The sequence below is a fragment of the Bubalus bubalis genome, chromosome 20, assembly GCF_019923935.1.
Source record: "Bubalus bubalis isolate 160015118507 breed Murrah chromosome 20, NDDB_SH_1, whole genome shotgun sequence".
Classification (NCBI taxonomy): domain Eukaryota; kingdom Metazoa; phylum Chordata; class Mammalia; order Artiodactyla; family Bovidae; genus Bubalus; species Bubalus bubalis.
Window position 1 is genome coordinate 61,645,767 of NC_059176.1, and position 1,125,462 is coordinate 62,771,228.

The following is a 1,125,462-nucleotide window of genomic DNA, read 5'->3' on the forward strand; positions in this document are numbered from 1 at the left end:
CTACTGTTCTATGTGTTCTGCACATACTAAATTGTTTAACCCCTTCAACAACACTTTGGTATAGCCACAGCATATTGCTCTACAGTGTTCCCGCTCTACAGACAGGGATACTAGAAGCTAGCTTATAAAGCTTTATTAGTGGGGAGGCTGAACCTTGCACCCACACGGTCTGGCTCCAGGGCCTAAGCTCTTGGTCACTGCACACTTCTGCCTCCCGTTTCATACTGAGCTAGTTGAAGAGCTCATATACTACTTTGTAAAGAGTCAGCCCTCCTTAACCAAGGACCCCACTCTGAGGATTCGACCAATCACAGATGGAAAATATTCCATAAAAACAAGTCCAGAAACTTCCACAAAGCACAACTTAAAATTCACCACACCCAGAAACTACTTACATTGCATTTATTAAGTTGTAATAAGAGTAATAGTAATCTAGAAATGATTCAAAGTACATGAAATGGTGTGTATAGGTTATGTGAAAATACTGTCCATTTACATAAGCAATTTCATGGGCTTCCCCGGTAGCTCGGCTGGTAAAGAATCCGCCTGCAGTGCAGGAGACCCCAGTTCGATCCCTGGGTTGGGAAGATCCCCTGGAGAAGGGATAGGCTGTCCAATCCAGTATTCTGAGGCTTCCCTGGCAGCTCAGATGGTAAAGAATCTGCCTGCAAAGCAGGAGTCCTGGGTTCAATCCTGAGTTGGGAAGATCCCCTGGAGAAGGGAATGGCTACCCACTCTTCTTGCCTGGAGAACTCCATGGACAGAGAAGCCTGACAGGCTGCAATCCATGGGGTCACAAAGAGTCAGACACGACTGAGTGACTTTCATTTTAACATAAGGGACTTGAGAACCTCAAAGTTTGGTATCTGTGCAGGGTCTTGGAACTAGTACCCTGTGGGATATCAAGGGACCCTGTAAACCCAAAATATAACATATTTGAAAGTAATATATTGCATTCACAGTCTGAGACATGAAATCATGCTAATTAAGGGCTCCCAAGCCTAAAAAATCATAGAATATTACTTTAAACAATCAAAGAATTTGTGTTTGGGACCATTATCTCTAGTCTGAATATCTTGTAAATTTTCTTGGCAGGATTAGTTGAGAGGAACAGAGAGCTTGGTGACAAGCATTGTATAAACATCCCATAATGAAGTTTATAAAGACCCTACATTAGTTCTTAAAAATACAGTTATTTAAAAATAACATCTTTTCCCCCATAGGTACATTTTCCTTCCAATTTTATTTCACTGTAATGATCTGTATTCATTCTTTAAATGTAGCACTCCCTTTGTTGCCCAATCCCAAAGCACTTTAAGAAAAATCAGGAGTGAGTGTATTTCCAAGCAATGACTTTGGGAGAAATTAATAGGCAAGAGATCAAGTGCCATAAATATAAAAATTAAAAGATACATTGAACTCACAGAAACATAGATGTTTGGCTTGTCTGCCTAAAAGAGAGTCAATCTATCTTTGATTCAAACACTGATTTTTTTTCAATATTAAAAAAAAAATAAAAAGTTACAACACAGATAATTCAAAGAAGCAAAACATTTCTACCTCCTAGTTTACCTCTTTTCCTTTATGAAACTTTCTATGAAAGTTTTAAAGAAAAGTTATTTGTTTTGTTTAAACTAATACACTGCATTGAAAGAATTCAACTAATATTTGAAAAAGTATGTTCAAAGATATAACTAGGAAAAATCATCCTTCTAGAATTGGCCACCACTAATCACAGGGATGGAGAAGGCAATGGCACCCCACTCCAGTACTCTTGCCTGGAAAATCCCATGGACGGAGGAGCCTGGTAGGCTGCAGTCCATGGGGTCGCTAGGAGTCGGACGTGACTGAGCGATCTCAGTTTCACTTTTCACCTTCATGCATTGGGGAAGGAAATGGCAACCCACTCCAGTGTTCTTGCCTGGAGAATCCCAGGGACGGGGGAGTCTGGTGGGCTGCCGTATATGGGGTCGCACAGAGTTGGACACAACTGAAGCAACTTAGCAGCAGCAGAAGCAGCAAGCATAGATGTTCGTTATATTCAGTGTTTTGATGATGGTGTAAGTTCAACTCTGTTCTTACTGATTTTCTGCCTGTCGGATCTGCTGATTTCTGACGGAGATATGTTGAAGTCTCCAGCTGTAAGATTGGATTCTTCTACTTCTCCTGGCATTTCCATTAGTTTTTCTCTCACATATTTTGATGCTGTGTTGTTAAGCACATACATGTTAATATTGTTACATCTTCTTGGAGAATTGACCCCTTTATCAGTATGTAATGTCCCTTTTTATCATAAATAGTGACAATTTTCCTTGCTCTGAAATCTGTTTTGTCTGAAATTGAGATTGCCACCCTTGCTTTCTTTTAATTCGTGTAAGCATGGCATGTCTTTCCCCATCCATTTACTTTAACCCATTTGTGCCTTCATATTGAAAGGGAATTTCTTATAGACAACATAATGTTGGTTCTTGTTTTTTTTGATTCACTCTTAAAAATCTCTATTCTTTAATTGACATATTTAGGCCATTATGGTTTAGAGTAATTATCGACATAGTTGGATTAATACCTACCATATTTGTTACTGTTTTCTGCTTGCTGTTCTGTCCTTTGTTCCTATTGTCTTCTTTTCCTTCTCTAGTGTTCATGGTTTTAACCGATCATTTTATATGATTCTATTTTCTCTCCTTTCTTAGAATAACAGTTACGCTCAAAAAAAACAGTAGTTGCTCTAGAGTTTGCAATATACATTTACAATATAGGTAATCCAAGTTCACTTTCAAATAACACTATACTATTTCATGGGTAGTGTAAGTGACTTATAATAAAGCTAACTCCTTCCTTATATATGCATACATAAGCATATTTTTTCATTTTATTTTCACTTGTTTCATCTTCAGTTTTTTTTCTTACTTTATATAGATCTGAAACTCTGGCCAAGATATTTCCCTTTCCTCAAAAGAATTTCTTTTAACATTTCTTGCAAGGCATGTCTACTGGCAACAAATTCCCTCTGTTTCTGTCTGACAAAGTTTTTTATACCTCTTTCACTTTTGAAGAATAATTTAGCAGGGCACAGAACTGTGTGTTTGTTGGTTTTTTTCTTTCAATACATTACATATGGCAAGTCATACTCCTGTTGCTTGCATGGTTTCTGAGAAGTCAGATATAATTCTTGTCTTTAGTCTTTTAGAGGTAAGATATGTTTTGTCTCTGGATTTTTCTGGATGTTTCCTTTATCTTTGATTTTTCTGTAGTTTGAATGTGACATGCCTAGATGTAGTGGGATGGTTTTATTTTTATCATTTATCTTCTTGGAGTTCTCTGAGCTTTCTGCATCTGTACTTTGAGGTTTCATATTAATTTGGGAAAATTTTCAGTATTGATTGTTTGAAATATTTCCACTGGTCCTTGCTTTGTTTCATCTCCTTTTGGTATTCTCATTACCCAGTACTATACCTTTTCCAATTGTCCTACATTTCTTGAATCAGATCAGATCAGATCAGATCAGTCGCTCAGTCGAGTCTGACTCTTTGCGACCCCATGAATCGCTGCACGCCAGGCCTCCCTGTCCATCACCAATTCCCAGAGTTCACTCAGACTCACATCCATCGAGTCAGTGATGCCATCCAGCCATCTCATCCTCTGTCATCCCCTTCTCCTCCTGCCCCCAATCCCTCCCAGCATCAGAGTCTTTTCCAATGAGTCAACTCTTCGCATGAGGTGGCCAAAGTACTGGAGTTTCAGCTTCAGCATCATTCCTTCCAAAGAAATCCCAGGGCTGATCTCCTTCAGAATGGACTGGTTGGATCTCCTTGCAGTCCAAGGGACTCTCAAGAGTCTTCTCCAACACCACAGTTCAAAAGCATCAATTCTTCGGTGCTCAGCCTTCTTCAGAGTCCAACTCTCACAACCATACATGACCACAGGAAAAACCATAACCTTGACTAGATGAAACTTTGTTGGCAAAGTAATGTCTCTGCTTTTGAATATGCTATCTAGGTTGGTCATAACTTTTCTTCCAAAGAGTGAGCATCTTTTAATTTTATGGCTGCAATCACCATCTGCAGTGATTTTGGTGCCCACAAAAATAAAGTCTGACACTGTTTCCACTGTTTCCCCATCTATTTCCCAAGAAGTCATGGAACCGGATGCCATGATCTTCGTTTTCTGAATGTTGAGCTTTAAGCCAACTTTTTCACTCTCCTCTTTCACCTTCATCAAGAGGCTTTTTAGTTCCTCTTCAATTTCTGCCATAAGAGTGGTGTCATCTGCATATCTGAGGTTATTGATATTTCTCCCAGCAATCTTAATTCCAGCTTGTGTTTCTTCCAGTCTAGCATTTCTCATGATGTACTCTGCATATAAGTTAAATAAACAGGGTGACAATATACAGCCTTGATGTACTCCTTTTCCTATTTGGAACCAGTCTGTTGTTCCATGTCCAGTTCTAACTGTTGCTTCCTGACCTGCATACAAATTTCTCAAGAGGCAGATCAGGTGGTCTGGTACTCCCATCTCTTTCAGAATTTTCCAGTTTATTGTGATCCACACAGTCAAAGGCTTTGGCATAGTCAAGAAGACAGAAATAGATGTTTTTCTGGAACTCTCTTACTTTTTCCATGATCCAGCGGATGTTGGCAATTTGATCTCTGGTTCCTCTGCCTTTTCTAAAACCAGCTTGAACATCAGGAAGTTCATGGTTTACATATTGCTGAAGCCTGGCTTGGAGAATTTTGAGCATTAGTTTACTAGCGTGTGAGATGAGTGCGATTGTGCGGTAGTTTGAGCATTCTTTGGCATTGCCTTTCTTTGGGATTGGAATGAAAACTGACCTTTTCCAGTCCTGTGGCCACTGCTGAGTTTTCCAAATTTGCTGGCATATTGAGTGCAGCACTTTCACAGCATCATCTTTCAGGATTTGGAATAGCTCAACTGGAATTCCATCACCTCCACTAGCTTTGTTCGTAGTGATGTTTTCTAAGGCCCACTTGACTTCACATTCCAGGATGTCTGGCTCTAGGTCAGTGATCACACCACTGTGATTATCTGGGTCGTGAAGATCTTTTTTGTACAGTTCTTCTGTGTATTCTTGCCATCTCTTCTTAAAATCTTCTGCTTCTGTTAGGTCCATACCATTTCTGTCCTTTATCGAGCCCATCTTTGCATGAAATGTTCCTTTGGTATCTCTGATTTTCTTGAAGAGATCTCTAGTCTTTCCCATTCTGTTGTTTTCCATAGTCTGTTCTTTTTTCTCCATCTTTGTCCTCTTTGCTTTTCAGCTTTGGAGGTTTCTATTGATATATCCTCAAATTCACTGATTCTTTCTTCAACCAATCTATTAATAAGCCTATCAAAGGCATTCTGTTACAGTGTGCTTTTTTTTGTTTGTTTTTAAATCTCTAGGATATCGCTAGCTTTTTGTAAGAATTTTTATCTTTCTGCTTACATTGCCCATCTGTTCTTGCATGCAGTCCCGTTTATCTATTTAAGCTCTTCACATACTGATCACAGCTGTTTTAACTTCTCAGTCTGATAATTCCAGTAACCCTGGTTATTGGATTCTGTGTGATTGTGATGTTTTCTGTATTTCCTCAAACTGTGTTTGCTTGTTTGCCTATTAGTATGCCTTGTAATTTTTCCTGATAGACGACATGGCAAAAGAAACTGGGTAAAAGAAACTGCTATAATGAGGCCTTTACTAATGTTGCAGTGTGGTGTGGTTTGAGGGAGAAGCTCTATAACCCTAGGTTGAGGTCTCAGGCCCTCAGTAAGCATATGCCTCTGCAGAGTGAACCTCCTCTCCCTTAAGAGGGACAGGATGACTAAGGTAGGCTGGAGTTGGGCATTTCCTTTCCCTCACCTCAGTTAGGCTCTGGAGAAACCCCAGAATATAAGGATCTGGTTATATAGTTTCTTTCAAGGGCTGGCCTTGTTAGAACAGAGCTGTCTGACAGACTTCAAATGGCTGCCATGCCCTCCCTCTGCCAGAAACAGGAGGGGATTTTTCTTTGATATTCATCATGAAAACATTGTCAAGTTCCCAGAGGTAAAACTTAGAGAAATGTAGGGAGTGCCCTGTAACTGGGATCCCCCCTGGAGTTTTTAACTCTCCGAATTGTCCACACTGAGCCTCCACCAATTCATCAACCCTAGTTCAGGATTTTCTGCTTCACCTTTGATTCCCCAGAAGCTTCAGCTGAAGATTTTTTTGCTCTGATAAATTGTGACTCTCACCTGTTGGTCTCCCCAGTTTCGCGGGCAGTGACCTCACTTCTCACACAAAGTTTAGAAGAGTTATTGACTTTTCAGTTTGTTTAGCTTTTTGCTTGTTGTTGGGACTGAGAGGAGACTTCCAAGCTCCTTGCATGTGGAACTGGAGATTGGAAGTCTCCTAAATTTAAGTCTTTTTGCCTTTATGACCTACATTCTCTGAGATTGCTAAGTGTTTTCTTTGGATCACTAATTTCATTTACAGGCTGTTTTTTTGTTTCTCTCCTTTTTTTTTTTTTACTTTTAAAAATTCTTTCCATTTTCTAATTAAAGTACAATTTATATAACATAAATTCACTCTTTTTTAGTGTAGAGTTCTGCAAGTTTATAAATAGTAATAAACCACCACCACAAGCAAGAAGAACATCCCATCATCTCTGAAGTGTGTCCATGTCTCTTGGTAGTTAGCTTACCCCTCACCCACAAGCTCTGGCAACTACTCATCCACTTTTCATCTCTGTTGTTTTGCCTTTTCCAGAATGTTATATAAATAGAATTAAACAGTGAGTGGACTTTGGTTTCTTTCATATAGCATAATACATATGAGGTTCACCCCCATTTGGCTTGTTCATTTTTATTACTGAGACGATTGCATTTTATGGACGTGCCATAGTTTATCTGTTCTTCAGGCAAGGGACGTCTGTTGCTTTCCAGTTTCTGGCCATTTACAAATAAAGCTGCTATCAATGTTCACATGTATATTTTTATGTGAGCATAGGCTTTCATTTTACTTGGGTAAATCTCTAGCTCATTTTAAACTTGAATTGTTTGTTTTCTTACTGTTGAGTTTTGAGTATTCTTCACATAGTCTGTGTACAAGTCCTTTACTAGATAAGTGACTTGCAAATGTTTTCCCCAGTCTGTAGCGTATCTTCTTACATTTGAAATCTAGTTTATATTTGAGTTCAGCATTGATTTTGTGGGCTTATGTCCTTAGGTCTGTCAGTTGCACTTTTTTTTTTTTTTTAATTTAGCTGTTTTATCAATTCCTCTTGAACTAACCCAAATTTTTACTTTACCTCAGTTGTTCTGTAGCATAAAGCAATTGCTAAGAATTGCCATCCATGTTTTCCTCTATTTGGCATCTTCTTATTTTCCATGTCATGTTCCTCTTGCCTACCTCCACCCTACCCCTACACAAAGTACATTTTCACCTGAATAACCTGAAGTAGCTTGACTAGATTGCCATAATGTCTTTTCCAAATGACTCTGATTTGTCCAGTTCAGATCAGGCTTTTGTTTACTCTGATAACAATGAGTGGGTTGCTGATTTCCCACTGAGCTGTAATTTACAGATGAATGGGTGTCTCCTGTTCCACTCCACCTGCTTTTCTGGGCCCTGAAAACTCCTTAAGGAGAGGTGCAGGCCATGCTCACTCGATGCTGCTTTTCCTTTTCCTGTCTTCTCTTCTAAAGAGTACCTGTGCTTTGCTCTCCCTCCAATATTTGTGGAATATTCTTTAGCAGAGCTCATGTCATCTCCGTGGGGTGAATGGGGGAAGTGATGGTCCCGCTCCCATTGAGATTAGCCTCAATTTCTTGTGTAGCTCTCATGTCCTACTTTTCCTGTTTCACCTCTTCCCGCTCCCCAACCTCCCCCCACCAGCAGCTGTTTCTATGTCTCTCTCAGATAAAGAAATTTTAAAGAGAACCTCTTCTTTGAAGTTCTGGGCACACAGTGGGGATTTTCAAGGCTCTGGCAGCTCAAGGGCTGGGCAGTATCCTCTCTCTGGGTCTTCCATTTCTTTCCTTGGCTCCAGGCTTTGGATGTTGAGATTTTTAGCTCAAGTCCTTTATTTGTTTACTGTTGGTAAAATTTTTGTGATTTTGTTTTTACTTTTTGTTGTTGTTCCTTTTATTAGACTTGGAGGAGGAAGATTTGGGCATACAGTTTCAATTCATTTACTACTTCCACATATTTTCTTTTCTGGTAAATTTCCTCCTCCAGGAAATGTTCTCTGACTGTACTTAGTATAAACGTCTCTCCTCTGCGTTCCCACAAAGCCAGCATTAACTAGTAATATTTTAATCTAATGGCCAAAATATTAAAATGCTCTGTTCCTGCAGAAAATAGCCACTGTACTAGCCTCACTTAAGCAATCCTCCGAATCCTTCACCTCTGGCTGCCCTGGCCTCTCTGCCTGGTTGTCCCCACCGCTGACCCAAGCCCTCACCAGCTCCCCTGGATCCAACCATGAAAGGAGTGATGTCTGGACAGCACTGGGCATCCAGGGCCCCGTATCAGCATTGCTGGTCATGATGGATGTGCACCATTGGTTGGTACCCAAGCCAAACCAAAAGCTAAACATGTTCAGTGTCACGCCTGCCTGTGCTTATCTCTCATGACTTTTTACAGAGTCCTGCAGTCACGTGTCTTCTCACTATCTAGCGTGCAAGTTCCTTGGTGATAGCCCTTCAAACAAACACTTTTTCTTTTTGGCTGCCCATTCAGTTTTGTGGGATCTTAGTTCCCCAACCAGTGACTGAATCCAGGCCCTCTGCAGTGAAAGCATGGAGTTCCAACCAGTGGACCACCAGGGAATTCCCTCAACCAAACATGTGTTTAGCCTCTTTTCTGTGCCATGTTCATCTCTTGCTTAATTGCCCCCTAAATATTGCAAAGTTGGTATCATCACTCCATTACACAGCAAAGAACCCAAGGTTCAGTGAGTTTTAGCAACTGGTGCAAGGTCACACTGATAATTTGGGTCAAAAATAGTATTTAGATTCAACTACTTTACACCAGTTGTCTAGGAAAGATATTTCCAGCAGAAACTTGTTTACAGCTAGCATTGCAACACTGGAGCATCCATTGTATGATAAATGATGTGACATTAAGCTCATAAAACATGCATCTGAAGCTATTTTGAGAGCAAGGACCACATCCTTTAAAAATCCAAATATCTACTGCACGCATGCTCAGTTGCTTCAGTCATGTCTGACTCTTCATTACCCCATGGACTGTAGCCCGCAGGGAACCTCTGTCCATGAGATTCTCCAGGCAAGAATACTGGAGTGGGTTGCCATGCCCTCCTCCAGGAGATCTTTCTGAACCAGCAACTGAACCCATGTCTCCTGCATTGCAGGTGGATTCTTTACTGCTGAGCCACCAAGGAAGTCCAAAACATTTAATCTTAGTAAGAAGGATGGAGATATTTCTTCGAAGGTTGTGCATGCATGCTGAGTTATGTCCGACTCTTTGCAAGTCTATGGACTGTAGGCAAGAATACTAGAGTAGATTTTATTTCCTTCTCCAGGGGACCTTCCCCACCCAGAGATCAAACCCACATTTCCTGCATTGCAGGCAGATTCTTTACCACTTGAGCATTAGGGAACGTAGCAGAAGGCATGGTTCCTAATTAGTTTAATTGAGTGATTGTGAAATAAAGCAAGAAAGGATAATTGGATGGAAGAGCAAATTGATTAACTACTAGATTGAGTGCTGTTTCAGAAAATGTTATTAGGAATATGTGAAGATAGTGTAGAATGAGAGACAGTATATGTTAAGAGCATGCACTTTGGACTTGCCCATGGTATACATAAAATATAATTTATTTAATCATTCTTTATTGATGGACATTTAATTTGTTTCTATTCTATTCTAATAATGAGTACTATTACTCAAGTAATAAAGCAATTAATATCTTCTACACACTTTGCAGAACATATATGAATACTCATATAATTTAAATTTCTAGAAACAGAATTGCTTGGTCAACCAGCAAATGCATTTTGAATACACTTGGATACTTCAAATTACCAGTTTATACTGCTACTAATAATCTACAAAAGAGCCATTTACCCACACCTTTACCAATATTGGATATATTTAATTTGTAATTTTTTAAAAATGCTACTGTCTTAATGTTTTAATTTACATTTTGTGGGTTACCAATGAGGTTTAACAAAATTACCACTTTTTAGTATTTGTCCTTTTTCTATGGCACAAGCTATGGCTGTTCTAGATGTCATTTTTTTTTTTTAATTTGACAATGAATCTTAGAGATATAAGGGTATAAGAGCTGCTCTCTTCTTTACAATGGCTACATAGTAGTCCTGTGTATAACTGTTTCATAATTTATAACACTACTCCATCAGTCATAAACCTTCTCTAGGTTTCCTCCAATATTTTGCTGTTAAAAACAATCCCTTTGTAAATATCCATGGTCAATATTCCTTATATGTAAAATTTGATTTGTAGGAAAAACTATCTATAATGGAATTTCCAGGACAGAATGTCTAGGTTGTTTTTTTTTTTTTTTTTGAAAGCTGTTGCCAGGCCACCTTTTATGCAAGTTATATCAATATGTAATGTCTGTCAATGACCTTTCCTAATTTTCCCATTTGGGTCATTTGTCTTTATTTCACTGATTTCATATGCTTTGGAAATTAGCTGTTTATTGGTCCTATGAATTACAAATATTTTCTCCTGTATTTTTAAAATTTTGACTATTTTTTAGCTATATGGAATATTTATATTTGTATAAGATTAAATTTTGTTTTTGTTGTTGTTCAGCCCCTAAGTCATGTCCAAATTTTTGTGACCACATGGACTGTAACATGCCAGGCTTCCCTGTCCTTCACTGTCTCCCAGAGTCTGCTCAGATTCATGTCCATTGAGTCAGTGATTCAATCCAACCACCTCATCCTCTGCCACTCTCTTCTCCTTTTGCCTTCAATCTTTCCCAGTATCAGGATCTTTTCCAATGAGTTGGCTCTTCACATCAAGTGGCCAAATTATTGGCGCTTCAGCTTCAGTCTTTCCAATGAATATTCAGAGTTTATTTCCTTTGGGACTGACTGGTTGGATCTCTTTGGAGTCCAAGGGACTCTCAAGAGTCATCTCCAGCACCACAGTTTAAAAGCATCAGTTCTTTGGGGCTCAGCTTTCTTTATGGTCCAACTCTTACATCTGTACATGACTACTGGAATAACCATATATTTGACTATGTAGACCTTTGTCAGCAAAGTGATATCTCTGCTTTTTAATATGCTGTCTAGATTTGTCATAGCTTTTCTTCCAAGGAGCAAGCATCTTTTAATTTCATGGCTGCAATCACCATCCACAGTGACTTTGGAGCCCAAGAAAAGAAAATTTGTCACTGCTTCCACTTGTTCCCCTTCTATTTGCTATTAAGCGATAGGACCAGAGGCAATGTTGAGTTTCAAGCCAGCTTTTTCACTCTCCACTTTCACCTTCATCAAGAGGCTCTTTCATTCTCCTTCACTCTCTGCCATTACAGTGGTATCATCTGCATATCTGAGGTTGTTGATATTCCTCCCAGAAAACTTGATTCCCGCTGGTGTTTCATTCAGCCTGGCATTTTGTGTGATGTACTCTTCATAAAAGCTAAATAAGCAAAGTGACCAATAAGCTTTGACATAACTCCTATTCCGCTTTTGAACCAGTCCATTGTTCCATGTCCAGTTCTAACTGTTGCTTCTTGACCCACATACATGTTTCTCAGGAAATACGTAAGGTGTTCTGGTATTTCCATCTCTTTAAGATTTTCCACGGTTTGTCATGATCCACATAGTCAAAGGTTTTACTGTAGTCAACAAAGTGGAAGTAGATGGTTTTCTGGAATTCCCTTGTTTTCCTTATGATCAATGAACATTGGCAATTTTATCTCTGGTTCTTCTGCCTTTTCTAAACCCAACTTGTACATATAGGCGTTCTTGGTTCACGTGCTATTGAAGCCTAGCTTGAGAATTTTGAGTATTACCTTGCTAACATGTGAAATGACTGCAATTATACTGAAGTTTGAATATTCTTTGGCATTACCCTTCTTTAGGATTGGAATAAAAAGTGACCTTTTCCAGTCCTGTGGCCACAACTGAGTTTTCCAAATTTGCTGGCATATTGAGTACAATACTTTAACAGGATTATCTTTTAGGATTTGAAATAGCTCAGCTGGAATTCTGTTACCTCCAGTCTCTTTGTTCGTAGTGATGCTTCCTAAGGCCCACTTGACCTCACACTCCAGAATGCCCGGCTGTAATGAGTTACCACACCATCATGGTTATCTGGATCATTAAGACCTTTTTTGTACAGTTCTTCTGTGTATTCTTGTGACCTCTACTTAATATCTTCTGCTTTTGTTAGATCCTTACCATTGCTGTCCTTTATCATTCCCATCCTTGTGTGAAATGTTCCCTTGATATTTCCATTTTTCCTGAAGAGATCTCTAGTCTTTTCCATTCTGTTGTTTTCCTGTATTTCTTTGCATTATTCACTTAAGAAGATATTCTTATTAACTTTATCACCATTTTAATTTGGGAATTCATATTTTTGAGGCATACTCAAAAAGGTCTTCCATACCCCAAGGTTACATTTAAAATTCCTTCTGCAGTTTCTTACAATGCTTTTATAATTTCACTCTTTGGCTTTTAACATTTTAATATATCTGGGATTTGCTTTAAGGTAAAGTACAAAGTGTGAATCCAATGTTTTGTTCATCTTCAGGGGAACACCTAGTCATCCCAATACATTTATTTTATAGTGTAAGACATTCTCTAGCCAGCTCCTTCCTCATTCTGTCCATTTGATGGTTCTTAGGCAACCTCATCTCCTCTTTTCAATAAATGTAGTGCTTGCTAGGTGGCTTTATGTATGCAGGATTCAGGGTATCACTCCTCCAGTATGAATTTGTCTTTTGCTCCAGTCTGTGCTGGGGCTTCCCTGGTGGCTCAGTGGTAAAGAACCCACCTGCCAATGCAGGAGATGTGGGTTGGATCCCTGGGTTGGGAAGATCCCCTGGAAGAGGAAATGGCAACCCCACTTCAGTATTCTTCCTGAGAAATCACATGGACAGAGAAGCCTGGTAGGCCACAGTCCATAGTGTCACAAAGAGTCAGACATGACTGAAACGACTTAGCACACATCAGCATCTCTGTAATGAGAGCAAGAAAAGGACACTTCAGACACATCTTCCTTTTTTTCTAGGACCTTTGTCTTAGAGCTGCCTCACTCCTGCAGATTGCTCAGATAGCTTCTTACGTATTCTCCCAGTCTCCACTCTTGCTTCTTTCCAATTGTTTCTTTATCCTGCAGGGCAGGTATGTTCAAGTCCCCTCCTTGATTAGAATCCACTGAATCATCTCCTTGTCTCCAGGTCAAGACCACCCCACTCCCTGATTTGCCCATAGCTTCCACTCTGCTCATGTCCTGTCCCAGTAACTTATGTTCCTCAAAACCCAAGATGTGATTCCATGCCTTGGTGCCTTTGCACGCGCCATTTCCTCTTCCTAAAGCAGCCCTGCTCTCTTACCCCTCTCCCCAGTGCTCTGCTCTGCTCTCCCACAGCTCCTGTATTTCTTTCTCCCAGGGCATTTTCTCTGCTGTAACGTTGGCTTAGGCGTCTGCCTCCCTGAACTGTACTCTGAGCTTTCTGTGGGAGAAAAAAAAAGGCTCTTTCTGCTCCAAAGCCCATAACCAACCATCGTGGACATGTGACAGACAGAAAATGGGCCAAGGACAGTATAGAAGCACCTTGAAATGTTTATAGAACACCAAGCGGGTATCATTAAGGGGTTATTAATGCAGTGTGGGAAACTGCCCGGAGGAAACACCTGCAGAAGCTTGGGGCCTGTGACTTTACTGCCAGGCCTTGCCTTGTGTGCTTCCAGCCGGTGTTACATTACACGTGAAGACTAATCTCCTTGTTCATTTTATGACTGCCGCTTTACCAAAATATCCCCAGGATGCTGTCTGAACACCAGAAAAGTGGTTTTTCAGCTTATTTGGGGAAGCCAAACAGAGACCCAGTTTCATTTCGCAGTAGGAATAAATACCCTACCTACTGCGCTTTGCTTCCAGCTGGAAATGGACCAGGTGGCTGTGTATTCTCTCATGTTTGAAAAAGAGGAAGTTGCTGGCTTTGTTGCTTATGCCTTTAGGTCAGCCGGGCCAGGAAGTCAAAGTTCCAGGGCAAATATATATTACACGCTGAGCCCATATCTAGAAAGAGGGAGCAGCAAGAGACAGATGCTGCCACCATATGAGCAATCCACAGCACAGAGCTCTGAATAGTACCTCACAATTTGGTTTTCTTCCAACAGAGCAGCACATTAAGTTAGGCTATTAACCCAGACGAAAGGTTTCAGATTTATTTCATTGGCAGATGGAAATTAAGTTGTAGAAACTCAATCAGCACAGACTAGAGAATAGTTAATTTCATTTATTTTTAATTACCTGAGTAATCCATGAATATATTGTCACTATAAAAATGGAAACAATACAGATAAAGTTGAAGTCCCTCTTGACCACTCACCACTCTCCTCAATTGCCCTCTCTGGGATTACTACTGATATCAATTTGAAGTGTCATCAGACATATGCCTGTGTGTACACACGAGCTCACACACACATACACACACATGAGCACACTCATGCACACACAGAAATGTTTTTAAAAAGTTATTTAATCTTAGCTTTTCCATGGCCCCAAGATCAGATCAGTCGCTCAGTCTGAGATATAAGATCAATGTGGAGGACATCAGTGGTTATCATCCATGGACCATGTCTAGGACGTAGAAGAATTTTGAAAAGAATATTAGGTGGTGAGTGATGGTTTTCAGCGAAAGTTGTTGGACCTCATATCTGTGGAGAGAGAGAGAATTGACATGTCTTTGTTCACTCAAACCAAGGAAAGGGTTTCAATGGGGCCACTGAGAGTTTTATATGTGTCCCTGATATGATTGTAACATGGAGTCATTTGCTTTTGCAGTTACTTTCTTATAAAATCCTTTTCCCACTCTCAAGGTTAGAAATATATTCTACTGTTTTTCTAAAGCTTTTGTGAAGTTTTAGTTGTTTAGGAGTTTGATTTGTCTAGAATTTTGGTTTCAGGGTATGAGAGAGTGGACTAACTTTACTTTTCCTCTATTTTGATTAATCTGATTTGGATGCCAAATTATTTCAACACCATTCATTACATGCTGGCTTGGAAGTCCACTTTCAGTATACATTAAAGTTGCAATCATTCACCAATTGCTTTCTGAACTGTATTCTGTAGCATTGGTCTACTTGTCTACTCTTTCTGAGCATATTTCTTAGAATCCAATAGTGCTTCCCTTTCAAGCTGAGAGCCTGACCCCAAGAATGGTACCTACAGGTCACTGTAGTGAGGCCCTATAGTGAGGCAGGACGGGGTGCAGCAGGTATCTGACTCAGCCTCCATCGCTAGGGCAGGCCCTTTTGAGTGCCCTTTTCCGGACCCCTCTGCTCAGAATTCTCAGCATCTCTGGAAAACATTTTGCCTCTGGTCCAGAGACACTTTGCCTAACAATCGACACTTCCTACTTCTGCTTCAACATCCCAAGGGAATGCCTGATGGAGCTTCTGTGAAGTGACATGCTGCACGCACTCCTCAATCCCCTGCCTTCAACCCTGGGTGCCACATGGCTGCCCCTTCCGAGAATGCTTCCTTACTCACTGAATATCTTCTGGAGGGCTCAGTGACTCTGTGTTTTCTCACTTCTTTTTCCACCACTGTCTTCCTTGAATCAGGCATGAGGTGATGAGATGCCAGTGCAAGACTCTTGGAGGAATGGACACAGACACACTCTTCTGTGATTCTTGCTCACTGTCTGGCAGACAGCAGCTGGTGGTGCTAAACCCTTCACCACCCGGACATGCCTAGAGCTCTCATATATCCACAGCTTCAGCTCTCACAGCTGAGACATCTGCTTTCTGCCCCCAGAGTTTATGGGATGAAACCATGGCTTACTCATCTCTACAGTGGGGTGATGTTGTGTTCTTTACAAGGCTTTCATGAGAATTACTGAGAGCTTATTGTAAGGAGTCAATAGATGCCTCTTATCTTTCCTTCCCCTCTTCCCCACCCAGATGAAGCACCACCTCTTCTCTGAAACTTTATCCACTATGTCACCATGCTAATCCACAATGATCTCTCCATATGGACTTCTGTCCGTGTCTGACCTTTTATTATTTTCTTTAGGGAAAGACTTCTTTTTTCAGACAATAATTTAAGTCACAGTATCATGGACTCTGACTTAGCTATACTGATCATCTCAGAAATGTCTATGGAAACTGAATTAGGAACACTCCAGAGGGCTGGCCCTACATGTATTTCACAGCTTCAATTAATTATAACCATCAAAGAAAATGGGATTTATAAACCGTTTCATAACATACCTATGGCAATGTGATCGGAGGGGAACCTGGACATGCCATTATAAAACTAACATGTCAGAAAATGCACAATTAAACAATGCCTTTGCTCTTATAAAGAAAGACACAGAAACATGATTTGGTGACATTTTCACACTTGGTAAAATTAACTTTCAGTCAAAAGAGCGGTAGAGTTGTTAGCTTTATTTTCTGAAAAAATTGTTATTTCAAGTTGGACATGCAATTTTGTTGACCTTAAGTGTGAGGTACTTGAAGTAAAGTCAAGCATACAATAGGACATTGTATAGGAAAGGAAGTGAAAAGAGGAATAATTGTGTCAGAAACCAGGTAAATTGGGGTGTTAGAGTTCTCTGCACTGATTCTAGAGAACTCATAGGAGAGAGAGAGAGGAAAGCAGGTGATAGACGGATAGAGATACAAATGTAAGGAGAGTTAGTACATAGAATCAGCTCATGCACTCATGGAGAATGACAAGTCCCAAGACCTACGGAATGATTCGGCAGGAAGGAGACTCACGAGAGTGGATGGAACATTTCTGATGGCAAGCAAAGATCAAGCTCCCAGCTTGAGAGCAGTCAGGCAGAAGAAATGATCTCTTACTCAGGACAGTCAGCCCTTCCTTTTGTTCTATTCAGACCTTCAGCTGATTGATCAAGGCCCACCCCCATCGGGGAGGAAATCTGCTTTACACAATCTACTGATTTTAAATATTAATTTCATGAAAAACACTCTCACAGAAGTACCCATATTAATGTTTAACCAAATACCTGAGCACCTCTGGCTCAGTCAAGTTAACACAAAATTAACCATCATACCTGGCCAGTATATGTTAACAGTTCCTGCACTGGGACTTCTGTATCCACACCTGTGTGTGTGTCTATATGTGTATGTATAGTGTTTAAGAAATGTGTTCTTCTGACTTGTTTTTAAAGCTCCCCTCTTGGATTCTTGAAATTCCACCATAGATTATTTTTTTAGTTGAGGTCAAATTCAGATAACATAAAATTAACTATTTTAAAGAATACAATTCAGTGGTATTTAGGACACTCCCAATATCCTACAACAATGACCTCTATCTGGTTTCAAAACATATTTGTCTCCCCAAAGGAAAACTGTATGCCCATTAAGTAGTCATAACCATGTTCACTTTGCCAGCACATATACTAAAATTGGAACAATACAGAGAAGATTAGCATGGCCCCTGCACAAAGATGATTTTCCTGAAACATTCCATATTTTTATTGTCATACTAAGTGAAGTAAGTCAGAAAGACAAATACCATATGATATCACTTATATGTGGAATCTATTAGTAAAATATGACACAAATGAGCCTATCTATGAGATAGATACAGACTCACAGACATAGAGAACAGATTTGTAGCTGCCAAGGGGGTGGGGGATGGCGGAGGTATAAAGTGAGAGGTTGGGGTTAGCAGATGTAAACTATTACATACAGACTGGATAAGCAACAAGATCCTACTGTATAACACAGGGAACTCTGTTCAATATCCTGAGATAAACCATAATGGAAAAGTATATAAAGAATATAAAAATTTATGTATGTGTAAAAATAGTAAATCTCTGATATTCATAGACTTAAAAAAAAGTAGGCATTCCCCATCCTCCCTTTACCTAGCTCCTGGTAGTCATTAATACAGTTTCTGTGGCTGTAGATTTGTCTGTTCTGGATACTTCATATAAATTGAATCATATAATATATTGCCCTTTATGTCTAACATCTTTCTCTTATCATAATGTTTTCAGGCTCATTCTTTGTAGCAGACATGTATCAGTACATCATTCCATTTTATGACTCAATATCCCATTCTGTATACACTACATTTTGTTTATCTGTTCATCCACTGATGGGCACTTGGCTGATGGGCCTTTTGACTGTTGTGAATAATGCTTCTATAAATAAGAGTAACGTTACTGTACACAGTACCTTTTCAAGGGTGTACAAATATCAGTTTAAAATCCTACTTTCAATTCTTCTTTGGAATTTCCAAAGACTGAATTGCTGGGTTATACGGTAATTCTATGTTTAACTTTGAAAAATTGTTTTCCCCATCATAAGAAATCAGGATGACATTTAACACACACACACACACACACACACACACACACACACACTGAGAGGTTGCAATCTGCCATTCTAAATGCTTGTGATGGCAAGTCCATCTGATATTATAAGTACGGCAGAGGCCTCATTTAAAGGTAAAAGGATAAAGCTACTCTATAACACTGATCCTTTTCTTTCTCTCCCCATCATGTGATACCAAACTCAAACTTTCATTGGTAGAGGCCGTGTACTGACTTTTCCTGTTGCCTCAAGTTCAGCCAACGATGGACTCTAATGCCCTTCGTCACTTTATAACATTCTGGGATAGGAGACTTACATAGCCCTCAGGGTCTTTATGAATGGTCTCCTTCCACTTCTGCAAAAACTCAGCAACTCACCTGGAGAAAGAAATAACTGAGGTTTCTGGGGTCAATCTTGTATAGGAGACTTACATAGCCCTCAGGGCCATTATGAATGGTCGCCTTCTAGCTCTGCAGAATCTCAGCAACTCACCCAGAGAAAGAAATGACAGAGGCTTCTGGGGTCAAGCATTCTAGCTTGACATGTGTTCTCAGCTGCAGAGCTGAGTTCCTGTCCTGGGTACCCTCCAGGGCTGGGGTCAGGCAGAGGTAGCCATGAAGGAAGCAGAGAGGAATGGACTGGGGAGTCCCTGAGAACTCATAAAGCCTTCACAATCAGCACTCTAACTTTGCTAAACCAGAAAAGATTTCCCTTCCAATAAACATGGTTTCAGTTAAGCTATTTAAGGGATGTTCTTTCAGCAAAATTATTAGAGATGAAATAAAAATCACTCAGTCTTGAGAGAAGAGAATTGGTCACTTATAAAATTTTGGTCTTCATTCTTAAGAAGCTAGACCACAGATGAAGGCTTAAAGTTTTGGCTTCAGACTCATTCATAAGCCAGCATAGTAGAGCAACTGGATCTGTCCAGTAGCCAGACAACACTAATACGTACCTATTCTCCTGATTTTCTCCAATATGGCTATCTCTCTCTGGTCAATAGACATCTTAAAAAAAATAGACCCTTCCTTGAAAAAGATTGATGAGCCCTCATTGTGCTGTGCTGTGCTTAGTCACTCAGTCATGTCTGACTGTGACCCCATGGACTCCATTGAGCCCTCCAAGCTCCTCTGTCCATGGGATTCTCTGGGTTGCCATGCCCCCCTCTAGGGGATCTTTCCAACCCAGGGATCAAACCCAGGTCTCCCACATTGCAGGTAGATTCTTTATTGCAGGTGGATTCTTTACCATCTTAGCCACCAGGGGAACCCAAGAATACTGGAGTGTGTATCCTATTCCTTCTCCAGGGGATCTTCCCAACCCAAGAATCAAACCAGGGTCTCCTGCATTGCAGGCAGATTCTTTATCAGCTGAGCTACTAGGGAATACACCTTTTTAAGAAGGACTGAAGAAAGTTCAGTCATCTTAGAAGTCTCCTACAATATAATAAAGAATCTTGACCTCATTACCCAAAGATATTGTTGTATGTGTGTGCTCAGTCACTTCGCTCTCGTCCGACTCTTTGCAACACCAGGCTCCTCTGTCCATAGTATTCTCCAGGCAAGAATACTGAAGGGGGTTGCCATGCCTTCCTTCAAGGGATCTTCCCAACCCAGGGGTCAAACCTGCGTCTCCTGCATTGCAGGCAGATTCTTTACCAACTGAGCCACCAAGGTAGCTCATATTCTCAAATATCAGAATATAAATTTTGAAATATAAATATAAAAAAGGGGAGATACCACCCACTGTTTTTTACATAAATACATGCTCTTACTTTTGTCAGAAAAGATAGTACACACACACTGGGATTCTGGATTTCAAGATTTGCCTCCAGGGAAAAAGAATTAAAGTTCATTGGACGAGTTATTTTAATCAAGTTCCCTTTCTCTGACCAGCAGGCACTATGCAGACTCCTAGCCGAGAAGCTGGTCTTACAGCTGTTAAAACACCCGCCCATCCATTTCACAGGACCCAGCCTTGTATTACAGGAAACGATGCAGGTGAATGGCAGAACTTAGGAGCCAAGACTGCATTGTTCTCTTCTGTGGGGGAAAGCCTGTAGCAAAACCTAACGACGTGTTCAAAGTGAAGTTTCCTTCTGAGTCATCCTTTGCTGGATACAGGGTATAGTGACTACATGCTGATTACATCATTCATCAGGAGGCTGTGAACCTTTTGACAATGTGAAAGCAACTGACAGCGATACTAACATGACACAGTACAAGAAAGGGTGATGCACGGGGTGAGGTTGCTTGGGACATACAGGTGAGCTCTGAGGACACAGCAATGGACCTTAGAGACCTCACGGATCCCTCTAGGAGATCCAAGGATAGGAATCCCACCAGCTTGCCTGAGCCACTGAGCAGAAAGTCCGTCTCCATCATGGGTCTCCCTTTGCACAATCCAGACTTCATTACTTTACCACATACAGTATTTCATGAGAAGGTGATTGATCTTATTTTTCTCAACTCTTGGAAAATTGGTGGGGAGAAGTGATGGACTGAGTGCCTCGTTGCCTGCAGTCTGCACCACCCACACACAGCCAATAGCACGACGCACAGTCACCAGCGCTGAACGCCAGCGTTTCTTTTGTCACTGTTCCCACAAGGAGCAATGTTGATTAGAGAAAACAGCATTAATAACAGTACCCCCACCCACTGAGGACCTACTGTGTGCCAGGCTGAACGCTTCACATCCATTCTCCACCAGGAGGCAACTATAAAGATGAATCCAAGGAAAACCAAACAATGTCATTAATTTCAGCATATAAAACCACACCATTGAAAGCCCTCTCATGAACCATGAGCGCACCACACTTACAGACTGCTGTAATTTGAAGTCTCCCATTCATAGACTGTTTTTGTTGTTGTTCCAGAGATGTTTAAGCAAACCTACAAGTTCATTTATACTAATGCCTTAAGGACTGAATTTAAAAGGATCATTTTCGCATAGTCAGAGGAGAGTCAGAAAGTGTTTCAGGAGGACTGGAAGAGTCTTCACTGGGCTAGTGATCTCAGTGAACATCTTTCATGTGGGCTAGATTTATCAGATAGTACTACTACTACTAATTCGCTTCAATCATGTCCGACTCTGCGCGACCCCATAGACAGCAGCCCACCAGGCTCCACTGTCCCTGGGATTCTCCAGGCAAGAACACTGGAGTGGGTTGCCATTTCCTTCTCCAATGCATGAAAGTGAAAAGTGAAAGTGAAGTCACTCAGTCGTATCTGACTCTTAGTGACCCCATGACTGTAGCCCACCAGGCTACTCCATCCAAATACTGTTTAGTTTAATGTTAAAAACATACTATTTTTCAGATGAAGAATCAGAGGCTCAAGGAAGTTAATTGATTCAGCCCAGGTCTCAAAATTGGCACAGGGCAGAGCTGGACTGTTAAGCCCATGGTCTGGGGGCTATCTTCCCTGATTCTGGCTGAGCAGCCTTTCTCAGGAAGAAAGAACTGGTCTAGCTCTTACTGACCACAACCTGACCCAAAGCCATCCCTTCACAGCCAGTTACAAACAGCATCAAGTGGTTGAGAAAATTGCATTGGGGCATCTGACTTCTCAAAGGCAGTACTTGGTTCTCCCTCATAAAAAGTTTTTCATTTCCCGAGTCCACTAATGTGAGTTGGATTGCAGAACCAGGTGAGGTTGAAACAAGAAACTCACGCTCCACCATCAACTGTGATCAGATGATCCGGAAGACTTGAGAAATCAAGGGAGGAACCACACGTACTGGGTAACAATTGACAAAAGCATTTGAGTCGGCCTTTGGCCTGCATTCCCTAATATTTCCAGGCAGAACTGAGTGACTCACAATATAGGGAGAGAATCATATTCCTTGGAAAGCATTTCAGATTTTTTATACAAGCATTTAACTAACTTGCAATTTTTTAAATGTGCTCCAAAGCACATTGTTCACATTAATATCTCTTCTGGGACAGATGCCCCATATCAGTCAGTTCAGTTCAGCTCAGTTCAGTTCAATCACTCAGTCGTGTCTGACTCTTTGCGACCCCATGAATCACAGCACACCAGGCCTCCCTGTCCATCACCAACTCCCGGAGTTCACTCAGACTCACCTCCATCGAGTCACTGATGCCATCCACCCATCTCATCCTCTGTCGTCCCCTTCTCCTCCTGCCCCCAATCCCTCCCAGCATCAGAGTCTTTTCCAATGAGTCAACTCTTTGCATGAGGTGGCCAAAGTACTGGAGTTTCAGCTTTAGCATCATTCCTTCCAAAGAAATCCCAGGGCTGATCTCCTTCAGAATGGACTGGTTGGATCGCCTTACAGTCCTAGGGACTCTCAACAGTCTTCTCCAACACCACAGTCAAAAACATCAATTCTTCGGTGCTCAGCTTTCTTCACAGTCCAAATCTCACATCCATACATGACCACTGGAAAAACCATAGCCTTGACTAGATGGACCTTTGTTGGAAAAATAAAGTCTCTGCTTTTCAATATACTATCTAAGTTGGTCATAACTTTCCTTCCAAGGAGTAAGTGTCTTTTAATTTCATGGCTGCAATCACCATCTGCAGTGATTTTGGAACCCAAAAAGATAAAGTCTGACACTGTTTCCACTGTTTCCCCACCTATTTCCCATGAAGTGATGGGACCAGATGCCATAATCTTCATTTTCTGAATGTTGAGTTTTAAGCCAACTTTTTCACTCTCCTCTTTCACTTTCATCAAGAGGCTCTTTAGTTCCTCTTCACTTTCTGCCATAAGGGTGGCGTCCTCTGCATATCTGAAGTTATTGATATTTCTCCCGGCAATCTTGATTCCAGCTTGTGCTTCTTCCAGCCCAATGTTTCTCATGATGTACTCTTCGTATAAGTTAAATAAGCAGGGTGACAATATACAGCCTTGATGTACACCTTTTCCTATTTGGAACCAGTCTATTGTTCCGTGTCCAGTTCTAACTGTTGCTTCCTGACTTGCATAAAAATTTCTCAAGAGGCAGGTCAGGTGGTCTGGTATTCCCCTCTCTTGAAGAATTTTCCACAGTTTATTGTGATCCACACAGTCAAAGGCGTTGGCATAGTCAAGAAAGCAGAAATAGATGTTTTTCTGGAACTCTCTTGCTTTTTCCATTATCCAGCGGATGTTGGCAATTTGATCTCTGGTTCCTCTGCCTTTTCTAAAACCAGCTTGAACATCAGGAAGTTCACGGTTCACATATTGCTGAAGCCTGGCTTGGAGAATTTTGAGCATTACTTTACTAGTGTGTGAGATGAGTGCAATTGTGCGGTAGTTTGAGCATTCTTTGGCATTGCCTTTCTTTGGGATTGGAATGAAAACTGACCTTTTCCAGTCCTGTGGCCACTGCTGAGTTTTCCAAATTTGCTGGCATATTGAATGCAGCACTTTCACAGCATCATCTTTCAGGATTTGAAATAGCTCAACTGGAATTCCATCACCTCCACTAGCTTATTCATAGTGATGCTTTCTAAGGCCCACTTGACTTCACATTCCAGGATGTTTGGCTCTAGGTGAGTGATCACACCATCATGATTATCTGGGTCATGAAAATCTTTTTTGTACAGTTCTTCTGTGTATTCCTCCCACCTCTTCTTAATATCTTCTGCTTCTGTTAGGTCCATACCATTTCTGTCCTTTATCGAGCCCATCTTTGCATGAAATGTTCCCTTGGTATCTCTAGTTTTCTTGAAGAGATTTCTAGTCTTTGCCATCCTGCCCCATATAGCGTAGGATGTTAGAGTGGCACCTTCTTCTCAGGTTATGGGAAGACATTTCCTGTGAGCTTCAGTGATAGACATGAAAGAAAGGGTGTTCATCAACTCGTCACTGTTTCTTTATGGTTACTAGAGATCTGCATCTTTCTTTCAATCCCCCAGAGAAGGAAATAGCAGCCCACTCCAGTATTCTTGCCTGGAAAATTTCATGGATGGAGGAGCCTGGTAGACGACAGTCCATAGAGTCGCAAAGAGTCGGACACGACTGAGTGACTTCACTTTCACTTTTTGATCTTCGAGAAAAATATTGTGAAATATTTCTGACATATAAAACTATGGAGAAAATAATATAATAAATGCAAGGGTATCTGTCTTTCAGCTTAAGAAATAGAACTGCACTAACACACCTTGAGTCAGTCTATGTTCCCCATCTGATTCTTCCTGGGGATGCCCATCATACCTGGGCATCCACAATCTGGCACAGCTAAGCAATACTGAGTATCATTTTGCACAACTGCACGCTATGTAAATAGTATATTGGTGACATTGTTCACAAGTTTCATTTTAATTTAATTCAACTTTATAACCTCAGATATGCAGATGACAGCACACTAATGGCAGAAAGTGAAGAAAAACTAAAGAGCCTCTTGATGAAAGTGAAAGAGGAGAGGTAAAAAGTTGGCTTAAAGCTGAATATTCAGAAAACTAAGATCATGGCATCTGGTCCCATCACTTCATGGCAAATAGATGGGGACACAATGGAAACAGTGACAGACTTTATCTTTTTGGGCTCCAAAATCACTACAGATGGTGACTGCACCCATGAAATTAAAAAATGCTTGCTCATTGGAAAAAAAGTTATGACCAAGCTAGACAGCATATTAAAAAGCAGGGACATTACTTTGCCATCAAAGGTCCCGTCTAGTCAAGGCTATGGTTTTTCCAGTAGTCATGTATGGATGTGAGATTTGGACTATAAAGAAAGCTGGGCCAAAGAATTGATGGTTTTGAACTGTGGTGTTGGAGAAGACTCTTGAGAGCCCCTTGGACTGTGAGGAGATCCAACCAGTTCATCCTAAAGGAAATCAGTCCTGAATATTCATTGGAATGACTGATGCTGAAGCTGAAACTCCAGTTCTTTGGCCACCTGATGCGAAGAGCTGACTCATTGGAAAAGACCCTGATGTTGGGAAAGACTAAAGGTGGAAGCAGAAGGGGACAACAGAGGATGAGATGGTTGGATGGCATCAGCGATTCAGTGGACATGAGTTTGAGTAAACTCCAGGAGTTGGTGATGGACAGGGAGGCCTGGTGTGCTGCAGTCCACAGGATCACAGAGTCAGACACAACTGAGCAACTGAACTGAACTGAACTGAATTTAAAATTTTTTAAATGAATTCAGCCTCAAAGGAAAAATAAAAAGAATAATCCAGGTTGATGCATATAGTTTCAGGTCATTTATCATCACTGTTGGATAGTACTTCACTACACAAACATACTTTAGGTAATACACCATCCTCTTGTTAATACTTGAAGAAGTTTCTTTAGGTAATACACCATCCTCTTGTTAAAACTTGAAGAAGTTTCTAATTTTTTGTTCTCATATATGAAGCTGATATGCATGTTCTTACATCCTGTTCTGTCATTCTATCACTGAATGCATTCATATATTTTCTATTTTCATACACTTTCTATTTTCCATGTGTTTCCTCAGGCACATATGTGAAATTTTCTTTTGGAGGTTTCCTAGAAATAGGATTGCTGGATCACAGGGTATGTTCATTTTCATCTTTATTTCATGTGGCTAAACTACTCTAAAAACTGGTTGTATACAACTTCTGTTTGTGCAAAGTATGACTTCCTCTTTCTCCACATTCTCATCAACACTTAGTATTTTCAGTTTTCAGTCTTTGTCAATCTGTTGCCAATCTGACTGTCTTTTAACTTTGTGAAAGTTGCTCAGTCATGTCCGACTTTGCAACCCCATGGACTAAACAGTCCATGGAATTCTTCAGACCAGAATAGTGGAGTGGGCAGCCATTCCTTTCTCCAGGGGATCTTTCCAATCTGGGGATTGAACCCAGGTCTCCCACATTGCAGGCAGATTCTTTACCAGCTGAGCTACAAGGGAAGCCCAACTTTGTATTTCTTTAACTTTGCATTTCCTGGTTATGATGAGGTTAAGTATTTTTTCTTTATGGCTCATTTGGGTATCAGAGAAGGCAATGGCACCCCACTCCAGTACTCTTGCCTGGAAAATCCCATGGACAGAGGAACCTGGTAGGCTGCAGTCCATGGGGTCGCTAGAGTCGGACATGACTGAGTGACTTCACTTTCACTTTTTACTTTCATGCATTGGACAAGGAAATGACAACCCACTCCAGTATTTTTGCCTGGAGAATACCAGGGATGGGGGAGCCTGGTGGGCTGCCGTCTAGGGGTCGCACAGAATCGGACACGACTGATGTGACTTAGCAGCAGCATTTGGGTATTTTCTTTTACAAATTATGTTTATATCATTTGCTCATTTCCCTAATAGGATTATTTGTTTTCTTATCATCCAATTTTAAATGTTCTTTATATGCTCTATGTATACATTGCAAACATCTTTACACCTTATCCTTGCCTATGGTTTTCTCCCCTCACCCTTTGTTCCCTTCTGCCTTGAAACACAGACTTTCCATAATTTTAATCAAGTTGAATTTATCAGTCATCTTTATGTTTATCCTTTTTGTATCTTTAAAAAAAATTCCTTCCCTACCACAAGATCACAAAGATTTTTTATTAAATGTTTTCATAAAAAATCAATATTCTCATATTTTATGTCTTTATTGTTCTTAGGTTGATTTTTACATATGGTGAGGTAAGGATAAATTTCATTTCTTTCCTTAATAGATAACCAATTGCTCCAAAAGATTTGTTAAATGGACTGTTCTTTTGACACTGATTTACAATACAACCCTCTCATATATCAAGTTTTTGTTTAAGCACCAGATAGTTACTGGGGTCATTTATTTCTTCCACTGGTCTGTATATCTGGCCTTTTGCCAATTGCACACTGGTCAAATTACCATAGTTTCAGAATAAGTCTCGATTTTTGGTCAAATATCACCTCTCTGCCCTAATTTGTTCTCTTCAAAATTGTCTTGAAAAAGAGCAATTATTTGTTGGCCTTGTCAATTTTCATAAAATTTTCTGATATGTTGCTTGGAGTTATATTGGATTTTTAGATTATTTGGGGGAGTGTAAAACTTTTTGTGACTTTTTGGTTCCTCTATGCACAAATATAATCTATCTCCCTCATTGATTTGACTCCATTAAAATATATTTTAATAATAATTTTTATTTTCTCCATAAATATCATTCTTGCTGATGTTGCTGCTGCTAAGTCGCTTCAGTAGTGTCCGACTCTGTGTGACCCCATGGACAGCAGCCCACCAGGCTCCTCTGTCCATGGAATTCTCTAGGCAAGAGTACTGGAGTAAGTTGCCATTTCCTTCTCCAAAATATCATTCTTAGCTCTTATTAAATTTATTCCTAAGAAACTTATATATTTTGTTACTGTAAATACTTCTTTTTGGAGAGTGTTTTTTTTCACTGTTGCTGATCTGTACCTTTGTGACTGATTTTATAGAAATTTATCTCTTTTCCAGTGATATTTCAAACTTTCATTAATACTAATAATTTGTCTGAAGAGTCTAAGTTTTTATGAAGTTAATCATGTCCTCTGTAAATAATAATAGCCTTTTTCTTCTTTCACACTCATGCAGTTTATTTCTTTTTCTTGTACTCGGTTGTGCTCTATAGAAAAGTCTTTCATAAAACAGTAGTTCTGAGCATATTTTTCTGATATCTGTAAGTTTAATCATTAAACATATTTGCTCTGTTTTATGTGTTTCTTTCAATAAATTTACTAAATCTTATTAAAAATCATGAATAGGTATTGAATTTTATCCCAAGCTTCTTCTGAATCTATTAAGAATGAACATTTTTCTCTCTTACAATTGGTGTCATAAATTACATCAGATTTTCTAATGTTCAGCCATCATTGTACATGTGGAATGCATGCAGTTTGTTCATATGAATCACAATTCAGTACTTTACTTCAGTTGACTGTATGTGTGGCAACTGGTGGTGTCTACAGATAATCATCCACATCCCACCTCCAGAACCCTGGCTGGCCATGAACTTTAAGAGAACTTTTTCCTTGGTTCAAATCAATCATTGCAGTTCCCTTACCACAAAGAGGAAATCTGCTTATGGGAAAAAGAGAAAAAGAATTTCTGGGAAATTTCCTTTGAAACACAAGAAAGAGAGTCTTTCTTTGTTTTATGTATGGATGTGATGCCTGGAGCCTCTGCAACCTTCTTGCTGCCATATACAGCTCTCCTGCTATCTTTTCCCAAAATCAATATGCCAAGAAAGGCAGAGGAGAACAGTGGACTCCTTGAGGACATTCCTGAGACCCTGACTCCTCCCACCTCTGGAACTGCTCCACTTCTGAACTTTCTGTCAATAATTGTTACCCCTAATTATTTAAACCATTTTGAAATATATATTCAGGAAACTATGACCAAAAGTGTTTTTACAAGCATCCTGTTTTCTGATGACTCTAGACTTCGGTTCACTTATTGATTCATGTATGACTTTGACAAATATGTTTGGAGGGCTGATCACATGCCAGACACTGCGCTGAAGGCTGAAGACAGAGAAGATTGGGCTCTGTCTTCTAGAAGCGCATGGCCTGAGACTGGAAACAAGTAATAAGCAAATAATTGAAATCCCATTCTACACATTCAAAAGATGAGGTAGCTCCGCAATTATATAGGAGTATGGGAGATGGGGGAGGCTTTAATTCTATTCTGGGACAGACAGAGGAGATATCCAAGACAGCTGGCTCTTGGAGAATAATCAGTTTTATAATTAATCATGGAGATAGAATAAAGGAATTTAAAGGGAAGGGGCTATAAGTGCATGATCTTGAAATAAGTTGGGAAGCAGCTGGGCTCAGTTGGCCTTGCAGAAATGAGATGCAAGGGTTCTTTTTTCCTATTTTTAAAATTTTTATTTATTTATCTTTTTATTGGAACATAATTGCTTTCTTATGTTGTGGTGGTCTCTGCCATACATCAGCGTAATCATTCATAATTATATGTATGTCCCCTTGGTCTTGAGCCTCCCCCACACTATCACACCCTTCTAGGTCATCACAGAGAACCAGGCGGGGCTCCCTTTGTTACGCAACAGCTTGCCACTAGTTATCTGTTATACACACGATAGTGTATATATGTCATTGCTGCTTTCTCAATTTGTCCTCTCCTTCCTCTGAGAGAGAAGAAGTTTCAGTTTCCCTTTAAGCAGTGGGGATAGAACGAGGAGCAACGAGAGCCTGTTACAACACCCTCCTCTGTTCTGGCCAGGTTCCCAGAGAATACGAAGCTGTGAGTGGTGCAGGCCAAGGGATGGTGGGGAACTGAAGGCAGGGCTCCCTGAGAAATGAGACTTCAATAGCGGACATCCCTGACAAAGGATCTTCACCAAGAACGGTCAGGTGTGGCTGGTAGGGTGGTGAAGTTGAGACAGGGAGATTTCCTCAGGTACATATGGCCAAAGGAGGGAATTTCTCCAGTACATTGCTCCCCACACACCCCATATCCGGTTGCACAAGAGAAAACTCCAGGCCAGCTATGAACATCCACCTGTATGCAGCTCTTCTCAAGTCCATATCCATGACATCACAAATGATTGCTTGAAAATTAGCCACGGTGAGAGCACTGACACCATGGAAATGGGCAAATGCTTCCTATAGTATTTTTGTTTTGGAGCTTATTGTTAAACATTTACCAGCGTGCTACTGCTTGGAATTATGTGGGGCACAAATTTTCCTCAAAAGTCTGATTCCTCACTCAGGGGATCTACTACAGTTCTCCCTTCAGAGAGCTGGACGTATTCTTGCAGGATGCAAGTAACTGGGGTTAGAAACGAACAATCTCTTCCCAGGCATAGCAGCATACTATGAGCATCAGCGGCGAAGAGTTGATGAAAGCGCTGAAAATTCAGGGGGAGCCGATTACAGAGCTCCCTCTGCCCTGCTTCTGAGACTGGTTAACACAACGCCTGGAGGAGTATCTATGGTGATGGGAAATCAAGGCAGCCCTCCTGTGACCAATGTCATGACCATAGTAACCGCCCCCCTCCCTTCCTACCTTAGCCTCCTCTCCCAACACTTGCCAACAGTCCCGGGCTGTCGCAGCTCAAGGACATGACATCGTCCTTTGGCATCGATATGGGAAACCTCTTGGGCATTTTTTTGTGGCATAGAGTGAGGGGTCAATAGACCCGCTCAGAACATAGCCCCTGGTTTGTCCAGTTGCTTAATTTCTTTACTTTAGTGTTTATCTTTGAGATTGTCAAGCCACTCTGTTAAAAGTCATGGCCTCTGACATGACATGACTTTTGAACCTGCAGAGACCTGCTGTTGGTTCAGATTCTTAGAGGGAACTGCGGCTTTTTCTAATCTCTGTTCCTAAATCTCAAGTTCTCTTTAATCTCAATAGAACAGAAGGGACAGAATTGGCCATCCTTCAGGGATCACCAGAATAGGAAACTCCAACCCACAAATGACTGAAGACATTTCACCCATTGCAAAGGTCTAGACAGACAGGAACAGGAACAAGAATAAAACCCCCTCTTACTCATTAGCACAAGCCCTTTACCACTGAGTTGTTTGCAACAGCAATAAAACTAAAACCCTTAAAAAGACAGTAACCAAGTGTTCAAAAGAGGAACTTGGTTAAATAAGCCCTGATACATGATTACATTGGCATGCTACATAACCATTCAAGACCATGATCTAGAAGAATATCTAATAACATGGAAGAATGTCCAAAATGTGTTGTTAAAAAGATAGAATTGTAATATGCATCACTCACACGTGCATACACAAATAATTATGTAGATACTGTATAAAGAAAAACAGATTAGTAGAGGCCACACATCAAAACATTGAGAATTCTGTAATATGTTTTTTACTAATATTATTTGTATTTTCATATGATACAGCACTTTCTTTTTAGTTTAGTTTCAGAGATGCTGTCTCCCTACTTCCTTGTCTCTTTGGAAAATCCCTTCTGCTAATGACTTGTCTCCCTCAGGTGATTGCTAAAGGCCAGTGACTTCATTGACATTCACAGAAATCAAGCTACAATCTCCTAGCAGGCTCAGCTCTGAGTTCAGAACTTGCCAAAGAGCCTCCTGATGTAGACACAGGCTCTGGAGCCTATGTCCTGCCAAGAACAGTCCAGTTTATTTATTCAGCTACTGCAGCTGGTAGCAAGATGCTTTCAAAACATGCCTCCAGTCACCTTGCAAGATATGGGGGTAGCAGTTCAGGCCAGGCCAGGGTAGGGGAGAACGGGGAGAAACTTTAGGCTAAGCTATCTTGTTTACCTGGAAATTATAGGGGAAATGAGCCTTGTAATCCTGTGGGAATGAGGACTTCCTTTACTAGAAATTTCCAGTTAGAAATTTAGAAATTACCTTCTGTTGTTCATTCCAATTTTACTTTCAAATTATAAAAAGATTTGAGGGAAATCTTTCCAAAATCATTTCATACTTTTCTGCCTTGGTAAAGAAAGCAAACAAAATCTTGTGAATTTACTTTAACGGATGCTAATTCTAATTATTTTGTTCTTCCCCAGGTGATATTCACGTGGCATGTAGCTATGTCTCTTAGTCCCATAAGCTTTGCTTTTCACGCTCTCCCTAAGTGTATCTCCTCTCCCACTGGTAGGAAGACACTTCACACTCCCTCCAAAAGAGAAAACACGAATTTCTTATCTCCTGTACAATCCTCCACAATTTTATTGTGGTTGTGACAACAGAAGCACAGCTCATTCTTGTTATTTTAAATATATGAGTAAACAAGCTCTGAGTAAAGCCTTCAGTTTTTGTTTTTTGGTTTTTTCTTTACCCCTTTAGGTTTTTGTCTATATTTCCAAGCTGATCGGGTCAGAAATTTATTTATTTACTGTTTGTCAGAATTTTTAAGGTTATGCTCTGACTACTTTACATATTAGAGAAACAACCTCCCAATATGAGCTGATTGCTTGTCTTTTAATAATAGTTTGCTGTTGTTCATTCAGTCATGTCTCTTTCTAACCCCATGGACTGCAGCCAGGCTTCCCTGTCCTTTACCATCTCCTGGAGTTTGCTCAACTCATGTCCATTGAGTCGGTGATGCCATCCAGCCATCTCATCCTCTGTCGTCCCCTTCTCCTCCTGCCCCCAATCCCTCCCAGCATCAGAGTCTTTTCCAATGAGTCAACTCTTCGCATGAGGTGGCCAAAGTACTGAAGTTTCAGCTTTAGCATCATTCCTTCCAAAGAAATCCCAGGGCTGATCTCCTTCAGAATGGACTGGTTGGATCTCCTTGCAGTCCAAGGGACCCTCAAGAGTCTTCTCCAATACCGCAGTTCAAAAGCATCAATTCTTCGGCACTCAGCCTTCTTCACAGTCCAACTCTCACATCCATACATGACCACAGGAAAAACCATAGCCTTGACTAGCCAGAACTTTGTTGGCAAAGTAATGTCCCTGCTTTTGAATATGCTATCTAGGTTGGACATAACTTTCCTTGCAAGGAGTAAGCGTCTTTTAATTTCATGGCTGCAGTCACCATCTGCAGTGATCTTGGAGCCCCCAAAAATAAAGTCTGACACTGTTTCCATTGTTTCCCCATCTATTTCCCATGAAATGATGGGACCGGATGCCATGATCTTCATTTTCTCTATGTTAAGCTTTAAGCCAACTTTTTCACTCTCCTCTTTCACTTTCATCAAGAGGCTTTTTAGTTCCATTTCACTTTCTGCCATAACGGTGGTCTCATCTGCATATCTGAGCTTATTGATATTTCTCCCGGCAATCTTGATTCCAGCTTGTGCTTCTTCCAGTCCAGTGTTTCTCATGATGTACTCTGCATATAAGTTAAATAAACAGGTGACAATATACAGCCTTGATGAACTCCTTTTCCTAATTTGGAACCAGTCTGCTGTTCCATGTCCAGTTCTAACTGTTGCTTCCTGACCTGCATACAGATTTCTCAAGAGGCAGATCAGGTGGTCTGATATTCCCATCTCTTTCAGAATTTCCCACAGTTTATTGTGATCCACACAGTCAAAGGCTTTGGCATAGTCAATAAAGCAGAAATTGATGTTTTTCTGGAACTCTCTTGCCTTTTCCATGATCCAGAAGATGCTGGCAATTTGATCTCTGGTTCCTCTGCCTTTTCTAAAACCAGCTTGAACATCTGGAAGTTCACGGTTCACATATTGATGAAGCCTGGCTTGGAGAATTTTGAGCATTACTTTACTAGCGTGTGAGATGAGTGCTATTGTTCTGTAGTTTGAGCATTCTTTGGGATTGGAATGAAAACTGACCTTTTCCAGTCCTGTGGACACTGCTGAGTTTTCCAAATCTGCTGGCATATTGAGTGCAGCACTTTCACAGCATCATCTTTCAGGATTTGAAATAGCTCAACTGGAATTCCATTACCTCCCCTAGCTTTGTTCGTAGTGATGCTTTCTAAGGCCCACTTGACTTCACATTCCAGGATGTCTGGCTCTAGGTCGGTGATCACACCATCGTGATTATCTGTGCTGTGAAGATCTTTTTTGTACAGTTCTTCTGTGTATTCTTGCCACCTCTTCTTAATATCTTCTGCTTCTGTTAGGTCCATACCACTTCTGTCCTTTATTGAGCCCATCTTTGCATGAAATGTTCCCTTGGTATCTTTAATTTTCTTGAAGAGATCTCTAGGCTTTCCCATTCTGTTGTTTTCCTCTATTTCTTTGCATTGTTTGCTAAGGAAGGCTTTCTTATCTCTTCTTGCTATTCTTTGGAACTCTGCATTCAGATGCTTATATCTTTCCTTTTCTCCTTTGCTTTTCGCTTCTCTTCTTTTCACAGCTATTTGTAAGGCCTCCCCAGACAGCCATTTTGCTTTTTTTCATTTCTTTTCCATGGGGATGGTCTTGATCCCTGTCTCCTGTACAATGTCACGAACCTCCGTCCATAGTTCATCAAGCACTCTATCTATCAGATCTAGGCCCTTAAATCTATTTCTCACTTCCACTGTATAATCATAAGGGATTTGATTTAGATCATACCTGAATGGTCCAGTAGTTTTCCCTACTTTCTTCAATTTAAGCCTGAATTTGGCAATAAGGAGCTCATGATCTGAGCCAGAGCTTATATATATTATATAATATTAAATAATAATATATAATGTATAATATATACATATTATATGTTATTTTATGTATTATCATATATAATAAATATAATAATAACATATAATAATAAGTTTATAATATATATTATATTATTTAACATTTTATAATATATAAGATAACATAATATTTATTATATTATATAATAATATATGTTTATATATTATAATTATAATATATCATATGTACTGTAATTATAATATATATAATATAATGTAATATACTTATATAATTGTATAAATATATATATATATATATATATATATATAGAAGGAAATGGCAACCCACTCCAGTGTTCTTGCCTGGAGAATCCCAGGGATGGGGGAGCCTGGTAGGTTACCATCTATGGGGTCACACAGAGTTGGACACAACTGAAGTGACTTAGCATAGCATAGCATATAGTTTATAATAATATTTATATAATTATATATCATCTCTTATAATTATATATATTATATATAATATTTTAATAATAAAACAATTTGTTATTATATACTATATTATTATATAACATTTTGTGTATTATTTAATTATTAGAAATATTAATTATTAATATTTTCAGTGATTAATATAGTAAATATATTAATATATAGCATATATTATGTTATATTATATATTATAGTATTAAAATAATATAATAGTGATATATTATATTAAATATATTATATATTATATTATATATAGATATATGATATAACATAAATATAATATTATATATAGATACATATTATAATATATTTAATTATATAATATACACAATAATATATTACATATAATATCATATATAAAACATATAATATAATATACTATAAAATATTAGTTATTAATTAATATTTATATAATATATTGTTATATATTATTAAAGGAGATCAGCCCTGGGATTTCTTTGGAAGGAATGATGCTAAAGCTGAAACTCCAGTATTTTGGCCACCTCATGTGAAGAGTTGACTCATTGGAAAAGACTCTGATGCTGGGAGGGATTGGGGGCAGGAGGAGAAGGGGACGACAGGATGAGACGGCTGGATGGCATCACTGACTCGATGGATGTGAGTCTGAGTGAACTCCAGGAGTTGGTGATGGACAGGGAGGCCTGGCGTGGTGCGATTCACAGGGTCACAAAGAGTCAGACACAACTGAGCAACTGAACTGAACTGATGATATATATTATATATGATATTATAGATATTACTATATATATTTTATTATCATATAATATATACTCATTATTAATATTAGTATATATTAATATCGTATTATATTATATCATATAACAAATAATAATATAATCATTTATATGTTAATATATAAAAATATAATTACATATGGATATATATGTTACATATAATATATTATATAATGTTAATGTTATTATATAATATTAATATATAGTATACATATTAAATATAATATTAATGTGTAATATAAAGACATGTATGACAACTGAATATATAGTATATATTAATAATATATAATATTAATAAATACATAGTATATATTAAATATAATACATCATATAATATAATATAATGTATTATATTATATATTATATTTATTTATATAAATTGTGTGCCACATTTGCATATGAACTGCTGTTTTCAATGCAGAGCAGCTGCTTGATAAATCCTTGTTAAGTGGCAATTCATGAAACTCATAGGCTATGAGTCCAGCGATTAAGTCACATAATAGTAAGTTAAAAACAGAGTGTGTAACAGTGTCATGAAATATCAAGTTACGAGGTGATAAAAATACTAAGACAGTGGTCTCTAAATCTTTCTGTTTGGCAACTCTCTGCAAAACACTGGAAAACATATTCAGTGGCACATTTAAAATTTGATTTCCAAAATGCATCATTATAAATCTAGTTACAAAGAACATATTTTTCTGTATACTGTAAATAGTGACTTTCAAAAATAGTGCTCTCCATTTTGAATGTATCCAATGGTATCTAGATACTACGGTATTTGGATACCTCTCAATGAACATGAACTTGAACAAATTCTGAGAGATAATGAAGGACAGGGAAACCTGGCATGATGCAATCCATAGGGTTGCAAAGAGTTGGGCATGACTTAGTAACTCAACAACAGCATCCATTATAAAAATATAGACAAGTTCCTCTTTACCAGAAATTTCATATCCTTCCTTTTTCTCCTTTAACTAGTATTTTTAGTCAATGAAACTGACAAGATTTTATTTTTTCTCAGTGGGTTTAACATTACAGTTATTAATACTGCATAATTGATAGTAAGTACTTCTCATTACTTTGCCTAAATTCCTTTACTAAATTCAATTTACTAAAGGAAATCAACCCTAAATATTCATTGGAAGGACTGATGCTGAAGCTGAAGCTCCAGTACTTTGGCCACCTGACTTGTAGAGCTGATTCATTAGAAAAGACATATGCTGGGAAAGATTGAAGGCAGGAGGAGAAGGGGGTGACAGAGGACGAGATGGCTGGGTGGCACCACCACTCAGTGGACATGAGTTTGAACAAGCTCTGGGAGCTGCAGTCCATGGGGTTGCTGAGTCAGACACGACTGAGCAACTGAACAAAATCTCATATGATTGTGCTGGAGATGTACATTTAATGAGATGCATGAGGTCTTTTTCAACTTGATCATTTGTGCATGGGTAGTTATTGCATATTGCTAGATTGAGATACCATATGACATCATTTATACTCCTATTTTTATTTGATAAATATACATACTGAATAAATATTTTTACACAAGCAAGTAGATAAGAATGAAAGGAATACTGTTAATGTTGCTTTTTTTAAAGAATGCCATCTGAGATATATGCCAAAAATCACATAGTAATCAATCTTCGGAAATTATTTTACTAATCTACCATCTCTCCACTCCAGGAGATCCTTCTACAATATTGCTGAAAGTAAGAAACTAGAATCCACCTGCTTGCAAAAAGATGTATTTCCTGGACATTTGCTTTCTTAACACTGAAGTTCAAAGTTTCCCTTGGTTGGTATCCAGAGCACCTTTTCTGGATCCTGAGTCTCTGCAGGATTTCAGGATTCCAGGTGGGTGAGGAGTGGGAGAAGGTGCTTGTGAAGGCAAAATAGAGGAGGCGGCGTGACAGACACTTTCACAGGAAGATCTCCTTGAAGGAAGCCCAAGTATGAAGGCCAATGGCTTTAGAAAACTATTTCCACTCCGTTGAAAAGTCAAGGAGCCATCCTTGTGGGAGGACCAATGAACTAGAAGACTTGGGAAAAGCTTCAGGGAGTTCCCTTGAGCTGATCCTGGAGGGTGGGTGTGATTTAGATAAGTCGTGTCCTGGAACCTTGACTGCTGTGGGGGTAGAAAGTATTACAGGGTAGGGGCCTTTCCATGTGGCCTGGAGTTGAGCCTTTGGGGACCCATCTTTCCAGACTTTAATTAGGACTTGAGTCCCTGGAGCATATAGTAGTAGCTCTTTAGAATCTTTTGGTTCCTGGTTGACACCCCACAAGCATATATCCTGTTGGAATTGCCCAACGGCCGTGGTATAAGACCAGAGGATCTGAGCCTCTGGATCTAGGAAAAGGTCATTGACATAAACAAAAGGTCTCCCATATAGCATCTCATAAGGACTAAGACCAATCTGTTCCTTAGGGGCAATATGGGTGTGGAGGAGAGCTATTTATTGGTAAAGCCTTCTTTCATCCCAGGGAGGTCTCCTGGGTTATCTTTATTATTGGTGATTTTAAGAATTGATTGGCTCTTTCTACTTTTCCTGAAGACTGAGGCCTCCAGGCACAATGGAGATAAGTAATGCCCAAAGCTTTAGAGACCCCTTGGGTGGCCTTAGAAGTAAATGATGCCCACTGTCACTTTGTAATGACCTGGTCAGACTAAATCTCAGAATGATTTCATGGAGCAGTTTGTTTGTTTTGTTTTGTTTTTACCACCTCCTCAGCCTTCTCAGTCTGGGTGGGAAAGCCTTCAATCCATCCTGTGAATGTATCTATCATGACTAATAGGTATTTATACCCTTGAGAAACTGGCATCTGGGTGAAGTCCATCTGCCTGGGTAGGTCCCATGCTGTTGGACAGGCTGGGCCAGCTGGGGTCTTCAAGCTCCTTGGGGGTTGCTTAATTGTCATGTGGGACAAGAGGAGACCACTTGCCTTATAGTCATTTGGAGGCCTTTTCCTCTGAAGAACCTTTCTAGTAATCTTTGGAAGGCCTTCACCCCTAAATGAGTGGTGGCATGTAAGGAGTTAACCGACCTCCATTGAAGGTTCCCAGGCAGAAAAAGGAGTCCCTCCTTTTGGAACCACCCTATATGATCTTCTTGAAAGCCTTCAGTCTTAGCTTTAAGAGGCTCACCTTCAGTATGAAGCAGTTTCTGGCAAATTAGTCTGTGGGACTAAGGTGGCAACCCCTATTAGGTCATTGTTCTGTAATGCTGCTCTCTTAGCTGCCTGATCAGCTGCTTGATTCCCTTGTGCCACTTCCGTGCTCCCTTTTTGGTGTCCTTTACAATGGGAGACTGAAACCTCAGTGGGCAAGTGGACTGCCTCCAAGACCCTAAGGATTTGATCACCATATTTGATAGGGGACCTACGGGTGATCAAGTGGCCTCTTTCTTTCCAAACAGCAGCATGTGCATGCAGCACCAGAAAGGCATATTTGGAATCAGTGTAAATGGCTACTCTTTTTCCTTTTCCCAGCTCTAAAACTCGAGTCAGGGCTCTGAGCTCAGCTAATTGAGCTGAAGTACCTGTATGACCTAAATCAAATCCCTTATGATTATACAGTGGAAGTGAGAAATAGATTTAAGGGCCTAGATCTGATAGATAGAGTGCCTGATGAGCTATGGAATGAGGTTCATGACATTATACAGGAGACAGGGATCAAGACCATCCCCATAGAAAAGAAATGCAAAAAAGCAAAATGGCTGTCTGGGGAGGCCTTACAAATAGCTGTGAAAAGAAGAGAAGCGAAAAGCAGAGGAGAAAAGGAAAGATATAAGCATCTGAATGCAGAGTTCCAAAGAATAGCAAGAAGAGATAAGAAAGCCTTCCTCAGCAATCAGTGCAAAGAAATAGAGGAAAACAACAGAATGGGAAAGACTAGAGATCTCTTCAAGAAAATTAGAGATACCAAAGGAATATTTCATGCAAAGATGGGCTCAATAAAGGACAGAAATGGTATGGACCTAACAGAAGCAGAAGATATTAAGAACAGATGGCAAGAATACAGAGAAGAACTGTACAAAAAAGATCTTCACGACCCAGATAATCACGATGGTGTGATCACTGACCTAGAGCCAGACATCCTGGAATGTGAAGTCAAGTGGGCCTTAGAAAGCATCACCATGAACAAAGCTAGTGGAGGTGATGGAATTCCAGTTGAGCTATTTCAAATCCTGAAAGATGATGCTGTGAAAATGCTGCACTCATTATGCCAGCAAATTTGGAAAACTCAGCAGTGGCCACAGGACTGGAAAAGGTCAGTTTTCATTCGGATCCCAAAGAAAGGCAATGCCAAAAATGCTCAAACTACCGCACAATTGCACTCATCTCACACACTAGTAAAGTAATGCTCAAACTTCTCCAAGCCAGGCTTCAGCAATATGTGAACCGTGAACTTCCTGATATTCAAGCTGGTTTTAGAAAGGCAGAGGAACCAGAGATCAAATTGCCAACATCCGCTGGATAATGGAAAAAGCAAGAGAGTTCCAGAAAAACATCAATTTCTGCTTTATTGACTATGCCAAAGCCTTTGACTGTGTGGATCACAATAAACTGTGGAAAATTCTGAAAGAGATGGGAATACCAGACCACCTGATCTGCCTCTTGAGACATTTGTATGCAGGTCAGGAAGCAACAGTTAGAACTGGACATGGAACAACAGACTGGTTCCAAATAGGAAAAGGAGTTCATCAAGGCTGTATATTGTCACCTGTTTATTTAACTTTTACGCAGAGTACATCATGAGAAATGCTGGGCTGGAAGAAACACAAGCTGGAATCAAGATTGCTGGGAGAAATATCAATAACCTAAAATATGCAGATGAGACCACCCTTATGGCAGAAAGTGAAGAGGAACTAAAAAGCCTCTTGATAAAAGTGAAAGAGGAGAGTGAAAAAGTTGGCTTAAAGCTCAACATTCAGAAAACGAAGATCATGGCATCCGGTCCCATCACTTCATGGGAAATAGATGGGGAAACAGTGGAAACAGTGTCAGACTTTATTTTGGGGGGCTCCAAAATCACTGCAGATTGTGACTACAGCCATGAAATTAAAAGACGCTTACTCCTTGGAAGGAAAGTTATAACCAACCTAGATAGCATATTGAAAAGCAGAGATATTACTTTGCCAACAAAGGTCCTTCTAGTCAAGGCTATGGTTTTTCCAGTGGTCATGTATGGATGTGAGAGTTGGATTCTGAAGAAGGCTGAGCGCCGAAGAATTGATGCTTTTGAACTGTGGTGTTGGAGAAGACTCTTGAGAGTCCCTTGGACTGCAAAGAGATCCAACCAGTCCATTCTGAAGGAGATCAGCCCTAGGATTTCTTTGGAAGGAATGATGCTAAAGCTGAAACTCCAGTACTTTGGCCACCTCATGCGAAGTGTTGACTCATTGGAAAAGACTCTGATGCTGGGAGGGATTGGGGGCAGGAGGAGAAGGGGACGACAGAGGATGAGATGGCTGGATGGCATCAGTGACTCGATGGATGTGAGTCTGAGTGAACTCCGGGAATTGGTGATGGACAGGGAGGCCTGGCGTGCTGGGATTCATGGGTTCGCAAAGAGTTGGACACGACTGAGCAATTGAACTGAACTGAACCTGTTGACAAAGATTTAGCCTCTATGGTCTCAAAATTGAAGACTACTGCATATCTAGCTCTTCTTCTTCCATCCAAGACAAAGCTGCTTCCATCAGCGTATCAGATTTCCTCAGGATTGGCCAGAGGATCTTCCTTCAATCCGTCTTGGGGGTTTGTCCAGTGGTCCAAGGTTACTAGGCAAGAATGAAAGGGGAGAGAGCCCTCAGGTGTAGGCAGGAGGGTAGCTGGGTTAAGAACCTCACAAGGGGATATAGTCAGACCTGGATTTTCCATCAGCATCACTTGATATCTGAGGATCCTTTGATCAGACATCCATAAATGGCCTCTCCTAGTCAGGAGTTGTTTCACTTGGTGGCTCATAAGAATAGTTAGTTTGCTGCGCGCCACCCCCCCCCCCCCCCCAAGAGAGAGTTTTAAAGAATCTTCTCTTAGGACTGCAACAGCTGCAAGATTTCAAAATCAGGGAAAGATCTCTTCCCAATAAGGGAGTTGGACACTCAGGGAACACCAGAAACTGGTGGGAAAATATTTGTCCATCCCAGCAACAAAGAAGTGCTTGGATGAATCTTTTTATAATTGTTTTTCCTGTAGCACCCAAAATGATATAGGTTTGGAAGGAGAATGCTCTTGAGTAGGAGGTCAGGACCCAGTGGTAGTCCCTATGTCAACTAAGAAATTCTTGGACTTACCTGCAGCATCCAGCTGTACCCTTGGCTCCAGCCCTGTGATGGTTATCTGTGCCAGCAGGCTGGCTGGAGCGGGCCACTTCAGTCCTGTTGAACCATCGTGAGGGAAGGCTTGGCACTTGATCTTGAGACTCTTGGGTCCCGAGGGCAGAGTGCCGCCCAGTGTCCCAATTGATGGCATTTGTAGCAAGCCATTTTAGGAGACTTGTCAAGATTTGGACACTCTTTGGCCCAATGTCCCACCTGTCTACAGATTAGGCATTTGCTTCATGCCTTGTTCTTTAAGGACTCGGGATTTGCCTTAGGGCTTCCCTGGAGGGAAGCCAGCATCTGGGCATGCCTTATCTCTTTCCTTTCTCCCTTTCCTGGGCCTTGGCCTCCTTCTCCTGTTCTCTGTTATAAAATGTATTGGTGGCTGTCCAGACCATCTCATTTAAAGAGGCAGCAGGGTCCTGCTGCTGTAGCTGCTGTAACTTTATCCTGATGTCTGATGCACATTAGGACAGGAATTTGTCCTTTAAAATCACTTGTCCCTCATAAGAGTCTAAGTCCAGGTTGGTAAACTTTTGGAGGGTCTCTTTCAGCCTTTCCAGAAAGGCAATGGGGTTCTCATTGGGCTGCTGGGTTATTGCTGAGACCCGGGAATAGCTGATTACTTTTTGCTGGGCTGCTTTTAGTCCTGCTTTTACACAGATCAGAAAATGATGCCTTTCCCAGATGTGCTCATGGTTATTATAAGTCCAATTAGGATCTGAGGAGGGGACCGCAGTTTCCCCCACTGGGTATTTATCAGTTGACATGTGAAGCCCCATAGCATACCTTCGGGCTTCTTTTAAGTCCCTAGCATCTTCAGGGTCAGATAAAGTTTGACTAAATATGATCATTATGTCCTTCTGTGTCAAGTCAAAGGCCAAGGTAATGTGTTGGAATGTATCTAACTATATATTTGCCTGGGTCATCTGTATAGCTTTCCAGGTCTTGTTTGATCTGTCTTAGTTCTAAGAGGGAAAAGGGCTTACAGAACCCAGGTTGGTCCAAATTCTCCTCCAGTTTCAACTAAGGGACATACTTGAGTTGGCTTTTGTAGAGGGGGTGCTCCTGGAAATGGGGGCACATTTGGCCCATGAGGAAGGAGCACCAGGCAACTTGGAAGCCATGGGAGTGAGCCTTCATGGGGGGCTTCTTTTTCTTGGTTGTCTATACCTAACACCAATTGCCAAGTAGGCTCATGTTTAGGGCATACAATAAACCCATACTTAAGACAGAGTTTCTTCACATCTCTTAGTCGGAAGACAATTTGGACGTAGGGGATCTCTGTCCATTTCCCTTGTCTTTTGAAGAATAAGTCTAGCTCCAGGATGGTACTTTAATTTAGACTCCCATCCTCAGGCCAGTGTTTCTTATCATCCAAAAGATACCGTGGCCACACAGTGGCACAAAAGAATTGTAAGCGACTTCTCCTTAGAGTTAAGAGAATCAAACAGCTTCCAGTTGTCAAGGATGCATCTCAGGGGCATCTGTTGGGAAGTGCATTGGTTATTTCCCATCTGAAAGACAGTGATGACAGGGAGGAAAAGAAAAAACTAAGGGGCCTCCTTCCATTTTTATAGACTTCCTTAAGGGGTGGACTTCCTAAGGGTGGACTTCCTTAGGGGTGAATCTTCCTGAAGCTTATCCTACCCAGTACTGTTGCAGCCTGAGAGCCGGGCATCCCCGGGTCAGGGTGCAGATCCCCAGGCAGGCAGAGGCATGACAGCCTCCTGAAGATCAAATCTCCAGGTAGCTCGAGGCAGGTTGGCCTCCTGAGAATTGGGTCCCTGGGCAGATCAAGGCATGTCGACCTCCTGGGACTCCTGAACTGGTGGATCCCCAAGTAGGTTGAGGTGTGACAACCTCCCGAGAACCATATCCCTAGGCAGGTCAAGGCAGGTCGACCCCTGGAACACCCGGCGGGAGTTGGGCATCCCCAGGGTCTCCGGTGTGACAAGTACTGGGAAGGATTAAGGGATTATAATCTTAACTCATTGCTGGTTTGTCCACCACAATGGTGGGAATAGATACCATGATGTAGAGCAATCCAAGCCTGGGCTCTGAGACCAGGAACCTGGTGAAACAGCCTTAAGCCTTATCCTCTTATTGCTCTGAGGTAATGTAAGTCATTGATTTCCTCCTCTAGTCCTCCATAAGTACAGCTTGGAGTGTCTCTAACAGTAGACATTTCACTGTCATAGACCCACTCCAGGTAATAATAGAAGTAATGACAAAGGAGTGGGTTATCTGGTCCTGTTAGGGGCATTAAGAGTATTTTAATAATAAGCGGGGTGGAGAGATATTGCCTACAAGGGGGCAGTGTCCTGGTTGTAGGAGTTAGTAAGTGGCTTAAGGACAAATTGATAAGAGAAAACAGACCAGATGTTCCATAAAAGTTGAGTGGAGATTTGATCTGGGGTTATGTTTGTAACTTTAGGAGAAGGGTAGTAAGGGTTTGGGCCCAAAAGGCCTGTAAGGCTAACTCCCAAAGTGGCAAACATTATCCCTGGAAGCCCAATTGCCCTTGAAGAGATGCCATCAACAGATGGACTTCTAGCAGGCATTGTGTGCTTCTCACTCACCCTAGTGGGTTCACTGAGAGATGCTATTGTTGCACATGTTGTAGGAAACATGGAAGATGGCCTGAATATCTAGAGGGATTGGATATTATACAGAATTTCCCTCCCAAGGGCCATCTATTTTCTGGTTTCCCCCCAGAATATTGTAGAGGCAACATTGTAGGCCCAGATGGGGCTCAGGAAAAGAGCATGAATCAGGAGTGAAGGGGGCAGAATGACATAGCCCAAGGGCATAACATAAACCAGTTAAAATCAAATGGGTCCAAGATAAGGCAGACAAGTCAAACTCAACTAAATCTTGATCCTCAGTCTGCAAACCTATGGCGGATTCATTTTGATATTTGGCAAAACTAATACAATTATGTAAAGTTTAAAAATAAAATAAAATTTAAAAAAAAATAAAAATAAATGCACACCCAGAGGCTTCCATGTTTCCTACTGAAAGACCAAGGAATGGGTGGTTCCCCAACTGTTGGAATGATCCTCCCACTCATTAGCATATGAAATCACCCAGCTCACAAAAACTAACCACACCACATTTCATGGCCACTGCATACACCCTCTGAGATGGCATACACTCTGTGGACTGTGCTTCTCTCTGAATCTGAACAAATCTACCTCTTACCTATTTCTGTGTCTCTCACTGAATTTTTTGCAATGAGACATCAAGAACCTGAGCTTCATTAGGTCCTGAAACCGGGTGCCATGGGTTTTGGCTGCGCTCAAGTCCCAGTCAGATATAACTGAGTGACTTAGCATAGCAGAGTCCCTTCCCCGTGGGTTTGAGTCCCAATCTTAGGTAAACAGTTTCAAATACAACCTTCAGAAATGGAAACGTGATGACCTGAAAAATACTTTGTTAGCAGTGGCATATATGGAGAGAGGAGCTGAAGGATGGGAGGAAAGAGCAGTGGGAAAAAATATGCCAAAGAATCCCTTTCATAATCTGCCAGAAAATCTGCTAAATACCTGACCTGTGCTCACAGTTTTCATTGGCCTGATCCTTTGCACAAAGAAGATTAAGGACAGAAGAATCCTCACTTGCTTGGGTGACAGCTACCAAGGCGCAGCAGACAGTAGAGCCTTCAGGATACAGTGAGGAGTAGCCCCTGCCAGAGTCCCTCAATCGCACCCACTGCTGCTCACCTATTCCCAGGGGGTTCAAGGAAACAGAAAGTGAGAGATTGTAAAGGAATTAAGATTTTTTTAGCCATATGTCCTTCCAGCCATAGGGGTGAGGCCCTCCTACCTTAACTGGAGGCCTTCTGGAATCTGAGACTGAGTTGCATGAGCTTTCTGCCGAGTTTGTTTTTGCTGTCCCGGTTTCCAGCACGCTGGGCTTCTTGTCATTTCCACTGCACTGGGTTTTCTTCGTGTTCAGCTTCCACTATATGAGCTTTTGCCAAGTTGAGCTTCTGCTGTGCTTGGCCTCCGCCTTGCAGGGGGCCAAGCTGAGTTTTTTTCAGCCAGGTTAAATCAGAGACACGGTGCCAGATATGTTGGGGGAGTGTGTCATTTCCTCAGTTCTGTCTTGCCACAGCAAAAATTTGAAAAGGCAGACCAGCATTACAGTTCAGTTACAGCTCAATTTAAATGGCAGACCAGTGTTACAGCTCAGTTATAGCTCAGTTTTATTTGGCAAGAAGGGAAAATACATTCTTGAGACATGAGGGCAGGCCAACTCAAAAGCTCAATTTTGGCTCCTCTTTTTATATGCTTTTTTTCTCCTCCCCCTGAGCCTGTCCTGTGTAAATTGGGCTAGCCAGGAGGGCTGTTTGTTTCACCTGAGGTTCTCACTTCAATCCTCTGGTTTTCTTTTGTTCCATTTTCGCAGGTTTTTCCTTTCTTTGTCTTTTAGCCTCTGCCATTTTGGACTCTTTTTTCCTATTCTAACTTCCTAACACTTTGCTTCCCCATCAATTTGTCATGAAGTTATGGGACCGGATGCCTTTATCTTAGTTTTTTGAATGTTGAGTTTTAAGCCAGCTTTTTCACTCTCCTCTTTTATCTTCATCAAGAGAACCTAGGCAGGTAATATAAGAGGTAGAGGCCATTATAACAGCTCATGCCACGAGTTGTATGACATTGCACATGGTTGGGCGCTGGGAAATGTCATCCTGTCCAAGGAGGTCAGTCTCTGCTCTGCTCAGCAGCAGTCGGATGGTGGACCAGTATCACAGGTCTTCCAGCTTTTTAGGAGAAACTAGAAATCTGGGCTTGAAAGCCAATCTCCCCACTGAGCAGGATGAAACGTGTTTGTGGGCTACACCTGCCTTGTGGGCCACCACTTGCTACTTCTGCTCTAGAGGCTAAATTTTAACTGTAGATCAAGTCGGAGTACCACAAAACATTTGAAGTTGGAGTATTTTTCCCTACAAGGGTAGATGCCTGAAATGAGGTTAGGTGAACAATCCATAGTTATCTACCCAAATATAGCCCAAAGTGTTTCCTTTGAGGAAGTGCACCTTTACAGGGGCCCCCTTTTACCTCCTTCCAGCAGAGGGGCTGGAGAGGATTTACACCAAAGAGTAGATTCTTAAAGGCAAACAGAAGATTTCTGTGAGGTCTTGCATGTATGCATGCTCAATCACTTCAGTCATGTCCGACTCTTTGTGATCCCATGGACTGTAGTCCACAAGATTCCTCTGTCCATGGGATTCTCGAGGCTAGAATACTGGAGAGGGTTGTCATGCCCTTCTCCAGGGGATCTTCCCGACCCAGGGTTCAAACCCACATCCCCAGCGTCTCCTGCATTGCAGGCTGATTCTTTACTTGCTGAGCCACCGGGGAAGCAACCTGTGAGGTCTTAGCACCCAGCATCTATTTCCAGAAGTGGATTCTGTTTTCCTCTGTTTTAGTCAGTAGGAGGAACAATGGAAATTTTTCCTGCTTCTGCAGGAGTTTGTGCTTCCCAGGTGGCACTAATGGTAAAGAACCTGCCTGCCAATGCCGGAAACGTAAAAGATGTGGGTTCAATTCCCGGGTCAAAAGATTCCCTGGAGGAGGGCATGGCAACCCACTCCAGTATTCTTGCCTGGAGAATCTCATGGACAGAGCATACTGCAGGGCCAGAGTCCACAGGGTCTCTAAGAGTCAGACATGATTGAAGTGACTTAGCACACACAGACCAGGAGATTGGAGATTGCTGTGTGCACTTCTTGTGCTAACATTTCCAAACATCTTATTTTTCCTTTCCTACTATTTTCTGCCCCTGCTTTGGGTTTCCTCCTGTGTTTATTTTATCCTGGTATAGCCTGTGTAATTTGCAAGCCTTCTCGAGGCGTTTTTGGAATGAGGTAGGGTATAAATAAATAAAACTACTATCTCTGGAGCCTTTTCTGCCCCCGGCTGAGTTTACACTCTGTTGGTGCTTCAGGCCCCAGTCCTGTGGGGATGCCACTTAGCAAATTACTGCTTCTGTATATCCTCAAGGTAATGGGGCTTCCAGAGGTGCAGAACAAACCACCAGGGAGTTGTTTAAGCACTGGGAAAATCTGGCCCGATACATTATTCCAAATCTATATTTGCTTTCATGGCTTAAGAAGAATCTTGGGGCCCTTTGGGATATGAAAAGCTGCATGAATCTAACGAAATATTATTAAATAGATTTATTTGGGGTTTGCTAAATAGTGTGAGGCCCTCTTGAGAGCTACTGGAGGAGAATGAATTATTTTCTGCAATCTCCACCACTTGTCTTTTTAAGAGTCTCTCATGAACCCCTGGTGCCACTCTAATAGTTCCAGCTAATCCTGTTGCTATAGTTACAACAATTAATTATATGCTTAACTAGCCTTACTAGTACATTGCAGCAATTCAATTAAAATCTGATTTTATTCTTCCTATACTTTCAGTTTTTTCCCCCCAGTCTCCAGCTCTAAAAACTGTCCATAATGTGGATTGAAAGGGTCCCAGAAGTTGTTCAGCTCATTTCCCATTGGCTCCTTTGGCTAGAACTTGGTGGAACAAGACACAATTGCCCTGAAATAGACCTCAGTACCAGAGCCAAAACATTTGGGAGATTTTAACCTAACAGCTGAGCAGATTGTAGAACTGATACCCCATGGGTATAAGGCTGCTCTGAAGAATTTTTTTTGCCCTTCCTAATTTTGATAATGTATTAAATGATAATGAGGATACATAGGATACCTAAATTAGTAGCTGTGCCCAGGCACTGGTCTGAAGTCACTCCATGTGGACCCAGCAACTGAGCAGTAGACAGAAAGGGCATCTCCTGAGCTGCCGTGGAGTCCTGTGGGCACCAAGAGGCTGTGGGATCAATCAAAGTTCCAACGTGCACTGGGATGCTTGGTCTCCAGGTCCCTGAAGGGAACATGTTGCTTGAAAATACTGGACTGTCCTCTCTTCTGCTAACTACTAGTGAAGAGTAAGGGCCCAACACCTTCATTTTTTTAGGAGGGAAACTTTTCATTTTTTTTAATATTTAAATTTTATTTATTTATTAGGTGGTGTCAGGTCTTAGTTATGGCATGAAGGGTCTTTGTCTTGTCCACGTTTGCCCAGCTTTGGATCTGGCCCCTTAATAATTACATCTAACATGGATGTGTTCTGTGTGCCAGGCACTGTGCTAAGCGATTTTACTGCATTCTTTGATTTTGCAGGTGTGGAAATTGAGAAGCCCCAGGCTAAAGAACATAGAGCTCCAGGGAAGTTCCCAGTCATCCTCCGGCCTGCCTGGCTCCCAAGTGTGTTCTTAGCCTTTATACACTCAGCTCCTCCAAATGCCATTTCTGCTCTGACCCTCCTTCTTCAGGGACCTCAGGACTCCTCTGCTTCAGCTTTCACCTCTCTGAGAAGATCCCCAGTCCAAACTCAGTGATGACCCTCCTTCCACACCCTCCACACCATCACAAACTTGGTGTTCCCATCACAGCAGCTGCCCCTCCACTCTAACTCACCTCCCTCCATCTTCCCGGCCTCTCTGTGAAGGGGCCATTGACTTTCTGGGCACACAGCTCCGAAAGCCCAGAGTTATCTTCGATTTTGGACTCCCCGTCTCCTTCAACCTTAAAAATAACCAGTCCCTGGCGTCTTAGCACCCCCTCTGCCAGCTTGCTCACCTCCTCCCCCGCCCCTCCAGACCACTCCTGGGAGGTGGTCCCTTGCTATGAGCCAGAGCATGGGTTTAACAAGAAATTACAACACATACAAAGGTTCTCTCCAGCTTTCCACTCTCTGTGGTTTTGCAGCATCAGGTCTTCCCCACCATCTCTCCTGGGTTTTCAGAATTCTGTCCCATCCTTAGCAGGGCAGGGGTCTGAATGTGCCCCTCTTCCTGTCCTTATTGGGTGCTGAACTCCTTCTCTGGACCATACCCTCCCCCCACCCCGCCTCGCACCCTTGCTAGGATCAAATGCAGTCTTTGCAGAGCGTGCACTTGGAGAAGATGTCCACCAATTCCCTTTTTAGCTACACCCCATTCTCAGAACAAATCAGCACATGGTAGGCCTTTAATCAAGCTGAATTTCTAAATTTAAATTTGCTTTTTTCTGAATAAGATTTTTCAGGAGATATTACCCTATTTCAAAATAATGATTCAAAAAGGAGTGTGTGTGTGTGTGTGAGTGTGTGTGTATAGATGGGAAATGGGAAGAATATTTATATATAAATGTAGAAAGGAGACTATCTTTCAGGCTGTATTTTGATTTTTCAATCAAAATAAATTTATAATAATGAGAAAATAGCACTGAACCTATATTATCATACGTGAAATAGATCACCAGTCCAGGTTTGATGCATGAGACAGGGTGCTCAGGGCTGGTGCACTGGGATGACCCTGAGGGATGGGATGGGGAGGGAGGTGGGAGGCGGGTTCATGATGGGGAACACATGTAAACCCATGCCTGATTCATGTGAATGTGTGGCAAAAACCACTACAATGCTGTAAAGTAATTAGCCTCCAATTAAAATAAATAAATAAGAAAAATATTACAATATAATTTAAAAGGTTTTATCAAATGTGTTACATCTGCAAGGTGCAGTGTTACATGCAAATATTATCTATCCCCTAAATATTTTTTTAAATGATTAAAAGAACAAGTGAAGGGAAGAATGAATGTATTTATTTAGTTATTCATGTATTTATCCATCTTGGGGACCATAGTGAGCTCTAAGAACAAGGTTATATTTTTGTTATTCACTTATTCCACAAATATTTGATAAATGTCTCCCATGTGCCAGGCACCTCCCTGGGCTCTAAGGAAACAAAGGTGAGCAATAGAGCTCAATGCCCAAAGGTGGGGGCAGACAGGTGCTGCAGGGATGGGTCATGAGTCTGTAGCATCACTGGGCCATGACCTCCCAGACCTGTGCCTGCTTCAGAAACCCTCCCAGGTCCTCCTTGAGCCAATCAACTCTCACCGCAGCCCTCCACCTGATTCATCTTTAACACTATGATTTTCTGATTTTATCTTTAAACCACAGCCCCCTCCCCTTCAGTTCAGTAACAAAGAGACACCTCTGGGAACCATTGCCATTGTTGAGACTCCCCATAATCCCTGGACGGGGGAGGATCAGTCCTTTACCATCCAGGCTTCCCTGAGTGCCTGGCTAGCAGCCCTGGGAAAGCAGGAGAAAGTATTTGCTTAGGCAAAATCTATGATGCTCATATGATGCTAATTACATCAAAGGTGTGTCCTCTACCACTGCAGATGTTCCAGAGGAGCTCCCAAATCCCACACTGACTTTTTACTCATTGACGCTCATATGTGAGCAGGCTTCATCTCACCAACTCCACTAAAGGGAAAGTGTTCCAGGGACAGCCGCTCCTTACACAATCACCATGGCAATGCTGCCGTCGCAGGGCTCTCTCTTTAGGCCAAAGTAGCGCAGAAAAGAGAACGACTATGGTGTGTTTGTGCCTGCAGTCCCCACCCACAAGTGACCACAGCAACATAGGGCATGAATGGGATCACCGAGCCTGGAGTGCTTTCCTGCCTCTGGCCCAGCTGCTATTGCAGGACTTAGAGAACCAACGTCCTGATCCCGCCTCAGAGGATCCCCAGAAGGAGTCTCTGCAGAGGTGAGCCAGGCTCCCAGGCTTCCTCGGGCTCTTTGCTGGGACGGCTCCTGCACTCCTGAGGGCATCAGGACAGACAAGGGAGGCCCCCAAGCAGCCAGTCTCAGGTTAACGCTGAGTCCAGGTGAGGAACTGGCCATGCTCTCTCTGGGGGACACATGCCACCAGGTGCACTCGCCTCTGCTCCTAGGGTTCTAGAAACTGGGTGAACTTCCCCTCCTTCAGCCTCCTCTCTCTCTTCACAGTCTCCACTCCCCACATGCTGAGGGAATCTCCCCAGCTCAAACCACCTTCTTCCTGTCCATCTGCCCTAAACTGTGTCCCGAGAGTCCGTCAGCCTTATGCATCTCCACTCTTGCTTTCCATGTGATGGGCTCTTTCTCCAGAAGCCCTTGCCCTCTAGTTCCTCACATACTTAATCCCCGAGGGGCTAGCTTTTCATCCCCAGACCTGTTCAATCCCTACAGAATCATATTCATATTAGTTTTGACTTACAGACAACTAACTGAAGCAAAGCCATGAGGTTGAATGATTCGAGGGAACTTAACATTGCTTCCTCAACTACCTACATGGACTTTCTGGAAAGCTGGACCCCGTTACAAAGCTATAGGTCAGAGGCCCCTGCTGAACTGGAGAAAAGGTAGTGCTCTGGGCTGAGTTGTGTCCCTCCATAAGTCTTATGTTGAAGCTTACCCTCCAGTGTGCTTGTGTTTGGAGTATGGAAGTAATCAAGGTTAAAAGGGGCCAAAAGGTTGGAGGCAGATTCTTTACCACTGCACCACCTGGGAAGCAAGATTGTAACTGACCCCCTTGCAACCAGGTCAGGACTCAAACCTGCAACCTTTGGATCCAAAGTCAGACACCTTATCCATTAGGCCACACAACCACCCGTAAGGGTAGAGCCCTACTCTAATAAGATTAGTGTTTAGCAGAGTTCTTTCTCTGACAATTGCAGGAACAGTGAGGAGGCAGCTATCTGCAAACCAGGAAGAGAGCTCTCATTAGGAACTCAGTGGGCCAGTGATTTGATCTTGGAATTCTCAGCCGCCAGGACTGAAAAATAAATGTCTGTTGTTTATACCCCCCATTGTGTGGTATCCTCTACTACATCAAATACAGAGATATTTGGCAGAATACCAGGATAGGAAAGAGTAGGAGAGCTTGGAGAGAACAGCAGAGATGTATATTTAGGGCTTCCCAGCTGGTGCTAGTGGTAAAGAATCTGCCTGCCAATTCAAGAGACATAAGAGACTTGGGTTCGATGCCTGGGTTGGGATGATCCCCTGGATTAGGAAATGGTACCCTACTTCAGTATTCTTGCCAGGAGAATCCCATGGATAGAGGAGCCTGGTAGGCTACACTCTATGGGGTTGCAAAGAGTCAGACATGACTGAGCATCTGAGCACAGCACATATTTAGATTGAAACAATATCAGATTAATTGAATCTATAGATTAAATTGGAGACAATTGACATCTTTACAATATTGAGTTTTCTATTCTACAAATATGGATGTGTTGGTTTGCTAAGGCTGCCATAAGAAAATACCACAAACGAGGCAATTTAAACAGCATAAATTTATTTTCTTATTAGTCTGGAATCTAGAAGTCCGGGATCAGGGTGTTGGCAGGGCTGATGTAGGTCTGTGTCCTTGGCTTATAAATGGCAATATTTTCCCTCTGTCTCCACATGGTCTTTCTTCTATACAGATTTGTTTCCAGACTTACTCATTTTATAGGGACACTAGTCATATTGGATTGGGGCCAACCCTAAGGAGATCATTTTAACTTTGCCATTGTTGAGTCACTCAGTCATGTTTGACTCTTTGCAACCCCATAGACTGTAGCATGCCAGGCTTCCCAGACCTATCTCCCAGAGTTTGCTCAAACTCATGTCCATTGAGTTGGTGATGCCATCCAACCATCTCATCCTCTGTTGCCCCCTTCTCCTCCTGCCCTCAATCATTCCCAGCATCAGAGTCTCTTCCAGTGAGCCAACTTACTCAATGCTTTAAAGGTCCTATCTCCAAATAAGGGCATATTCCAAGTTACTAGGGATTAGGACTTCAACATATGAGTCAGAGAGGGGATATGGTTCAGCCCATAGCAATGGAATATCCCTCTTTACTCACATTTTCTTGCTTACAGTAACGTTTTATGGTGAAGTCATGGACATCTTTTGCTAGATTTATTCCCACATATTTGATGTTTGGGGATATTCTCATAATCAAGTATCATTTTATATGCTATTTTTCTATGTATTTGTCATTGATATATTGAAATATTATTGAGTTTTTGTACATTGATCTTTTTTCCAGTGATCTTGTTAAGTTCATTTCTTAATCGCAACAGCTTACGTGTAAATTTCTCTGTATTTTCTACTTCAAAATCAATGTGGTCTGGAAATAATGTTAGTTCATTTTTTCCATTTTTGTCTTTGTCCTTTTTATTTTTCTTGCCTTGCTGCACTGGTTAGGACAACTACTACAGCAATGAATGGAAATTATTATAATTAGAAATAATTCTTTCTAAGCTTTGGGGAATTGCCATCTGGATTGCATTATAAAGTATAATATTTGCTGTGGATTTTTTAATTCAAAAAAATAATTTTCAATTAATTGTCAGTTTAAGAAGGTCATTTGCTATTTCTTATTTGCTGAGCCTTATCAGAAACAGATCATAGATTTTGAATGTTGATTCTATACCTATTGAGACCATCATTTTGTTCCTTCAATCTGTCAGTGTGATAAAATACATTGATTGATTTTCCAAAGTGAAATGAATCTTACATTCCTTAATGGACCCAAATTAAAAGGGACGAATTAAAAGGGTTGTTTTAAGATATCGTCAGATTCATTTTACTAAGATTTTATTTAAATTTTTTGTATATATGTCCTTGAGATTGGTTCTTAACTCTTCTTTCGTGTAAATGTTTATGTTTTGGTCTCAAGGAAATACTTGCCTCATAAAACAAGACACACATGTTCTCCATTTTTGTTTTTTAATTTTCTGAAGATGTTTGTTTGAAATTGGTGTTGAAAGAATGAATGAATGAAAGTTGCTCAGTTGTGTCCAACTCTGTGCGACCTCACGGACTGTAGCCCACCAGGCTCCTCTGTCCATGGATTTCTCAGGCAAGAATACTGGAGTGGGTAGCCGTTACTTTTCCAGGGGATCTTCCCAACTCAGGGATCGAATCCAGGTCTCCTGCATTGCAGATGCATTCTTTACCATCTGAGCCACCAGGGAAGCCCCCAAATTGGTGTTGTTTCCTCTTTAAATATCTGGAAGAAAATACCAGTGAGGTCAATTGTGCCTAGAAACTTCCTCGTGTGAATGTTGGTAATTATGGTTTAAATTTACTTAATATAGAACTGGTTAGATTTTAGAAGTTTTCTTCTTGTTTCCATTTGTGTAAGTCATGGTTTCCAAGGAAGATTCTCATTTCACCTACATATGAAAATTTACTGAAATAAAGTTTTTCACCACATCCTCTCATTATTTCATTTAAATGTCTGTTGGATTTGTGGCAATTTCTTTTGCATTCCTGATTTGATATTATGTGTCTTAGCTCTCTTAATCATTCTTGCTTAGGGTTTAGTTTCTCAAAGAACTTATTTTGAGTTTTGCAATTTCTTTCTATTTTACATTTGTTCTATATTTGACAAATGTCTGCTGTCATGATTATTATCTCCTGTCTTCATTCTTTGTGATTAATTTTATACTCTTTTTAACTTCCTGGAATGGGTACAATCCAACCAGTCCATTCTAAAGGAAATCAGTCCTGAATATCCATTGGAAGGACTGATGCTGAAACTGAAACTCCAATACTTTGGCCACCTGATGCGAAGAACTGACTCATTGGAAAAGACCCTGATGCTGGGAAAGATTGAGGGCGGGAGGAGAAGGGGATGACAGAGGATGAGATGGTTGGATGGCATCACCGACTCAATGGACCTGAATTTGAGTAAACTTCAGGAGTTGGTGATGGACAGGGAGGCCTGGCATGGTGCAGTCCATGGGGACTGCAAAGAGTCAGACACAACTAAGCAACTGAACTGAAATGAACTGATGGGTACAATTAAGAAAATAAATATATGACTAATTCTCAGCATATCTTCTTTTCTGATATATGGATTTTCCTTTCAACCATACTTTTAATTGACTCATTTTAGTATGTCATATTTGTATGTCCATTTTAGTTAAAACTATTTTAAATTTTCATTATGATTTAATCTTTGTTCATAGATTATTTAGACCTATACTGTTTAATTTCCAACCATTTGGTGACTTTCCAGTACCATTATTATTGATTACTAGCCTTATTTCACTGTATAATTTGAATACCTGGAATTTTTTAAGATTTGACATATAGCCCGACATATGGCCTAGCATCAGTTTTGCTATGTACCTTTAAAATTAATGTGATTCAGAAGTTGCTTGTACAGTTGGTAAATATTTCTCAGATTTTATATATACTAATAATTTGATTTTATTTGCTTAACCTATCAGCTATAGAAAACATGTTAAAATTGGCCAATATGGTTGTTAGTCTGTCCATTTTTTTAATTTGCATTTTTGTTTTATATATTTTGATGCTACATTATTGGCTGCATACAGTTTAAGAAGTATTGAATCTTTCTGGCTGATTGATATTTTTATTAATATGAAATGTCCCTCATTATCTTCAGGAATGCCTTTTGCCTCAAAGTCTATTTCGTCTTATAAAATTAGGCCATGTTCCTTTTTATTAGTTTCTGTACTTTTAGTTCTTTTGTGTCCTTCTACACAAGGTACATCTTTGTTTTATTTGTTCATTTTGAGATGTTTTGTTTTTTAATTGATTTAGTTAATTTACATTTAGTATAGTGAAACTGAAAGTCGCTCAGTCATATCCGACTCTTTGCAACCCCCGGGACCCCAGGCCAGAATACTGGAGTGGGTAGCCTTTTCCTTCTCCAGGGGATCTTCCCAACCCAGGGATTGAACCCAGGTCTCCCACACTGCAGGCAGTTTCTTTACCAGCTGAGCCACAAGGGAAGCCCAGGAATACTGGAGTGGGTAGCCTATCCCTTCCGCAGCAGATCTTCCTGACATAGGAATTGAACTGGGGTCTCCTGTTTTGCAAGTGGATTCTTTACCAACTGAGCTATCAGGGACATTTAGTGGTAAAATATTTAGGGTTTCAGCTATTATTTCTTGTCGTACCTGTTCTAAATTCTTTTATATGCCTTTCTTGCAACATTTTGAGCTAATAAAAACATTTAAAAATTATTTTCCAGTTCCTTCTCCCTTATCTTGGTAGTTATATGGTTTGTTTTCCTTTAATGGTTACACAGTGGTTACAAGAAACATCCTTGACTTGTTGGAGTCTAAAACAAATCAGTACTTGGATCACTTCCCAGGTAATTCTAGAACTTTGCCAATTTCAATTCTATTACTTCACTTTTTTCAATGTATTTGTTCTTCAGATGTTTTAAATCATTATTATTCTGTATAGTCAATATTCATTTAGATTTATCTACATATTTACATTTTCCATTTATCTTTAATTCTTCTTATATGTCTGTATTTCCTTCTCTTCAGGAAATCCTTTAGCACTTCTTTTAGTGTGAGCCTAAAGGCAACAAATTGTTTTGATTTTCCTAAAAATGTCTTAGTGTTTTCTTCATTTTTAAAGAATGTTTTCCTTGGGTAGAATGCTAGGCTGCAGTTATATTCAGAAAGTCTATTTATCTAGAGCCTAAAATTTATCAAATGCTTGATTTGATCAAGTAATTCTGCTTTTAGGAAATCAATGGGAACAAGTCAAAGTGGAAATAAAGCAAGAGGTACAAAGAAATAAGCCTCATCATCATTCACAAAAGTGAAAAAACTATAAATTACATAAAATCCAATACTAAAAAACTATGGTTAAGTAAATTATGGCAAATTCATAAAGTGTAATACTGTGAAAACCTTAAAATGATGCATATCAAGAATTTTTAGTAAGGAAAAACATGTATATTATTATTGTAAATGGAGAAAACGAGATGCAAATTTTGATATATTGTGTGATTTTAGCTAAATAACAAAGTTATATGCATAGAAAAAGCCTAGGAGGAAATACATAATTCAGTTAACTCTCTTTATCTACAACTGTAAGGGTTATGGGTGGCTAGTTTTCTGTGACTAAAACAAATGTTTTCCTGTGTAATTTACTTGTCTTTTTCCATTTCGAATTATAATTAGAACAAATGATAAAATTTATAGTTCAGTTAAAGGACATTTAATGCAAGGGCTTTAGGCTGTCACACTTGTCTTCCACACACAGAAATTTCCTGTGAAAGGAAAACATAAAAATATACCAAAGAGACCCATGTGCATTGTCAGAAAGTGTTCCAAGTCTCAAATCACTGAGAAATACCTACCTCACACAAGTTGCCATAAACACCTGATTCCTAAGCATAAATCTTGGTGTTGAAAATTGCATCCCACACACATTTCATATGGAGTTGAAAGAACAGTATGCAGTATCCACCTTCCGTCATATACACTAGTAGTCACTTCCTAAACCTCATTAGGGGTGGTAATAATGCTTCCCCCACAGGAATTAATTTTATGCTAATCAGTGACTCCTGTATGTCAGTGACTCTCACAGCTGCTTCACCTAAGCAAGGGTTTTGCAAATTAGCTGCTTTCTTATTTGGGGAAGGTGTAGGATGGACCAGAAGCAAAGGCATCATTGGAACTCGTATAATGTTTTTACACTTGTTAATGAGCCTAGCAGTCTAATTTTATCATTTCATCAGAAGATGGTTTGGGGCAGAAGCAGTTCTGAGTTTATCAGTTCTGACTCAGCTGATTAACACTGGGCTTGTAAGATAATTGGAAAGGTCAAAAAACAGTGTCTAGTCTTTCTCCTAAAGCTAAAATTATTGGAAGGAAAATGTCCAAGAGACACTCCCACCTTTGTGGAAAGGGGTTTTGGAATCAGACAGACATGAATTTGAATCCTGGGTGCTTGCTCGCTCTCTGCCTGGCCTGGGGGAAAAGGCATATCTTTGTAAATCTAAGTTCCCTTCTCTGTTTAGCTCAGTTCAGTCTCTCAGTCATGTCTGACTCTTTGCAACCCCATGGACTGCAGCACACCAGGCTTTCCTGTCCATCACTAACTCCCAGAGCTTGCTCAAACTCATGTCCATTGAGTCAGTGATGCCATCCAACCATCTCATCCTCGGTCATCCCCTTCTCCCGCCTTCAGTCTTGCCCAGCATCAGGGTCTTTTCCAATCAGTCAGTTCCTCACATCAGGTGGCCAAAGTATTGGAGCCTCAGCTTCAGCATCAGTCCTTCCAAAGAATATTCAGGACTGATTTCCTTTAGGATGGACTGGTTGGATCTCCTTGCAGTCCAAGGGACTTTCAAGAGTCTTCTCCAACACCACAGTTCAAAAGCATCAATTCTTTGGCGCTCAGCTTTCTTTATGGTCCAACTATAATGGAAATAAAAACGCCTCTCTCATAGGGAGGGACAAGACAAGATACATGAAATGTAACTTTCACCACACTGTTGGGTACAGTAAACCTTCTTTCAACTCTAACTGGAAAACCTTGCCTATTTGGGAGGACTAAGCTTCAAAGGTCTAAACTGATGGGATAATTTCCACCCCCTGGATTGGGCTGGTTAGATTTCTTTTAGCTTGAAAATGGAATATGATATAGTCACAGGGGTTAAATGTAGGCAGGAATGGTGACAAAAATGAGGGCGAATCAATGAATATTTAGGATTCAGGGTAAAGGAGAAAAAAATCTGAAAAAGAGTCCAATGAAGAAATGGTAAAAATTTGATTCATTTAAATAACCAACGTTTATGGAACTCTTACTATGAGGTGGGCATAATTTGATGCAGAGGATACAGTAGGGAACAGGATAGATAAGCCCCTTCCTTTCCTTCAGAGGGCTGATCTCGCTTACGGAACTCTTACGGAACGCTTCTGGGCAGAATTTGATGCAGAGGATACAGTGGGGAACAGGATAGATAGGCCTCTTCCTTTCCTTCCGAGAGCTGATCTCGACTGGGGACAGCAGGCGTGGGGACAGCACGGTGAGGGCTGAGGTGCAGGACGGCCTCGTGGCCGTGGTGACAAGGTGTGGCCCCCCACGCTCCCCACGCTGGGGCTGCCCTGGTCAGCCTGCCGTCTTTCCACCAGCAGCGATTCTGCCCACAGGGGACACAGCCACCTGGGAACAGAGGAGTGGTTGGCTAAGCTGGAAGATGGAAGAATGGCATTGAATAAGCAAATGCAGTACATGTTTTATTCTCTCTTGAGCCCAGTCTTTCAGGAAGGTTGGTGCCTTCTCCCAAGACCCAGAATCATCACAGACACACACAGCTGTAGTGAATCATTCCACACTTACTAGCTACTGGAGAGCCACTGAGATAAGCGGCCTCTTGAGGGGAAGACCCCTTTCCCCAGAGAAGGCTGCCTTGTTGACACATCACACAGCCTTTCTCTGAGCTTACCTTCTCTTGCCTCTCCCATCCTCCTTCTGGAATTATAATATGACCATGCTTCAATGATTCACATTACCCGAGTGCTCCCACCAGCTGGTCTGGGTCAGCAAAGCTTGTGGGATTCTCAAAGGATACAACAGTGACTTCTTTCTAGGATGGTAGGTCGCTGGGAGCAGGCAGGAATAATTTAGCCTGGGTTTTGAAGACCTTGATAGTTTGAGAGCGCAAAGGAGGCTAATCCTCCTGAGTTTTCCCTCCACAAACACTCAGTGAGCGCCTGCTACTCACCAGGCACCACTCTGGATGCTGGAGATACTCGGGTGAGTCAAAGCCGACCCAGTCCTCACAGGTTGTGAGTTAACAGACCAGTGAGCAAAGAAGATCTTAAGTAAATCAAATTCAAAATTCAACATGACGAGTATTGACATGCTCGAAGGTAGCATGACATGGTCATGACACGCATGACATAGCATGACCATGACATGACATGGTCCTATGTAGCAAAGACCCAGGGTGCCACAGGAGGACGATGTTACCTGCTCATAGAAGCTATCTTAAGGAAGTGATCTAAAAGGATGAGTAATGAGTGAATGAGTCACTCAGTCGTTTCTGACTCTTTGTGACCCCATGGACTATATAGTCCATGGAATTCTGTAGTACAGAATACTGGAGTGAGTAGCCTTTCCCTTCTCCAGGGGATTTTCCTGACCCAGGAATCAAATTGGGGTCTCCTGCATTGCAGGCAGATTCTTTACCAGCTGAGCTATGAGGGAAGCCCAAAGGATGGGTAGGAGCCGAGCAAATGAAGAGGGAGGGAAGGCAGCAGGAAGAGTCATGCACAAAGGCCCTTAGCAGAAGAAAGCAAGGAATTACAGGGACAGAAAGAATACAGTGGAGAGACAGGTAGGAGAAAGGGAGAGAGGGGCCAGCTGAGGCTGCAGAGGTGAAGCCGTCGATGGTGCTAACTTTAGGGATTTTTATGTCAAGCTAAAATCCCACGGACAGAGGAGCCTGGTAGGCTGCAGTCCATGGGGTCACTAAGAGTCAGACATGACTGAGTGACTTCACTTTCATGCGTTGGAGAAGGAAATGGCAACCCACTCCAGTGTTCTTGCCTTGAGAATCCCAGGGCCAGGGGAGCCTGGTGGGCTGCTGTCTCTGGGGTCGCACAGAGTCGCTAAGACTGAAGCAACTTAGCAGCAGCAGCAGCAAACTCAACCTCAGAACTCACTGTTTTGTTTTGTTTTGTTTTTAATACTGATTACTGTTTCTCATATTCTTTTTCCAATTTTTAATTTCTATTGTTTTATCTTGCAGTTCACTTGTTTCTCTGTCCCTTGATTCTGCTGGGAAATCCATCCATTGAGGTTTTTGTTTTAAGTGTGGTGTTTTCAGCCTTATAATTTCCATTTGTTTCTTCTTTATGTCTTCTATTTCTCTGCTGAAATTTCTTATTTCTTTGGTAAGGCTTTCTATTTTTTTTTCAAGTATATTCATAATTGCTCTTGGAAATCATGTCCCCTTAAAAATCTTTGCAAAGAATTCTAACATGTCTGACATCCCAGTGTTGGCATCTATGGATTGCTTTTTTTGTTTGTTTGTTTTCATTCCATTTGAGATATTCCTGGTTCTTGATTTTCCACTGAAACCTGAGCATTTGGTATTATGTTCAGAGACTCAGGTTTCTCTGAAGCCGTCACCTTCACTGGCTTTCTTCCACACACTCTGGCAAGAGCAGGTTTAGTGCCACTTTGTTTATGACAGATGAGAGTACAAGTTCAGGTTCTACTCGGCCTCCATGGACACACAGGTGGGGAGGGCCCACCACTCCTGCTGAGTGAGGAGAGGGAGTTCTGGCCCCCAACATGGTCTCCACTGACCCTGTGCTGGAGAGGAGATCTCAGATGGGCCTCTGGGCTCTCAGGTTGGCCTCTTGCATCACCTGTTTGGGTGAGGACTGGAGGGACACCTCTTTAACAGCCCATGAACGTCAAAGGCTGAGCTCCCCATGTAGCCTTTGCAGGTGTCGTTAAGAGTGCTCATTTGCTTCAGCCGTGTTTGACTCTTTGTGACCCTATGGACTGTAGCCTGCCAGGCTCCTCTGTCCATGGGAATCTTCAGGCAAGAATACTGGAGTGAGCTGCCATGCCCTCCTCCAGGGGATCTTCCTAACTCAGAGATCGAACCCATATCTCCTGCATCTAATGCACTGCAGGTGGATTCTTTACCCACCGAGCCACAGGGGAGGCCGTGGTTAAGAGTGGAGCTGTCAGATTCCTGTGGGGTCTGGGTAGACCGGAGTGTTCTTGTCTGGAAGTTTTCTGTCTTGCTAGGCTGCCTATTTCCTGGTACTCCCACTAGACAGAGCAGGCTTTTCTAGAAGCTGTTTTTTGTCCCGTTCATTGGCATTTCCAAGGTACTGGCTTCTTTATCTCCAAGGGCAGGATGTATGAAGCAGAGAAAACCCAGGGAGCTCACCACCATGTCATCCATTGGGTCTCAAATCCTTCAGTTCAGTTCAGTTCAGTCTCTCAGTCGTGTCCGACTCTGCGACCCCATGAATCGCAGCATGCCAGGCCTCCCTGTCCATCACAAACTCCCGGAGTTCACCCAGACTCAAGTCCATCTAGTCAGTGATGCCATCCAGCCATCTCATCCTCTGTTGTCCCCTTCTCCTCTTGCCCCCAACTCCTTCCAGCATCAGAGTCTTTTCCAATGAGTCAATTCTTCACATAAGGTGGCCAGAGTACTGGAGTTCCAGCTTTAGCATCATTCCTTCCAAAGAAATCCCAGGGCTGATCTCCTTCAGAATGGACTGGTTGGATCTCCTTGCAGTCCAAGGGACTCTCAAGAGTCTTCTCCAACACCACAGTTCAAAAGCATCAATTTTTCGGTGCTCTTCTTCACAGTCCAACTCTCACATCCATACATGACCACTGGAAAAACCATAGCCTTGACTAGACGGACCTTTGTTGGCAAAGTAATGTCTCTGGTTTTGAATATGCTATCTAGGTTGGTCATAACTTTCCTTCCAAGGAGTAAGTGTCTTTTAATTTCATGGCTGCAGTCACCATCTGCAGTGATTTTGGAGCCCCCAAAAATAAAGTCTGACACTGTTTCCACTACAACTGTGTTTTCTCCACCTTTCAAGGTTATCATGTGTTTCTTTTGTATGTAAGATCCAAAGTACTTAGTCTACTTCATGAGCCTTGGGTATCACTGGAAGGGCCTTGAGTCAGAAAAATATGGAGAAAAATCATATAATCATGAATCAGCTGTTAATCTCTCTCTGGAACAAGAGAAAATGAGCTTCAACTTGCCCTGTGTCACCTTACCCATCAGGATCTGGAAACTGGCAATCACTCAGAGGTCATGGGGGCAAAAGTAGAAAACCAGAGAGGCTTTCCTGGCTATGCCCAGATATTAGACATGTTCTTATTCAATTCCTGTTTCCTTCTGTTGTGGTCAGAGCTTTCAACCATCTAGTGAAACCCTCTTGGCTAATATTTGGGCTAACCACAAGCAGAAGACGTGAGAAACTTTGCAGGGTGCATTTCTCAATGTGAAGTGAAGTGAAAGTCCCTCAGGCTTGTCCAACTCTTTGTGACCCCATGGACTGTAACCCACCAGGCTCCTCTGTCCATGGAATTCTCCACGCAAGAATACTGGAGTGGGTTGCCATTCCCTTCTCCAGGGGATCTTCCCAACCCAGTCCTTGCTAAAATTACTGGGACATTCACTTGGAAGGTGCACTTGAAGCCCTTTAGTCCTTTCTGCACTGACAGTACCAAACCTTTTGATAATGAAAAGCAGCCAGCACCCAAGTAGAGGCTTCACCCAAAGTCAGGATGTAATGACCAGTCAGTTGTTCCTCTTTCACAGACTCAGAGAATCATGGAGCTGAGAGGGTCAGGGAGGATTCTCTTAACTTCTAGTCCAGGGTTGCAAGAGAGGCAATGCACTTACCTTTATTCTGTGAGCCATGACTTCCACACATACGTGAAGGTGAGTGAGGTTATGGAGACACCATCATGAGGAGGCATTCCATTCCTCTTGATTTTCCCACCCCTCCCCTGGTCCTGCAGAAAACAGCCTGTGCTCACAGGTCCAAGGGAGGAGGTGGGCAGGGTGTAAAGGCAGAGCCTTCCTACATGGCCTATTGGTATTTGTTTTTCAAGGGAACCTAGAGATATTCAGAAACAGCAGCAACACTGACTCGATGGGAATGAGTTTGAGCAAGCTCCGGGAGTGAGTGATGGACAAGGAAGCCTGGCATGCTGCAGTTCATGGGGTCACAAAGAGTCGGACACGACTGGGCCACTGAACTGAACTGACCAGAAACAAAAACATTAAAGAATCTCCTCAAAGTGGGTGTGGGGCATTGCGGGAATAGCTGGGGGTTGGAAGAGCAGAGCTCCTTCTGTTCTCTAAACAGCATGGGCAAGAGAAAGAGTGACTGAGGGTTCATCTGGACACCCGGGGCCCAGGCAACTAGGAAAAGCTCAACTGCTCCATCCACTGCATGCAATGGCAGAGGTTCTGAGTCATAGACCCGGAAAGTGGAAAGTGCTGAGATTTCCTGGGTGTCAAGGTCTTGGTGTGACTTGGGAAGGGAGACCACTGAAAGGGATGCTTGCATGAGGGATTCACCTAGAAATGGCTATTGTAGAAAATGCAGTGGCTGTTGCTCCTTCCCTGGGTTTGTGAGCTGTGATTCAGTGGGGACCTCGGTGACTCCCACTGATCCTGATCGCATCCCATGATGAGGTCACACAGCCAGGAGGCAGAAGAGTGGGGTTCACGTGGTTCTCCAAACCCACACCTCTCACTTCACCACAGTAGATAGCCCTTTTTTTCTGCCAGGTGACTTTTTTTTTTTTTTAATTTATTTATTTTTGGCTGTACTAGGTCTTCACTGCTGTGCATGGGCTTTCTCTAGTTGCGACCAGCAGGGGCTCCTCTCTGGTTGTGGTGTGTGGGTCTCTCTTTGCCATGGCTTCTCTTGTCGCAAAGCACAGCGTCTAGAGCATGCAGGCTTCAGCAGTTGTGGTGTGTGAGCTCAGTAGTTGTGGCCAAGGAGCTTAGTTGCTCCATGGTGTGTGGCATCTTCTCGGACCAGGGATAGAACCCATGTCCCCTGCCCTGGCAGGTGAATTCTTAACCACTGGACCACCAGGGAATAAAACCCCTCTTGGAGAGCTCCACGGAAGCACAGATACATTCAGGGGATGCGAGCAAAGAAACATCTTAGGTTTCTACATTTCCTCCTTCAAGAAACTGCTGCTTCTCTCAAGCTCTTGTCTCGCTGGTCTGGGAAGAGAAGGCAGCTGGTGTCTCTTTAACAGCTGGCTCATTGCCTCTGCTCATTTCAACTCAGATGCATTTGCATGTGAAAATTACCTTTCCTCAGCTCCCAAATCAAAGCTTACAAGAAGAGAGGCCCCTCTCTTTGAAGCTGCAGAAGACATTGCTATAAAAAATAATCATTACTTGTATTCTGATGCTCACCCCGTGGCCTGCTGCACCTCACACATCAGAGTGTGCCAACAAGAAGCCACACACGCGTCTTATTTTGAGCCCAGGCCTGAAGTGAGAGGCAGATATTGCTCATCTCTGATTTAGTCCAACAAAATCTATTCCCTGCAACTTAATTTCTCATGTTTTCTTCTTTCATGTCACTTTCTGATATCAGCAGTAATGTGATTTCCTAGTTTACAAAACCAGTTTTCAGGTCCTGGGATTCCTCCCTTTCTTTGTAGATTAAAATAGGAAGACAGGGAGAGAGGAGGCAGGAATAATAACTTTGCCAAAACTAATGACAACAGTGGTCTGTTGATTTATGTAGGGGCAGAAGGCTCCTCCTTCAGGATGCAGGACATTCTTTCAAGCCCTTGGAACCCTAAGGTTCCTCAGAGGTCTCTCCCCTCTGGTTCCCCTACGGCAGGACCCTGGGACCCATCCTTTGCCTGAAACCTAGATGATCAGAAAACTACCAGCAACTTCCTTCCCAAGGTCTGCTTCTCAGACCCTAGCTCTCCTGACCCATGAATCACGCAGAAAGGTGGGGCTCATCCCTTTGTACTACCTCTGGCTATGATGGCGATGATGAACTGTGTCAACCAGGCCTTAACTTCAGAGGTTATAAAATTGGCTTTCAACTAGATCCACACACGTTCTCAGACTTAATTCTAATAAATAAACACACCACACTGGGTAGATACAGCTGTCCAAATTTTAAAGGATCAAAAGGATCTCTTTTGACACCAAGGATCAAAGAGCAATTTTCTCAAGTTTCATAGCCAATAAGGTGTGAAGACTGACTTGGCAAACTCTTCCAGGTAGATGTGACCTGGGGAGCAAGGCGTGTCCATACACTCATACCACTCACCGCTGCTTCCAAGCAAGCCCAGTGGGCACCAGAGAATCCATCCCGTCTTCCTTTCTGGCCAAGTCTCTGAAAATTATGCCACCAAAAAAAAGGGAGAGAGAGAGAGAATGAGCATCTCTTAAACATGAAGGTAAAAGCTAAACAAAGGGTAGTCTATTTATCACATCACTTGTGGAGTCATTGTGTATTTTTTTTTAATCTTTTAGAGCACTTCTTAGTTCCCTCAATACAATAAACATTTATTTCTTGTCTACAATGTGTTACATACTCTTTTAGTCTCATTTGTTCTTGTCTTTAAGAAACTCTGATTTCTTTTTAATTAAATAGTTGATTTACAATATTATGTCAATTTCTGCGGTACAGCAAAGTGATTCAAATAGAAAGATAGCCATGCACACACGCAATACCCATTCTTTTAATAATATTTTCCATTATAGCTTATCTTGAACTCCTTCTCTGACTCACAAAGGGAAGGCTGGCAGCCATGGCCCAGACTGTCTTAGTCCCAAGCCAGGCTTTCGGCATCCCTCAGCCACCAAGAGGACTTCAGAAAGGATCAGGTTCTGCAAGGGAGTTGACTCTCTTTGAGGCAAAACAGCAGAAACTGCACACCTGTCAGACCAAAGCCCTGTGAGCTGCAAGAGATTCAGAAAATTTGGAACCATGCAGAATGTGAGTGATGATATAGGTTCCCCTAAGAGTGCTTTCACAGCTGGGTGGACCTGGGATAAATGATTTCATTGTCTGCTGGGGAAATACACTCAAGAGGAGAAAATCCATTATCAGCCAGCTTCAGGGCCTTCAGAACCCTTCCATCACCAAGCACCAACCACAAGAGATGTTCCATATCCAAGGGATGCAGAGTTCAGTACATTTGAGATGCACTCCCAGCTCCAACCCCCTCCTGGAGATTCACAGTGCACAATAACCACTCTGAGAAGTTACAAAACAAGTAAGTCCACTGTTATGGCAAATTTCTTTTGAGGGTCTCCTCACCTGTTTTGCAGAGGAATGAGAGAAAATTTATTCAGATACATTTTCATGACCATGAAAGGGACAAATAAAAGAGGGTTGTACCCGCCCCCCTCCCCCATCCTAGACCTTTATGTTGGAGATTTGGGACTTTCCTTTGACCTAAGGTCAAGTTCAAATATATTTGCATTACAAAAAATTAGTTGATCCAAGAAATGGGAAGGTCTCTGGGGTTAGGAGGAGTTAACCTTAGGGAAAAGAGATTTTCCAAAGACAAACAGGCAGTGGCTTGGAGTTTGTGTCCTGTGGAGGGCACAGTGGATGTTCAGGGATGCGCTCTATGCCTCTGCAGCCAAACCTCAGGCAAGAATCAAACAACAGCAACAGGAAGCTGCCCTTGCCCCCCCCCCCCCCCCCCCCACTGCCTCCAGCGCAGGGGCCACGCTGGCTGGAAGCAGAGGAGGACCGCAGCAGGGTTTAGTGCGCACCAACCTTTGAGAGCCTTCGCCAAGTGTTCATGCATGTGTGAGTCCCCTGAAAACTTCTGCAGTCTGGCGAGGATACCCCTAATATAAATGTGCTTAAATGCCTTCGCTCACAGGTACATCACATTTGATTCAATTTGGGGAATGAGAGTAAGAAGATTTTCTTACACTTTGAGTCTCACGGTGATGGCAAATTTGAACTGCACTCCACAGGTAACATCTACCAACACTTTCTGGAACTTGTCTCAGGCAGAATACTCATTCGGAAATGCCCATGTGGGTAGATTTTGTACTCTGCCTAAGTTCTTCGCCCCTTTTCCTTCCCATCATAAATAGGTGGATGACAGGTGTTGTTTTAGTGACCAGATGAATATGACCTCAACTAGAGCTGGCTGTCGGCATTCCAGCAAATGTCTGGAGGAAATGTAAAAACCTCACTTGTCTTCCTTCCTTTCCCCTCACGCAGATGGAATTTTCTCTCATTAATTTCCTCACCTGTTGGACCTGAAGTAAAAAATTAAAATCTACTCATCCCAGTTTTATGATGGTAAATTACCCCCAGAATTGTGTTTTAGAATAATCTTGATTGTTAAATGTGGATGGATATATCAATAAAGGGCTTCCCTAGTGATTCAGTTGGTAAAGAATCTGCCTGCAATGCAGGAGACCTGAGTTCGATCCCTGGGTCGGGAAGATCCCCTGGATAAGGAAATAGTAACCCACTCCAGTATTCTTGCCTGGGAAGTCCCATGGACAGAAGAGCCTGGTGGTTACAGTCCTTGGGGTCACAAAGGGTAGGACACGACTCTGTGACTTTCACTTTCTTTCATGGCACCAAACTGAATGTGCCACAGACCCATCACATCTCATGATCTGTGGTATCCACATTCTCCGAACAGGCCATGGACACTGAATTCGCACATCTGGAACCATTGCCTAAGGGAAAATGAAAAGATTAGTTTCCTGTGAACCTTTAGTCACAGCATTTCCATCAACCAATCGATATACCACCTTGTTTTACTTGTGTTTCTGTTGAAAGACACTGTATGTAATATATGTATTTGACTTATTAGCATTGAATTCATGACCAGTGGCTCCATAGCTGCCTGATCGAAGCTCATCCAACACATATTTTCTCCAAAAGGCGCATCATAGCCTTTTTGTGCTTAGGAACACCAGTGAGCACTTCAGCACTATCCTTGAGTGCTGAGTCAAAAGCACAAAAATGAGACGAAAGGATCTCAAAAGGAGCTTATTTACAGTGTGAGAACCGAAACAGGAAGACAGAGCCTTGCTTGACCTTGGCTGGGAATGTGTACATCCCATATTTCATGTCCATGAGTGACCTCGACAATGTGGCAAGTACTGATTTGGGTTAGAACTAAATTTTAGCAAGTAGGTGAATTCACAAATATGGAATTCACAAATAGTGAGAATGAATAGTATTACTTTTATAATCATTAAAAATTTTATCAAACTTAAAATCTCCCAACATAAAACAACAAAGATAACAGCTGTAAGTATCTAGCATGTGCTGAACAACCAATGTGCTCTGGGAACATCACCAAAGCTTCTCTCTCTGAATGAGGCACTTTTCCTCCATTTCCCTGACCGCAGATATAGAGCATAATTGGGCTTTCCCTTCTGATTCTACTCCTCTCTATTGAACCTGTAAATGTTACTGAGAAAAAAAAAAAGTGTTCCATCTCCTTTCACTGTAAATTTCTGAATATAAGGGGACCCTCATATTCCCAATGTGATTTTAATTTAGCATTCTTAACTGATGTAAATAAACTTGCAATATATAGTTCAGATTACATAGTCAAATAACTTAGCTGTACATAGATAACTTAAATCTCACGTGCCACAGAATAAGGTATTATTTTTCAATTGATAGCTTTTTTTGCTAACTGTCACATAACTTTATTCAAACTGGCCACATGCTTTAAAATCCATTTCTTCAACATCCCTAGAAACTGCTTGTGAGTCATCACACATCATTTTCCAGAAATATCAACTTCCCTCCTGAGTTAAGATAATGAAATTTTCTAAGTCTGTAAATGATATGATTACTCCAATCTTTACCCCAAGCTTTAAGCATCCAGTGGCACAACATCAGGAACTGTTTTCCCTCAGTTCTTCTGCAGTGATCTGACAAAATATTTCTTTTTAAAGAATCTTTCAAAAGCGAATTTATAATTAACAAAACTTGGAAGAGTGACGCTTTTCCCCTAAGGATAACTACTACTCCTGCACTAATAGTCTTTCCCTCTCCCTCTCTTTCTTTCATGAATTCTTTCTGGTGACTTCTACAGGCACCCCAAACTACAATTGATTGAGCTCAGTTAAAGCTACTGTGTCTTTCTTACATCATACTTACTGCTCAGAACACAACAATCAAGAGGCTGCCCTGTAACAGAAGAGAACTGGTAAGGATTTAAGTAGAGGGCAATTCCTTCCTTTCAAAAAGATGATCTGGGGAAGAGGGAAGGAACTTCTCCTTACATGTGGGTATATATTGTAATTTAATTAAATAAAAAATAAAAAGTTTGGCAAAGCCTCTTTATGGACCATAGTCCCATTCTAGAAAAATCCGACCTTTTATTTCCTAAAGCATGATGAGCCATGACTTTGCCTGTATTTGGTGCTGAGGAAAAGTGAGCAGGGAATGTGTCTCTGGCCTTTCAGCATAAGTGAGGGGCTTGTGGCCCATCCTGCCGCCAGGTGAGACACGTGCTGATTTATGAGCCAGGCTAAACATGCTCAAAGCATTTGGAAACCTTTGGGGTCTAAGACCCATTTAGAACAAAGTCTGGTGCACCCAGGGGAGGTAAATAATTTGCATGACAGAATCTGAGGAAAAACTACTTAAGGAAGAAAGGTTGATTTTTCAATCAACTGCCTTCTGAAGGCAGTTCCTAAAAGTGATGGGCTTGTCTATACACGGAAGTTCTTTCTCTGGCTTTCCACTCTCGAGAAGAGGCCCAGCTCACTCCCCATCCTGACCCCATCCTGCTCCCAACACAAGGCCTCTCCTCATACACACTGGTCAAGGAAATCTTTCTCCACCGACAACCGCCCCGAGGGTCTGCCCTGGGCTGCAGTCCACACTCATTACCTCCAGCTGCTCATGGAAGCAGGCCTCATTTGCTTCTGCCTCTTTCCAGTGACCTGCTCAGTGCCTGTGGCACCCCTGAGGCCAAGCCAAGAGTTCTCAAACTTTCGCAGTAGAAGACCACACAATGGGTGATTTCCCTGCACCAAACACTCCGAAGTGAGGAAGCACAAGGCTCGTGGACTGGCCGGATGCCACTCTGCCCTCAATCCAGTCGTCCCAGGTTCAGGGGAAGCACAACCCTGAGAATCAGTCACTGCATGTGTTGCTAAGTCGCTTCAGTTGTGCACGACACTTTGCGACACTATGGACCATAGCCCACCAGGCTCCTCCGTCCATGGGATTCTCCAGGCAAGAATACTGGGGTGGGTTGCCATGCCCTCCTCCAGGGGATCTTCCCGATCCAAGGGTCAAACCCACCTCTCTTATGTCTCCTACATTGGTAGGTGAGTTCTTTACCACTAGCGCCACCTAGGAAGCCCAATCACTGCATTTATGAAGCTTAACCTTGAATGTTCAAAGAATGGCATTCACATTTACCATGGGTTTGCCCACTCTGCTGTTGGTAACGCATTACTTGTGACACATGCTCAGTAAATGGAGACAGACCAGTGTGCCAAGATGACTCTACTTCTCTTTAGAAGCTTTTCTGATCACTCTATCACTTCACACAACTTTAACTGAGATTTTTTTTTTTTAATGAACCTTTTCTTCAAGGGAAAAAAAACTGTTGCAAATGGAGTCACCAGAAAAAGCAACTAGGAATACATTTTTTTCAATTCATAATGCAAGGCATTAATTTCCTTAATCTGCAAAGAACTCTAAATCAATTAGGGAAAGGGTAAAAACTCAGTATAAATTGGGCAAAATATATAAATAAAGAGCTCACAAGCAAGGAACTACAATGGATATTGATAGCTCATTAATAATAAAAGGAATGTATTAAAACTAAAACCACATCTGCTTTCATTATAAGTTTGGCAAAAATAAAAATATTTAAGACATACATTGGAAAGGATGTTGAGAAACAAGTGTTCTCATGTACTGCTACTGGGGATTTACACTGGCTCAACCCCTGTGCTGGAAATGAAACAACTTGTAGCATTAAAAATGCATATGCCCTGTAATTCAGTCATTCCAGTGACTGTTCTTACTGTACAAAGATATCCACTGCTGCATTTTTGCAATTACAAAAGATTCGAAACCAACAGGGGACAAATTAAACAAGTCACGGCATAAACACACAATGGAAAACTGACCAGCCATGAAAAAGAATGAGATGCCTTCTGTACACGAGGATAGGGCAAGGCTGATAAGATGAACTGATAAATGAGAAGAACAAGAGAAAACAGGGTGGATCACACACCATCATGTGCCAATGCAAAAAAAAAAAGGTACATTTTTGTAATTGTGTAATTCCCTCTCCCAAAACAACAGAAAGAAAGAAAGGAAAGGAAGAGTGATTGCTTCTGGGAAGAAGAATTGGATTGCTAGGATTTATGGGAAGGCGACTTCTTTTTCACTGTGTATTTTCTCAAACCTTTTGAACTGTGGACATAAAGTACTGATTATAAATAATGAAATTAAAATAATCTAAAAATATATCCAAAAAGGCAGAGACTAGGAGAAAATATTTATAAAACACATATTTGGATTCACATCCAAAATATGCCAAGACTTCTCAAAGCTCAACAATAGAAAAACAAAACAAAAATGATTTTTAAATTACCAAAAAAATACTTTATGTAAACCAACACTCCAAAGAAGAGATATGACCAAAAGCATAAAAAAAGATCCACAGCATCATCAGAGAAATGCAAATTAAACCCACACTAAGATATCTTTACACATTTATTAGAATGATTTTTTTAACATGACAATAACTAGAGCTGGTGAGTATATGGAATAGCTGAAACTCTTCTCCACAATATTGAGTGCTGACAGGGATGCAAAATGATATACCTATTTTTGGACAGCACATTTTCCTTTAAAAGTAAACTGATGCCTACCATATGACCTAGCAATCTCACTTTCAGGTATTTATTCAGAGAAATGAAAACACATTCATACAAAAACCTGTATGCTCATGTTCATAGAGGCTTAGTTGGAAATTGCCCAAAATCAAAAATGACCCAAATGTTCCTCAGCTGGTGAATGGATAAACTGTGGTATATTCAGACAATAAAATACTACTCAGAAACAAACAAAAAATACCAAAACAAAACAAACAAACAAGCAAAACATAAAGAAAAAAACTAAGGTACTGAAAGAACATGGATAAATTTCAGGAGCATTATACTAAAACTGCATTATATTTAAAGCAGTAAAGAACCTACCTGCCAATGCAGGAGATGGGGGAGACCTGGGTTCGATCCCTGAGTCAGGAAGATCCCCTGAAGGAGGGCATGGAAACCCACCCCAGTATTCTTGACTGGAGAATCCCATGGACAAAGGAGCTTCGCAGGCTATAGTTCATGGGGTTGCAAAGAGTCATACAAGACTGAAGCAACTTAGTACACTACATGCATACTAAGTAAGAGCAGCCAGTTACAAAAGACTATATACATGATGCCAATTATACAACATTCTGGAAAAGGCAAAACAGGTCAGTGGTTATCAGGAAAGGAAAAAAGGGATTTGGCTACAAAGGGGTCCTTTGGTGGATAATGTGATTATTACACACAACTGTGTACATTTGTCAGAGTGCATAGAACTGTGGTTGGCTATCTAAACTCTGTTTCCTGAAGAGAGTGAAAAGGGTCATGAAAAATTCAGGTAGTTCTGCCTGACTCCCTGGGAACATGCCTAACCATCTCTCTTCAAAGATGCTAGAGTCTCTACGAAGGCAGACAGAGCCCTGTTTCAATCATGTTGCCCACAGGGAAAAGCATTTACTGGCTTTATCTACCCCAAGCGCGGAGTGACAATATTATCTTTCCCCACTGGACAGGGAGATTTCAAGTTTGAATGTAATCTTAATTAGATGCTCCTCTTTGCAACTTGATTATGCAGACAGTTGCACTGAGGTTAGAAGGACATGGGAGAATTTGATCAAAGCCAGTCACTGGGAAAGTAACATGAGCCTAGAATCCAGAGAGGATATGACAGGTACACCTCTTTATAACCTTGTCCATTGCATTGACAATTATCCTTTTAGTGGGCATTTCTATTTTGACCGTCCAGTATATTTATAATATATTACAAAAACAATCATTTAAAACAATTTATTGGAATAATGTTCACTTTTAAAATATGAGCTTGAATACACACACACACCTATTCAAAGGCCTTGCTAAAGTGCTTTGTCTTCAATAATCTAGAATTACCCGCACCTCCTGGTTATTGGTTTCATTACTCTGACAGCTGAAATAACATGCTCATGGCTTGTATGAGTCTTGAATGTTTGGGGTTAGGAAAAGAATGGACAGGTTATGCATGATATTTTCTAAATTAACTTAAGCTCTGCGTTTGTCGATAGTGCTACAAAGTTTAATCACACAGATGGTACTCGAGGGGAGCGCAGGGCAGGGGCAGGAAGCAGGCACACACGGAAGGTTCCACTTGACTGGACGCCATTGTCATGAGAAGCCAGGTGTCACCCCTTGCAGTGTAAAGGAATCAAATAATTTAATCTTTCAAGACAGAGTCAACAAATCCATTCTACCTTGAAAGAGATAAATTGGTACATAAAGTACAAAAAGTAATCCCTTTGATAGGCATGTTTTTATATCTGCCTCATGACTGTGAAACTAGAGAGCAAATTTAACACTGATTATTAATATGTTAAAGTTTAAAGCTGAAAAAAAGAAAAAGAAAGAAAGGGGGGAAGAAAAGGAAAGAGAAGCAGCAGTAGTGGTGTTGGTGATGGTAAAAACCATGATGCTGTGACTATTTCACAACTGCTTCCTCAGAACCCAGCCATCTTCCTGGGAACCGCATGGGGAGGGGCTGCAGCTGCATGACTAGAAACAGCAGCATGTCAAGGGGCCTTACCATTCCTTCCCTCCTAAACCTGGACCAGCAGAACTCAACCACCCAGAAGATCCAGTGACAGGAACTTCCTTATTCCACTTAGAAAAGACAAATTCCAATGAAACGAGTTACTCTGAGCTACTGGGACTGGTGGGTTGAACCTAGTGTGACTTCCCCAAATGCCACTAACATGAGCAGAAAGGGAATTTTTAAGGAGATCAAGTGACAGGGACACAGAGAAGAGGAAGCAACAGTGGAGAGGAGAGAGGGATGATAGCCCTCTTGGAAGCTGGGTGTTGAGTAGAGCTGGGCAAGCCAGCCCAGCAGAGCCTTGAGCCCTTCGAGAGAAGTTCAGACACCCAAGTTGGGAAGTGGGGAATCAGGAGCACTGTGGCTCTCCTCTCTGACCCTGAAATCAAGGGCCTGTGGACCCCAGGACCCCAATCCAACCCCATCCAGCAACTGCTGCCCTCCAACTCTTGCAAGGCCTGAGAAGTCACTCCAGAAAAACAGAAACAAAGAAACCCAGGCTCAGGGAAATGGTCATAGCAGCGTAAGACAGAGCACTGGAAATAGGATCAAGGGAAGGTGTGTGCCTGAAGGGTGGGGAGACCTCCTTCTCGGGGCCCCACCTACTCCAACCATCGCACATGGGCAGATACAGAATTCCCACCTCTGGAAACTTTTCTCAGTATCTAGCACTTGTCTTTTTCTGATATGGTTGATATTTATGGCAAGTGCATTATGTGTCAGGAGCAGGGGGCATTGAGGATGCACCTGTTCAGAGTTCACAAAACAGATAGGATTGTGTTAAAGTTATGAAGTATAATTGTGAAGTGGGTACCTCTGATTCCACCACCCAACATCAGAAGGTCCCGTGGCCAATCTACATGGATCCCACCTGTATCCTCCCACCCCATGACTCTACCTCTGCTCAAAAGGAGCCACCACCCTTAAGTCTCTGCTTCTCCTTCTCTTACTTTTTTAAAAAATAATGTTGCTAATTGCCGGGGTCCAGCCCCAGCTGATCCAGGGAGTTCGAAGCGGGGACGGCATCGGCGAGGATCAGGATACAATAGCTTCAATTAGATATTAATTAGAGATGTAAAGAGTAATAGAATGAGGATAGCTCAGTAGGAAAATTCAGTGGAGAAAAGAGGCCGAGTAGCTTGGTTTATGCGGGAAACCAATAAAACTTCAAGACAAGAAGCTTGCACCACTTATGTAGGCCGCAGGCGTCCTTCCGTTCTCCCGAAGGAGAGGAGACACTGAGGCCTCCCTGGTCGGATCTCAGGAGCCCAGGCATAATTAGTAAGCATGGCGGGTTCCTCGCTCCAGATGGAGACTCATCCAGAATTTGAGAGAGAAAGAGACATGGGGAGACCAGTCTTTCGAGGAACTGATCCCAATTCTTTATTTTCCGTGGTCTACTTTTATACACTGAGATGTTATGCAAAAGTCACACGGGGTCAGCAGTCCTGACTTTTATCAAAGTCAGGTGCTTCATACAAATGTATACAGAGGTCTTAGGGGTGTTACATCATCTTCTGGCCAGGGGGCCTGCTGACAATTTATGACCCTTTCCTTGTGACAGCGGTCAGTCAACCAGGACACTTATTTCTCCAGGGGTGATTATTCTTAAAACAGACGCCACCCAAATAAAGTTACATTCCTATAGGGTGAGGGTGTAGTGGGTTTTAGTTAAGGAAAGAATTTACTTAGCCTAAGGTCTAACATGATTAATATCAAAGGTTAATACTTATTTCTTCTATATATTCATTAATGTGTGTAAGGGCAGGGGATGTGGAGACTTAGCAACAAACATTGGCTCAACAAATGAAAAACCCTTCACCAATACAATTTCTAATCAGCCCACTATACTTATACTAATGGTTTTCTAACTTTTCTAAGGAACCTGTTTTTAGAAGGTTTAAAGCATCTCGTGCCTCTCACGGTTGGGAGGCTGTGAGCAATCACATGTGGCCGGACAAGCCTGTCAGGCAGGCTAGAGAACCTTCAGAGGAGTTTGTAGGTTAAAACACTCTTGTCACGCCCGGGAGTTTTTATTAACTGGAGCTCTAAGTTAACTCCTTCTCTGAAAGAGGTGGTGGAGGACAGCCTCCTGTAAAGTCAGAGGTGTAGGTGAGAGCACAAAGTAGTAAAGTAGGCAGACTCTGGTTATGGGGGTAGATGCTCGAGGATTTCCAGGGGGACTCCTGAGGCTCGATCCCGCCTTTGAGTATGTCGAGCCTCCTTCCTCATGACTTTTGCCACAGGCGGAATGCCTCACGCCGGCCCCCAACAGCTAATTGTGCATGTATTCCTAAATGACATACTGTTTTTTGCCTTTTTTGGTAGTTAGCTTGATATAAGTGATATCATCTTATCTGACTCGGAAAATCTGAGAAAGTAATTTTCACTTGTCATTACATTTGTTTGCCTGTTGGCTATGCCACTCGGCATGCAGGACCTTAAGTCTTGTCACCAGGAATTGAACCTGAGCGCCCTGCAGTGGAAGCAGAGTCTTAAACACTGGGCTGCCAGGGAAGTTCTTCATCATTACCTGTTGGTGGGCAGCATTAGCTAGTTCGTTTTCTTATCTATGAAATATTCCTCTGAGTGAATATACTCTCCCTTTACTTATACACTTTCTTGTGGATGGAGATTTAATTTGTTCTCATTTTGGCTACTACCTACTATGATAACTGCTGAAAGTGTTCTGATACATGCCTTTTGAGTGCCCATGGAAAGGAGCATCTCCAAAGTATACAGACAATTGTTGGGTCATAGTATTAACTTACAGGCAAGTTTATAAGATATTGTTTTTCAAAGTATTTATGTCAGTTTACTCTTATATCAACTGAGTGTGTGTTCCTGTTCTTTATATTTCGAACATTTGATCTTAACAGATTTATTTTTTTTAATTTTCAGAAGTCATTGGCAAAAAAGTATTCCATGGTGGCCTTTTTATTTTCTCAACTACCCACAAGATTGAACTTATCCTCATAGGTTTATTGACTTTTTATTTCCATCTCTGTGAAATGTCTATTCATATGCTTTGTTATTTTTTTATTGGATTGATTGGTTTTGGGGTTTATAGTAGTCCTTTATATATGCTGAATACTAATCCTTTATTAAGAATGTGTGTTACTATGAGCTTCTATGAGTTTTACAGTCATCTATTGTTTTTTTAACAATGATTTCTAGAGAATACCTAAATTACCAAAGAAATTATTCATATTCAAAGTTAAGAAGTATCAATATAATTTAAAAAAAAAAAAAAAAAAGGCCAATTCTCCCCAAAGCAGTCCATAGATTCAGTTCACTTCCAGTCCAAATCCAGTTTTTTTTTTTTTTTTGAGGCAATGGTTATTTTGTGCAAAATGGAACATGTGTTGGAATTGGCAGCCTTTTTCATGCTGGTAATAGTCCAGAGGGCATGGGCTAGGAAGTCACAGAGACACAGGTTTAAGTCCTGGTTGTGTGCTCACCAGCTCAGCACTTGAGTAAATGACTTCTCTGAGCGTCAACAGGTCTAACACCTAATTGGTATTCGGGTGGGATTAAGAATATCTAATGTAGCTTTGTTAAACCAGATAAACACAAGTCAATATCTAGCACACAGCGAGCACTCAGTAAATGCAGGCTGCCTTCCTCTCCTTTGCTTCACTGTCATCCCCAGATGCACAGAGCGCTAAGGACTTCCTGAGCTGGAGGGCCCAGCCCCTGTTAGAAAAGAGAGGCTCTCCCCACCTAGGACTGGATGATGAAGTGATGTTGTGGGGCCTGCCCAAACTGCAAATGCCTTTCATCTTTGTCCTAGAACATAATTCTAATCTATTTTTTATCACAAGAACTGGAAAATGCAAGCTACAGAGACAGAGAGCAGCCCAAGGCCTTGACTGTCTCTTTATTCCCTTTGAACTTGATAAAAGCAATACCTGCCCTTCCTTGAGCCCAGAGGTGCAGCTAACAAGAGGCTGATGACATTGAAGCTTCAGGGTGTCTCATTTGCACAGGTCCCTCTGAGGCCCTGGAAGCGGTTCTGATAGGGGTGTGTAACCATATGTTTTTGTGAAATTTTCAAAAGTGAGGTATTTTCACTGCCAATTGGTTAAGGCTGGGTCTTTCTATTGACATTCCATTTGCATGCTTCCCATCACATCCAGTGGTGGAGGAGTGGCCATGAGTACTTTTGGGGCCAGGCTAAGGGGGTGTTAAGTTGGTGATACATTTAGTTTGGTTTTCGTGGAATATGTGCATGTGATCTGCAGTCACTTCCTTGTAGAGGTGAGTTAGTAAGGACTGTCCTGATGGTGTCCTGGCTCCCGGGGTTACTCTTCCATCCACCCTGTGGATTCATCCATTGTCACAACATCCCGATGCAAGGCCAGAGGTCCGGATGCAGCCCTGTGCTACACAGCGTGTCCAACACCAAAACCACAGGATGGGAGGAGGAAAAGCACAGAGCCAGAAGAAGCTAGTCTGTGAAATATCCTTCCAAATCTCATAGCTCATATATTCATATGAAAGCAACTTGAGCTATTTTAAAATTTGACAACCATCTTAAACATTTCCACAACATCATCAGTGATTTTTATCTGTGTTTCTAAGAGTAGTTGTTTGGGAAGCTAAAAGAAGCTTTCCAAACTATCAATAATAACCGCCTCCCCCCCTCGAATTTTTTTTAATTAACCATGCCACAGGAAGGACTAAATTATCTTGCCTTGTTATCTGTAAAAAATATCACAAAATTGTCATTAAAGAAGATACAGCCAGAAGATCTAGGGAAAAAAATTATTGAGTATGTCAGATAATTATAAATTATGAGTTTTTTGTGACATTTGCAATATTTGCCAGCTTTAAAAGTTTGTAGCTTATAATTTATTTTCTATTCTACACATTCTCTTTCATACCCAATTTGATTAATCTGTAACTATGCATTCTTATTCTCAGAGATGATCCCACAATTGCGTAAGATTCAGACCCACAAAACTGAGATCCATCCTTTGTCTTATCTAAAGGTGAGACTCTTCTGTTTTAATGAGTGGCCTTGGGCCCCAGCATGGATGTTACTCACAGGACTGTGGAGGAGAACTCAGAGGGGCAGCCACCATGCAGGCAGTGCTAGGATCCAACATCGGATGGGGTGGCCCAGGGGACAAGTGCTCACAACTCTCTTGCCTCATCTGGGGCAGGTAATGGACACTCCACACACCCTCCCACCCCCCCACCCCCCCACCCACCTCCCCCCGCCAAGCCAGCAGTGTTTACTAACATGGCCTTGGGCAGGATATCTTCCGTGGTCTCCTCCTCCACAGCTTTGTGGCCCACCGGGATCCAGAGACTTTTGGTTACAGTCCTTAAGGACAGTCAAGGAGAGTCTGAGAACCCCACCTGCTTCCAGCCTGAAAGGAGTCAAACTAAACAGGTAGAGTATCTCCCTTCTGCCCCCGACTCCCACCCTGGGAATTCGGAAGAGGAAATGAGATAATAAGCATGAAACCTGTCAGGCAGTCAGGAAGCATTTGTGGAATCCAAACAAAAGATGTAATCAAAGTTTAGGCCCCACAGCAGCCGAGGTTTGTTTGAAGAGTGGAGTTGTTATCTTTCAGTCTGAACAAGACCCGGTTCTGCCCCCTGACCCTGGGCCACTGCAGGGATGTTTGTGACCAACCAGGCTCTGCAAGTATTTGAAACTGCAACGGGGCCTCTGGAGCTGCCAAGGCTGGGGTGTAACATCGTCCTTACAGGTGAGCCTTCCCTGCCCTGCCCCCAGGCTCTCAGACCATTGCTTTGGTTTTCTGAGCCCTCTAGAAGTCCTAAGGTCCCCTGGAATTTGAACTTGAGGTTCCAGGGACAGACCAGGCCAAGTGCTCCTGTCTGGAATGCCTCCAAACAGTATCCATCAGTCCTGCTCCAATTCATGCCTCGGCGAAAGCACATGAGATTTGGGAGGTGATTTACAGGAAGAGGCGGGGGGAGGGGAGCCGGCAGGGGGAGACGGCCAGACTCGATGGGAGGAATAAACAACTTGGCTAGAAGAGCCTGTCCATTCACTCCAGCTTTCCAGAAAAACAACTATCAAAGGCTCACTGAGATAAAACATCCATTTCTGTGTATTCAATGGTACCTCATCTCCCTGCTCCCCACCTCCATCTACCAATCATCCTTACAGAAGTGATTTCAGTGACATGGACAGTGAAAATTAAAACTGCCCAGGGCATCTCTAATTCACCAGGGCTCTTTTCACCTGAACTTTGCAGGTCCTGTGTCTGCAAGCTGCTCTGGTCCTGCCCAGACAGTGACAGGAACTGGTCCCATCTTCATTTTCCCCTAAACCTGTCTACAGTGCAGGCATTTAGTCTCATCACAAAGAATGCTGAATATCATACCGAAAAATTCAGTGTCTAAAACAGCAGTCTGTCTCGTAGCTGATAGGCAAGGTCCTTCTCTGGCACAGTAAGGAAGTAAGTAAGTGTTAGTTGCTCCCTTGTGTCCGACTGTTTGCAACCCCATGAACTGCAGCCCGCCAGGCTCCTCTGTCCATGGGACTCTCCAGGCAAGAATACTGGAGTGGGTTGCCATTTCCTTCTCCAGGGGATCTTCCCGACCCAGGGATCAAGCCCAGGTCTCCCACATTGCAGGCAGATTCTTCACTGTCTGAGCCACCAGGGAAGCCCCTCGGGTACCATCAACAGAAATTAATACCAAATTTCAGTTTCTGTTTTCTCTCATCTTCCCTGATTTCCTGGAAAAGCTAGTGAGGAAAACAGAAACAAAGAATAACAAGAAGTTTGGAGGCTTCTGCTGAAGACATTAATGCTGCTGCTAAGTTACTTCAGTCGTGTCCGACTCTATGCGAGCCCATAGCCAGTAGCCCACCAGGCTCCTCTGTCCCTGGGATTCTCCAGGCACGAACACTGGAGTGGGTTGTCATTTCCTTCTTCAATGCATGAAAGTGAAGAGTGAAAGTGAAGTCGCTCAACCGTGTCCGACTCTGCGACCCCATGGACTGCAGCCCACCAGGTTCCTCCGTCCAGGGGATTTTCCAGGCAAGAGTACTAGAGTGGGTCGACATACGTAAAAAAAAACATTTCTGTGTCCACTGAATACCAAGGCTGCGCCAGGTTTTATGCTAAGGACCTTGTAGACAGTATCCCCTCCCAGCTTCGCAATAACCCTTGAAATAACAAGTGAGCAAGTAAGAGGCAGGATGGACCCGGTTTTCTCAGATTCCAATTTGTGCTATGTTTGGTGTATAAATTCAAGAACCATAGGAACCTCTCCTATGAGAGTTTCCCAGGAGTTCCAGGCTTGGGAAACAGGTCTTGGAAAGGCAAGATGCGGGCAGAGTCAGAGGTGAGGGATGAGGAGGAGAGGATGTGGGGATGTTTAGTGGTGTCCCTTAGCTCTTGGCAGGGATGACAAAAAAGAAAATTAGAGTTATAGGTTTTTATAGTCCTAGCCTAAGAAACGAGAAGAAAGCACAAAGTATACTGTTATTAATCAGAAGATATATAAAACTGTATACCTGAAGCTGAGATGTTTAGCTCAGACTTTCCCAGAATCTAACCAAGCTGAAGTTGTCTCTTGAGAAAAGGTTTTTTCATTGTTTAAAACTATCACACACACACACACACACACACACACACACACACACATACACACACAATGTAGAATAAGATAATAGGCGAACAATTATTTTCCATCCAAAACCAAACAAATATTGTTTCCTCCTCTTAAAACAGCTGTGCTCTGTGCTGTGCCTAGTCACTCAATCACGTCCGACTCTCTATGGGGTGTAGCCCATCAGGCTCCTCTGTCCATGGGGATTCTCCAGGCAAGAATACTGGAGTGGGTTGCCATTCCCTCCTCCCGGGGATCTTCCCAACCCAGGGATTGAACGCAGGTCTCCCACACTGCAGGTGGATTCTTTTCCATCTGAGCCACCAGGGGAGTTTATTGTTTCTTCCTCTGAAAACAGCAGGTTTGCTGAATTGTCCCAAGTAATTGGAAAAAGGGTCCTTTTAAGAAATGTTTTCAATGGTGCCATCTGGTGGACTCATCCTAAAAGTGCTATCTGTTCTTGCAATTAAATAGACTTGGGAGGACAGATTCTAGTACATAATGAGACATTTGGTCCCTCAATTTTTCCCTGTGGCTTTCCATTATTTTCCCTCTGGGCATTCTTAGCCTCCTTTCCATTCCACTACAATCAACTGATCCTTGAAGTTCCCCCTTTCATTTCATAGCTTTTCTGCTGCATTAAAGCCATTTTACGGCAAGATTTATAGCAATGTCAAGAATAAAGAAAACTGTTGTAAAATTACCATGGACAACATTATAAACTGGCAATAAAATTGGCCATAATGCACAGCTGGTATTTATGTGGGCCACCTGTTCCATTTTAGCCACTCTTGATCAACTGCTTTCACCCCATTCACTGTATTCTGAAAGCCCTTTCACTTGCCTCCTTCTCCTCCAAAGGACTTCAGAACTGATGATAATTTCTAGAATGTGCTGAGGCTTCACATCAAGCCAACTTTGCTTGTCCATGTGGCCATTAGTATGCCTAGAAGCCCATCATGGTTGATTCTTCCTTCTGAGTCTTTGAGCTCTGCCAAAACCCAGATAACAGACAGAACAGTTTCATCAAAACTCACAGCAGCTACAAGATACACTTAATCCCAACACACATATTCATATCAGAAAATCAAATGAAATGTTCGAGAAGTTATGTACTTCATGACTATGGGAAGGTACTAAGAGACATAATTTGTAGGAGCAGCTCCGATTTAATGAGCACCTACTCAGTACAATTTGAAATTTTTACATACTGTTAATCCTTGAAGGAAATGGCAACCCACTCCAGTATTCTTGCCTGGAGAATCCAATGGAAAGAGGAGCCCGGCAGGCTACAGTCCATGGGGTCGCAAAAGTCGGATATGACTTAGCGACTAGATCATCATCAATCCTTGCAACAATTCTGCAAGATGGGTTGAATCAGTTATTCATTGCCTCTATGGCTTCAGTAAATAATTTTACCGACTTCAGTTTAAAAATTGTCAGTATATCAACAGTTCACTCATGTAGTGAGATTCCAGGAGCAACAGCTAAGAGCCACCATATCCCTATTCTATGCTAAGGATCCTTATGCTGCTGCTAAGTCACTTCAGTCGTGTCCGACTCTGTGCGACCCCAGAGACGGCAGCCCACCAGGCTCCCCCGTCCCTGGAATTCTCCACGCAAGAACACTGGAGTGTGTTGCCATTTCCTTCTCCAATGCATGAAAGTGAAAGTGAAGTCGCTCAGTCGTGTCCGACTCCTGGCGACCCCATGGACTGCAGCCTAACAGGCTTCTCTGTCTATGGGATTTTCCAGGCAAGAGTACTGGAGAGGGGTGCCATTGCCTTCTCTGAAGGATCCTTATGAGAACTCTCCATATCGCTTCATTTTATTTAGTCACAATGCACTTATAAGGGCTTCCCAGGTAGGACTAGTTATAAAGAATCTACCTGCCAATCCAGGAGACGCAAGAGATATGGGTTTAATCTGTGGGTCAGGAAGATTCCCTCAAATAGGAAATGGCAACCAACTCCAGTGTTGTTGCCTGGAAAAATTCCATGAACAGAGGAGCTGGAGGGTTACAGTCCATGGGGCCACAGAGAGTCAGACACGACTGAGCAACTAGGCACAAGCATACACTTATGATGTACTATGAATATGCTCACTTCATAAAAGAATGCTGATACCCAAAGGAGTTAAGTTACTTGCCAAAGCCAAGCGCTAATAAGTGACAAAGCCAGGATATGAACCCAAGAAGTCATATTCCAGTGCTCTTCTGAAAACTGTGACTACAACTTAATAATTAACTTAAAAAAAAAAATCAATGAGTCAAGTCAGCATGAATGTTGGAGTAAAGACCCAGAAGTTCTCTTCTCCCTAGAAGCAATGAAAAAATTGGCAAAAATTACCACTATCAACTTTTTTGACTGAAGCGACTTAGCAGCGGCAGCAGCAGAAATGAATCAAAAGCTTGCAGCAGCTGGGAAAGCATATAATTAAAAACCAGCTGAATCTTGCTGAGAACAATGAGCTTTGTGGGTTTGCTTAACTGAGTCCCATCTCAAACTCTCTAGCTCAGGAGGAAACTTGAAAGTTATTCCCAGTGAAGGATCAGAGCCACCAGAGGGAGCAAAGTGGAACTGGAGCTCTTTCAAGGCCTCATTCGCAAAGAATTATCATTATCTGACCTCTCTGGTCAGACTGCCCAGGGGTTCTCTGAAAGACTCCACTTGCAAAGCTGTGTGTGTGTGTGTGTATTAGTCGCTCAATCATGTCTGACTTGACTGTAGCCTGCCAGACTTCTCTGTCCATGGAATTCTCCAGCCTACCCCACTCCCTTCTCCAGGGAATGTTTCCAATCCAGGGATTGAACCCAGGTCTCCCACTTTGCAGACAGATTATTTTACCATCTGAGCCACTGTATTTGACCTGACCTGGAGACTTACTGGTTCAATCCCTATCCAATCATTAGCTGACCATTAAGCAAACCAGAGAAGGAAATGGCAATCCACTCCAGTACTATTGCCTGGAAAATCCCACAGACAGAGGAGCTTGGTAGGCTACAGTCCATGGGGTCACAAAGAGTCGGACACGACTGAGCAACTTCACTTCATTTCATTTAAACAAACCAGATAGAGATTTCAATGGCCACAAATGATAAAGAATACAGACTTTATAGAACAAGTTCAGAAAAGTCACCAAATAAACAAAAACAACTAACAGTACTCCCTGGGGAAGGGAGAAAACCTGATTTCCAGCAGTGCCACATTATATATTGTTTTAAATGGCTAGTTTTCAACAGAATGTTCAGTGTATGTAAAGAAACAAGTATGGCTCTTTAAAAGGACAAAATGATCAATAGAAATTGTCCCTGAGGAAGTAGAGACATGGACTGTGCTGTAAAAGACTTTAAATCAGGCATTTTAAATATACTCCAAAAGCTAAAGGAAATCATGTCTAAAGAATTAAATGAAAACAATGTCTCACCAAATATAGAATATTCATAAAAGGATAGAAATTGTATACTAAAAATATGGAAATTCTGGAGTTGAAAAGTACAATAACTGAAATGAAAAATTCACTCTAGGGAATACTATCAAATTAGAACAAGCAGAAGAAAGTGTTGCATATTTGAAGATGGGTCAACTAATGTTATCTAGTCTGAAGAACAGAAAGCAAGTAGAATTTAAAAATTAGCACAGCCTTAGAGGCTCATGAAGAAACCAACTTACGCAACAATCCCAGAAGGAGAGGAGAGACAAAGGAACAGAAAGACCACTGGAAGAAATATGACTTACAACTTCCAAATTTGATGAAAAACACTAATATGCACACCTGCTAAGTCACTTCAGTCATGTCCAACTCTGTGGGACCCCATAGACAGCAGCCCACCAGGCTCCCCCGTCCCTGAGATTCTCCAGGCAAGAACACTGGAGTGGGTTGCCATTTCCTTCTCCAATGCATGAAAGTGAAAAGTGAAAATGAAGTTGCTCAGTCGTGTCCAACCCTCAGCGACCCCATGGACTGCAGCCTTCCAGGCTCCTCCGTCCATGGGATTTTATACACATTTAAGAAACTCAATAAAATTCAAATGAGAAACATAAAGAGATACACAGCCAGACACTTCCTAATCAAACTACTAAAAGATACAGGTAAAGAAATAATACTGAAAGCACAGCAGAGAAGAGAATTATCATGTGCAAAGATCCCTCATCAGCTGATTTCTCATCATAAAGCATGAACTCCAGAAGATGTTGGATGACACATTCAAAATGCTGACCTAAAAAGAAAAACCTGTTAACAAATAATTCTATATCCAGCAAAACTATCCTTCACACATGAAAAATTAGGATATCCTCAGATAGACAAGAACTGAAAGAGTTTATCACTTGACCTGCTCTGCAAGGAGTCATTTAGACTGAAATGAAATGCCATTAGAAAATAAGTCAAATCCATATAAGAAAATAAAGAGCACCAGGAACAGTAACTGCATAAGTAAATATAGAATACTATATAAAGGATTTTTAACATTTTTATTGAAGTATAGTTGATTTACAATGTTGTATTAATTTCTTCCGCACAGCAAAGTGATTTAGTTATATATATTTAATTACCTATATATATTATTTTTCATATTCTTTTCCATGATGGTTTATCACAGGATACTGAATCTGGTTCCCTGTGCTATACAGAATGTCTATACACTCTATATATAGTACTTTGCATCTACTAATCCCAAACTCCCAAAAGCATGTATTTTTTTATTATAATTCTTTGTTTCTCTTCTCTGACTTGAAAGCTAAATTGTCATAAATATAAATCTATGTTAATGGGCATACTATGTATAAAATGTAATTTCTATGGTAATAAAAGCACAAAGGAGAAGGGAGGAGCATAGCTATATAGGAGCAACATTTATGTATACTATTGTAATTAAGTTGTATTATATAAAATAAATTCTAATAAGTTATGATAATTATAATCCTCAAAGTAATCACAAAGAAATCAATTAAAATATATAGTAAAAGAATCATCAAGGAAATTAAAATAAAATATCAGAAAATATATATGTATATAACAAAAAGGAAGTCAGTAATGGGAACAACAACAAAAATGGCCTAAGATAAATAAAATACAAACAGCCAAATGGCAGGTATAAGTCTATATAACAGACATAGATATAAAATAATTAAACTTTCCAATTAAAAGGCAGAGCTTGGCAGGATGGACTTTTTTTTAAATTACATGATCTAATTCAATAACCTAAACTTCTACTTTGAGAAACAAGAAACAAAGAGAAACTAAACCCAAGGGAAGTGGAGAAAAGAAATAATAAATGTCAAGGTAGAAAAAAAAGAGAGAGAATGGATAAATAAATTTTTTAAATACAAAACCAAAACTTAATTCTTTGAAAAGATCCACAAAATTGACAAAAAAATCTTTATACTGGTTAGTGGAGGGAGAGAAGTTTTACATTACTGAAATCCATAGAGAAAGGATGTTTCTAATAACCTTTTAGAAATAAAAAGAATTACAAGGAATACTAAGAAATTTTATACCAAAAACTTAGACAACCTAGATAAAATGGACAAGTTCTAGAAAGACAAAAACAAGCTAAACTTGCTCAAGAAGAAACAGAAAATCTGAATAGACTTAAAACAAGTAAAGAAATTGAATTATTAATCAAAAAGCTCCTACAAAGAAAAGCACATGATCAGATGACTTCACTGGTGAATTCTACCAAATACTTAAAGAAGAATTAATACCAACCCTTCACAAACTCTTCTAAAAAAGAAAACAGAAGGGAAATTCTCTCAACTTATTCTATGAAGCCAGTATTACCCTGATACCAAAGCCAAATGAAGACATCACAAGAAAAGAAAATTACAGACCAATATATCTTATGAACATGGATGCAAAAATCCTCAACAAAATACTAGAAAACCAAATCCAGCAACATATATAAAGGGTTATATTGTATGAGGCTTCCCCAATGACTCAGTGTGTAAAGAATCTGCCTGTAATGCAGAAAACACAGGAGATGTGGGTTAGATCCCTGGTTCTGGAAGATTCCATGAAGGAGAAAAATGGCAACCCATTCTAGCATTCTTGCCTGAAAAATCCCATGGACAGAGGAGCCTGGCAGGGTACAGTCCAAAGAAAGAAAGAAATAAAGTGAAGTCACTCAGTCATGTCTGACTCTGCGACCCCATGGACTGTAGCCCACCAGGTTCCTCCATCCATGGAATTTTCCAGGCAAGAGTACTGGAGTGGGTTGCCATTTCCTTCTCTAGGGGATCTTTCTGACCTAGGGATCGAATGCAGGTCTCCCACATTGCACATAGAGGCTTTTATCATCTGAGCCAAAGGGTCACAAAAAACTGGACATGACTGAATGACTAAGCACCAGCACCAGCACATACTCTATGAACAAGTAGAATGTAGCCAATGAATGCAAGAGTGGTTCAATATGTAAGAATCAATGTAATACACTGCATTAATAGAACAAAGATCAAATACCCATGATAATCTCAATAGAAAAAAAAAATAGACAAAATACAAGACCACTGCATAGCAATAATACTCAATAAACTAGGAATAAGAGAATTTTCTCAACCTGATAAAGCAGATATATGAAAACCCCATACTAATATATCTTACTTAATGGTAAAAAGCTGAAAACTTCAGCAACAAGACAAGGATATCTGCTCTAACAACTTCCATTTAATGTTGTACTGGAGATTCTAGCTAAAGGAACTTAGGAAAACAGAAGAAATAAAATGAATTCAGATTAAAATGGAAGATGTGAAACTAACTCAATTAACAGATGACATGATCTTGAATATAGAAAAATCCTTTAAAAATCCGTTGAAAAACACACTAGAGTTAATAAATAGGTTAATCAAAGTTCCAGGGTATAAGATCAAATACAAAAGTCAATCGTACTACACTAGAAATGAACAAACCAAAGTGAAATTAAGAAAACGGTTCTAAAATAGCACCAAAAAGAACAAAATTTAACAATAAGTAACAAATATAATAGGGGCTTCCATCTTGGCCCAGACAGTAAAGAATCTGCCTGCAATGCAGGAGACACAGGTTCAATCCCTGGATCAGGAAGATCCCCGGGGAAGGGAATGGCAACTCACTCCAGTATTCTTGCCTGGAGAATCTCATGGACAGAGGAGCCTGGGAGGCTATAGTCCATGGGATCACAAATAAATTTGAATGAAATACAAGACTTGTACAATAAAAACTACAAAACATTCTCAAAAATAATTAAAGAGAACATCTAAAAATGGAAATACATCTAATATTTATTGATTAGAAGACTAAATATTGTTATGATGGCAATATTCTCCATTTTATCTACATATTAAATGCAATCCCTTTCAAAATTCTAGCTTTCTTTTTTGCATCAATTGACAAAATCATACAATTCCTATCAAAATGAAAGGGAGCCAGAAGAGTAAAACAATTTTGAAAAGAAAGTAATGTTGGCAGACTCTCCAATTTCAAAACCTATTGAAAAACAACAGTAATCAAGATAGTGAGAAACTAGAATAAGAGAAGATATATAGGTCAATGGAACAGAACTGAGAATCCTGAAATAACCCATACACCTATGGTCAATTGATTTTTGACAAGGTGTCAAGATCATTCAGTGTAGAAAAAACGGTCTTTTTAACAGAAGGTGGGGGGGCAGCGGTGGTGAATTGGAAGATTGGGATTGACAATATATACAGTGTTAATACTATGCATTAAATAGATAAATAATGAGAACCTACTGTGCAGCACAGGGAACTCTGCTCAGTGCTCTGTGGTGACCTAAATGGGAAGGAAATCCAAAAAAGAAGGGTTATATGTGTATGTATAGCTGATTCACTTTGCTGTACAGCAGAAACTAATACAACATTGTAAAGCAAGTATACTCCAATTAAAATTAAAACAACAAAAAAAAGAGATAGTGCTTGGATAACTGGATATTCCCATACAAAAGAATAGACTTGGACCCCTACTTTGCAGCACATACAAAAAATACCTCAAAACTGAGGATCAAAGACCCAAATACAATAAAATCCATAAAAATCTTATATTTTAAAAACTCATAATTTATCAATAACAAAATAGACTAGCTAATTTAATAATGGGCAAAGGATTGGAATGGACATTTGTCCAAAGAAGATATGCCAACGATTAGTAAGCACATGAAGCAATGCTCGGTATCACTGATAATTAAGACATTAATACAAATCAAAACCACAAGCAGATACCACTTCACATCTACTAGGGTATCTAATTTTTATTTTTTAATATAAATTTATTTATTTTAATTGGAGGCTAAGGCCTGGCGTGCTGCGATTCATGGGGTCGCAAAGAGTCAGACACGACTGAGAGACTGAACTGAACTGAACTGATTGTATTGGTTTTGCCATACATCAACATGAATCCACCATGGGTGTACATGTGGTCCCCATCCTGAACCCCCCTCCCAACTCCCTCCCCATATCATCCCTCTGGGTCATCCCAGTGCATCAGCCCTGAACATCCTGTATCATACATCGAACCTGGACTGGCAATTTGTTTCATATATGACAGTATACATGTTTCAATGCCATTCTCCCAAATCATCCCAGCCTTGCCTTCTCCCACAGAGTCCAAAAGACTGTTCTATACATCTGTGTCTCTTTTGCTGTCTCACTTACAGAGTTATTGTTACCATCTTTCTAAATTCCATATATATGTGTTACTATACTGTATTGGCAATGGCAACCCACTCCAGTACTCTTGCCTGGAAAATCCCATGGATGGAGGGGCCTGGTAGGCTGCAGTCCATGGGGTCGCTAGGAGTCAGACACGACTGAGCGACTTCACTTTCACTTTTTACTTTCATGCATTGGAGAAGGAAATGGCAACCCACTCCAGTGTTCTTGCCTGGAGAATCCCAGGGATGGGGGAGCCTGGTGGGCTGCCATCTATGGGGTCGCACAGAGTCAGATACGACTGAAGCAACTTAGCAGCAGCAGCATACTGTATTGGTGTTTTTCTTTCTGGCTTACTTCACTCTGTATAATAGGCTCCAGTTTCATCCACCTCATTAGAACTGATTCAAATGTATTCTTTTTAATGGCTAAGTAATACTCCATTGTGTATATGTACCACAGCTTTCTTATCCATTCATCTGCTGATAGACATCTAGGTTGCTTCCATGTCCTGGCTATTATAAACAGTGCTGTGATGAACATTGGGGTACACGTGTCTCTTTCAATTCTGGTTTCCTGGGTGTGTATGCTCAGCGTGGGATTGCTGGGTCATAAGGCAGTTCTATTTCCAGTTTTTTAAGGAATCTCCATACTGTTCTCCATAGTGGCTGTACTAGTTTGCATTCCCTCCCTTTTGTCCACACCCTCTCCAGCATCTATTGCTTATAGACTTTTGGATCGCAGCCATTCTGACTGACATGAAATGGTACCTCATTGTAGTTTTGATTTGCATTTCTCTGATAATGAGTGATGTTGAGCATCTTTTCATGTGTTTGTTAGCCATCTGTATGTCTTCTTTGGAGAAATGTCTGTTTAGTTCTTTGGCCCATGTTTTGATTGGGTCATTTATTTTTCTGGAGTTGAGCTGCAGGAGTTGCTTGTGTATTTTTGAGATTAAGTCTTTAATTTTTAAACATTGTAATTTTTAAATAAAAAAAGACAATAGCTAGTGTTGGTGAGATTATAGAGAAATTTGAACCCTCACATATTTCTTGAGTATATAAAGTGAGGAAGCCACTTTGGAAAACACTCTGCATTCCTCAAAATGTGACCCAGCAATTCTACTCCAGGTATATTATAAAGAGAATGAAAACATGACCTGCATCATGAAACATAACACACACACACAAACTTGTTATAAAAACACAACACAAATTATTGTACATGAATATCCACAACAGTGTTATTCATAACACCCAAGAGGTGGAAGTAACCATGGATGTCATAAGGCCCAATTCCATCAACTGATAAACGATAAACAAAAGTTGGTCTATCCATATAATGGACTAGTATACAACCATAAACAGGAGTGAAGTACTACTGATGCTTCAGCATGGCTAACCTTTAAAACATTATGCTAAGTAGAAGAAGTCAGACACTAAAGATCACATAAGTCTGATTCCATTTATACACCATGTCCAGAATAGGAAAGTACATAGATACAGAAAGCAGATTAGTGGCTGTCAGGGACTGGAGGGAGGAGAAAATGGGGAGTGTCTGCTAAGGTACCAGTTTTCTCTTTGGGATAATGAAATGTTCTGAAACTAGATAGTAGTGATATTTGCATAATCTAGTGAATATATGGAAGAACACTGAATTGTATACTTTAAAATGATGAATTTTATGTTATGTGAATTATATCTCAGTTTTTAAATACATTCTTAAAGTCAAACAAATCTTTTACATTTATGTAGTGATGTGTAGTTTCCAAACTTCTGTTCTTTACAGCTTCTGGTTTGACTTTCACATTCTTGTCCCATGTGAAAGTCAAATGAGCCTTATGACTCCCCTGGTCATTTAGGGGTTCAGAGTCTTTCCTTTTTTTCTTTGTCAAACCCTAGGGCATTGTTTTGAAGTGAAGTGAAGTGAAGTCGCTCAGTCGTGTCCAACTCTTTGCGACCCGATGGACTGTAGCCCACCAGGCTCCTTGGTCCATGGGATTTTCCAGGCATGAATACTGGAGTGGGGTGCCATTTCTTTCTCCAGGGGATCTTCCCCACCCAGGGATCGAACCCAGGTCTCCCGCATTGTAGGCAGACACTTTACCGTCTGAGCTACCAGGGCATTGTTTTAGTCAGGACCAAAGCCTGGAGCAGCGTAGAACTCTTGTTCAAATTCCACTAGAGAGAACTTGGTCATATGGCTGATATCTACTTTGGATGGAGGCTCAGAAATGTAATCTAGCCATGTACCTAGTATCAGATTCTGATGGACAGGCCTCTCTCTTTGCCACAGACATCAAATTCTTTAGGCAAAACACATTAGAGGGCCAGCCTGTGAGTTACTAGCCATTCTTCAAAAGCACCTCTGGAGATGACCACAACCACCTGTCATAAGAAATCAGCTTCTCTGTCTCACCTACAAGGACCTCCATCATCTAGCCCCAGCTCACTCAGGCTGCTCTGTGATCCCTAATCCTTACCTATTACATGCTCCAGTTCACCTGGTTTCAGGAGCAGGTACTGATCATTCCAGGCCTCCCACCTGGCTCACATGCTTGCCTCTCTGCCTTTGCTCCATCTAGAATTTACCCTTCCTCCAATTCCAGTGTGACCTCTCCTGAAATACCATCCTCGACAAGCAGCCTGTGCATGGTTGCGTCTCCCTGAGCTCTCAGCAGACATGCAGCTCTACCTTGCAGTGTGTTGACCACTCTTTAGCCAAAATGAAGAAGCACCTTATGGGAAGGTTACCCTGATAGACCGAACTTAGAGTGTATCTACTGGGGCACAGTAAGACAAAAGATCTTCCCTCAATTATTTCATTCTCTGATAGGGAAGAGAACATAATTATCCATAGAAGACATTCAGTTAAATTGCCCCAGGAGTCCACATGTTGGAAGAAGGCTTCTCCTGAATGGAGAGATGGGAACGTTGACTAGAGAAGGAAATGTTGGGTCAGACCATGAAAGTATGTGACAGGCAAGAGACGGTGTCCTTTCCACCTGAGTCCCCCACCCCAACCCCAGTGCATCCTTCACACCAGCTACCAAAATGATCTTTCTAATACCTGGCCAGGCCAATCTGCTGCTGAAAACCCTTCCTAATTCTCCGTAGCTCATAGCAACATTTTTCCATCACGTCACAACATCAAGTGTTCCACAGACAGTGAGCTCTCAGCCAGCACTACAATAAACAACCCTTGAAAACTCAAAATGCATATCAACTCAGTTAATGGTCTGAGTGTTCTCTGGTCAAAAAGGCAATTTTTTTTATTATTTTTTATTGAAGATTTGTTGGTATATGATATATAACTGACAGATCATAACGATATAGTGATTCATAATTTTTAAAGATTATACTCCACTTATGTGAAAGTGTTAGTTGCTCAGTCGTGTCCAACTCTTTGCAATCCCATGGATTGTAGCCTACCAGGCTCCTCTGTCCATGGAATTCTCCAGGAAAGAATAGTGGAATGGGTTGCCATGCCCTTCTCCAGGAGATCTTCCCAACTTAGGGATCGAACCTGGGTCTCCTACATTACAAACATATTCTTTGCTGTCTGAGCCACCAGGACTCAATATATCCTTGTAGCTTATTTTATACACAATAGTTTTTACCTTTTAATTCCCTACCCTCTCCCCACCGGTAACCACTAGGTTGTTCTCTATACATATGAGTCTGCTTCTTTTTGTTATAGTCACTAGTTTGTTGTATTTTTTGGATTCCACAAATAAGTTAGATCATAGAGTATTTTTATTTCTCTGTCTCACATTTCACTTAGCATAATACCCTCTGAACTCCATCCATGTTGCTGCAAATGCAAAATCTCATTTTTTATGGCTGAGTAGCTGCAGTCCATGGGGTCACTAAGAGTCGGATACAACTGAGCGACTTCACTTTCACTTTCATGCATTGGAGAAGGAAATGGCAAGCCACTCCAGTGTTCTTGCCTGGAGAATCCCAGGGACGGGGGAGCCTGGTGGGCTGCCGTCTATGGGGTCGCACAGAGTCGGACACAACTGAAGTGACTTAGCAGCAACAGTATTTCACTGTCTATATAAACCATGTCTTCTTTATCCATTCATCTGTTGATGGGCACTTAGTTCCTGTTTTCCTCAAGTGCATTTGACCCAAGGGTGTTTTGTTTTTTTTTTTTTTCCTTGAATATCTTTTGTTCATCTCAAGGTGCTGGTATGGTCCATTTGGGAAACAGCTGACCTGCCAGATGGCACTCAGCCCTCCTGGAAGCAGATTCTGTGTAGCTGCACAGCATGTTCTCCCACCCCACCCCCATATTGCTGTGAGCTTTAGCTACACTGAAATTCTCACACAGCCTCCAGGGTGTTGGCTGTTCACTTGTCTTTCTTTCGCCAAGGCCCTCTTTCTTCTTGGGCTTCCCTGATAGCTCAGTTGGTAAAGAATCCACCTGCAATGCAGGAGACCCAGGTTCGATTCCTGGATCAGGAAGAGAGAAGGGATAGGCTACCCGCTCCAGTATTCTTGGGCTCCCCTGAGGCTCAGCTGGTAAAGAATCCGCCTGTAATGTGGGAGACCTGGGTTCAATCTCTGGGTGGGAAGATGCCCTGGAGAAGGGAAAAGCTACCCACTCCAGTATTCTGGCCTGGAGAAGTCCATGAGTCCACGAGGTGGCAAAGAGTCGGACATAACTTTCACTTTCTTTCCTCTTGGGTAAACCCCATGCCCACTCCTGGTAGGTCCTCTGCTGAATCTCAGGCCGGTCCCTGCAGGCAGAGCTGACCTGCTTCCTCGGAACTGCCCTTGAATGTCCTTGGAACTTTACATGGTTCTGCAGTTACATGTATTCACTTGGTTTTAGATGTTTAAAGTCAGTTTCTCCCAGTCTAATGGGAATTTCTGAGCATAAAGATTATAACTATTTTGTAACATCCCTGGTCTTGACCCTGAGCTGTGTTCAACAGATGCTTCTATGAGTGAGTGGTAAAATGGGGTCTTTGCAGATGTGACCTAATGCTTTATCCCAGTTGCCTCTGGTTATTAGCTGTCCCAGGGGAGAAAAAAATATCAGATTTTGTGGTTGAAGTTGTGTACTCTATTCCTTAGAGATCCAGAGAGCTCATGAGCAAATTAAGGCTGAAGAGGACTATATAAGGGACCTTGTCTAACCCAGCCTTTCCCAAACACATGGGCCCTAACTCTGGGGGCTGTGAGCGACACAGAGCCCATGCCGTGCTGGCCCAGCCTCTGTGTTCTGCACGGAAAGTGTGCAGATTTCTCTTCTGATGAGATAGGCTCCTGGCCTCTGCCCCATTCCCCCCACCATCATCCCCTCCTCTAGTTTCTCTGCCTTTCCCTCTGCAGGACAGTGCAGTGTTTTTATCTTACTTGTTTTTTTAAATACTTACTTTCTCTTCATGGCAAATAACAATAGTTTTCCAGTTGTGGGAATGATACAAAGTCTTCTTTCCAAAATTAACAGAAATTCAAAACAAGTCCACTGGATCCACATGGATCCTCCCAAATCCGATCCTGTCCACTCACAGTGATCCGCCTCACCTTCACTCAGATGTCATGTCTCACGTGCCATAAGGCAGTGTCCTCAGCTGCACCTCAATGCCTGTCGCCCCAACCTTCCCACTGTCACCCCATCATCACTCTCCCCCTCAGGAACACAGTGTTCCAAAGCCCCACATACACAAAGGAGGAATCCCAGTGAGATTTCCCCTAGACCCTGACAGCTAAGCCGTCACACTAGGCCCCAAGTTCAAAGGACTCCTGGATCTGCATCTGGGTTTGTTGGTAGCTCAAGTTTTAACCAGTGGTAGACAGCCTTGCCCAAGGCCTTTGGGACCCTCCCATTCTACTGAAGTTGACAGGGACCACCAGCTACCTTTACTATAAAAGATCAAGCCATTTCCCCAACACAAGTTAAAAGAAGCCTCAGAAGATAAAATTTAAGAAAACTGTCCAAATAGACTCTCCATTAAGATATTCCCTGGCTCCCAGGGCTCTTTGAAATGTGCTGTGAGAAAAACAGAGCCAGCTTCCTTTACACGTTTCTCATCTTTACTCCAGTTTTTTCAAGGTTTGGAGACTTCTGTCAGGGGCCACACAGGGAAAGTCACTGGGATGGGGCAGCAGTCCAGGGTCTGCATGGTTTTTTCCTGCAGCAGTAGCAGCCACTGGGGTCTTCCACCTTCAGAGGAAGCCCCTATCCTTCAAACTGAGCCCTCTTCCTGCCCTTTAGGCTACAAGTCCGATGCAAACAGGTCATGCAGTTAGCAGAACCCCTCCACACCTGGCCTCCTGGCTGCCCTGGGCTGAGCCCAGGCCCCACCTGGCCTCTGATGGCATCGAATGTCACGTTAGGATAACTTCAAGGCATCACCTAGGTCTCTGAACCTTAGGTCAACCCCAGAGACCTGAGTTCCCTTGGAAAATCCCCGAGGCTGCACAGCAGTACTTGGACCCATTGGCTTGAGGGTACATGTCTTTTAAAAACTCTCAGTGCAAGAGAAAGAAACTTAGGAATCGTAGAATAGAATGTCTCCTAAAGGATGGAGCCCATATCACTAGGGAAAGTGAGATGATCTCAGGTGACACCAAGAGAAATTAAATCACACAGAGAAGAAGTTTTCAATCCTTCTCATTAGGGCAAGAAGAAAGTTCCAGCTTGGAGGTACAGTTTCTCTAACACTCCCCACCACATACTGATGGTTCTCTTCAACCAGCAGGGACAGGGCCTCAGGTCTGAGCCCTAGAAGCTGTCATACTTCCTTGTTTTTATCTTACTTGTTTTTTAAAATACTATTTTCTCTTCATGGCAAATAACAATAGTTTTCCAGTTGTGGGAATGATACAAAGTTTTCTTTCCAAAATAAACAGAAATTCAAAACAAGTCCACTGGAAGAGAACAAATCAGGGGGTGGTCTGTAGACACCAGCCCTGGCAAGGGATATGTGTCCAAACAGGAGCACAGCCACACCATGCAAGTGTTCTATGAATGGTTGAAGTGTGGGAATTCCCTTGTTTCAGAGATGAGAAAACCTAGTCAGAGGGGGTCATGTGCTCTACCCATGGAGGTGAAATGGGCCTGAAAGGCCCAGATGAAGGGTATTAATTAGGCTTTAACTTTTATTAAGAAGATATAATCTGTGGTAGATCCTACTAGCTTCTCCATCCTCCTCTTCTCCCTGGACTGCAATGTCTAGTTGGACAGAATGCTGTCCAGACAAAATGCCCCTCTCTTGTCATTCTCACTATGAGGTGTGACAGATGACCAAGTCCTAATCAACAAGATGAAAACAGGTTTTCTGTGAAACTCCCAAGAAGTCTTTTCATGAGAAAGACCCACTCTCTCCTTTCTCTCCTCCCATCATCTTACCATCTGGAATCATGATGTGATGGCTGGAGCCCCAGGAGCCACCTTGGACAATGAGGATGAAGCCACATGTAGCCAAACTGGAAGTAGTCTGGGAAGCTTAACCTGTCCAGGAACACATACCTATGCACTTTTACATTAGAAGGAGACATTTGCATTATATTTAAGCCCTTTTTATTTAGAGGTTTTGTGCCACCAAACTTAATGTGAATGGGTATATAAGCTTTGCTCCCTAGTGTAGAATTCTTTGACATGGACACAGCCCTATAAGATCCCTGTCTTGCCTTATCCTCATAACAACCTTGAGAGATATGCAGGTAAAGCATATCCTATCCTTACAAAAAAAAAAAAAAATAGATGAAAAGACTGTAAGGCCCATAGGTGGCAGGAGGCCAGAGGTGTTGTTCAGGACTGAGTTGTCATGCCCTGAGCCTAAGCTCAGTCTCTGCCTCCAATCAGCTTGACTTGGTAAGACTCATCCTTGACCTGACCATTCCCCAGCCCCTGAGAGAACCGTTCAGGAGGGCTCCCTCTTCAGTCAGTGTCTGCTTTCCCTAAGCAGCATCTTTGGCTTACATGCCAAAGAACTCTGTATATTAGATGAAGTAGAATCCCCACCTCACCCATATACACAGGCCTTCCCTTATTTACAACTTAAAACCATGTTTTCAGCTTTCATCCAAGGCTAGAATAAGAAAATACCAAGGGCAGACTTTTACCACTTATTTTTCACAAATCACAGCATCCAGTTTCAGACCAGCCATGTGGTCACAGAAACGGCTGGGTTTTGCTGCCTGAACTGATGAAACACCATTCCTGCAACAGCAACTCAGAGTATGTGTGGGGTGAGGCACCTCACCCAGCACAGGTCCAGGTCAGCCCAGTAGCCGCACAGCCTGTTCAGAGCCAGGAGCTCCCAGCAGCATGTGCTGCGTCTTCAGGCCACCACATGAGGCACAGGGCTTCTGTGAGTACCTTTCCTGCTGGGTCTGATGAAGCAATGGGAAGTTTGCAGATTAAGTGAGATTAAATTCCAGGCAAATCTTTTAAAAAGAGTCTTTACCCAAAGCAGATGTACACAATACAAGGCAGACTGATTGGGAGCAAGAGCCTTAAACCCAGGAGGGTTGAGCTTCAGAAGACACAGGAGCAGAGCAGCGGTGAAAGCTCTGGGTCATTGAGGACCACAGGTCTGGAGGCGAGTGAGCCTCCTGGACACGACTTTTAAAGCTGAGATGAATGAGCAGCACGTGGAAGCCCAGGAACTAATCCTCCTAATGGATTCCACATTGCTCGCTTCCTCATTAGCATTCTTTACCCAGTTCGAGGCCTCTGCATCTTAAGAGAGATGTCAAGAACTAGAGATGATCCAGGGAAAAGCAATAAAAATGATTAAAGGGCAGGGAAGTAGGTCTTAGAAAAGGTGAGTGGAGAATTTGAGGTTGGAGGAAACAAGACCACGAGTGACTCTAACCATGGTCTTTGAGCTAAGGGTCGAAAGCATCTGAGCCCTGGAAAACTCACTCACACTCTGGCTGCCTCCAGCGGAAGTAATGTCTTGGTATGTTGAAATAACTTCTTTTAAACCTCAAGTTTTTTAAAAAAATTTTCATCCAGGTGATGCTGTGTTAACCCAGCTGAGTCTAAATCAAGCACAGACATTTGCCTCATGAAAGTTCTCTCTCCCATGTGTTGGTCCCTGTTTTGGACTTTCATCAAGTGAAATGAACACAGGGACTTGCTGAGTCTACAATTTTAGATAAAGAGGGTGAAGGAGACGTGGGAATTCTCAACCTGGTTAGAGAATGGGCTTTGGAGGGAGCACTAGAGTACTATGGGGAAGAAGAAAGGCAAAGAGGCCAAACGCTCTGTGGGACAACTAAGGTCGACCAGCTGTCCCAGGTGGATACAGCCACCAGAGACAAGTAAGCCCTGGTGCCTGCCCTCAAGGGCTCTGGGTGAGTTCAACTTTGTCGTGTGAGAAGTGTCCAGACGGGGTCAGAGGCAGGAGCTGTGGACTCAAAGATGATGAGCGCCCACCTGCCTCTGAGCAAGGATATTCCCATCCAATCTGGGAGGTATTTGTCATCTGATGTGGAGTTCTCTGAAGTGAAGTTTCCTGCCCAAGGTTGCAAAATCAGTGAGCAACACAGCCAGGATGAATTTGAGAAAGCAGCTCTAAAATCATCCCATTTTATCCATTTAAAGGATCATCTCTTCTTATCTGGGGCTTCCCAAATGGGTAAGGAATCTGCCTGCAATGCAGGAAACACAAGAGACTCAAGTTTGATCCCTGGGTGGGGAAGATTCCCTGGAGGAGGGCCTGTAGAATCCCATGTACAGAGGAGCCTGGTGGCTACAGTCCATGGGGTCGCAAAGAGTCAGGCATGACTGAGTGACTAAGCATTACACAGCACTCCTCTTAGCTACCTGAAGAGAAACTAACAGTAATCAGCCAATCAGCGTTTACTGAGGACCTACTGCATGTGAGATGCTACAGAGGTTTATGGTCAAGACGTCTGACCAAAGTGACTAGGATCCTAAGGAGAATCAGACAGGGTAGTTATGGATACTAGGTAGTTATGAGACATCACAGCATCTACAACTGGTCCACCTACTCACCTCCAACCTGTTTTTCAGGGTGTGAGGATGCAACTGTAGCCCAGAAAGGTGAAATGACTTTGGTTGTGGGGTCTTTTGACTCCCAGTCCAGGGGTGTCTGCAGCAGCCAGTGCATCAGGCTGCAAATGGTAAGAACGCAGTATGGATGCCAGTCCTGAGGGTGTGTGACCTCAGACAGAGCAGAACAGATTCTATGCAGTGGAGCAGGATGGCTCTGGGGAGGATTACAACTAGAAGAAAAATGATTGCATTGATCTGGGGCAAAGAGGTAGGACAGTCTCATCCATGAAATTATTATTTTCCTGCCCCACACATATTAGAGTATATCAGTATCAATATGCCTTTCAAGTAATCAGTCACAATGCAGCCCAATAGTTCAGTTCAGTTCAGTTCAGTTCAGTCACTCACTCATGTCTGACTCTTTGCAACCCCATGAACAGCAGCACGCCAGGCTTCTCTGTCCATCACCAACTCTCAGAGTATACTCAAATTCATGTCCATTGAGTTGGTGATGCCATCCAGCCATCTCATCCTCTGTTGTCCCCTTTTCTTCCTGCCTTCAATCTTTCCCAGCATCAGCGTCTTTTCAAATGAGTCAGCTCTTGGCATCAGGTGGCCAAAGTATTGGAGTTTCAGCCTCAGTATCAGTCCTTCCAATGAATGTTCAGGACTGATTTCCTTTAGGGTGGACTGGTTGGATCTCCTTGCAGTCCAAGGGACTCTCAAGAGTCTTCTCCAACACCACAGATCAAAAGCATCAATTCTTCGGTGCTCAGCTTTCTTCACAGTCCAACTCTCGCATCTGTACATGACCACTGGAAAAACCATAGCCTTGACTAGATGGACCTTTGTCAGCAAAGTAATGTCTCTGCTTTTCAATGTAATGTTTTGCTTTTCCTTCCAAGGAATAAGCATCTTTTAATTTCATGGCTGCAATCACCATCTGCAGTGATTTTGGAGCCCCCAAAATTAAAGTCTGACACTATTTCCATTGTTTCCCCATCCATTTCCCATGAAGTGATGGGACCAGATGCCATGATCTTAGTTTTCTGAATGTTGAGCTTTACGCCAACTTTTTCACTCTCCTCTTTCACCTTCATCAAGAGGCTTTTTAGTTCCTCTTCACTTTCTGCCATAAGGGTGGTGTCATCTGCATATCTGAGGTTATTGATATTTCTCCTGACAATCTTGATTCCAGCTTGTGTTTCTTCCAGCCCAGCATTTCTTATGATGTACTCTGCATAGAAGTTAAATAAGCAGGGTGACAATATGCAGCCTTGACGGACTCCTTTTTGTATTTGGAACCAGTCTGTTGTCCCATGTCCAGTTCTAACTGTTGCTTCCTGACCTGCAAACAGATTTCTCAAGAGGCAGGTCAGGTGGTCTGGGATTCCCATCTCTTTCGGAATTTTCCACAGTTTATTGTGATCCACACAGTCAAAGGCTTTGGCATAGTCAATAAACCAGAAATAGATGTTTTTTTCTGGAACTCTCCTGCTTTTTTGATGATCCAGCGGATGTTGGCAATTTGATCTCTGGTTCCTCTGCCTTTTCTAAAACCAGCTTGAATATCTGGAAGTTCACGGTTCATGAACTGCTGAAGCCTGGCTTGGAGAATTTTTAGCATTACTTTACTAGTGTGTGAGATGAGTGCAATTATGCTGTAGCTTAAACATTCTTTTGCATCGCCTTTCTTTAGGATTGGAATGAAAACTGACCTTTTCCAGTCCTGTGGCCACTGCTGAGTTTTCCAAATTTGCTGACGTATTGAGTGCAGCACCTTCACAGCATCATCTTTTAGGATTTGAAATAGCTCAACTGGAATTCCATTACCTCTAGCTTTGTTTGAAATGATGTTTCCTAATGCCCACTTGACTTCACATTCCAGGATGTCTGGTTCTAGGTGAGTGTGAGTGATCACATCATCATGATTATCTGAGTTGTGAAGATCTTTTTTGTACAGTTCTTCTGTGTATTCTTGCCACCTCTTCTTAATATCTTCTGCTTTTGTCATGTCCATACCATTTCTGTCCTTTATTGAGCCCATCTTTAAATGAAATGTTCCCTTGGTATCTCTAATTTTCTTGAAGAGATCTCTAGTCTTTCCCATTCTATTGTTTTTCTCTATTTCTTTGCATTGATTACTGAGGAGGACTTTCTTATCTCTCCGTGTTATTCTTTGGAACTCTGCATTCAAATGGGTATGTCTTTCCTTTTCTCCTTTGCCTTTCACTTCTCTTCTTTTCACAGCTATTTGTAAGGCCTCTTCACACAACCATTTTGCCTTCTTGCATTTCTTTTTCTTGGGGATGGTCTTGATCACTGCCTCCTGTACAATGTCATGAACCTCCATCTATAGTTCTTCAGGCACTCCATCTATCAGATCCAATCCCTTGAAGCTACTTGTCACTTGCACTGTATAATCATAAGGGATTTGATTTAGGTCAAACCTGAATGGTCTAGTAGTTTTCCCTACTTTCTTCAATTTAAGTCTGAATTTGGCAATAAGGAGTTCATGACCTGAGCCACAGTCAGCTCCCAGTCTTGTTTTTGCTGACTGTATAGAGCTTCTCCATCTTTGCCTGCAAAGAATGTAATCAATCTGATTTCAGTATTGACCATCTGATGATGTCCATGTGTAGAGTCTTCTATTGTGTTGTTGGAAGAGGGTGTTTGCTATGACCAATATGTTGTTTTGGCAAAAGTCTATTAGCCTTTGCCTTGCTTCATTCTGTACTCAAAGGCTAAATGTGTCTGTTACTCCAGGTGTTTCTTCACTTCCTACTTTTGCATTCCAGTCCCCTATAATGTAAAGGATATCTTTTTGGGGTGTTAGTCCTAGAAGGTCTTGTAGGTCTTCATAGAGCTGTTCAACTTCAGCTTCTTCAGCATTACTGGTCAGGGCATAGATTTGGATTACTGTGATTTTGAATGGTTTGCCTTGGAAACAAACAGAGATCATTCTGTTGTTTTTGAGATGGCATCCAAGTACTGCATTTTGGACTGTTTTGTTGACTATAATGGCTACTCCATTTTCTAAGGGATTCTTGCCTACAGTAGTAGATACAATGGTCATCTGAGTTAAATTCACCCATTCCAGTCCATTTTAGTTCACTGATTCCTAAAATGTTGATGTTCACTTTGATAAAACACCTACCTACACATGCATACACAGCCACAGTCTCTCAGGATTCCTGCTTCTGCAAGAGATGATATGTGTGTGTGTTAACTGCTTAGTTGTGTTTGACTGTTTGCAACCCCATGGATTATAGCCTACCAGGCTCCTCTGCTCATGGGTCTTCCCTGGAAAGAATACTGGAGTGGGTTGCCATTCCCTTCTCCAGGGAATTTTCCCAACCCAGGGACTGAACCCAGCTCTCCTGCATTGTAGGTGCTCGCTTTACCATCTGAGTCACATGTTTTCAAGAGATAATAGGGACTCAGTAGTGCACTGTCCACTATTTAAGGATGTAATTAACACAATACAACATTATGAACGACACACTATTTTGGAAGTGGAATCAGGAAGCTTGGAAGCGGGAGAAAAGAAGAGGAAACTCATAAAATAATTATCATCCATTCTTTGAGTATCCCATGGGTGCCTCTGCAGCAGACCCTGGTGCTCGCCTGCCTAACAGCTGTTCCCCCTTCACCTCACTCTGTGCCGTCTGAATTCTGGCTTTGTATCGGGACTGTGTGCTCTACCAATGTCATGAGTCACGTAGATTCTGCTTAGGATGGCAACACCATTCTCCTTTGTCAGACAACCAGATTCTCAACCTCCACTGTAGTTAGAGTGGAGGGCCCATATGATTCAGTTCTTACCTATAAGGTTTTATGGGGAAATCCTCTAGTTAGGAAGCTTCAGGGGCAGCAGACAAGACTTGCCCACTGGATGGACCTCCCTCACTGCTGTCTTGCAGGCTCATCCCAAAGTGGGATGCCTCATATTGCACGCTCATAGCAAGCCCAGCTATTGGAGAACTGAGCTCAACATCTACTTCTTCCATTAGCTGGTCCTGAGGAGCCCCCCTTGCAGCCATGAGTCTGAGCTGATGGAGATGCAGAGGACTGGTGGTGCCGGTTGGTCTGAGAACCTGGGCCACCTGCTCGTGAAGCTTTCTTGGTCCCACTCCCACACACACCACTGTCACCTTATGCCTTGGTGAGCCAGATGGAACCAAACTCACTCTGGGAAGATGTGGTCACCTGGTGATATCCAGTGTCAGCTGCTCTGCCTCTGCTGGGTTTTCTGGTGGCTCAAACAGTAAAGAATCTGCCTGCAATGTGGGAGATCTGGTTTTGATTCCTGTTTGGCAAAGATCACACAGAAGAACCGTACAAAAAAGATCTTCATGACCCAGATAATCATGATGGTGTGATCACTCACACTCACCTAGAGTCAGACATCCTGGAATGTGAAGTCAAGTGGGCCTTAGGAAGCATCACTACAAACAAAGCTAGTGAAGGTGATGGAATTCCAGTTGAGCTATTTCAAATCCTAAAAGGTGATGCTGTGAAAGTGCTGCACTCAATACGTCAGCAAATTTGGAAAACTCAGCAGTGGCCAAATGACTGGAAAAGGTCAGTTTTCATTCGGATCCCAAAGAAAGGCAATGCCAAAGAATGCTCAAACTACCGCACAATTGCACTCATCTCACACGCTAGGACAGTAATGCTCAAAATTCTCCAAGCCACGCTTCAGCAATACATGAACCATGAACTTCCAGATGTTCAAGCTGGTTTTAGAAAAGGCAGAGGAACCAGAGATCAAATTGCCAACATCCCCTGGATCATTGAAAAAGCAGGAGAGTTCCAGAAAAAAAAACATCTATTTCTGGTTTATTGACTATGCCAAAGCCTTTGACTGTGTGGATCACAACAAACTGTGGAAAATTCCGAAAGAGATGGGAATCCCAGACCATCTGACCTGCCTCTTGAGAAACCTGTATGCATGCCAGGAAGCAACAGTTAGAACTGGACATGGGACAACAGACTGGTTCCAAATAGGAAAAGGAGTACGTCAAGGCTGTATATTGTCACCCTGCTTATTTAACTTATATGCAGAGTACAACCTGAAAAATGTTGGATTGGATGAAGCACAAGCTGGAATCAAGATTGCCAGGAGAAATACCAATAACCTCAGATATGCAGATGACACCACCCTTATGGCAGAAAGTGAAGAAGAACTAAAGAGCCTCTTGATGAAAGTGAAAGCAGAGAGTGAAAAAGTTGGCTTAAAGCTCAACATTCAGAAAACAATCATGGCATCCAGTCCCATCACTTCATGGCAAATAGATGGGGAAACAGTGGCTGACTTTATTTTTTGGGCTCCAAAATCACTGGAGATGGTGATTGCAGCCTTGAAATTAAAAGACGCTTACTCCTTGGAAGAAAAGTTATGACCAACCTAGATAGCATATTAAAAAGCAGAGACATTACTTCGCCAACAAAGGTCTGTCTAGTCAAGGCTATGGTTTTTCCAGTTGCCATGTATGGATGTGAGAGTTGGATTATAAAGAAAGCTGAGTGCCAAAGAATTGATGCTTTTGAACTGTGGTGTTGGAGAAGACTCTTGAGAGTCCGTTGGACTGCAAGGAGATCCAACCAGTCATTCTGAAGGAGATCAGCCCTGAGATTTCTTTGGAAGGAATGATGCTAAAGCTGAAACTCCAGTACTTTGGCCACCTTATGCGAAGAGCTGACTCATTTGAAAAGACCCTGATGTTGGGAAAGATTGTGGGCAGGAGGAGAAGGGGACAACAGAGGACAAGATGGTTGGATGGCATCACTGACTCAATGGACATGGGTTTGGGTAGACTCTGGCAGTTGGTGATGGACAGGGAGGTCTGGCGTGCTGAGATTCATGGGGTCGCAAAGAGTCAGACACGACTGAGCAACTGAACTGAACTGAAGCCTCTCCAGTATTCTTGCCTGAAGAATTCCACGGACAGAGGAGTCTGGTGGGCTACAGTCCATGGGGTCACAGAGTCGGGCATGACTGAGCAACTAACACACTGCCTCTGCTAGGGCCAGTTGCATGTCAGGATCTTTGTCTCAAGTGGTTGATAATTCCTGATGCAGATGCCCTAGAACCCTAGGTATGCACATGGGTAGATACCCGTGGCCTTGCCCTAGAACCCTGGGTATCTATCTACATGATAGATAGATATCTATCTAGTTCTCACACTGCCTGGGAGCTCTTCCATCACAATTACCATAGGGGCTGCTCAGTAGCTTGAACCACAGCCTGAAACCGCTACAGCCCTTTCTGCAAGAAGCAATCATTTGTTCTGTTCTTTGAAAGAGCTGTCACAGTATGCAAAAGACCGCTGCTGCTGCTAAGTCACTTCAGTCGTGTCCGATTCTGTGCAACCCCATAGACGGCAGCCCACCAGGCTCCCCCGTCCCCAGGATTCTCCAGGCAAGAACACTGGAGTGGGATGCCATTTCCTTCTCCAATATAAGAACACTAGACCCCTGCAAACTTTACTGGTGTGGCAGCCTCCTGAATTTCTATAGGGTCTATCTTACTCTCTGGAGTTCATGTGTCTTACCAAGGACTTCCACGCACCTTCTTACTCATCAGTTGCCAAGAAGGCCCTCGTGTTTTCACACTTTGCTTTACATTGTTGATTAATCACCCTCCGCCTCTCATTGTCATTCTCTGATGCCTTGGTAGCCCCATTAATAGCCTTATAATTTCTAACTTTTCAAGCTTTACCAGACCTCTTAGATGTTGTGTCCACCTTCATCTGGCCATCCCAGCCCAGCCTGTGCAGTACAGCAGTGCCCAGGCCAGGACCGTCAGACTCCGCCTATCACAGGGGAGGGTGCTTTCACCGTTCCTTGGCCAGTAGTGACCCAGCCCCCAAATCCTATTTTTGAATCTGCTTCCTCAGATCACTGTTGGCACCAACAGCTGTTGGTCAAGCTCCCCAGAAAACAGGCTGTGATGGCCCTGAAACTGAGGTGTCTCTAACTGAGGCAAGTTTGCCTGGCCTTCAGTCCCCATCAACCTGTCCTTGGATGCAGACTGCCTCCAGGGAAGGGATGCAGCCACAGGTGAGACACATCCCATAAGACCCAGAGAGGACAATGCCTGGAGAGGGACATGATTCCAGTGGTCAGCAGGCAGCACCCCCGGAAATAAAGGGAACAAGGGCCTTGGTCTTAAAGGGAGACTCAGGCACCATTGCCAGCACCCGCTAGAGCACCTTAGTCTAAATAAATCAAAGAAACTTGTAGAAACCATAACACAGAGGTGAGGAAAGAAGAATAAAATAGAAAAGCACACAAAAAGGAACCAAGCAGGATCTGAAGGAGCCTCCTCAAGACAGACCCCACCCCATATCCTCTGCCATCACCCCTCTCTGAAAATGCCTAGATAACAGTATCTGATACACATTTCCTGAGTTGCTTTACAGATGCTCAAGGCACCAAGCAGAAGAAATTTTCTTGATGACCATGAGTGGTAGCCCCCAGACCTTCCCCTGCCTAAGAGTTGATCATGTTAACCCCTGAGACACCACCTTGTTATCTCACTATCAACCAATCAGAGAACTGTGCACAAGCTGATCACAATCCTTGTGACCCCCTTCCCTGGTGCGTGAGTGCTAAGTCGCTTCAATTGTGTCCAACTCCTTGCAACCCTATGGACTTTAACCCACCAGGATCCTCCATCAGTGAGATTCTCCAAGCAAGAATACTGGAGTGGGTTGCCATGCCCTCCTCCAGGGGATCTTCCCAACCCAGGGATTGAATCCTCACTTCCTAAGTCTCCTGCATTGGCAGGCAGGTTCTTTACCACTAGCGCCACTTGGGAAACCCCACCTTGTCTTTAAAAAGGCTTTTCTCAAATCCATCTAGTAGTAAAGGCTTTCTGAGCACTGGCCTTCTCAGACTCCTTACACAGAGCACTGTGATAAACGCCAAATTTTCCTTCACCACAACCCAGTGTCAGTAAATTGACTTTATTGCTTATGGGCAAGTGGACCCATTTGGATCAGCAACAAAAATTTGCCCCAAAGATGGTACACATCTATTAAACAGGAGCCACAAACTTGGTTGCAAGCTTCTCAGAGATGGTAACAAGAGGAAAGGTGATTGTCTTCAAGATTCACAGAATCTATAAGACAAATGTGTCCTACACCCTGTAGAATGTGAAAGTCGCTCAGTCATGTCAGACTTTTTGTGACCTCATGGACTATCCAGTCCATGGAATTCTCCAGGCCAGAATAGTGGAGTGGGTAGCCTTTCCTTTCTCCAGGGGATCTTCCCAACCCAGGAATCAAATCAGGGTCTCCTGCATTGCAGGCAGATTCTTTAGCAACTGAGCTATCAGGGAAGCCCACACGCTCAAGAGCATTACTGCTTTTCTTGTGGGTGAGGTCTAAAACTTCTCCTTTGGATCCTGATAGATCATGGACTCCATAAACTGGATGAGAAGGCCAACAGCACCCCTATGGGCAGAGTAACAGTGAGTGTTTCACGGCAACTGCTCACTGCCCACCTCGAGGCTTATCTCAGGCACAGCACCGAAGAACAGCAGGACCAGAAAATTAAAAGTCTGCACACGAAACTCTTCCCAGGCAATTTCATCTCAAGTTCCACCTTCTCAGAGAGAAATGTATGAAAACAGTCTCAGAGCACCTGTCTATCCGTTGGTAAATTTTTTAAAAAAGTAGGTACAATAATTGCAATAATCTGTTGCATTTTTAAAACATTTGTTCAGCAAACAGTCTCTAAAAAAGAGCAAATCATTTTCATCTGGTTGAAAGGTTGGTAATAAATTAAGGCTTTCATGCTCATAGAAAACGATTTTGTGTTTTATTTCCAAATCTTCCCCTGTCAGCATTGAGAGAAACATATTTATGGAAAAAAAAAAAAAGCAAAACAGATGATCTGGCTGCGGTGTTGAACGAGGGCCACATCTGTCTCCAAGAACCATGAGCCATTTACTGGGATAAATCTCCGTGTCCCAGAAATGACAAGGCACTGGGCTCCTGGGCCACCTCCTCATAATGGCCCGTGTTTCCAGCTTCCTTTCCCACACAGGGACACTCGCGGCAGCTCCAGCCACCCCACTGGCCCCCACCATCTTGGGACCCCTGCCCCCCTCTTCCCTTGGGGACTCAGTCCTGCTTCCTTTCCCCACAGGTCATCGACATACTCACAATCTTTTCCAGTTTGGGGAGGTCAGGCATTAATCTCCCCATATTTTACTGCATTCCAAGTTTATTTTTTTCCCCTTTTGAAGGTCTCTGACCATTTCCAAGAGTCAAAGCATCAGTGGTGAAACTGGGAACATTTTCCTCTCATCCGTCTTTCAGCCTTAAATTGGAGCCACATAACCAGCACTGGAGAGGGAAGTGGAGCCTCAGCAGTTCTACCATGCTCTCCCTGGGAGACAAGCCCAAGCCTTTCTTGATCCATGGAGGTGACAGAAAAGCAATCCCCAGGCTAAAGTCTCACTGAGACCAGTCACAAGTTCCAAGTGCAAAGGGAACAGAAAGTGTCCCTGAATGAGATCAGCCACAGATTTTGGGCAGGGGCAGCCTGGGAAAGAGCATGGGGTAGGATTTATACAAAACTGAATGCCATGTGCCCCTCCCCTTATCTTTGTGGGCTTCACTTCGCTGACCTGTTAACAAAGATGATAACTACAAAGCCCGCCTCCACATTTGTTGTGGGGATGAAAGGACAGCTGGTCTTCATGGTTTGGGTTCTTATCTTAGCAGACCATGAGACCAAGTCTCAAGGAATGAAGCATTTCCTGCCGTATCTGTAAAGAAGGATGGCACAGCTATCAGTGATTCCGGCCTTCTAAATGTGGATTTCTGAGCCCTGAGGGTACCCAGGAAGAACAAGGCCTGCTCCCTGGCAGCCATGGGGCTGCCACCACTCCCTGTGCTGGCACTGAGGATCTGGGGGTGAGGGGGGGGTATCTGAAAAGATGCAGGATACTGGCCCCAGACAGCTGAGATGCATATGAAAGGAATGGTTTCAGTAAGCCCAGACTCTTACATCTTCCCATACATCGAAGAGTGCTAAATTCCTTCATTTGAGATATCTGATTTTCCTTAATTAACAATAATCATTTGATATTCAGACTACCCACCCCTTGTTGCAAGCTTCCATACAGCCTGGCTCCTCCCCTCACCTCCTTGGAGTTCTCTCAGGGTCATTTGCGATGCTGTTTCCAGGGCTTGAAGTCCTAAAAGAGTGAGAAAGAGAGAGTCAAGTCTCTCAGTTGTGTCCGACTCTTTGCAACCCTGTGGACTGTAGCCTACCAGGCTCCTCCATCCATGGGATTGTCCAGGCAAGAATACTGGAGTGGGTTGCCATTTCCTTCTCCAGGGGATCTTCCTGACCCAGCGATCGAACCGGAGTCTCCCGCATTGCAGCTGGACACTTTACCATCTGAGTCACCAGGGAAGTTACTAAAGTCCTAAAAATTCCCGCTAAATAAAACACAGCTCTCAACTTTTAGGTTGTGCCTATTTTCTTTATTCAACAAGGGCGAGATAGATTTGGAGATAAACCTGTGTCAGTCTTCCAGCCTGACCCTATTCCCACAGACCAGGGAGTTTAGACATAGGAAGGCACTGTCTCACAGTCTGTAGTCCCGAAGCTCAGGATCAAGCTGTCTGCAGGCTTGGTTCCCCTTGAGGACCGTGAGGGAAGCCTCTCTCCTTGGCTTGTACGTGGCCATCTTCACACTTATTGTCTCTCCCTCTCTTCACATTTACTCTATTTCTGTCCCTGTCCTAAGTCTCCTCTTCTTAAGGACACTGTCACACAGGATTAGGGTCTGCACTCATGGCCTCATTTTAACTTACAAAAATGTGGACAAAGAATGCCACCTGCCATATCAGTAAACAGCCAAAAAACCTTGAGCCACTGCCGCCCGACTGTGCACCCTGAAGGGATTCAGGATGGAGAAACAGGATGCTAGACCTAGACAGCTAAGAGCCACATGGAAGGAAGGATTTCAGCGAGCCTAGAGTTTGTTCTTTCCCAACCTGAATCCCCATAGTTGGGGGGAGGGAGTGCGGCTGTGGCTGAGGGCTAATGGTCACAGCATCCTTCATTTACTGAAGGACCAGAGGATGTTCCATGTCCACGGTCTCTAAGTGATGTTCACAGCTGGATCTTTAATCCCTGACATAGGATGCCCACCTTTGTGAAAGCACATCCCCAGAGCCCAGGGCCGCACAGGGCCTAGCTGACATCTCAGCACCTTCTCCAGGTGCTTCCTCCTCTCTTGAAAGGGCCTTTGGTAGAGGCGCTTCCCCTGGCAGGGGAACATGTGCTTTTCCTGTGCCCAAAGATCCCCTTGTGTGTTAGTTGCTCAGTCGTGCCCAGTTCTTCATGACCCCATGGACTCTAGCCCGCCAGGCTTCTCTGTCCACGTGCTTTCCCAGGCAAGAATGCTGGAATAGGTTGCCATCCCTTCTCCAGAAGATATTCCTAACCTAGGGATCGAACTGGGGTCTCCTGCATTGCTGGCAGATTCTTTGCCATCTGAGCCACCAGGAAAGCCCAAAGATCCCCTTAAGAGGGCTTTTAATTTCAGATTCCTAGGGCACACTCTATGTGGATATTAAATTTATTGTGGGCACACTCTATTGTGCATGTAAGTGCAGATTCCTAGGCACACTCCTGAGGAATGCTGATAGAGAAGGTTTGGACTCTTTCCTAGCATTTTTATCCAACTGAACTGGCAGTTCCCAGGCTCTTGGCCAGGAAGCCACATGAGAGGAGGATCCTCTGTAGCACCCACTCTTGGCAGTGCCTGTTTGTTTCTGAAGAAATCAGTAACCACCTGCCTACAGTGCCCCTCAGGCCTCGACACACACAGTCGCACCCCGGCATTGCCAACTCAGTCCCCAAGGGACTTCCGCTTACAGGCAATAGGCCTAACCCCCTCAGGCAGATAACGTACTCCAACTTGCATCATAAAGTCTTATCCCAAGTACCTTTTAACTCTGAAACTCAAGACACCAATCTGGGTGCAATCAGGAGACAGAAATCTGATGAGGGATGGCAAGTTGGGGAAAGAATTGCCTTCCCCAGAGCAGGATGAGAGGGTTAATATAAAGAATGGTTATGCCATTGTATATAGGTAACAAGGACTCGAAGGGCGCCCAAAGGGAGCTCAAGGAAGAACACATCTCCCCAAGACTGGGATTCAGACCTCATTGGAGAAGGTGTGGTGTCGGACGACTGGATGATGGAGAGGTTCACCTGGATGCCCAGGCATAGCTGGTACACCAGCGAAAGGCAAGCGGGAAGCCGCCTTCAGGGTGCAAGCTGACAGCGGGCACAGAGGGGTCACAGTGCCCAGACTCCACTCACAGGTGAGCTAATGCCAGGCCTGGGTGTGTGTCTGCACTGGGACGGCTCCAGAAAGGTGGCCAACAGGCAGTCTAGGCGCAGGGCTGGTACAGAGACCCACAGACGTCCCCCACAGCCACATGTGGGACTAAGGCAACTGGAGACGCCAAGCGGAGCTGCTTCCTCCTGCGATGGCCCACCGGCGCCCTCTACTGGCAAAGCCTAACACTGCGGTCAGCGTGAAGGAGAAAAGCCCTCGGAAAGGTATTTTTCTAACACTGCTGTCAGAGTAAAGGAGAAAATGGGGCCTCAAAGGTCAATTTTGAGTTGAGAAGAAAAAAGTTGCTAATCGGTAGTGTCAAAAAAACAACGGGGGGATGAATTCATGCCAGGGCACGGTGAAAGCTAACAACCCTAAAATGTTGACTTTTCCATCATAAGAACCACACAGCACAGATGTGCTCTGCCAGGAAAATAGGGGATAGAAGTGGATTCCTCTTCAAGGCAGGCACTGGTTTACGATGGGTTCTTCAGCAGCTATCTCAAGTTTAGGAGATTATGTCCTGTGCTTAAAATTGTAAACAAAAGAGTAGGAAAATATAATTGTTCTATCTTAGGTGGAAAATATCATTTCTATCCACTACTTTTCTTTCTTTCTGTGTATGTGTGTGTTATGCACACACACTCCTATACACATGTATCAAAGGCAGGCCAGGAAAATAAACCTTGGCTTAGAATTAGGAAATACACTACCTTCTCAGGGGAAATTGTGGCTCAGCTGGTTAAGAATCTGCCTGCAATACTGGAGACCTGGATTCAATTCCTGGGTTGGGAAGATCCCCTGGAGAAGGGAAAGGCTACCCACTCCAATATTTGGGCCTGGAGAATTCCATAGACTGTATAGCCCATGGAGTTGCAAAGAGTCAGACACGACTGAGCGACTTTCACTGTACTTCACTTCACTTCACTTCGCTCAGGGGAACCAGCAGCAAATCCAAGAGACTCTGGGACACATTGCTCTTTCATTTGAGATGCAAGTTCAGTTCAGTTCAGTTCAGTTGCTCGGTTGTGTCTGACTCTTTGCGACCCCATGAATCGCAGCACGTCAGGCCTCCCTGTCCATCACCAACTCCCGGAGTTCACTCAGACTCACGTCCACAGAGTCAGTGATGCCATCCACCCATCTTGTCCTCTGTCGTCCCCTTCTCCTCCTGCCCCCAATCCCTCCCAGCATCAGAGTCTTTTCCAATGAGTCAACTCTTCGCATGAGGTGGCCAAAGTACTGGAGTTTCAGCTTTAGCATCATTCCTTCCAAAGAAATCTCAGGGCTGATCTCCTTCAGAATGGACTGATTGGATCTCCTTGCAGTCCAAGGGACTCTCAAGAGTCTTCTCCAACACCACAGTTCAAAAGCATCAATTCTTTGGCGCTCAGCCTTCTTCACAGTCCAACTCTCACATCCATACATGACCACAGGAAAAACCATAGCCTTGACTAGACGGACCTTTGTCGGCAAAGTAATGTCTGGTTTTGAATATGCTATCTAGGTTGGTCATAACTTTCCTTCCAAGGAGTAAGTGTCTTTTAATTTCATGGCTGAAATCACCATCTCCAGTGATTTTGGAGCCCAAAAAAATAAAGCCTGACACTGTTTCCACAGTTTCCCCATCTATTTCCCATGAAGTGATGGGACCATTCAGTTTTCTGAATGTTGAGCTTTAAGCCAACTTTTTCACTCTCCTCTTTCACTTTCATCAAGGGGCTTTTTCATTCCTCTTCACTTTCTGCCATAAGAGTGGTGTCATCTGCATATCTGAGGTTATTGATATTTCTCCCAGCAATCTTGATTCCAGCTTGTGTTTCTTCCAGCCCAGCGTTTCTCATGATGTACTCTGCATATAAGTTAAATAAACAGGGTGACAATATACAGCCTTGATGAACTCCTTTTCCTATTTGGAACCAGTCTGTTGTTCCATGTCCAGTTCTAACTTTTGCTTCCTGACCTGCATACAGATTTCTCAAGAGGCAGGTCAGGTGGTCTGGTATTCCCATCTTTTTCAGAATTTTTCACAGTTTATTGTGATCCACACAGTCAAAGGCTTTGGCATAGTCAATAAAGAAGAAATAGATGTTTTTCTGGAACTCTCTTGCTTTTTCCATGATCAAGCAGATGTTGGCAATTTTACCTCTGGTTCCTCTGCCTTTTCTAAAACCAGCTTGAACATCTGGAAGTTCACGGTTCACATATTGCTGAAGCCTGGCTTGGAGAATTTTGAACATTACTGTCCTAGCGTGTGAGATGAGTGCAATTGTGCAGTAGTTTGAGCATTCTCTGGCATTGCCTTTCTTTGGGATCGGAATGAAAACTGACCTTTTCCAGTCCTGTGGCCACTGCTGAGTTTTCCAAATTTGCTGGCATATTGAGTGCGGCACTTTCACAGCATCATCTTTTAGGATTTGAAATAGCTCGACTGGAATTCCATCACCTCCACTAGCTTTGTTCAAAGTGATGCTTTCTAAGGCCCACTTGACTTCACATTCCAGGATGTGTGGCTCTAGGTCAGTGATCACACCATCATGATTATCTGGGTCGTGAAGATCTTTTTTGTACAGTTCTTCTCTGTATTCTTGCCATCTCTTCTTAATATCTTCTGCTTCTGTTAGGTCCATACCATTTCTATCCTTTATTGAGCCCATCTTTGCATGAAATGTTCCCTTGGTATCTCTAATTTTCTTGAAGAAATCTCTAGTCTTCCCATTCTGTTGTTTTCCTCTATTTCTTTGCATTGATTGCTAAGGAAGGCTTTCTTATCTCTTCTTGCTATTCTTTGGAACTCTGCATTCAGATGCTTATAGATTTCCTTTTCTCCTTTGCTTTTCACTTCTCTTCTTTTCACAGCTATTTGTAAGGCCTCCCCAGACAGCCATTTTGCTTTTTTGCATTTCTTTTCCATGTGGATGGTCTTGATCCCTGTCTCCTGTACAATATCACGAACCTCATTCCATAGTTCATCAGGCACTCTGTCTATCAGATCTAGTCCCTTAAATCTATTTCTCACTTTTGGTGTATAATCATAAGGGATTTGATTTAGGTCATACCTGAATGGTCTAGTGGTTTTCCCTACTTTCTTCAATTTAAGTCTGAATTTGGCAATAAGGAGTTCATGATCTGAGCCACAGTCAGCTCCCAGTCTTGTTTTTGCTGACTGTATAGAGCTTCTCCATCTTTGCCTGCAAAGAACGTAATCAATCTGATTTTGGTGTTGACCATCTGGTGATGTCCATGTGTAGAGTCTTCTCTTGTGTTGTTGGAAGAGGGTGTTTGCTATGACCAGTGCATCTTCTTGGCAAAACTCTATTAGTCTTTGCCCTGTTTCATTCCGTATTCCAAGGCCAAATTTGCCTGTTACTCCAAGTGTTTCTTCCTACTTTTGCATTCCAGTCCCCTATAACGAAAAGGACATCTTTTTTGAGTGTTAGTTCTAAAAGGTCTTGTAGGTCTTCATAGAACCGTTCAACTTCAGCTTCTTCAGTGTTACTGGTTGGGGCATAGACTTGGATTACTGTGATATTGAATGGTTTGCCTTGGAAACGAACAGAGATCATTCTGTCGTTTTTGAGATTGCATCCAAGTACTGCATTACAGACTCTTTTGTTGACCATGATGGCTACTCCATTTCTTCTGAGGGATTCCTGTCCACAGTAGTAGATATAATGGTCATCTGAGATAAATTCACCCATTCCAGTCCATTTTAGTTCACTGATTCCTAGAATGTTGACATTCACTTTTGCCATCTCTTGTTTGACCACTTCCAATTTGCCTTGATTCATGGACCTAACATTCCAGGTTCCTATGCAATATTGCTCTTTACAGCATTGGACCTTGCTTCTATCACCAGTCACATCCACAGCTGGGTATTCTTTTTTCTTTGGCTCCATCCCTTCATTCTTTCTGGAGTTATTTCTCTACTTATCTCCAGTAGCATATTGGGCACTTACTGGCCTGGAGAGTTCCTCTTTCAGTATCCTATCATTTTGCCTTTTCATACTGTTCATGGGGTTCTCAAGGCAAGAATACTGAAGTGGTTTGCCATTCCCTTCTCCAGTGGACCACATTCTGTCAGACCTCTCCACCATGACCCATCTGTCTTGGGTTGCCCCACAGGCATGGTTTAGTTTCATTGAGTTAGACAAGGCTGTGGTCCTAGTGTGATTAGATTGACTAGTTTTCTGTGAGTATGGTTTCAGTGTGTCTGCCCTCTGATGCCCTCTTGCAACACCTATCGTCTTACTTGGGTTTCTCTTACCTTGGGCATGGCGTATATTGTCACCCTGCTTATTTAACTTATATGCAGAGTACATCATGAGAAATGCTGGACTGGAAGAAACACAAGCTGGAATAAAGATTGCTGGGAGAAATATCAATAACCTCAGATATGCAGATGACACCACCCTTATGGCAGAAAGTGAAGAGGAACTAAAAAGCCTCTTGATAAAAGTGAAAGTGGAGAGTGAAAAAGTTGGCTTAAAGCTCAACATTCAGAAAACTAAGATCATGGCATCCGGTCCCATCACTTCATGGGAAATAGATGGGGAAACAGTGGAAACAGTGTCAGACTTTATCTTTTTGGGCCCAAAATCACTGCAGATGGCGACTGCAGCTATGAAATTAAAAGACACTTACTCCTTGGAAGTAAAGTTATGACCAACCTAGATAACATATTCAAAACCAGAGACATTACTTTGCCAACAAAGGTTCGTCTAGTCAAGGCTATGGTTTTTCCTGTGGTCATGTATGGATGTGAGAGTTGGACTGTGAAGAGGGCTGAGTGCCGAAGAATTGATGCTTTTCAACTGTGGTGTTGGAGAAGACTCTTGAGAGTCCCTTGGACTGCAAGGAGATCCAATCAGTCCATTCTGAAGGAGATCAGCCCTGAGATTTCTTTGGAAGGAATGATGCTAAAGCTGAAACTCCAGTACTTTGGCCACCTCATGCAAAGAGTTGACTCATTGGATGCTGGGAGGGGTTGGGGGCATGAGGAGAAGGGGACGACAGAGGATGAGATGGGTGGATGGCATCACTGACTCTATGGACGTGAGTCTGGGTGAACTCCAGGAGTTGGTGATGGACAGGGAGGCCTGGCGTGTTGCGATTCATGGGATCGTAAAGAGTCGGACATGACTGAGCGACTGAACTGAACTGACCTGAACTGATAGTTAATATATAATATTATATAAATTATAAGTGTACAATATAGTGATTCAGAACTTTTAAATGTTATACCGCATTTGTAGTTATTTAAAATATTGGCTATGTTCCCTGGAGTTTGTGCCTTTTGGTCTCCTACCCCCTATCCCTTTCCCACCTTCCCTCTTCCCTCTGGTAATCATTAGCTTGTTCTCTGTATCTGTGAATCTCTCTCTCTCTTTTTTTTTTTTTTTTTTGGTTATATTCACTAGCTCATTGTACTTTTTAGATTCTCTATATAAGTGATATCATACAGTATTTTTCTCTATCTTTCTCACTTATTTCACTTAGCATAATAACCTCCAAGTCCATCCATGCTGCTGCGAATGGCAAATTTTCATTCTTTTTCATGGCTGAGTGATATTCCATTGTGTCTGTGTCTACTTATCTACCAATATCTCTCTATATACATATACATATTTGTATGAAAAAAAGTGAAATTGTTAGTCACTCGGTGGTGTCCAACTCTTTCTGACCTTATGGGCTATTATAGCTCATCAGGCTCCTCTGTCCATGGGATTTTCCAGGCATGAATACTGGAGTGGGTTGCCATTTCCTTCTCTAGAAGCTCTTCTCAGCTCAGGGATCAAACTGGCACCCCCAAGACTCCTGCCTTGGCAGGTGGATTATTTTAACACTGAGTCACCTGAGAGGTCCATATATATTCACACTACACCTTCTTTATTAATTCATCTGTTGATAGACACTTAGGCATCATTTCATTTCGACAGGATTATAAGCTTGTTGCATCATAGATTGAGCAACATTTATTTTGACGGGGAGGAATGATCTTTAAATAACTCACTCATTCTACAAAGATTGAAAGTACCTACAGTGTGCCATGCAGTGTGCCAGACAGTGGAACTAGGGAAGTATACCCACTCTTTCGGAACATACATAGGAGAAAACAAGGGCTGGATTCAAGGACAAATAGGTGGCTCAGTAGCCAGATGAACAGCTCTACCCAGCCGGGGGTGATGGTGCGCAGGCCATATCAAGGGGACTTTCTATCAGGCCACTGCGGGGTTTCCAGGATAGTCTTAGTTTACTCTTATTTACATCACTTCACTTATTTTATTTTTTGCTTGTGACATATGCTCTCCATATGTGCAGATGACTAAAGCTGGAAGGAATTTGGAGGGTGGGCTGTGGAGAACTGCTGACAGATCCCCCACAGGCACTGACAGACTAAAACGATGGGGCAATGGGGCGAGCCCCTTTAGATGAAGTTTAGCAAAGATATACCCACCCCGAGAAATAATCAAAGAAATGCTGAAAGGGAGACAGGTGGCCTGGGCACAGCAGCTTATAGGAGAGTCAAAAATAAGTTTGTTAGTGGAATTTGGGCTCCCTAAATGACCATCGTGATTCTCACCAGGGAGCTGGGTTCTATAGCACTGTGTCATCCTGGTTTCTTTTTACCTCTCTGATGGTGAGGGGAGGGATCTCTTTTTTTTTGCCTTTGTTGCTGTTCTCCAAAGCTTTGTCCCCACCTCATTTCTCCTTACTCTCTCCCATGCTTACCCAACATTGTTTCAGGTTACAGTCCCAGGTGGCCATGGTCCCCACACCCCAGGGCACACCCACCCTGAGCTCTCTCCAGTACTTTGCTGTTCCATGGGGAGACCAAAGTCAGCAACTCAACACATCGACAGGTATTAAATACTGGAAACTTGCTAGGATAGCAAATTTCAGGTACTTTTACACACTCACACACACACACACACAGCAACTATGTGAGGAGATGTATAGGTGAATAATTTTGACTGTAATCACCATGTCACTCTGTACATGTATATCACATCATCTTGTACATCTTAAATATACACAACTTTTATTTAAATTTTTTTTAAACCAAGTTGATAAGTTCAAAACCCGACTTCTGGTCTTTGCCTGAAATCTGTTCCACCCTCTCTCATATTTTTCATTTCTGTGGTTGTACCATCACCAGTCATCAACAGACAAACTGGTATTTGTCCTTTTTGCCACATTTACCCTCACCTTACACACCCAATCAGCTATTCACTGAGTGAAAATTCCTCCTGCAGCAATATCCTCCCTCCTGTCCTTCCCACTGTGTGGGTGTTGGTTCAGCCCCTCAGCATCTGACACCAGATTCATGGTTACAGAATCCTAACTTTGTCTATTTGACTCTAGGCTAACTTAGCTCTAATTCAGCCTCCCCTTTTCCAGAAGAGAAGTGTCTGAACATAAGTCTGACCATTTCACTCTCTTGTGAAAATCCTTCATGGAAAGTTCATAATGCTATACTTGGCACAGATGACAAGGTGCTCTGTGGTTTGGTCCCTGCTCTATTTTCCAGTTTTATCTCCTCCCCACTACATTCACACCCTTCATTTTAGTCAAGCCAACCTTCTGCAGTTTTCCTATGATGGTCTTTTGGGCAAAGCCCATGCCTTGAATATCTTTATGTTCACAATACCTCTCTCAGCACTGGATACGTTCTATAAATGCAATACACTGTGGAATAGATGGGTGAATAAGTGAATTAATGAATAATATACTGAGGACTCAAAGACAAGAGTAGCCAATGCAGTTTGGAGAGTTCAGAGAAACCCTTGCCAAGTAAGTGACATTTGAATGAGTCTGAAAGCATTGGTGAAAAAAACACGCAGGCATCAAGAATAGCATATTGGAAAGGTTTGGAGGTATGAGAAAGAATTCCAGGATTTTCTGTGGTTTGTTAGGTGGAAGTGATAAAGATGATGCAGAAAAATAAGGAGAAAGCAGATAATATGAACCTTTTTATCATCACAGATAGGCATTGCAATCTCACATGCTAAAAGGGGTCAGACAAGCAACCAAAATGTATGCAGAATATAGAAAAGAGAGGCGAGGGCTGGTCCTCCTTAGAGTTCCTGTCCCAGTGAAAAAACTTCCAAAGTTAGTATTACAAATGAGTATTGATCTGGTGAAATAAAAGATGTCTTCAGGTCAGATTCTATCTGCAGGACACCAGTTTAGATGATGGGGAGTGTTGAAAGAATCATGTGATCAGTTGGGATATGGATAAGACTGCCCTGGCAGGAGTTTCTAGGAGGAAGGCAGAATTAGGGTGGGATAATGGCAGAAAGTGAAGAACTAAAGAGCCTCTTGATGAAGGTGAAAGAGGAGAGTGAAAAAGCTGGCTTAAAACTCAACTTTCAAAAAACTAAAGTCATGGCATCTGGTCCCAAAACTATGTGGCAAATAGATGGGGTGAAAATGGAAACAGTGACAGACTTTATTTTCCCAAACCCCAAAATCACAGCAGACAGTGATTGCAGGCATGAAATTAAAAGAGGCATGCTCCTTGGAAGAAAAGCTATGACAAACCAAGGCAGTATATTAGAAAGCAGAGACATCACTTTTCCAAAAAGGTCTGTCAAAGCTATAGGCTTCCCTGGTGGCTCAGACAGTAAAGCGTCTGCCTGCAGTGCAGGAGACCCGGGTTCGATCCCTGGGTTGGGAAGATCCTCTGGAGAAGGAAATGGCAACCCACTCCAGTACTCTTGCCTGGAAAATTCCATGGACTGAGAGGCTCCTCAGAGTCTGGTAGGCTACAGTCCATGGGGTCGCAAAGAGTCGGACACGGCTGAGCGACTTTACTTAGTCAAAGCTATAGTTTTTCCAGTAGCATGTGCAAATATGACAATTGGACCATAAAGAAGGCTGAGTGCCGAAAAATTGATGTTTGTGAACTATGGAGTTGGAGAAGACTCTCGAGAGTCCCTTGGACAGCAAGGAGATCAAACCAGTCAATTGTAAAGGAAATCAACCCTGAATATTCATTAGAAGGACTGATGTGTGAAGCTGAAGCGCCAATACTTTGGCAACCTGATGCGAAGAGCTGATCATTGAATAAGACCTTGAAGCTGGGAAAGATTGAAAGCAAGAGAAGAAGGGGGTGACAGAGGATAAGATGGCTGGATGGCATCATTGACTCAATGGACATGAGTTTGAGCAAACTCAAGGAGATAGTGAAGGACATGGAAGCCTGGTGTGCTGTAGTTCATGTGGTTGCAAAGACAGTGCTCATCCATGACTGAGCACTGAGCGACTGAACAGCAGCAACAACAACAAAGGTAGAAAGAGGTGGATGAAGAGGGTGCTATGGAATCACTGGGATAAGAGATGACAGAGAATGAACTGGGGCAGTGGTGGTGGTCATGGAGAAAAAAAGAGACAGGTTCCACAGGTACCTAGAACTTAGAATCAATGACAATGGAAGATGAAATGTGGCAATCCTCTCAACAGAGGCACTTATCATGACGTATTAATTCATGGTGCCCTCTTTCCTGGAGCCATGGTCTGTGTATGTGCCCAAAGCATGAAGACAATTAACAATTTCTGCAGTTCAGTCTGAATAAATCATGTTGACTTTTAAAAGCTCAATCTAAAAGGAAAAAAAAAAAATTTTTTTTTTAACTTTTGGAGAATTAAATCCGATTATCATGCAATCAACTCTCTTCTCCATTTTCCAGCTTTTCTAAACTAATCAGCACTTTGCCAGCTTACACATCTCTATTACATCCCCAATGGGTGGCTGGGAATGCGAGAGGCAGAGGGTCATCAGGGCTGCATTGCTGGTGAGTGCTGCCAGAAGGGGGAAGGGGTTCCCTCAGCTGGGTCACCATGTTAGCATTTATCCCATCCAAGACTGTGTTCCTCATCTACTGTTTACTAATGGATTACTCTAAGCCCATCAGCCTGTATTTATCACTGTTTGGTAGCTTTCTGTGAGACATGGTTTCCTCACTTTTATTGTTTCTACCAGGAATAATAAACCCTTTTCTGACATCACCTTTGTATTTCTTTAAGTCAGTAAGCATTGGCAGACCCATGAGGCGGGGGTCTCTAGACCCAGAGCAGACCTGGGCAGGACAGGCTCTCAGCTGGACAGTATGCCCCAGACTCATCTCCAAGCTAGCAGGACCCAACCTGTCACAGATGAACCCCAAGTAGAGGCTATACTCAACTGCCATCCTTGGTGACCTTATCATTCTGAGATGCAGGCTTGTGGCCAAACTTTGCCCATTATCTCATCTTAAAAGAAAAATTTGAGGGAGCTGTAGTAGATGCCATTAGTACCCGTTCCTATCCCCTTAGCACTCACCCTCTAATATATGCCCAGGGATTCTTTCTATGAGCACCTTCTATCCCCTGCTTAGGGCTTTCTCTGGCCAAAGGAGCTTGCCACCTGATTGCTTTCAATCTTCTGCTTATTAGTAGAGCCTATTTTGGGGAGCGGGGAATGATTCCAGCTCTAGGAAAGGATGGAAAAGTCAGAGAGTTAATGCCTATCCCTGTGAGCAGCTCTCAACAGTGATGGATGGGAGTTGGAGGAAAAATAACCCAGCCCACTGAGGCATGTTCTACACAGACTCCCCGAGGGCCATAATAGGAGGAATCCCAGTTGCCCACAGTGGTCATTTACTTATTAAGGCATCCTATATCAACTTACCGCCCTTCCCTGCCTTTCATTAGGATCTATGTTTCTGTCTAAGGAAATATCTTTGCTTCCTGAGATGTCTTCCTTAAATAAACAACTTAATATCCAAATCCTTGTCTCAGGGTCTTCAAGAGAATCTGAATCAGAGACTAGAGCTATAAATAACTTCTCATTAACGTTAATTTTTAATTTAAGTATAGTTTATTTACAGTGTTGTGTTAGTTTTAGGTACACAGCAAACTGCTTCAGTTATACACACGCATGCACACACACACAGATATATATATATATATATATATATACACACATATATATGTATATATATGTATATATGTATATGTATATATATATATTCTTTTTCAGATTCAATTCCTTTATAGGTTATCATTAAATATTGAGTATAGTTTCCTGTGCTATGCAGTAGGTCCTTGTTGGTTATCTATTTTGTATATAATAGTGTATATATGTTAATCCCAACCTCCTAATTTATCCCTCACCCACTTTTCCTTTTGGTAACCATAAGTTTGTCTTTTTGTCTGCAGATCTATTTCTGTTTTGTATATAAGTTTATTTGCATCTTTTTTTAGATTCCGAATATGAGCAATATCATATGGTATTTGTCTTTCTCTTTCTGGCTTACTTCATTTAGTTTGATAATCTCTAAGTCCATCCAGTTTGTTGCAAGTGGCATTATTTCATTGTTGTTTATGGTTGAGGAATATTCTATTGTATGCTGCTGCTAAGTTGCTTCAGTCGTGTCCGACTCTGTGCAACCCCATAGACGGCAGTCCATCAGGCTCCCCCGTCCCTGGGATTCTCAAGGCAAGAACACTAGAGTGGGTTGCCATTTCTTTCTCCAATGCATGAAAGTGAAGACTGAAAGTGAAGTCACTCAGTCGTGTCTGACTCTTAGCGACCCCATGGACTGCAGCCTACCAGGCTCCTCCGTCCATGGGATTTTCCAGGCAAGAGTACTGGAGTGGGGTGCCATTGCCTTCTCCGATTCTATTGTATATAATCTCATTAATTTTAGATCATTCCCAGCCCTACAATTTTGGCTTCCAAATTATCGCACAACTACATCCACTTCTCTACACATTGTTCAAAGCCTCATCCTTTCCCAATGTGACATAGAAATAGCTCTTTAACTCATTTTCCTCTCTTTCTCTATGGCCCCTTTCCATTTCTTTCCTCCACTGCTGCAGTCATCTCTGTAAACTTCGAATCTCATCATGTCATTGATTTAATCCTTCAAAAATTTCCTATTGACTAGAGAAATACTTTCAGACTACATAGTCTAACCTATAAGACCTCTCCCCTTTGATTTGGCCATATCCTCCATATCCAGTCCATCACATGCTCATACACAGAGTTCTGGAGTCAGAGTTCCTCTGCCAAAAACTTCATTTTCCTCCTATTGATACTTCTTCATGACCCCATTGGTCTTTATCCATTAGAAGCTTTATCCATTAGGAGCATGCTGTCCTCTTGAATTTGTTTTCGAAAGCTTCATCTTGTTGTCATGAAGGTTTTATGGAATGTAGAGCATTTGTTTGATCTTTTCGTGCTAAACCTAGGGGAGGATTCAGCTCCAGAATGCAAGATGCTGAGTGTTCCCATGAAGAAAATCAGAAAGAATGTCACAAGATAAGCCTTTCTCAATGAGGGTCAAAGTTCACAGAAGCAGGCTGTCAAAACTTACCCCTGATAATGTCAAAAGAGGTCATGGTAGGAGGAGAAATCTGACCTTCAGAGAGAATTGTAAGCTTCAATGAGTGAAGGTTGTTTCTCCTATGATTTCTTGAAAATTCTGGCAGGAAGGATCTATCCCTTGCTCCCAGAATGTGGCAGACTTCATAATATCAACAAAAATACTCTAAGACCTTGTAATCAGTCAAGTTTTCTTTCTCTCTGTTCCCTCAGAAGGCATAGAATCGTGGTTCTGACGTAAGGATCCTGCTAGTAGATTCTACATGTGGATGTATGGATGCACATACATACATGCACATTGCTTTTCATGGAATCATCTCAGTAACTCATTGAGGTACTTGCCTCGGTTTTGTTGTTTCTAAAATGGGGGAAATAATAGTATCCATCTCATTAGGGTATTTTAATGAAAAAATGATTTAATATATGTCAAACAGAACAACACCAGGCACATAAGGGCTGAAGCTTATCTTTGCTTCATCATTATATTTGCCATCATCATCAATATTTTACACTTAAAAGAAGGGAAATGACACAGAGCTGTGTGCTTAGTCACTCAGTCATGTCTGACTCTTGGTGACCCCATGGACTGTAGCCCACCAGGCTCCTCTGTCCCTGGGAATCTCCAGGCAAGAATACTGGAGTGCGTTGCCATGCCCTCCTCCAAGGGATCTTCCCAACCCAGGGATTGAACCTGGGTCTCCTGCATTGCAGGCAGATTCTTTACCATCTGAGCCACGAGAGAAGCCCTGGACACATAGAGAACTGAATAATTTGTCCAAGATCCAATAGCTGTATCAGAACAGGAGTCAATACTCATGCTTGCACCTGTCTGTTGCATTGCCCCTCCAACTGTAACTGAACTCAGAGCTCCCACAAATGCAATAGTTTTCCAGGTGCAATACTCTGCACCTTTGCATATGCTATTCCCTCTGTCTGCAAACACCTATTGATCCTTTTAAACTCAACTTTTCTGTGTCCCCACAGAACTATGGTATCTTATGGGTTACAAGATTATGATCTCTTTTATTTATATTTATTTTTATTGGAGGCTAATTACTTTACAATATTGTAGTGGTTTTTGCCATACATTGACATAAATCAGCCATGGGTGTACATGTGTTCCCCATCCTTAACCCCCCTCCCACCTCCCTCTGAGTCATCCCAGTGCACCAGCCCTGAGCACCCTGTCTCATGCATCGAACCTGGACTGGTCATCTGTTTCACATATGATAATATACATGTTTTAATGCTATTCTCTCAAATCATCCCACCCTCGCCTTCTCCCACAGAGTCCAAAAGACTGTTCTATATATCTGTGTCTCCTTTGCTGTCTCGCATATAGGGTCATCGTTACCATCTTTCTAAATTTCATACATATGTGTTAGTATACTGTATTGGTGTTTTTCTTTCTGACTTACTTCACTCTGTATAATAGGCTCCAGTTTCATCCACCTCATTAGAACTGATTCAAATGTATTCTTTTTAATGACTGAGTAACATTCCATTGTGTATATGTACCACAGCTTTCTTATCCATTCGTCTGCCAATGGACATCTAGGTTGCTTCCATATCCTGGCTATTATAAACAGTGCTGTGATGAACATTGGGGTACACGTGTCTCTTTCAATTCTGGTTTCCTTGGTGTGTATGCCCAGCAGTGGGATTGCTGTGTCATATGGCAGTTCTATTTCCAGTTTTTTTAAGGAATCTCCACACTGTTCTCCATCATGGCTGTACTAGTTTGCATTCCCACCAACAGTGTAAGAGGGTTCCCTTTTCTGCACACCCTCTCCAGCACTTATAGTTTGTAGACATTTGGATAACATCCATTCTGACCAGTGTGAGATGGTACCTCATTGTGGTTTTGATTTGCATTTCTCTGATAATGAGTGATGTTGAGCATCTTTTCATGTGTTTGTTAGCCATCTGTATGTCTTCTTTGGAGAAATGTCTGTTTAGCTCTTTGGCCCATTTTTTGATTGGGTCATTTATTTTTCTGGAATTGAGCTGCAGGAGTTGCTTGTATATTTTTGAGATTAATTATTTGTCAGTTGCTTCATTTGCTATTATTTTCTCCCATTCTGAAGCCTGTCTTTTCACCTTGCTTATAGTTTCCTTCATTGTGCAAAAGCTTTTAAGTTTAATTAGGTCCTATTTGTTTATTTTTGCTTTTATTTCCATTACTCTGGGAGGTGGGTCATAGAGGATCCTACTGTGATTTATGTCAGAGTGTTTTGCCTATGTTTTCCTATAGGAGTTTTATCATTTCTGGTCTTACATGTAGATCTTTAATCCATTTTGAGTTTATTTTTTGTGTATGGTGTTAGAAAGTGTTCTAGTTTCATTCTTTTACAAGTGGTTGACCAGTTCTCCCAGCACCACTTGTTAATGAGATTGTCTTTTCTCTATTGTATATTCTTGCCTCCTTCGCCAAAGATAAGGTGTCCATAGGTGTGTGGATTTATTTCTGGGCTTTCTATCTTGTTCCATTGATCTATATTTCTGTCTTTGTGCCAGTACCATACTGTCTTGATGACTGTAGCTTTGTAGTATTGCCTGGAGTCAAGCAGATTGATTCCTCCAGTTCCATTCTTCTTTCTCAAGATTGCTTTGGCTATTCGAGGTTTTTTGTATTTCCATACAAATTGTGAAATTATTTGTTCTAGTTCTGTGAAAAATACCATTGGTAGCTTGATAGGGATTGCATTGAATCTATAGATTGCTTTGGGAAGTATACTCATTTTCACTATATTGATTCTTCCACTCCATGAGCATGGTATATTTCTCCATCTATTTGTGTCATCTTTGATTTCTTTCATCAGTGTTTTATAGTTTTATATTTATAGGTCTTTTGTTTCTTTAGGTAGATTTATTCCTAAGCATTTTATTCTTTTCATTGCAATGATGAATGGAATTGTTTCCTTAATTTTTCTGTTTTCTCATTGTCGGTGTATAGGAATGCAAGGGATTTCTGTATGTTAATTTTATATCCTGAAACTTTACTATACTCATTCAATAGCTCTAGTAATTTTCCGGTGGAGTCTTTAGGGTTTTCTTTGTAGAGGATCATGTCATCTGCAAACAGTGAGAGTTTTACTTCTTCTTTTCCAATCTAGATTCATTTTACTTCTTTTTCTTCTCTGATTACTGTGGCTAAAACTTCCAAAACTATGTTGAATAGTAGTGGTGAGAGTGGGCACCCTTGTCTTGTTCCTGACTTTAGGGGAAGTGCTTTCAATTTTTCACCATTGAGGATAATGTTTGCTATAGATTTGTCATATATAGCTATTATTATGTTGAGGTATGTTCCTTCTATTCCTGCTTTCTGGAGGGTTTTTATCATAAATGGACAAAATTAGAAATGAAAATGGAGAAATCACAACAGACAACACAGAAATACAAAGAATCATAAGAGACTACTATCAGCAACTATATGAACTCTTTTAGAGCCTTCTTTGACCTTTCTTAATCATCTTTTTATTTCCAGCATATAGAAGACTATCTAGCATATGGTTAATCTCTAAATACATATTGAATAAAATGTATGTATGAATATATAAATGAATGAAGATATTGGCTTTATCCAAGAAAATGAGACAAAATATGTTTCATTTAGGAACCTTGGTTGATACTTCCAAGAGCCTCCAGATTAAATTAATCTCCTTTCCATACTTTATTTCTTGACTGAGTTATAAGGTGTCCTGAGGCAGAATCTGGGTGTATTTGTGGGAATGGAGAGGAAGGGTTTATCCAGTTCTTCTGGAAGGCTCTATAGTTCATGCTTTCTATGGAAGAAAAGTCATATTTCATACATGCATCCATACATTCATTCGCTGATTCATGTGTTCATTCAGTAAATATTTATCTCCTTTATTCAATAAATATTCAATTAAATATTTTAGTGTTTAAATCCCCCTAGAATATAGCTACCCTTTCTAGTTGCGGGAAAGTCTTGGTAGAGAAATGAGAGACAGACTTTCGGGGGATCGAGTCTGGTCCCTGGGTAAGTCATTTAACATCTCTAAACCTGACCTTCTAAAATAACTTTCCCCACCTATTGGAGGCCAATGATACACCAGAAATGATGCCAGTGTATTTTCACACCAGCTTTTTAATCCTCACAAACCTTCAAGCCTACTCACCCCTCAGAAGATATCTGGGGAAGGATTAGAGATAATGAGCTGAGGGCTCTTGGAACCAAACCTGGCAGGTAATGGAAATTAGTCTACTACAACACAGAGGGGATATCATTCCGTGAACAAGCTGTGTTCCCTGTGTTCCCAGCCCATCAGCAGCTGGCCCCCAGAGCTGGTCTGAGCCACCTCCCCCTCGAGGGCTCTAAGCAGAACTGCCCTTATCCACACTGCTGCTCCACAGAGTGATCAGTGGCCCTCTTCTCACTCACTGATTGGACTTCCATGGGATGTTGGAACATTTTGTAAAACCCATGTTTCTCCTCAACTCAAGCAAAGACGAGGATCTCAACATTTAAGAGCTTAGGGTTGTTTGAGGTCAGACTCCATAATAAAAACCCAATAGAGTTATAGTAGAGTCAGCAGGCAGCAGAAACTTTCCCCAACCTGAAATGCACAGCCCTGCAGTGTTCATGGCCCTGGGAAAAGAGGAGCCCCAGATAGGGACCTCAGATATGGGGTCCAGGACCCACCCTCTTCCTTGTGTACAAGTCCAAGATAGTCAGAGAGAAGTGTCCAGTGTGCCACAGAGAAAAGCAACAAAGCTTTGAGCACCAACCATGTGCCAGGTGCTAAGCAAGGTACAATCCATACATTAGACTTCATTCTCCTCAAGAACTCTGTGAGCCTGAGCTGATCATTTTACAGGAGAGGACCTTGAAGTTCAGAAAAGTGGGACGCTTGCCTGAGTCACCCAACTCATAAGTGGCAATGCTGGAAGTCGAAACATGGTCTGTCTGACTCCATGGCACATGCTTTCTACTGAGCCATACTGTTCCCTTAACACGTTGGTTAGTGTTTAGACTCTATCCCAAATAGGGAATTTATTGACTGTTGACTAGAACATGTGGGACATTCAATCAATGGTAGCCACCATTGTTATACTACTGTTCTTTAATAGTAATAATTAGTACTATCTTACCACGCATAGTAAATAACACAAAGTACTCAAGCTTTCACTTGCACCAGAACTTAAATTCACCTATGAAGACTAAATTAAGGAGAAAGATGATCTCAGCCTGAGAAGTTGCCCAAAGCTGGGCCCTGTTGGAACATCTCCTCTCATGTGAAGAGACAGAAGATTATTTGTTTAATGAAATAGCAAGCCATTATCCTACCATGACAGGACCCTGTATGTGAGTGAACACTCTGGTAGATCTCAAATTCCATTAAGAATCTTCAGATTATACAATATTATAGGCCCCTATGGTCTCCAGTTTCCAGCTCCTCCTTGACTGCAGACAAGCTATAAGCTCCCTTGATAAAGATCTGACAGCATCTAGAGGTAGCCCCACAGTTCCTTGAGGTTGGGTCAGGGCTCACGTAAATCAAAGTTGTCTTGTCCCATATTTTCAGTGCTGACATGTCAAGAGACTACCTGCATCTATGAGAATGTGAAGTCCAAGCTGACTTTGCTTACTTCTCTGCTCTTAGCATGAAGCCTAGCCTGAGATACTCAGTGAATGTTGGTAGGATAAGTAAATGAATGATTGGGACCATTGTAATTGTCTTGATGTAAGAGTCTGCCTGCAATGTGGGAGACCTGGGTTTGATTCCTGGGTCAGGAAGATCCCCTGGAGAAGGAAATGGCTACCCACTCCAGTAATCTTGCCTGGAGAATCCCATGGACAGAGGAACCTGAAGGGCTATAGTCCATGAGGTCACACAGAGTCAGGTACAACTGAGCGACTAATGCTTCACTTTCACTGAAGCACAAAGGATCTAGAAGAAGGATGGGCTACTCCTATTCTCCTGGAAGGCCCAGAGTTGCTAAGTCATGTCCAACTGTTTTATGACCTCATGGACTATAGATCACCATGCTCCTCTCTCTGTTCATGGTATTCTCCAAGAATCCTGGAATGGGTTGCCATTTCCTTCTCCAGGGGTTCTTCTTGACCCAGGGATTGAATCCATGTCTCTTGCATCTTCTACATTCCAGATGGATTCTTTATGGCTCAGCCACAAGGGAAGCTGAAGGAAGCAGGGGAGGAGGTAGATGATTCTGTTGTTATATCAGTACCGTGAAGAGAAGGAATCATCAAGGGCTTCTCTGAAAGATCAGAGAAGGGACTTCACAGGCCCAGGAGTCAAAGAAGTTCCCTGGAGAAGAGCAGACCTTACCATGGAGGGTAAGTATGAGTTAATCAGGCCAAGAAGCAGGAGAAAACATTCCAGCCATCAGCCAAGGAACAAAACATTTCACAGAGAGTGCAGAGAAATATGAGCAGTTCCAGTAGGCTGGAGTGTGGTGTGGGGAAGGAGGAGCCCAGGAGTGAGGCTGGAAAGTAGAAGAGGACTTCCTTTTTATTAATATCTAAAGCATCACTTCCTAGACTGTTCCCTGAAAGAGTCATTTTTTTGAGATGCTTGTCAAGAAAAGAAATCTATGGTCAAACAGATTTGGGGAACACTCTTCTACCACTCTCCCCAAAATGCACATTGTACACCAGAGGTCTCTAGGAAGCTTAGGGTAAAAACCCTGAGTGAGGTTGTTTGCACTAGCATATTCCAAACTCTTAGGAAGAAGGTATCTGACCATAGAAACTTTATATTTTCTTTGCAAATCTTAAAGAGAGACCCAGAATATGTATTGGAAAATGTTCTGCAAAGGTATTCAGGAGTGATTGAAATGTTTTAATCAAAGGAGTGAGATAAGTTTTCATTATTTACATTTTAGAACTGATAATTGGCAACAATAAAGAAGACTAAATGAGCTGCTGCTGCTAAATCACTTCAGTCGTGTTCGACCCTGTGCAACCCCAAAAATGGCAGCCTACCAGGCTCCTCTGTCCCTGGGATCCTCCAGGCAAGAACACTGGAGTGGGTTGCCACGTCCTTCTCCAATGCGTCAAAGTGAAAAGTGAAAGTGAAGTCGCTCAGTCGTGTCCGACTCTTCACGACCCCATGGACTACAGCCTACCAGGCTCCTCCATCCATGGGATTTTCCAGGCAAGAGTACTGGAGTGGGGTGCCATTGCTTTCTCCAAGACTAAATGAGAGGGGAAGCTTTTTGGATAATGGCAGAGTATATCACCTGAATCAACCCTATCTCTGAGGAGAAATAGAAAAAGCTGGACAAAGTAAAATAACAATAACAACATATCTTCTTGAAGATGTCAGAGCACTAACAAGGTAGTGAAGAATTATGGGCCAAGATAAAAAACCAGAGAGGTGTGGGTCAACATTTAAAAGCCTTTTTCCTCAGGACACGGGGAAGTGGGCAAGGAGATATTAATTTCCGATGAGACTGAGTCTGAAAATTGCCTATTCATGTGGGGAAAAATGAAACTTGACCCTTACCTCACAGTGTATACAAAAATTCCCAGTGAATTATAGATCTAAGGGCTTCCCAGGTGGCACTAGCGGTAGAGAATCTGCCTGCCGATGCAGGAGATGCAAGAGATGTGATTTCGATCTCTGGGTCAGAAAGCTCCCCTGGAATAGGAAATGGCAACCTGCTACAGAACTCTTGCCTGGCAAATTCCATGGACAGGCACAGTCCATGGTGCTGAGGTCAGTTGACAAAGAGTCATTGAGCAACTGAACGTTGAGCACTGATAGATCTAAGTGTGAAAAGCAACACAATAATTAATCTTAATCACTTCAGGGAAGGGAAATGTTTCTTTATAAAGCCATTAGCCATTAAGAAGAAGTTTGGTTTGTTAATTGGATGCATTAAAATCAAGTACTTCTGTTCATCCAGAGACATCATTAAAAGAGTAAAAGGGGAAACAGTGAAAAGATACTTACAACACAGATAGCTAACAAAGGTCATATATCCAGGATATGTAAAGAACTTATGCAAATCAATCTGCCCAAAAGATAGTCAAACCAATCAAAAATAAATGTATAATAGTAACTTCAAAAGAAAGGATATCCAAGTAGACAATAAACAAATGAAAATGTGCTCAATCTCATTAGTAGTCAGAACTGCAAATTAAAACTACAATAAAATATCACTTACCTAGAATGACTAAAATTGAAAAGACTGACAATATCAAGTGTTGACAAGGACTAGGGGGTAATAGGAGGTCTCGAATGCAACTGGTGGGATTTGAAATCATGACGAGAAGTTTGGGAAACTGAAATTACCTAGGTTTAATATATGTATGTATATGTATACACATACATGCTTACACATACACACAAACACACACACACCCATATGCATGAGATACAAATCACACACATATATGCATGTCCTACAAATCATTAATTCCAATCCAAAGAAAATATGTGCACATGGACATCAAGAGACTTCTTGATCTTGATGATGTTCTTCAACATCAAAAATGTTCACACTGGTGTCATTCATGATGACCCCAAGACATAAAAATCAGAGATCAGTTGCTCAGTCATGTCCGACTCTTTGCGACCCCATGAATCGCAGCATGCCAGGCCTCCCTGTCCATCACCAACTCCCGGAGTTCACCCAGACTCATATCCATCGAGTCAGTGATGCCATCCAGCCATCTCATCCTCTGTCGTCCCCTTCTCCTCTTGCCCCCAATCCCTCCCAGCATCAGAGTCTTTTCCAATGAGTCAACTCTTCGCATGAGGTGGCCAAAGTAGTGGAGTTTCAGCTTCAGCATCATTCCTTCCAAAGAAACCTCAGGGCTGATCTCCTTCAGAATGGACTGGTTGGATCTCCTTGCAGTCCAAGGGACTCTGAAGAGTCTTTTCCAACACCACAGTTCAAAAGCATCAATTCTTTGGCACTCAGCCTTCTTCACAGTCCAACTCTCACATCCATACATGACCACAGAAAAAAACCACAGCCTTGACTAGATGAACCTTTGTTGGCAAAGTAATGTCTCTGCTTTTGAATATGGTATCTAGGTTGGTCATAACTTTCCTTCCAAGGAGTAAGTGTCTTTTAATTTCGTGGCTGCAGTCACCATCTGCAGTGATTTTGGAGCCCCAAAAAATAAAGTCTGACACTGTTTCCACTGCTTCCCCATCTATTTCCCATGAAGTGATGGGACCCGATGCCATGATCTTCGTTTTCTGAATGTTGAGCTTTAAGCCAACTTTTTCACTCTCTCAGACAGAAAAATAGACAAATAAAATTGTGGTATATTTGTTCAGTGGAATTCTGAGCCACAGGTCATACAAAACATGGATGAAGTTCAGGAACATGATCTTGAGTAAAAAGAAGTCAAACTCAATAAAATACATCCCACATAATTTCATTTGTGGGATGTTAAATAGGAAAATAAAACCCAATCACAGTGTCAGAACTCAGAATGGGGGAAGGGATGGAGGGCATAGCGGCTGGCAGGGCATGGGCAGAGGGCTTCTAGGGTGCTGGCAGGTTCTGTCTGTAGAACTGTCTTGTTTGGTGAAAACTTACGGAGCTGTATGTTATGCATTATGCTATATGTTATGCATTATGCCCTTCTATGTACAGGTTAAACATCCAAATAAAATAAAAGATTAAAAAAAAAAAAGGATTGGAGGAAATGTGAGACCATAAGCAGAAAGAAGCTGTCATTCACTATGCAAAATCTTATAACGCAGAGGCAGTGAGAAAGTGGAGGAAGGGTTTGATAACAAGAAGTTTTGACTTTGAAAGTTACCGTGTGAGAGAACTGGCACAATTTCAAAGGATTTAAGCCAATAGATATCTTTAAATCCATTAATTCACAATGACTTTAAGGGAAAAATAAATCATGTTCAGTAGCTGAAAGGAAACCAACACGTTATCCTGAAAACAGTTTAATGTAGGGAAAGAATCAAGTATTTATTCTGCTTTTTTTCATGAACTGAACAACTGAGTAACCAATAGGCAAATAACAAGAAATATCTCTTTATGAAAAAAGTTCAATGAATATATGGCAAAGAAATTACAGAATTACATTATCATTTGCAGCCCTCTGTTAAGTAATGGACCTAGGTATTGCCCATCCATGACTCCTCACACTGTAAAAAAGAGACAACCAGAAACCATAGGCCTCCTGAGAAAGGACACGGGGTCACCCATTCATCTGGCCAAGAAGGTCTAATCTGAATCTGAACAAGGTTCTGGATCCAGCTGACCATGTGCATGAAATGCAGAGGAGAGAGGAGCAAATTGAGTTGCCCCCTGTGTGTGCCGTCAGCAAAAGCCTAACTGTGGGAAACTGCAGATCTATATAAAGTGCAAGGGAGAATCAAAGTATAATAAAAGAGCTTTAAAAGATGTATCATTAACCTTTTAAAGACAAGACTATATCATAATGTTTGGGGGTGCACATCTGGGTAATGAAAGGAAATATAAGGAAGTACCTTTTATAAAAGTCAGGATAGTAGGGCCTGCAATAGAGATGGAACTTTTGGGGAGGGAGTGGGTGCTTCCTAGGTGACAAAGAGAGCCTACATGGCCAAGTCTATGTCTTATCTATGGTAGTGGTTGCAGGATGTTCACCTGATGACTTATTAAGCCATATACAGATGTCAAATGGGTTTCTTTTTCTGTGTTTTCTTTTCCTTAAAAATATATCAGTATACTAGCATTAGCTTCTCAGAATAATCTACCTAAAGAGAAACTTAAATTCTTTGGAGTTCCAAGAGGAGTATATATTCAATATACAGCATTTATACAGAACTTTGTAATATTTTTTTGGCCATCCCACATGGCTTGTGGTATGTTAGTTCCCCCACCAGGGATTGCACTTGGGCCCTCAGCAATGAGACTGCAGAGTCCTAAACAATGGACCACCGGGAATTCCTAGCACATAGTAACTCTAAAGAAATTTTCATTTACATTTCCTCATATAATAATTACTCCAGTCCTTGGTGGTTATACCTATTGATTAGATGAGGAATATGTTAGTCATGTTTTGCCCATGTTTCTTTTATCTGTATTTTTTCCAACTCCAAATTCTGTATCTCTCCTTAAAACAATATTTGAATATTTTTTAGCCATGGATTCTGGCTTATCCAGTTGCACCATTACCAATATAAATTTCAATGGAAAAAAAAAAAACTATTATAACAGAAAAATAATTTAATGAGAAAAAATACTTAGAGAAGAATATCACATTTTGAAACAATAGTCAGTTCATAGGAGTACTGCTTCATTGCCTTTACTCATATGCAAATGTTAAAATATATGGAACAGTGCATAATTGCATGGTAGAAACTCAAAAGAAAAATGCACAGTTTGGTATCTATTTCTAGCTCCTTTGCCAGGAGCATTTTTCATAACAGCAAAATAACCTAAATGTCAGCAGAATAAATGGATATACAATTTGGCATGTTCCTATAACATACTATTATTAAAAATTATAAAGTAACCTCAAAAATATATTGTGAAAGAAAAGCATTCTTTGTCCACCTTCCTGTTCTTTCCGCTTCCTGAATAGGTCTCAGTTTAGCCCTCTTCTCCAGGTCCACTCATCAGACACACCCTCTTCAGCTCCTGGCAGGGTTGCCATGTAAGCCTTCAATGCTCTCTGCTCTCAGCTTTGCCCTACTATTGCACTGAGCAGACTTCTTAAAGAAGACTAATCTAGGAGAACATACAGAGAATTAACTTCTACACACAGACCTGCAAACAAATTCTGTCTGTACCACATAATACTCATGTGAATTTAGTCAAATCACATACCTTCTTTGAAGCTTAGTTTTATTATCTGCAAAACAGGAATAATCACTGTGCTCATTTCACATGCTAGTAAGGTAATGCTCAAAATTCTTCCAGCTACACTTCAACAGTACACGAAGCAAGAACTTCCATATAGACAAGCTGGATTTAGGAAAGGCAGAAGGACCAGAGATCAAATTGCCAACTTTCATTGGATCATAGAGCAAGCAAGGGAATTCCAGAAAAATATCTACTTCTGCTTCACTGAGTATGCTAAAACCTTTGACTGTATGGATCACAACAAACTGTGGAAATATTCTTAATGAGATAGGAATACCTTACCTACCTCTTGAGAAACCTGTATGCAGGTGAAGAAATAACAGACCCAGACATGGAACAATGGACCAGTTCAAAATTGGGAAAGGAGAACATCAAGGCCATATACTGTCACCCTGTTTATTTAGCTTCTATGCAAAGTACATCATGCGAAATTCCAGGCTGGATGAAGCACAAGCTGGAAATCAAGATTGTCAGGAGAAATAACCTTAGATATGCAGATGACACCACCACCCTTTAGCAGAAAATGAAGAGGAACTAAAGAGCCTCTTGATGAAGGTGAAAGAGGGGAGTGAAAAAGCTGGCTTAAAACTCAATATTCAAAAAACTAAGATCATGGCATCCATTCCCATCATTTCATGGCAAGTAGATGGGGAAAAAATGGAAACAGTGGCAGACTTAATTTTCTTGGGCTCCAGAATCATCACTAAGGCAGTGACTGCAGCCATGAAATTAAAAGACTCTTGCTCCTTGGAAGTAAAGTTATGACAAACCTAGACGAACAGCATTAAAAAGCAGAGACATTGCTTTGCCAACAAAGGTCCATAGAGTCAAAATCCACCAGAATGGATTAGTTTTATACCTCCTTCTAAAAACATGGACTCCTTTCAGTCACATGTAACTGTACCTCCATCCAGAGCATGATGGTCACCTTTAAGATCTGACCTAATTAGGGCTTCCCTGTGGCTCAGCTGGTAAAGAATCTGCCTGCAATGTGGGAGACCTGGGTTCAATCCCTGGGTTGGGAAGAGCCCCTGGAGAAGGGAAAGGCTACCCACTCCAGTATTCTGGCCTGGAGAATTTCACGGACTCTATAGTCAATGGAGTCGCAAAGAGTTGGACATGAGTGAGCGACTTTCACTTTCACTTTTCTAGTTAGGTGTCCCTGCTAGTACAGAGAACCTGTATTAATGATTTTCTGGGTCATATAATCTCCTTTAGTCTGAGATGATTGCTGTAGATTCAAGGCCCTGACAGTTGTAAGGGAATTTTAAGTAAAGATTTAGCCACACTTCTGAAATCAGATTAGTTTCCCAATTTGATATGGCCATGGTGCCTTTAAAGGCAGCCGTAGTTTCCTAAAATAAAGGCTCCCTGCTGTAGGTGGAGTTCAGGAATGTACCCCTGGGGGACAGCAGGCAGTCTGAATTTCTTCCACCAGGTCAAGGAGCTACGTCACAGATAGAATCTGCACCTGGGGCTGGACACCTGGAATCAGCCCAAGAGACTGTCAGTGAGAGAAGGTATAGGATTTCTGCCTGGGATACTCTTCACTCAATTTTCCTGCACAAAACCTGGCCCTGCTTTAGCCCCTCTAGTTTTTTCTTCCCGGAGTGACAATGGGCCAGCCATGGATCAGACCTCCCTGCCTTCCTCACTTCCTGTTTCCAGAAGGTGAGGAATTGGACCTCCTGCCTTTATGATGCAGGCAACCAGCTCCATGTCAACCAAGAGTTCTCAGTTTTCTTAAAGTATAGCTGATTTACAATGTTATGCTAGTTTCTAATGTATAACAAAGTGATTCGTGCATATATATATATATAGACATATATATATTCTTTTTCATAGTCTTTTCCATTAAATTTGTTACAGGATATTGTATATAGCAGCTTATGCTATAGAGTAGGACCTTGCTGATTGTCTGTTTTATTTACAGTAATTTGTATCAGCTAACCCCAAACTTGTAGTTCATCCCTCCCCCAACCAGTAGCTCCAATATACAAAAAAAAATTTAATAGTAAAGGGAAAGGAAACATACTGTTTCTTTGTGAGGAAAGTTTACTAAAAGTGTAGAGGTTGAAGCTGAATTAGCTTCTGTACCTCAACACAGTTAAATCTTGGAGACAGAGTTTTGGGTGAAATAGAATATAGCTTTGTTGCTTTGCTGGGTAAAGGGGGCCACCATGGGCTAATGCCCTCAAAACTGTGTGTCCAAGCATGGCAGAGGTAGTGAGAAGCTTTATAGTAATGATCAAAGAGGGTCGTGGACATTCTTCCTATTGGTTGGTGGTGAGGTGAGAGTCAGCAATATCAGCCTCTGGTTCCAACAGGCCTAGGGCCCATGTGCTTGTGGGTAGATACCATTAACTTTTTTCAGTATCCGCAAAACAGCTCATAGATATTGTTTTGTGTATCCCTTGAGGAGGAACCAAAGGACCCTGCCCCAAGATTTTCTTTTGTTTCTTTTGACTCTTTCTCTCTTGTCTCCAACCTTTCCCTTCCCTAATTAGCATCTGCTTGAACCTGCTCACTGGAATTCAGGGAAGTTCATGGAGGTTGAATAAAGCCTATTTCCTGTAATCAAGAAATGAGGGACACAGGAAAACTTTTGTGCCCAGGAGCCCCACAGGGCCCTACTAGGTGTCAGTGTCCAAGATGGGGCACAATTTTCTGGGTCCCCAACGTGAACAGCATTCACGTTGTGCTTCATCCAGCCTGGAATTTCGAATGATGTACTTTGTGGTGTGAACAGCACCACCCTTATCTCTCCCAGCACAGGAATCAGTCTTCTGTTGGATGTGATCAGATCAGATCAGTCGCTCAGTCGTGTCCGACTCTTTGCAACCCCATGAATCGCAGCATGCCAGGCCTCCCTGTCCATCACCAACTCCCAGAGTTCACTCAGACTCACGTCCATCGAGTCGGTGATGTCATCCAGCCATCTCATCCTCTGTCATCCCCTTTTCCTCCTGCCCCCAATCCCTCCCAGCATCAGGGTCTTTTCCAATGAGTCAGCTCTTAGCATGAGGTGGCCAAAGTACTGGAGTTTCAGCTTCAGCATCATTCCTTCCAAAGAAATCCCAGGGCTGATCTCCTTCAGGATGGACTGGTTGGATCTCCTTGCAGTCCAAGGGACTCTCAAGAGTCTTCTCTAACACGACAGTTCAAAAGCATCAATTCTTCAGTGCTCAGCCTTCATCACAGTCCAACTCTCACATCCATACATGACCACAGGAAAAACCATAGCCTTGACTAGCCGGACCTTTGTTGGCAAAGTAATGTCTCTGCTTTTGAATATGCTATCTAGGTTGGTCATAACTTTCCTTCCAAGGAGTAAGTGTCTTTTAATTTCATGGCTGCAGTCACCATCTGCAGGGATTTTGGAGCCCAGAAAAATAAAGTCTGACACTGTTTCACTGTTTCCCCATCTATTTCCCATGAAGTGGTGGGACCGGATGCCATGATCTTCGTTTTCTGAATGTTGAGCTTTAAGCCAACTTTTTCACTCTCCACTTTCACTTTCATCAAGAGGCTTTTGAGTTCCTCTTCACTTTCTGCCATAAGGGTGGTGTCATCTGCATATCTGAGGTTATTGATATTTCTCCCAGCAATCTTGATTCCAGCTTGTGTTTCTTCCATTCTCATGATGTACTCTGCATATAAGTTAAATAAACAGGGTGACAATATACAGCCTTGACGAACTCCTTTTCCTATTTGGAACCAGTCTGTTGTTCCATGTCCAGTTCTAACTGTTGCTTCCTGACCTGCATACAAATTTCTCAAGAGGCAGATCAGGTGTTCTGGTATTCCCATCTCTTGAAGAATTTTCCACAGTTTATTGTGATCCACACAGTTAAAGGCTTTGGCATAGTCAATAAAGCAGAAATAGATGTTTTTCTGGAACTCTCTTGCTTTTTCGATGATCCAGCGGATGTTGGCAATTTGGTCTCTGATTCCTCTGCCTTTTCTCCCCAAAGGTTCTCCCCAAAGCAGACCCAGAAACAAGGAATGGGGTGAGTGTTTTGTGTGGAAGGTAATCCCAGGAGGATATAGGAGAGTAAGACAGGAGGGAAGAAAGTGGATTGCACTGCAGGTAATGGGACTCAACCCACTCTCACCGCTGGGAGCCAGTATAGACAGGCCCCGGTGTTGTGTCATTGAGGACAGAGGGAGCTGGAGCGTTTCTTCACTAGCCTCTATGCTGGCCAGCTGAGGGGGCCTCCTGGGTCGTCAGAGCCCAGGCACTGCCCCTCTTCTCCATCCAGGCCAGAGTAAGCTCTCTGGCTTGAAAAGAAAACCACAGTTGGGAAGTGTCTCTGTGGGGGGAAGCACACTGACTGAAACTGCCCCCCCTGGCAATACACCATAGTAACCATTTGCATGAGTTATTTTACAATAGGAGATCTTGGTAAGGAACACAGAACTAACACTTACCAACCAGAAGAGTCTGGGAAAGGTCAAAGGACACATCACGTGTCTGACCACGTCCCAGAATCCTTCTTACTGGCATCCATCTTGGCTGAGTGATGCACGCGCCTGAAAGGACCTTGAGTCAGAATGAATGGCCACAGACAACCTGGAAACTAATTCCATCTCCATAAACTTGACACCCTTTATGAAACCCCAGAAGCTTCCCGAGATACACGTCCCCACTCGAGACAGGATGACCTCCCACCGCCCTCCTACAAACCTCCCACCGCCCACCCACCACCCTCCAATCCACCCTCCCATTTATCTTCCGCACCTGTGGAGTAGGATGGAGTAGAATGAACCTGTTTTCTTATACATAAAATGGGAGGATACAGCTCGATCTGTGGTTTATAAACTTGACCTTTTGGAGCTCTAGGGTATCTAGGATTTATTGGCTTTCTGTGTTGTGATTCTGGGTGAGATTTCATCCAAAGAAAGAAAAGATCAGTCGCTCGGTCGTGTCCGATTCGTTGCGACCCCATGAATCGCAGCACGCCAGGCCTCCCTGTCCATCACCAACTCCCAGAGTTCACTCAGACGCACGTCCATCGAGTCAGTGATGCCATCCAGCCATCTCATCCTCTGTCGTCCCCTTCTCCTCCTGCCCCCAATCCCTCCCAGCATCAGAGTCTTTTCCAATGAGTCAACTCTTCACATGAGGTGGCCAAAGTACTGGAGTTTCAGCTTCAGCATCATTCCTTCCAAAGAAATCCCAGGGCTGATCTCCTTCAGAATGGACTGGTTGGATCTCCTTGCAGTCCAGGGGACTCTCAAGAGTCTTCTCCAACACCACAGTTCAAAAGCATCAATTCTTTGGCGCTCAGCCTTCTTCACAGTCCAACTCTCACATCCATACATGACCACAGGAAAAACCATAGCCTTGACTAGCCGGACCTTTGTTGGCAAAGTAATGTCTCTGCTTTTGAATATACTATCTAGGTTGGTCATAACTTTCCTTCCAAGGAGTAAGCGTCTTTTATTTCATGGCTGCAGAGGGACACTATATGGCTTCCCTATCTGCACCCCTCTGGAAAAAGGGTCACTGTGACACCAGGGTCTACTGCATCCCACAGTAGACCCTCAATAAATACTATATGGAAGGAAAGACAAGAACGGAGGGAAGCAAAGTAGATGAGAGGGATGATGAAAGTGTTGGTGGATAGGAGGAGAGATGGGAGGATGGGTGAGAGAATGGTGGGAGGGTAGTGGGAAGATGAATGGGAGTGTGGAATGGAGGGTGGTGGGAAGATGGATTGGAGGCTGGTGGGAGATTGGTGGGAGGGTGGTGGGAGTGTGGAATGGAGGATGGTGGGAGGGGAGTGAGAGGGGTGGTGGTTGTCGTGGGGCTCCTCTCGAGTTGCCACGGGGATCTCAGGGACCGGCTCGTGTTGCCTCAGAGAAGTCAGGTCCCTTTTCGAGTTGCCAGGGGCCCGTCGGGATTCCTCTCGAGTCACTGCCCGTGAATAGGGCCGTGTCTAGAGTTCAGTCGGGAAACTCAGTGTTCTTCTCTGGCGGCGACAGGGATCTCGGGCCTCCTATCAAGGTTCAACAAGGGAGTCAGGCCTCGCCTGATGTTGAGGCATGGAACTCTGCGTTCCTCTCGAGTTGTCAAAGGGCTGTCAGGCCTCCGGTCGAGTTCAGGTGGGGAAATGGGGCTTTTTCAAGAGGATAGGCAGGGCCGACAGGCCTCCCATCCTGTTGTGAGGGGATACTCGGTGTTCCATTGGAGCCAGTGCAGGGGCATCAGGACTTATCTGGAGCAGAGGGGGAACTCGGCGTCCTTTTTCCTTGCAGCAGGATCCGCGGGGTTCCACTTGAGATTCAATTGGTGACACAGGCCTCCTCTTGTGGTGCGAGGGGAAGTTGGGATTCCTCCTGAGTTGAAGCAGGGAATGGGCCCTCATCTCTGGATGAGGTGGGACACACGGGGCTCTTCTTGAGGTGTGGCGGGAAACTCGGCTTTCATCTTGAGTTGTGACGGGGATCTCTGGGCCCCCTTGAGTTGCCTAAAGGGAGTCAAGCCTCCTCTCGAGTTTTGAGCAGGAACTCGGGAATGCTCTCGAAGCGCTGCAGGAGAAAAGGGCCTCATCTTACGTTGACGGGGGAATCTCGTGGTTTGTCTCGAGTTGCGGCGGGAGGCTTGGGGTCCTCTGCAGGCACCACCGGGAGCTCAGGGAGCCTCTCTCGTTGCCTCAGGGAAGTCAAGTCTCTATTCGAGTTGCGAGGGCAGGCACGGGAGTACTCTGGAGTCACTCAAGGAGAATCAGGACTCAATTCGCATGGAAGGGGGAATCTCAAGGTGTTTCTCGAGTTGTGGCAGGAAGTGTGGGTTCCCTCAAGTTGCCACGGGGACCTGAGGGAGCCTCTCATGTTGTCTCTGGGAAGTCAGGAATCCTTTCGAGTTGTGAGGGGCCTCTCCGGATTCCTCTCGAGTTGGTGCAGGCAACTAGGGCCTCATCTCAAGTTGAGGTGGGAAACTCAGGGTTCCTCTCCAGCTCTGACAGGGATCTTGGGGTCCCTATGGAGATTCCCCTGAGAAGTCAGATGTCGTCTCGTGTTGGGCCATGGAACTGCGCTTCCCTCTCAAGGTGGAAAAGGGGTGTCAGGCCTCCTGTCAAGTTGAGGTAGGGATCAGGGGCTATTTCTAGAGGCTCCACGGGGCTCTCAGGCCTCCCTTCGTGTCGTGAGTTGATCCTCAGGGTGACATTCCAGTCGTCACAAGGGAATGAGGCCTTATCTCGAGCGGACGGGGACATCGGGGTCTTTTCAAACAGTGGCACGACACGTGGAGTTCCTCTCTCGTTTCAAGGTGAGACCAGCCTCCTCCTGAGGTGCGACAGGAACATCGGGATTCCTTTGCAGAGGAAGCAGGGGAATGGACCCTCATCTCGAGTTGAGGAGGGGAAACCGGGGCTCTTCTTGAGTTGTGGCAGGAAACTCGGGGTTCCTCTAGAGTCGAGACGGGTATGTCAGGGAACTTCTTGAGTTGCCTAATGGGTGTCAAGTACCCTTTCGAGGCTCAAGAGGGAACGTGGGGTTTCTCTCAAGACACTGGTCTGGAAAAGGTCCTCTTCTCACATTGAGGGAGAAATTCATGGTTTTTCTCGAGTTGCAGCGGGAAGCTTGGGGTTCATCTTGAGTTGCGACGGGGATCTCAGGGACTGGCTTGTGTTGCCTCAGAGAAATCAGGTCTCTTTTCAAGTTGCGATGGGCTCATCAGGATTCCTCTCGAGTCACTGCCTGCGAATAGGGCCGTGTCTAGAGTTTAGTCGTGAAACTCAATGTTCCTCTCTGGCAGCGTCAGGGATCTCAGGCTTCCTATCAAGGTTCAACAAGGGAGTCAGGCCTCGCTTGGTGTTGAGGTATGGAACTCTGCATTCCTTTCGAGTTGTCAAAGGGCTGTCAGGCCTCTGGTCGAGTTCAGGTGGGGAAATGAGGCTTTTTCAAGAGGATAGGCAGGGCCGACAGGCCTCCCATCTTGTTGTGAGGGGATACTCGGTGTTCCATTGGAGCCGGTGCAGGGGCATCAGGACTTATCTGGAGCAGAGGGGGAACTCGGCGTCCTTTTTCCTTGCAGCAGGATCCGCGGGGTTCCACTTGAGATTCAATTGGTGACACAGGCCTCCTCTTGTGGTGCGAGGGGAAGTTGGGATTCCTCTTGAGTTGAAGCAGGGACTGGGACCTCATCTCTAGGTGAGATGGGGCACACGGGGCTCTTCTCGAGGCGTGGTGGGAAACTCGGCTTTCATCTTGAGTTGTGACGGGGATCTCTGGGCCCCCTTGAGTTGCCTAAGGGAGTCAAGCCTGCTCTTGAGTTTTGAGAGGGAACTCAGCTCTCTAGGCACCGCAGGAGAAAAGGGCCTCATCTCGCGTTGATGGGGGAATCTCGTGGTTTGTCTCAAGTTGTGGCGGGAGGCTTGAGATTCCTCTCCAGGTACCATGGGGAATTCATGGATCCTCTCGTGTTGCCTCAGAGAAGTCAAGTCTCCATTCGAGTTGCGAGGGCGAGCGCAGGAGTGCTCTGGAGTCATGGCAGGGGAATCAGGCCTCAATTCTCATGGAAAGGGAAATCTCAAGGTGTTTCTCGAGTTGTGGCAGGAAGTGTCTGTTCCCTCGAGTTGCCACGGGGACCTGAGGGAGCCTCTCATGTTGTCTCTGGGAAGTCAGGAATCCTTTCGTGTTGTGAGGGGCCTCTCGTGATTCCTCTCAAGTTGGTGCAGGGGACGTGGGCCTCCTCTTGAGTTGAGGCGGGAAACTCAGGGTACCTCTCCAGCTCTGACAGGGATCTCAGGGTTCCTATGGATATTCCACTGGGGAGTCACACGTTGTCTTGTGTTGGAGCATGGAACTCTGCTTCCCTCTCGAGGTGGAAAAGGGGTGTCAGGACTCCTGTCGAGTTGAGGTAGGGATCTGGGTCTATTTCTAGAGGCACCATGGGGCTCTCAGTCCTCCTTTCATGTTGTGAGTTGATCCTCGGGGTGACATTCTAGTCGTTGCAGGGGAATGAGGCCTTATCTCCAGTGGATAGTGACATATGGGTCTTTTCTACCAGTGACCCGACTCCTGGAGTTCCTCTCAAGTTTCAAGGTGAGACCGGCCTCCTCCTGAGGTGCAACGGGAACGTGGGCATTCCTTTGCAGACGAAGCAGGGGAATGGACCATTATCTTGAGATGAGGAGGGGAAAATGGGGCTCTTCTTGAGTTGTGGCGGGAAACTCAGTGTTTTTCTCTAGTGGAGACGGGTATGTCGGGGAGATGGGTATGTCGGGGAACTTCTTGAGTTGCCTAAAGGGTGTCAAATACCCTTTTGAGGCTCAAGAGGGAATGTGGGATTTCTCTTGAGACTCTGCAGTGGAAAGCGGCCTCATCTCGCATTGAGGGGAGAATCTCCTGGGTTTTCTCGAGTTGTGGCAGGAAACTTGAGGTTCCTCTCAAGTTGCGACGCGGACCTCAGGGACCCACTCGTGTTGCCTGAGGAAAGTCAAGTCTCCATTCGAGTTGTGAGGGGCCTCTTGGGATTCCTCTCCAGGCGGTGCAAGGGCAAAGGGCCTCATCTCAAGTTGACGCTGGAACCTCAGGGTTCCTCTCCAGTTCTGACATGGATCTCTGGGGTCCTATGGAGTTTGAACAGGGGAGTCAGGCCTCGTCTCGTGTGGAGATATGGAACTCTGCTTCCCTCTCGAGGTGTAAAAGGCTTGTCAGGCTTCCTGTCGAGTTTGAGTTGGCATAGGGATCTGGGGCTTTTTCTCGAGGTGCCACGGGGCTGTCACACCTCCCTTCATGTTTTGAGTTGATACATGCGGTTCCAGTCGAGTCAGTGCAGGGGAATCAGGCTTATCTGGAATGGATGGGGAAATTGGGGTCTTTTCAAATTGAGGCACGACTCCTGGGGATGTGCTTGAGTTTCAAGGTGAGACCGGCCTCCTCTTGAGGGGCAACAGCAACATCGGGATTCCTTTACCGACGAAGCAGAGGAATCGCCAGGGAAAACAGGGCTCTTCTTGAGTTGTGGCGGGAAACTCTGCATTCCTCTCGAGTGCGGACGTGTATCTCGGGAAGCTTCTGGGGTTTCATAAAGGGTGTCAAGTTTATGGTGATGGAATTAGTTTCCAGGTTATCTGTGCCCATTCATTCTGACTCAGGGTCCTTTCAGGCGCATGCATCACTCAGCCAAGATGGATGCCAGTAAGAAGGATTCTGGGACGTGGTCAGACACGTGATGTGTCCTTTGACCTTTCCCAGACTCTTCTGGTTGGTATGTGTTAGTTCTGTGTTCCTTACCAAGATCTCCTATTGTAAAATAACTCATGCAAGTGGTTACTACGGTGTACTGCCAGGGAGGGCAGTTTCAGTCAGTGTGCTTCCCCCCACAGAGACACTTCCCTTGAGCCTGCAAACCACATGGCAGAGCAGTCCTCCTGGGTTCCCTTACCCTGGTGCTCTCCACCCAGGCGCCCCTTCCCAATAAAGTCTTGTTAGCTTGTATGTTTTCTTGGACAATTCATTTCCAAGGCTTAGACAAGACCTGACTCTTGGGCCCTGGAAGGGGTCCCCCGTCCAGCAACAGCTTCAGTGACCTGGCATATTTCCAGGGCCTGTGGGCAGGACATGGAGGTTTCTGTTCCATTCCCTGTGTCTGTAGTGTCCTTGCCTTGGAGGAAGCCTGTTATATACCAGTGGTCAATAGGTTTAGGTTGAATGGAAAGGGGGCCATGGATGTGGCCACTGAAATGTAAAAGGATAAGCATGGAAACACGGTAGATGCTCAATGAGTAGTTACTTAAAGGGGGTTTCATCAATTCTTTGAACAATCAGCCAAACTAAACAGGAGAAGAAGCTTGTGAAAGCTTCCTGATGGGAGGGACTTGCTGTGGGGAGAACTGGGTCTTGCTTTGGTGGGCAAGGACATGCTTAGTAAATCTTTAATCCAATTTGCTGCTGATAGGTGGGGCTGAGTTCCCTCCCTGTAGCTTGGCCTGAGGCCAAACTACGGTAGGGGTAATGGTGACCTACTCCAAAGGACTTATGCCAAGATGTCGTGCCTCTCAGGCAAAGCCTAAGGAGAAAAGGAAGGATATACCCATCTGAATGCAGAGTTCCAAAGAGAAGTTATGACCAACCTAGACAGCATATTAAAAAGCAGGGACATTACATTGTCAATAAAGGTCCGTCTAGTCAAAGCTGTGGTTTTTCCAGTGGTCATGTATGGATGTGAGAGTTGGACCATAAAGAAAGCTGAGCGCCAAAACATTGATGCTTTTGAACTGTGGTGTTGGAGAAGATTCTTGAGAGTCCCTTGGACTGCAAGGAGATCCAACCAGTCCATCCTAAAGGAAATCAGTCCTGTATATTCACTGGAAGGACTGATGTTTAAGCTGAAACTCCAATACTTTGGCCACCTGATGTGAAGATCTGACTCATTTGAAGACCCTGATGCTGGGGAAGATTGAAGGTGGGAGAAGGGGACGACAGGGAATGAGATGGTTGGATGGCATCACCGACTCAATGGACATGAGTTTGAGTAAACTCTGGGAGTTGGTAATGGACAGGGAGGCCTGGCATGCTACAGTCCTTGGGGTCTCAAAGAGTTGGACATGATTGAGTGACTGAAATGAGCTAAAGGATAGCAATGAGAGATAAGAAAGATCTCCTAAGTGATCAGTGCAAAGAAATAGAGGAAAACAATAGAATGGGAAAGATTAGAGATCTCTTCAAGAAAATTAGACATACCAAAGGAATATTTCATGCAAAGATAGGTGCAATAAAGGACATACACAGTATGGACATAAGAAAAGCAGGAGATATTAAGAAGAGGTGGCAAGAATACACAGAAGAACTATGCAAGAAAGATCTCAACGATCCAGATAACCATGACAATCACTCACCTAGAGCCAGACATCCTGCGGTGTAAAGTGGGACTTAGGAAGCATTACTATGTACAAAGCTGGAATTCCAGCTGAGCTATTTCAAATCCTAAAAAGATGGTGCTATTAAAATGCTGCACTCAATATGCCAGCATATTTGGAAAACTCGGAAGTGGCCACAGGACTGGGAAAGGTCAGTTTTCATTCCAATTCCAAAGAAAGGCAATGCCAAAGATTGTTCAAACTACTGCACAATTGCACTCATTTCACATGCCAGCAAGGTGATATGCAAAATCCTCCAAGCTAGGCTTCAACAGTACATGAACTGAGAACTTCCAGATGTACAAGCTTCATTTAGAAAAGGCAAAGGAACCAGAGGTCAAATTGCAAACATTTGTTGGATCATAGAAAAAGCAAGAGAATTACAGAAAATATCTATTTCTGCTTCATTGACCACGCAAAAGCCTTTGACTATGTGGATCACAGCAAACTGTGGAAAATTCCTAAAGAGATGGGAATACCAGACCACCTTATCTGCCTCCTGGGAAGCCTGTATTCAGGTCAAGAAGTAACAGTTAGAACTGGACATGGAACAATAGACTGGTTCCAGATTGGGAAAGGAATGCATGGAGGCTGTATACTGTCACCCTGCTTATTTAACGTATATGCAGAGTACATCATGCAAAATACCAGGCTGAATGAAGCACAAGCTGGAATCAAGATTGTTGGGAGAAATAACAATAACCTCAGATACACAGATGACACCACTCTTATGGCAGAAAGTGAAGAAGAACTGAAGAGCCTCTTGATGGAAGTGAAAGAGGAGAGTGAAAAAGCTGGCTTAAAACTCAACATTCAAAAAATTAAGATCATGGCATTCATTCCCATCACTTCATGGCAAATAGATGGGGAAACAATGGAAACAGTGAGAGATTTTATTTTGGGGGGACTCCCAAATCACTGCAGATGGTGACTTCAGCCATGAAATTTAAAGACACTTGCTCCTTGGAAGAAAAGCTATGACCAACTTAGCATATTAAAAAGCAGAGACATTACTTTGCCGACAAATGTCCATCTAGTCAAAGCTATGGTTTTTCCAGTAGTCATGTATGGATGTGAGAGTTGGACTGTGAAGAAAGCTGAGTGCTGAAGAATTGATGCTTTTGAACTATACTGTTGGAGAAGACTCTCGAGAATCCCTTGGACTGCAAGGAGATCCAACCAGTCCATCCTAAAGGAGATCAGTCCTGGATATTCATTGGTAGGACTGATGGTGAAGCTGAAACTCCAATACTTTGGCCACATGATGCAAAGAACTGACTTATTGGAAAAGACCCTGATGCTGGGAAAGATTGAAGGCAGGAGGAGAAGGGGACAACAGAGGATGAGATGGTTGGATGGCATCACTGACTCAATGGACATGACTTTGAACAAGCTCCTGGAGATGGTGAAGGACATGGAAGCCTCATGTGCTACAGTCCATGGGGTCACATAGAGTCAGACACGACTGAGTGACTGAACAGCAAACAGGAGAAACTGTGGCAGAAAGAGAGTGAGGAAATGGATGTGGGAGGCAAGTGGAAAATAAAAGAATGGATCTGTCAGTAAAAGAAGAAAGCAGAAGAAAGATGAATGAAGGGAAGTAGTAAATGAGAAATGAGTAATTAACCTGGGAGGAAATTTTCAATTCCACTCAAGACTTTTTTTGCATGGAGGCCTCTTCAAGAATGTGCTTGCATGCTAAGTCACTTCAGTCATGTCCAACTCTTTGCGACCCCATGGACTGTAGCCTGCCAGGTTTATCTGTCCATGGAATTCTCCAGTCAAGAATGCTGGAGTGGGTTGCCATGCCCTCCTCCATGGGGTTTTCCCAACCCAGAGATCGAACCCGTGTCTCTTAGGTCTCCAGCACTGGCAGGCAGATACTTTATCACTAGTGCCACCTGGGAAGCCAGGTGCATATAAACACAGCTGGATGTAAAAGAGGCAGAGGGTGAGAGGCAGGATGAGTGCCCCAGCCGCCAGTAAAGATGCCCACGTCGTAATCCCAGAACTTGTCCATTTGTCAGCATTTACATGGCAGAGGAGGGTTTACAGATGTGACTAAAGTTAAGGACGTTGAGACGGGGAGATGACCCAGAATTATCCAGGCAGGCCATATCTAATCACACAAGTCCTTAAAAGTAGTTTTTTCCCAAGCTGTAATCTGAGAGAGATGGCTGCAAAGGAAGAATTCAACACCACTTTCTGGCTCTGAAATGTGTGTAAATACCAGAGAGGCCTCTAGAAGCTGGAAAAGGCAAGGAAACATTTATCACTGGAACCTTCAGAAAGGAACACAGCTCTGAAGCTGTCTTAAATTTAGCAGGACTTCTGACCTTGAGTTTTGTAAAATAATATTTTTTCTGTTTTAAGCCACAAAGTTTGTGATCATTTGTTACAGCAGTAATAGAGAATGAATACACTTATGGACATCAAAAATGGAAAATTATCAAAAATCACTGACACCCTGGAATTCTGCCTGTAATCGGTTTCCCATTTAGGCTGGAATTGTTTTTCTTCTCTGCAGAACAGAGGATGGCTGCTCACAGACTTATTAATATGCATAGATGGTGGCATAATTAGTTGCCACAGGTAACCCCACTCTGGCTGCATGAACTGAGCCCATGTGCAGACGCCTGGTGCATGGCGAGCAGGGCGCTGCGCATGTGTAAGTCCTCATCTCATAAAAGGAAATGTTTGAATAATATGGAAATGTGCTGGATGTTATTAGCAGGATGTCAGGTTTGACAGTCCGTGTTATTGTGAAAATAAATGAGTTTTGACACAAATAACTTAGGTATGCATTGATTTTTTTAAAAGCAAATCTTGGAACAAGATGTTATGTATTGTGCTGTAGGTTTACAAAGATTTTGACGGCTATTAGGGGAGAATCATGGTGAAGGATTGTTTATTAATGTATTCATTAAGCTGCTCTAAGGTGTAACAATCATTACTTTCCCCAAAATGTATACTCTTCCTCTTGCATATTTAGTTGACTCTGGCAACCCATATTTAAGACAATAAGGGGAGAGCCAGCGGCAACAGGAAGACAGAAATAAAGAGAAATCAAATCTCTATCACTGACATCAAAAAAACCTCACACTGCGTCTTTTAACTGACAGGAATCTTTTCTCTGGGCTGTTTCATCTATGAGCAATCTGAGTTATGAACAAAATTTCTTTGGCCCATTTCATTTTCTTTCTTTCAGATCGTGAACCTCGATTTTTCTTTCTTCAGAGGCACTGGTTGACAGACAGGATTCAGCGCCCAGGTCAGCATTCCTGACACAGATCGGGACCTGGGAGTCTTGACCCAGATTCCCCTGGCGTTTGTTCCTGAGAAGCAGAGGAGAACCGTGTTCAGGGAGGGTCTCCACCCTAGGCCGAATATCTGCTGCAGAAGCTCCAAAGCCAAGCTTATGGGCTTGGTGGGGGCTGCCAGCTGCCCCCATTCATTGCCTTTGGGGTCCAGAGGGGAAAAGCTGACAGGCTGTCCCATTAGTGTGTGATCTCCTGGCAGAACCAATGGCTGACTTCCCAGCATTCCCTGTGTGAGATGGGCAGGGACCTTGTGAGGCCAAGCTCTGACACAGTTCTATCCACATATGGATAGAGCTTTGTTTGCCATCAGGCAGCTCTGATCTCTGGGGTGTGCGCTATAACCCTGGGAGTGGGAGGCAGACACCAGCATCCTGAGCCCAGACTGATGGGTGTGTGGATATTAGGCACCCATAGAGCCTGCACTGCTCAAGGACTGGCTCTCAGTTGCCCTCCTATCCTCTGAGGAACTTGAGAACAAGGTCCTGGGGTTCAGATGAACACACAGCTTCACTCAGAACAGAAGAGACAAGGTGCTCTTGACCTGCAGCATTCAGATCACCCAACTGCTCTCACCCAGGGCATAGGAAGAATGAGCCAGGTAACTTAGAAGCCCTTGGGAAAGTCTAGAGAGGCCACTTGGGGAAGAGGTGTTAAATATGGTGTTGAATGTGTCCAAAGGACTTGAGCAAGCTTCCCTCACCCTCTGGACTACTACTACAGATATGACAACATCACAAATCCTGCCCTAAGTAGACTTAGGGCTATGGGAGGAGATGAATGTATAGGAAGATATATATATTTAATGTGCAAGGCCTGGGGTAGTTACAGGCACAGGACATTCAAAGCACACAAAAGGGCCATTCTGGGTCATCTGACAGTACACCAGAGATTTCCAGTTGTTCCCCTTCAGGGCACATGGCAGGATTCTGCTTCCCTCTCTCCTAAGACAGTGGTGATCTTGTGACTTGCTTTGCAATGAAATGTGAGCAGAAGTGCCACGTGTCACTTGCAGCTGAAGCTGTAAAAGCAGTGCCTGCCTTGGCAATTCTTAAGGCACAGAGATAAAGCCCTGCCAGCTGGGCTGAGCCAGAAAGATTCAGAGCAGCACCTCCAGCCCATTGGCCATGGCTGTGCACCATAAGCTTGAGCAAGAAATGTCTTGTTTGAAGTCACTGAGATGCTGGCAGTGTTTGTTATTACAGCATACCTTAACCCATACTGGTTGATACTAGTGTTAAATCCAGCCAAAGAATGGTCGTGGGGCCTCAGTAAGCAAAGACTTCCTGGAGGAGGAACTTCTGAACTGAGTCTCAGGGGATGAGATAGCTCAGCGATGGCAAGTGTTCCAGTGATAACCAGAAGTCAGAGCATGGGCAGCAGTCAGCTCCAGAGAGAACAGTTTCTCCAGCACTTGTTCAGCTAAAGTTATCTCAGGATCACTTAGGAAGATGCTCCGGAATCCTTCCTGGCAATGGGCCCTAGATGGCTGGCTGGGTGAACAGAGGGTGGAAAAGAGGAGCTCAAGTGTGAGCTCCCTAATCAAGTCTTCTCTGACATTCCTCCTCTCCCTGACCCCGTCCTCCTACTCCCCACACCAAATCAGCAATTTCTTACTTAGAGTTCTTGGATCTATAACATGTATTTCATCTGTAGCAGTTAAGAAACAACTAATTTACACTAGGAGAGTTGGGAAGAATTCCCCAGAGGAGGAGACATTTGACCTTGAAAAAATGCATAGGCCACACAAGGAGTAGGGTACCTAGAAAGCCTGTAAAATTCTTTTATTTCTCTTTCCTCACTTATATTCATGCACAATTTAAGTACCCCATTTCACAAGCAAGTAAATGGTAGAAAGAAGAGGTAACTTTTCCAATATCACATCAATTGTATAAGAGAATCAATGCTCAAACCAGGACTCAATCTCATGCCTAATATTATTTATCCTATGCCATATCACTGCACATGAGGGAAGCTTATAGGAAGTTTTAATTTGTGATATACAGATTTTGCTTGACTTACATGAGGTTATGTCCCAATAAACCCACTGTAAGTTGAAATACTGTTAAGCTGAAAATGCATTGAATACACCTAACCTACTGAGCAGCATAACTTTCCCAGTCTACCTTAAACAGGCTCAGTATGCTCACACCAGCTGCAGCGCAGCAAAATCATCCAACACAAAACTTATTTCAAGAATAAAAGTGTCAGCTGTCTCCTATAATTTATTGAATACTGTACTGAAAGTGGAAAGCAGGATGGTTGTCTAGGTACAGAATGGTTTTGTGTGTATCATTTTACCCCCATGATCGCATGGCTGCCTGGGAGCTGTGGCCCAACATCATGACACATTGTATCGTGTATCCGCTAGCCAGGGATAAGATCAAAATTCAAAGCATGGTTTCTACTGAATGCACGATGCATATTTGCTTTTGCAAAATAGTATATGGAACAGTCATTAAGTCATGAACCATCTGCAGACAGAAAAAATTCGCCAAATTATGTTGGTTTCAGTTCTATATGAACATAGAAGTGTTAATCATATATGATACCCTTATTTTATAGAAATTGGAGGTTACTTAGGCTGAGCTTATAGAGTTGTGGTGAAAATCAAATAATAAAATATCTGTAATATGAGCTCAGCTCTCTGTCTCTTGCAAGTCCCTCCTGCCTAAGTGCCATTGTTTGAAGCACCCACGTCCACCTTTGCCATTCTCTTTAGCCAGCCAGATTCTGAACGCACTTCCTGTGTGTGTGACAAATCTCCTCTGGTGTCAAGAGGAGCCCACAGGCCACACTAGAAGCCAGAGTGACCGAAAATCACTTTCTCAGCCTCCCTTGCAGGAAGGTGCAGGTCAGGATCTAGGTCCTGCCCATTACATACCTCTCCCTGGACTTGCCCAGGGAGACAGAGAGCCATAAGCAGACAGCCTTGTGCCACCGATGCTGTCCAGTGGTCAAGGTGGCAGCATCTCTGTTCTGTCTCTGAAGGCAACAGCATCCATACCTCCTGCAGCATCTAAGTTGGGAGCAGGAGTGACTCTGCTGCTTTGAGACAAGGTTCCTGACTGCATGGCCTTGTGGTGGCGGAGGTGGAAACTCAAATAGACATGGAAGGAAGTGCAGGGTATGTTCAAAGCCAAAATCAGGGATAGGATTCTTTAAAAATGGCATGAGAAAGAGAGGACTTGGAAGCAGAGAGGGTGTAGGGAGTTGGCAAGTTGTGTGGCTTCTATGAGTATCATCTGTGAGTGGGACAGTTGATGGGAGATAACAACCAAAAGAGTAAGTTGGTACCAGATCTCAGGGCATCCTGTGTACCCACCTGCTGTATTAGTTGGGCATTGAAGAGTTGACTCAGCAGGGCTGGGGCAAGAGAGCCCCTTCCCAAGAAGTATAGACCAGATTTAGTGAGAACACTTGGAAGGTTATTGTGATCATCCTGCTTCAGTTTGGTTAAGCCTGTAGGAGGCAGAAACTGGTTATCTTGTCTTCCCCTCGTATAACTCGTAATACCACACACCTTTCCACAGAAGAAAAACAAAAGCAAAGCATCAGTGTAGACTGGGATTTTTCTCCTACCTAAGAGTCTGAGTAAAATGTGATGGTTGTACAAGACAGCTTTTAACTTCTCTTCCACGCAAGGAAGCTAAACACCTTGTTAATGCCTCAGTCCAGCACTTTATTAGAATGTGAGTGAGGAATCAAAGAACTTAAGGGTGAAGTTCATTCCTGTGAAGTGGGAGTATGGCAACTGTGTACAATAAAAAAATTATTATTTGGTCTTTATCCCTAGTTTCTGATACAGAGCTCCTAAAACCCTTGGAGTCTCCTGAACCATGAAAGTCTTTTGTCGGCTAAAGAGATGACCTAGGTCCAAGCTGTATCAGGTCCTGATTCTACTGTGTACAGCCTTGGAAAACTAACTGATTATGCTCTCTGTGCCTCAGTTTCCTCCACCTTAACAGAGTTATAATGCTTCACAGAGTTGTTTATAAGGAGTAGAGTTGGGACTTCCCAGATGGCTCACTAGTAAAAGAATCTGCCTACAATGCAGGAGAACCAGGTTCAATCCCTGGGTTGGGAAGATCCCCTGGAGAAGGAAATGGCAACCCACTCCAGTACTCTTGCCTGGAGAATCCCATGGACAGGAGAGCCTGGTGGGCTACAGTTCATAAGGTCACAAAAGAGTCAGACGTGACTTAGTAACTAATAGCAACAACAAGATGAGTTAGTGTAGGCAGAGCACCCAACACGCAACACATGTTGACTGCACTAATAATCATAAATATTGTTATGGACAGATTCGTCCTTAAAGGGGGGAAAGGAAGGAATGTTAATAGACCATCTATTAGCTACTCTGAATTGGGCTAGGAATGCTGTAATTAATTCATTCGAGTTTTAACTCATTCATCTAAGCATATGATGAATGTCACCCCCTCGACAAGTGCCAAGCCCTGTTCTATGTCTGGGAATAGCACAGTGACAAATAAATGAAAATCTTTGGTTTTATGGGAATGGGATTCAGAGACATTGAATAACTTTCTTTCAGTCACATGTTAGTAAGGGACATGGTGTGAATTTCAAGTCTGTATTCCTATGAAGCCTTAGGATTCTACTCACAGCCCCCCACATGAACTTAATTCAAGGTGTCTTGTTTTCAGAGAAGGAACATATCTTCAAAACGCAGATTAACAATTGTATGATTGGAATACTTTTCTTTGTAACAGCCACTCTCTGCTCGATGGTCATCCTTGACAAGCAGGGTCTTGGGACTAGCAATTTGGTCAAACAGTGGCAGGGTGGGACTGACTGAGCCCTAAGCCCTACCCTGGGATTTGTGGCCCATTCAGTGTCAGAAGCTGACACTCAGAAGATAGTGCCAGACAAAAAGTGGGGAGCTAGGGCTGGGAGACTATGACCACTTTGGGTAAAATGTATGCAAGGAAAGGAAGCTATTGTTAATATATGAAAGATCTTTCAATATATTATTATTTTTAAGATCTTTCAATATATTATTGAAATATATTCAATATTCAACTATATTCAATATTGAAATATATTCAAAATATTCAAGATATTTCATATGTTATTAATATATGAAAGGCTACATGAAAGATGATACTGACTGAAACTAGAGTAAGAGTCTACTTGAATCTTGAAGAGGTAGAGGAGAGAAAAATACAGGAGAAAGAGAAAGGTAAAGAAGATAGAATATTTTAAAGGACATTCTGGGCCCACCGCCACCACCCTCTTGAACTGAGCTGTCTGAGTTGGGTGCAGACGTTTCCCCTTGGAACCCTGGTCTGAAGTATCCAGCACAAGGCCTCCATACGAAGTTCCCTATAAGCAAGTGAAACTAGATGAAGCATGAAGGAAAAAAAGATATTCCAGAGAGGAGAACAAGATGGCAGAGGAGTAGGTGGACGTGGAGTACATCTCTCTCCACAGATACACCAGGAATACACCTTCAGACACAGAAGTGCATGCAGAACATCAGCTGAGAGCAGACAGGAGTACCTGACCAGCAGAAAATAATATATAGAGCCACACAAAACTTGGTACGATGAAGGAACTTGGGGGAAAAGCAGGCGTGTTAGTAGGCCTCAGCAGGTGGGGGAACTGAAGCAGGGGTCCGATCCCTACATCAGGGCAATTGTCTGAGTCAGAGGAGAGACATTTAAGGCTGAGAGTGAAACAGCTGTTCTGTGGCAGCCTACATGAAATGAGAGTCAGACAGTCCTTGCAGCAGCCATACATACCCTGGACAGGGACGCAGATCCCCTGGAAGGTACAGTGGCTAGAAGCTGGAGTTTAGGGATTGTGGAGCGATCCCAGGGCAAGGGCTGCTGTTGACTGTGGAGAGATGGATTAAGGGGATTGAGGGAGGAGATTGTGGTGGGAAATGCCTGTGGAGGAAAGCCAGGCAGCCATGGAAGCAAGTCGATACTGCTGAGTCATGCATAGAGGGTGGAGCCATATCCATAGCCTCTCTCCCCACACACCAGCATCGGCAGCTGAACAATAAAGAGGCTGGCCCGTCAAATGCCTGACTCACTGAGCTACAGAGTAGGACCCCACCCAGGGTGCCCCTTTAAGTGTCTGATGTGATGATCTACAGAGTAGGACCTCAGGCGGGGGGCCCCTCTATGTGCCCGATGCGCCAAACAACAGAGAAGAACCCCAGGCAAGGTAGCCCTCTAAGTGCCTGAGCAGGCAGAGCTATGGAAAAAGACTGGCCAAAGAGGCCTTCTGATAACCAGCTACAAGAGACTCGAAAAAAGACTGTGATAGGGCCATAACTCCTATGGCAGAAGCAGTCCGTGTCCCGCACACTTGGTACCGCTAGGGTCCCTGCAAGCTAAATAGCTGAGCCACCTTCACTCTCAACCCTCACTGGGGCAGAGCTACCACAGGCAAAAACACGTCTCGCGTCTATGCCTGCAGGGTTGCTTCGGTAGTGTCCAACTTTTCGCGACCCTATAGACTGTGGCCTGCCAGGCTTCTCTGTCAGGGGTGTTCTCCAGGCAAGAATACTGGAGCGTGTTGGCCAATACTGGTTGCCATACGCTTCTAGAGCGCTATATTTCCTGCTGCCCTAGCCGCCAACCCCCCTGAGTACCCGGTGCTGCCAGAACCCCTGTGACCCAAGCAGCTGCACCACCTCCACACCTGCCCTACCTCCACACCTGCCCTCACAGGGGCAAACCCAAGTCCTCCAGGGCAGCCCCGGAAGCAAACCCCAGTGGATGAGCCACATGCAGAGTGGAAATAAAACCACAATTGAAACCCAGGGGCAGTGTGGCTAAGGAAGAAGACCCAAATCCCTCCTACCAGCTGCACTAGCTGCAGATTAAATCCACACGATTAACTAGGCAGACTCTGTGTCTATGGAATATACAAAAGGACATTGAGAGCTCCCACAGAAGAAAACGCACTAGTTCTGACAGCTGTGGACATTGGAGGCAAGAACACACAGGAGTAGGACCAGATCAGAATCTGAGCTGCCTCCACAGCAGGTCCAGAGATCAGCACAGTGTTGGAGGGCATCCTAGGGAGGTAAGGTGGACTGTGACTCCCAGAGAGGGAAAGAACTCTGACAGCAGAGACTCAAGAAAAAGATTCATTATTCTTATGTTTTGACTTGTTCTGTAGATTCTTTTGGATCTTCCCCCCACCCTGCCTTCCCGTTGTAGTTTTCAGTTTCATTGGCGCTATTGCCAGGAGAAATATCAATAACCTCAGATATGCAGATGACACCACCCTTATGGCAGAAAGTGAAGAGGAACTCAAGAGCCTCTTGATGAAAGTGAAAGTGGAGAGTGAAAAAGTTGACTTAAAGCTCAACATTCAGAAAAAGAAGATCATGGCATCTGGTCCCTTCACTTCATGGGAAATAGATGGGGAAACAGTGGAAACAGTGTCAGACTTTATTTTTCTGGGCTCCAAAATCCCTGCAGATGGTGACTGCAGCCATGAAATTAAAAGACGCTTACTCCTTGGGAGGAAAGTTATGACCAACCTAGATAGCATATTCAAAAGCAGAGACATTACTTTGCCAACAAAGGTCCGTCTAGTCAAGGCTATGGTTTTTCCTGTGGTCATGTATGGATGTGAGAGATGGACTGTGACGAAGGCTGAGCACTGAAGAATTGATGCTTTTGAACTGTGGTGTTGGAGAAGACTCTTGAGAGTCCCTTGGACTCAAGGAGATCCAACCAGCCTATTCTGAAGGAGATCAGCCCTGGGATTTCTTTGGAAGGAATGATGCTAAAGCTGAAACTCCAGTACTTTGGCCACCTTATGCGAAGAGTTGACTCATTGGGAAAAACTCATGCTGGGAGGGATTGGGGGCAAGAGGAGAAGGGGACGACAGAGGATGAGATGGCTGGATGGCATCACTGACTCGATGGACATGAGTCTGAGTGAACTCCAGGAGTTGGTGATGGACAGGGAAGCCTGGCGTGCTGCAATTCATGGGGTCGCAAAGAGTCAGACACGACTAAGAGACTAATCTGATCTGATTAAATCTAATTAAGCTTTTGAGTTTGTTTTTTTTTCTCGGTCACATTTTTTTTTATTGTTGTTATAAACCTCTGCCTCTATGTTGGGCTTTTGCAGTTCTGTGGAGTTTTCCTTTTTCCTCTCTTTTTTTTAAATTTAATTTTTAATTTTTTAAACTTATTATTTTTTCTACATTTATTCCTTTGTTTGCTTTTCCTACTGTTCTTTTCCCCTTGCGGTTAACTTCAATGAATATAAATATTTATCTACCTCTATTTAACTTTGCATATCTATTCTTTCTTTCTTTTCTTTCTTTCCTTTCCTCTTAACATATTTGTTAGTTTTATTTTCATTGCTTTATTCCCCAGTCGTCACCTTCCTTTAGTTTTGTTTTCCAGTTTGTGCTTTAGTTAGTTTTGTCTTTAACTGGTAGATAGAATATTTTATTTCCTTTGTTCACCAGGTCAATCTGTAGTACGTTATTTTTCTTGGGATGTCTTGATTTTGCTTATGGGTGTATACGCATATGTGTATATTCAGTTACACTTTTTATCATTGTTATAAACCTCTGCCTCTATGTTGGGCTTTTGCAATTCTGTGGAGTTTTCCTTTTTTCTTCTTCTTCTTCCTTTTTTTCTTTTCTATTTTAAAATTTTAATTTTTAATTTCTTAAACCTATTATATTCTTCTACATTTATTCCTTTGTTTATGTTTCCTACTGTTCTTTTCTGCTTGCAGTTAAACTTTATATAAGTTTTCTTCATCTACCTCTATTTAGCATTGCATATCTATTCTTTCTTTCCTTTCCTCTCAATATATTTGTTAGTTTTGCTTTCATTGCTTTATTTCCCACTTGGCACCTTGTTTTAGTTTTGTTTTCCAGTTTGTGTTTTAGTTACTTTTGCTCTTAACTGGTAAATATAATGTTTGATTTCCTTTGTTTGCTGGGTCAATCTACTGTACTTTATTTTTGTTGGACTGTTTTGACTTTGCTTATGGGTATACATGTTTATGTGTATATTCCATTATTTTAATTATCATTTGCCTGATTTTGTAACTGCCATTTGTCTGGGGTTCATCCTTGGTTTCTCATTTTTGGGTATTTGTTTTAATCTCAGTTAATGCAATAACAAACCACTTGTGGAATCTTTGTTCCTGAGCAGAGATCAAGCCCTTAGCCTTTGAAATGGGAGCACTGACTCCTTGACCCTAGGCTACCAGAGAACTAACCCTAGGGAGTATCAAATAGTGAGAACTCACACAAAGGAAACCACTTGAATACAAGACCAGGCATCACCCAACCACCAGTAGCACCCTGTATAGGACGCCTCATCTAAACAACAAGCAAAACAAAAATACAACCCCAATCATCAGCAGACAGGATTACCACCTCACTCAGCCTTCCCATCAGAGGAAAAACAAACAAACAAACAAAATAATAATAATAAATAAATGATAAATGGTTGAAAAAAAAACTAAAACACCTTCATATTATGTACAGATGAAAAGCAAATACATTATCATGGTAAATTTGTTATTTAGACTCCTATAAAAAAAAATTCAGCACAAATCTCACCCTATTTGAAGCTTACACAAACCACTGGACCTAACTTAGGAGGGCAGAGGCCAAAAGGAAGAAAGAATTGAACGTTGAACCCTAGGAAAAGGAGACCTCAAACACAACAAATTTAAAAAAAAAAAATGAAAAGGCAGAGAAATACTACACAAATGAAGGGGGAAAACTAGAAACATAGAAGTCCAAATAAATGAGGAGGAAATAGGCAAACTACCTAAAAAAATAATTCAGAAAAATGATAGTAAAGATGATCAAAAACCTTGAAAATGAAATGGAGAGAATATAAAAATTAATTAACAAAGACCTAGAAGAATTAAAGAATAAACATACAGAGACAAACAACACAATTACTGAGATTAAAAATATTCTATAAGGAATCAATAGCAAAATATCTGAAGCAGAAGAGTAAATCAGTGAGCTAGAAGATAAAATGGTGGAAATGACTTCTGAAGAGCAGAATAAAGTAAAAAGAATGAAAAGAACTGAGGATAGTCTCAGAGACCTCTGGGAAAATATCAAACACACTAACATTGAATTACAGGGATCCCAGAAGAAGAAGAGAAAAAGAAAGGGTATGAGAAAATTTTTGAAGAGATTATAGATGAAAATTTCCCCAATATGGAAAACAAAATAGTGAATCAAGTCCAAGAGGCACAAAGAGTCCCATACAGGAGAAACCCAAGGAGAAACATGCCAAGACACGTACTAATCAAGCTAACAAAGACTAAACACAAAGAAAGAATATTAAAAGCAGCAAGGGAGAAGCAACAAGTAACATACAAGGGAAACTCCCTCCATTTTAACAGCTTATCTTTCAGCAGAAACTCTGTAGGCCAGAAGGAAATGACAGGATATATTTAAAGTACTGAAAGGGAAATAACTACAACCAAGATTACTGTATCCAGCAAGGATCTCAGTCAAAATTGATGGAGAATTAGAAAGCTTTTCAGACAAGCAAAAGTTAAAAGAATTCAGTACCACCAAACCAGCTTTATAATAAATGTTAAAGGGAATTATATAGTCAAGAAACACAAGAGAAAAAAAAAAGAACTACAAAATCAACCCCAAACAAGAAAATGGCAATAGGAACATATATCAATAATTACTTTAAATGTAAATGGATTAAATGCTGCAACCAAAAGACACAGACTGGCTGAATGAATACAAAAACAAGACCCATATATATGCTGTCCACAAGAAACCCACTTCAGACCTAAAGACACATAGAGACTGAAAGTGAGAGGATGGGAAAATATATTCCATGCAAATGGGAAGCAAAAGACAGCTGGAGTAGCAATCCTCATATCAGACAAAATATACCTTAAAATAAAAAAGATTACAAAAGATAAGGAAGGACACTACATAATAATCAAGGGATCAATCCAAGAGGAAGACATAACAATTGACAAAGACATAAAATGAGAAATTGACAGTAATGCAATAATAGTAGGAGACTTTAACACCCCACTCACACCAATAGATAGATCATCAAAACAGAAAATTAATAAGGAAACACAAGTCTTAAATGATATGTTAAATGAAATGGATCTCATTGATATCTTCAGGACATTCCATCCAAGTGCAGAAGAATACACCTTCTTCTCAAGTACACATGGAACATTCTCCAGGACACCTTGGGTCACAAATCAAACCTCAGTAAATTTATGAAAATTGAAATCATATCAAGCATCTTCTCTGACCACAATGCTATGAGACTAGATATCAATTGTAAGGAAAAATAACTGTAAGAAACACAAACACAGGGAGATTAAACAACACATTTCTAAATAACCAACAAGTTAGTGAAGAAAACAAAAGGGAAATCAAAAAATTTCTAGAAACAAATGACAATGAAAACACAGCAACTCAAAACCTATGGGATGCTGCAAAAGCTGTTCTAAGAGGGAAGTTTATATACAATCATAACTCAAGAAACAAGAAAAACATCAAATTGACGACGTAACTTTACATCTAAAACAACTAGAAAAAGAAGAACAAGAAAACTCCCAAAATTAGTAGAAGGAAAGAAATCATAAAGAACCGAGCAGAAATAAATGAAAAGGAAATGAAAGAAACAATAGTAAAGATTAGTAAAACTAAAAGCTGGTTCTTTGAAAAAATAAACAAAATTGACAAACTTTTATCCCGACTCATCAAGAAATAGAGTAGAATCAAACTGACAAAATTAGAAATGAAAAAGGAGAGGTTGCAACAATGCAGAAATACAAAGGATTATAAGAGACTATTATGAACAGAGTGAGTGAGTGAGTGAAAGTTGCTGAGTCATGTCTGACTCTTTGCAACCCCATGGACTATACAGTCCATGGAATTCTTCAGGCCAGAATACTGGAGTAGGCAGCCTTTCCCTTCTCCAGGGGACCTTCCTGACACAGGTCTCCTGCATTGCAGGCGGATTCTTTACCAACTGAGCTAACAGGGAAGCCCATTATGAACAACTATATGGTAATAAAATGGATAACCTGAAGAACTGGACAAGTTCTTAGAAAAGTTCAATCTTCCAAGACTGAACCAGGAAGAAATAGAAATTATGAACAACCCAATTACAAGCACTGAAATTGAAGCTGCAATAAAAAATCTCCCCAAAAACAAAAACCCAGAACCAGGTGATTTCATCAGAGAATTCTATCAAACATTTGCTGCTACTAAGTTGCTTCAGTCATGTCCGACTCTGTGCGACCCCAGAGATGGCAGCCCACCAGGCTCCGCCGTCCCTGGGATTCTCCAGGCAAGAACACTGGAGTAGGTTGCCATTTCCTTCTCCAATGCATGAAAGTGAAAGGTGAAAGTGAAGTCGCTCAGTCGCGTCCGACTCTTAGCGACCCCATGGACTGCAGCCTACCAGGCTTTGCCATCCATGGGATTTTCCAGGCAAGAGAACTAGAGTGGGGTGCCATTGCCTTCTCCATAAAACATTTAGAGACAACCTAATGACTATGCTTTTTAAATTCTTTTTAAAAATTGCAGAGGAAGGAACACTTCCAAACTCATTCTACGAGGCCACCATCACCCTGATACCAAAACCAAAGACAACACAAAAAAAGAGAACTACAGGCCAATATCACTGATGAATATAGATGCAAAAATCCTTAAAATTTTAGCAAACAGAATTCAGCAACACATCAAAAAACTCATACACCATGATCAAGTTGGGTTTATTCCAAGAATGCAAGGATTCTTCAATATACACAAATCAATCAATGTGATATGCCATATTAACAAATTGAAAGATAAAGACTATATGATAATCTCAACAGATGCAGAAAAAGCCTTCAAAAAAATTCAGCACCCATTTATGATTAAAATTTCTCAAAAAATGGGCATAGAAGGAACCTACCTCAACATAGTAAACACCATATATGATAAGCCTACAGAAAATGTTATTCTCAATGGTGAAAAACTGAAAGCATTCCCCCTAAGATCAGGAATAAGAAAAGGGTGTCCACTTTTGCCACTATTATTCAACATAGTTCTGGAAGTCCTAGCTATAGCAATCAGAGAAGAAGAAGAAATTAAAGGAATCCAGATCAGAAAGAAGAAGTAAAGCTCTCACTGTTTGCAGATGACATGATACTGTAAATAGGAAACCCTAAAGATAGTATCAGAAAACTACTAGCACTAATCAGTGAATTTAGAAGGTTGCAGGATACAAAACCAATACACAGAAATCACTTGCATTTTGATATACTAACAATGAAAAATCAGAAAGAAAAATTAAGGAATCAATCCCATTCACCATTGCAACAAAAAGAATTAAGTATCTAGGAATAAACTTACCTAAGGAGAGAAAAGAACTGTATGTAGGAAATTATAAGACATGAATGAAAGAAATCAAAGATGACATAAACAGATGGAGAGATATTCCATGTTCCTGGGTCAGAAGAATCAATATTATGAAAATGACTATACTACCAAATGTGATCTACAGATTTAATGTGATCCCTATCAAATTACCAATGGCATTTTTCACAAAATTAGAACAAAAGATTTCACAATTCATATGGAAACCCAAAGGACCCTGAATGGCCAAAGCAGTCTTGAGAAAGAAGAATGGAGCTGGAGGAATCAACCTTCCTGACTTCAGATTATACTACAAAGCTACAGTCATCAAGACATGTGGTACTGGCACATAAACAGAAATATAGACCAATGGAACAAGATAGAAAGTCCAGAAATAAACCCATGCACCTATGGGTACCTTATTTTTGACAAAGTAGGCAAGAATATACAATGGGGCAAAGATAACCTCTTCAATAAATAGTTCTGGGAAAATTGGACAGCTACATGCAAAATAATGAAATTAGAACACTTCCTAACACCATACACACAGATAAACTCAAAATGGATTAAAGACCTAAATCTAAGATCAGAAACTATAAAACTCTTAGAGGAAAACATAGGCAGAACATTCGATGACATAAATCAAAGCAAGATCCCTATGACCCAGCTCCTAGAGTAACAGAAATAAAAACAAATATGAACAAGTGGGACCTGATTAAACTTGAAAGCTTTTGCACAGCAAAGCAAACTATAAGCAAGGTGAAAAGACAACCCTCAGAATGGGAGAAAATAATAGAAAATTAAACAACTGACAAAGGATTAATTTCCAAAATATACAAGCAGCTCATATAACTCAGTACCAGAAAAACAAACAACCCAATCAAAAAGTGGGAAAAAGACCTAAACAGACATTTCTCCAAAGAAGACATACAGATAGCTAATAAACACATGAAAAGATGCTCAACATTGCTCATTATTAGAGAAATGCAAATCAAAACAACAATGAGATATCACCTCACACCAGTCAGAATGGCACTCATCAAAAAGTCTACAAACAATAAATGCTGGAGAGGGTGTGGAGAAAAAGGAATGCTCTTGCACTGTTGGTGGGAATGTAAATTGATACAGCCACTATGGAAGACAGTATGGAGATTCCTTAAATAACTAGGAATAAAACCACCATATGAGCCAGCAATCCCACTCCCAGGCATGTACCCTGAGAAAACCAAAAGAAAAAGACACATGTATCCCACTGTTCATTGCAGCACTATTTACAATAGCTAGAACATGGAAGCAACATAAATGTCCATCAACAGATGAATGGATAAAGAAGTCGTGGTACATACATATAATGGCATATTACTCAGCCATATAAAAGCACACATTTGAGTCAATTCTAATGAGGTGGATGAACCTAGAACATATTATACAGAGTGAAGTAAGTCAGAAAGAGAATGATAAATATCATATTCCAATGCATATATATGGAAGCTAGAAAAATGGTACTGAAGAATTTATTTACAGGGAAGCAATGGAGAAACAGACATAGAGAATAGACTTATGGACATGGGGAGAGGGGAGGAGAGGGTGAGATGTGTGGAAAGGGTAACATGGAAACTTACATTACCGTATGTAAAATAGATAGCCAATGGGAATTTGCTCTATGGCTCAGGAATCTTAAACAGGGGCTCTGTGTCAACCGAGAGGGATAGGATGGGGAGGGAGATGGGAGGGAGTTTCAAAAGGGAGGGGATATATGTATACCTTGGCTGATTCGTGTTGAGGTTTGACAGAAAACAACAAAATTCTGTAACGCAATTATCCTTCAACAAAAAATTAATTAATTTGAAAAGCCACGTTCTTGGAAAACAAAACATTATAGTAAACATGAAAAACTCAGCAAAAGAGTTGGAAGATAAAGCTCAGGAGATTTCCAAGGAAGTAGAACAGAAAGAACTAGAGGTAGAAAATAGAAGATGTTAGAAGAATGAGCCAGAAGATCCAACATCCCAATGATAGGAGTTTAAAAAAAGTAAAGAGGAAGGAAAGCATTACTAAGTCAAGAAGTTTCCTAGAATGGAAGGACATGAGTTGTTAGAATGAAGAGATCACCAAGTGAGCATAAAATAGATGAAAATTGACCCCTAGCATGTGGGCTCAGACAGAGTGCACACAAAGAGATCATATCCAGAGAGTCAGGAAGCTGAGTATCTTAAGACTTCTCAAAGGGAACTCCAGGAGAAGAAAGATAAAATTATGTGGAAAATTATTTCCAACCTAAAATCCATTCAAAGTCAAACTATCAATATGATCAGAGAATAAAGAATTTCAGGAATGCAAAGTCTCAAAAACTGTTCCCCTCAAGATGCTGATAGACAGTATGCTCCACACAGCATAAATCAAGAATGAGGAACACCCAGGATGCAAGAAGAAGAAGATTTCAGGAGAGAGGAGCTCAGGGAGCTGCAGGAGAGTGGTGAAGGGCACAGAGTCCCACTTCAGTTCAGTTCAGTCACTCAGTCGTGTCTGACTCTTTGCGACCCCATGAATCACAGCACGCCAGGCCTCCCTGTCCATCATCAACTCCCAGAGTTTACTCAAAATCATGTCCATTGAGTCGGTGATGCCAGCCAGCCATCTCATCCTCTGTCATCCCTTTCTCCTCTTGCCCCCAGTCCCTCCCAGAATCAGAGTCTTTTCCAATGAGTCAACTCTTTGCATCAGGTGGTCAAAGTACTGGAGTTTCAGCTTCAGCATCAGTCCTTCCAATGAACACCCAGGACTGATCTCCTTTAGAATGGACTGGCTGGATCTCCTTGCAGTCCAACTCCTTGGACTCCTTGAAGGCCCTCTCAAGAGTCTTCTCCAACACCACAGTTCAAAAGCATCAATTCTTCAGTGCTCAGCTTTCTTCACAGTCCAACTCTTGCATCCATACATGACTACTGGAAAAAACATAGCCTTGACTAGATGGACCTTTGCTGGCAAAGTAATGTCTCTGCTTTTCAATATGCTATCTAGGTTGGTCATAACTTTCCTTCTTTTAATTTCATGGCTGAAATCACCACCTGCAGTGATTTTGGAGCCCCCCAAAATAAAGCCAGCCACTGTTTCCACTGTTTCCCCATCCATTTCCCATGAAGTGAAGGGACCAGATGCCATGATCTTAGTTTTCTGAATGTTGAGCTTTACGCCAACTTTTTCACTCTCCTCTTTCACTTTCATCAAGAGGCTCTTTAGTTCCTCTTCACTTTCTGCCATAAGGGTGGTGTCATCTGCATATCTGAGGTTATTGATATTTCTCCTGGCAATCTTGATTCCAGCTTGTGCTTCTTCTAGCCCAGCGTTTCTCATGATGTACTCTGCATATAAGTTAAAAAAGCAGGGTGACAATATGCAGCCTTGACATACTCCTTTTCCTATTTGGAACCAGTCTGTTGTTCCATGTCCAGTTCTAAGTGGTGGGCAGCTCAAGAGTTAGGCAAGGTGAGGGCCTTCATTAGTAAGATCGCCACTGTCACAATGCTTTGCAACCCTAAGACAAAAGAACCTGGCTTAGATCCTCACCTCTCATTTACTCATCCAGAATACCTGCTCAGTGCCCCATGCCCGTGGAGTTACTGAAAACATCCTTCTTTCACCCCACTGAAGAGCCCAGAGCCACCCACTCCCCGTGGCTGTATTCCCAGCAGATGCCAGTATGAGACACACGTGCCTGCTCTTCCAGATCCCCAGACCAGTGATCTCCAATTCCCAGGGCTTTCAAGACCCTACCCACTGACTTTCCCAGGAGAGGGTCCTGCAAACCCCTCGAGTCAGTGAATCTAGACTGAAATCAGTAGCTATGTGTCTTACTATTCTGTATCTCCCATCTTCTTCTGAAACAGCAATGCTGCCTTTTCCTTGCATAACTTGTTTTGTATTGGCCACAGAGGTACTCAAAACCAAACAGTACATTGTTTCTGGATACATTATGAGGGAATTAAAATATAAAGGAATAATTGACACAAAATTGGGGATGGGTGGAGTAAAAGGAATGGGCAGGGAAAGGGTACCAGGAGTCTCCCGAGGCACTGACAAAGTTCTAGTTCTTTACCTTAATGATGGGCCTATGGGTGCTTGTGTTACTGCTTTTTTTCACACTTCCAGATACTTCTCTTTATACATTCACTTCTATTATATCTATAAAAATATGGAATAATAAAACCTCATGGCATTATTATAGAATGTGAATTAGAATAACAGGTTCATTTTTTAAAATCCTGAAAAATGGGGAAGAGTATAGGGATGCATCTTTAAAGCATGATTTTTCAGGGTAAAAAAATTGTTTAATGCCAAATTATATATTATTTGGTTTGAGAGTCAAATGAATACAAGCTTTAAATTTTATGTTGTATCATCAAAATAGACTTTAAAAAGAAATAAGCTGCTTTTATAACCTGATATATGGAATTCTTTCATTTTGCACTTTTAAAAAATCAGTGCCCCCTCCCACACACACACACTCTGTCTCCAAATTTTTATTTTAAATGATGAGATAGAAGAATTATAACTGTTACTTCAAGAAATTCTCAAAAACCACCATGTAGACATGTATAACAAATGGTATAAACAGCTGTGGTTTGTAGATTGGATGATTATCCTCAACTGTCATGCTTATGTCCAAAAAGAATAATAATTACAATGCATTCAAACCCTTCAAATATGCTTAAATTCATGAGTTCATATTGATGTCAAGTTTTAAAAAATACTTATTGACTGCCTTATGAGAATGGTAGGGAACTACCTCATTTTGGAAACAGGCAAGTAAAAAGAAAGAATCAAACACCTTTCTTGCCTTTCTTTTCTTTTTATTTTTTTTATTTTTTTATTTTTAATTTTATTTTATTTTATTTATTTATTTTTTAATTTTATTTTATTTTTAAACTTTACATAATTGTATTAGTTTTGCCAAATATCAAAATGAATCTGCCACAGGTATACATTTGTTCCCCATCCTGAACCCTCCTCCCTCCTCCCTCCCCATTCCATCCCTCTGGGTCGTCCCAGTGCACCAGCCCCAAGCATCCAGTATTGTGCGTCGAACCTGGACTGGCAACTCGTTTCATACATGATATTTTACATGTTTCAATGCCATTCTCCCAAATCTTCCCACCCTCTCCCTCTCCCACAGAGTCCATAAGACTGTTCTATACATCAGTGTCTCTTTTGCTGTCTCGTACACAGGGTTATTGTTGCCATCTTTCTAAATTCCATATATATGCGTTAGTAAGAAAGGGGCCTCATGACAGAAGCACCAACAAGACATGTGAATTAGCCTTGCAAAAACACTCAGACATAACCTGGATATCCTCAGATCATTAGATCTGACTATGAGTTTACAGGATATACATCTAGAACAATATCTGAAGAATACTTTGAGGGCACAACCACAAAAATCCAGACAATGAAAAATTCTGTAGAACAAACAACCTGGTTTCTTCATTAAATAACTGCAAAAGAGAGAAGGTCTACAGAGTAAAAGAGACTTAAAGGCATAAAATCAGTAGTAATGAGGGTATGATTCTAATCCTAATTCAAACGAAGACACTGTAAAAAATTATGAGATCATCTGGGACATCTGAACATAGATATTTCATAATATTGTTAGGTTGTAGGTGAGATAGTGATAAAGTAATTGTGTATATTTAAAAAAAAGCTTCATCTTTTAGATGTATATGTTCAAATGCCACCAATAAAATAGACTGATGTCTAGGATTTGCTTCAAAATAACTCAAGGAGCTGGAAATGGGTGGATATGGGGATAAGATTGAGCAAGACTGGTCATCTGTCAATAATTGTGGAAGCCAGTGATGGCCACATAGGATTTGCAAATTATTCTCCTTACTTTTATATTTTTTGAAATTTTCTCACAAGAGAAATTTTTAAAGTTTTTGCCCCAAATAAAATGGTAAATTACTGTGTGTATCACAACAAACTGTGGAAAATTCTCAAAGAGATGGGAATATCAGACTACCTTACCTCTCTGCTGAGAAACCTGTATGCAGGTCAAGAAGCAACAGTTAGAATTGGACTGGTTCCAAATTGGGAAAGAAGTATATTAAGGCTGTGTATTATATTGTCACCCTGTTTATTTAACTTCTATGCAGAGTACATCATGTGAAATGCCAGGCTGGATGAATGATAAGCTGGAATCAAGATTACAGGGAAAAATATCAAGAATCTCATATATGCAGATGGTACCACTCTAATGGCAGAATGTGAAGAGAAACTAAAGAGCCTCTTGCTGAAGGAGAAAGAGGAGAGTAAAAAAGCTGGCTTAAAACCCAACATTCAAAAAACTAAGATAATGGTATTCAGTTCCATCACTTCATGGCAAATAGATGGGGAAAAAGTGGAAACAGTGACAGATTTTATTTTCTTCGGCTCCAAAATCACTGCAGATGGTGTCTGCAGCCAAAAAATTAAAATACACTTGCTCCTTGGAAAAAAAGCTATGACAAACCTAGACAGTGTATTAAAAAGCAGAGACATCACTTTGCTGACAAAGGTCCACATAGTCAAAGTTATGGTTCTTCCAGTAGTCATGTACGGATATGAGAGTTGAACCACAAAGAAGACTGAGCACTGAAGAATTGATGCTTTCAAATTGTGCTGGAGAAGATTCTTAAGAGTCCCTTGGACTGCAAGGAGATCAAATCAGTCAATTCTATAGGAAATCAACTCTGAATGTTCATTGGAAGGACTTGGCTACATGATGCAAAGAACTGACTCATTGGAAGACACTGATGCTGGGGAAGATTGAGGGCAGGAAGAAAAGCGGGTGATAGAGGATGAGATGGCCAGATGGTATCACTGATTCAAAGGACATGAGTTTGAGCAAACTCAGGGATATAGTGAAGGACAGGGGTGTTTGGCATGCTAAAAGGTTCATGGGGTTGCAAAGAGTCAGACATGACTGAGCAACTGAACAACAACAGAATGTGTGGTATGTATGATTAACAAAGGGTTTCTGACATTAACACAAAAAAATTTCTTACCTATAAATGAGAAAAAGAAGTCACAAAAGCACAAAGAATATGGACATGCTTCACCAGAAAAGAGATACAAATGGCCAATGAATATATGAAAAAGAATTTAAACTCCTTAATATCAAAGAAATACAAGCAGTGAGCCTAATTCTGGAGAAGAAAGTGAAGGAGTAATTATGAGATTTCTCATAGACTGGGGAAAAAAAGAAGGGTCAGCATCCAAGCAAGTCTCTTGAGATATGTTCTATACTTTGTATGTGTATGCACACATAAATAAAATTTATGAACAAAGCCAAGGACATCTTTAAACAGTTATATACATTCTTACTTCATTAAACACATCATTGTGATAAAATTAGACCAAAATTTTTAATCTAAAAGTTAAGAAAATGCTTCAAAATTATTTTAAATGAGATGGTACCTTGTATTCTGCCTAGGACTCCAGTCCTATATCTATAGGTTAAAATATTCTCAAAGAAAACTTTAATGCCAACATAAAGGGTGTGGTCCATGCCAAAGACAATTCCCCAAGACATGGAAGATGACTGAGCAGACTCTAAGATGTTTAAACCCACCTTAAGTAAGGAAAATGCTGATAACCTCCTGACATTACCAAGCCCACTTTCCAGTGGAAAAAAAATGCTATTGTTACAAATAAACACCACCATACATCATGGAGTTAAACAAAACACACAACGAACTAAATTTAAAAAGTGAAAACAATAGCAAATTACCATTAAAAGTAAAAAGTAGCAACAACTGACAGAGAAGGCAATGGCACCCCACTCCAGTACTCTTGCCTGGAAAACCCCATGGATGGAAGAGCCTGGTGGGCTGCAGTCCATGGGGTTGCTAAAAGTCGGACACGACTGAGCGACTTCACTTTCACTTTTCACTTTTATGCATTGGAGAAGGAAATGGCAACCCACTCCAGTGTTCTTGCCTGGAGAATCCCAGGGACAGGGGAGCCTGGTGGGCTGCCGTCTCTGGGGTCGCACAGAGTCGGACACGACTGAAGTGACTGGGGCAATTTCAACTAACTGAGAATGCTCATCTAAGAGATATACAACCTGACTAGCATTGCATGTCAGAATATTTTTCCCTATACAAAAATAATTCAGGAATATTTACTCATTTAACAAAATTCAGCTCAGACATAAATGGAGAATGAAAAGTGTTTGCCTTGACCTTCTCCCACAATACAGCTATTACAAAGAAGAACAAACCTGACTCCATATTAGATCTGCTTCTTTAGCTCTACCCCTTGTGCTTGGCTGCCTGTGCTCAGTCATGCTGGCCCTGCAGCTTTGTAAAAGAAAGTTGCCATAGCCTGAAATATACATAATAGCCCATTCTCAAGGCTCTGACCTTTCAAAGCATAACACTTTTCCATTTATGTAAGATGAAAGTTTCAGAACAGAAAATAACAATTGTCTTGTTGGAGGTTTACAGGAATATTGTGACCAGACCTACAGTTGCAAAAACAAAGGATTCCTTCTCTAAGAAGTTTGCAACAACCAGCCACACCTCCTCCCCTTTTAGTATAAAAGAATCCTGAATTCTAACCTTGGAAAGATGGTTCTTTGGGACAGTAGTCCAGCATCTTCTCAGTCTGCTGGCTTTCTGAATAAAGTGGGTATTCCTTGCCTCAACAGCTCATCTCTCTCAATGTATTTGGTCTGTCATGAGGCAAGCAGTATGAGCTTGAACTCAGTAACACAACTTGCAAGAGGAGATATAGGTAATGGGGAAGAGAAAAGAGTTCTATTTGATAGCCAAGGTATGGAAACAAATAAAATGTCAGTCTACAGAAGAATGGATCAACAAAAATACGGTGTATACGTACAATGGAATATTATTCAGCCATCAATCACATCAAATATTTAACTTTTGTTTTTCATGTGAGTATTTAAATTCTACTCTCAGCATATGTCAATCATACTTGACCCCTGAACAACCCAAGTTTAAACTGCACAGGCTCACTTATACATGGAATTTTTTCAGTCCATACATACTACAGTACTACATGATTCAAGGTTGGTTGAATCTGCAGATGTGGAACCACAGATATGGAATATGGGCAGGCATTTTACTTCAAGAAGAACTGGCCTCCCTAACCTGCATGTTGTTCAAAGGTCAATATCATATAGGGTTATCAACTATAACATAATGTTATATATTAGAGTTATACATTAGATCCTTAGAGTTTATTCATTTTGTAACTGAAAGTGTGTACCTATTTACCAGTGTCTCCCTATTCCCCCCATTACTCAGTTCTTAGCAACCACCATTCTATTCTGTTTCTATGAGTTTGATGTTTTATTTCAGATTCTGCATATAAGTGACACCGTGCAGTATTCATCTTTTTTTGTCTGAACTGTTACACTTGGCATAATGCCCTCCAGATTCAACCTTGCTGTTGTATGTGACAGGATTCCCTTCTCTTAATTACCTTAATATAGCAAATCCTTTCACAATGTATATGTGTATCAAGTCATCATACTGTACATGTTAAATATCTTACAATTTTATTGGTCGCACAGTCAGACATGACTGAAGTGACTTAGCAGCAGCAGCAGCATACCTCAATAAAGCTTAAAAAAAGAGTTCTGTTTGCACTATTTTGTCTAAGATGACTATAAACATAGACCCAGTAGAAATGTCTAATAGATAGTTCAGTAAGAGTTTAGTGCTCCCAGACCTGGAGATACAAACGGCTGAGTCACCAGCACTGAGGTGACATTTAAGCAGTGGGATTGAATAAGATTCTATAAGGAGAGAATGGAGACTAAAAAGGGGCAGGATTGTGAACCAAGCAGTGAGCACCCTAGCTTTTATTGAATTAAATAAAGTCAGAAATATAAATTAAAATGATAGAAGTGAGTTTAACATTTGTTCTTTGCTCTTTGAAAATTCATTGATGCCAATTTTAAATGAAAAAAAGCTAATCTAATTTGATTAGTGTGTTTCACCAGACTGGCAGCCCTCAGTCATCTTCCTAATTCTAGAAAATGAGCTGTGCCTTTTCTTCAGGCACCTTATCACACGCCTCCGCTATCATTGATGAGGCATCAAGTCATTTTCATTGTGGAATATTTGGTGCTTCCAAACCTTTGAGCATAACTTAGCACTGAACACACAGGATATCATTGACAGAACTATGGGCCCATCGGGAATGCTGCTCATATGTGTCATCTGCTCTAGTTTAATTTCTCCAGTGGAAGCAAAGCCTTCAATTGCAATTTGGGCAGAGTATGAGTAGGCAGCTCCCAACAGTTAATGACGGATGCATTTCTCTAGTGATTGAGCTTCAAATTGAAGGGGGAGAGAAAAAGAGCTGGAGATTGTCTGTGAAAAACTCTCATCCAGCTTGGCCTCCCATTCCCCATTAGTTTGTCCTTTCTTTCTGTTTTCTTCTCTGCCAAAAGGGAGAAAAACGTGGCTGGATGAAAGAAGCACTGTTGAGGTCCTTCACTGATCACTTTGGGAATTTCCCTACCATATTTATATCATGTGACAACTAGGCTAGGCTATGGTCCAGTTGTTTGGTCAAACTCTAGTCTAGATGCTAACATTTTAATCAAATTACCCTCCATAATACAGGTAATTCAATTGGTTGAAGGCCTTAAAAACAAAGGCTCAGGATTCCAGAAGAAGCAGCAGTTCTGCTTCAAGACTGCAACATAGACACCCTGCCTGAGTGTCCTGCCTGCAGATTTCAGAGTCAAGACTGCAGTATCAACTCTTCCCTGAACTTCCAGCCTGTCCATCTGTGTCAACCAAATCCTGAAAATCAATCAGTCTCAGTAGACAGATAGGTGATAGGTAGATAGATAGTTATGATAACCATAGGTAACCATGGAAGACAGAAGATGTAGATAGATAACAGATGATAGAAGTAGACCCATCTCCTATTGCTTCTATTTCTCTGGGGAATCATGTCTAATAAACTTTCCTCCTCTCTTTCTCCAGCCTTTTCACCACATCTGCCCAGATAAATGCAAAGTGACAACCTGCAGCCCTTGTAGACGGCTTTGTGCTGGAGGCTGAGGAGTAAAGGAGATGCGCTGTGACCCCAGGCAATTTTGACTCCAGCTCTTCAGAATCATGTGGACAAGTGATACAAACTCTGAGCTTCAGTGATTGGACAAGTAAGGGCTGGACATGGACTTCACTTCTGAGCTCAATGTGGTTTTCAAAATCAGCATGTGAATGCTCTTCAAGAATCCAAGAGCTTTTTCTCCAGTGCTATCTATAATATCAAGGTAAATAGATTTAAGTAAATCATCCCAAGGAAGTGTCTAAGAGAGAAGGAGGGGGTGGCCCCTCAACTTTTGTACAATGTTTCCTTAACCAAGTTTTTCCTGTCATTCAATTTCTAATACAATCAACCAAATGGCTCGCAATACTCACCATATTCACATTTTTACATGAGATTAAAACACATCCCTTTTCTGTAGAGAATTCAAACTCTATTAGAATAAACAACATGTTATAGTCGGTTGATCTCTTTTGAGGGCTTCCCAGGTGGCACTAGGGGTAACGAACCCACCTGCCAATGCAGGAGACACAACAGATGTGGATTCGATCCCTGGGTCAGGAAGATCCTGTGGAGGAGGGCACAGCAACCCACTCCAGTCTTCTTGTCTGGAAAATCCCCAGGACAGAGGAGACTGGTGGGCTATGGTGCATAAAGTTTCAAACAGTCGGACATTACTGAAGCGCCTTAGCACACACACACTATCTCCTTCAATTTAAAAAAAAAAAAATAAGAAAGAAAAAGTAAACTCACAAAAAATTACATAATGCAGTCTTAAGCCTTTGTTCAAAGAGATTCACACCCACCCAAAACACATGTTCAGGCTTCAGGGGACTTTTTTCTTTGGGCCAAATCTGGAGCTAGATGGTCTCAGGTTTAAGGAATTCTCTGTTGCCTAGGTCAGAGTTTGGAGAAGTACAAAGAGTCTGATGACTTAGGTGGTAAGGCAGAGATTTAACATAAAGGACACTGAATTTGGAATCAGGAATCCTGGGTGGCCCCTTCCACCTTTTAGCTACATGGCTTCAAGAAAGGCAATCACCTCAACCTCAATTTTTTTATCTTTAAAATGGATTAACAGCCTCCATGTCACCATCTTCACAGTTTTTTTTTTAAGTCAAATAAGTGTAAGTGCTTTGTGCTGCATTTTACTAATATGAGCTGTATATTACATGATGACTCTGCGTATAAGGCTTAGTGGTTTCATCTTAGCAAAAGTTCCAGAAAGGGATTCCTTGCTCCTTATTCATCACACACTGCACAGAATTCCCGGAAAAAAAATTCCCTTTCTGGTCATGCCCTACCTGATGGTTAAGACTGACTGTTTCACAGCCTGGAGAAGTAGTGAGATCTGAGATCTTTTCTAGCTCAAGTATTAGACTTTTTCCCATGATGTCTAAAACAGGATAGGGAGATGGTAGGGAGCTTGGGACCAGCTCTCAGTCTAAGGGGTAGAAGGTTTGCTTTCAGGACCAAGTTTTTGAGTTGTCTCTTTCTTCACTCTAGCTGTAGGAGGTATGTGAACTCTGGAGACACTTGGGTATCTGTGCATCCCAAGAACAGCAAACCCTGCACCTCCTTAACTAGACAGAGATTTCAAAGAGTTACTCCATTTTAACTCTGGGAGATCCATGATTATACCTGTTGTGTAAAACGTAGAAACTGAGGTCAGAGGTCAGAAACTCTCCCAAGCCTGATTTAATGTAACATTGCTACAGAGTGCTGAATGGACACCATTTTCTCTGGGGATCTACTTCTATTATCACATGACATGGGTCTCCCAACAGGACCAGAAGCCATAAAATGGGGAACTTGAGCCAGAAAAGAGAAAAGTTCTCTTACAGGAACAGCAGCCATCTGTTGGAGGCTGGCCACTGGACTCAGGATGAAGCCAGGACCCAATACCAGGGCTCAGAGAGCAGAAGGACTGAGCAGGAATGGTCAGAAAATGTGACTGGAGCCAAATAACAAGTAACTGCTAACCTTCACCAGTACTTCACTATACAAGCTCCCTGATAAGCACTGACACGATCTATTTCATTTAACCCTCATTTAGACAGTGTGAGGCAGGTACTCTACAGTGTCCAATTTACAGATGGGGAAACTGAGGCTCAGGGTGGGTGTATCTAGTCCAACATGGCACCAATGGCAGCAGAGGATTTGCAGCCAGGGATCTGAACCCTTATGCACTCTGCTGCCTTCCCAGGATATCGCTTCCTTATTACAAGGCTCATTTATTCTGGTCATCTTAAGCATTTTCTCAGTGACCCAAATAAATAATGTGCAATTTAAAACTGTTGATCAAGGATCAGAAAGTATGAGTGGCAATGGGAACCAAGGGAGCAGCTGGTAGAAAAGAAACTCTTGCTTCTACCAGATGGCATTTATTTGGCCTGGCGTTTATTTTAGGCAAGTCTGTTCCTCAAAGCAGAAGCCAAACACTTGAGGAGGAGGATCAGTAGGCTATGTTCATCAGTCACCTGAGATATGTAAGGTCCTAATAGGCTACTTTTTACCATATATACTAAAACATATCTAGATATAGCAGCGTCATTGCCTCCACTGTAAAGAAAAACATCAAGATTATAAAAGCAAAGCATAGGTGCTTCCATCAAACAGATGAGAAATTAATAATAACTTCCATCTTGCACGTAATTATAATGCCTCTGGGTACCTGATGCCTTCAGTCTGGTAGATGCAGGATCTCTGAAGTGAAAGACAGTTAGCCTGAATATTTCACTGATGATTTTCAGGTGGGCTTTGTGCTGTTAGATCTCTGAGAGGAGGTGCCAGGGAATCCAAGGCAAATGAAAATCTCAGGATTTATCCCCCGCTGAATGCATGGATGTCTCCAGGTAAAACCCAGTAAGAAGGGAACAAAGGGAAAAAAAGGAGCTTGCTAGCTACCCCCTGTCCTCTGGTTTGGAGAGATTATGCTTGATGCTGTGAAAAAAAAATAATGCTAATAACATCTCCATGGCTTCTCAACATATGTCCTCGCCCTGTCCTGTTCAAAAAGGAATCCGTGGTCCTCTGCCATCCGCCCCTGCTTGGGTTTAGTCTCCCCGCACGCCTGGGGGTCAGAGCACATCAACTGATAACGGGAGTCTCCGCCAGAGCAGGGGGTGCAGCCCACGCGCAAAGCCATGTGAACCGCGGTGACAGGCTCATTTGGAAACAAATGAGAGGTTAAGTAAGAAGTGCATGACGGAGGCAAAACTGAGTTTCCCTTTCCCCCTTCCTGTCGGTTAGAATTAGAAAGTGCCTGTGAGCAGCGTGTGTCAAGAATATGAACGTGAGATGTCATTTCGGCTGGCTCTAATTGAAGCTGGGATAAATGGAGTGGAAAGGCAGCGTCTAATCCAATCAAAACATGAAAAAGGTATTTTGACATGTAAATTACAAACTTCCTGTGTATTTTGTCTCCCCAATTACACCCTCCCCTGTCATGTTTTTTTAAATTATATCTTAATCTCCCAGTCTCCTAATAATTATGTCATCATTCTTGGGCCTTGAACACTGTGTAATGGTATTTTATGGGATATGCCATTCATTATTAACTAAACTCACTTTCTGTCCCCAGTGATACCATATCTCACCGTGTTCAAATATGCCTGGTGTCAGCTTTGTAAATGCTACAGCAGCTCCATTCTCTGCTTCACGATTACGTGGAAGTGCATTGGTGAAGCACTTTTGGACAGTTAATCCGACTAATCAGTATTTTATGTGGGGATGGCCAACACCTTTTTCTTTTTAAATGGGATGAGCAATTGGTTTAAAATATAAATCTCTCATCATTGGGGCTCATTCAAATAGTGCCTTGCACAGAGATTTTACTACTGCTCTTAAAGTAATAGCTGATATTGAGATCATACAACTGAGATCACGAGAAGAAGTCAGATAATAAAGAAAAATGGTAGTTTGGTATGCAGAGAGCACTGACATGGCGTGTGGGAGGCACTGGTAAATACTATTATAAATTGTTTCCAAGCAGGAGAAAACCTTCAAAATTATGGCCCATGGTCCCTGGATTTATAGGTGAAAATAATAATGATAATAACAGCTACCAGGTAAAAGAAATTCACCAGGTCATTCTGTTCTTAGGAGGCAGAAACTAAGATTCCCCAGGGCACCAACGGGACCACATCAAGGTCCTGTCACCCATGCCCCAGAGCCCCCAGAGCCAATGCGTCACCTATGGGACCACCTATAAGCAGGAGTGAAGCATCTCTGAGAAACTCACCAAAGGCTTGCACCAGGGTAGCAGCACATCAGGGAGCAGCACGCAAAACTGAAAGTTACCACGGAACAACCCCAGCTACTAAAAAGCCACTGATCTCTTCAAACAGTTTCTCCAGAAGGCTATCTTTGATTACAGAGCTTATTCACATTTAGAGTAGCAGAGTAGAACAAAAAGAGGAATTGCATTCAGAGAGATGAAAGTTCTCATCCAGGAAACACTCCATTCTAGTTCTTGACCTTGGGAATATCAGCAGGCTTCCCTGACCCAGCCTCAGGGTGCTCACCTGTAGAACACAGGTAATAATACCATACCTGCCATGGGGACAAATGCAAGCAGACTTCATTGTCTGTACAGAGTGTACTTTAAGGACTTCTCAAGTGGCGCTAATGGTAAAGAGCCCACCTGCCAAGGTAGGCAGATGTTAAGAGACGCAGGTTTGATCCCTGGGTTGGGAAGAGTCCCTAGAGGAGGAAATGGCTTACCCACTTCAGTATTCTTACCTGGGGAATCCCATGGACAGAGGAGCCCTGGCGGGCTGTAGTCCATGGGGTCCAAAGAATTGGACATGACTGAGCGACAGAGCACCTGTACTTACAGTGTACTTTAAAAACGAAATAGCCAGAACTAGAATATTAAAGTCAAAACCCCTGGATCTGTATCCCTGTTCTACCACTCAGTAGCCCTCTGACCTCAGTTTCTACTTTTTAAAAAACAGGTATAATAATGGATCTCCCAGAGTTAAAATGGAGTAATAATGCCAAAACTTCAGCCTCTGTGCACCAGAGCTGAATCAAATCTCCAAGACAGAGTTTTGTGTGAAGTAGAAAAGGACAGATTTATTACTTTGCCAGGCAAAGGTGGACACGGTGGATGCCTGCTCTCAAAAAGCTGTGTGTCCCAACCTAGGAGAATTTGATTAGGAGTTTAATAGCAACAAGGGTACACGGGTAGAGTTGCTGGTAAGATAGGGGTGTGTGCAGGGCCTGCACTCCTCTAATCTGGTCTCAGGTAATCCTGATGAGTTTCTTTTGAATGAAGAATGCGGACATCTTCCATTTGTTGTGTTTTAAAGCTTAAATGTATCCCTTGATGTGGAACCAGGACCCTGCCCCAAGGCTGCACTGTCATTTCCTGGCTGCTCCTCCCTTGTCTTTGCAACCCCTCCCTTCCCAAATTAGCAGCTGTTTGCTTCTCTGCCCTCTGGGGCTCAGGGAAAGCCATGGAGGCTAGAGTTTGTTTCCTGCAAGAAACAGGGGATGGAAAGGCTTCCACACCCATAGGCTCTGCAGGGGTTTGGTATCAGTAATGTGTGCTTCAGGGTTTTACCGGGTACCTGGCATGTGTGAGGTGTTGAATGGCCATCAGAGCCATAAACTTTGCTATTGGAAGCATGTCTAAGTGAAAGATTGAAACGTGAGACTGGGAGGGGGCATGCCAATGATGATCCAGATGTGTGGGCCCACGGCCTGCTTGTGGGCAGGTCATTGAGATCACGTCAGCTGCCACATTGAATCCTTTGGCTGAGTCCAGTGTGACAGGCGGAAACAACATAGGTGCCTAGGAGTGTTCCACTTAGAGCATCCTCTGAAGAAGAAGGAAGTGGGTTGTTCTGTGTTTGCTGAAGTCCGTGAGTATACAAGGGCTTCACGGGCCATCTTACCCACCCACCTCCGTGGAAGGGAGGTTTTGGATACTGGCAGGCGGCCAGCAGCTTCCCTCTTTGCTATGCTATGTATGCTATGCTAAGTCACTTCAGTCGTGTCCGACTCTGTGTGACCCCATAGACGGCAGCCCACCAGACTTCCCCGTCCCTGGGATTCTCCAGGCAAGAACACTGGAGTGGGTTGCCATTTCCTTTTCCAATGCATGAAAGTGAAAAGTGAAAGTGAAGTTGCTCAGTTGTGTCCGACTCTTAGCGACCCCATGGACTGCAGCCCACCAGGCTCCTCCGTCCATGGGATTTTCCAAGCAAGAGTACTGGAGTGGGGTGCCATTGCCTTCTCCGGCTTCCCTCTTTACTTTTCTTCAAATAACACTGATGTTAGGCCCTGCAGGAAATCAGAAATACTGAAATCACAGTGTCTGGCCTTAAGTCCAGAAGCAGAAATAAGAGCTGTAGGAAAATTATCCCTAGTTTAAAATACAAAGTGAGAAACACGCGACAGGTGGTGGTGGTTTAAGTGGTTTAGTCACTAAGTCATGTCCACCTCTTGCGACCCTATGGATTGTAGCCTGCCAGGCTCTCCTGTCCGTGGGATTTTCCAGGCAAGGATACTGGAGTGGATTGCCATTTCCTTCTCCAGGGGATCTTCTGGACCTAGGAATCAAACCCAGGTCTCCTGAATTGCAGGCAGACTCCTGCATTGTAGGCAGATTCTTACCGACTGAGCTAGGAGAGAAGCCCACACGCTACAGGAGTTGCCAGCCAAGTTTCAGGAAGAGATTTTGTGCTATGCTGTGCTTATCACTCAGTCATGTCAGACTTCTTGTGACCCCATGGACTGTAGCCCGCCAGGCCCCTCTGTCCATGAGATTCTCCAAGCAAGAATACTGGAGTGGGTTGCCATGCCCTCCTCCAGGGGATCTTCCTCTTCACCACCCAGGGTTCAACCCACATCTCCTGCACTGCAGGGAGGTTCTTTACCAGTTGTGCTACCAGTGAAGAGATTTTAATATAATCCTAATCTTTATTGCATTAGAGGTCTTTTTGAAAAGGTAAATGGAAGCCCATCCTCATTAGGAAAGTTATTCTAAAAAGAAAGAATAGTAACTAAAATGAAATCTATGTTTTAAAAAATTGTAGATACAGAAATTGGACCACAAATAGTGATCTTGTTATCTAGGAGAGTAGTTTTAAATGGGCCAGTGACAGTCTCTGGGTATCATCCTAAAATTGCCCTCAGACCATTTACTTCTTCAAATCAGGTTAGTACTGGGTGAGCTTCCCAGGTGGTACTAGTGGTAAAGAACCTACCTGCCAATGCAGGAGGCTTAAAAGATGTGAGTTCAATCCCTGGGTTGGGAAGATCCTCGGGAGAAGGGCATGGCAACCCACTCCAGTATTCTTGCCTGGAGAATCGCATGGACTATATTCGAGATCATACACATTCGGTTATTTTAAACACAGTTCAAACAAACATATCTTTAGCTATTTAGAGCCCACCTACTCCACACGCCCTGTGAAACTGCACCCTATGGAACCATCTTCCAACCACAGATAAGACAGGCTCTGTAACTATACAAGACCCCAAACCACTGCTTCCTTTCAAAGTTCTCCAACTCACAGACTTCCCACCTTGCTGTTACTCAGCATCACCTGAACACGACTCTCCTATTTCCCTCTCCCCTGAGAGTTTCCTTGCCTGTTCTCCTTCAGGGTGGTGACCCCAGAACAGCCTCTGGAAGAAATCGCCTCTCTTACACAACCCTGTGCAGGCTTCACCTGCTGAAATGCATTGTGTCCTTTATCTTCCTTGGTCAACCCTGGAATCCTCAAACCTACCACAGGAGGTGTTCTGTTTGGGCTGCTCTGCTCTGACAGAGTACCGTAGACTGGCTGGCTTATGAACGACAGACGTTTATTTTTCACAGCTCTGGATGCCAGGAGCCTCGGTGTCTGGTGAGAGCTCAGTTCCTGCTTTAGTTCTCTCAGGCCCTCACACGGAGGAATGGAGGTCTCTGGGGTCTCCTTTATTAAGTCTTAATTCCCACCCAAAGGCCCCACCTCCGAATACCAACATTGGAGTTTACATTTAGCGTATGAATTTCATGGGCACGAAAACAGGGAAACCACCACAGAGTGGAGTAAACCCTGGACTTAGCATCAGCCCAGCTCCCAGCGTGTCCCTGCTCTGTGGCCTCGGGCCAGTCACTCACACCTCCGGGTGTCACATTCCCCGCCTGAGGGAGAGAAAGTGTACCTCTCCGTGTCAGTTTGACCAGGACACTGTCAGTGTGTGAGGAGGAGCCAGAAGAGGAGCTGGGCAGACCATCAGCAAACCACAAGGGACCTTTGGGTGTCCTGGTGGAACTCCCATGTTGTATCTATGGGGAAGTAACATGGGAGGTGATAGTGCATGTCTCACCCCCAAATAGTGAGAGGCTCTGCAGAGATGAGGAGGGGAGCGCCGTAACAGCTGGGGAAACTTCGTGCGGGCACCTGCCCCCTCCAGTCTCGTAAAGATGACCATTCGCCAGCGGGCCTGCCCGGTGGTGCTGTCGTCCCCATTTCCCAATGGGAGTCTCCTTCTCCTAAGGCTGGTATACGTCCACCTGCAGGCCTAAGTGAGACCGGGGCCCCTTAGGTGACCAACTAGCTCCCCTGGTTTCTGGCTCCCATTTCAAGAGCTCAGCCTGTGATCAGTGGCATCACCTGCCTTCATCAAAGGCAGACCTGAGTCAGGTATTTGGCTGCTATTCACCCTAATAATCAGCTCTTACCCAACTGTGGTAAGAGTGGTAATGGTAATCTGGATAACCACTGCGGAGACACCCCTTCCTCTAGGCATTTTCCTTACCATAGATCGAGACAGTTTTAACCTTGTCTCTTGATTCTAGGTCTGTGATGTCCAAGAAGTCTTTCTACTATGACAGAAATTGTTGATATACGTGCTATCCAACATGGTAGCCACTAGCCACGCTGAGGACTCGATATGTGACTAGCATGACCAAGGGGCTGAATTTATAATTGTATTTAATTCTATCTGATTTAAATAGTTACAAGTAGCCAGTGACTACCAAATCGGACAGCACAGTTCTGGAGTTTGTACATTTGGAGACTCCAGTGCAGTTCTCTAAACATAGTAGTTAGTTTTCCTTGCCCTCTCTCAACCCCAGCAAACTTACTCTCCAGTATCAGAGCTTTTAGACTAGCTTAATTTAGTTATCACTTTTCCTATTACACTTGCATTTCCCAAGGCCCTTGGTGCACCTATCAGATGCAAGTCTTGAGTGAGAATGTGCTATGCACCCAAGACCCCCTGTGCTCACAACCCGGGGAGTTAAAGGAACAGAGATTCAGCCCTGAGGGAACTTGCTTCGGACAATGGAGAGTAGGTCGTGATGATGGTGATCGTGGTGGACGTGGGGAAGAGAAGCCAGATTCTGGATTTATTTTGAAAGTAGAGTCAATGGCCTTGAAGGAGCTTGAATATGTGAGTATGAGGGATGATACGGAAGAGTCAAAGAGACTTTGAGCCTCCAAGAAAGAGCCAGTGTGATAAGACATTGGGCAATATGGAGAAATACTAAAAATGACTCAAACTTCTCTGTGTGGCTCCTAGGACCTTGAATCCCACTCCACAATGTCTCCCAGTTCTCCAGACATAACCATTTCACAAGCTGCTTTCCTCAGAGCCCTGAGAACTTACTGTGTTCATTACAATCTCAAGATTTTTGCTCTACACCCTATGACACCCCAGAAGGCCCCCTAACTTTTATTTTCATTCTACATTATTCAAGAATAGACTTCCTACTGGATAACTTTGCCTTTAGTCTCAGTCTCCTCTAATTCTCCCACCTATTGATATTGTTATCTTTTTTTGCCTTACTGATGTCACTTTTCTGCTTAAAATCCTATGATGAGCTGCAGATATAGCTACAGTAAGGCATATGTACAAACAAGTCCCAAACTCACTAGCATCCTCTGTGAAGCCTTCCATAATACTCACTGAAGAATTCATGGCCCCCGATGACACTTTTGTAGCTTACTTTACTTACCATACTATATTATTTTCCTCTAAATCCCTATTGTACATCAGCACAGACCCTGACACCTGATAGATACTCAATAGATATTAAATCATTAAATCATCTATTTAGAATTTTACAGCTTTTCAACAGTTTTACTTGTCTTGGTCTCATGACTTGGAAAGTGTCTTCCAGAAGCTGTAAATGCAAATATCTACAGGATGCAGTTAGGGAAGGCAAATAAATATAGTTAGGGGTAGAACAATAAGGTACAGTGGGGCTTGTGACAAAGCACAGAGTTTATGGCCTATCTAAAAGCATTCTAATGAGAAAATAATTAAATACTATGTCAGTCAAATGAAATAATCTGCAGCAAATTTGATCCATAGGCAATGTAGCCCACTAGGCTGGTAGATCATCACCTCTGAGTTAAGTTTTAATGTAAGAAAGAATTCTTTCTACCAGTATAGAATTTTTGTGTTTTGCAAAGTGATCTGTAACTTACAAGACAAATAAGTCAATGCAGATAGGTTAATAGAAAACTCCTTAGGAGGTTTCATCCAGAGGAGAAACTACCATGAGATGATTTCTACAAGAAGCAATCTAGAGCTCCTAACCACCAACTGCCTGACTAATACTTCCATTTGCCCCATTGTTGCAGGAGCGACCTTGCTGTTGAATTCATCCCTTTATCCCCAGAACAATGTCTGGAGTCAGCCAGAGGTTCAAAACACACATCAAAGTAATGAATGACTAACTTTGGTGCAATTGATTTCTTTCCCTTTCCAATTCTGACACATTCTTGAAGCTACTCTTGATACAAAAACTTCAGGGGCAAAAAAGACCTCCCACTGTCACGGTGGGCTTCACGTGAGGGCAGCTATGGAAGGGCAGGAGGCTGGGTTGAAACTCTAGCACTTTGACGGCTTGTGTTAGTCACTCCATCATGTCTGACTCTTTACAACCCCATGGACTTTAGCCCGGCAGGCTCCTCGGTCTATGGAATTCTCCAGGCAAGAATATGGGAGTGGGTTGTCATTTCCTTCTCCAGGGGATCATCCCAACCCAGGGATTGAACCCGGGTCACCCACATTGCAGGCAGATTCTTTACCGTCGGAGCACCAGCGAAGCACATAGACAGAGAAAACCCAACGCCCATCTGCAGCAATAAACAGGGATGGTCATTTGTTTTTTCAGCATGCATGGGAGGCAGCTGTGACTTCCGGGATCCTCTGCAGTGAAGAGCACAAGACGGGCAGAAGAAGCAGTCCATGAAGACGCTCAGTTAAAGCCTGAATGCTGAATACTCTCTGCCCCATAGAGAGGTTGCACAATCTGCAGAGTGATGGTTGTAGGATGCCTACAGATGAGACAAGGAAATCCAGACAGGACACAAAAGTCCTGGTTAAGCATTTCCTTAGTCCTTAGGGAAGAGGGATTGAGAGCTGAGGCTAGAACTTTATTGTGTATTGATTACTGTTCATATCGCTTAATTGGCTTATATTAACTGAAAGATAAATGCTATAGAAAGCACTCAGTACCTACGCTTTGATTGATTATCAAAACAATATCCTTAATCCTCATGCAAACAGAGTTCATCATAGTTTATCCAAAACCTACAAGTTTTCCCATAACTTTTACCTGGGCTCCTGAATGAACAGAGGGGATTCATTTCATTCTTCCACCTGCTCTGCCCTGCCGTGTCTTAGAATACTTGTCTAGAAGCATTGCTTTCAGTCTTTTTTTTTTAATAAGCCTTGGGACTTTTCACTCAGATAAAATCTTTAAATAAAACATAGCGCATAAAGCAGATGCAGGCTATAGGGCTCTGTAGGAAGAAGTACCAGGGGCTATAATCAACACAGTCCTTCCCCTCCCTCCTTCCCCACTCGCTGCCCTTCTGCCCCCAACCTAGGCAATTCCAGGACGCTCTGAGAAGCCTCACAAGACTTGCAGCTTACTGAGTAAGCCCTGGGCTATCTCATCCATTCTCAGTGGCTCTCCAGGTATCTCTACCTAAGATGTCTGATTTCAGCAAATCAGAAGTAAAGTTGTTGAAACTGACCTAATTCCTTCACCACTTGAGAGTTCCAGATCCTCCTTTCCTTTGTTCCCACTCTCAAAACAAGCTGGCTGCTAATAAAGCCTCTTCGGTATTCAGAGTATTTCAGGAGCATCCTCTCATTTGAGCATGAGTCTCTCCTCCTGGCTGTGAGAAAAAGAGACTGGTATCGCCATTTCACATCACAGGAGCAGAGACCATGTCCGGAGGCCCTGCATGGAACTGGTGCCCATTCCTCTGACTCTTTCATCTATAATTCAGGGAAGCCCGGGCCCCAGCTAACTGTGTGTCTGGGGTGCCTCACTCTATACCTCACTCTGCACTTTAAAGAAGTAAACTTTTCCATACACTATCCCCCAAATCGAACACCCCTCCCATTACTCATCTCTACCTAACACACACACACACACAAAAACCAAGCTACAGATACCTGTGTTTGGCACAGAGCCCATGTCCTAAGCCCTTTTCTTCCTTTATCCCACTTCAGGTTATTTTTCCTGACTTTTGCCTGATGTTGGCTTCCAAAGATCCCATCTTTTCCTGCATCTCAGGATTCAGATTCTTCCACTGGAATCCTGAACCCTGGATCCTCTCGCATTGATCTTGATTTATCCCAGTGGTGATGGTTTGAAGATCTGCATGCACCAACAACTTAGATTATGGATGAAGCTGTCATCCAGGCAGTCTGAGTGACCCCCAGTGAACACACCCTTCCCCTGGGCTCTGGTTGTCTGGAACTTCCATCTGATGTCAGCTACTCCCGGCAGACAAACACACCTTCCAAATACCTACTTTAGCCTATACCCTCAGCACTTATCAAAGGCACAGGAGTAGGGTCAGATATATGCCTCCCAGACTGTTGCAGCAAACACTAGTCATTAGTAAATATATAACCTTCCCATGGGAGAAAAAGTTAGTCTCTCAGTTGGTGTCTTTTTTTAATAGACTAATAAAGGTTATTAGGTCTTGACTCAAATACTGCTTCAATGCATACTATATAGCTAGATAAAAATAATTTTAAATGAATAAAAGCAATGAAGTAAAAGGAAAATGAAGTAAAGGGAAAACAGTTAGAACCGGACATAGAACAACGGACTGGCTCCAAATTGGGAAAGGAGTACGTCAAGGCTGTATATTGTCACCCAGTTTATTTAACTTATATGCAGAGTACATCATGTGAAATGCCGAGCTGGATGAAGCACACATTGGAATCAAGATTCCGGGGAGAAATATCAATAACCTCAGATAGGCAGATGACACCACCCTTATGGCAGAAAGTGAAGAGGAACTAAAAAGCCTCTTTATGAAACTAAAAGAGAAGAGTGAAAAAGTTGGCTTAAAGCTCAACATTCAAAAAACGAAGATCATGGCATCTAGTCCTATCACTTCATGACAATTAGATGGGCAAACAATGGAAACAGTGATAGACTTTATTTTCTTGGGCTCCAAAATCACTTCATATGGGGACTGTAGCCATGAAATTAAAAGACATTTATTTGCTCCTTGGAAGAACAGCTATGACCCACATAGATGGCATCTTAAAAAGCAGAGATATTACTTTGCCAACAGAGGTCCATCTATTCAAAGCTATAGTTTCTCCAGTAGTCATGTATGGATGTGAGAGTTTGACCATAAAGAAAGCTGAGCACCAAAGAATTGATGCTTTTGAACTGTGATTTTGGAGAAGACTCCTGAGAGTCCCTTGGACTGCAAGGAGATCAAACCAGTCAGTCCTAAAGGAAATCAGTCCAGATATTCATTAGAATGACTGATGCTGAAGCTGAAGCTCCAATACTTTGGCCACCTGACGTGAAGAACTGGCTCACTGGAAAAGACCCTGATGCTGGGAAAGATTAAAGGCAGGAGTAAAAGGGGATGACAGAGGATGAGATGGTTGGATGGCATCACGGACTTGAGGGACATGAGTTTGAGCAAGCTCCCGAAGTTGGTGATGGACAGGAAAGCCTGGCATGCTGCAGTCCATGGGGTTGCAAAGAGTTGGACACGACTGAGTGACTGAATTGACTGAAAGGGAAAATGAGAAAAGTTGAGGATAAACATGAGTATAGTTTGAAAAATATAAATAACAAAATTCTATGCACTTGAAATGATCGAGTCTCAAAAGTCAGAGCAATCAGTGTCAAGGAGAAGAAATACACCATCTATCAAACAGATAAAACAGTAACATCTACTTCTTAGATTTCTGAAAGAATTAAATGAAGTAATACATGTAAAGCAATAAGGCAATTCTATTAAATATGTAAATAATATGTGTTTAAGGAAGGTTGGCTACTGTTATTTTTTTTTTAATGCATGTATTTCTGATACTGAAGCTAGAGAAAATGTACTTTTCAGGTCCTTTCCAGAAGGATTAACTGTATTTTGGATGATGTACAAAGTTCTCAACATTATTACAGGAACTTGACCAGTGAATTTCAAGGCGTTGTCTGTCATGATGCCCTAAGAGAAGGCTGAGCTATGCGGTGTCAGAGAGCACAGCAGGGATGATGCTTTCCACAGCCCAAGGAAGGAGTCCTTTGATGGCTTTCTTCAAATATTTTGAAACTCTGTTATTAAGTACATATTTAGAAATGTTCTTTTGATGAATTAACTTCATCATCATTAAATGACCTTTTAAGTCTGATAATATGTGTTTGCTCTAAAAATGCTTTATATGATGTTACTGTAGCCACTCCACTGCTTTTCTTTAATCAGTGTTAGTATGATACATCTTTTTCCATCCTTAGGCGTCACTAATTAGTGTGAAAGTGTTAGCTTCTTAGTCAATCTGACTCTTTGAGACCCCATGGATCGTAGCCCACCAGGCTTCTCTGTCCACAGAATTCTCCAGGCAAGAATACTGGAGTGGGTTGCCATTCCCTTCCCCAGGAGATCTTCCTGACCTGGGTTTGAACCCAGGTCTCCTGAATTACAGGCAGCTTCTTTACTGTCTGAGTCACCAGGGAAGCCCCAAGAACTTATAACAAAGTAATTTCATTTGTATCATTTGTTGTTTTACATTATATTTTTACATTTGTTAAAACTCCAAGCCATATTTTTATTTTTCCCCTGAGCTGTTATCCTTTAAAGATATTTCTATGACAAGAAAAAGATGGCCTTTTATATTCACCCATGTAGTTAGCATTTCTGAGTGTCTTCATTCTTTTGTATAGATTGAGACTTCCATCTAGTATCACTTGCCTTCTGCCTGAGACATATTCTTTTACTTTTCTTGTAGGAAAGTATGCTAATTATGAGTTGTTTTTGTGCTTTATGTCTAAAAAAGCTTTCATCTCATCTTTGTTTTTGAAAGCCATTTTGCTGGCTTGACAGTTTTTTCTTTCAGTACCTTGAAGTATGTTGATATACCGTCTTCTGACTTGCATTGCTCCTGATGAGAAATCTGCTGTCGTTCTTATCTTTGGTTTTCCTGTATGTCGTGTGTCTTTTTTCTCTGATCATTTTTAGAATTTTCTCTTTACCACTTCTTTTGAACAATTTGATTATGATGTACTTTGGTGTAATTTTGTTCATGCTTTTTTGCTTTGGGTTTGCTAAGATTCTTGGATCTGTGAGTTTAGAATTTTCATCATATTTGGAAAATTTGGAGTCATTGTTTCTTCCTATACCTATTGTCTCACTCTCCTACAATCATTTATATTTTATATTTTCACATGTGTGTGTGTATATATATATATTTCACATTTATATTTTGTCCCAAGGCTAACGGATGTTCATTTTCTTTTAATCTTTTTTTATGTTTCATTTTGAATAGTTTACTATTGCTTTGTTCTGAAGTTCATGGATATTTCCTTTGATGCCCAATCTGTTTGTTATTTCATCCAGTGTATGTCTTCATCTCATATACTGTAGGCCTTTTCATACAGTAAGTCCTGAACTTCCTCAAGTTGTGACATTTCAAAGTTGCAACATGTGTTCACATGTCCTATTATATAAGTTAGCTCATGTGTTTGGCACACGTTGTCACATGTGTGCATCTTTTACAACTGGTTGTGCTTTTGTGTACTTTACTATACAGTACTGTATAGAATACAGTGTCTTTATTTCAAGCCCAGGATGTCCAAAAGCAGGTGTAAAAGCAGTGGTATAAAAGCAGTGTAGCTGGTACTGCTAAGAAGCACCAAGGGATAATGATGGAAACAAAAGTGAAAATCATTGAGAAAGTGGAGTGAGGCAAAAAGATGGTTGACATCACTCATCTTACGACATGAATTGTTCAACCATTGGCATGATTCTAAAGAACAAGGACAAGATCATGGAATACGTGAAGTCTGCTCTGCCAGTTATGTTGACCATAATATCAAAGTAGCCTGGAAAAGTGATGGAGGAGATGGAGAAATTCCTCAATGTGTGGATATAGGCTCAACATCAGCTTCAAGTCCCACTCAGTTTAACTCTGACTCAAAAGGAATCTAAGAGTTTCATGAAGACTTAAAGAAGAATCATGGCAACTTAGCAACCCTCAGCAAGAAGCTGGAGCTAGGTCTGCAAGAGGACATCGCCAGTGGGGACTCTCCTTGTACGATACGATGAGCTTACTAATGAAGACCTGATGGAATTGGAAGCCCAGGGAAAAGAGGAAGAGAGATAAGAATAAGAAGAGATTCATGATATGGGAAATAACATGGGGATTCTCTTTGAAGAGGCATGGTTAGTTTTTGAGGTACAAAACCTGAACAGAGAATGGTACTGCGGTAGCCATTCAGAACGCAATTCAGTGCTACCGGCCGCTGTACTAGACCACTCTACTTTCCGAGCTACTGTAAGATGAATTTTTTCACTATTTTTTGTGTTTTTTATGTATTTTTTACATGAAAAGTATTATAAATCTATTACAACACAATCCTGTATAGTCAATTGTGTTAGTTGGGTACCTAAGCAATGTTGAACTTATGAACAAACTGAACTTATGAGTGCATTCAAAGAGGAATTCATTTATATGTAGGGGACTTACTGTATATTCTGCATCTTTTCTTAATATGATCACTCTTTCTTCTAGCTTCTTGAATATGTGGAATACAATTACAACAGTTTAAATATCCTTGTCCGGTAATTCTATTGTCTATGCTATTTCTGCAACAGTTTTGATGGATTGATTTTCTTTTTCCTCATTATGTTCATATCTTCCAGATTCTTTTTATGGATGGTAATTTTTAGGTGGATTCCAGATATTATAAATTTTACTGTATTGAGCCAGCTCTGTTACTTCAAAATAAAACATTTAGTTTGGGCTAAGTTTCCCCAGTTTACAATGCACTGAATAAGACAGAATTCTTATGAATACTATATATTATGTCTAGTATACTATTGAGGTTTTCCACTCTGGCTGGTGATAAAAGGAGCTGTTCTGGGCCCTATGGGAGTCCTGGGGATTGTTCATACTAATCCCTTTTTGTTTCTGTTTCCAAAGCCTTGGGTAGCCTCCTCCCACATGTGTGCGGATCAATCACAACTGAAGACTCAGCAGGGACTCACCAGAATACTCTCCTGCCTGGTGCTCTACCCCATAAACTCTTGACCTCTGTGTCCCTTCTCTGTCTCCTCAACTCAGAAAGAACCCCGGCAATATCTGGATTTTTCCTCCCTGTGCAGTAACCCAGAAACTCTCCAGACAGTAAGCTGGGGGCAACTATAGGAGCCACTTGGTTTGTTTCCCTCTCTTGGGGATCACTGTCCTTCAGGCCTCATGTCCAATATCTTGAAAACCACTTTTTCATATATTTTGTCTGATTTTTTTTTCTGTTATTTCAAGTGAGAGGGTAAATCCAGTCCATGTTACTTCGTCTCGGACAGAAGCAGGAATCGTGATATCCTGGTCTTGACTGATGAATGAAGTCAAACATGATCTCAGTTCCACTAACCAGCAAGAAGTGCCTCGTGAAACTGTGTGCTCAATTACAGTGGTCTTCTTATGGCCTGTTTTTTGGTTAATTATACCCCCTTTCTTGCTTGGGTCTTACCCTTTTATTCTTTTTTCCTCTTTTCTCTTTTTCTCTCCAGATTCCCAGCTACTAGGTGACAGGTCCTGACATAGGCTCTAGGGAGTCAAAAATGCATGAGACAAGATCGTGGCTCTCAGTGAGCATTTAATGTTTTATTCTCTGTGTGTCTGTTTACAAACTGGCCTGAAATAAATTAGGAAAATAAAAAGCACCACCATCACTCAGCTTAGTACAACAGAAAAGTGGGCACAATGTGACCCTTTATCATTGTTTCACTTTGAACAAGTCCCTTGATTCTCAGTTTCCATGCCCAGAAACAATAACTCATTCCTCACAAGATTTTAGTAGGGAGTGAATGAGATAATACATGGGGGGTGCTCCTCACATCCCTGGCACATAAGAGGCATTCAGCAAACACTGGTTTTCCTTTCCATGCTCTGCCTTTCCCAAGAACCTAGAGGTCTTTGTAAATCAGTGCTCTTTCCATTACAGTGCATGCATGCTAGTCGCTCAGTCATGTCTGACTCATCGTGACCCCCTGGACTGTAGCCCACCAGGCTCCTCTGACCATGGGATTTTCCCAGCAAGAATACTAGAGTGGGTTGCCATTTCTTCCTCCAGGGGAATCTTCTTGACCCAGAGATAGTACCCACATCTCCTGCCTTGCAGGCAGATTCTTTACCACTGAGCCATCTGGGAAGCCCCCTTCCATTATAGTATCATGCTCGATAAGCCATAAAAAGTTATACAATCCAAAATTCATGATTGATCTTGTTACCATGAGTCTAAGTCACACATACTCTGAGTCCTTGGTGAGAATAATTGAATTACCATAGAGTTCAAAGGTAAATTCAGTAGCTTTGGGTGAGAGGGTAAATCAAGTCCATGTCATTCCATCTTGGCCAGAAGAAGCATTCTCCCCCAAAGCTAACTCTTTTCTTGACCTTCATGCGGTATGACACCATCACCATGACTCATGACTGTGGATTTCAGGAATGCAACTGAAAAACAGCAGTCCGAGGATGTTGGAGTCCTGTACTTTTAACAAATTGATAACTTGAGAATTATCAATTCAGTTCAGTTCAGTTCAGTCACTCAGTCGTGTCTGACTCTTTGTGACCCCATGGACTGCAGTATGCCAGGCTTCCTGTCCTTCACCAATTTCCGGGACTTGCTCAAACTCATGTCCATTGAGTCAGTGATGCCATCCAACCATCTCATCCTCTGTTGTCCCCTTCTCCTCCTGCCTTCAGTCTTGCCCGGCATCAGAGTCTTTCCAATGAGTTGACTCTTCACATCAGGTGGCCAAAGTATCAGAGCTTCAGCTTTAGCATCAGTCCTTCCAATGAATATTCTGGGTTGATTTCCTTTAGGATGGACTGGTTGGATTTCCTTGCAGTCCAAGGAACTCTAAAGAGTCTTCTCCAACACCACAGTTTGAAAGCATCAGTTCTTCCGTGCTCAGCCTTCTTGATGGTCCAACTCTCACACCCACACATGACTTCTGGAAAAACCATAGCTTTGACTAGATGGATCTTTGTTGGCAAAGTAATGTCTCTGTTTTTTAAGATGCTGTCTAGGTTGGCCATAGCTTTTCTTCCAAGGAGCAAATGTCTTTTAATTTCATGGCTGCAGTCACCTTCTGCAGTGATTTTGGAGCCCAAGAAAATAAAGTCTCTCACTGTTTCCATTGTTACCCCATCTATATGTCAGGAAGTGGTGGTACCAGATGCCATGATCTTAGTTTTTTTAATGTTATGAGAATCCTAGGGGCATTTATTTACTTATTAGTTTTAGGTAAAATTACTATTGCAGGGGTATGCCTAAATAAGAGGTGATAAGGGAGGAAAGATTCTAACCTAAAGAATGACAAATGCCCCAAGTTTAGATACATATTTTTACTCTGGAGAAATTGATCTTAAGCTAACCTCCTATAAAAACAGAAGCTAACCAGGCAGATTCACAGGACGAGAAAGCTACAAGAGCCAAAGTGCGTGCAAAGGTAGGGCTTAAAACACTGCTGAGGCTTTCCATGTCAGCGAGGACAACAGCTGACATTAAGTGTATGATCTGCCCGCCCCATCTTCCCCACACTCTGCTGCTTCTCATCTTTTTACCAAGCTGTTTCCCTCACCTCTGCAAATGGGCCATTGCCCTTGCATCTTTGAGTCATTGCCCTTTCTATGCCCCTGCCTGCAGCACCCTTCTCTCTCTTCACTAGTCCTCTTTAAGACTCTGATATAAAGCTGCCTTTCCAGGAAATGCATCCTGACTTCCCCCATGTTCACCCCCTAGGGTATATTAAGTCTGTTCAAAGCTGCAGACATAGTAAGGTTGACAAGTGGGAGGAAATCACAGATTATTAAGGCAAATTGATCCAGTAGTTTAGTTAAGCTCATATGGAAATATGCAATGACATTAGTTGAGATGCTAATCCTTAAAAGGATTTTGGACCACAGAGAGATTTTCCCATAGGATCAGAGTCTAGCCTATACTTAGCAGCCTCACAATAGGGGAGTGGCTGAAAGAAAATCAATGTCTCAAATGTCGGGGTAGGAGACACACAGGCAAATATTACAGTTATACATAATCAAGTGGCCCCTGCTGAGTGCAACACATATACCACACGCAGCAGATGCTCCTTAACAATCCCCTTGAATGGTCACCGCCTCATCTTCATCCCCTGCTTTTATGACAGGTCAGAGAAAACAACCAGAGACTGTATGGTAAAGTTGCAAAGATTATCACGATTAAGAAGCCATTTTTCATTTTGTTCTGGGGGTACAGAGATCTCACTGCAGGAAAATAGAGCCTGTGAGATATGGTGTGAATTCACACACACGCACATGCTCACTGCATACAAATGCCGGAGAGAAGAGCCATGGGCATGAGCTCATCGCACAGACAGATTATTCGCACATTCAATTAGGTGAGAGGAGGGAGCCAAAAATCCAATTACCTCATCTCAGGTATCCTAAGTTGTTATTTCTTCCCAAACCATTTTCAGTGACAGGAGCACCCTGACCACATGCCACCTAATACTTCCTCCGTGTGGGCCTCCGATGACCATACAGTTTGCATCTACAGTTCACAGCTCAGATTTAAAGCTGGAATCTTTTTCACAACGCATCCTTTTTCCCTTCAAGGACATAGTATGTATTAAGTTGAGATATTTTCTCAGGAAAAAAAAAAAAATACTTGGCTAAGAATCAGTTCTATTTTCATTGTTTCAATAATTTTCAGTTGGGATTTTTTTTTTAACACTTGTTTTGCAATGGGCTTGTGTATCATTCTCATTGGTTTGTAACTGTGTCAAAGTGACCAAAGCAACTGAGCAATAAACAAGGAGATCACAGTATTTTTATTTAAAGTCTTGGTGAATCCAGCAACTGGTCCATATACTATTGGCCGTGAACCTGAATGGACGCCTAGCTCATATGCAAAGTAGTTTCTTCAGCTCCTACTTCCCAAGGCTACCTGCTTTCCATCTTCACCCTCCCCCCACCCCCACCTTCTTAAATGGCACTAAGAACTGACAACCTATATTTTATGGCCAAGACAAAAGTCAACAGAGCCTTTACTGCTTCTCGTCCAATGGACTTGAGAGCCAGTGGAAACCCCAGCTACCGTAGGGCCAAGTCACTCACTTTCTAGACTCAATATTAATGAAAAGTATATCCCCAGTATCCAATCCAAGGCCTGATACAGGCAAATCACAAGCTATATTAACTGATTAAAGGCGTAAATAAATAAATGTAAATTAAAGGTGTAAATAAATAAACTTGCAAAATAAATTAGCACAGTGTATGAGAGAAATTTACTGCTGAGAATTTCTTATTAGAGTCATTCTACTTTGCTATCACCAAAACATCCCTCCCCCAAATGTAAGAATATTTCAATATTTGAGAAATCTATCAATTCAATCCATAGACCAAAAATCATATGATCATGTCAATAGATACAGAAATATATCTTATCCCACTAGAAACAGAAAGGAACTTCATTAAATTGACTACGTGTGTGTGTGTTATATGTATATATATATATATATATATATATATATATATATACATACATATATTGGAGACGGAAATGGCAACCCACTCCAGTGTTCTTGCCTGGAGAATCCTAGGGATGGGGGACCCTGGTGGGCTGCCGTCTCTGGGGTTGCATAGAGTCGGACACGACTAAAGCTACTTAGCAGCATATACATATATAAAACTAGAAACTTATAGCAAACATTAAAATTAATGGGAAAATTGCAAACATTGCCTTTAGACTAGAAACAAGACAGGAATTCCCATTATTACTGTCACTATTTAGCATAATACTTTGAGAAATGATATATAAGTAAAATGTGTAAGGATAGAGAAGCAAAGTATTGTTATTTGCAGGCAATAAAATACAAATCCTTACCAATAAAATACAATAGAATCAACACATAAGCTATCAGAATCACTAAGGTTGTTCAGAAAATTTGCTAAATGCAAAATTGTTTACAGATTAATAGAATTTGCCAACACCAGCAATAAACAACCAGAAAATATATCTTTAAGGAAAAGACACAATAACTGAAAAAATTATAAAACATCTGGAAATCTACTCAGGAATATACAAAATTTCTATGAATAATGTTTTTCAAGTCTAACAAAGAATATAAAAGAATATCTGAATAAACAGAGAGAACTTCCCTGCTCTCTAGACAACTTGTAGTCAAGGATACAGAGATGTCTGATAGGGAGTTGCTGGTAGGAACCTAAAACGGAGCCGTCAAATTAGTTATGGTATATCCACCAACACAGCAATGCTGTTTCTTGGCATATGTTCCAGAGGCACACAAGTCCACAAGAAGGCAGGAGTAAGAATGTTCATCACAGTATTGTTTGGAACATGGATAATTATCAGCAATCTAGTTGTCCCCTCGTGAGGGAATGGAAATGCATCATTTGATAGCTAGAATCCTCTGCAGCACCTAGGGGCAAGAGACTGGAGATACACGTGACAATGTGGATAGATTCTTAAATCAGAATACTGAGTGGAAAAAGAAATAGAATGAGGTCCATAGCACAATATCATGAATGTAAATTAGAAAACATGCTCGCAAGCAGCAATACATATTTTCTAAGAACACATACTCTATATACATATATATATATGTAGGTATACGCACGACATTACCATAGTTGCCTGTGAAGAAACAAAGGTGATGGTTGGCATGAAAGCAAGGAATGGGGATAAAGAAAAATAAATTAATTAATTAAAAGAAAATCTTTATACTCACTCATGTTAACAAATATGCCAAGAACAGAGGAGCATTTACAAGTTTATATCCAAATTTATTATATATTTTTATTGGTTCTATATATATATCTATGCTAGGGTATGGTATTTTAACTACACCAGGACAATACTTTAAATCCTACCTGATCTTCTTCCAAAGAAAATAGAAAAGTTTTACTAGAAATTTTATGACTTCATTTCCTTCTGTACTTTAGAGAAAAAGTTTCATAATCAGACACTTCACAAGAAACATTGATAGCCATTTAAAAATTTTTAGTTATACTTCACTCCAAAAAGGATGTTATGACTATGAAAGGAATTGTAGCTATAAAGGAAAGAGGAAAAGAATAAGACAAGAAGAGAGGGAAGAGAAAGAGAGGACACACCATAAGAATGTGAGAATTAAAGCAAAAAGCAACCATTGTATTTCCTAAGCAAATTAAAGTGCAAAATGAAATGCACAGCTTAGCAGGAAATACAGTTTCCTGAATTTGCCTACATTACTGCCTCGATCTCCTAAGTCCTTGTGTGACAAGGGTTTAAAAGTCCTCTTATCTGATTCACCGCCTCGGCTTGTCTTCATTTTGTTCCCTGCAGTATCGCCAAAAGAGCAGGAGAGGCTGAAATCCGGGCAACATTTGCAGCCTGGCTGCCTGGCGGTCCATCCGCGTTGCTCTACTCCCATCTACTGATAAGAGGCTGCTACTTCGCCAGGAGCTCCTTGCCTGCCCTCGCCACGTCTAAGCCAACCAAAGCCTGAGAACCCGCTGCTGTCGTAGGTCACTTCACCTTGGAGATTTTCAGGACACTGATGTGTGTGTGTGTGTGTGTGCGCGCGCGTGTGTGTGTGTGTGCGCGCGCGCTAGTGCATGCTAAGAATATCTAACAGTATCCTAGTTTATTGATTGGTGAGTTACTGTTTTCCTATTATTTTTATTTGACAATAAAGTCAGCACAATTATCTCTTGAAGCTCTTTCCTCTTTTTGAAAACGTCCAATTAGGGAAAAAAATCACATTTTGTGATAGTTTTTTTCAAAGCACATCATTACTCTACCTTTGCTGCTGTACACCCAGGATTTTATTTTGGTTTGATTTAGTTTTCTTTTTGTCTTTTGAATTACAAAGGATCATTTTCCCACTGACTTAAGGAGTGAGGCGGGTATGGCAGTAAATGAGATGCTCAAGAAGTGGTGCGGGTCCCTCATGGATAGGGTCCCCAGTGGAGAGCAGGGGCACGCACTTAAGTTGTTCTTGAGTGCTGCAAAGATTTGGGTGGAATTCTGCTAGGACAAAAACGTTGGGAGGAATTCTAACTCCACTAAATCACCCCATGAGCCCGTGTTCAATTAAATATCAGCGATTTAAGAAAGAAATTATAGCAATTTTTTTTCAGGGTTACCTTTTCCATCATGGGGAACTGCCCCTGCCCCATAGACCAAAAGAGAAGACAATTCACCTTTAAGTTTGGTCTACAAGATTAGTTGTCCGAAAGAAATTAAATGTCAATTTTATCTTGATTCATCACAGCTCTTTAATCAAAGTCAATGCATCACCTCCCCTGATTACCCCTCTATCAAAGGCTGACCTGGAAATCTGACACCAAGCTTCCCTGTGCAGGCTGCCTAATTAAGAACTTGGTTGTTCCACCTACAGCCTTGGAGAGAAGGGGATGGCAGAGCTGCCCCAAAGAGGTGGCCTCTTTATGGAGAAGGGTCTTGGAAAGAGGTCAGTGGTAATTACCAAGCAGCAGAACAGTCCATGTACATGTTGGACATTATTGGTCCATAAAACGTCTGGAGATTTATAGCAGAAAACAGAAGCTGTGTGTGTTGAATGTCAAACTGAACTAAATTAGCCCAGCATGGTGAACTAGAGAACAGTCCCCATTGGGACCATAGGGAGGAGCCCAGGAAAAGAGCTTGGACCTCGGAGGATGGATACAAATCCCCAAACCTCCCATCCTCCAGCTTTGTAACCTTCAAATAGCGGGGGATTTCCATCCTATAGTAGCTGAACTTCACAATTCAACTGCAGGAATCCATGAAAAAGAAAGAGAGAATTAAAAGGTAAGAACCCTTTTAATGAAAGGTTTAATGAAAAACCCACTGTTTCACTCAGTAAGTGACTGTCCCAGAGAAACAGGAACACAGACCAGAGGACTCTGCCATCCTCAGCTGAGATCTCAGGCTGCTCTTCCAACCAAGAGATTCCTGTGATAAAGTTCACTTTTTTTTTTTTTTTCCATATATCACACCTTGCTAATGCAAGTCCACTGCTTTATCTGATGTTTGGTTGAAGAAATAGTGGTTTGATTCAAGGCGGAATGGAGGACATGTGTGGGATTTGTGGGTGGTCTAATATATTGTTCTCCACTGTAGCAATTCACGGCAGGAAATTCAGGATGACTCAACGGTATGTAGTTTTCACTCTCCATGATGACTTTAAGACTCAGCCCCACATAAGCTGCTTCTCTACTACATTCAATTTTCTCTCCAAAATATAGAAATAGCAGAAGTAGCTTTTGGTTGGGAGGGTTAAAGGAGACTTGAGCAATGCCTGGCCAAAACTAGGTGCCCTTTGCCCCTTTCCATGGAGAATTGGGAGACCTGGATACAGATACAGATGAGGGCTCTGTCACAGGGTCACCAACTCCTACTTCTTGGGTCATCTTTTCTTCTTCAGAGAAATCAGCTGATTGCATATGCTAGGCTTGACAGTCCCTTCCAGGCTTGTTCATGGTTAACCTGTGGTTTGTCACTTAAGATGCCATTTTTCAGACCAGATGTGTATGATTCTTTGTGGAAGTGGAGATGTAAACAATATCTATATCAGACTTAACCTTGCACATTTTCAACAAAAATTTTGCAGACAGCCATCAGAGAAGGCGCACATTATAGAGTACACATTTGCTGACAGTGTCAGGCGTGGGGCCTTTTCTCAACCCTCATACCATCCCTTAAGTAAGATACTGGTTTTATCTCTGATTATAAGGATGAGGAAAGAGAGTCAGGGAGCCTTTAAGAAATGAGCCCATAGGCCCTCAGCTTAGGGAGTGGTGGGCCTGGAATTAAACTTCCTCTTTTAACCACTGTATAAGGATTGGGGGCTTTCCAGGTGGTGCTAATGGTAAAGAACCTACCTGCCAATGCAAGAGACAGAAGAGGTGTCGGTCCAATCCCTGGGTGGGGAAGGTCCCCTGGAGGAGGGCATGGTAACCCACTCCAGTATTCTTGCCTGGGGAATCCCATGGGCAGGGGAGCCTGGCGGGCTACAGTCCATAGGGCCGCAGAGTTGGACAGGACTGAAGTGACTTAGCACACGTGCATGATAAGAATTTTCTCTTGATTAAAGTATTCAGTGAATGCCTCTTTCCATTTTCTTATTCACAGTCCAAGGAGAGTTGGATGCTTTGGTCCCACCTGTACTATTAAAAATGAATTAAAAGGATTTCTGGTTCCATATGGTAGACAGAGCACACTCATTTACATTCATTTCCACAAAATCTCCCATTGAAAGTACGAAACCGATGTAGAAAAAAGGAAATAAATCCAGGACTGTGTTAAGATACTAAGGGTTGAATGGTAGGGCAATCAGCAAAACATAAACTTTATTCTAAGACACAGAAATTAGGCTGGTTAAAATTAGATATTGATTATATATGTGCGTGTGTGTATGTGTGTGTGTGTGTATATATGTATATACATATATATATATATATGTATATATATCTCAGAAGGTCCCGTCTGCCATAATAAGTGCAAAAGTCAACTGGGGGAGAGGTTAGAGCCAGTTTTCCTGAGAGGAAGAAGCTTAGGGAACAAGAGGAAAAGGGAGCATGGGAGAATAGGTCTAGGGGATTGGAGCCATCCCTTAAGCACTGTGAATTTCCGGGTCAATTTCTAGGCCACTGGAAGCAATGTCTGTTACCTCCAGAATGAACCTAGGGACTACTCTAAAGCAAATGAAGGCTTGGCCAGGAGAATATGAGGGCTTCTCTGGGGGGTGATGTGTCTCCACATTGAAGCCCCCCATGTTGTCGCATGGAGGAATGCATAGAGAAGGTGACATCAGCCTGTCAACCTGCCTACCCTCGGGAAGGTGGGTTGTAGTCACCCTGGCCCTTGTATAGAGACAGAAGTGATCAACAACCTAGGAAAGCCAAGCCAGCTGATACACTTACCAACATACCTTTTCATTGACAAATAAGAGCAAACAGCCAAGAGTCAGTAGATATTTGAAGGGAAAAAAAGTAGCATGAATGAGAACAGCAAACATCAGTAGATATTTGAGGGGGAAAAAAAAGTAGCATGAAGGAGAAAAACCAACATGAGGAAATATAACTTTCAACCTTAGGGGAAAGAAGTCAGGGAATAGAAGAGAGCTGTTAGCATCCCAGGGAAAAGTCCCATTATGAAATCCAAAAAACAAAATTTGGAATACTATGTGAGTTTTTGGAAATTATAAATATCATGAATTTTAAACAGGAAAAAAAGGACTGAAATATAAAGTCAAAGACATCTCTATAAAATTGTTCAAAAAGAGGAATTAAGGCAGAATAAAAAGCAACACAGGTAAATTCAGGAAGTTCAAAAGATACAACTTTTTTAAATAGGGAAGAAAAAATTAATCAAAACAATTAGAAATTACCAAAGAAATAGGATTATGACTAAAAGATCCCATTGAATGCTAAGCAGTGAATTAAAGATTGTAAACAAATCTCAGAATGCCAGGATTAAAAAAAAAAGTCTTAAAAACTATTAGAGAGATGGAAAAGTAGTTTATTTGCAAAGGAATAAGAATCAGATTGGCATCAGACTTACTATCAGAAAAATTAACTGCTAGGAGATAATGAAGAGATGTTTTAAGAGTTATAAAAAGAAGTTATTTCAAACCTTGAATTCCATATTATCCAAACTGTCAATCAGGAGTAATAAAATGAATAATTTTTAGGCACCCCCCCCAAAAAAAAAACATAAAATCTTTTAAAATTGTTTGAGATACTTCAGGAAAATGAAAACAAAGGCAGGATGAAAGAAAACTAGGATCTAAAACAACAGAGGAATTAACTTTGGATGAAACAAAATGAACCCCTGGCATCCATGCTGTGCAGCAAGCTAGAAATTGATCCAAAGACAAGGGAAGTCCTACCATGCTTGGAAAAACGTAAGAAAATTTAGGTGATTTTATTCAACAATATGATTCAGCAGCTGAAAGTCAAGAAACATGATACAAAGGGTATATGTTTGTTTTCTCATTGAGAAAAGAGAACGAGAAACTCCAGTAAACTAAAAATGATGCATGAAAGGAAGTGCTCAAATACAATTTATTTTGCAAGCACTCACAATAGATAAGCAAAAGTCACGTACAGCGACTAACACATAAAACCACGACCTAGACTGAGCGATTTCACTTTCACTTTTCGCTTTCATGCACTGGAGAAGGAAATGGCAACCCACTCCAGTGTTCTTGCCTGGAGAATCCCAGGGACAGGGGAGCCTGGTGGGCTGCCGTTTATGGGGTCGCACAAAGTTGGACACGACTGAAGCGACTTAGCAGCAGCGGCAACAGAGCCACAAATTCAAGTGTAATTCTGCTGGCGTTTTTGTCTGCTCGCCAGCTCTTGCTGTCATGCTAAAGTCCCGCCAGGCAATGACCAATATGGCATTTTGTCCCCAAATGAAAGGTGAAAGATGCTTAGAGGCTTTGCAAAACTCAGGCCCATAGATGTTCCTGGCATCATCAAGAATGTAAACTAATTATTATCTATGGCTAAGGTCTCTTCATTTACTAAGTGCATAAGCTTGGGTTTGATGTAGGCTATTTGGAAAGCACTAAAATGCTCATTTCTCACTTCCTGTAAATTTTGTTAGGCAACAGCTGAACTTCCAGTCAATTATTATTTTTGTCATAATGTTGTGGCAAGTTTTATTTACACAAAGTCATTTTTTAAATTATTATATTGATAAAGTATTATTTTGAAAGAGCCTATGGGACGCAGCAAGGTGGAACTTCCGACCCCGGGACAAACAGTCCTCAGTCCCACAGCCAATAAAGCTATAGACTATGGCTGTAAAAAGGCAATGGATGTGTCTCTACTGTAGCAGCAAGAACAGACTAGGTGCCAGATGGAAACCTTGCTGTCTCCATTATCGCAGTAGCTTTTTACGTTTCTTTTTCAAGTGGGATTTGGTACCTGAGCCTCTGCTCTGCACCAGGCTAGATTTCCAGTCTATGGCCATCTCCTGCCCCAACTCCCGCCATCTCTCCAGATATCCCTTCACTTTCACAGCATTTTCATTCTCCCTCCACATTCTCATCTCTCCCCTTGGATGGTCAAAAGTATATGATCAATAGTTATATTTTCACTTCTTTATTCTTTGAATAGTTTTTGTTTCTTTGTCTGGGGCTTGTGGGATCTTAGTTCCCTGGCCAGGGATTGAACCTGGTCCCTCAGCAGTGAAAGCAGAGAGTCTCAACCACTGGACCATCAGAGAATTCCCAATTCTTTGAATAGCTTTATAGCCACAATTATGACTTTTAATTTTATTCTCAAAAATAGATAAATGAATAAGTGAATAAGTGAAACAAGCCTCAAGGCTGAGCTGCCTACTTTCAATGGATTTTTAAAAAAAATTTAGAATAACTTCAGATTCATATAAAAATTTCAAAGTTTAGAGTCTGTATATTCCCTCAGCCAGTTTCTCCTATTCCTAGTATCTTCCATGAGTGTGGCACATTTCATCACAGTTCATGAACCAATATTGATACAGTATTAACCAAATTCCTTCCAATTGCCTTATTTTTTACCTAATGCCCATTTTCTGATCCAGGATCTTACGTTACATTTAGTCGTTATGTGTCTTTAAGCTTCTCTTACCTGGGACAGTTTTTCAGACACTCCTTGTTTTTGACGACCTTGTCAGTTTTGAGAAATACTGGCCAGGTATTTTTTTTAAATACACCCAAACTGTGATGTCTGCTGTTTTCCTCATGATTAGAGAACAGTTATGTGTTCTGGAAGGAAAATCACAGTGGAAAGTGCCATTCTCATCACATCATATCAAGGATATATACTATCAAACATGACTTATCACTGTTCATCTTGACCGTGATGTTGACCTTGAGGTCATGTTGATCAGGTTTCTACACTGTGCTCTTTGGAGAAAAGCCACTGTGCCACATGAGTTACATTTTAATTTGGCTTTTGGTTGATTTGATTTTCTTGTCGATCAGTAGATATCAGTACAGATTTCCCCTTATATGATTAAAGAATACAGTGATCAAATTAATGGAATTGTAAAGACACCCCACAACTATATGCTGTGGGCAATGATGGACAACTGGAGGAAAAAATATAACTCAAGGATAAGGTAACATTAAGTCATCCTCAGTCACCAATAACAACTATTCATTAGCCCTCTGAGTCAACTTGTAGTTTTCACCTCCCAAACATCCTCAGATGACAATCCTTCCCTGAAGAGCAGCTGCTTTGGTTGGAAGAGTTTGGGCCAAGTGGTCTCTGTTCTGTGACAGTTCCCACCTTCTGGGGCAGCAGGGGTCAGTCCTGGGCATGAAGAACACTGAGCGAACATCCTAGCTTCACACTCAAACAACCCGCGGTGAGCACATTGGTTTAGTGGACAGCAATAAATCAGGTAAGTGTCTATATCTCAGGATTTTATAAGCATCAATTCAAACAACATAATTTGCTTCACAAAGATGAACATCTGTATTAAAGAAAGCACCAAAGCAGCACTAACCAGGAAAGTATCACGAGGCTTCTGGTGTTACTGAAGCATCTCAGGGTCCTCGGTCATCACCAGTTCAGCATATAGGACGCTGTATGTGCTGAACAACGTGGACGCATTCCCTTATGTAAGCCTCATAATTGCTCTAAGAATTTATTATCATCATCATTATTGTTATCATCATCATACCCATTTTTGTAGATAAGCACAATAATGCTTACAGAGACCAAATGTCACAATGCTAGATCTTGAATCTAGGTCTGTCTGACTCCACATTTCATACTCTGAGATTAATTTCTAATTTAACAATCCCAAGCAGTTTTGCTCATCCAGATAGTGTACATGGAAGTGAATGAAGATAAGCAACCATTCTAGGTGGGGATTTCCACAGTTTTAATTATCCCCATATTATTGCCATCTCATACCCAGACCAGTTGGACTTAATTTGGCTTTTAGAAGTATTCAAATTCTATAAAGCTACATAACATCAAAACCATGATGCAACTGATTTTTTTTTCTTTGCATTGCTACCAGCTGTTTGAGCTCAGAATGCAGCCAGCTTTCAGTTCCAAGTGTTTAGGTGTTAATTCTGGCATCCAAGGCACCATATCAGTAACAAACAGAATTAATATGGTCCAAAGAAAGGCTCATGACTGGGAAAATCATAAACTTGGAAATACTAGCCCTACCTGCTAGAAGGATAGCCTGATGGAGCCACAGAAAACGAGGTCATCCGAAACCCCAGACCCCACACAGCCTTGACTTCATGGCAGCCCCACCACCCTGCTGGGTCTGTGGGCCCGAAAAGGAATAAGGTCAGTCCGGGGTGTGCTGGAGGAGACTTATATTACCTGCATCTCCTCTCAGCTCTAAAGCTGCTGAACTTGAAGCCAGCCTCGGTGAGAGCACTCACACCATGGAAATCAGCAAATGCTACAAATCAGGGCCCCCTGCCACCTCCACGCCACAGGCAGCTTACTATTAATACTTAACCATCCTGCACCCTGGCAGTCTCTAATGTGGCCTCCCAATGACCGAACTTGCCATGCCTCATCCAGGTTCACCTTGAGATACTGGTTTCCTGCACATTTTTTCCAAGTGTGCTGTGCACTTAGTGCAGGTCTTGCCGGGGGCCGGACACTGTTCTGCTGAACAGCAGCCATATTGGTCAGAACCACCGAAGAAAGATCTGTTATCTCCAAAGCACGTTACCCTCGTCTCCCTAGAGTGAAGGCCACCCGCTGAGATTTTCATGGGCTTCGGCACAGCCCACCTGTTAATCTGGGGCCACCTAACAATAGTGTCTGATGAAATGCTTCTCAACACATTTTTAAGCTACTGCTAAGAGGACACACTGCATTGTGGGGGATTCAAGGATAGATCGGTTGATGACACACCGTTGGAGGAGTTCATATTCTACAATGGGAAATGCTACCTGAATAGCCTCACCTATTACGCAGAATTAAAGGTGACAGGCTTTCACAGGGAAACACTGATACAAGGCCCTCTGAGTGCTGAGAGTGAGACATTATCCTTCCATGTGGTCGGAGAGAGAAGTCAAGGAAGGTCTGCACCTGAAGTTCAGGGCAAATTCCTACAATAAGCAGAAGGTGTCCTATCCTAGTGCCTTTTCCAAAAAGAAAAAGAAAAGATGAGGGGAGGGGGAGCAAATGGAAAACAGAGGAACAAATGAGAGACATTCGTCCTTGTCTCTGACAGTAAGAATATCAATCCAGAATGTGAGTTTCAACATCAAACATATTCAATTTTTATGGCCTCAGTTTCATACAAGAACACTCAGCATGAGTTTTTTTTCTTCCTCCTGAAACCTACCAGCCCAAGAATTAAAAACATTCAATGCTCTTTTGCCTCTTGATCAAAATCTCAGATCTAGGATGTTTATACATCTGAAGGGAACAAGGCAGCCTTGAGCTGAAGCAGATCCCAAGGGGAAAATTGGAAGGTCAGGAGGTCATCTCAAGAAGGTATCATCTCTCTGTCCCACCATCTCCCCAGGAAAGATGTTTGGAGCCTCCCATCCTGACCCAATAACCAGACGGATGGAAGTCTCACCTGCGGGATCTCTGTTCAGTATACTCCCCAGCTGGCCCCAGAGTCTACATCTGACTTCAGAGGGAAGAACAGAGAGAATCTGAGTGGATGCCTATTTCCAAATTTGAATTTCTGTGTCTTCTCTGGGGGCCCACCTTCTCAACTGGAAAATGAGAGGGTTGAACTCAGACCAAAAGGTATCACCCAGTGCAGAAGATAGAGTGTAAGGTAATTCACCAAAGTGAGTTTGTATTGTGTTTCTTTTTAAAGTGGCAATTCAGAGTAGATCTCCAGATTCACTGTCCAATTAAGTAGTGAAGTTGTAAAACACTGTATCCATTCAACAAAGCATGTCTGAAGGAAAGTACTATTTATATTAACTTATGTATTTTAAAGTCAGAGAGTTATTTGCCTCCTTCCTCCCTAGCACTCTCTTGACCCCGTTGTAGTTTCTGCTTACCCACTGTTCTTGAATGCCTTTAGCCATTCTTCAAATAGCCATTGCTTTGCTAGATCATCATAACTCACAGGGAATAGCCAGATGTCCTCTGAGACATTTGTCCGAAATGACGGTAATATTTTATGAAGGGCACTGAGAAGCAACACGTTTCTGAATTTCATTTAGCATATTGAGCTCCAGCCATGAGAACTGCCCTCCAAGGTGACCCAAGGGGAAGGGAGAAGAGTGACCATACGCTGAGGACCTACTAAGTGCTAGAGACCTTGATGGACATTTTGAAGATGCCATGCACTCATTCATCCCAAAAAGCAAGGGCGGACACAGTGGTTTTCAAACACAGTGCCCAGGCACTCATATTGTCTGCAATGTCACGGATAAATGCTACAATCTGAGAAAACGCAGGCCACTTTTGTCAGTGAACAGTGAAGAGAGATGGAGACAGGAAAAGCAATTCAGAGTAAAAGAAGGAGATGGATACACTCCAGGCAAGAAACTGGAAGCAGAGAAAAGATAAAAGTAAAAATCCATCTATTTTTAAATAAATAAATGTCTGTTGTAATTGAACAATTTATAAATATTTACGCCCTTGGACTTCAAACACTTTCCACAGCCACTTCTACTCAAATATTGGTATTTTTTTAATTGTGCTTATAGTCAAGTTAATTTTTTTTTATTTTTTTTAACTATCTACAATGAGCAGAAAAGTTTTAATATATCCAATCCCACAGCAGGAACAACAGGGAGGGAGCAAGCCTTTGTCTTTGGTTATGTGACAACCATAGAGGGGCTTCATAGAACTTATCTCATTGAATCGTCAATTCAAATTTAAATAAAATAATACTCCTATTTTACAGAAGGAGAAACAGAGACTTAGCAAGGTGAGCTGCATAGGCAGGGTGACACGGCCAGAGAACAATCCAAGCTCCAGACCCTCAGGCTCTAAGCTGCTTTCGCAGGAGAAGGGCTGCCGCAGAGCATGATGGGCTCCGTGAGCAGCTGTGAGTCCGTCTCTCCAGAGACCCTGCAGTCTCTGAGGCTGAGCACCAGGGGGCAATCCACGAACTGCAGGAAAGCTGTCTCCCTCAGGAGGAAATCTGGAGGAGACGGCCTCTCAGAGCCTTTCCGGCTTTCCAGAGTGTTGGATTGGTGACCACAGGGATCGTCAAGGCTTTGCACAGACATTCAGGTTTGTTCTGCCTTTTGGGAATCTGGACGGTAGGTGTGCCTTATGCCTTGTTTTGGCTGATGAAACATAACCAGATGTGATGCGTGTCTTTTAAGGCAAAGTGTTAGGGTTGGCGTGCCGCTCATCCTGCTCCGTCTCCACCACTTCGGTGGTCAGTGTTGGGAGAGGGTCTCCTTCCGCTTGGATCTCTGAACTGTTCCAAGGAGCAGAGGTGCTTGCTGGCCTGCAGTGGACGAGGAATATGAGCAGAAATTGAATTAAACTCAGCGGTTTTAAGTAACCAAGACTGGATTTTTTGTTACCTCCGCATAACCCAGACTATCCTTACGGATCACAACGACATTTTAGTTCTGAACTCTTCAGAGACAACTTCTAGAATTGACCTTTTACAGGATTCGGTTGAGGGGCTGGGGAAGTCCTCACAGAGAAGTTCTGCAGGGACAAGCAAGTGACCTGGGCCAAAGGGACTGCTTTCTGGGTTAAGAGCGTGAGAAGGGAGAGGGAAGATGCATAGCGGAGGAGGGGTATTTTCATTCAAGGAGTAGAATTCTCCCCAGCAATCATCTGGGCACAGAATCCAGTAATTTACCACTGCTGCATTCTCTTGTCCCCCAAGAGGAAAGCAGAGGGCTTTCTTTCTAGAAAAGAAAAATATTGACCTTTTCTCTCACACAGACTGACTAGCAGCAATTTAACAATGATTCCCGTAGTTCATCCCCCAGGACATCAGCCGTGCAAGGGAGAATATTGATTTTTGTCTTTTAAAAAAGAAGCTCACTAAAATAAGCATAGTAGTTGTGGTTTTTTTTTTTTTTAATGTAAAAGCAAGTTGAATTTTTTTTTAAAAAAATAAACAATGAATTACTGTGCCCAGATTATATGAAAGGACTGTTTGAGGTTTCAGACAGCACAGCTGCCAAGAATAACAGCCCACCACTTTACCTGTGCATCCTGGGACAACCAGTGCTTTAAATATGGATGCTCTTCAGTCTCTCTTAATGAACTTCATGTCTGCATCTCAGGACAGCTCTGGCAGAACGTAAGCTTTATTGGGAAAAGAGGTTGTCTGCAGGCTGGGATGGACCTAATTGCTCTTCCCAGGTGTCTAGCCCAACAGCCCAGCTTTCTGTGTGTGCACTCCTGCACACAGCCAGCTCAGACTCAGACTCAGAGCAGCAGACTCAGACATCCTCCTGGCTCAGAAAGAGCTCAAGCGAAAAGTTGCCTTCTGAAGACAGAGCTCACAACGCAGGTTTCTAAGAGAGACCAGCCCCCACTGCTGTAATCCATGCATACAACTTCCAGGGGGGAAAAAACAGGCTCCAAAATAGCAGAAGTTCATCTCTGACCTGACTCCTCTCTTAGACCTCACTAGATTTTATTCTGGCTCACTCCAGAAAAAAAAAACATACTGCTTGACAGGCCACAATAACATTAATTGGAATCTTTTAGACAGCTTAAGTGGTTACTCGCCTCTAATAAATCTATTCTCCAGAAAGGGCCTGCAAGTTTTGTGCAGGAGTCCCATCAGACACTTCTTATGCAATTTGCCGATTACTGACAACACACGTCAGGAGCGTCTGGCCACCCCTATTCTGAGAACCATCTTCCATCACTGGTAACTTCAACTAGAAGAACTAAATAGGATCTGCAGGGTTTATTGTTAACACATCATTCCCCTCACCAGGCTAGACATACTATCTATCATGGAGGTGAAAATGTTGCCTCACTCATCCTGATGCTGAATTCCCAAATCTATTCCCGTATGAGAACCAAAAAAAAAAAAAAAATCCACTATATAGACAAGGACAGATGGAAATGCTGGGGACAGCCACCCCAAAGCTGAACAAGTGTTCTGCTGCAGTAAAATAGGATTTTGTCATTCTCAAACTTTCCCTGTGTGAATGTGATTTTTTTCTTAAACATCTATCGTGACTTTTAAGTTTTCAGACCCTGGCTAGATAGAGTCCGGTCAGTTGGATCCCTTTTGTAAGCAGCTGAGTGCACACACCTGTCACTGCCCCACTTGGGCATTTTCGGCTGGGGAGGGCACTGTACACCTGTCCCCCTTGGGAGACCCAGGCACCAGATGACTAGCAGTAGCCCCTCTACCCCAGAGCCCACAGATTGTTCAAATTGGCTAGTCTACATGGAGCACGAGAAACCAAGCTAACTGCACCCAATTGGCCACGCCACGCCTGCCCCAACAGCCCACCTTGCTGTACCCCACCCCCAGGTCCAACTCCCTGCACGGCCTGACTAGCAGCCTTCTCTTGTCTTGAGCTAGAAATAACGAAGTGTTGTGCCCTGAATCTATGTGAGCACCCATGTGTTCTGTCATGCCATCAAAAGAACTTTTAAACCTTATAAAACAGCCTGAAGGACCAAGGAGATCCATTTTTTCATACAAGAATATTAAACACAGGTTTCTTCCAGCCCCACAGCCATCTAGACTGATCTGACCACTTAGATGCATTGAATTCGCTTTCTGGGACCAGCCAAGACCACAACGTAAACACTACCATTGCCCGCCGTTCAAACACTTCACCTTAATGGCCTCAACTCCTGGTCTCAGGAAATGAAGACTGTCTATTTCTGCTGTGCTAATTAGTTCTGTTTCCACTCCCCTCCTTAATCCAGCATAAAGCAGAGTTCCCATCATACAGCAGGTGCCCCATAAATGCATGCTGAATGAATATAACACAGGACCAAAAATGCATAGACAAATATAACTGGTTCATTCAAAAACCCAACACATATTTAATGGGTGGCTACAAGCCTGGAGTGCTGCAGTCCATGGGGTCGCAAAGAGTCGGACACGACTGAGCGACTGAACAACAACAAATGATCCAATCATCTGGGTTTAAAAAGTGATGACATTGCATTTCTATATTTAAGGGACTGCTAGCAGTGGCCACAGGACTGGAAAAGGTCAGTTTTCATCCCAATCCCAAAGAAAGGCAATGCCAAAGAATGCTCAAACTACCGCACAATTGCACTCATCTCACATGCTAGTAAAGTAATGCTCAAAATTCTCCAAGCCATGCTTCAGCAATACGTGAACCATGAACTTCCAGATGTTCCAGCTGGTTTTAGAAAAGGCAGAGGCACCAGAGATCAAATTGCCAACATCCACTGGATCATCGAAAAAGCAAGAGAGTTCCAGAAAAACATCTATTTCTGCTTTATTGACTATTCCAAAGCCTTTGACTGTGTGGATCACAATAAACTGTGGAAAATTCTGAAAGAGATGGGCATACCAGACCACCTGACCTGCCTCTTGAGAAACCTATACGCAGGTCAGGAAGCAACAGTTAGAACTGGACATGGAACAACAGACTGGTTCCAAATAGGAAAGGAGTACGTCAAGGCTGTATATTGTCACCCTGCTTATTTAACTTCTATGCAGAGTACATCATGAGAAACACTGGGCTGGAAGAAGCACAAGCTGGAATCAAGATTGCTGGGAGAAATATCAATAACCTCAGATATGCAGATGACAACACCCTTATGGCAGAAAGTGAAGAGGAACTCAAAAGCCTCTTGATGAAAGTGAAAGTGGAGAGTGAAAAAGTTGGCTTAAAGCTCAACATTCAGAAAACGAAGATCATGGGACCCGGTCCCATCACTTCATGGGAAATAGATGGGCAAACAGTGGAAACAGTGTCAGACTTTATTTTTGGGGCTCCAAAATCACTGCAGATGGTGACTGCAGCCATGAAATTAAAAGACGCTTACTCCTTGGAAGGAAAGTTATGACCAACCTAGACAGCATATTCAAAAGCAGAGACATTACTTTGCCAACAAAAGTCCATCTAATCAAGGCTATGGTTTTTCCAGTGGTCATGTATGGATGTGAGAGTTGGACTGTGAAGAAAGCTGAGCACTGAAGAATTGATGCTTTTGAACTGTGGTGTTGGAGAAGACTCTTGAGAGTCCCTTGGACTGCAAGGAGATCCAACCAGTCCATTGTAAAGGAGATCAGCCCTGGGTGTTCTTTGGAAGGACTGATGCTAAAGCTGAAACTCAAGTACTTTGGCCACCTCGTGCGAAGAGTTGACTCATTGGAAAAGACTCTGATGCTGGGAGGGATTAGGGGCAGGAGGAAAAGGGGACGACAGAGGATGAGATGGCTGGATGGCATCACCAACTCGATGGACGTGAGTTTGAGTGAACTCCGGGAGTTGGTGATGGACAGGGAGGCCTGGCGTGCTGCGATTCATGGGGTCACAAAGAGTCAGACACGACTGAGCCACTGAACTGAACTGAGCAGTGTGCCAGCATTAATTAGTTCTCACTTAGGGGCATGCCATTTAATGATTTAGTTCTACACTTATCTGAGTGTACGTCTCACCTCCTGAGTGGAACATTCCTCGACCTGCCCGGGAGAGTTGATCACTCCTTTCTCTCTTATCTCCATGCATCTATCTACAGTATCACATCCACTGGCTGATCTTGGGTTCCCTAAGAGCCAGGACCATCTAGAATGCACCTTCCCAACTCCAATGTTTAGCCCAGTGTTACCCAGGACTTAGCAGGTCCCCAGCAAGTACTGAGTGAATAAATGAATAGCAAATGAATACATTTCCTACCAAGTGCTTTGTACTATGTAAAAGCTGAAAAAAAGGTAATGGGAGAGGAGAGTTGACTAAAACAGCAGTACTCAAATGTGAGTGGACATCAGAACTCCCTGGAGGGCTTGTGAACACACAGAGCACTGGACTCCAGACCCACCCTCTGATCGTGTAGGTCCGGGGAAAGGCCTGAGCATGCGCATCTATAACAAGTTTCCTGGTGATGCTGATGCTGCAGAGGCGGGGGCCGCACCGTGAGAACTATTGGTCTGAAGAAACAAACTTGATGTGGCTCCCCTGACTCCAGGGAGCTTACTGCGCACATATGCAACACGGAGGAAACAGGAGGAAGGATGCGATTGTGGACAGTACAAGCTTCCTGTAAACATACCGCAGACAGTGGGGCAGAGAGCATCTGTCAAGGCTGACTTCACTAACGTATTTCAAAGAGAAAGATAAAGATCTTAAGAAGGTGAATGATTTGTCAGAAGTCGACTCAGGTACAAGGTACAAGAGAAATGTGTGCCTGTGAGCACCAAATGACATGTACCAAAATATCCATTTTTTGATGCTTAATGATCCCAAACTGGGCAAATGTCCATCAACAGTAAAATGAATAAGTATATTGGGGTGTATATTCATGCAAAGGAAGATTATATATTATTTTTTTTAAAGAACAACTACAGCCACAAGCTACACCATTGATGAATCTCACAAATGCTGGTGAAAGAAGTTAGACACGAAAGAGCACATTCTGTTAAAGTCCGTTTATACCAACTTCAAAGAGAGGCAGAACAAATCTCTTTTGGAGGCCAGAAGAGTTACTCTGGGGAATAAAGTAAGTGAGGGCACTTCAGGGGAGTTTCTGGAGGTGCTATTGATATTCTACTTGTTGACCCAGGTGGGAGCTGCAGAGTATGCTTACTGACGTTTTCACACTTTTCTGCATATATATTATACTTCAAAATATAGAGGGGTTGTCTTTTTTTTTTTTTTAAGTGGTTGAAAGAAAGAAAACAGACATTGAGCTGAATCTATCGCAGTCCTTGTCCTGGGAGCTGACCCAGATACCCATCAGGAAGAGACAGAAAGATGGTGGTGAGCTCTCCCAGGGGACAGAGAGGAACAGGGTCACTGCAGATGCTTATTTCAGGCCAATTTCACAGGCGCAACCCATGAAGCTGTAAGATAAGCTGAAGAGTACAAAACGTATATTAATCTTTTACATGAGAATTATAGAGTTGGAACATACCAGGGAGATCATTAAAGTTCAGAAGAAGAACTTATAACAAATTTTCTTAGAGCCTTCCCTGTAAACCATCTCAGTATTTATCTCAGCTGGGAACTTGGCAAGGTGGGCCAGGCAGCTGTCTTTTTTGGCTGAACTCCCCACCCCTATAAAAATGTTTTTCCATTGGATCCTCTAACCTTTCTCAGTCTTGAAGAAGACTTAGTTCTCAGCTCATAAGATGACAAATTCTTTTCCTAAACCCCATCATTCAGATACCTTTTCACAAACTGAGAAGGCTTCTGAGGAATCTGAAAGTATTGATATCAAATCGTTTCTTGGGAGATGACACCATGTTTGTCCAAGATGTTTCTGTAAACCAAGCAGCTGAGCAGCTCTGCAGGCATTGTAAACATCTGGCTAGTTCAGAATACAGCCTCCTAACTGATCTATTACAGTAAATGGTCTAGACAGCGTGACTGGAACTCCTCGCTTTTTTTATACTTCATAAACCTGTATCTAAGTGCAGGTGAAGTCAGTTGTAAATATAAAAACCACCAGAGCGGAATGGCCTTTGATTCTTTGTTTATCACAGGCTAATTAAAACACAAGCTGAACATAACTCAGTTCTTTAATGGAGGTTACCAGATGTGTTATTACTTGACCCTGCTCAGTATGAAGTCCTTGTATAATAACTATAATTTTTTTTATTTAGTACAGCAGCCCTGTTATAGTTAAGGGTGTGTCTTTCTTTTGATTACAAGGCCCACATCTAAAGGAGGGGGAAAGAGGATGGTTAACTACTGAGAACACGTTCTCTGGGCATTGAAACTATGATTAATATAAGCCCTGTCCAGGAGTGAATTCTTGGCTGCCCTGCATGCTATGGTTACGCACCGTGCCGAAGACACATTTTCACTGGAAGTATAATTACTGACTTTTAAAAGTCACCTTTCATCCCAACAAACCCAGCTTTCTCTAAAGCGTTAGAGAGCCATTACAAATTACAGTTAGAGTAATAGCTTCAGCCGTTCAGCCATCACTTAAGAAGCACTTCAGCTGCCTGGAGCGGGAAAGGTCAACCTAGTAGGGCCGCCCCTCCTTAGTCAGGAAGTCATGTGGAGCTCTTTCCTGCACGGTGGCCCTGCTGAATCGCCAGGAGCTCTGAGCACCTGGAATTAGCCACACACTCCTATGTACAGGGCCCAGCAAGCACCCCAAACACCCGGGCATCCAAGATGCACCATGCACGGTGTAATCAGTGGAGTCAGGAGGAGCGTAGTGATGAACTATCAGCCACCACCTATAGGACTTGCAGGTGTGCTAAGTCGCTTCAAGCATGTCCTACTCTGTGCGACCCTATGAACTGCAGCCTGTCAGGCTCCTCTGTCCATGGGAATTTCCAAGCAAGAATACTGGAGTGGGTTGCCAAGCCCTCCTCCAGGGGATCTTTCCAACCCAAGGGAGGAACCCATGTCATTTACATCTCCTGCATTGGCAGGCAGATTCTTTATCACTAGCGCCATCTGGGAAGCTCCACAGATAGGAGAGCAGCTCTCAAAAGTCTTTTCTCCAATTCAGAATCCTTGCAAGACTCTCTTGAACCCCAAATAGACTCATCCCCATCAGTTATCTACTTGGCTGTCCCCTGGGCACTTTAAATACAGTTATTTCCAAAACAGGATTCATGATGTTCTCTGGAAAACTTGTCTTGGGTCCCACAACTCAGGAACCACACCATCCATCATTTATTTGCCAAATCCCCAAACCTGGGCTTCATCTCTCAGTTCTCCCTGTTTCTCTGCGTCAACCCATTCCCAAGATCTGCAGATGCTACCTGTTCCCTTCTGATCCATACTTCTGCCATGATCTTCCTTCCAATTCAGATCATCATGGTATCTAGTCTTTACAACAAAGGTTCTCAGCCAGGAGCAATTTCATGTTTCTCCCCTCTCCCCGCAACACACATACACACCAGGGTACATTTAGCAATGTCTGGAGACATTTCTGGTTGTCACTGCTGAAGGCTGGGATGATGCTACTGACATTCAATGGTTAGAGGCCAAGGATGATGCTAAATATTATTACAATACACAGGACAGCCCACACAGCAAAGAAGGAGTCTAAAATGTCAGTAGCAGTGAGACTGAGAAACCTGCCCTAAAACATCTCCCTGCCAAGATGCCAGAGTCATAAGACATAAATCTTACCATGTAACTCTTCAAATATCATTGTTCCTAGAACAAAGTCCCCAAGGTCCTTCAGCCTTTGTCCCCAGCCTTCTCAGCCTCATCTGCAAACACTCTTCTCTACCTTCCCTGTAGCTGCCATGCTTCAAATGTCCACACCAGAGTCTTTCACTTCCCTGAACTTCTGGGTCTCTGGACAGCATTTTCTGCCCGTGCCCACCAAAAACTTCTCCTGTACTCAGCCTTCAGATTTTAATCCCACCCGCTATCCTACACAGGGTATGACCTGTGCCCTCCCAAGACACACAGATTTTTACCAGCCTTTGCCTGGACTGTGTGTTGTCATTCAGCCTTGTGCATGCTCCCCATGGGCAGGGCCCTTGTCTGCCTGTCCACTCTATCCTCTTTCTGCCTCTCAGAAAGGCACTCGATACATGCTCATGGAAATAATGAATAAATAGCATAATATTACTGTAAAACTGGTCTCTGCAGGTATTTAGACTGGAGCAACTCAGCCAAACAAAAACTTCTATCTTGCATAAATAATAACTTTCTATACTTAGACTCATTCATTAAATCAATGTCTCAGACACTTAGGATTTTAAAGTCATCCACTGCAACTTCTCATCTGATATCCATGCCCCCTCTACACAACTGCCCTGCACGCACACAAACACACATGCACACTCACATACACACACGACCAGAGGCAACCAGCCTTGACTTGGACACATAAGTAAGAGACACTTTAACATTTGAAAACACCCTTAGAAAGTATTTCTTCACAGATGCCCAATGGGCACATGGAAAGATGCTCAACATTGCTAATTATTAGAGAAATGAAATCAAAGCTACAGTGAGGTACCACTTCATGCCAGTCAGAATGGCCATCATTAAAAATTCTACAGATAAATATTGGAGAGGGTGTGGAAAAAAAGGAAGCCCATCATTGATGGAAAATCTAAGTGCAGCCACTACGGAAAACAGTACAGAGATTCCTCAGAAAACTAACAATAGAGCTGCCATATGACCTAGCATTACTACACCTGGGCACATATCCAGGCAAAACTGTAATTGAAAAAGGTGCATGCACCCCTAGGTTCATAGCAGAACTATTCACAATAGCTGAAACAGAGAAACAAGCTAAATATCCATTCATAGATGAATGGATAAAGAACATGTGGTACATACATATTAGATTGGCCAAAAAGTTCACTCGGGTTTTGGGATGTTATAGAAAAATATGAACAAATATTTTGGTCTACACAGTGCAATGGAATACTACTCAGCTATAAAAAAAAAAAGAAAGAATGCCATTTGCAGCAACATGGAAGCACCTAGAAATCATCATACTAAGTGAATTTTGTCAGAAAGAGAAAGACAAATACCATATGATACCACTTATATGTGGACTCTCAGATATGATACAAATGAACCTATCTATAAATCAGAAACTGAATCACAGACATAGAGATTAGACGTGATTGCTGGGGTGGGAGGTAGGAGGGAAATGGATTGGGGATTTGGGGTTAGCAAAGGCAAATCGGTATATATAGAATGGATAAACAACAAGATCCTACTGCAGAGCACAGGGGACTACATTCAATATCTTGTGATAAACCATAATGGAAAATAATTGGAAAAGGAATGTATGTATAAATGAGTCACTTTGCTCTACAGTGGTAATTAACATTGTAATTCAATTATAATTCATTAACAAGTTTTTAAATATTTAAAAATATTTATTTCTTCACACTAAGCCTTAGTATGTCTCATCCACTTGTGAGTTTCAGTGCCTTTGGGGCCTAGAGGACAAGGCAAACTCCTCCCCTTTATGCCTGATAGAAAGACCATCAGCCTTCCCTAGTTTTCCTGCTACCATAGCCTCTAGTTCAGTGTTTCTCTTACTGTCTGAACAAATTTCACTTGATCAAGTTCTATCTAAAAATGCCTTTGGAACAGTTGGTTAGCATCCCATAGCTCATCAGCATCCCAAATCACCATCAAATCTTTGCAAAGTAATGTCGCAACAGCCATCAAAATTTTAAACGCACATGCCCTTAGATCTATGGCATTGCCCTTCTTTGTGATTGGAATGAAAACTGACCTTTTCCAGTCCTGTGGCTGCTGCTAAGTTTTCCAAATTTGCTAACATATTGAGTGCAGCACTTTAACAGCATCATCTTTTAGGATTTGAAATCACTCAGCTGGAATTCCATCACCTCCACTAGCTTTGTTTGTAGTAATGCTTCCTAAGGCCCACTTGACTTCACACTCCAGGATGTCTGGCTCTAGGTGAATAATCACACCATCATGGTTATCTGGATCATTAAGACCTTTATTGAGCAGCTCTCCTGTGTATTCCTACCACCTCTTCTTAACATCTTCTGCCTCTGTTGGGTCCATACCATTTCTGTCCTTTATTGTGCCCATCTTTGCATAAAATGTTCCGTTGGTATCTCTAATTTTCTTGAAGACATCTCTAGTCTTTCCCATTCTATTGTTTTCCTCTAGTTCTTTCCATTGTTCACTTAAGAAGGCTTTCTTATCTCTCCTTGTAATTCTTTGGAACTCTGCATACAGATGGGTAAAACTACCACACAACTGCACTGATTTCACATGCTAGCAAGATAATGCTCAAAATCCTTCAAGCTAGGCTTCAACAGTACAGGAACCGAGAACTTCTAGATGTACAAGCTGGATTTAGAAGAGGCAGAGGAACCAAAGATCAAATTGTCAACATCTATTGGATCACAGAAAAAGCAGAAATTCCATAAAAACATCTACTTTTGAACCCTTGTGCATTGTTGATAGGAATTTAAATCAGTGAAGCCATTGTGAGAAACAGTATGGATGTTTCTCAAAACATTATTTTGATGTTTGGCAAAACTAATACAATTATGTAAAGTTTAAAAATAAAATAAAATTTAAAAAAAAAATAAAAAATAAAAATATTAAAAATAGAACAGTCATATGATCCAGCAATTCTACTTCTGAGTATATATGCAAGTGAAAGTGAAGTCGCTCAGTCATGTCCCACTCTTTGTGACCCCCATGGACTGTAGCCTCTCAGGCTCCTCCGTCCATGGGATTTTCCAGGCAAGAGTGCTGGAGTGGATTGCCATTTCCTTCTCCAGGGGATCTTCCCAACCCAAGAATCGATATATTCAAAGGAAATGCATATATACTTGCAGACATATCTGTATCCCCATACTCATTGCACCATTATTTTCATATCTGATACAAGGAAAAAGCTGTGTCCATTGACAAATGAATGGATAAAGAAAATATGATAAAGAAAATATGGTACACATATACAAAGGAATATTACTCAGCCATAAAAGGAATGAAATTGGGTCATCGGTAGACATGTGACTGGACCTAGAGGGTGTCATACAGAGTGAAATAAGTCAGAAAGAGAAAAACAAGTATCGTATATGCTAAGTCACTTCAGTCGTGTCCGACTCTGTGCGACCCCATAGACGGCAGCCCACCAGGCTCCGCCATCCCTGGGATTCTCCAAGCAAGAACACTGGAGTGGGTTGCCATTTCCTTCTCCAATGCATGAAAGTGAAAAGTGAAAGTGAAGTCGCTCAGTCGTGTTCGACTCTTAGTGATCCCATGGACTGCAGCCCACCAGGCTCCTCCATTCATGGGATTTTCCAGGCAAGAGTACTGGAGTGGGGTGCCATTGCCTTCTCCTAAGTATCGTATATTAACACGTATTTGTGAAATCCAGAAAAAAATGGTATAAATGATACTATTTGCAAAGCAGAAATAGAAACCCAGATGTAGAGAACAAATGTATAGATACCAAGGAGGAATGGGGTTCCCAGGTGGCACTAGAGGTAAAAAGAACCTGCCTGACAATGCAGGAGACATAAGAGACACAGGTTTGATCCCTGGGTTGGGAAGATCCCCTGGAGAAATGAATGGCAACCCACTCCAGTATTCTTGCCTGGAGAATCCCCATGGACAGAGGAGCCTGGAGGATTACAATCCACAGGGTCGCAAAGAGTCAAACATGACTGAAGCAACGTAGCATGCATACACTCTCACACCAAGGAGGAAGGTGGGTGGGAGGGATTATGAGGTTGGGATTGACACACATTTACCATTGATGCTATGTATAAAATAGATAACTAATGAGAACATATTATATAGCATAAGGAACTCAACCCAACGCACTATGATGACCTGAAATGGAAGGAAGTCCAAAAGGGAGGGAATGTATACACCTATGGCTGATTCGTCTTGTTATACAGCAGAAACTAACCCAATCCTGTAAAGCAACTATGCTGGATGGCATCACTGACTCGGTGGACAGGAGTTTGAGTACACTCCAGGAGCTGGCAATGGACAGGGAGGCCTGGGGTGCTGCAGTCCTTGGGGTCGCAAAGAGTTGGACACAACTGAGCAACTGAACTCATCTCATACTCCAATAAAAATTAATTTTAAAAAAGAAAATGTGAGATATTTACATAAAATGATATACAACCATAAGAAGAATGAAATGCTTCCATTTGTAAGAACATAGATTGACTTTGAAGGCATTATGCTAAATGAAATGCCATACAGAGGAAAAACAAATACTGTATAATCTCACTAATATGTGAAATCTAACAAAATCAAACTCATAGAAACAGAACAGATTGGTTGTTGCCAGAGGCAGAGGGTGGAGGTGGGGGAAATGGGTGAAGGTGGTGAAAAGGTACAAACTTCCAGAATAAAGAAAAAAGAAGAAAATGGACCATCACTTAAACTTTAAATAAGTTAATGTTCAGAGTTGGACCATCAGATGTCTTTGTGTACAAGAGAAAAAAAGGTATCAAATCCCAATCACTAGCAAAATTCCCAAGAGTTCCTTTATGGACAGATCTGTTATGAAAAACACATATCTATCAGCATTGGTGGTCACTGAAGACACTTCAGGCTTTGAGGCTGAACATAGTTCATGGCAGGAGGAGAAGAGGACGACAGAGGCTGAGATGGTTGGATGGCATCACTCAATGGACATGAGTTTGAGCAAGCTCTGGGAGTTGATGATGGACAGGGAAGCCTGGTGTGTGGCAGTCCATGGCATCGCAAAGAGTTGGACATGGCTGAATGACTGAACTAAACTGATAGTTTATGAAATGTGTCAGGCTTATTGAACTTTTATCATGACTCAGGCTTTCCCATTGCAGAATGTGGAAGGACAAAAAGGTAAGGTGGTAAAAAGACTTTGACCAAAGCAAATGCTGAGGTGGTATTCTGACCAGTGTCTTTTCTTTTTCCTGCATAAGAATTGTTTTAGTAGAGAACTGTTCTTTCTCATTTTGTGTATCACTACCACATACCAAAAAATGACCACCATTTGTTGAGGGGATGGTTCAATTGTAGTTTCTACAATCTGAAACATCTTTGTTATTTATCATCCCCAGGCCCTCAGTTTCCTTGTCTATATGGAGCTAATATTCCCACTTAAGTATCTTGGGATACGTGTACCAAGTCACTTCAGTTGTGTCCAACTCTTTGCAACCCCATGGACTGTAACCTGCCAGGCTCCCCTGTCCATGGGATTCTCCAGGTGAGTGTACTGTAGTGGGTTACCATTTCCTCCTCTGGGGGATTTTCCCAACCCAGGGATTGAACCCTCATCTCTTATGTCTCCTATATTGGCAGGTGGGTTCTTTACCAGTAGCAGCGCCTGGGAAGCAGCTTGGGGTAAGTTAAATGAAAAATGATTACATGGAGACTATACAACACATTACTAAAAAAACCAATGGGTCAACAATGAAATCAAAGAAGAAAATACCTCAGGACAAATGACAATGAAAACACAACCACATTAATCTATGCCGCTGCTGCTAAGTCGCTTCAGTCGTGTCCGACTCTGTGCAACCCCATAGAAGGCAGCACACCAGGCTCCTCTGTCCCTGGGATTCTCCAGGCAAGAACACTGGAGTGGGTTGCCATTGCCTTCTTCAATGCACGAAAGTGAAAAGTGAAAGTGAAGTCGCTCAGTCGTGTCCGATCCTTAGCGACCCCATGGACTGCAGCCTGCCAGGCTCCTCCGTCCATGGGATTTTCCAGGCAAGAGTACTGGAGTGGGGTGCCATTGCCTTCTCCATGTTAATCTATGGGATGCAGCAAAAGCAACCCCGAGAGGGAAGTTCATAGTAGCACAGGCCCTCATCAAAAAACAAGAAACATCTTAAACAACCTAACCTACCACCTAAAAGAATTAGATGGAGTACAAACAAAACCTGAAGTCAGTAGAAGAAAGGAAACAATAAAGACCCGAGAGGAAATAAAATGGAGGTCAAAAAACAAGGTGAGTGCTAGATCCTGCCTTACCTAGAACAAGAGAATATTTCTCTCTTCCTCGGTATACACGATCTTGTGATTTATCTCAGAAATCCAGGGTGTCCTTCAGGTTTGCAAGGTTAGTCCTAGCTACATTCCTGCAGAAGAGAGAGCTCTGACAATCTGAGCTCTGAGTCCCGTTGATGAGATGAGATGAGACGAGAGATGATGAGAGCTCTGAGTCATCTCTTGTTGATGAGAGAGATGAGAGCTCTGAGGCCCGTTCTCTTTGGTCGGTGCTACTCTGGTCCGCTCCGGAGGCTCGGTGACGACCTGCCGAGTGCTGCCACGGAACTCGGCGATGCACCGTATGAGCCAGGAGAGCAGGTGGAGGACAGCTCACCAAGCAACATCTCTCATCAGAAAGAGGAGAAATTGGGTAGAAAAGGACATCTCTCTTCTCCAGGCTTGGTTCTAACACACCCTACTCTTAAACTCAGTTATACTACTCTGCTGGTTGTTCACACACACACACACACACACACATATGCACATATGTGTGCATGCACATACACACACATAGCACTGTTCCCCTGGGATGTCCTCAATCCCAGGCTGGGGAGCGCAAGGGAGATTTCCAGTCTCAGATCCTTCCCATCTCCATCTTCGCATCATAGCCCTGAATCAGAGTCTAGGGCCCCCCATGCCAAGGCCTCAGAAAAACTCATTTTCTTACACATTAAAAAGACACTCAACATGCAACCCCCCATGAATCCCACAACCTTAAATTCCATGGTCCTGTTTCTATGATCTTTTGTCATCCCAACTGTATGCACTGAGGTGATCACATTGTGTCTTTTTTGGAACAAGAAACAAATATATCAGATCTGTATTTAACAAACAGTTATTTAATGATGGAATTCAATTTCAACTTCTCAGAAGTTAAAATATGATCTTAGTTGCCAAATAACCTGAGTTTCCAAAACCTAAACTTTGGTGAAACTCCATTTTTTTCCTTTTTCATTTCCAGATAAAAATTATTCATTCCTTCAGCAAAGCTCTTAAACCTGTTTCTCTGACTGTACCCGGGTCCTTGTGCTGGCGCTGTGGGAATGGAAGGAAAACAAGGTATGGCTATCGACTTTCTCAAGCTCATATTCTGACAGTAAAAATAAAACTGTCCAAGAAACACCCTTAATGCTGGCATGTGGGCCAACCCTCCACACATCTGACTCCACCAGGAAAACACACTGATGTTTAAATGCCTACTGAATGATGTCTATATCCCCCACCCCCAGCACACAGAGGTGCTCGAGATGTTAGAGAGCAGCAGATGAGTGAATGAATGATGCGCATCAAAGAAACACCACCACAGCCTTGTCAGCTCACACTGGTCATGAAAACATCTTCATCAATTGAGTCAGCCACTTGTTTGCCAGCAAGAATGCAATGAGAATAAATATGGACCCTGAATCTTCTATTTTGATTCACATGTAATGTGAAGGACCTGGAACTGAAAGATCACACATTTAATCTACAGAGAGTCTTCAAATGGTAAAAACTAGCTTTGACTTTTAAGCTTAAGCTTCAAATTCAGCTGGAACCCAACCCAACCCAGAAGCTTTAACTGGTGTGGATTTAAAGAATGAGGTTTTTCTAAGAAATATTTAACACTTCTCTAATATTTCTTCCGAGTCTGCTTCGGTCATCTGATGAATCTAGCTACTGGAAAGAAATTATTTAACCCCTAGGCTTTGAAAACCAGCCAACAACATCAACATATATATTCATGTGTCTCTTGGGGGGAAAACCTGCCAGCAGTCTGAGGGTTAAGCAGTAATCTGTCATGTTTGCCCTGAACTTGCCCAGTTAAATTGCAACAGCATGGGTCTCCATAATTATCTAATTGTTAGTGTTGTGCCTTTATGTAATTTATGATGTAGCATTAAAGTCTGACCCTGAGTTTGAAATGAACTGCAGTTTTGCTGACATCCAAGCTCAAATTAGTAGGTAAGCACCCAATTAACGATTATGCTTCTGAGCTTTCATTTCCATCTGACCACACTGCTACGCTAATCAGTTTTCTAAGCCGTTCACCTTCCCCATAACTAACAAGCATTCCTTTTGCCTTTTATGTCTTTGGATGCTCTGCATCCTCATAAAAAGCTCTCCACCACTGCTGTCTTCAAGACTGCTGCCCAAAATGACTGTCTGCGAATGAGCTGGCCAGTTCTGATGCACTTTGTTGGCAAAACCAAAGGTCAGCTTGATGGGTTCCAATTTTCCTCCTCCAAAAAGGGTCACCTCTGTAGAAGGACTGGGTTCCCTAGATGGCTGCTGTTGGCTGCTGGAATCACTCAAGTGAAGGATGGCCCCCTGTGAATGTTTAGAGCATGGAATTAGCAAATACTCTCAGGCAATGGACTTCACCAAAACCCCATCATCTGTCTGAATACCTGGGGAAGGGGTGAGGGGGGAGCGGAGAGCAATGAAAAGAGAGGAAAAATCAGGCAATGTTCCCTTTCCCAACTTCACACCTCCTTCACTCTTTTTTCCCCCACCCCCTGAACAATACTCCCCACTTCCTCTGCTCCTCTGCACACCACATAAACAGCAGCAACTGAGCATAAAATATTAGAATATTTTTAGAGACTCTCGATATCATTACTTTGACTTCAGTACCTACACACAAAAAAGACACTTGATCTATGTGAATGCTCAAATGAGCATCTGCGCAGGGAAGTGGTTTGCTAATTACCACGTATGCATGCAATTGCTGTACTAGGCCTGTGTCTCCTGTCTTCCCAACTGCTGTTTCCTCTTGGACCTATGTCACTAGGCATTTTGATTCCTAGTTAGCTGAGCTGCTAGCCTCTCCTCCTAAAGTCAGAAAAGAACTGCATACCTCCCCTGCCAAACACAAAATCAGAACTGAATCTGGACTCTCCATAATTACTTTCCCTAATGTATACCCTAATTATACACCTAGGCTTGCCTTCCACTCCAGATTTATCAACTTTTGGACACAACACAGATATTTTCCTTTCCAACTCATGTAGAAAAGACATGAAGTCATCAAGAATTTTATCCAGCACCAGTGCCTTTCAAACTTGAGTACCAAAAGCTTGTTCTTACTTTTCTACTTCTAATCAAACTTATTCATTATTCCAATATCAAATCTCATTATGAGGAGTGGGGAAAGGGATGAATAGGCGAGAACAAGATTCTTAGGGCAGTGAAAATACTTTGTACTTTGATACTGTAATGATGGATACATATCACTTTACACTCATCCAAACCCATGGAATAAACTGCACTAAGAGCCAACTCTAAAGTAAATTATGGATTTGGGTGACTGGGATGTATCAGTGTAGGTTCATCGGTTGTATCAATGTGCTACTCTGGTGAGGGATGTTGATTATGTGGGGAGCTAAGTGTTCAGGGGGACAGAGGGTGTATGGGAAATCTTTGTAACCTCCTCTCAACTTTGCTGTGAATCTTAAACTGCTCTTAAAATAATCTTAATTTTTGAAAATATCATTATTAAAAAGGGTAAAAATAGAGTTCTTCTGATGAGAATGGAACTGAACCCTTCCACCAGCACCAGGGTGCCATTACCACACACTGGCACACACAGCTCAAAAGCCGTCATCCTAAGATAAACTATGTACAGAAGCCCACACAAATAAAGAAACCCAATAAAAATTAAGCTCTGGTTTGACTAGTGCTTCCTTTCTTTCCTAGTTGTCCAAAGTGGTTTCCACGAACTACAAAATTTATTTTTATTTATCTTTTGAGATAAGAAAAGATGAAAGAAGGCATCCATGTTCTCATTTTACGAGTGCTCCAAGACTCAGAACCAGCTCAGTTGGAAAGCTGGAATAAGAACTTGATGTCCCAGCCCCTTTCCTCTTTCCTCTGCACTAGTATCTCACCTTGGAGAAGGCAACGGCACCCCACTCCAGTGCTCTTGCCTGGAAAATCCCATGGACGGAGGAGCCTGCTGGGCTGCAGTCCATGGGGTCTCGAAGAGTCGGATACGACTGAGCGACTTCACTTTCACTCTTCACTTTCATGCATTGGAGAAGGCAATGGCAACCCACTCCAGTGTTCTTGCCTGGAGAATCCCAGGGACGGGGGAGCCTGGTGGGCTGCCGTCTATGGAGTCGCACAGAGTAGGACACGACTGAAGTGACTTAGCAGCAGCAGTGTCTCACCTTAAATGCTCATATCACTTTGACAAGCATCACAACACACAGACACTCAAGAGGTAGTTTTTGTGGTGACAGTGAGGATGATAATGGTGAGAACAAGGAAAATTGAGTTGAATGTGGATTGAAAAGATACCCTAATAACATTGTATTTGAGAAGCATATTGAATAGCTGACTTACTATGGAAAAAGTCCCAAGATTCTGGATTTCTAATTCAACATAACTCTTCCTTATGCAAATTAGTAAAAAGGAGCTCTTATCAAGCCCAGTGAGACAAGAATGATGAGACAACTTTATCTTTGAACAGAATTGTTTATGGCAGGCAGATACTTAAGAGTGTGAAATAAGCAAGTCAAGTTCCTTCCAAAGTTAGTGGTAAGTGAATGTAGATAACACACAGTTCTGAAAAAATGACTGCAGAGTAGTGGCCCCTGACCCTGGACATTGCCAAAAGGGTGGTGCTTATACAAGAGAACCACAGAAAGCCTCATGAGACGATGGAGCTTGGAGAGAGCAAATAGATTGAAAGGAAGTCCCTGACAAGGGGAGGGGAGGGGTGAAGTGATATTTTCAGTGAAAGTTCCCTCCTGTCACTAGTCCTACTTGAGTTGCATACATTCACACTTCAGGGGAAAGTTTACATTATTTGCTGGACAAGGATTTGTGGACAAAATAAACAAACTGAAACTCCCAATTAGCCATCACAGGCTCCCCTGTTATTCGAAGGCAGAGTGTTCCTTGAAACCTTTCGCAAGCCTCAATGGCGTAAAGCAAAGAAGCAAGTACCTTAGATCTCATCTTGCTAAAGGATGCACAAAATGAATCGAGAGCCAGCCCAGATGGTCGGAGACACAGTTCAAAGCCTTGGGGCTTAATCCTGAGCTGCCAAGTGTGGTTCTCAGGGAAGGAGGCTGATGGGGTTGCTCTTACGCTTGCGGTATACGATGCCTCTATAATTGCTGCCGCAAAACAAGCTCTGAACCCTATTTTCACCTTCCACCTTTCTTTCTGTAAAAATGAAAATCTTCTTCAGATTCCTTTCGGTTAGCATACACAAGTATTAATGCTGACTTTCATAAAAGTGAAGTGACATAAAGTAGTTTCGAGAGCTTTTGAACTAGAAAACTCTAGATTCAAAACCAACTACCCACATACTAACAAAACCTAGCCAAGTAATTAAACCTCTCCAAGATGCCATGTTCTCACCTGTGAGGTAGGAATACTAACACCCATTTCCTTGCATAATATGAGGATTAGATGAGATAACACAGAAAATGCATGTGAAACTCAGAGGACAAAGCAAGAAGGCAGCAAAGGCTATTTCCTCTCCTTCCGCTCATAAGATCTCAGATGCAATGATCTGCGGCTCTCAGCCCCACAATTTAAAGTAGCTTATTAAAAAATCACCTCAAGCCTTGCACTCACTGAATTTCCAACCTAGGAATGATAGCTAAATCTTCATAAAACCTGGACATTGGAGTAAAAAGTGGAGACATCTCTATGTGGGCAACAAAGGTCCATCTAGTCAAAGCTATGGTTTTTCCTGTAGTCATGTATGGATGTGAGAGCTGGACCATAAAGAAGACTGAGTGCTGAAGGAACTTTCAAATTGTGGTGCTGGAGAAGACTCTTGAGAGTCCCTTGGACTGCAAGGAGATCAAACCAGTCAATCCTAAAGGAAATCAACCCTGAATATTCATTGGAAGGACTGATGCTGAAGCTCCAATACTTTGGCTGCCTGATGCAAAGAGCCAACTCACTGGAAAAGATTCTGCTGCTGGGAAAGACGGAAAGCCAAAGGAGGAGGGGGTGGCAGAGGATGAGCTGGTTAAATAGCATCACCAATTTGGTGGACACGAATTTCAGTGAACTCTAGGAGATAGTGGAGGACAGAGAAGCCTGGCACACTGTAGTCTATGGGGTCACAAAAAGTTGAACGTGACAACTCCATAAAACTAAAAATAATCCCTGTTTTTCCTGATTGGGAAGTTGACTACACTGCTAACTCTTAAAGGCAGAGGACAAAAAACATGGATCAACCGCCCAACTTTCAATTATAACGGGAGCCAAAATGAAGTGATTGCATTTACCCTGGAGGATGCATGTCAAAGGCAGTGACAGGGAGAAACGACAGACAGGCTGTATCCATCAATACAGCATGATTTTGCCAGAATTTTTCCATCTCAGCAGCCTTCATCACTGCACAGAATGTACGAAGAGCTCATCACAGTTTAACTTAGATTGCCCGAGAGCCTAAAGCTAACAAGGAGACTTGTACTTAAGAGGACAGAGACTCTCCCAACAACTTTGCAATAATCCCCCTGTCACAGAGCAGGACTCTATGCAGCCTTCTTAGGACAAACTTCCCATGTCCTCCACCTGTCTCTTGTTTGCAGAAAAACTTTAGCCTCTCTGAGTTCCAAAGAATAGATTTAATCAGAGAAGTGAAAACATGTATAATTAAAAGAAAACAGTCAAGCGAGACAAAATAATACTAGTTTAGACATTAAACAAAATCAAGGGCTTATCGTTTATCCTCAAGGGATATATAAAATATCCTGAGCCATATCCTGTGAGCTATTTTGAAGATACTAAAACTCCCCCACAAGGTGGAAGAAGTTAACTGTATGTTGACCACAAGCAGGTAGACCCCCAGACAGGTGGGAACAAGAAGGTTGATGATATTGATTCCCAGTTGCCTCACCACCAACCAATCAGAAGAAAGTCCATGAGTTGATCGTATACCCTGTAACCTTCTCCCTCATCCTGTCTTTAAAAAAACCTTTCTTTTTTGAAAGGTTTTGAGCTTGGTGCCCTCCAATGAACACCACAGTTTTCTTCACCGCAATTCAGAGTCAATAGACTGGCTTTCAGAGAAGGTGATGGCACCCCACTCCAGTACTTTTGCCTGGAAAATCCCATGGACGAAGAAGCCTGGTGGGCTGCAGTCCATGGGGTCGCGAAGAGTCGGACACGACTGAGCTACTTCACTCTCACTTTTCACTTTCATGCCTTGGAGAAGGAAATGGCAACCCACTCCAGTGTTCTTGCCTGGAGAATCCCAGGGACGGGGAGCCTGGTGGGCTGCCATCTATGGGATCGCACAGAGTCGGACACGACTGAAGTGACTTAGCAGCAGCAGCAGCAGACTGGCTTTACTGCATGTAGGCAAACAGACCCAGGTTTGCTTTGGTAACAGCCCCAGACGTTAATCTACTGCACATCATCTGGGTGTCACTGGGAATCTGACCCAAGAAGCAGGACCACTATGAGGCGTTTAGAATAGTATAAGTGTTGATAAAATTAGACCTGGAGGTTAGAGGAGAGTCTATACAGGGTGATTCGCTCTGGTGTTGTCCCTGAAGTCACCACTATTAAGTCAGCAGGCGGATGGTCTTCCAGGGAAGCTGTGTGCAATGTGGGAGAGGGCAGTGAAAGGCTGGACCCCACATGCATAAGCTGGAACCCACAGACACACCCTGGACCTCCCACATCTGTCTCTGACCACCAAAAATTCACTGCAGCACGAAGGAAGAGCTGGCATCCTCTGCCACAGAGGTGCCTGCAGGGGAGACTCGATGGGAGTCAGCGGAGCCGGCGGTCCGGGGTCTTGCTGAGCCTGGAAGGTGAGACAGCACATGAGGGGCAGTGCGTGCCGGCCGCCACTATGTTCTTTCCATCCGAGACCCTCAGAGCATCAAGTTGGCTGCTGCTTCATGTTCACCTTCCAAATCTCTCACAAACTTCTCCTGCGACCAACCCTGACAAAGAATCAGACAGAAAAGGGAACCTGGAAAGTGTAGCCCCAGCTGAGTTAAATTCACGCAGTACATAACTACCCCAGAGATTAAATAACAACGCAACGATGGAAACACACTTCACGGCTATACTGGCCGCTGGATCACGCAGCGGCCCCTTCATTCCCCGCCATCCAAGCTCCTCATGACTTCCAACCCCTGCTGATCCAAAATTCCAGCACTCTTCCTCCTGTTGGCCGGTGTTTGGTTAACCCACCAGGGCATAAAAACCTAAGTATGCCCTTTAAGTCTGTGCCTGCAAACCTCAGGTTGAAGAAATGCCTCTGGTGGCCACAGTGTCTCTTTGCCCCTCTCCTCCAGCTCAGGATTTACCAAGGAAAGGATGTCCTAATGGAGAGGGTAATTTAATCTGAATTGCTCTTTAATCCCTGGGTAGCTCTTGATTGCCTGGCTGTCAAAATAAAATGTGTTTTTTCAGCTGCATGGTCTATCAGGCTCTCATTAATCTACCATGTTTTAATATCCATTAGTGAGCATTAATCTAAAAGGATGGATTTGGGGCAGAGATTCCATTCTTCTTGTCTTTTCTAATTTTCTATCATCAGAGAAAGTTTTCTTTTTCCCCTCTATGAAACTCCAAAGAGGATAAAATGGCTGAAGAGTGCTTGTCTCTCTGTCCACACTGACAGATGGCTATTTGAAATTTCAAAACCACTCCAACTGGCTTTGAAGTTTTTTCTTGCCAAGTGCACAGCACAGACTTAACCTCATCTCATGCTGCTGCTAAGTCGCTTCAGTCATGTCCGACTCTGTGTGATCCCATAGACAGCAGCCCACCAGGCTCCCCCGTCCCTGGGATTCTCCAGGCAAGAGCACTGGAGTGGGTTGCCATTTCCTTCTCCAATGCATGAAAGTGACAAGTGAAAGTGAAGTCGCTCAGTCGTGTCTGACCCTCAGCGACCCCATGGACTGCAGCCCACCAGGCTCCTCCATCCATGGGATTCTCCAGGCAAGAGTACTGGAGTGGGGTGCCATTGCCTTCTCCGACCTCATCTCATACTAGGTCATGAATATCACTCTTCGCTGATGACCACCAACATGCTCCTTGTTTAGGATACCTTCTTCTTTGTTCTCTTTGGTTCCTACCCTTTTGCTTAGCCCCAGAGCACTGGCTCCTGGACAGGACTATGGAATGCAGCTTGCAGAAGCAAAGTGTCTAAATCTGAAGTTACTGGCAGACAAACGGATAAGAAAGCTGTGGTACATATACACAATGGAATATTACTCAGCTATTTAAAAGAATTCATTTGAATCAGTTCTAATGAGGTTGATGAAACTGGAGCCTATTACACAGAGTGAAGTCAGTGTATTAATGCATATATATTTGGAATTTAGCAAGATGGTAACAATGACCCTATATGTGAGACAGCAAAAGACACAGATATAAAGAACAGACTTTTGGACTCTGTGGGAGAAGGCGAGGGTGGGATGATTTGGGAGAATAGCATTGAAACATGTATATTACCATATGTGAAATAGATCACCAGTCCAAGTTCAATGCATGAAACAGGGCACTCAAAGCTGGTGCACGGGGACAACCCAGAGGGATGGGGTGGGGTGGGAGGTGGGAGAGATTTCAGGACGGGGGACACATGTACATCCATGGCTGATTCATGTCAATGTATGGCAAAACCCACTACAATATTGTAAAGTAATTAGCCACCAATTTAAATTAATTAATTAAAAAATATATAAATAGTATAAAAATGAAAAAAAAAGGGGGGAAAAATGATTCTAAGAGAGCAAAGAGACAAAAGTGTTTCCCAGTGCATCTAATCACTGTTGCAATGAGATTATTTTTCATGTCACCTGTATCTTTCCCAGCACAATCTGGAGCCTTGTCACCTCTGAAAAGATTGTAATCTTGAGCCAATTTTTATGATTAAGGTTTACTTTCAGAGGTGAAATGCATTTAGAAAATGTGGACTCCTTTATGATTTAGAAGTGGAAGTCCTCTATCCAGCATGTGTCAACTCACCCAGCCAGAGAAATTTAGTGATATGTATTCAGGCTTGGAGTCCTCATTGAAAAATTCGAGGGTTTTTTTTTTTTTTTCTTTTTGCCATGGTGAGTTCCCCAAAGTCACATTCCCTTTGTAGATTTCATTTGGTCTTAATGAGGCACAAGACCAAGCTTCCTACCTAATCTCTTAACTGATGTGAATCAGTGAATTATCTCAATTCACTTTCTAGATCATCCCAGGATACAGCCTGGATGGTGCATGAAGAAATTCTAATTCTTATTCTTGAACCTGAGGACCAGCAGGACAATGTTGGTGCGTGAACTGGGGTGAAAAACCAGGGCAAACTAAAAAGCACAAGTTTTGCTGGGGCAGGAATGCTATTTGCCTTGGTTGATGGGGCCAAATGGAATGACAGAATTTAGGGCTTAAACTTATGGGACTTTTTATATTCAGGAGAAGTCAGAAATCTACAAATTTTATGTAAAATCTTCCAAATCTAAAAGTAAATTTAAAATACATTAAACCCTGTGTAGGTCAGTAAAGTCCGTCTGCAGACACAGCCAGTTAGAGATGCCCAGTTTTATAATCTCGTTCCCAGTGCATTGGCAGAAAGGCCAGCCATTTAGAAATGACTTGTCACCAGAAATACAAGAAATATATATATATAGTTGTTATTTGGTTACTGAGTCATGCCTGACTCTTTTGCAACCCCATGGACTGTAGCCTGCCAGGCTCCTCTGTCCATGGGATTCTCCAGGCAAGAATACTGGAGGGGTTTACCATTTCCTTGTTCAGGGGATCTTCCCGACCCAGGGATCGAACCCCTGTCTCCTGCATTGGCAGACAGGTTCTTTACCACTGAACCATCAGGGAAGCATCCAGGCCACTGTCAGTGTTCTTATAAATTATGAATGTGTAAAAAAATATGGCAAACAGATACGGGATACTAGGCTGCAATAAAAGTAGATGGCCATATCAATTCATGGAAAAGTAGAAAAAAAAAGGAAAAATAATTCCAGAATGTAAAATCATATTATTATGCTTATTATGATTGGTCCAGTGGTCAGGACTCTATACTTTCACTCTGCATCTCATACAAAATAATTCCTAGAACAACAACTAAAAACACACTATGAGGAGTAGGTAAGGTCCCTTAGAGAAATGAAAATGAAATAATAAAGATAGATTTGATCACCTAAAGAAGTCAAGAAAGGAGGAACAAAAAAACAATATACAGGAAGAAAACAAACAACAAAATGCCAGACTAGACCCAGCCATTCCCCAAAACCCACTAAATGTAAACAGACATACAGTTCTTACTAAAAGGCAAAGATTGTCATACTGGATTAAAAAATAAACAAACAACAGCAGCAACAAAAACCCAAGACTCACCTGCATGCCATCTATAAGAGAAGAACTTTTAATATAAAGATACAGATATGGTTAAAAATAAAAGGATGGGAAAAGACTATGCAAACTCGGGATCTATGACTTAACTATACCAGGGAAAATAAACATCAAGATAAGGAGTTAAAGGGGGACGTTCCATGGTGATAAATGAGTCCACTCATGGGGAAGGTATAACAAGTCTGAATGAATATGCACCTCATAACAAAGTCTCAAAATACAGGAAGCAAAAACTGACAGATCTAAAAGGAGGCAGAGACATATCCACGATCCTTATTAGGGACTGTAACAATCAGGGTGAAGATCACATGAATGTAATTGTCAACACATCTCTTTTTTCAGGAAGGACATCACAATAATTTAACAAATGAGGCGTGGGTTCTGAGCCATCAGAACAGACACTGGCCATAGTGCTGGAGGAAAGTCTCGGAATCCCCTGCCTTCCCAAGCATTTATTGCTTCAGTCGCTGGACCAAAGGAGAGGAACCAACTATGCCAAATGTGGGAGGGGTTAGGAGAATGCACATTTAAAAACAGGCATGAAAGTATTTCAATATTTTGCCACTTAATATGACTCCACATGTATAGAAGCTATAGATCAGCTCTAACTCCTTTAATAAGAAGAATGCCACTCCCAACTTCTTCGGGATGGTATTTTATTAGACTGAGAGTTCTTTGAAAATAAGATCTGAGGTTGATTCATCCATGTAGTTCACATGGCTTGGTACCGAGCCTTCCTCATATTAGAAACATCATAAAAAATCAATTCAGTGAAACAAATAATAAATAATTCCCTTCTTTTTTTTCTGGATGCATGAGGCACTCTTTGGCAACAGTTCCATAAAGATGACTCTCCTGCACTTGAATTCTTTCATCACAATAGTTAAAGCCAAAACTAAGCAAAACATATTGGGATGCCGGCACCTTCTGTTGAACAAGTTGTATATAAAATGCTGTGGAAAAGGAGCATATGTTTTTGATAACTGTAAAACACATTATATTTAAGAACCGGGAAGGAATGTAAATGCTGAATATTAATGCACTTGAAGTCTTATTTAAATTAAAAGTTGGTTTTGGATGTGACTTGATTCTTCCCAAAACATAAGAATCCCTCTCAGGGTCTCATCTACAGAGGCTGCACAGGGAGAGTCAGATCTGCTTCTAGTGCCACTGGAACCCTGTCTTGGGTCTGGAGGTAAGGATCAAGACGCCAACACTTTGTTTTAAAATTGAGTTGGGTTAAAAGAAGAAGAAATGAGGCCAAGACACAACGCAAGCAGTGCAGTGTGTTACTGGCCAGCCGCTGACTCACTGTGAGCCTCAGAAACACAGCCCATAACTCAGCAGACATGCTCCATGGGTGGTCCAGGAAAGCACAAAGGAGAGGGTCGATATCAGCTTGGCTCCTTTCCATCTCCCCTTGCCCTGGGTCAAGGCTTGTCCCATGTGGGCTGCACCATGAGGCCCTCTAGTGGCCGCTCTGGGATCCAGCCCTCATGACTTTCAGTTGTTCAGTCACTCAAGTCATGTTCGACTCTGCAACCCCATGGACTGCAGTACTCCAGGCTTCCCTGTCCATCACCAACTCCCAGAACTTGCTCAAACTCATGTCCATTTAGTCGGTGATGCCATCCAACCATCTCATCCTCTGTCACCCACTTCTCCTGCCTTCAATCTTTCCCAGCATCAGGGTCTTTTCTAATGAGTCAGTTCTTCGCATCAGTTGGCCAAAGTATTGAAGTTTCAGCTTCAACATCAGTCCTTCCAATGACCATTCAGGACTGATCTCCTTTAGGATGGACTGGTTGGATTTCCTTGCAGTCCAAGGGACTCTCAAGAGTCTTCTCCAGCACCACAGTTCAAATGACTTTGAATTGATCATCCCGATCTGAGAACGGAGGAGCGCCTGAGATGAGGGGATGACTTGGAGAGGAAGGAAGCCATCAAGGCAATCTGGGAACACGCCCACACTCTAGCCCCATTGCACCCTGTGCCTGCTGTCTCCATGGGTCCAGTGGAGGAGATACAGCCCCAGGAGCAGTGCCATTACGCACTCCTCAAGGCACAGAGGCTGCAGCTTCCCCCTGAGCAGCACAGAGACTGCAGCTTCCTCCTGAGGTTTGCCTATGAGAAAGGCAAGGGTCAGAGGCCAAGGCAGAGCGTGAAGGGAGGAAGAGGAAGAAGCAGGTGCTTAAGAGAAATGACCTCACATCCTGGGAAGAGCTCAGATCTTATTATCAGATAAACTTTGGTTCAAATCCCAACTCCACACTTAATAGTTGTGTAACTGTGTGCAAATCACTTAGCTCTCTGAGTTAAGCTTTCCCATTCTTAAACAAGGATAGAAACATTTGGTCTAAAGAGATTTTATGCCGGTATAGATCTCGACATAGCAGATGGCTCTAGTCACCCATCAAAAGTGAGTTCCTGCACACTATGCTAGAGAATGCATATCAAAATCCTGTGGACCTCACGTTGCTTAATAAATGATAACTGTTATCAGGTCATTGCCTGATGGGCTTCCCAGGTGACTCAGTGGTAAAGAATCCCTCTGCCAATGCAGGAGACATAGGAGACATGGGTTCAGTACCTGGGTCAGGAAGATCCTCTGGAGCAGGAAATGGCAACCCAGTCCAGTATTCTTGCCTGGAGAATCCCATGGCCAGAGGAGCCTGGTGGGCTACAGTCCATGGTGTTGCACGAGAGTCTGCACGATTTAGTATCTAAACAACAACATTGTCCGATAAACTAAGAGCATGAAATAAAGTCAGCATAATCATAAGAGTCTGACGTCGCCTATACGTGGCCTAGAGACCCACGAGCACAAACAGATACCCTCCTGAGCACCTCGGTGCACCTCTCCAGTGCCTCTGTCTCCTGCAACACACACAGGCCGCTAAGTTTTAGAGCTCAAAACTCAGCTCGAGGACACGCCGCCTTCTTTTTTTTTTTTTTTTTTTTCATTTTGCAAGGACAAATCTGACAGAAATGTAGAACCTGCATAGATATTTAAACAGCCCGAGCGTCAGGGAGAGCCTTCAGCCTGGCCGTGAAGGATAGACTCTCCGACAACATCCACTATACAGATGAGCCCTCAAATTAGTGCAGGAGCTGCGAGTCCCCGGCTGGAGGAGAGAGGCGTTCGCCGCTCCGCCTCCTCCACGGGCCGTGCCGCCAGGGGCATCCATCACGGTAAGTACCAAGGAGCAACACCTCTGATGCCTCTTCATTGGGCCGCCAGCAAATGAGGCACTAGATTAGGCCTGACACCAGCAGGGCACAAGCTGAGGTTTGCCGGGTGTAATTAATTGGAACCTCGCCAGCTTGACAAATTGGGATGATGAATCTATCTTGTATGAATAAGGGAAAAAATGCATAATCAGTCAAAGATTTAGTTAAGACAGCTTTACTCTGACTCTCTGCCACAGCTAAATCCATTAAGGCAAGGAAACATCACTTAAAAAAAAAAAAAAGCAACGTCCTTCATATGTTCAATTTATAACTTTTTGTTCTTGAATTTATGAGAGAAGTCAACTCAGATTTGCTTGACTTTAAGGGGAGAAGAGGTTTCTCTTGTGAGTTTAAAAAATTTGTTTCCCATGTCTTTTCAGTTCAGTCAGAAATCTGTGTAAATAGACATTGAAGGGTATTCATCACTACTTTTTAAAGGAATTTTAATAGTAGTTGAGTCAAACAGACCACTCTGTCTCAATGGAGATGATCTTATATCCAATGTAAAGACAGTAGAACTCTCACAATGGGTTTGCTTACCCCCTACCCAAAACTGTTTTCTGCATCACTGCTTATAGACGATGATGGATCTAGCAATATATGAGTGAGAACTGTTTTTCTTTTCTAAATTGGCAGGGGAAATCATTTTTTAATTTGTTCTGCATTCAAGTTGGGTCTCATGAAGTGAAAAGTATCATTTATGTGATTATCCAGCTAATTTGACAAGCGTTTAAAAAAAAATCAAAGATAAATCAGCCCTCTCATAAAAAAAAAAAAAAAATCATTTGAATTATTGACCAGATTAACTAGATGGTTATGCCCTGAGCAAGAAGACAGTGCTCCCAAGAAGAAAGAGAACAGATTCACACGTTTTCACTGCAAGAGCTGTGGGTATAAATTAGGTCATGGTTCTTAAATCTGTGGTTCTTTAAAAATTTAATCTGTGTGTCAATACTGCATACCCATTCTACTAAATAATGAAGCAACTCTGTTTGCTTGTTTTTTCTTATCCTTTGGAAAACAGAAGCTGTTTGCAGCTTTCAAAACCCAAGTCTTGCAAGGATTAATGACAGTGGTTTATATTTCAACTTGTATGTGGTTCTTTTTTACCCAAATAAAAGAACAAAATGTGAGGACAATAGTTAGATTAAAATGGCATAAAAGCCAAGATGTCACATGTGACCCCACAGACAGTTGAACACCAACACCACATTTACCCACTGAGGCAGCCCCTTTGGGGTACCCACTGATCCCAGTCAGCTGTACATGCCCAGTGGGGGCCCAGGTAAGGGGCCATCCATGGAAGAGCATACTGAGGTTGTTTAGTAAGGGATGAAGGAAAGGGACTGAGAAAAAGAATGGACCAGGCTGCATGGTAAACAGACCGAGGGTTCAAGGTTGGTTACCCGGGAGCTTCTAGGTCTTTCCCTCATTCTGGCATTCTACTCCAGAAGAAATGTCCTGTGAAAAAGAGATATCTGTGAAACTCGCTAAACACCACTTTGGAAATAGACTCTGCTGTCCTGTAATTTGAATCACACCTTAACTTCAAGTGGCAAAATGCCTTTCCTCCCGACCCATAAAAACTTTTAATGGTCAACGAAACTTGAAAAGTAGAAAGTGGGTTAAAAGTGGAAGGGTGCTTAGTTTTTCTTTTGTGGATCTTTTTTACAATCTTTTTCAAAGGACGGAGAGATGCCACAGGCAAACATACTAGTTTACAGGGTAGGGGGCGGGGTGAAGGGGAGGAAAGGCCTCTCAGGAGACCACTCAGGTGACAATTAACAAAGGGCAGGGCGTTTTGCTAGAGGCACAGAATTTACACTTATGAAGATAATCACTAAGCGAATCAGGGTGGCTGATAGTCAAAACTTTACTTCCATTCATTTTCAAAATCTCTGTTTTTGTTTTTTTTATTTTAATGTAGTAGTGTTGCTGAAGTCTTGTAATCTTTTCGTTACTCAACAATTCCCTTCTACTTTTGCCTAAACTAGTCCAGTCTTCCCACCCACTATAGGATAGAAATGCATGTGTTGTCATGCGTTATCTCAATTAATCCTTCCCATCTCCATAGAGCAAGAACTGGCTTTTAAAATTAAAAAAAAAAAGGAGGGGGGGATTGGGGGAAGTAAAGAGACACACAAATTGTTATAGAAGTATATATGCGTGTGCTGACATGCTCAATCACATCTGATTCTTTGTGACCCCATGGACTGTAGCCACCAGGCTCCTCTGTCCAAGGAATTTTTCAGGCAAGAATACTGGAGTGGGTTGCCTTCAGTACTTCCTCCTCCAGGGGATATTCCCGACCTAGGGATTGAACCCACATCTCCTGTATCTCCTGCACTGGCAGGTGAATTCTTTACCCCTGAGCTACCTGGGAAGTCATAGAAGTATGTAGCTGGGATTTAAAACCAAGCAGCCAGTGGGACCAAGCCTGAGTGAGTCTCCCCAGGCCCACCACCTGCAGTCAGCTTCCTTGCTGCGGATACCCACAGACCACCACCTCCCCTTTACTCCTTTGCTGGAGACACGCCAGCCTGGCCAGCTGACTCTCCAAGCGCGTGGCTATGGCACGGCATCTGTCCCAGCTGAAGCTGATGAGCTGAAGTCAGAGCCTCAGCAGCCCCACTCCCCAGACAGGTCTAGGCTGGTGTCAACCTCCCATTAGAAGCCTTTCCTTCTCCTCCTGGGCCCTCCTTCTCCCTGAATCCTCCTCCTCAGAGCTCAGGGGAGGCCCACTGTTCTCCTGACAGAAGGCAGCATCACTGCCCTCAACAGATGGAACACCATCAACCTGGAGGAGATTTTGCTCATGAAAGAGCCATGAGACTCAGTGTCAAGAAGACCTCAGGACGCATCATAAATGCAGGGGACGTTGCCTTTCTCCTCCCACTCAGTTTGCCGGTTCTGTCACTAAAAAGCACATGTGACTATGGGCAAGGCTTGATGTTGCTCGGGCAGCAGGAAACTATAGGGCAGGACAAGCATCCCCATTGGCCCACCAAGCTGAAACATACACTGGAGATAAAGATGAGACTTCAGAGGGGATCCGGAAGTACCAAACATGCAGGTGAGGTCATGACCGCCAGCATACTTTGATCCGGGGATTTCTCATCCCACAGGAATGTGGTGATGGTAGACTGGACATTGGTTAACTGGCAGTGGTCTTAGGAGATTTGCCCATAACCTGCAGAAGTCCAGGCCAGGGCAGGTGCAGCACAGAGAAAACGGCAGACCCTCACGGGGAGCAGAAAAAGGGCAGGAGTGAAAAGGAGACACTCAAGGTGTGAGCTGAAAGATACCAGGAGCTGCATAACGACCGCATGGGAGCCATGCAGCTGTGGGTAGATAATCCTAGGACCTAGACTCAGAAAATGATGAACCCTAAGGTTTTGTCCACGTCAGTGTTGGCTACGTAACTGAAACCGCAGGGCAGACATTCAGAAGCTTAGCTGTGAGATGCTCTTGGAGAGGGGTGGCCACCACCTTCTGAGCTGCAATTCTCCAGAGGGGAGATGTTAAACCAAAGAAGGGAATTTCTTAGAGGTAGTGGGTGGCGAGGAGACCAGGGTCCTTCATTCATGGAGAGGTGTAATAGAATGGCAAGTTCCAGAGTGAGACATCAGAAAGACATGTGTAACAGATACACACGACTGTATATAAAGTAGATAAACAACAAGGACCTATTCTATAGCACAGGGAATGCAATGGCTTGTAATAACCTAGAATATAAAAGAATATGAATATACACACACACATATATATATATGTATATATATGCATACACACATAAATATATATATATAATGGAATCATTTCACTCTACACTGTAAATCAACTATACTTCAATTAAAAAAAACAGATGTTATATGAATCCCAGTTCAGCAACTCACAGCTATGTGAGCTAGGAAATCTCAATCTTCTATCAAGCAAGGAAAATAGTAATAAGTCCTACCTGCAGTAGGCACTCTCATCATGCCTCCCCACTAAAGGCCCTTTCTGAGCCCTCAGTCCTGGCAACCTTTGGGCCATAAGATCCTGGCTACACTCCTCTCTCACACTGGACCCAGGCTGAACCCAAGACTGAAACTAGACCAATAGGCATTTGGAATTGGTCCAGCCAGGTAGCTATGAGGAACTGAGCTTCTAGGTTATGTAGTTGGTCACTAGGCCACCACTGATGGGCGGTCTTGATGTGCACAAAGTTGAATGAGCAGATGAGCAGAGGGAAGCAAAGATAGAGAAACTGCTTTTCTAACTCATCCCCACAGAGCTGTAATTAGATTCTCAGGGATTTGTTGGTATCTTCCAATGAAGATATCTTCCTTTTTATTTGTGCCTCTTTGAGTGAATTTTTGGTGCTTGCCAGCATTTTGCCTGGTTGAGAGCCTCAACAAAGAATGGCAATAACAGTGATGACTCCAAAATGAGCACAATGACAATGACAATGACTTCTATGGCCTCACATGTTCTTGTGTAAAGATCAGCCCTGGCCTGGGCAAAGCCTCTTATAGATCACTGACCTAATCATGAGATCAAGACCACAATAAGATAAATGCATATCCCAGGACCTTGCTACTCAAAATATGGTCCCTGGACCAGCGATGACAGCATCACTTTGGAACTTATTTGAAATGGAGAAACTCAGGCCCACTCCAGACTTGGTGAGTCAAAATCTGTACTCTTACAAGACTCCCCTGTGATTTGTGTGCATATGAAGTTAAAGAAGCATGACTCTGATAATAATACCTGCCCAGTGGAGAAGGCAAGAGCAACCCACTCCAGTATTCTTGCCTGGAAAATCCATGGATGCAGCCCAGTGGACTGTAGTCCATGGGGTCGCTAAGAGTCAGACAGAACTGAGCGACTTCACTTTCACTTTTCACTTTCATGCATTGGAGAAAGAAATGGCAACCCACTCCAGTGTTCTTGCCTGGAGAATCTCAGGGATGGGGGAGCCTGGTGGGTTGCCATCTATGGGGTCGCACAGAGTTGGACACAACTGAAGCAACTTAGCAGCAGTGAAGAGAGGTACCTATCAATCACCCTTTGATCACCAGACCTTACTCAGGTGACGTGCATGGCTGAGCACATCTCCCATGCCTCCTCATGACTCCATAGAAGTCCTCCCAACTCTGAATGCCAGATTTAAATGGACAACATCCCCTTTCAAGGGGACCATTCTGTTGTCAAGAAGAAAATCTGGACCAGGCATCTCAAGGGCCATTCATTGGCCGTTTGATCCTGGCCGAGTTGCACGGCCCCATTAATTTACAGAATTTAACATCCATTTCTCAGATTATAAACTCTCAAAGGGTTCTGTCCAGTAACCAACACACCAAATAAATACAGCCATTAAATATTTGCTGCAGGCTTTTTCAGCCCCCATCATCTGAAAGGTTAGTGGAGGCAACTTGCAAAGCACAAGGAAAACTAAATCATGCAGCTTTATTCTTCCAAGACCTGATTTTCAGTAAAACAGGAATAACCACCAGGCCTAGGGTTTTAATGACACAATAAAATGTTTAAATTACAGATTTCATAGAGTCAGAAGGAGAATACCTGTGCTTATTTATTCACTCATTCATTCTTTCATTCACTTTTTCCAATTACTCTGTTCAGACAAAAAGAGACAGGAAGATTCATTCTTTCTGTTTAGATGAAGACATGGGGATTGACAGAGGGGCAATATGTTAGATCTACCAGACTCTTAGAAACAAGTTACTGGATTTCTTTTCCAGGTTTTTAATTGAGTTTAGGGTGGATGAGAAAGTGAAATGTGGGAATTAAAGCTAAGAGGGCAGATGTTACTGTCAGTCTGTCTAACACAGCTGAAATTCTGGCTGTGACTTAGGACCATCTGAGCTTGCCTGAGCCATGTGTCTCTCAGAACCTGAACTCGTCCATCTGTAAGGTGGGGACACCACCTGCCTTATGGGTTCATTCTAAGGATTGGGAAAAATGTCATTTTAAGTCATCATTATTCCATAAACGGAGACATCTTGTGACTGTTAAACTCACCAGGAGCCTCGTGACGATGAAGCACCCCAAGTTTGGCACGCTGACAGAGTGGTGGAAAGTAGGCCTCAGAGCTGCTGCAAAGATGAAATGATATAACTGCTGTGAATATCTTGGCCTTATGCCTGAATATCATCTGTATACTTGATGTCAAATGCTCTTTTTATCTTTGGGGTCAAACAGATGTGCTCACATCCCAGTAACACACTAACTCTGTGACTGTGAAAAAATTCACTGATGAATACTCTACCTTTTTTCAGAAAAGATTCAGTGTACCTTGTCAAGGTATCTCAGATTCCTCAACCACACAATGGGACTGTTTGACTATTAAAGGAGAAGACTTCTAGAGAAAGAGTTGGTCTTGCTTTTTGTTTTGTTTTTCTTTTATTCCCCAAACCCCTTCTCTGCTCTGCTCTGTGTAGAAGATCTAGATGTTGAATGGTAATGGGGGTCCCACCCTGAGAGGACAGAGGAAGAGAATTTGGGGACAGACTTTACAGTGCTGTTCATTATTAGCAACCTGTAGATTATGACGCTGCCAGGAATGGGGACTACCCCTCAGTTGATTTGCAGGGTAGAGACGCAGGTAACTCAGGAGGAAGAGAGGCAGGAATCGAGGTGTGCCACGAGGAAGAACATCACTGTCAGTGACGTGCTAGTAAAAGGGAGTGAAGGTGCCCAGAATTACAAAACACTAAAGTGTGGCCTTGATGCTGGAACCATCTAACCACTGGACTTTGGACATCTGTGGAGCTTTTGATTCTTCATAAATGAGATAAGGGGGTTATTTTACAGGCAAATCTCGAGATACTTGTTATCTCCAGTGGTCTCTTTGTCAGGAGTTGGACTTTCCCTAGTTCTCCCTACATGCTTGAAACTTGCTCTCCGAGATATGCCAAATTTCTTCCTATCCTTTGCTTTCTGTTTCCATGTCTACCCCTGAAAATCCCTCTTTTGAAAGGCAAATTGAACTCTAAAGCTGTTGACTTAATGTTGTGGCTGACAAAAGTATTTCTGTTAATGGAGGTAGCCACAACCAGATTTGCTTTTAAAAGGCTGATCTCTCAATAGTCACATTTGGCTTCCTACCTCCATTTTATTTATCTAGGTTGAAAACCAGTTTAATGTTTCAAGATGTTGGTTTGGGGGGAAATGTTTATAGAATTCTTTTATAGAGAGACAATGACCCATGTATAAGGAATATTTACTTAATCACTAATGCAATCGTTGACTCAATTTGGGAAAACGAAGCCTTTGGGGAACGTGGGTCCTTCTTTTGTCTTTGCTGTTTGTTTAAAAATGGTCTGAAATGCCTCACTGAAAATAAAGCACAAAAATGTGAAATATGGATTTTCATTTGCATATATGTGATTCCTCAGTAGTAGAGGGGATACTGTGCATTACAGCATATGCCCACAGTTGAAACAAAAGATTTTGATTCTTTCTTAGAGGCATAACATTAATATTGCTATTTTTTAAATAAATGTTTTGGCATCAGATATCTGCTGGTATTCTCCAATTTAAATTTGTAACTTCTATGACTATTTAGTTATCAGCAGAGGTGCCATATACAATTTTTTGGTAGAGAAACCAAGAAAATATGATTGCTCCTCAGGTTCACAAAATAAACTGGAGAAAGACAGAGAAGTTGTCCTAGCCATAAGGCTTTGCTGTATATATAGACACCTGAGGCTTAATTTTAAAAATAAACAATATCAGAAAATCAAATTTCAAAGATGACCACTTCCCCTAGTCCCACTTAAGTTTAAAATGAGGCAGCTTATGTGTTAAGATTTCTTTTGATTCGAATTCTATTGTCCTCACTTTCAATTCTAAGTGCTATTAAAAACTACATGGTAATACAAGTTATATATTAAGAAGTGTAACAAGGGGCTTTGGCTCAGACTTCTGTGGTGGTCATGTTAAGAAATAACTGAAGAAACAAAAGTCTTGGAAATGAACATATTCATTTCCACATTAACTATTACAGGTAAAAATTGGAGACAGTTTATAAGTCAAATAGTAAAACATTTAACAAGTAAAACAGGGAACCTAAACTCAGTAGAATGACCTAGAGCCATTGACAGAAACAGCTTTGGTAACAGCATGGAAAATCTTTGGTATACAAAGTTCACCAGAAAGAGCAGAATACAAAGTTATATGTCCAGTGTGATTGTGACTGTGTGAGACTATGGCCAGACCTTCTAAAGACAGAAAGAAAGAAAGGGAAGTTGCTCGGTCGTGTCCACCTCTTTGCGACCCCATGGACTGTAGCCCGCCAGGCTCCTCAGTCCCTGGTATTTTCCAGGCAAGAACACTGGAGTGGGTTGCCATTTCCTTCTCCGGGGGAGACCTTCTAAGGGAACATGTGAAAATGAAACCACTGTGTTCAATGTATGAGATTAGCGGTGATACATTTACAAAAGAAATCCCTTATTATTGTGATAAAAATTTCTCTTTGCAATTAAAGATTGACTCTAGAAGAAAGAATTCTCTGATAGGACTCAGTGAAGTTGGAAGGGAAAGAAATGAAGGTTTATTTCTGTCTTAGGGATTATCAGTTGCCAGAAGGAGAACCCCACTCAACCCAGCTTAAATAAAAGGGAATTTACTGCAAAGAGACAATGAGAATACAGAGTCCTAGCTGGGCTGCAGGACAGGGTGAGCCTAGAATGAGACAAGGAGCCACTGACGCATCCTGGCCTCACCAGCCACAGGAACAAAGCGTTTTAAATGAGGACCAGATCCAACCCCAGGCTTGCATGACCCCGAGAGTGTGAGTTTCCTGGCCTCACCCTCATCATGCCCATGGGTTCTGTATTTACAACTTTGACATTTGGTTCATCATGGACTTGCATTAAGTTTTATTTATTAAAATGCTGTAATAAACCATCCATTGTCTTAACTCTTGAGGTTTTTTTTTTCACTCTCCCTTCAATTTTGTGCCCACAGAGAGTGCCTCACTCACCTCCCACCGATCCCTCCCCTGACTACAACAGAATTTTAAATTCCTCCATAAAGCCTGTCCTTGGTTTATGGTATTGTTTCCCAAAAGGCTCTTTGTGATCTTAGCCCATCACCTGATAATAACAGATGAACCCATTAGTAGGTATTTTCATGCCAGACTGACTGTGTTCATCAGATGAGCTGAGAGTGAGCACAGGGCATAAAATGTTTGATTGGAGAGAGGATGAAGACAGGAGCAGCCTGTCGGGCAAAGCTCTGGCCCTGGAGGGAGAGACTGGGCCAGAGCAAATGCATACATGTTTACAGGAGACCCCCTGCCCAGCCTCTCACCAGCCCCCCATTAGGGTGGGAACTGGCCATTTGCGATGGGTCTGCCCATGGCAGAGACAGACCTCCCTCTAAAGAGCAGTCCAGTAAGGGGACTTTTGACGTTGGCTTCCCTCAACCAGCAGCCAGCGCTACACTCCTAAAGCCCAGACAAGCCTTTCCTCTTAACTAGGCTCTCACCCTCAATCCCCACATGAGTCTCACTCGGCCTTGTGTACACTGGTTCTTCAGGTGTATCCAGAGGAAAGATGATGACTGACGCTTGCTTGCTTGCATGTGTTTCCCATGGAAGAGAAACGTCACTTGTGCCCATTTGTTTTCCTGTTTGCGAAAGTACTGCATTTGCCATTCTCTCTTCTTTTCTCTCTTCCCTTTCTAATCTGCTCCTCACACGTCCTCCTGCTCTCCCTTTTGCCTCCTACTCTCCCTTTTGCCTCCTACTCCTCACCATACCCCAGTATTTCTTTCTAAAACATGGCCCAGCCGCTAAGGCATCTGTCATCTTTAGAACCTCTTGTCACGATGGATGCAGAGAAGCATCCTTCTGATGGGAGAAGCCCAGCTTTTCCCTGGAGGGTGAATCACTCGAGTCCAAGCGGAAGGAGCGGTAGTCGCCTTCTCTCTGTGCACGCTTCCGAGTCTTCCCTTTGGGTTATTGAGCTAATCATGTCTCCTTCTTCCTCTAGGAAGGACCTGAGGCTGCTTCCAAGTGACACATAGGAACAGATGAGCCTAGGGACTTACTGATAGTCAGCCTTTCCTAGGACTTTCTCCCAAAGGAGGAAGCACCTGGATTTAATTACCAAACCCATGAAGAGTTCCAGGAATGTCCAGTCTCGGTGCCATCTTCAATTGTTTCCCTTATTTGGTAATTAATTACCATATCTTCCAACTGCATTTTTTTTAAACCAGTCATCACAATCCTGGATGCTCTTGGCTGGTCTTTAAACAACTAAACTTTGCGGTCAAGACAATGGCATTCACCTTCCAATTTTCATGCTTGTCTTTCATCTGCAAATCATTTGCCTTTGAAGAAAGTAAGTGAGTAGTTCAAACGTTCTGATTCATCTGTTAGTGGCAGACCTTGTAGAGCCCCAGTAGAATGATCTTACAGATCATTCTCACCACACAGCCCATACAGCCCCGCACAGTATCTACTTTAACACCAGAACCTAAGAAATCCGAGAAACAGGAAGACTTAGACTATTAAGTTTCCAACCTTAGTTTCTTCCTTAATGAAGCAAGACCAGATACACTCGTGTCAAAGACACTAACCACTGTTTCTAGCAATTTTTCTGGGTTTAAACCCACGAATTCATACTCACATATATAACAATTATGCTCTTTAATTATATAAACACACTCTGTAAACATATTCCCGTTGAACGAACTCTGGAGATGATGGCACTTTGGCTAAGTGACCCACTGGGCTTGCTCCTACGTTATTCAAATAAAACCAAGAATTGAAACCAGGGCCCCTCCGCCACCACTTCTCCCAGTTTCATTTCTGTCCACCTTTATGGGAGCCTCCAAAATGGGAGCACAGAGGGTCTCAACATGTGCCACTGCCCTGCATTCTGCCAAGGGGCACTGTTTCCCTGGAACACAAAGTGTGCTTTCAGCAATGCAGCAACCATGCTTCCACCACCCCCTAGCAGCACAAAACCCCAGTCAAGCTGAACTGTTGCTCTTGTGCCTTCAGAGGGTCCTCCACGAAGCCAGACGCAAACAATGTATAACCCAATAGTGGAATCACTTCAGTGTGGATTCAGACAGACCCAAGCTTAAGAGCTGCTATATCACTTAAACGCCGTGACCTAGGGCAATTCATCCACATTTTCTCAGCCTCAGTTTTCACATCGCTAACCTTGGGTTAATAATGTGCACTGTAGTGGCCTCTAGCAGATATAAATCACAAAGCATCACTCCAGGAACATTTTAGGGGATCAATAAATGTGAATCTGCTCCATGTCACACATTTTTCCTTGCCTTTTTGAATCCTCCATTCTGAGCAAGGATGGCCAATTACCATCTTTTAGAAGAGAAACTGTCCAGTGTTACTAGTAGCAAGCGCATCAAACATGAATGATTACAGCTACCCTGGGATCACAGCAGCTTACCATGTCCTTTATATCTAGGGGATTGTCCAGCTTTGACTTTGGGTAAAAGAGGACCCCAAAGCATCATGTACATTTGGCACAACACTAATAACAGAGATTTTAATGACATCACCTCCCAAGGGAAAGGCCAGCCAACTTAAGGTAATCTGCTGTAGTCCTTTCTACACGATTTAACATCTGACAGTTTGCAGAGTCTAGCCAGCCATGGTGCTGTGTTTTATTACCGGCCATTGAAAATAATTAGTTGGTGACCCAGAAAACTGATATATAAAATCCTTTTAATCACCAATATGGCTTTCAATTATACAGCGTAAACTTATTAACCTTTTTACTGCGGAGACTTGATTTATGGAATTTATCTACATGACCATTATGAGCAGAGATAAAAAGTGTATTATCTGAGGTGTTGGCATTAACAATAAAGAACTGCTTTTCCCCATCGTGGAGTCTTAAGTGGCAATGGCAGCCTTCTGGGAAGTCTCTAGGGATTCATTTGTCTCCTGCAATCACTCGGCAATGGTTGACTGAGGACGTACTGTCTGTGTGTATGGCTTTGTAACTGAACAGGGTAAAGTCTCACTACCTCAGCTTGCTCCCAGCCTTAACTGGGGTTAGTTTAACCCAACCCAAACTGTTCCAGCTTCCTCTCCTAAAAATTCAGCATCCTCCAATGAGCCGGGCTTTTCTCTGTGCTCCATTTGCTGGACATGTGTGTTTTCTATCTTTAATGGATCCACCTATGCCTGCCAACAGCCAAACACACACACACACAGACACACACACACACACACCCAACTCCCATCCACACATCCTCAACCCCACACATACTCATAACCCTGCTCACACGTAAAACCCCCCAAAACATCTGCACACAATCCCATATACACATGTATACAACCCTTACACACACACAGCATTCCCACAGTGCTACACCCTCAACCCACCACACACACATAATTCTCCCACACACACCCATGATCCCTCCATACACACAACAATCCCTAGACACATACATACAACCTCATGACACACATATAACTTCCTAACAAACCCCCCAAACCCACACCCACCACTTCACACACAGTCTCCCTCACACATATAATATACATGCACAATCCTCCCATACTCACTCATACACACCTGCAACTCCCCCAAAACACACACATACAGTCCTATACCCACACACGTTACACAAAAGAAGCCTCCCTTCCACACACCCAAACACACAACTCCTCTCTCTTTTTTTTTTTGGTTTGGTATAATTTTATTTTCTTTTTTTAATCAAAGTATACTTGGTTTACAATGTTGTGCTAGCTTCAGATATATAGCAAAATGAATCAGTTATATATACAATAATTTTTCAGATTCTTTTCCCTTATAAGTTACTACAAAATGTTGAGTATAATTACCTGTGCTGTACAGTAGGATCTTAGTAAGTATTTTATATATAGGAGTGTGTATATGTTAATCCTAAACTCCTAATTTGTCCCTTCCCCTCTTCCCCCTTTGGTAAACATAAGTTTGTTTTCTGTGTCTGTGACTCTATTTCTGTTTTGCAAATAAGTTTTTTTGTATCATTTTCTTTTAGAGTCCACATATAAGTGATATCATATTTGTCTTTTTCTGTCTAGTTTACAATAGTTGACAATAGTTACATAGTTGACCATTTCTAGGCCCACCCGCATGGATGCAAATGATGTGATTTCGACACTTAGAAGACATGGGAGCAACCTAATATCCACTGAAGAAGAATGAATAAAGAAGGTCTGATAGGCACTATCCCACTGTGTGTGTCGATAGATGCTGCACACACACACACACACACACACAATGGAATACACACACACACATACACACTCAACCACGTAAAAGGGCAAGCCCTTTCTCTGACTGAAGAGCATTTTCTCATTTAGGGTCATGTGAAATTTCTCTAATCCCCAGGGCAGAGGATGCCACTGCCTCGTTCCTGCTACTTCACTTGCTGAGGGAAGTCACCAGGGACCAGAGCACGAGTCATCCCAAAGGACGACGCGCTCCCTGTGCCCGGCGTGCGCCTCCATCACTGGCCACGCCCAGCAGAGGGGACTGCCGCTCAGTGAGCTGCGGGCGCAAAGGCGGCGGGCAGCAGCGCTCTGCTCCCGAGCCCCTTTGTCTCTGTCAGTCAAAGTGTGTAAGTGCACGCACTTGAGCCAATTCAAAACAACCAGTCAGAAAACAAGTTTTAAACAACATACTGCATGGGTAGAGAGGGAGTGTTCACAAGAGCTATCAAAACACAATTTTTCTAGTTCGATAGTGTGTGTGGTGATGGCTCAGAGCAGAAAATGGCCCGAGGAGAGAAACACCAAGAGGAGCAATTGAGTGATGCTTCAGGAAATAACCAGACCTCTAGTTCACCAATCAGGTCTACCATACATAAGAGGCCAGTAGTGACAGGGTGAGCAAATGCCCAGATGAGATGCAAAGGCTTCAGCTTTTATCACCAGAGCCTCGGCAGGCTCCAAAATTCCCAAAGTGCCTTGAATGCACCCCCACCATGGCCAGTGCCAGGCGCTCAGGCCCATGCTGCGGGTTGGGGACCCAGGGGCACACCCAGGATGAGGGCAGGTCAGCAGAACAGGGGCCTCAAAGACATATTATGGAGAGCAACACTTCAGACTAGTATCACAATAGTTACCTCAGGAAAAATCAGAATTTTGTTGGCTTTCCTTACACTTATTGGTGGGGGGGGGCGGTTCTCAGGCGGCGCTAATGGTAAAGAACCCGCTTGCCGATGCTGGAGACATAAGAGACACAGGTTCGATCCCTGGGTCAGGAAGATCCTCTGGGGGAGGGTATGGCAACCCACTCCAGTATTTTTGCCTGGAGAGCCCCATGGACAGAGGATCCTGGACTACAGTCCATAGGGTCACAAAGAATCAGACTCAACTGAAGCAGCTTAGCACACACACAAACTTATTTTATGATTTCCTTCAGAATTCTTAGGGGAAGGAACAGTAAGGGTGAAATCATAATTGTTTCACAATTTAAGGACACTAAGGTCTGAATCTTGCTGGGATTAAGTCATATATTATACAACAATAATTTTATTAATATTTTTCCCAAACTAAATTTTGTAAATTCCCCAGTGGTAAGAACACTTACCATTTTGCTGTTCAGCAGTAATTAACACAACACTGTAAATCAACTGTACTTCAATTTTAAAAAAAGGGAACTAGCTTTAAAAATGCAAGTAACATGCCTTATTAATAAAATTTAAATGTCAAAAATAAATAAAATGCAATTATGGAGCTATTAAAATTAATCTGAAAAAAGAGTGGGGTAATAAAATTGGATTGAATAAGGTTTAAAAAGTAAAAACACTATCATATTTTTCTCTGTATCCCTATATCGGAGCCAGAACTAGAATAAATAAATTAGTCATTTATTAGTAATAAGGGAATTAGTCATAAAATGAATAAATAAATGAATAATTGGTGTTCTTTATTCATTTCATTCTTAATTTCCTCCAGTGGATTTCAACAGAACCCCAGTGAAACTGAGTCAAATGTTTTGACTTACCAAGTATATTGCATGGGACTATGGACATGGAACAACAGACTGGTTCCCAATAGGAAAAGGAGTACGTCAAGGCTGCATATTGTCACACTGCTTATTTAACTTATATGCAGAGTACATCATGAGAAATGCTGGGCTGGAAGAAGCAGAAGCTGGAATCAAGATTGCCGGCAGAAATACCAATAACCTCAGATATGCAGATGACACCACCCTTATGGCAGAAAGTGAAGAGGAACTAAAAAGCCTCTTGATGAATGTGAAAGAGGCGAGTGAAAAAGTTGGCTTAAAGCTCAGCATTCAGAAAATGACGATCGTGGCATCCGGTCCCATCACTTCATGGGAAAGAGATGGGGAAACAGTGGAAATGGTGTCAAACTTTATTTTTTGGGCTCCAAAATCACTGCAGATGGTGACTGCAGCCATGAAATTAAAAGACGCTTACTTCTTGGAAGGAAAGTTATGACCAACCTAGATAGCATATTCAAAAGCAGACACATTACTTTGCCAACAAAGGTCCATCTAGTTAAGGCTATGGTTTTTCCTGTGGTCATGTATGGATGTGAGAGTAGGACTGTGAAGAAAGCTGAGCACTGAAGAATTGATGCTTTTGAACTGTGGTATTGGAGAAGACTCTTGTGAGTCCCTTGGACTGCAAGGAGATCCAACCAGTCCATTCTAAAGGAGATCAGTCCTGGGTGTTCTTTGGAAGGACTGATGCTAAAGCTGAAACTCCAGTACTTTGGCCACCTCATGCAAAGAGTTGGCTCATTGGAAAAGACTCTGATGCTGGGAGGGATTGGAGGCAGGAGGAGAAGGGGCCGACAGAGGATGAGATGGCTGGATGGCATCACCAACTCGATGGACGTGAGTTTGAGTGAACTCTGGGAGATGGTGATGGACATGGAGGCCTGGCGTGCTGCAATTCATGGGGTCGCAAAGAGTTGGATGTGACTGAGCAACTGAACTGAACTGACTGATGCATTCTGTGGAGTAGTAGCTCCACGTTCAAGGTCAGGAGGGGCGGCCATGAGGAGATACCCCTCGTCCAAGGTAAGGAGCAGCAGCTGTGCTTTGCTGGAGTAGCCGTGAAGAGATACCCCACATCCAAGGTAAGAGAAACCCAAGTAAGATGGTAGGTGTTGCAAGAGGGTATCAGAGGGCAGACAGAATGAAACCATAATCACAGAAAACTAGCCAATCCGATCACATGGACCACAGCCTTGTCTAACTCAATGAAATTAAGCCATGCTGTGTGGGGCCACCCAAGATGGAACGGTCATGGTGGAGAGGTCTGACAGAATGTGGTCCACTGGAGAAGGGAATGGCAAACCACTTCAGTATTCTTGCCTTGAGAACCCCATGAACAGTATGAAAAGGCAATATGATAGGATACTGAAAGAGGAACTCCCCAGGTTGGTAGGTACCCAATATGCTACTGGAGATCAGTGGAGAAATAACTCCAGAAAGAATGAAGGGATAGAGCCAAAGCAAAAACAATACCCAGTTGTGGATGTGACTGGTGATAGAAGCAAGGTTTGATGCTGTAAAGAGCAATATTGCATAGGAACCTGGAATGTTAGGTCCATGAATCAAGGCAAATTGGAAGTGGTCAAACAGGAGAGGGCAAGAGTGAACATCAACATTCTAGGAATCAGCGAACTAAAATGGACTGGAATGGGTGAATTTAACTCAGATGACCATTATATCTACTACTGTGGGCAGGAATCCCTTAGAAGAAATAGAGTAGCCATCATGGTCAACAGAAGAGTCTGAAATGCAGTACCTGGATGCAGTCTCAAAAACAACAGAATGATCTCTGTTCATTTCCAAGGCAAACCATTCAATATCATGGTAATTCAAGCCTATGCTCCAACCAGTAATGCTGAAGAAGCTGAAGTTGAACTGTTCTATGAAGACCTACAATACCTTTTAGAACTAACACCCAAAAAGATGTTCTTTTCATTATAGGGGACTGGAATGCAAAAGTAGGAAGTCAAGAAACACCTGGACTGACAGGCAAATTTTGCCTTGGAGTACAGAATGAAGCAGGGCACAGGCTAATAGAGTTTTGCCAAGAGAATGCACTGGTCACAGCAAGCACCCTCCTCTACACAGGGACATCACCAGATGGGCAACACTGAAATCAGATTGATTATATTCTTTGCAGCCAAAGATGGAAAAGCTCTATACAGTCAAAAAAAACAAGACTGGGAGCTGACTGTGGCTCAGATCATGAACTCCTGATTACCAAAGTCAGACTTAAATTGAAGAAAGTAGGGAAAACCACTAGACCATTCAGGTATGGCCTAAATCAAATCCCTGTGATTATACACTGGAAGTGAGAAATAGATTTAAGGGACTAGATCTGATAGATAGAGTGCCTGATGAACTATGGACTGAGGTTCATGACATTGTACAGGAGACAGGGATCAAGACTATCCCCATGGAAAAGAAATGCAAAAAAGCAAAATGGCTGTCTGATGAGGCCTTATGGACTCTGTGGGAGAGACAGAGGGTGGGAAGATCAGGGAGAATGGCATTGAAACATGTAAAATATCATGATTGAAATGAGTTACCAGTCCAGGTTCGACGCACAATACTGGATGCTTGGGGCTAGTGCACTGGGACGACCCAGAGGGATGGTATGGGGAGGGAGGAGGGAGGAGGGTTCAGGATGGGGAACACATGTATACCTGTGGCAGATTCATTTTGATATTTGTCAAAACTAATACAATTTTGTAAAGTTTAAAAATAAAATTAAATTAAAAAAATAAAAAATAAATTAAAAGCAGAGACATTAAAAAAAATAAGAACAGCTGTGAAAAAAAGAGAAGCAAAAAGCAAAGGAGAGAAGGAAAGATATTCCCATTTGAATGCAGAGCTCCAAAGAATAGCAAAGAGAGATAAGAAAGCCTTCCTCAGCAATCAATGCAAAGAAATATAGGAAAACAACAGAATGGAAAGACTAGAGATATCTTCAAGAAAATTAGAGATACCAGGGTAACATTACATGCGAAGATGGGCTTGATAAAGGACAGAAATGGTATGGATCTAACAGAAGCAGAAGATATTAAGAGGAGATGACAAGAATACAAGAAGAACTGTACAAAAAAGATCTTCATGACCCAGATAATCACGATGGTGTGATCACTGATCTAGAGCCAGACATCCTGGAATGTGAAGTCAAGTGTGCCTTAGAAAGCATCACTACGAACAAAGCTAGTGGAGGTGATGGAATTCCAGTTGACCTGTTTCAAATCCTGAAAGATGATGCTGTGAAAGTGCTGCACTCAATATGCCAGCAAATTTGGAAAACTCAGCAGTGGCCACAGGACTGGAAAAGGTCAGTTTTCATTCCAATCCCAAAGAAAGGCAACGCCAAAGAATGCTCAAACTACCACACAATTGCACTCATCTCACACACTAGTAAAGTCATGCTCAAAATTCTCCAAGACAGGCTTCAGCAATACGTGAACCATGAACTTCCAGATGTTCAAGCTGGTTTTAGAAAAGGCAGAGGAACCAGAGACCAAATTGCCAACGTCCACTGGATCATGGAAAAAGGAAGAGAGTTCCAGAAAAACATCTACTTCTGCTTTATTGACTATGCCAAAGCCTTTGACTGTGTGGATCACAATAAACTGTGGAAAATTCTGAAAGAGATGGGCATACCAGACCACCTGACCTGCCTCTTGAGAAACCTATATGCAGGTCAGGAAGCAACAGTAAGAATTGGACATGGAACAACACACTGGTTCCAAATAGGAAAAGGAGTATGTCAAGGCTGTATATTGTCACCCTGCTTATTTAACTTCTATGCAGAGTACATCATGAGAAACACTGGGCTGGAAGAAGCACAAACTGGAATCAAGATTTCCAGGAGAAATATCAATAACCTCAGATATGCAGATGACACCACCCTTATGGCAGGAAGTGGAATCTAAAAGCCTCTTGATGAAAGTGAAAGTGGAGAGTGAAAAAGTTGGCTTAAAGCTCAACATTCAGAAAACTAAGATCATGGCATCTGGTCCCATCACTTCATGGGAAAGAGATGGGGAAACAGTGGAAATGGTGTCAAACTTTAGTTTTTTGGGCTCCAAAATCACTGCAGATGGTGACTGCAGCCATGAAATTAAAAGACGCTTACTCCTTGGAAGGAAAGTTATGACCAACCTAGATAGCATATTCAAAAGCAGAGACATTACTTTGCCAACAAAGATCTGTCTAGTCAAGGCTATGGTTTTTCCAGTGGTCATGTATGGATGTAAGAGTTGGACTGTGAAGAAAGCTGAGCACCGAAGAATTGATGCTTTTGAACTGTGGTGTTGGAGAAGACTCTTGAGAGTCCCCTTGGACTCCAAGGAGATCCAACCAGTCCATTCTAAAGGAGATCAGTCCTGGGTGTTCTTTGGAAGGACTGATGCTAAAGCTGAAACTCCAATACTTTGGCCACCTCATGTGAAGAGTTGACTCATTGGAAAAGACTCTGATGGTGGGAGGGATTGGTGGCAGGAGGAGAAGGGGACGACAGAGGATGAGATATTCGGGCATCACCGACTTGATGGACATAAGTTTGAGTAGAACCGGGAGTTGGTGATGGACAGGGAGGCCAGGCATGCTCGATTCATGGGGTCGCATAGAGTTGGACACGACTGAGTGACTGAACTGAACTGAACTGATGAATTCTGTTGGGGTAATAAATATAATACTAGGAAACCAAAATTTGTGGAGGCTTACTATAAACCAGAATGTGAACTAAGTGTCCTACATAAGTTTTCTCATTATTTCTTACACAAACCCTGCAGTATACTTTTATCACTTGCTTTTATCTCTTGTTTGTTTTATCTCTTGTTATCTCTTTTATCTCTTGTTTTATCACTTTTATCTCTTGTTTCACAGATAAAAGAATCAAGCCTTAAAAGATTTAAGTGACTTATCCAAGAACACACAATGAGTAATTGGTTGAGCCTGGGTTTGAACCAAGGAGCCAGGCTCCAGAGCTTCACCATGAATTAACAGCTATCTGATTAGACTGCCCCGAAACAGAAATAATTTCAACATTGATTCACTGTGCCAACACTTGGTGCACTTTTACCCCATACCAAGAATTGTGCTCATAATTAGGATAAAACAGCCAACACCATGCTGCCCTCAGAGAACCTGCAGTTCAGTGTGAGCTCAGAGCTGAATCATGTAATCACACAAGTTCAGCGTGGGCATACAAGTGAGGATGGCAGTCACCAGGGTGGCTTCCCTGAGGAAGTGCCAACTGTGCCCCAAGCTACAAAATGTGTAGGCATTCATGACACATTGTGTGCTTGGAATCTGAAAAGATTTGAGGAAGATGTTTTTTGTCAATTGGCTCATTGCTTAATCCACCTTGCTCAAAAAAAATTTCTTGAAGTGGTTTGCAGAGTTATGTAAAATACCCAGTTACTCTTTTAAAAATTGGAGGATAACTGCCTTACAATATTGTGTTGGTTTCTGCCATACATCAACATGAATCAGCCATAGATATATGCACATCAGCACCCTCTTGAACCTCCCTCCCACCTCCCACCACTCTAGGTTGTCACAGAGCACCAGATTTGAGAGCCTTACCTTATACAGCAAATTTCCACCTGCTATCTATTTTACACATTAATTTATATGTTTCCATACCACTTTTCAATTCGTTCCACCCTCCTCTTCCCACTCCGTGTCCACCAGTCCATTCGCTGCATCTGCATCTTTATTTCTGCCCCACAAATAGGTTCATCTATACCATTTTTTTTAGATTCCATATGCATGCATTAATATAGGGTATTTGTTTTTCTCTTTCTGACTTACTTTACTCTGTATTCAGACTCCAGGTCCACATCACTACAAATGACCCAGTTTCATTCCCTTCTGTGTCTGAGTAACATTCCATTGTATATGTACCACATTTTCTTTATCCATTCATCCGTTGATGGACATTTAGGCTGTTAGGTCTTGGCTATTGTGAATGGTGAAGCTAGGGGTGTGTGTATCTTTTTATCTGTGGTTTTGTCTGGATATATGCTCAGCAGTGGGATTTCTGGATCATATGGTAATTCTATCTGGTTTCGTGAGGGACCTCCATACTGTTTTCCATGGTGGCTGAACCACTTTACATTCCCACTGATAGTGTAGGAGGCTTCGCTTTGCTCCACAGCCTCTCCAGCATTTGTTATTTGTAGATTTCTTTATGATGGCCATTTTGACTGGTGTGAGGTGGCACCTCAGTACAGTTTTGATTTGCCTTTTTCTATCATTAGTGACGTTGAGCATCTTTTCATTTTCCTATTGGCCACCTGTATGTCTCTGTTGGAGAAATGCCTATTTAGGTCTTCTGCCCATTTTTCAATTGAGTTATTTGTTTGGAAGTCTTGAATTCAGCTCAGTCTTTTCATTTTGCTGATGAGAGAAGTTGGGATGCTTCAGCAAGGCTATTGGCTGGTCAGTGACAGAGCTGGGACAGTCCCTTCCCGTGGTACCTCCCACAGCACTCAGCCTGAACAATGTGAGGGTCGTGAACCACACACAGCTTTCAACTTTGACTCTAACAACCACTTGCTCTAACCCTGGGATTAACTAGCCACTGTCTCATATCTAGTAAAAAAAAAAAAAAAAAAAAAAAAAAAAAAAAACCTCCATGAAAACAAATACAGTAGTAATTGATTTGGTTTACCAGTTATTCACTTCATGGAATCATTGTGTCTACAGTTTTCAGGCAGATACTTCCCCCGAAACAACAGACTGCATCTTATCATAGAGACTTATCTTATCATAGAGACAGTTTTTTGAGTTATCTTAATAACTATCTGCTTGTGATAAAGAAACACAGGAATTTCTCACAATCCACGGCTTCCAACGTCTACTCAGAGAGATTCCATTCCATAAGCCATCTGGTCTGGTGGCTGAAAGCACTGACTTTGAAGTCTAAAGCCAGTTGGATATGAATTCCATTCCAACTCTGCCTCTTTCTAGCTTATGACTTCCTACAGAGTCTTTAACCTCTGATGTCCAGCTTACATGATTAAAATACAAATGGTAACCAGACCGATCGAATGGTTATAAGGTTCCAATGGGATGATTAATGTAAAGCACTTACCTTTACAGGGTGTTTAGAACATAGTAAGCACTCAATAAATGCTAGCTATTGTTGCTCTACAAGTCGCTCCCCTTATAAATCTGCAGCCATTAGTAATGACACCAACAGAGATGATTCAAATGGCTTTAAAAGAGATTTTGTGAACCAAGAGCAATAAAAAAATCAACGGCACCTCATTATCTAGTCAGTGTCTTACTTCACTCACAAATCATCATCTGTTCTATGGGGGAAATTATGAACTGTCTGGAAATAATACAGTAAAGACAGTCAATGACAATTAGAGCATAAAGACTCTAATATAGACTCAGAGATGAATCTGGAATCTTCTGTTCTACAAAAATCCATTTATTACAAAAAAATTCTGGAATCACTTTATACCATAAGTGGGTATCATTTGGTGCTCAATTATAATGAAATTCCACTGGAAATATATATTAAATGCAGAACATCTACATTAATACCAGGAGAATTTGGTAAGATTGATGTTAGTGCAATGACTACCAGATGAATACTAAGCACCCCACTTCAACCTTCCGGGTTCTTGAGCTCAGATCCTGCCATCCCCTTACTCCCATCATCTCCATTTTTGAGGGCTTTTTTTCTGGAGGCAGAGGGCAGGTTCAAAATCTGTTTTATTTTCTTGTAATTTTGCTTAGAACTAGATGACTCTCAAACACTGATTAATCAAGATACATTATATAATAAAATTAAAATTACAAGCATTCCACCCTCATCATGAAAAACAACTCATTTTTGAAAAGGCTGCAGATCTATGTACTGGGAATTTTCATAAAAGGTGGTAATTTCAGACTAAGCACTAAAAAGATATTTTTAATAGCCTCAACATGGATTGAACTTAGTGGAGCAAAGAACTCTCAGTTGAAGAATTAGGACCTGCCTCGTTCAAACTCAGGGTTGTTAATGACTCAGAAGTGGGCTCTGCAAAGTAAAGGAGGTTTCTGTTAACATCCTATTTCAACACAAGTTAGTTGAGCTGAGAATGAACTTCTCCCGCAGTCATTTTTTATGCTAATCAAGAAAATAAAGCTCTTCCTATGTAGGAATATATGCAAATGTGAGGGCAGATTCCCATTATAAAATCTAGGGTTATAAAAAAAATAGGTGAAAGCCTTGATGTACTTGCCATTTGTCATGCTATATTCCTGGGCAAGGAGACAGGGGCATATTACCCTGAGTTCAGTGTGATGGGTCACTTATCATCCCACCAGATGATCCAGATTCAGGTCCCAGCTCAAACATATACAGACTGCTAAAACTCTCAGACCTTTAATCTCATCTTCAGCAAAGTGGCGATAACAACCTCATCACACTGTGTGTAGGTTAAGTGAAATGCAGCATGTGAAAGCTCCAAGGACAAGTGTTCTCCATGAAGAGGATACAGCCAAGCCTTATTCTTCTTCTGTTTTGGGCAACTGTTCTGTGTGGTCACTGCTATATCAAAGTCTACTTAATAATAAACACAAAATTTACTGTTTTATAAATAATAAATACAGAAATTACTCCAGCTTCAACCACCATCTAGGGCTAGAATCCTCTTCCATAAACAGTCAGTTTCATCCCATGTCACTTGCACAGAACCCTCCCCCACCCCGCCCCACCACTTTCTAGTTGCCCACTAGGGTTTTGAGCCTGCCTGTCCCCAGCTGGCCAGTCCCGGCCTTAGGTTTTCACCACATGGACCCAGACAGGGAATGGAGACCCACGTCCTCCACTGGACTAGGATGGGCAGGTGGCAAAGCTGAAGGAAACCCTACAGAAAGTCTGTGCAGGCTGCTATGCACCTATCCTGCTGTCTTCTCTCTTAAAAAGAAAAAGTTGGCAGATTGGTTGAGGCCTGAGGTTACAACCTGGCAGCTGAGAGCCAGCCAGAGATATCACCCAAAGGGTGGCTTGTCTGTTTCATTTGTGCAGTGCCTCCATTTTGAAATAGAGAAATTTCACATTTCACAGGGCTTTCCAGGTGGTGCTAGTGGTAAAGAAGCCACTTGCCAATGCAAGAGACATAAGAGATGTGAGTTCGACCCCTGATTCAGGAAGATCCCCTGGAGGAGGGCATGGCAACCCACTCCAGTATTCTTGCCTGGAGAATCCCGTAGACAGAGGAGCCTGGTGGGCTACAGTCCACAGGGTCACAAAGAATCAAACACAACGAGGCAATTTAGCATGCACACATACATATTTTATAAAGCTAGATTCTGGGTTCATTTCATAAAATCTGAAATTCTGATTTCTATGTACCACAAACAGCCCTAAGTCAGTTGAGGCTGCCCCTTTAAATGGGTCCCAGCACCCAGACAATCTCTATCATCCCAGGACACCCCTGAGGCCTCAGAGGTTGGCCCAATAATCTCACCATGTACCCAGCCAATTCCTGCCATTATTACTATAAGCTTGGTTACTTCACAAATATTCATCTTTTCATAATCCTGCTAGCACAGTGAAGCAAAACGAAGCCACATCCACAGAAATGTGACAAGGGAAAACCAACGGTGCTAAAAAGTGAAATATGTGTTAAGTCCCCAAAGAAGTCCATTACCTGAAGGACACATTATCCCCTTCTCTTCCCATGAGTCAGTGCAGTCAGTAGTCATTCTTAATTGGTTTAAAGCTTAGTGTGAAATATTGGGATGCCACAGTACACGATGACACAGCTGTATTCCTGAGGGGCTGGCCGAGACGAATCTGTGTACGGTGGAGACAGGTGGAGACAAAGGGAGCAGGTGGAAACGGGTTGTAAATATACTATAACTTAAAAAATAATGGGGTGTTTTCTCCCTGCAGGTTTCTGGTACTTTATCACTAATTAAATATTGAAACTACAAAAGGAGAAATAAAGTTTGGTGGCTCTTTGGATTTGGGGCATAAATGTAAATATTTTGTACCATTAACTGCAATTTCATTTGAAAAACACCCGCCTCGCCTGGTAGCATTGAACTGTAGGCATGTGAGCTGAGAAGGGGTAGATTTAGGAAAATATTAACAGTTAATGCTGACATTCTTTTTTTTTTTTTCTTTTAGGTTCTAAGAGCATCTAGGGTTGTGCATTTCAGAGCAGTATTTTTCAAGTTTAGAAAACTGATGAGCTTTTTAAACAAAAGAGTAGATTCTCTGTAATATGGATTGCAGTCAAAATCATATCCCACAGAGCAGGTAGGCTGTTGCCAAATGCAGATCAATAGGCAAATCAGTCGGAATTCTTGGGAGCACTAGATGAATCATTTATGGTCTCCATCCTCCAAGTTTGCAATGGTAAGGCACTTGGAACGCTGAGACATTGGTTCTCAATCTTGGCATTAGGATAAGATGGTCTACAATTCTGTGAAAGAAGGAAGAAATTCCTGGAACCACAAGACTCATAGGTACTTAGAGTTGGTTGGCCAACTTCAATACAACTATAGCTCACCAGGCAGTGGCAGACCTTGTGGCCAATTCCCATTAGGGGTTCTTTCTTCCCATTTGTTCACCCAAAAATCTGTCTATATCCCTTCCCTCTGGGTTCCATGCTACCAACAGAATCACACAAGAATGTGTCTTCCTCCTTTTCCTCCATGCAATGACTCCATTGGTTGGACTTAAAGTCAAAAGATTCAGTTCCCTGACCCGTTCTCCCTTGCATAGCCCAGGAGCACACACTTTTTCATCTGCAGAATGTCATCCATGACTCCCTCCTGAGCTTTGGTTTGGGGGCAACATCCAAAGAGGATGAACTGTGTATTTTGTCAAAATGGGAGACGGTGCAGATTAGCAGACCAAAGCAGGCGTCTTAAAAGGCTAACACAGAGCTTTGGTGTGTGATCTGGAGGAAACCACTAGAGCATCTAAAATAATCAAACTCACAGAAACAGAGAGGAGGAGGGTGGTTACCAGCAGCTAAGAGAGCGGTGTGAGTAACAAGGTTAAAGTTTCAGTTACGGGAGATGACTGCATCCTTGAGATCTACTGCACAGACCTACAGTTAGCATGTTACATTGTGGACCAAAAAATGTGCTTGAAGGGTAGATTAAGTACTCTTAATCATAAAATAATAATAATAAGTAAAGAGGAGGAGAAGAAATTTTTGAACGTGTTGAATGTGTGTATGGCAGCGATGGTTTCAGGGATGTATTAATAATACATTTATCTCCAATATCGTCAAGTTACAGACATTAAGCCCATACACATGTGTACATATATGTGTGTGTACATATAAACATACACAGTCCTTTGTATGTCAACTGCATCTCAGTAAAATAGATTCTTTAAAGTTCAGGGTGTAATAGTTTGCATGAGGAGTTTCTGTGAGAGCTACAGGAGACACATAAAATCTCTGGTATGCGTTGGTGCTCGGCAAGTTTTTGTCTTTCCCTTCCCCAAGCGTTATTATGAGCCATATGAACTCAGCCCAGCTGAGTGAGCTGGTCTGCAAATGGGACCTTGAAAGTCACAACACCCTCCGGCACCTGTGGCTGACACCCATGCCCCTGTAATCTAAATGCCCTCCCCATCAGCTATGGCCCCTCCCTCCTCCCTCCAGAGTCGACTCACAGAAAGGAGCCAACAGCAAAAAACAGCATAGGTAGGAGGCATCCAGGGATGAACTCAACCCTACCCTCCCTCCCTTTCAGGAAGACACCGCAGAGCTGGTGGTGGGAGGTGCTTATAGGAAGAGTGAAGGGGCTGCAGAGAGAGCTGTTTTGGGGGCTCTTGGACGGAAGTAGCCTTTGGGCTGCCAAGACTCTTGGATTAGATGGTTTTCCAGGTAGGAAGGCCCTTATGCTCAGAAGAGGGCAAGAGAGACCAGGACAGAATCTTAAGAAAATGATCTTAGTGGTTAGAACTGATGTCTCTCTGATGTCTTTTAAAAGAAAAACTGAAAGAGAACCTTGGGATTTCCTTCTGCATTTTCTAGTTCAGGGATGGAGAGAAGGTAGGAATCAGGGGCAGAAGCCCCACTGAGGAAAAACGTGTACACATGGTGACCCTTCGTGGAGCAGGACAAACAGGGACCTCAGCCGGACATCCCTAGATGGGGAGGAGCAAGGACCGCAGTCATTGCACAGGATTAATTACTGAGCAATCGTGCAGATTCAGTACTGCTCAGAAGCAGCTATCATCATGATGCGCCTGGGTGACAGGAAACTTATCAACAGTGATGGCTGAATTGCTGTGAAGAAAGCTCAGGCCCTTCCACTGAGTTCCATTGGGGTGAGAGGTGATAGGGAGTGGGTGACACAGTGATTTATCATGAAGTGTTCAATATATCAGTTTTGGATCCCACATGCAATGGTCAAGTCCACAGAGAAATATCAAAAGTCATGACTGAAAAACAACAATCAAGTCAGAAGAAAGTATGGTGCTATCTCACTTTTCAGAGAGGTAAAGCGACTTCTCTAAGGTCTCACAGCTATAAAGGTCAGAACTAGGGCTTAATTCTCAGCATGCCTGGCTGCAGAGCAGATGTTTTTTCTTTCATCACCACTGCTTCCCAAAAAGAGACGGCTACCTGGGGCTGGTCCGCCCTCAGTTGGCCATTGTCTGATACAGACCCTGTGTACACCTAACCCACCCCTAATGGTGGACTCACACCATCTCACTTTCCTTTTAAGTCACCAGTCTGGCATTAATTGGAAAAGGACAACAAAACACGGTGGACTGCACAGTACGAATGTATTTATTAACATTCCATCTGCATGCCGGACACACCAGCTGCATTCAACAGAGGTAGATAGGCTATAAGCTCAACTACAGGGCTGGCACCAGGCAAAAAAAAAAAAAAGTCCCACCCTTTGAAAATATCCTCCACACTAGTCATTCACACAGAGCCACCTTCATCAGAACTCCCTTCTCTTACAGTATATGTTGCGGAACAGGGCTCATTTTCCCTACATCTTTGCATCGCTTCTTCCTGGGTCAGACTGTGTGTCCTTGCAGAGGGCGTGATCCCCACAACATGGGGAGGTGGACGCTGGTGTCCCCACTTCATAGATGTGCGCACTGGATGTCCGGGATGGTGGGGCACTGGTCCACATCTCACAGCAGAGTGTGGCAGAGACTTCAGCCTCACTGGGCGCCTCCCCCAGCCCCAGGCTCTTCACCACTCCGTTCTCCCAAGCCTGTCCTCCCCGCCCCAGCTCATTCTTTCCCCTCTTTTTTTATCCTTCTTTCTATCATTTTCTTTGTTACAGATCATTTTCCTCGCTCTCTGCCTAACTCATAATTCCTTTGAGGAAAATGCCAGGCTTCATAAAAATCCAGTTCTAAAATCCTAACAGGAATACAAATTCAAACTATTCCCATATGAGTTAAAATTTTCCACATGAGTTAAAAATCGTGCTGTCAATAGCTAATGCTGACTTGTATTCTCTAGGAACGGATGCAACGTGGTGACGTCAATAGCCATCCTGCCTGGACACATGGAGGAAACTTAAGCCCAAAGGAAACGACATTCCTACATGAGAGAGGCAGAACCAGAGACGAAGAGAGTGAGAGTCTTGATGAGATTATATGAGATCCTGGATCTCATTATGCCTGAAGAGGGCTTTGACTTCCCAGTAAGAGGAACCATGGTCTCCTTTTCCCTCAAGTTACTTTGAGTTGAATTTCTGTCAATTGCAACTAAAATAAAGCAAACCTCTTTTAGGAAGAAGCAACAAAAATTGTAAAATAATAATAATAATAAAGGTCACAATCTTTTCATCACCTTGGGCCAAGAAATATGAGGAACTCAATGGCATGAAGGTTGTAGTAACAAATGGCATTTTTACAGGGTTTTATAATCTACAAAACACTCTCACATCTCTTGTTAAAGTGGATACTCCCTGAAATTCTGGGAGATGGTCAAGGTGAATATTATTATCATCCACATTTCACAAATGAGGGATTTGAGTCTTGAACCTGGGACTTCTGTCCTAAGTCTTTTTCCAGGTATCTGGACTGCTCTTTAATCACTACCATTCCCAACACTCTCAGAGCTGTTGAGATAAAGAGTAACCAATTTACTTTACTGGTGGAGAAAGCAAAGTGTGTTTGTTGGGAGAAATGGGAGTCAGCCTGTATTGATCACGGTGTCCAATACTCAGCAAATAACTCACTTAATGGTATTCTTTGATTGAAAAGTTTCCAAGCCCGTTTATCTGAAAAGCTTTGGAAAATATGAAACAGTTGACCCTCAAACTGGAGACAGAATTCTTACAGATGTCCTTGGATCTACTTGGAAAAGCCTCCCAAGAATGTTCTAGAATCATTACTTTCAACTAAACTATAGACCATGTTTTATGGCAGAAACGCATCCTATGTACATGATGACTTCCTAATAACTGAGCCACTGGTTATCAAACAGGGGATGGGTCAGTGAGGATGGAGAGGGCGTGGAACTCACAGAAGACAGGCAACATTCCCAACAAGTTAATACAGAATTTTTAAGGAGAAGGAAACTTAATGAATTTCAGCATTGCATGGACCTATATGCCACTGGAACTAAAAAATATAACCTATAATCATTTTGGAGGAAAGGGTGAATCTGAGCCATTGTTGCTACCAATTCTGAAAAAAAAATCTCTGCAATTAATATTTTAAAATCCTTAAAGTCTTTAATTAAAGAAACAATATTGTAAAGCAAAGGCAGAAGATATGGAAAAACTAAACAGAGAGTAAAGGGATAGGTGGGTAATAAGAGACTCTAAACTGGAATGGGACTGAAGGATTTTCTTTAGCCATATACGAAAAATAACTTCAGTAATCCTTTCATGAGGTGGGAGTAGCCATCATATATGCCTGTGGGTCCCTGGAGGAGGGCGTGGCAACCCACTCCTGTACTCTTGCCTGGAGAACCCCATGGGCAGAGGAGCCTGGTGGGCAATAGTCTATGGGTCTCAAAGAGTCAGACAGAACGGAAGTGCCTCAACATGCATGCACACGTGCATGTCGGTACATATACCTTTGCTAAATTTAACTCTGTAGTAAATGTTGCATTCTTTTTCCACTTTTTAACTCCTTTGTTGAATCTTTTAGCTCCAGATTAAATGGAATATTTAATGTTTAGATAGATATCTGAGTCTGTGAACGCCAAGGAACCTCTACAGTCAGAATTCTGGTGACCGGAGGGGCGGGCCAACTAGACGGCATCAATTTTCATATGATGCTTTGCTTAAACTGGCCTTTCTTTTGGTAGGTCACATGACGTCGAGGTCACATAAAATTATCCAGCAAAGCAATAAGGCCACAAAGGCAAATAAGCATGAAGAAATAAAAATGCCAACCCACCTGCCAGTGCAAGGTTAATGATGGTACCACAAAGGGGATAGGAATACGGAAAAAATTCAGATATCACCAGGGTCGTCTGTGTTCATTCCAAGCACCAGCGTCTTATAGGCTTATATCGTGTTCTGTCACACTGATGAATATCCAACACTTGTTTATGTTGCTATATGTATATTAATACATATAATAGTATTATTATATGTGTGTAGGCATGTATTTGTCGTTTTTCAGTTGCTAAGTCATGTCTGACTCTTTGTGACCCCATGGACTATAGCACACCAGGCTCCCCTGACCTTCAGTATTTCCCAGAGTTTGCTCAAACTCATGTCCATTGAGTTAGTGATACTATCTAACCATCTCATCCTCTGACACCTGCTTCTCCCTTTGCCTTCAATCTTTCCTAGTATCAGGGTTTTTTCCAATGAGTTGGCTCTTCATACCAGGTGGCCAAAGTTTTGGAGCTTCAGCATCAGTCCTTCCAATGAATATTCAAAGTTGATTTCCTTTGGGATTGACTGTTTTGATCTCCTTGCAGCCCAAGGGACTTTCACCACCAGATACATCCACAACAGAGTGTCATTTCTGTTTTGGCCAGCTGCTACATTCTTTCTGGAGCTATTAGTAATTGCCCTCCACTCTTCCCCAGTAGCATAGTGGACGCCTTCTAACCTGGTGTGCTCATCTTCTGGTGTCATATCTTTTTATACTGTCCATGGGGTTTCTGAGGCAAGAATACTAGACTGGTTTGCCATTCCATCTTCCAATGGGCCATGTTTTGTCAGAACTCTTCTCTAGGACCCATCTGTCTTAGGAGGCCCTACATAGCATGGGTCATAGCTTCATTGAGTTATGCAAGCCCCTTCATTACGACAAGGCTGTGATCCTTGAAGCGGATATATATCAGATCAGTATAAAACATAAAATTAAGACTCTAGAGAATTTACATACACAGAATTTTATATTGATGATATTCAAAGTTGTGATAGAGATGTCAATTTTGACTCCTAACAACCACCTTCATGTATACAACTCCCCAGAGTTAATTCAGTCAAAAGACTGCAAATCCCAGACTTCTTTGCAAAGAGTTATTTCCAAAACTTCTTTGCAAAGAGCTGTGGCCATGTGACTAAGTTACAGCCAATGAGTAGTAACTAGAAATGTTGTGTAATTCTTCCAGGAAGTCTCCTTAAAAAGGATGGATTTGGGTTTTGGGTTTGTTTGTTTTTTTTCCTTCAAACTGTTGTGATGTGACATAGTATGATGTGATTAGATGATGATGTAATGTAACATATGATAACTAATAAGATTCAGTTTTCATCTTGGAATAAAAAAATAGAAGCTACAATCTTGGAAGGCACAACAGACAACTGTAAGTAAGCTGTGTCCCTGAAAAGTTTGTGTGGCTTCACATAATCCTTGGATTGCCCATCCTTGAACTTCCTTATCTGAGAGAGAAACATCTAATTTTATTCTATTTTCTATTATATGCAACCTAATCTAATCTTAATTTATATAAGGGATTAAACGCATGTGCCTGGATTAAAGGAGAGAGAAGGAATAGAATTTTAAAAAATGAGTTACAGTTGGGTGAAAATATTTTGTTCCTTCTCACTTTTTCCTGCATCTAAAGACAACCATAAATGTCAAATGAAGGCCAGAGCCTAGAAGAGATTTCCAGAGGCCTTTGTCTTCAAATATCTAGGAATTTCAATGGGAGCTGAAACATGCTTCATCTTCATAAGGTTAATAAACTTTCTTCATCTTCATGGCGTAAGCAAAAGCAAAAGACATCACAGAGACACCTCAGATTGCCAACTGGTAATCACTCTTGGTTACAGCAATGGAGATTTCACGTCTCATTTTGATATCACAATTATTGCAAAGCTACAGTAATCGAGAGTGCAGTACTGCCATAAGGACAGATACAAAGACCAGTCACTTGATTTCAGCTTGGTTTCAGTTTGCTCTCGTCAGCAGGTGCTAAACTAAAAGAGTTCTGATTTTATCAAGACTCGACCTGAACTACTGATATTTGATCTGTCACCCCTCTCATCTCCCATCACTATGTCTTTGGTCAAAGAGGTCTGGCTTTTCTCCTCTCTTAGATCCTCCCCATCCTCTCCTAACCCAGAATGAACAATTAGGAGCCCAAAGATCACTACGGCTCATGCTGAGAGGACTAGCCTGGTCCTGAGCACCTCATCCTGGCAAGTGGCTCCTGTGTCAGACCACTCTCCTCAGTCCAGGCCAGCCAGAGGAATAGAGCACAGTGTTCCTGACATCCCTCTGGCTCTGTACTTGGCAGCACCTTTGCAGATATTACAGCAATCCTATTTTCCAGATTAAAGACACTGAGACCCAAGTTTGCACAACCAGGAGCTGGCAGAAGTGGTGTTTGGACTCAGTTAAGTTAGACTTGAAGTCAGCCTCCCCAGTTCAGATTTCTCTGAACTGAGGAACTCCAAAGAAATAAAAAAATGCCACATCCACCCCACCCAGTCCTTTGCCCATTATTATGGCCACTTGTCTATAATCCCACACTCTGACCATCACATACCTTGGATAAGACCAGAGGTGAAGTCCCCTGGCCTGAGTTTCTGTTATGATGTGATGTGAGATTCTCCACAGAGACCAGAGGAATGCATAGCCACTAGGCAGCAAATGTGAAGGCAAGAGTGAAGAAGCGTAGGGCTACCACAGAGATGATCTTGTGGGGAAGATGTGTTTTCGTCTCAGTCAACCAGTTGGTCCATGAAGTGGCTCAGGCAACCTCCAAAGAAAGAAGAAAACCATCCTGGAGATGAGGCAGAGTCTTTGGGAAGCTGGGAGTATGTGGATTGGTACATTTGCCATATAGCTTTTAAGGATTTTCTCTTGGTTTTAGCTCATGTGATCCTGTATTCTGGCATGTCTAGTAACTGTTGAACTCGTGTGTATTGTTTATAAAACTTGTAGTGACTCCAGGTGATGTTATTCTGCTCCATAGACGATTTAATCCCTTCCTCATTCAGGCGTATAGTTGATCGTCTTAATCTAATCAGAAATGATGCTGTTACAAGGCTGTGTTTCCATTAGTGCAAGGCTCAATCTATTGGGTTGGCCAAAAAGTTGGTTCAGGTTTTTTCCATAGCATTTCTAGAAAAACCCAAATGAACTTTTTGGTCAACCCAATACTTCCTGTTTGCCTTTATTTAAGGTGCAGCCTTCCACAATTTTCACCTAAAAGCCTGGTACATTCATTGTATCACCTTCCCATAGTAAGTTCTGACTGTAAACTTCATCTCCTGACACGATGAAGACTCTTGAACATGAAAACTCTGCTGCTTTTTTTTTTTTCCCCAGAGGACTCTCACATAGGTTTTTTTGCCCCCTACTCCACGCAGCCTCAGAATTCAACTGAGGGCAAAGCCGGCTGCATGCATGAGGCCTCCCAAGTCTCTTCCACAAGCTCTACTGCCTTCCCTTTTGCCCAGGACAGCCTTCCACCAGCACAAATCTTGGAAATTCAACCTCTTGCCTGTACCCAAGAGTCTACAGAAGTCAGTTCACTTTTCCAGCATCTGAGTCACCCTCATCATCCTCTTTGTCTCTGCAGTTTTGTGCTGCCTTCGAAGGGATAGTTTCTGTATTTTATCCAGGCTTTTTTTTTTTTTTTTTTCAGTTGTTCTCTACAGGATCAAACTTTGCTACCAGCTACTCCTGGTAGTCCCTCAGTGTAACCTTTTTAAGCTCACAGTCCTACAAATCTAAGTTTTCTTGTACATCACATCTCTAAATGTCCCCTACTAGGCAATGGACATGAACTTGGCCAAACTTCAGGAGATAGTGAGCGACAGGGAGGCCTGGCGTGCTGCAGTCCATGGGGTCACAGAGTCAGACATGACTGGGACACTGAACGACAACAGTCATTAGAGTAAAATTCAAATTACAAGCCTGCTTTCTGCTGCCTGTCTGCCTGCTACCTCCCCAGACTACCTTGCATTCCCTGTGTGCTCCACACCCACCGCATTGCAGCCAAGATGAAGATTTTGTCCTCACTCCAGGTCTTGACATACATGCTGTTTCCTACCTCGGATGTGCGGCTTGAAAAGCCTTCCTAGAAGAAGACTCTGGCTTGATAGTAGTGATCCTCAATCTGATGTCTTGGTTTAAGGGGTACAAGGGGATGAGGAGGGATACCCCTTGACTCCCCAGTACTCCTCAGGCAATTATTAGGTGTCAGATCAGATCAGATCAGATCAGTCGCTCAGTCGTGTCCGACTCTTTGCGACCCCATGAATCGCAGCACGCCAGGACTCCCTGTCCATCACCAACTCCCAGAGTTCACCCAGACTCACGTCCATCGAGTCAGTGATGCCATCCAGCCATCTCATCCTCTGTCATCCCATTCTCCTCCTGCCCCCAATCCCTCCCAGCATCAGAGTCTTTTCCAATGAGTCAACTCTTCGCATGAGGTGGCCAAAGTACTGGAGTTTCAGCTTTAGCATCATTCCTTCCAAAGAAATCCCAGGGCTGATCTCCTTCAGAATGGACTGGTTGGATCTCCTTGCAGTCCAAGGGACTCTCAAGAGTCTTCTCCAACACCACAGTTCAAAAGCATCAATTCTTCAGCACTCAGCCTTCTTCACAGTCCAAGTCTCACATCCATACATGACCACTGGAAAAACCACAGCCTTGACTAGACGAACCTTTGTTGGCAAAGTAATGTCTCTGCTTTTGAATATGCTATCTAGGTTGGTCATAACTGTCCTTCCAAGAAGTAAGCGTCTTTTAATTTCATGGCTGAAGTCACCATCTGCAGTGATTTTGGAGCCCAGAAAAATAAAGTCTGACACTGTTTCCACTGTTTCCCCATCTATTTCCCATGAAGTGATGGGACCGGATGCCATGATCTTCGTTTTCTGAATGTTGAGCTTTAAGCCAACTTTTTCACTCTCCACTTTCACTTTCATCAAGAGGCTTTTGAGTTCCTCTTCACTTTCTGCCATAAGGGTGGTGTCATCTGCATATCTGAGGTGATTGATATTTCTCCCAGCAATCTTGATTCCAGCTTGTGTTTCTTCCAGTCTAGCATTTCTCATGATGTACTCTGCATATAAGTTGAATAAACAGGGTGACAATATACAGCCTTGATGAACTCCTTTTCCTATTTGGAACCAGTCTGTTGTTCCATGTCCAGTTCTAACTGTTGCTTCCTTACCTGCATACAAATTTCTCAAGAGGCAGATCAGGTGGTCTGGTATTCCCATCTCTTTCAGAATTTTCCACAGTTTATTGTGATCCACACAGTCAAAGGCTTTGGCATAGTCAATAAAGCAGAAATAGATGCTACAAACTCAGAAAAAGTGTTACTGTCTCTAAGCCTCAATGCCCTTGCCCATAAAATGGGAAAAACATTCAAAGCTCTTTGTGAGCACTAAATTAGGAGCTGCATTTTTATTTTTTCAGCTGGAGGATAATTGCTTTACAATATTGCATTGGTTTCTGCCATACATCAACAGGAATCAGCCTTCGGTATACATATGTCCCCTCCCTCTTGAACCTCCATCTCACCTCCCACCACATTCCATCCCTAGGTTGTCACTTAGCACCAGGTCTGAGCTCCCCGCATCATATAATAAACTCCCACTGGCGATCTATGTTATATATGGTAAGGTACATGTTTCAATGTTACTCTTTCATTGTGTCCCTCCCTCCCCTCCCCCACTGTGCCCACAAGTCTACATGTGTCCACATACAGAACATATGTCTGCGTCTCCATTGCTGTCCTGCAAATAGGTTCATCAGTATCATCTTTCTAGTTTCCATATATATGCACTAATATATGATAGTCATTTTTCTCTTGATGACTTATTTCACTCTGTATAATATGCTATAGGTTCACCCACCTCATTAGAACAAGGAGTTGCAATTTTAAATGGCTGCCTTTACATGACTATGGTCTTCCCTCTTCATTCCAAAGCACATCAACCAAGAAGGAACATTTCCATCAGTAAAACCGTCTTGAGTTTCTATGGCAATGGTCCATTTCCCTTTTCTCAGCAGTCTGGCCTCAGCCATCAGATATGTTTGGAGACATTGTAATGACATACAAACACTCCCATCTTAACAAGAACCATGCCCCCACTTAAAGCCAAGAAGATGCTCTTGTTACAAGTCATTATTTCTTGGAGAAACAAGAAAAAAACCCTTAGAAGCAAGTATGTCTCATATTTTTAAAATATCCTAATCCTTGATTAACTGCAGTATGTCTGTAATTGCTTTTTTCTCCTTGTGTTTTATGTACATTATGTGGTTCTATTGTTTGAACATCACTGCAAATGAAATTATGCCAGTAAAAAACACAGCATCTTTGGATTCCTTTAGTCCAGCTGTGAACTTTAGACTTAATCCTTTAGGGCACTCTTGTCTGGTAAGGTTTAATTTATATTAAATTTTCTAAAAGGAAAGGCAGGATAGTCAAAGCAAGATAGTGAGAAAGACAAGAGTCTGTCTCTCATAAATTAATAAGCCTCGCCGCCCGCCTTTCTTGACCCTTTAAACTCTGTGAAATTAATATAAGTAGACAACTAAGGCCCACTTGCCCCCCTCCAGAGCCTTGTAAGTTCACTTAAGCAATCCAAGTTTCCTTAAAGTTTTATAAGCCAGCTTTTAGAGCAAGTCCTTTGTACTTATTACTGGTGACAGTGAGCATTACGGCAGCCAATGAACCTTACTGACTTACGACCCCAGTATGGTCGAGCACTGTTATCAAGGGAAATATCAGAATCAATGCTTGTATATTACACTGAGGTCCTGACTTCTGAAAAAGCCCCCTATAGACCCTTCAGAATATGTCAGTGAAATAAACAGCTAATACTGCGAGACAGTCTACCAACAATGGTCAGAAAGTGCTGTTTATTTAACCACTTTTCAACCATCTTAACCCTTCTAGAAAGTGTATGTTTCCAAAAGAAAGAAGAAACAAATTTTCATGCCCCCAATTCTTTTGCCGTGGAACCACATCTATGCCCATTTTTTTCAGGTGACAACATGTGGGGTTTTGCCATCGAGAGCAAGAAATGCCATGTCATCTTCTTCCTTGATTAACGAGCTTGCTTTATTACATGGCTCTGGAGAAAGGAGTGAAGGTCCCACGCCTTTTCTCTAGCAGCACCCTGCCATGTGAGGGTAGCCAGCATTTGCAGGAGGAAAGCTAGGCTCACCACCACCTTGTACTTACTGGAATTACTCATGTCACTGCTTCAATAGTAACTTCTTCTACATGTATAGTCACTAACTCTATGCATATAATTTTTATGTAACTTAAAAAATTCCCTTTCAGTCATGCTTAGGTTTTTTTATTACTTAGATGTTCTCTCAGGCATAAGAGAGTAATCTATAATTATTGTGATTTTCAGAGCATATGTTTTTAGGGCTTTTTTTCCCATTGTAGTTGGTCAAAGGACTAAAAAATCTTACTGGAATATCAAAATTGAATACGTAAGATACTTCATATGTAAAGAATATACCCTTTCCTTTCTGGGTGATAAAAGAGTAAACCTAAAGATATCTGAAGTCCTCCTGATGCTGAGATTTGTCTCTCCTATTATTTGACCTTTTCTCTTCCCCCCAATCACAGTGCACTGAGCCATTCAAATGTCCCCATCTGTGGAGCAATGGTTCTTAAGGTTGGAAGTCTTAACAACAACACTTGTAACCTTCAAACCCTGGCACTGCCCTTGATGTGAGCTAACCTGCCCAGAATTCAGTCCAGAAGTCAGGATTGCCCAGTGGTGCTCAGCAGAAGATCAAAAGGTCTTGCCTCCCCCTCTGCAAGTCCAATCATCTTGCTTTTGGCAAAAAGTAATTCATATACATTTAACCTTTGATGGGGGAGCAGGCACTATTTCATGTTCCTCAAAGAACACATTTGAACCCATTCAACAGCTGACTTACCTCAGGCCTTTTCTAAAGAGACATTGTCAGTGATCACACCTGGGAGTGGGGTGTGGGCCAAGCTCAGGGGTAGGAGAGAGGCTGCCAACGGGGCTGAGAAAGGCAGGTGTCCTGCTCAAAGTGCCCCCAGTGTCACAGCAGAACAAGGTGATTTCTTCCAGGCAGTTCCAAGGATCAAGGCAGAGTTGCCGAGCCCCTGGGCGAGAAGTTGGGCAGAGCTAGGAGGGACAGAGAGCAATACCAAAGGCAAAATAGGTGCTACTATGCAATCACACCCAAAAGCCCAAAAACGATTCTTCTTGGCGTCCAAGCCCAAGTTCTAGGGGGTGGATTGGATGAAGGTGAACTATTAGCTCAGATGAGCCAGAAGTGCCTTCCCAATATAATGCATTTACTAAGAAGATACTTTTCCTCATGGAAGGGACTTTGCAGGAAAGGAAGCATCCTAGCACATTATCACTGAGGCAGCTGTACCTCTACAAAGAAGGCCTAATGTCAGTAGGTAGAATCAAGGTTATCAATGAGCCTTTGATATCGTCAACCAAGACATTGACGATAAATGTTGACGGTGCCTTAGGATGACTTGGCAGGGGAGGGGTACTTTTGTAAAATATTAGGGCCAGGGGCATCCCCCTAATCAGGTTAAACAGCGTCTTTAGGGGTACTTTTGTTCATCTAGCCAACTCATTGGAAAATACCCTGATGCTGGGAAAGATTGAGGGCAAAGGGAGAAGAGGGTGGCAAAGGGTGAGATGGTTAGAAAGTATCACCGACTCAATGGACATGAAATCGAGCAAGCTCCAGGAGATAGTGAAGGACAGAGGAGCCTGGCATGCTGCAGCCCATGGGGCAGCAAAGAGTCAGACATGACTTAGCGATTAAACAAGGTGATTCTAATGTACAACCGTAGGTGAGAGCCACTGGCTTAAGAAAAACCTGACTTGAAAGAAAGATAAGGAAAGGAGATTTCAGGTTAACTTCATTAGAATCCCACGAAGCCCACCAGCACCAGAGCCACCACAGTTCATGCCTAAAACCTTCTGAATCAACCAACATCTAAAAAAAAAAGATGCATCTAGCAAATCAAATCAACTCTGAACACCCGCAATTAATCCATCCTTCATCTCAGGGGCACCTCCTGAGAACGGGTCTTGAATCACATCATCTTCAAAATAATTTGAATCAAATCATCCTCTCCTTAATTTTTTAAATGCCCTTGGGGAGGCATAACCGCTCCTACTCCACCCCTAAATACAAACCAAAATCAAAGAAGATCAAGTCCCTTGTCATAGAGGGAATTTTGACCCCTTCCCCCACCCTCCGCTTTAATCTGTGGAGCCTCCATCCAGCCTGTTCAGTTCAGTTCAATTCAGTTTCTCAGTCGTGTCCGATTCTTTGCAACCCCATGAATCGCAGCATGCCAGGCCTCCCTATCCATCACCATCTCCCGGAGTTCACTCAGACTCACGTCCTGTTAACTGGATGTAAACTTTGTTTCTCTGGATGATCAGTTCATCTGCCCTTCCCCTTCTCCCTGAGTGACAGATTCCTACTTATCCTTCAACAAAAACAATAGCCAGGATCATAGCAACAGATCACATCTTTGTTGGTGATTTGCTTTGTGCACCACAGTGCATTAAGCATTCTGTTTGCAGGCACATCTCATTTAAAGCTCACAACACCACTACAATGCTATGATGCTCATTGACAAATGTGGGCACAGCCAAGGTCACAAAGCTAAGAGGTAGGGGAGCAAGCTTACAGACCCATGAAGCCCACTCCCAGCCAGTCTTCTTGCCCTGATGCTAAATGCTTCTCTGAAAATTTGGCCCAAATCTCACTGTCTTCATTTTTTTTACAGTTGTAATCATTGTTAAAGCAAGAGACTTGCTTGACCAGACACAAGAGAGTTTATCAAAATGAGTATCAAAAGCATGGTGTATTTGAAAATTTTCACAACAAAAAGCTTTTTAAAGTGTTATGTAAATAATAATATTTTCAGATATTTAAAATCCATTGCTCCTCAATAAAATATTAGCAAATTTTTAAAATGTTACTGTTTGTAAAGCCCATCCTTTTCCCTTTAAACAGCCCAGAAAGGGGCCCTTCATTCCTGCAGTATTCCCACATTCCCTACATCATATCTCAAGTGGCATTGTCATATTTTTTTGTTTAAACATATGTATTTGCCACAAGATTATGAACCGCACATGGGGGGCACTCAATTTTATTCATCTTGGTTTATTCCAAAGGCAGCACAGGGTCCAGCAGATAATAAGGTCTCAGCATCTGCTCAGTGAATGAATGAATTGCCAAACAATTCTTTCTTGAAGAAGAGTCCCTTCACTGTTAAAATCTAAGCAGTCTATTTATCACAAAAGCCCAGTATTTACTCTCACATATTTTTTCCCTTTCTCTCCTCCCCATTTGGACAAAATAAAGAAAAATGCCTTTTTCACACAATTCCCCACACACACTTGCACTTTTTTCTGCTTGGAAATGACAGCGGAAGCCTGTGGGATCTAGAAGGACATCAATCACTTTCACAACTAGAACCTAGCACTTTCCTTAGGGGAATCTCCCTGCATTGAGCGGAACTTGCTTCATCCTCCAGGACAGATCCAGGGTCAGCAGAAGGAAGAGCCAGCAACCCACCCATCAGACTTTGATGCCAATGTTGGGGCTTCCCAGGTAGCTTCCCAGTGGTGAAGAATCCTCCTTCCAATGCAGGAGATGCAGTAGACTTGGGCTTGATCCCTGGGTCGGGAAGATCCCCTGGGGAAGGGAATGGCAACCCACTGCAGTATTCTTGTCTGGACAATCCTGTGGACAGAGGAGCCCGGTGTGCTATATTCCATGGGGTTGCAAAGAGTTGGACGTGACTGATCAACTGTGCATGTGGGTTCTCTCCCCATCTGTGGAGTGTGCCTCTGGCCAACAGCCAGTGAGGGTGGTGGAGGAGCAAACTTAGTCTTCTACCCAAGAACGGTCTGTGGTCCGTCTGCCTCCATTTCCCTGCTAAATTTAAGGAGGAATGCAGAAAATGCCTTGTAGCCAGTCCAGAACAAAACATGGACTTAACTCCAGGGCTACTCAAACCTGGGTTTCCAGGGGAGAGGTTACCAGTGGGCTCTCTGCCCTTCCTTCCTACTTAGGGCCCAAAATACTTGAATTCAACTCTCAAAATGCAAAGAAAAGGAAATTGTCAGTGCAGACATCCTAAAACAAGTATACTCTTGCTTCAGATGTGCCTTCATATGGGTAATTATTCACAAATCAGGAGAGGCCATTGGGAAGAGCTTGGGTAGACCATCATTTTCAAGCATTGAAATCATCAATCCTATCTGAGAACTTTTTTATTCTTGACAAAATCCTGTCTGCTCCCAAGACTAACCTAGAAACAGAGTGGAGTCACCAGCCTCGTTTGACAGATGACAGAACCAACCTTTATGGACCAAGACCTGAGTGCTGGGCCCCGGCCCTTCCTCCACCCACCACCCTCACTGGCTGTTGGCCAGAGGCACACTCCACAGATGAGGAGAGAACCCACATGCACAGTTGATCAGTTGCGTCCAACTCTTTGCAACCCCATGGAATATAGCACACTGGGCTCCTCTGTCCACAGGATTGTCCGGGCAAGAATACTGCAGTGAGTTGCCATTCCCTTCCCCAGGGGATCTTCCCGACCCAGGGATTAATCCCAAGTCTACTGCATCTCCTGCATTGGAAGGAGGATTCTTCACCACTGTGCTACTTGGGAAGCCCCAAAGAACCCACAGACCCATCAGAAGTCACATTCATGAGGCCAAGAGCAAGGCCTTCATGCTCAAGTGGATTTTGATTTAAATCCCAGCTGCTTCTTTACAACAAAGTCTCAGTTTCTGCACATGGGTCTCTTATACATGATTTACAGGAAGAAAATCAACTGGAATTGGAATATTTATGTAATTATATGCCTAAATATAGTTTTTAGCTATCTTATTGAATAAAGGCCATTAAATCCAAAAGTAATCCTGAAAATATACATTAGTTTTCATCAATGACTCTTGAAAAAATTCTGATAGTTCACAGAACATTGTTTTTAGAAGAATACCATTGCTGTTTAATACAACTCCTGAATTAAAAGACACTTACAGTGTTAGAGAAGACTCTTGAGAGTCCCTTGGACTGCAAGGAGATCCAACCAGTCCATTCTAAAGGAGATCAGTCCTGGGTGTTCTTTGGAAGGACTGATGCTAAAGCTGAAACTCCAGTACTTTGGCCACCTCATGCGAAGAGTTGACTCATTGGAAAAGACTCTGATGCTGGGAGGGATTGGGGGCAGGAGGAAAATGGGATGACAGAGGATGAGATGGCTGGATGGCATCACCAACTTGATGGACATGAGTTTGAGTGATCTCCAGGAGTTGGTGATGGACAGGGAGGCCTGGCGTGCTGCAATTCATGGGGTCGCAAAGAATCAGACACGACTGAGCAACTGAACTGAACTACTCTTTGGAAGGAAAGTTATGACCAACCTAGATAGAATATTAAAAAGCAGAGATATTACTTTGCCAAAAAAGGTCCATCTAGTCAAGGCTGTGGTTTTTCCAGTGGTCAAGTATGGATGTGAGAGTTGGACTGTGAAGAAAACTGAGCACCGAAGAATTGATGCTTTTGAACTGTGGTGTTAGAGAAGACTCTTGAGAGTCCCTTGGACTGCAAGGAGATCCAACCAGTCCATTCTGAAGGAGATCAGTCCTGGGTGTTCATTGGAAGGACTCATGCTGAGGCTGAAACTCCAATACTTTGGCCACCTCATACAAAGAGTTGACTCATTGGAAAAGACCCTGATCCTGGGAGGGATTGGAGACAGGAGCAGAAGGGGATGACAGAAGATGAGATGGTTTAATGGCATCACCGACTCGATGCACATGAGTTTGGGTGAACTCTGGGAGTTGGTGATGGACAGGGAGGCCTGGCATGCTGCAATTCATAGGGTTCCAAAGAGTCGGACACAACTGAGCAACTGAACTGAACTGAACTGAAAATTTTCAAACCCTGTTTCTAACACCTTCAGTAGAAATGTGTATAAAACAAGGGAAACCTAGGAGCACTGTGTGTTATTATAGCCTGATCATTTCTATTTATCCCTTTATTTGACACCCTTGGGGTTTTAACATCCTAGCAGAGAGCAATTCATCAAAGTGAGATCTGGAAGGGGTGAGAGATATATCTTGCTACTAGAAAGTGGAGAAGGGTTATTGCATGTATGGACATCTTAAGCAGAATGTTTCCAGGAAAGCACATACCTGAAAGTGGAAAATCTGGGAAAGGATTCCCTTAAAACTGTCCTTTTGTGAACTTCCCAGAGAACTTTCAACTACCAGGAGTACTGCTGAAGATACCATGTGCTTCTATAAGTCTTATACTTACCATTAAATCTGTTTTGAATAAGTTTCTCCCACTCATATATTGGATTGGCAAAAAAAAAAAAAATATTTTTCTGGTCTTTCCATACGATGGTACAGAAAAACCCAAACACACTTTTTGGCCAACCTGATACTTCACAAATTCATACCCATCTTTGGGGAAAAAAGTAAAAGTGAAAGTGTTGGTCACTCAGTCGTATCCAGCTCTTTGAGAGCCCAAGGGCTGTAGCCTGCCAGGCAACTCTGTCCATGGGATTCTCCAGGCAAGAATACTGGAGTGGGTTGCCATGCCTTTCTCCGGGTTATCTTCCCAGCTCAGGGGTTGAACCCAGGTCTCCTTCATTGCTAGCGGATTCTTTACCATCTGAGCCACCAGCGAAGCCATCTTTGGGGTCACAGTTCAAATATTCCTCAGCAATGGCCACAGTTAGTTGCTTTCCTTTTACTGTACTTTCCACCCACCTCCACTTTAGTGCATGAGTCAGTTCAGTTCAGTTGCTCAGTTGTGTCCGATTCTTTGCGACCCCATGGACTTCAGCACGCCAGGCTTCCCTGTCCATTACCAACTCCCAGAGCTTGCTCAAACTCATGTCCATTGAGTCAGTGATGCCATCCAACCATCTTATTCTCTATCATCCCCTTCTCTTGCCCTCAATCTTTCCCAGCATCAGGGTCTTTTCAAATGAGTCAGTTCTTCACATCAGGTGGCCAAAGTATTGGAGTTTCAGCTTCAGCATCAGTCCTTCCAATGAATATTCAGGACTGATTTCCTTTAGGATGGACTGGTTGGATCTCCTTGCAGTCCAAGGGACTTTAGTGCATACCTCATGATAATGTAGCTGCCTGTTTCCATGTCTGTCTTCTCCATTGAAAGTGAATCCCCAAGGGTGGGGCGCCTGCCATGCACAGTGTCTGGAATACAGCAGATGATCAACCAGGTAAAAGGCTATGACATGGATTCAGACACTACTGTAGAAATCTTGGCTAAAGTAGTGGTCGTTTGGAAAACAGTGGGGGTAGAGGTGATAAGAAATAGCAGAATTTGCTCACTGGTCCTGTGTAATTTGAAGAAGAAATAAGAGTTCATGATAACTCCAAGATCTCTGGCCCAACAACTAGGTTGATGGTGCTACAATTTCATGCTGCAGAGAAGACCAGAGTGGGGAAGATTTAGCATGTTGAATAGGCCAATGGTTATACTAGTCTGGGGGGATTCCCTGGTGGCTCAGATCAAAGAATCTGCCTGCAATGCAGGAGCCCTGTATTCAATCCCTGAGTCAGGAAGATCACCTAGAGAAGGGAATGGCTACCCACTCTAGTATTCTTGCCTGGAGAATTCCCTGGACAGAGGAGCCTGGCAGGCTACAGTACATAGGGTTGCAAAGAGTCGGATACAATTGAGAGACTAACACCTTCACTTCACTTCAAGGCTATGAATATGACGTTAAGATTCAAAAGCATATAGAAGGTATTCAAAGCCAGAGAACTGGATAATATTACTGGAAAAAACAAATCTGTGCAGTGGAAAGAGATGAGAACCAGGGCTGGGAAATTCCAGTCTGTTGAAAGAGGGCGTTGCTAAGAACAACACACTCAGGTATGTAAGGCATTCACTAAATAAAAACGTATCACATTTCTCTGAGCAGGAGATATAGAATTTTTATTTTTTAATGTTTACTCCTTATTTCTTTTCATTGTTATGGTATTTATTTGTTAAATTACAATTTAAATTACAATTAACGATGGTTTTCACAAAGTTTTTTTTAGAGGAAATAATACTTTCATTCCAGTAAAGTAAATATCATTTTTCTCATTTATCGTCATGGTTTAGGCAGAGAAACATCTTTCTTCATGCAAATGTGCCAAACTCATACACAGGAATAGGCAGTCATGTGATTTTCTAACACCACCTGTGAACATTTCATTATCAAATCACTGCTCTGCCTGCAACTGCATTCACTCTCTTATTCCCAAAAAGCAACAGAAAATAGCCTTCTGTGGGATTCTACTTATACCGCCTCCTTTTTTGTTTTTATGATTTGTGTGTGTACTTCACTTAGAATACCAGAACCTTGTCAACGGACTTTTAGTTTTTTGCTTTGCCCATGGAGACGTCAAGGCTCTCTGATTAATGGATGGTAATTTACTTGACAGCAGTGTTTATTTAAGTCAGTGACAGATTCTAGTTTTGCTTCCTCAGATCAGGAAATCTTATGGAATCTGGAAAAGCCTTGGAACTTGGCTACAGAAGACTAGGTAAGAAGATAAAACTTATTTTATCAGTCTCACCAGTGGGTAATTCATATTGAAAAGAATCTATCCTTGTCCTCTTTTCTCCAGATTCAGGTTTTAGAGTCTGAATTAGGATTATTGGTTTGAGTTCCTACCACATACCTCTCCCCACCCCTTAAATGATTAGCATGATCTGGGAACTTATGAGCATTCCTACGCTGGTATGGGCCCTATGTGTTACTTTGCTGATTTCTTCTGATCTCACCAAGTCTGAAAACAGACATTCAGCAACCAAGGGGGATGTGTAAAGAATTGAAGTTAAAAATTGAGCAGTCATTGTCTGTCAGTTGGAAAGTGATTCAGATCAGATCAGTCGCTCAGTCATGTCCGACTCTTTGCGACCCCATGAATTGCAGCACGCCAGGCCACCCTGTCCATCACCAACTCCCGGAGTTCACTGAGACTCACGTCCATTGAGTCAGTGATGCCATCCAGCCATCTCATCCTCTGTCGTCCCCTTCTCCTCTTGCCCCCAATCCCTCCCAGCATCAGAGTCTTTTCCAATGAGTCAACTCTTCGCATGAGGTGGCCAAATTATTTTAGATGCCCTAATCATTATTAATGTAGGTCGCTTAGCATCCAGATTGTGGTCTCTAAATGTCATTTTCCATTAAAAAATAAACCAGGGTCCTAATGCCAAGTCTGGAGCAGGAAATGGACAAAATGAATCTAGAACTTTCTGTATCAGAAAGTTAAAAAAAACACTCAAACACCAATAGAATTCTGTCAAAGGATTCAGAAGCCAGCTTAAGGACCTTCCACTGGCCAAAGGAGGTACAATTTGAGAATAAGAATAGGTGCAATGAATTATAACCTATCAAATGCATTAATATGAGTTCATAGTAATAATTCTTTCTTTAAAACTTACTGGCCATCTTTGGAGGATTTTCTTCATTACATCATTGTTTTCAAACTTAGGAAATAAAAGGAAAGAATCAGATGTCTATCCATCTTTCCAAATGAATATATGGAAAGTTAATCTAATAATTGATAAGGGGAAATACCCTTTTACAGAGGTACTCAACCTGCTAAAAAAATTTTAAACAATAAAATTATAAGGACATAATTTTTCAACTTCTGATGAACTAATAGATCTAAATGGCCTGATAAAATCACAGAAAGAGACAACCAGTCATTCCATAAGCCCTGACAGAAATACACATCACCACTGAAAAAATACTTTTGAAGAACAAATTTGAATCAAATCAAGCTTCTAGGATTATCAGTTTGGCGGGGGTGTGGGGAGTGGCTACAGTAGAAGATGTTAAACGACACTACAAAAATGTAATCAGCAAAATACAGACATGAAATCCTATAGCAGTGCTACTCAACGTATAATCTATTGACAATGTAATCCATAAACTGTTTATTACTGACCCATGATAATTCTAGAAATTGAGAGGAAGCATTTAGAAATGTTTATAGCGATGTAACATAATCTAATATCCAAGCCCCTGGACAGAAGACTCATCTTATTGAGTACAGTAGAGCTATATTCAGGTCTCCCAAAATCATATCTAACTCATGATGAATCATATATACTGTGAACTATTTATTAGTCAAGAGCAACAGGACCATGTTATAATTTGTCTCTGTTTAGCTATAACTGGTCAACTGTGACCCTAAAATGTAAAGTCTGCAATCTTTTTTCACCAAAAAATTATTTAAGATCAGAAAATAGATCAGTTATTGCTAGGTTATGGGGTTAAGGTGAGGGTAGGGAGAGATACTTTAACAGAGGATTCAAGGAAACTTCACTAATATGGTCATTATGTTGATATGAGGATTATTTCACATATGTCAAACTTTTCCAATTATATTCTTTAAATATATGCATTTTATTGTACATAAATTATGCCTTAAAAACTGTAAATATTTTTGAAAAAAAACAAGTTTAAGGATATCTGTTAGGGTTTGGAAAACTGCAAAGAATATTACTCCCACATTAATAACAAGGGAAATTTGAATAATCTACAAAAGCATAACTTATATCTTGAACTCATCATTAAGCTGTGGTCACTAGGCAACCAAGTGATCCACTTTTCATGAGTGACTGGTCCTTCCAAGGGAATATGAGACATGTGAACTGTTCATATTTGACAGTACCTGGAAAAAAGAAGTGGGCACCACACAAGCCTGAAAGAAGGAAACTGGATAAATTTTAATGAACTCTTAAAGGCAAGTATGGACAAGCAGGTCACTGTGGAATAGCTGGGGGCTTCAGCCATAAAGGAACTTTGCAGGTGCTCACACCTCTTCTCCACTAGCTTCTGATGAGAAAGATTGGGTGTTGGACAGGAGACCTGGGGAAAAACTCCCTCAGGAGCACGCAGGGGCACAGGCATCAGGAGGTGATCGATGGAAGCAAGTAGACAGGTAGGAAGCCTCATCTTCATTCTCACACCTTCCCCTCCTGTGAATCAAAAACCTCAGCCACTGGGAAAGGGGCATAAGGCCCTTGACTCACAAGGGCACACACAAAGATCTATAGTTCTGGGAGATAAATAGAAGTAAGATTTGTCTGCTTTGGGAGAAAAGATAGAAAACTCTTTCCAAAGCAGAGGCAAAAATCCCTTGCTGCTGGAGGAATAGTAGAATCAAGCCCTCTACCCCAGGAGGGGCAAGAACTTATCACGGGTAGGACCTTACACAGTTAGAAAGGACTGCATGCTCAATCACGCCTGACTGCGACCCCATGGACTGTAGCCCACCAGGGTCTTCTGTCCATGGAATTTTCCAGGCAAGAACACTGGAATAGTGGGTTGCCATTTCCTTCTCCAGGAGATCTTCCCAACCCAGGGATCAAACCCATGTCTCTTGTGTCTCCTGCATTAGCAGGCAGATTCTTTTACCACAGTGCCACCTGGGAAGCCCTAAGTGGAAGGTTTTATTTTTTAGTCTGTTTTTTGGGGGGAAAGGGGTTGTTTGTTTGGTTTGGTTTTTACCACTGAGGAAGGATCATCATACTTGCCCACTCAAGACTAAATACAAGAGATAGTGTGTTGGTAAAAGTTTAAATACCAGTTTTCTGGGATAGAAAGTCTAGACTTGAAGTTTTACAGGAAATTTGCTTGCAGATTTGTCAAAAATTTGGCCAGTTTCCATGATGCAAGCATGAACACAATGTCTTATTTCAAACTATGACCTATAACATCACTGAACACCGAGTTGAAGAGAGAAGTGCACAGCTGGCTTTCATGAGCCTGCGTGAGATTGTTCCAGCATATTATAGAATACAAAGAAAAGTTTAGGAGACTGCCTTTTACCCTCCCACCATGCTTCAGGCAAGCAGAGATAACCTGTAGCTAATTCGGAAGCAGAAAGACTGAGAAAATATGTTCAACACTCAAACCCCAACTCTAAACACAAAGAGCAACCTACTGCTACCAAAATTTGAAGCCTTAGCTGCACTAAAGATAACAACACTGAAAAGAAAACCCACAGAATGGGATAAAATATTTGCAAATGAAGCAACCAACAAGGGATAAATCTGCAAAATGTACAAACAGTTCATGAAGCTCAATACCAAAAAAAGAAAAAGAAACAACCCAATCAAAAAGTGGGCAAAAGATCTAAATAGCCCTTTCTCCCAAGAAGACAGACTGATGGTCTAGAGGCACTTCAAAAGAGTCAGCATCACTAATTAGAAGAGAAATGTAAATCAAAACTACAATGAGGTATCACCTCACACCAGTCAGAATGGCCATCATCAAAAAATCTACAAACGATAAATGCTGGAGAGTGTGGAGAAAAGGGAAACTTCATATATGTTGGCGGGAGTGTAAAATGATACAGCCACTATGGAGAACGGTATGGAGTTTCCTTTAAAAACTAAAAATGAAGCTACCGTATGATCCAGCAATCCCACCCTTAAACATATATCTGGAGAAAACCAAAATTTAAAAGGATACATGTGCCCCAGTGTTCACTGCAGCACAATAGACAGTAGCCAGGACACGGAAGCAACCTAAAAGTCCACTGATGGAGAAATGGACCAAGAAGATGTGGTACATATATACAATACTATTTAGAAGTAAAAAAGAACAAAATAATGCCATTTGCAGAGACACAGATAGGCCTAGAGATTGCCACACAAAATGAAGTAAGTCAGATGGAGAAAGACAAATATCATAGGATATCACTCATATGTGCAATCTGAAAAATAAGGATGCAAATGAACCTATTTACAAAACAGAAATAGAGTCACAGATGCAGAAAACAAACTTACGGTTACCAAGGGTGAATGGGAAGGAGGGATAAATTGGGAGACTGGGACTGACATAAATACACTACTAAATTGAGTGTTCTTGCCTGGAGAATCCCAGGGACGGGGGAGCCCGGTGGGTTGCCATCTATGGGGTCACACAGAGTTGGACACAACTGAAGCGACGCAGCAGCAGCAGCAGCAGCAAATAGAAAATAGATAACTAATAAGAACATACTATACAGCACAGGGAACTCTATTCAATATTCTGCAATGACCTACGTGGGAATAGAATCTAAAAAAAGAGTGGATATATGTGTACATATAACTGATTCACTTTGCTGTACAGCAGAAGATAACACGTTGTATATCAACTATATTCCAATAAAAATTAATTTAAATAAAAGATAGCAACAGCAAAACTCAATCCCAGATCCAGCTCAAAATATAGAACAGGAAGGAAATTTATAACTCATCATGCTCTTTTCATATAGAAAAGAAAAATACCCTTTGCCACCAGTAGTAAAGGAAGTAATAAAGAGTACCTGTATGTGAGAGTTGGACCATAAAGAAAGCTGAACACCAAAGAATTGATGCTTTTGAACTGTGGTGCTGGAGAAGATTCTTGAGAATCCCTTGGACTGCAAGGAGAGCCAACCAGTCCATCCTAAAGGAAATCAGTCCTGAATATTCATTGGAAGGACTGATGCTGAAGCTGAAACTCCTGTACTTTGGCCACCTTATGCGAAGAACTGACCCATTGGAAAAGACCCTGATGCTGGGAAAGATTGAGGGCAGGAGGAGAAGGGGACGACAGAGGATGAGATGGTTGGATGGCATCACGAACTCAATGGACATGGGTTTGGGTGGACTCCGGGAGTTGGTGATGGACAGGGAGGCCTGGCGTGCTGCAGTCCATGGGGTCGCAAAGAGTGGGAACTAACCAAACAGATGAACTGAGCTGAACTGTACGCACTTCTGACTGACTGACTTTCTGCTAGAACAGCTGATTCTATGTGGCTGAAGCTACATACACTAAAGTTAAATGGCTTTCTTCCCCCAGGCTCGAAGCAGTTGGAAATCTGTGGCACAGACCTGGAGCTCACCTCCTCAGGGAGCATCTCTACCGGAAAACTGGGGAGGGTGGTCCTCCTCCAGCCTCACCTGCCCCCTTGTGGCCACAAGGAGGAAGCTCAAGAGAAGAGGGAGATGGAAATGGGGCTGGCGAGAAGCAGAAGCCGTATCATTCCTCCCCATCCTTCCTCCTTCCCTGCTAGTAAGGAGCAGATGGAGAAAGAGCCAAGGCAGGTGGACCCTAAAGCTAGACCGCCCCGGCTCCCCCTGTGTCCTGTCACTGATACAGTGGAGCCCGGCCCAGGGGACACGCCCGGTCCAGCCGTTCATCACCACATCTTTGTTAGCCTTCCACTTTGGTGGAGACTTCTGCCCAAAACTATGCCAGTGTCTCATAAAATTTAATTTATAACCTAAGAAAATGAAAATCAATCACTAAATGGGAAACCTTGCCTGATTAAACTATTCTAGTCTATTTAACTTAGTAAGCAACATATTCTCATGAGAAAAGCCAGACCGTATTTTTAAACAACCTCAGAAATTCAAAGACCATTAAAATGTAAGTCCTGCATGGGGTTTTTTGTTATATATATATATGATTTCTTCCCTTTCCAGTGAAAAACAAATTCCAATTCAGAAATTAAAAGGAAAAAACCCAATGCAGTATTTACATTTTAATGTTCTTTGAGATATATATATACACACACACACACACACACACAAATACATAACACACACACACACACATATATGTGCTAAGACACTTCAGTCGTGTCCGATGCTTTGTGACCCCATGGACTGTAGCCTGCCAGGCTCCCCTGTCCATGGGATTTTCCAGGCATGGATACTGGAGTGAGTTGCCATTTCCTTCTCCAGGGGATCTTCCCAACTTAGGGATCGAACCAGCATCTCTCACATCTCCTGCATTAGCAGATGGGTTCTTTACCACTAATGCCACCTGGGAAGCCCACACACAGTTGCACAGCGAGTGACTGTTGGAGGAGGTGTTTCCCAGGACAGCAGTATGTTGACTCCCAGGCAGGAGCATTCTTCTCTGTCTTGCACAGAAGCCCCTCTGTTGGTTTTAGGAGTGTGGATTCTGACAGGTGCTGTGACCAGCCTGCGTCTGGAGGTGGGAGGGCCAGGACACAACTCTAATCACTTTACAATATTGTGTTGGTTTTTGCCATATGTCAACATGAATTGGCCACGGGTACACATGTACCCCCTGACCCTGAACCCCCCTCCACCTCCCTCCGCAGGCTATCCTTCTGGGTTGTCCCAGAGCACCGGCTTTGGGTGCCTGCTTCATGCACTGAACTCCCACTGGCCATCTATTTTGCATATGGTAATGTACATGTTAAATGCTATTCTTGCCTCAGTCTCTATCTTACAGCCACATTTTATCCCATTAAAGCAACATTCAAATTTGTCTACACATAAGAATTTTGTGTTCTCCACTCTCTCATTACCTTGATGAAAATTTACTTTCAAATCTATATCTTTTCCCCCCTCTTCTTATATAGTTGGTAACAAAAAGCTCTTCTTCCCTTAGAAGAAGGAGGAAAATCTCTTTGATGTCCAAATTTTCATTTGTGATTCAGAAACCTCCCAGCCCCAAGAGTAATTTTAAATTCAAAGAGAAACTTGTTTGATAGGATTTTGTCTGCTTTTGTGTGTGTATTGGGGGGAAGGGAGAAACTTTTTTTTAATAATGATCAAACATAGATATAAAACACTATAATTAGCTAATTCAACGCCATGCCATCCAAGTGGTGCTTGCTTTGAATTTTCAACCTTCATAAAGTCATGTCTTTGTGGCTTTATAAAATTACCCATTCTCACTCAAATATGCTGCCTTGATAACTGTTTCTGCCTCATCAGTGAAATCCGTCGTGCCATTACTATGGTTATTAACAGGAAGGCATGCTAATTGGCAGTTGCAATTCAGAAAAGGGTTGTGCACTTGAAACAAGCACAAAAGGGTAAAAGAGCCATCTTCTGATGCCACCAGGACAAAGTACGAAAAGTCAGTGGAGGGAGGTGACTGGAGCCGTGACATCGCAAGCGTACAGGTGCTTTGGCCAGACTTGCCAAGGGCAGCGTGCACATCCTGGAGGGGAGCCGGGGCTCAGTCTAGGCCAAAGGCCTTCTGGTGCTCTAGCAGAGTTCCCAGAGCGAGCCCTTCAAGCTGATGGCAGGAGCCAGGACAGGTATTAGTCTTCCCTGGTGGCTCCGATGGGAAAGAATCTGCCTGCAATGCAAGACACCCAGGTTCAATCCCTGGGTCAGGAAGAGCCCCTGGAGAAGGGCATGGCAAACCACTCCAGTACTCTCGCCTGGAGAATCCCATGGACAGGGGAGCCTGGCAGGCTGCAGTGCATGGTGTCGCACAGAGTCAGACACGATGAACTACTAGCACACCCAGGACGGGCATTGGCAGGAGGTACACACTGAGCGAGCAAGACACCACGTGTTTCAGGAACATCTTTTGACACCTGAGTCTGAGGACAACTGCTGTACAACTGTGGGTGGAGAGACTAAGGATCCCCTATTCTGGGCACAGAAAACACCAAGAAAGCAGCATTCGTGGGAACTCAGAGCTGCACAGGACGGGTGGCAACACACAGGACCCAAAGCAGCCTAGCAGACATATCCACCAGGCTGACAAAAAGCCAGAGTTCTCAGTGCGACCGGGACAGTCCTAGAGGCCCAGTGAGCACAGGAACTCAACTGGGACCCAGGGTTAACAACAGAACCAGCCCACTCAGCACTCAGGGCCACAGTACTTGTGGAGTGGAATTTCGTCTCTTTTCTGGAGTAATAATTAGACAGCCCCAAATTGTTTCGCATCAAGGAAAGGTTGAAGGCAGGAGGAGGAGAGGGCAACAGAGGATGAGATGGTTGGATGGCATCACCGACTCAATAGACATGAGCTGAACAAGCTCCAAGAGATAGTGAAGGACAGAGAAGCCTGGTGTGCTGCGGTCCATGGGGTCACAAAGACATGACTTAGCAACATCAACAATAAATTGCCTCAGGCATAAACAAAAATAAACATTTGGGTCATCTGACAACTGAGTCAGTGTGTTAACAGTCTCTTCTAAAAATGTTTGGAATGGAAGTCAAACTCTCGCCTCTGGATGTTTTGTAGGTATCAGTCATTCCCAGTGGAGGGTCCCTTCACTCTCCTGATAGTGGCCACGGGGCTGTCACCTGGCCCTTGCTTTTGCTGCCAAGATTAAGACAGGATTTATGGGAATTAACCTTTCTTATAAGCCCCTCAGGAAAAGGTCTGTGAGGGGGGCTAAGTAGTTGCAGGTGAGATCCCCACACTGTCGGGGATGGCCCTGGGCGTTCTGTGCCCAATGGCCCTCGCTCCCCCTGCACCCTCACAGATGATGGAAAGCGGAAGGCGTCAGGCGAATTCAAGGGACGTTTCAATGGGGACCCAGCTTGTGCCCATGAATGAATCTACATCAGTCCGGAAGACAGTGCAGTGTCACGGGGCTCTATCTGCTTCAAAATCCTCATTGACCTGAATCAGCCAGAGGAGGAAACTTTGCTTAGCAAAATTGAACCGAACTGGGAGGGAGAGGAAATATATAAAGGGAACAGAACCAGAATCCAAAAATAAATGTCCATACAGATGGTCGTGACTGCATACAATAAAGTCTAAAATATGGATGAATATGAATTCTTCGTGGGAATGTAAAAAACCAGGACACAATCCTAAGGAGGGAAACACTTTCCCTAAGGAGGGAAATGGGGGAAGGAACGGGGTCTCCCAGGAGGACATATGAAAAAGGCCTCAAGGGTTTCTCACGTAAGCGAACTGAAAGTCTAATCATATGTCTTCCTGTTTACAAGGGCCTCCCCGGCCTTAGCAGGAGGCAGAACCCTTGTCTGAACTCCAGGCTCCTGGGGCCAGGCTGGCTCCGGTCTCTGCCTCATCCTAGCTCCCTCTCCTTTTGGTCCAGTCACTTTTGCCCAGGACGATTCATGTAGCACACCCCACCCTTCCTCACCTCTGGGCCTTTGCACAGGCTGTCCCCCTCCAGGAACACCTGCCACACCTCATTACCACCCCTCTTCACCTGAGAGGCAGGCCTGCACCGCCTCCAGGTCTCAGCTGGAACATCTGTTCCTCAGGGGGATTTCCACCTCCACTGACCCTGATCCAGGCCCATGCCCTGTAATCCCATCATTGTCCAGACCTCTCCTTCCTTAACCCACATGACCAATTCCTGCATCCACCTGGATCTTCCCCACCTCGCTGCGAACTCTGTGCAGGAGGGGGCTTGTTTGTCTTGCTCGTCCCACTATTCCCAGTTCCCAGCACGTCACAGGACTCAACTTCAAGGGAACAGACTAAAGATCCTTCATGCTGCAACAGAGATCAAAGATTGGACACGCCACAGCTAAGACTCGGCGCAGCAAAGGAAAGAAAGAAATTGATAATGATGTTTAGTGTGATATACCTGGCAAAGAAATCAAGATGCTCTTGGAACGCATTAAAAGAGGTATGTGTTCTGTGACCAAAGAGGTGATAGACCCTTTCTATGCCAGTCAGGTCACACACCAGCGTTTAGGTTGGGAGATACACCAAGATGATGGTGAAACTGGGGAGCTCAAAGCCATGTTCTCCCAAGAACATTAAAGGAGCTAAGCCCACATAGGCTGGACACAAGGCGGGAAAGTCACAGCCACTTTTCTCACATATCTGAAGCACGCATATGACAATGTAGACCATCTACCTGGTAGAGAGAAGAGCAGGTGTGCGATGACAGAGCAATGCCTCCTGAGGCTCCTGTTGCTGAAAATGTCCAACCTGAATCTTCAAGACACTGGACAAGGTTCCCAGTGTGGGCTGGGCCATGAGACAGTTTCTCTCTTTTCCAGCCTGGGGTGGGAGGTGGGGGAGGGGCAGTCCCTGCATTTCCATGGAAATCCATCCTGGGCTTCAAGGTTTTATCAGCTAGATGAGAACACGGGGCCAAATTCCCCCTGCTGTGTTCTCTGAGCTTATGCATTTGGTAGGCATTGATTGGGGATTTCTAATCTATTAAGCTAACATTGGAACCAGCCACTCAAAACTATCTTCACACCTAGAGGATCATTTCTTAAGATGGCCCATTTGCATCTGGTTTCTGGGAATTAATATTTCAGGAAGAAAATAATCAACTGGAATCCAAATCTCTGACCCAAAAAAATGTGTCCACACTCAACTTTTGCAAGACGTGACATGAAGGGAAATGTCTGTCTTTGGTACTTTTTGGCCTCGTCGTCACATCCTCCAAATCCTATGCAGACCTCCCAACTTTAAGGGCATCTAACTACAGATGCTCAAGACAGAACCCTAGGAATGCTCTCACTTCCAAATCATAGGAAATACCCCTAAAGCTGCTTTCACCACTTTTGCCCAAAAGGTTGGGAGCACTTGAAATCATATTTTAATTTCAGAGCCACGTTCCCTACCAGAGATGCAGCATTTCCCTCTGCCCAGAATGTCAGTGTCCATGTAAACCCTGGAGAGGTGCTGGTGGGTTTTCCTACCTGCTTTGTCTTCCAGCCTGCATGCCAGGCTGCCCTTCCTAAATGCCTCTGCCCCTGACCCAGGAGATTTCTTTAGTCCCCTCTCTCTCCCTGGAGTGTTAAAAGGCTACACTCTACTCTGAGATCCACCTCTCTCTTTTCCCCCCTCCAAGTACTCCCATCCCCATTCGTAACAGCCCCTGATATGCACTTCCATTTGATTTTCCTCACCCAGCTTGAAATCCTCTCATTCTAATTACCGTTTCAGTTTTCTTATATTTCTCCCTCGAGATGTCTCAATTAGTGTACTTTTTCATCCTGGCTGTCACCTCTGAGCTGCAAGGTGGGTCTAACTCCAACCGAAACCAGGCAGAAAATAAATGAGGAGCTGTTCTGGGCGGCCGGGCCGAAGGTGGGGTTACTTTACAAACTAGCGCACCTTTAATTGATGATAAATGGACAAGAAGGTAGCCTTATTAATACGGCGGCCCCGATTCGGCTGGCACGCGATGTCCTTTCATTACTCAAAGGGGCAGGAGAGGCAGGCCACACTCAGGGCTGGGCAAGAAACCTCCATTCAGAGAAAGACGGAGCATGAGGCTAATTAACATAGTTCTGGTCAAAGTCGGAAATTAACTCGCCTCTTTAAGACCGCAGCTTCAAATGCCATTTGTCTCCTCTGTGATTACATTTACAGGTAATTACAACTGATTGTAGCACACAGCAAGTTAAACGGAGGGAGGGCTGCCCCCCCACCGCCTCCATCACATAACTCTTTTCATTCCAGCCCTGTCAAAAGACTAAACAATAATAAAGGTGTCTGCCTCAGTATATTTCTTCTATTAATGAGCGCTTTGTTGTCTTAAGGCTTCTTGAGGAAGTGGCAATTGTGCGGTGCTTTTTCCTTCACTCCACTGGGAATGCAGAGGCCTTCTCTGAACCTGTGGGGATTTAAAAACACACAGAAGGCAAGTTGGACCTGAAAGGAATTCCCACCCACTAATACCTGCTTGATGGATCGGGGAAGGTGACAAGGACAAGGACCAGAAATTTACCACCCATTCTCTCCCAGGCAATGCAGAATTTAGGTCTTGCTGATACAGTATCTCTAACTGAAACCTGGGTACCACCCCTTCCCATCACTTTAACTCTCTTCTATTACTATTATCTTTCTAAGGATCTCTAAGAGGCCAAAGAAATGAGAGTATGCACACAGAAGAGTGGCATTTAGCCCCCTTCAGCTGGCCATGTGCGCACAGCCCTGATATCTAAGATGCTAGCGTGGGGCTCATTAGTTGTGGCCAGGCTCAGCCCTCCCAAGAGCCATGCACGGGGCTGGCAGGGTCCCACTCTCTACCTGCCACTGGGCAGAGTGTGAGAGGCGCCTTCGGAATTCATGGCTCCCTAGAGGATGTGGTGGGATCCTCAGCTAGTCTCATAAATGAGTCCCCCAAGAATGCAAAGTGTCCAGTTCCCAGTGGCAAATCCTCCAAGGAGTTTAAAAATGGGCAAAGGTGATTTTGAGGGGTCCCACATGTCTGCTTCCTGCCTACCTCACCCTCTCGTGCCTTCTTGTTGGTTACACACCATCAGGATTTCTTCCTCCACTTGCTTCCTCCTGCTCACCCACCCCGAATCCCACCCAGGCCCCGCTTTCAGCCTCTCCTACACCTTTGCAAATTCTGCCACGCATCAGTGAAGACTGGGCTGAAAGATCAAGTTGGGCTTGTCTCAATCCCAATTTGCTTTAAATGTTGCCCTGAAGCCACTCTGCAGCCCAGAGGTGGCATTCTTGCCTCTGACTCCCATCTCACTGAGCTGAGTGATTCCCATGAAGAAATCCAGAATTAAAAAATAAACATCTTCAGTCACACATTTGCTAGATAATTACTTGTACAGCCCTCTCATGAAGCAATTTGGCAATATGTATTAAGAACAATAAAAATAGTGACTGTGAAACTTTCATGAGGAAATAATCTTTAATTCAGAGACGTTTTCAGTACAGTGCAATAATATTACACAAAACAGCCATGACAAAAAGGAAAATAATCTAAGTGTTCAAAATTGGAATAATGTTCATTTAAGTGGCACATTCACAGGATGGATTGTTATGTGACCATTTAAAAAGGATGATTATGGAGATGGTGCAAAATCTGAACCATTGGTTACAATATTAGGTTTAGAAATTTGGACTATAAATCAGAAAAAAAGAAACACCATCATAAAAGGCATACCAAAATACGAACAGCAACTGGTTTAAAAGAAAAGGATCATGGTTGATAATTTTCCCTTTCCTTTATTGTCCAAATTTTCTGCATTGCATTTATATTCTTTCTAATGGAAAAATACATAGTAATATGGTATGAAAAAGAAGTAAATCCATCACTCTTGCAAACAGGGCTCATGCAAGCATGCCCGATGAATCTAAACTGAGGGGTTGGTTGATGGATCTGTCCCTGAGGCCTCCCTTCTCTTCCACGGAAAAGCTGGTGACTAGAGGGAATCATTTAACTCTCCAAGCTTCAATTTTGCCATGAAAAGGAACAAACTCTTCTCAAAGGTGGTTGCACCCTCTCTCCCCCTCCGCCTTGTGGGCTGCCCCTTGCCAGTCACCTCCATGGAACACCTGCCTGTCTGCTTGTTAGAAGCTGGGATCTGCCTGGATTCTGTCCTCTGCCTTCTCTCTCTTCCCATGTCTGGGGTATCATCCCCAACCCCCACCGCCACCCACAACTCACCCACTCTGTCATCTACCCTGTCACAGGCCTCCAGAGCATCAGACCTGAATTTCCAGAAGCTGACCTGGCTCTCCACACCCAACATCTTCAAAACCCAACTCCTGATCTTTCCCTAGCAAGCCTAGGGAATTTCCAAATTCTCTATCTCATGACAGAACCAACATCCACTCGTTTGTCCCACTTGGGGACACTTGGATTCTACTTGGTCCCAACCTCATCCCCTCTGAGACAGTCACATCATCTCTACCCCTCTTCTAGCCAGTCATCTCAACTGTCCCCAGAGGGAACCTTTCTAAAGTGCAAATTGGCCTTGTCACTGACCACCCAACACTCTTGGGTGTCCCCTGATCATGTGCACAGGGAAATCCAAGGTCTGGGACACGACTTAGGACAAGGCTCTTCCTGGGTTCCCAGCCCTCCCAACCCACTCACCCGGATGGTTTCCCACCTCCCTCCCTCTGCTCATTCCTCACCCAGCTGATCATCCAGTGCATCCAGCCGTGGCAAGGCAGCCTTGAATATTGAAGATGGTGCCCTAATGGCCCTGCCTCCCGACACAGCCCAGGTGGGTACCCAGCCTCCTCCCCTCCCTACCCCAGGAGTCTTCCCCATGAGAAGATACTCTGCCCAGGCTCACCCCATGGGAAATACCAGTGCCGAGTGGGTCTGCACCTTCTCAATGACTTCACATCACTGTGACCCTGGATATGCACCATACCCAGGAAGGAAGTGGAATTTTCCCAGTAGCACCTTAGTCAGAGAGACAGCCTGTGTCTGGTGGGAAGCTCAGCGTGTCCTGTCTCCAGGGTGGAGCTTCAGGGTGTCTTTGAGAGGCTGGTCGACACTAGCGTGGGCCCCTCCTCTCCAAAATGGTCAGCACAGGAAATGGAGAGGCAGGGGGACTGCCTCCTTCCCTGTGACCCTTCCTGTGCCCCAGTGACCTTTGCCCAGGAACATTAGCAACAAAGATGGGCTCTACTGCCCAAATAAAATGTGTGGGCAGTGGCTTGAGGCAGGGGAAGGGGAGAATCTAGCCCTGGAATTTGCTGGTCACATAACTTGTCACTTGGCCACATGGGTCTTGAATGCAATTCCATCCACCTTCTAATATCCATGTCTCTCTACCTTATAACTCTCCTGTTCTCTTTCCTGTAGCATTCCTGCTCTGATCAAATCTTACCTGTCTCTGACAGTCATCACTGTGCACTGCCCAGTTAAGTTCATTTCAGTCACTCAGTCATGTCTGACTCTTTGCGACCCCATGAATCGCAGCACGCCAGGCCTCCCTGTCCATCACCAACTCCCGGAGTTCACTCAAACTCACGTCCATCGAGTCGGTGATGCCATCCAGTCATCTCATCCTCTGTCGTCCCCTTCTCCTCCCGCCCCCAATCCCTCCCAGCATCAGAGTCTTTTCCAATGAGTCAACTCTTCGCATGAGGTGGCCAAAGTACTGGAGTTTCAGCTTTAGCATCAGTCCTTCCAAAGAACACCCAGGACTGATTACCTTTATTTAGTCGGTCATTGTTTCCATTATTCCTCCATCTCATTTGTTTGCCATGAACTGATGGGACGAGATGCCATGATCTTTGGAATGCTGAGTTATAAGCCAGCTTTTTCACTCTCCTCTTCCACTTTCATCAAAGGGGCTCTTTAATTCCTCTTCACTTTCTGCCATAAGGGTGGTGTCATCTGCATATCTGAGGTTATTGCTCAATATCTGTCTATGAACAAATATTCACTGTCCCCAAGAACAGCCCCGTCTCTGGTTGCAAGGCTTCACCCTCTTTGCTTCCTCTGTCAGCGGTGCCCTTATTACCCAGGCCCACACTCGATAAACTTCCACTCATCCTGGAGCAAGCCGAGATCAGCTTCAATCCCTCAGGGAGGCTTTCCTTGTGCTTATTCCCCCAAGGGACTCCTCTGTCCTCTCTGCTGTCTCCTGTCACCTACCAAGTGATACGTGCATCTCAACCCATGCTGCAGTAGCGGAACTTTACACAAGGTCTCGAAATTTTAACGTCTCACCTTAAGTAGACTCTGTATTAGGAGTATCCCCAGGCCCCAGGGCACAGCAGCCACAAAGCAGATGCTCAGTAAATGTGGGTTGAAGGCGTTAACAGCAGACTCAGGTAGGGCGGCCACCTCCCTGTGAAGGCAGGGTGCTGGGACGCTAGCACTTTCCAGGTGACACAACGGAGTAACAGGGACACGGTTGCCATCGACGTCCTGCTAAGCAACAACCACCACTTTAAAAATAGCAGTCCCCGAAAGAGTCCTCCACGGCCACCCGACGACTTATCTACGCAGGGCCAATCTTTCCTCAGTAGATGATGCGATAGGAAACATTAGCCTCAGCCTGGTCAAATTTTCAGATTCTGGATTAATGAGGTCTTCATATAACATACTTTCTCAGGAAGTGATCAAGGTCCCACCACCTGTAGGAAACATCCAGTGGAAATGGTGTGGGTTCTGAAACAAGATAGGTTTTTGTTCAGTTGTGTTACCGGTACGACTCTGGGCAAGTCGCTTAACCTCTCTAAGCCTAAGTGTGTCAGCCTAAGTGTGAATGGGGATGACACCCCCTTCAAAGATCCATCATGCTGAGTGAACATGGCTGTCATTAATCCATGAGGAATGTAACACAGAGCAAGTCCATGGTGATCAATGTGAGTTAGTTCTCGACATTTTCCTCCCTGTGCTAAATCTTTACTTTTTCCTTCCATAAAGAAAGAAGGGTTTCCTAGCTTGAGCACTCTCGGCGTCTGGGACCTGATCATCCTTTGCTCCCCCTTTGTGGGGAGGGAAAGCTGTCCTGTGCATTACACGTCACTTAGCAGATTCACCAGCCTCAGGAGAACTCTCCTCAGTCATGACAACCAAAAAAATGTCTCTTTGCCAAATACCCTTAGCGGCAAAACTTCCACCAGTTGAGAAGCACTGGGCTATGGTTCGCTAACTCAGGTCACCTAGAAAGAAAAGTGCCTTGATTTTCCTTTAGGATATGTTCTGAAAGGTGCTGAAGACTCACGTGTGGAGTCCCCTCCCGTCAACCTTCAGGACAGGAGACGATGCGTTCTGGATGCCACTGTTGCCAACAGCAACCACGTTTGCTATGAACTGAATCGTGTCCCCTCAAAATTCATATGAGCAAACTCTAAACCCCAGTGTGATTATATCCGGAGATAGAACCTTTAGGAGGTAATTAAGGTTAAATTCTTTTTTTTTTCCTTCTAGCCTTTTTTTTTTTAACTTTACAATATTCTATTGGTTTTGCCATATATCAACATGAATCCGCCACAGGTATACTGAAAGAGATGGGAATCCCAGACCACCTGGCCTGCCTCTTGAGAAACCTGTATGCAGGTCAGGAAGCAACAGTTAGAACTGGACATGGAACAATAGATTGGATCCAAATAGGAAAAGGAGTACGTCAAGGCTGTACATTGTCACCCTGCTTATTTAACTTATATGCAGAGTACATCATGAGAAACGCTGGGCTGGAAAAAGCACAAGCTGGAATCAAGATTGCCGGGAGAAATATCAATCACCTCAGATATGCAGATGACACCACCCTTATGGCAGAAAGTGAAGAGGAACTAAAAAGCCTGTTGATGAAAGGGAAAGAGGAGAGTGAAAAAGTTGGCTTAACGCTCAACATTCAGAAAACTAAGATCATAGCATCTGGTCCCATCACTTCATGGAAATTAGATGGGGAAACAGTGTCAGACGTTATTTTGGGGGGCTCCAAAATCACCGTAGATGGTGATTGCAGCCATGAAATTAAAAGATGCTTACTCCTTGGAAGGAAAGTTATGACCAATCTAGATAGCATATTCAAAAGCAGAGACATTACTTTGCCAACAAAGGTCCGTCTAGCCAAGGCTATGGTTTTCCAGTGGTCATGTATGGATGTGAGAGTTGGACTGTGAAGAAAGCTGAATGCTGAAGAATTGATGCTTTTGAACTGTGGTGTTGGAGAAGACTCTTGAGAGTCCCTTGGACTGCAAGGAGATCCAACCAGTCCATTCTAAAGGAGATCAGCCCTGGGATTTCTTTGGAAGGAATGATGCTAAAGCTGAAACTCCAGTACTTTGGCCACCTCATGTGAAGGGTTGACCCATTGGAAAAGACTCTGATGCTGAGAGGGATTGGGGGCAGGAGGAGAAGGGGACGACAGAGGATGAGATGGCTGGATGGCATCACCAACTTGATGGACATGACTTTGGGTGAACTCCAGGAGATGGTGATGGACAGGGAGGCCTGGCGTGCTGCAGTTCATGGGGTTGCAAAGAGTCGGACACGACTGAGCAAATGAACTGAACTGAATTGAACTGAAAGTTAAATGAGGTCTTAAGGGTAGGGTGCTAACCTGATAGGCTTATTGTCCTTCTGAGAAGACAGCAGAGAGCTGCATTTGAGGACAAGGTGAGAAGGTGGCAGTCTGCAAGGCAGGAAGAGAGCTCTTGCCAGAAAGTAAACTGGCCAAACCAAATTGACCTTGGACTTCTCAGTTTCCAGAGTATGAGGAGATACATATCTATTGGTTAAGCCATACCATGTATGATATTACATTAGAGCAGCCCCAGCAGACTCAGACATCATTGCTTTCAAACTGAAGACTGAGTTACTCCATCCCATGTGTGCACCCCCAGACATGGCTGCATTTTGATCTTGCCCAAAGATTACTTCTCCTCATAGCAACCATTGATGCTTTCAAACGGGGGTGCTGGAGAAGACTCTTGAGAGTCTCTTGGACTGCAAGGAGATCAAGCCAGCCAATCCTAAAGGAAATCAACTCTGACTATTCATTGGAAGGACCAATGCTGAAGCTGAAGTTCCAATCCTTTGGCCACCTGCTGTGAAGAGCCAACTCATTGGAAAAGATCCTGATGCTAGGAAAGATTGAAGGCAGGAGGAGAAGGGGGCAACAGAGGAGGAGATGGCTGGATGACATCATTGACCCCATGGACATGAGTTTGAACAAACTCTGGGAGATAGTGAAAGACAGAGAAGCCTGGTGTGCTGCAGTCTGTGGGGTTGCAAAGAGCTGAACAGGACTGAGCGACTGAGCAACAACCATAGTAACTAAGATAGTTTAAGTGAGACCATCAGAGAAAGAAAAATCTGCATTGTCTCTGCACCTACCTTGAAACATGGTGGTGGCACCAAGCTGTTAAAATTGGCTTAGGGGAAAAAAATTTAAAAGCACACCAGAGTACATGGGTGCTAGTCCATCCTTGTTTGTTCAACATAAAGAATAGCATAACAATAGCTATGCTGTTTAAAAAAAAGAGATGGAATTAACAGTTGGTCTGCTTTTGATTGGCAGGATTATAGTTGGTTTTTACAAATTCATTATATTTTTATTGTTTAACATGTCTACAAGGAGCGCTATTTCTTATAATTAAAACATCTCATAAACTTTCTTAAAAGTGAGGGGCGGGGGATGGTCCACCACGTCTGGTTTGATCCTAATTTATAACCAGAGTTTCTCATCGATGGAGGAGGTTGCCACAGGAGGGCGGTGATTTACGACAGAGCTTTGTAATGTTTAAACATACAACATAGAAATGGAATTTTTAAAGCTTGAATTATTGAGTCCAACCCAGTGGACTCAGTCAAGCCAGTAGTGTGAAAACAGCAGGCACTTTTTAAAGCCTTTTGATCTGAAAGATTCCAGCATCTCCTTTTGAAACTATCGCAAAGACAACTTAAAAATGGAAACTCTTTTTAATTTGCAAATTATTGACCCTGGAACGCCTCGGGGTTGCAGGGCAATGTCACAGACAGAGCCCTTTGCAGGATCAGGGCTGAGCCAGGATCCTCAGAGGGTCCCAAGGCCACACGTATTCTGGCTTCAATCCAGGAACAGAACAAGGGAAGGACCCCAGAAGCCATCTCCAAGCTGAGAGCCAGTATGCTTTTCTTTTTTTTTTTTCAGGAAATGGTGTCCTCACTCCATACGTGCTGTTGCCATTGGACTCAGAAAAAAAATTCATTGTCTGTACTTCTTTCAACTGTAGATAACATTCTATTTCACAGTGCAGACTAAAGAACATAAATACACTCTCTGCATAGAGAAAACAGGGGAGCACCATCTTCGACTTGTAACTTCTGCCTGTTTTCCCATGCCTGGCAAGGGCTCCTGACGTCAGAACTTTGGGGGCAGCCCCAGGGACAGGGTCCCCATGGCAGAGAGGAGCATCCGGGCTGACTGTCTGTAGGGGTTTACCCCTCTCCCTCCAGATGTAACTCTAAGAACAGCTTCTGGGCTTACTGACCACATGTGGGCAGACCCCCAATCTCTCCTCCTTTGCCTGCCAGCCTCGGGGAACCCCAGTGGAGAAGCGGCTGCTCCCCTCCCTTGGAGTGGGACCCTTGGGGACTTCAGAGCCCAGAGGCTCTGTTCTCGGATTCCTGTGCGGCATCCCATCTCCTAGTCTGCATGGGACTGTTAAGAGCATAATTATTTTAAGAAGTGTTGTCCTGATGCATTTCACAGGAAAGTATCAGTACAAATTATGTCAAGCTTTGCAAATGTTGCTGGCATGAGAGAGAGAAATCAATCTTTTTTTTTATTACTATTTCCCATTTACCTCATTTTCTTTTTCACTAATTGGCCAAAAAGGATCTAAAATGAGCCCACTTTTTACAGCTGCTCAGTTGTGATGTAAATTTCTTGCCAATCATTCCTCTTTTTCTTTTCTCCTGACCCTCAGGTGACTTAGTGGTAAAGAATCCACCTACCGATGCAGAAGCCACAGGAGATGTAGGTTCAATCCCTAGGTTGGGTATATCCATCCCCTGGAGGAGGAAACTCCAGTACTCTTGCCTGGGAAACCCCATGGACAGAAGAGTCTGGCAGGCTACAGTCCATAGGGTCACAAAGAGTTGGACACGACTGAGCACTGAGCATGCAAGTAGCCCTTCAGCTTGTTCTATATGAAAACATTCCTGCTGACAAGTTTCTAACATTTTTGGTTAAGGTTCTTTTCTCAAAAAGCATCCTCCCCAGAAGCTTTCTCTCAGTCACTCTGTCTCTGGTAGAGATAACTTCTCTTGGAATCACCGTGCCTTCCTCTCGCACCCAGAGCGTTTTTCCCCTAGAGCCATCGTCCAGGTCTGGGTGGCACACGAATTATGCCCACGTGTGTCTCCACTAAACTGGGAGCCCCTTGAGGGAGAAGCCTTCCCTCTGTCCTGTCTGGATTCTCTGTGCCAAGAACAAGTTCTGGCACGCAGAAAGGGCTCAAAAGTGGCCAAATGCTCAAACGAGAGGACTCTTGGATTTCCTTATTTGAAATTGACAGTGCAGTGGACACCATTCTACTCCAAACAACAAAGAAAACAAAAGTCCCCTTTTTAAGAAGCAAGGTGAGATTATTGCCACAGATGGAAGAGGCTAAAGTGCGACCAGAGGGAATCCATCTGAACACGCAACAACCTGAGGGCTGCTGCGGTCACTGGGCTTCCTCCCCTCCCCAAGGACGTCTGGATCCATCACTTGAAGCTGGAGGTACAGCCAGGAGATCCAGCCCCAGCTCTCTGGGTGGCTCAGGGCTGGGTCACACAAACTCTAGAGGAGTCCAGGCAAGTGCTGAACCCTAAGCTTAACTCTAACCAGAATCACTGAAGTTCATTCCTAAAAGCCACAGGCTGGAAGTGAAAAAAAGAGAGCTTTGGGAACTCAGCGCAGATGGGTTCAAACACCCAAGTCTTCTGTTGGTAGAAGTGCGGGCTCGTCTCAGTGCCCCAGCGTCCTCATCTGTAAAATGGGATTACAGAGAAGGATGCAGCTTCAAGATGTTTCCAAGGGTTGGATAGGCCATCACACTTGTCAGCCATAACTGTTTCCCATCCCATGAGAAGGCATCTAGGGTGAGTTTTGAAGGCTGAGTGTGAGGACATCAGGCAAACTAGAGGCAGGGGGTGCTCCTTGGATGGACCTTTCTGGCCCAGAGCATTCATATCTATACCAGTGCTGAGAGGAAGTGAGGACAAGGGACCTGCCTCCAAGTGACTGGTCACGAGAGGATGCTCAGCGGCCCTGAGCAACCTCCTGCTGAACTGACTCTCCTGCTGACAGCCCAGAGGGGATGGCAGCCAAGCAAGGGGGGTGCAACACAGCACCCTGCGAGGGGTCCAGAAGGACAGCCCATTACCATGGATTAGGGGGCCTTCAAGCCACAGCGTCATTTTCCAACCTGTCAAATGCATTTTGTCATTCAGCCGGGACAAGAACAAGTTGCAATCACAACAAACTAGAAACTGGCCCATTTATTTCATCCTCATGATCAAACAAATCACATCACTAAATCTACGCAAACTTTGAGATGATTAAAACTGTTCACGCTTTTTTGCCCAACAATTTTTCTTGTGGAATTCACCTAAAGGAAACAAAGGGTTTACTCAGAGATGTGTGTATAAATTTGGGTTTCATCTCAGCATGATTTATAAAATGAACCAACACTTGAAAAGAACATAAATGCCTGAACTTTAAGGAGACTCATTTTTTAAATGTTTCAGTACACCTTCATAGGGTGCTGGAGAAGACTTCTGAGAGTCCCTTGGAATGCAAGGAGATCAAACTAGTCAATCCTTAAATGAAATCCACCCTGGATATTCACTGGAAGGACTGATGCTGAAGCTGAAGCTCCAATAACCTTTGTTCACCTGATGTGAAAAGCTAACTCACTGGAAAAGACCCTGGTGCTGGGGAAGATTGAAGGCAGGAGGACAAGGGGATGACAGAGGATGAGATGGTTGGATGGCATCACCAACTCGATGGACATGAGTTTGAGCAAACTCGGGGAGATGGTGAAGAACAGCAAAGCCTGGCATGCTGCAGTGCATGGGGTGGCAAAGAGTCGGACACGACTGAGTGACTGAACAACAACAACATCAAAATTTTACTTATAATAACCATGTGTAAAGTTACATTACAAAGCACACTGCAAACCAGCATATGGGACAAGGTCCTGAATTTGTAAATATGTGGTATGTGTATATATACTTTCAGAAGAAGGAAACCATACGTTATTTGTAGTTTCCCTCAGAGACACTAGAGCTGCATGGCTTAAAATGCAGGTTCCAGAGCCAGACTGCCAGGTGTGAATCCTGACTCCATCCCTTCTGAGTGTGAGACCCTGGAGAAGTTGTTTAATCTCTTGTGTCTCAGTTTCCTCGTATTAAGAAAGTAGTTGCTAGTTGTTCCCTCCTCCACTGTTGGTGGGAATGTAATTAGTACAGCCCCTATGGAGAACAGTATGGAGGTTCCTTAACATACTAAAAATAGAGCTACCATATGACCCTGCAATCCTATTCCTGGGGATATACCCAGAGAAAAACATGATTCAAAAGTGTACATACACTCTAATGTTCATTGCAGCACTGTTTACAATACCAAACACACGGAAGCACTCTAACTGTCCACTGACCATCAACAGAGAAATGGAGAGAGATGTGGTATATATATACAATGGAACATTACTCAGCCATCAAAAAGAATGAAATAATACCATCTGCAGCAACATGGACGTTCCTAGAAATTGTCATACTGAGTGAAGTACATCAGACAGCGAAGGAGAAATAGTGTATGGCATCCCTTATATGCAGAATCTGAAAAGAAATGATACAAATGAAATTTACAAAACAGAAACAGACACAGGTGTCGAGAACAAACTTATGGGTGCAGTGGGGAGGGGATAATTAGGGAATTGGGGATGGAAATGTACAAACTGCTCTATTTAAAATAGATAATCAATAAGGACCTCCTGTATGGCACATGGAACTCTGCTCAAAGTTTGTGGCAGCCTGGATGAGAGGAGGGTTTGGGGGATACATGTATATGCATGGCTGAATCCCTTTGCTGTCCATTTGAAGCTACCAGAACATTGTTAATAGGATACGTGAAAGTCATTCAGTCATGTCCAACTCTTTGCGACCCCATGGACTATATAGTCCATGGAATTCTCTAGGCCAGAATACTAGCATGGGTAGCCTTTCCCTTCTCCAGGGGATCTTCCCAGCCCAGGGATCGCACCCAGGTCTCCCACATTGCAGGTGGATTCTTTACCAGCTGAGCCACCAGGAAAACCCAAGAAGACTGGAGTGGGTAACCTTTCCCTTCTCCAGGGTATCTTCCCAATCCAGAGATCGAACCCAGGTCTCCCTCATTGCAGGCAGATTCTTTACCAGCTGAGCCACAAGGAAAGCCCAAGAATACTGGAGTGGGTAGCCTATCCCTTCTCCAGCAGATCTTTCCAACCCAGGAATTGAACCGGAGTCTCCTGCATTGCAGACAGATACTTTACCAAGTGAGCTATCAGGGAAGCCAATAATCAGCTATACTCCAATATAAAATAAAAAGCTTTTTTAAAAAATAAAATGGCTGCTAGCTGTTCCTACTCCATAGAGGGTTAGAGTGACGTGCTAATAGAGCAATGGTTCATAGAGCATAGCACCTACCTGTTAAGTCACTTCAGGAGTGTCTGACTCTTGGCGACTCTATGGACTGTAGCCTGCCAGGCTCCTCTGTCCATGGGATTCTCCAGGCAAGAATACTGAGGTGGGTTGCCATTTCCTCCTGCAGGGGAATCTTCCCGACCTAGGGATTGAACCTACATCTCATGTCTCCTGCATTATCAGGCAGATTCTTTACCGCTAGCACCACCAGGGAAGCCGTACAGGCACTTGTCAATGTTATCTATTGTCATAAATTGTTATTCATGGTGGGATTACTGGTCATTTCAAGTCTCAACTCTTCTTTATATTTTCTGCATGAAACTGTTTGACTCTTACAAGCATGGAAACGAAGTAACTTTTTAATCCATTTCAGTCAACAAGATGAATTCAATGAAGAGATTAGTGAGAACTACTTTGCAGTAATTGAGACAACATCTGCTATTTCTAGGGCTAAATCAAATAAAATAGTCAACTCTCGATTCTACACAAGGCGCGTTCATTTATCTGCAGCTAATATTGCTTTCCTGTTCTTACTGGCCTCATTAAACACTGGATAGAACATCATATGTTACCGTTCTATCTAGCGTCTGTTTACGTTCTCCGCCACAGCCAACACTCAGCAAGAGCCTTGTAAACCAATTCTCCTAATGATCTTTCCAGTCGGGGAAGGTATGAATCAATGACACAGGGAACTCTGAGCCGAGGCTGGTGGCTGTAACTCAGAGAGGGGTCGCTGTGGTGCCAGCTCACACAGTTAGAACTGAAGACTGAGGGTGGCACTTTGTGGGCACCTCTCAGAGCCCCTCCGGTCCACGCCCACCTGGCCACGCATAGCAGCGCCTGGAGGTAAAGGGTTTTTACCTTCGTGTTGGGTGAACAGGGAATGATGGACCCCACAATCAGTGATGAGGATCCACGCTATTTATAACACGTGAATTTTTATAATGTGTCTGCTAACAGCACAATTGCCAGTGAGTTTCTGATATCAGCGCTCCAGCTCTTGCTATTAAGCACACAGATCCCGTGCTCTTGGCACAGACCTGGAGGGGGACAGTTGCTTCTCATTTCAGGGCCCACATTGGGGGATTTTCCATCTTTCTCTCATCCAAAAATCAAGGTTCCCTGCAAAAAGAGCTTGCCTGGAGCTTTACTTCCCTCCCTGCTCTCTGTCCATCTCTCTCTGATGGAAGATGCCCACCCTGCATCTTGGCCCCATCGTTGTTCCGTGTGCTCTGGAGACGAGGGTTCAAGGCTGAGTGCCGCACACAGCACACTCTCCATGAAGTCCTACACACCTACACACAATACACCTACACACGATACACCATACATGACACACCTACACGTTTTGATACACCTATATGTGATACACCTATACACCATACGCCTGTACACAATATGCCTGTACACGGCAAGCCTGTATGCAACACACCTACATGTGACATGTCTGTACACGGCACGCCTGTACACGGCACACCTACATGCAACACGCCTGTGCATGACATGCCTGTACACGATATATCTCCCTGTGGCTGCAGCAGCCTCTCTGGATTAACCAGCCTTCTCTGCAGTGATGGACTAGCATCTCCTTGGAACAAGCAACAGGGGTAAGCACTCTAAAGACAGACAAAACTCACTGGAGATTTGATTCTTATTTGGTAATTGATCCTTCACTGGTTGTTTGAACATGGGACAATTATTCAACTCCAGTTTTCTCAACTGAAATGGTAATAATGAGACCAATTCCTCTGATACTGCCTCAGATAACACCAGTGAGAGCCCACTGCCTGGCTTGTGGTAGATCCTGTAGAGAAATGTGGTTTTCTTCTCTGCTCTCTCCTAGCCAGCTTCTCACCATGATGTTCTATTTGAAAGTGCATTTGGTGAGAAATATTTGCATAAGTGACAGATAACCTACTAGTGCTTTAAACAAAGAGAGGCTTTCAGACTTCCTTGGTAGTCCAGTGGCTAAGAATCCATCTGCCAATGCAGGGGACGTGGGTTCAGCCCCTGGTCCAGGAAGATTCCACATGCCTTGGGGGAACTAAGCCCACGATCTGAGCCGCAGCTGCTGAAGCCTGCGTGCTCTAGAGCCCAGGCTCTGAAACAAGAGCAGCCTCCACACTGAGCTTGAGCACCACCCTGAAGAGGAGCCCCTGCTCACCACAACTAAAGTCCGTGCACAGCCATGGAGAGCCAGCACAGCCAAAGACATATAAATGAAATGTCTAAAAAATAGATGCTTGCTTCTCGGAGAAGGCAATGGCACCCCACTCCAGTACTCTCGCCTGGAAAATCCCATGGACGGAGGAGCCTGGTAGATTGCAGTCCATGGAGTCGCTAAGAGTCAGACACGACTGAGCGACTTCACTTTCACTTTCCCCTGTATCAAAACATTTAGAGGCAAATCACTTCTGAGGTTGACTTGCTTAATCCAGGGTCTCTCCCTTTCTCCTAGTCTTACCCTCAAGGTTGCAAGACAGCTGCATGTGTTCCAGGCACCACTTCTCCACTGAAGGCAAGAAGAAAGGGACAAGGTGGTGGTCTTCTACGTCTCTTCTAACAGGGAAAAAAAAAAGGCTTCCCAGAAACACGTGCTAGCAGACTCTGCCTTGCATTCTGTTGACCAGCTCTGCCACATGGCCACCCCCTGCAAGACGCTCTCATTCCTCACTTTCTGTTCTAGGAGGGGTCAAGGCAGGGAGTGGCTGTCAGGCTAGGCAACCTGCAGATCTTCCCAGAGGATTAGACATTGGCATGTTAGAACTACCCAGGTAAATGTTAAGTAAAATAAAAGTAAACACGCAAATAGTAAGCATTTCAGAGCCAAAAGTATATGGTTTACCACCTACCAGGTGGGATTCTGTCCTTCCTTGGTTCATATCAGTTCTCCAGCCAGGATGCGCTTTAGAGTCACCTGGGGATCTCATAAAACTCACCCATGCCTGGGTGTCCTCTTAGACCAACGAACCCTGTGGGCCAGGCAATTGGGACTCCCAGTGAAAGTTCAGCACCATAGGTTAGGAGCCCACGGAAAGAGCATGGGTGAACCACAGAGGGCATAAGAGATAGCAGCCCTGAGAAATCAGGAGCCTGCGGGAGAGTGATCTGCGTCCTTGGTGGCTTCCCATTCCCCTAGGGACAGTGCCAGAGGCACAACAGGCATTCTGACCTACACAAATGCACCCGTCTCCCAACCTCCTCACTAAGTCTTACTGAAGCCTAATCACCCAGAATACACTATGTTGCTCTCTTGTACTTTTGGTCATTTGATAAACTAAGCCCAGAAAGTCTCAGAAGCCTGCTGCACAAGGGCTTCACCTGGCAGGTGTCCTCGCCTCAGTGTCTCCCCTTCCGTTCCACAGACAGAAGCCTCTCCCCTGGGTGTACCCAGCCGTGCTTCCTGCTCCAGCCTGCGTCCATCAGCTGCAGCTCCAGGCTCCGATAGCAGCTTCAGCAGGATGGCAGGTGGCCTCCTGCACAAACCGCCTTCATCTCCATCACCTGCATCTCCCCAGAGGCAGCTAGTTTGCCAAAGCTGCCAGGAAGCTCACCTCCCAGCTTCTAGCTGTGGTTTTCTCCAACAGAGAGAATCCGGATGGTAAGAAGCCTTGCCCAGTACTAATTCTGATGCACAAGCAGCTCCCAACACTTCAGGTTTCTGTAAAGCCCCAAAGCCAGCACAAGATGATTTAATTACCACGTGAATGAGTCAAAAAACAGATGCGAGGTTTCCAGAAATGCCTGCAAGTTCTTAGTAAGTAGCCACAATTGATAAATTGCAAAGACACGCTGGAAACAAAGGCTGGCTCAAGGCACAGTCGCAGCCCGAAAAGTGCTGTTAACAGAGGGGCACTCCTACCCCCCTATCCCCCACCCCCCACCCGAGTCCTGTTAAGTGCAGAGAGCTGGGAAATCGTCTGTAAGTCTGGCCCACGTGAACCGCAATTAGCAACAACAAGCACCACCCACAGACTCCCCCGGAACGTGCTCATGGTTAATCGATTCGATTGATCACTGTTTATTAAGCAAAAACCTGCTTTCTAAACTGTTCTTCCCTAAATGGTGTTGTGGGTTTTTTGTTTTTTTTTTCAGTCTGCTAGAAAATAGGAGACTAATTAGAGCTTTTAATTTAAATCCAGCAGGGAGATGCGAGCATGTACTACGGGAAAAGCATTAGGAGGCGGGGAGGAGATGAGGAGCCCCGCCCCCAGCTCCCCAGAGCAGCAACGCTAGCGCTGACACGCTCCCATAAAGACCTCCCGAATCCGCATTTCACTCTTCAGATCAAGAAGCCACTGGGACCAGGTCAGACGAGAGCATCAGGAAGGCAGCCCACTGATAATATAGATTATGGGAATGTTTGGGTCGCACCAGCGCTGTGAAATTGATCGGCTCCATTCAGCACCTTGCGAATCAACAGAGGAAATCAATGGTTGGCAGACGGGTAGGTGCTGAGATAAGAGACCATAGAGTATTTTTGTTATCTCCTTACAGAAAATAATGATCTCAACCACCTTGAGTGCTCTAAATCTAAGCGAAATACACACACACACATGTAATCCAGGCTTGGATGCCGCACAGAGGGGTCAGGGCGATTATGTGACCGTGGTGCAATCCACAGGAGGAGGGTCTCCTTGCCCGTGGTTAAGGTCTATCTAATTTGGATGTGCATGTCCTGTGCATTACCTGCCTCTCCTGTGATGTCCTTACCTGCAATTCACGAAGCTACTGCAGAGTGACAAATGTCCACTGTCCCCATGATTTCTCGTGAAGTTTGGTATTTGATGACGTCTTTGATGCCTACCCAGTTTAGAACCCCAGCCCCCAAATGAGGATTCTGCAAAGTCCTTTATATGTCTCATCAATCACAGGTAGAACACCAATGAGGAAACGGTGTTAATAGGAAGCACAGATTTTTGCCTAAAGTGTACATATTTCTGCAAGCACAAGTATCCAAAACCTCAGGAATCCAAATCAGAAATACTGTTAGTTACTCTGAAAAGGCTCAAGCCAAAGAAAATCACAATTTTCTAGTGATTCTGACATAGGGATTTTAATTTATACAGTGGAAGTGAGAGTAGACTCAAGGGATTAGATCTGGTAGACAGAGTGCCTGAAGAACTATGGACGGAGGTTCATAACATTGTACAGGAGGTGGTGATCAAAATCATCCCCAAGGAAAAGAAATGCAAAAAGGCAAAATGGTTGTCTGAGAAGGCCTTACTAGCTGAGAAAAGAAGAGAAGCAGAAGGCAAAGAGAAAGGGAAAGATACCCAACTGAATGCAGAATTCCAGAAAATAGCAAGGAGAGATAAGAAAGCCTTCTTATGTGAACAATGCAAAGAAACAGAGGAAAACAATAGAATGTGAAAGACTAGAGATCTCTTCAAGAAAATTGGAGATACCAAGGGAATATATCATACAAAGGTGGGCACAATAAAGGACAGAAACAGCAAGGACCTAACCAAAGCAGAAAAGATTAAGAAGAAGTGGCAAGAATACACAGAACTGTACAAAAATGGTCTTAATGACCCAGACAACCATGATGATGTCATCACTCACCTATACTCAGAAATCCTGGAATGTAAAGTCAAGCGGGCCTTAGGAAGCATTACTATGAACAAAGCTAGGGGAGGTGATGGAATTCCAGCTGAGCTATTCCAAATCCTAAAAGATGATGCCATTAAAGTGCTGCACTCAATATGCCAGCAAATTTAGAAAACTCAGCAGTGGCCACAGGACTGGAAAAGGTCAGTTTTCATTCCAATCAGAAATGAAGGCAATGGCAAAAAATGTTCAAACTACAGTACAACTGCACTCATTTCACATGCTAGCAAGGTCATGATCAAAATCCTTCAAGCAAGGCTTCAACAGTGTGTGAATCAAGAACTTCCAGATGTACAAGCTGGATTTAGAAAAGGCAGAGGAACCAGAGATCAAATTGCCAATATTCATTGGATCATAGAAAAAGCAAGAGAATTCCAGAAAGACATCTACTTCTGCTTCATTCACTTATGTTAAAGCCTTTGACTGTGTGGATCACAACAAACTGTGGAAAATTCTTTAAGACATGGGAATACCAGATCACCTTACATGTCTATTGAGAAACCTGTATGTTAAGATCAGAAGCAACAGAATCGGACATGAAACTGGTTCAAAATTGGGAAAGGAGTACATCAAGGCTATGTATTATCAGCCTGCTTATTTAACTTATATGCAAAGTATGTTATGCAAAATACTGAGCTGGATGAATCACAGACTGAAATCAAGATTGCTGGGAGAGATATCAGCAACCTCAGTTATGCAGATGATATCACTCTAATGGCAGAAAGTGAAGAGGAACTAAAAACCTTCTTGATGAAAGTGAAAGAGGAAAGTAAAAAAGCTAGCTTAAAACTCAGCATTCAAAAAATGAAGATCAAGGCATCCACTCCTATCACTTCATGGGAAACAGATGGGGAAATAGATGGTGTCAGATTTCATTTTGGGGGGCTCCAAAATCACTGCGGATGGTAACTGCTGCCATCAAATTAAAATACGCTTGTTCCTTGGAAGAAAAGCTATGACAAACCTAGAGAGCATATAAAAAAGCAGAGACATCACTTTGCTGACAAAGTTCCATCTAGTCAAAGCTATGGTTTGTCCAGTAGTCAAGTACAGATGAGAGTTGGACCATAAAGAAGACTGGGTGTCAAAGAATTGATGCTTTCAAATTGTGGTGTTGGAGAAGACTTTTGAGAGTCCCTTGGACAGCAAGGAGATCAAACCAGTCAATCCTAAAGGATATCAACCCTGAATATTCATTGAAAGGACTGATGCTAAAGCTCCAATACTTTGCCACCTGATGCCAAGAGCAGACACATTGGAAAAGACCCTGATGCTGGTAAGACTGAGGTCAAAAGGAGAAGGGGACAACAGACAGATGATGAGATGGTTAGATGGCATCACCAACTCAATGGACACGAGCTTGAGCAAACTCTTGGAGATAGTGAAGGACCCGGAAGCCTGGCGTATTGCAATCCATGGGGTGGCAAAGAATCAGACAGGACTTAGCAGCTGAACAACTACAAGCCATTTTGAGTTTCAGATCCCAGCCTCAAGCACTTCAGATGCAAATAATACTGTTCTCACGAGATACCAGTTAGTAGTGGTATACTAGTAGCTACTCTTGTGTATCTCCAAAACAGGAATGAGAAATGGAAATTTCTAGATCATAGTTTCCACACAGTTTGGTCCATCTGCCAGTCCGTATCCAGAGCTGTATTAAATCCATCTCTTCCTCGATTTCATAAAGGTAATATAAACCAAGTTATCAGCATTTGAAATCAAACGGACAGGTACTCTTCTCCAACTGAAAAATGAACATCAAAAAGTTTGGAGGGTAAGGAGAGGCGCGTCCTCGATTAAACTGCCTGAAATGTGACATTTTCCCTAGGAAATTGCAGGGCTGGGGTTGAAATACACATGTCACAGCCACCCCTGTGGCTGAGCACTGAGCCACAGTGCTGTGGGAAAGAGGAAACTTTTAATAGGAGCGAGGCCGCATCAAAGCAACTCATAATTAGGTACAAATTTGGCTCACGGTTCAGCAATTTATACAGATTAGCTGTGCTGACCTTCCCTGCCCCTGGGTGCTTGCCTCACATCTGTGGTAGCACAGTGACCTCTAGTGTTAAAAGGGAAGGAATCTATTTTTAAAATCGCATCCAAAATTACTCCCTCACGCAGCCTTACTATTCCTGGGACATCTTTGTAAGGTAATAAGATAGACATGTGATCTTCTCATTCAGTATTTAAATCCCCTTTAGTTAGTGCATGCTCCAAACTTTCTGTCTTGGAAATTTTCAAAGGATTTGTAGAAGATTTATATAATTTTTTTTTCCTTTCATGATGTCTTGAAGTTGGTGAAATTTTATTTTCATAAATATGCATGCTGTGAGTACTCTATGGCTTCCAGACAATTAGATGCCTTCTTTTTCCTTCTTAAGGAGAAATGACAAGCTTTGACTCCAACCAAATATGAGGTTCAGGGAGTGTTTTGAAAATTCTTCTCCTAACTCTTCGAAAGTAAATGGGGAGTTGGGGGAACCACATGGGAAACTCTAGGACTGGGGCTGTGTGCGTGATGCTGACTCATGGTTCCCACTCAGACTCAGCTTTGCTGGGACTTGAGGAGTGAGCAGGGCCCAGGGTGGGCTACTTAATTTGCAGCATGAGGAAATGAGCTATTAAAGGTACTAAAATATAACGACTTTTCTTTCTTCTGTGTTCTCTCTCTTGACTTGGTATGGTATTTTTATTTTCCATTTAATGCCTCCTAAGGGAAGAACATTTTTAATCTTATTTTTTTACTTTTACCCTTTATCCTTACATCATACAATGCCAACTTAGTAGGCAAATAGAAGAGCATTCAGCTCAAATGTAGAATCACGGAAGTTACAGAATTTTACATCATTGCTTATACAAACATGTGCATTTTTTCCCCCTTACTAGTGTGAAGGATTGAATTCTGAGGCACGACCACTATATAGCATAATCACCCAGATCCTTCTCATTGCCCTGACCAGGACTTCACTGGAAATGCCTCACAAAACAGACTCAGCTGTTTTCATTTCACTGCCTGATACACGTCCATACCAGCCAGGCTCTCTGCCTATGATGAGCAATGCAGGACTGGAAGAAAAAGCTGGCTTCCTTCCATGTCATAACTCCCATCACAAGCCTTTGGCTAACACAGTCAGGCACAAGGCTTAGAAAGATGGGTTCCTTGGTCGCTGGTGGAGAACATGCACCTCCCTTCTGTGTTCAAAGCAAGTTCTGGTTCAAACAGAAAGCGTGGCCTCCAGGAGCTGTCAGCGACCCCACGCTCTAGGTCACACATAGCAGGTGAGGGAATCTCTTCCTTCCTTTAGAGACCTCATCTGATAGCAACCGGTGAGAGCAGCCCCAGTCCCCGCATCCCACTGCACTTGGTCCACCTGTCACCAAGCCGGACAGAGAAAGCTGGCCTTAGGGTCAGCTGATAGACTAAATGGCATTGCAAGGGATTGCAGTTGAAGGGAAGGGATTAAAAAAATGCATAAAAATGCCAGGTGCCTCTGGGAACACCTAGGAGCTCAGGAGAGAGAGTGCTGGGGCCACAGAAGCTGCCAGCTTCACTTGAGTCAGGTCCCTTTCACTTTCTGTTTCAGAATATATTGCGATTTGTTTTAATCAGGGATGGTAAGACACAGACCCAGACATGTAAGAAGCTGCTATGGGATTTGGAATGGACATGTGCTCATTACTATACTGAAAACAGATAACCGACAAGGCCCTATAGCACATGGAACTCTGCTGAATGTTATGCGGCAGGCTGGATGAGAGGGGAGCTCGGGGGAGAATGGATGCATGTATATGTATGGCCGAAACCTTTGCTGTTCACCTGAAATTATTACAAACTGGAGTTTGTTTGTTAATTGGCTATATCCCAATCCAAGTGAAAGTTGCTCAGTCATGTCCGACTCTTTGTGCCCCATGGACTATACAGTCCATGGAATTCTCCAGGCCAGAATACTGGAGTGGGTAGCCGTTCCCTTCTCCAATACAAAATAAAAAGATTTTTGCAAAGAGAAGCTGTTACTTACAATTGCCTCAAAGCACACTGGGCCACCTGGGGAGGCACCAGGGTTGGTCAGGAGGCCGAAGGAGCAGGAGGAAAACGCGGGAATGAGTCTTTACCATAGCTTCGGCAGGAAGAAACGGGCAAGGCAAGGTAAGAAGGCTTAGGACTGGCTGGGTAAAGTAATTCCGGGAGTCTGGGTGTGGGGGCTGTCCCTAGGTGCCTGGTACCTGGCCCTGGGGTGTCAGGACGGGTGGTTAATGGTCCAAAGTATGCGAGTCTAGGGCTTCCCTGCTGGTTCAGGTGATAAAGTATCCACCTGCAATGCTGGAAACCCAGGTTCGATCCCTGGGTCAGGAAGATCCCCTGGAGAAGGGAATAGCTACCCACTCCAGTACTCTTGCCTGGAGAACCCCATGGACAGAGGAGCCTGGCGGGCTACAGTCCATGGGGTCACAAAGACTCAGACACTCCTGAGGGACTGAGCATGCAGTATGCATGAGAGCCTGATCAGTTTGGGGGATGATTCTGAATCAGTTGGCTTGCATGTGAAATATGCACTTACAGGGAAGTCTTCTACTGTCTCTAGAGATCAGCTAGTCTTGGGGAAGTCAGGCTCCCCGGGGTCAAGTCAGTAAGTCCCCAGACATCAAAACATCAGAATAAAAAGATATGCTTCATATCCTTTCAGGTGCCCAGGTAAGACCCCTCACCTGGCTCCCGCTAATAGGCCATGTGCTTCTGAAGGGTGAAGAGCCTCTTAGCTCTGCCAGGGGCGGGCCCCTTCCTCAGGAAGCCCCTCCCTACTCTCTCTCCCCTTTTCTGCTTCCAAGGAGCCCAGACATGGCTTGCTCACCAGACCCTGCCCCTACCACCCTCTCTGCCTCTGGTCTCCCTTGTCTGCATGGTCCCCAGGCCCTGTGTACCCACCTCTCTGGGCCCCCCTCCCTCCAATGGACCCCACGGAGCTTATCTTCAGCTCTTCAAACCCCTGAAAAATGTCTCCAGAATAACATTTCTTCTGACTCCCAACCAGGCACCCCCTGATGCTACCAATAAAGAAGATGCTGTTTTATCTAAATGTCAATTTAGGGGAATGCCCTTCTCCTCAGGCTCCGATTATGGGTTTTACAGCTTCACGCTCTCCCCTTCTTCCTAGGGAGTGAGGTTGGGGGGATAGAGGGGTGAGCCTTCCATTCAGGCTGTCCCCCTCCCAACTGCATCCATCCAAGCTCACTCTCCATGTCCACACAGCTTGCTCTGTGTGTGTGTGTGTGTGTGTGTGTGTGTGTGCGCGCGCGCGCGTGCACGCATACATATGTACCCCCTGCACACTGCAGGGAGGATTCCGATGGAACCTCGCTTCATACAGTTTCATCCGCCTGTCTCTGCCACTGCACACAGCTTGCTGTGTGGATGTGCGTGCGTGCGTACCCCTGCACACTGCAGGGAGGATTCCAACGGAACCTCGCTTCAAACAGTTTCATCCGCCTGTCTCTGCCACTGCACTTTCTTTTACTTTAAGCAGTTCTACCATAAAGGCGAGACTTCAGCCACAACGTCCACGAAGGCAGCAGAGGGCGGTTTCTGGCATCCTCTTCCTTGGATGTCCGGAGGGAAACGCAGGCTTATAGGCGAATAGTGACTATGCTGCTTTCTCTAGACAAGTCTCAATTTCAAATACACTGTCTTATGATCCACACAAGTACTCTGAGACCGAGGAAATACCATCACTTTAGACCTGAGGGGTCATTTATCTCTGTTTCTCATTGCAAGAGTGAGGTTGCAAAGGCAAAATGAACCAACCAAGATTGTGCACTATGAAAAAGTCAAACATGCTACAAAACTATGAGACCTCAACCAATTCTCTGCTTCTAGGGAGAGGGGAGGAGAGGGTGAGATGTATGGAGAGAGTAACATGGAAACTTACATTACCATATGTAAAATAGATAGCCAACGGGAATTTGCTGTATGGCTCAGGAAACTCAAACAGGGACTCTGTATCAACCTAGAGGGGTGGGGTGGGGAGGGAGATGGGAAGGAGGTTCAAAAGGGAGGGGATATATACATACCTATGGCTGATTCATGTTGAGGTTTGACAGAAAACAACAGAATTCTGCAAAGCAATTATTAAATTATTAAATTAAAAAATAAATAATTTTTTTTTAAAGATGCTTGGGGCTGGTGCACTGGGACGACCCAGAGGGATGGTATGGGGAGGGAGGAGGGAGGAGGGTTCAGGATGGGGAACACATGTATGCCTGTGGTGGATTCATTTCGATGTATGGCAGAACCAATACAATATTGTAAAGTTTAAAAATAAAATAAAATTAAAAAAATATATATTAGGGCAAAGAAAAAAAAAAGAAGAAATAAAAAACATGGGGAGTAACCCATTTCTATCCTGGAGTTTTAAACTCTGGCTATGGCAGCACCAAGACTCTAATTATAGATTTGCAGAGACATTCTTTATGGGGTTTTACTAATCACAGTAACAAGAAACCTATCCCCAAAATAAGAATTGAATGGCACCAATAAACAAACAAAAAATGCCTCCAGCCATTTCCAACTATTTAAACATACTGGCGTGTGTCCATCGGCGGTACATATATGTATGTATATAACAGAATTGTATCAAACTATACTTGTTGACACTTTCCCAAGTGGCTCAGTGGGAAAGAATCCACTTGCCAATGCAGGACACGTCAGAGACAAGGGTTCGATCCCTGGGTCAGGAAGATCCCCTGAAGAAGCAAACGGCAGCCCACTCCAGTATTCTCGGCTAGAAAACCCCGTGGACAGAGGAGCCACAGAGTCACAGGGAGGCAGACACGGACGCGACTGGATGACTGAGCACGCGCACGCTTGCTTTTGGTCTTGTCTCCTGCATCCCCCTCGGTGTTAGACTCGGGACATTTCCCCAGGTGCCTTCATGGTTACTCAGGATTATCCTGATTTACCCCTATTTTCTTAATCCCCTTTAGTTGTACATCTGAGTTGTCTGCTTTTATTTTTCTCTTCCTCTCCATAACAGTATTACAACATACAATGAACGTCCTTAAAAATGCTTATTTGATGATTCTAATTAAATCCTTAATAATAGATTCCTGAAGTGCTGGAACAAAGGGTATCAAAAATTTTGAAATGGCTATTTTTTATTGTTGATAAGGCCATCTTGGTTAACACACCCCTGCCCTTCAAAAAAAAAGCATTCTTCTTTTAAAGCATTCTTCTTTTAAAATCTGAGACTGATAAACACAAAGCCCACCTAGACTCTGACAACTGGCCCCAACCACCCTGAGGCCCTTCCCTTCTGACCCCAGAGAGCCTGGCCAAGGCCCCCTGGAAAGTGGAGAGCTTGGGGCATAGCTACCACTGTTTCCTGCGCAGATTTGCACCACTGACTTGAAAACTCTAAAACCCAAACTGCAGGAGCAAGGGTCGCCAGTGCCATGCGAGCGGCCCGTTTTGTCCGAAGGACACAGAGATTTGTCTCCCTGTGGTGGGGTGTGAGTGGTCAGCTGGATTTGGTTTTGCCAAGGGGAGGAAGCAATTATAATTAAGCAAAGAAGAAAAAGTCAGGCCCACATGCTCAGGGAAACCTCCTTGTCTCCTGAAGCACCTACCTTTCACCCAGGAAACCCAAAAGAGAACGCCCATCACCTACAGCCCTCTACTCCAAACCCATGTGAGAAACTGGCAGTCATGCAGCTTCTGTTTGGGTTATCAGTGCCTGTGTGCTGAGGTTAAGGGGCTCACAGAGCAAAAAACAAAAGATATGAGCAAATGATTCCCTCCCTAACACTCTAAGAAAAGGAACCACAAAGAGTATGCAGAACATGCTCAGCCTTGAATGTGGACCACAGCTTAAAAGGGGGATTTTATTAGCAGATGGGGAAGACAGGTCCTAAGCCAAGTTGCAGCCATGGGTGGATGGGAAGCCTGACTGGTGTGAACCTGCTCCCTGTTCCACAAGACAAATTTGTTGCCCCTCCCTCCTCCCTTGGGCTTCTCTGGTGCCCAGCTCAGACGCTAAAGAATCTGCCCAAAATGCAAGAGACCCGGGTTCAATCCCTGGATTGGGAAGATCCCCTGAAGAAGGGAATGGCTCCCCACTCCAGTATTCTGGCCTGGGAAATCCCACGGACAGAGGAGCCTGGAGGGCTACAGTCCATGGGGTCGCCAAGAGTCAGACAGGACTAAGTGACTAACACTTTCATTTCTTCCCTCTTCCCTCCTCCCTCCTCCCAAGTGAGGAGGCATCACTGAGAAGTCAAAGTGCAGCCCTGAAGGGAGCTGGAAAAGAAGCAAGCAGGACACCTCCAGGCTTTGCTGGAAGGAAGATGCTCCCTGGTGCCAAGGAACAGCAGGACGTAGTCACTTCTGCCTTGTGGGAAGCATCTTCAGCTCGGACCTCATCCAGGCAAAAGAACTTTAAAAGCAGCCTTTCCATAATCATAATCAAGGATGGTACAAACAGGTAGCTGCAGGGCGTTTACCCCAACGTAGTTGGAAATATTGAAAATCTGGAAACAACCTATATCATCCAACAGAAGTCAGTTATACAGACCTTCCACACAATGACATACTAAATTATCATTTCTAAAACCACAAGAGAGAAAAAAAGATACTGCTACTGAAATAATAACTTGCTTAACTTTTAATAAACAAATTTTAAAAATAAGAGAATGACCTTAAAAGATGCTCAAGATGCCATGTAAGTGGAGAGCAGATTGCCAGATGGCAGAACCAGTGCCTGCTGTAGACCAACATGCTGATGTTGCTACTTCTGGGATGAGACCATGGAAGAGACCCCTCTCTTTTTAGTTCCTCTGTATTTTCTAACTTGCACAGCATCTGTATTTATTAGGTACACATTGCTGTATATTTTAAACCTATGTAATCATATTATCCTTTTAATGAGTGAAGGGAGTATGGCTGATGCTTTGCCTTCATCCTTCCTTCACCCCAACACAGCAGAGAATTTCAGGGGCTGCAACGATGACCCAGCAGACAGCCTGGGTCAGAACACAGAGCTGAAATGTCAGACAGGTTAATAATAAGTAATCAGCAGCCGGCATCTCTCAGAGCACTTTGGAAGAAAGCAGTGCCTCCTTGTAAGCCTCACAGAGAAGACTTCAGACTTGGAAATTTGAGCAAGTTTGAGCACAGACATCCACAGGGAACCATCCAGCCTGAGAGAGTTTGCTTCAATCCACAACAGCATGATATCCAGGAAAAGAACCCAGAGAACCCAGGCGAGGGCAAACACAGAGACGAGGACAAGCCCTGCCCCTTTGAAGATGTCAGCCCTGTCTTAGGCATGCTTCAATCAGAACCCAACTGCACAGTGCGTACAATCTGTGACTTGGGCACCAAACTACTGGATTGTTGCAAATGGGTCAACAGACCTGCCTGATTGGGGCAGTTACCCAGAAGAGGTAAAGCAGGCAAGAAGGACCCTGTGACATTGCAGCATCTGCTTGCTGCTTCAGAAGATAACAAAGTCTCAACTCAGATCACAGCCCACCCCAGAGAGATGACCACCCCTGCAAAGTAATTGCAATATAATAAAGTAAAATAAAAGAAATGCAAAAGGAAATTGTGGGGCAAGGAAGAGGGGATGTCAATTACAATGAAAGTAACCTTCTGGTTAGGGTATTTGAAACAAAATGGGAAAGCATTCTTCTTTTAAAATCTGTGATTAAACCTTCCCAGAATTCCCCAGATTTCAAGGGAAGATCTGGGCTTCCAGGTGGCACTAGTGATAAAGAACCCGCCTGCCACTGCAGGAGACATAAGAGATGCAGGGTCGATCCCTGGGTTGGGAACATCCCCTGGAGGAGGACATGGCAACCCACTCCAGTATTCTTGCCTGGAGAATCCTATGGACAGAGGAGCCTGGCAGGCTACAGTCCATACGGTCACACAGAGTCAGACACGACTGAAGTGACTTAGACACACTCGCAAAGGAAAATCTATGCCCTTGAATTTTCCACTCAGTGATGCTATGAGGGCCTGACTCTTCCTGGGATGGGAGAGGCATCATTATAGTGGCTCTGCACGTGGGAACTGGAGCTTCCAGCTCCTTAACTTGGGCAGTTAAGGAACCCACTCTTAGCCAAGTGCTGGGTTGGGACCCAGGTCTCCCAGACCTGAAGCCCTAGGAGCCTGGAAACTAAGGCTCTAGAAAGAGCATCAGGTTTCCAACTCCATTTCAAGAACTTTTGAGTGGGAACACTATCCCATTTTATTAAGTGATTTTTTTTATGAGTTGCAAATAGTTGGCACTTGACTTGAAGCCCCAGAGAGACTCATAGATTCACATCAATTTATTATTCAACTCCCTGGGTTTTGTATGTTACAACCACCTGTTAACTGATTCGGTGACCTTCAGCAGGCCACTTAACCTGCTTTGCAGAGTTCCTTTATACATAACAAAATCCCTCTTCATCCAACAACGCAGAAGCCTCATTACCTAGACTCTCAGTGTTTCAGGGCTCTGCTCAAAGTTCAACGTCCCCTGAGAGTCCTGCCCAAAATGCAGCACCACTTCTCAGAATTTCTGATTCTTTAGGTCTAGGCGAGGCCTGGAGAACAGCAGTTTTAGAATAAGCTTCTGAACGTGTGGATGCAGCTGATCTGAGGACTTCATATGAAAAAACAGCAGTTCATACTTTTCTCTCATCCAACATTCTGCTGATCAACAAAATTTGTAAACTGTGGGGAGGAGAAAGTAACAGGAGGGGTAAAAACAAATCAATGGTGTCGGCATAACTTGCTCTTTCATAAAAATACTGAAAATATATTTTGATAGTAAGCCATGAGCCTGGTAAACAGTAGGAGTTCAGTAACTGATGAATAGATGCATCTGTCAACCTTCTGCAAAAAAAACACGGGCTTAATTGCACATACTCCGCCTTCACCAAAATCACATATGCACTGACCTCCCACCCTACTTCTTCGGAGAAGTTTCTCGGAACTATCTGAAATGCTGTCTCCTGGCTATAGTCCTTATTTTGCCCCAAATAAAACTTAACTCACACCTCTCATGATGTGCATTCTTTTTTCAATTGATGCATCTTTTTTAATTACTTTAAAAATTTTGTTCCACATTATTTATCATCAGCAAAAGCAAGTTGAAGAAAGATTATGCAGGACCAAACAAAAGGGACTGGGTCTCATACACTATCGCTCTCAAAGGGAATTTTGACTCCATCAGTTCAGTTCAGTCGCTCAGTCGCGTCTGACTCTTCAAGACCCCATGAATCGCAGCACGCCAGGCCTCCCTGTCCATCACCAACTCCCAGAGTTCACTCAGACTCACGTCCATCGAGTCAGTGATGCCATCCAGCCATCTCATCCTCTGTCGTCCCCTTCTCATCCTGCCCCCAATCCCTCCCAGCATCAGAGTCTTTTCCAATGAGTCAACTCTTCACATGAGGTGGCCAAAGTACTCGAGTTTCAGCTTCAGCATCATTCCCTCCAAAGAAATCCCAGGGCTGATCTCCTTCAGAATGGACTGATTGGATCTCCTTGCAGTCCAAGGGACTCTCCAGAGTCTTCTCCAATACCACAGTTCAAAAGCATCAATTCTTCGGCGCTCAGCCTTCTTCACAGTCCAACTCTCACATCTGTACATGCAGGAAAAACCATAGCCTTGACTAGACGGACCTTTGTTGCCAAAGTAATGTCTCTGCTTTTGAATATGCTGTCTAGGTTGGTCATAACTTTCCTTCCAAAGAGTAAGTGTCTTTTAATTTCATGGCTTCAGTCACCATCTGCAGTGATTTTGGAGCCCAAAAAAATAAAGTCTGACACTGTTTCCACTGTTTCCCCATCTCTTTCCCATGAAGTGATGGGACCGGATGCCATGATCTTCGTTTTCTGAATGTTGAGCTTTAAGCCAACTTTTTCACTCTCCACTTTCACTTTCATCAAGAGGCTTTTGAGTTCCTCTTCACTTTCTGCCATAAGGGTGGTGTCATCTGCATATCTGAGGTTATTGGTATTTCTCCTGGCAATCTTGATTCCAGCTTGTGCTTCTTCCAGCCCAGCATTTCTCATGATGTACTCTGCATATAAGTTAAATAAGCAGGGTGATAATATATAGCCTTGATGTACTCCTTTTCCTATTTGGAACCAGTCTGTTCCATGTCCAGTTCTAACTGTTGCTTCCTGACCTGCGTACAGATTTCCCCATGGCCTAACCCCAGCAATTTTCCAGCTCACAAGTCATAAAACTTACTGGAAATGTACATCTAAACACACTGCCAGCAGAGGCGCCCAGGCTGAAGTTACACGGATTTTATGTATCATGAAAATTCTCTTTTATGTGGTCAAACCACAGGGGAAAACAAGATTTGAAAGGACAAAAAAAAAAGGAAGAGGCCGGAGGTGAAGGTCCTTTGCTCTCTCAGGCATCCCTGCCTTCTGATTTTTTTTTGCTTGAACCCTCAGTGGCCAAGAGGAAGGCAAGGGTAGATGGGACCAAAGGTTCTAGTTCTCTTCCTGGTATGACCACCGTGTGGAAATAAAGGAAGATCAAGCAAAGGGAGGAGGCAAAGCCCTTTCAGAGGCCACTGCAGCCCGTGAGTCGCCACTGCCACTTTCATCAGAGGAGTGGGGGTGTTTCGAGGATAAAAGGAAGACTTTAGGTATGACCGGATTAAAGACTGTTGATGCAGAAGCTGGAGGCAGCTAAGTAGAACAGGGACATCCTAAGTGATTGGTTGTTGCTGCTGCTGCTAAGTCACTTCAGTCGTGTCCGACTCTGTGCGACCCCATAGATGGCAGCCCACCAGGCTCCCCTGTCCCTGGCATTCTCCAGGCAAGAACACTGGAGTGGGTTGCCATTTCCTTCTCCAATGCATGAAAGTGAAAAGTGAAAGTGAAGTCGCTCAGTCGTGTCCGACCCTCAGCGACCCCATGGACTGCAGCCTACCAGGCTCCTCCGTCCATGGGATTTTCCAGTCAAGAGTACTGGAGTGGGGTGCCATTGCCTTCTCCGATGTGATTGGTTATGGGATCATATTCATTCAGCTTTGTCCACTTGGTCCTAAGTTGAAAGCAGTGAAAAAATTAAGGGAAGTAGTAAGTTATTAATCAAGTCCAGCCCATTTGGGGCCAGTTGTCCTGGATTGTCTCTAGACATCACTATATGGCTTCCTGCAAGTATGGCTTATAGCAGGCTGGCTTCTTGTGTTGGTTATTATAGATCACTTCAGTCATTCAGTCATGTCCAACTCTTTGCGACCCCATGGACTGCAGCACGCCAGGCTTCCCTGTTCATCAGCAACTCCTAGAGCTTGCTCAAACCCATGTCCATTGAGTCGGTGATGCCATCCAACCATCTCATCCTCTGTCCTCCCATTCTCCTCCTGCCTTCAATCTCTCCCAGCATCCAGGTCTTTTTCAATGAGTCAGTTCTTTGCATGAGGTGGCCAAAGTATTGGAGTTTCAGCTTCAGCATCAGTCCTTCCAATGAATATTCAGGACTGATTTCCTTTAGGATGGACTGGTTGGATCTCCTTGCTGTCCAAGGGACTCTCAAGAGTCTTCTCCAACACCACAGCTCAAAAGCATCAGTTCTTTGGCTCTCAGCTTTCTTTATAGTCCAACTCTCACATTCATACATGACTCCTGGAAAAACCATAGTTTTGACTAGAGGAACCTTTGTTAGCCAAGTAATGTCTCTGCTTTATAATACGTTGTCTAGGTTGGTCATAGCTTTTCTTCCAAGGAGCAAGCGTCTTTTAATTTCATGGCTGCAATCACCATCTTCAGTGATTTTGGAACCCAAGAAAATGAAGTCTCTCACTGTTTCCATTGTTTCCCCATCTATTTGCCATGAAGTGATGGGACCAGATGCCACAATCTTTGGTTTCTGAAATTCATTATTATAGATAATGAGGTGCTTTCCTAGGCAGTTTGCTACAGGTAGTTGGTCAGAGTTTTTGTTTTTATATATGGTCTGGTCACAGTCTTTTTGTATTTTCAGTGGCTCAGCTTTACCAAACAATCCAGTCTATAGCAAGGGCCCCTGGATAAAGCCCCAGGGGAAGGGACACCCACACCTAGAGCCTACTCTGCCAGCTACACATGTCACCCAGGCAGGGACTGAAACATGGGAGGAGGTAGGGCTAAGCTCCCCACGGCTTCATGTTACAGGAGAAGTTCCTGGTCACCAGCTGGGGATGGCCATGCAGGACTACAACCCCAGCTTCCTGACTCCCAGCTCGAGGCTCCCCTGACCACAAGGTGGATCCCAGGATTCCAACAGAGATGCTACTATTTATTCTGAGTATTTGTGGGTTATCTTGGAGTTCACAAAGATGCTTCCAGTGTTCCAGAACTCTGAATGAGCCACACGTTCTGCAGAGCAAGCTAGGGGAAAATGTGCTACAAACCACCAACGGGGCCAACCCCTCATTTCCTTCTCTGGAAGGTTATGGGGCTGAATGAATACACTTCTAAGGAGTTTTCCAGGCTAACCTACATATTCTATGATCTAAATGTGTCTACTGTGAGTGTTTCAAAGAAATTCCTTCTGTCAGGAGCAGCTAAAGAAGTTGCCAATGGAACTCAAACATTCTACTCACCTACTGCCTCAGCTCATCTGAGGAGCTGCCTGTCTCGCTGTTCGCTGAACCCAGGGTAGGCAAGGCGGGAGCTGGGAAGCAGATGGGAAGATGGAAGAAGATGCAAGGAGTCATAGGAACTACAGGTATTCTTTATTCGCAGCAGCAAGGCGGCGGCAGCAGCAGACATGCTACATTCTCTCTTGGTTGACCCAGCGGATGCAGCGGCAAGGACGTGTCAGGCGGTGCTTATATAGGTTACGCGCATGCGCAGTGCTATAAATGATCTCAGCTGTTACAAAATCATTATTCACAAAACGTAGGGCAAGAGCAAGAAGCCGTTGGGGTGAGGGAACCTGACCACCACCATCTTGGCCAATTGCTCTTTCCCTATACTGCCCATTTCAAAATGAGGCCATAAAAATACAATCCCCATTGGCCTTCCACTGTAGAAGCAACTTCCAAAAGCAGAGCAACTTAATATTTCCATCCTAACAAGCCACACCTGTGGTCATACAAAGACAAAGGCTTTCCCCAAAAGAGCAAACAACAGGCAATGCAAGAAAAAAAAAATTTTAAATAATAAAGGACATCTCTAAATGTCACATAAAACATTGATCCTGTCTCTTCATCTGCTTGCTTATCAAAGCGAGTAAATTTTACCTAGTATCCTGCTCCATCATATCAGATTGTAAGAGAAGTTATGTGTTGTTCAAGCTTAAGAGATTATTTCTATATTCTATCCAGTTGTTTTCCAACTCCAGGAGCATAGATTTTCCTAACAGATGTTCACTGTGTATGAACTGATAGCATCTCACAGTCACATGACCACACAGTCAGAGCAAGCAGTAGACTGCTCTTGTTCACATGTTTATAATTTGGAGTCCATGAATGTTGCTTTCATAGCTGAGATGGTAAGGGGGGATAACCGCACTTATTGCTTTAGGCAGATTCTCTGCTGTTCATAAATCTTTACATCTTCTTATTCTTTAGGTTCTTATTTCCTTTTCTCTTTCAGGTTTTACCACATCCTCATTTAGATCCCATTGCTACCCCATCCTTTCTTGTGTGTGTGTGTGTGACATGCAATATTGATTTTGATTTGAACAAAGCATTTCAGCTTTTCTAGACAGTGAAATAAACAAGCTGCCTTTCCCTCTGCACACAAACACTGGCCATTAACACGGCACGCTGGAACTCCTGGCCCTTCTTCCAGCCTGCATGCATGCTCAGTCGTGTCCTACTCTTTGCAGCCCTATGGACTGTGTAGCCTGCCAGGCTCCTCTGTTCATGGGATTTTTCAGGCACAAACACTGCAGTGGGTTATCATGCCCCTCTCCAGGGGATCCCAACCCAGGATCAAACCCACATCTCCTTTGTCTCCTGCACTGGCAGTGGGTTCTTTACTACTGAGCCACCCAGGAAGCTGGCCCTTCTTCATTCTCCTCCAATTTGCCAAAGTCACTCTTCAAAAGCCAGCACCAACTCAGCTTTCTTTTCATCTTCTTTGTCAAGATCTCAAGGGATCTCTCCTTTCTGACAGTTCTTCTTATAGCCTTGGCCCTGGTCTTGGGCTGTGAGCACCTGGGGCCTCTCCTCTGTGTCACTAATTGTTAGACTCTGAAACAATGAGAGGCCAATTCTAGAAAGAACCTCTTGTGGTTCCATAAAATTCTAGGAACTTACAGGGACATGCAGACCTTCAGCTCACCGAGTCTAAAAGACATATTTTTCAGACAATCAAACTGGGGCTCAAAGGCTGTAGGGATTTAACTGAGGTCTTCTAGGTAGCGATTTTTCTTTCTTTTATCAGTTCCTAAAAAGAATATTCCTCCTCCCCCCAAAATTACTAGATTACAGAATACAAACACTAAAATATAAAATAAATCTCACCAAAAAATGTTCAACAAGCTATGATGTGGATAAATCTAAACAAGCATAGACGGACTGAAAACGATAGTGGTGATGTGGAAGCTACTGTGAGATAGCTAACGGGACCTGAAATCGTCTTAGAGAGTGGAGCATAGAAAAGGAAGAGATGTAAAAGAAATTTCAAGTAGTTTAAGGTCTTTAGACTCTTTAGGAGAAGGGAAGCAATGACTATTACCTTTAGACTGGTTAAGTCAAATTCAGTTCAATTCAGTTCAGTTGCTCAGTCGTGTCCAACTCTTTGCGACTCCACGAACCTCAGCATGCCAAGCCTCCCTGTCCATCACCAACTCCTGGAGTTCACCCAAACCCATGTCCATTGAGTTGGTGATGCCATCCAACCATCTCATCCTCTGTGGTCCCCTTCTCCTCCTGCCCTCAATCTTTCCCAGCATCAGGGTCTTTTCAAATGAATCAGCTCTTTGCATCAGGTGGCCAAAGTATTGGAGTTTCAACTTTAGCATCAGTCCTTCCAATGAATATTCAGGACTGATTTCCTTTAGAATGGACTGGTTGGATATCCTTGCTGTCCAAGGGACTCTCAAGAGTCTTCTCCAACACCACAGTTCAAAAGCATCAATTCTTCAGTGCTCAGCTTTCTTTATAGTCTAACTCTCACATCCATACATGACCACTGGAAAAACCATAGCCTTTACTACACAGACCTTTGCTGACAAAGTAATGTCTCTGCTTGTCAATATGCTGTCTAGGTTGGTCATAACTTTCCTTCCAAAGAGTGTCTTTTAATTTCATGGCTTCAGTCACCATCTGCAGTGATTTTGGAGCCCAGAAAAATAAAGTCTGACACTGTTTTCACTGTTTCACAATCTATTTGCCATGAAGTGATGGGACCGGATGCCATGATCTTAGTTTTCTGAATGTTGAGCCTTAAGCCAACTTTTTCACTCTCCTCTTTCACCTTCATCAAGAGGCTCTTTAGTTCTTCTTCCCTTTGTGCCATAAGGGTGGTGTCAAATTACCATACTAAATAAGTCTTGGAGGTGTGATATACAGCATGATGACTACAACCAGTAATATTTTAGAACATATTTGAAAGTTGCCAAGAGAATAAGCTTTCCAATACTTTGGCCACCTGATGCGAAGAACTGACTCATTTGAAAAGACCCTGATACTAAAAAAGATCGAAGGCAGGAGACAAGGGGATGACAGAGGATGAGATGGTTGGATGGCATCACTGACTCAATGGACATGAATTTGAGCAAGCTCCAGAAGATAGTGAAGGACAGGGAGGCCTGGTGTGCTGCAGTCCATGGGGTCACAAAGAGTTGGACACAACTGAGCAGCTGAACTGAAGAGAATAAACCCTAAAATTTAATTTTGTATGATGATGAATAGTAACTAGACTTACTCTAGTAATTATTTCACAGCATATACAAATATCAAATCATTATGAGGTACACCTAAAATCAATATAAAATTATCTATCAATCAAATCTTATTATTTAAAAAAAAAAAATACTATATTACCATACTAATTTAAAGATAGAAAAGCATCTTTGAATATATAACTTCAAAATAAGCAAATGAGGAAAAAGAATTTTTTTTAATACTAAGCCTCTAATAGAAAACAAAAAGATATTTAATACAAATCATGATAAACAGATAATGAAAAATGTGGCAGAAATACATCTAAAGTTATTCACAATAAATATAAATGGGTTAAACTCTCCAGTTAAAAATCAACTTTTCCAGATTGAATATTTTAATTTAGTTATATGCAAAAATGAATCTACCATATTTACTTATAGAAGCATTAATAAATATCATAAATACAATATTCAATGTAAAAATCACATTGAGAAAACAATAGAGCATCACCCAACTGTTTATAATTTTAAATATATTAAATAACACTGACAAATTGTTTATAGATATATGGGGGGGAATTTGATGGTGAGGGTGGGGACAGATGTGAACTACGTCCACACCTGCAAAGTTATATTTCCTTTTTTAAAAGTTCTACAGCAAGCATATAGCAAAATGCTAAAATGAATTAAGTCTAAATAAGTGAGTTCATGGATATCTGCTATATTCTATATTGGGGTATGTTTAAAACATTTCTTGATAACAAGAAATAACTGAATAAAACAAAGTCAATTTGGGTTTTTTTCAAAGGGTATTTATGTAAAGAAAATATGAGAAGTTGAATGTTAGCCGAAACCATTGTGGTAATCATTTCACAGTATATGTAATTCAAATCTTCATGCTGTATTCCTTAAACTTATACAGTGACGTATGTCAATTATTCCTCAATAAAACTGAAAAGAAGAAAATACCCGACACAATCCTTAAGATTTTCTGTGTTTTCTCAATTTTCCAAAAGGACAATGGTCTTATTTTTAATAAATTTTTAAAATGTCAATTTTAGAATAACAAAACATTTTCTAGGCAGAAAAAATTTGAAACATATTTTTCAACTTTTTAACATTTTCACTTTTTATATATACAGATAAAAATAACCATGGGGAGCAATGCATTCACTCTACCTGAAGTCCAGACCAGACCCTTGACTGATGGTGCCTTGACCTAATACCTATATTGGCCAGCAGGTGGCGGTGGCACGATAGTAATTTTAAACCAAGAGTTTACAATCTAGCCCTCACTCTTAACGTGGGTAGTCTTTAGATCACACTTGCTTTTGGTACCAAAGTTCTACATGGCTTGTGTGTGTTCTCCCCACATACATTTTTCCCTCTGTATTCACCAAGAATTAGGTTACAAAGCTCTGACTCTTTCCATGTCATCTGCACAAACATCTCCTGGAGAAGCAATAATATTTTAAAAAGCCACAGGTAATGAATTGTGGAGTTCCGCCCACCTCGTACCTTTAGTCCCGTGAAATGTTTCATTGTTTTACCACATAAACCTGACCCAAAATAATGTTGGCATTTTCTATTCAAAATTTATCAGCTGGTTTAAAAAGAATATGAGACCAAATCCAAAAACCAGCCCTATCCTTCCAGCATTCTACAAAAACAATAGCTCTTTTCACCATCTAAACATCACCTCTCTAAGACATGAAGTGCCCAGATCAAAAGTTATATGGATGGTTGAGTTGTTAGCATGTGCTGAACGTGGAAACATCTCATCCTACACTTGTCTTATTAACATTGCTAACTCCAATCCCGCATTAGCAGAGCTGACCTTCAGAAATACCATGTTGAAGTCACCTCAGAAAGCGGCAGCAGAAGCTGATGGTTCTCTGCGCTCCTTGATGGGCATCCTGACTGTGCGAGCAAGGTGCTTCCTGGGAAATTCTCTGTCCACCCTTCTCAGGCTATCCCAGAGACCTCTCCCACCTCCTGTCGCCCAGGACGCAGAGACCTGTAGGCTCTGTCTCAACCTCTTTGCACACTAACAGATCCAGAGACCCAAGGCAGAACCCACCCAGCTTCCTCAGAAGAAGGACTTTTATTTTTATCCTTATCATTCTTTCTCTACCTCTTTTTTTTTTTTTCTTTTGTCTCCCATTAGCCACATCCAAGCCCCTTTGGATCCTCTCTTTTTAATAGCTTTCTCCGGGCTTCTTCTCATAGTAGTTTCCCAGCCATAAAACAAGGATAACAGAAGTGAACCTCATTTGCAACCATTGAATAAGCTTTGAGCACAATGTCACGTAGGAGAGGCAGGTTGTAGAAGCAGTCCACGACTGATGACCCACATGACTAGGCTCCTGGGCTCAGACCCAATACAATGTCAGTGTGTGCTCTCCATACAACCTCTTGCCCTTGGGTTCCATATTCATCCTCCTAGCTGCTGCATAAGGTGAGTGCTACAAGTATGCCTTACTTGAACTTTACTAGTAGAATATTTGTTAGAAAGCTTTGCAAAAAGAGTTTACCCAGAAGTCACTATTTGATGTTCCTGCATCTCATGAGAGGGTATATGAAGCTGCATCCTCACTCACTGATTTAATTTAAACCTTGTTTAAGTACTATTTAAATATGATGTGTCTTATTGCTTGTATCTTCCCTACATTAAGGAGCAAAAATGTCTACTAGGAAAGTGGACAATTCTGTGAGACTAAGATGCCTAGAAAAGCATACACGTTAGACAAAAATGTAGCAATGAAGGGAATGGGCACATGAAGATATAATGCTGATCACATACAAGCCCACATTTTTATGCATGGGAAAATAAAACTATAAAAGTGGCTGGTTGTGGAGAGCTTCAGTGTATTACTCGGGAAATCATCATATTTATGAGAAACTGGAAAAAAACAGGTGAGGGGCTTGCTGGCCACCATGGGATGCCAGAACCTTCTGTAGGGACAATAGATGGGATTAAGCATCCTCAAATGTCAGAAGAAGGAGAAAGAGCATGCTGTGGAGAAGCTGAGCTCCAAACCAAGAACTGGATGGTTGGACAGATTAAAGAAAGTAGGAAATGTAAAAGAAAGGTTATTTTCGAGATGGTAGGTGCAGTAGCTGCTGCTGATGGTGAGATTGCAGACACCCTCCCAGGAATGGGAGAAAACCTTGAAGAAAGGTAGCTGACTATTAAACAAAAATTTTATGTTGATGAAATGAAGCACTCTTTGTTAATTAAAAGATGCTTGCTCCCTGGAAGAAAAGCTCTGACAAACCTGCTGCTGCTAAGTCGCTTCAGTCGTGTCCGACTCTGTGCGACCCCATAGACAGCAGCCCACCAGGCTCCCCCGTCCCTGGGATTCTCCAGCAAGAATATGGGAGTGGGTTGCCATTTCCTCCTCCAATGCATGCAAGTGAAAAGTGAAAGTGAAGTCGCTCAGTCGAGTCCGACTTGTAGCGACCCCATGGACTGCAGCCCACCAGGCTCCTCCGTCCATGAGATTTTTCAGGCAAGAGTACTGGAGTGGGGTGCCATTGCCTTCTCCGCTGACAAACCTAGACAGTGTAAAAGCTTTGGCAAAATCTTTGCCAGCAAAGCTATGTCAAAGCTATGGTTTTTCTAGTAGTCATGTATGGATGTGAGAGTTGGACCATAATTGAGCAGCTGAAAAAAAATGATGTTTGAATTGTGGTGTTGGAGAAGACTCTTGAGAGTCCCTTGGACTGCCAGGAGATCAAACCAGTCACTCTTAAAGGAAATCAACCCTAAAAATTAATTAGAAGGACTGATGCTAATACTGAAGCTCCAATACTTGGGCCACCTGATGCAAAGTGCCGACTCATTGGAAAAGACCCTGATGCTGGAAAGATGGAGAGCAGGAGGAGAAGAGGGCGAGAGAGGATGAGATGGTTGGATGGCATCACCAACTCAATGGACATGAGTCTGAGCAAACTCCAGGAGATGGTGAAGGACAGGGAAGCCTGGCATGCTGCAATCACTGGGGTCACAAAGAGTCGGACACGACTGAGTGACTGAACTGAACTAAACTTTACCTTACAAATCTAAAGGAGAGAGCATTCACAGCTGAGACCAGAGTTCACTCAAGAAAATAAAACAAAACATGCTTTGTATATCGTACTTAGTATATCACTGGGGAAAGACTGTGTTATTTTACATTTTCTGCTTGACATTAAATGTCACTGACCTCTTCTCTCCAGAGCCAACAGACACAGTGCCTAGGGCCCATAAATGTTTTCCTTCCTTTTAGAACCAGAAGAAAACCAATGCAAACCTTAAGGTGGAAGAAAAAGCTTTAGTATGTAGTATTAATAATGTCATCTTTATAGCAATGGGTAGTAAAATATGGTTTTTCTTTTTTTTTTTTTTCATGGAAAAAGAGTCCCATGAAGGCAAAAGTGCTTAGAGCACACAGACGTCATGCTGGACCCCAATACTTTCCTCACATCATTTACTCAACGTTCCAAGCAATGGGGGTCAGTCTCCATCTTACTGTTCTGGGCAGGAGGAGATAAGAGACCAAGAAGGAGGGGCACCTTCTGATGGAATAATACCGCCACCCACAGGCCATGCACTGAGGCTGGTGTCTTATAGTCACATCCTCCGTGGGAGGACAGGGGATTCTCCAAGAAGACCCATCTAGTGGGCCACGCTGCAACTGGGTCATTGGCCTAGAGAAAAATTAGCCCGTTATATCTGGAAAAGACAAAAACTAATTCCAAAAGATACATGCACCCCAATATTCACTGCAGCAATATTTACAGTGGCCAAGACACGAAGTCAACTAAGTGTCCATCAACAGATGAATGGATAAAGATGTGGTACATATAAACAATGGAATATTACTCAGCCATGAAAAACAATGAAATAATGCCATTTGCAGCAACATGGAGGCAACTAGAGATTATCGTACCAAGTGAAATAAGTCAAAGACAAATATCATATGATATCACTTATATGTGGAATCTAAAAAAAAATAAAAATGAACCTCACGGACTGTAGCCCACCAGGCTTCTCTGTCCATGGGGATTCTCCAGGCAAGAATACTGGAATGGGTTGCCATGCCCTCTTCCAGGGGATTTTCCCAACCCAGAGATCAAACCCAGGTCTCCCACATTGCAGATGGATTCTTTACCAGCTAAGCAACCAGGGAAGCCCTATGATATCTATTCCACTTATATATGGAATCTAAAAAAAAATACAAATGAGTTTATTTACAAAATAGAAACAGACTCACAGACATAGAAAATAAACTCAATAGTTATCAAAGGGGAAAGGCAGGGGGAGGGATAAATTAGCAGCTTGGGATTAACAGATACATACTACTGTATATAAAATAAACAACAAGGGTTTACTGTTTGACACAAGAAACCATATTCAATATCTTGTAATAACCTATAATGGAAAAAATCTGTATATAAACATATATGTATATGTCTGAAGCATTTTTCTGTACCCCAGAAACTAACACAACATTATAAATGAACCATATTCCAAAGAAAGAGATTTAAAGTGTAAAAATTAGCCCTGAAAGCAGAATGCCTTATCAGTGGGAAATGATACAGATATTTATGGATACTTTGATGTGGGTGTAAATCGAGATGTACACCCAAAAGCCTGGTCAAAGAGTCAGCAACACCCCACCATGGCCTGCCACTGGGCAGTCAAACCCTTGGACAGGCCGTGTGGGCAAACGGGATTCCGAGTCTCATCAGAAACCCTTGAGTCCTACATGCCGCCCTCTCTCTTCACACAGTGTTTTACTATCTGCTTGAAGAGAAACGCCCCATGTGGCCCTCAATACTTTTTTCCGCCGGCTGAGACTCGCCCTGACTTGAGGCTGCATTCCGGCAATGTCACAGTCGGCCGACCGAACGTCAAACCCAGTCCCCGCGTGCGTGTCAGCTACAAGAGAAGCGGCACCCTGACACGCACCCCCACCCACCGGCGGTGCGTGTCACCAGCCAGATCAATCCCACGCTGCTCCACACGCTTAGAAACCAAGACTAATAAATCATTTGCCCGCTCTCAGCACACAGATGGTAAGTGTGGTTCAATGCAGGTAATTATAAAAAAAATGACTTTGGGAGCAAAAAATCAAAACTTGGGAGTCTGTGTCTAATAGAAAAGGCCTGCAAAGAGATTTGGGAGTTCTAACGACGCTGAGGAGCAGGTGAAAGGTCCCGGAGCCTGACAGTCGCTGGGCAGCCTGATTGACAGAATCGATCCCTCTTCTCTCCAGCCTCACCAGGCCCCGGGTCTACTCACCTCTGGGTCCCCATGCCAGGCGGCAGGAGGTGGGGCGGAAGTATTCCCTCCTGCTTTCAGAAGTCTGCAGAAAATAGCCCCCGCCAACCCATCAATTACCAAGACTGTCAGGGCGAGAAGGTGTTGGGACAGTGACAGGGTTAGGTAAAAGCCTCGGGGGCTAAGCTGAAAGGCGCCAATGAGACACATCAAACCGCTCTTTGTTTCCACGCCCAGCCTCCCTCCCTCACCTCCCTTTTCAAAATACGCCGTTTTTTTCTCCCTTTTAACTTTCACAAGGATGTTACAGTTTCTGCAAAAAAGTAGCATGGAAGGCATGTCTTTATTATTTCAGCTGTCATTCACTATTATGATCGGGCCTCCCCTAAGCGCGAAGCTCCCTCTCTGCTTCCCACCGTGCTGTTGGTTGATGTTTCAGCCCTTCCACCATTTCATAATGAGACCATCCTCTCCTAAGAGACTTCAAGGGTTTCCCTGCTCTGTAAGAGATAAAAGACCCAGCCTCCTCTCCAATCCCCTCCGAACATTTTGTTTGTTTACTACAGAAAGAGATTTTCTGGGTATCATTCAGAGCTGAAAATTTCACATCAATTATCAGAAAGCTCTAATCATTTTCTAGGAGAAAATGGCATTATACCCAAGCAGAGTTCAACCACTGTTGGGTCCCTTGCAACTGAATGCCTCCAATAAACATTATTAACCAAGGTCACTTTTTTTCCAGAAATGTATGAATATCCCTAAGTTCCAAAGCAGCCCTGCAGTAGGTTAATTCAGTCAACCAATGAATTAAGTGCATGAAATTAATTCAATCGATTGCTTTAGAGAACTGTTCCATCATTACATCATTCAATAACTGACTTTAATTTTTAAACTGTATATACTTAAGGGCCTCCCAGGTGGCGCTCGGAGAAGGCAATGGCACCCCGCTCCAGTACTCTTGCCTGGAAAATCCCATGGACGGAGGAGCCTGGTAGGCTCCAGCCCACGGGGTCACTATGAGTCGGGCACGACTCAGCGACTTCACTTTCACTTTTCACTTCTATGCATTGGAGAAGGAAATGGCAACCCACTCCAGTATTCTTGCCTGGAGAATCCCAGGGACAGAAGAGCCTAATGGGCTGCCGTCTATGGGGTCGCACAGAGTCGGACACGACTGAAGCGACTTAGCAGCAGCAGCAGCAGCAGCAGCAGGTGGCGCTAGTGGTAAAGAACTAGCCTGCCAATGCAGGAGACGTGAAAGATGAGGGTTTGATCCCTGGGTCGGGAAGATCCCTGGAGGAGGGCGTGGCAACCCACTCCAGTATTCTTGGCTGGGGAATCCCATGGACAGAGGAGCCTGGCAGGTTACAGTCCATGGGGTCACCAAGAGTTGGACACAACTGAAGCGACTTAACACACACACACACAAGGTATACAATATAGTGAAATGATTACTACCATCAGGCTAATTAACATCTTCATCTCCTCACATAGTTACCCTTGTTTCTTTTTATTTTTTTCATTTTCACCAAAAATTTTATTGAACAGAGCACTCACCATTGTGTTCCATACTTTCTGCCATTTTTCAGAAGCTGTTTACTCTCTCTGTCATGTCCAACACTTTTGTGACCCACCAGGCTCCTGTGTCCATGGGATTTTCCAGGCAAGAATAGTGGAGTGGGTTGCCATTTCCTTCTCCAGGTTTCTTTTTTTATATATTTATTCACACCAGGTCTTAGTCGAGTCATGTAGGATCTTTAGTGACAGCATCTGAACTCAGTTTCAGCATGTGGGATCTAGTTCCCTGACCAGGGATCAAACCTGGGCCCCCTGCATTGGGAGCTTGGAGTCTTAGCCACTGGACCACCAACCAGGGAAGTCCTCATTTTTTTTTTTTTTTTGGTGGGGGTGGGGAGGGTTGCAGAAGCACTTGAAATATACTCTTAGCAAATTTCCAGTATTTAAAATAACATCATTAATTATAATCTTCATGCTGTGCTTTAGATCTTAGACTTACCCAGCCTATAAATTCAGCTTTGTACCCTTTGACTAGCACCTCTACACTCCCGCCCACCTCCCTGCCCTAGTGACCACTCTTCAACTTTCTACTTCTCAATAACTGTTGAGTGTCTGCTTGTTTCTGGGCAATGAGAGAGGCATTCAGGATACAAGGATTAAAGCTTTCCAGTCCTACTGAACATCATGGAAATCACAACAAAAAGTTTCACATCTATGTAGAAAGCTTTGGTGATTTTTTTTAAAACTATAGCAAGAAAAATGGGATTCATGTAAAGAGATGAATGGGATTTCAGAAAAACAGTACTACAACAAGATAGATTCTCACCCCAGGTGAAAAAGAAATCCTATAAATTCAAGATATAATCCTGTAATTTCATGAGTTGTGAAAGATGCAGAGTGGTGTGCTTTAGAAACTTGCTGATGCTACAAGTTATACTCAAAGGTGTGGAAGCAAACCCAAGTACTTAGCTTCAGAAGAAGCACATTCAGTGCCTGGGAACCAATTCCTGGGAGAACAGAATGGTTCTCACTACCCAGGAATGAGCATGCGGGGCCAGCCAGGGGCGTGAATTTACCTCACATTTTCGATACTGATGAAGTAGCATCCTCTTCATCACATTCCCAACATGTACAAAGTGAGGAGAGGGAGGAAGATAACAACTGTTTCCAGAGTGCACATACTTCTCTGTGGATTCAGAAACTATTCAGCTTCATGGACATGGACTTATGGTTACCACACACTGCACAGCATGTAATTTAGCTGCCAAACTCCCTTTGAGTTGCTTTGGAGGAAACCCCATGGGTAGTTTGAAGAACTTGTTGTGCTGATAACCTCTAAACCAATTCTCACTGGTCTGCTGCTGCTGCTAAGTCTCTTCAGTCATGTCCGACTCTGTGCGACCCCAGAGACAGCAGCCCACCCAGCTCCGCTGTCCCTGGGATTCTCCAGGCAAGAACACTGGAGTGGGTTGCCATTTCCTTCTCCAATGCATGAAAGTGAAAAGTGAAAGTGAAGTCGCTCAGTTGTGTCCAACTCCTAGCAACCCCATGGACTGCAGCCCACCAGGCTCCTCCATCCATTGGATTTGCCAGGCAAGAATACTGGAGTGGGTTCCCATTGCCTTCTCAGTTCTCACTGGTCATGAGTCCTCAAAAAGCTGAAAACTGAACGCATACACACAAGCACATACAAGCACACTCACACACAAGCACACACACACACAAGCACACTCAGGCTAACCTGGGTCTTCTGTGTCCTTATGCAAGTGTGTGTTAGTCACTCAGTCACGCCCAACTCTGCGACCCCATCAACTGCAGCCCACCAGGCTCCTCCATCCATGGGATTTGCCAGGCAAGAGTACTGGAGTGGGGTGCCATTGCCTTCTCTGCTCTCACTGGTCACGAGTCCTCAAAAAGCTGGAAACTGAATGCACACACACAAGCACACACACACACACAAGCACACACAGGCTAACCTGGGTCTTATGTGTCCTTATGCAAGTGTGTGTCAGTCAGTCAGTCGCATCCAACTCTTTGCGACCCCATCAACTGCAGCCCACCAGGCTCCTCTACCCATGGGATTTTCCAGGCAAGGATACTGGAGTGAGTAGCCATTTCCTTCTCCAGGAGATCTTCCCAGCCCGGAGATCCAACCCAGATCTCCTGCATTGCAGGCAGATTCTTTACCATCTGAGCCACCAGGGAAGCCCCTTATGTGTCCTGGAATGACACAAAAAAACAGGGCCAATAGCTACAGCTCAACTAGCACCTTTTGATAGTGAAGTCTGTCAAGGTGAAGTGCAGAAGACACAGTAATCATGAAATCAGTCAGCAGTGCCAAGGCAACAGATGACAAGGAACAAAGGAGAGAGAGGGAGAGGTGCATCTTAGATGCACCAAGGAAGATGGCAGCAAACAACCAAACAAGCTCGGGTGGTCATCACGTGTATTATATGGATGGCATTCCAGAAAGAATAAAAAACAGTGTATCAGAAGGCAACAACAACAAAATAAGTCATATAGAGGCTAATCAAAACATTCTTAGGAAGCAGTTATCTGAAAACTTTCAAGCTTTTCGTCATCTGAACTCACGTGGGAGAGAACCAACCGTTGGAATGCAGTTGGGACTGAGCACAAATCATTAGGAGGCTTGTGTGTTATTCACCCGTATTACACATCTCACCTCCCAGGTGGGAGGTTGCCTGATCCAAGAGCCCAAATGCAACTCCAGGTCACTCCCAGTGAGGTCATTCTCTCACCTCCCTGACCAACCAGGTGGAAAGTAGAGATCCCAGGATACTTTTCAAAACAGTACCAGGGATCACCCAGCTGCCTGGCTTCAGTCTCAATAAAACCCAACTTAATGTTCCCAGCTGGGACTGAGCCCTTCTTCAATAGAGAGGAGAGTCTGTGTTCAAGTCCGCAGTTATTAAGCTGTCCTTGGAGCACTGTAATTACTTTATAACCCACAGAGGACTTTAAGATACTTGGAGAGTGACGGATGCTATGAAAAAGTCAATTCTATTGTAATTTATAATTGAATGTATCCACAGAGAAACAATTGGTCACTAAATGAAAGTGTCACCTAGGGAGCAAATTCACAGGTGTAGACTTTACAATTGTCAGAGGGCCTAGCTCCAAGAAAATTCAAATTCCAAAACAACAGCTCTCAGGAAAAGCATAGCTTTGGGGTTGAATGTTCATAGTTTTAAAAATATATTCTCCCAAAGTAATATTTTAATAGCTCAATCCCCTGTTAGTTTGATTATACTCAGTTTGGGGGAAATAGAACAGGCTTCTCTGGTGACTCAGACATTTAAGAATCTGCCTGCAATGCAGGAAACCCAGGTTCCATCCCTGGGTTGGGAAGATCCCCTGGAGGAGGGAAGGGCCACCCACTCCAGTATGCTCCCCTGGAGAATTCCATGGACAGAGAAGTCTGGTGGGCTATAGTCCATAGGGTCGCAAGGCAATGGCACCCCACTCCAGTACACTTGCCTGGAAAATCCCATGGATGGTGAAGTCTGGAGGGCTGCAGTCCATGGGGTCGCTAAGAGTCGGACATGACTGAGCAACTTCCCTTTCACTTTTCACTTTCATGCATTGGAGAAGGAAATGGCAACCCACTCCAGTGTTCTTGCCTGGAGAATCCCAGGGACGGCGGAGCCTGGTGGGCTGCCGTCTCTGGGGTCGCACAGAGTCAGACATGACTGAGTGACTTAGCAGCAGCAGCAGTAGCAGTGAAGATAAACCTTTTAAAAATCCCATTAATTTCTCCTATTGAGGAGAAGCTTATGCTTTGAATAACATTGGTTAAACGTGTGTGCTTTGTCTTAAAATAATTAAGAAAATTACAAACCTACAAACTGTAATATTAATTTTATACTGGCTTGTTGCAAGGAAGGGAAGAGGTAAGTAAGAATGTCTTAAAGTAACTTCATTCTGTGTGTCAGACCGCATTTGAACAGCCATAAAGGTCATACTTAAACTTAAATATTGCCTCTCTAATCCATCTTTCAACCTGCTGATCTGAAAGATATTTCTATAACCTATTGTCAAGCAGATATCCAAGAGAAAAGAGCACAGGATAGGCTAATGTGATATTTTTACCTGTTGGTTCATGAAAAACTATCCCAACACTTAGCAGCGTTAAACAGCAGGCATTTATGCTCTCATGGTTTCTGCGGGTCAGATGTGGTTTAGTTGGGTGTCTCAAGGAATCCAGGGTCTCTCACAGGGTTCAGTCAAGATGCCGATCAAGATGTCATACGGGTCTCCTCTCAAGGCTCAGCTGGGGAGGGGTCTACTCTCAAGCTTGCTCACATGGTTGTTGCCAAGACTCAGTTCCTCACAGGCTGTTGGGTGGATTAAAGCCTCAGTTCCCTGCTGGCTGTTGGTGAAAAGTCTTCCTCACTTCCTCCCCATGGGCCTCCCCATAGGGCAGCCCACAGCATGGCAGCTGACTTCAACTCCAGAAGATGGGCTGCAGGAGGGACGCCAGAGTCTTTCTGTAATTGATCCCAGAAGTGACATCCATCACTTTCCAGAACTCTATTTACTAGAAATGAGTCTCTGGGTCCAGCCCACTCTCAAAGGAAGGGAATTACAAAGGTGTGAACACCAGGAAGTGGGGATCACTGGGCCCCATCTTAGAGGCCGCCTGCTGCAGACACGTACCTGTGTGGTGAAGAATGAACTTTACCCAAAGAGAATTTTGGGTAAAGCCTCTGTCCCAGCTCCATCTCAGCTGAGAGGGAACCTCTAAACCTGAGAATTTTCTGAGTGACAGCCACATATTTGTTATTCACGGTAGGTCGCTGAATAGTTTGTGCTAAGAAGGTAACTCAGGATGGGGACTGGCTGTGAGAAAGACCAGGCTTGTGATTAGAGGGCTGGGGCTTTGAGCCACCCGATAGTAACAGGCCTTTCAGGGAGGGGAGGGGGCCTATAGATTGAGGCCCCCTCAATCACAAGGTCGAGGGTTCCACGAATCATGCCTGCATAATGAAGCCCCAGCAAATACTCGGGGCTCTGAAACTTGGTGAGCTTCCCGGGCTGGCCATACTCCACGCATACTGTCACACGCCTGCCGCAGGAGTAGGTCGCCCGTCGCTGAGGACACTGAAGATGTGCAAGTCAGGCGTTCCTGGTCTCAGCTTCTGCCCTGTGTGTGTCTTCCTTTGGCTGGTTCTGATTGGCGTCCTTTTGTTACAATAAAACTTTAATTGCAAGTATAGTGCTTTCCTGAGTTCTGTGAGCTGTTTTAGCAAATTACCAACCAGAGACAATCCGCAAAGACCCCCAAGCTTATAACTAAATGGTTTCATGTGAAGGTGGGCCTGCGGACACTGGCTCGCAGAGCTGGTATCAGAAGTCTTGGGCAGGCTTGGCAGTCTCAGAGGACTGAGCCCTCCACCCTGGGTTTGGCTAACTCCAGGCAGTACCTAAGAGACTTTTGCCATCTATTATTCCAAAAGGAATTGCCTGTCTATCTATTTTGCCTATTTTGTTTGTGGGCTCATTTGTTTGGGTTTTGGCTCTGTTGTTTGGAATGCCTCCCTCCAGATATGTCCTAGAGAAGAACATGGGGGAAACGACTACTATTTGTTAAGAGACCCCAGTCCCACAGAGTGAGCACTCCCAGCCTAAGGGAGGTGACGCTGGTGACCACTGGGTCAGAAAGAGAGCGCTGGAGAGTGGGCATGATAATGACATGAGTTTTCCAACTCATCAAATTATTGGATGTTTGTCAATTCAGAGTCATGGTTCTCAGTATATTTTATTGAATATGCTTTACACGACTTGAAGTTTACATTATACCTTCATCATACTCCTCCCCAAAATAAATATTTACTTAAAGTTTTCTCCATGCCAAGCACTGGCATAGTGCTTGGCAGCACGTCTCCATCTAAACCATGAAAATTATGCCAGGAGGTAGTTACTGTTATTTTATGTTGTGTTTTACGTAGGAGGAAACTGAGGAACAGAGAGATGAAGTTGGCAAGAAAAAGAACATTTGTAATTCACACTGAAAAGCAAGGTAGCAGATCTCACAACAATTCTTAAGGAGGATCAGTTTGTCCTTAGAGTGTAAATTTGACTGATAAGCATCAGACATTGTGTTTTCAATGCTGTGGATTGATCCCTGTAAACTTAACTGCTCTTTACAGGCTATTGAAATTATGTGTAATTTTTTTTTCATTTATCTTCTTATAGTAAAGATTGCAAACTCAGAAGATATAGGGGTTGGGCAGATGATGTTAACGAGTGAATGGGGGCTTGGTGAACCCAGGAAAGCCCCATCTTTAGGGAGGAAAGACCACATGCACATATTGCAGCCCGTAGGAAAGGTGTCCAGCATTACCTCCCTACAGACTTTTCAAGAAAATCCCCCGAAACATGGAGTTTTCTGTAAAAACTTCTGATTTTTAAATGGTGCCAAAAAAGTCATTTCTTTTTTGTGAACTCTGCTGGTAAAGAATCTGCCTGCAATGCAGGAGACCCAGTTTGATTCTTAGATCGGGAAGATCCCCTGGAGAAGGGATAGGCTACCCACTCCAGTATTCTTGGGCTTCCTTGATGGCTCAGATGGTAAAGAATCTGCCTGCAATGTGGGAGACCTGGGTTCAATCCCTGGGCTGAAAAGATCCCCTGGAGGAGGGCATGGCAACCCACTTTAATATTCTTGCCTGGAGAATCCCCATGGACTGCAGCCCACCAGGCTCTGTCCATGGGGTCACAAAGAGTCGGACACGACTGAGTGACTAAGTACAGCACAAGCCAAGCAAAGCACATTGGTGCTTCAGAATTTTGACCTAGAAAAATTAACAAAGAGAAAAACAGTTAATTTTTGTTCATATGACCTCTGTGAAGAATGAAACCAGATCTCCTAGTCTAGGATTGGTGCCATAATAGCTTGACTCTGTGGAGTGGAAAACTTCACAGAGTAACTCTCCACATCCCAAACATCGCAGGCGCTGCAGTGACCGGGGAAAGACAGCCAAGAAAGGTCCCATGAAGGCGTGAGCTCGTGAGGGTGAGAAAAATCTTAAAAGACAAGCTAGTCCACTCAAGGACATCACTTCTACAAGTATTTCTAACAAATAATTACCTCTGATGGAATCATATAAAACAGTTTTTCAAAGCACACCATCTTCAGTTCTAAGTTGTTCAAAATGAAGTTCTATTAAAATATTTCACTGACATACAACACGCATATAGAGAAAAAAGCACAAATTCGTGTTGGCTCATTCGTTTTGGACAAAGTGAATGAACCCTTGCATCCATCACACGGCCAGCACCCCAGGAGCGTCCCTCTTTCCCTCTTTCAGAAGATAACCACCATCCTGAATTCTAACACAGTCCATCAGAGCTACTTGTTTTAGAATTTTGCTTAAGTGCTTTTTTTACAGTTAGCTCCTTTTAGTCAGTGTTGGTCGCTGAGGGTTGGGCACGACTGAGCGACTTCACTTTCCCTCTTCACTTTCATGCATTGGAGACGGAAATGGCAACCCACTCCAGTGTTCTTGCCTGGAGAATCCCAGGACAGGGAGCCTGGTGGGTTGCCGTCTATGGGGTTGCACAGAGTCAGACACGACTAACGCGACTTAGCAGCAGCAGCAGCAGTCAGTGTTCATCCATAGTTTATTCATTTTGTAGTTGTAGTTCAAGGAATACAGCACTATTTAAATCTATGTGTAGTGCATTTACTAAAAAATTTTTCCCAAGCCACAGATATCCGTTTGCATAAAATTAAGCAACTGGGCTTTTTTAATTTATCTCATAGGTTTAGCTGTGTGATTTCTACAATATAACCCCTAATGGATTGGGCTTTGCATAATGATTGCTGAATGATCAGTGAAAGACTTGTTTAAATCCATATTCAGGTTTTTAAATTGTGAGGTCATTATCGTGCATCGAACCTGGACTAGGGCTGATGCACTGGGATGACCCAGAGGGATGGTACGGGGAGGGAGGAGGGTTCAGGATGGGGAACACGTGTATACCTGTGGCAGATTGATGTTGATATATGGCAAAACCAATACAATATTGTAAAGTTAAAAATAAAAAAAAAATTGTGAGGTCATATACTTGGGAATCGGAGAATCGGACACGACTGAGCGACTTCACTTTCACTTTTCACTTTCATGCATTGGAGAAGGAGATGGCAACCCACTCCAGTGTTCTTGCCTGGAGAATCCCAGGGACAGGGGAGCCTGATGGGCTGCCGTCTATGGGGTCGCACAGAGTCGGACATGACTGAAGCGACTTAGCAGCAGGAGCAGCAGCATACTTGGTAATAATCATTCAATTGATGTTAAACTGCTTTGCCTCCTTTTTTAACTGATTCTACTCAGGAGCTTCTGAAAGTATCAAAACTAGCATTGACTGAGGTATTTTTAAGTTTATGTATCTTTCTAATATATTTCCTTATAATATGAGAGACTTTGTTAGAACCTGAATATAAGGCTTTTTTCTAATGGATAACTTTGGTAGAAAAAAAAATGTGCATTCAGGAACAAATTGTATCTTATATTGTCCTCTGATCACTTGGATCCCACCATTGTCTCTTATTGAGTTTATAATCAGTTAAAATACCCAGATGTTTTCCATGTGAACTCCTATCAAAACTTTTATCTCCAAAGTATATCTATATATCTATCTATATACTATATAAGTGAGTATACACTTATACTCACACTTTTCTCTAAATATAAATTTTTACATTTAAATTTTATGTTAAGGTCACCTTGCATGTATATAATACTTGGGATTTTTCAAAACACTTTCAAATGCATTATCACAGCAATTTGATGCAATAGCTCAGGGAATGAATTATTATGCACATTTTATAGATATGAACATAATTATCACTGCCAGGCTTCACTTTGTTTAAAAGGATAATGCTCATGTTTTATAAAGGGCTCATTCAAATGGAAAAGAATACTATATAGCCAAATCAGCAAAAAGTCACGATATTTGAATATTCACCAAAAAAACCCACAAAGAGTAAGCAAGCACATGGGAAAATATCATTGCTATAAATAAAAGAAAAAGCAAATTGAAATAATAAGTGTCATTTCAGACCTAGTACATGAACAAAAGAATGAGGCAAAATCCAACACTGATAAAATTGTAGTGAAATTGTTAAGCTCATTACTTGCTGCAAGTTAGAATAATTCTCCTGAAAAGTAAGTTGACAATACACTTTAAATGTCAAAAAAGGCATACCCTTTATTCAATTATTCTCATGTGTAAAATATATTTTGAGGAAATAGTTTAGAAGAAGAAAAGTTTTTTGTAGGAAGATGTTCATTGAAGAATTATTTACAATAATCAGGAAAGGAAACAATACAGGTTTATTTCAAATAAATAAAACAAATAAAGCTTTGCCCAAATGACCAGGTTAACCTCTCTCTCTCTCTCTCTCTCTCTCTCTCTCTCTCTAATGTGTGTAGCTTTACACTTTGGAAATATAGGAGAAAAAATTGCTGTTTCTCCATCATATCACAATTTGTTCATTTCCAGATTTGCCAAAGAGGAATGAACTGCATTTCATATAAATACCTATTCATCAGACTTTCTCATCTAACCATAAAGTTTGCATTTGTCTCAGAACGGTCTCTGTGCAAACCCCAGCCCAAGCAGGTTAATGGGCTCCACAACCACATGAGGACCGTGCTCCTCAGAGCAGAGTGGGCAGTGATGCCTGCTCATGGACAGATGAGCTGTGTTGGAAATACGTCCAGACACCCTGAGCCATTGCTTATCTAATGACTGCACCCTCTAAACACCTAGGAGGCTCACCACATGAGTGCGCCCCAGAAGACACGTCTCTTGAGGTGTCAAATTCATGGTAGCTCCCCAGCAACCTGCTGTTGGGGGAGAGAAGGCCCAATCTATGCCATTTGGGACAAGTGCAGCCCAAAGAAACATCATGTAGACACTAACATGAAATTTGAGTTTCTCCTAAAAGGAAAAATGTTTGGTTGGTATATTAGCTTGGATGTACATGGACTACCTGGAGGAGGAAAGTGGAATATTCAAGGGAGATTTTCCCCTCAGGCAAGCTCGTGCCTTCACTTCCCCATGTGGGGCTCAGTGGAGCCTGCTTAGACTGCTGAAACACTCTGCTCAACGACCCACATCTCTGGTCACTTCGTGACATGTTGTCTGTTCTTGACGGGTAAGGAACAGAGCAGGGAACTGCAACCTTGCACCCATCTAGCGTGTCTCTGGACAGACCTGCCTTGGCTCGGACTTCGCGGGGCTCCACGTGGTGGCAGGAGCCCTTCCTGCTCTTAAGCCCCCTCACATCCAATTCACTGTAAGACTCATAACAGCAAGCCTAGGCAGTTAAATATACAGTGCGGGTAATTAAACAGGCTACAGATAAGTATTATTTGGTCTGCAAACAATCCTGTAACCGGTTCCAGAGGGTTGTGTCTTGAGGATTATAGCTCATTTGTGGGATTTTGCCAGGAAATGGCTAAATATGACACCTGCAAGCATTTCTCTGAAATTGGGCCTCAGGGACTGGCTACCTTGTGTATACAAATCAGCCTTGCCTCGAAGGCTGGGGAGCCAAGATGGTCTCAGGAGGCAGAGGACGGAGATCAAACAGGGCCTTATTAGCAGTGCCTTTGGAGGAAACGGCTCAGCTCCCTGTGTGTGAAACTAGCATTTTCCACCTACGTGTGTCTTCAGGCCACCAATCTTAGGGACATTGGCCTTACAATAAGCCCCATCCACTCCAGGCCTTCTGAAGGTGCACTGGTATTTTCATGAAAAAGTTACCTCATAGACTGAACCATTTTCAAAGGACAGTGTCTCAGTCCCTCTAGATCAGGGATTCTGCCTGGGAATGCTCTCTGAACAGGCAGGTAGAACGGGCAATTGGTATAAGGACAGGGAGATGCTCTGTGGCTTTTATTCGTTTCCCAAAGAAGACTGTGAGTTTGCTCTGCCTGGTGTAAATGCGCCGGTCTCAGAGCAGTGGGGATCTTAATAAACAGTCTGTGAGTCCTCTCCTCCTCTTCCCAGGTAGCCAGTGGACCCTTTTTCTGGGCACACCTTGCTGGCAGGTGTGGCCACATGTCTGGGTCCTGGGCAGTGTGATGGGAGAAGGAAGATGGTGTCTGATCTGGTCAAGGCTTTTTAGAAGCGGCTCATTTCTCCTATCGGTGATTGCAGAGGATGGCAAGGGTGTAGGGCATGTGGAACCAGAAGACAAAAGGAAGTGGACCTGAATCACTCTGTGGAAGAAAACTTCCTGCCAGGCCAGTACAGCTGCCTCAAACTATGGAGCAAAAAATAAAGCTCTGAGGTATTGAATTATTATACTTATTTGTACAGAGTGCAAGCTGTCTACTTTAATGCAAAAAGTGAGTAACATGGTCAGATTTGCATTTTAGAATGGGTCCCACATTTCAAATATAGCTTTTGTGATGAAGAGAAGCATCAGGCTTTCATTTTACTGCAATGCTTTTTTTATTATCACTTTTCAACGTGCTCAACACATCCCATCATTCCCAAAGCACCAAAATCTTAGACAACAACAAAAAAAGCATTTTATTTATAGATTGGCTGCTGGGTCATCTCCTTCAGACATGGAACACAAGGGCACAAAGTCTTCCCATACTATTTCCCTAAGTATTACATCCAATTTTCCCTTGAATATCTCTAGGCCTGGTATCTTGACAGCTCCCCGAGCAAAATTATTCTACTGCCTGATTGACCTTCATGCTTCAGAATGTTCTGTTTCCTCCGTGTCAGACTTTAGTTTTCCTTCTTCTGACTAAAGCACATAGCTGGCCAGACTCCAGTGAATGAATTAGCTCTATAGTAAAACCCAGAAATATGGTTTTAAATGACTTAAATTAGCCTTGATTAAGTTCTCCCGGGATGAGATCTCATTTAATCATCATAACAAGAGTATGGAACATGATCTGCATTTGACAGGCTCTGGGATTTCCAATAACTCGTCCATGGCTCAACAGAAGGAGTGGGATCATGCCTGAGACTAGGGTTGATCAGCACAAGCCCAGACCCATCCTGACCCACTTGGCTTCCTCATATCCACACAATAGAAGCACTTTGGCCACTGACTCGTGTTCAAGTTCCTCAGTAGTCTAGGGAGATAAAACTCTGAATTCACTGAGTATTTTAAGAAAGGTCCATTTCCCAGGGTTGGAATAATCTTGTTTTCGTAAGAACTGTAACTCTTTTTTTTTTTAATGTAAGCCCCAATTTTATCACGTCTAAAATTAGTTATACATACACAAGATTTAACTGACACAAACCCCCGGACTTATACACTAGGGGTCTTCCAAAGTTTACACAAGTACTCAGTTTCACAGTTTCAACACTTCAGTTACTTATCTTAGGAACATACCAGAGCCGTGGATAAATAAGCCCCATCTAGAACTCTGGGAAACGAATTCACCTACGTGTTCCCATCTCTGGGCAATCAATCTCCTTCCCAAGACAATCCTCTTTGCCAAATAAGTCTTGCTTCCAAGAACTGTGATACTTTTGAAAATGACCAGGAGAGCCTTTTACAGTCAGGAGTTATATGAGGCAGTAGGTTCAAAAACATGACTGCCTCGTGGTTCAAAATTCATTTTGATATTTGGCAAATCTAATACAGTTATGTAAAGTTTAAAAATAAAATAAAATTTATAAAAAAAAAAAAAAAATGCACTTCCAGAACTTCTCCAAAGAGGAGTTGGGAAATTGGGACATTGGGAAATTTGATGTTGGTCTTGCCTGGGTCCCTCTGTTCAGTTACGAATCTGAGACAGGGACTTGAGTATCCCTTGTCCTCCCCTCCTTCCGTCCCCGCCCGCCCCCGTTCTCCAGCACATCCCCACACTCCAGCGGTCCTTATTCAGTGAGCGCAGCTGGTCTTCGCTGGGGGCGGGCTCAACCTTCCTAAGCCGAGAGAGAGGCATCCACACCAAGCACGCTCCCCCGCAGGACAGAGGTGCTGGGACTTGGGGCCAGGCAGCCCAGGGCGGGCGGTAGCTACGGTGCGGCTCTGCCAAGCTTGGGCCAGCCTTGGGTAATGAGGTCACCATAAAAGCAACTGGGAGGCACGTTCCCCAGGAAACACAGGCAGGGTGGAAACAGGCCGCACTTACGGTGCAGCGTCCCAACCCACCGAGTCAATTGCCGGGAAACATGACGTGACCTTTCAAACGCAGGGAACATCGCTCGGAGAGCAGGCTGCCGTGACCTTTTCCATTTCACTGCTGCCCCCGAGGCTGCAAGTCACTGGAAATAATCGCCTAGGCTGCAAATCTGTGCTCCTTTGATGAAACACACACACATGCAGTGTCGCGTTTGACACTGGGGCACACACACACATGCATCTAAGGTGTATCTGTATTCAAACATACCTGTATACACATGTCCTGTGTATATACGTTTTTAAATTTATTTCAGTCCCTCCCAACCTAATATTTTACATCCTTTATTAGAAAAGCCATCCTAGCTTTTATTTTTAATATTATAGAAATCTTTGAGAGCCAGTGCATATTTGCAAACAAGAAAATGACCTTTACATCTTTGCACAGAGTAGGCTGATCTACTCCAGGGCAGGTCTTTCTCAGCAGCAGCCGGTCATCCCCGTATGGACATCAGCAGCAAAGCCATTCTCCAGCCCAACGCCGACCCAGTCCAGAAGTCTACTTAGCCCCACACTTACTTGTTCTATTATCTTCCTTCCTTCTGTCTCCTCCATACCCCGCTAGAATCCAGACCCAGAGCATTTGCCTCAGGACTACATGTTCTCTCTTCAGAAAAGCTGTTAACTCCTGTGCCTGGGGTCTAAGCTCTAGCCAGGAATGCTTGCCTTGGAAACCTGGACAGGTTCAACAAAGAAGCAGGAAAAAGAGCTAGAGCATCTCTGATTAGGACACTGCTTTTATAAATATATTGTCAGGACCCACAACACATTAGTTCAAACTCTTCCAAAGATTTGCCAAGAATCTATAGCTCTAAACTCTGTAACAGAGAAAAACTTTCTTATGAGAAAATGGGAAATGCTAGCATTTCACCCAGGCTTCCCAGGTGCCTCAGTGGTGAAGGATCTACCTGCTAATGCAGGAGAAGCAGGAGACTTGGGTTCGATCCCTGGGTGGGGAAGATCCCCTGGAGGAGGAAATGGCAACCCACTCCAGTATTCTTGCCTGGGAAATCCCATGGACAGAGGAGCCCGGTGGGCTACAGTCCATAAGGTCACAAAGAGTTGGACGTGACTGAGCAACTGAGCACACACACACACACACACAGCACTTCACTCAGAGTCTGAAATTAAAAAAAATAATAAACATGAGATGGGGGGCAGGGAGTCCAATGTGCAGTTCACACAATGTTTCACGTTTGTTGCCAGGACAAAACAGCAGCATCATGAGCATCCTGGCTAAGCACAGGTTAATTGCATGAGTGTTGCCTCCAGAGTTCCCTAGAGGATAATATATGCCAAGATTGCTCTCCTCATATTCTGTGCTCCACTTAGAGCTTAGAATGACAAATAGGGTAGCTGGGAGGGCTCCCAGGAGCTGTGAAATATATTCCCTACAGATTACAAAATACTTTGAGCAATCATTAGAAAATGTAATCACTACTTTATCACATAACACTGTTTCTCACTATTGGAAGTTGATTTTTGTAGGCTTAATGTAGCTCTAGGTCATGCTTTATGGATTGCTCTGCAGAAACACTTGGCTGAAAGTTTCTATCAAGGTCAGCTCAGCAACAAGGAGGGAAGGGGGCCTGGGCAGGGGTGTGGGCTTCCTTCCCACCAAGCTGGAAGATTATAATTCTCAGCCCCCCTTGGAAGACTTAGCTTGGGAGATATGCCTGGCAGAGGAGCCTTGCTTTCTGTAGGTTAGCCCCATGAAATTTATAAAATCAGCAAGTAATGGGAAAATCATGTAGAGTCACAGTTGCCCTTGAAAATCCCTTACATAGCTCTGAGTTGAGTAAGGATAATTGGGATAATAACTAGCACCCGGTGAGAGCCGTGTGACAGCATTATTTCATTCCGTCCATAAGAAGTAGGTATGATTATGAGTTCTATTGTAGAGCTGCGGGAAATTGAGGCCCAGAGCAATTCAGCTACACTCACCCAAGGTCACAGAGCCCCCAAGTGGTGGACCCAGGATTCTAACCCTGAAGTCTGGCTCCAGAGCCCTCGCCCAAATCCCTTGCTTTACTGCCTCTTAGTATACTAATATGGTACATACTACCCAGGGGATTATTGTCTTTGCTAAAAATCAAACACACTGATCAACTGTGAATGCAGCTGTATCCTCTGTATTCCTCCAAGGGTGAGTCTTCCTTTCCTAATAATGCCAATGAAATGATCATTTTCCACCCAGGAGTTCATAGAGTTGAATCTGAGTAAGTTAGATGTTCATTTGATGGGATTCCACTGTGCATGGTGTGATTTTAACAGTGAGGGATGAATAAAACTGGGGACTGCCAGGGTGAGAGCCACATCCTGCCCAAACTGGGGCACTGCGGCATTGCAGTCAAGGGCAAAGACGGCACACGTTGGTCCGAGAATGCATGATGGCTGCAATTGGGACTCTCACTCGTCCTCTGAAAAACATCAGCACCAAATCTGAGGCCCAAGTAGGCATCCTTCTGGCTCCAGGACTGTTCATGACACAGTTGGCAGCAGCAGCGTGCTTTATAAGCACTTCTGTTTGAAGGGACCACAGTTAACAATACTACCCTCATTTAACTGGGAAGGAGCCCAGGGTAGCCTAGGCAGTTTACAGGATATTGTGTAACTGTGTTTTTATTTATTTTTTAATTGGACTATAATTGCTTTACAGTGTTGTGTTGGTTTCTACTGTATAACAGCGTGAATCAGCTTTAAGTATGCATATATCCCCTCGCTCGTGAGCCTCCCTCCCATTCCACCCTTCTCCAGGTCATCACAGAGCACCAAGCTGAGCTTTTGTGCTATACAGCAGGCTCCCCCGGCCATCAATTTTACAGATGGTAGTGTAAACACATCAGGGCTACTCTCTCAATTCGTCCCACCCTCTCCTTCCCGCTCTGTCCACAAGTCCTTTGTCTATGTCTGCGTCTCTATTCCCACCTTGCAAATAGGTTCATCAGGACCATTGTTCTAGATTCCATGCATATGCGTTAGTATATGATATTTTTCTCTGACTTACTTCACTCTGCATAGCAGGCTCTAGGTACATCCATATTATTTCAACTGACTCAAATTCATTCCTTTATATGGCTGGGTAATATTCCATCATATATATTACCACAACTTCTTCATCCATTCATCTGTCAATGGACATCTAGGTTGCTTCTCTGTCCTGGCTATTATAAATAGTGCTGTATTTCTCTTGTCTTAAGACACCAACGAAACGTAGGATTAGAGACATTAAAAAAAAAAAAAAAACAGAAAGGAAAAAGGGAGAAATTAGACTTGCCCAGGATAACAAAAGAAATATTTAAGAACTTCCTCCTTCATAGATTTACATAATTAAATTGACAAAAGCCTTTTGCTTATAGGAAAGATACGCTGTGCATTTGGAACATTTCTGGGAGAAAATGGAAGGCATATCTCTCAAAGAAGTCACCAGAGAGCTGAGCCATATCCTTCAGTCTTAAAGGCTCAGAGTCTGGTCTTGTCAGCCCACCAATATTTGCCACCCACAGCAGACTCACCATAGTCAAACTAACGGAGACTGAGGTATAAACCCAATGTCTGTTGGTTAATGGCTGTGGCATGACTGGACTGTTTTCTTGGGTACGAACAGGAGAAAATTCAGAATAGAAAATCAAATAATAATCAGAAATAGCCTTGACATACATGAAATCAGAGCCAAGACCTGAGCCAGAATGGAGAGTGTAGGTCAGCTAAAGTGATGGGGCACTCTCCCCTATGATGAGAAGAACCCTGCTGACGCCATCACCCCAAACTCCTGTTGCCCAGTCCACAAGCTCATCACCCTGGGAACACTGCTGAAGCCATCACCCCAAACTCCTTCTGCCCAGTCCACAAGCTCATCACCCTGGGAACACTGCTGAAGCCATCACCCCAAACTCCTTCTGCCCAGTCCACAAGCTCATCACCCTGGGAACTGAGTCCCTCTCTGCTCTACACATCAGCCTTCAGGTACTGTCTTACCTTTACAGGAAACTCCTCCTTCTTGTTTGAGTAGATTTCTATCACTTGCAACCAAATAAAGTAATAATGATGTCAAATGGGACCAGCCATCAACTGCCGTCATAAGCAATGCCTTTCTCTGAACCTGTGAACAGACTGGCTCCCCTTAAGAGAAGTTGTTATTGTTCAGTTGCTAAATTGTGTCCAAGTCTTTGCAACCCCATGGACTGCAGCACACCAAGCTTCCCTGTCCTTCACTATCTTCCAGAGTTTGCTCAAATTCATATTGATTTGAGTCATCTCATCCTCTATCATCCCCTTCTCCTCCTGCATTCAATCTTTCCCAGCATCAGGGTCTTTTCCAATGTGTAAACTCTTCACATCAGATGGCCAAAGTATTGGAGCTTCAGCTTCAGCATCACTCCTTCCAATGAATATTCAGGGTTGATTTCCTTAAGGATTGACTGGTTTGATCTCCTTGCAGTCCAAGGGACTCTCAAGAGTCTTCTCCAGAAGACCACAGTTGGAAGGCATCAATTCTTCGGCACTCAGCCTTCTTTATGGTCCAACTCTCACATTCCATACATGACTACTGGAAAAACCATAGCTTTGACTAGACAGACCTTTGTCGGCAAAGTGATGTCTCTGCTTTTTAATATGCTGTCTGGGTTTTTCATAGCTTTTCTTCCAAAGAATAAGTGTCTTTTAATTTCATGACTGCAATCACCGTCCACAGTGATTTTGGAGCCCATGGTAAGTAAACACATTCAAATCAACTTCTGGTCCAGTCTGACTGCACTTAGAGATAGTTTCTTTAAGGTGACCCTGTGGCTCTCTGTCTCAGTCACTATGTGCTGGATTAATCATTTTAACTCTCTGAATGCTGGTTATTAAACTATTGCCATTCAGCTTCTCTTCTCCACCCTGGGATGCTGGGTCTAGCATTCCTCCTTTGGCTGCTGCTCCTGTTAGTCTCTGCCAATAGGAGGGTGAAGGAGGGAGACTGCAGGGTTGGAGGCAGAATAAAGGACTGGCTCCTTCACTGCTCCCATCAATCATGCCCAGGCCCTGGCACTTTGCCCTGGCACTTCACCCTGGCAGCTGCAACTGGTTCCAACCTCAAGCTTTCCTGACATTCCCAGAATCAGCAGCACACCATCCCTCTTGGAGGTCTGGGTCTCAGCAGCACAATAGCCCTTTTGCACCCTCCTGAACTTCCATCAGCAGCCAGCCGCGCTACTCCCTCAAAGATCTGCGTCCCAGCTCTACAGGGCTCCACTTCTGAGCCCCTCGTTCTGGTAACCCGAGGTTCTGCCAGCTGGTGTCTCTGTGCTACTTCAGAATTCGTGTTTTGCTCTTTCAGTCCCTTCAATCCTACGTTTTTTTAACCTCATATTAAAATATCCCTACTGAAGTATCTACTGTGATTTCTGTTTCTTTCTTTTCCTGACTGGGCCCTGACAATTACCAACTATCTTTATTTCACTTGTAAGTTCTATAATGGACCGCCTTGGTTCTCCAACATTATTCCCAGACAACGTGAGGCAATCTGCTTGAGGATGGTGGGGGATTGAACAAGGAGAAAGAGGCCAAAGTCTCTCCTATTGCTCCATGAGATGTATTGGACTTACAGCCATCATCCTGAGTCGTCTACAGTGGACCTAACAGAATCACCTGGGAGTTTATTTAAAAACACAGATGCCTCAGTCTTACATGAGATCCACTCACTGAGAATCTTCAGGAGTCAGACTGGGAAGCTATGGATTTTAAAAGCTTCGTAAGTGATTAGTTCAATCGATCAGTCATGTCGGACTCCTTGCGACCGCATGGGCTGCGGCACGCCAGTTTCTCAGTCCTTCCTTGTCCTTAGGTTTAGTAACCTAAGTCCTAGGTTTAGTAACCTAGGCTGAAAACCTAGTGGATTGAGCTGTGTACACTGATTGCAGGCTACTCTAGACAGCATGCCAGCTTGTCTCAGACCTGCCTCGGATTCCAGCAGCCCACAACTGAAGACAATTTAGGCCCAAACAGAGTTCAAGTTCCAGCCCTGACATGTAAAGAGTTTGGACGCTGTCTTTCTCTTTCTTAGAAGAAAAGCCTGAACAAACTGTAAATCAACACCTTCTCTTGGGCTCATCAGAGAACTGAGGTCTAGGAAAGTAGGCGAATCCTGAGTCACAGTCAGGATCTGCTCACCTGGAGCAAAAGCCCCTGCAGTCATAAACTGACTGCATGGCTTAAGTGGCAATTTTGAGGAACTACTGGAGGCTGGGTGGAGCAGGGTTAAGGGGGAGGAATCTCTGGAGCTACAGTGTTGGGGGCCTCCATGCTTTTGTGCACTGTGCCACCAGATTCACCATGTGGATCTAAGAAAGATCCATCCAGTAGTTTGGCAGTAAAGGGAAGTCATTATTGTAAAATACCCCTAAGGGTTCCACACGAGGAGGGCATGCAACCCACTCCAGTATTCTTGCCTGGAGAATCCCATGGACAGAGGAGCCTGGTGTTCTACAGTCCATGGGGTCACCAAGAGTCAGACACCCCTGAAGCAACTTAGCATACACAAGGGTTCACATAATGAGGGCCAACTCTCCAAGGGAAAAGAGCCTCATCCCTGTTGGGGGAAGGGTGTTCCTCCCACTCCAGCCCCTCAAAACTGGGGGTGAATAATGTGCATCACTGGAAAGACATATGTGAAGGCCCAGAGACATAGGCACACCAAAATACTGAGACTGAATCATAAGATCTGGGAATGCTCCGACTCCTAGACACATTACATCATACCAACTGGGCTCCCAGAGAACACGAGGGGATGACAGCTGAAAAAGCCACAAAGATTCAGACCAGTACATAGGGAAACCTGAAGTCAATAGGAGACACAAAAATAAGGATCAGTTCAGTTCAGTTGCTCAGTCATCTCCGACTCTTTGCCACCCCATGAATCGCAGCACGCCAGGCCTCCCTGTCCATCACCAACTCCCAGAGTTCACTCAGACTCACATCCATCGAGTCAGTGATGCCATCCAGCCATCTCATCCTCTGTCGTCCCCTTCTCCTCCTGCCCCCAATCCCTCCCAGCATCAGGGTCTTTTCCAATGAGTCAACTCTTCGCATGAGGTGGCCAAAGTACTGGAGTTTCAGCTTTAGCATCATTCCTTCCAAAGAACACCCAGGGCTGATCTCCTTCAGAATGGACTGGTTGGATCTCCTTGCAGTCCAAGGGATTCTCAAGAGTCTTCTCCAACACCACAGTTCAAAAGCATCAAGGATACTGGAGGAATTTGAGGCTGCTTATTATTTAAAATTTAAAACATTTTTTAAAAATATTATGCACCATTAAAATATAAATATAATAAAGCCTTTGGCACTTTCAGTTCAGTTCAGTCACTCAGTCATGTCTGACTCTTTGTGACCCAATGGACTGCAGCATGCCAGGCTTCCCTGTCCATCACCAACTCCTGAAGTCCAACCAGACCCATGTCCGTTGAGTCGATGATGCCATCCAACCATCTCATCCTCTGTCATCCCCTTCTCCTCCTGCCCTCAATCTTTCCCAGCATCAGAGTCTTTTCAAATGAGTCAGCTCTTCGCATCAGGTGGCCAAAGTATTGGAGCTTCAGCTTCACCATCAGTCCTTCCAATGAATACCCAGGACTGGTCTCCTTTAGGATGGACTGGTTGGATCTCCTTGCAGTCCAAGGGACTCTCAAGAGTCTTCTCAAACACCACAGTTCAAAAGCATCAATCCTTCTGTGCTCAGCTTTCTTTATAGTCCAACTTTCACATCCACATGACCACTGGAAAAACCATAGCCTTGACTAGATGGACCTTACACTACAGCAAATGTTAAACACAGCCCAACTTCTAGCTGGATCAACATAAAATCTTACACCAAAGGCCTACTATCCAATACAACATGTTCAACTTTCAATAAAGACATGCCAAAGCACAATGAAAACACATACTGAAGAAATAAAGTAAGACTCAGAGTCAGGCTCAGATATGGCAGAGATTTTTGAACTTATCACACCAAGAATTTAAAATAACTATGAATAATATGCTAAGGTCTCTAAAGGGAAAAGTACACAACATGGCAAAAAAGATGGAAACTCTAACAAAGAATTTCCATCTTTAGAAATGGAAATTTTCCAAAAATTCCATTTTGGAAATGGATTTCCAAATGGAAATCCAAAATTAAAAACAAATTAAAAATCAAGAACACCATAACAAAAATGAATTTTTTGATAAGCCCTTCAGCAGACTGAACGTGCCCAAGGAATCAGAGAGATGGAAGAAATGTCAAAAGAAATTTCTCAAACTCCAATGCAGAGAGTAAAAACCATTTAAAAAAAAAAGAAAGAACATTGAAGAACTTTGGGGCAATTTCAAAAGGTGTAACATATGAAGATTCAAAATACCAGAAGGACAAAAAAGAAAAAGAATGGAGCAGAAGTATTCAAAATAATAATAGTTGAGAACTTTGCAAAACTAATGACAGACACTAAGCCACAGATCCAGGAAGCTCAAAGAACACCAACCTGGGTAAATACCAAAAGAACTACACGTAGGCATATCATAGTCAAACTGCAGAAAACCAAAGACAATGAGGAAATCTTGAAAGATTCATAGGCAACCTGTGACACATGAACACAATTATTTCTAGAAATCACAGCAGTAGCATAAGAATCAAAGAGAAACTCAAAATTCCACTGAAGTGAAATTAAATCTAACGTTGTTGCTGTTCAGTCATCCAGTCACGTCTAACTCTTTTTGACCCCATGGACTGCAGCATGCCAGGCCTCCCTGTCCTTCACCACCTCCCGAAGTTTGCCCAAGTTCATGTCCATTGAGTAGATGGTGCTATCCAAGCATCTCATCCTCTGACACCCTCTTCTCCTTCTAACATATTAAAACTACTATAGCTCTTAATTAAAGTTAGATGGAAGTAAAGTTTTGCATGCTGCTGCTAAGTTGCTTCAGTCATGTCCGACTCGGTGCGACCCCATAGACAGCAGCCCACCAGGCTACCCCGTCCCTGGGATTCTCCAGGCAAGAATACTGGAGTGGGTTGCCATTTCCTTCTCCAATGCATGAAAGTGAAAAGTGAAAGTCAAGTCGCTCAGTCGTGTCCGACTCTTAGCGACCCCATGGACTGCAGCCTACCAGGCTTCTCCGTCCATAGTATTTTCCAGGCAAGAGTACTGGAGTGGGGTGCCATTGCCTTCTCTGAAAGTTTTGCATACCATACTTTAATAACTAGTGTGTTTGCAAATTTATTCACATTACACTCAAATGTGCTTTGAAAATGCACTTAATCTATTTTCTCCCTTGTAGCAGAAAAATTGTAAAGTGCCAATTAACCATTCTCCTGTCTCTCTGGGTTTGAATAATCCTCTCTTGGTTTAAGTAAACAGTCCGTGAAAAGTTTGACCCTCAGGACAGCAGTCATTTGGTTGACTCCTTCTCATCAAACAGAAACTTGTCCTCTTCCCTAAGGTGGGCCGGCATGTGTGAGGATGTCTTCATGGGCATTGGGTAGGGAAGAAGAAAAGGCTCTTGGATCCTCCTTGGTCCTCCTTGGTCTCTGCTTCCAAAGCAATGGTCTCATGTGACTTTTTGTCCTCAACACAATGAAGCTTCTCTCTAGAGTCATGGCTAGGACCAGTCAGTTACGACCAGTCTCCAAGGCCCAGCCCCTGGTCCCATCACACCTGCACTTCCCATCACTAGAACACAGAAACCTCTGCAGCCCAGGCTTTGTCATGGTCAGGCCAGTCTCTAGCTCACTGAGCAAGGCCCCTCCTGCCAGTGCTGCTGCACTATCAACCTGCGTCATGTTGGAAGAGGCAGAGAACAGGTTTATCCCTAGAGGATAAGCCAAACAGGTATGCCATTAGCCCCATCTCCTGTGAATGCCCCAAAACCCTATTTGGATATTTCTAAAACACACTCATGCATCTCAAGGCACAGTCCTCCACAGGGACTCTGTCCCTTCTTTATGCCACACTCTACTGCCAGAGAGGCAGGCTTAACCCTTCCACTCCTACATGATATCCTCTTTCCTACTGGGCAATGAGCCTCAAGGCCCCACCTTCATACATGGAGGAAGACCCTTTCCATAATGTAGAGAAGCTATGTGATGTGACGCCTCTAAGCTCTAAGCTAGTGCCGCTAAGGAATCTGGGAAATCCTTTTGCCCTTGATGATGCCAACATCGTGAGACCAAAATCTAATTTAAAGGGCAAAGCTGAGCAATGACTCATTCCAGTAAATACGCACACATCCCTGGAACACCTAATACCCATTCTTTTGCCAGCATGAAGCCCCAAATCACAGAATAATAAATTAAAGAATACAGAAAAAGAGAACTATTTCACATAAAACAACAGCATACTGGGTAGTGCCTGCAGTTTGGATCTTTAGAAGTCATGGTTACAGGCTATATAATAAGAAGGAAGGACATTAACATTTTATTGAGCCTTTGCCAACAGGGTGCACCAGGTACTAAACAAGGCACTTTATATCATGTTATTTAACTCATCAACAGTCCTGAAAGGTAGATGTTCTATTACTATCTTGCATTTTACAGATAAAATAACTGAGCATTCGGCCCAGATCTTATCTTTTATAAAAGGGTGCAGCTGAGTCTTGAACCCAGGTCTGCTGGCTCTGATGCACTCCATGAAGTTTCATTTTCTTTCCTGTCATCCCCTCCTCCTCTCCAGTTCATAGTAACCAAACAAGTAATAAGTGAAACAAGGCTGATGATATTTGAACATTGGACCATTTCCAACAAATCTGGTAGAGAACCAATTTCAATACAACCCTCCCTGGACAAATTTTTCAGATCAGAACAGACAGTTGGCTGATTCTGTGCCTTGCATGGCCGTCTCAGCTGCTGTGCTAAGGAGAAGGCAATGGCACCCCACTCCAGTACTCTTGCCTGGAAAATCCCATGGACAGAGGAGCCTGGTGGGCTGCAGTCCATGGGGTCACTAACAGTCGGACACGACTAAGCAACTTCACTTTCACTTTTCACTTTCCTGCACTGGAGAAGGAAATGGCAACCCTCTCCAGTGTTCTCGCCTGGAGAATCCCAGGGACGGGGAAGCCTGCTGGGCTGCCATCTATGGGGTCGCACAGAGTTGGACACGACTGAAGCGACTTAGCAGCAGCAGCAGCAGTGCCTTGCACAGCCGTCTTAGCTGCTGTGTTAATGGGCCGGGAACCCCCAGGCGGGGTGACTTGGTTGGCACCACCCAGAGCCCCCCACTTAAAGTGCCAGCAAGAGGAAAACTCATCTAGTTACTTTTCTGTCCTGCTTTCCTCATGGGGCAGTGCCCAGAGCATAATTTTCGGAAGCCCATAATTAACACCTTCATTTGAAAGAACAAATTCTATAAATGGAGAACAGGGAGCTCCCTCTACACAGATCCTCAATCCTAAAGACTCTGGTAGCCTCACTCTAAAGGAGGAAACTGAAGCAGCGTTTCCTGCAGTCTAAAATGGGAGTGCCCCCCACTTCCCACTCAAGCCCCCTCCACACACACACACAGACACACAGACACGTCAAACAGTTTCCTATTGATTATAATGAGGCATAGTCTGCTTCTTTACAGAGCGTTCGGGGTATAAGGTTTATCTTTGGAGAAAGTGGAAGGAAAACGCACCAATAAAAACCATGGAAAATGTCCACCCTCTGATTTTTCTTGTTCCAAGACTACGTTTCGATTGTCCTTTTCCCTCCTCACTCTTCCAGCATGTGAGTGTTGAAAGATGCAAAATACACAGGCTGAGGTTGAAAGTGCTCAGGCTGGAGCGTCGTGACTTGAGGCCAGAGCCACAGACATCCAGATTGCAGTCGATGGTGTCACAGAGGCAGGCAGGAGCACAGGGAACCTCAGCGGCCCCAAGAGCAGGGGGAGCAAGAAGGGCCAGATTACCAGCAGTGAGGGCCGGCCTGCAGAGTCAGGACCCTGCTGCTGCTGCTGCCGCTGCTAAGTCACGTCAGTCATGTCCGACTCTGTGCGACCCCATAGACGGCAGCCCACCAGGCTTCCCCGTCCCTGGGATTCTCCAGGCAAGAACACTGGAGTGGGTTGCCATTTCCTGCTCCAGTGCAGGAAAGTGAAAAGTGAAAGTCAAGTTGCTCAGTCGTGTCTGACTCTCAGCAACCCCATGGACTGCAGACTACTAGACTCCTCTGTCCACGGGATTTTCCAGGCAAGAATACTGAAGTGGGGTGCCATTGCCTTCTCCCAGGACCCTCCAGAGGAAACCAAAATAAAGGCAGGGATCCGAGGGGGTGGAGCCTGACCACCCCCTCATCCCCCCATCCCCCACCCCCAGGAAGGCCCACCTCCCGCAGGCACAAGTGGAAGCTTGGGTGCAGGGAAGACAGAGGCAGATGCTGGTTCTCCATGTCAGCAAGGGGGCAGAATCTGGAGAGGTCCCTGTCCCCCAACGCCAGGATCCCAGGATCCAAGGCCTGCAAAGGAAGTCCACACTGGATAGCAGGCAGGACAGAGGAGCAGAGAACTGGGCCCAGTTGTCCTCTAAGCACAGTTTTGGGTTAGCTGTCTGGGAAAACGGCTCCAGGACATCCTTTCTGGAAGCCCGTAATCAGCGCACTTGTATCAAGGAGGCAGAGAACAAGTCAAAGCCCATGAGATGAACAGCAGCTCTGCGATCACACAGAGCCCGCAGCCACCACCGCGGTCCCAAGGAACTACAGCTCTGTGGCTTAAAACAACTCACATTTATTCCCTTACAATCCTAGAAGTCAGAAGTGCAAAAGAAGCCGTCTAAGGCTGAAATCCATGAGTCAGCAGAGCAGCAATTCTTTTTGGAGGTTCTAAGGAAGAATCTGCTTTCTTGACTTTTCCAATTTAAAGGGACCTCCTACATTCCTTAGTTCAAGGTCCTTTCCTCCATCTCCAGAATCAGCTTCGTGTCTCCCTCTTATAATGATATTTTGATTACACAGGACCCACCTGACAATCCGAAATAACCTCCGCATCTCAAGGTCCTTAGCTTAATTGCAACTTCAAAGTCTCTTCTACCTTTTAAGATAATATGTTTACAGATTCCAGAAACTGGAAGTGGATGTGTTTTTGGAGTCATTATTCATCCCACCATCTGTTCTTACAGTTTTTGTCTGTATTGTTTTGCTAATTTTCTTCAGTACAGCATATACAGTCAATCACACAAGTCTTTATTCAGTAGTTCTGTCACAGATCAGGGTTTCCTGCAGGAAGCATCCTCTGAGATGGAGATTTGTGTTCTGGTAGCTTACAATATGGAGTAGGCAATGGCAACCCCACTCCAGTACTCTTGCCTGGAAAATCCCATGGACGGAGGAGCCTTGTAGTCTGCAGTCCATGGGGTCGCTAAGAGTCGGACATGACTCAGCGACTTCACTTTCACTTTTCACTTTCATGCATTGGAGAAGAAAATGGCACCCCACTCCAGTACTTTTGCCTGGAGAATCCCAGGGACAGGGGAGCCTGGTAGGAGGCCGTCTATGGGGTCATACAGAGTCGGACACAACTGAAGCAACTTAACAGCAGCAGCAACTTACAGTAGGTGGGGGGTGGGGGAGGGGTTTCCCAGGTGGCTTAGTGGGTAAAGAATCTGCCTGCCAATGCAGAGACGTAAGACTCAGGTTTTATCCCTGAGTCGGAAAGATCCCCTGGAGAAGGGAATGGCAACCCCCTCTAGTATTCTTGCCTGGAGAATCCATGGACAGAGGAGCCTGGAGGGCTATAGTCCATGGGGTCGTAAAGAGTGGGACACGACTGAGTGACTGAGCATGCACGCAGCCTGTTGTGACTGAGATTCACAGCTGAGGCAGAGGCAATGACTAGGCTAATGTCCTCTGAGGGGAAATGTCCAGACGATCACCTTGATGATAATAAGAGCACAACCCAGAGGTAAACAGAAAGAACATCCAAGGAGACAACATACCTGTCATAAAGTACAAAGAATAAAGGCTCATAAATGTTAAGACTGGAGCTCTTGTAACCTGACTCTGTCGTTTTACACAGGGGAAACTGCGGTCCTGAGAAAAACACAACACCAGCTCTCTGTGCAGAGTTTCCGTTTGTCTGTTCAGTCGCTCAGTCATGCCCAATTCTTTGCAACCCCATGGAGTGCAGCACACCAGGCTTCCCTGTCCTTCACTGTCTCCTGGAGTCTCCTCGAATTCATATCCTTTGAGTCAGTAATGCAATCTAAGTTGTCCAACCATCTCATCCTCTGCCGCCCCCTTCTCCTCCTGCCTTCAATCTTTCCCAGCACCAGGGTCTTTTCCAATGTGCTTACTCTTCACGTGGTGAAGAGTGACCAAAGTACTAGAGCTTCAGTTTCAGCATCAGTCCTTCCAGTGAATATTCAGGGTTGATTTAGGAGTTTGGGTCCACACATTTGAGATCCCACACAGAGCATAAGCCTTGTCCCTAGTGTACTGACTCTATTTAACATATAAAACCAACAGTTGGTGTTGTATTGCTCAGTCGTGTCCAGCTCTTTGCAACCTCATGGACTGTGGCCCCCCCAGGCTCTTCTGTCTATCTGATTTCCTAGGCAGGAATATCGGAGTAGGTTGCCATTTCCTTCTCCAGGGAATACCAACAGTACTGATTATCTATTTTTCCATCTCAAAGTTTACATTATGACTGTAGGGTGGGAGAGCAGGGAATATGAGAAAGAGCAGCAAAGAGTGAAAAATGAACAGCTTGGTAATGCAGAAAGAGACAGAACCAATGAATTAGAAGTTCCAGAAAGAAGCCTGAGAACATTCTGAAACTCTTGAAGACATTGCTTTGTCGTCCAGTCGCTCCGTCATGCCCCACTCTTTTCGACTTCATGGACTGCAGCATGCCAGGCTTCCCTGTCCTTCATTACCTCCTGGCACTTGCCCATTGAGTGGATGATGCCATCCAGCCATCTCGGCCTCTGTTACCCTCTTCTCTTCCTGCCCTCTATCTTTCCCAGCATCAGGGTCTTTTCCAATGAGTCAGCTCTTCACATCAGGAGAAAGTATCAGAGCTTTAGCTTCAGCATCAGTCCGATGCTCCACAGTTTAGGTTCATCACAACTTTGAGTCATGAAGAAAAGATCAAATTATATTCATTTTATGAAATTGTGAGAAATGTGTCATTAAATTATTTTTCATTCAATAGATTTCGTATAGGGGCTTCCCAGATGGTGCTAGTGGTAAAGAACCCACCTTACAATGCAGGAGACATAAAAAATGCAAGTGTGATCCCTGGGCTGGGAAGATCCCCTGCAGGAGGGCATGGCAACCCACTCCAGTATTCTTGCCTGGAGAATCCATGGACAGAGGAGCCTATGGACTACAGTCTATGGGGTCACACGGAGTCGGACACAGCTGAAGAAACTTAGCATGCATGCATACTTTGTATAATGATTGGAATTTAAAAAAAAAAATCCCTGTCCTAATCACCCCCAAAAGAACAATAAGAGGTTAAAACGCAGTATCTTTACTGAATATAGTGTAACTGAAAAAGTCTGTTGCTGTGCCATAAGCATTTCATCACCCAAATACAGCAACACTAAATAAAAACAGTTCTGGGAATGCAGCCCAGATTATGTAGGCCTCTAATCACATTTTATATTATTTCCCAGAGTGATAAAGAATAAACTGATCAAATTTTTTTCAAGTGAGAAAAATACAGACAAAATGAGTTTAATCATATGCGGAGCTTCATTTACTTCTTGTATTATTTACAGAGGCATAAATTTATTATGCATTTTATGTTGTTATCTGAACTCTTGGAATTTGCAAAGAAAAGAATTTGAAGCTGGGGAATACAGAGGAGACAGAAAAACAGACACAGTAATAACCATAAATCCTGAAGCATACGGATAAATGGAATGCTGATGCATTGAAATAAAAAACCACAATAATGTGTTGTTAAAACAAATACAGACTCCTACATAATAGGAAAGAGGTCTCAAGGTTCCACTCATGTGAAAGGATCAGCAGATTTCTTCTCCATAATAACTACTGTTATTATTATTTATTAAGCACCTATCATATAATGGATGCCTGAGGCACTATCCATAAACGAAAGAGAAAATAAATTTTTAAAAAAAAATCAGTGCTGAAGGCCTTATGAAATAAGAAGATTCTATATCCAATTTAGCAAAGATGATAATCGTTGCAATGTGCTTTTCCCTCATGCTCCATTTAATGGTTCCAATCAACACCTGAGTAAGCTTCTTGTCTTTCCTGGCCTTGGGGGAAAAAAAAAACAATCATGAGTGCCTACAGTAACAATGGGACTATGGGACAGCTACCAAGGATCCATTGGATCTTCAAACATCACAAAACTTCTACTTTTACTTATATCATGTAGCTCTTCACAATAATATATATTAAGGATGAATGGGGAATTCCCTGGCAGTCCAGTGGTTAGGACTCAGCACTTTCACAGCTGTGGGCCCAGGTTCCATCCCTGGTCAGGGGCCTAAGATCCCACAAGCCATGCAGCACAGCCAAAAAAATAAATTAAAAAAAAAAAATTTAGACTGAATAACACATCAAAAATGGAACTAAAGATAAAGACAGACCCTGTTCAATATTTTTTTAATTAGGACTACATGCTAATGTTTTCAGTTCAGTTCAGTCGCTCAGTTGTGTCTGACTCTTTGCGACCCCATGAATCGCAGCACGCCAGGCCTCCCTGTCCATCACCAACTCCCGGAGTTCACTCAAACTCATGTCCATCGAGTTGGTGATGCCATCCAGCCATCTCATCCTCTGTCGTCTCCTTTTCCTCCTGCCCCCAATTCCTCCCAGCATCAGAGTATTTTCCAATGAGTCAACTCTTCACATGAGGTGGCCAAAGTACTGGAGTTTCAGCTTTAGCATCATTCCTTCCAAAGAACACCCAGGGCTGATCTCCTTTAGAATGGACTGGTTGGATCTCCTTGCAGTCCAAGGGACTCTCAAGAGTCTACTCCAACACCACAGTTCAAAAGCATCAATTCATCGGCACTCAGCCTTCTTCACAGTCCAACTCTCACATCCATATATGACCACTGGAAAAACCACAGCCTTGACTAGATGGACCTTTGTTGGCAAAGTAATGTCTCTGCTTTTCAATATGCTATCAGGTTGGTCATAACTTTCCTTTACCTAGTTCTATATAACCAAAATAATTGATCTCATTGAGTGACCAACAAAGTTAACAAATAAGTCAACTCTAACTTGTTTTGTAGATGAGAAAGTTCTGACAGCATATAAGAAGGGTGGATAGATGGATATAAGAACAGAGAAAAGGAGAACTTCTTGTTGCTAAAGTCTCATCCAAACCTGTTCCTAATCCCAGGCTCCAGGCCTGGGGCACCTTCAGGCACCACAGGCTTCCCTCATAGCTCAGGTGGTAAAGAATCTACCTTCAATGCAGAAGACCCAGGTTTGATTCCTGGGTCAGGAAGATCCCCTGGAGAAGGAAATGGCAAGCCACTCCAGTCTTCTTGCCTGGAGAATCCCATGACAGAGGAGCTTGGGGTCTCAAGAGCTGGACACGACTTAGCGACTAAACGACTACTACTCAGGTACCAGGGGAGGTCACAGGAGTAAAACCAGACAGTTGTGGGCAGAGTCAAGTCATGGAGAACGTCACATGTCATGGATCAGGAAACATAAAACCAAAGCAGAGACTTAAGAAGGACAGCAACTTGACCTCAGAAGTCATTAGGGAGGAGGAAGTGGCTTCTCATACAGTTAAGCTGGGGTTGCTTCTTAAAACGTGAGATGGGACTCAGAAGGAGCAATTAACTGCTCAGTTTTAGAGAAAAGGAGAAAGTGTAACCAGGGATTTCTTCCCAGCAGGAATGCCACCCAAGGGACCACAAAGACTCAGGGAGGGACTCTTCATCTGAGAGTCCACCTCTGACAAACCTAGACACTGTATTAAAAAGCAGAAACATCATTTTGCAGACAAAGATCCATCTAGTCAAAGCTATGGTTTTTCTAGCAGTCATGTATGGATGTGAGAGTTGGACCATAAAGAAAGCTGAGCGCTGAAGAATTGATAATTCTGAACTGTGGTGTTGGATAAGACTCTTGAGAGTCCCTTGGACTGCAAGGAGATCCAACCAGTCCATCCTAAAATAGATCAGTCTTGAGTGTTCATTGGAAGGACTGATGTTGAAGCTGAAGCTCCAATACTTTGGCCACCTGATGTGAAGAGCTGACTCATTGGAAAAGACCCTGAGGCTGGGAAAGATTGAGGGCAGGAGGAGAAGGGGATGACAGAGGCTGAGATGGTTGGATGGCATCACTGACTTAGAAATGAGTTTGAGTAAGCTCCAGGAGTTGGTGATGGACAGTGATGCCTGGCATGCTGAAGTTCATGGGGTCGCAAAGAGGCGGACATGACTGAACAACAACATCATGTCGTTCTGGCCCTGGAACTCTTCATCCCATGACCAGATGAGATTTGTGCATCCCCGAAGGCAGGCTATAGCATGAAATAGGTCAGAGCCTCTTGTCTGAGTCTTATCTCCCACACTAAGACAGAAAAGGGACCCAGAAGAGAGAGTAATTAAAAGTCCTGGTATTTTTAGAAAACAGGAGGCAGTACTGTCCGCAGGGAGCTAATTTGCTGCCCTGAGAGTAGGAGGCAATTGTCAAGCAGATTCCCAGCACCTTCGGGCTGGCTCAGCTCAGTTCTGAACAAGAGCAGCCTTGAACCCCATGCCCCTCCTCTGCCCCTGACTGTCCCCAGAATCCTGCTCACCTCCCACCTACCCTGTGTGCATCAAACTCCATAAAAGGATATGCATATGTACAAAGGAAGATCAGTTCAGACAGTGTTTAAACCCTTCATCCCTAACAATGTGCCTCTCCAGCATTTTAAGGTTACCTGCAGAGGAAGGCCCAGAGAGAAAGTGGCCCAGCGTCCAGGAGACTTTCTTGGTAAAATAAGGCATTTAAATCTCACCTCCTCAACTCTCTATTTACATATACACAACAAAATTTTTCTTCTTTCTGTCCTCACCATTTCACAAAGCTCAGTATCAGGTCTGCTTTCCATCACACTTCGCTAAGAAATGTGACTATGGGCTTGAACCCTAGGGCTGAAGTCCAGCTCTGCTGCAAAGTAGCTCAGGGGTAGGCAAGATATTTGTCTTCTCCAAGCCCCAGGGCCTCATCTAGGAAATGGGGGCCCCAACACCTAACTTTGGTCTTAGTGGAGTGTTGAATTTGCTTGCTCTTGCTGTGTAAAAAGTCAGCACAACCCTCAAGGGTTAAAAGAGCGCACACGTATTATTTCACGGTGCTGGGTCAGGAATCCGGGCACAGGTAGCAGCTCCTGTGCTCGGGGTCTGCCTGCCACCAAGGCCGAGGCTGCGGTCCCATGTGAGGCTCAGGGTCCTCTTCCACGCTCACGCAGTGGCTGGCAGACATCTGTTCCTCGTAGATCTGAGGCCTTTGGCTCCTGGAGGCTGCCTGCAGTGCCCTGACGTGTGGCTTCTCCACTCAGATCACGTCCCAGCAAATGCCCACACAACTTCATCCAGGCCAACAGGGGCCCAGCTCCCTTCAGTCTGTTTGTATGGTTTTATATGATGTAGACAGTCACGAGTGACAGCCTATCACATCTGAAGTCTGGGGCTTAGAAGCCAGCCTCGGGTCCTGCCCACAGGCAGGGGGAGAGAATCACACAGAATCATAGACACCAATAGGCAGGAATCTTTAAGGGCCACACCAGGGTGCGTCTGCCCCAGCACCTACCACAGAACCGTGTGTGTCTAAGTAGGTTTCATTTTTGTGTGTGATGGTTCATCTTATGTGATATCTTGGCTAAGTTAGAGAGCCCAGTTGTTTGGTTAAACACCAGTCCAGTTTCTTTGAAAGTATTTTTTTCTAGGTCAAAGATAATTTCTCCAAACAGTAGACTTTGAGTAAATCTGATTATGTGCCACAGTGTGTGTGGGCCTTGTCTAATCAGTTGAAGCTTAGGCGCAAGGACTGGAGGTGTCCTGAAGGAGCAGCAATTCTGTCTCAACTATGATGTGGAAATCCTGCCTGAGTTTTCAGCCTGCTGCTCTGCAGAGTTCAGACTCAAGACTGCAACACTGATTTTCACCTAAATTCCAGCATGCTGGCCTGCCTGACAGATTTTGTACTTGCCAGACGCCAAAATCTTGCAATCCAATTCCTTAAATAAATACACATATACATACATAAAAACATGTTTCTCTAGGTGAATCCTGACTAATACAATATCATTGTTTTCTTGTTGCTACTGTTATTGTTTTATAAAAATCTAGTCAATAACGAAAGACTAAATAACATTCAATAATTTCAAAATATATGTACACATTATACACACATTTATATATATATGATATATTCACATATATATCACACATATATGCATGTAACTTTAAGCATGTACTATGTGGTAGGCATGGTACTAACTGCTAGGAACTGGAATACTTGAATGAATTAAGAGGCATACTCCATTTGTTGAAATAAGGAAGACCCAATATTAAAAAGATATTGAGAAAAAAATTTAAAATAGAGAGATAATTAATACTAAATTAATACAAAAATTTAATGCAATCTCAATATAAATACCAATCAAAAGTTATAGAACACAATCTGATTCTAAAATTCATATGGAAATACACAGAAAATCAGACAAAAATTGGAAAAAGAAGTTGAGGAAACACTTGACCTTCCTAATATTAAAATATATTAGAAAACTAGAGTTAAAACATTATGGAAATGGCATGTGAATATTTAAATCAAAGCAACCAGATATAAATTCCAAAAATAGACCAAAATATCTATTAATATCTAGTAGATTATTAGTCGGGCACGACTGAGAGACTTCACTTTCACTTTTCACTTTCATGCATTGGAGAAGGAAATGGCAGCCCACTCCAGTATTCTTGCCTGGAGAATCCCAGAAACAGAGGAGCCTGGTGGGCTGCCGTCTATGGGGTCGCACAGAGTCGGACATGACTGAAGTGACTTAGCAGCAGCAGCAGATTATTAAAGTGACACTGAATATCAGGTGAGGGTGAGGAATTCAATACATTAATGGCTTTGAGCAACTGAGTAGGTATTTGGGGAAAATTAAGTTAGATCTCTATCTCAACCCATAGATTGGGGCATCTTCAGATGAAGCTAATTCCAAATGATGGGATATTGTTAATATAAAAATGAAACTGAAATCATACTGAAAAGAACATAGAGTCTTTTTTTTTAAGTTCTTAAAGTGAGAAAGGCCAGTTAGAAAATGTATTCTAGGAATACAGACTTAATCACAAAAGAATAGACTTTTGCCGCTGGTGGTTTAGAGTATCAGGGATGCCAAGTATCAGGTCTCTGAAGTTCTTCTGTCCCTTCCTTCACAAACCAAAGAAGGGCTTCCTAGGTGGTGCAGTGGCAAAAAAAAACAAAGATCATGGCATCTGGTTCCATAACTTCACGGCAAATAGAAGGGGAAAAAGTGGGAGCAGTGACAGATTTTATTTTCTTGGGCTCTAAAATCACTGCAGACAGTGACAGTTAACTGCAAACAGTTAAAAGATGCTTGCTCCTTGGAAGGAAAGTTATGATAAACCTAGAGAGCATATTAAAAAGCAGACATCACTTTGCTGCCAAAGGTTTGTATAGTCAAAGCTATGTTTTTTCCAGTAGTCATGTATAAATGTGAGAGTTGGACTGTAAAGAAGGCTGAGAGCCAAAGAATTGATGCTTTTGCAAAAGTCTGGAGGAGACTCGTGAGAGTTCCTTGGACTGCAAGATCAAACCAGTTATCAATCCTAAAAGAAATCAACACTGAATATCCACTGAAAGGACTAATGCTGAAGCTGAAGCTCCAATACTTTGGCCACCTGATGTGAAGAGCTGACTCACCAGAAAAGACCCTGATGCTAGGGAAGATTGAAGGCAAAAGGAGAAGGGGGCAGCAGATAATAAGATGGTTAGATAGCATCGCCGACTCAATGGACATAAATTTGAGCAAACTCTGGGAGATAGTGAAGGACAGGGAAACCTGGTGTGCTACATGCAGACAATGGGTTTGCAGAGTTGGACACAACTTAGCGACTTAACACCAAAACAATCAAACCAAAGATGGCTGGTGAAGCTTCAGCCATTCTCCTGCTTCCTAGGCAGCTGGAGAGAAAATGGCAAATAGACTTTTACTGAAGCCCAACTTAACAGTCTGCTTTAACTACCCTATTCTGCAAAGAAACTGTAACATTACCCTGGGTTCTGTTAATAAGGAAGGAGGGTAAAATAAATATCAGGTTGACAGTTGGCAACCTCTGCCCAACTTACAAATTTTTAACTTTAAAACTTACAGAAAGTTATAAAAATAGTTTCTTTATACATTTCCCCACCCAGATTCCACTAATGTTAATGTCTTACATAGTATGTATGTATGTTAATGCCTTACATAGTATGTATGTATGTTAATGCCTTACATAGTATGTATGTATGTTAATGTCTTACATAGTATGTATGTATGTTAACACATAGTATGTATGTCTTACATAGTATGTAATGTCTTACATAGTATGAAGTTGCTCAGTTGTGTCCAACTCTTTGCAACCCCATGGACTGTAGCCTACCAGGCTCCTTGGTCCATGGGATTTTCCAGGCATGAATACTGGGGTGGGTTGCCATTTCCTTCTTCAGGGGATCTTCCCTACCCAGGGATCGAACCCAGGTCTCCCACATTGTAGGAATACACTTTACCATCTGAGCTATCAGGGAACTGGGGTATAATTATCAGAACCCGGAAATTCATTCTGGCACAATACAAAAGGCCTATTCCAATTTCACCAACTTTTCCATTAATTTTTTTTCAGTTCCAGGTCTTATCCAGGGTACCATGTTGTACTTAGTTGTAATTTCTCCTTAGTATAAAAAGTATTACATTATTTTGTCACATCATCCTCAATTTTGATCTGCCTGAAGTTTTCTCCTAAGTAGACTAAAGCTATATACAATTGCCAAATTTGATTAGATGAAAATTTAAATTTTCTGCATGAAAGAAACACTGTAAACAAAATCAAAAGATAAACCTCAAACAGAAGAAAATAATCTGCAAGACATAACCCAACAAAAAGCCAATTTCTTTAAAACATAAACAGTGTCAACAAATCAATAGGACACACAATCCAATAGAAAAACTGACAAAATACACTATTAGATAAGTCATATAAAAAGAATTATAAATGGCTCTTAAATGTATTAAAACAAACTCAAACTTATCCATGTAAGAGAAATGCAAAACTATAAAACTATAATCATATCTCATTGTAATTCTTTATCAATTTGCAAAGAAGAAATCATTTAGCAATATTCTGTGCCGGCAAAAGCCTGGAAAAATAGTACTGTTTCTAGAAATGTAAACTGGTATAGCCTCCTTGAAGAACAACTTCATCATTTCATCCAAATTTAAAATGCCCATGTTGTTTTACCCAGAAATGCCACGTACAGAAATTTACCTTTTAGGGAGATAATAAACACACACATGAAATGACATGTGTATACAGTATGCATTCCAGAGCTGATGATAACCCAAATTTTCATCAGTTGAACACTAGTTAAATAAATTTGGGTCTATTTATAGGATAGAATGCTCTCTGGTCATTATAAAGAGCAAGGCATGTTTGTGTAGAACAGTTCCTAAGACATATTATTTTTTTAAGTGAGGGACATTGTGTATAATATCTGCTGTGTCTGGGGGAAGGAAAATATATACATACGTGCTTGCCTGTGTATAATTTTCTCTAAAAGAATTGATGAGAAATGCCTATTGCTCTGTAGTAGGAATCAACTTGCTAGGAGATAACAGTGGTGGAAAGACATGTTTTATTGGAAACACAAAAAATAACCTATATAATCAAAGAAATGCAATCATAGTGTTATATTTGGCTCCCCAGGAAACCCTAGTCCTACAGAAGTAATGATGTGGACAGTTTTCATTGATTTAACTAATATTTGTGATACCATGAAATCATATAGGGAAGAAGAGAGGAGAGGCTGGTGGGGTGTGGAGGGGAGGTGCCAGGGAGACAAATGCTCCCCCACATCACCAGGAAGATGAGGCCTAAAGGGGGAGAAATCGAGAAGGAGGAGCGTGAGCATATTGTTCAGAAATACGGGAGTAACAATTGAAAGAGGCAGTCAAAATAATTAAAAGTGATTTCTGGTTGGAAAGAGCAAGGCAGGGCCTCTGTTCTTCATTACCAATCTGTTTGGTATTACAAGATTTTTTACAATGGGCATGTTTTACTTTGATAAAATTAAAACATTAATGCACAAATAATATGTGGTAATATGCTTACAATCCCATGTTGTAAAAAAATATTCAGGATTGATATGCAACTCTCTCTCTATTCTCACCCCCCAGATAATCACACTCTCATGAATGTACATATCTTTGCACACATTTTTCCGTGCCCATGAGAACACAAACACAGACGTGAACAGGTATCATACGTACCTATCCACCTGTTTATACCTGTTTATATACATATGATTTATATATGTGTGTTACATATATTACGTATGTTACATATATGTAACTTTGGCCACCTGATGAGAGCTGACTCATTTGAAAAGACCCTGATGCTGGGAAAGATTGAAGGCGGGAGGAGAAGGGGACGACAGAGGATGAGAGGGCTGGATGGCATCATTGACTTGATGGACATGAATTTGAGTAAACTCCAGGAGTTGGTGATGGACAGGGAGGCCTGGCGTGCTGCAGTCGCAGAGTTGGACATGACTGAGCAACTGAACTGAACTGATATACATAACATATAAGTACGTATTACACAAGGACTATAAATGTAGAATGGAGGAGGACATGGCAGCCCACTCCAGGATTCTTGCCTGGGAAATCCCATGGACGGGGAGCCTGGAGGGCTACAGTCATTGGGTTCACAAAAGATTCAGACAGGACTTAGAGACTAAACAGCAAACAATAAATGCAGAAAATCTTTGTAGTTGAATATTTTGTTTTTAAATTCTAGAAAATCTTCTTTTGCTATACTGCATGCCATTGAATTGACCTATATAGGCAGACAGACTTAAATATAGATGCAGATATCAGATCAGATCAGATCAGTCGCTCAGTCGTGTCCTACTCTTTGCGACCCCATGAATCGCAGCACGCCAGGCCTCCCTGTCCATCACCAACTCCCGGAGTTCACTCAGACTCGTGTCCATCGAGTCAGTGATGCCATCCAGCCATCTCATCCTCTGTCGTCCCCTTCTCCTCCTGCCCCCAATCCCTCCCAGCATCAGAGACTTTTCCAATGAGTCAAATCTTCGCATCAGGTGGCCAAAGTACTGGAGTTTCAGCTTTAGCATCATTCCTTCCAAAGAACACCCAGGGCTGATCTCCTTCAGAATGAACTGGTTGGATCTCCTTGCAGTCCAAGGGACTCTCAAGAGTCTACTCCAACACCACAGTTCAAAAGCATCAATTCTTCGGTGCTCAGCCTTCTTCACAGTCCAACTCTCACATCCATACATGACCACAGGAAAAACCATAGCCTTGACTAGATGGACCTTTGTTGGCAAAGTAATGTCTCTGCTTTTGAATATGCTATCTAGGTTGGTCATAACTTTCCTTCCAAGGAATAAGCGTCTTTTAATTTCATGGCTGCAGTCACCATCTGTAGTGATTTTGGAGCCTAGAAAAATAAAGTCTGACACTGTTTCCACTGTTTCCCCATCTATTACCCATGAAGTGGTGGGACCAGATGCCATGATCTTAGTTTTCTGAATGTTGAGCTTTAAGCCAACTTTTTCACTCTCCACTTTCACTTTCATCAAGAGGCTTTTGAGTTCCTCTTCACTTTCTGCCATAAGGGTGGTGTCATCTGCATATCTGAGGTTATTGGTATTTCTCCTGGCAATCTTGATTCCAGCTTGTGTTTCTTCCAGCCCAGCGTTTCTCATGATGTACTCTGCATATAAGTTAAATAAACAGGGTGACAATATACAGCCTTGACGAACTCCTTTTCCTATTTGGAACCAGTCTGTTGTTCCATGTCCAGTTCTAACTGTTGCTTCCTGACCTGCATACAGGTTTCTCAAGAGGCAGATCAGGTGGTCTGGAATTCCCATCTCTTTCAGAATTTTCCACAGTTTATTGTGATCCACACTACCAAAGGCTTTGGCATAGTCAATAAAGCAGAAATAGATGTTTTTCTGGAACTCTCTTGCTTTTTCGATGATCCAGCGGATGTTGGCAATTTGATCTCTGGTTCCTCTGCCTTTTCTAAAACCAGCTTGAACATCAGGAAGTTCACGGTTCACATATTGCTGAAGCCTGGCTTGGAGAATTTTGAGCATTACTTTACTAGCATGTGAGATGAGTGCAATTGTGTGGTAGTTTGAGCATTCTTTGGCATTGCCTTTCTTTGGGATTGGAATGAAAACTGACCTTTTCCAGTCCTGTGGCCACTGCTGAGTTTTCCAAATTTGCTGGCATATTGAGTGTAGCACTTTCACAGCATCATCTTTCAGGATTTGGAATAGCTCAACTTGAATTCCATCACGTCCACTAGCTTTGTAGTGATGCTTTCTAAGGCCCACTTGACTTCACATTCCAGGATGTCTGGCTCTAGGTCAGTGATCACACCATCGTGATTATCTGGGTTGTGAAGATCTTTTTTGTACAGTTCTTCTGTGTATTCTTGCCATCTCTTCTTAATATCTTCTGCTTCTGTTAGGTCCATACCATTTCTGTCCTTTATTGAGCTCATCTTTGCATGAAATATTCCTTTGGTATCTCTGATTTTCTTGAAGAAATCCCTAGTCTTTCCCATTCTGTTGTTTTCCTCTATTTCTTTGCTTTGATCGCTGAAGAAGGCTTTCTTATCTCTTCCTGCTATTCTTTGGAACTCTGCATTCAGATGTTTATATCTTTCCTTTTCTCCTTTGCTTTTCGCTTCTCTTCTTTTCACAGATATTTGTAAGATGCAGATATAGATGTATGAAAAAGAGGGAAAGAGAAAATATTACATATCATATATACATATACCATACATAAAATGCGGCTCCATCTTCAACTCTGTCTCTCTTTCTTGTTGTGTCCTGTCTCCCTTCATTCATTTAATTCCAATTTGCAACCTGTAATTCTCCCTCAAGTTACAGAGCCCCCTTGCACAGTTATTCTGTGCTGGTCTTCTAGTGGTTTTATGAAGAACAGGCACAGTTCAGGTCATTAGGATCTTTTCAGCAGCACAAGCCAGAAAGCAAGAAGGCAAGGCAGACCTTGCTCTTCTGTGCTGGTGGCAGATGAGGGGATCAAGCTGAACCCCTCGTAGCAGCCACAGAGATAGCTGTTCAGGTCTTCCTAGGGGAACTTCCCCCAGGAATGCAAGTAGCAGCCTTCAGCTGCAGTGCGTTTAGGATTTGCCACAGTGCTCAAGCCAAGGGCACATTCTCCTTGGGCAGCTTGCAGCCAGTGGCTGAGCCCAGCCAGGCACCAGGCCTGGTTATTTCTGCTCCAAGACCCTGGGATGCAGTCTTTGCGCTGCAGCTCCACACTGGGACCACTCATGAGCTCCGAGGTGCTTCTCCATCCTTCTTCCCTCTCCTCTTCTGAAAAGATGCCACATCACAGTCTGAAGGTTTTCCCTGCTCAATCCTGCTCCTCTCCTCCTTGATTTCTCAAGCCTTAACTCCCAGAATAGCTTGCACTTCTAGCTGTGTTTTGGCAGCTGCTTCCTGGAGAACCCCAAACCATCTCATTTCTCAGCTGAGAAACACCAAAGGAGCCTCACTACTCTTAGGTTTATTCCACCTCAGCCAACAGGTTGTCTCCCAACCAGAAGTCCACAATGGTTCTCCAGCCTCTTTGAGGGGCCTGTCCAGCTTTTTGGGGTTAGCACTATGGGCTGCCCCAGAATAGAAGGTTCAGGAAGATCCCTACAGAGGACCCAGCCTCTGCCGGCCAGGCTTTCTCAGGAAACACCATGTCTGCGGTCTTCCCTCTAGGCTACCAGAGAAGGCAGGCTTTTGTCTCTGTGCTGGTCCCTCCCAGGGCATCGTATGCCCCGTACCCTGGAGAATGCCTTGCCCATCTTACTCAGAGAGCAAGACAAACTCACAGACAGGCTTGCATCGGTCATGAGTCGTCATGTTATTCCAAACAGGAAGAGGGCTCAGGGACGGGCATGCAAGCTGCCATCTTCCCAGAGTTCCTCAGGCATGACACAGGAAGTAAACAAGGAGAGCCCCAGGCGCCTAGATGGTCAAAGACCAGGAAGGAGTATGGGGAAAGTCTCAGGGGTCCCCAGGACACGTGTGACCCACCACCCAACATGTCAAAGAACTGGACGCTTAGACAGATCTCAGGCTGCCCTTCGTGCCAAACAGTATAACACAGATTTTGGTCTAACAAGATAAATCTCACAGACTGATTTCATCCTGTGGGTCTCCACATTCCCAAGCCGTCACAAGAGAACCAAGATTACACAAGACTTCCAAACTGGCTTCCACTCCTTTAAATTAGCATCCTTTAAATCCTGAATCCTTTAAATTAGCATCAGTGAGTTTTGTCAAATAATGGGGGAAAATAGGTGAAAAGGGAATAAAGAAATAAAATAAGTCTAAACAGTATTATATTCTTTCTACAGAGTATTGATTGTACATCATTAATGGTTGGACTGTTTTCCACCTTTTCACTTCAAAATTATTCCAGGAAGAAATGAATATTTTTCAGCAGCTGATGGAGATCATCAGACTTCTGAACTCATCTAATGAAAGACAATTACTTTATGTTGCCTTAGGCTCTTTCCAACCAACAGAATGTCAATGTCAATTTCTCCAATTAAAGGGGACATTTTTGAAAAAGACTAATACAATTTTCAAAGAATAAAGTTGGAGAAGCAGCTATGCTAGCAATCTGAACTAGCCTGGCCGCCACTGTAGTGGAAAACACACTGAGATCTCCCAAGGTCCTGGGTTTGAATCCCAAAATGGCCACATTAGCTGTACAACTTGAGCAAAACATCTATCCCCATTAGGCCTTAGTTTCCTCACCTTTCAGATAACGAATTTTCAAAATATTTAGCAATGAACTTCTTTTTCCAGCACATCTATCCAAAGCTCCAATCCATTATAAGCATCTGTTATGGGTTGAATAGTGTCCCCCCCTAAAAAGATGTATTGTCGTCCTAAGGCCCAGTACCTCAGAATGTGACCCCATTTGGAGAGAGGGTCTTTACAGAGGTAATCAAATTAAGGGCTTCCCTGGTGTCACTAGTGGTAAAGAACCTTCCTGACAATGCAGGTTAGACATAAGAGACATGGGTTTGATCCCTAGGTCAAGAAGATCCCCTGGAAGCGGGCATGGCAACCCACTCCAATATTCTTGCCGGGAATATCCCATGGACAGAGGAGCCTGGTAGAGAGGAGTCCATGGGGTTGCAAAGAGTCAGACACGACTGAGCAACCTCACTTCACCCACTCACCCAACACCTTAGAGGGAATATGGCCCTACCGACACCTTGGCCATGGATTTCTGCACTCCAGAACTGTGAGACAATAAACTTCTGTTGCTCTAAGTCACCCACTGTGGTATTTTGCTGCAGCAACCCTACCCAGCAAACTAAGCAGTATATATGCCAGGTTAAATCTTCCATTGTCACAGAGCCCCACAGAGCCCAACCCCAAATCTCCTGAATGAAAGGATGGCTGAGCCTAGCCTCTCCGAGTCCATGACAGCTTGTGTTCGCACACGACCCTGAGGCCCTAAGGTCTCTGAGTTCTCATCTACAGAAGGACCTTTCCCTCTAGAACTTTCGAGTGTGAAGTGTATGCTTGGGCCATCAGTGTCCGTAAAGATGATTGAAGTACGTCTAGTTTACCTGCTATTCTTCATTGCAAAATTTAATTGGCCTCAATATGCTCTGTGCTACTCATGACAGAGAAAAGAAAAAACAACTTGAATCCATTTTTAAAATATCTGGTGACAGAAAGAGATATTTAGATTATATGTGTAAACTCAGTTGTGTGAGCAAAGTCTAAAAGTACTTGAAGGTATAATCCATTGCTGGAAAGAAATCTCACCATTGGCTGATCATGGTCACACACAACATTCAGTTCTTTACCTTCTTGTTTCCTGTTTGACAGGGCTTCCCTGGTGGTTTAGATGGTAAAGAATCTGCCTGCAGCACAGGAGACACAGTTTCCATCCCTGGGTCAGGAGGAGCCCCTGAAGAAGGAAATGGCAACCCACTCCAGTATTCTTGCCTGCAGAATCCCATGGACAGAGGAGCCTGGCGGGCTACATGCCCTGCTTGACAGACCCTCAGCTCACAATCACCAGCTCAGAGGACTCCTGAGAGGCTCTTTAGAGACATCCTCTACCTCCTTCAGGTTGAAACACTTGCACGATCATCAATCATTTGTCACCTCTTACAGCATGACTTAAACTATAGTATTAACTGACTCTAATTCTAACCACAGAATAAAATATTTCAGGAAATGATGCAAAGCAGAGAAAGGAAAGGGGCAGAAAAAACCCACCCTATCTGTTTTTCTGTGTTATATCTATATAGACATAAACTAGATAAATTTTTCCATATTTACACTCAGCACAAAGATAGGACATAAGACCCCAAGGGGCAGGGGGTGGGGGGAAGCTTCCAAATTTAAAACTTGTTGATCAACTAAAAGAGAGAGACAATTTCCAGTGAAAATACTTCCAAGCAGGATTGAAAGACGTCCATAGTGACATTAAATCTGAGTCCCTGGAGACTATCACAGAGACTGTCCTGGCTCCCAAGTGTCCTCTCTCGAAGAGGCCGGTGGGGTCTCCAGTGAAACGGAACCTTGGGTGCTGCACATCTTTGGCTCAGACAGAGAGCCACCAATCCAGGGAATATAAAGCATGACAACTGCCATGCTTTTAAGGCCTCCACTTATGGAGCTTGCTGTATTCATCATTTCATTTAATCCCACAGCACACCTAGGGCACTATTTACCCTCCTTTATGGTCAAGAAGGAAATTAAGAACCAGATGATTAAGCAAATGTCCCAGACTGCCTGAACAGAAGGACATTCTAGTATGCCAGTTTTTAAACCTAGAATATGTATGCTCTTATGCCCGACTTCTTTCACTCAACATATAATTGTGTGTAGCTTATTCATATTCATTGCTGTATAATATTTCCTTATATGAATACATCATCATTTATTATCCAGTATCCAGTTGAGGGACATTTAAGATGCTTCAAAAAATCATTAATTTTTAAGGCACAAAAATATCCATCAATACACTGGAAGCGATAACTAGGATAGTTGTTCTCAAAACTCCTTCACACATTTAAAACTTATCGAGGACATCAAAGCAATTTTGTTTACATAGGTTTTATTTATTATATTTAGGCTGCAGTCCATGGGGTCACTAGGAGTCGGACACAACTGAGCGACTTCACTTTCATTTTTCACTTTCATGCATTGGAGAAGGAAATGGCAACCCACTCCAGTATTCTTGCCTGGAGGATCCCAGGGACAGGGGAGCCTGGTGGGCTGCCGTCTATGGGGTCGCACAGAGTCAGACACGACTGAAGCGACTTAGCATAGCATAGCATAACATATTAAAAATTAAAGCTAAAAGAAATGTTTAAATATTTATTAGTTCATTTTAAATAACCATAATTAAACCCATTACATGTTAATATAAAAATGTATTGAAAGAAAAACTGTATTTCCCAAAAATAGTGAAAAGAAGGGGCATTGTTTTATTTTTGCAAATCTCTTTAAAATCTGGTTTTCCAGAAGGCAGCTGTATCACTGAACCTGCTTCTGCACTCAGTATGCTACAATATGTTGTTTGGTTGAAGCATGTGAAGAAAATTTCGCCTCACACAGATATGTAACTATGTAAAGGAGGGTCTTTCAGAATCTCTAAGAGTCTTGGGAATTTCCAGGGGTCCTTGGATCATGCTTCACAAAAGGCTGATTTAGAAGATGCTCCAGGAAGGTAAACACAATTCTTAAAGGTTGCATAGAGAAAGGCCAGGTACACTTTGGCAGTCCATATGATTCAAACGGGCTTCCCAGGTGGCGAGTGGTAAAGAATCCACCTGCCAATGCAGGAGACACAAGAGACCCCAGGTTCAATCCTTGGGTTGGGAAGATCCCCTGGGGTAGGAAATGGCACCGCACTCTACTATTCTTGCCTGAACTCCATGGACAGAGGAACCTGGCCGGCTACAGTCCATGGGGCCTCAAAGAGTCGGACATGACTGAGAATACACACACGATTCAAATGCTTGGGCTTGAGGTATCTCTTCCTTAGCCGGCCTCCTACTTTGCACCCATTTAAAAGAAAATGAACAGTAAATTCACACAAATAGCCTAGCAGAGGTAGGGGGAGGAAATGCATCACCCCACCTGTGGATCATTTCCTTCTCCGGGGGATCTTCCCAACCCAGGGATTGAACCCAGGTCTCCTGCACTACAGACAGACCCTTCACTGTCTGAGCCACCAGGGAAGCCTCCATTATTGATCAGACTCTGCCATATCTCACTCCCAGTTGAAACTCAGCTACAGCATTCTAAGGACATTTTGTAGTTTCTACAGAAAGCAGATAACACTTTTATAATAAGAAAATAACTATCGTTTTCTCAAAAGAAAATAAAAGGAGAAGGGGGAGAAACAGAATATCCAGAAACTTCCCCTACTTTTCTCCTGAACAGTGGGACCCCCAAGGCAGAGAACAAGAGGGCAACTGGGAGGAAAGAACGGATTAGAAACGAGCAACGGAGCAGCCAGGAAGCGCAAGACTCTGCTCACGGATGAGAAACACACGACACGTGTCTGAATTGACTTCTTATTCTAAAGGAAAGAAAAAGAGGTATTTTTATGACTTCACATTTCCCCTTTAACAGGATTGAAATGCAAACCTCGAGAGTCAGGGGTAGAAACAACGGGCAAGAAGCTTGCATTCAGACCCTTCCACAGAGACCCCCAGCGTGGCCTCTGTTTCACACACGACTCAGCGTCTCAGTTCCTGCTTGAGTGAGTCAAGTAATAACCCCCAAGATCCCAAAGCCGTCCAGGAGCTCAAGATACAGAAACCTGCCGCAGAGTAGAACCCCATCAGAGCGCGAAAGGGGGGTCCCCGCTGAGGAACAGCAGCTAGGTTTGACAGTCTGGGCTGCTCGCCAAGCTCATTTGTTTCCTGGTCTTCACTTGCCAACTGAAGTGGTTGAGAATTAATAGGTCCCCAAAATATTTCATTGGATACATAGCATAAGAGCTGCCAACTCGCCAATTCCACTGATGCTAGAAGCAGCAAAGTTGAAATGGCAACGAAAAGGAAGAGCTGAGGTACCAGGAAGCAGCACTGCGAGCGGAAGGCATCCCAGAAGGACAGCAAGTGGGAAGCAGCACTCCGAGCGGAAGGTCCCAGAAGGACAGCAAGTGCAGCTGCTGCATTCACCGAGATGAAGGTGCATCCTGAATGCAGCTTCTGATCCCCAGTGTCAGCAGACTGCCACTGAGAGTGTGAGAAGGGAAGCTTTCTTCTACTACCATAAATAATAAATAAGTGTGAAAATCTACGGGACTTTTCACTTAAAACAAGCCCCATGGTATATACTAACCCACCTTGAGGAGAATGATAGCAAGTCCATTTTAACTGAAACAGAGGATAAATGGTGAAACACAATGATGGGAGAAAAGTCCTGGAATCCTGAGAAAATGTAATTCTTTTCAAGGCATTAAAAACTTCTTTTTATATATACCACAGTTTTCTTATCCATTCATCTGCCGATGGACATCTAGGTTGCTTCCGTATACACAATGGAATATTACTCAGCTGTTAAAAAGAATGCATTTGAGTCAGTTCTAATGAGGTGGATGAAACTGGAGCCTATTATACAGAGTGAAGTTAAGTCAGAAAGAAAAACACCAATACATTATATTAACACATATATATGGAATTTAGAAAGATGGTAATGATGACCCTATATTCTTGACAGCAAAAGAGACACAGATATAAAGAACAGACTTTTGGATTCTGTGGGAGAAGGCGAGGGTGGGATGGTCTGAGAGAATAGCATTGAAAGATGCATATTATCATATGTGAAATAGATCACCAGTCTAGGTTCAATGCATGAAACAGGGCGCTCAAAGCCACTGCACTGGGACAACACAGAGGGAGGGAATGCGGAGGCAGGGGGGTGGCAGGGGTGGGGAGGTGGGAGGGGGATGTGGGACAGGGGGACACATGTACACCCATGGCTGACTTATGTCAATGTATGTCAAAAACCACAATATTGTAAAGTAATTGGCCTCCAACTATAATAAATAAATAAAATTTTAAAAAACCAAAAGCTTCTTTTTTAAAATCGGCTGATTGAAGCCAATCAGTAGCTGTACTTCCTCTCAGATCATATATCTTCTCATTTTACATGTTAGTCACTCAGTGGTGTCCAACCAACTCTCTGTGACCCTATGGACGGTAGCCCAGCAGGTTCCTCTGTCCCTGGAATTCTCCAGGCAAGAATACTGGAGTGGGTTGAAATTTCCTTCTCCAAGGGATCTTCCCCACCAGAGATCAAACCCTGGTCTCCTGCACTGCAGGCAGGTTCTCTGCCATCTGAGCTACCAGGGAAGCCCCTTAATTAAACCACTGTTTAACATCTTAAGAATCTCTGAATTTGCCCCACCCTGTGATTCAAACCCAGAGAAGTCTGTGCAGTTAATAGACGTCACACCCCCAGGTGGTGGAACCCAGGAAGCTCAGTGCCTGTGTTTTACCTACGTGATCATATTCTGTTCTTAAAACAGCCCACAGACATGCGTATTTTCATCTCCATGTTCCCCATGGAAAAAAACTGAACTTCAGAAGTGAAGTGACTTGCTCTCAGATATATAAAGATATATATAAGTCTCAAACATACCACTACTGGGGATCAAGACAATATGACTTTAAACTCCGTTGAGTTTAAAGTTGAGTGAGTGTGTGTGTGTGTGAGAGAGAGAGAGAGAGAGAGAGAGAGAGAGAGAGAGAGAGAGAGACAGGGAATGTGGCAGAAGGTGATGAAGGTGTCTAGAGCTACTTCTACAACTTGAGAAGCATTCTCTATAAGCTAAATCCAAGAAGTGATTGTGAAGAAAATCACTTTGATGTTTACAAGAAAAACCCGAGGAGGAATTCATTTTGGGGATTAAAGTCACCGTTAGGGGAAAACTCTAAAAAGACTGAAGACAGACAGACCTGGTGGCTGGGGGCTGAGGGCTATCTTCACACTTCAGTGGCTCTGTTCCTACAAACATTGTACGAGTCAACCATCCTCAGAGACATGTGGTCACAGGAATGTCAAATTGTGAGAGAGTAGCTGAAAGTCCAATACTTTGGCCACCTGATGCAAAGAACTGACTCATTGGAAAAGACCCTGATGTGGGGCAAGATTGAAGGCAGGAGGAGAAGGGGATGACAGAGGAGGAGGTGGTTGGATGACATTACTGATTCAATGGACGTAAGTTTGAGCAGGATCCAGGAGTTGGTGATGGACAGGGAAGCCTGGCGTGCTGCAGTCCATGGGGTCACAAAGAGTCGGACAGGACTGAGCAACTGAACTGACTGACTGGCTGATCTCCACGAAAAACTTACACTCATCTCAGAATATCTGGAACATGCTTTCTTTCCACTAACCAGTCAAGATCTACAAGATCCAACATAGACATGTGGGTCAGCAACCCAAGCAGCCTGTATTGGTGGGGGTTAGGAACACTAGCTGCTGTTACAAACAGGTCCCAAATTTCTCACTGGCATGACAGACCAGTATGTTAGGCAGCTCCGTTCGGACATATCTCAGATTCCTTTTACCTTGTGGCTCTGCCACTGATAAAGGGACTTGCTAAAGTCCCCCAGGATCCTCCACAATCAGGGACCTCATCACACAGGAATTTTTAGAGACCAGGACTGAAAATAGCAGGAATCATCTCTGCCCACATCCTTGGGTAAATTCACTGTACCATCCAATACAAGGGAGGCCGGGAAATCTCAGTTGAGGTGAGCATCGAGGAAGGAGTAGAAGACTGGACGTGGGAATGCAAGCAGCTCAGGCATCAGTCCCTGTGACTCTGGGGTTGCGACACAGGAGGGAGTGTGTGCAGAGGACAGGGAGAAGTGCGGAGGCTGAAGTGGGAGAAGGAAGCAGGCTCCGTGGCATTCAGGCCCAGCTCTGCCATGAAATAACTTTGAGACCCAGACACCAAACCTCGTACATATTCAATCTCCTCATATGTGACAAGAGGCAAAAAAATACTAGCTCAGGCTTCCCTGGTGGCTCAGTGGTAAAGAAGCCACCTGCCATTGTAGGAGACAGGGGTTTGATTCAGAAAGATCCCACAGGCCGTGGAGCAACTAAGCCCATGTGCCGTGACTATTGAGCCTGGGAGCTGCAACTACCGAGTCCACGTGCTGCAAAACTGAAGCCCGTGTGCCCTAGAGCCCTCACTCCACAAGAGAAGCCATCGCAACTGGACGTAAGCCCCCAATCACCGCAACTAGAGAAAAGCCTACGCAGCAAGAAAGACCCAGCACAGCCAAAAATAAATAAATAAGAATTTTTAAATAATAATAAAATAAAAAACTAAAAGTAACTAGCCTAAGATGTTATGAGAACTGATTAAAGTAGCACATGGAAGTATGTGGGCTTTAAATGATAAACCACCAAATACTGGACCCTTCAGACAAAGCAAGACTTGATGTCACCAGCAGCAGCAGCAGCAGCAAATGTGAGGGAGCTGAAGGAGAAGGGTTTTCAGGAAGTACCCAGCCTGAGAGTTGTTCCCTGCCCAAATCCAAGTGGGCCTGGTCAGCACACACCCCTGCACCCCAGTCCCCCAGCAGAGCCAGCCCATCACAAAGAGGCAAGGCAGAGGTATGGAGCCCTGAGAAGGAAACCCAGCCCCGGATAATAAGCAGCTATGATGGATCCTTCACAGAGATGCCTGGAAGGAGGAAAGCACCCTGTGCCTCAGCTTTGCCTGTACCAAACAGCAGCATCCTAGAAAGAAGAGAACTGGCCACGTGGAACACAGTCTAGACAGTCACCTTTGGATACTGACGGGGGAGGGGTTGAAAGGTTCTTTCCGTTAATCCTAAAGGCATAGGTACGGTATGACTTCTGTTCAACTCAGAATCCAGAGAGAAGGGAACCAATCAGGGCACTGGAGGCATATATGTGATACACCAGGACTGACTGGGGAGACCCAGAGAGGACAAGAGGAGCCACATCCCTCAGCAGCACACCAGAGGACGACATCTGTGCCTCCTCCATCCTTCCTGTGCCCAGAGAATGCGTCCCTGGGGGCCCAGCTCACCCTCTCAGGGAAAACTCCCCCTGGGTCATCCAAAATGGCACCCCCATGCTGGCCATGACTGAATTTCTTTTTTTTTTTTTTTTTTTTTTAATTTTATTTTATTTTTAAACTTTACATAACTGTATTAGTTTTGCCAAATATCAAAATGAATCCGCCACAGGTATACATGTGTTCCCCATTTCTTTTTGCCATATGCCTGAAATTAGTAACATGAAACTGTATTCTAAATCTAAAATTTATGGCTTGGGGCTTGATCAGTCAAGATGCCTGATACCACAGCTTTCTCCTTCCCATTTGCCCCAGGAAATCACAAAGGATCCAGGCTCTTTCTGGCCCCACTACCCTTAAGACAGAAACTTCATCCATATGGTGATAAAACAGCTGCTGAACCTCCAGCCCTTGTATTGCTATTCCAGACAGGGGAAAGAGGAGAAGGGAAGGCAAAGGGCACATGCCAGTCAACTAACTTTGTCCCTTTTTAAAAAATCTTTTATTGAAATATAGCTGATTTAGAGTGTTGTGTTAGTTTCAGGTATACAGCAAAGTGAATCAGCTGTACATATACATATATCCACCATTCCTTTTTTTTTTATATATTCTTTTCCCATGCAGGCCACTACAGAATGCTGAGTGGAGCTCCCCGTGCTGTACGGCAGATTCTTATTAATTACCTATTTTTTTGTATAGTAGTGTATATATATAGATCCCAGTCTCTCAATTATGTCCCTTTTTATCAAGAAAAATAACTTTCCCAGAAGCCCCATTCAGTATATTTCTACTTGAGTGTCTTTGGCCAGAACACATACCCAGACACCCGCGAACTGCCAGACTGCCTGGCAATTACCTTCTGTAGTCTGTACCCTGTCCCCCTGAAAAAAAAAATCTGCTAATAAAGAAGAGAAATGGATACTAGGTAGGAATCCAGTAGAATTGGCCACAGGATGTATCCAAAAGGCCCACAGAACTTCACTTTGGGGAAAAAAGAAAAATTAAATCTAGAGTTGGGACTAAAGTGGGCATGATGCCTTGTTCTGCGTCCTCTGAGGGTTCATCTCCACCAAGGCCCCAATGCCTGGGACAAAACTGTTACCCCATCAGCCACTTGACTCCCTCAAATAGCTCCAAATGTGTGCATTTCCACATAATTACTGATTTCCTCAACAGATTTAGTGTCTAAGTTTATCTTCACTTTAATCCAATTTCATGCTTGGAGCAGAGGGATTCCAGCAGCAGGTCTTTCTTAACCTTCTGATATCATTAATTATTGCTACGCTGGGAGTTACTGCATGGAACAAGCAGGTTTTTAAATAGAAATCATTTGTCTCTCAGCAGGGAGACTAACGGATTTATTTCCGAATCCTCAAACTGCTGCCCTTGAGTAATCGGGTTTCGTGGTGATACCCCCTCCCGCTCTGCTCTCACCTCTGTGCGGGGTAAACCCTTCCTCTGTGGCTCCCACATCAGCCCAATTTGCCACCTGTAGCGGGAGGCGTCCGTTTCCTACTTCAATTGTTGGATAGGGTTTTTGAGAAGGAAAGGCCAGCCTTTCCCTGAGCTCTGGGCATTCGGTCATGCTTCCTGGTGAGTTTCTGCTGAAGGAAATCCCCTAACTCATTAAAAAACAAAAAAAATAGATTAATTGACCAGTTCAGTAACAAGTCGCTCCAGGACCCAATAAACTTTGCAAAGAATACATTCCAATTACTACTGCGCTCAGCGGGAACCCAGTGGGTAAGCCGGCATAATCTCTCTCCAACACAGAGGAATTTTTACATTTTCTTCTCCATTCATGTCACTCTTTCACCTAGGTGTGAGCCCCAGGTCCCCCTGTATTTCTCCCACGCTGTTACTCGACCCGCTGTGAACCAGAGTGGCAGCAAACGACTCTGAAACCAACGGGAGTCTCAGAAAGGGTCACCGCAGGCCTGAGCTGGCAGGAGCCTTGCAGGGGGCATAGGGACTGAGAAGGCGCCGTCACCCCTGGAGCACCAACATCTGGGAAGCTGTCGGGGTCCTGGCTTGGGGAGCAGCTGCAGCCCACCTTCCCCAGCAGAATAAGGTCAGCAGGAAACAGACCCTGGTAGCTAGCCTGATTGCAAAAGCAGGCAGAGTGGGAGCAAGGGCCTTACTCGGAGTATAAGCAGTGGCTGCTTTTTCATGGTGTTGCTCACTTTAGGACAGGCTCACCCATCGTTTGTAAATTTTGGACACCATAAAAGGAATCTGCCTGAAAGCACACCCACAGGAGAGTGTAAGAGACTTCTCCCAAGATGAGAATCCACATCAACAAATGTTTATTAAGCATCTCCTTTGTGTCGGCTCTGAACCTAGAACTCCTGTTCTTATTTAGTCACTCAGTCGTGTCTGACTCTGTGACCCCATGGACTGTAGCCCACCAGGCTCCTCTGTCCATGGGATTCTCCAGGCAAGAACAGTGGAGTGGGTTGCCATTCCCTTCTCCAGGGGATCTTCCCAACCCTGGGATCCAACCCGCGTCTCCTGTGTTGGTAGGCAGATTCTTTACCACTGAGCCACCTGGGAAACCCAAGAACTCCTGGATTGCAAACAACTCAGTCAACGTCCTTGCCTGCCTCTACAAATAAAATATGATGTAGAAATAAAAATGTAAAGGACAGCTAGGCATTCTGAATTCCGTGTAAGTTTTCTTAGCTGTTTTCCTTCAACTTTTCTTTTCCATTCCAACTTCCCCATGCTAATGTCACTTGTGATGCAGCCGAGAGACAAGCTGGCCCAGCAGCGAAGGAAGGAAATGGCTCACTTTTTTTCACACGAGAAAGGGCAGAGCAAACACCTTGGTCTGTGCACAGACTTAGGCATAGGTGTCCCTGTTTCTGGAAACATACAGCCCACAGCACCCCCCTGACCCCGGCTATGCCTCTCTAAGTCTATCCTTGCTGTAGCTCACAGGTTTCTCAAGGCCACTGAGCAAGTCTAATTTATCTCAATATCCCAAGTGATTGGCATATAGTTCAGAGCTGTAAGTACTAAACCCAGGTGGCGCTAGTGGTGAAGAACCCACCTGCTAATGCAGGAGACGTAAGAGACATGGGTTCGATCCCTGGGTCAGGAAGATCCCCCGAAGATGGGCATGGCAATGCATTCCAGTATTCTTGCCTAGAGAATCCCATGGGAGAGGAGCCTGGCGGGCTACAGTCCATAGCATCGCAGAGTGGGACACGACTGAAGCAACTTAGCACACACAAGTACCAAACTGGGGTTTCTCAACCTCAGCAGTACTGACACTTGGGGTCAGATAATTCTTCGTTGTAGGTCTGTCCTGTGCACTGCAGGATGGGTAGCAACACCCCTGGCCTCTGCCCAGTCGATGCAATGCCAGGAGCACTCCCACAGCGGTGATGATAAGCCAAAGTGTCCGCCTCCAGACATCTTGTCTGGTTGGGAAACCACTGAATGAAATAGTGTTTGTTAAATCAATAAATGACCGCTGCAGTGTCTGAGAGTGTAGCTGCACCAATATTGCTTTTGAATTCTAATTGGCCGTGATGTTTAACCTCACAATCTTTGTATACGTAAGACCCCAGGGTTGGCGGAAGTGGGCGATTTACTCCTCATTGTCAATGGATCACAGTGTATTCAACAGAGTTAAATGAAGTTCCCCTGCCCAGAGCGCTGATGCTGCAGCCCAAGAGTTGCTTGTCTCAGAGACAGACCCATCAGGGGTCCTAGTGCACTGCCCCCAGGAAAGCTCTCGCTGAAGCTCACAGTTCTTTGTGAATTTGCACATTGGTCCGTGATCTTGAGCCCCTGTCCTCACCAGCCTTGCACCCCACCCCCTCCTGTGGGCCCCTCACCTGCCAGGCACCAAGCCCATGCAGTTGCATTTTCCGAGACTGCTCTGTCTTTCCTCCGTCTGTCTGGACCATCTTGGCTCCTCGCTGCCCTGCAGGACCCCTCCAGACAGTTCTGCAGTGGACTCTGAGCTCATCCGCACCCGCCTCTGGCAAGGGAAACCCCCACCTGCTGCTTTGCGGGAAATGCTGGTTGCATTGCTCCAGCCCAGAGCGAGCACATACATGCTCCATGAAGGACTTCATTCATGGGTTAAAGCCAGAGTCACAGCCGCCGTGCCCTCATCTATTCAGCATTGCATGGAGTGACAGACCTTGCCCACGGTCCAAGGCAGTAACGCAAAGTGAACTTGGTTTTTGGACATCATTTAGGGGATAAAAGTCGATTAACGGAATTGGGGGGCAGGGTAGTTTCTAGTGGTTATTTGGGCAGTGTGGACACACCGTCAGAATTCTCAGTTCTCAGGACCTTGCAGTAGTATTCTAAGCATGCTATAGAGATGCAAAAATTATACACTGCAGTGGGAGGTGTTTAAAAACACACACACACATTAGTAAAATTGGATCTGCAGCACCAAGTGTTAGCGCTGGTTTAAAATATTAATGCGTGTTGGATGCCAAGTTATTTTGAAGGCTCGACCAGACTTCTATTTGGCAGGAACAATTTCACAAAGGCAATTAGATACACGTGCAAATATTTAACTACAAATTGCTGCTTATACCATTGAAATATAGTGGTTCATCAGCTGGCCACCTGGTTAGCAGGGCCAATTAAGGATTTGCCCTGATGAGAGCAAAATCCTTCCTGCCTTCTAAAATCCATCTACCTTTGCAGCATGCTAGAAATACAAACAGTTGCACTCATTGTAGGGGGAAGGTGAGAAAGTTTGAAATATGGAATTCCAAATTATCAATGGAGTACAAAGGGCCAGAAATAAACCGGCTATATATGCTCATCTCTAAGTTACATGTCAGGTCTCCTAAGAGATCATGAATCACCGAGTTGGCTAAACACACTCAAACTCATTCTTCAGTTTGGGTAGATTTTAAACAATTGCACATATTCTGAAAAATAATTAGCATGTGGAAGATTGAGTTCTATCATTATATATACATTAAATAGTGTTAATGTGTGTATAAACATATGCAAATATGGAAGATATGTCTGTGGAAGATATGGAAATGTGTAAGGAAGCTGGAATTTTCTCTAACTTTACAACTTATCCTAAAGAACCTGAGAAATGGAATATTTTCAGCCATATCAGCAAACAAAATCTGTCACAATCATCAACAATTGCAGCCACCCTAGACAGTGAGCTGGTGAGCCCTAAAGAAACAGGAAGGAAAGAATACCTGCCATCTAGCAGCCATCAGACTGTAGCCACTCCCTATGGTGAGCCCTGAGGAGACTCAGATGGAAAATAAAGGATACTGGTCCTAGTTAGCTAGTTGTTGTTGTTCATTCACTAAGTCATGTCCAATTCTTTGTGACCCCATGGACTGCAGCACACCAGGCTTCCCTGTCCTTCACCATCTCCCAGAGTGTGCTCAAACTCATGTCCACTGAGCCAGTGATACCACCTAACCATCACATCCTCCGTCGTCCCCTTCTCCTGCCTTCAATCCTTCCCAGCATCAGGGTCTTTTCCAACAAGTCAGCTCTTCGCATCAGGTGGCCAAAGTATTGGAGCTTCAGCTTCAGCATCAGGTCCTTCCAATGAATATTCAGGGTTGATTTCCTTAAGGATTGATTGGTGGATCTCCTTACTGTGCAAAGGACTTTCAAGAGTCTTCTCCAACATCACAGTTCAAAAGCAGAATCAAAAGCACTACAGCATCGAAACCAGATATCTACAGTGAAGATCAAAGGAATGATTTCTGTGAATCCAGACTCCTGCATCTTCCCATACACAGAAAAGTGCTGAATTCCTTAACTTGGAATATCTGGTTTTGTTTAATTAATAGTTGTCCTTTGATGTTCTGACTACCTACTCTTTGTTGCAAAACTTCTTTATAACTTGGCTCCCACCTTGCCTCCTTAGAGCAGTTCTCTCAGGCACCAAATAAAACATAACTTGCAACTTTTAGGTTGTGAATATTTTTTAAGTTTACAAACCAAATGACAAGAAGTTTAGCACAGCTCGCAGGAACAAGAGCTGGACTGGGACTCAGGATGTAGGACCACGTCTAGCTATTTTGTTTACTGACTTATAGAGTTACTGACCCTTCTGAGCTTCTGTTTCCTCCTTGGAACTGAGTGCCAAAGAACTGATGTTTTTCAATTGTGGTGTTGGAGAAGACTCTTGAGAATCCCTTGGTCTGCAAGGAGATCCAACCAGTTCATCCTAAAGGAAATCAGTCCTGAATATTCACTGGAAGGACTGATGTTGAAGCTGAAGCTCCAATACTTTAGCCACCTGATGAGAAGGGCCAACTCATTAGAAAAGACCCTGATGCTGGGAAAGATTGAAGGCAATAGAAGTGGGCAGTAGAGGATGAGATGATTAGATAGCATCCCTGACTAAGTGGACATGGATTTTTACAAACTCCAAGAGATAGTGGAGGACAGAGGAGTCTGGCTTGCTGCAGTCAGCGGGGTTGCAAAGACTTGGATACGACTTAGCAACTGAACAACAACAAAGTGGACAAAACAATGTCTATCTTAGAAGGTAGTGGTGAGGATTGAAATGAAACCAAGCGCTCATTTCCTTCCTTTCTTCTTTTCACAAGGAAGGAAGCCATCTCTGCAGCCTGGCCTTTGTTAGGACCCCTGGTCTTTGAAGAGAACTTGATCACAGGCCAAGGCATTATCTCTACAGTCCTAGAGCACACAGTTGAGAGTGGTCCCTGGAAAGCCACTCATGTCTCCTGGGACACATTTCTAAATTAACGTGACATTTTAGTGCAAATCAGCCTGACATAGGACAAACGCTTTAACACATGTGATCTATAGGGAGACTGCACTAACTTCTACAAACTGCTCCAAAATGCAGATACAGGCATTCCAACAATTCCAAGACCAATATTTTCCAAGAAAAGGATGGCCCATTTTATTTGTGATTCCCATATTTTATGAGTATTTAAAATACACAGGCCTTTAAAATTCTCTACCCCAAGTCCATCCAAAGAATTTTCAGATACACGTATTCTTTCTCATGAAGCCCAAAGCAGCCAGCTTACACAGCATTATGCTTAAATGCTCCTGTTCCCTGCAAAGATGAATCCAAATAGCAGAATGTCTCTCATCTTTTTATTAGTTACTCGGCCATTTTGCATTCACAATTTCATAATTCACAATAGATAAAAGGTGAAAGCCATCCAAATGCCCATTGATGGATGAATGGTTAAACCAAATGTGGTCCATCCATACAACGAAATGTTATTCAGCCTTAAAAGGAAGGAAATTCTGATGCTTGTTACAACATCATGCTAAGTGAAATAAACCAGTCACAAAAGGACAGATCCTATATGATTCCTCTTGTATGAGATACCTAGTCAAATTCATAGAGACATAAAATGGCGCAGTGGTTGCCAAGGTTTTAGGATAGGTAGAGGAATGAGGAGTAATTTTTTAATGGCTTCAGATGTTCACTTTTACAACAGAAAAAATCTCTGGGGGTTGGTTTACAACAACGTGAATACACAGAGCTACTGAACTGTGTACACCTAAAAACAGTCAAGATGATAAATTTTTATGTTATGTGTATTTTTACCCTGATTCAAAATAAAAAGATGAAAATGCAAATAAAACTGATTTTGATTATGTGGGCTGCAGGCATTCTGGGTAAACATTGGCATCATCCTAAGGAGGAGAAAACGTGGAAGGGCAGTTAAACACACAACCCCTGGAATCAGGAAGACCCGGGTTCAAATCTGAGCCTGGAATATTTACTACCTATGTGGCTTCCACCAGGCCCTTAACTACCCTGTGCCTCCATTTCCCCATCTGAAAATGGCAATAATTATAAGATATATCTCATGAGGTTTTGTGAAGATTAAATAACATAATATTTTTACAAAGTATTTAGCCTGGGTTTCATGCTCAGTGAATGCAAGACCTTGGCTTGCAAGACCATTGCCCTCCTCATGGGTACTCCAAGCAAGGGGTGCAAGATGGGACCTGAGAATGATGTTGAAAAATACTGACCAAGCAGAGCAGGCCCAGGGATCAGTGTCCCCAGGTCAGTGCTTGCCCACTGCAGACCTGGGAACCCCAGCTCACCCCAGGAGCACTCTGACTACCCACTCACCCCACTGCAGTTTTATCACATTTCTACTGATTTTAAGTCAAAACAGTTTTGTGGGTTTGTCCCATTTCAGTCCTAAATCCCACTTGCCCCGCATTGGTAGCTTAAAAAATGTGAGAGGTCAAAGAAAATATAGGCCAATGAAAATAACACTGCAGCAAGAAATTAATTGCAAAGCCTGTTTAATGTGACAGGGGATTCCCTAAAATCCTATTATGTCGTTCCCTGCTTCCCTTCGCCATGTGCACTGATTCTGTGCACAAAGGCCAGGGCAGGCTCCCCAGGGCATTGCTGCATTAATTTGACATTTCTGGCTCCAATTAACCTTACATTTCAGCTATTTTCTAAAGATTGTTCTTTTAATTTGAGATAAGGTTATTTTTTTTCCTATTGGTATCACTGGCTTGTGCACAAAGGCCTGTTGTAGAAAAGTCAGCCAGTTTCCACACGTTTCAAGGTAACGTGGTGTCATCTGTACCAGACCTGTTGGTGTAAGCAGAAGAGTTGAATAAGAGTCAGCTTCCTGCCACGTATGTGAGCATGGGACAGATATTCATTCCAGGAGAGCTGGGCGGCGTGACCTTACACTACACGGTGGCATTTTGAGCTAGTTTGCCCACACTCCAAGGCAAGACCCAGGAAATCACAGGGTAAAAAGAACACTGACTCAGTACAGTCACTTCTGAGAATCACAGAACTGAGTCAGTTCTGACGCGTAGAGCTGGACTCAGCTCTCACCTGCATCTCCTACCAGCTCTGTTGCCATGGGCAACTTGGCTGATGCTATGGAGCTTTGGTATCCTCATCTACCAAATGGGGCAAAGCTGCCTCCTTCCTTGAATATTAAACAAGAGATCAGGAGGAAAGCATTCTTTTCAGGAGAGGTCTTCGAGAATCTGTTGCACATATGCCTCTTCTATCGCTACAAACAGTTTTAGAGCAGCAGTCAGCAAACCACGGCCCATGGCCCATATCCAGCCCACCACGTGTTAAAACACAGCCACGCTCATTCATTTAGTGTCCGTGGCTGCTTGCTCACTAGAATGGCAGAGTGAAATTGTTGTAACAGAGACCTTCTGGTCCTCAAAACCTAAAATATTTGTCTGGCCCTTCACAGACAAAGTTTGCCAACTGCTATTCTAAAGGAACAATGGAGAATTAAGGAAGCCACAGGGCTTGACACATGTCATCTCTCTTATTACCATATAGTGTTGGGGGATGGCTGGACCCTAGCGGTCTGAGGACTAAGTATGATGCCCATGAGTTTCCCCACCTCTGCTGTACCACAGCCTGGAAACAAGGCTTCAGCCAATACCATGGATAATATCCCCATTCAACTGGGGACGTAGGATTTAGAATTCTCAGTTGCCAACATTTATTTTCTGAGCTACCCTAACTTAAAAAAAAAATCATCTTGAGAGTTGAAGCCCACTATAGGACCAGGTTTAACTTTTGCAAACACAGAATCTACTTCCCAGGAGATCCTTTGACTGAGGCAGTCTTCCTGTAACTTCCTTCAGTAAACCTTTTAGCTGCGAGTTGACTCTGTGGGAAAGGTTCTATGCTATGAAGGACACTTGGAAGGGAACAAAGCTAAGCCAGACAAGGTTCCTTTTCTCCTTGACACCTACACTCTGGCACGGAATATACGTAAAATAAAATAAAAACTTTTGCTACAAAGCACCACCCAGGTGGTGCAGGTACCAGCAGCCACACCTGGAGCTGGTGAGAGGTTGGGAATCATGGGCAGGTGACTGATGAGCACATGTGTCAGCCGGCTCCTCCCGGAGTTAACACACACGAGATCTGTAAAGGGAGCAGGAATCATGAGCAGGACGGGGAGCCTTCAGTTGATGATGCAGGTCTGACCGCTAGAGAAGATGGGAAGGAAAGAGGGAGGGCGGGGAGGGAGGAGCCTCCAGCCCTGGGACTTTTGATAAAGTCTTGATCAGCCCCTGAGAAGGCTCAGATGAGCTGGAGGGTGCAGTAATTATTCCAGCAAAATAACGTGCCCTCTGTCGTAACAATTGTGCTGCCCTTACTTCCTTCAGCCTTGATTTCTTCACCTGATTCTTGTGGCTTCGTTTTTGTTTTACAAGCTTCAAAATCTATGTGTGTAATCACATACTTTTAAAGTCAGATAAAACTATTTTTATTTATTGAATTTAACTTTTCTCAAAAGCTACCCCTGTCACTGAAGATTTAGACCTTTTTTTAAGCAAATAATATTTATTGAAACAGTTTTGTGGCTGAAATGTCAGGGATCGTTTCTAAATACATTCTGGAACATCAAATAAGTTACCCTCACAATACCCTCATCTTCTGTCCAGGCTTTATGCTCCCTGGTAAGTTAAGAAAAACTTTCCCAGCTTTTGGTATGCACGTAGAGGATGAAAAAGACTTTTTCCACACCTCAGGCATCAGATGTTGGGTTTTAAAATATGCTGTCTGGTGTGAACTTAGCTTTCAACATCAGATGCAGCTTTTCCAAGTCTGAAACCAAGTGGCTGAGAAATAAAGATGTTGGACAGCAAAATGCACACTGCAGAGTGAGCTTCGCAGCACTGTATCGACATAAGCGTGGGTGAGTGTGGCCATTCACACTCAGACAGACATCTGGAGGTCTGTACGTGATTCTGCATCACCCCCCTCAGCGGGCATGTGCTCATGCACACACACACACCCCACACATCAGTTACCACACAAGCCAGCTGAAGTGCCATGTGTCTTTTGCATTAATGTGCAATCCTGTATGTGTATCTGACATCCGTATGGGATGGGGGGAGTTAATGCTGTGGAAATACCCAACAAAACAGTCGCTCTTCTTCCTCTTTCAAAAAGAAATCATCCCATATGCCTTGGAAATCACTATGATTGTGTTATCATCCTGATTTGTTCCATTCAAACAAACCAGAGTCCCTAAGAACAAAGTTCTTTTTGAATAAAATGCCCCAGCTGAGCCTCTGTGGGATGGGAGCCTTGTTGACGCTTGGAGGAGCCTCCGACTGTACCCTGCCGGTGACGCACGTCCCGGGATCCCTTGGTCATTCCGCATTCCCGAGCTTAGCCTCTGACACACCAGGGGTGTGCCCTTGTGGCTGCATGCTAAACCTCAAAGAAAGCCAGTGGGCAATGATGCAACAGAAAGAAATCCAACTTGGTGTCACAAGATCTGCCGCCAGTCCTAGCTCTGCCTGGGTCTTCCTCTCTTTACCAAGTGAATCTCAGTATCTTCATCTGCAAAATGTCTCCACATCACTTCCCCGCATGGCTTAAGGAAAGATTCAAGGAGTGCAGGTGAATGGGTTTCCATAAAGGGGCTTGCAAACCAAGGTCTTCTTGGTGCCTGTTACCCAGGAAAGTACAAACCCAGACCTTTCCAGATCTGAGAAAATTCAGGAAACCAAAGGCCTTTCCTAGACTTGCCTTCCAAAGTGCTTCTTCCAAGGGAAAAACCATTTTAATATTTAACAAAGTATAAGAAAACCTTTTCAACGTACTTCCTCCCAACACTATCTAGCCCTTGCAAAGCCCAGTCTTTAGGGAAGTCAGACTCCTAGTTTTTGTGGTTTTTGAAGCTGACCAAATCCATTGCTTCAATAATCATACCATAAGAGCTACAGTCATTGAGTGGACATTATATACTATGATGCAATAATAAATGTCATTTTAGGTTCTGTAGCCCTCAAAGCAATTCCTATTTTACAGATGAGGAAAATCAAGGCACATGAGGTGAAATAAGTCACTTTAGGTCATAGAGCTAATAAAGGGTAACACCAGTATGTGTCCCCTTAACTACTGAGCTCTTCTGCCTTCCAAGCAATTCTTTGGGAGAACTTAGTACAACTGCCTTGCACATTTTAGACCCATAGGAATATCTCAGTGGAGAACCTGAAGCAAATATCAGGATGGTAAATGTAGAGACAGAGAAAGAAGAGGCCGTGGTTACACTGGTCCTGAGAAGCCTCTCCCGATAGCCCCAGTTAATATCTGATTGTCTGCTTAATTACTATTAATAATAGCTTCCCCTTTCACGTTAAAAATAGCCAGGCTTGGATGATAAACTATATGTTCATTGTAAGGTTAAAACTTTTGCGAAGCTATACAGACTTCAAGAGAATAATAAAAGGAATTCCAAGAAGCAGCCGTTATGGAAACTGACTACTCTTTCTCTGCAAAAGCCCTGGGCAGACTTGACCTCAGGCCATAAGATTCTTAGATGCCAAGTCCTTAAACCTAATTGGGATTGTAAATTAGAATGTGTGCTCAGTCGCTAAGTCATGTCTGGTTCTTTGAGACCCCATGGACTATAGCTCGCCAAGCTCCTCTGTCCATGGGATTTTCCAGGCAAGAATATTAGAGTGGGTTGCCATTTCCTACTCCAGGGGATCTTCCTGACCCAGGGATTGAACCCACATCTCCTGCATTGGCAGGCAGATTTTTTACTGCCGAGCCACCAGAAAAGTCCATAGAGTATTTCTTTATAATTGAAATGTTCACTTAGTATACAATACTCACAAATAATGTAAGTCTCTGTGTTTGGTTCTGTTTTGTTTTGCATATATGTTCCAACCTCCAACATTTCTTCCAAATGTATTTCCATAAGTGCAGCTAGTAAATAAAAAAAGCTAACTACTTAAATCTTACTCTAGTTTTGTATTTTAAGACCATGTTTATACTAAAACTAGTTAACGTTTACACTTAATTTAATCAAGAGTTCCAGTTAACAGAATTCTTTCCAGTTACCTCCAAACACCATAGCTAGTCCATAAGGAAAGTTGCACACAGAAGCTTAATCCCCTGAATCTTACCTATGTAAAATGTAAATGTAGTGTTTGGGTTAGTAATTAGCCCATTGTGTGTGATGGGTGTGATGAAGATTTCTCTCTGTCAAGGGCATACTTTTGTGGGAAGAACCTGCTGCTGGCTTGGTTCCTAGAAAACCACCCCTTTGGGATCTTAACCCAAGGGATCACAAAGTCAATTCTATTGGTAAGAGGTCCCAGGGAGGAAATAAAGAACCTTCTGTGTATGAACCTCGCAAAGTGACCTGGAGCCCCCAGAGGCCAAAATTCTCTCCAGGAACCTACAGATTTGCTCCCTAAGACCTAGGAGCCGACAAACATCCACCCATTCCTGGTGGTTAGCCCTGGACACTGGGAAATACGGAAAGCCCCCAGTGGCTCAGCGTTAAAGAATCTGCCTGCAATACAGAAGACACAGGTTCAATCTCTGGGTCAGGAGGATCCCCTGGAGGAGGAAATGGCAACCCACTCTAGTATTCTTGCCAGGAAAATCCCATGGACAGAGGAGCCTGGTGGGCTACAGTCCATGTGGTCACAAAGAGTCGGACACAACTGAACAACTGAACACAAGCTGGGAAACACGGCAGGGCCCCTTCGGAAAAGTCACTCTGCACAGTTCCTTGGTGGGAATGTCCACTCATCTAGGTTGGGCAAATTGCAGACAGATAGAGTTCCAACTTCATCAACCTTAAATAAAGCATCTATTTTCCAGGAACAAAGATTTTCTTAAGCTGCATTTTACATAATGAAATTATTCACATTTCAAACTCTTTTCTCAGAGCCCCAGAGCTGGAACATTAGTTTCCTGTAAAATTGGGACCTCTGACCCTTCTACGGTGAAGTGTATCCCAGGTTGGGGCTACTGATTATCTCTGTTTTATTTGAGCTAGTTTCACTCAAAAGACAAAACATTCTGGGCCTTGAGAGCTTGACCCTCCTGAAAATATTTAACATCTGAATTAAACCGGCAGGCTTTGCCAGAAGTGCTCCTGGAATTTTACGTCTGAGGCTCTTTCCCCCAGCCCCGAATCACTAAAATGTAAGTAGATTAAGACAGTTCTGACAAATTGTGTTCCCTGAACTAAATGCCATCAAGCAAATTCTTGATTTCCCCTTTTCATAGCAAGTGTTATAAAGTGTTCTACACCCTTTGTGTCCCTGCTGAACTCAATTATTCTGGAAACAAACATTATTGTTTAAAATGAAGATCCAGGGGCTATTAGCGTGATCCAACAGCTGTGCTAGAGGTGAACCCAGACGCAATGAGGCAGAGCTGCAGATGGAGGCGAGGAAGTCGGCTCCGACGAGGATGAGAGACAATAAAATTATACAGCCATCTTTGTTTACTGCCCTTTCGGAATTAATGCCAAAAGGTCCATTTCACTGACTGCAAAAAAGAAATAATGGGGCTTATTGGACATTTCCAGAAGGCATGTCTGGACCACCTTTTCCCCAGCGCATCAGTCAAAAATATTTATTAAGCACTTCAGTCTCATAAAGCATGCTGCAAGGTGCTGTGGGGGCATTGGAAACAAGCAAGCACATCTTTTTCAACAAAGATGTACATTCTTCTCACTGGTAAACTATGTACCTATTCCAAGCAAAGTGATGGGCCGGACGCCAGGAACTGGACGTCCAGGAAAATACAATCCAGCTCCAGGCTGCAGGAAGCATGTTCCAGAGGGCCTGTCCACATCCCACCCCACCTGTGGCTCCAGTAGCCATGTTTAGGCTGGTGGTCTTGTGGCCCCAGCCACAGCGGGGCTCAACAGGGCAAAATCCAGGTGCCAGATAAGAAATTAACCCTCCTAAGGTCTGGCGGAAACCAGTGGTCATCTTTCTTAGGAAGCAGGACCACAAGACAAAGCAGGTCGATGTGGTCCACTCAGCAGCAGTAAGACCATGTGGACTCGGGCTTGCAGAGGAGGACAGGTGAACGTGGACGTGTGGAAGATCACAGGCCGGCACGGCCGGCCCAAGCTGGGGGTGGCATTGTGGCCTCCGACAAATGAAACAGGATCCCAGGCGCTGACCTCGCTGAGGCTTCAGTCTCTCTCTCAATGAGGTGCTCTGAGCAGATGCTTGGATTGCTTTGGAGTACAGGATGCATGGGGTTGAGTCTGGCTCATGCCTAAGGGATTAGGAGAGAGGCTGAAGCCAAAGCAGAGGGTCTTCCCTCCACAGGTGAGTTAAGGATCCAGACAAGAATGCACAAGTGGGAGCTTGTCCTGGTAACATTGTTCAAGGGACGATACCACACAGAGGTCTGTGCAGGGGGACAGCTAGAGAAACTGGACCTGAGGAGGGGGCAAGAGCTGGAGGGAAGTACCCCCTCTTCACAGGGGCTTTAGCCTCTGAAGACCCACACCGGCAGGATGAAGGAGAGGCAGCTCTGAAAGGAGCTACATCCAGAGAGCGGCTAACATCTCCCAGTGGCAAGGGCTATGGACTGAATCATGTCCCCGGCAAATGCACGTGTGGAAGCCCTACCCCAGTGTGATGATATTTGGAGAAGGGCCCTTTGGGAGACAGTTTTAGATGAAGCCATGAGGGTGGAGTCCCTATGATGAGATTAATGCCACTTCCCAGGTGGTGCTAGTGGTAAAGAACCTGCCTGCCTGTGCAGAAAATGTAAGAGACATGGGTTCGACCCCTACGTCAGGAAGATCCCCTAGAGGAGGGCATGGCAACCCACTCTAGTATTCTTGCCTGGAGAATCCCACGGACAAAGGAGCCTGGTGGGCTATAGTCCATGGGGTCACAAAGAGACGGACATGACTGAAGCAACTTAGTACCCAAGAAGAAACTCCAGAGGGCTAGCTTCCTCTGCCATGTGAGAAGCAGTGAGGAGGTGGCTGCCTGCAAGTCGGGAAGAGGGGTCTCAGCAGAAACAGACCCTGGTGGCACCTTGATCTTGGACTTCAGCCTCCAGAACTGTGAGGAAATAGATTTCTAATATTTAAGCCCCCTTCGCTGTGGGTTATGACGCTCACACTGACCGAAGCATCAGGCAAAGCTGTTGTTAGCTCCTTCCCACTCTCTCGCCACGCTCTAGCAGAAACAGCAAACCGGGGGCCAAGGCAACAGGGAAGGCAAGCGAGGTGCTCTTGTCCCCCACACGATGGGGCAAGCAGCCGGCCCTGGTACTTGGAGGAGACAGCTATTAACTTGACTCTGATTCACAGCATTGGATTTTGCTCAGGACTGAGCGTCTTCAGTCCTGCGTGGAAGCCCTGCTTGCTGTCAACACTGCAAGACGTTCCATTGCTTTAGAGTGGCTGGTGAGCTCACGGAGTCCAGGCGAGGCAGGAAATGGAGAGAAAACCGTGTCGTGTCTAGACCACACCCCCAAGTCTTGTGTGTTCAAAAAAAAAAAAAAAAAACACTATCAGAGACTTTGGAAAAGCCTCCCACTGGAGAGGTGGCCTTGAGTGAGGTCATGGGGCATGAACAAGGTCACCTAAGTCAGTGGTAGGGAAGTGAGAAGGTCAGGACAGGAAACTGGAAAGGTAATTGTTGCCAGAATGTGAACCAATCTAAGGAGGGAAGTGGCATGCGGTGAGCCATGTTTGGGGACAGTATCTCTGCAGAGAATGAGAGGGTTAAGTTGCAAGTAAAGACACCAGTAAAACAACTTAAAAGGTCTTTAGCCAAGAAGATATTAAGGCCCAAGGGAGAGAATTACAAACAGAGGAGAGCAGGCACAGCTGACACATTCAGAGGGGGCTCAGCCAAGACTGGGGGCTGAGCAGGGGTTGGGGAGGGCAGGTGACAGAGAAAGGCGGCCACTAGCTCCCAGGCTTGAGGACTAGAATGTGGGACACCACTGAATGGAGGGAGAAAACAGCAGATCCGATAAAAATATCTGCCCCAATCAGGGTTCTCCAGAGAAAGAGAACCAACAGGAGGTGTCTTGGGACAGACAGATTTATTACACAGAATTTGCTCAGAGTCACAGAAGCTGGGGAGTCCACTTCTGCATTGCAGACAGGCAGGCAGAGACCTGGAAATCCAATGGTGCATTTCCAGGCCAAAGACAGTCTGCTAGAGAATTTTTTTTTTTTTTTTTGGTTTGGAGATGCCAGTCTTCCTGGTCTATCTTGGCCTTCAACTGATTGGGCATGGCCCACCCACACCTTGCACGGCAACCTTCTTTACTCAGAGCCCACCAATTCAACGGAGAAGGCAACGGCAACCCACTCCAGTACTCTTGCCTGGAAAATCCCACGGACGGATGAAGACTGGTAGGCTGCAATCCATGGGGTTGCGAAGAGTCAGACACGACTGAGTAACCTCACTTTAACTTTTCACTTTCATGCATTGGAGAAGGCAATGGCACCCCACTCCAGTACTCTTGCCTAGAAAATCCCATGGATGGAGGAGCCTGGTAGGCTGCAGTCCATGAGGTCACTAAGAGTCTGACACGACTGAGCGACTTCACTTTCACTTTTCACTTTTCACTTTCATGCATTTAGAGAAGGCAATGGCAACCCACTCCAGTGTTCTTGCCTGGAGAATCCCAGGGACGGGGGAACCTGGTGGGCTGCCTATGGGGTCGCACAGAGTCGGATACGACTGAAGTGACTTAGCAGCAGCAGCAGCACCAATTTAAAAGTTGGGATTCCCAGGTGGCTCAGATGGTAAAGCATCTGCCTGCAATGTGGGAAACCCGGGTTCGATCCCTGGGTCAGGAAGAGCCCCTGGAGAAGGAAATGGCAACCCACTCCAGTACTCTTGCCTGGAAAATTCCATGGACAGAGGAGCCTAGTAGGCTAGAGTCTGTGGGGTCACAAAGAGTCAGACACTCTACTCAGAGCCCACCAATTTAAAAGTTAATCTCATCCAAAAACACCTTCCAAGCTGATACATTAAATTAACCATCGCAAAAATCATCAAAGTCCCCATCGGGCTCCACTGTCCCCAAGCATGGTAACTGCTTGCTCCCCTCGGAGCAGACATGATAACATTCTCAGCCTCCTCAGCCTCTGAGGGTTGGGGACACATTTCTTGAAGAACCAGGTGAGGGACTTCGGCAGACACCAAGAGGAGCATCACCCAACCTTGCCGAGGTCCAACCTGCTACACAGAAGCCACAGTCTTTCAGTGGAGTCTTTGGAAACTTTCCCACTGTATCCATCAGCCGACCATGACTCCACTATTAACTTGAGGGATGAGCACCCAGACTATGGGACACCAGGGTCAGTCTCAGCAAAGATCGTTGCTTATCGTGGTACAGCAACCCCTACAAGGAGGGAGAAGGGGGATGTAATCAATAAGTGGGGAAAGGAGCTGGGAGTAAAAGAGGAAAAGAGTGAGGACCCAAAAAAAAAAAAAAGAGTGAGGACCCCTTCCCAGTAGGTCAGTAGAAAGTGTATAGAAATGACTCAAGGAGATAATGCATTCTTCACGTCACTTCAACCTTATCTGCAGGAGACTTTTCTAGAGGCAAGCAAACTAGGCTGCTTTCACCCAAAGGAGCTCTCCAAATAGAGCTGGAATGATACATTTAAGATAACGAGTATTGCTGTGGCCAGCAAAATTCTGGGATGGTATATACTCATGTGCTCTCGCAGATGTTCGATCAAATACTAGTCTAGATGCCCCTGTGAGGGGGTCTCATAAATGTAAGTCGGGTTCCAAATCAGCTGATCTTAAGAAAGGGCAATCACACTGGGTAAATCATGTGGTCCCTTGGAAGGGCGGGGGTCACCCTGGCTAAAGAGATTCAAAGCCTGAAAGGGATTCAACGCAAGGACAGATCTCAGTGGATGACTTTGAAGGTGGAGGGGACCACATGGTGAGGCATGTGGGTGACCCCCACGTGCTGAGAGCAGCCCCTGGCTGACGGCTAGCCTAAAGAAACAGGGGTCTCATTCCTACAATGGTAAAGAAGTGAATTTGACACAAGCTGGATTCAGGATTGCTGGGAGAAATATCAGCAACCACAGACATGCAGATGATACCACTCTAATGGCAGAAAGTGAAGAGGAACTTAAGAGCCTCTGGATGAGGGTGAAAGAAGAGAGTGAAAATTCTAGCTTGAAACTCAACATTCAAAAACTAAGATCATGGCATCTGGTCCCATCACTTCATGGCAAATAGAAGGGGAAAAGTGGAAATAGTGATAGATTTTATTTATTTTCTTGGGCTCCAAAATCACTGTGGATGGTGACTGCAGCCATGAAATGAAAAGACACTTGCTCCTGGGAAGGAAAGCAAGGACAGACCTAAACAGGATATTAAAAAGTGGAGACATCATTTTGCCAACAAAGGTCTGTATAGTCAAAGCTATGGTTTTTTCGGTTGTCATGTATGGATGTGAGAGTTGTACCCTAAGGAAGGCTGAACACCAAAGAATTGATGCCTTCCAATTGTAGTTTTGGAGAAGATTCTTGAGAGTTCCTTGGACTGCAAGGAGATCAAATCAGTTCATCCTAAAGGAGATCAACCCTGACTATTCATTGGAAGGATTGATGTTGAAGCTCCCATACTTTGACCACCTGGTGCAAAGAGCCAACTCATTGGGAAAGACCCTGATGCCAAAAAAGATTGAAGGCAAAAGAAGGAGGCAGCAGAAGATGAGGTGGTTAGATAGCATCACCAACTCAAAGGACATGAGTTTGAGCAAACTCCAGAAGACAGTGAAGGACAGGGAAGCCTGGCACACTGTAGTCCATGGAATTGCCAAGAGTTGGACACAACTTAGTGTCTCAACAACGACAAAGTGACTGAGCTTGGAGGCTGATTCTTGCTCAGAACCTCCATAAGGGAACTCAGCCTGACCAAGACCCTGATTCCATCTGTCAGACCCTGAGCAGAGAACCCAGCCATGATGTCTCAGGTCTTCTGACCTGCAGGATTGTGAGCTAACACAAGGGCATCTTGTGAACCCACTAAGTATGTGCTCATTTATTACACAGACTTCTGTGGTGGCTCAGACGGTAAAGAATTCACCTGCAACACAGGAGACGTGGGTTTGATCCCTGGGTTGAGAAGATCGCCTGGAGGAGGGAACAGCTACCCACTCCAGTATTCTTGCCTGGAGAATACCAGAGGCAGAGGAGCCTGGCAGGCTACAGTCCACAGGGTCGCAAAGAGTCAGACACGACTGAGTGACTTTCACTTACTCATTTATTACACAGCAACAGAAAACTAATACAATTGCTAATACTTCTGGCAGCCAGTTCTATGTTGTAATTAATTCAATTAAGTCTCAGGACCCTGTGAGGTGGACACTTAACCATCCCTATTTTATAGGTGAGGAAACCAGGACACTGAGCATTTAGTCAGTTCTTATCCAAACGCCGGGAGTTGGTGATGGACAGGGAGGTCTGGCGTGCTGCAGTCCATGGGGTCGCAAAGAGTCGGACACAACTCAGCGACTGAACTGGACGATCCATTTCTTTTTCTTTTAACAAAAATTGTATACATGTGAAGTGTACAACCTGCTGTTTGGATTCACATGCTCACAGTGAGATGATAACTGCAGTCTAATCGACCTGGCCGTCTCTTCACGCAGTTCACATGTTCTTGTTCCTGCTCTCAGTCATCTGACCTACCTGAACCTTTATACCCTTGACCAGCATCTCCCTTTCTCCCCCGCTGCCCCACCCCCTGGGAATCACCATCATACTCTCTGTTTTTATGGATTCAACCTTTTTAGATTCTACATCTGTAACTGGGTTATTTCACTCAGCATAATGTCCCCCAGTTTCATCCATATTGTTGCAAATAGAAGGAACTCCTTTTCTAAGGCTGAATAATTTTGCATTGTACTCATACATTTATACATTTCTTTGTCTCTTCATCCACTGATGGACATTTATGTTGTTTCATATCTTAGCTAATGTGAATTCAGGATCCCGATTTCATTTCCTTTGGATAAATACCCAGAAGTGGAATTGCTGGATCATAGGGTAGTCCTATTTTTAATTTTTTAAGGAACGGCCATACTGTTCTACATAGTGGTTACACCAGTTTACATTCTCACCAAGAGTGCCCAAAGGTTCCCTTTTCTCTACATCCTTACCAACATTCATTATCTCCTGTCTTTTAAAAACAACAATCTTAACAGGTGTGTGGTGACATCTCATTGCAGTTTTGATTTGAATCTCTCTGCTAATTAATGATGTTGAATCCCTTTTCATGTACCTTTTGGTCATTTATGTGTCTTCCTACCCTGTTCTCCTAACATTTTTGTTGTTGTTCAGTTGCTAAGTTGTGTCTGACACTTTGCGACCCCATGGACTGCAGCACACCAGGCTTCCCTGTCCTTCACCGTCTCCCAGAATTTGCTCAAACTCGTGTCCATTGAGTCTGTGATGCCATCCAACCATCTCATCCTCTGGTGTCCCCTTCTCCTCCTGCCATCAATCTTTCCCAGCATCAGGGTCTTTTCCAATGAGTCCTCTGCTCTTTGTATCAGGTGATCAAAATATTGTAGCTTCAGCTTCAGCATCAGTCATTCCAATGAATATTCAGGACTGATTTCCTTTAGTATTGACTGGTTTGATCTCCTTGCAGTCCAGGGGAGTCTCAAGAGTCTTCTTCAACATCACAGTTCAAAGGCATCAATTCTTTGGCATTCAGCCCTCTTTAGGGTCCAACTCTCACATGCCTACATGACGACTGGCAAAACCATAGCTTTGACTATACAGACGTTTGTCAGCAAAGTGATGTCTCTGCTTTTTAATATGCTGCCTAGGTTTGTCATAGCCTTCCTTCCAAAGATCAAGTGTCTTTTCATTTCAGTCACCATCCACAGTGATTTTAGAGCCCCCCAAAATAAAATCTGTCCCTATGTCCACTTTCCCCTTCTATTTGCCGTGATGTGATGGGACCAGATGCCATGGTCTTAGTTTCTGAACGCTGAGTTTTAACCTTTAGTCAGTACTGAGATTCCAGGTGGCTGCTGGCCTCCCCGCTGAAAGGCTCCTGATCACTTTCCCAACTCTTGATCTTTCTACTCATAACTAATATGAGGGGTGCCTGTCTCCGCATCAGGGCTCCAGTTACCTCCTTAAAGACTAACAGGATGCCTCACCCAATGAGGTGACTTGCTGGCCCCCAACACAGGGCTGGTTGGAAGACAGTTGGCCCAAATCAAGCAGAGTGAAGGGTCCTTATTCATCTGCTCAAGTTGCCATAACAGAATACCACACGCTGGTTACTCACACAACAGTTTTGGAGGCTGGAAGCCCATGATCAAGGTGCAGGCAGGCCTGGTTTCTGCTGAGGCCTCTCTCCTGGGCCTGTCAATGGCCACCTTCTTCCTGTGACCTCATGGCTCTTCCTTCAGGGCATGTCTGTGTCCTAACCTCTTCTCATAAGGATAGCAGTCCAACTGGAACAGGGTCCACCCTAATGACTTCGTTTTAACTTAATTACCTATCTCCAGATACAGTCAAATATATTTTGAGATACTGAGGTCAGGCCTCCAACATATAGATTGGGGGTAAAAGGACCCAATTCAGCCTGTAAGAAGCACCAAGTCCAAAGTCAAAGGTTTGAATAAACTTGTCAGAACCCAAGGGAAAGTGTCCCTCAGGGTACGCAACCAGCAATTCGTGGTCTAACACCCAGCAGAGCTGCAGGCGCCCCAACTTCACCTCCTCTGTCCCCCAGAAGCTCCCTGCCATCTGCTCTAGGACCCTCACCACCATCACCAGCCCCTGCCCCACACACAGAGACACAGGTGGCCCACAGAGCTAAAGGTACCAGAGCGCGTCTCTGCAGGATTTCAAAGCAGAGCAATATTTAGCAGTTCAAGTGGGGCCAAGGGCTGACATTAAGCAAATTTCAAGGGTTATTTGAAGTTAATTGAGTTTAATCACATAATGATTTTATAATTAGTCATAGTGCTCTTGTTCCTACATGGGTGGACCAGGCTCTGAAGGAAACAGCAGCAGTGGGCAGGGAAGGGGCAGTAGAAGCGAGACAGGAGGGTCAGGGGTGGGAGGTGCTGGCTGAGCCCATGGAGATGCTCCGCTTCACTCGTGGGGCCCCCACCTGCACCAGATATGAGCTTGCTCCCAGCAGGGGATCCCACGCCTCCCCAGCTCTGTGAGACCACATCTGGAGACCACGTGTTTGTCCTGTCTACTTGAGGATATATTCCCTCTCTGCTGAGATAGAGCCTTGTCACCAAGAAGTCAGCAAAGGGAACTTCTAAGGTGACTGGACTCATGGCAAGCTCCACAAATGCTACTTCAGACCTAACTGGAAAGTTTGTTGGGCTTTTAGTTCAAAACCGAACTTAACCTAATCTGCCAGCAGCACTTGCCACCTGGGCAGTCATCAGGCTATCAGGATGCAGGATTAAATCTCTGCATGTCTCTAAGGAGCATGGGGTGGGTTCCCCGGTCTCTCACCCAACCAGACCCGGGTTTAAGTTCAGCTTCCGATGCCATGACATTCATCCCCTTGGGTCTTCACTGCAGAGTTGAACTAGGGTGAGCCCCGGGGTACTCCAGGAAGGCTTCCTCTCAGAGGCAGCCTGACGCTCTGGGTGGTTTGAGGGGGGCCTCAGTGACCAGTGTGACAGCAGAAATAGTCAGGTACTATTTTCTCTCTCTTTTCTGCTACCTTTATTGGAATATAGTTGCTCTACACTGCTGTGTCCATCTCTGCTGTACAGCAAAGTGAATCAGCCATATGTACACATAAATGCCCTATTTTCTGGATTTCCTTCCCATTTCGGTCACAGCAGAGCAGTGAGTAGAGTTCCCTGTGCTATACAGTAGGTTCGCATTAGTTATCTGTCCTATGCATAGTATCAATAGTGAATATATGCCAGTCCTATAGAGGTCAGGCTCACAGAGACAGAAAGTATGGTGGGTGCCAGGGGTAGGGGAGCGGGCATGAGACGGGCAGTGGGGACGGTTGTACAACAGTATGAAGGGACTTAATACCACTGAACCAGACACTTGAAAATGGTGGAGATGGTCGATTTAATGTTAGGTGTATTTTACCACAATTTTTTTAAACTGGAAGGAAAAAAATGCATCATGTAAGTTAGGGCCCATGCTGTTTCCTGGACCTGGCCAGCCCCACCGAGTCCAGGCCTCCCTAGGGGACTCACATTTCTAGAGCAAGTCAGGTGAGGCTGCAGGGCCTGAAGCCAGCCTGTTTGAGTCTCTTCCTCCCCCTACAGAAATGTGGCCCTAGCAGATGCTGAGTCCACCACTCAGGCTTCACCTGGGAGGGCTTATCCTGTATAAGCGCAGGGCCACAGGGTCAAGGGCAGATTCCCAACTGGCAGAATCACCACTACGGGGACTGTACCTCGCCATCCCGGGTCTCACCGTCCACCCTGTCACCACATTCCCCCGGCTCCTGTCACAACTAGTCTGTAACCTTTCTCATTCTCAGAGACAAATCCAAGTTAGATGCACATTGTACACGGTGCCGTGACTATACAAGTCACACGTGTACACGTTGTACACGGTGCCGTGACTACACAAGTCACACGTGTACACGTTGTACACGGTGCCGTGACTACACAAGTCACACATGTACACGTTGTACACGGTGCCGTGACTACACAAGTCACACATGTACACGTTGTACACGGTGCCGTGACTACACAAGTCACACATGTACACGTTGTACACGGTGCCGTGACAAGTCACACATGTACACGTTGTACATGGTGCCGTGACTACACAAGTCACACATGTACACGTTGTACGTGGTTCCATGATTACACAAGTCACACACATACATGTTGTACACAGTGCTGTAACCACACAAGCCACACATGCACATTGCACTCTGGAACGACATGTGCTATCTCCCTCCTCTGCCCCTCCATCTCACACACAGTTAATCCCTCAGTCAAGTTTCTTAGCCTCTTCCTTCCAGAAAAGACCCTGTCATCTTCAGCTTTCCTACTGTCGCTGTCACTGCTAACCCTCAAGGCAATTATCCAAGGCTTTATCTGCAAAATAATTAATTAATTAATTTTAAAAACTCCTGGGAACACTTGCTGAAAAGACAGACTTCTGAGCCCCATCCGGGGAGACCACACTTTTCTGTAAGCCTGGGGTTGGGAGTCTGCAGACCCCACTGATGGCTTAGGGAGGGCACGTGAGAGGCACTGGGATCACTACCTCCCTTGCCCCTCGGAGGCTTCCATTCTCTCCCTGTGCTCCCAGGGAGGAGTTGCTCTTGATACTGAAGGTGCTAGAATGCTGGTCTCTGACTACCTGAGGCTCCGCTGTTCTTTAGAGAAGAAACCACTGTAAAGCACCATTACGTGTGACTTCTATCACTCGTGGGATGACAAACCAGTGAAGAGTGGAACTCTGAACAACTCGCCCAGCCTGGTCTGTGGCATCCGACACCCACACTCGGTCCCTGCCCAGAATGTCGCCCAGGAACACCCCCCATCAAGAGGTCTGTAATTAGTCCCCCTGGCTTCCCTATGGGTAACACACACCTTTTTTTCAGACTTTCTGTAATTCAAACTCCCTTCCCACATCCAGTGGCCCAGATGGTGGGGTTTTATGTTAACCAGCATTATTCGACCACAATCCAGGATCATAGCTATACCATGATATCTGCCCAGTTTGGATGTTTTCAACTCTAAGTAGCAGACAATGCAGACTCAAACTGGTTTTAAAATATAAACATTGATAACTTTGTATAATAGGGTGCCTAGGTTGAGCACTGGTTTCTCAATTCAACGATATCTTTGAGGATTGTGCTCTGCTGTCCATAGTCAACTTCATGAAGACACTAGTCTCCAGGAAGCTGAAAGGTGGCTGCCAGCAGCAGCTATCCAACAGGTGGACTGGAAGGTAGACTCTGCATCCCACAACAGAGCCCCTCTTCCCCTTGTGGACCCTGAGACTTTCCTCCCATTGGCCAGCAGAGGTCACATGCTCCCCTCGCAACTCAGCTCAGCCACTAGGGGACGCTACGCACGGATTCTGCAGTCACACTTCCGCCGCCCACAGCTGGCCCTGGGGCGTGAGATCCCTGAAGGAGGAGGAAGAGGGACTGGGTGCTGGGTAAATGAGTCACGGCAGCTGCTGTGCCACCAGCTCTTCTCAACACAAATGCTGGACCCGACCCCCAGGCAGAAGCGTGGTAAGAAGCCAGCACCTGCTCCAGGTGACACTTCCCTCCAGAAGGAAAGGGTAGGGTGTGTCAGACGCTGACCCAGGAAAAGCCAGCCTCCTCCACCACAGAGCTCTTCCTTAGTCCTATGGGTCTGCGGGCATTTTTCAATGCTATGCTTTAAGCACCTGATTGAACATTAAAAACAGGTCAAGGTTATGGTCCTAGGGACCTCCTGACAAAATCCCTTTTCATTCTTCTTCCTGAGGAATTCTGTTGCAATGTGTCTCTTCCCTACCCCGCCCTATGCAAACCCCATGGGGTTTTGAGAGCTGAGGGACCCAGAGAACAAACTCCTTTGATTCATTCAGAGGGAGCATTTCTAAAGCCTTGACTTGAAGGAACATGGTCAGGATCAGGGAGGTTTGTGGCTCTAGTTTGGAGAGTTTTGCTTCCTTGCAAAGCACTTACAGACCAAAAGAAACAGTGGGTCAACGTGAAGGGATTTCTGCATTCAAGGCCACCTTTCCTGTAGGTTAGTGTTATTGATTACCCGCACCTCAGGCCCTGACAGGTAATCAATAGACCCTCTGACCCAGATATGTGACTTGGCCTGTGGGGGGTTTAAAAACAAGAAGTGAACATGGCAACTCTGGTTCATGCTTTTCATACACGAGAATTACATTTTCCCCCAGAGCTGCAAAACCGTTTCTGCTCAAATTGCCCCAGCTGTCTCAGGAGCCCACAATCAGAGAGGCCTGCTCATTTTTCCTGCTGGAGAAGAGTTCTGCAACCAACTCCAAGCCATTAAGAACAAGTGACAGGCCAAAGTCTGGAAAAAATCTATTTATGCCCCCAAAGTGCTAGGCTTCTTTAGGCAGGGCCACCTAACCTTCTTTGTAAGAGACATAGGGAAGCAGTAATTGATGGGGACAAGAGAACAGAAAGGGAGTCGAGCACCTGCTGAGGGAGAGGATGGACTCTAGGGGCCCAGCTGCTGCTGTGGCTGTTTGGTCACTTAGTCATGTCTGACTCTGCACCCCCATGGGCTGCAGCACACGAGGCCTCCCTGTCCTTCACCATCTCCTGGAGCTTGCTCAAACTCATGTCCATTGAGTCAGTGATGCCATCCGACCATCTCTTCCTCTGTTGTCCCCTTCTCCTCCTGCCTCCAGTTTTTCCCAGCATCAGGGTCTTTTCCAGTGAGTTGGCTCTTCGCATCAGGTGGCCAAAGTATTGGAGCCTCAGCCAGCTTCAGTCCTTCCAATGAATATTCAGAGTTGATTGAGAGTAAGAATCATAGCCTGGTCACATCTCAGTCTCAGCCCCAAATGAAATCCAGCACCTAAAAGACTCAAAAAAGCCTATTGAACAGATGAATGAATGAGTGAATGAACAAATTTATAAATGAGTGTGTGAATATGAGTGGACGAATGAAAATATAGCATCCAACTAAAGAAAGAACATCAAACTACTAAATCTTCAAGGATAATAGCCCTAAGAAAAGGGGACCTTTTACCTTTTTCCTGGAAATTTTGCAAAGAAGAGGCTAGATGAAATAAAAAGGTTGACTTTTACATCCTGAGTTGGATGCAAATCTTGGTTCCATTAGCAAAGTGAGTTCAAGCAAGGTAGCTAGCCTCTTTGTCCCTCAAAGTTATCATTGAGAATAAGGCCTATGCAGAGAATCAGAAACAAGATATGCTCATTGCCTGGTACATGGTCAGCACTCACTAAGTTGTAGTCATTATCAACATTAACCAAGCTCTGCCATGGAGTAGCTTATCCAAAGCTGGGGTATCTGTTATCAAGACAGAAAGATTAACCACACAAAGTGTGGTTATCAGACCACTGGGCTGAGTGGCCAAAAATAGAGTACAACTCTTTTCCAAATCTTGCAAAGGACAGTAAATTCTAAGCATCCAATAGATCATCAGTGAAAATTCTCTCAAGGAATGTAAACTGGTAAACCAGGAAAGGCAAACATATTGCCTCTGTGTAAGTGAAGTTACAACAAATATTAGGTTGCACAAAATGCCAACACTATGTATCAGTCAGGGAATGCTAGGTTGTGCTGCAGTAACAAACAGCTCCAAAACCTCAGTGGGTTAAAAATCATGTCACATATTCCTTGCAGGTCAGCAAGGGGACTCCTCAGAGATCAAGGCTTTCTGAACAATTGGCATCTCAAATGGTGCTGATCACCAATGCCAAGAAGAAAGCAAGCCCTGGAGGGTCTCATACTGGCAATAAAATGTCCCCTCCGTGGGTGAACCGCAACCATTAGCTTGAACTAATCACTTGGCACCACCCAACCTCCAGGGAGCCAGGAAGTGCAATCTCAGCATATGCACAGAGTAGGAGAAAAGGGAAATATTCTGTGGATCTCACTAATGAGCACCATACACTGGAATGAAGTAGACGCCTAGGAAGCTCCACTCAAACCTGACCAATGGCGACAGACACGACTGGAAGGCAAAAGCATCAGGTCCCTCCCAATACCTGCAAACTCAGAGTGGAAGGGGGTGCGTGCAGAAGGCAGCTTTGTTTTACATTTACATTGGCTATCATCCAAAATATACAAATAATAAACGCTGGAGAGGGTGTGAAGGAAGGGGAACCCTCCTACACTGTTGATGGGAATGCAAATTAGTGCAACCACCATGCAGAATAATATGGAGGTTCCTTAAAAATCTAAAAATAAGGTTACCATATGATCCAGCAATCCCACCCCTGGGTATACATCTGGGAAAAAAATGAAAATTCTAATTTGAAAAGATATATTCACCCCAATGTTTCACAGCAACATCATTTATAATAGCCAAGACATGAAAATAACCCAAGTTCAGAAAACTGGCTTAAGATGTGAGATATATATGCTTATATGCAGATTATAAATATAGGATACACAAATATATATACACATATATGATGGAATGCTTGTGTGTGTGCATGCTCAGCCACTCAGTCGTGTCCCACTCTTTGTGACCCCATGGACTGTGTAGTCTGCCAAGCTCTTCTGTCCATGGAATCCCAGCAAGAAGACTGGAGAGGGTTTCCATTTCCTCCTTCAGGAGATCTTCCCAACACAGGGACCGAACCCACATCTCCTGTGACTCCTGCATTGGGAGGTGGATTCTTTTACCTCTGAGCCACCTGGGAAGGCCAATAGAATACTACTCAGTCATAAAAAATTAATTTTTGCCATTTTCAGTAGTATGGATAGACCTAGAGATTGTCATTAAGTAAAGCAAGTCAGATACAGAAAGACAAATATTATATATCATATTACTTATATGTAGAATCTAAAAAATAATACAACTGAATCTATATACAAAACAAAACTAGACTCACAGACATAGAAAGCAAACTTATGGTTACAAAAGGGAAAAAAGATAGGGGGGCATAAATTAGGAGCATGGGATTAACGGATACAAATTACTATACATAAAATAGATAAGCAACAAGGATTTACTGTATAGCACAGTGGATTATATTCAATATCTTATAATAATCTATAATGGAAAATAATCTGAAATATATATGTTATACATGTGTGTATGTGTGTGTGTGTGTATGTGTGTGTGTGTGTGCGCACTTGTGCTCAGTAGCTTCAGTCGTGTCCAACTCTTTGCGACCCTATGGACTGTAGCCCACCAGGCTCCTCTGTCCATGGGATTCTCCGGGAAAGAATACTGGAGTGAGTTGCCATTTCCTCCTCCAGGGGACCTTCCTGACCCAGGGATTGAACCCACATCTCCTGCACTGGCAGGCAGATTCTATACCACTTAGCCCCCAGGGAAGCCCCACGTGGCTCAGTCAGTAAAGAATCCACCTGCAATGCAGGAGACATGGGTTTGATCCCTGGTTCAGGAAGGACCCCTAGAGGAGGAAATGGCAACCCACTGCAGTTTTTGCCTGGAAAACCCCTGGATAGAAAAGCCTGGTAGGTATAGTCTATGGGGTCACAAAAGAATCAGACACGAATTAGCATCTAAACAACAACAAATATATATATATAACTGTGTCATTTTGCTGTATATCTGAAACTAATGCAATATTGTAAATCCACTATATTTCGATTTGGAAGAAAAAAAAAAGGCCGCTATTTTGCATTTAGCAAAGGGTAGGGAGCTCTGAATTTGCTAACTGCTCTCTTGTTTTATCTTTGTTCTGTGCCTTTAAAATTTTTGTCAAAACATTCAACGGGTCAGAAAATCACTCTGTTGTACAGCAAAAATTAACACAACATTGTAAATCAACTGTACTTCAATTTTAAAAGTTTGAAAAAACAACCAACCGTACTCATTCTAATGAGCACGCACGCCACCCACAATACCGTCTGTGTTGAGCAGAAATAGGACGGACTGCCTCGGAGAATTTGGCTTCTTGCATAGAGGAGACAAAGCGCTTCTTTCCCTCATTTGAAAGTGCCTTTAAAATACACAGAGAAGCAGAAATTCCTCTGGGCGCCTTCCTCCGCCAAGGACGGCTGTGAGTTCTCAGGAGCAGCACGGGTCCTGGTGCTGCTGGGCTTACGGGGGACTCAGGACAAGGCCTCGCCTTCCAGGTCAAGATCAGTAGGGAGTTTAATTAGCTCCTTGGTTTCAGAATCTCTGCCTAGATTCAGAGTATATAGGTCCTCTGAGGCCCACATAAAATTGGCTGGGGACCCCATTCCTCACCAGCTGTAAAGTTCAGTGCTCCCCAAATGTCTCTGACTCTCAGGACTTACATTCACGGGGCCCCCACTGTTCTGCTTCCCCTTCCCCTGTCCTTCAACACACCTGCTAAAGGCAAACAGGAGCAGGATGCTAAGGCGGGGGAGTGCCTGGTGTGACGGTGCTGCAGAACATCACGTGACTTCAAGACTCCCAGGAGCAGATGAGGGCTGCGGCCCAGAGTCCCAGGCGCCACAGAGGAAGGCAGGGCATGACACAGCCCTTGGTGGGAGGGCAAGCAGGGATTTTAAGCAAGGAGTGAACATGATCAGATGTGCACTGTAGACATCATGCACAAAGGTGTCTCCAGAAATTGGTGAGGACGTGAACAAAAATGAAAAATGAGTCCAGAGAAGAGGCTCCTGCAGGAGTCCTGGAGAGAGTGAATGACAGAGTGAAGGAAATAAGGAGACCTGGTAGACAGCCCTTGCCAAGGTTTAGGGAAGACACGTGAGTGGCTGGATGAGGGTGGTGTAAACTGTGATGAACGATGGAATCTGGGTATGGATTCTGGGTAACTGGCTGATGACGAGAAGTTAGAAAAGAGAGATCAAAAAGTTGATTCTAAGGTTTGGAGACTGAATGACTGAGAGGGACCTGAAGGCCTTTGCAAATGGAAATTATGTGGCTCTGTCACTGGCATCGTGAACACCATCACCATTGTTTGTTTGGGTGGAGAGTACAGGTTTCCTTTTTCAAAAACATCTTCTCAAGAATGGTGTCCTGGATTTCACTTAAAGGGGTTTCCTAACATCATTTCAATGACTGAAATGGCCAAAGCGTATCTTGTTACACTAAGAAGTTTCCATTTTCACGTCTTGCTTTCGAAAAGGCTTGTAATCATCCTTGAGCACCTGAGCAACTTGAAGCAGGCACAGCCTCTTTTGACACTGAAATGAGCAAGACGAAATCCTTTCCAGCGGCATCTTGTAGCACTTTAACCGAGTATGTGTCGACCAAGGAGCGCGCTCACACGCACGTATGCACACGGGCACACAGGCGCCCATCAGAACTCCCAGCTGAGATAAAATTGCAAGCACAGCATTGATTGACCCATCAACACTTTGGAGCTGAGCAAAGAGAAAGAAACCCAGCTGGACATGGGGAGAGTCATGCAGCGGGTGTTGACAGCATCTCCTGTAAAGGATTCTTGAATCAGACGGTCCTCTTCTGTTGGACATCACAGGGAGCATATGGACATGCCTTTACCAAGCTCAAGATGCAGCCAGACACCTGGCAAAGCTGAGGCTGGCCCCCTGGATGAGGCACAAGGAAATCCATTTGCACACTCTCCTTTGCCTCCCCTTCAAGGGGCCTGGGAAACCCGGAGGGAATTCGAGGTTTATGCAAAAAGTAGACAGAATTCAGATGGTCAGTCTGCTAGCAAATGAATACTTTCTCCTACACACTGTTATTTCAAGGTGAAGGAAAGGCCAAAACAGACTCACAGGGCAGGTCCTTTTGTTCTTAATCTTATTCACGGATGCCTCCACCTACCTTCTCAGCTGATGCCAATTAACAGCTTCCATGACAATCCTGCCCGCATTATTAAGACAGGTCCTCTCCTGGACTGGCGTTTTATTTGGGGACCCGTGGTCAATCACTTTCTCGCCAGGAACAAACTCAGCACCATCTGCCAGCTCCACTGGCCTGAATGTGAACAGGAGGTGACCCTGGACAGACGCCATCGAGGCCCTTCGTGCTCCAGGAGTGGGGCTGCCAGGTCACCCAGGGACACTGGGTCTTCCAGGTAGAGCCCGGGATGCTGCTAAACACCTTCCAGGGCACAGAGGCCCCACCACAAAGATTAATCCAGCCCCACGCGTGAGACCGAAAAACCTGGTCTGGATCATCACCCCAGCCAGGAAGGCACTGGGCTTTTCCTTGTCCGCTGTTTCATGCCCAGTGCCCGTGATACGTGACTGGTTCATGGATGGTGCAGGAGGGAGGAAGGGAATCAGGGAAGGGAAGGCAAGAGGGAGGAACGGAGGGTGAGGGAAGGAGGCCTCACACAGTCTCTGGGAAACCTAAGGCTGGATGAAGGGCCATTAGTCATTCTGGCTCAACGGACAGGCTGTGGTCTCCCACCCAAGTCTCTGAACTCCTCTAAAATGTCCTCAATCCAAGACCACTGATGCTATCAAGCCAGACCCCACTCCCAGACACTGGGCCACATCACTGCTAATCAGGAACCCCTCCTTCCTGGTCAGAGAGCTGAGAAAGAGGGGTCTGTCTTTCCCATGCTGGGCATGCGTGCACTCATGGGAGCCCCGGAGTGACCTTCACCCTCATCCCGAGAACCCACAAAGGTCTGACCACCCCATGGCCTGTGCGCACACACTTACCCCTGCACACGCCTGTGCGCACACTAATGTTCGAGGTCACTCGATTCTACTGCCCTGCCCCGGAGCTGGTGACCTAGAATGGTCTCACTGCCAGCTGCAAACAAAAGCTGGTAAACTCTGACCTCTGCCATTCCAGAGTCCATACAGTTCTTGCCTCTCCTGCCGAGTTGCCAGCGGAAAGGACAGAAACTCAGGTGAGACACAAGGCAAGGCACCCTCACCATGCTGCTGCCCTCTTCCGCAGGGTCACTGTTTCCTGGGCCTCGCCAGCCCATCTGAGGCCGTCATCCCTGGCTACCGCCTGGCTGATGATTGAGCAAGAAAAGGAGGAAGGGCTCTGCCCAAGGCACCGGTGCGGCCCGCTCTGCCTGCCAGGATTGGCGCGACACCAGAAGCATCTCTGAATGAAACGCCCACAGCAAGTTTTTATCTGTGGCCAGGAAATGTGCATTCTTGAAGACCACAAACAAGCTGTGGCCTTGAGGGGCCAGAGCACAGCCTGGCTGGGTTGAGCTCCTCAAAGGCAGGTCTTCCTCCTTCCTGGGGACGGAAGGCCCCCCGACTGAGCTTGTCACTCAATTTCTGTCTCCTGAGGCCCTGACATCTCTGGCCTTGCTGACCCTGGAGGGCCTGTCCCTTCCAGGGTTCACCATTTCCTCCAGATGAACAGCAATTTCACAACACTGGAAGACCGGCCAATCCAGACGGCACGCCCTCAACCACCCTATTGGCGCTCCACTCAGACTCACTCTGCAGCCGCCCCACCTGCTGCAGGGCCAGGCCTCAGACGATCAGCCCACATGCCCGGGGCACTGAAATGACTCGAGCCAGCCCAAGGCCGCACACTCTGCCTCAAGCATTGCCTCCGTGGAAACCACAGTAAAGGCTGCTACCCACCCCGCCCCTTGCCCGCTCTCCTCCCGATCCACCCAGGGCTTCCCCTGTGGCCAAGGTGGGTCCTGTGCCTTCTATTCCTCGAAAACGGTGAGCAGGATCTCAGTCTGCTGCAGGACAGAGATCACTTCCGTTTCTGTACGTCTTCCTAGGCCAGGTCCATAGCAAGTCCTGGGTACCCTGCAAACAGTGCCAAACAGCGAAAGTCAAAGGTGGCAGGGCAGCGGGAGCCCACGGATGACCGTGCCCACGCGGGCCTGGGTCCCGGCAGCATACCCAGCACCCGGGCCTCCTGCCGGGTCTCTCCCCATCCCCCTGCAGAGGAGCGAGTAGAAAGGCGGCCAGGAGGCAGAGCAGGCAAGGACACCGCGCTTCAGAGACACCAACTGTGGGCAAACACGATGCCCGTTAGACACATTCTCTGACATTGGTGCCAACTTTGAACACGGAAGCGGCTCAGGAGTACTTCCGGCCCCATGATGTCAGAGACAGAATCAAGATCTGAACTTCAGACTCAAGCATGGCTCTCCTGCCACCTCCCCAGACATCAAACATCAGAACAGAAGTGTCTTCTTTCTTTCCTAGACCGGCAAGGACCACACAGAAGACTGCCTGCAGGGATGTCCCTGCTGCAGCCGGGAGCCCCGGAGCCCCCGCGGCCCAGCACGCCCCATCCCTCCTCCAGAGACACTGTGCTCACCCGCACCCCGCAGGATGTAACAGCTTCCAGCACCCGCTCTCCTTGGGGGGTGAGCACATCCCCTGGGCCCCAGCGTTCCCACCAACCCCCTGCCGTTTGTGACACAACACACACTGGAGTGTTTTCAACACTGTGCAGACACCACCAGGGAGGCAGAAGGTAGGCGGGTCCCAGCCCGGATCCGCTCCTCGGGGCGGCTCCACCCGAGGACCCGGCTTCACCCGAGGCCCTGGGGGTCGGCAGAGGAAGGGATGCAGAGGGAACCGCCAGCATCATTCCCGTCCGAAGCCAGGTCTTTCTGCCAGAAGCCAGGAGGCGCCTTCAGGTCTGACAAGCAGAGCTGAGAAGAAAGACGTTTTTTCCCAGAGCCCACATGGGGAAAGAGCCGCCTCCTGAAGCGAGAGCGTTTGCACAGAAACCGTGGAAGCGAGGAGGAATTGGAAGAGGGGACTGAGGGAAGGCACTCAGGAAGGCTCCGACTTTAAATTTGCCTGCGGACACGACACCTGAGAAGGAACAGCAGCCTTACTACATGCTTCAAACAGGTCAATGTCATTTAAAAAAAAAGAAAAAGAAAGAAAGAACGTGGAGACAGGGCTGAAGGGCCATGAAGGGCATAATGTTCAAGTCAGCAGAGCATCAGTCGGCACCAAAGTGTGACCTGACAGGGATGGGACCAGCGCGGGGCTCAGGAGGAGGCCAACTCCAGTTTTCTCCAGGACCCACTAGGTTCCATAATCTTCCCTAGGCCTGAGCACAGTGGAGATCAAATTCGACAGTGTGGTGGAGCTTAGATAGAAAGAGGAGGCAGATGACAAACCAGAGAACATACAAGCAGATTCATCATCACAAACCACTGGACACTCTAAAGGAGAAGTTCAGAGAAAGATACAAGAAAGTAAAGTGTGAGGAAGTAAACTCAGAATCGTAAATTAGATCACATCTCAGCCTTCCCTGGGACAAACCCACTGGCCCCTGTCCTCTGCCTGCCTCTTGTCTGTAGAAAACTTTAGCCTCCTAGGCTTCCCCAAGTTCCAAGGGGTAAGTTTAATCAGAGAAGTGAGAAAATGAAGGAAAAAAAGGAAAACAGTAAAACAAGGCAAAATAATAATGGTTTCATTATTAAATGAACGTCAAACAATTGAATTGCTCAAGGACCATAGATAATATTCTGAGCCATGTCCTTTGAGCCATTTTGCAGATATTGAAACCCTCAACAGGTGGAAGGAGTTAACTGCGTGCTGTCCACAAGCACGTACACCCCAGACCGGTCGGAACCAGAAAGTTGATGATGTTGACTCCTAATTACCTCACCACCAATCAGTCAGAAGAACGTCCACGAGATGATTACAACCCCCCTCCCTCGCCCTGTCTTTAGAAACCTTTCCCTGAGAGCCTTTGGGGAGTTCAAGCCCATGAGCGCCAGCTGCCTGGACAGCTTGCTTGGTGCCTGCAATAAACCCTGCGCTTGCCTTCAACCCAACCTTGTGTCGGTACATGCTCTTTACTGCACGCGGGTGAGCAGACCTGAGTTGGCTTCAGCAGCATCAGGAGGCATGAGGAGCTAGGTGTCTGGGGGTGATCCTGACGGTCTCAGAGTTATATCCGCACCAGGGCAGAAGCCAGGGAGGGGTGGGGGCTAGAGCAGTGAGGTGAAGGGATGCCAGCCACCAGGCTGAGACCACCGCAGACTCCGTGGATATGCCCGGCCCTGGCTGACTGCCTGTCCTGACCCGGGGCTCCCGAGCGCCCCCGCCTGGTCTCGCCCCGCCCGTGGCCCAGGTCCTCTTCCGGAGAAGACGCCCCCTCTAAAGCTGTAGCTTCAGCAGTCCTACTCAGTGCAGCCTTGAGGGGATGGACGTTGAGCCCTTCTGCAAGGTCCCCCCCGGAGGAACCGGAGCTGCGCCTCCCCCAGAGCAGTGTGACCCCAGCGTGCTGGGGCCCTCTGGCTCCTCTTTGGCCTGAAGCCAGTGAAAAGAGATGAACCCCAAGAGGCCCCAACAGAGGCAGCACCCCTCTCAGTCAGGACGCCGTTTCCAGGGACCCCTCCTGGAGCCAATGGCCGCCAGCTTTGTGTCCAGGAGGTTGTGGAGCCCAAGAGGCTGGTGGTGCGGCCTGACTCACCCCTCTGTGCCTCTATCTCCCCACCTGTCAATTGGGACGCAGGGCTTCCCCGGTGGCTCAGTGGGAAAGAATCTGCCCGCCAATGCCGTTGACGTGGGTTCGATCCCTGGGTCAGGAAGATCCCCTGGAGAAGGAAATGGCACCCCACTCTGGGATTCTTGCCTGGAGAATCCCGGACAGTAGGAGCCTGGTAGGCTATAGTCCATGGGGTCACAAAGAGTCAGGACACGACTTAGGGACTAAACAACAAGACTGGGTCACACACCTCCTCCTTCATAGGGGCAGGGGTGGGGATCACAGGTGTTGGCGCTACTGCCGCGGCTGCTGTTGTTACGGTCAGCCTCGTCCTCCACGGAGAGCGCCCTCGTGGGCGCCGCTGATGTGGCCCCTGGCCGCTCTGCAGCCGCGGGCGGTTTTCGGGCGCCCAGCGTGTCCCGGGGTCCGACCCCCGCGCCGGTCCTCAGCCCGGGCCCAGTCTGCCTGCCCCACGGCTCTGGCCCCACGCCTCACACCTCACGGGGTGTTTTCTCTGGGAGGAAGGGCCTTTGCCTTCTAGGCAGTTTCTGCTTTCTACTCCCTGTCATGGCTGAGTTGATGCTCACACAAGCACACACACGAACAAGAGGGATGCGATCAGACGAGAGGCCGCCCGGAGAAGCGGCAGCCCACCTCCGGGCGCCGGGGGCGCGCGGAGCCTGCGGGTGGGACAGTCAAGTCCCTCGGGGCTTTGCAGCTCCGACCCACGGCCAGCGCCCTCTCCGTCCAAAGCCTCCGGGCTCATGTCCCTCCCCGGACGCCCCAGTGAAAGGGCCCCCGGCTGACGCGCGCTGTCACTGCCCGGCGGGGCCGGGAGGGCACGCAGCGCGGAGCCCGCGGGGAAGTGCAACAGCGCCACCTCGCGGCCGCCGGGGGCAGGCGCCGAGCTGCGCGCGCCGGAGCCTCCCGCCCCTTCCCGGGAAGCGCGGGTCCGCGGGCCCAGGGCAGGGACCTAGGGAGCTCGTATACCACGAGTGGCTGCCGATGCCACATCGCTAAGAGAAGTAAACGCCAACGCGTACATACGGATGGACCTGTTCGGCTTTGGAGCCGATGAAGGACCCAAAAGGGTCGCTGGAGTGGGATTGCCCGGACTCCCCCCACGTGGAACCTCATGCGAGACCTCCCAGGTCTCGGGGCCTACTTGCCTAGACGAGAGCCGCCAGTCCGGGGTCTGCACTCTGGGTCTGCAGCTCTGAGTGGAGCTGCCCTGGGCATGGTGTTAGTCACTCAGTCCTGTCGGACACTGCAACCCCATGGACTGTAGCCCTCCAGGCTCCTCTGTCCATGGATTTCCCAGGAAAGAATACTGCAGTGGGTTGCCATGCCCTTCTCCAGGGATCTTCCCGACCCAGAGATCGAACCTGGGTCTTGCACATTGCAGGCAGATTCTTTACCGTCTGAGCCACCAGGAAAGCCCTCAAATAAAGGAAAAGGCTGTGTTCTTTCAAGCAAACATCATAACAAGGCACAGGTTCTCAGACCTGAGTGAGCCTCAACTTCACCTGTAGGTCTTGTCAAAACAAGGATTTCTGGACCTGACTGGAGTCTCTGAGAACTTGCATTTCCATCATGTTCTTTTGGTGACCGCTGATGTTGCTGTTCTAGTGCCCCACTCTGAGACCCGCTGTTGAAGCTTAATAGTTATTTGCCCCGAACAGCTTCCTCCTTACATTTGGCAAGCTCCCGAGGTCTACACTTATCTTGCTCCTGGCAGAGCTCCAGGGCCTCCGTGTGGGAACTCTTTTAGGAAAGGCGCGGGAGGCGCTGGGGGGACGTGGGAGAGGAGATAAGATAGAACAGAACATCAGGACTGTCTTTCCCACCCCCACCCCCGTGCGCTTGCAGGCTGGAATCCACTGGGAGACAAGGCTGGGCCCAGCCCCAGATCTTCTGACTCCGGGAAGAGCCTTGGTTCTAACTACAGTGTCCACCCAGTCAATGAAGTTAGAAGACCATCCACCAACATTCAGGGACAACTTTCGGTAAACTCTGCAAAATGTAAATTTCCCTGAGTTTTCCATAACCTTTACAGAAAGACTTGTACTGGGGGCACTTCAAGCGAGAGGCTTTTCAACACAGATGGGCAGCTGCTTCGCTGGTGCAACCGCCCCGATTTCATTACACTGTCGTTTTCTTCAGCCTGCGGGCTTGAGCACATCCGGGCATCTGCTGACACTGGAGCCAATGAGCAGGTGTTTGCATTCAGCCAATCAGAAGTGAGTACCAATGAGCCAGTGTTTGCATTCAGCCAATAAGAAGTGAGTAGTGCTCGTAGTAACAGCCTATTACATTCTGGTATCAGACCACAAATGTATTCAGCCACACAGAAGCCAGCATTCCTTGAGCCCCGCCCCATCCCATTCAAGTCAAATATACCACGAAAGCATTCAGCCAGTCGAAAGTGAGCTAGTGATCTGTATCACACAGTCTCGCGCGCGCACACACACACACACACACACACCCATCGCATTAAATCAGACCACAAATGAATCGACCCAGTCAGAAGTGGTCAGTGGTCTGAGCCCCTACCCAACACTGCTTATACCTGTAAATCAAGAACTGGATCTCAGTTGATGTGGCTCTTAGTTGCATCATACATCAACCGAAGAAGCAACTTGCTTGTAACTAGGAACTATCTGTTCACTACAAATGTATGCCCACACAAAAAAGTGTGTACAAGCAGGAGAAAAGTTAACCTCCCTAGAGTTGACTTATCCATTAGCACAATAGGCACTGTGCCAAGGGCTCAAGAAAATGTTTTAATTTATTTTTAAATAAGAAAAAAAATGAATACAGTCTGTCCTGGTTTATGATCATTATGCTAATACAGTAGCAAAATGAGTTTTGCGGTTTTGTCTTTTATGGAGGGAGAGACCCACGGAGGCAAAAATGACAGGTCCCATGAAAGTCATGTATCAAGTCCTGATCACCTTCCTTTTCCTTCCATTATCACAAAAGACAGTAAATTAACAGTGTGAACTCTTGGTTTCAAGTAACCAAAAAAGAAATAGAGAAAGGGAGGGAGGGAGGAAGAAGGAAGGGAGAGAGAGAGGAAGGGAGAAAGAAAGAAAGGGACAGTTCAGACCTCTCTAGGCGAAACAGGGAGACCTTTAACTCTCCGACTGAACCCCCTGGGGATAGCACTAGCTTCAGGCAAGGCGGGATTCAGGGACTCAGTCACGGGAATCGAGTGTCTCTCCCTCCACTCTGATTCTGTCTTCTGGCGCTCCTCTGTAGCCACAAGATGGCAGCTGCCTTCCCACAGGCTTCCCGCCAGCCTCTTTTCAGTCTACTCAGATTCATTCTGTCTCGACCAACTCCTGCTCTGACTGACTGACAGGGTCACCTGCCGCATTCAAACTGCACGGGGCGTTCTGCACTCAGAACAGCCAAGGTACCAGCCCAGCGGCACACACCTTACAGCTGAGAAGTCCTCCTGTACATCAGTTTACGGGAGCACCCAGCAAGCCCTGGGAACTAGATCTCAGTATCCCCATTTCCCAGACAAGGAGACTGAGGCCCAGAGACACTAAACTCAGCCAAGACCACCTGTGTGCAGAGTGGCACAGAACACAAAGCCAAACCTTCAGAGAGAGGCTGGGGCAGGGGAGGGGGGTGGTACAGGAATAGACTCTTAGAGCTAAAGCTTGGGCTAAGGAAACAGAATCCGAAGGAAAGTTGGTCTCACAAGGGAAGGCTCTGAGAGACATCGGAAATCCTCCCCAACCAAGAATCTGCCCCTACCTCCACACTTTGCTTTTATTTCTTTGGATAAGATCTCTGTATTTGGCAGATTGTTCTTTATAACCACTAAAAATAGGAAACAGCCTAAATATCCAAGAAGAGGAACATGGCCATGTAAATTGTGTTATACCTATTCCAGGAGATGTTAGGCAGACTAAAGTAAGATGGTTAAAACACTGGGATAAAATAACTCAGGTAATGCTCATTTAAAAAAAAAAAAAGCAGGAAGCAAATTGCATGTACAATATTAATTACAATGGCCTTACTTTTAAAGCAATGGGTCTAGAAGTATAAACACCAAAATATAGCAGTGTACCTCCATCAGGGCATCAGTGGTCAGGGCATAGACTTGGATTACTGTGATGTTGAATGGTTTGTCTTGGAAACAAACTAAGATCATTATGTCATTTTGGAGAGTGCACCGAAGTACTGCATTTCAGACTCTTGTTGACTATGAGATTTTCTTCTATGGGATTCTTGCCCACAGTAATAGATATAATGATCATCTGAGTTAAATTCACCCACTCATGTCCATTTTAGTTCACTGATTCCTAAAATGTCAATGTTCACTCTTGCCATCTCCTGTTTAACCACTTCCAGTTTACCTTGATTCATGGACCTAACATTCCAGGTTCCTATGCAATACTGTTCTCTACATCATTGGACTTGACTTTCACCCCAGTCACGTCCACAACTAGGCATCGTTTCTTCTTCAACCCAGCCACTTAATTCTTTTTGGAGGTGTTAGGCAATGCCCCAACCACTGATTCTGAAGAAGCTGAAACTGACTAGTTCTATGAAGACCTACAACACCTTCTAGAACTAACACCAAAAATGATATCCTTATCATCACAGGGGATTGGCATGCAAAAGTAGGAAGTCAAGAGACAACCAGAATCACAGGCAAGTTTGGCCTTGGAGTCCAAAATGAAGCAGGGCAAAGGCTAACAGCGTTTTGTTAAGAGAACATGCTGGTCACAGAAAACACCTTTTTCCAACAACCCAAGAGACGACTCTACCCATGGACATCACCAGATGGTTGATACAGAAATCAAACTGATTGTGTTGCTTGCAGCCAAAGATGGAGAAGCTCTACACAGTCGGCAAAAACAAGACCTGGAGCTGACCATGGCTCAGATCATGAGCTCCTTATTGCAAAATTCAGACTTAAATTGAAGAAAGTGGGGGAAACCACTAGACCATTCAGGTATGACCTAAATTAAATCCCTTATGATTATACAGTGGAGGTAACAAATAAATTCAAGGGAATATATCCATTAGACAGAGTGCCTGAAGAACTATGGATGGAGATTCAGAACACTGTACAGGAGGCAGTGACTAAAACCATCCCAAAGAGAAAGAAATGCAAGAAGGCAAAGTGGCTTTCTGAGGAGGCTTTACAAATAGTTGAGGAAAGAAGAAAAGTGAAAGGCGAGAGAGAAAGGGAGAGATATACCCAAAGGAATGCAGAGTTTCAGAAAATAGCAAGGAGAGATAAGGAAGCTTTCTTAAATGAACACAAAGAAAGGAAAACAATAGAATGGGAAAGATTAGAGATCTCTTCAAGAAAATTGAGATATCAAGGGAACATTTCATGCAAGGATGGGCACGATAAAGGACAGAAATGGTAGGGACCTAACAGAAGCAGAGGAGATTAAGAAGTGGCAAGAGTACACAGAAGAACTATACAAGAAAGGTTATAATGACCCAGACAACCACAATGGGGTGGTCACTCACCTAGAGCCGGACAGCCTGGAGTGTGAAGTCAAGTGGGCCTTAGGAAGAATTACTACGAATAAAGTTAGTGAAAGTGACAGAATTCCAGCTGAGCTATTTAAAATCCTAAAAGATGATGCTGTTAAAGTACTGTGTTCAATATGTTGGCAGATTTGGAAAACTCAGCAGTGGCGACAGGACTGGAAAAGGTCAGTTTTCATTCCAATCCCAAAGAAGAGCAATGCCAAAGAATGCTCAAAGCACCATATGATTGCGTTCATTTCACATGCTAACAAGATTATGCTCAAAACCCTTCAAGCTAGGCTTTAGCAGTACATGAACCAATATACAAGCTCGGTTTTGAAGAGGCAAGGGAACCAGAGATCAAATTGTCAACATGTTCTGGATCATGGAGAAAGCAAAGGAGTTCAGAAAAATATCTAGTTTGGCTTCACTGACTACCCTAAAGCCTTTACTTGTCTCTTGAGAAACCTGTATGCGGGTCAAGAAGCAACAGTTAGAACCAGACATGGAACAACAGACTGGTTCCCATTTAGAAAAGGAGTATGGCAAGGCTGTATACTGTCACCTTTCTTCTTTAACTTTTATACAGAGTACATCACGCAAAATGCTGGACTGGATAAATCACAAACTGGAATCAAGATTGCCGGGAGAAATATTAACAAACTCAGATATGCAGATGATACCACTCTATTGGCAGAAAGTGAAGAGGAACTTAAGAGCCTCTTTATGAGGGTAAAAGAGAGTGAAAAGGCTGGCTTGAAACTTAATATTAAAAAACTAAGATCATGACATCCAGTCCCATCACTTCATGGCAAATCGAAGGGGAAAAAGCAGAAGCAGTGACAGATTTTATTTTCTTGGGCTCCAAAATCACTGTGGACAGTAACTGCAGCCCTGAAATTAAAAGACGCTTGCTTCTTGGAAGGAAAGCTATGACCAACTTAGACAGCAGATTAAAAAGCAGAGACATCACTTTGCCTACCAAGGTCTGCCTAGTCAAAGCTATGGTTTTTCCAGTAGTCATGTATGGATGTGAGAGTTGGACCACAAAGAAGGCTGAGTGCCAAGAATTGATGCTTTTAAACTGTGGTGTTGGAGAAGACTTTTGAGAGTCCCTTTCACTGCAAGGAGATCCAACCAGTCAATCCTAAAGGAAATCAAGCCTGAATATGCATTGGAAGGACTGATTTTGCAGCAGAAGCTCCAATACTTTCACCAGATACAAAGAGCCAACTCACTGGAAAAGCCCCTGATGCTGGGAAAGACTGAAAGCAGAAGGATAAGGGGGTGTCAGAGGATGAGATGGTTAGCTAGCACCACCCACTCAGTGGTCATGAATTTTAGCAAACTCTGGGAGAGTGGAGGACAGAGGCACCTGCGGCACTGCAGTCCATGGGGTCACACGACTCAGCAACTGGAAACAGCCACCGCTTCTGGGCAGGGTAGAAACACGACAGGATTTGACTTCCTTCAAGGCAAGGGCACCTGTTCTCCTGCAGAGCCTCGGGCTCCCCGATTGCACACTCTGCCCTGCAGGCTCCACAAAGCTGTCTCCTGGAGCTCAGGTCCCTAACCTGGGTGTGGGATCACCCACCCTGCTCTGGGCTTCTCCAGGGGGTCACCGCCAGATGTGACAGCATCCAAAGTCTCTGGACATTCTTGCCATCTCTTCAGGCTTTCACGATTAGGAGGGTGTGGGGCAGGACAACTGCCTCAATGCTGCGAGGTTAGGAGCCCAGACCTTGAATTCAGGGAGCTGACAACCAGGGTGAACAGCCACAGTGGACCTTCACTTCCCGGCTGCTCCTTCAGCATGGTAACAGAAAGTCCCGGGGGCGGACGAGGCTGTCGTCAGCCACTGCCACCCACCTTATCAGCCATGCCCCAAATACTCCTCCTCCAACTCCTTCCTCCCTGCACCTCCCTTCCTTTCTCAATAAGCTGTTTTTAAAAAGAGAGCTTAATGGAATTTCTCCCTGCTTCTCCCAGTGCGGATGGAATGGTGCATGGAAAGCGAAGGGAACAATTCCCTTTGCAGGGCGCACACCATCCGATGCAGATGGTACAGTGTTCACTCAACATTTTTCATTCCCTCCCTTTCACAGCAGCATGGAAGCACTCACTCTGTGAGCAACCCAGGAAGCAGGCAGGCCTCTTTCAACCTAGAGGAGGGAGGCAGGGTGCATTTTAGTGGGTTGGTGGTTCCAAGTCTCCCCCCCACCCCACCCCCACCCACCCCCACCCCGACCTCCCGCAAGTCTACTGGGTGAGTAAAGAATTCAGGAAACTTTGGCTTCTCTCTGCACTCCTCGACTCACAAAAGCTAAACAATTTTTCCTTTAAAAAGGAAGAAAGAAGATTTGCGCTCTCTCAAGAGTAAGTCTAACCCATTGTCTGTCGTATTGCTCACTGCAATTCCAGAGCTGGGGGGCGGGGCCGTGGCAAACTAGTTTCATATCGAAAATCAACAGAGACAGGCATGAGCAGTCTGCACGGCTCTTTCTTTCCTTTGCAAAGCGCCGACTTCCCAGATGCGATTAGAGATGCCGGCTGGGGCTGGGCTTCCTCCGCGGACTCTGCAGGAGGCAGGCTGGGTACCCTGCTGGGGACATACGCTGAGAGCTGCTGGCCGCCTGGGCCAAGCGGGCTTTGGTTTGTGCAAGGCTGCCATCGTGTGGCCGCTGCGGGTATTTCCCTGGGAAAACGGCCCACGCTCCGCAAGTCTAGGAACGCTGTTCTCTGCCACCGGTCAGAAGGAGGGCTCAAGATGAATAAGAGGAAAATCAAGTTCTAAGCTTCCCGTCCAGGTCTGAATCTTCTTCAGAGCATCTCATGGGCCCTTCCACGGAACTCAACTACAGGCATGCAGTGATTTCTCTTGGAAACAAGGAAGGACTTTGTTATCAATCAGGACAGACAGAAGGTCCAAGAGATAAAGCATCCATAAGACTGGCCTGGTCTTGCCAGATCATCTTCCAAGATGCCCTCAGTCTCAAAGATGGAAACAGCCCTATGTGTTCCAGGAACCCACTTTGTGTAGGAACCGGGCCGGCACAGAACAAGTGCTCAGCTAAAAGTGGTTTAGAGTGTTTCACAGACATCTCCTCCAGGCAGAACTCTCAGCTTGCTGCCCAACTACACAACCCTGAGACTGACCACCTGCAGATACCCAGGGCTGGAGGGCTAAGGGCGCTGTTAGTCTGCACAGGGTTTCTCAACCTAGGATGATATTTCAAGCCACATAATTCCTGGGGCTCTAGGGGCTGTCCTCACGTTGCAGCATACCTGGTTTCCACCTATTAGTAGCCCTCCTCACCCAATGGTGACAACCAGAAACGCCTCCAGATGGGACCAGTTGTCCCCCGGAGTCAAGTCAGCACCAGCTGAGAACCACTGTCGAGGGTCTGCTAGGGTCTTACTGCTGCTGTTAACAATTACCACACATTTAGTGTCCCCAAACTGCACGGATTGATTATCATGCAGTCCCGGTGGTCAGAAGTCCAAATGGGTCTCTTTGGGCTAAAATCAAGGCATCAGCAGTGCTGTGTCCCTTCTCCAGGCTCTAAGGGAGAATCCATATCCTTGCTTCTCCCAGACCCTTGGAGCCGCCTGCGTTCCTTGGCTCATGGCCCCTCCCTTCAAATTAAAACCCTGCGAGGTTGGTGGAGTTTTTCTCACACTACATCCGTGTCCAGTGATGTCTTTTATAGTCAGCTCTGCCTCTGTCTCCCTCTTTAAGGACCATGCGATGACAGTGGGCCCATCTGGATAACCCACGACCATCTCCCCCTTTTGAGATCACTAACCGCATCGACAAAGCCCCTTTTACCACCTAAGGGAACATAGCTACAGGGTCTGAAGAGCCTGACATGGGCACTGGGGCGGGCTGGGGGGATGGTTACTCAACCTGCACCAGCGAATACAAATGTAATTGGCTCCAGCAGAGCTGAGAGCACAGGTCAGCAACACAGCCAGGGGGTGACGGGCCATGCCCTCGCTGAGGACAGCAGCGCCCGCGTCCCAAAGCCCTGGGTGACCCAAAAAGTCTCACCTGCAAACTGAGCTGCTAGTTTTTCACAGACCCCGACTTTCCCCGTGAGGGTCCTCTGACCCCCAGAAGGCAACCCACCGGAAGGAGGGTAAACAACGCCATGCCCTCCTGTGTCACAAATCCCGGTTACCAGCCACCCCCCAAGGGAAGTCATTTCTAATGGTGGGACTTCAAGCTGCGTGTCAGGCCTGGGAGAGAGAAATGGTCCCACGGCCCTCTGTGGCCCGTGCCCCACACGAGGCTCGGAAATGACAGCCGTCAGCCTGGAGCCTGCCCTGCCTGAGGGGCTCGATGTGGGAACGGCGTGGGGACCGTAGCTCTCACTAGGGAGACGAGACCTGAGCTCGGCTCTGTGCTAAGTACAAGGATACGAGGTCTAAGTGAAGGAAACCAAAAAGTTAATTGGCTCTGAAGGATGGTACGGGGAGGGAGGTGGGAAGGGGGTTCAGGATGGGGAACACGTGTACACCCGTGGCAGATTCATGTTGATGTATGGCAAAACCAATACAATATTGTAAGTAATTAGCCTCCAATTAAAATAAATAAATTTTAAATTAAAAAAAAAAGTTCAGTTAGGCAGGGACAGGAAGGGGCTGATAGAAACTCTCTAATAGATTAGGGGGCTCCAGAGTAGAAAGGGGGGGGCTTCCCCGATGGCTCAGCGGATAAAGAATCTGCCTGCAATGCAGGAGACAAAGGAGACCTGGGTTCGATCCCTGGGTCGGGAAGATCCCCTGGAGGAGGAAATGGCAACCCACTCCAGGATTCTTGCCTGGAGAATCCCGCAGACAGGGTCCCAAAGAGTCGGACATAACTGAGCGACTAAAGAGAAGCTGAAAGCGGGTAGAAAGGAGGTGTGCCCCACCCCAGCCGGGAGTTCCCAGAGGGCCCCCGTGAGCTCCAGACTGCAGGAAAGAACCACACGGGGTCAACAGGGCCCGCCCCTCACAAAGCCACCTTGGCATGGGTGGAAGCAAATGATTCCTCTGCAGCCAGAGCAGTGAGGATGCAGGCTGAGAGGGGCCTGCAGGCCCCGGCGTCGCCTCCTTTTGGCACCAGGGGAAGCGTCAGTGGACGGCAGCAGGACCACGCAGCAGGAGACCAGGTGGATGGGAGCTCCAGAGAGCCGTGCTGCCCCTGGGTGGCTGCCTGAGCCAGAGACCCAGAGAGGCATGCCTGTGAGCTGGCACCGTGTGGGCACAGACCCAGGCCCAGGGCCTGAGTGTCCTCCTCAATGAAGCCCCTGTCTGCTATGCACAAGATCCTGGGAGGAACGTGGCACAGCGGAACATCCTTTCAACATCTTTTAATGTAGCTTACATGGATTTCGTTATATGGGTTTTCATACTTATTTTATAAATGCAGCGTGTGTAGTTGGTTATGTGTGTGTGTGTGTGCACACTCGCGTGCAAGCTTAGTCACTCAGTCCTGTTTAAAATAAAGTTACTGTATGTACTCTATACAGTGGTTGTTAAGTCACTAAGTCATATCTGACTCTCTGTGACCCTGTGGACTGTAGACCACCAGAATCCTCTGTCCGTGGGACTTGCCAGGTAAGAACACTGGAGGGGGTTGCCATCACTTCCTCCTCCAGGGGATCTTCCTGATGCAGGGATCGAACCTGCAGCTCCTGCTTCGGCAGGTGGATTCTTTACTACTGGGCCACCTGGGAAGCCCATATATAACCCTGTAAGCCCCCTACATATGAATGGGTTCCATTTCAATAGCGTGTTCCAAAATCCAGTTTGTTCGTAAGTCCCACATGGTTAGCCTAGGTACCCAACTAACAAAATCAACTATAGAGTATGGTACTGCAATAGCTTTATAACACTTTTCACACAAATAAAACAAACAAAAAACAGAGAAAATATTTTTAAGCTTACAGTACAGGACCTATAAAACTACAGGAGTCTGTACAGCAGCTGGCACAGGGTGGCATCCAGTGAACAGGCCGGCAGAGGTACTGACGGAGCAGGCGGGGTGGCGGGAGACGGGAGAGCTGAAGGGCCGTCAGCAACAGGAGACAGAGGCCCAGCTGAGTGTCACTCCTGCCCGTGCCAATGGCACGGGTTCTGGTTCCTCGCTGGATTCGATTCCATCCACCCTCTTGAAAAACAATCCAGTGGAGTCTGGGCAGCGGCTCTTCTGTCCTCATCACAGATGACGCGGGAGCCCTGGGCTGCGTGCTGAGTGGCTGCGGCAGCTTCCACGGAGCGGCGCACATTTGGGTCCTGCGCCTCAAAGCCAACGGTGCCTCCTCCAATGAAGACAGCCCCCTGCCCTCTCCTCGTCTCTGAAGTTCTTCAGTTGCTTCTCCTTCCTCTTGTCTCTGTGCCTCCTCTGGGCCTCCAATTCCATCAGGTCTTCTTTAGCAGGCGCCTCGTGCTGCCCGGCAAGTTCCGGGGCTGTCGCGGGGCGCTCCTTAGCAGCACCGGCTACATGTCTGCTGCTCCGACGCTTGCTTCCCGACGTCCTGGGATGCTGCTGGGGTCTACACAGTGCTGTACGGGAAGGGAAACAGCACAGCCGGTGGGAGATATGCGTGTGCGTGGTGATGGACGCCAGACACATGAATTAACGAACACGATTGGCCATGCGAACACACGTTCGCTGCTTTGAAAGTTCGCAACTTGAAGGTTTGTAAGGAGGGGACTTAGTGCTTACACACACGTACATATCTGTATGTATATATTGATAGATATGTCTGTCTATATATACATATACATATATATATATGTAATCATGTTGATTTTATCTGTTTCTCTTGCTCATAAGAGAACCCAGCAAAAATTCCCCAAATCAAAGCCCCCTGATTTGCAAGTGGAGCGCAGAGAAGGAATGATGATGATCAACCGAGCCAACCCCTTCAACTCGAGCTGCACCAGGACAAATCTTCCAGAGTGCCTGGCCCCACAGGATTTGAACAGATCCCAGGCACCCAAGGACATGCAAGGACCCAATGTTCCATCTGCTCAGAGTCTGCCCTGTACAGCAACCAAGAGCTGCCTCAGGCTATGGACAACCAAGGCCAAGACAGCCCACAAGCTTTGCAGCCTGCCCACATGCTGTCAAGAGCCTGTTAGGGAAACCAGAAGGGAAGTAGTCTAATTCGGGCTTCAGAGACAAGAGAGAGAGCAGGCCTCTGACCTTGCTTTGACCTACCTGGACACTGCCCTGACTTCATGCCTGCCCACAACAAGCGCACCAGTTGATCCCAGTAAACTGAGAGGCACTATCGATAAGAGAGGGAGTGAGACGTGGAATTCTCCTGAGCCCTGAGGGTCTGGCCAATCCCCCGGGGGTCTGGAAAATCTCATCACTCACAAGCATTGTAAAAAAAAAAAAGATAAAGTGGAACAAGAGTTGCATTTTTGCTCACAAACTGAAGATGATATCAGTTTGTGGCCAGGGATTATAAGCAGGAACCCCCAAAACTGCAATGTGAAGGCTCGCCCCTAGGGTGGGCACACTGCCTAGGACCTTCCCCCAGTAGGGACTCCAGACCGCTGTCACACGAGACTTCCCAGCACTGCCGGAATCCTGATGCCAGTCAGCCCAGGTCAGCGACGTATGTGCTCTTACTCTCCTGCTCTGTTTCTACCTCTCTTTTCTTTTAATGATGGTATAGTGAAAGTAACTTAGATAATTCTCTATTAAATATTGAAATTGCTTATTTGTGCATAACGAGTGGTTTCTTTTGCTAACAACTCCTTCAAACCTGAAACAAAAGTAAAAACTCCCAGCAAGATAGGGTACCTGGTGCAGAGATTGCCTTCTAGCAAGTCTGAAGGTGGCTTTTGCTTGGTAGAAAGGAGGGCTCCCTAAGATAAGCCAGTAAGTATTAACAGAAGTTCATGGCAGCCTTTCCACTGCTGTGGCCATTTACAGGGTTTCTCTGACAGGAAAAGAAACTACTCTTTCTGATTGTCTCGCTTGATGCTGACAGTGACCCCGCTCCCCGCTGTCTGGCTGGGCGCCGGGCCTGTGGGCCTCACGTGACTGTGTCCACGTGTCCCGGCTCCCCTTCCCTAGCATGGCCATGGTGATATTCTGTGCCCTGTGAGGGGTGAGAGACACAGAGGCAGAGACAGGGAAGTGGCCGCAGGATGTCACGGCTTCTCAACGTGGAAACTCAGCCCCTCCCTCCAGAACTTCCAGCTGCTGACCATCTTCTCCTCAGAAAGAGAACTGAATCAAAATCAGAAATTTTACATTCTTTCTCAAGGAAAATAGGGATTCTAGAAACCATCTCACAATGTGTTGGCCTCCCACCAAGCCTGCTGGATTCATCCGTCCCTCATCCCAAAGGGCTTGTTCCCAAAGACCCTCTGGAACAAGATGCCCAATGCCGAGGTGGCTGAAAACGGAAAGTCCAGTGAGGTCTAGTGCAGGGTAACGGGTGTCACCACCGCCGCTGGACCCTGCACCCCCGAGGCGAGCTTCCGCAGGACCCTGGGTCCCCAGCACGCTCCGCCCACCTTGCGTCTGGTTTTCCTCGCTGAGTATGCTGCTAAGGTTCATCTGTGCTGTTGTATACATTACCACTCCATCCCTTTTTATAGCTGAAGAATATTCCACCGCATGGATATACCACATCTTATCTATCCCCCTACCAAGTGAGGGATTTTGAATTGATTTCCAATTTTTATTATTATCAGCAGTGCTGCTATGAACATGTGTGTACAAATCTTTGTGTGGACAGTTGCCTTCAGCTCCCTTGGGTATATACCAAGAGTGGGATTTCTGGATCTCACGGTGTGGGTCTGGGATCTCAGGACATCTTTCTTCCAAGTAATGGCTCCTCTGCAGATTTTTCTATATTCATTGTACAGTCAAATAACTTTCTCCCCAATAACTGCCATTAGACGGGAATAAAAGGCCACATGTTTATAAAAACAACCATTAGTACTGCAACACCAAAAGTAACCCAAGGAAAAACAGACAAACTGGACTTCATCAAAATTCAACATGCTGCGCTTCAAATGACACCACCAAGAAAGTGAAAAGACAGCCACAAAATGGGCAAAAATATTTGCAAATGATACGTGTGATAAAACAATTGTATCCAGACTTACATTCTTCAGCTATAAAAAGAAATGAAGTGATGCACGCTACAACATGAGCGAACCTTAAAAAATTATGCTTAAATAAAAGGTGCAAGTGACCACACATTGTATGAGCCCACGTGTACAGCATGTCCACATGGGCAACTCTACAGCGAGAGGGTCAGTTCATGGTTGTCTTGGGCTGGGCAGGGGTGGAAAGGGAGAGACTGCTCACAGGTACAGGGTTTCTTTTTGAGGAATTGGTTGCAGTGATGGATGCACCACTCTGTAAACATACTGAAACATGGCAGTATATGCTTTAAATGAAATAAAGTTTATGGACTGTAAATCAGATCTCAATGAGCTGTTATATAATAACATGCAAGAACATGGAGAACTTAATATTTTAAAAGGTGGTTTAATAAAACAACACCCCATGCACACCGTCTCACTGATACTCGTGCATGCCCGTCACATGGAAGGATTCCTGCACACAGCCCCTCACCAAGAGGGCCGTACACTGCCAGGGAGCGGCTGCTCTGAGCCCATCACGTGTCCCTCTCATGCAGTTCGTTTGTATGTCTTCGAATGAATTACATCAACAGATGGGTTTTCCTTCCTTGGGAGGATTCCTTTATTGAGTAGTAACTTTATCAAACCCCTGAGCCACTTTGATCAGTTAATTCCCAGGTAAACACAAAGCACGGATGATCGATCTCCAACAGTGCAATGTTCGCAGCTCACATCGACGCGTGTGGGAGGATCCATCCGCCGTCACTCACAGCAGCCCCTCGGCTGCACACCTGAGACCCCTGGATGGCTGTGCCTCCTTCCAGAGAGCCCACATGCCCTGCGGGTGGCTTCTGGCATCTCCACACAGAGCCCTAAGCTCTGCTTCTATGCAGCTGGCCTCCTATCTCTTCCCAACGGTATAAAAGAGACACGCACACTGGAGACTCTGGGAAGGACACTTTCAGAGAATGGTCTCCTGGGGTCCAGGGACCATGCCCTACTTCTCTGTAAGATGCAGGGTTGGCCCTGAGCACACACACTGAATATGGGCTGTACAACAGTGCCAGAGTCCAGCTCCAGCAGCCAGGGAATCAGCCTGAAGGGATGAGCGGTGTTGGCAGAGAATGATGTAGCCTCTGACTCAAGGTGTGGGACTACATGTTTATTTCAAGCTTCAGGTTTTCTTTTATACTTTGACGAAAGCATAGGTCAGAGGTTTGACATTTTCAGTCCCCCCCCCACCACCCAGATTTATTGTCTCCAGAAATCATTGTTGCCCTTCAAACAGAGTTCCTGCTTCAGTGATTCTCTCAGAATCTGCTTTACTATCTAGTATCTACTTCCTCTTATGTGTCCTATAGTTAACTTGTGATTACATTGTAACTCATGCCACATTCCTCAGTTTATTTCTTATAATTCTAAATCCTGTTTGCCCCTAGCATCCTAAGCTCACTATCTCCTAAAAAGGCTTCTAGCTATCCTTAATTATTCCTAAACCCTAAGCTCAGCAAACTTCCTTTGCCATAAACATTCCCCTCACAAACAGGTCTCAGATAACAATCCTTCCCATGGCCTCAAGCTGCGGCCTACATGCTCATCCCGGAACGTTCTTTGTAAAGATCCTTGAACAAATGTCAATGGTTAACTTTATGGATTATTCTCTGGGCACAACTGCAGAAGGCTTTGTGCCTTCTCATGCTTCTCTCAAGAACAACAAGCACCTTAACATTCTTTCCAGCCAACTCAACTGAAGAAAGAACGAGTCAGATTCACAAGAGCTGACTCCTTCATCCCGGGACCGTGCCTGCGGGATGAGGAAGAGGGGGTTGGGGCTTTTGTCAGTAATGCCTAACGCGGCTCCCGACACAACAGGACGGACAGACCATGGGTGGATGGATGGACAGACATGAAGAGATGGCAGGTGGACAGGCATGAAGGTGGCGGGGTCAATGGGCAGGTGAGCAGATGAGTGGAGAAATGGAGGGAGAGAGCAAGAGGGCCAGGGAGATGGATGGGAGGGTGCAGGGATGAACAGACGGACGGACAGACACATGAGTGAGTAATAAGTACCACGTCCCACCCCACACATCCTCGGATTACTCAGGAAGCAGCAGGTCAGAATCTCTCCAGCACTCAGCACCAGGGGTCTCCTTCCGAACCTCGGGCTCCAGGATGGGCTTCCCTGTGTCCCTAAAAAACCGAAACTGTCCCTCTGCCCACCTCTTGAGGGTCCAGCAACAGAGGAACAGAAGGAAAGTGTCACCCCTCCCTCCCGAGGAGACCTGTTACCATCCACTCCCCCTGTCCCAGTTACAGAGGGCCAGCTCTGCCCTGATACTGCGGACAGGAGAGACAACTCACCCCACCCTGGGCTGACCCTAGTGGAGGCTCAGGAAGACCCAGCAGAGACCAGGGCATGGAGGCCACGGTTAGGGGGATGCCTGAGCTGAGAGCAGACATGTGTGCAGGAGGGAGCCTGACTGATGTGTGTGCATGCATATGTGTGCGTGTGTGTGTGTGTGTGTATGTGTGTGTGCAGGAAGGAGCCTGGTTGATCTGCCTGACTGATGTGCGTGGGTGCCTGTGTGCAGGAAGGAGTGGTGAGAGAGGAAAGGCATAGACCCTTGGCAGACTCTAAATAAAACCCTTGTGCGTCTGAAGATGGGAGGTCCTGGAGATAGAAGGAGGGGCAGGCAAGCGCAGAGGTGACGCAGGACGGTGGGCTTCTGTGACGGCCCCAGGTGCTGCAAAGACAGTCTTAAGCCAAGGGGGTGGGGGTCACCAGTGATATGATCAGACAGACACGCCCCCAGAAGTCAGGGCAGCACTCAGCTCACCCACCCCAAGACAGCTGACTGGCCTGCCCTGGAAAGAATCCTACTGACCCTGGGTGAGGCCAGGCCAATGCGTGGAAAGTCCACCTCACGCTCAGGAGACGGGCTCTGGGGCCTCATGGGGCTGCTGGACTGCGCCACAACCTGTGAACCACCAGCAGCACGGCCAGGGCAAGCTCGCCTGTCCCCCCTGGGGTCTGGGGGCGGGATCCCCGACAGCGCCTGGGAACTGCCCCGAGCAGGGTTGGGCAGGTATGCAGAGAGGGGAGCCCGCTGTCCCAAGCGGGCCAGGCCGGCACCTCGACGGTCACCTTCCTTAGCACAAGCCTGACCACTGCAGGCACCATCACTCCAGAAGGGCCACTGGCCCAAAAATCCCCAGGAACTTCCCCTGCAAAGCAGAAGCAGGCTGCCTGGAGCCTGCCCTGAGCGCCTCCCGCACAGGCCAGACAGGGGCTGGAGGTCCAGGTGCACCAGGCGGCCTGATCTCGGAGAGCAGCCAGCGGGGCTGAATCTTCTCTGGAAAGAAAAGCGTCTCCTCGGAAAGCCCTCTGGTGTCCGGTGTCTCGCCATTACAGCAGGGCTGTGGTGGGCGAACCCCCAGGGGATTGCTGCAGTGCTTCCTGGTGCTAAGGCAAGAGGGTCCAGTCACATGGGCCTGGAGCAGTCTTCACCAACTCATCCTGAGCTAGAGAAACCCCATTAGGCTTAACGAACAGGCTTCTGAAGCTTGAGCAGGAATACAATCACTTGCCCCCAACAGGGCTTTGGGATTCACTGCAGCGCTTCTCAGACTTGGCATCACCTGAGCCCACACATCAAGCCTGCGGTAGGGGGGTCCGTGTGGTCGTTTGTCCCTCAAAGGACAGCATAGCAGGGACACAGGGCAGCGCCCCGTGACAGGAGCCTGGAGGGATGGCAGCGCTCCAACCCCAAGGGCAGGGCCGGCATCCCCGGGGTCAGCTCAACCTGCGGGGGTCAGAGGCAGGGCGTCAGAAGCAGGGTCAATCTCCCGGGGGTCAGGGGTGGGGCCAGCCTCCCTGGGGTCAGCTCGGCCTGTGGGGGTCAGGGACGGGGCCAGCCTCCCCAGGGTCAGCTCGGCCTGCGGGGGTCAGAGGCAGGGCCGATCTCCCGGGGTTCAGAGGCGGGGGCCAACCTCCTGGGGGTCAGGGACAGGGCCAGCCTCCCCAGGGTCAGCTCAGCCTGCGGGGGGTCAGGGATGGGGCTGGCCTCCCGGGGGTCAGCTCGGCCTCCCCGGGGTCAGCTCAGCCTGCGGGGGTCAGGGGCGGGGCCGCATGCCGGCCCCCCGGGCAGCCCGGCACCCGCCGGTGTCCGCCCCTCCTGCCCCGCCGGGCAGGCTCGCGCAAGCCACCCCTCTGCTGCCTTCAGGGCGTGGTCTCCACCGGTCTGCTCCCGGTCTCCGCTGATCCTCTCCTAAAACCAGAAGAGAAGCAACAGAGCGTCTCAGTTAACTCTGAAAGCCCTGTTGGGGTCCTGGCCTGGCCACGCCAAACTCAGAGCGGGCAAGCCAGGTTCAAACACCAGGCCAGCCACTGGGTGGGCTGTCTTATGTTTTGTATGTAAGATGCTCCGTGTGCAGATTTACTGATGGGAATGTATTTACTGGTGGGGTGTGAAGTCTAGGCCAGGGGAGATCAAAGAAAGAACAAGGCTAAGGAAACTCTACTTCAAAAGTTGGAAAATGCAGATGTCCCCAGATATGCACGCCCATGGGCACACCTAGGGCACCCTGAACACCTCCTGCTTCCTCTAATGGCCTTCAGGGTTGAAAAGAAGAGGCAGAGATCAGCGAAGAGGCACAGCACACACTCGGCTCGGTAGCCTGGGGGGGTCCTAAGCCAGCCCATCTTTCCACTGCAACTCAAGGAACATGAAGGCCCTTCTCTGCCAGAGGACAAGAATTGATGTCAGACACCAGGCAGCTTTCCCAAGACAATCCAGCAGTTCCTGGGATATTTTCTGCCTTTGATGTTGAGTCTTCTATCCCAGAACCACCTACTTTCCAAGATAAGCAGCGCTCCCCACAGCGTGCAATTGTCAGTTTTGGAGTTTAACATTGTTATCACTTCTCCAGGGATTCAGGAGCAGAGGCCCTTCTATGCCAGCAAATGGATGTCAGCGCAATCACCTTGTGAGGACAAGTGTCTGGCGTGGCCTCAGGAAAATGCTCATGGAATCATTTCTCTCCAAAATCTTACAAAATACTGAGTGGCAGCAGGCCACCAAGAAATATCCAGTAGCCCAACCTTGCCCACGGTTCTATCTGCCACCACTCTGGACCATCTCATAACCTCATGCCCTATTCCATTTTCTAGCATCTGGACTCAGCAGTAAAGAACCCGCCTGCAATGTAGAAGACGCAGGAGATGAGGGTTCGATCCCTGGGTTGGGAAGATCCCCTGGAGGAGGGCAGAGCAACCCATTCCAGTATTCTTGTCTGGAGAATCCCATGGACAGAGGAGCCTGGCAGGCTGCAGACCATGGGGTCACAAAGAGTCGGACACGACTGAAGTGACCAAGCAGAAGCATGTGCACTGGAGGAGCAGGGGAGGAAAGAAAAACACATTTGTTCTGCCTGAAAGACACTGGTCCGTCGCAGAATTTGAAATTCAGATTTTTCCATATTTCCTTAACAATGTAAAGTTACAGCTGATTCCCATGTGTTTTCTGTTTTGTCTTGGCTTTGTTGGAGCTTGTCAAGCTTAGAGAAGAGGGCCACGAAAACTCTGATTGCAATGGTGTTTCCATCCACCACAGCTCAGAGATTCTGAGCATAAATCAAGGGCCCACTGCTGCAGAGGAGCCCAGAGCAGAGGTGTTCAGGAGGCTGTGCGAGCACGGCCCCAGGACCAGCCCTAGAATGACACACATTTGTCACTGTACCTTGTGGTCTTCTCCGTTATGGGACAGCCTGGGTCCATCATCCTGAGAAGTCTGCCCACGAGTAGCCATGGCCTCCTTGGAATGTCCTGGGTGAGCTGCCCTCCCCAAGCAAGAGAGTGAGGTGAGCAAATGGAGTGACTCGCAAGGGAGCAGACAGACAAACGATTACTAATAGAAGGGGGACCCCCTATGATCATGTAAAGCGTGGCTCCCCACAACCCAGTTCCATCCTTTTTGATCTTCACCCTGACATTTGCTATGTGCCCTCCTAGGACAGGAAAACCTGCCAGGTTGTTGGGAGAGCACCTCTACTCAAGCATTTCTAAGCCGGAATTTAGATCTATTCTCCCAGCTGTTCAGGCATTATTTGGAGTCATATTTCCCATTCTGTTCCTCAGCCCTCCCCTTTGCACATTGGAATTCCTACTCACAAGAGACACACGCTAATTCAGCCTCCCTCTGCGTCCTACCAAACAAGCACCAACTTGGAAGGGGGTAACTTTCTTATCCTACTGTGTAACCTCCCCACACCTCAAAATCCATATGTGAAGGTGTGGTGGGGGGTTCAGATACCTTAGGCAAAGAATGGGCAGTTTTCTATTTGAGCTGAAAAGACAAATCGCATTTTTCAAATAAAGAATACATGTACTACATTTTACCTATATAAATAAATGTGTAAAGTTTCATTTCCAGACATCATAAATGACCAAAATTTGGTTTGGGAAATTTTAATTATAAGCATTTAAAAACACCAGCCCTCATTAGCTGTCTGTGATATGTAAGGATTCTATACAACACAGTACTAATTGCCCATGTACTTTCCTTCACAAAAACCAGCCTTGTTCACTACTGTATCCTGATCACCTGGACAGTGAGAAATGCTGAGAAATGCTCCGTTAACAGTGATCAACTGGATGAGGGAATGAAGTAGATCATTCATCACACATCTTCTTCCTTTCCTGGTGTGTGAACCTTTGTTTTTCACGTGTTATGGACACGTGCGTGCGTGTGCTAAGTCGCTTCAGTCGTGTCTGACTCTTTGCGACCCCATGGACTGTAGCCCTCCAGGCTCCTCTGTCCATGGATTCTCCAGGCAAGAACACTGCAGTGGGTTGCCATTTCCTTCTCCAGTGTTATGGGTGAAAGTATGCCAATAGGTATCAAACTTTCACTTGCATTTTATTCCTAGGCAATGAAAGTGCAATACTTTTTTATTCTTATTGATGAACGCACTAATTTGGACCCACGAGGATGAGAAACAGAAACAGCCACACAGGGCGAAGGCAGAAGCCTGCCCATTACCGTCTGGGGCTGCAGACGATAACAGTGGCCGCTAGAGGGAGCCACACGACCTTTCAAAGAGCAGCGATAGCCCAAAATGCCCTTCCAACGCGGCGGTTCTGCCCTTTGCTCCTCTCAGCATAGCTCTCCCCCATAAACATGCTCCATGTAATGTCGGACGCTCCGGAACAAGCTGGAACAAGTTAGAGCTGCAGTCTGCAAAGCATCAGGCTTTTAGAAAAATGCCCCCACCTCCTCAGCGCAAATATTTCACATCTCTAAATGTCCATTCCCTCCAGCTTAAAAATTACATATAAATAGAAAAAAAAAATGTTTTTCCCCTGAGGATGACAATCGAATGTACTAAAAATTCACCTGGAAAAAGAAAGCAAAAATATAACCTAAAAATGAAAAAAAAAATTAACCTGTGTGTAATTACTTCCTGCCTCCAGCAAATTTTTTCTAAAAAAAAAAAAAAACTGTTGATGTATTCAGTTTCTTCTCCTCCAGGAAAGAAACGTAGGCATGTGTAGGCTTTCAGGGAAGTCACATAAGACAGAATTCTGATCCTATTGGTCAAGTTTCAAAGGCTTCATCTGTAACAGTGTAGAAAGAAAGTTTCCCACAAACTCCTTCTCTCAAAAGGTCTGCATAACCCTGAAAATATTTTCAGGGCCTTTATAAGCCACAGATGTTATCTACAGTCAGGACCATGCGAACTCTAAAAGCCCCAACACAGCTTCAAAAATAGATTTTAAAACATCTGAAAGGAGCAGAAATTAATTTCCCACTGGGATGTTGTGGAATGTTGTAAAATGTCTGCGCCTTCCTTAGAATGTAAAAAGCCATGGCCCCACCGGGCTTCTTGCTAAAGTTCTATTCCTATGGTCCATGAAACTGTGGGAGACCTCCTAAATAATAGTCAGGCATGAAGGCACAAAAGATAGAAGTTGAAAAACAGAACAAATCAAGAAAGTGACCCTAAGAATAATTAAAAACTAAAAATAAATGGTCTCATGAGATTTCCAGGGAAGAGAAGTTTCCAGAACCTGCTCTGTTTGGTGCTGGTTGGGAAACCCCAGTGGGCTAACATGAGCTGATTTCTATGAGGAGAGAAACAGACTAAAAATTGAGAAACTCCAAGCATCTGGGCTAATCTGTGACTGCATCCGTGGCCCCCACTCTCCAACCTGGAAAAAACCTGCGTGTCAGCGCTAACTGACAAAATCGTTACAAGATGAAGCTGGTTGGCGGAAAACCTTGGCCAGCGAATTAAAATCCTGACTGCTGGCCCTGGGCGAGACAGGAGGTGTGGGTAAAACTGGGAACTAACCATGATTTACACAGGGAGTGAAAAGACCATAATTTAGAGTTTTTTTTAAAAATTACAGTTTCTGTAATCTAATTATAACCCTAATTATAAGCATGGCCCTTCTTCCTTCAAGGGACTCCAGCATGTTTCTAGAACATTCTCTGTGAAAGTTCATTTCCCGTTTTAAGGAGAGAGTTGGTGCATCTCGGAGTGAGCTACCGTGTCAGGGTTGGCACTGGAATCCTAGCTCGCTTCTCCTGACCAGACCACACCAGCTTCCTCAGCTCTTGAAATAACCCCCAGTGGAATTCCCCTCAGAGGAAACCATCTCCCCAGTTATGCGACAATGTCCTCCCCTGCCAACACCCTCCAGCCCCTGCTATTTCCGCATTCTGAAGGGCAGCCCCCCCACCTTTTTTTTTCCCCATTTCCAGCCAAGGAGCTGCAGTGTCCAAGCCGCAGGGTTGGGCCTGCGTGGAGGCTGCGGGCTCATTTGTGAAGCCCCACGGCCACCTGGCCAAGCGCTCGGGACTAGGCGGGCTTCCCTTCATCTCTGACTGAGCGCCGCAGGGCAAGTCACTTAACCGCCTCATTAGAATCGCAGTCACGGCCCTGCTGCGGCCTCCTCCCCAGGTGCCAGGCCACCCCATTAATTCCTGCAAAGACCCATTAAGCCTCCTGGCCCAAAGGCAGCCGAGGAGCAAAACCTATCGCTATCGTCATCAATGAGCTCCCCGGTGCTCTCCCTGGTCTCCACCTCAGGGGAATCCATCTCCCGGGGGAAGAGAAGGCCTGGCACCCAGCACGCCCATCCCTAACGAGCTGCCCACAGCCACGGGGCTGGCACAGACGCTGAAGGGGGCTGGGGACCAGGAGGAGAGGGCAGCCACGCCTTCACTGCGGCCGGTGAATCTGAACAGTTAGACCCCCCACACCCCACTGCAGCCCTGAACCCCAGCTGCCACTGAGACCCGGCCTGGGGGCATCAGCCTCCCCACCTGAGACCCCCCCTCCGGGCACAGACGCCATCCGCTGCCAAACCCACTGCACGCTTGTTGGAGGCAGCACGTGTGTCCCTCACAGGGCTGCCCACCACCCAGTGCGAGGCAGGCCTCACAGACACAGAATGTGGGCCACTGCCCACGTGAGCCCTCCCAGCGGAAGAGGGGCAGAGTCCGCTGCCCCGCGAACCTCTGTGTGCCTCAGAATCTTCACAGATAACGCACTCCACCTGTGGCAACCGGCGTCTCCAAGGCACCTTCCTGCAGACTTCCCTGATCCTTCCAATCGGAACAGGGGGACCCTGACTCCCAGGGAATCTCTGATCCGGCTACACTGAGGGAGAGCTAATATTTGAGCAAGAGGGTCTGGAAGGTGTGGCTCCTTCAGGAAGGGAGGTGGCAGCAGGCCAGGATGCCACCAACCGGCTCTCGCTCTCTCCTTAGTCCCTGCAACAGCGACAAAGAGAAGGTCTCCCCGGCAGACTCGATCCGAACCAACCCTAGAAGTGATCAGCCCACAGGGCACAGCTCCACCCCACTCACAATCCAGATGAAGTCTTGACTGTTGAAGCTGAACCTTCAGCCAGATGTTGTCTCGCTGGCCCCAGGCTCCGGGGGGCTCCACCTCCCACAGGCGTCCCCGCTCAGCTGGGTGGGCCGTCAGGAACTTCCTGCAGACTGGGGGGAGGTGCACAGAGCGGTCAGGGGGGCTGCTGACCGTGCCCACCCTCCCCTGTGTCCCCCGCCCGGCCCACCCCCAGCTCTCTGACCCCTCTGTGCCCCTCCCCTGCCTCCCACCTTCACCCACCCCGTCCAGCCTGCTCGGGGCCACAGTGAAACACCACTCGCGGAGGGTGGAGGGGGGGCCTTAAACCACCGACAGTTGTCTTCTCATAGCTCTGGTCTGGAAGTTCGAGATCAAGGCGTCAGCAGGCTTGCCTTCTCCTGAGACCTCCCTTCTTGGCTTGGAGATGGTTCTTCTGACTGTGTCTTCTCCCCATCTCCCTTCTGTACCCACTGGGCCCTTTCTCCTCTTCTTATGGGGGCCTCCTCTTACTTGTCCTGTTGGATAATGGCCCCCCTTAGGACCTCATCCAGCCTTAATCACCTCCTTATAGCTCCTGGCATCACTGACACAATGGACATGAGTATGAGCAAACCCCAGGAGACAGTGGAGGACGGGGGAGCCTGGCGTGCTGCAGTCCATGCGGTCACAAAGAGTCGGACACAACTGAGGGACTCCATCTCCACATACAGTCACCCTGGGGGTTAGACTTCGGGGGGCACCCTATTCAGCCCCATAACATCACCCACCCAGTCCCCTCTGCAGACACCGTCCCCGCCTCTGAGCTCCACAGCCCTCCTCTCCCAGGGACCCTTCCCGCTCATCCACAGACGTCCAGACTCCAAATCCCTCAAGGTTGTAGACGTCTATGCCACATTCACAGGGTGAGCATTTCCACATGGCAGGGCCCCAGTTCTGCCAGCACCGGGGGCTGCATCAGGCCACTGGCAAGAGCGCAGATGGAAACCCAGAGGGCATGATGCTAAGAAGGTGGAAGCCGAGCTGGTCGAGTGCTAGATAGGAAGCCCTGCTCTCCTGTCTTGCCAAATGTAACTCCTCAGTAAGAGGAAAAGCCAGTTTTAAATTTAGAATTCTTAGACTCCTGGGTGTTTTGCACTTGAAGGTGGCAATGCCAAGAGAGCCGGCCCCCAGCTGGCAGCCCACCCTCTCCTCCCCGTCCGGCTCCCCGCACACTGGACATACGAACGTGGACCCCACCAGAATAAGGACGTGCAGATGGGTGTTAGGGTCCGCCTTAGGTGCACAGGCCCAAGATGGCATCCACTCGGGCCCTCGGCAGCCCCGGGCAAGAATCCTGGGGTTGCAGTAGCCTGAGCTAGTTTAGGAGTGGCCTGGACCCGGCTGAGAACATCCCCTTGGGCCCACAGATTCCTCATTCCATGGACAGAGGTTCAGCCTCGACAAGGTGCTAAAGCATGGGGCCCTGGGCAGCGGGCCCTCTGGGCCCTTCCAAGGGCAGGACTGTACCGGATAAAAGGCGGTCAGGGAGGCGTGGAGCAGCCGGCCTGAGCCTCCAGCTGCTGCTCTGTCTACACACTGCCTGCTCACCCCCCAGCCCAGGCACAGCGAGGGCAACGCAGCAGTAGCTGAGACCCCAAGTGTGATTCGCAGTCAGCACCTTCAGAGCTTCCTTCCCTGCCAGGTGGAGATACAGGCCATGGGAGGGTCTTTGCAGTGTGGCCCCGGTCCTCTGAAGCCTGCTCCTCCCCAGGGGAACCTGGGGAGAGCTCAGAGCATGCTTCCCTCAGCTCCTGGTCCCCCTGGGGCTCCTGGCTGGAAGGGCAGAGTGATGATCACCATCTTCTCAGGAGAGAGCAAAGGCCCACTGAGGCCCGACAGCAGCTGTCAATGGAGTGCAAGTTCCCTGCATTCTGCTTCTCTCTGACGCTGGGTTGGTTTGGTTTTTATTATTTTCTAAATCCAGCTCTTTCTCAGGGGCTGGACAAGGTTTGCCCCTTGTGATCAAGCTTGCGGTCTCAGTGCTGAAACAATGGGAGATTTCTCAGAAGGAAGAGAAAACCCACAGGCCTGTCATGGTGCCAGGGCCTCCGAGGGACCTCCCGCCCCGGAATCATCTGGAACACACGGGAGTTACACATCCCACTCCCCAGACACCCCTCCCCGACGCAGCCGTCACCTTGGTACATGGCGGGCGAGATGGGCCAGCTGACACCCAGGGCCTCATCCTCTCGGAACGTCTGGCAGAAGTCCCGCAGCATGGCTAGCCCCAGGCCCCGCCGGCGGTGGCGCCTCCGGACAAACACGGTGTCGAAGACCGGCAGGAGGTAGCAGGTACCCGTGCCGTCGCCGCACAGGCTGCCTGTGGGAAGGCAAGAGACACGCGTGGTCCCCCGGCCGGACCAGCCTGCCGGGACCCAGCGGGACCCCACTTGGCCAGGTCCCTGGTACCCCTGGAAGCAGCGCCAGCCTCACAAACTAAACGCCCGAAGACGAGACAGCAGATCACTCGAAACCACCCACTCCTCAGCTGACTGGCAGCCCAGACGCTCTCAACTGCTGCGAGCAAGGCCACTCGGCTATCGCCCTGAAATCGCAATGAACTCAGGGGACTAGGCAGGGTGAGGCCACGATGCACACAGAGTCCTCACACCCCTCCCTCACTGAACACAGTTCAGAGACCCCCCAAAGCCAAGGAGGAGCATCTGGGCAACATCAGAGTTCCCCCTGAACCCAGGGAAATGGGCTAGGACTTGTTCCAGGGTACAGAGTTCACCTTGGCCAATTATGGCAAAGCACATTTACCACAAACAGACCAAGTCCTGTTTTCCATGGAGCATGACTGACACTGCTATTGCAGGGCAAGGCGGGCTTCGGCTGGCCCCTGCCCCACTTTTCCACACTGATTTAACTTCACTGCAACCAGAACTAACACCAGTACAGTTGCTGTTTCTGCAACAGGAAGATGCCCGTGCAGTCAGTCACCTCCGTTGTCACCCTAAGCTAGAAAATGCCGCGTGCACCCGACTACATCACCTTCCTCACTTCCCAACTACACGGTTGCTTGTGCTCTGAATGCCCCAGAATCTAAGAAAAGAAACATGTCACCTACTCAGCGCCTATTGGAAGAGGTGGTATTGGTGCCTGCAAAAAGTTCAAAGGTAAGTAATTTCCCAAAGAAACAAACAAACGAAGAGTCGAATTAGCCAGGCTGAATTACAGAAGTACACACTATTATAGTGAACTGTTTGCAAAAATGGCCACAGTTATCCCCCTTTTTATATCCACACACCTCTGCATGTGATTCTGAAGCTTCTCCCATCAAGAGATGGAGTTTATCTCCTCTCCCCTTCAATCTGGCTCACCGGTGACTCACTCTGAGCAACAGAAGGATGCTGGCAAGAGCACACCAGCTCCGAGCCCAGGCCTGCTGGGGCCCAGGGCCTCTCCATTCTCTCAGATCTCTACCCCTCACACGAGAACAAACCTGGGCTAGCCTGCCACCATGCAAGAAACAGGCCCGGGCACCCTCATGGTGCCAGCCAACATCTAGCTGGTCCTAAGAAACAGCTGATTAGGCGACTGCGGACACATAGGCCAACCCGGCTTAGGGCAGAAGAGCACCCAGCTCTGCCTCACCAAAATCACCAACCAAAATGCCAGCTAAATAAATAGCTGGTTTTGTGCCCAAAATGAGTGAATAATCTATGACCAACAAGCAACCCCCAAGTCACTTGAGATGGTAATTATTAAGTATTTGTGCTTAACCCTCAATGTACCTGAAATGACAGGACCAACTTGGTTGGAATTATATAACTTGCAACTTTTACAGATGATGAGAACAATATTCCCCAAATAGCAAAGTCCTCCAAAGCTAACAATGCTTAAAATTACATAAAGATACAACTCCACTCACAACAGCATTAAAAGAAAAGTAAATACTCAATGGAGAAGGAAATGGCAACCCACTCCAATATTCTTTCCTGGAGAATCCCAGGGATAGGGGAGCCTGGTGGGCTGCCATCTATGGGGTCGCACAGAGTCGGACACGACTGAAGTGACTTAACAGCAGCAAATACTCAATATATTTAACAAAGGAAGCATGAGCCTTAAATTACTGAAGACAACAAAACATTGTTGAGAGAAATTAAAGAAGATCTAAATAAATGAAGAGAAATTCCATGTTCAAGGACTGGATGACTCAATACTGTTACGTCGGCAATTCTTCCCAAGTAGATCTGTAAGTTTAGTTCTAGCGAAATCCCAGCAGGCTTTTTTTGTGGAAATTGACAAGCTGATAGTAAAATTCACATGAAATGGGTATCTAGGATAAACAAAAGAGTTTGGGGTGGAGAGGAAGGAGAAAAATGAAGTTGGAGGCTTTACACTACCCAATTTCAAAGCTTCTTATAAAATCAAGGTACTCAGACAGTGTGATAATGGGGCAAGTGTAAGCTACAGATGAGTGGAGCAGAAGGGCGGGTCCAGAAGTAAACGCTTATGCTCTGAATTTCTATAAAATACCCAGGTAACTCAATATGGGAAAAGATAGTCTTTTCAACAAATAGTGGTAGTATGACTAGACATCCATAAGCCAAATATTAATTAATTAAAAATGAATAAATAAAGCTGGAACACAACAAAGCCCAGAATTAGATCCACACAAATAGTCAACTGCTCTCAGACAAAGGAGGAAAGCAAAGTCAATAGTGGAAGAACAGTCCTTTTCAACAAACAATGCTGAAACAGGTGGACGTCCACACGCAAAACCATGACTCAACATGAAACCCTTCATAAAATGAACTGAAAATGGATCACAGACACAAATGTACAATGCAGAACTGCAGGACTCCTAGAAGATAACATATGAGAAAATCTAGATGACCTTGGGTTTGGCAATAAACTTGTGCCTACAGCATCAAAGGCATGATTCATAAAAAACAATTGATAACTCAGTTTCATTAAAATCAAATGTTTCTACTCTGAGAAGGACACTGTCAAGAGAATGAGACACCACAAACTGGGGGGGGCGGGCAGTGCAAATATCTTCAAAAGACATATCTGATAAAGAACTATTATACAAAATATACAAAGAACTCATAAGACTCAAGAATAAAAAAAACAAAGAATTGATTAAAAAGTGAGCCAAAGACCTTAATAGACATCTCACCAAAGAAGTTATGCAGATGGCAAGTAAGCATATAAGATGCTTACAAGTAAGAATATGATGCTCCACATCATATGTCATCAGGAAAATGCAAGTTTAAAACCAGTGAGATGCGACTACATACTTAGAACAGCCAAAGTCCAGAAAACTGACACCACCAAATGCTGGTGAGGATGTGGAACAAATGGAACCCTCCTTCACTGTTGGGAATGCAAATGGTACAGCCACTCTGATGACAGGTTGGTGGCTTCTTATAAAACTAAACCCACTCTTACTACAGGATCCAGCAATTGTGCTCATTTGGCACCCCACTCCAGTACTCTTGCCTGAAAATCCCATGGACGGAGGAGCCTGGTAGGCTGCGGTCCATGGGGTCGCTAAGAATCGGGCACGACTGAGCGACTTCACTTTCACTTTTCACTTTCATGCATTGGAGAAGGAAATGGCAACCCACTCCAGTGTTCTTGCCTGGAGAATCCCAGGGACAGGGGAGCCTGGTGGGCTGCCATCTATGGGGTCGCACAGAGTCGGACATGACTGAAGCGACTTAGCAGCAGCAGAAGGAGTTAAAAACTTATGTCTACACAAATATTTACAGTACCTATATTCAGAACTACCAAAATTTGGAAGTGGGACTTCCCTGGTGTCCAGTGGCTAAGACTCTGTGCTCCCAATGCAGGAGGCTTAGGTTCGATCCCTGATCAGGGAACTAGACCCCACATGCTGCAACTAAGACCCAGCACAGCCAAATAAATAAAAAAATAAACTTGGAAGCGACCGAGATATGCTTCAATGGGAGAGTGGGTAAATAAACCATGGTGCATCCAGATGATGGAACATTATTCAGTGCTGAAAAGAAATGCACTTTCATGCCCTGAAAAGAAATGGAGAATCTTACAGAGTATCACTAAGTGAAAGAGGCCAGTCTGCAAAGGATGTGCTGTGTGCTTAGTCACTCAGTCGTGTCCGACTCTCTGTGACCCCATGCACTGTAGCTGCCAGGCTCCTCTGACAATGGGGATTCTCCAGGCAAGAATACTGGAGTGGGTTGCCATGCCCTCCTCCAGGGGATCTTCCCAACTCTGGGATTGAACCCAGGTCTCCTGCATTGCAGGTGGATTCTTTACCATCTGAGCCACCAGGCAAGCCCCAGAATCCTGGAGTGGGGACCCTGTCCCTGGTCTCCAGGGGCTCTTCCTGACCCAGGCCATATAATTATTAACACAATTATATGATATTTTAGAAAAGGTGAAATTATGAAGGCAATAAAAGTATTAGTGATTGTCAAGGGGTAGGAGGAGCAAGGGATGAATAGGTGGAACATGGGATCTTTAGGGCAGTGAAGCTACTCTGTACAATGCTGCAATGATAGAACACGCCTCCCTACAGCTGTCAAAACCCACAGAATGTGTAACATGAAGAATGAACCCTAATGTAAACTATGGACTTTAGTTAATAATGATGCATCCTTTATGGGTTGACTTATGTCTCCCCAACCCCCAGTACATCAGAATACAAGTGTATTTGAAGAAAGGGCCTTTAAGAGGTGATGAACTCAAAATGAGGTCTTTAGATGGGCTCTAATCTAAGCCAGCTGGTGTCCTCATAAGAAGAGGAAATCTGGACATGAGAGGGGTTCCAAAGAATGAGCACATGCAGAGGAAAGCCAGGAGACGATATGGTGAGTAGCTGGCCATCACAAGACAAAACACAGGCCTCAGGGGAAACTAACCTGCCTACACCTTGACCTTGTACTTCCAGCTTCCAGAATCATGTGAAAATTAATTGCCTAAGCCACCCAATGTGGGTGCTTTGTTACAGCAGCCCTAGTGGACTAATATATGCATCAATATTGGCTTATGAAGTCTAACAAATGTACCACACAATGCACTATGTTAATAAGAGAGGATACTCAGTGTGTGTGGAAGGGGATGGGAGCCCTCTGTACTTTCTGCTCAATTTTTCTATAAACCTAAAAACTGTTCTAAAAATTAAAGTATGTGAATTTTTATTGTGTAAGGTATTTTTTAAATGAAACTGGATCCTTACTTCACATCATATAAAAAATTAATTCAAGATGTATCTAGACATAATGTAAGAGTTGGACCTATAAAGCTTTTAGAAGAAAATCTTCATAACCTTGGGTTAGGCAAAGAGTTCTTAGTTTTGACATTAATGAACACAACCAACTGGCAAATCTGACTTCATTAAAATTAACTTTTGTGCTTCAAAAGACACCACCAAGAAAATAAAAAGACAAGCCACCGACTGTAAGAAAATGTTTGCAAATCACATTCCTGATAAATGACATATTCAGATTATATAAAGAAATCTTATGATTCAACAAAAAGAAAATAAACAACCAATTAAAAATGGACAGATGATCTGAACAGACATTTCTTCAAAGAAGACATACAAATGATTAGTAATCAATGAATAGATATTCAATATATTAGTCATTTAAAAATGTAAATTAAAACCACAATGAAATGCCACTTTTGACCTACTAGATGGCTATAATCAATGTACTTGAGTCAGTTCTAATGAGATGGGCGAACCTAGAGCCTATTATACACAGTGAAGTCAGAGAAAGACAAATATCATTTATTAACACATATATATGGAATCCAGAAAGATGGTACCAACGATCCTACATGCAGGTCAACAAAGGAGACACAGACGTAAAGAACAGACTTTTGGACTCGATGGGAGGAGAGGATGGGATGATTTAAGAGAAAAGCATTGAAACATTACCACATATAAAGCAGATGACCAGTGCGAGTTTGATGCATGAAGCAGGACACCCAAAGCCGTGCTCTGGGACAACTTGGAAGGATGGAGTGGGGGAGAGAGGTGGGAGGGGGTTCAGGATGGGGTGGACACCTGTATACCTGTGACCGATTCATATTGATTTATGACAAAAACCATCACAAATATTGTAAATTATCCTTTAAAATTAATTTTTTTTAATAAGAACAAGCAAGTGTTGACAAGACATGGAGAAATTAGAAGCCTCATATGTTGCTGGGAGGATAAATAATGATATAGAAACTTTGTCAAATAATTTGGCAGTTTCTTAAAAAATTAAAACATATGCTAACCAAATGACCCACCGATTCTACTTCTAGAATCCCACTTAAGAGAAACAAATGCATGTCCATACAAAGATGGGTATATGAATATTTATACCAGCATTATTCGTAATACCCAAAACTGGAGACTATACTGGTAAATACATAAACAAAATGTGGTTTAGTCATACCACGAAACGTTACTTAGCAATAAAAAGGAATGAAATACTAATATTTGCTACAATTTAGATGGACCTCCAGAGAAGGCAATGGCAACCAACTCCAGTACTCTTGCCTGGAAAATCCCATGGATGGAGGAGCTTGGTAGGCTGCAGTCCATGGGGTCGCTAAGAATCGGGCACAACTGAGCGACTTCACTTTCACTTTTCACTTTCATGCATTGGAGAAGGAAATGGCAACCCACTCCAGTGTTCTTGCCTGGAGAGTCCCAGGGATGGGGGAGCCTGGTGGGCTGCCGTCTATGGGGTCGCACAGAGTCAGACATGACTGATGGGACTTAGAAGCAGCAGCAGCAGCAGATGAACCTCAAAAACACCAAGCTAAGTGAAAGAAGCCAGATGCAGAAGACCACAAACTGTATCTTTCCGTTTATATGAAACATCCAGGAAAGGCAAATTGATGGCAACAGAGAGCAGAACAGTGGCTCCCCAGAGCTGAGATGGAAAGAGACTGACGCCAACAGGCAACTTTGGGGGATGATGGAAATATCCAAAATCGGGACTGTGGTGACGGTTATGCAACTCCCTATATTTGCTTTAAAAAAACCTTTGAATGGTACACTTAACATTGGCAATTCTTATGAGATATAAAATTATACTTTAATAAAATTGACTTGAAAAGATATAATAAATTGTATTAGAAAGATACAATTAAGGAAAGGAAAAAATAATAAATTCACAGTATAGAAAAGGGACAGACACCCCCTTGAGTGATCAGGGTGAATATCATCAGTAGTAACGTTGGCATCCTGTGCCCCCACACCTGATGTGAGCACCTGAGGAAAAGGGCACTTCAATGTGCCCCAAATCCATAAACCTGGGTGAATCATAAGAAAATATCATATGAACCTACATTAATGGACATTCCATAACTCTCTTTATAGAGACCAGTACTCCTCAAAAGTGTCCAGGTCATGAAAGACAAGGAAAACCAAGAAATGGTCCGAAATGACCTGAAGATTAAAGGCAGCAAAGAATCCTAGGTCAGATCCTACAAAAGAAGAACACTGCTGGAAAAATCAGCCAATGTTCATTTCTCCGTTCTGATCATTGTGTCATGGTTATAAAAGAAGCTAACATTAGGTCAAGGTGACTGAAGGGTATAATGGTCTACCTTACCTTTGCAACTCTTTTGTAAAACTAAAACTATTTCAAAAGAAAAATCTGGGGCAGTGCATGGGAACACTCCACCAGCCCTCCAACAGGAAGGCGTGATGCAGGCTCATCACGCCTTCATGCTGGTCAAATAAAACCATCTCCATTCCCAAAGCCAACAAATTTGCCTTTAAATAAGAATATTAATTAACTCTAGTAAGAATGTTACAGCCTGACTGTGTACTGGCTGAGGCAGTAAGCTGGTTGCACACGGATGGACTCCACTCATAGTCAGAACATAAAACCCAAGGAAACCTTGCCACACAGCACAGAACAGTTGGTAGGAACCCGAGCCATGACCTCACCCACTCTACCCACTTTATAGACAAGGCAGCCGACAGGGCCAAGAAAGGTTAAAAGCATGGGACTTGGCTCCTCTTCTGTCAGTAACAACTGCCCAGCGGCCTCCTGTCAGCTCCTGGGGAGTGCTGATGCTACAGCAAAGAAATTACAGGGAAGGAGACAAAAGGATAGAAGTGAATTAAAAAGAAAACATTTTTTTAAAAATTCAAGTGTTGCTAAAGCAGGGAAGAGGACACAATTCATAAAGCACATTAGGAATTAAAATAGAGGTATCATTACAAATGTGGCAGAAATTTAAAAGGTAGAAGAATATGATAAATAACTGCCGACTGATAGATTTGAAAACAGATGAAAAGGACAAATTTCTAAGATAGTGTGTGTGTGTGTGTGTGTGTGTGTGTGTGTGCACGTATGTTAAGTCACTTCAGTCAGGTCCAACTCTGTGTGACCCTATGGACTCCTCTGTCCATGGGATTCTCCAGGCAAGAATAGTGGAGTGGGTTGCCATGCCCTCCTCCACGGATCTTCCCGACCCAGGGATCGAACCCTCGTCTCTTAGTCTCCTGCCCGGGCAAGTGGATTCTTTACCACTAGCACCACCTGGGCTGGGAAGCCACCTAAGATAATACAACCCACAAAAACTGACTCATGGAAAAACAGAAAAGCTAAACTATCCTATGACCATGGAAATCTGAACTCAGTAGCCCTCTCACACTGAACACACCAGGTCAGGTGACTTTAGAGAGAAGTTCTGCCAACTTTTCCAGGAAAGCCTTCCAGAGCACTGAAAAGGAGAGGAGAGTATTCTCCAACTCAGTCTATGAGTACAGAGTAAACTTCAAAGAGAAAAAAACAAAAAGCAGGCAGAGATGGGATAATTAAACAAATAACAGCTATACATGAACATAAGACAAAAAAGCTTAAACAAATATTAACAAACCAAACCCAAGAGGGTAAACAACATTGCTCTAGATCAGGGGTACTCAAACTCCAGGATCTAATGCCCAGTGATCTGAGGTGGAGCTGATGTAATAATAATAGAAATAGAGTACAAAATAAATATAATGTGCTTGAATCATCCCAAAACCAACCCCCCGCCCCGGTCCACGGAAAAACCATCTTCACAAAACGTAGTGCCAAAAGGTTGGGGACCGCTGCTCTAGATCCCCATGAGGAGCTGGTTTCTCTTCTCATTCCCAAGGCTGTGCTGGGGGAGATACTCATGATCGAGAAGGTATCCAGGGTGAAACTACCATCCCAGGGAGCAAACACACCACCAGAGTAAGAGGGCTTCCCCATCAACAGCTTGGGAGGACCTGAAGGAGGATCCTCTGTGAGGACAAGATGAAGCCCACCAGAGAGTAAAGGAGGGGCACCAGCGGGCTAACCCCTGAATACGAACCACAGCAGATCAAAGACAAGGAGGAAGACTGTCACTCTAGGAAGAAAGGAGTAAGTCTTGGGCTTCCCTTGTGGCTCAGCTGGTCAAGAATCCACCTGCAATGCGGGAGACCTGGGTTCGATCCCTGAGTTGGGAAGATCCCCTGGAGAAGGGAAAGGCTACCCATTCCAGTATTCTGGCCTGGAGAATTCCATGGACTATACAGTCCATGGCATCACAAAAAGTCAGACACGACTGAGTGACTTTCATTTTCACTTTGGGGCACCCAAGACAGATTTCACAGACAGTGCACTCAGGGAAGTAATAGCAGCAGACAGCCAGGAAGTAGTAGAAGAAACTGTATCTGCTTCAAAAAGAGACTGGCCAGGCAGGAAGAAGATATAAAAGACAAGTGGTAAGACAAATGCCACAGGGCATTCCCACTGCCCAGCCGTCTTGCTACTCCAGGCCTAGACATCAGGAAAGTTAAGGTGTTGCTCTAAAAAATCCAATTCAGGCCAAGTAGTCATAGCCGCTAGTCCAAGAGATCAGGTGCAAATTATAAAGATATTTGGGATACTCCTAAACCAGGGAAACAAAACAGAAGCAGCAAAAGTAGTGTTAACTTTTGCTAATCATTTACACTATCTTTTCATGACAATGTTTTGTCATGAAACTTTTTGCATGAGCCCACTTCACAAAGTTAGAGCCAGACTCCCTGGGCACTTGGAGCAGCTGATCATCTATTATAATACCAGTAAATGATCTAGATGTTCCCGAATTCTCCCCATCAAGGAGCATTACTAACATCAGTTCACTTCAGTTCAGTCACTCAGTCATGTCTGACTCTTTGCGACCCCATGAATTGCAGCACGCCAGGCCTCCCTGTCCATCACCAACTTCCGCAGTTCACTCAGACTCACGTCCATTGAGTCAGTGATGCCATCCAGCCATCTCATCCTCTGTCGTCCCCTTCTCCTCCTGCCCCCAATCCCTCCCAGCATCAGAGTCTTTTCCAATGAGTCAACTCTTCGCATGAGGTGGCCAAAGTACTGGAGTTTCAGCTTCAGCATCATTCCTTCCAAAGAAATCCCAGGGCTGATCGCCTTCAGAATGGACTGGTTGGATCTCCTTGCAGTCCAAGGGACTCTCAGGATAAAATCAGTTTCTTTAAAGTATGAAACATTTAAATTGTATTCTCTAGAACAGGCTCTGGCAAACTTTCTCTATAAGGACCAAGTAGGAAATACTTTAGGCTCTGGGGCAACCACTCATCCTTGCAGTTGCAGTGCAAAATCACCCGTGGACAATATGAACGGGCAGAGGCTCTGTTCCAATAAAGTTTTATTTACAAAAATAGGCAACAGGCAGAATTTGGTCTCTGGGCCACAGCTGCCAACACCTGCTCTAGAAAAATATCACGTTCAACAAGCAAGACTAAGTGTTTAGAATCCTATTTGTATAATAACATCTTTTCTCAAAAACAACGGAGAATAATGCATTAACATGAACCTCCCCAAAATAAGACATACTTGGAGATTCGCTCTAGTTATTATTTAGTTATTGTTTTCTCTTTTAAAAGTATCATTTACTTCTATGTATTTGACTATTATAACAGGAATTTATTTAAAAGGTATGATAAAACTATATTTTTAAATATTGAAGAAAAACTTTTTGCTTAAAGAAAATAACCTTGGCCAAGCTGGCTTTATCCTGGGTGGTGACATAAGAAAATCTGTATCAGTAATTCATCTCACTTATCAATTACAAGAGAAAGAACTGCTTCAGTTTAACGTAACGCTGGACCCTGCATGTTATCAGTTCATATAACACAAAACATAGAAAACAATTTTTAAGCAAAAGAAACCTACCACTGAAAAGTGCATGCCTTGGGTGACTGGGTCTCAAACTCTAGAAAGAAACATGAGAACCACCAGGAGGGCTTATTAAACCCTAGATGGCTGGGTCCCACTCCAGCACTGAGGGTCTGGTGCCAGAGGTCTAGGGCAGAGTCTGAGGACTCGTGTGGCCCAGGACATACCAGCAGCACAGACTATGCTGCTGGAACATTCTGTTATGAGTGATTCCCTGTGCAGCAATGAAGGGCTGCTGGGTGGTCCTGACCGGAAGCACTCCAGCCCAGGCTGAGACCTCATCTACCGGTTCCTCTCATGGATGGTTATGGGGTGTCTGCTCAGCCACAGTTCTTCTTTACCATTGCCCCAACTGCAGCCCCAGCTATAAAGCTGAGGCTTGTGGACCATATCAGAACCACGAAAGCCTGCCCACCACGGTGGACCCACGATTTACAGGCCAGCTGGAGCAACCAGATTCTTGCAGAAGGTTCTGAGTGAACTGAAACCAGGACTATAACAGGTCCCAGTCCTTTGAGGCACTACAGGTAGAGCTGGGTAGGCATCATGGCAAGGTTATGAGGAAGCAGGGAACGGCCCCTGCCCCCTTCCAATACCCCATCCTGCAAGCCCTTCTCTGTCTTACAACAGAAACCCCCTTCTTATCAGATAGCAGAGTTGGTACCTGAACCTACAGCACACTCCCACTACTCCACTTTTGCTGTGTGTGCTGTGCTAAGTTGCTTCAGTCATGTCCGGCTCTTTTCGACCCCATGGACTGTCGTCCACAAGGCTCCACTGTCCACGGGGATTCTCCAGGCAAGAATAATGGACTGGGCTGCTATTTCCTCCTCCAGGGGATCTTCCTGACCCGGGGATCGAACCGGGTCTCCTGTGGCTCCGGCATTGCCGGCAGATTCTTTACCACTGAGCCACCGGGGAAGCCGGTGTTCTGCTGTTTATGGATCTGCTAAAGTCCAGAAGTTGGCATGACGGGCCCACGCTTGAGGGTACAACAGGGTAGGAGTGGCCTGTGACATGGAGTATCAGGGGATGGGAGAGCAGAAGGGCCTGGTGACCAACACGTCAGCTGAGGCCACTTCAAGGCATCACAGGTCACACGCTTCTCTGGATGCCTAATCGCTCCATTGAACACTTTTAAGTGCCGCTCCTGTTTTTACGACTTGTATCAGCATTGGGATTTCAGGAATCTGAAATGCAAAGTGTCCTTTTTATATTTTTATACAAAAGCAAAATACTTATTAGCTCTGCCTTAAATTGGCCAACTCTCCACTTACCAATCCAGTGTTTTCTTCCCTTGAGTGCTAAGTCTTGTAGATTAATGGCTTGAAGGCCAAAGTTAAAGTAAATCCCTACTAATTTTGATTATCTAAGGAGAATTTCAGCATAAAATAATGAAATGACTAAAGTGTCAATATGTTGTAAGAAAGGCAATTACAGAACCATCAAACTAAGGGAGAAACTCAAACTGGCCCATTAACAAGTGTTCCCCCAAAGAGGTCTAGCTGAAAAGATCTTATTCATTCTACAACAAGGCACCCACTTGTTTCAAAACTGGATGCTTTCCTCACACTAAAGAGGCACAAACTACTAAGAGACACACCGATGTGGATAACTCACAAAGGCATCATGAAAAAGTGAAAACAGTCAGTCTCACAAGGTTATACATGGTAAGACCCCACTGTGCGATATTCCAGGAAAGACAAAACTACAGTGATCCAGAGCATACCAGTGGTTTCCAGAGGTTATCGGTGGGGGTGAGGGGGTAGAAAAGACTAGAATAAGAAGGAGTTTTGGAGAAGGGTGAACTATTCTGTATTTTAAGTATGCTTGTGGTTATAAAATTCACAGAACTGGAAAGCCAAAATAGACGAATCTTACTGTCCAGTCATTTCTTTAATGACACTTCAAGTCACACACATACCAAAAGGAACGTGTTTAGAAACAATGTGTACTCTTAAATAGGTGAAACGAGCCCCCTGTGATCCAATTTATGCAATAAATCTGCACATTTTCTTTTCCTCACAGAATGAAACTATAAACTGCAGCCTCGCTGAAACTAAATTAATAGATATTCTGAATCATGTGAAATTAAAAGACGTCTGCTCCGTGAAAGGAAAGTTACGACAAACCTAGACAGCGTATTAAAGAACAGAGACATCACTTTCCCAACAAAGGTCCATATACTGGAGGCTATGGTTTTTAGTCATGTATGGATGTGAGAGTTGGACCATAAAGAAGGCTGAGCACCAAAGAACTGATGCTTTCAAGTTGTGCTGGAGAAGAGTCTTGAGAGTCCCTTGCACTTCAAAGAGATCAAATCAGTCTATCCTAAAGGAAATCAACCTTGATTTCCAATATTCATTGGAAGGACTGATGATGAAGCTCCAATACTTTGGCCACATGATGCGAAGAGCTGATTACTTGGAAAAGACTGATGCTGGAAAAGATTGAAGGCAATAAGAGAAAGGGGCAGCAGAGAATGAGTTGGTTATATAACATCACCAACTCAATGGACATGAATGTGAGCAAACTCTGAGAGACAGTATTGGACAAGAGGAGTCTGGCTTGCTGTAGTCCATGGGGTCACAGAGAGTCAGATACAACTTACTGACAGAACAACAACAGCTGACTCATGTGAATACAAATTAATGAAGAGAAACTGAACCTCTGCAAAGTTGTGAAGCATACCATGTGCTACACCCATAATCTAGGTATCAATACAACATTACATGACTTTGTGGCAAGCGCTAAGGATAGGACCACGTCTGAAGACGCACATGAACTGTTCTGAACTTTTGGTCTACAAACTCTTGCTGTAGTCAATGAAACCACAGGTGTTTGCCAGTGACCTTTTTTCAGAAATCATGTGTGTAAAATAATAAAACATTGTAAATTATGTCTATTCATTATCTAAATTATTTTTTGCTTAATTTACCTGCAGGTTGCTAATATCAACCATTTTTTAGTTCATCAAAGTAAATTCCTCTCTTACCTTTTAGTAAGGGATGGGAAAGCAAGGAATAAAATTTTATGATTCTTCCCTGGATGGACAGAGTCCTCATCAGATGATGGTGGTAGAATGAAATGGTCATGCAGAGTCCCATATATAATAACCATTTGAAAAATAAATTTTAAAAAATCACTCACAGATGCCATAGGGCATTCAAAAGCACATAGAAATCCGAGGGAATTTTAATTTCAAAAAATTGCAAATAAAATAGCTAAAACCTGTGTGTTTGCAGCTTACTGGCCACAGGGCATAACTCAACCCCCAAGGCTACAGAAAATATTGGTAGGAAAAACTGCAGTCTTACCAGCTAAAGGTGTCAAAGATCAAATTTCAGAACTAGGAAATTTTCAGGCAGCTAGAAATTTAAAGGCAAAGTGTCAACATGGAACAACAGAATGAATGAAACCCTAATTCAGAGCAACTGCCAAATTCCTGGCTCATAAATAATCTACACATGAGTGAAGGAGACCCCAGGGAACCCAACCAAAAGAAGTCAGAAACCAGAGATACCCAGCCTTGAAGGATGGAACGACACAGGATCAGATCTTTATGAGTTTGATGCTTTTTTTAACCAAGGACATTCCTCAACTGGTAGAAAGCTGAAGGCAAATGGGCTTGATGGGTGAGGGTACAGACCCTAAAGCCAGCAGAAGCAAGGAAACCACAGGGGTCAATAGCACCCATGCCCGAAGCTTGTGGAACCATCGACTTTGCAGGTGCAGAGAAGAGCTCTTCAGAGCCAAGCTACAGAGGCAGCCGTGAGACCAAGTGCCAATACAGTAGCAGCTGCGTATCAAAGCAGACAGAGTGTGTGATTTGAATCCAGGCAAGCTGACTACCTCTCAGATCAAAAATCCTCAAAAACACGTACATAAAAAGTCAGAGTTGCTGCAATATGTCTGCAACATCTAGTCTCCAACCAACACATGCAAAGAAACAGGAAATTGTGACCTATGGTCAGGGAAAAAAAGAAAGGTGAAAGTGAAGTCGCTCAGTCGTGTCCAACTCTTTGCAACCCCATGGACTGTAGCCCACCAGGCTCCTCAGTCTGTGGGATTTTTCCAGGCAGGAATACTGGAATGGGTTGCCATTTCCTTCTCCAGGGGATCTTCCTGACCCAGGAATTGAACCCTGGTCTCCCGCATTGCAGGCAGACACTTTACCATCTGAGCCACCAGGGAAGCCCAAAATTGTGACCTGTGGTCAGGGAAAAAAAGAAAGGTAATAGTCAAAAGTGTCAGACTTTATTTTGGGGGGCTTCAAAATCACTGCAGATGGTGACTGCAGCCATGAAATTAAGACGCTTACTCCTTGGAAGGAAAGTTATGATGAACCTAGACAGCATATTCAAAAGCAGAGACATTACTTTGCCAACAAAGGTTCATCTAGTCAAGGCTATGGTTTTTCCTGTGGTCATGTATGGATGTGAGAGTTGGACTGTGAAGAAGGCTGAGTGCCGAAGAATTGATGCTTTTGAACTGTGGTGTTGGAGAAGACTCTTGAGAGTCCCTTGGACTGCAAGGAGATCCAACCAGTCCATTCTGAAGGAGATCAGCCCTGGGATTTCTTTGGAAGGAATGATGCTAAAGCTGAAACTCCAGTACTTGGGCCACCTCATGCGAAGTGTTGCCTCATTGGAAAAGACTCTGATGCTGGCAGGGATTGGGGGCAGGAGGAGAAGGGGACGACAGAGGATGAGATGGCTGGATGGCATCACTGACTCGATGGACGTGAGTCTGAGTGAACTCCAGGAGTTGGTGATGGACAGGGAGGCCTGGCGTGCTGCGATTCATGGGGTCGCAAAGAGTCAGACACGACTGAGCGACTGAACTGAACTGAATGGTCAAAAGAACTGATTTCATTTTTTTCACCATATGGTTCAGCCCCTTTACCCATTTCACCCTCCCCCTTCTGCCCCCCCTTCTGCCCCCTCCCCTGTGGTAGCCACTACTCTGGTCTCCATATCTAACTGTCCTTACTAGGTTTGGTTTGTTCATTTACTTTGGATTTTTGTTTTTATATCTCCCATATGAGAAATTCTGCAATATTTGTCTTTCTCCGTCTCATTTATTTCATTTAGAATAATGCCCTCAAGGTCTACTCATGTTGTCAGAAAGGGCAATGTTTCATCTTTTATGACTGTATAGTATTCCATTGTGCATATATGCCACATCTTTGTCCATTCATCTGCTGATGGGCACTTGAGTTGTTACCATATCTTGGCTATTATGAATAATGCCATGATGAAGAACATAGGGTGCATATATCTCTTTGAATTAGTGTTTTCATATTCTTTGGATACTCAGATATAGGACAGCTGGATCACAGAATAGTTCTATTCTGAATTTTTCAGTAATTTCCCAACTGTTTTCTATAGTGGCTACACCAATTTACACTCCTACCAACAGTATTTGGGAGCATACGAAGGTCTCCTTTTTTCCACATCCTTGCCAACACTTGCTATTTCTTGCCTTTTTGATAACAGCTATTCCAGCAGGCATGAACTAATATCTCACTGTGGTTCTGATGTGCATTTCCTAATAATTAGTGATGTCAAACATCTTTTCATATGCCTGTTGGCCATCTGTATGTCTTCTTTGGGAAAAAAGTCTATTTCAGATATTCTGTCCATTTTTTAAAACCAAGTTATTTTTCGGTGGTTGAATTGTATGAGTTCTTTATATATTTTGTATATTTACACCTTATAATATGTACATTTACAAGTATCTTCTCCCATTTGGTAGGTAATCTTCTCATTTTGTTGATGATCTCTTTTGTGGCTATTTCTCTTGCCTGAGGAGACATATCTAGACAGGGATTGCTAAGATCAAAGTCAAACAGTGTGCTGCCTATATTTTATTCTAGGAGTTTTATGGTTTCAGGTCTTTCATTCAAGTCTTTAATCCATTTTGAGTTGATTTTGGGGTATAGGGTGAGAGAATGTGTAATTTCACCTATTTCCATGCTAGCTGTCCCCAACACCATTTACTGAAGAAACAATCCTTTCCTCATTGTATGTTCTTTGCTCTTTTGTTATAAATTAATAGATTTTATATGTGTGAGTTTATGTCTGGGTTCTCAATTCCATTCCATTGACTTATGTATGTTTTTCTGCAAATACCGTGTTGTTTTAATTGCTATAGTTTGTAAACAGAGTGTGGAATCAGAAAGTGTGGTCTCTCCGGCTTTGTCCTTTTTCTCGGGATTGCTTTGGCTATTTCAAGTCTTTTGTGGTTCCATATAAATTCTAGATTTTTTTTTTGTTTAATTTCTGTGAAAAATATTCTTGGTATTTTGATAGAGATTGCACTAAATCTGTAGATTGCTTTAGATCATATGGACATTTTAACCATGTTAATTCTTCCAATTTATGAGCACAGAATATCTTTCCATTTATTTGTGTTTCTTCCATTTCAGGTCTTTTACTCCCAGGTCAAATTTATTCCTAGGTATTTGATCCTTTTTGTAGCAATTTTAAGTAGAATTGTTTTCTTAATTTCTCTTTCTGCTAGCTCATTGTTAGCATATAGAAACACAGCACATTTCTGTATGCTGAATGTACCTTCCAACTTCACTGTATTCGCTGATTATGGCTAATAGTTCTTTGGTAAAATCTTAAGAGTATTCTATATATTAATATAAAATCATGTCATCCACAAAGAATTTTACTTCTTTTCTAAAATGGATACCTTCTATTTCTTTTTCTTGCCTAATTGCCCTTGCTAGGACTTCCAATACTATGTTAAATAAGAGTGGCAAGAGTCTTGTTCTGGTCTTGTTCCTGATTCTCAAGAGAGAGCTTTCAGTTTTTCATGACTGAGTGTGATATTGGCTGTAAGATTACCAAATATGACCTATATTATTTTACGTATGTCCCAGCAATCAAGATTGCCAGGAGAAATATCAATAACCTCAGATATGCCAATGACACCACCCTTATGGCAGAAAGCGAAGAAGAACTAAAGAGCCTCTTGATGAAAGTGAAAGAGGAGAGGGAAAAGTTGGCTTAAAACTCAACTTTCAGAAAACTAAGATCATGGCATCTGGTCCCATCACTTCATGGCAAATAGATGGGGAAACAGTGGAAACACTGTCAGACTTTATTTTTGGGGGTTCCAAAATCACTGCAGATGGTTATTGCAGCCATGAAATTGAAAGACGCTTACTCCTTGGAAGGAAAGTTATGACCAACCTACATAGCATATTAAAAAGCAGAGATGTTACTTTGCCAATAAAGGTCCATCTAGTCAAAGCTATGGTTTTTCCAGTAGTCATGCATGGATGTGAGAGTTGGACTATAAAGAAAGCTGAGCGCCGAAGAATTGATGCTTTTGAACTGTGCTGTTGGAGAAGACTCTTTGAGAATCCCTTGGACTGCAAGGAGATCCAACCAGTTCATCCTAAAGGAAATCAGTCCTGAATATTCTTTGGAAGGACTGATGCTGAAGCTGAAACTCCAATACTTTGGCCACCTGATGTGAAGAACTGACTCACTGGAAAAGACCCTGATGCTGGGAAAGATTGAAGGTGGGAGGAGAAGGGGATGGCAGAGGATGAGATGGTTGGATGGCATCACCGACTCAATGAACATGAGTTTGGGTAAACTCCAAGAGTTAGTGATGGACAGGGAGGCCTGGCATGCTGCAGTCCATGGGGTCACAAAGAGTTGGACATGACTGAGCAACTGAACTGAACTGAACTGATGTTCTTCTACAACACTTTATTGAGAATTTTTATCATAAGAGGATGTTTAATCTTATCAACTGATTTTCTACATCTATAGAGATAATTGTATGTTTTTTATCCTTCAATTTCTTTATGTTCTGCATCATGCTGACTGATCTGCATATGTTGAACCATTTTTTAAATATTTATTTATTTATTTTTGACTGTACTGAGCCTTAGATGTGGCACACAGGCTTAGTTGCCCCATGGCATGTGGGCTCTTAGTTCCTCAACCAAGGATTGAACCTGTGTCCCTTGCATGGGAAGGTGGATTCTTAACCACTGGACTACCAGAGAAGTCCCTACATTGAACTGTTCTTGCGCCTCTGGAACAAATTCCATTTGATCATGGTACACAAACCTTTTAATGCATTATTGGATTTTCTTTGCTAATATTTTGTTGAGGATTTTTACAACTATGTTAATCAGAGATACTGAAGTATGTTCATCACTTTGTGTGTGTGTATACACGTGTGTTGTCTTTGTCTGATTTTTGCAAAATTTCATTTTGCAAAATGAGTTAGAAAGCATTCCCTTCTATTACATATTTTGGAAGAGTTTGGGAAAGACAGGCCTTAAAGCTTTGAATATTTGGTAGAATTCACCTGTGAAGCTGCCTGGTTCTGAACGTCTGTTTGCTGGGAGCTTCAGACTACTGTTTCAATCTCTGTACTACTGACCAGTCTATTCAGATTTTTAATTTACTCATGATTCAGCCTTGGACACTTGTTCAATTCTAAGAATCTGTGCATTTCTTCTAGGTTGTCTAATTTGTTGTCATACAGCTGTTTATAATATTCTCTTGTAACCCTTGGTATTTCTGTGATACAGATTGTTATTTCTCCTCTTTCATTTCTGATTTTACTATTTCTTTCCTTCTACTGACTTTGGGCTTTCTTTGTTCTTTTTCTTCTAGTTCCTTTCAGTGTAAGTTCAGATTGTTCATTAGGATTTTTCTTGTATCTTGAGGTAGGCCTGTTTTGCTATAAACTTTCCTCTGAGTATCACTTTTGCTATATCTTATAAATTTTGGTATGTTGTCTTTTCATCTTACTTTAATCTTCAGGTGATTTTTTATTTCTCCTCTGACTTCTTCATTGACTTAACAGTCACTCCATAACACTTTGCTCAGTCTCCACATATCTGTGATTTTTCCAGCTTTGTTCTTGTAGTCGACTTTTAGTTTCATCCCATACCATTGTGATCAGAAAAGATGCTTGATATGATTTCAGTCTTCTTAAATTTACTGAGATTTGTTTTGTGTCCCAACTTATGGCCTACCCTTGAGAAAGTTCCAAGTGCACTTGAGAAGAATGTGCATTCTGCTACATTTGGATGGAATGTTCTGTACAAATCTATCCAATCCATCTGGTCTAATGTTTCACTTAAGGCCCAGTTTCCTTGTTGATTTTTTTGTCTGGATGATTTAGCCATGGATGTAAAAGAGATGTTGAAGTTCCCCAATATTATTGTGTTGCTGTCAATTTCTCCTTTTAGGTCTGTTAACAATTATATATATTTTGGTGCCCTTATGTTAATGCATGTGTGTGTGTGTGTGTGTGTGTGTGTGTGTGTATCCACCACTATGACAGTATGATGTTTTCTTGATAAATTGCCACCCCCCATCCCTTTATTTTTACATACCATCCATTTCAGTCTCTTGGTAAATTTTTTGACTTTAAGTCTATTTTGTATGCTATGAGTATGGCTTCACCCACTTTCTTTTGGGGGCCATTTCCTTGGAACATCATCTTCCAACCCTTCACTCTTAGCCTATGTTTATTTTTAGGGCTGAAATGAGTCTCCTGGAATCTTCAGTAACAAATTGGTTCTTGTTTTTTAATCCACCCAGGCACTCTGTGTCTTCTGAGGGGTGAATTCACTCCATTCACATTTAGGGTAATTATTGATGAATGAGGACTTAGCACTGCCATTTCATCTTTTGTTGCTGGTTTCTCTATATCATTGCTGGTTTCTTTTTCTTTGTGTTCCAGCCTGTCATCTTGGTTTTGTGGTTTCCTATGATATTTTTTCATAGTTTCCTCCTTTTTTATGTTTCATGCCTCTGTTCTAGATTTATGTTTTGTGGTTACCATGAGGTTTGTATAAAACATCTCATAGATAAAATAATCCTTTTTCTGCAGATAGCATCTTATCTTCATTTACCTATAGGGTTCTTGTCGTTTCCCCGCTTCTCCTTTTCTATTTTTGTTTTTTTCAAATTATCCCTTTAACCTTTATGCTATAATAAATTAAAACTGATTCTGATAAACAGTTATAATTTTCTGATTCTATTCATATTTATCAACTTAGTTTTCTGTCCTTTTACCTTTTTGGTTCTGGTAGAAAAACTCCTTTCAACATTTCCTATAAGGCATGTCTAGTGTTGGTGACGGAGAAGGCAATGGTACCCCTCTCCAGCACTTTTGCCTGGAAAATCCCATGGACGGAGGAGCCTGGTGGGCTGCAGTCCATGGGGTTGCAGAGTCGGACACGACTGAGCGACTTCACTTTCCCTTTTCACTTTCATGCACTGGAGAAGGAAATGGCAACCCACTCCAGTGTTCTTGCCTGGAGAATCCCAGGGACGGGGGAGCCTGGTGGGCTGCCGTCTATGGGGTTGCACAGAGTCGGACACGACTGAGGTGACTTAGCAGTGTTGGTGAACTCACTTTTTTTATTTATCTCAGGAAGTCTTTATTTCACCTTTATATCTGAGTGATAATATTTCTGGATAAAGTATTTTCAGGTGACATTTTTTATCTTTCAAATATCATTCTCCTCCTTCCTGGCCTGTAGACTTCCTGCTGAGAAATCTGCTGATAGCCTCTGTGGGTGTTTCTGGAGCAGAGGCACTTTTTATCATCATCCCCTCACCCCTGGCCTGCCTTTAAAATTAATTCTTTGTCATTGATTTTTGATAGTTTTAAGATAGTTTGTCTTAAAGAAGCTCTTTTCACATTGAGGCAATTAGGTGTTCTCTTAGTTTCAAGGACTTGTATACCCAGTTTCTTCTGCAGGTTTGAGAACTTCTCAGCTTTGATTTTTTTAAGGAATCTCTCTGCTCCCTTATCCCTCTCCTCTCCTTTTGGGATACACATTACCCTCATGTTTACCCTTCCCATAAAGCTGGATAGCTCTCATAGAATGTCCTCATTTTTTATGTCTTATTTCTCTTTCCTCTAATACTTGCATCATTTATAGATTTCTGTCTTTGAGCTCACTACTTCTCTCTTCCATATGGTCTGAAATATTTCCAGTGCTTTCTAATGCATTCTTTATCTCATTTATTGAGTTCTTCAGCTCCAGAATTTCTGCTTGATTCTTTTTAGAGTCTTTAGTAGCGTATTACTTCTGATCACTAATTTTATTCCTGAGCTCATTGAACTGCCTTTCTGAGTTTTCTTGTTGCTCAATGAATTTCTTCATGACACCTCTTTTGAATTTTTTGTCAGTTAAATTGTGATATTCCATGACTTTAAATTTGGCTTCTGAAGAAATGTCATTTTGCTTTTGTGGTATGGTGTTGCTTTGGTTCTTCACTTGGCACTTGATGTGTTGTTCCTCTGTCATTACATCTGAAGCAGTATCTTTCTGCTTGATTCTGATTCAACAGGGCAGAAATTCGGTCTTTTGCTTTCCAGTAGGTGGCGCAATAGCACAAGTTTATGGTTTTCCTTACCTGCTCTGCCTCCAATTACACCTGCGAATTGGTCCATTCTACCCTCTCCCACTTCTGTCGGAGGAGTGGCTCTGTATCCTCCTCATTGCTTCTTGTGTCTCCAGGGGCCACTGAGGCCTTCCTGCTCCCAGTGTCACTGGCTGTGCTCTCTTCCCTGGTGCCCAGCATCCCTGAGCTGCAGACTCTGCTGCCACAGGAGAGGACACTGGCAAGAAAGAGTCAGGATTGAACCGGCACCTCAGAGGCCAGGGCTGCTTTCCCCCACCCCCTGTTGCTATCTGTTCTCTGGATGACCGGCTCAGCTCCCACAGCCAGAGAGCCAGGCTGCTGCTCCCTAGCTCTGCCTTCCCTCTGCGTTCCAGTCCACCCAGCTTTAAATGTACAGACGCAGAATTTTCCACCATACTGGTGTGTTGAGCAGAGGCACTTTTGCTGAACTGCAAATGCTTTACTGGGTGTAGACCGAAGGGGAGCTTTTTATTCCACCATGTTGCTGATGTCACTCTGATATAACTGATTTTAAATAGGTCCAGATGTTGGATTTGGCAGACAAAGAACTCAAAATGACTTTACAAATATGTTCAAAGAATTAAAGTAATTCTTTAAATTAAAGGGAAAGATATGCTCAATGAATAAATAGAGAATCTCAACAGAGAAATTGAAACTATACATAATAGAAATTATACAGGTCAAACCTATAATAACTGAAATCCTTAAACAGGCTCAACGACAGTTTGGAGATGGTAGATAAACTTGAATACAGATCAACAGAAATTATCCAACCAAAAAAGAGGGAAATGTTTGAATAAAAATGAACAAAATTTCAGAGACTACAAGACAATATGAAGCACCCCAACATACATATAACTGGGATCCCAGATAAAGAAAAGAGCATAAAAATTTGAAGAACTAATCTCCAAAATCTTCCCAAATTTGGTAGGAAACTGGATTCAAAAAGCTCAACAAAGCCCCAAAAAGATAAATGAAAAGAAAATCACTCCTAGAAGAATCACAGTTAAACTGCAAAAAAAGCTAAAGAGAAAGACTTGAAAGCATTCAGAGAAAAATGCCATTTTATGTGTGAAGAACAACAATAAATTAATTGCTGACTTCTCACCAAAGACTATGAAAGCCAGAAGATACTGGAACAATACATTCAATTTCTGAAGGAAAAAAGGTATCACTAACTATTCTATAACTGGATAAACAACACTTCAAATACATAAGTGAAATAAAGACATTTTCAATAAACAAAACTTGAGAGACTTTATTGCCATCAACTAACTCCCTACAAGAAATTTTAAAGGAAGAACTCTAGCCTGAAGGGCAACTGGAACCTATACAAAAAAATTTTAATGGTAAATATCTGGATAAACATTTCTAAATTACATATTTTTCTTTACACCTTTAAAAGATATAACTCTCTAAATTAAAATTTATAAGTCAGTAGCAACAGGTTTATAACAAACATCTAATTTATCAACACAACAATAGCACTATGAAATAATAGGTACATAAAAATATACTACTGCAAGGTTTCTATATTTTACCTGAAGTAATTCAATATTCACTCTAAGTTAATCTAAGTTTAAGATGCATATGTAATCTCTAGAGCAACAACTTTTAAAAGTACAAAAATATAAAGCTAGAATGCCAAGAAAGAAATTAAAATGAAACAGTAAAAAAATCTGATTAAAACAAAATAAGACAGGAAAAGAAGAACAGAGAAAAACAAAAAGAAACAGAAGACAGAAAACAAATTGCAACAGAGATGATCTAAGTACAACCATATCAATAATTAAATGGAAATAGACTAATATTCCAATCAAAAGACAGAGATTATTAAAACTAGATTTAAAATCTAAGACCCAATTTTATGCTGTCAACAAAACACATGCTTTAAATATAAAGACATAAATGACTAAAAGTAAAAGGCTAGGAAGAATATATCCTATGCAAACAGTAAGCAAGAAGATGAAGTGGCTGTAGTAATAGCAGAGAAAATAAATTTCATAACAAGAGATATCACGGAAGACAAGTGGAGGGCCGCTTCATAATGACAGAATGGTCAACACATCAGACAAATATAGCAGTTATACTTTAGATGTGATTAATGACAAAATTCCAAAATATATGAAGTACAAAATACACAAAATACAGACAGAACTAAAAGAAGAGGCAAATCCACAATCACAAAGACTTTAACATACTTCCCTCAGAACTTCATAATCAGGTAAAAATATTAGCAAGAATATTGAATGACAGTATCAATCACCTTAATCGAACTAACCTTTTCAAAACATGAAACCCAATACTTGCAAAATACACCCACTCTTTCAAGTCCATATGGAGTATCTACCAAGATAAACCCCATACAGGACTATAAAACAACTCTCAATAGGTTTCAAAAATATTAAAATGTTACAGACTATATTACCTTATTGCAACAGAATTAAATTAAAAATCAACAAAAAAGAAAACATCTGGAAGTGCTCACAAATATCTGGAAATTAAAAACTTACTTTTAAAGAAATCATAAAAATCATAAAGTAAATTGGAAAATATTTTGAGCTGAATTATAATGAAATTTGGTAAATGATAAATTAGGTTGCACTAAAATTTAAAACTTCTGCACTCTGAAAAAATTATTATGCCAAAATGAAAATGTTTTCAAAATATATCTGATTAAGAACAGAGAGCTATAACATATAAAGAATACTCAATGTTCAGTAATATTAATAAGAAAACAAACAACCCAATAAAAAAATAGGCAAAAATATCTGAACAGACACTTCACCAAAGAAGATATATGACCATCAGAAAAGCACATGAAAACATGATAATACCATTAGGAAAATGCAAATTAAAATCAAAATTAGATATCAGATACCAAATTGCAGAATGACTAAAATTAACAATATAACACCGAGGACAAGCAAGCATGTGAAGTGACTGGAGCTCTCAAACACTGATGATAGCAAAGTCTATGTAACTATTCCACAGAAATACTTTTATTCTGGCTCTCCAAAAAACAAGCTAATCCAGAAATAAGCAGTAAAAAAAAAAAAAATTTTTAATTGTCAGAAAAATACTTTTTATTTACTTAATTTTCTATTCATTTGATACTTTTTAAACTCAGTTTTTGGGTGGCTAACAGTCAATTGCCACTTAAAAAAATCAGTTCATGGGTCATGGGTGAAAACGAGACCTAGTAAGCAGCTTCAGAGAAAGTGAATGTGAAACTATCAGTCACTGAGTCGTGTCTGACTCTTTGCAACACCATGGACTGTAGCCCACCAGGCTCCTCTGTTCATGGAATTCTCCAGGCAAGAATACCGGAGTGGGTTGCCATTTCCCTCTCCAGGGGATCTTCCTAACTAAGGGATCGAACCCAGGTCTCCCACATTGCAGGCAGATTCTTTATCGTCTGAGCCACCAAGGAATCCCAAGCAGAGAACTTTCCATCAGATTTGTAGAATTCATGAGAAATGAAGAGGAGGCAGAAATCCAAGCACCGAGTCTGATCTGCCTCAATTCGACAGCTTAATATCCTCCTTCCATGCCATAGTTCTGGGTCTGTCTTGAGATGAATGAGACATCACACCCAACCTCTGCTTGATTCTCTTGGAACAAAGTCTGGGATTTCACGGAGACCAGCAGCAACAGCAGCACTGGACAAGACCAAGGTCAAGCTCTTTCTGCCCCTAAACCGAGGCTCACACATCAAGTCCAAATCTATTAACAGTTTTCGTTACTGTTGGTAGGACATTTATAGCACAAAGGATTTTGCCACAAACTGAAGACAAGCCATTTGGTAGAAGATGACAACAAATGAGTCGCCCGAGAAAGAGGAATTACCAAAACACTTCCTCTGAGGATTCTCCAGATCCCTTGGTCTATAAATGAATGTCTAAAGAACACGGCCACCCAAGGAGTGAAGCAGTACATCAAAATCGAAGGACAAAGGGCTCTCAATGCCCCAGGAGCTGACAGACACAGTGCCTCTGCCTCGATGACTGTCTCTGACAGATAATGACCTACACGATTGGTTTGTGTGAGACACAAGTTGTCTCACACCACACCGAGGGAAGGAAAACAGTGAGAAACGCCCATCTATTCCGTCCTGGATGCGTGGAACAGAGACACATGTGAACACAGCTCAAAACCGCAATAGTAGCTTTTGCATCCCCAGGGAAAGACACAACTAAGACAATAGCATATCTGTGGTGATGTACTGGGAAATTTTATTTTTGCTCAAATCCAGAACTTTGTAAGAATTAAACAATAGGGCTTGACCAGCTGGGTCAGAGATGTTGACAGAACTTGCAAAGAAACTATTAAAGAAAGCACTGTTAAAGAAGAGCGTGATCCCTTAGACAAAATAGCACAAGTTTCACACACCCTGCTCCTCACGTCCCCTAAAAATAAGTCCCGGGACTTTACCCTAACCTCGCTATCGTGGCCGACCTCCCTCTTTTCTGAGGTAATGTCTATAAATCTTGGCATCCAGTGTGCCTTTGCACCACATGTCAGCTATTAGCGATGGTGTTTTTCCTGACAGCAAACTGGTAACGTTAAAGAAAAGAAAGGAATAGCATTGTGCTTGCAAAGTCATTTTACAACCATTAACGGCAACAACCATCTTACAGGGGACGTGGCACTACCTGGGAACCCAAGGGCCCTAATGGATCTTCCTCCTCTTGGCCAGTAAAACGAGAAATGTGGTGGAAACGAAATCCATACCTCGGGCTTATTTACATGACAGCTGAGCTAGTGACAATTCCCGCGCCAGAAGGTTCTCTCCAAGGAACGTCTGTGCTCGCGGCGGCCTCCGGGCAGGCAGGCACCCGGAGCCTCCCCGCGAGCCTGAAGGGGTGGTGGCCCCACGTGGCCGCACGGCCCTCACCTTTGCTTTTGGTTGTGTAAAATCCAACAGCTGCTCCATCTCGCCACAGAATCTTAGCCTCCTCCTTCACAGAGTGAGGTAAAAAAAACATGTCATCATCATCCAAATTCCTCTCTAGTCTTCCAAAAATAACGACGTTCAGAATGAAAAGCACAATCCTTTCCCCAAATGACTGAACCTTTGAAGGAGAAACAAAAAGAACATCTAAGTGAGACAAGTAGGGAAAGTCAGACACAATAAATTCGATGCTTGGAATCAACCCACACGCCGGGGGCCAGGTGTGGGCTCCCCCACCATGCAGTTCTTCTCGTGCTTGAGATCAAAACTGGGGATCACAGTTTCTCACGGAGGTTTTCTCAACCCTGGCCTCTCACACCCACCCTGGCCTCCAGGAGCAGGGGGAGGGCCAGAAAGGCCCCCTTGGTCCCCAGGGCCACAGACGTGGAGTGTGAGGGGACAGAGAATAATCAGTCACATATCAGTGAAACAGGAGGGGACTTCCGGGCAAGCCATTTCAGCAGAAGCACTGGATGTGTCCAGAGAGAAACCCAATCTGCCATATCTTTAACAACAGCTCCAGAATTCTGACGCTCAGAAGGAAGGTAAATAATAGAGGGTCATTACTGGTGTGCAGTTGCTACACCAAGATCAACTGATTTTTCAATGACTTGTGACAGATTTTGAGCACATACCAGTGTCTCAACCCCACAGAGTTACTGGAACTCGAGGCCCAGCCCATCCTAAGGCTACATATGGAACCATCTCTCACCCATTGCAACGTCACGACAATTGAGGAAACTGTACTGTGGTCAAGGTCAGGCCCACAAAAGGGCTTCATCGTTAACAAGTCAAAATGACTTCCTGTTCCTGCCTTTCAGCATTCTCTGCATTCATATAGCTCACAGCTGGCACAGTTCAGTTTCTCGGTCATGTCCGACTTTTTGCACCCCTGTGGACTGCAGCATGCCAGGCTTCCTTGTCCATCACCAACTCCAAGAGGTTGCTCAAACTCATGTCTGCTGAGTCGGTGATGCCATCCAACCATCTCATCCTCTGTTGTACCCTTCTCCTCCTGCCTTCAGTCTTTCCCAGCATCAGGGTCTTTCCTAATGAGTCAGTTCTTTGTATCAGGTGGCCAAAGTATTGGAGCTTCAGCTTCAGCATCAGTCCTTCTAATGGATATTCAGGGTTGACTTCCTTTAGGATGGACTGGTTGGATCTCCTTGCAGTCCAAGGGAATCTAAAGAGTCTTCTCCAACTCCTCAGCTCAAAAGCATCAATTCTTTGGCGCTCAGCCTTCTTTATGGTCCAACTCTCACATCCATACATGACTACTGGAAAACCATAGCTTTGACTATATGGACCTTTGTTGGCAAAGTAATGTCTCTGCTTTTTAATATGCTGTCTAGGTCAGGTATAGCTTTTCTTCCAAAGAACAAGCGTCTTCATTTCACAGCTGGCACAGGTGGTACACGTGAAGGCCTCCTGCACCCACAGCAGACATAACTAATCAATCCCTCTTCTATGTGACTGAGCCCAGATACAGTCTAAATTCAGCCCTCTGGACAACTACAAGAAACCACTAAAATGTGGCACTTGAGGTAAAACCAAACAGCCAGTGACACAATGACAGTATTATTAGATTTTACTCCAACAACATGCCCAAATGACAGCCTAAGGGCCTGGGTGTTTATCACCCCTTCATATGTACCATGATGAAATCAGCAGGAGTATTATTAATGCCTGGGCTGAGACTGCCACCCACATGCTACCATTTGATTCTTACCAGTCACGAGGGAAATCCTGGTTTACAGGTGAGGAAACTGAAGCTCAAAGAGGGTAAGCAATTACATTTGTTGATTTCACTGCCTCCTTCACAAGAGGACTTAAGACAGTGGGATGAGGGCTCTGCCAAAGGCAGGCCAGGTCTGAAACCCCAGACCAGGACTTCTGAGTCCCAGGCCAGCGGGACCTGCTGCAGCCCAGAAGGCTGCTCCCTTCTGCATTTTCATCCATTAGGGCTCTGGGAGAGGGAACTGCTGCTGCATGCATGCTCAGTTGTGTCCGACTCTTTGCAGCCCCCTGGACTGTAGCCCACCAGGCTCCTCTGTCCATAGGATTTTCCAGGCAAGAATACTGGAGTGGGTTGCCATGCCCTTCTTCAGGGGATCTTCCTGACCCTGGGATTGAACTCACTTCTCCTGCATTGCAGGCATTTTCTTTACCACTGTGCCACATGGGAAGTCCATAAGTTTGACATAAATATGATGCTTGGTTTTATATTTAATGTGTGCTGTGCTCAGTCACTTCAGTTGTGTCCAACTCTTTGTGACACTATGGACTGTAGCCCACCAGGCTCTGTCCATGGGATTCTCCAGGCAAGAATACTGGAGTGGGTTTCCAATGGAGAGGATCTTCCCCACTCAGGGATCGAACCTGAGTCTCCTGGATTGCAGACAGATTCTTTTACTGCTGAGCTACCGGGAAAGCCCTTTATATTTAATACTGGACCCTTAAATATTTATCATCATCATCATCATCATTTGTGGTTGTGGCTTCTCGACTTAGATTTGCTGGGAGAGCTTCAGCAACTCACAGTTCGTTTCAGTTTGTTTCTTCCACAAGTCAAGGGAGAAGACTGCTTCAGTGGTCTCTCAAACACTTGTATGTTTTTCAGATGCTTCAGTAATAAAAATAAATCAGCTTGTGGCCCTCTAACAAATGGCATGAAGTGCTTAGTGCCAATAAACTTATTAATTGGCCCAGAACGCAAACTATTTCACCTTCATCTGGAGCCAAATCTTAGATAAGAAAAAGATTTGCAAAAGCCAAACCAGCTTAACTCTGAGAAGCCACCCCAATTTTGTATTTCAGACAGTAGCAGCCAAATCAAGTTCTGACTTTAAGAATAACTAGTTTATCACGAAACCCAACGGGTGTGATGTGGGAGGTTATATTTTTCAACTTATAAAACCAAAAAGTTCAGAGGAAAGCCAGAAGAGAAAAACAGATTGCATCTGGCAGAAGGGAAATAACCAATCAAAACCTGGCAGGAGAAAAAAGGAAAAAAAGAAAATGCACTTAATTTGTCCAATTTCATTACTGGGGTGGGAGGGGAATGTGTGACATGTGATTCTGACTTAGAGACATTTCTGAAAACAAAAAAACTAAGATCCAGTTCTAATCCCTCAATTAGGGCCACTAATGATGTTCACAGAAAGAACACTAAGGAAGCTGGGTTTCAGTTTGGTTTGGTAATTTGTGAAGAGCTGGCTAAGAAATAGAATGCAATTAAAAGGAAAGATGTCAAGACCCCACATTCTATAAATTGAGAGGAAAACTATCCCCACACACACAGCTGGGGCAGACAGATCTTTACAACCTGGTTCATTAAGTGGAATTAACACTCAGTTTCTGTTCACAGCATTAGCCACACTTTCAGAAAATGTGAGGGCTTTCCTGGTCTAAATTTAGAATTGATACACAAAGGAAGTTACCACTCTTGCTCTGGGGAAAAAAAACTATATATATATATGTATATGTGTGTATATATATATATATATATATATATATATGTATGTATATTTAAAGAGCAAACCAGACTCTTCCTGGAATTTAGAGCACCCAGTCGCTCGTGCCACCTGCTTCATCTATGGCCAGTGACACACACAGCTACGTCAGGCAGCCTCACTGAGTACATCATGCTTATTTGCTGAACCTCCAGCCACCATTAATTTACTGGAAGAAAGCCCTTTTCAAAATAATATCTATCAAATCAATTAAAACCAGACCTGAAAACGTCTGCCATTTGTGACAATATGGATGGAACTTGAGGGCATGGTGCTGAGTGAAATAAGGGGGAAAACAGTGTGTGGCCTCACTTATACGTGTAACATTAAACGGCTAAACTCACAGCAACAGAGGCCAAGTGGTGGTTGCCAGGGTCTGGGCGTGGGGAAAAGGGAAAGATGATCAGTAGGTTCAAACTTCCAATAATAAGATGGACAAGGTCTGGGGGTCTAATACACAGCATAGTGATTGTAGCTAATGATACCTGTAATTATATACTTGAAAGTTGCCAAGAGCATAGGTCACCACACAAAAAGAAATGGCAATTAGGTGATGTGATGCAGGTTTAACTAACACTGTGGTAGTAATTATTTTGCAGTGTATCAGTGTATCAAAGCAAGACTGAGCACCTTAAACTTGTTCTTTACTCGCTAAGTCGTATATGACTTTTTTGCAACTCCATAGACTGTAGCCCACCAGGCTCCTCTTTCCATGGGATTTCCCAGGCCAGAATACTGGAGTGGGTTGCCATTTCCTCCTCCAGGGGATCCTCCAGACCCAAGTACTGAACCCACGTCTTGGCAGGCAATTCTCTACCATTGAGCCCTCCTTAAACTTACACAGTGTTATATGTCAATTGCATGCACGTGTGCTAAGTCACTTCAGTCATGTCTGACTCTCCGTGACCCTGCGGACCGTAGCCCGTCAGGGTCCTCTGTCCATGGGATTCTCCAGGCAAGAATACTGGAGTGAGTTGCCATGCCCGTCTCCAGGGGATCTTCCCAGCCCAGGGATTGAACCCATGTCTCTTACGTCTCCTGTATTGGCAGGCAGTTTCTTTACCATTTGTGCCACCTTATACCTCAACAAAGCTGGTGGAAGTGTAACCTTGAAACATACTTGAAAAAGATAACCCATAGAAAGGGGAGAAATATTTGCTAACAATATATGCAATAAGAGCTTGCATCTATAATATGGAAAAACTCTTACAACTCAACAGTAAAAAGTCAATCCAATTAAAAAGTGGGCCAAGGATTTTAATAGCTACTTTCCCCAAAATGGACAAAAAGTACATGAAAAGATGCTGAACATCCTTAGCCACAGGGAAACTTTACCCTTGCCATCCTCAGTCTCTATAAAGCCACAGCACCTCAAAGCCCACCAGGCCTGCCATCAGAGAGGCTCGAGTTTGTGTCCAGTTAAATCACTTACTAGCTATGTGGCTCAGCTTCAACTTCTTTGTCTACAAAGCAAATACCTTAAAGATTTTGAAGTCAGATAATCCCTGTCAAAAGTCTAGGTAATACACAGGCTAGCATCTAGCACAGTGTCTAACTCATGCTGCTGCTAAGTCGCTTCAATCGTGTCCGACTCTGTGCAACCCCATAGACAGCAGCCTATCAGGCTTCTCCATCCCTGGGACTCTCCAGGCAATAACACTGGAGTGGGTTGCCATTTCCTTCTCCAGTGCATGAAAGTGAAAAGTGAAAGTGAAGTTGCTCAGTCATGTCTGACTCTTAGTGACCCCATGGACTGCCGCCTACCAGGCTCCTCCATCCATGGGGTTTTCCAGGCAAGAGTACTGGAATGGGGTGCCATTGCCTTCTCCGAAAAGTACCAATAAATCTACTGGAATGTAATAAAACTTCCCTACACACTAGAGAGATGATGTGGATTAATGTTTCAGAATTAAGACAGAAGAGGCCACTCAAGAAGGCAAGAGAGATTTACCAATAGACAGATACCTGTTACATATAGCCATTAACACTATTTTTCTTGAAGATGGGGTGTTATAGATGGAACAGGGCCCACCAAAAAGATATTAAAGTACTAACCCCCAGTGCTGTGAATGTGATTTATTTGGAAAAAGGGTCTTGACCACATCAAGATGAGGTCATTAGGGTGGGCCCTAATCCAACATGACAGGTGTCCATATAGAAAGGGGGAATTTGGACAGAGCCAGACAGGGACAGAGGGATGAGGGTGGGAAGATACAGGGAGAGCACTGCTGAGAAGCCAAGGAAAGCTGAAGTTAGGAGACAGGCCTGGAACAGATTCCCTCACCAGCCTTGGAAGAAACCAACCCTGCCAACACTGTGCTTTTGGACTTCCAGCCTCTGGGACTAGGAAATAACACATGTCTGTTGTTTAAACCACCCAGTCTGCTGGCACTTTGTTAGAGCAGTCCTATAAAATGAATCCACAGGAGTAGACTAACTTACTAACATGATAATAAGTATGCTGACCTTTATAAACACTTACAATCACAATATCCACTTAAATTTGCAATGCCTCACCTTCATCAGACCTTCTCTTGAAGGATCAGAGGTTCTTAGTACATCTTCAGTGGTCCACCAGGACTGCTTCACATAAACAGCAACAACTGAAAGAGAAAGCCAAGAGAAAATGATGAGGTGCACATGGCCATCAAAGGGGCAGTTTTATCAGCTTGCAGCCACTGTCAAGATGCAAAGGAAAGTTTATGTGTGAGAAAAAGAAATGATGTTTCTAGGATGAGTTGTCTGAGAGCACTCACCAGGACAGAGCGACCACTCTCACCTGAAAGGACTTCAGAGCTGTCTGCAGAGATGGCCTGTTAACAACCTCAACACAGGATGTACCTCAGTGCTTTTGGGTGCAAGAGGCTACACGGTAGGACCAACAAATTTAAGGGTGAGAATTACATTTTTTTTTTTCAAGTCCAACTATATGACCCAATTTGGAACTCTGCAAATTTAGGCAAACCCAACATTGTCTAAGGGCATGGAATGACCCCTCATTATCCTGGGTGCTGGGTTTGGCATTGGCTTCTTTTACATGCTTTTCTTTCATTCTCACAATGAAATTGACATCTGCATTCTTCTGAGGACACTGACATTCTGAGAAGGAAAGGCAACCAGCAAGGAGGGCTGAGGTCAGGTCCTGCCCTCAGACCCGGGACTCCAAGCTTAATGTTCTTTCCAAGATGGGTCAGTTGTAGATGGGGAAATTGTGCAGGGGTGGTGCGGGTCTTTGGGTAAGAGAACTCTGGGGCTAGGACCTACATGAGAGGGAGGGTAGAGACATCTCTCCCACCCTACTCCTGCCCCCACGTTCTGAGACAATCACTGAGACCTGTTGATTCCACCCACTCTGAGTTTGGACATGGGGGCTTCCCTGGTGGCTCAGACAATAAAGAATCTACCCGCAATGCAGGAGACCCGAGTTTGATCCCTGGGTCAGGAAAATCCCCCGGAGAAGGGAATGGTTACCCACTCCAGTATTCTCACCTGGAGAATACCACGGGCAGAGAAACCTGGCAGGCTACAGTCCATGGATTTGTAAAGAATCAGACATGACTGAACGACTAACACCTGCTGCTTAGTAGAGGTGATCCTGGGACACCCTCAGACTCACCAGGCCCAGCTTCTCATCAGAACTACCCAGGCTGATCAGCCAAGGTGGCTGACAAGTTCGGATGAGGATCAGATGTGAAACACGCAGCACAGGGCCAGGCAGGTAGGGGCACCCAGCATCTGCTAATTAACACTCCAGTTCCTCCTTGCTCCTGCTGCAGCCTCCAGGCCCCATCATCCCACCTGCTGCCTCCTGACAGGATCCACCCCCTAGACCCCTGGATGCCCGCTGGTCTGTCCCCACCCGTCCCCTGTCCCAGTCTCCCCTGCCAGTCTTTCCATCCTAAGGGGCTGCTCCAAAGGCAAATCCAGTCATGGCCTCCGCCTCTTATCTCCCAACAAGGCAACTCTCCTTTCGTGGCTTAAAAATCACATTTTAAAACACTAAAGTCACTTTGGCTGCTTTCTGGCAATTTTTTTTAAAAGATTGTTTTTTTTTGTTTTTTTTTTAAAGATTGTTTTTTAAGAGAAGTTTTAGGGCTCCCCTGGTGGCTCAGTGGTGAAGAGTCTGCCCGCCAATGTAGGAGACATGGGTTTGTTCCCTGATCCAGGAAGACCCCAAATGCTGCAGGGCAACTAAGCCCCTGCACCATAGCTATTGAGCCTGTGCTCTGGAGCCCAGGAGCCACAACCACGGAGCCCACGTGCTGCAGCTACTGAAGCCTGCATGCCCGGGAGCCCATGCTCTGCAACAGGAGAAGCCACCACAATGAGAAGCCTGCCCACCACAGCGAGAGAACAGCCCCCACTCTCCTCAACTAGAGAAAAACCCTTGCAGCAACAAAGACCCAGCACAGCCAGAAATAAATGAACAAAATTATTTTTAAAAGAAAGTTAAGTGCTTTTAAAAGAGAAGTTTTAGGTTTATGGCAAAATTGAGAGGAGCGAACAGAGATTTCCCATATTCCCCCTCCCCGGACACACAACCCTTGTTATCATCATCTCCCACCAGCGTGGGACACTCGTTACAACCGATGGACCTAAACCGACACTTCATGATCACCCGACGTTTCCATCAGGGTTCACTCTTGTACATTTTATGGGTTTTGACAAATGTATCATCACACGTACCTATCACTACGATATCACACAGAGTATTTTCATTGCCCTGAAAGCTGTCTGTGCTCTGCCTGCTCATCCCTTCTTACTACCTCCAACCCCTGGCAACCACTGATCTTTTTCCTGTCTCCATAGTTTTGCCTTTTCCAGAAGGTCATGTAGTTGGAGTCATACAGTATGTAGCGTTTTCAGATTAGTTTCTTCCTGATGCAAAGAACTGACTCATTGGAAAAGACCCTGATGCTGGGAAAGATTGAAGATGGGAGGAGAAGGGGACAACAGAGAATGAAATGGTTGGATGGCATCACTGACTCAATGGACATGAGTTTGAGTAAGCTCCGGGAGTTGGTGACGGACAGGGAAGCCTGGCGTGCTGCAGTCCACAGGGTCGCAAAGAGCCAGACACAACTGATCGACTGAACTCACAGTGAAATGCGTTTAAGTTTGCTCTATGTCTGTTCATGGGGCTTTCCTCATTGCTCAGTTGGTAAAGAATCCACCTACAATGCAGGAGACCCCAGTTCAATTCCTGGGTGGGGAAGATCCCCTGGAGAAGGGATAGGCTACCCACTCCAGTATTCTTGGGCTTCCCTTGTGGCTCAGCTGGTAAAAAATCTGCCTGCAATGAGGGAGACCTGGGTTCAATCCCTGGGTTGGGAAGATCCCCTGGAGAAGGGAAAAGCTACCCGCTCCAGTATTCTGGCCTGGAGAATTCCATGGACTGTATAGTCCATGGGGTCGCAAAGAGTCAGACACGACTGAGCAACTTTCACTTTCCCATGTCTGTTCATGGGGCTTCCCACCTGGTGCTAGTGGTCAAGAATCTGCCTGCCAATGCGGGAGACACAAGACACGCATGTTCCATCCCTGGGTCACGAAGATCCCCTGGAGGAGGGCACAGCAACCCACTCCAGTATCCTCGCCTGAAAAATTCCACGGACAAGAGCAGCCTGGGCGGCTACAGTCCAAGGGGTCACAAAGAGTCAGACACGACTGAGCACACATGTCTTTTCATAGATATTTCATAGCTCAAAATGATTTCCAGCACTGTATTCAGTGCTAAAATATTCCACTGTCTGAATGCACCATAGTTCAGTCCTCCTCCACTATCTTTTTATACTACTTATATTGCCATTTCTATACCTGCTTCTCAAGACAGGTATCTGAGCCTCCAGGGGTCCAGGAACCACAAGATAAAAAAAAAAAAATACATCTTCCCAGTCAAACCTTTTTAGCTGGAGAATTGAAGGAAAAAACAACCCAGAGTGGAAAACAAAAGTCCCTTGAACATTTAACGTCAGGCTCAAGACTTTAAAACAAATTTTGCGCAGCAATCGAGTTAAGCTGCCACCACCTTCCTCCCTATTCCTCTCTGCTCTTGGAGGAACTTAAGACCAAGTGATGACATTAGCTATGATTGAGCACTAACTCTGCACAACCAGTTCCTTCTTTCCAAAACCCAATAGCATCTAATTCACTGTCAGTTTCATACCAGTGGTGAATTTTGTCTTCTCCAACAATAGTTCTCAAATTGATAGAGCCGACTGAGAGAGAGAAGGGCCAATTAAATGCTTGACATCTGCCTTCATTTATTCAACTAAATTCATGCTCCAAATGGCACCTACTAGAACTTGCAGGAGGCTTATAAAACCATAAGGATTATTTTCCTGCTTAACAAGGTGAATCAATAAAAGATGTTCCATTTACTAATATGGTGTATTACTTGTAATACAGATGCTCGATTTACTGAGACAGTTTCAAACAGGAAATGTCTTACGACTTGGTGTTTGTGTGGTGCCTTGCAAAGTTTCACAGTGCACTGCAGAGCATTAATTAGCCACACAAGTTGTCACAGAATAGATTGAATTTTTTTTCAAAACTAGTCTTAAGCTGTTAAGTATACATAACAATGAAGGTGACGTCTGATCAAATTTAATAGGCTTAAAATGCATTGTCTCCAAAATGACTCTTGAAAAAGAGAATCAGCCTTCCAAAGAACAGCAGCTTTTGATCAGAAAAGCCTGCGACCTAGTCAAGAGGAGACAGGCAGGAGGAATGGGACAGAGCCCTTGGAGAGAGACTGTTCCTAGTTCAGCAAGGACAAAAGGTGGACCCTCGGGGGACAGGCAGCCACCGCAGAGCCAGCCTCGGGGCATCACGTCCGAGACACTGGGGCCAGCAGTTTCCGAGAGGCACAGTAGAAACCGCACAACTGTACTTTTAAAAGACAAATAGAATCCTGATCAGAACCCTCTGGCTCTTACCACGTAGGACCTGGGAGACTGGACCCCTGCAAAAGGCTGAGCCATGGTGTCAGCAATCAACAGGTCACTGTGGGTGACAGGCCAGCCTCACTGCTCTGATTTAGTGCCCATCTCCCCCCGAGTGACAGGTGACCACAAAGAAGATGCCAGTAATGGACTGTATTCTGTGACACCCCAAGGTTTCCCAAACAAGTTAAGACAGTGAGGCTGACTGACTCCCAGTGGCCTGGCTTCATCAAGGCTCAGCAGGATGAACTGAATTCTACCAGCTGGGGCTGAGTTCCCGGACGCACAAATGGCCCAGCTCCCCAGAGGCCGCTGAGTAAGTCTGCATCCTTGCCCCTGGGAGTCAGTAGCCTGCAAAGAAGAGAGAGTTAAACAAGCTGCTGCAATATGGAGCAGGACGTGATAGACGCTGGAATCAAGCTGGGAGCCAGAGTCCAGAGGACCCAGAAGAGGGGTCAATTCTGCTGAGGGGCTGGGAAATTAGAAGACGCTTGCTCCTTGGAAGGAAAGCTATGATCAACCTAGATAGCATATTAAAAAACAGAGACATTACTTTGCCAAAAAACGTCCATCTAGTCAAAGCTATGGTTTTTCCAGTAGGCATGTATGGGTGTGAGAGTTGGACTATAAAGAAAGCTGAGCACCGAAGAATTGATGCTTTTGAACTGCAGTGTTGGAAAAGACTCTTGAGAGTCCCTTGGACAGCAAGGAGATCCAACCAGTTCATCCTAAAGGAAATCAGTCATGGATACTCATTGGAAGGACTGATGCTGAAGCTGAAGCGCCAATACTTTGGCCACCTGATACAAAGAACTGACTCATTGGAAAAGACCCCGATGCTGGGAAAGATTGAAGGTGGGAGGAGAAAGGGATGACAGCGGATGAAATGGTTGGATGGCATCACTGACTCGATAGACATGAGTTTGAGTAAACTCTGGGAGTTGGTGATGGACAGGGAAGCCTGGCATGCTGCAGTCCATGGGGTCACAAAGAGTCGGACACAACTGAGCGGCTGAACTGAACTGAACTGGGAAAGCATCCACAGGAAGTTAGCCAGATCAGGTTCTGGATCGCCGGGTAAGGCGTCAGAACAGGCAGAGACGACAGGGGAGGGCAGGGTAACCCTCGAGAAGAGGCACAGAGCCGTGCAAATCCAAGGCCACACTCAGGACACCTCAAGCAGTGTGCTGGGCGAGGCTTAAACATGGGCGAGGCAGAGGGGCAAACATCGATTATAGCAAGGTTGCAGCAAACACGGCTAATGTGTAGAAGCCCATCACTTCCCTACATGCCAGCAACAGACAAGTGGAATTTGAAATTACAAACAATACCATTTACATTCAGTTCAGTTCAGTCGCTCAGTCGTGTCTGACTCTTTGCGACCCCATTTATCACAGCACGCCAGGCCTCCCTGTCCATCACCAATTCCCAGAGTTCACCCAAACTCATGTTCATCGAGTCAGTGATGCCATCCAGCCATCTCATCCTCTGTCGTCCCCTTCTCCTCCTGCCCCCAGTCCTTCCCAGCATCAGGGTCTTTTCCAATGAGTCAACTCTTCACATGAGGTGGCCAAAGTATTGGAATTTCAGCTTTAGCATCAGTCCTTCCAATGAACACCCAGGACCGGTCTCCTTTAGGATGGACTGGTTGGATCTCCTTGCAGTCCAAGGGACTCTCAAGAGTCTTCTCCAACACCACAGTTCAAAAGCATCAATTCTTCGGCGCTCTGCTTTCTTCACAATCCAACTCTCACATTCATACATGACCACTGGAAAAACCATAGCCTTGACTAGATGGACGTTTTTTGGCAAAGTAATGTCTCTGGTTTTGAATATGCTATCTAGGTTGGTCAAAACTTTCCTTCCAAGGAGTAAGCGTCTTTTAATTTCATGGCTGCAGTCACCATCTGCAGTGATTTCGGAGCCCAAAAAATAAAGTCTAACACTGTTTCCACTGTTTCCCCATCTATTTGCCATGAAGCAATGGGACCAGATGCCATGATCTTAGTTTTCTGAATGTTGAGCTTTAAGCCAACTTTTTCATTCCCCTCTTTCACTTTCATCATTAGCACCCCCCAAAAATGAGATACTTAGGCTTATACAAAATGAAATATTTTCATTTATATAATCTAAGAAATATGTATAAAAGCTATACAAGGAAAATTATTTACAAAACTCTGATGAACAAAATCAAAGAAAAACTAAATAAAGAGATATTCTGTGTTCTTGAATAGCAAGCTTCAATAGTATCAAAATGCCAGTTCTTCCCAACTTGACGTATAGACGCAATACAGTCCAAATGAAAATTCCAAGAAGTTATTTTGTGGATTTACCTGAAATGATTCTGAGGTTTACAAAGAGAGGCAAAAGACAATACTAGAAGAGAACAAACCTGGAGAATGGACACTACCCAACTTCCAGATTGCAGTAACCCAGACAGTACAACATCAAGGGAACAGACAGACCAATGCAACAGAATGTAGAGCCCAGAAACAGACCTACATGAATGTAGTCAACTTCTACGTAGTCAACTTTGACAGAGGCGCTGGAGAAGGAACTGGCAACCCCCTCTGGTATTCTTGCATGCAGAATCCCATGGACAGAGGAGCCTGGGGGGCTACAGTTCATGGGGTCACAAAGAGTTAGACACGACTGAGCACACACGCATGACAGAAGAGCAAATGCAACACAGGAGAACACAGATAGTCTTTCTAACAAACGATGCTGGAACAAACGGACATCCACATGCCGAGAAATAAATCTCAGCACGTAACTTTCACTCTTCACAGACGCCACCTCTACAAACATAAACCAGTGCCGACAGAGAGAGGAAACAGGAAGCATTTTGGACACGGCCCTGTGGACCTTGTATGAGAGAAGACAGGGCTCAGTGCCAGGCGGGGCTCAGCGTCCAGCTTCTTCAATTACTAGCTGCATGACCTTCACCCCCTGCCCCACCTTGGGTCCCCCGTCTGTTGTATGGAGCCCTCAACAGCCTCTTAACCTAGCCTTTACACAGTTTTGGTGAAAGAGCTCACTTCACTCAACTGCTTTACCCAAAGTGTCAGTCATTTCCAAAGACTTCCTCCACCTGCTTCAAGTGTTGCTCTGGGATTCCAAAGAAGTATGAAAAGCCCTTGTTATTTGCTGGCTTTTGTCAGGGACACAATGGAAGCTCTTGCTAACACTCTGTTTCTTCCTGGGAGCTCCCTTGCCAAACTTCCTGTTCTGGTTTGCATGGGAAATGTCTGCCTTTCTTCTCCACCTTGACCACTACCATCCTGTCCGCCACCTCCCAGTGTGAGTGTGGACACGTTCCTCCCCACCACGCTCGGTCCTTTTCCATCAGGGAGCGTTAGCTGACCATCATGTTCCTGGCTTCCTCCTCCCAGGCTTGTGAGGACAACCATACCTGATCAAGGCACACACTTTCACCTGCCCAGAAGCTCCCAAGATTTTTAAACCTTTCACCTTGCCAAAGATTTCTTAATGGAGCTAAATCCTTTTTTATTTAAATATCTTTAAATAAAACAATCACCTTTTAAAAGTTGGGTGAGGGAGAGCTGGTTGCCACCCGTCACCTTGCACGGGGCGGGGCTGTGGCAGTGGGGAGCTCTCCTGAGAAGGACTTGAAGGAGCAAGGAGCAGCACTGCAAGGATCTGTGACATTGGCGGGGGACGGTGGCCCACGTGCCCTGCTTGCTGGGCCTCCTCATGTGCCAGCACCGAGGTTAGGGGAGCAGTAGGGTGGTTCAGGGCCCTCCAGAGGCCACAATTCTGAAGCACATGGTCATCCAACCCACATGCTGAGTAGCTATTGTGAACAGAGCACATGATAAAGCCACCAGAGGAATGCAAGTTAGACTCTGGCTTAAGACATCTACAACCTGGAGGAGGAGACAGCACCTGGGACATGAAGCACCTCCAGCCATGGAGGCCTCTGGGGCCACACCCTACAGACCATCAGTGGCCACCATGCTTCAGAGGAGGAGAGGAACACGATACTGTTACTGATTTAAAGTAATAATATTTTCCAGAACCACATGTCCAAGCACCTACCAAGCACCTGGTTTGTTTTTTTTTTTTTTTCCCCTCAGGTGAGGCTCAGAGGGGTTAGGAAACTCAAAGTCAAGTGCCTGCAAACAGCAGTGTTGGGACTGGACATGAACTGGGTCTCACAGGTTTTAGAGCGCCTGCTCTAACCACTATACTCCAGGGGCAGAATGGACAGAGAGATGGATGACAGAGCCAGGAGCAGGCCCTGAGAAGGCTGGCAGAGTAGGGAAGACAGAGTTGAGAGGAGAGGTGAGGAGCTGACCAGGGAAAACACTGATGAGCACAGAGAGGCCAACAGGAAAGATCTTAACAGAGTGAGCCTCATTCAGCACTTTGAGATGGGAAGGAGGTGATTTATTCATTTATTCAGCAGACACTTGACACCAGGGACCCAGGACAGAAGACATTGCTCAGCAGGAGCAAGACAGACCACCAGGCCAGGACCAAACACACCATGAGCAGCACCCCAGATGTGAGCAGCATCAGGCAACCACTCAAGGGCCGTGTCTTCATCCATCCATGCAGCTGTGACAGAACACCATGTATGACAATACAAGTTTACTTCTCACACTTGTGGAGGCTGGAAGTCTGAGATCACGGTCAGGTTCCGATGAGAGCCTTCCGGGCCACAGACAGCCAACTTCTCACTGTGTCCTTACGTGGCAGAAGGGGAAAGGGAGGCCTCTGGGGTCTCTTTGATAAGGGCGCTAATCCCATTTGAAAGAGCCCCACCCTCAAGACGTAAGCACATTCCAAACGCCCCACATCCCAACCCTATCACCTGGTTTAGGATTTCAGCATATAAATTTGGTGGGTGACACAGACATTCGGACCATAGCAAGCTATCTGGAAGGAGTGGGGCAGAGTTCCAAGAACAGGCACGAGCCAGACTAGGGTCCGACGCTGGGGTGCCTGGGGACCAGGCTGAGGTACTGGCTTTGTAATAAGTCTCTGGAGGAGTCCAATCAATGATAGACATGATCAGAGTGGTGGTTTACGAAGAGAACATGTAGGTTGGGCCCAGGTGGGAAGAATTAGCCCTTTTGTGATTAAGAAGAACAAAAACAATGCTTGAGAAGATCACACTGGATTTGGGGGCGGGTTAAGGCCGGAGCCAGGGAAGACGATGGAGGGTATGAAGATCTAGCCAAGAAGTGAGGCAAGGCTGAGCTCAGCAGTCACGCTGCCGGGAGAGGGAAGCCGGGGGGCAGGGAAGACCACCTGTGAGCCAAACTGGCCCTAAGGCAGAAGAGACAGGGGAGGTGGGGCTTGAGCAGAAGGAAGTGGGTGCTGCACCAGGAGGCATTGAGGATGTGGGAGAGGTGTGAGACAGCGAGGTCAGCGTGGCCAGTGGGACACACAACCCGAGCTGAGCAGAGTCAGAGAAGGTCCATGCCCCAGGCCATCACAGGAGCCCAGGAGGGAGGAGTTTTCACATGTGTGCATATGCAAGCCCACAGACAAACACACACACCCCCTGCATGCATGCTATGTCGCTTCTCTGCAACCCCCTGGACTGTAGCCCACCAGGCTCCTCTGTCCAAGGGATTCTCCAGGCAAGGATACTGGAGCGAGCTGTCATGCCGTCCTCCAGGGGGTCTTCCCAACCCAGGGATCAAATCCTCACCTCTTACGTCTCCTGCATTGACAGGTGGGTTTTCTACCACTAGCGCCACCTGGGAAGCCCACACACCCCTTACCTCCCCACAGTAATTGCCAGTTGTTCACGGACTGGCCCCCGGTTCCCACTTCTTCAATCACAGCTGAAGGAGCTTCAGGCGGGTCTCCCTGCTGCCCCGCACCCTCCTCCCTCGGTTGCTCCTCCAGAATCTAAGCCACCACGGCCCTGTTACAAATCTAAGAAATATGTAGTTCCCCCAAAATAGAGCACAGTTAAACCAAAGTGACAGGCCATCTTCCCAAAAGCAAAATACACGTAGGAAAAAAAATGCTGAAAAGTCCTGGCAGAGGACAGCACATAAACACATTCCAAGGCATTGCATGACTTTTATGCAACATTGACTGGGCCGGTCAATAATCTGAGGGGAGGGGAAACATACACGAGTTGACATGGCAACGGTCACATCACATTACTCGGGCTACCATTTCCATACAGATGTCTTCCTTAAAGGAAAACACTTCCCCACATGCCCTGTGAACTTGGGTGCCTCTCTGCCAGGGAGAAGGGAACATCTGGTTTGCCTTGTATCTGCATCAGCCTCCCTGTGGGTCTTAGGCCCTTCTTGCCTTCAGCAACTTGGTTTCCATGAGTGGAGATTTTAACTCAAGGAAGATGGAGTGAGATGGGGGTGCCTGGATGCTGAGGCCCAGATGGACTGCAGGGTGTTGGAGGCAGAAAGAAACCCACTCTGGAGCTAGTCTCTCTAGGAAAGGCATCTTCAAAATCATAGGCTGCACCCAGGCCAGCACAGCACATTTCTCAGGCCTGGAAACAGAGGGAAGTGCAGACAGCCCAAGCTGTAGTGGTAAAACCCTCGGATGACTCAAAGAAACACCTCCCAGCCCAGACAATGGCTCCATCCTTGACACTCAGAATATTTTCCTTGGAGCTTCCCTGTTTTCCAAATACCATCAGTCCCTTGGTAAGAATGACATGTCTCTGTTTGTGGGATGCTGTTTTCCCCTACACTGACATCCAGCTCACAGTGAGTGCCATGAATTAACAAGGAATAAAGAAGGAAATCCCAAACAATAGCCAACATGTGTTCCCAAAACCCAGTGCTTTCACTGCAAATAGATCTTCAATCTGCACCCGTCACAGCCCAAGGAAAACAGAACTCCTGTGATTTCCAGCACGGAGCTCTCTTAGCTTCTGTGAAGTCAGGTCCTGCTCAACCTGGGGGCTACCTGACGCCCCCCACGCTTGCCCAACCACACAGGCACCTTAGCCACCAGGCAGAGCAGGTACTTAAATTGAGGCTGAATTTCTGAGGCTCTTTTCCCCCAAACTGTCAAGCCCACGTAAGTGGGATGCCCCTTTGTAGAAGGCGGGAGGATGGGACCCATTTCAAGTTGATGCCTACCTCCACATTATCCAAAACGCAAGCATAAAGGCATAAAAATTCATCATCCATGGAATCATAGGAAGCTGTACCAAGGAGGCTGGCTGCTCACCAGGTGGTCCCTGGACCCTTGAGTCTGCAGGGGTCATCACACTTCAAAGCCAGGAAAACTGCGATTACATCTCCGCATACCTCTCCTCCACTCCCACCATATTAGCCTGCTTTTTGCCAGAGAGACAAAAATCACTTCACCGACTCATGTCCGTAGGCTCACTCTGCAAACAGAGCTGGGTTTGGCCCCATCCCTCCCACCCGCCGGGAGGCCTGACGTCTCCCTCAAGGCACCCAGGGACCCAGGAGCTGCTCTGGCCGGGTCCCCTCTCCCTGAAGTTCAGAGATTCACAGTTCCTCCCTGACTCCCACTTCCCTGGTGACTCAGATAGTAAAGAATCTGCCTGCAATGCGGAAGACCTTGGGTCGATCCCTGGGTTGGGAAGATCCCCTCCAGAAGGGTATGGCAACCCACTCCAATATCCTTGCCCGGGAAATCCCATGGACAGAGGAGCCTGGTGGGCCACAGTCAATGGGGTTGCAGAGAGTCGGAGACAACCTTCCCTTTCTTATCCCCACTCCCATCTTATGGCCTTCCCCCCAACTCCTGCTCACAATCTGTGCCGCCTGCTCAGGGGTGAGGAACGTCCCAGAAAGACCCTTTCACTCCTACCGAAGTTCCCTGGGCCTCTCGGGGCACATCTCACTTCCCCACCGCCCACCCTTGGTGACCCACCACCCACCTGCCCCAAACGCAGCCCAGACAAGGCCTGGCCCTGGGCCCACCGTGTCGCAATCCCCGCCTAGCCCACGACAGCCACCAGGAAGGCGGCTCCTCAGCGGCTCTGGTTTCAACTGAATGTTTGCCTTGGCTCTTGCTGTCACTGCAGGCCTAGAATGGGCATGCTTTTCCAGGAAAAAATCATCATTTTTTGATTCCCTGCTTGTTTTTCTCAGGGTGCACATGACATGCAATCACCAAAAACCGTAAATAAATTAGCAGCAATTTGAAGGATGAGTGTTATGCTTGGTCACAAAATGTCCTGGAGGCGAACTGAGGGGGAGCGATGTTCCAATCACGGAAGCCAGCATGTGGTAACAAACACAAACATCCTTCCCCCCGCCTGCCCGCCCGCCCTGCTCCCCTGCCTGCTCCCCTTCTCCTCAAGGACCCTGCTTTCCATTTCTCAGCCGTGCCGCCTCCCCTGCAATTCACCCCCCTCCCTCCAGGAAGAAAGAGCCAAGAAAGGTTGCAGAGCGGTGTGCAGCTGGGACCTGGCCCACACCCAGACCCCGCCTCCAATTTGACAGCCCCCAGACCCTGCAGACAGCTCAGGTTGCCTCTCCCCAAGCTTTTCCTTCCAGATCACCCAGCACAGTGGGCACTATCACTGATTCAGGCCGGAGCCCAAGTGTCTCCTGGATTCCCCTCCTGCCTGCTCCAGTCCATCCCAAATCCTGTCATTTCCATCGGGTGAGCCCTCAGCCCCCTCCTCTGGGCGCCCTCAGACTCCTGGACCCCCAACACTTGTCTTCCCTTCTCTCCACCCTCTCTTTTGATCATGACTAAGACATTCCGCGAAGGACTGAGATCCAAAGGCAGGACGCTTCCTCCCACCCCAGTCCCTACCCAGCCTCCATAACATCACCAGGCATCTTGCCCACTCCCCCAGCACAGCCTCCCCACCAGTCAGGGGCCACAAGCACAGAGAAGGCTTTAAGAAAAGTGAAAAAAAGTGAAACTGTTAGTTGCACCGTTGTGTCCAACTCTTTATGACCCCATGGATTGGAGTGGGCAGCCATTCCCTTCTCCAGGGAATTTCTCCTGATCCAGGGTGCAAACCCAGGTCTCCTGCATTGCAGGCAGATTCTTTACTGTCTGAGCCACCAGGATCTCCCAGGCTTTACGAATGTAAACTTCAAAACATTCAGAGAAGGGGGTCGGCGAGACTCAGGGCCAGAGTCGCAAGGTGGGGTGCCGCCTGGGATGAGAGGGGCCTCCCTCCTGGGTCCCTAGTGCCTCCATGGGTGCTGCTTCAGGCCCAGAGTGCCCAGCCCTGCAGGGCAGAGTGGCTGTGTGCCCACTGCATGCCCACCAGCCAGCCTGAGGCTGGGAGAGAAGAGAGTCCCAGGGAGCGGGCAGTGGAGAACTTCTCAGGCCTCCTACTTTCTACGTTGGCCAGATGGGCACTTCCCTGACAAGGACTCCATGCTCCTCCTACACCTCGCAATACTCAAGAGTCCCCTTATTCTGGAAACTTCTGTAGCATTGTGGCATTGCATCTCTTACATGCGACTCAATTATAAACTCCCATTTTTAATCAGCCTCTGGGCATTCTTTGTCCTGCCTTCTAATCATCAACTACTAGGTTTTATACAGGAGGGAAAAAAGCCAACAAACAAACAGATATTGTCAGGAGAGCTGGAAAAAAAATCTGACAAGTTTCCTGACAAGGAAAACAGGAAGAGATCATCTAGGAAAAGTAACCGTGTGGCCTAGGAGCCCGCAGAGAGCTTCCATCAGAAAGAGCAAACGCTAAAAGGAAGAGCGTCAAGGGTGGAAGAGGCCCCCCACAGCCAAGGTCCCCAGGCCCAGCACAGTCCTGGAAGATCAAAGTATGAAAAGGCGGGCAGGGAGGAAGTCCAGGCAGGCCGGGAAGACTTTCAAGGAAACAGGAGAGCTGTCTGGGGTGGCTGGCCAAACAGAGGAGAGAGCCTGAGGCAGAAACACACCTTAGCCAGAGGCGCCAAGGGCCACAGGGAAGCCTCTTCACTGGAAAGGTGACAACCAAGGCGTGTCCGACTCGTGCAGCCCCACGGACTGCAGCCCGCCAGGCTCCTCTGTCCATGGGATTCTCCAGGCAAGAATACTGAAGTAGGTAGCCATTTCCTTCTCCAGGGGATCTTCCCGACCCAGCGATCAAACTCAGGTCTCGTGCATTGCAGGCAGATTCTTTACCAGCTGAGCCACAAGGGAAGCCCCAAAACGCTGGAGTGGGTAGCCTATCCCTTCTCCAGCAAATCTTCCTGACCCAGGAATTGAACCGGGGTCTCCTGCATTACAGGCGGATTCTTTACCAACTGAGCTATCAGGGAAGCCCCAAGAGCAGGGAAGGTGTCACTTATTATATCAATGAGGTGATTTTTGACCCACCCAAGGATGGCACCTGGGCTTCCCTGGTGGCTCAGATGGTAAGCAACCTGCCTGCAGTGCAGGAGACCCGGGCTCGACCCCTGGGTCGGAAAGGTCCCCTGGGGAAGAGAATGGCCACCTACTTCAGCATTCTTGCCTGGAGAATCCCATGGACAGAGGAGCCTGGCAGGCTACAGTCCATGGGGTCACAAAGAGTCTGACACAACTGAGCGACTAATACACATACAAGGATCACAAGGATGGGACCTGGTTGCCAGGAGAACCAACCATGTGATTAGAGAGCTTGAATTTTTGGTCCCATCCCCCAATGTCCAGGGGGAGAGAGCTTAGAGGTTTAATCAATTGCCAACGGTCGGTGATTTAATCAATCATGACTATGTAATGAAGCTCCTATAAAAATCCAAAAGGACTGGGTTCAGAGAGATTCTGGGCTGGTGAACACGTGGAGGCATAGAATCACACGAACCTCTGGCTTATAACCAGTCAGCCAGGAGGAACTGCATGGGCTTGAGACTGGCACCTAAAGTGGGGAGCAGGGGAGTCTGGTAGGACCGAAACCTTAACCTATAGACCTTGGTGGTCTCTCCAGGTAGTGCCCGAGTTGAGTTGAACAGAAGAACATCCAGCTGGGGTCTGGAGACCTACTTGATGCTGTGGGAAATCACCCACTTCCACACCCTGGAAACTGGATCTCAAAACACATTTCATCTGAACAGACATTTTTCAAAGACATACAGATGGCCAACAAGTACACGAAAAAGTGCTCAACATCACTAATAATCGGGGAAATACAAACCAGAACCATAATGAAATATCACCTCCCATCTGTTAGAATGGTTATTATCCAAAAGTCAAGAGATCGTGAGTGTTGGTGAGGATGTGCAGAAAAGGGAAACTTCATGCACTGTTGATGGAGATGTAAATTGGTGCAGTCATGATAAAAAACAGTATGGGGGGGGTCCCTTAAATTTTTTTTCAAACAGAACTACCCCTTGATTCAGCAATCCCAACCTGGGTATTCATCTAAAGAAAGAAAAAAACAAACTTGAAAAGATATATGCACATACATCTACACAAAAGCGTGGATAACAATTTTCACAGCAGCATTACTCACGATAGTCAAAAGGTGGAAAAACCCAAATGTCCATCAGTCAGTAAACAGGTAAACATAAGGTGGCAAATCCACACAGTGAAATAATATTCAGCCATAAAAAGTAAATGCAGTACTAAGACTTGCTAAAACATGGATGATCCCTGAAGGCATTATGAATGAAGAAAGTCAGAGGCACAAGTCCACACACTGCCTGAGTCCATTCAAGGGAAATGTCCAGACTAGGCAGATCTGCAGAAACAGAAGAGATCGCCTAAGGCTGAGGCGGGTAGGGAAGCGGGGTCGGTTTCTTTTAAGGGTAATGAAAATTAAGTGTGGTGAGAGATGCACAACTCTGTGAATACACTAAAAACCACTGAACTGTATGCTTTAAATGGGTAATTGTATGATATGTGAACTACAGCTCCATAAATCTCTGTGTGTGTATACATACATATATAAAGGAATAAAAATAGTCCTTCCTGTGGATTCAAAACAACTACACAAACACTGGAGGACAAAGCCACATCTTGACAACAAGTTTGCATTAAAATCCCAGGGGCTGGTTTACCCAGTAATGAGCTGTCAGCTGGAGGTGTCAGCTTTGGGCTGGTTCTGCTAAAATGCCGAGGTAAACAGAGGCGAATTTCGTGGAAACAGAACGTCCAAGGAAAGTGAGGCACGGTCTCACCAGCCACCCCTCTCCTCCCAGTTCTCTGGCGCCGGTTTCCCAGATGGCTCCTGGGAATCTTGCTACAGGACCGATGCTGACTCAGCAGGGCTGGGCTGGGGCATAAGCTCCTGCATTTCTAACAAGTTCCCCGCTGGACACCTGGCTGCTGGGCCACGGGCCACTCCCCTGAGCAGGAAGACAGGAAACCGAAGCCCAGAGGTGCTAAATAGCTTAACCCAGGCCACCCACTCATAAAGGGCAGAAGATCCACATCAAAGGAGAAGCAGCATGAGCGTGGCCGTCTTAAAGGGAGACGTGGGAGACACGGCAGCTGGCCGCAAGCCTGGGGAGATCTGCCATCTGGGATGGCCGTGCCACCTGCCTGGATGGCCCCTCTGGGAGCAGTAGGCCCATGAGGAGACATCAGACACATCCGTGTGGGCTCCTTAAGGAGCACATCCTAATGGAGCTGTCCCCAGAGCAAAGCAGGCTCTCCCAGGACACGGAAGCCCCAGACAAGAAGCCAGAGCCCCGGACCACACCTTCGTGATTCTGGCCTATCTCTAGTCCATCTTCTGTGTGCTCAGTCGCTCAGTTGTGTCCGACTCTTCACAACCCTATAGACTGTAGTCCGTCAGGCTCCTCTATACCATCGTCTTAGTCCTGCCACAAAAGAGGCATCGTGTGCTATGATGATAAAAATAAATCTTGCAATGACCAATCTTTAAATTCTAGCTAAGGGTACTCTGCTGGGAGACCTATTTCCCTTCTTTTTTTGAAGGAGATTAACAAGGGTTCTAAGTGTTACAGCCATGTTAATAAGAAACAGAAACTCTTTCCTTGATAAACAAGTGTTCTAAGTGTTACAGCCATGTTAATAGGAAACAGAAACTCTTTTCCTGATATGTTTAAGACGGAAATAAAATTCAAAAGATTATCCTTTTTCTTCTTCTGAAATTCAGCAGTACCACTTAAATCATCTTGGAAAGCACTGGGCCTAATGATCTACACGCCCTTTTGACTGTGAGCTTCTGGACCCCTGCCTCCCTTCTCTAAAGCTTAACAGCCCTAGTTTCCTCGAGCCTTGTTCAAATGGTTTCAAGCCCTCTCATCCCCCTGTTGCTCTCCACAGATAAGCACCAGTTTGTTTCAGCTGCGGCTTGAGCAGCACCAAAGAGAATGGGCTGTAATTGAGCAGGAACATCATCCTTCCATTAAGACAGCCCCGGTCCCGTCTGCTTCCCAGCAGCCCCCACTGCAGCGCCCGGGCCCCCTGCGCTCCCAAGGATGAGAATCGCCACCTGTTTCCTTTCCTCCACGTGGTGTAGAGGTGCAGCCTCCCTGGCCCGTCCTTTATCTCTGGCTGCTTGGGGACAGACTGCATGATATTCATCCAATGAGGCAGTTTGGGATTAGCAAAAAGAACAATGGTCTTACCATTAAGAGTGGTTCCAAAACAAATTAGATGGCCTTAGCGCGAGGTCGCCTTTCCCTCCATAAGGTTTGCAAGCACAATCTGCCAAGGAGGTAATTCAGCTGCTGAAGTCTGGCCGGCAATTGATGGGAAGGCCTCCCATTCTACAACCCTGTGCCTCTACAGCGCAATACTCAAAGACAGAGAAGAACATGCAAAGATGCTCCATGATGGAAGAATATTTCTAATCCCATGCCTGCTCTCTGCCCTGGATATTCCAAAGCGTCAGATTTTCTGCCACAGATCATTTCATCCTCACAGCTACTCTGTGAAGTAGCTAAGGTGTCCCCATTTTGCAAATGACTGAACTGAGGCTCAGAGAGGCCAAACCATTTATCTGGGTCACCCAGTTGGCAGAGCCAGGACGCCAAGTCTGTTGAGTCCGATACCAAAGTGCACATTCATCTCATTCTCTACAGGTCCCGGGAAGATATGAGAGGAGCAAAAGGCCATCAGCTGAGGGAATCTGGAATGCTAGGATGCACAATTTTGATTCAATATGAGAGGTAAGAAAAGACAACTTTTTGACTAGAGGAGTTATTTTTTTTTTAATCTTTGTAAACACTTGAGATCAGTTAATAATTTAAAAATAAGAGGAGTAGTGAAACAGGGGAAATAAATGAAAGCCAGGGTCCTGGGGGAGGTGCAGAAGCAGCTCAGGGAGGGAGGCTTCTGGCAGCCATTGGCTGTGTCCCCTGGGGGGCAGAAACTGATTAGAGAAACAGTCGAGCGTGAGCGCAGCAGGGAGCGGCCGGACAGATGGGATGAGGGCACGTGCCTCTCAGACCACCTTCAAGGAAAGCACATCCCCAGCTTCTTACAGGAGAAAGCTGGAAGGCTGCGTTACCGGCAGACCTCGTTCCACTGCACCGCACTTTACTCTGCTTCACTTTACTGCATTTTTTTAACAACAAATCAAAGGTTTGTGACAACCTTCGGCCACTGTCGTTTGCCCAATAGTAATTGCTCACTTGATGTCTTTATGTCACATTTTGGTCATTCTCATGATATTTTAAATTCTTTCATTATCATTACATTTGTTATGATGATCTGTGATCAGTGATTTTTGATATTACTTATTACAAAAAGATTACTATGATTTGCTGAAGGCTCAGATGATAGCTTTTTTTAGCAATAAAGTATTTTTAATTAAGATGTGTACATTTTTTAGACACAATGCTACTGTACACTTAATAGACAATAGTATAAACATAATTTTTCTATGCACTAGGAAACCAAAGAATCTGTGGACTCGTTTTATTGCAATATTCGTTTTACTGCAGTGGTCTGGAACCTCCACAAGGTCTCCAAGGCCTGCTTGTACTCACATCTTCACAGTATTCCGCCATGAACATTAAGTGCTTGCCACCAGGGAATTCACAACTCCGGGATGTCTTTCATTTGCTCACAGGGTTACCAGAAGTTACTGTGATAATTAACTCATACACAGTCTCATCAAACAGCTCTGATCCCTTTAGCTTCCATCTAACCACACAAACCGGAGAAGGCAATGGCACCCCACTCCAGTGCTCTTGCCTGGAAAATCCCATGGGCGGAGGAGCCTGGTGGGCTGCAGTCCATAGGGTCACTAAGAGTCGGACACGACTGAGGGACTTCACTTTCACTTTTCACTTCCATGCATTGGAGAAGGAAATGGCAACCCACTCCAGTGTTCTTGCCTGGAGAATCCCAGGGACGGAGGAGCCTGGTGGGCTGCCGTCTATGGGGTCGCACAGAGTCGGACACAACTGAAGTGACTTAGCAGCAGCAACCACACAAACAGGCTTCCCTGGTGGCCCTAGTGGTAACGAACCCACCCGCCAATGCAGAAGACTCGAGTTCCATTCCTGGGTTGGGAAGATTCCCTGGAGGAGGAAACAGCAACCCACTCCAGTATTCTTGCCTGGAGAATCCCATGGACAGAGGAGCCTGGCGGGCTATAGTCCAAAGGGTCACGAAGAGTCAGACGCGACTGAAGCAACTTAGCAGGCACACAGGCAACCACCCACACACACAAACACACAGACCTCCATGAATGTCACTGGAAAATTACAAAGGAAAAAGTGCCAGCCTTCTCGAAGGTCACAGCTAAGCACATGGCTGAAGCGGCATGTGTGGCAAGTGGCAAGAGGCTCTTTGGTACAACTGGCTGCTTGGGAGTCCACATGTCTCAAGCCACAGAGGGGCATTTACGTATGATGCCGGCTTCTAAATACCAGAGGAAAGAGCACAAGGTGTACGTAACACCTGAGCGCTCTTTGGAAACCATGCAAAACTTCAGCAACCATCACAGAGCCCAGCAGCAGGAAAACATTTGGAAACTTTATTTAAAGCTCTATGAAACATAAAGAAAGGTCCAGAGTGAGATTTCTTGGAGCTTATGAATATTTATTATAATACATTCTCGAAAACAACCGAAAAATTAAGTACAATGGAAATAGGAAACAGATTTATGAGTCAGTCATATGTTTTTACATTATGCAAATGCAGTTAAAGACCTTTAACCAGAATATTGTTAAATGCCAGAAAAAGGCAGAGGAGAGGGCTGCTGATATTTGGACATCCTCTTAAAATTGGCAAACGATATTTTCAGAGTGTTTTGACAATCTGTGGGCAACTCCTGTTACTTTCACTAACCTGGTGCATTCAAGGCAAAGTCAGAGTCCTGGGGTTATCCCAGCCCCCTTGTTCAACAAGGACTTGGCCAAACAGGAATAGGAAGTGTGCTAAACCTTGACCAGAAAGCTCTCACACTACAGTTCAGCCAACCCTAGCCCTGAAACAAGGGGGAGGCTTCACCAACATGCCCAAAACTCCAAGACAGCTAACTAAGCACATTTGTGTCCCAGGATTAGTAATGAGAGAAGCATTCACGATAGATGTGTGCTGAATAACGTTCTCGGGTCAAGGATGTGACTTTGGGCTTTATAACACCTGTGAAACAGGGCATCCTCTGACTACAGACCTCAGATGTACACACAGGGTGAAAGGCAAAAGTTCATCCCCAGGGGAGCTGGAGAGTTGAAGGAGGCCCCTTTGCAAAGTGTAGTTGAAGATCCCTAACCCCAGACTTTCAGCAGACACCACGTCCTTGAAGGAGGGGTAACTCACTAAGGGTTGGTTTGTTTTTTTTTTAATTTCTTATTAGGAAAGCAATATATGGTAACTGCTGGGAATCTGTAAAAACACTTTAAAGTATAATAAAGGAGTAAATTTCTAAATAGGATTGACCTTATATTGGGGCTCCCCTGAGGTCAGAGATGAGGAGCTTTGCTTCCAGATTGCTGGTGGCCTGGGCTCCAGACAGACTGATGGGCTGGAACCCTCTCCCACCTCACAGTGCTCACCACCAGCGGCCCCAGACCCCACCCCTTGCAGCTGCGAACAGCCATCCACGCGAGCTCAGAGCACTCACCCAAGAAGCTGAAATCGGTCACAAACAGGTGCTTCATGATGCAGAGGAAGAATAAATGTGCTACTGATTACATAAATTTCACCACCAGAAACAAAACCCCACCAGATCATCTCCTTGCAAAAATCCCCTACCCTGCACCAGCTGACCATCAGAGGCCATGTTTTCTCATCCAGTCTGGTAGGGATAAGAATGATCCCTGGGCTTCCCTGGTGGTTGAGTGATAAAGAATCCACCTGCCAATGCAGGAGATGTGGGTTCAATCCCTGGTCTAGGAAGATCCCACATGCTGTGAAGCAACTAAGCCCGTGCACCACAACTATTGAGCCTGTGAGCCTCCTCTAGAGCTGGGGAGTCACAACTGCAGAAGTCTGCACACCCCAGAGTCCGTGCTCAGCCACAAGAGAAGCCACCGAAAAAAGACAGTAGCCCCTGCTCGCTGCAACTAGAGAAAAGCCCACAAAGACCTAGCAACAAAGACCCAGCACAATCAAAAATAAGAAGAAAGAAAATTAAAAAAAAAAAAAAACCAGTCCCTGCACTTCACAGGGCTGTGGTAACACTCCAGGCTGTGCAGGCAATGCTGTTATTAATAATAAGAACGGCAAGTGTGACACTCAGAAGCAGCTCTGAATACCGTCACCCTGGGCCAGAAGGTGTCTGGTGTCTTTAATACAAAAATCAATACGTGTATCAATAAATAGAAACCCATAACACTGTCTACTGCTGCTACTGCTAAGTCGCTTCAGTCGTGTCCGACTCTGTGTGACCCCATAGACGGCAGCCCACTAGGCTTCTCTGTCCCTGGGATTTTCCAGGCAAGAGTACTGGAGTGGGTTGCCATTGCATAACACCCTCATGGATCTCTAAAAGGCGAAAATAAATCACTTCCGCCTTGACGTTCTAAGTCCAGCCAAAGAGTAGAACCATGACTTCTGAAGTATTTGATTCCATTCATTGCAAACAAATCAGAATTTTCATGTATTAAATACATTAATAACTACTAACCTGTCTTTGTGTCCTGGGGATTAACCAAGACCAAGATTTTGTGTTGAGGTTCGTCACGGTGCATGGTGCAAAAGCAAACAGATGAAGCTTCGAGTTCAACCTGAAAAAAATAACAAAATCACCACTTGGTTCTGTCATCACAGTAAGGGCACAAGAAACTGCTGAACAGTTAAGCTAGCACACCGCTCTTTCAAAGAACACTGTGGCACAGAGGGTCCCCTGCCAGGACGGAGGCAGCACAAACGTGGAACCTTAGGCACTCGGAGCTAAACGCAAGCGCAGCCTGACAAGGGCCCTTCCTCCGTCTGCCCCAGCAGCCCCACTCATCCCCTCCCTCACCTGGCTGTCTCCTCAGTCCTCACAGCCTCTCCTTCCATCCCCTTCTGGCCCCAGCAGGCTTCCCACCCAAATCCCCCCTGGGGCTCCACCTTTGAAAGCCGGGGGCCACGTGAGGCCGCACCTGCCAGGCTGACCCCAAGGATCCTCCTGTGGCCACTCTGTGCAAACAGCCTGGACAAGCCTGGGAACTGATGCAAAAGTCACTCAGTCGTGTCCGACTCTTTGCAACCCGATGGACTAGACAGTCCATTGGATTCTCCAGACCAGAATACTGGAGAGGGTAGCCTTTCCCTCAGGGGATCTTCCCAACCCAGGGATTGAACCCAGGTCTCCCACACTGCAGGCGGATTCTTTACCAGCTGAGCCACAAAGGAAGCCCAAGAATACTGGAGTGGGTTGCCATAACCTCCTCCAGGGGATCTTCCCAACCCAGGGACTGAACCCCGGTCTTCTGCATTGTGGGCGGATCCTTTACCAGCTGAGCCACCAGGGAAGACAAGCCTGTGCCCACCCGCAGTGCCGGGCTGCCTGCTGCCCTGGCTCAGGCCCCTGCAAGCAGCCTTGAGAAGCCCACACCCTCTCCGGGAACCCAGGCCCTCCTCTGGCTCTGAGGCGCCCAGGGGGTGAAGACCCTCAGCGCCCAGCACGCGTTTGCTCATGACCCTGAGGGACTCCAAGCAGGGTCTCTGACACTGGGCTGCCTTCTCTCAAGTGCCCACGTGCCAAGTCCTGTCTCGGCCATCAAACCCACAGGCCTCAGCTCCCTGAGCAAAAGGACAACGCATTCCATGGCAAAGTCTGTTTTGAAAACCGAGGAGAGTGGAAGAGGATGAGAAAAGGATGTGTGGGCTGACTGAGGCAGGCAGGCTGCCTGTAAAAGTTTACAGCAGACCTCCACGGTTTCAGAGGACTGCTTCTTAAATCCTGAGGCCCGTCATCATTTTGGCGCCTGCTCGTGCTCAAGTCACCTGAACAGAGAGTCCCTGAGTTGGCCCCTCAGACTCACCCAGCAGACAGCCGTTATAAGGCCATTAGAAACAATATGTACAAAGCATTGTGTCGACATGGAAAGATGCTTATTATAGACAATATTGTATTCCCAGTGCGATCTGCATGTTAAAAAGGCATGTCCAGAAATAAAATCCAACAGAAACACTCCAAAGTGTCCACAGCAGTTAACATGGGTGATTTTATTCTCTTTGTTCTTGGCTGTAGTTCCCAAATAGTATACACTGAGCATACACTATTCTATAACCAGGAGAAATCAATAAGTATGATTGTATTTTAAATATGATAAGACAATTTCAAGACTGAAAACAGAGCTAACTATGAAAAGAAAAGGTTCTGGGAAGGACCAGTGTGATGCAGTATGGTACATTCTTATCTTGTCTTTTCTTGTTTTGCTTGAAAAAATTTCTCTGGGATCAAAAAGTTAAATTTGCTAAAAGCAAAGAGGATATCCATAATCATCACAAATCAGACTATTTCAAAAACTGCTAAAGCAGTAGGAAATAGCTACCCTTTCTTAATTAATTCCTAAAATGGTAGGAAACCAAATGATTATTTTCAGGACTCTTCTTTTTTTTAGAAGGAGAAGAAGCAAGTTGGTGGAAAGACATTTCAGCACTTCTATCACATTAAAACAATTCTAGTAACGATCTTATTTTATTATGATTTTTGCTAATAGTAACACTAAAATGATTCACTTTGTGAGCATACTACGTATTAGAGTTTGTTTTGTTGTGTAAGTAATGTTGTAACCCATAAATAAGCAGGAAATAAACGCAGATGAGAGAAAGTACATCCTAAAGTGCTTCAGGGCTAACTCCTGCATTTCACCACACTTCTCAGATTACCCGGCATGCCATACTCTGTCCAGCAGTCCTCAGCCCACCAGCCCCCCGCTCCCCAAGAGTAAGCCCCCCAGGAGTGAGCCCCTAGCCTTGACTGAGCGCCTGCTCGCCTTCCGGCACACCTGTCGCTAGGCGGCGCTGAAAGCGTGTGCGTACAGCCACCTCCCTCTGCAGATCCAGAATAAGGAATCACCCTTGGGAGCTGGATACTTCCAGGAGTTGATTACAAACAAGTATCTCCGAAATCTCAAGAAAGCCACACTAGATAAACTGTACGAGCCATTGTTTTAATTAACTCTCGAACAACTTCAGTATAGCAAAATAAAACCCTGTCTTCCTCAACTAACTTTGCCTGCCAGACAGCAACAATTCATGGTATGAGTGAACTTTTATTTGTATAAAACAAGAAAATCTTGCCTCTTTCAACAAACCAGCCTCAAATCTGAAAAGCAGGTAACCAATTTAGGTATAGTCCAAGATTCACATATTCTTTTTACTTACTTAGGGGGGGAAAGGTCTTAAAAATAGCACAATTATTAAATTTCACCCATAATCCCACCATCCGAAGTTTTCATTTCTAATTTCTTCCAGTCCATATTCAAAGCATAATTTTATCAGTGCTAAAAATCATAATTGGTACAACTTCATTCCAAATCACAAACTTTTAGGACTTAATCAAACCTTACAGACTAGAGGTCAGTTAATCCCCTCATTTACAAATGGAAAAACTGAGGCCAGCCAGACAATACACACAGCATCTCATTTAATCCTCAGAACAATAGTATGAGGTAAGCACTGTTATTGTCCCAAATTCTGAGATAAGAACAGCAAGACCAGAGAGGTAAAGTCACTTGCTCAAGGTCATACAGCTCTTAAGTGGTAGACATGGGATTCACAGCAGATTGTCATGTTGACTGCCTTGTAGATCTGGACTTACCCTCCTGACTCTAAAATCTCAATCCAGGATTCCTTTTGCTTCTCAGAGTGGAATCATTCTAGTATTCACTCCAGGAGGATTTTTTTTTTAAATCTGCAATACTCTTTCACTAACATTCTCCTTTCTAATAAGTTAGATTATACAGAACTCTCCACCAATGAGAAGATCACACATACCTGCTCCCCAGTGGGAAGAGAGAAAACCTCTGGTGAGGGCCCCGCTCCTTCCCCAAGCATGGCATAGTAAGCCAGAGTCGCTTCCTGATGCCCAGCAGGGTCGTCTTCCAAAATATCCACAGGGTAAATGCCTGCTGGGGGATAAAGAAGGCAAAAAAAAAAAAAAAAAAATGACATGAGCTCCACTCTTTCATTGAGATAAAGGTCACTTACTTCTTGAATATGAAAAAGAAAAAAAGCAGCCAATTGAAATTTGCTCTAAAAATTACATTCATCTATTTTTTTAAGTGTAAAAGGAAAAAGCACTATAGCAGCAAGAATCAAAAGAAAATAGAAGCTAGCCCTGATGCTGGGGTTGGCACTCACCCCTAGAAGACATGAGGTTCAATGTGAACCCTCTTGGACCACTGCAGAAACTTTCTTTATATCCTCAAATTATAAAATGATTTCCCGAGGATTTCCCAGTAGGGTCAGCCTGGCCACATGTACCCTGAGAGTGGACCCCAGCGGGTGAGAACCTTGATAACTTGGACAAAATCCAGCCTGAGTAATTATTTTGCCAGCTTACATTTGCTTTGAAGTTGGTTTGCCAGTTCTCCTTAAACTAAGCTGCTCAACTGTAAGAGTTTAAATGTACTAGTTAGTATGAACTAAGAAATCACATGTGCAAACCTATATGGCCATACAAAGACTATTGCAGATTAATTTGTAAGTTATCTCCTGTCTCTACTCAGCATCTCTTTATCTCTTTTACAGGAAAACTATATCCTTGAATAATTATACACACTGAGCGCATACAGTTCAGCTCAGAACTGGCAGCTGGTTTTCCCTTGAGATGCTAGCTCATCTCTGACGGGCACACCCCTGGGGTGGGGAGGCTCCGTAGCCCTGCCCTCCTGCGGTCCCCCTCCTCTGACGCGCCTCTGGGCCTCCCGTGGTGGGAAGGGTGTCAGAGGAGCTGTCTTCTCCTCCTCTTTCTTCTCCCTCCTCCTCTGCCTCCTCAAGAGAGGTAAGCCTGCACATAAACACCCACTGAAACACCAGCTTCCCACTCTCTCTCAGAATCTCCATTCCTTCTGCCAGCCACTTTTCAGGGAACAGAGACTGCTCTCAGCAGCAAAAAGTTTCATGTCTCCAATTCACCAAGTTTGCCTCTGATGACTTATACCGCCATTGACTGGGGGGAGTGCTCGTAGAAAACAGAGGCTCTCAAGAGCAGGGCTGGACCAGGCCTCAGCTCTGTCCCTGACTCTTCTTGGTGAAAACGTCACTGGCACACACAGAGTGGTGAAAAGATAAGTAAAAACAATCTCCCACTATCAATTTTAAGTATTTGAGTGTGAAACACATACCCCAAAAATTACAACTATAAATACACTGATGCAAATGTGTCAAACAGGTGAAGAATTAACAGTCCAGTCAGTGACGATGAACAAGGCAGCGATGAAGCTGGGGGTCTCCTTCTAAACAAGGTTGTGCCTCTAGGCAGTGGAGATATCCTGCTATGGAAGGCACACACTGGGGTGTGCGTGTGCATTTGTGTGTGTGTGTGCATGGTTTCTCTCTACACACACACATTCAAGGAGGCCCAGGTTCCTTCTCACTACGGTGGGCCAGGAAGCCCCTAGCAACTGCTCAGACATGGCGGCCAGGCAGAACCAATACACACCCCCACTCCCACTCCTTGCTGGGCACTCTGGACATTGCAGCTCAAAGCTGACAGATCCAAGCCACGTTGGATGGCTCCTTACTGGGGGACCCCTTCAAATCTGCCACCAAAGCCTCAGCCTGCAGCACCTCTCTCCAATTGTCCTGATGCCATGAGTTCAAGGCGTCAGCATCTCGTAATGATAACCTCTGGCCTCACGTCTCCCCTCCGCCCATCCTTCTTCCATCTGCCCCAATAAAAACACTGCAGCCCGTCCCTGGCGCCAGGTGACAGCAGGCTGCTCAGTCCTCCCTGCCTCCGATTTCACTGAGTCCAGCCTAACTCCCATTTATGGCTGAGAAAACTGAGGCCTGCAGAGGCGACCAGCTGGCTAGTCAGCGGCAACACCAGGGCAGGAAGGCCTGTCTGATCTGAGTGTGTAAAACAATCTGATGACTTGGTGACACCATCCAGACAGCCTTCTCTGCCAGCCTCACAGGCCTTGGCAGGCCCCCTCCCCGCCTTGCCATCCTGAAGGCCCATCTCAAGCTCCAGCACTCCTGGGGCGCTCCTGGAGCCCCAGAAGCAAGGGGTCTGAGAGCCCCTGAGTCTGTGTGTGAGTCCAGCTGGGCCTAGGATGGGACCTGAGGCGCCCTGGCTGCCCCACCCCGCCCTGCAGGGCTGTGCACACCCGAAATTTCACAGCTTTTCACGGCCGTCAACAGGGGACCCGATGACCCCTGCAGACCCTCTGAGCAGTGGTTCTCTTTTCTCCCAGCCCTGCCTGACCCCCAATACAGGCCTCTCCCTACCGAAGCCTTTTTCATCCCACGCACTTCAGAAACATGGGTGGTTGTTTAGCTGAGCTCTCTGTTCAGACTGCTATTCATCCAGTTGATCCTGTGGCTTCCCACAGGTATGAAAAACGATTCCACGCACATCCCGGTAAATGAAGGAAAATGCACAGGCAAGTGGGCTGCTTCAGCCCCGGGCACCCGACTCAGGCTGCGTGATTGAAACGAATGCAGTTTCAATCCGCTGCCTTTCTCCAGACACCCCCAGGAACACCGTCTGGAGGAGCAAGTGGAAATCCCACTTGGCCTGTCCTCTCTGGGGCTGGCCCGCATCTTGGGAGAGGTGTGTGTCAGACGCAGGTCTTCGGTCCACTCCAGTGAGGTTGAGGGCTGCCAGAAGAGCCTTACAGATGCCCCCTGACCCTGCCCGTCCACACACACACACACACATGCAAGCTGAGACCCCTGGCGACAGGGGACTGGGAGCACAGTGTAATCGCCCAGCTTTTCCAGAGAGGCTCAGGAAGGGGTACCTCACCCGAGACCCTCTGCCAGGTTGCCCCGAGGCTGTCACAGCGTGCCTGGCACTGGCTCTGGCCGTGTGTGGTCAGGAGAAATGCAATGAACATCTTTTGCTCCTTGAGCAGTATGAAATCATCCCCTGGCCGGGTGTGCTGCCGGACTTGGGAGAGCCCCTCAAAGAACCCAGTGGGCACCCTGGTGCCTCAGGGTGCTACTGCTTTGCAGCCCAGGGGCAGGCCCCTGGGGGGTCTTCTTCACAGAAACCCAGCAAAGTCAATCAGCCGGATGGCGTGAGCATGGGGCTGCATGGGGCCTGCCTCTAGGAAAACACTAACCATCCAAAAAAGAAATATCCAAACATCTCAATACCCACAGCAATGTGACCTCCATGCTAGGTTCGCCTTCAGACCTCTAAGCTGGGCCAGACCCCTGCACCTCGAGAAGGAAGAAGCACCCTGAGCCAGCCAGGGACAGTGGGGAGCTGTGATCCTGCAGCCTTTGGGGCTTTAATTCTTTCTCTTCTCTCTAGGGAGAAGGCCCCATCTGAAAAGTTTGGGCAGATTTCCTCTTACATGGAAAATGCTTGGGTGAGCTTTCTGGAAAACTGGGTGGGAGCAAAAACCGGAGCTGCTTAAGGTAGGAGAGGGGAGGGGGCCTCCAATGCCAGCTGGGAAGGGAGACCCCTCCCCAACCCAGGAGCTACACACACACAAGCACACACACATAGGCCCACACACAGGAACAAACACAGGCACACACACACAGACACACATAAGCACACACACAGGCACACACACACACAGGCATACCCAATCACACATACAGGCACACACAAACACATAGGCACGCACAACCATACAGGCACACGCAAACACGGGCTAGTGAGCCCCCCTCGCACAGGGAGGAAGGAAGCCCTCCGCCCAGCCTCCCCGAGCAGGGCACTCCCAGCGGGCAGGAGGCCACAGGGAGTAAACAAGTCTGAGCGCTTTCCACACACGCTCAGGCAGCCCGTCCGGCCGCCCAGCTGCTGAGGGAAGGCAGACCCAGGCAGGGGCTTCCAGATGCAAAAGGCTAAGAGGCTTTAATGGTTTGAACCCAACAGGAAATATTTTTCCAAAGCCAAAAGAATGTAATCTTTTCAATGCAATGTAAAATGCTTTCATGAAAAAAGGCACACAGTTGAAATGATAATTCAGTGCAGACCGTAAAGAAATTGAAATCCCCAAACCAACCCCGCATGTAAGAATTCACTCTAAGCACATGTTGGCTCTGGTCACCCGAAAAACAAAAGCAAAAGTCTGTCTTAAAGCATTCTTCCAGGGAAAATGCCAAAGTCATTCAGAATCTTCATACCAAAGCTTGAGCTTCCAGGGCTGGTAAGGGGCCTGCCACACTCTTCCGAGCCACTGCCCGTCACCCACTGCTGATCAGGTCAGCCACGGCCACCAGTCCTAGCATTCAGAGCTTTTCTAGCATTTCTTGGTCCTCTCAATGTAAATACCAACACCAACTAATGAAGACTTTGAAAAGGATCAACGCTCTGCCCCTAACTACCAATTCAGTATCACTTGCAGAATATTCTCTCCAAACACCACCTCACGCCAAAGATTAGGAAAATTCTTCCATTTTAGGAAAGTGCAACTTTTCTCGTATGGGTCTACAATTAAGAGAAACATTAATGAGGAGATTCTAAATTCTGCTAACCCCACTCTTAAAGAATTCTGACTTTACTGAGAGCCCCCCGTCAGTAACCACGTGGCGTATGTCACTGGAAAAAACTGGCTGGGAGTTGTCATTCTTGAACTACAGAAAGAACAATTCTTGCTCAGGATTATACGTGAAAACAATTTTAAGGATGCAAAATTAGAGTCTGCTACTTTTGTTTTTAACAATTGGCTAAGAGCAGATATCACTTGCACAGAATTTTTCTTTCTTTCTTTCCTTTTTCACATAATCAGGCTGGTGGTTTTCTTCCAAAGTAGTTTGCTTCTAAAAGGAAATTATTAGAAGACGGAAACCTTATTACAGGAGAAATCTGCTGAGGGGTGTTAAGTGCCTTCCTCTGAGCTGGACAGAGAGCTCAGCTCCTCCATGCCAACCAGAGAGAGGGCATCTGACAAGAAGTCTCTGCACCCAGGTGTTCGGCAGGGTAGTGCCTAAAGGAGAAGCTTTCCAAATGCCACCTGCATGGCTCAGAATTCAGCAGCAGGAATTCGGCAGGGTCCCTGATTCCCAGTGAGGCATGCACCTCAAAAATGCATTTCCAAGCTGTCTGCTTTAAGAAAGTTTGGTATTCACAAATGCAAACTTCATCTTGACCCTCCACGGCACACCTCAAAACTGAGAACTACTTTTAACTTGAAGTTTGATTACATTTAATTTTTAAAGAGGGCCTTTGCGCGCAGCGAGAAATATCCACAGTTATGTGAGGGAGTGTCTGGGGTTTATTTAATATCAAAGAATCCAAGGTTCCCAACTTCCCTTGTGTCCTGCCAGCGTTTTCACACATATATTCTCTGGAACACTAGCTTCACAAGATAGGCTGTGGAAGGAGGTTTCTGAGACCAGCAAGTTGGGAAAAGGGGACCTGCTGTGATGCTCAGAGCTCACTGCTGGGGGGTTCTATGCACCTATCAGCAATCAGGACATTTAGAAACCTTGCAGCAATGGGATTTTCTTAATCCAGCATTTATCTCCCAAACTTACTTCACTAGGGACCTCCGCTCCAGAACACTAACAGATGACAAATGACACCTTAGAGAAAAGTGAGGTGACATGATGTCAGGGCCAGACAACCCATCACTCTTAGAGAGCAAACGTGCCAACGTCTGCAGCCCAAGAACCACAGGCAAGGGGAGCGTGGTGTCAGCAGAGCAATCCTCCACTTGGAGAAGGCAAGAACAGAAGGTGAAGCAAAGACACACTTGGATATTTTTGTTGGTTTTTGAAGAGCAGCTGATTGCCAGAATATTCTTAGCAAAGAATTGAAAAAAAAAAAAAAAGTTGGAAGACAGAATGTAGAATATGTTAGAATTTCTGAGCAGATGAGCAAAATTGTCAGGGAACAGAGGCAGCACTGAGAAAGGTCTGCAGGTGGTAGGTAGCAGGGTAGGTTTCATCGCCGGGAATTGACAGGGAGCCTGTTGCTCTGTTATCACAGATTCAGTATTGGCCAACTTGCAACTTGTCACTGCCTTGGCTGAGAATAAATCACTTGTCCCACCCAAATCTAAGATGGTAAAATATGCAGATGTCTTTGTGTGCCACCCACACAAAGATTTATGTAATCCTAATTGCTTTTAATATGAAGGTCTCATAATCTGAGCATTGGTGCATCTTATTCTTAGGCGAATGATACAAAGATAAAACTATTTTTCCCTCTGAATCATTCAAAAGGAGATGCGATGGGTCTGAAACAGACTGTTCCCTTTGCATTCAAAGAGGTGTCACTTTGGGGGACAAATGTGAAGCCCTACGGGGGCAGACAGGAGGAAATAGCATCTCAAATGTCTCACAAACGGTAACAGAAGAGGCGGCCTCATCTGATACAGCTGCAGGAAGCTCAGGCCTGCCTTGCCCCTGAACTTGAGCCCTTCCACCCCACGTGGTCAGCATTACGGTGCCCTATTTGTCTAACCTTTACCAGGAAGGAAGAGGGCTTTGGCACATACTCAGGAAAACATGGAAAGCCTGATTCTTTGTATTCTGAATTTAAATGACCAGGAACTTGTAAAAATACCAAACTCCAGTGTCAGTAACACCACCACAACACGTGGCAGTCCTGAGCTGGTGGGGAAATGTGGTGGGGGAGGGGATAGCTGTCCAGCATGGAAGCAGAGCCCTAAACCACACAGCACACAACGAGAGGAAAAAAATAACTCATCACCAGCATGCTTTTACCCAGTAGTCACAGAATAACATTTCTCAGAACCCACCGAAAAACTGTGACTGTTAGAGGACTTTATAAACTTTCATCCAGAAGTCACACATCCCTATATGTCCATCTATTACACTGCTAACAATAATATTTCTAAAGAAAACAAAAGCTGGGTCTCTATCTGTCATGTTCAGCCCTGTGCAAAGCAACAAGGAGAACTGAAAGTAAAATAATCCTCAGTCTCCATGACACAGTTGTAGATTAAGCTGGAGCCTCTTTTTTTAAATACTCAGCCTGATCACCCAGACTGCTACACATGGAGAATGAATGGAGAAGAGAGAGATGACCTTAAACCTAGACAGTGAGCCACTTAGCGAAGGCACAGTTACGTCCCAATATTTGCGAATCTGTTGAGAAAGCTACATTTCTTTAATTGGAGTATAATTGCTTTACAATGTTGTGTTCGTTTCTGCTGTCCAGCAAAGCTAATCAGCTATATGTGTCCCCTCTCTTTAGGATTTCCTCCCCATTTATGTCACTACAGAGTATTGAGTGGAGTTCCCTGTGCTATGCAGTCAGTTCTCATTAGTTATCTACTTCATACATAGTAGTATAGACATGTCAATCCTAACATATCCACATGTTTGTTCCCTGCATCTGTCTCTATTTCTGGAGAAAGCTACATTTTTATAAAGGCATTGGTCTTTTCTGTGCAAAACTGAAAAGTAGATGAAGAGGTACCTGCTGAACAGAAATATCTGCATCCAGGTGAGTACTAGCTCAATTTTAAACAGAAGACGTATAAAAGAAAGTTAACATTCCACCTTCTGTGGATAAACAATTTTCTCAAGTGCTGGTTGGGAAAGAAAGCATTAAAAGAAAAAAAAGTGGTGTGTTCTTGCACTAAAATGTACCCTTTTATACCTTATACTTGAATAGTTTTTTCCAGTTAATATATAAAAGGGCTAGAGCACTTCCTCATTTGTTTGAAATTTACATCAGCTCCTTGAAGTTAAGAAAGAACAAAAAATTAAACCCATTTTTCAGATATGGAAACACACTCAGCAATGGAAAGTTAGTCATGGAGCTGAGACTGAAACCCAGATCTTGAGATTTCCAGCAGGGCCTTTACCAGTTTGCATACTTCCTAATTTATATCATGTCGAGGACCACACATTGTGTACCAGCACAAATGGCAGCGAGTGCTCAGTATGGCACTGTTTAAAATATGTGCCTTTTAAAGGCTGAATAATATTCTGCTTTACACACACACACACACACACATACCCCATTTTTCTTATCCATTCATTTGTTGATGTTCACTTGGGTTGCTTCCACCTTTTGGCTATTGTGAATCAACACTGCCATGAATATGGATCTAGAAATATCTCTTCCAGTCCCTGCTTTCACGTCTTTTGGGTATATACTCAGAAGTGGAATTGTTGGATCATATGCTGGTTCTATGTTGAATTTTTTGAAGAATTGCCACACTCCACAGTGTCTGTACCATTTTACATTCCCCCTAGCAATGCACAAGGGTTCCAATTTCCCCACATTCTCACCCAACATTTGTTATTATCTGCTTTTCCTGATAACAGCCATCCAAATGGGTGTGAAGTCGTATCTCACTGTGGTTTTCATTTGTATTAGTCATGAGGAGCATCTTTTCATGTGCTAACCGGCCATTTGTTGTTGCTGTTGTTTTAAATATTTCTTTCTCTCTTTGGCTGTGTTGAGTCTTAGTTGCGGCATGCAGGATCTTTCATTGCAGTGCACAGGCTCTGTTGCCCTGTGGCATGTGGGATCTTGGTTCCCCGACCAGCGACTGAACCAATGTCCTCTGCATTGCTAGGTGGATTCTTAACCACTGAACCACCAGAGAAGTCCCTTACCGACCATTTCTGTCTTTGGAGAAATGTCTATTCTACTCTTTTGTCCATATATTAATAATTTTAACAACTATTTTTAAATCTTGTAAGAATTAGAAAGAGTGACATGAATTCACAAAGAAATAAGTGGCAAGGCTGATGTGGTCTAAACAGGCTAACCTACACAGGATTCCTCCAGCACCTGCATCACAGGGCAGTGATGCCACCTTTGCCCACTGTCCAGCCAGGCCACACCCGCAAGAAGGGTGGCAGAAGCTAGGAGCTGGCTTCAGTGAAAAGACAACAGACTGTCATTTATACTTTAAGGCTTGGAGGGAATAAAACCACTACCCGTTTTTAAAAATACAATAATACTAGTAATAACTGTAGTAGTGGTAGTAGTAGAATAGTAGTGATGCCCTGAGGCCTCTATGATATCTGCTGCCAGAGTCCCTGCCCAAGGGTGACCTCAGCTTAGACCAAGGTCTTCCTGATACCTATGGTCCTAGGAAGAGGTCTAATCAGACCCAGATCACATTCATTACCAACCCTACAGCAAAGATTTGAAAAAACTTTCTGCTATAAAGTAGCTATAAAGCTACTTTATAAATGTATAATATAAAACTGAGCCATCACTTAGGAAATTTCATATTGCCAGACACCATGCTAAGTGCTAGTCAACACAATGGTGAAAAATCAGAAGTGACCTCTGCTCTTATAGAACTTACAGCCTGGTCAGGAAACATAAAAACAGTTAAACACCCCCATGGCATGGAGGGAGGTGAGTGACAAGGGAGGTGGGAGACAGGACAGAACGACCAGGGACGGTCTCTCTAAGGAGGTAACCATTAAGCAGAAGGATGGAAGAACAAAATGCTGGCCTTGTGCTAAGCAAGACCAAGGGCCACCCAGACCAAAGGAGCAGCCCCTGAAGAAGGAAGAAAGGAGCAGAGGGCAAGTGCTCAAGGGCAGCCAGTGTGCCTGCAGCATGCCTGGTCAAGGGAAGAAGGGTAAGGTCATGGGAAGCAGGCAGGCAGAGGCCAGGGTAACAGGACTCTGGCCAAGTTCCAGACTTCAGGTTTCAAGAAAAATGCAGTAGGAGGCTGCTGAAGGGTCCCCAATGGGGCATAACTGGAGTGTGTGTTTTCCGCCTCCACCAGGTCATACTGCAGCAGGAAACCAAATCGGAGGCAGTGCAAGCTGAGACAAATGATGACAATGGCTTAGACTAATGACAACAGTGAAGATAATGAGAAGACATGAGCTAGATGTGGCAGTGGACACGGCAGAATGTGCTGCTAGATGGATGGGGGTGAGGGGCCGGACTTTCTACTTTAGCCTCACCACTTCATAAAAGTCAGTGCAATTCAACTAGTAGCTTTCATATTGTGACACATTTATAAACTAACATTGGAAACAGTCTAATTGCTGTTAATATCCTAGCTCTTTCCAAAGTGGGAAATTGATGAACCTGCCAACAGAAGAACAAGCTGTACATTATTCTAAAATACTAAATATTTTCCTTGAGATATTACAAAGTGAACTGGTATTAAAACACTGATGAACCACACACAGTGAGGTTTGGGCATGAGGGCAAGAGCTTTGGGGTCATTTAGACCTGATTGCATGGCACCCCACTCCAGTACTCTTGCCTGGAAAATCCATGGATGGAGGAGCCTGTTAGGCTGCAGCCCATGGAGTCACGAAGAGTCAGACATGACTGAGCAACTTCACTTTCACTTTTCACTTTCATGCATTGGAGAAGGAAATGGCAACCCGCTGCAGTGTTCTTGCCTGGAGAATCCCAGGGACGGGGGACCCTGGTGGGCTGCCATCTATGGGGTCGCACAGAGTCGGACATGACTGAAGCGACTTAACAGCAGCAGCAGCAGCAGCAGCAGACCTAATTTCAAAAATCTCTAATGAATGATGAAATAAACTGCCACAAAAAAGTCAGCACAAACTATAGGTTCAGACTCACAAAGGCTGCAAATATTGAAATTATCTAATATGGAAGATAGAGATGTGAAATATCTTTTTAAAAGTTTAAATATGGGATGTAAAAGGCCAAGATTTGTTAATTGCCCAATAAGATTCAAGAGGGAAAGAAAACAGAGCTTCTAGAAATTTATGTCTGAAATAGCCAATGAACTGAAAATATATATCTGAAGAAATTATGCAGAATGCAGCACAGAAAGGCAGAACAAGTGGAAAATATGAAAGGCAGGTTAAAGGAGATGGAGAATAGAATGATGAGGTCCATCCAGCAACCATGTAACTGAAGTTTCAGAAGGAGAAAAAATAATAAGGAAAAATCAAGATTTGATGAAATTTGATTGAAATTTCTCCAGAGTTAATCAGACACCAATCCTCTGACTCTGGAATCCCAACCAACCCTAAAGCAGGGAAAATAAAGAAAGCTCCCCTCCTAAACATACTGTAGTCAAGTTGCAAAACAGCAACACAAAAAGATGAAAGTAGCCAGAGGGAAAGACAGATCCTCCCAAGAAAAGGCCAACTCCATTGACAGCGGTCTTCTCGGTGGCAACTATGGAAGCCGGGAGACAATGGAAGAACATTTTTAAAGTGAGAGAGCAGATAACTTTCATCCCACATCCAGCAGAAGCAACTTTCAACAATGCGGGTGACATAAAAAACATTTAGAAAAACAAAATCTGAGTTTACTACCAGCATATCTTCCCTAAAGTTATTTCTCAAAGGCTGCTTATCAAGGGAAAGGAAATGGACCTCAAGAGGAAATTAGTCAAGAAGGAATGGGAGCAAAGAAAACGAGAAACATGTGGATAAAACCCAAGCCAATGCTGATCATACAAAACAAAAACATCTAATTTAAGGAGATTAAAAGAAAAATCATAATAGAACTAAGGTGCTACACAAAAAAAGAAAAGAAACTGGAAAGGAAGTAATTGGAGTGAAGTTATTCAAAGGCCCTTATATGATTTCAGAGAAAGTTTAAACATGATTAATTTCAGGATTAGTTAGAAATAACATGCATATTAAAATGTCTAAGTTAGCCCCTAAAAGAACAGAAATATAGATATTAAATTTCAAAATAGGAGAGAGGGAAAAAAATGGAATTAGGGCCAGGGTGGGGGAAATTTCAATTTCAAAAAAGGAAAGAAATGAAAACAAGATGATCTGTCAATATTCACATTTAACTCTTATGATTAAAAACATATTCATCAACAAGTAACCAGACTATGCTTTTGCACAAGGACAGATTTTTATTAATGCTTTTAGCAAGCATTTTTTTATATTTTTACTCAGTTATCATGTATTCTGGAAAAACACAGAACAATTATTTTCCTTCTGCGGAGCTTACAATAATGGTTTTCCAAGACATTCTAATAGCCCAAATGTGGGCTACACACATGCATTACAGAAATCATTCGCTAGAAAACATAAAGGTAAAAAAGAATGAACATGTGTAATTCCCTGTTTGGGCCTATATGCCTCTACCCACATACAACACTTGGCAAAACTGATCCCCTAAGCAGCATCTCACAGAGCATGGTGGGTGGGGACACAGCACAGTGAGCAGAAGTCACTGCAAGGCTGGCATCATCACAGCTTCGACTTCTCAAGCACTTATACTGAAATACTCAGGGACTCTCATTAGGGGTTATTTCAGCACAGTGCAATGGAGAAACGAATACAGCTTTCTCTCTCTGGGGAATTTGCGAGTAGTGGTTAGAGACTCGGTTTCCAAGAAAAACACATTTGTCTTAATTTCTGCAAGACAAGGAAACCAAGCGGTCTAGGAGGGTTTGGGCCTTGGGAGCCCCCAACACACCCATGGACAGGAGCTCCCCCTCTGCCCTCCCTGGGAGCCCCCAGCCCTCAGCCTCAAGCCATTCCCAGTGGCCCCTTTGCTGCCCAGCTTCAGAGGAGCAAAGAAACATCAAAATAAGTCTATGCCTTGACAGACAATAGGTGTTGGTTTAAGCAGAAAACAAAGCTACCATGTGGGCACAAGGAGTGCATGAGGTCTGCTGGGAGAGCAGTCCCAGTGACTCAGAGAAGCGGGGAGAAAGACAAGCCTGGATTTCCAAGGAACAGTGGCCTTTGGATACACACTCTGTGTGTGCCACCCCCACATAAGTTTGCTGATCGCTGGCCTTGAAAAGAAAGCCCACAGCAGAGGATGGGTACACCATAAGGCATGGAATTTGTCAACCACAGCTGTTAAACACAAACAAGCATTATTCAAAGGCCCTAGACCTTCAGTTGCTACTGACAGTCACTTAAACCCCCAACAATAACCCTGACTTTAAAAGTCACATGACGTCAGGAGCCTCTGACCAACAAGCGTGCTTGAATTTTGCCCTAAAATTGTGTTCTGTGCCACACAACACAGCAGAAAGCACAGCCATTTGCTATAATCCTGTTTGGAATTTCCCAGGGCTGAGCTACAAATAACAATGTCATCAGAAGAGGTAGGAGCCAGCTGCTGGCAGGGACCCGCTAAGGCTAGTCAGGCAGTCACCAGATTAGGGTTTCAAAGGTCAGAAAGACAACACCTCAGCACCTGCCCGCCCCCTTCCCACCTCCCAGCCCCAGTCCTGGGGCTGCCCGGTCATTCACTGGATTCTTCCAGGCCACGGCAGGAGCCGGAGGTTAGGACACCAGCCATCTCTGGCCTGGCCTCGTATAGCAGAGATCCCCATTTAATGCACGTAAAATACCCCTTGATGTCTAGAGCTGGAGGTGAACAAGGCCCATCTATAGGATGGACACCATTACAGGGCAAAGGAGCACAGCCAACAGACAGGGACACACAAAACGTCCAGGCATTAGGGTGACTCACTGGGAGCCAGGCCTTCCCAGGGAAAGCGAGACCCCCGGAAAGACATCCCCCAGGGCGCTCAACCCCAGGGGTGGTGGGGCAGCATGCACCATCAGACATCCTAATACACAAATCTGCAAAATCCCCCTGGCAACCCTCCCTACAGCCAGGGAACCAACAAAGGCCTTCACCAGCATCTGAAAGGAGATGATTCCTCCATCTGAGGCTTGTGGGGCTCTGATCGTGTGCCAGCAGCCAGCAGGGCAGGAGGACAGAAAGATCAGCAAGGTCCTACCCTCCACAGAATGACAGTCCGGTTACAGGGATGGGAGGTGGGCGATGCACGGCACGGCAGAGCAGACTTCTAGAGACCATCTCATCCTCTCCCTTCCCTCTCGATGAAGCAATGGAGACTTGCCCCGGGGCACAAAAGCAGTGACTGGGCCCAGGATTCCCAGGGCCCAGTCCAGCCCTCTGCCACATCCCCCAGGGAAGACTTGCCCCCTGGAACTGAGACCCCCGCCCCAATCTGCCAGATCCCTGTTCCTCTGAGAGGACACCTCTACACTTCTACATTTTGGGTCTGATGAATATTTGGCCAAAATATTCATCAAAATGGCTGATGAATATTTAAAATTATTTTGAAGTGTTTTGCTAACATGAGTTCATCTCCAAGGAACTGGTTCATGGAATATCACCTTCCTGAGCCTCCGCTTTGGTTTCAGGGTGGGGGGAGGGGGACAGACATTACCCCCATGAGAGGTCCCTTTCTCTGGGAGTCAAACCACCACCAATTTAAACCCCAACACTGCCACTTATTAGCCAGGTGACTAGGCAAACAACTTCTCTCTGTGCCTCAGCTTCCTCACCAGTCAAATGGGATAAAATTAATATCTACCTTTACTATTTACTATAAGGATCAATTGGGCTTCCCTGGTAGCTCAGTTGGTAAAAATCTGCCTGCAATGCAGCAGACCCTGGTTCGATTCCTGGTTCAGGAAGTTCCCCTGGAGAAGGGATAGGCTACCCACTCCAGTATTCTTGGGCTTCCCTGGTGACACAGACAGTAAAGAATCCGCTTGCAATGCGAGAGACCTGGTTTCAATGCCTGGGTTGGGAAGATCCCCTGGGGAAGATCCCCTGGAGAGGATCCCCTTGAAAAGATCTCTTGGAGAAGGGAATGGCAACCCACTCCAGTATTCTGGCCTGGAGAATCCCATGGACAGAGGAGCCTGACGGGCTACAGTCTACAGGGTCACAAACAGTTGGACATGACTAAGCCCAGCAGAGCACATGAGGATCAATTAAGGTAACACTTGGAAAGGGCTTACAGCAATACTTGGCAGGCAGAAAAGTGCTTCCTAAGGCTTAGTTTACCAAAAATGCCTTCAGGTCTCCTCCACCGAAAACGCTAGGGAACAGTCACCTTCCTGCACTCATAACCACCTCCTCAGCCAGCTCCCTCTTCTTTTCCTGAAAATGTTTCAAAAACAGCAGCTGTGCCTGGCAGTCCTCAGGGTCCCTGACCTTGTACCCCCTTCCCTGTGGCATCCTCCCAGCCCCTCTTCTGAGTCCTGCAGTCAGCTCCTGCCCACCTCCCTCAGCCCCAGACCCTCCCCACGGTCCCCTCTCAGGTTTCCAGAGCTTCTCCCTCCCTGAGCCTAACCCTCCCTGGGGAGACGCCCTCCCCAGACCTCCATCTGCTCTGTTCCCTCCTCTCAGCAACAGGGGTCCCCGACAGAGCACAGGGCCAGCACCGACCTTTCTAGATTCCTTGCCTGCTCCAGAGTCAGTGTCTGACTAACTCTTCCGTGTCTCCAACCGGAAAACGCTGAATCGTTCTGAAGTCGCGTGTTTGGACTGACCCTCCCAGAGTCAGTCCCTTTAGCGGCATCACCACGGTCCCTCTTCCCCCAACGCAAGCTTCTTCCTTGCTTACTGGCTTTCCTGTCTCCAAAGGTCTGCTTTTGTCATCATGGCAAACTGTCCAGCACCTAATTTTTCTAAACTGCAACTCAAAACTGACTTCCTAAATGGAGATCATACAACAGATGATTCTCACAAACACTTCAATTATTTGTGTAAACTTGGACGTGCTAAGGAGCTTCAGTCATGTCTGACTCTTCATGACCAACCCTATGGACTGTAGCCCACCAGGCTCCTCTGCCTATGGGATTCTCCAGGCAAGAATACTGGAGTGGGTTGCCATTCCCTTCTCCAAGAGATCTTCCCAACCCAGGGATCGAACCCACGTCTCCTGGGTCTCCTGCATGGGCAAGTAGGTTCTTTACCACTAGCACCACCTGGGAAGCCCCGCAAATGGGGGGGTGGGGGGCAAAAACAAAGCACTTTGTCTGAGTCTACTGAAACTTTTCCCAGAGACCCAGCAGTCCACTCTGATGAATGCAAGGTCTCATCTATCTAATCCTCATGAGGCAGTTGAAGATCTTGTTTTGCAGATGAGGGAAGTTCAAGGTAAAAGAGGAGAGGAGTAACAGGACTGGGTTGTGTCTGACTGTCTGCTTTCTTATACTCCAAGCTAAAATGACAGCAACAGATGGTCTGTTGGAACCCAAGAAGGCCTTCAGTATCAGGGAAATGAAAAACACACAAACGTTCAGAGAGAGAGAGAGACTGCATGTGTGGTCCTCAGATATGTCTTGAATTATTGAGGGTAACCCCCACCCCAGACACACCTTTACTGAGGAACCTCATCTAGATACAGAAGCAACTCTCATGGGATCGTCACATGCCCTTTCCCTAGCTTTTCATGCTAGAACTAAGTGGGGACCGGCACACAGCCTTATCTGAAAGCAACAATTCTCAGTCTCATGCCTCCTTGCTAAAAGAAAAAGGATTCAGTCCCACGTAGGCATGGTTGGCTGAAGCCCTTTTTGGAAACAGGCTATCAGAGCTTGGGCATGGATTCAGCTATGTAGAACTCCCATCCATTAGAATCTAGCACATGTGGGAATGAAAAATGTGCAACTGCTGTGTGTCATCTGGGCCATCAGCAACCATGAAAGCCACAGCAAACACTGACATAAATACAGGAAAATCCTGAAGCCGTTTAGGCCAACTGCACTTTTCCAGAAGATGAAATGACCGTTACTTTTCCCATTAAAACAGAGTAAAGCTGGGTAGAATAAGCAGGTCTAAGGCACTAGCTGGGAGGAACTCTCTGACTCACGGCACCACTCTGAGAGGGAGGGGAGGGGAGAAAGTCAAACTGAGCTTTGTGTGCAGACCTGCTAAGCGTTTAAAATACATGAGGTATTTCTGTACAGTAAGTCCCCAACTGGGCAAAGTCTCCTCCATTTTGCAGGTGAAAAAGGTGATATCAAAGGAACAAGACACGTTCTCTTCTTGCCCCAGTTCTCAAATAGACAGGCAACAGCACTCACTATCAACCAACCTTCCAGGAAGCACTACAGAAAAAAAATCACTTCTCCTCCTTCTAAACCTAGAGACAAAACCCTTCTCAATCTCTAGACCAAGACAAACTTTTCACAGGGAATGTCACTGGTTCATACAAGTGGCGGTGGCCACCGTCCGTACTTAACTCCCTCACTTGAAATCGGGAGAAAAACAACTCAGTCACAGCTTTGGAATGCAAGTTATAAAAACAAGTAATTCACCGCTGCTGGCTTCTAATAAAAGGCAAGGAGGCTCTATAAGACTGAGTTTTCTCGTACAGAGATGTGTAGTGGGAGAAAGTGACCAGTCTGCGTTCTGACTGCACGTGGGCGCAGGGCTGGTGAGAGGGCGGGACTGGACTCGAGGAGGCCTTGAGCACTGGCCACAGGGCCCTTCCTGCCGCGGGCCCCCGAGGAGACGGGGAAGCGTGCAGAAGAGCATCCACCGCCCCTGTCTATGCCTGCGGCCATCCACACTCTCCTGTCTTTGAGGGTCGCAGGAAACGCTTTGGGGTATTTGTCCTGCTGCTGCTGCTGCTGCTAAGTCGCTTCAGTCACGTCCGACTCTGTGCGACCCCATAGACGGCAGCCCGCCAGGCTCCCCCGTCCCTGGGATTCTCCAGGCAAGAACACTGGAGTGGGTTGCCATTTCCGTCTCCAATGCATGGAAGTGAAAAGTGAAAGTGAAGTCTCTCAGTCGTGTCCGACTCTTCGCGACCCCATGGACTGCAGCCTACCAGGCTCCTCTGTCCACGGGATTTTCCAGGCAAGAGTACTGGAGTGGGTTGCCATTGCCTTTTCCTGGGTATTTGTCCTAAGTGCTCTCAAATTGAGAAGTCACACGGTTTCGCCGGGTTCTCCGGAGAGAGGGCGGGCTCCCGGGCGCGCCCGCCACCCCAGGCCCCCCGGCTGGCCGGCTGGGCCGGGGCCGAAACTGACAGTCCCCGAGCAGGGGCCACAGGGGCGCCAGCCGCCACCCTAGACGCTTTATGGAGGCCCTCCCCGCCCCCGCCCCAACCGTGATCTTCTTAGGCCTCCGAGGTTAAGGGAAGGCAGAGAGCTCGTCAGACTCGCGGGTCCCCAGCAGCCGGGGATCCTAGAAACGGTTGGGAGGACGGTGACCGAGACTCCTTGGTGGGTGCGCCTCCGGTCGGTGGGCGCTAGAGCCCCGCGCGCCGAGCCCCCGACCTCCCGGACCTCCGGCTGTCTCGCTCCGCGGCGGCCACAGGTGCGCGGCTCGCGGCGCCCTGGCGCCGACTCCGGGGAGTTTCCCTGGCCGCGCGCGGCGCTCGGTGTACGGTCTCGCTCTGCAGCGCGGGGGCCCGGAGCGCTCGGACCAGCCCAGCCATTGAAACCCGATACGCGGGGTGGGGCCCACGCGGAGGCCGGCGAAGGAGGCGGGCGGGCCGGCGGCCGGGCTGCCCCGCGCCCCTTACCTGCGGCTCCGCGGGCGGCCTCCGCGTCCATGCTCCCGCGCGCGCCCTGCGCCCCGCCCCGGCCGGGTCCCCGGGGGTGCCCCGCACCGGGACCCGCGGCGGCCCCGCCCGCGCCCTGAATTGCCCGGGTCCCCATGGCCCCCGCCCCCTGCCCCGGGGCTATCGACCTACAACCTGTCTCTAGGGGCCCCGGCTCCCTACACAGTTTGCACAGCGAGTTTGCACCACTCATAAGCACCTCCGAGGAGTAGTGAATAGTTAGTATCCCTCTGGGGCTTCCCTGGTGGCTCAGATGGTGAAGAATCCTGCATTCCGGGAGACCTGGGTTCGATCCCCAGGTTACCCACTCCAGTATCCTTATCTGGAGAATTCCAAGAACAGAGGAGTCTGGCGGGCCCCAGTCCACGGGGTCGCAAAGACTGGGACAGGATTGAGCGACTTTCACCATCACACACTAACTATTCCTGTTGGAAGAGAAGCTGTTCGCAGCCTCACCTTCTCACCAGGGCCCCTGGGTCCGGCACCCCACTCTCTGGGCCCCTTCCCACTTTCTTCTACTATTTCTATTTCTGTGGGCAAGAATCCCTGGTTTTATACCTTCTTGAAAATGTATACAGTTGAAAGGACGCTCAAAGACAAAGAATGACACTCAAAGCCAGGGCATCAGGTAATTTTTTCTGCCCATTTTTCTATTTCTTTCCTAACAACTGTAAAGTACTTTTTCTGATAACGAATAATTTTATTTATTAAATATTCAAGCTTGTACTCACTTAAGAGAGCAAAATTCAATGAGAAGCAATTGCTTCTGTACTGTTTCTTTTTGGCCTGTTGCAGAGTGTTTTTTGTCAGGGTGATTTTAAAACACCAATGGCCTTGGAACCCAAAGGCCTGTGGCCAGTCAGCTGGCACCCCCTCCTCTTTGGCTGGCAGCTCTGGAGTTTGCCCTTGGCCTGGCTCCCTCCAGCTCCATCCTCAGCTTTTCTGGCCCTCTGCCCCCAGGATGGGTCTAGAGTTCATTTCCCTGCTTTCTCCCTGCACCCCAGCAAACACTGGCTCAGGGGAGCCTCTTAGCTACTCCCCACGGTATAACCCTACCTTTGTAGCAATGCACCTGAGAAGACCAAGGGATCCCCAAGCAGAAGATGAAAAATGGCCCCAGTTTCACTTCCGTTGCATATCACTGCAGTATCTGATGTGTCCAGAGCTGGAGGCTCCCCTTAGAGCCACCCTGACTCATCTCTTGCAACTGTGAGATTTCACTTTCCACAATGATGAAAACACAGAGCTTCTTGAGTGGTAGCATTTCAGACACTTATCTCCTCCTAACACTCCTTGTTTTCATTCAATGCACATTTGTTAGGTTCCTACTATGGGCCTTATGAGGCTTCCTGGTGGCACCAGTGATAAAGAACCCACTTGCCATCACGGGAGATGCAAGAGACACGGGGTTGATCCCTGGGTTGGGAAGATACCCTGGAGAAGGGATAGGCTACCCACTCCAGTATTCTTGGGCTTCCCTGGTGGCTCAGATGGTAAAGAATCTGCCTGCAATGTGGAAGACCTGGGTTTGATCTCTGGGTTGGGAAGATCGCCTGGAAGAGGGCATGGCAACCCACTCCAGTATTCTTGTCTGGAGAATCCCCATGGACAGAGAAGTCTGGCGGTTACAGTCCACAGAGTCACAAAGAGTCAGACACAACTGAAGCAACTTAGGGCCTATACTATTCTAGATTCTAGGGATTCAGCCGTGAACAAGATGGACAAAACCTTGCCCTCACGGAGGCTACTTTATGGGCAAGAGTGGGCAGGAGATAAAGAGAACAGAATAGTACATTAAATAAGAGCTAAGGGGAAAAAAATAGAGAAAGGGGATGGGAGGAGGGAAAAACCATGAGGAAAATGAGCAATGTGGGAAGGGAAAATGGCCAAGGCTACAGCAAGTACAAAGTCCCTGAGGTGGGAAGAAATCTCTTTTGCAGCCCCTGTGCCTGGAGGAGCCCCTGATAAATCAAGGATGCTACTTCAGCTGTTGGCCCATAGGGCTAAAGATTTATTAACCCCTGCTGCAAAACATACAGTGTTTGTTTGTTTGAACAAAACATGTTCAAACATGTTTTGATACCTTGATACCTTTTTTTAAGTTTTTGTGTTGTTTTTAAAATTACTTACATGGTTACTTACTGAATTCCTGTTACTTTTTTAAAAAGAAAGGGCTGTAAACTGAAAAGTTCCCTGCTTCTCAGCTGCTTATTCAACTTCTGTCCCAAAGTTAGAGCTTAGTCAAATACTTTTTCTCCTTTATAGTTTCTGAGTGTTCTGTCTTGCTTGGGTAGGCTGAGACCACCCCCAAATTAGAAATAAACCCTTCTACATTTGCTTTCAGTGTTTGTACTATTTGGGGTCTTTAGATTTGAATTTTAAATCCAACTAGAATTTATTTATGTATGTAGCATAAGGAATACATCTCACTATAGCCAGTTGTTCCAACACCATCAAATGGTCCGTTCTTTCCTCCACTAATTTTAATTACTTCCTTAACCATTTATTAAATCCCTATATACATTATGACTCTTGCTTTATTACTCTTTTTACTATTTCCACAATAGCACACTGTTTGAATTACCACAGCTTTATCATGTATTTAAATATGTGAGAGGACAAACTTTCCCTCATCAAATATTAGAACCAACTAATTAAGGATTGAGGTTTGATGGAGATTGTGCCTAGTTTTGAACACTGACTTGCAGAATATTAACAGCTTCAAATTTTTGAGTCTTTTCACCAAAGAACATAGCACACCTTGGCTTAGTCAGGACTTTTACTTAACTCTTACCTTTTTTTTTTTTTGGTACCAAATTTCTACAGTTCTTATAAATGGATCTCATATATTTCTTGATAGGTTTATTCCTATATATTTCTGATATTTGTTGGCTATTTTTAATGGCTCTTTTCTTCAATTACATTTACTAATCGGTATTGCTCGTATATAAGAAAATTGTTAGCTTGGCTAAATGCCAGTCTCATATCCAGCCAGTTTTATGAGATCCAGTAGTTTTTAAAATCAATTATCACAGAATTCCTAGGTAGACAATCAGATAGTCTGTAAATAAGTTGTTGATTTCTAAACCATCCTCAAACCTACTTAGCCACATGGCACTCACTTTTGACACCAAAATTGCCCTTGACTCTAATGAAGAAAAATGAAAAATATTGTTTATATATGTAAACTGGAAAATAGGGGCCTGCAGATGCTTTCAGTATGGTCTTCACTTCATTCCAGGAGGTTGTTAAGCACGCTGCTTCGTCCTTCAAATGGCCTCAGTCATCTACACAGGAATTTCCTCAGTGTTAAGCACACAACTGTTCTAGCCATTCCCAAAGTATTTGTGAAATTTGAAAGAAAAATCCAGTATTTAAACAATAGGGCTAGCAAGGTATTGGATTTTAAAAAGAAACCAACTCCTGTAGCCGCAGTTGTTACTTTTCAGTCAAGAGAATGTAGTCCTTAAAAATAAAAGAAAAAAAAAAAATCAAGACTTAGCGAAAATCAAAGGAAAAATACAAGACTGAGGAAAATTATCCACAGACCTTTCTCCTATAAAATGTAAAAAAACTGTTTGAGGATGGTTTAGAAATCAACAACTTATTTATAGACTATCTGATTGTCTACCTAGGAATTCTGTGATAATTGATTTTAGAAACTATTGGATCTCATAAAACTGGCTGGATTTGAGACTGGCATTTACCCAAGCTAACAATTTTCTCATATATGAGCAATAACCAATTAGTAAATGTAATTGAAGAAAAGAAAGAGATTTACAGTAAAATAGATTTACAGTCACAGCAGACTGTCAGAAATTTTAAAGCACTAGTTTTTAAGCTATTAATTCAAATTTCATAGGTGAAGTTACAAAAACTATTATCTTTCAAACCAGTTTCCCATGGAACGCTAAGATAATCCCAGCATTGTTATATGGTTTCTAACATACCAGTTTCCTAGTTGTTTCAAAACAGTTTTCAATGGTTGTTTCAGAATGTTATAAAAGTCTTAGATTTTTTATATTTAAATAAGTAAATGTCATAAGCATTTGAGAGTGAGGCTGTAGTAGGAAGGTTAAAAACATAAGTACATGGCATCTGAACTCTCCCCCAAAATGAAGCACAGCTTCAGGATTCTTTCTTATCTGGGTGGTGGAGCCTAATCTTGCCCGGCACAACCAGCAGTTACACACATGAGTGAGAAAAAATATCAGTTGATAACTGCTTCAGAGAGCTAATTCCACAGCAGTTAAAAATCATAAATGGTACCATTTTTGAAAACAAAACTGTCTACCATATTCATTCAGAATGCTCCTCTAATTTAACACCTGGTGAACCTAACAAAAAAAGAGAAAGCAATGGGTTTTTGATGAAACATTCTGAATTACTTAATCCTTGTTTTGATTTTAATTAAAACCTGCTCACTTAACTGAAAATGTGTTCATGTATACCACAAGGTCACTTTACCCCCAGCTATGTCATGTTCATGTCATGTTCTGTAGAGGAGAAAAACTATTCTAGGGCAGCGTTTGGCAAACTGCAACATCCAGCCCCTACCCAGCCCACTGCCTGTTTTTGTGCAGCTTGTGGGCTAGAATAATTTTTACACCTGTAAATCGCTGAAAAAAAGTGAAAGGAGAGTAACAGTTTGTGACACCCGGACATTAAAATTTCAGCGTCATAGATAATTATTGGCACGCTGCCACGCCCACCATTTGCATATTATCTGCGGCTGCTGCAAATGCCATGTAGTCCACAAGCTTAAAATATTTACCATCTAGCTCTACAGAAACTGTGTGTCCACCCCTGCTGGATTATTAAGATGCAAAAGCAAAGTGATAGGGAAGGTTGAGTCCCCAAAGGCTACCTTAAAAGAGTGACATTTTTCAAATTGCTTTGACAAGAGGCAGTTTGGCTATCAGTTCTATGTCTTATGGTAGAGTAAGTAGCTGATCTGGAAGCAGTGATGTTTGACAGAGGAGAGTTATTATTATTTATTATTAAATTATCATTATTATTTTTTTCTTCAAACAAAAGTTTATTTTTTAAATTTTTTATTATTATTTTTTTTACTTTACAATATTGTATTGGTTTTGCCATACATCAACATGCATCTGCCACGGGTGTACACATGTTCCCCATCCTGAACTCCCCTCCCACCTCCCTCCCCATACCATCCCTCTGGGTCATCCCAGTGCACCAGCCCCAAGCTTCCTGTATCCTGCATCAAACTTGGACTGGCGATTCGTTTCTTATATGATATTATACATGTTTTAATGCCACTCTCCCAAATCATCCCCCCCCCCCCCACAGAGTCCAAAAGACTGTTCTATACATCTGTGTCTCTTTTGCTGTCTCGCATACAGGGTTGTCATTACCATCTTTCTAAATTCCATATATATGCGTTAGTATACTGTATTGGTGTTTTTCTTTCTGGCTTACTTCACTCTGTATAATAGGCTCCAGTTTCATCCACCTCATTAGAACTGATTCAAATGTATTCTTTTTAATGGCTGAGCGAAAAATGGGTCAAAGAACTAAATAGACATTTCTCCAAAGAAGACATACAGATGGCTAACAAACACATGAAAAGATGCTCAACATCACTCATTATCTGAGAAATGCAAATCAAAACCACAATGAGGTACCATTTCACGCCAGTCAGAATGGCTGCGATCCAAAAGTCTACAAGCAATAAATGCTGGAGAGGATGTGGAGAAAAGGGAACCCTCTTACACTGTTGGTGGGAATGCAAACTAGTACAGCCACTATGGAGAACAGTGTGAAGATTCCTTAAAAAACTGGAAATAGAACTGCCTTATGACCCAGCAATACCACTTCTGGGCATACACATCGAGGAAACCAGAATTGAAAGAGACACGTGTACCCCAATGTTCATCGCAGCACTGTTTATAATAGCCAAGACATGGAAGCAACCTAGATGTCCATCAGCAGATGAATGGATAAGAAAGCTGTGGTACATATACACATTATTATTATCTTAACCACCAGTGCTTCTCGCTGATTTATTTTCTCTACCTCCTAAGAGGAATTTGACCAGTTTGATTACATCTCAACTGAAGCGACTTAGCAGCAGCAGCAGCAACATTTATGTCAAGTGTACAAAACGTGTTGCAAGAGTTGTCTGTGTCAGAGACAATAAACAAACCTTTTAAATCCTTCTTGCTTAAGCAGGAAGTCACAACTTGCCAATAAGAAAATTAAAACAAACCTCACAGCATTGTATGTTTGGTTCAAAATGAGAAATATTTCAGGTCTTGAGATAGTGTCATCTTGGCAACCCCGTGTGTCCTCCCTGGTGAGAACACCTGCAAATTGCTGCTTGCTTTCCAGTTCACTGAGAGAGGGTCACACCTCGTTCTCTTAATCCCAGAGTCAAATATGATTACAAGGATTTTCCTCTCGGGAATCTAACTTGTAAGGAAGATCACTGTGCTTTTTGTTAAACAAGACAGCTCTCTTTAGTTGCCTTGTTCATTCTCAGGCTTACTATATTTCATCGGTCTAAAGATTGTGTTTGACATTGGTGACTGTTGGGAACCATTTGTTTTACAGTTAAAAAAGTGCAGATGTCAGACCTTAAATCCATACTTCTCTGAATTGTTCTCATTTTTGAGAGTGAGAATGTGTGTGTGTTTTTCTCCCGAAGGAGGATGAATACAATCAGACATGTCACTGTGGCTAAGTAAAAATGTATGTCTCTCATTTTCTTGTTTATTGATTATAAAATTAGAGAAAATTTTAGGATATAAGAAAATAAGTGAATTATGGGAAAGTGAAAATTCCAGGACACATTTCAGTTGCAGTTAAAATAGGAATGGCTCATGTCAAATCCTGGAAAATAAAAATTGCAGCCTCATTGTCAGAAAAGTAGAGGAAAGTAGCATTGTTAAAAATGGGCAGTCTTAACAGCTGAGGAATCTATTTTGAGGCATGATGAGTTGACATTAGTAAACACAAGTTAGATACCCAGACCTCATTAGTTGTGTTGATATCAGAATTTGACCTTAGCAGTAATGAACTTTACAAATGTGGGCATTTCCAGTGATTTAATCTCTTCATTTATAAGTGATGGACAAACCCTTCTGACAGAAGGACTAGTTGAGTGACATGAACCAGGGGATCTGTTTATCAGAGCTGGGGGTGGGAGGCGGGGAGGTAGAGAAAACATCAACAATTAGAATATGAGAAATTGGTTATTACTTTAAACCTGGATTTTTGTATTGTCTGTGTTAATCTCAGAATAAGGTGACATGCAAAGCCCTCTGTATTTCCTGCAAAACAAGGTCGCCCCAGCTTCCCAGAGCAGGCAGGGAAGGGCCACTGGGGGCAAATGCCACTTCCCACCTGTTGTCTGCTGTAAACAAGCCTGCAGCCCACACCAGGGGCCAATTATAAGGAATGTCCCATCATGGGTTCAGTGACCCAGGAAGGCATCAGGTGGAGTCTAGTTTGTTGGAGTGATCCCAATTAAGTAGGGGTGGAGGTGTACTTTTTTTTTTTAATCATGGGGCCAATTAAGATGAAAACTCAAAGTCACACCCTCTATTAGGGAGTATTCTGAACTTCGGGAAGCAGTGTGATGCTGGGGGACATGGTGTTTTACTGGCTTCCCCTGGATGGAGCCTATGATGGCCTCACTCAGATGTGGAAAAAGAATTATGGTTTGTATGTTCTTTTTTTTTTTTTTTTTGGCTGTACTACAGGCATGTAAAATCTTATTCCCCAACCAGGATTGAACCTGTACCCCCTACATTGGAAGGGCAGTCTTAACCCCTGGGCCTCCAGGGAAGTCCTAGAATTATGGGTTTTGTACCTCTTGTTGGAACACTTTAGTTAAAAAAAAAATTATTTTTAATTTTTAAAAAGTTGTCTTTTTTTTTTTAAGTAGTTTATTCTGAAAGGTCAAGAAGTTTCATGTTTCATGACATGGCTTCTTCAATAGAGGTACTAGCCCCAGGTGTTAGCTCTTTTGGTTACTTGGACAATTTAGGAGGGGGGAATGTCCCTAGAGCCAGGAGGCAAGCCCATGCATTTCGCGGGGCATGTAGCTAGTCCGGCGCCCTGTTGGGCGCTGATCGAAGTTGGAATGGGGGTTGGTTGGTGAGACCCCAGCCAGGGAAGCCAGCGCAGACTTTCCGGCTATGTGAGCCTCTGCCCACAGGGCTGCGGGAGGGTTGGCGACAGTGCCCGGCGCTCTCTACCCAGGAAACAGTGCTGTGACCGTCCCCTTTTCGCAGAAAGGAGAAAAGGGTGGGGAGAGATTAACTGGCCTGAGGACCCACAGCTTATAGATGGCAGGTGCTTTCAACCATCCTTTTAACCATAAGCTTCATCTGTGGTTTTGGCTTGTTTCTTTTTCCTTTTTATTTTTTTTCCTTGCAGATTCTGCAGAATCTGTTTCAAGAGTTACCATATTTTATCAAGCCACGGTCTAAACAAACACCTTTTAAGTGTCCCCGCCATCATGACTTGCTGGGGCTAACGGGTGGCAGCAACTTTTAGCTCCCGCCCAATCCCAGTCCCAGGCAAACTGGGACAGCTGGTCACCAGAGTCGCGTCTGAACATAGCAACCAACAAAGTGACCCAGAACCAGGTGGCTGGAAAGACCGTGGTGCCGCTCTGACCCTCTGCCTTTCTGTTGCTGCAGGCCCCGTGCCCAGAGCCGGCTATGTCTGCTTTCAAGAGGCATTGTTCACACCCTCCTCCCACCCCCAGCGTCTTCAGCCTTTCAGGACCCCCCCCAAATGCGGCAGGGTGGTCGGTCCCCATCCATCCAGGCCAGAGGCCAACACCAGCGGGGGCCGGCCTCTGACCCGCGCAGGCGTACAAGCGCGCTCCTCACTCCGGTTCCATGGATTCCCGGTCCAGCTGCGTGGTGGTGACCGGTAAGGCGACTTTCCTGCTTTCCACTTGCTGCTGCCTTTAGCCTGACCGTGGAATGCGCACTTGCCTGATCCTGGTCGTAAATAGTTCCCTCGTGGGGGGCTCGGGGGAAGAGTGGCAACTGGCGGTGCCAGTAATTCCGGATGGAGCTAACTTCCTGCTATGCCCTGTTAAAAACAACAACCAGGGGACCGAGAGGCGTTTCTGCTTCTGTCGTGTCATTCACTTCAAATAACCCTTGAGTGGCATACACAGTGGTGCCCACATGTGGCTTAGACCTTTGTCCTTCAGCCCACGGGGGTGGGGAAGCGGAGGCTGGGGCCCCTGTGGCATTTCCTAGGGTGCAGCTGTTAATAGGCAAAAGGAAGGGGAGCAGGGAACCCAGAAAGAAGGGGGCAGTGACCACCCCAAGAGGGGCACATAGCTCCCCCGCAAACTGGAGACTTTCCAGCCACTCAGGGAACTCTCGGCACCTCTGAGAGCCACCAGTTAGACTTTGAACCCCAGAAGGAATGGTAGCCACCCACTCCTACCTTTTACCAGCACATTCGAAATCCACCCCAGACACCCCCAGTCATTGTCACAGCTGGTCCCTGGAGGGCTTGTTTTCTTCACACAGCTCTTTATTTTTAGTCAGTCACACTTGGCATATTTGAAGTTTTCTGAATTGTGTGGATGGAGGAAACAAGAGACAAGGGTTCCTGTGTGTGTGGGAAATTGAATGTTACCTATCTTAATATTTTCAGACTATAATCAAACCCCTGTTAACCTTCTGAGAAAAAGAAAGTTCTTTCGAAAACCTTTTATCTTCCTTGTTCTCATTTGTGTTATTTTGGGTATTCGAGATTGGTTCAAATTACCCTTGAACTCCTAAGGACATTATAACCTGATAAATGTGATACTTGTCACAAGTGAAATCTGAATGCTGAAGCACCAGGGAAGGTCTTAGACTCACATCAACGACCCCTGCCTCTGTCCTGTCAGCCTGAGATTTGCTGGCAAACTCTAGGTTGTTTGATGGTACCTGATCATCAGCGGTGATTTGGGAATGCCCACTGGCTTCCAGAGCGTGGCCTTCCTTTATTAAAAAAGCTCTGAGCTGCCAGGGGCGGTCTTTTCATTTAATTGGATTTGCTTCACATGTAAATCTCGCCAAGTCATTGGCACGTAGACAGATGGTGAGGGAACAAGAGCTCTGACAAACTGCCTCAAGACCAAGGCCTTCGGACTGGCACCCCACAGTGCCAGTGGGAGACAGAAAGCCTGCCTCCCTCCAAAGGGCCTCTCCTGATTCCAGGAGATTTCTCCAGCCACTTTTCACAAGTTCCACCCAAGGGCTGGCCAAGTGTAAAGCGTAAGGCTTGACCATGCAAAACAAAAGCTTCAGACCTTCATTTGCTGAGTTGTTTTGCCTAATTGAAAACAGATAAGAGATGATCTAAATACACTGATCTGAATGTGATTCTAAAGCAGCATGTGACTTGGCAGGGACTAAAAATGTCACTGCATTTTCAGTATTCCTACAGTCATCCCAGAAGGTACTTGGTTTCCCAGTGATTTTTCCTTAAACTCAATATTTTCCTGTTTTGTTTTTTTTTGTTTTTTTTTTTGCTTGGCCACTTCAGTCTTATTTGTTCTATAGGATTCAGTCAAAGTCAGAAAACACCACTAGATTTCCTGCAAACTTTTCTCTTCCCTGAGAAAGTTTTAGCCTTTGTGAGTGAAGTTGTGAGTGCTCTATACCCAGAGGTCCCCCAACTTCAGAGGCACAGTCTTCTCCAGAACTGGCTTCTGCAGGGGTGGGGATAGGGGCAGGGTTCCAGAGGTTGGTAGTTAATCATAGCTCCTCCCCATCTTGGAATCATGATTTGAGAAGTGCATCCCAGGAATCAGATTGCTAGAACTCAAAGAAAGCCTCACCTGGTAAAGCTGAGCTAAAGCATGTTACTTCCACTTGCAGCTCACCCACCCCCCCCCACCCCGACCCTGCAGTGAGTCCTTCCCCAGTCATAGACCCATCTGCCAGCCGCTGACCTTCCCTACAGGGCCAGGCAGGGACCACTGAGCTCTGAACACGGGCCGAGCTGCAGGAGAGATGGAGAGGCCCCAGGGGCCTGGCCCCTCCTCCTGGCACCATCCTAGGGGCCATGTGATGGTTAATTTCCTGTGTCAACCTGACTGGGCCACGGAGTGCCCAGACCCCTGGTTAAACATTCTTTCTGGATGTGTCTATGAGGGTATTTCTGGAGGAACTTAGCGTTTAAATCAGTGGGCTCAGGAAAGCAGTGCCCTCCCCAGTGTGGGTGGGCATCCTCTAATCTATTAATGGCCTGAATAGAATAAAAAGCCCAGAAAGGTTGAATTCCCTCCATCTGAAGGCATGGACTGATACATCAATCTTCTCCTGCCCTCAAACGGGTGCTCCTGATTCTCAGGCCTTCAACATTGGACTGAAATTTGCTGCACTGGCTTTCCTGGGTCTGCAGCTTGCAGATGGCAGACAGATCTGGGGAATTCTCAGTCTTCATAATCACGTGAGCCAATACTTTATAATAAATTCCCCCATATATATATATATATGTACACACACACACACACACACACACATATATATACACACACATACATACATACCTATACATGCCTCTCAATTTCTGGAGAGAGAAATAGGGCCTGAAGTACAGGTGAAATCTCAACATGGAAAAGAAAGGGCAGGACCCCTGACTGATAAGCTCAGTGCCCAAGTAGGGGATTGGGGCTGAGAAATGGTGGCATCAAATGATCAGAGAGAATAGGGCAGACCAAGGATCTAGCTGGAGCCATCCCATGCTACTGGGAGAGAGGGTGAAAAAGGATTTAGCATTTGCTGAGCGCCTACTAGATTCTGGAACTAATACACGCCATACTCAGCATTGTTTAATCGGTCCCAGGAGGTACATACCTGAACCACCACGAAGGTGAGCACTTAGCACTGCTTCCTGTACTCCAGGCAGTATTGCAGATGCTCCACTTGATTGACTTATTCAATCTGCAAACCACTCTATTAGATTAGTATGATTAGTGCCCATTTTACAGATGAGAAAGCCAAGGCACTGAAGCTGAGTAACTTGCTCAAGATCACCACACTGCTAAGTAGTGGGGCTGAGGTGAGACGCAACAGCAGAAGCCTGAACCCAAACACTGAGGTCTCCAACCACTCCTAGCTGTCGTCAAGCCATGGCCTGAGCTTTGATGGGGCCGCTGGATGGTGTGGATGCCATAAAAAGGAGCGGCAATCATAGTGAGAGGGGGAGGGAGTCTCTCTCCCCAGGCCAGCAGAAAACCTTTCCTAAGCTAGTCCCAGAGGGGGCTTGCTGTCCTCCTCAAAGCAAAATTCTACTTAGTTTCCTTCTATTAGCGATCATAATAAACTGCAGTTAAAGGACATAATCATACACAGCATAGATAAGTGTTCCCAGTTCAAGGAACAAGCCCTTCTGCCCATAAGCCTCATCCAGCTCTCGATCCTTCCCCGTGTAAAGGCCTCCCCAGCCACCTCCGTATGGCTTCCTCGCCCAGGCTCACTCCCTGCAACTCCTCTGCCTCTCCCCCAGGAAAGTCCTTGCTCACCCCCACTTCCTCCTGGAGGCTTCCCCAGTCACCTCTACTCCAGCTGCTCTCTCCCCCTTTGAAGTATTCTGATCCTAGTTGTTCAAAGCCATGCTAGTCAAGTGTGGCGAGGACCAGTAGCCTTAGTACCACTGGGGAGCTTGTTAGGAACTCAGAATCTCCAGCATCACCCGAGACCTGACCGATCAGATTCTATATTTTAATAAGATATACATGCACATTAGCATTTGAGAAACTCTGGACCAAATCATACCTCTTTTAAAATTTTGAAATAATTATAGATACACAAGAATTTGCAAAGAAATGTATAGAATGGTCCCCTAGAGCCAGACCCCCAATGTTAACATTTTCAGTATCAAAGCTAAGATACTGACCTTGGTATAGCTCTGTGTGCATGTGTGTGTGTGTGTGCACACATGTGCACAGCTCTATGCAGTTTCGCCCCATACTTAGCTTCGTGTAACCACCAGCATCAAGATAAATAACAGAACCAAAATCACAAGGTTTCCTTGAATTATGCTTTCAGAACCACACTCACCGTTTCCCCTATCTCTAACTCCTGGTAACCACTATTCTGTTCTGCATCTCTATAATTAATTTTATAGATGTAAATTATAATTTACAAATATTATATAGGTAGAATCATACAATATGTATCATTTTGAGATTGACTTTTTTTTTCATTCAGCATAATTCCCTTGAGGTTCATCCAAGTTGTGTATACCAATAATTCCTTCATTTTTAAAGCCATTGTAGCCGCTTTATTGAGATGTAATTCACATGCTATACAATTTGCTCATTTAAAGCATGCAGTTCAATGGCTTTTAGCGTAGTCACAGTTATGCACTTATCACCACAATCAATTTTAGAACGTTTTCATTACCCTGAAAACAAACTCGACCTCCTGATCCTCATCCCTACTCCCCCACTACACACACACACACACACACTCAAGCTCAGTCTTTACAGGCGGCCGATGCGGACATCTCACGTAAATGGAATGATACACTTTTGTAACTGACCTCACTCACGGAGCCTAACGTTTTCAAGGCTCATCCATGCTGTCGTGTGGCCACAGCACTTCATTTATTTTTATTGACAGATGATGTGCCATTGTATGGCTAATACCAGTTTTGTTTATTCATCATCAGCCGATGGACACCTGGGTTGCTTCCACTTTTGCATTTTCACTGCTCAGCAGTATTCTATGATCTGGATGAACCAGCTGATTTAACCATTTACTCATTGAAAGACATTGGGGTGATTTCTAGCTATGGGCTATTACAAATAAAGCTGCAGTGAACATCTGTGTACAAGTTTCTGTGTAAGAGTAAGTTTTTATTTGTCTGGGGTAAATATGGAGCAGAGAAAGTCCTTGGAAGTCTACTTTCAGTTTTAAAAGAACCTGTCAAACTGTTTCCCAGTGGCCATACCGTTTGACCTTCCCACCGACAATGTCTGTGTGACCTAGTTCCTATTCATCCTCGTCAGCTTTTGGTATTACCTGTATTTCTATCTTAGCTTCTGATAGAGATGTGACACCTCACTGTGACCTTAATTTGCATTTCTCTGATGGCTAATGACGTTGAGCAGTTTTTCATGTGCTTATTTGCCACCTGTATATCCTCTTCAGGGAAATGTTTCTTCATGTCTTTCCCCTTTTTCTAATTGGACTGTCTTTGAAAATTGAGTTCTGAGAGTTCTTCATACATTTTGCCTTTGTCAGATGCGTGATTCGCAGCTGTCTACAGCATGTCTTTTCATCCTCTCAGCAGGATCTTTTGCAGAGCAAAAGATTTTCATTTGGATGAGGTCCACTTTCTCATTTTTTACTTTTGTGGATCATGCACTTGGTATCAAGTCTAAGAACTCTTTGCCTAACACTCGGTCCCAAGATTTTCACCACTAAGCCCCCAAAAGTTTTATTATTTTACTTATTACATATGAGTCCATGATGCATGTGGAATTAATTTTTGTATACAGTGCAGGCTGAGGGATCCATTTTTTTTGATCAGTGTCCGATTTTTCCAGTCCTATCTATTGAAAGGCTATTCCATCTCCACTGAGTTGCTCTTGCACCTTTGGTCACAAACAACTGGGCGTACTCACATGGATGTGTTTCTGGGCTCTCTACACAGCATGCGTTTTAACTGGACATATGTGCACACACCTCTGGAGCCCTCCTACTTAGTGGTGGATCAGCTCCACATTCCTCTTGGGCTCCTCCACAACACCTCACATAAGAGGACTTGGGAAATGCTCCCAGATTGGTAAGGTTGCAAGCCTCCACAGGAAAGGGGTGCGTGGAGCCCCCACTGGTCCTTGATGGCCCCAGGAGCCACAAGAGGTCCCCAAGGAGGTGGGGGGAGCAATGCAGAAACAGACACCTCGGCCCAAGCCTGGCCTGAACAAACCAGCCTGTCCTTGGTTCCAGGTTTCGGGCCCTTCCGGCAGCACTTGGTGAATTCCAGCTGGGAAGCGGTGAAGGTAAACTCCCTATGAGCCCAGACCCAGGAACTCAGGGCCCAGCTGGTTCCTCCTGTGGTTCCGAGAAAACCCATCGTATAGTCCCCTTGGTGACCAGATCCACGTGGGAGGGGAGAGCACACACCCTGGGTGCCCTGGGACACCGGCTAGGCTTCCATCCTTGGCTGTGACTCACCTGCCCCCAGGGGCCCGTCCAGCTCAGCAGTAAGAAAACAGGCTAAACAGACGCCCTGGGAGGGGTGGGGAGTGGTCCAGGCAGGCTCTGCTGCCCTGAGAACTGAAGATGCCTCTGGCTGCGGGGTCTCAGGAAAGTCACAGCCCCCCGCCTCAGCGTCCTCATTCATGAAATGGGGGAATTCTAGTGCTGACCTCAGGGTGGTTCTCAGGAATGAAAGCGGGAGGTGTGCAAAGCAAAGAAGCCTCTAAGTCTATAAAGGTAACTTTATCAAGCATAGCACTTGGCGCATGGTAAGAGCTTAATACGTGGTTATTATTATAAACAACATGGCTTAATTTTTAAGAAAGTAATCAGAAGAAAGTGCATCCTCGTTCAGGGCATGAAGGGCGGTCTCATCTGTAGAGCAGACCTCTCCTCCCTCAACCATTGCTTCACTTGTAGCCGTCCCCACTCGGTGTCACTTAGAGGCTCAGAGCATAGCCGGCTATTTATTCACACCTGACCATCAATTTCATGCCTCTGTTGGATCAAGCCAAAGGTGGAGTCTTGAGTCTATTCTCAGAGTTTCCCAGTCAAGCTGAAAATGTAGCAAAACCACTTGAATCGTGCATTGTCAGCCACTGTAGCATTGATTTTCTAGCCTGTCTGCACAGATGCAGTCAAGGAAACTCTCCACTCTTGAGTTAGAACTTGGGCTTTTTTCACCCAGCAAAAAAACTCAGAGAACCCCAGGCTCACTGCCAAGCCTCACTGCTGCACATAACATGCCAGAAAGGCTAGGTCAGGGCTTTATGAGTTTCTGGGTGTTTGCAGCCAGTTCCTCGAAAAACAAGACTTTTTCTGCTAAATCCCAAATGGGTCCTGAGCCCTTCTGTTTGCAGTCATGAAAATGGAAAAGAGCCAGGCTGCCCGGGTTCACCTCCCTGTGCCAACAGTTGCAAGGCAAGTCACTCAACTTTTCAGTGCCTCAATTTTCTTATCTGTAAAATGGGCAGGTTGTAATGACTATAGGAATTAATACATGTAAAGCCCTCAGAGCATGACAGAGTAACTACTAATGCTCACAAATATCATTATTACTAAGAAGCTACTCTACAAGTCAGTTTTCTCAGTTGTGGGCTAATGGAATCTGACTTTGGAGATCCACACAGGAAATGGAATGAGGGTAGAGATTTTTCGGTACATTTAAGATTCACCGTTAAAGCTGGAGAAGCAGGGCAGAAGGGCAGAAGCAGAAGCAGGCTAGGGGTTTCCAGGAAGGGGAAGCAGAATGGTACACTAGGTGATCTGAAGGGCCCTTCACTTGCAGATGAACTGGGTAAGACGGAACTTCTGTGCTTGCAGGGCACACAGAAGTAAAGGAAAGCTCTTGTACATCATACCATCACATAGATATATCACACGTACCCAGGGCTGCAGCCTGTGGGAGTGAGTGGTCAGCACCCACAACACAAAAAAGGCAGGAAGGGCATATGCCATTATCAATATTGTCATTAGCAAGGGGGTTAGAATGAAACCAAAACTTTCTGTAAGCTGGACCCTTGAAGGGGCATCCTGTGGTCTCTAGCACCCAGAGTCCCAACAAAGTATATGTAATTTCTCTTGATTTTTTAAAACCTCATATTTTCTACAAACAAGTTAAGTTAGGGGCTTCCCTAGAGGCTCAGTCGATAAAGAATCTTCCCTCAATGAAGGAGACTCGGGTTTGATCCCTGGGTCAGGAAGATGCCCTGGAGAAGGAAATGGCAACCCACTCCAGTATTCTTACCCGGGAAATCCCATGGATAGAGGAGCCTGGCAGGCTGCAGTCCACAGTCCATGGGGTCACAAGAGTCAGATACAACTTAGCAACTAAACCACCGCCGCCGCCACCGCCTAAAATAAGCTCAGCATTTATTTCCAATCAAAGATCACCAAATATGCAAAGAAACAAACTACCCTGAGTAAGAATGAGCAAAAGCAGATTTAGAACCTGAAGAATCAGGTTCTAGATCATTCTTCTAAATATTATCAGAAAATAGCATAATTGTATATGGAATGTTTGAAACAATAATGATAGAATCGCAAAAAGCTAGCAAAAAGACTATCAGAAGATTAGGCAAATTGAAAAAGGGAGTAATAACGACTGAGCGACTTCACTTTCACTTTTCACTTTCATGCATTGGAGAAGCAAATGGCAACCCACTCCAGTGTTCTTGCCTGGAGAATCCCAGGGACGGGGAAGCCTGATGGGCTGCAGTCTCTGGGGTCGCACAGAGTCAGACACAACTGAAGTGACTTAGCAGCAGCAGCAGCAGCAGAGCTTATAAAAATTTAAAATACAACTGTTGAAGAGTTTAACAGATGACTTAAAAGACAGTTTCGAATTATGCTATGTAAAAGATGCCAGTCATAAAAAAATATAATATTTGTGAAATTATTATAATGAAAACAATAATAAATGGCTGATTGTGGACTTCCCTGGTGGCTCAGATGTTAAAGAATCTACCCGTAGTGCAGGAGACCTGGGTTCGATCCGTGGGTAGGGAAGACCCCCTGAAGAAGGTAATGGCTGCCTACTCCAGTATTCTTAACTGAAAAATCCCACGGACAGAGGAATCTGGCGGGCCATGGGGTCGCAAAGAGTTGGACACGACTAGTGGTTAACACTGTCACTTTTACTTTTTCAAGCTTAAAAATAAAGGACTGAACCAAAATATAGGACAATGAAGGCATAGAAGTCAAGAGGAGTGATTGAGTCTTCTAAGGCCCTTGCTTAGATGGGCATCCTGATGTCAAATCAAATTCAGACTTTTGTGTGTGTATATATATATATATATATATATGTACAGTTTATTTACAGTGTTGTCTTAGTTTCAGGTATACAGCAATATATTCAGTTATATATATGTGTGTGTGTGTGTGTGTATATATATATATATATACTCTTTTCAGATTCTTTTCTGTTATAATTATATTGAATATAGTTTCCTGTGCTGTATAGTAGGCTCTTGTTTATCTGTTTTATATATAGTAGTGTGTATCTGTTAATCCCAAACTCCTAATTTATCCTTCCTCCTTTCCTCTTTAGTAACTATACATTTTTTTTCTGTGTCTGTGAATTTTTTCTATTTTATAAATGAGTTCATTTGTATCATTTTTTAGATTCCACATATAAATGATAGCATATGATATTTGTCTTTCTCTGTCTGACTTCACGTAGTATGATAATCTCTAGTTCCATCCATGTTGCTGCAAATCAGTTCAGTTCAGTCGCTCAGTCATGTCCAACTCTTTGCGACCTCATGAACCGCAGCACGCCAGGCCTCCCTGTCCATCACCAACTCCTGGAGTTCACCCAAACCCATGTCCATTGAGTCAGTGATGCCATCCAACCATCTCATCCGCTGTCGTCCCCTTCTCTTCCTACCCTCAATCTCTGCCAGCATGAGGGTCTTTTCCAATGAGTCAGCTCTTCGCATCAGGTGGCCAAAATATTGGGGTTTCAGCTACAGCATCAGTCCTTCTGATGAACACCCAGGACTGATCTCCTTTAGGATGGACTGGTTGGATCTCCTTGCAGTCCAAGGGACCCTCAAGAGTCTTCTCCAACACCACAGTTCAAAAGCATCAATTCTTCAGCACTCACCTTTCTTTATGGTCTGCCTCTCACATCCATACGTGACTACTGGAAAAACCATAGCTTTGACTAGATGGACATTTGTTGGCAGAGTAATGTCTCTGCAAATGGCATTATTTGATTCTCTTTTATGGCTGAGTAATAGTCCATCGTGTATGTTTCCCACATCTTCTTACTATTCATCTGTTGATGGACACTTAGGTTGTTTCCATCTCTTGGTTATTATAAATAGTCCTGATATGAATGTTGGAGTGCATGTATCTTTTTGAATTAAAGCTTCTGTCCCTTCCAGATATAAGCCCAGTAATGGGGTTGCTGGATCATGTGTTAACTCTATTTTTAGTTTTTAAAGGAACCTCCGTATGGTTCTCCATAGTGGCTGCACCAGTTTACATTCCCACTGATACCGATACTGGAAGAGGCTTTCCATTTCTTCATACCCTCTCTAGCATTTATTATTTGTAGACTTTTTTTATGATGCGCATTCTGACTGGTGTGAGGTGGTACCTCATTGTAGTTTTGACTTGCATTTCTCTAATAATTAACAATGTGGAGCATCTGTTCATGGACCTGTTGGCCCCATCTGTATGTCTTCTTTGGAGAAATGTCTATTTAGGTCTTCTGCCCATTTCTTGATTGGGTTATTTTTTCTTTTATAATGAGCTGTTTGCATAATTTGGAAATTAATCCCTTGTTGGTTGCATCATTTACAAATATTTTCTCCCATTCTGTAGTCTGTCTTTTCATTTTGTTTATGATTTCCTTTGCTGTGCAAAAGCTTTTAAGTTTAGCTAGTCATTTATTTATTTTATTAACATTGTGAGATGAATTCAAAAAGAAAATTGGTGCAATTTATGTCAAAGTTTTCTGCTTATGTTTTCCTCTAGGAGTTTTATAGTATCTGATCTTACAATATAAAATTCATCTTTAATCAATTTTCATTTTATTTTTGTGTATGGTATTAGAGACTATTCTAATTTCCCTGTTTCATGTGTAGCTGTCAAATCTTCCCAGTATCACTTATTGAAGAGATTGTCTTTTCTCCATTGTATATTCTTGCCTCCTTTGTCATAGATTGATTGACCACAAGTGCAGACATTATTTCTGGGATTTCTATCTTGTTCCCTTGATCAATGTGTCTGTTTTTGTGCCAGGACCATATACTGTTTTGATTACTGTATTTATAGTATAGTCTGAAGTCAGAATGTGTGATGACTCCAGCTCCATTCTTCTTTCTCAAGATTGTTTTGACTATTGAGGGTCTTTTGTGTTTTCATACGAATTAAAAAAATTTTTTTGTTGTTGTTCTGGTTTGGTGAAAAATGCCCTTGGTAATTGGATAGGGATTGCATTGAATCTAGATTGCTTTGGGCAGAATGGTCATTTTAACAATATTGTTTCTTCCAACTCAAGTACATGGCATGTCTTTCCATCTGGTTGGGTCGTCTTCAGTTTCTTTAATCACCATCTTATAGTTTTCTGAGTATAGGTCTTTTGCCACCTTAGGTAGTTTTATTCTTTTTGATGCAGTGGTAGATGGAATTGTTTTTAGCTTTTCACCATTGAGTATGATGTTAGTTGTGGGTTTGTCATACATGACCTTTATTACGTTGAGGTATGCTCCCTCTCTGCCCATGCTCTAGAGAATTTTTATAAATTGATGTTGAATTTTATCAAAAGTGTATTCTGCATCTACTGAGATCATCATATGGTTTTTATTCTTCAATTTGTTAATGTGGAATATCACATTGATTGATTTGCAGACATTGAAAAATCCTACCATATTTGGAATAAATTCATATATATATTTATAATTTGATAGGGATTGCATTGAATTGCATTGTATATGTGTGTATATATATGTATATGCATTGTATATACATATATATGGCAAAATTTCAAGAATAACTATGAAGAGTAGAAAAAATTGTGACTTTCAAGAGAACACAGAAACAAAACAGAATATGGAAAATGAATAAAACTTTAATCAAAGGGGCCAAAAATCACCCATAGAAAATCTGCTGAATACTAATTGCTGCATACTCCCATGGCATTATTGTTGCCCTGGGAAGCTGGAAGTTTCTTCTATCAGAGAGATTTGCTGATTTGAAGTCAAAGATGAGTCCATCTGGCCTCAATGAGATTGATCTTTCCAGCATTTGTGAGGGGAGCTGGGCCCTGCCTTCCACGAAGACCCTAATTTTATGGGTCACCCCAATCAGAGGAAGGCCAAAGAAATAATAATGTTGCTGCTGCTGCTAAGTCGCTTCAGTCGTATCCAACTCTGTGCGACCCCATAGATGGCAGCCCACCAGGCTCCGCCATCCCTGGGATTCTCCGGGCAAGAACACTGGAGTGGGTTGCCATTTCCTTCTCCAATACATGAAAGTGAAAAGTGAAAGTGAAGTCACTCAGTCGTGTCCAACTCCTAGCGACACCATGGACTGCAGCCTACCAGGCTCCTCCGTCCATGGGATTTTCCAGGCAAGAGTACTGGAGTGGGGTGCCATTGATGTATACATAAAATATTATGTCAGCTCTTCTCAGTTCCTGATTTTGAAGACAGTTGCACTCATCTCACACGCTAGCAAAATAATGCTCAAAATTCTCCAAGCCAAGCTTCAACAGTACGTGAACCATGTACTTCCAGATGTTCCAGCTGGATTTAGAAAAGGCAGAGGAACCTTAGATCAAATTGCCAACATCCATTGGATCATATAAAAAGCAAGAGAGTTCCAGAAAAACATCTACTTCTGCTTTATTGATGCCAAAGCCTTTGACTGTGTGGATCACAAGAAACTGTGGAAAATTCTTAAAGAGATGGGAATATCAGACCACCTTACCTGCATCCTGAGAAATCTGTATGCAGGTCAAGAAGCTACAGTTAGAACCAGACATGGAACAATAAACTGGTTCCAAATTGGGAAAAGAGTATGTCAAGGCTGTATATTATCACCCTACTTATTTAACTTATATGTGGAATACATCATGAGAAATGCCAGGCTGGATGAAGCACAAACTGGAATCAAGATGATTGCCAAGAAAAATCCAATAACTTCAGATACACAGATGACACCACTCTTGTGGCAGAAAGCAAAGAAGAACTAGAGCCTTTTGATGAAAGTGAAAGAGGAGAGTGGAAAAGTTGGCTTAAAACTCAACTTTCAGAAAACTAAGATCATGGCATCTGGTCCCATCACTTCGTGGCAAATAGATGGGGAAACAATGGAAATGGTGACAGACTTAATTTTGGGGGGCTCCAGAATCACTGCAGATAGTGACTGCAGCCATGAAATTAAAAGACATTTGCTACCTGGAAGAAAAGCTATGACCAACCTAGACAGCATATTAAAAAGCAGAGACATTACTTTGCCGACAAAGGTCTGTCTAGTCAAAGCTATGGTTTTTCCAGTAGTCATGTATGGATGTGAGAGTTGGACTATAAAGAAAGCTGAGCACTGAAGAATTGACACTTCTGAACTGTGGTGTTGGAGAAGACTCTTGAGAGTCCCTTGGACTGCAAGGAGATCCAACCCGTCCATCCTAAAGGAGATCAGTCCTGAATATTCATTGGAAGGACTGATGTTGAAGCTGAAACTCCAGTACTCTGGCCACCTGATGCGAAGAACTGACTCATTGGAAAAGACCCTGATGCTGGGAAAGATTGAAGGCAGGAGGAGAAGGGGACGACAGAGGATGAGATGGTTGGATGGCATCACTGACTCAACGGACATGAGTTTGAATAAACTCTGGGATTTGGTGATGGACAGGGAAGTCCGGCGTGCTGCAGTTCATGGGGCCACAGAGTCGAATATAACTGAGCAACTGAACTGACTGACTGACTACTAATACGTGAGTCTCTTCCTGTTCTGTTCCACCCCAGATAGGTGTGTGTGCCTGCGTGCTAAGTCGTTTCAGTCATGTCCAACTCTGTGCGACATTATGGACTGTAACCCACCAGTCTCCTCTGTCCATGGGATTCTCCAGGCAAGAATACTGGAGTGGGTTGCCCTGCCCTCCTCCAGGGGATCTTCCTGACACACATGGGATCCAACCCACGTCTCTATGTCTCGCATTGACAGTTGGGTTCTTTACCACTAGCTCCACCTGGGAAGCCCCAGGCAGGTGTACTGCAATACAATTCTGACACTAACCCCCTGGAGTACACACAGACTTCCACAGATTAAGGGCAAAGTCCTCCACAAGACTACCCTCCCTTCAGATACCAGCTGCATTTCAAGGGTCCCCAAGTCATCTGTTCTTCTGACTATAAATTTGGGAATTCTCATGACCTCTACAGTTTTGATAATTTGCTAGAATAACACGCACAACTCAGGAAAGCACTAGACTTACATTTTTTTAAATAAAGGATACATATAGGGTGAGGTCTGAATGGCTCCCAAATACAGAAGTTTCTTGCTGTCTTACTATGGAGTCAGGGCGAGCCGCCTTCTGGCACATCAATACATTTATCAACCAGGAAACTCCACTGAACTTCTGTATGCAGAGTCTTTATTGGAATTTCATTGTGTAGGCAAAGTTGATTAAATCACTGGCTGTGTGATTGAACTATGTCTCCCCTCCCTGAAGGTCAAGCAACTAGAAATCCCCACCAACTAATCAAGTGGTTGGTTTTTCTGGTGACCAGATTCCATCCTGCAGCCATCAAGGGGCTACCGTGAGTCACCGTATCAGCATAACAAAGACACTCCTGATGCTCTGGAAATTATGAGAGTTTTGACGCTGTGCCTGGAACCGGGGACAAAGATCAGATATACTTTTTTTTTTATGTCACAGTTCCCTAGAGGGGTTCCTGTGTAAGGAGAGGAGGTGGCTCATGAATAAGATAATTACAACTCAAAGCAGATTCTGAGAAGGGCTCCACTATGAGACTCTGAAGAGGGAAAGATTAATTTCATTCTGGAGAACATACCAAAGAAAGGAACCTAAAGCAAAGGAAGAAAAAGCTGCACCCCTGGGGAGGGGGGGTCACTACGAAGGCCATCTGGTGGGAGCAGCAGGGAAAGACAGGGTGACTTCTGACAAAAGGGAGTAAATTTTCCAACCCTCCATGCCTGGGTGCCCAAAGACACTTCATGCAGAGTGGCTTGCTGACTTCTTCCTGCAGTCCAAAGAAGTTGATACTGTTATTCCCTTTTGCAGGTGAGGAAATGGGTGCTCAGAGAGGTTGATGATCAAACCTACATGCCATGAAGTGGCCAAGCCTAGAATCCAGTCTCGGGTGGTTCTACTAAGTAAGGTTCAGGTTCAGGCCATTTGCCTCACTCTTCACCTGGGGGAAAACAACACTCAGTTCAGAAGAAGACCTCTTCTAGCCCAAAAAAGACTTTTAGGTAATTCCCTGGCAGTTCAGCAATTAGGACTTGGCACTTTCACTGCCTGGACCCAGGTTCAATGCCTAGTCGGGGAACTAAGATCCTGCAAGCCATGGGATCTTTTTTTTGGCATGGCAAAAAAAAAAAAAAAAAAAAAAACCAAACAAACAAAAACCAGCATGGCTTTTAAACTTTTCAGAACTCAAGAAATCAAGACCCCCTAGCCAGTGAGCCAGGGGTGAGCAAAATGAGGCTCACTGCAATGCCTCAGCCCAATGTCCACATCATCATGGCTGACTCTCTGCTGTAAGTTCATCTCAACCGTCTCTGAAGCTCTCCCATCGGTGCCTGAGACACAGACAGATGATGAGCTGCTTGATCTTCTTGCTCACAATGAGACCACAGGGTTGATGACCAGAACAGAAACCTCCGTAGCGGCTGGTGAGAAAGCAAAGCCGAGCCCAGCTTTGGGGCCACCTGCCACCCATCTGCCTTCTCCACGGGTCCTTGCTAGCCACCTGTGGTCTCTGCCTTCCCTTTCTTTCTGGTGCTTTTCTCCAGGGCAGAGGAACTTGCAGTCTCTTTAAGGGCTACTTCACCCTCAGTCCTTGGACCACTGTTTCTTCCTGCACCATCTAGGGTTATTCAGTGTCCTTCTCTATTGCATGTGTGTAGACTCCACTCAGTATTAAACCCTCTGAATCTGGTTTGGGACCTCCCTGGGAGTATCCCCTGAAAGTGCCAGCATATGGCCAAGAGAGCGCCCATCGTAGGGGTGATCGTCTAAGTGGGGTGTTAAGACAAATGTCTAAGCTAGTTCAGGTATAGACGCTGGACCCATTATACAGATACGGAACGTGCTTTGATGGGCTAATGATGCGCAAGAGGACACACAGCTCCCTGAAGCAGTATAAGCAATGCACTGTCTGTGGGGACTATGCTCCCTTGTCCCCACAAAGGGCCTGGCCTGAAGCCAGTTGCTCTGAGTTGACTGGATACATGAATGGTTGTCAGTCGTTTCTGTCCTCCTGCATTCTCCCACAAAAGGTCAATCTTGTCAATACTGCGGCTCTGTCTCCTGAGTCCTTTCTCGATGCCCGGCATCATTAGTGGGGGTATATGGAATGACAGAGAGAGGAAAAGGGTGCTGTCCTACACTCATGTCATTTTCTCTCCAAGACAGATAAGCTACTAAATAATAACTTGAGTGAATTTTTGTTGTGGTTCCACTTGAATGGGAGATTGTTTCTAAAAAGAAGGAAAATACAGAAAAAAATAATATAAAATGCTGAAAGTTCCTGACGAACAAAGACATCTGTTATAAACTCCCGGAAAGGTGACTTAATGCTACTTACCAACAGCATGTACCAAAGACTTTAACATTAGACTGGCCTGTACAGGGCACCCTGCCCTTCGCAGCGGTAAATCCCATCCACTGACTTGTGTGATGGCTGCGCCTTATCTCCGGTTTTCTGGACACTCTCATTTTGGGGGCAGCACCACCTCATATGCTTTCAAAAGAAATTAGGTCCTGAACTCTTTTAGAAGTGCCTGAGCCTGGAGAGGCAGCAAATAAAACAAGGCTTTTGTAAAACACACCCTGGGTCAGTTGGGCTAGGATATTATATAACTGCACTTAAAATAAACCCAGCCTGGGGGGGCCAAGAGGTCAGAGCTCTTGCCACATTTGATCAACTTGAGAGGCAGAATAATTTCTTTACACTCCAAAGATGAGGTGGCTTTATGCCTTTATTACATGTTGCTATAAAAAGCATAATAATAAAGAACAAATGGCAATGAGTCAGAAGAGAAAAAAGAAGCACCAAGCTGAAGAACACCTTAGAATGAAGGGTGAGTTGTTCAGACCACACTCAGAGACAGGCAGGAAACTGCTTACCTTTCCAAGTAGCAATAAATTCTTTCTTTTGATTCAGCTTGATTTTCTTTCCTAAGAGTGTCTCCATTCTTCCTGCCAAATCCCATGACAAAACTTTTTCCAACCTATGGGAAACAGACCATATATATCAGAGACATTTTTCCAGTCTGGCCCACAGTGAGGTTTGTTCTGTTTTCTTGGTTAATAGGGGAAGGCCGGGGATGAAAGTCACCAGCATGAGGATTCAGGGAGATGCCAACATCCTGTCACGTGCAGGGACCTCACCTATGACAGAAACCAGCTCAGTGCCAGTCACTTCTGGAGCAACCACTTGGTTGGGTTGTATGGACTTTGACCTTGAAGGCTGGGTAGCCCCAACTCACTTGAACCCCTTTCCATGACTTCATAATCTGGTGACTCTGTACTGTGAACCCATCTTATGGGTGGGAAGAGAAGTAGCCAGGCTACAGTCCCTAGTTCATGCTGGCCCCAGGACAGCCTGAAGTAGGACTGTCCGTGCATCTTCATTTTGAAATGGCGTGAGGATATGAGGAACGTGAGAGCCCATGATGAAGAGTCTGGGCCCTGGGCGGAAGGCTTGCTCCCATGGCAGTGGCAGCCCACCTAAGCAGCCTGACTGCAGGGTCCCCCAAGGATGAAGAGAAAACATACACGTTGGTGGAGGAAGCACCTCATTCCGTGTTCAGGAGTGTCCACTGTGGCTTTAAAAAACCTTGCTTTTATTAAACATTCAGGGAAATGCATTTAGTCTACTTATCTGGGGGAAAACCTGCCATTAGAGACAAGTGAGTCAGATGTTTATTTTTTGGGTTCAGTTCAGTTCAGTCACTCAGTTGTGTCTGCCTCTCTGTGACCCCATGGACTGCAACACTCCAGGCCTCCCTGTCCATCACCAACTCCTGGAGTTTACTCAAACTCATGTCCATTGAGTTGGTGATGCCATCCAACCATCTCATCCTCGGTTGTCCCCTTCTCCTCCTGCCTTCAATCTTTCCCAGCATTAGAGTCTTTTCAAATGAGTCAGTTCTTCTCATCAGGTGGCCAAAGTATTGGAGTTTCAGCTTCAGCATCAGTCCTTCCAATGAATATTCAGGTCTGGTCTCCTTTAGGATGGACTGGTTGGGTCCCCTTGCGGTCCAAGGGACTCTCAAGAATCTTCTCCAAAACCACGGTTCAAAAGCAACAATTCTTCAGCATTCAGCTTTCTTTATAGTCCAACTCTCACATCCATACATGACCACGGGAAAAAACCATACCCTTGACTAGATGGACCTTTGTTGGCAAAGTAATATCTCTGCTTTTTAGTATGCTGTCTAGGTTGGTCATAACTTTCCTTCCCAGGAGTAAGCATCTTTTAATTTCATGGCTTCAGTCACCATCTGCAGTGATTTTGGAGCCCAAAAATATAAACTCTATCACTGTTTCCATTGTTTCCCCATCTATTTGCCATGAAGTGATGGGACCAGATGCCATGATCTTAGTTTTCTGAATGTTGAGCTTTAAGCCAACTTTTTCACTCTTCTCTTTCACTTTCATCAAGAGGCTCTTTAGTTCTTCTTCACTTTCTGCCATAAGGGTGGTGTCATCTGCATATCTGAGGTTATTGATATTTCTCCCAGCAATCTTGATTCCAGCTTGTGCTTCATCCAGTCCAGCATGTCTCATGATGTACTCTACATATAAGTTAAATAAGCGGGGTGACAATACACAGCCTTGACGAACTCCTTTCCCAATTTGGAACCAGTCTGTTGTTCCATGTCCAGTTCTCACTGTTGCTTCTTGACCTGCATACAGATTTCTCAAGAGGCAGGTCAGGTGGTATGGTATTCCCATCTCTTTAAGAATTTTCCACAGTTTGTTGTGATCCACACAGTCAAAGAATTTGGCGTAGTCAATAAAGAGAAGTAGATGTTTTTCTGGAACTCTCTTGGTTTTTCAGTGATCCATTGGATGTTGGCAATTTGATCTCTGGTTTCTCTGCCTTTTCTAAATCCATCTTGAACATCTGGAAGTTCACGGTTCACATACTGTTGGAAGTCTGGCTAGGAGAATTTTGAGCATTACTTTGCCGGTGTGTGAGATGAATGCAGTTGTGCAATAGTTTGAGCATTCTTTGGCATTGCCTTTCTTTGGGATTGGAATGAAAACTGACTTTTTTAAGTCTTGTGGCCACTGCTTAGTTTTCCAAATTTGCTGGCATATTGAATGCAGCACTTTCACAGCATCATTTTTCAGGATTTGAAATAGCTCAACTGGAATTCCATCACCTCCACTAGCTTTGTTCATAGTGATGCTTCCAAAGGCCCACTTGACTTCACATTCCAGGATGTCTGGCTCTAGGTCAGTGATCAGACCATCATGATTATCTGTATCATGAAGATCTTTTTTGTATAGTTCTTCTGTGTATTCTTGCTACCTCTTCTTAATATCTTCTGCTTCTGTAGGTCCATACCATTTCTGTCCTTTATTGTGCCCATCTTTGCATGAAATGTTCCCTTGGTATCTCTAATTTTTTTGAAGAGATCTCTAGTCATTCCCATTCTATTGTTGTCCTGTATTTCTTTGGGTTGATCTCTAAGGAAGGTTTTCTTATCTCTCCTTGCTATTCTTTGGGACTCTGCATTCAAATGGATATATCTTTCCTTTTCTCCTTTGCCTTTTGCGTCTCTTCTTTTCACAGCTATTTGTAAGGCCGCCTCAGGCAACCATTTTGCCTTTTTGCATTTCTTTTTCTTGGGGATGGTCTTGATCCCTGCCTCCTGTACAGTATCACGAACCTGTGTCCATAATTCTTCAGGTGCTCTATCTATCAGATCTAATCCCTTGAATCTATTTGTGACTTCTAGTGTATAATCATAAGGGATTTGATTTAGGTCATACCTGAATGGTCTAGTGGTTTTCTCTACTTTCTTCAATTTAATGAATTTGACAATAGGGAGTTCATGGCCTGAGCCACAGTCTGCTCCCAGTCTTGTTTTTGCTGACTGTATAGAGCTTCTCCATCTTTAGCTACAAAGAATAAAATCACTCTGATTTCAGTATTGACCATTTGCTGATATCCATGTGTAGTGTCTTCTATTGTGTTGTTGGAAGAGGGTGTTTGCTATGACCAGTGCATTCTCTTGGCAAAACTCTATTAGCCTTTGCCCTGATTCATTCTGTATTCCAAGGCCAAATTTGCCTGTTACTCCAGGTATTTCTTGAATTCCTACTTTTTCATTCCAGTCCCGTATAATGAAAAGGACATCTTTTTTGGGTGTTAGTTCTAGAAGGTCTTGTAGATCTTCATAGAACCAATCAACTTCAGCTTCTTCAGCATTGCTGGTTGGAGCATAGTCTTGGGTTACTTTAATATTGAATTGTTTGCCTTGGAAACGAACAGAGATCATTCTGTCATTTTTGAGATTGCATCAAATTACTGCAGTTTGGACTCTCTTGTTGACTATGATGGCTACTCCATTTCTTCTAAGGAATTCCTGCCCACAGTAGTAGATATACTGGTCATCTGAGTTAAATTCACCTGTTCCAGTCCAGTTTAGTTTGCTGATTCCTAAAATGTCAATGCTCACTCTTGCCATCTCCTGTTTGACCACTTCCTATTTGCCTTGATTCATGGATGTGACATTCCAGGTTCCTATGCAATATTGCTCTTTACAGCATCAGACTTTACTTCCATCACTGGTCACCTTCACAACTGGGTATTGTTTTTGCTTTGGCTCCATCCCTTCATTCTTTCTGGAGTTAATTCTCCACTGATCTCCAGTAGCATATTGGGCACCTGCTGACCCGGGCAGTTCCCCTTTCAGTATCCTATCATTTTGTCTTTTCATACTGTTCATGGGGTTCTCAAGGCAAGAATACTGAAGTGGTTTGCCATTCTCTTCTCCAGTGGACCACATTTTGTCAGAACCCTCCACCATGACCTGTTTGTCTTGGGTGGCCCTACACGGTATGGCTCATAGTTTCACTGAGTTAGACAAGGTTGTGATACATGTGATCAGATTGGGTAGTTTTCTTTGACTGTGGTTTTCCTTTTGTCTGCCCTCTAATGGAGAAGGATAAGAGGCTTATGATAGGTTCCTGATGGGAGAGACTGACTGAGGGGAAAACTGGGTCTTGTTCTTATGGATGGGGCCATGCTTTTACAGTATTACACCTTAAATCCATCCCCACATTGATAGGATGACAAATCAGAAAAAGAAGAGTAATATCATTTAAAATGACACCAGCACCTTTCTAGGGTCTTGCTGGGGGTCCCTCAACCCCCACCATTGCCCCCTAGCAAATGAAGAGTCCTCAACTCCTTCCTAGTGCCAAAGTAGAGCAGACTGACCCATTTCCCACTTGTTTGATCAGTCGTTGCTGTGGCTTCTTGTCACAAAACACAGGCTCGAGGTGCATGGGCTTCAGTAGTTGCTGCTTTGGGGCTCTAGAGTGCAGGCTCAGTGGTTGGTACAGAGGCTTAGTTGCTATGCAACATGTGGAATCTTACCAGACCTGGGATCCAGTCCCCTGCATTGGCAGGTGGATTCTTATCATTGGGCTACCAGGGAAACACTTCCTTTTTTTAAATAACATTTTGGCATTCTGAAATCAAAATCTTCCAGTCAATTCCATCTTACATTTTGTTACAGTTGAGCAGAGTGTTTGCTTTGTTGGTGGTTCATACAGTAATGCTTTGCCTTCAGTCTCTGGGCTCAGATTTGATGAACTACATCATGTCCTTTCTGGATTGCATCTTCTTATCAGTATAAGAAACACTCCAGTCTGTTTTTCTTGCTTTGTGGAATCCAAACCAGACTCTTGGGGGCATTAGGGTTGTATTTGTGTTGCCATAAATATGATGGAAATATATCCTGCAACACACACAGTCTGACACCAGAGGAAAGAACACAAACAAGTGTGACCCTGGAGTTCAGGCAGCAGAATGTCAGCTTGAACTGGGATTCAAAGGCAACCCTTAGTTCCTGTGGGGAGGAACAGAGCTTTTAGAGAAACAAACAAAAGGCTATTAGGAATGGTCTTTCTCATTTCAGTCCTCACATCCACATTGAAAACATATTTCACATTAAAAAAAAAACTTCAACATTGCATTGAGGATGCTGCACCTGGGATTCTAAAAGCTGCAGAGGCCCTTGTGGATCTGAACCAGGCTCCAAGCCAATCTGAGACACCACTGATGGGTCCCGGGCCTCTGCACTGACGTCTAGTCACAGGTAACTAAGCTGCACCCCCGACCAGCCTTGATTTGGTTACATTTCCCTGGGATGTTCCTGACTGTCCCAGCTTTGGGTCCCACCCCCCTCACATGCTACACCTTCTCTCTGGGCGGGAAAGTGTCCTGATACAGGGTTTCTTCTCTCACAGGCATTTGCAGAAATATCTAGACAGGAACTGGTGAACCCAAAGATCTGTGGAGGTGAGGTTCCAGGCCCTGGGTTCCCCAGAGATGTGGATGTGGTTGGAGAGCCCTAGGATGCATTCGGCGTAGTGGTCCTGAGGCGGCATCCTACTGGGATCCTCCTCTTTTGCCCATTGTAAGATTATTTCTGTCCTTTACCCGTCTTGGTAACTAGGTTCTAAGAGCTCACAATTTGTAGACAATTATATATTAATTGCCTGGCCTTCCAAGTGGCGCTAGTGGGAAAGAACCTTCCTGCCTCTACAGGAGACCGAAGAGATGGTGGTTGGATTCCGGTTTGGGAGATCCCCTGGAGAAAGAAATGACAACCCACTCCAGTATTCTTGCCCGGGAAATCCTCATGGACAGAGGAGCCTGGTGAGCTACAGTCCATGAGGTCACAAAGAGTCGGACATGACTGAAGCGACTAAGCACGCACAGCATGCACGTATAGTAAGAGCCAGTTAATCAAGACAACGTGGCTCTAAACATCTGTGCCACTACCACGTGCCCCCAAAATACCCAAAGCAAAAGCTAATAGAACTGTAAGTCTCATTAACAGTTACAGTTAGGGATTTTAACATTCCTCTTCCAATAATGGATAGAAATACATAGACAGAAAATAACAAAGATACAGAAAACCTGAACACACTATCCATCAGCTTGACCTAATTGACATTATAGAACTCTCCACCCCAGGCAGAATACAACTCTTTTCAGTACATGTAGAACATTTATCAAGATAGACCATATGCTGAGTCATAAGACAAGTGTGAATAAATTCAAAAGAATTCAAGTCATACAAAGTAGTTCTCTGGCCACACTGGATTTAAATTTGAAATCAGCTCTTAGAAACATATCTGGAAAATCTGCATATATTTGCACATATTTAGAAACTAAATAATACCCTTCTAAGTAAACCATGGATCAACGAAGGAATAAGAAGCGCTCTTATAGCCTTTTGAAATAAATGAAAATGAAAACACAACATTTTAAAATGTGTGGCGTGTTGCTAATGCAGAACTTGGGACATTCATAACACTGAATGATGATATTAGAAAAGAAGAAAGCTCTCAAGTCAGTGTCCTCAGCTTCTACCTTAAGAAACTAGAAAAAGAGCAAATTAAGTCCTCACTAAGGAGAAAAGAGAAAATAATAAAGATTGAAACAGAAATCAATAGATAGCATAAACATAATAATGAGAATCAAAGAAAGCAAGAGCTGGTTCTTTGAGAAAATCAATAAAATTGATAAATGTCTAACCAGAGGGATCAAGAAAAGAGAGAATAGTTCCTGTTAATTTTTAAATTCACTTACAACACTCTGGCTTCCAGCCCTGGTTCCATACTCAAGCTGCTCCCATCAGAGTCACTAAAGACCTCTTTTGTTTTGCCATTTTACTTGACCTCCATGGGGTCCTAATAGTCTTTACGGTAGATACAGTATTATTATTGTTCCCATGATAGAGGTGAAGAGACTGAGGCCCAAGTTGACCAGATCCTCCTTCCTTCTCCCTTTCTTGGCTTGAGAGGTTGCTGTTAGGATTCAATCAGATAAAATAATAAATAACTTGTAAGGTCTTAGCTCGTCTTGTATCTTCAGTAGTGCCTCAAAGAAAACACCATTTAATCACAAGCTTCCTTTTCCAAAACCATACCCACTTCCAACAAGCTCATGCCCTCAAACTCTGGCCATCAGAAAAGTCTAGACTCCCCACTGTCCCTGCCTCTTCCCTGCATCTTGGGGAAATAACCATAATTAGATTGTTCTGGGTTTGCAGTACAGAATTTTGGGGGGAATAATTGCCATCCAAAATGTCTTGGTCCGTGCACAGGGTTGGAAGAGAATTTCCAGACACAAAATATCTCAGAAGGGAGTGAGTTTATTGAGAACAAAGAGCAGAGCTAGTGCGGGGCACTGCAAACACAGGGCTCTGACCTCCTGACTGTCCAGCGACAGCCAGCCCCTTTCATGGTCTAGTGGCCAGCTTTTATAGCCTCAGGACAAAGGAAATTGCTGCTGAAAGGGTGGTGTTAGGTGATTGATCAGGAAGCAATATGGTAAATATTTTACCTAATATGCAGTTGGGCTACTGGCTGGTTTAGGTCAGGGGGGCTCATGGCAACAGTTGCTATGGGGCTTGGACATTTTTGGAGATTTGGTCCTGCAACCTCCGTATAGGACTATACCTTACCCCATCTTTTTATTCATGGGCCGAATCTTTTGCCCCTTACCCCGCTGCCTGTCTGTCCCTGTCTCAGGCCCTCAGGACCCAGGTCATTGAGAAAAAGGGTGATGATGACCGCTCTGGCTTCTTCAAGCTGAATACAGGCGCTGTAGGGCCCTGGGTCCCCTTTGCCTGCTCCATGTCAGGGTGTACTTCGGGGAGAAAGTGGGGGTCCACAGAATGATACGGTGGCTTCTTCCAGCGTTGTCTAGGAGTTGACCAGCTGATATTCTTGCCATGCTGCCATTTGTAAATCTGTTGTATTCTAGAAGAAACAAACTTAACAAGGTTAAGACGCATGGCCCGAAGATTAGTAGACAAGCTGTCAAGAGGCCCAGAAGAGGGACGAGCTAGGAGAACCAGGAGGACCAAATATTGGTCTTGGAATCCCACAGCTCAGATCCCCAGAGGCTCCCTTCTCTGCTCCAGCAGTGATGCCTCAGAGGTCAGCCTGGACCAGGCCTGACTGGTTGACCACGAAGCAGCACTCTTCCTTCAACACTGCACACATCCCACCTTGGTTAGCTGTGAGTAAGCCTAAAGCCCTTCTGTTCTGTAAGACTTCTCCTGCTAGCGAATTTATTTATTCCTGTAAAGTGTTAATTTGGGCTGTTAGGTTGACAACCTGTTGGGTAAGTTCGAGGGAAAGCTGTCAAGCAGTGAAAACTGAATTTAGAAGTCCTGCTGGAAAAAAAAAATCTACAAATAATAAACGCTGGAGAGGGTGTGTAGAAACGGGAACCCTCTTTCACTGTTGGTGGGAATGCAAATTGACACAACCACTATGGAGAACAGTGTGGAAATGTCTTTAAAGCTAGGAATAAAACTACCTTATGACCCAACAATCCCACTACTGGACATATACCCTAAGGAAACCATAATCAAAAGAGACACATGTACCCCAATGTTCATTGCAACACTATTTACAATAGCTAGGATGGGAAGCAACCTAGATGTCTATCAACAGATGAGTGGATAAAGAAAGTGTGGTACATATACAGTGTGGAATTTTACTCAGCCATAAAAAGGAGCATCTCTGAGTCAGTTCTAATGAGGAGGATGAACCAAGAGCCTATTAAACAGAGTAAAGTAAGTCAGAAAGAGAAAGACAAATATCATATATTAATGCATATGTATGGAATCTGGAAAGAGGGTACTGATGAATCTATTTGCAAGGTGGCAGTGGAGATGCAGACACAGAGAATGGACTTATGGACACAGTGGGGGAAGATGAGGGTGGGAAGAATTGAGAGAGTAGCACTGAGATGTATGCATTACCATGTGTAAAATTATTAGGTTGGTGCAAAAGTAATTTTGATTTTGCATTTTTGAACTTTGCTGTTTGATATTGGAATATATTCTTGAGTAAATGTGGTTATATTATTTTTTTAAGTACCTGCTGAGCCCATGTTACCCTAATGAGTAGCCCCAGAACTGAAATTATGGCAGGCGCTGCCCTCTTCAACCTATGTGATTGAGAGTACAGGGGATGTGGGATATTGTCATTTATAAGAGTAAGGTTAGAAATTATGATACCAGGGTGCAGGGGCCTGTCCAGTTGGCTGGGAGATACAAGTAGGCGTTGAAGCCACAGAGGAAACAGGTACAATTACTGGGGTCTAGGCTGATGTCTAAAGTGATGTTGAAATAGAACTTCCCTAAATGGGTATAGGAATGCTCCATGCCTTCATAACTGGTATCTAGAGTCATCCCAGATAGAGGGGAAGACTTGTGATCTGTGAGGAGAGGGAAGAATAGTCCTTAGCCCAATTAAATGAAGGGATAGTAGGGTCCCATCTGATGTCATAGTTCTCAGGGGTCTTGAGTTTCTTGCAGTCTTCTTGTTTAACATTGAAAGGCTGGAACTAGAAACTGTGTTTTGATATAGACAGCTGGTGGGAGGGGTAGGACAAAGGGATACCCTAAAATAGCCAACTTGTGTCCAGTTGGTGGTCACACAGGGAGTTTCGGGGAGTAAATGTTAAAAGGGGGAGTCAGAATAATAGGTATGTGGTGATGTGTTCTGTCACTGGTTATGAGGGGCCTCACATCTGGGTAGGGGAAAGGGTGAAAGTATGATTACAAGCCTGGGAAATATTAAGGAATTATGCATGGGGGAGAGGCCTTGTAGGGAGGGAAAAGATACACAGAGAAGGACTGGCTTTATATGGGGGACTGAAGAGAATATGGGCCCTGGATGGTTGTAACATGACTTCTGGTGGAGGTGGTTCAGATGTGTATGATCCACTGTCAGCCTTACTCTAGGATTATTGGCCCCTCTTGGTCTATCAAAGAAAGAGGGGACTGGAATGGATTCAAGTTGGTTCCAGTTAGCAGGTGGTATGAGAAGTGCTAAGCTTCCCTGGGGGCTCAGTGATAAAGACTACACCCGCCAATGCAGGTTCGATCCCTGGGTCAGGAAGATCCCTTTGGAGAAGGCAGTGGCAACCCGCTCCAGTGTTCTTGCCAAGAAATCCCATGGACAGAGGAGCCTAGTGGGCTACAGTCCATGGGGTCACAAAGAGTCAGACACAACTTAGTGACTAAACGATAACAACAATGGGAAGTACCACTAGGCCATGTTGAGGGCAAACAGTGGTGCATATCTAGCAGTTCTTGTAAGATCCTGGGGCATGCTGGTGGAGGAGTTCAGGGGCTTCCTGAACTATTGGTTAATACTGATGATGATTATGTGCATCTACAAGGATAGAAAAGGACAGGAAGATTATGATTACAGCTTTAGGAGACTAGATTCAGTTATCGATAGAGTTGTTGTGGGGAATAGTCTTGTAAGTTTCCTTGGAGGGTTTTGTCCCATGCTGGTACACACACACACACATATACACACACACACACACGCACAGTTGTTGTTGAGATGGGATTAGGAGAGGTAGGTAGGGGTCTGAACATTTATATTCTGTAATAAGGAGTAGTAAAAGCAGAGTGCTGAGATAGAAATCTGAGACCAGTTCGAGGGAGACGACAGAAAGGGAAAAAAAGAGGAGTTGATGAAAGGTGCAGGTTTTTAGGTTAGAAGTTGGGGTTAGGCCGCCTTTGCAATACTTGAGGAGGACAAGAATGCCACGGGGTGGTCCCAGAAGCCTAAGACAAAATAACCCATGGGAGGGAAAGAGCCCAGGGAATGAAAAGGAGGATAGCAAGATGAAAAATCAGGTTGGTGAGGCTCTATATTCACCACAGACCTGATGGTTTTTAAAGAGGAAGCGGAGGCCGTCCCAGAGCTCTGTCATAAGAGGCGTCTCATGAGTCTTGGGTTGGTTGGAGATCTTCTTCTGGAGAAAGATCTGTCTTCACTTGTGACACATGGATTCAGGAGGTGAAGCCTTGGATTTTGGCAGCTGTGAGAGTGTCAGCAAGACTTAGGTTGGTCCTGTCCACACTGCTTTGGATTTCCATCCTGTGTGAGAGTGTTAACATATACCCAGTCACTGGGGTTTAGGCAGGGAGGACTCTGAAAAATTAGGATCTGGCTTGGGGCTGTTTTGGTCCTGGTATTCTCAGATGTTTTTAAGAGTTAAATCTAAAAGTATAAGATAGCCTACACAGTAATGGGCCTCAGGATCAATGAAGAGGTCTGCGCTTAAGAGTGATCTCCCCATGAATGATTTCATAAGGCTTGGATGAGTCCTGGATTTGGGGAAAGCGATGGAAAGAAGGGTGACCCAGGTTTGCTAGTTTCTATCGCTCGGTACTTTTTGAGGGCCTGATTGGCTCTTTCTATCTTTCCAGGCCTTTGAGGGTGTCAAGCTGAATGAAGATCGTGATTCGTTTGTAGGACTTTGTTGACACCTAGGCTCAGACCAGAAATAAACACAGGGCCATTATCTGATTGTAAAGAGCCTGAAAGTCCAAACCTAGGTATAACATGTTCCAAGAGGGCAGTGGCGCCCTCAGCGCCCTCAGTCTTAGTTGGGTAGGTTTCAATTCATCTATGAAGGCATCTACCATCACTCAGAGGTACTTATAGCCTTTGCAAGGGAGCATGTAAGTCAGATCTATTCACCAATAGATTTGGCTTCCTCGCCTCTGGTTCAGATGGAGCAGTGGGATGGTGTCGGGGCAGGTTATAGCCCACTCTGGGTTGGCCTGGAGACAAGCAGAACAGGCTTGGGATATTGATTGAAGGGCTGAGAGGATTCCTTTTCTGGTGAGTATTATCCCCATTAGTTTAAAGAGCAATTCAGCCCCTAAATGGGTGGCCTGATGCAGGTGGGTTAGTATCTTCCATTGGGAAGCTGCTGGTAAGCAGAGTTTATCATCTGGGCTCAGTAGCCATCCTTCAGGGATTAAAATGAACCCGCAGTTCTGTCCTCCTTTGGGTTGAGAGGGTGAGTACTCAGGTGGTAAGAAGTCTAGACTTGGGATCCGGGGAGCCTATAAGATGCTTAGGGTGGCCTTTTTGGCTTCTTTAGCTGCTTTATCATTTCCTTTACTTACATCTGATGAATCCTTTTGGTTTGCCCTGCAGTGGATGATGTCCTGCAGTGGGGATTATACCCCTTAATTGGAGTATGACGTGTGGTTAATAGGCCCCTTTCCTTCCAAATGGCCACATGCGTGTGGACTATATGGAAGGTGTACACCAAGTCTGTAAATATTGACTCATAGTCCCTCTCCTACTTTGAGGGCTCTAGTTAGAATGATGAGTCCTGCTTTTTGGGTGGAAGTATTTGCCCTGTGGAATGCTCCTGACTCTATTACTTCTGTAAAGTCGACTATAGCATACCCCGAGACCCTTCCGCGTTCCTGAATGGAACTGCTGCCTTCTATAAACCATTCTGCGTCTGGTTGGGTAAAGGCATAGATCAGGCCTAGCGCTGTGCTCTTGTTGTTCAGTCGCTCAGTCGTGTCCGAGTCTGCAACCCCATGAACCACAGCACGCCAGGCCTCCCTGTCCATCACCAGCTCCCGGAGCTTGCTCAAACTCATGTCCATTGAGTTGGTGATGCCATCCAACCATCTCATCCTCTATCGTCCCCTTCTCCTCCTGCCCTCAGTCTTTCCCAGCATCGGGGTCTTTTCTAATGAGTCAGCTCCTCGCATCAGGTGGCCAAAGTATTGGAGTTTCAGCTTCAGCATCAGTCCTTCCAGTGAATATTCAGAATTAATTTCTTTTAGGATGGACGGGTTGGATCTCCTTGCAGTCCAAGGGACTCTCAAGAATCTTCTCCAACCCCACAGTTCAAAAGCATCAATTCTTCGGCGCTCGGCTTTCTTTATGGTCCAACCTCACATCCATACAAGACTACTGGAAAAACTGTAGCTTTGACTAGATGGACCTTTGTTGGCAAAGTAATGTCTCTGCTTCTTAATACACTGTCTAGGTTGGTCATAGCTTTTCTTTCAAGGAGCAAGAGTCTTTTAATTTTGTGGCTACAGTCACCATCTGCAGTGATTTTGGAGCCCAAGAAAATAAAGTCTGTCACTGTTTCCATTGTTTCCCCATCTATTTGGCATGAAGTGATGGGACCAAATGCCATGATCTTCATTTTTTGAATGTTGAGCTTTAAGCCAGCTTTTTCACTCTCCTCTTTCAGATTCATCAAGAGGCTCTTTAGTTCCTCTTCACCTTCTGCCATAAGGGTGATGTCATCTGCATATCTGAGGTTATTCATATTTCTCCTGGCAATCTTGATTCCAGTTTGTGCTTCATCCAGTCCAGTATTTTGCATGATGTATTCTGTATATAAGTTAAATAAGCAGGGTGACAATATACAGCCTTGATGTACTCCTTTCCCAATTTGGAATCAGTCTGTTGTTCCATGTCCAATCCTAAGTATTTCTTCTTGACCTGCATACAAATTTCTCAGGAGACAGATATGGTGGTCTGGCATTTCCATCTCTTTAAGAATTTCCCACAGTTTGTTGTGATCCACACAGTCAAAGGCTTTAGCATAATCAATGAAACAGAAGTAGATGTTTTTCTGGAATTTTCTTGCTTTCTCTGTGATTCTGTGGGTGTTGGCAATTTGATCTCTGGTTCCTCTGCCCTTTCTAAATCAAGCTTGAATATCTGGAAGTTCTTGGTTCAGAACTTCCTCACAGCAGAAAATACTAAGAATATGTGGCAAGAACATACAGAATAACTATACAAAAAAGATCTTAATGACCCAGATAACCACAATGGTATGATTACTCACCTAGAGCCAGACATGTTGGAGTGTGAAGTGGGCCTTAGGAAGCATCACTACAAACAAAGCTAGTGGAGGTGATGGAATTCCAGCTGAGCTATTTCAAATCCTAAAAGATGATGTTGTTAAAGTGCTGCACTCAGTATGCCAGCAAATATGGAAAACTCAGCAGTGGCTGCAGACCTGGAAAAGGTCAGTTTTTGTTCCAGTCCCAAAGAAGGACAATGCCAAATAATGTTCAAACTACCACACAATTGTACTCATCTAACACGCTAGCAAAGTAATGCTCAAAATTATGCAGGCCTAGCACTATGACTAGGCTGGTCAATCACTTTAAGCAGAAATGTAGAAGGAAGGGGTTAGGATTTGGGTTGGGCAGAAGAGTGGCAGGATCTAGGGTGGTACAAAGCTTGATTGACATCTCTGACCCCTCTGAGAATAAAGCTTGATACTTTTGAATTCCGCTACCTGAAATCCAATGGGATGCCTTGGAGTTGAGGACCTCTAAGACCTGGTGCAGAGTACATCATGAGAAATGCTGGGCTGGAAGAAGCACAAGCTGGAATCAAGATTGCCAGGAGAAATATCAATAACCTCAGATATGCAGATGACACCACCCTTATGGCAGAAAATGAAGAGGAACTAAAGAGCCTCTTGATGAAAGTGAAAGAGGAGAGTGAAAAAGTTGGTTTAAAGCTCAACATTCAGAAAACGAAGATCATGGCATCAGGTCCCATCACTTCATGGGAAATAGATGGGGAAACAGTGGAAACAGTGTCAGACTTCATTTTGGGGGCTCCAAAATCACTGCAGATGTTGACTGCAGCCATGAAATTAAAAGATGCTTACTCCTTGGAAGGAAAGTTATGACCAACCTAGACAGCATATTAAAAAGCAGAGATAATACTTTGCCAACAAAGATCCATCTAGTCAAGGCTATGGTTTTTCCTGTGGTCATGTATGGATGTGAGAGTTGGACTGTGAAGAAAGCTGAGCGCTGAAGAATTGATGCTTTTGAACTGTGGTGTTGAAAAAGACTCTTGAAAGTCCCTTGGACTGCAAGGAGATCCAACCAGTCCATCCTAAAGTAGATCAGTCCTGGGTGTTCTTTGGAAGGACTGATGCTGAAACTGAAACTCCAGTACTTTGGCCACCTCATGCGAAGAGTTGACTCATTGGAAAAGACCCTGATGCTGGGAGGGATTGGGGGCAGGAGGAGAAGGGGTCGACAGAGGATGAGATGGCTGGATGGCATCACCAACTCGATGCACATGAGTCTGAGTGAACTCCGGGAGTTGCTGATGGACAGGGAGTCCTGGTGTGCTGCAATTCACGGGGTCGCAAAGAGGTGGACACAACTGAGTGACTGAACTGAACTGAACTGAAGACCTGGTGAGAAGTGTAAACTATTGTGACTTTGTAAGTGGTTTCCTGTTGTGAATTTGGAAGCTTCCTCTGTGAGAACTGTAGTGACTAGGGAGGCCGTGCCTGAGATGTTATGTCCAGTGTTTTCGATAGATATGCTACTGGGCACTGAGATGGTCCCAGGGATTGGGTTAGTACCCCCAGAACCACCCCATTTCTTCATGAACAAAGGGAGAGAGGGCTTTGTTAGATCTGGTAGGCCTAAGGCTGGCCTTGTTTATTTGTGTAAAAGCTGCCTCTGTTTCAGGGCTCCATTCCAGGGGTGTTCTGGTCCTTTAAGGGCATCATAGAGAGGCTCGGCCAATAGGCCATAGGTGGAAATCCAAATTTGGCTGAACCCTGTCATTCCTAAAAAGTTCCTAAGCTGTCTTTTGGTAGCTCACATGGACATGTCTAAGATCAACTTCCTTCTGTCAGGGGCGATACTTCTTTTTCCAGGGGTTAATATTAGCCCCAGGAAAGTGACTTGTTGGGAAGTAATTTGTGCCTTGGCAGGGAATACCCGGTACCCTCATGCTGCTAAGAACTAGAATATAGAATAGCATTATTGTCTGAGGTTAGTTTGTTGTTGTGTTGTTAGTTGCTAAGTCATGTCTGATTCTGTGCAACCCCATGGACTTGCAGCCCACCAGGCTTCTCTATCCACGGGATTCTCCAGGTAAGAATACAGGAGTGGGTTGCCATTTCCTTCTCCAGCAGATCTTCCCAACCCAACCCTGCATCTGCTGCCTTGCAGGCGGATTCTTTACCACTGAGCAACCAGGGAAGTTAGTTTATCTGGACTATAAATTAAGAGCTCTCTACCATATTGGAGTAGGCAGCTTTCGCCCTCCAGCATTAACAATGAAAGGGCCTTTGCTAATGCTTGACCAAACAAATGAAGACTATCTTGAAACCCCTGAAGCAAGACTGTCCAGGTGAGTTGTTGGGTCTATTTGCTTTTGGGGCCTTCCATTTGAAGACAAATAAGAATTTGGTGGCACAATGGAGTGAGATCCAAAAGAAGGCATCCTTCAGGTCTAGGAGTACCGTTGGGTTTGTGAAGGGATTTGACCTCAAAGGTTATGTGGGTTAGGTACTGTAGGCCTCAGACTAAATGGTAGGAGCTGTGAGACTTCTTTACGCTGGGATTGGGGTATTGCAGGGAGAATTACATAGGATTAGAAGCCTAGTTTGGAGGAATTCGGAGATTAGAGGCTTCAATCCTATTAAGCCTTCCTCTCTAAGAGGATATTGTGATACTCTAGAGAAAGAGTTCGGATCCTTTAAATGGATAACTACTTGGGTAGCTGTCGCAGACCTGCTGGAAGTAGAAGTATCCCATTCTTTTGAAGGAACTTGTCTCAGGATCTGGGGCAGGATTTTAGCTAGAACCGGTTTCATAGTTGTTGTTAAAGCCATATTTACTGGCATAAATGATAAAGTGGCTTTAAATTTTATTAATAAATCTCAGCCTAACAGAGAGTGAGGCAGGTCAGGAAGACTAAGAAGGAGTGGGTGAGCAGAGTACTTTCCAGGGAACAAGGTAGGAGGGGAGTGAAATGGCCATAGGAGGATTGTCCATCCCCCCGTTAGGAGGACTTTGGGATAGTGAATGGGACCAGAGAAGGGCTGAATAAGTAGCCCCAGGGTCAATCAGAAAGGTTACAGCGGCCCCCACCACATCCAGGGTCACCCAGGCTCCTCGGTTCTATAGGGAATATGGGGACCTGCAGTTTGAGCCCTTCAGTCACGTGTGTCCAGGAGGTCAAGACCTAAAGTGCAGTCTGACTGCTGCCCTCGATCGTCACCTACCACTGACAGCGGAAGCTGACTTGGATTTCGGCTGTGCGTGCTGAGTTCAGAGGTACCTCTGGTATCGGGGGGCTATCGTGTTGGCCTACCTGCTTGAGGGAGGGAGGGACAGCTCCTCTTCCAGGGGCCCCTCTGGTGACAGTAAGTGTTGGTGGTGGAGCGGGGCAGCTCATGCCCGTGCTCCCTGGCCGACCACACTGGTAACAGGTTGTCCGAGGTTTCTGAGAAAGGGAGGTGCACCCGTAGCCCCTGCTGTGGGAGGGACTGAAATGGCAAGAGCCATGTACGGAGCATGTTATTTAAAATTTTTCTCCTCCCCTCTGTTCCCGCCTACTCCTAGAAATGTCCTCCCTGTTGTTAAAGACCTTAAAGGCCTTATCAAGCGAGACACGGGATGATGTTTGTGGGCCCTGTTCCAGTTTCTGTAGCTTTTGCCTGGTGTCTGGAGTTGACTGGCTTATAAAGGGGACTACAAGGATAGCCCTTCCTTCATTCGTATCTGGATCTAAGTGGGTATGTTTCTCATGGCGACTGCTAGCCAGGCCTGTGGAAGGACAGGGTTCTCAGAAGGATCCTGAGTAGCTTCCCTAAGTGAAAAAATGAGCAATTTAGTTGTTCAGTTGTGTCCGACTCTTTGCAACCCCAGGACTGTAGCCTGCCAGGCTCCTCTGTCCATGGAATTCTCTAGGCAAGGATACTAGAGTGGTAGCCATTCCCTTCTCCGGGGGATCTTCCTGATCAGGAATTGAACCTGGGTCTCCCACATTGCAGGCAGATGCTTTATCCTCTGAGCCACCAGGGAAGCTCCCTAAGCTTGCTGTAATGAACAGTTGTGATGATTGCCTTTGTCGTGCTCTCTGGCAGGCAGGTGATCACATGGTCTTTCCTAGTTCATCCCCCTGCTGGCCCTTTATCATTCGCCTGGCTTCTTCATCTGTGGTCTGCTCTGGGATTGCAGCTGCCCCATTCAGGTTTAGCTGGGATTCTGAGTGTGTGCCTTATCTGCCCAAGCTTAGGCCAAGGCCCATATCCTCTTCTTTTCCTCGTAAGTACAGCAAGTGGTCAACCACATGAATGTCTTCCCAAAGAGGGCCTGCAATTCCTTAATCACCGTGATGGGGTCCTGACTGAAGGAACCTGACTTGTTTTGAATCTGAAAAATGGCAGACATGGGAAAGGAAACGTGGACTCTAATGGTGCCCATGTCTGCATTTACCACTTCCTTTAAGGCAAGCATATTAGACTTTGTTTCCTGGCATTGGGTCATCCTCAGTCTTGTGTGGAAAAGGGAGATGGGGCCTTCGTCCTGATGAGGGATGGCTGTTGAGACACTGTTGGGGTGTGAGTTGAGAGTGTGAGTTGAGTCTGAAGGTAAGGGGTTGGCTGGGTTGTGGATAGAAAAGATCAAGTAGGGGGTCATCTAAAAGCTCTGACGGGGAGGGAGATGGAGGGCCTGGGGGATGAGAGGCAGCAGAAAGACCCGTGCGGCCCACGTCCCTCACATCCAGGTTCTGACTAAGGGCCGTAAAGGACTGAATGTAAGGAGCCTCTGAGTCCTTTTCCTGCTTTCAGCAAAAGAGATTGAGTTGGAGGATTGTGTTATAACTCAGTGTGCCATGAAGAGGTCATTTCTCCTGGCCCCCCAGTTTATACTGGGACCAGGCCAACTCGCAAAAGGAAATGAGCCTTTTCTTTTTGAGATTTTCAGGGTCAAATTTTTTCCAGTGCCGAAGAACCCAGCCAAGGAGTGAGTCTGAGGAAGACTTCCAAGGCATGCCAGAACCCATTCTTAGCCTAAATGCCATAGAATGGGGTACTGAGAGTCAGTGGCTGACAGAAAGATGTCCCTTCTGTCCCAGTGGTCTCTGTGTGTCTGAGGCACAAAATGGCCAAATGTCCCAAGAGTTCCCTCCAACTATGAGAGATGATCCCTGAGTCTGAGACAGAGGCACAAACTGTGTGACTGAGGGGACATGCAACTCGAGCAGAGAGAGAAAGAAACGAGAGGCTCCTGGGAGCAACTGGGTGCTGCATCGTTTGAGACCCCCTGAAACATGGGAAGGCACTTCAGAGGCAGCATTTAGGTTCCTGTCAGTCAGAAAGTGAAAGTAGCAGGGAAGGCAGGCTGAGGAACCCACCTCATAATCCTGCCGGGAGGGCAGTGGCCAAAGGAGGGGATGGGCTCTGTTTTGTTTGAAACAACATGCGCCTCATGGTTCATGGAAATTGTCTTACTGGGGACAGACACTCTGATAGCTTGGTCTGTTCCAAGACTCCCCTCTCCTTTTACAGGCGTCTTCAAGCGGCAGGCACACTAAGGCTCTGAGGTGCCTGACCCATGCCTGCATGCTGTTGGTCTGTTCTCAGCCTAAGAGAGAAAGGAGAGAGGAGAGCCTTCACCTGCCTGGTTGGCAGAGACTGGGCGCCGTGGGTTGTGTGGCCTTGGGAACATGCCCGACAGTAGCCCTGGCCAGAGTGCCTCAGTTGCTTCCACAGCCACTTGCCTGTTTGCAGAGGGTTCAAGAAAAAAGAAATGAGAGAGTTGGGGGGGACCCCCACGAGTCCCCATACTGGCCACCAAAATTTTGTGGTCCATGTGCGGGTTGAAAAAGAGTTTCCAGACACACAGTATCTCAGAAGAGAGTGAATTTATTGAGAACAAAGAGCAGAGATAGTGAAGGGTGCTGCAAACACAGTGGGCTGACTTCCTGACAGACCAGAGACAGTGGACCCCTTTTGTGGCCCAGTGGCCAGTTTTTATAGGCTCAAGACAAAGAAAATTCCTGCTGGAAGGGTGGTGTCTATTTAGAAGAAAAGAACTCCACAGATCCTGGGGCTCCTTCAGCAAACCTGACACTTGAGCTCAGACTCTCTTCAGATGCCCTTGCTGTCATCTGAGGAGACAACTTCTAGATCTTGACGCCATAGAATTCCAGAAGGCTTTCAGCCATGGAAAGTGGGAGACTTTGTTAAAATCCTCTGCTGATTATCAGCCCTGTCTGAAATATGGAGACATCAGACTTACCTAAGTGACTTACTTTGAATTTAGTCTTTCTTCAGACTGTACATTTCAGTCAGGTTAAAAAATATTGATGGAAAAGAGTGATGGGGTATCTGTAATTTTTTAACACTGTGGTAAAATACACATAACATAAACTGGCAATTTTAAGCATGCAATTCAGTGCCATTGTACATTCGCACTGCTGTGCAGCCACCGCCAGCATTCAGCTCCAGAACTTTCCACCATCCCAAACAGAAATTCTATACCCATTAAAATTTTAACTACCCTTTTCCTGCTCCCTGATAATCACCTTTATACTCTCTCTCTCTATGATTTGACTATCCTAGCAGCCTCGTGTCAGCAGAGTCATTTCACATTTGTCCTTCATGTCTGGCTTATTTCTCCATCGGTCTTTATTTCTGACCAATGTTTATCCCTGAACCTGGGCACCTTCGCTCTCCCATCACATTCTTCTCTGTGTCTGTCGCTTCTCTTCTGGCCTGGTCTCCAGTTTGTCTCTAGCATCCAGCACAAGCCCCGAAACATGGCAGAGGCAAAACTAATATTTATGAAGAAATACTGTTGTTATTAATAATGAAGCTATGTTCCCAAGGAAGCAAAAAAAAAAAAAAACCCATCTTTTAACAATGTGCTTTGTTCTGTTTTCCAATTACAAAGGAGAAATTACATAAGACCTCCAATGATCACAAAGAAACAGGAAAATAGATTGTAATTCCCCATCTAAAAGGAAGCCCAAGTGTTATGTGTGTGCTCCCGGTTTTACCCTCATGTTCTGCACTGGGATCTATTGCTGCGGCCACCCCAGGACATAATGGTGTCAAGCAACCGCCATTCTATTATCCTTCTTGGCTTTATGGGTCAGCTAGGCTGAGCTGGACGGTTCTGCTGGTCTCACTTGGACCCCTCTTGTGGTTGCAGTTGAGGGAGACGGAGGCAGGATGACAGAGTCTGGCTGGGGTGCTGAGAGCAGACCTTGCCACAGGAGGTCTCCCCAGGGGAGGGCTTAGGTTAGAAACTGCCAAGCCCTCTGATGGCCTAGGCCCTGAACTGGCTGGATTATGGTGGAAAATGAGCTCAGGCCAGCTCAGGTTCACCGTGAGAGGCGATGACACCAGGCAATGAACCAGGATATGACTCCTAGAACGCATGCTCCACTGCGGGCTTTCTTAGCTCTGGCTGCTGTAACAGAATACCATAGACTGGTGGCTTGAACAAGAAACATCTCTTTGTCATGGTTCTGGAGGCTGAGGTCTGTGATCAGGGTGCTGGCACCATTAGGCTCTTGATGAGGGCCCACTTCTTGGCTGTGACCTCAAAGTCTTTCCTTGGTGTATACATGCTTCTTGCAGACAGAATTCTGATCTCATCATGCCCTTATAAAGATGCTAAGACAGCTGTGGCAGCCCCACCTTCATGACTTCATCTAAACCTAATGGTCTGCCAAAGGCCCTGTCTCCAAATACTATCACACAAGGAATAAGGGCCTCAACCTATGAATTTGGGGGAGGACACCAACATTCTCACCAACATTCATTCCATAACTGGAGCTATTGAAGCTGAGTAGGACTCTGCTGGCCCTGCATGTCCCACGTTTCTTGTTTGTAGAAAAAAGCTTTCATCTCCTGAGCCTCCCCAGAGTTCCAAAGAATAGATTCAAGCAGTTACTAATTAGGGACCCGAGGGAATGCAGAATCAAAGGAAAAGCAGTCAAGCAAGAAAGCCAAGGATGGCTTAAACAATAGTTCAGTGACAACACAGAGTTCCAGTTCCTCCTCAAGGGGTGTACAGAACACTATGATGCAAATCTTCGCATTGTTCTGCAGAAACTAAGACACCCTACCCCAACGCAGGTGAGCGATGGTGGCTGTACGCTGACTACAAGTGTGTAGATCCCAGACTGGTTGGAACAAGAAAGTTAATCTTTGAGATCCCTGAAACGCCACCCTGTGGCCTCACCACCAATCAGTCGGAAGAAATTCATGTCCCCTGCACCCCTCACCCCCATTGTTGCCTTCCTTCCCTGAAAGCCATCAGGAAGTCTGGGTCTTTACAGCGTGAGCTGCCCATTCCTCGCCTGGCTCTGTAGTAAATGCTGTACCTTCCTTCATTACAGCCTGGTGTCAGTAGCTTGGCCAGGTTTGGTAACACCATCTTGGACATATGTTACCACACGAGCTAATGTTACCCTTCTGAAAGGTTATACCAATTCCCCTTTGCAGTAGCAGTGAATGAATGAGAGTACTTCTTGTTTCATTATACACCCCAACACTAGGGTGTTATGGTTTCTAAAACCCTTGCCAGTTTGATTAACAGCACAGTGTTAATATAAATTCTATTAAATAGTACCCTTAAATCAAGACAAAGGTCACTGAAGGGAGTGGAGAGGTATCATTAACTCAATCCCTTTGGATTTCCTGACTGGCCACTTTAGGAACTGAAAATAATTTAAAATAATATATTGTATCTGTGTGTTAGAACATTTATTTCCAAGATTTTTTACTGATGTGAATCAGGTGGTCTGGCTTGACTAGAATCATGACCAATATAACACACAGGCAAAATTATCTCCCACATTCAATTTTGAAAAATAAACTGAAATAAAACCCCAGAGACTCCTGGTTTCCTATCCAGCATGTGCCCCATGAAGCACAATTTTTTTTTTTTTTTTTTGTCAGTCAAATGTTCATATCGGTGATTGGGAAAAATTGTTTGATAAAATTGCAGAAGTCTAAGTAAGCATTTATCATTGTGTTTTGTTTGGAATCCTGCTGGAATCCCAGTGAAGAATGCAGTCATTCAGGATCAGTGGGGCAGGTTCAGAGACAGGCTGGTCAGGGCCCGACTCATCCCACAGCATCTCGAGCGCCCGCTCTGGTGCTGCTGGTCCTCTGCTGCGGCAAAAGACACAAAAAACAAAGAAGAAACAAGAAACAAAAAGCTGAGCAAGAACTGTCTGCGAGTCCTACGGGCCACGGTGACATAGTGGACAGTGACCTGGGCACTCCTCTAGCAGTAGTGGGCCAGGAAGGCCTCTCTGAGGATGTGACATCTCGATTGAGTGACCAGGGCGGCTGCCCCTTGGGAAGGGGTCCACGAGGAGGGAGTTGCTGCTATAAAGCCTTGGGCAGCATCGCAGGACCATGGGTATCAGAATTGGAAGAGGCAGAGAGGAGGTCAGAGGCAACAGGCTTGTGCCCTGACTTTCCAGACCCTCGTTCCTTTGACTGCGTGCCTCCAGGTAATGAGAAACCAGACCTGCAGCGGGAATGTTCTTCTGAGCTGAGATAATTTGGGGTTGATTGTTCCATCTGTAGTTCACTGGGAGAAAGTCAGATGTGCTGAGTGGATGAGGGGGCATTTCCACCCAGTTGCAGAGACAGGGTAAGCTGAGCAGACCTGAGGTTGAAGACCTCTGTGGTTAGAAAGTCTAGAGGGATTGATACCCAGAGAACAGTTTATTCTGTAAAATGACTCACTTGCCAGAAGGACCATGCGACTAATGACTCTACTTCCCACAGCTGCTCAGCCCCTGTCAAGAGCATGAACTGCTGCTCTTGTAGCCTAAACAGCACCTCCCCCGCTGCCAACAGCCTTGATTTTGCTTGTTATGTATCAAGTAGCTGTTCTGGTTAAGCCTCTGCTCCTGGCTGCATAGAAGACCAGGGGCCTGCATAGGTCTGGGAGCCACACGCAGAAGCCTGAGTCTCCCCAGGCTCCCAGATGGGGACTCACTGGGGCTGAGGGTACCGTTGACAGACCATGAAGGTGTAGTTTTATTCTTGGGACAAAAACGACCGGAGATGTATTCAGAGATTAATAACATCCAACCATGCCCCTCTACAAAGCAAATTCTAGCAACAGTCTCTACCAACCTTCCGTTCTAGCCAGGTCTCTGAATGTGACAGACTTCCTATTGTTATTCCATATTCCTTCCCATCCTTTCTCTTCCCCACTCAGTCCTGTCCAGTCATCATAAGCCAGATGCAGCTGATAAACTTACAAGTGGAAAGGAAATATCACTGATATACAAAGAGCTTCTGTAAATAGGGGAAAACAGCGAATGACCCTATAGAAAAGTAGGCCTAAGATATGTAGAGTCACTTTACAGAGAAAGGAATGCAAGTGTCTCTTACCCATGTGAAAATACGTTCAAACTTGCTCATAAGAGAAAAGCAAATTAAAGCCATGCTAAGATCAGATTGGCAAAAATCCAGAAGTTTGACAACTAGTGTGCAAGGCTATAAGGCTGTCAAGCACTGTGAGACTTTGCTGGAGGGAACACAAGGTGGTACAACCCCAGTGGAGAGGAGTTTGGCAGACCCAGCAAGATGATGTACGTGCTGCTTCAGCCATCTGCAAAATTTCTGGAGGCTCTCCCAAAGGTACGCTGGCAAAAATAAGAAAAGATAGCTTCAGGAAGATGGGGAAAGTGTATAAGAAGCAGGGGTATGCCTTAATATATGTCACATATTTGTTTATGAAAATTGAAAGTGAAGGATAAATCATAAAACTAAAAAAATGGTTTCTTATGGAGGGGAGGGGGAAAGCAAAGCAACTAGACTTCTTTGAGTAAAGCTGTTCTGTGGATTTAACTCTGGAGCCATGTAACTTATTTTACATACTAATTAAAACAACACTAAATATTTTAAAAAAGGAATCCATAGAAATCATGAGTAAAGTTGAGTTAATGAGCCTAATGGTATGTCCAGTTGGTGAGACAACCACACAGAGAGGAACTGTGATGAGTAGTTTTGAAACACAACAAGTTACTGTAAGGACAAAAAGCAAAAGCAAAACAAAAATTAATATCTTAAACTTTTCAGTCATCAAGTTGTTTAAGGTGGAGTTAGTATTATTCTTCTGAGACTGTTGTGTGTAGAGTGTGGGATAAAGTGAAAGGTGCATTGAAGGCTATTCGGTTCAGTTCAGTTCAGTGCAGTCGCTCAGTCGTGTCCGACTCTTTGCGACCCCATGAACCGAAGCACGCCAGGCCTCCCTGTCCATCACCAACTCCCGGAGTTCACTCAGACTCATTACAGCATCTCAACCTCGAGGCATGTTCAGACGCCTCCTCAGGGACAGTATCACATGACAGCCTCTGCAAGGGCAGCAGTAAAGGCTCAGTTTTATAGATGAGACTGTGCACGGGGCTCTCAAGGCAAGAGTCCTGGAGTGGGTTGCCGTTCCCGTCTCCAGTGGACCACATTCCGTCAGAACTCTCCACCATGACCCATCCGCCTTGGGTGGCCCTACAAGGCATGGCTCTTAGTTTCATTGAGTTAGACAAGGCTGTGGTCCATGTGATCAGACTGGTTAGTTTTTCTGTGACTGTGGTTTTCAGTCTGTCTGCCCTCTGATGGAGAAGGATAAGAGGCTTATGGAAGCTTCCTGATGGGAGAGACTGACTGAGGGGGAAACTCGGTCTTGTTCTGATGGGTGGGCCATGCTCAGTAGATCTTTAATCCAATTTTCTGTTGATGGGCTGTGTTCCCTCCCTGTTGTTTGACCTGAAACCAAACTATGGTGGAGGTGATGAAGATAATGGCGACCTCCTTCAGAAGGTCCCGTGCAGGCCCTGCGGCGGTCAGTGCCCCCAACCCTGCGGCAGGCCACCGCAGACCCACGCCTCCACCGGAGACTCCTGGACACTCACGGGCAAGTCTGGGTCAGTCTCTTGTGGGGTCACTGCTCCCTTCTCATAGGTCCCGGTGCACACAAGGTTCTGATTGTGCCCTCCAAGAGTCTGTTTCCCCAGTCCTGTGTAAGTTCTGGTCACTCTAAGGTGGGGTTAATGGCGACCTTCTCCAAGAGGGCTTATGCCACACCCAAGTCTGCTGCACCCAGAGCCCCTGCCCCTGTGGCAGGCCCCTGCTGACCTGTACCTCCCCAGAAGACACTCAAACACTCAAAGGCAGGTCTGGCTCAGTCTCTGTGGGGTCCCTGGGTCCTGTGTGCACAAGATTTTGTTTGAGCCCTCCAAGCATCTCTGTTAGGTAATGGGGTTTGATTGTAAATGCAGTTTCGCCCTTCCTACTGTCTTTCTGGGGCTTCTCCTTTGCCCTTGGACGTGGGGTCTCTTTTTTTTGGTGGGATTCAACATTCTCCTGTTGATAGTTGTTCAGCAGTGAGTTGTAATTTTGGAGTTCTCGCAGGAGAAGAAGAGTCCACATCCTTCTACTCCGCCATCTTGTAGGAGTTTCACAGGGGCTTGAGCATAAACCTGAAGCCAGTCAGGAATTTCTGCAGTATGATAAGGATTTGCAGGTACCAGAAGGTACCAAATCATGAACTCCTTATTGCAAAATTAAGATTTAAACAGAACAAAGTAGGGAAAACCACTAGAACATTCAAGTATGACCTAAATCAAATCCCTTACAATTATAGAGTGGCAGTGACAAATAGATTCAAGGGATTCGATCTGATAGACAGAGCTCCTGAAGTACTATGGGCACAGGTTCGTGACATTGTACAGGAGGCAGTGATCAAGACCATCCCCAAGAAAAAAGAAATGCAAAAAGGCAAAATGGTTGTCTGAGGAGGCCTTACAAATAGCTGTGAAAAGAAGAGAAGCTAAAGGCAAAGGAGAAAAGGCAAGATATACCCATTTGAATGCAGAGTTCTAGGAGATAAGAAAGCTTTCCTCAGTGATTAATGTAATAGAGGAATTAATGAAATAGAGGAAAACAATAGAATGGGAAAGACTAGGGATCTCTTCAAGAAAATTAGAGATACCAGGGGAACATTGCATGCTAAGATTGGCACAATAAAGGACAGAAATGGTATGGACCTAACAGAAGCAGAAGATACTAAGAAGAGATGGCAAGAATACACAGAAGAACTGTACAAAAAAACATCTTCATGGCCCAGATAACCACGATGATGTGATCACCAACCTAGAGCCAGACATCCTGGAATGCAGAGTTAAGTGGGCATTAGGAAGCATTACTATGAACAAAGCTAGTGGAAGTGATAGAAATCCAGTTGAGCTATTTCAGATCCTAGAAGATGATGTTGTGAAAGTGCTGCACTCAATATGCCAGCAAATTTGGAAAACTCAGCAGTGGCCACAGGACTAGAAAAGGCCAGTTTTCATTCCAGTCCCAAAGAAAGGCAATGCCAAAGAATGTTCAAACTTCCACACAATTGCATTCATCTCACATTCTAGCAAAGTAATGCTCAAAAATTTTCCAAGTCAGGCTTCAACAGTGTGTGAATGGTGAACTTCCAGATGTTGAAGCTGGATTTAGAAAAGGCAGAGGAACCAGAGATCAAATTGCCATCTGTTGGATCATAGAAAAAGCAAGAGAGTTCCAGAAAAACATCTACTTCTACTTTATTGACTATGCTACAGCCTTTGGCTGTGTGGATCACAAGAAACTGTGGAAAATTCTTAAAGAGATGGGAATACCAGACCACCTGACCTGTATCCTGAGATATCTGTAATAAGGTCAAGAAGCAACAGTTAGAACTGCACATGGAACAACAGGCTGGTTCCAAATCGGGAAAGAAGTACATCAAGGCTGTATGTTGTCACCCTGCTTATTTAACTTCTATGCAGAGTACATCATGCAAAATACTAGACTGGATGAAGCACAAGGTGGGACCAAGATTTCAGGGAGAAATATCAATAACCTCAGATATGCCAATGACACCACACTTATGGCAGAAAGCGAAGAACTAAAGAGCCTCTTGATGAAAGTGAAAGTGGAGAGTGAAAAAGTTGGCTTAAAACTCAACTTTCAGAAAACTAAGATCATGGCATCCGGTCCCATCACTTCATGGCAAATAGATGGGAAAACAATGGAAACAGTGACAGACATTATTTTTGAGGGGGGGCTCCAGAATCACTGCAGATGGTGACTGCAGCCATGAAATTAATAGATGCTTGCTCCTTGGAAGAAAAGCTATGACCCATCTAGACAGCATATTAAAAAGCAGAGAGATTATTCTGCCAACAAAAGTCTGTATAGTCAAAGCTATAGTTTTTCTAGTAGTCATGTATGGATGTGAGAGTTGGACTATAAAGAAAGCTGAGCACCAAAGAATTGATGCTTTTGAACTGTGGTGTTGGAGAAGACTCTTGAGAGTCCCTTGGACTACAAGGAGATGCAACCAGTCAATCCTAAAGGAAACCTGAATATTCATTGGATGGACTGATGCTGAAGCTGAAACTCCAGTACTCTGGCTACCTGATGCGAAGAACTGACCCATTGGAAAAGACTCTGGTGCTGGAAAAGATTGAAGGCAGGAGGAGAAGGGGACAACAGAGGATGAGATGGTTGGATGGCATCACCGACTCGATGGACACAGGTTTGTGCAAGTTACGGGAGTTGGTGATGGACAGGGAGGCCTGGCGTGCTGCCGTCCATGCGGTCGCAAAGAGTCGGACATGACTGAGTGACTGAACTGAACTGAACTGCACTGGTAGATGAGACATTGAGGCTCTTGGAGTCAAAGTCATTTGCCCAAAGCCAAATGCCTGAGTTGGTGCTTTAGGGGCAAATGCAGAATTGAACTGTACCCACCAGGCTCCAAGTCTGTTCTCCTGATTGACTGTACCATGTGTTGTAACCTCCAAGTTGACCCTAGCAGTACCATCTCACCTGCCCACCCTCCACCTGCCCTGAGGACAATTACTCTGCATGGGTATTTCCTATCTGTGGTAGGACCAGGGCAGCACAGTGCTTGGCCAAAGGAAGGACTTGAAAAATGTTGGGGAAAAAAAAATGAATGAAAATAGAGAAAATTGCCTTCTTTTCTCTTTGGAAAAAACAGCTAGTAAGAGAAAATGAAGAAATGATTCTAAAGGAGAGTCAGGGTCCAAGAGACATTGAGATTTCTGTGTGTCAGGGGGTCTCCAAGACCACCCTCAAGCTGTTATGCTCACAGATGCAGTTGGGAAAAGGATCCCAGTTGAAATCAGCAAAGGGAAAGGTGCTTGGAGCAAAGACCAGGAGAGACCAGGCGCAGGCTCCTAAGTGGTGTCTCCCAGTGGAGCTGCCTGGAGCCATGGAGCTGCTCCAGCAATACCATGTGGCAACGGGTATGAAGTGTTGTCAACCTGGGAAGCTCATCGGAGTTTTGGTGTCCAAGATTCTTACTGGGGTCAATCACATAGGTTTGCGGTGCCTGCATGCCTGACATAAGCTACTCAGACTCCAGAGCAAAAACAGGTGTCCACCATAAATCACAGTGTTGGCATAAACTCTCATCAAACGAGCATGATGTGACCGAAGGCCACAGGCATATACAACTGCTCTAATCAGGCAGAACACCCCGAGGGCTCAGAGCTCTTTCTCCCAGGAGCCAGCCAAGGGCCAGTCCTGAAGACAGGTGTTTGTTGGCAATGTGCAGAGTTTGAGCAGCCCCTGCCTGCTAGGTTAACCCTTTCCTGCCCAACCTCCTAAGCAGAGATGAGAGGTGTGCAGGCCCATCCAACCTTTGTCCGCCAGTACTCCCTACATCAGAACTTTCTTGAGGACCCAAAATCATTTTCAAAATGATTTTGAAAATGCAAAGTTGCAAGTTTGCAAGTTGATCCATTGGAGCATGGCATGAAAATATCAGGGTTTTCATTTCTATTTTTTTTTAATTACCATTTAAAATTTACCAAAATAAAATTTACCATTTCAATCATTTTTAAGTGTACATTTCAGTAATGTTAAGTATATTCACATTGTTGTGCAACAGATTTCCAGAACTTTTCATCTCGCAAAACTAAAACTCTGTTGAACAACTCCCCATTTTCCTTCCCCCAAATCCCTGATTACTATTATTCTACTTTCTGTCTCTATGAATTTGACCACTTTAGATCCCTCATGGGCTTCCCTGATAGCTCAGTTGGTAAAGAATCTGCCTGCAATGCAGGAGATGCCAGTTTGATTCCTGGTTTGGGAAGATCCGCTGGAGAAGAGATAGGCTACCCACTCCAGTATTCTGGCCTGGAGAATTCCATGGACTGTATAGTCCATGGGGTCGCGAAGAGTCGGACACGACTGAGCAACTTTCACTTTCACTTTAGATCCCTCAGTTACATAGAATCATACAGTATGTCTTTTTGTGACTGGCTTGTTACACTCAGCATAGATTGTCCTCTAGACTCATCTATGTTGTAGCATGTGCCAGAAATTTCTTCCTTTTTAAGGCTGATTAATATTCTTCCATTGTTAGTATAGATCACATTTTGTTTATCTGTTCCTCCATCAGCGGACATTTGGGTTACTTCCATCTCTTGACTATTGTGAATAATGTTGCATCGAATATGAATATGCAAATAGCCCTTTGAGCTCTTGCTTTTTGATTCTTTTTGATAAGACTTAGGCTTGCTGGATCATCTGGTAATTCTATTTTTAATATTTTGAGGAATGTCCATACTGTTTTCCATAGCAGCTGCACCATTTTACCTTTCCACCAACTGTGCACAAAGGTTGCAATTTCTCCATATCTTTGCCAGCAATTGTTATTTTCTTATATTGGCCACCTAATGGGTGTGAATTTCTATTAGTCTATAAAAATCAAATTATCCTTGAACAATATTTCATAGCTGTACCAAAGCTAGCTTGACTTTGTACATCTGCAGGTCCCTAAACAGGCTTGATTTCCTGAAGGAAAAGGGAATTCATCACCCTTGGAGCAAGAGACACCATGGTGCTAAGCCCTCCATTTTTGAATCATTTTTAATTTATTATAAAGTATTTCAATTTCAGTCTGAATTTGGCAATGAGGAGTTCATGATCTGAGCCACAGTCAGCTCCCGGTCTTGTTTTTGCTGACTGTATAGAGCTTCTCCATCTATGGCTTCAAAGAATATAATCAATCTGATTTCAGTGTTGACCATCTGGTGATGTCCATGTGTAGCATCTTCTCTTGTGTTGTTGGACGAGGGTGTTTGCTATGACCAGTGTGTTCTCTTGGCAAAATTCTATTAGCCTTTGCCCTGCTTCATTCTGTACTCCAGGACCAAATTTGCCTGTTACTCCAGGTGATTCTTGACTTCCTACTTTTGTATTCCAGTCCCCTATAATGAAAAGGACATCTTTTTGGGTGTTTATTCTAGAACATCTTGTAGGTCTTAATTCAGACTCAAAGTGAAGAAAGTAGGGAAAACCACTAGACCATTCAGGTATGACCTAAGTCAAATCCCTTATGATTATACAGTGGAAGTGACAAATAGTTTCAAGGGCTTAGATCTGATAGACAGAACTCCTGAAGAACCATGGACAGAGGTTTGTGGCATTGTACAGGAGGCAGTGATCAAGACCATCCCCAAGAAAAAGAAATGCAAAAAGGCAAAATGGTTGTCTGAGGACACCTTACAAATAGGTATGAAAAGAAGAAAAGGAAAGATATACCCATTTGAATGTAAAGTTCCAAAGAATAGCAAGGAGAGAGAAGAAAGCCTTCCTCAGTGATCAATGCAAAGAAATAGAGGAAAACAATAGAATGAGAGAAGACTAGTGATCTTTTCAAGAAAATTAGAGATACCAAGGGGACATTTCATGCAAAGATGAGCACAATAAAGGACAGAAATGGTATGGACCTAACAGAAGCAGAAAATATGAAGAAAAGGTGGCAAGAATACAGAGAAGAAATATACAGAAAAGATCTTCATGACCCAGATAACCACAATGGTATGATCACTCACCTACAACCAGACATCCTGGAATGTGAAGTCAAATGGGCCTTAGGAAGCATCACTATGAGCAAAGCTAATGGAGGTGATGGAATTCCAGTTGAGCTATTTCAAATCCTAAAGGATGATGCTGTGAAAGTGCTGCACTCAACCTGCCAGCAAATTTGGAAAACTCAGCAGTGGCTACAGGACTGGAAAAGGCCAGTTTTCTTTCCAATCCCAAAGAAAGGCAATGCCAAAGAATCTTCAAACTACAGCACAATTGCGCTCATCTCACACGCTAGTAAAGTAATGCTCAAATTTCTCCAAGCCAGGCTTCAACAGTACATGAACTGTGAACTTCCAGATGTTCAAGCTGGATTTAGAAAAGGCAGAGGAACCAGAGATCAAATTGCCGACATTCAGTGGATCCTTGAAAGAGCAAGAGAGTTCCAGAAAAACATCTACTTGTCTTTATTGACTATGCCAAAGCCTTTGACTGTGTGGATCACAAGAAACTGTGGAAAATTCTTAAAGAGATGGGAATACCAGACCACCTGACCTGCCTCCTGAGAAATCTGCAATAAGGTCAAGAAGCAACAGTTAGAACTGGACATTGAACAACAGACTGGTTCCAAATAGGGAAAGGAGTACGTCAAGGCTGTATATTGTCACCCTGCTTATTTAACGTCTATGCAGAGAACATCATGAGAAACGCTGGGCTGAATGAAGCACAAGCTGGAGTCAAGATTGCCAGGAGAAATATCAATAACCTCAGATATGCAGATGACACCACCCTTATGGCAGAAAGTGAAGAAGAACTAAAGAGCCTCTTGATGAAAGTGAAAGAGGAGAGTGAAAAAGTTGGCTTAAAACTCAACTTTCAGAAAACTAAGATCATGGCATCTGGTCCCATCACTTCATGGCAAATAGGTGGGGAAACAGTGGAAACAGTGTCAGACTTTATTTTGGGGGGCTCCAGAATCACCGCAGATGTTGACTGAAGCCATGAAATTAAAAGATGCTTGCTCCTTGGAAGAAAAGTTAAGACTAACCTAGACAGCATGTTAAAAAGTAGAGACATTACTTTGTTGACAAAGGTCCATCTATCTAGTCAAGACTATGGTTTTCCCAGTGGTCATGTATGAATGTGAGAGTTGGACTATAAAGAAAGCTGAGCACCGAAGAATTGATGCTTTTGAACTGTGATGTCAGAGAAGACTCTTAGAGTCCGTTGAACTGCAAGGAGATCCAACCAGTCCATCCTAAAAGAGATCAGTCCTGAATATTCATTGGAAGGACTGATGCTGAAGCTGAAACTCCAATACTTTGGCCACCTGATGCGAAGAATTGAGTCATTTGAAAAGACCCTGATGCTGGGAAAGATTGAAGGCAGTAGAAGGGGATGACAGAGGATAAGATATTTGGATGGCATCACCAACTCAATGGACATGAGTTTGAGAGAGCTCTGGGTGTTTGTGATGGACAGGGAAGCCTGGCGTGCTGCAGTCCATGGGGTTGCAGAATCGGACACGACTGAGCGACTAAACTGACTGATAAAGTGTTTTGCTTCAGTTAATGTGTTTCAAAATTAATATTATCCAGTTTTAATTAAACTAAGCCTCAAATTATGATCAAGGAATCCTTACAAAAAGGATCTTCAAGAAACCCACAGATACAGAATAATATGATGCAAACCTGAACACATATGAAAACAGCCAAGTGATCCTTTATCTAACCTCATCTGAGTTCTCTGCCAGTCACATTGTGATGTAAAAACAGTAACAGTCTCATAAGAAATTGGCCAAAAAGGGAAGAATTAAGGGAACCATTATAAATACAGATTTACATATACTTGTATGTAAAATGAACATGAACAGTGAAGCCCACATGAAAAATGTATCATGCCTTGAGACATGAAGATACCAGCTAATGATAGTGTGTGTGGGTGTGTGTGTGTGGGTGTGTGTGCATGCATGTGTGCATACTAAAATCTTTTCATCAATAGTGGCATGTGGTCAAAAATATTTTGGGACACCTGCTCTAAGCTGAGGATCAAGAATTACTGGGTTACTGTTGTTCATTACTGGACTTTTGGAGGAATAACCAAAGGATATTGGGCATAGGCTGGACATTTGTCAAACATGGAGAGCCGAACTCCATGGTTTTGTTAAGGAAAAGAGTGTGACCCGGAAACAATCCTAAGATTTTCCAAGCCCTTGGTGAGAGCTGTGGTCAGCCCTAAGCAGCTGACCCCACTGTTGTGGCCGCCTCTCCTTTGTGAGGGCCTCTGGAACGGCTCCCTTCTTTTAAACTCACCCTCAGTTTCCTTATCTGTAAAATGGTGACAAGGTTAGGGGGCTGGGGCGAGGTGTTGGGCATACTGCCTGCAGATAGCAAGGGTGCTGCTGGGGCAGCTGGTCTGATGATCAGCCAGACTATTTGTTAAGCTTTTAGAACCGGAAAAATACTACATACACCTTAAAAATGTTACGACAAATATAGACAGAAATGAGAATCTCCCCTAATTCTCCTCGTTGTCAGTACGCTCCTATTTCCATAAATGGCTGCAGGAAACAGTCTGAGATCCTTATTTTTAAACTGGTTTCTTTTCATGGGTTTTCCTGTGCCAACTCATTCTTTGTAAAATCGTTTAGAATAGCTGCATTATGCTCCACTGTTGGCTGTCCTGTACTTAATACGTCAGACCCCCGGTCACCTCCATGCTTCTTCCTGTGCCTGGTGAGCCCCTCCCAGGTCTGCCCCTCGTTTCTGTGTTCATGGGGCACCTCCAGCCTAGATGGGGTTGGAGGGAGCATGGGCCCGGATCTCCAGGACCAGCCGATGGCTCCCAGGTTCCTTCCAACCCTGCAGGTCAAGAAGAACCGGATATCGCTTCCTCTTCCATGGTCAGCCCACAGACACGCACACACAGGGACACAAGACCCTCACCCAGAGCCCAGCACAGAGGCCCCAGGAGGGTCTCTGCCATATCCACATCTGATGCCTGATGGACGAGTGAGCGAGAGAAGGAGGGAAGGAGAAGGGAAAAAAGGGGGGAGGGAGGGAGAGAGAGGGCAGAAGGAAGGAAGTAGGGAGGGAAGAAGGGAGGAGGGAAGGCTGTTTGCACACACCTCCAAGCTCCCACTCCTTAATTTCTTTCCCTTGAACACTCTTGCTAGTCCTCCAAGCTCAGATCAGAAGCCCCTCTGGGCAGTCCTCTTAGGCTGTAACTCCACGTGGATGGTCTTGCTTAACTTTCACAGCAGCCCTTGTGAGGAAGGTCCTGTTTTTACTACATTTTGCAGATCAGGAAACTGAGGCTTGGCAAGTTTCAATAATTTGCCCAAACAGTGAAAGACTTTATTTTCTTGGGCTCCCAAATCACTACAGACAGTGACTGAAGCCATGAAATTAAAAGATGCTTGCTGAGTGCCAAAGAATTGATGCTTTTGAATTGTGGTGTTAGAGGACTCTTGAGAGTCCCTTGGACTGCAAGGAGATCTAACCAGTCAATCCAAAGGAAATCAGTCCTGAATATTCATTGGAAAGACTGATGCTGAAGCTGAAACTCCAATACTTTGGCCACCTGATGCGAAGAACTGACTTATTGGAAAAGACCCTGATGCTGGGAAAGATTGAGGCGGGAGGAGAAGGGGACGACAGAGGATGAGATGGTTGGATGGCATCACCAACTCAAGGAAATGAGTTTGAGCAAGTTCCATGAGTTGGTGATGGACTGGGTAGCCTGGCATGTTGCAGTCCATGGGGTCGCAAAGAGTCAGACACAACTGAGCAACTGAACTGAACTGAACTGAGCTCCTTGGAAGAAAAGCTATGATGAACCTAGACAGCATATTAAAAAGTAGAGACATCACTTTGCCGACAAAGGTCCATATAGTCAAATCTATGGCTTTTCCAGTAGTCATGTATGGATGTGAGAGTTGGACCATAAAGAAGGCTGAGCGCCAAAGAATTGATGCTTTCAAATTGTGCTGGAGAAGAGTCTTGCGAGTCCCTTGGACTGAAAGAGATCCAACCAATCAATCCTAAAGGAAATCAACCCTGAGTATTCGTTGGAAGGACTGATGCTGAAGCTGAAGCTCAATACTTTGGCCACATGATGTGAAGAGCTGACTCAAAAGACCCTGATGCTGGGAAAGATTGAGGGCAGGAGGAGAAGGGGATGACAGAGGATGAGATGGCTGGATGGCATCACCAACTCAGTGGACATGAATTTGAGCAAACTCTGGGAGATACTAAAGGATAGGGAAGCCTGGTGTGCTGCCATGGGTTGTAAAGAGTCGGACAAGACTAAGCAGCTGAGCAACAAACACACATAGGAAGATGAAGACATGGAGTCTAAGCTCCTTCCTAACGGCCTAATAATTGAAGGTCCTCAGAATTCCACAGCCCAGTGTGGCCCAACACAGCCCTTGGAACCAGAACCAGGAGTCTTGCCATCACTTCCCATTCCTATACTCCATCTCCTCTGAGAATGTGAACCTCCCAGACAGCCCATGCTCTAGCAGAGGACCACATTGCAAGCACTCGAGAAGTTTGAATGAAGAAATCCTTTCCTGCTTCATGGTACTAGCCACAGACTCCCATTAGATGAGAGAAGACTCAGATTGTGGAAAAAGAGCAACCATTCTGCAGCACCAGCTGGTGCCACAGCCTTGGTGGATTTGAAAAAAATTCAGAGAGCAACTGAGTTCTCTTTGTTAAATCTCCATGTGTTCCTGGCAACCAGATTTTGGACAACATGGAGGCAGGAAGAAGTGGGTGGAAGAGGCAGAAGGTGGGGCTCCCTTATTCCCAAGGGCCTTTGTGACTGGTGGCGTTCAGGCTTTTTGAAGGATCGGCGGCCTGGCACAGGCTCTCAGCTCCCTGTGGAGCCTGGTGATTCCTCTGGCGAGAGCAGTACCCTGAATTCCACTTTGGTAAGAGTTATACCAGGCTTTGTCCTTGGCCCCTTGAGCACAAAACACTCTGCAATTCTAGCTGAGAAAGTGTGCCAGTCTGCAAGGTACAAACCCCTGGCTCTCTCTGCATAGAACTGACGCTCTCTTTGCTAAAACTACCAACCCTCCTTGGCAGAAAGGGTGGTAGCAACCAGTTGCCTGCCGTCTGCTTATGCAGAATATTCTACTCTCTGCTTCTGAAAGGCTAAAAGTAATCAAATTCTAATAAATATTACTTTTAAAAAATCCCTCTTGCATGACTTTCTCCAATTAATATGGACTAATTATACATATTGGGCCTTCATATAAAGCCCCAATTATGTGACAGATACTGTGCTGGGCACTTTTTGTGAATCATTTAAAATTTGTGAAAGCACCTCCAACTTTTATTTATGCCCATTTCACAGATGAGAAAACAGAGGTGCACCAAAGCTAAATAAGATGCCCACATTTGCCCAATGAAAGGTGGCAGGACTTTCCTGGTGGCACAGTGGGTAGGGATCCACCTGCCAGTGTCCCCTGACATGGGTTCAATCCCCGGTCTGGGAAAATCCCACATGCTGTGGAGCACCTCTGCCAATGCACCATGACTACGGAGCCTGAGCTCTGGAGCCCATGAGCAGCAATTACCAAGCCCGTGTGCTGCAATTACTGACGCCTCCATGCCTAGAGACTGTGTTCCACGACAAGAGAAGCCCCCAGTCTCTGCAACTAAAGCCCGAGCACAGCAACAAAGACCTATTGTAGCCAAAAAAAAAAAAAAAAAAAAAAAAAGGATGGCAGAGCCAGGTCTCAAACCTGCATCTTTGTGACTCCAAAGTCCGTGCCCTTTGGAGTCTCACTTTAGTGGGGTCTCACTTTGCATGTGCCCCCTTCTGCCCTGTAGCCTCTTCATTCCAGGCTTAGGCTGCTGATGACCACCAGCTTGGTTTAGTCTTTGTAAAATGCTATTGTCTGCCATGGGTCACAGTGTAGATGGCCCAGGACACCGTGTGTGTGTGTGTGTGTGTGTGTGTATGTGTGTGTGTGTGCAGGTGTTAGAGAGAACACATGCTTGAGGGAGCCGAGCGTCCATATGAGACAGTGCCTGGAGACTCTTTGCGTGATTGCAGGTTGGAGAGAGTTCCTCAGATTCCCAAATCAGTTTCTGACTTCAGTCCCGGGTTGTCTGTGTCACTTTCAAGAGTTATAATGAGCTGGATGCATGAACTGGCAGGTATCTGAAACTCAACCAGGACTTATCTCGTTACCAGCTGGAAGCTCCCCTGTATTAGTCAGCTTAGGCTGCTATAACAAAATTCTGCAGGCTAAGTAGTTTAAACAACATGCATGCATTTCTCACAGAGAAGTAAATGAAGTCTAAGATCAAGGTGCCAACAGATTTGGTTCCTGGTGAGAACTTTCTTTCTGACTTAAAGATGAGTATCTTCTGGCTGTGTCCTGCCTCAAATGGCAAAGAAAGAAAGGCTCTGGCCTCTCTTCTTCTTATAAGAGTGTTAGTCCCATTATGTGGGCTTCCGAGGTGGCTCAGAGGTAAAGAATCTGCCTGCCAATGCAGGAGACCCAGGAGATGCAGATTCGACCCCTAGGTCAGGAAGATCCCCTGGATGAGGCCATGGCAAACCACTCCAGTATTCTTGCCTGGAGAATCCCATGGACAGAGGAGCTGGTGAGCTAGAGGCCATTGGGTTGCAAAGAGTCGGACACACCTGACCTAGTATGTGTGCATACATGCATGAAATCCCATCATGCATGACCCTACCCTCATGACTTCATCTAAACCGTAGGGTTTCAACATATGAATTTGGGTCGGGGACATATTTTAGTCCATAGCTCCCTCTCCCAATACCAGTACAGCTGACCACAAAACCTAGTGATCTCTGGATGACTGAAGACTTCCCAGAGCCATCCAGGCAGCCTGGCCAAGGCCCCAGGAGGCCTGTAGCCCATGAGGTGTAGTTACCTTCCTGTCTAACCTCTGTCCTCAGTGGGGGGTGTCTGTTGGCTCCATCTGTTGCTCCTCTTGCTCAAAGGACTCCAGGGGAACCAGCAAGCCCCTGGACTTCCAGCCCCACAGTATGGGTGGCAGTGGTCACCTCTTTCCAGGGGACACTGGCTGCTCCTTAGCAGAGTCCCTGGAGCTGGTGACATGGCAGACCTGCCAAGGTGCCAGCTCCCCATGTTGGGACAACTGGGAGGGAAAGAGGTAGAGGGTGACACGCTAGTTAGGAAAAGAAAATGCATCAGGAGGATCCTGGAGGATAATTCCATGGTAATCCTTGAAAAAGTTCAAGTTTATACTGGTCTGCAGTTCCTTATCTGCATTTCTGATATCCAAAGATCTCTAAACATTAGATGTTTTCCTTAATCTAGTTGATGCAAAAGGTGAGCTGAGCTGGTGTGAGGCGAAGTGTGACGTCTGTATTTATTTCACCTAAATTGCCTGTTCCTATTTCCTGCCCTGAAATGTCAAGGTGGCCAGTTGTGGAGTGCAGCCCCAGACTCTGAGTCCACTGGAATCCAGCAGGGAAGGGATTCTAATGCCAGCTTGTAGTTGAGGCTGTTTGAGCACCGCATTGGAAGCTTGAAAAGAAACAGCTGATAAGGAGAAGCAGGACCTTTGGGCATTGACTTTCAGATAAGTAAAGCACATAGAAATGCCAGGTCCCCAAGAGCTCAGCTGGTAAAGAATCCGCCTGCAATGCAGGAGACTCCAGTTTGATTCCTGGGTCAGGAAGAGCCCCTGAGAAAGGATAGGCTACCCACTCCAGTATTCTTGGGCTTCCTTTGTGGCACAGCTGGTAAAGAATCCGCCTGCAATGTGGGAGACCTGGGTTTGATCCTTGGGTTGGGAAGATCCCCTGGAGAAGGGAAAGGCTGCCCTCTCCAGTATTCTGGTCTGAAGAATTTCTTGGACTGTCTAGTCCATGGGGTTGCAAACAGTCAGACACGACTGAGTGACTTTCACTTCACTTCAGTATCCAATGTACTCCATCCCACACCTATAACTATAAAGGCCATGGAGAAATACAGTTTGGCCTTCCTGAACTTTCTGGTTTGGCAGTAGTGAAGCCATCAGCCTTCTGGAAAGCATTACCTTAGAGAGTGTCATGGGTGGGGTGTTGTTATAAAGCAGAAAACCTGGACAGAAAGACAGACACGCACAAAGGGGCGATGATGTGAAGACCGCAGTTATGCTGCCACAAGCCAAGGACTACCGGGGGCTGCCAGAAGCTGAAAGAGGCAAGGTAGGCACCTTTGGCAAGGTTTAGAGGCAGGATCACCCTGCTGACACCTTGGTTTTGGACTTCCATCTGCAAGATTGAAGTGATGAATTTCTGTTCTCAGCTCCCGGTGCACCTCCCTCTATCTTATACACCCTTCAGCTTCTCCATCTGGCTCACCCTCATCTGTCCACTAGAAGTACCCTGCATCCCTTCTGTGAACTCCGTCCTGACCTGCAGACTGGGTCAGACATGCCTCTGGGGTCTGTGCACCTTGACAAGGGCAACTATATGGGGCTTTGTGCGGGCAGCAGGAGCTCTGGCCCGCTGTTGACCCATCGCCTCTGTGGGAGCTCCTTGAGGGCAGGTCCAGGCCCCCAAAGGCCCCAGCAACGAACTGGACGGCCCTGAGCTTGGCTTGTCAGGAGCTCCCTGTGGCCCTCCAGCAAGCGAGGTGACCCATCTGTTTCTTTCTGCAGGAACTCTCCAAACTGGGCCTGGGGAATGACATGGAAGTAGAGCTGCAGACTCTTCAGCTGCCGGTGGATTACAGGGAAGTGAAGCAGAGGGTCGCCAGAATCTGGGAAGATCTTCAACCCCAAGTAAATGACAGCGAGGGAGGCAGTGGGGATGGGAGCAGGGGGTGGGATGATTATGTGTGGAGACCCAGAGCCTGTGAACCCCAGGACCCTGGTTCTAGGGTTGATGGCTCAAGTGTATCCTGCCCCCTGCCCACCAGTAACAGCCCAGACAATTTCAAAAGGGTCTGGTTATAAAAGTTTAAGATGAAATACAGAGTAGAATCTCAGAATAAGACTCTGGAAAGAGAGAAGGAGGAAAAGAAAAGGAAGCTTTATTCCCAGCCTGGACTCAAAGGTAGTTCCCACCTAACAGAGAGGCCCCTGGGTTAGTCCCAGCCAGGCCCTTGCAGAGGAGGTGGGTTGTGAGATGGGGTGAGAGGCAAGGACCTCTTGGCCTAGGAGAGCATTTGGAGGGTGGCCCCCACCAGGAGGTAGGAGAGTGGCCCACCTGGAGAGGCCCATTTCATCACTCCCAGAATATTTTATCAGAACAGAGTTACTATGCAGGAAACTGGTACAAACATCCTCCAGATATGAAGACCAGATGATATTAATAGAACAAATACCACCAGACCTTTAAGATGATACCCTAATGTTTTGATAATATAATGAGCTATATTTTTCAAAGAGGAAAAATAATCAGCTCAAAAAATTCTAACAGTATTTTATTAGACTGTTATTAACTTCCTTTATTAAAATTTCATAAAAGAGATGGAAGCTTCCAGGGAAAGACTAAGCTTCTCCTGGGATAGTCTTAGATACCAGCTGGGACCCCCCAGGGAAAAAGGGAATACACTGCCCTATAAAAATGTTTTGAAATAGGAAAATATTTAAATTAGATACCCTGTAGGTGTCTATCCAGTGACTTTTTGTTCCAGCACATTCATCAAGGGGAGCGGGCAGGGGATGGGTGTGATGGTGGTACATTTGGGGGGTTGTGTCTTGCCCCCCAGAGCTCTCCCTCTTAACCGTCTGGAGAGCAGCGGGGACCTCAGTTTCCCTAATCTTCTGCCTCCACATGTGCTCACACAGTTCGTTGTGCATGTGGGCGTGGACCCCGCCGCCAAGGCCATCTTTCTGGAGCAGTGCAGCAAGAACCGAGGCTACCGGGACGCTGACATCCGGGGCTTCCGGCCCGAGTGTGGCGTGTGCCTTCCGGATGGCCCAGAAGTGATCGCGTCAGAGGTCAGCATGAAGGCGGTCAGCAGGCGGGCGGCAGTGCAGGGCGCGGAGGTGGCCTTTTCCCGCGACGCGGGTAGGTGCGTCCTGATACTGGGCTTGCAGGGGAGGAGGAAGGGCTGAAGCGGCCTCTGACCAAACTTCGTCCCAGCATGTGCCATCCTGTGCCATCCAGCTGGGTGCTTAGAGCTGCCCAGAGTCATCACCCAGACCCACACGTTGCTCACTTCTGCCTAGGACTGATTCTGAGGACCCTCCCACTCACTAGCCTTTGTTGGCTGGCAGAAGAGAAGGAGTAGGTAGGGGATGTTGAGAGGCACTAACATTTTGTGGATGACTTTTTTTTTTTTTGAAGTATTTTATTATTATTTTTAATTGGACGATAATTGCTGTTATATATATATATATATATATCACCTCCCTCTTGAGCCTCCCTGCACTGCCCCCTACCCCCCCCCCCCAACCCCCACCACCCTCACACCCCACTAGGTCTCACAGAGCACCAGGCTGGGCTCCCTGTGTTATAGAGCATCTTCCCACTGGCTCTGTTTTACACATGGTGGTGTATATATGTCAATACTATCCCAGTTCATCCCGCCCTCTCCTTACCCCACTGTGTTCACAAGTCTGTTCTCTACGTCTGTATCTCCATTCCTTCCCTGTGAACAGGTTTATCAGCATGATTTTTCTAGATTCTTACATATGCTTTAATATAGTATGTTTGTTTTTCTCTTTCCCACTTCATTCTGTGTGACAGGCTCAAGGTTCATCCACTTTAATACAACTGACTCAAGTTCATTCCTTTTTATGGCTGAGTAATAGTCCATTGTATATGTGTACCACAACTTCTTTATCTATTCACCTGTCAGTGGACATCTAGATTGCTCCCATGTCCTAGCTGTTGCGTATAGGCCGCAGTGAACATTGGGGTTCATGTGTCTTTTTGAATTGTGGTTTTCTAAGCATCTGAATGCAGAGTTCCAAAGAATAGCAAGAAGAGATAAGAAAGCCTTCCTCAGTGATCAATGCAAAGAAATAGAGGAAAACAACAGAATGGCAAAGACTAGAGATCTCTTCAAGAAAATCAGAGATACCAAGGGAACATTTCATGCAAAGATGGGCTCGATAAAGGACAGAAATGGTATGGACCTAACAGAAGCAGAAGATATTAAGAAGAGGTGGTAAGAATACACAGAAGAACTGTACAAAAAAGATCTTCATGACCCAGACAATCACGATGGTGTGATCACTCATCTAGAGCCAGACATCCTGGAATGTGAAGTCAAGTGGGCCTTAGAAAGCATCACTACAAACAAAGCTAGTGGAGGCAATGGAATTCCAGTTGAGCTCTTTCAAATCCTGAAAGATGATGCTGTGAAAGTGCTGCACTCAATATGCCAGCAGATTTGGAAAACTCAGCAGTGGCCACAGGACTGGAAAAGGTCAGTTTTCATTCCAATCCCAAAGAAAGGCAATGCCAAAGAATGCTCAAACTACTGCACAATTGCACTTATCTCACATGCTAGTAAAGTAATGCTCAAAATTCTCTAAGCCAGGCTTCAGTAATACATGAACCATGAACTTCCTGATGTTCAACCTGGTTTTTGGAAAAGGCAGAGGAACCAGAGATCAAATTGCCAACATCAGCTGGATCATGGAAAAAACAAGAGAGTTCCAGAAAAACATCTATTTCTGCTTTATTGACTATGCCAAAGCCTTTGACTCTGTGGATCACAATAAACTGTGGAAAATTCTGAAAGAGATGGGAATACCAGACCACCTGACCTGCCTCTTGAGAAATCTGTATGCAGGTCAGGAAGCAACAGTTAGAACTGGACATGGAACAACAGACTGGTTCCAAATAAGAAAAGGAGTACGTCAAGGCTGTATATTGTCACCCTGCTTATTTAACTTCTATGCAGAGTACATCATGAGAAACGCTGGGCTGGAAGAAACACAAGCTGGAATCAAGATTGTCGGGAGAAATATCAATAACCTCAGATAAGCAGATGATACCACCCTTATGGCAGAAAGTGAAGAGGAACTAAAAAGCCTCTTGATGAAAGTGAAAGAGGAAAGTGAAAAAGTTGGCTTAAAGCTCAACATTCAGAAAACTAAGATCATGGCATCTGGTCCCATTACTTCATGGGAAATAGATGGGGAAACAGTGGAAACAGTGGCAGACTTTATTTTTCTGAGTTCCAAAATCCCTGCAGATGGTGACTGCAGCCATGAAATTAAAAGACGCTTACTCCTTGGAAGGAAAGTTATGTCCAACCTAGATAGCATATTCAAAAGCAGAGACATTACTTTGCCAACAAAGGTTTGTCTAGTCAAGGCTATGGTTTTTCCTGTGGTCATGTATGGATGTGAGAGTTGGACTGTGAAGAAGGCTGAGCGCCGAAGAACTGATGCTTTGAAACGGTGGTGCTGGAGAAGACTCTTGAGAGTCCCTTGGACTGCAAGGAGATCCAACCAGTCCATTCTGAAGGAGATCAGCCCTGGGATTTCTTTGGAAGGAATGATGCTAAAGCTGAAACTCCAGTACTTTGGCCACCTCATGTGAAGAGTCAACTCATTGGAAAAGACTCTGATGCTGGGAGGGATTGGGGGCAGGAGGAGAAGGGGACGACGGAGGATGAGATGGCTGGATGGCATCACTGACTCAATGGACGTGAGTCTGAGTGGACTCCGGGAGTTGGTGATGGACAGGGAGGCCTGGCGTGCTGCGATTCTTGGGGTCACAAAGAGTCAGACATGACTGAGAGACTGAACTGAACTGAACTGAAGGGTATATACCCAGTAATGGGATTGCTGAGTTATTTATTGCCGCAAAGTTGTGAATTAACCATTCTAGTTTAGCCTCAGATGAAGATTAATTTTCCTTCGTTTCTCCAGATTCTGACCCCCTAGGAGGTAGTTAATTCTCCTTCAAAAGAATGAATGAAGAAATCGTTACTGAATTAAATCATATGAGTCTTATTCAGGCCCTAGCATAGCGTTGGAAGGTTCTTGCTTTATTCAGTGGCCAACAAATTGAGAAACAAGAGCTAAGTTCATAGACCAACTTCTTGCCCACCTGATGAAAGGGATTTAATATTAAAGATGAGACAAAGGGAGGAGGAGTGAGGCTAATGATGGAGAGGCATATGCATTAGTCTACCTAGGAAGACTTTTTCCAGGGAGTAGGATGCCACTCTGCTTTTATCCTTTTTATGGTCCTTAATGGCTGGTCCTGGCCACCAGTAGGTGTGTCATGTTAAGAATAGTAGGCTAATTTAGTAAAATTAATGTATAATGAGACTCAGGGTTTGTTGGAGGTCAGGTTCCTGGCCATCTTGGTCCCAACTGGTACCATCTTTTTTGTTTGTGGCTTTCTTTCTTATCCTTGGATCCTTTAACTTAAATATTTATGTTAACTCCTGCTAAAGGTGGGGCCTGGCAAGTTTTGAGCAAAAATCTGGAGCACGTCTGGCAATAACACCACCCCCACCTCTTCCTACTTACTGCTTCTCATTCTTGAGGGCCACTGAAGGGTGAAGGTCTGACTTCTGAAGCTGCTTCCTGCTGAACATGAGTGCCGTTTTTCCTTGGATTAGGGGAGCAGAACTGTTCCTGACTAGCCTAAATTAAGTCTAATTTTCAGCAAGCTGCAGTCAGAATTGTTTGTACGCTTGTATTAGTATCATCTGAAGCTTGATGATGTCAAAGTCATCAAAGTCACATTTACTAAGGAAGTTGACAAGACAAGGCCCAGAGATAAGCAGGAAGATAATGGCAATTAGTGGAGCCAAGAAATGGAAAAAAGGCACGTTAGCCTGGGAAGACCCTGCTTGACTATGTTCCAGATGGAGCTTGGATCTAGACCTTGTGTGTTCTATCTGTATAACCATTGAGATTACTCATATCTTTTTTAGGTTTATCTCAACCAACCGAGTTATTGACATATGTATAGCAGGTTTTATTAGTAACTGTGCAGGCTTCTCCTTGCTCAGCAAGGAGACAGTCAAGGCTAGTCTGTTGTTCAGAAAAACATTTGTTAGAGAGTCCAGAGAAGTATGGAGTTCCTGTAAGGCATACCCTGTGTTTTTAGACAAGTCCTTAAAGGCCTGGGTGAGATTTTGTAGAGAGATTTCATGCTGTGCAAACCTTCCCCAGGGGGCCACTAGTCTGAGAGAAGTCCTTACTGCTGCCAGAATGAGTCCTTTTATCTCAGGGCTGGACAATCTTATGAATGGTTATACCTAGGTTCTGAGAACTTAGCTGCCCTAGCATGCAATGTCCCCAAGATTGGGCTTATCTAAACAAGGATGGACTAGAGCCCACCCCAGAGAAGGGAAGGAGTTAGAGTTGTTCTGATGGGGCACTTGGTTTATTCTCAGGCCACAAAGGAACGGGTACCCATAGGGAGCATATGTTCTGGGGAGTTGAATCACATTCAAAAGTGGCTAGCCCCAGAGGGTGCCCTTGAAGAGTGAGGAGAGAGGTCCACCTGCCTAGTGGCGGTCACTGAGGGATTCTTGACCAGTGGCTTTTCCCCAGGCCTTAGGAGGGCCGTATACTAACTGTCAGACAACTGGCATTTTCCATCTGCAGTAAGTACATCTCCCATCTGGTCCGTGTGGGTGTTCATCAGGTCGGTGCAGGGGGCACAGTGGGTGAGATTTCCATAGGAGTCAACCCAAGGCACTTAAATTGTGGGGTAATGGAAGAAGTCGTGGCCAGAGTCCAGAGTAACCCTAGGGTGTTACTATAAGTCCCTCCTTTTTATAGGGGTGTTTAATAGGGGCGGTGGCAGCAGCCTGATCATAGTGGTGGTCCTGTGGGGTGCGTGCTTTGTGTCTGATAGAGGGAATCCAAGCAGGGAAGCTGCTTTAGGGATGGGATATAAACTTCGGGAGGAATAGGTTTTCTATGCTGTCCCTCACTGAGTTGTGTTCAGCTAATCTATAGATGTCACTTGGAGAGTGGAGGTGACAGATTCAGCACTGGGATAGCTTTTGTCAGCAGGCTGTAATTCTCAAGAAATTCACTACTGAATCCCTATTCTTCATGGATGGTTCTAAGAGATAGAGCAGAGAAGATAAGAAGGAATAGACAATAATGGCCACTCATCCTGCCTCCAATGTTAATGTTCCCTATATCCAGCATGGACAGAGGAAATGTTTACCAGTAGGAGGAGGTTTGGCAGAACAGTGGAAGCTAAGTAATACAGTAGCAATGAGAAGGCCACCTGCTAAGCCTGCCCATCACATTACTTACTTATTAGTAGGCTTAGTCCCTTTAAAAAGGAATGTAAGCTCAGTGACAGGTTCACACAGCTGCAATTGAGCAAGTGGCTCAGTAACTTCCAGAGGCATAGGTGTTGTCTTTACTCTGGTATGGTGGCCCACGGAGTTACGCTCTGCAATTGTCAGGCACTGAATTGGTCAAGATTACAAGATAAGGTCCTGCCCACTTGGGGGCTAACTGGTCTTGTGGATTTCCAGCCTTCCAGGTGTTCAAATAAACCCAGTTCCAGGGAACAAAGGATGTAAAACCATGTCAGAAGGGGAAGGCTTGTAAAGCTTTGATTTTTTTTTTTTTTTTTCCGTCTGTAAGGCATATTTCAGTCATCCATGTCCCTAAGGTTGACTTTGTAGGCAGGTCCTTCAAGAATGGGCCTCCTGTACCTGATCTCATACAGACTTATCCCGAGCTTTCCTTTAGGGGCTAATTGCATTCTGAGAAGTGCTGTGGGGAGAAGAGAGATCCAAGTTTGATAAATCTCTTGACATAGTTTGGCTTAATTTCTTTTGAGAATTTGATTTATTCTTTTTACTTTTCCTGAGGATTGTGGTCTCGTGCCTGACTCTTTGCCACCCCATGGATTGTAGCCCTTCAGGCTCCTCTGTCCATGGCATTTTCCAAGCAAGGATACTGGAGTGGGTTGCCATTTCCGTCTGCACGAGACTTCCCGACCCAGGGATCGAACCTGCGCCTCTGCTGTCTCCTATACTGGCAGATGGATTCTTCACCACTAGTACCACCTGGAAGCCCAAGACGGGTGCAGCCTCCATTTAATTCCCAGTGCTCTAGAGATCTCCTTAGTAATTTGAGAAACAAAGGTGGGACCACTGTCACATTGAATGGATTTAGGGAGCCCAAACTGAGGGATTATTTCCTTGAGCAGGGCCTTAGAAATCTCTGAAGTAGTCTTGGTTTGGGGCAGGAATCTAGCCAAAGGTGTCAGTCAAAACCAGCAAATATCTGAAAATTTCCTTGTACCCAGGGCATTACTGTGAAATCCATTTGCAAGCTTTGACCTGGATATGTGCCTCTGTACGAGGTGGGGGTCCCTCCCTTGACTTTGGAGGGGTGAGTGTTGAGGTTATTCTGGAGACAGATAGGGCTCGGTTCAACCTTATCTGTTTAAGGAGACTTCAGAAATTGGGAGTAGTGATGGATGTGATAAGCCATTGATACAGGGTCTCCTGCTTATGGCCTGAAGTGCCCGTTCAGAATGGCTTGACGTGCAGTAGCCTGAAGAGCAGCTGCCCATGATTGTTAACCATCCTTTCCAGGTATTCTGGGCTTTTAAAACAGGCCCATCACAAAGCCTTCTCTTTCTTCTGGGGGGTATAAGAGCTAGGATCTGGGGGCAGCGATAGCAGGGGCGTTTGAAGTCTGTCCCCACCCTCTACAGCTTGTTTAGCTGCCATATATGCTCTGCGGTTTCCTCTTGTTATTTCTGCGTCTCCCTTTGATGGCCTCTCCAGTGAATACAGGCTATACGCTCTTTTCAGAAGTACAGCTTCCAGCAGCCTCCTAATCCCCAGCCCACCCCCCTCTTTTAATCTGTTTATTCCCTGAGGTCAGTTTATGTTGTGTCCTCAGGCTATGCCATTCTTTTAAAGTTTGTGCCCTGCCCCCTTCCCTCCTGTTTCACTTTGGTCCAGTTGTTTAGAAAAATAGGCCTCAACTGGAGTCAGAGGTCCGGGTTTTTGTGTAGGCACCTCCAGGGAAGTGTCTCTTCCTTCAGGTACATATGGATGGAAGGAGTGGCTCAGGTTGGGTAAAGCTAACCTGGGGGCTCTCCCGAGATGTTTTTTCAGTTCCAGGAATGCTCAGTCACAGTTGAGGGTCTGCTCAAAAGAGTCAAGGTCCTTCCCTTTTAATTGTTCATATGAGGGCTTAGCAATTAAGCCAGCATTGGGGATCCACACATGGCAGAGCCAGGCACCCCCAGGAAACCCTGGAGCTGTTCTCTCGTATTAGGGGTGCCATCTGGCAAATCCATTCTTTCCTCTTCTTAGATAGTGCCTTGTGCCCCTTTTCTGTTATTAAATCCTAAGCATTCTACCCTCTGGAGGGAGATTTGGGCTTTTTTCCTTTGAAACTTTATATCCTCTCTCTGCCAGATGATTTAAGGCAGTAACTTTGTTATGGTCAGAAAGCTCTTTGATGGGGCTGGCGATTAGAATTTCATCCACATATTGAAGGATAGTCCCCTGTTCTAATTCAAAGTCACTGAGATCCTCAGCTAAAACCTTTCTTAAAAGGGTGAGGGAGTTTTAAAATCCCTGCAGCAGAACCACCCAGCACAAGAGGTGTTTTCTTCTGTAGTTTAGATCCTGCCATTCAAATGCAAAAATGTACTGAGTTTACCTGGCTAAGGGCACACAAAGGAAGGTGTCTTTTAAACCTAGCAAAGTGCATGGACTTCCCTGGTGGCTCAGACAGTAAAGCGTCTGTCTACAATGCCGGAGACCCGGGTTCGATCCCTGGGTTGGAAAGATCCCTTGGAGAAGGAAATGGCAAAATCCCATGGACAGAGGACCCTGGAAGGCTACAGTCCATGGGGGTCACAAAGAGTCGGACACAGTTGAGTGACTTCACTTTCATTCAAGTGCATGGTAAGTCGCTGTAGTTGTGCCAGACTCTTGGGGATCCTATGGACTGTAGCCCGCCAGGTTCCCCCCTTCAAGGGATTCTCCAGGCAAGAATACTGGAGTGGGTTGCCATGACCCCCTTCAGGGGATCCCCCTGAGGGGATCCTCCTGACCCAGGGATTGAACCCACTTCTCTTAACATCTCCTGCATTGGAGGCAGATTCTTTACCACTCGCACCACCTGGAATGCCAAATGCTCCTGGGGTTTAGGGTAGAGCGTATGGCCTCAACGGGTGAATTTCTTTCCTGTCTGTATTTATAGCTTGGAGGTCATGAACCAGCTGTCATCTCTTGAGTTTTTTACTGGCAGAATAGGACTGTTGCAAGGGCACTGGCAGGGTCTAAGAAGCCGTTGTTTGAAAAGACTTTCTATTATAGGCTTCAGGCATGCTAGGGCTTCTTTGCTTCATGAGTATTCTTTTTATTTGGTTTTTGTCGAAGCTTGTTGTCGTTCAGTTGCTGAGTCCTGTCTGACTCTTTGCGACCCCATGGACTGCAGCACACCAGGCTTTCCTGTCCTTCACTATCTCCCTGAGTTTGCTCAGACTCATGTCCATTGAGATGTACTAAGTCGCTTCAGTCATGTCTGATTCTTTGCAACCCCATGGACTGTAGCCCACCAGTCTCCTCTGTCCATGGAATTCTCCAGGCAGGAATACTGCAGTGGGTTGCCATTTCCTCCTTTAAAGGATCTGCCCTTGTGGCTCAGACACTAAAGAATCTGCCTGCAATGCGGGAGACCCAGATTTGATCCCTGGATCCGGCAGATGCCCTGGAGAAGGGCATGGCTACCCACTCCAGTATTCTTGCCTGGAGAATTTCATGAACAGAGGAGCTTGGCAGACTGCAGTCCATGGGATCACAAAGAGTCGGACATGACTGAGCGACTAACACTTTTCACTTTCACGTCCATTGAATCAGCGATACTGTCTAACCATTTCATCCTCTGCTGCCCTCTTCTCCTCCTGCCCTCAGTCTTTCCCAGGAAATAGAGATTTAAACTGGCCTCACATTTTTTCCACAGTCCCTTTTTTGGCTAAGAGCCATGAAAAATCCAACATAGGGGATCTCATCCCATTTTCTTTTTAAACACTAGCAATAGCGATCCAATTGAAAAATAAATTAGAGAGTCATTAGTTGGCCAGCTTTCTCCATCCACCAGTTTACATTGGAGCTATGCAGTGTTAACAAAGAAAATAAGCTGTCTCCTTATTAGTGGGTGTTCCTCAAAGAGTTTACAGTTACGGAGAATGTACCGAGCCGTGTTCACTGGGATGGAGGCTGGGTTGCCCATATCAAGGAGTCCTTACTTCTAGTCTCTCTTCAGCTTCCCAGTGGCCTCTTCCTAGGGTTGGTGACCATGCAGATCCCACAGGATTGGCCCACCCCAAGTGGTTTGGGAGCTCTAACTGCAACCTGAACCAGTCTTTGCAGGGGCTGGAAGGGGAGACACTGTCCAAGAGGGTCTTAGTTAGAAAGCCCCTCTGAAGTCAGTGACTCAGTGTTGCCAGACCCACTGTGAGCTGTAGGAAATACCTGATGTAGGTGACTGCTTTCAGCAAGCAGTTCCCAGAGACAGGGTGAAGCGGGAGTGGGAAAACAGTTCTCTAAGTCAGCAGTCCCCAACCTTTTGGGCACCAGGGACCAGTTCTGTGGAAGGCAGTTTTTTCACTGACTGGGATAGGGGGATTCATTGCAGAATGATTCAAGCACATTTATTGTGTACTTTATATTAGTACTATATCAGCTCCACCTCAGATCTTCAGGCATTAGATCCCAGACGTTGGGGCCTCTGCTCTAAATCATATAAATTGCTCAGATAAAGATCCCGTCCAGTTGGATCTTCTTGCCAGGATCTAGTCCAACCAGGTAACCAACTATCTCATCACCCTCTCTCCTTACCAGAGGATTAGCTCAATTTAGATAACCAACCGCCCAGTCCAGTCCTCTACAAAGAGGTCTGGCTTCAACCAGATGGCTCTACAACCAACCCAGCTTTATTGGCTGAAGTTGGGTCAGTCAGTCGCTCAGTGGTGTCCGAGTCTTTGCGACCCCATGGACTGCAGCACGCCAGGCTTCCCTGTCTTATCACTAACTCCCAGAGCTCACTTAAACTCATGTCCATTGAGTCGGTGATGCCATTCAACCATCTCACCCTCTGTCATCCCCTTCTCCTCCTGCCTTCAATCTTTCCCAGCATCAGGGTCTTTTCCAATGAGTCAGTTCTTTGCAGCAGGTAGCCAAAGCATTGGCGCTTCAGCTTCAGCATCAGTCCTTCCAATGAATATTCAGGATTAATTTCCTGTAGGATGGACTAGTTGGATCTCCTTGCTGTCCAAGGGACTCTCAAGAGTCTTCTCCAACACCACAGTTCAAAAGCATCAATTCTTTGGCGCTCAGCTTTCTTTATAGTCCAACTCTCACATCCATACATGACTAGTAGAAAAACCATAGCTTTGACTAGATGGACCTTTGTCGGCAAAGTAACGTCTCTGCTTTTTAATGTGCTATGTAGGTTGGTCATAGCTTTTCTTCCAAGGAGCAAGTGTCTTTTAACTTTGTAGCTGCAGTCACCAGCTGCAGTGGTTTTGGAACCCCACAAAATACAGTCTGTCACTGTTTCCATTCTTTCCCCATCTATTTGCCATGAAGTGATGGGACCGGATGCCATGATCTTCATTTTCTGAATGTTGAGTTTTAAGCCAGCTTTTTCACTCTCCTCATTTAACTTCATCAAGAGGCTGTTTAGTTCCTCTTTGCTTTCTGCCTTGAGGGTGGTGTCATCTGTATATCTGAGGTAGGCCAGGTCTTCCCCAAATTGCTGCAAGCATCATTTGCTGTAAATACGCTGGTGGTGGCGGTGGTGGGTGGTGCTCCACCTGATCTTTGGCTGCTTTTCTGTCTCCAGCTTAATTTCTATCTCCAGTATCCCTCACTGGCCCAGAGGTCAAAAATTGGGGCACATGGTTCAGTTACTTAGCTGGCTTTGTTGGCCCTGGGTCAGTGAGTAACCCTGAATTAATGGACAGAGAGTGCCCCAAGATGAACTCCAAAATTTGTTACTGAATTAAGTTGTCTGGACCTTGCTTGGACCCTCTCTGCCTGAGTTGGAGAGGTTCCTTTTTCCCACTTGGGTTCAAGCTTTGTTCAGCAGTAAAAGTATAGAGAAGTGGGAGCTAAGTTCACAGACCAACTTATCACCCACCTGGTGAGAGGGATTTAATTTTAAAAATAAAGACAAAGGCAGGAGGAGTGAGGCTGGTGATGGGGAGGCATATGCTTTAGTCTACCTGGGAAGGGTCAGGGGTTTTTTCCAGGGAGTGGAGTGCCACCCCTCTTTTAATCCTTTTTGTTCCTTAATGCCTGGTCATTTAGCTACAGGGTCATTTAATATGCTAATTTATAAAAATCAACATATAATGAGCCCCAGGGTCTGTTGGTGATCAAGTTTGTGGCCCTCTTGGTCTTAGCTGGTTCCATCCAGTTGTTTGTTGTGGTTTTTTTTTTTTTTTTTTTTGTATTTTCCTTGTTTATTTCTGGATCTTTTAACATAAGAATTTATGTTAACTCCTGCTAAAGGTGGGGGTTGGAGGGTTGTGAGCAAAGACCTGAAGCAACTCTGACAGTAAAATGAGTCAAGGCAGACGAGAATGAGGAGGATTCACAGGCTGGAGAGAGAGCCTTTTGGATTCCTTGGTTGGAAATCTGGTGCCTCCCAGGGATCAGCCACTTGCTGGACACGAGACCCGGAGCCAGCCTCTCCATGGCTTTTTCCCAGCAGCAGGTTCTTTCTGAGACAGAAGAACAAAAGCTGGGTCTCCTGGGTGGCGGGCCCCTTGTGCTTCGGAGCTGCGGCCCTGCCGCTTCTGCTTGCATTTAGTTGAGGTTCGAGGCCGGTCCAAGGAGTAACCTGGCATTTTGTGTGGTTATAGGTATGTCTGCGATTACGCCTACTACCTGTCTTTGCATCATGGAAATGGGTGCGCGGCCCTCATCCACGTCCCTCCGTTATCTCCTTGGCTGCCCGCCAGCCTGCTGGGGAAAGCCCTGCAAGTCCTCATCCAGGAAATGCTGGAGGAGATTGAGAAAGGCCGGGCTCAAAACCAGAAGCTCAGCCTTTGCAGTTCCAGCCAGGGAGAACCAACTGGGGGACCGCTCCTTTAGAGAAAATTAAATGTTTCACTCCTGTGTGTAGAGTTAAACTGTGCTTTGAGGGGCTTTTAAAAAAAATTGCTTATAAAACAGTTTACACAGAGGAAAAATGTTCTGAATTCGCTCAACGAAATCACAAAGGGTTATTTTATTGTCAGAAGAAAGAAGAACACTCTGAAAGGCAGACATTTCATAGGGGATTAACTAGCTTCAGTTATGGTTTTCCTGACAATAAAATGAAATGCTGCTGCTGCTGCTGCTAAGTCACTTCAGTCGTGTCCAACTCTGTGCGACCCCATAGACGGCAGCCCACCAGGCTCCCCCGTCCCTGGGATTCTCCAGGCAAGAACACTGGAGTGGGTTGCCATTTCCTCCAATGCATGAAAGTGAAAAGTGAAAGTGAAGTTACTCAGTCATGTCCGACTCCTAGCGACCCCATGGACTGCAGCCTACCAGGCTCCTCCGTCCATGGGATTTTTCAGGCAAGAGTACTGGATTGGGTTGCCATTGCCTTCTCCAAAATGAAATGCTAGTAATGTCTTTTTTCCCTCTTAAAGTCTATGTGTCGGGCCTCTGTGGTTCTGTCCGATCACTGGGACCTCTGCTTCAGTCCCCAGGGCCCCATGTGGTGGGATGACCTGTGACTGGCTGACCTGGGGAAACTCGGGCGTGGCCACCACTGTGGGCGCCCCCGCTGGTCCTCTGAGCCTGTGCATCCAGGCGCTGCAAGCGCCCTCTGAGCCACCGAGTCTCTAGTGTTTGGGCTTTTTCTAACTTCATTTAAAAAATTGTCATAAAATACACATAAGATGAAAGTTATCATTTTAAGCATTTTTTGTGCTCAGTGGCAATATGTACATTGACTCGGGCAACCCTTGCCACCACCATCATCCCAAACTGAAACTCCACACTCATTAACATTATCTTCTCCCTTCTCCCTCTGGCCCTTGGCATCCACTATTCTACCCTTCCTCTCTGAATCTGACTACTCTGGAGACCTCATATTAATGGAACTTTTGTCCGTTTGTGACTGGCTCATTTCACTTAGCAAAATATTTTCAAGGTTGATCCATGTGGCATGTGTCAGAATTTCCTTCCTTTAAGGCTAATACCCCCATTGTATATATAGAATACATTTTGTTTATCCATTCATTTTTTGATGGACATTGGGCTGCTTCCACCTTTTGGCTGTTGTGAAAATGCTACTGCTATGAACACTGGTGTGCAAATGTCTCTTAGAATCCTGGTTTAGGTGTGTGTGTGTGTGTGCGCGCGTGCGTGTGTGACTGTACCTAGTGGGATTGCTGGATCATATGGTGATGCTGAGTTTACTTTTTTGGAGGCGCTGCTGTACTGCTTTTCATGGTAGCCCTCCCAGGTCACATTCCCCCATAGTGTCTGGCCCCAAAGCAAAGGTTAATAGCTGGGTTTAGCTCTTCTACCATGGACAGTATTTTTCTGTCTTTTAAGCAACAGAACCTGCTCTTTACATCATTCATTTTGCCTTTATGGCGCTGTGCCAAGCTGCTCATAGCAAGGTCTCACTGTCCCAGTGTTTTCTAGGGGTACATTTCCATTGGAAACCCCTTTGGCCATATTATTTTTTGGCGGAAGAGCTAAGCTCTGGGAATTTCTTGTTATGTTGGTATGCTCACACTGTAATTTTCTACTTAATTTCATTTGAAGAAAAATCATTTACTTAATGCCCAGATTTATTCAGTGTAAGAAAAAGCAGCTGTACCTTAATAACAAAGGAACTGGGCAAAGGAACACACTTTACCATTAGCCCTCCAGCACACTCGTGTGTTTGGGATAGATTTTACAGGACCCCTTTGCGAATGGAACTGGCTCACTTGACATAGAACAGATCAAAGTCCTACTGCAGCAGACCAAAGGCAGCAAGAGGGGCGGGGTGGTCTGGACACCAAGCACAGGTCTGGTTGCACGGCTATTAATGAGGAGAGCCTTCTGCAATTGTAGACAAACACCTGCTACCCAGAGCTCTGGGCCTCTCCCCCCAACCCCACCTTATTTTAGCTCGTCTCAGGACGGTGGCAAGCAGGCCTCCTCTTGGACCCAGCTCCAGTGTTATTTCAGATTGTAAAATGTGTGTGGCTTGGTGCCAAGCAAACGTTTAGATGTCACCAGAGGCCCAGAGCTCTTGATGAACACCCATCATCTCCCACCCACTGTGGCCTCCAGGGTTCTTTCGGGAGCAGCCAGAGCCCCATTCACCTGGTCTTAAGTGGCCTGCCATCACCCCGATACACACTGGGGTCTCTTTAGTTACGGCTGAGGTGCAGGCAGTTCTGAGACGGTTTGAAAGCTGACACAGCCTCAAAACGCTCAGCCCTGGGTCGGTCATTTAACAGCTGGGGTATCTTGGACGTGTCTGCCTGTTTGCTAATCTATAAAACAAAGGAATAGAAATCCTTCCTTTGCAGAGTTGCTGTGAAGACCTGGTGAGAGAGTGGATGTGAATGTTCGTCAGCGATGACAGAGTGCTGCGTGTGGGCTCGTAGCTGGACCTGAGGGTGGATACGGAAGTAGTTCTGCTGGATTGCGGGCTTGGGCAGGGGCGTGGTGGGGAGAGGGTATTGCAGGTCTCAACCCCAGCACCTTCATCCTCAGGAGACCCTGCTGCTCCCCTGGCTGAGGACAGGTGCAGACTGAGCCTCTGCAGCCTGGAGGCACAGCGCCACCAGCCCGGGGTGGTGGGAATCTTGCCTGCTGGGCTCTTTCCAGAGGTGAGATGCCCACCCGAGCCTCACGTGAGCCTGCTGTGAGTCACAGGTCCTTAGTGAAGGTCTCCTGGGTACCAGGCTCTCCGTGACAATGGGAAGCAAAACTCCAGGGCAACACCGAGAGTTGGGAGTCCCCTGTTTTTCGTTTTTAGGTCCAAGTCCTTGACACTCACCAGGTCGTAAGCAAGCACAGCCTTTCATTTATTTCTACCTCCTACACCTGGCTAGTTAACCCCCTTTGTCCAGTAGCCTGATTTTATTACTGATGTAAAAAAATCCCATGATCAAAGTTTAATAAAGGATCAGCGTGTCTTCCTGATGTGTAAGGTTTGATTCTAGAACATGTACAGCTCGTTTCCATAGAACATGTCTTCACACTTCCTACCATGACATTTCCTCTGGCAAAGATAATGATCCTGGGATTTGTAGTCTCTGGGCCAGGGCTTCCCAGGTGGTGCTAATGGTCAAGAACCCACCTGCCAGTGCTGGAGACAGAAGAGATGTGGGCTTAATCCTTGGGTTGGGAAGATCCCCTGGAGGTGGGCAGGACAACCCACTCCAGGATTCTTGCCTAGGGAATCCCATGGACAGAGGAGCCTGGTGGCTACAGTCCCTAGGGTTGCACAGAGTCAGACAGGACTCAAGTGACTTCGCACAGCATCCTGGGGTAGGCCAAGATCGTCGGCTGAAAAGTAACTAACGTGTCTGCAATGCCAGTGAGCCTCACCCTGTGCGTGTGTCCGAGGCCTTGCCTGTGCCTTCTGAGGTGGTGTGCAGACCATGAGGGACCAACCAGGATGCGAAAGTGTGAAGAGAGTCCTTTGCCCCAGAATCGCCCAGATGAAACCTGCCCGCCTGGAAAAGCCTACACAGCAATCAAAAATCAAGTACAGATATCTATATTTTATAGAAATTCAAATTTTCTTCTGCTGATGTAATGGAGAATAGCTTTCCTGTTCACCCACAACGTGCATGCCAAGAAGGTCGAGCTGTCAGAAACAGGGTGAAGCCTTCACGCAGAACGCCTCCCAGCGACGTGTGTGAACATACACGCCACCCACAGCTCAGCTTCCTTGCTCAGAAGCGGCGGGGGGGGGCAAAATCAGAGACCAAAGTGCATACAGAATTCTTTATTTAACTTAAACCATGTAGTACTTTAACTACTAGAAAAAAGCAGAGTAAGAGAAACTAAAGTTGCCTTAGCTTCAGCCATTCAAAATAGACAAAGTTTCTTTTTTTTCGGTAATGTAAAGAATCCAGAGTATATTGCAATAACAGGAATAAATTCTTACAACAGAATATACAAAAAAACATTTTGAAATTTTTTTCATCTACTGATTTTTTCATATAAACAGAGGAATTTTTTAGGAATAATTTATACACAGAAAGTCATTTTATGTAACAAATTGGCCATGTTGTTACCTTTTTTAAATTTTTTTACTTTTTTTTTAAAAACTTTTTTTTAAACAAGAAAACTCAGAAAATGCATTATTTGTGATGCATCCATTCCATCGTGCCTTCTGGTTTGATTTTTTTTTTTTTTTGTCCCAGAGGTAGACAAACTCTGGCAAACCCCAATCTCAACCTCACTGGCTTAGAAAGCAGACAGGTGTCTTTGCCAAGCATCTATCACCTGTGGTTGTGTCTGCACAACACCAAACATCCAAAGGAAAAGTTGCAAACAAACCCCAAATTGTTTCTGGAACTTTCTCCCATGTAGCACAAAACACCCAGGTGTTTCCAGCGATGGGGATTTTGTGGAGCTGTGTTGATATGGCCAATAACCCACTGAGAGCAGGAAGCAATGGAGTCAAACTTAAAAAAGATCTTGAATGTGGGTAGTTTTTATTAAAAAGAGTTTGTTTTCTATTGAAAAACATCTATGTTCGGTGTTCTGCCTCAAATAAAAATAGGGTCTCTTCCTTGCCATAGCAAAGCATTAACCATGATATGAGGCATGGAAGCAAACGGCCTGCGGGCGCCAGAATCACCATCTTTCTGTGGCGGTCTGTGTGCTGCGCTCATCGTGAAAACCGTGAGCCGTGCGATGGAGTCCTTCCATCGTGAGGCACCGCCTAACGGTACCAACCAACCCCACCAGATGTGGATGGTGCCATGGCGCCGCTGGGCTGCAACACCTCTGCGATTTGCTTGGCCAATGAGGTTCTTTCAGTCTGTTAAAGTAGCTACACTCCAAAGGGAAATGAGCAGTAAAAGATGATCCCCTACCCAACCAGGGGGTTCTGGAAGACCAAGATACTGAAGATACAGAACTACTTCTTAAATCGTTCCTTTGTTATAAACTTGGGCACAAAGCATGGGGGGAAAGAGGGTGAGCCACGGCTTGGGTCAGGGAAAAATCCTTTTTTTGGCATCTTGTAAAGCTAGCTAGTAAACAGGTGTCCTAAAAAAAATGGATCACAAATACACATTTGCACACACAGAGAAAAAAAGTGTCTTTAAATTATTCTCAGCAATTATAAACTACAAACATTTTATAAAATTATTCTATGTTCTTACAAAAATGCAATGAAACATTTAATTAGTTCTTGTAAACCAGATCTTCGTCAACTGACTACCCGTAATCTACTGGACTTAAGAGCCCTATTGAAAACGCTAATGAGTGACTAATTACAACGATGTTTACCAGAAAGATGTGGACACACACAAACGTGGACATACAGATGAGCGATCGTTATGTTCTTGCATAAACAAAATAAAACAAAACCCTAAAGTCATGCCCCAGAACTGACAACTGACGGGTGCGATGCAGTTCGTGTTCTTGAACAATTTGACTGAACTCCGCAGTAACAGTTTCCAAAGTAGGATGTTAGGTTTATCTGTTGACACCAAATGCCCATGGATGACTGTTGAGCCTTGATGTGGTCTGATACCTTCAGAAACCATCAAGTTCCAAGCACAGCCCACACTTCTTCCAAGCCCTGTACCTTCTGCTCATGCTTTCCTCTCTCCATGTCATTCACGATCCCTCTTACAATGGTTTCCTGCCACTTCCTCATTCCACCATCAAGGAGTGTTCATCTGCTTTTTCTCTAAATGACCAACTAGTCATCTAAGCTGGAGGCCAAAAATGAAACCCTATGGCCTGTCCAAGGTCTGTATCTTCAGCATCTCTGGCAACAGAGGTTCAATATAAGCAACATCCTCTCTTGACGTTCTCATCTGTACCACCCACTATGTCAGAGTGGAGTTAACAGTTTGATTTTCATCACTGGTTCTTAAAGAGTGGATCTCTGGGCCATGTCTCCCAATGCTGCTTAGCCCAGGAAATGGAAAGACAGCCAACAAACACAAAAATATTAACAAAAGAACAAACCCCAAACCTTAAATGCATTACTGGGACTGCTGGAATGGGCCAAGGCATACCATGGAGCTTTACTGTCAACTGGAGGGTACCTGTGTTCTGGAAAGAGTTGCCTTTGACACTGTCTGGCCAGAGGACCCAACAGTGACAGCTGAGGACCTTGGACCAAGTATCCTAGCCTTCTCACTGCTCTGAGCTACGTGTGGCCTTGTCATAACAGCGGCCTGTATCCCATACAGCCACCTGCCAGCAGAGGTGGGCTGCTGAGAAAGAGGCTTCAGTGGAACAAACTGGCCTAGAATTTGGCATCATACTTGGCTCTGACATCTGTTACCCAACTGAAAACACACCACTTCATGCCAAGCATTTTTCCATTGAGTAGTTCCACAATAACTTTTTTTTTTTTTTCTCTATTATTGAAATGTTCCAAGTCATAAGAAACAGGCTGGAAGGAAAGGCCAGTGTGGGCCATGAACACGGTCTTCTCTCTTCCAAGGAGGAAGCTCATTCCAACTGTGTCAAATGTCAGGACATCCTCTAAGGGAGTCCTGGGGTGGTCTGGGTCTCACCCAGCTGCAGTTCAACAACGTCTCCAGAATACACCAGCTCCTGCTGCCTCAGGGAAGGGCTGTGTGTGATCAGGTTTTAATGCTCACATCAGTTCAATGATGTGCCTCAGTGGTTCACGTCACGTCAAGCAGTGCAAGCTGCTGTCAGAAGGAGGCTGCATGGAGAATGCCACAACTCAGCTTAAGTTATTTGGAGCATACAGAGGAGGAAACCAAGAAGAGGTGGGGAAACGAGCGTAAAATTAGGCTAGAACTGTGGACAGATGATGCCTTGGTATAGTCAAGGTGGGTGGTTTGGTCCAGTAAAATGACTGCACCATAACACAAGCAAAAAATTCTCTTTTATTTAAGTGTCTCTGAAGCATTTGTTATGATGGGCACTATACTGTTAGTGTTTTCTGTCTACTTAAAGGAAAACCACCTACATAAAACAAAAAGTGACACCAACAACTCGGACAGTTTAAACAAAACCCTTATAACCAGCTGAATGATCTGTAGAAATCCAGTTGTGGAAACCGGTAGGTATGTGCAAAACGGAGGAGAGGCCGCTATTCCACGGGGTCACCTACAGTGGGGAAGCGGGAAACCCTGATCAGACACTACTTCTCAGTGACCTTAAGATGCCAGGGGACTCGGGGAAGGAGAGGGGTGTTCCAGCAGGAGAGAGGAGCTCCTGAGCACAACTGCAGTCCTGGGAGCAGAAAGGAGCCGCCACCCTTGGGGAGATCCCCTCGTCTGCATTTCCCAGATGAAACGCCAGTGCCTCTGAGAGCAGCTGCTGGAGGGGGCGCCGTCCGCCTGTGAGCAGCGGCAGCGGGGAGGAGGCACAGCCCCTTCCAGCCCAAAGGTTTGGTACGTCTTTGTTTGCCCCTGGGAAGGAGGTGAGGGCGAGGTGGAGAGAACAGCCTGGATAGGGAGGCGGGGACTCTTCCTGCATCCTACCTGGGGCTGGCCACCACCAGGTTGAGAACCCGCAGGAGGAGGCGCTCGCCGGGCTCTCGGAGCCCACGTGGCTGCAGGGGCTGCTGAGTTGACCCCGCTGAGGGCCCAGCGGCCACCCCGCGGCCACAGGGGCGGTGGGGCCCCTGGCTCGGCCTGGTCCCCAGAATGGAAACCACCGCCCCTCCCCCTAGTCTGCACCGAGTAGCTGGTTTCCAAGACAACCTGCCAGGCCCCGCCCCGCCTCTGGGGAAACTGAGTCAGGAGGAGAACAGGAGCGACGCCAAATGAGCCATCGCAGAGAAAGGCGAGTGGGGAGGTGAGCTCGAGCTGCTGTGACCCCGGGATACAGGCTGGCCTCGCCCTGCGTCACCCGGTGTGTACGGCCTGTGGTGTGCATGAGGTTACCAGTATCAACGGCATATTGTCAGGTGCTGAGAAATGTGAGATGTACTCCTTTTATATATACACATATAAAAAATAAGAGTGAGGTAGATAAATGCTTGGGGAAAAAAAACAAAACAAAAACCCCTAAACTGTCCTGTCTTACACACACATGCGCGCACACACACACACAAAGCCTTTTCTCAGTATTTAAATTCATAAGGGGGCTTCTCTACAGTGATCGAAACTGGTATCACAAAATAAATTAAAACTCCTACGTATAATACCTTAATTTTTTTCTTTTTCTCTCTTTTTTTTTTTTTTAAGGGAAAAACTATGGGACAGAGACTAGAGGAAATAGTGGGACTGAAACTACTGATAAGCAAAAAGCAACTACCAACCTTCTTTTTTGTGTTTAATCTCGTTGCAACTAGCAATCACCGTACTGTACAGCTTTGTTCTTACTCCTAATTTAAACATTTCCATCCCAGAAGCAACTCTTATGCTGTCATCACTCTGGTGAGAAGTGCTAAAAACTAAACAAAACGAGACCCCGGGCTCCAAGCAGTCGGCTTGCTGGCCGGGGAACGACTCCCCTGGGCCAGGCCCTGGGTCCCCGGGGCAGGGGGCACGGGCCTCGCCCTGCGGCGCCTGCTGTCCCGACCTGGCGAGGGGCTGCCGGCGGCTCCGTGCGGCCCACACCGCGCCGGCGCTGGGGTTGGGGGCTGGCCTGCCCTGGGGCGTCTCCGGTTCTAAAGACAGGTAGGTCCGGTCGGGGGCCGGGGTGGCGGCGGGACGCCGTAGACGGGCCCGCTAGAGCTCGCGCCGCTGCACCCCTGGACTCAGCAGCTGTTTTCCATGGGATGGAAGGATTAAATAGCCATTAAAAAAAATAGTAATCCAAATGCCTAGTGTCTGCAGTTAAAACTGCTGTTGTACCCAAGAATTAAAAAAATAGATATATGTGTGTCACAACTGAAACAAAGGCAAGGGAAAGAGAAGCTGAGACTTGTCAACAACGGTGAGTATCAACACTGAACAAGGATGTGCGATATATTTAACCTTTTTTTTTCTGACCTGAGTTTGTATCATGTCTTGCACTGTAACAGACTCAGACGCGGTGTGAGGGCAGGCTGGGGAGAGAGGGTCGGGGCAGGCACCCGCCATCTCTCCGCGCCCCCCTCACCAGCCTCGTGCCCACAGAGCGTACGGGTAGAACATAACTAACGGGGCAGGGGGAGCAGGGAGGGCTATGTATTTATAAAAAGGCATCAAACAGTTCATGGCAAATTATGTTATATAAGTATCAATTACTGGGAAGAGAGGAAGAAAGTCACGCACTCTAGTACAAAGCATAAGAAGTTTCTTGGAGTGAGCAGAGAGGGAAGAGGGGAGACCTGAAGGTTTTCATAGATTAAATCCACAAAGATAAAGAACAAAAAAAATAGCAGCTTTTTTTTTTTTTCTGTACAGACGTATAGATGAATATCTGAACCGTAAAAAAGTTATAAAAGTGACATTAAAGACGATGTGTATGCAAATGTTTCATGGTCTAACATAGAACTGTAAGACCCACGAAGAAGTCCTAGTAACAGAGAAAATGTCAACAAAGCTTAGAATGCTTGAATCCATTTACTGCTTTTCTTCGCACTGTTGTGGTGGTGTTGGAATCGCTTTCCTTGCAAACCTGCATGAACAGTTGGGCTGAGTCCCTGGCAACCCCTTCCCGTCTGTGTCCTTGGGGGCTGGGTGGGGGCAGGAGACTGGCATGTGGACGACCTTTACTCAAAGCCTGTCTTCCAGACTCCCAACAGGGCCTGTTTCCTCCAGAATTCCTGGGGGGGCTAGAAGGTGGGGTGCAGAAAGCGGGGGTGGGGAAGCCAGGCTGGGCTTCTCCCCATCCTCACTGAAAGCCAGTCTCATTCTGTCCAGTGCCCCCAGATAACCTCGTCAGAAGCCATCGGACCTGTGTGAAGGCAAGACTCGGAACACCGGGGACAACCGGGTGCAGGGCGTCAGCAGCGCGGCCCTTAACGAGTGACTAGCTCCCGTCTCGCCCAGGCCTCCGGAAAGGAGAGAACGGTGGGGGGGGGGCGCTGAGGGGGAAAAGTGGGGGTTTTGGCAGAATTTGGCAGCGTTAACAATGGTCACGAGCTTGGGTGAACGATGGCCCTTTGTAAATTTCCTATGTCCCTAAAAATGTTAAAGACACAGTTAAAAAAATCCCATCTCAATGTGTTTGTTTTTTTTATAAAGACCTACGATGACTGGCAGGTGTGTTCAGGGCAATGTGGGGCCACAGATGGGCAGCCCTCGCTTCAATCCGATGCAGAGGGCATCCCGCCTGGGCTTGCGGCAAATGTGTTTCCATCATGAAGCAGAAAGAAAGAGAAAGGTGTGAAGAGAGTGAGAGAGAGACAGGGAGAGAGAGGAGACTTGATTCTCAAGTGTTGCTATTAAGTGTTGTCATTAAGGTTCTTAAAGGCCCGTGTCAGTTAAGGGTTTGGGTAGGGAAATAAAAAGCGGCTTGCATATTGAGAAAAGGAACATCCCAAATGTGTTTACTGCAGAGAAGCCGTCTCCTGTGGGCAGCCATGGCAGTTCTGAAGATCCACTGAGGTACAGGAAGCTGTGAATAGATTGTGAACACTCTCTCCCCACCCCCGCCGCCGCGCGCGCGCGTTACTGTGTGCACGGCCGGCTCCGGGATCAGCAGGTGGAGGACTGGGGCAGCGGCAGGGCGCGCTCGTTCTTGCGGCCCCCGTTCATGTGCGCGTAGGGCTGCCTCTCGTCGAAGCTGGCCCTCAGGACCAGCACGCCCGGGCCCGGGCCGTTCTCGGCCTTGTGTCCTGAGTGTCTGTCGGGCAGCGGCAGGGAGGCCGAGGAGGCCGAGGGGTCCAGCGGCACGCTCTCCATGTTCTCGGGCTCCAGGTCCAGCTCCTCCGGCTCCGGCGGCTTGTTCTCCTCGCTGTAGTAGAAGGAGACCTCCCGGAAGCCCGCCTCCATCTCGTCCTTGACGCTGCTGATGATCTCCAGGAACGAAGGCCGCATCTTGGGGTTGTACTGCCAGCACATGCGCATCAGCTCAAACCTGCGGGGAGACGGCAGAGGTGGGCCCCGCCGGAGGGCGCCAGGCCAGGCAGCCCCGCCACACCGAGCGCAGTGAGCACGCTGCAGGCCGTGCCAGGCCCCCAGCTCTCTCTCTCTCTGACACAGGAGAGTATCCTCTGACACAGGAGAGTATCTACTGTCTCTCTTTGACACAGGAGAGTATCTACTGTCTCTCTCTGACACAGGAGAGTGTCTACTCTGTCTCTCTGACATAGGAGAGTGTCTACTCTGTCTGACACAGGAGATTGTCTACTCTGACACAGGAGAGTGTCTACTCTGTCTCTCTCTGATGCAGGAGAGTGTCTACTCTGTCTCTCTCTGACACAGGAGTGTCTACTCTGTCTCTCTGACATAGGAGAGTGTCTACTCTGTCTGACACAGGAGATTGTCTGACACAGGAGAGTGTCTACTCTGTCTCTCTCTGACACAGGCGAGTGTCTACTCTGTCTCTCTCTGACACAGGAGAGTGTCTACTCTGTCTCTCTGACATAGAGTGTCTACTCTGTCTGACACAGGAGAGTGTCTACTCTGACACAGGAGAGTGTCTACTCTGACACAGGAGAGTGTCTACTCTGTCTCTCTCTGACACAGGAGAGTGTCTACTCTGTCTCCCTGACACAGGAGAGTGTCTACTCTGTCTGACACAGGAGAGTGTCTACTCTGACACAGGAGAGTGTCTACTCTGACACAGGAGAGTGTCTACTCTGACACAGGAGAGTGTCTATTCTGTCTCTCTCTGACACAGGAGAGTGTCTACTCTGTCTCCCTGACACAGGAGAGTGTCTACTCTGTCTGACACAGGAGAGTGTCTACTCTGACACAGGAGAGTGTCTACTCTGACACAGGAGAGTGTCTACTGTCTCTCTCTGACACAGGAGAGTGTCTACTCTGTCTCTCTGACATAGGAGCGTGTCTACTCTGTCTGACACAGGAGAGTGTCTACTCTGACACAGGAGAGTGTCTACTCTGACACAGGAGAGTGTCTACTCTGTCTCTCTGACACAGGAGAGTGTCTACTCTGTCTGACACAGGAGAGTGTCTACTCTGACACAGGAGAGTGTCTACTCTGACACAGGAGAGTGTCTACTCTGTCTCTCTCTGACACAGGAGAGTGTCTACTCTGTCTCCCTGACACAGGAGAGTGTCTACTCTGTCTCTCTGACACAGGAGAGTGTCTACTCTGTCTCTCTGACATAGGAGAGTGTCTACTCTGTCTGACACAGGAGAGTGTCTACTCTGACACAGGAGAGTGTCTACTCTGTCTCTCTGACACAGGAGAGTGTCTACTCTGTCTCTCTGACACAGGAGAGTGTCTACTCTGTCTGACACAGGAGAGTGTCTACTCTGACACAGGAGAGTGTCTACTCTGTCTCTCTCTGACACAGGAGAGTGTCTACTCTGTGTCTCTGACACAGGTACAGTACCTACTTGGCTCTGACACAGGCAGCCTTCAGCTTCTCCTGACTTATGTCCACCACTGCAGTCACTTCACCCACACGCAGGACTCAACCCTAACTCTCGCATCCTGAGAGGGACAAATACAGGTCCCACACAGAGTCTGTTATTACAAGCCAAAGTGTCAGTCGCTCAGTCGTGTCCGACTCTTTGCGACCCCATGGACTGTAGCTCGCCAGGCTCCTCCGTCCATGGGATTCTCCAGGCAAGAACACTGGAGTGGGTTTGCCATTTCCTCCTCTGGGGGATCTTCCCCAGGGATGGAACCCAGGGTCTCCCACATTGCAGGCGGATTCTCTGTAGGTGTTTGAGCCACCCACAAAAGCCTCTTATTACACGTATTTACATAAAATGCAAACCAGCCTTCTATCTGAAGCATTGCCTACAGCCACTGGATAAACATTATTTCCAGAATTAGAACGCTAAGGAGGCTGAGCAGCGATCAGTTTTCCCCACAGTGCTCTCTCCTTCAGTTCTACCCACGCTGTTTCCAAGCTTCCTCCTGGGCGCAGGGGGCCACTGGCAGAGAACCGAGGACAGGCAGTGCCAGGCAGTGTGGCTGCAAGACAAGAGGCACACGACCCCCTTCCAGTGCCGGGGCTCAGACTGCGCGCAGCATGCCCCAAGGTGGCACACCAGCCTGGGAGACGGGCTGCCCCTGAACCCAGCGAGAGCGGGGCCCGGAGCCAGATGAGAGAGCCTGGTGCCAGGGTCCCTGCTCAGGCCCAGGACTGGCAGAGAGGGCACCTGGGAAGCCTCGGCGTCACGTGGCCACAGGGACCAGCCCAACATCGAGCCCGAGCCCCCAGAACAGGCGGCTGCACAGGGAAAAAGCCAGGAACAGGCTCTGACAATAGTTGAGCACAGCTGCAGGAGGAGGGGCACCCCTCATTCACCCGGCATGCAGAGGGCTCCAGCTACGCAGACCTCCAGGGCAGACGGGAGGTGGCCGAACAAAGGTCCAGGCTGCTGGGAGCGTGGAGGAGGATCTGAGGAGACAGCGGCCAGCGGCCTTTTCTCATGGAGACCAGAAAGCCTCCCCTTCCACTTGTTTTCTCGCCAGAAAGTGTTTTATGTTTTGTTTCAAAACTTCTGGCTAATGAGATACTTTTCAATAAAAATGGCCAAATGGAACTCCCCACATCTAGGAAGCTCAACACACCCCAAACTGGCTTCCAGCCTCAGGATGACACTTGACAGACCTGAGTCTGGCCCCGGAGAACATTTCAAAGAGAGAAAGCCCAAGGGGACAGGAAGGCTCCCAGGTCTACCCGCCAGACACCTTGAAAGACCTGGGGAGAAGGAGAGGATGTGACCTTGAGTGCGGGTGGGCACGGGAGAGAGGCCGGCTGCTTCTGTAAATCAAGTTTTACTGCGACAGACACACCCGTTTGTTTGCATATGGTCTGTGGCTGCTTTCAAACCAGCAGTTGTACGGGCTGAATAGTTGAGATGGTTTGGCCTGTGAGCCCTACCGTGTGGCCCTTGGCAGAACAAGCTTGCCACCCCTGCTCTAGTGGAGAAAGACTCAGTCAAAACAGGAAGACTATTTCTTCCCCTCCCAACTAAACCACCCGCACGAGGTCAGGACGCTAACCCCACGGCAGGCGACCAGTGCTCTCGGGAGCTTTATGGGTGTATACAGCATTACTCTGCATGGGTCTGGGAAGGTGCGTATCATTAATAAAGCCCCATTTTATAGATACGCAAATGAGTGAGGGTGGAGCAGGAATGGAAGTCTCACGAATGACCTGCTTGCACTTTGAATGCTACCACCAACCTCAGAAAGAGAAACTTGCTCTCAGCCTCAATAGGAGAAACCACAGTCCTGCCCCATCTCCCTCTCTTGGCCGCCCACTGACAGTCACAGGTGTCGTGGGGGCTTTGCAGATAAACTGGCGGCTTGTTCTTGGGTCAGATGGCAAACGAGCCCCCTTCCATATCCTCACCTCCATCATTTCCTATGAAAAAGGACCAACGCCCCCCCTCCCAATAAAAAATAAAATAAAATAAAGAGCCATAAATACATGACATGCCTCTCCATGGCTCAGCTGTGATTTCCTCTCTAGCCAACTGACTTATCCCTGAAGAGAAGCGCAGCCAGGGCCAAGGACACGTGACGGGGCCTGGCTCCGCGCCCCTCGGCCTGGGGCTGAGGAGTGCCCCCCGCAGGGGAGGAGGCCTGTGAGTGATGTCAGCACCAACAAGCCACGTGACAGAGTCCAAACCTCCCCAGAGCCGCGGCCGTGTAGTGCTGCCCATGAAAGGCAGTCTTTTTTCACTTGGCGAGATTCAAGACCTTGTTTACACTATCTCCACAAGAAAACTTTCCAGTAGACTCTAGAAGGATTTATGAGCTGATAAAACTCCTCTTTAAAAAAAACAGGTTGTTTTTTTTTTAACAACTGGTCGGCTCTGGGGAGCAGGAGCCATCTTGCACTGAATGCCCGCACGGGAGGCGTGCGTGTGCGTGGCTGTCACCTGGGCAGGACCAGACAGAGCCGCCGCCTTTGTGCACCTGTGGAGGCCGTCTCCACCCCACCCTCGGCCCGGCTGTGTGTGGGCAGGCTGTGGTCACCTGCCAAGAGCGGCCTCCGTTGTTCCCGTGATGACAGAGATGGCGTTCCAGAGAGGACCTGCAGGGCTCACAGCACCCCTCCTCGCCTCCCTGAACACTCAGGCTCCTGCCCCACTCCTCGGCCGGCAGGGGCAGGGGGCCGGGGACCGGCCTGATCGCTCACCCCATGTTCCTCTGTCTCAGGGCAGAGATCAAAGGCAGGGCCCAACCCTGGGGAAGCGGCCGGAGACTCTCCGGGCATGAGTGCCATCCCAGCCTGTTTGCATCCCACTCAAGCGCTCGGTTCCCACACAACTGGCCCGGGATCTCCAACAGTCAGCAACAGGGAAAAACCGTGCTTGAAAACTGCAAAACAACCAGAGTCCACCGAGTTTGCTACAGGCTCATCCGTGAGCTAACGACTCTGGACTGAGAAGCTCAAACTCCTCTCTGAATGGTGCACCCTGAAGGCCTCCCTGGCACAGGTCCAGCTGCGCAATCTAGGGGGCCGTGGGCAGAGAGTATGCTCCTCACTCGGCGCCTGCCTCTGTCCCGCCCGTGCCCCAGCCTCTCAGTCACAGGGCCGGCTGGGAGTGGGGACTGCTCCCCGCAGCCCCTGCTCTGGGCCAGATCAGCCAGCATGTGCTCGGAGGGGCTCCAGGACACTGGCAGCTGAGTGTGGAGGCCTGAGCGCAAGACAAGGCCAAGGAGCCGCAGGCTGATCAGTCTCCAACCCTGTGCTAAGCGATCCACACTGCATCTCAGGACTGAGCCCCTCGGGCCTGGACGCACTGTGGCCTGGTCCCTGACGCCGTTCCTCTGAAGCCGGGCACCAGTTCTCTGGAGGGCATCAGGACTACTGGCTGCTCAGAACAGCCGGCAACTTCTTGGCATCGTCGAGCGAAGATGCTGAGCTGAGGTCCCCCAGCAGCCCCTGAGGTCCCCCAGCAGCCCCGTTACCCTGTGAGTGCCAGCCACACCTCCAGAACCACGAAACCAAAGCACACACGCTCTCTTCCACGTGGGGCCCAGCACGGCTTTCAGGCAGCTCCCAAGGGCTCAGTGACTTTCCTCACCCATGGGCAAAACAAGACTCATTCTTTCAATTTTGTAATAAAAGAAGCCCATCTCCCAGAACATGTCTTCCTCACCTAAGCTCATCAATAAATTCAAAAGGGACAACACAGATACTCTCTATGAAACCAACTTTTCTCCTCTCGCTCTTTCTTAGAAGGAAGAAAGTTTGCCAAGGGGGTTCTGCCTGGTAGGGCAGAAAGGCCTCCTGAATTATACATTTACTATCCCAGAGTAACCGCACCATGTACAGTTCCTTGTCACTCCAGGCTGGGAACAGGCAGTGCGCTGCCTTTCCCAGGGCAGCGGGGCTGCTTCCCAGGCATATCAAATCAGAGTAAAGCTCCCGTCACCTGGGGGAGATCAGCTTCAGGTGGCCCACAAGTTTCTCAGAGACAATGACGACTCAAGTCAAAGAAAGAGAAAGCTCAGGAACAGTGCCTGTCCTCCCACACCCCCAAACCACACGGACAAAGCCCACACCTGCTTTCCTGGACGCTTCTACGCCTGCTAACACACCACCACTTCTAGCGTTCGATTCTCTGCTGGCACCGGACACGCTCATGCAAATTCAGCGGGCATGGCTCCTCAAAGTCCACTACTTATGCTTTTGTTCTGAAGGAAGGCCATTCTCACGGGCTGCCAGCAGTGCCGTGGCGCCACTGTTCAAAGCGGAGGGCAGTCACCAGCTGGGCGTGGTGCTGGCCTCCGAGACCCTCCCGTCCTGGTGTCCATGCCTCACAGAATCTCATCACATCAGATACAGCCCACAGGAAGCACTGGACACCAAGGAGCATGACTTCCAGGCCACGAAGAACACTGTGTTTCTGCTCTGCCATGGGATGACTGCCCTCAGGCCCGGCAGGCAAGCTCCGGGCCCACAGGCCACATCTGGCCTGCTCTCTGATTCTGCAAGGCCTGGGAGCTAAAGATGGCTTTTCTATCTGTATCAATAAATGGCTGGGAAAAAAATCAAAGAAGAACAATATTTTACGACAAAACGAAAGCTATGTGAAATTCAAACAAAGGATCCAGACAACAAGTTTTCCTGGACCATACGCACACCTGTTCCTCTGTTGTCTCTGACTGCTCCTATAAACAGCCGAGGCGAGCAGCTGCAGGGGCCACAGAGCTGAAAATATTTACTATCTGCCACTTAACGATATGTCCTTCTGGATAAAAGGCTTGCCGAACCCTGCCCTAGGAGAAGCCAGCTGCATAGCATGACGACACTCAAGCAGCATCACAGAGGAACTGAGGTCTCGCGTGGCACCCAGCAGTGAGTGCTCTGCTTTGGAGGTGGATCCCAGCCCCAGTCAAGCCTTCAGATGAGTGCAACCCTGGCTGCCAGCAGGACTGTGACCTCAGGAGACCCCTGGTCAGAGCCAGCCAGCTGAGCTGCTCCTGGCTCCCTGACCTCCAGAAACGCTGAGAGATAATAAATGCTTCCTGTTGTCTTAAACTGTTAGGTTTCAGATAACGTTATGCTGCAACTAAAAAAAATAATAACAGAGAAGAAGAGGGAGAGTTTCCTTGAGGGGCAAGAAAACACACTGAGTGGCTGTCTGAATCTCTTCCAACTCTGGGTCCCAAAGTCTGAAGATGCTGTGCCAGGCAGTCTGTTGGTGAGGGATCTGGGATGCCTGGTGCCCCCCGAGGCACGGCCTCCTGGGAAGTGGAGCTTCCTGTCACGGTGTGTGCCCCACGTCCAGGACATATGTAGGTTTCTTAGGCCGGGCCCATGCTCAGATGATCAATGGGCACCCCACCTCCACACACACACACACACACACACACACACATACACACACACTTACACACACACACACTGAGGCAAAGATGTTGCCTTTCCTGTGGCATTCCCTGGCCTCTTTCCTAACTCCATGGAAGCTGTCCTAGAGATAGAACAGGCTTTGGCTGAGCAAATGCTCAGAGGCAGCAGCTAAGGAGTAGGATGCCCAGCTAATGTTCTCTCAAAGCAGCAGCACAGTCGGAGCCAGGAGAACAGGCCCACCCCCATCCCACCACCCCTCCCACACTCTACCTTGAGCTTAGGGATCCAGTCTTGGAACCTACACTAAACATGCTTTAGAGAAAAACCAAAACCTTGATTTATTGCCAGGACAACAGTTTATGTTTCCCAGGCTGCAGCTGTCAGACTCTAAGATGGTCCCCAAGATCCCTGCCCCTGCTGCAAATGCCCCACATGATCCCCTCCCCTGCGTGGGAGGGACTTTGTGAATGTGATGAAATCTCACTCCTTCATTTAGGCTTCTAATAACTGACTCTAAGTTAATCAAAAGGGAGATTACCCAGCATGGATGTGACTTAATTAGGTAAAAAAAAAAAAGTCAACAGCAGCAGCAGAACTGCTCTCGCTGGCCTTGAAGAGGAAAGCTACTTTGCTGTGAGACGCTCGTGACGGGAGTGCAGGTAGCGCTGGCAAGGACTGGGAGCTGGGAGCCAGCCAGACCCGGGGACCTCAGGCCTACAGCCATAAGGAGCCGACTCCTGGCAGCAGCCCAGAGGGGCCTGGGAGAGGGTGGCCCCTGAGTCCCAGATGGTCACAGCCAGGCTGACATCTTGATCTCTACCCTGTCACACTGAGCAGAGGACCCAGCATCCCCATTTCCCAATCCACGTAAACCTTGAGAGACCAAGTGAACCGAGCCTTCCCGGCTGTTGGGCTGATTTCCCTGGTCCCCACACAGCACGGCGCCTGACTCACGTCTGTATCATCCGACCACGATGCAGCCCTTCCCCGAGCCAGGGCTCACTCGAGGCTGGTGAGCTGGGAGGTGGCAGATCTGGGCGGGGGGGCTTCCACGTGGACAGAGAAACAGCCCAACAATTCCTCTGGGGTCCTTTCTAACGTGAGACCAAACCTGTCCTGAAAAGCACTTCTGGAAAATTCTTGGATTGGTCTTGAGGTATTAGTGGTAGGCTACATCCCACCTATCGGGATCCAGAAAATCGTGAGCCCTGTCTTAAGGTGTGTGTCGAAAGCAAGCCCAGTGCTCCTCACCTGTGCCTGTCTGCACCTGAAGACCCAACCGCAGCACACCTGCACACCCACACACCTTCAGCAGCGCTGACCGCCACAGACAGAGGGGCTTGCCCCGAGAATGCTGAGCAGGGAGGCCCACGAGGCCCCCAGAACTGCCTCCCGGTCCGCACGGCCACTGGAGGAGGTCACCAGGAGCCCACCCCTCACATATTTTACAACCTTTGTAAACACCTAACAGGAAAGAAACCCGCGGGAGACGCAGGTGGTGGCAGCGTCCTGGAGCAGCCTGCAGCAGGTCCGAGGCCACCCCCGGAAGCCTGGAGGAGCCCTGCCAATGGCTGGGGCGCAGCCCAGGACCGTGACTTCAGAGGAAGCCGTGTCAGGTTGCTGCTTTTTTTTTTTTTTTTTTTCAAACAACTCTGCCTGGAGAAGATTGGCAGGGATTGCTGTGCTCAAGTATTTCACAAAGACGTTTGGCCGGAGAGACTGCAGTGCAAACTGCACTGCAAAAATCTTCCCAGGATTAAGGAAGATAGGGTGGGGTAACGGCAGCAGCCCAAATGCCCAGGTTCTTCCCTTAAGATAAGCCCTCGTCTCAACCGCTCTGGCCAGTCCGGCAGCGCCAGGCCGCAGGGACCCGGCACATACGTACAGCATGTCAGGACAGTTGTCCGGCTTGTCCAGAAGGCCGCCCTCCATGACGAAGCGAAGGACCTGCTCGTTGGACAGGCCCTGATACGGCTGCTCAGCCAGCGTGGCGATCTCCCAGAGGACGACCCCAAAGGACCTGCCAAGTGAGAAGAAACGTGAGGTGCTCGGAAAGGGAGGATGGAGCCGGGAGCCCTCTCCCTTCTGGCAACTGAGTGCATGTCAGGCACGAGCCAGGCACGGGCTAAGTGTGGAACAGCTGCCTCATGTGCGGTAGCCCTGGGAACACAACTCTGGCAGCTGAGAGGATGGTGTGTTCAGGGCCCGCAAGCTCCTGACCTCTGATGAGAGCCCCGGGTGAACAGAGTTCAGGGCCCTGCAGGGCCACATCTCCCAAATGTGCTTTATCCCACTCATAATCAAATGCTGGTCCCCAGGCCTGGCTGGGACAGTGACTTAGTGGCCTCAAATGCCGTCTGGGATAAGCAAGCAATTCAACAAACTTCCTGTTCTGGAAACTTCTTCCTACGTGGTTCTCAATGCAGGTCAGGCTCCCCTGGTGAGTTCTTAACACATACCAGTGTTAACACATACCAGTGCCCGGGCCCCTGACTGACCTCACTGGTCTGGGCTGAGAGCCTTGGCCTTGGGGTGTTGAAAAGTTCAATGGGGATCTTACAGGTCCAGGGGGGCCTGGGGAGAGGGGGGGTTCAGCCTCACAGGTGGGGACAGCGGTGGGCAGAACTGGCTGGGGCAGGGCTCCCATCCCAGGAAGGACCCTTCAGCCCAGAGTCTAGCCAAGGTGGAAGCGGGTAGTCAAGGAACCAAGTCAGCAAGGGGAGCAGCTTCAGGTGCAATCTGCCTTGAATGTGCCTCTGCTGGTCGATTTAGAAGATCGTACTACTTGGAGAAGGAAATGGCAACCCACTCCAGTATTTTTGCCTGGGAAACCCCATGAACAGAGGAGCTTGGCGAGCTGCAGTCCATGGGGTCACAAAGAATCAGACACAACTGAGTGAGCACTACTGGAAAACAAACTAATATACATATACACATACACAGGAACTTCAGACCGAGGACGTTCAAAAGGGCAGTGCTGTAAACTGCAAAACGGAAGTGCCTTCCCAGCACATATCGCTGTCTTGCGCAAATTCTCCACGGTCTATTTGCTTCCCTTCGGGTCATTTCCACAGATTAAAGATGGCTACTTGGAAGTGAAGAGCAAGCCTGAGGGACTTCCGACTGGACCTTCACAGACCAGGGGTGTGGGCAAAGTCACACTGAAAATTCAGGGTGTCCCTTCCCGCCCAGAGCTCCGGGGACCTGGCCGAGCAGAGCCAGGAGGGCCACGGACTTTGCATCAAAATGCTTCACTGGACCCTTCAGCTACTTTCCATAAACAAAAGGGTTTTGTTCAAACTGATGCCAAGAGCAGATATCAGACATGCAGAATTTTAGTCCTCAGAGGACTGACCCACCCAAAGTCCTTCTGAACCTCAGTGACCAAGAAATAAGTCTTGACATTGAATGAGTCATCTAGCAAAGCTGAAGGCCCAAGCACGGTGTGCACAGGCCTGGCTGAGGGCAGTGGGCTTCCTGTCAGTGTGGGCTGAGGGATCTCACAGATGGAATTGGCCTGGTCATCTAGGTCACCTCCTTGGAGGCCGCGGCATGTGACTGACCTCAAGCCTGGACTGAAGAATCACCTGAAGATGCAGCTCCCCAGGCCCATGTCTCCTGCCCCACACACTCCTCAGCGGCGCCAACAGTTGCCAGCACCCGCTGGGTGGCGCCACCCTGAGCCCTCAGTGCCTGCCGCCCCCTTCCAAGCTCCAGGTCACTCCGGATTCACTACCTGGACGGGTCTCACCTCGGTCTCGTCACCCAGCTCTTCTCGCCTCACTGCTGCTGCTCCTTCCCATCTGACAGCACCCTGAGCTCTTCCTTCCTGCACCCCCTCAGAGGACCACCACGGCTTGTCCACACAGGCTCAGACTTGCCCAAAGGTCTGGTCCCCTCCTTCCACCCCCCAGCACATCCTCAGTGCAGATGGCCCCCTCGCCTGGCCTGCGGGACTCCTCCTTCTCGGCACCTACCTGTACTTGGTGGAGCTTTACACTCTAGGTATGACGAACTTCTTTAAACATGGCTCTAGGTCCCTCTCCTGCCCAGCACCCTTCAAAGTCCTTATAGCACCTGAAGAACTAGTCCTGAACCCCTCACACAGCAGCCAGGGCCTCACTCGCTCTCCTTTCAGCTGACTCCCCCAAGGAAGTCCCACTGCCCCCCACATGCACTCAGCGCCCCCCACTATGACGGCTTCCTCCAGCGTCCCCACTTCCTCACTGCTCCACAGGGGACAGTCCATACTTCAGGGTGCCCCACAACTCCAGCTCTTCTGGGAAGGGGGTCCGTGATCTCAGCCTGTCAGGGTCACTTCCTGTTCTCCACAAGACCGTTCACCAGGGACCAGGACCGCGTCTCCAGCACCCTGTTCTTGCGCGCACTGAGCGCTGTGCCTGGGCCACGTCAGCTCACCGCCATGGAGGAACACGGCAGGTGACAGTCAGCTCTCCCCACGGGCTTTCCCTGGAGCGACTCTGGTTTCATGTCAGTGTCACCTGTCAGTGAGGGCCACGTGGTGCTGGAGTCCGGGTGTCCTGCCTAGGACAGGACTAGCTGAGTTCAGTCTGTCCCAAGCTACGGAGGCTAACATCTCTCTTTCCACCACCAATGTGCCTCTCTGTCGTCACCAGCTGTCACAGAGGCCATTTAAAGGTCTATCGAGGTTCCACAGACGTCCCCAGATAGACCTTACCTCACAGACCCGCAGCCAAAGTCCACAGACGCTCCATGATTTGACCAAGGCCACACAGCCAGAGACACTAAGAAATATGCGAAGCCTGCAGGTATTTAGGAGCAGGTCACTTACAGTGTGACTTGACATCAATGCCTCCTATGAAACCAAGCCTTGAATTTTGTGCACTTAATCCTTAAACATTAGGCAAATGCACTGGTGTGAAGTCTTTCCTAAATATGAGCACTGGGGCGTCTTCCCCAAGGAAGGGACAACCCGCTGTGAGTCTCACATCAGTCCCAGTGCAGGTTAAGGTCAGCACTCCTCACACCAGGACAGGAACTGTCAGGGTCCCACCCACCAGCAGATGGAAACCTGCACACTCCCTGCTGATGTGGACTTCCCACTGAAGAACCAGTAACTCTAGGAGTGGGGCAGAACACTCTGGCTGCTTGTGGCCACTTGGAAAGCTTCTCAGTCAGTCAGGAAATGAAGACTGCCGTAGGGCCATAAAGTTGCTCAGGAAGGAAACACGCCTTCAGGCTGGGAGTTCCACCTCCCAAGTCCTGTGCCTGGTTTCCTCCATGCCTAGAAGGCACACCTGTGTCTTCTAACTCAAAGGAACCACTCCTTTGGGACACAGTGCTACAAGGGAGCTATAGGAGGAACAACACAGAGCCCAAAGGCCTGGGGATAATGTCTCTGAGGATAGCAGGGAAACACAGAGATGCTTCAAGCAGAGACAAGAGACCATTTCCTTATAACTCCAAGGCCTGTCTTACCAAAACCAGAGCAGGTTGTTTTGCAGAGAGAAGGGCCCACAGGGTAGCAACAAGCGGCCAACTTGAGCACAGCATGAGTAAGACCTGCCAACCCGAGGATGTCTTAAGGATCAGGGCAGTCTGTCTTGTGAGAGAGCAATTAGCAGTACCAGGGAAATATGCGAGCAGAAGCTCAATGGCCAGCTGTCAGTGACACTGTAGGTGGGGCTCGGGAACCAGTCCTGACCTCAGAACACCTTCTTATCCTAAAATTTTGATGTATCTCCTTCAAGGTCAAATACACTTCTTTTCATTTCTTTCTAGACTCTAACTACACAGGGGTGACTGTTCAGTGCCATTGAATACACTCAGAAATGATTTTCATTCCTTCAAGAGGGCGCACTTTAGATTCTGGGGCGCTGAGAAGCCCTCTATATTCTCCATCATCCTAGCCTACCCACCTTACCAGTGTTATCCTCAAGGACTATTAAAAAAAAAAGAAAAAAAAAAAAAGCTAAAGCACTGTCAAAGCCTGAACAGTGAATAGAATGAAGATGAAATCACTACTCTTGTTTGTATATATGTATTTTTCCTCCTGGTTCATAATGTCAATGTCATCAAATGGGAGAAAAATGGCAATGAACATGCTTTGCTGCAGCTTTTCACAATCACCTGTAACCAGAATTTGGTAAACTTAGCCTAAGGGATATCAACAACTCTAGTTTTATCTTTCTGCCTTGCCCCTGTTTTCCTTGGCTCCCGTGGTTTTCTATTTTATTGCCCTGTAAGCTGACCTCAAAGTTGTTGGAAGCAGGGATCCCAGAATAAACAGAGGCAGCGTGGACCCAGGCCTGCCCCTCCCCGTCATCTCTGTATCTAAAAATGGCATTGAGCGCTTTGATTTGACCATGAAGAGAGATGCATCTTGAACCGACTGATTGCAAAACAGATCTCATACTTGAGCTCAAGAAGCAATCATGCTTTGCTGGGTCATATTCAGATGCTATTTCCAATTTGCACCTGTCTTCAAAACAGGATCCAAGTCCCTTGAACTGTGAAGGGTCAAGAGGTTAAAAAAAAAAAAAAAATGATGTCTGTCACTGTTTAAAGAACTCCTCTATGTGGTCATCCTGATGGCTGGAGTAAACAACTACCATTTCTGTAACACATCAGCGATGGGATCTCCCCAGAGGACAGCCAATGAACTAGCTGATGTTCTTGAAGGCAGATGTGCCAGGCCCTTCGCCTGCCAAGAACCTCAGTCGTATTTCAGAACCTGACCACCTCTCCGCAAGGCTGCTGAGGAGCGGCAACAAACACTGCGAGTGGGAGGCTTCTGCAACCTCAACTGACGCTCCCTACCCTGAGAATGACCATGACTAACGGGGGCATTTTGCTTTCCACATCATCCCTGGGTCAACAACGATGACCCCTTGGAAGACCCATTGGAAGAGGACAGACAGCAGATGGGACCAGCAGGAAAACACATCAAGACTCAAGCTTTGGCTCTAAAATAAGCAATGTTTGCAATCTGAAGGTTTAATTAGGTGAAGCAACCCTTCCACCCCCACCGCCACCCCTCCCCCCCAACACACAGAATATCTATTTATTGTGAAAGAAAATGAGAGAAGGCAGGCAGGGGATGAAGCAGAAAGAGGTGATGTTTTCTGGCTTGTCCCCACATCCCAGCCTCTGGGGTTGTGTCTCTGGGTCTCCTAACGACCAAGTGAGCAGCTCAGCACTGAAACAAATATTGGTCCTACAAAGTCTTTAGGTCCTACAAGTGCCCACTGACAACAGGAACATGTCCATGACGAGGGGGTGGCCCGCATCACACTCAGCCAAAGCTGGACAAGAGCAACAGGGAACAGAAAATGGGGGACAGGACAGGACTCGTACCAGACGTCAGAGTGAGTGGTGAAGACTCCGTCCTTGAGGGACTCGGGGGACATCCAGCGGACGGGCAGCAGCCCCTTCCCCCCCTTCCGGTAATAGTCCGTCTCATAGATGTCTCTTGTCATCCCAAAATCTGTAAGGAGGAGAGAGGGCGTGAGGTTACCCTGGGTGAGCACTGCGGGGCAGAAGCGGAGAGAACGATGACGGCTCAGAGAGGGCCTGTGCCCGCGGCCGAGCCAAGGGGACGCTGGTGTAGGTGTCCGTGCGGCCGTCTGATGGGGGTCAGTGAGTCACATGACAAGCAAACGCCCAGACAGCTCTGCCTTTAAATATATTTATACCATAGTTCTGTTAACGTTAGCTCCCTCTTTGCATTTAAATGAGAGGCATCTTACAAATTATCAAGACCCATAGTTTACCAGGAAAATACATACTGTGCAGAGCAAAGGTCATTTATCTGTGGTTTAAAAACATGACCAAATAGCCAGGAGCATGTTGACTTTTATTTACTTGGTAGCACTGCCTCATTATCAGAGGAAATGAAAGTAGTTTCACCGTCTAATAAGGGGGAAAATATTGAGAGTACCAATTCACGGTGAAAAAAGTCCACAGCAAGCTGCCTAAGAGATGCTATTTACTAGGCCCCGAAGCTATTACTCAATAATGTTTTTCAACATAATACTCCCACTCATTTTTGAAAATGTCTTCCATTTTCCATGACTCTAGAAGAAGTCACATAATTATGTTTGATGGCAGGCTTGCTTTATAATCCTAAATTATTGCTTCTTTGTCAGATTTTGATTTTCCACTCAATCATGTAACCTCTCCTTACAGGGCTTCTTCTGTCTCCTTCTCAGGAGAAAGGGCCGCTCTCCTTTTTAAAATGTTCATTTATGTCTCTAACTCTGCCACAAAGAGGTAAGGCTACAAAGCAAACACAGAGAACAAAGTTCCTTGGATGCTAACCAACATAATTCCTTGTCCTACGCTAAGGGCCATTGAACTGCCTGTGGTAAAATTGCTTGCTGTATTTGTAATCCATTAGACACTGGGTATTAGAAAAACATTTTCGAACCCTTGTGAAGAATAAAAATGAAGAGCTGAAGTCTTATCTCCAAATTAATCCAGTGACATGCAAATTAGAGGATTTGCGTTTACTTGTACAAAAAGAAAAAAAAAAAATCCCAGAAAAAGAACATAGACTATTTCTTCCTTAACTGAAAAGAAAAAGTTTGAATTTTAGGAAGAGAAACACAAGTAAAAGAAAATGTCACTAGAGATATGCCACCCGGTTAAATAGTAAACTGAGACCTTGCTGATTTGGACTCTCAGCGGCAAGTGGCACAAGAACAGCTCTTGGGGGCATTCTCAGTGGCACTGCGGGGCAGGCAGGGACGTGAGGGAGCAGCAGGGAGTCAGGACGTGCCCGGGCCAGGCACTGAGGCGCCCTGGGCTGTCCTGCACCCAGTCCCTCCAGCATCTCACGGCTCTCTTACAATCATGCCCCCTTCCGAGGTCAAGACACTGAGGCTCACAGAGCTCAGGACACCTGCCTCAAGCCTTGAGGCTGCTGATGGCAGAACCAGGTTTGTTTAGTTAGTGGCTGCCCGGCTCCGCAGCTGGGGAAGGGGAGCTGGTGGGCATCCATGTGGGAATAGTCTGAGTTACCGCTGAGAAGGGAGGGGAAGGGAGCGGAAGCACAGAGGAAGCCCCGGCAGCGGCCAGAGGGTCTTCCCTGGGAGCCCCAGGGCGGGACAGCCTCTCAGACTCTCGGGAGCATCAAAGGGCCAAATCTAGGGACACAGGGAGTAATTGATGGCCAAGTATATTTGCTCTGTGATACAGCTCCATCCATCACCTCAAGCTCCTTACAAATGAAAGATAAAGACATCCTACTTGGGAAACCATTCTAGAGGGGCTACTCACTGTTTATCAAAGGGCCATAAAATTCATTCAAAATCACTGTGTGGATAAAAAAAACACAGCTCTGCTAAAGGAAGGTGAGCACTTCCAGAACATGTGCTAGGCAAAGAGGCTAATTTTGAATAGTTTTTGAATGTAGGGTCTTCCTGTGGCTTCTCAGAATAAATATTTAGCATTTTTCTGAACCATCGTCATCTCACAGTGGGAAGAGCAGGTGGTTCCTGAGCAGCCCTGACGTTACATGTGTGTTGATCAAGCAGATTCAAAGACCACAGTTAAAGCCAAGCCTAAAGGCTGAAATAAACTCCTAACCAGTGACCAAAAATATAATCCACTCACATTTTTGCTGTTATGGTGGGCAGTGACAACAGGGTTCTAGGGAGCAGCCTGGTTAGATACCAAGTCAGGGTTATGACAAAGATCCCAGGTGGGGCTGGAAGAACCCGCCTGCCAATGCAGGAGACATAAGAGATGCGGGTTTGATCCCTGGACCAGGAAGATTCCCTGGAGAAGGGCGTGGCAACCCACTCCAGTATTCTTGCCTGGAGAATCCCATGGACAGAGGAGCCTGGAGGGCTGCAGCTCACAGGGTTACAAAGACTGAAGCGACTTAGCACACACACAAGGATCAGCAGCCCAGAGGCTGACCAGCTCAAGTGCGGGCCCTGGAGAGCAGTGGCCTTCCCCCGCCGAGGGACCACCCCCCATCACCACGCCTGCTCTGCACATGGGGTCCACCCAGGGGGCCTCACCTCTTGGAAAACTCCACGGAGTCTGGAAAAGTCCTTGTAAGCTGGACAACTGGAGGACATACTGGTAGTCTGGATGGTGACTTTTAGGTTCAAGTCAAAATCGCCTGAGGACATTTTCTCAACTATTTTTGGAACTGGTGCTTACAACTGTTCTGCGGAGAAATGCCCCACATCCCAGGAGAGGCACCTGCAGGGATCATGGCCTCAGCTCGCCCTTGCCCACTGCCTGGACCGCCGCGCCCACGTGCTATCGAGATTGGAGCCAGCCTGGCTGGTTGACTACCAACTACAATCACATGCCTCCCAAAAGCAAAGCCTCTGCAGTCACAGGATGCATGGGAAGACCTCTCCCTGGGCAGGCTAATGCCCATGGGGTCCCTAAGACACGTGCGACTTTAGCTCAGATCCGAAAAGCTAAGAACACACCTCCGATTTTGACTGTGAAATCTTCGGCCACCATGCAGTTCCGGGCAGCGAGGTCTCTGTGGACAAACTTATTGGCGTTGAGGTATGCCATGCCGTCTGCAATCTCACCAGCCATCTGGATCATTTTGCTTAGGCTGGGAGGTGCTAGGACTGGATTATTCTGTTGGAGAATCAAAAAAAAAAAAAAAAAAAAAAAGATACACGTGAGAATTTAGGGATTTTTCCCACCCCACGCTCTTTCAGGGTTTGTCGATCCTCTTTTGTGCAACCTGAGCACCCCAAGTCATTCTGCGAGGAAACCAGGAGTGGCTCAGAAGGAGGCCGTGGCACTGCCCTCTGACCCAGCGCAGAGCTGCAGAGAGAAGCGCCTATTAGTACAACTCGGACCAGCACCTTTGGTGTTGCGGTGGGACTAACAGCATTTAAAGTGAAGCCAGGAATTTTTGATATTAAGAATTCTGGATACTCAAATTATAACTAGTCTAAGTCTTCCTTTTATGTCTACAATTCAAGTCCATACAGGGAAAAGGAGGGAGGGGACATTACAAAGGCCATGTGGAAATAAGCAAACAGTCCTGAATGGACACTGGATACATTATTTCCCATGAAAGCTTTGTTATAAATTACTTAATCCTTCTCTTTCCCTTCCACTTTCTTCTAAAGTACAAAGACATCAAGATTAATTTGTTCCCCTTACAGAGTGGCATTCCTTGGTTTATAATTTTCTGTGCATGCTGTGGAAAGCAAGCCTTTGACAGTTCATTTAAGTTCAACAGACGCCTACTCTGGAGGGGACCGATGTCCAACAAGTAACTTGGATAAACATTTCCTCTTTGCAGAGGAGGGCAACATACTGACTTCAGCACTGAAAAGAAATACCCCCAAATAATAAGTCCACTTAGAAAAACATCATATAAAATATGTGGCCAAGTTTCTTTATCCCAAAAGGTTTCTGTGCTGACCACCTCTTGCTTGAGTGAGTTTGACACTTTACCTCGGTTTCCCTGACTACAGAGCACCTCCTGCGACATTAAAGCCGTCCTGCTTTGACAGCCCCGTGCGTGCCCTCCCCAGCTCAAAGACCGGGCCACGAGAAGAGTGTGCGCTGGCTCCTGCCCAGGCTCTTTCACAGCCCTGCAGTCAAGGCGGGGGTCACTGCTAGGAGGGTGACTGGGGACCATGCCTAGGGGCTGCTGGCTTTACCCACTGAGGGGGCAGTTTCTGCCCCAAAGTTGGCTTCTAAAAGCAGGGTAACAACTTTCCAAGTACTTATGGGTTGGTTCCCTACACTTGAATTCTGAAGCTACTATCAGGAATGCCTGTGGTTTAAAATCCTCATCACTGAGCTGCCTGGGGAAGTGATGAGATGGCCCGAAGGGTAAGCCAGACACCCCATTCCTTCAGAAAGGGGCCTTGTGCAGATGAGCCTTTCCAGGGCTTCAGATGTGCCTGGTCTGGTGCACTGGGAAACTGAAAGTAAAATGTTAAGCTTACGCTCAAGAAGCTGTGGAGTATTAAGTTAGGTGCTTATTTGAAGGGGCCTCTCATGATTAATATGACAGAGAAGGAAATGGCACCCCACTCCAGTACTCCTGCCTGGAAAATCCCATGGACGGAGGAGCCTCACGGGCTACAGTCCATGGGGCCACGAAGAGTCGGACAGGACTGAGCGACTTCACTTTCTTTCTTTATTAGAAGTGGCCATTCAGGATTAATATAAAAACAGAAGCAAAGAAAGGAACCTGATTTTAATTATTGAAAGAGAGGACTGACTTTCTGTCAGTTCACAGCGCTAATACTGCCATGCTTTCAGATGTTTTAGAGAACAGAAATCTTTAATTTGCTTAGAACTGCTTAAGACGTGCACACAAGCGCATCCAGGTCAGCAAGGGAAACGCGTGAACCTTCGGTGCGGGGGGAGAGGATGCCGTGCAGAACACAACAGAACCACAGGACAAGCACACGCAGCTTTATGCTTGACATGGGCCAGAAAGGACAACTTTAAATCTGACAAACCTAAAAGTGAAATTTTGATATGAGAAGGACCAACCCTCTTAGGCACAGGGGAGGAAACCAAGGCTCAGAGTCCGAAGCCGCCGCCTGAGATGCAGACAGCTAGGGGCAGAGCCAGGCGAGGGTGACGAGCTTTTCACTCTGTGTCTGAGACTGGGGACGGGGGCAGCGAGTGCTTCGGGCTCCTCAGAGGCTGCATCAATGAATCTGATAGGAAACACGCTGCCACGCCCCCAGCCGCCAGCTGATGGAGCCTTGGTCCTTTGTGCTGGTCTGGGTGTTAGAGCGGGCTGGGGCAAGGCACTGAGGTCCAGGGGAGCTGGGCGCCCCGTGAGGCAGAACAAAGGGTGGGCGTGTCACAAACCTCCCTGCTTGGGGCCTCGGTCCACACAGGGCTCCGTGGGCCTCGCAGAACCACACCCATCGGCTGTGAGTAAAGGAAGCCACGTGTGAACAAGTGCTTGGAACAAAAACTAAGGAACTACTATTTGGGAGAAGATTCAGTTGCCGATTAAATGAAGAAAACAAAGGATTAAGTTCAGAGACAGGCTACAGACATTCAAAAAGAGTAAAGCAAGGGCAGGATCCAAGGCTCATACAGCAGACCCAATGCTTCCTCAATAGGCAGCAAAGTCAGGATCCCAGTGAGGACCGGAGGCCCAGCGAGGCAGTCTAGTGGAAGGCAGACGTGGCTAGTATTCCTTCTAAGTATTTATCTCCCAGTTTACTCTTAGAACTACTCTCTTAAAAGTCATGCGTCCAAATTATTAAAAGCTGGGTTCACGCTGCCGAAGGAGAGATACCGCAGTGATGAACCTGAAGCTTGTAATACAAATTGATATTTTTCCCGAGACTAGGAAGAGATCATGGGTCAGCTGAGGCGATGATCATTCTGAAGCTCAAGCAAGATGCTGACTGAGGATAAAGCCGGAAATGTGGATGCAGGAAGGGAGCCCCATTTTCAGAAATAGGGCTCCCTCGGCTCAACGGCTCAGACTGCCCACGGGAGGGGAGAAGGCGCGTGTGGCACGTGGGCTTCTGAGGGAGTGGGAGTCTGTGCACCAGCCTGAGGGAAGGCATCCCAGCAGAAGAGGCGGGTCAACCTGACACTGAGCTCCGACAAGCGCGGCCCAAGATGGGGCAGCAGAGATGGGTACCCCAGACAGAGTGCGGGCAGGAAAGGCCACAGGGAGGCAGGGTGTGGACAGGTCTGTCAGTGGGAATTGGAGAGACGGTGCTGGAGGAGCTGACGCGGTGGGTAGAAAGAATGAGGTGGCAGCAAAATCCCACAGGGGTCTGGTTAACAGGGTATCTTGCGTACTGGCAAGGGCCTCTCACTGAAGATCCAGGTCTCTCTGTAGTCAGGGAACTCCTTCGTATAAAGCAGGAGTCCCCAATCTCTGGGCCATGGACCAGTACCTCCTGGCAGATCGGCATCAGTATTAGATTAGAAATAAAGCGCACAGTAAGGGCTTCTCTTAAGGTGGCTCAGTGGGTAAAAAGTTGGCGGGCAATGCAGGACATGTGGGTTCGATCCTTAAGATCCCCTGGAGGAGGAAATGGCAGCCCACTCCCGTATTCTTTCCTGGAGAATCCCATGGACAGAGGAGCCTGGCAGGCTACAGTGCATAGGTTGCAGAGAGTTGGACACGACTGAAGCGACTTAGCGCGCATACGGAGTGCACAATGAATGTAACGCGCTCGAGTCATCCCCAAATCATCCCCCGGCTCTGGTCTGTGGAAAAACTGTCTTCCATGAAAGCGGTCCCTGGTGCCAAAATGGTTGGGGACTGCAGCTATAGAGGACCAAGAACCAAGCAGGCAGCAAGAAAAGTACACGAATTTAAAGACACGGTATCTTCTGGGGAAGGTTCTCAAGGAAAGGGAACAGATGACATGGGATGCGGATGAAAATCAAAACTTACCTCCATTTCTGGCCTCAGAGACCGGAGATAACTCTTGAGGTCCCCCCGGGTCATCAGTTCCATGATGACCAGCGTCGGCTGGCCCTGGGACACCACGCCCAGCAAGCGCACCTGTGAGGAAAGACACAGTGAGAAGGGCTGAGCAGGTGAGCCCCCCCACGACACAGCTCCCCGCTGCTGGGACCGTCGAGCTGGAGCAGAGCCTGGACGATGGCCCCGGGGCTCATGGGCTGGCCCTGCACCGCCTCTGGAACCTCGGTGTGCACGGCATCTGACGGAGCAGCGGGGTGACGGGGAGCCCCCTGGAAGCCGGGACGAGACGGCAACCCCGAGTGTGCGGCCCACACCCGGGGCCCCCTCTTACCACGTGGTGACAATTGAACTCCTTCATCACCGAGGCCTCATTGAGAAACTCGATCCGCTCGCGCATGCTGGCGGCCTCGTTCACCGTCTTAATGGCCACCCTGGTCTCGGGCTCATCCTTGACCACGCCCTTGGCCACGCCTTCGTAGACCATCCCGAAGGAGCCCTGGCCCAGCTCGCGGCTCATGGTGATCTTCTCCCGGGCCACCTCCCACTCGTCAGGCACGTACACTGAGAAGGAAGAGGCCGGAGCTGAGCCAGCGGGACCGGGCTGGGCAGGACGCGTTCCGGGCAAACTCCAGGCCAAGGAGGGCAAGGTGCCACTCCCTGGAGCCCACAGAGGAGAGCACCAGGGGACACAGGCACATGGCTGGCTCTGGAATCTCCCACAGGCTGGGGATGTCAGTAAGGCCCTTGTACAGTCAAACATTAGAATTTCAAGTCCTCATGGATTTCTAGATAATTCAAAGATACCAACGGCAAGGAAGAAAACAGAAAGTTGTCCAACTTCAGATGTTGCTATAAGTATAAAATCCACACTGGATTTCAAAAAATAATGTAATACTTCAGTAACTTTTATACTGACTGCATATTAAAACTGATAATACTTTGGCTATACTGAGTTAAAGAAAATGTTATCAATATGTATTTCACTAGTTTCTTTTTCCTATTTTATATATGGCTACTAGAAACATTTCAGGTTTCTTATGGGATTGGCAATAACACTTCCATGGGTAGCTCTGCTCTAGCCTGGACAGAGCAGAGACCCTGGGGCACTGAGTGAGCTATGGAAGCGATGAGCTCTGTCTCAGTGCTCATTCCTACCGAGGAGTAGTCAGTGGTGACCAGCATGCATGAAGGGACAGCTGATGAGCAGAAGGGTCTCCCCAGGACTTGGGCCTGGGCTCTGTGAACTCAGGGACCTCCCATCACTGGGGTGAGGGGCTGGGGAGTGAGGCTTGGCGATGACTAAGCCTGAATATGATTTCCTCTCCAGCCTATGCTTCTGGTCAGACTCAAGCTGGTTTAAGAAAATAAATAAATATTTCTAGGCAGGAGGAAGGAGAAAGAAAGAGGGAAAGGGAGAAGGGAGGAAAGAAAGAAAAGAGGAGAAAATCCATCCGACCACTCTGATGGGTAGGTGAGAACTAAAGTAAAATGTACCTGTTCCATAGATTCATAAGAAATTTCAATTATAACTGTATTCTTCTAATGCTGTGTGCTCACGTGCTTGTCTGAGAAGGGAACCCCTGGCCAGCTCCACTGATTGGAAAGAGATGGCCCTGGCTCAGAAATGCAGAAAGACTGGGAACCTGTGTTTGCCTTTACACTTTTAAATGTTAACTGTGGGCCTCCGGCTGGATGTAAGAGAAGTGGGTTGACAGCTATATTCTGACACTCTCGTAAAGTAAAGATGTCTATGAATCAGGCCCAGGAGATACCACCAATTTACACCTCTAAGGAATGTCCAATATGGACTATGTTAATCAATACAGAATTTTCTTTCACGTACATTTTTGTATTTCATAGCACGTAGGTATGTGTTCAGGAATGTCACAAATGGAATTCCACCCTCCATATGGCTTAGACAGTTTATAGCCTGGAAGAGGAGGCTGATGCTTGCTTAGGAGAGTAAATACGCAAGACACCCTAGTAGGTAAGACTCTTTCTGATACCCCTCAGAAAGCATAAAGAGACAGTCTATATCCATTTATCTCTGAAAATCCAGGCTTGCTTTTAATCAGAATTAGCTATGTAGCTCACCATGAAACATGGAGCTAAAACCAATCACATTCATCCCTTGGAGGTGGCTGAAGTCAATAATCACAATCCCTTCTCTCAATTCAACCCAACAGCTCTGACTTCAGCCAGCAGCCCTAAGCCCTGCCGGGCAGCAGAGGCTTACGCACACAATGCTATCAGCGTTTCCCTGGAGGGGATTTTCAGTGTACTTGGAGAATGGTGACATGCAGATCAGCTCTCGGAGAGAGAAGTTTTTTAAGCATTTTTGAACTGCGATGTCATTTTGTTGCCCCTTGAGGAAACTAGTTATAAGATGCTTATCCAAAGGCCAAATAAATTAAGTTCAAATAACGTGACAGTATTTCTACCTGTTGGCCTGAGTGACAGTAAGCTTTCTTTGTTTTGTTTTTAAAGAATCAAGAGATTACATTATGAAAGCACTCTGGAAAGACACAGAACTTGAATTCAAATCACCATTCGAGTCTGATTTGATTGTGTGCTCTCAAACTTCCTAGATACTTCATAGTCAAAGCTGCAAATGCCAATCTTCTATGCTTTATTCTCTACAGCAGTGTTACTCCAAACCGATAGAGCACTGCATTTTCCTATATTAATAATACATTATTAATTAATAATAATAATCTATATTAGATTAATTGATTAAAAACTACATTTACCTAAACAATGCATAAAAATCATTTTTTTTTAAAAGAAAAAGACCCCCTCCACAAGTAATTAGTCTTTTAAGTTTGGCATGTATCCTTCCAGAACATTCTCTGTGCCTTATACATACATACACACACAGATGTATAGGTATGTGTGTACCCATATATGGCTTTTAGTTTAAAAAAATTATCCGTTTTATTTTTGGCTGTGGTGGGCTTTTGTTGCAGCACGCAGGCTTTCTCTAGTTGTTGCGGGCAGGGGCTACTCTGTTGCAGTGCGCAGGCTTCTCACCGTGGTGGCTTCTCTCGTGGCAGAGCTCAGGCTCCAGGTGTGTGGGCTTCAGTACCTGCGGCTTGTGCATTTGCGAGTGTTTGCCCAGCAGCCGTGGGTCAAGGGGTTAGCTGCTCCCTGGCATGTGGGATCTTCCTCAACCAGGGATCAAATCAGTGTCCCTTGCATTGCAAGGCATATTCTTAACCACTGGACCACCAAGGAAGCACGTATATGCCCTTTAAAAATACAACTTTGCAAGACCTTTATAATGTCCTCATCTTTCTACATTTGATTCCCATTCAGAGGACTCTGCTTTTGACTGATTCTATTGTAAACACAATTTGAATTAGAAATTATTAAAGGAATCACAGTAATAAAGATAACACACTTATATATAGTGCTTTTAATCGTTTCCTCATTTGATGAGGATGAGCTGTTAGAATAATCAGGACTCTTTATTTCATGTCTCCTGCATACACACTTCTGCTTCTGAAGCATGAGCGAGTCAAACAATTTTCTGAACATATTAACCTAATTCCACTCTTCATGCATTTGACAGACTGGGTCCAGCTCCTCCCACGGGCCAGCTTGCCTGCAATACCCCCAGAACCTCACAGTCCTTCCCCACAGCAACTGCCTCACACGTTAACACAGTGCCCAGGACTGCTTTACCCTGACTTCTCAACCGCCTAGTTCTGTGACCTGGGTGTGTTTCTTCTCTGAGCCTCATCACCCAACGAAGAGACAGAGAAGTATCAGAAAATCCATTCTACAGGGTTTCTTGGCGGCTCAGACGGTAAGGAATCTGCCTGCAATCCAGGAGGCCAGGGCTTGATTCCTGGGTCAGGAAGATTCCTGGAGAAGGGAATGGCTGCCCACTCCAGTGTTCTTGCCTGGAGAATGCTTTGGACAGAGGAGCCTGGCGGGCTACAGTCCATGCATGGGTTTGCAAGGAGTCAGACATGACTAAGTGACTAACATTTTCACCTTCATAAGGATGTAGGGATCAAATAGGTTGGCATTTGTGAATGCCCCTAGCAAAGGGCCAGTTAGTGGCACCCAATGGCAAAGGGCTCACCTTGACTTACTTTGAAAAGTTTGGATTTTGGCAAACTAGGAAGACAAGAGAGCAAAAAAGGGGGAAAAAAGCACAATCCAACTTCCAAGTCAGACCTTCTCAGCCGTTTAAATTAAACAGCTTTCATGAGTAATTACCAGAGGGAATGTGAATGGGCCATGGAGACCCTAGTCAGGAGGGAATGAACAGAAAATCTCCAAGATACAAAAAGCTGAGAAGCCGTGGTGATCAAAGACAATTTTAAAGACATGGAACTCAAGGTAAAACTAGTTTAAAAGGACTGCTTTGTCAGCTCCAGCATATCTTCAACTGGATGTTGACAATTACACAGCTTTTTTCATTCTAGCATAAAATTTCAGGCAATTAAATAAATGAATTACTGTGTGGGCCACATTCATCTCTGAGGCCCGTATTCCCTTGGGGCAGCTCAGACAGTCCTAGAATTTTTGACATATGCAGTGAATTGCTCAAAACTTTGGTTTTTTTTTAAAAATGAAGTGTTAATGAAGACAGATCTGAGGTCAAAGGTACCTCAAAACAACGCAAACATCTTCCCCTGAATTACTAACGCTCAAAAGCTCCCGAGCTGGGATCTCAGGCAGGGACTTACCATCAGCTGCGCTGAAATACTCCGGGTTCACAGAGGCGTACAGCACTCCATTTCCCAGCCTGCTGCTATTTCTGCCAAAAAGATGAAGTTTAGGTTAGAAAAAAAAAAAACAAAAAAAACCCACACATTTCTGTTTGTACTTTCATCTGTTTTATTTGTTCTGATTCATTAAGGACAGAGGAGTGGGGGAGGGGAGTGCCATCGGGACAGCTCACCCTAAGGCCTCTCTTGGCTTCCTCCTTGGCCCCAAATCAGTAACATTTCTTTCTTTACTTCATCGGAAACTGAAAGCTTATTTTATGGACAGAGTTAAAATACCATGTTTGAAAAAGCTTTGCAGAAGCAGCAATATCTGTGATGGGTCAACCAGACTCCAAAAAAAAAAAAAAAAAAAATTTCTGCTGTTGAATCATTAGAAAATGTTCTCTTTTTCTGCAAAGAACATTTGACTGGAAAATCAGATTTTCTGATCCATAAGATATTTCCTTAAACTCCTCAAAAAGTTCATCTTAACTCAGGTTCAAATCATCAAACCAGTCCAAAGCAGCAAGTGTCTGAACTTCGCACCAAGGCACTCACCTTTTTCTATGGAAGACGTACAGCATCATAACCAAGCCTCCCACTATCAACAGAACCGCAATGGGCAGAGCGATGATCAGGTGGATGAAGTTCTCATATGTCGCTGCAGAAACAAGCCAGAAATGAGAGCATGTCAGGAGATGAACATATTTCATATTCAGTTAAAAGTATGAAAAAAAAAATCCCTGAGAATTCCTCTATTGCTTATCACGAACTAGGCAGTCTAGTTGGCTATAACAAAAAAAGAGAAAGAAAACCAAGTCATTTGCAAAAATATTAAAGAAGTGCAGACTGAGAAATAGAGTCATTTTTATTGTCAACCTAAGTATATTCTGAAGCAGTTCAAATGATGGATTCAAGTAAAATAATCTCTGGTGGCTCAGTGCTAAAGAATCCTCCTGCAATGCAGGAGATCTGGGAGACCTGGGTTCAATCCCTGGGGTAGGAAATGGCAACCCATGCCAGTATTATCGCCTGGAAAATCTGGTGGGCCGCAGCCCACAGGGTTGAAAAGAGTTGGACACAACTGAGTGCACACACGCAGACACACACAGTTAGATGACTATTAATGGAGTTGCATACATTTGCTAAAATAAGATGAATAGCTTTTTATGTATATAGTGCTCAAGCTCAATCTGTCTTAAGATACGTCCACAGACAACCTAAAAAAACACGAGTAATTGGATGGCGCCCTTTACCAAAGCTGCTCTGAATTCTCCCCTAAACATCAGAGGCCACAGTTACAGTCTGAGACCACAGAGCTCACACCTGCTCGTTACCACGCTCAGCTCTTAGATGACAGATGACAGGCTGGACACTGATCCACACGCTTAGAAAATTCAGCTGGATGCTGACAATCAACCTGTCCACAGGTAGCAGAACCACAAGTAGACCGCACACACTTCAAGGGGGCAGGGAGGAAACAAGAGTGTGGAGGGAGTCAGGAGAAGCTGGCCAAGCATAGCATGGCTGGAAGTGACATGCAGAGAAGTCAGGGCCGGCTCCCAGGGGCCCTGACCAGGCCGAGCAGCGTGAACTGCACTCTGCAGATGAGGAGGAATAGGGAAGAACCCTCCAGCCCTACAGTAAACTTGATAGCACTTGGGTGGGGAGAGCTGGCTGTGCCCGAGGACAGCCTGAGCGGCTGGCAGTGGGGAGGGGACTCTGCCCTCTCCAAGGGAGGGGTCCTGGGCATGTTCTGCATTGCCCAACTTGGACCTCTTGAGGGAATCACTGCTCCTTTTCTACGAATGACCGAGACTCACAGAGATGAACTGTCCCCCACAAGGTCACACAGGCAGCGGGGGTACTTAGGCTTCCTGTACCCCAGCTCGCACTCTTTCCATGAAGTAAGTGCCTTAGAGGCTCTGAGCTGAGGTGGTGGTGGTGGCTACAGAAGCTGGACTCGGAGAGAACGCAGAGGCAGAAAAGATGAGCCACGGGTTTGAATGAGAAGTGGGCGGCAGGAGAGAAGGAAAGGGGAGCAGTGGCCGTGAGGCTCCTGGCTTGGGGACTGTGCGGGTTACGGGGCCACAGACTGAGCTGAGGAACTGGGGGCAGAGCGGAGAAGGATTCTGAAGGTGCCATCTGTGATTCTGGTTTTGTGCACGAGGCATCTCAAGCGCCTGTGGGATATTTGAGAAATGTCTATGTGGAAATGAGGGTGGAACTCACTGGGGAACCAGTTACATCTATTAAGCTCCCCCATCAATAATTACTTTGCTACTAAATACTACTATTATTATTACTCTGTAAGGACTATTAAACCTATTTTTTTAATTAAAGTATTTTTATCAAAATGCTCTAGAAATGGATGCAGGCTCCTACATTTCCTAGTTCTTGAAAACAGTTGCAAGTTAACACGGCTTTTGGGAAGCTAATGGAGGGTTTTTTTTGCTCGCTCCCTGAGGACTATTTATTCTATTTGTATCACTTATACTACTGGTCAGGTTGTACCATGTTCTTTTTGAGTTTCACATTTCAACAGGGACATGGAGAAACTGGAACACATCCAGAGAAGAACAAAATGATTGAATAGCTGGAAAATTGGTTTCTGAGACTGGCTTATGAGAAAGGGCCCCAAACTTGAGATTATTTAGTCTGGAGAAGAAAAGCCTGAAGAGTAATTTAATAGTATTCAAGCACATGAAGGGCTCCTAAAAGGAGAGCAGTTGCCAGAAAGCTTCCAAAGCTTCTGTCTCCTCTGAGGACCGAACAGGAGAGGAGGTTCAATCGTAGCAGGAGGGAATCTGGTCTGACACAAGGAACAGCCTCTTGATAGTAAAGCAGGCACACAGATCCAATTTCCCGGTGGTGTTTGCCAACTCCTGCTGGAAAGGTGCCACCAGAGGGGCTCTGGGTCTCCCACGGGCTCCCAGGACCCACAGGGTTAACGGGGGGCGACAGCAGATAGGACGGCTTCTCGCCGACAAGCCAAGCTCACCACGCCTCAGAAGCCCACGCTGCTGTTTCAAAGAACACAGCGCCGCCCGAGTCCTCTAAACCTGGGCCCTGTTCCTGAGGGATGGATGTGGACAGGGGAAGGCCGCAGAGCAGGCCAAGAAGTCGCTTCTTTGGGGAGGGCTCTGGGAGTACGGAGAAAGTTCCCTCGCTGGAGGGCATGGCACCTGCCAACTGTAAAAAGCAGGTGAAGCGGGGCGCATGGAGAATTCAGACCATTTCAGATGACGGAACGATCTGTTTAAGCATCTGTTTAGCCCTCATACAGTTCCAGGCTCACAAAATGATGTCTCAAGGTTGGCAATTCTATTTCCCCCCATCCTTCTTTTGGTATCTGTCACACTGGAGATTTCTAAATATCATGCGTGTCTTGGACTTTCAGGCACTAACCAGATGGACTGCTGGATCCACTGAATCTTGAGTTTAATAACTCAGACGCCGGACCAGAGCAGCACGGGTGTGGACGCCAGAGGGGACCAGGGCAGTGGGAACTGCCCACTCGACCCAAAAGAAGCACCACTCAGCACGCGGGGGTCGCTTTTTCTCCAGCAAGCAGTTAGGAATAGTATTACAACCAGTCTGATCCCATTATCTGAACATGAAATAATCTTAAAAATCTGGTTTCTACTACAAAATAGTACAAACTCAAAATGGAAATAACAAAGAATATTTATGTCACCAACCGAAAATACCGAATTTTCTTGGCCAAGCAAGTACAGTGCCCTTGTGCTCATACATTTTACAAAACTCGGTTTTAAAATCTAAAATCCTCACATAGAATGGCCTTCTAAGAATACTGTCGTGTTGATGGTTTCAGCGTAAACTCAGCACACGGCCCAGCCTCTGTGCCAAATGGGGAGTGTGTGTGTGCATGCGTGCTAGGTTGCTTCAGCTGTGTCCAACACTTTGCAGCCCCACGGACTGTAGCCCGCCAGGCTCCTCTGTCCATGAGATTCTCCAGGCAGGAATACTGGACTGTGCTGCCATGCTTTCCTCCAGGGGACTGTCCTGACCCAGGGATCGAACCCAAGTCTCTCACATCTTCTGTTTCAGCAGGAGGTTCCTTACCACTCGCGCCACCTGGGAAGCCCATCACCACACAGGGAGTACCGTGTACTCTCAGTGTGCGTTGCTGCTTTATAAGCACATCTGTATTTTACCAACGAGCAGTGATGGGGCGCTGCCTCGGCCTGGGATTCTGTCATGGCGATGGCTCCTGCCCTGAAGCAGGCTGGACCAGAAGGCCCCTGGGTTTTGTCCCCCCTTAGGATGCTAAGCCCTGAGTCTGAGCCCTAAGCAGCATCCCTGACGAGGCAGAAGGCAGAATGGTCAATTCAGTACTTTGTAAAATGCTCTGGACATACATCAAGCTGAGAGCAAGGGCCCCCTTGCTGACTCCCTCAAAAGAGGGTCCCTGAGGCAGGGACTCCACGTGCAGCAGCTCCCTGGCCTGAGCTCCCAGACGGGATGCTGGCATTAGTGTGCCTCTTCTCGGTGGTGGGTGATGGGAATCAGAAAATCGGGCTTCCCCGGTCCCAGCCCCATCAGCGGCTCCCACCATGGCCTTACTCTTGGCCTGAACGTAGAAGAACACGGGATCCGTCCACGACCCATTCCCAGAGAGAGAGGTGGCCTGGATCCGGGCTGTGTAGTTCCCTGGGTTGAGCCGGTTTAGCTTGGCTCCTCCATACTTCCTATACTCCTGTCTGGACACACATTCCCGCTGATCCTGGAAGATATAAAACACAGGTGTCAATTCCCCACGCACGTTGGAAACGGACAGCTGTGGCCGCCTGGCCGCTCGCCTCCCGCTGATGCTGACGCCGATTCTCAGGAAAAGGGCAAACACCGGCTCTACGTGGTGGCAGTCCTCCGGTAACTGAAAGCGCACCCAAGCCCTAACCAGACCTTATTACTTTAACCAAAAAGTGTTTCAGAAAGATTAAGTTATTAAGACCAGTCTCTAGGCCGAAAGATCACTTTCTGTAAAGAAACAGTTTCTTGGGGGGTGAGGATAAGCCAACTCCTTGCACGCTGTGAAAACTCCTCAAAGAGCAGAGAGCTGCTACAAAGACCTAAATTCTCACTGACTCACCTCCTTATTCCATTGTGTAGTCTTCAGCTAACCGGGGGGTGCCCTGTGTCTCAGTGTAATGTACACATCTGTAACAGAAATGCACCCACACGTGCTCGGCGTCCAGACTCACCTCGACTTGGGATCCATATTTTATTTCATACATGAGGATCAATCCATTGGGATTCTCAGGTTCTGGCCATTTTAAAAAGATGGAGTTCTCAGGCCTTGGCTCCCAGGTCACCGGCCCAGGAATGTCGTCTGCTCCTTCTGTGCAACAATTGAAACAGGCAAGAAAGTTAGATTCGAGCCCCCAAGGAGGGACAGAAACACTGGACTAACTTAAGAACGGCCTCCCCAACCCCTCACACAGGACAGTGGACAGCAGTCGCTGTGACTCCTCTTGGCCTGGCCATGCACACACAGCAGGGGTTTTGGAATCGGAACAAGCTAATGATTGTAAGTCTCGAGATGCCACCATACCCTCCCTTCCCACTCCGGTCCCCCAACAGAAAAGCCTACTCTCAAGCACAGGAGGACAATCTTGGCAATTCAAGTCACTCAGGTCTGGTTCTCGGCTTCTATGCGATGCCATCGATACCAGCAGCATGGAAAAGGCGCAGCGTGACCCTGCAGGCTGGGTCCTGGGCCCTGCCTGTGCTCTGCATCTGCATGTGGCAGATGCAATTTCTGGGCAGGTGTGAAGGATGGTCCTCAAGCCTGCCTGGGAGAAAGCCGCCAGGAAGCTGGTGCTGAGCACAAGCTCGCTGGGGTGGAATCAGCGATTCCTCCAGCTGCTGGGGGAGGCTGGGGTGCTTGCTCTCTTGCTTGTGTTTCTTAAAGTAGTACGCCAGGTGGTGAGCAAAGTCACTGCAAGTTCCAGCTGGGAAGAGCTCTGAGAAATCAGCTGGGCTGTGTCTCTCCTGGGATGGTGAGGAGACGAAGGCTGGGTTGGCTGGCAGAGGCTGGAACCGAACCCAGGAGGCCCCATCCCCAGACGCAGACACTCTGTGTTCCCTGCCAGCTCTGCAGGGAAGCAAATGCTGCAGTTTGCCCATCCTGAAAGGTGGATGTGTGGCTGTCTGAGCCATAGGCAGCTTCTAACTTACAAGGGGAAGGTGAAGATTAAGCAAGCAGGACCAAAGACTGCATGGGAGCTGTCCCTGAAGAGTGATGCTCACTCTGAATCAGGGCTGAACACTGGGGATTTCACGGAAACTCAGGGAGGGGCCTGGCAGAAAAGGGCTGTGGGAATGCATAATGCACACCCACGAGAAGAAGGAAAAGAGTCGATCCTGAGTCGAGCTCCCTGCTCTCAAAGTACTTTGCATGGAGAAACTGGGGTGGGAGTGGGGTCGCTATGCATGGATGCCATTCCCTGTTGGGCTTCCAAGTCACATGTAAATGACCACTGTTCTTTAATCAGCAGGACTGAGACTAAGAGTGCCAGCCTCCGTCTCTTCCAATCAGTCTGCTCCACTAGGTTGGGTGTGGGTGAGCTGGATCACACTGTACCTGCAGGCATGGTTCTTGCAAAGACAAAGTTGGAAGCGCTGCAGCCAAGCTTCTCAGCCTCATGGTTACAGCTGTGGATGTCGATTCGGTACAGAGTAAAAGGCCGGAGGTTGGAGATGACAGTTCTCTCCTTGTTGTCCACTCTGCTCTCAAAGAAAGGGTACTCGGTCTCGAGCTCTTCCGGGTCTGTGATGTTGTAGGTGTCCAGCACCGTGGTGTTCCTGCCCCGGCTGGACATGGTGGTGTTGGCAATCTGCATGACCTCCCTCCGCTTCCGTTCGGGTCTGCAAGGAAGAGTGAAACGTGGCTTGTGAGTGAGGGCTTCTGCCTCTCTTGTCTTTCCTCTGACTCGAGCCAGAGTGAGAGAAAGAAAAGAAAAATCTTCACCTTGGAATAAAAGGAGCTATTCAACCCCCTTGTATAACAACCAACAAATTATATGGGGATTTCCTTCCTCATCATTTATTTTGCTTTCTCTGCACTACAAACCTCAGCCTCACCATGCAAACCACCCTCTTGCTCCCTGAGTGGTTACTCGATAGCTGCTGTTCAGTCGCTCAGTCGTGTCCAACTCTTTGCGACTCCATTGACTGCAGCATTCCAGGCTTCCTCGTCCTTCACTGTTAAGTCGGTGATGTCATCCAACCATCTTATCCTCTTTTGCCCCTTTTTCCTCCTGCCCTCCATCTTTACCAGTATCAGGACCTTTTCCAATGAGTCGGCTCTTATCATCAGGTGGCCAAACTATCAGAGCTTCAGCTTCAGTATCAGTCCTTCCAGTGAATAATTAGGGTTGATTTCCTTTAGAATTCACTGGTTGGATCTTGCAGTCCAAGGGACTCTACAGCATCACAGTTCAAAAGCATCAATTCTTCAGTGCTCAGCTTTCTTTATGGTCCAACTTTCATATTCAAACATGCTATTGGAAAAACCATAGCTTTGATTATATGGACCTCTGTTGGCAGAGTGATGTCTCTACTTTTTAATACGCTGTCTAGGTTTGTCATAGCTTTCCTTCCAAGGAACAAGCATCTTTTAATTTCATGGCTGCAGTCACACACTCCACAGTGATTTTGGAGCCCAAGAAAATAAAGTCAGTCAGCTTCCACTTCTCCCCATCTATATGCCATCAAGTGATGGGACTGGATGTTACAATCTTAGTTTTTTGAATGTTAACTTCTTTTTTAAATTATTTACTTATTTATTGGCTGTGCTGGGTCTTCGCTGCTATGTGGGCTTTTTCTCTGGCTGCGGTGCTCAGGCTTCTCTTGCTGCAGGGTATGGGCTCTAGAGCGCAGGTTCAACACCTGTGGAGCATGGACTGAGTCGCTCTGCAGCATGTGGGCTCCTCCAGGATCACAAATCGAACCCACATCTCCTACACCAGCAAGTGGATTCTTTATCACTGAGTTACCAGGGAAGTCCAAATGTTGAGTTTTAAGCCAGATTTTTCACTCTCCTCTTTCACCCTCATCAAGAGGCTCTTTAGTTCCTCTTCACCTTCTGTCATTAGGCTGGTGTTATCTGCAGAGCTGAGGTTGTTGATATTTCTCCCAGCAACCTTGATTCCAGCTTGTGGTTCATCCAGCATTCTGCATGAAGTACTCTGCATATAAGTTACATAAGCAGGTGACAATATGTGGCCTCATTGTACTCCTTTTCCAATTGTGAACCAGTCCTTTCCTGGTTTGTTGGGAGGAAGGCCCAGGCCCCAAATTCACTGTTAATGAATCCGGGTGGTGGAAAAGTCACTGAACCTGGGTTCTAGTTTGAAAACATCTTTGAGCTCTTTTCTAACCTCCCTCAAACTTCCTGATTCTTGAAAGCATGCACAATATACAGAACATCTCGTCTAACTCGTGAGCTGCAGCCCTACCATCCACTGTGAGAACATGTCACTGGTGGGGCAGGGCAGGAGGTGCTATGGTTTCAATGGCAGGAGAGGAAGGGAGGGGGAAGAAAGCTGTTAAACAACCTGGAGTTTATTCTGGAAAAAAGAAAAAGCTAGTGCCTCCACTTCTAAAAGGTCTTGATTTCCTGTTTTAAGGACTTCTAAAGTAAGATGTCTATCTTTGACTAGTATACAGATACCAGGAAGGTCACTTGACAGAAAATAGAAGTCTCTTTCAAAACCCTCTGTTACTACAACCTCAGAGAGCCTTTGAGGGCAAAGCAAATGCAGCATAAACAGAAGCTGGGGGCCGCTGGTATCCCTGCGGGTGGGGAGCTGGGAGAAGACGGATGCCCAGGAGAACACGCTGGCAACAGGGACGCCACGGGGGTGGGGAAACAGGCTTACAGGTAAAACACTGTCCTGGATCCTGCTGCTCTGCCCAGACTTTAGGCACGAGGTTGTTTCTAAACCCTGTGCTACAATTTTTCGGGAAGAAAAAGGCACTATCAGCCACCACCCCGTTTCTATCTGCTTCCCCAGACACTACAAGGCTGCCCTGTTGAATGTCCCTCATGTTTTCATTTTTTAACTATTTTTTGTTGTGGTAAAACAAACTTTTAAAATAAAAAAAAAAGCTAACAAAACTTTATAATTTTAACCACTTTTAGGGATAAAATTCAGTGTCATTGATGACATTCATAATGCTGTGAAACCATCACCAAAATCTTTCATCACCCCAAACAGAAGTTCTACACAGAGTAAGGAGTAACTCCCCATTTTCCCTCTCCCAGCACTTGGTAATCTGTAATCTACTTTCCGTTGCCATGAATTTGCCTGTTCTGGATATTTCACACACATGGAATCATGTAATATCACTGTCTGTATCTGGCTGTTTTCACTCAGCATAGTGTTTTCAAGGCTCATTCGTGTTGTTCAGAATCTCATTCCTTTACATGGTTGAATAATATTCCACTGCAGGGAAAGACCACATTGGCTCATCTCTTCATCTACTGGTGGACACACGGGTTGTTCCCAGCTTTTGGCAACTTGAATAATTCTGCTCTACACATTTATTTTCCTCCATTTTGTCCCCACTTGGCAGAAGTGGCAGCTGGAGCAACAGAGAAGATAGATGCCTTGGGGTTGAGCTGTTTGTCTTGGAAAGGCTGTCTTTGGCACGGCTTCACAAACTTTTTCAAGGGACCCTGTGGTGCTCGGTTATGCATTGAAGTGGAGCCCCTTTCAAAACTGAGTCAGTTTCTCCTTCTCACTTTGCCCCTCCTTGGCCAGGCTGGGAGTCCAGCAGGGAGGTGCAGGAAGGGCCCAAACCCCGGCCCCTTCACTTGCAGGTGTCTGCTTGTGGCCGCTGCCTGCCACTCCCTGAGCCCACAGGGGGCTGGCCGGCTGTCACCCTGAGGCCCCCACAGCGCAGGCTGCGAGCTCCTGGCCTGACAGGGCTGAGCGCCCACCTGCCCAGCCGATCGCCCACCCTGTGGTCTCTCCGTGATGGCCCCCGGGGCCTCACTTCCGGGCTGTCAACCTGCGCAAGGTGGGCTGGGGTGGGGGCGGGGACACCGCGGCGGACGTGGGGCCTGGGTGCAAAGATGGCGGTGCCCGGGCACCAAGATGGCGGTACCCGGGCACGAAAATGGTGGTACCTGGGCACGAAGATGGCGTTGTGCAGGAAGTTCTCGAAGACCTTGCGGTACTCGGCCTCCTCCTTCTCCGCCTGCTTCTCAGCTTCGGTTTTGGGGCAAGCGCAGCACGGCCCTTTCTCCCCGCCGCACACCTCGGTCTTGGGGTTCTCCGTCACCTCCTCGACGTCGATGGTGCCGTCGGCGTACTTCCTGATGGGGATTTTGTCTGCTTGGAAGAGAGTGGCCCCGTGCGAGCCAAGTTACACGGGCTGCCGGGAAGGGAGAGCCCGCGCCCCGAGCTCAGGCCCGCCGCTGCCGCCCACTCCCCACAGACGCCGCCGGCCGCCCCCTCACCTTTGGAGCAGTAGTTGTGCCGGTACAGGTAGCTGTCCTGGGGCTGGCGCTGCCAGCGCACGATGTAGTAGCTCAGGTTGCCGTTGGGCAGGGAGGGCGGGTTCCACTTCACGATCAGCTGAGAAGAGGAGTTTGAGGCCGAGAGGACATCCAGGGGGATGGAAGGAACTGGGAGGGGGCAGAGGACGCGTCAGAAAATGCAAGGAAGCCGAGAGCCAGGCTGCCAGACACTCAGCGCAAACCCACCAGAGTGTGACCGGGACAGGACACGGCGGTGAACACAGACACAAGACGCCAACCGAACCTCCTTTCCCAACTGTCTTACTTTCCCTTTATAGCATCTGTTCTCAGGGCATCTCTGCGCTGACAAACACGACTGAGCAGTCGATGGCAACGGGCGGTGGGGGCGCAGCCGTGGTTGGGAGGGACGACTTAGAATCTACAGCTAATGCAAATGCTGGACTGTCCTCATGTATCAGCGCTGCCATCCTCTAAGATGTCTAACTCGGGCAGTGTCAGCAAATGGTGAGACCGACTGCCTTGTGTGTGTGTGGGTGCGGGGGCGGGGGTGGGTTCCAGAGGAGGGGGTTTACCTATGGCAGAAACCAACACAATATTGTAAAGCAATTATCCTTCAAATAAAATAAATTTTTTAAAAATTAGAAAAAAACCTGACTTCTATTTGAGATTTTGAATCTCTGATTAAAAAAAAAGGAAAAAAAGCCAAAATGAAAGGGGGACATAAAAAGGCTGATGGAAGGTGTGGGGCGGGGCACAGGGGGCTCTGGAGAAGAAGGCAATGAAAAAGGGTCTGTAAATCTGACAACTGTATAACCACGAATCAGTGGAAGTATGGAGTTATGACTATGAGAAGTCTAAAAATACCTGGAACACACATAAAGCCCTGATTTCAAGTCATGGACTCTTGTTACCATCAAAAGAATATCGATTTACAGGCAAAGCATAAGGATCTGGTCAAACTGTACTTACTATTGCCCCTAAATCCCAAACCCAGAGCTGAATTGTGTGTAAAGGGCAAATGCATCCAGGGACCACTGAAATCTTGTTTTCATTAGGTTCACAGAAAAAGCATTGATTTTGGTAGGTTTACCAAAGTGCGAAAAACACCTTCGCTACGTGCCACTTAAGCAATGTGGTCATGTAAGCTGCTTTTTTTTTTAATAACTGGAGTATAATTGCTTTACAATGTTGTGTTAGTTTCTACTGTACAACAACATGAATTAGCTGTTTGTATACATATGTCCGCTCCTTCTTGAGGCTCCCTCACACATCCCTATCTCACCCCTAGGTCATCATAGAGCCCTGAGCTGAGCTTCCTATGCAAGCTGCTTTTCACATTTGAAAGCTTAAGGGACAACACATACATGAGGTTCTGAACACTTGTAGGGAAGGACACGTTAGGGAAAAGTTATGACTAATGCTAACTTTCTCTGGGAAAATGTTTAACTACTAAATGCTAGGCCATTTTAGTGCTTCCTAGAATAAGTATTTCAGAAACACACAGCGGACCCCGAGATGTTTCAACAACAGGTGTCTCAAAAAACTGGACCGAGAACTAAGCCGTTCTCTGACTACCACCTGCAAGGACAGGCGCCAAATGGAGCAAACTGGCTCAACTCGTGCAGTGCTCTGTTTTCCGTCTTTGGGGAAAGGAAACAAGTTTCTTAAGAATTGGTCATAGCAAAGAAAGATTTTTATTTTCCCTAAATTAGTCACAATGAATTACTTCCAAATTTTTAGGCTGAACAACTTGTTCTGTTTCCTTGAGCCTCTGCTACATCATCCCAGGCCTAGAATCAGAAGTCTGTGTCACATTTATTGATACAAATGCTGTACCATCAGTGACATGATCATAGCCACTTAGAAGAGCATTGGGATGGAACAGGGGAGGGGAGGAGGAGGCAAGAGAACATGAGCAAAAGGATTTCCTGACCAACATTTTTTCCTTTCCCTCTTTGCCATTTAAATTCACTTTGTGCTAGCTTGTATGTGTTGTAACAGCCTACGCATTGTAACAATGGCTATCATCAAAGAATGTTTAAGTGCCTTTTAAAATGATGTGCATTTCCCTACTTCTAACCTGGTATTTATACACTTGGAAAATTGACACAAATGCTTGCTCTCATTAGTTTCAGATTCTGGAGTTGAGAAATGAGGTAGTTTAGAAAATGGGGATCGGGGGAGAAGGAGGCACATTTTCATCAGCAGTCACTTGCACTGTCTACCACGTGGTTCCTCTCATGCTTTTCAACTTGTGTTTGTTTCCTTGGAACCCTAAGCACTACAGGATGAAGGTGAGAAGCCAATGAGCCCGAGATAAACTGGAACCCCAACCGGCAGGGCTTCAGTTCCCAGAGGTCCAACTATCCAAATAAACAAGAAGGGGAGCCTAGGGGACTGTATCCCGTTGGGGCCTCCCAAAGAAACCAACCCAGCACCTTGACCTGGCCTCACTGGTCCAGGACAATCAGAATGATGATGGAAGAGGGTCCTAAGTCCAAAGAAGATGTCCTGGAAGAGGCTGGGGTATTGGGGAGTAGGAGGAGAAAAAAATGATACTGCTAAGGTATTCTATTGATATACTAAGAAGGCATATAAATGAGAGACACTGGCCCAGGACGGGGGGAGACAATGGGCACAGCTCAGGGACAGCCCTCTGACTACACCTTGTCATGAGCGAGGAATGTGAGCTGATGAGGCGGGGACAGCGGGGGCCGTGTGTGGGTACCTGATGCGTTGGTGCGAATGTACAAGATCTCGCTCTTGGCCCCACGAATGTGGTCGTTCTCCACCATGGTGAGGGTCACGGCCTTCACGTAAACGGCGTACTGCGTCCAGGGCTTCAGCCCGTGCAGCAAAATGCCGGGCTCCACGTCCTTGTTGGGCGGAAGGTCCACGTCCACCATGTTCCAGCTGTTGGAGCCGCAGGCGTCCTGCCCGTCATACTCCGTGACGTTTTTAAAGGGGCTGAAACACAGTCAGCGAAGCTCAGACTGCTTTATGGTGCTAACACTGAAGCTCTAAGAGCCTCCCTGGGGTGTCCCCCCTTCCACTTTCCATAATGAGGATTCTAGGTAAAACACGTCAGCAATTAGATCTTTATAGAATCAAAGTAAGCTACCAGACTCCAGGTCTCACTTGGTTCTCTATATCCTATAGAGTCAAACCCTCTGCCTCAGGAAGAGTTAAGTTCTGTAATTACTGGGACTGGAAACACTGCTCCTGAAGAGTATATACAAATACTCTTTCCCTCTCTTCCCACTGTGGCATTTTTTTTTTTTCACCATAAAAAACAAGGGCAGTCACTTAATGCAAACATCAGTTATTGATAAGAATAACTTCTGGAGGAAAATGCCTTTGCCACAGAAAAACAGCTTCTCAAGTCAGTCTCCAAAATCTAATTTGCTCACAAACAATTCTGATTGCTTAAGTATTTTTATCACATTCAAATATTTAGTTTCCAGGTTATCTCAGACACTAACGCCAACCCCTTGGGGAAAGTGCCAGCCGACCCTGCCAGAGAACTGGTAGGACTGTCAAAGAGGACGGTGGTTCTGCACAGATGCGGAGTTGGGCAGGGATCCCACGCCCCTCAGATGGAAGGGCTGGACAGCCACTGGTTTCTGAAACCGGCCTTCACACACCCCTTCCGATCGTCATGATGGCGGATGAGTGACTCCTGTGTGCTGGGACACTGAATGCCTGAGAATCCTGCATCTGGACTTTCTCATGGGCACGGCACTCCCAGGGCCCCAGCTGGGGCAGGGGAAAGGGTACCAGATGCTGACACCATGGCTCTGATTCCAGCTCCAGGGAAGGCAGTTACCCGGGAGAGGCATCAAGGCGGGCCCCGGGCAACCATCTGGATACAGGAGGCACCGGAAGGGAGGGGTGGACCAAGAAGACATTCCTGCCATCAGGAGAGATGGCTGCCCGGGCAGGCAGGTGTCCCCTGAAGGACAAGAAATGCCCCTGGCAGATTCTGGGAGAGATCCTGAAAGGTTCGGGACATGGAGATCAGTCTCTCTCCATTTTCCATCCCTTGTTTGGAGGGCTTATGATCTACAGTCGAGGGCCACATCTGGGGGGAGAGGCCACAGAGAGTGACGGGAGTAGACTATGGACTCATCTGAGGGTCACCTCGAGGGGGGCTGAGCACCCCGATTCGGGTGTCCCTGGACTATGGGTTAGAGGGCACCAAGGCTACAATGATGCCGCAACCACACGCACCATCCCAGCTTCTGAATGTTTGGACTGACCTAAGTCACAAAGTAAGTTTTTGCTTTGGACTTTTTAAATTCAAGCACCTCTAAGCACCCCTGAAGAAGGAAAGGTGTTGAGAAAACACTTTTTCGTTTACAGCTGTCACTGGTGGTCGTGGCTGTCACGGGACAGCGGGGGTGCGGGGGGGGGGGTGAAGCCCACCCACAGAAGGACGGCCGCAGCACAGACACTCACGCTTCCTTGTAGTAGACAGTGAAGCTGATGAGGTCCCGGTAGTCGGGGGGCCGGTACCGGTGCCAGGTGATGATGATTCGGTTCTTCGACGTGGTGGTGGAGGTGAAGTGCAGGACGTCACTTTCACCTGGGGCAGAGGCACACCTGTGAGGGACAGTGATCTCCACCCTCCCCTCCCACGCGCGCGCGGGCTCATCTGCTTGGGCCACGGCCCTCTCCCCCGAAGCTGGCTGTGCGTGCAAAGCCGCTGTTGGAACGTCTCAGTGACTCTGCCGTCTCCACTAAGGACCCAAACACTGTGCTACAGGGCCTGCAAGGGGCTCGGTCCTTTGCTTTCGTTCACGCGGGGCCCTGGATGTGAACCTGTGGGCGATCCTTAATAACCTGGAAGAGGACTGCTGGCTGCACCAAGGGAGCTTGTCTCTGCTCATGCCTGAGACATGGGCCACCGAGGGGGCTGGGGACCTTGACGCTGGAAGAGCCTTCTTAGACAAGGTGACACCTGTCTCCCACTGTGGATCTGCCTGGTTGAGTCAGTAACGGGGCAGGTGTGACACAGGAGGGGAACTTCTTAGTCTGAGCTTGGTACCGACACCCTCCTGCGTGACACCTCCAGGAACTCCCTGGAGGCTCCGGCAGTGCCGATGCATAGCGGGGAATGGACTGAGCACTAACAGAGCCCACATCGCTCGGCATGGCTCCCGTCCTCTGTGGGAGGAGCCTGGGCTGGGGAGCATCACAGGGAGGCTGTCCCAAGTCCCCTCGTGCTCCCGGGCCAGATTCAAACTGCTGAGAACTCGGGGATGGCCGCTGAAGCCGCCCAGGCTGAGACCCGAGCTCTCCTAGGAACGGCCCTTTCCACCCGGGGCCCTGTGTTTGCCTGACTCCCTCCCACCACACCCTCCACCCTCAGGGAGGTGAAGCAGAGGCCAGCAACAGTTACAATCCAAGATGTCTGTGGGGCAAAACGTGATGGATTGAGATGGAAAAAATGCTGTAGTTTCCGCTAAAATGTTATTTACAGAGGAAACATTTTTTTTTCCCCCAAAGGAAAATAAATGGCTACTGTATTCATGATCCAACAGGTCAGACTGGCTGACTCTGAGCAGAAAAACACTTTGAGAGAGCTATGCGACATCCACTCTGCAATGGTCTAAACAGGAGCGTGGCGAGGGGGGCGTGTGACGCGCAGGGAGAAGGCCCTGCAGCTCTGCGTCGGGTTTCCCTCCTCTAAAACCCCTTCCTGGGCAACTCGAGAGTTTACGGGGTGAATCCCAAGCCCACAAAACAAAGTCCAATGCGGACGGTCTCTAAGATTCTCTCCCACCAGTGTGTACGTGTGCACCACCCCGGATCACAGGGGTTAGTCTGTTTTTTGCATACTGTCCCTTATCAAAACCGATGGTGGAGAGAGCATTTACCTTCATAACCTGATCCAGCCATACAGAAGCACACCGTTTTTACAAGCAGTTTTACATACAAGGTTAGGTGAGAAACTCACCGCTCAGAGGCAAAACCTTCAAGCAGAAGTCATATAACCAATATAACATTATAATTATACTGTTCTAAATTTAAAAAGCAGTTATCAGTTCAGGGAGGCAGTCTCTCTCCATTTTTCATGCTGTGCTGGGACCAGGATCCAGGTTGGGGGCCCATGGCCACAGGGGCTGCAGCTGAGCCCCGCTGCCCTCAGACCTCCCCTCCACCCCGGAGACTCAGGGCCAGGCTCACTCTCTCCCAGGGCTGGAGAGGACCAGCTCTCCCCTGGAAAATAATCCAATAGTCTGCGTGAGCATAAAAGATGCTTAACTCTATGTATTCTGTAAGCACCTCTTTAAAATCTGTGAAAAGCCATTTATAAATGTTTATACACAGATGGAACCTATAGAAAATTTACTAATATGAATCTGCCTCACTACTGCCTTTGAAGATGTCCAGGTGTTGGTTTAAGAGGCCTGCGTGAAGTGAGGAGGGGCCACGAACAGAAGCCACCGCGCAGTGTGGGAGGTCGCACTCACAGGAGGCTCTCTCCCCGTTGTTCCTGGTGTTTATGTCCCCTTTGCTCTGGCGCCCTTTAGTCCCCGTCACTTCCTCCATGCGGTAAATCTCCGAGACACACAATTTGGGATTGAATGCAAAGTACATTTTCCCAGCTTTGATGGTCAGGTTGCGGTGGTCCCAGTCCCACAGCTGCTGCAAGTTCTGGTTGTCAAGGACATAGAAGGAGTAGTTCCTGGAAGCAGAGAGATCAGCATCAGACCATTATCCTTTGCCTCCAGCCACCCTGCTCTAGGACTCTTCGCCACCTGGCTCCAGAAAACACTGCCTCTGCCGATCAGAGATGGAATTAAGAGTATCTAAGAAGGAAGAGTCCCTGTTAACAATAGCAACCATATGATTCAAGAATAATGTCAAAACAGATAAAACACTAATTTGATGACCCCAATTAGGCTTCTCACACTAGAGGCTGCTACTCAAATCATTCTCTAGAAATGCCTCTGGTTATTTCTCTCAAGCAGAGTATGTACAACGCACTTGAAATCAGTCTGTGGGAGAACAGATATGCTCTGTTACTCAACCGGAACAGCTTACATATTTGCTGTAGAAAGCCTGCCATTATCCTCGGGGTTAAATCCTATCCCATCCCCTCCGTGCAGCTCAGCGGGGAGGAGAGAGAACGGGACAGGCAGATGGCTCAGTTCCTCCTTCAGATGCAGCCCACCCTGAAAAGTCTCAGCTTTGGTCACTGGAGAAGGTGGGGGAGAAGAAATGGCCCCTGAAGGGCAACTCCCCAGGCCACCCATCCAGGCGACAGCAACTCAGTGTCCAACAAGTTCAGGGCGCACACAGCTGATTTTCAGAGGGCTGGGGGCTGGGCCACACCCTGGGGGTTTCTCCTGAGCAGGTCTAGGAGGGTTGAGGATCTGCATTTTTAACCAGCGCTCAGGGGATGCTGATGCTGTACGTGCTGGGACCACACCTGGAGAGGCACTGGTCTAACAGATGCTGAGCACCATGAGGGGCGGGGGCTCCAAAGCTGACTAAGCGAGACGTCTACCCCGGTGGGTGGACCCAGAAGCAGCAGACACGGCTGCCTCTGAAGGCGAGGCAGGGGGACAGCCAGCATCGGCAGCCGCTAGCCTGGGTCTCCCTAGAAACCACACCACCCCCACTCCTCGGGACAGCAGGCGAGCGGACAGCTCCCTCCCGGGGTCTGCACACACCTGCACACCAGGCGGGCAGGGTCACTGCGCACCCCAGTCCGGCACTGACAGGTCTTTTCCCTGCAGACCTCAGACCCCGCCCCTTCCTGCCCCCCCAACCCCCGCCCGCCCCGCCCCAGCCTGTTTCCTTCTGGGGTTCGCTCCAGTGCCCTCTACAAAACTGAGTCTAGGCACTGGTGCCACCTTGTGTGCGGTTTCCAAGATCCACTCGGGGATCCCACACACACACACAGCAGAGAAGAAAGGACCCTGGCCCCCGTTCCCAGAGCCAGGAAGGACCAGACGGAAGCCCGGAGCGCTCCTCTGCCCTGGGGCGGGGTGCGCTGGGCACCGCCTGGCGCCCGGTGAGGTTCAGGCCTCTACCCGCCAGTCAGCCCACAGGCTGAGCTAAGCGGAAGCCTGGGTCCCGTCCAAACGTATTCCCGGGAGTTCCCGGGGCATTCCGAGTCCGGGCCCGGGACAAGCGGTGCGGTCCACGAGCTGCAGGTACGCACGCACGCAGGTACTCAGCTCCTTCTGTAGTTCTGTCCGTCACTCACGGGTCAGCAGGCGGAGGAACGGCGTCACCCGAGCGCCCTGTGGGTGTGCAGGGCCCAGGAGGAGCCGCTGCGCCCAGGGGGAACCTGCCCCCGGCCTGAGGCCCAGCCCCTCACGAACGGCACCTCGCGGGGCCGGGGTGGCGGAGGGGCACAGTGAGCCCGCGGGCCCAAAGGCGGCAGCTTGGAAGCCAAGAGGGACTCCTCTCAGACCCACCTGAGCCTCAGATACATCCAGGGCCACCAAGTCAGGCGGCAGAAATGGGCAGGCCAACAAATCCTTTCCTTTCAACGAGAGCTTGCTCCCCAACATAGGAATATGCTGGAAAATGGATGTGAAATATCGTCCAAAGGAACCGAGGCTCAGGCTGGGCACCGCAAGGCCATGTGTGCGGGAGGGTGGCCGGGACCTGAAAGGCGGGGTTCACCGCGCCCGCCTCGCTGTGTCTGATCCCTCCTAGCCAGGCTGCTGGGGCCGCTGCTCGGAGGAGGGGTGTCCGCAGGTGGAGGCGGATGCCTGCCGGCAAGGGCCATCCCTGCCCTCGGGCTAGTCCCAGCTCTTAAGGACGCTCTGCGGTGTCAATACAAACCCTGTGGGTCTGGCGGCTCCCAGGTGCCCAGGTTGTAGCCGCGAGGGACAAAATCTCCTTGTTGGTGCAGAAACCTCTGAGCCGGGAGTGAAGGCCAATTACCCAGGTCAAACTTCTGACTCAACCTAAGATGAGGCTTTTATTTTAGTAAACTAATTTCACTAGCAGGGAACATAACCCTACCGAAAATACCTTCTGAACAAAACATCTTCTCCCCAGGGGAGGGAGCATGAATTATAAATCAGGAATTTGACAAATGAATGGCAGGCACACTGAAATTCTGTGTATGTGATTAATCACTTTGAAAAGCGAGATTTTCTTTTTACAGTAAACATAAACATTTTTTTAAACAACACTGAGAAGGCCTGGAGCCAGGATACCAATATCAATAAAACCCGGTCATTATGGAGCTGGAGTAAGCGACAGAAAATAAAAATAAAACCCTCCTCACAATAATAACCAAGCCATTCACGAGCTGCCCGTCAATACTGTTCTTGTTTTCCCAACCTCAGCTGACGCCCTGCTGCCCTCCCATTCCTTCCGAGATCAGGTGAGGATGAAGAGGTAGGAAAAGGCAGAAACTTGTCTGCACATCTTCAACACACTCATAAACACGCTTAGATTTTATTGTTTCCTAAAAGAATTAGCTGTTTAACTCAATTGCTCTGTAAATGTGATTTCCTAATTGTTTCTAAGATGACTGCCTTTACATTCAAAATGTGTTTTTAAAAACTGTCTGGTTATTTTTCTGTCCCTTAGGCAGACTCCGTGGTGCCAGGATTTTATCTGTGTTAGTGTCCTTTCCCCAGCTCTTAAGGTTGCAAAAAATGTTTGTTCCTACGCTTGGGGTGGGTCCCCCGTGGGAGGTTATCTCCTTGAGGACATCTATATATTTCCTGCATCAACATCCTAAATGCCCAGCATATATTGTACACCTAACTGTTTTATTTATGGCTCCAGTCTCAGGGCTGTCTTACCTCTGAGTTGTCAACACCACCACCTCCCCGCCTGCTCAGATGAAGGGCAGGAAGGACCGGGAAGCAGAGGAAGGCACAGTGCTGGGGATTCTCCTCGTACTTAGAAGACAACGCCAGGTCCAGGGCTGGAGCGTCATCTCCTATCTCGCTAGGCAGCAACTCTAGACAAAGCATTTCTTCAGCTTCTCCCCAGCTGGGACAGATGGGGCTGGGGGGAGGGCGGGGCAGGAATGAACACTCTCCCCCTTTGCAAACTGCACTGACAGACTGGAAAAAAGCAATCACCATTCCCTTTATTTCTCAGAGAAAAAACACAGCCTCTTCCCTGCGGTCCCTAGGGGGCATCAGAACCCAGCACATGAGGGCTGTCTCCAGCACTCCGCAGCGGATGGAGGGCTTGGTCTTTGCACAGAGGCTGCCTCTAATCCGTCTGCAACAGACTGCTTTCGACTACGAGCAAATCTCCTCCGAAGTTCAATATTTACACCAGCCTTGGGGGTTCAGCAAGGGTAGGAATTTATATTCACGTGTCTCTAGAACCAAACAGATCCTCTAAAAATGTTTCCTCTTTGAGTGTTTTAAAAACAGCTTTACTGAGGTATAATTTATCTACCAAAAAAATCCAGTCATTGTAAGCTTTCACAGTTCCGGAGCTCAGTAAACTCACACAGGGGTCCAGCCATCCCCGCAAGGCAGTGTTAGAGCCTCTCCACCCCTCCTCGCTCTCAGCACTCCCAAAGCTCTTCATTCCCCGTGGTGCTCAACCTCTGATTCCACCCCCAGCCCTTCACTGCTTTCTGTCTCCACAGTTTTGCCTTTTCCAGAAATCACCCATTAATGGAATCTACAACGTGGAGTCTCTCGTGTCTGGCTTTTTTTCACTTAACCTGATGTTTTTGAGGTTCACTCGTGTTGTGACATTACTGTTGGGCAGGAACCCACTGTGCCACGTTTTATTTACCCACTCATCTGCCGATGGACATTTGGATTGCTTCCAGTGGGGCTTTTATTTGCAGTGGGGTGAGGGGGGATGGTATCATGAATAATACTCCTATGAGCAATCCCATACGAGTCTTGTGGGGGCATGTTTTCGTTTCTCTTGGGTAGATACTGGGGTAGATCCTGGAACTGCTGAGTCACACGACTGAGTGTACATTTTTTGGAAGTGCCAAAGAAGTGTTAAAGTATAGCCATGTTACAACCTAATCTTAGAGTTGCAAGAAGATAGAATAAAGCACAGTGTTGCAAAGCCAAGTGGTAGAGACATGATAGAGACGCCTGACTGCATCCAAGACTCCGATCCTTATAACCCACCACCTCCGTCTAACTCTTAACTCTTTTCAGGGCGACTATCCTTGGTGGCACCAACAAATCTCAAATTTTAACTCATTTATCTGATGCTATCACAAAACAGGGTTGTTCAACATCAGGGAATTTTTTTCAGATAACAGAAATATCTTTTTCAAGGGCTTACAAATTAACCATTTCATAGAAACCTTGTACATGTGTATTCCAAAATCCACTTCCTTCCAAAACAGCACAACTTTGGTCTTAATGTCTAAGGTTATTATTCCAGAAACACACCACCTTACACACAGTGATGTCCTCAAGGAAGCGCTGGCCATCTGAATTCTGCTGGCTTAACTTCAGACTGCCTCTGTTGTCTGGCCCCTTTATCCAGAGATAAGCAGCCCTGCCACCTGTTCCCACGTGATTTTGCTCTGTGTCCATCACAGTCCTGGACGTCAGATTCTAGAATCAGCTCACTCTAAGTGAGGAATAAGAGGTCTACTCCAGGTAACGCTCTTGAATTTCACATTCTGGACTTGACTTTGTAGTCTGGGCTACTCAGGAGACATTTGGGGACAGGTCTCAGTTCCAGTTTGGAAAGCAAAGGGTGACACATCAAAAGGATGTATGTACTACCAATTTGTCTGTTCAGCATCAAAACAAAAGGGTATAAAACTTTCTTCCCACTGGACCAAGTGGAAGCACTTACTTGGTCATGAGAGGTATAAGAAAAATCATACTTTAAGACAACAGTGTGACAAGAAAATATCTAGGCAAAAAATCAAAGTTTTGGGGACATGCTTATGAGAAAAAGAAATAAAGGGGTAAAGCAGTGGTTTCCAATTTGGCACACACTGAAATTACCTGGCAATTTTTAGAAAAGCACTGATGCTTAGATCCTACCCTTAAACGTTCTGACTGAATTGGGATGGAGTACAACTTGGGCATCAGGATTCCTTAAAAGCCACTGGATGACTCTTGAGTATAGCCAAGTGTGGGAACCCCTGGGGTAAAAGTCATCTTGGCTTATAGCAAAAGCACACGGAAGTGAAAGGTTCTACTAACACTCTGGTAACTCAAACGTCCCGCGTAGGTTCCGCTGCCTATCCGAATTATAACCTCCACACCTGGGTGCATAGCAGCTTACGTAACCCTAATGCCACCTACCTCTCCAGCATTTTTTGCCAAACACGTTCCAGGACGCCCCAGCTCGTTGCCTCTGCTGCTGCCAGCCTGAAACGCCTTTCTTCACCCTCTGCTCTCTGAGCGTTTCCAGAAACCCCCCAAGGCCCGTCTCCAAAGCCACCTCTTCTCAGAAGCCTGTCTGATCTTTCTCAATCAGATATCTGACTCTTTTTCATGCCCATGGCATGTGCCTTTTCTTTCCCTGTGGCACTCTGCAAAGTTCGCTCAGCACTGCTGGCATTTATCTATTTATCATCTTCCTTTCTTTTCTGCTTCCTTTGGACTCTTCCTTTCTTTTTTAAGGTTTGAGTGGAAGATTGGCTCTTTTTAAAGTTTATTTTGCATTCTTTATAGTTTTAGGTGTACATATAGTGATTCATAGTTTTTATAGTTCACTTTTTTTTTTGGCCATACCACATGGCTTGTGGGATCTTAATTCCATGACCAGGGATCAAAACTGCATCCCCTGTATTCCTAACCACTGGACCACCATGGAAATCCCCACTATTTTTAAAGGTTATACTCCTTTGTAGTTATTATAAAATATCAGCTACATCCCCTGTGTTGCACATTTTATCCCTCCCTGTAGCTTATTTTATACGTAACAGTTTGTACCTCCTAATCTCCTATCCCTGTACTCCCCACCCCATTCCCCCTCCCCTGCTGGTAACCACGCGTTTGGTCTCTGTATCTGTGTGACTCTTCTTACAGGAGTGAGGGGAGCAGATGAAGGGGCTGGACCTAACCTCCTTCCTAAGTCTGAGGAGGAGAAATACAGAATTGAGTTGCTACTGCCAAAGCCAGCTGCAGGGGCACTCATCACAAGCAAGGTTACCCAGACCATTTTGGTCATGGGTGAGGAAGGCAGTCAAAGGAACACAGCTCTTGTGAAGAGAAGCTAGGTTCTCAAGTGCTCCAGCTAGAGAGCACTTCCTCCCACCAATGGCAGGAAGAAATCCAAGGCTGGACGCTCAGTCTCCTCAGAGCTACCAGGACTACTGACGATCAGCAGGCTCACCATTGCCATCCCCTGACAAATAAAGTACTAAGATCAGGGGAGGCCTGAAGCTTCCCTGAGCCTGGAAGTGGCCCAAACACCTAAGAGACGATATGCATCTATCTGTAAGAAGACCCCACTGGGGCTTCAGGCTTTACACAAGGTTCAGATAGTAAGAAATACGTCATAAATATTTTTGCAAATAAAAGTCACACTTTAATTTCAGCTCCACTTGAGTGCATAATACTTTTAGTTAACACACAACTGATAGGTAATCACGTCATGTAATAATTCCTAGTAAACATTAATTGAACTCTCCTGCTAGCTCTCCCCTCTATCTATATATCACTTGCTCAACCTGGGGGAAAAAAGTGTATCCTCAAGCAGAAGGAAAACTTGCAGGTACCAATATGCTAAAGAAAAGGTGCTTACCATCACCAGAGTATCAAGAAAAACCTACTTGGAGGAAAAGGAAAAATAGCTGTGCTAAAATTCATTTTAAAATTGACTACAACCAACAATAACCATCACCTCAAACTGGCAGAGCCTTGGCTTGCTATATTGGTGACCTGGGACATCGGGCTGAGCACAGCGGCAGTCTCGGTGGATTCACCAGGAGGAAGACGTTTTTCGAAAGAAACAGGGTTCCCAGCGGGGAGGACAGTATACTTTTCAGGGATGGAATGAAGTGCTGCCCCCTCTCTTTGGCTATATCAGATGATGGAATTTTAAGAATTTAAGACTGACTGAGAGTGAGTCTGAGAAAAGCAGGAAGGCTATAAGGAAACCCTTATGTGGTAACTTTATCCATCGGGGCACATAAATCAGCAAAGACAACCTTTCTCATGACCTTCCCACCTCTTGCTTTCCTAAATTATTTCCCCAAATTCTCTTTAGAAGGAGTTAACTCATTAATGGATGTCTCCTTTTATTTCGAAGCATTAAAGCAATACAAGAATTATATTTAAAGGGGAGCCTGTGAAGAGAAGCGCATGTGCACAGGAACACCCGGGGTGAATTCGGGAGGGAAACTGCCCATGTGTGCGCAGCGATCGAAGCACCTATTTTCATTCCTCAAGCGGTGGATGGCCTTGGGCGAGGCTAAAACCCTTATCACAAAGCGCATCGCTGCAGAAGGCAAACGTTCTATCAGTAGCACAAATCCTATGAGCTGATCAATAGAAACAATTCTGTGAATCAAGATTTCTTTGTAACAAAATGAACTGTTCATACGCCTCCGTATTTCTGGTGTTCCAACACATCTGAAAAGGTGGAATGGCTTTTACGAAGTGGACCACAGCATCCTGAGGGAGATAAGGGGCCTGGGACGATGGTTTCATGGAGAGGTGAGCCATTCAGCCCCCATCTCGGTGCTTTTGGTCCCCGCCACGGCCCTGTCTGCTGCTTTGCCAGCACACAGGCAGACACCCACCCCCAGATGGGTCAGGACCCAGGTTCAAGGATGGAGAATCTTGACTGCAGGAGACTCTGCGCGAGGAGGCGGCCCCACGCAGGGCGCCTCCACCACGGGCACTGCTGCTTCTTTTTAACGAGAAAACCTTAAAGGCAGCGTGTGTAAGTGGCAGTGGCGGGAGAGCATCAGCTGCTGCGACGCGAAGCTCTTACCCCTCTAGCTGCTCCTCCCCTAGGATCTGGCGCAGGTTCTTCAGGAAGGACAAGGAGACCAAGGCGTGGGAGTGGCGGATCTTCACGTAGCCCGTCACCACCTCGATGAGCCCCATGAAGTTCTCCAGTTCCGAAGCGATGTTGTCTGCGGCAGAGGGACAGGGTTACTGCGCACCTTGTCACAGGGGGACACACGTTTTCTCGCAGACCCGTGTGGGCAGCACTTCAGCACAGCTCTTGTTTCCCTGGTGCCCCAAGATGCGAGGCCTCCCAGCATCCCTGCCCGTGGTCAAAAATGCGTTTCCCTAAGTGTGGCTTTCAACTCCCAATGCCTGGGATGGGCCCCGGAGGCAGGGGGAGGGCAGTTTCTAGAAGCCTGAGGACTGCAGCTCCCAGGCTGATTAACAGAATGTAAAATCGTAAACACCAGACTGCCAATTAGCTAAGGCGGACATATCCAGGGAACATCTCTAATATGCTCTGTCAACAGCACTGCCTCCACAGTAGAAGGGCATGACTAAACAAACAATGTTTTCTCGGTCTCACTAGGAACTGCTTCTGCTGCATTCCTAGTTCCTAAGATACAGGGATCTATATTTAAAGACTCCATCTTACTAAGACTGCAAGAAAATGTACCAAAATATTAACAACGGTTATTGGCAGGTAATTTTCAATAATTCACTTCTACGCTTCTAAATTTTCTATAATGCACACACATGATTCTCACAGGTAGAAAAGAGTTGGGAACATCATTGCTTACACATGTGCAAAAATGACAAGCCGTATGAACGGTGTATTTTCTTTACTCTTACAGCCTTTTTCTCATAGTAAGTAAAAAGCATAAACTTCAGTTCAACTTATGCCAAAATTACAAGGCATACTATAATGAATTGGGTGTGGTTCAACCAATGGAATTGTACTGTGTATGACCTGTGAAGGCTTACTTAATAAAAGGTTCTGCTTTGCTTTCAACTGACAAACATCAAATAATAAGGATACTGTCCTCTAGGGCACGGAGAAGGCAATGGCACCCCACTCCAGTACTATTGCCTGGAGAATCCCATGGACGGAGGAGCCTGATGGGCTGCAGTCCATGAGGTCACTAAGAGTCGGACACGACTGAGCAACTTCCCTTTCACTTTTCGCTTTCATGCATTGGAGAAGGCAATGGCAACCCACTCCAGTATTCTTGCCTGGAGAATCCCAGGGATGGGAGAGCCCAGTGGGCTGCCGTCTATGGGGTCGCACAGAGTCGGACACGACTGAAGCAACTTAGCAGCAGCAGCAGCAGCAGCCTCTAGGGCAAGGCCCTGTGTTTCTGGACAGTGTGACGGTTTCCCAAGAGAAATGGAGAAATTCGAGTTGTAAAGACTAGCAGTTGCCTACAGTTGATGTTTCAAGGAAGAGATTCTGAATAAAACATGTGGTGGGACTCACGCCTTTCAGTCAAGGCTGAAGAGGGGCCTTTCCAATAAGATGCCCAACCAACTGCCTGCAGTGGACATGAACTGGAAGCCACGTTGCATGATCATACACAAATATGTACCAATTCCTCCTCAAACTATATAGTAAACTATATCCTGATTCACGGATTAAAGTCTTTAAAAAATATTTTGAGGATGCACGTGTGCATGCTCAGTCATTCAGTCATTTCCAACTTTGCGACCCTATGGACTGTAGCTCACTAGGCTCCTCTGCCCATGGGATTTCCCAGGCAAGAATCTTGAAGTGGGTTGTCATTTCCTCTCCTATTTTGAGGACAGAAGTATGAAAATAAAAGAAGGGCTAGGCATTTAAGGCTTTCTTGGTGGCTCAGACAGTAAAGAATCTGCCTGCAATGTAGGAAACCTGGGTTCGATCCCTGAATTGAGAAGATCCCCTGGAGAATGTCATGGCAACCCACTCCAGTATTCTTGCCTGGAGAATTCAACAGACTGAAGAGCTGGTGAGCTACAGTCCATGGCGTCACCAAGAGTTGGACACAACTGAGCGACTAACACTTTTACACACTTAAAGGGTACGTTCTAGGAAATGAAGAAATCTGTTTGAGAAATTAGGAAATCTAGTAAGAGCATAAAGAATAAAACTTCAGAATACCATGAAAGTAATAAAATTCTAGCTGTGTGGAAATAAAGTTATCTCTGTTGTGAAGCGGTGAAGGGTGTTGTGAAAATCAAGGGCTATCCAAAATTCAAAAAAACTAAGCAGAAAGCTTCATGCTGTCATCTCTAAATCCTAAGAATAACACTCACTCATTGTACAAATAGTATCAATATTAAGGGAAAGTAAATGCACAGAATGCTGTGTGCTGTGCTGAGCCGCTCAGTTGTGTCCGACTCTGAGTGACCCCATGGACTGTAACCCACCAGGCTCTTCTGTCCATGGGATTCTCCGGGCCAGAATATTGGAGTGGGTTGCCATGACCTTCTCCAGGGGATCTTCCCAATCCAGGGATGGAACCCAGGTCTCCCAAAATGCAGGCAGATTCTTTACTATCTGAGCCACCAGGGAAGCCCCTCAAACCATATAATTTTTTTTTTTTTTAAGAATTTAGGAAAAAAGTCCCTTTCAACCTCAACACCTTCTTATTATATTTCTCCCAGCTGACGAAACTATCGGTGCCTTCATCAAGTGGTTCCAGTGGTAGAGAATTTAAGGCACTATTACCAGAAGCCTTTGTCAATTACAGATTAGAACTGAAAATATCACCAAATAAGTCAACCGGAAATGCTTCGCACATGCAGTTGCCCGGAACATCATCTACTGCAAACAGTGGGGAATCCTACAGAGGGTGGTGAGACTGAAGCTTCAAATGCATGCTGACGTAATATGCCTGTATCTCTCTTGGTTGTCAGAAGTAAATTTGGAGATGGGCCAGTTTTGGACTGAATAAAACTTTAAACTGACATCATTAAACCCTTCCTTTGCTCAGTCTCTTCCACATATCCAAGGAACCAAGACTCTCTGGACTTAAAGCTCTGAGGCCTTGGCTCTGGCTGGAGACTGCTGAGTCACACCTCTGATCCATCCGTCTCTCCTGGGGTTTGCATGTGTTGAGACATGAACATCCTGCATAAGATGTGACTTAAGAGAGATGAGGGATGACCCTGTGCAGAAACAAACGCTGAGCCCGTGGCTAAAATGCCGACTGCCTTTCAATCTCCCGCTCTCTCTTTTTTTAATCTTTGAGGGACGCTCAAAGGAGGGGCCCTGAGCATGTGGCTTACACACCATGTTGTTTTTCTAGGCCCATAGTTTAGTTGTGAGTCATGGACGAGTAGGAAAAGCTCAACAAAAGAAAACCAAGAGGTCTGGCCCTCCCTTCCAGGAAAAGGGAATACTTACTGCCGCGACGGATGTTGATGAGCAGATTGCCTTTGAAGATGGTGCATCCTTGGAGCATCTGAGCAGAAGTGACAGAATCAATGGTCTTTGTCTTCTTTTCTTCCTCACACACTTTGGGACAAGGGCCTTCGCAAGGGATGCAGTACATGCTGTTGAAAATAAAACAACCCAACACACTGAGAGCTGAGTCTGTCTTCCTACATTACAAAAATTCTTAAAAGATATGCTTTTATTCCAGGTGTCTCTATAGTCCACATTACAGAAAGCAACTGGCAGAAGCATTCGAGAGGTCGTGCTGTTTCTCATTGCCAAGCCTACCCAGGGTAAGCCACTCAAACAGCAATCAAAAGGAGAAACTGCCTACAAAGGAAAAGCGTGCTGCCTGCTTCCAGACAGAACACATGATACACCCTTGAGGCGTGTGTGTGTCATAGGCTGGGGCTGGTGAGCCAGGGGGTCCCAGGTGAGACAAACAGCCTTGCAGAAGGGAGACACCGGGGGATCCCAAGAAGAACAGAGCTGCTTTCTGAGGTCGTGGGCCCTGCTGGTGCACCCCTGAGGAGCCGCTGGGAGAGTGGACGGGGACGCCGAAGGGACAGCAGTGTCCCCGCTGCCGACCGGAAGCTAACTCCTGCGGCCGGCGGCCCAGTGGGGGATTTCAGAAGGCACGTGCTGTAGCACAGATCCATTATTTTCTTGCTAAAGCAAACTGAAATAATTTCTTGACAGTATTTGGCAGAAACTTGTAAATTGATCCAAATGTTGTTTTTGCTGCATACACAATAAAAACAGGAAATTCCATTGCTTCATAATGAGCTCCTATTTCACACGCAATCTTGAACATGCCACAAGCCCACCAACAGCCAGGGACTAGCGAATGACCTTGGTACTTTTCCTTATTTAGGGAATAGCGGACAAAACACTAATCCAACTCTCTGAACCGCAGGAAGCTGGGTCAGTTTCCCAACAAAATAAATGATACAACATTATGGGATGTGTGTGTAATAGGATGGTGAACTGGAGAGCCACTATATTTACATGATTATTCTTGAATCATCTTTCAAACTTCATGAAGATAAGTGAGAAACATCCAGGAAAGCAGTGTAAGTTAAAGCTCTTAGCATTAAGTACCGCCCTCCATCACTGAACTTTATTGCATATCTAAGGCAAAGATGAAGGGCTTTGTTTAAAAGATAAATATGGTATCCCTACTGTTTTCTTATTTCACGTCGGGAAAACAGGAGGGAAAGTTTCCAGAGGAAATGGGCCGACCATAGCAATGGAGGTACCCCCTTTCTCTGACATCACAACACTTTCACTTCTAGAGTCTGCAGCAGATTTTCCTCAGCATTCCTTGTTGGTCTTTTATTGCTTCTAACTTACCTGCTACTGCTAAGTCACTTCCGTCGTGTCTGACTCTGTGCGACCCCATAGACGGCAGCCCACCAGGCTCCCCCGTCCCTGGGATTCTCCAGGCAAGAACACTGGAGTGCCTTGCCATTTCCTTCTCTAACTTACCTACATACCATATAATGCCCCACCTCCCTTTTTAAAAACTTGGTGTGAAATAATTACAGACACACAGAAAGTTACAAAAGTAGTACAGAGGGGTTCTGTGTACCCTGGACCCAGTTCCCCCCCATGTCTCCCTCCTGTACCATGACAATACGACATCAAGCCCAGGAAACACACAGGCACAATACGCTCCCACGCCACCCCATCACCGGAGTAACCACCGCCACGAGCCGGCCGTGCCCACCAACACCTCCCGCGTGCTGCCCGTTCAGTCAGCCTGCCCCCAGGCCTCCAACTCGGGGCCACCACTCACCCATTCTCCGTCTCAGTAATGATGTTATTTTCAGAATCTTACATAAATGTAATCTTCTGGTGTGTGTCCTTGTGAGACTGGCTTTTTGTTTTTCACACAGCTTAATGTCCTTGAGATCCATCCATGTTGTGTGTGTTTGAATAGTTTGTTTCTTTTTACTTCTGACTGATATTCCATGGTGTGATGGATCACAGTTTGCTTGGCCATTTACCGATTGTGGAGCGTCTGTGCTATTTCCAGGCTTTGGCTGTTAAAGCTGCTACCCACAGCTGTGTACGTGTTTTTGTGGGAACTTAAGTTTTCGTTTCTCTGGAATAAACGTTCAGGAGGGTAACTTCTGGGTTGTAGGTTAAGTGTGTGTTTTGTTCCCCTGACATTTTATTCAAATAGCAATTTCTGAACCAAACACCTTTCTTAAAATGTCTAGGAATCAGCTAGTACTTTAAAAAATGTTTGTCTAAGGAAGTGCTCTGATTACATGTTTATAGTTTAAGCTTCCTCAAGTCCATCCTGGTACAGAGAGGGTAGAAACAGTGTTAAAAAATAAATATTTTAAATAAGTGTCAAATAGGCCTTAAAGGCTGAGGGGTGGGGTGTTATTAGTTTTTGATGGTGTTTTATTTTAAAGTGAAAAAGGTAGATCTGTAACTCTGAACTGACTGCAAGCATGAGTAGGAAAAATAAGAGCTTAATTCTTCAAAAAATGAATTACAGCGGGAGAAACAGTCACAGCACACAGCACCCCCTACTTCACCCACAGCTATGGCAGCTGCAAAGGACTGAAAGCCTCCAGCATCAAAAGGCACACACCGGCAGGGCAAAGAAGTCCCGGGCCATGCACCACTGCCCCATCTCAGCCCCCAGCCCGGGGAGGAACCGCGACAGTGGCGAGTTAGTGGCTAAAGTTGCATCCGAGTCCTGTGAGTCTGGGCAGGAAGTATGGTGCAGCCTAAACTAGGTTCCAGGCACTGCCCAGGGACTGGCAAAGCCTTCTTAAGTTCTAGGGCTGCCAATAAAATGTGAGAAAAATGTGGCAGACTTATTTTGGGTTGAATACGTATACTCCACAGTTCACCAGTATCCTTGGCACATTTACCATTTTAAAGTATTTAGAGTAATTTTTACTATTATAGTCGTTACAGCAATGATGACAGGCAGAATGTTCTACATTTGATATTATGAAACAATGTGAGCGTTATCTCTGATTTGAAGTTAAGCCTATGGAAGGAGCAACATCTCCAAATATTACACCGGAAACAGATGCCCCTTTACCAAGACTTGCTTGAGGAGGTTTGCAGAAACAGAAGGCAGCAAACAGAAGGGAAATTACACATTATACTCAAAATGAAGATTTCCTTTTCCAGCGGTATTTTATATTTGTAGAATAGCTTTATTTTTTAAGAACCTGAAATGGAAGGCTCCTCTGGTGTAGTCATGAAGCAGGCATTTTTAGTCCATTCCATCAGAAGAACTCCTTGAGAGTTCTCTGCTCTGCTCCAGAGGCAGGACCAGCAACCCCAGGTCTCAAGCCTTATCTTGCTTGCAGAGTTATAGTCCTGTATTTTGTAAGAACCCTGGCATTGCTTTTTCAAAAACTTAAAACCAATAACAGCTTCACAGAAGTCCGGTTGGCATGCACGAGAGGGATGCTGTTTGCTGTCAGGAACTTCTTTGCTTCCAAAGCTTAATGTCCAGGAAGGAAAATGAGACAGAGAAAACTGAGGGAGCGTGAAGGCTGTTTGCGTAGCAATGGGATGGAGCACACTGCTTGCTCCGAGTGGAGGGCGGAAGCCAGCGCTAAGGGAGGGGGAGGGGGAGGGGGTGGGGGTGGGGGGGTGGGGGGGTGTGTGTGTGTGTGTAGCAATGTGATGGGGTGTGTGTGTGTGTGTGTGCAGCAAGTGGTGTGTGTGTGTGTAGCAATGTGATGGTGTGTGTGTGTGTGTGTGTGTGTGTGTGCAGCAAGTGATGGAGCACACTGCTTGCTCGGAGTGGTAAGAGCCTATGCCTGCTCACTGCCTCACGGATGCTGGTGGGGTTACTCCGTCTTCCCTCCTGCACTTCCAAAGCCTTCACTGGTCTAGCGCTGAGTAGCCCTGGAGGTGAGAAAACCTCAGTCTATAGTCTCCCCTACCCACGGGCTCTGGGGGAGAGCCCCGCATGCGCACAGGGAGTCAGGGACCTCCTGGGACCGGAGCCAGCAAATCAGGTACTTCATTCCAACCGTCCAGGCTGGCTGCTTCCAAACCAGAAGCCCCGCCCATCGCGCCTGGCGCCATCAGCAGCCGGAGTCACGCCGGCCCTCTGCAGTGCCCCCGACTGCCTTAGCCTCCCCGGGGGCTGTGCCCGGATGGAGCCAGGCCGCGCCTCCCCGCGCCCACACTGACCTCTGGCTCCCGTTGCGGATGAAGCCCGACGGGCACTCCTGCATGCACTCGCCGTCGTGGATGACGAAGCCCTCGGAGTCGCTGCTCTCGGCGTTGGGGATGTTGGCGCAGAAGTCGCGGTCCACGCAGCGCCAGCCCTCGAAGCGGTAGGTGTTGGGCGGGCAGCTGGGCACGCAGACGCCGGCGTAGTAGTAGTGGCGGCAGGCCACGCAGGCCGTAGCGTTGTCGGGCGCGCTGCAGCTGCCTAGGCACTCGGGGTGGCAGCACTCGTGGGTCTCCGTGCATGCCCGCTTCCCGCACGCGCTGGGGCACACTGTGGGGACAGGCAGGGCGTGAGGCCGCTGGGCGCTGGGGCCCCCACCCGGCACCCCCAAGCCACCAGCCACCCGCGGGGGCCCCAAAGCTTGAATCCCCAGTGTTACATGTTGAGAATTTCGCTGGGGCAGGGAGCAAGTACTCTGCATTTCGAGCCAGGTGAGCAGGGTTTAACATCCAGCCTCTACTAGTTTACTCTGTTTGGTCTTGGAGGAGTGCTTAACAATCTCTGACCTTGATCCTCTTTCTCATCTACAAAACGCGGTAGTAGCCCCCATCTTGGAAGGTTATGTGTGGCATGGGTGATACCCCGGAAGCACTACGTGGAGGCATGGGTGATACCCTGGAAGCACTACGTGGACCATGCAGTTGACTGTTCCTTTAGAAGCAATTATATATGCGCTACTCAATCTGCATTTTGCATGTGTTCCTTACTGAAATAGCCTTAACTATTTCTGATATCTGTAAATATCTTTAAATAGTGTGCAGAAATGCTCATTTATTTTTAAAATCATTAAAACTAGAATGTGCTAAAGATGATACTATAGGGGTTGACAAATAAGCTTTAGAAAGTTTGTATCTGCTTGTATCATACCAAAGGTCTCACCCCAGATAAACAAGGATATTAACGTATGCATGTACCACAACCTAATATATCACAGAGAAGCCCCCATGTCTGATGGTTTTCCTCACATATAAGAGTGGATGGGTGGGCAGTGTCTCCAGCCCAGAGGACCGTAAGGTATCATTACAAACCATCTCCCGTGAGCCCTTCTACGTTAAAGATAAGTGAAAGGAGTATCTAAAAAAGCCAGAGAACCACAATTCTTGTCCCAAACAGATGAGCTGGCATTTATTTCTATAACAATGCCATAAGGATCACACTCTAGGGGTGTTAGAGCAGTGTGCCTTACTAGCAAAGGTGCCTTACTAACTCTCCGTTAGCCTTACTAGCGAATAAAGTGTAAGTCAACAAAATATGAAATCTGGTTTGCATTATCTGCTTCCTACTTTTTCCATGAGTTGGAAAACACAAAATTATTTAAATATGTAGATTACTGACTCTGACATGCATTATTTAGTAAAGATTCTATTACTGTTTTTCTTTATAATAAAAAAGATGAAGAAAATCAGAAATCAGATTAAAAACTACATTGAACACCTAGTCTGCCTGTCCACAATGGCACTTTATCTGTATCTCCGTGAAGACTCCCCCACCAGATCATTTTCTATGCACATGCATGCACACACAAATGTAAACATCTATAAAAAAGGATCAAGTCATTCTAAAAGCATTTTTTGGCATAACATACTGTGAATTCGACAAAATTTAACAGCTGCATCACATCCCATGGTATAGTATATCATAAGTTGTAATCAGTTTCCTATTAGACATTTCATTTATTCCCAACATTTTATTAGGACAGTGAGCAGTCAATCTTCATGAGAATTCTTAATTATTTCAATAGAATCAATTTCCAGAGTTAGCCTTGCTGGGTTGAACTGTCCTCTGGGAAGTTGGTACCAATATACACATTTGGTAGCTACATACAGGAGTACCTATTTTATTGCCAAAAGGTGCATTTAAAAACAGCTGTCAGAACTTGGACGTTCAAATGAATACTGTCACCTCAGAAGAAACAAGTTCTTATGATACTGTCAGGCTTAAAAAAAATGTTTGCAGGTTTCTCCTCTGATCATCATCTTTTGACTGAGACAAACAGGTGACCTTCCATTTTCATTCTTATCTATTTTGGTCATAGAACCTTGATTTTTAATTGGGCGTTTTGCCACCTAGCTAGCTATAACATCTCTCGGCCGCTCCTGTAGCTAAAAGCAACCTAGGTTCTAGCTAATGAGTAAACATTTAGTTTACTCTAGCTAGTAGCAAATGTTTGGGGTGGAACTTCCCAGAAAAGTGCTTCAAACAAAGGGGGTATGCCCATCATCCTTGCTGGCTAGGATACAGGTATAATGATTGAAGTTCAGGCAGCCATACTAGACCATGAGGTGACCCATTAAGAACAGTGCAGCAAGACCAAAGGAACTTCATCCTTCACGACTGTGCAGCCAGTAGGCTGACTCTGGACTGCTTACCTCTAGACTTCTCTACATGAATAAGAAATAAACTTGTGTCGTGTTTAAGTGCCTGCTATTTGTTAGACGCAACCGAACAAATCCCAGCTGAGAAGTGCCTTCAGAGCCACATATAAGCAAAGAAGAAGACAGTGACTGTTGGTTTATGTCATTGTTGTTTACTAAAATTGCCTCTCAATGATTTCTGGCTGTTTCCAAAAGCTAATCTACCCAATCAATTACAAGGAGTAACTATCTCCAGTCACATCAAAAAAGACTGTTGTTGTAGGAGTTCCTAAAATGCTGTGTCTATGGAAGGCATCATCTTGAAGCTGACACCACCAACTTGTATCTGCAGTAAATGCACACACACAGGCCACACACTTGACTCTCAGGTATCACACTTGATCTAGTAATTACAGATTAAATGCCTAAGTTCAAAATATCCATTATAGAGGTAACTTCAAGGCCCAAGATCTAGAGAAAGAATAACTCTGCAAATCCTAAGTTCAGGTTTTTAAACTAAAAACAAGGGAGAATAAGACTACCTATCCTTCATTTAATCATCCACCTAGCAACTATTTGAGTGTGCACTGTAGCTGTGTGCCAGACCCTGTTCTTAAGGGCTGGATAATATACCAGGTAAGCACATGAGTCAAGTGGTGGTACATAGCCTGCCTTGGCATCTGGGTGCCCAGGAAGGCTTCACATAGGTGTGAAAGGCTGGAGCTGAAAGCTCAAAGCTGAGGAACAGATGAAATCATGTGTAAAAGCGATTAAGTGGCTGTGATGGGAGAAGTGGGTGCTCGTGAAGATGGCAGGGATCCAGTAACAGGTGATGCTGGGAGAGAGGAGGAGGGCAGCTCAGAGAGGCCTCGGGAGCCTGTCCAAGGCACTCTGGCTCAGTCGCGGACAGTGGGCATCACTGAAGATTATGGGCAGGAGAACACGACGGTCTGATTTTCACGGTAGAAGGAGGTCGTTTGGCAGCAGCACAGAGGGTATGATGGCCGGAGGGGGCTGTGCTAGAAGAAGCGGGATCAAGCCAGAGGAGAAATGTTCTACCGTCCCTACCGAGTTCCTGTAATACAATTGATCTGTGAGGTTCACAGGGTTAAAAATGAAACTAACTGCAGAAACCATGCTCATTTGTCGTAGCACAGACCTGCCATGTTGAGCACACACTCCCCGTTCAGAGCACTGAAGGCCCCAGGGCTGCTCACTGGCCATCAGCCACCACCAGGCTTGTGTTTGGAGGAACGAACAGTGGCTAAGAATATTATGCTCATCATCAGGAACAATATCTACTTGTCAAACCCTTTTTTCCTTGCTTACAATTTAAATAAAATGTTACATATCAATAAAATGATGAGTAGCAGACATCAATATCAAATAGGTATTAATGTAGTGCTAAAGACTAAAAGCATTTAAAAGCATATAAAAATGCCCTGGGTACGCTTAGACTCAAACACAAATGTTGGGCATTTCCAGTATGAGAAAGAGAAAAAAAAAACCTAACCAAGTATCTATGGATAATGTTTTGCACTCTGCTCCCTATTCCACTGGAAATGGCATCTCTGGGTAGTGGTCCCCTGCAGCATACACCCCTCCGGGGTGCACTGCATGGAACTGCACCATTAGTCAATTCCTGCCACAGCAACACACGGGCTAGGGAGGTAGGGTTTTGTTTCAGCAATGGGAGCTGCCTCAGAAGGAATTTCGGTAAAGCTTAAATTAGGTAAAATCCTGTTCCTAGACAGAACAATTCCTCTTAAAGGGATCACAAATCGCGACCATAGATCTTCCATGGTACATCACGCCACTATGCACAAACACGTATCAAATACTTTGGGGGAATAAAAACAGGGTGTGATGGGGAGAGAGAGAGAGAAAGGGGACCATTTGCTGGAGGACAAACTCAGGGGTGGAAGCCAGAGTTCCCCTGGCTGCAGCACGATCCACGAGGGCTCCGGGAGGCAGGCAGGAGAACCCGCGGAAGTTCAGGATTAGAGAGTCCTGGAGCCAGCCCCAGAAGCCCGCTGTAAATTTTGCCTCATCTCAATGTATATAAATATTATTAGTGTTCAGGACTATTAAGGGATTTCTTGAAAAGCCCCGGGCAGTGTGTCTAGCCAGCAGACGATGGCTGCTCCACGCGAGTGCCAAAACTTAAAATTTAGTACAGTTACCAAATTTCCAATCACAGAGCTATGGGAGAAAGGAAGGAACGTCTTCCTTGGCTTCCATGAATAAGGAGCACACCTGGCGTGATGAAAGGCATTTCTGCTTCTAAGAATAAAAGGAAAACGGAAGGTGCTATAAACCAATAAATACACGCAGGGGGAAGCAAGTGGATTTTGCCCGTGAGATCTTTCTGGTCATTGGAATTTTTACAATGACCAACAATAAAAACAAACGCCTATGTAAACTGTCGAGAAAGCTTACAACGGGTCCCACATCTGCACTGAAAGGATTCGTTCAGGGCCACAATCCCATAAAAATGAGGCGTTGCATTTAAAAGCTCATTTTCTTCTTTTTGAGGGACAGGAAAAAAGTCACACACATCATCCTTTAACTGTCTCCTTCCCTCCCCGGAGTCCTTGTATTTATTAAATTCTTTCTAGGGATTTTAAAAACGTTTCTTTCTTTTCTTGCCAATAAACTCTTTAACAATCTTTACTTCAGATAAACTATTTTTAAAAGCATATTTTGGAAGAGAAGATGGAGAATTCAAGTTCTTCACAGAAGAAAAAAATGGGAAAGGGACCACTTAGTCACACGAGTTTAAAAAATACATTTTATCCCAAATAATTTCAAAAGGACAGGACCAGTTCGTGGACGCTGAAATAAGGTCAAGTTTCTGTATCAAAATCCAGACTAGTGTAGGGTTCTCTAAGGTATTTCTGGGTACCCTAAGGGACATACCGCAGTTCCCCATAAAAAGAGGGTGCCTTTCCTAAGAGACAAGCATCACTCTGCACTAAGGTGAATGGCTGCTAACTCCAGGAAAGCACACTTCAACTTCCCAAGTACATCCGGCAGACATGTGGTCCAGAGAGAGTGTGTGGTTTTCCTGCCTGGCCAGGAGAGGAGCTGATTCCACCAGACACCATGGGGAGGGGAAGAGAGGGAAGCCCGGTTGCATCTGCTGGACTCAACAGCAGTGCCCCATTCAGCATAGCCAGAAGCCCACTCAAGGCCTCTCCTCCAGAGACCTCTGAGCCAGCTCGCTGGGAGGATGGGTAAGCCTCCTTTGACCGTTAAAGACATCAGCCAGGCCCGGTCATGCAGGTTCTGCAGGTAAGAGAGCCCAGCTCCTGAGGACGGCAGTGGGAACACGAGAGGGGCAAGCAAAGGGCTGGTGAGCCCTGGCAGCGGTGCAGACAGAGGGGCAGCAGCACAGATGGGGAAATCCTGGGACTGTGTGGATGCCACGCCCTGGGGCCCAGTCAGCGGATGGACGCAGCGGAGCCTGGCAGGACCGGGGATCTGCAGGCCTCCACCTCCCACGGGGCCCAGCAGCGCCTAGAGTCCCTGAGCCTTTCTGATACCTACATTCTCTTAAAATAGGCCGCTCACGTGGATTTCCATATATTCACCTGTGAATTCTGGGCCCCACGTTTCTAGTCTTCCCTGCTCCACTCCTTAATAGACCTAACACAGAGCTCAGGCTTAAGTAAGGATAATAATGCATCTACAGGATTCCTCTTCTAAGCCTCACAAGTGATCCCAAGGACCTACAGGCGAGGCTGGGCCTCATTGCTTCCTCTTTGCTCATCAACTCAAGCGGCACAAGTTGAGGCACGAGGGCAGAAAGAGGCTCTGCCCTTTCTGAGGGCACGCACGGCCCTGCCGCTTTTGGAGCTTCATGCTGGTCCTTTTCAGCCATGAAGGTGGATGAGCCACCTTGATGGGATGTCCCAGCTGGACTGAAGAGTGTCCCATCTCCAGGAGCCATGAGGGACTGCAGAGAGGGTCAGGGAGAGCCCACCTCGGGCCAGGGGGGCCCAAGGCCTTTTATCCTGCCAAGTACTCTTCCATCTCTCCTGCCTTTTGACCTCAGGCACACACTCCTCCCCACCCACCAGTCCAAGAAGAGAAACCATCAAAGGGGTAGAGAGGAGAGGAGCCGCAAGGCTTCCTAGGCTCAAGATGAAGCTGTCTCACCCCGGTGTTTTAGTCTGGAGTTCTCTAAATATGTCAGCTAGTGTGGAAAAGTAGGCTTACACAAAAATGCTAAGACTCACGAAATAAACCTGGCACAACAGTGTGTGAGCTCCACTCACACGCATATGTATGCACGTGTATATGTATTTACAAATCATACATACAATGAGTAAAGCACAATTTTCTCAAAAGGAAGAAGAATCTGTCTTGACCGTCTTGAGAAACTAGTACCAGAAAACTCCAGAGAATCACTGCCTAGAAACCCCAGTTCATTTCAGCCGGCTTCTCTGCCTGGAAAATTGTAGCCGTTAAGAGGAATCGGGTGGTAACCCTGGTGTCTGAAACATTCAGAAAGAAGAGCTGTGTCCCCTCTAAGCTTTCTCTTCTCAAAGCCAAAGAAACCACCTCCTGTGCAGGAGAAAACATTCTATCATCATAGTGGCCAGACTAAGAGACAACGTAATGGTTAGAACCTGAAGATAACTTCAGTTTCTCTGTTGGAAGCATCAAGGCTAGCATGAGCACTGGAGCATGGGGAGGGTACCCAGGGACACGCAGGAAGATCCCCAAAGAGAGCTCTTGGGAGCCTGCAGAGGCTGGTTAATAAAGGGAGACCTCGGCTCCTGAACCGATTAATTAGTGAGCCTGAAAGTTCTTGTTTTCTCCCGAGTCCAGAGTGCACAAAGGAGTTCCTCCTTGCAGTCTTTCAAGGGGTTTTCAAGACTCAGTTTTGAGTCCTCTTCCTTCCGAAGAGGAAGGGCCCTGGACTGAGCATCTCTGGGTCAGCAGATGGACGTTCTGCAGCACCAAGGCACACAGAGGGGGCAGGAAGTGATACACTTCCCTCCTCACCCCTGCCTTCCCGTCAACTGTCTTCTCCAGCCTTCTCTCCTTCCGAGGGGCCAGGAGGTGGCTTCAGAACACGCAGGAGCAGAGACCCTCCTGTGGGAAGCTCCCGGAGCCCTTAGATCTGCCCCAGTCCAAACACACCAGGGCTTCTGCAGCCACGTTCTGCCTTTCATCAAGCCCCAATCCTCAGAGATGAAACAAAGTTAAGAGGCCATCATCCCGTGCGTGTCTGAGGCACTGCTCTTCAGAAACCTAGGCGAGCCTCACAGCAGTGCTGCATGGAGCTCTTCCCTTAGAGAAAGTGCTACTGCCCAACCACACCCCGCTTGATCAAGCTCCTCCTCACCCCCACCCACGATGCGTTTTCCTACAGGGCGCTCCCCCAGGCCTCATTCAGGTGTCTGGAACTCTTAATAGCCCTTGGACAATTGCTCAGTCTCAAAATTCCAAGGCTGTGATCCTGGCCTCCTCCTGAAGGCCATACTCAAGCCACAGTTCATTCAACATACACGAACATCACTGCTCCTTAACACCTGTCCACAACCTACCTAAGGCTGCAGAAGCAGTCGGAACAGCTGCAGCACCAGGGCACTGAGCCCAGCGGCGGTCTTCCATGACTGAGGCAGCACACTTGAGGGCTTTCTGTATGCCCTTCAAGGCAACTCCCATTGTCCCACCCCGCTAGCTCATTCCGACCATGTAACCACCTAATGCTCCTGTCCTCCTTTCACAATAGCTGCTGTAGTCTCTCCTACATGAATGCGCTCTGAGTCTAAACACAGGACTCAATCTTACATATGTTATTTAACTTAATGTTCACGATCACATGGGGCAGTAGCATCATGCTCATCGGTAGATGCCCACATGGAAGCACAGAGATTTTATAATGTTCCAGGGCCATTAACCATCCAAGTGAATAACTATCAAGCTGGAAACCTGGGCTTGGATCCCGGATCTATCTGACTGGGTGACAGGCTCTTCCCCTGCTCTGCTCCATGCTGGCATGAAGTTCTCGCCAGGCTCTGCTGTCCAAGAGCAAAAGGGTAGGGGGCTCTTCTCATGCCACTTTTCTCTGTAAGTTGGCATCCACCAGGAAAAAATAAACCACCAGTCTCAACATCCTCTTTCTTCCCCCTAAGGTGAACGACTTAGTCTGGAGGAAGGACAAAACACGAAACATGATGCTCTGGAGAAGGGTCAAGCATGCGGGTGATAGTAAGGATGATGTACCCACTAAGCATTCATTATTTATTTGGTGTGTGCGTTAAGTCGCTTCAGTCGTGTCTGATTCTCTCTGACTCCACGGACAGTAGCCCGCCAGGCTCCTCTGTCCATGGGATTCTCCAGGCAAGAATACTGGAGTGGGTTACCATGCTCTGCTCCAGGGGATCTTCCTGACCCAGGGATCAAACCCATGTCTCTTAAGTTGTCTGCACTGGCAGGCAGGTTCTTTACCAACAGCGCCACCTGGGAAGCCCTGTATTTATTCAGTTCAGTTCAGTTGCTCAGTTGTGTCTGATTCTTTGAGACCCCGTGACTGCAGCACGCCAGGCCTCCCTGTCCATCACCAACTCCGGGGTTTACTCAAACTCATGTCCATTGTGTCAGTGATGCCATCCAACCATCTCATCCTCTGTCATCCCCTTCTCCTCCTGCCTTCAATCTTTCCCAGCATCAGGGTCTTTTCCAATGAGTCGGTTCTTCCCATTAGGTGGCCAAAGTATTGGAGTTTCAGCTTCAACATCGGTCCTTCCAGTGAATATTCAGGACTGGAATATTCAATTAGGATGGACTGGTTGGATCTCCTTGCAGTCCAAGGGACTCCCAAGAGTCTTCTCCAACACCACAGTTCAAAAGCATCAATTCTTTGGCATTCAGCTTTCTTTATAGTCCAACTCTCACATCCATACATGACCACTGGAAAAACCAGAGCTTTGACTAGATGGACCTTTGTGGGCAAAGTAATGTCTCTGCTTTTTAATATGCTGTCTAGGTTGGTCATAGCTCTTCTTCCAAGGAGCAAGCGCCTTTTAATTTCATGGCTGCAGTCACCATCTGCTTCTCTATTAACTGGGTTACAGCAAATAGAACTCTCAAAGACATTCTTCTCTCTCTCAAAGGCTGAGCCCTGATGAGTCTATCAGCAGCCCTCAGTGCTTAGTTGCAATGGTGAAGCAGCGGCTCCTGTTGTAGAAGGCGCCGAGGGCATGTTCTGTGGGGCAAAGGCGACCACATATATAAGCGACTGTGCTGTCAGGAGCCAGAGCAGCCAGACCCGGGGAGACTCAGTGACCCACAGAACCCTTTTCACCCAAACAAGTCTTACTCATGAGATTAGATAACCAGAGTTCACTCTCTTCGCCAACGCCTATGTCTCAGCAAGGCTCCAACCTTGGTCAGGAAAAAGAAAAAACAGGTCTGTGCCTTCCCCTTGGTTAGGCACATAAACATATATAATCTAAGATCACAGAAATAGCCAAGTTCCAAGTAGATCCCTACTGACTAGTACACAGGTAAGCTACGATGTTTGGGGATATGTTTCATACTAGCTGCTAAAGGCATCTATGAGGATTTCATTAATGAGCAAAAGAAATGATTATCCACAGAAAGTAACACCGGACCCCTGTAGTCTCCAGGATCTAATATGCAGTGCTGGGCGGACTATTGAGAACACAGAAGAAAAAGAAAAGAGGCAACAAAGAAACCAGGAGGGAGGTTATTCAGGGCACCATTATTAAGTAAAAAATGTCAAGAGCTAATTAGGAAGAGTAAAGAAAGAGCAGCCATCAATGCAGACACAGTGCAGGACTCCAATTCACAGCAAAAGCTAAGTGAGGAGCAGAAGGCAGGCCAGGAATCTTCCTTTGGCTAAACTGCTGGTTTTGGTTACTGTGGGTGCTGTGATTTTTTTTTTTCTTCCCTCTCAATTTTCATAACAGCTTGACTGAAATAGAACTCATACACAATTTCACCCATTTAAAGTGTACAAATTGATGGCTTTTACCATATTCACAGACTTATACAAACATCACCCCAAAGAGGAGGCTGTCTACCCCTCCCCTGCCCCGCTGCTCCAGGCGATCACCGATCAACTTTCTGTCTCTACAGATCTGCCTCTTCTGAACACTTCATACAAACTGAATCATATACTACACCAGGGGGCCCCAGCCTCTGGGATCTAATGCCTGATGATCTGAGGTGGAGCTGATGTAACGACAGTAGAAGTAAAGGTCACAATAAATGTAATGTGTGAATCATCCTGAAAGCCCCCCCGCCCCCAGCCCAACATCCGTGGAGAAAGTGTCTGCCCCAAAACTGGTCCCCGGGGCCCCCGGGGCTGGGGCCGGCTCCCTACGTGATCCTCTGGGTCTGGCTCTCCCACGCAGGACGACACATTACAGGTTCATCTGCGCTGTGGTGCGTCAGTCCCTCACCCCTGCATTTCCTTTCCTAAATTTTGACTTTGGTGACCCGCGGGCGACAGCGCTGGCCCCACAAGCCCTCTGTTCCTGTGCAGTGAGAGAAACACAGGCATGGCAATCAGAAGCTAATGTTTCCATCAACTATTCGGACTCCAGGATCTACTCACGGTCTGGATCTATTCTAAAGGGAGAGAGACTTGAACCTGTCACACTGACTAGACTCTGTCATCCTGATAGTAGGAAATGAGAGGAGAAGCCACGCAACCTGTGGAGGAAGGGTCCCCAGTCTGAGAGCCTCCTGCTGGCTCTGCCTGATGGAAACAAGGTGTCATGATCCTCACCTCTGGACGAGGGCCTGGCAAATGGGAGTCGATGCTGCCTCTCAGAAAGGCCTCCGGAGAGTGGAAGGAGGGAAAAGGAAAGGAAGAAAGTCAGGTGCTAAGAGGGGAGGGTGGGCCTGACTTCCACTGCCTCTGTGTTTATAAAACAGAATATACTCTTTAGAAAATCAAACTATGCTAATGTACTCTGCTGCTGCTGCTAAGTCGCTTCAGTTGTGTCCAACTCTGTGCGACCCCAGAGATGGCAGACTGCCAGGCTCCCCCGTCCCTGGGATTCTCCAGCCAAGAACACTGGAGTGGGTTGCCATTTCCTTCTCCAATGCATGAAAGTGAAAAGTGGAAGTGAAGTCGCCCAGTCGTGTCTGACTCCTATCGACCCCATGGACTGCAACCTACCAGGCTCCTCTGTCCATGGGATTTGCCAGGCAAGAATACTGGAGTGGGTTGCCATTGCCTTCTCCGTAATGTACTCTAACATCTTCCAAAGAGTCCTTCTGCTGAACTCACATTCGAAGCCTGTATAAAAAATTTTTACAAATACGGACACATTCTAATAGGAGGAAAAACCAGGGAAAGGGACGCGGGAGCACGGACCTGCCCCTGCTCTGGGGTCTCTGCCGGCTTCTCCACACGGGAGCACAGGGTCTCTCACACCCCTCACCCCTCTCTCCAGCTCTCCTTGAATCTTTCTCCAAAGAGGAGGAGAAACATCCCCACCTGATGAGGAGTTCTTCTGAGACTCTTCCCCAGTTCTGTGACCATCAGGCCTGAGCACACGAGGTACCTGCTGTCACAGACACGTAAATGGACAGGGTGGGAAAAAAATATATATTCTATTCACACACTTAAAAATTACTCCAAGTTATTTTAAATTTGGAACTGTTTGTATATTCCTTATAAGTTTATAAAACTCGCACTGTCCCCTCATGACTAACTGAAGAGGAATTGAGAGAGTAGTCTATATTTATAACTTGTCTGCTTGTGCGTGCTCACAGCCCTATTTCCACTCCCCGTTACTGTACACAGAGTTATGTGAGGTATTGTGGGCTCCTAAACTTTGCTGATTTCCAAACAAGGCAGGCCTGTGTCCCGCAGGGACAAATTGGGGGCTGTTTCGTCCAAGTGGAGACCATGCTCGGAGGGAGAGGCCTCCAGCTTTGTGGTTTTGGCTGCATCTCTTAAAACGGGTGTTAGGGTCCATTTCTGGGCAATTACACGCCTCCCTGGTGTTGACCAGTATCATTGCTACTGATACTCTGCCTACGGCACATGCCCATGAGCAGCTCCATGCTGCACATCTGTGGCTACACACTTCCCTGCTGCCTATTTACTTTGGTAGAAACTGCTGGTCCAAAAGGTGCGATGCTTCAACGAAACATGAAAAAGCCCCTTTCCATACGCATAAATATTTATGTCAACATAATTTAAATGAATCAACTGAAGGCAGCCACTCGCAGGGAAACTACTATTTAGAAACCAGCAATGTTTTGGATACAGTATGTCAACATCGGAACCACTCCCCAGGAGACAGTGATAACAGAACGCGTGAGGTCGCCGTGGAGGTAGATTTTTACAGTCTGTGTGGATGGAGACTGGGACACGCAAACCCGCACACGTAGATGAGTTGTGCTGCAGCCTCTTGATACGTGTTGAACAAGTCCCTCCAAAGCTGCCTCCCTGGGAGCACACCCATCTGGCCGAGGACCTCACAATTTTGCAAAGCTCCCTTGGAAACCTCTTTTGAAAAAAAAAAAAACAAAAAACCTCTTCTGGGGATCATAGTACCATTCTTTGCTACAGCCTCAAGGTGGGGCATGTCTTCCTAAAAAGGGGAAAATGATCCCTAATTACATTTTTTTTCCCTTTCTTTCCTGATGTCAGAAGCAGAAAAAGGCATCTCCACTCAATTCTCTGGCTGCTAGTAAGCTTGGGTCCCTCGGGTCACCTGGATTCCACCCTCACCCCCACCCCACCCCACTGTAGTACCTCTTGAATGAACGGTCTCTCAACATGTTTGGTCCATTTTCTTCTTGGGAGCTTAAGTTCTGAGTGCATAAATTTAAATTTGTTTAAGCCCTTGAAGCTGTCTGTGCTTTTTAAACATAGCATTGTGCTTTGCGAATTTTTTTAGGTGACTAGAGAGAAAAATGCCTGCCCACCCCTCCCCCTTTTCTGTAATTAAATCTACCCAAGGAGCATGAATAACAACCACTACAGATCACAACCTTCCAGTGATTTATTACCCTCCAGCCTCTCTGGTCGTTTTTCCTTTGATCTTGTTACTTCCTGGTGGCACACTTTTGGACTTGTAAACATGTATTTTGGAGTATATTGTTATGCTAGAACGCCACATTATTCTTTTCCGTTATCTAATCTGATTGCTGGCTCCATTTCCTGGAGTTAAATTATTTTTACTACTGTTGAGAAACCACAAAAGATCCACCAGACTTTCAAAGTACAGTAGACCCTGTTATAGGGAGAGAAGGAGGAACCGGTGTCCCAGGTAGTCATATATTCTGGTTAATGGAATTACCACATGAACTTTATGAGAATCACTTTTTGGAGAACTGGACACACAGACACCCCCAAATTTGCAGAACTTACAGTTAATCTATCTCATGATTCCAAAGTGCCATGAACAAGCACACAAATGTAGAATATTGGCATGTGCTTGCAAAGATTACTATTAAACAAAACCTGCTGTTCTCACAGAATTCTGTTGGCTCATATTTATATTTTGTTTAGTTTTTTATTTTTTGTGGGTGGTGGGACAGCACATTTAATAAAAATGTTATGAACCTGGCCAGAATGTATGCAAAGTGCTAAGATTTCATACTGATAACCAATTGTGTTAGAAACTATCATTTTCTCCATTTCAACTGAGAAAAACCCGGATTCAATACTTCAGAAAGGGTGACTGAAGGATTCTTAGGTTTAATAAGAATCCTCCCCATTTTTAAAACGCTAAGAGTTGAGATTTTGGGGCTTTGGTCTCTTTCGTAAATAACAGGTAAAACTTGGTTCAACTCAAGTGCCATCACAGGCATGTCCTGCGCACCCTGCTAATTGACAGTGTTTCGGCTGTAAATCCCCAACAGAGATGGGCTCACAGGTGTCTTCTGCCTTTTCCTATTAATTAATAAAACATCTGAGAGTGAATTTTTATTTGCTCTCTGAGCCATTAAATGTCTAGTATCATTTTTCCCTTGTATCATTTCCGATTTTTTGGTGTCTGTTTTCCCCCAGAGTGTTATCCAGATTATAAAGTGAATGGCTTTGCGGCAGGCCCACCCAACATCACTTAGGGCTCTAAGAAAGCTGAAATCTGAAGCAAAATATGATAGAGCTTACTGTGAGCTCTGAAATGCTGGGTGGAAATTCCAGGGATTTCCCTTCAGACACTGCCACTCATTCGCCCCGCCATCATGGCAAGCAGCCTGCCCGCCAAAAGACAATGCACAGCAAGCCTGGCTTGTGCCGGGAGGTGGGTGGCTCTGTCTCCCCCTCCTGTTTGACTGTTTGAGCAACCTTTCCTGCATCCCACGTCTTCATCCTTCAACTGCCTCCTGAACATTATCTGTTGTATCCTACAGTCTGATTTCCAGGGTTCAGAGGAATCTGCTTTGAAAGATGAAACAACACTCAGGCTAACTTTATCTTAAAAAAACAAGCAGGGCAAGGCAAAACGTAAATGAGGCCCCAAACTTGGAAATCACATCCGAGGATCATTCCTTCATTTTGCCCTTGGCTCGAAGACTAAAGTAATTTGCACAAAAAGTCCATAAACATAAAGGGGTCCAATTGCACTCGGGCTCCAGTGAGTGTGCCTGTGACGCACACGTCTGGCACACGGCGGGAGTGTGCAAAGCATGCCTGCAACGGAAGGGGTCAGCAGCGAGCAACTTTCGGAACACAGGAGTCTCCTTCCCCAAGTAAACTTCTTAACCGTTTCCCTAAAACTACAGAAGCTCAAACTGGCCAAGTCACTTGGAAAAAAAAAAAAAAGGTAGACTCCTCAAGCATAAATCTTTTCTTCCAAAATCTTATCCAAAATCCTGGACTTGAATAAACTGAAAACAAAGATCTGAAAATATTAAAAAGTCATCTGTTTTCTCCTTCAGAGGATTAAGCTCTGTAGCAACTTCCTCGAGTTTCCTGTGAAAACCTGCATTCCAGGGCATCCTCACCTCCGAGCAGAGGGCTTGGGGAGGCGTGGAAGCAAGCCACCACCCTGGCTGCAGATGGCCCACGAGCACATCCCTCAGGACGCTGGTGTTCTACTCACAGAGAGAACAAGTACTGGCAAGTGACAAAGACAGAACATGTTTTGCAAACCATCAAAGTGACCTGAAACCCAGGGTAAAGGCTAAAGTCAGCGTTTGCTCATTGCCTGAGCCAGGCTCTATGCTGTGCTCCTTAAGGGGCAGGCTTGGGAAAGGCAAAGATCCCTTGGTTTCTGTTCACCCAGGAGGACCCCTCACCTAGGGCTCACACCCCACTCCCAGTCTAGGCTGCATGACTTTGCTTTGCTTCCCCACTGAGCTGGGAGCATCTCTGAAATGAGACGAACGCCCAAAGGAAGGAGTCTTCCTCGTCTGCTGGAGCTGAAAGCATCTCTAGAATTCGGAGTTCAGATCAATATCTGGCTTCACTTGTCTTCAGCCCAGAGAGCTGATGCCAGGACCTGGGGCCTAGGGCTCCAGTCACCCTGTGATGTGATGTTCCCATCCCCCAACCCAGCACACACACTCCCCAGAAAAGAGAAGGATCTCAAACCGTAAAAGCAGAGGACCCCTTGCCATAACCCATCCACAAATCTGCTCTGATACTACCAGAAATTTTGAAATGGCTTTGTTCCCCATTTTCCAATTCTGAAACTGCCTATTCAGGTATTTCCCTCCGAATTGCACACGCCTCCCACTGCACAAATATACCTCTTCTCCTCTAAGCAAAACCTGTTAAATGTATTATCATCCCCCGGGCACCGCCCTGCCCTCTCCCCACCCCCTCCTAAATAAAAGCCTCTAAAGTGTCCCCCAAATCCACTTTCTCTTGCTCCACAGATGGTAAGACCTTATCTTCCTAAATTCCCATCCTCAGCCCATGCCAGGGCTCTGCAGGAGCACAGAAGATAAGTACTGAACCTGTTGCTTCCACTCTCCTGCCAGCTCAACATCTCATGCTCCTAATTCCTCCCTCCTCAACCCCCATCCTTTGAAATTTCTAAACCCCCGGTAGAGGAAGCGCCTCAGGCTCTTAATAAGCTCAGTCATGCTCGAAATATCCGTTTCACCCACGGGGTACTCTAGACAGCAATTCCAACCAGAGCACACATTCAGGGGAAAGATGATCCTTCCTCAAGACTCAATATTTGGAATTCCTAAAAAGGCCATTCCTATTAATTTTCATTAACATACCTGCGAACCTGCAACAGTCCAGGGGTTGAAAGGACACCTTCTGTAACAGTCTGTATCCGCCCACGCCATGGTAATGACAGTGGACTGAGCCATCCCCTCCATGTCTCTGTGACCACAGAGGGCACACGTGCAACCCCCCTCCCCTGGAACTTGCAAAACTTAACAGGAAATCTTCTACCACCTACATGGAAAACCCACTGCCAGAAAAATGAAGTATAAACACTTCATATTAAATTAGCCAGGTGTTTTGAAAAAAATAACATTATCCCAATCCAATACTTTCAAATCCTGGCTGGCTTTCAGGTCTCACATATGGAAGCAGAGGAGCAGCGGCCACGTGGCTTTGCCCCTTTGTAAGGGGCATGTCTTGCTTTTTTGATTCATACAAACAATCAGTGTACACTGAAGGCAGCCAGGAGAAAGCAGCCAATGGTCCTATTTCCTTTACCTGGGGCTTCTTTCTTGTATCTTCACACTGGACAATGATGGACATCGAGAATAATAATCTGCCTAAGTCTTTGGGCTTCCCTGGTGGTTCTTTGGTAAAGAATCTGCCTGCCAATGCAGGAGATGCAGGTTCAATCCCTGGGTTGGGAAGATCCCCTGGAGAAGGAAATGGCAACCCACTCCAGTATCCTTGCCTGGAGAATCCCATGGACAGAGGAGCTTGGAGGGCTACAGTCCACTGAGTTGCAAAGGGTCGGAAACGACTTAGCGACTGAGCAACAACAAAGATAAATCTTTACCTTGGTCTTAAACCTACAGGAGATATTTTGACACTTGAAAGAAGCATCAATGAAAATGAAGAAACGGAACAGAAAAGAGTGGGAAACTTCAACATGTCTTAGCTTATATATTAACACGTCACAACATGTTTACGAGAGACTCTATGCAGCAAGTCCACCAGCCCTGGAACACTGTCATTCACCCAAGTCCCTCCCACTCAGCAATTTCCGGCTCTGGGCACACGTCCCCTGATGTGACCCCAGGACACCCTTGGTTTGCCCTCAGGGTGGAGCAACACAATGGCATGTGGTAGCATTTCTCTCCACATAACTCGTGTCAAAAATATATTACAACGCAAACAGGACTACCAGCCAAGAAGCTATGCCGGCAAAATTTAAAGCAAAAACTTAGAAACCGCCTATGCCCATTTATGTGCCAGGTTGGTCACATTTTTAAGGGCCTAAGTCATGTCTATCTACTTTTTAAGTAAACTGGTTTTAGGGAGAGTTGGTGTTTAAAACTGTGAGATGTTCACCCTCTGTTTTGGAGACACAGCAAGAATGAGCAGACAGTGTTCAGATTAGAGAAGAACACGGGCCCTGGGGTTACACAGAAGTGAGTTTATATCCCAGCTTTGCCATTTATTCACTACAGCATGACAAAGGGACTCAGTGTCCTCAGTATACACTGAAGACAAATAGTACCACCTTGTGCTTTGGGTGCCAGATTCAATGTGGTAAAACCATGCAACTGTACTGAGCATTTTCCCCAGCATGTCATAGGCCCTCTGTAAATATTAGCCATGACAATTCAGTCCCTAGACTGGATTTTAAGGTCCGAGGGTTCCATCCTGGCTCTGCCAACTATCCGCCCACTCAGCTGACCAGTGAGTGCATGGGGTAGGCGAGATAAGTGGCCTCACACTGCGACTCCGGTGTCTCTATCTAATTCCCTGGAGGTGCCTTATGAGCCATGATGTGCTGGGAAGGGCAGAGAGAGAGAGACCTCATTCAGACAGTGGGGATCACACAAGATTTTGTTTCAGAGGGAGGGTTAACGTGGCTAAAAAAGAAAAATGAAAGAAAACCAAGAGACAGGATTCTAAAATATTTCAAATTTCATCTCTGCCCAAACAAATTAAAATATAAATTCTGTATTAGCTTTAGCACACAATTCCATTTTTTAGTGCTGTTCTGAAATCCATTTGCTCCAAAATAAATCTTCATTAGCACAAGGTAGATAGACAGTGACTTACCTAAGACTACATCGTTTGGGGTCCAATGCAGTTTCAGTTATTATTTTAAAGATGCAGATCTTTAAAGATGCAAATAGGCGAGGGGTGGGTGGGGTTGAGTGGGTTTGCTGAGAGCCAAGGACAGATTCCCTGATAGCTCAGTTCGTAAAGAATCCACCTGCAATGCAGGAAGACCTGGGTTTAATCCCTGGATTGGGAAGATCCCCTGGAGAAGGGAAAGGCTACCCACTTCAGTAATCTGGCCTGGAGAATTCCATGGACTGTATAGTCCACAGGGTCGTACAGAGTTGGACACGACTGAGTGACTTTCACTTTCATTTTACTGGACAGATTAATTCACAAGCATGGATGTTAAACTTCAACTTTTACTAAGCAGTAAGCTCTGAAAGTTTTAGACAAGAAAAAGAAATTTTCTATGTTTCAAAAGACTTCATTTGAGTCTTCAAAAAGAGTCACAAACTGCTCCAAAATAAGTTAATACAATTTTTTTTTTCAGGTTAGATGAAGGCTCTTGAGCAGTAGCAAAGAAATAAACAAGCTCCTTCCTCCATGGGAAGGAAAAAACTCCACGTAAGCAATAAAGAAAGATGAGGCAGCATCTACCATGCTAATTTCTGGGCTAAGGTGGACGATGGAGAGGAGGAGGGGAACCCTTTGAGACAGGCATCATCAATGCTTGAACAGGCAGTGCTCAATACAGCTATTCAAAAGGGCTTTGCAACTAGTTTCTACTGTCCATTTTGAGGTTCCTCAAATTTACGGGTTCTGCAAGAACCACTTGGAGGCTTGCTTGAGAGCTGTGTAAAAATATCTGCTGCTGCAATTTTCCAAGTCAAAGAAATCTCTTCCAGGATCTTCAGGCTAGACCTCTGCATTGCAACTGACAACATGTGCAGGCTGTTTGGAAAAAAAAAAAACCGAAACACTGGCTTTGCGCACAGGCAGCCCAGGCTGGCTCGTCCTCGTGGAGGTGGGGAGGGCGGCCAGCTGGCCGGAGCACCCGTCAGACTGTCCAGTTCTCATGCCACCTGCACCTCCCTATCTAGAACCCACTGCTCCGGCTTCACAGAAACAATCCCGGGCGCCAGCGCCATGGGGATATTCCTGCATCCTGACCCTCCCTCCAGGCCACCGCGCTGGGAAGGGCAGCGGGAGCAGGACAGCCACCTGCTCCTCCCAGAGCTCCCGGCGGCAGGCGTGCAGCAGGGAGGAGGAACTCGTTCGTCCATGCAGTAAGGATCTTTGTGATTTCCTGGCGCAGGCGCTGCCCGGAGTTCTGGGATGCAGCTGGGAGTTTGGGGTGCAGGCTACTGAAAAGCCACACATGGCTCATTTTAATTTAGTGCCAGTTCGAGGGCGACTATACTGAATTGTGACAGAGACACACCAAAGCACACAGACATACTGAACTGAAAACTTCCGCGCTCCTGGCCCCTGCTCCACATACACTGCCTTCTTTTTCCTTTTAGAAAAAAGCAAACCCTTTGGAGCCTCTGGGCCTTCAGACAGGCTGTTCCTTCTCCTGGCTTCTGCTTCTTCCCACCCTCAACCTGCCTCCCCCACCTGCAGCGCTGGGCCTGCCTGTCTTCATCCCCCAAAAATCTCTCCTGAGTGGGGACCATTCCTGCTGCCCCATCGATTTATGTCACAGCACCCTGCTCACCTCCTACAAAGCACTGGCCACGTTAACAATCAAAGACTTTTTTTTGGTTAGAGGCTTACAGGGAAGGGGAACAGGGACTTACTGTTTAATGGGTGCGGAGTTTCAGCTGTGCGAGATGAGAAGGGTTCTGCAAATGGGTAGTGGCACGCGTGCACAACAATGTGCACAGACTCCATGCCATCAAAACGCATACTTCAAAATGGTTTGGGTGGTAAATTTCATCTTACATGTATTTCACAGCAGTTCAAAACATGGACTGAATTTTGTGCAATACCACTTCCTCTTTTTTCCACTAGTGTACATTGCACCAGTGTGGGGATCCATTTTTTTAAAACATTTTATCTTATACCAGAATATAGCTGATTTAAAATGTTGTGTTGGTTTCAGATGCACAGCAAAGTGATTCAGTTATATGTAACATATATCCATTCTTTTCCAGATTCTTTTCTCATACAGATACATAACATTGAATAGTCTCCTCAGCTATCCAGTAGGTTTTTGTTGATTATCTATTTTATATATAGTAGTGTGTATACCGGAGACAGCAATGGCACCCCACTCCAGTACTCTTGCCTGGAAAATCCCAGGGACGGAGGAGCCTGGTGGGCTGCAGTCCATGGGGTCTCGAAGAGTCAGACACGACTGAGCGACTTCACTCTCCCTTTTCACTTTCATGTATTGGAGAAGGAAATGGCAACCCACTCCAGTGTTCTTGCCTGGAGAATCCCAGGGACGGGGGAGCCTGGTGGGCTGCCGTCTATGGGGTCACACAGAGTCAGACACAACTGAAGTGACTTGCAGCAGCAGCAGCAGCAGCAGGTGTGTGTACATTAATCCCAAACTCCTAGTTTACCCCACCTCACCCTTCCTTGCCCCCCGAGTAGAAATTTTACGTTTTTGCATCATTGTGTTTCCAGGGCCATGCCTAGAATCTGGCCCACAGCAGATGCTAAGGGTACATTAGTTCAATGGCTCATGACATCCTCACATGTTTCTACTCAGCTGTAAGCTCCCTGAGGGCAGGGATACCATTCCTTAATTATATTTGTCTCACAGCTCCTTCCAGAGGGCCCCATACACAGGTAGAGGTCAGGTGCTAATTTAACCCTGGACTGTTACTTATGCAAACTTTGCAAAAACAAAACCCTTGGACTTTTTCAAAATAATTTTATTGATTGATTTATTTTTGGCCGTGCTGCATCTTTGTTGCTGTGAGGTCTTCTCTTCAGCTGCGGAGAGTGGGGGCTACTCTTCATTGTGATATGTGGGCACCTCTCATTTCGGTGGCTTCTCTTGTTGGGGAGCGCGGCCTCTAGGGCACCAGTAGTCCTGGCACGTGGGCTCAGCAGCTGCAGTTTCCAGGCTCTCGAGGACAGGCTCAAGAGCTGTAGATTATGGGCTGAGTCGCTCTGCAGCACGGGGAATCTTCCCAGACCAGGGACTGAATCAGTCTCCTGCATTGGCAGGTGGACTCTACCACTGAACCACCAGGGAAGCCAAAGCTCTTGAATTGCATATAAAATACGTATATGGGGCAGGGTATATATGTAGATATATACAGATTTTGTTGTATTTCCTCTCTTGCTTTGACTGCCAAGAATCCCAGAGGAACTAGATTCCAGGAAGACACTACTACAATGGGGTAGCTTGCTGACTTGGCCATTCAGGTCTTCTGTCCCCCAGGTGGGTTTTTTTTTTTTTTTCTTTAATTGAAATCAGCCTCAAATTCTGATTCTCTTGGGCATCAAAGTATAAATTGAAAGCAGATAAGTAACAGAAGAGAGTTTCTCACAGGATAAGTACTTTCCTATGTTTTGATAGTGAGTTGTTATTAAATAACAATAATGACAAAATAATATGAAAAACTACTCTCTTTGCGTCTACCTAAAAAGGAAGAAACATGACAAAAATCAGAGGAGCCTCTTCAGATAATTTGGAATAAAATGAAATAAACCCATAGTCCTCTGGTTTATTTCTCGGCTGGTTTTCCCCTGGAATAACCAAAGAAATCATCTAACCCAACACCAAGGTTTTTTAGGTCATATATGCTTCTGGGCAGGCTAAAAATTTTTGATGAAAACAATTCTCTCTTTCTCTCAAAAGCTTGATGAAAGTAAAAGCTGAAGGTATTAGGTGGTGAGGGAAGCCATGAAGGTTATCATTACAGCAAGGCTCTTGCATTTAGGGGGCACTCACCACTCCACGTGCTAGGAGTGTGGCAAACACTGCCTGTTTAATCTCCGCAACTTACAAAGGGACAGCCACGCTGCTTCCCCATCCTCTGAACCCAAACTGAGGCATGTAGAGAGCAGCTTGCCTAGAGTCGCACAGCGTGAAAGACAAAGAGGTAGGAATTCCAACCCAGGATCTTCCAGCAGCATCTACGGTGCACCTTCCTCTTAACGCTCATAACCCGCTCGCGTAACTCACTGGAAGGAAGCAGCATTACTTCACCAATGAGGCGACAGAGAACCAAAGAGGCTGTGGCTCAACAGGAAGGCAGTGGTGATAAGCAGAAAAATACTCAATGCCAGCAGCTCAGCACTAAGACCACCGGAGACTCAGTTTTGTGCCTTACAGATTTGTTAGAGCCACTCTGGGCCACCCCAAAGGACCAAAAAGCCATGATTTTGGCTATCTAAAAAACCTGACAAGTTTATTGCTGTGCTTAATCTAAATTTATATTTTTTCTCAGTTATTTCTACTTTTCATGTCATAATTCACACAAATTGGTAGGGCAAAGAATTAGTACTACCCCAAACACAGTGTTTAGTAACAATGGCTTTTAAAAAAAAAGATACACAGGGCATTTCTTCTGTCAGTTCTTATGGATTAAATATTTGTTCATTTAACACCTGGTGGTTTGCATTTCCCTGGTGGAGTGGTTAAGAATCTGCCTGTGATGCAGGAGACCCTGGTTCGATCCCTGGGTCAGGAAGACCCCCTGGCGAAGGGAATGGCAAGCCACTCCAGTACTCTTGCCGGGAGAATCCCATGGACAGACGAGTCTGGTGGACTATATAGTCCATGGGGTCACAAAGAGTCGGCCACGACTGAGCTAACACCAACACTTTCTAACACCTGACTGCACGTGTCTGGAAGACACACCAGGCACTGTGCGGGCTGAACAGAAGTGCATATGGCCTTTTGTAGGCAGGCTCTGAAGATGAGATGTACACACAGATAATAATTTCAAGGTAAACATTCGTGTCATAAAAGATACACATCAGAAGGACAAGCATACTTCCATTGTGAGGATCATGGCTTGGAAGACAGAAGCAGCTGAGTAGGAACTCAAAGTGGGCAAGGGAGCCTTGGGGTTTCAGCAACTGGCGCTGGGGGTGGGGGCAGGGGTGGGGGCAGGGCTTCTCATGTATTTCAACAGGAAATTACAAATTGCCATCTTTATTAACATGTAACTTAATTAAAGTTCTTAAAAACGACTTCAGTGCATTTCTGCCTTTAAGAAAGATTCTAATTAACAAATCAAATTTGTGTAAAACATCAGAGGATGAGGTCCAGAATGAGGCTTCTGTTGTTGTCTGAAGTTAATGCCTATGGACTATCTACTGCTGAAATTGTTTAGAATAGACTAATTATTCCTTTTTCTCCTTTCTTCTCTCTCTGTCCAGGCACAAGGAAATTTTAAACCATCTACAATCCCTCCATTAAATTAAAAAATAAACAAACAAACCTCCATTGTGAGAGGCGCCATCGGTGTCTGCCTCCTGTCCTCTCATCACAAAAGGAGAGGAGGGCTAAAGAACAGGCTCATTGGTCAGTATTTCATGAATTTAAAAAAGTGTAGCAATGCTGCCTGGGCAGACACAGCAAAACACAAAACAGTCATTTGTTTAAACAAACTCACAAAAACAAAACTACTTCCGATAATATAACCAGTGAATTCTAAAAAGGATCACACATTCAACATGACTTTTTAAACTTTAAATTTCACAAATTAAAAGCAGGATGATGAGGCCAAACCTACGTAGATCACCCCTCTCCCCCCTGCTTATCTCTTTCTGGTTTCATTCAGCTGCGGAAACCACCGACAGCTCAGCCTCTCATCCCAACAGGAAAATTTCAGGGCTCCCGAAGGTCTGAGTCAGACCTGAAAGCTCATGAACATTCTGTTTTCTGGAGCTGATGCAAGGAAATCACGGCAATTGATGACCAGACACACAGTTACCTACCGCATGTCTGATCCCCAGAACGCCTCTGAAATAATTTATCACAAGTTCGATGTCCATTTTCAAAGTTATTAATAACAAGAGTCTGTTTCCGATTTTTAAGATGAGGTTTAACGTTTCGAATCTTTCCCTCTCTCACCAAAATGTCTCTATACACTGGATCTCCATTAATAAACTCCCTTGCTTTACTGCATTTTAATGAAGATGAATAGAAAGCAAACTGAAGAAAACCTTAAATTTCCACGTGAAATGCGAAGAAATAAAGAGTGCCGGGATTTAAATTAAAATCTGCGTTTACTGGGTGCCGGGAAATAAAGAGTGTGCGCGCGCCCGCGGCGGCGCAGGGGGATGGAGGCCCCAGCATTTTGTGGATGGGCCAACTTTCCGGCCAAGGTCGATCGGTATTTGACCTAAGTGCATGAGGAACTGGGCGCGATCGCAGGACCGCATGACTTCAGCTCAATGTGCGAATGAACCCTCTCCGTCCGCATTAATTTTTCTCTCTTGCAATCACATTTACACCATTTTATTTTGATTTAGAATCCCGCCCTGAACGACCTCAGCAGGTCATCTACCCTGCGAGGCCCGTCCTGCCGCCGGAGCCGCAGAGCACTCTCCTTACAACTTTAGGACGGCTAGTTTTCCACCAAAACTCAATCCTTCTTAAAAACCCAGAGTGTGCAGTGCATTTCTTATGAACGATTTCTGCGTCCACCGGGAAGCGGATCCCGACACGGGAAGCCCCGGCCACACCCGCCCGGCCACGTCGGAGGGGCGGTGGCGTGGCTCCACACCGCGCCAGCGGCCGCACGGCTCAAATCACGGTTTCAGGGTAAAACGTGAGCCAGCCGGGGGTTCAGAGACACACGGGGACTGCTTTACGGTCTTGCACTACCGGGATCGGAAACTCAGAGAGCAGCAGCCCGGAATGGACGCGATCCTCAGACCGCCACGTCACCCCCGCGGCTCCCCTCTCGGGCCCCTGGCCGCGCTGGCCAGGGGCCATCTGACGTGGCTGGGGAGTGGCGCGTGATCACGTGGCCCGGCCCGCCCTCGGCACTGCGCATGCGCTGGCCGAGCCCCGCCTGCAGCCCGACCCGTCCGAGACTGGGGCCCCCTCAGCCCCTGGCGTTGCAGAAGATTACGGCATCCCGTATGCACGTCGGAGTGCAGCTACTGAAGCCGTTCTATATGCAATAATTCTATCAGTTCGGTGGGATTTATTCCAACGTGGGAACTGGGGGTCTAGAAATAACGAATAAGTGTTAACTATCTGCTTCTGCTCTGAGGCCAAGTTTTAAAACGTTCACCAAGAAACTGCACACATAGAAGAATCTTAGTACAAGGTCTTCTGAATTCTAGGCGGCCACACCTTTAAAAGACACATATATTTAGCATCCAAACTAATTCAGAACCGTCAATGCTGCTGCCAACATTCCTATTTGGCCCTGAAAATGTGTGTCTGTCCCATTGAGCATCTATGGCTGAGAGTGCCTGAGGTTCTTTTTTTCTTCTTTTCCTAATATAATGGTTACATTTCAAACTCCTAAAATTTAATTTGTTGAGAAGTTACTAGTATCAGTGAAGAAGAATAAGGGCCACAGGAAACCCAGTGTACCTAGCATGATCTTGTCTGAGTGTGATAATAAAATTACAAACTGGGGTGGATTGCAGGATATTAAAAAATGTAGTCATTCACAGTTCTTTCAAATAGATGCATGAGCTTTAATAAAATATTATAGTTGAGTACAAATACTTTCTTAATCTTTTAAGGCATAAGAAATATAAAAGCTCATATAGGTAGTATTAAAATCAAAGAATAAAATAGCCCAATATATTTAAATATATATTGTAAAAATACATATTTAAATATATTTTTATTCTAAGATTAAAGAGTAATTTTAATCTTTCAGTGGTGGAGAATTCAAAATAAAGATTTCCTTATATGAATATGATGTTGGGTTGCTGAAATTTAATTAAATGGGAGGGGGCTCCTCCAAATTATTCACTGATGCCAGTAATAGTATCTATTCTAAAAGAAGAAAACAGTATCTGGAGCACCTTTTCAATTACAGCATTATAAGCTCAGAGATAAAATTTCATATTATTAATTGAATTTCTTATGGTGGGTAAGCCTTCCTAACTCATCCAAAACATTCAGGGCCTCTGCTTCAGAGGCAGTCCTGCAATTGTGTTCCGTCTCTGAGTCCTCAAGAGCAAGAGGCACTTTCAGCCAGGACCAAAATTAATGGGACGTTTTTGGCAGTTGAGATCTCCTCCCTCCTCCTTCACCTCCTCTGAAGGGAAAAATGGCAACGACGTTTCAAATAACATTCATATTTGAGATTATTTAGGCTTCTGCATATTTTTCTGCTTCGTGTCGTTCATAATTGCCCTCCCAGAAAAAGTGAAGCTGCTACTGCTATTTAAAAAGTTTTATGTCCCTCATTTTAAAAATACATAACGGTCCTCAGAGTAGAATTCCAATTACTAAGTGTAGAAAACAGAAATAGAAGAAAAAAAAAATCACCATTTGGCAAACACCACAGTAACGGATGTTAAAATTAGTAGGTGAAATAATGAGGAACAGTATGAACAAGATAGATGCCTCCTAATTAGGAAGGGAGACATAGCAACAACGGAGGCCACCTGAACCAAGTGATCAAAGCGACCATCACAGACATGAAACATGTGGGCATCGGGTGCCTCCTGATCATGTATAGCCTGAGTTTAATCAGGAGGAAACACATTCAGACTGAAGGACATTCTACAAAATAGCTGCTCCATGCTCTTCAAATGTGTGAAGAGAGTGAGTATCTAAGGAAGACTGAAGAAAATGTCCATATTCAAGGAAACTGAAGAGACACGACAAATGTAAGGTGGGGTCTCGACTAGATCTGAGGCCATAAAGACGTCAGTGGAGGACGGGAGAGGTCTGAATCTGGTCTAGAGACGTGTGGCGCGGCACCGATGTCCATGTCCTGGCTGAGGTAATGGACACTATTTCAGTCACATAAGATGAAGCTGGGTGAAGGGTGTTTGGGAACTCAGTACTTTTTGTAAGTTTTTGCCAGCCTGAAATTATTTTAAATCTAAATGTTATGATCTTCCTAAAAAGTTCATAAAGGAAAAGAAAGCAACTTATAACTTTACCATCAACTAAGCTGAGGGACTCTAGAGCTGTTAGGGTGTATGCCGGTCGATCACTGGTAAACTCCAAAATTTCACTTTGTGTGTTTCCCACTTGAACCAGTTACTGACAATCCCTCCCTCCAAGACAGAGTTTCTTAAGTTAGGTAAACCAGTTAGGAGATAAGGCAAACCTCTACTTTTTACAGATGATTACCAGAGAAAGATTGTGTGAAAAGCTGACAGTGGAGCTCCCAGTGGAGAACTGGGCTTGCGTGTTGCGGGCCCCTTCCATCCTGCTGTATTGCAGAACATTTAATTCCTCCAAGAGGGAAGTAAGATGGTTGAGGGATGCAAAGAAAAACAATCAACAGAACGGATGGCAGAAAACTGCAAGGCTCTCTTGGAGCCTTATAACAATTCTCTATCTTTTTGTTTTACATGTAGTCAGAACGGCATTTTCCTGATTTGAACATATACTCTGTTCTGTCATCTGCTGCAGATTAACAGGCTTCTGCTCTCTTGCCGTTATGCAGAAGAGACCAAATTCTTTCAACAGCAAAAATCTCCACTGCATTCATTAGCAGCAATTTCCTAGCATCGCAAGTCCTACAGTTTCCTGATCTGCCACTATGTGGTAGCGAAGGCAATCAAAAGAGTTGGTCAGGGTTGCACTAAAATCTCATTGGAAAGAACTGATCTACTACTTTTCTCACATATTGGCCTCAAATGAAATGATCCTCACTGGGGAATAGTAGAAAACTGAGGCCAAAACAAATGTGCAAAAGCTATTATTTTTTACTTTAGTGATCCCAGCATTAGGAGGCGTGCAAGAGAAGTCAGGGCACTGTTGTCAAGGAATGCACGACCCCTTTAAGTACACGAACCACATCTTTGCAGGACTGGGGTGCCCCTGATTCAGCCCCTGCCTGGCCAGAAGCAGTGCTGATTAAATCCGTACAAGCTCCTTCCTATGGACAGGAGACTAAGGCTCCAAGACTGGTCTGGCTTGCCAGGGTCACTGTGTGTGGGGGGCGGGGGGGTGTGTATGTGAAGGTGTGGCTGGGTTCTCCAGGATCTAGGCTCTATTGGCCACTTGGCCTCCCAAATCAAGACAGAGCTCACTTACAAAGTGGCTTAGAGGTGTCCGGTAGGGCAGAGAAGGGAAGGCTGGTGTTCCCTAGAAGGAGGGACTTTTGGAGGGACCAGAAGCACTAACTGGGCGACACAGCTGTACTGAGCAGTATGTCTGAAGGTGTGTGGTGGAGCTCCCCTGACCAGTAGGGTCCTTGTGGGCCAACGAGAGAGACCAGCAGGGTGGGAGGACCCAGCAAGCTGATTAGGAGCCCCTGCAGGCATATTTATCTGACAGTGAGGAAAAGGGTGACCCTCGTAAAACACGGTGTCATTAAACAAGGTATGAGGCTGGTCTAGGATCCAACAGTGGGCACAGCGTGCCTTTCAAAGATGGTTTTTCGTCACTACGTTAGCTTTCAACGTGGATGAATATGTCCCATTCACTTTCATTTCTCCAGCCATTTTCATATTGTGAGAAAGAGAGACAGAGATGTAAGAAAGGAGGGAAGTAGAAGAAGAAAAGTATCAGATGAAGGAAGTGAAGGAAAATCCTGCTCATAGACTAATACCTCACTTTTCCAGAACTCGGCTATCCAGCAAATTCACGTTTGGGGTATATAGCCAAGGAAAGAAAGAAGCTACACTGCACTTATTGCCTATTTACTCTTATACACAATTCTGATGAGCTTGCAAATCTGTGTTTGAAATACCCGCAGCAAAGAGCAAGCAGCCAGTAATCACCTACAGAGGAGCTGAGAGATACAGCTTTCTTGTCTTACTGCAGAGTCTATTAAAACAGAAATGGAGACATAAAAATGATAAAATCAGACCATAAGAACACAACAAGCCCGAGAAATCTCCAGTATAGGGCAAACTGCCTCCCACTAGACCTTGAGGCTATCGCTGTATTATGCATAATAGAACAACTTCTGCTCTGTGCTGTCCCCGCGTCGGCCAGAAATGATTAAATCATATTCACGAGCACAAGAAGCAAAGAAGGACATACTCTCTGTTGGAAAGGTTTTCAGATGGAGAGTATACAAACACTGGTGCCGTAGTCTCAGCTTTATGTACTGGATGGATAATTTACGGAACACACTGGAGAGACAGCTGCGAGAGCAAAACGTCTGCTCACGTGGAGTTCATCATCTAGTGAGGATCTGAGATACCCAAGACCCCAGCTTCAATCAGGAGAGCTGGCCATCTGCACTTGTGTACTGAGACCGAAAGAAGCTTTGACTTATTTTTGGATGTGAGCAACCGAACCTGGTCTAAGACTTTGATCAGACACTTAGGAGTCCACGCAGTTAATACTTCAAGGACCAGCACCCATGACCAAGGTCTGCAGCTCTGCCTGCACAAAAACTGAACAACGTAAAAGGCCCAGAGAACTACATCTCCTGGATTTGCCAGCTCTTCTTGTTGAGGAAAAGAATCCTAACCCCAATGCATTCTTACATTTCAGCTGTGACACCCTGAAACTAGAGACGTGTGTTTTAAGTAGTGACAGTTTTTTACAGGAAAAATCCTAGATCTCTTGATATTGTTTGAAAAAGGTCCACGATTATTACCAAAATACAACTTAGTCAAATACCCAGATACAATCAAATTACTTTTTTTAAATTTTTTATCTTCTTACTGCTTTAGAAACCCAAGGGTTTTCTCTCCCCCCTTGAGAGAAAAGATTACAAACTGGCAATTTTCGTTTACTGAGCTCTTGGGGGAAAACATGAAACAGGATTTCTTCTAATGTCTGAGTGCCATGATGGTAGGTGCCGCAGAGCACAGAAAAGCATACATTTAAAAGCTGGGCAGATCTCAGTTCAAATCCCGTTTTGCCCACCTACTGGATGTGTGAACATGGACAGTTTATTTCTTCAAGCCTTCCTTTGCTCATCAGTAAAACAATGTTAGTAGACTCTACTCACAGGTGGTTGCAAACAAATGAAATGAGCCTGACCCCTGTGTTGTAAGCACTCATCTTTATGCAGGTGTGTGCTAAATTTTTGCACAGACCCCAGTATTCACAGGCTTTGCATAGTGGAGCTCAAACTGAATGTGTCTCTCTGTTGGCCAAGTCTTTTTGAGTTTTTCCTTGGAAGAAGAGGCTCACCTTCCCCTGGGGCTGGGCTTCCTAGTAAGGGGAAATCACTGAGGAACAAAAACCAGACAAAGGGGTAGGAGGGAGGGAAAGCCCAAGTCCAGCCTTGAGAGGGGCACGCTTGCCTGCCATTCCTTAAGGAAGGGCTGAGCCACTCTGCAGCCTGTTTGAACACCTTCTAGCAAAGCTGATTCCAGATGTCAGATGGGGTTTGGAAACAGGAAGTTTCAACATCAGCTGGCCTTGGCAAACACAAGCTGTTCAAAATAAAAATGATGGTGATGGTTTAAGATGGAGCGAGATGACTCTGTGGAACAGCTGAGTGCTGTGCTGTCTGTTCAGCTACTGGGTGGGCGACCCGGTCTGGGCGGGGGGCCTGCCCACATTCGTTAACATCCTGAAAGGCAGTCTGTGCCTCTGCACCAGACCATTCTGTAAACTCCATTAAATGGCTGAGATTGTCCTTGTGGACTTGGGTGGATTGATGTTATTTCTAAAGCATGCAGTTCATTTCAAGAGGGGAGAGGGAGGATTAAGTTGGAAATATTTTTCTATTGAGAAGAAAAATTAAATATAAGTGGAAATGTTTTCATGAAAATTGTTTTTATATGTCAATGTTTCCTGGGAACACTCCGATCACAGTGCATCACAGGACTGTGCTAGATTAGAAGGAATGAAGACAAAATGAATTTAAATAAAATTGAAACTGACCAGCCAGGCTTTATTCTCACTACCTGATGAAACAACAAAGCAGGGACGGGGGTTGGGGGTGGGGAATCCCACAGATGAGCCAGAAGAAGAAATAAAATCAACGCCACTCAAAATTTAACCTTAAATGAGAGTTTCAGTTTTGTTTCAAAATTTCTAAAACCCATCTTACTTTCACAGCCACAAAAGCTTTTGCATGTCTGTGAGTCAACAGCCACTTGATAGAACCTTGAAGCTGTTCTGAGTCGTCTCTCAACCAGGAAACCCACTGGAATTCAGTTACAGAAGATGACTTGCTTGTTTTATAGTTCTTAGGTCATTAGGAGTATTTAGCATTTGCTGATAATCAACAATAGCTCCAGAAAATGTGTGCAATTAGACAGCTGGTCTGATCGTGTTGCATTTTTAAAATTTTGCACACCCCCTTTATTAACCTGAAATATGACAGGAAAAGTAAAATACACAGGTCTTAGTTACCCTTGTGAAAATAAACATGTACTTTAAGAGGAAAGTATTTTGTCAGTTAATCTTGTGTCTGGAACCATATGGACTTGTGGCCACAAACCTCAGCGGCATGTGGCTATTTATATTTAAATTAATTAAAAATTAAATACAGTCTGAAATGCATCTCTCAGTCCCAGTAGCCACATTTCAGGTGCTCCGCTGTCAGACGTGGCTAGCGGCTCCCGTACTGGACAGGGCAGATGTCGAACTCTGCCACCACCTCATAAAGGTCCACAGGACAACTCTGGTCCAGATCAAAGACCAGAAGCTGTGAGCTATGGGTATGTACGTTTATTTTTAAAACTCTGCACAAAATGGTTTACCTGAATTTGGGGGTCACTTAAGGGTAGCTAAGCAACAGTTTTCTACTTGCACACAACTGTTTTCCCTAAGCCACATCAGTGCTCAAGCCAAGGAAAATCCAATACGTAGTCTCTCCTCCGTATCATGTCTAGTGTACTTTCTATCGTGAACCCCCCTATTCCCTATCAACAGAATCTCTCACCCAAAACATGAACAAGGATTCCTGTTGCCTACAGAGAACAGAGGTGTTCGCAGGCAAAAGGGTAGATCATTATTTTCAGATGGAAACACCTTCCCAAGATTCATTTCAACATTAAAACACACAGCAGGTGTTACATATTAAAACACATACCAGGCTTCCCCCTATATGGCCATCATCACACTTCTCTTTATTTAATGTCTGCATTCCCTGCCCAACTGTCAGCTTGATGTGAGCAGAAAGCAAGTGTTCTGTTTGCTATTGTACACCCATTACAAGCACAGTGCCTGGGACAAAACAGATGCTCAGATTTTTGTGGAATGATTGAATGAAACTTAAGAAGAATGGTATTTTGCCGAAGAATAGCAAACATCCTTTTAGAGACTAGATCCAATTCTTTTATATTTGGAGAGCAATCCACCCTTTATTTTCAGATACAAACTGAAAATAACTCAGCCGACTGATTCATGCAACTTTGCAGGCTACCGTTTAGTATCTTCCATCAATGGCTCCTTCCAAAAAGCATAGCACTAAGTATTTTATACTTGTTATTGCCTCTACCACCACCTCCCCCCGCCCCCACTCTGATATTTTCTCTGCCAGGAGGAGTGGGAAATCAAGGCTTAGGGAAATTAAGTGACTTACCCAAGGTCACAGAGCTGGAGTTGTATAATTGGAAAAGCTGCCCTGGCGATAATTATGGACCAGGTTCATCATAATGCCAGGTTACACAATTCCTGCTTGGGTCAGGAAGGTGATGATGATCCTGGGCACACTTTCAAGGAAGGAGCTGGGCATGGCTCTGCCTCTTTGTACCCCTAGAGTTCAGCCAAGCACCTGCCCACAGGCATCCCACAAATGTTTTCTGAACAGAACTCAATAGTCTTAATGGCTCAGGGCTACAGAGCATCAGGGAAGGTGCCTGGGTCCCAGCAGTGGGCAGAGCTCAGCACACTCCACACCTCTCCCACAGTGACAGCCGGCGTCACAGTGACCCTGTCCTTGTCCTCTATGCAGAGCCTCATGCGTTGGACACCATGGCCATCCCACGTCAGGGGCCTGCCTGCTTCTGCAGTCTAACCAGCTGCATGGCACTTGAAGGAGCTGGGGCACCTCAAGTGCCATCATGCTTTCCCCCTCTGTTCAGAACTTCCCATTTGTTTTTAACACATACTTGACAATGGTTCAGTAAGGACCCGCTGGGCCCCTGGTATGTATTGGACCACTCTGTCTTCAAGCAAGGGGCTCAGATTTTCCTGTTTGGCCCAATTCCTTCAAATGAGGGCTTCTAGCCTGACTTATAAGTGATTTCATAAAAATCACTATTGACAAAGCAACAGATTTTAAATTTATACACATGAAGAGCTAACTTTTTTTTGTTTAATATTTATCAAGGGCTGGCTAAGTAGAACACAGAAAGGTATAAAAAGAGCAATGGGCACCTGTTCTTATGGAGGAAAGGCAGCAACATCAATGGCTCCACTTCCTACTCTCTCAGAGGTCCTTGTTCATCTCCATCTATGGCTGACAAGAACCGCTTACCATAACTCACACTTCCCAAGAGCCAACTTGGTGCCAAGCACAGTTAATCCTCATGGCTCCCCCAAGGGACAGGTATTGTCACCTCTCTTTACAGAGGAGGGAAGACAGGCTCAGAGGGTTGGTCATGTGGCCACGGTGCCAGTGTGTCTGGCTCCGGAGCCCGGGGTGCCATTGTGTGACATTATATGACTCAGGCTGGGGGATGCCGTGAAAGTAAAAGATGCCCCCGAGGCCCTGGAGGACGCAACCCAGGCCAGGGTGGGGGTCCCCCGGGTGCTAAGGATGAGGCTCACAGGGGCGGAGAGTGAGGGGCCAGAGCCGCGGGGAGGGCTGTGGGGAGGGGCGGGCTGCAGCTAGCTCTGGAAGCTGGACTGGGTGGGTCTGGGGGACACCCAGAACTGGGGAGGCTGGTCAGGAGTGGCCGCGGGCGCCACACCCAGCCAGGGGCGCTGAGGGGTCTGGAGGCGGGTGTGGGGAGGGCTACAGCCAGATCAGCACGAGCTCCCTGCCCAATCACGCGGGAAAGCCCTGGGGAACCTGACCCTGGGGTGGGATTAAAGGTGATTCCAAACCGGTCTCCAGCCACCAAGGTCGGCAGAGCCGCCGGGGCTCTCCTGCTCCCCCCGCTCTATCTGAACAAGCCGCTTGGCTCCCGGACCCGCCTGCCCTGGCGTCCTCATGCAGGGAAACAGGCTTTGGTTATTCAGACGTGACTTACTGGCACGGAGAGGCTGTTGGCGTGGAAAAACGAACAGGCTGACCTGGCCAGGGAAGAGCAGGTGACAGAGAAAGCCAGCAAAAGATGAGCTCAGTGTGCCACTCCAAACCAGGAGGAGGCCCGCGGGAAGGGGCCGCGAGAAGGAGGGTTGAGCAGAGGCCAGTAGGGCACCTCCAGGGGCCCCGCAGGGAGCCAGGCGCCCTTCCTGGGGAGCTTCCCTAGGCCTCACAAGCCTGCACAGGGCGTCATGCTTTCCATCTCACCCCGGGGGGACGCCGAGGCTCACAGGGGTCAAAGGAATGGCCCCCGCGAGCTCAGGAGGGCCAAAGCTGGGGCTCAGAGCGTGACAGCACCCTGCCTGAGGCTGCAGTGCCCCTTTGCCTGCCTTCGCCCTGTCTGAAACTTCACACGGGGCGGGGGGGGGGGGGGGGGGCGCGACAATGCCACCCAGAACCGCAGGGCCCCCAAGGCTGGGCGGAACTCCGCCCTGGCCCCTCTCCCAACCCACGCGCCGAGACCCCTCCTCTCAGGAAAATTATCCTAGTTGTGGAGTGCAAAGGGACAGCGAGAGCAGGGGGAGAGAGACAGGGAAAGAAATCCAAATCGGACGGGACGGCTAAGTTGAAATGGGACATATTTCCTAGGGTTTAAGTGGCCTGGAAGCTGCTCTTGCAAATCATGACGACCACCACGTACCATTCTTTATATTTATATTTGTATTGTATCCTTCCCTCCTTTCATTCCCGGTAAGCACCTCACACGCCCCACTGCTGAGGAAGCACACAGGCTGCAGGGCTGACATGTCCTGCCCCACGGCTGCAGCTCTGCTGCATTTCTGCAGTTATCATAAACCAAGAAGCAGAGGCCTTCTCTTTTTGTGACTGTGATTCAGGCCCGAAGGAGGCCTAACCTCCACTCAGCAAACCAGAACCTCAAAATCATTTATTTTTTGTTGACGGGGCTTCTCACAAAATATCCCCAAACAAGCTCTCTTTATAGAGCACTTTTCCTTTCTTTTGAAAAGAATCGCTAAACAAGACTGGATGTCATCTGGAACAGCCGCTCCTAAAAAGGGGGGGGCATTTTGGAACCAAATGCCACATGCTCATGCTGGATTTTGCCATTCTGCCTGCGCTTCCTGCTCAGAGCCTCTGTAGCATAACAGAGAAGCCTCAGACACTGAAGCTGCTCCCGGCCGCGCAAACTCCAGTCCGCATCTTCCAGGCAGCCCTGTCACAAATAATTCCTGTCCACTACGCCCCTATCACACTGAATACAACCACATTGTGCAGCTGGAAATGGGAAACCTGATTCAGACCACGGAGGAAGGTACAAAAACATTGAGCTCAACACAATGCTGTCTTTCTTGCGTGTGCTGCTGGTGATGGTAGAGCAGCAGATCTCCTACTAGTGGGTGAGACATTCAAGACCCGTTTTAGAAGGAAACGCAGAATTAAAATAGCATTCAAGCATCCCCAAACAGTCACAACAACAACAACCAAAAACCCACCCAGTCCTTCCCGAGCTGCGCCAGTTTCGTGTGCAGTGTTCCTAACCAAAATCCGTCTAGCCCAAGCACGCAATTTAAAAAGGAAGCACGATCTCCGCAGAAAATGGTGCATGTTGACAAAGCGTGACTTGTCCCACATGGGCAGGAATCAAAGGAAAACCAGCCTGATGGCAACCCAGCCTCCTTCAGTCTGCAAGATTAGCCGGAGGGAAAAGAAAGAGGCCAGCATGAGGGCAGGGGGGGCGCGGGCAATGGAGGACGGGGTCCAGAAGGCCGTCCGTGCCCTGCGAGATTCTGGTAAACAGCAGCCTGTAATGGCCACTGCGAGAAGGAAAACAGACATGGAGGGAAACGTGTTTACAACTGCGGCGGTGGGCGGGAGGCTTAGCGGAGGGAGGGAGGGATTCCCCGGCTCCGCGCGCCGCTCGCTCGGCTTCGCTGAGGCCCCAGGGCTGGGTCACGCTTCGGTGCCCGCACCCCCGTTTTATGGGGGGGGGGGAGGGGGGGGGCGCACATCTTGTTTATGGGGAAGGTTACTCCTCCGCTCTGCTGATCGCTGCCCCAACACTCCCGCCGCATCCTTGCGGGATGCGCGCTTGACTGACGGCCGTGCCGGCCAGTCGCCGCCCGGGCCCCTGGTTCAGTGGACTTTCCCAGCGAGCCGATTGGGCGGCGGGGAGGGCGGGTCCTCGTGATTGGCGTGCCACTCGGAGTAGAAAGTAGTAAACAACCTCGGTCTGCCGCGGCGGGGAGGGCGCGGGATGCCCGCTGCCCTGGTCCTCGCCCCGAGCCCGGGCGGCCCCGAGACAAAAGGAACCCGCGGTGGTGAGACGGCCGAGGGCCCCCCAGAAAAGCAGACATGAGTGGGCGCCCTTTAGATCCCCTGGGCGAGAACTGCTGACTTGCAGCTTCCCATCATTTTTGTTCGGTGGAAAAACCAAAAAGGTTTTGTTTCTACAATTCTCGCTCTCCTTTTTCTTCCTACAACTTAAAAACTCCCAAAAGGGAACGGGCGAGGGCCGATTCACTTGACTCTCCCTTTCCCCGCTCCCTCCACAGTGTATACTTTTGTCTCTGCAGAAGTGATTTTAAACCCTGGTACTAAAAATTGTTTGCTTACATAATGTGCCCTTCACAGAGGTGAATTAGACGCCTTGTTAGACCTTTTCATCACAAGTTTTTGGAGCTGTGATCTCACTCAGGGCTGACCCTGTTTGGAAACATACATATAAAAAGAAACTGAGATGATGTTGTATTAAGCTCCTTTGACAAGAAATAAACAGTTAACTTGCATTTTCCATAGAGGGGGTAGTTCACCCAGGATATTGCACGCATGCCAAGGTAACTCCTGATCTAGTTTGACTTGAATCACAATCCACTCCTCCTCCTGGCCTCACCATCCTCCTGGGACCTCAGCAAGAAAATTGGCAGCTTCCACCATGGAGGTGCTGCTCCCCCAAGCCCGGCAGCTCCTGGGGCTGCTTCCAGGAGGGGCACAATCAACACAGAGGTCTCCAGACTCTACCTTCCTGGGAGAGTCCACAGAGAGGCCTCCCGGCGCTGATGGAGAAGGGAAGGGGGGTGGGGCTGGACACAGGCGGGATCTCCAGGACACCTGGTTGCCTGCTGACTCTACACTCTCATGGTAAGCCATGTTGCCACCCGTGGCCAGACAGCCAGACTGCTGGAGAGCTTTAAAAATAAAGATACAAAGGGCTCCTTGCAGGATGCAACTTAAGAGTGAACCTGGGGGTCCTCTGTATCACCCCACCCCCCACCCCCCACCCCCCAGCTCCACGGATTGCCAGCCTCTGTTGTCTGCCTGCTCCAATAGCGCCTCGCCCCCACTGCCTGCGGCGTGGAGTTAGTGCCCTTGTCTCTTCCACCCTAGACCCAGCCCCCAGGTCTGCAGCCTCCTTCCTTCCAACCAACCTCCCTTGGGGCACTCGGTTCCGGTCGCAGGCCCCAGTGCCCGCCATACACACCCTTCACGCCCTTCACTCAGTCTTCTCCTTCTGTGCTATCCCCTGCCAGCCCGGGAGAGGCCGCTGTTCTCCACCACTTCCCGCCCCTGCAGCCCGCGCCTCTCAGTGCCCCTGATGGCCCGGCCAATACTGCGTGCAGACTCGGATCGCAGCTCTGGCCACCTCGGGAGACAACTGAACTTCCCGAGGGCAAAAGTGGTGTCGGCTTCTGATGTGTCTACGGAGATGTAGGCCTGCGGTAAGCATGCTCTGGACTTGCGCACCTCTGCGCGCGGTCCTCAGCCTCTCCCCGCCCCCAGCTCACTCAGAGGGTGCTCTCCGAGCTGGCTTCTGGCTGACACGTACCCCCAACCCCCCGACCCCCAGGTGGAGGTCCTGGCAGTTTTGCCCCTCTGTGGTTCCCTGCACACACGCAGCTGTTCCTGCCGTCTCCTCTGCCACTCAGGCCCCTTTCTGCCCTCCCGAGAAGAGGCAAATTCTTCTTCAGCCTAAAAAATGCTCCCTACCTTGAGCAGACCTTTCACCAGCTCCTGCCACCCCTTCCCCCAGAGCATCTCAGAGAGAGAGGCCTCCAGATATCTGCTCCTTTCTCCGCCTGGCCGGGACACAATGACAGTCCGACAGCTGGCGTGGTGTACGCAAGAACCAAGAACTGAAAGGCAAATCCACAAAGTGCTTTCCTCCCCCACCAGGTGTCCACAGACCGGTCCATTCTGGTCTCCAGACCCGACAGTGCACCCACTTTCAAGCTGGCTCCGCCACAAGGTCCTTCCCCAGTGCCTCTCCCTGAAGACCCCGCCTCTGTCTGACTGTGGGCGGGCTCCTCCTCCCCTTTCAGCTCTCTTGCTCAAATGTCACTTCTACGCCCACCACGCCCACCTCCGGGCCACTATTACACAAATCTGTTTCATTTGCATCATGAGATTTAACTACCATCCTTCCTATCTGATTACCCGCTTGCTGGCTTTATAGTCTGTCTTCTTTTTCATCTGCTGGATTCACAACCACATCTCCAGCGTACCTCGATCCAAAGCAACTCTGGGCGCCATAAGGGACAGTATAGGAGGCTCCACTCAGCAGCACATTCAGGCAAAGGGAAGGTGAGGTTTCCGGGAGGGTTTGCCTCAGAACCCTCAGTCTGACACTCACAGAACCATACGAGGCGGAGACAGGACTAAGCTCTGTGGCCCCACTTGACCCAAGGAGTCCCAGTCGTCCTGAGAATCCCAGGTTCTACAGCTGGAACCAGGGGTCCCTCTCTGCTCCCTGTGTAACATGTTACATGTATCATCCATTATATAACTTTCCCAAACAAATACAGATTAATGGTGGGACAGGGTAAATTATTATTGACAAACTTAGCACTTTCCACAATGAAAAATTAAAAAAAAATTGGCATAGATAATAACTTTGTAGCTCAGAAATGAAAAAAAAATATATATATATATTAGTATATCAGATACAACACAGAATCTGCCTTCCCATACTTTGCTTACAGTATTTGACAAATATGAATGTTTTTATTTTTGCCTTTCACACAAGTAAGAGATTGAGAAAAGGCAGAGGAACCAGAGATCAAATTGCCAACATCCATTGGATCATAGAAAATCAAAAGAATTCCAGAAAAATATCTACTACTGCTTCATTGACTATGCTAAAGCTTTTGACTGTGTAGATCACAACAAACTGGAAAATTCTTCAAGAGATGAGAATACCCTTACCTGACTCCTAAGAAACCTGTATGCTGGTCAAGAAGCAACAGTTAGAACCAGACATGGAGCAACAGACTGGTTCAAAATTGGGAAAGGAGTGCGTCAAGGATGTATATTGTCACCCTGCTTATTTAACTTATATGCAGAGTACATTATGAGAAACGCTGGGCTGGATGAAGCACAAGCTGGAATCAAGACTGCTGGGAGAAATATCAATAACCTTAGATACGCAGATGATACCACCCTTACGGCAGAAAATGAAAAAGAACTAAAGAGCCTCTTGATGAAAGTGGAAGAGTAAAGTGAAAAAGCTGGCTTAAAATTCAACATTCAGAAAACTAAGATCATGGCATCCAGTCCCAACACTTCATGGCAAATAGATGGGGAAACAATGCAATCAGTGTGACAGACTTTATTTTCTTGGGCTCCAAAATCACTGCAGATATTGACTGCAGCCATGAAATTAAAAGATGTTTGCTCCTTGGAAGAAAAGCTATGACAAATCTAGACAGTCTATTAAAAACCAGAGACATTACTTTGCCAACAAAGGTCAGTATAGTCAAAGCTGTGGTTTTTCCAGTAGTCATGTATGGATGTGAGTGTTGGACTATAAAGAAGGTTGAGTGCCACAGATTTGATGACTTTGAGCTGTGGTGTTGGAGAAGACTCTTAAGAGTCCCTTGGACTGCAAGATCCAACTAGTCCATCCTAAAGGAAATCAATCCTGAATATTCATTGGAAGGACTGATGCTGAAGCTGAAGCTCCAATACTTTGACCATCTGATGTGAAGAGCTGACTCACTGGAAAAGACCCCGATATTGGGAAAGATTGAAGGCAGGAGGAGAAGGGGATGAGAGAGGATGAGATGGTTGGATGACATCACCAACTCGATGGACATGAGTGTGAGCAAGCTCCAGGAGACTGTGAAGGACAGGGAAGCCTGGCGTGGTGCAGTCCATGGGGTCATAAAGAGATGGACATGACTGAGCAACTGAACAACAGCAGCACACTGTTCTGCTTATTATTTTGCTCACTTAATATATGTTGAAGATATCTACTTAAACAGCTACATAACATTCCACTGTATGGATAAACCCTAATTCAATGGTTCTCATACTCTGTACAATGAAATCACTTGAAGGACAAAAAAAAAAAAAAAAAACCATGAAATATGTGTCCTACCTTCCAGAGATGGATTTAATTGGCCTGGGGTATGACCTGAACTTTGAAATTAAAAAAAATAATAATTCCCTAAGCGATTCTAATAAGCCCACAATTTTGGAAGTCACTGCCCTTTATTGGGTGTTAGTTGCTCAGTTGTGTACAACTCTTTGCAACCCCATGGACTGTAGCCTTCCAGGATCCTCTGTCCATGAAATTCCCCAGGCAAGAATGCTGGAGTGGGTAGCCATTCTCTTCTCCAGGGGATCTTCCCGACCCAGGGATTGAACCCGTCTTCTGCATTGCCTGTCTAGTCAAGGCTATGGTTTTTCCAGTGGTCATGTATGGATGTGAGAGTTGGACTGTGAAGAAAGCTGAGCACCGAAGAATTGATGCTTTTGAACTGTGGTGTTGGAGAAGACTCTTGAGAGTCCCTTGGACTGCAAGGAGATCCAATCAGTCCATTCTGAAGGAGATCAGTCCTGGGTGTTCATTGGAAGGACTAAAGCTGGAACTAAAGAAGGATGCTAAAGCTGAAACTCCAATACTTTGGCCACCTCATGTGAAGAGTTGACTCACTGGAAAAGACTCTGATGCTGAGAGGGATTGGGGGCAGGAGGAGAAGGGGACGACAGAGGATGAGATGGCTGGATGGCATCACCGACTCAATGGACAAGAGTTTGGGTGAACTCCGGGAGTTGGTGGTGGACAGGGAGGCCTGGCATGCTGCAATTCATGGGGTCGCAAAGAGTCGGATACAACTGAGCGACTGAACTGAACTGAACTCCTGCATTGCAGGCAGATTCTTTACTGTCTGAGCTACCAAGGAAAACCTTTATTACCTATTAGATCATTGATGGATATTTGAGTTATTTCCCATCTATTGCTCTTCCAAACAGTGGCATATTGCATAACTTTGCACAATAGTCACTTTGCATGTGTGTAAGTATATATGGGGTAAATGCCCTTCACAAAGTTGCTGAGTCAAAGGAGATATGTACTTATAACTTAAGAGATATTGCCAAATTCCCCTCCACAGATACGGTACCATTTTGCAGTCCTCCCAGCAACTTGGGGCTGTTTTCCTGCAGGTTTGCCAACAATGTGTGTTATCAAACATTTTGAATTTTTTCCAATATAAAAGGTAAAAAAAAATGGTATCTCTGTGTTGTTTTAATTTCCATTTTTTTATGAGTGAGATTAAAACTTTTTTTTCATTGCTTAATAGTTATTTGTATTTCCTTTTCTATAAATTATCTGTTCAATATTTCACCCCAAATCCTTTGGAATTGTTAGTCTTTTCCTTATCAATTTCCAAGATTTCTGGTTTTTTCTTTTCTTTGTTTTAACCAACACAATTAGCTGTCTCAGACAGAAGTTGCATATATTTTTCCCAGTTTAGCATTAGTCTTTGCTTATAGATTTTGGCTATGCAGAAGTTGTTTTTGTTTTTAATAATGTATTCAGTCCTTATGAATGCTTTCTTTTCTGCCTTCTTGTATTTTGTGTTGAAACCAAAAAGGCCTTACCCACTTCAGGCTTGTAAAGGAATTTCCCCCATGTGTTCTTTAGCACTTTTATAGTTTTGCTGTTTACATTTTTACCTTGGATCCATTTGGAATTCAATGTAGCGCAGGGTATGATGTATGGACACAACTTTACTTCTTTTCCAGATGGTTACCCATGCCCCAGTGCCAGTAAGTGAAGAATCCATCTTTATCCCACTGATTTCAGAGGTGGCCTTTACCAAATACTAAATTTCCTTATGTACTTGTGTCTGTATTTAGACTGTCTATTCTATTTTACTAGCCTGTTCATGCACCAGTATTTCACTGTTTTAATTATTCAGACTCTATGGACTATTTTAAAATCTGTTAACACTGGGGCTCCTCACTGCTTTGATACAGTTTTCTTGGCTATCTTGTTTATTTATTTGTTTCATGATAGCTTTAGAACTCATCTAATTGGTCTTTGGATCACATTAAATTTACAAGTTAACTTGAACTGACGTCTTGATAACGTTGATCATTCCTGTCTGATAATATGTCTTTCCATTTATTCAAGTTGTCTTTGTATTTTTTTTTTTACTAAAATTAAGTTTTTGTTAATTCTGAAGTGCTTTTTCTTTTTCTTTTCATTGAAAATACTCTTTTCTTCTATAATATCTTCTAATAAGTTACTTGCATATTGTAGGATTTAATTATGATAAATGTGTTTATGCTGTTTCTAGCAGAAGTCATTCTGTTCTGTGCCCTTAGAAGAATATAGTGGGATGGAAAAACTCAAAGGCTGAATACTCATTAACAATAGATAAGGGTTAAGATCCTAATCAAGCATCCAAGTTACACATTTAGAGCTGGCATTCATAAAACAAGTTAAATGGTGCGGGGTGTATTGCTGGAGAGGCCAACGCAGGGTGCTGGCAGAGAGAATATGGTATCCTCAAGCTTTAATACACAGGGGGAAAAAGGACTCATTCTAAGGATGATGAGCAGCTGACTTCATGCCTTCCTGGGAACCTGAGGACAACAGTGTTATCTTGGTTGTGTGTGCTCAGTCCCTCAGTCGTGTCTAACTCTTTGTGACACCATGGACTGTAACCCACCAGGCTCCTCTGTCCATGGGGTTTTCCAGGCAAGAACACTGGAGTAGGTTGCCATTTCCTCCTCGAGGGGATCTTCCGGACCCAATGTGTAACTACATTTCCTCCTTGAGGGGGGAACAGAAGGGAATAAAAATCCCCATATAATGCAGGGCCAGACAATTCTGAGACTAGAAGTAGAAAAGCCTCAAATCACATGAATCAAATAAACATATTTCAAAAGGTAGTGTCATCAGATTTCAGACATCCTGCAACCTCCGTGGCTATCAATGAGCATTTATTATATGCTTGCAGTTACACTGTTTGTCCAGGTAAATTGAAATGCCTTCCATCTTTGGCAGCAGGTCTGATCATTTCCATTTTACAGATAGGGACCACCTAATGTACACAAGCGGTGGAGCCCAGATCCAGAGGTAGGCAGGTCTGTCTGGTTCTGAAGACTTTTCTCTCCGGATAGCACACTGTCCACCACTCTTAGTTCATCAGTGCAGAGTCGAAGAGCTGGTGTGGTCTGGGCTGTCGTGGTGCCCCTGAGCGCTCCTCTTTACTGAGACGTTTCCCTGTACAGAATGGTCTGCTGTGCCTGCGTCTTAACGAGCCAACGTAATATTTGGTAGCCAAGTAACGTGTTACCGGGTCAAGGCTGTACTTCATTTACGCCAGGCCAAAAACTGAGCATTTCACACATTCGCTTGAAGACATCCTGAGAAAATGTTTGTGTATAGTTTCCCTTAGTCATCCTAAGTCACTGACTTGCTAAAATTAATCTTGAGTGGGGGACACAGGGGACTATCCAGCAGCTTTCAAACAGTTCTTTAAGGCAGCAAAAGAGCAGCAGCGCTGCCCATGCAGAACTGGGTCATGAGTTTACCGGTACCAGCCCCTTGTCCACTGTGTCTCCCCCACGGAGACCTCGGGGAGCCCTGCCCGCCCCCCTGGGACTGGACAGCATCTTGGGGCTCCCAGCACCCTGCAGTCGTGCCAGGACACATGGACAGGTCACACCAAAGGCACCCACCTCCTGGGGGTGCTCCTGGAAAGGGGCCCTAACTTCTCCAGGCCTTACATTCTTCCCACTGTAGTTTAAGCTGTAGGCACAGAAGGAAAGACTAATTGAACTCAGCTAAATTACCCTTAAATTCTCTCCTCACTCATTTATTATCTCCACATTTAGTAAGGCCACACTGTTGTGCCTTCATGCCTCCCGTGGTACCCTTGATAACTGTATCAGAGCCAGCTACCAGAAGCACTAAGGAGTCAACAGAAAATGTTACAACTGCCAAACAACACAAGATATGAGCAGATCCTTTTTACAAACCTGCTTTTTATGCACAGCTTGTGCGACTTCTGTAATTTAAAAGTTTTATAAGCCATGTGAAAGAACAAATGTTGATACTAAGGTCAATGAATGGAGGGGAGAAAAGTATACATAATCAAAATCAAGTTTCTTTCCTTTGGTTGGTATCAAAGGAGCTATGGGAAAGTGAATATATCTTATAGAAGAACAAAGACTGAATAGAAACAGCCACTGACAGCAGTCATACAACAGTAAGATAGGCAAGGCAACCTAAGGATGCTGTTAGAAATTGTGAGCCTTCGTCTACCCGATACCTCTAACCTTTGAGTCTGTAAAGCTGCCAACTCAATTTTACAGTAGAAATTTCAGGCAATTAGGGGACATTTAATATTCACTGTATCTACTATGAAAGAAGAAAATATCTTAGAAGAATTTTTTAAAACACTACTTTGGAACACTTATGGGCAAACAAGAGTTGGAGCACTAATGACTGTAATTTCCCCACCAGGATCACTAGGTGAGGCGTTCAGAAAACTGACGGAGGCGAGGATGATTCAGCTGCTCCAGCAGAAGGGGAACAGAACACTGCCAATCAGTTGCAAACCCGGAGCTTCACAGGCTCACCTCAACTGACAGCGAGGGCTGCAAACCAGGGGTTTGGGGTAGGGTGTACGTAACGGGGAGTGGGGCTGGGGAGAGAGAAGAGGAGGGAATGTCTGTGAGTGGGGGAGAGGAAGCAGAGGGCCAGCTCGGTTCCCATACTGCACACAGGCAAAGCTCCTCTAAGGTTGTCAGGCCAGCTCTGATCCTGAATCAGGGCAAAAGAAAAATAAATTCCAAGGCACAAGTCACAGGAAAAATCAGAACACCTGCTCTGTTAACAGCACTTGAATAAAGTGTTAGAAGCCTATTTGTATTCATTTCCCTATTCTCAGAATCACTGAGTACCTACTGTATATGAGATACACGAAGAGTTTGCAAAGTTTGAGGGCGCTTCCCAGATCCTTTCAGATTTAATCAGGCAAAAGTATTCGAGGGGAATTTCACTTTAAAGTGAGGTGATAAACATGGTCATGAGCTTAACTGGGGAGCATTTCACAGTGTACACGCACATGAGGACCTTAAGTTGTACATCTCAGTCAAGCTGGTCAATTTTCACTTATCAGTTACAGCTCAGTAAAGCTGGGCGGGGGGAGCCCTCATATGAAACCCTTTGCTGGATCAATGTGTGCTGTGAGGAGAGGGTCTCCAGAGCGCCTGATGAAATCTTCCAAGATTTTACTTTAACACTTCTCAGCTAACTCAGAGATCTGGCTGTAGAACTACTAATATTTCAAACAATACAAATGTAATTATAGTTGAAGCATATTCTCTAACAGAAGGAAGGAAAGATTGGCATTTAGAAGCTTCATTAAACTTTTGGCCTTTTCAAGGCTAAATGAATCTTAGGGAAGAAATAAAAAGTTCTCGTTGATTAATTTAAAAACAGATTTCTTACAATTAACGGATCTACATCTGTGAAAAAGGGAATATTAATAGAAATTTGAATATTCTCTCACTTTCTCTGGCTATTTCAATGAATGTATACCTCTCTACATATAGAATATGGATATGTAATAGTTACTCAGCAAAATTTAATTGTCTATTTTCTCATATCAGGGAAACGTCAGTTACGTTTGCACAAACATGACTAGCTCAAGCAGCTTATTTACAAATGCAGACATGCCTGGTAAAAGATTAGGGAGGAAAACGTATAAATACATTTGCCCATATGATGCCACCCCAGTCATCAAATGAATTTTTTTTGTCAGCAGAAGAGTTAAAAAAGAGTTAATGTACTTTAATGGAGTACATTAAAATGTTCAGCACTTAGAATATTCCTTTTCTCATGGTTCTAATCCCAACACAGAAATGACTTGTTAAACAGACATAACTAAACTATCAATTCTCTTCATCTTCAAATTTTATTTAGACTTGCCACCCTGTTTTTCCTCTGGAATTTCCTTTGCTTTTCCTTTTGTCAGTAAGCTAAATTACTTCTCCTCCCACATCATAGAAGTATTAATTTATAAAACACATAGCCATATGTCATATCTCATGTAATTCTATTTTACATTTCACCACCCCCTAGACTTATCTAACATGAACAAATAGATATTATTTACTGGAGTCAGAATGAGAATTATCTAATGCCACTTACATAGCCATAAATTGATTTTTGATTAATGTTTAAGCAAAAAGCAAACAAGCCCATCTGCTCCAAAAACAAACAAACAAAAGTAGAGCACACGGTTCAAAGGAATCTCTTCAGTGTTTCAGCTGCTGGGAAGAATTTGTTTTCTCCACTGCTATTATGAAAATGCGCTGCTGACAAGAATATAATTCTGTATCTAGTTTCTCCTCTAGCAACTGTTAATTTGATAGACTGTTGCTTATGGTAAAATAGAAAAACAATCGCACTCTGAAGAAAGCTCAGGAGACAGGTGAGCAGCAGTGAGTGTCTTCTGGGCCACCAAGGCAGCAAGGGAACCTCGCGTGGTCACTGAAGTTGCTCTCCGTGGTCAGGTTAAGAATGAAGAGGCGCCACGTGGCTCAGCAGCGTCCCCGGTGCCGAGCAGGGGTCCCCAGGCACGGACCCCAGCCTGCCGGGGCCCAGGCCCTGGCTTTGCCCAGCCGAGCACTCTGGTCAGGAGAGAGACTGAGAAGGCCAGGGATCTGCGAGCTTGGGAGCGCAGAGCACCTCTCCTGACGGTCTCGCCCGTGGTGAAGGTGCCCGTTCTGCAGAGGGGCCGTGCCGTGGGTGACGGAGATTCTGCTGGGGAACCGAATGCCTGGGAGCTGTCAGAAGGGGTGTCCAGCCATCCACCCAAGGAACAGGCTTCCGATCTTCTCAGCGAGGACTGAGACCCAGGACTGAAGGCAGGCCACAGGAACCCAGAGGATGCTGAAGACATCCAGAGCTGCCTTTCTGCAGGGGTCAGACCTTGGACGTGACCTCCGGCCCCAGCTCTGTCTGCCTCCATATTCCAGGATGGCCTCTGAATGAACACTGTCAGAGTACCGAAGGCCGATGCTGCAGCTCGGCCTTGGTGAGGGGGTGTGGGCAGGCTGGCCCCCGCTCCGAGGAAACGTTCCCCAGTGCGCCTGAGGCGGACACTCAGGCGGGCATGAAAGGAGGTCCCCAGCGCTGCTGTCATTCCTTGGGACGTCTGTGTCGGGAGGAGGAGCTGCGTTCCTCATAAAGGTAGAGAAAAATTTAAAAAGAAAAGAAGGAAGAAAAGCTATGCATCTATCAGCACAGGGAAAGTGAGCGCTGAAGAGGAGACCAACAATCCTTTAAACCGGCCATCTATTGGGCACACAGGAATTTCCTTTCAGATGCCACCCAGAGGCGGCAAGACTCTAAGGCAAGGAGAAAGGACCCAAGAAAGGCTCCGTCCCGGCTCTTTCTGTCCTCTCCCGGGCTCCCTTGGCGGGGGACTCACAGTTCATCACAGCCAGGGCAGAGCCGACAGCTCTAACCCACTCCCAGACTAAGAATGCACCCGACCTCTTTGTAGCCGTGAGAGAGTGCACAGCCGCATAGGTGGGAATCTCACTAATACCAATGAGTTGCCAACATTCTAATTTTCAGGGGTGGGGGAAGAAAGATGCGATAGGAACAAAGCTACTGAGCAAACCTTTAACAAAACGCACCAGCTGGTTAGTGGAAATGGAGCACATACCAGTGAGTGAACAAAAGACACATCTTCCGTAGGAACGGTAACTTTCTAACTTAGATCCCAGACCTCGTAACAAAAAAAGAACTCTAAACCCCACCCACCGTGTTACATGTATAAGACAAGAGAGCGCAACTGAGTTTCTACAGATTTTCTGGAAACATTCACTCCCAGACTGAGAGAGATACTGTCAAAGAGAACAAGTCCTGTTATGACTGCATTTCCACTTTGCACAAATCCTGTGCCATCTCTGCAAGAATGACTCTGGAACAGCCTTTCGTCCTGAGTTCATTTCAAAATGGTTCTTTCAAACATTCCACACATACGCACACTGGCCTGGAGAACAAGGACCTTTGTCTTTCTTTGCCAAAAGACAGTGTTTCTTGAGGCCTCTTTTTTTGCCTCTGATGGACAGTTCTGATGTTGGCTTCAGAAAAATACATACATGACCATCCTAAGCCAGAGAGAGAGAAACCTCGGAGGTTGTTAATGCATCAGTTACACCACCCTTTTCTAATCACAGCTCTGCACCTCATTGTTCTTCAGGCAAAATACGTCCCTTAAGTTTACAGTGCCAGGTAAACAAAGCTGCGCACTGTCCCTGCTTCTAAAGTTTGTTTTTATAAACATTCCCCCTGTCCCCCAACCCACAAGGCGGCTGCACAACGGCCCCATTGTTGAGCACGGCTTTGACCGCTCCAGGACAATAGATTGTTTTTCTCTTAGCCCCCTCAGAGCAAAATCCGTTTTAATAAGGAAGTCTCTGCCTTTGCAAAGGAAGTAAAGGAGTGAAAACCAAAAAACGAACGTCCGAAGAGATTTCTCGGCTTAGACTGTGCAACAGTCGTGGGTACTCAGCTTGCCAGGAAGGCACATCACCGGCTTGTCTAGGGGCAGAGACTGAGGGGTCTGTTCTGGAATTTTCCAAGGAGGCCGTTTTAGGTATCATAACAGGGTGTTTCTGAGCAGGAGGTTGCTCTCGTCTATGGGAAGATCAAAACCAAAGGGAAACAAAGCACCCAGAAAATTGCTTCTTGGAGTCCTAGGAAGGAGTTAATCTAGAACGAAGATGCCAGTGGTCACTCCTTTCCAGGAAGACAGGAAGAGCTCTGCTCAGGAAGCCTGCAGCATGGGCGCTGACATGCTGCAGAGTCGGTGAAGCCCCCTTTCCAGGTGGAACTTCTGGTTACATGTACAGCGCAGCGGCGGTGGGGGGGGGGGTGGTCCCCACGGATCACAGAGGAGGAGAAGCACCCCACAGCCCTGGCCTGACAACAGGTGGCCAGAGCTGGGGGGAGGAAACAGACACCCCACCCCAAGGCTTCCTGCCACCATTGTCTGGGTCTGTGCTGGGAAGGCCATGGAGCCGCAGAGGGCCGGCCATACACGGGCAGGGTGACCACTCAAGTGACCCAGCGGAGAGAAGGCAAGACGGAGGAAAACAGCTCTCCTGGTAGGCTGGAGAATGCACTAGATACCTTCAGTATGACGGCAGGATGACTGAGTTTCAACACACACACACACTTGCAGAAACACATACACTTTTAAAAACGACTTATGGGTAAAGCCAGCCCTTCGGTACATTTTCTCACTCTACCTTCTGTTTTTCTCTGAAGGTTCCCCCACTGGTTTAGATGATACCAGAAGAAACAGTAGATAACTCCAGAAGAATTAAGAAGAATTATTATTTTCTTGAAAATAATTATTTCAAAAGAATACAAAAAGCCTGTTTCGCTACCACAGAAAGCAACGTTTTAAGACAGTCAGGTTTGATAACAGCACACACTGTTTTTGCTGTATCTTTCATCAACAGTGGCTCTCGCATCACGTGCTTTGGGCACACTGAACGCCCTCCTCTGCTGGAATGCCCCCATTCGGGGTGACGGGATCCCTGGTGGCCTGTCAGCCCCAACTGTGCTAGCAGTAATGTCCAGGAAGACAGCAGAGACTGGAACGTACAGTGAAAACTACAAGGGGGAGTGATTTAAGTACCAAGTTAAGCACAAGGGCCATGTTGAAGTTTGGTGGAACAGCTAAGCTTTTGGAAGATGGGCTTGAAAAGAGTAACTAAAAAACTAATAATATGGTATAAGTTTGGATTTTATAGATAGATAGATAGATAGATATATAAATTAGGAGAAAGCAATGGCACCCCACTCCAGTACTCTTGCCTGGAAAATCCCATGGACGGAGGAGCCTGGTGGGCTGCAGTCCATGGGGTCGCGAAGAGTCGGACACGACTGAGCGACTTCACTTTCACTTTTCACTTTCATGCATTGGAGAAGGAAATGGCAACCCACTCCAGTGTTCTTGCCTGGAGAATCCCGGGGATGGTGGAGCCTGGTGGGCTGCTGTCTGTGGGGTCGCACAGAGTCGGACACGACTGAAGCGACTACAGTACAGTACAGTATATATATAAAAATTACAGATAAAATGACAGCAGGCAAATGATTTTCCTTCTGAAATGAAATGAAGACCCAGGGAACCATTTGAGCGGAGACATCCACCCGAGATGGGAGGTCTTGAACCTGCCATTCATGGGGTCAAAGCAGAATCAGGGCGCTGTTCTGTCTTCCATTACTGGCATCTCCACCACCCTGGGGAGTGCTGTTGCTCCCCAGTCTAGGAAGAAGGGGAACGCAACTAAAAAAGGCCCTCCTTTCTCCACACAGAGCCACCAGCTTATCTGAAGTCTCAGTGGCATTTTAATCTAACATTTTCATGTCTCACGCATACAGAGTTGAGATACCACTTCCAGCCATCTGAGCATCTGAGCCATCGGGCTAGAGTCAGAGTGTGTCTGGTAGTGGGTACGGGGGAGGGTGAGCAGGGGCACCTCTCCAAACAGGCCGCCAAGAGTAGGGTCTAAGAGAAAGTGGTCTGGGGCTGGATCGATGGGGCTCAAAGCCCAGGTCTGCCATTTACTAGCTATGCTTCCTTGGTCAAATCATTCACTCTTTCTGTACCTCAGTTTTCTCACCTCTGAAATGGGCAGTCGTGCTATAAGAAAACGATTCAGTCTATGTAAAGTGCTTAGGCGTCATACGCAGCACACAGCAAACGCTGTAATCCAAGCGCAAGCTCACCGGCAGCAGGAACGCGAGTCCTGAACGGGCTGACAAGCTGCAGCTTGGCTGGCCGCGCTGCAGTGAAACCCTGGGGCCTCTTTGCCCTCAAGTCCCCAGGTCCTCCCACCTGCCTTCAGTGGCCTTGGCAGGAGTTGGGGGTTGAGTGAGGACTGAGACAATAGAAACTCTCCCAGCACAGGCAGGAGCCTATCTCTCCAACAGACACCGAACAACAAATTCTTGTATTTTTCCGTGGTCAGGAGGAGAAAGCTGAGGGACAGAGCGTCAGGCGTGACAAAGGGGCCTGAGCAGCTCCCGGGGGACTGCAGCCAGCTGCCTCTGGCTGGCAGCAGACTGCAGTTGTTCCAAGCCTCCTGCTCAAGGGATGCTTTGGGCCCTGGGCCCGACCGATAAACAGAGATGAGAGAGACAGCATGCTCAGACCAGCATGCTGCCCAGCCCTCTGACCCTGGAGTCCTGGAGAGGCCCTTGGGCGAGAGCACGAGAAAGCCATGTGCTGCAGAAGTGCGGGCTCCCGGGCCATTCTGGAGCCTTGCCCGGCTGTGGACGGGCTGCCATCTACCTTCCAAACAAGCAGTCTGGAATTCAGGAAAGCAAGCAGGCACCCCTACCATTTCCATCTCCTAAATACTGTATGCCTACTCCAACAAGTCCTAGAATTGCCTGAGTTCTTAACATTCCAGACATCAGTTTCAACTGCAAAACCGAGAAATGAGAGGCAGAGAGTTTTCAGGGTCACATGTTCGTTTTCATCACTTTACATACAACACATAGAGGATATTTTCATTTTCTTCTTTCTAAGCACAGTGAGTTTGCATATCATCTCTGCTGAGGCCTCTATCTTGATCCCACAATTCAAGCAATTGTACATCAATAATATATCATTATCATCATTTGGTAGAATTTTTGGCAACCTCTCTCTCTTATCTCCTTGCAGGATGGCCAGCTTTTGATACTCTGCGGTAAGCAAGGCCAAAGAGCGTGGCTAACTGAAATCTACAGATAATCTCAGAAATCCCTTTTAGCCAATAATGTCAACTTCTTTTTTTTTTCTAACCTACAGCTTGTACTTCTAATTCAACTCTGAAGAAATATATTTCATTTTATTTGCTGACCTTTCAGCATTTGGTGAAGAGGCTTGGAAGCACTGAGATGGTCAAATGCAAACAGATGGGCTAGGCAAAGGGCTGGGATGGTATCTTAAAATGCTTGCAAGAAAATGAAAACACTGAAATAGAAAAATCTAAGTTTTCTTTCCAATAAAGGTAAGCACAAAATATGTTCCATAAAATCATACTAAATAAAAGTTGTTGGTAAAGAAATACTAAAAACAGACAGACAAAAAAACAAAAACAGTATCAGAAGGACTCTAACTGCTTGGAAACGATTTTTCAAATCTCTAACAAGTTTGGCACTCCAACGGCTCTAAATCAGAATGGTGGTCAAGGCAGTCTGTAGACTCTCAATGCCTGGTAAGGATGACACTGTTGGGATTTAGTGCATCGCTGTCCTCTCAACATTTAAGAGGCATCTCCATTCTCTGTAAATCACTTTCAGCCAGCCAGAGAGTTATTTGGAGAAAACTGTGGTTAAAGAGCACATTCAGGGGTGAAGGGGAAGTTCTTCCTTACCAAAAAATCCCTATGAATACACACAGAAGGAAATAGAAACTCACCATTAGAACATCATAGTAGTAAGTGTTGCAGGTAAGCGCCACCAAGAGGTGCCAACATTAGGAAGTGACGAGAAAGAGGACATCTGCACGGGCTCCAAGTATCATCCTTCCACCCCCAAGATGTTAGATTACAAAGGGGAAGCTCCCCGGTGGAGAAACCGGCCCGTAACCACGTGATCAGAGTCACATCACCTGCAGTAAACACACTGGCGTCACCCGGACATGACACGCTGCGAGGATGCTCACGCCTGTGGTCTTCCTCCTCCATATACAGAAACTGAGTCTAATTATGAGAAGACATCAGAGAAGCACAAGCGGAGGAGTATGCTCTAAAAGAAATGATCAATCATCTCCGAAAGGATCAAGGTAAAAAGCAAGGGAAGATAGAGGAACTGTCACAAGGAGGAGACCACAGAGAGCCAACAAATTCAATGGGGCCTGGAAAAAGGACGTTCATGGAGAAACTGATGACATCTCAATAAAGTCTGCAGTTGAGAGTATTATGCCAATGTTCATTTCTTGGTTTTGGTAATTGGATTATGGTTATGTAAGATGTTAACATTAGGGATAACTGGGTGACATTTTACGAACTCTCTGTGCATTTTTTCAACTTTCGTATAAGTCTAAAATTATTTTAAAATACGAAATTATTTTAAAAATAGAGAAAGGAAAGAGACCATTCTGTTTTGCCCTAGTGAGTGGGGTCATCCTCAGTACCAACGTGCTGGCTTTGGTTCCAGCACTCCAGACGTTCCTCCCTTAATGGATTTTATAATCTTCAACACTGCTGCTATTACATACTGAAATTCAAATTCAGGAGACTGAAGGAAGAAGGTAAATAAAGAAGCCACGCTGACATTGAGAAAAAAGGAATTACTGAGAAAATGTAAAATTCTGTATACTTAGCACAATCCTCACAGTTCCTTTACCACCACCCCCCCCCCCCCACCCCTTCAGTAGGCATAGCTCCCTAAAAATACGGCAGTAATTGGGCTAAACTCCAGAACACACACACTCTTTATCCAGAACTTGGCTTTCTGGAAAATAAAGTCCTGACAAGGTTTTAGTAAGTTATGTGGACCACATGATTCAGCGACTTCCTCGTGCAGAAGTCAGAGGCTCTAGGAACGGGCGGTCTTCCCAGACCACAGCTACATGGAGGGCTGCTGGGACGCTCTGGCATTCCATCCTCCCCAACACCCTTCCAGGCTGAGTCAACGTCACTTGTTTCTCGGATGGGTAACTCTCCACCTTTACCCTCCCGCTTTGACCTGCTGTGCCTAGAATATCTAAAATTAATTGTAACTGAAGAGGGTCACCGTGTTTGCCCATGCTAATCTGCGAGGTGAACACAAACACTCTTAAACAACTTTGGGAGCCTTTCTCCTACTGAGAGGAGTAATCCCTCCAGGAGGAAATCTCCACTTTAAAGCCACATGAAAATTGCATCCCTCTTCTGCAACTTTCACTGAAAGGGTAAGATGAAGCGCTTCCACTTTGCTGGTAAGAGTTGCTCAGAGTTAATGGTAGGCAGGTCTACCTGTATCCTTTCTTAACAGTAACTTAAACAAAACAACAACAGCTGTATTAATTGCATCCTCTCCACAGAGCCCTCAAATTCTGTGTGTGTGTTTTCTCTTGCCTGGCCCCCAAAAAAGCCTGAGTTACTTTTGACAAAGATCTCACTGCTCACGATACAGCCTGTGAGGGAGCGCAATACTTTCCCACTTACAAACACAGGCAGGCACTCAGGTGTGTCCAACTGGACTCCCCCCACACCCCAAAACCCCAACTACAACGGCCGTAACAGTGACAGTAGCCTAAGCACAAGTAATGGTATGTACTTAGCATGCTGGGTTTATGATCTGCTAGGCTATGAGGACAGCCCAAACGTTCACAGTTAATACCCTTCCAAGTCCAAGGGCAAAGGGCCCCCGTGGTCCCCAGTGCCCGAGCCAACTGAACCACCCAGGGCTGCCTGGCCTGGCCCATGGAGCAAGGCTGTCTTTTAGAGCTATTACAAGGACTTGCAAAGTTAAGAATGCTCAGAGATCCCCACCTAACAGAAACTGCTCTGGTTTCCGGTATTTCTGGTAAGCCCCAGAGTTCAGTGTCTTTTCCAGCTCTGCTTGTGCCAATAGGGCTGGACAGCCTTACCAACCCATGCCCCGGTTCTGGCGGCTAAATGGTGAATAAGGCAGAACACAGCAGAGACAAGCATGAGGCCAAGGCTTCCACCAGAACCTGGTCCTTCAGTGAAATAATTCATACAGTAAAAGCACACAGATTATACTGTTGAAGGTGGATGGTTTCAATGGCCTCCATTTTCCTAAGAGTATTTCCCACTTTGAACAGATGACAGCTACCACGGCCAGAGGGAGTGAGTCCTCCTGACACTTCTCTCACGAACATTTAGCGTTTCTGTTTTAAGTGTAAACCCTACTGTGTCTCAGGTATATGATGATGCGGGGGGTACAAAGCTAAGTCAGAATTAGCTCAGAAGTCTTAAAAACCCCTTAAAAAGCCACAGTCTAGCCAAAGATCAAGCTGCAAACATATAACAACACAAACTGTCACATGCTATGAAGAAAAATGGATTCATTTCCTGGGTGTAGGGGGTTTGAATTAGGAGACGGCATTTAGCAAGCCCCATAAACCCAGCAGAGTAGACATCTGGCCATAATAAAATCAAACCCTGTATTCAGGGTCCATACTATTACTCAACAAGGATAATTCAAGCAATTACTAGAGCTATCATGATCCAACACATAAGTTCACTTGAGGACCCCAACTATGTAAGCATGAATATTTTTTTGGCTGCCTCGAGCTAGCACGTTTATGAAAAACAGGTTAAGTTACTGGCTCCAAATTACTTTTTAATAAAAAAAGCAAACAAAAAAAGCTTAAGCTTTTAAGATTTCTTAAAAAAAAAAAAAAGAAAGAAACTGGAAAATAATCTCCCTGTCAAGAGCATGCATGATTAACGATTCGTGTGTATAAACTTGCATATCTGTGTTGCTATTACATGCTCTTCCTAACAGCATAAAATTGCCCTAAAGATTCTTGTGGAACTGATACATGCCCCCCCAGCATGCCTACTCCCACCATATTTTAAAAATTCTTTGTGTAATTTCTGGAAAATTTTAGACTTCAGCTATCAATGGGCCATTCAATAACAGGAACTACGGTCAAGTCATTCATATGGAATTGTAAAGGTATTAACCATCAAAAATCACTCACTTTCCACAAAACAGCTGATGCAAATACTGTACTCCAGTGGCTTAACTGCGATAAATATTAGGAAGCTCTCTACTTGTAAATCCATCCTGAGGTTGAGCTAAATCAGACTGACCAGGTCAACAACCAAGACTGAATCAATCGGTCAAGTCAGCATCACACTAAGAACTGTCACTCATCTCACTTTGTAGGGTTCTTCCCTGGTGGCTCAGACAGTTAACAGAGTCTGTCTGCAATGCAGGAGACAGGGGTTCAATCGCCGGGTCAGGAAGAGCCCCTGGAGAAGGGAATGGCTGCCCATTCCAATACTCTTGCCTGGAGAATCCCATGGACAGAGGAGCCTAGTGGGCCACAGTCCTTGGGGTCCCAAAGAGTCAGACACGACTGAGCAACAAACACTTTCATATTCAGAGGACTCTAAGCGATACTATGGGCAAAGGTCTAGAACAGAGAATATGCTTCAACTGGTGACTCCATAAACGGTAGCTCTTAAAATTTCCACATGGGGAGCACTGAGGTTAGAACTGTTCAAAACTCTCTGTTTGACAGATGAGGAAAGTGATCTGAATGGTGATCAAATGAGTTAGTACGAGAACCTAAGTTTGTTTGCTTTTCCAGTATGGTCCATCACATCATATCACTGTACTGAGCTTCAGGAGAGGGTAACACTTCAACCCAAAGAGACTTGTCTTTGACAGTTCTGAATTGGAGGGAGGGTCCATAATGTAGCCCCCACCATCTCCTCCTAGCAAAGGCTAGCGTCATTCAGCCAATCCAAGCCCACTACACTAAGTGAAATTCAGACCCCAATAAGTGGCCCAATCAAGGCCACTGATGAATACAATCACTATCACAGATACAGGCTGTTTAGGATCTGAAGCAGTTACATCGATAACAGTACTATCTGCAATAGCAAATTGGTTTTACAAATCTGTGAGGAATAGGGACCCAGTGAATGTGCCAGAAATTCTGTCAGCCCTGGCTTACATTACATCGAATTTTTTTTTTTTTTGTAGACACAGCAAGTAAACAGAATTTAGGAAGCCAGTTTACATTTAGCATAAGGTAATTCACTGTGTCCTAAAAGAGAGAAAAGAAAGCTGCCTAAAGCTTCATGAAGCAGCCCACCTAAGTCTGCTTTTCTAGAGAGAACTGAGCACCCACGAAAGGCAATCAAGATTTACATAGTTAATTCATATTCAGAGACGTGTCAACATATATCTGTAAAAGGATTACCCTTAATCTTTCAGCTGCTTGAGTAGGAATAAAATGCCTAGATTGAGACTCTAAACATCTAATTTGTGAAGAGGTTAAACATCTCAGTGATAATCTAATAATGTAAAATATAAACTATTTCCTTCCTGGCCTCTCTCCTTCATTCAGTCATTCACATAAGTATGTAATGAGCTCCCTGGGTCTGTGCCAGGTGCCAGGGACCCATTACGGTATAAGACACATGTGACTCCTCCACCTCTGAGTGCGGCAGGGGCTGAAAGAGTATATTAAAACTTCTGTATGCCCTCCAGTCCTTTAAGACCTAATCCCTGCCCTCCAGGAGTTTGTAATCTCCTTGGGTACACAGATTATATACACTGAGGCCCCTGGTGGCTCAGATGGTAAAGAATCTGCCTGTAATGTAGGAGACCTGGGTTTGGTGCCTGGGTGGGGAAGATCCCCTGGAGAAGGGAATGGCAACCCACTCCAGTATTCCTGCCAGGGAAATCCCACGGACAGAGGGGCCTGGCGGGCTACAATCCATGGGATTGCAAAGAGTCATAGACGACTGAGCGACTAACACTTTCACTTTCTTGGGTACACAGAAGCTGCACACAGTGATAAAATTAAACAGAATTAGAGCACCAGAAAGAAGAAAAAGATCGTCACAACCCAGATAACCATGATGGTGTGATCACTCACCTAGAGCCAGGCATCCTGGAATGTGAAGTCAAGTGGGCCTTAGGAAGCATCACTACAGACAAAGCTAGTGGAGGTGATGGAATTCCAGTTGAGCTATTTCAAATCCTAAAAGATGATGCTGGGAAAGTGCTACACTCAATATGCCAGCAAATTTGGAAAACGCAGCAGTGGCCACAGGACTGGAAAAGGTCAGGTTTCATTCCAATCCCATTTCATTCCAATCCCAAAGAAAGGCAATGCCAAAGAATGCTCAAACTACCGCACAATTGTACTCATCTCACACGTTAGCAAAGTAATGCTCAAAATCCTTCAAGCTAGGCTTCAACAGTACATGAACCATGAACTTCCAGATGTTCAAGCTGGATTTAGAAAAGGCAGAGGAACCAGAGATCAAATTGCAGAGGAACCAGAGATCAAATTGCAAATATCCGTTGGATTATCAAAAAAGAGAGTTCCAGAAAAACATCTATTTCTGCTTTATTGACTATGCCAAAGCCTTTGACTGTGTGGATCACAATAAACTGTGGAAATTCTGAAAGAGATGGGAATACCAGACCACCTGACCTGCCTCCTGAGAAATCTGTATGCAGGTCAGGAAGCAACAGTTAGAACTGGACATGGAACAACAGACTGGTTCCAAATAGGAAAAGGAGTACGTCAAGGCTGTATATTGTCACCCTGCTTATTTAACTTATATGCAGAGTACATCATGAGAAACGCTGGGCTGGAGGAAGCACAAGCTGGAATCAAGATTGCCAGGAGAAATATCAATAACCTCAGATATGCAGATGACACTACCTTATGGCCAAAAGTGAAGAGGAACTGAGGAGCCTCTTAATGAAAGTGAAAGGGGAGACTGAAAAAGCTGGTTTAAAACTCAACATTCAGAAAAATAAGGTCATAGCATCTGGTCTCATCACCTCACGGCAATTAGATGGGGAAACAGTGTAAACAGTGTCAGACTTTATTTTGGGAGGCTCCAAAATCACTGCTGATGGTAACTGCAGCCATGAAATTAAAAGATGCTTGCTCCTTGGAAGAAAAGCTATGGCAAACCTAGAGAGCATATTAAAAAGCAGAGACATTACTTGGCCAACAAAGGTCCTTCCTAGTTTAATGAGGATGACTTGATGGTCTAAAACCAAAAAGAACAAAACTGAATGGCAGTGCGTGAGTTTTCCTACGTCTTGTTTAGCTTTAGAATTTAAATTTAGCAAAACGAATTTTTTTAAAGCCCATTTTCTTATGGGCCTTCCCAGTAGTACTACCTCATCTGAACTCTTCGAGAGCTCATGGGGGTTGTTTCTCATGTCTTATTTATTCCCACACATGGACTCACTCATTCAGTCGACAAACGTTTGTTCTCTGATCCACTGTGTGCTTGGCAGCAGGAGAGCTGAGGCGTGGGCTGTCAGTAAATATTTCTCACTGTTAGTAACCTAACCTCAACTCAAATTAGCTTCAGCAAAGAAAGAATTTATTGGCTTCTGTAAGTTTCAATGCAAATCAGCTTCAGGCACGGTTGGTTCCTGGGGCACAAGCAATGACATCCATATTTAATCTTCATCTCTCAGCTACGCTTTCTTCTGTGAAGGCTGCACCCCCTCAAGCAGCTTCTCCCCGGAGATGCTAACCGTGATGGCCTCCAACAGCTCCAGAATTACCGGCTTAGCCACCACGAGAGTCTTTTCCCCAAAAACTCCAGTGAAAGTGCTAAATTAGCTCTAACTTGGCCCATCTTGAGTCTCGTGCTTTCATTTGACCGAGAGATGCAGCACGCTGATGGGCCGGTGTAGTCACGTGGTCAAACCAGGAAAGGAGAGAGCAAGGTCAGTCCCAGTGCATCACAGGGATTAAGATGAGAGGGGGTTTGGGACTTCCCTGGTGGTTCATCTAGTCAAAGCTATGGTTTTTGCGGTAGTCACATATGGATGTGAGAGTTGGACTATAAAGAAAGCTGACCACCGAAGAACTGATGCTTTTGAACTGTGGTGTTGGAGAAGACTGTGGTGTTGAGAGTCCCTTGGACTGCAAGGAGATCCAGCCAGTCCATCCTAAAGGAAATCAGTCCTGAATATTCATTGGAAGGACTGATGCTGAAGCTGAAACTCCAATACTTTGGCCGCCTGATAAGAAGACTTGGCTCATTGGAAAAGACCCTGATGCTGGGAAAGATTGAAGGCAGGAGAAGAAGGGGACAACAGAGGATGGGATGGTTGGATGGCATCACCGACTCAATGGACATGAGCTTGAGTAAGCTCCAGGAGTTGGTGATGGACAAGGAGGCCTGGCGTGCTGCAGTCCACGGGGTCGCAAAGAGCTGGACACAACTGAGCAACTGAACTGAACTGAGAGCACCAGAGGGTCAAAGCAATGTGAAATCTGCAAGCTGAGAGGAAGAGTTTCCTCTCAGAAATACGTATAAAAAAAGGACACAGACACACAGAAAGAGAGTGAACTCTATTTCGGGGAAAAGAGAAGAGGAAGAGATGCAGTGAAGATGCGGTAGGGGCAGCACACCCCAGTAAGTAGGGGAGGAGGTCACATGAGAAAGTGGGGGGGTGGGTTCTCGAACCGGTAACAGTGAGCAACCTTCTTGCCTGAGCAGGGTCTATGCAAAGGAGTGTTAAGCTGGCACGTGGGAATGCAAGACGGATTCAGATCTGGAGAGAGTGGTTGTAGAAAACCCCCTCGGGATGCTAGAAATTCTGGGGTCAGATGAGGGTGGAACAAATGGCAAGGTGAGCTTTGCAGGTAGAAAGGAAGTGGCAGGATTTGATGCCTGATGAGAGACTTTGAGATTTGAGCTGAGGCCAGTTCATCACTGGTACATTCCAGAAGACATGCTGGCTTTGAAGAAGCAAGGCACGCGGTGTGCCACCGGCTGAGCATGAGGTGACGGGAGCCTTTCCCACGTGTGAGTCTGGTGGACATAGGTGACATGGGGCAAAAGGAAAGAAAAAAAACACTCAGGGGAAAGACAGGTCCAGGCAGGACATACCTTACAGCCGTATCAGATAAAGCCACGAAGGTGGCTCCCACTCAGAAAGGTGGAAGACAGGACGACTGCTCCAGAAGCTTGGAGGCGGGGCCAAGAGTCAGGAGTGCAGAAACACTGCAGTCCAGAGAGGCTGGAGCTGGGCCCAGAGGGTGGGTCAGCTTTGCTAAATGGAGGGGAAAGGGCATTCCAGGCCAGGATACAGTGGGGACAAGCGAACAAACAAGACTTCAGTGACAAGCTACTTGCCCCTGTTGTCTCAGTAGTGAAAAATCACCTTTAACACATTTATGATAGACATCTGATTAGTCAATTGGCTACAACTCTATGGAACTGCCCCTTAACTTCACTTATACTTTGTTTTTCATACTCAGGTATTTTCATAAATAAATAATTTCCCAATAAAATACAAGGTACACGGAGAAAAGCGAGGGTTTCAGATTTCACCAAAACACTGCTCCAAACACAGCAGTGGTCAATTCTGGTCCATCGAGATGATCTGGTCTTTGGCACTGGTGCATTAAAAATTTTTCAATTTGACGAATGCCGCTATTAGAGTCACCCATTTTCAAGGTCATAATTGGTGCACATAAAAAGAACAGAATCACAGACTGTCCCCAAACAGCAGGAGCTCCCGTGGCCTGCCTCTCCCAGGATCCAAGAGCTACACTGTTCTCCTGCTTCTATTTAGAGTATCATGAATGCTAAACAGAAATGTGAAAAAATTATTCCACAAAGCGAAGCAAAATAGACATCACCCCTCCACCCCCTGCCACCCCAGACCCACACTCCGGAGTGGCTCACCACTCAATTTTGGCTTGCAAATGTATTCTTAAATGTGGATTTGTTGTTTGCCATCTGTAACCCCCAAACAGCCTAAATATATATTTGTGTAACACCTTGATACAGGGGTGGGGAAAGATCTCCAGTTATTTTTTAAGGTAACAGCAGCTACCGCGGTAGAAAAGTCATGGAGCCATTCCGTCAAATTAGTGCTATGACCACTCAGCATCATGTCGTCTCAGGCATGGGTCATGCCAGAGGCGTGACGGGAGCTGACCACCAGAACAACAGGGAATCGAGCAAAAATAATCTCCTGTGACTAAACACATCAAAAGTGTTTTTAAAAAAAAAAATCTCTTTGAGCTGGACTTGCTGGTAAAATGACTTGTTTGAATACAAGTCTGAATTGGAGATTATTTTCAAATTAATGAAGTTTTTCAGCTGGTAAAGACTTACAACTAGAAGGACTTCTAATAACAAGGAGTAGTATCCCAAGAAGCCCTTGGGGACTTGTTTCACTGAATAAGAATAATGTGCAATTAAGCCAACAATTGTAACTAAGTGTTTCTGAGGGCTTGAAAGTAGTTGTTCTCTAGTAGTTCAAACATCAAGTTCATCTAAAGGCCTGTATGGCATTTAACTGAATTGGTCCATTCAGTCCTGCACGTGATGTTAAGGTGAGCAAATGTACTAACTAGCACATAGTAGGCCTTCCCTAGGATTAAAAAAAAAAGAACAAGCTTCAAAATAGAAAAAAATAAATGCTCAGTAAATACAAAAATAAATAGGACAAATATGAATTAGGAAACTATTCATTTTAGGATTCCTTTGAATAATAGGTCCCACTCATACCTGTTTAAGTGTTTCTTTGCAAATCATTAATTACTTGGCAAGGGAGGTTGTGCCCAGAGACCCCCTGGCCGGCAGGGGCACAGCAGCTGAAGATCAGTGTGCTCCTCCAAAATGGACCAACCGCCCTTGTCCTCCCCAATGTTTGCAGAGGCCATTCTGTTTCTCTGTTAGAATCCAACGAGCCAGAAGCACAAGATGTCAGGTTCAGGGGAGTCATTTCATGCCATCCCGCCTCCCTGTACAGCCAGGAGCCAGCCATCCGGTGGCAGGGACCCAACCACGGTGCTGTGTCTTGTATGACTGGGTGAGGGGGCTCTTTTTAGGATCCTGCCCAGAGCCTGACTCCCTGGGACTCAAGGAAAAGCCTCTCCTGAGGCTGAAAAATTTAGACAAAGTATCTACAGCAATGGGAGGAACACGAGAACTCACTCCTGTCCAAATCAATAGAGAGGCAAACTGGGCAGTCTTGTTCCTGCGAGAGGGACCCCTCTACAGGGCACGCTTGTGCAGCATGGAGTGTTCTGGTGAGGCCTCCTGACCACCTTCCTTTCTTAGATCACCCCCCACACGCCCACCACCAAATTTTGGAGGCCAGTCAGTGAACTGTCAGGGACTAACAGTCAGCACTACTAATCGCTTAGTCGCTCCGCTGTGTCCGACCCTGCAACCCCGTGGACTGTAGCCCCCAGGCTCCTTGTCCATGGGGATTCTCCAGCAAGAATACTGGAGTGGCTTGCCTCTACTCCAAGATCCTACAACAGGGGATGTTCCCAACCCAGGGATCGAACCCAAGTCTCCCACACTGCAGGCAGATTCTTCACCGTCTGAGCCACCAGAGAAGCTCACAAACAGGGAGAACTAGACATGTGGCCGATGCATCAGTTTTCAGCAGGGGAGATGGGGATGGGAGGAAAAATCTCTTTTCAAGTCTCCCTCTCCACTGTGGAATACCATAACGAGGATGTCTTTTGCCTTCTGATTGTTGCTAGCAGTTGAAATGACCACATTTAATCAGCTGAGCAAGAGACGGTTTAAAAGGCCATTTACTCCTCCTTTTGTAAATGGCCTTTAAACCAGTTCAGACCGCTTCCAAGGGCCCTGAAATCACCAAGTCAGAGGGTTTCCTTCAACCCTCCTCATAAGAATTAGAATGACACCTAGTCCAGGCTCTTTGGTTCATTAAAGATGTTAACATCACTTAAATGCAACAAAGCGATGGGACTAGGGTCTGAATGGAATCGTGTCCTGAGGCGTATATTCAGACCCCCACTGCCATGTATTCCGCACAGAATGTATTCCATGTATTCTCTTTCCAAGAGCTATGGGTCCCCAGACTCCTGATCACAGGTATGAAAATGCCGCATGAGACGCCACGTCATGTTCATTTGTTATTTCTTCTTTTGTCTTGGGCGGGGGATGGGGGTGCTGGAAGACTGCTGAAAAGTTTTAGCCGATCAGCATCTGTAACAGATAATCGTTTATTCTTGGTACTAAATTCAAATCTTAGTAACATAGCAAGTGCATAGCAAGATAAACTGTCTTCCTGTTAAGAAGAGTGTTGAGTGTGATATGGGAGTGGCATCGTAGGCAGCTGCACGGTCAGAATCATTTTAAACCCTGTACACACCTCGCAGTGAGCAAACTGCCCTGGGCATGGCTCTCCGTGTTTCACTGCCTATTCTGGAGCTCCAGCACTTCCAAGACATCCTTGTCAGCAGCGAAATACAGCGCTTCCTTCCGTCTTTATCACATAGGTTGCCAGACTATGCTCAGAGCTAGAGTGGGGAATGTTACAGTAAATACTTCCCCCAAACCAGTTATGTGTGTCATTGATAAACAACAGAGAATTTAAGAGAGACATAAACGTACTCCTGGAACCTTAAATCTTCCTCCCAGTGAGGCCTAAGAACTTAAGATCTTCATACACCTGGCAGAGAAGAAGGAAAACAAATGTCCCCCAAAGTCTATGGATTTATAGTCTAAATATGTCTTCCTCTAGAACGTTTAACACACTTAAGCTTTAGTCCTCCTGGATACTTTGAAAGTGCTCCTCGGCGATAAATTACAGCAGTTGCATCTCTCGCTGCAGCTCACATAAATATAATTTTGCTTTCGGGAAACCAATTATAGCAGAGTAAATCATTTTTACATTGCTTCCCAAAAATCTTCTAAGTTGCAATATGGACAGTAAGTAGAATCACAAGAAAAACACAGCTTACTTATTCTATCATTTTCCTACATTTAGCAAGTTAAATCGCTGATGGAAATGTACCGTTGGGCTAGTTTTAGAAAATACTCAGCTTATTTCAGCAGGTGCAGTAGTGTATGCACACACGGATGCAACCAGTGTTTCTTCAGTGTGTACGCATCTGGACTTGCGGGGAGGACAGGGGAATCTCCGTGTCTCCAGGAGTCCAGCACAGTCCCGTGAGCTGGGCTTCACGGGTGCTGAGGATGCAGCAGACAGCACCTGGAGCACTCGACCCACACAGGCCGCACCACGCCATCCCCACAACGTCCCTGAGAGACAGAGATGATCATTCTACCCGAAAGACACGGCAAGTGATGGCGAGAGCCACAGAGCTCACCCAGCTCCCAAGTCCCGGGAGCTGAGCCACCCAGGGCACCAGTATGACATCCTCTGGGTTATACTAAGCTTGTGAAGTCAGAGGAAAAACCAGCCTGGTACATGAGCAAGTCTTAGGCGAGGGACTGAAAATTACAACTTAGGGAGAAAATAGACCTTAGTTAGGGAGTGATGGTCAAGGAAGGAGCGCAGGAAGGAAGTCCAGTCATGGGGGAGAAAGCACGCATGGAGGCTGGAGGGTGGAAGATACTGAAGCAGAAATTTCCAGAAAGCTGCAAAAAGTAAACCCAGGCCTGGAGCAGGGACAGCTTGAGTCTCACAGTTAGGGCTTCACATCAGAGACAACAGGGTGCCCGTGCGAATTTTTCAAGTGGGCCAAAGTCTTAACGGAAGCAGAGCTTCAGCTAAAACCGTTTGGCTACTTTGCAGGATGGACTGGAGAGGAGGAAGGGCTTGACGGTGAGGCCTCTACTAGGGTAACCCTGAATTAAGGAGACAGGCAGAGGGGCTGAGAAAGGGAGGGAAATGCTGGGCATCTGCGTAAAAGAAGGAAGGAGGGGGCAGAGAAGAAAAACTTCCAAGTCCTGCTAATCATCACGAGCTGCTTGGTACACGGGAAAGCGGAGAGAGACAGGCGGGGGTGCACACAGGCCTGGCACTTGCTCAGTGCTAGCTGGGGAGTATTCTGGCCATCTGATGCACACAGACGACTCACTGGAAGAGTCCCTGCGGCTGGGGAAGATCAAAGGCCGAAGGAGAAGAGGGCGTCAGAGGACGAGACGGCTGGACGGCATCACCAGTGCGTTGGACGCGAACTTGGGCCAACTCCGGGAGATGGGGAGGGACAGGGAGGCCTGGCGTGCTGCAGTCCACGGGGTCGCAAAGGGTCGGGCACGACTGAGCGACTGAACAAGACAAGAACCTGGGGCGTCGGATCCACCTTCCTCTCCCGGGTGAGCTGCCGTCCGCCCGGCAGGCAGCCCAGGTCGCGACCACGCTCTCCTGTTTCTTCCGCTCGTTACTTCCGTCTGGATGCAACAAACACATTTTAAGAAAGACTGTTCTCCTTTGAGTTTTGTTTGAACCGCATCATTCACAAATAACTGAGTGATAAAAGATCAGTGCAGCTCCTCCTGCTTGGTTTTAAGAAGGTCCAGTCTTTTCTCTCTCTGAGAATATGCCTGAAAGTGGTAGTTTAACCAAGTTGTTTGTTTATTTTTGTTTTTTTTGTTGTTTTTTTTTGTGGTGGTTGTTATGTTTTATTAAACCAGGGTGGTCCAAGTGAGAAGCATGTCCTGGGAGCATTTTAACTATTAGGTCACAAACAGAAAATTGTGGAGGCTGTGCAAAACCTCCCCATGCTAATGAAACCAAGAAGTTATTGCTCCAAGCTCTGGAAAAGTAACGTTAGCTTAAAACCCCAGGGGTCTGTCACCCGGAAAGGCGCCACAAGGCTCACAGACCAGCCCTGCTCAGCTTCCCTGGGTCAGCTGGAATCAGGGCTGACCCTTTCCCAGTTCTCACTCGGTAAGAAACGGTTTTGGTAGGGCAAAAACAGAAAATAAAGCTCTGAATGAGCCCTGATGCTTTGTGAGAATGCGCAAGTTAAATTCAGCTGGTTAAGATGAAGCTCCGTGAACTGCTGGGCCTGGGTCAGTAACTGCTCTGCCTCTGTTCTCGAAAGACGCCGACCAGCAGGGCAGGAACGGGGTCTGAAGCCCCCCTCTTGTGTGATGGGCATTTCAAGTCACTCCCAGGCATGTGGTGCCAACTGTTCCAAGTGGCTCCCGGTGAAATCACTTTGTTATTCACCTTTGTATTTCAGCTTCCCCTTGTCCAGGACGTCAGGATCTCACCAGGCCAAGTCATTTAACAGAGAAAGAGCGAGGGAGAGGCATGTACTGTGGAGGCATCAAGGGTCAAACAGCCTTTGCTGAAGTCACCCAGTTTATAACAGAACTGGTGAGATGCAGGTTTCAATCAACACCACCCGCTACAAAGACCTTTCTCCTGGTCTGAGAAGGGGGATGGGAAGAGGAGCAAAAGGTTGCTGCTGAGCCTTAAGTGAGTTAAATCGTATTGACTTAAATAAAAATTCTGACAGTTTGTTTTCAAGCAGGAAAACTGTAAAATGGAAACCACATGCAATCCTGTGCCAGAGCCGCATTTAAATCATTCACACGTCAAAAACTCAGCGAATGTTTCTAATTTAGTCAAACACTACCTCTCTTTCTCCACAATAAGTCATCTTAATTTATTTCACCTACCTCTACTGTTTTCATGTTAACAATGTGACCACCAGAAGTCTGAACAACTCCTTTCTGATTTGGGAAGTAAAGCAGTTTGTTCTGATTTTTTCCAACTTCCATAGAGCCAGTGACTACACAAGTCCCCAAACATTCAAGGCTCCCAGTGCAAATTATTAACTTTTCATGTTCAACTCAAAGCAAAATGCTTCCTTTTAGGATAGTGTGTTAAAAAAAAAAAAAAAGAGAGAGAGAGAAATTAACAGACTTTACAAACCCAAACCAATGAAGAAGCCCAATGACTCACCAGCTTCCAATATCCATGGTTCAAAATGCATTTTAAAATCTAAGTTAAGCTCAGTCATTCTCACTGGGACCTTGTAAGACAGGAACTCCTATCACTCTAGAACTGGAGCGAGTAGGAAATGTAGCCACATTAACTTGCAAACACACAAAGGCCTCAAGGCTAGAACATGCCTGTGACCCCAATCTTGTACTTAACTTGCTCCCTGCAGAAACATCACCAAGAGATGCGTGAACACACTGGAAACTACCCCCTGGCCTGCAGGCCAGGGGTAGGACCAAGCCCCACACTCCACTGCCGCTCTGGGCACGAGTCTCAGAAAGGCAGGGCCTTGGGAAGGGCCGCTGTCTCCCCCGTCTTCACTGAAGAACACTCACTAGAGAACTGTTTGCAGGTGGCTCAACCTCATCTCTGCAGAGATGAAGGGACTTTTCCCCTTTTCCAAAGGCTAGACACCTCTTTCCTTGTGATTATACAGATCTGCTCTGCCCAGACTTGCCTGTCAATTCTTAGTTATCGCTTATAGAGTAGTTCATATTTGCAATATACTCTGCAAATGTTTTTAGCACTTTACATCCCTTGTATGCTCACGACTACCTGTGGAGGAGAAGGAAGGCGAGCTGGCCTGGAGCTGGGGTTCAGAAGCCACAGTGAATGTAAACGTGTGTGTGTGAGAACACGTCTCTCCACGTGCTGGGCAAGTGATTAATTCCCTTCGACCCTGTGATACTTCACATCTTGGCCTGCTGGCCCAGGCATGCTATTCTTGAGGCTCCTTGAAGATTTCAGAAGCAAATGTAGCGGTTTGAGGCTGAGTTTCATGAATGAACCAGCAGCACTGCTATCACGGACAAAGGTCACAGAACTACATCTCATTCCTCGGCCTTGGCTTCATCATCTGTGAAAAGGAAGTCATACTAGGGGTCAAAATATTTGAGGCATCTTAGAGTACAATCCACATCTCACACCTCCCTTACCGATAACTCAATTAGCTAGCAAGCCACCTCCCTTACAAACCCAAAATCTAGCAGAGAGGCGGCCATGGTGACTATGTATTCACAATTCTGTTTTACTTATCTGATTTCATGGTTACTGAACATTAACTTGCATGTACTTTTAGCACGATTAAATATTTAAGTTTCAAGCCCACAGAAGATCATAAGCAGCCAATTTTAGGGAGTAAGGCTGGAGACAGTGGTAAAATCTGAACAAAAGTAACATGAAGAACGCACAGAAATGGCACCTATACAAAAAAGCCAACACACGATCTCCAACCCTGGCACTCGCAGGCCATTCAGCTCAGTGCAGTGTTTCACATCAAAGCTTGTCAAGCACACTCCTGCGGGCTTGAGAGCTCCCCTTTATAATTTTCATTTCGTTTGTTTCCATTCTGAATACGATCTACCTTTTTAACTTCGACTTCCTCTATTTAACCCTCTTAGAGTTTAATGCTGTTATTTTAGCATCAGCATTTACATCCAAAACACACCGGAAGCCAACTGTGTTATTCTAGCTGTCGCACACCAAGAGGAAGAGAAGAGGTGCAATTAATACACAAACACATCTTTATATACCCATCTGAAGGCCACATTATGTCATGGTGTTCATGGGAACTGAGGCTCTTCGATACCTAAAGAGAAAAGCCAACTGAAATTCCAAAGAGAAGCATTCCACAACTCAAAGGCGCTCAGGCCTTTGACGTCAGTTGTTGATTCATGTTTGAATGCTAATTTAGTCTTAGCAAAGTATCAGCATGTCACTAAACTGATGTTTGGGTTTGCATTTTAGAGTCTCATCTGCGTTTAATGTGTATATTTAATATATAGTTATAAAAAAGATCCAGAGTCATAAGACATTTATCCCTAATGGTTGTAGTATTTAAGTATCTTTATAGCAGAGTAATTCACAATGACACTGAGGGGCAGGGAGTATCTTTTACCTTTAAAGGGGTCTCAGCTGCCACAGATGAAAACAACTGCTCTGCCCACCTGGGAACATTACTTTATTATCTCATCAGAAAATGAAGCTACTTTCACAGTGATGACCTTGTGTACTGAGAAAAGTGAGATTATGTTCATTATATTCTCTTCAATGCAAGCAATTGAAAATGTCCTTTAGAAATATTTCCTCTAAATATAATTATTTTAATTGCGTTGCTTAAAAAAAATGACTCTTTCACTATCCAAGTAACTAACTCAGTTATCATTTATATAATGAAAACTTTTCTTTGTATCCTTGGAATGTGTTCTGCTGTTTAGGGTATGAAGCTATTTCCGTGATATGAAGGTACCCATATGCATGTGTCTTTTGATGATCAGAGAGTAAAGCTAAATTTATACATATATGGAAATGGCTTCAGCAAGTCCCTAGACAGACAGGGCCAAACTGAAATGTCAGCTTGGGGTATAGAACTCACTATCTGTGGAGAGGAGTGATGAGGAGCCCTGGCCACACGCTAAACAGCATAAAAATCTCTGGATGGTGGGTCTCAAAGTGTGGTTGGTGGACCCCTGGGGGTTCTGCAGCCCTTGTGTCCAGGTTGGGGATGTGGAGGAGCAGGGGCTATGAGATCAACCAATTTTCAGAATGCTGCAAAGACATCACTTGCCTTTTCACTCACGCTGTCTCAGGAGTGCACAGTGGACTTTTCCAGTGTGTGGTACTGACAGCAGACTGAACGTGGGAACAGGTGCTGGGACCCGGCTGAATCCCGTTACGCCAGACATCAGAGAGCTCTGGGGACGCACTGCCTCCCTACTCACTGCACTGACAGAGGCGGTTAAGGCTCCCCCACCACAAAACATGTTTACTCGTGATGGGCTTATTATTTTTAGCTGAATTAATCTTTTTTTTTTTTTTACCTATTCAATGCTTCTCTTCATCTCTGTGTGCTGAGCCCCAGACTCCGATATTTGGCTCCCTGTTAGCTCTTTTCCGGGATGTCTAAGAGACATTTCAGATTCTGCAAATCCAAGACAGAGCTGCGGCTCCTTCTGTATGCGTCTCAGACCTGCTCCTCCCCACTGCCCATCCGGCTCAGGAACCAATACTTCCATCCCCTGTTCTGTCCAAGCCAAGAAGTCTCTCTTGGCTTTAACTCTTTTTCTCCCTCCATTCTTCATATTCTATACATTTAAAAAATCCCCAGATATTCCTAGATCAACCCACTATCAGACCCGATCACTCTGATCCCAAGATGATCAGGGGACCATTTTGCCCCATCCCACCTGTTCCCACCCTCTTCGCAAACGCTCGTAGGGAGGAGCGCTGTATCTAGGAAGCATAGACTAGGGGTGCTGCTGAACCCCAACAACGCACAGGACCACTCCCCAGCCAAGACTTACCTGAGCCCAGCTGTCACTCATCCCCAGGTTAACAGCCAGCTCTGGTCCACGCCCCCGGTCTGTCTCCATTGGGTTATCCCAGCAGCTCCCTCATCGGTGCCCCTGATCCCACTCCGACTGCCCTCCCCCTGGCTCTGGTCCCTTCTCCACACAACAGCTAGCATGTCGATATATACATCCGAGCGTGTCTGTTTCCAGCCCATCACTGGCTCCCCACTGATGTCACGGAAGCTGTCACTCCTGCCGCAGCCTACAGGCTCCACCTGCTCTGTTTCAGCCTGCCTCGGAACTCAGAGCTATGGCCTCGCTTACATGTGCATGTCCCAACCCGCCCTCCCACCACCAAACTGCTGTGGCAATGCCCTAAGAAGGTAATTAGGGTTAAAGAGGTCATCAGGGTAGAGGCCTGATACAACAGGACTAGCGTCCTCCTGGGAGACAGCTGCTCTCCCCCGCCATGTGCGAATGCAGCGGAGGCAGCCATCTACACGCCAGAAGACATGCCCCCAGGACCCCACCATGCTCTGGCACCCCGATCTCAGTCTTCCAGCTTCCCAAGTGTGAGAAGCAAATGTCTCCAGCAGAAGCCACCTTGGCTCTGGTATCCTGGCATCACAGCCCGAGCTAATTCACACACCATTTCCCCCCTCTGCCAAGGTCCAGCCTGGTCATCGGTCCATATCTGCTTCACAGCCTTTTGTTCTTCTTTTGCCTCCTTGATTCCTTGTGGCTGACCCCCAGCAACCCTTGTCAGCGAGGCTTCCCTGACTCCCCAGCCTAACAGCACCACCGCCCTCCCAGCCACACACCTACCCACCCCAGCACGCCTGCCCTTCAACCACAGCGCCCCGTTTCTTGCATTCTTCTTGGGGAGTCATCTCAAGCTTATTATTCTGTTTATCGTCTGTCTCCTCACCCCATCCCAGGAGAAACCTACTCCATCTCCTTCACTGCTACCCAGGGATGGGACACAGCGTAGGTGCTAAGTATCAGTTTCATAACCACACGGATGAATCTGCCTTTGCAGGTTTCAAACTGAAACAGCTGAGCATCTCCAGCCATTTTCTGAGCCCGGCCCACTCCTATCTCCCAAGAAGGTCACCGTGTTTGTGCCGATCTCATGGTCCTCTGGGGATGGAGGAGGACAGGAGAGAATAATTAACGGCAGTATCCGGAGTGAGTAGCTACCCATGTCAGTTCACTCCGGGGAGCATCAGATCGCAATGTCATGTTGGAGCACAGGCCTGGGGAAAAGGCCCAAGGAGGCACAGAGTGAGTCCCCCAGTGTCCGCTCTCCACACCCACGGACCGAGGAGGGATCCATGTGTCACATGAGTAAGGCTCACAGGACCCAGCCTTCAGCTGCCCCAGAAACCCAAGGCAAGTCGTGGAGCTGGGCGGCCGGGAGAGGCCCGCCGGCTGGGATCGCTGTCCGTCCTTTCTACCACACTCCATATGCCCAGGTGCTTCCAAACCACTGGGTCTTTGAAAAGGGAGTCGTAGGAGCAGTGTCAGTCGCTCAGTCCTGTGTGATGCTCTGCGAGCCCGCGGGCTGCAGCCCACCAGACTCCTCTGTCCATGGGATTCTCCAGGCAAGAATACTGGAGTGGGCTCCCATGCCCTCCTCCAGGGGCTCTTCCTGACCCAGGGATTGAACCTGTGTCTCCCACATTGCAGGCAGATTCTTTACCACCTGAGCCACCCGGGAAGCCCTTGCAAAGGGAGCCTGCACACACATGCAGAATGAGGGGTGGGGATTCTGTAATGGAAAACGCACAGTGAGACAGTCACAGACCGTCCTGACGGCCTGCTGTGGGCAAGGCACCCGTCAGCTTGGGAATTTCAGGGAGAGCCCCGAGGAGGGCGAGGTGCTCGTGTCACAGAGGGTCAGGGAAAGCGGATGACAGACCCTGACGAGGGCCACCCGGGAAGCCTCAGGGGGAGACGGGCGTGATGATGGAGAGAAGGGAGAGGCAGATGTTTCAGGGGACATGAAGTGCGCTCAGGCACGAGGGCTGTAACTGTCCGGGCACGAAGTCTAGTTGGAGAGGACTGGAAATGTGGGCTGGGGGCTCAGACAGTGCTTCACACAACGCCCCCACTCACGGGCAGGAGGAGGGGGGCGGCCGGCTGCAGGGGGCATGCTGAGGGTGAGGGGACGCGGCAGACACGCGCTCAGTCCCACCGACACCGAGTGAGGACCTCAGCCAGGGCGGGGCAGCGTGGGCAGCGGCGCAGGAAAGCACCGAAGGTCAGAGTGACTGGCGGCCCCGGGGACACAGCTGCCTCCCAGCAGCCTCGCCTGGGGAAGGCGAATTTCCCTCCCAACGCTGGGATCAAAGCCGGGGATGCTGTGACCGTCACTGCCCCCAAACACACCCCGACACCAGGGCCACCAACCATTCTCACCACCCACTGAGAAAGCGGGAGTAGACGGCCCAAGAGGTGAGCCTCCCTCCCCACGACACCTAACCCCTTCCAAAAACATCACATCTTTTCTTCCATAAATAATTGCAATAGGATGCCGTAGCTTTCCCCAAACAAACAATAGCCGGATTGTGCCCTGTTTGCAGGGGCCCAGCCCAGCGCATACAAAGGCCTGTTTTCACAGGCCGGCCTCTCTCTGCTGCAGAAGGGTGGGGATGATGCCCCCTCCTCATTTATTCAGCAACTCCACCGCAGTGATTCCTTCAGGAAAGGAAGAGGCTGTGAGCACAGGAAAAGGGGCAGTGCCCATTCAGGACAATGCCCGCTGTTTCCCAGGCTTTCCTCTGCCTTTGACCTCACCCAGGAAGCTCTCCTTTCACCATATGCTCTAAAATGCCAACCATGTAATTTTATGCAGGGGATTACTTGTAAGCTTTCTACGAAATGTCACCCATGATTTTAAATTGTAATAAGCTGAAAGTTTCAAAATAGTCCTGTTTTTATGTCTCAAAACTTCATACTCCTTCAGAATTAAACAGAGTTGAAGTGAGCGCCTATATTTTTCTGCTAATTATTAATACTCTTCCTGGTTAGGAAAAGGTGAACTCAAGAACCAAACTCATTAGTTTATAAGAGCTGCTCGACTTGTGTTTAGAAACATAGAGCATTATGATTCCCTTTCAGAATTTAAGTTTGATTTTCCCCATGGGTACAAGGAAGCCTCTCAGCCAGAATGCCTTATTTACCAGCTGGAGTATGTCCACTGTGGCGGGGGTGGTTCAGTCGCTAAGTTGAGTCCTGAGACCCCATGGACTGGAAACCCCCAGGATCCTCTGTCCACGGGATTCTCCAGGCAAGAATACTGGAGAGGGTTGCCATTTCCTTCTCCAAAGAAGCTTCCCGACCCAGGGATCAAATCTGGGTTTCCTACAAAGCAGAAGGATTCTTTACCGACTGAGCCACCAGGGAAGTCCTCAGTGTATTTCCACTAAGGAATTTTGAAAATCGTCTTTCTATTACCAGTAATTCAGATTGGCCACTCTTCCAGTCTGAGCCAGTGACATTTGACACAAAGAGATTTCTTCTCCTATTTTAATGGTCTTTCTCCTACTCACCTCTTTCAGTCTCCCAATTTAGATGAAATGGAGTTCCAATTTGCCAACATACTAATAAAGCCTCTGAAAGCCATCTGGAGAGCTTATATATTATTGTATTTTTTTTTTTCAAACCATGTAAACAAACCATATAAAGCTACAGCAATCAATGCAACTTCGGGGCAAAAGAAGGACCTTCAGCTGCATGGTAAAGTGCTCTTCTGAGGGGATTCATCATTCATGCCAGTAACTTAAACTAAAATGTATTTTAAAGTTTAATCTTGGTTTCTCGACAGGACCTAGTGAGGCGCGCAGTCCACAATCATGCACTTCATTTGTTAGGAGGCTCAAGCAGCAGACTCCGGTTTATTCAGCATCACGCTGACTTCACTTATCTCACGACTGACAAAAACACTGGAGAGATGCCTTCACATTTGCCTGGGCTTCAGCATTAGAAGTAAAAAGTCTCATCTACAGCAGACCAGAGTCTGTTACGGGCCTTTTCCCACTGGATAGAGCTAGGTTATCAAAACTCATGGTGCTTTTCAACATATTGAGTCATAATGATGACGCTGCGGGGGGTTATCTCCAACCTAATTCACCAGAGGAGGAAATTTCAGGACCCAGGCACCTCCCACCTTCTGTCAAGTCTCAGAGCGCAGACGTAAGAAACCGAGGGCCCACTCTGCATCGAGGAAATTGCCCTCGTTTTCATCCGCTTCCCGGCATAAGGCAATGTCAACTTGTTTTATAGTGGTGCATTTCTTGTTCTTCAGGTATGGTGAGACCAGCAGATCAGGAGACAACTGCCACTGAAAAAGCCGTTTGTGGCCCCGGTTCTCGAGAGGAGTGTTACACCCCGCTGCTCAGAGCCCCACAGGGAAGTCCCGGGGCGGCAGAGGGGAGCATGACGCGAGCTTTCACGATGGCGTCTGCAGGAAGGCATGGGTGAGGCAGGTAAGCAGGCTGGAGGTCAGCTGGAGCTGAACACTGGAGAGAGCTCTTGGGGCAGGGCTGAGTCTACTTGTCTGGTACCCGGGGTGAGAACGGGCTGACTGTGAGAGCCCCAGACAGGAGGTGGAGGGTGGGTGCCTGGGCTCTGGGCTGCTTAACTCACACATGAAAGGAGTGCTCACCTACTGTCCAAGGTGCCAGCTGGTTCTGGGAGGGGCAGTCTCTCCAGGGTCAGCAAGGCCTCAATGCATTAAAGCAGCAAACCATAGAGCACAAAGAGGCAGGATTAACACAGAAAGGCGGCGGCGGTCTGGTCGCTAAGTCATGTCTGACTCTCGCGAGTCCATGGACTGCAGCCTGCCAGGCAGCATATGTCAGTTAAGGCAGAACTCCCAAAGCCCCGGGTAGGAACCATTGATCAAGTCAAAGAGGATGATGAGGACACCTGAAAAGGAACTCCTAATTCACCAGAATGGCCAGCAAAGCCACTTAAACCACTGCTTTCCAGCTGAAGATTAGAAACAGCATAAAAGAAAGAAAGTGGGTCCGTGGACTTACGATAATGGGCTGATGGTGGCTTGCCAATAATAGTACATTTCATGATCCTTGTGAAGGCAGCTTGCCTGGAGTCAAGCCCAAGGGGATGATCCACTGGTGAGCCCAAGGACAAGGCCTCAAGGAGAAGCCCGGACAACATATGTATGAAATTCAAAGATACAGCTGACAGCAGGGGCAAGCAAGTTAGATAAAATTGGATATAAAAAGATCACGTTGGAAAGGGGGTCCAAATGTTATACAACAAGGTTTACAAAAGCTTTATAAAAAATAACATCAACGTAGACCACCACCAAGCATAATACATTGGTGATGTGGCTAACAGCTGAAAGGGTCAGAGAGTCCACAGTGCTTTGCTGACCCATGTCAACAAGCTCCAAGAAAATAACAGACTTCAGCTGCATCCCAGGGGCCATGGCATCCAAACCAAGGCTAGTCAACAGTCTGGGTCTGATTTCTACTGGCTGTGACCATCAAAGATGGTATTTTAATTCTCGGGGGCATGGCTCAGAGGGTTGTTAAACTAGAATTTATCAAAAGGAAACTTAAAAACTCTGGAGTAAAGAACAGGCATCTGGTCCCATACTTTATGGCAAATAGATGCGGAAACAGTGGAAACAGTGTCAGACTTTATTTTTGGGGGCTCCAAAATCACTGCAGATGGTGACTGCAGCCATGAAATTAAAAGACGCTTACTCCTTGGAAGGAAAGTTATGACGAACCTAGACAGCATATTCAAAAGCAGAGACATTACTTTGCCAACAAAGGTCCGTCTAGTCAAGGCTATGGTTTTTCCAGTGGTCATGTATGGATGTGAGAGTTGGACTGTGAAGAAAGCTGAGAGCCAAAGAACTGATACTTTTGAACTGTGGTGTTGGAGAAGACTCTTGAGAGTCCCTTGGACTGCAAGGAGATCCAACCAGTCCATTCTAAAAGAGATCAGTCCTGGCTGTTCATTGGAAGGACTGATGCTAAAGCTGAAACTCCAGTACTTTGGCCACCTCATGCAAAGAGTCGACTCATTGGAAAAGACTCTGATGCTGGGAGGGATTGGGGGCAGGAGGAGAAGGGGACAATGGAGGATGAGATGGCTGGATGGCATCACCAACTCGATGGACGTGAGTCTGAGTGAACTCCGGGAGTTGGTGATAGACAGGGAGGCCTGGCGTGCTGCGGTTCATGGGGTCGCAAAGAGTCAGACACGACTGAGCGACTGAACTGAAAGGAACAAGAAATGTTTAATCTGGAGAAGGAAATATTCAGATGGTACAGAAGAGCTGTCCTCACATATTCAAAAGGGCCATTATTTTGAAGGGATATTTGACTTATTTTTTATGGCTCATAAGATACAAATAGAACCAATGAAAAGAAGCAAGTTAGAAGGAAGTAGGGTTTTGTCTGTTTCTAAAAAGAAGAATCTTCTTGCACTCCTAAGTTGTCTGAACATGAAATAAGTTGCCTCATTAGATGATGAGGCTCTTGGACACGGAGGTGTTCAGGGAGAGATTAGTTATTCCTCTACCAAATACACTGATGTCCAGCAAACTTTTTCTGAAAAGAGATTTGAAACTCGTGCTGTTTGTGTGGCAACTACTTGGCATGGCCATCATAGCAAGACAGCACTGCAGAGCTAAGCAAAGGAGTGCGACTGTGGCCCAAGAACGCTTATTTACAAAACAGGCATGGAGGGCTAGCTTTGGCCGCGTGGGCTCCAGTTTGCCGAACCTTGACTCAAACTTCAGAAGATCATTTGGAATCTTTGGTTTACAAGAGAGTTGCTCACTTCTAAATACGATATAAAGGGGTGGCCATATACATACATAAACGCTTGACAAGTATCGCTCTTCTCCACGTTAACTCATTCTAAAAGGTTAAAACAAGGTATTTTAACTTTTCACCTTTAAATGGCAGAGTGTTGCTTTAAGGGTGAGGTGGGGAGTCTTGTCTAATGTATGTCAGTACTAGCTTCACTGTGCAGTGATTTGACAATAGTTAGGCTCAAATACTGGAAGAGGCAATGGCACCCCACTCCAGTACTCTTGCCTGGAAAACCCCATGGACAGAGGAGCCTGGTAGGCTGCAGTCCATGGGGTCGCGAAGAGTCTGACACAACTGAGCGACTTCACTTTCACTTTTCACTTTCACGCATTGGAGAAGGAAATGGCAACCCACTCCAGTGTTCTTGCCTGGAGAATCCCAGGGTCAGGGGAGCCTGGTGGGCTGCCGTCTATGGGGTCACACAGAGTCGGACACGACTGAAGCGACTTAGCAGCAGCAGCAGGCTCTAATACAGTCCACGGGGTCATGAAGAGTCGGACACAACTGAAGCGACTTAGCAGCAGTAGCAGCAGGCTCTAATACACTGGATTGATATACTACAGATACTAAGCAAACAGCACAGCCACTGCCCACGAGAAAGCAGAGGGCAGGGAGCTGGTCAGGTTACTCTGAGATGCAAGGGGAAAACTGCCCCCTGCCCCCTACACCTTTCACCATAAGGTTTGATACCCTGGGCCCATCCCCCAAGGTAGGCCTTCACTCAAACCATAAACAAGACTTTCATGATCTCCCCTGACCACTCTGCTTGCTGCTGCTGCTGCTGCTAAGTTGCTTCAGTCGTGTCCGACTCTGTGCGACCCCATGGACTGCAGCCCACCAGGCTCCTCTGTCCATGGGATTCTCCAGGCAAGAACAATGGAGTGGGTTGCCATTTCCTCCTCCAATGACCACTCTGCTTAGTTCACCCCAAATCCGCAAAGTGAGGACCTGTGTGGGACCCCCTCAGAGTGGAGCTCCCTGAAGGAGCTCATGCCAAGCTCCGTGTCAGTCCTGGATGTCTGGGTCCTTCTCCCGCCTAGACCCCACAGTGGGGGAAGACCCCACAGCAGGAGAAGTGGGTCCTCACTGCATGAACAAACCCAACACGGGGAACACAATCTCAGCAACCAAGACGGAGGGTGGGAAACCCACTGGAAGCACTTCTCTCCAAAGCAGTCATGTCCACTGCAGGCACTCCCCAAGGACTGTGTGGACATGCCTCGTGGTCAGGGCAGGGCCCTTATTCAGTTCTTAACATGGGAAAAGGGAACTGACCCACATTTGTTTTAAGCATTCCTCAAAACGCAACTGAGTCTTCCCTGGGGTTGAATCCAGCTACTCTGAGACTACATGCACGGGGTTTACAATCTCGTGTCCACGCAGCAGAGTTATAAAAACACAGAATGGAGGAAAAAGTGAAGAAGAAAGAGCCTCAGTCACTGCCGGTTCACTGCGGTGGTTCATGGCTCTCGTCTGGGGCAGGCAGTGCGTCCGATGCCCTGGGCCTTGGCGCCATGCGAGCCTCTGGAGCCGGCAGGACCCGGGAGGCACGGAGCTCACGCTGATGGCTACTATCCCGGGTCTACCAGAGGATAAGCCATCCCTTCCAGCTCCTGACCCTGAGCTGGTGGAGTGCAATCTCAGTTGCTCCTGGGAAAGGCTAATCCAAGTTTACAACAGGAGGTCCGTAAGCCTTCCAGCACCCTGAAGGACCACTGGCCAAGGTCTGAATTCCAGTGCTGCCCAAGGCTGACTCTAGCCCAGGACATGCCTTGGAGAGTCAGCGTCCTGGCCTTGTGGAATGTCAAAGGTCAAATTGAGCCAGAACCCTGGGCCTCGTATCCTGCTCCAATTTCCACTATCCACACCACTGCAACCCCACAGCCTCCTCACCTAGCACTTGCATGACCTGGCATGCTCTGGATAGGTGTGCATCTTAAAAGCCCCTAATTTCAGTTGTCTGATAGAAATCTCTCAAGCCCACACTTGCCCTACCCCTGCCCAGACTTAAGGTGAAGGTCATGTCACGGTCATCATCCTGACTCCAGCACCAAACCCCATAATGGTCAATTAGCATTCTCAGCAGATGGATCCGCTTTTTAAGTTCCCATGTATTGTTGGGGACACAGGTACACACAGGAGTCCCAGCGGGGGGGTAGGGGTGGGTGGGTGGGCTAAATAATCATTCCTATAGCAACTGTTCTTTCAATGCAAAGCTGCTGCATTGGTAGCATTAAAACTCAAAGTGAAACAATTCCTCATCGTTTATCCCACAGGTGGGAACATTTTTGAGGGAGAAAAACATATCGATGAGGAAAACGGAAATCTTTCAACTTCAGGTTTCAGAATTAATGAAACGCTATTTTAGTTGTAGTTCTCTAATTTGGTGCTGACATCCCGATACCTCATATTACTTTAAAATTCTTTACAATGTTAATAGCTCTTACACCAACAAATGTTACTTTCCCTTGGGTTGATCCATGCTCCTCGCGGGGATTCCCAGCATCACCCTGCCCCACGCCAGGGCTGCCACACGCCTGTCCTGAACAACATGTATTTAGTACCTTTGGGTCACAGCTTCTTTCCCACACAAAAGTCACACCTCGGCCATCAAAAAGGAATGTTCATTGGAGCTGCTCTTAAGAGAATTTTCCAACTACAAGACAATATGTACAGGAAAGCTTGTGGCTCAAACATTCTGACTAAACTCACAAATACTATTTTCATACAGCTTTCTGTTGTTTCCTCTGAATGTATACTGTGTGAAACATAGAGACTTTCTTTATATTGACAGAAAATCCTACTGTTGAAATAAATTTAAAAAAAAAAAAAAAAAAGGCCAGGGACAGCACATGCATTAACGACTGACGATGCCGACAAGAGTGGCGATGGCTGACGCTTCCACGGATGGCGTCCTACTGTGGTCCCAGCGCCACAGTGAGGTCCTCATGGGCACTGGCTCCCTTAAGCCTCACAAACCCCCAAGGGGGCACCCCTGTCCGTGCCGTCTTACAGAGGGGGAAACTGAGGCACCGGTGCCAGAGCCGGAATGGCCCGAGGGCACACCACTTCCAACACCACGCCGGGAACCTAACTCTGACAAGCTCCACACAACCAAAGTGCCTCTGATACCACCAAGCGATTCATTTCTTGGACAACGCTGCACAAGGAGAGTCTCCAGAAAGCTGCCTAGAGGCATATGGTTCAGGCAGGCAAAGAGAAGGCCCATCTCACAATGTGCTTCCTCTGTTAATACACCCACGATGTGGCCTGTGTTCAGCACCATATTTGGGAGAATCTAAGCTTGATGATTAGCATGTTTGCAGCTGTTAAAAATGTGAAACGACCTCTGGCTTGTTTGAATCTATAAAATCCCACCGTGCTACAGTGGACACAGCATCCTGTGGAGCAGGGGGACGACCTGTGTGGGCCTGGGCTGAGCGGGGCAGATCTGACTTCAGGGCCCGAAGACCACACCCCCTCAGATCTTACAGAACTTTCAGCTTGAGTGATAGTGACTATCACCTCTGGTTTAGAGTCAGCTGTGCCCTCAAACACTCATGTCAATATTGTGCAGAGGTCTGCTATTCGTGAACACACACCCTCGGCTATCTCTTACTAAGACCAGATAATGGGCCTTTCCAGCCACAGGACAGCTCCTGGTTTTCAGCACGTGTCCACAAGGAAGACCAGTGCAAGACATATCTTTGGTTTTTCCTCCCTCAGTGCTGAAAAAGCATCATGAGAGAATCCCTATAGGAGTGCTGAATACACCTTCTGGAAGGTGTTTATTTAATATTTATTCCTACACATGCCAGTTATAGAGAGAGGTTCCTATTAGTCAATCAGAATTTTTACAAAAAATTTTAACTCTTATGAAGAAAAAAAGGGAGAGAAGGGAGGGGCAGAACTTTCAGCTGGGAGACACCAGCAGAGGCACTGCAAGAAGGGTTGGGTCTATGCCGGCCCCACGGAGCCAGCGAGACACACAGAATCTGTGTGGCACATGGAGTTGGCATGGCACACGGAGTTGGCGTGGCACACAGAGCTGGCGCGGCACACGGAGCTGGCGCGGCACATGGAGCCAGCAAGACACACAGAATCTGCGTGGCACACGGCGCAGGCGCGGCACACAGAGCCGTCGCGGCACACCGAGTTGGCGAGGCACATGGTACCGGCACGGCACGCAGAGCCAGCGAGGCACACGGAATCTGCGCGGCACACGGCGCAGGCGCGGCACGCGGAGCTGAGCCACCTCAAGCGGGCTCAGCAGGTGGACAAAGCATTGCAGCTTCCCTCCTCCCGTCTTAGAGACCTGAACACCTCTGACAGGCGTGGTTCATGTGCTCCCAGCTCCTCCTCCAGCACCCCCTCCCACTTTTTCGCCAGGGAGCCTCAACTTCCCAAATATACGAGGAGGAGGAGGACAGGGGTGGGGGGAGAGGCTGCATTTTGTGCCGGGGTGCTCGTGGACTATCTGAGAGTGACAACCACAGGGAGGGCCTCCTTGGAGAGACCCCAGAAACTGCAGCACTCCCTGAACATCCGGCGGGGAGCCGGCTGTGGGGGCGGCCAGGGGGGCTGCCCAGCGCATGGCAGACCTGCGCCTTCTCTGACGCATGGGGCAACCCTGGGCCGCTGGGCGCCCGCTGGGCCTCGGCACAGTCACTGTGCTGACCCGGTCTCCCCAGTGCGCCTAACGAGCTAATCAAAAGCTCAGGAAAGATTCAGACTCTCACAGAAACAGATAAGGAACAGATAAGGAACCAGAGGCTGGATGGGGACGTGTGTGGCTCCACGCGGACTCCTGCCCCTCACAGACACACGTCTGCGCCTGCCCCCAGGCTGGGCCCCTAACAAACTCGGTCCAGTATTCACCTTCCAGAAGGGCCACAGGAAACGCATGGCCAGTGCTTTCCTAGTTCAAAGGACCAAAGATGCGTTGGTCTTCCCTAACAGCAAACACAACTATTAGAAATGATTTTGGTCATAAAGCCCACCAACCAGAAAGACAAGGATAGTTAAGTCCTTTATGTTAGCTAAGAAAAAAATAATTTATGGTAATAACTTAGAGCTACTTTAGGATTTCAGAGATCCTTTTAAGGGCCATGGTCAAAGGTTTAGTTAGTTAAGCAAGACAAGCAAACCAAATCCTTCTTCCTGAAGTTATCACAGGTCACCACTTACAGGGAAACTAACAGACGAGAGGGCTGCGTTGCAGGGGTGCCGGAGGTGAGGATGGGCAGATGCACAGTGCCTTGAATCAATCACACACACACACACACACACACACACACACACATACACACACCCACCCCAGACCGAGGTGGACTGAGACCTTCTGGAGAGGACGAGCATAAAGGCACATGACAATACAGCCTGCTTTTGGGAAGTCTGGTCGTGTTGCTCTGCCCAAACACAGGGTCTATGAGCGCACACTGCAGGGAAAACGATCCCTAAGGAACCCTAGGCTCTGTGAAGAAAGAGAAACACTCCATCCAAAGTGAAAGTCAGCCTTTCAAGGGGCTGGGGCACAAGACCTATCCAAATTTCTTCTAATTTTTCATTTGCCTGCCAACTCCAGCAGCAGAAAGTTTAAACAGGTGCATCTTCACATGAAATTTAACCTGCTCCTCTATGAGATTCCCGTGTACCTTAAATACTCCACTAATCCCTCAGGATTTGGAATCACGTATCTAAATGCAAATCGTAACTACAAAACCACCCCAAAAGAAAAATGTCCTTGAACATGGCGATGCCTTCAAACTCTGGCGGATGATTATCCTGGATTTCTTATCCACAAGAATCTCCTGTTTTTGTTTATCCTCTCCAGTTCAGTGTATCTTCTAACAAGCGGATTAGCGAGTGTCTTCTGAGCGGCTCTGAGGCTCTCAGCACTCCCCCTCCCCACTCCAGTCCCGCTCACACTCTTGCTGTGTCTGCTCAGCCCCCACCCTGCACCCTCTCCTTCATGCCCCCCCTCCCACAGCACTTACCCTGCGGGGAGCACTTCCTCCTCCACAGTCTCCAAGCTAAATCAACAAGTCAACTACTACCCTGCTTTTAAGACGAAAAGGCATGTTTATTTCTTCCCTTTAAGAAAGGCATATGTTTACTTCTTCCCTTCTGCCCCTTAAATCCTTTGTCTTAGTCCCAAACTGGTCCTTGGAATACTGGCAACACAGAGCAACGTTCAGAGGAGAAGATCACCCTGCAAAAATGGCACGATAATACCTCAAAGAGACATTTCACAGCATTCTGGAACTAGAGAGGAAGATTTTTTCATTCCTCTAAATAAACAGTAACGTAATAAGTACATAAAACAGGCTACTTATCACCTCAGTGTTCTTACCTCCTATCCAGCTATTATACATGAGCAGTACTTGGTGAGCCCATGACCATGAACATAAGTGCATTTCCGAGATCTGTACATTTTTAATTACCTCCAAGTTACTGAATCCAGCTTAAGGGGAAAAAAAAAAAAAGAAGTAGCAGCAATAGGAAACCAAGTTTTCATTGTGTTTCAAGCCAGGTACAATTAAAAAATCATTAGTTCAGTGGCAGCCGAAAGTGGAAACAATTACCAATAGAACATGACACATTACATTTACTTTTCATTTCAGCAGCACGATTCCTGTCTGAGAAAACAAAGGAACTATGTGTAAAAAAAAATTATAAGATAAATGAACCCAAAATTCCTGATTTGCTGAAGACCATGAACACGAGAAAGAAAAATGTAACAGTATAAATAGCGATGACTCAAAATCTAAAATCGTTAAAAAGACCTCTTTCCCGTTTGGAGTTCATAGTCGAGTATATATTTTATGAGTACGCGTCTAACACTCGATGGATCGGATGGACAGAATTCTATTACAGAATCTCAACCACCAAACACATGCAACCTGACGCCAACGTAAAAGCAATCGCAAAAGTCCTCTGAGCTTCATGGAAAATCATTTATAAGAACTCACAGTTATCTACATATAGTTAGACTACGGTCAGAATCAGCAATCCCAGCACACAGGAGACTACGCCAAATGCATAAAATAGATACATGTATAGATGTCCAAGGCCATTTAAGGAAAAATCAGAGCCCCACAAGGCAACAGATTCTGAAGCACCAGGTTTCACAATAGTGCCATGGGTTGCCATAAAAATGATCTGTTTTAAAGACAGCAAAGTGCTGTCAATCAACAATTAAAACAAAATTGTAAATACCGTGCACTCTGAAAAGTGAGGTTTGATTACTTGGGAAATCAACCCAAGCAAAAAACTTATGTTTCAATGAGGCCAGACACACACAATGCGTACAGAAGACGTCTACATGCACACAGGACCGTGGCCACAATGGGATGCATTCTTTCGATGTGAATTTGCGCACATTGTCTTTCAAGGAGCCAAGTTCAAAGCCTTTGCTCCCCAAAGTTGCTGCTGGTCTCAAAATATCTCTGAGATACTTCTTGAATTTGACAGTTTTGGCTCTCTTGACCTCACTGGTGAAATCCTCCACCTGTAAGCCAAACAAAACCAAACCCCAAACACTCCTCAGTCCTGCTTTATCTGCCCTCTTCCATCTTCTATTCATCTTTCAGAAAGAAGAGGCTACAGCCCCTGCCTCTGCTGACACTTAGCCCCGGGTCCTCCAGGGAGTGCTCCTGGAGCTAAAATGGTTCTATCACCAGTGGCACGGTCGCCCACTACAATCCCTCAATCTCCTAAATAAGGAGGCACCTGCTTTGGAAATATTTTGGTCCCTCTCCTGCAGCAGCCCTCTCCTGTTCCTTCTTTCAGTTGTTACAGCAGTCTTTCCCATCCCTTCTTCTTCCTGAAGTCCTCCAAGGGCCTAGCCTGTGGGCTTAAGTGACGTCCCACTGTCAGCTGTAACACTCTGAACGTCACCTTAGAACCTGCCAGGCACACCCTGGGTCGGCTCTGACTTTTTTCTAATCAGGAGCCCCGCTGAACTTCAAAGCCGAAGCCATCGCTGTGCCCAGGGCTGGCCCACGCAGCGGGCCTCGAGTTCAGATCCTCAGGACAGGGACACGGTGACATCATGTTGGCTGCTGGCCAAAAAGAGAGACTGCACAATTAGGACCCAAGACTAGCTATTTATATCAAGTCCTCAGTGCATTCCTTTTCATCCCGTCCTTCGGTGTAACTGCAGCGAAAGACTTTCCTTTCAGAGTAAAAACCAAACCAAAACAAAAACCCAACCCGTATCACCACCACGTGCCTAAAACAGCCCAGGTGTGGCATTCAAGGCTGGGGCGGGGCCGTCCCCATGGTGATGGGACACAACACACCCACACAGGAGAGAAGTCAGGGCCACCAGAAAGTGTCGTGTGACCTGCAAGCCATGTCACAACATACGGTCCGGGCTGACCGCCCCACGCACAGAGAGCAAAGCCCAGGCCAACCGGCCGTCCACACCACCGGTAGAGAGAGAGCAGAAGGGAAATGAGCTGGCAAAAGGAAGGGGATGGGAAGCCTCCCCACAGGTGCTGGGCAGGGACGTTAGGGTTACCGCCGAATCCATTTATACAACATCCAAACACAGAGAGCTAAGGAGAGGCACCCGGCATGTCTGGAGAGTTTGTGACTTCAGGCGTCAGGTGTTGTAAAGCATCTGGCTGCCGCTAGCAAAGGGGAGGGCAGGGCCCTATTTAAAAGCTGGGGCCAAACCCAGGCTCACACCTCTGCTCTCAGGGTCCACGCTGGTGGAGGGCACGCTCACCCTCTACGGCAGCACGACTTTACAGCAGAGTCATTCTCCATATACACAGCTGTGAAGCCTCAGAGCAATTCCCTTCCCCCAAACACGCCCAGCGGCACCCATCTGGCACTTCTGATTTGGGGAATCATTTTGAGGGCGGTGTGGATGGCCAGCCGGTCTGGGGTTTGCTCTCTGCACTCAGGACGGTCAAGGCGACAGGCCTGATCCAGGCCTAAGGCCCTCTCCGAGGACAGCAGCCCTCTGCCGGGGCTGGGGGGGGCACTGTGACCCCGCCGCCGCTCTCTGGAGTCCGTTTCTACAGACGTTCGCTTCCGCTGGGACAATGCCTGCCCTCTGGGCTCCGCTCCCAGCGGGAAGCGGGGGCAGGGTGGGGGCCTGCATTGCCACACAGCGTCCAATTCACGCCAAACGGCGGCCACAACAATGAGGCTTCAAGGGCCACAAATAACGCACTGCCCACTGGGAGCAGCAGACCGGGCCGGCCAGGGGACGGACAGACCCCAGGCAGCAGGTGCCCCGATCAGCACCCCCACTCCAGCAGGCGCAGGAACCCTGCCTGCCTCCGCGGGGTGGCTCGGGGACAGAGACGTAACCAAGGCCCCCAGGGATGACGGAGCCTTGCCTTCCCTTTGCCAGTTCACTTCCCTTACCATTCCCTCCAACTAAAGGAGCAAACACTTTAGAAAAAATAAAAAAAAAGCACACACCATGCTTAGTGTCCTAATTTATGGACAGTTGCATGGGGTGGGGGGGAGAAAAACCTAATTTGAATTGACAAAAAATGAACAATATCCTTTAAAATACAGCGGGGGCTAGATGGCTGGGCATGAATGAAACGCATTACCCAACCGACTGACTGCCGCAGTAACACAAGCCCTCCCTCCCCCGCCCGGGCCTCATTCATAAAAAGCCGGCTCTGCCTCAGCAGCTGCGGAGCCGGCACTGGGTCTGCGTCTGCATTTTCCAAGACAGAGGGACAACTGAGACAAAGAGCCCCGCAGCCTCCAGCCCCCAGGGGCCTGCCCTCTGGGGCTCCTGTGCTGCTCCTCACCGGCTCCAGGTCCACCTGGATCAGCAGAGAGCCTCTGCAGAGCGGCTCGTGGGAACAGGGCTGAAGCCATGCCCCTCTCCAGGGCATCTTCCCGACCCCAGGAATCGAACCGGCATCTGCTGCATTGCAGGCGGGTTCTTTACCAGCTGAGCTACCAGGGAAGCCGGCTCACAGGCCCAGGGTGGTATTAAAGAAACTCCCGGTCTGCTGAGTCACTCGCTGACTCTCTCACCTCCCTGCTATTTAAAAAATAATCACAAAAACCAAAAATCGAAGGTTCTTCCTTGTTGGCAAAATGGGGGCTGCCAGTTTATCTAAAGACCGCCAAACTGGGGTGGAGGTGGTAACAAACTTCCAGAAGAGGTGGAGTTTTTAAACTGTCCACTTTCAGCTTGATAGCACCATACTTGAACTTTTCACAGCCAGGGCAGAAACCTCTAGGAGGTTATGCACAACTTTAATTCTTAATACTACTTTTTACATCTCTAAAGAGAACAACAATGGCTATGCCTCATTCAGGTAGGAGTCCCCCCACGTCCAGCCCTTTTCCATGCCTCCCCTCTCAGCACAGCTTCTCCCAGGCCCACCTCCTTCCTGCAAAGGAACAAGCCTCGCTCAAACTCACCTTCCCTTAGGACAGTCAGAAATCACCATGATAGATGAGAGGCTATCCATTTTCTTTAGACTCAAAACCCTTCTTCAAAACAAGTCCCGAACACAAAGGCATGTTCTAATTTAGCAGGAATGGTTTCAATGCAAGAATTAAATAGGAGCAGAGTGCAGGAAGGGGAGACAGGAATAAAATCATTCTTGTTGCCCTAATACCAGAGCTGTCTTCCAGTAAACTGAGATATAAATTCTCCCCAGAGACAAGATGATCAGCACTATTAACTAGTCCCCTCTCTGCTCTTGCAAAAAACACAAGCAGGGTTTCAAAAATCTCAGATGACAAGGGGTGCAGGGGAGTCTGTTACACTCTCAGAGAATCCTAACTTTAACACCAGCATCCGGCTATACCCCGGCCATGCTCATCAGGGCTGGGGCCCAGGCAGCCTTGTCCCTGCCCGCCCCCTGCCAGGCCCCCTGCCCAGATGGGACAGATACCCTCAGCGCCCTCCTGCACAGAGCATCCATTTCTAACACGTTCTCTCCCCTCACCGAAGGCCTCCCTTCCCACCTTCACCCAGGGACTGACAGCCAAAGAAATGAGAAAATAATGTGGGGATAGCAAATGAATCTTGTGAAATACCTGGTCTGTAATTAAATCACAATAATTCTAGAACCTCCTCAAGGGCAGCAATGTCAAGATAACAAACTGAGAGTAAAATAAACAAGTCTTATAGAAAGTACACCAGCCTTGACAAAGAGATTACCTTAGTGGCTGCTGCCTGGAATCCACAATCTTTTTTTTTTTAATTCATCTCAGACCTTCTGGCCATCGTGTGAGAGTTCCCACGCAGAAACCTACAGGCCTGTGGCTCTCTGTGGCTTTACAGGTAAGGGGAAGGTACCGCTGATCATTCCTGAGGGGCCCATGGAGGGAGGAGGTATATGAGTCACACATAATGCATACAGATTTAGGGAGATTTTAATACCTGAACTGTCTCTGGCCCCACTCCTAAACAACTGCTAATCATTAAAAATGTGTCTTAAGTCCTTGGGTGTGGGTATAGTTACCCAAAGACATGGTAACGTCCCTAAAGGAACAATAAAATACACCCTAGGGTGCACATCAGTTAATCAAGCTTCAGTTCAGTTCAGTCGCTCAGTCGTGCCTGACTCTTTGTGACCCCACGGACTGCAGCACACCAGACCTCCCTGTCCATCACCAACTCCCGGAGTTTACTCAAACTCATGTCCATTGAGTTGGTGATGCCATCCAACCATCTAATCAAGCTTGATCCAAATTAAATGTGAGGTATAGGGCAAGATGGCTAAGCTCTCTGTCCTTCAGCAGCCTCATCTGTAGAATGGGTGTAACAATGGAGCTGACTCACAGGGTAGTCGTAAGACCTAGTACACAGTAAGTGCTCAATAAACTCTAGGTGCTGTTGCTAAGCTCACCCTCCCATTTAAATTCTCGGCTAACTTTCCAGCACACGGAATAAAACCCTTTCTTTTGTTCTTCCCAGTGTGATGATCTGTCTGGGCCAGTCCTCCGCCCCTCACTCATGGGCTCCAGCCCCGTGACCTGTCTCTTCTTCTTTCTCTGCCATTCCATAAGCATCTGCCAGTCCTGCTGGCCCTCTGGGATGTCGACTGCTTCTCACACCAATCCCCACCCTCATCCCCGTCTAAGGTGCACACCCTCTGTCCTTGATCAGGGTACGTGCCTTTTCCTACTGGCCTTTCTGCTTCTGTCTGGGCCCTAGGGTCCATGGTGAACTCAGAAGCCAGAGCTGCTCCTCAGCTCAGAACCCCGCCATCGCCTGTCCCAGGCAAAGCCAAGGTCCTCGCCGTGGCCCCTGGCCCTCCAGCCTCCTGGCTTTCCTGTGCCTCTTTCTTTATGTCTCTGCCCAAACACCATCTCCCTGGAGACCCCCTCTGAGCACTCTATGGAAAAGAGAGCCCCGCCCGGCCCGCCCTGCTTTAACAAACGCTCCACAAGGCAGATGCTCTCGGCTCCTGGCTCTACTCCTCTACCGAGAACAGCACCTGACACCAATCAGGTGCCCAGAGAGTGTCGGGCGAGTAAACAGCCCTGCCCCGCCACATACACAGCCCAAGATCACCCCCGCCTCGGGAGCTTCCTGCCCTGGGTCTCCTGCCGGCGCATCCCAGCATCTCCTCCAGGCTGAGTCATGCTCTCAAACACCCCCTCCTCGGAGAGCCCAACACCAACCGCCCGACCGCACCCCACACACAGAGTTACTCATCTGCTCCTGCTCACAGGGGGCATCGCTGTCTAACATGATAGCTGGACTGTGATCTATCTGTACCACTAGAATGGTTCCATCCCGGTGGGCATCTACTCATCCCGGGGCCCCCAGCGCCTACAGCAGCGCACCCGAGGCAGGGTTTGTGAAGGGTGGTGATGCGCACGCTGACAGTTTTCTAAAAGGCAAATCTGGGAACGGGACAGAAGGGCCTGTCCTTCCCCGCGTCCTTCCCACACACTCTGAGGGTTCTCTTTCAACCCCGTCGCCTGCAGACACCTCCATGCTGATGGGCTCCATGGTCGCTGGCAGAAGCACTCAAGAGCTGGGGCTTATTTATGCGCAAAGGAAAACAAACCTAAGTTACTAAATAACAGCTCGACATCTGTCACCACAGAGGAGCAGCTCCACACACAGCCAAGGATCCCACACGGCACGGCCTGTCCAAACACCAGGCGTCAGCTCCCCTTCCCCCTGAGCGAGCTTCAGCGTGGTCATCACGGCTGCCCGGAGACGGGCTTAGAAACCAGCGCCGGGACCCCAGCGCCCAGCCCCCTGGCCTCCGAGGCACTCACCGCTGTGCAGCAGGAACATCGGGCGACCCTCCTAACAAGACCAACCGCCCATCGGGCTGCACGTTTTGCTGCACGTGTTGAATGGTGCTGCTGTTGTGGCAGCGGGGAAGCCTGGACCACGAAACGTGCCTCTGCAGGCCCCGCGCATGCGGGGCGGGGGAAGAGCCGTGCAGGATGTGGGGGACTCACTCCAGCACCAGAGCCCCCCACACGAGGTGGCAGCAAGCTTGCTGCCCCCCAAGACCCCAGACCCCTATCCTCGAGAGTTAGACGCGCTCGCAGAATTCTGACAGGATGTGTGAGCGAGAGTGTTCAAACAAACCCAGGATGAACGCGCACTCGGCAAACACTGACCACAGCTGTGGTGACGGGGGCTCCGTCTAGGTGCCTGGGAGAATCGGGAAGAAGAGCAAGCTCAGACTCCCGCCTTTGTCAAGTGAGGTGCGGCTGAGGGAGACACAGAGAGAAAGGACCCAAAAGACATCATTATTCAGTTAAATCATATATTAGAAAATACGAAGTGGAGAAACCAGGTTAAAATCACCAATTACTAGTCTCGAGAACTCAGCAGCTCAGACTGTGGATCCGGAGTTCCGAGACATCCGAGGAGTGATGCTGTTTGCTGGACAAACGTGCTCCCGTAGGAATGTAAACCGAAGGACCAAGCTGACCGTGCGGCCATGACTTCCTGCACAATTCTCAGCTCAGGAAGGACCCCCAGGCACAGGCCAGAGGTTCAGCAGCATTTGCTGCAGACACGAAATGCTCTGCACCGCTACATGGCTGGGGACCCTCTCGATCTGACTGGAGTTAATCCAGAACTGAGGGAGGGGTGGGCTTTTACAACAGATCCCAAACAGCCCCCCGCACCCCCACACCCAGGCACCTTTACCTATCCTCCACCCCCACCTTCCCAGGGGGCACAGGAAATCCACTACAAACCAGTCAGCACACTGCCCAACACAACACCCAGCCCCCGCCGCCCAGGTGCCCTGCTGACACTCCCCCTGCTCCAGGGCTCTCAGGGGCCCTCCACCTCCTCCTGCACTAGGGCTCTCACAGGCAACCCCCCCGCCCCCGCCCCACACACACACACACCCCACCTCCTCCTGCCCTAGGGCTCTCACGGCCACACCACCTCCTCCTACCCTGGGGCTCTCACGGCCACACCACCTCCTCCTACCCTGGGGCTCTCACGGGCCACACCACCTCCTCCTACCCTGGGGCTCTCATGGGCCACACCACCTCCTCCTGCCCTAGGGCTCTCACGGCCACACCACCTCCTCCTACCCTAGGGCTCTCATGGGCCACACCACCTCCTCCTGCCCTAGGGCTCTCACGGGCCACACCACCTCCTCCTACCCTAGGGCTCTCATGGGCCACACCACCTCCTCCTACCCTGGGGCTCTCATGGCCACACCACCTCCTCCTGCCCTAGGGCTGCTCACAGGCCCGTACCACCTACTGGGCTACACAGCGGAGCACAGTCCATCCACGAGAAAGAGACGCTGAGCAGACCAGCGCCGTCCTTCAGTATCGCCAGCATTTCAGATATCCAAAAGGTTACGCTACAAACCTCAGTGGTGACCTGGTGACTTTGTTTGCAAAAGATAATTTAAATCGGTGTTTCAACTTACTCGGAAGAAAGCATGACCAACACAATGGGGCAAAACCCCAAATATTTGGAATCTTCCATCCAGAAGCAGCAGTTCTCAGGAAACAGCATTTGTAAAATATGCTCATTGATGTTAGATCATTTCTTCAAGAAACATAATAATTCTAATATAATTGTGTATTGTTAAATTTTTAACTTACTAATACATGTGGATATGTTTTTAAAGACATAAAATACATGACTACTTAACCAAGCCTAGAGGGCAGAGTTAAAATAACACCACATCCAGGTTAAAGTGAGCCTTCTTAAGGACTCTCCTTTCCCACCTTCTTTCATTCCAGTTTTTAAAACGTCAGTTAAATAAAAACTTACCTTTTACCTATTTCCTAGATAATTTACAACTGCTATAAAACATTCAATTCTTTTCCCACGGCTTTAGTTAGGGAGCTGAGGGCTAAAATGTTATTAATTGTCACATAATTTAGTGCTTATACATCAGCCGATCCAGATTCTTCCTTAAGCCAACCCACAGTGAGGTTAAGGTCAGGGAAAGATTCATGACTCGTGGTCCGAACTGATAGCAACGCTAAGGTATAAACAATCGGGCCATAGCTTGGAAGAGAGCAGAGAAGGTCACAGATTACACAGTGCTGACGTCCGCACAGCAAGGTTGAACACTCAGGCCTCAAGTGACCAGGGTCAAGAGGCGAGCGCGTCTCGCTTCAGGGAGACACCAGGCACATTTTCCAGTTGAGTTCACGGTGAACCACAGCCACGTGGTACTGCAAGCGTTTCCCAAACTACTGCAGAGGAAGAGCTCTGAAATGCTTCCATTTTGAAGCCCACGACTACAACCAAATGACAGCAAACATTGGCAGAGCAGTTGTACACAGAAGTGCCTCAGAGGAGCTCAGCTAGGAAGCAGAACTTTGCACAGACAGATCAGACGCCACTCACGCAGAGGGGACGGTCTGCTTACTGATTCTCAAGTCCATTTCGTGAATAGACACAGTGACTGACCCCTCCTGGAGAGCCACTCGGCTGTTAACAGAGCTGCCGGGACACCCGGCCTTCCCCCTCCAGCCCGGGCCCCCTCCTTCTCACACAAACTGCGCTCGTCTGCAGGCCATACCCTCTACACCCTTCCACACTCACGCAAGACCATCTCAGACAGCTGGCATGACCCCTGTCTCCCCAAGAGCACCTCTGAGAGCCATCTCACAGAGCCCAGACCATGGCCCTGAATCCCAAACTGTGGAAGTCCAGACTGGTTTCTTTCTTTTTTTTTTTTTAAAGAAGCCAAGGAAAGTACTCCGTGTGCAACATCTTACAAACCCACAGCTGTTGAACAACGTCTTTCAGTCACAGAGCTGAAGTCAGAGGAGACGGCGTTTTCACAACAGCCTTTCCCTCCTGGAAGGGCGCGCACAGGACGCATGTCATGGCCATCGCACACGCAAGGAGACCAAGTCAACTCTCCACTGTGCACCTTGCATCACCTCAGAAGCTAAAGCTGTACCCTAAAAGTCACCCCTGCTTTGAGCCTTTTTGTAAAAGTGAAGCTATTAAAATCTGAGCAAAGGGATAAATACACATATTTCAGAACACTCTACCTTTAAGGGTCACAAAGAGTCAAGGGTGTTGCCTCTTTGAATAGGGTTTTATCTTCATTGAAATAAAAGGGTCTTCACAGAAAAGTCTTCGTACAGATCTCTGGATATAAATTACAGATTGATGTCAACACGGTGAAAGAAATTTGAGGAAATGGATGTTTCTTTCATAAAATATTATATACACCAGAATATACATTCTAAGCTATAAATATTTAGCAAGGGACAATATGACATATTTACTAATATTTGTATCAAAATAAAAACATCTGAACTGGCACTCTAACAGGCTGGCATCTCCTCGTGTTTTACTATAGAGAAGTGCTGGGACGCAGTCTCTTTTTCCAGCAAAACATACTGTGACTAGTGCTAAGACCAGGAGTAACCTGAGTCCACGCCTCACAGGGCAGAACGAAGCCCTATTACTACAGCGATAACAGAAACAGGAGCATCTGATTACATGCACGCTGGCTCTCTAAGCTCTGAAACATTAGAAGGCCTCCATTCTCATTACAAATGTTTGAAAAGGCTTTTAAAACAGAGTTACTTATTGACAGTACAAGGTGTTTTAAAAGTACTGTGTTCCTTTCCCAAAAGGGAGACTTTTTTCTTTTTTTTTTTCTTTTTTTGCTGTTTGTTAATTTTCACATCTGTCAGCAACTGACAACTGGATCTATTGAGCAATCGTTTATTCTTTTTGACAACAAAACTTCATATAAAATTGGAATGGAATTTTATGATCAAGTGCAAGACAATCTGGAGCAACTTCACAGGGTAACGTCTAATAGTGCACAGAGCCCAGAGGTTCTCTGTAGTGCCCCTGGGGAGCAGGCCAGCCTTTGTATTGGTATGAACAGACAGGCTTTTGAGGAGAGGGGGATATCAATACGGTAATATACAAAGCTACGTGTGCTTACAGAGTTCTAGCACACAGAAATATCCGGGTCAAAAGCCTGCTGAACTCCAATCTGTATTTGGTCTCTCACAAGAAGCAACCCACAGCCACCCCTCCACCCCCAAATACCAATTCACTGAACGTATAAAAAATTCTGTTTACACATAGAATATTGGTACAAAATACCCAAAAATGAAAGTGAACCTTTCCAAAATTAAAACTCAGTAAATTCAAGGAAACATCCAATAAAGAGGAATAATAACTGCTTAAAACTGGGGCTTTGGGAATCTGGCCTCCCACCTGTCCCCATCTAGGGATGTAAATCAAAAAGACTGAAGGTATAAGATAAAAAATACATATGAAAAGATCCGTCCTCATGTGGGAACCTGTGTAGTAGCTTCCCACCAGGACTCAGCCTCTGATGGTAACGGCTACACACTGATAGCTTTTACTTTAAAAGCCTCTTTCCAAACAGACAGACACAAATCAAAATGCACATTTTAAAATTAGAAATATTTTGTTGATTTGTCTTCTACATTTCCAAAAATGAATCTCAGGCAGAAATCCTACTTGTGGGTACTCTTATCTCTCAAGATACACGCAAATGCCTCAGAAATGCTGAGTTCATATAACGATGGGTATGTGGGTGTGGGTGTCAGTCATTTTCACTTTCAAGATTAAGCATCTACCATTTGAAGGCTCTGATTCTATCCCCCCTATGTATACCATATTCTGCCAGTTAACACTCATTTGGATCAGCAAATAAATGGCAGGGGATGGTGTTACTGCCAGCCCTTCACACCTTAAACCTGAATGTCAGGAAGGCAATCTGACTCAAGTATTCTATAGGAAACAAATTTGGGGATTTTTAAGGTAATAAGGAGGACAAAAAGAAACTTGTCTCTTAACTGCCTAGTTGGCCCTACCAAGAAAGAGTTGTATAAAGCCTACCCAGTGTCTTCCACCGAATCCCCTGCCAGGTGAGGAGCTATGACGAGAGTATGCTGCTGCTGCTGCTAAGTCGCTTCAGTCATGTCCGACTCTGTGCGACCCCATAGACAGCAGCCCACCAGGCTCCCCCGTCCCTGGGATTCTCCAGGCAAGAACACTGGAGTGGGTTGCCATTTCCTTCTCCAATGCATGAAAGTGAAAAGTGAAAGTGAAGCCGCTCAGTCGTGTCCAACTCTTCGCGACCCCATGGACTGCAGCCCACCAGGCTCCTCCATCCATGGGATTTTCCAGGCAAGAGTACTGGAGTGTGGTGCCATTGCCTTCTCCAATGAAGAGAGTATATACAGAAGCAATTTTGACAGATTTCCACTCTCCTCTCACCTTCCACTTTTCCTGCAAACCACACCACCAAGACCCTCCACCTGCGCTTGTGTAAAATGACAGGTACCTTAAATGTGCTACCTTCCTTTTGCACATCATTGCCATGCAACACGGTGCTGGCTGTGCCTAGGATTAACTATGCCACACTTGCCTGTGAATTTTGACGCATTCCAGCCCTGCAACTCTGTCTACTAAAAGACACTCAGCCTTTATTGGTCACACAGCCTTTTCACTTTCAACTTAAAAATGCGATCAGACAGTAGGTGGTCTTACGTGACTGGCTTCTCTCACTTGAACAGTATCTCCAAGATTCATCCGTCCACTTTACTTTTTATCAGGCGGCAAAATAGCTTGTCGATCTGTGATATCAATGCTTTAGGTTGGAAAACTGTCCTCTTTCACAGACCATGGGTCACACGTTATGTGGCAGGTGGTCACAGATAAGGACTTTAATGCTTAAACATATCACCACTCTTCCTAGCTTCATCCTTGTATGTGTAAAATTTAATGAAAAAATCAACTGCTTACTATGGAGAAGGAAATGGCAACCCGCTCCAGTATTGTTGCCTGGGAAATCCCATGGACAGAGAAGCCTAGAGGGCTACAGTCCATGGGGTCACAGAGCCGGTCAAAGCCAAGGGACTAAACAACAACAACAAAAACTGCTTACTAAGTTTAATAAGTTACAAATAATAATTTAAAAGTCAACCATTAGAGGAAAAGATACAAAGTAAGTTGGTTGTTGCCTTTTTAATTCTTTTGAGATACTAGAGTAACATCTGTTGCATTTGGTAAAGGCACAGCACCCTCTAACAAGGGCAACCACACACACAAGGCTTCCCTGGCACCACAAGGGTGGGATCTAGCCACTAAAAGAACATACGCTATTAGTCAGCAGTTCATTAGGCACTGTTAAGCCATGTGTAATCAAGAATCCGTTATCACGGTGCCATCTGAACAGGAACTAACAGTTACGAAAACTTTAAAGGAAAGTTTGGGACAAGCTTCAGTCTCATGAAAAACTGGGCATGGGTTTGTATGCGATTGTAGCTACCCAACCAGGGGATATCAAGAATATAAAGAGAGAGGAGACCAGGGAGCGAGGGGCTCTGCTGAGTCCATCAAAATTGCAAGGACGAGGGCCCCAGCTCCCAGGTCAGCGTCCTTCCCAGGCCCCGTGATGGTTCCCTGTTCTACTCGCTGCATCCCAGCACCTGTGCATGCAGCAAGCTGCGTTTGAGATGAACTCCCCCAGGTGTGCGTCCACATGGCAGTTAAGGCTTACTCTGCAGGTCTGTCACAGACCTATCGAGGGACAGGCCACCTGGAAAAACGGGAGAAATGATCCCTGATGGCTCCATCACATGCTCCGTTTAAACAAACAAAGCGATGATCTTTCCAGGCAGAGACACAGGTCACCCAGGCACCCCCTGCAGTGTACACCCCCTCTTCCCGGTGTACTCAGACCCACAGCATCATGGCACATGCTGGCACCCCCAAACGCACACTGAGATGGGCAAGCACGATGTCTCTCATGATGCCAGGACTTTCTTCCTCTAGTCACCTGCCTGGCTCCTTCCCAAACCCAAGTGGAACAGAGCCACCTGCTCCTTCACAGAGTACCCTTGGGGTGCAAAGTCCCAGAGCAAAAGCCATAGGAACTCAGCGGCCAATATTCACTCGCTCTGGCTAAGTCACAGATGCTAAATGCTGGCAGATGGGGTGCACCCAGAGCAAATCAGGGCTATTTTCTGAGTATGGGCTTTCTTTTTTTCTCTGCGCTCCAAGAGCACCCCCGTCAGTCTCCTCCAATGGTGCTTCCCCTAGTACCCCCCTCTCATCAGAGCGGGAGACCCTCCCAAGGCCACAAAAGAGCCCTTGGGTTAGACTAGGGGCCCTGGTCACAGGATTCAAGAACATATCCCTGTACAGCCTGCTTTTTTTTTTTTCTTATTAAACTGTGAGACCATCCAATGGAAGAGCACCTTCCCCAAAGAAAAAGTTCAATGGCATATATAATTTTAAAGGTCCACTTCAATAGTCCTGGTTGCATTTAACTACATTTAAGAAATGGAATGTCACCTTCTTTATAAGGTATGGAATTTTCAAATGAAAGATGATCCCCTCCTCAAAGGAAAGGGACTAGGTGAGGAACAGGGAAGTAGTGGGCAGAGGAAGGGCAAACAGGAGGCTGGAGCTGTGACATTGACTTTCTGAGACACATACTACATACACAATGAAAATGACTACACTATAAACAAAGATTGAGTATTTTTGCCTTTAAAAAAAGGCAGCTAGCCAGCTGACATCAACTTTATCGCCTCCATGGTTCCAAATGGAAAAAAGCGTCACAGACACAATTGTGCAGCCTTAGAACGAGTTCTTGTAAACAGCGTAAGGGCTTTTTTTTTTATCTTTCAAAGATAAATAAAGAAGGCATAACCTAGAAATAATATATCTATACAAAGAAAATATTACGCACAAAGAAAGAAGTTGGCAATCATGATGTGAGTTGGGTTTAAGGGTTTCCTTGTTTGTCTTTCCATTTTACAGAAAGGTAAATGACCAGGAAAGTCAACTGGGAAAAGTAAGCCATGAGCTCACGTGTTCTCTCCTGTTACAAGCAGGATCTGCCTTCAGAAACTTAAAAAAAGGGGGAAGGAGGTCACCAAAGGGGGAAAAAAAAAAAAGTCACTCTAAAACTAATTTCTAAATTGAAAGAGAAAATAATATTTAACTGACTCCTCAGCATAAAAATTCTTCAACCCCTGTAATCAATTGAAACTGATGCTAGATGTAACTGCTGAGAAACCACAAGTAATAAACATGAAGTCCACTGCTTTGCTGGAAACCAGGGAGATACTGAGCAAAGAGAAAAAAGAAAAAGGGGAGAGAAAGCATGTTTTTGCACAAGAATGGCTGAAGCTGCTTCTGCACAGTCCCCACGCCTCGGAATCACCTGCGGCAGCTTGGGGGACACCACCAGCCCTCACACCCCCCCAGGGCCGTCGGGGCTCACTCGGCATGGCCCGAGAAGCCTCAAGGAGCCCCGGTGAGGCCGAGCAATAAACGGACAGCTTGAGAAATCGCACAAACTGCAGAGCTGACATCATTATTTACATGCAACCAGAGAAAAGATCCCCCAACAGAAGGAAACGTGCATTAGATAAATGCCTTAAAAATCCTTTAATGGAAGAGATGCACGTACTATGTGAACAGACACTGGTATCTCTGACTAAACGCACCCTGCCTAAGTGACGGGGCTCAGAGCACAGGAAGGAAGTCTGGGATGCCGGAGACAGCAGGACGACTTGCCCTCTGACCTTGGCTGGTCCCAGCTGGCGGCTCCCCACCAGGGAGGTGCCCGCGTCTCCTCCTCCAGCATCGTCCGTGCCCACGATGCGCCCCTGAGCCCCGGGATGAGGGCAACGGCAGTCTCCACGCGGGCTGCTCTCGGACTCTGCAAGTGGCAGAAAATCTACTGCTTTCAGGTTAAAATCTATCCATTCCGAGGGTGTCTTAACTTCTGCTTCTGCACAAAGCCCCTCAGTCCAGTTTTAGGACGCACAGGTTACCCCAGTGAACACCAACCTACAGCAGCCATGGACCCAGTTACCAAAACCAAAAATGCCACAAAAGGGGGGAAAAAACAACCCTGGCCATCCCTGGAACGTGAGCCCAGGCTCCAGCGGTCCACAGGCAAACTGGGGACCCTGTCACTCCTCACAAAGAGGGGGCCTCGAGACTCATTCCTGCTGCCCACCCGCCTTCTTCAAAGGAAAGGTTCTCACACCACAAACGGCCTCCAGGCACACGAACAAAATGCTTGTGACCCATTCAAGAGGCAGACACACACCCCTCACAGAAACTGCCATCTGAGAATGCCAAGTTTGCCCTTCTGAGTTGAGGATTCTCCAAGTTTCCATAGTGTTTCCAGCGTGGAACTGATAAGGGTTGGAAATACACCTGGGGTGCGGGCGAGTGAGTGACTATGTCAAAGCGTTAGTTGCTCAGTTGTGTCCAACTCTTCACAGCAGCATGGACTATAGCCCGCCAGGCTCCTCTGTCCATGCGAATCTCCAAGCAAGAATACGAGTGGGTAGCCATTCCCTTCTCCAGGGGATCTTCCCAACCCAGGGATCGAGCCTGGGTCTCCTGCATTACAGAAGGATTCTTTATCGTCTGAGCCACCAGAGAAAGGTCACCTTTTTCAGGCTCAATAAAAACAGGACACTCAATGCCCATTTCCCACAGGTTCAGAGCTCTAGCAAAGGTGGGAGGGGGTGGGCGGTGCTGGGTAATGTTAACTTGGATGCTGACAGGCAAGATCGTCTTGGCCATTTCCACGTGCTCACAGCCCAACACCACCTCCTGGATTTAGTCAACCTGTTCAGTTCAGTTCAGTCACTCAGTCGTGTCTGACTCTTTGCGACCCCATGGACTGCAGCACACCAGGCCTCCCTGTCCATCAGCAACTCCCAGAGTTTACTCAAACTCATGGCCATGGAATCACTGATGCCATCCAACCATCTCACCCTCTGTCATCCCCTTCTCTTTCTGTCCTCAATCTCTCCCAGCATCAGGGTCTTTCCAAATGAGTCAGTTCTTCCCATCAGGTGACCAAAGTATTGGAGCATCAGTCCTTCAGCATCAGAATCAGGACTGATTTCCTTTAGGATGGACTGGTTGGATCTCCTTGGTCACAGTTTTGAGGGGGACGCTGTGACAGTGTTTGGACTTGTCTGAAGGTATTTATTTGGAGGGCTGTGGGGGCATGCTCTGCCCCAGATGCAGAAAACTCAGGCTGGCCAGGAGCGGCCCACATGGTAACTTCCTTCTCCCCTGCAGGCCAGACAGACACCGGGGAGGACAGAAAATGAGCCGCACGGTGACTCCTTCCCCGAGCCAGAACGGGAGGCTTTACCCAACTCCCTCCGGCCAGGTCTCATGACCAAGGACTCACTGGTGGTGATGGATCCAGGGCACTCCTGGGGATATTTCAACTGAGCTCTGGCCTTCGGGAATGTCATCAACAACCAGAAATAGTGCCGTTCCTGCCCTGAAGGCAGGCCCTATGCAGTCCTCAAGTGGGTGAGAGAGGTGAGGAATGCCGGTACCAGGATCGATTCTCCATGGCTGAGGAAAAGGTCAGGATGGCAACAAGCTGGGAGGGTGTTCACATTTCAGAGGCAGCTCCAAACGGCCCAGCTCGCAGTCCACCTGCTGGGTCATCTTGTGACTGGCTGGCCAGGGAACAGTGTCCTCCCCCAAATATGCCAGACAAGCCCTGTGAGAACCTGGACTATCTTCCCAACGTGGGCACAAGGGGACAGAGGCCTCACAGTAGCCTGCAACCCGTGAAGATGCTGCATGGAGGGCCCCACGCTCTGAGACCTGGGACCCCTGCTGCAGTCAGCTACTTTTTTTCTAAAAATGGGAGATCTGTTCAAAAAGGTCAAGATGTTAGTTGCTGTTGTTGTTTTGACTCCCTGCTCAACAGTAAGACCACAGAGTAAGGACCATTTGCAACAATGATAATTACTCTGAGTCCAAGGTCTATGAGTCAAGGAAACCAAGCTGCGTCTTCAAGTTTCCCTCCCCTTGCTCTGCATCTCCTGGCCTCAACACGGGTGTCCAACCCTGAATGGCTGGAAGGAAGAAGCCCCATACAGAGGTCATGAGCTGGGAAATCTAATGCTCAACCACAGACCTCAGCAACTTGCTTCTGATGCCTCTGATTCAGAAGCCTCTACATGCACGGGGGTGTCTGGGGCAGGCATGGACCATGCTTGGAAGGGGAAGGTGAGAAAGGCACCAACGAGAAGGCTGGGAAGAGGCGATCCATAATCGGATCAGACAGCCACCAGCACCCCGGGCACCCAGCTAGGCTGCAGTGCTTGGCAAGTGGCTGTGCAGATGTGCTTTGTTCAAGGAAACCTAGAAGACATCCCCACTCCACACTCCAACACGGAATCTGTACTGGGCGTCCCACACGGTCAGACCTCCTGCCTCTCTGTCCCTTACTGCCTGGGGAGGCAATCACACCAGAAGGAACACCAAGGGAAGATGACACAGGCTACTGAGTATTAAGAGTATAAGAACAGCAAGCTAGACTGCTTTACCCACTTACATGTTTAAATCCTCAAGATGCCTCTAAAGGTGTATTTATTCTCAATGTATTGATGAGGTCTCTGGACGTGTTTCACAAAACCCACGGGAGATACCACCTCACACCTATCAGAATGGCTGTTATCAAAAAGACAAGCAATAAAAAGTGTTGCTGAGAATGTAAAGAAAAAGGAGCCCTTGAGTGCCACTGGTGGGATTGTAAATTGGTGCAGCCACTATGGAAAACCATAGGGAGGTTTCTCAAAAAAATTAGGATATAATTCAGCCATTCCATTCCTGGGTATTCTTCCAAAGAAAACAAAGACACTAATTAGAAAAGACGCACGCACCTCTACGTACTGCAGCATCGTTCATAACAGCCAAGACATGAGAGTAATCTAAGTGCCCACCAACAGATGAACGGATAAAGAAGATATGTTATATACATAAACACACAATGGAATACTACTCGGCCATAGAAAATGAAATCTTGACATTTGCAACATGGACAGACCTAGAGGTCTGAGTGAAAGAAGTCAGAAGAATAAATACAACGTGATTTCACCCATACGTGGACTCTAAAAATGAAACAAAAACATAACAAAACACAGAGAGTCATAGACACAAACAGGTGGCTGACAGAGGGGAGGAGGTGAGGGATGAATGGACCAGGTGAAGGCGATTAAGAGGTACAAGCTTCCAGTGACAAAACAGTGAGTCACAGGGATAAAATGGACAGTGTGGGGAGTATAGCCAACAGCAACGTAATATCTTTGTACGGTGACTTACTCAGACTTCTTTGTGATTATTTTGAAATGTATACAAATATCGAATTTCTGTGTTGGACACCAGGAACTAACACAGTATCGTAGGTCAGTTATACAGCAAAAACAAGCAAACTCACAGAAGGAGAGGTCAGATTTGCAGTTCCCAGACGTGCGGTGGGAGAGTGGCAACATGATAATGGTGATCAAAAGGCACAAACTTCCAGTTATAAAATAAGTTAGCGCTGGGGATACAACGCACAGCACGGCTAACATGACGAACGCGGCTGCATATGTTATGCATGAAAGCTGCTGAGAGGAAATCCTAAGAGTTCTCATGACCAGGAAAAAAATTTTTTTTTCTTTTTCCTTTTATTTTCTAGCTATACGAGAGGATGGATGTCCACTAGCTTATTTCATGGCGCATGGAAGTCAAATCACTATGCTGGCACCATAAGCTTCCGGTGCTGTGCGTCAATTACATCTCAGTAAAAGTGGGAGGGGAGGAAACCCTGAAGCATGACGTCTGTGGGATCTCAAAGCCCATACCCCCAGGACTGATTAACACCACACCCAACGATGAGTGAGTATTTTCTAGGGATGCTATCACCCGATGCTCCCAAATTCAGTGTACACACACTACTGTCACATAAATTCAGTGTACACACACTTCTGTCATATGCTGCAGTGAAACAGGGGATTGTAATATCTGAGACAAAGAAGGGTGAAGACACTCACATGTCTAAGAGAACCTGCAAGTCCTTCACCGGGTACATTCAACTCTTGGTACAAACAAAATATACACTGCATTGTTTCTAAAAACATCCTTTATGTAAGAACATTAGATTCAATTCCTTGTAACAAGATGTCCTACTGAGGAGCTGGAGGTTAATTACTATGAAACATTAACCAATCAAGACAAATTTCAGTTAGAAACTGAACTGTAACCATAAAATTACAAACTACTAGGAACTATTTCCCATGTTTAGCTGTTCCCACCCCCCTTTTAAACACACACACATACACACACAATGTATGTGTGTTCATATTCTTTCTACTTTAAGTTGTCAACAAACTAGGCATGTTGTAAATATACAATTTCACACTGGGATGACCCAGAGGGATGGTACGGGGAGGGAGGAGGGTTCAGGATGGGGAACACGTGTATACCTGTGGCGGATTCATGTTGATATATGGCAAAACCAATACAATATTGTAAAGTTAAAAAATAAAATAAAAAATAAAAAAAGTAAATATACAATTTCAAATGACAAGTGATTTGAACTGTAATAACTCAGGTAAAAGATTACCAAAAACTGGGACATGTGGTCAAGTATGAGTTAGCCTGGCCTAAAGGACTCAGCAGGATAATCCGTGGTTTGGCCAACCCTGACCATCCTGGTTTTTTTCCTCATCCTGACACTATTCTTTCTAGCACGAAAGAAAAAAAAAAAGATTCTATTTTGTATTGAAAAGTTGGAAAAGATTCTCCTAGGCCTCCTCTGTGTACTGCCATAAGGAGCTCTTTATACCATATATCAGATATATATATCATAAGGAGTTCTTTATACTATATATCAACTAATCCCAAGGTAGAGGAAAACTTCTTATACTTCAAAACTGGATTTAAATGTCATTTGATATGTGACAGACCAATCAGAAACTGTGCATGCACACAGTACCCAAATAACTTCTAATCTTTCCTAAGAAGAAAGAAAGAATTTACAGAAAGAGTTGTTTTAAACATATATAAACTCACTTTTTCTGGGAAATAGCATCACTATGCTCCATAAAATTTATCAGGTGGTTCTTAATAAAAATAATAGGAGTTTATATACATATTGAGCATAAACTAACTTCTTTAGACTAAATTAAAATTGAATGCCATGGTGTGGTGATAAGACAGCTGTTAGTACTGTCTAATACAGGAACAGACTTTGAAAGAGAAAAACAGTCTACTCCATCTTTAAGAAAAGTAAGATTTTATTTTAGCCTAAAGTTTAAAAAAACATGAAAACCCTTCTGAGATCATAAAAAAGGCAAGGAATTCTCCTCTCATCATCTTTATTCAGTCGCTACAATAAGACAAGAAAAAGAAATTAAAGTCATACAGACAGAAAAGAAAGAAAGAAAACTTTTATCTCTACATGATTGTCTATGTAGAAAATTTCAGGAAATTCTAAAAACAAACAAACAAAAAAGCACCACCAACAATTAAAAACCAAGCCCCAACCCACCTCTAAAATTAATAGGTGAATTCAGCATATTGTATTTTGATACATTGGAATGAAAAAAAGTAAATACTTAGGCACAACTCTAACAAATATACACAGGAATTATATACTGAAAACTACAAACTGCTAATGAAAGCAATTAAAGAAAAGTTAAAATACATGGGGAGACACATTGTGCTGAAGGAATGAAAGACTCAACATCATGCAGATGGCAGTTCTCCCCCCAAATGGATACATAAGTTTACTGCAAACTTGTACTCTTAACAAAATGCCAGCAAGATATTTTAGAATGTAGGCATGCTTATTCTAAATTTTATATCAAAAGGCACAAAGGGCTAGAATAGCTAAAACAATTTTAAAAAAGAAGAATGAAGGGGGAGGAATCAGTTTACCTGTTTTCAAAAGTTACTATAGAGCTATGCAACTCAAAACTGCGGTACCAGCAGAGGAAGAGGCACAGATATCAATGGAGCAGAAGGGGGAGTCCAGAAACAGACCCACACAAACATGCACAGCTGAGGAGCAAAAGCAAGCCAAATGGAGGGACAAGAGCTGTTGCCACAGATGAGGCTTTCATAGACATCCTTTGGGGGGGAAAACTCAACCTACATCAAAAATCAACTTAAACTGGGCCATGAGCCATGTAAAATATAGAACTATAAGTCTTTTAGAAGAAAAATAGAGAGTCTTTTGGGGGTCCGGCACCAGGCAGAGTTCTTGGACACCAAAAGCACAAACTACGCAAGACAACAATTGCTAGACTACACTCTAGCAAAATGTAAAACATTTGCTCAGCAAAGACCTTGTTAAGTAGATGAAAAGCTACAGATTTGGAGAAAATATTTACAAACCATAATCGAGTGAAGGACTAGTCTCTGGAGTACAGAAAGAACTCTGAAAACTCAACATTAAAAAACAATCTAGTTAGATAGTCAGCAAAAGATAAGAACAGATGTTTCACCCAAAAGGATATATGGATTGCTAACAAATGCTTAAAATCCTGATGGCTAATATCATTACCCATCAGGAACATGCAAATTCAAACTCAATGAGATAGCATTCCCTATCTATCAGAATAGGCTAAAATAAAAAATAACAACAGCACCAGATGCTTGCATGGATGTGGAAAACCCGGGTCACTTATAGAGTGCTGGTGATTACACGGAATGGTACAGGCATTCTGGAAAACAGTCGGAACTTTCTTAAAATACTAAACATGTATCTCCTATACAACCTGGCAACTGCACTCACTCAAAATCCTGTATATGAATGTTCGTAGCAGCTAAAAAAAAAAAAAAAAAACCTCCAAACTGGAAAAAATCCAGATCCTTGAAGAAGTGACTGGTTAAACAGGCAGTGGTACATCCCTGCCATGGAACACTGGTCAGCAATAAAATAGGGCACACAGAGACCTGGATGACTCTATAGAGAACTATGCTGAGAGGAAAAAAGACCAATCCCCAAATGTTATGCACTGTATGAGTCCACTTAAAACGAAAATGTTAGTCCCCCATAAACTGGAGCCTGCCAGGCTCCTCTGTCCATGGAACTCTCCAGGCAAGAACACTGGAGTGGGCTGCCATTCTCCAGGGGATCTTACTGACTCAAGAATCCAACGTGGGTCTCCTGCATTGCAGGCAGATCCTTTACCGCCTGAGCCACCAGGGAAGCCTGACTCCACTTAAAGAACCTTCTTAAAATGACATTTTAGAGATGGAGGACAGCTTAGTCATAATGAGGGGTTAAAAACGTCATAGAAGTAGAGGAAGTGGATGTGGCTATAAAAGGGCAAAAGGAGATAGATATTGTGAAGATGAAAATGTTCTGTATCTTGACTACACTAACATGAATGTGAATACCCCAACTGTGACACTGTAATATAGTTTTACAAAACATCATGATGGGGGAAACTAGTGTATAGGATTACTCTGTATCATTTCTTATAACCACATGTGAATCTATCATCTCAAAATAAAAAAAAAAAAAAAACAATTAATGGAAAAAATCTTTCAACAACAATACATTCACTTGCCATCCTCCAGCAGTCTAGGCAGACAAACGGCTTCTTGCGAATCACATCATTTTCCCCTGTAGGCTGTCCAGATGTAAAACAGATCCTGCCCATGCAGTACCACTTAATCAGGAAGTCACAGCTCCAAAGAGGTTAATTTTTAAGTCTTTATTTAGCAATCTCATCTTTGAGCTAAATTGCATTCTCAGCAGAAGGGCCACTTCAGTCTTATTAGTTTAGGATTATATACTACAAAAACAAAAAACTAAAGACAGAATTCAAAAGTAAGCAATCATAATAATTAGTATAAAAGAATTTCTAAGCCAATTATTGAGCAACTTTCTGAAGGAACAAGACTATTTTAAACTAAAAGAATGCATATCCAAGACATGTTTATTGCAGGGTTATTTGTAATACTAAAAAACTGGAGGCAACCTAAATGCCTGATTTGGAGTGATTAAACAAATGGTGCCCATCACTCCCGCGTCACACAGTGGCTAAAAATAACAAGGTGGAGGCGCACGCACTGTCACTGGCCCATAATCAAGGTGAAGTATTAAGCTGAGAAAAGGTTCGGAACAATGCAGAAGAATGACCCCACTTCAGTTTTCAAAACTGTATTAGAATATGTGCATATAAACAATACTGAGATGTAAATACATGAGATGGAGTAAATACATGAGACGGAGTATTTTTCAAGTTATTTGTAACAATTCAAGGGAAAGGGGTGATGACTTGAAGGGTTGAAGGACTTTTTGCTATAGACATTTTAAAATTTTTAAATGTTAAAATGTTACTGTTAAAAAAAAAAAGTCAATCAGAACACAACTTCAGAGTTCTATCAATTGTGATTAAAGTAAGATATGTTTTCCATTTAATTCAACTTGATTTAAAAAAAAAAAGCTACTTCTTTTCATATCATCTCTCAGATTCAGGTATTTATCCAAATCTGTCACTGAGTTGCTCCTTCTTAAAAAGTGACTGGAGCAGGGACTCACAAACTCATGTCTCCCAAGGAACCCTACATATTAATAAGAGTTATTTGCTCACAGAGATTTGAGAAATGCTGTTTAAAACATAAACAGGAAGAGGGTACGATAATCAGCCTGTTACTTGGCTGGTGCATGAAAAGACGCTTAGTGGATTTCAGAGTTTGAGAAACACTGAACTTGACCTCCTCATCTGTGCAATACCCTGATGTTGTCCATATTACCCACCAAGTAGACAAAGGCAGGAAATGGACTCAGTATGACCTCAGCGCCTGGTACTATGATAGCACAGGGTATCCACATATTAATATAAGGAGTATGTGATGCATATATGCAAACAAGAGTTATAAAATCCAGAAGGTACATACAGAGTTCCAAGTAGTTTACATATTTGCCTTATAATCTTGTTAATACTATCATATTTACCAAGGTAGAGTAAATGTGACAAGTCTATTTCTATTCAAAAATCATTTAATAAATAGGAAAAATAAAGCCAAGTACTACTTTACAAAAAGTTCAGTTAAATAAATCAACTGAAAGCTGGGAAACTGGGTTCCACAAATGATAAGCAGAGTTGTCCCCAGTTATTTGGTAGTTCACGTTAAAAGGTAAAAACCTTGTGATGGATTTAAATATGATCTGAGATGCAACATTAGCAGTATGGAGGTGACACAATTCTAGCAAAAGTGATCAGACTAGTCCTCTCCACACCTCAATCCCAATACATTCCTCTTTTGTCTCACCTACTGAAGATTCCACATAAAACTTCAGCATCACTTTATTAAGCTCCAACAAAGTACAGAAGCAGTGAAACTGATTTTAAATTATAAATCAATTACAAAAGAGTGACACTGGTAATCTTCCAACTTCCCACCTAGGAAAAATGACATTTCACTATATTTAAATCTCTTTTCTATATTGCTCAGTGAGAATGGATAGATTTATCCATAAATACATCCTGCAGTTTCTTATGAGAGTTATTCTTTTGTCATCTGGATTATATCACTAAAAAGAATGCAGTATTATTCATCTCAAATATACTGAGCAATTCAATTAAGTCGCCCATCTAAACCTTTAGGGAATCCTTCAGAGTCAACCTGCTCGTGTGAACAGTGAAAGATGACTTGTAATTAGCATGTTAATTTCACCTGTAAATAAAAAGTAAAATTTGTCAAGGTACTTAAGAGTTCTGTCAAGGCTACACAGTGACCTTACAGTCTTATCTACTGTATTAATTTACAATATTAAGGATTATTAAGTCACATAATACATTGCAAAGCACTTAAGAGGAGTGTCTGAGAGAGAGAGAGAGATTTTTAATAATTACGAATGCCTGCTGTTATTAGAGAAAAATGTCTGCCTGGCTTCATTCTTGGCCACTAATTTGCATAGGTGGCATTAAACTCTATGAAGTATGTATTTTGAGTAGACCCTGCTGAACCCGCTATCTAGAAGCTGCCCTCTGGTGCAGGACTCTCTAGATGACAGCTTAGTAAGGCTGCAGGCAGGTCACTCCAATAACTGAACATCTCCAAGCCAGAGAACTTGGTGTTTTAATGATCAAAAGAGAACAGGCAACTCCAGCTCTACCCTCAGACTTGCCCACCAAGGCCTGGCAGGAAAGCTCCACTGCTAATGAAATCAGTCGCTGGCTCTGCTTTGCTTGGGGTCCTTCTGGCCCCTTAACCTCTGTTCCACCAGGACTCCCAGAGACGGGCAGAGCCACTGGAGGGCTGTGGTCCCGGAGACGCTGCAGACCCTGCCTTGGTCCCAGGGCTATCACTTCCCTCCAGGGACAAGCCCAAGCCATGCGCTACTCTCTTATCACCGTGCTTGACTCCAGATGAAGAGATGGTACTGTTTAAGAGTTGGTCTGCATCAGAAAAGATTCTGAAATGTGCAGCTCAAACTAATAAAATTTCACAGAGGTCATCTGAAACTTAAAAAGTAATGAAAACCTCCAACTATCCATGTCACTTGAGTAACTTACTTTAACCTCCCTGTGGCTCAGTTTTCTTATCTGTAAAGTGGGCACAGCACTGCTTACCAAATGAGGTTGAGATTAAATAAACTGATCCTTGCAAAGCACTTGGGATGGTACCTAGCACAGAGCAGTGCTGTGTAACTATTTCTTGAATAAATGAAACAAACAAAAGTCTACCTTAAACCTTAATAGAACTTTTAAAAAAAAAATAGTCAAAATTTTAAAAAGCTAAATTTTAGAATCAGTTGCATTTTTAAAGTCAGCACTAAACATGAGCTACTGCATTTACTTGTGCTGGATTATATAACAGAAAAAAAAACTTATTCTCTTGGGAATTTCCAGAACCCCGAGCACAGCCAAAATACACTGACCTTGAATACATTGTTCTTGAACAAAGTGGCTGTATTGAACACAGAACTGATGTTACCACTTCGTACCTAGCACACAGTGAAGGCTCTCGCGCTCCATTATCTGACAGTGATGCCAGAATGGGAGGATAATATATAATTTTTAATCTTATTTAAAAGGTATTATGCACTCCCAGAGCACTTACAAGGAACTACTCTCCTGCTCTTCCTGGTGTGCTGTGTGCTCATCAGCAGAAAGATAGCTGGTTTGGGGGCTGGTGATGGGTTTTTCCATTGTTTTCAAAAGACAGAGAACTACCCACATGCTCACTTCCGGAGACACGAGACAGTGAGCCGTCCCCAGCAATCACCCAGCAAAGGTCACTGTCCGAGACCCGACACGTGGCTCCAGGGACTCCCACTGCGAGGCCACTTCCACACTGTGGCTCCGGGCAGGACAGATGAAAGGGAAGGCAGTCAGTGCGAAGGGAGCAGCCTCACCTCCTACTCCACAATGAGGACAGCTCTCGGGGCAGGGAGGGGGCCTGCTCACACAGGGACCAGCGACTGGACACCCAGCCCAGGGTCATCCCCATTCCCCACTCTGCTCCCCAGGAAAGTGTCCTTCCTGTTCTCAAAGAGCCTGCTGGCTACAGAGAGTCAGAGGCTAAGCCCCTGTGCCACTGGGCTTCTGTGCCACGTGACAAACTGAATCACAGCCTCAGGCTGGATCTCCTCACCTGTGCAGCGGGGGGTGGGACCGGGCGACTTCCAGCAGGGATTCAGGTGATGAACACTGAATAATAAAAATGAGGGATTATAAACGAATAAACCAAGTCTATCCATGCCCTTAGCATCAAGGATTATGAAAAAGGACCCAAAGGAGTGAGACACTCTTAATTTTCCAAATAATAAAACTACTGATATGGGGAGACTGAACAGGCCTTACAGGCTCTCTGTTCCCCACTAGTTAAGACAGACAGATGCCACACAGCACAGAGGTGGCAGAGTCCTGGAGCAGACCCCGTGCTCCGTGAGCCCCTCAGCAGCCCAGGGGCGGAGCTGGTCGTGATGCCCACTGCCCCACTCTTGACATCTCAGAACAGAGCTATAACTGCCCATTTCTGCTCCCTTCCCCCCCTGCAGACTGGTCCAGGGCTGGTCTCACTGGGTTCTGCCGTGTCACTGCAAAATACTCCACCTGGCACGCAGTAGGCGCTTAACAAATGGCAACACCCCCACCCCCACCAAAACACAACAGCAGGCGTGCGTCTTTGTACTGTCAAGTTCTGCTCTCCTTTACCTCCCCACTGTCAGTCCTCATCTAGGTCTTACTGTAACCATCTCCATATGGGATCCCGACAGTGATCTTACCCTACTCTCAGAAAAACAACACAGCTGTTCCACGCTGCTCCTCTCCAAGTCCAGGGCGAGCATCTGCGTCCTCCTCAAGCTAACAGGCCACCCTCTCCCTGAGCTGCCGGCCCGCGCCTGCATTGCCCAGCTGCCCACCTTGCCATCTCCCGACTCTGGGTGGCATCTACCATGGGCATCATTCTTTAGCTGCTCTCTCCATCACGGACACGTGTAGCCAGAGATGCCATTGCCATCTGCACCCCAAGGTCCCCCTTTAGTCACCATCTCTTCTTTCACTGAAGACTTCTGACGCAGCCCACAAGGCTGGTTCCTTGGCCAATACTTCCATTCCTAAGAGCCTCCCCTATCCCCTCACCACCTTCCCCAAACCCCCCAACCCTGGAATTAAATTCAAGGCAAGTTCTTCCCTCTTTGAAAGCTTACAGCTAACAGCTTCTAGACTTTAAAGCTGGAAAAGCACGTGGACCTACCCTACCCAGCTCCAGGGTCATGTGACACTGAGCGATGGCCCATTTCAAACAAACCCCACTGAGCAGCTCCAAGGAATGTCTCCATCTGGGGCAAGTGCGAAATTCAAACGCAGGCTGTGATCAGGAATCAAGTGCACTTCTGCACGCCGCCCCCCAGGCCCCCCGCCACCCCGGCGACACACGAGGGCCGACACGGTCTGTGCACGCACTCCGGGAAGCAGACCACAGCCCTCCCTGGCGCCCAGTGATTACAGGGCCAGGCTGGGTGCAGCCGCGAGAACCCAGAAAGAAAGCCTTCTGTGAAACCAGACACCATGCAAGGTCGCAGAGACAGCGAGAGCCTGTCGGTCCCGAAAGCCCTGCGGGGAGGAATTTTCCTAAGCACCTGTGTCCAGCGCCAGCATGACGGCGGGCTGGACACATACCTGAGGCGACCAGAGCGCAGAGCCGGCCACCCGGCTGGAAAGACCACTCAAGGTCCTGGACCGTCAAGACTCGGGTCTCCGTGGGGCTTTCCTGGGGACTGACATCCGGGCACAGACCAAGCAACCAGTCTGAAAATACTCTTGCGGCAAGACAGACCTCCAGTCTTGCTCACCACGGCTGTGGCCTCGACGGGGCGGAGAGGAGGCTGGGTCAGCATCATCACAGGTGCCCGGCGGGGCAGTCCCCGCGGGCCCGAGCTATGCAGACCCTTGACTCCACCCAGGGGCCCCTCCTGAAGGTAAGGCTGCTGAAGTTAAGAACGTAGAAGGCAGCCCTGGTAATAACTAACACGCCTTTTGGTCTGGGTTTTTGTTTTTTTTTTTTTTAAAGAAATACCATCTTGCCCCACCTACCCTCCCTTCAGGAGTTTAAAGAAAATCACCACAAAAAGAAAACCAAAGTCAGTCAAAAGCTGCTTAAAGGATGTGCAATTACGTGTGATTTAGAAAGTCTACGTGTGATTAAACCCACAGGGAAGGCCGTGTTCTTGGCAAATCCTTGGCAATGTATTCAAGCAAACACTCGTTCCACTCCCGATACCCCCCACCCACAGCACCCCTAACTGGCACGCATTTGTTAAGCAGCCCAGTGGTTCTCAAAGTGCGGTCCACCACCAGCAGAGCTGCAGGGTCACTGGAGCGCTTGGAGGAGACCTGCTGAGTCAGGAAGCCCTCGGAGGAGGGGACCCAACCAGGTGAGTCTTCACCAGCCCCCAGGGGTCGGGTCCCAGAGCCTCAGCACAGGGCTGCGACACGCGGCTTGTTCCCACGCGGGCCTCACATGGGGCGCCCTAACCATAGCTGACCATCGGGGAAATGCAAAGCAGAGTCACAGTGAGATGTCCCTGACCCTGCTGGGATGGCTGTCCTCAGAAAGACAGGAGACAACAACTGCTGGGGAGGATGCAGAGAAAAGGCAGCCTCCACTCCCGGTGGGAACGAAAACTGGTGCAGCCATCATGGAAAATGGTATGGAGGCTCCTGCAGGCATTAAAAGTGGAACTACCATATGATCCAGGAATCCCATTTCTGGGTATAGACCCACAGGAAATAAAATCGATCTCCCAAAGAGCTGTCTGCACTCTCACACCGAGCGCAGCATTATTCACAACAGACAAGATTCAGAAACAGCCTCATGTCCAGCTACGCATGAATGGGTAAAGAAAATGTGGTGTATACACACACAGCGGACTATTTTTCAGCCATTAAAAAAAAAGATCAGGGTTACCTGCTAATCCATGACTGATAAAACAGAGACAGGGATTTGTCCTGTGATGCAGAGGACAGACACAGGGCTGCAGAGGAGCCGTGACATTAGCCGAAGAGTAACCCTGAACCTCAGCGCTCAATGCAAAGAAACAGAGGAAAACAATAGAATGGGAAAGACTAGAGATCTCTTCAAGAAAATCAGAGATACTAAGGGAACATTTCATGCAAAGATGGGCTTGATAAAGGACAGAAATGGTATGGACCTAACAGAAGCATAAGATATTAAGAAGAGGTGGCAAGAAAACACAAAAAAACTGTACAAAAAAGATCTTCACGATCCAGATAATCACGATGGTGTGATCACTCACCTAGAACCAGACATCCTGGAATGTGAAGTCAAGTGGGCCTTAGAAAGCATCACTACGATCAAAGCTAGTAGAAGCGATGGAATTCCAGTTGAGCTCTTTCAAATCCTGAAAGATGATGCTGTGAAAGTGCTGCACTCAATATGCCAGCCAAGTTGGAAAACCCAGCAGTAGCCACAGGACTGGAAAAGGTCACTTTTCATTCCGATCCCAAAGAAAGGCAATGCCAAAGAATGCTCAAACTACCGCACAATTGCACTCATCTCACTCGCTAGTAAAGTAATGCTCAAAATTCTCCAAGCCAGGCTTCAGCAATACATGAACCATGAACTTCCAGATGTTCAAGCTGGTTTTAGAAAAGGCAGAGGAACCAGAGATCGAATTGCCAACATCCGCTGGATCATGGAAAAAGGAAGAGAGCTCCAGAAAAACATCTATTTCTGCTTTATTGACTATGCCAAAGCCTTTGACTGTGTGGATCACAATAAACTGTGGAAAATTCTTCAAGAGATGGGAATACCAGACTACCTGAGCTGCCTCTTGAGAAACCTATATGCAGTTCAGGAAACAACAGTTAGAACTGGACATGGAACAACAGACTGGTTCCAAATAGGAAAAGGAGTACATCAAGGCTGTATATTGTCACCCTGCTTATTTAACTTCTATGCAGAGTACATCATGAGAAATGCTGGGCTGGAAGAAGCACAAGCTGGAATCAAGATTGCCAGGAGAAATATCAATAACCTCAGATATGCAGATGACACCACCCTTATAGCAGAAAGTGAAGAGGAACTAAAAAGCCTCTTGATGAAAGTGAAAGAGGAGAGTGAAAAGGTCAGCTCAAAATTTTCAGAAAACGAAGATCATGGCATCTGGTCCCATCACTTCATGGGAAATAGACGGGGAAACAGTGTCAGATTTTATTTTTGGGGGCTGCAAAATCACTGCAGATGGTGACTGCAGCCATGAAATTAAAAGACACTTACTCCTTGGAAGGAAAGTTATAACCAACCTAGACAGCATATTCAAAAGCAGAGACATTCCTTTGCCAACAAAGGTTCGTCTAGTCAAGGCTATGGTTTTTCCCGTGGTCATGTATGGATGTGAGAGCTGGACTGTGAAGAAAGCTGAGCGCTGAAGAATTGATGCTTTTGAATGGTGGTGTTGGAGAAGACTGTTGAGAGTCCCTTGGACTGCAAGGAGATCCAACCAGTCCATTCTGAAGGAGATCAGTCCTGGGTGTTCTTTGGAAGGACTGATGCTAAAGCTGAAACTCCAGTACTTTGGCCACCTCATGTGAAGAGTTGACCCATTGGAAAAGACCCTGATGCTGGGAGGGATTGGGGGCAGGAGGAGAAGGGGACGACAGAGGATGAGATGGCTGGATGGCATCACTGACTTGATGGACATGAGTTTGGGTGAGCTCCGAGAGTTGGTGATGGACAGGGAGGCCTGGCGTGCTGCAGTTCATGGGGTCACAGAGTCAGACACGACTGAGCGACTGAACTGAACTGACTGAACCCTGAACCTGAAGTCTGGCTTAGGACAAGTCAGGTGTCATCTGCGCTGAGGGGTCCTGGGGTCCCAGCATCAGCAAAGGCTCGATGCAAATGCCTCAGCTCTTATCTACCTATTTTCTTTATGAGGAATCTAGGGTTAAGGCAGGGCAATAATTACACAGCCCCCAACTGGAGTCAGGACTGACACCCAGGACCTCCCAGCAGCTGTGTAAGCTCAACTCTAGGTTCCCTGAGCTACAAAATGAGACTGCAAGACCCTACCTCTTGTTTTCTGATCTAATATCCAATGACCAGCTCAACACATTTCCTCTTGTTTTGTTTTTTTAATTATGGTAAAACACACATGGACAAATCCCATCGACAGAGAAGCCTGGCGGGCTGTTGTCCATGGGGTCACAAAAGAGTCGGACACAACTTAGCAACTCAACAGCAAACATAACATAAAAGTTACCATTTTAACCAGTTTTAAATGCACATTTCAGTACTGTTTAGTACATTCATACTGTTGACCAACCATCATAAATCATCACCCATTTCCAGACATCTATTCCTCTCAAAACACTGAAACCCTGTACCCAATAAACACTAACTCCCCACTCCCTGCTCCCCCGAGACCCTGGCAACCACTCTTCAACTCTCTGCCCCTAATCTGATTACCCTCGGAACCTCACACAAGCGGAATCAAACACTGTTTTTCTTTTTGTGCCTCCTCACTTCACTTAGTACAACATCCCCAAGCTTCATCCTTATTACACTGTGCAATGGAATTTTCTTTTTTTAAGGCTGAATAATATTCTACATTTCTTCTTAAGGAAACAATTATCAGTTGAAAAATACTAAGCTCTATAGTCAAGCTCTGCATTTCCCATGCCTGAAAACACAGACATCGCTCTCATGCAACACACCGTTCTCACGTGATTTGTGGTAAAGAGCTCCTTTACTCCTTTGTGGGACAACGTGAAAGATGTCCTCTAATTTTCAATCTCTGCCTCGTATCTTGGCTCCACAATCAAACCCATGAATCCAACCTGAATCACGAGGGACCCATGATGGCGCTGTGGCCAGCGTGATTTAAGATACAACATTCCTTAGAAGACTTTGGACGGGAAGGAACTAAGATCTGATTTGAAGGGACTAGGGGAAGGCAATGGCACCCGACTCCAGTACTCTTGCCTGGAAACTCCTATGGACGGAGGAGCCTGGTGGGCTGCTGTCTACGGGGTTGCACAGAGTCGGACACGACTGAAGCAACTTAGCAGCAGCAGCAGCAGGGGAGGGCTCATAAAACTTCAGTGAATGGCCCTCCTCTTTTAAGATTCTCTCCATTTTGTCATAGTACTGTATGACCCACAGCCTAATTCTTCAGCTATTTCCAAATTAGCCATTGACCAACAGGCAGCTTCAAAGGAGTAACAGCAACTGATTCAAATGGATTATGCAGTTAAGGAGATTTGCAGAAAACTGGAACATACAGAAATAGGGTGGACTTCAGGCACAGTTTGCCCTGGGCTCCCACTCCACTTTTCAGTGATTCCTTGCATGCCACCCTCGTCCACCCACTGGCTTCACCTTCAGGCTGGCTTCAGCACTACGGCAGCGTGCAGCCTTATTCACCCAGCTTCTGAGAACCGCCGACGTCCTGAGCTACAGTATTCTAATGAATCAACCCAAATCATACTGTTAACGGTGGCCAGGACATGCCTCCCACTGATTATAATGCAGGACTGTGTTACAGCGCATCTTTGGGGGCCAGGAGGATGCTCTGATCCCCATACGCCAAGTTTAAGATTAACGTCATCCAGTTCGTGTCCCTACTACACAGGATAGATAGGATCCTCAAAGGAAAATCTGGGTGCTGTGAGCAAAAGGAAATGGGTGCCGGACCACACACCCCAAGGCACCTCATGGCTTGAGCAACACTCCATAGCAAGACTTGTGTCCATGTTTCATGTACTTCTTAAGAACTTTTCGATTAGAATATTAAGCTATGTAGCATTACAGTTCCCCTTTCCGCCTCAGGGAACTGATTCATCCCCTATGATCAAGTTAGAGTTTACAGGTGCCTGAATTTTGCCTAATTATGTCTATGTTTATAAAGTTGAACTTCCAGGCCAACAGTAGCCACATTTATCTTTTAGAAGATGGCAGTCACTAGGCACCCCGAGCTTCGCATAGCCCCCAACAACCCACAGGGGAGCACATGACTGATGGTCAGGCTGAGAGCTCCTGAAACAGGAGGTACTTGCCCTGGAGGGCAACAACCACGGCCCAGAAGTATCTGCGTGCTGCAGCCGGGCAGAAGGTGATAAACAATGGAAACAGTCTTTTCACTTTCTTATCTATCCTTGACCTGATCTTACTTAACTGTATTTATTCAGAAAGAGAAGCATGCAATTGTGAGGCAAGGTTCTCTAACTCTGAGGTTAGAACACAAACCTGTGTGTTATAATGCAAGGAGCACCTTGAACCAAGGAATTGCCATCGCTCTACCCACAGGGGAAGGAGAATGAGTCAACGTCCCCTCACTCAACAGCAGACACAATCCTGAGATCAACAGGCTCTGGCCATGATCTTTATTCACATGCCATGGAAAGAATAACAGTAAATCGTGACTGCTACTCCTGGTCCACTTCCCCCTCCGCACCTTGCCCACCTCCAAAGCACCTTTTGAAGTCTTCCTCCATCTAATTCTTCACAAACCTTTCTTGTGATCAGAATAGCCTGTTCAATATTAATCCATGGAACAGAGCCTACTACTCCACGAGAAGTTAAAAAAAAAAGTACAGCAAAAGTACCAGCCACTTTCAAAAACCTCCTCTTTTACCAGGGACTAATGGCAACCCACTCCAGTGTTCTTGTCTGGAGAATCCCAGGGAGACGGGGAGCCTGGTGGGCTGCCATCTATGGGGTCGCACAGAGTCAGACACGACTGAAGCGACTTAGCAGCAGCAGCAGAAAGTATTAATAAATCAACTATAAGAAACATTCACATATGTAAAACAGTCAGTTTTAATAACCTTGTTTTAAGGTTTATTGCACAAATTCTGTAAGTCAGAAAACTGATCCTCAAACACCTGTTTCATGCTTTCAGAAATTTTCAAATTATTCCACAATTGTCATGGGGTTATATCTCAAAGAAAAAAAACTCATGCTTTTAGTTCAACTAAAACTGTATGTTTATTCACAGTCTGGGGGTCTCGGTGGAGAAGCCCTCAGTGCAGGCGTGTAAAGAACCAGGAGCAGCTTGTTCATTTGAGAAGTCAGCTGTGCAAACTGGTCTTTCTGCACCTAAGCTGCTACAAATATACCACTAGAGGGGAGGACACTGAAGCAATTCCCATGCTGCTAAAAATATTAAAAGCCCTTCTACCTACTTTAAAAAAAAAAAAAAATTTTTTGCAGGCAAAGCAGGAGAAGGAAGGAGGAAGGGAAGGAGGGAAAGTCAGTCTGAACATCCGTAACCTGATCGGTGCACGGTTGGTAAACAAAGAACACCCTGGGCTTTATAACACTTGCCAGAAACTAAACAAGCAAACAAACAATCCAAACTTAACCCTGCCCTTTATTTTCTTCCTCTCGCTTATCCTTGTACTTGTTCCTTCTGAAATAAAGGCCTTATCTCTGGCAGAAGTCACTGCTATCTGCAGATGAACACCTGTGGGCAGCAGGAGCCCTGCCTGAGAGCCACTCTTTCTGGGAGGCGTTTAGGCCACACTGGAGTTCGCTCTGTGGGCACCGCCTGGCCCGGACCAACCGCCTCACCTTCTGCTGCACCACGTTCTTGTCCCGTTTTCAAGTCAAACACACGTGCACATGTAAGTACACACATCTGTAAATGTGTTTGCTGTGTTTGGAGGAATCGGGGAGCCCCCAGGCAACAGTGGTGAGGACAGAGAAACACAGGGAAAGACAGGCAAACAAAGGGGTTGGGACTTTGCTGACAAAGGTCCGTACACTCAACGCTATGGTTTTCCCCGAGGTCGCGTATGGATGTGAGAGCTGGACCATGAAGAAGGCTGAGCGCCGAAGAACTGATGCTTTCAAATCACAGTGCTGGAGAGAAGACTTTTTGAGAGTCCCTTGGACTGCAAGGAGATCAACCCAGTCTAATCCTAACTGATCCTAAAGGAAATCAGTCCTGAATACTCATTGGAAGGACTGATGCTGAAGCTGAAACTCCAGTACTTTGGCCACCTGATGCGAACAGCTGACTCATTGGAAAAGACCCTGATGCTGGGGAAAGATTGAAGGCGGAAGGAGAAGGGGACGACGGAGGATGAGATGGTTGGATGGCATCACCGACTCAACGGACATGGGTTTGAGTAAGCTCCGGGAGTTGGTGATGGACAGTAAAGCCTGGCGTGCTGCGGTTCATGGGGTCGCAAAGAGTCAGGCAAGACTTAGTGACTGAACAACAACGTAGGAGGGGAGCGTGCAGGGAAAATCGCCCAAATCCTACAGACTGTCTCACCACAGATCAGGACAGCGCTGCAACAGGAAAGGCTACGGATCAGCCCCTCCAGATCTCCACATCGGGCACGTGGACAGAAAGACACCCAACGAATGGATGGACAGAGTCAACAGAAACAGCAGGGCCACATCCAACCAACCCCACGGCCCTTGGTGAAGAGCCTGTGAGATGGAGAGCTGCGCCTCATGACACAGCAGTGACCTGGTTCTCACCAACAACCCCACTCAAAGCTTCATCCACAGGGCTAAGCCAGATGGAGCCAGTCTCCAAGAGCCTGCCATGGGGACTAGTAAGACACAGCTGGAACCTTCACATCAACTGGCGGTTTCTGAAGGTTTAGGGGTCAGAAATCTAGGAGAATCTAATGACTATAAGGGACTCTCCAGCTCAGAACAATACACACAGACTAACTGTGACACAATATTTCAGTTTCACGGACACCCACACCCCGAACCTACCCCTCCACTTCCTACTTCAAAGGCCCTTGGGATAAAAATCTGCTCAAACCTCTCTTCCCCTAACTTCTAATTCCTGCAGAAGGACATTTGGTCAGCCTACGGTGACTCTCCACCACCTCCAAACTGGGAAGTCCACCGGTGTGGTAGAGACAAATTCCATCTCCAGGAGGAGGTCCACATTAGATGCCGCCAGCATGCAGAGCCAGGAGACAACTGGGAGAAGGGACCTGAGAGGAAGCAAGTGGCCCACTAGCACCGAGACAGCCACAAAGGACGGGAAAACCACAGAAGGGCCGAGACCACGTGCCCCAGGACAGAAGGGCCAAGAGCCTCAAGTCCCACTTCAGAGAAACTGCGCCTGGGAAAACTTTTGAGCATGTGCCATGATGTGTACGTTTAAAAACAAAACGGCCATGATTAATGAGCATAAAAGCCATGCCGCTGGCACACCCATCAGAAGGTGGGAGAGACTTATAAATTTCCAAGCAAATACCCGCGTCAGTGCTGGCGGATGCAAGTGCCAATAAGCCCCCTTCGTGTCCTGATCTAATGAAGCCTTCTTCACAAATGCCAGGGATCAAGGGAAAAAATCACTTCTCCTTCAATTTGGGCCCCAGCTTTAATTACCAGCGGTGCAACATGCTGTGATTCTGACAGCATCTGATAGGCTGGGACACGCTTCTCCCCAAGTCTAGCAGGAAGGACCAACGGCGGGTCCTCTCCCAGCTCGCAGGCAGCACTCCCGCCGGACTTGGCGCTCAGGAGGCTCCTGCGAGCGGGCCTCGGAGGACAGCCTTAGGAGTTTTTGCAGAAAAAGAACAGAAGGGAATCAGCAGAAAACATGAGAATATGAGTTAACGTCCAATCATTTTCTGATGCCTTAAACTTGTTGGAGCAAAGAGAGGTGAGTTTGGTAACATTTTAAAGGGTTTTAGTGATTTAAACAATACTACACAAAGCATATTCTTTCACGGACAAATCAGTCGCAAGATGCAGACCAGAAAAGCAGAGAAATGCTATTTTTCGATGCTGTTCTCGCTGGCAAAGAAAATGTTAGGTCTTTCTGTTCAAACGTTTTCACAACACTGAGCAAAATATTTATTCACAAACTTAAAACCCTTGTTGACTATTTTGATATACTCTGTGTCCAAAAGAGTTAAAATAAGAGGTGAGATAAACTATATTTTTTTGCAACAAACATCAAATGGATTAGCACTTCACACTGGTTAAATGTATTAATACGCAAGCTTGGAGCAGCCAGGAAGGCATGCTTTTACTTTAAAATCTGATACCTCTTGCACAATGCCATGGTGTAAAAAGGGAATCTGATGAATAGTCTCTTTGGAGAGACTACGTATCAATGAAATCAAAGTTACAGGAGGAAAAGGAAAGCCTCAGTGAGCTGAAGATATCAGGAGACCTCCGTCCAATTTCCTGGAAAAATGAGTTCATCCAAGGTCCTGACGGGTGACCCTGTGGGAAAAGGACCGGTGGGTTTCCAAGGAGTCCACCTCTGTCTCCGTCAGGGTGATTTTCTAAGTCTGGCTGTCTCCCATTAACCTGAGTTTTACCTCAATGCTGGAAGGCAGGCACCACTCAGCTGTAGGCTGCAGGCGAAGGAACTCTGGGAATTCCTGATATTTAGCGGCATTCTCAGGAGAACACCACCCCCACACAAACACACAAATATTCAAGCAATGCTCAGGGTCTGGGCTGGGAGGTGGGACAGGCCCACTCCCCACCTCTCCCTGCCCTGCCAGCACCAGCAGAGGCTGGCCCCCACCAGCCGGGACCTGACCCTGGCTGCCCAGATGAGAGGAGCCTGGGGCCAAGGATGAAGCTTTGTTCATGCTCACTATCCCATGACAACCTGCCTTAATTAAGAGTCATGCATTTTAATATATTAGATTCCATCATTTCTAAAAACATATCAAGGTAAAATCTACCTATGAGACCGTTACACTTGCACACATATCAACAATAAAAAAATATATTTTCTGGGTTATTTGAAACAGTCATATAGCTTTTTCATTACATTTTTAAGAACTGTGTTGGGGGGAGGTAAAGTAGAAAAGAATAGCTTTATTTCCAGGCAAAGGGGACCACCGCGGGCTAGTGACCTCAAAACTGTGTGTCCCCTACATTTATTTTTTTTTATTTTAAAACAGTTTTTAGAGGGGGAAAAAGGAATCTCACTTTTGGACTCAATTTTTCAAAATTTCATGAAGAGGCACACAACAATACAAGTCACACCCAACCAGGTACTTATGGTTATGCCTCACGCACTGACATCCCCTTCCTAACTTCACCGTGGTAGCGACCTTAACAAAAACACCACTTCCAAACAAAACCACAGCACGGAGTTAGAGCCTACCTGGAAAAGAAAGATGGAACAGAAAAATCCATGCTCAGAAAAGACAGTTCCTCTGAACTATTAAAAATAACACTACCAAGATGGTTCTTCCCCTATCACACTTATTAACAAATTACACAAAGAATCTAATATAGGCATGTAAAACTGGACTATTTACGACTAATGATCTAGAGAATACAAAACAAATACAGTATAGATAGGAAAGCTAATGATTCCCACTGGCCCATGCAAAACACTTATCTGAGTTTCCACTAGCTCAGAGGGCATCCTGGGAGGACAGGGGTCAAGGGCACACCTGGAGAAAGCCCACTCTTACATCCTACAGCCCTGAAATACAGTGGCTGGCTCAAGGAGATGGAGTCTTTCTACAAATAAAATTATAAACTTCTAACATGCTTAAGACGCTTACTCCTTGGAAGGAAAGTTATGACCAACCTAGACAGCATATTCAAAAGCAGAGACATTACTTTGCCAACAAAGGTCCATCTAGTCAAGGCTATGGTTTTTCCTGTGGTCATGTATGGATGTGAGAGTTGAACTGTGAAGAAAGCTGAGTGCCAAAGAATTGATGCTTTTCAACTGTGGTGTTGGAGAAGACTCTTGAGAGTCCCTTGAACTGCAAGGAGATCCAACCAGTCCATTCTGAAGGAGATCAGCCCTGGGTGTTCTTTGGAAGGAATGATGCTAAAGCTGAAACTCCAGTACTTTGGCCACCTCATGCAAAGAGTTGACTCATTGGAAAAGGCTTTGATGCTGGGAGGGATTGGGAGCAGGAGGAGAGGGGATGACAGAGGATGAGATGGCTGGATGGCATCACTGACTCGATGGACATGAGTCTGAGTGAACTCCGGGAGTTGGTGATGGACAGGGAGGCCTGGCGTGCTGCGATTCATGGGGTCGCAAAGAGTCAGACATGACTGAGGGACTGAACTGAACTGACCTGACCTGAACTGAACATGCTTAAGTAAGCTTCTGTTGAGTAACGTGAATTAACAAAGTAACAACTTGGTGCAGAGTTGTGGTTAGAGATGATCACAACAAAGCACTTTAAGGAGGGCTGCTTCTGATGCCTACAAGAATAAATCAATAGCCTGCTTCCTACCAGCCACAGTAACTGCACCCACTTTGGCAGAGGTTAACACTGTGAAATTTTTAAAAAGAAGACTTAAATAGGGATATAAAGACAGGTCCCTGTAGATCCACAGAGAGTGGAGTAATCAAGAAATGAGTTATTCAATCACCAACTCAAATACTTAGATAAATGAAGCCATTTTAAGAATAACCCTTAAAAAAAAAAAAAAAGAGAAAACCACCACCACCACTTCCACAACTACAACAAAAACAATGACCCTTAAAAGCATGGTATGCAATGATTAGCTTTTCTCTACCAATGGATGAAAGTTATTATTAACCATTCATTAAATTGGAATTTTCAGAATATATATTTCATCCTTATTTCCTTAAAATATAAATCCACTAAGCAGAAAATCAAGGAAAAGCTAGGGTAGGAATCAGGAGAAGGAGAACCAAAGAGGAGACGCACACTCAACAAAGTCAGGTGGGAGGGGACAAGGACTTCCAGGGATGAGGAGAGCCTTGTGGGACTCAATTCATCACTTGGGTTTATCAATACTGAATTATTTAAACTTTAGAATGAATGAACCAGAGGAATGCTGGTGCAGTGGAAAACCCTCCCGGACAGCCCAATGCCTGCAGAAGGAAGAGCACCCACCTGGCCCTGGGGGTGCTCTATGCCCGCCTGCAGTCCAGCCTCTCCTGCCCCCGCCCATTTCCACCACATCTGCACACGCGGCTTCTGGCGCTGGACTCAGTCTCTAACGCCAGTCTCCCTCCTGTGCCAGCCCAGATGCCCAGCCCCGCCAGCTACTGTGCAGGACTGGGAGCCCTCTCCCACAGGGGCCATCGGCATACCCACCACAGAACATTCATCATTTACCCACCTGTCTTCTCCCTGCTGAACCAGCCAGGCCATGAACTTGAGGGTGGTGCCTGGTACACAGCTGACGCATAATACAAGCCGGCTGAGGAGTGAGCTGTCAAATTATGGGGGAAATGTCTACGATGCGAGAGTACTGTAAAGAATACAGCCACTCTAAATTAAGGTATGATTAGCCTGAACCATAAGCACACAAGTTATCTAGCAACTGTATAATATTTTCTTTTTAAAGTCCTTTCATTTCTACCACTCAGATGCATTCTCACTATATATCTAAATAAATGTTGGCATGATTGTTTAGTTTTAGAAAGAGAGAAAGAATGCACTAACTTTGTATTCATCCCATAACAAAGATTGAGATGTTAAGTCCTGGGTTTATGCAATACAGAGCAGATCTTCTGGGGGGAAAAAAAAGTAAACTGTAGTATATCCATTCAATGGAACATCATTCAGCCATTAAAAAGTAATGCATAGCAATGACCATAATTAATAATACTGTATTGCATGTTTGAAAGTTGCTATAAGAGTAAATCTTAAAAATTCCCATCATCAGAAAAAATATTTGTAACTATGTGTGGTAATGGATGATAACCAGGCTTACTGTGGTGATCATTTTATAATATACAAATAATCCAATTGGTAGATGTCGATTATACTAATCTATACAAACTAATATATGTCAATTATACCTCAATAAAAAATGAACTAGACCGAAAAAGAAATTACATTAAAATTACAATTAAAACCCTTAAGATTATAATGTCAATTTTTTTGAAAAAAGGAATGAAGGACTGATACATGCTGCAACACGGATGAACCTTAAAAATAAGATAAGCTAGGAACGAAAGGTCACTTACCATATGCTTCCCCTCACATGAAATGTCCAGGGCAGGTAAATACACAGCAACAGATCAGCCGTCGTGAGGGGCTGACGGCAAGAGGGAAGGGGAAGAAGTGCTCAGTGGGCACAGAGCTTTCTGCGGGGCTGATGGGAATGTTCTAGAACTAGACAGAGATGAGGGCTGCACAACACCATGATGACCTAAACGTCACTGAACTGTTCGCTTTTCCAAGGCTAATTTTACATTATGTGAATTTTACCTCAAAAAATAGTAACAAACGTTATTAAAAAAGCCCCACCATATACATCAAGAGGTCTTCAGACAGACTCTCAATTGCTCCGAAAACACACGGCACCTCAGTGGAGCTGTGAATTCGAAGACAATATGAAGAATTATCGCTCAAACAGTATTATTGAAAAAATGCACTAGAAATTGGTGAAACCAGTTTAGTATTTGTTTTTATTCTATTATCTCTAAAAACTCCTCACAGTATTTATAAAGTGTACCCTGTCTCTGTGTTGAAAGCCTGTATTTGTAATGAAATCTAATTTCTCTTATTCAGGAAGACCCCAGCATTCTCCTGTATGTAATTCCTTTGCTGTAAACACTAGGCCAACTTTTATCCAATGAATAATTTATTTTTACTTCCAAAGTCCTCTTTTTCCTTGTCTTGTGATAAAAGCAGTGTAACAAAAAGAGAGAAGAAAAATAAGATTATTTGCAACTATTCCTCCCAATTATAAACTGTAACATTTTTGGTGACTTTTTCTGATTAATGAGGAGAAAAGTTATATCCCATTTAAGACAGAAAAGCCCCATGTAATTAAAAGCTCTACAAGCAATGAAAAGCTGTTCCTATAATGGAGGTGTGGGCTGAAGGAAGATGGGGTGTTAAATACACAAACTGAGTCCTTATTTATTGCCAAAGCAACAGCAGCAAGAACAAATCAGATGCAAGTGGAGCATCCTCATTAGCAGCAGTTATGTTCTCCAGAAGAATAAAAAAAGCCCAAACATGTACCCCTACCTGCCACATGCACGTGGCAAGGACTGATCTAAGGGACCCACGAGGGGAAAAATGCTTTAAAAACAAGACACTCTCACATATTTAGAGTCACACTGGGCCAGATGGCATGTCATAACCAGAGAACACTGCTAGAAGCTCACGGCAATGCCACAGGCTTCCCACTGTGGAGAGTGTGCCCATGTTCATCGCAGCAGTGTTCAAGAGTCGAGTTATCCACACCCGCCCCACTCATTCATTGGCAGATGAATGGAAAAAGAAGGTGTGAGCTATCTCTGTATCACACATATGTGTGTGCATGTACACACACTAAGATACATTTATAGGTATACATGCCATGCCCACATGCACGCTAAGCCGCTTCAGTCATGTCCGACTCTGTGTGACTCCATGGACTTCAGCCCACCAGGCTCCTCTGTCCATGGCAAGAATACTGGAGTGGGTGGCCATGCCCTCCTCCAGGGGACTGAACCCAGGTCTCTTACATCTTCTACACTAGCAGGCGGGCTCGTAACCACTATATACACATATAACATTATTCAGTTATAAAAAAGAAGGAAATTCTATCATTTGTGATATCATGGATGAACCTGGTAGATAGACATCATGCTATATGAAATAAACCCAGCAGAAAAACACAAATACTACACAATCTCACTTATATACATAGAATCTAGAACGTCAAGCCCGTAGAACCAGACACATCTGCCAACTGTTGGGGGATGGAGGAAATGAGGAGATGCTGCTTAAAAGGTACAAACTTTCCATTATAAGATGAATAAATTCTGAGGCTCCAATGCCCAGCAGGGTGACTACAGTCAATAACACTTTATTGTATAATACTTGAAATTTGCTAGGAGGAAATTTGCTAGAACTTAAGTGTTCTCAACAAAAGCCACATAACTATGTGAGGCGGAAGATGTGTTAATTTCATTGGTTGCATTTAACAATGTCTACATATATGAAACCATAATATTGTATATGTTAAAGAACTGATTGTGGTGACGGCTGTATAACTCTGAATGTACTAAACGTCATTGAATTGTACACTTTAAAGGGATGAGCTGCATGGTATGTGAATAGTATCTCATAAAGCTGTTACCCAAAAACAAACAAACTGGTATGTCATTTGCAGGCACGTGTGGATGCCAAGAAGCCCGCAGGCAGCAGAAGTGAGCGGACCTGACTCACTCAGGTGGCGTCCAAGGGCCACTCCAGTCCGAACATTCCAAATGAAGGCACAGGGGACGTTAAAACCACTTAGCCCCGTTTTAACAAGCAAGTGTGGACCAGAATTTAACGTTGTAACTTGGATGAGACTAAGATCCAGGGACTTTCAAAGGGACCCTGCATCCTTCCCAGGGTGGGAGGCTGCTGCCCATTAACAAAGTCACAAACAAAGCCTTACAGACGGGGGCGCGGGCCACCTGCCCCACACTAGATTGACAAGGACGCAGCGCTCTGTTGTAAAAACACAAGACAGGAGTCCCAGCCACGCCAGTTGTACAATGTCCGCTGTTGCTAAAGACACACAAGCAAACAAACCACAGCCCCTGCGGAGGTTTGCCTGTTCTCCAAGATCATTTGTGACCCCTAATTCACATCTGACATCACAACACTGAAAATTAACACAGAGAATGGAAGAGGATCTAAATACACCAAGAAAAACAAAAGTCAGACAGAAAAAAAAAATGAAAAGATTTCCCCCGGCTAGACTATGTCAGAGGAACAGCAGAAAATGTTAAATAACAAGAGATGGTCAAAGCTGCATTTATACGTAATACACTGGTTTTCATTTTCTCTCAGATGTATACTTTTTCTTTTAAATTTAATTCACATATTTGAGTGCATATGGTCTCCAGAAGAGAAAAATTAGCTTTTGGAATGTGTGCACTTTTGAAAGATGCTTTCTTCTTAATTTAAAACTTTTTTGAAATAGGTGATATAATCACACGGTTCAAACATCAAAATGATACATTTAGGAGGTAACAACTTTCCTGAGTTTCCAGGACACACTTCACATTTCTTTATGCAAATATAACAGTCCCCATGCACACATAAGAATTACTGGTAACTTCAGGCAGGTAAGTGGGATCGTTACAAGACGTGGGGAGACGCACACGGTATGGAAGTGCCACAGGCCTCAGACACACTCCAAACAGGGAACAAGTCATAGGGAGGCAAGACTGGCGGATAAAACAGGTGAGGCCTAAGAGGCTGTGTAGTTAAGATGTACGTTTTCTCTGCGTCTCCCCATTTGCGCTCTGAAAGCAGGATCGGAGGCAAGTTCATCACTGTCCCCTCCATGCCTAGCATGGTTCCTGGCAGTGACGGGCGGCTGATAAGCGTCTGTTGAAAAGATGCATCAATGAGAGTCATCACAGAGGACTTAGGGCTGAATGGGACCTGCAGGGTACCCCCAGGAGGGAAGGCTTGTCTGGCAGGGGCAGGAGCTCAAGCCAGGGCTGAGACCACTAGACTACTGGGTAGGATTGTGGCTAGATGGTCCACCTCCGCCCTGAGCAGCAAAGGGCACAGTCCCGCAGAGCCAGAGGCTCACGTGGGCTCTCCCAGCCTGGGATTGGGGGGTCATGTCTACCTTATACCCTGTCTCTGATCAATTCCCCCAGGAGCCAGTCCCAGACCAGCTACGAATCAAATCCAGAGGGCCTCACTCTCAGCGGGGCTGCTCTCTGTGAACCGTGGGTGACATCACTTCTGTACCTGCTCTAACCCTGACCCCTTCCACCTCACCCTGCCATGACTCTGTAACCCGTTTTTCTCTTCTCCAGTTTGGCTCGGGATTGTATTCTTCCCTCCTCTCTGCCTCTGTCCCTGAAACTCACCAGGGACTCAGCAAGAGCTGGAAAGCTGTAAGGCAACAGAGAGACCGCAGAGACCGACAATGGCACGTCTCCCGGAGACCCCGAGCCACCGAAGCTAATGACGGCCAATAACGGATGTGCAAACCTCACCCTTGCAGGCTTTCCCACAGGAGAACACTCTCGAACTCAGAGCCAGGAGCACCTTCCTCACAAAGCTGCAGTTCCCCAGCACAGCATGTGGCACCTGTCCACTGGCCACACGGCACCATGCCCTCCCAGAAGGGCAACCATCCATACAGCTCTGTGCTCAACTCGTCTTGAGTTTACTTTGGCAAAAAGGGACTGTTTAGAATATATATCCCTTGAAAATGTCAAAACAACTTAAGACATCAAGAAGCCAATACCTGCAAGGAAAGAGTGGAGCGACAGTTCCCTTCCCTTTTCATCACTGAAGCGTTCTCTCTTTGGTCCGTATCAAATGATGGGCAATCAGAAAACAGAAGAAATAAAACTTCTTACATAACACTCTCCAAACTGGGCAATGCCTTCGAGTTCCCAAAACAGAAACTCTCTTTTGCCAGAAAAGAAGATATCCTAAGACATCCTCCATGGCAACCGGGAACTGGACTGGCCAGCCCAGGCATGGCAACACGGTGCAGGCCAGCCTCCACCTCTGGGCAGAGGGAAACCCTGGGAGACACCCATCGGAGGAGCCAGCACGCACGGTCTGCACAGATGCACGCGCAGTTCAGCTGGAAATGCGTGAGGACGCCTGAAGTGGTCGGCGTGTTCAATCTTCAAATAACAGCACTTGTATTACAACTATCATTATAAAAATCTGCGACACTTCAAGAGACCATTATGCAGCGATTAGCAAGATTTTGCATTCGTTTTTGGGATGACAGGCAGAAAGCCATCGCTGTAGTATCACTATGTAAACGGACCTTAATGCTTCATTAAAAAAGAGAAAAAGTTGGTTCTCTCTTGCAAAAACCAAGTAAAACTGGCAGCAAAGCCACTGGCCTTGTCTGCAAATACTGGTCAACTTAGATAAGAAGTAAGTCTCAAAGCACTTTGGGACAGGCAGCTAGACTGAGGAATAAAAAGCTAGCACCATTCAGGAACCCAGCAAGGCGTGCTGTGGTTCAACCACAGCTGGCCAGTGCAGACACCTCTTTTATTAGCAGGTTACAGGCACTTTAACTTTGAGACCCGATGCACAGAGATGCTTTAAACAGAGTATGTACCCAAGGATCTAAAAATGTGGTGAAAATAGGCAACTTTATCTGATATACTTCCTTCAGATCAGATCAGATCAGTTGCTCAGTCGTGTCCGACTCTTTGTGACCCCATGAATCACAGCACACCAGGCCTCCCTGTCCATCACCAACTCCCAGAGTTCACTCAGACTCACATCCATCGAGTCAGTGATGCCATCCAGCCATCTCATCCTCTGTCATCCCCTTCTCCTCCTGCCCCCAATCCCTCCCAGCATCAGGGTCTTTTCCAATGAATCAACTCTTCGCATGAGGTGGCCAAAGTACTGGAGTTTCAGCTTTAGTATCATTCCTTCCAAAGAAATCCCAGGGCTGATCTCCTTCAGAATGGACTGGTTGGATCTCCTTGCAGTCCAAGGGACTCGCAAGAGTCTTCTCCAACACCACCATTCAAAAGCATCAATTCTTTGGCGCTCAGCCTTCTTCACAGTCCAACTCTCACATCCATACATGACCACAGGAAAAACCATAGCCTTGACTAGATGGACCTTTGTTGGCAAAGTAATGTCTCTGCTTTTGAATATGCTATCTAGGTTGGTCATAACTTTCCTTCCAAGGAGTAAGCGTCTTTTAATTTCATGGCTGCAGTCACCATCTGCAGGGATTTTGGAGCCCAGAAAAATAAAGTCTGACACTGTTTCCACTGTTTCCCCATCTATTTCCCATGAAGTGGTGGGACCGGATGCCATGACTGTAGTTTTCTGAATGTTGAGCTTTAAGCCAACTTTTCACTCTCCACTTTAACTTTCATCAAGAGGCTTTTGAGTTCCTCTTCACTTTCTGCTATAAGGGTGGTGTCATCTGCGTATCTGAGGTTATTGATATTTCTCCCAGCAATCTTGATTCCAGCTTGTGCTTCTTCCAGCCCAGCATTTCTCATGATGTACTCTGCATATAAGTTAAATAAACAGGGTGACAATATACAGCCTTGACGAACTCCTTTTCCTATTTGGAACCAGTCTGTTGTTCCATGTCCAGTTCTAACTGTTGCTTCCTGACCTGCATACAAATTTCTCAAGAGGCAGATCAGGTGGTCTGGTATTCCCATCTCTTTCAGAATTTTCCACAGTTGATTGTGATCCACACAGTCAAAGGCTTTGGCATAGTCAATAAAGCAGAAATAGATGTTTTTCTGGAACTCTCTTGCTTTTTCTATGATCCAGCGGATGTTGGCAATTTGATCTCTGGTTCCTCTGCCTTTTCTAAAACCAGCTTGAACATCAGGAAGTTCACGGTTCACATAGTGCTGAAGCCTGGCTTGGAGAATTTTGAGCATTACTTTACCAGCATGCGTGATGAGTGCAATTGTGCGGTAGTTTGAGCGTTCTTTGGCATTGCCTGATGCTTACAAAACTTGAAAAAAAATTTTTTTAATCTTTTTTTAAAACTCAGTGTGGAAGTGGTTAAGAAGTCTTCCAACATACACGTATAGCAACAATTTCCAGGTTCTTACTTGTTTTGGCTATTTTGCTAGGACATGAAGCTATTTCTATTGCTGCAATAATCTGTGTGTTCACCAAATGGACTACACAGGGGGCCCTTATCCTGTGATGCAAGGGAAGGCCTTTCCCACGTTGGACCAAATCCTGGAGGTTCTTGGGTGTTTATATTCTAAGATACTGGAGAGCAGAAAAACACACTAATTCCAAAGACCAGATTCATTAAAAGGAAGCGTCCGTGGCCTTAACCCAATGCTGCAGCCCTTTCAGGGACACCCCAGTGCCGCTTTATATAAACAGCCTGTAAATACCTCCCCTGGGATGCAGACAGTAACATTACCCAGTTTGGGCCAAGCTGGTTACTTATTTTCCCTCAAGTTTTCAAGCTGTGAAGGGAGGGAAATTCCACTTTCCCTCCGGGGTAGGGGTACAGGGGGAGGAATGGAGTGTGTGTGTGTGTGTGTGTGTGTGTGTGTGTACACTTACAGGTGTATAATTGATGCTGATTACTCCACTGGTAGGACACCTTATTCTCTGGAAATAGAGTCCTCTCGTAAAACAAACATACTGTGTTGTATGCTGATTTCACACAGTTAAACGAAGGGCCGGCCTGCCACACTGATGTATTATCACTCTGCAGAGCTGCTTCCAAGTGCAGGTATGCACACCTTTTTCTCCTCCCATCTCACAACACACACAGCGAACACACTTCTACCTTGACACACTCTCTTGGGGAACGTGGTGGCCTGAGAACACAAACATGATCCTGCCTCTCCGCCAGATCCCCTCCTGAAGTGACAAGACAACCATCTATCAAGCTTGCAGGCAATGCCTGGGGTTGAGGGACTTCAAAGGGGGCTTGGGAGGTGGGGGCGGATCTCCAGAAGAGAGAAGAGGTGTGAGCCTTCACGGTCAAGGTAGATGAGGGTCCGCCTGGAGGGAGGAAGGCTTTGGGCCTCGCTGAGACCTGCGGGAAGGGAGCTTCAAGGGGAGGGGCTCGGTTCCCAAGCCTCATGGTCAGGAGATGCTGGGGACGGAGAACGCCGCACTGCTCCCTGGTCCCGACTCCGGCCATCCACAGCATCACCCCGTTTGGCCGCCAGCTCGGTGACCCCACCTGGGGCCTCGTGCCTGCCGAGGGCAGCCAGAGCAGAGGAGGGACAGCAGCTGGGGGCCGGGCTGAACCGAAAGTGCCACCTGCAGAAGGATGACTAATGCAGCAGGGGAAACTAGCCAGAAAGGGCTTCAGAACACACACGGAGATGCAACTGCAGCTTAAACACTTTCCGAACTAAAAAAAAGAAAAAAACAACAGGAGGCATAAAGTCTCAGTTAAACAAGATGACTGCATTCTAAAGACCTGTTTTATAACGCCGTACCTATAGTCACAAGACTGTACTATACACTTCAATCTGTATGAGAGTAAATCTCATGTCAAGTGTTCCTATCAGGATAAAATAAAATTTTAAAAATAAAATAAAATGAAGAGAAAATTTACCTATTGCTGTAAAGTATCAAATAAATGCACCAGGAGATTAAACAGAAGAAACATAGGCATTAAGAAGCAAAGAATAAGAACGTGGAATTGGAATTCAGGAGTCAAAAGACAAGAGATCTGGAAGACACACCCAGGAAATAGAGTTACAGGGACAACAAGAATTCAGCACGTCCTGGTGGACACATCAGTAACTTCCTGCTGGTATGTGAGAGTTTCATTTCCAACTGTCAGGCTCTGGCAGGACTGAAAATAGCAATTCCTTTGTTAATTTAAAAACCGTGTTAAACTAACATAAGAATTGAGAAAAACAAAGTAAAATAAGGGGCAACCACTGAATAACATGAAAGTGACAAAGCAAAATTTATCAGTTATCACAATAGACAAGGCAGAATTTTCCTGTCAAAGACAAAACTGTCACCTTGGACTTTTAAAATCTGCCTCTATTTAAAACAACAACAAAACATGGAACTGGCCCAAAACAAAGTGATAAAGAGTTCAGAAATGAATAGTTGAACAAAGCTATACCAAGCAAATACAAATAAAAAAGAAAGCGAGGATGGCAATATAAAAATCAGATAAAGAATTCAAGGCCATAAGTAATAAACTAATAAAGTGGGATATCACATAATAACAAACATGTAATCTGAGGCAAAAATAAGAATTATGCATCTTTATGCATCAAACAAAATGCCATGAATACATTAAGCAAAAACTCTTAGAAATATGAGAGCTTAAAAATTATAAAAGGTACTTTAACATAACTCTCAATTTGATAGTAAAAATAAACACAGATTTGCAGGCTCAGAATATAACGCAATCAATAAGCTTGATTTACTAAATATAGAAAATGAAAGCTGTGTATTTCACCAAGGATATAATTTTTCTATATCCACGAACAACTAAAATCTGATCATGTACTTGGACACCAGTGTGTGTGCTCAGTCGTGTCTGACTCTTTGTAACCCCATTGCTGCAGCCACCAGGCTCCTCTGTCCGTGGGAAGAATACTGGAGTGGGTTGCCATTTTTTCTCCAGGGGACCTTCCCGATCCAGGGATCAAACCTGTGTCTCCGGCACCACAGGCGGATTCTTTACCACTGAGCCACTGGGGAAGCCCACACTTGGCTTGGACACAAATAAACTTTAATAAATCCTCTAAGACAGAGATTTCAGAGCTACATTCATAGATGGTAGTAAAATATCAAAACATAACCCAAAGAAAATTTAGTAACATGCCTCTAAATAATCTCAAGATCAAAAGACAATAATTTAATTATAAACCATCTGCTGCTGCTGCTAAGTCGCTTCAGTCGTGTCCGACTCTGTGCGACCCCAGAGATGGCAACCCACCAGGCTCTCCCGTCCCTGGGATTCTCCAGGCAAGAACATTGGAGTGGGTTGCCATTTCCTTCTCCAATGCATCAAAGTGAAAAGTGAAAGTGAAGTTTCACTTTTCATAAACCATCTAGAAAATAACAAAAAGGAGATGGATCTCTAAAACCAAAGGTACACAGTTAAAGCTGTTCTTAAAGAAAATTTATAGCCTTAAATGTCATTATTTTAAGAAGACTAAAAGTAAAATGGAACAGTCATTCAACTTAATAAACTTAAATCAAAAGGAATAGTAAAAGTGAATTAATAAAGATCACATACTGAAATTAAATATATTGAACATAAAATTAATATGCCTAGTTCTTTGAAAAGAATAAAATATATAAACTCTAACAAGCTTAAAAGTTGGATACAACTGAGCAACTGAACTGAGCTGAACAAGCTTGATTAAGGGGAAAAAAATGTGTCTGACTCTTTGACACCCCATGGACTGTAGCCGGCCAGACTCCTCTGTCCATGGAATTCTCTAGTCAAGAATACTGGAGTAGGTTGTCAGTCCCTTCTCAGAGGGACCATCCCAAACCAGGGATGGAACCCAGGTCTCCTGCATTACAGCAAGATTCTTTACTATCTGAACCAAGGGAAATCTTCAACAAAAATGGTTAAAGGGGAAAAAAGACAAAAGCAAAAACTTCCTGCATTAGTAGGAAGGGATTATTACCATGGATATCAAAAAAATGATATTTAACAATATTATTGTTAAATAATATTTAACAATATTATGTACAACTCTGTGCAATAAATTTAAATTTAGGCAAACTAATTTCCTACTAAGTAAGAAATATCAAAAATCCAGAGAAAAAGTAAAAAGATAAGTAGAACAACTGCAACATATTCTGAAAAATTAAAGAACATGCTTTAAAAGATTTGGGGGTAGAGTTGGGGAGATATCAAGCCAAGGCGGTTTTCAAGTTGATTTCTCCATAATATTTGAAAACTAGATATTTCCTCTATTACACAAATGCTTTCAGACTTTAGAAAAAGAGGACATTCTTCTTAAATCATTTTAAAAACAAAATCCTAATATCAATACCTGATACAGTGCAACTATGGAAGAAATTCCACACCCATCTTAAGACTGCAGTCATAAAAATTAAATAAAGTATTAGCAAATCAAATTTAGCAACATATGAAAGAAATAGCACACTGTAACAAATCAGAGTTTATTCCAGGAATGCAAAGATGATTCAGTACTGGGAAATCTAATCAACATAATTTATTACACCACAAAATAAAGGCAAAAGCTTACAATTGTATCATGGTAAAAGGGCATTTAATAAAATTCATCAACTTCTTTCAATAAAAACTAAAAAATGAATGGATACGTGATACTTAAATATGATCAACTGTATTTATCAAAACTTAACAAAGGCATATTCAATGCTTAAGACACTGAAATATTTTTATTAAAATCAGGAGCAAGGTAGCAATGCCCTTTCCTATAGAAAAACGAGTACCAGCAAAGAAACAAGCATATATACATATATGGACGTGAATTTACTATAATCCTGTTTTAGCAGCAAAACAAAACATAAGAAAAAAACAAACAAGAAGATGTTGTTGCCCATCAACATGAGATGGCTGATTAAATTATAGTGCATGCATATTGGAAACTGCGATAACTTTGACTCAATATATGCAGCTGACCTAAAGTGGCATTCATATTTTAAGAAAAATCAACAAAAATCCTACAGAAACACTATTTATATAATACTCTTTATATTAATGGATGAATCCATTTTTATGAAAACATGAAATTATACTGTATAAATGTGCATATCTTCATATTCCTAGAGAAACAACACATTGGAGATGTATCTTACATATATTTTTTATCTTTCATGTGTACCACTTTTTAATTATGTTCATTCTGTTAAAGAAAACTTTAAAGGGATCCTCCCCTCCAAAAGAAGTCTGTTCTGATGGCACATAGCACATTCCACACACACACAATTTAGAAAAGTGATTCTCTGCGCACTGTTATTTCTTGGGGAGGTAGGCAAGGAGCACCTTGAAGCGGCGGGCTCAGACCCACGTCTAGTGTGAATTCTGACTTCACAGAGTAGTAAGTTCCTCAGCCTCCCAGAGGCCCTGGGCCCTCATCTGTAAAACAGGTGTGTGTGTGCTCAGTCATGTCTTACACTTTTGTGACCCCATGGACTGTAGCCTGCCAGGTTCCTTGGTCCACGGAGTCTCCCCAGCAAGAATACTGGAGTGGGTTGCCATTGCTTCTGCCAGGGGATCTTCCTGCCCCAGGGATCCAGCTGCATCTCCTGCATCTGCAGGCAGATTTTTCACCACTGTGCCACCTGGGAAGCCCGTAGGCTTCTCCCATCCCTCTTTGTCTTGTTAAGAGAATTAAGTGTCTAATCTCACCTGCAAAAGCTCATCCTTACTAAAGTCTTTCTATTAACTCATTCCTTTTATTAGCTCTTTCCTCTCAAAAACAAAGACAGAAACGAGGAACTAGACTTCCCCCACTGTGGGTTTCCAAGGGCTCCCTGGCAGCTCCTAAATCTACAGCTTTTGCTGCTTCCAACTACAGCCAAGATTTTGTTCTGATGTCTTTTTGGTGTTACCACCACTGGCAGTTTAAGAGTCTAAGGTGACCTGAAAATGTTCGCAGTCCTCAGTTACCCTGAGAATTGATCACGACCACAACACCAGCCTTGAACTTCACTGTTATCGAAAACGCTTTGAAAACAAAGAGAGAGATCATTCTGTCATTTTTGAGATTGCATCCAAGCACTGCATTTTGGACTCTTTCGTTGACCATGAGGGCTACTCCATTTCTTCTAAGGGATTCTTGATCACAGTAGTAAATATAATGGTCATCTGAGTTAAATTTGCTCATTCCAGTCCAAACATTTCAGTTCACTGATTCCTAAAATGTCGATGTTCACTCTTGCCATCTCCTGTTTGACCACTTCCAACTTGCCTTGATCCAAGTCTATGCCGAAGAAGCTGAAATTGACCTACAAGACCTTCTAAGACTAACACCAGAAAAAGATGTCCTTTTCATCACAGGGGACTGGAATACAAAATTAGGAAGTCAGGAGATACCTGGAGTAACACGCAAGTTTGGTCTTATAGTACAATATGAAGCAGGGCAAAGGCAAACAGAGTTTTGCCAGGAGAACGCACTGGTCACAGCAAACATCTTCTTCCAACAACACAAGAGAAAACTCTACACGTGGACATCACCAGATGGTCAATACCAAAATCAGCTTGATTATCATCTCTGCAGCCAAAGATGGAGAAGCTCTGTATAGTCAGCAAAAACAAGACTGGGAGCTGACTATGGCACAGATCATGAACTCCTTATTGCCAAATTCAGACTGAAATTGAAGAAAGTAGGGAAAACCACTAGACCATTCAGGTATGACCTAAATCAAATCTCTCACGGTTATACAATGAAAGTGACAAATAGATTCAAGAGATTAGATCTGATAGAGTGTCTGAAGAACTATGGACAGAGGTTCGTGACATTGTACAAGAGGCAGTGATCAAAACCATCTCCAAGAAAAAGAAATGCAAAATGGTTGTCTAAGGAGGCCTTACAAATAGCTGAGAAAAAAAAGAGAAGTGAAAGGCAAAGGAGAAAAGGAAAGATACACCCAGGTGAATACAGAGCTCCAAAGAATAGCAAGGAGAGATAAGAAAGCCTTCCTCAGTGATCAATGCAAATAAATAGAGGAAAACAATTGAACGGCAAAGACTAGAGATCTCTTCAAGAAAATTAGAGATACCAAGGGAACATTTCATGCAAAGATGAGCATAATAAAGGACAGAAATGGTATGGACCTAACAGAAGCAGAAGATAATAAAAGGTGGCAAAAACACACAGAAGAACTATCCAAAAAAGATCTTCATGACCCAGATGATCACGATGGTGTGATCACTCCCCTAGAGCCAGACATCCTGGAGTGCGAAGTCAAGTGGGCTTTAAGAAGCATCACTAAGAACAAAGCTAGTGGAGGTCATAGAATTCCAAATGAGCTATTTCAAATCCTAAAAGATGATGCTGTGAAAGCGAATTTGGAAATCTGGAAATTTTCCAATATGCCAGCAAATTTGGAAAATTCAGCACTGGCCACAGGACTAGAAAAAGTCAGTTTTCATTCTAATCTCAAAGAAAGGCAATGCCAAAGAATGCTCCAACTACTGCACAACTGCACTCATCTCACATACTACCAAAGAAATGCCTGAAAATTCTCCAAGCTATGCTTCAAGAGTATGTGAACCAAGAACTTCCAGATTTAGAAAAGGCAGAGGAATCAGAGATTAAATTGCCAACATCCGTTGGATCATTAAAAAAGCAAGAGAGTTACAGAAAAACATCTATTTCTGCTGTATCGACTACACCAAAGCCCTTGACTGTGTCGATCACAACAAACTGTGGAAAATTCTTCAAGAAATGGGAATACCAGACCACCTGACCTGACTCCTGAGAAATCTGTATGCAGGTCAAGAAGCAACAGTTAGAACCGGACATGGAACAATGGACTGGTTCCAAACTGGGAAAGGAGTAAGTCAAGGCTGTATGTTGTCACCCTGTTTATTTAACTTATATGCAGAGAACATCATGAGAAATGCTGGACTTGATGAAGCACAAGCTGGAATCAAGATCACAGGGAAAAATATCAATAACCTCAGATATGCAAATGACACCACCTTTATGGCAGAAAGCAAAGAGGAACTAAAGAGCCTCTTGATGAAAGTGAAAAAGGAGGGTGAAAAAGCTGGCATATAAGTCAACATTCAGAAAATTATAGTCATGGAATCTGGTCCCATCACTTCATGGCAAATAGATGGGGAAACACTGGAAACAGTGACAGACTTTATTTTCTTGGGCTCCAAAATCACTGAAGATGGTGACTGCAGCCATGAAATTAAAAGATGCTTGCTTCCTGGAAGAAAAGCTATGACCAACCTAGACAGCATATTAAAAAGCAGAGACATTACTTTGCTGACAAAGGTTCATCTAGTCAAGGCTATGGTTTTTCCAGTGGTCATGTATGGATGTGAGAGTTGGACTGTGAAGAAGGCTGAGCGCCGAAGAATTGATGCTTTTGAATTGTGGTGTTGGAGAAGACTCTTGAGAGTGCCTTGGACTGCAAGGAGATCCAACCAGTCCATCCTAAAGGAAGTCAGTCCTGAATATTCATTGGAAGGACTGATGCTGAAGCTCCAATACTCTGGCCACCTGATGGGAAGAACTGACTCATGGAAAAGACCCTGATGCTGGGCAAGATTGAAGGTGGGAGGAGAAGGGGACGACAGAGGATGAGATGGTTGGATGGCATCACAGACTCGATGGACATGAGTTTGAGTGAACTCCGGGAGATGGTGATGGACAGGGAGGCCTAGCATGCTGCAGTCCATGGGGTCGCAAAGAGTTGGACACAACTGAGCAACTGAACTGAACTGATTCAAAAGGTAGCAACTTCTCTCCAACATTCACAGTCAGGCTGCCTGACAGCAGCCAGGGAGATCGTGGGGAATATCACTTCAGACTCTTTCGGACAATAAAAGAAGACAAAGGAAGCACAGGGAGAAACCGCCGCATCCAAATACCAGAAGGAAATGTAGAAAGAGAACTTCAGGAGAGACCACTGCTACTGCTCCCAAGCTGCCTAGGTTAATGAGCCATCATTAAAGTCAGGGGAAATAAAAGGGAAAGGGCAATGTGGAGGCCTGGTCCCCTCCCAATCTTCATTTATTTGTATATTTATCTATTGAAGGATAATTGTTGTACAGAATTTTGTTGTTTTCTGTCAAACATCAACATGAATCAGCCATTGGGATACGTATGTCCCCTCTCCTCCCAATCTTGATACTGGTTCCATTCTGTAAGATGGTATTCAAGAACAAAATATGGAGAAGCAAAAAGTAACAGTAGGGAAGGGAGTTTAACTGGGTGTGAAAATATGTTTGAATTTTTCCAAGAAAGACAAACTGGGCTTCCTGGGGAAAGGAGCTGGACAAGCGGGTAAGGAGACACTGCACCATCAAGAAGCGGACACTGTCCTCGAGGACAAAGGCACAGAAGCGCTCAACCAAGTCGCAGCCAAGGGTGAAAAGAAGCAACACTGCAGCTTAAGCTGAAAGTATCCTTTCTCTAACACAGACCGCGCTTACTTACATGCACATGGATCTCCCAACTCACATCTTAGCATCGCGCAGTTTCCAAGACACTTGTTTCATGATCCAAGCAATGTCACAAAAAGGAAATAAAGCCATCTGTGGGAAACATAACTCACCATAGTTTCACTACCAGGGAACTCCTCGCAATCTCCTCCCAGATGATAAGTTAAAAACTAAATAAAGTGACTCAAAAGCTGCTTTCATGTAAAATCCCACTAACTTTATAAATACACTTTAGAAAAAAAAACTGTCTACATTCCTCTAGGAATTTGTCAAAATTTATCTAATTTTCCAGTCCCAAACATAGTCCTCAACTCATCTGAGTAACTGTTTTATTTAATTATGATTATAGGTTTTTCTTTCTTGAAGGTTTGATATTGATTGAAATAATGCATTTTAATTAAAATCCGATTACGTATCATTTACAATAACTCAAAGTAAATTTAATCATATATAATCACTAGCTTGAGCTATATTATTCATATGTAAATACATTTAGGGGATAAGACTTAAGTATGGTTTCACTGATAAACACTCCATTCCTTAAAAATGGATTTAAAGCAAGACAATTCCACAGACAGCAGAACCCATTGGCTAAGAGTGTTAACCCATCCCCTGAGTTTTCACAGTTATGTGACCTAGTTTTATACAAAATGACCTGGTTTGGGGTTTAGAAAATAGTCATTAATGTCAAAAGTCCACAAATTCAGAATGCAAAAAAAAAAAAAATTCAACTATACTTCAGCAGAAAAAAGAAAAAGAAAAAAGCCCACAAATGAATGCTTAGGTGAAAGTTCTGACTTGTCATCAGCTAACACCTGGGGCAGGGAGATGTGAAGAGTCAGGGACAAAGCCAGGTGTGTGGAAAGGTGTCTAAATGGGCCTGGGGTCACCTCGACTCCGTCCGCAAAGAACTAAGACTATACACTATACACAAAGGGCAGGGAGGACCCCAGAAGGACAGCTTGATGCTCTGACCACCATGGCAACAAAGACTGACCGTAGCTGACAAAACAAATGTGTAATACACACAGGAGGGAGTTTATATTGTGTATGTTGATCATCTGGAACAAGACTGACCTAGGCTGGAGGGAAGAGAGGCAGGAGGGACCCACCGGAACCACAGCACACACCTAAACAACGGTGCTGGTCTGTCTTCGGGGGGCTGTCTTGTTTGTGGGGTGGGTACTTCTCACAAAGTGAACATGACCATCTCACAACAGGATTTAGGAGCACAAGTCAGAGTATAAAGCGGGACAGGCCGTCTGGGCAAGAGCCGTAAGTTCACACCTTTCCTCTAAAATCCGACGTCAGGGAATCCGACATGCTAAGGAGTCCGTCTGAAGTAAAGGACAGGATTTAAGTGTGCGGTGTTCACTGAAGCCCTACTCACAACCATGAACAAGTGTGGCACACTGCAGCCAGGGCAAATGCCAAGCCTGGAGAACGGTTAAGCACCCTGGAGGCCGAGATGGCTTCATGGCGCTGATAAACTTTAAGATTCCCAGGAATAAACATGCCACTAGAGGCGGCTGGACTATGGCAAAATACGCTTTAAAAAGCTGGAAGAAAATGTACTCAACTGTCATCAGTGATGAGCGTATAGGAGGCATGACTTTTCTGAATGTTTTCTAAATTCTTCAGCTTAGAGACAAACTTTTATCCCTAGATACTGAGTAGTTATAAGCAATTTTAAAAAACAGAACAAAGTAGGAACGAGGTGTGATGGGAACAACACCATGAAGACGTGGGTTGTGGTCCCAGCTCGACCCTTAGACAAATGGCAGTTTTTACACGTTGAAGACGAGGAGCTGGACGAGCTAATGTCAGGGTTCCTCTGAGGCTAAGCACAAGGGTCCTGAGAGACCGTCCACCTTGCCTGAGACCCACAGGGCTTCCAAGGACGGGGAGGGGTGCAGGACCAGTCAGCTGGGCACCCCAACAGAGGCCAGGCGGGCTGCTCCAGAGTCACCCGAGGACCCTCGGTCTCTCCGGTCCTGGCCTGCACCCTGGGCTGCAGCTGCTCCGTGTGCTGGAGGAAGGGGCGCCTCGGGTCAGAGGGCGTGTAGCTCACTTGCACAGCTCACATCCCTGACAGGTAAATAAAGGCAAAAAGAAAAGATGGTTGCTCCTGGATAAAAATCCAGCAAAGACCTTCATGCACTAAAAGCATGGGAAGAATAAACCATCCAAGTAGAAGCAGTTTTTTTTTCTTTCTCTCTCTCTTTTTAAGTAGAAAATCAAAAGGCTGAAAATATTTATTTTAAAAATCTAAATCAAATGATTTTCGCAGGTGATACAGTGAACATGATGGTGACTAGGTGATTCAGAAAAATGAGAAGTGTTATACCACGCTGTCACCTGCGCAGCCCAGCCTAGTCACAGCCAAATCTAATCTCCTAGGCGAAATAGGGTATGATAGGATTACATAATTAATTTTCCTGTTAGGCATAATTGTTACTGACTTTATGTCATTACAGTGTCAGCTCATCCGGTAGATGATTGCTATCACATTCTAATTACGAAAACACACAACAATTTGTAACCATTCATTATTAAATAACAAGTGAGGGCACAGTTGCTAATGGAAACTTAGAAAAAATGAAAATTAAAGGCAAACTGGACAAGAAGGGCTTAAGAAATTAATAAATTAGTCCTGATGAAATTTCTCGGCTATGTTACTAGTCATCAAGCTCTCAGATTACCTGCTAGACATATTTTCGTACAGCCACACCGTTTAACTTGATTAAATGTCAGAGTGACCCGAATCACTCAGTGTCACCAGGAACCAAAAGAAATACAAATAGTTAAGACACAGTTGAAACTCTCACCTCCACACTTAAAAAGATAGCATTCTCGCTTGGTTATATGTTGCGGCTGCTGCTGCTAAGTTGCTTCAGTTGTGTACGACTCTGTGCGACCCCATAGACGGCAGCCCACCAGGCCCCGCCGTCCCTAGGATTCTCCAGGCAAGAACACTGGAGTGGGTTGCCATTTCCTCCTCCACTGCATGAAAGTGAAAAGTGAAAGTGAAGTTGCTCAGTCGTGTCCGACTCTTAGCCACCCCATGGACTGCAGCCTACCAGGGTCCACCGTCCATGGGATTTTCCAGGCAAGAGTACTGGAGTGGGGTGCCATTGGTTATATGTTAGGTAAGTACAAAAAACCTAAGGTTTAAAAACAGCTAAATTAGAAGGTATTTATAGAATAAAAGGGCATTTTTGTAGTTCCTGGTGAGTACTAGTAGAGTTGCTAAAGCATTAATAATAAGAAGGGTGTCACACGGAGGAGAGCATCACAAACTGGGGTGTTAATTTCTCTTGCCAGGTGCAAAGCAACCTCAAAATGAAAATAAAGCATCTCTGAAATCAACCACTAGGCTGTTAGCCCCCAACTCGGCCTACACTGACCTGTAGGTATTGACCTGTAGAATCTGAGCCAGTGGGGTAGGTGGTATTAGTCCCATCTCACAGACGAAGAGCTTCAGAGAGGTGGTCAATAACCTATTCAATTATTCTGCTTCAACAAGAATCCTGCCTAAACTCAGCTTTTTGAACTAATTGGGGGAAAAAGAAGCAATCATAACCTCCAGGAACAACAAGTACTTGTTGAATAATGAGTCAGCAGGAAGCACTTCACTAGTGGGGTCTCACTGAAAGAAAAGAGATGCATCCAAAGGGCCCTCTCCCCAGCCTGACCCAGAGCACAGAGCCCCTGGACACCCCACATGATATGTGAGCGCACCCACCCACCCTAAATGGAATTTAAACAGCGTCTCCCTCCGGCTCTTAATTCTAGTAACTCCTGGAGTAGCCGCTGTAGCTGCCAAAAATGAAGTCCCAGAAGTAGGGCAAGGATGGCTCAAGAATAAAAGCAATTAACTAAATGTTTGCAGCAAAGACACCAAAACATAGATTAATTGCCAACGGATTAACTCTATTTACAGAGGAAAAAGTTTTAAAACATTCTGAATGCTGAAAAGTGAGCTCTACAAGTGAATCCTGATGGTGGCTTAGTCACTAAGTTGTGTCCAACTCTTGAGACCCCATGGGTTGTAGGTTCCTCTGTCCATGGGATTTCCCAGGCAAGAATACTGGAGTGAGCAGCCATTTCCTTCTCCAGGGGATCTTCCTGACCCAGGGATGCAACCAGTATCTCCTGCACTGGAGATGGGCTCCTGCATTGTAGGCAGATTCTTTACCACTAAGCTACCAGGGATGCAAATGAATATTAGGAGTCCTAATGGGATTTGTTTTAGATCCTACAGTTTTCAAATTTTACAATGAAAGTCAATAGAATAAGATGATTTGCATACACGTCTGTATTTTACATAGTATCACTGAGGAATATACTTGATGGATAAAAAAAGGACATGCAGAAGTATATACGTGAAAGCACATTTTGGTCATATAAGAATCATTCCCTGGTAGTAGTAAGCAAATCAAATCAAAATGAAGTAGGGGGTTATTTTAGCTTTAAAATGATTCAATAGACAAACATATACCTCCTACAAATATATTTCAAACATCTTTGGCCTAATTCATCCCCTACCCACAACACCTCTCAACACTCACACACACACACACACACCCCATAAGCGAAGATTCTGCTGCTAAAACAAGTATTATAGGTGATACTTTTAAGAGTTAATAAGGAATCATTCAGTGCTGTAGAAGACTCTTGAGAGTCCCTTGGATTGCAAGGAGATCCAACCTGTCCATCCTAAAGGAAATCAACCTGAATGTGCACTGAAAGGACTTATGCTGAAGCTCCAAAACTTTGGCCACCTGATGTGAAGAGCCGACTCACTGGAAATGACCCTGACACTGGGAAATATTGAAGGCAGGAGGAGAAAGAGAAGACAGAGGATGAGATGGCTGGATGGCATCATCGACTCAACAGACATGAGTTTGAGCAAACTCTGGCAGATGGTGAAGGACAGTGGAGCCTGGCATGCTGTGGTCCATGGGCTGGCAGAGAGTGAGGAACGACTGAGCAACTGAACAACAACAAATCAGCATTAAACACATTTCTACATCAACTTATTAGTGAAAAAGTCAACACCATTCAAACGCCCAAAGAGGGTCAAAGAAATAACTAAGGAGACACATCCATGTGGTCCTTTGAATTCCTTACCACTTGCATCTCAACCCTCTATTTAAAGTAAAACAGAACAATCAGAAAGTAAGTTCTTGTAAAACATGGGAGTGTATTTGATCAGCAGACCTTGTGACTTGAAGATGACACGATAAGGAAGCCAAAAGGAGAAGACAAACATGTCTGGAAATAGCCCTTTCTGCAAACCAAGAGATGCACAAGCTTCTCCTCTCATGGTGCAGGTGATTCTAGAGCAGTATGGATCGTGGGAGAAACCCTCCCGCAGCACGCAACACCAAGGCAATTTCCGAGAAGCGTCCTGGGGCCACCACTCAAATGGCACGTACGCTACAGAAGAGGGAAATCTATCCAAGGGGCATGGACTTGCCTCTGTCACTCGGTCTTTCTACAACAGGGAATGCCATCCAAGATCAACGTCAGAGCCCCCTGCTACCCCAGCAGGGGTAAGAAAGCGCAGCAGTTTTTTCTAAGTTTTAATACATAATGTAAGCACAAGGTGTGGTAGGCTTCCCCAGTGGCTCAGTGGTAAAGAATCCGCCTGCAATGCAGGAGATGCAGGAAACGTGGGTTCGATCCCTGGGTCGGGAAGATCCCCTGGAGGAGGAGATGGCAACCCACTCCAGTATTCTTGCCTGGGAAATCCCAGGGACAGAAGAGCCTGGTGGGGTCGCAAAGAGCTGGGACACAGCAGAGCGTGGATAAACAGATAAGCACGAGACAAAATCAAAAATGATACGAAAATGTACACTGGCGTGTGTCACCTCCTCCCTGTCCCTACCCGCCCCCGGGAGTCCTCACATTCGTCACTTTCTGGGCTTTCCTCCTGCTGTCAGTCTATACAAACACAAGCAAGTGCAAAGATTCAGTCTTATTTCCACTCCTTAATTTTACAAAAAAAGAAGCAAATCTTGTCTTTTTCAGTTAACATCCTGGAGATCTATCCACACAGAGAATAGAGTGCCTTTGTGCTTCTTTAAGCTCCAGAGTATTCCATCCTGTGCCTGTATCTTAGTTTACTAACCAGTCCCCTACTGCAGGACACGTGGATTGTTCCCAGGTACCACGAGCACAAACAAAGCTGCAATTTGTCTGTGTGCAGGTGTGTCACATGACAGGTTCCCAGAAGCAGGACTTGTGGGTCAAAGGGTACACGCATTTATGTCACTTTCATATATACTGCTGCCAAACTGTCTTCCACGAGAGCTGGGCTATTCTGCATTCTCAACAGCAATGTGTAAGCATTGCTGTTTTTCCAAAGTCTTGACAATAGAGATTGCTGGACTAACTTTTAGATTTTAGAGCAGCTTTAACCTTCAAAACAGGAAAGGAAGAGACAACAGAAGTTTCTCCAAAGAGGAATTTGAACAGCTCCCAGCAGTTTCAGCCTGACGTCTTTCACACAGCATCTGTAATTCCTTAAGGACCTTTTTCTTCTTTATCTTCAGGACACCCTAAGAGGTCCAAAGAGAAGCGTAGCCCTCTTGCCCCACCAGGGACCCCACACAGGCAAGTCTGCAAGTCTGCTCTCATCTCAAGGGAAATGAGAAAGAAGAGAGAAGAACCCAGAGAGAGAGACAGCCGCGCACTGAGGACTCGGGCCGGCCGTGCCTCTGGGCGTCCGTGCTCGCAGCCGCCTAACCTGCAACAGGTGTCAGTGGAGACACACACCCCCCAAGAGGACGCCAGGGGTGTCAGATGGGGGTCACAAAGGTGGTGCAGCCAGTGGTCTGATGCGTGCATTCCAAGAAAGAATAACCGGTACCATTTGATAAGAAATGCACAGCCATCATTTCATAAAACCAAGAGTTAACAAAGTATAAATTGACACCAGTAACTGAGTGGAAGGTTCAGTCGAGTAAATCAATATACAGACCTGCTATTTTACACCAAGAGTGCCCAGCTTCCCTCTCCTGACACTGGTTAATATTACTAGGAAAAGAACTAATCATTAAAATAAATGCAACCATCTCCCAAAGCATTGAGTTCATGTCAACGTTTACTGGGTAGGAACGCCACAGCACAGCTGCTGTTACCCCCAGTCTCCTGGGTCAGGGCACAAGGGCACCACCGCGGCTCAGCTCCCTGCCAGGGCTGCAGACTCCTGGAAAGGCAGCGCCCTGGGTCATGTCCTCCTGGGGGGACTGTGGGCACAGTGCTGAAGCTTCCCTAGGACTCAGCATCCTCCTCCTCGAGCGTGGCGGCTTCTGCTCACAGGCTTCTGTAAGGATGGACGAGAAGACGCACACACTCCCACAGCAAACGCCACAGTTCAGCACACCACAGGGCGCTGGGCATCAGTGCCCCCCCGAGGGACCGCCGGCCCTTCCTCTAATCTCAAGCAGCTCCCTCCGTGTGTTCTTCCCAGACATCTCGGCCTCCGGATCCCCCTGGGGCCATCCCCTCTTCTCTCACCGACTCACCCTTCCCTCTCACCGGGGCCACCCCTGGACTCCAGGCTTTGATACAGAAAACAAACTCCACAGGGAATTCCCTGGTGGTCCAGTGGTTAGCGCACCATTGCAGGGGGCAAGGGTTTGATCCCTGGTCGGGGAATTAAGCGGAGAAGGCAATGGCACCCCACTCCAGTACTCTTGCCTGGAGAATCCCATGGACGGAGGAGCCTGGTGGGCTGTAGTCCATGGGGGTCTCAAGAATGGGACACAACTGAGCGACTCACGTTCACTTTTCACTTTCCACTTTCATGCATTGGAGAAGGAAATAGCAACCCATTCCAGTGTTCTTGCCTGGAGAATCCCAGGGACGGCGGAGTCTTGTGGGCTGCCCTCTATGGGTCACACAGAGTCCAAAACGACGAAGCGACTTAGCAGCAGCAGCAGCAGCAGGGAATTAAGATCGCAGATGCCGCAGCCACAAAACAAACTCCGATCTCTGTCCTCCCGACCATGTCCCGGCACCAGCCCTCAGGCCACCTGCTCAAGGCCTCCCTGCGGGAAGAGCCAGTGGACACCTTCCTTTCTCTTCCTGGCCATGGCTCTAGGCCCTCCCGACCACCCGCCCCCCTAAACCCTTTGCCCGGGTCTCAGACACAGACTCCCCACCTTCCTCCCCGTCGGGCCCTCATTCTCCTGGACGGTTCCATGCTCCCCGCCGGGCCAGACCATCCACGCGCCTCTGGCTCCATCTCTGGCCCAACCGCCTCGCCCCTCAACCCTTCTGCGCATGGGGACCAGGCTCTGCTCTCAAGGGCCACCTCCCCCCGGAGCGCTTCTCGAATTGCGGCCCTTGGGAGCCCCGCGCACATCCCACCCTGTCTGCCGCAGGGGCCCTGCAGAGGCCAGCTCGGGCTCCTCACCGCCCTACACCTCCAAGGACCCCTGCTCAGGGCCTGGCGCTGCTGCGGCCGCGTGCAGCCCAAGCCCCGCGCAGCGCCATCTGGAATGCCCGCCAGCCGCTACCCAGCACAGCACAGCCTGGATCCCGCCCACCCATCCTCTTCTGGTCCCGGCCATGAGCCCTGCTCGAGGCGCTCTGTCTGCCGCTGCTGCTAATCGCTTCAGTCCTGTCCGGCTCTTGGCGACCCCATGAACCGTGGCCCACCAGGCCTCTCTGTCCATGGGATTCTCCAGGTAAGAACACTGGAGTGGGTTGACATGCCCTCCTCTCGGGGATCTTCCCAACCCAGGGATCGAACCGGTGGCTCTCATGTCTCCTGCCTTAGCAGGCAGGTCTTTACCCCAAGTGCCGCTCCTCCAATAGCTTCCTAATAAGCCTGCTCTCCAATCTCGTGCTGCGGCAAGGGGGCGCACAGGGTGATTCCTTATACAATATTCCCCGTACTACTGCCTCTCTCTCCCACCTGCGCACCCCACATCTGATGTCTCACTGCTCACATGGCAAACACCACGCCCCTGACCTGGCCTCTGGGGCCCGCTGCCCACCCCCGTTCCCACCCTGGGCCCTGGGTGTTCCTGTCCCCCTGGGCTCAAAGCACCACCTCTGGCCTCAGGGACCCTTGTCACAGATGCCACGTTCTACAGTCACCTTCAGTCAACCGCAGTCTGAAAATATTAAATGGAAAGCTCCAGAAAGTAACAGTCTGTGAGTTTTAACTTGCACACAGTCCTGCCTACAGCTGGATGAGACATCGTGCCCTCCGGTTCCACGCAGCCCGGGATGTGCGTCCACCTTTTCTCTGGCACATCCGTCCGTTACCCACCCCATGGCCATCTTGGTTAGCAGATCAATGGGGTCGCAGGTGTTACTTGCGTTCAAGGGACCCTTATCTTATTTTAAACGGCCCTAAAGGGCAAGAGTAGTGATGCTGGCAACTCGCACATGGCAAAGAAGCTGTAAAGTGCTTCCTTTAAGTGAAAAAGTAAAAGTTCTAGACTTAAAAAAGAAGGAAGAAAAATCATATGCTGAGGTTGTCAAGATCAATGGTAAGAATGAATCCTGTAGCCAGGAAACCGTGACAAAGCAAAAAGAAACTTAGGCTACTTCTGCTCCCACATCTCAGACTGCCAAAGTTCTGGCCACAGAGTATGATCAGTGCTTAGTTAAGATGGGAAAGGCATTAATTTCGTACACTAAGATATTTTTAGAGAGAGAAAGACCACATTTATATCTTTTATTACAGTATATTATTACAACTGTTCTATTTTATTATTATTACTGTTAATCTCTTATTCTGCCTAATTTATAAACTTTATCACAAGTATATAAGCATAGGAAAAAAACACATTATATATAGGGGTCAGTTTCAGGCATCCACTGGGGGTCTTGGGATGTACATATACCCCTCAAATAAGGGGGCACTAGTCAATCCTAAAGGAAATCAGTCCTGAATATTCACTGGAGGGACTGATGCTGAAGCTGAAGCTCCAGTACTTTGGCCACCTGTTGCAAACAGCTGACTCATTGGAAAAGACCCTGATGCCGGAAAAGATTGAGGGCAGGAGGAGAAGCACACAACAGGGGACCAGATGGTTGGATGGCATCACTGATTTGCTTGCTCAAGCAAGCTCTGGGAGATGGTGAAGGACAGGGAAGCCTGGCGTGCTGCAGTCCACGGTCTCGCAAAGAGTCAGACACAGCTGAGCGACTGAACACCAACAGTGTATCTGTTCGTGGTTGGTATGATTAATGCATCTCCCGATAGTCAGTCCATGTGGGCGGGCACCCATGTACGTGAGTGACTCCTGGTGCCCAGTGAGCATGTGTTTACATAATGCATGAATCAATGAAAGAAGAGATGAATGAGTCACTGGCCTGCCCTCCTCCAAATGACACGAAAATCCTAGTTACCTCAAGCTACACTGTAAGAACCTGATGACACATCTGCGTCATGGAAACACTGTTGTGTTTGTGTTTCTAAATCTTAACAGCAGCAAATTACAAAAACAGAAATGCATTTCCAACTTACCTCCCTTATGTCTACTACTACTACTACTAAGTCACTTCAGTTGTGTCCGACTCTGCGCGACCCCATAGACGGCAGCCCACCAGGCTCCCCCGTCCCTGGGATTCTCCAGGCAAGAACACTGGAGTGGGTTGCCATTTCCTTCTCCAATGCATGAAAGTGAAAAGTGAAAGGGAAGTCGCTCAGTCGTGTCCGACTCTTAGCGACCCCATGGACTGCAGCCCACCAGGCTCCTCCATCAATGGGATTCTCCAGGCAAAAGTACTAGAGTGGGGTGCCATTGCCTGCTCCATCCCTTATGTCTACATCCACCTAATCTGTACGTTCTTTTCAAAAGGCAGACACAGAGGTGCTAGTTACCGGAAGAAGGGGCAATTTTAAAAATCTAAAAATAACCTATTTACCATGAAATCATAATTAACACGTTTCCTTAAGGGATTCGTTATGAGGGCAATTATTATACAGGTGAACTTAATTTTTATAACAAGTGAAAATACTATTATTTTAAAACAATACCAAATGATCAGAACTGTTTTTTTAGAAAAACTAAGAAAACTACATTGAAACTTTGAACCTCAGAAAACCTTACACTAATCATAAATCACAGGAGTTCTAGCTAGGACTGGTTCAGATCAAGTCACGTTAGGCTAGAGTTAATGCTACAAAATTATCTTTAACCCCTTCAGAAATGTTTATGCCACCTCCACAGTGTCAAAGCACACAGATGCCCCACGAGCGAGCGCACACATCCCCTCGAGCATCTCACCTCTCAGCCAGAACACGCTATCTGCTGCTGCTGCCTGCTTTACCAGTACCAAGAGCCGCATGAGTTCTGGTGGCTTTCTTTTCAAATGCTGTTGAATTCTTTGTTTGTCCACAAACTGAGCTGTTTTAGACTTGGCTCCATGTTGTCCACACCCCAGGTCTGCGCTAATTTGAAACTGGTATTTCACAGGATACACATGCAGGACTGTTGGACACTCTCCTCAGGAAGAAGACCAATCACTGAAGAGGCTGTTTCCTCCCCAGACAAGAGGAGGGTGAACCATTTCAGGACCCAGCTCTGGCAGACTGCTTACAGCCTTAGCTTTCCATGGACCGACTGGTTCTTAAAGCCCTAAGTTCCCCACCACACACCAGCTCACCATCTGCCCCCGTCGCCTGACTGCTCAGAGACTACTGTACACTAGGCATCTCAAACTTGGCAAAAATGCTGGAAGTCTGTCATTAACACAAGTGTGTATATATGTATCCATAAGAAAAGGAACAGATCACAGAAATTTAGATAAATAAATGTATACAACTGTGTTACTAACCACACAAAAATCCACATATAGGAAGAGAACTTGATGGACATGAGTTTGAGCAAGCTCCGGGAGTCGGTGATGGACAGGGAAGCCTGGCATGCTACAGTCCACAGGGTCGCAGAGAGTCAGGCACGACTGAGCGACTGAACTGAACTGACCTGAGGAAGAGAACGACAGGGCTATGCCTTTAAACCTACTTGCTGAAAGCTTTAGACCAAGACCTGATTTTATTTCTTTATGATGATCTTTCACAGTATCTCCTGGGAAAATCCAACAACTTGGAGAGTTTGTCTAGACCAAGAAGAATGACTCTGCAGTCGTGGGGGCAAGGAAGGACTAGGCCGCAGCAATGGACTGGCGTGACCCAGTGGGCACACGGGCGTGCGTGTCCTCCAGCACAGGGTAATGGCACGCCTAAAGGACCCTCCGGTGGCCTGGAAAGGACTCGGCGGTTTCTTCTCCACGAGGCGATGCTTTCGCTAAGAGCCTGCTATTTTCCTACATGGCCCTCTGGGTACTTGACAAAAGGCAATGCAGACCCCCTGTTGCTGAAGAAGGAAGTGAGCAAGCCAGGCAGAAAGGCTAGATGGCAAATGTCATCTAGGGAGGAAGTCTTTTTCTGCTTGCAAAACAGAATGATTGATTGATTTTCACCTCTGCAATCACATTTATTCCCAAAAGCTTAAATCTAATTATTCTGTAGAATTATTTAATAATTTTTTAAATTTTCATACAATTTAAAGGTTACTTTCCATTTATAATTATTACAAAATATTGGCTATATTCCACCTATGTTGGATAATAATATAATACGTCCTTGTGGCCTATCTTATGCCCGATATTTATACCTTCTACCGCCCAGTCCCTATACTGGTCCTCCTCTCCCACTGGTGACTGCTGGTGTGTTCTCTACATCCATGAGTTTGCTCCTTTCTGTTATATTCACTAGTTTGTTGCATTTTTCTAGGTTTCACATATAAGTGATACTGGGCCTCCCACGTGGCACTAGTGGTAAAGAATCTGCCTGCAAGAGACAACGCAAGAGACACAAGAGACATGGGTTCGATCCCTGGGTCCGGAAGATCCCCTGGAGTAGGAAATGGCACCCCCTCCAGTATTCCTGCCTGGAGAATTCCATAGACAGAGGAGCCTGGTGGGCTACACACAGTCCACGGAGTTGCAAGGAGTCAGACGCAACTGAGCATACATACATATATAAGTAATAGCATTCAATATTTGTCTTTTTCTCTTTTAGCAAACCCTGGAAGAAAGTCACTCCCCCATATGGTGTCTAAAAGTTTTAGGAAGTCATATAAACAGAAATCAATATTCATTGTAAGGACCACTGCTGAAGCTGAAGCTCCAATACTTTGGCCCCCTGATGCAAAGAGACGACTCACTGGGAAAGACTCTGATGATGGGAGAGATTGAAGACAAAGGGAGAAGGGGGCGACAGACGACGAGATGGTTAGACAGCATCACTGGCCAAATGGACATGAGTTTGAGCAAACTCCAGGAGACAGCAGAGGACAGAGGAGCCTGGCCTGCTACAGTCCACGGGGTCACAAAGATTCAGACACGACTTAGTGACTCAACAACAGCAACATAAACAGAAACGCCAAGGGTTTTTTGCTTTTAGAGTGTAGATTCCTGGGTACTTCCAATGCTCAGGAAAACCTCACTAAAGCCCTAGCAGAAGTCCTACCATGGAGGCAGCTTAATGGAAAGAAAATGCAGGTCAACAGCATAGTTTCTGCTAATTACTTACCCAAGAAGGTTATTCTAAAATATGAAGTCTAGAAATGTGCAGTTAGACTGGGAATTACACAGCATAAAGGATTTTTAAAAACAAAAGTTGAAGCAATATTAAATACCATCCTTTGATTACTTCTACCCAGCAAGGAGGTTTTTTGGGCTGTAGATATTCTGAGATGTGCCAACCAGAAAGACTATTCCTGTGGAATATAAACTGGAGGTTTCCCTAGGTAATTAAGTTTCACTCCATCTCTTTAAAGAGCCAGTTCAGGTTCCTAAAGGGAAAGGAGGAGAGGCATTTGAGGGTGCCAAGGAGCAGGAAGGAGAAATTCCTAAATCAACCATTTGTCTAAACGGTGTGAATTCTAGAATGTTTTCACATATGTAGTCCTAATGGAAGCTCCGTGGCACACATATTTTAGTATCCTCCCCTACCCTGCCTTCCAAACACTACCAACCGAGCTCTACCCTACAGAGCACAAGCCGCATATTCACTGTAAATAAAACATCTCAAAATAAAACATTTCCCTCTGTTGTCCTTTTCTCCTCGAAAAGAGAACCCTCCCTTCTCTGAGACATACTGATTTCTCCTGCCACATGTACCCAACCACAGGGGCCTTTGCGGCTCTTAGTGTGACTTGGCACCAAGGCTACAGTGAGTGCTGAACCCCAGGTTTTGATGGTTTCTGCTTCAAGACTATATTTTGCTTTGTTTGGGTTCCTTGTTTATTGTTTTTTTCTTTTTTTCCCTTCTCAAAAGTTTCAGATACCTGACCTGTTCAATGCTTTTTTAGCCTTCATTTACTCTTGGCCTCATTTATTATCTTCCTAACCACAGCCCTGACATGCTCTAAAAGAAAAACTGGAAAGAAGAGTTCCAAAAAAACCACAGGCATCCCATGGTGAACTCATCACCTGCACCAGGTATGTAGGTTACGTCAAAGGCTGCATCACAAGCCCAGAAATGCCAGGAACGTGAACACGTGTTCAAGCAGCAAGATAACTAACCAAAATTGAATAGGACATTGAGTCATAAGGCTTTTACTTTCTGAAGTACATAATGATGCCAAAATATCTCAAGTAGAATGTGACACTGTGTAAGTACGTTCTCTGGGCTTGAGCTCTTAAAAGGGGATGAGGTTGAACCTTGCCCATCATAAACACAGAGCAGAGGAGACCGGATAAATGCCGGGTGCTGTCACGGGAGCCCCGTCCTCTCCTCCAGATCATTTCCAGTCGAGAAGTCAGAATTTTCTCTAAGCAAAGGTACCTTTTTACAAACTATTTTGCATTTTCATAATGATCTCATATAGGTAATATAGGTTCAAGAGACAAATGTTTAAGAGAGGGTTTGATGAAGCACCAAGCAAATGCCATTTGGTATCAAAAGGCATCATGTCTTATCAATTTATAATTTTGTTTATGATGCATATCCACAGTTATATTGGACTCTGAGCAAGTCCCAAAGCGCCATTTTGAGGAAAATGGTGGAAAAATAACATGTATGCGTAGGATTCGCTAAGGGGGCTGGCTGTTGACAAAAAGGAGAGCCGCAGACTCTCCCACGCTGGGCCTTCACCAGGTCACCCAGATAACGCGCACGCGAGCCTCAGCTGCACAAAGCCAGGAGCGGCCAGGATCAGCCATCACCATTCCCTGGATGCTCTGCATAGCTCCTGAGTCAAGCAGTAATCAAGGTCAGTTCTGTCTAAAGCACAGAGGACAGCCCTCAGATGGCACACCTTTGGCATAAAAGCAATGAGCGTGTCATTCCCACGCTCAAAGCTAAACCTAACTTTTGTAAAGCAATGTAAACTTTGAATTTTGAGTAGGACGAAAGGTCATCTAGACCTGGTTCTCCTTTAGTTTTGTTCTGTTCGTGTTTCAGGATGTAAGAGTACACATCCTGGCACTGGAAGGGTGTGGGGGTTCACGTTTAACCACTTAAGAAGTCTGGGCAAGGACACGTGACAACATTCAGTCTCCCAGAATGTAAACCTGAGTTAATTACGCCCAGCTGAATGGCTGGTAGGAGGATTAAGTGAGTACGCCGGGCAAATCCCATAAGGTGGGATTCAAGAGAATGTTGGACATCATTAGGTATTCAAGTGCAAGTCTGAACTGCCAGTCATTTCAGTCTTTTATAATCTTAATGTAGAAATTCAGCTGAAGATGAAACTGAGATTCATCCACCTACATCCCGGATAGGAGGAGGGGGTGGGGTGGACTGCTACTTGGCCTCAGAAAGGACATTATGGCCTAATAATGCACACATCAGGACCAAGGTTCTGTGGGGTGATTTTCTAGCTCAAACACAGTACCTGGAATGTAAAGGAAATGACCGCACACAATGATCAACAGCCTCTCTGACATTTATCAGGCCTGAGCCCCGTGCCAGGCCCAGGATCCAGCAGCCGCCACCAGCAGGACGTTGGCATGGACAGACAGCATCTGAGACCAGGTCCTGGGGCACCGGCAGCTCGTGCAAGCCTAAGATGAACGGGCCGGGCCAGCCCAGCGGTCCCGTGAAAGCACTGCATCAGCGGCCTCTCCCCGGGCCTGACGACCGGAGCACACTGAGGAACGAGCCGGGTCTCACTCGGGGCGAGGGTAGCTGCTGCCTCTGCCAGCGTTTGCTGTCACTGGGCTCCCGGACCAAGCTTAGAAGTGCAGCGAGTGCCTGTCACGGGCTTTCAGTCCAGACACAAGCATGTAAGCAGGCACCCCAACACCCCTGAGTGATGAGGGCGGTCAGGGGAGCCGAGGTCACAGGCATCATCAGCGCACCTGGGGGAGAGGGGTCAGGCCCAGGAGACTCTTCTGTGCCCACGACGGACACCGGTGGCCTGGGCGGCCTGTCAGCGCCACGCAAACAGCACAGACACGCAAGGCTCCAGGCCGTCCCAGAGCTGGAGAGGAGGTCAGAGGAGGCTGCAGAACCGCCCCCGCCCCGTCTAACTCCACCCGACAGGCTCAGACTGCGGACACATAGGTGACGGGAAAAAACGTGCTTCTAAAACCTGCCTCTCTTCATCCTAGGATCCCGCTGAGGAGGGGGCAGGAAGCAAGCAGGCAAAATCTTTTTTTTATTCTTTTAAAAATGACTGGAGAAAAATTCCAATTGAAAACCTTAGCCAAGGACCTTTTGGAATTTATCTGAGAGATCTCCTCCTCGGCTCCTAGCAGGTTTTCAGCTCCCATCAGGCCACTCCACCACCCCTCTGGGGCCACAGAGAGACAGGCACGTTCCCCGCAGAGCAAATCTTCACTGAGCTCCTACTCTGAACACGGAAGGACGCCGAGGAACCCAGTGGTCACAAAGGCGGCACCAGTCAGAACCTTCGACACGCTGCCAGCAGAGCAAGGCGCCCGACAATTCCGAGAGGCCGAGAGCACCAAGCAGGCTGCGTGCATCCTCACTGCCCGTCACCAAGGCGGGCCCCACAGGGACCATGGGTGGGCGCAAGAGGCCAGGCCATGGACACCCCTGGAGGGGAGCGCCCCTCCAGAACACCCAGCTCTCTAGAACGCTGCCTCTAGGGGCTGGCTGGTTCCGGAGAAATGACCGACTCGTGAAGTGCTCTAAGTCTTGATAATTCAGAGGCTTTTAAAATGGGAAGGCTGTTAGCACTGGGAGGTGAGGCGATCCGTGTTTCTCTCTGAAAACACCCCGATAGTCAGGAAGACATATGCAGCCCCCTCGCCAGGCTTTCAAAGGGAAGGAAGCACCTTTCGTCACATGGTCTGCTATGTCACACACCAGACCGCCCAGTCAACAGAGAGCATCCAGAAGTGCCTGCCCACATCAGACTAAAGAGAAGAAGAAGGGATGAAGCATCTTTCAGCAACAGCTGTTTATCCAGTGAGTTACAAAAGAAGCCATTGGGTTTTTTATTATCCAAGCTTTTAGGACAGTTCGAGTTCAATACACACCATGTTTCATTCATGCTGTTAAGTTGATAATATTAACCTTTCTTGCTGAGACGCATTAAAAATTTTGGCTTTTCAAGGCAAATGTAATTAGTTCACATTAGTGACTTCACCAGTGGCAGCGACAGAAGCCAAGGGAACTAACAGGATATGGATTAATGTAATCAAAATATCATCTCCCATCATCTCCCCTCTTGAGACAGCTGGCTGCACTTCCTCTGATGGTTGGGTTTTTTTTTCTTTTTAATAAAAACAATAGATCAATGAAACGGATGGATAACTACTTGCAATCCCCCCTCAGGGGAGTACTGTACAGGAAACCACGTTGGTGAGCGAGCCCGAAAGGTTTTAATTTGATGTGCCTGTTCAATGCAACTCTGAGAACACAGCAGTGGCACCAGGCCCTCCTCGGGGCAGAGAGATCTGGGTGGAGCCGGGAGGAGAGGCAGAAGCCAGAGGCTGTCTCTGCTCCACAGTGAGTATCTCTGAAGAAAAAGCATCTCCCTCTCTCAACTCACAGAGAGAAAGAAACCAAAGTCCTGTTTGCCTTTGAAGTATCTCCAACCTGTTCACACGCTGAAACACACTTCTGTCGGCCCCGTGCAGCCCGTCTCCAGCGGGTGGGTGTTGTTTCTTGACCCCCGTTCTTCTGATCAGAGCATCCACACTTTCCCCCGGGGGATCACCTTGTCCTCTTCCTCCTCCATGAGGTTCGGGGACCATGCGGCCTGGGCTGGCCCATCGAAGCATCACTTCCCTGGAACACACTGGTGGGAGGGCAGGGCCTGGGGCCTAGCTCAGCCAGCAGAGACTTAAGGAGACGAGTCTGTGCCCTTAGAACAGACACGTGGGCCCCAACCCCAAAGCTGGGTGGACGCAGGATGAAGATGCAGACAGCCCTCTCCCCACCACACGTACCCTAAGGGTGAAGCCAGTGTACAGGCAGGTCAGTCGGCGGGGGAAGGGGGAAGGGAGGTGCCCAGGGGTTCTCCTGAACCCTGATCCATTCTCAGACTTTTTCATTGAGCGAGATGAAAAATGCCTTTTTTTTTTTTTTGCATTAACCAGTTGAAACGGGTGGGTTTTTCCTTGGAAATGAAACTACATTGTCTGTTTCTGTACAACACATTTCCCATGAGGTCAAAGAGCCCTCCCTGAACTGGAAGGACTGGGGAGTGGCTGCAGCAGAGCCCCTGAAAGGAGAGCCCCCCACCCACCGCCCCAACCTTGGAACCCACAGGGCACAGAGTCACTACCCGGTCAGCTCTGCCACAGGGACGCGCCCGCACTGCACAGTCACCAGGAAGCCGAGACGAGAAGACGGACTAGTGCTACAGATACACGCTTTTCACATGCAGGAGTTGCATGTACAGTATCAAGTCCTTTCTCAGGACTGCTTTTCACATTTAGGTTATACAGTTTGTTTTTTTAAGTTTAACTTACAAATTTGTCTTGGGATGGACAGGAAATGCCAAATTCAGAACCACCACCATAAAAACTAAACAATGCAAAACTTGCCCTTAGAAGAAAGGGATCCGTGCCTGCCCCCCCCCACCCCCACCACCCACCAAAGTCCTTTAAAATAAATGCACCATATGAGTTTAGCTCTCGTCCAAACTCAGGGAGGTATTCAAAGGTTACACACAATCAGCCTCCTGGCATGCAAGGGCAGTTAATGTTCAGAATGCTGGTCACCAATTAGTCCAAAACACACACTGATTTATGAAGCTCACACCTCTGTTTAAGTTTTAAGTTGCTCGGTTAGCACTTGACCGATCCTGAAGTGACACAGGTCTGGGGTCAGTTACTTTACTGCAAAGTTAATGCCACCTTTACAAAGCCTCCTTGGATGCAAACTCCATAAGGCATTCTGGGCAGTACTAGGTGAGCCAGAGGACAGAAACATGTGACTTTTTCCCCTTGTGCTTCCACTTCAGGGAAAAAAACATGATGAGAAATATTGAGACTTGACTGAGGTGGACCTACTTTGAAATAAAAAAGGATGCATTTGTGGCCAAGTATTTTAAACATTAAAAAAAAAGGGGGGTGTGCTGAATAAAAAGTGTCACATTCTATGACTGTAGGTTGTTAATAGGACTAAGAAAAATAGCTAAAGGAAAATACCTGTGATTACGGCCGGCCACGAAGCCCAAGTGATCTTCACCTTAAGTGATACCCTTATGGAAAATACAAAATCCAAAGAAATGACAGTACAGCAGAAACCTCAGATGGAAACATACACTTCCATCTCAGGACGGCTACATGCTCGGCGGCATCCGAGGGTCCCACGGGGCAGGCTAGTGTTACCTACTGCTCAGGAAACTAGTCGTGTTTGCAAAGGACGTGCAGGGTGTGTAATATCAGCCCCTCATGCTCCTGCCTGACAGCAGATCGAACGCACTGAATTACCTGGACAGCAGGCTTGCGAGAAGGGGAAAGGAAGGGGAGACCACAGGCAAACCAGACAAAACCATCAGGCCCTGCCTCCCAAAGACTCCTTGGTGGTCACTATCTGGGGTTCCTCTCCTGGTGATTTCGGAACCAGAAGTGGCTCACGGGCAGCACTGTGTCACCCCCAGATCTTGTTAAATCTTACTGGGGGTGGTAGAGCAGGGGGTCCCATCTCTTCTCACCTTTATCAGACAGGCTCACACTGCTTGTCCTGAGGATTCCTCTCTCAAGTGGCAGTGCCGGGGGAAAGGCCACAGCAAGGGGAGGCCCAGCTTCCCCAAAGGGTGAGTGGCCTTGGACGCAGCTCCCTTCCTGACCTCCTCAGGGCCACACGGAGCTTAAGCTAAGCTTTCTCGACGGTTCCTCTGTCCTTCCATTTGAAACCTGACAGGAAGAACCGGGGCCCTGCAGAATGGCCTCCTCCCCTGCAGTCTCAGAGCTGCCCCTAGACCCAGTCCCCAGGCCAGCGGGGCGGTCCAGCTGCAAAAACAGGGGTCACTGAGCTCCCCTGCAGGGAATGTGCCAGGCGCCTGAGTATGGCGTAGCCTTCTGTGTATCAGCTGTTCTTTCTTAAACAAACTGTGTAAAAGATGAAGATCTATCTTGAAAAGTGGCCCCAGGACTCTCTTCTTCCCACTCTGCACACCCCTCCCAAGTCCTGGGATGACTCTCAGAACAGCATCCACGGCTCTCTCTCCCCCCAGACACACTGGTGTTTCCAGAAACCTCCTGGACTGTCCACCTGCTCACACCACAAGCATCCCAACGTAACAGGCTGAAACTAAACACTCTCCCTCCCTCCTTCGTGCCCTGCAAATCTGTTTTCCTCTGTCCTAGTCAGTGGCACCAGTGATCACGCGGTTTCTCCAGCTGGTCTCTGGTCATCCTCAGGCTCTTTGCTTTTCTCCTGCTGACCCAGCTCCCTCGTCCTTCACTAGGTCCTGCTAAAACCTTTCTCCAAAAGGTCTCTGGGGCACCCTCACCACCCACCAAGCCCACCAGCTTCTCTCTCTCCCTCCCCCAATGACTGTCAGAGAAACTTCATTGAATACAAACCTGCACTCAGCATTCTCCTGCTCCTCGGCCCCCACTTGTAAAGTCAGCCCAGGCTCCTCACATACAGGTCGACCAAGCAGCCCAGCCTCCCTGCCCTCCTTCTTTGAGGCAACCTGACGCTCCGATTTATTCCTATACTCCTGTATTCGCCTCGCCCCTCAAGCTCTGGTGCTTAGCAAACTCCTCTGCCATCTGCTGAGGCCCTGACCCCTCCACACCAACCAGCCCCCTCCCAGGCTCTCGTGACACCTCCTACGCAGCCCTGATAAAATTCACGCCACGCTGCTGTGTAGTTTATGGACACAGCAGTCTCTGCCAGGACAGCAGCTGAGGGCCCTCCTCCGCAGGTCCCCAGAGCCGAGCTCAGCACCCGCAGAGGACAGCAGCCAGCCCACGGGGGCTGCACCTGACAGCCGCAGGCGAGGACCGTGCCGGTGGAACACACGGAGCAGGCCTAACGCCCCCCACCTGGCAGAGTGAAGGTGGCCCACCACCTCCTCTACCAGGGCCAGGAACTCCACTGAACACGGAGAATCAGCAGCACGGCTGTGTGTAAACATGCTGTCAGCCGTCACTGCCAACCACACTCTCCAGAGGCTTGCCTCATGTCCCAGACCATCAGCAAATCGCTATTTATGAATTCTCCAACCTATATTCCCCTACCTAGAGAAGGGACTAATATAGACTCTCTTAATTATTACCCTGAGGTTCAGGAGAGAAGCGGGCAGGACAAAGCTGAAAGGGTGCTCTGTGCACAGAGGTGCCCACAGTACATTCCAGGAAACAGGACACGGCTGGTGCCAAGTCCTGAGCCTCTGCGAAGAGGCGCCATGACCTGGTAGGGGCATGGGGTGGGGGGTGAGAGGCCAAAGTCCCAGCCACAGGGCCAAGCAGCACGGGACACAGGCAAGCAAGCCCATCCATGGGAGCAGTATCAACAGGGATCCCTCTCTGGTCAGAACCCAACTTCTGAAAGACCCACCAAAAGGAAGCAAGGGGCAAATCAACTGAACTCGAAGAAGGGAGAAATCGAACCATTTCTTAAATGCCATTCATTCTAGCAGGTTAATGATTACGTGGATAGATGACTTCCGTCAAGAAGAAGGGCAGCGGACCATTGAGCCCCTAGTAAGGATTCTGGGTCAACCAGCAGGTTGCTGCAGCTGGCACAGACCACAGTGTTGAGAAAAGGACTCACACAACCCATGACATCTATTTTTACAGCACAGAGCCCAGAGTCAGCCACAGCACTTTTAATGGCTTGAGATTCCAGAAGAATTATCACTATGGTAACATTTCAAAATGGCCGTCGGAGTTCCCAGGCACCAGTCCACAGGCTTGGATCGCATAGAGCCTCTCAGAAGAGACCAAGTTATTTTCAAAATTCATCTAATGACTTCACATGCCCAGCAAAGCTTGGTGAGGACTTGGCCAATGGGATTATTTGCAAGCGTGAGTTAACAGAACGCGCACCCCGTGCTCAATAATTGTCACTCTGAATCAAGCTCCTTCCTAACAAAAAGCCCTCAGTATAAAATAATTCACCGCTGGTTATAATGCTGCAATACATTCTTTGTGTTTTGGGTATGTATTGAAGTAGCATAAGGAAAGACAGGAAGGCATAAAATGTGCCATAACTTCCGTTACTTCAGTAACTGACTTTAAAGTATTTTATAAAATAGGAAGTGATATCAAGTATACGAGATATTCTAAACATGCTTGTGGGTAGACAACAGAATACACCCTTCCACTGGGAACATAGCCTCAAATTGCGACAACCCTCCCATTCTCAGGGGCCAGCCCAAGAAACACGTGACGTTCTTCCCTCCTTATTTCCATATGAAAACGGAAAGCTGAACTCGAAGGTCAATTTCATGGGCACTAGGATCAGGATTCTCAACTCAGAGACAACTAACTCAAAATCAGAGCTAGAAAAGACCTTAACAATGTGCTTTTCAAACCCTGAGTTGCCGCCACCAGTGACAGGTCTCAAAATCAGTTGAACACATTTCTCGCCACTGTTAGGATCAAACAAGAAAATATCATGGTACCTCTTAGGAACAATGAGCACTGTTTCAGATAAGAAGTGTTTGGGAAACACTTATCTTAGTCAAGTCCTTATTTTGTCCTGGGGCTAGAATATAAATCTATGCCTTACTGCGGGTCTGGTCAAAAGCCCTGCAAAAGGCCGATGGGGTACAACACCTCTGCGTGTTTCCGAGAGAGGCAAGGTGGCCTGCCCAAGGTAACGCCTGTGAAGCAGGGATGCATTCAGACAGTAAAATGTGAGGCCTCCTGGTTTTTAAACATTCTTTCCCTCACGTAATCTTGCCTCCTTCATCAACAAAATATTCAACACAGGCATCCAGTAGGAGGCACGGACAAATAACCACATTTGAGAAATTAAAGGAAACACTGACACAAATTCTGTTTTTACCTGCGTTGTTAAGGCCAGACGCCCTTTAACTGGGCCCTTGGGATCCCATAAATTTTTAATTACTAAATTGTGGACCTGCAGAAACAGGGTGTTACAAGTGAGAATTGTTCTTTCCAAGGGTTACGCAGGGAAAACCTTATCCAAGCCTGCCAAAAGTACACGGCATTTTCAAGGCCGTTTACCAAGGAAACACACACACTGTCCCGAGGGCATTCTGAACTGAGGCCTCTGCCAGCGCCTACTGTTTGGGCTCTTATAGAGTTTGAAGGTGAATCCCAGGCTTCTGTTCCCAAGAAAGCCTGGTTCTTGCTGGGAACAGCAAGGAGATCCCCAGCTACTGTCTCCAGGGAGCTAGAGACATCGCTAAATCCTCACAGAGCCTGCTCTCTCAGAAGGACAATCAGACGTGGGGAAAGAAGTCTACCTAAAAAAACAAACACACAAAAAAATAGTGTAATACAAAGAAGTAAAATAAAGAAAATAAAAAATGGATGATAACCCTATTGTCCAGCTAATATCTACTGACCTTCAAAAAGAATAAAAGCAATAAATGAGCATGGTCAGAAGACCACAGGGTGCTTTAGCACAAGAGGAGTAGTGGGCAGTCACCCGGCATCTCCAACCTCTTCCCACAGAGAGCAGGTGCTTATCCCTCTCTGGGAGGTTGCTTGTATTGTTTGTACTTCCTGACTGTACCAGCCTTTACCAGATAAATGCTCTTTTTAAAAGCGGACCTGAAAGATCTGCCTACAGTGGTCTGCACCTTTTTACACTTAATTTATATCAGTATGTGAAGATCTAACGTTAAACAAAAGCTGTGTCGTGAGAATGTCACTCTCTGCAGATGTACCCAATATCCAGACCACTCAGTATTTGGTGCCTACCTCGAAACCCCCTCCTCCTGACAATGGCTTCGGTTGCACCCTGCAGGTCTGCTAGCGTTCCACTGAGGACGGGCATCGCGGGCCCTGCCCTCTACCCCCACAGCCCAGGAAGGAAGCCAGCCCGGCTCACAGAAGCCGCAGAAAAGGAAGCTCCTGACTGAGGTGTCAGCGCGGGAGCTGACAGGGCCAGGGCTCCGGGCTGCACTGCCTGCTCCCCCATCTCCCGTGAGAAGGGCCCGCAGAACAGACGCCCCTGGGGGCTTCCCCGCTGCAGTTAAGGAGCCACTGAGAGAGCTGCTGGGGAAAGGACCCGCGTCCACGCCCGGGGGTCTCACCCAGAGCTGGCTCGGACGGCAGGGCAGGCTCACCAAGTGGCCTGGGGAGGGCAGGGGGTCCCCCTCGTCTTGTTCTGCTGCCCCACAAACAGGGTCTCGGGCGGGACCTGGAGCGGGAGACTGCCCAGGCCGAAGCCTCGGAGCTGACCTCTGCACCCCCACCACGCCTGGCCTGCTTTTCCCAGACAGACCATCTGATCCAGTGGGGAGGGTTTCTTGCTGGAAACCTTGCTTTTCACTAAAATGCCTATCTTGAATAACCATGGGTGTTTACAGGCCCAGGAATTTGCAGAACAAAAATAGGCATTTAAAAAGTGAGTTTAAAAAGTCACATCCAGGGAGCAGGGCTGGCCAGGCAAAGGAGAGGAAGGGGCTTCCCTTGGCCTCAGCAGGCTGCCTGCAGAGACCTCTTCCAGCCGGTGGCCCAGCAGCGGGCATTCCTTTGGGGTGACAGCAGCCTCCGCAGTCTCCCCATCCTCCCACAGCCTCGGCCCGGTGACTAAGCACACAGGAATCCGCGGTGCCCGGGCCCCCCAGACAACGGAAGGACGGCTGGGCAGAGGCAGAGGCCCAGGGCCCCTTCCCCGGAGAGAAAACCTGAGCTCTGCCCCCACCCCGGGGAGTGCAGGAGGGCCAGAGGGTCACAGCCCCCAGCCCGGGGGAGAGAGACAGAGGGTCACAGCCCCCAGCCCAGGGGAGAGCAGGAGGGCCAGAGGGTCACAGCCCCCAGCCCAGGGGGGAGAGACAGAGGGTCACAGCCCCCAGCCCAAGGGGGAGAGCAGGAGGGCCAGAGGGTCACAGCCCCCCAGCCCAAGGGGGAGAGACAGAGGGTCACAGCCCCCAGCCCAAGGGGGAGAGACAGAAGGTCACAGCCCCCAGCCCAGGGGGGAGAGACAGAGGGTCACAGCCCCCAGCCCAAGGGGGAGAGACAGAGGGTCACAGCCCCCAGCCCAAGGGGGAGAGACAGAGGGTCACAGCCCCCAGCCCAGGGGAGAGCAGGAGGACCAGAGGGTCACAGCCCCCACCCCGGGGAGAGCAGGAGGGCCAGAGGGTCACAGCCCCCACCCCAGGGAGAGCAGGAGGGCCAGAGGGTCACAGCCCCCAGCCCGGGGGGGAGAGACAGAGGGTCACAGCCCCCAGCCCAGGGGAGAGCAGGAGGACCAGAGGGTCACAGCCCCCACCCCGGGGAGAGCAGGAGGGCCAGAGGGTCACAGCCCCCACCCCAGGGAGAGCAGGAGGGCCAGAGGGTCACAGCCCCCAGCCCAGGGGAGAGCAGGAGGGCCAGAGGGTCACAGCCCCCAGCCCGGGGGGGAGAGACAGAGGGTCACAGCCCCCAGCCCAGGGGAGAGCAGGAGGGCCAGAGGGTCACAGCCCCCCAGCCCAAGGGGGAGAGACAGAGGGTCACAGCCCCCAGCCCAGGGGAGAGAGACAGAGGGTCACAGCCCCCAGCCCAGGGGAGAGAGACAGAGGGTCACAGCCCCCAGCCCAGGGGAGAGAGACAGAGGGTCACAGCCCCCAGCCCAGGGGAGAGAGACAGAGGGTCACAGCCCCCACCCCGGGGAGAGCAGGAGGGCCAGAGGGTCACAGCCCCCAGCCTGGGGAGAGCAGGAGGGCCAGAGGGTCACAGCCCCCAGCCCGGGGGGGAGAGACAGAGGGTCACAGCCCCCAGCCCAGGGGAGAGCAGGAGGGCCAGAGGGTCACAGCCCCCCAGCCCAAGGGGGAGAGACAGAGGGTCACAGCCCCCAGCCCAGGGGAGAGAGACAGAGGGTCACAGCCCCCAGCCCAGGGGAGAGAGACAGAGGGTCACAGCCCCCAGCCCAGGGGAGAGAGACAGAGGGTCACAGCCCCCACCCCGGGGAGAGCAGGAGGGCCAGAGGGTCACAGCCCCCAGCCTGGGGAGAGCAGGAGGGCCAGAAGGTCACAGCCCCCAGCCCGGGAACAGCAGGAGAGACAGGGAGAGGCATCACTCCTGCAGAGGGCAAAGCACCCAAGCCCTGGTGACGGCCCACAAAGCCCCACCCTCCACGGCGCTTGCAGAGGCCTACCTTTGCTGAGGCATCACAGAACAGAGTTTCGGGGTGCACCTTTATCTCTGAGTAAAACTCTGAGCAAATCATGGTGGTTTGCTCCAGGGAAACAGAATTAAACACTGGACAGGCAACAAGTTTGGTCTGCCCAATAAATAAAAAAGACTAAAAAACACAAATGTACGGCCAACTCATCATCAGGGAGACTAATACACGGTGAAATTGGCAATCCAAGATTTGATTTCAAGAAATCAGTTTCTGACACTTCATATTACTCCCTGTATGACTTTTACTCCTTTCTTTAAGGAATAACAAGTTTCCTTTCTTCCTTTATCACAACTTGCCCTTCATCAGAGCTAGAGCATCCACTTGTTTATTAAAGATATTTTTTTAGGAGATTAAAGAAGGGTTTTAAAAAGAAAACAATTCTCCTAGTTATCAGCCAAACAAGGGTACCTGATCACAGATCAGCATCAAAGTTTTTCTCCCCATGTGAAAATAATTCACCGATGTGAAAATAAATCCTCCCTAAGGGGAGGGGATGGGGGGGTCAAGTCTGAGACACAAGCACAGTATTTGAAATTCAGAAACAAGTTGTTTCCTGATTAAGCATCTGTATTCTGACCGCGCTTACGACACTGTTTCATTTTCACGTTTATCTTTAGTCATATACTTTCTGGCCATGTAAAGAAGGCTGGGAGGGAAGGGCGAGGAGGCAGGGGGCCGTGCAAACAGAACCCTCACCACTTCTCTCTGCGGGTGTGCACTGAAGCCTCTCGGCTAGAGGAGGACAGCACGACCCTGTCGGTCGTGGAGCCTTGCCTTCTCCAGGGCAAGACAGGCCAGCCGGTCACTGCTGGGTGTGTGTTCCCCGACGGCACGGGGCGGCTCCCGGCAAAGTGGCATGGTGTGAGGGGGAGTCACAAGCTACGGAATCAGACAAAAGCAGGTCTGATTCCGGGTTGGCTGCCTGGTGGCATGAAAACTCACACGTGTTTCATCAGGTCTCCCTGCCTCAGTTTCCTCACCTACAGAAAAGGCGGGGTGGGGGGAGGGCGGAACGTCTGCAAACGCCCTGCAGGCTGTGACAAAGCCTGAAGCAGACTGCTGGGGGGGTGGCTGGCGCGTACCAGTTACTCCATGAGCGCCAGCTGCGATCATTAACTCAGTCCCTCCTCAGTGCCACAGGGATCCAGAGGGGTAGGGTGCAGTTCACCCGCATGGAGATAGAGATCTCACACAGACGATCTCCCCTCCGAGCTGATCCCCCACCCGCCAGGGTCCATGCACCAGGGTTAGATCAGCAGGCTCCCTGGAGGCCCAGCTCTTTTGGGACTTGCAGAAGCCCGGTGGAGTTCTACTCTGCAGAGCCTCCGAATGTTGGGAGATCTTCTAACAGGTCTGAAGAGCTCTAACCAAAGTAGCAAAAATTGCTCTTTTGTCAATATTGTTAGATGCCTGGGATTTAGATGTGGATTTTTTTTTTCCTATTCACAAAACACTGAATCATGTAAAGAGACCGAACAAGGAGACAGAGATCCAGGCCTCATAAGCTGCTGCAGCTCTGTTTCTGCCACCAGGCAAATACCTTTTTCTTAGCATTCACAGCGCACCGCAGGGGCCGAGGGCACGTGCCCAGCCTCGCGTCAGGCCCAGAGCCCTCCGGGGTAGACAGCGGAGAGGGGCGGATTGCAGCAGAAGGCGGCCGTGCCCGGCCTGAGACGGCAGCCAGGGGCGCCCCGGGTTCTAACACAGCTCGACCCGCAGAGTGGCGGGGCTGGCCCTGGCTCAACCTTCCAGACCTTTTCCAAGTCAAAGCTTCCCTCTGATTCGCTGTGACTTCTCAGGAGGATTAGGCAGGGCATGTGAAGCTGGTTCCTAGAAAGTGTTCATGGAACACAAAGTTCTAACTCCACTTCCACATATTCCATGGCCAGTGGCTTCTGTTTTGTTCTAACGACACCACACCCTCGATACCTGAATCCACAGATACCCCGGCAGGGCTGAAGGGTCCCCAGGGGGAGACCAGGGCTGTCAGCCCCCTGCTTCTCCACCGCGGGACACCCCGTCTTCCCCCTTCCTGACCCAGAGCATGTCCTACGAGGGCAAGCGCCTCCGGAGCCGTCAGTCTGTGTGCTCCAAGTCAGCCCCTCTCGGCCAGAGGCCTGGCGCACTCCAGACGCAAGGAGACAGCCCAAGGGTGCGTCTACAAAGGTCTCAGCACCATGCGAAAGGGAAGCTGGGGGCCCGGGAGCGGTCACCGTGACGGCTGGAGCCACGAGTGAGAAGTGGCAGGCACACGCCGAGGTCCTTGGAGGGGCGCCTTCTGAACCAAGGTGGGGTCAGACCTCACGATCCCCCAGCTCCTCTCCTCCATGAGATCCACGCAGACCGGCAGCTCCCTGAGCCAGCTCCCTCAGCCTACACCGGCAGTGCCCGCTTCAGAACCGTCCCAGCGCCCAGGGGACAGCGCTCGATGCACCGGCCCGGCTGGGGAGACGGCCTCTTCCTCCCAGGCTGCTCTCATTCCTGGGGCTCGCACCCAATACTCCCTTACCAGGGAAATCCAGAAAGTTGAACCCCCTCAAAAGTCAGTCTTGCAAATTCATAGGCTTCTGGTTCATAAGTGACACGGAATAGCGTGGGGTGTGCTGGGGGGCGACACGCAGTGTGGACAGTTCACTGCTGCCTGCTGTGCAGCCCACTAGTTCAAAGGCTGACTCACTCAGTGTCTACTAGTCCACTAGTTCACAAGTTAACTCAGTGTCTACTAGTCCACTAGTTCAAAGGCTGACTCACTCAGTGTCTACTAGTCCACTAGTTCAAAAGCTGACTGTCTACTAGTCCACTAGTTCAAAGGTTAACTCACTCAGTATCTACTAGTCCACTAGTTCAAAGGCTGACTCACTCAGTACCTACTAGTCCACTAGTTCAAAGGCTGACTCACTCAGTGTCTACTAGTCTACTATTTCAAAAGTTAACTCACTCAGTATCTACTAGTGTACTAGTTCAAAAGTTAACTCTACTAGTTCAAAAGTTACTAGATCAGAAGTTAACTCATTTAATATCACCTTAAACAACAAAACAAAACCCTAGGAGAAATACAAATTTGTTTAATTCTTTCCATTTTCTCAAAATCTTCACCACTGATCCAATTAACTGTGGATGGACCTAAATGGTTCCTATGCTCTTCCAACCTGCTAGCTAAATGTGATCTCATTACCATGATAAAAATTCTGGGAAACCTTGGTCTTCTGAGCATACAACACAGGATGAGAGAATCAAATCCATTCAGTTTCAATCTATTGCTCCACTTAATAAACAAAAAATGTTAACAATGTGCATTTTGAAAGGAAATTTAAGTGGTTTCATAATGGAGATACTGTGAGTTTTCCCACGACGTTAAATGAAGGCTTATGACAAGAGTTTAATGAGCTGTTATCCAATATCTTCCAAGCCTGGGGATTTCAGCTTCTTCCCTTCTGGAACAGAGGCTGCTCAGAAAGCATGATCCATACTAAATGGAACTGCTCTCCTCAAACGTCTTCACTTTTATAGTCTGTAATCCAAGTCACTCTACTAGCAGGCAGAAAAATCCCAGTCAGCTTCAAAACTCCCTCATCTTTCTATTACTTCAGATGACAACCCGTTCCCAGTACTTCATCTTTGCAGTAAGTACCGGGAGCTGAAAAGATGAAATCAATTTCACATTTCTTTCTGCCGGTTTACATGACTTATTTGTTTCAGCAGATCCTCTTTGCCACAGATCCTCCCTTTGCCCATTCATGTCTGCATACTTAACATAGATTTAATATTTCTCTAGGCCGAAGATCGTATGCTGAGTTTTTCTCTAACTGGGAGACAGACAAGAAGAGAGCGAGGGGGCTATCTGGGATCCCTTTGTTGCCACAAAGAACAGTTCACAGCAAGACAAGTAACACAAAATTTAAATCGGTAGCCCTACACATCAGATCCAAAGAGGGGGAAAAAAGGAAGAACTGAGATGTCCTGAGCCTGTTCTGGTTCCAGACACGGTCAAGACACTTCACTGATCTTATGTAATAAAACTTGCTTGGTGGCCCTGGTGCAACAGGGAATCTAATCCAGACATGGGTCACAAATCCGCACTTCATAAACATCATGACATGAGTAATGAACCCAAAGTCCGCCACGCAGTAACCAACCAGAGTCCTCCAAGGCAAACACTGCACCTTCTGGTGGACATGTCCTGGAATCAACTTGGAATCCCCCCTCCCAGCCGAGCGGGACACCAGAGTGCTGAGTCCTAGCTCCTGCTGTTCCCGCTGCACACCCAGCCTTGTCCCCCAGGTCTGACGACCTGGGAAGCGCTAAGCCCTCAGGGAGGATTTTTTTAAAAATCAGATATAAAGTGGAAACCACCAACTTCCCATCATCACCCCTGCCTTAACCATCGGTCAGCAAAGGCACCACCTTCTGGGATAAAGTTCAATAGGTCTCTTCTTCCAAGAACCACGCTGTGGACAGTAATTCCACGCAAACGATATCTCAGCTGAACAGGCTTCGGGCGGGACCGCCGGCAGGGACCTCAACCACCATACAGGCTTCTGCTTTTGTGAAATGATGCCCTCCACATTCCATATGACTCACAAAGTTCTGAAATGCAAGCTATTCACGGGTTGAGGGCCGTGTATACAGTGCTAGGCAAACAGGACCGAGCACGCAGGCACGTGCTGCGAGAAAGGCCTCTATCTCACTTGAGGCAAATGCTCTTTCCACGCAAAGCTCCAAATTCGGAACTCTACCCGCTCTGAGCTCTTAGCTCTGGCTGCCTCGCCTCCTCTTCAGGCAAAAATCGTGGAGTATCTCGTCACATGGCATAAGCTGTGTGTGTGTCTCTCTGGAATGTCCTGTGCTTTTATCTTATCTCGAGATAAAATACTAAGTTTCTATCCTCTCATATTGCCTGGCATGGGACCTGCACACAACAGGATGACTGATGGAAACTGTGGGAACCTTGGCCAGGTGCACAGACACATCAGGACCGAAATCAGATGTTTCTTATAATTCACACCTTTTGGCCATTCTCCCTTACCAAAGGAATGAGATACACAGAATACAATCTCTTCCACCTCATTAAATGAGACTGGATTTATGTTAATGAGAATGGTAAGGAGAAACAGACTCAGCAGAGGTTAAGAATCACCCAAATCTTGTGTGTGCACATCCTCTCACACCCCCACACTCACTTAGTTGCTCTTGAACTCTACTGATATTTAGTTTATTCACTCCAACTAGAAGATCAGGCATCCAGTCCCATCACTTCATGGCAAATAGATGGGGAAACACTGGAAACAGTGACAGACTTTATTTTCTTGGGCTCCAAAATCACTGCAGATGGTATCTGCGGCCATGAAATTAAGACACTTGCTCCTTGAAAGAAAAGCTATGAAAAACCTAGATGGCCTATTAAAAAGCAGAGACATTACTTTGTCAACAAAGGTCCATTTAGTTAAAGCTATGGTTTTTCCAGTGGTCACGTATGGATGTCAAAGTTGGACCATAAAGAAACCTGAGTGCTGAAGAATTGATGCTTTTGAACCGTGGTGTTGGAGAAGACTCTTGAAAGAGTCCCTTTGACTGCAAGGAGATCCAACCAGTCCATCCTAGAGGAAATCAGTCCTGAATATTCATTAGAAGGACTGATGCTGAAGCTGAAATTCCAATACTGTGGTCACCTGATGTGAAGAACTGACTCATTGGAAAAGACCCTGATGCTGGGAAAGATTGAAGGCAGGAGGAGAAGGGTATGACAGAGGATGAGATTGTTGGATGGCATCACCAACTTGATGGCCATGAGTTTGAACAAGCTCTGGGAGTTCACGATGGACAGGGAAGCCTGGTGTGCTGCAGTCCTTGGGGTCACAAAGAGTCGGACACGACTGAGCAACTGAACTGAAAACCATATGTGTCATCTAAAAACATGTTATAAATCCCATTTTATATTAATAAAATTCCTATACCTATCAAGACTGGGCCTAGCACCAAGGCTGGCATTCAGGACCCCAAGCTCTGACTGGGCTCACTCACCCCGACATGACACCAAGAGTGAGGACCCCTTAGTTTGCAGGTCCTGGGCACCTCCACTCCTCATGGCCAGCTCCCCCAGTCTTCATGAGAACCGACCCACTCAGATGCAGAAGCTCTGCAGGGGCAGGCCCGCCAGGGAGACAGATTCCTGCAGAACATGTCCTCCTTGCCTTCCTCCAACCCTAGCTGTGAAGCTGGAGAACCAAGATTTATAAAAAGAGAACAAGCTGGAACCCACAGTGGCTCATCATCGACCCAGAGAAAGAGACAAGTGTTGAGTGCACAAGGCCTTCTGAAACCACCGACAGAGCTCTGAGAGGCATCGTCACCGACCAGGAACAGGGCAAAGACCCCACACTCGCACGTGGGCCTTGCAGGCCTGTCAGCCTCCCATGAGGGAGACTCAGGGAGGTGTCCTGGAAGAGCAGACTTGAGCTAAGCCGTGATGACCGCACAGACGACAGGTAAGGATCCATCACGAAGAGCGTGGCCACAGCAAGGTCTGCCCAGCCAGAACTCACTATGCACACACCCCACAGCCAGGCTGCTAGGACCAGCGTGCAGAGCAGAACACACCCCACTCCCAGGCTACTCAGCAAGTGCTGTACTTCCACCCTGATCATTCAGAAGTGCTTCTGAGCCCACGGCACCTTGTCAGGATCACGGGAGATGTCAGCCACTGGCCACAAGAGCCAGAAATGCTCACGGGCCCGTCAGCTTGCTCCAGCTCCGAGTGAAGGAGAGCTTACTTGAGTTGAAAAGAATGATTTAAATGAACTTAAATTCGTGCAACATAACCACATTAGATAGGGGTTTCTAAAAGTACTTGTGAATAATTAACTTTGGTTACAGCAAAAGCCAGACCAGAAAAAGTCACATCAAAGACACAAGACCAACATAAATTCTACTCAATTTCCTACTCTCAATGCCTGTCTAACCGCTTTTCTTGCCTTCCACCCTTTCACTGAGATGGTTCGTTGGCTTGTGCTCTATCTGCTGCCCCCTCCATGAGCTCGTCAGAGCCGGCTGATTGCAGCCCACCCTCCGAGGCCCGCTTCGGGAGCCTGTCCTGAAGGAAGGGTAGGGCCCATCCCCAAAAAGAAGGCAATCGCTTCACACCACGATGAGCTTGGAACATGTTATCTCGTGCTCTAGCAGTGCTTCCTCAAGTCCAGGGCCAGCAGCACCATCCAAGGTCCCCAACACCTTCCAGCACAGCAGGGAAACAGAGCTGTTCTCGCTCAGTTTAAGAGATGAGGAAACCAGGGAGCAGGCAGGGAAAGGGCTGGCACTGGGCTGCTCAGCTAAGCAGCAGTAGCGGCATCTGGCCAATGTTTTTTGCGGTAAACAGGGATGCTTATGTGTTCACAGTCTCCATGCAAATTCCATCAGCTCATGAGGCAAGGGGGCCCCCTACTCCTTCCTGTCTTTTGACCACCCACCACCTGCCTCTCCAGCCTGGCTTCAGAGATGAGAAGATGCTGACAAGAGGTTTGCTTTTATTTTGCTAATTGTGGAAGAGTTTAAGACTGAAGGTTGAAGAGCTGGCATATGAAAGTCCAAGCTTCACACTTTAAAAAAAAAAAAAAAAAAAAGGGCACCAGGCTTATTGAAAAGAGAATCTGCACTGGCTCATGCTACACCAATCACCCAAACCAGTCACCTTTCATTTGCGTGTGGAAGGGGTGGTCTGAACACCATCCCCATCACCATCTAATCCCCCCTTACACATCTTCAGGGGCTCCTCTCTAACCGCGGAGGCTCTCCATGAACTAGAACAGTGCCCAACAAGACAGAGTTGCATTTACCCAAAGAGGCTAAACCTTCCCATGAGACCAAGTCAAGTTGGGCGTCTGAAGTCCCCAGCTTCACAGCACGAGCATGAAGTTCACCGAATCCGTGACTGCAGCCTCACCACTCCCTCTGCCTGATAACGGGCAGGAGGCACAGCGGGCCCAGAGAGCTGTCGTCTCTAAAATGGAACATCAAACTAATCCTGCAAAACAAATTTATCTTACAATGACAGTCTGTTAAGTTGGCTGTGGCTGTTTTATCAATCGCCTCTCAATAAAATTCTGCTTGATGGAAGCAGACCCAAAAGTTCACCACTCCCCCCCACCTCACCTAGGCGTCCATCTCGGGCATCCAGTGACTTTTCCCAAGGATATTTTTCTTAGCAAACAAGAAATATTTGTGGATCTAAAGAAGCATTCTTCTGAAAAAAATGACACACTCTCAGAATTCTATTCGTAAGCACTGATGGTATCAAGATCCTGAGAGTCTCAGCTCCCACAGTGGATATGAAAGGACAGTCAGGATGAGGGGGTGGCCGAGGGGCTGGGGGAGGGGACCCGGTGATCTCAGAGGATGACACCCCGTCACCTAAACTGTACCCCCAGACGGTGCACCCAGACCACTAGTGAAGTTACTTCCAAGGGGGAGCCCAAGACACCCCATCCTGCACCCGGGTTGCTCCGTCTTCTCTCGTGAATGGAGGAGAACTTGAGGGCCGTTTCCCACAGCCCTGCTTAAAAACCTGTTCCAGAGCTTCTCTGACACAGTTACGCAAATGCTTCTAAAAGAATACCGGTGTATTACAAAATAATCCCATCACTTCTAGTCCACGGAAGAAGAGAACAAAAATACATCCTATAACCTGAGGAGCAGTCTAAGATCTGAATAATATCATCAACTTAGCCAGGCACAAGGAGCCATTCAGAAGCCAAGAAGTCAGGACAGAAACATCACACTGGGAACCTCAGGAACAAAGCTCTCTGCCTTTTCTGGACTCAGGGAATGTGACCAGTTTCCATTTGTCTCCCTATTACCACCCAATACCTTCTGGGGTTAAAAAAAAGTCTTAATTTGAACACTGTGGCTGTCCAGGAAGTGCTTCTAATAATGGCAACCTTCATCTTGCTTTCTTTTTGTATCCCAGGCTCTATGCTTCCCAATTTTTTTTTTTTTTTTTTTTGGCCCCTTTTTACTACTAAGCCCAACTACCCGGTCTTGGGAGCTGCTAAAAACCATCCAAGCCCTTTTCATCTATCCGGAAATCCAGAATGGCAGCCTGGGTTCACAGATCTGCTGCCAAGGGCAGACGGAGGCCCCTTGCAGCTGGGCCCCGCTTCCCGGGGCTCCAGGGCAAGACGGCTCAGGGCCCGGGGCCACACGGCCTCGCTGCACTGGCCCCCAAACCTTGGCCTTCCCCCAGCCCCTTCATTAGGACTCGCAAAAACAAGCAGGAGATAGCTCCGCAAGGGTCGCTCCATCTGCACAGCCTCAACGCGGAGTCCCCAGACACACTGCTTCTGTTCCCACCCCACGTGGGCGCCGTGGAAAATGGCACAAAGAGAGGAAAGAGGGCCGGGTGGCTGCTTGTGACCAAGGCCGAGAAACAAAAAGCGACTTCTGTTCAATAATGAGCTGAAATAGAAGCCAGGCTTCCGGGAGAGGGCCTGCATTCCTGCACAGCATTTTCCCACCCACCTGATCCCCTCGAACGGAAGGAAGACCTCAGGGAGGACAGAGGGAGCCAGTGTGTGTTTCCTGCATGGGGGGCGGAGGGTGAGAGGAGAGAAAGGAAACAAAACAGCCAAAGCAGGTGAAGGCACTGGGTGGGAGAACACAGGGGCATGCACACGCGAGTGTGCACACACACACACAGCAAGTACTACCCAAAGAAGGGCGTGAACAGGCACACACTCTGCAGGGGGCACACGGAGAGCTACCTTGGCTCTGCGGGACCTGAAGCTGTCACAAACAAAAGTGTCCACCCTCGTTATCTTTACCCCAATTTGGCCCACTCGAACCACTTTGCTGCTCTCTGAGGAAAACACGTTTTTAAAGAAGATAATATTTAAGGTTAGTATCAAACAAGAATTTTGTTGTTGATGTTCTGAATTCTTCCCAACACCCAGCCTGCAAGCAGTAAGTTCACAGGGTTTGATAACCAAATAAATACAGTTCACCTGTGACTGCAGAGGCCCCCATCGCCTCCCCATACGGACATCTGTCCTCACTGAAGGTTCTCTCAAGATACAGCTCATCTGGACACACAGGAATTTGAACAATTTGGATTAAATTAGCGAGACCCACTCCTACACTGTGCCACGCTATTTATGATCATTGAATTCTTGCAATTTAGAAAAAGTAACGCAGAAAGACCATAGAAGACACAGCAATAAACATACACAGTCAGAATGCTCAGAATTTTAAATGCTCTCAGAATGCAGCTCTTAGGCATGCAGTTTTTAGTTTTTAAAAAGACCAGCAGCTGCTACCATTTGCTAAGAACCTACTGTGTGCTGGGCACTGTCTGGTGCTTTCCAAACGCAGACCTGCCCAGCCCTGCTTCAGATGGGAGGCGGGGCCTGGCAGCCGCGCCTCGGAACCTGGGGGCATACAGCAGGGCAGCAGAGCCCTCTCAACCCACAGCTGCTCTCAAACCTCCGCCACACGACGTCTTTGTCCATGCTGGAAGGCCGCTTACTTTTCTGAGCCCCATTTTGTACAAAATTGCATATTCTTCCAAATATCAACCTTAAATGCCACGATGGTCCACAGGGGAAAGCCACACCGTCCAGGTGCAGGGCCGCCTAAACATGCCCAAAGACCAGTGAGGTAGAGGGTGGCGGGCACGCTGTGCTTAGCTGCTGCCTCCACAACGCTGCCAGGGACGAATAAACACACTGGGAAATCAGGAGTGAGGCCTGGCCACTCATGGCACCCTGAGAACGGCAGAAGAGCCACCATGCTGGCCCTGGAGGAGCACCGTCTCCCCTGGACAGTCACCCTACCCTGTGCGTGCAGGCCCCAGGAGCCCCATCCCTCCCTGACCTGAGATGCCAGCTGTCTCCCCTGAGATCTGAGAAGGCTCCCCCCTCACCTCCCCCTGCAGGCCAGGGAGCTGCTCCTCCAGGGACTGAGAAGACAGGCCATCGGCCCACACAAAACCCAGCCCACTTGACAATGTCCAGCGCAGGCTGTGTTAGCCAGCGGCAGAACCCAGAATGGTCTAGATTTTGGATTTCCACCGGGGATTCCCTTCTTCCCCATAAAAGACCTCTGTGTGTGTGTACACTAAGTCGCTTCAGTCGTGTCCAACACTTTGTGACCCCTATGGACTGTAGCCCACCAGACTCCCCTTCCCCTGTCCATGGGATTCTCCAGGCAAAAACACTGGACTGCGTTGCCATTCCCTCCTTCAGGGGATCTTCGACCCAGGGATCAAACCCATGTCTCCTGCTTCGATCGGCAAGCAGACTCTTTACCACTGGTGCTGCTGCTGCTAAGCCGCTTCAGTCGTGTCCGACTCTGTGCGACCCCATAGACGGCAGCCCAGCAGGCTCCCCCGTCCCTGGGATTCTCCAGGCAAGAACACTGGAGTGGGTTGCCATTTCCTTCTCCAATGCATGAAAGTGAAAAGTGAAAGGGAAGTCGCTCAGTCGTGTCCGACTCTTCGCGACCCCGTGGACTGCAGCCTACCAGGCTCCTCCGTCCGTGGGATTTTCCAGGCAAGAGTAGTCTTTACCACTAGCGTCACCAAAAGACCTCTATATTTCTTAACTCCAGATTCCCGAGTTAGACACAGTGATAAACAGATGACTATTCTGTTTAATATCCTGTGTGTTGCAGACAGAGATTCTGTCTCCTGCCCCTGATGTTCCCAGAACACCCTGGCTGTCTCTCGCTTCCTCCAAGTCAGGGGCGCCTTCCATCCCAGGATGGTGTCAGAGACTCCTCCTCCTATAGCCCGAGTCCCAGACTCACACCACGTGCTAGGAGGAGGCCTGTCTCCAAGTCATGGCTCCCAGCTCCACTGCCAGCCAAACCTAAGTCTAACCCACCCCATGCACTCAAGTTGAGCAACGCAGTCCAGGACAGGATTAGCCACGGGCCCACACGTTCCACATCATCCCCACTTTAGCAGGCAATGTCATGCTGGCATCCACACATGGAAAGCGAGATAGAAATATTAACACAACAAAAGAAGGAGGCTTTTTAGGAGAAAAAAAAAAAAAACCAGAATGGTCTTATAAGTAGGCTTAACTAATGAAATGGGAAGGGACTCCAGAATATTTTCCAAAGACCTAGGATTGCAAAAAGCATCCTAGGAGACATATTCTGAAAGCTTTTTCATCTCCAAGACAAAATCCCTATTAAAAAAAAAAAAAAAAACTCCTGAAGGGAGCGTGGGAGAGTGACACCTTAACTAGGTGACATCTAGCCAAGAATGACGCCTTTCAACAAGGCACGAGGACTAAGAGCTGGGGTCGGCTAAGAGGGTCCCAGGGACACAGGGGCACAAACTGCCTCTCCATCTCGGGAACAGGGTCACCATCAGGGAGCAGAAATGCCATCTCCACGCGTGACTATAAAAGGCAGAGAAAGGAGGCCCGGGGAATGTGACCCCCTTTCTAAATAAAGAAACCCCCACACTGGGCTCAGCTGACCGGAGCAGGGGCCTTCCAGGGGAAGAGAGGCCGCAACTGACATGCGAGCCAGAGCCCCCTGGACGGCCTGCCCCCCGCCCCCCACAGGACGTGCGGGACCCCCTCAGCCCTGTGCACACACAGGCTCTGCCCTGGCCCGCCACAGCAACACACAACACAGCATTTCACAGAACGAAAACGAGAAAAAGAAGAAGAATTAGCAGAACCATTAAGATGAAATAATGGAGACCCAGGGTCCCCTCACCTCACCTCAATCCAGCAGGTGGTTTACAGACACTAACAAGCCTCCACTTTCACCCATCGGGCCTGACACAGCAATACAAGCAAAGGAGGAAGGGGGCAAGTCCACCCCTCACTCCAGGATCACCCTCCTGAGGAGAGTCTGATAAAAACAGGAGAACCTACTTCGGGGTAAATACAGGATTCTCACTGTTACACCACCTGTCTTCGTTTTAAGTCCCGGGCCCCGGTTGGTGAGACGGCAGTGAAACATGTTCCACTTGTCAATAAATGGAGCCGGTTTCTGCCTTCTCCTCGAAAGCACCAACCTGTCTCCCTGGTTTCTCCTTTCTGAAGGCGGTAGGGAATGCACCGAGGTCCGGGCCACTGTCCCCAGACAACGCCCTTTGGACGGCAGGAAGGCAGCACCACAGCGAAGCCGGCCCGGTGGAGCTCTCGGCAAAGCCCAGGCCCACTCACTGGCGGCACCGTGATGTCAGGGACCTCACGGTGTTCACCCTGACCACTGAGAAAGTACTTGGAGACTAAGTCCAGCAGTAGGTTTTCAGATTTTTTTTTTTTTTTCCTGGTTGGCAGGGGGTGCCATACTTGAAATCTCATACCAGAAACCCAGAAGGTAGGCAAACCCCACACAGGGTCAGGGCATTGCACCGGGCAGGGAGAGAACTTCAGGTGCCCGGGGAAGTCCACCCTGTTCCCTCCCTGCATGCGGCCAACCTCCTGACGATAAAGAACAGCACCCTCGGGCCAGGCTTCAGCTTTCGGGATGGGTCACACCCTCTCCACCCTTCCCCATCATCCCTGGCCTTGGATCATTCTGACCAGGGCAGGGCACGTCAGGGGTGACACAGGAAACGTCCACATTTTATAATCCTCGCAGCTCCTGGCTCGCCAAGCAGCTGCTCCACACCGCTCTCTGCGCGAGGGGGGAGATGCATCTTCCTGACAACCCGTCTTTCACAAAGCAGGAGCAAGCTCACCCCTGGGGGATGGCCAGGCTGGCCACGTGTTGGAGGACATGCCCAGAATCTACTCAGCACCTCAGACAGGCGTCTCCTCAGGAAGAGCCCACCGGAGTCCACCAAGCTCCCCAGGCCTCCAGCAGCGGGCAGCCAGCTGCTCAGCGGGGCCACAGACCGGCAGGCACAAGGCCAGGTACAAGGCCCGCTTCGTGGGCTCCTTGACGGATTCCAGGGAGAGCAGCCTGAGGGTCAGCGTGCGTGTGGGCAAGGCCACTGGGGCGAGGTGGACAGGCAGGGCGGCCAGGGAGAGGCTGTATCGCTGAGCCAGCAGAGGGGAGACACAGGAAGGCAGACGGGGGAAACACCTCGCATGGAAAGGGCTCGGTGTCCAGCTGGGAAAGGAAGCATCCACATGGTACCCAAGTGTCTGATACAGGAGCTCGGAGAACAGGAATGCTGCCCATGCAGAGGGGAATCAGGGAGAACCCTGGGCTGGAAGTAAGGAGCCAGGAAGACCATCAGACGCTGACACCGCATAACTGAGTGTTTCTCTGTAACATCTAAAATCTCACACACATCCTTGACTTGACACCTCTCTCCAGATATCCCCCCACATCTGTAGCTGAAATGCCCATGGGGGTCCAGACATGACTGGGGATGGTCTGAGCTGGAGATGAGGTTTGGAAGCCAGATGCGGGTGGGAGGCTGCTGAAGCAGCAGGTAAGATACTCCGGGGGAAAGGACGGTGGGGAGACAGCCCAAGGAGAGCAGTGTCTAGAGGCTGGACCTGGAAGAGGAGCCAGAAAGAAGGCCGCAGCGCGAGCAGGATGAGGACCAGCGAGGCGGGCAGGCAGGGAGGGCGGGGCCAGCGGTGCACAGCTCAGGGGGCACCACCTGCTCACAGCAGGGAAAAGCCACACTTGAGCTCTTTAAAGGCCACTCACCTCCTAGAAGTGAGTGACTCTCGCCGACATAAAACCACCCCTGGGAATCGGAAGATGGAAGCGGGCAGGGAACCCCCCGCACAGTAGCTTCTTTAATGGGGGGGGTGGCTGTCGACAAAGCCACCTGCCCCTGCAGAGTCAGGGTCTACAGAGGGGGATTAAAGGGGAGCATCAGGGAAAAACGGCCTATGGGCACCCCATAATTGAGTGTTTCTCTATCCTGTCAAAGATCTCACACACATCCTTGACCTGACACGTCTCTCCAGAAGCCCCCCACTCCGTCTGGAGCCAGCTCCGGGAAGGATGGGGTGCTTCTGTGCTTCCTCTTTTCAACTGGCCATCTTCACACTCACGGGGACCCCGAGGCAAACGTTCTATCCGGACTCAGTGGCCCCCACCTGGCTCCTCGGATGACCCCTCGGCTCTGCCTAGAGAGGTGTGGAGCACCGCAGCGCTGCAGTGCTCAGCAGAGAGAGGACTTCTGCAGGCCAGAACCCAGTGCCTTCCACGACATGCTCTGAGGCAGCACCTCTGGACAAATCAGAGCACGAGCTCCACCTGTGACTTCAAATCTTCTAGGAGCCCCATTAAAAACTGGAAAGAAACAGGTGAAACTAACTATGGTAATGCTTCACTCCCTCTGTCTAAAACATCATTTTAACATGTGATCAATACACAAAATATTAAGGAAATACCTTTTTCCCCCATATTATGCTCTGAAATCCAGTGTGTATTTCACACTTAAAAAAAAAATCTCAATTCAGACAGGCCACAGTTCAAGTACTGGACAAGACACGTGTGGCTAGTGGCTACCATACTGGACTCCGCAGGTCAGAAGGGAATCTATGCAAAGGGAAAGAGTTCCAATTCAACTAGAAAATCCCTAAGAAACCTGCCAACCCTGGAGTTTTCAGGACAACCTGAAGGGAAGACAATTTCCCTGAATGCTGTCATTAATTTTAAATAAATATTCCATTGTGAAATCACAGAAAAACATGAGCAGGCCTGAGACACTGGCCCGGGAGAAGCTGCAGGGTGCGGCCTCAGGGAAGAGGGCGTCCGGCCAACAGGCCTGCCAGCATCAGACGCAGCGGACTGATGCCCGCCCCCCAGGCCTTTCTCAGGAGCCTTTCCCCTTTCTCTCTCTAATCCCCCACAGCCTATGACGATGCCACAGGGCTGCCCCATGTCACAGATGAGGAAACTGAGGGCCAGCCCGAGGGTGAATGTCCAGTCACGCTGCTAGACTCGGGCCCGAAACTCATGCCGCACCCCTGCTCCAGACTTCTTCAACAAGAAGCTGGACAGAATCCACAGTGAGACCTAAGTAAATGCTGACTGAATCACTGAACGAGTGCCCATCGAACGACTTTTAAGTAACACCTCCCTTTAGTACAGACCTTATGAGTTTTCAAAACAGTCTTGCACACACATTTGACCACCACTAAGAAATAATATGGGGCTGCCCAATGGAGCATTCTAAACATGGCTAACAACCGCACAGAAGGGCTGGCTGGTCCAAGGTCACCCCCTTACACCACACCCAAGTCCAAGGTCACCCCCTAATACCACACCCAAGTCCAAGGTCACCCCCCTAATACCACATCCAAGTCCAAGGTCACCCCCTTACACCACACCCAAGTCCAAGGTCACCCCCTAATACTACATCCAAGTCCAAGGTCACCCCTCTAATACCACACCCAAGTCCAAGGTCACCCCCTAATACCACATCCAAGTCCAAGGTCACCCCGCCTTATACCACATCCAACATCTCTCCACGACACATGACACTTCATCTGAAGATGACTTTTTCCTTTAAAATAAAGTTTTTAAATGTCAAGACTATTTGAAAATATTCTGTGTTGTTTTCTCAGAACCAGCGGGTAAGCTAATGATAGGGTAGTGTTTTCATCAATCACAAATGTGACTTTAGCACAGTATTTTCCCCAACCCGAGCCAACAGGGATGCTCCAAGTGGTTCGGTGGTGTTCTCAGCTCTTCAGGTCCTGGTTGCAGCCCGTGGAGTCCCGCCCTCTCTGGACCAGTGTTCACCCGCCCGCTGATGGAGCGACAGGGAGTGTGAAAGCATGCCCTGTGTCAGAGCCTCCTTGCTCTGCTTCCTGGGCTGGCAGGAAGCTGAAACAACGCTACCTGTGGGGTCTGGCCTTTGCTCTGTTTATCTTACACACGTCATGGTTAGGCAAGCCTACCAATTCAGGATTTCTTGGCTCTCCGTGGCCAGCTGGAGTACATGGGCTCCTTGAGGCTCTAACTGGGCCAACCACTGAACTATTTATAGGTACCACTCTGCCTTCCAGCCAGCGAGGGGAACCCTCCTGGACAACAGAGCTAAACACTGCCGAAAGCAAGAAGACAAAGGCCCAGAGTCACGCTGCAACACCCAACAACCCAGTGCTCAAGGCGTGCATCACAATCAAGGATACTTAGAGGACATCACGCACAGCAGACAGACAAACAAGGAGCTTCCAAACACCACCACCTGACCCCCAGGAGCAGTAAACACACTTCAAAGTTCTTTCACTAAGTGGCTTCAGAAGATTTGCACAGTTCTTCAAGAAAGAGGTAGACAAGAAAGGAAGCAGAAACCTGGGGTATACAAATGAGTTTGCTGCACAGCCAGCTACCCGCCAGGTCAGCCTGAACCTGGGGCTCCTAGACACGGTCCAGGGCTCCTCTGCCAGCACCGCCCTGGCTATGCTCCATCATAAACCAGGATGTGCAAGCACTGGAACTTCATCATTAAGGACCAAGGACGGGCTGCAGCTCAGCACTCTCACAGGATGTGAGTCCGTCTTTACCTCTCCTCTACTCCGTAATAATCCAGGTGTACTCACGCTAAGGAAGCCCTGCGTTACCAAAAAACCTCCTTTCACGCAAAGGATAAAAGACCTGATGATACATACACAGCCCCTGACTGGCAGAACTTAGGCACTTCTCAGCACACCGGGTCACCCTGCCCATCAGAAATTCAAAGCAGCAGTTCCACAAGCCTCCCACCCAGGAGTACAGCGGATGGTTTCTAGCGTGTCACTGGAAGGGTTTTCACAGCAGCTGACACAGGCTGCACCCACCAGTCCCCCGATGCGAAAAGAAGTGCCCTAAGATGCCACAATCTCATGGCAAGAAGCCCCCTGAGATGCCACACTCTGGTGGCAATAGAGCCGCACCCACCCGGGAGAAACAGGCACCCAAAGAGGAGGACGGACGAGGCAGGGGGTGGGGGAGGCGGGGGACCGAAGCCACAGCCTCGTCTTACTTTTCTGGCAGCGGTTTGTGGTCCAGCAGCGGTAGTTGTACTCGTTGTTGATGGTCGTCTTCTCGCACAGCGGCTTCTCCTCCATCGTCCCCGGACACAGGTCCCCACACTCCTTGGGGGGCTTGTTCCCCACGATGTAGTTGTTGGATGCCGCATCCAGGATCAGGGACCAGTCCACCGTGGACAGGTAGCAGAGGTCGGCATTCTTCTCGATCCGGATGGCCCCACGGGTGATATTCCGCAGGTTGTAGAGCCCGATGTCTTTGAGGTTGGTCATCTCGAATATGACCAGGGCGTAGTTGTAGAAGAGCTTCCAGCCGCGGATGACCGTGAGGTTGGGGAAGAGGTCGCCCAGGCTCTCGAGGCCGGCCACGCGGAACAGCAGCAGGTACTCGGTGATGACGGTGAGCTTGGGGAAGCGGTAGCTGCGGTAGTCCTCGGCCTTGGAAATGAGCAGGATGTGGAGGTAGCCCTCAATCACCGTGCAGTTCTCCAGGCGCTTCAGCTGCTGGTAGTCGTTGCGGATGTCGATGCCCGGCCCGCAGACTGCAGGGACACAAGAGGGGAGGGCAGCACGGGCTTCAGTTACAAGGAAAGCACATTTCACAAACTAGTTCCCCGCCCGCCACACGGCCAGTCTCCAGGAATCCTACATTATCGTTAAAGAAGTAAGGCCCCCTTCTCTCCACCGACTGCCGGAGGAGCGGGGCGCAGGTGGGCTGTCTGGGGAGCTCACTGGCCAGTTCTCCTTCGGGATGTGCCTGGTGTGGGTCCGAGCACTCAGCACACTCACCACTGCACAAGATGCCACCCCACCTCACCAGCGTGCAAACCACAGCCTGGAGCCCAGGGCCACACAGGGACACAGGAGAGGGTCAGGGCTGCAACCCAGGCCTGCCGGCAGGTGCCCAAACACACATGCCCTGCCCCCAGTACAGAGCGCAGTGCCCCACGCCTGAGCAAACAGCCCCCCAGCCAAGGGACAGCGGCCCACTGCTGCGCCAGCCTCAAGGACATCCTGCGTGTCCACGGAGGACAGGCGCCGGGCCTGTGAGGGAGGGACCCGGGAAGCACACGCCCACGTCTCCTGCTTCCATCTGACGTCGGCAGGTGGCCGCGGGCTCTTCCCCAGCACTGAATATAGACAGAAAGGCTAACTCAGCAGTGAGATAAGAACCTGCGATTTATATGAATATAAGAAGTATCCAATTCCAACTTTAATAAAGAGCTTTCTTAATTGAGAAAGGACACTTCCTGTAGAAAGCTTAGGTGATAGCAAGACAATTAAAATCATCAATAATCTCAACATCCAAAGATATTACTAACTACGCCAATTATCTTTTCTCTATAATTTAAGGTAAAGGAAACCAGACAATAATAGAATGTTTTCAAACATACTTCCTTCATTTCATATAAACCTGTTACCAAGTCAACACCCTTCCACATCACCATTTTATGAAGGAGACGGTAAAGGTAAGATGTAAGCATGCACCATGAGTTCGTTTGTTTCTAAACCGATACCCTACTGGAGAATATTCAGGTTACCTCCATGCTTCCACATCATAGACAACAGTCCAGTGGACATTCTCTGCAGATATTCAAAACTATTTTTTGAGGATAAATCCCTAGAAGTAGACTAATGTCAACACTGGAAACTGTTTTTAACTTTTAAAGTTCTAGACAGAGACAAGCAGAAAAACCCTCGGTTACTATTCTCTCTCAAAAGTGTTAATAATCCCCAACCCTCCCATTACAGTTCTCACAGCGGTGTTTCCTGATTGATGTAATTTGTTAACTTGTGAAGCTCCCAACACACACAGCACTGCAGGAGACACAGACGCCATGCAGGAGGCTGGTGGGGGAGGAAGGAGCTGAGACCCATGAGAAACAACCACCAGGCAAAGCAGGACGGGGTCGGTGTGTGCACACTGCCGGCCCGAGCCATAGGCGGGCGCAACCAGAGGCCGGGAGGACAGGGGTGGTCCTGAAGCTTCTGCAGAGGGACGGTCCTCCCTGTGGCACGGCTCCTGAGGGATGGTCTTCCCTATAGAAGCACCAAGGGGCACTCTCACACACAGCGGCTCCTGAGGGATGGTCCTCCCTATGGCAGTGCCAAGGGGCACTCACACACACCAGCCCTGAGGGATGCTCCTCCCTGGGGCAGCGCCAAGGGGCACTCTCACACACCGCAGCCCTGAGGGATGCTCCTCCGTGTGGCAGTGCCAAGGGCACTCTCACACACAGCAGCTCCTGAAGGATGGTCTTCCCTATAGAATGCCAAGGGGCACTCTCACACACAGCGGCTCCTGAGGGATGGTCTTCCCTATAGAATGCCAAAGGCAATCTCACACACAGCAGCTCCTGAAGGATGGTCTTCCCTATAGAATGCCAAGGGGCACTCTCACACACAGCGGCTCCTGAGGGATGGTCTTCCCTATAGAATGCCAAGGGCACTCTCACACACAGCAGCTCCTGAAGGATGGTCTTCCCTATAGAATGCCAAGGGGCACTCTCACACACAGCGGCTCCTGAGGGATGGTCTTCCCTATAGAATGCCAAGGGGCACTCTCACACACAGCAGCTCCTGAAGGATGGTCTTCCCTATAGAATGCCAAGGGGCACTCTCACACACCGCAGCTCCTGAGGGATGGGCCTGGTTTAGAGCTGGGTGTAACACGCCAGAGGCCAGAGGAAAGGCAGAGCCAGATACAGTCATGGGGCCCCCAATCAGACGGCCGGGGGTGAGAGGAGGCAGAGGGAGGGAGTCCGGCCCAGCACAGGTCCCACGGGGTCACGTCTGTGACCTCAGGAAGGAGGCCTGTGTGAATACTCCTGGGTGAGAGAGAAGCCACGCCAAGGCGGCTTCTCAGAGAAAGACTCAGTGAAGGAGAGGCGGAAAGGCAGAACAGAAGGCAACCCAGCGGGGCCACAGCCACAGCTGGGCAACCCGACAGAGCGAGGAGGGGGAAGCAGGGGACCCCAGGTGAATGGCAGGCAACCCGCGAAGACCTGGACCCAGCAACTTCTTCATCTAGACCAACTTCCCCCTTGCACTGGTGAGAAAAAGCGGCCTCTCGGACAGAGGAGAACAGGAGAAAGCAGACATCGGAGAACATCCGCAGCGGACGGAGGCTGCGCTGGGCGCTCTGGATGCGCCCATGTGTGCCGCAACCGTGTGGGTCTCAACAGCAACTCACGGCAGGCGATGCCACCGCCTCCTGAAGGAGGGAGCCCAGCTCGAGGGCGCACACGTGCAACACACCAGCCCCCTCCCTCAAACCGGACACAAGGCTTTTAGAGCATCTCTGCCCTTAGCATCCTCCCCAACAGGTCATCTCCAACCCAGCCAGCGGGGCTTCCTCCCTGGTCACAGCACCAAAGGGCTCAGCAAAGCCCCTGAGGACACCATCAAAGCCGAGGACAGTCTCAGGGCTCATCTCACTTGGCCCCGGCAGAGTCCTCTGGCCTCGCCGCCTTCTCTAGGACCCTCTGGTCCCGCTCGCCCACCGTCCGCCCTTCCTCTTCGCCCGACCTCCAAGTGCTGGCCTCCCCCTCACCTCCCCCGCCGTCACCCAGGGCAACAGGCTTCTTGCGTCCTGGGCCCAGAGCCCTGAGCTCAGCAGGAGAACACCCACTTGCCCACTCCCTGGCTCCACTTAGGGGTCTAATAACTCATGTCCTCCCCACCCAAGCCTGCCTCCCAAGCTTCCCTATTTGGTCGCTGCCAGTCCCATGCCTGAACTGCTCGTATCAAACACCAGAGTCATTCCCGACTCTGTCCCCTACCCCACACCACTCGGTACCCAGTGGAGCAATGACTCCTCTTGGGCCTCAGGCTTATTGAAATGTCAGAGAAAGACTAACACTATGCTCCTACTTACATAAGGAATCAAAAAAAAAAAAAAAGCCAAACTCATAGTAAGAGAGTAGAATGGTGGTAGCCAGGGGCTGGGAGAGATGTTGGTCCCGCGGTACAAACTCCCCAGTAGGGCTGGGGGAGTGCACACACAGCCTGATGACCACACTGAACAGTCCTGTATCATATATACTTGCATAGACACATGCAGAAGTCCCATTTTGGGAGGGGATGGAGGTGTTAATGGATCTGACATCAGCGATCATTCTGCCATGTATACATAGATCTAATGACCACACTGCACACCTTAAACTCATGTTTATGCCCTGTCTTAATGTCAGTACCATCTCAGACCTCCTGGCTGCAGCTCCCGAGCCTGTGGGAAGCTGAGAGGCTCAGGTGGTCTTCCTGCCACAAGGCCCCCTCTCTGCAGCACAGCTCCTCACCTCCGCCACCCACTCCTCCCCATCCCGGAGTGTGTCCACCCTCCCCAGGACCAAGGCCTGGTCCTTCTTCCCACACTGACTGCTGCCACAACAGCACTCAGGGAGGACAGGAAGGGATTTTCCATGGAGCCCACAGTTCTATCTGCAGAGCCTGAAACCGAGCCTGTGTGCGGTCCACACGCGCGCAGTGAGGGTGCCTTTCCCCACTCCCATCTGTCTCCGCCCACTGCCCTCAGTCTCACCGGAGCCACCGCATCCCTGGCCTGGACGACAGCTTGCCCAGGATCCCACCCTGACCCCGGGCCGTCCCTGCCTCCTCTTCGAGTATGTTCCCGCTCAGCGCGCCGCAGCCCCCAAGCTCCTTCCTTCACCCCGTGCTGTTCAGAGCCCACGCCCCCACCCCAGCCCACGGCTGTCCGGTTCCCACCCTGAGCCACTCCACTCAAACGCCCCCTCCTCGGAGCTGTTGCCCGCACACCAAGGCTCCACCAGCCTGCCCCTGCCTCCCCTCCCTCATTTCTCTGTGTCACCCATTTCAGAGCACTCTGCAAGCCTGCAAAGTGTCAGTACCTGAAAGGATACGTTTAGCTATTTCCCCCCGAAGGCAGAGGCTCTGCCCTGCATGCTTCCTGCTCTGTCTCCCAGGCCTGGCGTCAGGCCCACAGCTGCATCACTGAAGACGGGCTGCCCAGCAGGAGCCAGGGGAGCTTCAGGGCTGCTTCCCACCCGAGTTAAGTCAGCTGAGGGGAAACGGAGACAGCAAGGTCTCCATCAGGTTCTGCCCCTGGAGCACTCTCCAGCCCAGTCATACCACCCAGCTTTGAGCCATGACTCAACGTGAAAGTCTTTTCTTGTTTTGTACGATTTATTTCTTCCTAAGGCTTCAGTTCAGTTCAGTCGCTCAGTCGTGTCCAACTCTTTGCGACCCCATGGACTGCAGCACGCCAGGCCTCCCTGTCCTTCGCCAACTCTCAGAGCTTGCTTAAACTCATGTCCATTGAGTCGATGATGTCATCCAACCATCTCATCCTCTGTCGTCTCCTTCTCCTCCTGCCCTCAATCTTTCCCAGCATCAGGGTCTTTTCCAATGAGTCAGCTCTTTGTTCCAGTGGCCAAAGTACTGGAGTTTCAGCTTCAGCATCAGTCCTTCCAAAGAACATCCAGGACTGATCTCCTTTAGGATGGACTGGTTGGATCTCCTTGCAGTCCAAGGGACTCTCAAGAGTCTTCTCCAACACCACAGTTCAAAAGCATCAATTCTTCTGCGCTCAGCTTTCTTTATGGTCCAACACTCACGTCCATACATGACCACTGGAAAAACCACAGCCTTGACTAAACAGACCTTTGTTGGTAAAGTAATGTCTCTGCTTTTAATATGCTGTCTAGGTTGGTCATAACTTTTCTTCCAAGGAGCAAGTGTCTTTAATTTCATGGCTGCAGTCACCATCTGCAGGGATTTTGGAGCCCAAAAAAGTCTGTCACTGTTTCCACTGTTTCCCCATCTATTTGCCATGAAGTGATGGGACCGGATGTCATGATCTTAGTTTTCTGGATGTTGAGTTTTGAGCCAACTTTTTCACTCTCCTCTTTCACCTTCATCAAGAGGCTCTTTAGTTCTTCGCCTTTTGCCATAAGGGTGGTGTCATCTGCGTATCTGAGGTTATTGCTATTTCTCCCAGCAATCTTGATTCCAGCTTGTGCTTCTTCCAGCCCAGCATTTTGCATGATATACTCTGCATATAAGTTAAATAAGCAGAATGACAATATACAGCCTTGACATACTCCTTTCCCAATTTGGAACCAGTCTCTTATTCCATGCCCAGTTCTAACTGTTGCTTCTTGACCTGCATACAGATTTCTCAGGAGGCAGATAAGGTGGTCTGGTATTCCCATCTCTTGAAGAATTTTCCTCAGTTTGTTGTGATCCACACAGTCAAAGGCTTTGGTGTAGTCAATAAAGCAGATGTTTTTCTGGAACTCTCTTACTTTTTTGATGATCCAACGGATGTTGGTAATTTGATCTCTGGTTCCTCTGCCTTTTCTAAATCCAGCTTGAAAATCTGGAAGTTCATGGTTCATGTACTATTGAAGGCTGGCTTGGAGTAATTTTGAGCATTACTTTGCTAGTGTGTGAGATGAGTGCAATTGTGCAGTAGTTTAAACATTCTTTGGCATTGCCTTTCTTTGGGATTGGAACGAAAATTGACTTTTTCCAGTCCTGTGGCCACTGTTGAGTTTTCCAAATTTGCTGACATATTGACTGCAGCATTTTCACAGCATTATCTTTTAGGATTTTAAATAACTCAACCGGAATTCCATTACCTCCACTAGCTTTGTTTGTAGCGATGCTTCGCTAAGGCCTACTTGACTTCGCATTCCAGGATGTCTGGCTCTAGAGGAGTGATCACACCATCCTGGTTATCTGGGTCGTGAAGATCTTTTTTGTACAGTTCTTCTGTGTATTCTTGCCACCTCTTCTTAATATCTTCTGCTTCTGTTAGGTGCATACCATTTCTGTCCTTTATCGAGCCCATCTTTGCATGAAATGTTCCCTTGGTATCTCTAATTTTCTTGAAGAGATTTCTAGTCTTTCCCATTCTATTGTTTTCCTCTATTTCTTTGCATTGATCACTGAGGAAGGCTTTCTTATTGCTCCTTGCTATTCTTTGGAACTCTGCTTTCAGATGGGTATATCTTTCCTTTTCTCCTTTGCCTTTCACTTCTCTTCTTTTCTCAGCTATTTGTAAGGCCTTCTGGGACAACTGTTCTGCCTTTTTGTATTTCTTTTTCTTGGGGATGGCTTGATCACGGCCTCCTGTATAATGTCACGAACCTGTGTCCATAGTTCCTCAGGCACTCTGTGTATCAGATCTAATCCCTTGAATCTATTTGTCACTTCCACTGTATAATCATAAGAGATTTTATTTAGGTCTTACCTAATGGTCCAGAGGTTTTCCCTACTTTCTTCAATTTAAGTCTGAATTTGGCAATACAAGTTTATGATCTGAGCCAGTCACCCCCCAGTCTTGTTTTTGCTGACTGTATAGAGTTTCTCCATCTTTGGCTGCAAAGAATATAATCAATCTGATTTCAGTATTGACCATGTGGTGATGTCCAGATCAGTCCTAAGGCTTAGCACTTAAGAACTGATGCTTATGAACTGTGGTGTTGGAGAAGACTCTTGAGAGTCCCTTGGAGAGCAAGGAGCTCAAACCAGTCAATCCTAAAGGAAATCAACCCTAAATATTCATCGGAAGGACTGATGCTGAAGCTGAAGTTCCAATACTTTGGCCACCTGATGCAAAGAGCCAACTCAATGGAAAAGACCCTGATGCTGGGAAAGATTGAAGGCAGGAGGACAAAGATGCAGCAAAGGATGAGATGGTTAGACAGCACCACCAACTCAATGGACATAAATCTGAGCAAACTCCAGGAGTTTGTTAGTGAAGTGACCCCCATGGGGTCAAAGAGTTGGACCTGACTTAGCAACTTAACAACAACAATGCCCAATCTAAACACTCATATTCTTTCCATGCCATTATAAATTAAGTATATTAGTTTGCTCCTAAAAAACAGGAGTTTTTATACAGGAGTACTTGGATGTAATTTATTACTGCTGTATTCATACTGATATTCATATATTGATGATATTAGCAAGTGTTAACATGAATTTGTTTGTGATCATTTTGAATAGACCAGAAAATTCAGTACCCAGGGAAAGACCATAAAGACACAAAACCCAAGTCTACTGAAACTTCCTACGGCCCCCAGACAGATACGGGAGGAATCCCGTGATGCCGTCCCAGGCCCCTTCCACGGCCAGTATACACCACTCCCACGGAAGCCGCACTTCAGGGCTGGGACCAACAGCTTCTTCAGATCAAAGCACTGCCTCGCACTGGACACTTTTTAGCCATTTACAGAAGAAAAAGGAAAAGGCAAGAAAAACTACCCACTTCTTGAAGAAGAGACAAGACCAAGGCAGGACCCAGCCACCAGCTGGTTCGGATTCCACGAGTGACACTGTTGGTCTTCGGGATGTTCTGTGATAGGAACTGAAGAGGAGAAAACCCAGCTGGACCACGAGTGACCACACCGTGCTCAGAGGGCGCAGACCACAAACAGGGAAGTGAATACAAGATGCTTCATCTGTGCCGCAAGATAACACAAGTGCCGAGGGAGGGAACGCGCCGCACTGAGAAGGGAAGGCACAGCCTTGCTGCTACTCACTGGCAACTAGAAAGAGATCACAAAACACTGCTTTTCCCTTCTCAAAGAAACGGAGAGCCAAAGAACTCACAAACCTTAGGAAAGTCGCTGGCACGCGAGAGCGCAGGCTGGCCTGGGAAGAATCATGGAAGCTCGTGGAGTTGAAGGCAAGTAGGAAGCGGAGAGAAAGAACACAGCTGGAAGACAGGGGCAGGGGCCGAGGGGCAGCCCCAAAGCCGGTGGACAGCCGCAGCAGAAGTGAAATAGGTGGGGAACCGACGGGACAGGGAGCCGGGGTGTGGGCAGGTGGGGACTAAAGTGCCGGCGGGGGCCACCCCGCAGGGAAGGGGCCGGAGCGCGGGCAGCCGGGCTGGCGAGGGACATGGGCAGAGCTCACTTCCCCTAAGATGCCATTTTAAACAGCCTTTCCACCAACAGAAACGCTACTCCCCACAAATTCCTCATCAAAACATCAAAAGGCAGTATTTCTGCTCTAGGGACGTGAGTAAATGGCATAAACAAACTATACATCTTTGGAAAACAAATCCCTAAAAACTGCTCATATAAGAAGGGCTAATGAAAAGCATTTGGCTGAGAAAACCCCCAAAAGCTGTGTATCTGGCTATTAACATTTGGAAAAGTTACACAAGAAGTTCAACTCCAATGCTATTGCATGCTCTGCATTAAACACAATCCTGGGTCCTAGAAAAAGAAAACGAGTGACGGGTCTGAGCCCTGGAGTGTGCTATGTATGTGTATATATATATATATAGCCTGGCTCCTGACCCCAACAGCTCATACCGCTCCCATCTCTAAGCCTCATCTTCCACACCTGCAAAATGGGCAGCTCATACCTACCCCACTGAGGCTGTCAAAGGATCAGATGAGGACTTCTGTGTTCCCATCATAATAGGAAGCTTGAGGCAATATTACTATATAAATTAAACATTGATAAAAACATTCATCTATTGTGTTGCCCCAGTCTAAACATAACCAATATACCGCAATGGGGAGCAATGAACAAAACCGTGGATTAGCCTTCTAACACCAGCTTCATTGAAGGACAGCCAAGGTAGTTATCTCATTAAAATGTTCTCCACTTTGATCACCTCTTCTTTAAAAACATGGGACAGCCTTGGCTGTACTTGGAAATAAAAGACATCGGGAAGCATAATTAGCATCACTTTCCTGCAGGTCTAGAGGCAAATAAGGAAAAAGAAAAACCTGTTCAAAGAAAGCCAGTTGTCGTCTCTGGTTTTGGTGGGAAAATCCTACAAACCAAACCTTCTGTCTCAGCCCGCGGCCCATGGTAAGGGTTCTCTACTTCCCTTAAGATGAACTCTTCGGAACCAGTCACTGAGTACTACCAAAATTCCCTCCAGACCCTATCATTCTGCAAGAGCCACGCTGAGCCAAGAGGTCAGAAGGGGACTCATGTCTGTCACTGAGCTTTGTATAAGGAGATACAATAACCACCTCTCGGGCCAGGGGCAAATAAAACAAGATAAAAGTTTTAATAGTCAATGAGCAGGGCTCGGGGATGGCCAAGAAGGGAGCCAGGCCTCCCACCTCTGGGAGTTCAGGAAGCCTTCACAGGGGAAGGGATCGCTAAGGATGATCTGAAAGGTGAGCAGGGTCTTGCCAGGAAAGTGGGGAGGGGAGGGGAGGCACACACCTGGAGGTGGCTGGCAGATCAGGGGAACCCCACGGGTACCGCCCGGGAGACAGGGAAGAGAACAAGGGGAACAGCAGACCGGATGCTGGAAAGCAGACTGAGACAAGCGCTCAGTAGGTCAGCTTCATTTTGCAGGCTGATGGACAGAATTCAAGACCCTGAGCGGGCATCCAAACCACCTGGAGGGCTTGGGAAAAGAAGACGGTGCAGGGGCCTGAGAACAGGCATTTCCAGTAAGTGCCTGCTGGCCTGGGTACCATCCTGTGAGAACTCGTGCCCCAGAAAATAATCCTTTAAGACCCTCACCTAGCAGTACCTTCCCCCCGACTATACTCGCTATGTGATGGACGACGCGCCTGTCCATCTGTGGTTCTCAGTGTGATTTTTACCAGAAAATCCCCACAGGAAGCCCACAGACACTATGCAGAAAGCACAGCAAAGATGAAGAAAAAGGGGGCGGAGGTGGAGCATCCCTAGTGCTCCCCGATCTACCCAAGGCGGCTGAATCTGCAGCCCCTTCTCTGAGTCAGCATCTCAGCACAGCCTCCGGGAAGTGGGAGCATGAGTCTCTTTCTGCCCACTTGTCAGCAGACTGCAACAACCAAAAACTCAGAGGAGGGGAGAAAAGACAATGTTGTGATAACAAACACTACGGCTATTCCAGAGTTTGTTAAAATAGAATTTTCTGTGTAAATGTAAACAGATACAATTCATGTTAAGCCTTTTATCTTCGTGTATCAATGAGAACGTATTTGTACTGTATATGTACATTTATATTCTTACACAGACTACAGACCCAGGCACCTGATGCCTTCAATAACTGAAGGCCATCTTCAGAAGGTAAGGGATTGCATTACACACGTGACTCTGGGGACAGAAATTAAAAATTAAGTGAGATTTTCAACGTGCAATGAACAAATGCATTGCCCCCTCCTAAGAGCCATGGCTACTACCATGCATAAAAGCAAACCTAAAAACGCATGCACACGTGAGATGTAGTCCTGAAGGCTCTGAACGTGAAAACAGAGCACTGCAATGTGGCACAGAAATGACAAAGACCAGTAAGGCGTTTACACCCTGCCTGCCAACAGAGCAATGCAAGCTTCACCGGGAGTTAATTCAGAGACCAGAGACCGGCGTGAACACAAGCCCCAGCAACCCCATCACATAAAGCATCTGGAGCCAGACAGGCTGCTGAAGAAGGAAGCCGGGTTTGCTTCCATGGAGGTGCACCAACGGTTTTCCTGGGTCTTCATTAAAAACAGCTTTGCCTGCTCTGACGGTTACTCCAAATTCCTTTCTGATCTTAAAATATCGAAAGCCCGATATTCTTTCTAAGTCTCTATGTTTTAAAAGTGCCTTCATGAGAGCCTCCCATCCTTTCTAGTTATTTCCAGTTCTGACAGCTGGCTGCCTTTTTGACAAAGCAGCACACAGGGACCAGCCTTTCTTGGTTACAGCTACCCACTCAGGCCCCCACAGGCCCTGTGGGGCCTCCCCACTACCCAGGCGGGTGGGACAGCACCCCAGCCTCTGAACCCTGAATCTGTGCAGCCAGCGGACGATGCTGGGGGGCCCAGGCCCTGCTTGAGGTGTGGGGCTGGTCCCAGCAGAAGGAAGCAGACGTGCTACAGCCTGACCCGCAAAATAAGCGTTCTGTCTGCCTTCTCTTCCCTCTCCCTTATGATTTCAGATTTCCTACTCAGGAACGGGCAAGCCTTCTAATGAGAATCAGCCCTGTGGCCCCCATTCCATCTCATCATCTTTTGTAGAACACCTATCACTGCAGTTAAGAGTTCACATCCTCGTTTCAAGAGTATTGTCCTAGTCTCTACAGTTCTCCGGTTCCCTCAGTGACCTGCACTCTTTCAACCAGCCAGCTATCTAGACAAACTGATGCTCAAGGCAGAAAACCCACACACCTGTTCCCTCTGCACCGTGAGGCAACTTCTCATAAATGTGGTATTGAAGGTTAGTCCCTTGAGTTGCTGAATCTTTTTATCTTGATTGGGGCCTTTGATGAGAGGGAGGGGCACCGGGTCAGTCCTCAGAGACCAGGTAACTCTTGGTTACCTCACCACACTTCCAAGACAAGGGCTGTGAGGATGTGCGGATGTATCTGGCTACAGGAAACCACCTGGGAACATTGAAAGTTAGGCAACTGATGGACTAGTGTGAGAATTCTGCCCTTGAGTCACATCGGATGAAGTCGGCCACAGTCTAGCTTGCAGAAATGCAGCCCTGCAAGTGGGGTCCTTAGCGTCTTCCCACTTTATATAGAGACGTGTGCAGGGCCCACCTGTCTGACCACTTACACCTCTGGTGTGCTCAGAACCCATTTCCACGGAGGACTCTTCCTGAGGCCCCTGTGTGTGCCCTGGTGTCTTCTGGCTGTCCTGGGCACAGCACCCCCAGCCCAGTCATGCCTGGCCTGGCAGCGCATTTCTCAATGCCCCACCTGTCTGAGGCAGGGCTGTGGCTGGACCCGCCTTCCTTCCCACCGGGTCCTCCTGGGTCCCGGGTGGTGGACGGACTGCGTACCCTGCGTTAGCTGTTCTTATCAGAGCGTCTGGAAGCCGGTCGCATCCCTGACTCCTCCACTGAGGCAGGCCTGGCGGGCACCCTCTGCATTCAGGATCTCTCTCTCCACGCCATCGGTGCCTGGACAGCAGCCTCGAGGAAGACACTCCCTGCATCCTTCCAGGAGAAGACACCCCAACCCAGGGCACCCCCAGGCCTTGGCTTCCCAAAGATCAGTGAAACGCCTTTCTCCCAAGCAGTTCAATCCCACTCTGCGCCAGATAACAGCCCGACACCCCAGCCGCCAGAGTAACCCTCCCTGTGCTCTCGGAGTATCAGCCAAAGATGAACAGAAGAACACCGCTGCAGAGAACCCACAGGCCATAAACCATAAACCATCATAAGACACAACGACCTGGAAATTGGGGATTTTTTTTTCCTTCTTAGTCTGAGAACTTTTTAAATTGGTAGACTGGGGGGGACACTAGACTTCATTTACAGTGCCTTGTTAAAAATCTCATCATATCCTTGTCAACAAGGTAAAACAAGACAAACTACATTTGAAGAGCTTGGTAAATGCACAATTTACCCTTCAAAGTGTTGACTCGCGAATGGCCCGAAGAAGGTCTCTAGTGGAAGGCGACAAGGCTCTTTCTGTATGTTTCCACATTTTCATCAATTACTTGAGCGATGGCACAGATAAAATGTTTATCTAATCAAGGATGACAAGTTTCCAGGAGAGATGGCAAATACATTGGATGACAGAGTCATGAGCTAAAAAGATCAACAGATTGGAATTGCAATAGAGAGGAAATAATGTTATTTGGACACTTGAGTGCAAAAAAAGAAATGCACAAATGTAGGAGGTGTGAAAAAGACTTAGGAGATTTAATTGGATATAATTTCTGTATGTGATGATGGGGCGTTGTGACTGCCAAAAAAAAAGCCAGGCCGTCTTAAGACTATACTCAAGGAGACTTTGTAAAGTAAGGGGCCAGAAGAGGGGTCCCCAAAATGGGGTTTCAGCCTCCGCATTTCAAAAGAGAAGAGAGGAAACAGGAGAGCACCCCAGGGACAGCCAGGAGGAACAGGGCCGTGAAGAGTCTATCCCACGGGGAACGGCTGCAGAGAGCAAGCACACGAGGGTCCCAGGAGGAGGCTGGCTGGTTCCGTGCAAGGCAGAGCGGGAAGGAAAACGCAGAATACAGAACCAACGCAGCACAGGGGCTTCAGGTTCTGGGTAAGAACACACAGTAGGATTTATTTGAAGTCAGAATGGGCTAAAGAGGTGACGAAGGTTTCTGTGGACCGGCACATTTCAGAGACTTTGTAAGCCTGACTCTACCCACTGCTCGTAACTGCGGGGTGACATGTGTCCTGTTCACAGCTGAGAACACTGACCACCAAAGGACCCGCCCAGGATCGGTCTGTCACTAGGGCCCAGAGTCCTAGTGTGTCCGTGTCACGGATTCCCTCACACAATTCTGGCAGACAACTCCTTTTGAGAGACAGTCCAAGGCTGGCAAGGATGCTACTGCCCAGGGCCTGTCGCCGAAAGAGGGGTCCTTCCACAACTGGTACACCTGGAGAGCCACCTGCCCAGGCTCGGAGGTAGAGACCTTAGCTTCTTCCCACTTTATATAGAGACGTGTGGAGGGCCCACCTGTCTGACCACTTACACCTCTGGTGTGCTCAGAACCCATTTCCACGGAGGACTCTTCCTGAGGCCCCTGTGTGTGCCCTGATGTCTTCTGGCTGTCCTGGGCACAGCACCCCCAGCCCAGTCATGCCTGGCCTGGCAGCGCATTTCTCAATGCCCCACCTGTCTGAGGCAGGGCTGTGGCTGGACCCGCCTTCCTTCCCACCGGGTCCTCCTGGGTCCTGGGTGGTGGACGGACTGTGTACCCTGTGTTAGCTGTTCTTATCAGAGCATCTGGAGGCCGGTCGCATCCCTGACTCCTCCACTGAGGCAGGCCTGGTGGGTACCCTCTGCCTTCAGGATCCTTTAAGAGCCCCTCCTGTAAGAGCCTCACAGATACCTCAACCCATGTGGAAAGGCATGAAATCCTGTGGAGGGGGAAACTGCTACTGTTTCCAACCTCATACTCCAAGGAAAAGCATACGCTGTCACCACAAGTTAAATCCACTGCAGAAAGTCAAATTCTTGTTTTTGTTCACAAGCCACGGAGAAAAAATACAGAAAACACATTCTGTCCAACACCAGGCCAAGTTCTCCCTGGAGGAGAGAAGTGGGGCTCACAGATTTGGAACACAGGATCTCAACTGCATCAGACGACCGCTGCTCTTCACCCCGAGTTCCCATGGAAGCACATGCCCACCTTTATCTCAATTCTCAAACAGCTTTCCTTCCACCTATCAGTTGCTCTTTATAAACAAGTCAAACTTTCCTCTGCAAGTCACAGAGAAGCCGGCCCTCTGGAACTTGGTACACACACTCTTTATTTGGTGCTGAAACTCAGACCACACCAAGATGCCCTAATGTTGAGAGAGTTACCACCCAATGAAAAAATCTATATGTTCTTTCACAGTAGTTGAGAAGCTCATTCTATTTTTCTTTACAAGTTCAGGTTGAGAACAATACAATCCTCAAGTACCCAGAGAACTCTGAGAAACGGAGCAACACTTGCCTTTTAAAGCAAACCACTTAGTTAAAAAGAAATGATAAAACGAACTTACATACAAAACAGAAAGAGACCCACGGTCCTAAAGAACAAACTTATGGCTGCAGGGGGGAGGGGGGAGGAGAATGGGGGAAAGGGGTTGGTTAGCGAGCTTGGTAGGACATGTACACACTGCTATGTTTAAAATGGGTAACCATCAAGGACCTACTGTATAACGTAGTATCCAGAACTCTGCTCAACATTACGAGGCAGCCTGGACGGGAGGAGAGTTTGGGGCAGAATGGATGCCTGTGTATGTACGGCTGAGTGGCTGAGTCCCTTTGCTGTCCACCTGAAACTATTAAAACACTCTTGATCAGCTATCAGATCAAATCAGTCACTCAGTCGTGTCCAACTCTTTGCGACCCCATGAATCGCAGCACGCCAGGCCTCCCTGTCCATCACCAACTCCCGGAGTTCACTCAGACTCACGTCCATCGAGTCAGTGATGCCATCCAGCCATCTCATCCTCTGTCGTCCCCTTCTCCTCCTGCCCCCAATCAGCTATACCCCAATACAAAATAAAAAGTTAAAAAAATGTATCTTTCTTCAAATGTTCCTGATTTTATTTTAAAGATCTATATCATGCTTATAAGCCTCATGTTATACTTTCCAGGTTGCTCTAGTGGTAATGAACCTGCCTGCCTAATGTAGGAGACATAAGAGACCCAGGTTCAATCCCTGGGTCGGGAAGACTCCCTGGAGAAGGGAAAGGTAACCCACTCCAGTATTCTTGCCTGGAGAATTCCATGGACAGAGGAGTCTGGCGAGCATGGGATCACAGAGACTCAGACGTGATTGAAGTGACTTAGCACACATACTTACTAACACTTTTCTTTCCAAAGATACAATGTTTTTAGTCTCACTTCTAACTAATCAGTAATAGAGCACTTATCTGACCATTTAAAAAACTAAAGCAAACCACTTAGTGAGGCGTAAGGGGCCAAATGCAGCCACAGCATTTGCATTCCTCTTACCTATGCCTTCCAGGTGGGCGGGCTCAGGGACACTGGGGCCAGGGGAGCACCTCCCAGGTGGGCTGGCTCAGGGGCACTGGGGGAGCACCTTCCAGGTGGGCAGACTCAAGGGGGCTGGGGGAGCACCTTCCAGGTGGGCAGACTCAAGGGGGCTGGGGGAGCACCTCCCAGGTGGGCGGGCTCAGGGGCGCTGGGGGAGCACCTCCCGGGTGGGCGGGCTCAGGGGCGCTGGGGGAGCACCTCCCGGGTGGGCGGGCTCAGGGGCGCTGGGGGAGCACCTCCCGGGTGGGCGGGCTCAGGGGTGCTGGGGAAGCACCTTCCAGATGGGCGGACTCAGGGGCACTGGGGGAGCACCTTCCAAGTGGACAGGCTCAGGGTTGCTGGGGGAGCACCTCCCAGGTGGGTGGGCTCAGGGGCACTGCGGGTGGGGGAGGAAGGAGCACTGAAGGCTGAAGTCCCAAAACACCAGGCTGTCACCCCGCCATCACTCCAAGAAGGCAGCAGATATTCACAAAGCCACACAGCAGTTCATTTGGCCCTTGAGCCTGTCCAAGGCTCCTTCTCATTGGTGGAGGGTGACAGGCAAGCCCACCTGCTGGGCTGTCGTCCTGGAGGATTAAAGAGCCTGGAATGGAACAGGTGGACACCCCTCACCCGACCCTCTGATTCAGTCTCCTTGCACCCTTACATCCAATCCACATTGTGTCAATTTGCTTAAAAGTCAGCAGCATGGTACAGGTAAGAACTATTATGCTTTAAAAAACAAAAAAACAAAAAAAAAAACCTGGAGACATAAAAGTATGCCAATTTCGTGCAATGGGGTTCCTTCAAGAGCTCCCTGGTACTGGATAACGGACACACTTCCAAATGCACCCAGAAAGGAGATGAGGGCGCTGCCGGGCAGTTCCCCTTAGGTGCTCTGGGAGAGCCCAGACTTTCCCCCACGTCTCCTCTTCAGGACAAGGTCCAGTGCGCCTCTCAGAATGCCACCTTGGACAGGAGGGAAATGAGGGACGCTCCTCTATCATGGACACACGGAGCCCTGGCAGGGAGGCCTCTGCAGCCATGTTCCCCGCATCCTGTGGCTGAAGACAGAGCTTCCTGGACCGCAGCCGCGTTTATGGGCTGCGCAGAACCAAGCTCCGAGCACGTGATGAAAATGAAGCTGCTCCCAGAGGAAAGAGTCTAAACCAAAGCCTCAAGTCTCAATCATTGGCAAATCCCGTCCCCTAGGCGTGGGGCGGCCCACCCGGGCGGGGTCAGCACGGACTGCCTGCGCCAGCCCGCCCAGGCGCCCTGCCTCGGGGGCTAACAGGGCTCCCGGGCACGGCGCTGCAGCGGGAGGAGGGGGCGGCAAGTCCGGGAGACAGGGCAGGAAGAAGAGGGGGTCCTCACGGACCCGGCAGCAGGGCTGGAGGGGGGCGAGCAGGCCGGTGCCCCCGCCCCGGGGGTCGGGACACCATCCCGCCTTCCCACTCCCGGGGCAGTGCCTCGGGAGGAGAGGCACAAGCCAAAGGCTGGACACCAGGGCCCAAGGTCCCCCGGCTGCTCACACGCCGCAGCCTCCAGCCTTCCTCGCCCGGGCTCTGGGCACTCAGGGCAGGACATCAGTCCTTCTCCCTATCAGAGCCCCCACGTCAGCGGGCAGCAGCTGCCTCCAAGGTATCAGATGGAAAGCAACAAACTCGGGCGAACACGTACTGAGTGCTCCCCACTTCTAAATGCAGGGCCTATGGGAAAGATTTCAGAGAAACGCTCTGACTCCTGGAAGAGAAATCTCTATCTTGTTTGTATTTCTAGCAGAGCTTGGTAACTCAAATGCTCCTGGAGACTCCAGTATTTGTGGTCCTCCATCTACAGTAAGATCTCCAGGGCAAGACGATTAGACAAATGAGAACCAAAGTATTTTTACCCTATCAGAAGAGCAACAATTAAAAATCTCCTAACACCAAGCTTGAGTGAAGATGGAGTGCAGAGACGCTCCTGCCTTTGGTAGGGGGGCAAATGTGTGGCTATTCTGAACCGCACCATCCGACTAAAGCTCAAGTGCCCAAAACTCTTTGGCGAACTCCTCTTCTGGGGACCCATCCCTCACAAAAGGAGGGGCAGATAGATAAATGTGAAAGCATTCCCCAGAATCTTAGTTACAAAATCAGAAAGCAGGAAACAGCCTAAATGTCCATCTTTTAAAGAAACTGCTGGCGTTCCCTGGTGGCCCAGTGGTTAAGACTCCGCACGGTCACTGTATGGGGGACAGGCTGGATCCCTGGTCAGGGAACTAAGATCTGGTGCTGCAGCCAAAACAATCATGCATGCCTGCAAAGCAGCTTCAGTCGTGTTAAATTCTCTGCCATCCAGTGGACTGTAGCCCTCCAGGCTCCTCTGTCCATGGGACTCTCCAGGCAAGAATACTGGAGTGGGTTGCCATTTCCTCCTCCAGGGGATGTTCACGACCCAAGGATCGAACCCACATCTCTTCTGTCTCCTGCAGTGGCAGGTGGGTTCTTTACAACTAGCGCCACGTGGGAAGCCCTAAAAAATAAGAAACTGCAAGGTCTCCTTACAGTGATCAGTGCAGAGGGATTACAAAGAACACAGAGTATCAATATGTTGCTGATTTTTTAAAGCCCTTTCACAAAAGAGAAGTCCAATGAACACCACCTCAGCCAAGCAGGTCAAGGTTAACATCGCCGAAGGCAGGTCATGTTGACACTGCGTTCCTTGACTACACTGTGACCTCACCTCTGGGGCCTCCCCCTCCCCAAACCTAGGACCCCAGTCTACTCACAGGAAAACCATCAGACAAACCCCAACTGAGGGACACGTTGTGTAAAACCTGACCAGTGTTCCTCAAAACCGTCACAGCCACCAAGAACAAGCGATGTCTGAGACTCCGTCACACACCAGAGGAGGAGACAGACACACAACCAAATGAACGAACGCAGGATCCTGCCTGGGGTCCTGGGACAGAAGAGAAACCCAGGGCAGAAATGGCAAAATCTGAAAAAAAGCGCTGAGTTTTCATGAATGAACAGCGATGTGGACATGCTGATTCCTTACCTGTGGCACGCGCCATGGCAACACGGAATATTAACAGGGTACACAGGGACTCTGTACTGTCAGGGCAACTTCTGGGTAACCTAAAACTACTCTAACAGAAGAAGTTCTCTTTAAAAAGAGACAGATCGTGACGCAGAGGGAGGAAGACACTCGTGACAAGAGGGGTCCTATTTACATTTTCTGTTGCTTGTTTTGCTTATTTGACTATGTTGGGTCTTGGTTGCACCATACCAGACCTTTCCTTGGGGTGCACGGACTTTCTAGTTGTGGGGCAAGGGCTCAGCAGGGCATGTGGGATCCCAGCTGCCCGACCAGGGATCAAACCTACGTCCTCTGCATCGGAAGGTGGATTCTTAACCACTGGACCACCAGGGAAGTTCCCGTTGTTTTTTAACTATCGATACTGCTCTGTGGCGGCTTCCCTTCTCACCTGCCAGCAGGTGTATAAACACACAGGTAAGAACACCTGGAGGAGACGCACTGAGCTGTTAGCAATGATTACTTCCAGGGGCGGGAGGGGTGGATTCAGAGACACGAGGGAGAGGAGAGGGGCGACCACCTCTATCTACTCTGTGACTCTGGGTTGTTTTAATTTTTACAAGGAGCACACATTCGTATTTTATGTGTGCATGCATGCAAAACCATTTCAAAAACAAAGTAGCTCTCTCTGCCACAGGACACTATCTGAGATAGATTACCTTGAAAACTACAAACTGCACAGTTTGTGCACAGTCTATGTTAAAGAAACACCCAGGACATGACATGTTTGCTCTGGGTAGTGGGTATCTGTGAAGCTTACCTTTGGAAAACAAGCTGGAAGGAGGAGGACTCTGAGAAGAGTGGGGTGAGGAGTTCAGCACTTTTGCTCCTTACCTTCTGCTCAAGTGTTGTATCAGAAGCATGTATCTTTAAACAATCATCATCATCAAAATGCCAACAAATCCTCACACTTCATCCCTTACTTGTTCTTCCATCGCCTTGTCCCTGAACCACACCCAAAGGAGCTGATGGAACAGTTTATAATTCTGCCTCTAGGGCACACCCCCACTCCCCTGCCTGGCGGCTGTGGGAGTTTGGGGGGAGTGCCATCAAGCAGCACCCTGGCCGTGGCCCCCCAGCCCTCCCTCAGCTGTTAGCTGGACCTCCGGTAACAGTCTCTCTGTCCAACAGGATCCGCGAGTGTGGATACCGTTCTCCCTGTAGCTTCCCGGCAGAGCTGGGAGAATGTGGTAACTGACACCCATAACAACAGGAAAGGATGGCACGATCCGAACCTGCCTTCTGAATCATCTTTAAACTATGCAAGGTCTCCTCCTGCAGTAAGTACATTTGAATATTTTGGATTAATACTTTCTGATTAATCAACCAGGACAAACCCCAGGGTCCCCAACTGGAGTATCTGAAAACCCACTGCAACTGCCCAAAGCTGTTGCTCCTTGAAAGGATATCAAAAGCAAACAGACAGAACTATAAGACATCTAGAGGGAGGAAACAGCACAATAAATATGAAAAATTGCTATTCCAAGTTGCTTTTAAAATCAAGTGACTTAATTTCACTAACATTGATTTTTTTTTTTTCCCCCGGAGTGATTTAATTTTGCTAACACTGGCTGAGCTTCTGTTTACTTGACATTGACAACTGGGCAAGCCAAAGTCACCACCCACCTCACAGAGGCGGGCAGGAGGCAGGAATACCAGGCCGGGGGGGACCGTCCAAATGCGGGTGCTGATGCGCGGAAGCACGGGGGCTTCAAGGGAGCCTCGGAGGTGAATCGTGGTTTCTTTTTGAGGATTGGGGTCCCTCCCTGCTATAAACCAGGGTCTTTTCTCCAAAAACCTATTAAGACTCTGCATGCAATTTCAAGAGCCCTGAACCTCATTTTCGGTCTCCTGAGCCAAAGATCACTAACCAAGTACTCTTGGGTCTTAAGCGTCTATTGAATATAATACCACTTCGCAGATGAATCAACTGAGGTGCAGGGAATCAAATGGCTTTCTCAAAATCCCTCCACTAGCTGGTGGCAGGGCAGAAAAGCAGCCTTCATCTCATGACGCCAAGCAGAGATGTTTCCAGAGAACAAGCAGCTCACCCAGCAGAGGTAAGCCTTGGCACCCCCCCCCCAAAAAAAGCATTATAACACCATTCCGATATGTGCCAATTCTGCACAATGGTACATCCGTGAAACAGGAGCGTCGTAACACCCCTGGTATCAGTCTGTGTAGTAAGCCTGAATGAGAGCTCTGCACAACTGCCCTGCAGGCACCCGGGCCAGGGCTGGAGGCCCGGTCCAAACCCTACATTCTGCTCACGAAGCAAGAATCCGTGCTCAGGTCACCAGAGAACACACTGGCGGCCCAGGCCGCGGCCACCTTGTCCTCCCCTTAACACCAACAAGGCACGCTGAGCCCTCAGCCAGCGAGGCCCAGGGCCCTCTCCAGCAGCGCCCACCGCTTTCTGGAACCCAGAGCGCGCGGCGCCTGAGAGGCTCCACAAGAACACACCTCCAGACAGCTACCCTGCCGCGTGTCCTCGTCTGCTCAAGTCCACCCCGAACCAGGGAGGGGGTCATAGGAGCTTTGTCTCCAGCTGAGAGGTGAGCAGCTGCGGCCTTCCCCGTGAAGCTGGAGAGGGCAAAGCCAAAATGAGACAGAGCTCTGCAGCTGTAACTTTTCAGAGCTCTGTTCCTTTGTCCGAATTTAACCATCACCCGATGACAGCCTTGGAGCCAAATGGCATGGATGCCAAGTCCTGGCGGCCACAGCCACCTCTTCCCTGACAACCTCACAGCACCTGGCTGGGGGCTGGGTCCCGGGCCTGACCGACCGTGACACACCTGCTACCACGGCAGTGCTCTGAAAATGCAAATCTGACGGTGCCCTTTCTTCCATTTCAAGTCCTTCAAGGCCTTCCAGACAAAACCTAACCTCCCTGGAGCCCTTATGATCTGACTGTGCCAAGGTCACCAGCCTCAGCTCCTGCAGGCCCCTTGTCGGACAGTACCTGGAGCCACCTCAGGTTCCCAAACTCCAGGACCCCAGGTACACAGGCTTCCCAGGAGCTCCTTCGGGCAAAACACTCTTTCTCCACATCAGCCTTCAACACCCATCTTGGTGCCAACTTGACCCTTCCCTCTCTGCTCAGCCATGGGACCCTGGCAGCATCCACCTGCCTGCGGATTTAGGGGCTCCCTTGCTACTGGACTATGAGCCCGTGGGTGGCAGAGACTGTATTTATTCTCTTTCACAAAGCTCCACCCAACCAAGGTCTAAGGAGTAGCGGGTCTCAGCACGTACCAGGCAATGAATACCAAAGACAAAATCAGCCGCTAGCTGTGGATCACGCAGTCTCTCCTCTCTCCTCCTACCCAAAGCGTCAGGGTTAAGTCAGTGTGTGCCCAGATCAGCCGATATACATCGGGTGGAATGGCCAAGAAACGGATAAATTAGAATCATCTAAAACTGGTTTCCATTTAGCTTTGTAATATGATTTGGGGCCATAAAACTGACTTTCCTCATTATACTTGGCCTAAGATATTATTAAAATGAATTTGCAATTTTCAAATTATGTTAACAAATGGCACCCAATTATCTGCAGAGTGGCAGGGCAAAAATCAAAGCTCTGAAAAATCATACAGGAAAGATTTCAAGTTTGGAGGATAAGAAAAGGAAGAAAAAATGTATATGTGGAATGCATACTGTGGGACCCATCTTTCAACAGGGTATCCCAAAAATCTAGAAACTCAAGGGGGCTACATTAATTTGCTGCAAATCAGTCACTAAGTATTAACACTGGGTGGAATGCAAGCCCAGATTTACCGAGGCCAAACCCCACGCATGCTCTCAGCACAGGGCGGAGCTCCTCCAAGTGCGATTCCCCTCCTATTCACTAAATGGTAGCATCCCAATGGCTAAATTTGCTCCTTCTAAAACAGAAAATAAAAAAGCTCCCTGCTCTCATCTGGATAAGCTCTAGTTATGTTTGTAAAACATTCAGAAAAGGCCATAAAAAGATCTTCACTGAGGGCTGTGCTAAGTATTAAGTATTATTCAATAAACCACAGCTTGGCGGCTGCCAGCTGACGTCTAGAACCTGGAAAGAGCGCTGGCTGAATACATCGTGTTTTTTTTCTTCCCTGTTTCAATTTCTAGGTGTAGTTTACATTCATCTGCCCCCCTTCTATGAAAAAACATAAAACAAAGGAGCAGAGCTACAGTAAGACACAACCAGAGTAGGTGGCATATTATGATAAACAAAGATGACAATAAAACATTTTTCCAGCTGTGATAAACGTATTTAGATCTATCGTAGAGGCTGTTGGAGCTACAACTGAAAAAGATCAAAATTACAAGTTGTTTATAACATAGAATTTGTGTCTTTAAAGCTTTCATTTTTTAGGCAGAAGTTGTCTCCCTAGGAGATCATTTCCTTACCTTTTTTTCAGGCTTGAACTTTTTTTTTAAGTTATGACTTTTTGGAGGCTGTCAACACATCCAAAGTGATTTAACAACTGGCCAAGGGCTGGGCAGCACTGTTTGCAAATGAACAAAAGCACTTGGCTCAGCTCAGAGGCCAAGCTGGTAAAGATGCTGCTCCGAGTGGCCTCCTCAGCCTGCAGAGCTATTCCAGGATCCATACCCACCAGGTGGTCACAACACTCGCATCTCATTACAGCTTGATATTTTGAACAAGGAGTTCAATTAACAGCTGTCTCAATGTCCCAGAGACCAAGAAGAAAGAGAGTAAGAGAAATGAGAAATTATGTCCAGATGTCTAAACATCCATGCCTTCGTGCCATTTCTTCGCCTCTGAAAGCATTTGGTTTCTATATAGAGGCTTCCCTTCCATACTCAGCACACACACACACACACACCAAAAAACTTTAAACAATAAACCTTGCCATCCAACTGTGACTGATGAGATGTGCTTGTGAAATTGGCTTGTCAGATGCACTTACATAAGAGGATCCCCACTTGATTGCAGTTCATAACATCCCTTACATCTTAAAAACTTCAATAAGGAACAATTTCCTCAACAAGCAAAACTATTGTATAGGAAACTAAGCTGAGCTAAGATGACCTCATCCCTTAGAAACTGACGGCAGTAAACGCGTGGTAGCCCAGCTGGGCAGTGCCCACAGAAGCACACATCCATCTGTGGGAGCCAGCGGACCGGCCGGCCCCCTCCCTGCCTTGTAAGCGGGAACGGCCCCCAAATCCGGAGGAGAGTCAACAGAACCGGATAACATCAGATTGTGAAAGACTTAGTTTACTAAATGGAACACTTTACTTTTTGAATCCTAAAGTAAACATCCAGATCACTTGAGGCATCGCTGAGGTGCACCCTTGAAAAGGCACTTTATCTCCCTTTGAAGTCAAACTAGTCCGATCCTCTAAAATCCTTGTAATGTCAACTCAACTCCACCTGTCTTAATGACCACCTACTATGTGCCAGGCACTCTGCCAGACCCTAGGGAAACAAAGAACCTGTCCCCTGCTCTTAAAGAACCCCTGTAACCATGCAGGGAGAGAAAGATAAAGCAATCACCCCAGTACCAGGGAGTGCATGCAAGATACATTGGTTGGAAGGAGGTCATTGACACACAAGGTTAATCAACTCTAGGGAGGAAGGGCTGCACAGCAGCCTACTTGAAGCAAAATGCAGAGCAAGAGAAGTTCAGCATTACCACCCACTGCATCTGAGATTCCCCAAACAATTGAACGTAAATTTCAAAAGCATCCCAGGGAAAGATGTTAGTTTCTACGTCCCTAAGGGAAATGTAAAAATGTAGACAAGTTCTTCAATTAAATCTCTAACATTTCTGAGTCAACTATTTAAAGACTCCTCTTTATTTGACACTTTTCCCCACAAAAAATAATCCAAGAGCACAGACATGCTTTTTCAACGTGTAGGTTGGTGTCCTCGGACCCTAACCAGAACACCGATTCACCCAACAGGAATACCCTCAGCAAACACTTCTCCTAGAATGTTCTCAGCCCTTCCTGGAAAACAACTCAGATCATGTTTGTGAATGCAAGAGCCCTGGTGTCCTTTGGGAGATGGAAGTTACTCAAAACCACGTCAAACCAGATAGTGACGGCAGGCTCTCTGGGGCCAGACGGTACGGCAGGCCCCTGTGGGGTCCAGGGTGCAGGCTGCTGGCACACCCACCCTGCCGTTCGCTTACCATCCTGCCCCCAGAGGAACCGGGGACCGGGGACACCCTCAAGGGCAGCTAAGCCCTCCCTAGTCTCTCTCCACCCTACATGGACAATCACCCCCCACAAAGGGAACGGTGCAAGGCCTCCATCAAAACCCCGGGTCAGTTTCACATGACCCAAGACAGATCCCAGCACTTCTCCCCCTCCACCCACCCATGCTGAATAATGACAATCTCCTCCCCCTACATGTACCAGACAATAATTCAGATGACATCCGAGCAATCCTAAATTCAAGAATCTTGGCTTAATGCAGGTCTAAGCCAGAGACATGAGCAGAATTTTCAAATGAAACTGAGCCAGACTTGCATGGCCCTGAGGTTGGAGCAGGAGCCGGAGAGGACCCAAGCCGCCCTTCCCACCATCACAGAGCATCACCCAGCACGATGGTGTCCCACCTCTGCAGCCCGTAACGACCTGAGGATATGCAAGCTGCCCTCTGGAGCTCCCCAAACACCCAGCAAATGGCAATGCTACCTCAACTTGGTCTATCAAGAGGTTATCCCTTGGGATGAATCCAAATATGCCAGCACCTTCCTCTCCATAAAGCCTGTGAGGTCAGTGCATCGCACCCACTGCACAGACTACAAAATCAACGGACATCTCCCTTAGAACAACAGTAACTGCTGGTGGTGGATGCAAAGCAAGAATTAAACAAGTAGGTGTGTGTCATGTGTCGGGCGGACTGTGAAACAAGTGCAGAGAAAGGAGACAGGGTGCTTGGCCTCAAGCAGCTCCCGATCTGTCAGCAAGGCAGACATGTGAAGAGACAAGAGCCTAACGCAAGCACAAGACTCAGGAAGCTTAAAGACGGAAGAAATTAATTCTGGTTCTTTGTGGGAGGGAGGGAGGCACAAAACAAAGCCCCAGGAGGTCTAATCAGGAATAAAAAAAAGTACCTAAAAAGAGAAAGAATGAAAACAGATATGAGGAAAGAACGCCACAAAGAAAATTCTACAGACAACTAATTTTTAAATGGGATGAGACTGATTTGTTGGAAATTTTTAACTTACCAAAATTAATTTAAAAAAAGATACCTGGACAAACCAATAGCTATGGAAGAATTTTTTTAAGTTGTTACAGAACAATCCATTTTAAAAACATCTGCCTCCACTATATGGCCACTATATCAACTGTTGCAGAAAAGGTAAAAAGAAAAATCACTGGTCATTCATTTTACAAAGCTAGCATAAACCTGATAGCAAAACTGGGAAAAGAGAGCTTACAAACAGAACCACAAAAATTATATCACTTAAAAATTTTGATGAAATGTAAGCAAACCAAATTAAATTAGGAATCGAAAGAGTTACCCACCACAATCAAAAACAGTCTGTCTCAGGAATTTGAGGAATTACTACCAGGTAATCAATTCCCACATCACCTCAATGGGTATAACAACAACATCTGAGTCTAAATGGATACCAAAATGACATCTGATGACATTCAACACCCATCCCTCATTAGTCACCCATGAAAACGGGACGGCTTTTCAACGTGATGAAAATCTCTCTTAAACCAAAGAATATCACACATATCGAAGAATACCATTACCATTAATATAACCCAAAAGGACAAATATCTCCATAATCGGCTTCCCTGTTAGCTCAGCTGGTAAAGAATCCGCCTGTAATGCAGGAGACCCTGGTTCGATTCCTGGGCTGGGAAGATCCCCTGGAGAAGGGATAGTTACTCACTCCAGTATTCTTGGGCTTCTCCAGTAAAGAATCTGCTTGCAATACAGGAGAACTGGGTTTGATCCTTGGGTTGGGAAGATCCCCTGGAGGAGAGTATAGCAACCCATTCCAGTATCCTTGCCTGGAGAACCCCCATGGACAGAGGAGCTGAATGCGGCTTGGCTGACCCATCCCCCACAGCAGGCCCACTAACTATCTCCCACCTACTAGCTCCAGCTGGCTATGTGAGGAAGGGACAGTTGGTTAAGCAAGGCTTGCAGGCAAGTCATTCTGCCCTTTTGCCCTTTGCCTTTATATCTTCCTCCTTCTGCCTGCAACACACATGTGATGTTTGGAGGCACAGGAGCCACCTTGTGACATGAGGACCAAAGACACACAGATGGATGGAGAAACAGAAGCCTGGACTGTGGTCCCCCGTGCCCACATTGAGCACACTGCAGCGGCCACAGGCTGCTTTCCTCTAGACTTCCTAAACTGGAAAATAAGCAGCCCTGGAATGTAGCCATGTATCTTCCTAAATGATACATAACTGAAACAGAGTTAAGTACTGAAAAAACTGGAGACAAAATTATCCTTATTGGTTATCAGTGACTCTGCTTAGAAAAATCAGGAGGATCAACTAGGGGAAAGAAAAAAAAAAACTATAATCAGAGCAATCAATGAATTGGGTAAATACAAGATAAGTACACAAAATTCCATAGCTGTTCTCACATAAGCAATAATCAGTTAAAAGATATAAAGGGAAATAAAGATTCCTCCCACATGAGCAACAAAAGTGTTAATTACCTAGGAATAACCCAGAAGGAAAAATATAAACCCTATGCCATTGTATGATTTCTTAACAGATAAATAAAAGTTGAATAGAGAGACATGAAATGTCCTTGACTGAGAAGTCCACATTTTGGAATTGTTATTTTCTTCCAAATTGATTTATTAACAATCCAAACCAAAACCCAATGGATTTTTCTGTTTTAGGAGGGCAGTGGAGAAGACAACTTGCAACAAAACGGAACAACACACACACACACCCCTTCATATAGAATGCCTCTCCAAAAATATTTAACTCAGTGCAGAGTCTTCCTGGAAGATGTTAATACACAGAATGAAGCTACCGTATATAAGACAGTATGATTTTACTACAAACGGCACACAGAGCAGTGGGAAAAGATAGTTCTTAAGCAGACGCTATAATAGAAAATATTTTAGATAATCCAATGAAGATAAAACATCACCATGTTGGGAAAACTGAATATTCAACAGGCAAGGTATCTCATTTTATTGAAATACAAAATAAATCCTCAAAGCAATAAAGAACTAAAAGAAAAAGGTGAAACATAAGCTAAAACTGAACTGATTTTGGCATGAGTACAAACTTTCCAAGCAAAAGAAAGACCATAATTAAAGACCATAATGAAGAGGCTGCTATTCCATATTAAAATGAAACACTGTATATTTCAACAAGTGAAAAAACAGACAGACAGACAGACAGACAGCAGACTAGGAAAGACACCTGCAATACGGAGAGCACAGGGCAAAGCACCGCAGGGTAAACTCCTGGGTAGAGAGGGCCACACCAATCCAAGAGTGAACTGACAGAAAGCCCATCGAAAGATGGAAGAAAGATCGCCTCAATAATTCTTTAAAAGGAAATTAAAGCAGTGAGATTAAATTGTTTAAACGCTAAAACCGCGAGGCTCAATTTAGCATTCAATACTGACAAAGAGCAGGGTGCTGGGTACTGTTGATGGAGTTTAAACTACAGTTCTCTGGAAAGCAATCTGGCAATATTTATCTAGGATCAAAAGTATACACACGTAAAAAAATTCCTGGTATTCCACTCTTTCAACTTTTAGGAGTCTAACCCAGAGAAATAATAAGAGTAGTACCAACAAGAGTACACGTGATTTTACCATATTATTTTTAATGGCACAAATTGTAAAATGCTTAAATCTAGCAATTATACAATTTTAATAACTAAAGACCATATTCCAGATGATAAAAATATAATGCAGCAGGCAAAAATTCACAATGTGATGCTAAGCAGCACGGGAAGGAGGATAAAAATTTGCGTACAGTGAACACTCATTTTTGTTTTCTTAAATATATACGTACACAGGTAAGTTGAGGGAGATAAAAAAAAGACCTCAGGAAATTACAATGAACTATTAACGGTTACCTCTACACTGACTACAGATGATTTTTATTTTCCTTTTCTCCTAATGATAGTTTCCAATTTTCCCCTAATAACCATTTATTACTATTATAATTTGAAAAAAGCAATAAATGTAATAATTGTAGTATAAGGTGGCAGGCAAATTTGCCCCTAATTAAAGGTTCATTGTTCATCGTAGTGGCATATTATCTTTAAACAGGTCAAATATGTGAAGCGATGTACTGCCGTGCACACGCATGATTGTTGAATCAATTCTCACTGCCACCGAACCCTCTCGACCGCAGGATCGTCTACAGGAGGCAATGGGCTCCACCGAGAGTGCAGTGTGTGGAAGGAGGCAGGAGGCCTTGCTGGGGCTGTGATCTGAGAACTCTCTGGCATCCATTTCTTAGCTTTTCATAAAACCCACCATGTGCCAAGTACCATGGACCCAACAGTGAGCACAATTCTTGCTTTCATGGAGCCTTCAGTTTCTCTTTCCCAAATTTCAGGTTAAAGTGATAGTGACTACTGTTTTGTCCTTTTGATACGTGCGATTATGATTTGATTCTATCTCAATACCTGGGTTCGACCCCTGGGTTGGGAAGATCTCCTGGAGAAGGGAAGGCTAGCCACTCCAGTGTTCTTGCCTGGAGAAGTCCATGGACTGTATAACAAATCCTATCTCAATACCTGGGTTTGACCCCTGGGTTGGGAAGATCCCCTGGAGAAGGGAAGGCTACCCACTCCAGTGTTCTTGCCTGGAGAAGTCCATGGACTGTGTAGTCCATGGGGTCGCAAATAGTTGGACACGACTGAGCGACTTTCACTCATTCACTCCCTCCCTGTCTCAATACAAGAATCAGATTCATTCTGCAGTTATTATTTTAAAGCACGTCTAAAATCCACTCTTCCCCCAAAGACACAGGTTGGCTATAGATAGCATTAACACTCTGACCATTCAGAGACCACCACCAACTCATTCTGCCAATTGAACTTGTCTCTGACCCCCAGGATGGCCTTCACAGACGACAGAAACAGGGCTCCCCAGTTTGTGCAAATGTTTCCTAGAGAAAACTGCAGTGACGATGTAAAGTTCACTGGCTGAAGAGAAAGGGGAGCTAGCTAGATTTCCAGAGAGAAGAACACACTGGCCTCAAACACACAAAATGAGAAACCAATTCACAGAGCCCAACACAGAGGGGCTGCTTGTCAGGTGTGTGCACAGTACCTAGTTAGCAGAACAAGCAGCAAGTTTAAAAAGCTGGTGCTCCATCTGCTAATTCAAAACACCCTGCTCCCAAGAGCTCTCTCTACACCATCAGCAAAAACTGGAAAGACTTCTTCATCGGCCAGAGGTGAGGCTGGCCTAACTGTAAAAAGAGCTTGCACCTCACGTGGGAGGAGCCAGCAGTTACCACCTGTTTCAAAAGGTGGTGTTTCCAAAGATGATGTGTAAGGCTGTGCTGTGCTGTGCTGAGTGGCTCAGTCGTGTCCTACTCTTTGCAACCCCATGGACTGTAGCCCACCAGGCTCCTCTGTCCATGGAATTCTCCAGGTAAGAATACTGGAGTGGGTAGCCATTCCCTTCTCCAGGGGATCTTCACAACCCAGGGATTGAACCTAGGTCTCCCACATTGCAGGTGGATTCTTTACCATCTGAGCCACCAGGGAAGCCCAAGAATACTGAAGTGGGTAGCCTATCCCTTCTCCAGAGGATCTTCCCAACCCAGGAATTGAACCAGGGTCTCCCTCGTTGCAGGCGGATTCTTTACCAGCTGAGCTACAGGGAAGCCCATGTGTAAAGCTACTAAGAGTCAAAGGTCTTCGTGCTTAAAAAAAAAAATAAGTCACTAAAAACTAAAAGTCATACCAGGGGATTGTGTACTCTTTCCCATTTTTTAATTGTTGAGCGAGGCCCCCAAAAACTAGAGATAGAGAGCTGTTATTCCCCCACTGGTTGGGAAGCTGAGGAAAGACTTTCCTGCTTATGATCTTTAGGAAGAGTCCCCCAGAAGAGGGGCTGTTCCACCAATATATCAATTAACCAGATTGCGTAAAACCATGTGCCCTCCAAATAGATGCTATAGACTATAACCCCAGAGAAGGCAGACAGCAGCACCTTCACATGCTCCCAGATGCAAACGCAGCCTAGTATCTTCAAAGAACAGGTACTGGACCACACAAGGGGAGCTGGACATTAGGAATTCTAACCAGAAACATTGTCGTTCACCTTCATGAACGCCTAGATCAAGTTATCACTAGATATCCTGCTTCAGCTTTTTAGACACCTGGATTTGGGGGCCTGCGGGTAGGGGGTCCATTCACCATGGATGAAATGATTCTGGGGCCAGAATTAGTTTACACAATCAGGACCACTTCAGTGGCCAAGATATCATCCCTTAAAGCTGGAAAGGTTGTTGTACTTCTCAAAATCTTGTGACTCTTATCACAAATTAGATCAGAACTTTCAAACGGGAGGAATAAAATTTGTAGCACGGAAGCGTTTGAATGTGAGACACTTCTGCGGCTCCACACTTTCATTTCATGGAAAGGGTTGGTGGGGAAAGGGGAAGTCTGACATTCCATCATTTTCTTGATTACTTTGGATCTTTCTCCCTTGTTACAAGAATTATAAACACTCCCACTTCTTTTATATTCAGAAAGTGTCATCTGTACCTGAGTAAGTCTTTCAAAAGTAAACGTTATGAGGGAAACAGCTGCATTGTTGCAAATGTGTGTGTGCACTAGCAAACTCACTACTGCTTGGGTTATATTCACACACTCACACCCACCATAAAGCTAAGAAGGAAACTATAATGTCACCTGTGCACTTCTGGGCTGATTAAACTGAAGTTCTTTCAATTTATCGCCTTCATACAGCCTGTCCAAACAAAAAGATCTCAAGAATTCCTTTGTAACAGCCCAAACAAGAGCCTAAACTTGCAAAGCTGTTTTTCAGAGCTCAATAGTACAACAACAGGAAGTAGAACTTCTGGGCCAGGGATTTCGCTATTTACTTTTTCTTCAATGGCTGCTTTTAAACGAGAGAGAGAAAAAATGTCCAAAGGCATTACAAATCCTGGAAGCTACAAATCAGGAAGTGGGAAATGGTTGATGCTGAAATGGCCAGCCTAAAAATCCTGGCTCTTTCATGTCGTCAAGTCTCCAGAGCTAGGAATTTCAGAAATCTTAGGCACTCTGCATTATTTTCTGAACCTTAGAAGAACCAAGATTTGAGCAAGAAAGGCCAGGGAGAATTAAGCAGTGAGTAAGCCCCTAACCTCTGGCTCCGTGCCCCGACCAGCATACATACCTTGCCCCCATAATTAAAGGTTCACTGGGAACTCACTGTCTACAAATGGGGTTTTGTTTATGATGCTGCTCCAGAGGACCAGGCACGGGGTCCTGGTGGGCACAGACAGCTGGCCTCACACCTCGGCCCCCTCATTCCCACACGGTGTGGAGCCTGCAGCAGATCTAGGACTAAATATTTCACATCTCAGAACACCCGATGGTTGATGCATATCGTCACACTGGTTTTCAGGGAAGACTCTACCTGACAGAGGCTACTAAAGCTGAGTAAAACTCAAAGGTCCATGAAACAGTTGCATGAATGCTTTCAGATGTCAGATTTGAGCCGGGCATCGCTCCTTCACCTGTTAATTTAAGGGCACTCGAGCAACAGTGCAGGGCTCGCTCTCCACAAAGACACCCTACAAACATCTGCACAGGCCTTTACTATGCTGATCCGAGGGGAAAGGCCACACTCTCATCCTCCCTGCAAAGGTCTCCCTCCTTCCACGACTCAACCAGAATGCCTTCCCATTCCAAAGCTCTCACAGTCTGAACACCAAAAAGCTGCCAGGGCTTGGAAAACATCTCCAGTTACTTTCTACAGGGGTCAGACACACCACCTCCACTAGCAAGCTGCATGTGGTGATGCATTTAAAACAATGCTGACCTGGGGTGGGAAGCAAAGGGAGAGAGAATGGACATTTCTGCTTATTCCCATCAGACGTGATAACCTGAGAGGCCTCTGTCTGGTCCAGAGATGAGTAACTCCGGCAAATCAGACAGAGCCGAGTCAGCCCTGGACACAGCGCTTCGACAGCGGGGGGGCCAGCCTCTCCCATCTCCCCCAAAAGGCTCTGGGTTATTTCACAAAGACCAGGGGCCACCAGCGTATTAGTTTAACTTACGCAAGTCAGAGAACCGGTTTTTGTGGACTGTTTTTGCCCGTGAGACTCCATCACGTCCCTCAGCCTGGCCTCTGAGGACCCCCGACACCAGCCCCAACCTGCCCCCAGCCTCACCCTCCGCCCCCACCTCCAGCCTGTTCCCTGGGCCACACCACACATGCTTCAGCCCTCACCCAGCTCACCCCCAGGCTGAGTAAACCCTGGTCCTCCCAGCACCTCCTCCAGGAGGCCCAGGACCTCCTGCTGGGCTCCCACTGCCCGTGCCCCCGCCCGCTCTGGTCCTGTTCATCACAACCCGGGTCTGCTCCCAGGAGTGTCTCTGCAGCCACACGGCACACCCTTCCAAGGCAGGGGCTGCTTCTGTGACACCTCCCTACTGCTGGCATGTCCTTCAACATCCAGACACTCCAATTTGTCCCTCTTCAACTTCTCCCAACCAGATGCTCTCTATCCCTCGAGCCCCTGATCCACCTGCTCACCCCCTCTTCTCTGCAGTACAAGCTTCACCAGAACCTTCCACTCCGCTGCCCACATCCAGGCAGTGCCCTGTTTGCTTTCAACGGTGCCCAGGGCAGGCCTGGCATTGGAGAGAAGGCCAAAGGCAGTGCACAGGGCCCACCGCTCCACCAGGAGCCACAGTGCCCCCAGGCCTTGGGCAGCTTCCTCGCCAGGCAGCTGGCCTCCAGGAGCTCAGCTGGGACTCGAAGCTGGGACACTGAGCCAGCTGCGGAGCCCAGGGCCTGCACACCCACCTAGCAGGATGGCCAGGAGGCGGAAGGAAGCTGGGTGTGAGCGTTTTAGCCGCTGCCCCCATGGGAGCCGGGCCGAACCCTCAGAAACTGCTCGGCCCTGTCTGCGGTTCTGCTCCCGTCAGTCTGCCCGGACACGTGACCCTCAACCTTTCTCTGTCCTTCCATCCCAAAGAATCCACAGCTGCCAGGCACACACGACCCTCGGGGCAACTTTCTGACCAAGGCAGGAATGAGGTGGCAAATCGGACTTCAATTCAGAGTTCAGGGTGGCAGGAAAGGGGTCCTAAGTTCCCCACAAATGCCTGGCACACATTCACTGAACATTCAGACCAGTGGTCCAGGGAGAGTTCTGCGTGGAGGGGAGCAACCCTCACCGGGGTTCGTATCCCCTTCACTGAAACACGCCCCGACTTCAAGCAGCGGAGGCTCCAAGCAGCGTGCCAGATCCAGACCGGCAGATGAGAGTGGTGAGCTGAGTCCTGAGGAAGCCTGACCTCAGGCCGCAGCCTGCACGCTCGGATCCTCCCAGCAGCAGCCTTAAGATGCCTCATCCGTCTCTAAACTGCTCGCAGGATTAACAGGAAGGCTTGATCGATACCGATTTTACCGTCATGGGAGTGACTCACCCTTAAATCCTATCCAGCTTAAAACTCAGCTGTGAACAGAAACAAAACAACATAATAGCAGGGTCAGATTGAAAATAGCAAGTATGACTTGTAAACAGCTCATGCTTATAAACAATTAACAGTCGCCTCTTCGGTCACCCAGCCTCGTGGACGTGCTGAAAGGGAGTTCCATCCCCCGCACGTCCCTGACCCTTCAGCACTGCTGGAGTCCTATTCACAAGACAGACCCTGGGGGTGGGGGGCAGTCAAGATGAGGGCCTCTGAACCACATTCCATCCCACTGGAAAGCTGAGTCCTCACCAAGGAGCTGAGCTTTCAAAAACTCAAAGTGAAGCGGTCCTGCAGTACAATTGCCCACTAGGAGCCACCTCAGAGTTCAAAGGCAGCAACTCCCTTGTCCAAAACTGGCAGAAGCGGGGTCGTGTGCCGCTGCTGCTGCTGCTAAGTCGCTTCAGTCGTGTCCGACTCTGTGCGACCCCATAGATGGCAGCCCACCAGGCTCCCCCGTCCCTGGGATTCTCCAGGCAAGAACACTGGAGTGGGTTGCCATTGAGATCTCCCAATAACCACGCTCCTCTCACGCAGCATCCACTCTAAGAAAAGCAACTGCGTGCCCAGAAGACCACCTGTACATTTCATGCACCTGGCCAAAGCATCAGAAGCCAAGTGCGCTCAGGGCCATCTTAAAAGCATCCACGTTTAGGTGCTGGGTTTCCCTTAGTTCTTCCAAACGAACCCGAAGCCAACTCTCGAAACTGACCAAGAACTTCATATATATGTATATTACTCCATCGTTATGGAACGCATGTTTGTGTCCCCTGAAAACTCATATGCTGAGGCCCTAACCCCCCGAGGGATGGTATCAGTGAGGTCACGGCACCTTGTGGCGGGGTCCCACCGAGGCATGAGCATCCTCTGGGCTGGAAGACGGGAGCATGCTTGTCTGCCTCCCTCTGCCCCACGCCGCCGCCACATGATGCCGGCCATCTGCAAGCTGGGAAGTACACACTCATCAGACACTGCCCCTGCCAGCGCCTTCATCCTGGACTTCCAGCCTCCAGAGCTGTGGGAACTAAGTATCTGTTGTTTAACCCCCAGCCTGTGGTGATTTGTTACAAGAGCCTGAGCCGATGCAGACGTCCCCCCAGCTTCATGAGAGCGCATCGCCATGCTGGGGAGCAGCACCCCAGCCTCTTGACACTTCCTCCTGCCCGGGGAAGACGAGAGTGGTCACTCCAGCTGACTTCTGAGACGCAGAGAAAGTACCAGTCAACTTCCATGCCCGGTGGAGCCGCCCGCAGTGAGATTCCTCCCACGGGGCCCAAACAGAGAGGCTGCTCAGCTGAGCGGGGCGGAGAGGACTCCTTTCACGGCCAGGCGGGCTCACCTGCCTCCCGCTCTTGGTGGAACAAGGCAGGTCCAGGCCTGAGCCCCGACTCCCGGTTAAGCCAAAGGGTGACAACTTAGGACACAGAAGCAGGCCCGGAGAGCAGCTGTGGGTGCGGGGCAGGCGGCCCGCCTGGACAGGCAGCACGTGCCCTGGCCCTCAGGCCACACCCCGGGGCCTCTGCTTCCTTCTCTGCTTGAGGAAATGCTCCCACTCGGGCTCGCAGGGGTCAAGCCCTTTCTTTCAGGGCTCCCTACGCGGCGGGGGAGTCCGCGAGCGGGAAGAAATTGAGCTGTCAAGGCAAATGAAAAACTTCTAGTCTAATCAGTGAGGGAACCAGATATCTAAACAAATCTCTCTTCTGGAAAAATAAGAAAATGAAAAAGCAATTACACGTCACATGGCTGATTAGTAATAAATTTCATTTGTGGCTAGATGGCACGGGAGTCTGACTCCTGACTTGCCTTCCCTTTGAAAGGAAAGCGCCACTGGAGATGCTCTCTCATTACGGCAAACAGACCCACCCCTGGTGGCTCAGCGCAAAGCCACGCTTTTCGGGGACGCCTCTCCTGACTTCACACAGCCCCCGAGCTCCCAGGGCACCTGTGGCAGCCCTCGCTTGCCTCCGTCACCACGGCCACCACGGGCGGGGGCTGGCTTTTCCGCTCCTGCTCTCCCGCACGGCACATACTCAAGAAACCAGACTTTGAAACCGTGGTAAAAATAAACACGACTTGTTGTTGCTTAGTCACTAAGTCATGTCCACTTCTTTTGCGATCCCCATGGACTCCTCTGTCCAGGGGATTTCCCAGGCAAGAACACTGGAGTGGGCTACCATTTCCTTCTCCAGGGGATCTTCCTGACCCAGGGATCGAACTCGGGTCTCCTGCACCGCAGGCAGATTCGTCACCACCAAGCCACCAAGGAAGCCCACTTGAAACACCTTGAAGTGCACAGTTCAGCGTCATGAAGCACATTCACACTGTTGCACAGACATCACCACCATCCAGCCTCGGAACTCTTTCCACCTTGCATGACTGAACTTCCAAACCCATCAGACGCTAATTCCCCGTCCTCCCCTCCCTCAGCTCCTGATACCCGCCTTCTACTTTCTGTCACTGTCAATGTGGCAACTGTAGGTTCCTCATCTAAGTGAAATCAGACGGTATTTGTTGACTTGTGGCTGGCTTCTTTCACATACATGATGTCCTCCAGGCTCATCCTTCTTGTAGCATGTGTGAGAATCTCCTACCTTCTTTAAGGCTGCATAATATGTGATTGCTTACACGGGCCACCTTTTGTTTAACCAAAGGACACTTCCAGCTTTCAGCTACCGCAAACAATTATTTCCTGCTAGGAACATGGGTATGCAAATATCTCCGATTCCCTGCAATCAAGGCCTTTGGGCATATACTAATGTAGGACTGCTGATCAGATTGCAACTCCGTGTTTAATTTTTCAAGGGACACTCCCACGCTGCTTTCCACAGCAGCTGCCCCATTTACTTTCCCACCAGCAACGCAGAACGGCTGTAACGTCTTCATACCCTTGCCAACACCCGTTATTTTCAATATTTTGATAATCACCGTCTTCATGGACATGAACTGATATCTCACTGTGGTTTTGATTTGCATTTCCCTAATGACTAGTAAGTGGCTCATCTTGTCTCGTGCTTATTGACCTCAAGGAATAACTTGTAAACCAAAGGAATTAACTGCTCCCGCTAAGAAAAGCGCTCTTACTGTGAATTGTTTCATCAAGTCGGTTGAATAAGGGGTCTGGATTCAAAACACACTTCCCTAGGAAACACTACCATAGGTAACAGCTCCCTAACGAGAGCACCCAAGCCTACCTAACAAGCTCCCGAAGCAGAACTAAGCCTCATCTCCATCCCAGGAACCAGAAACCCAGTACCATCCAAGGGGGCAGAGCAAAAAGGCAGCTCCTTCTCTCCCTCCTGGAGGCGGCTCTCTGGCAAAGAACTTACTAACCAGGCACCACCTTCCCCCGAGGCTCGGATGGCAAAGAATCTCCCTGCAATACGGGAGACCTGGGTCCGATCCTTGGGTTTGGAAGATCCCCTGGAGAAGGGAATGGCTACCCACTCCAGTATTCTGACCTGGAGAATTCCACGGACAGAGGAGCCTGGTGGGCTTACAGTCCATGGGGTGGCAAGGAGCTGGACACGACTGAGCAACTAACACTCTCACTCTCACCATTTCTGGGGCTGGCTCCCACCCCCTCGCTGAGACCTCTGGCAGCTGGGACCCCACACCACACGTTCTCACTTTTTCCAGTATTTTGACTATTTGAACTAGTGTTTTTGGATAAGTAGAGTCACGTGTTTTGGATGTGTCCTAAATGCAGGCGGGGCTACAACGCCCCCCTCACTTCTCATGCGGACCTTCCTCCCCAGAAGGCCACCTGGCCCCCGAGCCACTCCCGAGGAAGGCAGAGAGCAGGGCTGTACACGCTCCATGCCACTGCGGAGTGACTCACTGTCCGGTAAGCCCCGATGCCTGGGCTATCTTGGGGTTCAAATAACTGCCTCTCTTGGAGGAGCATGCTCTGCGTCCTTCCCTGGAGGCAGCAGGGATGACAGGAAGAGAGAGGAACAGAACAGACAGAGGTGCCTTCTATCCCCAAAGACGAAAGGCTGGAGCCAGCGCTCACGAAACTCCTCTAAATCAACTGAAGCTGCTAGAGTCTTGATGTGAAGGTCATAGAAGGCGAATGATGCTAAAAGCCGAACATCAGAACCCATATGCACCAGGAGGGCATTGATCACTTTTTAAGGAAGTAGACAACTTTTCACATCTGTTTCCTCCATCCTTAATAACAATAATACGACTAACCCCTAGTGCAGATGACAGGCACGCCATTCCAAGGAATGTATGTTTTTTTGCCCAGGAAATACTTGGACTTGTCCTCTGAAATGGGTGCCATTAACCAACTCCCATCTTGCAGACGAGAAAACTGGGGTACAGAAGGAAAACAAGGTGTCCAGGCACAGCCCATCAGCAGACGTCTCATTAGAGGTAGAGCCCGAGCCGTACAGAACCTGGAGCATCAAAGACGACTGGGGAGAAGGGCGTTCTGGACCCAGAAGAAGGCGCGGTTTCCGCCCGCGGCACACGGACAATGCGCCCCTTAGGTCTGCTTGCTCCCACATGCGAAAGGGGTTTGGAATTTGGAAGTCAGCACAATGAGAGCAGGAAAGTAGCCCCAGGCCTCCAGGCGACCTCTGGAACTGGCGTGTTTGTTTCTAAGGCTATTTGTCCAGTGGCAACAGTTGCAGGAAGGGCAGCAGGAATCTTCCAGCACTAACTACCCCCCCCCCCCCCGCCCCGACCCCTGTGAAGGACCAGTGACCGCTTCTCAGGGGAATAACAATGTGCTGGTCGAGTTCAAAACATCATCAGTACGCGTTCAAGTTAAAAAGCACCAGCAGCAAAGCCCAGAGCTGGACACGGAACCGGCCTCCCGTTTCCAACAAATGAGCCCTCCCTGCTCTGGGCGGCCAGCCTCCAACCCCAGGCCACAGCCCAGCACGTGGCTCGGAGGGGACCTTGGGTCACAGCCAGGCTGGGTCCCTGGAAAGCGGGAGAGCAGTGCCCGGCAATGCACACACAAGCGCACCTGAAGAGCTTTGCCTTTTGTTTCCAGAGAAGAGGAATGTGTCTGGAGGCTGTGCACCCCCCAGTTTCAGCCTGGTGCTCTCCTTCCCCAGAACCTCTGATGCCCCGGGTGTTGCTCCAGGGGCGCCCTTCTGACGGGTCGGGGTGTGACCCGGTCTCCGGGGCCCCCCTCACCGCACGTTCACGGGGTCACCAGCACCGACCTGAGCAGCCCCCCACATCCCCCCCTGTAACACCCTGACACTCATAGGTCTGAGCCCTCCCCTAGCTCTCCCATCCGCCTCAGACTCCAGCAGCCCTGCCCGCCCCCGGAGCCTGTCCCAGGGCACCTGAGAGTCAAACCTTCAAGGAGCATCAAAGTTGGAGCACCCACAGCCGCCCGAGCTCTTCAGCAGCTTGACGCCCCCCACCCTGGCTGCCCACCTGTCTCAGGAGCTCAGAACATCACAGCAAGTGCAGGAAACAGGGCCAGTCCTCCCGGGAGAGGCTGCGGGGCCACCAGGGCCTGCAGAAGAGACAGATTAAAACATGCACCTGTTGGACACTTCCTACGAGCCGGTCCTGCTGGGCACTTGGGATGTGAGACTATCCCTCGTGGCATGGCGAACCGCAGATGGGGACACTGAGGCTCCAGCATCTGCCTGCGTCTGAGGGGGCTGCCTGTGGCAGGGGGACTTGGCGGGGGGGGGGGGGGGCTTCAAAGGCAGAAAGCGCCATGAGGAGGGCAGACAAAAGGCAGGCACCATGCTGGCTTGTACGGATGGAGCTCACCTGACCCTGTTCAACATCTGCATGGCACTTTCCAAGACACTCTTAAACAGGCTGTGCCTGAAATTAATGTGCCAGGTTCAAATGGTCATGTTTCCGTTTATCTGTAAGAAATATCCCACTGGACTAGAGGCCTTAGGGTATGAAGCCTTCAAGGGTAATCTCTCAGGTGTTAATTACGTTCAGAAGACCTATTATTCCACCAACTTCTGGGGGATGCAGGGTGCAGGCTTCCAACCTCAGTGGCCCCACAATGAGGCCGTTAGAGGCCTCGTCCACAGCCCCGAGGGAGAGGGCGCACTTAAGTGACAGGAGTCTTTAAGGTGAGCTATCGTCCCCGCCAGGAGTCAAGGCAAAAGTTAACTGGCCTCGTCACAGAAACTGTGCAAGAAACAGCAGCCCCGCTCAGTCCAGCCAGACCTTCCTAAGAACCCCATCTCTCTGCGTGCTGTCTCTGGATCTGAAGATGAGAAACACCGCAAGAAACAGCGAGGGCATTCGCAGTCGTTCGGAGGGGAAAGTGTCAGGGTCAGGAGTGGCAGAGGGAGCCCACGGACGCCCCGCCTGCCCCGTGGCTTCAGGCCGAGCCCAGCACACCACATGGCGGGACCCAGGCTGCCTCCAAGCGGCGCTAGCTCCACGCAGCCTGCATCCCGTCCTGGACACAGCCGGTGCTGAGAAAGACGCGTTAAACCCTCAAAGGGCCTCCCCAGTGGCTCAGCGGTAAAGAATCCACCTGCAACACAGGAGAAGCAGAAGACTGGGGTTCTATCCCCGGGTTGGGAAAACCCCTGGGGGAAGAAATCGGCAACCGACTCCAGGATTCTTGCCTTGGAAACCCACAGACAGAGGAGCCTGGCAGACTATAGTCCACAGGGTCGCAAATTGCTGGACACGACTGAGTGACTGAACCACATTTATAGGGAACTTCTGGAACAAGGCCTCCCTCCAGAGAGATGAGGCAGCCTCAACACAGGGCTGGACTCACAAGTGACCTTTCCAGGGGTTCTAGGGTTTTCACTCACCTCAGTGTATAAAAAGCCTGATTAAACCATAATGTTAAAGATAATTTTATTGCTTCCAAGTTCTCTGTAGTAGTAACTGGCCTGATAAAACGTTTCAGCTGGCAGAGTGATCATGTTGTTCAGTCGCTCAGTCATGTCCAACTCTCTACAAACCCATGGATGCAGCACACCAGGCCTCCCTGTCCTTCACTCTCCCGGAGTTTGCTCAAACCCATGTCCATCGAGTCGATGATGCCATCCAACCATCTCATCCTCCGTCATCCCCTTCTCCTCCTGCCTTCAATCCCTCCCAGCATCAGGGTCTTTTCCAACGAGTCAGGTCTTCGCATCAGGTGGCCAAATTATTGGAGCTTCAGCTTCACCATCAGTCCTTCCAATGAACATTCAGGGTTGATCTTTAGGATTGACTGGTTTGATCTCCTTGCAGTCCAAGGGACTCTCAAGAGTCTTCTCCAACACCACAGCTCAAAAGCATCAATTCTTCGGTGCTCAGCTTTCCTTATGGTCCAACCCTCACATCCATACAAGACTACTGGGAAAAAAACAGCTTTGACTAGATGGACCTTTGTCAGCAAAGAGTGGTCATGACAAGATGAAAATAAATTTGTTGTTCATGTTGCTTCAAAGTGGAGGAGGCACGGGGGACTGAGTGTGTTCCTTTAAGAGGTCTTCTATTAGTTGAGGTCTTCCTACGTGCTAGGCACTGAGGCATGAGCTCAGAATTCAAGGATAACCAAGGTGCCGCTCGCCTCCCTGACCAGTAGAGTGCAACAGTCTGGGGATGACGCACCAACAGGGGTATAGAGAGATCTGTGGGACCACCCAGCCGGCAGGGTCGAGGCCGCCGGACAGGGAGAGCTGTAGCTAATTCTGAAAGGAGTCTGCCAGAGCGTGAGCTGGTAATACAGTTGTATCAGAGGAGGTAATAAAGTTGCCAAGAGCCCGTTGGCACAGGGGCTCCCACCTGCCAAGGCAAAGAGATCTGAGTGGGTCCAGTCTGTTTCAGAAACAGCCAGAGCTGTTGTTCAAAATGTCTCAGAGGATGGCAAGTTGCAATCCTCTATCAGACAGCCAAGCCCATGGCTTCCAAATTAAAACTAGCCAAAAGCAATCACAGAGAGATGAGCCTAACACATTCTAAACGAACCACCTATGCACTAACTTAGTGTAGCCTCAACTAAGGGAGTGAGAAAGCAGATTCTGAAACTACCCAACAAGTAGCAAACCAAATACAGAAAAATGTCTAACAAAATACAACCAACATGAGACCCAACAGCAGCAATCAAAGTGTTTGTTACTATTCTCTGTTAGGATTTCTGGCGTGTGAGCACCAGAACTACAGAAAACTGCCCAAGGGGACACATATAAGATGATAATTAAAGTCTTACCACACATTTTAAGTAGAGCAATGGGAAGTAAATCTTGCTTATTTTTCAAAAGGAATCAGTAGATGTTTTAAACCTCTAACCTCGAAAGGAATATTTTAGAAGTTGTCACTTATTTAAGTCCTGTAAAAACATCTTAAATCCCAAACTATAAAAGGTGCGCTAGATAGATAGATACAACTTTGTCAAAAGTTGCTCACACCACTTAGGGAGACCCAAACTCTCTCAAGCCAGTTCACTGATGCAGCAGAGCAACCTTAATTGAAAACCATATCCCAACAGGTCCTACAGAAGCCTGCAGTCCCCACATTTTCCTGGAACTGGGTTCCCAGGAACCTAAGCCAGACAGAGGGACCACGGGGCCGTCTTCATCCTTAGGCACAGAAGAGGCCGAATTTCCTTTCTGGCCACTAGATGGCGCCTACGCATTGGTGAGGCGGACAAAGCGCACACTGGACACTTCTTGGGCACTAGCAGACACGGCCAAATGATTCGAGAGAGAAGCATAATAGACCTCTGAAATGGACGGTGCACTGCAGGCACCGGCCACTGTTTAATGAAAAAAGGTTAAAAAAATCACAAAACTGTGTTGAACAAGCAAACTGCAATCCTGTTAAGCACCTTAGCTAAATAAATCCTCATGACAGAACATTAACTGAGCACCTACTATGTGCCACGCTCTGCATAACATTTAAACGACAACGGAAGCCCGACGTCAAGTGCATCCTGTATTTCTGGCAGTATCCAAACAACTATGCTCAAGGATGCCGTGTCCATTAGAGCTGTAGCAAACAAAAGCTGGAGGACTTAGGATACACCAGCCTGTCTAAGTATCTGACATATGCATCAGCTTGCTTTTCGCTTTTAGGAATAAACGTCTGGAGTAGGTTCTATCAGAATTATAACTTTACAGATGAGGCACAAGAAGATTAAACAATTGGCTTGAGGCCTTGGCTACCGAGGAGCTGAGATTCAAACCCAAGCCCTCTGCCTGCACTTCTCTCTACAGCCTCACAAAATGACAACAGCTCGGGTCCCAGACAAAAACCAATCACTGCTAACCAGCACAGCAGGGGGTACGACCTCAAAAGGAACAAGCGGGAAGTCAGGTCTGTAGAAACGAGGGTAATCAAGAAAAGCTTCATGAAGGAGAAGGATCCGTGTTAGAAATTAAAAGATGGCATCTCAGATGAACTAAAACTCTAGGAAGGTACTTGGGGGACAGGAAGTAACTCCCATCTTCACACAGTTACAGTCTTGTCCCTATTTCACAGATCTGAAACCTAGAGTTTTTGTTTGTTTGTTTTTTAATGAAAAAGAGATTCAAACCCCAATTTTTCTGACCTTTTCTGGCAACATCAGTAAAGAGGAAAATCACTCCAGGCCTCAAATACAGAAGGAGCAAAACATGGAGCTAGGAATGGGCTTATTTACCGTAGAGGTAGAGCCCGTTGATAGAGAGTCCTAGGAATTCACACGGGATCCCTATAGCAAAGTCTCAGTAAGGGCGGATTACAGCCCAGGACAGGGCCCTTGGACTTGATTCCTGGACCAAGGGGCAGCACCACAAAAGGCACATGCTGATAATCTGGGGCTGGCAAGCCCATCAAAGCACAGGGAGGGCGTTGGAGTCAGAATGCCCGGCCCAGAGGCCAACCAAGCATCTCCTCCAAGAGTCCATGCAGGTCTGGACGGGACCAGGGTGGAGCCAGAAATGGGCGAATGTGAACAATTTCAAGTGACTCAGGGAGGGAGAAAGGAAACATTTAATAAAGGAGTCTCCCCAGAGAGGGGCTGATGAACAGAAATGTAACTAGGAATTCCATCCTGTCCCAACACCACTTGTTGTTGAAAATCTTACTGAGGTAATGCTAGACAAAAAATCCCAAATACATAGCTCAACCAAGTACAACAGTGATAACAAAAGAATTTCCTGGGATGAAACTATAACATGTTGTGATCTCACACATTCCATGAACTCATTATCCACAGAAATCAGACAACAGAACTAAGGAAGCCCAACAGCAAATCTTCCTCTGCCTCTGGTCTCTTTGATCGTTTGTCTTCATGATAATCTGTGTTCCTCTTTCAAATTCAGAGTCTGAGCTACGGGTAGGTATTTTACCCCACTACTGAGAGACCCCCAAAACTTAGCAAGGGAGAATAAGCACAGGACAACGCTGATAGTAACGGCACAACTGCTGAGGACTTTACAACCTAAATATAAGTAACAGCTGATGACCTAAGAAAACTATTGCTGGCTGGTACAGGCAAGACCATGGACCTCTCCCCTATTGCTAGCTGGTACAGGCAAGGAGTGGAGAAGGCAATGGCACCCCACTCCAGTACTCTCGCCTGGAAAATCCCATGGACGGAGGAGCCTGGTAGGCTGCAGTCCATGGGGTCACAAAGAGTTGGACACAATTGAGCGACTTTGCTTTCACTTTCACAGGCAAGGAGATCATGGACCTCTCACCTGGGCTTTCTTTCTATGCTTCCTACTCTTCTCCAGGAGGTTATTATAGGTCAGCTGGATGCTTCCGATTTGGGAAAAACTGTTATAACTCATCTCTCCCTAATCATCATCAGACTTCTCTCCCTTAAACTGTTATTAACTAAATTTTCTTAACTCAAATTGGCACTGTCTCATTTACTTAGTCAACATGCATTTCTAATAATTGATTTTATAAAGACAAACCACTGACTATATTTTATGTGACAGGATAAGCTCAAAGTTGGCACCCAAAATATCTCAAGAAAGTTTTTAAAGTTCTGCTCTATAAAACATTTATGCTTTAAGACTGTCGACATATATTTGCTCTCCCATGGTCGAGTAATTTAGAAAGCACTATGCATATACCTGAATTACCAAACTGGCACATAATTCCACAGCCAGTTTAAAGAAAGTTAGTGCCAGCTTTAAAAAAAAAAAAAAAAGCAGCCATACAAAAGTATACAAAACAACAATAATAATGTATTTGAAACCGTCAGAATTTGGATGAATGGATGGAAATACACACAATTTTGAACAAGTGGCCTTTTTTATTATACAAGTATTACTAAAGTAGATGCTTGCCTTGATAAGGGGACTAAGAGGCTGAGGAGTGGTGTAAAAAATAAAGTTTCAAACCCCAAGAACTTTCTGGACTAGGAATAAATTAAGAATAGAATACTTTCTAAAGTCTTTAAAAATATAAATGCTTAAAATAAAATTAAAAAAATTAAGACTTCCAGACTATTATAATGTGAACAATTTAAAGCAGGCATGGCTATCTCAGCTGCATTTGGGGATACCCATCATATGCATGCACATCTCCCCTCTGTGGTCAGTCACCAATCTATTTCAAATAAGAAAGAGTGGGCTTTAAGACCATTAGCCACCAGAGGTGGGTCACTCAGCTCCATGGACACACCCCCAGCAACTGACCAAGGAGCCATCGCCTGCACTGACCAAGGAGAGGACAACCATGGGAATAAAGGCAGTCCCTCCAGCCTGTCTGCCTCTCCCCATCATAAACAGCAGCAACAATACACAAGTTACTGCAATCGCAGGCATTCATGCTGTGTTCCAGTAAAATCTGAATTCTAGTCCATGAAGAAAAAAGAAAGAAAAATGAAAGCCTTGCTTACTAGTTTGTTTCTTTAGTGTTTTAAACGATAATAGAAAGTAATCTCTATGTGTACTTAGTTACTCAGCCGTGTCCGACTCTTTGCGACCCTTTGGACTGTAGCCTGCCAGGTTCCTCTGTCCATTGAATTTTTCAGGCAAGAATACAGGAGTGGGTTGCCATTCCTTCTCCAGAGGATTTTCCTGACCCGGGGATTGAACCCATATCTCCTGTGTCTCCTGCATCGCAGGCGGATTCTCTACCTGCTAAGCCATCGGGGGAGCCCAATTTCTATGGTGTGACTGGTATCTTTTAAAATGTATGTAGGATAGTTTATCACATCAGAACAAATTTTTAAACTTAAAGAAGTGAAGTCGCTGAGTCATGTCCAACTCTTTGTGATCCTATGGACTGTAGCCCACCAGGCTCATCTGTCCATGAGATTTTCCAGGCAAGAGTACTGGAGTGGGTTGCCATTTCCTTCTCCAGGGGATCTTCCCAACCCAGGAATCAAACCCAGGTCTCCTGCATTGTAGGCAGACGCTTTTACAGTCTGAGCCACCAGGGAAGATAGGCAAACTTGAAGAACTGAGTCCAATAAGTACTCAACATATATTTATTTAGGAAAAGAGGAAAGAGAAAAAAAAAATTCTCAATTCCAGTAAAGAAATATCAATATTTCCTTCAGATTTTGAAATTAATCAACTTCATAAGCCCTAAGTGAAGCTGGCATAAGTGGGAAAAGTAGGGGATCTTCAAAACTGATATTAGGGACTTTACAACATGAGTAGAAATGATGCTTTAAAAGTAAAAAAAAAAAAAAAAAATTAGTCCTCATAGTTCAAAAGTTTCAAAATCAAAGACACTGTTAATATTTTGAGTCAAATATAACCTAAACAATTTAACAAAAGAAACAAACACACTTTATCATGCCCAGGGAGTATGCATCTATTGAGATTAACAACTTAATTTGTTTTTAAAGATCTTCTGTTTACCAACCATTTTATACCAACCATATGCCCTTTCCTAAGAACAACCAGTTCTTTCCAGATCCTTGGGGGTTGGGGTAAGAGTGACACATTTCAAAGTTTTAATGTTTCCAAATACTGAAAATCCTCCCCAAATGTCAACAGGTCTCAATGTGCAAAAACATTAGGACTTCCAACCCCCCGACCCTCACCCCTGCCACCTCTCAGTTTAAGCCAAATCATTTGTTTTCAAATAACTGGAAAAGCTCCTCTGCATAATCAGATGCCAAACGCCATTTTCAAGGAGAGGTCAGAGTGCTTCATTCATAATTCAACTTGTTGCCTTTAAAGCGTTTAGAATTTTCCTTCAGAACATCGCAGACAGAGAGATCAAGAAACTGTATCCCAAGCATGTGTGCAACCATCATATATTTAGTACAATTGAGGGCGTGCATCCTTGGACTCAGATGGCACCTGTCATAAGTAGGCTAAGAACAGCAGTTCAAACAGGTTGGCCCACAGGCACAAATCCCTCCTCCGTGAACTAGGGTTGATGTTTTAAATGAGTTTTGAAAACAAATTGGAGAAAAAAAATCACAACCGAGAGAGAAACATGGCTTGGACATTTTACAATTAAAAGACATTTCACAATTAAAAGACATTTCAAGGTTTGATAACCTCCTCAATCTCATGCTTTCAAAAGCAGCAAAGTATTTGAAATTAAACAAGGACTTACAATTATGAGTTCCCTAAAGTTTTCCAGAAAGCTAACTAAGCAATGCATAAATCCAGAAAAGCTTTACAGTCAGTCCCACCTTCCTTACAACTCAAAACGTGCCATAGAACATTCTCATGCACACCTGTGACTCCTACTGAAGTTTTGGCAAATGGTAAACACAGCACTGCACATTTTTAATCACAATTGTCAAACTAATGTTATAAAGGAGACAGCACAGCTGATCGAGATGGGTGACTGACAGGTACATCACAGCCTGCCAGCAGCAATGCAAAGGGCGGGTATTCAGAAGGCAAGCCATGCCACGCATGCCTCCAGAAAAATCAATAACATTGATAGGCTTCCTATCTTAAGTCTATAGAAATGTTTCTAAAGGGCCTTTAAAATGTTGTTCCAGAACTGCATACTGGGCCGAGTCAGAAAAAGATGTGAATTTTCAAGAAACTTTGTTTCACACAGGATTATGTAAAATGTCCTAAGGACAAAAGTGGAATTCTCTCTGTGCGGGCATCACGTAAGGCAGTGTCCAGCTTCCATACAGCAGGTACTCAATAAGTGCTGGCTGGATTCAGCTGCTTCTGACAGCACATTCTTACAAAACAAATGAAACCAGATTTAAAAGGAAGCTACTGTCCCATGAGGGCTCTCCTTGGCAAAACTGGAAGGCAGCAAGTGAAAATGATCCAGTTGATATTCATTACTGCTCTGATCTTACAACAATAAGAACAACAGGAATCATTTTTATTAGTAAACTGAGCCTTACACAAAAACCAAAAACAAATGTAAACAGTTACTCTTTAGGTATTTTCCTATTAACAGGCCAAGGTAAGTCTGGATAAAGGCAGACCAGTTTGAAGACAAAAATCCTTCTGCTATGTTTTTAAATCTTTTTTTTGATAAGAAATTTTAATTAAAAAAATATAATCACTGTGTATCTAAAAAAACTTCTGCATCCTACAGAAATTCTCTTTCCTGCTCAGACTCTGCAACTATTTAAGAAATAAAACAAGTAACAAAGAAAAGAGAAAAAAAAAGAAAAAAGAAAAAGCCTACTGTATTACAATGAGCAGTTCTTAAGTTTTTACTACCAGGGTGGTTAATATGGGATATCAAAAGAGACAGTGGGAATTCTTTATCATCTTAAAACATTACATTATTTCTTTGTTGGAAAAAAAATATGTAAGAAAACTGGAATACAAAACGCCATCAGACTCAGCTCCTAAACTCTAGTCTTGGAAAGACTAACGTTGTTTCAGATTCAGTCAAGGATTTCAGTGTCACAAAGCTGACTTTCACTCGCAGCACTTGCATTTCTTTTCACCCAACCCCTTAATCCTTCATGTGAACTATTCCTAACCAAGCTTCTTTTTTCCTGTCTGTCCTTTTCCCCTATGGCATTCAATCTCCGCTGTTATAGCTTCAATGATCAATTTGTAGTTCATGAGTCTGAAAAACTCCATAAATTTTAAAAAAGGAGACACCAACCTGCTGGACAAAGTTACTTAATAATTTTAATCTATCAACAGATTCTATGTTCAAAGTAACATAATACATTCTTTCAAGCTTAACATGTTTCTTGAAAGAAAAACAGCTTTATTGGGATATAATTCACATACCATAAAAGTCACTAATTTAAAGTACACAATTCAATGGTTTTTAGCATTTTCAGAAAGTTGTGCAACCATTACCACAATCTAATTTTAGAGTATGTTCATCACCCCTAAAAGAAACCCGTACCCCCTCCTTCCCCAGCCCTATGCAACCACTAATCTACTTTCTGTCTCTATGGATTTGCTTATTCTGGACTTCATATAAATGGAATCATACAATATGTGGTCTTCTGTGACTGACTTCTTTCACTAAGCATGATGTTTTTAAGGTTCTTCCAGTCAACCTTAGCATATTTCTTAATGTTGGACTTTTCTAATCCTTCTGACAAATTAAACATATAACCTTTTAAACTTCAAACCCACACCCCCACCCCTCCACAAAAGTACCCTTTACTTGCTATTTCCCTCTAGAGAGGCTAAACTGTAATTTGCTATTTAGGTTCTTTCCAAACTTCTTATTGAGATTCTTCTCCTGGTAATAAAACAGCAAAGCTCTTTAAACACCCATCTTTCACATACCTACATTTCCCTGACAATAGGGTATTACTGTGCCTGGGGCAGAAAGATGACTGAATCTTTTTAATGAGACGGCCACAATACCTTTAAAGGGCACACTGATTTTTTTTTTTTAAGCATCATATTATTTGGCTATCACTCCTAACTTCCAGACCTCCCTTTTTTAGATGCAGTGTTCACAATACACTGATACATAGTCTTTATGACTTCATCTGCTTCAAAACTGCTAGGTTTTCCAAATTAAAGGCTTTTGTGTTTTTTTTTTAATCACCCCTACTGCTATTACACTCTGAGAGAAAACACTAATCCCTAAATAAGCCAACACATTATTAATCAACAGCACCCCAATCTTTATTATATTATACTAGACAGTCAAAACAATGCTCGTCTCTGATAGGAGCCGGTGGTTTTAGTTCTATCAGAAGTAAGAGTTCCAGTACCTTTTGGACTAAGAGCTGAACACATGCTGAGTATACCATTTACTCCTGAAAACTTCCTAGCTATAGGGAGGGGCAGGTAGTGAGTTAGAACTTCAACAAACCATAATCAGGAATGGGGCGCCTTCTGGCCATCCATCAAGTTTTCAGAAACCAACTATTTGCAACGGATCCTTGAGCAAAGTTTGGCATCTTGTACTATAAAAGTAGTTAAAACGCCCCTTCCTCTCCTGCCTGTTTTCTCAAGAAAAACAAACAGAACAAAACACCTTTCACAAAGAGTATTTTTCATCAAGAATTCCAAACAACAAGACATCCTATTTTAAAATCCCGGAGTCCTGCGTCGGAGAAGCAAGGCCAACCCTGGTGTTGTGAATTTCAGAACTTACTAACATTAAACAATAAAACTAGAGACAGGACACAGTTCAACAACATGCCGTAATAAAATGGATTAACTCTCTTGTGTCTCCTGAACTATATTTAGCTCCTGAAGGCTAGAAGCCCCTCTCTGTGCCCCCAAACACCATCTGTGAGCCTTAGAAGGGTGCCGAGAGCCTTTCGCCCAATCCAGCGTGCGGAAACTTCAGGAAACAAAGAGCAGGAGAGCTCAGATTTGTGGAGGGTCCGGACTCAAAGCGAGTCTTACTCCACGCAGTAAACACGCTAATCCTGTAAAAATCTGCTCATACTCCGTCGTGAACGCATTTCTTACAAAACGTTTAAGAAGGGTTTGTTTATACGAACAGTCTTTCCGAATTGCACCTAAGACGCGGCCAGGCAGCCCCCCGCTGCCTCCTGACTCTCCCCCTCACTCTGCAAGGCGCAGTCGTGATTTTTCAAAGTTAATTGGCACCACCTGCATACACTCGGCAAACATTACTCACCAACACGCCCTCGCCGTTCCCAGCCCCAGTTCTGTGCCTGCATTTAAACTTTATAATCGTGCTCAAGATACCCTGCCGTCCCGAATGGACCAGCAGAGCCTCCCTTTACTGTTTGGAGAAGAATGGAAACCCCTCCTCTCCCCGCTCCACATACCGCGGGGCCCTAAGTTCTCTCTCCCTCCCTCCCTGCCCGTCCCTACCCCTAGCCGACACCACCAAAACAAAAGCTATCAGATTGCAAGCGGCAGCGCGTGGAGCGATATTGCTTATTAACTGTGCAGAGGAAGTGCGGGCGGGGGGTGGGGGGGCGCGCAACACAACTCGGGACACGAAGCCCAAGCCGGGGCCGCGCGCTCGCCACGCGGAGCCCCCTCCCCGCACGCCCACCGCCGCGGGGCCCCGCGCGCCCGAAACCGCGACGCGGGCCACCTCTCCCCCGGGCACGGCGGCCCGGTGTCCCTGGGCGGCCGTGTGGCTGCGAGCACGTGTGTGGAAATGCACGTCGGCTCCGACCACACACCCACTCCCGCACACTCGGAGGCCGCCCTACCACCCCTAGCCCCGCCGGGACGAAGAGAGAGTCCACGAGCCGCTAGAAAACGCGGAGAAGGGCCCCCCAAACCCTCTGAACTCGGGGTCCGTACGCGCTGTCCCGAACAGCCCGACTGACGCCGAGCCCCCGACTTCGCCTTTTTCCAGGGGCTGTACAGTGGGGTGCGAAACGTAAGTGGGAACGCTCCCCGCACCCCCAGCCGCACTGAGCAGCCCCGGGAGGCCGGAGGGGGCTGGCGACCTGCCGCAGATCCGGCGAAAGCGACAGGGAACCCAAAGAGCCCAAGGGGCCAAGCGCGGCGAGCGACAGGAGGTCTCGCTGGAATGTCTGGAAACCTGTCCTGGGGCCGCGGGGCCTCCTCACCGGGCACCTCCTCCTGGGCACCTTGCAGCCCCGGGGTCGGCGGGCTGCCGGCTCCCACCCCCGGGCACCGAACCTGTCCCCAGCCGCGAGGGCGCCGCGCGAGCTGTCACCGCCGCCTGCGCGCCGCGTGTCGGGAGGCCCCGCGCGGGCACGCGGTGCGGGCGGCTGGGCGCGAACTTCCCCGCTGGAGCCCCGGGGCCTGGCCCCGCCGCGGGCCGCTGGGTATGGAGAGCAGCCCAGACAGCCGGGCCGCGGAGCAGGGCTCTAGGGACCGCGGAAGGGAGAGCCACCGAGGGCCTTCCCGCGCGGGGATGCGCCGAGCCCGGGGCCACGCGGGCCTCCGAACCAACGACCTGGGCCCCGGGATCCCCCCCGGCTTTGCGGCCGAGCCCCTCCGCGCCCCGCCCCGCGGCCCCAGAGCCCGGGAGCCCGACAGCTGCGACGGTGGCAACTCGGGTTTCGCAAACAGGGCGCAGCCCCTCGGAGGAAAAGTTCCCGCAGTGGCCGCGGGCGGCGGGCACATACTCACTTTCTCCACTCGTGGGCCAGAGCGAGAGCGCGGCGGAGAAAAACAGGAGTCCCCACAGCGAGGTCGGGGACCCTCCTCCGGAGCTAGACTTCATTCCTTTTATTTGGGACCAAATTCCCCTTTCTCAAAAAAAAAAAAGGGGGGGTGGAGGAGGAAAAGAAAAAGTCTCCGAGTCTTCGTCCCCTCCCCACCTCCAAAAACAAGGGCGAAGGCGACAACACTTCCCGAGGCGGCGCCGGCCGGGGGTCCGCGGGGAGGCGCGGACGGGGCGGGCGGTGGCGGCGGGCGGCCCTCAGCGCCGGCAGCCGCGGCCCAGCGCTCGGCGGAGTCGGGAACCCGGGGCGCGCCGGGGCGGGCTGTCTGCGTCGTCGGCCTCCATTTTCAAACCCAGAGAGGCAGGAGGGAGGAAAAACTGCGAAGAGAAGGGGGCCAAGCCCGGATCCGTCTTGGCGAAGGAAAACAAACCCGACCCCAGACAGAGAGGGAGGCGGCCCGACGCCCGAGCCTCCGCGGCGGGAGGGCGCGACGCAGTTCGCAAGACGGCCCCGGAGCCCGGGTCGCGGGGGAGGCCGGCCGGGGGCAGAAATGCGGAGGAAAAATGAATGAGCCGCTCCCCTCCTCCTCCTCCTGCTGCTCCTCCTCCGCCGGGCTCCGCTCGCCGCCGCCGCCGCCGCGAGCTCCTTCCCAAATCCAGGACACACACAAAGCGGCGGGCCGGCCGCGCTCTGCGCTCCCGCCGCCCGCCCCGCGCCGGCCCCCGCCCGCCGCCGGCACGGCGCGGGGGCTCCGGCTCGCTGAAGGTCAAAGCCGCGGCGCGCCGTGGAGCTCCCCTCGCGCGGGAGGGGCGTGGAGGGCCCGGGGGTCGGCAAGCTCCAGGCACGGGCGCGCCGGGGCCAGGCTCGCCGGTGGCGTCCCTCTCCCTCGCCCGCCTCTCGAGTTCGCCTGGTGCGCTCGCTCCTCCTCGGGTTGTTCCCCCCCCCCTTTTTTTTTTTTCCGCTCAGCGGAGTTAATGCTGGTAAACAAGAGCCTCAGCCCCGCCGCGCCGCTGCCGCCGCCGCTGCCACACACTGGGGCCTGGCGCGCGCGTGCGCTCGGGGCCGCGCACACACACTCACACGCGCGCGCGCACTGGAGCGGCCACAGCCGCAGCCCCGGCGCGCGGAGGGCCGGGCCCCGGCCGGCGCGCGCCAAGAGCCGGAGCCCAGGAACACAGGGACGTGCGGAGCGGAGCCCCGGCGCGGGCGGCTAGGCGGCGAGGCACCGCCCCCGCGCCCCGCCCGCGCGCACCGGCTCCCGCGCGCGCGCGCCCCTGCTCTCACCCCCACCGCACTGCGCCGGCCAGCCTGCACGCGCGCGCCCCTCCCGCAAGACTCCAAAAACAATGCCCCCGGCGCCGGGCCCGGCCCGGCCGAGGAGCGGGCTGGGGAGCGGGGGAGGGGCTGGGTCGGGCTGGGAGGGGAGCGCGAGGCCCGAGAGGTTCATTGAAAACAACAACAGCGCGGCTGGAGCGCGCGTTGCCCCGGTTCTTGAAAAGCTTCATTGTGTCTTGCAGCTGTTGCAAAATAAATAAATAAGTGCGTGCATGCGGCATTTTTTCGCAGCCGGCTGGAAAGCTCGAATGTGGCGGGAGGGGCATACCTGGGAGAAAGGAGACGCCCCCCCCCAACCAGGCTACTAAGCGGGCACTTTGGCTCAAGGCCGGGACGGCCGCGGCGTCGCCCCAGGGGACCCCATAGTCCCGGGACTCGCGGGCAGCCAGGGGGAAGGGCGCGGCTCGGGCCCAGGAGCCCGGGGAGACTGCCGGCGGGGGCCCGGAGCGGGCGTAGGGGGGCCCAGACGGGCCGCCCCGCGCGCCCGGGGCGCGTCCCCGCCGCAGCCGCCAGGGGGCGCGGCGGGCGCGGGGAGGGCCGGCCCGCCGAGTGTCCCCTCCCTCCGGGAGAGGAAATCTGGGGGCCCGGGCCGGGGGCCGGCCGAGCTGGGTTGCGCCGGCCCGACACCGGAGACCCGCGGCGGGTCCGGGGAGCGGCTCGTGGACTCGCTCCTCTGCCGGCCCCACCACGTGGGCGGCTGCGGGCGGCAGCCAGGGCGCGTGCTCGGTGCGGGGGTGCGGGGGCCCCCGGAGGCCAAGGGGGCGTTCCGGGGGGCCCCCGGAGGATGCGCTCGAGGCCTGGGGCCGAAGTCTCCCGGCCGGGCTCTCGGCACGCGGACACGCCGCGCCCGATCGCCGAGCGGCCACTGCGGGAGCCCACCCGCACCTGCTCGCGTCCTTCCGGGCGCGTCTGTCTTCCCTCCTTTGCTCCGTAAAGGACTGGAAACTAGCGCCCGCCCGGTCTCCTCCGTGGTTTTCTTGAAGGTGCCCGAGGAGGGGTTTCCCCAAAGAGAGCCTGCCCGGGGACTGCCATCTAATGAATAAATGCTGCGGAAACCAGGTCCTTAAAGCGGGAAACAGCCCAGCGAGATCTAGAGAGAGGAGTTTGAAATACGTGGACTTTTAAACATAGTGATTGGACCACGTGTCGCCTTTAATGTGGTCCGGCTTCATGACTCAGGCTAATTGATGGCAACAGTAAATAAAAAGAAGATGGCTAATAAGAATTGTGGATGTCGAGATGTAGAAGTGTTTGTCTCATAAATTATCAGGCTGTCTGGTAAGATCGGATCTGTTCTAAATGAAAGTAGGTTTCCTTTTTTACTCTAATTGTAAAAGATTTCGACGTTACATTATGCATTCCATCGTTCGTAAATAATTTTTTAATTAAGAGCTGAAAACAAATCAAAAGCTATTATAATGGAAACCTAGCCCTTTCCCCCCTATATTTATTCCCTACATCATTTGCCTCTTGGAAATTTTTAGCTCAATTCAGTGAGTCAGTTGGATAGAAGGAAATAAATCTTTTCTTACTTAAGTCATTCATATGGGATTGTTTTGTTTAACTGAAATTCAGCTTAATTTTAAAATGTTCCAGTTTTAGATATTCCTGGACATTAACAAAGAAAGAAGGAAATTAGAATCTTTAAAAAGAAATTGAAACTTAGCACTTATCATTTTAAAAGTAGGCACTGCCATATGAATAATTAAAATTTGATCTACTTATATTTTTAAATTTTATTTTAAAATATTTCTCCAGGCAATACCCTACATGAAGTTGGTCTTGATGCTTACAGATCCATTTTGCAATTAAATGTAAAGGAATATCAATAGCATATCTTTATTATATTTAGTATTCAGGATTTTACAATACATCTAAATTAAGACAAAAGTTTAGAGTTGAGTTTTTAAAGGAATGATGCTAATATAAAATCTTTAAATACTACACAATATAGTTTTAGTATTAGAAAATTCATTAATTTGTCCCTGAGAACATAAGAGGTATATGAAATAAAGAGAAATGCATAGTTACTTAAATTGTAGGATTTTTTTTAAAGAAAATGACTTTTCCTCTGTGATTTTTTAAAATGTTGTTTTATCCTAAAGTACTAAGACGTCAATAAGATTAAATCATTTTAGATAGTTAAGTTAGATTTTTTAAGTATATGCCTTAATATTTAGACAAAGAGAATCAAAATTTAGATTCCCTTTCAGCTCTACCTTGATTACACATAGAAGGTGATTTGTATATTCTTCAATTATTACATTCTACATACCAAAGTCAAACTTATTTTTTCAACCTTGGAAATAAAACCACGTAGTAAAACATTAATTGGAGTCTTTACAACTATACTGCCAACGTGTCACACGTTTTGTTTTATGCAGTTTTCCTCAGGTATCCTATAAATTTCCCTTATTTTGGAACTGAAGCTGGTTGCTCATTTTCACTTTATAAAAACTGTTTACTTGAAAAGAGTTATATCTCAAATTACTGGGCTAAATGTACCAGGTTCCCCCCCACCCCCACCCCACCCCCACTCAATGGAATATATATGGAGTGAAAAATATGAGAAACACTGCAAAAGACAGTTGACAGGTAATACACTGTATTGTGATATATTCCCAGGAAGGAATGTCATGCAACAGTAAGTGAATAAACTACAGCCACACGCAACACCAGCAGATCTTTGAAACACAATGTTAGGTAAAGAAATGCAAGTTCTGAAAAGCTGTACACATACTCCCATTTTGACAAAGCTCTTAAAAGCAGGGAAAACAAGAACCACGAGGCAAATTTTAAAGCAAGATATCTAAATACAGACTATAATATTTTTGTTTTGTTTTGCTTTGGTTTTGTCTTAGCAAGGGGATTCATGAGGAGCACAAAACCCAGGATCTTGGTTACTTCCGGGAGAAGTGGAGCAAACCGCTAAGCTCATGCAGTGTTCCTGGAAACACGTTCATCCTCGGATGGGCTGGTACACTTACAGATTTCCATTTTTTAATTATGCTTATAACTAACACATATGTTACACATATTTCTGTATGTATAAAATATTAAAGAAAATAAGAAAAAAACTATGGGAGAGATTCATGAAAGATCATCCCAGGTGTCCAGTAGGATTCTTCCAGATTCCAAGCTGTTTGTATAAACAAATCAGAAGCATTAAAGAATCACTAAAATTGTATAGTTAATCAAGGTCTTATTCTTAAGGATATATTTCAAAGAATAACTACCCATATCCTATCAATGAAATTCAAGACAAAAACAAATCATGAAACAAAAAATGTCAGAGAATTGACTTCTTAAGTAATCAGGTTCATTAATTGAGTGCATTATGTAAACTGGCAGTTTCCTGTGAGGTTAAATAAATACCTAACTCGTGATCCAGCAATTCTACCCCTAGCTATTTAACCAAAAGAAATGAAAATATATCCACAAAGAGACCTAAATGGGAACGTTGATAGTTGCTTTGCTCCTAATAGCAAAAAACTGGAAACGACCCAAATGTACCTCAAAAGGGAAAAGGACAAACAAATTGCGATCTATCCATTCAACGCAATACTGGATACTAATAAAAAAGAAAGAACTATTAATGCATACAAAAGCATAGATGAGCCTCAAAAGCATGGTAGCGTATGCATTCATCAAAACAAGTCAAACTGTACACTTAAGATAGATGCACTTCGTTGTGTGCAATTGTATCTAAATTTTAAGTTTTAAAGAGTCCATTATGTAATTTAGAAATTTTGCAGCTGTTCTAAAAAAGCTTAGCACAATGCTTTCCGTTTTTGCTATTATGTGAGTTAGTAGAGCACATCTCCAACCTCCATGCCCACAGCTGTCTCTGCAAATAAATACACTTTCAGAGATACATCTGCCCAAGGTCCCCTACAAAGGGCTTGAGCTGAAGAAGCCACCAAGGGGTCTCCACAAAGCAACCCAGGGGCAGGAAAGAGATAAGGGATCTCCAGCTGTTCCCAGTGCCTGCACAGCCACAGAGATGTGAGTCCCAGTCTCCCTGAGATCTGTTTACACTCAACTTGAGAAGATTTCCTATTTTAGATGCTCAGGGACACCAGCTCACGGGGCCTTCAGTGCTGCATTCCTCCATAATACTTGAAATGCAAGGTGGAGGTTTCAGAAAACATTTGCACAGGGACAGAGGGACATCTTTGAGACACCTTCCAGAATCGCATTCTGGTGAAACATTAGTAAGGGGAGTTCCTGGAAAACCCAGGCCTGAGCCAGGAGGGACAGGCACCCTTGTGCTCACCATGGATCCAAGGTGGAGGCTGGAAGACTTCTCTCGCTGCCCAGCTTTCCACAAGCTGGCACTGGCCTGAGGGTGTGGAGGTGTTCAACTCCCGATCATCATCTGTGGGAAAGCAAGCCATACCCGGAGCCCTGTTCTGGCTCCATATTTCTTCACTTGTCTATTTCACTTGATCTCTGAGATGGGTCTGCCGTCTTGACTCCTTCACTTTCAATCTTAAGGATCCTTGGCTGGCAGAGAGCACAAAAGATGCTTCTTCATCTTTGAAATGCATCTTAGAAGTACCTGAAAAGTGGAGTTAAATCAAAATTTCTCTTCACTCTGATTAAAGCCACCAGCCCCGAGATGTTCTGTCAGCAACATGCCCCGCCCCACTCTGCAAAGCAGTGTGACTCCGAGGGTCGCTGTAGCTCTGTTTTCTCCTCCAAGAGATGATCGTATTGGAGTAGACCTTCCTGCTTCTAAAAATACCATGATTTCTTTCTTTGGCTTCTAGTTGAGAGTGGTACCTTGGTATCCCATAGTATAGTTCCTACCTTTAGTTTCTTTGTCAAATAATTAATAATCTATAAATCAATGCACAGGCAACAGAAGCCAGACTCAAGGAATAATTGTCTCCTAACGTATTTTATTAATCTAGATTTTTCACATATTGGAGTTTCTTAGAGCAGAACACATTTTTTTCACCAGTTCTAAATTCCCATATATATTCCAAGAATACAAATATGGAAAGACAAGCAAAAATATCAGCACAGCAGCAGCTGGAGCAAGTGGTCACAGGAGACCCGCAGAAGGAATAATCCCCTTATTGATCATTGAGAATGTTCCTGCAAAATATTCTCTTCTGGATATTAAGTTCTGGTGAAGCCTTATTTTATAGAATATATTTGTACATTTTTTCAGTGAAAAAATAATTTGAGAGGCACCAGTGTGTTAGGCTCCTTAATAGAACCAAACTCTGTTGCTGGCCTCGTGGACCCACTGCAAATAAGTGAGACCTTAAAGTTATGTAGCTCTCTGCGGCTCCACAGTGTGCAGACCACATCTGGAGAATCGGCATGTTTATGTCTGTCTGTGGAGGACCACGGATCCACAAGAGAACGCCGTACTGGCGAAGGGCAAGAATGGCAAAGGATTGCTTCCTGTATCCCATGAGGGGTCATTTAGACATACAGACATTGTTTCATGTGACGTCTGTTTTCATACGCTTGGAAAATGATTCCTAGGCTTGACCCAGGTAATTCCAATGGGCAGAGCTAGCCCAACGGGAAGGAAAGGAGGTATTAGTTATTTTTAAGAATGTTTCTTCTTTTCCAATAGTAACAAATAACTACCATTATCTTGCAGGCTCTGCTTGCAGCACTGCCTTGTGTGGGAAAGAGCTCAGCATAAGAAGGAGGCAGAGGCTGGATCCACACATACTGGGCAAACTGGATCCACACCTAGTGGCAAACTGTCCAAAGAAGCACTGGATTAACAGAGGCCGGCATGGTAACATCTGAGGTCCCTTCCAATGCCAAGATCACTAGATATTTGGCTTCTACTTCTGGGCTTGGATAATTGTGTATTATGGCCACTGAAGGGGCCTCCCTTTGCTTTAAATGAACAGTGAACAGCTTCAAAGTTGAAGATGTATTGGGCTTTCCTGGTGGCTCAGATGGTAAAGAATCAGCCTGCAATGCAGGAGACCCGGGTTCAATCTCTGGATTGGGAAGAGACCTTGGAGAAGGGAATGGGGCTACCCACTCCAGTATTCTTGCCTGGAGAATTCCATGAACAGAGGAACCTGACAGGCTACGGTCCATGGGGTCGCAAAGAGTCGGACGTAACTGAACGACTAACAGTTTCACTTTCTTTCTTTCAAAGTTGAAGAGGTATTAGTTTAATAGGATATTGTATGTATTTTTTATTATAGAAACCCTAATGAAATAGCTCCTGAAAGAGGTCCAAAACTGAGTTCCAACAGGTCAGAAAGTCAAGTTAGGAGGTCAGGGATTGCTTTGAAACTAATCATATTAAGGGGATGGTTGAGGCAAGTGGGACTCAGGTGGAGGTTAAGATAAGCAGTGTACTGGTGTGTCCAACAGTGGGCTATGTCGGAATAGGGAGTGGGAGCCCTGATTTTTAGAACTTTCTAATCTTCCTTGATTAGAAAATCAAGGAAATTCCACTACGGCTAATTTAAGCAACCAATGTGAGATCACTGAGCACAGAATTCTGAAGAGATGGACAGCTGGCTTTTGTGAGACCCTGTGAGCCTGCTGCAGTCCTCGCTGGATTAAGATACCCAAGAATCTTGCATTACCTTTGTAGCAAATTAAATATGTATTCGGTAAGGGATTTTTAAGCAACTCAGTACAAAAAAAAAAAAAAAAAAGCAATAGCTATAAACAGGCAATTCACAGAAGAAACCAGAACAGCCAATAAGCAGGAAAATATACTCAGCAATCTGGTTGGCAAAATTAAGAATTGGACTGTACCAGCTTTTCACAGGGATGACCGGCAGAATTGAATTCTTGTACCTAACCTACAACCCAACAATGTTACTCATTCAGAGTATATCCTAAAACCTTTTGACATATGCACTGGAAGACACATGTAAGAGTATTCACAGAAACATTATTTTCAACAGTAAAAAAAATTCCCTAATTGTCCCTCAGGGGAAGGATGAAAAATGGCGTGTTATTTTTACAATAAGATACTATACAGAGGTCAAGATGAGTGAACTAGATATAAGTAGTCATGATCAACATAGATAAATTTAACAACTAATGTTGTATGAAGGAGCAATTTGCAAAAGTTAAATAACCACATGCTACTGTTTATGAGGGCTTCCCTGGTGGCTCAGATGGTAAAGAGTCTGCCTGAAATGCAGGAGACCTAGGTTCGATCCCTGGTTTGGGAAGATCCCCTGGAGGAGGGTATGGCAACCACTCCAGTGTTCTTGCCTGGAGAATCCCCATGGACAGAGGAGCCTGAACTGAAGTGACTTAGCCATGCATGCATGCACTATTTATGTAACTATTAATACAAAAACAACAGCATATCTTGTTCATGGAAATATACATATATAACCCAAGCATAATATATGCATGGAAATGGTTCTTGGAAAGACAAATGGGGCAAAATGCTAGAATCTGTTAAACTAGCTGATGAGTACCTGTGTCTATTCAATTACTTTCTGAACTTTTCTTTACAGTTGAATCACTTCATAATTTTCATTTTCCTTTTCTTAAATACACTTTTAATTTTAAAACAGTTTAAATTTAGAGAATTTTGGCAAGGAGAACAGACGGTTCCTGTATACCCCAATCTCAATTACTTCTGTTATTAACATCTTAGTATTGTACATTTGTCACAAGCAATGAACCAACACCGATATACCATTATTAACTAAAGCTCATACTTTATTTGAATATTCTCCAGTTCTCTGGTGATTTCTGTTTCCTGCTGCAGGATCCCATCTAGGGCCCCATGCCACATTTAGGGGTTATGTCTTCTTGGACTTCTCTTGACTGTGAGAGCTTGTCAGGCTTTCCGTGTTTCTGAGGACCTTGACATCTTTGAAAAGTACAGGTCAGATGTGTTGTAGAATGTCCCTCGATTGGAATTTGTCTGGTGTTTTTCTCATGATCTGACTGGGATAATGTGTTTCAAGGAGGAAAGCCACGAAGCAAGTGCCGTCTTGTCGCGTCATATCAAGGACACAAACAGGCATCCTGACATCGCTGTTGATGCTAGTCTTGATTATCTGGTTGATGGATAATTTATCAATTTTCTCCACTGTTACTCTTTCACTCCCCCTCTTTCTATACTGTCCTTTCTGGAAAAAGTCACTATGCTTAAGGAGTGGGAAGTTAGGCTCCCTCTTCTTCATGGTGGAGTTTCTTCATAAATTATTTAGAGTTCTTCTGCATGGGAGATTAGTTTATTCTCCTCATTTATTTCTTTCTTTAGCCATTATTTGTATCAGTATGAACTCATGTATATTTATTTCATATTTGGGGTTATAATTCATTTCAACTTTATTTTGCTTTGCCCAGTTTGTTCCAGCTTTGGCTATTGGGAGTTCTTCAGTTGGCTTTTGGGTCCCTTTGACATGTCTTCATCATTGCATTTTGTTTGTTCTCAGAGGTTTTTGGTTTGTTTTTTTTTCAGCTCCTCCTTATTTCCTGCCACTTCGAGATACTTCAGATCTTCTCTATCTCCTCTCCAGACCTAGAAGCAATCATTTCTCCAAGATGTCTGGTTCCTTCTATTGGAGAATTCTATCAGAAACCAAAATCTAGGCACTGGGTGTGCGTGTTGCTACTGGGGAGTCATTGCTTCCAGGCCCCCTCAGTTGACAGAACAAGGAAATACATGTGTGTGTACCAACTTGGGTATTCACATGGACTGGGTCTAGATTAAACCAAGCAAGAACTAATAGTAAAGTCTCATACTGAATCGCCAGATCGAGTCCATTAGCCCATGGGTCACTCTGACCTCTTCCCCTGCCCCAGCAGTGACACACCGGGCTCTCACCATCTGCCATCCATCTATTCACTGTTCCATTTATAATTTATTTTTTAAATGAAAGCTATAGGGAAATGTTGCAGCTTATTACAACATCCAGACCAAAGGTACAGATTAGTTACAGAGCAGACATCTGAAGGACAAGATGTTGTGTGCCATGATACATTCAGGGCACAAACTTTCTGTTGGTACCTTGTACCTTTCCAGGGGGCCATCTTGGAAACATGGGCAAAATGTCCTTTCAAAATGAGTCCCACTTGGGAAGGATGAAAACGACCAAAGCACACCTGGAGAGATTCTTGATGATGAGGCAAGGGTGGGTGCTAACGAGAAAAGCAAGATTGAAAACATTCATTTCAACTGCAGTTCTTACCTCCTTTGGAATAATGGATTCCTTTGAGACTCGGAAGGGCTATGGACCCTCAACCCAGGAAGACATTCGCATAGCTCAAGCAGCGTGAAAAACTGCCCCATAGTGGGGAAACCTCACCTTTGAGCCCCTGTGTGCACGTCATACTTGTGGGTACGATATAAACGTCAAATTCATTTGCTTGTTCTTCAGTAGGGAGGAGTGAGCAAGTGAGCTCATGTGGAAGCTGCATTGTTTGAGCCTGGCTATTTTCAGGATGGGCCAAGCTCTTGCCTTCCAGCTGCAGGCCTGGGATCTGTGACATTTATAGCAAATTCCCATTTACAGTAAGTGGCAAATGACACCGATTTTCTGTGGAAATAAACATTTTTTTCATTTTAAAATAAATCTGTTTTATTTTTAATAAAATCACTTCGAAAAAACATATGAAGTGATATTTGGGACATTAGGGAACTAAAGCTTTGGAAACAAGTACAAAGAGATGGTACCTTGAGTCTAATGAAAAATGTACATGCTTTGGAACCAGAAGGGTTTGCGTTCAAACCCCCTCTTTGCAAATTTGCCAGCTGTGGGATCTTGGCTGTAGGTGAAACTTGTCCTGTCTGTATAAAATTTGGCATGTCCACCAGTGTTCCTCCAAGTATATTTTCTATACCACCCCCATGAGAATCAGCTGGAGTTCTTGTAAAATGGAAATTTCCAGGCTGCCACCCAAGAACTTTTATCATCAGATAGAATCCCAGGGGGCAAAATGTAGAAATCTGCATTTTAATAAGGGCTCCCAATGATTTGTATGATGTTCTGAAAGCTGTGGAGGGGATGAAATAAGCTGAAATAGGAAAAGCACTTGGCACACAGGAGCAGGAAGGACACTGTTGTTCTGAACTGCCGACTCTCTGAACATCACCTCCCAAGGGACCCCAAAGGCCTTGCTTAGGATCATCATGGACAGCTGTGCAGGTTGTACACCACACGAGTCTAGCACTTGGCACCCTGGAATTGTGTGGTACATAAACTGTATGTTCATGCATGACCTTCTTCTCAGAAGCTCAGCTGATCTAGACCCTTTTATTTCTGGTTTTGAGCTTGTTTCTCTCAGCCTTCCGTATAACACTTAGCTTTACAGCTGCCTTTTGATGAATTCCTTCACTGATCAGGGGGCCTAGAATTGGATTTTGCTCTGTACAATCAAGAAACTTGACAGGGCGAGTGACCGGTGGCTGCTCCGTTCCCTTCTCCCAGGCATTTCTCGCTTGTGTTCCTGGGGTTTGTGGGGTGCCGTAGAGTCGCTTTGTGGCTGAGAAGCTCAGTCTGTCAAGATATGACCAGTTCTCTATCCAAGCTCTGCTTTCTGCTTCAAGCTGTTTTATGGGTTGGATTTTGGCTCAGCAGTTCATTTGGAAAGAATAATTCCACTACTTTTAAAAAAAGTTTGAAAATCACTGCCTGTTACAAGATACCCCCAAAGAAATGGTACCATGTGGCTGGCAATGAGGTGGAGAGTGGGGGTGGGTGGGGGCAGCCTCGAGTCCATGGGTGGAGGCGGAGGCCAAGCCGGGGGTCCATAGGGCTCCCTAGATGCGAAGTAGCCAAGGTCCACGTGGCAGAAGTAAAAACTGTTCCTAGGGAGCATCCATTACCAGAGGAGGAAATCTTTGAGACCGCCAAAGGCCACCCTGCCCTGCCCATGGGAAAATTGATCAAGTCCAAAGACCACAGCCAAGAAAGGGCTCCAGAGTCATCACTGAAGGCCCAAGGGAGAAGGGCAAAGGGCAGTTTCCCTTGTTCTGGGGACACCAGCCTATGGGGGTGAGAGTGAAGGAGACGAGAAGGGTCTGGACATTTTCCGCAGGAACCAGAGCTCCCCTCTGCCCCTCCTGGATCTGCAGCACCTGGAGCTCAGAAATGTTTCCTCCAGCTCCAAAGTTTGACATTTGCAACAGAGACATTAAATTTTTCTTAAACATTTCCTCTTGGTTCATGACTGTGACAGTAGAAAAAAATGTATGCAACAGAAAAAAAAAGAGATGGTATGTTGACTATTGTTATAAATGTTATCCTGTTCACCTGCTTATCATGCATCTGCTGCCACTGGACTGCTGCTTGCTTCTTGCTTTTCAGTGGGTCACCGATCAGGGAGTGGGGGGTGTTCATTCCACTTTTGTAGCTCTGCACCAGGCTTTTCTCTTGATTTACTGATTTATTCTCTTTTTTTTTATCCAATTCCCATCCCCCTCCATAGCCGTTTTTCTTACCATAAAGGTAGGCAGCAAATGTTACATTTCGTATACATTTGAAAAGCTAGAGTATAGTGAAAGACACATATAACATCACAGCAGTGGCTGGGGCGGGGGTCCACTTAATAAAAGTTATGGACATTCTCCCCGGAAAAATTTACCTCTATTCAATAACACAATTTTGCAGTTTCTGGGGTTCAAGGACTCCTAAGGCACTATGTGAACACTCTTTGAACTGCAAGTCCATTACCCCTGTGATATAAGAAAATTGTGAGAATTAGGAAAGCATTTGAAATGCAGACTCCTAAATGGACTGCATCTTTTATTCTTTTCAAAGCCATAAAAATAAGTTTTACTGGGATAACAAATTGCAATGAAACAAATCTTACATCAAAGAATAGATAGTGACCATTTGTAATTAGTGTAACATAACATTGCTTTCATAGTAGTAGCTTCCTCTAGAAGAGGAGACAGGGAACTTCCCCTTGCAGAGTGCTTACTCGGGGCAGCTTTGCACGTGATGTACCATCTCCTTTTCCTTTGCTGACAGATGGTCACTACCACAGCGACTTTGACAGATGGGGAAACTACAGCGTAAGGAGAGGGTAGGAGGGTTCCCCAAGTGGTAATGTTCCAGTGTTAAAAGTTCTGCCTTAACCAGACACAGAGAACCTTTACCACTTACACTACTTAAAAATGAATTTATTTAGCAAAGGATCATTAACATTTTTCTGTGGATGAATTTGAATTCAACCTCATTACAGTAACATTTTTAAATAGTAGAATGAGGGTTTCCTGTGCCATTTCTGATTACACCATTAGGTTCCTTTGTCTCCTGTCCTTGGGTTTTCATTTGGAAAGGAGTTAAAAAACAGAAACAAAACATCTTTCATCTCCCCCTCTCCCCCGCAAAAACATGTATTTCTACAGTAGGTCATACCTTTAAAGGAAAGCTTCGCCCTTGAGCGCTGCTCAGTCCACCAAGCCTTGCATGTCTCAGGAACAAGTCGCCCTGTGTCCCGGAGATGGGGTAGGTTGTTCATCTCCGCACCCTCAGACCCCTCTTACCAACCGCACTCATTGCAAAGGATTTGCGGGCAGCGTTGGGTCACTCCTTCCATCGGTGTTACTCGAGGCTATGTGTGCACATGTGAGGCACTCAGTAAAATGTCTGCTCAGCTGAGCTAAATTCCTACTTTCTTCAGTTGGGGAAATTTTTAATGCAGGAGAGAAAAGGAGAAAAATTTTGAAAAGACACATTACCCATGAGCCAGGATTTGCAGCCAATGATAACATTTTCTCATTTTTTGCCTGAGAATCTTAATTTTGCTTAAAATAAATAAAACTGACAAAGAGCTTTCATTCTCTTCCTGCCTACTGCAGAGAAAGTGGTGATTATTATTTTGGAATGTATCTTTCCAATCTATACTTTTGTACTTTTACTACTGAGTAATCCTTAATATTATTTTACATGATTTAAAACATTTTACTTTTTCTGCTTTTTAAATGTAAACAGCTTGCTTTTTCAATGTAATATATGTGTTCAAGATCTATTTACATTGGCACATGCATGTTTGTGTCTATGTGTGTGTGCTCTTTGTGACCCGTGGACTATATAGCCCACCAGGCTCCTCTGTCCACAGAATTTTCCACGCAAGAATACAGGAGCAGATTATTTCCTATTCTAGGGCATCTTCATGACTCAGGGATCGGACCCACGTCTCTTGCATCTCCTGCTTTGGCAGGCAGATTCTTTGACCACTGCACCACCCGGAAAGCCCACGTTGGCACACGTAGATCTAGTTGATTTGTCTTAGTTATTATGTAACATCCCACGATTTGTATACACCACGTTTTCCTTACTTGTTCCCAAGTGAAAGCATTCAGGGGCCCCCTGCCCTGACAAACAATGCTGTAATGAACATCCGTATTACAGCTCTGGTTACATTTTGTACAAATTACTAAACATACCATTGCAAATAGGGGAAGGATGTTGGTAGAACAGGAGGTCATGCTGGCTTATATGTGATTTTTCCCAACATGTTACTATTCTGAAGCACTTGAAAGAGAAAGTCTTAGCAATGAATACAGACCTGAGCTGAAAATCTACAGAAATGTCCTTTGCAGATAACAACAGGCGTGCAGATGAAGGAATCAGAAGCTTTCCCCCTTGTATTAAAACCATAGAGTAATGAAGAAGGCTATCCTCAGAGTCATATTTTAAATGTTTATGAGAATGCTCTCTGCTAAAGGACATCCACACTTAGCGGTCCAGGAAGGAAAGAGCCTGGAAGGACAGATGTCTGGGACTCCAGGAGCAAACGCCAGCAGTGTATTAACTGTCCTGTATTTGTTATGATTTAAAAAATTTGTTTTTGTTTTTGTTAGTTCTTGTGTGACCAATTCCACAGTTTTTGAGTGATCTTCTCGAACCCTGTTTTCCCCATAAAACTTGCTATTTTTAGTGGAGGAATTTGCACTAATTTCCTTAAGTGCAAGTTTCTCTAGAGTATACACCTAGCAGTAGAATTGCTGGGTCACAGGAGATGTACATTTTCAACTATTTTAGATTTCCCCAAATTACCCTTTAAAATGACTTCACCAATCTACACTTCCATCAACAGAGAAGAGTCCTGATTTCCCTGCTTCAGTGCTGTTACCTGATGCTGTTAAACTTGGCTTTTAGCAGCATCATGGGTATAAAATGCTTTCTCATGGTTGTTTTAATTTGCAGCCCCCTGGCTGCTAGTGAAGTCAAGCTTATTTTTAGATGCTTCTTGTCCATTCTGCTTTCCTCTCCTGGTTATTACCAGTTCAACACTTTGTCAGTTTTTAAGCTGAACTGTTTGTCTTTTTTTTATTAACTTTTAGGAATTCTTTATGCATTCTAGATATGAATCTTTTGCCTATTAAATTTCTACTTTTACATCCCCTTCCCAATGTCCCCACTCTCTGTATGTCTCTTTTTTTATATGTCTGTTCCACCATAAAAGCACTGCATTTTTTTTTTCTGGAATACATCCTAGGTAACTGTGATTTTAGATTATACAGTTAGCTTGTACAGCTAGAAAAATTTGAAGTTCGGGTGTTTGTAAAGATTTTTTTTCTCCTCTCCACATGCTATGCATTCTCCTGTTTCTAGAACCTTCTCTGTCTACATAAGCATTTTCAAAGCAGACAACAAGAGATAACCCCTGTCCTGAAAACTGTGGGCCAGATTTACTTTGTTTGCCAAGTCAATTAGAAAAAAATTTTGTGGAAAAACTTCAGAAGGGTTAAATATCATGTTTGAGTTGGATTCCTTGTAGATGTCTTAAACTTGTGAGAAAACAGTATACTTTATTAAATTCCATGATTCTTATTGTTAAACTATTCAAACCATAAGCAATCAATCATGCTTTTCTGATGAGTTACTTAAGCAAAATTTCCTTAAACAGAATTGCATTTCAGACTAAATTTTAAAAGTGGCAATCTGGTTTTTTTTAATTAGATACCTAACTTTAACTAACTAACTTTAAAAAAAAACAACTTAGAGTCTGCCTGCAACTGAAAATTTCATGTGTGGAAATGTGAGGAAAAGATCTAAGTATTGGCAAAAGATTGCAATAAAGCAAATGATGTGGTTTTCTCAGGGGTGCTTTTGCAACTTGAAGTATTCCAAAAAGAGTTAGTGATCACAAAGTTTCTTTTAGCGTCTAGCCTTGAAATACTTGGCATATGTAGAGCTCTTACAGATATTTGGATAAATTAAATTTATATTGACATTTTCTAAAGTTGGCATAAGTTTCTAGCTGGTGTGGGCACATGTCAAACCCAGAACATTTTAAGGCAATCAATTTTACAACTGATAGATATCAACATCAAACTGTTCCTTCCTATACTATATTCCTAAAAGCTGAGTCACACTGAGGTTTAAAATATGCCATTTTTTCCTGATAAAAAGCAGCAGTTTCCTCAAAAATTAATCACAGAATTACCATCAGAGCCAGCAACTCCTCTGCTAGGTATATACCCAAAGAATTGAAACCAGAGTCTTGAACAAATATTTGTACACCAGCATTACTCACAATGCCCAAAAGGTGGAAACAATTCAAGTGTCCATCAAGAGATGGATGGATAAACAAAATTTGGTATATCCTTACAATATGATATTATTTAGCTTTTTAAAGGAAGGAAATCTTGACCCATGGTGCAACATGGATGAACCGCGAAAACATGGTAAGTGAAACAAACCAGATACAAAAGGGGAAATATTGCATGATTTCACTTAAATAAAACACCTACAATAGGGCAATCCACAGAGACAGAAAATAGATCAGAGGTTTTCAGAGGCTGAGAGAAGAGGGGAAGGAGGAGTTATTGTTTTGTGGGTACAGAGTTTCTGTTTGAGGAAGACGCAAAAGTTTTTGGAAATAGTGGTGATAATTAAATAACATGTGGATGTAATTAATGTCACTAAATTGTATACATAAAAATAGTTAAAATGGCAAAATTTATGGTATGTATATTTTACCATAATAAAAGAAAGCTTTAAAAGGCAATTATTTCAAGCCCCTCCCCCAATAAAGCAAAAATACTTATTAAAGAAAGCTTGGAAAACCTATAAAGTAAAATAAAATTAAAGCCACTTGCTATCTCAGCGTGCAGTGATAACGAACCTGAATAATGAGCTGTGCATTTTGTCCCCTGGTCATAGGTGTATGCATGCAGATGTGCACCCAGCATCAGGCGGTACAGGACCAAGCTTTTCTCAGTTCTAACAATCAATAGCATCCATTCTCATCTGTGAACCTTATTTAAATCAATAAACTATTGTTGGATATATAATGTGTTTTCAGTACTTTCTCAATTTTAAATAATTTTGTGATGGACATTCTTGTCATACATTTTATGAACATTTCATTATTTCCTTAGGATAAATTCTTCAAAGCAAAATTACTGGGTCAAAGAATATGAACTTTAAAAACAAATCTAATGCACATGTACTATTCGCCTTGCAGGAATTTTATTGCATTTTGTGACTTTATTGCATCTTCTCCAACAGTGAGCGTCACAATTGATAAAAGTCTCTAAAATTAATGAAAATAAATTCCCTATAAAGGATGTGATTCTAAAACTATTGGGCTAATGATAGTTTTGGTACAGAAAAGAAAAGAACGAAGAAATCAATAGAGATCTGGTACATTAGAATGATTAGCCATTCTCTGCCACTCTTATCTGGATGGAGTCACCCTTCAGGCTCTGCTTGCTGGGGAAGTTACACCTGGTGCTGCCCGCCCATCTTCCAAGACCCCTCTGCCATGTCTAGGAGCTCATGACTCCTCCAGCCACACCTAAGTACTCCCTTTCCAGTTTCTTTATCGTTGCTCCTGCCTTTCCTTTGGCCATGAAATGCTTTTCCTCACCCACTTCCTCAACTACAGAGTCATTTGTTCTTCGAGGTGCATCTCTAATGAACCTCTGAGAGCCTGAGGTGGAGCAATCTGGGACCTAAGGAAGAGGAAATACCAAAGGTATAAATGCAGCTCACAGATGGGCAGGAAGAGGCGAGGTCCTTCTCAGGTAAGGCTGCCCATGCACAGACTGCCATCTGAAGCCATGGGGGCTGCGGGGCAGTGAGGGTTCTGGGTCTGTGCAGGAGGTTAGCTGGCAGTGAAGGGGGTTGTGCCCTCTCTCTTGAGAGCGCAGGAAGAGAAGCAGGACAGACTTGGTAGACAGCCCCAATGCCCGGAATATGGTGACTTTGGACCGAGTGCTCAATTCTTGAATTGCACTCAGATTTTAAAATATAAAAAATACTGTCTCCAGGTATTAATGAAGCAGTCACACGGGTTTGTGTCATACCTTAACCTTTACCTGTGTGATCTAGTTTTTAGAATTCGTTTTGAGCCTCAGAACTAATGTGTGAAATTGGTAGTACACGCATTGTCATTCCTTTTCACCCTGCTTTATACATGCAGACTCGGAGATTCCTGGAAAACTGGACAGAATAGCAACTCACACCCAGGACTTCTGGCCCCAGGTCCCGAGCATTCTCCCAAGTTGCTCTTCCAAAAACATAGCCACTCTGTCAGATCTGTGACTTTTCTGATGTGAAAGTGTCATGTCAAAATGCAACGTATATAAAAAACTAATGGTAGAGAGCATTTCCATTCAAATGACCCTTCTGAAAAGAGCATAAGACATTTTCCCTTTCTGAAAGTAAGGGGTTAAAATGCACAGAGATGCTGTATGACAATGTTGTGGATGCTCTAAGAATGAAAAGTGTGAATGGTATTTGTCTTTAAAAATACCATTTATCCTAAACAATGAGTTATTAAATGTATAAGGATATTTAAAATGTATTTTTATGACACACACACAACTTTATAAAAAGGTGGAAGAATGGTACAGTTTCTGATGGAAATATTTTTGTTTTATTTTTAAAACAAAATATCAGAAAGATATTTAACTAAATATCGTGTTAGCTGATACCAGAAACAACAACATAGACACTGGATCGTTATAACCATCCATAAGTCAAAAGAGATTTGGTTTTCAGATTGCTTGAATAACACATAATTCTTCTTTGAGCAATTTTTGCTCAAGGAAAATGGTCCCCAGGAATTGAATTAGAGAAGTAGAAAAGATCCTTGATCCGAGATAATTATCTTTTGCTTAGTTCCCCCAATAGGGTAAATGTACTTCTGATTTCAGTTGCGGTCTTGCTAAGGTGTGATCTAAGAAATGCCTACCAAAAAGCACATGATTTCTGTATGAGTCAGGGTTTAAGAACACATTCTTTCTTTTTCTATTTTTCAGCCTAAGATGTTAATTTTATTTATTAATAAAATAATTTTAAACAATATCCACCTCATTTGAGCAAATCTTCAATTATTTATATTATTTAAGCCTTTTTCTTATTTTTATCCATATTTTAATGGACTTCATATCATTATCCATAGTTTCATACATTTTATATACTTTTATGTTCTACTTTTTTCACTTTTAATTGTTTTTTTACAATTTTTCAATGTATCTGCAATCACTTTTAAATTTTTCTGTTTTCTTGGAAAAGAGTAACTTTCAGACTTTCTTTAGTAGAATAATTATTTTATCAGACAACATCCTGTATGGTTGGTGGGATATCCACCCAGCCCAGAACTAACTACCATGATAGTTCATTTCAACATTTACGATTACCCTTTCCTGTACAGTTAAATTGTTTTCAGTGTTTGGAAATTTAAACAATGATATTAGTATCTTTACACATGACCTGTTAAAAACTAATTTTACCGGGATATATTCTGAGAGACAAATCTTTATGAGTGGAATAGTTTTTTTGTTTGTTTGCAATATGCATTATCAGGTTTTTTCCCAGAGGAAACAAATCAAATCTTATTGTCATCCACATACAAGAGTTCCCTGTTTCCCCAAAGCCCAGCTAGCAATAAATTTTGTCATTCACTTTATTTTTTGTGTGTGTGTGTGTGTGTCATTCACTTTAAATTGGTGGGTGTGAAATGATGGCATACTGATTCAGTTTGAATTTGTTTAAATTGTAGAAAATGTGGTTGGTTCATCAGATGTTGATTTCCTATTGGTGTTTAATTTAAACCATCCATTTTCTTCAAATATTTGTCTCTTGAGCACTGATGCTTGGTTCTGTTCTAATAAATTTATAAAAAGTTTTCATCTATTTTAGATTAGAAACATTTGCCTATCATTTGTTTCAAGTATTTTATATCCATAGAAGACTTTTAGAAATTGAATTCCACCAACCTACTTTCTCTGTGCTTGAATCATCAAAATTATTTTCATACATAGTTCTATTCTGTTTTCTCCTAGTTTTCTTATTATTTTTACCATTATTAATTTACCATTTACTCCATTCACTTTTTATTATGATGTCTAGGTGTGAGTTAATTTTTTCTTCATTTTGATTTCTAATTATTCCCAAAGCATTCATTAAATAATCATTACCTCTCCATTTGCTTTGTTAATATTTATCATTTACCAAGTATATGTAAGCTTGCTCCTACATTCTCTGTTGAGTTGAAATTTGTTTCTGTTTTTAAACCAAAACCATAAAGATTTTTATTTTCAAATTTATACTGTTGTGTGCTTTCTAAAATTTTTTGATAAGCATGCATTTTATTTGTTTTCAATATTTTACGAGGCCAAGTCTTTAAAAACTGTAATTACCAATCATGCATATTTATTTTTCAAACAAAAATTGGAATAATTTTTGTCATACTTTGATAAGTATTTTTATAGGCTTAATTGAAAATAAATCAGATCTAACAATTAACATGTGGAAAATATAGCCTTTTTTATATTCAATCACCCAATGTAGAACAGTTTTTTTCTTTACATCTCTTTTCTAAAATCAGCATTTTCTAGTTTTGTTTGCATGTCTTGAGGTAGGGTGATTCTAAAATATTATATATTTTTGCTGATATGGTGAATGGGACTGCCTCAAACCAATTACCAGATTCTTGCAGCCTTTTACTAGAAATGCTTTGGAGATTTGTGGAGTTCGTCTTTATCTGAACACTTTCATGAACTGTCTTTTTATTTTCAATACTTTTAGTTGGAATCCTTAGTTTCTTCAGGTTCAACCTAAAATTCTGTTTTTCATTTTATAGTATTGACTCTTTAGTGCATTTTTGAAGCATTGTTAGGATAACAAGAATCTCCAAAGATATGCTAAATAATTTTAATAAAAAACATCTTTGATTTTCCCTTGTTTTTAAATAGAAAGCTTCAAAAATTTCTCTATTACAAACTGGTAGGTTTTAGAAATATGATTTGTTAAAGAAGTATTTTCTGATTTCTGTTCTTAAGTTTTTACCAAAAAGAGCATTGAATGTTATCAAATATTTTAATCTTTTATTAAGGCCATGTGAATTTTGTACCTGAAGTTATTTAAATTGTGTATTTTATTCACTACTTTACATTCATGAAACTGGACATGTTTCTCCGATAAACCTTACCTGTTCATGCTAAAAATACTTTAAAAATAGGGTCATATTCTATTCACAGATATTTTCACATTTATAAGAATTGTGTCTCAAAGCAGTTATTTTTTTGTAGTGTTATCAGACTTAAGAACAGGATTTTTTTTTCTGCTAGAATAAGCTAAGAAATACTGAACTTAATTTTTTATGAGTTGTACTTTTTTTATTTGAAAATCTGAAAAAAAATTTATAGTTAACCCATATGTCATTATAGCAAGGAAATCAGTTTTTTGGCTAACAGTCTTCATTTCTTCCATAGCAATCGGTCTATTCATATTCTCAACCTCTTTTTATATTATTTAAACTTCTGTAACTCTGGTAAAATCATCCATTTTACTTTAGTGTCCAAACGCATCACCAATGTCAATGGACGAGATATTCCCTAACGATTTTTAGTCTTTTTTAATTGCTTTTAAATTTTTTCTAGTTTAACTGTGTTTCCTCACTGAATTTACTAGTGAAACTTAAACATTTTGTTTTTTCTTCTCAAAGTGAGAAATCTCTGCTGTCATATATCAGAGAATATTTCTTGTCGCATTTGTTTACTTCTGCATGTATTTTTCCCCCAGAGGTTTTGCTTGGTTCTTTTTCTAGAAGTATATTTCTAGTTTTTGAAAATTTTCTTTGTTATTAATAAAGACCTTTAAGAAGTAAGTTTTCTCTACACATACCTTACCTTTCAGTTCAAGGATTTGATGGGTACTACCTTTGTTTTCCATATTTGACAATGATTTGTAATTGTATTTCATATTTCTTCCCTGACCAGGTGATAGTTAAAATCTTTTTTTCATTGATATTGTCAGTTTTCAAATTTAAAATAAAATAGTAACATTTTAGGCATTTTTCCTTTACTGAAATTGCCTGTTATTTTTCTTTCTTGTGAAAGCTTTCCATGTTCCGTGTTTTCCCTTTCAATTCACATTATAAAATTCCTCTTTCAATTATTTAGTTATTAATTGCAGCTTTGCAAACTATTTCTTTTTTCCCCCTACTATGTCTATTGTTATGACTAGATAAAGATTTCTGCTACCATTTTTATTTCAACTCCATATTGTAGTTTTAAGTTTCTTTCACATACTTTGTTGCAATGTGTTTTGGTTCATATAAAATTTAACACCTTTTGTTTTCATTATTTTACCTTACATTGTCATATAATAAACTTATTTTTATTGCTTCATCCATTTTGTTTTGTATTCTGTTTTCAAAATAGGTTTGATATTTTCTGACTCATCCAGTTATTTTTACCCTTTCCACATCTACTTTATCTTTTATGTAGAATATTCTTGGATCTTTTCTTAAATATAACCTGAAATTTTTTAAAATAGGGAAATGTAACCCATTGGCATATCCTCTTATAATTGTTATTTTTAATTTTTATTTTATTTTTCTTACTATCTATTTTTGCTTATATTTCTTTTTGTCTCTTCACTTGGAAATCTGAGTCATACTTAAGCTTCCACAAATATTTGTAGTTTTATAAATAGATAGTAGTAACTGTTGAGAAAAATCTGACACTTAGAATTTTTCACTCTCCTCTTTCCCTTTTTTCCACTCCTCATAGTTTGCATATCTCTGAGAGAAATCATTTTTTAAAATGTTTGTACTTTTTTGTCAGTGACGCTGATTGCTTATTGCCGTGATGCTGGAAATGCTATTTGCAGATGAGGTTATGGTTAGGGAGTTTGTGAAGTTTTCTGCTATCAAACCTAGTAGATAATTGGTAAGGATCTCCTATTTTGTGTTTTCTCTTTTTTTGAGGTTCCTTTTTCTCCCCCACCCCCGACCCCGTTTCCTTTTAGGAACATTGTAGTTTTCCACTGCAATGGGGAAGGTTACCGTCTCGACTGCTACATTTGATCACATTCTAATCCTAAGCACGTTTTCAAAGCAGAAAATCACTGCTGTTGATGACCTTTTAAATAAGAACAGGCATAGAACAGCGGCCTGCGTTCATCTCACACTTAGCCCTGAGACAGAAGGGCTGCACCCCTTGTCCTGGGGATCGTCGAGTTAGTAGCTGGCTGCCTTTCTGTGCTGTCAGCCTCCGTGGGCCCTCTGCTGCTGGAAGGAGTGTGGACTTCAGAACTCAAACTACAGCCGTGGCCCTGGGCTCAGGCTCTTAGCCTAAAAACAGACCTGGAAGAGCTGCGGAGGTTTGTCAAGCGGCCGACCTCTAGTGATGGTTCTGTTATCCCAGAGCTCCGTTCATTTATTTGTGCATCGATTGAACTAATTCTTTCTATATTTATAGCTTGGCTGTTATGTAACTGCCCCACACAGCAGAGATCCTTTTTTGGAATGAGATGTGGAATACTTTAAATACCTATGAAATCAAGTGTGCACTCAACACTGCTTCAGTTTCCAGTCTCAGCTCTTACATCAGTTCTGGAAATTCTGTTCACTCACAGCTGAAATGATGGTCTGGGGCACAGATTGTTTCCTTAGGAGTAGCAGCATCAGCAGTGGCTGTCCACTGCTAATCTTTTGCCGTGAGCCACCTCGCTGTTAGTTTTGGAAAACCATACTTTCAACTGAGTCTCTTGCATTTTTTTTTCTTTCTTGATATTCCCAGAGAAATTCAGTCTTTCTTTAACACTTGCTTTTCCAGTTTATCCTTTATTTTAATGACTCAATATTCTGGAGTCCTGTCTCTCCACCCACCCCACTTCTACTCCCTCCACTCAACTTCTAGTCTTTTCTAGATTGTTCTGTTTAAAGCAATAACTACTTTCGTGTTTTGAAAACTGCAACCAGATTCAGTGGTTGTTCTCTCCATCTGAGAAGGAAGGTTGGCTCTATCCTGGCTGTGATTCTTGTCATTGTTCTTTACTGGGGAGAGGGGGGCAGGGACAGAGGCTTTAACAGTTTTCCTGTTATTAACAGTGTATGTTGAATAAGGTTTTCACATACATTTAAAGTGTTTACTCTTCTTTATTTTACATGGCTCCTAAGGAGCTTTGTCTATTTCTCTCTCAAGCTTTTATATACTCACTTAGAGTCTCTAGATTTCTGATGTTTTAATTGGTATCTCAACGGTCTCAACAGAAAGGACTTACTTGATAGAACACCTTACCATCTGCTCCATCATCTACTGAGAACTTTGGTCTTCCCTGATGGCTGACTTCACCAACAGAACCCGGGGAAAATGCAGACTACCTTGTCCATGACTGTAATTGACCTTGATCACAAAACATAACTAAATGTTCTCAACTATTGGGAAGGAAGACAAACATGAGAACACATTTCATTCTTTGATTCCTGTGAGCTCAGTGTTAAAAAGCTCTCTTAGACATCTTTTGATTTCTCAAGTTTGACCTTTCATTACCAATCGTTTAAATATAACTCTGCTTCTCAGCAACCTCCTTCCATCTGGGTATGTAATTCCCTCTCTTACAGAGCCTCTTAGAACTTGTCAATACAGTTACATTTTGGGGGAAGAAGAACAAACACTCTGAAAAACAACAACAAAATCTTTCTTCAATAGACACTGGAAATGCTTTCACCACCACTAACGCCTGGCTGGACTTCCCTGGTGGCTCAGATGGTAAAGAATCGGCCTGCAATGCAAGAGACCTGGGTTCAATCCCTGGGTGAGGAAGATTCCCCTAGAGAAGGAAATGACAACCTACTCCTATATTCTTGCCTGGAGAATTCCCTGCAGCCCATGGGGTTGCAAAGAGTCAGACCCAACTGAGCAACTAACACACACACACACACACACACACACACACAACACCTGCCGGTTGCCCAGATCTTTCACCTGTTCCTCCCTGTGTTTCTTAACCTCCTTCCCAGGAGTGCCCCTTGTGAGTAAATTCGAAACAACACATGCCCAGGGAGAGGCAGATCCCACCAGTGTGTCATTGTGAGAAAGAGGGGCACCCACCGCCACCCCAGCAACCAAAGTGCCCACAAATCTGAGTAGTAGCACTGTGAGTTTTTTTTTTTTTTTTAAGCCTGAAATCAACATGCTGAGGATGGCAAAGGAAGTAAGGCCTCCTCTCATTCCTGTGAACAGAAAGGAAACTGTATCAATTACAGGAGAACTGTAATTGATAATGTGCAGTTGACACATACAACACCGCGTTGGCTTGCTCTGGAAACAGAAAGCTGGATGCCACGCTAAATATTGCTAGCATTCCTATTTGCATCCCTGCAGTAAATAGTGTTATTACTATAAAGCTGAGCAAGCATGACATTTCTGACTGCCTCTCCTTTTCAACGGAGGATCTATAAATAGTGCCTGTGTAGCATTTAAACATTTCAAAGCATCACGTTTTTGTTAATACAAATGTGTGATTGGAGCCATTCACGCCCATAAATATTTTCCCTCACAATCTAAGCTCAACAGCCATGAGCCTTTCCCATCACCCACCAACTACGGGACATTTTGTAAAATGCTGGCCATTCCCAGAGGGAAAACATGGTCACCAGCTGAGGAGCCGGGCGTGTACAATGTACCATTTCAACACCTCCTTCCACACCTTCCTGAAGATTCAGCAAAAAAGACATCAGTATTTCCCAAAGTGAACAACCCTTGTCCCAAAAGATGTTTTTGCAAAAAGGGTTCTTTTAATAAATAAGTTTGGGAAGCACCACAAATTACTGCCCTCCACTAGGAGATTCAAGAACATCCAACATTTTTTCCACAAATATTTATTGAGCGTATACCAAGGCCCAGGATCATTCGGGGACTAGACATTAAACAGGGGGAACAAATCAGATGGAGTCCCAAACCTTCAGGAAACCTGTAATTTGGTCTTAAATGAATGCATCATACCGGGTTCCCATGGCTGCTGTGACCACACGCTTGGCGGCTGAAACAACAGAAAGGTATTCTCTTGCAGTTCTGGAGGTCAGAAGCCTGAAACCAGTACCCCTGGGTCTCGATCAAGGCGTCCAGAGGCCATGCTCTCTGCAGGCTCTCAGGGGCACTCTCTCTCTCCAACACTTTCCCCTTCGTGGTCTCAGCCCCTACTCTCCGCCTCTCTATTCATGCTGCCTCCTTCTCTTCCATCTGTGTCAAATCTCCTTCCACCTCCCATTTCTAAGGACTCTGTGATTGCATGTAGAGCCCAATGGTCTCAAAATCCTTCATGTAATCACATAGGCACAAACCCTTTGACCATGCGTGTTTCCAGCGGTTAGAACCATACATCTCTCGGGGCCATCATCCAACCTACTACAGGGAGAAATGGTTCCGAGATGTGCTGGGGGTAGCAACAGCTTTTCTGCTTTCATCCTGAACCCTGTATTTAAGAAACACCCGCCTCACCCAGAGAATCCTGACTGTCATCTCCCACTATGGAAAATGCCAGTCCCGGGGCTGCCTGCTGCTGCAAGAGGGAAGAGCTGTCCCGGTGGGCTTCCTTTGAGTGTTTTCCTCCCCGCCGGGTTCAATAAACTCCCTGCAGCTGACCCTAGCTACATAGCAGGTTTGTTGCAAGCAGAAAGGACAGAGGACAGGGCTCGCTGGACGGGAGGGCTGGATGGTCACAGCCCTTCTTACACAGGGTTCCCACCTGTCCTCTGCCTTCGGCTCATCACAGCTCCCAGACCCTTCCCCCTCTTCCCTTAGAAGAGACCACAGGATGGAGGCCTTTTCACAAGGAACTTTCTTTAAAATTACCAGAAAATAAAAGGGACGCAGAAGGAGCCAGTTCACCGAGCCCCAATTCTCAGTTGGCTGATGCCTGGCTCCATCCCCAGCTCCCTGTTGTCGCCTGTGATTTCCAGTAGGTAGCCTCCTGGCTCCTCTTCCTCCAGGCCAAACCTCAACTTCATTTTTCCTATTTCAAATATCTGACACTCTCTCTCACCTTCCTACTGAGCTCAGGGTTCTAGAAAGAACAAATCTCATTTACTCCATGTTTAACCATCCAACAGAAACGTGATGGACACTTATGGTATGCCAGGCAGGCACAACACCTCCCATTTCATGCCAGGTCCCATGGATCTGGCTCCCAGACCTTCCTACAGAAAGAAAGAAACCCTGAGATAAGTCTGAAGGCAGCGCTTGAACTAAAGGAAGATTTTATGGAACTCCCAAGGCCCCCAAGCATCGCCAGCAGGAAAACTCATCTGACAACCTAAGTGGGATCAAGATCAGTACAGGTTTAAAAAATAAGCCTTCAGACAATTCTTGTAGAGTAGAAAGTTTCTCTGGTGTTCATCAAAAAATCACTAAGGGAGAAGGAAAGTTTCCTGGAGATGCTCTGGAAGCTTCCAGATTTCCATCAGAAGTCAAGTCCTAGCTGTCAGGTGAGGGGAGGGCAAACCCAGTGATTGGCAGGGCTGTGGGCCAACAGGGCGCTGTAAAGCAGGAAAGTCTGAAGTCCCAGCGTTCCGGTGGCAAGTAGCAACAAAGGGCAGCGAGCCTTCAGGCTCAACCGATGCAAATTTCTCTCTTGAGCCCAGGAGCTCCTCCTTAATGGGAGAGCTTCTAATTTATAAAATTGCTAGCATAGTATTATGTAACTGATCCCATTATATCATTGAGATTAGCGTCTATGGTATATAATTGATAACGTGCTGATTATAAGTGTCCCTGGTAGCACTGACATAATACTGATAATTTGTAATGTTGGTAAGAGGGGTCTAGACAGTCTTCTAGCTGCTGAGTGACAGCAATGGACAGATGATTTCCAGCCTTCATGGAGCTAACATGCTAATGTGACGAGACCAATAGCGGCACGTGCTTAGTCACTCAGTCATTTCTGACTCTGTGACCCATGGACTGTAGCCCACCAGGCTCCTCTGTCCGTGGGGATTCTCCAGGCAAGAATCCTGGAGTGGGTTGCCGTGCCCTCCTCCAGGGGATCTTCCCGACCCAAGGATTGAACCAAGTCTCCTTCACTGCAGGCAGATTCTTTACCAGCTGAGCCTCCAGGGAAGCCCAAGGATAAGTGTATAAACAAACACTCGAGCACCTTCTCTCTCCTCCTCTAGCCCAGTAAGCCCTCCCCTTGGGCACCCAGGAGTCAGGAGGAGAACCACAGAGGGGGCAGCCGGGGCTGTGTGGTCAACAGAAGACGGGGCAGCACAGGGAGTAAACTTGTTCGAGCAAAACCATATTTGGCTCCGCTGGGATTTACAGTTGCAGGCACTCCAGCGTGGCCCAGCTCATGGAATGCTCACATCAACCCCAAGAGTAAAGTGTCCTCCCGTGTGTTATCCCCCTTTCAGAGACAGAAGTTCAAGACCCGAGCTCACTGTAGGTTGTAGAGCCTGCACCAGAACTTGGTCCTCTCTCAATCTGGTGCCACCCCACTGCACTCACCCAGAAGGAAGGAGATGGTCCCATCCCAGTGGGGTTAAAGAGCTCAGCCACAGGGACCGAATACAGCACAAAAGGAAAGCTGCTTCAACGCAGGATTCCTTTCCTCAGTGCGCGCTTTGCTGGGGCGAGGAGTTGGGGATCTCATCTCACAGACTCTGCACTCTGCCCACCCTACGTGACCTTCAGAGTAGCCGCAGGTCAAATGGCCGCTCGGACCTTCACCACCTTATTTAATTCTGACCCTGAGCGAGGCAGGAGGAGCCCACGGCCACTCTTGGGCTGGATGCGGGAATTTTTACATCTGTTTCTCAAGCTGTCCTGGGCCGTCACGCTGGTGTGTAGGGAACAGGCAACCTCTGTTGACACAGCTGTAGACAATTCTTGAAATGGGGCCCTGGTAACTGTTTACAGGGCAACGGTCAATAGTGTATTTAAAACATTTTTTTTTTTTTTTAGTTTATAGGATATACTGACAGATAATAACAAAGCTACTGCACTTTCTCCTGCATCAACCAATCAATCACAAAACAGTCACCGATAATAATCAAATAAGACTATTTCGGGGCACTTTTTCTACAATGAAGTGATCGTTGCTACTTTTTCACGCTATCAGATTACATGGGTGTGTTGACAAGCATTGTACCTTCCCCGCTCCTGGCCAGCAGGGGCAGTTCTGGGGGTGCACAAGGGAATTCAATCATGTGCCCAGTGGAGCCCTCCCTGGAACAGAGTGGAGAGTGTGCCTGGACTCCCCAGCCTTCTCCCAACACCCAGGAGAGATGTCTGAGCAGGGATCCCCTGCAAGCCACCTACGCTCCAGCTTAACATAGAAAAAGGCCCTCCCCTTGGCCAAGTTCAGGAAAGGTTCTGGTAGCCACTGTTCAGGAACCCTGAAGCAGAGGTCAGGATATCCTGGGACTTGGGAAGGCCACTCAAGATGAGGATTGAAAGCCATCACCAGGAACCAGGCCGGACGACTCACAAGGGGACCAGTGCTTCCCAAGGAGCAAATATCACCGTTTGCTTCATGATCATTGTGAGATCGTAGTAGAGCTAGCCTGACAAACGATAAAATGCCTCTTCCCTTGCCTCTTTCTTTCTGTACCCTTTCTTCTCCATTGACTTTCTTCTAAATTTTTTATTATTTTTATAAAGGGATACCTACTCACAGTAAAATATTCAAACCATGTATTAAAGTGCAAAGGAAAAAAACCAAAGTGCTCAAAATCTAACCACCTAGGAGGTAACTTTCTGTAGCAATCTGTGTGAGGCTTGTGTGTGTGATTTCTAGTACTTCCATCAGAATGAAGCCTCAGATTGTCCGTTTACAGCACGCTGAATGCCTCTGTGCCACCAGCACCCGCTGCTGCCCCTTCCCACAGGCCAGACCAAGCCACAAGCACTGCCTGGTTTCAGATCCCCGGGGAACTTCAGGTTCAAACTGTCATTAAACAACCAAGATCCTAAACAGAAACCTTGTGACAGCCATGTTCCCCTAAACTGGAATTGCAAAAAATAGCCCACACTGCAATTTAATTGCCATCCCTGCCTCTACCAGCTCCTCTCCAAATTGCCCAGGGCCCCTGTGCTCCTGAGTCCTGGCCCACAGCCCAGCTGCCTGCAGGAACCACCTGGACAGCTTTGTCACTGCTGAGGCGGGGCTCCTGCTCCAGGAGGTGGACTTAATTGGCCCAGGTGAGGCATCAAGGCATGTATAACATATACTATATTATGTTAGATTAGATTATTCTAGATTAGATTGTTGTTGTTCAATCACTCAGTCATATCCAACTCCTCGTGACCCCATGAACTGCAGCACCCCAAGCTTCCCTGTTCTTCACTGTCTCATGGAGCTTGCTCAAAGTCACGTTCATTCAGTCAGTGATGCCATCCAACCATCTCACCCTTGGTCGCCCTTTTCTCCTCCTGCCTTCAATCTTTCCAGTGTAACAGTCTTTTCCAGTGAGTCAGCTCTTTGCATCAGGTGGCCAAAGTACTGGAGCTTCAGCTTCAGCATCAGTCCTTCCAATGAATATCCAGGGTTGATTTCCTTTAGGATGGACTGGTTTGATTTCCTTGTAGTCCAAGGGACTCTCAAGAGTCTTTTCCAATACCGCCATTTAAAAGCATCAGTTCTTTGGGGCTGAGGTGATCTTAGTATTCGACCAAGGATGAACACCTCTAGTCTAGGACCATTTTCGGCCACACAAAGGCACTGCAAGCAGAACTTCATCCTAACCCACTTGACCCTGCAATGACCTTCATGAGACTGGACAGACTGTCACACGCACATCACCATAAAGAAAACCGGGGCTCAAAGAGCTGGAGGTTGTGTGTTCAGACTGTGTCCAGATGGCCGCAGGACGTACGTACACTGGTCTTCTCAGTGCTGGGCCGAGTCAGGGGTGCCAGCCAAGTTCTCACGGGTCAGAGGCAGCACCAGCCCTGAGTCAGCCCCGCCTCTGTGCCCTCTGCCCAGATCATCTGCAGTGGGGCCGCGGGCTGGGGCTCAGCTGGCAGGTCATGGGGCCAGCATCTTAGGGTGCACAGGAGGGAAACCAGGTAGGTACAGAAATAAGCCTGCTCAGCCACAGACACACTCTGGAAGCGCATGCAGAAGGCAGGGGGTCAGAGGGGACTGTCTTGCCCTGAAACAGGCACAGGAGCAGAGGACACAGCTACCTATATTACTGAACATTTTTAACATTATTTTAACATTATTAACATTTTTCAAATATACAGAAAAGTAGAGAGAACGGAATACATTACCTTTTTAAATAATTATGGTTTCAAATGAAGATGTTTAAAAAAAAAGCACTTGAAGGATATTTATTTCTAAACCATTAGCAGTTGAAGTTAATAATGATGCTTCCATTAATTTTATTTCCTCTGACTTTTATTTCCCTTGTCTAGAGTTCTCAGAATGGAAGCTCCATGAGGGCAGCAATTTCTGTCCCTTTAAGTCACCGCTGCTTCTCCAGGGCCTAGACCAGGGCTTGGCACACAGCGGACCACAGTTAAGCCTGGTGGGAAGGAGCTGCGCTGAGCCGTGTGGCTTGTGGCTTTGGGGGCAGACAGTTATGGATGGCTCTGTAAGAAATAGATGCAAGGGAGCAGTGTCCTCTTTTGTTCTGCCAGCAGGATGCTGAGCCAGGGACGAGATGGCAGTCTTCATTCTCTGGGGTCATGTCTAATTTTTCCCATGATGTAAAATTAAAGAGCATATGAGTCAAAGGAAGGAAATTGTAAGAACACTTGAAGGATAGGTGATACATCCAGAAAACTCACTGTACATCTCAGACACTGAGGCTGTTAATTTATATACAATGCATGCTTGAGAATCATGGGCAGTTGATTCATGAGGGAAAATAAAAGCTCAGGTGTCAGGGGGCAGGGCCTGGGTCCTGTGAGTTCACATATTTTCCCCAAGCAGGGAAGCTGGGAGTAGAGAGGTGCGTGGGCCTCCCGGGGCCGTGACCACGTTCATAACTAGTCTTGTTTTCTCACCTGGTCATCACCCATGGTGGTGACCACAGGGGGCCTTGCTGCTCCTTTCCATCAGAGTAGAAAAAGCTGGCCCAGGGAATGGAAATGGAAAGCACAGTTGACCTCAGCCCCAGACACTTGACCCAGACTGTTCCTGTCCTGGAGGGATGAGCTGGAATGGATTTCAGATGAACAGCAAGGGCTGGCATTACTGGAAGGAATCATGTTTGCAGCCTTCTGAGGCACTCTAAACTTGCCTGACTTTCTTAGTTCTATTCATGTCCTGACTTGCAGAATTCATCCTTGAAAAGCTTCGGCTGATAGTCAAGAACCTAGGGAGATGGCGTCCTGTGCTCCCTAAGGGAACGAACACACCCTAGTCCATCCCTGCAGGTGGGCATTGGATGCGTCTCTCCCTTCTGGACAAGGAAGGCGTCTGGACCTGGGCCAGGAGGACATGCTCGGCAGCACCTGCACAGCCCGGCCTTCCAGAGCCCCTTGCCTTGGGCTTCTGTGCGACCAGAGCAGCCACTGCCCGTCAACTTCAAGTGGATGCGAATCCAGCCACACACGGTCCTGGGCGTCCTCGGGGTGCCCATCCTTATCTGCACTTTTATAAAAGTCACTGTCAAACTGTAAAATGTATTCTTCCTTCTCAAACAGCCTTGGACTTACTGAGAATAGGGACAAAAATAACAATAACTAACATTATAAGATGTTTACACATTTCAAAGAGCCTTCAGATAAAATGTCTCACGATAGTTCTGGGATGAAGACACTACAATAATAATGCTCTTTCTTGTCTATTTTCTAAATGAACAGACTGCAGTTGGAAATTTACCTGACTTGTTCAAAGCTGTAGGAGAGCTGGGACTCAAACCAAGGTCTTCTGGTTCTAGTGGTATCATCTTTATGTCACCCAGGCAATTAAAGAAACCCATTTCTACCTACTTCTATATATAAAAATATTTCACTAAGAGACCTGGGCAGGAATCAGGAGGGTTAAATCAAGGTTACTTGGCAAAGTCCTGTTTTCTCATCCACAAAATTAAGAGGTCAGACCAGATGATCTTTGGGTCCTCCTAACTCCTGACACTTATTTTTGGCTGTGCCATGTGTCTTGTGGGATCCCAGTTCCCCGACCAGGGATCAATTCCACACCCCCTACAGTGGAAGCATGGACTCTTAACCACTGGACTGCCAGCAAGTCCCGTGACACATTTTTCATCCTCTCAAAGGCCATAGCCAAGGGGTTGGGTTCCTGGCTGGCACCAACTTCTTCTGCCCAGGTAAACCCCAGTGGGGGCAGAGAAGAAAATAAGACTATTTTCAAAAATAAAATAAAATGTAAGGACAAAAGATTTCAGTGGTGACTTTTCAATATGGAATTACCACTAGGTATCAATCAAACCTTCCCTGGTAGCTCAGCTGGTAAAGAATCTGCCTGCAATTCAGGAGACTCTGGTTTGATTCCTGGGTTGGGAAGATCCTCTGGAGAAGGGATAGGCTGCCCACTCCAGTATTCTTGGGCTTCCCTGGTGGCTCAGCTGGCAAACAATCTGCCTGCAATGCAGGAGACCTGGGTTCAATCCCTGGGTTGGGAAGATCCCCTGGAGAAGGGAGAGGCTACTCACTCCAGTATTCTGGCCTGGAGAATTCTGTGGACTGTATAGTCCATGGGGGTCCCTAAGAGTCGGACATGACTGAGCGACTTTCACTTTCTTTCACATCAAAGAAACAGTTGGTTTTTCACACAGCAAGCATTTGTTGGGAGGGTGCCATTTGATGGGCAAGGTGCTGAAAGCTAGAAACACAAAGCTGATGGCTGGGCAGCCTCTGCCTTCTGGCCCCAAGAAAGGCTAGCAATTAGGAGCCAATCTGGGGAGTGCGGTGAGGGAAGGGTGGGCCAGCTTCCAAGTAGCTAGAGAGAGGCGCGGAGATCTTGGCTGGTGGGATTGGGGGAAAGTTCTAGAGGAGAAGAGGTTCAGACGGGGCCTTGTAGTGGGGGATGAGAGATATGCCCCCAACATGTTCCAGCTCCCAAACCATCTCCACCACCTCGTTTGACTTTCTCTAAGTGCTGATGAGAAAATCCTCCATCCATTAGTGTGTGAGACGCTCTAGACAGTTCCTTCAGCTGCAGGAGGAAGCAACGCTTTCTTCCCGTAACAAGTGAATGAGGAAGAAGGACTGTCCTCAAGACCTTTTGTACCTCAAGGGGTGTCCTTTCCCAGCCCAACAAGCTCACTCATCTACTCAACAGATGAAGTGCCTACTGGAAACTCACATGGGAGGAGTCCCAGTCACAGGGCAGAGGAACAAAGGCTGGGAGGCCCACTAACTTTCTCTCCCTTCCTGGGATCCCTAGAAGACAGCATCATTCTGCCTGCTGCTTCTGAGTCCTTGCTGTTGCTTACATGTCATGGATAAAGTGCCATGTCTGCGTTCCCAGGCCCCTCCCAAACTGCCAAACACTGCAGAAACTTTCTGTTTCTGTTTGGACCATGATGCGATGTTTCCATAAATCGTCGGGCACTGTGACCCTGCATGACAGCAGCGAGCACGTGCATAGCACCTCATGCCTACCCTGCTGGTCCTCTGGAGTCTGGGCCACGCAGAACCCCTGGCACTGGGCGTCCGCCCTGCTCTCGCCCTGGTGTGTTCACACCCCCACTCTAAGCGCACGTGCCAGGACAGGCATCTCTTGGAACCAGCAGCCAGCATCACCGCTTCCCAAGTCTGTATCCCAAAGATGCCCTTGACTCCCTCGAACCCCTTTCCAGCAGGGCTGTTGGTAGAGTCGCGTTTAAAATGGCCTTTGCCGCTTCCCTGAGCAGTCTCCATCATTCCCAGATGCTTCCCCAGGTCTGTCTTTCCCTTTTCAGCTCCAGGTTTTATCCATGATGTCCCTCTTAGCCGGGAGATCACCCATCACCCTCCCCCTTCCCTCTGCTACCTTCCCCCAGGTCTGCGCTGCTCAGGACGCCCACCCTCCGTGGCCTAGGGTCCCTGCTCAAGTCCACACATCTCTCCCCAAGGGGCGGAGGGTGCCATGAGGCTGGGAACTGCTCTCCTCACATCGTTTCCCTGAGAATCACCTGCCCCATGCCCTCGTGCATGCCGGATGTGCCACAGAGGAGGAATACTGAACTGGGATCTAGAGAAAGACCAGAACAAGACATGGTCTCTCTCACACTTGGAGCAAATGCCTGAAGATCATCCAGCATCTGCTTTGTGAGCCCAGTGGAGAGCGTGTAGCCAGCATGCATGGCGGGCGGCTGTTAACTTTGCCGTAGGCTTTCTTAACAAAAACAAAGATGCCCTGAAGAAGGGCAAGGCTACCCACTCCAGTATTCTGGGCTGGAGAATTCCATGGACTGGATAGTCCACGGGGTTGCACAGAGTCGGACACAACTGAGTGACTTTCACTCTTCTTAACAAGCACATGGGGCACCACCTGCATGCAAGGCCCTCGGGAGTAAGGTGGGCAAGGAACAGGGCAAATAAACATTCATTTACAGTATTCATCTGATATCTGAGAAAGTAAAAGAATTGTTAGGGTGTGTTTATTTGAAAACTTTGGAAAAACACTTAGGGGGTATTTCTAATTTTCAAAAGAATTGCTTAAAAAAAAAAGGCTTAGCATTCTTCAGAGGGAAAAATTGAAAAATACATCCTATGTTGCTATCCAAAGAAAATAAATTCTTGTCTGATGGCGTTTCTTCATATTTACATTGAGAAAAGTGGAAAAGTTTAACTCCTAGCCATTTGACATTTCTTTCAAATGTTAATGTCAAAATATACAATTGTTTCTGCCATTAGGGGTAGAAACAGTTTAACAGGTACACTGGGGTGTGTTAATGAACAAAATGATAAATTAAGGTGTTTAGCACAGTTATGAAATGTCAACATGGTATTAATTTTATAGCTAAATGCAATTATTCAAATATAATTTACATACTATAAAATACACCGATGTGAAGCATATGATTTAATGGTGTTAGTATATTCAGAGTTGTACAACCATCTCCTATGATCTAATTTTAGAACACTTCATCACCCTCAAAGAAACCCTGTACCCATCAGCAGCCACTCTCCACTCTCCCCATTCCCAGCCCTGCTGCTGCTGCTGCTAAGTCGCTTCAGTCATGTCTGACTCTGTGCGACCCCATAGATGGCAGCCCACCAGGCTCCCCCGTCCCTGGGATTCTCCAGGCAAGAATACTGGAGTGGGTTGCCATTTCCTTTTCCAATGCACGAAAGTGAAAAGTGAAAGTGAAGTCACTGAGTCTTGTCCGACTCTTAGCGACCCCATGGACTGCAGCCTACCAGGCTCCTCCGTCCATGGGATTTTCCAGGCAAGAGTACTGGAGTGGGGTACCATTGCCTTCTCCGATTCCCAGCCCTAGGCAAACACAAATCTGTTTTCTGTCTTTATAGCTGTGCTTATTCTTGACATTTTACATAAATGCAATCACGTGATACATGAGCCCTTTTGTGAACAACTTCTTTCACTGATGTTTTCAAGGTTTACCCACATCGTAACATGTATCTTTCCTGTTCATGGCCAAGTAATATTCACGTTTTATTTTTTCATTCGTGAGTTGATGAACACCTGGGTTGTTTTCACTTTTCAGCTCTTATGAATAATGCTGCTGTGAACATCCATAATTTTGCGTGGGTGTAGATGTCATTTCTCTTGGATAAATACCTAAAAGTGGAGTTGCTGGGTTGTAAGGGAATTCTATATTTAATATTTTGAGGAAATGCCAAAATATTTTGCAAAGTGATTGCACAATTCTACGTTCCCAACAGCACTGTATCAGAATCTCAACTTCTCCACAGATTTGTTGTACTTGCTACTGTCTGTCTTTTTTATTAGAGTCATCCAAGAGAATATAAAGTGGTACCTCATTATGGTTTTGATTTGTGTTTTCCTGATGGGTAATTATGTTGATCATCTTTCTATGCACTTATTGACCACTGTGTGTCTTCTTTGAAGAAATGTCTATTCAAATCCTTTGTCCATTTTCAAATGAAATTGTCTCTTTGTCATTGAGTTATGAGAATTCTTTGTGTATTCCAGATTTTTTACCATCTGAACCACCAGGAAAGCCACTTATCAGACATGATTTCCAAATATTTTCCCCCATTCTATTACTTGCCTTTAAATTTCTTAACAACATAGTATTTTAAATAAAGGAAAAAGTAAGACAAAACAGCTCAAATTAACTAGACCTGTCTGTAATTTCTGTGTGGCTCACTTAGTATTTCAAACTGATTTCTGTCTGTTGACTCAGCTCTAATACTAAAGTTATGACGGGGGAGGTTTTTGTAAGGAAACAAGAATGTAAATGAAAGGACTAATTTGTGTGCTCTCCCTGAGTTTTTATTGAGGTTTTCCTTGGCCACTTTGTTATTTCCTATTGCGAAATGTAGCCAAGTTCCTGTTACAATTGTTTTTAAGGAAATATTTTTGTAGTTTAAGAAGAAATTAAATAATGCATTATGTGTTTACTATGGAAACAGTGTGGAAGTTTCAAATTTGTAGGATTTCAGGCTGTCGGTATAAATCAGGAAACGGCTTCAATGGAGAGAAAGTGAGAGTAGAAGGGACCAACAGAACGCAGGCCAGAGTCCAGGGCAGGGGCCCGGGGCTCCCGCAGGGGAACCTGAAGACACCAGAGCCCAGGGGAGGGGACTGGGGCTCCCAAAGGGGAACCCGAAGACGCCAGAGTCCAGGGCAGGGGATCGGGGCTCCTGCAGGGGACCCTCAAGACGCCAAAGCCCAGGGCAGGGGCCCGGGGCTCCCAAAGGGGAACCCGAAGACGCCAGAGTCCAGGGCAGGGGATGGGGTCTCCCGAAGGGGAACCCGAAGACGCCAGAGTCCAGGGCAGGGGATCGGGGCTCCTGCAGGGGAGCCCTAAGACGCCAGAGTCCAGGGTAGGGGATCGGGGCTCCCGCGGGGGAACCCGAAGATGCCAGAGTCCAGGGGAGTGGCCCAGGGTTCCCGCAGGGGACCCTGAAGACGCCAGAGCCCAGGGCAGGGGCCCGGGGCTCCCGAAGGGGAACCCGAAGACGCCAGAGTCCAGGGCAGGGGACGGGGGCTCCCGAAGGGGAACCCGAAGATGCCAGAGTCCAGGGCAGGGGATCGGGGCTCCCACAGGGGAACTCGAAGATTCCAGAGTCTAGGGGAGCGGTCCGGGGTTCCCGCAGGGGACCCTGAAGATGCCAGAGTCCAGGGCAGGGGCCCGGGGCTCCCGCAGGGGAACCCGAAGGCACCAGAGTCCAGGGCAGGGGCCCGGGGCTCCCGCAGGGGAACCTGAAGACCACGTTCTTTGGGGGGTGACCACCCACAGAAGCCAGCCAGCAGCCTTGAGGATGGAATCCTCGATGGCACAGCACGTGTGTGTGAGTGTGTGTGTGTGGACACATGCATGTGTGTGGGCAGAGAAGGAGAGAGAGAAGAAGGAGAAAAGGGGAGGGCGTGGGGAGGGGAAGGCATTACTTCCCATTGAAATTTTTTTTTAGTCCTTAAACATTTTTAGTGAGCCTAGTCTCTGTAAACATACCTGTATGTCCAATTCTTTCCAGCTCTAGGAATACAGGGGCCTGCTTGTTCTCGGAATTGTATTTAGCATTTTTTTAAAGGAGGCCTCAGCTCTGCCCTCCCACTTAAAGCCCTCTCCTCCACATGTGTCACACTGTACGCACCCAAGGTACTCAGTTACTCACAAAAGGCCCTGATCCCGAGGGAAATTAAATTCCATTCCAGTTTTTTGAACGTCACATATTTAGTTCATGACATAGGGTCCCTTGGAATGTTAAATCTAAAACTTGGTGTGGATTGTCATTAGAAACTTGGGACTTGGTCTGAAGCCCCCATTCCTCTGAGCAGCAAGAGGGGAACACAGTTACAAAGCCTGCAGCCTGTCCATCCTCGGCTATGGATACGAAGGGCTCATTTTGCAGCACTCCAGCTTCTAGGTACAAAATAACTGCCAGCGTGTATGCCATCTGTATTTATGTAGATCATGGACTCCATGCCCTTCTCTTTGTTTCCTGTTGGTAAATGCTTTATTTGTCCATAAATATCTTTCATCTCCGTGAAACGGATATAAAATCCTTACTCCTCCCCTAGTGTGTATGAAGAAGGAAGAAGGGAAAAGCCCACCAGGTAGCCCTGTGTTCTCTTCCCCATAATAGTGATATAAAATGCACTTCATAAGCATTAGCTGTGTGCCTAAGGGCCTGAGAGTTTCCACACATCATCTCTAAAAGAGAGGTGTTTTTTTCAGCCTTCAATGCAGTGAAATAACTTACTTGAAGTCATATGTTCTGATCTAGGATTTGTATCCAGTAGATCCTCATTTGGCAGCCTGGTAGCTTTGGGAGAAGGCAGTGGCACCCCACTCCAGTACTGTTGCCCGGAAAATCCCATGGATGGGGGAGCCTGGTAGGCTGCAGTCCATGGGGTCGCTAAGAGTCAGACACGACTGAGCGACTTCACTTTCACTTTCCACTTTCATGCATTGGAGAAGGAAATGGCAACCCACTCCAGTGTTCTTGGCTGGAGAATCCCATGGACAGAGAAGCCTGGTAGGCTGCAGTCCATGGGGTCGCACAGAGTTGGACACAACTGAAGCGACTTAGCAGCAGCAGCAGCAGCTTTGGGTTTTAAATTGAAAACATGCAGTTTAGGGGAAGCAGATACTTTGTCTTTACCTTCCAAAGATTCTTTTCCAAGAATGGGTTTGGAGAAACACGACAGTGAAATGGGGTCAGATAGCCGGGGCTTGAATCCTGGCCTTACTTCTTGCTGATGCTGTGATCTTGAGCAATCTACTTGACCTCACTGTTCTCATCTGTAAAAGGGTATGATGATAATGATAATCCTATCTGCCTAAAAAGATGTTGTCAGGATCTAGGAATATAACCGATGATGCATGGTAAGCCATGGGTTAATATTAACCACTATGACTATGATTTGCATATTCAACCAAAGTTGGAATGTTGAGTTTAAGGAACTTTTTTTATGAGTAGAATCAAATAAAGCAATTTTAAAGCATTAAGTCTTTTCCTTTCCTTTTTGATGCAATGGGTGGACTTTCCCAAGAGTCAGGTATAGAATTAGTTTATTCAACAAATGCTATTAGAACCCTACTGTGGTGCCAGAGATAATATGGTGAACAAAATAGACACCCTCCCCAGTTCTTCATACTATGGAACTCACAGACTGGTGGAAAAGACACCAATTATATGATCAGATCCATTGTGGTGGATAAGAGCAGGCTCCTCTGGACCACACAACAGAGGCAAGTGCTTTTACACAAAGCCAACACCTGTCTCAAGTTTTTTAAAATCTAAAACTTACCCTGAAGTATATTTTTTTCTTTTACCGAAGAAATTGTTCCTTTATGGAATGATACGCTGTGTATTTTTATAAATTCCTACAACTCATGGTATTACATGTACAGTAAATTCTGTATGTTTGTATACATTTCCACGGAAACCTTGTTGACAAACCCTGCTTAATGTTAGTTCCAATTACAAATGGCAAATTTAATTCAATGTTTTTCACACATCAGATATTTAAGTAGTTTTTAAAAAGAAATATCTCACAATGCCAACTGGAATCTTTTCTGGAGCAAAATGTCATCTTAATGAGCGTTTAGAATGTAGCAGTGGGTGGAAGATGTTAGGCTTCTTTGAAATGTTGGTTTGGTGTTTACAGGGCTATTACGGAATCCAGAGGACCCTCACTTTTCATCTGTCATCAGATTCCTATAAGGCATCCTGGAGTATTTCTCTGTACGCGTGTGCTCTACTGGGCTTCCCAGGTGGCGCTAGTGGTAAAGAACCCACTTGCCAATGCAGGAGAGGTAAGAGACTTGGGTTCAATTCCTGAGTCAGGAAGATCTCCTGGAGGAGGGCATGGCAGCCCACTCCAGTATTCTTGCCAGGAGAATCCCATGGACAGAGGAGCCTAGCGGGCTACAGTCCATGGGGTTGCAAAGAGTCATACACAATGGAAGTGTCCTAGTACACACGCACGTGTGCCCTACTAGTCGTTCCCAACCTGCCCTTAGAGGGCTCAGGCCAGTGGGCTCTCGGTCCACAGGAGTCAGAGCTTCTGCTCCAGGATGCTCTGTGGGGGTGCCCCCGGTGCCAGGAAAGTGGGACTGATCAAACTGGTTGTGGCAGGTGGGCCTGTTCTCAAAGCAAGGCGGCACAGGACAGGACTGACATCTCCTGAAAGGCGGGGTCCCATGTGCGGAAGTCGGGTGATGGTCTGGTGGGGGTGGGGGGAAGGCGGCACAGGAAGCCCCCAGCCGGCTGACCTCGGGGCCAGACGCATCCAACTGCAAGGCCACCGCTAACGTCTGGCCAGCAACTAAGGCTTCAGCAATCTCTAACTAGAACAAAACTGCAGAAACAAAAAATAAACCACTTACAGCTTAACTTCTGGAGAGAGGACTCCTTCCTGCCCAGGTCTGGACTCTTTCACCACCTGGAGAAGTTTGCAAAGTGGGAGCGGTGTGCAGTGCCGTTCTTTCTCAGGGGTACCTCTGCCACACTGGCGGCCTCGATGATCAGGTCTCCTACGGGCACTTCGGGGCTTGCTCTTGGTAACAGAAACAGCCCAAGTGTCAGAGCAAAGATGCTGAAGGTGTGTAATCTACTTCCCCATAGAATTTAACATAAAGAAAGGAAATATAATCCCTACTACCTTTAAGTAGCTCCCTCTTCATCACCCGCTTTTAAATCTGCACAGACGCTCACGCGCAGGCGCGATTATGCACGCATCCCTCTGGAAGAAGCAGCCAAACGCTTTGAGCTCTCCAGTAGTTAGTTGTCTGCACTTTGTCTCACCAGCCCTCAGCTATACGTTCGATTCTTCACACTCACTTGAAAGTTAAACCGCGCAGCTCCTTCTTTATCCAGATATCGTCATGACAATAAGCCTCTTACAGTCCCGCCATCCATCCGCCTCTTCCCCAGCCTTATGTAAAACACTAGCACACGGGCTTTCTCAGTGTGTCTGTTTAGTGCCTGTTTGTATCATTTTGATTTTAGGTCCATCTGGTACCGTCTGTATCTTTTCTGTTCACAGTGCAGTTACTGTTAAACAATAATAGTTTTTTTAATAACAGCGATGTGTGTTTCTCAGGGAGGCAGTACTATTTTAAGGGCAGGTGAGCTGAAGGGAGGAGGGTCGGAATAGTCCTCCATGAACTTTGGGTTTCTTCCAGGCGTCAGTTACCTATTCCTTCCCCAGGGGTGTTGATCTTGGAGTTAGGAGGAAAATAAAATGCCCTCAGTGTCCCTTTGAAAGTAGAGATTTGCCCTTGAAGTGCCAGAAAATACAATGCTTCTTTTGTCCTGAGTCCGGGTTGGCGTCCTCTTGGGTTGATGATAAGAACCCCAGTTGCATGGGAAAAGAACAGTGAGGGTGTCTTGATGTGACTTTCCTTTTCGTTTCTCCTGTATCTAGTTGGCATTTCCATGACTCAAGATCTGAAAGATGAACTTTAATTTCCCCTAACCCAGGAGAGAGGCAGCTGCTTGTGGAAAACTGGTGAGTGGTGGCAAGGGTGAGCTTTCAAGGGTCCTTTGGAGGGGTCCCCCCAAGGGGTGTTTTGAAGGTGAGATGGGGGATTAGAACTCCTAGAACTTTTATCAGCTTCTTCAAAACCATTCCCCCAAAGAGAGACGTTCTAATTGCTCCTTGGAGTGTGGTCCAGGCCCAGCAGAATCGGCTTCCTCTTGGGAATTTATTAGACCTGCAGAATCACAGAACTCATAGCTCCCCTGGACCAGAATTCGCATTTTAACAAGGTCCCCAGAAATGTGTGAGCATGTTAGAATCAGAGACGTGTTCGCTCTGAGTGGGGCTCTGTCCGGTGGCTGCGCCGCAGCATTACCCGGGAGCCTTTCCAAAGGACCCAGGCCCCGGCCCCGTCTAGCAGCTCTCTGTAGTTCAGGAAGTGCTGATTTAGACAAGCAAGGGCTCGAGAGCCACAGTTATATCTCTCTTAGCCTCTTAGTAGATGTGTGAATTCAGGACTGCTGTATGCTGGCTTCTTGGTGGGTGAAATTGGGTCACAATTAAAGCTATCTCACAAGATTATTGTGAGGATTAAAAGAGATGGTGTTTATAAACTCTGAAGCACTGAAAGTCCTCTGTAAACAATGTGTATTGTTATCCAAACAGGATAAGACGAGCCCCCTGGAGCTCTCTTCCCAGAGTGCTGGCCTAAACTCCTTTCTTGTTAATGCTACAGAACAAGTTTTAGGTGACTCACTGTGCTTGGAGATTTCTTCGAGCTCTTTCTAAGTCAGCACATTCTATTGCTCTTCCTTAGCAAGTTCAACAAATTCTCATTACCTAAGGATTGATGGGGGTGGGGGAACACCACTTAAGTAAATCTACTTAAAATAGGAACCAAATGTTATACCAAATAATGGGAGAAGAAAGTTTAATTGGAGTTTAATACTAAAGACATAAACTAAAATTTAACCAAACTTAATCATAAGGCGATGGCACCCCATTCCAGTACTCTTGCCTGGAAAATTCCATGGATGGAGGAGCCTGGTGGGCTGCAGTTCATGGGGTCACAAAGAGTCGGACAAGACTCAGCGACTTCACTTTCACTTTTCACTTTCATGCACTGGAGAAGGAAATGGCAACCCACTCCAGTGTTCTTGCCTGGAGAATCCCAGAGACAGGGGAGCCTGGTGGGCTGCAGTCTGTGGGGTCACACAGAGTCGGACACGACTAAAGCGACTTGACCTGACCTGACCTGACCTAATCATCTAGATGGGCTTCCCGAGTGGTGCAGCGGTAAAGAATCCACCTGCCAATGCAGGAGATGCAGGTTTGATCCCTGGGTCAGGAAGATCCCCTGGAGGAGGAAATAACAACCCACTCTAGTATTCTTGCCAGAAAAAATCCCATGGACAGAGGAGCCTGGCAGGCTCCAGTCCATGGGGGCGCAAAGAGCCAGACACCACTGAGCGACTGAGCACATTCTCCAATTGTCTAGGTAATAATCACGTGCAGGTTTTCAGAACAAAGCAAAACTCAGCTGTCATTTTTGGTGGTGAGGGTCTGCTAAAACTGTTCTAGAATGATAGGTTAATGTGATTTTTTTTAAATCAAGGCTGACCTTTTCTTCCTTCCTTTTTTTCTTTTATAATTCATGCTTACTTTGTGGATAGTTTGTTTGCCCTTGTGTTGTTAGATAGTTTCAATCAGAGAAAGAGTGACTGAAACAATATTAATGTAATAGGCATGAGTCACTGTTACTCATATCTGGAAGGATGTTCAGCTGAGGAAAGTATTATACTGTGATATTTAGCGGTAAGTCTCCCATACTGTCCTCTCTTTTACTTCTCTGTGCAACCTTCGAGTTGTTAGTCCTTGGTGAGAAATTGTCAGATGGAAGGGCCCTTAGTGTTTGAATCTGACGGGTTGTTTTTTTTTTCAAATACACACATTTGCTAATTCTTTTAAAAATGACATAGCATTTCTCAGGAGTTGCATCTTAACCCTCTTCAGAAGGATTCATTTATGTTTTATAAGAACGTTAGCTCAGAAAATAACCTTGGAAACCATGCGTTTCAATTTCCTTATTTTCCGAAAGGAGAAACTGAGACTTGCTGGGGGTGGGGGTGGGGGCGGGGGAGTGAGTTCTGAGACCACCGAAATGACATAACCATAAGCCAATGTTTTGTTTCACCCAGACTGACCGGGTGAACTCGATCCCTGAAGTCTAGGACGACTGACGTTTACGTTTCCTATGTCACCAAAATGCCTAGTCCGAAAATGCACAAAATCTGATGAGAAATAACTTCCCCTTTTGTGTTGTTTTGTTTCCTTCTATAATTTTATGGACATAAAGAGTGGAAACCAGAGCTGGGAAATAAAGTACAATTTTCGGTTGCTCAGTCATCTTCTCATGAAGCTCAGGGGGGCTGGCAGGAAGAGTTGGGGTCACCAAGTCTGAGCACCTTTAAGGAGGGACTGATGACTCAGAGGGCCAGAAGGAACCCACGGCTGGAGAAGGCGGTCGGTGAGCAGGGGCTGGCCTTCCAGCCTTGGTCTGGATTAAAGGTCCCTGCCGGACCCAGGAACCCCCCCCCGTGAGCTCTGCTGCTCCGTTTGACCCAGTCTCTCCACACCCACCATCCAAAGGTGTGGACGGGGAAGCAAGGAAGAGAGAAGAGAGTGTCTTCAACTAAATGGTGGGATGAGTGGTCAACCCCGCCCCCAGTAGGATGTACCCATGTGGCCTGATGGATTTCTGCTGGAGCTGCAGGACCCACAACTATGCAGGGAGGTGACAGAGCCTGGAGATCAGTGAACATCTTCAAACCCCACCTTGCAGGCATCACTGGGTCTGAATCACCAACAGAGGAAGGAGAGCATAAGCCGCCACTCCCCCACCTCATTTTAAATGCCCTCAAGAAAGGGGTTTTTCAAAATGGTTTTCCCTCAAAACTATTATTGCAGGGAAACCAAAGAAAGGAAATCTTCAAAATGACTTTTCATCGTGTTTACCAAAGTCCCCTTGGAATTACGAAGCTGCATGAGGATCCTAAGTCACTCTGGCTTTATTGGGAGACAAAAGGCTAAATATCCCTAGGAAGGAACAGATAAGAGCGTTAACATTTCTTGCACTGACTTGTCCACAGGATCTTGGCAACGCTCTCCTTCAGTAACTCATCCCCAACAACAAAAGACAGTCGTGTTTCCTAGGCTTCATCTCTGACAAGGTAGATGAGGTGGCATCCTCCCGGGAGAGACCTGTTGAATTAGTGGCTACAGAGATGTGTGGGCTCAACAGGCTTGAAGGGGAAAAGATAAAGGAAGCAGGCGTGCCCTCTGGAAGATAAAAGCAGGGGAAAGGAAGAAAGAACAAGAGTAAATGACAGTGAAAACCAGCCCAGAGCCAAGAGCTGGACAGGTTCTGGCAGAGAAAGAGATGAATTAGGAGAACTATTCAGTGTGTTAATGGCCAAAGTATTTGACTTTAGAAACAGCAAGAGTTATTTCTTTCTGAAGGAGTTGTTAACAGCTTCCCCTGTGAGACCAGCTGGTTTGGAGAATCCCAACATAGCTATAAAGAACTAAGGGCTTCCCAGCTGAAGGAGCTCAGAGCTCTTCCAAATGTATTCTGGGACCTGGGGCAGAAAGGGCTCCTTAAGGTGGGGACAGAGGTGCACATTCAATCGTGGACCATGATGGACAAGGATGTGAAGCTGGAACGGCAGCTTCCTACCCAGGCAGTATGCCAAGAACAGAGAACGCAGGCTGCGCAGGGGGAAGGTTTTCTTCCGGTCCCATCTAAGCATGAAAATGCCTGCTGTGGAGAGAGGCGAGTCCACAGAGGAAACAGTGTTTTAGATAACCTATGCGTTCTGAAGCTTGATAGTTTTGTATGTGGTAACAGGAAGATAAGAACTTGGTTCTGGGGTATCTGAAAGTGTTTCTCTGCACCACGTTGACTCATCCTAAGGACACAGTTGGTGGGGCTCCATGGGCATGTAACTTTTGGAACAAACCAAGTCTGACAAACCAGAACTCCGAAAAGCTTCTGAACACTCAGAAGCCCCAGGTGATGCCATGCTCCTCTTGGTCCCATTAGATGTGCGTGCTAGTCTCCCCAGTCGTGTCTGACTCTTTGCGACCCTATGGGCTGTAGCCTGCCAGGCTCCTCTGGCCATAGGATTCTCCAGCAAGAACGGAGGATGGGATCCGTTATGTCCTTAGGATGAATGAAAGTTGCGGGGCTTGTTGGAATGCTATGTGTTTTCCCAGCCTGTAATAATTTTTATTCTGAGAGGCAGTACATGATTTTAATTCAGGTCAGAATGCACAATCCTAAAACAACAAAATTTTAAGAAAAAATTATAGCTTTTATTCTGAAATAATTGTAGATTTATATCCACAGTTGCAAGAAGGAAGACAGAGAAATTCCACATACTCTTTTCTCAGTTTCCCCCATGGTGATATCTTCCAGAATTATAGTACAACATCACGAACCTTGATACAATTCACTGATTTGTTTGGATTTCCCCAGTTTTAGTTGAACTCATTTGTGTGTGTTTTCCATCCAGTACAACTTTATCACATGTGTAGGTTCAAATGTCCACCACTTCAGTCAAGGTGTAGGACCGTGAACATCACAAGGTATAGGATCCATACCTCAAAGATCTCTCCCTTGCCTGGTTATAGACACACCCCTTTCTTCCTTAACCCCTGACCACTGCACACCTGTCCTCCATTTATACAATTTCCATTTCTATAGATTTGTCATTTCAAGATTATTATAGAAATGGAATCATATAGAATACAAAACTTTAGGGATTGAATTTTCCACACAGTGTAATTCCCTTGAGATCCACGCAAGTTGTTGCCTGCATTACGTGTTTCTCCCTTTTTATTTCTGAGTAATAGTCCACACTGTAGATACACTGCAATTGGTTTAACCAATTATAAAATTGGTTTATTTAATTGGTTTATATAATTATAAAATGATATAATTTTTATATAATTTTTCAGAATGAAATATGCTGAATTTTAAAAGTGGCATGTATTTCTGAAATTCCTCTTATACAAAACTTAAATATAATAGAAAATGTTGTTTTTAAGGTCTGTGTGTGTATTCTCACAGTTTATGTTTGGAGGAGGTTTCTCTGAATCATGGCAGGGTAGTACTGCTCCTGATCATAAGCTGAAAGTAATAGCAAACACCTCATAAAAAAGAGATCGTGACAAATGAGAATTGTGCAGTATTCACATGAATTCTTAAAATGAAAAAAAAGTTTAACCTTTCCTTATATTTTATAAAAACTCTTGATTTAAGGTGTTTATTTCCTGTCAGTAAATTAGGATATCCTAACCCCATTCTTTAGTCATCCTGTATAATGTGTCTAGCCAGACTTCCAATGGGTTTTTAAATTCTTCTGTTAAATATGCTCCTAAAAAAAAATGTAGACATTAAATAAATGAACGCCTCGTTCATAAATGATGTAGAATTTTTCAGCTGATTTCAGATGGAATAAATGAAGTATCAAATAATTTCTTATTTTAATGCGGGTAACACCCTCTCTTTTCATTAAAAATAACTTTAAATTATCAATAGTCATTTAAATAACACCCTATGTCTAGTTTTTCTGTTTCTATTAATTTGAAATAACACTTATGCATTTTTGGCAAATTGCAAATATATTCTTTGCCCATAAGTACTAGATCTAAAAGAAAACCACCATGAATATAACAAATAATTCAGATGTCAAATTTCTGTTAATATTTCAGGAAAGAATTTTTTAAAATTCAGATCATTTTATAGACCAGTGTGTGTGTGTGTGTGTGTTTGTGTGTGTGTGTGTGTATAAACACTTTGGTACTTTATTATGCTTATGGAATTAATTAAAAAATATTTTAAGCTTTCTAACTTGACTCTAAGAATTTTCATAATGGGAAGGCGGCGATATACACCCAAGTTGTCTGTATGTATTCTAAAACCAAAATCACTAAGAACTCTAACACTTCTTTGTTAGTTAAAAAAAAAAAAAGGTTGGTTTTTCTCTTTCTTCTTTTTAGATGTTCTTTTGATGAATTTGTGGGAGAGAAAGTGGTCTTCCCGTCCTATTCCTCTGCCATCTTAGGACTGCCCGTTCTCTCTCTTCTTTTTAAGCAGAAGGTTTGGGGAGTTAAGTTTTAGAGGCTGTGTCCACTCTTTCCCAGGAGTCAATTAGAGCTTCCTGATGAGAAAAGAGGCAATGGTTAAAGCATATCTGAAGCAGCCTTTGGAAAGCACTGCTTTTTGTCACATGTCTGAGCTCTCAGGGCGCGAGGTCTATCCTTCCATAGGAAATAGTAAAATCAAAGCAAAATATAAATACACAGCAATCAAACACAGAAACAACGGAGTGCTTCCCCCTTATGTTTCCCCAAGGGTTTCTTGTGAATTTGCAGATCTAAGCAGCTCAGATTCTTTGAGAGAGTCTGATTAAATATTTGAAGATGGGCACTTCCTTGATCTAGATATAAAATATCTGTTCGTCTGCCACACAGAATATAATTCTTCGACTTTTGGAAAACACACATTAGCCTTCCTGTGTCCCCTTGTGTGGAGTTGTGAGCAATCACACACGCCTGGGTGTCACTCTGGTTTTAAAAAACATAAACTTAAAAAAAAAGTTTAAAATGTGAAGACTACATTAAATTCAGTGTTAAAGACAAATGTTTCAACTGTCTTTCTTTTTTAAGAAAAAGAAGTTTGTCTATTCATAGATATAAAAAGATGTAGTCCAAACTGGGTTACCTCTAGGCGACAGATCTGCATGGAGGAACACTTTGATTTTTCTCATTTTCTGCTCGTTTATATCATTTGCATCTTTATAGAAAAATTAGTATCTTCTGTTTTATAACAAAATCCTTTTCTTCAATTGTTTATTTTCAGTTTCTGTACCTACCTACTTCTGAGAAGACTTCAAGAAAAAACATCAAAGCATTAAAACTGCAGGACACAGATAACCTGAAGGAAAGGGAAGGTAGAGATGTTCAGTGCTGATAACAGTCAAATAGGCAATGACTGGCTCACAGCTCCCTGGAGACTCCAGGAGAACAGGAAAAAAGGGTTCTTATCCATGCTGTGGGGCTACGGAACGGTGGTGGGTTTTGTTTGTTTGTTTGTTTGTTTGTTTTTTGAGAGCTTACAAATTAATCCACTTCTGTAAAAAATTTTCCTAGCACTGAATTCAAGCAGGAATTGATCACACAGATCCTTGCGAAAGGGCGGATGGCCCAGAGAACAACACTGTCATGTATCATTCTATAAGAGAGAAATTCTGTTCAAATAGATCACTCCCCCTCTATAGAAACCTCTAATTGGTCATTGAATAAAGGTGTTTTTGAGGCTCTGTAGTCCTGATGGTAAGAACACAAGCAAAAAATTACTACTCTATGTTTTTAAAAATGCAAGTTGCTATTATTATTTGATACCTGGCTGTTATTTACATTTTAAACCTAGAGGGAAATGCCAGCCTGCTTTCCATCACATTTCTAGCACAGCAGCCCCTCAACTCAGTGTTCTGGGTATGGGTGGTCATGGCTATATTTTTTTTTCCATTAAAGCGTGGAGAAGAGAAAAAGATGGAAATGATAAAAATTAAAAGAGGAAAAAAAAAAAAAACCCACAATCTCTCTTTAGGAAAAAAAAGAGTAAAAAGTATAAAACACTCCAATCACTGTAATCTGAGTGTCTCTTTTATGTTGCTTTTTCATATCTATTTTTAAGTCATTATAACCGTGGAATAAATATGCAAATTTGTATTCCTTTTCAGGGTGTACATTTTATCAGGAGTATTTTCCACATTGCTGGACACCCTTTTATGTATCAAAAATGTCTTCTTACATACTTCCTACATGTATTTAATAATTTTTGCCTTAAAACTGTATAAGGATGGGGCGTTTTGATGGCTCTTAATATACACTGATAGATATTGACAGATTATTTTCAAGAAGGATAATTTTCAAGATTAAGTATACTGACTGAGGTGAATTACTTTATAATATTGTGGTGGTTTATGGTTGTTTTGCAACATGCCTCACTCCAATTTGGTTTAAACTGAAATTCTTTTGTTATTGAGAGTTGAACAAAAACACATTGTTTGAGAAAAACATTTCTATATTTTCAACTAGAAATTTTTATTTTCCTACTCATAGAAAACACAGAAATATTGGAGGGTTTGGTGTTGCTCTCATTGATTTGCCTAAGCTCATTATATAATAAAGATGTTGACACAGACTTGGTCACAGGCCGCAAGTGTTCCCTCTCTTTTTTTCATTTGTTTTAAAACATGCTCAAGTTTGTATCTCAAGGCAGCTTCCCCATCATAAAACACTCTATACTTCCCAGCTGCTGAATGCTCAGAAAATGTAAGCTGGTTTTTATGCTAGCCTAAGCAAAATGTAATTGGGAAGATGCACTTGCTGCCACTTCTCCCAGACACACAAAAATCAGATGCCACATATAAATCTATGTCAACTCTGAAAGCCTCTCAGATTTCCTAGAGAGACACAGTGTAACAAGTGGTTCAGAAGGCTGACTGTGGGGTGACTCAGTTTTCTTTTCTGTAAAATGGATAAAGTTACATTGTAGTCTTAAGAGGAAATAACAAATGGGAACACAATTTGAAACTGTTAAAAGATGTCACGTGTAATACAAGGATAGCAATAATGATAGTACCTAAAAAACAAATGCAGCAATTCAGGTGGCTAAGACACAAAAGGGATCACTTTATCTCTACCACCTCTTCCTAGCTGGCATGCACACTTGTGGAAATGGAACCCACCGGATCTAAAAGTTGAAGGCGGTCACAGACTCCTATCTAGCCCAACACCATCACTATGATTTCATTTCAGTTACAGCCAGGACAACTGATATACATGCAGATGAATTTGACTTCGCCTCGGAATGTTCTTTTTTTCAGATAAAAATATAGTTTTAGGAATGAAGTAAAAAGTAAAAGAGAAAAATAAAAATCATACATAGTTCCATCACTGAGAAATAACATCTATGAATTTTATCTTTGTTTCCCTTCTTTAGAGGATGTATTGAAACTTATGTCCTAAACATGTGAGGTTAAGTTTGGTTTTGCAGTGAGGAAATGATAAAGCCATACATTTTGTGTATTTGCTGGAAGATTTTTCATACTGTAGTAACTTTCCAAAGGTGTATAACTTTAAAAGGCGTGACTTGCTTGGAAATGTTATCGAAAAATTTGGGGTGTCCTTTGGTGGCATTTAAGTCCTTTTAAAAACAAAGCAAAATGAAACAAATAAAACAAAACCCAGGAGAGTTAAGGCAAAAAGAAATTCTCTGAGAAGCAGAAAAGTAGAAGCCACCACACGTCAGAATAAGCTTTCTGCACACTCAGGGAACTGTCTCTGTGTGCGACACGCAGCCAGGGCGGACAGGACAGGACAGCTCCGCCACGGCGCGCCGGGCTCCGCTCTCGGCGCAGGACTCTCGCGGACCTCCTTTCTGCGCACACTGCGCTGCCCACTTCATCCTTACGAATACGTTCACTTCTGGTTTCTTAGGCAAGTTACAGTCTCTTGGATCCCTTCACAAGTTTCTCCTGTGGACATTTATGGTCAGCCACCAGGGTTTTAAGGAAGAGCTGGGGCTGCAGGGACCAAAGGCTCGTCTCCTGCCTTCCAGGAAGCCCCACGTGCTCCAGGGAGCCAGCCTCTGAAACCAGTGGCGGTCAGCGGGGTGAATGCTGTCCTTCTGTGACACCATCGCCCCCTTTTCCCCAGGAAAGTCAGGGTCTGCTCACTCTGAAAGTTGCCTTTTAATAAAGTTTCATCCAAGAAAAATAAATCATGGAAATTTTTATAAAGCTACACGGTAAAGAAAAACATTAGTATCATTAGAGTCATTGATTTATAATACATTACTTACAATTCTTATATTAGTTTTTTCCCCCTACTTCATAACTGTTTAAGGATCTCATCATTTTAGTCTCTTATCAATGCTGAATATGTAATTCAATCTTTGATTTGAAGTAAAATAACAGGTAACATATTTCTGAGCTCTTGCTATGCATTAGAAGCATTGCCTTACTATCTCATTTAATTAAAATGTGATCTAAATTTTCTTTTTTCTAAATAGTTTAAAGAGCAAAATAATACTGTCTGGTGATGTTGCAAGTTCACAAAGTATGTAGGTAGTATGAACTTTGAATTGAACTCTGTTCCTATAGTTTGACAGCCCCTCACTGGTGGAGAAAAGAAATCTCTACAGAAGAAAAAAAAAATACACATTTTTGTTTCACTGAAGCCAAAGAAAAGAAAAAACTTTAAATAACAGAGGTCTTGTTTCGTTACATGGGAAACTGCAGGATTTTTTTCATGTAATTGTTTTAGATTTGGTTATTTTTTAAATAGCACAATAATTATATATCTGTGAAAAAAAATCATTCTCCCTTTTTCGGGCAATGTCACTTATTTGTCATTTCAGTAGCATTTAGTTGAAGTCGGGAGGAAAAGTTTACTGTGTCAGAGAATAAACATAGTTAGCTCTGGGAGTCTGTAGTTCTTAATGACACACTAGATAGCATGCAGTAATAAATGCTTTTTAAGAAAATGGAGCCAAGAGTATGGAAACTAGCTATTAACTTGGTATGGCATGGCTTAGCTAATGTGACTTGTTATTCCATTAATATTGTGTCATTAGCTACCAGGCAAAATACAAGAATTATGATATGCTGCCTTGCAAATTACTTCTGAAGAAGAGAGAGTGAACAAGTGAGAGAGAATTCTCTCTAGTCTTTTACTGCTCATGAAAGCTCTTAAGAATACATATGTATGTATAATGAACAAAAAGGGAAGTAAATTTTATACTTTAAAGAGAATGAAAAAATAATAAGCAATTCAGTTTTTTTAAATGGCTAAAACTAATTTTTCCAATGAAGGTTAAGGATTTTTCAATGCACCTCTCCATGACTATAGGCTATTTTAACTCTTTTCAAACACCTAAATTTAGAAAAATTCCATATAGGCTTGATTTGTCTCTGTTACACAGACTTCGTTGCTATGACAGCAACATGATACAATTATTTATTGCCATGACAATCTGCTGTAGGTTTTAAAAATACGTTATCTATTTTTATTAGTGTTGTCAATTGTACCAGGAAGGGAGACCACCACTTCACATAATCGAGAAAGCCTATAACGCAGGGAACAAGTGGAAATCATTTCGCTGGAGAGGAAGAGCCCAGAACAAGCCAAATTCCTTGGAATCCTCAGTGACACTCATATCCTCCACTAACAACAGCATCCTGGCCAGCTGTCTGGCTGCAGCGAGCATTTTGGTGGGGGGATGAGGGCTCCGTTTATGCTTTGCATATGGCTTCTGCTCCGCCACATTGGGTCAACATCACACAGGGTTGGAAGCACAGGGAGCGCAGAAGAAATCTGCATCTATTGTATTCTCTCAGGAGAGAGATGTCTGTGTGTGCTTGGTGACTGGGCCGATGAGGGTTTTCCTGTCCTGAGAAGGTGACTGAGGTTGTTTGTGGGCAGAGAGGTGGGGCTGTTACCCAACACTCCCTGTGCCAACATGGTGCTCAGTGGTGCCCAGCTCTTAGCCCACTTCCTTCTTTCCTCTTCTCTCTCTTGGGCTCCCTAACTTGCCAGTTCTGTAGAAAAATCAAAGAAATAATACTACTTTTGGTGGTCAAGGAGTGTTTCATCCAAGAAAGGAGTGTGGCATTACTTGCATTTGATTACATAATTGGACTATCAGCAACCAACTAGCTACTTAAGGCATCCTGGACAATTAGATTTGGTTGCTACTTCTAAAATATCAATTTTTCCTTCTAAATAGATAACAAAAAGTCAATCACCACCATTTAGTCGCAATGTTGGTTAAATACTTAATATGCATTGTGGAAAGGAGTACATCAAGATTTTATGTTGTCACCCTGCTTATTTGACTTCTATGCAGAGTACATCATGCAAAATGCCGGGCTGGATGAAGCACAAGTTGGAATCAAGATTGCCGGGAGAAACATCAATAACCTCAGATGTGCAGATGACACCACCCTTATGGCAGAAAGCAAAAAACTAAAGAGCCTCTTGATGAAAATGAAAGAGGAGACTGAAAAGTTAGCTTAAAACTCAACATTCAGAAAACTAAGATCATGGCATCTGGTCCCATCACTTCATGGCAAATAGATGGGGAAACAATGGAAACAGTGACAGACTTTATTTTGGGGAGTTTCAAAATCATTTGGATCTGCAGCCATGAAATTAAAAGATGCTTGCCCTTTGGAAGAAAAGCTATGACCAACCTAAGTTTCCCTGGTGGCTCAGATGGTAAAGAATCCACCTGCAATGCGGGAGACCTGGGTTTGATCCCTGGGTTGGGAAGATCCTCTGGAGAAGGGTATGGCAACCCACTGCAGTATTCTTGTCTGGAGAATCCCCATGGAGAGGGGGGCCTGGTGGTCTATAGTCCATGGTGTTGCAAAGAGTCAGACACGATTGAGCAACTAAGCACAGCAACCTGGACAGTATATTAAAAAGCAGACACATTACTTTGCTGACCAAGGTCCATCTAGTCAAAGCTATGGTTTTTCCAGTGGTCATGTATGGATGTGAGAGTTGGACCATAAAGAAAACTGAGCACCAAAGAATTGATGCTTTTGAACTGTGGTGTTGGAGAAGGCTCTTGAGAGTCCCTTGGATTGCAAGGAAATCAAACCAGTCAATCCTAAAGGAAATCAGTCTGAATATTCATTGGAAGGACTGATGCTGAAACTGAAACTCCAATACTCTGGCCACCTGATGCGAACAGCTGACTCATTGGAAAAGACCCTGATGCTGGGAAAGATGGAAGGCAAGAAGAGAAGGGGATGACAGAGGATGAGATGGTTGGATGGCGTCACCAACTCAATAGACGTGAATTTGAATAAACTCCGGGAGTTGGTGATGGACATGGAAGCCTGGTGTGCTGAAGTCCATGGGGTTGCAAAGAGTCGAACATGACTGAGCAACTGAACTGAACTGAACTGATGTGTTGTGTGTGACATAAAGTCTTTTAGCACTCCATGATCATTTGTTGTCACAACAATCCATGTGAGAGATCCTCCTACAATTTCCATTTCATACATGAGAACAGTGAGGCTGCCCTGCTGGGGAGACTGTCTAGAGTCACCTGTCTAGTACAAGGTGGGTTCTGCCTGAGGCTCTGTGCTCTTAAGGAGACAGTCACAAGGAGGAAATGTTCCTGATACAAATATGGTTATGAGCGGGAGCTATGCCCTTGGAAGTACTTTTAGGATGTATCCTGAGATAGGCTCTGGCCAGGTGGAGGTGAAGGCTGGGTCCTACTCCTTGGATGCCCCCCAGTACTGAAATGTTAGGGGTGAGGTTATAATTTGTCAGCTACAAATTGCCATTGAACAGTGTATTTGTGTGTGTATGTGTGTGTGTGCACTCAGTGAGACTAGTATGCTATTCATACAGTATAATAAATAATCTATCACCAATCAGCTTGTACTATTGTCCTTGAAATTTGTCTTTCGCTGCTGTTTATAAAAAACCCCATGGACTGTAGCCTGCCAGGCTCCTCTGTCCATGGCATTCTCCAGGCAAGTATACAGAAGTGGGTTGTCATTCCCTTCTCCAGAGGAGAAGAAGATGTTCCTAACCCAGGCATTGAACCCAGGTCTCCCGCATTACAGTTATCATCTGAGCCACCAGGGAAGCCCCAGGCTTATTCATACAAATCAATAGAGAAAACACAACTTTTTGCCTTAGCAGAGATGGAGAGGTGATCTCCTCTCCCCAAAACACCACACACACACACACACAGAGAAATGATCAATGTGAACATATATTTAAAAAATTCAAACTTACTAGTAATCAAACAGGCAAATTAAAATAAAGGAGCAAAAATTTTTTTGTCTTAAGTTGCTTTAGTGATAATAGCAAACACTGGTGAGGATGTCAGGGGTTTGAATTATTTGAAGCCTTCTAGAAAACATTTTAAAACTATTTATTAAAAGCTTTTAAAAACATGAATACCTTCTGTCCCAGAAATTCCACTTTTAGGATGTATCCTGAGTATATGAAAAGATTTCTCAAAGTTGTATACGAATGCCAGCAAAAACTGAATTCAGTTATGGCACAGTTGCTATTGTCTATCATGCAGTCATTCAAAATTATGTTTAGAGTATATTTAATGTTGTTAAATACCATTCTTGATACACATGGGAAAAACAGGTTACAAATGAGATTGATGACAGTCATGAACACCATAATCATCACATGTGCTTAGGGAAGAGACCACCACACAAATATTCACAGCGCATCGTTTCTGGGAGGTGGTGTCATAGTAGTTTTTATTTTAAGACTTGCACTTCTCTGCTTTTTCTAAATTTCCCTCACTGGTGTAACCTACCTTTGTGGATGCCGGTCTGACGGTGGCAAGCCTTCAGGCTCACCGCAGAGATCAGCGGTAAACAGGACGAGTCATCAGCTCAGCTCCACTTGTCTCATGTCAGATAAAAACACAATACCTGTGAAATAGCTCTATTTCTGTAACAGTATTTAATGAGGGCGATGAGAAACTTAGGTGTGTTTGGATGTCTGTCAATGACTTCTGGTTGAATTTTATGACAAATGATGGGTGAGCAAACTGAGAGCTGAACAGAAGTGTCAGGTCAAATTTGTGTTATTGTACTTATTTTTAATTTGAAATGGAACACTTTTAAAGCCCTTTCTGGTTGACATTAGATGAGTAGGTTAATAGGGGCTTATTTGTTTTCAGGCATTCATGCATACATTGTACCTCTACTATTCTTTACACAAGGACTAGACTGAAATTTATATTCCATCGTTAGCATTTTCAACAAAGGATGTTTTTTCATCCAGAAAATAATTCTGTATTCTAGTTCACAGTTTGGTAATAGACATCAAAAGATGGAACAGTATTGGAAGAAATCAAGCCTTCTCTTCATGTAAAATTGCTAAAGAATGAACCAGCAGTGGGTTCTATGAATTGAAATAAGATTATTGTTTCTGGGAAATTATTCCTAAGAATGCTCAATTTTAACTTGAAAAAAGTGAGCAATAGTACAGACAAAATTACCATATTCTTGTTCTAGAGAAGAAAAAAATAATTTAAAGAAAAATATGATTTTCATTAAAATTCTATAAGGAATAAATATACAGAATTATGTTTTTTACAAGATTTTCCTGTCAATACCTTGAGTTGGTGTAAGTTATGTATTTCAAAGGGCTTCCCTGGTGGCTTAGTTGGCAAAGAATCTGCCTGCAACGCAGGAGACCCTGGTCCCATCCCTGAGTTGGCAAGATCCCCTGGAGAAGGGAATGGCAACCCACTCCAGTATTCTTGCCTGGAGAATCCCATGGACAGAGGAGCCTGGCAGGCATCGAAACTCTGGTAAAACATGGTGGTGGTGATGATGATAATGCCTATTATATGCAAAAAAATTTACAGTTTTGAAAGCACTTTCAAGCACAACATCTCTCGCTTCCCCCCATCTATTCTCAGAACCACCAGAGAAAGTGTTCCTCTTCCCATTTTAGTGGGTGATCCCACCATTAACACACCGCAGGAACCAGCCCAGGCTCCTGACAGCCCTTCAGATTCCTGAATAAAGTCCTCTGATATAGCTAATTTTCATACATTAGGACAGTATTTCAAGAACATTTAGAGCCAAAGTTATAAGAGCACAGAGTTAGTACAGAAGGGAGAAAGTACTTATTTTAGGAGAAGACCCAAAGAAGTATTGTTTCTTTTAAAGTAGCAAAATAGGGAAGTTTCTTGCAGTGTAACACATTAAGATAAGAAAAAAAATTTTGTAATGAGCCGCAATTTGAGAAATAGGAACAGCTGATACCCAGAAACATGTCAAGACAATATTTTACCAGCTTCACAATTTAGACCACTCACTGAAACTGGGAAACTGGTATACAAACCATCAGAGATGCTGACCAGTGGATCAACACATTACTTGATATTGATAAAGAAAGAAGACATACTTACATATTCATTCATTAAGTGATTCTACAAATATTTATTGAGGATTTATTATGTGCCAAGTGCTGTGCTTGAGCACAGGGAAATAGGGACTATAATTGCGAAAGAAAGAAAATTAAAGAAAGTGATGTCGCTCAGTCGTGTCCGACTCTTTGCAACCCCATGGACTGTAACCTACCAGAATGCTCTGTCCATGGGATTTTCCAGGCAAGAGTACTGGAGGGGGTTGCCATTTCCTTCTCCAGGGAATCTTCCCGACTCGGGGATCAAACCGGTCTCCCGCATTGTAGGCAGACACTTTACTGTCTGAGCCACCAGGGAAGTCAAATAATTGAGAACAATACCAGAAATGAGTGTTCCTTGTCCTTACAGAACTTAAGCTCAAGGCCTGGGGGAAGGTAGATATCAATCAACTTTTCACCACGAGGAATGTAAAACAGCAAAACCATAGTGAGAACCGTCAGGCAAAGGTAGGAAGTGTCTTTAGAACAAGGGCTTCCCTTGTAGCTCAGATGGTAAAGAACCGGCCTGCAAGGTGGGAGACTCACGTTTGACCCTTGGGTCAGGAAGATCCCCTGGAGGAGAGATTGGCTACTCACTCCAGTATTCTTGTCTGGAAAATTCCACGGACAGAGGAGCCTGGTGGGCTACAGTCCATGGGGTCACAAGGAGTCGGACACAACTGAGCAATAACAGTCTCACTTTACAAAATTAGGTGAATAACCCCATCTGGTTGGGGGATTCGGGAGGGATCCAGATGGTGTAGACCTGATGCTGTAGAAGGAAGGGTTATCTTTATGAAAAACAGCACAAAATTATAAGTACAAAATTAAGCCTAATAGAGAATAGTAGTTTTGAATGAGAAAAGAAATGGTGACAAATTATGAATTTTTTTAAAGCTGCAAATACCATACGGTCTCCCCTCCCCCCAAAGCCCACAGTACTTTTTATTAGCTTCCTGACATAGCTCTGTAACATCTTTTGTTTGTCTGCTTTTTAATCACAGTTTCATATGGTAACAATTTTTTATATGGGCTAGAGAAAGTTACATGGCCATTACTCTAGCTGTTGGTTGATGAAAATGTCTTGTTTTATTCTTGCTCCCTCCTTGTGAAATGCTTCCTTCAGCTTTGCAACTCATTTTTGGTAGTGTCATGTGCCAGGTAAAGATTGAGGTAGATTTGGGGAAAGCTCCCTAAGCTCCATCAAGCTTTATGTATGATTTGTAAGATTTGGGAGAATTTTCCACAGATTGGCTTCTAGAGCATTTTAGACCTTGCTCCTCTTGCACTCTCCACAGAATTTTTTTTAACTTTATTTTATTGAGTTTTTACGTTGTGCTGGGGTATAGCTATTTAACAATGTTGTGGTTGTTTCGAGCGCGCAGTTAAGGGACTGAGCCACATATACATGTATCCATTCTCCCCCAAATGTCCCTTTGATCCAGGCTGGCACATAATATCAAGTAGAGTTCTGTGTGCTATAAAATACTGCCATTTTGAATATAGCAGTGTGTACCTGACTTTCCCAAAGTCTCGAACTATCCCTTCCCCCTGGCAACCACGAGTTGGTTTTCTAAGTCTGTCCCCACAGGCTTTTGCTGCCAGGTGCCGCAGGACCCGCTTACACCGTCTGTGATCTCTGGCCCTGCTCCTTCGGGTCTCTGCCTGCCAGGCAGATCGGCCGAGTCGGAGGTGGGCACATTCCCAGAAGCCCTTCCTCTACCAGAACACCAGCGAAATGACTGACAACCAAAGATCCATGTATGTCCCGCTAAATCCAAACTAAACGTCTTTCCCCTCCTGGGTCCCCATGTCCCTTTCAGCAGGAGGGAAAGTGAAGGAGGCAGAGGTGGAGTGGAGAGAGACAGGGGTCTGAGCCATGTGTGGCTTAGCTCTCGGTTTGTAAATTTTACAGAAATGTATGATCACAGGACCACCCTGTAGGACCCTCGTTTCCTCAGGGTCTCAGAAGGGGCTCCTGCAAGGGACAGCTTCTGAAACTAACGCTTTCGGGTGCATCCTTTGGATTCTGTGAGTAAAATGATTTGGGGGCTGAGGTCTGCTGAGGTCTGAGTCACTAGAATGACTTCTGTTGCCTGGGTTAGGGTGGACCCAGGGCCATGCATAGGGCTGGCCCGGTGTTCCTCAAGCCCGCTCAGCCACATCCTTCCCATAGACCAACCAGGGCTTCAAACTGGAGTAGCTCAGACGGTAAAGCGTCTGCCTGCAGTGTAGGAGACCTGGGTTTGATCCCTAGGGCAGGAAGATCCCCTGGAGAAGGAAATGGCAACCCACTCCAGTACTCTTGCCTGGAAAATCCCATGGACGGAGAATTCCACTAGGTTACAGTCTATGGGATTGCAAAGAGTCGGACACGACTGAGCGAATCACTGTCTTCAATTTTCTTTCTCATGATTTTCAATATGTACTCATTGGTTTTGAGCTTATTTGGCTTGTAGCCTTTTATTGCAGATTTATTCTTCTAAGTGCTCAAAATTTCCCCACTTTGGCCACTGAGAGCCTCTTCAGGATGGATGGACTTTGATAGCTTCTCTGCTGGTACAAGTATGGCTTTTCCTGTGCCGTTCCTGCCCCAGGCCTGGGATTGGCCAGTTCTCCAAAGATTTCTGTTTCCTTTTAGTCGGCAATGGTATTAAAGACCAAAATACATGAGTGCTGAGTGACACTGATTTTTTTTTTCCAATCATTCAAGCTGTCTGTTTTTTTTTTATTCCAGATTGTAGATGTTTGATCATATTCAACTTAGTTTTTTGTTATTGTTTGTTTTTGTTATTTTTTAGCAAAAATGTCTTAAGCAATTTGCTTCTTTTCAAACTGAGTGTGGAGACTCTCAGGTTGTTTCACTCTTAGTAAGTCAACCTTGAGCGTCCATTTAAGATGGTCACCCCCAGAACTCTCATTACAAAAATATCTTTTCTCCTTTGAAATAAGGAAGTAACCTGCAGAGTGATGCTTTGACATCATACAAATGTTCAGTTCCCTACAATTTTTCCTAATGGTTTTACCCGCCATTGAAGACCTTGCTTGAATCAACGGATACACCAGGGTGTGCACAACGGTGATTTAAAATTTACTCCTCTATATTTATTAGCTGATATTTCTGTTTAATGAAGAACTTCCTTTTTTTCATATTCATTGACATCTATTATTCACTACTATGTGTTCACTCAACATGTTGCAATCATTATTATTTTGATTATTATACAATAAACATTAATATTTAGAAGCAAAATAGTCTTGAATTTGGTCAGCAGGAACTCAAGCTTCTTCTGTGTCCTTTTGACGTTACTGCTTTAGTCTCTGAGTATTGCAACAGACCTAGAATCAGCCATTTCTCTTAGGAACCCAGGTTCCTTTTGGTGAGAAATGTTCACAGTTTGGGTGCTAAATGTCCTCTCCCTACCGGCTTGTCATTGCTTCCAGGCCTTTTCAGTGGACAGAGTTAGAAACACATTTTGTTCTTTAACTAATAGAACTAAGGATACTTTATTTTCTCCTTTTCCAGTTTTCCCTGCTGTCTAAAATTCTAGATGAAATATATATTTTTACAGTGGTAAGACATACACAACATGAAACTTGCATTTTATCGTCTCGGTTCTAAGTGTGCAGTTCTGGGACGTTAAGTACATTCATGTTTTTGTGCAGCTGCTACCACGCATACAGTCAAAATTAAGTGTTTTAAAGTCTCTTTATGTAATTTTTGTCTTCAGATGGTTGTGCCACCACACAATGTACAGTTATACAAGTCATTTCCACTTGCTTTCAACGTTGTGTGGCTGAGTTTCACCATTTTGATATTACTTTGTTTTGAAGTATGTAAAATAAACACATGATCCAAAATCATAGCTGTATGCCAAGGTACATTCACTGCCATGCTTCAACTCTCTTGACTTCCTTCTTCCTCAGGAAAGCCTCCTAATTGTTTTTACTGGATCCTTCTATTGTTTCTTCTTGAAACTGAATGCAACATATATATATCCCCTGTTTAGGGGGGGATACTTTCATGATGCAAAATGTAACATTCTTTAAGCACTATTACCCACCTTGTTTTTTTCACTTAACAATAAATCTTAATGATTACCGTATATGTCTATATAGTGGTCTCCCTCATTCCTCTTTACTACTGCATAGTAACTGGAATCCATCATGCACCGTAACTTGTTGAGCTGTTTCCCATCAATAGACATCTGTGCCATACTTATGGAGCTATTTTAAGTCCTGCTCTAAATCCAACAGTAAAACCTGGTAGAGGGGCACAAAATGACAGCAGTAGGGGCCAGGTGGGCAGAGGTTGCCGGAGAATACGCATTGCCTACTTCCCGGGCTCTTCAGTGGAGGCGCCCAAAACGGGGAATCTTCAAAAAGCCCTGGAAAGTGGCCATGAAAAAGCTAGCACAAAACATCCAGCCAAGAAAGACTTCCTTGCCCCATTACTTCTCTCCACCTTCTTTTTAAAAATCATTTGTTAATTTCTTTTCGGCCGTGCTGGGTCTTCGCTGCTGCCCCGGCTTTCTCTAGTTGGGGGGAGCGGGGGCTAGTCTAACCGCAGCGCGTGGGCTCCTCACTGCGGGGGCCTCTCTGTCGCAGAGCACAGACCCTCGGGCGTGCGGGCCTCAGCAGCTCGTGGGCTCAGTGGTGGCAGCTCCCAGGCTCTAGAGCACAGGCTCAGTTCTGGGGCCACGCAAGCTTAGTTGCTCTGCGGCATGTGGTGTACTCCCAGATCAGGGATCAAACCCGTGTCTCCTACATGGGCAGGTGGATTTTAGGCACTGGACCACCAGAGAAGTCCTCTCTCCAACTTATTTAGCCAGTGTGGGAGTAAGATGCGAAGAGACAGAGCAGAGACAGAGCAGAATTGGACCATGTCCTTTATAACATGTTATAAAATTGGTATTATAAAACCAGCTCTATTCAAAAACTATTTTTGAAGTACAATTATTACTCTAAAACAAAATTATATATGTATATTAAAAAAATATGGAAACTCCTTTATGTTGATTATCTGAAATTTTAAGAAATAAGCAGAATAGCTGCTCTTGTTGCATGTTCGCATACTTTTATCAGTTTCTCAGCTTTATTCCAATAGCATATTTTATTCAGTATGGTCTTTTTTCCCTCAAAAAACTTACTGAAACCACTCTCAAAGATGCATTTTATTATGCCTTTATTATAACAATAAATTTGAAATTGGTGACATCTTCAATTGGGCTTTCTCTATAGATTATAATAATTTTATTGATAAAATTTTCTTTACAGTCCTCAAGATAACAACAGAGCAAATTGTATTAAGTGACGTATTCTATTTTTTTTTTATTTGAAATGCGCACATAGTTTAGTCAAAGTATTTTCACAGGTATTATAATTTTGCATTCATTCAGAGAATCTTCCTTTGACAGACATTTGTACAAGATAAAAATGATCAAATAAATTATCTCTATTTATGATTCTCCTTTACTGTTTCACCAAGTTTAAGCGCTGCAAAATTTCAGGTCTTTTCAATTATATTCCATTTTGTTAAAAACATAATATAAAAAACTAAAAAATAGGAGCCCTTCCCCCAAATCATATAAACCATTTAATTTAATGTGTTCAGTTCCTCCTCACTTTTAAAAAATTGAAGCAAAATTCATCATCTTAAAGTGTACAATTCAGCGGCATTTACTACCTTCACAATATTGTACAGCCACCACCTCTATCTAGCTCTAAAACATTTCCATCACCTCAGAAAGGGACCTTGCCATTAAGCAGTCGTTCCCCACACCCCTTCTTCTCCGTCCCTGACAGCCGTTTACCTACAATCTGTCTCTATGGATTTACCCGCTCTGGATATTTCATATGAATGGACTCAGACAGTGTTTGACCGTTGTTTCCAGCTTCTCTTAGCATAATGCCATCAAGGTTCATCCACCTCCCAGCATGTATCAAGACTTCATTCCCTTCTCATGGCTGAATAATATTCTATGGTATGGATATACTGTATATTGTTTATCCATTCAACTGTTGACAGACATTTGGCCTATTTATACCTTTTAGCTATTGTAAATAGTGCTGCTATGGACATGTCTGTACAAGTGTTTGTTTAAACACCTGTTTTCAGTTTTTTTGTGGTTTACCTAGGGGTGGAATTTCTGGGTCATCTGGTAATTCTATATTTAATTTTTTAAGGAAAACCCCAGACTGTTTTCCACTGCAGCTGCATCATTTTACATTGCTATCAGCAGTACACAAAAGGCTCTGATTTCTCCACATCTTTACCAACACTCATTATTTTCCATTTATTTATTTATTACGATAGCCATCTTAGTGGGTGTGAAGTGGTATCTCATTGTGCCTCCTTTGCTTTTGTGGAGAAAAAAATGTAATATCTTCCTGCTTAGAGCATTGTTTTCAATCATTGCAATTCACTAAAAAGCTTCAAAAACGGATTTGTTTTGTTGTTGTTGCTTCATTCCTGGAATACTTGGTTGACTATTTCCAACTTATTTGTTTGAATTATTTGTTTGGAACAAAGTGTAACCAAAATGCAACCAACAGTTTGATGACTCATCTTTGGGAAAATTTAATTCCATTACAGAATATTTCAGTTGATTTATAAAATATTTTCAAAGGCTTTAACATTTCTGAAATTTTATTCATGATTAACTGCCAAAAAAAAAAAAGAAAAAGCCTAAATACATGCCACCAGCTGATGCATGTTTTTGTACTCAATGTCATCTCAGTCACAAAAATTTTGCAGTTCAATTTCTGATAGATAGCTAGATCGGCAGACTAATAGACAAGTAACACTCATATTTTGAAAATGTTCCAGCTTGTTTAAATGTGATGACGAATTACCTGTGTATTACAATCAATTCCAAATACATTTCTGCTTCAGAAAGCTCCCAATTTAGAGATAACAATGTTTTAACCACAGTTCTATGCGCCACCAAAATTTGTAATCCTATTATCACTGTGAAAAGAAATAATTTTATCTTCTATGTTGAATTTCTGATTAAGATCTTTAAAAGTGTTTCACTGTTGACAAAGTGAACCTCCATTTGATTCCATGCACTGGATAAAATATTAAATTATCATTAGAGTTAACTGGTTTTCTGTTTGAAGCATCTCTTGTCACTGATATAAACCAGGCATCACTTGACTGTTTGCAAAAATTCTTTTGCAGCCAGAGGAGCCAATCCGTGGTTTTATTTCTTACATGTGCACAGGAAGATATGGGATCTAAAATAAGCAAAATTAATTTATAAGAAAGACGTTTGATCTAAATAAAAATCATGCTTTACAGAGTGATCTATAAAACCTTTTCTGCAGCTGCATGCTTTAAACATAATAGATGTTAGTGCTTCTCTGGAAGATTGGTGTCTCTTGATTTTCATATGGCCAGTAATACTGCTGTAGCTTACCCCGTGGATTGGCAGATGTCAACAAATGTTTTTGCAAATTACATATTCATCTAATTCCTTAAGGAGAAAAATAAAGTGAGAGACTTTATTTTCTTGGGCTCCAAAATCACTGCAGATGGTCACTGCAGCCATGAAATTAAAAAACGCTTTCTCTTTGGAAGAAAAGCTATGACCAACCTAGACAGCATACTAAAAAGCAGAGACATTACTTTGCCATCAAAGGTCCACCTAGTCAAAGCTATGGTTTTTCCGGTAGTCATGTATGGATGTGAGATTGTTCTATAAAGAAAGCTGAGCACCGAAGAATTGATACTTTTGAACTGTGGTGTTGGAGAAGACTTTTGAGAGTCACTTGAACTGCAAGGAGATCAAACCAGTCAATCCCAAGAGAAATCAGTCCTGAATGTTCATTGCAAGGACTGATGCTGAAGCTGAAACTCCAATACTTTGGCCACCTGAAGCAAAGAACTGACTCATTGGAAAAGACCCTGATGCTGGGAAAGATTGAAGGTGGGAAGAGAAGGGTATGACAGAGGATGAGATGGTTGGATGGCATCACCGACTCAATGGACATGAGTTTGAGCAAGCTCTGGGAGCTGGTGATGGACAGGGAAGCCTGGCAAGCTGCAGTCTATGGGGTTGCAGAGTCAGACAGGACTGAGCAACTGGAGTGACTGACTGAATTCCTTAGAGGAGGGCTTCCCAGGTGGGTCACTGGTAAAGAATCTGCCTGCCAATGCAGGAGTCACAGGGGACATGGGTTCGATCCCTGAGTTGGGAAGATCCCTTGGAGGAGGAAATGGCAATTCACTCTGGTATTCTTGCCTGGAAAATCCTGTGGACAGAGGAGCCTGGTGGGCTACAGTTCATGAGCTTGCAAAGAGTCAGACATGACTGAGCAACTGAGCAATTGAGCCCTAGCACTAATTCATTAAGGAATGAAAATTCACTACCTATACATATCATTAAACACATACTTACATTGTTTTTTAGCTCATTGCTGCTAAAAAGGTTTATTACAAATAAAAAGCGTTACCAACTAATAATAGTTGTCAGTTTATACCATATAATAAGTAACAATACCACCACAGCAAAAAATTTCCCATGAAATCTAATAGCAATTAAATGCTTAAATGCTCTCTAACAGGATCACAGCTTCTCTTTTCTGCACATATTTCTTCTCTTACACCTAAACTATGATTTCCCACATTTTGCAAACTCTGGCAGGGAAGCCTGGCAGCTTGTGACTCAACCCAGACCATAGGAGAGCTGGCTGATAGACCAAGTGGCCCAGCAGCATTGATTATTTTCCTTCTGCAAACAGCAGAAGGAGCCACGTTCCCAAATGCTTGTGTGTGAGCACACTGTGCCATTAGCTACCATCCTACATGCAGTCACTGAAGGGAGGTGTTAATTACCTTGAGGCTAGAAGGGTTGGGGAAAAATGAGTTGCACTCAACTTTAAGTTTTCACTTCATGTTGAAGTGAAAGCTCTTTTCACTGTGCATGAGTCTTACATGCTCCTAGCAGAGATATTAAAAGAGCTAAGAAAGACCAATAGACACCTACCAAAGTCACTCACTTCCATGAAACTATTAATAATAATTCTTTATTAAAAATGGGAAATCTCAGAGAGATGCTCACAAGGGCAAGATGCCAGGGCAACAGGCATAAACTGGGACTGTTCTAGGCAATTCCTGATGTTTGATCACTCTGTCCTCAGCTGCTCGAACAGGAGAAGACTGAGCTTTGAATGACCATGCAAAAGTTGACTATGTCTTGGCCTGGATGCTTTTGATCTGTAATTTAAAGTCTCCGTTGCCTGTTGTTGCTGTTCAGTCAATCAGTTGTGTCCACTCTTTGAGACCCCATGGATTGCAGCACGCCAGGCTTCCCTGTCCTTCACCATCTCCCAGAGCTTGCTCAAATTCATGTCCATTGAGTTGGTGATGCCATCCAACCATCTCATCCTCTGTCATCCCTTTCTCCTGCCTTCATCTTGCCCAGCATCAGAGTCTTTTCTAATAAGTCAACTCTCCACATCAGGTTGCCCAATTATTGCAGCTTCAGCTTCAGCATCAGTCCTTCCAATGAATATTCAGGACTGATTTCCTTCAGGATTGACTGGTTTGATCTCCTTGCAGTCCAAGGGACTCTCAAGAGTCTTCTCTAACACCACAGTTCAAAAACATCAATTCTTCGGCACTCAGGTTTCTTTATGGTCCAACTCTCACATTCATACATGACTACTAGAAAAAAATCATAGCTTTGACTAGAAGGACTTTGTTGGCAAAGTAATGTCTCTGCTTTTTAATATGCTGTCTAGGTTGGTCATATCTGTTCTTCCAAGGAGCAAGCATCTTTTAATTTCATGGCTGCAGTGACTACCTGCAGTGATTTTGGAGCCCAAGAAAATAAAGTCTCTCACTGTTTCCATTGTTTCCCCATCTACCGCTTAAGACAGCAGAAAGGTACGGGCATGAGAAGGCTTCCTGGGAGAAAAACAAGCAGGACAAACCTACCTAGCCGTGATGCAATTCCAGTGAGCAACAAAGAATGAAGAAGAGCTTTCTTCAGATGGGAGTTCTGTAACTGACTACTGCCCACATGACACAGGAGAGGACATGGGATCAGAATGAATATAAGTTATTTTAAATAGAACCTCTCACTGTATGCCCCCCTCCCCCCACCGTTTCATTTTGCTGGGTAGGTGCACTAGGCTGGTGTTTATTTGTTATGTATTTATTTGGCTGCCTCAGGTCAAAGGTGCAGCACGTAGGACCTTTCTTTGCAGTATGCAGACTCCCTAGTCGCGGCGTACCGGCTCAGCAGTTTCGGCTCCCAGGTTTAGCTGCCTGTGGCTTATGGGATCTGTTTCCCAAGCAGGGATCAAACCTGTGTCCCTTTCATTGCAAGGTGAATTCTTAACCACTGGACCACCAGGGAAGTCCCTGATGTTTATGTTATTACTACAAGAGCTTTACCCTTCTTGTGTTCAAACTGAAGTGTCATCTCCTTAACTTGGTATGGGATTGTAATGATATGGGAGTTATTTTTTTTTTTAAGGAGGCTTATTTTTCTAATATCATGCAGCAAACTAGTCATTGAGTGACTATTGTTCTTCAAAGGAGGGCATTTAAAACCCTGAATGACTACACATCTATTCCAATGATGATGATATTAATAAAAATGTGAACAATGATAGCTAATATGTATTAAGAACTTACTAAGTGGCAACCTGTGTGCTGGGCATTTTCTGGGTTGTCTCATTTAATCCTCATAACAAACTTGTAAGGCAGGTGCTAATGTTACTTCACCGATGAGGAAACAGGCCTGGAAAGGATATTAAAGGTAAAGCTTTCAAACACATAGTAAAGATGAATTCTTTTCAGTGGTTAAGGCACCCAGCCGAGATTCAGCATCCTGCCTGTGGTTTTAAAGACTAGGATGGTTATACTGGCCTATGCTGCCTCCCACCCAGGCTGGGGGAGAAAATAAGAGCGATGGGAAACAGAGACAAACACAGGCAGATCAGGACAAAGTGCTAAACAGAGCCCTAAGGGCCCAACACACTCAGCCCCCATGAAGGGGACTTAGCACACGGCGCTCGGCAATTTGGCGGTGCTCCTCCGTGTGCGGTGGCCGCTCACCTCTCGGCGGGATATTCTGGCAGGAACCTGGGTTTGTGTTTCGTCTCTGAGGTGGCTGCCTGTCTGCGGTCACACCACGGCTCATTGACCTGGGCTCTGAGCAGCCCTTTTTAATTCCAGGATGAAAAGAGCCATGAAGGGAACTTTCATTCACTCCTGGGTTTCCCTGCCCATCAAGTCTGAGGGCAGAGCTGCAAAGGGTCCCTGTGTGCCCAGGGAGCCACAGCCAGACCAGCACCCTGTCTCTGGAGCCCCGGCCTTCACCATGCCTCTCCTCCTCCTTCTCCAGGGCTGTGTAGACTGCCATTCCTGCCACCTCAATGAAGATCATTTAGAGATACCATTGCTTCTACCAACTCTTCAGACTTTTCATCCTTGGAGGGGGAATAAAAGGTTAACAAGCAAGTTTAAATATCTCAATATTTATTTGCTTCTAAAACTACTGATTCTCTTTTAAAAACACAAGGTTAACAATCATTTGTTTCTCTGAGGGACAGAATAAAATATGTTGCATACGCCAAGTCATTTTAGACTGATGATAGTATATTTTAAATTACACAATGTCTAAATTGTCAAATAAATATCAGATCAAAACACAGTTGGTTTAAGGTAAAATGTGATGACTTTTAAGGCAGTTCCATGAATAAATTATATTAATTTACTTCTCTACCATAAGCTAATTGAACCCCTTTTTTTTAACATATTTTTGGCTGTGCTGGGGCTTCACTGCTGCGTGGGCTTTTCTCTAGTTGCGGCAAGGCAAGGTCACCCTTCCTTGCAGTGTACTGGCTTCTCACTAGGGGAGCTTCTCTTGTTGCGGAACATGGGCTTAGGGTGCTCGGCCTTCAGTAGTTTTGGCCCATGGGCTCAATAAAGCAATTCCCCGGCTCTAGAGCACAGGCTAGATAGCTGTGGCCCACGAGCTTAGTTGCTCCACAGCAAGTGGGATCTTCCCAGACTAGGGATCAAACCTGAGTCTCCCGCGTTGGCAAGTAGATTCTTTACCACTGAGCCACCAGGGAAGCCCTAGATAACTTTTTGAGGACAGTAAAAAGTCAGTATGTCCTAACCTGGAAAAGAAGAGTATTGTGTAATACAAGAGAGAAATCCTTTGAACAAGGCCTCAGGATAGTCCATGTGAATTAAAATAAGTAGTTAGCAAATAGAAACTTTTGGAACCAGTTGCCAGAGCAATCTCCTCCAAGATGGAGCCCCCCATCCTCAGGGGCATGCTCCGAAGCCTTGAGGCCCTTGACCAGAGCAGAACTTCTGGGCCCCACGTCAGGCCCAGCTACCCTTGCCACTCCAAGCACCTGGGAGAGCTTTGCACTTTGCAGAGACCACTGAGGTGGGTCAATTTTAATTTGCTGGGCAAGAACTATATTGCACCCTGATAGCTGATGTGTCCTGAGTGCTTACTGCGTCCACTTCACAATTATGTACATTTTACAAGCACGGTTTCACCCAGACTTCACACGTTCCTATAAGGGATGTGTTGTTAGGTAGGAAAACTGGGCTGAAAGACATTAAGAGACTCGCTAAAGTAGCACAGATAAGACAGGGGATTTCATGAAAAGATTTTTGTGAGGCTCTGGCCTAAGTAGTCCCACTTCTGGGCTCTGGGGTTCAATTAGTAATAATAACAACTCACTGAATCCTCAGCCAGCCCTGTGGATTCCATATGCGTATCAGCCCCACTGAACAGATAATGTTGTTCAGGCACAGGGAACTGGGCCAAACTCGCACAGTTGTTAAGTGTTAAATCTGGGGTTGGACTATGGTTATCCTGGCTCCACAAAGCACGCTGCCAGCCACTGTACCACACTGCCTCCAGGAAACTTCCTTCTGTTGCACCGCTCTGGGCCAGCTTTGGGAGCACCAGGGCACACAGCGTCATGGTGCAGATGTCGCTTCTCACAATGGGCACTTCATCCCCAAAAAGGTGGTTGCCTCAAGCTGCTGCAGCTGCCCGGCCTTTGCAAGCTGGGGCACCATGCGACAGGACAGAGGAGGAGCACCTGGGAGCACCTGAGTTAGGTGCCCACGTGGCAAAGGAAGGACTGGGCCGCTGGAAGTACAGGAAAAAAAAAAACTCGAAAAGCAATATTTTAAATGCTTATTTGGAGATATGAAATGTCTTTCCATTCTACAAATGGAAATTTGTATTTCCTTAATTTATTTTCTTAATGTATTAGGAACTTTGGGTTGGAAGTGACAGAAACACAGCTCAGAAGAGGTTAAACATCCAAAGAGGATTTCACCCAACTAAAATGCCCCAGAGTGTTACTGACTCTAAGCTCAGCTTCATCCCAGGGCGCAGATAATGACTTCATATCCCTCTGCCTCCCCATTCGCATTCTCCTTCCCCGTGCCAGGGCACCATTCTCTCATACTCTAGACAGGACCCCCCTGTGGCCAGGTGAGATGGCCCAGCTTAACTGCTCCAGGAGAAAGCACATCTCTTTTCAAATTAGCCAGCATCCATTTCCCAAGGGCACTCCTTTTATGCTTGTTTGGGTCATGTGTTCTTCCTGGACCAGTCACCATGTCTGCCCTGGGTCATATGCCCATCATTCTGGAGGGAGATGAGAGTCCCTTGACTGACATACAGCAGGATCATATAGAGGAGGGAGGGATGTTCCCTAAAGAAAGGGGAGTTGGGCAGACAACATGACCGTGACACTTTGGGCTTCCAACTGCAGGAATTTATTAAGGAAATTATTACAGATGCAGCTATCCATGTCTGGGGGAAAGTCAATGCAGAAAAGTAACAAGAACTTCAAGAAGAGTTTGCAAATTCTCTCAAGGAGCACCTACGAAAATCTGTCTAAGACTTAGACTCTAAGGTAAAGCCCTTTTGAGAGTGTTAGGGGTTTTAAAATAAATCCTAAAAGGGAAGGAGTAAAAGCTTGTCTTGCTGACCTTTGCAGGTGAAATGAAGTGCAAGCTAGATGGAAAAATCAGAAGTCTCTCCCAGGCTCTGGGGGTGGCAGGTGGATGTCCAGGGCCAGTACGCTCTGCAGGCCTCTGCCCGAACACTTGGCCCCCAGCAGCAGCCTCCAGGGCCACAGCCAAGCCCACCTGCACCTCTGGGGCCGAGTTAAGGACTTCTGCTTCCAGACCTTTCCTCTGCTTCTCACAAGCACTAAATTCACATCTTTTAATCCCCATTTTCCAAAAAAAGGCAGCAGACTCTCCTCCCCCACAAAGCAAACAGAAAACAGTACATTCTAGGAGGCCTCCCTGACCAATATTTGTGCCCATGTCATTACCAAATACTCCCGCTTCCAACGGCCGCTCACCTCTCCTTAATGACCGCTCTATTTCAGCAGGCGGCCCTCCATAAATCCTTCCGGGCCTTCTACTCTAAACAGGCCTCTTCTCACGCTGAGACCAGCCTTTTTGCCAGCCGTGTAAACACTCCCCAGCTCCCAGGGGAGGCTCTGACGTGCCCAGCCTGGCCTGGGCATTTACGATCAGATCATGGCAGCCAGTGACTGGGGTGGGGGGGCCCTCCTGCCCAGGGTTTGGAGAGGAGCCTGGCGCGGTCCAAATGGGAAGAGTGCCCCAGGCAGGGTTGTAATGAGGCATTTATGGTGTGGAGCTGGCCCCAGGCAAAACGGGGCAAAAGGTGTGGCCTGAGACATTTCTGAGGTATTAATGTATGTTTCCTTCTCTGTGTTTTTCCCTCCTCCACCTCGTTTCCAAGCAAGTAGTCAGGCCTTTTGTAAGCCTTCACCTCAGGGATTTTCACTCCACTGAAAGCTCCAAGCATGTGTGTCTAGGGGAGGGGGATCTGGTCACGTAACCCTCCCAGCTTCCAGGACAGGTTCTGTTGAAGGTCTTCACACAGGAGCAGGAGGAAATGGAAGGATCTGGGGGTCTCAGGGAAGCTAGACCGCCTTCACTGAGGTTTCCGGACTGGACAATGCCACTGAAACCAAAAGTCCCCCTACAGGGACCTCACAGCTTGAGTGATGTGACCATTAGGCTGACAGGAGAGTGTGGCCCTTCTGCCAGGCCCCTGGAAGCCCTGAGGGCCTCCCTGACCTTTGTGAGGCAACAGGAGGGAGCTTCAGTTCTGAGTGGGTTGAAATGCCCCTCAACTCCACCTGCTGGGAGTTCAGAACTGTCTTTAAGTTTATTAAGAGGTGTGGGCAGAGTTACGCCTCCTCCAAAGATGTCCTCTTCCTAATCCTTGGGCCCTATGAATATCCTGTTTTACTTGGCAAAAGTAAATTAAGGTCGCAGATGGAATTAAAATTGCTCATCAGCTGACCTGGAGGATCTCAACGGGCTTAATGTAATCTTCCACTTAAGAGAGTGGCAGAGGCCTTCAGAGAAACAGAACCCTAAAATGATCTGAAGCTGTTTTGTATAGCTGCCTGTGAAGCAGGAAGGGAAGGAACCACAAGCCAAGGAATGCAGGTGGCCTCCAGGAGCTGAAGGAGGCAGGGGACAGGATCCTCCTTCAGAATCTCCAGAAGGGACACAGCCCTGCCAACCCCTCCATCTTTGCCCAGTGAAAGGCATGTTGGATTTCTAACCTAGAGAGTTGTAAGAGAATATAGTTAGCATTACTGGCTCAATGGACAGAAATTTGAGCCAACTCCAGGAAATAGTGAAGGACAGGGAAGCCTGGTGTGCTGCAATCCATGGGGTTGCAAAGAGTTGGACATGACTTAGTGATTGAACAACAGCAAAAAACTATTCTTCTAAGCCACCAAGTTTGTAGTGACTTATTACAGCAGCCACAGAAAATTAACACAAAAGACAATAAGTGGAACTGATATTTATTACACCCTGGTGCTCTGACTTGTTCCCCTCCCTGCAGGTTCTCCTCACCCTCACTATGATCCCTCTGGACTTGCCAGGTTGCTCAGTTCTCTGGCAGGGGCTCCACCGAAATCCAGTTCCAAGTATTTCAACTCCACAAACATTGTGTGCCAGTTGCATGCAGAACGCCACAAGCGAGCACTGCAGATGGGAACCGGGATATGATGTGGCCCCTGTGCTCAGGATGCTGCGTAAGGAGAGATAGACACATGTGGAACTGGTTCGGGCCTGGGGCAGGCTGTGGCAAGTGCAGTTCCAGGAGCATGAAACAGGCGCTATGAGTATGGAGGGAAGAATGAGATAAATATCGGCAGAGAGAATCTGAATTACTTGTCTCATTGAAGAAAAACCCGAAGGCAGGCTTGAACTCGAGCCCAGATGAGAAATACCTGGCATCCATACCATACCTTGTCCATTCAGACATCACTAATCAATCACTAACTCCTTTTTTTTTTTTTTTTTTTTCCTGCAGAGCTCAGATTTTGTCTTGGATTTTTTCTCAGTTTACTGTAATAGCAGTTGAATGGGTTGGGTACTTGTGGTGAAACCTATCTGCCACATCTGTGGTTCAGGTATTTATCGCATGGAGATAGCCAAGCCAACGTGCATGCTCAGTCATGTTGTGTTCGACTCTTTGCAACCCTATGGACAGTAGCCCGCCAAGCTCCTCTGTTTATGGGATTTTTCAGGCAAGAATACTGGAGTGGGTTGTTGTTTCCTCCTCCAGGGGATCTTCCCAACTAGGGGATTGAACCCACGTCTCCTGCCTTGCAAGTGGAAGATGGTGTCAGGCAAATAATCTAGAAAAGGAATGTTTGAACTTCACTCTTCTCCTCTTTATTACTACTGCATGGAAATGCCCCACCTGAGTTACCTGTAGTCTCTAGCCATCCCTACTCATCCAAGATTGTCTGGTATCTGGGGTTTCTACCCCTAAAATGCTTCTGGCTGGTACTGTAATCTATCAGAGCAAGACAATCAGTAATGTCTCTCCTGGGGCAATAATGAAAGAATTCGATGACCTCTCTCTAGACTTCATGTCCCAAGCTGGGGGCAACAGAGATTTGTGTGGGGTATGAGCAAGAAGATTCAGGAGCTAAATTTTCAAAACTGAGCTTCCAAAATTGAGATTCTTGCCAGCCACTGATGGCTGCTACCCACAGCTACTCTTACTGACTCTGGGGAACCAGAGGGAAAATGACCCAGCATTCTAAAAATTCCACAGAGGTGGTGAGGTGGGCCACGGATACTGGCACACCCCTGCCTGTACTACCTAGCTTTAATATTTTAATTGTAAATCAACACTGTCTTACATTTTAAAAATCTAAGCAGCAGAAGGATATGAAATTTAAAATGAAAATTTCCTTTTCCTCTAGCTTCTTTCCAATTCCCCAAAGGTAATCATGAAGTTTTTCTTTTCAAATCCTTCAAGAAAAATTGAATGCGCAGAATGTATGTATGAATAAGTTTTTAGTTAAGTGCTTTTCTCCCTGTGAACATAAGTGGAGTCATGATCACACTGAACCCACTGTTCTGTAGTTTATTCATCTTCACTGGCTAATCTTTCCATAAGGTTTGCGGTGGGGACCAGCCTGGTTCTGGAGACAGACCTCCTAGGATAAAATCCTGGCTGAGCACTTATCCCTTGGGTGACTTGGGGTGAGTTCCTTAACATCCCTGTGTCTCCCCCACAAACGGAGAGACAACTCCAGGAATACTATTGAAAATACACTTTGCTTTACAGAGCTCTTATTTGGAGCCAATATAATATGTTAATGTGTTTGTTCATGTAATAATGTTTAAGACTCTGTGATATCCAGTACACATCACTATCTCAGCTTGGTTCAGATTCAAACGAGACGCCAGGAGCTGGAGTTCAATGGCTCTTCACGAGGGTCACACACTTTCTCCCTCCTCCCTCCAGGGCTGGACTACTGACTCCACCCTTGGACAGCAACTGTCTCCAGTGCCCTGGGAAAGTCCCCTTATTGGTTAACTCATTGGTTGCTGTCACCACCCCTCAAGATCCAGCTCAAGAGCTCCCCTCTCCTAAGCATCACCATGCCTCCCCGCCCAGGAGAAGTGGCCTCCCCTTCGGTTCGGCTGGTCCATCAGCACACCTCCATTATGTCGCTGATCACCTGTGTGTGTGTGTTCAGTCACCCAGTCATGTCCGACTTTTTGTGACCCCTATGGACTATAGCCTGTCAGGCTCCTCTGTCCATGGGATTCTCCAGACAAGAATACTGGAGTGGGTTGCCATGCCCTTCTCCAGGGGATCTTCCCAACCCAGGGATCGAACCCACGTCTCCTACATCTTCTGCATTGCTGGTGGATTCTTTACCATTGAGCCACTGGAGAAGCCCTGGTCACCCCTGTCATGACCCTTTTCCTATATGTCTTCTTCCTCTACTGAATGCCTAGAAAACAGGGTCTCTAGCTCATTTATCTTGAGGACCTGAGTGTAAATGCCTGCTATCTAGAACAGAGGGTCATTCTAGGGGAGTTGAATGAATGAGTGAATGAATAATGGACCAAATAGATATCTGAGATTTAATATGTACAAAATAGAACTCTTTTTCTCCCCACACCTGCTCATTCTCCATCCTCCCCACCATGGTAAGCAGCACCCCTATCCACCCAGTTGTCCAAATCAAGGACTTTGGGTCAGATTTGATTCCTCTGTCATCACCCCGCCACATCCCACCCACCATTGCATCCTGGGGCTCTCACTCCACAGTATGCCCCCAGTCCCACTTCTCCCTGCCACCTGCCTCACCACTATCCAGTTGAGAGCCACCGCACCCTCTTACCTCCACTACGCTGCTGCTGCTGCTGCTAAGTTGCTTCAGTCGTGTCCGACTCTGTGCGACCCCAGAGACGGCAGCCCACCAGGCTCCCCCATCCCTGGGATTCTCCAGGCAAGAACACTGGAGTGGGTTGCCATTTCCTTCTCCAATGCATGAAAGTGAAAGTGAAGTCTCTCAGTCGTGTCCGATTCTTAGTGATCCCATGGACTGCAGCCTACCAGGTTCCTCTGTCCATGGGATTTTCCAGGCAAGAGTACTGGAGTGGGGTGCCATTGCCTTCTCTGCTTACCTCCACTATGCAACACCTCCCTAACCTGTGACCCTGCCTCCTCTCTGCCCTGCTCCCAGGCCCTTTTGCTCAACTGCCAGAGAAGACTTTCCTGCAAAGCAAAGGACATCTTCCTACTTGCCTGCTTCATGCCCATCTCCCCACATCCCTCCCCACCACAGTGACTTTCCATGGCTTTTACAATAGAATCCAAATGTTTTTCTGGGGGCTACAGGTGAGCTGTTTCCCACCCCCCCCCCCCCACTGTAGCAGGAAATGAGCTACATGGAACAGGAGCTGTTCCATATCCTGCCCAGCAGTCATCCCAGCACATAAGCACTCTTCCCCCAGATCACACTTCTGCAGACCCCCAGCCTCCTTGAAGAGCCTTCAGCATGCCAAGCTGTGTCCTCTCTTATGCCTTCTCCCTGGAATTGTCCTCCTCCTGACCTCATGCACCCCCCTTCCCTTCTTCTGGGGCTCAGTGTAAATTCACCTCCTCTAGAAGGCCTCCCTGTTGCGCTCCTAAGATGACTCTCCCCAGGTGATTCACCAGAATATCACTCTGTTTTATTTACTTCACTTACTTTTGAACTGTGGTGTTGGAGAAGACTCTTGAGAGTCCCTTGGACTGCAAGAAGATCCAACCAGACCGTCCTAAAGGAAATCAGTCCTGAATATTAATTGGAAGGACTGATGCTGAAGCTGAAACTCCAATACTTTGCACACCTGATGCAAAGAACGGACTCATTTGAAAAGATTCTGATACGGGGAAAGACTAAAAACAGGAGGAGAAGGGGATGACAGAGGATGAGATGCTTGGATGGCATCACTGACACAATGACATGAGTTTGAATAAACTCTCGGAGCTGGTGATGGACTGGGAAGCCTGGCATGCTGCAGTCCGTGGGGTCGCAAAGAGTTGGACATGACTGAGCGACTGAACTGAACTGAACTACGACTTTGATATCAAACAGAAGGTTGGCCCCAGACAGTAGAGACCTTCCCTGTCCTGTTCCATGCTCAATCTCCTCTGCCCAGCACAGGGCACATAGTAGGTGCTCAAAAAAACTTGTGGGATAAAGGAATCATGGTAAGATGTTTGGGCCACATTTCCAGAGAGATTGTGAGGTTGTGCACTGATTTCAATGAGCTTCAATCCCAGTGCTGCTGGCTAGAAGGAACATTGAATTTGAAGAATATTTGATATGAGGGTTTTTAAAGCTTGTGGTTTCTGCAGTACTTAGTATCACTTTTCCTATCTTTGTAAGTGACAGAAAGATTGGAGGAGGTTAAAACAGTGGAGAAGGCTCTTTCAAGGATGGAAATGTGTTAGAGCCATGGTCCTGTCCAAAAGCCACTTTGAACCGAGACAATCAAGGAAGCAAAAAGTGCCTGCCTAATTCTCATTTCTAAATCAGTCATCTTCATAGCGTTGATGTTGTTAACAGCCAATTAAGAAATCTTGACATTATTCAAGATAGATAAAAGTGAAATGGAGTCTGAGAGAATTTAGATATCTATAACAAGCTGAAATTCAAGGACCAAGAAAAAGTATTCCTGATGGAACAGTCTTCCTGAGGAAAACCAAGGGACATTCAGATGGATGCGCCCTCAAACCACCTCAACAGGGATTGCATCGCCACTAAAAATAACAGTCATCTTGTCTGCTTTTAAGTGTGGGATTATCCACAGCCAAAAAATACGGTTCTGGTATCGAGGGAGGCTGGGGCACCCCTTGGGTTTGTAAATTGTGGGCCTGCACCCAACAAGCTTTGTCCAGGGAGCAGTGACCGGGCTTCATGCCTCAGTACCGTTGAGACACTGTTTGTGGGAAAACCAGGGGGTGATCCTGAAAACTGTATGTTATATAAAGTGTCCTCAGAAGCACCATCTCATCTGGTGTTTGGAACATAACCAAAATGACTTCTCTCTAGATAACTGCCAAAACAGCCAGCTGAAAATAACAAAATACAGTATCTAATAAGCTAATTATTTAAAAACCAACAAGTTTAGAGGTTTCCTACCATTTTCTGCCCTAAAATACTTGAAAACTATCTCCTATCCCCGACTCTTAACAGTGGCCCATTATGAGGCAGGGTTAGAGACAGAAGGCAGGCTAACCCTTGAGGGGGTGCAGACTGAAAAGCCTCATGATTCTTGTATCCTCTCCTGGGGGCTCATGGCCTTGCCTGCCTTTGCCCCTTGACTCCCCACCATGGAATAACATCATGAACTTACATTTTTAAAAGGGGATCTGACAGAAAGCAAATCAGCGATTCCCTGCAGCTAGGAGTGGGAGGGAACTGACTATAAATGGTCATGGGGGAACTTTCTGGTACCGTGGAAGCCTTCCAAAGCTGAATAATGGTTGCACAACTATGTAAATTTACTAAAACTCACCCAACTGTACACTTAAAATGGATGAATTTTATGGTACATAAATTACACCAGAACAGCACTGCTAAGAAAATGGATCAAGCCAAACTGTGTATGCAGATACAATGTTTGGGACAATGCGTCCAAACCAAGCTCAGCTTCTCCACCCGGCTTCTCCAGCATTTGCTCTCCTCTCAAGGAGCAGCGTCATATCCACCCAGGTTCCTGGGTGTCTGCCAGCTTTAGCCACTTCTCTCTTACCACCTCCATCTGACCAGTTTTACCGTTCTCATATCTTTTGAATCAGTTCATGTCTTCCCATCCTGATGCCACTGCCTCGCTGAGCCTGTCATGGTTTCTCCTGAAAGGCTGTCACGGCCCCTTGATGCCCGCCTGCCCTCACCTCCCAGTGTGTTTCTCCCTCTAGCTCAAGGATGACATTCTTTCATCGGCTGCCCAGGGCCCTCAGGATAGCACTCCAGCTCCTTAGCAGCGTCCAGTTCACAAGATCTCCCACGGCCTCGCATCTGTTTATTTCTCTAGCCTTATCTCTTGACAAACCAAATTCTAAACCAAAGTGACCCACATATCTTTATCAATTCCCTTGAAACGAGATAAGATTCCCTTCCCTCCTTTGCTCACACAGCCTGCTCTCCACCCACAATTACTGCTCTGGCAGAGACAGCAGGTGGTTGTTCCCAATAGCTCCTTTTCTTCCTTACTAACAACCCTGACTTTACCAGAATATATTGCCAGATACGGTTAAAGACCTCATTCCCTAGCCTCCCTTGCAGCTATGTGGAACAGTGTGATACATTTTGATCAATGAGGAAAGTATAGCATAGCAAGAGGCCGCCTTAAAAGGAAGAGGCCTTCCTTCCTTCTACCTTTATTCGATCTAGAATGAGGCTGTCATGACTGGAGCTCCTGCAGCCGTCTTGGGCCAAGAGATCACGCGTGGCAGTGCAGTAAGATAGAAGGGGCTTGGGTAAGAACACCACTGAGCCTCCATATCACTGCTGAACTTTGTTTATGTGTGAGAGAAACTAACTTCCTCCTGTTTTGGCCACTATTTTGAGGGAGGGGGGATCTTGTTTATTTGTAGACAAATAAGAAGGCAATGGCACCCCACTCCAGTACTCTTGCCTGGAAAATCCCATGGATGGAGAAGCCTGGTGGGTTGCAGTCCATGGGGTCACTAAGAGTTGGACACGACTGAGCAACTTCACTTTCATGCATTGGAGAAGGAAATGGCAACCCACTCCAGTGTTCTTGCCTGGAGAATCCCAGGGATGGGGGAGCCTGGTGGGCTGCCATCTATGGGGTCACACAGAGTCGGACACGACTGAAGTGACTTAGCAGCAGCAGCAGCAAGATATTAACTTATATAAAAAAAATGCTTTCAAGCCCCAACTTAACTGACTGACCCACTTTACTGTCCATCAAGTTCTTGTTTTTCCTCTAACACTCAGTGGAGGTGCCTCCTACTCTCGGAAGCTACCCTGACCTCCCAAAGGCAGCTTGGATGCCCCTCCTCAGGCCTCCATAGCCCCTGGCACAGTTTCCCATCATGGCATTGTTATAGATTAAATCTGTTCACATTTTGACACCATCCCTCGATTCCTGAAGTAGCACTAGGTCTGGCAGAGTAGGGTGTCAGTGTGCTTGCTGGATGAGAAATTATTTAACATCCAAGCGATTAACCCTCAAGAAACAATCATCATACAGCTTTGAAAGGGAGCCAGGTGGGCAGTTATTTCAGTTTTATATCAATACCACCTCTCTGGATAGATCTGTAAACAACAGGTCTGGATATATTACATACATCAATAATTGTCACAAAAACGATCAAAACTTCACTTGCAATATTAAGAAACACAAGCTGTGCCTTTGAATTTGTTAATGGTTAGATAAGTCCAAATCTTTCTATCTGAGTACCTAAGGACATGCTAAAAAAAAAAAATGTTACTGACTCAGGAAGAAAATATCAAGATGAAAAGAGAAAATAAGTGACCACTCTCTGACAATAACTTGCAAAAAAAAAAAAAGAATAAGTATTCAGACACCATACTGATTTAAAATAGATTCCTATTTAGTTACAGACGCCACCTACCTGAAGACACATTAGGCACACGAATCTCAGTATGCCTGATTGGATTTTAAAACCAGACTCATGGTTTCATAACCCTACTAGCTTTGGGAACCAAAGTGGAAATAATAGATCTTAAAGGCCAAGCAAATCTAAGATGGAGGTGGGAAAAGTATTTAAAAATAAGAGCAATTATGAAATAAAACTGAAGGCTGAATCAGAGTGAGGTTGGAAAAGGGGGAAAAAAGAAACACTGTTGAAAAGACAAGCTCTAAGAATTAACATCACCAGCTCAAAACTCACTCTGTATATACTCCAGCAGTTAAGAAACCTCAGACGTCACAGTACTGCTCACAGCAACAGTGCTCTCATTTTAAAAATCGCCTATTGATACTGACCTGCAGTTGGATTTTGTGGGAAAGAAGCTTTTCTTCCTTATAGAATTTCAGCATCAACATCGAGAGTGTGAGTGGATGCCTCACGTGTGAGCTTATGCTGTGATATTTTAATGCGCCTAAACTCTAGTGAACATCCTGGAAGGCATCGCAGTGGGAACCGAACACCAGGGAGGCTCTTAGCAATTTAGCATCTCATTTCATGTGGGAATGTGAACGCCATGTGCTTCAGTACTCACGATGTCGCTCTAGGCCACGTTGGATTCTATACTTTCAATTATCCACCCTCATTATTTGACTGTTTCCCCCCCATCCCAAAGCCCTTTTCCTTTCTCTGACTCTGCAAGCAGCAGGGAGTCTCTGGGGGGTGGGGCTTGGTTAAAGCAGATGCAATGGTGTGACTAGCAGCCCTGTTTGCTGAAAAGTACAGGGGAAGCTCTTGAGGCAGGAAAATCACCCATTCTAGGGGACAACGTTAAGCCTCAGATTGAAGTTTCAAAGATCCATTTGTTCTAGGGATATCTGTCCTGGGCCAATAGGGGGCGGGGGCTACATAGGAATTCTAAAAGCTTTAAAGTTGCATCTCGAATCCTTCTGGTTCTTGGGCTGTGACTATTAGTTCACTATTAGGCTCATAAGAAATCAGAAAGTCCAACACACTTCACTTCTGGAGTCATTTGGAGAAAATGCTTCAGAAAAGCTTTTCAGAGAAAAGCTTGAGGTATAAGTGCCAATATTAAACAAATATATATATATATATTTCCTGCACACTAGGATGATGAAAAAATTGTTTTGCCTTAGAAGTCAGAGGTCTTGGGTTTGAGTCCTAGTCTGTTCGTCAGTGGTGTCCCACTCTTTGTGACCCCATGGACTGTAGCCTTCCAGGCTCCTCTGTCCATGGGATTCTCCAGGCAAGAATACTGGAGTGGGCAGCCATTCCCTTCTCCAGGCGATCTTCCCTACCCGGGGATTGAACCCAGGTCTCCCAAGTTGCAGGCAAATCCCGTCTAAGTCATGGGGGAAGCCCCCTGAGCCCTAGCTCACCTGCTAAGTAGCATAGTGTCCTTGGCCATTCACAGCACTGGCAGTAGCATACGCAAGCCTGAGTCATGTGACTTTCATACACTGTGTATCGTTTCACAACACTGCAGCAAAACAGGCCTTGGTGCCATTTCACAGATTGGGAAACTGAGAGAAAATTAAGATCTGCAGCTAACCAGTGGTCCAGCCCTGGTTTGGATGCATCCAGATAGTACATCTGCTTACAGGAATACTGGCCTTCCCGGCGCTCCACACAAATCTATCCACCTTGCAGAACTTCGTTTATCACCTGTTAGGTGAGGTTTTGGCCTGTCTCTGAGGTCACGTCCTGCTGTAAAACGCTTGATTCCCAAATTCCTGGAGGGAACCACCGTCCGTTACTAATTTGAGGTGCTCACGTGTTTCGCTGTGCACAGGGATGGATACTATGGTTTCTAATGAACAGGTTTATTTGTAAATGCGTGCTTCTACAATTCCAGAGCATTCTTGAGAGGAGGTTGGTCCTCCTGACATCTTGTTCACCCTGTTCATTTGTTTGGCAAACCTTTTTGAATGGAGGAAAAAATATGACTTGCGGTCCCATTGCCGTCTATAACTGTGGCTGGACGGCAGGAGCAAAACTTAGTAACGTGTGAAATGCGCTCAGTCGGTGGGACTGTTTGTGACTCCAAGGGCTGTAGCCCGCGAGACTCCTCTGTCTATGGGATTCTCCAGGCAAGAATAGCGGAGTGGGTAGCACTTCCCTTCTCCAGAAGATCTTCCCAACCCAGGGATCGAACCCAGGTCTCCCAGCACCGCAGGTGGATTCTTTACTATCTGAGCCACCAAGAAAGCCCACGTCGTAACGCAAATCCCAAGGCCCCTTCCAGACCGACGGAGCAGAACTCTGTGGGTGGGGCTCCGGCGCTCTGAGTTCAACATCCTCCGCCCCACCTCCTTCTAAGAACTCGCGAGGCGCAAAGAAGTTTGAGGACCACGGGTCTAGGACCACTGATTTTCCACCTGAGTTACCTGTTTCTAAGAGTTGGCTTGGAGGCGGGGCTGGCAGGCCGGGCGTACGTTAATTTAATAATCAAATGCCATTTTCAAATAGCAGTTCCTTTCTGGGTGCCCTCCGTGAAGCAGGGGAGGACTGGGAAGCGCGGGAAATTGGGGTAGACTCCGGGAAGGCGGAGGAGGGGCTTGCGCGGGGAGGCGAAGGTGGGAGGAGGAGGAGGACCCTGCCCGGCCTCGCAATCCAGCCGGTCGGAAACTGAGTGCAGGGCCCCGAGCCGCAGGAGCCAGAGCCAATTACAAGTTTGCGTAAGAGAGCCAGACCTTCCCGCCTCCCCGGCTCCGCCCAGCGCCCCCGCCCTGGCGGATGCGGGGGGATCGCTCTTGGAAGCCGGCTAGGATGGAAAGCATCTCGGCGATCCAGGATGGAGGCTGTCTTTTCTGCCTGCCTGAGGAAGAAACTTCTTGGGTGGCGCTTCGGTGCTCTGGAAGCCTCGGGCGCCCCCAGACCTTCCTGCGAATCCGGGCCGGGCGCCGGAGGAGGAGGCGTGCCCCGCGCGGTGAGCTCTCCGGCGTTTATGTAACCGCGGCCCCTCGCGGAGGACCGTGCGATGCACCGAGTCACCGGGCGCGGCGGGGGCGGGCCGGCCTCGCCCGCCCGCGGGACCCGTCGGAGGACGCGCCCGGAGTCGGCGCGGGCCCGTTTACCCGGAGGCGGGAGGCTCGTGATCGGCGTCCGACGTTAGTCACCTCCGGGTGACATCTGATGCGAGCCAACCAGCTCAATCCTCCAGGACGCGGCCGCCTGGATGGCGGAGGACCCGGGTGAAAGCCGCTTCGGCCGCCTCCGGATTTTGGTGGAACCGGAGGCGTCTGTGCTGAGTCAAGGAAACTCGCGAGGCATAGTGCTAAAATGCCGGGGGAGGACAAGCCACTCTTCTAGACAGATGCTGGGATTCTTCTGGACGAGGAGCAGAGGGGCCCGGGAGAAACTGTGTATGGGGTGGCCGGCAGGCAGCGGGCCACGCAAGCCCCTCTGCCGGTTTGTGGGTTTGCTCTAGAGCTTGAGGGGCCCCGACGCGGTTTAAAGGCTGCGACGACCACGTGGGTTACCGCTCACAGCTTCTGCAGCCCCGAGTCTGACCCAGGGACCAGCCTCGCCTTCACCCAGGCCTCCAGAATCCACGGAACCTGAATCTGTGTTTGAATGAAAACCCAAAAACTCGCGTAGGGGGCCGAGCAGCATGTGAATGCGGAGAACACAGGCGTCCTCCTGCGGAGAGTGCACGGCGGGTCAGCGCGGCAGAGCCCTGCGCTTCTTCGCGCTCAGTGTTCGTGGGAATGCAGTCAGGGTCTTTGACCTTTCGTTGGTGCAATGGAGATTTTATCAGATCCTGAAGTCTACTCAAGACTGTGAAACAATCACCTGTTGATTAAGGCCGGGGGTGGGGGTGGGAGATGGGGAACATCTCAATTCTAGAGAGGAGCCAGCGGGAAAAGGGGACTGCGTATGACACTCCTGGTTTATACGGTGACCCCGCCCTTGATGGCAAGCACACTCTAGATTATGTACAATTTATTTGTGAGAAAGGAAAGAAGAAAAAGAAGACAAGGTGTTTCTTCACCTTTGAGAGGAAGCAAAACAAAACAAAAGAGCCAGCTTGTTGCTTTCACTGGCAACAGTTAGCTCTAAAAGCAATTTCCTCACTTGAAAGGAAAACAAGTGAAATCGGGTAGTAGGCTTTGGAAAGGAGGAGCAGAGGTTTCAGAGGAGTGGAAACCTGGCTTTATTTACCTGTAGGGCCTTGTTAAGACACATTTGCCTTGAGATAAAAGGTTTTTCTTTTGGGACAATCCCAAAATGACTTTGCTTGATTCAATTAAGCAAGGCCTAATGAAAGAGAATTCCAGCTTGGAGATATGCATCATCTCACCAGGTGAATTGTAAATACATTCTGACCAGGTTTAAGAGGCAAGCTCTTGAAAATTTAATCTATTTTAAAAATGTATATCCTTGCCACAAATTGCTTTGAAGAAGATCGCTATGCTGATTGCATGCTGAGATAATTATTCTGTATCACCACTTAGGGAACAAGATTTTTTTGATAAAGACTACAGTGTCAGTCTTTGTTAATGACTTGGGAGGGGAAGGAGAGAATCAGATACAGCTAGGGCTGCTGGTATTTTTTTTTTTTTTTTTTAATTCTTCTGCATCCTTTTCATGAACTCCTTTTCAAACTCAGGCTGTGGGAAGCTGGGAGAGGCTTGGGTTATGAACTTTGAACCTCATTGAATATCCTTTTCTCACCTCTCTTCCTATAAAGGTGAGAATCATGGTGAAATCAAAGCCTTCACACTCTTGAATCTGAGTAGTGCTGGCTAGAGCAACACTCACTCCCTCCTCAAGGACCAGCTCTGATGTGCACACCTGAGGGCCTAGCTCTCCATCTCCAAAGAGAGAGAGCTGAGGGAACCCCACTAGTGAATGTTCTAGTGGACTGATGGGTGTTGACAAGGGGAGAACCTGAACCAGTCCCTTTGTTTTGAATGCTGTGGCAGCCTAAGGGCTCACACATACAGGTGCCACCCCATCCTACATCCTATGCAGGCAGGCATGGCTCATCTCTCACACTGCTCTGTTCCATGGAGCCTGGACATGAAACCTCAGAATCTTTATGAACACAGCATCTAACCTTTCATGTGATCGTTATTTTCATAACTTAACAATAGTTATTAGGAACCTATTATCATTGCAGATGGTAACTGCAGTCAAGAAATTAAAAGATGCTTGCTCCTTGGAAGAAAAGCTATGACCAACTTAGCATATTAAGAAGCAGAGATATTACTTTGCTGACAAAGTCCATCTAGTCAAAGCTATGGTTTTTCCAGTAGTCATGTATGGATGTGAGAGTTGGACTATAAAGAAAGCTGAGCACTGAAGAACTGATGCTTTTCAACTGTGGTGTTGGAGAAGATTCTTGAGAGTCCCTTGGACTGCAAGGAGATCAAACCAGTCCATCCTAAAGGAAATCAGTCTGAATATTCATTGGAAGGACTGATGCTGAAGCTGAAACTCCAATACTTTGGCCACCTGATATGAAGAACTGAATCTTTGGAAAAGACCCTGATGCTGGAAAAGATTGAAGGCAGGAGGAGAAGGGGACAACAGAGGATGAGATGGTTGGATGGCATCAGTGACTTGATGGACATGAGTTTGTGCAAGCTCTGGGAGTTGGTGATGGACAGGGAAGCCTGGAATGCTGCAGTCCATGGGGACACAAAGAGTTGGACACGACTGAGCGACTGAACTGGACTGAACTGAGACCTATTGTATGCCTGGCAGTGATATGAAAAGGGAAGGAAGGAAGAGAAGAAAGAAATCAGAGAGAGGGTAGGTAAATAGATAGATATAGATGATGAAGAAAATTGGTGCTATAAAATAAATGAAATGGGGCAGTGGTTAGTGATTGGTTAGTTGTTGGAAAGAGTAACTTTGGATATGATAGTTAGGAAGGACTTCTTAGAGGAGGTAGCCTGAGAGTTATTTCAAGAGTAGAGGGTGGGGAGCCAAGCGAAACAACAGTGGGTACCACGACCCTGAAGCAGGAATGACATGGCGTGGCTGAGGACCAAGCCTGGGGGAGGATAGACCCAATGATCTGTCCTGGAAGCAGGTCTTTGCCGTTTTCGGTGTTGCCTGCTTATCATCCCTAATCCTTGGCGATGCAGTGTGGTGTGAGTTTGACTCACAGATGTGTAGGTCAGAGTTCTGTGTCCCCACTTGGCCATTCATCTTCACTTGGGCAGCATTTCTAGTGAAAGTGCAATTGGATGGCATTTCCTGGATAACTTTAGTTTTAACAGTAAGTGTGCAAAGAAGCAGTATGGCTGAGAGAGTGAGTTGTCCCATTAGAAGCTTCCAAGGCAGATCCCTCCTCCCCTTACTGGTGCTCTGACTGCAGATGAATCCTTTCACATTCTCTACATCTCAGTTTTCCCATGGAGATAAGTGGAGATGACACTGTCCATCTCATAGGAGTGAAGATAACTCCCTGAGTGCCCAAGTCACTGAAGAGTTGATTCACAAATTTAGCAATTTACCACAGCCCAGCACTGAAGAATATTTTTCCTATGTATTTTAAATGAAAATGAATATTCTTCAGAAATATGTATCCTTATTATAAGTTTGACATACATTCAGAATATTTAGGAATATAGTGAAAAAACATGTAGCTCATTAACACATCCTTCATGAATATCATTATTTAATCAGAGTGAGGAATATTAAAAAGTAATTCCCTCCTCTCTATGACTAAATTACTTTCAGCAGTAATCACAGAATCAGGTGAATAACAAAATGGTCAGCAAAGAAGTACAAACGCTGAAGATTTTCTTGTATTTAATATTTGTTTACATAATCTTGCCAGTACAGAATAAAAATAAAGTAGATATTGGGCAAAAAGGAAAAATATGGTTATCCTTTAGTTTTTATATCTTGAGATTAAACTTTGATTCTTTGGTTATAGACTCTAATATTATTTTATGTAAATAATTGCTTTGTAACTAATAAGTGAATTTTAATAAAACCATAATGTCTGTAAAAGGTATGATTTAGGTAACTACTATATGGCAGGACTCTTGTCACCATTTAATTTTCTTGATCTGTTCTTTCATTTAAAACAAACAACAATTAGAAATGAAGAAACCATCTAGGTGTCAAATTCAGTACAGTGTTTCGTGTATGAACTAAAATTTGTACTCACCAAATGAAAATATTGCACCTTGCACTTTTCACTTTGTTTCATTGTTTGAAATTTTAAAACACAAATAAAAACTTCAATGGAATTGAAGTACTGCAAGTTCTGTTTCTGTCTTTGTAATCAGTGTGCTATCTGAGTTTGCTTTTAATTTACAGTTTAAAGGTAGGTATTTGTTGTAACACAGGGCTGGAAACACCAGCTGAGCCACTTGGAACTATTACAGTGAAAAATTTATCTCAAAAGGAAGCCCTGTAGCTGGGTTCACCTGTGGGGAACTGGCTGTAATTGGCTATTCTCTGAATTGACTTCCTCATAGAATACAATGTTTACTAAAGGATAAGTTGATAAGAATGTGTTCATTTGAAGCTTACACATATATCACTTAAACTCAATAGTAATCTCTGATTGTTTAGAACTTAGATCAAAAAAACTTTTTTTTTGAGGGGAATGTATTTTATCATTGACATTATTTAGAACTGCCAGGATATGGCATAATAAAGAGATTAACTTTTAGTTGGTGTTATTATCGCTTTTGAGTTCTCTGTAGACAGTATGGGGCTTCCCTGGTGGCTCAGAAGGTAAAGAATCCGCCTGCAATGTAGCAGACCCAGCTTTGATCCCTGGGTTGGGAAGATCCCCTGGAGAGGGTAATGGCAACCCACTCCAGTATTCTTGCTTAGAGAATTTCATGGACAGAGGAGCCTGTTGGGCTATGGTCCATGGGGTCACAGAGTTGGACGCGACTGAGTGACTTTCACTTTCATAGACAATGGACCCCTCCAACCACCTTGCCCTCAAGTAAACCATTGCATTTAATAAACAGTGACACAATTACTCTTTTTAATTGTGATACCTGTCAACAGGCATCAGAGGGTCCTCTGAGGCAGTAGGTGTCTGACTGTAACCAGGAAGACTTCCTTGAAGAAGGCTCTTTAAAAAAAAAAAATTGAATATAATTCACATGCCATAAGATTGACCCATTAAAGTGTACATTTCAGTGGCTTAGTATTTTCACGAAGTTTTGCAACCATGCCCCCTAATTTCAGAACTGTTTCATTAACCCTAAAAGACACCCTGTGCCATGAGCAGTCACCCCTGGTCCCCCACCTCCCAGCTCCTGGCAGCTGGGGCTCTGCTTTGTGTGATCAGCTCTTGGGTTGCGACCCTGATAGATGAGTACAAGTCACTTTGTCGAGTAGTTGGGGCAGGAGGATTTCCGGCAGACGGCTGTATGGACAGCGTCCAGCAGAGGGACGACGCACAGTCAAGGCACTCATGAGGGGCATGTGCTGTCAGCACAGAGGGTGCCGGCTGGCCATGCCCCCCTGGAGGACCTTCTCCTCTAGAGCAGACGGACCTGCAGGTCTCACATAGAAACTCCCACCCAATATGTGCCCCAAAAATGCTGAGTGAGCAGACAAGCGACTTCAACTCTCACACCCTTTTAAAACATCATAAAGGTTGCCTCATTTTAAATATTTGTAACATGAAGCCAGACATAAAAGAGACATATATGTATGTATTCCTACGGTCATGGTGTCGTCTCACTGTATTTTGTAGCAATCTGGACTTTTATACTAAGCAAATAAGTGAACTTGGAAATAAACTTGGAAATCAGCAGTAACTTACATTCTCTGCTGCTGCTGCTGCTGCTAAGTCGCTTCAGTCGTGTCCGACTCTGTGCGACCCCATGGACTGTAGCCTACCAGCCTTCTCCGTCCATGGGATTCTCCAGGCAAGAACTCACTGGAGTGGGTTGCCATTTCCTTCTCCAATGCATAAAAGTGAAGTCGCTCAGTCGTGTCTGACTCTTAGCGACCCCATGGACTGCAGCCTACCAGGCTCCCCCATCCATGGGATTTTCCAGGCAACAGTACTGGAGTGGGGTGCCATTGCCTTCTCCAACTGACATTCTCAGGAAACACTAACTACAGAATTGGAATTTCTTACCGAGATTTGACAGAATGGAGGATGGCACCTCAGACTAAGGAATTGGGCTAGGTGGAGATTCAGAGCAAGTTTTTTCTCATTTGAATTTCTTCCTATTACCTTAAAAAATGCTTTTACTTAATATCTCTACTTGGTTTCCCTGGGAAAGTTTTGGACAGCCCTTATTTGAGGGGCTGGACCCAGACTAAAAGGCTCTGTCCTCCCCGCTCTATTCTACTCCATAAACACATTTATTAGTTTCCCAAGTAATCTTCCAATGTTGTTTATGCAAATACATGCCAATATGGATACACATTCTTAATTACTTACCTCCTTCTTTCAGGAAAGGTAGCATGCTATTCTAAAATTTGCTTTCCCTGCTTACTATGTTACAAAGAATTTTTCCTTCTAAAATATAAAGAGCCCCTCATTTTTTAAAAACAGTTGCATGATGGTCCCATGAAACTGGTTTATCTAACCACTTCCCTCTTGATGGACGCCTGAGATGTTTCTAATTCTGTCCACCCCCACCCCCGCACCCCACCCCCTTTGCAAATGATGCTACCATGAGACATCTTGTTCATGTATAATTTTGCACAAGTGGTACTGTGCTGAAATCCCCAGAGGTGGGATTGCTGGGTGAAGGTACATTAGTCCTTCTGATAGATTTTGAGCACCAAATTGGCCTCCAGGAGAGACGAGTCATTTTGTTATTTCCACAAGCTATGTTTGCCCGCAGAGTCACCAGCAAACTGTATTCTCAAACTTTTGGGTTTTTCCAACTGATGGGTGAAAAGTGGTATCACCGTAGTTTTAATTTGCCTTTCCTTCACTGAACATTTTTCATAAATTTAAGAGCCATTTTTGTTTGTTTTGGTGAGCTCTATTTCAAATCCTTTGCCCATTTTCCATAAGGTATTTATTTTTTCACAGTCTCAATTTCTAACAGCTCTGTATTTTAGGGAGGTATGAGTTGCAAATATTTTTCCCATTTGTTATTTGTCTTTTCTCTTTGCTATGTCATTTTTTCCTCTCTAGAAATTTTTTGTTGTATATGATAATTTTTTAATGACTTTGGTTCTTTATATCATAGGCAAGCCTTTTCTACTTCAAGATTCTAAAGAAATTTGTTCATGCTTTTTTCTTATGCTTTTATTATCTCATTTTCACACCTAAATTTTGAAACTTTTGGAGATTATCCTCATACACAATGTGAAGTATGGGTCCAGGAATATCTTTTTAAACGTTTATCCGTTTGTCCAAGACCAGTTATTAAAGTGATACCATTTACCTCTCCTGAAATGAGATGCCCCTGTTATCAGAAATGAAATGTGTGTATGTCTCTGAGTCTATTAGTCTTCTGGCATGTCTGACTCTGGTCATTTGTATACTATTTTAACTATTGAGACTTTGCGGTATGCTCTATCTGGAGGACTAGTTCCTTCTCCCTGCATTTCTTTTTGGCAATTTTCCTGTCCAGTTTTGCTAGTTTGCTTTTCCTGCATAAATGTTAGAACCAACTTGTCTGATAGCAGGATAAAGAAGTAGCTATCTTTTTCAGGCTTCTATTAAATTCTACTGGTTTTGCTTGATTCATTCACCCCTTGTTGCAGCTGTCTATACACCGGTGCTCTCCATCTGCTCTGGTGAGCCTCTTTTCCAAACCAAATCATTTAGGACAGGTCTACAGAGGTCCCCCTCAACCCCTCCATTCACCAATTTACCATATTCAGGGATATTGGAATCTGCAAAGCCTGGGGATGCAGACATTGTGCTTGCTGTGCTCCTGGCATCCTCTCTAAGATGCTCTCCGCTTTGAGAGGGCAGTTTTGCCAGGCTTTGCCTCTGTTTTGCCACTGCTGGCCACTCTGTAATGTGGGTTAACTATATTGAGCACAGCGGACAGAGAAAGGACCCAGGCAGTGTGTTTTCAGGACCAACTCAGCATACAGACAGTATCCAAAGGATTTTGGACTTGAGGCCCAAGGCAGAGAAGAAATAGCAAGTTAATCAACAGCATTGGTCCCTTTATTAACCACTTTGGGGAAAGTATAATATTAATGGTTAACACAGTAGCCTTTCACTAGGAAGGCTTGGGAACTTTCCTCTCTTAGGGGATCAGACCTGGGGAAAGAAAATAAGAAAAGGAGAGTCTCCTGCTTGGCTTTCACTATGTGTTTCATGTTTTCTGCCTGCTAGACACCCTCCCCTCTCTGCTGCACACCCCCCTCCCCATGAATCAGGACAGAGCACAGATTCTCCTGAGGAGCTGGCATTGTGAATTCCAGCGCCCGCCTCTAAATCACCAGTTAGACCGTGATGCAGCCATTTCCTCTTTTCTTACCAGAGCAAAGATGACACACCAGTCAAATGTGATTGGGAAACCTTAAATGGAGAAGTGTGCGGGAAAAAAATTATTATGAGATTCCTTTGATGGCAGAAATCTTTTATGACTTTTTTTTTTTCCAGCAACTACTTTTCTTTTTCTCTTTTTAGATATCCACTTGGGACTTTTGACGAGGTGACACCTCGGGGATAGTGGCAGCTGAGAATCCAGGCAAGGAGAGCTTGATCACAGACTCTGGGTTTTCTTTGTTTTTTTTTGTGCACCGTCATTGCCTGGACAAGCAAGTTTTTGTAAGCCCTTGCAGGCAGGATCTGATTACCCTACCTCTCCATCCCCTAAACTAGCCCAGTGCTCAGGGCTTTATGGTCCTTCTTTGATTGATCTATAGATGACAACTCATTTTAGGCAGGCTTTTTCTTGAATTAGGAGGAATCTAATCTAAACCTAACCAGCTTCCCTGGTGGCTCAGATGGTAAAGCGTCTACCTGCAATGCGGGAGACCTGGGTTCAATTCCTGGGTCGGGAAGATCCCCTGGAGAAGGAAATGGCAATCCACTCTAGCACTCTTGCCTGGAAAATCCCATGGATGGAGGAGCCTCATAGGCTACAGTCCATGGGGTCGCAGAGTTGGACACAACTGAGCGACTTCACTTTCATCAGAATTTAAGAAAGCCCATGTGGTCTGTTGCTTGCTGACTTAGTTCAGAAACTTCTACTACAGACACGTCCTGAGCCCACAGTGATAAGTTAGCTCATGCTTTGGCATATTCCCCTCCGTCTGTGATATCACTTCCACTTAACGGCTCTGCTTTCTCCACAGAGATCTTGCCACATCTCTCCTCCTCCCCTTAAGTCCTGTTTTCAGAATCATATGATGCTTAAGTCCTTCCTGGGAGCAGTCAGCTCAGAGAGCTTGGGCGTCTGCCAAGGCCTGTCCCCCTTGACGGGATAGGGGTGCGAGGCCCAAGGAACATGGGGCAGGTGTCTGCCTCCCACCTGTGGAGACCAACTGGTTTATTTCAGTGAACACGTTGTAATCACCACTTGCAATTTTAGTTTTTTGAAGTTCGCATCGCTTCAAAGTTCTACCAGCCTGATGTTTGCAGGTAGCTCTTCCTGTCTGGGAAATGGGGGTGTAAGAGCGCTGAGCAGGGCAGTCGCACGGCTCCCTTCTGCCTTTTGCAGCCAAGAGGATGAAACAGCTGACATCTGTTTAGGGCGTGGGAATCCCACGATACTGGAAGCCTCCGATAAAGTAAACCAAAACATTTCATTAAAATTCATTTCCTTTTCTCACATCTTGCTGAAAACAGAAAAATATTTCAACCTTGGCATAGCCACTGAATTATTCATCTGAAAATTAAAAACAAAAAACAAAAACCAAACTTTGATCCAACACGGACTGGATGCCGCCGCCCCACCCCTTGTTCCTGGTCACCCTTCATCTGAAACGAGGCAGGAGTCCTTGTTCTTCCCTGTGATCAGTGCAGAGGGGAGTGTCTACCCTCTCCTGTCCTCCTGTGGGGGCAGTGCCCAAGGGCTAGGCGTGACTTCCAGGCCCCGAGGACCACATCCTGCCTGAACACTGGACCTGTGAAACATAGGGCCTGGGGTCACGGAGCGCGCAGGCCAGGGCCTGCCAGGGAGAGGCAGGCGTCAGTCAGAGGAGACAGCCGCTCACGGCTCCCAGAGCAGGAGCCGGGCCAGAAGGAAGGCACTGCACCAGTGGGGCTCTGCTGCCAGCTCTCAGCCTCTGGGCCAGCCCCCCACATGGCCTGTGCCCCTCACTCTCCCTGGAGCTGGACACTGACATGCCAGAGACCTGGGATGCTATTTCCAGAGCCGACGCTCGACCGTGTATGGAGCAGACAGCTGGAACGGACAGCTGACCTCTGGATGACCTCTCAGGTTATCCGTTCAGGACTTGTCTTCCACTTCAAGGCTCATTCTAACCATACGGCACTTGCCCGGCAGCTTGGAGGAGGAGACCCGACGGCCGTGCTCAGGGGGCCTTTGGGATGGCTGCCCGCCCCAGGCCTGGCTTTCCCCCGGGTTGTGAGACTTCCTCAGGTCTTTGGGAGCACCCTTCGTACCCCACCCACCACTGTGCCCTCCGGGAAGCTTCTCCCCAAACTCCTCCTTGAGTCTTGGTTCTATGGCAGCCATATTTTCTGAACCCCGAATCAAAACATGAGGTATGAGCCTTCCTAGGTTATTCAGGGAGGTGGCTCTTTGAAGTCAAGGCTGCCCTGGGAAGCTGGGACCTGGTGGTTGCCTCTCTGCGTGGATGCCCTGGGGGCTTCCCAGTGATGGGGACAGCCTTTTGGAGATGATCTACCTTTTCATTCCACTTGTTTCTTAAGTGTCTCCCTCAGGAAATTCACTGATTTCTGTTCTCAGAAATGACTTTGTAAGTAGCAACTGAAGCTTCATGCACTGATGGCCCAGATGCCTTGGAAGTTCTGGCTTACCTGGGTGACAGCCACATCCACGTGTCAAGATGAGGACGGACAAACCACCCCTTGCTCTGTTTCCAGCAAACACTCCACCCCCACGCAGAAAACGTCCCGCCTAATTATTCAGTGTGACTGTCAGTGTTAATCAGATTATCCGGAAGATACTCAACTCTATTTCATTTTGTTGCACAAATAAAGCCTAAGGGGAGGAGAGCTCTCTCTCTGGCTGTCCCTATTTCGTGAGAGGAGGAATCTTAATGGGCACGTGGGGTCCTCGAATCCTGAGATCAGCAGCAGCAGTGTGGGCAGCAGCACCCGAAGAGCTTCAGGGGCAGAGACCTGGGCAGCAGGGGGCGCGCAGATGGCGGGTTGGGGGGTGCGGCTGGATGGGGAAACTGAGGCTGGGACCAGTAGCGGGGGCCTGGCCCAGAGGGTTGGAGCAAGGCTTGGCTCAAGCTCTGACAGTGAGCTGGGATGAGAGCAGGTGTATTTATTTGCTCACAACAAGTATCCGGACTGGCGGGTTTAAGCAACAGGCAGTTATGATCTCAAGTTTCTGGAAGCTAGAAGAACAAGACCAAGATGTCGGCAGGGTCAGCTCCTTTTGAGGGCTAAGATGGAGAGTCTGTCCAGGCTTTCCCCCAGCTTCTGAGAGTGTACTGGCAGTCTTCAGCATCCCTTGGCTTGTAGATACATCCGCCCATTTCTGCCTTTATGTTCACATGGAGTTTTTCCTGTGTGTGTGTGTGTGTGTGTGTGTGTGTCCATTTACAGATTTTCCCCTTCTATAAGTACATCAGTTTTTAGGAGCCCATCCTGCTCAATCTTACCTCCTCTTAACTAATTACATCTGCAAAGACATGAATTCCAAAAAAAGAAAAAAAAATGCCATTTTCCCAGGCACTGGGGTTAGGACCTCAACATTCAAATTTGGAGAGAATGCAGTTCAACCTGTAACACCAGGTGCAGGAGTGAGGGGAGCCTGGATGCAGCCTGGGCAGTCAGGCACTAATGGGACCTAGGGTGGGGGTCCCAAGCAGCAGTCAGGAACCCGGCATTCTCAGGGGCTGAAGGGTGAAGGAGACCCTTCAGGAGGGAGTGTTCAGGTGAATCGCTGTATGGTGTAGGGCCATCCCAGCTGAGTTAGCCTCAGTCCTGGAGGTGGTAGGGTTCCCACATACCCCCGATGGAGGGGCCCAGTTCCTCTGATGATGAACTCATGGGGACAGTGATAAAGCCAATGTGCCTGTGAGTAAGGCTGAGACCACAAACTGACACTCACTCCACCGTCCCAGCTGGGGGCTTTGTCTCCGGTTGCCCTTGTGTCTTTTAAACCAGGGGGTTCTGCCCCACTGCCTGGGAACTTAGTTCATGAAAAATGAATTTTGTCCAGACTGTTAGTGAGTGTGGCAGAAACTATTAGTTGTCCCCCAATATCCATTCTCCTTTTCTTCCATAGCAATAAACCCCTGGTTTTTAGCCAGTCATATGAGTCTCTGGAATAAAAAAATACATTTCCTAGCTTCCCTTGCAGCTTTGTGACCAGGTGACTAAGTTTTGACCAGTGGGAAGTAAGCAGAAACTTCTGGAAATTTTATGCTTTGGAGAACCTTCTGCTTCAAGGAACCTTTTTTCCTCTCCTGACTTCCTCTTCCTCCAGCTCGCTCATTTAGTTTGACCCAGGCACTCTTCTAAGCATTTTACATACATTGACTCTTTTGTTTCTCACAGCCCTATCACAGGACCTCTTTCTCCATCTCTGGCCATGTGCGGAGGATTCTGAGGCTTTAGGAAAGGGCAGGAACTCAGGACAGAAGCCACCTGTGTACCTGACTCCTTGGATACATTTCTTAAATAGGTTTAGTTAACAAATACTAGAGCCCTCAATGGGGCTTCCCAGGTGGTAAAGAACCTGCTGCCAACACAGATGTAAGAGACGCAGTTTTGATCCCTGGGTCGGGAAGATCCCCTGGAGGAGGGCACGGCAACAGGAAGCTGTGGGCTACAGTCCATGGGGTTGCACAGTCAGACACGACTGAAGTGACTTAGCACACACAGAGCCTGCAATACACTGGACCCACATGGAGGAAAGATGCCTGCAAATCAGGAACACTTAGACTGGACTGTCACATGACCAGGGGAAACAGCTTTCATTGTGTTAAGATGTTAATGTCAGGGGGCTTGCCTGTCACTGCAGCTAGAACTGACCCTAACTTAGTCCTCAAGATCACTATGGACCAGCTTGGCTGTACTATCAAACCCTACTTTGTCAACTTTCTCTGGTTTCTGTGACTCCCATAACTTCTATTAGTTAATCGGGATTTTCTGGTAAACACTTGTGAGTCTAATCCTATCAGAGAGCATGACGATTGCCTGGTCCTCTAGATGCTTCCTATCTTTTTGCCCCTATTTACTTTCAATGTGTATCTGACTTTAACCTTTGGGGTTTCTGACCATTTTAGTTTTGCCAGTTTTGACCCTCAATGCTTCCAAAGTGCCACTCACTCCAAGATTGTACTTCAGTGCCTCTGGCCCAGATTATTTTGGGTCCTTCTGCCTTGAAGAGCTGGGCACCTTGACTTGCAAAAATCCGCACTAACCTGACAGATGACTCAGTTAGCAAGAGGGTGATGACTTATGTTCAGCATCTATGATAGCAGCCTGTCCTCTTGTGATCTTCTCAGTAGACAATTTAAAACCTGATCTCTGCAAATTCCTAGGACTCCACCTGGCCCATTTGGACTAAAAAAACAAATGAACTAATCTCAGAATGACTCTCATGGAGTATTCAACATTCCGTATGGTTGAAAGGTAGTCTTGCTAGTGGTACTATGGCTGGAACAACTGGTATGAAGCGGGCTAGTCCTCACATCCGGGCCTTAAAAACCTCAGCATTTCTTTAGCTTCTGGGGAGCATGGGAAGGACCTTGGAGCTGGCAGCTTGGACTAGGCTCTTCAGTGGTCTTATGACCCCCTTTAGCACTAACACCACAGAAACAGCTGTTAACCATCTACCAGCTTCTGGAAGGTCATCATGATTAGACCTCAACTCTTGAGAAATCTTACCTGGCCCATTTGTGGGATTAAATGCTCCGAACTCTAGAAATCTCCCAGGAACAAGACATCATGAACCCCCAGCAGGGTTAAGGGTGTTCCTTTATTCTCTAATAGTTGGAGAGGTGGGGAAAAAAAAAAAAAAAACAAGCTGCAAATCAGACATATCTGAGTTCAAATAGTGACTTTGCCAACTGCTAGATATGTGAGTGTTTCCAAGTTGTATTATTCCCCCAACACTCAGTTTTCTCATTTGCAAAATGGGGCACATTCTTATCTTTTGAGAACCAGATGTATTGACTGTAAAGCCTCTCTAAATATAATTATTTGGGGAGGCGATGGAAGCGCTTCTGCCTTGCAGAGCTCTGTCTGTTCTGATGCTGGGGGAATCTTTATTCTTCTTCATTTTCATTCCCTCTCTGACATCATCAGTCTCAGAATCTCAGTCCTGTCTTTTAACAAAGTATGTAGCTTGGTCCACATTACTTGACCTCTTCATATGATTCCCTCACCTTTAACATGGGGATAGTGACAGTCCCAACTCCATAGCACTGTTGTGAGTATTGAATGAGTGAAGGTGTGTGAAGCACGTAGAACAGAGCTGAGCACATTAAAGTATCAGTTAAATTATCATTCTTATAGAAAGGGATTCCTTGCCAGCTCAACGCATCTCCCCTTTTGGACAGAAAGCTCCTTGGGGCTTGAAACCTTGTCTCTTTACCTGCCACTAACTCCCATTTGCTGTTAAACCTCATCTTCAGGTTGCTCAGCCACCTCTCAAGGACTCAGTGGCTGGGAAAGGACAGGATGTGACCAGTCCCTGGGCTGGTGAACCTTTGGGCACAGACTTCGCCCCTGAGCCTCAGATCCCAGCTCTAATGTGGGTGGAGCCCTGTGGCACTGGCTTGTTACCAGAAAGAAATCTTGCTGCCAGAGTCTAGAGGGGGTCTGGGGTCTATTCGTAAATGTTTCTTATTGTGTTGGTGTTCGTCCAGCTTTTGCCTCACACGTGCATCCAGGAATCCCTCCTTTCTGGTCATGCTCCCTCATTTTCCTTCTCCATGTCCTCTCCCCGGTCCCTCCCTCTTAACCCGACACCACACAATCCCTCTCCCACAAAAAAGTCCCAGCCTGAGGCCAGTTGCAGTCAACAGGTTTTCCTCTTCCAAAAATAAGAGGGAGATGGCTTCAGATGCCTGAGAATGGAACCCAACCCAGACACAAAACTCTCTTCTCATAGCTTTGATGTAAGTACGTCACATGGGTCTTTAGCTCATCTTCTATCCAAAGCCGACCTCCCAGGAAAAGGATGCTGGGAGGAAAGCATCCTTCCTGGGGTGCGAGTAAAGCTGCTGTCAGAGTCTCCGCTAACCTGCACGACAGGCAACCGCATGACACAAGGCACTTACTGCCATGCCCAAAGCAGGGTTGGTACTCTGTGGATGTTAGGTCTCCTCCTCGCCCCAGACCCCTACCCAGATGACTCTGGGGAAAGACCACTCTGGTGTCCAGACCACAGACAGGTGCTCCTCGTCCTCCCGTAGAGGCGTAGGTAGTATGCTCACCATGGGCTGCCCCAAGGAACGTGTGAGCAGTACTAGGCATGGCTGTCAGAGGTCCGGAGGAGGTGCCCAGCATTGAACCATGAAGCTGGAGGGAGTGATGAGTTCCTCGTGCCTGCTTGGGGTTCCCTCTGTGCAGGCAGGGCCATCCCGGGGGTCTGCAACCACCGCCGCCTGTTCTCCCTGCTCACAGCATCAGAAGCTGGAATTTTGCCCCTCCTTTCCCAGTGTGAGGAGCCACCAGCCAATGCTGCATCACGGGCCTGGACATCCAGACGGGTTTTCCCATACGTGCATTTTGCTTTCAAGGAAGGAAACATGGGCAAAACCCCACAGTGTTTTTTCAACCTGACAGTTAAACGTGTGTTTTCTCACAATCTCAGATAAGCAGCTGGAGCCGCATCATCTCAGGCTGTGTCACTTCGAAAACTACTTGATAGCTAATTATAAGTCAACACCCCAACGTCACTGACAGCTAACCAGCCATCAGATGTCAGCGAGGAGACCTGATTTAGCCTTTTCATATGCACTGGGAGAGCAAAGGAAGAAGGAGTTAGGGAAAAATGCTAGAAACAGGAACGGCACATATCATTAAATAAAGCTGTGACCAGCCTTCAGCGCTGCCAGCTTCTCTGAACAGGCCACACCCGCGCTCTCATTAACCCCGGGAAGCTGAAAGCAGCTTGTCCAGCGAGGCGCTGGGCGTTTAGTCGGAACCACTGCCGTAATGAACAAGGCAGGGCCTCCTACCCCGAACCTTTCTCTCTGACTTCACTCTTCAACTGTGCTCGAGTGTAAATAAACTTGTTTACCACGTCCAGAGTGTGGACGGCAATGAGTCTTATTTGTGACGGCTCAGTGGCAAGCCTTTGTGCACAGTGGCACTCGGGAGAGTGGCAAAAATAACCAGAGACTGTATTTCTGGTCAACGGCGTCCGTGCAGATGTCTCGGGCCAAAGCTACTAGTCAGTATTCTCTTTTTCTTCTGATTGAGTGTCTGTAATAGAGGAAAACCTTGTTACTGTGCCTAATGTGGTAAACAAAATTATACCGTGTGCAACAAGAAGAAGAGCGAAACAAGAAGCACTGATGAATGTTCCAACGGGTGTAATCCTAGTGGCCAGTATGTGGTTTCTTATGAAACGAAGGCATGAATACGAGGACCCTAATTACTGCTTTCAATAGACAAAGTGTGGTGAATTGGAGAATGCGGCAGGACAGCTCTGGCTGGGTCTCAAGGCAGCTTTAGAAGTAAATATAGAAATTCTTGTGTACATAGCATTACATAAAAAAGTCGCCTTAAAAAGCAAGGTCAGTTTTTCATACCTTACTGAGTGGTTCTGGCAGATGAATAAATTTTGTTTGCTTTTGTTGTTCTGTAGCAGAGACCCACAAACTCCAGCCCACGGGCAAAGTCTGGCCCACGGCCTGTTTTTATAAATAAAGTTTTATTGGGAAAAACTACATTCATTGGTTTATGTGTTGTCTGGGGCTGTTTTCATGATACAACAGCAGAGTTGAGTAGTGCGACAGAGGCCCTACAGCCACAAAACCTAAAATATTTGTAATTTGGCCTTTTATAGAAAAAGATCACTGACCCCTGTTCTTTTGGAAACTTATTTCAGAGAAGGTCCACAGTCTGTTGGTGAGGTGGTGGCCAGAAGGAGGGGGAATGAAAAAGTCACATGGGAAGAAAGAAGCAGAAAGAGTATGTGCAGGGGAAATTGGAGCCTTCAACTAGGATCTGGGTTCCCACATGAACGGGGAGAGTAATGGATTCTGTGTGTTTTGATTCCATTTTTAAAATAAGCAGTCTATGCAGAGCATAAATCTAAATGGAACAGCTTGGGTACAAAGAGAAATTACTACGTAGGTTTTTATAGAGGTATTAAACATTTTATCAAGTTATGGGATCTCTGGCTCACAAATAAATTGTGTAAATGTCAGAACTACAGTAAAGCCAAACATTCCTCTGGATGCTCACAAATGGAAGGGAAGGATCCTAACTTCCTCTTGCCCACTGCCAGGGGAACTTAAAGCGGCTGAGTTCTCTCATTGCTAGGATTTTGTATGAAGGTCATCACCTACATTTGTTGCTGCACATTGAGAGAAAAGAAACATGCAACATTTTTCTCATGCCAGAGGGACCTCTTGCCCAATAGGGCTCATTACATTAGGCCAGTGCCTACCTGTTTAATAATTCTGTTTGGGCTCAGAAGCTGAGCAGGTCATAAGGCAGGTACCGGCTGTGGCTTTTACTGGAGCTGCAGATCTTTGAATCCCAGAGCTGGAGGTGTGGGATCGCTCTGGGTAGAACTAAGTAATGTGACTATTAATACAGTAAGAACACATTAGTCTAGACAGCCCAACGTCTGGGGCTTCTTAGACAAAAGATGACTTCTAGTTCAGAAAGTGCTAGTAAAACTTTTACTGCTGATGTCCTTTCCTGTTCTCTCTGTGCGAAAGACAAAGCTTGTGTACACAGTCTGGCAGTAGCCACAGACTCAGCAAGAACAACAGACAACAGAGATAGTGGGTAACCCTTGGGGCACAGAGGGGATACGTAACTTGCCGAGGGTCACATAGAAAGCGCAGGAGCCTAGCAGTCTGACTCCAAAGTCCATGCTTGACAAAAAGTTTCAAAGGACTTCAGACACATAGAGTTGGCTTAATTCTAATCTTTGTATGATACACGCTCTCATGCACCGACCCTGGTCTACTTATTTAATTAATGAAGTTACAAATCACAAAAGACACAGAGATATAAGGTCTTAGTCTGGGCTCCCACAGAAGCAGACTCTGAAGGCAGTTGGGGGCAGGTGGTTTATTTGGAAGGTGCAGGGGAGTCAGCAGGAGAATGAAGGAGGCAGGAAAAGAGGCAGCATATAAAGGGTATGTCCTTAAGCAGCAGCCCAAAAGGAGCTGGATCTTACCCTGTGGGCAAACTGGGAAACACAGAGCTCCGACTCGCCCATGCACCCGAGGGGCGCAAGCCTGGGGCCGTTTACACCAGTCAGTTAGTGGTTTACAGATGCTGAAGAATGCGTGGCGGGGTTGGGGGGGGGTTGGGAGGGGGAGGCTTTAAGGACAGAAGCGCACGCCTTGGTAGATGGTAGGTATCTGGGGCACGTGAAAAAAGCAGAGTCCAATGCAGTGTTTCTTAATTGAAAAAAAAAAAATTACTTCCACTCTAAGGAGACTTTTAAAGCAATTTTTCCTAATTGCCCCTGCCCCATCAAATTTTAATACCGCAAATATATTATCTGTTATGTACTATTGCTCTTTGTGTGTGTGTTGGGGGGCATGAATTGCAAACCATTAAACTCTACGACTTTTATTTTTTTGGTCCCCAGTATTAATCAAGGTTCTCCAGAGGAACAGAACCAACAGGGTGTGTGTGTGTGTGTGTGTGTGTGTGACTTCATTCAAAAGTATATGTGAAAGTTGCTTAGTCGTGTCCAATTCTTTGCTACCCCATGGACTATACAGTCCATGGAATTCTCCAGGCCAGAATACTGAAGTGGGTTGCCTTTCTCTTCTCCAGGGGATCTTCCCAACCCAGGGATTGAACTCAAGTCTCCTACATTGAGGGTGGATTCTTTACCAGCTGAGCCACCAGGGAAGCCCAAGAATGCTGGAGTATACCTTCTGCAACGGATCTTCCTGACCCAGGAATCAAACTGGGGTTTCCTGAGTTGCAGGCAGATTCTTTACCAACTGAACTATTAGGAATTGGCTCCTATGATTATAGAGGATGACGAGTCCCAGGATCTGCTGTCTACAAGACCCAGGATGGTGTAGTTCCAGTCCTAAGGCTTGAGACACAAAGAAAGCTGATGTTTCAGTTCAAATCCCGAGGAAGGAAAGAACTTCCCAACTCAGGGTAGTCTGGCAGAAGGGAAAGCCAACCTTTCTGTTCTATTTAGGCCTTCAACTGATGGAGGGTCCACCCACATTAGGGAGGACAATCTGTGTTACCCAGTCTACCAATTCAAGCATTACTGTCACCCAGAAACACTCTCACAGACATATTCAGAATAACAGCTCATCATAACACTGGACCAAATATCTGGACAGACAGTGACCCAATCAAGTTGAAACAAAATTAACCATCACTTGCCACCACCCCTCGTCCTGTATCAGATTTCTCCCAGTTGGGGGCTCAGCTACCCATGTTGAAGACCCACGGTCCAAGAGACCTGGCCAAGGCACACAGCACCTGTTACCGCCTGCTGTTTTGCAGACCGGCCTGCGCTGGAGTGATGAGCGAGTCCACAGGAGTGGAGAGAGGAGCACAACACATTAGTTCATCTTTCTAGGCTAAGGAATCCCCAGAAAAGAGAGACAGGAGAGGGTAGGACAGATTGGAAGCAAATGATGAACTTTGATAACCCATCCCAGCAGAAGTGAATCTCTGGTTTTCATTATTTTCCGGGATTCTTTAGCAGTTTTTATTTTCCCCGAAAGAGCCCCGGCACAAACCAATTAGGCCCTGCCTGGGTATTTCACCGCTGTTGAAATCAGATCCTAGAGACGATGCGAACATCCTTCTCAGAGCCTGAGTCCCACCACGATCTCGCACCAGTGTCAAGCTGGCTCTCATGTTCCCGACTTGAAAAGCAGTTGAACAGATGGTGGCTGACACCTTTCTCAGGAATCCTGGAAACCCACCAGTCTACCCACTGAGGTATGAAAAAAAAAAGGGAGGGGGGAGGGAGGGGAATCCAAAAAATGTGGTGAAGAGAGAAAAAGACTGGAGCGGAATGAGCCCAGGAGAAGACCCCGCAGCATGGGGCGATGGAGGCAGAGCGCCCTCTGCCAGAGGGGAGCTGGCGAGCAGGGTGGGCGCTAACCCTTTCCAAGAGGGGACGCGAGGTACCTGGGAAGCTGAGAGCACGCAGCCTCCTGACCAAGCCTGTCCCCCGGCGACGCTCCTTCCCGCGACGATTCCGAAGACCGGCTAGAGTTAAAGCATTCCAAATTTTTATGATTGCCTTAAAATAACAGAATTTTTTCCAGATTCTAAATGGAAGCTCAAGTTGTGAAAGCTAGATCATAGGAAATGTGAAGGGAAGGAAAAGCAGTGCAGTGTGGCACCTACCTTTTTCTTGACCAAGCCCAGCACACTGCAAACTTGTGTCTAGACTTCATCCCTGAAGGGCAAGCAAGGAAAATGTTCTGCTATTTCATTGATAGGATAAGAAAAAGAAATTTAAGCAAAGATCATCTTTTGTGGGGAAAGGAAAAGAGCAGCTTTAACATTAAGTAATACTTTGATGAGCTTCCCTGGTTGCTCAGTGGTAAAGAATTCGCCTGCCAATGTAGGAGATGCTGGCTTGATCCCTGGGTCAGGAAGATCTCCTGGAGAAGGAAACGGCAACCCACTCCAGTATTCTTGCTTGGAAAGAGAGGCCTGGAGGGCTACAGTCCATGGGGTTGCAAAAGAGTCAGACACGACTCAGTGATCAAACAGCAGCAACAACACCTTGATAGAGTGTGCTGCTGCTACCGCTGAGTCACTTCAGTCGTGTCCGACCCTGTGCGACTCCATAGACGGCAGCCCACCAGGCTCCTCTGTCCCTGGGATTCTCCAGGCAAGAACACTGGAGTGGGTTGCCATGATAGAGTGTATATACCTGTTATTTTTGACAAATAATTTCAGATTTTTTAAAATAGAGGGAGCAGTGATTTTTGGACATAACCCAAGACATGATGCCAAATTCTTTCCCCTTTTATTAAAACTAAGATGTAATAGCTATGTGACATTTGTCCTGGTAGCTCTTCTCACAGTCTCAGTGACAACTTTGTGGCTGACCACATAAAACTTACTAGAAATTAATCTAGCAGAGTTGCCCTGATTTTTCAGTTCCTACACAATTAGGGCACTATAGAAACCTTCTCAGGAATGGGAGAGAATCCTAAAACATGGAACGTATCATTGTTTGAGGACCAGAGTCTTAAAGAGCATCAAACCGAATCACCCCCTTCACTTCACAGAAGCTGCATCCGGACAGCTTGAACAGTTTACTAAAGGTTACCAGCAGATCAGCAACAGAGGGTGGGGAGAACCCAGATTTCCTGCCTCAGAGCTAGCCTGCTTACTCCTCCTAACACAGAAAGAGGGAACTACACACAGGTTCACTGAAAAGCCCACTAAATGGAAACCTAGGACCACTGCTTGACATCTGAGAAACTTTAAGATGGGAAACTTACTTGGCACCACAAGGAAGGGAAATAGCTTGATGGTGGTAGCACAGAGGTTAACTTTCCATCTGCCTTGTAAAGAACTGTCCCGTGGAGTCATCAGAAGGCTATTGGGAAATCCCTATGCTAAAACCGTCAAAAAAAAAAAAAGCTCTCAAATCCCCCATACTTGTTTTCAGATGCCTGAAAACCAGGAATAAGCATTTTCTTTCATTTCCCAACTAAAAAGGAGCTTTTACACCCATGAAAGTGTGTTCATCCTCAATCTAGTGAAATTGTAAACACATTGGAAAGCAAGGTTAAATGTGCTGGCGAAGACTCCTGTAGCAAAAGAAAGAGCTAGAAGGAAGACCGAACATGACTGATAACAGGTCAGTTCCTGGAGCAGGTCTTGACAGTCAGAGGATTCCCAGGTTGGCAGAACCCCAATTCAAAAAGGGATATACCAGATGATCTTTTGGGCCCATAGAAAGGAAATATTAGACTTTTTGCTTTTTATTTGTTATGTGAAAAAGAAGGAAGAAATTAACTTTAATGAGTATCTAATATAGGGATGACACTGTCAGCCTCTTTTGGTGAAACCTCCCCAGTGAGGTAGGTGTTAGGAATCTTGAGGGTTAAGAGGAAGTCTCCTCATCCTAATACACTGCAGTCTAAGTACCAAATTAAGTTGCTTCTTATATTATAGTATCTAGTTTACATAAACTAGCTCTAATGAAAGGGACAAGTGGAATCTTTGGATGTGTTAGTGATGAGCTATTTGGACTGATGCTCTTACTTTCACAGCTAAAAATGCTAGATTGAGTGGATTTTAAAACATCTTCTTAAAATATTGAGGAATTGGCAACATAGCCAGGAATTACAACGTAATTGAAAATTGATGGAGATGTGAAACCCTGAAAACCCGTGTTCTTAAGGCGCTCACTGGTCTAGGCATATACAAGCATTAAATTTTACAACCTCTTGGGCAAAGAGGTAAAAAAATCAAACTATAATAAACCCTCCCCCAAATAAACTGGGACTCCAAAGGATACTCTCTCTCTGGGTCATCTGGTAGTGAACCAACCCTTGCATGGATTTGCAGTGCCAAGTAACAATCATTCGGAAGGATCGAAACACTGATGTGAATTTCATCTGAAAGAAACTCAGACTGCAGGGCTACGAGGTATATGCAGCATAAACAAATGAAATCCTCTTGTAAAAGAATGCTTCTTCCTTCTAGATTTCAAGCTATTCATCCAAATAATTCTTAATGCCAGAAAGCAGTACATAGTGAAAAATAATCAAGTACATAAGAAAATAAGCACTGTGAATGAGAACAATCCAAAGCAATATAAAATAGAAACATTTCAAGATTTTATGTATTGAGACTATCAAACAGATTATAAATCAAGTATGCTTACTGTGTTTAAAGATTAAAGACAGCCTAAAATATATATATATATATATATATATATATATATATATATATACACACACACACAAGGAATGAGAACCTGTGAAAGTGACATAGATGATTCAGGGGAAAAAAAATAAGATTTCTACAAGTGAAAATTTCAAGAATTGAAGAACTCAGTAGAGGTACACAGAATCAGACTAGATAAGGCCAAGGAAAGAATTTAACAAAATGAAAAATATGTTACAGGACATTTTCCAGGATGCAGTACAAAGAAGCAAAAAGATGGCAAGTACAGAATAGCGGTTACAAGATATGGATAATAAACTAGGAAGGTCTCACGTCCATTTCAGCAGAGTCCTTGAAGGAGAAAACAGAGAGATGATCCAAGGAATTACTTGAAGAGATAATAGACTGAGAATTCAACATTGAATCACTCCATAATTAATTCAGTAACGAATTTTAAGTGGGATAAATAAAAAGAGATGCAAAAGTAGATATGTCAGCGTGAAATAGCAACACATGAAATATAAGTAGAAAAATTATAAAAGAAGCTGGAGTGAAAAGATATACTGCCTTCTAAAGAGTAACAGACTTACAGCTAACTTATCATACTAACAAAGGAAGTCATAAGGTGGATGAATATCTTCAATGGGATGAACAAAAATCCTAGCCAGCCTAGGATTCCATACTCAGAAATGGTATCTTTCAAGGGCAAAATACACATACTTTCAGAAATAAATAAATAAACGCAGTGACTTTTCCACTGGTAGACTCTCAAATTCTAAAGGCAGAAAGAAACTGGTCCCAGAATGAAGAGAAAGAAGGGATGAAGAGCCAAGTAAGTTAGAAAATATGTGGCTAATTCTAAGCAAACACTGACCATATAAAATAATGAGAGTCTTGTGAAGTTTAAGAAAGAGAGAGAGATTAAGGGGAAATTGTAGCGGCGGCAGCTCTCTACTTGATCTGAATCCTACGTAACAACAGAGCATGTTTATAGCAAAACTGGTAACATGACATCCTTTCAAACCCTGAAACAGAAGTGGGTGGGGGGAAACCACAAGTAATTCCAACATCTTTATGATTTTGGAGTCTGGGTGAAAAGAAGAAAAGGAAGCAACAGAATATCATTTGAAATACCTGAGAGCAGCAGACCCCAACTGCAAGCCACAGAAAAGCTTGGAAAACCAGCTGAGAACAGCATTTGAAACTGAGAGGGGCCCTCCTGGGTGAGTACAAGACTCATGAACTCTGAAAACTGACTTTCTAGGGCTCCTTCCAAGCCCCACGCTGGGAAAATGCACTCCAAGTCCACTTGCAATTAAGCCAGATGAGGATAATATAGATGAAGAAAAGAGACGGCCCAGACCACATAGATGAAGGAAAGAGAAGGTAAGCCATCTGGTTTTTGACTCCGCACAAAAACAGCGGAAGAGGGAACTTTATGATGTTAGAAAAAATTTCTGAACCCCTTGTCCTACCTTGGCGTGCTATAGCAAAATTCCAGGAACTGGGTGGCTTATTGCTCACAGTTCTGGAGGCTGGAAGGCTGAGGTCAGGGTGTTGCCTGCTCAGGGCCACCCTCCAGGCTGCAGACTGCTTGCTGAGTCCTCGGGTAGTGGGATGGGGAGAGATTTCTGCCATCTCTTTACGGGGGCACTAATCACGGGGGCTGAGCCCTCGAGACCCAATTATCTACCAAAGGCCATACCTCCTGATACCCCTGAGCTGGGATTTAGGATGTCAGCATATAAAATGGGGGTAGGGGAGCAGGAATATGCAGTCTATAACGTCTTGCTTTATTCTCGAAGTCAGGAAGATGGATTTCACTGAAAAGTTAGCAACTAAAAAATATGATCAAATTATGGACAGAGTTAGAATTTAAAAGGGAAAAAAGAAGAAACAAAGAAATTTAAAAACATAAAAAGGTATGCCCAGAAAATAGATAAAAATATAATTTCCTATTTCACATGAAGCTAAAATATTTAAGATAATGATAAAAGATAGGAGAATACATAGAATGATAAAAATTTAGACATGAAGTGACAGAAATAGTTAAGAAATAATTAGAAATAAAAGAAAAAAATCATTTCAGAGATGAATACTCAACTAGATGGAACATAAGGAAAAAGTAACAAATAATGCCTTAAGAGAAACATAAGGTAAAAAAAAAAAGTTTTCAAACTAAAAATGAAGAAAGGGATAAAAAGGATTTGGGAGAAAGTGACAAATGTTAAAGATAACAAAGAAGACTAAACAAATGAATAATAGAAGATCTGAAGAAGCAAGCTATGCAAGGAAACAAAACAAATACTGAAGACTATAATCCAAAAAACTTGTCTAAAATTAGTGAAAAATAATTTAAATTATATGTCAATAGAAGATACCATGTACCTATGAACATCAACCAAATGTTACTAACACCTAGAGATATTCTACTCTAATTATTGGTCTTTAAAGAAAAGATTCAAAAACTATTTGAACATCAGTAAAGAGAGAATGGAATTTTTTAGAGATAATACTAGATTACCGTCAGACTTTTTGACAGCAGTACTTTAAGCCAGAATAAAAGAGTCATGTGTTTCTGAAAATGTACACCCAGCATTTGATATCCAGCAAAACTGAATTTCAAATATAAAAGCAAACTGTTATCAACATGCAAGACCTCAGTGAATATTGTTCCCATGAGCATTTTGTGAGATATTTACTAAAGAATAAGCTTCAGACAACCAAAATAACCTTCATGGATGTGAGAGTAGATGGTGAGGATTAAATTTGCAGTAACCTGTGGAACTAAAACTCAGTGGCGGCTTAGACGGGGTGAGTGTAGGCTGTAGCGTCGTGGGCTCCGACGAGTATAGTTATAGTACAGCCACAAACAAGAGAGATGCGATGGGAAGGGCATATGCAAGAGGATTTATTTTAGTGTTCTAAATAATCATTAAAGTCTATTGTTCATATAACTAGGATAAAACAAATGATCAATTATGGGAAATTTAAAATATGTCATCCTTCGTATTCTTGAGAATCAGGATTCGTGGTATAGAGAGGAGATCAGAGTATAATGGAGAAGTTAAAGAAAATCTTGTTTTGAATTAGATTACAAGTTTCAATATTGACTCGTGATATTCTATCTTTAAATATATATTTGTACATCTGTGTACAGGACGTGAAAAGAATGACATGCATCTGAATTAGAACAACTCAGAAGTGTGTGAGTGTGTTTTATTTAGTTCCATTGATAAGAAAACAGTGACCAATCTAGAGCAACGATTATTCCCAGTGCTGAGTTTGGGCCTTGAAGTTCTTTGTTATTGCTGTTCAGTCTTCCAGTCGTGTCTCTTTGTGACCCCGTGGACTGCAACATGCCAGGCTTCCCTGTCCTTCACTATCTCTCAGAGTTTGCTCAAACTCATGTCCATTGAGTCAGTGATGCCATCCAACCATCTCATCCTCTGTCATCCCCTTCTCCTCCTGCCCTCAATCTTTCCCAGCATCACGGTCTTTTCCAATGAGTCGGCTCTTCGCATCAGGTGGCCAAAGTATTGGAGCTTCAGCTTCAGCATCAGTTCTTCCAAAGAATATTCATTTTGATATTTGGCAAAACTAATACAGTTATGTAAAGTTTAAAAAAAAAAAAAAAAGAATATTCAGGTTGATTTCCTTTAGGATTAACTGGTTGGCTCTCCTTGCTGTCCAAGGGACTCTCAAGAGTCTTCTCCAGCACCACAGTTTGAAATCAGTTCTTTGGCGCTCAGTCATGACCACTGAAAAACATAGCTTCTTACTAAAAGGAAACAGAGGACTTGTGGAAGTGCCTGAATCTGGATCTGGGGCAGGAAATACACAAGGTGAACCTGGAGCATCTTGTCGTATCAGGTTGCAAGGAATCTTTAAAGACTCCTAGTCTCATGTCAAAAGGACCCAGGAATCAACCTGAAGAGGCTCCCACTGGAACAATTTGAGCTGCAGTAAAAATAATGTTTAAATTCATGAGTTCATAATAATATTGAGGAAAAAAAGAATCAGTCTCCCTTGGATAAAGACTGGAAACTAATTCATTACTTTGAAAACTGCTGAATAAAGAAAAAGATTTCAGGATTTCCTGCCTTTCCTAAATGAATTATACCATTCTGGATAACCAGATGGTAGATGGAGAAGTGTCTTCTTATAATAATAGTATTACAGCTATTAAGCAGCAAGAACAAAAAATATAAGATACCATCACTTTGCAACCCCCCAACAAATTACTAGGTTTAAGCATTGCTGCTGCTGCTGCTAAGTGGCTTCAGTCGTGTCCGACTCTGTGCGACCCCATAGATGGCAGCCCACCAGGCTCCGCCGTCCCTGGGATTCTCCAAGCAAGAACACTGCAGTGGGTTGCCATTTCCTTCTCCAATGCATGAAAGTGAAAAGGGAAAGTGAAGTCGCTCAGTCGTGTCTGACTCTTAGCGACCCCATGGAATGCATCCTACCAGGCTACTCCGTCCATGGGATTCTCCAGGCAAGAGTACTGGAGTGGGGTGCCATTGCCTTCTCCAGGTTTAAGCATTAAACATCAATAATTGCTAGCATCAAAAAGAGTGATAACTGGACACTATTTACCTCCTATAATCTTGCCAAACCCTAACTAGAGTCTTGCCAAAGAGATCAAACCCAAATCTGACCCCACTACCCAATTTTCTGGAAATATAGAAGAAAGAGAAATATGCTGAACCATGGGGATGTGATTTTAAAAACTCCTGTGAAGCTAAACTACTCGTCACACAGCCCAGGTTTTTTGAGACCATAAGGAAAAGAAAAAGATGGAAAAGAGAACTTACAGATTGAAAGAAATATAAAAACAACTTAACGGCCAATGCAATGTTCTAGTGTCTGGGAGTGTGCATTTGGTTGATAAAACTACTTCTAAAAGAAATGCAAGAAAATTATAAGTATTGAAATGAAGGTAGTAAGCATGGAAGTGGTGAGGAGTGGGGGTTATACCTGAGAAGGAGCATACAAAGCTGCTTCTGGGTCCCAGCAAAATTTTATTTCTGACCTGAATGGTCTTTTCCTTAAAAGTTTCGTTAAACCACATATTTGACTCATGTGGCTTTCTGTCTTCTGAGTTTTATTTTACAGTAAGATTATTTTAAAATAGATTGAACACATGATAATAACATTATATAAGGTTGGGAGAAGGGCAACTGGCGATACAGTGGTCTAAGGTCCTTACAATGTCTGGGAAGAGGGTGAAAGTGGTGATTAACTCTACAGTTAAGTATCCATATTGTGGGTTCGATCCCTGGGTTGGGAAGATCCCCCGGAGAAGGGAAAAGCTGCCCACTCCCGTATTCCGGCCTGGAGAATTCCATGGACTATATAGTCCACGGTGTCACAAAGAGTTGGATACGACTGAGTGACTTTCACTTTTTAACTTCACATACATATTGTAATTCTTAGAATAACAACCAAAGAAATAGAATATAGAACTATGAAAGCAGTAGAAGGAAAAAATGGAATGATGAAATTAATCCAAAAGAAGGCAAGAAAGGAGAGGAAAGGAGGCAGCCACAGAAGTGCTGTCCGTGACCCCCCAAAAGGTATGCTGCAGTCCCAGCTCCTGCTTGTAAGCAGGACATTATTTGGAAACAAGGTCTTTGCAGACATAATTAAGATGAGGTAATGCTGAGGTAGCATGGATCTTAATCCAATATGACTGGTTTCCTTATAAGAGGAAAAAAGACACAGACACAGAGGTAACGAGAGGCAGAGAACAGAATGATGCAGCCACAAACCAAGAAATGCCAAGGATCCACAGCCACCAGCGGAAGCAAGGCGGATTCGAGGAAGGATTCTCCCAGAAATCTCAGAAAGAGTGTGGCCCTGCCAGCACCTTCATCTTGGAATTCTGTCCTCCAAAACTAGGAAATAATACATTTCTATTGTTTTCATTCAACCAGTTTGTGATGCTTTGTTATGTACTGTGATGGTTAATTTTATGTGTCAACTTGACTGGGCCATGGGATGACTAGATATTTGGTCAAACATTATTCTACGTGTTTTGGGGTGAGGTTTATATTTGAATTAGATCAGTACATCAAGTAGAGCAGATTGCCCTCTCCACTGTGGGTGGGCGGGCTCATCCAATCCATTCAAGGTCTGAACAGAATAAAAAGCTGAGTAATAAAGAATTCTTTCTCTTTGACTGTCTTTGAGCTGGGTCATGGGTCTTCTCCTGCCTTTGGACTTGGACTCAGACTAAAATTTAGACCATTGGCTCTCCTGGGCCTCCAGCCTTCTGCCTGCAGATCTTAGACTCTCAGTCTCCATAACTGCACAGGTCATTCACTGCAGTAAGTATAAATACAAACATATTGTTCTGGTTCTTTTTCTCTGGAGAACCCAGACTAACAATGGCAGCCCTAGGAAACCAATACAGGATAGAACTATTGGCACAAAATAAGCTGCCAGATTTAACACAAACATATCATAAAGTATAAGTGGTTAAACACTTTATTCAACTGACAAAGGTAGACTGCTTTTTTTCTCTATTTCAACAAATGCCGCTTTTAAGAAAACTGTTGAAAACAAAAGGTCACAAAATTTGAAAAAGATTAGAGCAATGACAAAAAGAACCTGACGTGGCCATATTAATAGCAGATAATATATGCGGTACATCCTGGCAGAGATAAAACGATCACTTCCTAGTGATAAAAGGCTAAATTCATCAGAAAGATACAATAATTTAAAATGTATATGAACCTTATACATGAATGATTATACAGTGGAAGTGACAAATAGATTCAAGAAGATGATGTGGCCATATTAATGGATTAGATCTGATAGACAGAGTGCCTTGAAGAACTATGGATGGAGCTTTGTGACATTGTACAGAATGCAGTGATCAAGACCATTCCCAAGAAAAAGAAATGCAAAAAGGCAAATGGCTTTCTGAGGAGGCTTTACAAATATCTGAGAAAAGAAGAGAAATGAAAGGCAAAGGAGAGAAGGAAAGATATACCTATCTGAAAGCAGAGTTCCAAAGAATAGCAAGGAGAGGTAAGGAAGCCTTCCTCAGTGATCAGTGCAAAGAAATAGAGGAAAATAATAGAATGGGTAAGACTAGAGATCTCTTCAAGAAAATTCGATATACCAAGGGAACATTTCATGCAAAAATAGGCACGATAAAGGGCAGAAATGGTATGGACCTAACAGAAGCAGAAGATATTAAGAAGAGGTGGCAAGAATACACAGAAGAACTATCCAAAAAGGATCTTCATGACCCAGATAACCATGATGGTGTGATCACTCACCTAGAGCCAGACATCCTGGAATTCGAAGTCAAGTGGGCCTTAGAAAGCATCACTGCGAACAAAGCTAGTGGAGGTGATGGAATTCCAGTTGAGCTATTTCAAATCCTGAAAGATGATGCTGTGAAAGTGCTGCACTCAATATGCCAGCAAATTTGGAAAACTCAACAGTGGCCACAGGACTGGAAAAGGTCAGTTTTCATTCCAATCCCAAAGAAAGGCAATGCCAAAAAATGTTTAAATTACCGCACAATTGCACTCATCTCACACGCTAGCAAAGTAGTGCTCAAAATTCCCCAAGCCAGGCATTAATAGTATGTGAATCGTGAACTTCCAGATGTTCAAGCTGGTTTTAGAAAAGGCAGAGGAACCAGAGATCAAATTGCCAACATCCGTTGGATCATCGAGAAAGCAAGAGAGTTCCAGAAAAACATCTACTTCTGCTTTACTGACTATGCCAAAGCCTTTGACTGTGTGGATCACAACAAAGTGTGGAAAATTCTTCAAGAGATGGGAATACCAGACCACCTTACCTGCCTCCTGAGAAATCTGTATGCAGGTCAAGAAGCAATAGTTAGAACTGGACATGGAATAACAAACTGGCTCCAAATCAGGAAAGGAGTATGTCAAGTCTGTATATTGTCATCCTGTTTATTTAACTTATATGCAGAGAACATCATGAGAAATGCTGGACTGGATGAAGCACAAGCTGGAATCAAGATTGCTGGGAGAAATATCAATAATCTCAGATATGCAGATGATACCACCCTTATGACAGAAAGTGAAGAAGAACTAAAGAGCCTCCTCATGAAAGTGAAAGAGGAGAGTGAAAAAGTTGGCTTAAAGCTCAACATTTAGAAAACTAAGATCATGGCATCTGGTCCCATCACTTCATGGCAAACAGATGGAGAACAGCTATGACCAACCTAGATAGCATATTAAAAAGCAGAGACATTACTTTGCCAACAAAGGTCCATCTAGTTAAAGCTATAGTTTTTCCAGTAGTCATGTATGGATGTGAGAGTTGGACTGTGAAGAAAGCTGAACGCCAAAGAATTGATGCTTTTGAACTGTGGTGTTGGAGTAGACTCTTGAGAGTCCTTTGGACAGCAAGGAGATCCAACCAGTCCATCCTAAAGGAGATCAGTCCTGAATATTCATTGGAAGGACTGATGCTGAAGCTGAAAGTCCAACACTTTGGCCACCTGATGGGAAGAACTGACTCATTGGAAAAGACTCTGATGCTGGGAAAGATTGAAGGCAGGAGGAGAAGGGGACAATAGAGGATGAGATGGTTGGATGGCATCACCAACTCTATGGACATGAGTTTGAGCAAGCTCTGGGAGTTGGTGGTGGACAGGGAGGCGTGGTGTGCTTCAGTCCATGGGGGTGCAAAGAATCGGACATGACTGAGTGAATGAACTGAACTAATATGAACCTAGTATTATACCCTCAAAATAAACAGTAAAAATTAACACATTTTATAGTGAAAGAGACAAACCCTCAAATCAAGTTGGGGAATTTTTAACAAGATGAATAAGCAGGCTTAAAAGATTCCTGGAATATATTAAAATGTTATACTATACACTATATTTGACATACATTATAATAATGCAAGTATGAGCAAATTAAAGAAATTTTCAGAATTGATCTCTTTCCTACCCTTAGTATGATCTCTTAGTCATAATGCACATTAAAAATAATGATGAGATAATGAGATCAGAGAAGATGTTCAAATAATGTTATCATTTCCAAGAACAGTCTTTTAAACAGGGATTTATAACCACTGTCCTTCAAGATAAACATCGCCGTACGTGTGCATGGCTCCTGGGGACACTGATCCTTCAAGATAAACATCGCCGTACGTGTGCATGGCTCCTGGAGACACTGATCCTTCAAGACAAACATCGCCGTACGTGTGCATGGCTCCTGGGGACACTGACTAAGGGTAAAATGGAGTCACTGTGACGCATTTGACGCTTCGAAACTTACACCCACGTTTCAGAAAATGGTGCTGGAACAGCTGAACATCCACAGTAAGGGGACGGGAAAGAACCCTGAGCCCTGCCTCAGAAAATGAATGTCAGAGGGATCCTAGACCTAACTGTAGAAGCTAGACCTGGAAAGTGTGAAACTAGAAAACAGAGAAGGCTATCCTCATGACCAAGAAATAGGATATATTTTCTAAATAGGTCACAAAAGACAACCCATGTAGTAAAATCTTTAGTAAATTGAATTTTATCAAAATTTAAAACTGCCTATCAAAAGGCACCATTAAGGAAATGCAGAGGCAGACTGTACAGTGAGAAGAAATATTTGCAGTACATTCTAAGAATAGACCCAAAATACATAAAGAACTCCTAAGTCAATAATTAAAAACTCAATTTTTCTTTTTTAAAAAAATTTTTATTGGAGTATAGTTGACTTACAGTGTTATATGAGTTTCTGCTGTATAGCAAAGTAAATCAGTTTCATACACACATATATATACTCTTTTTTAGATTCTATTCTATAGGATACAGAATAATTGAGTAGTAATACAAAGCACTGAGTAGAGTTCTCTGCATTATCAGCAGGCTCTTATTAGTTATCTATTTTATTTAGAGTAGTGTATTTATGTCAATCCCAGTCTCCCAGTTTATCTCACCCCCTTTTCCCCCTTGGTAATCATAGTTTGTTTTCTACTTCTGTGACTCCATTTCTGTTTTGTAAATAGATTCATTTGTACCATTTTTTAGGTTCCACATATAAGTGACATATGACATTTGTCTCTGTCTTACTTCACTCAGTATGACAATCATGTCATCTGATTTCATATACATATATTTCACTTATATATGCATACACATACATGTATGTATATATATATATATGGATTCCCAGGTGGTTCCGTGCTAAAGAATCTCCCTGCCAATGCAGAAGATGCAAGAGACACGGGTTCAATCCCTGTGTCAGAAAGATCCCCTGGAGGAGGAAATGGAGGAGGAGGAAATACTAAACCCGTTCCAGTATTCATAACTGAAAAATTCTGTGGACAGAGGAGCCTGGATTGCAAAGAGTTGGACACAAATGAGCATATGTATATATATGTATATATATACACACACCACATCTTCTTTACCCATTCCTCTATGGATGGACATATTTAGGATGCTTCCGTGTCCTGGCTATTGCATTCAATAAATAGTGCTGCAGTGAATATTAGGGTACAGTATCCTTTAGAATTTTGGTTTTCTCTGGATATATGCCCAGGAGTGGGATTGCTGGATCATGTGGTAACTCTATTTTTAGTTTTTTAAGGAACCTCCATACTGTTCTCCACAGTGGTGGTACCAATTTACATTCCCACCAACAGTGTAGGAAGGTTCCCTTTTCTCCACACCCTCTTCAGTATTTATTGTTTATAGATTTTTTTGATGATGGCTGTTTTGACCAGTGTGAGATGATACCTCATTGTCGTTTTGATTTGTATTTCTCTGAGGAGCATCTTTTCATGTGCCTCTAGGCCATCTGTATGAAAAAGACAGTCAGTTTTTTTAAAGGGGCAAAATATGTGAACAAATACTTCTCAAAAGGAGATACGCAAATGATCAATAAATATATGTGCCATATTACTCGACAGGGAAATGCAAGTTAAAATTTAATGTGATATCAACAGATACCAACCAGAATGATTAAAATTTAAAAGACCAAGCTCAAGTGTTCGTGGGGATTTGGGTAACTGAACTCATCCATCTCTGGTGGGAGTATAAACAGGAAAGTTGTTTGGCAGTTTCTAATAAAATTAAACATATACCTCCTCTGTGAAACTTATTCAACAACTTTTATAGAGATGTTATTTATAATTTCCCACAACTGGAAACCAAATGTCTACCAGAAGAATGGTTAAACAAATGTGATTTATTTATATATGTGTACATTGGAATAACAATGCAGCAAAGACAGAGGATGAAGTATTGATACATGCAACAACCTGAATTTATCTAAAAACCATTGAGTAAAAGAAGGCAGATGTAAAAGAGGTATGATTAGTTTCCAGGGAAAACTAATCCATAATAGCAGAGGTCAGATCAGCAGCTACCTCTGCGGGTTTTTGACAAGACAGGGGAACAATGGAGCTTTCTGAGGCTCAGAAGATGTTTTGAATCTTGATCTGGGTCACAGGTGTACTGGTAGGTATGTAGGTAAAACTTCATTCTGCTGTACAAGTAAGGCTTGTGTGTTTTAGTGGACGTAAGCAGACAAAATCCAGAACACAAAGATACACTTGTACAACTTTCATGGCAACCTTTAATAAAAGAATCTATCCAAACTTGAAAATATTTCGTTAGGTGTAATAGTTTAGAAGTGTCTCCTGAGGGTTTTTTTTTTTTTTTTTGGTGCAAATGATCAAAACTCACATGCCATTTATGAATAATTGTTCTTCTCACATAAAAATAGTGGAAACAAAACAAAGAAAAATAAAGACAAACTAAAATACATTCATTTGTCAGCAAACACTGCTGAAAGTCATAGAACATATTGCTGAAGATTTGAAAGTACAAGTATTTGAAAATATGCAATATGAGACATTTGCTGTACAGCTGGATGAAAGTACTGTGGTTAATTTTACATGTATCGGTTCATGGTATTTGCTAAATTCTGTTTCAACAATGAAAACATAAAGAATTGAGTCGTTTGAAACTATTAAAAGTAAGATGTAGCAGAGAAGACATACTCTCAATAGCATTATGACTTTATTAAAAATGATGTTTTGTGGGAAGATGGTATAGATGTAACCACATCAGGAATGGTTACATTCATTGTAATTTTTAAATAAAAGTTCCAGGGTCCGGTTTCAGAGCTAGTACTGCAAGTGAAGACCATTCATTGCATCACCCCCAGGCAAAGCACTGCATGAGAGAAGTGAAAGGCAAAGGTATGCAAAGTGATTCAAGGTGTCATCAGTGCGGTTAATTTTGTGAAAAGGAGTTTAAATGCAGTCAAATCTTTATACAAAGGTATAATGCCAGGTGGTGGCCTTAAAAAACAGGTGTTGTCTTTTTTTAACAAAAGGAAAAATACTTCAGATTTTCTGACCTTTTCTGCGATGACAAGTGGCTTTAAATAATATAGATACATAGCAAGTAAAATTGAAGAGAGTAATGGATTACATCTGTATCTTCAAGGAAAGGAGCCACTTGGAACAATGAATTAGAAATTAACTGCTTTTTGAAAGAAACATGCTACAAGGAGATCATTTTGAAACAGATGTTTTAAAATACCTTCAACATGTTGTGATTTCAAATTTGTTACAAAAAAATATATCTGTGGCCATAATAAATTCATGCAGGTATGTATTTTAAAATATAGAAACAAAATGTTTATTTTTAAAATGAAATATTTAATTGGGTTTTGTGCTGAATTATTCAAATATAAAACTGCATTATCATTTAATGGGTATAGAATTTCAGTTTTGCAAGATGGAAAATTCAGATTGGTTGCAAAGCATGTAAATGTACTTAACATCACTGCACTGTACACTTGAAAGCAGTTAAGGAGGTGAGTGTTAGGTTTTGTGTATTCCACCACAATTAAAACAACATAAAGGTGCAGTATCTTCCAATTCTGCTTCAAGAATAACTGATTAATATCAAAGGAGAATTACTAAATACATTTCACTTAAAATTTTTGAACAAACTGATGGGTGGGGCTGAAAATGGAGATCATGATTCACTAACTGCTGACTATGACCAATGCTGATTGTCTGCGGCTTGGAATTAGGCATCTTTCAAAATTGTCTTGTACAACTCAACCATTATTAAAACCAAGTATAGGTGGCTCAGATGGTAAAGAATTCTCCTGCAATGCGGGAGACCTAGGTTCGATCCCTGGGTTGGGAAGATCCCCTGGAGGAGGGCATGGCAACCCACTCCAGTACTTTTGCCTGGAGAATCCCCATGGACAGAGGAGCCTGGTGGGCTATAGTCCATGGGGGTCACAGAGTCGGACATGACTGAGTGACTAAGCACAGCTCAGCATATACAAGTAAACTAAATTTAGAACCAGACTTTCACATTAGAGTAGGAAACCAATAAAATAAATTATGAAATATTTTCAATCACATTGCGTTGAAGTATTAATAATTAATCTAATATTTTATTGATAAAAGATTTTTAGTTTTGTTAATAAAATGAAAATTAATTTAAACAGGTTTATTTCATCTGTTGCTCATTCTTTTAAAAGTCTATTACTGTAGGCATAGTTATGATTATTATGGTAGAACATGATATATGTTGGAATGAATGAGCACAGACATGTAGATATTGGAGGTGCAGCCTCAAGATTTTTTCCTGATGGGAGTGCTCAGTCAAAACACAGACTGCCCTTCCAAAGGCTGGCAGACCCTACCTTTATCCTCAGACTCATCTTCTTAGAGAGAATTCTCCCTCATTTTGGATTGTGCAACACCCCACCCCATTCTTAATAGCACCAACTCTCTTCTAGGGTGTTCCCTGGGTGGTCTTTCTCTGGGAGGGGGTGGCCAGTGCCCAAAAGCTGGACCTCTTTGTCCAGCCTGAGGTCAGCTAGGGAACAAGCAAATGGGATCCAGGACTTTGGATCTTGAGGACAGAACACAGAGATGTGGGGTAGTTGGAGTATATATCTAACCCCAGGGATCCTTCCAAAGGTCTGCTGTGTCTTATCCCAACACCTATACTCACAACTCTCGATTCCGCAGCTGTTGCAAGACCTCCCCATCTCAGTAAATGGCATCTCATTTGGCCAAAAACCTAGGTGCTGTTCTTGACGCCGCTCTTTCCCTCAAACACGAATCCCACTAGCACTGTCAGCTCAGCCTCCAAAGAGAGTCTTGAGTCTGGTCACTTCTGATTTCCTGCTGTAATGGCTCCCTCACCCCCATAACCCATTGCTGGGACCCCTACAGTAACCTCTTACCAGGGCATTTTCCTTGGGCCTCTATGATCCATCCTCCACACAGAAGTCAGAGTGACCCTTCCAATGAGTAAACCAGATTGCATCAGTCCCCCTCTTTGAATCCTTTCCAGAGGCTCGCCATTTCACTCAGAGTCCACCGTCCCCACCGTTAGGCCAGCAAGAGAGCACCCTCCCCCAGCCTCTGCCCATCTGCTGGGACGCTCTTCCACCAGGCTGCCTGCTTCCTCCCGGCTTCACTCAGGGTCTCCTCCGAGGGCTCCACTGGAAAGGACTTCCCTGTCCCCCCATCTTAAATGGAACCCATACTCGACACATCCCTGTGCCCCCCTCAACTGCTCTCACAAGCCCTCCTCACTCGTCACATTTAGGAGCGCTATCCACAGCACTCACACCATGCGTAGCACATCGTAGGCACTCAGTGAGTACTTGAAGGATGAAAGAACAGGGGATTCCTGCTGCCTTGGAGCCCTCGTGGTCCCAGTCCAGTTCTCAAACCTGTTGCCCTCGCCTGCGGGGCTCGGAGAGCATCCCAGTCACTGTCCTTCTTGCTGAAGAGGGCCAGCGTTCCCTCCCAGGAGCCCTCATGCACAGCCTCTTGAAAACAAACACCCCTGTTTCGTCCTCATGTTCTTTGTATGCTTCAACCTCCTCTTGGGCTGGGAGGGCAACAGCAGCAGGTCCAGCGAGAGTCCCCTCATTCTGTCCTTGGCGGAGGTGTGGGGGATATGGGGTAGGGAGGCAGAGAGCAGGAGTCCCACTGACTTTAATCCCTGCTTCCTCAAACACCACCTCATCAGGCCCAGCTAGCACCTTCTCTCACCTGGACCGCCCCTCCCAGGCAAGAACCCCCTACCCAATCTTGTCTTGTGACTCTGACACTCTCCATATCACACTGCACACTGCAGCCAGGGACTCCTAACAGTGGGAGCCGCCCACCTCCTGAAAGCCCTCCCAGGCTCCAGGTAGCTCTCGGTCCCCAGCAGGTCAGTGCACCGACCTCCTCCTCGCTCTCAGAGCCCAGGCTTTCTCCAGCCTCTGCACCTTAGCATGCTCTGTTCCCTCTGGCCCACCTCTTTGCCCTTAACTCAGGTAGTGGGTTAGGGCAGCAGATGCTGTCAGTGCCACCAAGTGGAGCCCCAGGACTTTGGAGAAAGGGCCCCTGTGGGCTGAGAGCTCCCTCTCTGCAGCGCCTACTTCTGTCTGCCTGAAGATCCCCTCTGGCTGCTTTAAATTCAGCTGGCTCCCCATGCAAGCTGGAAGTGCTGGGGAGTCAACACCCCTACAAACGTCCTTCATCAGTCAGGCTCAGAAGCTGGTGATGACCACTCAGTCCTGGGGTGCTGGAACTCTACCCTGTCTCTCAGAGCACGCCCGGGCACACTGAGCTCAGCTACCCACAGGCAGCCAGGCCCCACGGATGTATCCTTTACTGGCTTCCTGTCCTGCCCCACTCCCTCTCGATGCTCACCTCCAGATAAACCACTCACACCCAAACTCAGTCCCAGGGTCAGCTTGTAGGGAGAGCTGTAGGTGAAGACAGATCTCCCATGGCAGGCATCACACCCGGGATACCCCACCTTCACAGCGCTGCACATAATTTGATACATACCATGCTTTACGATGGCTCTAGGAAGTCTGTCTCCCAGTAGATCCTAAACTCACTGAGGGAGCCTGTTCTGCTCCTCAAGGCATTCACAAGCCCCAGAACCCTGCCTGGCACCTGCGTGCGTGCTCAGTTGCTCAGTCACATTCGACTCTGCAACCCTATGGACCACCAGGCTCCTTTGTCCATGGGATTCTCCAGGCAAGAATACTGGAGTGGGTCGCCATTTCCTGCTCCAGGGGATCTTCCCAATCCAGGGATCTAACTGGGGTTAGATGTAATAGATATATGCATTGGCAGGCGGATTCTTTACCAGTGAGCCACCTGGGAAGCCTGGCACCTAGGAAATGCCCAATTATGACTTGATAAGGGAATGCACAGATTACCTGGGCCAGGATTAAATATGGTCTCATATTCTTTCTCTCTGTGTGATTTGGGGCAAGTAACAGAAGAACCTCTTGAAGCCCCAGTTCGTTCTGTGAAAAAAATGAAGCTAATAATGTTGGCAGCCAGAGAACCAGGAGAGACAATGGGCTTTCTGGAGAGACTTTCTGTTTGGGTGGGTTTTACCTGCTCCCTGTTCTTATGATGGATACGACACTAAAGTATCCCTGGACCAATCCACACCCATCTGATTGACATTGAGGGCAATTTTGCTCCTCTGAATGGGGTTCAGAGTCTGTACCCTAGTGATGGGGACAGTGCAGGATGTGGAGTGGGGACAAGGCCCAAAAGGGGAGCATGGGGGGCAGGAAACCCCCCCTCCTCAGGCAGAAGGTGGGAAGCCTGCCCACTTTCCATTCCTGTCCCTGGGTGCCCAGAAACACCCTCAGGCCAGAACGTATGGACCTCAGCGGCCCCGCCCGTGGCCCAGGACACATTCAGTGGCAGGAAAGCAGCACATTGGACTTATCCAGTGAACATAATCAAGTTTGACAGTTTGAGAAGTGACCAAAGGTCTGTGACATCTAATAATTTGCCAGTTTGCTCAGGCACCAGTTTGAATTACATCAGATTGGTGCAAGGGACTAATCATCACGCAGCTTGTGACCAACCTAGTCAACAGCCCGGCATCCACCCTGTGGATTGTAATGTTTTATTTATAGTTGTGTGTCTGGTGACTCTCATTAAGGGTCTGCAAGGATCTTTAGTGCAGCTAGTTCAGTAGGACTTCACTGCATTTTTACATTAATTTATATATGATTATAAAAGTACATATGTACACATATAAACTTGTACATATATCTGTATATATTTGTATTATAATAGCATTTTATTATGTACTATATTTCTATAATTATATATTTTTAAACCATTTTACTGTAGTAGGACACTGAGGATTTCTAAAGATCTCCCAACAGAAGTCTCTGTGACATTAAGGTTTACTCTATCTTTTAGAATCACCTAGCCTGACTTGAAACTGGAGGATCCTGTGTGCTCTTGGGTCCTCTGTGTAACTAGAAACAATTCTAATTACCCTTCCCTTGTCTGTTTTACTTATAAGTGTCCTTTATGTCAGAAATGTTCACTATTAACATTTTTTTCTCTACCATCTTTCTGACTGATGGTGCTACATAGGTAGGGTGGAGTGGACATCGATTGTTCCATCCTGTCAACATCCCCAACCTCTTTTAATAAACAGAACCATGATTTTTTTCTTAAGAACCCAAGTTTACTTGGGCCTGACCAATGAGGGCCAAAAAGAATCAATGAGAGAGCCAACATAAGAATAAAGCCAACATGGAAAGAAACTAGAACTGAGATATTGAGAAGGCCAAGTCCAGATAATATTATTGAACACCTGGATTGAGCCATGCCTGAAGCTGAACCTTTCCATTATCAGTTTCATAAGCCAATTATATCTCTATTTTGCTTAAACTAATTTGGGTTGGGTTTCTGTCTTTTGCAAAAACAGAGAATTCCGATCAGTACATAGATCCATCTCTAGCCTGGGCTTACAAGGGCCCCAAGAGGCTTTGGGAATTTAGGTAGAGGGCAATCAAGAGACCCAACAGTGGCTGCTGTCCACCAAAAAACCGTTTATGATTTTTTCCTTCTCCCTAGGTTGTCCATAATCAAAAAGGCACACACTTCGGAGCCAGATAGATTCTGGTCCTGCCACATACTATCTGTGTGACTTTGGGAAACTTACTAAAGCCACCCGAACATGCAATAGTTTTATCTACATCTTAGGTTTTCCATGGGATTCAAGTGCATATGTAGAGAGCATTAAAATAGATTGTAGCAGACAGCTTACTCTCAGAAAGAGGTAGCTGATTATACTACTCACCAAACATCTTTTGAGCCCTTTTCAGGTGCCAGGCCCTGGCTAAGGGTTTTATAGACATCATTTCATTTGACCCTCCCACACGACCCTGGGAGGTGTGCCCTGCTCTGCTCCCCAAGTCCTACATATGAAGAATCATTAAATCTTCACACAGCTGAAGTGCAGGAGTTAAGGAGCATGGTCAAATCTGCATAGCTCTGTCCCCCAAGTCCACTCTGGGTGGCTGGATGCCATTGCCCCTCCAAACAGGGCAACCCCTGAGATGACAGGGAGGTGGGCTCCACTTGCCACAAGGCATAGGCAGAGAGCAGAATCCAGGCAACCAAATGGAACCAATCAAGATGTTGGAGAGGGTGAAGTGCAGAGTGAGGTGCAGAGCCAGGGCTCAGAGGACACCACACTCTGGTTTGCCAGCATTTCTGGGAAGGACAAGGCAACAGCCACGGCTGCCATGTTCTTCATCCTGAGAAAGCCTCTGGTTCCCCAGATGGGGACCTGGGCTCTGGAATGTCAGGGCAAACCCAGACAGTGCTGGTTCTCGTGGAATCTGGGAACCAATAAAACAATGACTGGAAAGCAATGATCTGAAAGATATTCTTGCTATAATTTTTCCACAGAAATATACTATGTAGCAAGCTAAGTAAATTCTTGGAAACCTGGAAACCCCCCAAAACTGGTAGAAGCAGCTTTTTTTTTTTTTTTTTACAATGAGATAGAGAAAAACCACATTTCTTGGGTTTAACTTTGTTCACACAAATTTTTTTTTAAGAAAATCTGGCATTAGTTAATCTAAGTATGAAACTGTCATTCTTGAAACTCTTTAAAAAGTTGCCTATAATTGTGTGGCTTGAAAAATTAATTTCTTTCCAGATGAGGAAACATGAAGCAGGTCTCCTAAGTGAAAATTATTGGCACCCCCCCCCAACTCCCATCCTCAGGAGGCAGATGGAACAATGGGCAGAGGAGGGGAGCCTTTGGACCTCAGCCAAACAAAAGGGCTGCCTGCAACTTGCCTAAAATAGAAAATAAAAGTTAGAACAGCTTCCCCCCTAGCGGGCCCCTCTTTGGAGCCCTCTGTGGAGTAGCAGGTACCTCACGGGGTGCTGCCCCAGAGTCTCCCTGAAGTACAGCGTCCCCAAAGCAGTAAAAGCAGAAGCTCCAGCCCCCCACCTGGGTCTCCTTCCCAGCTGGGGGTGCAGGTTCACCCACCAGAGTCACCTACGCACGGTGATGGCTTTTGCTTTGTTCTGCTGAAGAAATTCAAATCATGTTAATCTTTTGGTTCTTTTTACAGAACTCTGGAGAATGATACATGTTACAGGAGCTTTATTTGGAACGAGGCAAAAAATCTGCCTGCAATGCAGGAGACCTGGGTTCGATCCCTGGGTTGGGAAGATCCTCTGGAGATGGGAAAGGCTACCCCTTCCAGTATTCCTGCCTGGAGAATCCCTATGAACAGAGGAGCCTGGTGTACTACAGTCCATGGGGTCCCAAAGAGTCGGTCACGACCGAGCGATGAACACGTTCCGTTTTTTCTGGAGAGGTGAAGCGCCCTTCACTGTGGGGCGGCTCTGGCTCTGGAGTGGAGGACAAGGGTTCCAATCCCGGCTGTGCCATCTACTGTGCCGTGATCCCCGCTTCTCAGAACCACGTGTACAGCAGAGAGATGAGTCCTGGCTTGCGGGTGTGGTGTGAGGGTCAGCAACTAGGGTCAGCGAGCGCGGGTTTGCTCTGCCCGGCGCTTCCCGGCCTCGGCTTCCGCCTGGCTCAAAAGGCAGAGAATCTGCCTGTGATCCAGGACACCAGGTTCGATCCCTGGGTCGGGAAGTTCCTGTGGAGAAGGGCATGGCCACCCACGGCAGTGTTCTTGTGTGGAGAATCCCATGGACAGAGGAGCCTGGCGGCCCACAGTCCGCGGAGTCACAGAGTCGGACACCAGTGAGCGACTAACACACAGCGGCCGAGAGAAGGCGGTGGCCGGCTCCGCGCGCACAGCTCACCTGAGGGGCGGCCGGAGGGGGACTGAGGGGGCGGGACCGGGAGAGAGGGGCCCTCCACCCCGCCAGGCGCCTCACTGAGGTCCCGCAGCAGGCGGCCTCCCCGCCGCGCGCCCCTGGAGCACTCCAGGGTTCGCCTGGAGCCCGCACCGCCAAGTCACACCCTGCGACCGCGGCCGGCTGACGGTCGCCGCAAACAGGGGCTTTGTCTCCTTGTCGAGCCGGCTCCCCCGTCACCGCCCCCCGGTCACCCCCTCCCCCCAGTCACCCCCTCCCTCCCGGTCACCGCCCCCTCCCCCTAGTCACCCCCCGTCACCGCCCCTCCCCCTCCCCCAGTCATCCCCCCCCGTCACCGCCCCTCTCCCCGCCCCCTCCCCCCCAAGTCATCCCCGCCCCGCCCCCGAGGCGCACACAAAAGGCCGCGGGCCGGGGCACCCGGAGCCGCGGGCTTGTTTACCGGGCGGCCCGGCGCGGCGCGGCGCGGCGCCGCCACCTCCCGGCGGGAGCGGGCACTGCTCCCGGGCGCGGGCCCAGGACCGCGGGCCGATGACCCAACGCCGCAGGCATCTGGGGATAACCTTTCCCCTTTCTTTCCAAGACCAAATAAGGGGGCTCTTCCCTCTGCGCCGGGCCCGCGGCGGCGGGGCCGAGGGGCGTGGAGGGGCGGGTCCGCGGCCGCGGCCGCCGGGCTGCGGAACACCGGCCGCATTGTTCCCGCGGCGGCGGCCCCTCCTTCCCGGTCGGGCGGGCGGGCTCGGCCGCGGGCCGGGCAGCGCGCTCCCCACCCCACGGGCGCGCGGAGCCCGGCCGGCGGGGAGGGGGCACCCAGCCCCGCCGCAGCCGCGCCGAGCCCCTCCCCGCCCCACGCGGCGGAGGGCAGGCGCCCCGGGCCCGCCCCCGCCGCGCTCCCCGCGGACCCCCGCGCCGGACCGCGGCTCTCGGAGCGGGCGGGCCCCTGCGCCGGCGGCGGGCGCAGACCGAGGGGAGCCGGGTCCGGCTGCCAGGCCTCGGAACCCTGGCATCGCCCCCGAGGGAGGGAGTCATTGGTGGCTGACAGTGTTTGGTAACCACAGAAACCAAGATTTGACCTATATTTTTGAATATGGCCTCAACCCTAGTTTTCCTTCTAGAAATCAAAGGGAGTCTGACCTGACTTGCTGTTAATTTTCCTCTTGCTTTGTATTCCAGAATGCCACCCAGAAGGCTGGGCGAGTCGGGAGACCTCACCGGCTGGTTTGCTGGTGACTCGTGAGGGCGACAGTGCTCCAGGCCAAGAGGCAGGGACTGCCTCTCTCACTGCCTCCTGCCAACACCAGGTCCCCCTGCGACGCTGGGGACGTTTCTGGAGGGCAATTGGGTGATGTTTATTAGGATTTTAATATGCTTACCGTTTAACTGTTTCATTCCTCTTATAAGTTTTATCCTAAGTAGTTAGTGGGGATAGCTCAGCTGGTAAAGAATCCGCCTGCAGTGCGGGAGACCTAGGTTTAATCCCTGGGATGGAAAGATTCCCCGGAGAAGAGAATGGCTACCCACTCCAGGGTTCTGGCCTGGAGAATTCCATGGACTGTATAGTCCATGGGGTCGCAGAGAGTCGGACATGATGAGTGACTTTCACTTTGACTTTTTAAGTTTTATCCTACGTAGGTAATGGTGGGGAGGGGCTTCCTTGGTGGCTCAGAATGTAAAGACTCCTCCTACAATGAGGGAGGCCTGGGTTCCATCCCTGGATTGGGACGATCCGCTGGAGGAAGGCATGGCAACCCACTCTGGTCTTCTGAAGAATCCCCATGGACAGAGGAACCTGGCAGGCTACAGTCCATGGGGTTGCAAAGAGTCAGACAGGACTGAGTGATTAAGCACAGCAGCACAGGCGATGGTTGTCACAACCCCACTATGTGATGGCAAAAACAGTTGGTTTTAATTGAGCATTTACTATGTGCTGGAAACTTACAAAGTTTGACAAATACCTACTCATGACATTTCTCTGCAGTGGGTATTCTTAATACTCCTATTTTATAGAAAGGCAACCTGCAGTCAGAGGTTAGTTTTCCTCTCAAGAACAGCCAGCTGGGCAGTGGCAGAGCCAAGATGTATGCTTGGACTGTGGGGCTCCTGACTCCCTGCCCTTGCCCACAACACTGAATGTTTATCACTGGGGATTTGATTAATTTAGAGTACATCCGTATAAGGGAATACTCTCCAGCCACTTAAATATGATGTAGATTGGGAATAACTGGCATGGAAAAACGTCCATGACATGTTGTTGAGTGAAAACAGCTGGTCGCACAACAGCACGCAGAGCAGGGTTGCGCAGCTGGGCCAAAGGGCGCTGCTGGCGCTGCTCCGTGTGCTCACCTGGGGCTGGTGGGGCCGCGGGCAGCTCCCTTCACAGGTTATGTCCTCTGCATGTTGCTGAACCCTTTCTGGAAATGAATGTATGGGATTTTCCAGTAGAAAACTATTTTACTTTTGAAAAAAAAAAAAAGGATAAAGGAAACAACATTCTTCACACACACACACACACACACACACACACACACACAGAGGTGACCATGGTGGAGGCGCTGCTCAAATCCCACTTTCTCCAGAAAGCCTCCCCTGATCCCCAGAATTGGAAGTTACAGCTCCCCATACTCCTTACAAGTGAGAACTTGTGTCCAGACAGATATTCAGCCTCGTGAGCACATACCAATGTCAGCAGCTAAACCGTAAATTCCGGAAGGGCGGTACAGATGGTCCAACTTTGTCAGTACGTCCCATAGTTTGTTGTGCGGCAATTTACCCATTGTGGGGTTCGAATACTTATCAATAGATTGGTATGAATTCATGACAGTGGAACAATCCACAGAAGAATTAATGGCACATTTAGTTGTTAGATAGCTGCTGCTTGGCACACAGTAGGTACTCCATAAATGAACATTGCTTCTTCTTTGGGGACCTCTGTGTACAGGTGATTAGCCGTCTATAACTGACAGACCGCTTGGGAGGAACTGACTCTGGTTCACTTAGCAGGAAAGGAAAACTCTTGGAATTGATGGGAAGGCAGGGGAAAGAGGCTTGGAAGCTGGGCAGAAACAAAGGAAATCAGGCAGAAGGAAGACCTGGGTTAGGTCATGTCAGGGCTCCCTGGGCACTGTCACCCCCCAAGAAGATACTCCTGCTATGGCAGAGGCTGCTGCAGGAAGGGGGTTCTGTCTCACCCCTTCATCTCAGATCACTTTCTCCAGATTCAGAGCCTCAGATGGGATCAGCGGGCTCAGCCTTGGTGATGCACTTAGTGCCTAGCGATGGGTTGGTAAAATTTTAACAGTCTCTTCTCCAGTGGGAAAAACTCTGATCTGTGGCAACTTGCTGACTTCCGTGGTGTCAAAATTCCCACCATGACTGATTTTTATCCGACAACCACTTAACACTCAAAAGACTCCTGAGAATTTAGGAGTCTTGGTTCTGGTGGGCTGGTGAATCTCCCTCCAGCACAGCCCTGCCTGTGCTCTGTCAACTGAGGTTCCCATGGTGGGGCATCCCCACCATGAGAAGGATGGAGGTACGGTGCCAGGCAGCCCTAAAGAAAATGGCAGGTATCCATAGGCCAGAGCAATCCAGGGCGCTAACCCATGCATAGGTCAATGTGCTGTGTGCTCTATGGTCAAGAGCAGCTTTTAGGGTAATACCCAAAGGAAGGTGAATGATGGAACTTACAAAGATGGCGGGGGAAGATGTTTAGAGGCAGAGATGGGTTGTGGAAGAGATGTCTAGATCTGTTCCCTTGAGGTCTCACAGAGCCCCTGCTGTGCTTGTAATGACGGCTGTCCAAGAACTAAGAGAGAGTGCGAGTGAAGCCTCTCAGTCGTGTCCGACTCTTTGCAACCCCATGGGCTGTAGCCTACCAGTCTCCTCCATCCATGGAATTTTCCAAGCAAGAGTACTGGAGTGGGTTGCCATTTCCTTCTCCAGGGGATCGTCCCGACCTGGCGATCGAACCTGGGTCTCCCACATTTGCAGGCAGACACTTTACCGTCTGAGCCACCAGGGAAGTTCAAGAACCAAGACCCAGCCCCAAATTATCCAGTAAGCAGTCATGAAGCAGTGAAACCTTCTCCTGGAGGGGTTTACCCCTTTACCAAGCCTCACGTCCAAGGGCAAGAATAATTACCAAGACTGCTATGGTGGACAGAGAGCATCCTGTGTGTGCCAGGCACTGTGCTGAACTTAGTCCTTTGTCTAGGTAGCTTTTCCAAGGATAGATCATTAATTACACAATCCTACCAGAGTTTGATTTCTTGTGCTCAAGATTTCCTGAACAGTCAGTCCACTGGGTCCCCTTTATGGCAAGGGCCTCATGTCAAGCACGCCACATGGTCTCTTGGAAGCCCGTCTCTCTTGATGAAGGGAAGGAAGAAGCAGCTCCACTTCCCCCTTCTTGGGTTGGGGTGTGGGTTCTGTCAGCTCAGTCTTCTCCAAAGAGGCCCTCTTTACAGATCTCTAATATCCAATAGCTCAGTCCTTCTAGACTCTCAAGTGGCTTCCAGTTTTGAGAGTCATGTGTCTGGTTTTGTGCTCATTACTGAGGAATACAGCCTCCATGGACCTCTGGGCCTCAGCTGGAAGTTACAACAATGTAGCAGCCTGCAAGAACTTACCAAGGGCTCCCAGGTGGATCAGCCAGTAAAGAATCCTTGCCTTCAATCCCTAGATCAGGAAGATCCCCTGGTGGAGGGCGTGGCAACTGAGTGATAATTATAGGAGTCCTGGGCTGCTGATAATTTGCTAAATTGTACACTTAGAATTTCAGCATCTTTCTCTATGTGAATTTATAAAAATACAGACCAAAAACATTTGAAAATTTATATATTCATTACCACATGAGAGTTGGAAGGCATGGGTAGAAAGGGGAATGGATTAACTCTTGGATAAATAGTGCAATACATGTGTTTGAATCAGGCTTCCCTGGTGGATCAGATGGTAAAGAATCCCGCCTGCAATGCAGGAGACCTGGGTTCAATCCCTGGGTCAGGAAGATCCCCTGGAGAAGGGAATGGCAACCCTCTCCAGCATTCCTGCCTGGAGAATCCCATGAACGGAGGAGCCTAGTGGGCTGCAGTCCATGGGGGTCACAAAGAGTTGGGCAGGAGTGAGTGGCTAACACAGTTTCAATCATGATCTGGGATCTTAAAGGATTAGCCAAGTTCCTGTGTGGTGGTGGGGGTGGGTGGGGACTGATGTGAGCCTGGGAGTGAACCCAAGGGCAGGGAGGGGACAGTGACCTCGGCTGGTGGAGGTAAGATGAAATGGAGCCAGCCTGTCTCACAGCCTGGCCACGTTCAGTCAGTGTCCACACTGCCTCCTCTGAAGTCTTTCCGGTCAGTGTCCACACTGCCTCCTCTGAAGTCTTTCCGCCAGGGTGGTAACAGCTGTTGAAGAGGCCCCTCCATGAGGCTGTGCTTCTCTGCTCTCCACCTCTGCTGCTGTGTCTCACAAGCTCCTGGAGGGGAAGCTCAGTCGTCAGCCATTAGCCATGACCTGTGCTCTTCTTCCAGACGCCTGTCCACTCTTGAAATCTAGTCTGCATCAGTCAGTTTGGGACAGGTCCTGCCTGGGTAACAAACAGTCCCCAAACCTCAGGGGCACAAAAGAAAAAGGAATTATCTCCCAATCGTGCTTATCCGCACTGTTGGCGTCTGGGGGCTCTGCCCCGCATCAGTCAGCCTCACTCCAGGACACAGGTCAGCAGAGGAGCTGCAGCTGATGCTGCCAGCTGCATGACCGAGGCGAAGAGCTTGGCTTGTGGTTTGCTGGCTCTTAAAGCTCCTGCCTGGAAGTGACACGCTTCATCTTCACTCATGTTTTATCAGCAAAAACAAGTTACATAGCTAACCCCGTGTCACAAGGCAAGTCATGGGGCCAACTCCAATCCTATCATCACCTCGGAAAGAATGAAGAGCACTACTCGCCAGCCCAGAGCCTCCTGCAAGTCCTGTCAAGCGCCATCTGGGCCAGCAGAGACGGGGCAGAGCCCAGAAATGGAGTGAATGTTTGGGGTCAAAAAAGAACCAAGGAGAAAGTCATGCCTGCAGGAGGTGATGACAGGGTCCAGCGGGTCGCTGAGAGGAGGGGTCTGAGAGCCGTGGCTTGGGCAAGTGGGTGGGGATGAAAGAACGCGTTATGAATCCAGGCAGGATAAGAGATGAATGAGGACATTCTCATTATCACACTCTTGGCGCTTTTCTGGATTCCCAACAATGGGGCTTTCATTGTTGGTTTAGTGAATTCAGCTTGGAACCTCGAGGCAGGACTTCTGTTTGCGGAGAGCTTGGTAAACCTCTTGGGCTCAGGGAGGAAACAGTGGCTTTTCTGCAGGACTCCATGCACCACCCTCTCCAGCCCTTCCAGACATGCCGGAGCCCTCGGGGGTGTCCACCTCCTTTTCCCTTAGAAACAAGTCCTAATGCATCCTTGAGGTACTTGTATGGGTCCCTTTATTTAAAAAATAGTATGAAACTTCCAAATACCCAAAAGTAGAGAGACTAGCACAGGGAACCCCCTACACACATTCTGTGAGTGCAGTTGCAGTTATGTAACAGGATCACCATGCTAAACCCCAGGGAAACCTGGCTCATCCAGTCTGCACAGTAGGCTGCGTTATTGGTCCCATTTTACAGATGAGGAAGTGGAGACTCAGAGACTTGGTCCAGGACACCAGCTGGTGAGGACAGAGCTGATGCCCCACCCTTTGTGGCAGGGCGATGGGAACCTCAGGGGTGATGGGGGCTTGAGTGGAGGCCATGGTGGGGAAGGAGGCATATCGTTCTTAGCCCAGGGCAGGGCGCTATGTGAGCTTGGCTCCCCTGCCAGCCTGCTTTGTTCTGGGCTGCTCAGTTATCAGGGGCTGGAAGAGGAGGCAAAATATGAAAGATCAAAAGGGCCCTTATTCCCCGAGAAGGCATCACCATGAACTGGAGTAGTGTGGGCCCTTGGACAACCATTCAGCCATCTACTCTTTTGTTCATTCACCCAGGAACTGTTTACTGAGCGCTCCCTCTGTGCCAGGGAACACAAAGATGAGGGAGTCAGCCTGGAATCATGCCTCCCAGAGGAGAATCCTCCCTATCTAGCTGGTTAACTGATCTCAAATGATGTCATTGGAGCCTTTGTTTCCTCACCTGTGAAATGGGGCATGTTAACAGTTCCTATAGAGGGAAACTGCATGAAGATTAATGAGTTCATGCACATGGATGACTGGGACCCGTTAGCATCTTCCTTGCCCATGGACGGGGTAACTTTGAAAATATTGAATAACCCAGATGGCACAGGCACCAACCAATCAGAGGGACATCTGACCGATAAGAGCTGGGTTGGCCACTGGACTATTGTGTTTTCATTAGTCAATGTTTGGGGAGCCCCAGTGGCTGGTTGCCATGATCTAACGAGTGACGATTGCCCAGAGTTGGCTGGCTGAGGCCCACCTCTGTACTCTTGGTCACCAGGGGCTGGGAAGCACATGTGGATGGATCCCATGCCTAACTCCCATACCCCTCCCCCCAACGCCCCACTCTTGTAAATGTAGGGCCAAGAATATTTGGAAGTAACACAAGAATATAGAATAACCAGATCCTCATCTTGTGACTAATGCCTATGTCTTTTGCTTCTGTGGGTGCCTACAGGAGATGGGAGAACACCTTGCTCCTTTCTTCTTGGGGTCATGAGCCCTTGTCTTGCCTTCAGATTCCCACAGGAGAAAGAGTCAGTCCCAGTGTACCTGCTGGAAGGGTGGACGTGTAACCAAGAGTTTCCCCTGGCCGCTGTTAGGAACCCACCTGCAATAAATTAATTTGTTCTGCACTAGTTACAGACATGTTATAAAGCTTCATCTCTTAAAGAGGCAGCAAAAGTCTTTTAATATTAATGAAGATGACCCTGGAAAAAAAAAATCTCTAGAAAGGTTTTTTTCTTCTGGAACGTTAGGCTCTCCACATTTCCTTACCCGGTGAAGACCCTCTGCTCTTCTACTTGGTTAAAAACCAATTCGTTCCCATGTTTGTGAGGTTATGTGTTTAGACCACGTGCAAGAAACCAGACAAAGGCTGGAATTGGAATTGAGATTGGACTGGGGAGCAAAAAAATCTGCCAGCTCTGTTTGGAGAAACCCACATGGAAAGATAAATTGCAGTGAGAAACTCTGACAGTCATGTGAAGTATTAATGCATCATCGTGAAGTATTTTAAAGCACGTTTCTCAAAAGCATTTCTCCCATTCTGCTACCAGAAAATGGAGACATTCACACAGGGGGATCGGGGTCGTATGGAGTGGTGCGGGGTGGAGGGTGGGGTAAGCCATCTCTCCCCCTAAGAAGCTCACCGGCTTTTAGAAATGCTAATGAAGTATGTGACACATGACTCTCTGAAGATGCTATTATTACACCTAGGGTACAGATAAGAGACTGAATCATCAAAAAAAAATTTCAGTGATCTGCCTGGTGTCAGCTGAGAAGTCACTGGTAACAGCTTGAAGGATCCCGCTGCTTTACTGATGTGAAATTACGGTCACCCCAGGCCAAGGGTAACAGGCAAGAAGGGGAGGAGGTAGCTTCCTAATCTCCAACCTTTCTCCACCATCGGCAGGGCAGGGAAGCAGTGGGAAGGCCTCCACTCCTGCGCCTGAACCCAAGCCCACCTGCTGTTGGCTGCCTACCAGTGGGGGAGGGACGGGGACACATTCCCTATTCCCATCCACATTCCCATCCCATGCGGATGGCAGGCAGCATAGCTCCCGGGCTGCAGTGGGGGCCGCTTCCTCCAAGTGACCTCAGACGCCTACGCCTCCCAAGTATTGGCCCTGAGAGGCTTGTGGAGCTGGTGGGGACACTGGGCTGATTTGCACTGTTGCCCTTTCCAGTTCAGACCCCCTGTTGAGGCCAGGAGCCCGGACGAGCCGCTTTCCCTAAAGACTGCCAAGTGTTTGCAGCCACATCACTCATACTGGTTTGAACTCAGACTAAGACAGAGACCACAGTCTGGGTGGCCTGGACACGGCGGTGGACCTGAAGATATATATTGCCATTTCAAAAATGGGAGTGATTTTATGTTTTTAGGAGGTGGAGGCCTAAGTGGATCTTTGGGAAGGTGTTACTTAGGTTCTGGAAAAGCCATTTAAACAAGCACTCAAACATTTAGGGATACAAATATCTGAGCATCTGCCCCGTGCAAGAGCAGGGTCTTGAGAACAGGAGATGCAAACCACAGATGCAACCTGTCATATGATGGGTTGGCCTTGCCCAGTGTTTTACATGAGTTCACATTTTAAAAGCCGAATCTCCTATTAAAAAAACTGAAAAGCTAGTGTCACTGCCCCTGCATTCTTGTGGGGTCCCAGCCACCGCTTTGAATGGGGGATGCCCTCTTCCATGCTCCTCTGCCCCTATGGCACCCACATTACCCATGGCCCCCAGCACAGAGGATTTCCCTTGTGGCTCAGCTGGTAAAGAATCTGCCTGCAATGCGTAAGACCTAGGTTCAATCCCTGGGTTGGGAAGATCCCCTGGAGAAGGGAAAGGCTACCCACTCCAGTATTCTGGCCTGCAGAATTCCATGGACTGTATAGTCTGTGAGGTTGCAAAGAGTCGGACATGACTGAGCGACCTTCACTTTCACTTTCACCCAGCACAGAAACTGAGCATCAACTATCACTTACCACTTCATTTGCATCACTGCTTTTATTACAGCTGTGTGCTGTGCTTAGTCGCTCAGTCGTGTCCGACTCTTTGCGACTCCATGGACTGTAGCCCACCAGGCTCCACTGTCCATGGGATTCTCCAGGCAAGAATACTGGAGTGGGTTGCCATCCCCTCCTCCAGGGGATCTTCCCAACCCAGGGATCGAACCTGGGTCTCCCAAACTGCAGGCAGATTCTTTACAGTCTGAGCCACCAGGGAAGCCCAAGAATACTGGAGTGGGTAGCCTTTCCTACTCCAGGGGAACTTCCTGACCTGGAAATCGAACCATGGTCTCCTGCACTGCAAGCAGATTCTTTACCAGCTGAGCTACCTTTTCTCAGTACCCGGGCCTCTATCAGACAAGAAAAAAAAGAGCTAAACATGTTGATGCTGCCGCCCCTCCTTGGAGACATTTGAGTTTGCATACAGAGCATTGCCCCTTCTGAAGGCCTGATGCCAGTGAGGTTTCCTTTGGATAATATTTTTCCTAAGGAAAGATCTGGACCACCTGTGGCATCCAACTGCTGTTTGTTTTTTAAAAAAATGTTAATATTAAAGCTAATATTTATTGAGCACTTACTCTGTGCCTGGCGATTTTCCAAGCTCTTTACATGAATGAACTTACATAATTCTCTCAAGAATATGTAGTAAATACAATCATTACTATTTTATAGATGAAGAAACAGAAGCATAGAGAGCTTGAGCAAATCCCCCCGCGTCTCTCAGTGAGAAGGCAGCAGAGCCAGGGTCAAACACGAGCCGGCAGGTCTCGGGGGTGGTGCAGTAACCACTGTGCTACCCTGCCTGTGTGTGCTCCGAGTGGCTTCCCCGGAGCAGTCTTCACAGGTTGGTTTGTCAGGGTTGGCTGGACCGTGCCACAGCAGGAACCCTCAAATCTCAGTAGCTTAAAGCAACAGAAGTTTATTTCTTGCTTGTGCTACATGATCACTGAGGGTCAGCTGACATGTCAGTCATCTAGACAGACAGGCTGACCCGTCTGGAACACTTCCAGTTGCCATGGCAGAGGGGAAAGAGCACCGCAGTTGTGCCTCAGCTCACAAAAGGCCTTCTCTAGGAAGTGGACTTGATCACTTCTGCTCACATTTTATTGGCCAAAGCAAGGCCATTTCCAAGGGACCTGGGGAGTGCAATTCTCACACAGAGAGAGAGGGACTGGTGGCCTCCCCAGTCTGCAAGGGAGACACCCGTGAGCTGCCGCAGGGCCCCGGAGGACAGAGCCTGGCAGAGTTAGGACTGCTAACCCCTGGATGGCTCTGATGGCTTCGGGAACCCTGGGAGGCCCACCCATCAGACAACTGGGGCAGAAAGGTGTGCGCTCCTCTCCCCAGGGCCTTTGCGTAGCTGTTCCCTCTGCCCGACCTGTCTTCCCCACCTCACCGCACCCCTACACCCGCCCAGGGCCTGTACACCCTCTGTCTCAACAGGCAGGTTAGCTCCACTGGGAAGCCTCCCTCACACCCGCGACTGGATTAGGCCCTCTTGTTATTCTCCTCCATGGCACCCCATGGTTCTGCTTTTCAGCACTCGCTAAGGATTATCACTGCGTGGTGATTTGTGTGGTAATGTGATTTGTGCTTGTCTTCTGTAAAAGCATGGGAGTGCCCTGAGGGCTGGCTCTAAGCCTGTCTCTCCCACCTTTGTGCCTCCAGTACCCCCTTTGGCCCAGGACGGGGTACATTCCCAAGTCTCCCCTTCATACCAACTGAATGCATGACTGGGATATGCCCTGGGATGGGTACAGCTGGACAGTGGGGCTGTGAGCCGACAGGAGGGTCCCCTTTGAGAACTAGATTAGGGGGGATTTCCAGGGGTTCTGAGGTCCTGTAGTTGAGGAGGAGTCAAGACAGGAAAGAATCCACGGAAAGGCGAGCACTGTCATTTTAGGGTCCCCCAGAAACAGAACATGAGCCAAGGATCAGAAGCAGGTAATGCAAGTAAGAGGGGATTCCTGGGATCCTCGCAGGGATGGGAGGGTGGGGAAGTGAGGCAAGGATAGGACCAGCCAGTGCGTCATCAAGTTGCTACTGTGGAGTGCTCTGTGCTGCGTGCTTACTTGCTCAGTCACGTCCGACTCTTTGCAACTCTTTGGACTGTAGCCCTCCAGGGTCCTCTGTCCATGGGATTTTTCAGGCAAGAACACTGGAATGGGTAGCCATTTCCTTCTCCAGGGGATCTTACCAACCCAGGGATCAAACCCACGTTTCCTGAATCTCCTGCATTGCAGGCGAATTCTTTACCCACTGAGCTATGAGTGGTGAAACACACAAGGCTGAGTTAGCCCAACTGTGGGGTGGGGAGCTGGGTATTGATACACCAACTCCAGCTGCTCCCAGGGCCTGCTGAATGGACAGCAAAACTGGCTCTTGCAGCAAAAAGAAAACCTCAGACAGAAATGCAGATGCCTGCAGTTGGGAGAAGCAGAGGATATGGGCAGGACATAGGCAGCATCTGCTTCACTAAGAAACAGCAAATTCACCTTGTCCTCCCTGTGGCATCTTCCATAATGGTGAGAGCTTAGGCTCTGACTCCAACATCCTTAAAACATTTTTCAGATTTTCTGGCCCTCTAGGAGTGGGCTGAGAAGTCCTTGCCATAGTCTCAGGCTGGTACTGGGGAAAATTTGTTTATTGCTTGGCCATATCTCTACTGCTCTTTCATCCATCATTCACCATTTTGTTGAATAGAATTTCAGACATTTATCTGGTCTCTTCTGTCTGGCAGGCACTGAGCTAGAGGCTGGGGTACAAAATCAGATAAAACACAGCTTCTGCTCTGTAGTACCTTATTACCAGGATTTGGAGAGGTGCTAATGCCAAACAAGATACTGTGTTAAGTAAGTCTGGAAAGCTTTACAAAGTATCACCTCTTCTTAGATAATCACAAAGTGCATGGACATATTAAAGGCTTTGAGAAGGATGGCAGAGAGGAAATCTGCTTAACTATTTCGCCCAGGATTTTCCAGACTTATTTGACATTGAAACCCTTTTATGCCAAATTGCCTGTATTAGCAATTTCTAATTTCTGTTCCAAGGAACTCAAATTCTGTGAACACACTTTGAGAAAGCTATTGGATTTTCATTCAATCCACTGAAGGCCCGAACAGAAGAAGAAAAGGCTGAGGAAGGGAGAATTCAGTTTCCAGTCTCCTAACTGAGGCACTGATCTTCTGCCTTTGGACTGGAATGTACACCATCAGTTCTCTCAGGCCTCCAACTTGCTGACCTCAGATCTGGGAACTTCTCAGCTTCCATATTGCAGAGAAATTTATTATAAGGAATTGCCAATTCCTCAAAATTAATCATATATATATGTACACACACACACACACACGTACTTGTATGATTGTATAAATACATTTCCTATTGGTTCTGTTACTCTGGGGAACCCTGACTAATAGAGATTTTGGTACAGATTTTTGGTAGGATGGTCCGCAGGGCCTCATAGTCTATAGGCTGCTTGTGAATGAATAGCTATGACAGAAACCTCAAAGCCTTCATATTAATTTCCTGCTCTGGGATATAACTACCATCTCCTCCTTGTTCTTTGTTCTGAGAAACATGTAAATTGTACATTCACTAAGAACATTATTTATAAATTCCAATGGGAAAAGGTCCAAATAGTGGAAACACCGATATAGTAATTACACTTAGTTTTCAGGCTAATTTTATTGCAAAATTTCCCCTTAAATTATGCTTCTTGACTTTGCCCATAATCATTATGAGTTAAGCATTAATAGGAAATCAGTATGGCTCTTTAATGAATCAACAGTGCATGACCAAGAAGTATGCAAGTTGGTGTTTATTTTGAGATCAAAGGGAGAACAATCAAGCTCAGAGATACTTGTTTTCTAGAAAAGTCAGACTCTTGTGTGTTAGGGGGATGAGAATCTTAATTTAACAGTTTTCTCCTGATTGTCCTGTTTATTCCCACCACTAATGTGAATCTATAAGTAGATTTTAAATACTGCCCTCCTGGCTATTTAGTACACAGTCAATTATGTACTTTTAATTAGGAAATTTCCAAAGAGCCTCATTCCGTTTTACCCTTGCAGCCAAACAACAGAGGGTGTGGCCTTTCCACAAAGAATGACTTTCTGTAATTCATATCCAAGAAAAGACACAGATACAGGAAGAAACTAAGATGTGTCTCTGACTTGAGGGAAAATCAGGCTTAAAAGGTAATAATTTCTCCCCAGAACTTTACAAAGATGTATGCTAACTACATAATATAGTGTGAGGCCACAGCCTGGCCAAATACCTGACCACAGATCTGGTCCCTGCAATCGCTCCTTACTTCCCGTGTGCTTTCTACTTCTACCAAAAAGAGTTCTGCAGAAACCTGGTTGCTGAATTACTGTCATGTGGACAAGACCCCATCTAGTGGTTAACAGGACAATTGCAAAAACAGCTTCACAGATCCCGAGCCAAACTGTTCCCAAACTGGGCATCGGATCTAAGTTATCTATGCCAGTGGTTCTTGGACTTTGCTACACATTAAAAATCACCCCGGGAGCCTGGAAAAACCCGATGCACAGGCAATGCTCACACCAAGTAAATCAGAGTCTCTGGGAGTGGGACATAGGCATCAGCACTGCAGTGAGAACAGTGGTCTTTGTAAACTGAAAGCATGCATTAATGCATTAATAGGTAGGAAAACCTGCTGCAGTAATTTCATATCACACGTTTCATTTAAAAATATTTCATATATACAGGTTTCTTTTTTCTTTCTTTTTATCTAAAACTGGATCATTTTAAAAAATGGAATCAACGTGCAACATTCCAAGCAGGTTACAGATACAGATGTGATCAGAGGCTTGGTTTCCAACACCAGCTCCACCATACACCTGCTGTGTGACCTGTTGTTGCTATATCAATAAACTAGGACTGATGGGGACACAGCCTCATTGGCCCTGATGTTTCCATGTGAATCACTTACAACTGAGCCTACTGTGTAATAAATGTTAATACATGTATGTTCAGTCCAGTTCAGTCTCTGTTGTATCTGACTCTTTGTGACCCCATGGACTGCAGCATGCCAGACTTCCCCATCCATCACCAACTCCCGGGGCTTGTCAAAGTCATGTCCATTGACTAGGTGATGCCATCCAACCATCTCATCCTCCGTCATTCCCTTCTGCCTTCAATCTTTCCCAGTATAAGGATCTTTTCTAATGAGTCGGCTCTTTGCATCAGGTGGCCAAAGTATTGAAATTTCAGCATCAGTCCTTCCAATGAATATTCAGGACTGATTTCCTTTAGGATGGACTGGTTGGATCTCCTTGCTGTCCAAGGGACTCTCAAGAGTCTTCTCCAGCACCACAGTATTTCAAAGGGATCAATTCTTTGGTGCTCAGCCTTCTTCATGGTCCAACTCTCACACCCAAACATGACTTACTGGAAAAACCATAGCTTTGACTATACAGGCTTCCATGATAGTTCAGTTGATAAAGAATCCACCTGCAATGCAGGAGATCTTGGTTCAATTCCTGGGTTGGGAAGATCCGCTGGAGAAAGGATAGGATACCCACTGCAGTACTGTTGGGCTTCTCTTGCACCTCAGCTGGTAAAGAATTCGCCTGCAATGTGGGAGACCTGGGTTCATTCCCTGGGTTGGGAAGATCCCCTGGAGAAGGAAATGGCAACCCACTCCAGTATTCTGGCCTGGAGAATTCCATGAGCTATCCATGGAGTCGCAGATAGTCAGACACGACTGAGCAACTTGCACTTTCACTATACAGACCTTTGTTGGTAATGTCTCCACTTTTTAATATGCGGTCTAGGTTTGTCATAGCTTTTCTTCCAAGGAGCAAGCATCTTTTAATTTCATGGATGCAATCACCATCTGCGGTGATTTTGGAGCCCAAGAAAATGTATGTTACTAAGTGTCTGTAATATTTCTTTTCAGTTTGCTTTTTCAATTTAAATATAATTCATATAATTCATACAATAGATCTAAACTATTCTTCAACAACTGCAAGATGCCCTCTGTGAATATAGGTTCTTTGAAGTTTAACATCCACCAAATGAATTTGCTGGATTCAAGATATATATATATTTGACATTTTAACTGATGCTGCCAGTTAGCTTCCTTTACCAAAAGGAAGTAATTCACCCACCTAGTAGCATAGTATTAGATGGTCTGTTTCCTCTCTGCCTTCATGAACACAGAACGTGCTTCTGAAGCCTTTCAATTCTTACCAGTGTGAATGGTGGGGAAAAATGTGATCATGTTGGTATGAACTGTAAGTTCTCTGTCTACTAGAGAGTCTGGAGAGATGTTCAGGGTTTTGTTGGCCATTCTAATTTCCTTTTCCTTGTATTGCCAGTCATACTCTTTGCTCATGTTTCTACTAGGTTGAAGTTTTTTAAAAAATTCAATTGCATGAGCTCCTTGTATTAATATTTTAGGGACATTCACTTATGAGTGGAGAAAGTTGCAAATACTTTCTCCAATTGGTTTTTGCCTTTTAACTTTTTGTACTCAAACTCATGAGTCTTTTTTTTCTCTTATGTATTCTAGATTGCCTGTATGCCTAAGTACTTCTCCCTTCCCTAATTTTGAGGCTACTCAAGTTTCGTCTTAAATTGACTCTATTACTTTTTGTTTTATGTTTCAAGTTGTAATCCATTCATAATGATTTTACTCATGGTTGGAGGTGGGATTTTTTGCAGATCAATAGCCAGTTATGCCAATTGCGTTAATTAAATAAACCATCTTCTCTGCATGGAGTGAAAAAGCTTTTTTTTCATGTGGTAGCTTTTAACATATACACAGATCTTTTTGGCTTTTTGGTCTTCTGATCTGTAAGCTTATTTGTGAGCCAAACTATACAGTTTAAAAAAATTAGTACATTTGCATTTTGGAAAGTAATACCTGGTAAGGAAATCCTACCTTAATATTATTTTTTTTGAAATTAAAGCTTTTTATTGTCAATTCTAAAACATTTAGAATTTTTAAAATAGAAGTGCTAAAACACTTTTGTACAACTCTAGAAAACACCACTGATACTCTGATTAGAATTAGCTTAAGGTAAATATTTCTTTGAAAATCACTGACACATTAATGATGATTAATTCTTCCCACCCAAGGCCATGCTGTGTCTCATGATTTGTTCAGATATTGTCTTTATGCCTTTAACAAAATGTTATGTCTTTCTTCAGGGAAGTCTCATAGTTTTTGGCAAATTTTTTTATGATAAAATAAGGTAAAACCCATAATGCATTTAGCCCAGTCATCTAGCATATAGGAATTATTTAAAATGTCATTTTTATTATTATTTATTCTCATTAATAAAATCTATCTTTCTATGATTTTATTCTCACAAAAATCATAGAAAAGACAAGGCTTAAAAAACTCCTAACTAATGAACACAAATGGATCCTCAGTCTCTCTAAAAATGTCAAGAATTGAACTATAGACTCATTGTAATCAGAATGAAAGTTCCAAATTGTGTGTGTGTGTGTGTGTGTGTGTGTGTGTAGGTATAGGTCTATGATTGTGTGTAAATTCACAAATTGATTGCAAAATTTATATAGCAATAGCCCAAAATAGCCAAGCTAAACTTGAAGAAAAAGAACAAAATAGAGGACTTACACTAAAGCAATATCACACCTTGTTATAAAGCTCAATCATTAAGACAATGTGGCACTGGGGACAGATTAGACAAATGATCAATGAAACAGAACAGAGAGTCTAGAAGTAAACACACACGCTCAGTTTGTGACAAGAGTGACGTTTTTGTCATCAGAGCAATGGGAAAGGATGATCGTTTCACTAAACAGGGCTGGGTCAACTGGAAATCAATATGGGCAAAATTTATGCTGATTTCTATAAACACTTACATGAAAAATCGATTTGAGATGGATTGTGGATCTAAATGTGGAAGGTAAAACAACAAGGCATGTAAAAGATATTTAGGAGAGTAACTTCATGGTCTTGGAATAGTCAAAGATTTCTTATACAGGACACAAAAACACAAAACCTAAAATAAAAGATCAATAAATTGATCTATATTTAGATTAAGAACTTCTATTTATCAAAGGACACTGTTGGTTCAAAATAAGACACTCAATCAGTGTAACATACCATATTATACCATAATATACCGTGTGTGCTGTGCTTAGTCACTCAGTCGTGTCTGACTGTTTTCAACCCCATGCACTGTAGCCCACCAGGTTCCTCTGTCCATGGGGATTCTCCAGGCAAGATCATGAGTGGGTTGCCATGCCCTCCTCCAGGGGATCTTCCCAACCCAGAGATCGAATCTAGGTCTCCTGCATTGCAGGCAGATTCTTTGTCATCTGAGTCACCAAGGAAGCCCAGTATACCATATTAATAGAATCAAAAATAAAATAGCATGATTATCTCAATAGATGCAGAGAAAATATTAGAAAAAATCCAACACTTCTCATAATAAAAATGCTCAACAAACTAGAAAAAGAAGGGAATTGTCTCATTCTCATAAAAAGCATCTATGAAAATCTCACAGCTTATGTTATGCTTAATGTAGGAAGACTTAATGATGAAGTGCTGTGATATGGAACAAGGCAAGAACGTCTGCTCTCATCACTTCTATTCAGCATTGTTCTGGAGGTTCTAGCCAGGACAATTAGAAAGATAGTGAAATAAAATGCACCCAGATTGGAAAGCAAGAAGTAAAATTATCTTTTTGCTTTTGCAGATGACATGGTCTTGTACATAGAAAATCTTAAGGAGTCCATACCAAGGAAACTTCCTAGAGATAATAAATGGCTTCAGCAAGGCTGTGGGGTATAGGATCAACATATGCAACTCAGTGTATTTCTATATACTAGCAATGACTAATCTAGAAACAAAATTAAGAAACCAACTCCATCTACAAAAATAGCATCACAGGGAATAACATACTTGGGATTAAACTTAACAAGAGAGATATAAAATTTGCATACTGTTAACTACAAAATTTCATTGAAAGAAACTACAGAAGACCTAAATAAAAGGATAGACATCCTATGTTAATCAACTGGATTACTTAATATTGTTAAGAGGGCAATACTTCTCAATTGATCAACAAATTCTACACAATCCCTATCAAAATCTTAGCTGTGTTTTGAAACAATTGATAAAATGATAAAAAATTTGACATAGAAATGCAAGGGATGCAGAATAGCCTGAACAATCTTGAAAAAGAAAAACAAAGCTATAGGAATTAAGACAACATGGTACTCCAAAAGGACAGCCATAAAGGTCAATGAAATAGAACCGAGTCCAGAAATAAATTCTTATATTTTTGGATCAAGGATTCCAAGACAATTCAATGGAAAAATTGATAGTCTTTTCAACAAATAGTGAGGGGACAGCTGAATATCCATATGCAAAGGAATGAAATTGGATCCCTAGCTCATACTATGTCCCCCAAATTCACTCAAAATGGATCATAGATCAAAGCTAAAACTATAAAACTCTTAGGAGGAAACACAGGTGCACACCTTTATGACCTTGGATTAGGTGGTATTTTCCTAGATATGATACCACAACACAAGCAACCAAAGAAAAAATAGATAAATTACAAAATAAATAAATTAGATACATAAAATAGATAAATTTACAAAATTGTAAAAATTTGTGCTTCAAAGGATGCTATCAATAAAGAAGACAACACACAGAATGGAAGAAAATATTTGCAAATCATGCATGTGGTAAGGAACTTGCATCCAGAATATAAAAATAACTCTTGCAAGTCGACATTGAAAAGTCAACTCAGTTTAAAAAATGGGCAAGGGATTTGAATAAACATTTCTCAAAGAAGATAGGCAAATGGCCAACAAGCAAATGAAAAGATGCTAAATATCATTAGTTATTAGGAAAATGCAAATCAAAACCAGAAGGAATTACCACTTCACATCCTTTAATAACATAACTAAAAAATCAGACAGTAAGTAGATATTGGCAAGGATGTGGAGAAATTGGAATCCTCATATCTTGCTAATGAGGATGTAAAATGGTGAGACTGTTTTTGAGAAGTCTGGCCATTTCTCGAAAAGTTAAACACTCAGTTACCATATATCTCAGCAATTTCACACCTACCTTTAAATTCCACAGGATTGAAAACATTTGTTTACACAAAAACTTGTACATGATGTTCATAGCAGCATTATTTACATTAGCCAGAAAGTGGAAATAACTCAAAGGTCCATCAGCTGATTAACTGATAAACAAAATTTGTTATATCCATGCAGTGAAATAGTGTTCAGCCGTAGAAAGGAGTGAAGTATTGACACACGCTACAACATGGCAGAACCTTGCTTTCACTTTTCACTTTCATGCATTGGAGAAGGAAATGGCAACCCACTCCAGTGTTCTTGCCTGGAGAATCCCAGGGACGGGGGAGCCTGGTGGCTGCCGTGTATGGGGTCACACAGAGTCGGACACGACTGAAGTGACTTAGCATATAGCATAGCATAAAAGTCAGACACAAAAAACTGTATTATGTGATTCTATTTCTACAAAGTGTTCAGAAGGGGCAAACTGATAGAGACAAAGAGTAGTTTTTGACAAAGAGTAGTGTTTGCTAAAGATAGGAGGATAAGAGAATGCAAAGTGGCAGCTAGCGGGAATGGGGTTTCTCATTGGGCTGATGAAAATGCTCTGAAATTAGAGGACATGCAAACTTGTGAATGTTCTAATGACCACTGAATTGTATGCTTTAAGTAGCTTTATTTTATGGAATGTGAATTATATCTCAATTTTAAGAAGACACCATTAAGAAGAGGCAAGACTCAGACTGGGAGAAGAGATTTGTAATACATATGACCAGAGAGGTAGAACTACAGATACAAGAGAGGACTTGTGTCTGAAATATGTAAAATATGAATCAGTGAGCAAAAGACACACAACCCTAAAGCAAAATGGGCAGAAGATGTGAACAGACATGTCACAAAAGAGTAGCTAATATGCAAAAACACTCAACCTTGTTGGTAATCAGGACAATATAAAATCCTAACACTACTCTCCATCCTAACCCTAAACCTTAACTCATTATAATAGCCACCATTTAAAATACTGAAAAATCTCCTGGGACGTTGCCTTTTTCATAATCCCCAAAGGCAACTGGAGCTCTGACTTCTAACTCCGTAGCTAGTTTTGTTTGTTTCTGATTGCACATTCTTGGGAACCGGGCTTGTTTCACTCAGCCTTATGTTTGTGAAAGCAATCCATGCTGCTGCAGGTAGAAACAGGTCACTCGTTTTGGTTGCTGTGTTGTGTTACAAATAGATCACAATTTACTCACTCGTTAGTTCTGTCCTTGAGCATTTAGGTTGATTTCAGCTAGGAGGTCGGATACATAAGAATGTGTACTGCGTGACTCCGTTGTAATGGCTGTAGCAGTCCATGGCTTTGAATGGAGAAGGGGGTGCCTGGGATGGGAGATGAGCGATGCTCTGGGTGCTAGCTGTATTCTATGTGTTCATCTTGATACTGATACGGGATGTATTCACTTTGTTACAACGTGAGGGTTTGTGCTCTTCCACATTTGAATTAAAATCTACTTCAGAAGCTCTTAATTTACTTAGAACTAAATGGAGCAATATATTTCTTTTGCTATCCACAAGTTTTAAAGACACTTTATAAAGACAGGCAAGCTGGAGCTACTCCAGGTAGAGGTCAGCCCCAGGGGGACATGTCTTGGGAATTTGTAGGCTTGAATTTCCCTGCGAGGCTGCCATGCCTTTTGGTTTAGTTCCTGGACAGCCTACGTTTGCTTGATTCACCAGCTGTGTACAGCACTGCTTTGGATCTTCACGCCATCCTCAAAGCTGGTGATGGTGGCTTTTCCACCCTTGATGGAAGTACTAGGAGTTGATAATGTGAAAGGCAGTAGAATCCAGCCATTCTTTTATGGGCTTCCTTTACTGTCAATAAAGTAAATTACTAGCAATGATGGAAGGTTGGAGGAAATGATCATAAGAAAAGTATTTTTAATTGCTCCCAATTCTGTTATATGACATAAGCAAAGACATCTGTTCCATTGTAAATTGCTACATAAATCTAAACGCAAGGCCACATGCTAGTATTATTTCAATGGTCCCTAAAGAATGGTATTGGTGGAGCATCTTAGCAGAACGAACAGTTGTACACACGGAGTTCCCTTTGTCTGCATCTTCACTCAGCTTTCTATAACTAGAGTGTTAGTTAGACATCATGTTAGAATGTGTCTTTTTAAAGCAGTGAGCTGAAAATCTGACATATGTACTGACTAGTATCTCATTGTCTATAAGCGTGTTTCTAAATTCAATGCCTTTCAGAAGAGAAGATACCTGCCTGGAAATTGATACTCAGTTGATTTAATAATATGAACTAAATTGGTATTTTGTGAGACAAAAATTCTACTTTGAAAAGATACATGCACTGAATGCTCGTAACAGCACTATTTACAATAGCCCCAAGGAAGCAACTTAGGTATCCATCAACTGAATGGGTAAAGAAAATAAGTGGGTAGGTATAAATATACAGTGGAATAGTACTCAGCCCTAAAAAAGAATGAAATATTGCTATTTGCAGCAATGTGAATTGACCTAGAGGTTTTTCTAAATTTTTTAATTTTGTATTGAGGTGTCTGGGAGGGATTGGGGGCAGGAGGAAAAGGGGACGACAGAGGATGAGATGGCTGGATGGCATCACTGACTCAATGGAAGTGAGTCTGAGTGAACTCCGGGAGTTGGTGATGGACAGGGAGGCCTGGCGTGCTGCAATTCATGGGGTCGCAAAGAGTCGGACACGACTGAATGACTGAACTGAACTGATAACCTATTAACAAACTATGTTATGATAGTTTCAGGTGAACAGCAAAGGGACTCCATCATACATATACACGTATCCACTCTCTCCTCAGTTCCCCTCCCATTCAGGCTGCCACATAACACTAAGCAAGAGCTCCCTGTGCAATGGAGTAGGTCCTTGTTAGTTATCCATTTAAATGCAGCAATGTGTACATGTCCATCCCAGACGCCCTAACTATCCCTTCCCCCATCCTTGCCCCCAGCAACCATAAGCTTGTTCTCTAAGTCTGTGAGTCTCTGTTTTTTAAAAGATTGTTTTCTATAAGTCTGTCTCCTTACTTTCTGTAAGCAAGATCATTTGTATCATTTCCTTTTACATTCCACATATAAGGGATGTCATATGGATATTTCTCCTCTGTCTGACTTACTTCACTGAGAATGACAATCTCTAGATCCATCCATGTTGCAAATGGCATTGTTTCATTCTTTTTAATGGCTGAGCAATATTCCATTGGGGGTGTGTGTGTATGAACGTTTGGGTTGCTTCCACATCTTAGCTGTTGTAAATAATGCTTCAGTGAGCATGGGTTGCATGTCTCCTTTCAGATCATGCTTTTCTCTGGATATATGCCCAGGAGTGGGATTGCAGGGTCTATATGGTAGCTCTATTTTTAGTTTTTTAAAGGAACCTCCATACTGTTCTCCATAGTGACTGTACTAATTTACACTCTCACCAACAGTGTAGGAGGGTTTCCTTCTCTCTTGGCATTTATTGTTTGTGGAGTTTTTGATGATAGCCGTTCTGGCTGGTGTGAGGTGATATCTCATTTTAATTTTGATTTGCATTTCTCTAATAGTTAGTGATGTCGAACATCTTTTCATGTGCCTCTTAGCCATTTGTATGTCTTTGGAGAAATGTCTGTTTAGGTCTTCTGCACATTTTTTGATTGGATTATTTGTTTTGATATTGTTATGCATCATGAACTGTTTGTAAATTTCGGACACTACTCTCTTGTCGGTCGCATCATTTACAAATATTTTCTCCCAGTCTGTGGGTTCTCTTTTTCATTTTGTTTATGGTTTCCTTTGCTGTGCAAAAGCTTTTAAGTTTAAGTAGGTCCCATTTGTTTATTTTTGTTTTTATTTCCATTATTCTGGGAGACAGATCGAAAAAGATTTTGCTGCAACTTAGGTCAGAGAGTGTTCTGCCTATGTTTTCCTCTAAGAGTTTTATAGTGTCCTATCTCGTATTCAGGCTTTTAATCCATTTAGAGCTTATTTCTGTGTATGGACCTATAGATTATCATACTGAGTGAAGTCGGAGAAAGACAGATATTATGTGGTATCACTTATATGTAGAATCTAAAAAAATAACACAAGTGAATTAATTTGCAAAACAGAAATAGACTCAGAGACATAGAAAACAAGTTTATGCTTACCGAAGTGAGAAGGGGAGGAAGAAGTTAGGAGTGTGGAGTTAACAGTTACACACCACTATATATAAATATTACACATATTTTATATCAAATATTACACATCACTATATACAAAACACATCAAGGATTTATTGTATAGCACAGGGAACTATATTCAATATCTTGCAATAACCTATAATAGAAAAGATTCTGAAAAAATACATATGTAAAACTGAATCATTTTGCTGTACGCATAAAACAAAACATTGTAAATAAACTTCAGTTTTTAAAAACTGGTAGTTCGTAATACAACCAAGATTCACTTATCTCTAGTGGGAGTGTACATTTAAAAGCAATTACCTTACCATATTTTGAACCCCCAAATGACTCCAGTTCCTTGAAGCCACCTGCATCTCGCCCTGCCAGATCATTCTCCTTACTGCTGTGTGTTCTGATCCCCGATCGCCTCCAGGCTTACTCCCTCCCCGCCTCACCATCATGACACCAGGGTGGCTCCCAGGACTTCCCGTCAGGCTGGCAGTGCCCACTGCAGGAATTGGAAGCCATCCTGGACTGCCTTGTGTCCAGTGGCCAAATATCTGGGATGAACAGACCGCTAACTTAGCAATACAAGCTTTCTCTTGCCCTTCTAGAAAATTCCCCAAGTGTTTGAATAACTAGACCTTTTGCTTTGGTCTCCACATCCCAGTTTTCCAGCCCTTTTCGCTCCTGGTGTTTGAGAGAGGATGAAATGGCAAATACTAGTTAGCTTGTCCCTTTCCCTACCCACGAGGCCAACCTCACACTTGATTATCACGTTTTGTTTTGCTGAGTTCAGACAAAGCCTCATGAAGAGGACTATCCATGATGGGTTAGTACAATGTTTCTGCCAAAATGGGGGAAAGGAGAAAAAGGGGAGTCAACAAGGCCCAGAGTAGATAGACCTTTGTCATCACTGGAGGGGCCACTTTGAAACCCCAGCCCTGAGCTGAACTGTGCCCATTCCCTGGGTGTGCTAGTCCTCTGACATAATCTACAAACTCAGGTGTGCAGGAAAAGAAACTTCCCTGATTTTCTATAAAATCATCTGAGCCTTTTTCATGGTGGATATGCAATCTCACCAATCTGGAGAGATCCCTGGACTCTTTCTAGCATTGCACCTGTATTTCAGGGGGCTTGTCTGGTGCCCCAGAGTTGGGTGTAAGGAATGGCATATGGCGAGGTGAGGCTGGGTAGAGGAAGCCACGGAGAGAGACCCTCTCAAGGGCCTTGGTAAGATATCCTTGTTTTTGTCTGCTCTTCTGTCCAGGTTGACCCAGAACATGCTAATTCCTCCTCGACCCTTTCAAGTTCAGTTTCCTTCTCTGTCTTCTTCGTATCTCCCTTAGACATGCAGGAAACATACAGGGCTGTATGTAAGCATTCCTGTCTAGTTTCACTGCATATCTTCCTCCTGGAATCGTGTCATGTTCCCAGACCAGTCCTCCGTCCTTCGGGATGCCCCTAGCTCCCTGGCAGAGCCCAGAAGCCCTTCTCTGGGAACCACCGACTCTTAGCCTCCTTAGCAACTCTTTCAATACACCAAGGGTGGGGCATATGGTCTAGTCTGTGGCTGAGGTTGGAAGGCAAAACCCCGTGTTCTCCCTCATGGAGAGTTCTCCCCGATTTGCTGCTTACACCACAGTTTCTTCTGTAACCCCAGAGACCATTAGAAAAGCTAAGGCCTGCACCCAAGTCTTTGCTTTTCCTTACTTTCTGCAGAGTCAGCCCTTCTCTGAGCACCATAGAAGACCTAGTGAATAGAATGGGGAAGGGAAGTTTCTCTGTTATTGTAATTATTATCCACTTGCTTCCCTGGGATCTGCCCTGGGTCTCTGTGAATCACATCTCATCCAACCCCAGACAATGACTGAGTCTCTCCCTGACCCCACAGTCGTGTCTTCCCAGGCCTCCTAACAGTGTGCCCTGCTTTACAAGATTCAGCATGACTCACTTCTGGGTGTCTGTGTTATCCTGGGTTATCTTTGCTCCATGACCCACCACTAACTAGGGAAGTGAAGAGTTAACTCTCTGGATCTGCTGCCCATCACTGAGATCCCTGTGCCAAACCTTAAGAGGGTCCCAGTGGAAAAGCATATTTACAGTTCAAGACATCTCCTGGTACTTATTACCCAGCGAATCACTGACCCATCCTATCACACTGAGCAGCTTGTTAAAAACTCCATGGGGTGGTCTTGTTACTGCAAAACATCAATGACATTTGCTTCCCCCTTCCTGACAGGTATGTTGTGAGGAGTACAGCAGCTTATTGAACACAAGATGCTTTCTTCTATTATCACATCTATCCTGAGACTCAGCTTCAGAAAAATCAATCCTCACATTGTGTGCAAATATCAGTGGGAGAAACTGCTCTTTAATACACAAAAAAGTTCCTTTATCTCTCACAATTCCATTCCCTAGTATTTCCATTTTGATAGGCTTTTCTGTTATTCATTCCCCAAACACATCTTTATTCCATTAACAAAGGAAAAACTCATACAGAGGAGCAAAAAATATGTTCAGCTGCAAGTGGTCTATGATTTTGAAAGGGATCTGTTGAGAGGAGGAAGGAATCTGTGAGCATGATCTTGGTGAAGCAACCAGATTTTCTTGAATCCATAGTAGGTTTGCAGCCCAAAGTCAACCAGACCCTCTTGAGGGCTTAAGTCCCCTGAAAGATTTGACCAACAGTCTGGGCATCCCATCAGCTTCTCCCTCTGGCTTCTCACCTCATATTTTTGATCCAACTTTATCCAATTTTGATCCATCTGCTTTATTTGGTAGCAATACTAAAAGGTCCAAAAATTCCCATCCAATTAAGATCTAATGGTCTTAAAGAAAATATTTTGTTTTCTTTAAACTTTTAATTTTGTGTTGGGGTCTAGCCAATTATGGATATGAGAGTTGGACTGTGAAGAAAGCTGAGTGCCAAAGAATTGATGCTTTTGAACTGTGGTGTTGGAGAAGACTTTTGAGAGTCCCTTGGACTGCAAGGAGATCCAACCAGTCCATTCTGAAGGAGATCAGCCCTGGGATTTCTTTGGAAGGAATGATGCTGAAGCTGAAACTCCAGTACTTTGGCCACCTCATGCGAAGAGTTGACTTATTGGAAAAGACTCTGATGCTGGGAGGGATTGGGGGCAGGAGGAGAAGGGGACGAGATGGCTGGATGGCATCACTGACTCGATGGACGTGAGTCTGAGTGAACTCTGGGAGTTGGTGATGGACAGGGAGGCCTGGAGTGCTGCGATTCATGGGGTCGCAAAGAGTCGGACACGACTGAGTGACTGATCTGATCTGATCTGATAGCCAATTAACAAACAATGTTGTGATAGTTAGGGGTGAAGGGACTCAGCCATACACACATGTATCCAGTCTCCCCCGAACTCCCCTCCCATCCAGGCTGCCACATAACACTGAACTGAGTTCCATGAGCTGTATAGCAGGTAAGACCATTTAGATCTTTCTGATCCAAAAGGCAATTAACAAGTTCAAGAAGGGGTTTCTCTAATTGCCAGTATTACTTAAATCAGAAAATACTGCAATGATATTCTGTTTGGTGAAGTAGATGCTTTCAGAGGAGCAAACTTCTGTTCTGCCAGGGTATTCTCCCACCCATCTGTGCCCCTTTTCCTCATTTCATTTTCCCATTTACTTTTGTCCTTTCAATAAATTTTTGTTGGTGGTTGCCTCCAGGAGGCAACAAATCTAGGAATACATGAGTGAGTAAAACAGAGCCATGGGCTTTGTCAGAGTCAGGCATCCACCTTTGTCTCTTGGCCACTTTTCCCACTCTCCTCAAGCTCATTACTACACTTACTGACTCAGATTTCTGAGGTCATTAGCTGTTTGTTTTCATCTGGGGGGCTATGTGGGCTCTTGCCGTCAGCCAGAGGAGACACGATCTCCCTCTATGAACCTTCCACACCCTTAATTTCCTTCCCATTCTCCTTGTCTATCAGGGGCTGCTGCTGCTGCTGCCAAGTCACTTCAGTCGTGTCCGACTGTGCAACCCCATAGACGGCAGCCCACCAGGCTCCCCCGTCCCTGGGATTCTCCAGGCAAGAACACTGGAGTGGGTTGTCATTTCCTTCTCCAGTGTATGAAAGTGAAAAGCGAAAGTGAAGTCGCTCAGTCGTGTGCGACCCTTAGTGACCCCATGGACTGCAGCCCCCCAGGCTCCTCCGTCCATGGGATTTTCCAGGCAAGAGTACTGGAGTGGGGTGCCATTGCCTTCACTTTTTATCAGGGGACCACGGCCTTATTTTTTTTATCTTCCCAGGTGGCGCTAGTGGTAAAGAATCTGGCTGCCAGTGCATCAGACACAAGAGACCTGGGTTCAATCCCTGGGTCGGGAAGATCCCCTAAATGGTAACCCACTCCAGTATTCTTGCCTGGAAAATCCATGAACAGAGGAATCTGGCGGGCTACAGTCCATGTGGTTGCAAAGGGTCAGACGCGACTGAGCACTTGTGCCTTGGGTGGCCTCATTTAAAATAGAAAATCCCTTCCTGCCATTTGCTGTTCTGTCAGAAGTCTTTCCTTAGCCCAGGCTGAGGGGGCAGCCCCACTGCCCGCTGGCCCTCTGTCTGACCTTCAGCCGTGCCTCGGGGGGACTCAGCAGGCTGCAGGGTCCCTTCTTGTAGCCAGCTACCTTGCCTTAGCGCCCCCTCTGCCCCCAGGATTTCTCTGGGTCCTTAGCTGCCAGTGTCAACACGGCTCATGACATGTTTCTCAAGATGAAGCTGGAGCAAAACAAAGCCAGCCTGCACCTCATTCTTATTCACCACTGGAGGGATGCAAATGTTGTGAAGTGAAGAACATTTGCATTATTCCAATCACCTAATTTATCTGTATTTCCACCTTCATTTGTGAAATAAAGGGCTCAGTGAAGCAAAATCAACAAAGCTTTGGGAATGCTTACAAACACAAATAAAATAAATACTATTACTCCAAAATATATTTTGACACATTTTGCATTCTCTCTTTATGGATTCTGGCTGGGGGTTGGGGTGGGAGGGGGAAGATTGACAATTGTTATAAATCAGGCTTTTCCTGAAAGAGATAAGTTTATTTCGGGGACTTTAGGCTTACAGGATTTTAGAGCCAGAAATGGTCTGGATTAGTTATCTGTGGCTGTGTCACGGACAATCTCAAATTAACAACTACTTACTATGTCAGTGTCTGAGGGTCAGGCACTGCGGAGTGGCTTAGGTGTGTGATTCTGGCTTGGGTTTTTCCATGAGGTCCCGTCAAGAAGCAATCATCTTAAGGATGAGTTCACTCCCACGGCTGTTTCTTGAAGGCTGTTGACTGAGACTGAGTTCCTCACTGCCTCAGCTTTTCACCGGGGCTGCCTGGGACGTGGAGTTAGACTTTTCTAGAGTGAGGGATCCAAAGGCGAGAAAAAGCGACGAAGAAGGAAGCTGCCGTGTCTCCCAGAACCTGGGCCCCAGTGCGCCACATCACCTCCCCCAGGCACTTGAGGGGAGGACCGTGGGGAGGTGGGGTCGCGGGCCCACTTTGGGGGTCGGCTGCAGAGGGCCTCAGAGACAATACCGTCTGATTCCCTTGGGTACAGCATAGGAAGCTGCTGCCCAGAGAGGTGGGATGAGCTGGCCAAGGTCAAACCAAGACTTGAGCCTGGGTTTGCTGTATTTTACAACATTTAAGTTTAGCAGCTGCTTATTTTAGTATCACTACGAACAAAGCTAGTGGAGGTGATGGAATTCCAGTGGAGCTATTTCAAATCCTGAAAGATGATGCTGTGAAAGTGCTGCATTCAATATGCCAGCAAATTTGGAAAACTCAGCAGTGGCCACAGGACTGGAAAAGGTCAGTTTTCATTCCAATCCCAAAGAAAGGCAATGCTAAGGAATGCTCAAACTACCACACAATTGCACTCATCTCACACTAGTAAAAGTAATGCTCAAAATTCTCCAAGCCAGGCTTCAGCAGTATGTGAACTGTGAACTTCCAGACGTTCAAGCTAGGTTTAGAAAAGACAGAGGAACCAGAGATCAAATTGCCAACATCTGCTGGATCATCGAAAAAGCAAGAGAGTTCCAGAAAAAACATCTATTTCTGCTTTATTGACTATGCCAAAGCCTTTGACTGTGTGGATCACAATAAACTGTGGAAAATTCTTGAAGAGATGGGAATACCAGACCACCTGACCTGCCTCTTGAGAAACCTGTATGCAGGTCAGGAAGCAACAGTTAGAACTGGACATGGAACAACAGACTGGTTCCAAATAGGAAAAGGAGTACGTCAAGGCTGTATATTGTCACCCTGCTTATTTAACTTCTATGCAGAGTACATCATGAGAAACGCTGGGCTGGAAGAAGCACAAGCTGGAATCAAGATTGCTGGGAGAAATATCAATAACCTCAGATATGCAGATGATACCACACTTATGGCAGAAAGTGAAGAGGAATTAAAAAGCCTCTTAATGAAAATGAAAGAGGAGAGTGAAAAAGTTGGCTTAAAGCTCAATATTCAGAAGACGAAGATCATGGCTTCTGGTCCCATCACTTCATGGGAAATAGATGGGGAAACAGTGGAAACCATGTCAGACTTTATTTTTTGGGGCTCCAAAATCACTGCAGATGGTGACTGCAGTCATTAAATTAAAAGACGCTTACTCCTTGGAAGGAAAGTTTTGACCAACCTAGATAGCATACTGAAAAGCAGAGACATTACTTTGCCAACAAAGGTCCGTCTAGTCAAGGCTATGGTTTTTCCAGTGGTCATGTATAGATGTGAGAGTTGGACTCTGAAGAAAGCTGAGTGCCGAAGAATTGATGCTTTTGAACTGTGGTGTTGGAGAAGACTCTTGAGAGTCCCTTGGACTGCAAGGAGATCCAACCAGTCCATTCTAAAGGAGATCAGTCCTGGGTGTTCTCTGGAAGGACTGATGCTAAAGCTGAAACTCCAATACTTGGGCCACCTCATGTGAAGAATTGACTCATTGGAAAAGACTCTGATGCTGGGAGGGATTGGGGGCAGGAGGAGAAAGGGACGACAGAGGATGAGATGGCTGGATGGCATCACTGACTCGATGGACATGAGTTTGAGTGAACTCCGGGAGTTGGTGATGGACAGGGAGGCCTGGCGTGCTGCAATTCATGGGGTCACAAAGAGTCAGACACGACTGAGCCACTGAACTGAACTGAACTGAACTGATTTTATCTATTAGATGCTTGCCAAAAGCAAGGCCAGGCCAAGCAGCCTGGATTCTGGGGTGAGAAACCAACCACGGTGCCTGCTCAGGAGGTTACAGGAGCGCTGAGGGTCAGGGTGCCTGAACTGGATTTCGCAGGAGAAGGGAGTGCATTTCCTCAGAGACTTCCAAGTAATGAGCCCAAGGATTCAAGAGAAGGCCCGACGCCCACAGGCACCATGGGGGAGGCTCATGGACTTGGGGACATGTCAGCTTGGCCTCGAAGCAGAACTTTGAGGAATGATGACTAGGGGGCCTGGGCTGGGAGGCCATGATTCGACCTGAGAGCTCCAAACCTAACTCTCTGATGTTCAAACATGGCCGTATCAGTCAAGGGCTCACCCTCTGAATCACCTCCTGGCTACTGATGGTTAACCGTTGGGGCTGTCTGGAAGGAGGGCTCCGGCAGAGAGCTCCACTCCCCTTAGCTGCCACTGCTATTTTTAGTGGTGGAGCTGATACTTTGCAATCAAGAAATTAAGCAGCTTCTCCATCCCCCCACCACCACGCCCCTCCTGTGGCTCCTAGCCACCACCTTGCACGGCGATCGCCCTAAAGCAACCTCCTGACAATGGCTAACTACATCATCAAAACCATCCCCAAAGTCAGTGGGGAAAAAAAAACTTAAGTACCGTTGGTAAGTTGATGCCTGGTCATTTTGGAGAATCGTCCTTGCCCATTGATTTACCTGCCTGTGAGTCAATCTCAGTGATTAACTACTGATGAGGTAGTAAGAGATTGGAAAGGGTGGACTAAGGCTGCATTTCCCTCACATGGGCCTGGGAACCTTCAGGAAGGGGGGTTGCAGAAGGATGATCAACAAAGATCAGTGACAGTATGCGTTCATACCGGATCCATTATCCATTGCATTTAGAAAACACATGTGTTGATGAATGTGAGGCCAATGTTATTGATTAACATTGCACATGACATCATTTAGATGAGGAGTTTTGAAGTTATTAGTTGACTCATTAATTAGTCATAATATTAAATTTGTAGATCCAAATTGGCATTTAAAAAAAGATTAAAATATTAAGGGGATAAGTGACAACTTGTAGTATTGGGCTGGCCAAAAAGTTCATTGGGGTTTTTCTGTTGGCCAGCCTGATACTTCTGTTTCTGTGACTTGGATGTGTGTCCAATTTAAATGATACTTTCTTTTCACTGTGGCCAATGCCAGAACAGTTGGAAAGCCACTGGTGGGTAACATTTTTGCTTAGTATGAGAGGAGAGAAAGGTGGCCAAATCCAACCAATTATGCTGAATCCTTGTTAAACCCAACAGTGTTCACCACAGGAAACAAATCATGGTGACAGGGGACACAATTTTAGGTAGAAATGGATAAAAGCATGGAAAATCTTACCAGTTACATTTAAAAAACAAACTATTTGAGAAGCATAGCAAACATTTCAAATGGGTGATGTCACAGATTTTATTGCTTGGTATAAAGGTCTTTTTTATTTTTAAAAAAGATCAACTTTATTGAGGGGAATTTAACATTAAGATTCACTAATTTTAAGTGTATAGTTCAAGGAATAATGACAAATGTATACAGTCATGTTACCACCCCCAATGCCAAAGTATGGAATAGTTCTACCCTCAACAAGTTCCCTTATTTCCTGGTTTTAAGTCCATTCCCTTCCCATCACCCCAGCCTCTGGTGTGGCAAGGAAGCCAAGGTGTCTGGAGCAGAAACGCAAAGGAGAAGAGGTCTTACGGTCTATGTAAGATAAGACTCTAAGAGATGGGTCTTAGGGGTCAGAGTGGTAGTGCCCTGGAGGCCACAGAGGGTCAAGGACCAGGGTTTACACTGAGTGAAATGGGAAGGTGTGGGAGGGTTTTGAGCAGAGGAGTAATCTGACTTGGGCTATAAAGACTACGGAGGGACTTCCCTGGTGGTCCAGTGGTAAAGAATCGGCCTTGTATCTCAGGGGACGTGGGTTCGATCCCTGGTCAAGGATCGAGGATCCCACATGCCGCAGATCAACTAAGCCCTGACTCTGCAACTACTGAGCCCAAGCACCACCACTAGAGAGTCCTAAGGCCCAATGCAGCCAAATACACACACGTTAAAAAGAAAGAGACTACAGAGAAGCTACTTTACGTGTATACCAGGGTGGACAAATAAGTGAAAATACTGCAGAAAATGTGGGCCAGGCTTCTCACTGTTGGAGAAAGAAGTTACAGATAAGCAGAGGGAGAAGGGAGGGTAGAATGAACCTGGGATTCCAGAGGGATCTGGAGGCATTCATAGGCGCTCATGCTTGAGGGTAGATAGAAAAAGACCTATGGATACGTGTGTACATGAGTTATGTGTGTATATACACACATGTGTATGATGCCGTCTTAACAGTATGAAATCTTCCAATCCATGAACATGGGATGTCTTTCTATTTATTATATTAAAATCTTCCTTAACTTGTTTCAATGATATTTTGTAGTTTTCAGCGTGTAAGCCTTGTACTTCTTTCATAAACTTTAGTCCTAAGTATGTTATCCTTTTTTTTTTAGTGCCACTGTAAATGAAGTTGTTTTCTTAATTTTGTTTTTGGATTGAGTAGGAGGAGTTCTCACTGTGGTGTCATGGTGTGACTGCTAAGACTTTCCCCTTTGATGGATTAGGACAGGATATTGGCAGAGGGAATGCATTACAGGTGCATGGACTTTGGAGAGGTGTGAAGAAAATAGCAAGTTGAGAGACTGTGGAATCAGATAGCTGTTTGCTAAGTGCCCTGACTCATTAAGAAATAAAATGTCCTCAGCCTTGCTGCTAAGCAATTTTAAGCAAAGAGTGAGAGTCAGAGTCGCTACTTGTTTGTTCTCCTGCAGGTATAAGTCAGAGAGGATGGGAGACCAGGCACGGTACTTCCTAGGGGTAAGCACTTCTGGGAAGGCTGCGTTCTCACACCGGCCAAGTCTATGTCCCTTATGGGAAGGAGGGGGGCTCGGAGACTAGGCACAGGGGTATCTGGGTACTGTACGTGAGAAACTTGGACCTCCGTGTTCCCCGGGACCATAGAAGTGGCCTTCTCCCCTGTTGGATTATAGAGCCTGCCTCTGGCAAGAAGGCCATGCAGAGGCCTCAGAAGCAGCAGGTGTTTCCAGGATCGAGCGCCGTCTTCCTCCTGGCTCCCAGAACTGTATCTAGGTGGACACCTCAGAAAAGCCAGCTGGAAAAGTGCTGGGTCTGCACAGGATGGACAGGAGTTACCCGTCGAAGGTGCTACAGAGCCTGGCTACAAGTAGTAGCCAGAGCAGCAGGCCTTGGTGGTCCTGCGGGGCTGGGTCCGGGAGTCAGTGGGGTGGGGCACACTCGTGATGGCCCCGGGTGACTGCCGGTGTGCTGCCAGGCCAGCCCACATTAATGGACGCAGAGACACCAAATCTTCAGTAGCAAACCATGGGGGAAGGGAACAAAAGATTCCAGAAGTGGCCATAACGCAGAAATCCCCCTGGCTGGCCTTGCTCCTTGGGAGGCCATGTGGACACTCCATCTACTGACTTGATAAGGCACCCACGGGGGAGGGGACAAGGCATCACTGAGAAGCTCCGTGGTGGCTTCTGCAGGAGGAACTGACAGTAGACAGGGACCTCTCTGGCATGGGGTGGTGGCAAGGCAGTCGTGGTTCTCAAACTTTAGTGGGCATTAAACTCAATAACGGAGAAGGCAATGGCACCCCAGTCCAGTACTCTTGCCTGGAAAATCCCATGGACGGAGGAGCCTGGTAGGCTGCAGTCTAGGGGGTTGCTAAGAGTCAGATTCGACTGAGTGACTTCACTTTCACTTTTCACTTTCATGCACTGGAGAAGGAAATGGCAACCCACTCCAGTGTTCTTGCCTGGAGAATCCCAGGGACAGGGGAGCCTGGTGGGCTGCTGTCAATGGGGCTGCACAGAGTTGGACACGACTGAAGTGACTTAGCAGCAGCAGCAGCAAACTCAATCACAGGGCTTGTCAGGAGTTGAAGGATTTGATTTAGAGGCTTGGGTTTGGGGCTGGGAAATGTACATTTCTACAGAGTTCTTGGTCAAGCCTGGCACTAGTCTCAGCACCCTGATACAGTGGTGAGAACCACTGGACGCAAGCCCAGTGGGGGGCAGGTGGCAGCCGGTAGGTGTCAGGAGCAAGACGAGAAGAGTCACTGTGATGAGCAGCCACCTGCGAATGGTAAGCTGGGGGAAGAGCAAGCACCCAGGGATCTACAGAGATGACTCACAGAACACGATGTTCTGGGGGAAAGAAACGGGGCTGGTGACAAAACCATCATGAATAAACACAGGCATGGTAGGTCACTGCCTGATTTCCAGGCCTGAGTCAGCTCTCAGACCTGATCCTGTCGACAGCAGGCAGGACCTAACCACCTCCACGATGAAGAAGTACATGTGATCTCCAGGGCCTTCCCCAAAGGGAGGACAGCCATTCACAACGGGGAAAGGGGAATAGCCATTTCTTTCCAGAGTGGCTGGGTGCCCACGACCAGGTTCAAATTGACTCTGACACTTAGGGATGCAGAGTATCCTCCTGACTCTCCCGTAAGAGGAGGGACGTACCAGAGTTATGTTCTAAACAGTACCCTGGCCCAGGACACGGTGCATTCAGAGGAGCAATCTGGGACTGAGACACATGTTTGAGGGTCATTGGCAAATGGTTGGTATTCAAAGCCATGAGATTAGAGCATCCAAGGGTAGACAGAGACTAGAAGTCTCGATGAGTGACTGGCGATCTTACAGACAGGAGGAAACACACATTCAAGGCAGCGTTGAGGAAATATGACATCCTCCTGAAGCCTCCCGTGCCCCCTGGAGCCCAAGTCCCCAAGGAAAGGGGCTGTGTCTCCCTCTGTCCTGTGTCTGCAGTGCCCAGCCCTGTCCTTGGCACAGAGGAGGAACTCAAGAGCTGGTTCTGAATTATCCCATCATGGAAAATATGCTTAGGGCAGTAACAGCAAACATGCTGTTCTTTGATGGAAGATTCTTCTGTTTTTAGTTCTTAAGATGAAATATGAGTCCTGCTCCTGTTGTGAAGATTAACCAGGGGGTGTCTCTTTGCCACTTGGGACCCTTCTCAAGTTCATTTGCAATGTATACGTCATGGATTTCCAAATTAAGAGACAGAGGTTGTGCAGGTTAAGTTACTGCACTTTTTTTTTCATATGACAAATGCTATTTTTGCACCTTTAAAAAAGGCAGCCCCTACTCCAACAAACACCTGTTGTGCTCCTATGAAACAGAGATAAACAAACGAGCTGCCCTCTCAAAATAGCAAGAAGAGCCGTGACAGAGTGGGGAGCTTTTTGGTCTCCAAGCAAGTGTGTTTGGATTCAGTTTTCCAAATGAGGTAGGCCACAAAGACGCTGCGTCCTGAAGGCCTTGGTTTCTCTGGTAGTTGAGTGGTAAAGAAACCGTCTGCAATGTAGGAGATGTGGGTTTGATCCTTGGGTCAGGAAGATCCACTGGACAAAGAAATGGCAACCCACTTCAGGATTCTTGCCTGGGAAATCGCATGGACAGAGGAGCCTGGCAGGCTGCAGTCCATGAGGCTGAAACAGTCGGACACGACTTAGTGACTAAACCACCACCATCACCTGAAGGCCTTGCATTCTCTTCTTTAGTTCTGGCAATGAAGCAGGAGTTTTCTTCACTTTACCAAGCAGAATGTGGAAGGTTCAAGGTCCAGGCCTCCCTCCTGCTTGCTAGCCTCACTCTCCCTGGGGGCCCCACTGAGCTGCCTGTCATCTGCATCAGTCCCCTGGGTCCTGAGCATCTCCTCCAACTCCCCTGAGCCTGTGTGATTCCTGGGCTTCACCTGTGAGGATGACCGACACTTCCTGGGCACTGCATCCAGGCGCTGCACGCTGAGCTTCACACAGTACAATGTGGGCGTGGGTGAGACCAGGGCGGGCCCGACTCCAGTCACTTGCTACTTGCCTGGCCCTGGCCAGCAGAACGCACTGAGGCTCCTTTTCCTCATCACTAAAGCAGAGCTGCTGGAACCTGCTTCCTAGGCGGTGCTGATGATGTGAGTAAATCCACATCAAGAGCTCAGAATGGTGCCTGGCACAGTGAGGGCCCGGTGTGCACACAGTAAGGACCCAAACCCAGGGGCTCTCCACGAGCTACTTGCCTTCACTGCCATGCAGATGAGGACACTGCTTGGATGGGTGGCTGTGTTCATGGCCACGCGGCTGGTAGGCGCCGGGCACGAGGCAGCTCTGTCCCCTCATGTTACCGAGCCCAGCTCAGACCTTCCAGGCAGCCCCTGCATTCTCTTGCTTCACCTGCTCCCTGGCCAGACCTGCCGGGTGGCACGCACGCCTCCCAGCTCACAAACCTGGGTGTGTAGGGAGTCACGGCAGATTGGTTCATTCTGTGTCTCAACCTATTTTCTATTCAGGGCCCCAAGTGTCCCAGCAGGGTGATGGAGACTCAACGTCTATCAGTTGAAAGTTCTAAGTCCCTTTGGGGCTGCACCAGAGACTCACACAGGGCTGAGGCACAGGGGACTGGGGACCTCCCTGGACCTTATGGCACCTGTCTATGCTGGCATCCAAGCCCGAGGTCTTCACTCACATAGGCAAAGCCTGGGACGGTGGGCTCACGGTGACAGTTAAGCGGGTGCTCCACGGTACAAATGTAACTGCGCTGGGGAGTTGCTGTGCTGTGCTGACGTGCTAAGCTGCGGGTGTGGGGCAGGGCTGCCTCCTAGCAAGGACCCACCCGCAGACTAGTTATGGGCCTGGGCGCCTCCGTGCTCCTCTTCCTCACTTGCACGCAGGCACCTGAGAGCCGGCTCTCTTGGCATTACCCGTCCTTCAGGGGGCCTCCCTCAGTTCCTCTGCCCCTTCTGAAGGGTGCTGTGCTCTGGCCTCACCCATGCTGGAGGCGGGCACTTCAGAAAGGCCCTCCCTTCTCCTCAGCCTGCCAGCTCCCCGGGGCTCGGGGCGGGCGGCCCATGATGGGGCGTGGCCTTTGCTGTCTCCATGCAGGTCTGCCTGGGAAGGGGCACAGGGGCACCCTCTCCAGAGCCCCTCAAGAACTACCGCGCTCTCATCAGTCCTCATCATTGCTCTCTCCCGCCCCCACCTGAAGGGATCTTTCCTCATCTCTCTGGAAACCCCGTCTCTCCAGCCACCTACTCTGCTGTCCCTCCGAGCTGTCTCTCTACTGTCGCATCTCCGAGCCTCTAGAACCTGCATGTTTAGGATCAAAAGTTAGGAATACCTTTCTGGCTTGGCTTTCTGCCTGCCTCCCCTTTCTCTGGTGGATAGGGGGTAGGGGTGGGGGAATCCATTAATTGTTCCCTCCCCACCCCCAGTTGTTCCACCATGGCTGGGAGGCCCCCTGACCACTGGCCACTCGGCTCCAGGTTCTCCAAGCAAAGACCAGCTGTTCCCATTTCCCCAGCACAGTCCAGGGGCCGGTGGAAAAGGCATGTCCTCCAGCCCCGTGCAGCTTCTGGGGCTTCTGGGGAAGCTGCCTGGGTGCCTGCTCTGCAACCATCCACCTTGCACAGGGCAGAACAGGGCAGAAGAGGGCAGAGCAAGGCAGAGGAGGGTAGAGGCGGGCAGAGCAGGGCAGAGGAGGGCAGAGGAGGGCAGAGGTGGGCAGAGGGGGGCAGAGGAGGGCAGAGGAGGGCAGAGGTGGGCAGAGGGCAGAGGCGGGCAGAGCAGGGCAGAGCAGGGCAGAGGAGGGCAGAGCAGGGCAGAGGTGGGCAGAGGGCAGAGGCGGGCAGAGCAGGGCAGAGCAGGGCAGAGGAGGGCAGAGCAGGGCAGAGGTGGGCGGAGCAGGGCAGAGGAGGGCAGAGCAGGGCAGAGGTGGGCAGAGGAGGGCAGAGGGCAGAGGAGGGCAGAGCAGGGAAGAGGTGGGCAGAGGAGGGCAGAGGGCGGAGGAGGGCAGAGCAGGGAAGAGGTGGGCAGAGGAGGGCTGAGGAGGGCAGAGGAGGGCAGAGCAGGCAGAGGAGGGCAGAGGGCAAAGGAGGGCAGAGCAGGGAAAAGGTGGGCAGCGGAGTGCAGAGGAGGGCAGAGCAGGCAGAGCAGGGCAGAGGGCAGAGGAGGGCAGAGCAGGGCAGAGGAGGGCACAGCAGGGCACAGCAGGGCATCCTGCCAGGAGCAGCCTTGGAGACCTGTCTGCGCTCGCCATCCTTAGGCAGCGCCGCCTGCCGGGAAGTCGAGAAAACTCCCGCTTCTCCTTCGGGCTCAAGGCTCAAGGGCAGCGGACAGAGATTGGGCCATCCCACCGCCGTGCATTTGTTCAGCTGGTGACAAGCATCTATCAGCCTACTGAAATCAGTAAGTGAGGCTAAAATGGAACGTTCTTCTCTCCAGTTCTCTGATATCCCTGAGTCCCGTTTTCACTAAAATTGGTAACAGGTGAGGTAGATAATCAGAGAAGGCAATGGCAGCCCACTCCAGTACTCTTGCCTGGAAAATCCCACGGACAGAGGAGCCTGGTGGGCTGCAGTCCATGGGGTCGCTAAGAGTTGGACACGACTGAGTGACTTCACTTTCACTTTTCACTTTCATGCATTGGAGAAGGAAATGGCAACCCACTCCAGTGTTCTTGCCTGGAGAATCCCAGGGACGGGGGAGCCTGGTGGGCTGCTGTCTATGGGGTCGCACAGAGTCGGACACGACTGAAGTGACTTAGCTGCAGCAGCGGTAAAACGATGGTTTAGATTTTTCTTTTAACCACAGGCCCCTCTGACAAGCTAAACACCTCCAGGATTATCTACCTCTGCTGCTGCTGCTGCTGCTAAATCGCTTCAGTCGTGTCCGACACTGTGCGACCCCATAGAAGGCAGCCCACCAGGCTCCTCCGTCCATGGGATTTTCCAGGCAAGAGTACTGGAGTGGGCTGCCATTGCCTTCTCTGCGTTTTACCGCAGTGGGGAGCAATTTCTTCTATATTGGGCCAATTCTAGAAAAAATGTTTATGGGCAATTTTAAAATCTCAAGGTAAAAATGATTTTATTAATCACATACACTTATAGATATGTACAAAAAATATATATGTATATATATATATTCTTTCCTACAGCTTAGATTTCCCACTATTTTGAACAGAAGGATGTAAAAAATAAAATGAGGACTGCAGGTCTTTTTTATTGGCTTTAAACTGTTAATTAAAAGTGTATTTGTTTATATGGCAGCTACATTGGAGCAATTTTACATTTTTTTATTACAAACAATAATGACGTATACTATACTTCTTATCATAAATTCCATATAGCAAATTGATTCCTGCAGAACGCGTTCATTGATTTTTAGAGAGCTCTGGTGTCCCTCATCAATCTGTGATTGTAATTGATAAATGAGTGTAGCATGACATGAATGTTGGTTGATATTTTTGTTTACCTCAACAACAAAAAAAAAGGTGAAATAAACAAGAAACGTCATTCTTAACTGGAAGCAACTTCTTTGCTAACTCGGATAATAGTTTTGAAACACTGGAAAGATATTTCCTCAAATTTTTGTGCTATCGAAATTCAGTACTTTCAGACACAGCACACGAGTTTCATCTGCATTATTAACATGTTCTCCATCACTTCTTTAAGTCTAGACAATTGACAGAATAATAAATCAAGTTGACAATTAGCAAACCAGTTACTGATTTCTGCAGTCTAAATACTCAAGCTACCAAAATGAAGGCAGTGAATGTGGAATTGGGTAGAGACAAGTAGCATGGGTTATATAGCATTTCTTTCCTACAGACAGAATAACTTCAATAACTTCAAGACATGAATAACTTCAAGAACAGATAATAGTAAAAGGCACTAATTAGGAAGTGATTTTTAAATGTTTGTTTCATTTTTGTATAATTAACGGTAAACATATATAATTTCATTTCTAATAATAACTGGCTATTATTTCCTTGTTTGTTCATTCACCAAGTTTTGTCTGACTCTTTGTGACCCTGTGGACGTAGCACAGCAGACTTCCCTGTCCATCACCATCTCCCAGAGTTTGCCCAAGTTCATGTCCATTGAATTGGTGATGCCATCCAACCATCCCATCCTCTGTTGCCCTCTTCTCCTCCTGCCCTCAATTTTTCCCAGCATCAGGGTCTTTTCCAATGAGTTGGCTCTTTGCATCAGGTGGCCAAAGTATTGGAGTTTCAGCTTCAGCATCAGCCCTTCCAATGAATATTCAGGGCTGATTTCCTTTAGGATTGATTGGTTTGATCTCCTTGCAGTCTTGAGAGTCTTCTCCAATACCACAGTTCGAAAGCATCAATTCTTTGGCACTCTGCCTTCTTTGCGGTCCAGCTCTCACATCTGTACATGACTACTGGAATTATTTCCTAACAATAGCTTTTAACAACTGGCTCACAACATTGCTGACCATTTAACAGTTGGCTCTCACAAGCCATTGGGATCTGACCCCAGCGTTCCCCTGCCAGGCCCCAAGCACTTCTGGGTCCCACACTGACAGGCACTGGCAGGATATGGGAGAGCAGGGAGAGCGAAGGCTTGGGTTTTCCTTCTGCTCCCTCCTGGGGTGCGCTCTGTAGCTCCTGCTCCTCCAGGCTCAGCCAGCACAGTTCCCTCCCTCTGCCTCTAGGGGGCTAATGGCTTTTTGCTCTTGCTGATTCCTGCCGCTTCCCAATCCCATCCACGCTTGTTTCTTACGTCCCACTCATCATTCCCTTCTCTTTGAGTGCGCCTCTCTTTTCTGGCTGGACCCTTCTTGCCCAAGTCTGCTTCTGGGATCACAACTACTAATACTTCTATTCCCAAATGGAGAAACTGTAGGTCTTTAGGCAAGTCGCTCAACTTCTCTGAGCTACAGTTTGGTGAGGATTACGTATGATGCAGAATGGTATGATTTTGAAAGATTAGCTAGTGGTACTTCATTTTTTCCACCTGCTATTTCCCATAACTTTCCCCAAACTGGGCAGCTATAGCAGTGGATGTTTCTCAGGGACAGGATTTAAAGAGTAAGTAGGAGAAAAGTTTTAAATTTCAAAATCCAAGACCCCGAAGGGCATTGCGGCAAAGAAAACTTGGTCAATCAGAGCAAAGCATCCTGCTGGAGATCCCCTGGTCCCTGAGAAGGCCCTCCTACCCTGCGAAGCCGGAAGAGGTGGAATAGAAGAAGCCCTGATAACGTGGAGAGTTGAGGAATTGAGAACAAATGCCTGCAGGCTGAGAGCCGCTCCACAGTGCCCCAGTGTGGCCCAGCAGAGATGCTCGTACTGGTGGGACTTCAGAGTGGTCTGGGTGCTGACATCACAGAAGCCGTGCAGCCTGACAAGCAACGGCCAGGTGGCGATGTGCACCTGGGTGAACGGAGGACCATAACGGGGAGCCCTGCGGAAATCAGTCCTGGGTGTTCACTGGAAGGACTGATGCCGAGGCTGAAACTCCAATAGTTTGGCCACCTGATGTGAAGAACTGACTTATTGGAAAAGACCCTGATGCTGGGAAAGATTGAAGGCGGGAGGAGAAGGGGACTACAGAAGATGAGATGGTTGGATGGCATCTCTGACTCGATGGACATGAGTTTGGGTAAACTCCGGGAGTTGGTGATAGACAGGGAGGCCTAGCGTGCTGCAGTCCTTGCGGTCGCAAAGAGTCGGACACGACTGAGCCGCTGCACTGACCTGAGCTCCTGGGCATCCCTTCTGCGAGCCCGCTCGCGGTTTCCCGGACTGTCCCGGGGCGGGACGACCGCGCAGGGCCACGATCATGCCGCCAGGGGGCGCCGCGCGGCCACGGTGCCCGCTCGAGCCGCGCCCTGATTGGCTGGAGGCCGCGCCCACTCCCGCCCGCCGGGCGGACCAGGAGCCGCGGCGCGCCGGCTCTCGCCCCAGTCTGCGGGCCTCCGGAGCGGCGACGGGGCCGGGGCGGCGCGGCGGAGGGGACAAGACCGGGTTCGGAGGGAAGCAGGCGGCCGGGGTAGCCCCGCACCCCAGCAAGATGCTGTCCTGGCGGCTTCACACGGGTCCTGAGAAGGCCGAGCTGCAGGAGCTCAACGCCCGGCTGTATGACTACGTGTGCCGGGTGCGGGAGCTGGAGCGCGAGAACCTGCTCCTGGAGGAGGAGCTGCGCAGCCGGCGCGGCCAAGAGGGGTTGTGGGCCGAGGCGGAGGCCCGCTGCGCGGAGGAGGCGAGCGGCCTGCGGCGGCAGCTGGACGAACTGAGCTGGGCCACGGCTCTGGCGCAGGGCGAGCGGGACGCCCTGCGGCGCGAGCTGCGGGAGCTGCAGCTGCTGGGCGAGGAGGCGCGCGCCGCCCGCGGCCGCCTGGACGCCGAGCTCGACTCGCAGCGCCGCGAGCTGCAGGAGGAGCTGGCCGCGCGCGCCGCCCTCGAGGCGCTGCTGGGCCGCCTGCAGGCAGAACGCCGCGGCCTGGACGCGGCCCGCGAGCGCGATGTGCGGGAGCTTCGCGCGCGCGCCGCCGGCCTGACCCTGCGCTACCGCGGCCGCGTCGCCGGCCCTGCCGCGCCCCCGCCGCGCCTGCGGGAGCTGCACGAAGATTGCGCGCTGCTGGTGACCGAGGCCTGGCGGGAGACCGTGCAGCGGTACGAAGACGAGGTGCGCGAGCTGGAGGAGGCGCTGCGGCGCGGCAGGGAGAGCCGGCGCGAGGCCGAGGAGGAGACGCGGCTGTGCGCGCAGGAGGCGGAGGCGCTGAGGCGCGAGGTGCTCGAGCTGGAGCAGCTGCGGGCGCTGCTGGAGGAGGAGCTGCTGCGGGTGCGCGAGGCGTCCGAGCTGCAGGCCGAGGAGCGGCAGGTCAGTGAGCCGGAATGCCCCCGCCCCGGCCCCGGGCGCCCGGCGGGTGGGGGGTCCCCGGACAGCGCCGCATTCAGGCCGGGCGCGGCGTCCCCACCGGGCGGGCCCGGCCCAGGAGGTGCCCCTGGGGACCCCGGCGCCGAAGGGACCGCCCGACTCCGCGGCGCGGCCTCAAGATCACCCGCTGGATGTAGAGTGCGGTGCGATGGCTCTTCGTGCCCAGGGGCGGGGTCCTGCTCCGCTTGTCAGTTTCTGTAGCCCTCGGCTGGCCTGGGTGCATCCTGGCTAATGACTCCCTAGGCTCCAGGTTCTCTTTGCTATTTCCTGTACTTCAAGGACTGCTACTGCTGCTAAGTCGCTTCAGTCGTGTCCGACTCTGCGATCCCATAGACGGCAGCCCACCAGGCTCCCCCGTCCCTGGGATTCTCCAGGCAAGAACACTGGAGTGGGTTGCCATTTCCTTCTCCAGTGCATGAAAGTGAAAAGTGAAAGTGAAGTCGCTCAGTCGTGTCCGACTCTTAGCGACCCCATGGACTGCAGCCTACCAGGCTCCTCCGTCCATGGGATTTTCCAGGCAAGAGTACTGGAGTGGGGTGCCATTGCCTTCTCCGACTAAATTCACTTTAAAGTCGACCAGGAAGCCCCCCGAAGTGACTTCCAGAGGTAACAGCTCCTTCCTCCTCAGACAGGCCCCAGCATTGCGAGGTTTCTAGGCAATGCCAAGCCCTTATCGTGAGTCCTTCAAAGTGGCAGCACCGTTGCACACTAGGACGCCTCTGGGGAAAACGTAAATTGCCTCCAAATCGGGTTTTTATTTTGCCAGAATGGTTTCCCTGTGGGAAGCAGCTGGTCGGGGCTCCCTGGGCCGCCGCTGCCTTATTTGTTTTTGGGAGGGGCAGCGATCTTAACACAGAGAAGAACTTGATCGGAGATGTTTTCCTCACAGTACACGCTGATGCCAGATCTCTGGGTAGAAGCTGGGTTAAGGCAGGTCTCTGGCAGGATGTTATTACAAGTGCAGGTACTATAAACAGTTTCTCGTCCACAGAAGCGAAGCTCAGGCTTCTCACACTGACAGGTGACGCCTGTGGCTGGCTTATGACCTGTACACCCAGCCCAGTCCTGCGGTTAGCCCCGGTTCTCCCCAGACTGCGCTAGAATTGAAAATATTCCCCAATCCTACTATGCTATGCTAAGTCACTTCAGTCGTGTCCGACTCTGTGACCCCATAGACTGCAGCCCACCAGGCTCCCCGTCCCTGGGATTCTCCAGGCAAGAACACTGGAGTGGGTTGCCATTTCCTTCTCCAAAGCATGAAAGTGAAAAGTGAAAGTGAAGTCGCTCAGCGTTCGACTCTTAGCGACCCCATGGACTGCAGCCCACCAGGCTCCTCCGTCCATGGGATTTTCCAGGCAAGAGTACTGGAGTGGGGTGCCATTGCCTTCTCCTCCCAATCCTACTAACTGTCGTTAGTTCTTAGGATGACAGTTTAAGACCACATCCACACAATTTGTGTGTCATCCACACAAATTCAGAAATATCTGAAAGGAAACTGTTTATAGATTCAAGTTAACAATTTGTGTTGGAGTGATTTTGTGCCTTTTTAAAAACAGAAGTAAAGGAAGCAGTTGTGGCATAGGGGCCTGTGGTGACGTCATAGGTACGATTAATCAGCAGGTATCTGTTGATTGCCCCTGGTCCTTAGCACTGCCCTGGGGCTTCCCTTGTCAAAGAGCTGGAGTCTGGATGGCAAATCATGAAGTGAAACAGTACCCAGTTGTTTGGAATTTAGTCTTTTGAATTGTGGGTTCTTAGGCCTTTGCCTCATGATTTGCAAAAGCCTCCTGCCAGGGTTGTAGCTGGGGTGAGGACAGGCACTAGCAAAATGTGTGCTGGTTTCCAGAACTTACTCTGCACTACAGCGCTTCCCTTTCCAGTGACGGTGGCCAGGGACACCAGTTCCAGAGGGCCCTATGTTCTGTGTTGAGTGAAAGCTAGAAAGTATCTTTAACATAGGCTTTCACGGAGCTTTTAACCAAAGGGAAGTGTCTGCCAAGCTCCCTGCCTACTGAATTCCTTTGTAGGGAACCCCTGCTACACGTCAAGAGTCCCTGCTGTGCAAGCAGGTTTGGAAAAGCCTTCTTTGAGGCGTGTTCGGTGGGCTCAGTCCTCACCATTCATTTGCAGTCATAGCCCACAAGGCTCATTTTGGACCTGGAAGCTCTGGTTTCAGTGTTCCTTTTAGCATCAGAACCCCGTTGCTCCCTGTTAACTCTTTAAGTTTGCCCCCAGATATGAAACAGAAGCAGAGTTCCTCTGATTCCAGTAGAGGTGGGCACTTGACATGCAGTTCAGATTACCTTCTTTGACACTGGGACTCCAGGGCCCTTCCCTGGGGTCACACCTGACCCAGAACCAGGACCCCACCCTCCTGTCCAGTAGTACCTCTCTTATTGGAATTTGCTTCATTTCACTAAAAGTAAATAAAAATGAAGGAAAATGTTGATAAGGACTTGCAGGCTTTATCGTACCGTGTATTTCCTTATCCATACCCTGAATCTTTCATCAGTTAGCTTAAAGCAACCATATTTCAAGTTGCATTCCAAAAGACTCTCAACACCAAGCATTAGTGTTTTATTTTTAAGGAGTGTAGAAATGCTAGAAATTTTGTTTAAGAGTGAGTATTGATGATTTAACCCCAAGCTCCTGATGTTTTCAAATTCTAAAGAAGCTACCCTGGGGAGACTGAAAATATAAGACCTGATTTAACTAATTTACTAATAAAAGTTTCATTACTAAGAATTAGCTGAATGATGCTAAAGCTGAAACTCCAGTACTTTGGCTACCTCATGCGAAGAGTTGACTCATTGGAAAAGTCTGTGATGCTGGGAGGGGTTGGGGGCAGGAGGAAAAGGGGACGACAGAGGATGAGATGGCTGGATGGCATCACCAACTCAATGGACATGGGTTTGGGTGAACTCTGGGAGTTGGTGATGGACAGGGAGGCCTGGCATGCTGCAATTCATGGGTCGCAAAGAGTCGGACACGACTGAGCGACTGAACTGAACTGATGCCGGGTACCACAGGTACGAAGCCCATCACATGGGTATTCACTCTCAGTCCTCATGCCAGTCTTAGGAAGTGGGTACCAGTATTTGCCCCACCTTGCAGATGATGAAACTGAGGCCCATAGATCACCCAGTTAGTAAATAGCTAAGCCTGGGTTTGATTGCGGCTTCATTGCTTGAGCAACTAACCACTGGGCAATATTCCCTCTCTTCTGTCTGTTCTGTTAAAATGGACTTTAAATCAGTGTTCATTTTGCTTTCAGACAGTGATGATCCCTGTTCTTCCTAAGGACTAGCACAGAGGTGCCCGTTAATCTAAAATTCTAAAATGCTTTCAGACCCTTCCAGCTGGCTGCTGTCAGAATAGTTCTAGAGTTAAGTCATTCATTTATTTTCTTCTGTTTCCCATATGGTTTAATGGAAACCCCTATTTGGAGGCAGGAACCCCTACACAGTATCCAGGCTCTGGGCTGCGTCTGCAGCTCGAGGGGGGAAGCTGCTCACCAGGCCTCTCTGGGAAAAGTGGGCCTTCCCAGATAGCCTGCATGCCTTAGGCCTGTCTGGTAGGCCCCTTGCCTCAGATTTGCCAGAGAAGTTTGATGAACGGACATCCAAGTCCCCAGCATTTTTGTATGGTTCAGATTTCTTGAAGCTTCCCAGGTGGTGTGGTGGTAAAGAATCCGTCTGCCAATGCAGGAAATGTAAGATATGTGGGTTTGATCCCTGGGTTGAGAAGATCCCCTGGAGAAGGAAATGGCAACCCACTCCAGTATTCTTGCCTGGAAAATTCCATGGACAGGGGAGCCTGGTGGGCTACAGTTCATGGGGCCACAAAGAGTTGGTCACAACTGAGCGACTGAGCACAGATGACTTGAACCCTGCCTCCCAGTCTGCAGGAAGGGACTTCAGGCAAAAACTGGAAGACGTCTGTGATTTACAGCAGCCTTACCCATAAACACAGAGATTTTGGCTTGTGAAAGTGTGCTTTTAGCCTCGAGGCTGGCCCTGGACAGCTTACACAACCACCAAGGTGTGAATGACAGAACTTTCTTTTGATTGTAATGGAGTCAGTTTAGCTGCCCCGCTTGGGTCTCATTTCTGGCTCTGCCATGTTTGGGACTCCGTTTCCCCATCTGTGAGCTAGGGGTGATGAAACTAGCCCACATTGAGCACGTAGTGTGCCAGGCTGGCCTCTAAAGTCCCCGGGGTACAGCAGGGAACATAACAGACCCAACGGACAAGTCCTTGACCTCACAGGTCTGGAGGTGGAAGCAGTGCGGTATTCAGGGGCGGGTGTGACCAGGGTACGTGGAGGAGGAGAAGGGGGCCACCGCAGGCCCTGAGCTTCTGCTCTGAGCGTGTGGGAAGCCGCTGGAGGGCTCTGTGCAGAGAAGAGTGGTGACCTGTGTCTTCAAGGAGTCTCCTTGGCTGCTGTGTTGCACATGACTTCCTAGCAAAGAAGTTTGTGCGTGCTAAGTCGCATCGGTCGTGTCCAACTCTTTGTTACCCCATGGACTGTAGCAGAGAAATTTAATTATTGTTAAAATGCTTAGAAAAAAAATATCCTACACATTCAGTGCTCTAACTGCAAATCTGCTAAGCAGGTCAAGATCTCCGAGCCATGCCAAAGAGGTAACACAAAAATTCTCTCCCTCCCAGAACAGTTCTGCATCCCGCAAAATAAGAGGAGGAAAATCAGACTGTAAGTTAAGATAAGTGCAGTTCCAACCACACAGGTGGGAGCAGGGCGATCTCTTTCGGAGACCTTGCCATCAAGACAGGAGGTGCTGGAGGACTGGGCCATGGGCAGCAGTGAAGGGCAGAGGTCAGACTTCACCCTGAAGTTGAAACCCATAGGCTTTGCAGATGGATTGGATATGGTGGGAGAGAGGGAGAAATCAGGTCCTCTCCAGGGCTTGGGGCCAGAGGAGCTGGAGGAACGGGGTTGGTACAGGAAGGCGGGCTTGGGTGGGAGAGCAGAGTTGGGTTTGAAATGCCTCCGAGATAGCCACCTGTTCTCATAACATAAAATGATGAGCCTGGAGTTCAGAATGTGGCCTGGGTCAGAGCTGCAAATACTTAGCATCCAGTCAATGCATTGTTATTAACACTTAGTTTTTGCATCTAAATGAGAATAGTATTAAATTCCCTCGAGCTCTGGCATTCAAGGTGACTTTTGCAGGCTCTTCCTCTTGTGTCTGGGTGATGTGCTTAGCTAGGAGCCGCTCACGTTGGGTGAAGAGAAAGGGAATTCTCTGGACGCTGAGCGCAGCATGCTTTCCCTTCTGTAGCTTGCATTTCATCATCCGTTGTGAGGCACCCAGAAGTTCTCTAAAATAGCAACTGAAAAGGTGACCTTTTTTTCCCAGCTCTTGTGTCACTCGGCAAAACTGCTCTGCCTGGGTTAGAATTCGCTGCTGTGTGTCAGGCTCAAGTGCCTTGGCCTGGCCCAGGGTCTGAAAACTTCTGGAGAACTGGAGGCCAAGTCTGACGCTTTATTCAATCAGCAGGATGGGATACAATTCCTGTGGAGACTGCTGGGAGCCAGTAATTCTTACGTTCCTGCTTCCAAAAGTCAATGAGTTTTCCTTTGACAGTTTAGGAAGACTTGACTCACATGGGGTATGTGGTTGGAACTGCTCTTATTGTAACTTAAACAGTTTGATTTTTCCTCTATTTTGTGCGGTACAGAACTGTTCTGGGCCCCTGGGAGGGAGAAAATCTTCGTGCTACCTCCTTGGCATGGCTGGGAGATCTTAACTTGCCTAGGAGGTTTGTGGTTAGAGAACTGATTATGTCTGGTTCTTTTCCTAAGCATTTTAGCAATAACTGAACTTCTCTGCAAAGACATCGGAGAAGGCAATGGCACCCCACTCCAGTATTTTTGCCTAGAAAATCCCATGGGCAGAGGAGCCTGGTAGGCTGCAGTCCATGGGGTCGCTAGAGTCAGACACGACTGAGCGACTTCACTTTCATTTTTCACTTTCATGCATTGGAGAAGGAAATGGCAACCCACTCCAGTGTTCTTGCCTGGAGAATCCCAGGGACGGGGGAGCCTGGTGGGCTGCCGTCTATGGGGTCACACAGAGTTGGACACGACTGAAGCGACTTAGCAGCAGCAGCAGCAAAGACATTACTATGTGTCATCAAATTCTAATATTTAGGTAGAATTTTCTCTAGTAGGAAGGATTCATATGTTTACATAACATTTCATACTGTAACCTTGTACCTGAGTTTATACTTCCTGTAAAATGGGGGAACATGGGGGTTTAACACTGAGACTTAACTACAGAATATGTGAATGTCATGCGTGACCAAATTCTGGTAGCTGTCACTTAAGACTGGCCAATGGTCTGCTTTGATGAACCTCTTTATTTATAATGCCAGTTTTGGAGGGTGTTTACACTTATCCACCCTCAGATACTACCTAGCACTTCTTAAATTTACTGCTTTGCTTTAAAATTACTCCTTCGCTTTCAAAGCGAAGTAGCTTCAGTTTTTGTTTTTAAAATACTTTATGTAGACAAAAAGAACATAACAGCAATTATTAGTTTAGATGTATAGAACTGCTGTGAGAAGCAGAATTATTTACATGCTGATCATGCTTCTTTTTAGGTGGTAAATCCAGTGTGAGGCCTTAGTTGCATTCACTCCTTAGTTTCGTAGACACTATTGATTGTAGACGGTCAGCATGTTGCCAGGGGCCTTTGATGGAGGGATTATGTGATAAATGAAAATAGATTTCCTTCTCCCGATAGTCTTACAATTTTTAAATTCCACAAAGACAATTGTCTAAGAATGTAAGCTTTTTAGTTAATTGTATACAGAAATACTTGCAAACCAGAAGTTAAAGTATGTGGACTTACTCAAAGTTCTAAGTATTTGTTCAGCTAATTATTCCCCAGCATAACTATAAAATGCTATGTAAAACTGTTAATGCAGAGTAGTGCAGAACTGGGAAATGGTATAAATGAAACCATTGTGTTTATTAAAATATATTGTCGATTTAAACTGGTACATTTTGAGGAAGGTAATATTCTCTTGGTCATTTCATTTTAAATCCAGTTCACCAGTTGTGTGTTGTATGACTCGTATGTAAAGGACATTTTTCTAGAGACGGGGGTGGGGATGGGGGGAGGCAGGGGAGTGGGGCGTGCAGGAGGCAGCAGGCGGCGCCCTGCGGTGTCGCCCAGCCAGCGGGACATGGACAGATGCAGTTAACCCTGCGGGAGCGGAACTGCTGTGGGGACAGTGTGGACACGTGCCCGGGAGCTCTTATTAACCATGTGCTATGAGAACAGTCATAAAGGTTTATATCCAGGTCTGACTCTTGACATTTATGCCCTGAATATTTTCTTGTCTCATTAATGTAACTTTTCTCCCAGATGATTTTAAAGTAGCTTGTCTAGGTGAAGCAAAGAAGTCTGTATCAGCTTATATAACTGGGGAAATTCTGAGTGTGGGGGAAATTCTGTTTCAGATCTGAGTGACTTCTGTTTTAAATACAGTAAAATCCCTGCTTTCTAGTCTTGGCTTATTTTGAAAAGCGTCTTACTTGGCCAGCGTCAGTGTATTTACTTACGCTGACTGATGTCTAAGGTGTAGAAATGCTTTACAAGCTTTCATTATTATTAGGGAGTGTGAACAGAAAATTCTGTGTGCTAATCACATCTTCCTTAAGTGATTAAAAAAAACAACAAAAATTTTCCAGGTGGGAGAAATACAGTATTTAAAAATCATCCTCGCAATGACTGTGTTTTTAATAAATCTGGAAATTTTTCATCTCTTTCTGTGTTGGACGCCGCAGAGCTCCAGCCCCCTGATCCCCAAAACTTCTGTTCTCTTTAGAGAGAGATCGCCTACCTGGAGGATGAGAAGGCAGCCCTCACCTTGGCCATGGCCGACCGGCTGCGGGACTACCAGGATCTCGTGCAGGTGAAGACTGGCCTCAGCCTGGAGGTGGCAACCTACAGGTAAGGGCGCTGCACTGAGCACTTTAAAGCCCTGCAGGCTCCGTGCAGTGGCGGTGTCTTTGTCACGGCAGGGAGCAGCCCCCAGGGTTGCCAAGCCAGGTGTCCAGGGCCAGAGCGGGGAGGGGGGCAGGGTCCCACTCAGATCACAGAGCGGGCACCCCCTGGCGCTGGGAGTAGCTGCGTTTTGCCCCCTTGCCTGCCCTTTGCGTGTCTAGGGAACCAGTGAAGAGCTCTACACACGCCAGCTCCCTGGATCCTAGGGATTAGGTACCGTGTTAGTTACAGACCTAGAAAGGAGAGGACCAGGACTCGGACCCAGAAAGTCTGAGTCCATCTGCCGGTTTTTGTGCAGTTGCATCAAACCCCGGGGCTCTGATTCTGTCTCCGGGGTTTATCCTTCAAGAAACTTGTCTCTGCCTAAAGATCAGCAGGGAGCTCCAGGTGCCTGGCTTTGTTTATGAAGATGTTGACTTGAATTCGATCGACCCAGATGAACCAGTCACGGAGCCCTCAGAGGGGTGGAGGCCGTGGCCCTGTGTCCCTGGCATGACCTGTGGGTCACAGAGTGGTGCTTTCCCTCACTGCCCACCTCCTGCCCCCAGGGATGAGCCATCTCTGGCCGAGGTGGCACCTCTCACCGCTTGCAGCTTTCCTAAGCAATGAGGACTGGACTGGAGGGCCCAGATCACAGATGCTTACAGTGGAAGGACTTTTAGGGACCCAGGCTCCCCACTTGTGAGATGACTGGTTACTGAGCCCTTACTGCCTGCCCGATGCAGTGCTAAGTCCTTTGAGGCTGCTCACTGTGTCACCCTTCAGGTGGTGGACGCCATGCACCCCTTTTGCACGTGAAGGAAGGGTCTAGAAGCAGGCATCCAGGCTGGTGCGGGGCCTGTGCCGTACCCACCAAGGCATGTAAAGTGGACTCGATGCCCCCTCACTCCTGGTTGCTGTGAGCGTGAATCAGTCGTGGGTGTGGGTGAGCTTTGGAGCCTTGGCCACGGCTGATCCCAGGAGGCCTGGTGGTCAGTGCCATCATCGTCAGCAGATGGGCAAGTTAGACCTGGAGGGGGGAGGAGGGGACCGAGGTCCACCCCCGCCTCTTCCTGGGCTGGGGCACGCAGCCGGGATGGAGCCCAGCCCAGATCAGCACGCCCTGGGGGCTGTCGGTGGGGTCTCCTGATCTTACCCTCACTCTGAACATCAGAGTGACCTGGCTGCTTTGATGTGCGTCTAAAAGCAGCTTTCTTTCCTACAAGTGTAAGCTGGGCGTCCACATTGGAGCCTGGGGCCAGCCTCACTGATTCTTCACTCTCCGGAAGACCTGCCTGAGCCAGCCTTTGGCCAGGGCTCATGTTACCATCGGTGAAGAGGGAGCAGGCTGTCGGGCAGGCCCTGGGCTGGACCCACAGGGGCCACTAAGAGGCCAGGCCTGCCCAGGGGCACGGACCCTCCACCTGAATCGATGGTTCCGGGGCCAAGCTGGTGGGGGATCAGGGTACCGGGGAGGGCAGAGGCAACACTTGCCAGTCTGTGCTTGCCAAGGTCCATCTGCGCACGTTCTCCTCGGAAACCTCATGGGGTGAGCGACTGCAAAATCAGATCGGCAAGCTGTTCAAACACATGCTGAGTGAGATAAGCTAAACTTTACTAAGAAGGAAAACATCAAAATTGTTGGGCTTTGTTTTTGGGGAAGGAAGCATTAATTAGGATTTTTGTCACTTGTTAGTGACAGAATCCCTTCTCAGACTGGCTCAAGTCAAAGGAGGCTCTTGTTCCTCACAGAACTGATAAGCTGTCAGCTTGGCACGGCGGGTTCGGTGCCCGGGTGGCGCTGCTGGCGGTCTGGCCCTGTGTCTCTGGCCCCTGCCTTGCTCTGCCCCGCCATGGCAGGAGGGCCCTAGCGGCTGCAGGCTCTCGTCCCTGCAGCCCCCACACTCGTGGGCAGAGGAGGGGCTCCTTTCCAGGCAGGACTCCCGGGGCCCCTCTGGCTCTGCTGGGCCCGGTGCCTGCCCTTGGCCCGGGGAACAGAGTGCTCGGAGGTGTCGGCTTCCCTGAGTCCCACGGGCTGAGATGGGGCGGGAGGCCCAGCCTTCCAGGGCAGACGCCGGGCTGCCTAGATAACCCACACCTGTGCCGTGTTAGGCGAGGCCTGGTTTTGAGGGAGTTTTTTCTCTACAGAGTGTGTTGGATCTTCCTGTTTCCTTCCTGTAAAAGTCCTCTGGGTTGGAGTCCAGAGACTCTGACTTTACGCCTCATCTTTCTGGGGTTTTGCGTCCTGTCCCCACTTCCCTGTTGTGGGAAGTCAGCGTGTACAGGCGGGCCTCTCGCTTGAGAGGTCAGGGCAACCCTCCCAGCTCAGCTTTCCTCAAGGCTTAGTGTGTTTTTAGCTTTTCTCTTGGTGGTGGTTGAACTTTCTTCGCTCACATCTGCAGGGACAGAGTTCACTCCTGTCTGTGGCTGGGCATTTGTTTTTCTCACCCATTAGGGACTGACGTAGCCAACTCCTAGGAGTGTAGGAGGCATCAGTCCTTCCCAGCAGCAGGTGACTTAAGTCACTGTGCCTTTCTGAAGGCCAGGTGAGCTTGGCGGGGATGGGGAGCCCTGCCCTGTGGTTAGAACTGCCGCCAGCCCCCAGGGCTCAGCACTGAGACCGGAGCCGCCTGCAGACCTGGAGGGCATGCAGGCAGCTGAATCTGACCCGCTCCTTTGTAGCAGCCCAGAGCCTGGCATTTCCCATCACTGCTAAGTGTCCTGAAGATAAATCCTTGTTGTGTCTCATGTGATTCTCTCAGTACTTTGTGCTCCTGCCCAAATTCTGAGCTCAGGTCTGAAAACTCCTCTTCACGAGCGCCCGTTTGGTCTTTATGAACCTTGACTCGCCATCCCTGGGAGGTTGACCTTCCCTCCGCTGCCTCCTGGAGGGTGGCAGGGACCATGGTGCAGGGGCTTGTGCCGCACGGCTGCTCACCGCCCCAGGGGGCTGAGGTGGGCAATGGCTGCAGCCAGCATTGCTCCCCCTCACGGCTGGACTGTTCCCCGCAGCGGCCGCCCCCCAGCACTGGCTGCTCATCAGCCGTCACCCCACCACACGCTTCCCACGGGAGGGGTGGGCTGGTCTCCGGGAAGCTGAAAGAGCGGCCCAGTGCGGCAGACTCTGCGCTGTGTGGAGGCCAGCTCTCAAGTGCCGTGAACCCTTCCAAACCCAGGTGTCCGACCCTTTCCAGTAACCTTCACCGTGAAGAAGAAACGATAAAATAATAACAGAATGGTGTAACGCATAATTAATAGATATAAGCTTATAGTTTATAGCCTTCCTGGTGGTTCAGTGGTAAAAGAATCTGCCTGAAACCTGACCTGGGTTCGATCCCTGGGTTGGGAAGACCCTCTGGAGGAAGAAATGGCAACCCACTCCAGGATTCTTGCCTGGAGAGTCCCAGGGACAGAGGAGCCTGGCGGGCTACAGTCCAATAGTCCATGGGGTCGCAAAGCGTCAGACACGATTGAGCGGCTAACATACAAATACTAAAATTTAATAAAATAATAAAATTAAAACAAAGTAAACCTCAGAGTCCAAGGCTGGAGGATTTCACCAAAGCCAAGTTGGTCAGTCGGTGTCCAGGGAGAGCCTGGCCTGGCAGGTGTACCGAGAACGAGCCCTTTGCCCCACGTGGCTGGTGACGGTGGGCAGGAGCCCCTGGGCCGGGCTGGGCCAAGGCTGCCAGGAGAAGGGGGTGCAGAGGAGGCAGGTGGGCATGGCTGCGCTCGCTCTCGTCTGCCTGGTGCCGGTCTGCCTGGAGATGCTTGTCTACCATCACTCGAGGTTTTTCCTGAAGGGGGAATGTTTGTTTACGAGGGGCTGAGTGATGGTGGGGAGATGCTCAGAAACAGGCAAGGGCTTGGTTCTCGGCTGCATCTGCACAAGGGCGTCACCCAGAGAGGCTGATGAAGCGGCGGCTCCTGGGCCCAGTCCTAGATGTTCCTGTTACCTGGCGCCAGGTGGGCCCAGTTGTGGTCGTGCTTCAGCTGCAGGGGTGGTTGCCAGGTGCCCCCAGGGCAGAGAAGCTGTGTTCCGGGGCCCTGCTCACGCAGGCCTGCAGGCCCACAGTGTTGGCGTCACTGGGCCTCTCAGGCTTCTGGGATGTCTTGCGCCCGCCCTGATCAAAGTTTCCTGTCACAGGATCCCAGGTGACCTGTGCCCACATCGCTGTCTGCAGAGCCCCCCAGGGGCATCCAGAAAGCTCTAAGCCTGTCACCCAGCAGGCTGGAGGACAGGACAAAGAACGGGCAGACCTAGCGAGGGGCTTGTGGAGCATGCAGAGCGGGCTTCCTGGAAGAGGCAGTTCTGAGTCTTGCAGGGAGGGCAGCCAGGAAGAGACCATGAGGAAAGGGCCTTTTGGGCTGAGGGGGCAGCCGAAGCAAGGACCTGAGGACTGAGCTAACGTGTCTGTAGCAAGGCCAAGCATTTGGGCAGCTTGGTTTTAGGGGCTGTCCACGGAGGAGCACATGTCATGGGTGGGTAAGAACCTCGCCCGTGAAGCTGTGTTTTGTGAGCTGGGGTCTGTGCACTCAGGCTGCTCTGGAGATGGTCCTCATGCAGGGTATGATGCCTGCTTAGTGGGGGTCACAAGGGTGTGGCCGGGTGCTGAGGATAAGGCCACGTGGACAGAGGTAGCCTCCTACACTGCGGGACATAAGACACGTCCCCAAGTGCAGGGCTTCTGGAGTCAGAAGGGAGTTGTGAGAATCAGGGGAGGTTTCTCGAGGGAGGTGACATTGATCTGGGTCTTGGAGGATGGCAGACGTCTGAATGTCATACGCAGAAGAGAGGGAGGTGGGAGGTGAGGGGGTGTCACGGGAAGAAGGAGACGTGTGCTTCGGTGAAAAGTCAAAGATGTTAATAGAATGCAGGTTCCAAGAAAATACTGCACATGGGTTCCCGCTGGTGATAGGGTCTGGTACCGATGGTTCAGAGAAGGAATGGTGAGCTTTAGGCCAAGGTAGCCTGAGAGCTTTTCAAGGTTTGTGGGATTTGATTTGGGCCTTGAAGGGTAGGGAAAAGGGAATAGGAATACGACAGTATTCAGAACCCACCATGTCCTGAGCCCCTCGCTGCTGACATCAAGATCAGGCCTACAAGCTACAGATTGAGAATTTGTAGGAACACAGTTGAAAAATAGAGAATCCCCCCTCCCCACCCCCTGCACCAAAAGAGGACAGAACCCCATCATTAGGAGTAGGCTGTTAGAAAACATATTGGGGGGGGGTGAAGATAGTCAAAATTGAAACAAAAGATACAGAACTACCCAGAGTAAGCTGAGTCCAGAAAGGACAAAACTGAGGGTCAGCAGGGGCCCCTCTTGGATTTCTGATCTGGGGTACAGATGATGAAATCTCCATTAGAATTTACAAAGAGGCTTTGTTTTTTATGTTTTGGGAGTGGAGAGTATAACAGTTCTAAGTTTCCCCTGGAAAAATGGAGAGCAGGGCCAAAGGATTTCTCAGATGAGAAATACTAAAGCTAGTCTTGCCTGGCCAGATACTGAAGTATAGTGCAAAGATTTCCTGTCTGGGGACTTCATGGCAAAGTCCTTTAGGGTCTTTGTGTTGATGTGTCTGTGTTGGGGGAGGATGTACATACAGAAGCCCCTTTATCTGATCGCAGTGGGCAGATGCGGTGGGTTTTAACTGAGAATATCCAGTGTCTAGGTTTACAATACAGATGGTGCCTAATGTTGGTAATTTTATCATTTTAATGATGTTTCTGGTCGCTCCATTATTTTTAAGACCACCTATAACTTTTTATGTATTTGTTCAAAGGAAAACATTTCTTGGAAATTCTCAAGTTCTTGGAGAAATACATTTTGTTATTTTAAAAGTTGAATCCGGCTTTGGGAAAACTTATAAAAATGTGTAACGCTGAGACTTATGTGCCTATTAGGTGAAAAATCTGAAGTTAATAAAATCTTGTAGTTTTAAGGATAGACAATTAGGATCAAGGATCAATGGATGCAGCTGGTCGTTAGCCCCACATCACTGTGTAAATGAATTAGCCCTCAGTTAACAGTGATTTTAGGTACTCCAGAATCTCTTCCCTTCTTGAATTATTTTCGTTAATGGAAAATCAACTTTTTTCTGAGACCAGTAGAAAATGATGTAGGTGACGATGATGGCTGACCATTACTGAGCGCGTGTTCTGTGACAACCATTGTTGCGAGAACTTTCTAGTCACTTTATTAATTAGCACCATAAACCTGTTCCCTGTTAAATTAGCACCACAGACAATGCTCCCTGTTTCAGAAATGCGGAAACTGAGCCACAGAGGGTTGAGCAGCTTGCCGGAGTCACAGGACTAGGAAGTTGGCAGGGTTTGAATCCAGACAACCTGATTCTGGAAGTTTCTCTGCTCACCATGGCCTGTGCTTTCTCTTCTCTGCTTTATTCCTAATCTTGTCTTTTGCGTCCGCTTTTTTTTTTTTTTTCCTGTCTCTGGGTTTGACAAACTTTCCACGAGTGCATTCATCCCAATCGCAGAGGCAATGACCAGAGGCACCTGGCACCGCTGCCTGCTTCTGGTCTTTGACCCGCCTGTGCCAGGGGCAGACCTTTCCAACTCCGATGGCGATGCCGGCCCTACAGAAGGACTTCCGCCCCCCTCTCCTCCCTTACCCTCCGGTCCCCAGTCCCCATCTAGAGTGGCAGGCCGTCCCCTAGCCTCTTTGGAGCTGGGGGCGCAGGGAAGCACCTTCTCCCAGCCGCTCCCCTCCCCCGCCCCGCCCACGTGTTCTTTGTCAGGAAGCGCCTGGGGAACCATCTCTCCACCAGGACCGGGCAGGCTCCCCCTAAGGCTGCTTCTGGAAACAGCTTCTGCCTCCCGGACTCTTCTCCCTGCCTGGTGGGCGTGCCCTTGGCTGTCTGCAGGTTCGCTGCCCAGCCGGGGACCACGGTCAGCCCCCGTGGGGGTCTGTCAGTGCCGGGCCCCGCATCAGTGCTGCTTCCACCCCTGGGCCTGGCTCAGCGGCCTCAAGGAGGCCGCCGACCTGGTTTTCCCGCACACTTTTGCTTGTTTTCCTGCCCCTCGAGGCTGCCAACCTGAGGGCCTTATGAAACGCTCAGTAATAGCCCATGATTCAGGCGGTTGGCATCTCTCAGCAGCACTGTGGCTCTGAGCAGCTTTATTCCTCCGCTCCCAAAATAACCGGAGAATGCTTGACCTGCTTCTTAAAGCTGTACGAGTCTATTCCTTAAAAACTGTTCCTTTGAAAGCTTTTGAGGGGACCGACCCTTCGTGGCCTCGCCCTGCGGTTTTTTTTTTTTTTTTTCGCCCTGCGGTTTTGGGTCTGCCTCTGCTGTAGTTCTGTGGGCAGCTGGAGGCGGGGCGCCGCGTGTCTGGGGGGCTTCTGGGAGGCGGGGCGCCGCGTGTCTGGGGGGCTTCAGGGAGGCGGGGCGCCGCGTGTCTGGCGGGGTTCACGGAGGCGGGGCACCGCGTGTCTAGGGCTTCATGCAGGCGCGACGCCGCGTTTCTGGGGGGCTTCACGCAGGCGGGGCGCCGCGTGTCTCGGGGGGCTTCACGCAGGCGGGGCACCGCGTGTCTGGGGGACTTCACGGAGGCGGGGCGCCACGTGTCTGGGGGACTTCACGGAGGCGTGGGTTCAGCACCAGCGGCCCCGCTTGTGAGGCCCGTGCTGGGCAGCCGGGGGGACAAGGTGACACCCGCCGGTCGGGCCAGCTGTTGGGAGGGGTGTCGCCATGGGCCTGAGTCCTCAGGGGGTTTCCTTTCCCCTTGGGGCCTTGTGACTGAAATCACAAACGATGTTGGCTGTGCTTTCATTAGTGTGGTCTGGAGGCTCTGCGGGTTCGATCGACAGTGTGTGTGAGACGGCGCCGTCTCTACCCCTGCAGGGAGGCCCAGGCGGCTTGCAGGGAGGAGGGCCCAGGCCCCAGTCTCTGCCGGTCTGGTCGCCGTCGGCCACCATACGCGCCATCGGCCCAGTGTGGGATTGCCAGGTCTTGGTGAGACAGACGGCAGGGTCGAAGCCTGCTTAGAGTGCCTGTCTTAGGTCTGGCAAAGGCCTTGGGGGTGGGAGTGTTGGGGCCCTATCACCCCTCGAGGTCTGGTGCCCCTCCTAGGAACCGCAGTACCCAACTTAGGGTCCTGCACTCTAGAAGTCTGGTGATGAGTTGGCTTTTCCCTGAAAGAGGAACAAAGCCATGGCCCTATGAAGGAGAAGGAAGGTGTTTTTCCTGCAGGAGCGTCTTTATCCTGAGCACCCTGCCCACCTGTCATCTGTTCTTTGCTGGCCGGGACACCCTGCAGGCCCTTTCTGCCTGCCATGGGCAGCCAGTGAGAGCACCCTGTGGTACCCGAGGCTTCCTCCCGAGCAGATGGAGGGAAGAGCCGAAATAGGACTTGGCTTTTCGGCACCCTCTGTGGCCCCTTGGCTATAGGACACTACCTTTCCTGCTGGTGCCATCCCAGGTACACCCCCCACAGGCTGACTTTCCCGTCAGCGTGTGCCTTTTTATCCTGTAGGGACCTCGGCATTTTCTATTTGTGTTTGGGGAACCCAACACGCCTGGTCAGGAGGGTGTGGGATTAGCGGGCTGGTGTCCGGTTTCCTGGCTCTCCGGGTGTGGAGCACGGGGCTATGAGCGCAGCCCGGGGCGTCGGACGAACCCTCCTGTGCACAGCTGGACTGGAACTCCTCGCCCTCGTCTCTGCTTCTCCTTAGGCTGTGGAGTGGGGGGCTCCTGCCCTCTTCCAGCCGCCCACGAGGCTCTCGCGTGTGTGGGAATCACCGCCTTTGAGTCCGTGGAAACAGGACTTGGCACTGCTCTGCCTGACCCCAGAGTCCCCGCTGGCGGCCCTCCCGTGTTTGACTGCTCGGCTGTCAGTGGTCAGTCAGCATTTCAAGTGGGCTCCACTTCTGCTTGCCCTTTGCCCTATGCAGTGTATTTCTTGGAACTGACGTTGGTGACCTCACACGTTGCCCTGGCAACTGAACAACTGTTGTGCCGGTAGCAGCCCGCATCCTAGGGTCTCGGGGCCCTGGGTCTGGCTGACCCACCGTGGAGCGCAGAGGCCCTGAGGCCTGCATCTGCTCTCTCTTCAGGGCTTCGAGTCCTAGATGTGGATAACAATGAATACTCTATGGCAGTTTTAGACTTTTGGAGTTAGACATGGCCAAAGAAACCCCCGAGTCTAGTGCATTTTGCCATTTTTATCAGAGGAGGTAACTGGATGCCGCCTGGAAATGATCCCTGGGGGCTGTGGTGGAGGCGGCGGCTGAAGCTCTTTCTCCTTTTCTGTCTGCCCCTTCCATCTCTCCTCTATTGTTTTCATCTCTAAGATGTCCCCATGGAACGCAGTTTGAAAAGTACACGTGCAGCCTGACTGCCTTATTTACAGACAGATGTCAGCCCTTCCTCTGCTCCTAGTTAACCCCTGACCTCTGACTCCAGGGAGACCCTGGTGGGGTAGTAGTAACTGTTCTGGGGCTCTGTGGCCCTGGGTGGTCTGCCAGGCATGGGCCCCTCCCCACTTCCCAGGAAAGCCAGGTCCCCGGCCTCCCCTCCTGGGTCCACATCCCTATGTCTCCTCCTCCTTCTTGCCCTGGGTTTGGAGGGCCTTTCTAGAAGGCCTTGGCTCTCCAGTCCATCTGGAGGCCCGGCCCCTTTGTTCATTTGGCTGATGGGTGCTCTCGAGCCAGGTCTGGCGTGGTCTTGCACGCCCTGTGGCATCTGCAGACCGGTGACCCTGCGCCAGACTGTCATCGACCCGATCCACAGCTTACAGAGGTACTTCTCATCTTCTATTTCCTAATGAGCTTTTTAAAAATAATTTTTACAGAGCCTTACTGGAAGGAGAGAGTAATCCGGAGATATTGATCGTCGAGTGCATTGAAAACATGCCACAAGGTAAATATAAGGGAAGCTTATCATTTAATGTTAAGATGGTGTCCATCTGCACAGGTTTATTCTATGGATAAAGAGTAAAGTATCATTTATCTGGAAGAGTTGGGGTTAGATAAGAGTTTTCAGATAACTGTCATTCGTACCTGTCAAGCACCAAATAGAATTTACTTTAGTTTCAATGGCTCAGGATAAAGAATCTGCCTGCAATGCAGGAGACATGGGAGGCGTGGGTTTGATCCCTGGGTTGGGAAGATCCCCTGGAGAAGGAAATGGCAACTTACTCCAGTATTCTTGCCTGGGAAATCTCATGGACAGAGGCGCCTCGTGGGCTACAGTCCAAATGGTCACAAAGAGTCAGACATGACTGAGTGATTAAACACACATGCGTGTGTGCACATGCACACACACACACACACACACACGCGCGCGCATACACAGTTTCAATAATATGCAAATGAAATTGTATAGGAAAGGGCTTCATTAACTCATTTTCATCTAGCTAGTGTTTTGAGGGTTCTTCCTACCCAACTTGATGAGGGAGGAGAGGGCTGATGGAGAGCCAGTGAGAAGGTAGAGATGGATTTGCTCATCATACCCTTTGGAGGGAACACCCTTTACAGAGCAAAGACGTACAGCCTTCACACAGGCCCAGGGAGGTATTCCTTTGTCCAGCAGGCTCAGCACTGGAAGTCGCGATCAGAGGTAAAAGGATTATACCGGTTCTACCAGCCTGTGTCCGCATGGGCAGCTCAGGGCGATGCGAGCAGCAATGTCAGCTAGTGCCCTGAGGTTGACCTCTGTCCAGGCCAAAAGCTGCAGCACAAAGCCCAAACTTCCTGTGGCTGCAGAACCGACTATTAGAGAGTTAGTGTTCATTAGAAAGACCCAGAGAAGCTGCAGGATAACTAAGAAAAAGAAAACTTCCCTGGACCTGTACAACCTTTAAGAGCTTGCTTTCTTAAGCGAGGCCAGAGTCCATTAGGTACAATGTGTTGGGTGTACACCCTACTCTGTAGTTCAGCTCCGTGAGTATTGTCATGTTCAGAATCATGGTGCGTTGGGCATACATGTATGTGTTGGTTACCACTGTCAGGAGAGTGCTTGATTATAACAGCCAATCTGTATAGGTGGTAGATTAAAAAAAAAAGAAAAAACACCCTCCATCTTTATTTTTCAAAAGCAACATCCCAGGTTAGATACTTCACAGGATGACAGGTCACTGGGTTCAGAATAATTTTGGTTCCAGTCATCTGTGATTGGATGGAATTTGGTCTTAGATAATGTCCAGCAAGTTTGCTTTTGAATTTGAGAGGAAGCTGGTTGGCTGCAGTGGGGAGACCCAGAGGATGAGAAGGCTCTATCCAGATCAGCAGATGGGTGTGGGTAGGCATGAGGGGGTACCCCCAGGGTAGATAGTCCTGCCGGCCAGGCTACATTCCTACCACCAGCGGCCACCCCTAGAGCAGTTACCCTGGGGGGTGTGGGCATCCCCAAGGGTAGCATCTCTGTGGATGGGCCAGAGCAAAGCAGGAAGCCCCACAGACAGCCTCCCATTAAGACAGATTGTAGTAGTGATGACTGGCTGGCTTCCTGCTTTGGCGGCTTTTCAAATGAGATGTTTGAAAAAAGGAAAAAAGTATGAAAGTCGAAGAAATCAGGAAGTTTAAAAAAAAGTTAAATTCTTCAGTATTTGTTGACCCAACATGGAAATCAGTGAAGGAAAAAAAAAGAGCATAGTAAAAGGTGGTGGGGTAATACCATTCAATGTTTAATGGTTATATACTTTATCTTTGGTAATTATGAAGCTCTTCTCTGCTCATCAGTAAATAAAGTTACTTCAACAAAGTGGAAATGAAGGATTCCAAACTGTGAGATTTCTGCCACATAAACACAGCCCTAGCCTCACTGGGACAAGCTGCCATGCTTTATGATCACGTTTGATACATTTAAGATGGATGAGTATTTTAAGATCAGTAATTGGAGAAAAGTGTTGTGTGGAAGCATTTGTAGAGCTGTATCTTATTGTCCTGGGATTCTTTAAACTACCGGAAAAAGTAATTTGGGAACCCAACATATCTTATTTATAATGACCCTTCTGTGGTAATGGTATATATTATGACGGGATAAGATCTGATCTATGGTGATGCTTTTAAGATGAAAAAAGGTAATGATGACTATCAATTTAATGTACTGTTCAATTTCTACAGAATTCAGAGACAAGTCCTATCAATATACCACCTCAGTATTACAGAAAGAAAATGAGAGAAATCTGTTTCCAAGGCAAAAAGCACCTCCTGCGAGCTTCCGGCAGAGCCTGGCGCCGCGTTCTCAGACACCCGTCGGGAGCGATGCCAGAAGAGACGTGCTGGGCTCCGGATACTCTTCCTTCACCACTGCCTGGCAGGAGAACGCTTACCAGAAAACTGCCAGCGGTCAGACCAACTTCAGAACGTTCTCTCCAACCCCCGGTCTTTTAAGAAATACTGAAGCTCAACTGAAAACACTCCCTGAGAGGCCAAGAACCGAAGGAACAAAGGCTCCACCCGCTAGTTCAGCCAAAGAGCCCGCCGCTTCCGCAGAGCCCTACCAAGAACGCCGGGCCAAGCCGGCGGCAGCCGCTTCCGAGGGCACGTGGTCAAACGAGAGGACCGTCATTTGGGGAAAGAAAACGGAAGCTAAAGCCACAAAGGAGCAGGAGAGAAACAGACCAGGAACCATTCAAACAAAGCGAGAAGAGAAAATGTTCGATTCCAAAGAGAAGGCTTCAGAGGAGAGAAACTTAAGGTGGGAAGAACTGACAAAGTTAGATAAAGAAGCAAGAAAGAGAGAAAGCGAGCAGATGAGGGAAAAGGCCAGAGAGAAGGAGTCGCTGAAGGAGGAAAGTGTGAAGGGGAGAGAGATACCGATCAGGCTAGAGGTGTCCCAGGACAGCACAGCAAAGGTGGCCCCCCAGGGTCTCCAGACACCCCTAAAGGAGGATGCTGGTGACGGGACAGGGAGAGGGGTGGAAACCAGAGAGGCTGGGTTTACGCTGGGCGCCAGCGACACCACAGCCTCTCTGAAAGGCGGTTCCATGACTGAAACCATAGCTGAGAACATCGTTTCCAGTATCCTGAAGCAGTTTACCCACTCTCCTGAGGCAGAAGCGTCCGCTGAGTCTTTTCCAGACACAAAAGTCACTTATGTGGACAGGAAAGAAGTTCCCGGTGACAGAAAAGCAAAGACTGAGATAGTCGTGGAGTCGAAACTGACTGAAGAGATCGACATTTCGGATGAAGCCGGCTTGGACTACCTGTTAAGCAAGGATGCTAAAGAGGTGGAGCTGAAAGGAAAATCGGCGGAGCGTTTGATCGGAGACGTGATCCGTCTAGGTCTGAAGGGGAGAGAAGGGCGAGCAAAAGTTGTCAACGTGGAGATCATCGAAGAGCCCATGAGCTATGTCAGCAGCGAGAAGGAAGATGAGTTTTCTACCCCGTTCAAAGTGGAGGAGGTCGATGATGTGTCTCCGAGCTCCAGGGGGCTTGTTGAGGAGAGAGAGGAGGCGGTTTACGGGGAATCAGATGTCACGTGCTCAGGGGACGCAGGTCAGGAGGCCAGGAGGCCCCAGGAGAGCGTAACTCACGTGGAAGAAGTGACGGAGGCAGGTGACTTGGAGGGAGAGCAGAGTTACTTTGTGTCGACTCCGGACGAACACCCTGGGGCCCCCGAGCGAGAAGAAGGCTCCGTGTATGGGCAGATCCACATTGAAGAGGAATCCACCATCAGGTACTCCTGGCAGGATGAGATCGTGCCGGGGTCTCGGAGAAGAGTGCGGAGGGATGACGTTCCGGGAGAGAAGGTCTTGAAGCCGGTGGATGTTCCAGAAGTGTCTCTGGAGGGGGACACAGCATCTTCTCCCTGGAAAGAACAAACTAGAAGTGGCGAGTTTCATGCCAAGCCCATAGTCATTGAGAAGGAAATCAAAATACCCCATGAGTTCCACACATCCATTAAGGAAGGCTCTAAGGAGCCCAGGCACCAGCTGGTGGAGGTGATCGAGCAGCTGGAGGAGAACCTTCCAGAGCGCATGAAGGAAGAGCTGTCTGCCCTCACCAGAGAGGGCCAGGGCGGGCCTGCGGGTGTTTCGTTTGACGTGAAGAAAGTCCAGAGCGCGGGCAGCGGGGCCGTGACCCTAGTGGCCGAAGTCAACCTCTCACAGACGGTGGACGCTGACCAGTTAGACCTGGAGGAGCTGAGCAAGGACGAAGCGGGGGAGATCGAGAAGGCCGTGGAGTCGGTGGTGCGAGACAGCCTGGCGCGGCGGCGCAGCCCAGGCCCGGGCAGCCCGGAGGCGGAGGCCGGCCACGGCTTCAGGCGCTGGGCCACCCAGGAGCTATACAGCTCCTCTGCGGGGGAGGCCGACGCGGGCCTGGCCTCGCCCCCGGGCCCTGTGTCGGCCACCGTGGAAGTCACCAGCCCCACGGGCTTTGTCCATGCTCATGTGCTGGAGGACGTCAGCCAGTCTGGGGGGCGCGTCCAGATAGCATCCCCTGGAATGTGGAGGACTGAGCAGGTCTTGGCCGAAGGCCGTGCCGCCCAGGCGGTGGAGGTAAGTGCAGAGGGCCAGGCAAGTTGGGCAGAGGGCTCAGCAGGAGCCAGCCGGTCTGCCAGGCTCATTACGTTGGGTGCCCGTCAGAGCCCAGTGTCCACAGAAGTCATATTCCCAGGGCCTGATGCCGCCCGTCCCAAGGCTGGCGGCACAGAAGAACCTGGCCCTGCAGAGCTACCCACAGAGCCTCCCAGATTTGGGAGGCACAGCCCATTTGGCTCCCAACAGTTTTATGCTCAGAGGGAAATTATTTTTCAGGCCCCCGTTTCTGGGGTGGGGAAGGCGGGTGACTCTTCTCAAGCAGAAGAGTCAGCGGGCACCCAGACTTCCATAAAGCACCTTCAATTAGGCACCCGGGAGGGGCTCAGTGAGCAGACCCAGCTCACAGCCCCCCTCTCAGGCACAGTGGAGTTGGGCGTCAGGGAAGCTTCTGTGCTCATGGAAGCGTGGTCAGGGGACGGCACGTCCATCAGGCATGTCACCATCGGGCCTCAGAGGCATCAAGCCACCGAGCCGATCGTTCCCCCGCCCTTGGAATTTAGCGACTCAGAAAGCAGCACCCACAGAGAGGGCACGGCAGACGAGACCCTGGCCGCCAGCAGTTACACTGTGGGTCGGAACATCCTTGTGACTGAAAAGAGCACCTTCCAAAGGGCCGTTTCGGAGTCTCCCCAGGAAGCTAGTACAGGAGACATGTCAGGGAATGAAGTGACATCAGGTGTGAGCAGATCCTTTAGGCATATTCAGCTGGGTCCCGCAGAAGCCAAGACCTCTGAACACATTGTCTTCCACGGACCCATTTCCAAAACCTTTGCACTTGCTGGTTCGGTAGACTCCCCTGAAGTAGGCGAGGTTGCAGACAGTGGCAGAACACTAAGGCACGTTGCCCTGGGGCCCAAAGAAACTTCGTTTACCTTTCAGATGGACGTGAGTAACGTAGAGGCGACTCCCCGCTGGACACAAGAGGCCAGAGTCCTCTTCCCTGCAGGGACGGAAGCAGAAGCTCCTAGTGTGTCTGAGCCTGGTGCTTGGAGAGATGCCAGCAGTAGGAATGACCTGGCAGCCGGCGTGAGCTTTCAGGGCTCTGCTGGGGACAGACACCAGGCCCCTGGGGAAAGGGGCAAGGAGCAGGCTGAATTTGATAAGACGGTGCAGCTGCAGAGGATGGTAGACCAGAGGTCAGTGATTTCGGACGAGAAGAAGGTTGCCCTCCTCTATCTAGACAGTCAGGAGGAGGAAAATGAGGGACACTGGTTTTGATAAACAGATATTTGATTTTAAATGCCATCTTGTTTGGTAACATACCAACACACAAAGGCCTTTACTTTAAGGGAGGGAGGTGAACTCTTTATTAAACCCCCCCCCTTTTTTTACTTCGAGTACTCCAGGCAGTGTCTTTTTACTTTATAATCTGTAAAGATTTCAAACTAATTCGTGCCTTAAAAGGCATTGGAATTTTATTGAGTTGGGACTTTGACAAGAAATACTTTTATCTTTTTAGTCTTAAAAGTTCCTTTTTCTGGAGTTTTCTTTCTACTCCTAGAGATGATTTCTCCCATTTTTGCACCTGGTCACAGAAGTGCCTGGCATCTGTTTGAAAATATAATTGCCTAGGTAAGACACCTAAATGGCAATGGGATTAAAGTAATATATTTAAGAGTAAATTTTATTCACATGTGCTAACATGAAATAGTAAACTAACATTGTAAGGGAAAAATGAATTCATTTGTCTATTTGCAAAGTCTTTTAAAAAAAGAAACCATAGGAAATAGGCAGATTAAAAAAAATGAAATGATTTCATCTTAGGAAAAAGTTACTCACCTTAGAGTTTTAAGACGTGAATGAATTGCCTTCTATGTGCACAACTTTTAAAAATATAGTATATTATCTATGGAGAAGACAGCTCCAGCCTCCTGCAGTGTATCAGATTAGCACACTTGCTACATTTGCACAAGCTCCTGGAACCCTGCACTGGGTCCAGGTGGGGGCAGGGGGTTGGGGAAGGATTACTGGGAATGGCTTATAATACCAGCTTTTTGTGGTACTAGGTCATTAAGTAGTGCAGAGTCTAAATATTCTTTTTGGTTTTAACAAGTTCTGGAGTAGCCAGCTCCTACCAGAGTGTACTTGAGCTTTTATGCACCTTAGCCCTTAGGATCTAAACATTTAATTTTACTGGTGGGAGGTAGACCCTAAAGACAATAGGAAGCTGAAGCACATACTTGCAGGGTGGTCATGCACAGTACAGTTGGAAGCCCAGGTGGGTTGTGCCTCCCAAAGAAGCCCCTCCCAACCCACTGATGATGGGGGTGGAGGCCTTTCTGAGCACAAAGGGTTCGAGATGGAAGACAGCAACCAACCTCAGGGAGGTTTTTGCACTTTAGACAGAAGTCATGACCGTTGGGGTGTTTTTTTCCAGGGAAACAAATGATACATTAAACAGAATAAGATGTTTTAGGGAAGGAACTGGGTGCTTCTGTTGCCACCCAGCTCGGAGGCACCCAGGAGGGGCCCTGGAGCAAGCAAAGGCCCTACTCTCCTCCCAGGCCACAGAGTATAGCCCTGCAGATATACACCACTGAATTGAAGATACTAGAATGGGTGTGCTCTGTCTGGTGTGTTTTGCACAAAGGTATTGTTTTTAAAGCTTGCTTCGTTAAAGCTGTAGCGTCACATAAAAATAGTATCTCTAGCAGCACAGTATTAAAATTTTAATCCAAACTAGTTTCTTTCACTTAATGTTGTCTAAACTGTACCTCCTCCTAACACAGTAGCACAGACCTAACTGCCTGTAGCGCACTGAAGAATGATGATCCCAGCTTTGTCATCCTCAGGCGGGACGTGGTTACCGGGGCAGTTATGGAAGCTGAGGGTCTTCCCTCTGGGTTTCAGAGGATGGCCCTCAACCTCCACAGAACACATCTCAGCTGCCAGGAATGGCTACAGCAGGTAGTTTAGAGAGTGCGTTTTCCTAATCGGGAAGTGGAGGAGCATCACAGTACAGCTTTCAGGATGATCTATTTTTAAAACACCGTGAAGCAGGGCATAGAAGGAAAGTTGATTTGAATTGCAAGTGTAAACTTTTGTTGTCTGCCAGATGAACTGGTGATTGTCAGAAACTGTCAGGGGAGGTGACGGCTTTTCCAACAAAGACTCCTCATTTCTAATATAAAAAGTTGATTTTATGTTGATTGTAATTGGTAATGGTATTTGTGTAGGTTATTTATTGGTGAGAACTGGTCAAGGTGACAGCCTGTTGTCTGATGGCAAGACAGACTGATGATGGGGGTGTCCGTTATGTGTGTCTTAAGTGTGGGCTGAGCTCAGTGTCACTCTCCTAGCTTGTGACCCTGGGAATGAGTGCTGAGGTGAATAGATTATTAATGTCCTGACCCACCTCCATTGGAAAATAAGTGTCTTAGGTCTTAATTTGTATCTCCATGTTGGAGTGCACATCTTCAAGAAGTATCTGCCAAGAGTGTTTGCCAGCATGGAGTCATGAGCTGTGGTTGGTTCCTAAGTCTCTGGAACAGCCCAGAGCAGGGCGTGCCCTTGACCCTGTGACAGGTCACCCCATGGTTCCATGTCCTTTAAAACCAGAGACAATAGTAGCTTTATGGTGAGAGAGGGTGAGGACACAGCCAGTCCTTTCGCGTTTATTATCGTGTAGACAGAGCGGTGATAATGGGATGTTTCTCACCTCCCCACTGGTTGTTTGGATATTGTTTGTTTAAAATGTATATTTAGAATGGAATCACCTAAAAAGCTGATCTTGCTAACCTGTTCCTGTTCCCTTTGAAGGGATATATCATAAGAATGTGTAAAAATAAAAATCTAAGAAAAAACCCCCATGGTGTTCCTAAAGAGAATGAATGTTTTCCAGTAGGTGTTTTGTGGTTTTTATTTAAGTTCTAATCAAAGGATATATGTGTTTATGTGCATGTTTTTTATGGTGGCACAGAATCACTGGGGAGAACATATATATGAAAAGTCTCAGTTATTTAATTACTCACATGAATCAGAACTCGATATTGTTAGCACAGATGAGAAGGCATGGCAGATACAGCGTAAACCACTGGTTCATATGAAAATACAGACTAGACAGCTTGTGGTAGGAATGTCATCATGACAGCCTGCAGAACTATTGAAACAGTGTGAGCAGCCATCCCATTTGGCCCTGAACGGAGGGGTCTCTCCCGGGACATGGAACTTCCAGTGCTAAAATGAAAACAATCCTGAGCACACCAAGGTGGTTCATTATTAACCTCAAGTGCAAATTGGAGTGGCTAATCATGGCCATTTCTTAGCAGCTTGAAAAAAATTGCACCAGTTTGAGACAAAGGAGTAGATATGCTTACCTGTTTGTAGCCTTTTACAAAAACAAAGCCAAACATAAATAGCTAAAGTCTTCCTTTCGTTCTGAAGTTAACACATTTAATAGATGGGAGATGTTTGATAGAGAATATTCCCAAATTCATTCTTTCCCCAGAGTGGGGGCTAAATTAAAAAAGTGTTTTAGTTCTCATGATTCCAAGATATTATCCTATGAGAAATAGAGGAATAAATAACATCAGAATTTGCATTTTGTTTTTTCAAAAACCCAGCATGGGCTTTTAGTCTGCTCAGGCTGCTATAATAGAATGCCATAATAGAACAGAATACCACAGGCTGGGAGACTTAAGTAATGGACACTTACTTCTCACAGTTCCCTCACAGTTCTCACAGGGGAGTGGGAGCCCAGATCACGGCGCTGGTGGGGTCAGTTCCTGGTGGGTGTCATCTTCTGGTTCGCAGATGGCTGCCTTGTTGTGCCCTCACAGGGTAGAAAGATCATTTTTCTTGTCTCTTCTTATAAGGGCACTAATCCCATTCTGGGCTTCCCTGGTGGCTCAGAGGGTAAAGCGTCTGCCTACAATGCGGGAGACCAGGGTTCGATCCCTCGGTCGGGAAGATCCCCTGGAGAAGGCAATGGCAACCCACTCCAGTACTCTTGCCTGGAAAATCCTATGGACTGAGAAGCCTGGTAGGCTACAGTCCATGGGGTCGCAAAGAGTCAGACATGACTGAGCGACTTCACTTCAATCCCATTCTGGGGGCTTGACCTTCATGTATTAATTACTTCCCAGAGGCTCCACTTTAAATACTTTCACACTGGTGTTGAGGGCCTCAACAAAGGAATTTTTGAGTTGCACAAACATTTTTGAGGCAGACTCCAGTGTGGTATGTACTTAAAATGCTTTCCCACCATACGCATCAAAGTCCATGTCTTCACCAAATAGGACAAGTCAAGTGACCACATCTCACACCTTTGGATGTGGCCTTCGTCCCACAAGCCTGCCTGGGATGGGTGAGTACCAGCAGGGGTGGCCTCCAGTCAGCTGCCACGCTGTCAAGGACAAGGGACCCCACCTCCCTCCACGCTGTCCCAGAACTTGGGTTCATCTCCCATATCCGTTCTCATATGCTGCTCAGCACAAATGGAGGCAGACTGGTTTTGTGTTTCCTCCTGGGTGTCGGAGTGAGAGGGGACCATGGTGCAACCTGCTGCCATCTCAGCGCCTGCCTGCAGCCCTGCTGGGCCACAGCCCAAGGGATGAGAGAGGGGCTGTGAAGGGAAGTGAGAAGTGGGGATAAAACCCCACTCCCACCGTCTGCATGCTCAACCTGGTCCCAGCTCTGGATCTCACCTGGGGAAAGGTGCTCAAAATGAGTCACTCCTGTTCTCAACTGACGCCGGCCTCCTGCCAG

The 1,125,462-nt window shown here is 45.6% G+C and overlaps 4 protein-coding genes, 6 long non-coding RNA genes, 1 other non-coding gene and 1 pseudogene across 27 annotated transcripts; 6 read left to right on the forward strand and 6 right to left on the reverse strand.

Annotated features, from left to right (window-relative positions):
* The first annotated feature begins 17,566 nt into the window (after window positions 1-17,566).
* On the forward strand, window positions 17,567-17,665 carry LOC112581061 (annotated as a pseudogene).
* A 23,664-nt stretch (window positions 17,666-41,329) lies between these two features.
* LOC123330882 lies at window positions 41,330-46,270 on the reverse strand. The gene is made up of 3 exons (XR_006547156.2): window positions 45,842-46,270; window positions 41,987-42,070; window positions 41,330-41,470 (listed from the first exon to the last, which is right to left on the reverse strand). It is a non-coding gene; the product is annotated as an uncharacterized LOC123330882 (long non-coding RNA).
* A 2,146-nt stretch (window positions 46,271-48,416) lies between these two features.
* Window positions 48,417-49,812, forward strand: LOC123330883. Its single transcript, XR_006547157.2, has 2 exons — window positions 48,417-48,976; window positions 49,212-49,812. It is a non-coding gene; the product is annotated as an uncharacterized LOC123330883 (long non-coding RNA).
* Window positions 49,813-309,456: 259,644 nt separating this feature from the next.
* LOC123330800 lies at window positions 309,457-315,002 on the reverse strand. Of its 2 annotated transcripts, none has more exons than XR_006640352.1 (3): window positions 314,455-315,002; window positions 313,598-313,645; window positions 309,457-310,287 (listed from the first exon to the last, which is right to left on the reverse strand). It is a non-coding gene; the product is annotated as an uncharacterized LOC123330800 (long non-coding RNA). The 2 variants fall into 2 exon arrangements; XR_006546973.2 differs by having other exon boundaries at window positions 313,598-313,692.
* A 288-nt stretch (window positions 315,003-315,290) lies between these two features.
* LOC123330732 lies at window positions 315,291-325,409 on the forward strand. Its single transcript, XR_006546822.2, has 2 exons — window positions 315,291-315,580; window positions 324,990-325,409. It is a non-coding gene; the product is annotated as an uncharacterized LOC123330732 (long non-coding RNA).
* A 1,645-nt stretch (window positions 325,410-327,054) lies between these two features.
* LOC123330715 lies at window positions 327,055-331,806 on the reverse strand. The gene is made up of 2 exons (XR_006546792.2): window positions 331,339-331,806; window positions 327,055-327,457 (listed from the first exon to the last, which is right to left on the reverse strand). It is a non-coding gene; the product is annotated as an uncharacterized LOC123330715 (long non-coding RNA).
* A 114,059-nt stretch (window positions 331,807-445,865) lies between these two features.
* Window positions 445,866-534,087, reverse strand: LOC102411148 (protein FAM169B). Of its 5 annotated transcripts, none has more exons than XM_045163712.1 (10): window positions 533,762-533,912; window positions 515,394-515,527; window positions 512,089-512,188; window positions 489,721-489,806; window positions 483,635-483,812; window positions 456,298-456,480; window positions 454,383-454,478; window positions 454,118-454,252; window positions 449,981-450,075; window positions 445,866-448,510 (listed from the first exon to the last, which is right to left on the reverse strand). In XM_045163712.1, exons 1-10 carry the CDS (start codon window positions 533,895-533,897, stop codon window positions 448,337-448,339), a joined length of 1,317 nt encoding a protein of 438 aa, XP_045019647.1. In that variant the 5' UTR covers window positions 533,898-533,912; the 3' UTR covers window positions 445,866-448,336. The 5 variants fall into 5 exon arrangements, 4 of the variants coding, with proteins under 4 accessions (XP_045019647.1, XP_045019646.1, XP_045019645.1 ...); XR_006640325.1 differs by having other exon boundaries at window positions 448,457-448,510; window positions 449,981-451,477; window positions 533,762-534,086; XM_045163711.1 differs by lacking the exons at window positions 445,866-448,510; window positions 449,981-450,075 and having other exon boundaries at window positions 451,694-454,252; window positions 515,394-515,524; window positions 533,762-534,087.
* Window positions 534,088-542,248: 8,161 nt separating this feature from the next.
* Window positions 542,249-623,521, forward strand: PGPEP1L (pyroglutamyl-peptidase I like). Of its 4 annotated transcripts, none has more exons than XM_045163824.1 (5): window positions 542,252-542,710; window positions 548,752-548,804; window positions 600,134-600,256; window positions 601,268-601,490; window positions 613,278-613,760. In XM_045163824.1, exons 1-5 carry the CDS (start codon window positions 542,677-542,679, stop codon window positions 613,517-613,519), a joined length of 675 nt encoding a protein of 224 aa, XP_045019759.1. In that variant the 5' UTR covers window positions 542,252-542,676; the 3' UTR covers window positions 613,520-613,760. The 4 variants fall into 4 exon arrangements, with proteins under 4 accessions (XP_045019760.1, XP_045019759.1, XP_006075410.4 ...); XM_006075348.4 differs by having other exon boundaries at window positions 542,253-542,710; window positions 601,268-601,494; XM_045163826.1 differs by lacking the exon at window positions 613,278-613,760 and adding an exon at window positions 623,391-623,521 and having other exon boundaries at window positions 542,416-542,710.
* On the reverse strand, window positions 617,357-924,566 carry IGF1R (insulin like growth factor 1 receptor). 8 transcript variants are annotated; one of them, XM_025271567.3, is made up of 21 exons: window positions 924,435-924,566; window positions 870,962-871,507; window positions 683,511-683,823; window positions 679,299-679,447; window positions 675,954-676,098; window positions 667,547-667,761; window positions 665,529-665,655; window positions 663,799-664,037; window positions 661,050-661,217; window positions 660,717-660,921; window positions 657,165-657,448; window positions 655,783-655,919; window positions 655,145-655,304; window positions 651,116-651,218; window positions 650,537-650,607; window positions 646,168-646,397; window positions 645,804-645,914; window positions 641,866-642,025; window positions 638,768-638,897; window positions 633,315-633,449; window positions 617,357-624,549 (listed from the first exon to the last, which is right to left on the reverse strand). In XM_025271567.3, exons 1-21 carry the CDS (start codon window positions 924,526-924,528, stop codon window positions 624,168-624,170), a joined length of 4,104 nt encoding a protein of 1,367 aa, XP_025127352.1. In that variant the 5' UTR covers window positions 924,529-924,566; the 3' UTR covers window positions 617,357-624,167. The 8 variants fall into 8 exon arrangements, with proteins under 8 accessions (XP_025127352.1, XP_025127347.1, XP_025127348.1 ...); XM_025271562.3 differs by having other exon boundaries at window positions 660,717-660,924; XM_025271563.3 differs by lacking the exon at window positions 924,435-924,566 and adding an exon at window positions 922,990-923,128 and having other exon boundaries at window positions 660,717-660,924.
* Window positions 924,567-930,229: 5,663 nt separating this feature from the next.
* Window positions 930,230-966,939, reverse strand: LOC123330791. The gene is made up of 4 exons (XR_006546961.2): window positions 966,697-966,939; window positions 966,422-966,591; window positions 938,143-938,401; window positions 930,230-930,365 (listed from the first exon to the last, which is right to left on the reverse strand). It is a non-coding gene; the product is annotated as an uncharacterized LOC123330791 (long non-coding RNA).
* Window positions 932,914-932,985, forward strand: TRNAF-GAA. The gene has a single exon. It is a non-coding gene; the product is annotated as a tRNA-Phe (tRNA).
* Window positions 966,940-1,096,238: 129,299 nt separating the features above from the next.
* On the forward strand, window positions 1,096,239-1,123,563 carry SYNM (synemin). Of its 2 annotated transcripts, XM_025271594.3 has the most exons (5): window positions 1,096,239-1,097,170; window positions 1,105,087-1,105,211; window positions 1,115,062-1,115,129; window positions 1,117,334-1,119,714; window positions 1,120,636-1,123,563. In XM_025271594.3, the coding sequence occupies exons 1-5, from the start codon at window positions 1,096,361-1,096,363 to the stop codon at window positions 1,120,972-1,120,974; spliced, it is 3,723 nt and encodes a 1,240-aa protein (XP_025127379.1). In that variant the 5' UTR covers window positions 1,096,239-1,096,360; the 3' UTR covers window positions 1,120,975-1,123,563. The 2 variants fall into 2 exon arrangements, with proteins under 2 accessions (XP_025127379.1, XP_025127378.1); XM_025271593.3 differs by having other exon boundaries at window positions 1,117,334-1,123,563.
* Window positions 1,123,564-1,125,462: the final 1,899 nt, after the last annotated feature.

Coding starts and splice junctions, on each gene's coding strand:
- LOC102411148 (XM_045163710.1), bottom strand. CDS start 533,993: ATGAGTGGTGCAAACTCGCTGTGCAAACTGTGTAGGGAGCCGGGGCCC. Junction 515,528..533,761: donor GGCCGCCCGCGGAGCCGCAG/GTAAGGGGCGCG, acceptor TTTATCCCCCAG/CAGGCATTTACCCTGTGGAT. Junction 512,189..515,393: donor CTCTTCCCACTGGGGAGCAG/GTATGTGTGATC, acceptor TATTTTTTTCAG/GTTGAACTCGAAGCTTCATC.
- PGPEP1L (XM_045163824.1), top strand. CDS start 542,677: ATGGATTCCCGGTCCAGCTGCGTGGTGGTGACCG. Junction 542,711..548,751: donor CAGCTGCGTGGTGGTGACCG/GTAAGGCGACTT, acceptor CCTTGGTTCCAG/GTTTCGGGCCCTTCCGGCAG. Junction 601,491..613,277: donor GGCCTTTTCCCGCGACGCGG/GTAGGTGCGTCC, acceptor GTGTGGTTATAG/GTATGTCTGCGATTACGCCT.
- SYNM (XM_025271593.3), top strand. CDS start 1,096,361: ATGCTGTCCTGGCGGCTTCACACGGGTCCTGAGAAGGCCGAGCTGCAG. Junction 1,097,171..1,105,086: donor TGCAGGCCGAGGAGCGGCAG/GTCAGTGAGCCG, acceptor TGTTCTCTTTAG/AGAGAGATCGCCTACCTGGA. Junction 1,105,212..1,115,061: donor CTGGAGGTGGCAACCTACAG/GTAAGGGCGCTG, acceptor TAATTTTTACAG/AGCCTTACTGGAAGGAGAGA.
- IGF1R (XM_025271562.3), bottom strand. CDS start 924,528: ATGAAGTCTAGCTCCGGAGGAGGGTCCCCGACCTCGCTGTGGGGACTC. Junction 676,099..679,298: donor CATCAACATCCGTCGCGGCA/GTAAGTATTCCC, acceptor CCTCTGCCGCAG/ACAACATCGCTTCGGAACTG. Junction 661,218..663,798: donor CATTCGCACCAACGCATCAG/GTACCCACACAC, acceptor GCCCCCTCCCAG/TTCCTTCCATCCCCCTGGAT.